Below are 966,514 nucleotides of genomic sequence, written 5' to 3'. Positions count from 1 at the left end.
TGATAAAACTACGATCTCTGCGATCTTTAATTTGTTGTAATTCGTAATAACGTGAACCGATTTTGATAAAATTTTTAACACGGATATAAGTTACCGAGATCTACGAAGACACTTTTTAAATTTTCGTTATAGGCTCAGAAAAAAAGTTAGAAAACGAGAGATTTTTATTTTGTTGTCATTCCAAGTAATAGCAAAACTTAAAAAAAAAATCATTTCAGTCATCGTCTAGTAGACTAGTCTCCCTATCATCTAAAAAAAAATCGAGTCATTTAGTTCAGTTTTAAAACAGTTATTGCGTTTTAGAAGGCGTACGAAGACTTTTGTGGGCCACTGTGTATCTCGTCTGTCGAGTCAGGTCTGGTCCTATACCTCGTCTGTGGTGCTAGGTCTACTCCTATACCTCGTCTGTGTTAATAACTATTCAATATTAAAATTATCGATAAAATAGTATACTAAGTATATTAATAAGAAAGAAATTTACATTATCTACAACTGCTACTGGCTGAAAACGGTGACGTTACCTGGTATGAAAAATATGTGCCCTCTGTCGATAAATCTGGCTAACAGTTTCAGCATCTTGTCATTACACGAATTGGCGTTATATGGTGGTTGAAATAAGCTTTTCAATTCTATCACGAATGGCGCCTCCATCTCAGAATTAAAATTAGTTACAATTCAAATACAAAATAATATTTTAACACATTCCTCTCGGTATTTGTTAACTTTTTAAGGTCAAAGAAAAGCGAAAAGAATGGTCTTTCAGATAGGCCGACTACAATCTAAAAATAATTACGATAGCATACTCAAAATTCAAGAATAAATATTAGCTTTACATGAAAATAGAAGTGCTGTTACAAATTGTTTAAAAGCTCAAATACTAATTGCCTTTTTTATCTCTGCTTGCTATTCATTTTGTTTAATTTCCGATAGTTTATTTCTAACATATTTAATTATCTACGTGTAATCTAGACTGTAAGAGTTAATGATTATTTTTCAACAAAGGTAAGGGTAGACTCGCGTTTACGTGTGAACTGATTTCGCAAAACGATGCGACGTTTTGTGATTTCGAGTCAATTCTATTCGATGCATTCGGCGGCATACGTGCTATACACGAAATGCGTGTTTCGCAAAAGTGTTCCGCGATTTCGCCGCAGAAAATAAAAGGTCGAATCGTTGAATGCATCGATCTACGGTCGCGGCTCTTGCCGAACGTAATGGCGGGGCGCACGGGGTCAGAGTTTTTCAATTTCGATATGCGTGCTGAATGAAGCACTTTTTATTGTGACTTTTATCAGATTTTTCTCTCGATTTAACGTGCGCTCCGACCTCGAAAACCAAGAAGAATCGGTGGGACATATCCTAGTTCCAGTTCCCAAGTACGGCCGCCTCGTTTCCTGTGTGTAGTTTTAAGCTACCGAACGAGTAATGGGAACGTCAGTCAATGAAAACTCGGTCGGATTGATAGTTTTCGTAACTCATGCGAACGGAACGCGTGCACCGTAACCACTATGTATCAACCTTTTCATTACGAACGCTCCATCGGAATCAATTTTTCAAATGTCTTTCACCTGTCCAAACGCTCGGACATTGATAACTCGATGTCATTTCTATTGTAATTACAGTTCATTGTGTGATTTTACCGTAAATCGGTGTCTTAACATCCTAGTGTTCGTCCCTAACAACTCGAGGAGCAATGATTGAATTTGAACAGGTTGTTTGAATCGATTGTAAGATCTATTCCCATGGGAGTTTTCGAACTTTTGATAGCTTGAAACGAAGCTGCAAGAGCACAGTTTACGATAAGTCCATTCAGGTTTAACAAACATTCGAGATCATATCGAAAAACCGATAAATTCTGATTGTTAGATCGGAAAAAGTGATTGGATTTTAAAGGGATGCTTCGAATCGATTTTCGAATGTATTTTCGCGGAATATTTAAATTTTTGATGGCTCAAATTGAAGCTGGCAAAACGTGCATTACGATAGGTGCAGTTTGCTTTCCAGCAAAATTCGGAATTACATGGAAAAATCGATTAATTCCGACTGCTAATTCGGAACAAAACGATTGGATTATCAGGGGACATTTTGATCCAATTTTAAAATATATTCCTGTGGGAATTCTCAAACGTTCGATACCTCAAATCGAAGCTAAAAAAACATAGTTTATGATAGGTTCATGTAGGTTTAAACAATAATTCGAAATCATATCGAAAAATCGAGATATCCTGACCGTTTGCTTGCAGAAAATCGACAAAAAGAGTGACTAAATTCTTCAGTGCTATTATTTCAACGTAATAAACAGTCTCAAAACAACATAATTAACTACAGAACGTGGAGAGAATACATCGGAATACATTTTTGCCGGGGAAATAAGGGTTGAGAACAAGGCTCAAGAGACAATGTTCAATGAATCAATTTTCGGAAGTGAAGCAAATCAATTCGAATAGCATCCGAGCATGAAGTTCCAACAAAGATCAGTGAAAACCGGACTAGAACTGCAAATGATTTGGCGTGTAACAGTATCCACAGAGGAATCCGATCGTACGAGAGGAAATACAATGCTATTGGAACCAGTGAACATTCTTCAGGCACACGCGCACCCGTCTCTATGTTCGGTTCTGATTAAATTACAATTCCTTGACACTTTCAAAGGTGTCTCATAAATTCCTGCTGAATCCATTACAATTTTCTTTCGCTCTTTCCTGTATCCATGTTCAAAACACCGACTAAGGAACAGAAGGATACAAGACGGTAACAAACTGAGGTACTAAAAACGTATGAAAACCCATCGCCGGCTTCGTTTGATGGATCACCGGCCAAGGATTGATCCGTCCTAACTGTAGAAGCTCCGCAAAAATAAATGGAAAGTAACTTACAGACTTTGGATACTAAGGTTAACGGAGAAAGAGAACGACAACGATTTACTGCGCATCGATTTTCTATAAATCAAACGCTATTTTTCTTAAGGAACCCCCAGGATTGATAAATCATTAGTGGACTCCGCTTTTATAGCGAACAAAGACATCGCTAGACTGTGCCACGGTGAACTAACTTCTGTGACATTTAACGAAAACTTTATTTGTTTATTTGTCGTTCGATTTTATTTAATATAAAAAATGTGACTGCCTCTAACAACTTTAATTATTCATGTTTGTGAATAATTATACACTTTGACGAAGTGTACAATCCGAACGAATCCTACATTATGCGAATGTAGGATTTTTCATACTCATTTGTTCAAATTTTGCCAATTAGCCCTATTTATCAATACGTTTCTCAAGCAAACGAATTTTTCCCACATCACTGTATTACATTTCTAAGCAAATTAGCGAATATAAATTATAATTGATTATTTAAAATGATCCAAAATTTGTACATTTTGTACATAATTTAATTAATTTATAGTAATTTTATTCCTAAAAGGATTATCTGAAAAAAATCTCCAAAATACTAAAGCTGCAATAATCTCTTAAATGCTGCTTAGACAATCACATATCCTAACCTTGTAAATATTTATGTATCGTCTTGAAATTAGGTAGTGCACTTATTTCAATAAATCGAAACACAATTCAATAACTGTAGACACTTGAGCAAAGTTAAACAGATCTCGAACGAGTCGTCAAACAGCTTCGATAAAAATTGTAATAAAATCGTGAGCGACGAATATTTCATGGATGACGTCAGTGGTACAGATAGCGCCTGAAATTCGGACTGCGGTTTCCGTGGAAAGGGAAACGAAATAAAAGGGTTGGCTGCGTCATCCTTGACGGATCGTCTGGAGCGGATCATCTGGCGATCGAGTCGATCAGGTGAAGAGCGGAAAAGGTCGCCAAGGCTAAGTTTAAAGGGTCGAGACCGAGGAAAGCTAGGAGGGGAGGGCATGCAGTTTGAAACGAACGTCTGTCTCCTGGGGGGTTACAGGTGGTTGCTCCTGGAAGAAAGAGGAGAGGGAAAGGTACACGTCGAAGGAGGTGGCTGAGCGAGACGGAACAGACAGGACAGGGGAAACTGCTACATTTTACTACGAGTTCTACAGCAAACCGGCGAATAAACCGCGGGGGAAATATCCGACATACTGTACACGAAATATACTGCCTTAACGATGATCTATGCTAATTTCTGTTTACACGAACTTCTATAAAAGGTAGAATCTGGAGGAAAGTTCTGTCGTCCTTTGCGAGATTTCGTCGGAATGAAATAGAGATACTACGGTTTCGATTAATTGTTAATTGAACATGTGTTTCCTGCATTTTCATTTGGAAACAGGTAGAAGCGAAAATTGATGAATTCGCAGAAATTAGTACACATTAAATGTATTATTTCTTCTACTGATTTTCGATGAAAATTACCAGCAATAAAATTACTGCAAATAAATAACTTGCAAACGTGTTGCAAGATGAGCGGTTGCAAAATAAAGACAATTTTACAGCAATTGCAAGAAGCAGGAGTTAAAGAGAAACATATTCTTCTTCCCCCGATGAATGAAACAGTGTTCTTAGACTCTCTTAATACATTTATAATCTCGCATTTCACTAAATTCTTTCACAAATACATCAAATCCGCAGTCGATACTGCAATAGGCACCTTTCAGTATTCACAATACAAGAAATGCAGGAAAATTATTCTCTTCATGAAGGTTTCCACAAATTCTCGAATGAAAATGCAGAGTTCAGATTTCTGTAGCTCGCACTGAAAATGGAACGGCATTCCAAAGGGAAGAGATAAGCAGCTCCAATTAAATCTCTAAAAATCGAGAAGTTGAAGGACAGCGTTCCGAATCCTCACAGTAAAGAAAACATTTCCAAGGCAGACATTAAATCAACTGCAGTCAGCAGATCGTGAAACGCAGGCCGTCAAACATAAACTCCGACTGAAATTTCGCTCGGCCACACACAAATCCTTGAAAAGATTCTGATATTCCCCGCTCTCTCAGGACGGAGCAATTTTTCAAAAAGTTGTACAGTTTGAAAGACCGAAACTGTTACGAAGAAACGAAATTTTCGATTGCTATCGATTGCCATATTCGTCCCATAACTTTTATTGTTTCGGTTCTCGAACGATTCCAAGATGGTTTCTTTCATCGATTTTTTCATAATTTATATCACAATAAGAGTTAACACGTCACTTGTTGCATTTCCAATAAAAAAAAAATAATCAGAGCATAGTAAAACCTCGATTATCCGAACTTTCGATCTCTGAATTTTCTATTATTCAAAGACGATTCACAGGCAATTGGTGCAATCGGAAACAATTCATATGCACTTGAATTTATCACGTGATTCAATAAAGCAACTACAATATAAAATAACTATTCTATTAAACCAAACAATTCATATCCTTTTGACTTAATTCATTCCTTCTATTGAAATAACGACTCTAGTCCGCCATGAGCTTTCTATGCTAGAATGGACAACGAGAAACTGCGCTTGTCAGGAATTTGGCATAAGAACAGGTGCAGCCTTATTATGCGCCTATAATGAAAAGAATTCAATAAAATTCGTGAAATTAATATTACTGTTTACCGTTAATCAATTGTCTGAGCAACAGGAGCGTACGTTCATGTGCTATGTACTTCTCTATAAAACTAAGAGAAATTGAAATGTCTCGTCAACAATTATGCGAACTTTATGCGCATATAAGAAAACTGTGCAGGTGTCATTTAAAACAGAGGAAAGATTAAAAGAGTTGTCGATACATTGATACTTTTAACTCATTCCTTGCCACTGATGCATCAAAATTCTATTTTGCATTCAGATCCGCAGTCTATTGATCACAGATCCACTTCAACTCTTTTGTACTTCAAAATCCACTGGGAAAAGATTCGTTTCTACCGAGAAATCACAATAAAACTAAATCCCTAAAACTACAAATAATAAGTATCGTCCATACGCAACTGAATCAGCACTTAACAAGTCATATAACGACTTTTTTCATTTCCGCTCGTAAATAGTGACACTATTGGATCCGTCCAAGTCGGTCGTTCGCGCGAAAAAATTAATTACCGAACAGTTAAGTGTGCACAAGAGCGCCAGCAGTACCCCGTGAGAAGCAAGAGGTGGAGAAGCAGACCGTAGCCGAGAACGAGGGAGAGGAAAAGAATGATCGAGGAGGAGGAAAAAGGAGGCACAAAAGACCGGTCGTAGATGAAGATTCCGCGAGGGCAAAATTAAAACCGCCAAGCCCCGACGAATCCGAAACGGTGGCCGGACGAGGTCTCGAAATGCCGGAGCTTAACCGCGCGCGCCACCCCGTAGATAAGAGTGCACGTTCAATGGCGGTGGCGGGGCGAACAAAGAGAGAGGGAGAGAGAGAGAGAGAGAGAGAGAGAGAGAGAGAGAGAGAAAGGGAGACAGAACAAGACAGAGAAACGAAGAGAGAGCGAAGAGTAGGGATGGGTCTGTCGAGGGGTTAGTTCGGTGGGAGCTCGGTTTTGCAAGCTCGTGGCGCCACTTAGGGGAGAGGTGGGCTGCTAGGGGTAGGAGACGGCCGAGCAAGCAAGCAACCCTCGGCTCTAGGCTTCGGCAGTCAGTCGTGCGAGGAGCGAGGCTGCGACTCGCGAGGGTCGAAGGCTCGTCGCGACCCTGTGCTGGTCACCCTTCACCCCTTTGCGGAGGAGGAGGAGAAGGTGGTGTTGGAGGAGGAGAACTGTTCCCTCGCAGGGATAGGGCTGCTCCACCTGTTCAGTCGCGTCGTAGACCCGCGTCAACCGGACAGATACACGGCGACTGATCGAGAGATACACACGCGCGCAACACACGCTCCGCGTCGGGACTTTCTGCTGTCTCAGAGGAGGCAAAGACGTGGCAAAAAATGTTGGCGGTGCTGCTGTGCAAGGAGATCGCAGGACCGATCGAACGGTACACGAGATAATCGCGGGTGGAGAGACGGATGGAAACGCGTGCCGACAGCCGCCTGGCCAGTGATTTCGGCGTGATTACCAGCTTGATTGATCAGGTGCGGTATATTGAATACTTAGCTCCGTGATAGTCAAAATTACAGGTCCCGAGGACCAGTTGCGGATCGTGCAGCCTCCCCTGCGACCCCCCGATGCTTTCTTTTTTATCTTCCTAGTTTTGCATCGATGTCCTCCTTTCCTCTGCCCTTGCACATTGTCCCCGGCCTCTTTCCCTAACTCTTTCTCTCCGGGGAGCTGACGAGCTACCCTTCTCTTACTCTCCGCCGTGCAACCGAAGACCCCTTCCCTTCCCTGCAGCCTCTTTCCACCGTTCTTCCGGCCTCTCGGCTGATTAACCGTGAAATAGGGTGATTACGAACCCGACACGATACAGCTCGACACGACACGACACGACAGGCTACGACACGACACGCGCACCTACGCAAATGCGCGTACATTGTTGCGGACCAGATACGGGTGTGCAGCTACCAACGTGACCTCGTGGCGGATATTCTTTTCTTTTCTCTGTGCGCGAACTCGCTCGTTAAAGGCTCGCCGAACCGAGCGTTGCCAGGCTGATTTCTATCGCGACCGCCAACCCTCCGGACCACCGTCTTCCTCCTCTTCCCTCTTGCGCTCAGCGAGCTTTTCGGAGACGAAGAATCGCCGGGAGACATGCGATTTTTTAGTGCAATGGCTCGTGAAATTTCGGGGAACGTCTGACGCCGTTGGTGCGTGGATCACAGTTACGACAATCTCGTCTTTCGTTTGTTGTTTGTTTTCTAGGATGCGAAACGTATTGTTTCGCTCTCGCATATTGATTGAATGTCATTTCTGGTGCTACAAGTTTTGTGACATTTTAGGGTAATGCTGGATGGACGGTGCGTGGATTTTTGCTAGGAGAGTTGTCCTTTACTTGGGTCCTTTGTTTGTTTGTCTTTTCTGGAGTGAAACGCGTTTCGTCTCCCTCTCTTGTCTATCGATCTTCAGAGCTCGTTGTCTCCGGAGTATCATGTATGTTTCCCTGTACGTATTTTTCGCGTCGAGCTTTTCGAACGTGCAAGTTCGGCAGGTGGTCAAACATGCCTTGTGACACTTTCGAGAAACGCTGACCGCTAATCGTGCGAGGAAAAAGATGTGTCTTTCGTTGCATATTTTATTTGTTCATATTCTATGGAGCGAAAAGCATGATTCTTCACTCGTGCACACCAAATTATCGGGCATGCAGGTAGTTCGGACAGAGCTCTGGTTTCAAGTGCGACGAATCGTAACATTTTCAAAGAACCGCTTAAAATATTCTGGTGATCTTCGCGTCTTTTATTTGTGCGTATCCTCGTGAACGCAAAGCGTGATCTTTCACTCGTGCACGCCAATTTTTCAGTCGTGCAGGTACTCCAGACGGGGCCGTAATGTGAAGTGCAATGATTTGTAACAGATTCGAAGAACGTTATACACTAATGGTTCGCGGATTTCTGCTTAAAGAATTGTCGCGATCTAGCATGTTTTATTCGTTCGCTTTCTTTCGAAACGGAAGCATGATCCTTCGCTCGTGCACATCAAATCGCGGCTACGCCGGGCAGAGATGTAATTTTGAGCTCAGCGAGTTATGAAATTTTCGGAAAACGTTAAACGTCCACGCTAATGGTATCCGATGAATTTTCCGTTTGAATCCTTCGTTCGTTTGCCCCGTCTTGCAATTTTAGTCTAATCTCCTGCGATTACTAAAATTGTTGCTGTTTTATGGGAAAGTAGCCGCGGTCTAGAGCAGTTCGAAAGTTTCTCAGAGCTTCAACGCGACTATTATGAGCACTAGTCATCGTCGAGAGTGAAGTTCAAGGTAAACATTAATAAGGCTAATGTATGTATCGATTCCGCGCCGCGAAATGAAAGGGGACAACGGAGGCCTGACCTCCGAAGTAAGAAGTTCCCGGCGCTATTAATCGCTTGGCGCTTTTCGCGCTGCTTCGCGAACAGCAGGGGTGAATAAATTCTCCGGCAAACTTGGACGATATTTATGGAAGGACCTGTCCCGATCCGGTGTAAACGTAGAAACTCTTTGGTGAATTTAATCGAAGGAAAACAGAGGAGATATACATTTCATCCTTCCCCGGACCGATCGAGCATATGATGCGTTTGAATTGGATCGCTCTGTCCTTTGGTTTTCTTGTCAGCTTCGGGATAACGCGCGTGTGACTCTACTCGTCTCGGCGACAATTCAATCCCGTCAAAATGACGGATTTCAGGTTCCTTATATTATAATTATTGAGCCTGCAAAGATGCTCTCATAAAACCATTCCTGTCACGTTTTATAACAAAAATTGCAAAATATTGTTGACGCGGTCTAAAAGTCACCAGACACAGGTCATTTTAGTGCTCGGTTGTTTAAGCTTTAATTGATATTCACAACTCTGTTCCTACCCCGCGAATATGCACTTGCATCCACGGCGCATTTGGCTGCAAATGAACCGTTGATGAATGGACGTATTAACTCTTTGCCGCGCAATTAATTCCGAGTATTTCATTACGTAAAACGTTCCACCTAATCTCCCTGGATGTTCTACATACGCAGCAGTCGAGAATAAAGCAATTTTTCCGGAACTAATTTCGAATCGAAGAACAAGCGGCCTCGAGCGAAATCGTGAAAGAATAGAAAATGCGATACAGAATTTCGCGTGTAAATCTTACAAAGTGAGGCCCGACGGTGCGGTGAATCGAGCACCGATTTCTCTTCTGCTCGACGTGCTTCTTTTTCGTTTCTCGGTTTTCGGTACCCGGCGATATATGTACGGGATCTTCTCTATCTCGATCAATGAACTTGGAAACCGGGAGCCGAAAAGTAAGCACACGTCTCGTGGAATAGCAGAGTTTACGGGCCAGTGAGAGCAGATAGGATCGATATTTAGGCGGAAAGAAAGGAGCGCGGACGAAAATTTCGAATCTTAAAGCGGCCCTGTCTCGCGACGGATTGCAAATGCATCTAATTGCGATGCTGGCCGAGATATGAAAGTGCCTACGTTCCTTTTTTGCGAATTAATCGCTTCTGTGTGCACTGGAAAATGCTAGCATATGGTTCATTGCGGAATCGTGCGATCTTTGCGCGAGATTCAAATTTTCTACACCGATTGCGACAGCTGGGTATTAACTCTGTATTTCAGATTACTCATTTCACGATTATTGGTTATTTGATCATTTCTAAAAAAAGAGGGAACGGGAATTACAGTAGGACATCGATTATCCAGTCCTCTAATATCAGAATTCTCAGTTGACCAAATACATTTCACGTGTAATCAGCTCAATTTAGGGCAACCCATGTCCAAAAAGATTTGCTGTGTAAACCAATAAAAATTAAATCTGGCACTGTAACTATATAACAAAGAGTTCTATTATTTTAACATTCGTGTCACTCTGTCGGGGTTCCACTGTATTTACAGATTTATTATTTTAGTTAGGTAAATAGTATTATAGGTACAAAAATGGGGATTGCCTGTTCTTCTTCTATTTTAGTATCTTTTGTTTAAATCCGTCAAAATAATAGATTACAGAGGCTTCGTTTTACAACTACTGTCATCGTGGAAACGGCAAAGTGAACAATTATTGGATACATTTATCCCAGCGTAATTTACATTCAAGATTACGCAGGATTTTATGCCGCGTTAAGTAGTATAAGTCGGCAATAGTCGACGCGTCTACCTTGATTTTGTAATGCGGCGATTTTAAGAATGTATACAGATGGTTCTTTTGTTTTAGCTGTTCAATGTATTCAGCGGATTACAGATTCAATCTAAGTGCTCCAGGAGTCTTTAAATTTAACGACACGTTCAGTCTATCAAAGTTTGACTAATGGCTCGACTAATGGTTTGACTAATGGTTCGACTGGCGAAAGTTCTGCTTTTTAATCCGTTATTGAAAGAATAAATGTGCGCTGTAAAAGCAGGTGACTCGTAAAAAAATTTTAATACACTTTGCGCACCATACTGTGTACAATCTGTTCTTAATTGAGAATCCAAGGTTGTACTGTGGATTCTTTTATCCAATTGAAGTTTTTAAAGATTTATTATTCTTCTTTCGATTAAATCCTGATGAACGAACAGGGCTATGCGAAAAGTCCGACACTGGACTGCGGCTGTGAAACTAAAACTTTTCAAGCTCAATCTTTCTTCATCCAATTAAATCCTAATGCACCAGTTGTTTTGCGACCACTGTTGTAGAATTTCTTAATACACAATTTCGATAATTGGTAATTTCAAACGATACAGAAAATTTATATTTTCTATATGTTTACATTTCTTCCAATGGCTACATAACAAATTGAATTTTAAATTCTGTTTGAAACGATCATCAAAAATGAATAGGTCAAGTTGGAAAACTATGAACGCTTTAGAATGATGTAGGAATTTTGTTACTATTTCCAACTGAAGTTTCCCACCGCAAACTTAGAGAACATGTGGATCTACGTTTCGATAATTTCCTTGGATAATTTCTATGATCAACGAAAAGTTCAGATTCCGGCCAAAATCGAACCAGTAAAATTTGTAACAAACGCGCAAATATCGGTCCACTCATCGTACCGAATGCCTCCGATTGAATCACAGTGTCATACCCGTCCGTCGCGATTCCTCTTGTAAAACATCGGCGACGCGAAACACGGTTTACACGTCCGGTAATAACGTTCCCCGCATTAAGGTTCAATTTAAATGCAAAACAAACCGGGTCCAGTTGGAGACAGATCCGTTCTCGCGGCGCTGATTAAATTTCAAACTTGATCGGGCGTGGCATAAAGCCGATTCGTGATTTGAAAACCACTTTTTGTTTTCGCCTGTCCGCCTCGTGTGCGCTCGTCAGCCGGATCGACGAACGTTTGAGCTTCGAGGGTCGTTTGAACTCGATATCCCGTCAGTACGAGTACGCCCGCTGTTAAGCCGCGACCTAAATGATTTTAAAAAGAAGAAAATCTGCCCTGTTCTCGTCCCAGGAGGGAGAGGGAGAGGGTGAGAGGGAGGGAGAGTGGTGACGTCTCGCGCAGCTCGTTCGTCCATGACTCACAAAAGAAGTGAAACGCGAGGCTGCAGCTACCGGTCGACCGGAAATCGCGGAAAACTCGAAAAATACTAGTCCTCGATGGCTCTTGAAGCTCGACGATTTTTTGGATCGGTCAATTAACCATTCCTCCGAAGAGGATCGTTTCAAAAAATTCCCACGACGCCGAATTGCGAATCGAATACGTTGGGGTCGAGAATGAAACGGTTCCGACGTGAAGCAAAAGTTGACATATTGTTTTCATTGTACTGTGTGTCCTTTCATCATTTTACTTCTTTTCTCGAGCTATTTAACACGTTGACTGCCGCGTCACCCGTATTCGTGTGACAGCAAAAGTTCTCATCAGGTCACGTCACCCGTAATTCGGGTGACGCTGATTTGACTACTTACAAAGGATTTCCGAAAATATTTCGAAAAATATTCTACAAGAGGTAATGAAACTATTGAATTCTTATAAAAATGGTTTATTAAAAAAATTATTCGTAGTGTATAATATTAAAACATTCTCTGCAAAGCTGAGGTTGATCAGGACAGCTTGGACAGAAAAGTTGTTTGTTTTTTCAGATATGCTCGTGCCTCTGATCGGTCCATTTCGTATCTTTTATTTGAACTGTAGCTTCCTCAGTATCATCAACATTTCTTTCTTCTTCCATGACCAATTCTCGTAAAATCTCGTCAATAGTATCTTCATAACATTCATTATCACTAAGATTATATTTATTAGTATCCAAATCAGAATCTGACGATGTAATTTTATTTATGCTTCTCCTTCCGGGCAATCCGATCTCTTTTCATTATTGAAAAAAAATAAGGGCAGAGATTTTAAGTTATACCATTCGGTACTCGGCAAAGATTCCAACTGTTCATGCAGGAACAGAAACAGATATGAATTAACAGTACACGCTTCCTATAGCGGCACGGGTGGCCTGTAGGAGATTTTGTTGTAAATACGCGTGGCAGTCAACGTGTTAAAGAAATTGTCGGATTGCATATCGGTCAGAAAGTTATGTTGATTTTTAGCGTCGTTTTTCAGACACTTTTAATCGTGGATTGGCGAGCATTTTCTATTGATATTATTTATTATTGATGTCGATCTTTGCGAAATGAAAGCAATTGATTATTTATTATCTATTCAAAATTTCTTCCAGTCACAAATAAAATAGAGAATTAATGAAATTATTAATATTGTCCAACAAATGTGTTTCATTCCCAAACAATGTGCACAATGTTATATTGTATATTGTATGTATATTGCATGTGCACAATGTATATTATCTTGGAATAATTACTTGGGTTTAATCGAGCAAGCGACGTGGCTAAATAATCGAATATTGTGTAACAGCATCAAACGAGCCTATTACGAAAGGAACTCTTAGGACAACGTAATAGCTTCGTTCGATAAAACGTGGATGCTATATAACGGCATAAAACTTACAGTCTAATCGTCACAATTCAAACTACAAAATTTCAGAAATACATAAATAACTCCCTTACATATCGATAATTTTAATAAAAATTCGACTTTATATATTCGTTGAGCACCAGCTATGGAAACTGTACGATTGCTTTTTTTTCAAATTAAATACTGTATATTGAATTCATGTTTAAATATATTTTAGGAGGATACCTTTGAAAAGTAGATCTTGATTCCACTTATTTTACAAAATCTGCCGACAGAAACCCGAAGTTCTAGGTCCACGGTACATTACAAAGACAGCACAGTATGTCAGCACATTCAATTTCGTCTTCATTGTAAAACGCCAAGCTCGACTTGAAATATTAAGGCTGTTCAAGGGAAGCAAAGTTTCACGTGCTACGCTCCACTATTTTTCTAAATAATGAAAGGAAGAAAGTTTGTAACATGCTTCGGCGAACCGCAGGGCTGTGCCTCAAGTATAATATATGTAGTGCGTTGCATTTTAATCTGTTAATACCGACGTCGTAGGGAGTACGTAGGAGTACAAGGTTGAAGATGTTGGATGACGAAATAAGAGTATCCGAGTGAATTTTCGTGGAATGTAGGCGTCGTGAAGGTTGCAACTTACCCTTGGTTTCACGATGCTTTTCGTGTGATGGGTCTCGCGAAAAATCTCATACGTCATTGAAAAGATCTTCAGATTTTCATGGATTAATATATTTGATTCGTATTTGTGACTATTACAAATCATAGTCGTCTAAAGCATACACTGAAGAAACACGCTGTTTCCATATGTGTCGCGAAAAGTTTACGGCTAATTTATTTTTCATACTTTCAATCTTTTTCAAATTTTAATAACAGAGATCGTGTGCCGTGAGAGAAAGTTGGACAAAGACAATTTTTGAAAAGGGACGATTGAACAAAATAAGATCGAAAAAACGGTGCTCGAAGTTCTCCTATTCATTTGGGAAACAATTTTTATTATGGTACATATTCAAAAATGTGATCATTTTCTTTTTTTGTAGATATTTCACACGGTTGTTGTTGCGAAAGAAGTTTAGACAAAGCTTTGCTCGGCGTGGTTGAATTATTAAAAAGGTTTTCGTTTATCAGATACCCTTAATAACTTCGACGTACACGCTGTTGATGTGCCACTTACTCGGATCGATCGAATCGCGACACCCTGAATAAACTAATATACATACACAGCTCAAAATAATTAAAAGACCACCTGTTACATTAACTTTATCGATTAGCCGGCTGCATTCATTGCCTGTACGTTGTCGTAAACTACCCGAGTTAATAAACATTTCGCTGCGTCCACTCGGCCGGCATTCCTTTCACTATCGTGGCCAACGGAGCTGCAAATATTATTAGCAACTTGAATTTTCAGCAAAATTCTCTCCTGTATTCTCTCCGGATATTTACATCGTCACACCGGCGTTTGCAAAGAACATTAGGAAGTGCAATTCAGATTCCCCTAAGTTTCCTCTACAAAAAGGGAAGCCCGCTTACCCCCAGGGAGAAATATTCTCCATCATTTTTCAGCTTTCAGAAAACCACCCTTCCAGGCGCAATTTATCATCCGCATTCAACCAATTTCAATTATCGCTAGCCAAACTCGCGGCGGGAAACCATCATCATCACCGCGCCAACGACGTGAAAAATAAATCACGCGAAAGCGCCAATATTCGGGACGACAATCAATTAAAAAAATCAAAACAACAAAAACTGGCCTGCCTTCCATGTCGACAACATGCTGAAACGAAAAAGCGTTTTTTTTCCGAGCTTGCACAATACAATTCCCACACCCTATTCGATACGCTATAATTTAACGAGCAAGCGATACGATAGGCCAAACAACCTAACCCTTTCGCGTAAATGAACTGATTCTACGTTACGAAAGCTTCCGGAAGAAATGGCAATTTCTTCTTTCATAATTTCCCGGAAGGAAAAGGTATTTCGGAAGAGGAAGTACGTTTACTCGAGCCTTGCGGCTTGTTTTTATAATTACCGATTATCAACAACTATAAAAACGAGATGCAAGACTCGAATAATCGTATCTCTTCTTCTCAAATTATCCATTTTTGTGTGCAATCTGAGCGCGAATTAGAGAGAAATTACTGTATCTATCTGTGTGTCCTCTAGTGGTTAATCCGGAACCTATTATGCCAGTCGAAATCACTGGTTCCATACATTATGTTTTAAAATTGTTAAAATTATAAGGGAACTTTCGTAGGAAACGACTGAATTTCCATAATTCAAGCACACTTTATAATAAAAATAGCAAGACGTCTAAATAATATGTCAGGCCATAAAACCATAACACGTCAGACATCTTTAATGCTCGATAGATTTAGTGTTGAACAAAGCCACCGAGAAACAGAATTTCATTCCAGCTTGAAAGAAACGAACAAAGTGGATACTCAATAAATTGCGTTTGAAATATTCGTGCAACTCGATATTAAAAATCGAACGTCCTCACACGTTTTATTAACGTGTTTACCTTTTTGTATTATGCCTCGTCACATGTGCTCGCCAGTCTCCACACAAAATCCTCAATCTATTCCAAACCATTTCCAACTGTCGCAACTTTGTTAGCAATTCGCGGTATATGTACTTCCTAAAAAGAAGGCCAGCATGGTCTTAAGAAACGGGAATATTTTTCTTGGAAGAGAAAATGTTGAAAGGGGGAGCTGGCTGATGCCACGAGCAGATAGATGATGGAGGTATCGACGACAATGGCGACAAAAGGGAGGAAAGAAAAACGCAGAGGTTGTGATTCCCACGAAAATGTATCAACTAACTCTGACGAACGTCGGGCTGCCGGTGCAAAGCAGCGCAAACGATATTATCCGCACACTCCTTTGTTAAGCCAGCTGCGCCCATTTCGTATCTACTCGTGTGCATGTGTGTATACCTGTGTGTGTGTATGTGTGTCTATGTTTCTCCGTGTGTATAGATTTCTACGTATACACGAGTACAGCCGGGTACAAGGTTGCACACCTAAAACGTGCCGCGCCTCATAAGCTCTCGGTCTACTGCACCGCGTTTTAACTGCACCGAGCCGCGCATCGGAATATACATACGTGGACAACGGGGTTAAGTAGCGGTCCGTAAGAATGTTCCATGCCAAACTCCCTGTCCCTCTGACCCTCTGTCCCTCTTTCTCCCTCGTCGATCGACGATCTATTCGCGGGTTTACACGCGGTCGATGAAGGGGCTGCGATGGTTTCGCTTTAGTGTCACTGGCGCGCCGATGCGTCCGCTTGCTGTCGGCTAACTGCCGTCAGATTTGTGTCACTAGGATGGTTTTGTATTTTTATGGAAAGGGGATATTAATTCTGTATGCGTGGTTTTGGAAAATTGTGGGACGCGTTGTTCGGGGAATTTCTTACTCTTTGGAGATTGCGGTTTCTTTATATTTTATGGGATTCGTTGGCTTTTTTAGAACATGGAAATGTTTAAGTAGATTTGGAAAAAGAAGAAGAAGAGAGAAAAGAGAGCATAGAAATCGAGTGGGTTCGTGTTGGTTTATCTAGAATTTCGTTGCTAAATAATTCATAGTCTGTGATTTCATCTAGCAAATTGTTTTGCAGCATTTTCTATCTTTCAGAATTCTGACAATAGGACGATTTTAAGAACTGCACTTTGAGAAAGACAGTTGCATTTCGAATTTAGAAGATACTTGATTGTTCCTTATATGGAATGATTCTACAGACTTTCCTGGATAAAATAACATATGTTTCTCCAACATTCTGAAGTTTAAAATCTGTTTAAATAATAGTTGAATCTCAGGACTCAACAACAATTTTCTTGGATCTTCTCCAATTTAGCCCGGAAAATTAGGACAATGATTAACTATGTCGGGTGATAGAGCAGGCATTCTTTTCCTGTACAAATTGTCAAAGCAAATTAAAGTTTACGTAAGCTGCTATGTAACTGGTGATATAACCGGACAGGCGCTGATTACACGTAAAAAAATAGGTCGAAAATATACAATAATTTGTTCTCATTCAAGGCTCCGTTTTTTGAAAAAATTTATGTTGAAAAAATAATACTATTGAATAGGAATCAAATGACGCGTCTGGCCATTACATTCTACTTCTCCTCAAACTACAAGCGACATGAACTTGACGAAAACAAACTCTTAAATGAGAAAATGTTATTCTTATTCTGCGACATATTTTTAACGTAGAATCAGCCTACATTCGGTTGTACCGCCGATTACATGACACCCTGTATATTCGTTTGAGAAAATATTTGTTCAAGAATGGCAAGTATTATAAAATGCTTTACTTGCTTAATTTTGGCAAAAAGTTTTCTGTACTGAACATCACATGCGAGAATATTAATAGAAGTGTGTACAGCTTTAATGTGGATGATTCGAGTGACGAATTTGTAACTTCCAGATTATCTATGATACTAATGAATAAACACATATGCAGTTTCTAAAATAGAACTTTTTCAGCTCGAAGCTCGAGAAGAGGTAAAAATTCTCCAATAACGTCGAAAAAGTTCGTGTAAAGTCAATTTTATGACAGACCTTCAGAACTCCAATCGAGATGATGAAATTCGACGTCACTCAAACCTTAAAAGATTCGTAATTAGGTGAAATCGCGGAAGCCACAGTCGTGGAGGTCAATAAATTCTGTCTTCAAATTGAAACTTTGTGTAGACGAGCCCTGATTTTGATTTCTCGAAAACCAAAGAGCACACAATGTAATATTATTTTCGATTTTTCAACAATGCTGGAATATTGATTTCTACGTCGATTTGCAAGCCTAGTGCTAAAAGCAATTGTTCGGATACACAGAATGTTTCAACTTTTTTTTCATCGAACACTGTACCGCGTTTTATGAATAAACCTAACAAAGCTGGTGAAAAAGCATTCGTCCATATATGCTTTATTTAAAAGCGACAATTAGAATCCGAAATAACAATGATGTCCGATCGATTAAGTAAATACGGTTAAAAAAATACAGTAAAATATGAAAAATATCGAGAGAACGCTGAACCAAGTGTTTGAATCAAGGTGTGAACTCAATTACCAATTATTTATAAAAATTTGTTAACCTTGTTTTAAGCACGTACGTTACGGAAAGTGATCGATTCAAATTTTTCAATGAAGAACCTGTGTCCTTTTTTCCATAAAAAAACTCTAACAGATTCTTTCAAAAACGGGTTTCCATATAACTTGTGTCAAACAAACACGAACCATTAAACAAATTAAATATAAAAGTTGAAAAGTTGAAAATATAAGAATCACTTCACTCGAAATCATTGAATAAATACGTGAAGGAAACCTTTTAAAAAATGTCATTTCATTTGTAGTCGCTTTTTATGCAGTATAAATCGCGTTCCAACATTCAAAGGATATTAAAGCGAATCGCACAGCACCGAATATATTCAAAAAATCGTACATCTATCAATTAAAAAGAAACGTTAAAACGTTAAAAAAAATCCCATGGAACAACGAATAGAAGGCGTTATAAAAAGAACAGGGCCGAGTCACGCATCTAAAAAGAAGAAATTCCGACGAAATCGCAAATAATCGACGAACAAACTCGCTGGCTGAATCGATACGCGAAAACCGATAAGTTCTGGAAACTGGCAAAATTCTACGCCGCCGGTCGGCATAAGTTTTTCAGCATTCCCGTGCCGGCGCGGGTGTCGACGGCAAGTTATTAAATAAATAAAGAGGAAAGAGGCGACTGGCGTCGATACGTTCACGGGTAGCCACGAAAAATTCCAATAACACAGGCGAAAAATTCGCGGTAATATTGACGGAGTCCATTCTAGACGTGCAGGTAAATAAAGCCATCGATATTTTGCAGGACACGCGGAGTGCAGGGACAGGGGCATGTAATTCCTGTAAAATAAATTTATTGTTAGTCGAACCCGATATCCGTCTCTATACAGGCTGATTCACTAAAGCTGTTACAAAGCAATATCTTCGTTATCATTAACATTATTCAAAAATGCTAGAGGAACAGATTTTATGGTTCGAAGGAACACATATTCCGGTGGAAATATTCTTTTTCTTAAAGATCGTATATTTCGCAATTTCAAGATCATCGATGTTTTTTTTAAAAATAAAATTACATATTTCTATCATTATGTCATGATAGCTAAGATCAAAACGAATCCAATGACTAACATTGTCCAATGAATAACATGACCTACGCGTGACCTTGAGTACGAATAAATTAAACTCAAAATATTTAGAAATATACAAGAATGCTGAGGTAACTACAACAGAGAGATCAACAACTACAAATTTATTGGAATAAATGTTCTAACTTATTTCCGTTAACTTCTGCACATTTTTTAATTCGATTTTTTTATTCAAGTCGCAGTCGATTTCGGCGCAACGATTCAAATCGCGACGAGTGATGTGATGCTCAAAAGGGCTTAAGATCACGCGAAGGTCATGTTACTATAGTTCATTGGATTCGTCTTAATCTTAGCTATCGTGATATATTGATTAAAATATGTAATCCCATTAAAAAAAAAAAACATCGATGACCTTGAAATCTCGAAACATATGATCTTTAAAAAGAATTTATTTCCACTTCTGTTCCTCTAGCATTTTCGAGTGTCGCTGACGATTACGGAGATATCGCTTTGTGACAGCTTTACTGAATCACCCTGTATGCTCTTCGTATCTTCGCTCTCTTTATCCCATCCTCTGTATCCCTCTCTCTCACTCTCGGTTTTTTTTCGGAAAATCGACAGACAGCGGACTCAGCTGCTAATCAATATAATACCCGATAGTTCTCTCGCAGCCGTGTAAAAAAATTCGCTCGTGTATTTGCAGCCTGGTATTTACACGCGTGCTGTTTGATCGTTCAGGATCCTGAATGTGTTCTATACGCCGAGAATCGAAGACGTGTGTATTTTGTCCACCGACTGGACGTGACAAACGAGAACCTGATCGATACGTTTCTTTTTTTCATTGATTTGTTTCCCGTCTTCTGTGGCATTTTTCTCGCTTTTCTTTCGAGCCGGTTTGCTGCATTGTTGCACTATTTCAGTGCGAAGTTACTAGGATATTCTCTTTTAGTATAAAACATTAGGCGCTGGTCGCAGACAATACTCAGATGTATGATTAGACCGCGGATTTTTATGGCGAATATACATTATCAGAATTAATTGTAAGGAACGAGAGTTCAATGAAAATGTATCTTTTTTTTTGATAATTTTGATAAATTGAGGAGAATGTATTCTTGAATTTTTTAACTGCTTTCATTGCTTGATATATGATTCGGTCATTACTATTAATGTGAACTTGTGTAATTCGTATGCTCGTATTCCAAATTTCTGATTGTTGCAAAATTGGCGCAGCTTAAATTGTTATAACTTCGTTAGAAAGAATCGCGCGACGATAAATCTGGACTCGTTTTAAAACCCCTTGTTTATGCGAACGTGAAAGATTATACAGAAATGTGCGTTTCTGTATAATTAATAATCGCGATTTTTCGAGACTCGTTTCCTCGTGTTTCAATATCATAAAACGTAATGAGAATTATGCTTTGAGGGTACTAGAATCAGCAATAAAAGAAATTGATTTTTCGAAACTGCAGTACCGCTGCGCTGCCTTAAAAAAGGATGGAAGAGAGAGAAAAGAGGATGAAAAAGACGAGAACAATTTCGAAGCGCTCGCCACGCATGAGATTCGAATAGATCAAAGGATCCGTCTATCGTCGAAACGGAAACTGCAAATAACAAGGGTCACGGAAGCACACTTTGTGTCCATGCTTACGCGGGTTAAACGCAGTGAAATCGGCACGCGCGCAGCTGGCCCCCTGGAAATCAAAAACCGTACTTTTATATTATTTTGCTGTGCATAGGCACCGCGGCCACGCGTGTCTCTCGTTGTTTGCACACGAACACGGACAATTGTCCTTTGTACGACGAGTTCCACGAGAGTACCGTGTACGTATTTTGCGCCTAGAAAATGTGTCTCCCGACCGAAGAAAAATTGAGATCTCCTGAAATGAGAGAATGGAACGTGTGGAATAATCGAGACGAAAGTTCGTCGTAGTTTCTGGTCATTTCGTAGTCGCATATAGAATCTATAATGAGATCGAAGTTCCAGTCTAATTTGAAAATTCAAGTCGGTACGTGAGTATACTTCTCATTACATTCTTGATATTTCTTTGAACTTCTCGGCCAGCATGATTTTTCCCAACAAAATAAGCGAGAATGCATTTAATTTCCCTCAGTGTAATGAACGAAGTAAGTTCGTTGCGTCTGATGGATGGAGATACGAGTTTTCGGCTAGAAGAACAATTATTTAATTATAGTGTTAGGTTAAATGCTTACTAATTTGGAAAATGATTACCTACGATAAAGATTTCAGATCTCGTAGGTTCAAATAATCGAGATTCTATTTAATTCTTTAATCTAGGGGAAGAATAGAAAAAATGAAAAATTTCGAATCGACTTTATCTTTATCCACGTTTGTCCTGTTTTTCAGCTTTCGGATTGCCTCGATCCTCTTCAAGAATATTAAATCACGACACTTGGAACGATAGTACACGAAACAGCCGTCCTCGATTGAACGCAAACGCAGAAAATGATTTAATATTACGGTTTATACGAGAAATGTTATATCGCAATTACAGAACACCTGCGATTGTGTCGGCCCGATGAACGCGTGCTCTCAATATAGTTTAATTCATTTCATCGAGGCAATAAACTGTTATGTAACCTTGACAAACAAATGCTGCAAATAATTGTTCCGAGAACTGAAACAACGAACAAATTCTTTCACACGTTTCAGCACTGCAGTTCCGTTTTTAAGCATCGGCCAGGTATTGTCGCACTTCACTCGTTAAAACCTTTGCATGTACAGCATTGTACAAGTTCGAAACAAACTTCGGCCCTTGACAAACTTCCTCTCTGTGGGAATATTTGCGACACTGTAACTTTCAACGAGAAATATTTTCAACATAAAAAAATGCGCTTTTACCGAATGTCTTTCCCCTCGCAAAACTTTTGAGCCCAAGCGCGCGTATTCACGCGTTTCACTCGTAATTTTTCGTGACTTCCAACGCAGAAAAAGTAACTTTCTGGTTAATTTCCCTTTTCCTTATGATGTGGACAAGTTTGTTGGCGTAAAAACCCTAAGCCTAGTTGATAATACATTTTATAGAAAGTCTGGCTATAAAAAATTTAGTTAGAGTGCTAATAATATCGGCGGTAAAATACAATTTTTAGATATACCATAATTTCTTTTTACACAGTACCATCTATGCACCTGGCATATATTTCATCTCATTTGCAAGTTATGAATTTTAATCTTCCATACAATTTTAACCTGCGAATTTTATTCGGTCTTTAAATTGTACTAACGACTTTTAACGCTAGAACCATCGAACCTTAAACGCTACTAATGCGTATTATTGTACAACGATGACAAAGCTTGGTTCATTTAAACTTCGCTCAATTTCTATCACAATATATGCGTTAATAAAGAAGTTACACATAGAAATATTTTTAAAATTTCTGTAACTGTAAAAGAAGAAATCAGAAGCCAGTCATTTAGACCAGCTTGGCAGCTCCGGTGTTAAAATGCGAACCACCCTTCAAATTGTATCCGGTCCCATTTCGAATTTATGAATTTTAATCTTCGATAAATTCCACGACCACCAAAATTTTCCTTCGATATTACAATGTTCAACGGCCCCTAAAATTTCATTTGCCACAAACCCTGCCAACTCACCATCACTCCAGAAAATTCGCGTAGCCTCGAAACCATCCTCTACCAGTTAAGTGTGAGAAATGCGACCGAAGCATCTGAAAGAAAAGGGGGACACGTTAAAGGATTGAAATAAATGGAATTCACTTACGACGAAAGAACGCGCGGGGGAGGGAAGGTGGGATGAAAAGGGCGGAATCGAAACAAGGGGAAAGAAGTAATCGCGGCACGATTTTTAATTCGCGGCTAGAGGCCGTTCCCTTGTACACGCATCGCTGGTGCATCCCGGCCGAACGCGGTGCATATATGATCGCGATGTCTGCATAGATCCTCGTGTGCACGCGCGGCACACACGCGCACGGCCGTTAATGGCCGTCGATTCCGTTCGTTTGCGAAAGTAGAATCAGGAAACGTCCGATATCGTTGCCCGCCACCGGGATTCAGGTTCTGTAATGCGAGATACGTGGCCTCAATCGGTGGCCGGTCGAGGAGCGTCTATCGCCGATGTAAATCCACGTTTCCGAGGACTGTACGCGATATCGAACCGGGCTCCACCTTCGCTGGCAAACTTGGCCCACTGTTAATTCGCGTGACATACCTTGTCTGCCCCTTTCTGGCAACCTACTTCCATATGTAATCGTTCGTTCCCGATTCAGTTTTTTCGGAAACGGTACCTTCCGCAAACTATCAACGATTTTTCAGATTTTTCAGGCTTTACTGTGGCGATTCTGAACCGTCGTGGAAATTTCTAGTAATGATCTGTTATGCATGATTGTTATTTCGTTCGTTTAAATCGGAATAAAATTCTGTTCTCTTGTCATTAACACGTTCCGTGCCACGTGTACCATCGATGGTACACGCTTGCATGTTTACTTAGTGAACTGAACAAATTGTTTACAAGAAATTTAGAACCGAAGAATCGATTTCCACCGCAAGAATGGGCGTTGATAAGTTTTTGTTACGTTGTTATGTGTACGAGAATTAATAATTGCACGTAATACATCAAGTTTTAGTAAAATATCAAAGTGTGAAGATTCGAGTAAAAAAAGCTCGGCACGGAACGTGTTAATGTGTAACACTATACCGAGCGTTAAAAGTACAGTAATTTCTTCCTAATTCGTGCTTAGATTGCGCACAAAAATGGACAATTTGGGAAGAAGTGATATGATTATTCAAGCCTTGCGTCTAGTTTTTATAGTTATCGATTGTCAATAACTATAAGGTTGACACAAGACTCGAATAATCGTATCTCCTCTTCACAAACTGTCCATTTTAGTGGGCAATCTGAGCGCGAATTAGGGAGAAATGACTGTAACTGACGTGTAATATTTTACAAGGATAACAATACGGCTTTTTTAGAATATGGAAATATTTAAGTAGATTTGGAAAAAGAAGAAGAAGAGAAAAAAGAGAGCATAGAAATCGAGTGGGTTCATGTTGGTTTATCTAGAATTTCGTTGCTAAATAATTCGTAGTCTGTGATTTCATCTAGCAAATTGTTTTGCAGCATTTTATATCTTTCAGAATTCTGACAATAGGACGATTTTAAGAACTGCACTTTCCTGGATAAAATAACATATGTTTCTCCAACATTCTGAAGTTTAAAATCTGTTTAAATAAAATAGTTGAATCTCAGGACTCAACAACAAAATATTTTACAAGGATAACAATACGGAATTTATTCAACCTTCTTGCCATATTTATTATAACATACGCTTGACTCTTAAGATGTTTATACAATTATTCCTTACGAAAGTGTCTCTATAATAACAACAATTTTAAAATAAAGAATGTAAAACCGGCCATTTCATTTCCATGGGAGGTTTAAATATTAACTCTTTGCCCTATAATATCGTGCTCGATTCCATATGAAGATTTAAAATATAATCTGCTAAATGTGGATGTTATTCAGCATAAAATATTTTGCATACAATAAATACAAATTTTCCTTCTCGTAGAATAAAGTGGTATTGACAGAGTTTCGGGACTAACAATAAGCAGCTTACCTGAATACATCATTTAGTTCGATTTTTACGGATGAAAAATTTGATATTTCTGCGGATGTAAAAATTGGAGGGTGTTGCAGAATGCAAAAATTCGATATTGTTACAGACGAGGTTTCAATAACGTTATTGGTGACACTTGGACATTTTCTCTTTTTGTGTGTCTCGCTCCCTATATTCTTGACCTATAAAACATGGACAAATGGGGCATCAAAACTGTATAAACAGTTTGCCCCACTTGTGACGTGACCGTTCCAATCCGATATTTACGGTTCTAGTCACGATTTTATTGCACACATCCGCCATTTGTCTTCGAATATCGGGGATCGAACGACTGTAAGAGAGCGCATCTCGCACGATGAAATAATAAATCACCGTTGTTTGCTAACTTACTCCCCAAGTATCTGTTAACGTCATCCGTGCTTCATTATATTCAGGCCAATTACGTTACGGAACTTGATACACTTACTGCGTCATAAAATCTTTAGACGATTACTTAACACGGATCTGAAATTTTCTTTGCGAACATGAGTACTTCCGTAACCTTTCGCAGTCTAATAAATATGTTAGCTCAGCACACATCCCTCCGGAGACACAGACTTTTCACTTCCACTGCCATTTATAAATACTTCTTTACTACTCTATGTATAACATGGCTAATTTATACTTCACGGTATGCTAGACAATACGTAGACCGTGAATTTTATGCAAAACAAAAATTTATTGTTTCAAGAAATTGGCGATTCCTATACTTAGAAATTCACTTCTTTCTTGAACGATTTGACTAGACCGAAAGTAATACTTCAATACTATTTAATACTTGTAATTGTTCTGCTATTCCAAATTACAGCTATTGATTTCTATCATAAATGCTACTAATAGGTAGCCTAACACGGACCAGCATCTAAGTTCAATATATATATATATATATATATATCACTGTGTATCATAGGAAAGAAAAATTTTTATACTGTTATTAATAGATTCTGGATCTCTTCATGCGAATCCTTATTTTTATCAATCATTTTTTCTAGATATCTAAAGAAGAGATAACTTTCTTATATCGACTAAAAAATTTCTCATGACGAACATAGAATTATAATATAATTAATTGCCCTCAATGAAAAAATGGAAAATCAAATTGTGAACAGATTAAAATAATTTAATAATATAATACATTGTTTTCAACCTGTTAACATTATTGAAAGAAAACATACATTCCCATCCAATTTCCATTTCTTATAATCAATTCGAATGATTTTTATTTTGCATAAAGATACGGAGTCTAGTTTTGAATAGATGAAACATAAATATGAAATAAAAAACAGCTAAAACATTAGAAGATTTCAAGAACATCAGAAAATCGTTTCTTTATTCAACGCATCGCAAATTGTACAACTTTATGCTAAACAAAAATTGATTGTTTCAAGAAATTGGCGATTCCTATACTTAGAAATTCACTTCTTTCTTGAACGATTTGACTAGATTGAAAGTAATACTTCAATACTATTTAATACTTGTAATTGTTCTGCTATTCCAAATTACAGCTATTGATTTCTATCATAAATGCTACTAATAGGTAGCCTAACACGGACCAGCATCTAAGTTCAATATATGTATATATTGAACTTAGATGCTGGTCCGTGTTATATATATATCACTGTGTATCATAGGAAAGAAAAATTTTTATACTGTTATTAATAGATTCTGGATCTTCATGCGAATCCTTATTTTTATCAATCATTTTTTCTAGATATCTAAAGAAGAGATAAATTTCTTATATCGACTAAAAAATTTCTCATGACGAACATAGAATTATAATATAATTAATTGCCCTCAATGAAAAAATGGAAAATCAAATTGTGAACAGATTAAAATAATTTAATAATATAATACATTGTTTTCAACCTGTTAACATTATTGAAAGAAAACATACATTCCCATCCAATTTCCATTTCTTATAATCAATTCGAATGATTTTTATTTTGCATAAAGATACGGAGTCTAGTTATGAATAGATGAAACATAAATATGAAATAAAAAACAGCTAAAACATTAGAAGATTTCAAGAACATCAGAAAATCGTTTCTTTATTCAACGCATCGCAAATTGTACAACTTTTTTTTCTTGCAATCGATGCAGCTATTTATTTTGCGTGAAGCTCCACAGTTATCGATGCTGTTAGATGACTATGAGTTGCAAATGAGGTCAGATCTGGGCATGCGTATTTAATGCAGAGGAAACCTTGATTTTATGGGAAAATTTGACCAACGATCAACGAGAAGGACCGAGTCCAGCAACTTTTATTGCGTTTCAGTATATTTCTCGGGTGTCACGGGGGAAGATTCCGAATAACCGGCTAGCGGGTGAACTGCCGGGGGCGCCACTTTCGCGAACTTTCATGAACTTAACGGTATGCGAGCATTGTTCATCCCGTCCCATAGCCCCACTGGGTATTAACCCATTAACATCCCCGGCCTACATTAACTTCGGTTGCCAACTATAATTGGCATTATATATCCTAGTCTGTTTCATCCGGTCGCTGCATCGGGCAAGCAGAAATTTAGTGCGCCAATTAACGACCAATTACCACGCTGATAATCTTACTTTGCTGGGAAATTCGTAGGGAATCACTGGGGATGCGAATCAGCTCGTGTAATCAGTGTTGCTCGATAAAATGATATGCCTCCGATCATTCGTGAATATTAAAAACACTAATGCAATTAACGATGCACCTTCAGCCATTAATAAATTAAGGTAAAACGAGAGATATACATTATCAAACTCTCTCGGATATCTTTTTATTTTATTTTGAAATTCGTTAAATCGATTTTTTTAAATTTAATTCTAACTACTGAAGTTCATGAATGACATAAAAATGTATTAGGGACACTGAGTGACTCCGCTTCGAGTGCTACGAGTCAACTAGCCAGGTATACCTTACCTGAATATTTAGCAACCAGCAGAGAAAGTTTTAAACTCCGGCAGATCGCAGCAAATTATCACTCAGATGTTTATAACGATTGCTGGCATCCGTTGGCTTTAATTAATGCCAACCAAGTTTTCTTTTTTTACTAGAATTAGAATCGATGCGAGTTTTATTGAAGTTGAGCGAGTCGTCAAGATTTAAACGATAATTTCATTTCATTTCAATTAAATGTATAAATTAATATCGTTTCAACTCCGAATAACTGTAATGTACGTAACTGTAAATAATCGTGATTGTAAATAACCGCAAATAATTTGAATTACAGTGGCATCACATGCGTTAAATTGTTGTTATTAGCTATTAGAGAACAATCTGTAAATTTATTTATTATCAGATCTCTCGTTAAACGAGTATTCCAGGTTAATTTTCATCCGTAGAAAATTTAATGCAGAGATGATATGTCTTGTTAACAAGAACAACAACGAGATGTAAAAATCGTTTTCCATTAACAGTGAACGTGGGCGGCGTATTGGCGGATATCTATTGTTCCTTGCTGCACTATTCAATTTTCCTCTTCGGAAGCAAACATATCATTCATTTCCTGGCAGTGGTAAATCATGATTTTCTGGGAAACATCCGATGTTTGAAATTATTTTAGATATGTGCATATGAACATATCATGTGAAACAGAAAATTAATATAATCCAACAAACAGTTAATATCATCATTCTATGTATATTCATCATTTCATTCATGGCAGTTGTTATCAAAACTGTTTCATCGTCAATAGTTAAAACAAGAGTTCCATGCTTATCGTTGCTTCATGTTTGCATCGTATGCTCATTAACGTTTCGTTTCGACTGATGAAAATCTTGTAATATTCATTAAGATTAGACAATTAAGGTAATCACAAAAATGTGAAATACATAAAACATATATTTCCTATCGATAACGCTTTTCTTTGTCACTGATAGAACTGATAATTATCAAGATTTACAAAATGTCGTTCTAAAAGACTTCAATTGTTTATGCACAATTGAATATGTTGCTATTTTCCTATTCTTCTAAACAGACAAAGACAATCGATACAATATGGATTATTAATATTTGTTATTATTATTTATTAAATTATTCTACATCTATTGCAAGAAATGACAGTAAATAAATAATTGTTTTTTTTTTCATTACTTATAACGAGTTAAGGGTAACATAGTAGTACACTTAAATTCTGTCGAGGTCTTTCATTTCACACACAGCCATGATAATAAAAAATGAGTAAAACCATTGAGAACAAATACAAAAATAACTGCTTTAGAAAACAGTAGTTCCAAAATTGACAAGATGTGGTGATCTGATCGATAAGTGAATTGTTTTGTTGCTGAGTTCCTACATCCCTGAACAGAATTCAATAATTTTTGTCATAGTTATAATCTTTATTGAACGTGTGATGTAAAATATTGTGAAAAATACGCGAAACGACCAATGAATAAACAACAACTTTTAATGAATAAATTTTCTAGTGAATAATATCGTATAAATAAATTGATCGTAGTTTCATTGGACGCACCTTAAAATACAAATTATAGATTTCAAATAGCAATGCTTACAAAATGACAAGCATCAAAAACAAAATGGTATCTGCGAAGCTATAGAAATACTATATTTTTAATGTGAAAATGATACAATAAACGTTACATTTTCTTATACTACAGTAAAAATGTTCATTCAATGGACTGCTCATTCTAATCGTCACAGATGGCAGTGACCTTGTCAGTAGATTCCGACGTTATCGCCTCGGTGTCGGCTAAACTCGCCTAACGAGAAACAATTCCCCGGAGCACCTGAGCTCCGGACGGCTGAAATTTTCGTCGGGTCTCACAGAATAATTAATTACGGTTACGCTGTACGTAGCCGGAGAGCGCGTGCTATGGAATCGGACTCTTCTGCCTGTGAAATGAACGTTCCAGAAGCGCGAGGGTCAGCGGTAAATGTCAGAGCCTCGAATCCGGAACCGTGAACCGCGATCTTTTCCACAAGGAACGAAAGTTCCCGGATTCCCGGCATAGTTTCGGCCCGCGTTGTTGCATGCTATGTGGAAGAAGGCTGCTATGCACCGAGGCTGCGACCACGAGAAATGTAATGACGTTATCGTCGCGCTGCAGTCGATCCTGAAGTCCCTCATACTACCCGGGAACGTAGCTTTGCATGGAAACCGAGCCGCGTTTGATGTCGCTCACCCACACAAGCGCACACCGGTTCACACCTGACGGCACCGCGAGTGAAAAATTTGCGAACTCGTGGTTGGACTGTCTGTGTTGTTGTCATGAAAATGTTAACACGATTCCTGTCACATCAGTGACCACAAATCATTTGTTTCAACAGTCGCGCAAAATCAAGATAATTTGAAGATGATTCGAAGACAAGATTTGAGCCGTTTATTTTGAAAGTGGCATAAGTCACTTTGTTTTTAAGTCGATATATTTAAGGGTTTGCGTTTTAACACGTTTAAAGATATGGATGCTAACTTTCGAGAAGATTTACTTGTATTTGTTATCTCAGGATACTGATATTTTTCTCAGTATAAATAATTTCGTATAAACATGAAAAAATCACCACTTTTCATTACGGTAAAGTGACTTATGCCACTTTCAAAATAAACGGCTCATTTGTCACAGTGATTTAGCGACTAAGGTCCCAAATTTTGATCCACTGAATAGATCGTGATTGTTAGAAGTTCTAATGAGTTATGCTCAAGACTGTACGAAAGAACAATGTTTGGTACAGTAATTGATAAATGCATACAGTACAGAGAACATTGTAACAGAAAGGGTCTACTGAAAATCGTGGTACAACCGAGTAGGTAGCGATGTTACGTGCAAAAGTAAATTGAGAAAAAAGAGTAACGCTTTTTTTCACTCAAGCCGTTATTTTCGAGAAAATTGAAGCTGGAAGATGCGTCGAGTTCGCATGGCTTGTAGTATGATGAGAAATAGAATTGGTTTGTCATGACCAGACGCGTCACTTGATTCCTATTTAGAGGTATTATTTTTCGAACTTAACTTTCTCGAAAACGAAGCCTTAAATGTCAAAATGTTACTCTTTATTTTCGACTTATTTTTAGAGTTTTCCTTGTAGTTCAATTTAGAGCGCAGTTGATAAAATAGTTACATTTATGTTTGCACATTTTTAATGCGGTAGTATCAAGTGGATGTCGAAACACGGCGAAACTAAAAAGTATCTATACCAATTAACACGTTGACTGCCATACGTATTTACAACAAAATCTCCTACAGGCCACCCGTGCCGCTATAGGAAGCGTGCGCTGTTAATTCATATCTGTTTCTGTTCCTGCATGAACAGTTGGAATCTTTCCCGAGTACCGAATGGTATAACTTAAAATCTCTGCCCTTATTTTTTTTCAATAATGAAAAGAGATCGGATTGCCCGGAAGGAGAAGCATAAATAAAATTACATCGTCAGATTCTGATTTGGATACTGATAAATATAATCTTAGTGATAATGAATGTTATGAAGATACTATTGACGAGATTTTACGAGAATTGGTCATGCAAGAAGAAAGAAATGTTGTTGATACTGAGGAAGCTACAGTTCAAATAAAAGATACGAAATGGACCGATCAGAGGCACGAGCATATCTGAAAAAACAAACAACTTTTTGTCCAAGCTATCCTGATCAACCTCAACTTTGCAGAGAATGTTTTAATGTTATACACTACGAATAATTTTTTTAATAAACCATTTTTATAAGAATTCAATAGTTTCATTACCTCCTGTAGAATATTTGTCGAAATATTTTCGGAAATCCTTTGTAAATAGTCAAATCAGCGTCACCCGAATTACGAGTGACGTGGCCTGATGAGAACTTTTGCTGTCACCCGAATACGGGTGACGCGGCAGTCAACGTGTTAAGAGAGGCAACTGTACAGAAACATACACTTTACTGGTGAATATTTGAAATGATTGTACTAAACAAGATCCTTTTGCAACATTGTGTTTAAAAATGAAAATAGTTTCAACAAGTAGGATTAATTAGTATGTGATACACATAATTTTTGCAACTGCAAATCTTTATTTTGTCGATAGACCCACAGTTTGGTAAAGTGCTATGCTAGCTCAGATAGGTGTGTAAGTACAGCCGCCAGTCGGTAAATCGCAAATTATCTACTTTTTGCACTGACATAACATACGTTCTATGTGACTAAGCGTTGATATATACCCATAGCCCGCACCCATATACAGATACCTTTCAGGACACTCTCGTAATCATGCGTCAGGCAAAATTGTACAATGAACAGTCGCTCGATGGTAATCACGAGGAGCCTGCCTGATCGCGCAGAGCCCTGCTCGTCAATCGAGATCTTTCGAAATTGGCCGTATCGCGTCACGCAAAGCCAGGCCACCGACAACGCGGTCGCAATTGCGGTCGTGCGTCGAGGGTCAAGCAGGGACAGAGAGGATGAGCTAGGGAGACAGAGGGAGAGAGAGAGACCAATATAGAAAGACAGAGAGAGAGAGAGAGAGAGAGAGAGAGAGAGAGGTGAGAGGTAGAGACCAATACACACACACACACACACACACACAGAGAGAGAGAGAGAGAGAGAGGGGGGAGGGAGGTGAGAAGTAGAGACCAAGAGAGAGAGAGAGAGAGAGAGAGAGAGAGGAGGTGAGAAGTAGAGACCAAGAGAGAGAAGGAGAGAGAGAGGAGGTGAGAAGTAGAGACCAAGAGAGAGAGAGAGAGAGAGAGAGAGAGAGAGTGAGAGGAGGTGAGAAGTAGAGACCAAGAGAGAAAGAGAGAAAGAGAGAGAGAGAGAGAGAGAGGTGGCGAGAAGGAGAGAAATAGAGAGAAGGAGAGGGAGAGGAGGAGAGAAATAGAGAGAGAGGAAGAGGGAGAGAAGCCAAAAGAGAGAAAGAGATAGCAGTTCCAAAACGTGGTCGGAAGGTCGATGTAAAATGAACGAAAAACGATGAAAGGCGAAGCCGGATTGTCTGCGCTAAATAGATAACGCAATTAACATTTCTATTATTATCGTAATTATTATGGTCACGATAGAAGCGGGCCGAGCCGGCCTATGATGCGGAGGGGCGGAGACACGGTTCCCGTGAGTAAATTAACGCTGTCTTGGTAATTAACGTGCCATCGTAGCCTCGCGGCGAAGTTATGCGGTGTACACCTTGCGCCGATTGGTCAGCGATAAACCTAAACGTGTACGTGCTTTCGTCACGCTCGAATGTATTATTAAACCGGCCGGGGCCACCCCTAATGACAGAGTGTTTGATCGTCCCGCGGTCTATGCATATTATACTTTGAACGCCGGCGCAACTTTGATTTATTGGCTACCCTGCGGTTTATTGGGAGAATGGCTTTATGCATCGCCTGTTGTCGCCACAGTAAATCGACGGATCTTTAGAGAGAATGATCGGACTTGGTTTCGAAAGGATTTGTGTTTATTGATGTTCACTAAACGGTCTTATTAAAAGTGCCGGTTGGTTTGATAATGTTCGTTCCACGGTTCTTTAAAGGTTTGTTTAAAGCGTTTGGTTCTAAGAAATATTAATTAGACAAAGTGATGATGCAAAGACGTATTCGAATGTGTTTTTCGTAGACAGTGTGTTTGAAAGTGGTAGTAATAGATTTTATGATTAAATTCGTGAAATGACGATTCTAGGAAAACACAAAAGGTATTTTAGATACGATCAGAGCAATGTTTATATACATTCTCTTCGAACAGTGTTTTTGAACATGATTCGAAACAGATCTAGAAATCTATACCAATTCATATGCAATCAGATGCATTTAGATACAGATCAATTCAGTTTTTATGTGTTCTTTTTCAAAAAGAGGAAGAAATACAATTTTAACTACAAAATTGCAACGTGGAATCCAATCTTAACCTTACCAAACAATATTTTAAAAATCGCTGCCTACAAAGATTTACATTGAAAAATGTCTGCAAAATATAACTGTAATAAAACGAGAATGCTTTGTTCATTCGAGAATCGTCACGGACGTTCCAGACTAAATTCAACTCACTATAATTAAACTGCGGATGTTCGTGCGTTTGCAGCATTTCTCACGCCGGGAAACTCAATAAGACTTCCAATATGAAACTTCGTAGAATTTTTAAAGCAGTTCGAAAACGTCGTAGTCATTTTCCAGGGTCGAATGCGGAAACTTTGTTTCCACAGATTGGAGATGGCGTGAATATCGATAGTCGGACTATAAAATGGTTTATGGGACTATGAGACGACAAAAGCCGCGTAACAGGGCCCGTCTCGTTGTATAGCAATCTCCCGTACGAATTAGAGGCGCAGAATAGGGCAACAGTGAACAGTTTACGTTTAGTTAGACAAAACTACCTGGGAACAATGCACCTGCATCGAGCACCGAAAGTACTCGTGTCACTGCAGGGACCTCGAGATTGGCTGCAACGCGGAGATAACGTTACTCTACCTGACGTTCGCAGAATCGCGTTTCCAGGTGCAATATACCGCGTATAATAAGTTCTAACTGTAACGTGGCTCTATGAAAAAACGTACCTAAAAAAACGACTAATAAATCGCACGAAAAATGCGATGCAATACTTCAACGTTGAAGTAAATCTCGATTTTATACGAAATTAACGGACGAAGGACATTTATCAACAAAATGTTAATGAACAAACCTTTGTTTTGTTCATTAAAATTTCAACGATTAATTCCTTGACATTTGCAGGTACCATTTATTCGAATGCAACAGAAATTTGTACATTCCATTCAGGATTCGCGTATTTAACTTCTATTAGGGTTTTTAACTCCATCATATCTGACTCATGTAGGTAGTAAAAGTAAAAATTCTGCGTACACGGTAATTCGAACAAGGTAAAACTTTCTGAGGGTTGCTGTAAACATGGAGACAACTTTGTAAACGATATTTCATGCAAAAATGCTGCTTCGCTAAATGAAACCGCTAATTAAAAACGACACTCAGTGCACTACTAACGTTCGTGTAAACTTTTAGGTCAGACTTCCTTTCTTGCCAATCGTTTTTTGTTCTCTTGGACATTTAGGGGCTTCATAGAAGCAAATTTTAACTAAACCGAATGTTTTCAAAGATTTTATTTGGTATACTAAGAATCACATTTAATTAACACGTTAAGTGCCAGATAATAAAAATTATCACAATATCAAAAACATTTAATTAATAAAATCTGAAACTAGAAAATTAAAAATCATGTCACTTATTGTGCAAAACGATTCGCTCATTTCTTACACAAATAATTGTTTCTTAACAATTTGATTAATACAATATATTTTTAATAAAAAATTGTCACATTTTCATGTCTCACTAATGTTCGGAAATTTTGAGAAAAATAAATATTTTATAGTTAAATTATGAAAACTTTCAATTGTAATATATATATATGTATAAATAATAGAATCCCATACTTCTGTTAGTCTTGTCTGCAATTCGTTTTTTAAACTCATTAGTATTTTCCGAATTCTTTCATGTGGGAGTGGGTGTACGACTTTGGGACAATTACATAACAAATACTTCTCTACTATTTAGGCTTTACGTTTGGGATTATTGTCTCAATAAAATCTATTAGGTCTACCGAAAAGTTCTGTCCGTTTGAGAAATGAAAGGAAATAATAGATTTTTCATAAATTTAGTAATATTTATTGTAATAATTATATTGTAATAATTTCCGCCGTTACTCATGACCTCTTGCCAGCGTGATGGCAATTTGTGAGCAACATTGTTCAAAAATATATGTCTCAAATGAATATGTGCATATCTATTGAAATTTGCAATGACATTATCAGACAGAACTTTCCGGTAGACCTAATTAAAGCAATTTGAATTCCCATACGATTTCCACTTTTCAATCTGACGTACATAGTTTCATTAGAACCAATTGTCTAATATCAGAATGCTGTAGAAATCTCTGGATGGTTATCGAAAAACATAGGAGTTGGTCATTTGCAATTCTATTCCAAAATTGGCAGTATCATATGGATGACTATAAACTCTCGAGACAGGCGCGTGTACCGAGCAATTAAACGACTACAGGCACAATGTTCGCCGAAAGTTCGTGGCCAGTAGTGATGTGCTCGAGCAGGTGAATCAATTCCGAGCGAGCGTTACGGACTCGACCTGCGGAGGCGTATGCATATGCATACACGTGTACTCGGTGGCCGTCATCCTCCTCGGGCATTCCCGATACGTACGCGAACACATGCCGCGTAGGTAAGCGTCGCATTAACCCGTTGTTCCCCGATAAATCCCACGTAAGTAACTGCTTTTTCTGAGAGGAAACGTCTACACGTCGGAGGATCGTTCGCGTAGGTGTAGAACAATGCGAAGGGTGCTCGACTGCAGACGTCAAACATTTTTAAAGTAGATTTTAACGTGTTCATCTGACAAACGGAATGGATGATTTTGGAACAGTGTCTTTGTCTCCAAAATTGTTGCACCCGTGAACAAGAAGTCTGTAATTCTTCACTGAAGATATCATAATCATTTTCTCGATAGTCAGAAGAATTTCTATTGTGTACTAAAAAAATCAATAATTACTTAGAATTGTTTTGTAGAAGAACTCCTTTATATAATACAATTTATGAGAACATTATTATGAAGCTTCCACTGATATATTTTCCAGCAAATATTATGAACAAGCTCTGTTTAGTACGTGAAATAGTTATATACTTTAATTATGTATTTACTAATTACATACTTCGAAGTGTCACGCTATGATTCGAATTAAATCCGCAACGACTTGATCTTCAAATCATTAATCTGTTAGAATGAAATCAATGATGTCGTCAACCGTGGTTGTTATTTTCAAGCTGTTATTTTAGAATAAAAGTAATATCGATCCATTTGAAATCATAGTAATTTCAAATAATAAAATCACTCGTTTCTGATTTAATAAATTCCTGCATCGAATAAATTGTTTTGATGTCACTCAATTTCGATGATGCATATATTAATCGTCAACACTTTGAAATATGTAGCAGTATACGTTGCAACACTCTGGACACCCGTCCCAGGAATAGAAACCATTAAATAGATAAAGTGATCACGTACGGCCGCGGCACCGTTGGATTTATTACGATCCGACGAGGATCAAATTAGCCGTTCCAGGAGTTTCGTCTCTTCCATCTTCTTTACCGTTGGTTTTTTATATTCTAACCAGCATCGACTGCTATTATTGCCCGTTAGCTGCAAATATACCGCGGCACGTGCCGCCTACGCAGCACTAATCGTTAATGAAAACGCGAGTGAGTAGTTGCTTGAGATCGCTTGCGCGACGATTAATCCACAAGTCCTGGAAACGGAGATTCGGAGAACCACGGAATCTCTTCTAGCTTACTGCTTAAGCAGCTTGTCTGCGAATATAGTTACTAATTTCTAAAAATATCTTTGCAAATACCTTCGCAGAATTCAGCACGATTCTTTTTCAAAAACCATCATTCTTTAATTTTTTTATCATTCCTACCAATTGCGATCTAAAAAAATTATTGTACACTCATTCTCTGCAAGACTAGTCGGTCAAACATTTAAAAAAAAGATCAAGTAACTTTGAAAAAGTTATTCCGTTTAAAAAAAGTGTGAACAAATTATTTGAGTTAAATTGTGAAGTAAAGATCTCTCTTACAATTATTTTTAAGTAGTACATGGAAATTATTTTTCAATTGGAAAAATCACGTTGCTGTTTCTCTACGTATTACACAGTATCTATATATATTATTATTATTCCCTCCGACTACACTTTTCGCAAAATAATATCTGTGTGAGGTGAGTTTCAAAAAATCACTTTTGGATATAAATAACTTTAAACTTCGTTTTGCAGTATTTTAAATAAGAGGAATGATAGTGTTTTATTACTTTTTAGCTTCTGCGGTTGACAAACTACTCCCCAATATTTCTGGATCAATCAATTACGATTTTTTAGTTTAAGATGATGATTTTTTGGTTTAACATGATCGATCGTTGACAGGAACAATAGCTAGGATTTTCATTGTCGTCAACCGTAACCAGCGAAATGACCAATCCCTTTGGCAATCACGTCCGATCCGCAACTAAATTCGCGAATGTGAATTATTAACAGAGATCACTGTGTACATGTTAAATTGATGACGGAATTACATAGCGCTATTGTTATGGTGATCAAGTTAGTAGAATTATGTATTACACTGACGGCATACCAATTATGGATCTCGATCTAATTGAATCTATTTTTACGTGCGCGGAAATTCTAATTCTAGTCTCTGATCAACGTTGTATCACGAATTTGAATTGCGAACATGGAATTGCTATTTCATTTGAACAAAGAATATTAAGGAAATTATGACCACACGGATTCATGAAACTTGAAACATTTAATTATTTTACTATTGTTAAAATTGCAACGTAAACACTAGAGTAGAATTGTTAAAATATAATATAAAATACAAGAATAGACTGATGAATTAATTTAAAATGATGAACTATTTATTAATCTCGTGCATCAAATATCCCCGATTTCTAATTATGGTGTGTTCAAGATGAAAAGCTTTCATTTCAAGGAATCTACAACAATGCAGCCCTATGCGAAGTTATATTTAGATAGAACAAGGATTTCCAATGTAATATCATCTCACATTTTCTAATAGATAGATAATTGTTGTTGCATGGGAAGCTGAATCCTCAAACACGAAACTTGATTATTCGACTGCAGAGAGCAACAGATCTAACTGCAACCTGACCAGCTCGTGTTTCAGAAGCGATGGAAATTCGAACGCCGTTCGACTAGCAAGCAAATTGAGCTGTCTGACCTTTAACTTGAACATTTAACGATCCACGTCGACGTACATATTTATACGTGCAGATAGTTTCCTTTTAAACTCGGTAATATAAAAATAAACGACAAATTAATAATGTTTCGTGACAGGAAACGGATGAAATGAATGCATCGACATTTTAATAATTTCCGATATTCGCAAACATTCGAGGCAGAACGAATTGTCTCTCGTATTCGTGAACACAGAAAATTCGCGCGTGCAAAAACTATCGTATACCTGGTTGCGGAAAGCTGATTTCGTTTAGCAGAGCCCGGATACAGATCGATCTTGTCCAATCTCCGTCTCGCAGCTGCTTATCAATTTTCCGGAAAAGCAGCTGCATAATTCGTTGCATCAATTCAGCATAAATCCATATTAATCGGTACGTTTAACGGTAAATTAATTTCTCGACGTTGGAAAAACACCGTTTGCTGTTCAACAAATGTTGAGCGACACACCGACAACAAGCCCGCATCCGTAAACAATCGTAATTTTTTTGTAGGGACTAAATGTAACGATTATTAGAAAAATTTGGATGGAAAAGATTAGTTACAAAAACTCTTTTATAGTTACGCTAAGGATAATATTGTAACAAAATTAAAAAGAGGGAACATATGGCTTAAAAAATTTCAAGTTTTACTGTTTTGATTATAAATAATTATAATAATAATTATAATGATAATCATCATCATTTATGGTGGAGGGCATTAAATTTTGGTGACTCATAACAGTTATCAAAAAAAGAAATTTTGTTTCAATCATAATAAATTTTCCTCGTCGATAATGATTATCGACAAGGAAAAATTTCCTTCGATTATTTATAATCATTACATGTAATCAAAAACATTTTATTCGAACAAATAATTATTTTACTACGGCTTTCATCTATTTTGATTATGCTATAACATTTGGGATTCCTGATATTTTGGTAGAACATCAGTGGTATTTAATACGAGAGAAACATTATTTTTAACGAAATCGATAATCGTTTTCAAGAGAATCGATAACACATGCTCCTTTAATAGCAGTTGTCATTGTTCTCTGGTATGGCAAATAATTATGATCAAGGACAAGGGCGGAAGGATATAATTAAATACTGCCATCTTGTAAAAAATGCGATGTTTTTTCTGTGTGTTAGTTAATGACTTACTAGATTGATTATGTAAATTCGAATTTAACCTTACAGAATTGAATTTCAATACGGTTGTCAAGAAAGTATTTTTCTTTTGTCTTTTACCTAGTGTATATGTGATCGAGATTACTGGGAAAAGAAATTGTATTAATTTCAATATAACCTTGTATAATTATCAAAATTGTAAATTGAATCAACTTTCTCAGAATTAAATTTTGATTCAGAAAAATTAATACGTGCCGACGGGAGCGTTTACCTTCTTTTTTTATTGTTTGTCTAGCATATCATTGACTCAAGCTACTTAATCAATAAATTCAATTTTTTACAATTATAACAACATTATAACCTCCTCAAAATTAAAGATTAACAAAGAAAATACCTGCTGATAAACACCTCTCTTGTTCCGTATAAAAAGATCAACGCCGCGAGTCTTTCAAAATATATTCTAAATATTAATATAGAATAAATATATAAAATAATTAATATAAATAAAATTTACGTTCAAAAGGATTAACAAACGTTCTTTGAAAACAGCGCATTATACGCCTGTATAATTAACCTCGACCGGAACACAATGTGCTAGACAAAGTTAATTAGCGTTCGAACGTGTTGAAAACACGATTGTAGGTGCAGCTTTCCACGCGGTTGGCCATATACACGTCAATTGCAAATTTAATTGAATTATTGAAACGCGAGATGATCGCGCGGGAAATTAAAAGCCATATCGTGGGAACCGGAAGTCATCGCGTAGACCGATAGGAAATAAAACCGCGACAGATATGCAATGCTAATGAAATCTCGTAAAATATATGTATAATGCGCAACAGCTGTCTACGACATGGTACAAAAATCTGATCGAATACTTTCCCTAAGAGTAACTGTTTCGAAATAATCAACTACTACAATAATGTTCCATCTAAGTTCTAAACCACATCTACATTTACTAAATGAGGCTATAGGGAGTATCATTTCAATTTTATAATTGCAATTATCTATTGCAATTATCTACTAAACATTTAACAGTTTGACAGTCGCGTCACCAATTTACTCAGATTTAAAAATTATTCGTTACGCTAATCTATTACATCTTTTAGTAATAGTTTAAAAGCAGTAACTGATATCATACGACTTTACTTTTCAATCATAGTTTGATTAAATAAAATACCTTCATTTTATGAAATTTTTGAGATTGTCGCGCGCCGGTCAAAGCGTTAAAAATGTGTTTCAAATCAAACTTGTGTTGAGGTGACCTGTATTTTTTTTTACATAGGGATGTATATTTTTATTTAGTTATGATTTGTTGTTCAGTTCGTGATAAATTTATCAAGTGGGATAGAATCATAGTGGCGTAAGTCACATTTTCCTCGTTATGAGAAGCATGGAGTGTTATTATTTAGTAACATATGTATTGTTTACTAATCAAATTTATTGTTACGATAATTTAGTGTTAAGTTAATTTATTGTTACATTGAAATTTATTCCGCTTGTCTTTTTATCATCTATGTATACATAGATTATATTTTAAGTCGAAATTTTCGAAAATATGATTTACTCCACTATGATTCTAATCTAGTGAAATGTTGGCGTTTCAAAGTCATTCAAGGTTATTTGTTAATATTTTCATTTACCGAAATGTTTCATTAACTCGATCGTGAATACAGAAGCACAAGACTGTTCGCATATCGTAGGAAGAAGTATACTGTAGGCACACGGTACTTGGGGACTCTTTTTATAATGATTCCGACATCAGGCACCCTATAGACCACCTCTAACCTTGTCACGTGTCCCGAGGACCTTTTTTTGGAGACAATTTCGTTCGTACCAGCGAGTCGTACTCAAAAACTCGAGTTCGTACTCCACACTCTTTCCTCGCTCCATTCATTATACTTTTTTTTAATGTAAACACTTATTTCACATACTCTAGAATTCACGCACTCTCTTTTTGTGGTTTCGTGTGATTTCAATTTTGCAAATCAGTCGTACGTACGATAAAAGATCGTAATACTAGTTTCACACTTTGGAAGTTTCTGATTAAAAGACTTTTATATTCATTATTTTGTATATTGTTCAGTTCGTGTCGATTTTATAAATCGATTGTAGATGAAATAGAGGATGAAAAGATCACGAAGGATACCAAACGTGGTTACAAAAGTTTAATTAACACGTGATATCGAACAAATGATCAGTCCAAGTGCCTGCATTATGTACTGTCATTGCGCTGAACTAATACCCCGGCGCAGGTTTTCGAATAGGATTAGCAGTAACATCCGACTGAATCACACAATGGACGTCCATTTTGGACATTCGTTTCACCCTTCAGCGATTAGTCAATACGAATTAATTAATACGAGCAGTCGTTATTGTCTGTTGTTAGCACTTCACCCACTGGAAACCTATCGATAAGCTTCTCGACAGGTACATGTTGATAAACAAAATTCAAAGCTAGTTTTAAGACAGCCTAACAATTAATCTGCGAATTGTATGCATTTATAATTAAAATCGGCAAGTAAAGTAAAAACAGTAAAAGCTTCAGATAAAAAATGCTTTTTTATCATTTACGAGTTTTTACAATTGTTAGCTGAAACAACACTATGCTTATTGTTCTATAATACCGTAAGATTACAAAAATGTAGAAGATGATATTTCTTTTAACAAATACATATGTACTTTAAAATATATATATATATATATATAGGTTTCTAAGTAACGATACAGTAAACGAACGTCCCCCACCCAATTGGAAACAAATAATCAACAATTAAAATTCTCAATTGACGCTCAGATTGTGCATAAAAATCGATAATCGTATCTTCTCTTTCCAAATTGTTTACTTTTGTGCGCAATCTGAGCGCAAATTAGGGAGAAATTACTGTACTGAGTTAAGTTAAAAAATAATGTTTTTTAGTTAACTGTGATCTTCTGTAATTTACGCGACAAATTTTTATTTTCCACGAAGGTCCGCAGTCTACTAATAACAGTCATTTGATAAATAATTAAAACGGAATATCTCTAGAATCAACCAAGTCGCACGATAGATGTTCGTTACTGTACTAGATGAAAGAAACTGCTGCCTCATAAAACAACTTCGTCCGTTACATTTTTCGTCCTGCCAGCGAAACTACGATCGCTCCGACCGAAGTTAATTTTTAAGAAGCGCGTGATGGGGGCGTTAAGTTAGTTACTGAGACAAAATGTACGCCAGCAGTGAAACAAACGACGAGCCAGAACGATTACATCAGATGTCCCATAAAAAAACTGCAAAGACGATCATAGGGGTAGTAAAAGGCGAAAGGCAAGGGAGGGGCAGATGAAACTTTTCTAATAATACGGAGGACGAACGACACGGTATGAAATAAAATCAGCTCCCGCATCCCTGCGGATGAATTCACGACCGTAGATCTCATTCGCGGCTACTTAACGCGTTGACTACTACCGTCATCCACAATTTGATGTCAGAAGTCTTTCGTCAAACTCAAAACTTAATTTTTATGCTGGTGGATCGCGTATGTCGATTAAACTTAACATTTCTTTCCAGTTCCGTTATCGAAATCTAGAATAAATGGAGACATGCAAGAAACAGAAAATCTTTTGTTCTATTACAGATATTATTAAGGACGAAGATCGAGTTTTGATCACGAACACAATTTACGAAATCCGTAATTAATTTCTCTGAACCCAGAATAAAATTCTATCATAGATGTTTAACGATTGAAGAATTTATAGATGTACGATACACGTAGATTTTCTCGAAGAAAGTTACGAATGAAGTTTTAATCGCTGTAATTCTTGTTTTTTCAAGAACAGAACATTTTCATTTTGCTTAAACATTCGCACTAACGATAACGCAACTCCGAGACATGATTTGCGAAAACGTGACGCTTCGGTGGCTACGCGAGAGAAGACGATGTTTGGCAGCGTTGAGAGACCGACGGTACCGATGAGAACTCGGAAACGTAAAATAACAAGTATCGTCTGGCTACGATAACGTTTTATGGTTCCGCGATACTACGGAGGAAAGTTTCCCACCCGACGAGGAAAATATCTTCGTCCGTTTTGCACCCCTCTATTCCGTTTCTCCGCGCTTATCTGATAGGGCGCTTCGCGTTCAAACTATCTCGCGATAATGACACTGTGAATGCACCGGGTGGTCTGTTAGTTTCGTCCGTGTGAAACGATTTTTCGGACTACGGTTTTACTCGTTCTTGAATTCCAATGTTGCACAAATTCGGTTCATGTGTACTTTTGCTAGCATCATTTGTTTCTCTCACAGCTTTTTCAATACTTTATTGAACATTTTTAACACTTTGTCCTAGAAATAGTCATAATATAATTATAATAATTATATATATATAATAACTAATTATAATAACATATTAATTGTTATAATAATTTATAAAATAAGATAATAATTATATATAATATAATAATATATATAATTAGTATAATAATTTATAAGATTTATATGATAATTTAGAATTTAGAATTATTATTATAATATTATAATAATCATAATAATATAATCCCGAATTTTGATTGAACCGTACAATAAATTTTATTGTCACGTGTAGAAAATAGGAGATTGTTCTCGAAAATATTCTTTTTATTTAGTATCTTTCCCACAATCTATTCAGAAAAGTTTGTTTCTGTCGACACTTGAAATAAAAGCGAAGAGAATGTGTCACTCTACCGAAACCACGAAACAAAAGAAATTCACTTATCGCGACAGTAAATTCGAACAATAAACTCCAATCATCGAGATTCATCACAGGAAATAATTTTTTTGCAAATTAGACAGCATGTAACAAACCACTTTAAAAGTGTCTCGGAAGAAAGGCGAGAACGACATTAATCAAAACGCATTTCTCTCTTCGGGGTAGCTCGCGATTATGATAAACGAGCCGGCTGAACGTGCTCCAAATGATGAATTGTAAAAGATTTGCCGAGGATGTATACAATTTTGTAACAGCTAAGTGAGAGAACTTAACGTAGGCGTGTCAAACACACGTCTGGGGCTTGCGAGAGGTGTCTTACACACTGCTGTAACATGCAACTAACGCGTCATGCATCGAAACACCCTAACTTCGCGTTTCGGCCCTGTTTCTTGCAGCTAATACATCGCCTTACTATCGCGAGTAGACTGCTTTCACCTAACAGAACATTTTCTGCTGAATGATAGACATCGCTTGCAATTCGGTCTTGCGCCCCTACTATTCTAAGGGCAGACGTTTATGCAATTTATTTACGAACTAGATAGGAAACTGACATAATTCTGCTATAAGTTTTCTGAACTCGATAATATAGTGTGCTTTTACATGTTTGCAAGTACACTGCTGGCATTTTAACATATTTCAATCTCTGTCAATCCTGTAGCAATAGATTGTTTTGAAGTACAGTAGAACCTCGATTTGTGATCTAATCGGGGATTTATTGGTGTTCGGACAATAGTTACTAATTAAAGTGTTACAGCAAATCCTTATTGATTTGTACGACAGCTCGTGTTACGTACGAGTTGCTTTATAGTGATCCGTTTATCACAGCCACCATTTTATATTTTACGTATATAGAAGCACATTAATCTAGTGGATATTGTTCCTTAAAATTATCGTAGCATGATATAAAATAAAATAATAGATATAATAAAATATAATAAAATATAATAAAATTAAATTGTTCTTTTGAATACTTTTGATAAGTAGTGCAACTGTATTATGAAATTTTTCATATATATCTTCAGAATTTTATATTTTAGCTACTCATTTTTCCTATGAATGCACAAAATCCGCAGTCTGTTTAAAGCTTTTTTATCAAATTATTCCACAAAATCAGCCGTTGCATTCAATAAAACTAATTAACCATGTTGTTTCCGAAACAACCGCTGATCCTACTGCACGGATTAACTCTCCAAACTGTAAATTGCATTAAAACGCCAAGTTATCCGCAGAAAATGCTGGAAAGCGATTGCGTTGCACGTAATTGCAACGTTTATTAAATAATCGCCGACTTCTTTCTGAATCATTCAATGGCAATTAATCTCGGCGGAATGGCCACTTCATTTAGCCGGGCTCGCGTAGAAGAGGGCTCGCAAGAACCGGCGCTCCGCGAAATACCATGGCGAAAGCCGCAGGCATAATTAATGCGCGCGCGGAAAAACAGCGGGGTTGGAGAACAAGCCGCGCCGGCAAGAACCGACTTCAGATTTATACTCGTAAGATTCTTCAACTGTCTCGGCCGCGACAGAATAAAAATCTACGCGTTATTACAGCGGGCCAGAACTAAGAATACAATCGCTCAACGCGTCGTGCAAAATGCGTGCTTAAAATTTATCTCGCGTAACGAGTATAATTGTCCAACAACAATTTCACCCTCCGCTGGCTCGTTTTTCACTTCTTTCTGTTACTTCCCCGATTGTTATTCCGTTCCATTAGAGTTTAATGAAAAAGTCGATTAAACTACGTCCCCATTCTGCGATTTAATTAATCCCGCTCCGGCGGGACAATTATCTGATAATTACTAGCGAGTTTTTAATAATTCAATTTGTCGCGTGTGCCAGTTTGTTTTCCTGTTCCCTTCCTCGGGCAAATAATTTTTCATCGTTTCGCTTGAATAATTGTCACATTTGGGTGACCAAATTCGTCGTTCATGTTTAAAAATTAATTCTCCCTTTATACGAACCAAACAATAGGTTTTGCACGATCTGAAAAAATTCAAACTTCTTGACAGTAGGACAGACACACCGGTCGCAGCCAGTGCATCGTTTTTAGCATCATTCATATTTTTTTATTTGGCGTTGGCTACGGTTCTTAACGATCAACAGAATTTCAAACTACTAAATATAGTATTGTTTCTAGTGGATAATTAATAAAAAAGAAGTTTGTTCTACACCATAAAGTATTCTTAGTAAAGAACTTATGGAATTGTTTTGGAATTGTGTTTTTCTTATAATAAACGCAAAGATATGATCTAACATTACTTTAAAAAAAAAAAAAAATTAGTGAGAAGAAATGCAATGCAAATAAAATTAATAGCAAGGAGGATAAAACAGGAGAAAGCAGTAGAAATGAAGAAAAACAAATTATAAGCATAAAGAAGGAAATTGGAAGAAAAGGAAAATATGAAGAATGAAAGAAACAAGAAAAACATAAAAGAACAACACAACAAATTTTAAAAAAAAAATAAGTAAATTATAGAGAAGCGAAATTTTTTAAAAATGACGTTGCATTTTATCATGTAAGGTAAAAAATGCGTTAACTATTTTTGTACTGTAATAATTCTTTAATCATTTTATTACCCTATAGCAAGTTGGATGTCAAAACTAAAGCTATTAAATAATTTAATAAAACTTGCACATTTCTTATACGATTTCTTTAAGAATATTTGCGTTGAAATTCGTACGAATCCTTAACGTTGCCAAAACTGGTCATCTACCTTACTCGAATCATTTCGAAAGATCTCAGATGAGTCCAGCGATCCCGAGGACAGAAATTCAATCGCTCGGCCACGATTTCTGTAAATAGAAGGACCTAGAAGAAAGCTTTAATCATAATTCTCCCTCCCTTTCTCACGCACCGCAATGAAACCCCGTTTATGGATCGTAACTTTCTGACGGGACGGTGACGGCTGCCATTTGAGAGAACGCTTTCTTATGGAGCCAACGGAGAACCGACGCAACGGTGGGAAAACTCGAAAGTGTCGGACGGTTTTCCGAGAGCCGACGTTAAGAAGAAAGGGCTGGGCCGTCACGCGTGCAGATTTCGTAACGACGTATTAACCTCCTACATTTTGTGAAACGTGGGAAACAAACACTAGCCAACCCGAGAAAATAACTCTCCTCCCGCGATCGTAAAATAATACAGCTGGAAACCCATTATCGCGCTCACAGCCGTTATATTCAGTCGTAATTGACAGCAAGCTTCGCTCCTCGGTTGTGCCAAGTGTTTGCAATAGGCATCCAGAGAATTATGGAACTTTTTAATAGGTCCTCTGTTTAAACCATGGTTCCTCGTTGCAACAAACATTGTCGAATGTTGCGAGTTCCGATGAGAATTCGTAAAAGAAAATTTCCGTTTCGATGCAGCTTATTCGATGAAAGAAGAAACGTTTGTTTGTGATTGTTTTCGAGAAGTTCTTAGTCGTTGTAGCAAATATCGAGTATTATAAGATGAACCGTGGTACAACGATGTTATAGGACTGGATTTTATGCATTTAGAACAAAAATCACTGGATCGAATGCAAGCAGGAAAAAGCTTTTGGAGAATTTGAAGATACTATTCTATCTCAATACTGTTATCTCCGATCTATTTTTTAAGTTATTAAGATATGAAATCAATGGCTATGCAACTTCTATATTTTTCAATCAACTCTTTCAGTGCTGACTAAAACGTTAAAGTATGCTAATATTATATGAGTCGTTTATTTTGAAAGTGGCATAAGTCACTTTGTTTTTAAGTCGATGTATTTAAGGGTTTGCGTTTTAACACGTTTAAAAATATGGATGCTAACTTTCGAGAAGATTTACTTGTATTTGTTATCTCAGGATACTGATATTTTTCTCAGTATAAATAATTTCGTATAAACATGAAAAAATCACCACTTTTCATTACGGTAAAGTGACTTATGCCACTTTCAAAATAAACGGTTCATATGAATAACATTCGGATCATATTACCTGTACTCACATTATATTCGTATTATAAATCATGTAAGAATCGTGGTAGATCACATTTTTCATAAATACCACAAATTCGACCATGTGGCTCCCGCCGGTACCATGTACTCACGTACTACACATGGGAAACAATTAGAGAGACAATTCCTTTTAATTAGTTATTCTTGTGAAATATTTACGTACATAATACAACAATTTGACCTAAATTTGTGAATACCGACATTAATTATTGGACATTTTATGATACGGATTTTAATACACAGGTTGTCGTGGAAATTCTTTTTAAAGATGTTTCCAAGAATAATGTTTCTTTCCGCAGAAAGTTTGTAATTAGAAATATCCTCATAAAGGCGAAAAGCAACTGTTTACATCGATTCTCAGAACAAAGAACATTCCCGCACGATAATGATTAAACTGAAATTCACGTCTGAAAGTTACCTGGCACGTGTTCCCATTAAATGTAATTCCCTTCGTTCATTTAATGACCATCCACACACTGTAACGTCCACAAATAATACGTCACATAACGATAATAATACGTCATCACGCTAATTGGTGACCGGGACAAGTGAAATTTTGTGCGAATAGAAATAATGAAATATTAAAAATAAATTAAGTAAATAAGATGTGTTGAATATTTGGACTTCAAGACGAAACGAACATATAAAAAATATAAATAATTATTATGAAAAAACTGGATATAATATCTAGGTTACCTGGTATACTTGTCATCGCTTACTTTTTACGACACATTTCGCAACAGCTAACTGATTAAACGACTATAATATCCCAAGCCTCGAAGTCTGCGTTAGAATCACAACAAAGAATATTCCCTTTCATCTTCCATATGGAAAGGAAATTCGAATTACATGGCAGATGGTTAAAAACAAAACCTGGAGGCAATTTCGAGGAACAAACAGCGAGATGAACGGTTCGTCCCATTAATTTCGAGTGACACCGTTATTCTGTTTTTTAATAAGCGTCCACAACGAGAATCTATTTACGGAAGGCGTTGTTTGCGAAGGTGATTCGAAGGGAAACAATTGTAGCCGCGGGATCGCGCGCGAGCCGGTGCATTCAGCCGGCACTTTCGCTTGGAAACAGGAAAATCGCGTCGCTGTCTCGGTTTTCAAGAGAAAAAGACAGAAACAGAGACAAGAAGAGAAGGTGACAGAGAAAGACAGAGAGAGAGAGAGAGAGAGAGCGAGCAAGTGTCAGAGGGCTCGTTAAGTAGCGAAATCGTCCGTTAATTAAATCTTCTTCGACTCGATGGCCTCGCGACTCAACACGCGCCAGATTTCCTAGCTGTTTTCGCTTTACGTGAGATTTCTGCATCACGCTCGAACACCGCCGTATCTGATCAAGACCATGGGCTTGGTAATCTTCAGACCCGACTCTTTTCAACTCCATGGAAACCTCGATTGCTCTAATTAACCGCGGAGTCGCTTTTATTCGCTGAACGCCTGAGAACCTGCGATTTTTGTGAAACTAGCTGTGAACACTTGACCGGTATGTTTGATAAATTGATCATTTACAAATCGTTATTTAATTTCCTGGATGATATCACCGTGAGCAAGCTGTTTTACTAAGTTCGTGCATCCTTGAACACAGCTGTTAAACGCAAGTGTGTTACATAAGACTTAGCGAAAAATTCGTCGAACTACTAATAAATAAACATTTAACATTCGGACAGCGAGACCTGGGTCTATGATAATCCAGAACATAAAAGATCGTTATTTAAATACTTCGTTTATGACAATTAATAAAAACCTTTACATGTTTTATCAAGAGGTCTAAAGAAAAACTTAGATGAAGTACCTCAAAAACAATGTTGCAAAATATTGCTAAATAAAGGTATAAAGGATTCTAAACATATTCAGCCACATTGTTGTAAAAAAATGTTCGCTGTCCAAATGTTAAACAAAGCAATAAATTTTTGCAAAATGGCATCTGTAGGTGTACAAATTTTACTATGAAAAGGGTATGATAATAATTATTTTTCCAAATAATACTATACAGATCACCCTACTTCAAGTGGTAAACAGTATACTTCGTTTTAAATTATGCGCAGGAATTTAATTTTTCTTCCGTCTCGACAATCAGAGTTGTTTCTGAAATATTTCACAGAATGCGTCAGAGGTAAACCGGTCGAGAAACAATTACTTGAAGGATCCCATTACTTTTAAAGCATAACGGATAATACTAATGAACTGTTTCCATTTAGCTATAGAGGAAGAGAGAGAATGAGAGAGGTGAAAGAAAATTCGTTAAATGGAATTGCACGAGGCAAGCGAAATGAAAAGAAAGGCACAAAGAGTTGCGGGCGCGAGGCAAAGCACAAGTTGTTTCTCAATAGGCACTTCAGTTCTCTTCATCCTCTCCTGGATAAACATTTGTTTCTGCGTTAACGTGATATTGTTTGCCATGGAGGTAGCCAGATACTCTCGTGGAAAGTAATTTTATCTTTCCGAAGTGAAAATGAAGCGGAGACGGCACGAGCATCGGATGAAGTCAGTTGAAGACAATTGCTTCGACTTCGACGCTGCTCGGTCTTCTTATACGTTTGGAATAACTCTGGGGAATTGGTAACACAGTATCTGTCTTTTCAGGCGATAATTGATCAAGAAATTTCCAGAGTTAATGGAATTTTAGCTCCGCGATTAATAACTGCCATGATTAAAATAATCGTGATTCACGGTTATATTTAGTTTATTATATCTACTATTCATTTTTCGTTCTTCTTTCTTTCTACACTAGAATTTTCACATTTGTCAGCATCGTATCGTATCTGTACAGAATGTAATCAATAAATCGTTCTTCGTGGAAAAGAATAATTTTTAAGCAAAGGCTTGTGCTTTTTTCCACTAGTTTTAACAAGTTAACAGTAACACTGCGATATACATTCTTTTGATCTCTCCTGATCTTCCCTGTTTCACATTTCATCTGCACATTTTTCCGTTCAAGCATAAAATTCCCAATCCAAATACTGAAAGTTTAACAAATTTCTTCGACAATTAAGAGTTAAATACAAAAAAGACATCTTTACTGTCTAAGAAAAAACTTTAAATCCCTTTGCGATAGAAATAACAAGAAATACTACACCCGCATAGATGTGGCGTTAATTATGAAATTCTCTATGCATAAAGGACGTAAATTATCTGTAAAGAATTTAAAGACAGAATTCTCGATTTGTTAGACCGAAAGAAAAGTCGCGAGAATGTGGTTCGTAGGATCAAGGATTCCGATGCACGAGGACCAATGAAATTTATTGAAGTAACGATAACGACTCGTTATAGGGCTGTTCGCGAACAGAAAGAGAAACAACGCAGCGAAGAGGAGCAAAACGCGTTCCTGTTAAGAGGAGAAAAGCCAATAAACGAAACCCGAACCGAACGGCGGCCCCACGTTTCGAATCGAGGTACAATTAGTTCAGAATTTATTTACCTTGGACAAACGGTTCTCAGAGCTGCGGTGTACGTTGTCGACGTTATTCCTTTCACTGTGCTCGTTAGAAACTTTAACAACAGTCATAATTAACCGTTTAATTTAGTGGGAACAGTGGTGAGAGGGGAAAAAGTATCGGCGATCGCTCTCGTCCGACGATTCGAGGCTCCTCCAATATTAATTTTCCATTCCCTAGAGCGCCAAAATTTAATTATTTCCAGTGCTTCAGATCGCAACATGTTTAAAACATACTTTGGAAATAAGAGAAAATTATATAATCATATGGATCCAGAACAAATTATTTTAGGAATTAATTAATTCAGTAATTCATTAATTATTTCCCGAGAAGGAAAAATATTCAAAACACGAAAATGTTAATATATTTGCAGAGAGAATATTGTTGAATTATTGAAATAGAATTGTACAAGGTTATTTTATTTCTCATTTTTTATATTTTTAGGTTCAATTCCTAACATGATTTTTCGCATTTCCCTTTAGAACTAAATTCAACACTAGATTTACGGAACCCGTCAAAATGACGGGTCACTAATTTTTTAATTTACGATTATTTATATCGTAAAGATACATTTATGAGTTATTTATTCAATTTAGATGTTACTTACGGCAAATATTACAATAATAATCGTTAAAAATCAGAATAGATGTCTTGTTGTTACTTTTATAAACTAATATAAAACAGCTGTTTTCGTTTTGTTGTAAATCTAATGTTAAAAGCGATAAATTGGAAAAACTCCTCAAAGTGTATTACAATATGCACGTAAACATTTATATTTCCTTAAGTGACACTTTAACAGACGCAAATTTATTGAAAACCTTAAAAATTATCACAAAACTCGTAAGTGAAACAGACTTATCGTAGATCAGAGCTGTTCAAAAGCTTGCTCGTACGAGCAGCGATTTTTAAACGAAGGGGTAACGGTGCCCTTTTCTTAGCTCCTCGACTGTAGCTTACCGAGATTGAGTGAAATAAAATGAGCATCGCACGATCGACATACGTATAACGGCAATGCATGTGTGTAAGAGAGGAAGGATGACATGAAAATGTGTGTAAACAGTTCACTCTTACTTTTCTCACTCCGCTAAGACTCTTGCCCGTAGCTTTACTCCGTAGCTTTACTCCGTAGCTTTGCCCTTAGCCCGCCGCGAGGCATGTTGAACAGCTCTGCTGTAGACTGTCCTTTTGAAATGCTGGAGTTAAAAATTCATCCACTTTCTATTTTAGGACACAGTAATGTCTTTCATTCCTCCATAATTGTCTCACAATATAACCCTTTGCACTCGGACGTCCCCTCTCAGAGGACATAACATAATTGGTCCTAATTATGGTACTGTCAAGACACGAAATATTGAACAATACGCTTTCATACCAGATTCTACTTAAATATTATCTGTTAGGTTATAAGTGGTTAACCACTGACGTGGATTTGATAGAAATATATCTATCTATCTATCTATCTATCTAGAACCATTTTATTTAACACATTATTGATCAACAATTTTACAACGTCTGGGTATAAGAACACGAGTTAACGAGTACAGTAATTTCTCCCAGAAATGTTCGGTGGTCGGGATTGAAACTGACAAATTTGAGAATACTAAGTAGTCGCGATTCTTCGAGCCTGGCGGCTAGATTTATAGAAATTCGAGGCAGTCGGCAAAAAAAGGCAACGGCCAGCATGTCGGTGTACATTAAAACGATGACTTAACGTTTTTATTTCTAATTTTTTGCAACGATTCAAAGGCATATCGGAGGCCACATGCCACGATTCGACGGTCACGACTCTTGGCAACAACATAGCAGTAAATTACATAGGCGTAAGACTAGCAGGGGGAAATTCACAGCAACCCAAAATTTGGCATTTCCGAGAAAAATTACTGTACTTCTTTTCTTTAAATGTGTGCATCGGTCACCGGCTCACTGCACAGTTACACACGGACTATAAAAGACAGAACCTACGCTTGGCTTATAAGTGAAGAGAGGGGCGGGGATGAAGCTTAAAACGTAGAAAGAGGGAACCTTGTCTTGTTATGCCATACAAGTGCTGATACCTATTTCTTAATTGGCAAACAACACTTAAAATCTGAATTGACGGGCAGTCCAAAGTAATGTTACTACACACACATAGAAGTAACTCAATATATATATGTATATACGTTTCATGATACTTATAAGGGTTCCGTACTACATAGTCGTTTTGATGCTTCAGTATCGTAATGGGCAGTTGGGGTGCAGCGTTCCCTATTATACTTGCCTTTCTGACCAACATGAGTTCGCAGAACGATCCTCTGCTTCTGCCATTCTTCCTGCCGAGACTATCTGACATATCTAACGGGTGGTCGTAGTTATTTCCTACTACACGACACGGCTTCCTAAGCGCATCGTCTTATGCTGAGAATCGCTTCTGTACGGGCACCCGATGCACCGTTGCTATACGTATAGCTATATAGGGTGTCCCATAAATGTCTCGCAATTTTGAAATGGGGAGATTTTTAGGGTCATTTGAAGTAACTTTTTCCTTAGCGAAAATGCAATCCGCGGCTTTGTTTACGAGTTATTAATAGAAAACAGTGACCAATAACAAGCGAGCTCGACTGGCGCGAGGCGGCCAAGCCAACGAGTGCGCGAAGCCCGGTTCCGCCCATTTGCCCGACCGTCTCGCGCCAGTCGAGCTCGCCTCTCATTGGTCACTGTTTTTGCTAAGGAAAAAGTTACTTCAAAAGACCTGGGGAACCTCCCATTTTCGGATTGCGAGACATTTTTTAGACACCCTGTAGAGTACGACACTAGTATGGCATAACAAAATGGGGGATACTTTTTATTCCTCTTACGTCTTAAGCTTCGTCCACCTAATCGTAACTAGGCACTGCCCTGCCCTGTCCTCATGATGGGTGAGTTGACAGCCTTCCGAACAACATTTCCAAACAACAGACCACCATCTCCTGCACGATGCAGCAAAGGAATGTAAGCTTATAATATAATCGTATAATTGATTTGATACTTACTACTTCGCGAATTAATATATTCAAGTGAAGATGTGAGAAAATTCTCCGAATATGCTTGAAGTTATGAATAAAAGTTGCTCGCAACAAAGTACAAAACGAAGCTGAACGAAAACAGTGACGTACATTCGAAGCTTGTATTCTTAGATTAAGCGGCCGCACGTTAGATCCTGAAACAGTGATTCCCTTTGCAGCATTTATCAGCCCACGTACTAGAAAGGTTTCTCTCCGGCCGTTTTTTATGCAAATGCGTCCACGGGCACGTAACGTTACAAAACGGTCTCCTCTCCGGTGAAAAACGGTGCGATAAATATAAAAGATCCTTTACGCGGATAGATTTGTTGCGCGGAACGACGTTTCCCGAGGAAACTCGGGGAACTTTCAAGGGAGCGCATCGAACTTGCATTTAACTTCCGCGAAAACTTTCCGCGGAACTTAATCGACTCGGCGTAACCGACTTATCTCGATGGCGGCATGTGATGACCTCTCGCAACGCCGGCTCCCGGACACGGTCCGAGTCCGGAATTCTTGTTATTGTGCGCGCACAGGGCGTGTTTTATTGCGGGTCCCCCTCGTCTTAGAAAATTAGTTTCGTTCCGGAAGGTCCGAGAATTTCACGCTCGTCGAGCAGAACGCTGCGAGTTTGAAGCCGAAGAGTTGCACACGATTTCGTCGCTGAAATTCTTATCCGGGAAATTATTTTGGGAAATTCTTTCGGAAAAATCTCTGCTACTTTGAGTTCACGCGTTGTGTGACACTAACTTCTCACTGTTTTATAGTTCCCTTCTATTTTGATGCATTTAAATACAGCGATTGTCGGGAGTATTTTTGGTCTACAAAATCAAATAGCATTCATTGTGTAAATTCATTTAATTTGGGGGAAATTTAAGGGTCGATATTCGTCGCTTCTCTTATCAATCGAAAGACTACGCGTTTGTCGGATGCATAACTGTCTTCTACATTCTTTTAGAGTTAGATGCTGTTTAGTATATTCTGCATCATTAGTGCAGACGATTTGTAGAAAAATTTGAAATTAGATAGGTTTAGTAGAATTTAATAGTGTAGTATTCTTATATATATAATCAACCCTCAGAATTCCCCCAAAAATATATTATTGGGGGAATTCTGAGGGTTGACATTCACCGCTCAACTTGTCAATCAAGAGACAACGCGTTTGTTGGACGCACAATTGTCCTCTTTGCTGTTCCAGTTAGGCGATAGATGCTGTTTGGCATTTTTTCAATGCTAATCGTCAAGGTTGACCATTTTTCTATATCATTAGAGAACAAAGATTTTTTGAAACATTTTAAATTAGGCAAGTTTATTTGAATCGTCTCCTATCGTCCAATGTTTACAGCTTTTACTAGATGCAGTTTTGTTTTTAACTGTCTCTGTACACTTTTTATGTCAGATGTAGAAAATGTGGAAGGATAAATATTTGAAGACTAGAGAAATAGATTTGTTTTTCCTGTATTGGACATATCAATTTCTTAACAGCTATACAAGGTGAGCTGTAATTCGTAGTACAACCGAATAGGTGATTCTACGTGAAAAAAATAAAAAAAAATTTGCTATAACATTTTTTTATCGGGAATTCGGTTTCCGAGAAAATCGACTTTAAAGTTTGTTCGCTTTCTAAAGGATTTAGTTGTCTATTTTACCGCAATTGCCTCCGTCCGAGATAATGTTTACATAGTTCGCAGCAATTAATGTTTGTAAACACTATCTCGGATGGAGGCAATCACAGTCCAAGAATAGACGACAATTAAATCCGTTCGCGCGTGAACGCTTAATCGCCGGTACTGCGAGGGTTAATTTAAAAAAACGGGCAGAACATGCCGTTAGACTTAACATTTCATTACTGTGCAAACAAAGTTCCATTGTCTACAGTATTTACACAAAATGCTAACCAAATTGCTACAATTTCACGGAAATTTTCACGAAGCTTGCTCAGCAATCACCGTGTTAATACGTTCACTCGCTTGGTCAGTTTCGCTTTCGCGCTCGAGCATAAACTCTGTAGAATTCGGCAAGCTACTCAATATACCCACGGGAGCATAAGTTCAACCCCGTGAGGCTAATTCGCAGCAGCCCCCTCTCAAGTCGACTCAGACACAACAACCACCTCCGAAGCACACTCTCGAGCAGATAGGTAACGCAACTCTTGATAGTTGCTTCTCCGAGAGTAGAACTCTCTCTCGAACTGATAGCAACTTGCCGACAAGTTAGCCCCTGGTAGCCATAGTTTCTACTCCGCGGAGAGTGATCTCGACCAGGAGACGCTCCCGAAGACAGGGACCGTGGGAAAGCTTGTTCGCGTCGCGACGGAGGTTTTTCCAAATTTAATCAGTCCGGAGCCACTGAGTCCAGAGAACGCTGTTCATGAAAGATTCAATAACTGCTTTGTGCAACGACGTCGGAGCAACGAGACCGGGAATAACAGTGGTTCTGCGTCGACTCAAAGAAAATAGTTTTCATCCGACGACGAATTGAATTGGCTTGTTAATAGAAACGAAAGAGAATCGCTCTCCCCGTATAATCCGATTGTCCGTCGTTGCGCCAAAACGACGCGTAAATACACTGTTTTGTCGGCGACGTGTAAACACTTTCGTGAAATGTTGGATCTTTCGAACTTCAGTTTCATATCTTCTTAGTAGATTGTCTTTCGATCATGGTTATTTTGGTGTGTTTACTTTTAACGAAAAGATTTATTGACACGATAGAAATGAATTTTTCTGCGTATGTATTTTTAAGTGTACATTTATTCGAATAAATTCCATAATCAATAATTATTATTATTAATTATTAATATATTCCATAATAAATTCAATAAAATCGTGTTTTGCTCCGATTTTTATCAATTGAGTTTGTAATTGCTAATCTAAGTATAAAATTTGTCTTTTCTATCTGATTTAATCGTTACAGGATCAAGTGCATAAATATATGAATATATTGAATAAATTGCAATAGTTTATTCAGACATACCAGGCTTTATCTAAAATTATCATGTGAATATTAAATACTTGTATTACTATAGTACTATTGGTGAAACCATATATATATTTTTAATACAAATATTTTAATTATCAATACACTTGTGATGGCCTTGTTGGCTTCTGAATTAATTTATCTGTTTCGTTTTAACACCATTCATGCCGAACTGTTTGTGTCTAACTTTTCACTCAGGCGTTTTGACTAAAGATTAATATATTGTACGGGATTATCAATTATTGTATTAAATAAGCTCATGTCTGATTCTTTTGGTAGAAACATATTCATCGGTCTTAAATAAATATGTAAGCGTGTACCATATCAAAATGTTGAATAAAATCGAGGTATGTCGACTCACCTGATTACAAAACGATGTACTATAGCTATCGCTTTTTGAATGTATATTCTAAATTAGCTTGACTATTTCATTATAAAGAAAATATCAAAATGATATTTAATGAAACTTAAATCACCATACAATGATATTGAGATCTTAAATTATTTAATTATAACCGATCACAAAATATTACAGTATGGAATTTTGAATGAAAGATATAATTTTAATCTATTCAGAAAATATAAAAATTTCCAGCAGAATAACAAGATTACCGGTGCTGAATCTGTCGATCAATGGTAATGAATGGCAAAAAATCGCCGCCATATTTTGCGCAGGCGAATGCGGTGGAAAACGACAAGTTCTCTTTTAGATATTTCAGATTCGCGAACTATATGCCGGATTTCGCGCATTCCCGGCGGCGCGGCGATGGGAAATTAAGGATCAGAGTCAGTTGAAAGAGTGAAAATTATCTGGAAAGTCGTCGCCCGAGGAAACTCTCGAGCTTTAATTAACGTGAAATCCATTAAAGTGAGTCCCGTCAAGCTTTCGTTCGAGTTATCGTCATGAATACGCGATCGCGATCGTCGCCAACGATTTACGTTTGGGAATCGGACGAGAGAGGGGAAATCGCAATTCAGATTTGCCGCGATCGATGAACACGTCTCTCTCACTCTTTCTTTCTCTCTCCCTCTCTCTCCCTCTCCCTCTCTCTCCTTGCTCGCTTCGAATATCCGCGAGGATGAGTTTTGTACGCACGGTGAAAACAGAAACAAACCGAAAAAAGGGGAAAAAGGAAAAAGCTGGTTGCGGAAATGATGAGCGAGCTGTAAACACACTTTCAATATCCTCGAATCGTTCAGCAAGCTTGTTTGATCGCGCGATAAGTCGCCTAATTCAATGGAATCGAGATGACGGTTCGGCTTGAGTGATAACGTCGGAACAAAACGTTCCGATGATAATGAAAAGCAAACAGTACACGCACTGGCAGAGACCACGCGCGTGTGTTTATTTCGTTTTATTCGACAGTATTTGCGTTTCCCTGGATTACCTGATTTCGTCGTTTTTATGATTTCATGCGTATCAAGGATTGGTATAGCGAAGTATGTGTAATTACAGGAAAACTATTTATAAACTTCCAAATGACTCTGTTACATTGGAAAAAGCTATGAAATATTTTTTTATGTAAACCTCAAAAGGTGTAGGTTCTGTTACTTGGGGTGCTTCGTTGATTGACAATTGTTGCAGAATTATAAGGTAATGAGTTGAAAAAAAAAATTGTCCCGAGTTTAGTACAACACTAAATAAAATTCTGACTCTGTTGAGAATATGATAAATCTTTAAATACAATTGAGTTTAATCTAACCTTTGTGATTTTAAAGCAACTGACACATTGAAAATATATATTTCAATAATAATCACTGAACTCGCAACATTCAGATTCACGTATTAATAATATTATTGTGCATACAATAAAATTACAATAATTATTCTCAACGCAGTATTACCACATGTGGATCATCGTGCATTTACGTTAACAAATATTGATAATATTTCTGCTTTATTTCTACCTATTTTTGTAAGGGATATTAATTTCTAGCCTTTTGATATCTTGTATAATTTTGCCAATCTTTATCAAGAGAAAAATCTTTGCTGACTAAAAGAATAATTGTACGAAAATTAAACATATAATCCCATTATTCTTTAACTGCACAAGTGTATCCTTAGATTTTACAAAGCATATCTAATAAGTTCATAAGAATCTATTGTCCAAACATTCCCTAAAAACATAAACGTTTCTGCTCAATTTTTACAAGAACCACGCTCGCCAAAACAAATTTTTCTTCCTTATTTTGATTTCGCAAAATTACAGTTTGCTCAATGATCCCACTGAGGCGAATGCAACGGGTAGAATGATTCTCCGGCTTTGAGCAAAGAGTTTCGCAACACAACATGCGAAATGACCAACGATCTTGATATTGAAATGAAACCGATCAACGCGGCGCGACGCGACGCGATGCACGCGCCACGAGAAATTGAAACAGAAATTGGAAAACCCAGAAAAGTGTAAATCGTGAATGTAACATTCTGGCCTATCTTCGCGGATGCGTTCAGAGCCATTCATCTTGCCGGCGAACGGCATGGAACTGAAACAGCAATCCAGATTACTGCAGCTAATAAATTCCCTGCTGCCTGGCTGCCGCGCATTGCAGTTCCCCCCGACGTTCGAATTCGACCGATGAAAATACAAAAGAAAACCTACGGATATGCATCGGCGTACTTATTGCCATCGCCGGGATTATCGTAAGTTTTTGCTGCTTTCGCAATCTTGCCAATGCCCGTGATTTTTTCGTTTAAACATCGAAGTGTATCATGTATACGTAACAGTTCGAACACTGATGCAGCTGAACCTATGAACTGAACGTATACTATGTTACGGGCGGTAAAACAATGCCCGAATATTTTTTGAACAATTTTTCGTCAGTGTTAGAACAGTCTGGGAAGATGATATAGCTGAGTTTATGTTCATAGACGATCAAGATTACGCCTAATTGTTTTTAAAACAATTTTTTATCAGTTTTGACCTTCACTTTCATATGATACACGCTGGAAGTGACACGTTCCGACAACTTCAAACAGCTGCCATGTTTAGATTATTCATTATTTTTGGTCCAAAAATTACCAATTATGTTTTAGACGATCTAATGCCGCGTTCACACTAGTACACGAACTGCTCGCAGGCAGCCAACGAAAACAACAGCGTGTCCACACTGGAGCTCGCGAACAGATTGCGAACTGCTCACGAACAGTTATCAATTTGTTCGCTTTGAATTCATGATCTGTTACAAGGGCGTTGAATTGTTACAAACAGGTCCAGACACGCTTCGAGCTCGTGAACAGTTCCTTTGATATACCGCTTCCTGAGCGAACAGTGTTCGTTGTTCGCTGAGAAGCTGCTCGTTGTTAGCAAAAGTGTCCACACTGCTGGCGAGCACAAATCGCGAGCTGTTTGCGAACATCAGTGTGAACGCGGCATAATGTTAGGCATAACATGAGTTCTCTTATAATTGTAACTTATACGTCGCAAAAAAAGAAAGGGGATACAGAAAGTGATTTGCTTTACAAAAAATTATCATTAAACAAAATCTGTAGCGGATGAAACAATGTCTGATTACTATTGAAGCAATTCTTCTTCAATTGCAGAACAATTTTACTTTAACGTTAGAACAATCTGGAAAAGTTATTATCTCAGAGTTCCACAGTTTTGTATTCCATTGTTTATTGCTTCCTTTGAAAAATTTGTAAGGTTAATGGTAACATAAGTTTGTAATATGGTCAGACATTGTTTTTAAATACTATTTATCTTTGGTGAATGCAGAAATGATAGCTTAAAATCCGTGTAATGAACAGCTGAAAACCAGTCAATGTTCCTCTTTAGGGGTAGACGGAAATCGGTCTTTATTTTAAGATGACAAGATCGATAACCGTTGGCACGGCCATGCACTGTCGAAGTTGACGCGAAGAATTAAAATGTATCCTTCCACTCGGCGAAGTGTAGTGCTAAGAATGAAAATGCATCTTTCACGAATTTCACAGCTGTATGGCTGCTGTCGTCGACAAATAATCCGAGTGCAGAACTTTGCACTTGATGGTGTTCTCTTAGAAGGGATCGGCACTCATTCTTTAATATCTACCTCATTTTTTCAAAATGCGGAAATGTTCGAGACGCTAATTCAATAGACCGCCTTGTCTGAATATTTTATCAACGAGTTGCCCCTTATTAGACCTATTTTCTACAGTATGTATTATCTATCGTGGAAAATACTCTGTATTAATCGAAAAAACAGTTATACTAATTGCAATGTTTAAAAGAAATGATCGTCGAAACTAGGTATTGAACTAATCTGTTTTGATCATTGTGGATATGTATAAGTTACCGCAAGAACTATCAATTCAACAAAAATTTTGATTAAAAGTTGTAGCTAAGATAATTTTATTTGAATTTTGTATTGTTTTATATTTCACATGCACACATACATATTCGAGCCTCTTAGTTGACAAGTTGACTTCATACAAAATTAAGAGCAGAATGTAGATCTATTGTAAGAAAATAAAGTGGAAGAATAGAAACACGATTTCAAGGAAAACAAATAATCAAGTGCCATCATTGCACTCAGTTGTGTTATCGCTTTCTTGTAAAAAGGTGACTTATACCATATGGTAATTAATGTAAAAGTAATCTTAACTCATTTTCATAGTACTACACGAAAAGTAGTCAACACTTTCCAATAAAAACAGTGTAATACTACATTACGTATGTCATTATTTACAATGATATTACAGAAACTTATTCGTTACTGGATTCCTTATCATTTTCGACATTCCTAATGCTACATAAATAGGAATTTATTTAATACATTTACTTAATAGGAAAAGATTATCGTATAAGAGAATCCTTTAGTCGAATATAACTATAATGTACACGTACACATATATATGATACGGTCATTATATTTACCATGCAAAAATCATCCCTATTTCATATTAATATAAAAGAAAATATAAACAATTTTCACTGGTAAATAAAACAACTACACTTAATACTAACCATTTCTACAATTAACTCATTTCTTATCATTTTGGACATATTCCACTTATCAACTAAGAGTCCCATTTGTCATAAATGCATAAAAGCAACATCAACGACGGCTAATTATAAGTGAAATCATGAAGCATTAGTCAGACACGTTCACGTTTTACTCACTGTCCATTACCAAGACCGCAGAGATTAAATTAAATATTATCTCTAGCATCGCACAGCAAACACAGGCTGCGCAAAAAAATAATTTTCACCCATTTAAGCCTGTTAAAATGAAAAATAGCATACCACCCGTGGACAGTACGGGACAACAGTGTCGAAACACTTTTCCCGAGGCTCTGTGCGTATTAAATTTCGCCGCGTGAGTCTCCAGTGATTTACGGGTAGTAATATGGACACCAATTTGCTGCATATTTTCGGCGGGGCCGGTAGCACAAACGCCTACACCGGAAAGCGAGGAGGAAATTGCCATCCGGACGGACAGGAAACGGACAGGGGACAGACAGGGGACAGACAGAGGACAGACAGGGGACGCGCAGGGGCCCTTGCAAGCCCTTTAAACTCTTCTAAAATTGACCGCGTTGTTTCGGGATCGAAACTGGCGCTCTTTGAGGGCCAAAAGCACGGAAAATTCGGCGGTGCCGTAATGCACGTAACAAGGTGCGCCACACAACATGCGACCGTTCCCGTGTCCACTTTCCTGCCACGTGAATATTTCATCCGGCCCCGGAAGCACCGGCAGAAAACAAAAAAACATATCGACAGCACCGTGTACACGCCGAAGCGCAAACACCCACATTTTGCGGAGTTAAATCTCACTTTTTCATGCGGGAACCTTTTCCACGTTGCCTTTTCTAGCTGTCTACGATGCTTCCCCTAAAAGCAGACAGAGATACTGCGGGATTTAATACCGCCAGATAAGGACAGCTTCCTGAAAGTCTGCTAAGGAAAGAGATCCTGCTGCGTAAAATCCATAGTCCTCGTAATGCGTCGGGAAAAACGGTTTCGTAGTAGAGACTAGTAGTTACGGTTATGGAAGCTGGAATTATTGAACTATTGCAAGTTGATCCTTTCCTGGAGTTGCATAGTGTATGCGCGTAGATATTTAACATATTGGAATCTACATTAAGTTGCATTGATTGCATGCAACTTAACTCTTCCTTAGATTTTAAGAATTTCAAACTGCGTCGTCAATAAATTAGCTCTTCTTTCTGAATCTGGTTAAATAAAACTTGACCGATAGCAGAAACGTCGCCGCTATTAATAATTAGGATGAAACTGCATTAAGTCCTAGTAAATTAAAGATACTCTATCTCTGCAATTTTGTCCTCAACGAAGAATATTCTCACAGACTTCAATTTTGAAGAATCATTTCGAACCACGTCTTTCAAACATGAATAACACAAGACCTAAATTGTCATCTAAACATAAATTGTGTGAAAGCAGAAACACGTTGCTTGCATCTCTCGGTGATCAGAATGAGTTTGCAATAAATTCAATCGCACATTCAACGAGTCACTTCTAAAATATCGTCCTCGTCTAGAAATATTTTCACGGAATCAGACTTTGAGAAGAATTTCAAACCAGAAATGAATAATACTTGAAACAAACTAGCTCTTCGGAAAGGTATTTGTGGCCGCTGATTAGAGGACGTCCGAACGAGATCCGGCTGAATAAAAATCACTTCCATCGGCTCTACATAGACTTGCGGGTCCACGTGTGTGTTAACCAGACCCAGTCGAGCTACGAGCTTCTCGAAAATCGAATTCGGTGCTTCGGAGGTTTGCCTCCGCCATTGATTTCCGGCTCGTTTTGCCGTCCCAGGCCAGAAAGCGCCGTGGAACAGAGGAAGCGGAGAACCGGGAGAGAAGAGTCCTTCGAAGTGACGGTCGTTAAATGAAAATTGGGTTCGTGAAAAGGTGGCGGCAACGGTCTTCCGATGGTCGGTCGCTATAGTCCGTCTCCGTGTCGTTCCCGACGATTACCTTCGAGATATATGTGACCGGCGCCCTAAAACTTTCGTGTCCGGCAGCCAGACACCCCATACACGCCCCGAATACTAGCCTGTTTCGATTAAAAATAGCTTCATCGGCACTTGGTGATACTGCGAGCGATATTTATAGTGGCTCGTTTACCATATACCATAATCTCGGCGGAATTCAATTGCCGCGGGATTCTGAGGTGAATATTTGGTTCCGCGACGTTAATGTTCGCTTTCTGAGAATTATTTTACCGTTTCGACAAAATCTGTAGTTCGTAGCTGAAGGTTCGTTAACACTTCGACTGCCATGCTAACCACCTGAAAAATTTTATAAGATTAAAGTATTTTATTTAATCAAATTAGAAGTGAAATGTTAAGTTGTACGACATCAATTATATTTTCAATATTCTTGCGTCTTGCAAATCCTGATCAAATTATAGAGTGATATAATACATTAGGATAAAAATTAATTTTCAAATCAGAGCAAATAATTCCGTCACCTATACTTGAGTGATGTGACAGTCAAAGTGATAAAAAATTTTACAATTCCAGAAGCAATTTAAGACGGAAACAAATATACAAATTCCATTAACGTAGTTTGAACATTTCTTTTCGGATTATTGTTTTAAAAAAACGTATTTGAGCTTCTATTTGCTACAGGATACTTATCGAGTTTGTGATTACTTTCGGAACAATCTTTGTTGCTCATCATTTCCTAGAAACAAAAACGACTTTGTATCTTTTTTTTTAATGTTTTACGGAAGATACGTTGAATACCAAGTTTCGATCGAGGACAACATTACGGTCTGAAGAATTTAGTTCTGCCGCACTTGGTGCAACAATAACTGATGCAAAGCTTTTTGGTGAACTAGTTTCACAATTTAAATTGAACGCATCTTTTCACTCTCATCATTTTTTAAAAGGGCGGAGGGTGTCTCTGAGCGGGGAATCAATAGTATTGAAGCTGCACTGCCCGAGACTCCTGGGTACAAAGATTAAGTTCAACCAAACACAAATAGTCACTTGTTGAGAATTCTATGATCCTTCAATAACTTCATTAGTTAGAAGTAAATCTACAGACGATACATGCATATTTTCCAAATATCATTTTGTTGAGTGACGATATTCTTAGATCCAAGACTTCATGTTTAACAGTGAACTTTGCCCTCTGAAACCCCAAAACATGCCGGAAATAAATCTATAATATTATTACCACTCTAGAAAAGTTAATTTGAATGTTTTCGAAACCATTTTATTAGATAACAAGATTACATTCTTGAAATGATAATGCAAGGGGTTTAACTAAAATTTTGGCTTCCCCAGCAGCCGTAATTCAGAAATTACTCCACCGTCAATGATCACCAATATCACGCAACTAAAACCACCAAAACAGCTTTAATTTCGTTGCCGAAGTATCCCCTGTGTGGCAACACCGATCGAATACTCATTAAACTGTTGCAGGGTGCGCAGGATGGCGTACGGCCCGCTGAAAAGAAGAGCATTCGACCCGTGTGTGCCTGTGTGTACCACTGGCCGGCAGTCGCGACGCTAGAGAGTCTGCGACAGATCGAGCGACCTGTATTTTAACCGGGCGAACAAGAATCACTTCCGAACGGTACACACCCACGCACAGCAATATCCGTGCGAGCTGTCCGTAGGACGAGGTTGAACGGGCCATTGGCAGAACTGCAGTAGAAGGTAATCAGATTTGCGAGAGAGTGATGGGTTCTGGATTCCATCAGCGTTTACAACGTTTCTGTCTCATTCCCGGCCACGTCGTGTGGCCTCCGTCGGTTCCTCCCGTTCTCCGTCGTTACTCTCGCAATACTATATCGGCGCGAATGCTTACGCGTGTGCACACACGTCGAGGACGAGGATGACGACGACGGCCACCTTCCGTGCAGCCACCACATTTTACGGTGGCCCGTGTCTCTTCCCTTCCTCTCTCTTTTCTCTTTGTCTCTTTGTCTCTCTTCGCTCCGTTCTCTGTTTGCTCCGTCCTCTCTTCGCTCCGTCCTCTCTTCGCTCCGTCCTCTCTTCGCTCCGTCCTCTCTTCTCTCAATTCTCTCTCCTCTCCGTTCTCTGTTCGCTCCGTCCTCTCTTCGCTCCGTCCTCTCTTCGCTCCGTCCTCTCTTCGCTCCGTCCTCTCTTCGCTCCGTCCTCTCTTCTCTCAATTCTCTCTCCTCTCCGTTCTCTCTCTATCTCTCGGTCTCTCTCCATTCTCTCTTCTCTCCGTCTCTCTGCCCCCTGTCTCCCTCTCCCATCCCATTGCCCATTTAATTACCCTGAAAGCCCAGCACTACGGCCGTCTGTCGTCGACTACGCCGACAGAGACCGGTGTTCCTCGGTCGGACGTTAATAATGCACTCGAATGCATCGTCGTCTTCGCCGATGCGCCAGAGACACCACGGATCCCCATCCGGCCGTCTTTCAGCCGTTAATTTTGTTTCCCGGGTTCTTTGACGAGCGACGGGCACGTCGCCGAAAGGTTAACGGGCAACTCCCCAAGCTATTACACGATGCGGAGAGTTAATGCCAGCCGCATGAGTCTCCACCGAGCATAATAATGATAATGCTGCCGCGGGACCCGCTATTATCTAAATTAATTGCGAAACCTGCTGCTCGAATTCTTCGCCGGACTGTATTCGATACGAACAAATGTTTTCTTCGTGTTCTTGTGGACGACTTTGGGATTGATTCGTCGAGGAATGTCACTGCTGACAGACGTTTGTCCGCCTTTTTTGTCCGACGTTTTTTTTTCTTTTATGAAATATAAAGGATCTGGCCGAATAAGCATGGTAAAAGTGTCTCCAAGTCGAATTGAACTTGGTATACATCATAGGTTCTTCAAAGAAAAGTTTTCCCCCAAGTGGCAGCTTGGTATCTCTCCTATTGGAGTGGTCACAGAGTTGAACGCTATTTACAGTTCTAGCTCTATTTCTCTCATTCTATTGAACAAACCATTATGAACAAAATTCTGAAGATTCTGTTCCCTTAGGTACACATTTGAACATTTTATCAGACTTTACGACTGCAAAACCGATTTCTAAGAAGTGATCTCTTTTACAGTTTCATAGTTTTTGCTTTTTGTTACAATTAGCAACATATAATTTTGTCAGATTTTTCAAAATGGGCATCTAAAAAAATGGAAAATTGATCTCCTTACCTTTTAGTACACAAAAAGGTGACACACTCACACAATATATCCTTCTTATTAATGGTAGAACTAATGCAACTGTTTGAAAAGTAATACATTTGATAAGTATATATTTTCGATTATTTGTGTATATAAATGTTAACTGGCAATAAGGGTAAGTCGATTTAATTTTCAATTTCGGGACGTTGATATCTTGGATTGCCAAAATCTTTGTTCAATCTGAAGTTACTGCAAGATAGCAGTTGCGTACTTTGTTACTTGAGAAATATCTGCAAGTTAAAAATAAAATAATGTTCTTGAAATAAAGTTTGCCTAGATTTGATTTGTGAGAAATTATTTCATTATTTGATATCTTTGTTACAAGCATATGATTCACAGCTTATTCGTGGAATTGTAAATAAATCAAGATCTGGGACAATTAAGTGAAATGATCAAACATTGGTCAGACATATTTAGCAACTGTTCGGCATCACCACTGTGAAACCTAAATTAAAAATTATTTGTCCAATAATATAGCAAAACAAATGCAGAATGCCGAAAATTTATTCGAAAATGAATACACAAAAGAATTATCTACTAGAATTACAAGTTTCACAATTATCCTGTCTCGTGGCAATATGTTTCTAAAAATATGTCATAATGTGCAAGAACTTTTAAAAGTGTTGCAGGAACAATTATGGGGAAAATTCTATCTCACGATTCCAGCCTTTGACCATGTTTTGACTTTATGAAGCAAGATTGAAATGCATGGATTGAAATTTCCCTTTTCGCAACTCTGATGAAATGAATATTTTAAGCTTCTTTCTTAAACGAACGTTAAAAGGAGGATTAAAAATTGTACGCAGATGCAGACAACGAGTAAATTCATCATCCTCCGTTGATAGATTCTCATATTTCCATCGCACGGATTTACTATTTTCCTTAGCCGAAGCTGCAGAATAGTGTTCTGAAAACGCAATGTCTCGACATAGAAGACACTAAACGGTCCTGGATAATGAATTGCCGGCGTGGCTGAATAATTTATCAATTTCCTAGCAACTTCGGATTATACGTTTGCATGGAGAGTTTCAAAACTCGAAACCTTGGGTTTCGGTATGAAACTTCGCCGGTGAATTCCTGGTTGATGCGTTATCTGCGGTCTCTAATTAATGGACCTATTTCACCGAATACAGCTCCGCGACTCCGCAACACACCGACATTGGCATATTTTCCACCTCTGGAAACTTTATTTTCTTTTATATTCGCGTTCGCAGGGCGAACAAAAGATCGCAATTTCTTGAAAATTTCATTTCTGTCGAAAACAGTAGAAACGAATTCGCAGAAGTTCGAGACAAAAGACCGTTTTTAAACATGGAGTTTCAATTTGATCTTCGAAACTGTTCGCATGAACATCGAGCACAGTGTACTCAGTGAAGAATTTAATTGTATTCGAGTCTTAAAGAAATTCTTCGAACGATTTTATTACAAACGACTTCTGCTTTTGTTAAGTACGGTCTTACATTTTATAAAAATGCTAGGAAATTGTTAACAATATATGAGCCGTTTATTTTGAAAGTGGCATAAGTCACTTTGTTTTTAAGTCGATATATCCTTGAGACACTTGGTTTTATAGACCTTAGTTGCCCTATAGCAACAATGTTTCTTTCTTTTCATTATTGGGCTGTCGTGTTAGGGGTCGTGTAAGAATAATACTTTCGTTCCTCGGCATTTATTTGCAATCAATATGTATTCGGAAAATCGTCGAGAAATCATTTTATTCCAATGCACATTTATAATTCGTGTCGTTGGGAAATTTGCTGGATTTTGCAATATAACGAATATTCATTCCTACAAATTCGCCCGAAAAGGACGAAATGTTCAGAACAAAATTCACCAGAAAAATATATTCGTTTTTGTTGTTACACATATCGCGTAATTAGGATCACATTTCATGCGTAAGCGTTTGTTCTTCACCGAGGAAGATTAAGCTTCATTGAGGGATCAAATCTAACTACTTTTTAATTTATTATATTTAATATTTCCTTAATATAAATATTTGAGCCGTTTATTTTGAAAGTGGCATTAAGGGTTTGCGTTTTAACACGTTTCAAAATATGCTTGCTAACTTTCGAGAAGATTTACTTGTATTTGTTATCTCACGATACTGAGATATTTTTCTCAGTACAAATAATTTCGTATAAACATTAAAAAATCACCACTTTTCATTACGGTAAAGTGACTTATGCCACTTTCAAAATAAACGGCTCATACCTACTATTTTCTCAATATTATTCCAAATACATTTTCTACATATTCCCAGTAACGTTTGACGAACAGAAAGTCACGATATCCTGAAAGTTTCACTTTCTATCGGAAACAGAAAGACAAAAGATAATTTTTAAGCAGCAAGTCAGAACTTAATGGGCGAACCTGTTCGTCGATTAAAAAATCGACGTCGATTAATTAATCGATAAATATCGAGAGGATCGACAGGTTTGCATCATCGAACGCGCGCGTCGTCGGCGAAACGAACTTAGTGCTAATTGAATGTGATACAAACAAGATTCACGCGGTAAATAACAATGCGCCGGCATTGTTTCCGGAGCCAATAGGGTTAAACAGCTGTTGGCAGAAATTACGGTGTACGATCAATGATTCGTAATTAATTCGGATTACTTCCCCGGTTTTGCGTTTGACTTGCAATTAAGCTTCACTAAGTCAAACGCGGCATTCAAACCGGTCCATACGTCCTGTATTTTCGTCCGGTTTCTGACTTTGCACCACGCGTGGCCGGTCGGGCTCTCTCTGCGGTTCGATAAATCAATATGATACATTACGAGCCGTGGGAACGAATAAAAAGAAAATAACAGAATAGAGAGAGAGCTCGTGTTTCGAGCTTTTTACTTTCCCGCTTCGCGTCCAGTCGTGCAACACGAGACATCACGGAAAACAACCGTTTTGCCAGCCAAAATTTTTGTTCGATCGCTGCCGAGCATATTTTTCGAAGTAAATGTGGTTCTGCGGTTCGTGTCGCGTAAGTTTGAAACGTTTCAGCGGAGAGCATTGACGTTTTTGTTGCCGGAAAATGGGTTTAGCAAATAATTATCGAGCACGCGCGGAAAATATATTACGCTTTCCAATGTTTCAATCCACGAATTCTATCCTCCGAACGGGAAAGATAATTCGCTCGATGTTTGTAAAACAAGCTTTATTGTTATTGTTATTTTCGCTGTAGTTTCACCGTCGGCTTTAATTTATTCTGATTACACGTACCACCAGCGACGATGTGAATTTGTTTTTCATTTATTTTCATATATTTTCATTTTATGAATTATTTGCTTTTAATTATCTGTTAATCTGATCCTTCTGTGCAGTTTTGTGTACTTTGTGTCAATTTATTTTCAATATGTTTATTGATTCATTTTTGTTGATACGTTTATTTTATTTTCAATCTCCAAACTTGCACTGTTGATTCAAATGATCAAATACAAATTGTTGTCGACGGCTTTTATCGGGAACTTCTCTAAGAAAATCACAGTTTAGGTAAAATGATCAATAATGCTTTAAAAGAAATTGATTTCAATCATAAAAACAGCATTCATTCTTGCTTCTATGGACGATTGATTGATTTATTAATCTCTGTACCGATACTTTAGCATCAGTTGGTCAAATAAATGTGATTGTTAAAAACTGTTGCTTAAATTTGATTTACAACGATCAAATTTTAGGTAAAACAGTCACGAAAGCCTTGTCAAAAATTATTTTCAATCACAAGGGGGGCATTCTTTCTTAAATTGGTTCACTCTCTTTCAGCTTTCATAAATACTCATTTGGAAGTCCTGGCCTGATCGCCTAATTGCAAAAATAGTCGCGACGCCCAGTCTATTGTTGCGTCGAGAAGTTGAGTTTAAGGAAAAACAGCCGCGTTATCGCAGCGTCCTGCGACTTTTCTTCCCAACGCGCGACGCGACGCGGCGCGGCGTTCCTCAATTATTCAGTTTACTTGCGCGGAATCAGAAATGAGAAACTGAGAAGTTCATCCCACGCGGCAAAGAAACGTCTAAAAGCTTCGTATTTACGCGCCGGGTAGTCGGCTTTGGCCGTTTCGTTTGCAGGCTGTCGAGCGTGTAAACCATTCGCTGCCGAGCCTTTTATTGCACGAGTGAAAATAAATCGGGGTTAAGCTGTTACAAAAGCACGAGCTGTTACGAAATTAGGGTAACTTCGACGAGCGTAAATCGCCCGAAAGGAAACTGCCGGTTGTCTCGAATTCGTTGGAGGAGCGAAAAGTTTTCTGAGCGGAAACACGATTGCAAGGATGCTTTCGACCGTTGCGATGGGAAATATCGAGTTCTCGGGCCTTAAAAATGATTGGCCCACTTTTCACGACGCAGCCGGTTATTTAATAAATTCGTTACGTCAAACAAATTTCCCGGTGCCGGCTAACTCGATTCCGCGGAGCAAAGCGACGAAGATGCTCGATTAAATGCTCGTTCGTTAAACCTTTACCCGACCGAATCAATTAACGGACCGCTGTAAATCGAGTCCGCGCTTTTCCGTTCGTGTCTGTTCGTTTTATCTTCGTCGCATTCGGTCTCGACACTTTGTCCGACTGTGCCATAACGCAGTTTTTGCAAACGAATAAAGAAATATTCTCTGGCATTCTTTAACTCGTGTATATGTTCGTATCTAAACAAACCTTGACAGCTTATTTGAAATTATCTGATGAATATTCATCGTGACGTTTATACGAACAAAATTTAGAGCAAAATTCTTTGATCATAAAGAAATTAGAATCTAATATAATCTTCTGAGGTGAGAACGTACATACATACAATTGATTGAAAATATATTGTCTGAACAACACATTTGTCTCATTTACAATCATCAGCTGAATATTCGTCACAGGATCTTGGAAGCTATCAATTACCAGTAATATTCTTCCAACATGAAGACATTACAGTTTAGTATTACAAATTAAAAATGAGGATGTAAGAATCAAGAAGTGATAAACGAAGAATGCATAATCTGAACAACACCTTTCATCTTCATTACAATTACCAGCCCAAATTTCCCCACATCAACAAGAGGAACCAATAGCCACTGAATTTCTTAAAAATTTAGGAGATTACAGTGCAATATTAAATAGATATATAAAGTGGATATGTAAGAGTGAAGGATTGATGAAGTAAGGATACATCATCTGAACAACACTAAAACACTTACAGCCCATAAATGAATTATACGAAGTGAGTACTTAAGAAATAAAAATCGTAAAATTAAGAATAGATCAACTGAACTACCCTAAAACACTTATAGTCCATAATTGAAATATACGAAGTGATACTTAAGCAATAAAAAACTCGTAAAATTAAGGATACATCATCTGAACTATCCTAAAACACTTACAGTCCATAAATGAAGTATGCGAAACGAGTACTTAGAAAATAAAAATTGTAAAAGTAAGGATACATGATATGAACAACTCTAGCTGCCAAAAGGAGCCAATAGACAACAATATTTAAGATAGCCCTGTAAGAATGAAAAACTGATCAAATAAGAATACATCATCTGGACATCATCCCAAAAGAAGTCAATCACCACTAAAATCCCCAAAAATTGAGATGTCTACAACCGAATATAAACTGTCTAAAATGGTTATACAAAGACGAAGAATTGATAATGCAGGAACACATTTGCCTAGCGCGTAAACAGCCGTTTCCAGTCGCCGGACGGTGAACAAAAGCTTTGGTTTCGCCGGGGCGGAGAATGCGAATCGAATGTTGAAGTGTTTCTTCGGGCAGGGTTCTCGTAGAGGAGCCGTTTCGTCGCCGAGTGGTGCGAAAAGGCACTACACGACACGTCTGACCGCAAAACGCGGCCGCTGGCCGATTTCAACCGCAGCCACGGGCTAGCACAATACCATGGTCCGAGATTTCCGAGTGTTCTTGCACACGTGCGCCCCTACCAAGCACACATATACGTATGCAGCCGATTGGGTCTCGCCTTCGAGCGGCCAGACGTTTACGTTTGTCGTACAAATTCGCCCTTTCGTCGCTTTAAGCTCGAATATAACGGCGAACGTGCGTGTCCTTGCGATTTTTCGGGATCTCTTTCTTGGAGCATTGGTAGATTATGGTTCTCGAGAAATATGAAATTTAAAGGCGTTGTTCCACTCTGGAATATTAAAGCGTGAGTCGGAATTTTTGTTTCTTGTTGAAGCAGCAGTTTAGTTCCGTTGTTTACAGAAAATTCTTTGATTCATTCGATTATGACATTTACATCTAAACGAATCTTCATTTTGTTTAATGTGATTCTACATTTTAGAAACGTACTGATATAATACTCAATAACGCACGTTACTGATGTATTTGTTATTTTCTCAAGGTTACTGCAATTATAGCCATTAAAGATCGAAAATCGTAGGAGAAAATAAAATTTTCTATGTGGCAAGGATTGAACGGAACAATATTTCTTCTTTTACTATAGCAATATTATAATGAGTCTAATAGAAGAAAATACAAAATTCAATTCGTGAATCCTTTTAATGTCCCGACAGTTTCATATTTCTTTCATTAATTTTTGCTATAAGTATATAAAATGTGCAGTCTAATTGTAACTTATGAAAACTAGTATTAAAAAGAAAATTGTTCTACGCACACCAAGTACGGTAAATTAGTACATTTAGTAATTTCGAAAATATGATATACTTAAAATTGTGATAAATATAAAATGAATAGGATATATATATAAAAATGATTGTTGAAGAATAAGAAGAAATATAGTGCACAATTATGTTACCGGTATGTGAATCGGAAAAAATTCGCAGTCCTTTTCTAGAATGTAGCAGCATTACGAAACTACATCACTTTCGCGATTGCCCGAGATATATAAGCCAGCTTATATCCTGAACATTAATTATTGTCACGAACAAATGCATCGGTTGTAAGCCTTCGTAAAATGGAACTTTCCGACCGGAGGCCTAATCCTTCTCGGTTGTCTGAAGAAACTTTAAACTGCCGGCTGTACGAACATGAAGTTTATTTTCGACGGACTTCGCATGATCTATACATTGTACGCTCCAATTCATCTGCTCGTTAAATCGATCGTCGAATTCTATTCTTCTTATCAAAACGAATAAATTAAAATAATTTAATACCATCTCGTTTCACTTTAACTTTTATCACATTTTGTCCAACACGTTTTACCAGCACAGTCTCGCTGTCTATTTTCGTTGTTAAAATATCTCGTTAAAAGCAGCGCACCTCGTTTGTAAAATATTACAAATTTAGCACAAAGGGAAGCTATGGATTCCCTGACGATTATGCTACGTACTATGTCTTTACATATCAACGTGCATAGAATTCATTTGTAAAGGTATGTAAGAGATCGTGAGCATCGCGTGTAACGAACTTTTTAACCGTATCTCATGTAGTTTTCTCAAATTGCTCAAAGAACGTGTTCAAAGTCGATGATTATTTGATGAAACGTTAAAGAGGAATGGAAGCTGGTACTCATTAATTTTGTTCATTTGCAACAGCGTTACGATCGTGTTCATTAAATCAGTGTACAAATAAATTAACGAATTAGCGTGACTCGTTGGTTGCAGTTAAACGGGACATAAAGGAAATTAAACGTCTTCGGAAGTCGAAGAACAAAGATCTTGTTCAAGTTCATCAATGCTCGAGAATGCTCTCGACAAGGGAATAAAGTAAATTCACTCTTCACGTTTATAAGCGGCAGCAAACTTTCGCAAAGCCATTATAAGTGCTTGGGACCGTAGAGATCTTTTGCCGCATCCGTAAATCAATGAGGCTGTACAGGGTGGCACGATTTACAATGGAAACTTTCAATGAACTCGCAGAAATGTTCTGGAAATTTAAATATTATTTTAACTAGTAACTCGCTTGCAACTTTATTTATCGAGTCAACCGAGCGGTCAGAAATCGTTCGGTCACTTCATTTATTATTTCATAATTTGGAGTCTTACGGAGGCGACATGGAAACATACCATTTTACGATTGTATCTCGAGCAACTTGTGCTCCCCGCTCGTAACCCGTTATAAATTATTAACATACCAGAAAGTGAATCAGAAACTAGACAAGACTTCGGAAAGTTCCCCGGGCAAAATGCTACAACTTTCGAACAAAGATGCAGTTCCAAGCGGTTCGCGGAGCACCGCGAGCAACCAACGAAAACGCGGCAGAAATTTCGATTCATTACTCGCTGCACAATGTCCCCGAAACCTGTCGAACTGGCAGCTCACGTTTCATTGGGAAACTTTTACTGGCTAAAATGCGCGATTTTTTCAAAAGTATTGAAATATTTCGAAACAGCGAATGTTTTTTAAAATAATGACATATTCAAAAGCAGGAAATTTCTATACCAAGGAATAATTAGAAATGCGATATAACACAGTTGCCTGACTTTTCGAACTATTTTCGTTAATTTTCTGGAACTGTTGTTTTCATTTTCAGCAGAGATTAGAGATCCGTTCATTATCTTCTTTCAATTAAATCTAGAAGGTTCGACTTAATGCGATAATACATTTTGTGGAAATGAAAAACAAATTTTATAAGACACAAGCAATTGATTGCAATACTGTCATAAACTTTTGTCCGCAAAAATGATATTCATGGAACTATTGACATTAAACTACAACTCCTTTGAAACAATTATAATAGAAGTCTTAAAACTGTTCGAACGTAATGCACAAATGTCTCACAGACCAATTGCAGTAAATATATTCGAAGAATTCGATTTTTTTGGCAATCAGAATTCCAAATATGACCGAATCGAAATTACTCGATCAGAGATCTGATTAACAGAAAGAGGTTCAGCGTCCAAGATGACGCAAACGATGATCGAATGTCAACAATGATTTATAATTGAGGAACGATTATGAAACGCTATTTGCTTGTGCAAAGCGCGCCGCGAATTCCAATTTCGGGAAACGGACCGTATGAGTTCACATCAAATATTAATTAAGCTTCGAAAACGATATCTTTTAACTTTTCAATAACGTCACGATTTCGCTTAAAATTTCTGCGGGCTGCGGAAATGCTTGGAAATTCCGTTTCACATGTGAAAATAGTGACCGGGAATATTATATTCTGAAAAATTCAATGCTGTGTACCAATGCTTTCGTTTGGCATTTGTTATATCCAAATTATATCTAATGGCAACTTTATCACAGGAGAGAATCAACCAGTGCTTTATAAAAGTAACAATACGACATTTATTCTGATTTTTAACAAGTGTTATTGTAACATTTGCCGTAACATATGTATAAATTGAATAAATAACTCATAAATGTATCTTTACGAAGTGAATAATCGTAAATTAAAGAATTATTGACCCGTCATTTTGACGGGTTCCGTAAATCTAGTGTTAAATACGGTGAACTGAATACATCAGCATACAAATTTCTTCTAAAATAATAGAAAAATTGTCAGAAAAACCTTGAACAGTTGCAGCTTTGTGTAAAAAAATCTTGTAACATTCAGCCCGTGCTTATTTGTTAGAGCCAAATCTCTACTTTTCACTCAATAAATACAAAATAGATCAACAAATATTCGTTCTTAAAATACTGTTCCTTAAGTTTGGCCGAGTAGTTTGATACTGTTCTTTTTTTATTTCTGGCAGATACGGTACTCAAAATATTTACCAGAAAAAAAATAAAAATAGACTAAACGTTCGCAACTCTAAATCAAAATGGGCCGAAGTCTCATCCGAGAGCTAAAGCACGTCCCTGGAGCTGTAAGCTGCGGAAACTTTTAATAGCAGCCAATTATCTCAATCCCCCACACTGTAAATAAGTCATCGAATCCTCTCGATCTCTCGTGACCCTTAAACCGCACGTGCGACGCGTGATAATCCAGCAGAAAGAAACACGTATCCGTGATTACTAAATTACAAAGTTTAATTAAGGAACAATTTACTGGCGAATCCAAATATACCAAGACCGCATCCTCCGGCAGTTCGGCCCGAAATGCAGTAATAACTTCGGCATGGTATCGAGCGGCCACCCGGCCCGACCCGGCTCGACTGAGCTCTGAGCAAATAAATTTATTTCAAAGATTCCTGCGGCACATGACGAGCCAACGGCCGATCATGCTGCCGCTGCTACGATACAACGGTGTGGCCTGCCATCCCGTGTAGGCATATAGCCTAAAGCATCCCAGCTATTGGCATCTGAGTGGGAGACAAAGAGCTTTGGTTCTAGCCCGGTATTGGACTATTGGATTCTGATCCTCCTTCTCTCGCCTCTGCTCGCTCCTTCTCTCTCTCTCTCTCTCTCTCTCTCTCTCCCTCTCTCTCTCTCTCTCTCTCTCTCTCTCTCTCTCTCTCTCTCTCATGCCCTGTCTACCAGTTCCCACTGTCCTGCTATTACTGACCCCACTACGACCCCCACTTTTCACCCCATCTTCGCACATTCCCTTTTTTCTGGTTTCCTAGCCGCAACATCACAGATGCGAACTTATTAAACAAGCAGTAGACGATCTGCCCATCTTTATCAAGAGCATTTCAGAGGCAAGAAAATTGCATAGGTGGCATAACTCCTCGTGAAATGCACAGAGCTAGACAGACACCCAGAACACACTCCTGTTCGACGTCTAACGAATAATCGTCCCGATCGATTGGAGATCGATCGAAATTACCTGGATTCTTTGTTCAGGTTATGTCAGGATTATTCTGTGGTGGATGCATTCATGCTGGGATAAAGTGCATTGGCCTCTGCATGATGTACATTAATGCGCTGTCCGTGCGACCGAAATGAGACAAGAAATTTTATTACTGGCATTTGTGAGCGTTGTTTGCTGACTGTGCTGACAGCAATGTTTCTGAAAGATCTCTTTCTTCTTCTAATATAATCATTATTCCGTTTATTATTAGGGATATACGACAAGAAAAAGAGAAGTATGAAAGAGGATTACATGTGCATGGATTCTAATTTTTCTAATTCATCGCAATTTGTTGAAAGCAAATATTTTCTAATTTATCAATCGATTCAGCTTGGTATTTAATTTACAAAAAATATTAAGGTATTTTACTTGAAAATTAATTATTTTAAGAGTTATGACTTTTTCCCGAAAGCCCGTATAGTTGAAATAACTGTGTATAAGTGTGGGTAATACCGCGTACAGTAAATTCTCCCTAATTGACGCACAGATTGTGCACAAAAATCGATCATTTGGGAATTATTCGAGCCATGTGATTTGTTTTTATAGTTGTGTTGACAATCGGTAACTCTAAAACTAATCTTATCTCCCCTTTCCTAATTGTCCATTTGTACACTCTGAGCGTCAATTAGGGAGAATTTACTGTACCTGTTAAATAACAAATATAATGTAATATGAACATAAATTTTATCACAGATGTTATCCTAACTCTATTTTGTTTTAGATTTATTTTAAAATTTATTTTAATTAACAAAAATCGCATATATACGTTCCATCGCTCTCATCAACACTTGAGCAACTGTCATATGCTCATCCGAGACGTCTAATACACTGAATTCACTTTTCTGCGGATTTAGAGTTTCTAACAAGTTATATCCGATTTATTGTCCCGAATGAGATACGCTGCAAAAGGTTAAATATTTATACCTTAACAAGCGATTAGGAAAGGAAACAACGTATCAAAAATGTTATATGAAGTCTGCAAAATACGGTGTAATATTTATCGCAATGGATTCTTTACATCCAAGTATTAGTAGAAAAGATAATCACAACACTGAAATTTTTCACCTCCGAATTTTTAAACTATGCTTTACGAAGAACGACGATGTATTCTAGTCTCTGACTAATCTCAAACTGTCGCGAGATCGTTTTTGAGTGTAATACTATACGAGAACTGCGTATTACAGGCTTTCGTCTTCGAAGAACAATGGTATTTGGTTTGACCTGCGTATCCGATTTTGTACGACATTTCCTACTTAGAAAAGCGAAATTACATGATGGTTTCAATTGTCAGAGATGATTAAGAGAAGCGTGTTAATTTCGTGTTTCCTTGTGGAAGGTCCCGCTCGCGTGGATAAGATCATTGTGTCAGAAAAGAGAGCTGAACGGTTTATCGTCGTGAATCCATTTTTACGGGACATTTTATTCCCAGGAATAAAACGTCAGCGTCTCTATCCATTATTCCATCGGTGTGGTATACGGAAACGTGTCCACGGCTCGGAACGAAATCTTAAAAGCGAAAACGTAGCAAAAGAAGAGAAAAACTTACGACCGCGATAAAATGTCCCATCCGTTTACCATGTCTGACACATGGCTGACTTATACTACTTCCCATTCGGCACACGTTGTTTCCATTGGATTCGGTCCGCGCTCTGCAACGGCACCGGTTTTCGAGCGTGGATTTCTCTGTTAGTCTGTTTTTGACAAGGTTAATTGCATCGACAGTGCGTGCTCCGGGTAAGTGGCGATCCAGCGAATTAGAATCACTCCTCGTCGAACAATCGACGTGGACAGCGAATAGGCGAGTGGACAACGATGTTGTATTGTCACACCTAACTCACATGGCGGCCATTTTTGGGACGAGATCGTAGAATTTTCGCAATGCAATTAAGACAAACCGATGAAACCAGCTTCAAATAGGAAAATTAAAGAAAGAAATGAAAAATGCGTTCTGACTTTGGGAAATATTTATTGATTACAATCTTGATTATAATCTATATATTCTTCCTCCCTATTTTCCCTTGTTCTGCAATATTTCAGGTTTGGTTTAAAAATGGTTTAATCTCTCTTACTTGGTTCTATCAAAAATTCTGTAATTTTATTGTAAAAGTGACAGAATGTTTCTTGAATGGACCGTATTGGTTTTTCGTAAAAATTAATTTCTATTTACACTGTAGTAATAGTTTGAAATCCCGAGCAATATAGCAAAACATGTAAAGTCATGATTACGAACTTCTAACTTATTCCGTACATGTTCCATCAATCGATGTTCCATCAATTAATATTTCAAACGACAGGCGCTGTAATAATTTTACTGCCGCGCCTAAAAATGTTTTGAGCGTTGCAATAATTATGAACATTTTAAAAACAACTAAGAACAAAATCGAAAATATATTCCCAGCAATACCTTTCTTAATATCTTCCTAATGATCTAACCCTGACCTGTGGCAACGATCTGAAATCTCTTAAAAATTTTCAGACAAATATACAGGGAGTCCGACAATGATTAAGAGAACATTTAAGGAGTAATTTTTCGAATCAATAGAATATGTAAAGCAAGAATAATAAAACTGTGATTTCAGCTTCGCTTTTACGTTTAAAATTTCCCATGTTTGCTGGTAAATCCTAGACGACGAGAAGCCACAAGCAAGACTGTTTAAAAATTAATCAAAACCACCGTGATAAAACTGTCCCGGTGATTTCGACACCACTGCGGTGTTCGTTACAAACCTCTAGGACTTCCTTCCGTTCACGAAGAACCAATGACGGTGTGTATATCCGGTGGATAGTGTGCAGGGCTCGAATAGCGCGTCTCAAAAGTCAAATGATAGGAAGGTTAATGGATGAACGGTGTCGCCGAAATATCCAATCGTTTACGATATCGATTGTCTTTATCCATTTTCCTCTCTCTACTTCCTTTTCTTCTCTCTCTTTCTCTCTCTTCTCTCTGTCTTTTTCTTCTTCTCTCTCTCTTTCTTTCTCTCTCTGTTTCTCCGAACATTACCCTCTCTCTATTTCTTTCTCCGAACATTACCTTTTCTCTCTCGCGCGCTCTCTTTCTCTCTCTCTCTCCCTCTCCCTCTCTCTCTCTCTTTCTTTCCCGTGCAGCCGAACGGAAGCAGTAAGTAACGTGCACCAATGAGAGACAGAAATAATGGGCAGAAGGCAGCTGTTGGCCACGACCCAGTTCACCTATTTTCCCTGGAATCTTTCTCCTACCATTTCTTTCGTTCATTCTCCCTCGTTCTCTCCTTTATTTTCCTTTCGCTGTACCCTCCCGAGTCCTCCCTGCCACCTCCTCCGCCCTTCCTCTGCCTTCCCTGACGTCCTTTTTTCCTGGCGTGACCGTCGGAATGAAAAGATAACGGATAAGAATGTAAAGACGTACGGACGTTTCTCCGTTCAGCTACAAAGAAAAATAAATCGAGAATCGCGTTATAGAGGCGTTACATAGGTTTACCGGATTCGGGAGATCAATTTCTTGCTCGGAATAGGCGAATCTGGCATTTTCTCTTTTGCGAAGTACAACGAATAAAGTAACATCTTTATAGGGAATGTTGAACAGTAATTTAACGTTATTATCATATTTTCTTTGTTAAAGTTGTTTTTTAGTCAAGGAGGAAATTATGCGGTGTTTTTAGAGACGTCTGGCAACGTGCCTTCGATTTTCCAATTGGTATATTATGCAGAACCATCTTAGGAGAAAATGAACGAAAACTGTAAAAGTAGAGATAAAGGTACTTTAAAATAAGTCCAGGTTTATTGTTGTGCGATTTTTTTTTAGTAACTTATGAAAGCTTGATTATTGACAATTTTTTTGAAATTGGTCGAGTACTATTTAATGGTCGAGTACTTTTTGGAGCAATACAAATTTGTATTGTTATTAGCTTCATTTGCCAAGTCGACTAACTCCACAAAAGAAAAAGTAGAAAGAAAATGATAGAATAGTATACATACACATTGCGCCTTTTAAAGTTCCATTTAAAATGTAAAATCAAGTAAACTTGATAGAATATACATGCTATTGGAGGCGTAACTTTAATTTGACGATATGTATAATAATTATAATTTTCACGTGCCATTATAAATTCTCTATTATATCACGGCCAACAAAATCTTTAGATCTACTCACTTTTGTCATAAACACATAAAATTCGTAGTCTAATAATAAGACAATGTAAAAGGTCACTTAGAACAATCTATGGTTTTGGACGTGCAAATCGAGGAACCGATAGACTGTCCACAGACCATGATTTCCCGGTCCATAATGTGAAGGAGTGGGCTTTAGGGGGCGCCACGAAAAACCCACCCCCATCCGCCGTGAAATTTTCTTCCGGCGGAAACTTTCAGGCAGTCACTAATGCGATAAAGATGTGAAAGAAACGGGAAAGCGGTAACTGGGACGAAAATAGAGTTTCAGCGTAGCAGTTTGCACGGTGTGCACGGCGCCGGGTATTCCCGGAATAAAAATGATATTGCTCCGACCTTGCGAACAGCGATCCGCGGAATGTCCAAAAAATCCAGGTAGCCTGCATACCGATGCTTGTGCAGTGTTAAATTGCTTTTTCTGTCAGCCGGTTCGTGCGCAGCATACAGCAGAGCTAAAACGAAAGAAACTTTCGGCTTGCCGGTCTTGTTCAGCTAGCAATTCGGCCGAAAGTGCGTTCGCTTCTTTCAATATTTGCAAACGAACTGATTCCAATAAATTGCCAAAGATTGAATCGACGTTCTATTCCTTAAACAATCATTTCAAACACTGAATTATTAGATCGACCGAAATTGTCGTGATGCTTTTATCATTCCAATCACACAACGTATACGAGCTGTAATAATCGTAACTCAGTTTATAAATAAATAAAATTGATTTACTAAGGTAAAGATTATTTATGACTGGACCTAGTACTATTAAACGTCTTGTTTCAGACGTTAAAAGGATGTCGAATTCGTGACGTCATTAAGACGTCTATTTCAGGGCATACGACGTACAGACCTAAAATAAAAAATCTTTAAGACGTCCAGTGCTTATTGGATAAACAATTAATCTAGATCATAATCTTCTAATGTGGCTTTTATACCATTTTGTTCTAACCATTTACTTAAAGAAAGGAATTCTATAGAAGGAAACTTGTGAAACTATAAATTTGTCCCCTTAATTTATCCATCAATTAATAAAATTACACGAAATATGTTCTTGTTCCGGTCTTGTTCAGCTAGCAATTCGGCCGAAAGTGCCTTCGCTTCTTTCAATATTTGCAAACGAACTGATTCCAATAAATTGCCAAAGATTGAATCGACGTTCTATTCCTTAAACAATCATTTCAAACACTGAATTATTAGATCGACCGAAATTGTCGTGATGCTTTTATCATTCCAATCACACAACGTATACGAGCTGTAATAATCGTGACTCAGTTTATAAATAAATAAAATTGATTTACTAAGGTAAAGATTATTTATGATTGGACCTAGTACTATTAAACGTCTTGTTTCAGACGTTAAAAGGATGTCGAATTCGTGACGTCATTAAGACGTCCATTTTAGGGCATACGACGTACAGACCTAAAATATAAAATCTTTAAGACGCCCAGTGCTTATTGGATAAACAATTAATCTAGATCATAATCTTCTAATATGGCTTTTATACCATTTTGTTCTAACCATTTACTTTAAAAAAGGAATTCTATAGAAAGAAACTTGCGAAACTATTAATTTGTCCCTTTAATTTATCCATCAATTAATAAAATGACTCGAAATCAATTTAACAAAATACCAATAATCAAATTTCCAATCTGTTCTATTTGAAATGAAAGAACCAGGTGAAACAAAAGTACAACAATAATAATCACATTGTGAACAAATAATACCATGATCTGCACAACAGCAAAAAAGGTCTCGTACCCTAATTGCAAGACGGTTACAAAATTTTTAACAAGTTTTCCCGCGACATTAATCGGCAGAGTCTCTAACATGCTGCTCTACGTGGCTATCCAAGGCAATTAAGCAGAGTCTCGAACGTTGCTAATGGTCAGTTAACAGTGTGCACTGGCAAGTAATCGAGTTAAAATGTGTTAAACGAGTTCTGCGGCCCCGTGCCGGCTAGGCTATATTTATCGATTCGAGGGGCCACAAATAATTTCACGGTACACGTCTACATTTTCGTTCCTCGTCGTCGCTTTAAAGAGCTCCGAACAAAGTATGAAATTTCATCAAGTGATAAGCGATAAGCCTTAATCGCTCAATTTCGCGGGACGAATTTAATCCACGAAATTCAGGGAGTTGTTGCCTCATTGGAGTTATAAGCCGAGACATTCTGCACTCGGAATAGATATTCTGATCGTGGATGAATGGTACAAATTCTAGGGGCCAATGCGATAAAGTTGACAGAGATGTAGATGAAATAAGAAAATGGTTAAAAATGAATCCTGATGCAGGAGAAGTTATATCTGGGAGTATATATATTGCTCGTCTAAATCTCGTGATCCGTTTAGTATAGCAAGATGTGCGTTCATCGATAAAGTTTCGATATAAATTGTGTTTATCTTCCTTTCCAAGGAAAACTGACAAAATTCTCGATATTAGAGTACACTTTTGTATTTCCCAATCAGCATAGGTCCTTCATAATTTTTATTTATATTTATTCATAATTTTTACGATCGCTGTAAAATAGATGAAGATTTTGCGTTGTCCTTTATTACGTACATAATCTATTAACCAGTAAATTAACTTTTGCTCAGTTCGTTTCACAATGGGGATCATTTTCTTCCCAGTGGAAAGTTGTATTATCGCGCTTAAAGTAACTTAAATAATCGCTTTTCATTCGTTGATTTTATTTAATTCAGCACAATATATTATGACATATTTACAAAATATAATATATTTCCAATGTACAAAGAATTAATTAGAGAAATTGAAGATATTTTATGAAATAATGAGGTGTGCACAAAGCAACATTACAGTCAGGACACTAAAATTTCGACTCTTTTGAAGAAATGGGTGATATATAATCGCTGTTTGAAACTAAACTGTGCAAATTCGAAGTGTTGCCATATGGCCACGCTAGATTTTAATAGGTAAAGGCGACGTAAAACTCAATGAGCTCCATATATCATTTCCAAAAAATTTCATAACGATGAAAGTTATCATGCCCATCAATGGTATCCTCCTCGTATGACCAAACATTTTGTCATAACCGATTAACAGGTTAAGCGAAAGTGTTGGGAAGTAGCCACAGCGACTGCGTCTCAAGTTTTAATCTGTTGCAGAGTTTCGAACTCTTTTAATCTCGAACCTTCGAAACTCCCAATCATTTTATCCCGCTGTAAGTCGACAGATTTTGAACTCTGTCAATTCATTTCCAATAATTTCCGATAATGTCTGATGGCAATCGCATCACGTCGATTCCCATCGGTTACTCTCGTGAGGGGAAGATACTGCCGCGCATTTTCCAACGAGGATTTTCTTCGTCATTGTCTACCGGTCGATAAATTGAAAGTTTGAATGTTCACGGTACTAGACGGAGAGCAAATGATAAATCGCGAGGGATTCCAAGAAGGGATTGAAGAGACTTGAAAGCATGAAACCCTTGCTACAATATTCTAGCTTGCAGGTTCATTTAATCACGCCATTGTTGTGGCATAGTTGACGATCTTTCGTAAATTTCTTTTCGAGGCTAATCAAAATTCACTATGTGTAATTTCTTTTAGAATGTTCTGCTAAAAGCATTCTACAGTAGTCTGAAATTGACGAATATTACAGAAATTACTACGAAAATTTTAATTGGGACAGCAAGATGCACTTGTAACATCAAAAATTACCATTTGTCTGCGAGCACAATCGTCATACACAACTGAAAGATCAATAGGCCTACAGCGGGTAACGAAAATATTCGAACACTAGTATAACTTCGACTTTTACGCCATATATTTAAATAAATATACATTGAAGCGAAAAAATACTTTACAGTATATTAAAGTAGAGTATATAAATGTTAAAATATATATATATATATATATATATATATATATATATATATATATATACAACAAATTTTCGATTTAGTGTAAAACGTTATCAACATAATTAAAAAAATATTAAGGAACATCGAATTTTCGTGCAACAAAGTTATAAAAATAAATTTTTTTATTTATTTTTATTACTAATTTTATATCTCTATTGTTTAACAATATATTTTAACAAGTTTGACATTTTAAAAATCATTATTTATGATCGATGTTGTTTTATATCTCTATTTTACACGATTTTATGATTTGTATATAGCAGTCGTGTATAAGGCACGTGTAAATACAATTTGTTATCTTAATTTGTTAATGCATTTGAAGGAATTTGTAAAATTAGAATGCAGTTTTGACCCATTTACTTACTAATATTGATGTAACATAGAAAAAATCAACCAAAAATGCATTCTAATTTTACAAATTTCTTCAGATGCATTAACAAATTAAGATAATTAAGATAATTTATATTTATACGTATAGATAAAATCGTATAAAATAGAGTTAAAAAACGATATCAATCTTAAATAAATACTTATTTTTAATATGTCAATAATATGTCAAACAATAGAGATAAAATTAGTAATAAAAATTAATAAAAAAATTTATTTTCATAACTTCTTGACTGAATTTTATAAAGCGTTCGAATACTTATGTTGCACGAAAATTCAATGTTCCTTAATATTTTTTTAGTTATGTAGATAACGTTTTACACTAAATCGAAAGTTTGTTGTATCTTGACATTTATATACTCTACTTTAATATACCGTAAAATATCTTTTCCCTTCAATGTATATTTATTTAAATACATGGCGTAGAAGTCGAAGTTATACTAGTGTTTGAATACTTTCGTTACCCACTGTATGTTATATATGTACTATATTTTGCACCACGTTGAAACTTCAAACAATTTACTGATTATTAAAGATGCGGTAAAGAAATATTACTATAAGTATTACTTGATTGTGTGATAGAAAGGAAGACGTTACGTGCAGTAAGAGCACCCACGTGTAACTACCATTTTCATGAAGCATAAAAACTACCTTCTACATCACCTAATCCCTTACCGTACCATCATCCTCAGAATAATTTTAAGAAAAAGAGAATTTATATGAATCGTGTGACAACCTTTTCTCTGACGACTAAATATTAACCCTTTGCACTCTCGAAGCCGAATTAACGCAAAATTTAATATAGTTCTTCCGACCCACGGTTTCCAGTTACACTTTCAATGGCTCTTTAAATGTAAACAAATTTGATTAATAAAATTATTTTGAGACGTGACATAACAATCTTTAATGACGCCTAGGAGTCGCCATTCGAGTGCAAGGGGTTAATAATAGAACAGTGGAATTTGATTTCGATTTAAAAGACGTGAACAACATCCACATTTAACGATTTATTTAAAAGTGACCGTCGTGTTGCTCTATGAGAACGATAAAACTGAATTTGTTAAAACCATTTCTCATGTTCATTATAGTAAGTGCTTAAATTCGTAATTGGATAATTACGTTTAAAATGAAAAATGTGGAACTGATCATTCCAAAATTCCAAATAAATGAATCATTACCGAAAAGTCAGCAGCGAAATCTCCACGAAACGAAGCACCGTGTTGGCGAAATAAAATGCGATTGAGAAGGGAAAGTGCCTTCGGCGCGGCTGTTTCCCGAGGGCCTGCATCACGTCGGAGTCTCGCCCAATAAACTAACGGGAATGTTTGAGATGGCATACCGTGATTTTCGATGTTCCCGCAATTCGGCCGGTGATGGCGAGGCGATTCGGTTTCGAACCTGTAATTGCTCACGAAAGGTTTACTCACGTGGCCGGCTGCCAGCTCCTCTAAGGGTTATTGTCACAAAGAGAGAGATAGAGAGAGAGAGAGAGAGAGAGAGAGAGAGAGAGAGAGAGAGGAAGGCGACGAGGAAGAGAAGGACGAGGCGACAAGCTTGGAGCCGGTAAATATGCCGATTCGGCGGAACGTTTCCGCTCGATGCGTTTTTCGACTCCAGACCATTATCGTACGTGATCGCATACGAAAATGTCTTATCCTTTATACACACAGCTGTACATGTATATGTATGGACACCACCTATTCCGTGCTTGCTAATCGATAATTTGATTACCAGCACCGAGAGCGAGTTGCGCCGCGCGTCGCAATTGAACTTATCAAGTTATTCGCGAGAATTGCGCTGGACATGCGGCTCGGATTAAACGAAATTGAATTTATCAGTGAGGACGCGTTCCTCTGTGTCCGTGCGTGGGCGCCCGCGCGTAAATTATTGGAAAACAAGTTTGGTAGGAAAGTGACACAGTTCGGTACCGTTTACCGGGTCCATACAGTATGAACGTAGGAAGCGTTGACAAAATGCTGAAACGCGGAGATAACCGCGCCTCAAGTTTCAGAACGAACCGAGCTCCAGACCGGCGAAAAATTATCTCATTGTCGCGCCTTTTTCTCTTTGACTGTCACGCAATTGGCTTCGACCGTCGCGCTACGTCGGTTAATCGACAGAAACCACCGCGGAGTATTTTTCTAACGCCGTAAAAACATGGAATCTTGACCGTGCGAGCCTGAAGAACGTTTCGTGACATGATCCCATTTGAGTTCGTTATTTGTACTGCAATCGCAGACGCGATGTTAGTTAAAGAAATTCCACTGTTTCACGGTGACTTGTCGACATAAAAGGAGTAAAGGTAAACTTAACATTAAAGGACAATTTGAGATAACGATTCTCGGAAAATTTCAGCGCAAATCGATCATGTAATTTTTGAGATCTTATTACGACATCATTGGGGATAAGATAAAACCAAGGAACAATGAAACAAATTTGCTTCAAAAGAAGCTATACATGAAGAAAATCTTACTGAATAAATTAGAGAAAACGATATTGCACGATTGCTCATAACTTCAGAAATAATTAATCGTAGCATGAAATGATGCTGTTGCAACTAATTTAATGCATCTCCCATTGAATCTCGCAAAGCTTAATCTTAGAAATTAAAAAATTAGAAATTAGAAAAAGAAATTAGAAATTTAGTACTAAATGAAGCAGAGCCAGAAAACTTGTTGCAATATACTCAGCCATGATTCTGTATTATTGTATACAAATTTTGTCATCTCGCTGGGTCGAGTAACGCTGATTATAGACAATGCTGGCCGACTCATTGATAAGATGACGGATATATCGAAATGAGATAGTGAAATTCACAAATTTATTCTGGTCACTTTTACGAAGCATTGCACGAAATATTTACGTTTCGTGGATCCAGTGTTGAGAAGGTTGTTACAGAGTTGATAAAAAGAGTGGATCGGGAATGGATGTTCTCGGCGGATTAAGTCTCGAAACAGATAGCCCGCTCGGCCGCGTCTCGCCTCGCCTCACCTCGCCGGTCGGTTGTAACAACGCCATGATTGAGATGCACTCGCTCGTCTAGACAGATTGATCCATCCTCCAACGCCCACGGAAAATCCGACTTCTAAGCATACGGAATCAGTCGTGGCTCGAGTAGTCTCGAGCAGTAACCGAGGGGGGAGAGAGAGTAGACTGCCAATCGGTGAGCTTCATTACTTGTTGAATGCGAGCCATTGTCTAACGCCGTTTGCCCTCCTAAATGGATTTCGAAGCGAGCCAATAAGACAATAAGCTCGCACAAAAGCGACCACTAGAACCTCCATTATATTCCCCTTGTACTCATCCGCGGGATTTATGGAGAAAATCAACCGGGGCAAAAAGGATCGGCATTCGGCTTGTCCATCGACCGGATCGAATTTGTATTACCCGTTCCCCTCGATCGCCTGCAATAATGACAAAATCATTATTGTTCTGAAGCGTTCTGAAGAATTGTTCATTCTACAGTCGATTCAAAACATTGATTAAATGTAAACTAAACGGTTACTTATTAATTATTTTATTTAATTGACGGGTCAAGGCCTTTTGTCGAATACAGCAATTTCTTCGCTCAGGTTGCGCACAAAAATGAACAGTTTGGGAAGAGGAGATACGATTATTCGAGCCTTGCGGTTCATTTTTATAGTTAACGATTGTCAACAACTATAAAAACGAGACGCAAGGCTCGAATAAACGTATCTCCTCTTCCCAAATTGCCCATTTTTGTGCGCAATCTGAGCGCGAATTAGAGAGAAATTACTGTATACAGTCTAACCTCGATTGCACAGTCGTGCAATATCAAAATTCTCTACTGTACGCATAGTAACGCAAGTATAGTGCACGCAAGTAACCAGCTCGATCTAAGGCAACCTATCTTCATTTTCTTTCATTCCTAGATTTTGATAACAGAATAATCAAGTTTTGTTTCGATTTAAACGACATTCATATTTTATAGATTAGAAACGGATATTGTAAGACATAGTTACATAATTAAGCGGATATAAATAATATAAAGAATAATAACGTACATTAGTTAATTACCAGTATTAGTTGTTTAACGACGATGCAGTCAATGATCTCCTGAACTTTGTCGATTTATCGAGGAACTTGTAATTGGCTTGAATTCTTACATTTTTGCCCACCTCATTAACAACCTTACTGCGACTAAAACAAGAGACCTACAAAATTGTATTATGTGAACCATTAAAAAGCACGCGTTTCTAGCCACGTACGGTTTCTTTCGATTGGACCCATTTACACATACTTGCTATGTGCATATATTTTGCCAAGCGATCGTCATATTTTGATAAAAAAGGAAAGTAGCAGACCATTAATTATTTCCGCGTATGCTCTCCTTTATACCAAACATCTTTCGTTCGAGACATTTGTTTCATACAACATGTAGTTTAGAAGTAAAATGAAGGTGAAAGAGTTAAATGACTCACTCTGTACTATACCGTGTAATTCCTAGTTAGCTCGTCACGGGGATTCCAGTTTCGTTCGCGTTTATCGAACAATACCACGGGTTCTGTTTTAATCCCCCTTTTCTTCCCAAAGATCGAAACAGATATGACGCAGGTATACAAACTGAAAGACGAAATTTCACGTTAATAGACACGGTGTCCCTGATGGGAGCTTATCGTCACGGAGCGGCGCGAGGAGAGAAAATATATCAGAATTGTAGGTCGATTTCCACGAAAGCTTGTCGTTTTTATCCGTCGCAGCGTTTTCGAGCGATCCCGAAAATCGCTCTGCTCGAAAAGCAGCGACACGAAAATCGTCGCAAGCTTGACTGGACGAAAAATGAAAATGCAAGGAAGAATGAACCCGAGGCCGGAGGGCAGGGGCCCATCGAACCGTGGAAGTTCCTCGGCGAGTAAATATCGCAGAAAACTCGGATAACAGCTTCCTCGTCGCCCGGACGAAACAATGGACGTAAACCGTTCTCCACCTACGATTCTCCCTGCCCGCGGAAGTCCATTCATGGTGGCTGAAGCTGAAGCCGGTGGTAGAGTCTTCCAGCTGATAATAAATTGCTTGTAGAGGAACCCGGCGAAATTGTCTGCTTTAAATCCCAGATTGGGCGGGATCTGCCGGATGAGAAGCTATTTCGATTCCAATCGAAATTTATTACTCGGCAGGCCACTAAACGTTTGATGGATTTCTAAGTGAATCGTCTTCGTTTCATGAAAACAACGATACTTACTCAATGTTTCGGCTTGATCTTTGAAGCGTTCACATAACTTGCGTAGTAAATGTTTCGTAGACATTCTATCGACCGTTGTGCGTGTAGTTTTTGAATTTATATTCTGTTTCGTTTTTAGCTAGATGTATGCTAGGATATGTTTTATCGGCATGATTTCGTTTGTGTAAAATATTTTAATCTGATCCCGTCGAATCTCATTTAATAAAGCTGCCATTAAATCTTACAAAAGATTTTGGGAATGTATTACGGGAGAAGCAAATGGTGCAGAACAAAAATACATGTACATACAACACATACTTAAAATTTAACTACTAAGTCGTGCAACGTGTTCACTATTAACCTAAAAGAGTTGATGCGAGCTTAAATTCTAAACTAAAAAGAATCAAAAAGTTTGCGCCGAAATAATGACCAATTTTGGAAGGTAACTTCAACATGCCATAAGTAGACTTATACGCTTGTGACAAAAATTTAAATCGATGGAGAAATTAACCCGAGAAAGATAACCTACGTCGCAGAGGCGCCTGCGAAGACTGTTGATTTTTGTTAATTTTTCATAGAGGTCTAGTGATTTAAGTTTAAAATTACTTAAAATATAAAAAAATATAATATAAATGCATTTTATTTTTACAATAATGCCAAACCTTTAAAATGACTAGATTAACTTAAATAAATATCCATTGTTAGTATAAAATTGACGCCTTAGAAAAGCATGCGCCTCTGAAGCGTATGGTTATCTTTTACGTACGTTGTTATATGGTTATCTTTCTAGGGTTAAAATAACTGAAGAACATCAGTATACCATACTCAATTTATTAAAGTTATACACAATGTATACGATCTGTAATATTCAAAATAAGAAAATTCGGTTACCGTTTAATCATGGCGAAACAGTTGCTACGTAGCTCGCAAAGCGCAAAAGGTGCAGACCCTGTGATCGAGTCAAGGATAAAGCGACCCTGACCTCCCATGGTGTGCTGCTATCCCTGGAAAGAGCTTGAAGGTCGCATCAGTGGAGACCGGCAACGAATGTTCGATGCATGTATTGATTTCCGGGTTAATCAAACTCAGTTCCGACCTCTGCTCTGGAACGGTTAGTTTCCACAAAAGCAGAGATGTTCCGACGATCGATAGGGAACGTTCCCGTCGCACAAAACCTGTCTTTAACACATTCTTATCGGGGCTTTCGAGCGGACACCAGAAAACGCTTGTACCAATTTCCCCGTCAACGTAAATCCACCACCGACGGAGGAGGAGGCTCTTTGACGTCGCGTTATTGCGCGCCCAGTTCCCTGTTCTGTTAAAATTACTGCGTTTCATGAAAACTCCAGCTAGCCTGATTGGTTTGTTCTGAAAATTTCGTTTCCATCGTTCAACGGGAAAAACCAATTTGCCCCGGATTTCGCGGGAAAATCTCGTGCAACCATGCACTTTTCGAAGGTGAAAGTTGAAACCATTGATAGAGGGAAGGGAGAAGAGAGCGAGAAGGGAGCGCTGGTTCAATTAATTAAAAACCCGCATTGTTGGGCGAACAAACAGCGGATTTTTCATTAATAATAAAGGCAGCTCGGTGGACGCATGCACGATGAAACAAATGAAAAATGTGCTTTCTGTTGGAATTGCCGGCGTTATTATCTCCGACTATACGGACATCTCCCACGTGTCGCGTAACAACGAATATAGCGGAATAAACAGCTCGCTGCAGCCATAATAACGGAACTCGGTAAGAAGAAAATTCCGATAGCAGTAGTACGCATCAATACTAACTAATTAATGTTGTTCATTGCCCCTGCAATAAAGTGAAAGACTTCGAATCGTTGAATGCATTATAATTATCATTTCCATCCGTTATTGTCCGTCTCGCTCTTTTCAATCTTCTTTAGTTACTTTCAATCTCTCCGCTCGTTCAAACGTCGTTATATCTCTCTTGATTTCGTTCCGAGAAGATTCAAATGGAACAGCTTTTCAGAAATACGTAATTCATTTAGATACGCGGCATAATGTCAAAGTTGAAACTCGATGTCCTACGTTCAATGTTATTACCGAGTCTAATACCGATGTTAAACGAGACATGTGCATATCCACGGCAGCGTCACTAATTACTGAGCGGCTGCGAATCCCCAAACAGCGACGCGAACCAAGATAATTGTTTCATGACAAAGGTTTATCGAATCTTGCCACCGATGGGATATAATCCCGCTGCTGCTTCTGCAAACTTGCCGCCGCGCGCAAACGTGGAATGACTGGACGATGCTGGAACACCGAGGCTGTTGACACTAATGCTCTGCCATTCTCGCGGAAAAAGCTCCGGCGAGGCGATCATGAATGGTCTTACGTGTGCAAACAAGTTCTGTACAATTAATTCGAAATTGCATCAAAATGCTACCGATTAGAATGAACAGGACACTGTCCTGTCAGAAATCAGTGCCAGGTAGTCTGTACAATTGCATCGAATGAACTGCATTTTCTGCACTGTTATCTGCAAGCAATGCTGTCTAAACTGTCGATATCTTTAGCTTTCTTTGCGACAGTATACTAAAATTGTTGTGAGCATGACATAAGTCTCTTAAGTTTAGTCTTAAGATTAGTCTCATAGAAAATTATCGAATAATCCAAGCATATGTTGCAATAAAAATTGTGAGAAGTCTCAACCAATTCATTATCGTCGTTTTTATAAAACAACACGCGTGAGTCATAAGGGCTCGGTAGATTCAGTGTTAATGGAAATATGTTTCCTCTTGTAATAATTTTAATGAGACAGATAATTATTTTTATCTTCTCAGTTTTACCACAAATGTATAAAATCCATAGTCTACAATGTTATTGAATATTCTGACAATTGCAATGATTGAAGCGACCATAGATTTGAAGATTTAAGTGTCGTGGCCTCCTTGCCACCGACGTCTTAATTCTGGACGCACGTTTTACGATCGTAGGATTCCACTTTCCGAAATTGCAACAGTTTGCATACCACCAATTCTACCGAGCGAAATCATTGTTCTGTGGCTTTTCGAAGCCACTACGCGAGTCTCGATTCTGCTCCGCTCGATTCGAGAGATTTCCCGCCGCTTTAATCTACATTGTGCAAAATTCCCGGCGCCCCACGCGTCAATTTGACGGATTGGTAAGCCGGAGGAAGTCGCTGGTTCGTCCACGATACAATCCATTTTCCCGGCACGGTTGAAAAAGTGTACCTCAGCTGGGAAAGTCACAGCAGCAGACATTCCGCGAGTTCTTTTACACGTGTCGGAAGCCGTAGCTGCTCTTCGGGACCCGACAAAAGGTTCTTGTCGTGTTGCTAATGCAAATACCGATAGGGGCACGGACGCACAGCATCTCAGTCCTTTGAGGTTGCCAACTTCCAGGCAGTTGCACGACGGAGCAATAGATTTGTTCTATTAAAATCCTAACGCGAAACAACTCGTCGATGATGTTCCGAGGCCCCGGTTATTTCTAGCAGTTTTGCTAAAGGAGTCGTCCTTTCGCGCCAGTTACGGTGGCTGCGATTGATGCTCTCGTTCCTTTTCCGATCTCTCCTTGTCTCCCTTCGTTCTCCCCCTTCTTCTCTCGTTTTACAGAGGGCACACACTTTTCATCACGCGCGCCGGTTTACAAACACACTTGGGCCAGAAGATGAAGCAACTGCGAAAACGGAGAAAAGAGCCTTCCATCTTCCCCGCCTGTCTTCCTGTTTCGTCGTTTCTCCCTCTTCCATTCTTCTTTGTGTTTCACCTCCGCGCAATTTCCTTCCTCTTTCTCAGAACCAGCAGCCTTTACCTTCGACCCATCCCTGAAGAAAGGGAAGAACGGGGGAAGAGGATGCTCGAGGGTGGGTGAGCCGAGAATGCGGCTGGCATTCCACGCATCTCCTAAGCCATATTAAATCCATCTAACGGGTGACCTACTGCTGACGTCGCACGCTAGTTTAGGAGTGCGTTTATGCTGGGGATGTGATGAACGGTGGACTACGAGGGTCAAGCAAATTTATGTCCAAGTATGCGAAACTTGAAACACAGAAATAAGTAGATCGCTGGTTATCCGATGCTCTGATGTCTGAATTCATTATTATTCAAACATGTTTTGTGTGCAAATAGCTCGTTAACAGCCTAGTAAGACGATCCATGTGCAACATTGAATAGTATCGGTCGAATGACTGGTACCTCTGGTTTCACCGTACGATTATTGAAATTGTGAATATGCTTTTATAGAAAACAATTGAATACATTTTTTGTTCGAAGCACACATTATAATGGACGTCGTGCGGAATTTTAACGAATGCAGTCTTGTTATTTTTATAAGGCAACACGTGCTAATCAGTTTTATTTCTCCTTTTGTTTGAAAATGTTTGAGATACCGTACATGCATAAAGGTACAATCTAGCCATCGACCTTCAATTAATGGGCTTTGTAGGAAGCTCGACTTTTTCCCTCGATGGTAACACTTTGACATTCTCTTCGAAACAAAGAATCCAATCAGAGTTAACCAGCACAGACGTCGTTAAAATTACGTTCCTAATAAATAGAATCAAACAATCAGCCCTTTGTAAAGATATTAGACCTGCAAAAAGTCACGTGTTATTTTAGCTGTGCAACAGATTTCTACCACGCGTCCAAATTATTATTTTACTGCACGGATGTTACAATTTGCTGCACACGCGCGGGTGTAATATCGAATACCAAAGTGCACAGGGGTTCGATCAGACTCTCGGCCTGTAACGACAAGGTCTCCGCGCTCTTGTGTTGCTTCCAGAGGAATACACAGTTCGCGCTTTCGTTTATTTCGCTCGTAAACAGGTTCGCCGGAGATCGAGCAAAGAACTTCGCATTCGAAATCGAATCCCACCGCGATTCAAAGAAGTTTTTATTTCCCGTGAGTCGGATTCCAGCCCGATAACGTAGCCTTATATCAAGATGTTCGCGTTGCAAGCGTCTCTCCGTCTGCGGATGAAGAAGGAATCATGCAAATTTGATTATTTTTCCCGGGACACCGGAGGAAAGCCGACCGGATCAATCAAGTACGATATAGTTTTAAAAGAAAGAGGAAAGGCAGCTGATAAACATGATTCGATTCCCCGGAGTACAATTCAAGGATTGCTTGATCAAGAAAGGTTGTCGCGAGACGGGTCAAGATCTTGATCATCAGATAGACCGTCACAGCCCACCATTATTTCTCATTCGCTGCTTAGATTGCTATGGGAATTCATAGCTATTTCCAGTCGAGAGTGACGTACAGTGCCAACCGCGCAAACTACGTGACCCAAACTGCTGGAAGCGACAACGGTCATCGAAGGATTGCTATCGATCCGTGATAGTATTCCGGAACGCGGGCGTCATGATGACTTTCATGCTTAAATAACGGCCGTGTTAAATGTTGTACTTTATGAGAATTGTGTTCGGCATCGTCAGAAAGTCCATAGACGCTTCGATTTCGTTTACGCTTTCCGTTTGCAAAATATACGCAAACCATTTTCGCCTAATATTTTACTGTTGAGTACCATAATATTATTAGACTACAGATTTTATGCGTTTATAACAAAGATAAGTAAGCGACATTTAAAACTGTGGCAAGGTTTTTAAAATTTCAGAATGTCAATGTACTGTTTTTAACATATAGAAGAGTTACTGAGAAAGAATGGAAGTTTCTACTTCGTTGCTGTATATGTGCAGACAATTTGTATTTTGCATGAAGATTCGCAGTCTACTTAATACGCGCAAACAACTGCCGAGCTAAAACTTCGTACGTGAGCTGAAATCTTTCTCTTTAAGCTATAATGTTATTAAAGAAGCTTAGCGTTACTGTTTATTCGATGTCTTCAGGAAAGAAAAAAAAGGATTGGCTAAACTTTCTCGAATCAGATCTAAGTACTAATTTCTATAAAACTCGCGAATGAAACTGTCTTAGAGAAGTTGCACTTAATTAACTATTAATGGATTAGATAAATAGTAGAAAAATCTCTAATTAAATTCTTACTATTTGAGAACAAATACCAATAGTGACAAAATCTCGCATTATTAATAATTGCTCATCTTCGTGCATTCATGACATATGCAAACTTCTAAAACACAAGAACATATGAAGAAATTGTTTCTTCAAGAACAGAGAAAATAACATTTCATATAATCGATACGTACTACGACCAATTAAACGGTCATCATCTCAAAGCACGCAGAGAAATCGGCTCTTTCCATATTTAAAAATTTTGCGACTGTCTGTCAACCGGATAAAATGAATAGACCGGACCGGGAACAATGGGAGCGTAATGAGGCGTGCGTGGAGAAATTAGAAGTCGAATTATAATTACGGCAAGCGTGTCAAAGCTTTCCGTTGAATAGCTCCGGCTTTATAGCACATAAGCATTGATGGAGAACGCCTCTCACTCTCTCTACCATAAAAGCTGGGCGCGACTGCATGGAGTGCGTAGAACATGCTAATTCCGCGATCGGGGAATTAAATCCTCGTTCGAACTTTCTAATGAGGAAGACGTGCATCTGCCGTGCTCGCCGATAACGTTAAATTTAGAGTAGTGTGCACCGTACGCCGTTTCATTCTCCTGAAAATCAATAGGAAGCAAAGAATCGTGGACACACGTGGAGCCACTTCCTTCCTCGCATTAACACCATTTCGTGAACCCAAAACGAAGTAGCCAAAGAACATTAACTCACTTGCATCGCAAAGAACAATGGCACATAATAATCTTATCGTCGATTCTTTTGTATAATTCAAATAATCACTGCAGAAGGCTGCTTTCCAGTTATCACGCGGACTTTCTGAACAAATGACTCAATGTTTTCCTTGATGAAGTTGTTCCGATCCCGCGAAATTAAACGTGCATGCACGCTAATGATGCAAATGGGTTAATAGAGTTCCAGGTCTAGGACGGTCACTACAACACAATCGCTGCAACTCTTCGAACCCCACGACTTTGTTTATCTTTACCCGACGACAAACCGCGCGGCCTATCTACGTTCTCATTATACGAACACTTCACTGACGCAGCGAGAAACTTCATTGATTGTCAATTCTTCCCAAGGACTTGAGTCGCTGTATTATAAACCGCGAAACCTCCAGGAATAATTCAACTAGTTTCTACGATCCTGTAGAAATGTTTATAGATCAATGTTAATGGAATGTTTACTCTTTGCTACTGTTAGGCGTGACTTCGTTCAGCGACGTGCATTGTTGGATTTCTAGGGCTTTGTTTGCCCGTGTACTTCACCCAATCGTGAGTGCATATACCAATATTTGTCGATCAGTGTTGTCGGTGCGGTAATTTCTGCTTGATACTGACCACAGTTGGGAAGGCTATCGGGTACGCTTTTGGATAGAATCTTATTTTGACCCATGTGGGAGGTACATGTGTAACCAAATAATAAATAGACACTTGGTTCATTTTATACAAATTCTATATTCTCCATTTCTTCTATTTCATTTGACAACGATTAAAAGTATTACATTTCGTGACAAAGAACTGAGGTTTTACGTTGTAAATGTTCGTAAAAATCGCCCTACCATAACTCAAAACCATTTACTATCACTAAGTTCGTTCGTTTCGATTGCCAAAATTTTAACTTAGGAGCATTTCCTCAACTGTGAAATCTACTGACAAGATTTTTACGATTTTTTCTCTCCCAAATACAACGGAATGTTTCATTACAAGCACTTAACATGTTTAAATCTTATGTCGCGCCACTTCTCTTGAACATCTTCAGCTTACTTTAATATTGCACCTACCGAGCCGATTTCACATTTTCCTTCTAAAATTGTTGAAATTATAAAGACACTTTCATATAGGAAATTATTGAATACATTTCATCGCGTTCAGGCACATATTATGATAAAAATGGCGAAAGGTAAAACTAAATACAATCTTCGCATTCTCATAAAACAACGCACGTTAATCAGTTTTATAGCATGGTAGGTTTAGTGTTAAAGGTCTTCAGCAGAATCAATCCCTTACAATAAAGCAGACCGTCTTGCTTCGAAGTCCCTGGAAAGTTCAACGCAAATTAAATAATTAAACATCGTCTACCTCGAAAAGGAACCTGTCAGTCGAAGATCAAGAGTGTAAAATCCTAACTTCTTTCATCTGTCTCCAAAAACCAGTGATTGGTGCGACACGACCACAACCCAAGTTCTTCGATTCGGAGTCGCCCAGCCGAAAATCTCTGTAATTACGAGTATCGATTCCATCTCGAGGCGTAACCTTGCGTCCGGGTGCAACGATCGTCCGCGGATCCCGGCGCGGAATATCCCGAGGAGTTTCGGCTTAGGACGCGGGCCGAGGTGTCGTTGATCGGAGCTCTGGTCGAAATTTAGGGCTTCGAGCGTGGCTGGCATTAGTGGCCCGGATTTTGGGGGTAGAAAACCGTAAAATCCCGCGCGCGCCTCTGTCTCCGTTGAGCAAGGAAGGGAAGAAAGATGACGGAGACGGTACAGTGAGACGGAGGAGAAGGGGAGAGTAGGGGAGGCAGGCGAAATTTCGGTGTTTGGCAGCAAACGTTAGAAACTCGAGGGGCGAGCTTCTGGGGCGCAATGCGCCATCTGGCAGCTACCCAGAATTTCCAGCCCTCTCCCTCTGCCGAGCTACTATCTCTTTCTGCTGCAATACCGACACGCGCACCCACCTTCACTTTTCTCCCTCTTCCTTTCTTTCACCCTCTCCGGCCGTTCCACCCCCGGCTCGCATGCAGAAAAGGACGCAAAAGGAGAGACAAAGAGGAACCAGGGGATGCAGGGGTATTCTCTTAAGACAAAGAGAAGAGAATGAAACACAGTCACGCACATACACACCGTCGCGCGATCCTCCACCCTCCCAACCTGCTTTATTTCGCCTGTTTTTTTCATACTCGTCGAGATAGCAGAATCCCCTATCTCTCCTGCTCTCCGGCGAATCCTACTTTTCCTCTTGTTGCTTCCTTCCGTTTCCTTATGCCGTGCGCCAACGTTCTCGGCCACCTTCGCGGCGGACTCACCCTCGCACCGATCCCCGCTCCCGAACTCTCCTCTCCTGCGTCTACTTTTCAGCATCCACCCTCCTTAGACCACGAGGAGAGATACCTCGGATTTCCCGGTGTGTTTTGTTTGCATTTTAATCGACCCCAGGCTATGCACCTCAGGATTTTGGCCAGCTCCATCGTCAACCCGCTTCGTGTTCCGGTTCCTGCCTCCTGGACCTACCCCAACACGCGCTTCCAGCCTGAATACACAGGAGAAAATTGGAACCGCGTGATTTCTTTCATTGTTTTCGCCCATTTCACGGACCTCCGCCTCGCGTTCCGCTGCCAGCCTCCGGCTGCAACGGGGGACGCACCACGTGCTGCCAAATGGAAAGTCGATGATCGCCGAGACACTGTGTCGGAGTTTTGGCACATTTTTGACGGCGGAGCGAATCATTCGCTTCCTGCTGTGTCGAGACTTTTCAGTTTGCAAACTTTAGGATTGTACGGCTTCTGTGGAACCCTTGTCATCTTTGGAAACAGAAATATCAAAAGTCGGTTGAGAGATATTGACACGTTGGCTGACAAATTGACGATGCGAGGATGATGCCATCTCTTAGCCAGGTTTGAGAATCAATTTGCAATATTGTGTGAAATGTTGCGCGGAAATGGATTGAGGAATCGATTTGACCAATTTTAATTTTCCAGTTTTGGTTTCTTCGAATTAAAAAACTAGTTTGAAATTGCGAGATTTTTTAATGTTGTGGTTTAGTAATATTTCAAGTATTTATTTAGTCTGTACTTACAGAATGTAAGTACAAGGAATATAATCTGAATGACATTCATGTAATACAAATATAATATAGAATCATAAAAGTAATATGAAGAATAGATGCTTCTATTATTTATCTACTATACTATCTACTATCCTACTATACTTTCTCATTTTTATCAGTACTAAAAAATTTAATGTGAGACATGCAAAGAAAATACTCTCCCTACTTCTTAATAATGAAAAATAATATCTAGTGGCGTAGCCATTTGTAAAATTATCAAGGAGCTTCAAGCTTTAAAACGAGATCATGTTTATTATTGTACAACTTTTGTTACGAAATTAAGACAGTTTAACAGAAAATTTAGTGCTTAAATACTGTATGGAACCACTGTAACTCTTTCTGCCATTTTCGACCTTCGATGAAGATTTCTGTATCAAAGACGTTCTTGAACGTGTACGATAGAAGACAATTCTGATGTTACCTAGGGACTAATAACTTCGTTTCAGAGACCCTTGACGACGCGTTGAGAAAGAAGCTCCAACTTGTCGTAATATGAACAATATTAAGGCAATTCAATAGAGACAGAGAATTTATGCTTCAATGTTTCTTGGTCGAACAGAAGTACTTGTTCCTTGTGAATAATTTATCTCAAAAGAACATCTTCTAGTTAGATTTCTTCAGGTTTTTCGAGAGTTTCAGCATAATGCGTAAAGTAGACCGGTTTGGATCTCTTACTATGTTTAAAAGCTCTCTTCTCACTGAAAAATTGTATAAACTTGAGACAGTCAACTTCCGAAATGATAGAATCGAACTGCAAATTTTGATGCATTGTGGTAATAGACAATTAATAATACTTTCCCTCTAATTTAATTAAGAAGAACCATTTAGTTAAGAAAATAGATTATTACGTTATTCCAATTTTCGTTTCGATTTTCTACATTCTGAATAATATAATAGTTAATCTAGAAAACGGTTCGACTGATGTTGATCTCTCAATTGCAACGAGTAGAACAAATAGAACAAGTAGAACTGCAGATAGATCTATCTAAAATTGTCGAGAACAAAGATAGCTCATCGTTAAATATACAGACATGGCAACGCAATTTTGCAATATCGCGAAGCTTCTGATAGTTGGCGTCCATTTTGTAATTCGTCGTATTATCATGTGTGAAACATTCCGGATTATTTTAATACCATGACGATCGAACCGGTTAAGAACGAAATTCAATTATCGCGGCGCGGAGCGGCGAGCTCGCAGAGGAAACGAGAGATCCGATGGTGCAGTGGCATGCAGTTTTACGAATGCGGCCGAAAGTGCAACGAACCTGCAGCACTCCTGCAGCCGCGTATACCGACCGACGGGACCGACGACCCGATCGATCGAGACCACTCGATTAACGCTGCAGACGAACTTCTTCTGGATATGCTAATCATTTTTTAGAGGAATTTCCGCCTTAGAGAAAGCCGTTCTGGAACACGCTACAATTAAAAAAAAACAACAACGAAATACCAGTTCGGGTCGTTACTTTTGCATCAAATCAAAATTCACGCATTTCTCTTACAGAGTCTCTAATTAATTTTATGACAAAGTGATTCGAAGAGTGCTTTAAAAAATAGTTTAATGCGAATGACGATTTCTTTACAGACGAATCTTGACCGACACTGTAAATTCGTTCCAGACGTTGTGTCACGCGACTAAATCACCTAAATTAGTCACGCCCCATAAATATCAGAATCAATTAATAATTAATAATTATTCTTAAATATTCCATTGAAATATTTAATAATAATTTGAAGACACCAATTATACCCGCATTAATCTAATAAAAAAAAGAATCCAAAGAATGCGACATCTGTAACACGAAAATCATTGTCAAACACATTCTAGTCAACTGCCCAAAAAATACCGAAACAAAAGAAGGCAAAACAAACTACCCAACAACCTCAATGAAGTACTCAACAAAGCTGATATCATAAAACTCCTTATGAAATTCCTAAGCGACATCAATCTTATTCAATCAATCTAGACTAAAACAATAAACACAATGTAATCATATTTACACACACACACACATATTATATATATGTATATGAATATTCAATATAGTTGTAAATAACCCAAAGAGGTTGGATGCGACTTTAAATAAAAATAATAAAATAAATAAAATAACAATTTGAAGAACACATTAGCGCTCCACTGTTGTTTTTCATTGCAAACTCGGTAGAAAAATATCATGTTTCGCATCTACAGTATCATGTAACTTAATTAACGCAGAAATTAATTAACACACGGTTATTATTTAATTAAATATTCTCGCAAACGAACTCTTGGCTTTGGATTTTCATCGATTAATCTACCGAAGTAGGAGGAATGTCTAAGTCTTTCTCAAGCAAAACTAAGTTCCTGCAACTTCTGTTTGCGCAAACATCTGATATCGCAACAACAAATCTAAATCCGTAACTACATCCGGTATCTCGTAGTTTTAGTGCGATTTAAACAACAGCGGCTTCGCGTACAATTCACAGCGTTTCGAACGAAAACTTTCCGCAACTGCTTTCGACACCGGTGAAAATCATTAAAATCGTAAAATTTATATTTCCACTCTTGAAGTAAATTATGGCTGCGATTCTGTATTTTCTGCTACCGTGGTCTACTTAAATATTTTGCGGCGCAAGTTGAATCATCAAAATCCTGATACAAAATCAATATTTCTGTTTCTAGAACAACTTTTGATCAACGATCTCTATTTCCTGCCACTGTGAGCTAGTTAAACGTTCTCTGGCGAACTTTGAATCATCAAAATTCTGATACAAAATTAATATTTCCGATTTTAACGCAGACTTTGAACGCAGATCTTTATTTTTTTCCACTCTGGGCAACGTTCTGCAGCGGAAGTTGAATCATCAAAATCCCGGTCCAAAGTTAATGTTTCCAAATTTAAGACAAACAACGACGTTTTCCACTATCACCAGTTAAATATTCAGTGACAGAAGTAGAATCGCTGAAGAAACGCTTCCCACAATTTTTCCGGCTGAAAATAGAACGTAATTACCAGCCGTAAGAGAAATTAAACATTCAAATGTTCCGCGTAGTCGACCGAAATGCACCGCGCTGCGCTATCCCCGGCTTTTCCGGGCCGCGGAAAATTCTGCGTTTAACTACGTTATAGCCGCAATCCCGTGAATTGCAGCCACTTCGCGCGATAGGACGTTTTACGCAACGTCGAGCCGTGCGATACCATTCGTGGCGGACGTGAGTGTTGAATTATTCAGCAGTCGGGGTCTTAAACATGCTGCGGAATCTGTCGATTCGGAAGTCAGCAGCGCGAGAAAAATGAAGAATTAGTCGAGTGCCCTTAATATTCGAAATTGAAGCTTTGATCGCAGTTCCTTCGAGTCTGTTTCGTTCTACCGCAAGCTGAAAGTGCTTACGACTTAAAAGTCGTGTTTTTTTGTGATGAAAAATCGGCATACGGCTGTAGAAAAATAATAGAAATTTATTATTATTTCATTATTTTATGTACAAGAAGTAATGTTGAATTTTTCAGTAAGAAACATGTGTAAGTGGTTTTCGTAACATTTTAACCCTTTGTGATCGAAGTTCTTTCGAAGACGTATGCGTTTTATAAAAAAAAGCGATGTTAAGTCGAGCATATTTATTCATATTACTATTAAATCAACCACAAGTCGTTATTAAAATTTTTAGTATGATGATTTCTAGTGAAAGCATAAAGTTGCTATTTTAAAATAACAGATTATCAATCTCGGAATATGAACTAGTTTCGTTTAGGACTGAAAACTTGATCAATATTAAATAGTACCTTTTTTAAGTTACGAAGTCATGTGAATTGAAAGCAGTAGAAATGATTTTTCACAGAAAAATTTGACGTTAATTATTGAACAGCCTAAGAAACTGCATTGTATGAAAATTATCGTTTGCATTTTCAGTCTCCAGCAGTCTAAGCGTGTTCTAACAGCCAAGATAGATAACGAAAATTTTCTGCTTCCATAATAATAAATAATGTAGCACATCATTTGTTAAAAAAAAGAGAAAATAGAAATTGCATTTTATTCGGCCAAAGATTCCACAAGAAAACGATTTGTTTTCTACGTCTTATCTAGAGCGACATTTCATGGCGAAGCGACAGAGCGGCTCCTAAAGCCAAGAAGCAGTTAGCTGAAAAGTATAAAATATGGAACAGCTCAATGATTATTAGCTTACAGAAAATTGTCAATCGCAATGTAATGGTTGCGATTTTTGCGTTAGCAGTGTAACAATAATATTTATCCCGGACATTTTCACGGTTTTCGAGAGCGGATGCCCGGATGTAGAAATCGTGACCGAAGTGATTGTTGTCAAATGCAACATTTAATCAGCAAAATGAATCACCTGTCTTAACCCCGTGATCGTCGAGAAAAAAGGGAAAACACACAGCAAATATTTAATCCGCACGGCCCATTCCCTGCGGATACCTTTCCTCTGTACTTTACACAGCCTACTACACAAATAGAACCACCTGAAGATGGATCCCGTCGTTTTGTTACCTTCAAAGTTTCGCCACCTGGCTGGACGTGAGAATCTCCTCGCAACTTCCACTTGGATCGATGGAATTGCAAAAATAGTTCACTGTAATATTCGTACAGTCTACTTCTCGAAAAATCGTCGCCATTTAAACTGTTGTAATGTTGTCAAAAATATTCGTATAACCTAGACTAATTTTTAAGCTTGAAGCCTCTTGTTTCGTTAAACATAATTCATTTTTCTCCATGAATTTTTGGATTGTATGATATAGAGAAAAACTGCGGACCCATCTTATACCGAAAATCCTACAACAAAATATTCCAAATCTCTAAAAACATTCCAAAACTTGTTACAAGATTCACAAATTATCATACATTTGAAAAATTTATTCTTTATTTTAGGATGACTCCTCAAAATTTGATCTACGATCTTTTAGCTGTTTCATGCGACAGAAATAAGGTACAAATTCCCTAAAGCTGGCAGCACATCTTTCACTCAAAGCTCAATAAAATGATTCAAACAAATCGTGAACCAAATTTTATATGATTGTTGTAAAGATGAAGCTTCAATTTTCAAGCCGATAATAGATCCAATCAGAAAAAGACATCGAATGTTTATGGAGACGTACGTTCAATCTGTACCGTTTTAAAAAGAGAGCGTACCTTTAATTAATCATCCGCTGTGTTATTCAAGAGTAGATTACAAGGAGAAAGTTTCGCAGTAAAACATTTTAAGTACACCCTTAATTTGCCAAGAAAGTTGAAGTTGCACACTGAGTATTAGCAACGAAGCATTCAATTCCTAATGATCTCCTTCCGAGAACAATTACCGCCCTGTTGAACAGAACAACATTGGTCTATCGATCTCCACAGGTGCATACTCTATTTTCGATGTAAAATAAGAGAAAGTCGCCTATTTTTATGCACTCCTTGTTGACCCTAGAACTATCGAGTAATATGAGCAGCTTACTCGTAATTTGCTATCGATGTGTTACAACCCTATATTTCCTTTTAGAACGGCGGACTTTTTGACGAAAGTACAACTAAGTGTTCTTAGAATTGTTTATAATTTTATTCAGCAACCTTTTGCTCCCTCTAGACACGTCAGTTTTTTTTAATGAATTTTTTTTACGAGCGGTCCAAAGAACAAGCACAATTTGAAGAATTATTTCAGACTGCAAAATTTGAAGAATTGTTTGCAGAATGCGCAATTTGAAGACATGTTTCATAGTGCGCAATTTGAAAACATGTTTCACGATGTATCGAAGCGTGTGCATATATTCTTTTATTCTTAAAAACATGTAATATAAATGGATATATAACCCATAAATTACTATTTAAGATTTATAATTAAATACATTCACTTCACTGTATAGCGAATAAATCTCTTCTGAGATTTGAAAGCTTGTAATAAAAAAGAAATGTTTCACAGTGCACAATTTGGAAAATTGTTTCGGAAACTTGAAATGAGAAATAATTTGAAAGAAATCATATTGATTCTCACTGCGTTTCCCGACGGGAAACGAGACGATTTTTTCAGCGAGAAAATTTCATTAGTCAGAGGAAATCGATGGAATCCGGTAAAGGACCATAACTCACCAGGTTAAAATACCCGTATCGATATTTCCCGACCATGACCGTATCGCTAGCGTGTGCACCGACGGTTCTTATTATTCACGGCTGCAATTCGCCGCAACGAATTTTAATAAGCCGGCGCGAATTTCGCTAAACACACTTGATCTCGCCACTCATAAATATGGAGAACGTTTGTTTAACCGCGGCGGTGCATCTATAAAACATCTCGGGACCAAGCGAGGCCCGGTCGAACGGGGGGGAAAAAAAAGAACGGTATCAAGGACAGTGAAAATCAATATTGAAACAAAAGCGTAGGAAGCAATTTTCGCGAAGAATATTTACGCGAAATATTTCGGGTGGTATCACCGGCGGAAAAAATGCGCGGACCCGCCCGGCTTACAGTAACAACAGCGTTACCATTTTAACGATGTACCTACTGGCCGAAGAATAATAATAATAAAAGCAATTTATGACCGCGGCAAGCTGCCTGAATAATGTCGATCCGAGTTCTACCGTGCTCCTCGAACATGTTTCAACGTTACCGCCGGAAACGTGGAAATCACCGACGCCTCGGATACGGTGGTCTACAGTGCTCCACAAAACTGTTGGCATAATACGTATCTCACGATGTAAGAACCCATCGCTTGGAACAAATATGTTGAGTCTTCATTTTTGAAAGTACACTCCCACTTGTTAACTATTCGATGACAGAAAATTTTGCATATGATAATTGCATAACATCGAGCAAGACGCACAGCGTATCAATTAGTTCGTTGATATTTTATTTTATGTAATATATATATATATATATTTTTTTTAGCATATATTTATTTATTCATTTACGCATTCTAGTACAGTTTATAGTGGAAAACAATGTACGATAAATCGAAATGAATCAGAATGACATAAATATCTATTAGAACAGCTTCATTTTTCAGGTGTAGAATGGATAAATTGAATGATTATTGTACCTTGTATTTTGCATCATGCGCCAATATGTCGGCTACACTTTTGTCATTTCTTTTGAGACAATTTTCTTTCTGTCGCTATTCTTCGTTCAATTTTTTAGCAGCTCGATTTGGACAATAAGAATCCTGCACCGTGCCGATACTTTTGCGGAGCACTGTATATCAAACGAATCGAACTCGTACACGGTGCACCAACAACGGGGCGACTCTGACGTGTGAATTATTCATGACCACTCAAGAATTCCGATCCCGTAACTTTGCGAATTAGCGATAAACGAACTCGAGTCAATTTTCTGCAAGTTACCGCCTTCCATTGTCGAAAATAATAATACCTTGGTTGCGCAGATGTCGTTCTAGAAACGCATTGCATCGTTAATGCGTTACATGACGGTCCAGCGAACTAGTCCGTTGGCAATAAAAAGTTTCCTGTTACTGTCGTGTCGTCAAAAATTTCCGTCGTTCGCGATAACTCGGCGCATAATTACTCGATTCCCATTAAGCTGAACGCGTTTATAAATGATGGTGGCGAAACTGTGGCAACAGAGACTGGAAATGATCGAGACATTCTGAAGAATATTTCTGACAATTAAATCGTGAGACTAGCTGTTACGTTACAATGGTAAAAGCACCTTAGAAGATATATTTAAGAAATTGCTATGTAAAGCTGTGAATGGTATTAAGCATCATTAATTGTATAGATGTTACAGTGAAACACCGAAATCTGGAGAATGTCGACTTTCACCGGTGAATGTCAACATTTACATAGTCGCTTGGTGTATGTCCGAAATATTTGCTAAATACCCTTATTTCTGTCTTACACCGGTAAATGTTGACATTCACCATGCACTAATGGTGAATGTTGAACATGTTGGAGATTTATATTTTCTTCTCCGTAATTCAGTCGCTATAAAACGCCACAAGGGTGACGTTACTTTTTCGCCTCTCTTTCTGAAAGGAATGACCAAGAATTTAAAATACACGGTACATTCTACATGAGAAAAGAAAATAATAGTAATAAAAAAATTACTTACTTGTATGATTCAAATCTTATTTATTGCAACAACTCAAACTATTATGACACTTTGAATTGCACAAGAGTCCCTTGCTTTTACAACTGCATTTATTTGTGGAACACTTCCTTTTGCAATGACAGGTTTTGGACCTCCACCAGAGCATATCTGTGATTGTCGACACTCACCGGAGAGGGTCCGAATGTACAACAATGTAATGAAATATTCGATCTTTCACCGACGTATTTGGTATCTGTTGACATTCACCGGTGAAAGTCGACATTCTCCAATTTCGGTCATTCACGGTAACATAGACATAAAAAGGATCCCACACGTGATGATCAAAATCATATTTTATTAAGCGATCAAAACTGTCCGATTAGCAGCGTTGATTGCGGTTAACGTAAAAATCGAGACCACGGAATAAAATAGAAATCTGTCGAGCACAAATGTTTAATTTTATCTCTTTGCTTCTTGGAGAAGTCCCGTATCAAATCCTGTTGGAATTTTTCCCTCTGAACCTGACACAGTACAATTTCCCTCAGCTTTAATAAATAAACAGAGAAATGATGGAACATGCTGTCTGGCAGAGCACGCTCGGGGCTAGTTTTCGTCGCAGAACGCAGCACGTACCGTCCATAAAGTCGTCTAAATAATTCCGTTACACGATATCGATTTCGCAAACACGGATACGCGACGGCAGAAGAGTCCGACGAATTTTTTCGTCCCTAATCAACTGCTCTCGACGCATGTATATCTAACATCGGTTACCTTGACACAGTGACACAAATGTAAGCTCAGCTACAACCGCTCTGGGCTGACCCAGTTTTGATATCCTCTACTTACCGGTCCTTATTTTACCTTTCCGCGCTCGCTCGCTCGCCGCCGAGCCGCGCCGTGGCGTTGCATCTCTAATTCTGAATCGACACAATGGACTCTGGCGACTTTATTACAAAGAGAATATAATATTGCCTATAATCCCCGCTAATCGTTCCTGAATTCTCCGCGTCCAGATGATCTGGAATCATGCAAAAATTCGAGGATCTTGACAGCTTCAATTTGCAGCAGAATCGTTTTCAAGGTAAAAAATTGCAAACGTGAAATAAAAATTATTAAAACTAGAACTTTAATTATTATTAATTAACATAGGATTAACAACGGACGTTAAATGACAACAAATCATCTGTGATTATAATTTACAGCTGGGGATTGACATTTGATTTCCTATATAAAATTTTATATTTTCTTTCAAATATTATTCACCACGTTTATTTGTAAAAATACTTGTTCAAAATTGCAAATCTGCTAATCTTAAAAATGTCTAACCGCGCTCAAAATTTTATATCTGCTAATTTTCAAATTTTCTATCGATTGCGATGCTTTAACCGTGCCTACAGGAGCCGATTCTCCCTACGTTCGAACCGCTGTTCACTGTTTGAAATGATTCGAGTCGGTGCAGTCCCTCTCGTGGAAGACAGTGAAGCCTCTTCTTTAATCTTTCAACTCGCGCTTTAAACGAGTCTTTGTTCGTTCGTTCGCAAGGTCCGAAACGTAGCTAAAGAGTGCATTACATTCTCCATTTTCAGATCGAGAATGACGAACGAATATTCGCCAAGTATAGACGATCTAATTTTATAAAACATGACGACAATAGATGTTTCCAATGCAATCCATCAGTTATGAAGCTAATAATAGGACTGCAGATTTTATGCATTTTTTATAAAAATGGCTAGACCAGAACAGAATTGTTAAGACATGAGAAGGATCTGAGAATATTTGTATAGCATGTATAACTTATTAAAATTATTAAAAGGAACAGGCATTTTCATCCAACCTTACATTTCTTACAATCGATTTAAGCAATTTTCATTTTGCATAAAAAAAACCACAATCTACTAATAAGTCTTCTAATAACTGTCCTACATTTGGATGAAATTCAATAATTAGTCGAAAGAATAACTCCAGAAGAAAATATTGGACTACAATCAGTCAATCCTTACAGAAGAAAAAGGAAGCTAGCTAATGTTTCACGATATTTTATGATAATTTTTGTAACATTATTTAACATTATTCAACTATAATTCTATAGATCAACGTCCAAAAAAAAATTAATTAAAGCTCGCAGAAGCTACGGAAACTGCAATAGATATTAGTCAAATAATTACTTTGACTGTTGTTGATCTGCTGCAAATGCACTCCCGGGTCAAGAGCGACCCAGCAAATACCGGAAACGTGACAATCCTCCGGATATCGTGCGGTAAAACGGCTCGAACATTTTCCGGCGGCTAATAAATTGATTACGCCCGCTCGAGGCAGTAACGAGCGTCTTATGTCCCGACCACTCGATATCTGTTGCTTCTGACAGGACCTTGACAGGAACGACATTCGAGGGGTCGAAAATAGATCGATGAATCTTCGGCGGGGCCAATTGAACGCGCGTATAACCGAGGTAACTTCGTGACCTGCTTTTTTCTCTGCAGCGAAAAAGAGACTAGCCGCTGAATGAAAATACTCGAGGAATCAGGAGGATCTCTTTCCAGTCCGCTGTAGCTGCGGGCGAAAATCTTACACGCCCCTAATTGCTAGCATTGTTTCCCCGATGGGTGAGAGCGAAGCACCACCGGCTTGCAACCGCCCACGTCTTTCACGCTAAATCTTATCCTCGCCTCGTTCGTCTTCATCTTCCTCCTCGTCTCCGTGATCCGCCGAGAATCTCAGTTTCCTGCCGGATACCGTGCCTGCAGCGCGCAGAATTTGACTCATCGATCAATCCGAGACAGGCGAAACGAGAGAACAAATTCAACACGCAAGAAAAGACTTGCTCCGTTGCCGGCCCGAACGAAAACATACGCCGAAAAACACGGCGCCTCGCGTTTAACACGCCGGAGCTATCGTCGCAGGTCAAATCACCGGTTCCCAAAAGTTCACTGTTATCGTGGTTACGAAGTTGCTTCGCCGGTGAATGGTTGAGCAATTTCGTACATTTATTAGAATTCAAATTTATTTGAGCATATGTTCTAATCAAATTTCTTATTTTTGTAAGATGGCACATCAGCCAATTTTAGAACCACTCTCAATATATCTTTGACAATATTATAACCTAATGTTCGTTCTTTTTAGTCAAGAAATCATCATTTCAAAAATAATTCTTCGTTTGAGAGAATTGCTGTGAATCGTTGTATGGTTTACTGGGAGCCGTAACAGGATTGGAACTAACAAAAAACTACAGATTTTTGTTTAAATTCGTAGAATATAAGGTTCAAAAATATTGGATCTTAATCAATCAAGATTAATATCGATGTTATTGCATGTAGTAATATTGTATAATATAAATAATCGTAAATTTAAATTTGAATTAATTAATAAATAAAATTTAAATTTTGCCGTGGCTACGTCGTCACGAAAAGGGAATGAATGTAATAATAAGCCCAATCGAATCGCCCTTCAACCTTCGAGATTTATCAGCAGAATCGTGCAACTAAAAATATCGACCTAAAACAAACGTATGAAAGCTACGGTTATTCTTGTAACCTCCGCGACATATTTTTACATCCCTTTCATTTTACTGCACGAAGGAAAGCAGACGTTTCTGAATTTATCTACATAATTTATGATCTTTGAATATCATAGTATGTCAAGTGATTGGTTAATTCAATTATCGGATCTTTCAAGAGTCGTTCTCGTCCTGCTAAAAACCGAATCACGTGACACGACAACATTTTAAATTAGGGCGATACCGTTCAAAATTGTTTGCGCGGACTCCGTGCTACAGGAACAATAAGAGACGCTGGAAAAACCTTTTCCTTTAGTTATTGCCACTCATTGTTCCGCGCTCCTTCTTTAACATAATACGTCTGTTGTTCTCGTCCCTTTCGTTTCACGATCCCTTTCAGCCAAGGCTCCACGGACGAATCTTTTATTCACCGTGTACTATCTATTTTAATCTTATCTGATACACTCAAATTTTTATTCCGTGACGGTCTGCTCTTATCGCGCACATTTTTTATCGTCTATTAAATCATACGTATTCAGTGGCATGGATAAGAAATTTAACAAGCTCTGTATTAAATAACCTTTGCCCATTTCGGTGCTGACCATATAGCGGTAATAAACAATATCGACTCTTTATTTACCAGGAAAGAGGACATCAATCATTTTAAATAATAATTCTAGAGGAAATTGTTGTACAATATTAGTCAAAATACTCTATTAAAAATAATATGTAAATGAATATATAAAACTGCTTTTGAACAATTTTTTAAGAAATTCTGAACTGTTGATCTTCGACGTTAAAATGAGTGTTACGAAACTGTTGGTACATAGGTATTTGCATCGTTCGCACGGTTAAAACGTTCTTCGTTTAATGCTGACAATAGACGAGACATTATACGAATTCAAAAATTGTCGGTAGCATAATCGTAAAGAGAATTCGAGAGATTATTCACGCTTTGAACGAACTAGTTAGTTGAAACGACCAAAAGATAGAAATACTGGCGGAAAATCTGTGTAGATCGTGCGCAGCACGTCCGCTCCACTTTGCAAGCGGATTATTTCCTCAAAGAAAAAACCATTCGGATTGCTGATGTTCGTTGAATGCCGGTCAAAGTATCTGAGCAAAGTTCACCGACTCCGCTGGCTTGGCCTATTTTTTCAGACACACGCTGAGGTGTGCTTTCTTCCACCCCCTTCCAACCGCCAGGTACCCTCTTTTTTTTAAAGGAGCTGAGTGCATCACTACACCAAACCTAAGCCACACGTACTTTGTGTCAAAATGTCTGAGATAAAAGTGGGAGCATTACCCTGCTCAACGAAATCGTATCCTTATTTTCCGGCCCTAAAAACGGAAACCTTGTCTCCCACGCTTGGAAAACAATACACAATATTTGCTGGCAACCATGCTCAGCTAGATGGAAATTCTTTTTTATATTAAAAGAGAAATCTTGTTTCTTAAACTAAACGGCAATGTTACTATCAACATTTTCCTCCTCTTTATGACTATCTTTTCAACCACTTATTTTTCGTATTCTTCTTTATTATTCTTCATTATTATGTATTATTCGATGCTGTATTTTCTTCATTGAATATTATATATTACTATTCTTCACATCAAAGCAACAATCTGGAAAATCTTCGCTACCACTACCTTTTCCACCTTAAAATGCGTGTTACAGATTCTAACTTTGACGCACTCTGTATAGATCAGCATAAAAATTGATTTCTGAATTTATATCTTCGTTTGCTATTTGAGAAACGGAACTTTCTTCTTGAGTCTTAAAAGACAATCACAATATTAAATCTTTTGCTCTTCAACCATCTTTCATTCGTCTTAACCTTTTTCAGTCTTAACCCTCCTGCATTGCAGTTTTGAATTTAGCGATTCCGATGTACAGTAAATACTCCCTAATTGACCCTCAGTTTGTACACAAAAATGGATAATCGTATCTCCTCTTTCCTAATTATCCATTTTTGCTTCCAAGTTAAGGGTCAATTAGGGAGAATTTACCGTACCTGCTTAAAAATAAATTTCTGAATCAAAAGAAAGTAGCTCTTTGCTCGACATAGGTGAAAAATCATTTTCGATGGAACCCGGAAAACCGTGAAGATGTCCGTCGGGCCCCGTATCATCATTAAATATTCGAAATGTGTCGCGTTGGAGGCACGTATTCTGGCTCGTGACAGACTGCCTATGAGACGATAAGGGCAGTTGTCTGAGGGTTCTTCACTTTTCTTTGCTACCCCGTCCATGTGGTTCGTCGCTGTCGTACTACATAACATGCATATGTATGCGCTGCGCTGGTATATAACACGTGTATTCGTAACACGATCTATTCGACCGAAAACACGCATACGCTCGCATACATACATCGATACACCTCGAGGACCGGTGGGATACACGGGTTTTGCACATAAGAAGCCAGAGCGACGTCGAAAGACGAGATCGAGGATCTATCGCGACGTAGACCAGAGACGAGACCGTCGCGCGGCGAATGGGGACTCTAATTTTGCGGACGGAGTTTCTTGCGAATCGTGAAAATCTTTTCACGTCTCCGGCAAAAGCACAGAATCGTCCAGGAACTTTTCCGTCGGGGGAGATTTTATCGCTCGCGGTGCTGCCTCCTTAACTTCCATCGACGTTTCCTGCAACTGTCTGTCAACCATCCACTTTCCGACAAATCCCGCCGGTTAGTTAGCGTTGCAAAAGGCTACCCGCAACAATCGCCTAGATAACCGTCGTATTTTTGCTAAAATTTATAACGCTGAACGACTGCCTAAGGCAAGTATAATCGTTACTTCTTTGACTCTGTGTCTTCTAAAACCTATTTAACACGTTGACTGCCGCGTCACCCGTATTCGGGTGACAGCAAAAGTTCTCATCAGGCCACGTCACCCGTAATTCGGGTGACGCTGATTTGACTACTTACAAAGGATTTCCGAAAATATTTCGACAAATATTCTACAGGAGGTAATGAAACTATTGAATTCTTATAAAAATGGTTTATTAAAAAAATTATTCGCAGTGTATAATATTAAAACATTCTCTGCAAAGTTGAGGTTGATCAGGACAGCTTGGACAAAAAGTTGTTTGTTTTTTCAGATATGCTCGTGCCTCTGATCGGTCCATTTCGTATCTTTTATTTGAACTGTAGCTTCCTCAGTATCATCAACATTTCTTTCTTCTTCCATGACCAATTCTCGTAAAATCTCGTCAATAGTATCTTCATAACATTCATTATCACTAAGATTATATTTATCAGTATCCAAATCAGAATCTGACGATGTAATTTTATTTATGCTTCTCCTTCCGGGCAATCCGATCTCTTTTCATTATTGAAAAAAGATAAGGGCAGAGATTTTAAGTTATACCATTCGGTACTCGGCAAAGATTCCAACTGTTCATGCAGGAACAGAAACAGATATGAATTAACAGCGCACGCTTCCTATAGCGGCACGGGTGGCCTGTAGGAGATTTTGTTGTAAATACGCGTGGCAATCAACGTGTTAATTTGTTCGAATACATCGCAATAAAAATGGATTTATAAACCCGGTTATGTATAGCGACATGTATGATCGACATGGCAGTTAATGTGCTAAAAAAAACAGTTTACGAACTTTCATATAAAATATGTCTGAAAAATGCATGTACAAAATCGAAGATTTTTATTGACAATTTTTAGTTATTTTTAAACTAGAAAAATTGTGGAGATATTCTTTCGTAGAATGTATTGTCTCATCGAAACTGAAAATACGATAGGTGGTGTACTCATAAGATCATCACCTGATTATTGTTAGTTACATAGCAAGGACGTTGAATGTACATTGAGTCTTCCTAGAAAATCTTGGGATAGTCTGTAGGAATTAAGTCAACCGCTGTTTTGGCTTGCACACTGTCTACCGCTTTCTGTGAAATTTCAATAGTACGAAGTTGCAATCTTTTCTTGCACTATTAATTTCACAGATGCCAGGATCAGACTCTGATTTACCTTTGTACGTAGAAATAGCTCCAACCCTAAAACGGTATCCAATATCCTCAAACTACAAATTTCCACGATGAAATCTTTCATAAAACACCATCAGAATTAACCAAACTACTTTCGAGCACACCTATTAAGTCCCGCAATATCGAAGCTTTCAAAATAAGTAAAAGGAGCTTCGTATTAACACCCAATCTGCACTATTCGAGCAAGACTCTGTGTTCAGAAATAGAAGACTTTAAGGTATCATTGAACGATCAATATAACAAAGCGAGTATTTATTGGTCTAGTATTATACTAAATAGTGATCGATAATAGCAAATTACCGAACTGATCGTCTCTTAATGGTATGACGAGTGGCAATGCTATCCAGAGTGTTATGCAGTGTTATCCGGCAGCGTATTAGTGTACAAACTGAAATATAACAAGCCGCGCCCGTATCAAATGGAATAAACTACGGCATGGGGGGTATCCGTAAGGATTGTTAAGCCCAGGGTAATCTTGGTTCTGTAACTGTAATCGGATCATGCTCCCCATGGATTTACTCCGTGTGTTTCAGGCTCGGCGGTTTGATTGGATTTGCGGTTGAGCCCAGATTTGTTATTAAGAAGGATGGGTTGGACACTCACCGGTCTTGGGGTGGCTTTGGTCATTGTCGTCGTGGCTGGTGCCGCCCTGGCTCTCTGCAGAAGGTGATTATATACTGACGTTTTAACAATTCCACATTCTACTCGCGAACCTGCACCGCCGGAACCCCGATAACCCGCCCGAAATCCTTGACTGTTGCTTTCCAACCCGTCATCGCGAAAAACATTGTCCGATATTGCCCTGGAATTCCATCTAATGCTCTAACTGGACCGTAATTTTACGGAACCGTTCTTATTTGCCACAGCAAGATATAAGTAGCTTCGTACGAAAATTGATCCTTCGAATAAAATAACGTTGATTGATTTACTAATTGATTGATACTTCGTTAATTGACGGTCTTTTTAAGGTCACAGTCAACCCGTTTTTAAGTTTCTAATTATTCACCGCCAAGAATTTTCTGTATTATCAGAATTTTTCTAAAACTAGTTCTTGAATCTTAATATTTTATCTACTTAAAAGAACTTTGGAAATATTTCAGATTTCATACATTACTCGGGTGAAAATTGACACATTTCTTATTTTAGCTGTTAAGGGCAGAGTAATTGTAGCAGTGAATAAAGCAATATGGGAAGGGATTAAATAATAAATCCAATCGAAATAACAAGATCATGCTACTGATAGTCACTTCTCCTGATGTTGCCATATAAAAAACCCACAGCGGTGACCCAGGAACCTCTAAAAATTAGTAAATATCAACCAATGTGCAATGTTTCAAAAAGATACATTGAAAATGAAGGAAGTGAAACAAATATAGAAGAACTAGATAGTAACGTATAGAGAGTCGTACAAATTGAGTAGTGGACCCAAATGAAATAACTTGATTTTCCCACTGACAGTGTCTTCTTTTGATGCTGTCATATAAAAAGTCTTTAGCAGTGACTCGCAGGCTACTAAAAATTATTAGACATCGACTAATATGCAATGTATCAAAGAAATTCATTGAAAATGAAGAAAATGAAACAACTAACTCCACAAAAAGTAGATGTTAGAATAAGAAAATCGCCAAAAAGTCGTACAAATTCTGTTTTTTCTCACTTAACATCGCAAGTAATTCGTAAAACTGTCATAACTCCCATTGTATCTTCATTACTCTTTTCTCTAACATAAAAAAAAAACATTCCAGTGACCACGTAATTACGTAAAATTAGCATTTAATAAAAATTCATGTTGTGTTCGGTGATGGCAGAGCTGAACGCCAATGTAACCAGCATTTTGTTGCAGAGTCGAATAATTCTTGAATTACAATTCAGCGAATGCGTTCACGTTTTCTCTGGTTACATAACGTGGTGGTGCTGGCGAGTAACTGGTAAACGCTACACGTGCAACAGGTTAAAGGGTCATTCAGCAACCAATTGTATCAGGGACTCCTTATCTACCGTTTTCTGTAGACAGAGTTTAATCTTCCGCGAGCTACCAGAGGAGAGCGCAATTTTTTCCACCAAAAGCGAGTCGACTTGCAGCAGGAAGGAATATGAAATTCTGCCTACGAACGATGCTCGTTGTCAGATTCGTTAAACTGTCGCGGATACGGCCGGGCCGTGCCTGAGAAACGGTAATAATGGTAATCGCGAGTCGATATTCCAGGAGCTCCTAACACGGAACCGGACTATTCCGAGAACCGTTGGATATTTTACAAATAAAATCCTTTATCTTTCTCTGCGACATTTTCACCTGCTGACCTTTCACAAACGATCCGGGTTCTTCCTTTCTCGATTCTTTCTCGGAGATCATTTTAAGCAATTCCCTTTCAACCTGCTGTAGTTTATTTGCATCCGATAATAAGGTACATAGATATCTATTCGGTATTGGAGTGTGAAAAAATTGGTAAATATCTTTGCATAACTGAAGAGCTTACAACAATAAGGACGTAGCTCCGCAGTTGGATAATTTTAGTAAATTAATTGGGTGACACAGTTTTGTGTGTCCTGATTTAAGAATTCATTTTAGTTACATGCTATTATAAATTTTACCTTTTATTCGATAAATTACTCTAACTCAAAGTAATTTTGACTCTAGAACACTGACTCTAGAGAAACAGAGTACATCCTAGAAAAGATTTCTTCAGGAATCTACATGTTCTATTAACTATCGATTTATTCCAATACATACGTGGCAAATGATTCTCTAAGGCCGGTTAAAAAATTGTGTCGTACGCAACTTCGTCATACTTATCACAGGAAATAAATTCCCTTTGAAACTTTTCCAATGAATAACGAAAGACGTATTAAGAGCGGAGCTGCCTCCTTGCCGAGAGCTCTTCAATTTTCATGGACGCGACACCGCAAGATTAATTTGTGAATTGTTAATTTCGGACAATATACCGGGCAATGAGGGCCGACAATTAAGGCGGAGCCTGCATAAAAATGAGCGCGAGAACGATCGTTCGAGGCGGCAACATCTCGAACGACTCGATTTATCGGTGTTTAACCGTGGCCGACTCGCATAAAACATCGTATATAGACTCCGTGAAATTGCTTAGCATTAAAAGCGGCTAGGCGGGAATTAGAATTTATACGTTTATCGGGCGTTGCCATCCTAATGCCGACGAGGCGATAAAATAAATATCGCCGCGAACGACGGGCCGTAAAGGTTTCAGCAAAAAGCGTGCATGAACCGAGGCCGGCACGGTTATGCGACTGTTCACCGAGCAGGGCGGCTGAAAATTTTATTTTAGCCGGCTTTAATGTCGCGCTTACTGAAATTGATTTTCCCTGTGACCCCTTTGACGAGCTCGCATCTCTATTCACTTAATAATAGCATACTCCCGCGTGCTCGACGACACGCCATTATTCTCCTACGGTGTGCTCGAACGGTCCACGTGATCAAACACCTTTTCCCATATGAAAAAAAAAGAGATCCTACTACGACCGGGAATTTCGAGTGACACGATTTATTTTTAGGTAAACTGGACGACCGTGGTAACTGGAACAAGAACCACTCCGTTCCATCCAGTTTACAGCCTGTTCACACGTTTGGAAGTGGTAGGTTTTAACGAGACTCTGTAGCAGATAATATTTTTCTCATTCGGCTTATAGAATGTGCAAATGAAGCATAAATCGTTGATTTAGAGTACGAAGCATTCTTCCGGATTCTCTTACGCAATTGAGGATATTGTAATCCAGATGTGCGTTTCTTGTATTTGGGAACTAATTTCAAGAATACAATTGATTTTACAACATTTTATACGGACGTTTACACGGGTTTGAAGTAGTTACACAAATCACGAGGCGTTTTATCGAAAATTGTGGGAGTTATTGATGAATGCGTGCGTCATAGTGCGGGAAAACCGTGTCTAATTGGGCGCACTGATTCTCTCCACTGTGGTCGTCTGAAAAAAACATATGATCTCATTTTATTAGCTTTGAACGTGCGACCACAGTTCAACAAGCAACGATGTTCTTAAAATTACCACAAATACCGATATCTTTACAATTACCATAAAGTTCAGAGTTTCTGTTCAACCTGTCAGCTTTATTTCACGTATTATTAATGGTAGGCCCAATAAGTGTGCAATAAGACCATTGTAGACTCTAGAGCTGTGGCAAACAAGTCTATTTATAGAATACAATAAGAACCGACGAATGGAAGTATTACACCTAGGCTCTAATAACTTTCAGCTTGTTGCAATACGTTGACATATATCCAAGCGATTATGTCTGGCTGGTATCCGGCGAAAGACACCGCGACGGACTCGATTAATTTCGAGTCGGTGACCCAGCTCCTATTAAATATCAATATTTTCTGTGTTCGAGCGGACTGACCCAGTAATCCAATTCCCAGGCCGTTGTCCCGAAAGTTTCACTATGAAAACATGATTATCGACCGCTGCATCTAACGTAACAGCTCGCAGCATCTAAAATCCACTCCCCCTGAACGAAAGGCCTTAATGTAATAATACTTTGTGTGCTACACCGCCTCAGGTATCGGATCGGCTGGCAATGGGGACCGAGGAACGTGTGGAACGTCTGCGAGGAATGGCGACAAAGGCTATCGTGGTTGTGGGCACCTCGGGAAGAGAAGGTACGTAGACATGGAATCGCGGGAGTTTCCGAAAACAGTGACAAAATCGAAGAATTTCAAACTGAAACATCACAGTACTCCGTTAAATCTTACAAATTTTAATGAGGTCCATTTTTACGCGATCTGATAATGAACAAAGAGTTGTGTAAATCACTAATTCTCTTACAAGTCGAGTACTTTCGTATATTTGTATTTCACCTCTGTGTATTCGAGGTGAAAATCTACCTAATATACAGAGTGTCTCAAAATTATGATATTTCCGGGAAATGAGGGATTTCTGAGGTCATTTGAAGTAACTTTTTCCTTAGCGAAAATGCGATCCACGACTTCGTTTACGAGTTATTTGCGAAAAACATTAACCAATGAGAGGCGAGCGCGGCTGGTGCTAGGCGGCCGAATCAAAGAGCGGACGAAACTCAGTTCCGTTCATTGGCTCGGCCGCCTCACGTCAGCTGATCTCGCCTCTTATTGGTCACTGTTTTTCGTTAATAACTCGTAAACGAAGCCGCGGATTGCATCTTCGCTAAGGAAAAAGTTGCTTCAAATGACCTCAGGAACCCCTCATTTCTCGCTTGTACAGTAATTTTGGGACACGCTGTATAATGTACTAATAAATGCTGTGCCATAAATCGCGACAATTTTCACTAAGTTCGCCTAATTTAATAAATTGTTAAGCATTCGAAGTAGCTTGTTATCGTATCATGGTGGACATGATACGATCCATTCAGATGTTTGTTAATTTTTCAGACAATGTCTTCGAGCGTATTTCTTAATACTAGTCGGTTAATAATTACCGGTGAAAGCTGCGTTATCGATTTTCTTGAACCACGGTAGTTTTCAGTATCAATTTCACCTCATTAATGTATAATGATCTGGGCGAATTTTTCGATGCAAGATAACATTTTCGAAATAATTGGTAAACGTATTCTCCTCTACGAACTCCGTGTACTAAAAGTCTCAGGGGAGAAACAATCTATGTTTCTTTACTTTCTTCTAAACGTCACAAGAATGTAATGCTTTTTAACATCATCTTTATTCTAACACTCAAATAATTGTTAGGAGTTCTATCCTAGTGCTAAATGAGACATTTTCGACAACTTCTCTTGTGTAAGTGTTACAATAAATTAGTCCTGATTCCGTTTGCCTTTTCTGTACACTGGTGAAACAATTAAAGCTTTAAAAGATACAATACTGTTAATCGCCAATATTAGACATCACTATGCACGAAGAATGATAACTTGTTGCCTCGATACGCTCGATTCGTCTTTGACATTACACGCGGAGATCGCAGCAGACCGAGCAAGCAGGCGACTCGTGGAAAAAAACTGTTGCAATCGTTCTATCATGCCGATTCGCAGGTTAGCCTGGTGAAAGCGCAATGTCCAACGGCGCAGACAAACCCCGGCTTGTATCGGCAAACCGGAAACACGTCTCAGCATCTGTTCCACAGCGACAGCGACCTCAGGCTCGACGCGCAGGGAGCTTTTACAAGGTAACGGGGCCGATTGCTGCGTTCTTTAACAATAGCGTCCGATTATACGTACCCGCATTTATGCGAACGCGTTCGGTATCGTTTAATACTGAAGACGTTTTCAACGGAATGGTGTCATTAATCAGGAAACGGTCAGCGTGTTCGATGACTTTATATCGGTTAAGAATGGAATACATTTTAGCACGGCATCCGCAATGAAAGTATTGACCCAATTATCGGCGACTTTGTCAGTTGCGTCAGCGCTTAATGCCGCTATAATGACGAGCACCAGGAACGGTCACGCGACACGTTTAATCACGGAAGTCGAATATTGTCAAAATCGACTGAAATAACTAATATTCTTTATTGTTTATTCGCATCGTTGGGAGTTTTTAGAATTATTGGCGCCGGAGCACGCTAAAATCAATCCAAAAGCTTCACGACCTCTTTCGCGTGCACCGCCCACTCGATCTGTTAATCAATACCTAATATTTAACGCGAGGATCAGAACCGTCCCACTGCAAAACAGAAAATCATATTTCACGTCTCTCTCCGGTTTAATATTTGACGACGGAAACGGTCGATTCGATGCGCGATAGCGAATTAGGTAACGAACAGAGTGAAGGCTGGTAATATGGAACGTCTGGTTCCAAGAGCTTGCCAAGGCAAAGGAATTTGGAACTAATTGCACTTGCATAGTAAAGCTTGAAAAAATTCAATGAAATTATAGTGAAATTTTTGAGATTATAGTGAACGATTTGAGACAAACGAAAATCGATGGAACACCTAGACAAACTCTATTTCAATTTTTACAAGCTTCTGCATTGAACAGACAGAATTAATTTATCAATCGAAATCGGAATCTGCTCAATATCCGAAATAAATTGAAAAATGTCCGACGTTCTCTTTAAACATTGTTTAAACACCTTTAAACGTTCGCGATGTTACAAAAATATATACTATATTTCTCGAAATGTAGATACTACTGTAAATACTACTGTATTTCTCGATTCTGCAGCAAACCTATAAGCATATTTTTACTTCTCTATTAAGACATCACGATGTTACAAATCGCGTTATGTTCCCGCATTACTTGCCTTCACCCTGCAGGGACTGTTGAGACGAGGAAGCTAGAATCGTCGAAGTTCCAGGCAAATTAACCGGAACGAACCGTGTCCAGGAAATTCGAGAGATGTTTTGATACCGAATGGAGATCTAATAATAATGTTCGCAGATTCGAATCGGTGGATAGAGACTTGCACCCACCGCTGAGCACCGCCGGCAGCACAATACCGCCGCAGCCTTTGAGACCAGCGCCGCAACCAAGGCCAACCGCTCGACCAAGGCTGTCTCCACTCCAGACCTCGAGTGCGATAGAGTACCTGAGAATGCAAGAGTCTGGCCCAGGTCCATTAACTCCACCCCCGCCGATGCAAAGACCCTCGGCTCCCTCGAGACCTCCTGGTCCGTCGGTGTTCCTCTTCCAAACGCCATCGAATCCCAGCTACAAAGCGAGCGAGACTTCGTTTAGGTACGAAGAGGTCGGCCCGACCTCGGAAAGCATCCACATGGAGTCACGGTTGCGATACGAACTCGAAGAGGAGCGGCGACAGCAGGACAATAGGTGCAGCCCGTACAGGCAGTTCGACAACAGCATGGAATCCAGCGGGGTCCGCTACAGGATGCTCGGCGGCTCCCTGAGCAACCTAGATGGAAAGGTCGAGGATGACAGCAACGACAGCTACGGCAGCTACGACATCATCCAGAGGAATCACATGGCGACCATCAGCCAATCAGTGATGGAGCCGGTCTACGAGCCGGGCGCGCTGCCCAAGATGCTGCAGAGCACCCGAAACCTCGGAAACGACCTGGACCGCAAGAACAACGAGATGCAAAGCATCGAGATGAAGCCCTTCAGGAGCTACAGCCTGCAGGACGACATCGACTCGTCCTACTTGTTCCAGGAGTCGCAGGGCTTGCAGAAGGTCTCGCAATATATAAGAAGCTTGCCCGTTCTTCCTGTTTACGACACGATGAACGAGTTGGATCAGGATCACGGGTTCTTCGACGACGAGATCCCAGAGCCAATCAATATGATGAACTTCAATAGCGATTCGACCCCCAGCCCGGTGCCTCCCCCGCCTGCGCCTCCGGATCCGCTGCAAGACGTGCCAAAAAAGAACGGGAAGATCACAGGCGAGATGATATTCAATGCTCTCAAACTGTTCACTTTGCAGAACTCCAGCGACCAGTCGAAGTTTTACAAGTACGTTTGCCCTTCGTTCAAGGTTGAAAGTTTTAGATTGTGAAATAGAAAAGCAACGGTTTTTAGCAGTGGCCCGAATTGAGCGGTGTTTGAGCGGATTTTCGTGGATTGGATTGCTTTGATCGAAATGAGGACTGTTGCAATCGAGCACCTAGTTGAATCTGATCAAGATGGCGGACGCAGGGCTCGCTGATGACTTTAGCCTAAAATGTAGTTCGATGTCAAGACAATTCGAAGTTCATAACGATATATATTTGAAATGCTCGCATAAATCGCTTTATCCGCTGTCTTGAAAAGAGGCTTCAAAGCCATACGTAGAGTTCCTATAGTTGTTAGGCTAGAGAAGTTAATTAGGAAGTCAATCAGAAATTTATTTCTATTTACTTTTGTCACGGTGAACGTAGTAGCCTAGCGTACAGTACGTTGAAAATCACAGTTATTAACATGTATTACTACTTTGATCGTAGTGCGATTCGCTCGCCGCAGCAACCCGAACAGTACTCTTCTCCGTCGAGATATCCGTCATTGATAGAGGATAGCATCAATAGCCAGTTACAAAGCGACATGCAAGACATTTACGCAGAGAATGATTCCGACGTGTTGAGCGTCGACGGTTTTAAACGTAGCTCCGATCTTTATAGTCCCGAGTTGAACATGGAAGCTCAAAGAACTGCGCAAGAGGTGGATAACAAAATCTATTAATTTTTTGCTAGTCGAACGTATGAATTATTAAACGACGTTTCTTCAACAGGTATCCAACAGTTTACAAAACCCTCCATCGTCGCCATTATTACTCAAAGATCAAGAGATCTACGCCTACGAGACTGATCCTAGCTTTACGAGGACGTCAGAGGTACGATATTAAACATTTAATCAGTCCAGCTAATTCAGAAATTCTTTCGATTCGGAATGCAACAATGATCCCCTGTTAAATCATGTTCACTTGCCCTTCTTCGAGTTTTTTTCCATGAAGATTATTGACGATTTCATTTGCGCCAGTGTTGCAACTTCATTTAGAACAATCAAGCCAATGTACGCTAATTCGAGACGCATTTGAACCGGATGTAATGAGAATCGTTTCCAGGATATTCTGAACAGTATCAAACAGAGGAGGAAAAGCATGGAAAGTCAGAACGGTATATTCAACGAGCTGAACGAGCTCGAGGACTCGAGCGCGTTCAGGTAAGCATCCCCTAATTGCCATCTCCATCTATCCAGGCCTCTCGAAAGAAGACGATTAACACGTTAATCGATCAGCTTGTATTGCAGAATGCGAAGCACTCAGGAGTTTGGGAGCGTGCTCGACGACATGCCTATAAAACAAAGATCGTCTCAGGTACAGACCAGCTCCTCGTTCTACACTCTTATTCCTGACATTTGCCACACCTGGTACGCATTTGAAACAATGGAAATTGCTGTTCAAACGGATATTTTAATATTTCGCGATTGTATGATTAAATGGGTCAGACCGCCGTGTTTCTATCGATCGAACGCCTTTTTATGTAAATGCTGAACGCTGAAATTATTATACATCATTGCCGAAGATTGCATCAGAGCATTTCCGATTCCAGCAGTTTGGTAATCAAACATTTTCCAACTGCGTACTGAGCATCAGGAATTATAATTGTGTTTGCTTAATAAACGCAAATGTAGGACCACAGTGCGTCCCATTTCGAAGGACATAGGCTTCGAAGAGCGTCTATTAAGCGACCAACACTGTACTGTTAACCCTCGTACGCTCCTCAGAAGTACATGCACGAAAGATCCCGGTATTATCCTTTATCTGATCAAACTTTACAATCTAACTGAAATTGTAAGATCGCGAATTTACGAAATTAAATGAGATTGCAACAAAAACAGAAAACAATCGAACGTAACTGAGGAAATTGGTGAATCGTTGCACTGGGGAGCGTGAGGGTGTTAAAGAAACTAACGGAGCCGATGGTGTCGCGAGGAATAATTATTGAACGAATTTAATTTATGGGAGGAGGCGTTCATGACGAATTATTCAATGAACGATTACAATGGAATCAGTCCCGGCAATCGTCGGGGATCCCAGGGGCCGGAGCCGGAGCCGCCGCCGGATGAGACAGACCTGAAGAGGGCATTAAGCTGCGAGAGTATGTGCTCGGACACCAGCGTCGTTATCACCGACCTCGAAGAAGCGCCTGACGCCGGGCTGGTCTGCATCGGCGTTCAATACGATATCGGCCGTGGGGCTGACAACGGGTTTAATCTGTGTGTCAGTATTCTCGAGGCGAGGTATCTCATTACCCCCGACGGCCAACCCGCACAAAACACATACGTCAGGTTCGACTCTCTTCTATCGATCTCTCGTAGCGATGGGGCCCTTCGATTCTGCTATTCTTGCAAACCAAAATTAAAACGACAAATTGCAGTAAACATTTCATAATCCCCTTTTTAACCGTGAGCCGAAGTGGACCCATGTCTCGCCATCCAAGGTTTTGCCTGATCAAGTAGCGAATGTTCGAATCCTTAATGCAGTGAGAACAGTGAATTCAGAATAAATCAGTCATGAAGTTGTGTTAGACAGAGTATTGAAATTTCCTTGGTTGCTGATCTGTAAACAAATTTCGAGAATTTTGAGACCTTTCGAGTCTGATAGTGTGCAAGATAATTTCAAAGAACGGCGAGACAGTTTGAAGCCCATTACTAGTCGAGTCAGACTATACATAGTTCGTGCATAATTAACGAGAACGCTTCACCTTGCAGAGTATTCCTGTTATCAGACACGATCTACACGGACCGCAACATAAAAACAAGACTATATAAAGGCAGTTCATCGCCCAGTTACCAAGAAAACTTTGTGATCGTCCTTAACGGCTCCCCCATTGGCAGCACTCTGCTTATCAAAGTAAGTGTTCGTCAAACTATCTACCGAGTTGTCGCAAAAGTAACTTCGTTTTTCTTTGAGCTATCTATTTGGAAAACAGAAATTACTTCTGCGACAATCCGTTTTATTTGGAAATTGTTTTTTTATGGGACAGTATGTTTTTCATTTATAATCTGTTAGCGTTTTCTGAGACAAATTCGATGACATATTATTTGTTATCATAAATTAGTGAAACGCGAAGCAGTCAGACATCTGCACCTGCCAAACCAATTGAATGTTTGACTTCACCACTCGGAATGATAACAAATACTATGTTGTTGAATTGTTCACAGAAAACGCTAACAGATTATAAATGAAAAACGTACTATTCCACTTATAAAAATTAACTTGGTCTTGAAATCTCTGCTACCACGATAAACTATTAAAACCTGGATTTCCAGATTGAACGGACACTCTGTATAGTGTTCAGGATCTTAACTCGTGTTTTTTGACCTTTAATGATCCTAAATAGGGATAATATACTTAAATTAAATTACGAAGGAATATTATAAAGTCATTCGAGCTAACGACATTCGACTGTCTGAAACAAATTACTGTTTCAATATTGACAAAAATTGTCCAATATATTGTATAATCAATTAATTTCTCATTCTTGTCATAAATGCATAAAATGTACAGTTAAACTCGCAATACTGCCTAAAATAAATGAAGAATTATACAACCGGTCTAATTGACAATTATTATTTAACATAAATGAAAAACTGTCGAATACATTGCACAGTCTAAAATAAATGATGAATTGTCTAAAACATTGCACAACTAGTTAAGCTGACGACAATTGTCCGAAATAAACGGATGGATCGTGTCCGAAAACACTTCACAGCCAATAAATTTGACAGTCATCACGGAAATAATTGAATTCCTAAGGTGTACTCCAGTATGGACGGCAACGACACCCTCATAGGCGTGGCTACGTTCCAGCTGGGGCCTCTGCTAAGGACGCCAGCAACCACCTGGTTAAATCTCATAGGATCACAACAGCCAACGCCGCGGTTAGGCGAATTAATGTTCTCTTTGTCCTACTTGCCGACTGCTGAACGACTCACCCTGGTTGTCGTGAAGGCGAAGAATTTACGCGGCGTCAGTAGCGTCCCGGGGGATTTCTTCGTTAAGGTATGTCTGCAAAGTATACTAAATTTAGGGAGTCAAACCCGTGTCACATGGTACTTGGCACAAACAATTGAAATATTGCAATTAACATAATCGATCTGTAGATAATTATTCTGCTATGTTTCACAGGTTTACCTATTGCAACAAGGAAAGAAGATCCACAAGAAGAGGACGTCTATTAAGAAGGGGGAGAATAATCCAATTTTCAACGAGTCGATTATTTTTCAGGTGCCCAGTCACACTCTCGCGGTACGATTTACTTTAATTACTTTATTTAATGCACCTACTCCGAAGAAATGGGCCCTTCTGCAAAGAAGATCAGAAAATATCCGCCTAAGTTAAATGTCTACTTCAAACAGTGACCTTGAAAGCCCTCAAACAAATTTTCATGTTATACAAAAGTATTATTTGCAACGTATTCGTCCACCGATGCAATTCGAACTGTAAACAATATCCTCTTTCTATCATCATACCTTAAGGAGATATCCAGGTGACTACTACCTTCAGCTAAACCACTTTCATTTGATTGAACTGTAGAAGGGTCGTCCATTAACACCTTGCACTACGATTTCTTTCACAGTTACATTGATTAGCACTTCCACGTCCTCGATAATGCCCCTAATAGAACGAGACAACTTTTGTTTCTTGTATCTCTCTCAATTTACTTTCATTTCCAGATTTTGATAACAGAATAATCAAATTTTATTTCAATTTAGAGAAAGTGAACAGCATCTATATTTAATAGATTCCTTATGACATCGTCAAGAATCCGACTCGTTGCGTTATAGTGCAGAGGGTTAATGTCCCCACCTATGAACAAAGTCTAACATTCTATCGTTCGCCAGCTGATGTGCATACATTTTTTGCTTTCAGAACATCCAGCTGAGACTGACCGTCGCGGAGATAAACGGCGACCAGAACATAAGCACGAAACCATACTCCGTCGGGCACATCATAGTTGGTCCCACGTCGACCGGAAAGGCGCTGGAGCACTGGTCCCAGATGATGATGAAAGTCAGACGTCCGATTTCCATGTGGCATCCGCTCAGAAAGTGAATCCGAACCCTGGCTATCGATCTAAAAACGACGACGATTTAAGGACATTATTGCATGTCCGTTTACGGTTATCGAAGTATACATGGAGAACGGTAATGTTGTCCGACGTTCCGCATAGATACTCTATAGTTTTCTCCCGTGATATAGGCGCAGGAAAGTGCCGTAGCAAGCTTTAGTCGTTGCGTTCGCCTCTATGAAGTAAGGCGGCAGAACGCTCGTTGTCCAATTTCGTTAAAAACGCGTACTCGCGGACACTGGTGAATTTAACAGGGTGCTGATACGTTAAGGCCTCAGAAACCACACGACAGTTTCCATTAGTGTTGTAACTAAGTATTTATAAGTGACTACCCCGTGTCTACGACACTCCACCGTTCTCCTCTATACTCTAACAAGATAGCGGAGGCGTGCTAATCGCTGCGTTTTGCTCGGCAATGAACGCATTAATCTTGACAAGTCGATTGGCGAATTTTGCACACCACCTAAACACTGCGATGATTGCGATTGAAGGATTGTGAAAAATGAGGTGGAACGACGATTGGCGGTATTGATGATGAGTAAGGTAATTTAAGGGAGGGTGATTTTTGTAGAAGTCAACGCGCAATTAAAGGTTCGACACATTTTGTTTGTTTGAGAAATTATGCGCTATAACATGCGCACTGTGAAATGAACGAAAACTAAATGTGAATCGATAAACTGTCCAGACTAGTTCACTTTGATTATCTATTTTTCTAAATTAAATAAGTGATATTTGCGCTCTGATGTTAGGAAAGGAGGTTACCACGATCTGGCGAAAAAGCTAGAGCCTTTCAGACCAGAAAATTAGAAGATCGGAAATTGTAAGAAATTGAAATGAAATTGATCCAAATTCTCAATATGCTTGCGAATCGAAGAAAAATTTCAATCCTTAGAAATCATCGGAAAACTAATGAAAAATTATAATTCTAACATCTTCGTTGCATCTCGCAGCACCGGATCGTAATCGCAAAAACTGATGAAAAGGTCCTTGTTTCCCGATCGAAAACATCGCACGCCTCCCCGAATACTCCTATACACGGTGCAAGCGATATGTTGGAGCTAGAAAAAACGAAAAAAAAAACAACAATAATAACCACACACACATACAACTGATAATCGAACAAATTTAAGATCCATCATCATTTCCAAATAAATGGTAATTATCAATGTCAAACTCGTATCCTATCGTACGTGTACTAAATGGAAATGCATGATATGTTGTGTCGCTTAAATATAAGATTCCAAAACGAAAAAGTAAAAAAACCCAAAAAACAAAAAAGAACGACGACTCTATGATCATGGACACTCTGGCAACGCGTTCGAAAGTCGATGAATTAGGGCACGGAATCGAACATGATCGAACGAGAAGGACAATCGACGTGACGCATGAAACCATTGAGCTGTCGATCATTTCAGACTGATATAACGATATCAAAAAATGCAAAAAAAAAAAAAACAAATCAATCATGGTCAGGCACAAATCGCTATAGGCTCTAAACGGATCTACATCGTCGCTCGTCATTGCGCGTCCCTCCACAAAGAAGGTTCGGATGAATCTTTACAGCGACTGCAAGGTTCCCTATACGAGGCTCAAATATTTATATTAATATTTTATATACGGCCGGCGAACGTCAGGGCCAATGAAGACGACACTCTGATCCTTATTCGTTACGTAATTACCGAAGCTAACGAGCACCGATCGACGAACCAGTCAAAATCCATTTTGCTTTCTTTCCTTCTGTGATGCCAATATTTTCGTTTGTTTCACACAATTACGGTGCATAGTGACTCTCTATACATAGATCCTCACAGTAACCACAAACGATCCTGTTGCAGTTTGCTACCGGCGATTTTGTATTCGTTTCGTATTCATGAAATTCATTTTATGAATATCATCGTTTCAAATTGTGACACGTACTATTTAGAGAATTCACATATTTTCTACCACAATATTTTGTTCACGTTTTATTATAGAATACATTATGTTTAATCGATGTTTAAATAATATAAAGGAATTCGGTAAATTAATTATATTCGTTTTCATTTTTTTTATTAAAGGCGTGTCTTTTTGTCTAAAAGATAAAGTCAGCCCTGCTCAATGTATATTAAATAGCTGCAGTATTCTATGTGTACAAAAATATCATAATCATTTGTCTTTTAATCGAAAGCTAGAATGGAAGGCTTTACGAAATAAACTGTCTTGTATTAAAAAAATATAAATTTTCATTGAAATTGCCAACAGTCGAAAAGACTCTATAGAACCTTTAAAGAATAATTTAAATGTAACTAAGAAAAAACTTTCAACGCTGGTAGCGAAGATGTTAAAAACAGGAAAACAAAAGTTTCTCGTTCATTTCGCGTTGCGTTATTTCATTCCGACATATGAGATCGAACAACGTCGCTCTTCGTTCCTCGAGCCACTAATTACGGTTGCAAAAGGAGAAAACAGAAAAAGGGTTTGAAAAAATAAAACAAAAAAAGAGGGAGGGAGAGAGAGAGAGAGAGAGAGAGAGAAGTGTTCCGACGATTCGCGCGCTATCGAAATAATCGGTGGCGTAGTCGGAGATATTTATGAATGATAGAAGCTCTAATTCAGGGTTTTATCAACATGTAAACATTGTTGTTCTCAAATGGACTGTTAATGTTTGTACAGAGTTTATTAACAACGTGCTCCACAAAGGAGAACACTCTCTTCGAGACGCGGACGATCAATCTCGATCCCCGTTTGTGTTCTTCTAGATCCAGAACGGTTCACGATCGTCTTTCCTTCACTATCGGTATACTTCTTCTTCTGCTACTTCTTCCTCATCAACACGATCTGCCTTCGTATTCCCCGTATATACATACGTACATTAATACATGCGCGATCTCTAATCACCGGGACACCGAGATATTGCCGGCGAGTTTACTCTTCATTCACCCCCATTAAAGCGAAACTTGGACCGGCGCTCGGCGGAACTATACAATCTTCTAACGATGCAGGATCGATGCGAAACTGCTGCCGATTGTTTGTAATGAGAGGTAGTGTTTTATGAAATTCTCGCGTCGACTTGACCCTAGCATTCGCACGGATGCGGTCCCGTTGGACGTTTCTTAGCGTGTGAACGTTGTTATTGACCACTGAGAACACTGTCGCATGAGGAAATTTTCGACGAAGATATTTTCGTATGAAGAATTTCGACTAACGAAATAAGAAAATTAGGCTTCTCTTTAAATCGAGACACGTTTTGGTACCTAGGATATTTTCGCCCTGTATGATTTCTGTCATTTTGTACATGTAAAATTGTGCCTATCTGCTCATACAGGAATTAAATTTTCAGCAGTGTCTCCTAAACACATTTAATTCTTGAGTCACAAGATCAGAAAATGAACTCTTTACACTCGATGCTACGTCAACTTGCGACCTAAAGTCTGTTTCCCGAAAGTAGGTGCCTGAAGTCGTAATGATTGCTCCTATTATTACTTCAGGCTTGAAACATGCGAGCATAGTGGACAGCTATAATGACTTCTGGTATACTTATTTGAGAAACAGAATAGAATATTTCCATTCCACGTGATATTATTTTATGTTATACATATGAAATTGAGACTATTTATCCATGCAACATTTAAATAGTTTTATCGAAGATTTAAAAATAATACTTAACTCATTTTTGCTTCACATTTTAGATCAATAAATTATGTTTCACTTATACAACGTCACGTTCTACAGAAATATAACCTATAACGAGAAAGAAAAGTGTATTGGCAAATCGAACATTTTGAAAGATCAAAAATTGTTTTGAATAATAACACAACAATCTTTAATCGCACTTTGAAGACGTCATTACAGTGCAATGTGTTAGAGAACGACAGAAATTTGGAAATTTGTGTAACTTTACATTCGCATATTTCTTATTTGCGCTTTTTAGGCCTTGTTCCATTCCATCGCTATAATTTGGCGTATTATTTTATTCTACCTTCACGTTTTTTGTAATCAAAAAATTTCTTTACAGTATCTTAGCAATTCATTTCAACAATACTTGACGATCGTATCTGATGAAAAATTTGTATGAACTCAGACTTGTTATTTTTAAAAGTAGTACAAAGTAGACAATTTCGATGTTCTGTGAAGTGCAACTACTTGGACAAATTTAGAATTGCTAGGACAATTTCGGAAAGCAGGCGTCGGAAAATAAGTCGATTTGTTCGAAAAAAGCAGGCGAATTTATTGAACGTTCGGTACAGTGGTCAGAAATCGGAAATTTCGAGTAAATCGCAAGCAACGGGATCGTCCACGCGAATCGAATGAATTAGATAGCCCTTCGGACCTCATAGCCTATTCTATACCTATAAATTTTGTACCTCTTCGTACACGATTATACTTAACTTAAAAAAGAAAATCGATCCTTCGTATACACACGTACACGGGCATACACAGACTCGCAAGTACAGTTACAATGCATACACATACACACACAGACATCGTGTATATAATACATATACATCTATACATTACGATGATATATTATAGATACCATTACGAGAGAATTTTACACTCTATACTATACATTTTTTGTCATAAACGCAGACTACTTGGAATCCATACTTATGAACTTATTCAGGTTTTTTCTATCGCCAACTTACTATGGGACTAATATCGCTGAACTCTCACTAACTCCGTAAATATATTTGTAAATGATCCATCGTGGACGATATGTATCTTTACATCGTTGCGCGCTAAGTGATCCGCGGGGATCGTTCTGATTAATCGAGGCTGCGAGCAATTCCGAAGAATTGCGGCTTCGTCGGTGATCGAAGGGAAAAGAAATTTTGTAAAAATCGATGTTTGAAAGTGGAAATTGGAAACATGATTCTATAAACAAAAATTCTTGTACTCAATTATTCTACGAACAGCGTAACAATTTTAATAAAGTGGGTATTCTGGTTTAGAACTTTTTGAACGAATCAATTTCCTCTATTATGTTTTCTGAAAATATATGTTTCGAAAAACATGTCTGCAAAAAGAATTGTTTCAATTCGTAAAAATAACGAAATGACTGATGTTTTTTTCGAAATCTTACTTCTCGATATGTTTGGCACATTATCTATATGGTACGGTTGTGTTTCTAATAGACTTCAAATTTGGAAAAAATCTTCAGCAGACATATTACCGACAGATCGACCAAAATCTTCAATAAATATCGACTTTTTTCATTTTTAAATACGTCTTAAGGGGAAAAAATGCTTGTCATTGTCAACAACATCAAAAGTGTCGTCATTAGATCACGACATAGCTGCATTCATAATAATGAAAAAAAATCTACCTCATTTTGTAATTTCAAATTGTCAGAACAACTGCAATCGTGGCAGCTAGCGAATCCACCTTTTCCAAACAAATTCTTCTCCAAGTTGCGGTTGACGCGATTTTAATTATTTCCTCTTGAAAAACCAGTATTTCATGCTCCAAGAAGTAGTAAATACGTGTCACGAAACAGTCTTCCGATTTTTTAGAAAAAAATTCCAAAAAGAGGCCTAAAAATGACACTCTAAATCAGTATACCCCTTTGGAAATTCTGAATTACTATGAAGAACTTCGAACTACATATTCTCAAACAAGACTCGCAGCGATGGGAATGGCCTTGAATGGACAAGTACTATCGATCCGATTGTATCTATAATATCTGTTACATGCCGGTGATAATGCGATATACTGCATTTAATGACCTATAATTTTAGGCGAGTCGCCAACCGCACCTGAAACCTATAGATTGTCACACGCAAATTTCGGATACAGATCCCGCTAATAGCGCGTCGATCGAAGTTTAATGGACGACAGTAACGAATGTAACAGCGCGACTATTTTTCTTCACAGGGTGTCCCCAAAAATAAGGTTTACAGGGGAGGATTGAGGAAAGGTTTGGATAAACACATGTTCCTGAACACTGTTATTCTAACATTATTGTAACGAAACGCGTGCATCATTTCCCTGTTACGTATAATTTCGAGCGTTTATGTTTGACATTCAATGCAGACACAGTTGCATAAAAGATCCCAAGATAAGATTTGTTCGTTGTTGTTTTACTCTTCAAATCGATAAATTCTGCTCCGTTTGTAATTAATTCTGCTCCGTTACAATTTACAGAAACTATGTCATGCTACGTGAACAGAGAGGTATGAATTGTTTAGAAGTACGAAAAGAAAGTGATTGAACTTCCACCCTGATAAACGTACCAACGAGAGAATAGATACCATTTTATTAAAATTTCAGTGTTTTAAAGTCCCCTGGGACAAAATCATGACTAAAATGTTTCTATAACATTTACTGTACGTCGATTTATACACACAATACACTTGAAATCAATTAACTACTCAATTTTTTTTACGCCATCATATATTAATCTTAAGACACGAACAGAAAATTAATCAAACCTTTTACAGTATCTAAAAACCAGAAAATAGTTCAAACTTCATCATGCAATATCTGAAACAAGAAAATGGTTGAAATTTCATCCTGAGGATCGCATGGTAGTATACTCCTGGATGAATTTCATGACGATAAAACGCCTAGAAAATATTGATTTACTAAAAATTGCATGTCCCTTTGAGTCTCGTGCCATGTTTTTGGGAACAATTTGTGAAGAACCGCAATCGAAGCCGCGTAATTGAGGCATCGATAGTATCCAGGCGACAAAATGGCCGCCACGAACCGCGACTAATTAAATCGTCCCCGCGACGCACTCTGCGCCCGTGAAATCGTACGTAAATAATACTTAATGTATAATCTGTATACATGTAAGTCGAACGATCATTTAACACTGTTGTAAATCAGCACAAAAATTAATCTTTTATTCTTAATACCTACGAGGTGCGCGCACGCACACCCACGCCCGCGCTCCGAAAATTTCCCCGTAATCAAATCCCATGGGGCCGCGGGTGCTCGCGAGTATGCGTGTGCTCGTGCACATGTTACGATACAGAACACTAATTACGTTTACTGTTGAACTGGAAAAAGAAAACCAAATAATTACATACGGCGTTGGACGAAGACAAGGAGAGAACAATATTGATGAAGTTCGATAGCTTGCTTCTCGTTTACCGAAATTTAGTTTTGTCAGAGGCTAGCTGTAGACGAAATTAAGAAACAGAGAGCGAGAGAGAAAGAGAGAGAGAGAGAGAGAGAGAGAGTGTATGTGCGTGCGTATGTGCGTGTGTGTGTGCGTGTGTGTGCGTGCGTATGTGTGTGTGTGTGAAGAAGAGAGATAGAGAGATAGAGAGATAGAGAGGTAGAGAGAGGCGGAAGAGAAAGAGAGAAAACTAAAGAACAAGTGTATGTGTCGAATGTGCATACGAATGGAAGCAAAAGGAACATAAAGTGATCATCAGCGTGAACAAGAGAGAATGAGATTATGGAAGAGTAGGCAGAGTGCGAGGAAATGTGTGAAAGACAGTGAGAAGTGGAACAAAGAGAAAAAGAAAGGAGGAGAACAGAGTGATGATGACAATAATAATGCTAAGCGATTCGCACCAGAATGATCGCAACTGGTACCGAGGGTTATAGCCCTCGTGATTCATACGTTTAATTGTCGGCTAGCATGTGATTTTTCGATGTTTTTGGTGCACATTGTGCAGGACCTGCTGCAGTGGCAGACCCCAGCCACAAAATCGATACAGGAAGTTCATAGAAATGTGCGCCCTATTTGGCCTTGTTCCCAAATGCTCGGGCTACAGTAATTGCTCGTATTTGCAAACACCGACTCTTATAAATTAACACGATTATCAAGCTTTTTATTATTAATGGTATTACGTAGGTTCGTGAAGTATTACAGGAGTAATAGAAATACGATTTAACTGTTCGCTATTCCTGAACGAATATTTTTAAACGAACTACTAGATGAAGACTTCTGTGCTCAATGAAAATGTTCTGCATCAATTACAAGGAACAGAAGATAAACAGAAACTTGTTTCTTTAGATAGTTTAATAAGTTGCAAATAGTAGTCTTTTAAACTTTTCTAAATCATAAATCTTGAATGATGGGAAAGAGAGAGAAGTATAAAATAATCTTTTGTTATTTAAAGAGTTTGTTTACAACTTTCAGGGCTATATACGCGAGCATAAGGTCGTCAAAATGGCAACATTCATCCTGAAGGAGTACTCATATTTATTTTTGTTGTTTCTACAGGATTGAAAAATTTAATGAACTGAGGACTGCGAGTGTGTTTATTTTATTATGTTTTATAAAGGATGGCCGCTGAGTGTACTTGGAGTATAAAAATGGCCGCAACCTGGAAACAGGGTCAAACAGGAGGGTGCACATTTGCGTGAACTTTCCTCGTTGCTTTTGTATCGGTATGTCATGAAACAGTTTGAATTTATTTTATAAATTAACTGAACGATCGATACGTGGAGATTTCAGATTCTGGATATTCGTGATTTTATTTCGTATATAGTATCTTTTAAACAAAACATTCGCCTAAATATACGGTTCTTATTAATAATTTATTATTCAAAGAGAATACTTTTTATTTGGAATTTTTTTCCTTATTAAACACCTCGTGTAGCGAAGAATAAAATGGGATTAGAATTGGTTAATTTTACATCGAGCTCATAAAAATATTGTTATTGCAGTAAGTAAAATGCTACTGATAACACTTTGCCTACCAGAAGAACATTCACAAAATTTTCTACATGTAAAAGAATCTGAAAAATCATCTTTCAAATAATAATCACAAAAAGGATGATTAGATTACGTATTCTAGATTAGTTTATCAATTCACGCGTAAAATAATTCTTAAAAGATTGATGAAAAAGTTTTTGACTGTGAATAACAGATTTTGAAACATTGTTAAATGCCTGCTGGCAGATATCCTGCTAATTACAAAGTTCGATAGATAGAATTGCAAATTTTTCATAGTTTATTCCGTATGCCAGTCATTGTGGTACGAATCGCAGCGCGTAGCCGTTGCATGAGTGTACGATTCATACAAAAAGTACTATATAAGTTTAAATTGTTTTATATTTTTGTTACGCCTCTCTGTGATATGATAAGGGCACATTCACCTCACCCTGTATATGCATTAATCTTTGTATCTTATTGATTAAGGTGAAACTTTTCGAAGAACAATCCTTGCCAAGCCCTTTCTAATTACATTGTCGGGTTATTGCTCGTGCGTACCATCGGATTGCGATGATCGAACTTCGGGGGTTCGATCGAGGATGTCAAACTGTACATTCGAAAGTCGCAAATACTACTGTACATTAACAGCCTTAAGGGAATTGTTAAAGCGTTTATAGATGACAATGCAACACGGATTGGATCCATTAAAACAACCCAGCAAATTACAATCTCTTTTGCAACAAATTGAACAATCATTGTACAACTCGTCGGCTGCCGAATTACGACTCCAAAAAATTCCATAAAATAATTTAATTAATCAAACCGAAAGTGGAAATATAAGTTCGATCTACCTGTTTAAATTTCTACCGAATATTTTTCAACAAAAAAATTAGTACACATTCGTCGAATACGAGTTAAATTATCCTAAAAATATTGGGAAGAGATCACAAATATTGCCTCATTTTTGTCGTCCAAATCCTAATATTTGTTCATTCGAGTATATCCCAATTCAAATTGATTACTGATTATGGCAGTCGACGACTTAAAAAGAGAATAAAAGTGCTGAAGAAATCAAACCAATTACTGTGAAACAAAACTAATTTTCATAGAGTGTACTAAAAAGTTATTAACGCTGGTTATCTTTATTGCAAACAATACTGTAACAAGATGGAAAGATATTTCTGATTGCAGCTTTAATTGATTCAGTCTGTGAAATACTTTTTTCTAAAGAGAATTGCGAGGGTGAATTATCTGTGTACCATCGAAGAGTTCGATTCATCGTGCGTGTACTTTTAATCCTTCAGTTTCCTGATCTTGGTGTTACGTGTCTATTTAAAAGGATCTAGATTTATTGAATGGGAAAAAAACTAAGAACTACACGAGAAGATTCGTCTAGATTTAAATATTGATTTTAGCAATAGTAACATATCCCTTAAGATAAGGTACGTTCGAGCTTGTGCTTGTGTAAGATATAAAGGTGTATCGTTACACATTACATTGTATTGTATTTAATTATAAACCAATCCAACAAAAGAAGAAACAAACGAACATGCAAACAAACAAACAACAACAACAACCTTACATTAAAATACTGTGAAGAAAATATATTACAAATGGAAACGTTAATCGCTATACAAACGTGTGATAAGCACACGGGAGATCACGTTCTATTAAACTATACATGATCATTGTTAATCATGGTTACGGTTCTATTTACACGATTCGTTTACTGAATAAATTCAAAACACATATATTTGAAGTAACAACGAGCGCTTTCTATTTTTTTATACTTCGCGAGAACCTGGCTCCCTGTCGTCCCGAAATTTTTCGAAATCAATAATCAGTCACTCCTTTTATAAATTATTTACGTTTCTCCTCTGTGCAGGAAATGACTTTTCCGGGACGCCATTTTGGTAATTTTATAAATTCGCTTTGAATTTCATAGATATTTGAAATAAAAATGTTTCTTCAATACATTTTACGAACAAAATACGTTTCTATTTTTATAATAATGCAGAAGAAAAAGTTGCAACAATAAAAATTGATAAGTGCAATGAGATGATGACTCAAGACAGTATGAAATGGTATTCGAATGTCGAGCCACTTCATTCAAAATTGTGGGATTCGAAGATAAATTGCAAATTATGCGGTCAGTGTTTAAAGAGAAATAAATCGCGAGGATATTCTGAATCGTTAAATCGTCTGGATATTTTAGAATTGATGGTGGTCCCACCCAGGTTGCGTGATTTCTTCGAAAATCGTTGAAACGAACACCTCAACTTTTGTCCTAACCTCAAAGAACAATGAACAGATTCGAATACGTCGAAGCACGTTTCCATCCGAATGAAAATCACGTTCGACGTGATATCGGCGTACGATTGTACGATGGCGACAACAAGGTATTGGATATTAGTTATGCGTTTCAAAACGGAACGACACATAACCTATAATTCGTTGACAGACAAACTTTGAAGGTGGTGAGCTGATACTAACGAGTCACAGGTTTCTCTGGGGGAAGCCCGGTGACATATCTCGTGGCCAAACGTGTCTCGCACTGTCTCTTCGTCATATTATATTCTTTGAACAAGAAGTTCCTAGTCCATTTTCCTTTGGACGTTGTAAAAAGCTTATCATGCACCTATCTGAAGCTCCGAACAGTATGTGTAATTTATATTTTACATCCAAACATTTGATTAAAACATTCTTTGATAATCTTTCATACTTATAGATAAAATGCCTGGTCCACTAGATGGTAGTATTCACAATTATATCAAATTATCTTTTAAAGAAGGCTTGGATCCTACCTTTGTTACCCATTTGTCTGATACTATTATGAGACAAGTTTGGGAATTCGCACCCATTATGCCAGCAAATAATTACAATCCTAATACTCAGAATAGCAGCAATACTCCAAAACTGCTTCCACAAATAAAGACCAGAACTGGCATCATAGGGATAGAGAGAAGTCTTCAAGAGCAACAAAAAGCTACAGATGAAAGTATATCGATGGCTTTCCAAGATCTCAGGAAGCTTATGGAAATGGCCAAAGATATGGTTTCCATTTCGAAAACCATCTCAGCAAAAATACGGGTGACTCTCAACAGCTACTTTATAAAGTTGGCATATATAATCAAAGACCATTGCAGGAGAGACAAGGAGACATCACGGAGGATGAAACAGTCAGATTTAAATCTTACTTAATGAGTCTTGGCATCGATGACCCTGTGACTCGAGATGCCTATAGAAGCAGCAATGAATATTTCAAGCAATTGGCTAAGCAATTGGCAGATATCTTGGAAGAACCTATTAAAGTCAATACACGTAATAATCATTGTAAATCAAGATCAACCAATGTATAGTGTAATTAAGAAATTTTATTTTATAGGAAGTTGGGGGAATGATGACATTAACAGACGTTTATTGTCGCGTGAACAGAGCTAGAGGCTTGGAACTTTTGTCCCCAGAAGACTTATTAAATTCCAGCAGGCAATTAGCGCCTTTAGGCCTCCCCGTGGTACTGAGAATTTTTGATAGCGGAGTTATGGTTCTTCAAGTTCGATCTCATAACGATAGCGCTATAGCTGATCTAATAGCAGATTTGGTAAGTACTTTATCAGATGAATTTTTTCAAAGAATATAACTTAATCGTTCCATACAGATAAAAGAAAGAGGATCGTTAACGGCAGAAGAGCTTGCTCAATCAGATGGTATATCAGTCCTTTTAGCACGTGAGAGATTATTAGTCGCGGAGAAACATGGAAAGGCGTGCAGAGACGATACAATCGAAGCTTTAAGATTTTATCCGAATTTATTTTTAGAGAGAGACGACTAACGACAATTCTCTCGCCATTGCATTATTATAGAAACAACGTTACTCTTTAAGCAGATGTACTTTGCCCACGGCATAGAATCCATTATAAAAAGAAGTTCATATATTTTTTGTGCCTTTACATTTTACATAAAAAAAGAAAAATATTTAATATTTTCAAAAATACACATAGCGTATTAATTTGCAGATACAAAATTTATTGCCTATAAGTTGAAATCGATATTTGTTGCAATCGTGTCATGATCATCATTCAGATTAAAATAAATTTGCAAGAAATAGACTGCAAATGTTGATGCAGTTATCAAATTTCACAGATCTGTTCGCAGAAACAGAATTCTATTAGGATCAAAACGAAACATAAACCTTGAGAATATTCAGCAAATTTTTTAATCGAGCCAACTTTAGTCTAATAATAAAAACAAAAATTTGATAAATGTGTATAAAAATGCTTTTGAACGATGATTGTACTAACATAAGGTTACCACTATGTAATTGCTAAATATCCTACAAAAATATCTGTGTATCGATAATTATGTATAAACATTTGTAAATAAACGATGTTAAAATTTTCGCTTACATAAAAATTGTTTAAAAAATCACTTTCTCGAAGGATTAATAACAGTACAATCGTTGCAACACCTCTTGTTATTATTGTCAAAGTCAGTTTTATTTGTATCATATGCATAATTTTAAATGAACAATGGTAACTGTGTTTTTACTTAAATCTATTTTAAGTTCCCATTTATTACGTGGAATACACATACAATTACGCTTGAAAACATAATAATTAATTTATTAGTTTTGTATCAAAACTTCGTAATTCCTAAACGGGATCTCTTTTCCTTCGTAGGGAATATAAAGTACGCCGTGAGATCTTTGTATCTGAAATGAACAAGAAGGTCAATATTATTAATGAATCCCCATTACTTAATATGCCATTACATAAAATTCTATTCTTGCAATCATTTCAGTAAACCATATAAATACTTATTGTAGACTCTCGAATGGCACCAATGATTAGATAAACGATATTAGCTTCCATTAATTAATCCCTGTTACGATAATGCATGTGTTTCATGAAATGCGACCAATGAAACAACGCTCAGTAAACAGAGGAATGTAAAATATAAAGTGTCCCAGCATCGGCGTTACAACCGAGAAAGGAGTAATCCTATATCAAAAAACAAATCGAAATAACTAAGTCGTAAATATTCAAAGTCGATTTTCATGACAACGAAGCCTCAACTGAAAAAATAGTATTTTTTATTTTCAATTTGTCACCCCCTGGTCGGTTGTATCACCGATGCTTCTTCCACGAGAGTTATTACGTTTCTGTCATTTTGGGAAAACCGTCCGAAAGATTAAAATTAAATAAATATGATTTAAAAAACAATATTGTTTTAACCACTATTCATCTGACCTTTCCACTACACGGAACGCCCCTGTGAAATGTGCGACCAATATAAAGCACCTCCCCATCCATTGTCCTTCCACCCTCGACTGCACCTTCTGGGACGTAGCCGTTTGCAGAGTGAACCCACTTAAAGTCAGCCGGCATCAAAATCTACTCAAGAAAAAGGACACTGACAAAATCTGTGTGTAAAACTTTGTTGAAAAAAGCTATTTCATAGCCGCTAATTGGAGCACCACATAAATTTCTCAATAGCTAAATAAATCATGAAAAGATTAACAATTCTGTAAATTAATCGTAAGTGGGCTGGAGTAAAAGAATCCGTCGCAACTACTTTAACATATCAACAGGAATGGCTAAATCTTCTTAAGCCTTTCAGGATGAAAACTAATGACGTTAGGACTAGGGATGCTCATAAAAGATCGATCTTTCAAAGATTAGCTCTAGATCGACATCCCTAATTAGGACTACGCATACATTCTGCACGTTTGCAAACAAACAATTGAATTGTTTACATAACAGAAGATTGGTATAGAGTCTTCTTTGTTACTGGATGCATGAGAAAAACATTATTATTGTCCGCAAAGGAATTATAATTATAAGTGTGCGAGAACAGAACGGAAATAAAACGTGTCTTCTTTTCTTGAATACGGTCATAATTTTAATATCTTTTTATTTCTGTTGTTGAAGTTTACTAATTGTCTATTTTATTTAACTTGATAACTTATAAAATTAAACGGAATTAATATACTAGAAAATTAAAATGTGTATAGTTTCATATTAAATTCTCGGGTAAAAATAATGAATCTCTCTTCGTGTGTTAATAACAATAATTGCAACTCAATTGCAACGATAATTCCAGTTGTTGGAAACGGGTTTTCGCTAGTCGATTGTGTACTAAGTACGGCGATGTGTCGTTTCGCAGTAGTAATAGTATAGTAGTAATAAATAGTAATAGTAATAGTAATAAATAGTAAATAGTAATAGTAGTAATAGTATAGGATATAGGAAATCGAATATTTTTGAGAAACCCCAACATTTTCAGGATCTCGTCCCGCACACCTCTAATTATAATATAATTATTAGTATTGTAATTGTTGATCCGGAATTTTTGTCTTTTTGTTACTGTCTGATGTATAATGGTATATAATCTAACAAATACAGTAAATTTAGTGGAAATAATGCTGTTATAGGAACAGCTTTAAAACTTGAAACTCCAACGATCAAGGTGCTCCAGAATAATTTTTGCAGGTAAAAAAAATGTAGACTTAATTTCTAAATTGAAAACGACATAAATTGCAAACTGAATTATTAATGTTTACTTCGAAATCGTGTTTCATATGCTCCTCTCCAGCATGACAAACGTAAGCAACACCATGTTCCGGCTTGACCTTTGCTGGTAGCATGTCACCATGATGGAAAGCACGACCAACAACGAGATTTCTACCATCTAAATCATTGCCAACCGAGATCATTCCTGGCACCGTGTAACGGGCACCCGTAAACTTCACCCACTTGTATCCTATGATAAACATTGACGTCACCGTTAAATCCCTGATAGTTAATTACAGTATATGCATACCCTATCTTCACAGTCCTCCTGTGACAAAACATTATACAGCTCTAATATTCACTCGAAAATATAAATGTAGTTGTTGAGACTTATGTACCATAACATTTTCATTCTACAAATGAAAAAATGCTTTATGCAATGCAATTTAAAAAAAGGCAATTCACAAAATATGTATATACTGCTATGGAATCTTATATTGATTAAAGGGACAGATTTGCAGTTAAACATTCAATCAATTCTTCTCGTCACTGCTTGTACGATAATTTAAGACCTAAAACATTCGTTAAAGTGAATGGTTTCACATTTCAAGAAGGAACACACCTACAGCGATAAGATTAATTGATTGAGTCATGATAACGATAACGTTCATATTGCCACATTTCTAAAAATATAAACTTTTCTTCTTGACACTGGTTCATTTTCGTTTCTTTTATAAAAACTACTTATCCCGACATTCTTGCGCTATTTTCATTCTACTCTACAAGACTATTTGACATTCATAAACGATGATAATATACACATTTTTATTATTAAATATCGCATTATTAATTGCGTTAAATAATGAAGTAACTTTCGTAATAATCGAGAAATTACGCTATTGATAGTAGAGCAACCGAAATCGAATTAGCAATGAACTGTTAACACTGTCCACAAAGAAGTTTTTAGTATCCGCCAATGAAAAGCGACGCAATTAATTTACGAATAAACGCAATAGCATAGTAAATGCAATTGCAATATTATAATCGTATCACGAATCTAAGTGCTCACCTGTCATTTTTATATCCGAAGTAAATCGACAACCAATATTCAAATTGAACGCGCGTCCGTTCACTTCGTCGATCGAATCGTGAATCTATCGAACACACGGCTCCCCAATGACCGGTCGTTTTACGATCTTCTTTCAGGAAAGTAGGAGTGGGAGAATTACTCATCTGCGTCTGATACATGAGTGAAAGCATAGCGGAATGTTGAGAGGAATTAATTTATATAAATTCATTAGAGAAATTAATTTATTTAAATTTATAGTAAAAATAGGAATGTGCTATCTCCACAGATAGATGAAAGACTTCACAAATGGGATTGGATGATGCCAATAGATTCCATTGGCAACTTTTTTACTTATCCTCTAGCAAACCAGTCGAACTAACGTCTCAAAAAGATTCAAGTCATTTGGACCAATTTGAAAATGTTATTCCGTGTGAAAAACTATCAATCTGCTTCCTGCGGTGAATATACCTAGTTTTCTCTCTTCGATAAAGTAATATCTTATCATCGAAAAAGTATCGTGTGTTAGCCATTCGTGATAGCGAGCGTGCAATAATTGGACGAAACATTTTGCAGATTGTAGAAAAAGAAAAAGTAACAAATAAATGAGATTATCGTTTCATGGCTTTTGTTTTATCACTTCAGATAATCAAGTGAACTTCATCCATGCGTATTATTTTCATAAAGAGTACCGAGTTCATTGTTTATCCATTTAGTGAAAAATAGTAATACATAAGTAATTATGACTTGATACATTGTATGCTAGAACATGATTTTATTAAGAAAATTGTAAAAGCTAAAGCATTGATTGAAATAGTGGTTTTCTCATCAATTATTAACAATCAGTAATCGTGACCCATGATCTATATTGATGATTTCTCTTTACAAAGTATTGAATGCATCAGAAAATTAGTCATCGTATTTACGAGAAAATTGATTTCGTGATAAGTTAATATTACTCGAATGGTTTAGTAGAAAGATGATTCAGTAAATATTGAAGAAATCCTGTTTGTCAAATCGGGGCGTAGATCTTAAATCAATTACATGTATGTGACTACATACAGTGTATATGTAGAGGTTCTACGATAATAAATTTCTTCTTAAACCCAATTGATTCTATCCTAAAGCGCAATCTTTCAGCTCTAATTTGACCTCTCAAGAGTTACAAAATTCCTACGATAATGCATTTTAAATTCCATTTGAAGTATTTACTCAAAATGAAGTGGCGCTACTGGTAGCACCTCTGGTGCTACCTGGTGGTGGTATTTTTAAGTTCGGTTAAGGGGTCTAATTAGTGACCTCAAATTTATTGATAGAAATCAACGTTTTATCAAATCAGATGAAGCTACCATCTTATTAGACAAAATTTAGTTTGTAGGGTTTTGTATGAATAAACTAATTGATTCTAATATTTTAAGTCCACACATAATATAATTAAGAACGTAATACTCTTGATTGAAATATTTTGATGTTAGATTATTAAACTAATAAATAAATTATTCTCATAGAATTGTGTTCACTCTTAGAAGATTTATTATCAATTGATTACTCATTTTGGAAGTAACAATAATACATAGTTGAATTAATATTTAGAAGGTAGTAAAAATTTCATTAACATAATTCATTGACTTAATCAATATTAAAACTTCGATAAAAAAAAGTTATGTTTGTTTTGTATACAATGTTTTCAGTTGGGGAACAAGTTCGTAGCGTTTTTATCAAGCAATTTGAAGGCGATTTTCTTTGTTGTTTCCGTTAAGCTCATGAGGCACCCAGGCTCCCAATTTTTCGGCAAATCCCATTGAATGAAGATGATTGAGAATCGTTTTATGATCGCAGTTCATTTTTTCGGCCAATTCACGACTTGTTTGGTGACCGTCCTCCTTCAAAAATGCTTTGAGACGCTCTTCGTCGAATTCGGAAGGTCTTCCGCTGCGGGACATGTCGTCGACGTCAAAATCGCCGTTTTTGAACTTCGCAAACCATTTCCGTGCTGTAGACGCGCCTATGACACCTTCTCCGTATACATTGCAAATGTCCCGGGCTGCTTCAGCAGCTTTTTGGCCTCGATGAAAAGCGAAGAAGAGAAGGTGTCGAAAATGTTGCTTTTTACCTCCTGGATATTCCATTTCTAAGCCTCAAAAGTAATAAAAAATTAAATTACTCAAAAAGATGATTAGCACAGTTTTGTAGAGCAGAAAGAACTCTATCGAATGAATATTATACACTTTGTCAAACAGCAAAAAATCGTTGTAAAATAAAAGAAAATATAAAAACGCTACGAACTTATTCCCTAACCTAATATTTCATTCACTAACAGCACGATCGTCTATGTATATTTTCTAAGTTCGTGATTTATTTGGTCACACTAATTACATGAATAAACACTTGGAGCAGCACTATGTCGGAAGCACCAAAATCGTGGGCATGAGTACTGTCAAGTACATACATTATATGTGGACATAGTTCATCAACAAACGTCGACGAAAGAACATTTTTGTTACGCATGAAGTTTACTTTTACGTTAACCGACATCGATTTATTTTATTAGTGTGCCTACTGTACCTTAAGGACAATGTCTTATCAATTATATCGAAATACAACATTAGGTAATACATTACAAGAAAGCCTCGATGAATTAATTCAGGTATGCTAACATTAAATTGTCCAGTAGTCAGGTTAGAGTTTTCGGTGAATAAGCACTAGATATAAATAATAATATGTTAATGTTTATGTAAAATAGATGACGATACATAATAATGGTGCATGATTATTGTGTACGGTTACGTGTAAACTTACGAAAATATTTTTAACAATGTATTTAGTTTTCCTTCTTGGTACTTAATCATGCAGTTCTATTCACCAACATTTGCAATACTGACAAGAACTAAAAAAATTTTATTTTAAATTATGTAATATGATCTTATAGTATGGACAAATCACACCACAGTTAGCAATTAAAGTGTTATTGCAATTTGATAAGGCAATCAATCAAGCACTTGCAACCAGGGTTAAATCAAGACTTTCATTTAAGGTATGTACCTTTAACTGTACATATCTGTGTGTAATTATATAAAATCTGTTCTTACTATTATTACCACATTAATGTTACAAAATTTTTAGGCTGGCAAATTAAATACATACAGATTTTGTGACAATGTATGGACTTTTATGTTAAATGATGTTGAATTTCGTGAAGTTCAAGAGGTTGCGATAGTCGATAAAGTTAAAATTGTTGCCTGTGATGGTAAAGGTGAGTAGAATACTATATGATCAGTTCAGAATTGAAGCAAATAATACGAAGTTTTTTTATCCTTTTTCAGCATTGGATGCAGATACTGCAACAAAGCGATAATATTATTTCCTTTCATAATTAAATATATTTACATTTATTATATCACTAATAAAAAGGTACTAGCCATACAGGAACCTTACAATAGACAATATAAGCAAAATACAATATATTTAATATAGGTATGTAATTATTATTCAGTTTCCCACAGTCATAAATTTTATCATACAACAGTTCTAATCATAATACTGTATTAAAATTAAAAACATAAAGTTTACTTGATTTTATCAGAATGTAGCATTAGTTTTATTTTTATATTGTATTTGGTAATTAATAGACTTTACGTATCATACTGTATGTAGAACAAATTATCTTCAAAGGACAGACAAGTATATTATGTGATATAATCCTTTTATATGGTCCAATTTATTATTCCAAAGATGTAAATAACTCTATAAATGAGACTGCAAAGTTTATTAAGATATTTGAATAAGTGATACAAAATGGCATTAAGCTTATATATGAACATAATGATTCATTACAATGTAACTTTGTACTATGAATATAAATCTTGAATAGTAAAAAAATTTGTTTTACTACTTATAATAATTTAGACATAAGTGGATATAAGATGTTAATACTAAGGAGCAATGTACCTATACTTCTGAACGCTCTTACAATTGGTTGTCTAAGACGTTTATTTTGTCGTGTATATTTTAATGTATAACATACAAATGCATCCATAATGTATTGCCCATCTAAGAAGAAACAAGGCAGAACATTAACAACAGTTAGTCCTGCAGAGAACATCGTAATATACTTGCAAAGGATCACCACGGTTTCTGGTAATTTAGGGTTTAAAAATGTATATTTAGGTATCCAATCAGATACATCAACTGTGTGATATATATCTGCTGGAAGACCAAAAAATAAAACATCCTTTCCTTCTCTTCTTCGTATTTGAACAATCTACAATTTATGTACGATCATAGTATCATCATCTAGTTCAGGAATAAAATAAATAAGTTTGCAAGCTTTACTTACCTTACTAACATTATCGAGAGAAGGCTTTAAACAATGAGTATCATGAAATACACATTGATTACTTGCGTGGCAATAATTTTGTGATTGATTAGTTATAATTCTAACTGGAAGACAAGAATGTGGAGGTAAATGAAGAGGGGCTGCTTGTGGACCCTCAATGTACTCAAAACATAAACTTCCACTAGCTTCACTGTCTGATGTACAACAATTTACAACACCATTAGCTTTTGGTCTAGATGGAATTGACTCATCATATTCCTGTATTAAACATACAAAATCAACAACTCTAATGACTGAAATAAATAATACAAAACGATATTCTTACCTGAATAAGTGATTGTTTAACACAATATCCTAGAGCAGGCTGACTTGTTGTGTTTAAAATACAATCAGTCCAGTCTTCGCTATGTCTTACATAGCAGTCATTGATTTTGTATATTATATCCTGCTCTGAAAGTCCTGCAGGGCCTAATAAAGATGAATTCTAAGAAAAAATTTTAATGATAAGAAAGTATTACAAGAATAAAAGAATAGATATACAAAGATACTCCACTTACTGGTAGAATAGTTTTTACATACACTCCATTACCATATAGATAGAAAGGTGCCCATAGCCATGTAGAAGACATCAAAATAGTTGCAGTCACTGTTGTAAGTACAACATTATGCCAGATACCTGCGCATGTAACTCGTAATTGATTTTTTATTGGTAATGAACGAAGTTGAACAATACTTAAATATACGTAAGCCACAGGTATTATGAAAATAACCAATATTCCTACACCAAATACTTGGACACCTTCCCTTGCAGCAGCCAATGCATGTCCTAATTCATGAACAATACAACATAATACTAATGTAAAAATAAAATATCCAACCTCGCTAAGAGGCATATTTATACCAGGTAACTGAAAACAAGTATATCAAATAAATAAATTAAATAAATAACTATATGATTTCTGATTAAACAAACATTTACCATTGGTTCTAAAGTAAGATCATTATTAATGTTATTATTATCATGTGTTGGGCCATATATTTTCATCCATATATTGAAAGTCATCTTTAAGATTGCAATCGTACATAGGGGTAGAAGAATAATAGTAACAATAACCCCTGCATTGAACCAAGCACTCCAAAATTTGGAATATGTAATTCCCCATTTTCTTATTCTACGATTTAATGATGTTGTCATCCAATTTATCCTTAAAACTTGAACTTCTATCCCACTGTTTTTCAAAAAGTAAATGTATGGATAGTGTGAGCATGTCTGAAAGATAGAGAATAACATTTCAGATGATGTTTATAAATGAGACACTTTCTGACTGTCCATGCAAAAATCATTTTTAATGTTATTGATTTGTTTTTAACAATGTATACCTTAAAAATTAGGTCAAAAAAGAATAACAAACAGTGAATGAGACCTATCGTAATCAGTATACTTAAAGCATCCATTTCCCACGCCTGTATCACAGAGTACTACATACAGAGGCGAAATTCCTTTAGGAGTATGTACAATCAGCAGGACTTCGGATGTATACATACATACAACTATTTACACTTATGTATGTGTGTACAATATATTTAGAAGCAGCGTTGCCGGTTCTTTGAAAATTCGTTCTCAGATTATTGTCGACCTTTAAGCACACTTCACACGACTGCAACTCTAGGCCCTCTATGTATATGTTTCCATGGATCGTACCATTTGTTACTTGTTCTTGTTACTGACGATGTAAACACGTGCCACCCCTTTAACTGGGAAGTCCATGTTGCTTTTTAAATTAAGATATCATGTCTCACCTTATTTTGTATAAAATTCAATCTATTCGTATGACATTTTGTGAACATTATTGCACCCATAATAAGTAAAGCCTTGCAAATTCGATCATAAATATGAAAATAATCAACAAAATGTTTACACGACAAAATTACAAATCTAATGATGTGAATTAAAGTTGAGAGGAGAACGAAATTGGAATATGTTTATGTTGCACGTCTTAGTTGTTGATTTTTATTGGAATTATACGCGCAAGAAATTATCATAAAGTGATATTATACAGTATTTTATTTTTTAAACATTCCTGTCAAACTTAAGGACTGTTCGAGTGATAATCGTATGACAGCTTGAGGTTTGGATTAATATTACGGCAGTATTATTCGAGTATTATACATTTTCTATTAGTATTATGTGAAAGATATGACTTAAAACATAATGGAAATGGAAGTGTGTTGGTTGTCTCGAATTATAGCTAATCACCCTTATACCATTTTATGGGGAATACTTACATTTTCTGCAACATGTTTAATTGTTCCCTTAACTGTCAAGAAATTTCCAGACTTCTCTGATCCTCAATTAGTAAGTATACAGGAACTAATAACAGCATACCAGTATCATCTACCATATAATGTATTATTTGTATTTTATTCAGGGCTTTGAAGCAAGAGGTACAACATTAGCCCAACGTCTTATTGCTTGGCAAAATTTAATGGAAGCAAGTAAACCAGGAGGACAGCTTACTGACAACCCTTTAGAGTATTACAATTTTGCACGTCAAAAACATGAACAGGTACATATTACACTAAATTTTTAACAAGGAATTATTGGAAATGGAGTAACATTACAATATATTTAAAAACTTACAGAATTCTGGCAATGAACAAAATCATAGTAGAGTTAATCAGGGTATTATTAGGAAAAGGCCTAAGAATAAAAGGAAACAAGGAAAAAAATATCAGGCAGTCATAATTAATAATAAACAAGAAGCAAATGAGACTAATACTAAGGATAAATATGAAGAAATAATAGAATTGGAAAAGGGATACAAAAATCAAGACCACATTGATAGTGAAAGCTTTTTTTGTAATTTACCCTCTTCTGTTTATGCTCGAGTGGTTATTGGCAAAAATTCAGAGGACTCAAATTTGTGGTCAATGGAAGGTCTATTAGCTCAATGTCATATTGATGCAGAGCTTAGATCAAACATTCATTTTTCTTCTTTGTGTCAAATGCAAATGGAACACAATGGTGAAGAACATAAATGTTGCAGAAGTTGGTCACCAGCAAACTATGTTGCACTTTTGTCCAATAGAAGTTCTTGCTTAGGTGTGACAGAAAACGATCTCACTCGAGTAGAAACTCTTTTAAGAAGATGTGTATCTTATTATCAGAGTTTTCAGTTGAGATCAAACTGTGCAGAAGACCTACATTGTCGAGCAGATGTTCCAAGCGAATGTTACACGCACAATGCAGCCTATCACTTACTGCACTATTTGCTAGATAGCAATTTCATCACAGATCATGTAAGAAAATTGACTCGTGTGTAATACAAATTATCATTAGTATATTTTTCAATATAATTTCTAATGTCTTATTTACAGGAGCCAGATTTTAAGTCGAATTCAACATTAAAATATGCAATGATATTTTTACCAATTGCTGCAAGTTCTGCCACTTTAGATTTTTATAGAGAACTGAACAATGGTGGTTTATCATATGGAAAATTTTGTGTGAAAGGAATGCAATTGGGTTTAAAAAGTACATTATTTGATCAATTATTAGTATCAGATTCAATCCTGTTACTTACTGGTTTTGCGTTTGTAACAATTTGCATATGGTCATATACTGGCTCCCTGTTTTTAACTGCCACAACTATTTTCGCTGTAATTTTTAGCCTTGGTATTTCATATGCATTCTACACTTTGGTTTTACACATTAAGTTCTTTCCATTTATGAATCTGTTGGCCATTGTCGTCGCTGTAGGTAAGATTTTATAATATTAGTTTATAACACTTATAACGTCACGCAATAATTAAATCTAATTAAGTTATTCATTCATAAGGAATCGGTGCAGACGATGCGTTTATATATTGTAAAATTTGGGAGAAAGGAAAGCAACAAAAAATATCAGATAATGGTTTAGTAAAACTGGTGCAAGAAACAATGAAACATGCTGTACCATCTATGTTTGTTACATCTCTAACTACTGCAGTAGCTTTCTTTGCATCGGTTGTTAGTAATGTTACAGCTATTAACTGTTTCAGGTATAAATTTGCTTTGATAATTGTTTCATAGAAACTACTATAATAAAATCGTCCAAATTATGATTTACAAGTCACTTCACTTTCCAGCTTATTTTCAGGAATGACTGTTATTGCCAATTTCTTTCTGATGATAACTTGGTTACCAGCGTGTGTAGTAGTATCGGAACGATTCAGCTGGAACATGTTATCTCCTGCAAATTATGTGATGCGAAAAATTATTCGTCCATTGCGGCTGTTTGGAGATAGAGTCGCCACAAGTTTTAATGTGTTTTTGACACAAACTGTGTTTGGTTTTCGCTGGTGTTGGTTACTAAGTTTGGGTACCATCGCAATATTATGCTGTATTGTTGTTTTCAAGTATCCTGGCCTAGAATTACCGGATACAGCTGAGTTTCAATTATTCGATAGTTCACACACATTTGAGAAGTATGATTTGATATATTCCCGCAAGTTTTGGTTTGAGAAACGTGAAACGGTATGTCGAAGGATTTTCAAATATTTTCTTCATTCAACTATTGTGCGAAATTTTGTTATAGCCAATAAGGGGGTCTATAATTCCAGGTTTACAACGGGGATGTGTTACCGTTAAGATTCATATGGGGTATCAAACCAATTGACAATGGCAATTACTTGGATCCTAATTTTATCGGTACGCCAGAATGGGATGAATCTTTCGATGTTTCTCATTCAGAGTCACAGATATGGCTACAACAATTTTGCCGTGATCTGCGAAGTCAACCTTTTTACCGTGAAACTTTGGGACCTTTGCTTCCTAATTGTTTTATCGAATCATTGCATAACTGGATGAAAAGACGCTGCGAAGACCCCGTTGACTCGCATATTAATTACCTGCCATGCTGTGAAAAAAACAAATTTCCATATAATTCTAGTGTATTGGAACAGTGTGCAGCTGAAGCTAGTGCAAAATTGCATAATACCCCGGCGCATTGGTGGGCTCGTCAGGGTGTTTCCACTGGTATAAAATTCTTAAATGATCCAGCTCTTACACAGTTACAAATCTCGAATGAAACCGGTTCAGTGATTATGCCGATTACTAAAATTAAAGTTTTAGTTGTTGAATATGACAGTATATATAATTACAGTCTCTCTTATTCAAATATGAATCAATTTTTTCATCAGGTATTTATATATTCATAAGACATTCTCCGTTTACATGTTTTAGAAAAACACCTAATTATTGAATAGCTACAGATTTGTCATTAAAATCTTTACTGTGCTTTTGTAGGTTGAAATTTGGATGCAAAATCAGTTAAACAAGGCGCCACTGGGTATGCGTGGCGGTTGGTTTGTGAGCAGATTAGAAGTTTATGAGTTACAGCGGACATTGTATGAAGGTACCCTTTGGGCAATAGGAATTTCATTAATTTTAGCACTTACGGTACTCGTCATTGTGACGTTCAATCCTCTTATAAGCTTGTATGCAATTATAACAATTGGTGCAGCAATCATAGTTACAGTTGCTAGTCTAATACTACTTGGCTGGAAGTTGAATGTTTTGGAAAGTGTGACAGTGTCTACTGCTATTGGTTCGTATTTTTAAGTCTATTAGCTTTGTTGCTTTACAAAAAATATATATATTAACATTTGCATACTACTTAGGTTTAACTGTAGACTTCAGTTTGCATTACGTTGTAAGCTATAGAGCATGTACGTCTAAAAAGAAAGAGGACAGAGTGAAAACAGCACTTTCACAAATGGGAGGTCCAACTTTAATGGCTGCTCTTACAAGCGGAGCTGCTGGTGCTCTTATGCTACCATCATGTGTGTTGGCATATATTCAGATTGGTATATTTTTATTACTTGTAATGAGCATAAGTTGGTCCTATGCTACATTCTTTTTATGCCCATTGTTAGCAATTATTGGGCCATCATTTCAATTTGCTCAGTTCCAGTATCCAAGGTAATTATCTTGATTTATCTAAGCTTTGGTTTTACAAATAATTTCACAATGATTTTAATGTGATTGCAGTTTGAATGTATTATGGAAGTACCTTCGTAAAAATGAGCCTAGAAATGTGCCTGAAAAAAGTACAGATAATAGTAGGACTAGAAGGAAATTTAAAGGACGAGGAATGTGGTCAGAATCTACGCTAAGTACGTCTAGTACAGCATGTCAATTCCACTGTAACGAAATAGAGACTTTCACAAGACCACCGCCATCGTCATCACTACCTCCATCTCCGACATCAGCGTTACTCCATTGAAATTCTGGGTGAATGATATATTTGTTTTAAGAGGTAATACTATTGGTACAAAGGAATGGATACGATACGATGTACGATCCTCCAAATGTTGAATCGATGAACTCATTCAAGTATAATTCGTGTCCTATATAACGTTATGATCGTATGTAACTGACGTGTCACTGGCTGTGTTTAAAATAGTTGTATGATATTATGTATGTACTTCTTAAATACTAATATTCATTGGGCTTCCTTTATAAGTTATGTGTATATATACAGAGTGTTATGAAATTATATGTCACAGCTGTTACAGCGTGATTCTACATTTTTGAATCGATGAAGATTTTATAAAGGAAGTTGTCGCAAAATTGGCCTTGAGTACAATTTTCACGGTAAAATTTTTTTTTCTTATTGTATCGTATAGCATTCGCCAGGTGGAACCATGGTCTCAAATGAATCATGGGTAAAAACTCAACAGTTCTCATAAAAGGTTCCTAGTCCTTACGGCTGGCCCCATATTTTCTGTTTACGCTCGGCCGGGCTGCCGCATCGAGACTTATTATGTTATGCTTACACTCTAGGCGCAAATGGAAAATAAGCCAAACTAGATTCGGTATGTGTAATACTGATTGCGTGACTTAGCTATTATTTTTCGTGAGAACTATTGAGTTTTGACCCATGGTTCTCTCGAGACTATTATTTTTCCTAACGAATACTATATGAGATACAACAATAAAAAACACTCGACTTTGAAAACATGCTTAAGGTCACTTTTGCGTTAACTTTTTTTTATGAAATTTCCACCGATCGAAAGGTGTAGAGTCACGTTGTAACGGTCATGGCATATAATTTCCTAACACCCTGTACATATGTACACTCTGTAACCATTGCGATGCGAGTGAAGAGTTTTCAGTGTTAAATATTTAGTTGCTAATTTTTTGGATAACGTAAGCTGTATATTGTGTTCGTAGATGTAGCTTCAACGTGGCAAATAATGTTTTTAAGGCACTACAACGTTAAACTTGCATTTACAGAAAAATCCTCTCCAATTGTCCCTCACCTTGTAAACAAAAATGGACAATTTGAGAAGAGGATTATTCGAACCTCGCGATTCATTTTTATAATTGTTGACAATCGGCGTCTATAAAAACGAGTCACGAGGCTCGAATAATCGTAACTCCCCTTCCCAAATTGTCCACTTTTATTTACAAACTGGGGGACAACTAGAGAGAATTTACTATACATATCTCTTGAGAGCATTTTGACTTATACAAAATTTTTTTGCGTAAGTATTTTTTATATTATAATCTTTTTTCAACGAATATTACCACGCTACAAGGCTTAAGTAAAAAAAAACTGTCTTGAGTTTTATATACATTGTAGATCTACTATAATTTTTATATTACAATTAAAATCATTTTGCTTTTACATGTAAAAAAAAGTATTAATACAATTTACAAATACTTTAACAAAGAACTGTTTAATGGAGATCTATCTAATATAGACTATTTAACTTGCAAATTAAATATTACCATTGTATTACATGTACTGAATAAATGAACTTATTGTGAATTATACAAATAGAAACTGAAATGGGTTTGGATCAATCTCTCTGTCAGGTAATAGTTTGAAGTTCATAAATTATGAGATGCATGTGTATAATATATGTAATTATATTTAAGAGAAAATAACTGAATATGATATCATATATGATTTCTTTTCAAGGTACTAAAACAAGACTGACAGATTTTAATCGTTTTCATTGGTAGATGCTGCAGCATATGAGGGAGATTTAATATTTATATTTCTTTGAATTTTATGTAATTTCATATAATCATATAGATGAATAATCGTTTAAATTATTTTCATATAATGTAAGAATGTATTATTAATATGCTTTAAACTTATAAGCTTTCCAATTACATTTTATTATACAATTATGTTAACATTACATAAACAAAACATGTATAGATCTTAACAATTCATACAATACAAGACCGTGCTTTGGAACGACTACAAATCGATGCTGCTACAGGAAGTGTATCAAGTTAGCTATTATGTGTGTTTGTTCACCAATTACTCAAAGACATAATGTATGTCGAGAATATTTAATCTAAATTGTTTAGGATGCCTCAGCAATCTTTAATATACCTACATGTGTATCTTTATATGTTACAATATACTATAGTGAGCTTGTTATGTATGTTAAAAAAACAATGTCATGTTACTACGTATATTTGTTAAAGTTTCATCCAGCATAAGCTGCGATAAGCATGTGACTGTTCACTATGAAGAAAATATATCTTAATTTTTTTATAATATACAATTGTATCTACATATGGAAATCTTCAATTGATATTTCGAAAAACGATCATTAAACCTCATGAAACATTACCTTGTAGTGGTCATTGGTATCCATACAATTAATAGCATTTGGCGTTCAAATCATGCAAATGGTTGAGTAGTGTACCCAATGCCCAGCATGTCCAGCATGCCCAATTGTCCAGTGTGTTTAGAAATAGAATGGGAGATGATTAAGAGAGACAAAACGAAATCAGCGGGCTCTATGTGTGAGTATTCACATAGACGACAAACCTAAGCCGTTATTAAAATTTTCGAAAACCCATAAGCTACATTTAAAATAATACTTTCTAGTTTATGAATCTACAAAATTTTGTTAATTTGACTATTCCAGTATTTATCAACTGGAACAGCCAGCAATCAATATTCTACTGTACGAGAAAGAGTTTTGAAAGTAACGAATAATTTCGCAATTTTATACGATTTTTATTTTTAAAAATTTGAAAATGACTGCATATTTAATTTAGTAATTATCTATAAAAAAAATTCTCAAACTCAGAGATTTAGAAAATTATAGTTAAAAATTATTGAAAATTAGAACAATTTACTGGCAAGTAAGATTGAAAACTATACGATGTAATTTCAAAACGTTCAGTAGAAATTTTGATCCGCAATTTACAACGAAACTAGGAATGTAAGGAAATGGCTGTATTGTTTGTAGGTTGGGTTACATAATTTCGGACGATTACGTCCCTGGGCGCCCCCCGTGACGGAGAGCCTGGATCCGGGGCTACTCGAGCGGGTCGTGGACGCGTTATTCGCCGTTAACGGGGAGGCGTCTCGGCCCTTTCTTGAGCCAGAGGACCATGAGTGGTCCCCGGATCTTGAGGTCGCGCCGGAGGAAATGGCCGGGGTCGTCAAATGGCTTCGGAGCAAGAATACTGCCCCGGGGCCGGACGGTATCCCCGACCGGGTCTGGTTGCTCGCCATGAGCGTCCTAGGGGAGAGGCTGAGGAGCCTCTATTCGGGACTCCTGAGGTCGGGGACGCTCCCCGACCTCTGGAGAGAAAGTCGGATGGTCCTTTTGAGGAAGGATGGAAGGCCAGCGGATTCTCCCTCCGCGTACCGGCCCATTTGTCTCCTGGATGAGACGGGTAAGATCTTCGAGAAGATCATTGTTGCCCGCCTCTCCAGGCACCTATCCTGCGACGGCCCCGATCTGGCGGACTGCCAGTTTGGCTTCCGGGAGGGGCGATCGACGGTCGACGCTATCGACCGTCTCAAGTCCCTCTCGGACAATGCCGTGGCAAGGGGCGGGGTGTGCTTGGCGGTGTCCATTGACATCGTCAACGCGTTTAACACCCTGCCCTGGTCCGCCATCAGGGAGGCACTGGTCGAGCACCAGGTGCCTCCCTATCTGAGGCGGGTGATCGGGGCCTACCTGCGGGATAGGTGGGTTAAATACCCGGGCCGGTACGGGATGATGCGGAGGGAAGTGGACCGCGGGGTCCCGCAGGGGTCCGTCTTAGGACCGCTCCTATGGGACCTGGTATACAACGCGATCCTGGAAAAGGCCTCCCTGCCCGACGGTGCCACCTTCGTCTGCTACGCGGACGATACGTTGGTGGTCGCCGTCGGGAATACCTTCGAGAGGACCATCCGACGGGCAGAGGTTGCGGTGGCAGCCGTCGTCGCGAGGATCCGCGATCTGGGGTTGAAAATAGCTCCGGAGAAGGCCGAGGCTATCTAGTTTCACGGACGGCCTCGGTCTCGGCCAACGGCCAGATCGTGGATCCGGGTTGGAGAAGCCGCTGGAGCTTCGATGCGCATCTCGACCGTCTCGTCCCCCGGATGGACAGGGCGGCGGCCTCTTTAAGCCGTCTGTTGCCCAACTTCGGGGGACCGGGAGATCTGGTGCGCCGCCTATACCTGGGCAATGGTGCGATCCATGGCCTTGTACGGTGCCCCGATATGGGCGCCGCACGTGATGGCCAGCCGGCGCAACACGTGGTTGTTGCGCCGGCTGCAGAGGCGGATAACAATCCGCCTCATAAGAGGTTACCGCACCACGTCTACCATGGCGGTGCCTGCTCTGGCGGGAGAACTTCCCTTCGAGCTTCAGGCGGCGCTGCGCGCCTATGTTTATAGGCGCACAAGCATCGCCAGCCGTGCTCGGGGGGCCCCGCCATAGCGAGAAACGGTCGAGGACTTCGAACTCCGGGCCCGGCGACTAGCGTTCGCCAGATGGCGTGCCGAGCTTTGCTCCCACGCCGGCGAACGCGTCCCCGGGCCTTTCCTGCAGCACTTCACCTCGTGGCGGAAGAGACGGTTTGGCAGGCTCTCCTACCAAGCGACGTAGGTGTTCACCGGGCATGGCTGCTTCGGTGTCTACCTGTGTAGCATCTGGCGAGAAGCAACGACGGTGTGCCACCATGGTGACGCGGAGGAAGACTCGGCGCAGCACATGCTGGAGAAATGTCCCGCCTTTTCAGCGCTGCGCCGAGTCCTAAAACGGGAAATCGGTCACGACCTCGCACTCTCCCAGCCTAGTTGGGACCATGCTGGAGGGCCCGAGGAAGTGGGCGGCAGCAATCTCTTTCTGCGAACAGGTAATGTTGCGGAAGGAGGCTGCCGAGCGGGGTCGGGAACGATCCCATCCCGCCCGACGGGCCCGGGGACGGCGTGTGCGCCCACGCCGAGAACCCCCGGGCAGCTGAGAGTAGGCGGGCGGCGGGTGTACTAGACCATGCTGGTTTCATTGCCCGCCGCCCGTCAACAGAGGAAGTCTTCCCCTGTTGGGAGTGGGGAGTGACGAGTCGCCTCAAGGAGGCGAGGGTGAGGCATAATCATCCAACATATTCGTCATCACCCTGGCGGCCGCTGTGATCAGGGCGGGGGCCCTGGTCACCTATCGCGCGGTCGCCGTGTCGAGGCGGCACGGGGTGCAACCCCTCGTGCCGCCAAAGCAAATGGATTGAAGGGGAGAGGATTTGTCTCCCCCCGGGACGCGGCCGGTTACTCCTTACCATCTTGATGGCCGGCTAGGCCAGAGGGAGCCGCGGTAGTGTTCTCCAAGAGTTCCCGTGGCTCCCCCGTTGAATCGCCAGAGATTGGATCAGCGTCCGTAGGTCGCCGTGGAGGTTTTAGTGGGTCAAACCTCACACTACCCTCCTCCCGCTCCCCCCCGGGTGGGGCGGGGGTGTCTGGCGAGCAGATTTCCTCCACGTTAAATAAAAAAAAAATAAGTTGGGTTACACAGAAAATTGTATTATATGCTTGCACGAATTTGAGGCCCTCGTTGATTGGTTTGTTTGTTTGTTTGGTTGATTGGTTTGTTTGCTCGTTTGTTTGTTTGTTCGATTGTTTGTTTGTTCGTTTGTTTGATTGGTTTGTTTGGTTGATTGGTTTGTTTGTTTGTTTGTTCGTTTGTTTGATTGGTTGGTTTGTTTGTTTGTTTGGTTGTTTGATTGGTTTGTTTGTTTATTTGTTTGGTTGGTTGGTTGATTGGTTTGTTTGTTTGTTTGTTTGTTTGTTCATTTGTTTGATTGGTTGGTTGGTTGGTTGGTTTGTTTGTTTTGTTTTTTGTTTGTTCGTTTGTTTGTTTGATTGATTTGTTAGTTAGTTAGTTAGTTAGTTAGTTAGTTTGTTTGTTACTTTGTTAGTTAGTTAGTACTGCATATCCGAGTTAGTACTGCAATACTCTTCGATTTTTTTAATTGTTCTACTCAGTTTTGTCATAAATGAATAAAATCCACGGTCTAATTATAATGTAGGAATACTAATAATGCCATTTATTAACATGAGAATAATCAATCAGCAATTAATATTTATAAATAAATCTAAAGCGAGCATTTCTCAATATCTCCGATCAAGCCATGAGAGAAATGCAATCGAAGTTTAAAATAAACGACGAGCAATGTCCATATCGAATACCAAGGTTTGCGTTCATAGATACTCTTTATTACACTTCTGCAGAAAACAGTGACAATTTTATAGAATATATGACTGAATGAAACTTGATATATGTAAACAGAGTGGAATGTGATAAAAATATATATTAAAATATATAATTATATAAAATATATAAATATTCTATCCTGCCAATGAAATTCCATCGTCAGTATGGTGATAACAAGTCGTCGAAGAAGAGAGCCTAAGTAGATAGTGACATCTAAAATCTTGACTGCTGATTTATCTTCGCGACATCCATCTCATCATAGATCAAATTTAGTAGCGTCCCCTTTTCAATTTAGCACTTGCAAGGCTGACAACAGCGCTGTCCACTAGATTTGCAACCGCATCTACCTGCAATAGAATACATTGTTGCGAAAGAATTATGTGAACGTATAGCAATATAATCATTAAATGATTCTTGTATTTTTATAATTTGCTAATAACTTGGTTTGCAAATCAAACAGCCGGATCCGTCTAATTATTCAATACAATAAATAAAAATCTTGTACATTTTGAGGCACCAATCCAGAGTATAAATATTGTTCTTTAACTATTATCTAGTTTTTGACAATCGTTTAAATTTTCACCTGTTTCACTAAAAGATCTGTTGAAAAACTAACGCATCTAGAAAGAGTATCTCAAAAGATATGTTGAGAAAACTGATCAATAAAATTATAAATAATCCGAAGCATAGTTAATAGGATATATGTACAGCATTGCATGAAAGTTGGAAGGAGAAACTTCTAATTGCTGATAATATAGCCACGTACAACGGACCGTTCAACGAACCCGAATTAGCGATAGTCATGGTTAACAGGTTGTTGACCAACTTTACCAAGAAAACAAAACTGGCTAACTGAACGAAACTATCAGAGCAAAGCATGCATACTTTTAAAGTTGCCATTTTATGTTTTATTCAATACAATTAAAATTAAAGCTTTCTGGAAAGCACATGAAAGATACTAATAGAATGTCATGACAAATGTTTAAACAGACTGCAATTCCTTTGCCTCATTGGTTTATGATTTGTCAGGTATTAGAATGACTATCATTTGTTAGGTAATTAGCTAAATACTAGAACGATTGTAAACGAATCGTAAATAATTACTTCCAAAACTGCATGCAGTGTAGTTACACTAGCTACCTCATTATCAGCCCTGGTCGTTTGCCTGTAACAAAATTATATTATAAATAAATTAGTTGTCCAAAACGTTAGATGCTATTTGTGACTACTTATTAAGCAAACACGTCTTGTTCAATAAAAATGGATGGTAAATTGATTAAACTCGAGAATTGTAATGCCTCTTTTAATCCGAACAATAGAACTTGATAAATAAATTATTTCATTGCTTCCTACGCGGACTAATAAATACGTTAATCGCACATTATAAGCGGTCCAAAGAAATTCCTTGGCAGACAGGAATTCCCTTTTAATACCTTGGCGCTTACAGCAGATCACTCATAGCACCGTGAGTATAGACAAGAATTTAAAAACTCTACTATGTCGGTAAACAATAAAATGTAATAACTTTTACCTCAAAAATAAATCAATTTAAGTTATAATATTTAAATAATCAAAAATTGTTAACTTCAAAATTTGATGAAGTCAATACAAGTATTTGAACATACAAGAATGCAAGTACTTAATGAGTGGGAAACTTAAATGGATTTTAGAGGTAGTTGAACATGCCAATGTGTTCGGTCGCAGGCTTGAAAATTAATTCCTATACGGAAATGATACTTCTGGAAATTGACATTATAGTAACACTTACTGGAGCACTTGTGACAATTTGGTCCCTTCATTTTGATTGATGCCTGATCTTGGCTGCTGAGTCAACGAGTCTCGTGAAAGCACAATGATTACTTATGAGTTCCGCTGTGCTGCTTCCAATTTATCGACCAGCTCCTACCATGACCTCTCTCAGACAAAAGGAGGAGAGAGAGGTGGCATGAAAGCGACACTTTCGTTTAGAACAGGATATGAAAACAGCTAAAATACCATACTACTTTCATTTGATCATCTATCCGACTATAAATTTCATTCGCACCATTAACCAGTTTCTACAATTACATGTCATTTTCATTCGATTTTTTAAAAAGTGTAATATGTTCCTTCCATAAGTTACTGGTATTGAATGAGATATCGATATCTATGAATTGGATAGTGTAATAAACTAGCATAACTTATTAATTTATTAAATTAATTTTATTATATATTATATTATTTTATAATATATATTTATTATAATTTATTATATATTAATTTTATTATATACTATTAATATATTAAAAGATTTTGCAATTGTTCTTGCAAAGTATATCTTTTCTGTATTTACGTATCTTGTACCTTATTTCAACAAATACGATTTCGTTTTTAGGTGGTATATTTGAATTGAAAGAAAATCAAGTCGCATTGCAACGAATATTTTGTAACGATTTGTAACCATCCGCAAATGCATAAGCACGAAGACTTCTATGAAATAAGAAAACAATCTCCTTCGCGAGCCCGCTCATTTTCAAAAAATTTACTCTACCAATTCATGTGCCTTTCACAGCTACACTCCGATACTTGAGCGACGTGTGCAGTGTGCTGTGTGCAACCGGTATCGTTCGTGCCGTGCGCAAACCAGGGCTGTACGCATTCGAAGCAGGTTCTGTATCCCATCATGTTCAAACTTGCCTCGGATTTAATTCGCAATTGCAAAAAAAAAAGAAATTCAATAACTATCTTCACTTTAACGGAGGTAGATAAACAGTCACGCGATTTTATTATAAAGCCAATAAATATACGTTTGTAATATAAACTACGTATTACCTTTCTAATTAAAAGTTTATTAGAAATCAGCGGTATCGATACTTATCTCAGTTCGATTGCGATATTGCATGTATTCCTGTGCTTGAAATACAAGTATTTTTCTATAACTGGAGAATGTACGTAGGGTTTTTTACGAACGAGTAATTTTAAAAATTCATTGACAGCAGTAATAGAATATAAGAGCAAAGTGTACGACCCTATGCGAGCGCAACACGAACCCAATGGTAAACGTTTCACACGTTACGCAGCAACGAAACATAACGACGCAAAAATTCGAATTGGTTCCGCGTAAATTCATTCCGGAACTTTTACACGAAGAAGTAATAGTATGACTCATATTGTTATTAGTTTACCAAACAACTACCGACCTTCGTCCACTGTTTCTTCAAGCCCATTAAAAAGCATAGCTAAAGAAAGTATTATTATATTTCTGTCATTTTCTGTATTCGGCATAAAACGTCCAGATTAAAGGAAGTAAATTTGTCCGGCGTTAAAACCATTTACCCGCTATAATCTATGATGCAATCGTACCTTATATCTTTATCTTTATGATACAGTCGTGAAGAACGTGAGTCTACACGAAAAAAAAATAAGTAAAAAATATAGATTAGAATTTTTGTTAAGGCTGTGTTTTTGAAAGAAAAAAGTTTAAGCGTGACGCATCTGATTATGACTTAACCGGTTTCACGTGTAAATACTAATACACGTGAACCTGACGTTCGACACTATTTTTAGAGTCACGGAAAGTCATTCAAACAGTCATTATTCGTAAGAAAAAGAAATCTGTTTTAGGAACTGCAGTTGGACTGATTAGCGGCCTGTTTTGGAAGTACAACCGCCTCGTGCATACGCAGACTAGTCTGTACCCAAACAGATCAATCAGAGATTGTAAATTAAACCGCAATACGAAAAGTCCATACTTCGAGATGAGATTTGCAGTATTTAATGCCAGAAATATAATCATGCCACTTCGTGGAAGTTAAATTCGGGTAAAGTTACCGAAGTTCACAACAATAATTATCAAGTAAGTCGTTTCTTCATTATCTGTGGACTCCAAGATTGTACAAATTCGGGTAACACTTTACCCGTGTTTAAATTAAGTATATCCCTATTTTACAACGAAATTTTATTTTATAATTATTATAATAATTTATTTTATAATTAATATAATATAATTTATTTTATATAAAATGTACAAACATTTGCTCGATAATGATGAAATCGAGAGACGAAAATAATAATCTGAAATTTCGTGATTTATATTCTGTAATTGTCAATTTGCAATTTGTAATTTATAATTTGTGCCTACTTCATAAATCCTATATCCATTGTTTAAATAATATGCCCCTTGTGGATATTTGTTGCCCCTATTTCGTATTAAGTACTGTATTATGTAGGAATGTGAAGTATACATTTCCACTAACATTTGTACTGCATGGTTTTCCCTGGTATGAAAGGCAAAATTATCCAGAGCGAGTGTCGTAAAATACTGATGAATGAGACGAGTATTTTAGAATATGATCTGAGTTTATTGTTCACATTCCTCAAAGTCCGGCGTAACCAAAAGATAGTGCGTGAGTGCGTGAGTGAGTGAGAGAGAGAGAGAGAGAGAGAGAGAGAGAGAGAGAGAGGGAGAGGGATGTCGGGAGACAAAGAAGTAATGAAGAAGATTTTGGAAAGGTGGAGGCGCTAAACGGTAAGATCGAACCATTATGACCAGAGCCGTGATAAAGTGAACTTGTACGTTGCCATAGTCCTTGTCATTGTTGTTGTTATTCAGGAGAAGTTGCGTTGTAGAGACCTGCTGTTGTTTTTGTTAATAAACTGTTATCGTTATCATTGTTTTAACTTGTATGTTATTTATTATACCTCGAACTCTCGTATGATTTTTGTATGATTCTCGTCGATTATGATATCTCAACTACCACGCGTCTGTGAGAATAATAAAAACGTATACCCTTATCACATGAGAAAAGTTACCCAGCGATAACTATTTTTTTTTTATCAAATCGTAAAACGCATTTCTCTTTTTGACTTCCATTTAAAATAGTACAATATGTAATCACAGTTGTAAAGCGTAAACAAACGATGATGTGTGCAATATGCGCGCACAGTGGTATTTACATTATACACTTCAATTGTTACGAATTTCCTTTATCTCCGTTCCAAATTAATATCGGATGCATGTAGGAAATGAAGGAAACTATACTATATACTATATACATTATTATAACTCGAGATTCACATTTTCAGATATTCTTTATTGAATTTCTTGTTTACATTTCTGTAATAATTATACAAAAATCATGTTTGAATAAAACTCAATGCATAAAGCACAGTGGGATGTAATAGATGCGTCGATGAGTTTTCACAGATTTAATATAATATATCCTCAGCATGCCCGATTCCTACTGTGACTCATGACGCTAATCGAAAATATGATGACATTAAGTCGTAGAATTGCAATAGTCCTTGATGGATAGCTTCAGTAAACAGAGGAAAGGGCTCAACGTAGGTAGTGGCATCTAAAATCTTGACTGCTGATTTATCATCGCGACCTCCATCCCATTGTAGATCAAAGTTAGTAGATTCCATTTCCAATTTAGCACTTACAGGGCTCACAACAGCACTTTTCGCCAGATTTGGAACAGCATTTGTCTGCAAACGAAATAGAATGTATATGATTATTTAGAGACACTTATTTAGAGAAGGATAAAATCTTCAATTGATTCTTGCTCGCTACGCCTTCAGACAATCGCATTTGCGATTGAACAACCGGATCCGTCTAATCATTTCATATACAGTGCCTCACTGTGCCTCTCTTTCCATTAAAATGGTTTCATAACTATAATAAATGATGTTAAACCAACCAATTTAAACGCTATATTGAAAACGGTTGAAATAAAGCATTATGGGAGGGATGTGATAAATATTCCATAATAAGCTTTTACACAGCCTCTAATTTCTTTGTCACGTTGACTTAAATTATTATCATTCAGGCATCAAAGTAGTTTTTTGTGTAATAGAATTAAAATAAGTAAGATTAGATTGATTATGAATAATTACCTCCGCTACCATCTGTGCCGCACTTGCACGAACTGCTGCATTTGCAGTCCTCGCATTTGCCTGCAACAAATATTATTAAAAAATGAATGGTCAGGAATTTAGGAATCGCACGATCAGGACGATTAAAACAACGTATTGAGGAAATATGTACACAGTATTTGATAAGAACGGATGATAAATTGTCTAAACTCGTCAATTGAGACTACTCCTATTTATCAGAGCTATAGATCTTAATAGATAATTTATTTCAATGCGATCTATGCGGACCAGTAATAATGTGAATCGTATATTATGTGCATTTCGAAGAAATTATATGGCGGACAAGAATTATATTTTATTAAATTACGCTACCGCCAAAGCTGCGAAAATCTTATTCAAAAGTTCGCCGTTACAATTATACATTTATAATAGTATGTTTATAACGAATGAGTTAGAAACACTACTACGCCGATAAAAAGTAAAACGAACCAACTTTTATCTTACGAAGAATGTAAAATAACTTTTACTATTTAAATAAATAAAAGTTCATGATAAGTTATCTCAAGTATATTTGTACATAAAGGGAAAACGACTATTCAATGAGTAGGAAGTATAAATGTATTTTAAAGGTAATTCAATATATCAGTGCATTCAGTTGCGGATATTGAAATTAAGTTAGCATATGGAAATTAACCATTTTGATGTTGGTATCGGACGAATACTTACCGGAGCACTTTTCACACCTTGGTTCTTCCATTTTGATTGGTGTTTGATCTTGGCTGATGAATCAACGAGTTTCGTGAAATCACAGTGATTACTGCTCAGTTCCGTAACGTTGCTTCGAATTTATGGACCTTTCCCCACCATGATCTCTTTCAGAGGTAAGTATATGCGTGGCGTGTGCAATGATCATGGTTCGTGCCATGCGCAAATCAGGACTGAACTCATTCAAAGCAGGTTCCATATCGTATATTCAAACTTGCCTTGGGTTTAATTCGCAATTGCAAGAATTAAGAAAATTCAATAACTACCTTCATTTTAATGAACATATATAAGAAGTCACGTGATTTTATTATAAAGCCAATTAATATGCGTTTGTAATATAAACTACATATTACCTTTCCAATTAAAAGTTTATTGCAAATCAGCACTAACGGTATTTGTCTCAGTTCGATTGCAATATTGCATGTGTAGTACTACGCTTGAAATAGAAGTTCTATACAAATTCTAAAAATTAGTCGCAGTGGAAATGGGATATAAAAGCAAAGTGTACGTCCCTACCCAAGCGCAGCACGAACCCAATGGTCAACGTTCCACCCGTTACACTGCAACGACAGATAACGAATTGAGAGATAACGACAGCAAAGATTCGAATTGGTCCCGCGTAAATTCATTCTAGAACTTTTACACGAAGAAGTAATAGTATGACTCATTTTGTTATTGGTTTACCAAACAACTACCATTCTTTGTCATTGTTTCCGCTAGCCCATTAGAAAGCATAGCTGGAGAATGAGTTTTATATTTCACCCATTTTTTGCATTGGACATAAAAATTAAATATTGCATGGTTTGTAATAATTTCAGTTATAAGTCTAATAACATCCATGATAAAATAAATAAATGTGCAGCGTTAAAACCGTTTACCCGCTATAATAATCTATGTTGCAATCGTACTTGATATTTTTATCTTTATGCTACAATCACAGGAAACGTTCTTCAACATGAGAAAACGTGTAAAAAATATAGATTAGAATTTTTGTTAACACGTTGAATGCCACGCCGATTTTACAGAAATTGTCCGTGGCGCTACGATGAATTTTCTTTTATGTGATACATATAATGTTGAAATATTATCTGCAATAGATAAGTTATAGTGTATAACCTTGTGTGACACGTTAATTGCGACAGGGGTCACTGTTTGAATTGACGATGGTAATAATACAAAATTTTAGATATTGACATTTTTTTAAAATTATATATATTTCTATCAATTTGGGCACGCCGGTCACCGGTGCCCCCCATGGCGTCATCGCCAAGTTATGTGCCGGTCACCGATGACCCCCGTGGTATTCAACGTGTTAAGGCTTCGATTTTGAAAAGACAGTTTAAGTATTGACACGTATGATTTTAACTTAACAGTTTTACTTGCTGTAACTTCTAATACATGTGAACATGATAATCGACACTATTTTATACAGTCACTGTAATAATTATTATAATTATGGAAAAAATCAGTTTCAGAAATTGCAGTTAGACTGCTAGCAGCCTGTTTTGGAAGTAGAACCGCCTCGTGTATTCACAAACTAATCTGTACCCAAGCAGATCAAGGAATGAATGTAAATTAAACTGCAGTACGAAAAGTGCATGCTTTGAAATGATATTTACAGTATTTGATGGCAAAAACATATTCATGCAACTTCGAAAAAGTTTAATTCGCGTAAGTATGCCCCTATTTTACAACAATGAATTTGCACAAAAATGATGATATCGAGGAACGAAAATAATAACTTGAAACTTTGTGATTTATAATCTGTAATTTTCAATTTACAATTTTTAATTTTCAATTTTCAATTTTCAATTTTCAATTTTCAATTTTCAATTTTCAATTTTCAATTTTCAATTTACAATTTGTAAATTGTAGATGACAATAACTTTATAAATGCTAGATCTATTGTTTAAATACTATAATCATTGTGGGTATTTTTCCATTTCATATTAAATGCTGTACTAGGAATGAAGTATACATTTTTATGAACATTCCTACTGTTGGGGTTTGCCGAGTATGAAAGGCAAAATGATCGAGAGAGTGTGTTGTAAAATACTGATGAATGTGACGGATGCCTGCTGAAGTCGGGGTAATTTAGAATGATTTGAGTTTATTGCTTAGGTTCCTCGAAGACTTGCATAACCGAAAAACAGAACCTGAGAGAGTGAGAGAGAGGGAAAGAGAGAGAAAGACAGTGATAAAAAAAGGTAAGGGAGACAAAGATGTAATGAAAAAGGAGATTCTGTCAGGGTGTAAACTGAAAGATCGTGGCATTCTCAGCATAGCCGTGATCGAGTGAATTTTTACGTTGTCGTTGCTCTCGTTATTCAGGAGAAGTTGAAGCGTTGTGCAAGCTTCTTTTTGTTTATGTTAATGCTCAGTTATCACTACTGTTATTAATGTTGTGTGTTATTTATTTTACCACGGAGTCTCGTAAGGTTTTCTAAAATAAACCTCACACTAGTAACAATCCAAAATACACAGATTATTATTAACGTCGATTATAAGGTCCTTTATCAACACGACAAAATCGTTTATCGCATTTTTCTCTAACACCAATTAAAAATATGCCAGTCGTAATATAAAATACAGGGAAAGAATCATCCGATTTCAAAAATTTATATTTTAAAAAATTACACACAGAAAATTATAATTCAAACACAAATATAACAGGAAAATGTGCGAGTTTTACTTTTTATTATTTTTTTCTCATGTACCGAACCGTTGGATTGGTCGCAGTTCATCCGATGATATGGTTCTACACAGTTGGCCTCCGAGATCACCCGACCTAACCCCATGCGACTTCTTCCTTTGGGGATTTGTGAAGGATCTTGTCTTTGTACCACCTTTACCTACAAGTGTAAATGAACTGAAAAAACGTATTTGTGATGCTGTACAAACAATTACCAGAGATACATTACACCGTGTTTGGCAAGAACTTTCATATCGCAATGATATCATACGTGTAACGAAAGGAAGTCATATTGAACACTTGTAAACAAAAACTCACACATTTTCCCGTTATATTCGTGTTTGAATTATAATTTTCTGTGTGTAATTTTTTAAAATATAAATTTTTGAAATCGGATGATTCTTTCCGGGGAACCCAGTATATCGCAGCCGTAATGCGTAAACATAAAATAATGTGAGCAATATGCGTCAATGGTATTTACATTGCACATTTCAAATGTTACAAATTACTTTCATCTCGCTGCAAAATTCATATCGCGTACATGTACGATAGGAACATAACTATTCGGTGTACTTTCTTAAAAAAAAAACCAGGTTCACATTATTAAATATTTTTTATTATATTCTTTATACATTTCTGAAGAAAACAGTAACAATTACATTAAAGTAATGATTGAAGAAAACTTAATGGATAAGCAGAATGGGATGCGATAGTTGTTACAATGAATTTTCATAGCTTTATTCCACTGATGAAATTTTGTCGACAGTATGATGAGAATAAATAGTTAAATTTCATTAGCCGTTGATTGATAGTGTCAGTAAACAGTGGAAAGGGCTCATCGTAGGTAAAGGCATATAAAATCTTGTCTGCTGATTTATTATCGTGATGTCCATCCCATTGTAGATCCAAGTTAGTAGAGTTCCATATCCAATTTAGCACTTACAGGGCTGGCAACAGCTCTGTTCGTCAGATTTGCAAGAGCATTTTTCTGCAAACGAAATAGAACGTATATGATTATTTAGAGATATAGAGACAAAATTATGCAAACGGGCAGGGATATAATCTTCAAATGATTCTTGCTCGGTACGATTTCTGACAACCACATTTATGATTGAACAACCGGAACCGTCGAATCACTTCATACACGGTGCCTCGAAGATGATTGCACAACCGTAGTATTACATAGAGAAATATATAGTGCAAAATATAGAAACTATAGGATGAATTTTTTTTTTCGGTAACGAAGAATCAAATGAACAAATTTTACCAAACATTTTAATCAGTCGTAGAACGGATGTGTCCATCACTCGTAGTACAACATTGTAACGAATAAAGTCTTGTAAATTTTGGGAAATAGACCAAATATTTATAACATATAGAACATTTCATAAAAAAAGCTTAGTTGAAATCATGATTCATTGGTTAACATTGACCAGTTACACAAAAAAATTGTATGCTGAAGGAATAGTACTACATTTCTTTGAAATCGCCATTATGTTTAACACTAAATTTACCGAGCACTAAAAGCGATGTGTGATGCTTCATAAGAATGACACAACGGAATTTATACAAACTTTCGACATTTTTACTGTAATGTGTACCTGCAATAAGATTAAATCTTTTTCCATTCAAATAGTTTCATAATTACAGTCAATGGTGTTAATCCGACGATTATAGACGCTATGTTGAAAACAATTTAAATAAAGTATTATGGACGGGACGTGATAAATATGTCATGACTTTTTATGCAGCCTCCAATTTTTTCGTCACATTGACTTATATTATTATTTTTCAAGTATCGACATAGGTTTTTGATTATAAATAATTACCTCCCCTACTAGCTGCGCCACACTTGCACTTGCCGCATTCGCAGTCGTCGCATTTGCCTGAAACAAATATTATTAAAAATGAATAATTCGGAAGCTAGGTACTACACGATTAGGGCAATTAATATAATAATGTATCGAGGAAATAATATGTACATAGTATTTGGTAAGAACGGTTGATAAATTGTTCAAACTCGTCAATTGAGACTACTCCTTTTTATTAGAACAATAGATCTTGATAGATAATTTATTTTAATGCGTCCTACGCGGACCAGTAACAATGCGAATCGTATATCATGAGCATTCCGAAGAAATTCTATGGCGGACAAGAATTTTATTTTATTAAATTACCCTACCGCCAAAGCTGTGAAAATCTTATTCAAAAGTTCGCCGTTACAATTATACATTTATAATAGTATGTTTATAACGAATAAGTTAGAAACATTACTATGCCGGTAAAAAGTAAAACAAACCAACTTTTATTTTACGATAAATGTAATATAACTTTTACTATTTAAATAAATAAAAGTTGATGATAAGTCATCTCAAGAATATTTGTACATAAAGGGAAAACAAGTATTCAATGAGTAGGAAGTATAAATGTATTTTAAAGGTAATTCAATATATCAGTGCATTCAGTTGCGGATATTGAAATTAATTTAGCATATGGAAATTAACCCTTTTGATGTTGGTATCGGACGAATACTTACCGGAGCACTTTTCACACCTTGGTTCTTCCATTTTGATTGGTGTTTGTTCTTGGCTGATGAATCAACGAGTTTCGTGAAATCACAGTGATTACTGATCAGTTCCGTAACGTTGCTTCGAATTTATGGACCTTTCCCCACCATGATCTCCTTCAGAGGTAAGTATCTGCGTGACGTGTGCAACGAGTATCGTTTGTGTCATGCGCAAATCATGACTGCACTCAAAGCTGATTCCGCATCACATATTCAAACTTGCCTTCGATTTAATTCGCAATTGCAAAAAGTAAGGAAATTCAATAACTACCTTCATCTTAATGAAAATAAATAAGTAACCATATGATTTTATTATAAAGTCAATTAATATATGTTTATAGTATATGGTAAAGTACATAATGTCCCTATCTAAGCGCAACACGGCCCCAATGGTCAACGTTCCACCCGTTACACTGCAACGACAGATAACGATGCAAAGATTCGAATTGATCACGTGTAAATTCATTCTAGAACTTTTACACGAAGAAGTAATAGTATGACTCATATTGTTATTAGTTTATCAAACAACTATCGTTCTTCGTCATTCATTCTTCTATCTCATTCAAAAGCATAGCTAATGGAAGTATTATTATATTTCTGTGATTTTCGACATGGAAGTTAAAAGTTGCACGGTTTGTGATAACTTCAGTTATACTACCAATGACATCCATGATAATAATAACTTGTAACGACTTTAGTTATACTTCTATAAAAAAATAAATTTGCGCAGCATTAAAACCGTTTATCCGCTAGTTTAATCTCTGATGCAATCGTACTTGATATCTTTATCTTCATGCTATAATCGCGGAGAACGTTCTTCTATACGAGAAAATAAATAAAAAATATAGATTAGAATTTTTGTTAAGGCTTTGTTTTTGAAAAAAATAGTTTAAGTGTTTTCGCGTCTGATTATGATGTACCGGTTTTAGTTGTTGTAACTTCTAATACATTTGAACAGTTAATACATCGACACTATTTTTACAGTCACGGGAAATCAGCCGTATAATTATTATACTTCTGAAAAAGATATCTGTTTCAGGAATTGCAGTTAGACGGATAGCAGTCTGTTTTGGCAGGACAAACGCCGCGTGCATTCGCAGAATAGTCTGTACCCAAACAGTTCAAACGAGGTGATATTTGTAATATTTGATCTCAAAAATATGATCATGCCACTCCGAAAAAGTTAAATTCGGTTGAAGATACTGACACTCACGACAATAACTATTGGGTAAGTTATTTCTTTATTATCTAAACACTCCAAGATTGTACAAATTCGGATAATATTTAACTCGTGTTTAAATAAAGTATATCCTTATTTTACAATGACGAAATGAACAAACATTTGCCCAATAATGACGAAATCAGGAAACGAAGATAATAACTTAAGTCCTTGTGATAATAATCTGCAATTTTTTCAATTTTCAATTTGCAATTTATAAGTTATAGATGGCAATAACTTCATAAATGCTAAATACATTGTTTAAATACCATAAGTATTGTGAATATGTGTCGACCCCATTTCATAGTAAGTACAGAACTAGGAACGAAGTACACATTTTTACGAACATTTCTACTGTTGAGGTTTGCCGGGTATGAAAGACAGAATGATCAAAAGCAAGTGTTGTAAAATACTGATGAATGGGACCAATTCCTGCTGAGGTCGAGGCAATTTAGAATCATCTGAGTTTATTGCTAATGTTCCTCGAAGTCCTGCGCAACCAAAAAAATAGAACCTGAAAGAGTGAGAGAGAGAGAGAGAGAGAGAGAGGGGGGAAGGGAGAGATAGTGTTAAGAAATGGTAAGGGAGACCAAGATGTAATGATCGAGAGAAGATTCTGTAAGGGTGTAAGAGCTAAACTGTAAGATCGTGGCATTTTGTGCATAACCGTGATCGAGCGAATTAGTACGTTGTCGTTGTTCTCATTACTTAGGAGAAATTGAAGCCTTGTGCAAACTTCTTTTTATTTTTGATAATACTCTATAATTGCTACTGTTATTAATGTTGTGTGTTATTTATTTTACCACGGAGTCTCGTAAGGTTTTCTAAAATAAACCTCACACTAGTAACAATCCAAAATACACAGATTATTGTTCACGTCGATTATAAGGTCCTTTATCAACAACGATGACTATCTTTTTTAGGCAGTACAAATCGTTTAACACATTTTTCTCTAACCCTAACTGAAAATAGGAGCTGTAAATCGCAGCTCTAATGCGTAAACAAAAAATAATGTGAGCAATACGCGTCAATGGTATTTACATTACACATTTCAAATATTACAAGTATCTTTTATATTGCTCAAAAATTCATATCGCGTACATAAACGATATGTAGATAACTATACTGTGTACTTTTTAAAAATCAAGGTTCACATACTTAGATATTCTTTATTATATTTTTTTTTACATTTCTAAAGGAAACAGTAACAATTATATACAAATCATGATTGAAAAAAGCTTAATGCATAAGCAGTGTGGGATGTGATAGTTGTGGCAAATGAATTTTCATAGCTTTATTCCACTGATAAAATTTTGCCGACAGTATGATGAGAATAAATCGTTGAATTTCATTAGCCGTTGATCGATAGTGTCAGTAAATCTTGTCTGCTGATTTATCATCGTGATATCCATCCCATTGTAGATCCAAGTTAGTAGAGTTCCATATCCAATTTAGCACTTACAGGGCTGGCAACAGCTCTGTTCGTCAGATTTGCAAGTGCATTTTTCTGCAAACGAAATAGAACATATGTAATTATTTTGAGATACAGAGACAAAATTATACAGAAGTGCAGTGGTATAATCTTCAAATGTTTCTTGCACGGTACACTTTCTGACGAATCACATTTGCGAATGAACAACCGGAACCGTCTAATCTCTTCATACGCGGTGCCTCGAAGATGATTGCACAACCGTAGTATTACATGGAGAAATATAAAGTGGAAAATACAGAAACTATAGGATGAACTTCGCCTTTGTCAAATACATATGTGCTCATTTTTTTCGATAACGAAGAGTCAAATGAGCAAATTTTACCAAACATTTTAATCAGTCGTAGAACGGATGTGTCCATCACTCGTAGTACAACATTATAACGAATAAAGTCTTGTAAATTTTGGGGAATAGTCCAAATATTTATAACATATAGAACATTTCATAAAAATAGCAAGGACGTGCTTAGTTGAAATCATGATTCATTGGTTAACATTGACCAGTTACACAAAAAAATTGTATGCTGAAGGAATAGTACTACATTTCTTTGAAATCGTCATTATGTTTAACACTAAATCTACCGAGCACTAAAAGCGATGTGTGATGCTTCATAAGAATGACACAACGGAATTTATATAAACTTTCGACATTTTTACTATAATGTGTACCTGCACTTAGATTAAATCTTTTTCCATTAAAGTGGCTTCATAATTTCAATAAATGATGATAAACCGAATATTATAAACGCTACGTTGAAAATGATTGAAATAAAGTATTATAGAAGGGACGTGATAACTATAATGTGATAACGAATTTTTATACAACTTCTAATCTCTCCCTCACATTGGCTTAAATTAATATCATTCAGGCATCAAGGTAGGTTTTTGTGTAATAGAACTAAAATGAGTGAGATTAGATTAATTGTGAATAATTACCTCCGCTACCAGCTGTGCCGCACTTGCACGAAGTGCCACATTTGCAGTCCTGGCATTTGCCTGCAACAAATATTAATAAAAAATGAATGGTCTGGAAGCTAGGTACCACACGATTAGGATGATTAAAACAATGTACAGAGGAAATCTGTACGTGATATTTGATAAGAACGCACGATAAATTGACTAAACTCGTCAATTAAGACCACTTGTTTTTATCCGAGAGAGATCTTGATAGATAATTTATTTCAATGCATCCTATGCGAACCAATAACAACGTGAATCGTATATTATGTGCATATCGAAAAAAACCCATGGCGGACAAGAATTCCATTTTATTAAATTACACGATCGCCGAAGCTGCGAAAATCTTATTCAAAAGTTCACCGTTGCAATGATTTATTCAAAATAGTATGTTTATAATGAATAGTTTGGAAACGTTACTATGCCGGTAAAAAGTAAAACGAACCAACTTTTATCTTCGGATGAATGTAAATTAGCTTTTACTATTTAAATAAATAAGAGTTCATGATAAGTTATCTCAAGAATATTTGTACAAAAAGGGAAAACAAGTATTCAATGAGTAGGATGTATAAATGTATTTTAAAGGTAATTCAATATATCAGTGCATTCAGTTGCGGATATTGAAATTAAGTTAGCACATGGAAATTAACCCTTTAGATGTTGGTATCGGGCGAATACTTACCGGAGCACTTTTCACACCTTGGTTCTTCCATTTTGATTGGTATTTGATCTTGGCTGATGAACCAACGAGTTTTGTGAAAGCACAGTGATTACTGCACAGTTCCGTAGCGTCGCTTCGAATTTATTGACTTTCCCCTACCATGATCCCTTTTATAGGTAAGTAGCTGCGTGCCGTGTGCAACGAGTCTCGTTTGTGCCATGCGCAAATCAAGACTGCACTCAAAGCAGATTCCCTATCACATATTCAAACTTGCCTTGGATTTAATTCGCAATTACAAAAAGTAAGGAAATCCAATAACTAGCTTCATCTTAATGAAGATAAATAAGTAGCCATATAATTTTATTATAAAGTCAATTAATATACGTTTATAATATATGGTAAAGTATATAATACCTTTCCAATTAAAAGTTTGCTATAACTGCATATATTGCTAACCTTGAAATACAAGTACCTTTCTATAAATTGAGAATGCATATGGGGTTTTTGACAACCGTGTAATTTTAAAAGTTAGTGACAGTGGTAATGGGATATAAAAGCAAAGTGTACGTCCCTACCTAAGCGCAGCACGAACCCAATGGTCAACGTTCCACCCGTTACACTGCAACGACAGATAACGATGCAAAGCTTCAAATTGGTCCCGCGTAAATTCATTCTAGAACTTTTACACGAGGAAGTAATAGTATGACTCATTTTGTTATTAGTTTACCAAACAACTATCGTTCTTCGTCATTCATTCTTCTACCTCATTCAAAAGCATAGCTAATGGAAGTGTTATTATATTTCTGCCATTTTATGCATTCGACATGAAAATTAAATATTGCATAGCTTGTAATAACTTCGGTTATACTTCTAATAACGTCCACGATAAAAGAAATAAATTTGTCCAGCATTAAAATCGTTTACACGCTATAATAATCTATGGTGCAATCATACTTAATATCTTCATCTTTATGCTACAATCTCAAAAAACGTTCTTCTACACGGGGAAATGAGTACAAAAATATAGATTAAAATTTTTGTTCTAATACATGTGAACCTCATGATCGTTACTATTTTTACAGTCACGGAAAATCTGTCTAACAATTATTATACTCATGAAAAAGAAATTTGTTTCAGCAGTTGCAGTTAGAGTAATAGCGGCCTGTTTTGGCAGGACAAACTCGTGTTTAAATAAAGTATATCTCCATTTTACAATAATGAAATGGACAAACATCTGCCCGATAATGACGAAATCGGGAAACGAAGATAATAACTTAAGTCCTTGTGATAATAATCTGCAATTTTTTCAATTTTCAATTTGCAATTTATAAATTATAGATGGCAATAACTTCATAAATGCTAAATACATTGTTTAAATACCATAAGTATTGTGGATATTTGTCAATCCCATTTCATACTAAATAATGTACTAGAAAAGAAGTACACATTTTTACGAACATTCCTACTGTTGGGGTTTGCCGGGTATGAAAGACAGAATGATCAAGAGCAAGTGTCGAGAAAAACTGATGAATGGAACAGGCACCTGCACAGGTCGGGGCAGTTTACAATAATCTTAGTTTATTGCTTAGGTTCCTCGAAATCCTTGATTCCTTGACATAGCCGCAAAATAGAGCGTGAGAGAGTGAGAGAGAGAGAGAGAGAGAGGGAAAGAGAGAGCGATAAGATAATGTCAGGGAGACAAAGAAGTAATGAAAGAGAAGATTCTGTGAGGGTGGAAGAGCTAACCAGAAAGATTTCTAAAATAAACCCCACACCACCCCATGAGGTCCTTTATGAATATGAAATACGTTAATCAGCAATGATTATCTTTTCTTTTGAACACTACAAATCGTTAAAAGCATTATTCTCTGGATCCAATTTAAAAAATAGAATTATTTAAAATAGAATTGAAAATAGAATCAATGATCACAGTTGTAATGCGTAAGCAAAAAATAATGTGAGCCACATGCGTCAATGGTATTTACATTGCACATTTCAAATGTTACAAGTTTCTTTTATCTCGCTTCAAAATTCATATCGCGTACATGAACGATATGTAGATAACTATACTGTGTACTTTTTTAAAAATCAAGGTTCACATTCTTAGATATTCTTCATTAAACTCTTTTTTTACATTTCTGAAGGAAACAGTAACAATTATATACAAATCCTGATTGAAGAAAACTTATAATGCATAAAAAGAATGGGATGTGATAGTTGTGACAATAAATTTTCATAGATTCATTCCACAGCATGCCCTAATCCTATTATAATTCATGCACTAATGAAATTCAGTCGACAGTATGATGAAAATAAGTCGTTGAATTTCATTAGCCGTTGATTGATAGTGTCAGTAAACAGGTGAAAGGGCTCAGCGTAGGTAGTGGAATCCAAAATCTTGTCTGCTAATTTATCATCGCGATATCCACCCGACTGTAGATCGAAGTAAGTAGCGTTCCCCTTCCAATTTAGCACTTACAGGGCTGGCAACAGCTCTGTTCGTCAGATTTGCAAGTGCATTTGTCTGCAAACGAAATAGAACATATGTAATTATTTTGAGATACAGAGACAAAATTATACAGAAGTGCAGTGATATAATCTTCAAATGATTCTTGTTGGGTATAGCTTTCTGAAAATCACATTTGCGAATAAACAAAAGGATCCGTCTAAACATTCCATATACGGTGTCTCGCAAAAGATCGCACATCTTACGTGGAGAAATATAAAATGATAAATATAGAAACTATACAGGGTATCCCAAAAATGTCTCGCAATACGGAAATATGGGGTAGCTGAGATCATTCTAAGTAACTTTTTCCTTTGTGAAAATGCAATCTGCGGCTTTGTTTACGAGCTATTAACGAAAAACACTGACCAATGAGAGGTGGGGGCGCGAAGTTCGAGAGCTCACAGCACGAGGCTTTGACAGAAGGTCGGGACGGATTCGAGCCGCGTTCGAAGTATTGAACAAGTCACGAAGCGTAAACATACCGGATTTTTTTTACTACGTAACAGTGATATTTTTAAGGAAAACGCTGTTCACCTTTACTTTAGAACGTCTGAAGAATATTTACTAATTTTTCGGACCCGAAATAGTAAGTAATTTAACCGTGACGGCCATTTTAATTTTCTAATGTGCATGACACATTGTGTGTGTAACATATGTCCAGGTAATAATAATATAATAATAATATTCTTCATATTTCTCTAACAAACATATCCCTTACGTCCTTTAACACGATTATTATTTATTACATTAGCTTTGCGAATCATTCGCTGAACTGTGTTCGGACACGAAATTATTTAAATTAAAATATCATTTACGTACTTTGTTAATCTTCACTGTACACCTTGCTTAAAAATTTCATATGGTACACACGAGGTGTCATGCACACCAGAAAATCAAAACGGCTGTCACGGTTAAATTACTTATTATTTCGGGTCTGAAAAATTAGTAAATATTCTTCAGACGATCTAAAGTAATGGTGAACAGCGTTTTTCTTAAAAATATCACTGTTACGTAGTAAAAAAAAATCCGGAAAGTTCTCGCTTCGTGATTTGTTCAATACTTCGAACGCGGCTCGAGTCCGTCCCGACCATCTGTCAAAGCCTCGTGCTGCGGGATCTGGAACTTCGTGCCGTCACCTCTCATTGGTCAGTGTTTTCCGTTAATAACTCGTAAACAAAGCCGCAGATTGCATTTTCGCAAAGGAAAAAGTTACTTCAAATGACCTCAGCTACCCCTCATTTTCGGCTGTTAAAGTATATTATATATGTATATTGACTAGAACGAATGATGTATTGACTATACTCGACAAATAGAACCCCCCCCCCCCCCATTTTCATCCGAGCAATGGATCTCGATAGATAATTTATTTCAATTCGTCCTACGCGGACCAGTAACATTGTGAATCGAAAATTATGTGCATTCCGAAGAAATCCTATGGCGGACAAGAATTTCATTTTATTAAATTACACGACCGCCAAAATCTTATTCAAAAGTTTATAGTTTTATTTAAAAGTTTATATAAAAGTATATAGTACTGATTCGTTTATAATAGTGTGTTTATAACGAATGGTTTAGAAACGTCACTATGCGGAACAAAAGTAAAACGAACTAACTTTCATCTTAGGATGAATGTAAAATAACTTTTACTATTTAAATAAATAAAAGTTGATGATAAGTCGTCTCAAGAATAATTGTACATAAAGGGAAAACAAGTATTCAATGAGTAGGAAGTATAAATGTATTTTAAACATAATTCAATATATCAGTGCGTTCAGTTGCAGACATTGAAATTAATTTAGCACATAGAAATGAACCTTCTAGATGTTCGAGTCGGACAAATACTTACCAGAGTACTTTTCACATCTTGGTTCTCCCATTTTGATTGCTATTTGTTTTTAACTGTTAACTGAACGAGTTTCGTGAAAGCACAGTAATTAATTACTGTTCAGTTCCATAACATTGCTACGAATTTATGGACCTTCCCCTACCATGATCCCTTTTATAGGTAGATATCTGCATGTCGTGAGCAACGAGTATCGTTTGTGTAATGCTCAAATCATGACCATACTCATTCAAAGCAGATTCCGTATCGTATATTCATATTTGTCTTGGATTTAATTCGCAATTGCAAAAAGTAAGGAAATTCAATAACTACTTTCATTTTAATGAAGAAAATAAGTAGTCATGTGATTTTATTATAAAACCAATTAATGTAGGTTTGTAATATAAACTACATATTATCTTTCCAATTAAAGGCTTACTATAATTGCATGTATTACCATACTTGAAATACAATTACCTTTCTATAAATTGAGAATGCATGTAGGGTTGTTCAGAACCGTGTAATTTTAAAGATTAGTGACAGTAGTAATGGAGTATAAAAGCAAAGGGTACGTCCCTATCCAAGCGCTACAGGAACCCAATGGTCAACGTTCCACACGTTACACAGCAACGACAGATAACGACGCAAAGATTCGAATCGATTCGAATTCATTCTAGAACTTTTACACGAAGAAGTAATAGTATGACTCATTTTGTTATTAGTTTACAAAACAACTACCGTTCTTTCCCATAGCTAGAGAGAGTATTTTTATATTTTTGCTATTTTTTGCATTCAACATCTAATAACATCTACGATAAAAAAAATTTATTCGACCAGCATTAAAATCGTTTACCCATTATATCAATCTACAATCGGACTTGATATCTTTATCTTTATGCTACAATCACAAAGAAATGAAGTTTGTTATGACTTCGTTCTAGAAAAAAATAAGTGTTGACGCGTCTGATTGTGACTTACCGAGTCCATTTGGACTCACAGTATAAATATTGTTATACTGTTATGTTGTTATGGTTTAACTTGTAAATACTAATACTGGTGAACATGATGTTCGACACTATTTTTACGTGAATCATTCTAACAATTATCATGCTTATGAAAAAGAAATCTGTTTCATGAACTGCAGTTAGACTGATAGCGGCCTGTTTTTATAATACAACCGCCCTCGTGTATTCGCAGACTAATCTGTACCCAAACAGGTCTATCGAAATAATATTTGCGGTATTTGATCGCAAAAATATTTAATTGTGCCACTTCGAAAAAGTTAGATTCAAGTGAAAATACTGAGACTCACAAAAATAACTATCAGGTAAGTTCTTTCTTTATTACCTATGCACTCCAAGATTGTAGAAATTCGGATGATAATTTACTCGTGTTCAAATAAAGGATATCTCTATTTTACAATAATGAAATGTACAAACATTTGCCCAATAATGATGAAATCGGGGAACGAAAATAATAACTTGGAACTTTGTGATGATAATCTGTAATTGTCACTTTGCACAATTTGTAATTTGTAATTTGTAACTTGTAACGGGTAATAAATTCACAAATGCTAAATCCATTGTTTAAATACTACACGTATTGTAGATACTTGTTGGCCCGTTTCATATTAAATACTGTGTTAGGAAAGAAGTAGAGTGACTCGCATTAATATTCGGACACGATATTATTAGAAGAATTGAGCCGTTTATTTTGAAAGTGGCATAAGTCACTTTGTTTTTAAGTCGATATATTTAAGGGTTTGCGTTTTAACACGTTTAAAAATATGGATGCTAACTTTCGAGAAGATTTACTTGTATTTGTTATCTCAGGATACTGACATTTTTCTCAGTATAATTAATTTCGTATAAACATTAAAAAATCACCACTTTTCACATTACGGTAAAGTGACTTATGCCACTTTCAAAATAAACGGCTCAATTATTGCTCCTTTTTATTGTATATGATAGTATTATTGAATCAATTGTTTTCTCATATAATAAAGCACTTCTTAAAGTAAGTGGAAACATAAATTTTGTTTATTTATTGCACATGTTCTTTTGTATAATAAGCGATAAACAAGATTGTGACAAAATTTAACGTCGCAAAAATATTCGGACACAACATCTTAGTTGCCAGAGTAAAAATACTGTACTACATTAACGACGCCGCTAACACATACTGTTTATAAACAAATTTTATGAACAATTTACTTGTGAAAATGAGATGCAAAGGAAGAAATACGTCTTTTGCAATCCGACAATTGGTTATTTATCACAAAGAAAGGGGGAAAATCATACAGAGATATATAGCCAAATTATTAAATATAAGCAAGAGTAGTGTGGCAGATATTACACGTCGGTACATTCGTGAGAATTGAATAGATTTAATCCTTCAGAAAGGTCGTCCAAAATTATTAGACTCTCGCGACCAACGCAAGATAATAAGAAAAATAAAGAAAGATTCTGGACAAAATGTTACAAAATTAACAAAGGAGTTGTTCGTAGAATCTCGGAAGAAGGTACACCCGGACGCAATGCGACGGGTATTAAAAACTTATGATTACAACGAAAGAGTTCCTCGTAGAAAGTTATACGTAAATGAAGCAAATCGCAAGAAAAGATTGAGCTTTGCAAAAGAATATTTTTACAACGACAACTGGTGGTGGAATGATGTAATATTTTCGGATGAAAGCACATTTAATCTTTACGGCTCCGACAGTCAAAAAATGGTGTGGCGTAAAGTAAATACAGAATTAAACATTTCAAATTTAAGACCGACAGTGAAACACGGTGGTAGAAGTGTAATAGTGTGGAGTTGTATATCTCGTCTATAGGAGTAGGTGAACTAGTTTTTTTATCGGTGGTATTATAGACAAAATGAAGTATTTGGACATTTTAAAAAAAAATGTAATTACAAGTGCTATAAATATGGGTATACGTACAGTTTTAAGTTTCATCAGAACAATGATCGTAAACACAAGGCCAGAATTGTACGGGAATATTTATTATACAATTGTCAAAAGTATTGCATTCTCGTCCTCAATCGCCAGATTTAAATCCGATTGAAAAATAATGGGATCAATTGGACCGCAAAATTCGTACAACACCTACAGAGATAAAGCAACGTCTGTAAAACGAATGGAAACGGATTTCGTCGGAGTATTTAAATAAAATCATCTGTAACATGCCCAAGCGATTACGTGAAGTAATAAAACAAAAGGGTCAACCGACAAAATATTAATATTATAATAACATGATTAAAAAGATTTTCATTTTATATAAAATTAATGTAATTCATTCACTGTCCAAATATTTTTGCGACGTTAAATTTTGTCACAATCTTGTTTATCGCTTATTATACAAAAGAACATGCGCAATAGATAAACAAAATTTATGTTTCTACTTACTATAAAAAGTGCTTTATTACATGAGAAAACAATTGATTCAATAATGCTACCATAAACAATAAAAGGGAGCAATAATTGAGCCGTTTATTTTGAAAGTGGCATAAGTCACTTTACCGTAATGTGAAAAGTGGTGATTTTTTAATGTTTATACGAAATTATTTATACTGAGAAAAATATCAGTATCCTGAGATAACAAATACAAGTAAATCTTCTCGAAAGTTAGCATCTATATTTTTAAACGTGTTAAAACGCAAACCCTTAAATATATCGACTTAAAAACAAAGTGACTTATGCCACTTTCAAAATAAACGGATCAAATATTTATGTTAAGGAAATATTAAATATAATAAATTAAAAAGTAGTTAGATTTGATCTCTCAATAAAGCTTAATCTTCCTCGGTGAAGAACAAACGCTTACGCATGAAATGTGATCCTAATTACGCGATATGTGTAACAACAAAATAATATCATGTCCGAATATTAATACGAGTCACTGTATACATTTCTGCGAACATTTCTACTGTTGCTGTTTGCCGGGTATGAAAGACAGGATGATCAAGAGCGAGTGTTGTGAAATACTGATGAATAGAACAGATATCTGCAGAGGTCAGGGCAGTTTACAATGGTTTGTGTTTATTGCTTAGGCTCCTCGCAGTCCTTGGTTCCTTGACATAACCGAAGAATAGAGCGTGAGAGAGTGAAAGAGAGCAGGAAAGAGAGAAAGAGAGAGAGTGTTGAGATATGTAAGGGAGACAAAGTTGTAATGAAAGAGAAGATTCCGTGTGGGTGGAAAAGCTGAACTGAAAGATCGTAGCATTCTGAGCAGAGCCGTGATCGAGTGAGCTAGTACGTTGTCGTTGCTCTCGTTACTCAGAAGAAATTGATGCGTTGTGAAGACTTGGTGTTCTTTTTGTTAATACAAAATACAAATAAATACAATACAAATAAATCTCACAGTAGTAACAATATAAATACACAGGTTATTGTTAACGTCGATCATAAGATCCTTCATCAACAGCGACGACTATCTTTTTTTAGGCGGTACAAATCGTTTAACGCATTTTTCTCTAACCCTAATTAATAATAGGAGCTGTAAATCGCAGCTGTAATGCGTAAGCAATAGATCACGTGATCAATATGCGTCAATGGTATTTACATTGCATATTTCAAAAGTTACAAGTTTCTTTCAGCTTGCTTCCAAATTCGTATCGGATACATATGAAAATAATTATTTATTTATAATATAATTAATTATTATATATAATATAATATATATAATAATAATAATATAATATATATATAATAATAATATAATATATATATAATAATATATAATTAATTATTTATAATAGATATGAAAGTAATTATACTGTGTACTTTCCTATAAACCGAGGTTCACATTTTTAGATATTCTTTATTATATTTCTTTTGTACATTTCTGAATGAAATAGTAACAATTATATACAAATCATGATTGAATAAAACTTAATGCATAAGCAGAATGGGATGTGATAGATGTGACAACGAGGTTTCACAGATTTATTATTTTCTCAGCATGCTCCAATCCTACTATAATTCTTGCGCTAATGAAATTCCATCGATAGTATGATGACGATAAGTCGCCGAATTTCATTAATCACTCATCGATAGTGACAGTAAATAAAGGAAAAGGCTTAACGTAGAGATAGTGGCATTTAAAATCTTGTCTGCTGATTTATCATCGCGACATCCATCCTGCTGTAGATCGAAGTAAGTAGCGTTTCCCTTCCAATTTAGCACTTACAGGGCTGGCAACAGCACCGTTCACCGGATTTGCAGCAGCATTTGCCTGCAAACGAAATAGAACGCATATGATTATTTAAACATATAGAAATAAAATTATGCGGAAGTACAGAGATGATGATTGCTGGGTATAGCTTTCTGACAACCACTTTTGCGATTGAACAATCGGATCCATCTAAACGTTCCATATAGAGTGCCACGCAAATGATCGCACATTTTACGTGAAGAAATATAAAATGAAAAATATACAAACTATACGATAAAATTTCTTCGAGTCAGGTTTTATGATATACATGTGTATCTGCTGACTTCATTGGACGATATGTCCATCACTTCTAGTACACCTAATAAAATAAATAAAATCTTCTCAATTTTGGATTCTCCGCGCGGAGTGTATCGACTGTGACGTTACGCTAAAAAATTGGCACGCAGCGTTATTCAATTTATTCCAGATTTATTATTATTATTTCATATGACAGAATTTTTGTGAAGAATTATATTCCGATTATAATATACATATTTTAGTTGAATTTAAATGTTCTTATTGATTACGTAATATTTATGTATAAATGTCTTTGGTTTTGTGCTAATTAACTATATAATGACATGTTAATCTTACACGTGCGCTTTTATTGCTTCACAAACTCAATCTGTCTTTTTTACTTTTTTTTTGTAATTTTATCTCCTACCTATTAGAATTCATACCAATAGCAAAAATTATGATTAGTAATTTATTTATTAATGCTCTAAATCAGATGGCAATAATTATGCTCAACAGTTTCAGAGACTGAGCAACTGTCATTATAATACATTTTATTCGGAACAGTCTATTCAAAATATTTTATTAAAAATGTTCTATTTAAAATATTCTATTAAAATATTTAGAAGATCGTTAAGGCAACATAAATACATTTTATTATTAAGAGTTGATACTTGATACTTCGATATTGATCCTTAAAAAGTGCAACAGTTCCCTTGTCTACTATTAAGTCATTAATTATAAAATGTATTCTTTACTCTCTAATTGAACCTAATAACAATAAATATCGTTCTTTTTGAAATTCCCCTAGAAATAAATAATTTACATACTTGAATTGATTTCCTGATTAGTGTTTTTAAAATTGAGACAACTCATTAAAAAGATTCTTTTCATGACTCATTTCATAAAAATCTGTAGAAACAAAAGATTTCTTACACGAACTAGAACATGGTGTAGGATGAGTATACAATTGTTTTTTTAATCATTATAATATATAGAAAATTTCATGAAATCAACAAGAAAAAGCTTCTAATTAAAATCATCGTTTACTGTTTAACATTGACCAGCTTCACAAAAACAATTGTCACCTCAAGGTATAGTACTACATGTCTTTGAAATCACCTTTATGTTCAAAGCTAAACCTACGCAATAAAAGTGACGCGTGTTGCTTCATTAGAATGATACAACGGAATTTTTATTTAAACTTTTGACATTTTTACTATAAAGTATGCTTGCAATAACAAGGGGAGGACCCCAGAATTGATGCTCACCTTTTGTTGAGATTTGGTACAATGATCGAGCTTGCAAAGCTGAATCCAATGATACCCCCCCCCCCCCCACTTCCAGCTATGCGGTGTCGAGGATCGTAATCCAGCGCCTTTCTAGTCTTTTGTTAGCAACTTTTACATGGGATTCAGCTTTACAAGTCCTATCATTGTACCAAAACTCATCAAAAAAGGAGCGTCAAACCTGGAGACCTCTCCTTGTAAGATAAAATCTTTTTCCAGTATGAAGTTTTAAAAATATCAATACATAAAATTAAACCGATTATTTTAACCGATACGTTATGATTAGTGTTAAGAACAACTGAAATAAGGCATTGTGGAAGGGACGCGATAAATATAATACCATGGTAAATTTTAATACAGCCTATAATCTTTTCGTAACATTGTCTTAAATCTCTCAGGCATCAAGGTAGGTTTTTGGGTCATAAACTTAAAATGAGTAACATTAGATTGATTATGAAAAAATAATTACCTCCGCTACCAGCTGTACCGCACTTGCACGAAGTGCCGCATTTGCAGTCCTGGCATTTGCCTGCAACAAATATTAATAAAAAATGAATGGTCTGGAAGCTAGGTACCACACGATTAGGATGATTAAAACAATGTACAGAGGAAATCTGTACGTGATATTTGATAAGAACGCGCGATAAATTGACTAAACTCGTCAATTAAGACCACTTGTTTTTATCCGAGAGAGATCTTGATAGATAATTTATTTCAATGCGTCCCCTACACAGACCAGTAACAATGTGAATCGTATATTATGTGCATATCGACGAAATTCTTTGACGGACAAGAATTTGATTTTATTAAATTACTCGATCGCCAAAGCTGCAAAAATACTGTGTTTAATAAATGTGTTAATACTGTGTTTATAACGAATGAGTTAGAGAAACATTATTATGCCGGTAAAAATTAAAACGAACCAACTTTTATCTTAGGATGCATGTAAATTAATTATTACTACTTAAATAAATAAAAATTGATTATAAATTATTTCACGTATACTTGGACAGAAAAAAATGTATTCAATAAGTAAGAAGTATAAATTAATTTTAAAGATATTTCAATATATCAATGCATTGCAAATTAATTTGGCATATGGAAATGATGCCTCTAGATGTTGGTATGACAGTGATACTTACCGGAGCATTTTTCACAGCTTGGTTCCTTCATTTTGATTGGTATTTGATGATGACTGCTGAATCAACGCGAATTTCGTGGAAGTACGGTGATTACTGACCAGTTCGGCTACGTTGCTTCGAATTTATCGACCTTCCCCTACCATGATCTCTTTTATAGGTAAGTATCTGCGTGGCGTGTGCATCGAGTATGGTTCGTGCCATGCGCAAATCAGGACTGTACTCATTCAAAGCAGATTCCGTATCACATATTCAAACTTGCCTTCGATTTAATTCGCAATTGCAAAAAGTAAGGAAATTCAGTAACTACTTCCATTTTAATGAAGATAAATAAATAGTTAGGTGATTTTATTATAAAGCCAATTAATATAATATAAATTGCAATGTACTATAATGTGATAGTACTATAATTTTCATATATTGCTATGCTTGAAATACGAGTATTTGTCTGTCTATAATTAGAGGATGCATGTAGGGTTTTTGACAACCGTGTAATTTTAAAAATTACTGATAGGTAGTAATGGAATATAAAAGCAAAGTGTACGTCCCTACGCAAGCGCAACACGAACCCAATGGTGAACGTTCCACACATTACAGAGCAACGAAAGATAACGACGCAAAGCTTCTAATTGGTCCCGCGTAAATTCATTCTAGAACTTTTACACGAAGAAGTAATAGCATGACTCATTTTGTTATGAGTTTACCAAACAACTACAGTTCTTTGGCATTGTTTCTTCTTGCCAATTAGAAAGTATAGCTAGAGAAAGTGTTTTTATATTTCTGCCATTTTTTGCATTCGACATGGAATGTAAATGTCGCATTTTTTGCAATAACTTCAGTTATAGTTATAATAACATCCACTATAAAAGAAATATGTTTGACCAGCATTAAAATCCATTATAACAATCTACAATCGAATTTGATATCTTTATCTTTATTCTACAATCAGTAAGAACGTTCTTCTACACGTGGAAATGAATAAAAAGTATAAATTAGAATTTTTGTTAAGGTTTCGTTTCAGAAGAAAATAAGTGTTGACGCGTATGTTTGTGACTTAACGGTTTAACATGAAAATACTAATACACGTAAATCTGACGTTCGACACTATTTTTAGTGTCACGGAAAGTCTTTCTAACAATTATTATACTTATTAAAAAGATATCTACTTCAGGAACTGCAGTTGGACTGATAGTGGCCTATTTTAGAAATACAACCGCCTCGTACATTCGCAGACTAGTCTGTACCCAAACAGATCAGTCTGATTGTAAATTAAACTGCAATACGAAAAGTCTATACTTCGAGATGATATTTGCAGTATTTAATGCCAAAAATATAATCATGCCATTTCGTGAAAGTTAAATTCGGGTAAAGTTACCAAGGTTCACAACAATAATTATCAAGTAAGTCGTTTCTTCATTATCTGTGGACTCCAAGATTGTACAAATTCGGGTAACACTTTACCCGTGTTTACATTAAGTATATCCCTATTTTACAATGAAATATTTTATTTTATAATTATTATAATAATTTATTTTATAATTAATATAATATAATTTATTTTATATGAAATGTACAAACATTTGCTCAATAATGATGAAATCGAGAGACGAAAATAATAACCTGAAATTTCGTGATCTATAATCTGTAATTGTTAATTTGCAATTTGTAATTTATAATTTGTGACTACTTCATAAATCCTATATCCATTGTTTAAATACTATGCCTCTTGTGAATATTTGTTGCCCCTATTTCGTATTAAGTACTGTATTATGTAGGAATGTAAAGTATACATTTTCACTAACATTTGTACTGCATGGTTTCCCTGGTATGAAAAGCAAAATTATCCAGAGCGAGTGTCGTAAAATACTGATGAATGAGACGAGTATTTTAGAATATGATCTGAGTTTATTGTTCACATTCCTCAAAGTCCGGTGTAACCAAAAGATAGTGCGTGAGTGAGTGAGTGGTTGAGAGAGAGGGGGGGAGGGTGCTAAAATAATGTAAGGAAGACAAAGAAGTAATGAAAGAGAAGATTTCGTAAGGGTAGAAAGGCTAAATGGTAAGATCGGACCATTATGACCAGAGTCGTGATAGAGTGAACTTGTACGTTGCCATAGTCCTTGTCATTGTTGTCGTTATTCAGGACAAGTCATTGCGTTGTGGAAACCTGCTATTGTTTTTATTAATACACTGTTATCATTATCGTCGTTTTAGTTGTGTGTTATTTATTATACCTCGGTGTCTCGTACAATTTTCGTATGATTCTCGTTGATAATGATATCACAATTTCTGTGTGTCTGTGGGAATACGAAAAACGTAGTCCCATATCACGTGAGATAAGTTAATCAGTGATAACTACTTTTTTTAACAGTACAAATCGTTAAATGCATTTTTTTTCTTACTCCAATTTAAAATAGGACAATAAGAGATCACAGCTGTAATGCGTAAACAAAAGATAATTTGAGCAAAATGCGTCAATGGTGTTTACATTGCACATTTCAAATGTTACATATCGCCCACATGTACGATATGAAAATAATTATACTGTGTACTTTCTTATAACCTGAGGTTCACACTTTTAGATATTCTTTATTATATTCCTTTTTTACATTTCTGAAGGAAACAGTAACAATTATATAAAAATCATGATTGAATAAAACTTAATGCATAAGCAGAATGGGATGTGATAGATGTGACAATGAGTTTTCACAGATTTATTATTTCCTCAGCATGTTCCAATCCTACTATAATTCATTCACTAATGAAATTCCATCGACAGTATGATGACAATAAGTCGTTGAATTTCATTAGCCGTTGATCGATAGCGTCAATAAACAGAGGAAAGGGCTTAATGTAGGTAGTGGCATCTAAAATCTTGACTGCTGATTTATCATCACGACATCCATCCCATTGTAGATCGAAGTTAGTAGCGTTCCATTTCCAATTTAGCACTTACAGGGCTGGCAACAGCACTGTTCGCCAGATTTGCAACAGCATTTGTCTGCAAACGAAATAGAACGTATATGATTATTTAGAGACATAGAGACAAAATGATGCAGACGTGCATGGATATAATCTTCAAATAATTCTTGCTAGGTATGCTTTCGAACAACCACATTTGCGATTGAACAACCGGATCCGTCTAATCATTTCATAGACGCTACAGGCAGATGATCGCACAACTATAGTTTTACGTGAAGAAATATCAAATGAAATATAAACAAACTATAGAATACAATTTCCTCCCCATGAGGATTTGTCACGCATATATTTGCTCTCTTTTCTCGATAACGAAGCGTCAAATGAACAAAGTTTCACAAAAAAATTGTCAGCTCAAAGTATAGTACTACGTTTCTTTAAAATCTCCTTTGTATTTAACATTAAATCTGTCGAGCAGTAAACGTGATGTGTTTTGCTTCATAAAAATGTCACGACGGAATTTATTTAAAATTTTTCGACATTTTTCCTGTAATGTGTACCTGCACTAAGATTAAATCTTTTCCCATTAAAAAGCTTTAATAATTTCAATTAATAATGTTAAACCGCGCGCGCGACCATTCGAACAACTATGTTATGTTTAGTGTTGAAAACGATTGAAATAAAGCATTATGGAATTTTTGTGATAAATGTAATGTCATGACAAATTTATATGCAGCCTCTAATTTTTTCGTCACATTGACTTATATTATTATCTTTCAGGCATCGAGATAATTTTTTGTGTAATAGAACTAAAAACGGAGTAAGATTAAATTAATTATGAATAATTACCTCCGCTACCAGCTGTACCGCATTTGCACGAAGAGCCGCATTTGCAGTCCTGGCATTTGCCTGCAACAAATATTATTAAAAAATAAATGGTCCGAACGATTAGGACGATTAAAACAATGTATTGAGGAAATACATAGTATTTGATAAGAACGGATGATAAATTGACTGAACTCGTCAATTGAGACCCCTCCTTTTTATCCGAGCAATAGAGCTTGATAGATAATTTATTTCAATGCTTCCTACGCGGGCCAGCAACAACATGAATCGTATATTATGTGCATTCCGAAGAAATTCTATGGCGGACAAGAATTTTCTTTTATTAAATTACACGGTCGACAAAGCTGCGAAAATCTTATCCGCTAGTTCGTTGTTACAACGATCCATTTATAATAGTGTGTTTATAGAAAATGATTTATAAAAACGTTATTATGCCGGTCGAAAATAAAACGAACCCACTTTTATCTTAGGACGCATGTAAATGAATTATTACTACTTAAATAAATAAAAATTGATTATAAATTATTTCAAGTATACTTGGACAGAAAAAAATGTATTCAATGAGTAAGAAGTATAAATGAATTTTAAAGGTAATTAAATATATCAATGCACTCGGATGCAGGCATTGAAATTAATTTGGCATATGGAAATGATGCCTCTAGATGTTGGTATGACAATGATACTTACTGGAGCACTTTTCACAGCTTGGTCCCTTCATTTTGAGTGGTATTTGATCTTGACGGCTGAATCAACGAGTTTCGTGAAAGCACAGTGATTACTGACCAGTTCCGCTGCGTTGCTTCAAATTTATCGACCTTCCCCTACTATGGTCTCTTTTATAGGTAACTATCTGCGTGGCGTGTGCAACGAGTATGGCTTGTGCCATGCGCAAATCAGGGCTGTATACATTCGTAGCCAGGTTTATACTACATCATTTATTAACATTTTCTTTTGATTTATTTAGCAATTGTGTAAAGGGTGGAAACTGAAGTAAAACAATCTCCATTGTAACGGACACATATAAGTGATTTGATTTTAAAACCAGTTAATGTAATTGTAATTACATATTATTGTTTTAATTCAAAATTTTTGTAAATCTGTTGTATCGATTTTTAATTCATTGATCTACATTATTGCTTATCTTCTCATGCTTGAAATACATGTAGCTGATGCTTTTTGTTATTTTTGAATTTGTATAGGACTTTTCTGATCTACTTTATTTTAAGAAGTAGAAATGGGGTGCAAAAACGAAGTGTACGTCTGCGTAAGTGCAGCACGAACCTAATGGTGAACGGTCCACACGTTACACAACGAGATATAACGACGCAATCTTCGAATTCATCCCGCGTAAATTCGTTCTAGAAATTTTACGCGAAGAGGTAATAGTATGACTCATTTCGTAATTAGTATAGTAAAGAACCGTTATTCTTTGGGACTGTTTCTTGTGATCTATTAGAAAGCACAGCCAGAGAAAGCGTTTTCATATTTCTCTCTTTTTCTACATTTAGTATGGAAAGTAAAAGTTATATATTTTGCAGTAATTTGTATTGCAATATAATTGGAAACAATAAAATTAATAAAACACAAGCATAAGAAAATACAAACTTTATTAGAAAGTACTTCCCCTTAATTTTCGTTGTTTACCCGTAACAATAATATAAAATATCGTTTTATTTGCAATTATAAAATACTAGTTTCATGCATTATTGTTTATGAATAAAATTCGTTCTGCCAGCTGCCTGTTCTACATGTATAGATATATCTTCGGGTTTATACTGTATTTCGAATACTTCATCAGTTGGTGTTAATCCAGTAGCTTCCTGCTTATGTTGTGATTTAATCCTAGCTAATAATAGAATTAAAATTTGTGTATCATCATTTGCAGAAGTTTATATTCATACTTTACATACATATACATAGATTATGCTTTTATAATACCTTCATGTCGAATAACTACTTTACTTTGTGCTGATTCCATCAATTTTTGTACCCGATTTCCCACTTTGGATGTTTTCATTTCTTTTATCTGTTGAATGTGTAATGTATAAATATGATATATATGTAATCACTCAAAAGTAATCACTTCGTAATACATACTGTTTTTACTCGTGAAGGAAGCTCGTAAGAAACCTTGGGAAGTATAAAATGGCTTTTTGGGGTGTTACTATTCTCTTTATTCACAATTACCTGCAAAAAATTGAAACTAGTATTTTAGTATCCATAATCAAATATTTTTCATAAAATTGATTCTTCATTAAAAATTTTTTTATTTATATAATTCACGATTAATATACCTCCTGTTTATGCATTTGATTTACTCCTAATTTAGGAGATAAATTCAGTTTTAGTAGAGCCTTTTGGATAGATGATTTTGAATTTCCACCTGGTAATGGTTTAATGGTCTTTCTTGTAGGTGTAAGTAACATATCGTCAGTTTTAGCATGAACATTTTTTATAAGTTGCATATCTGTACCTCGTATGTACATACCAACTGGTGATACTATAGTATTATAATTCAATCTGTACAATCCTTTTGCATGTGGACTTTTCAAAATATGTTCTTCCAAACCATTTTTTGGAGGGCTACATATATTAGGAAAATATTCCTTTTTCCTTTTATATTTTAATGTTTGAGGACTTTTACCTGGTGTAACAAAGAGTTTTGGTGTTGACTGCTCCAATTTTTTTGTATTATCTTTATTCATCTCTCTCGATAATGGTGAATTACGTATATTATAAATGTTTCCGTTCGGGTTTAATGGACTTTTTCTCAATACACATGATTTCGTTTTTGAACATTCTTTTGTTGAATTCTTAGCTCCTATATTTTTTATAATTTCTTCTGCACTTTTTGATGGAGTTTTAGGTGTACTCGGTTTTAACTTCTTAAATAAATTAAAAATGGGTTTCTGCCTTTCCAAATATGTCAAATAATCTTTACAAGACATCAAAGTTTTTAAAAACTCGGCTTCATTATTAACTGATGAATCTGAATCAGTTATAGTAGATAGAGAAGACTCTCCTAGTGATTTTTTTTCTTCCACAACATTAGTATTTGCATTGATTTCTGTGATGAGCCTTGCTGTATCAAGACATCTCTTCCTTTTTTCAGCTATATCTTGTAAAAGTGTTTTCTCTAACTCGTCTGTATCAAATGTTCTATAATCACTTGTGATTTTATCAGTATTTATGGTACTGAACTCAGATCTTTTGTTAAATCTTATAGATCTTTTCTTAGAATATGAAATATTGTCATATTCAGAATCTGTAGATTTACAATCTGATTCCTGTTGTAATTTAGTACACTTAAAATCAAGTTTATTTATCAAAGATTGTTCCAAACATTTATTATGTAAATTAGGTGTACTGAAAATAATTTTGTCTTTGTTACAAGCATCAGAACTATTCAATGAAGCCATTTGTTGATCACAAATATCTTCAAGGTAAGACATACTTAACAATGAAGGCATTGAAAGACTTCTATGTAAAGTATCAGAAGATTCCTTCTCCTCTGGAAACAACTTCTTACAATGTGCCTCCAAACGTTCAAAAGATTCAACACTAGATATATTTGGAGATAAATTTGTTACATTATCAACACTTCCACTAAATCGGTTTTTTGAGATTTTTTGGAAGAACCTTTTCTTAAGTACACATGTTGCAGACAATGGTGTACTAGGTAAAGAAGCTATACTCATAGATCTAGATAGTAATTTTTCTTTTCTAGATTCCCCATCGTCAAATTTATTGTTCTCTGGACTTATTGCGCCTTCTAAGCTTGCGTTTGTTGAAGACAAAGATGGAGCCCAGTCAGGCCACGATTCATCTTCTATAAATTTACACATTTTTCGAAATTCTGTTGTTAATCTGCTCAAATTGAATGCTGCTACATTACATGTATCATCACCATTGTTTGTAACTGATTCTTCAATAATAGTCATCAACTGTTGTGTGAAATTTTTAGGTGAGGTCATAAATGTCTGAGATAACCGTTTTAACACTGATTCTGTTTGTGAAGCTTCTTTTATTTTATTAAGCTGATTGTCTAAAGAACAAAGTATTCTTTCAAATTTATCTGTTCCAACAGCTTCTTGATCATATTCACACTGTGCATTAGAAATATTTATATTTCTGGATTTACAATTAGTTTCAGTTGGCCATGATTTTGGTGTTGATTTAATTAAATTTTTCTCAGATTTATTGCGATGAATGTTGTAGTTGGTATCTCTCTTTTTTGTCTTTGATGAAGTTGACATTAATGCATCACCTTTCATACATATATGATTGAATTTACTATTAGATGCAAATTCCTCTTTCAAGCTATCATTTTGAAATAAATCAATACATTTATTTAAATCTGGTACTGATTGAGCAGGTTTAACAGACGTAGTAGATGTATCTAGAATTAGTGGACTTTTTGTGTAACTACCTGCTAGAATAAGTGAATGTTTACTACTGCGTGTGGATCTATTAGAAAGAAAATTACATTCTTTTATCTGATCCAAACTATCTTGAGATTTGGAACATACAGTATCAGTGCCAGTAGTATGGTCTGAAAAAAACGAATTATTTAATAGTCAATTCGATACATACAAATATTTGTGGTATGTTAATTTAAAATCTATATTACATTTACTTACTGAAACTGTTTAACGAATCCGTAAAATCTTCAGCATGTCTTCTTTGTCGACTCATGTTACTTCCTTATTAAAATATAAACTACGACTAACATTACTTGGTTAAGATAATTTAATGTACACGTAATTTACGAAAGTTGATTTATCTATCCAAAAATTCTATTTATGGATAGTGCAATAAAATAATAAGAATAAGAATAGTAATAATAAGAATAATAAAAATAATAATGAATGCAACTAATATTACTCGCACATGAAATTCAAAAATTACTTTTTCAAAGCATAGTTGTAACGTTCCACACTACCATTTTAAAGTCAATACAGCCAACGTACTGAACATTAATTTCAATAACTTTACTGAAGTTGGCTCGCCATAGTAATCAGTATTAATGAAATATAAGTCAAAAAATTGCTCTTTAATTGCCCACAATTGCTCACCAATTAATTTTAACTGCTCACGAATCCTTTTTGAAAAATATCCAAAAGCTTTTCTGAGACGCCTAGGGACTTTTATGAGAAGTTGGGGTCTTTTAATAATTCGAAATTTCTGAAATAATGCATAAATTGCGTTTATTCGAGCTGACAAAAGTTATTTGAATATTTATTCCAAGTTAAAATTTTATTCAACGCTACGAACAAATGCACTTCAAATTAAAAAAGTACCTTTATTCGTCAGATATAAAAAAAAGTATTTTTACTATAAAAAATGATATCTACAGTTGGTAAGATTCTATTTTACCGACGTATTAGATAAGGATCATATTGAAAATATATTTTGCACATACACATAAAACCTTGAATTGTTCGATTCAAGGTTTATGACATATTAGAAATTATTCTAATAAAGTCTTTTCTTACAAGAATTCCGAAAAAAACAGCTACAGGTATAATTGTCGTTTGATCTCAATTAATTAAAAAAATTTGAGGTTACATTTTTGTTCGAAACTTGTTCATAGATTTTAACACATTATAGGCTCTTTACAGAATGTTTATAAGAAACAAGAGATTTAGAAACGGATTAAACGCAGTTATTATTTAACGCTTAAGAAAATCTTCATACAGAAGAGGACTAACTCTATACTATTTGCATATTTTCGGCGCGACACCCCGTACAGCGGAAGTGTCACGAACAGCGCGCTCGTATCGAAAGGGTTAAACAACTTCTACGTATGGATAAATTCTAGTCTAGAAAGGGGAATTAGTAGCTTGGTTTTTTTTAATTTCTTGAAATGTGGAAGAGAGCAAATACAGCTAATTGTACAACACTATTGAGCGAGGAAGGAACAGTATTTAGCCAGTAAGCAATTTGTCCTGAATTTGACATGAATCTGATTGTACGCTGTTATGTCAAATACCGAGCCATCTATTTCCACAATTCACATCGGATTTCGCACCAACGCCTTGTCGATGCCAAATACGGGCCAAATCCAGGCCAAACCTTATAGCACTACCACATGAGTGCTACCGGCATGTCCTCTTCAAATGAAGCATTTCGCTACAAGATTGTTTGCCATTAATTTGGCAACGCAAAGTGTCTGCTCCCAAATACCGAACCATCTATTTCCAAATTGACATAAATTTGCTCGCAAAATACACTACCAAGCGTTTTACATACATATATTAGTTATCATGAACATTATTTTGGAAATTAATTAAAAACTAACGGGAAGCAATCAAAACTAATTTAGGGACGATAAGAAACGATTAAAGAACAACTATTTACGATGTTCTGAAATAGTACAACTTCTACATACTGCATTGCAATGACGGGCTTATACCTTCGACTAACTTCGCGTGTATCGTCGGCCGACTTCAGGGAGTCACGACCATATGATAATTTTTAGGCAATTTCTTGAAAAGTAGAAGTAAACAATTAAAAGTAATTACAGAACAATAATCGGCAATTAAGGAGCAATTCTTTGGTAAGTATTTCAGCAATTTCGTATTATTAAAAGTCTCCAACCTCTCATAATAGTCCCTAAGCGTCTCAAAAAAGTTTCTTGAATGTTTAAAAAAAAAAATTAAGTTAGCAATTAAAACTGAATGGTGGACAATTGAGGGCAATTAAAGAGCAATTTTTTTAGCTATATTTCATTAATATTGGTTACTGTGATGAGCCAGCTTCACACGGGTGAAGCTATTAATACGGCACAATTTATGATTTGGAACTTTGGAACTATGAGCGTTCATACGGCGCGTACATTCAAACGATGACAATGGTACTTATTTATATTTCAAAAATTTTAATGAATGCTTTTGATAAAAATACAAGATTCTGTTAAATCTGGAGCTAGGAGTTTTACAAAATTCGAATTGGGTTTGCAACGAAGGTAATTTACCGAAATAATTTTGCGAGGTATTTGTGCTTGAAAAGTTTTCCTATGCCATGATTTCTCTTAGCAATTTTTTAAAACAGACACGGAAGTACTAAAGATACCACGCGGGCTGCTATCAGTTGAAAAAGATCAAAAAATGATCCCAGAAAGTGTTTAAAACATATGTATAATATACGAATACGCTACAGAACAGATTCTAATTCTCTTCCGTGTTCTTGTTTTCAGCATCGAATTCCTTGTGCAGATATTCCTCCGTGGTGACACGTCTCTGCTACCGATCGCTGATCTAGAAGTTAGTCGTTTTGGAGCATTCGCAAACAACAATTACAAACTCACAAGATCGTCAATTCATCGTTGTAAAAGCGAAACGAAGAGAGTTCTTAGAAATCAGTACATTATTATAAAATAAAGTATGTCTAGAAGAGTGTGAAAATAAAAGTCATGTAAAACTATTAATTAAGTGTTTGAAATCATTTATGCATTTCCTACAGTTCCTATTTCCTTCCAATGGCATTAACAAAGCTGGGAACAGTGCAAATCAAATACTAATCTTAAAAACTTTGCATATTCTATAGAAAATAATTAGTATAACCGACAAAAAGTTAGACGGCAAAAATTTTTCGACGACTGACTTTTCGTTGACTCGTACAACTTACAAATTTACAAAATTTTTTAAAAATTTTCGAATATACCTCTTATACATTGTCTGTGGTTAGATATTGATACGAAATATCAATACATATTATAAAATAAAATACATATTACGCTTAAAAACTTCAAAAAAAAATATTGGCCTGAGTAAACGGCAGTACGGCCTGTATGTAATGCAGATAATCAAGGACACCGAATTTAAAGATATGAACATTAAATATTCCAGAAGGATTTTCGTTTCTTTGCTATACATAGTCTATGACGAGGTGGACAACTGTGTATGTATGTATGTACATATTTTGATATCTAATCCATTGTAATCGGTTTACGTTTATGTCGATGAAACTCCTCAATATTATCGAATAAAGAAAAGATATATGTATATTTTCAGATAGACAAGTGTGCATAACAAAAATTAATCGATTCATAAGAACAGTTTCAATGATTGCTTAAAAGAGATATCGATTCATAAATTGCGCTAGGGATGCAGTGTGTAAAACGTTTTTAATCTCTGTTAGAAAATGTTATCCTACGTTAATGATGGACACGGGAAGCATGACCATCCCCCTATTAGTTATATATTCTACTAGTGATGCAAATAAATGTTTTGTGAATTGAGCGAAGAATATCTGACAAACGTAAGGAGCGGCAAGTATCGCGAGGACTGAATCGTCTCTAACCTTTCTTAGCAGATGCACTTGCCATCGTTTATCGCTTGAATTGTTAAAATTTATATACCATAGAGTGCAATTTTTCGACAACGATTCATACGCTTGCCTGTGCAATACTCATTAAATTTGACATTCACAAAATGGTGAGTAACTTATTTGTTGCTGCTTTTGTATTCAAGAAAAGTAATATTAAATCATTATAATCTTTTCTTCTCATTTTTAGGAAACACTTAAATTAAATGGAGATTTAGACTTTGTTTATGATGATGCAGATACACATGCTAATGAAATCGCAGAATTATACAGCTATACAGAACAATATGAATTGCACGTTAATCTTACTGTGAGTATAGAGACAATTAACAGATGTACTTAAGTAATGTAATACTATATATATAATTTTTGTTTAGTAAATATCTAATTATGTATTTGTCGAACATGTTGAGCACCCACTTAATAACCATGAAAACTCAATAAAATCAAAGCAGTTTATTTAATAAAATATATACTAAGAAGTTAAGATGTATGATATTAATTACTCCTTCAATCAGCGTAGAAATTAATTTTTAAGTTTGAACAAATAATTCCAATATCCAAATGCAGGTGACATAGTAGTCAACATGTTAAATAGTTTAAAGATTTACAATTTTTATTTTTGATATATTTAAACTCTGTCTGCAATAAAACCAATAAAACATGAATATACCTGTTCTCAGGCTTTTGAAGAACAAATGGAGTTTTATAAATTACGACCATGGTGGCAAAACTTAACGGAAACAGAACAGAAGTCAGTGATTTCAAAGCTATTAGATCAGTTGGAGTACTCCAATAAACAGTTAAGAATGAAGGCTGCAAGGTGTATCTTGTATTTAGCTCAAGGTTGCTGGGCTGAAGTTCAGTCTGATAAAGAGCAGCAAGACTGGACTAGAACAAATGTAATGTTATTGTATGAAGCTGGAGTTTTTTCAGCATTCGTTCAGCTTCTTAATATTGAAATTGAGTGAGTTTTTATATATGTGTGAACGATTTTCTATTAAACTTACCAGAATTTCTACATACACATCTTTCGTGTTTTAGGAACAGTACAACAGTTACCTCAGCAATGAGGAAAATAACTGTTAGTCTTGATGATTCTATCGATTTAAGGGTAATTCTATCTGTTTTATATATTATAACCGAAGTAATGAGAGAAGAGACGAAGAATTTAGAGCACAGTATTTATAAGAATCATGTTGAATCTTTTAAAGAAGATTTAATAAACCCATATGGTGAAGAACTGCTTATAATTAAGCTTCTTGGTATGGTAACATGCTTTTGCAGTGGATCAGCGCCGAATTTTGCAATGAAAAAGGTACTTCTACTCTTGTGGAAGCTAATCTTGGTGTCTCTCGGTGGTATTGATACACTAAGGAAATTGAAGAAACAATATCGTGAGGAAGCTGGTCTTGATACGCATCAAGAAGATACCATAGAAGTTGCTAAGACTATGAGAGCTAGTTCACCTCCAATTAATGCTGGAGATTTAATTGAGATACATAACCAGAAGACACCATATAAATACCGACGAGTATGTTGTCTTTTACATATTTAATTATAGAAATGTATTGCATAAATATTAGCATTGTAATTTTGTAAATTATTCCAGCAATGTTTGATGAAACAAAGGTCATTGGACGAACCATTGTCAGAAATGGTATTTGATATTTCAGAATTGAAAAATCCAGGTTGGAATGAGCCTTTCTTTGAAGATAATCATGTAGAAGTAAGGCCTAGTACTCCACCAGTTACAAAGGGAAAAGGTAAAATCTACACATTATAAATGTGTATTTTCATATTCATATCACTTTATATAAAGTGATTATATATAACTTATTCCCATAGGTTTACCATGGACACCGAAAGTCAGACAAAAGGATATTGATCAATTCCTTGAAGTAGCTAGACTAAAATTTGTTGGTTACAAAGTACAAGGAGACAGAGAAAGTTTGGTTGGTCTGCCTCAACCGATACTTGAAGGTATTAATACACTAAAACGAGTAAGTTTAGTAACCATGAGCTTTCTATTTTCTAATTAGAAGGCTGATTGGATATATACAATTTGTTATACTTTTAGCACATGTATACATCTTTAGCTGAAGTTCAGATAAAAAAAGAAGAGGAAATAGCTAGGAATCCAATGAGTACACCAGAGCCTCCGATTCGTCAAACACCAACAGAAATATTATATCAAGCTATGTTGCCGAATCTTCCACAGTATATGATCGCGTTGTTAAAAATTTTACTCTCGGCTGCACCAACCAGCAAAGCCAAGACAGATAGTACAAATATCATGGCTGATGTTTTACCTGGACAAATGCCGTAGGAATAAACCCTTCAATCTGTCGTTATCTAATTTGTTTTCACCATAAATGTCCTAATTTGTACATGGTCTTTTTCAGTATGACGGTTATTCAATCAATGTCGCTTGGTATCGATGTGAACAGACACAAGGAAATTATTGTTAAAGCAGTTTCTGCGATTCTGTTACTCTTGTTAAAACATTTCAAACTGAATCACATATATCAATTCGAATTTATGTCACAGCATTTAGTATTTGCTAACTGCATACCACTTGTTTTAAAATTTTTAAATCAGAATATTGTGGCTTACATTGAAGCTAAGAATGTGTATGTGTTCATCTATGATTAGCACAGTTCATTTAATTTACCGGAATTATCCTTGTTACTTGTCTTTCTATTACAGTATTCCAGTTTTGGACTTCCCTATGTGCGTCATCGGTGATCAACCAGAATTAACTATAGAAAGCCTTGAGATTGAACACAGCCAAACGTACTCTTGGCGAAATGTTTTCTCCAGTATTAATTTATTACGAATTCTTAACAAATTAACGAAATGGAAGCATAGTAGGATTATGGTAAATATTACACTTGCTTTAAATATTGGTTTTATTTGCTAGTAAATCTTAACTCTATTCTTCTACCAGATGCTGGTCGTCTTTAAATCTGCTCCTATATTAAAGCGTACATTGAAAGTTAAACATGCAATGATGCAGTTGTACGTATTAAAATTATTAAAGATGCAAACCAAATACTTGGGACGCCAATGGCGGAAAGCTAACATGAAAACAATTAGCGTAATTTATGCGAAAGTAAGACATCGTTTAAACGATGATTGGGCTTATGGCAATGGTAAGATAAAAGATTATTACTATTTACATGTAGTGCCACATTGTAAACGTCATTGGAAGAAATTGAAAATTTCTATCATATTTTAGATTTAGAAGCACGACCTTGGGATTTTCAAGCAGAAGAATGCGAGCTACGTACGTGTGTTGATCAGTTTAACAATCGTCGATATTCTAATGCTCCTAAAAACAAAGACATGGAACCTGTTGATAATTCTATTATATCAGTCCTCGGTGCAAAAGTTGAACTGACCGAAGAGTTTAAACAACATTGTGAATTATGGTTACAAAAGGAAGTATTTGAGAAGAGCATTAACTGGGACTTACTGTTGAATCCTGAATCGTGTGAACTTTAAAATTTTAATGAGTGTAACACACATTGAAAAATGGTATTGCCACTGACAAATAGATTTGGATGGTATTTCGACGTTTTTACATATTATGCACTATTGTGAAGTGTTAAAAATGAAAGAAACATTGCCATATCGATACAACCGAAACTGAATTTCTATTTGGTTTATGTACATTGGAACTGTGAATGGTCCTAATCGAACAAACGTTTAGTAAAAAGAAAAATAAATTAGTGAACACAAAAGGAGAAACGACTGTTTAGAAGATAACGCGTGTAACCTTTCCTTTTTTTACATTTATTTTATGTGTATTTAACTTGTGCTATGGTTATTGCTGGTAGCAATACTTTACGATTACATAGTTATAAGTAAGCATATATAATCGTCTCTTATGTATTTACAATGAACTAGAATAAATTTGTTCAGATATATGTAGGTATATAAATGTATCATTCACACTTAATCGTCTAAGTTTCTGTAAATTAATTTTCGATAATGTGACATATATTTCGCGAATTGCGCATCGATTTAATCTTCCTGTATTTTGTATAATTTTTATATATACCCGATTTTTCCATTGTTATAGGATTAATATATACGATTATAAACTTTACAATATTTACAAACAAAACAAAACAAAATATAAATTTTAACGCGTACAATATATAAATGTGATTGGAACTGCGTTTTTTTAAAGAAGACTTTGCAAACTTTATATATGAATTTTGTTGGTTCATCATTAAATGTGGCAATAATATGTGCCTGATCTGTGTCCTTTACATTTAGTTAATCTCTTAGTACAAGAAAAAGAGAGAGCTGAATAAAAGATACCATCTTGAATAAATTTATAAATTCAATCATCCAAAAAAAGAAAATATGACTTGTCATGAACCGTGCAAAATGTAGAGCGTGTAACTTTCCTTTATTTATTTATTGCAATGTATTATTAAATGGTTTCGACGAGGTATACTCATGGCGTACAATTTATAATACTTCGGCTATTGTACATAGTATTTTATGCGAGATTGGCATCATGTTTAAATCGTCAAAATTAAATAAAATAATGGTTTACATACAAGTTGTAATCCTTAAATTGTTCCTTACGTTGTCATAACATAAGTTACATTCTTCGTATAAAAGTGTATAAAAGATTTTATAACAATTAGTATAAATTACTTTGAGATTATACAAAGTTACAAATCGAACGATCACATTTTATTCGAAGGCACTTACAGTTTTCATTTGTCATGTAAAATGCACACTTTTCCCACTTTATGCTTAAAAAAGCTGTTAAAATGATTCGATTCTTCAATAAATTAATTATATATGTATATCAAATTTCGGATAAGTACCGTGTATCTGTTGGTATAAAAATATGGAATGCTATGATCACAGATAATGAACTGAAGTACAAATTTCTGAGGTTTGTGATGTTGATAATATTGGATATATTAAATTACTCTGGCTTTACCCATTTGTAGGAACCATAATAAGCAAAGTTGTTCTGTTTTGCTATTTCATCAGCTTCTTTTGGTCCACGAGAACCGTATCTAATAAAAAAAATAAAATATAGACATCTGATTCGATGCACTGCTAATGATTCTTAAATCTATTAAAACTTACTTGTAGGGAACGGGCTTAATTTGTTCATTCTCCATTTGATGGAGCAATGGTGTGAAAATTCTCCACGCTTCTGAGAGCTCATCGCTACGTACGAAATGCATTTGCGATCCACAAAATACATCTAATATTAGTCGTTCGTATGCATCAGGTAGTTTTAAATTCTAAAACGGATACATTACCACATTTAAAATTATCTTACTTGTGATAACATTTGTAATCCAATTTAATTATAGTTGATGGGCTACAGGTACGTACCTTGTATCTATTTCCATAAGTGAGATCTAACTCGGTTTCTTCCATATCGAACGTGATACCGGGAGATTTGGTCATCATCTTAATGTACAGAGCTTCACCAGGTTGTACTCTTATCACTAATTCATTTCTTTTCGCTTTTCCATCAAATATATCGCCGGGCACATCTTGATATTGTATTCTAACTTCCGCCTTCCGTTCATTTAGCGCTGGTGAATAATAAATAATCTAGTTAAATATTAAGTGCAATACCAAAGTATACTATGAATGCATGACTTGCATGTATTGCTGAATTCGTTCGCATAAATAGATTTCTAAAAAACTAATTTGCTTAAAAAATGTATATACCATTATGTATGTAAATGTACATAACATTAAGCACTGTTTTACACATAAATGCTCCCATTAGTGTTGTATACTGTAACGATCAACATGATGCTATTTACCTTTTCCACATCTAAGGATGAAGGGCACACCGTCCCACCGTTCGTTATTAATTTTTAAGACAGCTGAAGCAAACGTAGGTGTATTAGAACCAGGTGGTACAGTTGGATCGTCTAAGTATCCTAACTGCGCTTCAGGATCCTCCGACTCGGCATCCCCGATATATTGACCTAACACTACGTCCTTCAGTTCTAAAGGTTTCATACACTTTAAAACTTTAACTTTCTCGTTTCGGATATCATCAGGATGGCAAGATGCAGGTTTCTCCATCGCAACCAAAGACAAAATTTGCAACAAGTGATTCTGCATCACGTCCCTGATAATCCCGAACTCGTCGAAGTAACCACCCCTGCCTTGGGTACCAAACGGCTCTTTGAACGTGATCTGTACGGAGGCTACGTTGTCCCTATTCCAGGTGGGACTGAATATTCTATTGCCAAATCTGATGGTCATCAAGTTCTGCACCATCTCCTTGCCCAAATAATGATCGATACGATAAATTTGTTCTTCTTTGAACAGGCTAGCCAGGTGATCAGACAGAATCTGCGATGTGATCGCGTCCTTGCCAAATGGTTTCTCTATAATCACTCGGGTCCAGCCCCTATAATGTGAAAGATATTAATGTTAACGTTTCGTATAGGTAGCTAAAGATAGACATATTTCTGTATAGTATGAAAGTTTTATCGAACTACGGAGCAAAATAAGTAACCTCGAAGCAATGCATTTACCAAAGAAGCAGCTAAAGCTACTAGGAGTATGAAAAAGCTATCTTAAAAGTTTTCTGAAAAGAAAGTGAACGTATAAGACTAGTTTTACAAGTGCCTCTACACTGTGCACTCACTTCTCGCCCATACAGATGTTTTTGATGTGCACAGTGACGCTTTCGAAAACGCTTGGTGGCAGAGCCAAGTAGAACAATCGGTGAGCATTCTGGTAGCCATGCTCGAGTTTCTTCAGCTCGTTGTTCAACAGTTGGAACGGTTCGGGTGTGTCGTACGTGCCAGCGACATAGTGATTCAGTCTCCAGAATTCCTCGTACTTCTCTTTCTCATCTGGCTTCACCTTCATGTAGGGATGGCACTTCAAACGCAATTGAGTGACGGTCATGATGGTTCTTGCGTAACCGACGAACGTTGTGGTCTTTGGCAGGAGATTGTCCCTGAACAACCACCATAGCGTCGGGTAGATCTTCTTCCTGGCCAAGTCGCCCTGCATTCATCATACAATTTGTTAATCTGGTTTGTTCGTTTTAGAGAAAGATGCGTTTATGATAAAAAAAATGCCCAATGCTTTAAATTATTCTTGGACTATCACTTTTTTGGAACCGTTCAAATCCCGGCTCCAATCAGCTATACATTTGCAAAATTAGAAAGATAATCTCTTTATCATCTTTTTAATCTTATCATGCATGTTGCGAAAAGTATAAGTATCTTCTGGATGAGTGCTTGCACAAATGATTACTTACAGAGGCACCCAGTGTGACGAAAACATGAGGATACAGTCCATCGAAGTGAGTGCCTTCCAGGTGATCCATTTCCTCCGACTTCAGGGATTGCCTGATAAAGCGCAGGCTTTCTTCCGTAGACGTTTCTGCGACAGGAAAACGTGAAAATGAAAATTGCGTTGATCGCGAATATATTTAAAAATTTGGTACAAACAAGAATAATTAGTTTTGTTTTCACATTAATGTAACATCTACTTTAAAAGGTTTTCCCTGTAGGTAAATTAAATTAAATAGGAATGAGATTACAAATATCGCTCAAATTAAAGGACAAGCGGAAACAATGTAATTACTGATGCAAAAATGCAGAAATAGATTACTTTTGCCGAGGGCTGAGTCATAGTAGAATTCGGTCAGCGTGTCTGTAAATTGCTGGCCATTTCTACTTATGGCAAGAATAATCACTAAACTACGAATTGTACGTACTTACGAACCCCTTTGCTTGCTAATGACATTCTTTATGGAATAAACAATATCTTTATTTATTGTTTAATCAAGCAGAGTTTCACTGAGCAGAGTTTCATAGCGAAAATCAAAGTTGCGCTCATATCGAAGATAAGATGAAATAATTGAAAGCCAGTAAAAGGAAGTGTTTTCCACGTCATTTCAAAAGTCATGCCATGGTCATCGATATTTCTTTCTACATTTTTACATACGTTTTTCATAATGTCGCATAGTCGGTATCAAGACGAGGTCAAGGACCTGTGACACCGTGACTTTAAAGTGACATTGGCTATTAGAACGTTTTCTGGGGAGTCTTTAAATCTCATGTAAATTCGAATACTCAAAACTCCAATACTGCCCTCTAGATGGAAACAAGATAGCGTTTATAAATTCACGTAATTTGAATATTGAATTCAATGCGAGATAATCAACAGTGACAATCGATTCCGGATGCTTTTTTAAGAATCAACGGGGAGTCATGTTAATAAAAATTGCTTATGGTTTTGCGTAATAACAACGTAACTGGAAGTTGTGCACAATAATAAGTATTCTGGCGATTTTATTATTCAGATTTTTAATTGTCTTAAAAACGAGTGCAATGCTAATAGAAATTGCGTTTTCTTGTTAACCACTGAAAAATGAGCTTTAGAAAAATAATTTGTACAGTCATACCGAACTGTACTATATTGTATCATATTGAAACCAAAATTATGCGCATACTAATGTCTACGGATTGTATCGTTTCACAAAACCAAGAACAGGCTTGCAATGTGTAAACACCTTAGAAATGAATTCCTTCTTCCGAAAATATTTGCGAGTTGCAAATCAAGTAAAATTGCAAATTATTTTAAATAATAGAATGATATTTTGCGAACATCGTAACATCCTCCAACAATATCAAACTAATATGATTCATAATGAATCATGATAATGAATTAATAAGTACAAAATCATGCGAGTACTGTGTACGCACATATCGCGAATCATGCATAGGTAACACACATGTTACTTCACATTCAAATTAACAACTGCTTCCACAAATATTACGTAACATTAGAGAACTGACCATATCATGGCAACGACACCTTTTTACATGGCACTGTATAAACACAACCGATCTCGTAAAAAATTATATTACGAACTTAATACGTCAAGAACGACCGTGTACATTTAAAAAAAAGTCCAAGATCACAGAAACTTTTAAGATAAACATCGAAACGAAAACAAGTGGAAAGTGAAAGAAATATTAAATAGACAAGGTACGCTCGGACTACTGTCTCAGATCATTACAACCCTGCTGTTTATTCAATTTTTTATCCAGCTACGCGATATCTTCTTATTGTCCTTTTCTGACGAGTCAACGGCAACATTACTCAACTTTGACAGTTATTTGATAATTTTTAACATCGGCGACAGACCATAATTACAATTCAAGTAAAAATTGTGTTCTTTTTTTTCTGAGGTAATTTGAAGCAGCAAAGATCGTAAGATATTAATTGCACCAGACAATATTCAGCAATGGTTGGAGAGAGAAAATCGTTTTCGTTTCCACAGTGACTCGAATGATCGGCAAGCGCGATTATCAAATATTTAGTGTCGCTGATAATGATAAAGCGTTCGGAAAAATGATGGTTATCACAGGCACCGAATAACTTACTCAACATGATTACAAGGATAGCACTGTCGTGGTCTAGATCGAAAATGAATTCGAGAAACCGTAAGCTTTTCCGGAAACGAACTCAACCGTAAGTCCACCCGATGTCCGAACTGATCGCGTCAACTATTCGACACCGACTGACTGATCACGTTATTCACTGGCAAGTCAGTACTTCCCATCTTCAGAAAGATGTACGGTTCCGAAGTACAAGAGCGCTTACACGCTCAGGTGTGAGAACGACAACTATTGAACATAATGCACGATTCTAGATAATCCGTAATCCTTTCTTGCCCACAGTTTCTGTGTGCAGGACACGATAACGATTACCTTTTATTTCTGGCACCGGAAGATCGATCCTTGTGCACTCAACGATGACTCTTGATGATTTTTGACTATTTATTTGAGAAATTGCGGTTTTTATTAAAGTAAAGTGGGAGTGGCTAAAATTGTATTCCAATGAATTCAGTTTATTTATAACTACTTTTCATATAACGAAAACGCAAGGCCATATTAGAATATTGCATAGTTATCGATTTATTATCGCATACGCATATATCTATTGACATATATCTATTTTGTACTATATCTTTTGAGAACTTTAAGTATTCATCAGATAAATTTATCGTACGTCATTGGACGGTTTTTAAATATACAAATCGTAGTTAAAACTTAGCGAGACATTTTTGCACGATTCAAAGAAAGACACTTTCTAGTTCTGTATTATAACTCAAGGTTACGTTGTTGTTGATAAGTAAATTCTACCTGAACACGGTATTCGCGATTTGTTAGTTAATATTGTCTCCTCCATTACGGTATACCTTGAATGAAAATGATTTAGAAAATTTAAAAAAAGCATCCGGTTGTGTCTGGATGTAGATGCTGAACGTTGTGACCATTGAGAGGCTAAGATAAATACAACGAGGAACAAAAATATTCGTACACTTCACCTTATACATAAACCATGAAAAGCAAAATCGAGCTGTATACATACATCTTCCGCAGCGTGTACATATTGCGTTTCGATATTCTCGTATAATCGCACGCTTCATTAAGCTTGATGTGGTTTTTGTTCCAGTTGGAAACTAAGAAAAGCCGTGATACGAATAACAAATTCTCGTTCACCTATTTTTTCTTCAAATAACAGCTCAAATTTTCACTTGTATCATATTATAGTACTAGTATAGTGTGTGTGTGTGTGTGTGTGTCAAAATGTTTTTAAATAGAGTTTATACATTCATTCTTGTATTCTATAATTGATTACTTTGCTCGGCGTGTAAAATGGCAGAAGATGACGTTATCATGTAGCAACGAAGAGATGCGTCAAACGATGATCTTTAAATAATTGAAGTCTTACTTTACGGAAATATATTAGCCATGTCGTACAGTAACAAAAATCCAGATTCTCATTTTCGATTTGAACGCGTTTATAATCTCAATCCGTGTTTTTTTGGTTACGAGGACGAGAACTTGTCCAGGACTGATCCGTCATTGGCATAGCGTGAGCAATATTTAATTGTGCTACGAGCATCTAGCATTACAGAGGAGCGAGCGCATGGTAGCGTATTCCAATCTCAATAGTCAAGGGCATTCCGATGCGAAAAATAATTGGCAAAAACCGGCCGCCTTAACGACCCTCTAGTATCAAGCTGGACAGTGTTTTCTTGAAACTAAGTCTACAGCTAACAGTAATAAAGACTCGTGACATACAAGTGGATACTTTAAGCAAATGGCGTGCAACAGTTTATTTTGTATGCTATTAAAAATAAAGTGATCAGATCTTTAAATTATGTTTTGTAAATTATGTTTTTATTGTTTTATATTCGATCTATACATTTTTACCATAGATACATAAAATCTGCAGTGCAACAATGAACATAAAATACTTCGTACTGTACATACCGATGCATTGTGAAATGGTAAAAAATGTTGACCAAGCAAAAAGGAATGCACTCTTCACTATGTATACTTCGTGCAATTTCCGGTTAGACATATCCAAACGAATTAGCATCGAACATATTTATATTAAACCCTATGCTCGAATCAAATTATCATTAAGATCTAAAAAACGGCGTGACCGTTTTCTGTTTTTAAGCAATTTTTGGCAGGAGATAACAAGCGTAGTATGCTATTGCCATCAGCGACCAATCATACCGCTATTTTTATAACACTACAGTATTATAATCTTTCACTGATCCCTCTGTTTGCTAATACAAGTAAATTATTTTTGCCAGAAAATTATTTTTAATGAAAAGAAACTCAATAACTAACGTACACTATTACTAAATTCGTGATAAGTATAAAAAAACCTAAATATAACAAAATAACCTGAGTTCGTATATTCATAAGTGAATTTTAATTAGATGGCATTCGCAGATTTATTCAGGTAAATATGTATATACGCATTTACTGTGGCATTGAATATTATGTGTACATAACAAGCGTCAATTGTACACGCACGCAAAATAGCCGCGTATGCGAACTTAGCAAGTGTCAATGATTCGGCAAGTAACGCGTGAGTCATTAGGCGATCGAGTTGTCCAATCTGGTCCTTGAACTACATCGCAAGATTCGAAGTGGTTTCGATTTTCATCGCGATTTTGTCGACAGTGTTCTGCGAGTCTACGTTCGAAAACTGCAGAAATTAATGTAGACTCACGATGATTTCGTAAACTACTTTATTGCAATCACGTTTCCGTGACAAAGCTGTTATTTTATACCAGGACACGTCGACTGAGACAACTTTGTTGATGTGCAATTGGAACAGAATTGCTACAGTCACAATTGCAAGAGATGTTCCGGAGATTAATATTAGCAACACGGATGAATCCATTTAATTTCTAAATTAATAAAATATGTGAAATTAAATTTTACTCATCAAAAATTATGATCTATGTCTGTTCTACTGTGTATCTTTCAATTATGTACTAATTTTCCATCGATCTAACAATTTTTATAACTGTGAATCATGTTTTAATAAACAAATGTTAATAAATAAATCAGTATCGATCGATTTTATTGTATCTGTCAATTTTAATGAAAATTGTATAAAATCGTAAATCGTAAATCGAATGACTTGTGGAAATCTCTGTTTATTATTCTATAATAACGCAATAACATTCCCCTGGTAACAGACACAGACTTATCTGATGTTAAGTACCAGTAAGCGACTGAGTAAATCTTAAAAATTATGTTAACGTTCCGATAACTCGTTTGAATTGCGATGGTATCGATATCTGGTTGCAGTTAATGGAGCAATATCGATGTACGCTGTAAATCGACTAGAAAAGAAAGTGAACGAAGTTCTATTCAGGAAGGAACGTCATTTAAATCTGCTGCAAGAAGCCTGGCGTGCTCTTGACCTTTGGCGCCACTATTAAATACATACAATCACTCGTGAAAATGTTTAATCAAGCCGTAAGACACAAAGAGAAATTATTCTTGTTAACACTTTGCACTCGGATGTCGCCGATACAGCAACACTAAATTATTAATAATGTAAGGTAATTATGTAAAATACAGAAATAAAAACACCAAATCATTTATTTATTAATTCCTATAAAATTTTACCGAAGCGTAATAATTTTTATTTGAATTCAACTTGGTATAGTAAAATCATAATTTTTGCAAAATTTGCTTCGAGTCGCTGGTAGCTATATCAGAAAAATCTTTCGAGTGCGAAAGGTTAAATTCGTATAATCATTTCATTTTAGCAAGGATGCATTCAATTCTAATGCGAGACTAATTTTTTGGTATACTTCAAATGAATTTCTCGTTGGTCGTAGTTATAAAATTGTTCGAATTAAAAACTGAAGATACTAGTGAAATAGATCCGATAAAATTATATAGACATTACTATACTTAATCAATTGTTGATGGAATATTTTTGTGACAGTGATAACATTTGTCTGGTCGTGTATGCACGTGATGCGTACGAATTTAGAGAATAGTGTGATTACAAATACGCGTGAACTGATAATACTTTTTCCCGCAGACTTATCAACATCATCACGCGATACATTTGAGTCACGTTATTCGTTCGTAACATCGAGCTTCTGCACGCGGAGAGTCGCATAATCATTACTCGTCCCTATCTAAACTCGCAGGCTGTTTATCTGTAATTGGTAACGACTCTAACAACGATTTTTATTTATAAATAAACAAGGACGCTAAGTTGATAAATAACTGTTTCCATTGGCAAAAGCTGCATGTAATGAAAAACAAATGTTTATAAGTTCCCCATTATGTAGAAACTTCTAGAACTGTATTATGACGGGCACCTATTTCTCAAAGTGACCTGCGATGTTGCCAGGAAATTGATGGAGCGAGGGGATTCTCTTTGCTCCCATCCCACCCTTGTTGGAGTAATGGAGGGGATACGTAGCAGCACTAAATCGTCACGTGACAATACGTAAGTCAGTTTTTTAAGCACAACGCTACCTCATCATGTAAGTGTCCTCCAATCCGAGATTCCCTAGTAAAAATGGGGAGGAAAAAGGAGCTGGTGAACGATTGCTTGGGGGGGATTGCGATACGGAAAGCTCCACACACCATCAATTTTCCGGCAACTCTGCCTGCAATGATAATCGTTCGTGGCATTACGTAAATAGGTAAGTGTAAAATAGTATATGTGTAAACCGGTTTGTTGTTTGTTGTCAGATTTTATTGAAATCTCGTATACGTGTTATATATATTATTATTTAATATATTTGTATTTCACGGACTAAGTAGATGACACGATAGTCTGGAACGTTACGCGTTAGAGAAGAAGTCTCGAAACAAGTGTCAATGCTGCCTTTTGGTGTTATCTGTCGAACGGAAGAAAAATTGATCGTACGATTTTATCACATAAATATCATTTGTTTTAGAACGCAACGGAGTCAGTCATTATGAAATAAATAATATTAGAAAAATTATAAAACATAAGAATTACAAAATCAGTTAAAATTTTTGTTAAGATTAAGGAATAAGTAAATGATATATTGAATGTTATGGATGCAGAAAGTAAAAAAAATATTTCACTTACTTCTAACTCTGTCCATCGTAGATTTTTAACGATACGAGAGATAAAAATGTTCAATTGATCGCCTTGATAACAATTCGATGTCTTTGGAGGTCACAGACAGAACATAACACGTAACATGTAGTCTTAGATCTACCGCCAAATAACAATGTTATAGATGGTTTCCTCTTATAATAGTTGAGGTTAAGTATAAAGAAGTGAAATGGTATCATACGCGTGACACTGATCGATTGGCATTTTGAAAAGCTGAAACTGAGCATAAGAGTCTATTCATCTCTTCGAGGTCTTTACGTCCCCCTCCATTTTGATCCACGGTTCCCTTCTCATTTGTACTTGTACTAATTTCACAAATAAAATCTCTATGGATCTGCAATGTGCACAGACTTTTATGTTTGCAATAGAATTCTACTACATAAAAGTCTGTACATGTGCAGTATAATTTATTCATTATCGTGAAAAGTTATATTTTTCAAAAATTCTTTCAAGTTAAACATTTTTAGACATATACATGTAAATATAAATTGAAGTACACAATAAAATTAATATTGTTATGAAATAACGTTTTATGTTTCTATGTTTCTATAGAATATTATGAATAATATGTTATGATTATTTCGTACATGCCGTTTGCAAGAAAAATTGTACATAAGATGATCTAACCAACTCGACCATGTGTGTATACCTATATACACAATATGTACACTTAGGAATGAGAATTGATGGGCGCACCATCTATTGTCGACAAATTTTTAACATAAATACTGGAAATAATTCAAAGCCCCGTACGTAAAGTAGTAGAAAAGGATAATAATTTATTTATGTTAGTTCATATATTTTACAATCTTTATTGCAGTATAATATTATATGTATTTTATCTTGAATTTACTTTTATGCTACTTAACCTCAAATCTTGATTACTAATATTCGACTACACTTTCTCTGTAGAAAATGAGATTGACTGCATGCTTAACTAAAAGGTATGCAAGGACTCCACAAAATGAGAAGAAAGTACCATTCAGGCAAATGACTCCTCTTTCATTGAACAATCACGTTAGAGGATCATCCAAAATGAGCGGTATATTCATCAATGTATAATGTTTTTGAAGTATGGCCTAATATTGTTTAAATATTACAGGAAACGACTGTTTGTATGAAATGTCGTTATTATTCGTTTGTATGAGCGATAGTAATTTTGATAATAACGCATGTAAGGAACAGTTCAATAATTTCAATTCGTGTATAAAAAAGTATCAAGAAACCAAGAGGCAACAAAAGCGTTTGCAGCAGATAGGAGTTCCTACGCCTGATACTGTGACATTCACAGATTCACAGATCACTTATCTTTTGAGGAAATACCCAACAAAATAAATGTTTATAAATATTGTGTTACAAAAATAAGTATAAATATATTTATTATAGTAGAATTCATAGTTTTTTACATTATACTTTTGCTTTTCATATTTTCCTAAAAAGATACCTCAATTGTACTATAATTTAGTACAGCATGAAGTGTAATGTAAAATAGAAAGAAGTACAATAAAACCTCAACTATTCAGCCCTACAATATAAAAATTCTCTACTATCCAAAATATATTACACATGTAGCTACATATTTTAAAGTTGCAATGTGCGCAATTTGAGGCAATTCATATACAGTATGATTTACTGTACAAATCAATAAAAGTGAAATCTGTCACTATAATTAAGTAACGGTACCTTATCAAGAACTTTCCATTCAACTCTGTTTACTTGTTTGAGATTGCATACGCTTTATAGCCAATCGAGTCGAGTAGCCTGAACACACAAATAAAGTTAGTTTGAGTATCTTTCCTGAGCCATAAACTGATTACAGCTAAGTATACATACGGATTGAATGATTAGTATTAGAAATTGATGTAACTTCTTGAATAGTATTCAACTGACGTTCAATACGTTTTAAAGCTTTATAATTTTCTATTTGTTCATCTTTATAATTGTAGTATGTGCAAAGTAATGTAAATGCACACAGAGTAAGAGCCATTTTTCTGTACATCCATGTTGTACTCACCAAATTCTCCTAAATTAAACAATTACAGATTTATTTGTTTTTGAAGCAAAAATTAATAACACACACATGAAATCAATTTTATATTACCTTGCTATCTTCATCAGAAAACATAGTTTTACCATAATACTGGACCAACATACGTTCTACTATAACATTCACACTTAATATTGTGAAGAGTGTTATTCTAGCATCCACTGTTCTTTTAGAGGAACTAAACAGTGCGCATAGAATACAGCTAATTGTATAATACATGATTGACTGAAACCATGAAACTTCACCAATGATCCAATTTTGAAAAGTGCGTAAATAGGAAAATATTTCAAATAATAATTCCTTTTGATCTTTTGCTGTTTCTCTGTAATTAATAATAATTTCAAATTTGTGAGAACATTTATACTTAGATATCCATACACTACATCTTATAAACGCACTTGAAATCTTTCACCATATTGTTAACGCTTTCTGAAGATGATTTCAGTACTGTACCAAGCTCTTTTCCATGGTCTAAAAGCTCATTTTGCATTTTTAAGCTTTCTTTTTGACTTTCAAGCATAGCCCCTTGCATTTCTGAAGCTTCTAATAATTGATCTTTCATGCGTGTAGAAACTTGAAACAATCTAGTTACATTAAATACAAATTACTTCAAAATATAGCTTTATCACTTCTATAAAACTTACCGTTTGATCGTGCTATCGGTCTCAGCTTGCCAAGCTTCATAGTTCAAATAAAAGCACATATGGGTAGTATGTATATAAAATTCATTATATGCATTAAATGCTCTGTCTGACATATCGTTGATGCAATTCCTGCAAAATAAATTATAATGAATATATTTGAACATAATAATTATTAAAATATGATACTAGTTATCACATTTTACCGCCTCTTAGCTTCTGAATCACTGAGATCACAATTATAAGTTGCATGACCTGAATCTTCCAAAAAGCAGTCCATCAGTTTCAAAGCAAGAACAGAGTGTTGCTCATCGTTTAAATTATTACAGTCATGTTTCATTGATGTAAGGGCATTATGCCAGCACATTCCATGTTGTGAAACTGAAGTTTTTTCTGGAAAATTTTAATATATAAAACACCCAGGTGCAAAAAATATCCTTAACGAATATTAACATATTTGACAGGTACTTTGTATTATATGATATTGTTTTTCTCCTACTTCTTTCAATACTTCACGTCCATCGAATACAAGCGAATAAACCATAGGCAAAAATATTAAACAGATCATTATACATAATTTGAACAATGACTAAGTTAACATTTAACACGTCTTTTGTTTGTTTTACACGCAATTTTAAAACTAATTTTTTAAATTTGATAACTAAAATTCTATAGGTATTTGTTTAAAGAATAAACAATATCTACTTTACTTTGGAACGTTCAAATTTAAATTTGTAGTTTACACACGGAAAACAAATGTAGCAGATGCGTGCGTCGATCTATTAGCACGGAACAAGAATTATTCAAGGCGCATTCTCAATCACGCTCATAGAAACTTTGTAATTTTATGAACACAAATGTTCATCACACGTTACTGTACAAAAATGAACCAATATTTTGTCAGTAATCGATTCCGGTGCTAATTATTCGATTAGAAATGTTTTTCAAAACACGAATAAAATCTTTTCGCTTAGCATACACTACGCAGTCACCTCGAACAAATTTCGAATCACGCGCTACCCGGCGGGCTATTTAAAAGTGTTTTTCAAACGTGAACGAATATCGTTCAACTATTAATTCTTCGCAAAAGTGTATATAAGAATTATTGGTGGTATTATCTGGATCGATCATTTAACTGTACAAATGTTTCTCTAAAAAAAAAAACAGCGATTGATATTTTATTAAAACGTTACATATCGCGACACAGATAAATATGAATTTGCAAACTTGTTCCTGATTTAATTGCCAATACATATTCTCTTATATCAACATCTATTATCCGAAGATATACAACAGAAAACTCGTGAATATTAAATGGAAATTTATAGCAACGCTGAAACCGGAAGTTCTCCGGACTGAGACGATCTTCAAAAAACAACAGAGACTCGATCGAACAATTTTAGCCGGCAGTTTATAGCGGCTGTTTATTTGATCAGGAGCGATGATTCTCCCGAAAGGGAACAACACAGGCCGGTGTTTTGTACGCGTCTTACAGGGGGGTTGTAAAAAGACAACGTTGGAGAGTCACTGGCAATCGGCCAGCCACTTCTGCCATTGAATTCGGACGAAGCGAAAATAAGTGGTCGGCACCGAGGCAGGAACAGTGACACAGGTTCGATCTCCTCGTTCCCGTCTTAAAGACCGGTTTATCCTCCGACGAACATCGAAACAGTTCACGGGATCATTGTTCGAACCAGCTCTCCGGCGACGTGCTCGCGCCGAGAAAAAGTCAGCGGCGTTAACACGGGTTCCCGATGATCGGGCGGTTTCTCGATGACAACTCTATCGATAGTCCGCTAGATTTCACACCGATAATAATCAGAACCACACAGCCAGATTATCTTTTTCTATATTAGTATATGAACCGTTCACTGGCTAAATCGGTAAACTACATTTTTAGAAGTTTTAATAATTTTATTGTCGAATGTCTTAACTTTTTGTATGTAAAATAAATCCTTTTAATATTGAGCTTAATACTACGAAATAATATATTGTTTCGTCGATTAACTTCCTTGGTTAAGCAAAAATTATAATAATAATGATTATTTTAAGAATATACTGTCTTATGCATCTTACTTAGATCTACGATTGTAATAATACATCTTATATATTCATTTGTTTTTATATTTTGAAGAGAATGTTAAAAAACACCGTGGTATTTTATTATTTTACTCCACGTTCGCAAGTCGTTCGCAAGTATTCATACATAGTAACCAGAATAGATGCAGTAACTAGGAAATTCATTTCAGCTGTTCTATCATTTTAGATTTTAAGTATTCATTTTTATCATGAATGCATACAATCTGCAGTTTACATGGGGAAACTAATCTGTGGAAGTCCAGTTTCTGTTTGCAGTTGGAAAATTGTTTCTTGTCGAAAGCTTTAGTAGACAGAGAAATATTTTATTTACATGTCATTTGCTAATAAATATATTTTTTTATACTACCTTGATGTACTTTTTTATGTTTTCAAATTCGATCGTGTATCAGTAAGTACTAATCAGGTATTCACACTGATTGATCTCTAATTACGATGATATTTTTAGTTAAGATAATACAGATAATTCAGACTTCTCTTTCGCATTTTTCCCGAAGATGTTCTCGGCACTGAATCAATTGCTACCATAGTCCTTAGCAGCTTCACGTCATCGATACTCCTTTTTTCTCATTAAGAGGCCCCCTGGAGATCCTTATTCGAGGATCACTTGACCTAAATACCCTTAGCGCTCGGTGCTAGTAGCATCGACACTTTTATCTTCTTATCCTTGAGACACTTGGTTTTATAGACCTTAGTTGCCCTATAGCAACAATGTTTCTTTCTTTTCATTATTAGGCTGTCGTGTTAGGGGTCGTGTAAGAATAATACTTTCGTTCTTCGGCATTTATTTGCCATCAATATGTATTCGGAAAATCGTCGAGAAGTCATTTTATTCCAATGCACATTTATAATTCGTGTCGTTGGGAAATTTGCTGGATTTTGCAATATAACAAATATTCATTCCTACAAATTCGCCCGAAAAGGACGAAATGTTCATAACAAAATTCACCAGAAAAATATATTCGTTTTTGTTGTTACACATATCGCGTAATTAGGATCACATTTCATGCGTAAGCGTTTGTTCTTCACCGAGGAAGATTAAGCTTTATTGAGGGATCAAAACTAACTACTTTCTAATTTATTATATTTAATATTTCCTTAATATAAATATTTGATCCATTTATTTTGAAAGTGGCATAAGTCACTTTGTTTTTAAGTCGATATATTTAAGGGTTTGCGTTTTAACACGTTTAAAAATATGGATGCTAACTTACGAGAAGATTTACTTGTATTTGTTATCTCAGGATACTGATATTTTTCTCAGTATAAATAATTTCGTACAAACATTAAAAAATCACCACTTTTCATTACGGTAAAGTGACTTATGCTACTTTCAAAATAAACGGCTCATTTATTTAAACAACAAAAAATCTTGTACCGATTGAGATCAACCCCTAATCTTCTCAGAATAACGTAGAAACATTATTTTGGTTACTTCGAAACATCTGCGCGATGGGGTAGAGATTTGCACCCTTATGAAAGCAGATCGCAGCACCGTCTTGCCAGAAGATAGCGGAGACTTTCGAGCCAGCTACACGGATCAAATGTCTATTACACGTCACAGGATTCGGAAACAACATCCTCGGATACCGAGCACTATTTACGTGGGGTATATAGTATCGGAACGAGGGGGTGATCAATCGATCACCGGCACACTGGCGATTTGCCGAAGTGCACGGGAGCGAATCATCCACGCCTAGGCAGCTTGACGTCAGCCTCGTAAACTGCCGCGCATCGCGCCGTCGGGATTAAAAATAAATGCGACCCGGAAAACCAGTGAATGCCGGATAATTGCAATCCGATCTATTCCAGAGTTTCCCGTTCCCACTCGAGGCCGCGATGGGTCGACCAGGACTCGGGCATTGTCGCGCCCCGGTCCACAAAATTGAAACGCTCTGCCATCCCCGACCGACTCCGAAACTCATCATCCTGACTAACAATACTATTTTCGAACAAACTTCCAACGCGCCACTGGTCCGGCATCGAAACCACTGAATTTCGACCGTTGCACTCTTATTGATCAACCCCTACTACTTACTTTGCTCGCAGGTTGATGGAGACAGTGAGTGCCCCACGCAAATTCTGGCCATCTTTATGTACTTTTTAATCAACTTTTAGCACGTTGTTTACCTTCAGCTTCAGATCCACTGAATTTTTATCGATGCACCCACATCCAGATATCCCCATTTCTGCTTACTAAGGTTACAAGTTGAAGAGCATAGTAGCCTACGAAAATTCAGTTCTGCGTTATTTACTTCTTGATTGCCCGAACTCCAAAGTGATCGAACTGTAATTGTAGTGCACTCTTACAAAGCAATTCCTACTTTTGCTTGTTTAAATTGCAATTTGTAGGAGACAGTGGTCCACACAAGATTTGTTTATTTTTATCTATTTTCTAAAATGAACTTTGAACACTATATTTATTCAGAACTTCAAAGTGATTGATCTATAAATGTTTCACCCTCTCGCAACAACCCCTGCTTCTACTTGGATAGCAAGTTCAAGAAGAAAGAGGTCCTTAAAGATTTAACCGTATTTATATTTAATTTTCTTGAAATAACTACACATCAAGAAGACATTGGTTCTTAAGGTAAAGTTAATTTTATACTGATTCGTATACGATCTATATATGCTACCTATTAATGAACTTTTACCATGTTATACATCCCGACTGATACGAAATGGCGGAACTTCGACTGTTGCAACTTTACTCATAAACCCCTATCTTTGGTTGTTCAGATCACATTGAGATTATCACAAGTTGAAGTAAACCAGGAGCCAGATTAAATGGTCAGATACGTACATTAGATTTATTAAAGAAATGGATGAAGAGAAAAATTTATACGTACAACCGTTAAAAGCATACCTTTCGTGAAGAGTACATTCTGATAACTCACAATTCGTTTCATACATTTTTTACATTTAGAACGGATAAAATTGAGTAGGTGGTATTTAAAATAGTGGACGAATTAATAGAATTCAAGTTGTACAATTAACATTGTCAATCTTAGATTATTTCTCAGAAGAAAAAGAGAACTTATAATTATTGTGTGCCTACATTTGATCCAATGATTAAATATCGACGACGAGAAAACAGAAATGAATCTTCACTTAAAAGAATGGAACGACATTCATACTAAATACTGGGTTGGCAACTAAGTAATTGCCGATTCGTTCAATGAAATAAAAAATTGTTTTTTACTTGGAATGAAGTTTAATCTATAATGTATTCTCAATTTTGTCCGATGACCTTTTGCCATCTCTCTGACAACTTGAGAATTCCACGCTCGTAGAAAGTCTGATCCTTTTCGGCCAAAAACTGAGTTAAGTGAGATTTTACAGTGTCATCATCATTAAAAGTTTTACCACGAAGGGAGTTGACCAGGGATCGAAATAAGTGGTAATCCGATGGCGCGGGATCAGGACTATATGGTGAGTGTAACATCAATTCCCAACCAATATCCATCAATTTTTGCCGTGTGGACAAAGACGTGTGCGGCTTAGGAAAATGGTGAAAAATAACACCTTTACGACTGACCAATTCTGGTCGCTTTTCCTTGACCGCTGCATTCAATTTGTCCAGTTGCTAACATTTACGGATAATAAGAAATAAAATAATAATAAAATAATAATAATAATAATAATAATAAAATAATAATAATAATAATAATAATACTAATAATAATAATAATAATAATAATAATAATAATAATAATAATAATAATAATAATAATAATAATAATAATAATAATAAAATAATAATAATAATAATAATAATAATAATAATTTTATAATACAACATTTACGGATATCATAAAAATGGGAGTGAGAGACATTTATAACTGAAATCGGCAATTACTTAGTGTTGCCAACCCAATAGATTATTAGTAGAAATCTCCATCGCGAGTCAGACTCGTCGAGTACGGCAAGGGATTGAAGAAAGAAGGTACATACTTACCGTTTCGTTTCTGTTTATAGCAACCGATGGAAAAGATTTTGATTGTGCATCAGGATCCGTAGAGTCCAGCGTCGTCGTCGGCGGGATGAAAACACAGGCGATAAGTTGTGACACAGTTAGGCGAGCATGAGAATCGATGTCGTGCCATTTCGGGTGTCAATGATTAACGACTCGTTTACTAACGACTGCGTCGGTCGGCGCGGCGCGAAGAGTAACCGGAGACGGACGCCGTTACCATGATTAATTAACCCTCGAATCTCGAGCGGCGAAGAATCGGATCGCCAGCAACCCGATAGCGCGCCGGGTCATTAAATTACAACGGGTGCTCATCGATGACGAAGGTCGAAATGATGAATCAACTATCGAGGCTCGCTATCGGCGGCTTTCAATACGGTATCGCGCGCGAGCATAAATTCTCCGCGAGATGGTTCGTGTGCTGCACACCGCGTCGGAAATTGGACACCTGGCCGAGATACAGAGCTTAGCCCTAATGAGATATGCAAATCGTTCTGATCAAGATGGACAACCGCACAATAATTAAAACTGTTCTGGTACCGGCGAACATCTTTTTGTTGGCACCGTGAGATAATAATCGAATGTCTAACGAGTTTTTCGGTTGATAGATGTTGCAACGTTTACATTTATGACGCCCGAGATTCTTTTTATTAGGTATCGCAAAATGTTTGAACAAGACATTCGTTTAAAATGTGATATCGTAAATGAAATACGATTCGTTTGGTTAACGTGTAAAACAAAAGCGGGCGAAGTGTTAGCTTAGGTTTTATGCATGGGTAGAGATTGGAAGACTTTTTATACTTGTTTGAAATGCGACATACTTGGAACTTAACGTTTCACTTGTACAATCTGCTTTAAACAAAATCACAATAATAATAATAATAATAATAATAATAATAATAATAATAATAATAATAATAATAATAATAATAATAATAATAATAATAATAATAATAATAATAATAATAATAATAATAATAATAATAATAATAATAATAATAATAATAATAATAATAATAATAATAATAATAATAATAATAATAATAATAATAATAATAATAATAATAATAATAATAATAATAATAATAATAATAATAATAATAATAATAATAATAATAATAATAATAATAATAATAATAATAATAATAATAATAATAATAATAATAATAATAATAATAATAATAATAATAATAATAATAATAATAATAATAATAATAATAATAATAATAATAATAATAATAATAATAATAATAATAATAATAATAATAATAATAATACTAATGACGATGCACATCCTTGTATTTTTTATGATATTATTGACAAATGTATTATTTGAATTAAAAATTTCCTTGCTAAAATTATTCTTTTAAACGTATTGTTAAAAACATTGTTCAGGATACGTAGTAGTACACTTATCACATCCCATTTTTATACCACACTGACGCCGGGTTAACTGTTTAGAACCGCGTAGCACGATCAATATTTCTGGCGGCGCACACCACCAAAAGGTGAAATAATGAACCTAACCAATTAATAGGGTAATAAATACAGTTATTTTCGCGATTCAATAATGCGTGGCTGCGCCATGCGACGCGTGATCATTACCGTCATATAATAATTATCCAATAGTTCGCATTCGATGGGGGGTTGTAGCAGCGAGCTGGATGACAAGCAATCCGTCTTGGCGACGTAGACAGCGAAGGAACCGGAAGTAGGTGGAAACCGGGGGACGAACATTGAGGAATTGCGGATGATGTTCGTGCCCGTGGATCCTTCGTTGATTTACACCTCCATCAATCCACCGGAGGACGTTCCGAACGCATAATCCTTGGACAAACATGCTTATCGTTTGTCTCCGTGACAAGGACGATTGTTCGTGTTTTCATTTTCCCGTTAGCCGCGCGGCCATTCCAACCAGATCTTTTTAAGAAGTAACTCAGTCACAGATGGATAACGATCTGCCGGGTACCTAGCAACGATCACCAAACGGAAATCCCCGCGTATGACGTGCGTCGGCGATTTAATGTTTTGGCAAGAAGCCTGCGTTTCTCCAGATGTCACGGCACATCCGACGCGACGGTGCTTCCTCTTTTTTATGCGTTCAAGAGCACTTCATAAAACTCCTCCAATTCATTCCCGTCGATCCCCTTTCACCAGAAATAAACGGGACGATAAATTCGCGGCGTGCTGCGCGGAAAGAGAGCGTTTTTTCGTCTCCTGCCGCTCGTAAGACTCGGGAACACGCGTACGCGAGTTGCTTATCTCTTTTTTTTCTTGTACGGAGAATTAATTAAGCGATTGTTTCCCAGAGTACAGCAAGGAAAAATCATAGTACGTTGAACTTGTAACAATACTTTTATACCGACTCTTCAATATGTTTTTAGCGTATGAAGATCTTTAACCATTCTTCAAAATGTTTCCTTCTTTTTACTCCAGAATTTGTTATTCTTCTCCTAAATGTTTCCTTTGTTTTTTATCTCAGAATTCGTTACGACCAATCGAACTACTATGCCCGTCTCCTCAATTTATTTGTAATTGAGACATAATACAAATAAAATGATTTTCATATTCTCATGTGTTTCGTATTTTCGATATTTAAACCCTTGCTCTATAAGATTCATTTGCTGCGAAGATTTCAAATGAAATTGACTAATTATCAACGACGAAGGAGTTCTAAGCGATGTAGCTGTGAAACAAATATAACTCTGCACTAATAGTTACTTACTTTGCCGGTTTACATTATATTCATGAGTAATGTCTCAATTACATATATTTAACCCCTTGCTCTATAAGATTCATTTGCTGCGAAGATTTCGAATGAAATTGACTAATTATCAACGACGAAGGAGTTCTAAGCGATGTAGCTGTGAAACAAATATAACTCTGCACTAATAGTTACTTACTTTACCGGTTACGTTATATTAATGAGTAATGTCTCAATTACATATATTTAATCTCTTGCTCTATAAGATTCATTTGCTGCGAAGATTTCGAACGAAATTGACTAATTATCAACGACGAAGGAGTTCTAAGTGATATAGCTGTGAAACAAATATAACACTCTGCACTAATAGTTACTTACTTTGCCGGTTTACATTATATTCATGAGTAATGTCTCAATTACATATATTTAACCCCTTGCTCTATAAGATTCATTTGCTGCGAAGATTTCGAACGAAATTGACTAATTATCAACGACGAAGGAGTTCTAAGTGATGTAGCTGTGAAACAAATATAGCTTTGCACTAATAGTTACTTACTTTGCCGGTTTACATTCTATTCATGAGTAATGTAATTGAGACACTACAATTAGCATTACTATTACTATTAGTGCAGAGTTATATTTGTTTCATAGCTACATCGCATAAAACTTCTTCGTCGCTGATAATTAGTCAATATCGTTCGAAATCTTCGCAGCATGTGAATCCTATACAGCAAACGGTTAAATGTTTCTTTCTCCAGACAATCACCAGAGAGAAAACAGAGCATTGTTCGGCCGCCGTTCGATACTGCACCGTTTATTTCGTTTCTGAATCGAGGCGGAGCAGTTCCCTTTAAAAAAATCCCCGGATTCACATTTCCGTGTTGCAAATACTTTAGCACGTTGAAACGATGAAGAGGAAGAAGTTGCGATTCTGCGGCGCTAGGGCACTTCCGGTTGTCGGATACGAACCTCCTGGAAAAGCCGGGTGTCGGAAAGTTCGAATGGAAGGCACGGATCGTTATTATAACTTCGTCTGTTCCATCGAAACGATTGCTTCGCGCGCTCCTTTGTGTTGTTTCGCCGAGCTTCTCGCGATTGCTTTGTTTCGGTAGTAAAAAGATCACCGAGACTTCGGTCGAAATGAAAGTCTGCCCGTGGGTTTGATGAATACGGTGCTCAAGCTGCGTTTAATATTTGTGTTACGCAGAGAACTGTTACAAAAGGATCACGCCTCTTTCCGCCTTAACGAGATTAGCGATTCTTTAACGTGATTTTTAATGCAGTTCGTAGACCGTTGTTGGCAACAGTCCGTTCAACGAAGAGAACAATGGTAAACGTTAATTATAACCGATACGGTGAGACAAAAACAATGAAGGGATATCGTTGTAGCTTTTATGTCCTTGCGCATTGATCACAGATTATTTTCTACACAGGAAATAGAAACTGTTTCTCCCGGATGATTTCAAGGTGATGTCCACAGTTTTTAATTATCAACGATCTTTACGTAAACGTAAAGTTTTGCGAGTATAGAAGAAATTCAGAGTTTGGTTACTCTATTAACGTTTTATCAAATCCCAAAGAGGTTAACAAATTTTAATATACTATTTTAAGACTCATAGGTTTCGCGGCGTGAAAATTCATTCATTTTCTGCTTTCAGATACCGTGCGATCTTTAATGTCTTTTTCGTTGTATTGGAAAACGTATGTGCATCCTTAAACTGTGGATCTCTAAATGAAGTACGATCTATTGTTTGAAACTGCGGAGCATAATTCGGCGAATATTTATCTTCTGTGTAACTATATCCAAGAACTGTGCAAACGTTAAAACATTTTCCTACGAAATTCTTTGAACAGAGAAGATGCGATTAAAATCCGTAATCTGGTGACACAATGGACAGAGTGGCGAAGTTATTCAGTGTAGTAATTTAACAACGAAATAACATAAACTGAAATCTGCATTACTGAACAATTAATAATCGTAATTACCAAAAAGCTTATCTCAGTTACGGATGAAATAAATAAACTCAGCAAATTCGCGAGACACCGAACTCGTTAAAACGGTCGACCGATATTTTCATTTGTTACTCGAGTGAACGATTAAATTGCACGCCAGCGAACAATAATTTAACGAGCGCCGGTCGAATTTTAATTAGCCGGCATGGCGGATCGCCGAAGGGTGCCGGAAAATTACGGAAACTCAGACGACTTCGGTTTTTCAAAACGTTCCCCCATGTCCCGGGGGATCAATTCACTTTTTTTTTGTTCCTTTTAATATATATGTATATATATACAAATTGAGGTACACAATCGAATACAGACGCTCATAAGTATATACGTGTATAATCCGAGAGGGATCGTGATACAATTTATGCGTGTGAATGGGATGATAGGATAAAACATCGTGACGCATGAAAGACAATTATTCTCTCCCCTTCTCTCCCACGAATCCGCGGGTGCGCAACACGCAATTTTACACGCACTCACACGCATACACGCGCACACACTCCGTTACAACGGTGTAAATTGAACAAAGACGACTCGCGAGGATTTACGATCAGCAGGTTGGCGGACGCCTTGCACTCAAAAGACTCGCGGAATGAAAATCCGCGGTCGGGAAGAAGAAGCACAGCACTGTTGTGTGTGTGTGTGTGTGTGTGTGTGTGTGTGTGTGTGTGTGTGTGTGTGTGTGTGTGTGTGCTCGCCGATTTCTTAATCGCATACATGACTATACACGCCTCTAATTAATTCTATCCTTGAACTTAAACAGTAACGACCTGACTATGAAGTAAGAGTACTTTCCTCTTATTGCACTCCCTCCGGAGCATGAACCCTTCGATGATAAAGCGTTTAGGTTTCTCCCTCGACCCAGGCTTCCGAAAGTTCATCCAGAGAGAAGGAAACGGGCTGCAACTCCGAAAACTCAATTTTTGTTTCCGCAGGAAGAAGAAAGCTGCAATTTCAGCCCCTACGCTGGATCGTGAAAAACAATTCCCCGCGCGCAGTTCCTTTCGAGTGAATTTTTCAGCTTTCAGTTCTCGATTCTATGGAAACGTCTGTACGAAGTATCTTTTGATATTGTTTCCCTCGGAAGTAGTGTTGAGACTGATACCGCGTCGATATCTATCGATACCGGATGACAAATTTCGATCTAGTACTGAATCGTATCAAAGACGTAGGTATCAAACAGGTCGATACCTCTTCAACACTTACTCAAAATATTGATACCTGACTGATACTTCTACAAGAATACCGGCGCCGGTACGCTCTCTTGTCTATGTATACTTTCATGAAAGTATCAAATTACACAGAACAAAAATATTGATTTTTATTTATTAGTACAACACACGAGGAAATAGGAATCAATAAAATCTGATTTTTAAATGCTTTTATTTTAGAAGTACTTAAAATAAATTGAATGTTTTGTAAACAGAAAAACTCGTATGTACTGTTTTTAGTTTTTACTTTTTGATTAGTAAATAATGTCATATTACATATACATATAAATGTATATATATATATAATATATATATATATATATGTATAATATAATACAAATGTATTACATATACATAGAATAGATTTATATTATATGTGAGCCGTTTATTTTGAAAGTAGCCTAAGTCCATTTATACTTAAATTGAGATATTTAAGGGTTTGTGTTTCAATGCAATTAAAAATATACGTACAGGATACTAATCAGTCATACCGCTTAAGTGTATCTAAAGGAGTTAAATTTATAATGGCAATTATCAAGCGAATAATATGCGTTTTTTTACCAAGAATGGAGTTAGGCCACTTTCAAAATTAACAACCAGATTCGTTATAAAATTTAAAGGAGCCCAAGTCCATTCAACATAATTTAAGATGCTTCAAATTAAAAAAAACAATACTCAATTTATTCTATATATCTTTACAACATAATTTATGCGATTCAAAACAATTCCAATTTCTTGGTGAACCTTTCCCGTTTTTTTTTACGTCTTCATTTCGCAGTTTTGCGCTCGCCAGCTTCATTTTATTTATTATTAAAATCTCCCAAATAGCAAAACTTCTCAAAAATATTCTTTCTTTCTTCTTCTTCGTAATTTTTTATGCAAGCTTTTGTACAACGGCAATCTTTGCTTTGGAAAACTTTTGAAGGTACAATATTTCCGGTTTGAGTACAATATCTTTTTCCCGAATTCCGTTTATTAATCTTTCGCACTTTTTGGATGTATGTTTCATGAATCTTTTCTCCATTGTTATCTGTATATTCATCCCCTGACGACGAATATTGTTCTATAATTCACTTTCTCTTTCGATTTTCCTTGAAATCATTAGTTACTAATTCTTTTTCACTATCTGAACTAAATGATCTTGTCGTTTTGTTTTTCCCTATGGGTGAAATAATTTCTAAAATTTAATATTAAGTTTTAAGTTTTATATTTAACTGTGAGTATGTATATTGCGTAATTTTTGTAACTGCGTTAATTAAACGTACTGATTATTCAACTAAAGCAATTGTCCAAAAACTGAGGTTCACTTGTTAAATACTAATTAATTAAAATTACCTTCATCACTGCCTTCGGACATTATCAATAATAAATACCTCAATTTAAATATAAATGGACTAAGGCCACTTTCGAAATAAACGGCTCAATTATTGAACTAACTCTGAAAACTTATGTGTCCAAAATTATCGTACTTACTCGGAATATAAGTAACCTCAAATGCTTTATTGATAGATAACTTTAAGTTGTACATGTAACCACGGGCAACCGGAAATAATTGACAAATAGGCTTAGGCCATTTTCAAAATAAACGGCTCATGTATTCATGCGCGTGTGTATATTATCTTGCCATTTTTTTTATCATAAAATGTTATTAAGAAATATTATTCTACCTACGGTGCTGTCTTTTAAACGATTTCTTTTTTTACTAATCAATTCTCCGGCCTTTGAAAAAACTTGTTCGGCTAGAACGAAAGTTGCCATTACGCATAAATGTTTTCTTACAAACGACAATTCGTACAGTATCAAACAAGTATCGATACTTCCGGAAGGCTCCAAAGAAACTTCGATTCAATACAGTATATCATTTTAACACGTTAAGCGCCGAAAAACAACCCCTAAAATTCCCATAACGTCGAAACAATTTGATCAATGAAACCGAAACTAGAAATTAAAAATTGATCATAGTGGATGACATTAGAATGCTTTCGTATCCGAGACGTCCTAATTAAATTGTGATTGTTCGAATATATTACAATGAAAATGAATTCTAAAAATTGGTCAAAAATTAGTGTCGCCCGTATGTGGTCGACGCAGCGCTCAACGTGTTAATAAATTTTGGTATCGACAAGTGATATTAAGTATTTAAAATTTCGATACATATCGACACCTGCTATTAAGTAGTTTGGCATCGAATTGACTGAATATCATCGATAATACCAGTATCGATTCCATCACTATTCGGAAGAGAGAATCGGGGATGCGAACACGCATCGTAACTCATCGTCCATTGTTGGTCGAAGGAAACCGAAAGGAGGAATGAAAGAAGAGCAGCTGACGATCGACTCTCGTGTATTGTCCTCCCTTCCTCTTTAACCTCGACACGTTATCGGCTCGCTAATCACCGTCCCTTATTTATTTCAGACACGAATCGATCGTTAATAGACTGCGGATGTTATGCGACAAAAATGAGTACAACGGCAAAGAGATTGAGAATTTATTGATAATCCGAGCCTTGCGTCGATACTCAACATTTTAGTCGTTGCACATCGTAATTTTAGACCATGTCTGTATGCCGCCAATATAAATCAATTCTTAATTGTCCAATAAAGGGAACAGCTATAGTGATTTTGTTGTTTGTCAGCAAAAATGTACACGACATTTTCTAGTAGTTTTCGTTCCGAACGATCGATGCAACACGTTTTTATTTAGCACAAAAATCCGCAGTCGATCCAGCACAAACCACCTGACGACGTTTGCCTCGTTACTAGACGGCGAACGTACACGCAAAATTCCATTTCCAGAATTTTCCATCGATTACAGAATTTTCTTCCCCCTTCTAATCGTCGAGGGGGTTATTTTACGGTTTACAAACTTCGGGAAACTCCATTTCCTTTTCGCTCGGATCCTCAAAGACGGTTGTACAAAACGAAATCTTTTCAAAGATCTTGATAAGAGAAGCAAAAGAGAGAGAGAGAGAGAGACAGAAAGAGAGAGAGAGAGAGAGAGAGAGAGGGAGAGAGAGAGAGAGAGAGGGAGAGAGAGAGAGAGAGAGAGAGAGAGAGAACGAGAGAGAAGGATCAGATTGAACGGAATGGCGAGATCGAAAGAGGGGAAGGTCACGGAACGAGGCGGCCGTGTTCAACGAACTTGGAGCCACGCCGATCTGTTCAATAAATCTTCGTCCCTGGAGATTAATTACGAACTCTTTAATTACCGTACGAACGCTTGAGAGAGTCACATACATATCATGGGAACTTATATGTATACAGTCCGTTGCAAAATTCTATCAGCGGCCATCGGAATTTGCGTTCGACAAGCAGATTAACTGATGAACTTTGCGATTACTTCCAATTTTAAGCAGTTGCGAAAGTATCGAAGCTGCTTTAAGCCTTGCTTCATAAATAGCTACGAAAGTAAGCGATTCTTCTGAAATTTGTTGCCAACAGAAAATTGACGATATTGGAATAATCTTTTTGGGACATGTAGGCACGTCCATCAGCTACGAGAATAAATTGTTTAAGTAGCATATGTTTACTTATTTATTGGATAGCGTATTGTCTTGCCAACCTGATTTATGCGAAACAAAAATTGAGGATCTGAATTCAGAATTCTTGAACGCTTAAGATTCGAGTTGTATAACGTAGCAGCATCAATTTAGCAACGATTAGGAAATTTTTTAAAATTTTCTTCGATGCTAGTGTATTCAAGACTGTGGATACAGAGTTTTTCTCTCTTTCTCTTCGTCTTCTTCGATTTCCATTCTTTTTTCGACTCACGAATTTCAACAACTGCAAGAGTCAATTTCCATGATAACGAAATAATTTGTTCAAGAATATAGGCGTCTGTTCTTCTTCGACGCTTGAAAATATTAGAACGGTGCTTCTGCCAGCATGAAATAGACAACGAGGCGAGAACAAACGATGACGTAAATTCAGTGGTAATAAAAATATCCGTCCACCGTAGCCGCTAAATAGAACGTACGGTAAGAACGAATTTTCGAAGTCACTTTACAAATCGTTTATTAGCTTTCGTCACGCTTAAACGATAAGTTTGTTCGTCCAAATCGGAACTCCATGCACACACAATGGTTACTTTCATATCTTGCATGGTGGTGCTCTGTACAAATGTACACGGTGTTTTCTACACTAAACGTTGTTATATAAACTTAGCGCAGCCTACCTACATTATAAATCGTTCTCATTTAGATCTCACAATTTTACCGAATGCGAAACCGAACGAAGTCCGCGGAATTCGTTTAACCAATCGATGACGTTCCAAGGTAAAATTCCAGAGTTACTCGGAAAAACCGCGTCACGACCTATAATATTTATTTTTAATATTTTCCCACGAACGGCTTAATTAAGGATATTAATTTCGTGGGCGTGGTCGATACTTTCGTGACCTACTGTTACCGGGAGGGAAGGGTTCGTTTGTAAACTGGGAACAAAGTCGGCCGGAAACGAATATTAACATCCGCGGGGCGAATTGAACCCGCAGAACTTTCCCGGGGATGCCGTTGGAGCAATTAACGAATGGAAACAAAATGGCGGAGGCCTCTTGAACTGCGCAACTTCCAGCAGCGTCGACAAACGCAGCCCCGTCCGCAACTGGGCGAACTTCGAAACGTGATAAAAAAAAGAAAGAAAAGAACCGTTGGAGGATCGAAACGCAGGCTGTGAACGTAAACTGCCACAAGGTGTTATTTTTTAATGATCTAAAAATTTATTATTACCACAAGGAACAATGGCGTCGTATCTCCGACCTTGTTATTCGAAGCTGAAGTAAAATTAAAGTCTACAAGACGCGTTTCTTCGTTCATACGATATGCGTATCAAGAACCGATGTGTGATGCAATGCACGCCGCATACACATATTCTGTATGTACAATGATGCGCTCGGAACGACAACGAAATAAATGTTCATACAAACGTACGCTGCGCGACGCAAAAGACATATTTCCGTAATTAATGTATACATGTATAAGTATATCAGGGTTCCATCGGGATTTCGCCGGTCGCTAATCACTCGACCGGTTCGCAGAAATTTCTCAACGGTAAACTAATCGGGGATGATTCACAAAGGAGAGACACGAAAGAATTAAAAAAGAAGCGGGACTAGATGTACGAGATTACAAGTCCATAAGCTGCCGGACACTTTTATGTTCAATGAACGTGGAAAGTAGTCTTGGGATCCGTCGATTACTTCCGTTCCGGATTCTCTTCGTTCGAAGGAGCCTTAACGTTTTCCTTTCTCTTTTCTTCTTCGTTTCCGTTACATTTTAACTAGATTAGATACACGAATCGTCGCCGCTTGAAAAAGTAATACGAGGAACGAACTGATTCGCGAGAGATGCAAGAGCGGACGGTTCGGCGTAGACGAGGTTCGTTCTCGGGAGCAAGTGTCTAGTAACTTATGAACGGCAGTGTTAATTTCGACTAACCCTGTGTGGAATCAATCTATGTATCTCTGTCCGTTTCCGATTCATCGTTCGCACCGAACTCGCGATCACGACTTTCTTCGTCACGTGAACACGACCGCTTCCTCTGTCTTGTTTCGTTGCGAACACTGTCGTTTCCGGTGCCTTATCGTCCTCCTACGCATCGCGGCGTTAAAACTACCATTATCGGTCGTGACGAGACACCGATTCAATGCTGATAATTTTTACGCGAACTTCTCGCTCTCTCGCTCTCTCTCTTCTTCACTTTTCGTCCGAAATCACCGGCCTGGATTCGGTGAATATTTACAAAATGGTACGGAGGATTTCTGAATACTGTGTGTCCAAACATAGTCTACGATAAAATCGTCAGGAAACTTGCATCTTTTTACGACTTTCTACAATACAAAACAATGTATTCACGTTTCTTCTTTATTATTGCGAATTTTCTACTTGATGGATGAAACAGTTCCGCGTTCCAACTTTTATAAAAAAAATTCATAAAAATTAAGACTCGCATTAAGATCGAGTCTTCCGTCTCACTCATCCCTGCCGTCAATTTGATAAAAGTTGTCCACTGATTCAAAAGAAACAGCAACTCTTATCCTAAATTTTATTTTAGGGTAAGGGTTTTACCTTAATCAATGAAACCGAATTTGAACAATTAAAAATGATCGAAGTTTAATCTTCGCACGTTCCTCGAGGTAAAGAGTTATTCATTTTCTGAACACTGTAAGATCTTCGACTGCTTCTTCTTCTTTTAAAATGTGACGCTTTATAGGCTACATATTTGCTTCGAGAACAAAGCAGGAATGATGCGACTACGGAAAACAATTCCTCTCTATTATATCCTAATAAATATTTCTCTAGAAACTGACATTCTAAATGAAACATAATTTCTTTTTGAAAAGCCAAATAAAAGTGAATGAAATATCATACTGGAATCTTTCATGCAGCCATTCCGAAGGGACGTGTCAATCATTTCGCCGATTTTTCCAGGTATCGTTTTGTAAATAATTAGTCCAGATTCCTTCGCGTGGGAACACGTATCGGCGAAGCCTCAGCATGCACGTCCGTAGAGCGTGTCGCCGGGAATCGGTAGCGACAACGTTTATTTTTAATAGGGGGCTTTGATGTTCGCCGAGGTCCTTTTAGAAAATTCAATGCGTCCAACCGGGTCGCGCGACCGCCTATAAATATGCGTCCCGCCATCGAGCCGGTTTCTCGATCGCGAGGGTGAAAAACGTGTTTCGACGTGCCCCGCAAACGGGGGATGCAGAAACGGTGCTGATCGAGTATGTTTGCACAGCCAACGGAAACCGGAAATACGGCGCTTCCTCGCTACAGGCTCTCCCCACCCTTTACAGAATAAAATGAATGTTTCGAGCAGCTATTCCTGCTTTGTGTGGGGTGCCTTTGAAAGTTACACGGGTTTTTGATCCGTGTCAGAGTTCATATATGCTTGAGAAATATTTTTATGGACACGGTCTTTCTAGAAAATACTGTGAGTGCCAAGTTTCAATGTTTTCATTAATGAAAAAAGAATGATACTTAGAGCATCGAGATGTCAAAATAACCCTTCAAAATAACGGATTGCAGATTTTTTATTTTATGTACGCTGAGATTGTAAAGATGACACTCTGTATCTATTTATTCAGATATAGTTTGTTGTGGAAACCAGAGTCAATTTTAGCCCTGTTAATCATTTTCTACATGACAATTTGAACATAGAGACAGTAAACTGAGTTGAATGAAATTGCCGTTATCGTTGACCAATCGAATCGGAAGTTTTCTATGAAAGATTATTATCGATATAGTACAAATTCATTGGGCAGGAAATTGCATTTGCAGGAAATTTTGTACGCGCCTTTGGTTTGAAGAATTAACGTGCCATTCACAGAAATTTGCAAACGCAGTTGCAACGACTTGACACTTACAGCGTTTTCTACCGGCGTTTATCATCTTTCAGCACAGCCGTCGGCTAGATGGAAAGGGCCAACGAACCGGATTAGAGCGAAGAAGAGCGAAGAGTGTGAAGATGAAGAGGAGAGAAGGAAAAGCGTAGCGCGTACTTTCCTCATTGAATCTTTATTCTTTCCGCGGGAAGAGGAGTCTTCGGACACGGATTCCAGACAATCGGACACACATCCTCGTTCGCCATGATTTAAAGTCTCGACTCTGAAACCGTCCGCGCTTACAATTTCATGCTGGTTTACGCATTATAAAGCCTAAAGCTATCACTTAAACATTAGTTTTCCTTTCTCGTCGTGAGTGCGATAAAAAGCACTAGATTAAAAGAAGGACTAATCGTAATAATCATGTAATAATAATCATAAGAATAATAAGAATAATAATGGTGATGATAATAGTAATCATAATAATAATAATAATAATTATCAAAATGATCGTAATAGTAAAAGGAAAAAAAAAAACGAAAAAAAAAGAAGGAGAATATCGTAGATCGCTTAGTCATGTAATCGAGGTATCATTCGGGAGCGAACGATACCTGTATTAATTAATTTTTGCGCAATCTTCTTCGAGATCAGTCGACGATATACACACAGAGTGGAGTTTTGAGCCGAAGTTGCACGAACAACGAACGTGTCGTTTGTACATACACGTTGATCACAGTAATAAAGCGGAGTGAGTGAGTGAGTTGTGTGTGTGTGTTTGGATGAGTGTGTGGGGTCTGTCGTTCGTAAACGAGCGAGCGCTCATCTTGTGTGTATGTCTGTGTGTGTGTGAATGGATGTACGTATGTCGGTGTGAGTGATCGATAAATTAAGTGAACGAAAGTAAACTAGAGCAATATTTGTTAATAATAAAACCGGAGAGCTGCGTGAACAACGTTCGCGCGCGTTGCATGCGTTTATCGGGGTCTGTTTGCGACTGCGAAGCTGGCTTTCGATTGAAACGACAGTGCACAAGGTGCTACCGAAATGACATTGCAACAAGGTGCTGCGGAAACAAGGGACCAAACCTTATGCGTGCACATTTGGAAGCATTCGTTGTTTCTTTTTACTTTCTTAACTATTTTATGAATGCACAGAGTATTCGATTGTTTCTTAATTATCAGACGCTTCTGAGAAAAAATCGTCGAGCTCGCTCCGCTCAGTTTGCTGTACCCTTCCGTTAATAAAAATCATGATTTCTTCGTGATTCCATATTGCAATTCCTTGCAGACGTCGGACTCTCGATTCTTAATCTTCGATTTTCAAAGAATTGTAAACGCGGTAAAGGAGTAAAAAAATTTGTAAAAATATAGAATCCCCTCCATTCCATAGCAACGAATTTTTTTTGAAATACATTGAAATAAAGAAGAGGTGAGAAAATGTACAGTATCTGCACACAGAGAACGTATTATCTTTTTAGTGATATTAAAAATTGATTAAAATGCTTATCATTTTCGTTTAATTTAATTTAAGTTAGTTACAGTTAAGACTTTTGGCGAATTTTTATGGAAAATAAATATGGTCTGCGCTAATTTCAAGATACAGAAGCTACGTAGACTTTTACTTCGTTTCTCAATCATTTCAATGAGTTGAAAATAATGCAACTAACGTTTTCAAATTCTTCAAACGTTATATTACTGTTGTTACTGTTTCGTATTTGTCCTAATCATTGTTGTTATAAATGCATAAAATCTAGTCGTAGTCGCCGAAGAAAAACTATTAAGCAAATACAAAAGAAGCATTTGCGGTTTGCAGTACATTAAATCGTTGTCTTACCGATCATTGGATTGAAGCCCGAAGTATCGCGTTCGGCGAACAGAGTAGAACGTCGCTATAAAATTTGGTCCCTCGTATTGGAAGAATCTTGTATGGGCAACGCACGATTGTTGGAATTTCGCCGGAAGGGACTAGGTTCGTAAATAATACATGCGTAGTCGTTGGGCACCGTCGAGAAAATGCGAGCAGAAAACTGTATTCGAAGGAATCGATATTCATGATCGTAAAAATCTGAACGTGAATCGATCGACGGACGAGTCCGTACGATTCCGAATACAGCAGGAAAGTAGAGAAGCGGTTCGTTCATTTTCTCGGGGTGCGCTCGCGACCGGGTGTGATCGCGAAGATAAAAATTAAAAAGGCAAACGAAAGTAGAGAAGGACTGGATAACGGAAGAAGAAGGAATCGTGAAAAACAGTCGTGCATGTGTCGTGCAACGTTTCACGAGACCGTTGTTCTTTCTCGCTCCTCGTAACGCATCTCACCCCTGGCTCTATACTTCTCTCGCCCACGCGCTTTTACAATAACTCCCGGCGTTCTTTGCTCCATCACTTTTTTTCTTTTCTGGATTTTCTCACCTGTTACATCGTGATATAATTATTATACGCACTTCATATTTATATATATATTTATATATATTCATCTATACCCATCGGGGCGGAACCCCGATGTACGCCTAAGTTCCATATCACAAGATATTTCTGTTCAGTATCACGATTTTTTTCATTTCCTTATTTTGTTCACTTCGCTTTAACAATCCCCCGCTTGCCTCCCCCTCCTAGTTTCTCTTCCGTGGATCGTGCCTGTCGTTGTTTACCTCGTTAGCATTTTTTTTATCAGTCTCTCATTAGGATTAACACGCGTTCGTATCGAATCACGCGATAATTCGTCGAATTCTCTCGCACGTTCAGCGGCTCCTAGGCAACTTAGCTTTACATTCGATAAAGTTGCGGAGAGCGGGCTGCGGCGTCGCTCGACCGTCGAATCGGAGGAGCTAGGGCGGGACTCTCGCTAGGACACGCCTCCGGACATTTGCGATTGCTCGCCGACTGTCCCCGCTACCTTTCACGATCACTGCTACGAGTTGGTCGCGCGGTCAAGTGGTTCCTCAAAAAATTGTAATCCAAAATGCTGTTAAAATTTTCCTATCAACGATGGTTTGATGGATCAACTTGAAACTTTTCACATGTTTTCATCGATATTTTAAGATATGAACGAAATATTCTTTACTTCGATATCTTAGTCTTTACATATATGTTGCTGATCCGTGTGCAGTCTATTTGGTTTATAGAATTGATGTCTTCAGCTCTGGACTTAATCAGTTGAACCTCTATTCTGCTCTGACCAGTGTGTGGTCCTTCGAATCGCGACAAGGTGCCTATCCCAGAAAAGAAGCAGTTATGGAGATTCTTGGCTGTCCGGGAACCACTGACACAGCAAATGCTACGACGTCGCATCGACGGAGGTCCTTGCTAAACGAAATTTTACGACTTCGTCCTGTCCTGCTCAACACGTACGCAAAGTGAATATTCATGAGCCTCCGAGTACAAACCGCGGGACCTAATCGAGAGTCCCACCTTAGTTCGCCTCTAGCGTTCTGCTAGCTCGATCGTCACTGGAACAAACATACTTCCTCCGAGCCCTGTAGGCAATGTCTAGTTACTAAGAAGAGATAGCGACCCGCAAACTCTGTCAAGAGTACGTCAAATCCATGTTGCTCTTGAAGGATCAAACCTCGTTTATGCCATGCTCCGAAGTCACTATGTTTGTTCCACCAACAACAACAGAAGTCAAGCCTCGAACAACATAAGTTAAGTCTCGGACAACGTCTCGGAGGCGATTAACAGACAGGCAACGACTCCAAAAACAGAAACGCGACTCTCCCTCTTTACAGGCTCGCCGACGGACCCGAGCGTGTAACGAGGGAACAGCAAAATTATTCTTCGTTCGCATCACTCGCCGCGTTATCGTTTCAACTCTCTACTCAATCGTTGTTCACCCACATAACTCGTTCTCAACGTGGAAACGTTCTCTCTCTCTCTCTCTCTCTCTCTCTCTCTCTCTCTCTCTTTCTCACACACTCTCTCTCTCTCTCTCTCTTTTTCTTTGCACGCCGCTCATTCGTTCCGTAACTAAAATTAGCGCGAATTTGTTTGTGCCAGGGTCGCTCGCGACAATTCGCCTCGAATATTCGCACACGTTGAAGCTCGCTCTCGCGATCGACGATCATCATCGGTTTGGACACTCGCACGTGTCTCGAGCCGCGAAGCGGATCCTCTCGCGGATTTTCAGTCGTTCTCGACGGGACGCGCGATTCGGCTAAATGCGATCTGTACCCTACGGGAACACAAAATGCTGAGTAATTGTCACCTTCGAGCCCGTTCGTCGCGGAACCGTCTCTCCTCGCTCTGCTCCCGAGCCGATTCGTCGAGAAGCCCACTGGATGGGCAGTTGATGAATACAGCGTTCCCCCCTTAACGTCTCGTCGGGCTTCACTATATACTTTTATAGCGGCATTTCACCAATAGCATTGGATATTTTATCCGGCGATTAAGCGCTAGTCAATAGGAAGTAGCGTCATGCTTCGTAGCGACCCGCTTGCCTCGCAATGTTAAAGAGGAAACGTTCTATCTCCAGTAATTTGGACTGTGGACTTCGTGCCAGGTCGCCAAACTATGCGATAGCGTTGTACGATTCATTTGTTGGACGAACTCAAGGGGTAATACCAACGTTCAATTATTATTGCGAAAAGCTGTTAAATGTAATGGGTCCTACTTTCTGCACACCTCCAGGCCACAGCTTGATCCGTTAGCGAGGGTCGATACAATAATTTTCTTTGCATTAATTGGTTGACGATTCACAGCTAAGGCAGGATCCATTGCGGATTGGATGCACAGTAAAATGGTGAGGATGTGCGCGCCAGCTTAGGGAGTAAGAAAAGCAGGAGTAGGTCCCATTAGAGAGTCGAAACACACTTACATGCCAGGCTCGGTCGTACTCCAAGGCCGAGATATTCTTTCATTTGATTTACATTAGAGTGTTCACGCTATGCGCGCCGCTCTCGTGCCGTGCCGTGCCGCGCCGTCAGGTCAACACCGTTTGGCCTAGCACGCTGCAAGCACAACCCGACCCTAACTGTATCCTTTGCTAGGGAAGTGGAGGCCGGATTTAATTATGCTCTTATTATGCCTTGACACTTTTTTTTGTCAACCCTTAGCCCGTTTGCATTAATCGTAATTAATTGTAATTTATAATCACAACAATGGGCCTGGTTATAGTGATACATTCACTGTAATTACTGCGCGGAACATTCGACAGACGTTTTTCCGCTTCGAGATGCAAACGGGTTAAACAGCGCAGCGGATTCATCCTCTCGGGACGAATGATCGATTTAGCCAGAGTGTTGAATAGCTCTGCCATCGTAAAATGTTATCGGTAACGGATATAGCGGAGTTATTATTTACCCCGCGTAAGTTCCATGGGATCGCCGTGAACCGAGGGTTAAGCGAACACAGAGCGAAGAGTGTAACCTATTTTGTATTGTAAGCACCCCTTAGGGATCGGGTGCTTCGATGTAAAAGTGTAACTATAAAGCCCCGAACGGGGATCTGTAATAAACTTCATCATTGACCTAAGCACAGCCGATAATGTAACTCAGAAAAGCGGCGCTACAGAGGGTAATAGCCAAATTTGACCTACTTTACAATTTAAGATAACACGATAATTGGACAAAGTCTAAGCACGGTGCATGTTCGATTAATACTATTAATAACGCTGCAAATACTTCTGATTCTCAAGATACAACAGGATTGTCGTTTATCCGAAATAATCTGACGAACATTGATAGTTCATTGTTGATGTATACAGTATTATTTTGTATACGGATCACCGTAGATCAATTTATTTACGCAATGTGTTTAGTCAATCAAGAATTCAGGCATCGCAGGAACGGATAATCGAGGTTCTACACGAGATTTGATCTAGGACCAAGTTGCAGTTCCTTGTAGTACTTTCAGGGGATTCGGCTGGCTTAAAATATCTAGGAAGCGAAGTTCCATTCAGTGACAAACTGGATTATGCGTCAGCGATTGCATCGGACAAATAAAATAGAATGCACACGATGCGTCATCGATTTTGTATTGATCGGCTACGCAGTGGGTGCCGGTGGCCATGAGAGTCCCTGTTTAGGGCAGCGCCCCGCTAATGGAGAGAGAAAGGTGTACAAATAGATAGAGAGACAGCCGCCTGCCATTTCCTTTTTGTCTGGGTATGCGCATAAATTCTATCGGCTGTGCTTGCCGAGCCAATAACAGCTGAAGCTTTGTAGCTTTTCGCATGAATTTCGACCATGGTTCGATGCTCCGAACCGTGTATCATTGATTTATCTCGAAATGAAGTGAAATGAGAAGCTTGGTCCTTGATTGATTCAATCAAGAAGCTTCAGTGTTCAAGGTGCATTTCGATTTCAAATCGGCCAGCTTTTCGACCGTTTAAATGCGAAGTGTATACATGGATCGTGCGTCTCGAAAGGTTGATGAATCGGTAAAATTGTGTTTTATCAAATCGTAAACGAGCTCCACGATTCCGGCTTCTGTAAATTGGTCCATAAGAGTCTGTGTTCGCAGAAGAAAAAAATTGGCGTTTCGGGCGTCGAGTTCCGTTCGATGAAAAAATCTCAGATTTTTATTTCGTGGAAGATCCACGAATGATCGAGACTATTCGCTGTCTTTGAGAAAGATGCGATAAAAATGCAACGCGACAGGAAACCACGTCCCGGTTTCCTGCTTCTTTAAAATCCATGCTTCAAAGAAAGAAAATGCAAAAGGTCGTGTTAAAAGAATACTGCTCGGCTTATAAAAAGAAAAAAGGAAACGAAGCACTCGTCAGGAATATCGTGAAACTAAGGGCAGCTTACGTATTCGATAAAAATATGCGTAGTTTCGAAGCTCGAAAAATCGACATCCGAACCGGACCGCTTCTCGAGATGATGAATCGATTAAGTATAGATCGAGTATTTGAGAGAGTATTGTTCTGTTCAAATTAAAATGCTAACGACATCGAACGAGCTGGATCTTCGATCTCGCGACATGGTTTATTTGCGCCGACAAGGCGAATCGAGCCGGCTGAACGAACCGGCCGATCAAAAATGTTAATTAAGAAAACGGCAGACAAAACAAAACGGACAAACAGAAGGCAGTGATAAAAATGCAGGACAATCGTTGAGTATTTACACGTGAGTTGATCGATCGTGTCGCCGATCGGAACTTAATGCTACGGTTTAAACTGAAGAAACTTCTGAGAGGGCAGTCAAAAGTAAGTCGGAAAAGAAAAGATTGCACTTGAAGAAAGATAGAAGAACGATTACACAATGATGCCCAGAAAAGGGTTGCCGGACAGAGGGTTAAGTATCTGAGCGTGTCGTTATGGATCCTAAGAGTCAGACGCGTATAATCTGTCCGTATAAATGACTAATTACGTATAGCGTATACCACTTAACTAGATGTGAGTTTAGTTCGGTTTTAATTCCTGTACAATTGATTGCGGAGTCGCGACCCGATTCCTGTAACGTCACCGCCTGATCGCCGAGGATCATTGAAATGCGATTCGTTTCTTAGTCGATTTGGCAACGACCCTGTCGCTGCGACGTTGGATCAAGACATCCGTAACCTTAGTCTATTCGCAATTCCTGAAGGTCGGTACGCAACCTCTATCGTTCAACGACTAGCAAACTAAAGAAAACAGAGAAAGAAACAGCGAACGTCTCGATTCGATGATCTTGCTGGTTCGACATCGCCCGCAAGGGCTCGCGACACGCGTCTCCGCGAGGTTTCTAGTCCGCTGACCCGCTTCGTCGGCTCGAAACTGAGAGAGAGAAAGAGAGACGGCCCAAAGTGAAGAGAGCCTGCCTTCGACAGTCTAACGAGATCCTCCAACGACCCGGAAGAGTCTCCATGGCTCTGTTCACCGTGGCGCGCGCCCTTCGATCGGAAGGCCCCTGGAAGCTAGAGGCTTCGCGTGAAAATGAGGATCGATTCGTCGATATCGCGCCAGTCTTTGGTTCCCCTCGGCACAATCACCACCTGGTGGTTCTCGACCATCTAGGCTAGGACAGCATAATCGAGGTCGCGAGTCCTGACTGACTGAGTAGACGAATCCGGTGCATCAGAACCTTGGCGCGACTCTGTTCTCGGCGCGTGGCCTTCAATTTCTTGGTACAAAATGATAGACGGTCGGCTGTATTACAGGCAAGAGTCAAGCAACCACCTTGCTCTGGACAAGTGGCTAGATCGATCTAGAGCAGAGCTGTCTCTCCAACACCTGCTTCGTAATCTGAATCGCGTTCCCGGGCCATGCTACCGTCGGAACAGCGTGCGTCTTCGGGGCGGCGAGTCGTCGAACAGATAAAGTTCACAGCACGGACAATAAGTCCCCGGACGAGGGGGATTCGGCTACTTCCCGTTGGGTCTGGCTACTCGATTTGCGACTTCGCCGGGCCCCTGACGAAAACGCCGAATAGTTTAGAGTCTGTTCTTGATCGACCGGGAGTCGCGAGATCGTATCCTAGCCAGGTCGACCGTGAACATCGAGTTCGGGCTAAGTGACGCAGCGCAGGTGATCGGTTCTCTCGGGGCTTGGCGACGAGACACGGAACCTGGGGAAGCGTGCCGGGGAGCTAGAGGCGACGTATCGTCGCCTGGCTGGCGATACGGAGGGTTGTCGTTGCTTCGAACGACTGGTCAGTTCGTTCAGCAGCCGTTTGGCGACGTAACGCGTCGATCACAGTACTATCCTCGAGCCGTGACTATCGTGCGAGGGTCCGTGGGATCCGTGGGATCCGTGGGAGCCGCGGGACCCGTTGTTGTGCTGTTGTCCTTGCAGCTGATGGCTGTGCGACTGCTGGGACTGTTGTTGCTGTTGCTGGAGTTGCGATTGCGGTTGCTGCTGCTGATCACCACTAGTACTACTGCTGCTAGCGTCACCACCACCACCGCCACCGCTACTGCCACTACCACCACCACCAGTACAAACAACACCACCACTGACACTGCTACCAGCTACAGAGATCAGCATCGGATGGCTGCTGCTGCTGGGCTGGAGGTTGCCGCCGCAGACAGTAGGACCCGGCTGACCCCCGTACTTACGTTGCAGTGCCGAGTAGATGGTGTTCACCGTTTGGAACATGTCGTTCAGCATTTTGCCGGTGTTCTCAATGTTATTGCTCTGCAGAGTGTTCGTTTTGCTGGAGCTCCGACTGCCGGACGCGGAGATGCTCAAGCCGGTGGTCGATGACGGTGGAGCCGCAGCAGCTGGCACAGCTGGCAAGGCATTGTCGTTGCTGCTAGCAGTCTTCTCGGGCGGTTTCGGCAGTCGGCGCCGCAGCCAGCCGTGCTTCAACGCCTTGCTAGGCGTCATCCTCAGGTCCGGATCCCACTCCAAGCACCGGTGAATGAAGTCCAGGAAGTACACGTCCTCGCTAACCAGGATACGACGAAGGTCGCGAGATCCTGGCGGACCCCGGCGCTTACCTTTCCGCGAGTAACCACCGCCTAACACGTAAGTACCGTCTATCATCATCGTGCCGGTGCAGTAGCGAGGATAGCCCTTCGAGCTAATGAACTGGCGGGATCGTTTCGCGGATTCTAGCAATCGTGGAGGTGGCATGCCCAGCAACTCGATTATGCAGGCGAGCTGATCACCCTCGTCATCGCCCGGCAACAACGGACAACCGGTCACTAACTCCGCGATGATGCAACCGAGGCTCCACATGTCGATCGGCATGCCGTACTTAGCACCCAGGATCACTTCCGGCGCACGGTAGAACCGGCTCTGGATGTAGGTGTAGACGCGCTGGTTCTCGTAGCAGCTCGATCCGAAATCTATCACCTGGAACAAGACATGCAACAAATTAACGTCTGCGGATTCACCGAGGTACAGTAGTCGGCGAAGTAGCGAAGGTGCAGTCTAACTATGTTAAAGGATTTCTTCTTCTTTTACTCAAGAAGATTGATTTTGATTTTGCAGATCTTGTAGTTCGACTTTTCAGATATATATATATATATATATATATATATATATATATATATATATATATATCTTTGAATTTTCAGGTAGGAGGCGTGACATTTTCAGAGTTGTTGAGTACTGAAGCGTATGTGAACATGCTATTAGGTCTACCGGAAAGTTCTGTCCGTTTAAGAAATGAAAGGAAATAATAGATTTTTCATAAATTTAGTAATATTTATAGTACAATATAATTTCCGTCGTTACTTATGACCTCTTGCCAGCGTGATGGCAATTTGTGAGCAACATTTTTCAAAAATATATGTCTCACATGAATATGTGCATATCTATTGAAATTTGCAATGACATTATCAGACAGAACTTTCCGGTAGAGCCTGCTTCGATGGCATATGAGCCGTTTATTTTGAAAGTGGCATAAGTCACTTTACCGTAATGAAAAGTGGTGATTTTTTAATGTTTATACGAAATTATTTATACTGAGAAAAATATCAGTATCCTGAGATAACAAATACAGGTAAATCTTCTCGAAAGTTAACATCCATATTTTTAAACGTGTTAAAACGCAAATCCTTAAATATATCGACTTAAAAACAAAGCGACTTATGCCACTTTCAAAATAAACGGCTCATATCTTGAAGCAATATTTTGAGAAGAAAGCACTGCACCAATCAACTTGAGCTTTGAATTATACCTTTCAATGGAGACTTACTACTATTTGATCTGCAACCAAAATCATCTGATTTTTTTGAACAACTTTTACAGTTAATATGGATTTGCTTAGCTATCGCTTATCGCAAAATAATTTCTTGTCGCCGATTGCAGATATTATCATTATCAGATCAAAACGCTAACTCAGCTTCAAAAGAATTCGAACAGAATAGATTGATCGATTGTGTTGGGAAATATTGCGAATTCCTTGTCTCGTCGGAAATGTAATGGAACTTCGGTAGGAAAGGATGAAAAACCGGGTTTATATAAATATCTAAAACCTAGTTAGCCGATGATGACGCGCTTGAAAATAGCAAAGGTCCCTACGGTACGCGTCGCTGAGAAAACGCTGACCAACTCCAATCTACTGGTGTACATCTTTCATGTCCAAATGATATATTCTCCATAGCACTCAATTATTTCGCGTCGTTACGCCGATGATCGAGTAAGTCGTCGTGACTGACATTAAGCAAATTATGCCAGTGTCAATAGTGCATCCCCCCTCCCCCATCAATAGACTTTCAACTTGTCAGACGGAAACATTAATTAGCGACTCCAACATTTGTACAGATTATTTTTCCATGAAAAATACAATTCTTTGTTTAAGTTTAAATATTGATTTTTGTTCCGCGATGATTAAGTAAGCTAATGTTTATCAGCTAAACTATTCGTGGGATAAAAACTGATTGAAGCTATAAAGCTGATTGAACAAATAATTTTTATGGCTAGAGACCGATGATTTTATCCATTTATAATAAGGACAAGTTAAAAAGACCATTACTTTCGAGTCATTAAAATTATTATTGATGTAACTTTACGTAAAAGTTCGCAGTCTAGTAATTGCAAATTTCAAGCTCCAATTCCTATACCTCCAATTATCTTTTCTTTTATCGTTTTCAAAGGTAATGCCTGCTGATATTCGAATTAGCTCTCGATCAAGGAAACGGATATAATTTGCCTGGTAGCAGATAAAAGTTAATAGTTTCTTATTTTATTAGAAGGAAGCAGCTCAGGAGAGGCGGCACTGTTTCAACAGCTTCCAAGAGATTCCACGGGATCGGTCATACTGACGGAATGGTACATTATTTGCTCCAGTTGGATACGCGAAATCTCGGATATACAGCCGTCTGAAGTGTATCATGAATAACGTACGTGGTCTGCATGGAATGAGACCCGTGTATCCTTTACGGCGCATTTGGCAACGGAACGTGACAAAATAATATACTTCCCCAGTGAGAAACTGCTGCTGATAAACGTTTCCCAGCCGTAACATGGAAATCGATAAGGCACTCGGAAATTCTTGCGGAAGGATCTTCGTCGACGACACGTTAACGTGAGCAACAACGAAACCACGGACATTTATGAAATTCACGTATGTTCTATCTGCCGTGCGCAAACCATGCTGTGGACTTTGTGCATTCTTCTGCATTACCTCGATCGCGACAGCTTTGGGCAAAGTACAAATATTTTCGTTTTTTCATCGTTAAATGATGTCGCAGTCTTTATCGAGAAAACGAGTACATTTGACTCATCGAAAATCTTATATTTTATATTTGCTCGATAGAAATTATGGTACCCGAGAACTAGATTGATCATTTAAGCGACATTATTTGAAAATGATCGACCTATAAAGAAGGAAATCAAAGCTTCTATTTTGCTCCGAGCTGTTGCAAATTGAAGCTTTTATTCCGCACGAAAAGCTTTTATTTTGCTCGATTCTTTGAACTGATACTAAACACGCGTTTATCCCATAGAGAACTTGAGGGAAAGGGTACGCGGCAGAGAGGTCGTTTCGAAGGAATTATTTTTATTTTGCTTTCTAGAATTAGCCGAACGTGGCTGATTAAAAACTGTAAGAGGCTTGCCGGATAGTTTATCGTTCGAACAAAATCTTCGAACTCAACGCGACAGACCGGATCAAAAGAAACCAACGAACTCACGGTGATAATATTTATAGCCGGAAGGCTCTGATCGTTTCCCTCGTGCCGTAATTCATTAACACACCGACATGTGAGAGCGAACGTTCGGATAGAGGATCGGCTAAGAGTCGGGGATAATTTTGTGCGATCGTCTCCATTTTCTACCGGCCTAGTTTAATAAATATTTCGGGTAACGTCGGGCGGCTCACGTGTGGCCAACAGAAACGCCACCTTGGAATTTATCCAGGATTATAGTGGTTCGCCTAGTTATTGGCAAACAGGCGTCTCTATGCAGAGTTCAATAAGCTATAATATTATCGGGGTTCCCTAATTCTAGCTTCTGTCCTCAACAGCCTGCGCTTTAAGAGAACCGGCTTGGCGACGTTCGAGCGCATGTAGACACTGATATATTTACTTCTTTAATCGCTTGTTCTGTTTATAATCATAATCTGTCGCTTCTGATTTGACAGCTGATCGTTTAATTTCGTTGTTAGAAGCTCGGTAGTCGGCGAACGAACCTGAATGAATCCAGGTATTGTAAATCAAGAGTTGTATGCTTGTATGCTTCTCAAAAATATTGTAGTTGGATAAAATATCTGGAAACATGTAGTGGCTAATGAAACTGATCATACACCATTTAGAACGAAATAACCTTTTCAAAATACAAATAAAGAATCATTTCAATTTAATGAATTGCGTTCTATTCATGATATCATATGTCACGGTGTAAAACATCACGGTAAATCAAATTGTTATGCGGTGGTAGAGAAACAGAGAAATTTCACAGTGTTTAAAATAGAAAATGGATGAAGTTTCAGTTGAAGAGACTACGAGGATGAAGTCACCAAGCCAAGTAATTCAATAGTTACGAACAGAGTGCAGCTTATATATATAAAATGAGTAGGCAAAACATAAAATAGTGGAAGTGTCAGAAGATTTTAAGAATACAATTGTGTTATTTGCAACTTACCAAAAATTAAAACTAAGTAGTCCAATTAATAATAATTAAATGTTCCAGTTGCTGTATGCAATTAAGAGAAATATAAGAAAAAGTTCGTTTTCCAAAACAATATGTGTTTGTGCTTTCTCTGCAGGTTTATTTTCTCTGATAAATATTAATCGTAAGAAATAGAATTTCAAATAATAGAAATGGAGACAGATACTATTTGGATTAATAGTTTTCTTTAGCATAACATAAATAACTCTTTTCAATACGTGGACTTATCTCTACGATGTCAAATAAATCTTGAAATATATTATTTCATACTAGCAAGAGTGTTTCATTAACTATATCCAATATTTTTTCAAATACTTTTAGCCAGGTCTGCCAGAGATACTATCAGTGGCTGCGGTCTTCGTCCTTTTAGGGTGAACGACGCCAAGAGGAGTAGCTAATGTCTATTGATTATGATTACTTTCGGAAAGGGTGCACAGGGTGGGTAACATGGGCGGCGACAGAGGTTTTTCATGAGACTCCGTAGATGGTAAGCAAACACGCGATGGATCGATTCCGGAGGGGCGTCGCAGCGGAAGCGATCCGAAGGGCGGATTTTCGCGACGGAAGTAGCCCAGCGTGGGGCGTCCTGGTTCCAGCTAGGAAATGTCGCAAGTCGAATCTGGGTCTGCTGTCTCGTTCAATGATCGTACGTCGCGGCTCGGTCGGGCTCTTACCGTGAAATTGCTTTATGTAACAATGTAAACATGCCCGAACATCCGGCTCTGCACGACCTGCTGCCGAGCCAACTATATTCCTAATTTGTCGAACCGTGGCGCTATGAATTACCGGCGGATGCCACAATTTTTTTAATGGACACGTTAACGCGCACCAGATAGCGCCAGAAAGATTGCCAATGCCATTAACGTTAGATTTACAAACAACGAAACCTGACTATCTGACAGTGATCTAAACATAGACCAGATTTTTATACAAAATAAAAACCATTTGCATTATTTCGAAGATACTGTTGAAATTTTAGCCTCGAACAAAAATTAATCTATAGTTTACTTAGTACTAAGATACTAAGATATCGGTTTACATTTTCGTCGGTTCCGTCAGCGGGCAACGACGGTGATGTAAACTGTATATAATAGATACCGCGATACATCATCACCGGTACCATTAGATACACATCGTGCCCTGACTGTTTGGGGATCCCAGCGTCACGTATACAATGTGAAACGCGACAAATAAACGTCTCTGATTGGTGGATAAGACGAACCCAAGAAGGGTATAAAAGAAGCGTTTTTTTCTTACCGGACTCTCAGTAGAGTTTGGTCGCTCGATCGTTTTCGCCCATATACCTTCTCTCAATAAAGGAATAAAATAAAGTCTTTTTAAGAAAAGAATTAGAATCATATTCATTTTTTCATTCCATAATCCCAACAGATACAAAACCTATGCTGTCATTCCTTTCTTCCTTCAATTATTTCATTGCGTTAAAACTAATGCAATAGTATCCTTGAATTTTTTTAAATATTTTCATTGTTTTATATTCGATCTTTTCATTTTACTCTTAAATGCATCAAATTTGCAATCCTTATTTACGCCCTTTTCGGCCTTGGGCTGACCACGTCGTTCGCATGCAATTGTTTATATTTCCTGTAAATTCTCGTTAAACCGGGAATAGTGATTTAATGTTTGTTCGAATGATTTGCACATTTTCCGTGTATGTACTTTCTACAACTGTTAATTAGGCGAGAGACTTAATGATTGCTCATTTTTGTTACAGTAAATAAGTAATAAACATATATTTCAAGATCTTTATTTAACGATAAATAGTTTTAGAATTGGATGCAAATAGGATTGTTATCATAGAAGGGTTATAAAGGAATAGACAAAGCTGGCTTTTCCTTTCCGATTATCTACATATACTCTATTTATAGAGACATGCATAATTAGAACACGCAGAGATTAATCGGAATAAAGAGGGTTCACACACTAAGTGTGAACATTATAAAAAGTATTCTTCCAAATAGAAATTCCAAAAAAGAAATTAAAAGATAAATACCCCTGAATATGATTCATTTGTTCACAACCGGAATTACTACTGTCGTTGTCAAGGTTATAAAAACATCCTCGACCAACTGCTGTTAAAAAATTCACCAACTTACTATAATAAAACCATGAACAATTTCAAGAACTAGTAAATAGTTGGAACTACGATCTTCCTGGCATCATAATTTGAAAACTGACCCAGTGATCCCACAACAAATATTTCTACTACAATAACTACTACAGTGACTCGCATTAATATTCGTACGCCTTTTTTTCAAATTGATCGAAACGACTTGAATATTTTGGAGATGTTAGAAAGCTGTGACTTTCGCTATCTTTAATTGTTTGTAATTCATTACGATGTCTACCGATTGCGATGCAATTTTCAGATAAAATATTTTTAAAAAGCGCTAGTTTTTTACTTCTTTTTTTTCATTCCAACCGTTTGTAATTTTTAAACAAAATTTTGTATACGTTGGCTAGTAAATCAGTCTCCCTAACATCTAAGAAAAAAGTACAGATCTAAAAAAAAATCATTCTGTCTTAAAAGGTGTCCGAATATCAATAGAATACCAGAGTTGGGCAAAAAGTAATCTGATTAATGATTAACGATTGTACATTCGTTGTTATTGCAACTAATTATCGAGTTATAATCGTTAATCAATAATCGGATCACCTTACGCCTACTACGATAAAACGATAATCAAATTTCAAAGACTAGTAAATAATTTCAATTACGCTCTTCCGCGCACAACGTGATTTGAAAACTGACCCAGTGATCCCACAACAAATATTTCTACTACAATAACTACTACAGTGACTCGCATTAATATTCGTACGCCTTTTTTTCAAATTGATCGAAACGACTTGAATATTTTGGAGATGTTAGAAAGCTATCTTTAATTGTTTGTAATTCATTACGATGTCTACCGATTGCGATGCAATTTTCAGATAAAATATTTTTAAAAAACGCTAGTTTTTTACTTCTTTTTTCTCATTCCAACCGTTTGTAATTTTTAAACAAAATTTTGTATACGTTGGCTAGTAAATCAGTCTCCCTAACATCTAAGAAAAAAGTACAGATCTAAAAAAAAATCATTCTGTCTTAAAAGGTGTCCGAATATCAATAGAATACCAGAGTTGGGCAAAAAGTAATCTGATTAATGATTAACGATTGTACATTCGTTGTTATTGCAACTAATTATCGAGTTATAATCGTTAATCAATAATCGGATCACCTTACGCCTACTACGATAAAACGATAATCAAATTTCAAAGACTAGTAAATAATTTCAATTACGCTCTTCCGCGCACAACGTGATTTGAAAACTGATCCAGTGATCGCGCTGCAAAGATTTCGCACACGAAAGCAGAGAGAATGCTGGTAGAGAATAATCGAAATTGTCGGACGCTCCGCAAACCAATTAGCGCTCGTTAATTCGTTTCCGGCGATGGGTCCGCAACGAGATATCACGGGCCAATCGTCGTCGGCCGTTTTCGTTAATTACGTATCGCGCGGGATCGTTGGCACGGGAGCGCCGTGGCGTTTAACGCGGATTTATTTGCCGGCGTAATTGCAGGCCTGGCTTCTGTCGCGAATAATTAGAAAAGCGAGCGAGGCACGCGCGTTTCGTTTTCGCGAAAGGGGTCAGGAACCATCGTCCCCCGCTTTATCACCGTGCGAAATAAGACACGGCACAGGTGGGCGGAGTCTCTGCACGGATAAATGTTTATCCGCGGTTTCGCTTTCGTTCGTACGCGGCGGCGATAAAAAGAAGCTCATTCCCTTAATTGGAACGGCTGTTTAGCTTCCGAGGTAACAGGTGGTGTGCTCTCTCGTGCCTTGCGCTACTTATTCACACGAGCACGCCGACCTCGAGAAGATCAGTCGTTCGAGACTTTTCCTCGTTGCTGCCGGCGACAATGTACCGCGCCCGGCTGCAACTGCGATGCAACTGCTCCAGGCTCTTTTTCTGGGAACGGCTTTTCTGAACCTCCACGGACGGCTTGCGACAGCCTTTTTTGGACACGGTACGTACGGTTGTCTAATTACTAGAGGCATTTCTTTATCTCGCAGACATTATTTGGGTCAATTCCACTCGGTTTTTGGAGGTGCTGTAAAAACGTGCAGCCATGCCATACATTCGAAGCGACATTATTTCAGATGTTATTGCAAGTATCATGTTATTTTATTTCAGAATTATTTCCATGCCTGTGATCGCATTTGGCAGAACATTATTTGAACTGTTATTTTAAATAACGCGTTATTTTATTTCCTAATTATTTGAAATAATTATTTGTGACAATTGTGATACGTTTCTTGGAAATTATATCCTGATTTAATTATTAGCTATGAGTCTGGTTTATTTCGACGTCCTCGCTGACGTTCCTGCAAGATAGAAGGATCGATCTGACTATGTTTTTCTACGGAATAACATCCCTCTTTCGTCTTTCGTGCCAGTGGAACGATTATTTTCTTTCGCGACGATATTAGACGTACTCCGACAAAGACCTCTTGAAGATAAACTTCGTAGATTTCTTCAAATATGATCTTTTTAAAGTAAATCAACGTGGAGGTTTCTTAAAGTAAAGTCTTTTCGTTGCCTATTATTTTGGAAATTATTTCTTTTGTCATATTTGAAATAAAAAAGGAAGAACGAAATAATTCATTGTTTGAAATTGTTATTATTTCAAATGGGAATGATATTATTCGTATTTTCAAGTAACAGCAACATTCATTCGAAATGAATTATTTGAAGTAGCTATTTCTTATTTTCATTTGAAATGAAATTTGCCCAGGTCTGACACTAACTCCGCGAAAAATCGAATCGAAACGCGGGGAGTAAAATTTCTCCCGTATTATTCTTCCTTTCTCAGATAATCGAATTTCGGAACCAGCGCGACACGATCGCGCCGCGCCGCCATGTTTCTCGGCGCCAGCCAAACTTTCAAGCTTAATTATCTCCGAAACGGCGCGGCATGGAACAAAATTTCATTCTATATTTTCGTCTAAATCTTTCACGTAGAATCCATTCCCGTTCGTTCCGCCGGTCACCCCGTATAAATTCACCGAGCTAGAACGATTGTTTCTACTCGAGCACCATCGACGACACGGAATTATCCGTTTCTCATCGATCCCAATGTTACCCGATAGCGGAATGATTCGGTCGAACAGCCAGCGGATTATCCGTCCGATATCGAGCGTGGCATCAGAATTGTTTTCAATATTTTATCGGAGAAAAACAAACGACGGGAGAGCGTCGGAGCACTTGTATCTGCTTCGTCGTTCCCCCTCGGTGGATTGTTCCAGCTACCGTCAACTCGGATTCTTTTTATGTACAAAAAGAGAGAGAGAGAGAGAGAGAGAGAACAGGAGGAAAAATCGCTGATGAAAACACCGATCCGATTTAATTTGGTTCGAGAGTGCCGCGTCGGAAAATTCGAACGTTGGTCGCGGGAATTTGATCGTACGCTGAATGTCTTATCAAAGAGACGGTTATGCATAGAACAGTTTGTGTTTTTTTTCTATACTATTTACATTTATCTGTTGAAAATCTTGGGAAGTCAATGCAACGACCTTGCATGCAGTCAGTGCAATTTTACATCATTTGTAACCCTTTTCTTAAAGCAACGAGTGATTAAATACTGTAAAATCTCGGTCAATCAATGATAAACCCGTTACTTAGACATAATGTCAGATTAAATCCTTGCAGGTTTTTCCAATATAATTACTTAGTAAACTCGAATTTTGTAAAAACTGTGAAAATTTGTAGGAATTAATCAATAAAAGATTTCGTGTTTTGATTTATGTACTTACATTACAGCATAAAAAAGGTAATTAACCCTTTGCACTCGAGTGGTGACTCTGAGGCACCATTAAAATTTGTTATATCACGTTCTAAGATAATTTTTATATTAACGAAATTTAGATTTAAATAATTGTTAAGGGCGTAACTGTTGCGTGAGTCACAAGAGTCAATTTCATATGCATAAAATGCACTTTGTCGTATAAAATAAAAATACTATAAGCCAGAAAAATTATTCTAGATTTACAGTTGAAATAGCTTCGAGTGCAAAGGGTTAAAATAATTGATTTCTGCTATATTGGTAACCCAATTGTTATCAAATCACCGTTCTAAAGTTTCGAACAGTCGATTTTATAGTCGACGGTGCTGCGTGACGAGCGTTCACGTTCACCATAAGGGAACATGAGAGTCATAGTTTATCGCCGAAATTCCGAGCAATTTTCTCTGAATGGCCACGAGCGGGTTGCAATTTCCCGTTGCCAGTTTGAGGCCGCGGAGCGTGCACAGTACTCAAAGAGACTTCGAGCAGCGGCTACGGCTGGCTTTGACATATCCGTAATCACTGGTGTGTACGGTAACACGGCCGCACCGTCGTCTGGCCAACGATTTTTTTTTCTCGATCGATCGAATTAGAGGCCTCCAACGAACCTTGACCTTTGTCGAAATTCTATTCTATTGCGAACACCGTCGCAACAAACGGACTTTGATTGCCATGCGCCGATACATCCAGGCTGCCGCGACCTCCTATCGGTAACTATGCATCACTCTGTAACTACTAACAAGTTCACAGTTTACAATTGTTTGTTTGCGGTCGTGGCCGCTTCTGTTCTTGATCGATCGTACGATGGAAACGTGGAACCTAAAGTCTTCTCTTCGTTGTGCTACAACCAGATCTGGGTAAAACTATATCAACTAAGATTATTTATTTCTAAGATAATCTTTTGCTAAGATAATTTATTTCTGTATTAAATGAAACAAAACTACAAATATGTAATAAGTGTTTAAATATATAGAACATTACGATGTAAACCTAAAATATTTCATTGCTGTCCAAGCAACTGCAAGTATATCTTGATATTCTGGTTTACATTTGAAATGTATATTATTTGAGATACATATGTATATTGTTAAAATCAAAAATGTTCCAACTACATTCATTAATTAAGAGAAACACAAGAAGAAGTTAATTTTTCAAAACAATATGTGTTTGTACTTTTTCTGTAGGTTATTATTATTATTGTAGTATTAATCGTAGGAAATAGAATTCCAGAAAATCATAGAAATTTAGACGCATAAAATATTATTTCAAATAATTATTTCCAATACATCTGAAGAAAATGCTACTTCAATTGATAATATTTTTACCACAACATAAATAACTGTTTTCAGAATATTTCACAGTGACTGAATTTTCTGAATATTAGTCGCGACTCGAAAAATTGTCATTTGATTGCCAATCGCGAAATTGCTCAGAGAAGCTAAAAGAAAATTGATGATGGAGCGACGCGCCAATTTAATTAATAGAATTTTTATCTGAAATTCGTGAGTATCAATGGAAGCAATAAAAATCGTAACACATGAAATTGCCACTGATTGCCAAACTGATCGGTGCAACGAAATTGATGGTGCAACGAAGTACCGAATTAATTAATGGAATTTCAGTTTGCGTGAGAGACGTAGAAAGTAAACCTGTTTTTTTCCCAAAAATCCTGTGCCATCGATGGAACAGGCGCATCGTTATTTATGTAACAACTTAGGAAGTTCTACATTAGCCGGCAGCGACCATAGAACCAAGCTGGTATCAACCGCTGACAGTGCGACCTAATTGAAATGCATAGACGATGATAACACGGCAAATCAATTTACCGCGACGTGCACCATCGAAGAGCATCTTTTAAGCAAATTGTGTCGGCCGATACGTGCAGCGATTCGTTGCGGTTCCTACGAAATCAAAATTGAACGCGTCGGCGTGCATTATACCGGAATAATAATTCATAAACAATCGCGTCTATTCGACATTACTTTGCGACAATATTTGATACGATATAGGACAATCGTGGATAAGGGTTGCACGCGAAGGAGAAGATCGATTTCGATTACGGAATTATTACAGTTCCTGGTACAGAAAACTGAATGACCATGGACTTAAATAAGCGCGTCGATAGTGCCCTAAAAATAGAGGAATCGGGACGGACCGATCATAAAACAGATTTATGAATGAGTGTGATGCACACGTGGGAGTCATACTAGATCTGGCCGTCGAAACAGTGTGGCATTGGGAATATTTTTATGAAAAACTGTAAGAGCTTCTCCAAATTATGTTTTGTATTTAAAATAGCTTAATGTCGGGAGCAAAGAGAGATAATTGTTTCGAATATACGTATATTTATTTAAGATAACTTTGTGCGAGTGAATTTGTTTTAGTGGAATATATTATTCGAATAACGGTTACTCATTATTCGTCGTAAATTATTCTATTTATTACAATAAATTATTATTATAAATATTCTAATTATTCGACTTGTATGAATTCCTGTACGAACAAATCCTTATTCGACTAAAATTGTATTCGTCAGTCTTTATCTCTTGTCCATTATTCGAACAAAATTTTACTCAACTCTGGTAAGGAGTATCTCATAATTTGTTTATTTATAAATATTTATTTTCAGCCTCTGACCGCGCATGATCCCTTAATACGACTCATCCCTGAGCGATGGAGAAGAGTCAAGACATCTAGGTCGCGACATACTTTGTCTGTGAGCGTTAAAAGGCAGCGACAGTATTGGAACTTCGAACAAATAGATTTTCTTATTGTTCATATTGAAAGGTCTATTCTTTGTTAATATTTCAGATCAAGTTTTGTATAGATATTCGCATAATTGTGGAAGTTGTAGGACTGAATGTACCGAAGGTGAAGTATATTGTATTGATCCGGCAGCGTTCACACTGATTACACCGTTCGCTTAATGAGAGAGAGGAAAAAGAGAAGTGTCTACTATCACAATAGACAGCCATTTTTAAATTAAAGGTCTTCTGCATTTTTTCACTAATAAAATATTTTATACAGATCGAGGCTTCTGTAAAATTGAAAAAGGTCCTTCGTCGGTCCGCCATTTTGTTACCTTCTGATAATACACTACCTTTCCCATACGTATTATAATTAGAGAGCGGATGTTTATACAGAATAAAAATTTTCTACCTCGATTGCAAGCTAATAGAAAACGAATAAAAGTGTATTCTCTCTAGTAATAAATTTAGTGAAAATGGAAGTTGGAAAATTCATTTTTACATAATTCGATTTGGCGTGAAAGATGAGATTGACAAACGTGTATCATTATATTAAAAATATACAGAAATATTATACGAGTTATAAATCATAGCTGTAGACTGCTTAACACGTTCCGTGCCACGTGTACCATCGATGGTACACGCTTGCATGTTTACTTAGTGAACTGAACAAATTGTTTACAAGAAATTTAGAACCGAAGAATCAATTTCCACCGCAAGAATGGGCGTCGATAAGTTTTTGTTACGTTGTTATGTGTACGAGAATTAATAATTGCACGTAATACATCAAGTTTTAGTAAAATATCAAAGTGTGAAGATTCGAGTAAAAAAAGCTCGGCACGGAACGTGTTAAGACTCTAACAATATCGTTTCAGATGTAAGCCAGTTAGCGTGCAGGTGTCAGTTCACGTTAGACAAGAGCACAGGGTCAAAGGATGGAACTTGGGAAACTCGGATTTGGGGAAACATTTTGACACTTCGTGGTGGTAAATATTAGTATCGCGGTGACTCGTTTGTTTCGATCGAATGAACCCGTGATATTATGATAGTATAACCGGCGAGGAACGTTTTCTGTTGTGCACCAGCTCGACGATCCAGTTTATTGTTGAATCCGCATCCCCAGGGGACCATAACCGCAGGGGACAGTATGAGTCACCGGCGGGGACTGCAGGAAAAGCCGAAGTGCCAGCTACCTCGTTGCATTTCTACTCTGTGCTTTTCAGTTATTGATCGATTAACAACCCCTGTCTGTCTGTCAGTCTGCCTGCCTGCCTGCCTGCCTGCCTGCTTGGTGATCCGAGTGTGCCATTTTTGCCTCACTTACCACCTTGATTCTCCAAGCACCTGGTCACGAGTTTTACTATCCAGCCGCGAAGTTTCTGCGTGAAATAAACGTGGAATAATGAGGGTAAACAATATTGCTGTGCCAGTCTCAACCAACCTTTTAGTATTCCATTGTGAAAACTCCACCCAAAAAAGTCCCAGAAGATCAGATCATCGTGTTGAAAGTTCGATTCGTTTTATTGCCTACCTTCGTTAGTTCAAATTGTCCGAATAATGTGCGAATAATATGTTCAAGCGTTTGTTTGCACAAATTGCAAATTCAATTAAAACGAGCACTTTTGTATGACATGTGTCTCCCATTGAAATATTTAGCTTATATAAAAAAGAGATCGATTACTCGTACGTTTACAAAATTACGCCACAAAAATAGTTGATCTTCAGGAAGTATTTGTCTCTCAAATCGCAAGCTTGATTCATTCCCTATGCCCTAAACTGTGCTAAAACCAGAAATTTCCCGAAACAAAAAGCTCTCTAAATATTACAGCAGCCACGCATCCGCGAGAATTAACGTTTCTTTTTCTAATTAATACCGCGCCGTTACTCTATTTTCGCTCTGCATACTGCGACTATTGTATCATCGCTCTACACAACAAAATTACATCCTATGGTTCTACTAATACGAACATAATGAGCATCAAGGGAGTTTAAAATTCCGCGGTGTGCTCCAACACTTGTAACGCGCGTCAATTGTCCTCCGAAGATGAAACGACTGCGAGGCAGTCCAAGTATTTCCGGCCCGATGTAATGCCCGACCTTGACAATAACTTGCCGTCGTCGACTGTAACCAACCTGCTGGCAGTACTCTTTCGCTCTGACAATGCTCGGTTTACCGACGCTGCGACTCATTTCGAATCGCTAGCCGTGAGTCAAATCGTGGGTCACCATCTCATCCGGTGAAACAGTTTTAAAATATGCGTAGACTGCGGCGCATGTTAATTATGTGCACAAGCTCTTTAGATTTTTGAAAGAAATAGATAGAGAAGATCGCTTCGAGGGCATGATGTCTTCACGAACGTGTGGCGACCAGGATTTTCTATTTTCGTAAAGGTAATTAACACTAAACCTACCGAGCACTAAAAGCGACGAATTTCTGTTGCTCTGTAAGAACGATAAAACCGAATCTATTTAGACTTTCCATAATTTTTATTACAACGAATACTCGGACTGTGAAATTCATTTAATAATTTCCTATGGAAAAGTCTCTATAATTTCAGCAATTTTAAAATACAAAATGTAAAGCCGGTCATTTTGACCGACTTGGTAGGTTTAGTGCTAAATTAATTCTATACCTATTGTTCGTTGTGTAGTGTATACGTTGTGTAGTGTATACGGGGTGTTCAAACTTAGGTATCGTATTCTGCACTTTCTAAAGATGAAAAAAGGTCGTACAAACATAGGTCCGGAAACTTTTCGTTCTCGAGATAAATACTGTTTGTTCGCGAGATTAGATTTTAAAGATTTGTAACTTACTTAAAAAAATTGCTGAAAATGACTTCGCTTGTGCCTTCGCATCCACGTTTCATAGACTGTCGGATACGTTCAAAAAGTCCTAGTGTACCTATTCCGAATTTTGTCACATGCCGTGACAATCAAATTTTGTAGCGTTACAACATTGTCAACAGTATTATCGTACCATTAATTACCTTAATATTAGGAAAAAGTTACTTCAAATAACCTCGGGAATCCCCCATTTCTCGGAAGTACCATAATTTTGGAACGCCTTGTATAATCTTTTCTCATACTTAGGGGATGCAGAATACGATACCGGAGTTTGATCACCTATTTCGGGGACACCCTGTACAATACAACATTTTAGAAAGTGTGTACTTTTTCGAGGTTATGTTTCTTTCCGTACTTTATGCGAGGACATGTTGAAACAGACTCTAGTAACAATCATGTTAAGCTGGTATGAAAAATTAACTTCGCTAAACTGCGGATTGTTACCCATGTGTAACAAACATGAATCAAAGGAGAACGCGTTTAGAGGATTTATAATTACTGTTTTATTATTCTCAGCTGATTAAAGTGATCAATAGACTCCGGACTTTCGCGGATAATAAAAATTGTCTCTATTAATTGCAACACACAGCAGACGCGTAGGCAATCATTTTGTGTGTTAACAATATTACTAAGATAAAAATAATGGAACAGCGTTTTTAAATTCTTTAAACGTTTTCACTATTTTCCATTCGACTTGCTCATTTTTATCATTCTAGAGATTAATCGCAGATAGGAATTATAAACTTAAAATATTATTAGTGATACCGTACAATATTGTATTTAGTTGAGATAGTGTTGCAAATAAATTTACTTCAATTAGAACAGAGAGAGAATAAATATCGTAAGTTTTTTACCGAATTAAAATAAAATATTATTAGCGATACCGTACAATTGTATTTAGTTGAGATAGTGTTGCAAATAAACTTACTTCAATTATAACAGAGAGAGAATAAATATCGTATTTTAATTTGGAATCGCAGGATGAGATGTACGTCTCTCTAACGAAACGATGAAACGAATGCCCCTAACGATGTATACGGAGGTCTATTTATTGCGCCGTTGCAAAAGATAGAGTAACCGTTTTAACAAGGACAAGCAAACGCTTGGAAAAATGTGTCAAGCATGCTGGAAACCTAGCGGAAATCCCTTGGTCGTGCGTAGCTGGCTATCAGATATACACGTATACTTGCAATAGCCGGACTCGTCACAAACCAAGGATACTCGCTGGTCGGAGACGATATTGGTCCGGGAAAGTCTGGCTGCCAGATGTGTTACCGGATCCATCATAAACCAGCTCGCGACAGACCTAAGTAAAAATACTATTGAAAATAATAGTTCTCGGAATTTCTCAGGCCTTGGAAGCGATCGGATCGTTACATCATAAATGCATAAAATCTGCAGTCCAGTGATTAGAAATGGGAATAAATATCTATGTAGCCCCTATATCGAGCAATCAATGCAGGCAATTTTTGATTTGCACAAAAATATATATCACAATATACATCGAAATATTGTTAGAGGAAAGTTGTAAAATGAATCTGATAGCGAACGTATTCAACGGCCTTTTCCAACAAAAATGGATCCAGCAATGGCATCATAAAATCGTAAGTAGTTTAGAGAAGACCGTATCAGATTTTGCAGAAATTAAAGAAAGACCAGAAAATGAACTATGGATAATCCGCGTGAAGATACAATCGAGACAACGATATTCAACGACGAATCGTCACAGAATTGCAAACGACGGCGAGGTTTGCCGGCGTTGACACTGGTCGACCGGATAATGTACGAACGCACAGATTGTTTCCGTCGAAAGTTTACGTTATTTTTTTCTCTGGTTCTCTGTCCCCATGCGAATCCGCGTCCAATTCGCACAATCGTCCGGTTACAATCGATTCATCGACACGCACGTGCACGTTCCGCGCGTATGTGCAACCGCGGCCATGAGCAGACTGCGGAAATATCCGCGATTCGCCGCCTATGAAAATCTCCGAAACAATTATAGCGTAAAAACTTCCATAGAATTTCAAACAGTTCCATTGTGAGGACGGCGCTGGCCGTAACGGGATCCGGGAATTTTTAACCACAATACTCGCCACCGGAAACGGGTTTATGCATGCTGAATCCTATTTTAGCCGACGATAAAACTGGCCAATTAAGATTTTCGATAGATTATTTTTTCTCGCCGGACGAACGAGAATATTCTCATTCGGAATACGAATGACCAGTATTCGCATACAAAACTTTTAACGCGTTCTTCTCGTGACCATAAACAGTGATCATAATTTCTCAAAATTTGCTTAACACGTTGACTGCCACGCATATTTACAACAAAATCTCCTACAGGCCACCCGTGCCGCTATAGGAAGCGTGAGCTGTTAATTCATATCTGTTTCTGTTCCTGCATGAATAGTTGGAATCTTTGCCGAGTACCGAATGGTATAACTTAAAATCTCTGCCCTTATTTTTTTTCAATAATGAAAAGAGATCGGATTGCCCGGAAGGAGAAGCATAAATAAAATTACATCGTCAGATTCTGATTTGGATACTGATAAATATAATCTTAGTGATAATGAATGTTATGAAGATACTATTGACGAGATTTTACGAGAGAATTGGTCATGGAAGAAAAAGGAAATGTTGATGATACTGAGGAAGCTACAGTTCAAATAAAAGATACGAAATGGACCGATCACAGGCACGAGCATATCTGAAGAAACAAACAACTTTTTGTCCAAGCTGTCCTGATCAACCTCAACTTTGCAGAGAATGTTTTAATGTTATACACTGCGAATCATTTTTTTAATAAACCATTTTTATAAGAATTCAATAGTTTCATTACCTCCTGTAGAATATTTGTCCAAATATTTTCGGAAATCCTTTGTAAGTAGTCAAATCAGCGTCACCCGAATTACGGGTGACGTGGCCTGATGAGAACTTTTGCTGTCACCCGAATACGGGTGACGCGGCAGTTAACGTGTTAACCAGTTGCCTTCGAAATTTAAGTGCACAAGCAACCCATAATTCTTATTTTTTATATTTTCCTAGGCTCCCAATATTAAAATATCAGTAGGAGAAATCGACAATCAAATTTCAATATGTCCATATTTTTTTAATTGCCGACCTCTTGCTTTTGACGTAGTTCCTGCAATAGCCAAACTCATACTAATTCCGAATTTTATACTTTTTCATCACAGATGAACAAAATGGCCGCAATCGGGGTCACCGTGGGACCATCTTCTTAAAATTCACGTATGTTTCAAAGAAGCCACCATTCTTAATTTTTTAACTCAAACAATTTGTAAATGTTGTTAAAACGTGTGTAAATAAACCTAGTAAATGTGACTGCAAGATGTGCTACAGTTTCTTTACAAAAAAATCTCAAAGAAAGCTAAAGAAAATTACACTTTATACTAGAATGCCCCCTTAATTAAATCCTAACGGTAATGCGACGCGAATCGGGTGACATTAAAATATCGATTAGACAATAGACAAGGCTTAATTAATGTTGTTACGCTCGCGGAGAGAGAATATTTTTTTCTCGACGCGTAGACAGCAAATAAATTGAGAGACCTGAATCATCCCCGTATACTTCCGTACGGCGCTGTACACTCGACAATGATCCACTCGAAAACACGAGAAGGGGGTGTGTGTGTATGAGAGAGAGAGAGAGAGAGAGAGAGAGAAAGTGAGAGAAAGAGAGAAAGATGGAGGAAGAGAAAGAGAGAAAACGAGAGTTGGGAGAATGAGAGAGAAACGAACCCCGATCGAAAAGCGTCTGCGTTGCGGGTTACAAACAAGCCTCGAGTATCAATTATGTTCGGTGCCTTCTACGGTTAAGCAGTTAACGTTATTTACGAGCCGTCCAATGATCAGGATAATTAACGGCTCGCCGAGCATTAGAACACGCTTCGCAGTGGAATTATTAAATCGCGGAAATGCAAATCCGATGACACCGCTGCGTAAATAACGGCTGACTCGAACGCCGTGTACGGTTTAAAGGGCTTTTTAGTGCGATATCAAATATTTTGGGAGAACAATTCCGTGTTTTATAGGCTTGTTAAATAAGCTAACACGGTGGAACCTTTCTCGTCCGAACTGGTAAGTAATCGTTTTCCAACTCGGCAATGTTTGTCGTTTCAAACACTTATTACTAGACTGCGGATTTTATGCTTTTATGGGAAAAATGTATAGGCGAAACGTAGAACAATAAAAAAAGTTAAAAGAAAATAAAAATTTTTGTATATGTTAATTACAGCTTATTAAAATTATTTGAGAAACAAGATTGCACTTGGCTTGTGTTACAATTGATGCAAACAATTTTTATTTTTCATAAAAATTCGCAATCTTGTTATTATATAACGAATTAAACAAAGATAAAGACAAAGCTTTATGTACAATAAAAACGTACTGCTTGTTTAATTTATTTACGAGTCTTTTAAAACATCGGGCTATAGCGATGTGTTTTTCAACATTTACAATAATAAATCGAAGGTTCTGCTTTATTTCACCTTCGAAGCTTCTACATTTTGAACAGTTTTAGCTCCATCATTTGCACTCTTCGTTGAACCGAGACTCCAAACATTTTGCAAGCATATATAAATAGACCTGAAGCGGATTTTGTTCACAATCTAAATGTTTAACGATTTCTAGAACACAGATAAATTCAACAGTGTGAAGACTGCGAATCGTGCAGTCATATTTAGCATTGCCTCAAAGTTGTCATTAAAGAATAAAGAATTAGATACGAAACAGTTGCAAATGTGTGCACTTTGCTCCGAGGAGACCATAAATATCATCTTGGAGGAAACATGTAAAGATTGCTGGTCATTGGGATAATGGCGCCTAAATTTTTGTATTCTTTAATTCTGTTTACATTTTAATAAAAAATGTAATATATCTTACTTGATAAATATAAAGTTAATATTATAAAAAAAACAAGTCAAAAGCACAGCAATTTATCCAATAAGAAATATCAAATTTTTTTATTAAAAAATAAACAAAATAAAAGAAGAAAACTTTATATTTTCGAATAACGCATCAATTTTTTTATTTTTTATTTTTTTATTTCGTTTAGTTTGAAATAAAATAATGTAATATGTCTTATTCGATAAAAATACGAGGTTAATAATTATGTCCCAAAAGAAACGAGAGGCCCAACAATTGGTCAGGCCACAGTAATCTGCTCCACTACCCTATCACATCATACTTAAGTAAAATAATTATTTCCAACGTTGCGGTCGCGATTAAATGCGCTTGCTGGCATGCGATCCGAGAAATCCTCCAACTACAAAGGTGTGATTACAGAGGTCGCATCGGGATCATCATCCACCTTAGTCTAAACAAACTCGTGTTCACTCTTATTTTTGCAACACAGTAGCGATAACAGAACGCAACTGCTACGCTAGAATATTATGATGCGACCGTACGTATACAGTAGCCCTCGCGATAACGAAGCCTTCAACTTAGCTGCTCCGATTCCAGGTTTCCCGCGGGAAGATAAGCGAGAATGCACTCCACCTCCATCCAGGGGCATGCCCACGATAAACGTGCACCCACCACTTATCTATCTGGCCTGTATACACAATATCGTTCGCGAGTTATGCAACGATTCCGCCGACTCGTTGGCCAGAGAAGAAACCAAGGGAATGAACGAAGAAAGAGCGAGAAAACCTTCTCGTGTCGAGGCAGACTTACGGTGGGGTCATTCCACGACAAATCGATCACTCGCTACGGTCGACGACCTGGGATCTCAAGCAGATTGAGCTTGTCTCGTGCGAAATTAGGGGTGGCCTTAATCGTCTACACTGGATCTACGCAGCACTAAAAGTGACCGTTCTGAGATACGGTGGAATCTCGAGTATGCGAGCTTATCGACAGACATGCCTGTTCGGATAATAGAACAGTTGCAAGCAGGTGGGTAAAAAATAGTACCTATTTTAAATAACAAATACTAAGTAGATATATCGAATGAACTTATCAAACATAAAGCATGTTATTCGTTGTAAAAAAAATTGCTAAGATAATATTTCAAATAGTAGGTATTTTATTTGGAGAACACTGAAAATATTTCTGCCATAGTTCGAAATATTTTATTTATGCAATTTATTATCGACAAATAAAATATCTTTATTTTACTAAATCGTAGTAAAAAAAATATAATTATTTTGATAATCCAAAACGAGCGAATTGCTTTCCCTCTGCGTCATAAACAATCATTCAATATAGTTCTTCAACAAATACTTCTAAAAACAATAAATATCATTCGCAAATATGATTTCTTACATTAATCTCGTTTCACGTTACGTTAATCATTTTCACAATTCATTGTCAGGTTAAAGAACTATGGAAAATATTCCATTTTATACTTTATGTTATTAAAATAAAAAGCTTTTCATTTGACGTTTTACAGTACTAAAATAAAATATTTGGATTGTCAGTATCAAATATTTACCATTTACTTATTATCGAAGAGAAGATCCTTTTTTTAAAGGATTTTAAATTAAAATCTGCTCGAAATCATTCTAACTGATTTTGATGAATTTAACCAGTTAGCTGTTGCAATCTCCTTGAAAAGCATATAAGTTACTGTAATTATACTGTATATGTTTGATTTTCTTCACATATTGCTTAAAAACAACACTTTTATGAAATATATAAATTAATAAAGAATATCAAAGTGCGTATGTATACATTTTTCTTAACCAGTTATCTATTTTTGACCAGTATACTCGTTGTAACACAAAATGTTGTCATTTCTTCACGACGAGTATACTCGTCAAAACCAGCTGATTAAAGGACGAAAGGTCGTCGACAGTAGTACAACTAATTGTTTCTAACAGCCCTGGAATTTTCGAAACGACTACGAAAGAATTCGATACGAACGTCTGAATGACCGCAGAGATTGTTGGTACTTAGACTGATATAATATTACGGGACAGGGTATTGTTGACAAAAGCGTGACAATTTGATCGAAGCATTTATGGGATTGTCGAAAAGAATAGGAAGAGTTCGAGAAAGGATTAAATATTAAATTTCCTATTAAAGAATAGGAAATTTTCGAATGATTGCGATAACACGACAATCTAGCTGCAGAAGTTAATGTCAATGGCTTCGAACACTTAGACGCGTATCAGCCCCGAGTCACCAGACACCAGACATGTAGGACACACGAGGCATTCTGTCACACACGTGTAAGAACCCGATGCTGACGACTCTGAGTACATAAGATACGATACAACCTCCCGTGAACCGACGACGTTCCCGGCACCAGGGAACAAGGAAACAGATAACTCCGGATACATAGAATATGTTATAGCATGTCCCAGATCCGCAAGATGCCGATAGAGAACGGTCGCAGATAGATGGAGCACGATACAGTCGGTCGCGGAACCATGGGACGTTGATAGAAATGACACTGAATCTATGATAAGCTGCGTGGGATTATCAGACAAATTACGAGGCTATACATAGAACGCGTTTATGCGGAACCTGTGAACGCGGATGGAGCGGATCCGTAATGTGACTGCGACTCGGAAAATTGCGACAGGGATAACACTGGATGTGCACAATGTAATATAGCTCTCCTGGGACCCGTATCAAACTGATACAGATGTCACCAGGATTGTATAATGCGCTATAGTCTGCCTTGAACCCGCGGGAGACCGATAAAGGGACCGTGGTGAACCTGTAGAACACTGATAGAAACATTGTCCGATTCGTGATATAGGGTAGTGGAGCCAGGGTTGCTTGTGGGGTGACCTTTGATTGGTGCCCTGGACCCTGTGCCTTTGATTTGTTTTCGGACTTAATTTTATATTTATCGAATAAGACATAATCAATTTTGTATTTAAAGATAAACAAAACTGAGGAATAAAAGAATTTTTTATTAAAAAATGAACAAAATAAAAGATGAAGGAACTTGTTATTCGGGAATAAATAAAATAAAAGAATGAAGAAAAATTGGATGTCTTATTCGATAAATATGAAGTTAATTACGCCCGAAAACAAGCCAAAGGCACAGAAATTGGTCAAACCGCGAGAGTGTCAAGAAATTTATAATGACGAATGGAACAAGTGAACTTTAATGTATGAAATGTCAATGGATGCTCCAAAATTAGATCACTTTAAACCGCATGCGACGAATTCAAACCTTAGCAAAGAGATGTACAATTAAGTGCAAATTGGATTTTTATCGATTCTAGACAATGTGAACTTTACGATGAAAAATGTCAATGGATATTCCAAACTTAGATCATTTTAAACTTCATAGAAGTTCAAACCTTAATCAAGAGATCTACAATTACATATGGATCAGCTTTTTGCGAATTTTTCATTAAATAATTCTTCTAAATAATAAACATACAGTGGATGCTAATACGAATTCACAGTCTAGATCAAGGTGCTTCCCATTTCCAGCCGCGCGATGCTTCGCGCCGTAATCCAGTGCATCTTTCTGGCCTTTTGTTAGTAACTTTAATTTATTTAATTATCTCAAAAATTATATGCCGTCTGTCCCCAAAACCAGGTGTCCAATGATTCAGCTTTATAAATTCTATCACTGTACCAAATCTCATCAAAAAGTGAGCCTGGGGACCTCCTTTGAAAGGCAAGGCTCGCTAGAAAGCCTTACTAATGAGTTTTCTAACGGGGCCAGGACGAAATGCTCCCTTTCTTTTCCTTCATTCTCCTATCATTTACAGTAATTTCTCCCGAAAATGCCAAATTTCGGGTTGCTGTGAATTTCTCTGTATTAGTCCTACACGCCTATGTAATTTATTGCCACGCCAATGCTAAGAATCGACGGAGTCGGTTAAACGTGTGATGCGGCACGCGATGCGAATTTTCGGAAGACAATACAAAATGGTCTGTTTGGGTACATGGTACGTGGTACATATTAGGTGTGTGATCGTCAAATCGTAGCATGTGGCCTCCGAATTGCCTTCGAAACGTGGTAAAAAATTAGAAATAAAAAGGTTAAGTCATTGTTTCTATTCTAGCATTACTATGTATTCATATTAGTGTATACCGACATGCTGGCCGCTGCCTTTTTTGCCGACTGCCCTGAGTTTCTATAAAGGCGAGTCGCGAGACTCGAAGAATCGCGACTTAGTATTCTCAAATCTGCCGGTTTCAATAATAGCAGTAAAAAACGCTTTATGTACCATAAATTCTCCTTGATTTTCCTTCAACTTGTAAACAAAAATGAACAATTTTGGATGAAGAGATACGATTATTCGAACCTTACACCTCGTTTCTATAATTGTTGACAATAGGCAACTACAAAAATGAGCCGCGAGGCTCGAATAATCGTATTTCCTCTTCCCAAATTGTCTATTTTTGTTTACAAGCTGACGGAAAATTAGGGAGAAATTACCGTACATACATGTGTACAAAAAGAAAAGGCATAGATTTCGACAGTGTGGGGTGCGGAGGGATTTTCGAGACCCCGCTCTTGTACTATAGTAGATAGATGTGTATAGTGGGTGATAAATCCCTACGAGTTCCTTTGTGACGGTCAGTACATCGGTAAAGTAGATTTCTAACTCTAACAGACAATTGATTTCAACTGTTCTCGGGACAAGCTGGCGAACAACCTGTCAAACATTCTCAAACATCTCCAAACAAAGGCAAATCCGAAATCCAAGATACTTAAACAGCCTATATCCTCGCACGTTAAATAAACAAAACTGTCTCACCGGAAGATCTGCGTTATCCAAACACTCGTTTCGTTATGCCGGTCGGAGCATGAGACCCAGCACACTGCACCGGAGTCATTAACACCGACGCGCGCGCACAGGCTCGGATAAAGTCGTCGAAACATCGGTGGACAAATACTTGTGAGCTGTAGTGTACCTCGGTACGAGTCGAACGAAGCCTTCTTCAGTTCAAAGTGCTCCACTCGACGATGATATAGAACCCGATCGTGCGTCGAGTGGTAAACTCGCGTGACTACCGGATATCCATGCCCGTGTCGAGGTACGAGGGACGAAGATCAAGGGTGGTGGGGAGGGTGAATTACCCGGGGAGTGTAATTGAAAATTAATTGGGGCTGTGTTTCCCGCGAGACAGAAAATAAGAAATACTCGACGAGGGAAGAGGCGGGTGTCCGACGGGTGGGGAGGACGAGCACGACGACAATGAGGACAATTCCATCGACCGGGAGCTAATTCCACGCCCCTTTCCCCTCCGACTCATAAATTCCAGGTGGGCGGATGGGGAAACACGACTCGAAGAAGTTCCAAGCTTTTCTCCAGACCGCCGTGGCCCCGTTCGGCCCAGGGAAACGCGGATTCGTCGCTTCCGGTCGGGATGCACGCTGATGAATTTTTAAATTAATCGCGACTTCGCCAGGATCGAGTTAAAGAAGTAGGCCGTGCCTCCGGGACCAATTTTGCGTCGCTTCCGTAATTCAACGGACAGGGGACACCTCCGACGACGCGAGAGGATTCTTTGGAAAAGCAAGAGCGGTTATTAAAACTCGAAATTTCTGGAAAGCTGGCTGATTTTTCCTGCCTTCCGTATTTTACCTGTTGCCTCCTAATTGAACTGCGGATTTTTATGCGAAATAAAACTTGTCGGCGTTGATTAAAGATACAAGAGATACACAGACGTTCGTTTCTTTTTTAAATAGAATTTAATTAGACGAACATGAGATATAACAGTATCTTGAAATCCTTTAAATGTTCCCATTTTGTCTTTTACTTGATCTACTCATGTTTGTTAGAAATGCATAAAATCCGACTTATAATATCGAGTCACGCCTCTAAAAGAAGATTTCACACAGTATTATTCAGAATTTCTTTTATGATCAAAATAGAAGTCAATTTTTTTATTAACGATATTTAGTCATTAGAACGAACATATATAGTAAATATAAATTTGGTCTTTTCATAGAAAATTATTAACGACGAAGAAGTATTAATCGCCGTAAGCTAAGAGATAATCTGGAATGGTGTAAAAGTATGTGCTTCTTTAGAAAGAGTTAACACACATTGAAGAGTACGTGTTGCAGTGCAGTTGAGTATTTGTCTTGATAAAGAACGTTGGATAATCGGTGACTTTTAATATCGATTTGATCATCGTAATGTGACATGGAAGCAAACTCTGAACACCGCAGAATCGATTAGTTTTACCTCGATTATCCGAACGAATCAAGAGGACAAGGAGAGGTTCTATCATTCGGACAGCTCCTCAGTTAGAGTGCCAGCTATTTCCTCACTTATTTTTCACTGATTTCTTAGATTGAACAGTTTAAATATGAAACATATTTGTCTAACAGAAACTTCAATTATCGAACATTCGGTTAGTCGATATTTTGGTTGCTAAACAGTTTGATAGCACCAGTTTGCCGAGAACTAACGTGACCTTTACATATCCTCAAAGTTCACTAACATTCTGAATTTATAGGTTGGCGAACTTCCCTGGCTGGTGCATTTTGCGAAGAAATGGAAATACTGGAGTTCGAAAATCGGTTCGAGACTGCAGGTCGAGGATCGGTAGCTTCCGCGCCTCGGTCCAGTGATCTCGGAAGTTAGCGGAACACGGTCGATCGTTGAATGAATCCCAGTCTGTTCATTGTTTCGATACGTTAATCGAGCATACGACGTTCGACTCGGGACGTTACCGCAGACCAGCCCGTGGCACTTCCGCGACACGGAGACCGGACCGGTTTTCCATGCTGGATACGAATTGCTCGATCGTCTTTTTGCTGGCTCTCCATGCACCATAGCACAGCAACAGCGGCAGCATATACCGTCGCTTGCAAAACGATTCGGGCATTAAATTTTCGATTTTCAAAAAATTGCTTTTTAGCGTGGTTCAGCGCGATCCAGCAGTGATTTTGGACAAAATTTTGATATTCGAACTGCTCTAATTCCGTTAAAAATAACAACACAATGACGGCTCTAGAGTCAGTTCTTTAGTTATGAATATCGTTAAAGATAGTGTTATTAGTTGAAAATTAATGTTATTAAGTTAAGGTAATTTAATATTAATGTTAATGTTATCGGTTAAGGTAATTTAATGCGTACTTAATTTACTGAAGTTGATTTGTATAGTCAAATGAATGGATACTGCAATAAAATAATAATAATAATAACTAATTTTTAGAGTAATTTTTAAGCCTTGAGTTTCTACATTTGTGATCCATCGTTCATTTTCTTGTAGCATGTTCGCGCAGGATGAAGCGAGGAGGAAAGGGGGAAAGGAGGAAGGTACATTTTTCACTCGAAAATGCTATAGACAGAGATCTGCAAAAATTGATATACGATTTGTTAAAAACTGTTTTATGGAATAAAACCGAAAATCAGATCCGATTATGCCATACCTTAGATTAAATTTATAGTTCACCGTAAACCTCTCGTACACGACACGATAAAATTACTAGAAAAAAAATCGTAGATCAAATTTCGATATATCGTTGTAAAGTGCAAGCTTCAATTTATAAATCTATGTTCGATTTAGTCACGAGAAAAACTGTTCATTAGTAATACTAATAATAACAATAAGAATTAATCTTTTCGTAGACTTTTCAAGGAAAAGTTATCGAGGAAAATCACGTCTTCAGTTTTCTATTGACTGCAGCATACAAGAAAATCTAAAAAAAATGGACACGGCATTACAATAGCAGACATTTTGTGCTTCAAAATAAGACCAAGATCATTGTTATACGATTCCTTTTTACGGAATTACGGATTCTCTTGCTGTCTTCTCCTGGAAAACGATCTCAACTTCACTACTTTGTTCTTCCGTCCCGAAAATGCGACTTGGTTCGCAAACACAGTTTCCTCACTCCTTTTCACATTCAAAGGTCCGCGCTTCGTCGCAGCCGCGTGTCCCCTCGCTCGTGAACGTAATTTTTTCCGCTCTGATTTTGCTACTCCATTTTCTTCATTGAAAAGTTTCACGTTTCTTCCCGTGCGTCCCGATGGCATAAACGACATTTTTTTTCCACGAATCCGCCTCGTTGCGCTACAGTTTTGAGTTAAAAAGTTTGAGTAGACGTTCAAACAGCCTCATTGACTTCGCTCGCGAATCTCATTTTGGCTATTTCGATGTCAGCTTTCCGGTACGATAAGAGAATTTTCTCACGGTGTGAATGATTCACATTCCCATTATGAGGCGATTAGAGGATTGATGGTAATTGTGGTAAACCAAGCAAATCATTCTCGTGTTCTATGCAAATTTAATGCATAATTTCGCAAACAATCACAGTATAAAACTGCAATATTTCATACTGTCTGCTTGGAACTGTTTTTTACAGCAGAAATTTTTATTTAGAAGAGAATTGAAGAGTTTGACAATTGAATTAAACATGTATCGTGTAGGTGAAAGTGGTACGAAAATGTAATTTCTGAACGTTATAGGTATACGAATTGAAAAGCGGTTGTTATGCATTTAACAAAAATTTTTATGATTTTATTCTTCGATTTCAATTCTGACAATTTCCTTTGTCATTATTCTATGCATTGTCATATGAAGACACAATCGAACAGCAAGGTCCGAATTTAATTTTTAATTATAAATTGATCTCTAGTCAGTCACTCACTGATTTTCTCAATTATCTCGTAGATTTTCTCCAATTACTATGCTCCACACAATAATTTTTTAAGAGGACGGTACAAACTAAGAATTTGTAATAAACGCAACCGAGCTGAACGCGTTGAACACGCTGAAATCAAAACATTAGGATTCGTTAATAGAGGAAATAAGTTTCTACGCTTTTTAAATAACCTATGGACTTCAACGTCGGATGAAAAAGTATTTGGAATGTCTAAGCAGGAAAATGTGTTGTTAATTATTGCAACTGAATCTGTTGAACGAGAATCTGGAATCTCCGGTGAAACGAGACCTGCTAACACGCGTAAGCTTAGATTGAAAGTTGATAGTCTTAATGTTAGTCAATTAGTTGTGCTTCACGCTAACGCGTAGCATTCGAATCTCTATAAATTTCTCTGGAGCCTAGAGGAATAATGGCCTGTCTCTGCAGTCGACTGTATGATCGAAGAGTTACCGAAACGCAATTAGAAATCTACTTCTCACAGATTGGAGAACGCGGATTTGTTCTGCGAACTTTCAAAGTCACCGATTCGTATCTGAGGTTTTTAATATTTATAATCATTTTCTCGAGGCTATATGACGCTTCTGATTTATCACCTGCAGAGATCGAGAACATTTTCCTAATTAACATTCTCAATATCCTACGCGATTTTCCCTTTCGATCATCGAAAGTAATTCATTGCTTATAAATAAACTTCAGATCTTTATGCGAATTCCATTTGCATATGCTGTTGTAGAAAATTTTCATTAAACAATAATTTCTTTCATTAACTAAAAGATTCTTCACTATAAAAATATAATAAAACTGCAATCAGTTGTCGTTGATTTATACGGTTCCTTACATTTTACAAATCTGCATATGCCGTAAATGCATAATGAAACTCGTGCACTGATCTTTCTGTCAATCATCAATCGTGCTAAAGCAAACACTGCTAAAACAAACACTATACAAAAAGACAATATTTTCATAATTATATGATTGTAACAACAAGCTTTCCTGTCGATTGTTATTTGTTTCGAATACAATTTTATTCGAAATATTTACCGAAATAACGCAAATAAAAAGAGTCAGGAGTCCCTTTTCGCAATTTTCGTTTATTTAGTAAATTTCGAATACAATTTCATTCCAAATATTCGGAGAATTTATTCGAAATATTTTCCGAATACAATTATATACTCGAACAATGCCCAACTCTGTCTACAGACTCCATTGGCCCTAATATAAACAGCCGAGATAAAGACACAATCGAGAGCTACAAAGTACCATTGTCTTAAGAATACAAAGAAGTAGTATAATTTTTGTACATTTATCAGATAAGTCCAACATTCTCTCCAAAAGCATTGAACTAAACTGTACGCTCCGATTAAATGGAAGGATGAAAATTTTTCGACGGCTAAAACGCTCGAAAATCTGTACTTGTTCTGCGGGACACGTGCCTATTACATCGTCGAAGCTGTAAAAATGCCCGTAAAGCCCGATAACACGTGCGACGCGTTTACGTGACTACTTTATGTTCTGATTTAAGTGCCGCGGAAGTGCTATCGCTCGTGTAACAGCACTTCAAGTGGGCGCAGCTCAATTAGCCTCGGAACAATGAGGAGAGTAGAGGTTCATTCAGCGTTCGAGACACTAAATAACGATACACAGAAAACGATTGAAAGAGAGAGGACGAGAGAGATTGTAAGTAGATGTGTGTATGTGTGTGCGTGTATGTGTCTGAGCTGCCATTCGTTGGATCCCGAATCACATCTTATTTTCTATGGCGAACGTCTCGGAGGTTGTTAAATTGTATTCCGCTCGGTGCAATTAACCGATAGGGGTCCTTTGGCTAAGCCGGTGAATCAATTTTTATTGAAGATAAAAGGGGATCCGTGTGCGCTTAATGCGGTCTGGTTTTTATTTATCCAGTGCACCGGCTGAGTCACGCCTGCAGTTGCAACCGGCATCTTTCGTTAGGACAAAGAGAACTATGCCGAAGGAAAAGCGATGAATCGATCGTCTGACGCATTCGCATCCGGCGATCGCGTACGAACGGCAGAGCTTAAAAGCGAAAGTTTGTTACTCGAGTTTCCACTATGCACACGATGCTACAGCGTTCCGAGCAGTGGCTATTACTGAGTTTTATTGACGGAGGCTATTTTTCTAGAACATGGGGTGCAATTGCTATTAGGACTTTGAGTTACAGCTTAGTGGCGTTCCATTACTGTGGACGCAATACGTAATATTTTTATTGGAATACTTTTTTGCTTCACCTAATACATACATTGATGAATTACATAGCGATTGCACGAAATCACAGTTAGACAAAATGTTATTCCGATGACGAATAGGAGGAAAAAACTAATGACTAAAGATCCAATCGAATACAAATTTGTCTACATATAAATTTATCCGAATAAGATTAACTTGGAATAATAATTCATGCGACTAAGATTTTATTCAAATAAGAATTTATTCAATAAATCATATTCATTTAATCATAGAGCATAAAGTGTTTTTGTTCATGGTTTATCGATTTATTCCTTCCATATTCCTTTTCTAATTAATTTTTTTTTAAATGTTGCATCGGAAAGTTTGTTACCTTTGGATAAATTAATCACTGATACATATACATAACTGAATGATCTTCCTATAAATGCAGATGAAGAAATTTCTAGGTGCATCGGCAATTTTATAATTAATCTATAAATAGCTGAAATTGAACTGATCCTGAATGTATCCGTATAAATATATTCTAGTAAAATAACGTAAAAACAAAAACAGTCAACAATTATTCACATTATCATTTGAATCATTTTATTATCTCTATTCGCACAAATTAATCGAATAATTTTACAATCTCCATTCAAATAATTTATTCAAACAAATAGAAAGAATAATTTATGACAAATAATGAATAATTGTTATTCGAATAAAATGTTCGACTAAAAAATATTCGTTCGAATAATTATCTTCGACAAACATTCACATTCGAAAGAATTTGAATAATTCTCAACTCTGCACCAAACATCTTACGCGCAGAATTAATTCTGAAAAAATTATCGAGGTTTCTATTTCGCCATTGAAAAATGTGATTGGAGAAAGCTGCGTATCATTTGTCAAGAAAATAAATGAGTTATAATGGCTAGTTTAATTTCTATGTTACTGTTAGGTACTGTTTCTTTACCGTAACAAAATTAATAATAATATTATCTAGAAAATACATATTTCATCGTTATGGAATTTTCTATTTACGCAGTTTATTTCTCGCTATCTTTAATTGTTCGTTACTTTCTAACAACGTCAACCGATTTCAATAAAATTTTCAGCATGCAGATAAGTTACCTAGATCTACAAAATTAAAAAAAATTCTTTAAAAAAATGGCTTTAGAGTCACACACATATTGTACAGTAAACCAGTCCCTCTAATATCTCCAAAAAAAACATGAGTAATTTCGTTCAACTTGAAAGTTATTCTATCTTAAGAGGTGTCCAAATATTATTGCAGATAATTATAACTTAAAAGAAGTTTTCAAACTTAATCCAATATCATTTCAACAGAAGACTAAATTAAAAATAATAGCGATCTGTGTATCACTTATAACGGTGTAGTACTTCCAAAACGTTTGCTGTCAAACGACAGTGCGCGCCAAACTTCTAAGCGAAGAATGAACTGGTTTTTCAACGGTGAAACGGAAAAACTCTATCCTAAACGGGGCGGCGACTTGATCGAAGAACTACGACGTCCTTCGACAGTAGCGAATGCGCTCAAAGTCCGGCATCGTGAGCCATCATTCTTCCATAATTACAGTGATTCGCCTGCTATGTAAATAAGTAAAAGCAGGAAGCGGAGCTAGTTGAACCACTCAGCTGTTTCTTCCTATCCGTAATCAGACTCGAAGAGTGATTCACCCCGTGTAATCTACAGAAAGCTGCCCGGGGAAAACAAAAGAATTGTAAAACGCGGAGAAAACAATATTTTTGGAACGGATTAAAACCGTGGTGGTGAAAGGGACGACGAGTAAACGGAAAGGTTTGTCGAACGGACGGTGCAGATGCTCGCAAACATGGGGGATTCCAAAATCGATCGTAATTCCGCGTTATCTAATGCTAACAGACTAAGAACACCTCGGTGGATCCGAGAAACAAAGATCTTTCGCGGATAAAACGGACACAGTTTTATCTTCCATCTGTGGTAGAAGATCTCCTGAAGATCTCAATCTTATCACAAAAGATATTTAAATTATTGATGAGAAAGATACTGTTTGAAAATATTTTTGGATAATATTGCAGATAAAAAGCGTTTGTTGTTGAAAATGCTGTAGATTAAAATCTTTCCAAGAAATAAAAGAAAAAAAACAATGCAGGAATCGGAGGATCTTCTAAATCTTCCAAATCTTTAATCTGCAGATTTATATGCAGAGTTGGACACATCTTTTCAAAATAATACATAACAATTTACTAATTAAATGAATATTTTATACGCAAATAATAATTATTTTTTTTATGTAATTGGAACATCATTTAAATAATTCTACAAATCATTTATTTATTAATTCTTGCATATAAAATGTGATTTTTTATTCGAGTTTAGGCGAAAAGCAAATAGGTAATTTTTATCTTTTCTTTTGTATCGTATAATAAATATTAATTTCCTATTAATATTATTAAAGAACTTGCGTCTTTCTTCGTAAGCTCAATGATATCGCATAAGCAATTGAAGACCATAACTAATATGTAACAATTAAAATTGTATTTATAAATAAGAAATAAATTTTATGATTTTAAATCATTTATTTAGATCTATACAAAAAAAGTAATTATTTTTCTCTTTCATTAAAACTTCCAAATAAAAAAATAACTTAGTTAAATGATCATTTATTTAAATGATGCCTAACTCTGTTTATACATTTAACGTTTTTACAAACCTTTCGATCTAGCTTCTTCGAAAACATCGGATTTTCAATTTTCCACTTGCGACGTCAACCAAGAAAACTTGAAAGTAAGAGGATTTTAGCTTTCGAAAGAGTGTAAGTTTATCACTGTACGATTATTTTCTACGAAGTTACAACAATTTCAACTTGATCGATTTTGAAAAATAGATAATTATACATTTTCGGCTCAATAACTTTTTGCAGCCACTGTACGTCAAGCGAACCTTTACGTTTCGTTTTCTTTGGGCACTACAGTTATCTACGGTCTCTAAGTTAATTATTCGAGAGAGTGGGATCGTCGAACTAGTGGAGCAAAGCTTCTCCTATGGAGCGGACGCGTGAGAAAAATTTCCCGACGAACAAGGAGGGCATCGGTTTTCCAGAAAAACGAATTTGAAAGTCAACCGAGCACTCGCGCAGCTGGCCAGATACCTGGCGTAACGAGGATTTCACTGGAAACCGCAACCGTGACCGTTTCTATGGGCGGTACGGCGAATTACGAATTCGTTTTTCCGGAAAACGAAGCTTCGTGAAGATTTCTTTTGTTTCCAAGTCTTTCGTCGTTTCTATTGTCATTTTTTTCTCCTCCCTATATTACAACCGACAATGTAAAGATATTACTACAAAATCTAAAACAAAAAAAGGAATTTTGCATTTTGTATAATTAGTATAGTTTGAAACATTAGAAAAGCGCATTTTCCTTGGAACTAAGTCTTTAACTGAACTATACGATGCTTTTAGGTAAAATAATAAAACAATTGTCCACACGAATATCAAGTCAGTATTTTCAGGACTATAATCGTATTTTAACATTCGAAATGGACAAGAGTTCCTGTAAGAAACTTATTTCTAACTTCAACCGACTCCGGAACTGTATGCAAAATACAAATTTTCATTATCAGAAAATTATCAGAAATTATCAGAAAATATTAAACAGAAATTAAATAAAAAAATTTATTCCTTTTTTTAATGATGAAAATACAATGAAAGTGATACTGCAATATTTTTTAAGTCTTTCCTTTTCTTTACTGTTCTGTGCTTTGTTTATTCATTTTTACTATAAGTGCATAATATTCAGTCTCGTTATTATACAGGGTGATCACTGGAAAATTGAAGGGTATGAAAATGTTATAACTTGTTCATTTCCGATCTTTTTCATAATCTCTTTTTGTAGGATATACAGCACCCCTTTGAGATTAAAATGGCTACATAAGTTCTCCGGTAACGAGTAAAACTCATTGAATATTTCTATTCTAATGAAAAATCAATTATTAAAGCTCAGAGAAAATAACCGAATTCCCATGATAGATCATTTTGTGGCAAGGTCATGAAAATACTGTGAAAAGAGCCTGCATTTGTGAGCAGGAAAATAGTAGCCATTTGAAGAATGTTGTTACTCACACATAATCCTGAAAAATATCCATTGATTATATTCTTAAATAAAATAATAAAAAATTAAAACAATATGTGCTTGTGAAAGTTATTTTCGTTTTATATCGTTTAGTTATTCAGTGGCCACCCTGTACAAAGATATTTTTATAAATTCGCAATTGTGGTAGTGTATAGTTTAAAAATGTAGCAGCTCCAATTTTTTCAAATCAATAGTCAAAAATCGCAAGCCTCAAATCTCGTAACTTTGAATACCTATCTGTATAAACAGCGAAAAAACAGATACAGAGGAATCACCAATAATGAAATTGTTTCCCTGACCCAAGAAACAGCCACGAAATCGGAGATCTAGATTAAAATTAAATGGTCCGCGTGGAAACGGAGTTGGCGGTGTAAAAGCGATCCACTAATTACTCGGGACGAGTCGCTAAATTATTTTCCCCTGTTTCCACCGGGACAGCTTGCCCTGGGAGCGGGGTCGATAATCGGGAAGTTTTAATCGTCCACGAGAAGGGAGCTGTGGGCGAATTTCTAGGAAAAGGTGGAACACGCTGTTACACGCTGCGATACTACTTCGTTCACGCTTTCGCTCATTTTTCCATTAACGACACGAGTAAATATCGAGGTTGATTCCGCATCGGTTCGTCATTCGTACAGAACCATTTCGACGAAGACACGTTTGGTATGGTTCGCCATAGGTCGCTGATCTGGAGACCTTTGCGGACTTATAGCGTCAGCAATCCTGTAGAATTTACAACGTGTTAATTACTCTCGCCTTATAAAATCAGACTCGTAATGAAGATTCGAATAGATTTTACTACATGCGAATGTTATATCTTTTTCTAAAATTGAAATAAAATTTGATTTACCTCTCAGCTATATTTAAGCATTAATGTAGACGTGCGATAAATACAAATTTTCTTCATCCACTAGCTAATTATTAACACTTCGACTGCCGCGTCACCCATATATGGGTGACAGAATCATTTAAAATTTAATTCATTGAAATTAATTCTCACGCTAATCTTATAATTCCATAATTTTATCAAGATTCGCAAGGTAAAAATGTTGAAAAAGTAACTGATGTCATATAATTATGCTTTGTAATTTCAATTTAACTGAATGAAATACTTTAATATTATGAAATCTTTTAAGTTTTCGTCGAAGTGTATTTCGAATGAAGAAATTATAACCATTATAAATGTGAATAATAATAATAACAATAAGAAGAAATGTGTGCGTATGATAATATATTTAGTATATTTTGACCATGAGGAATCTTTTGATGTGTGAAAAAATGTATACGTCGACGTAAGATTCATCCAATAGCCTATGAAAATGAGGGTTTGCATCAACAAACATAGCAGAACAACTTAGTATGTATTATAGAATCGTTGTTGATAATAGAAATTATTTCAGGTGATTTGTTGCAATTTATCTGATTGATACTAAAACAGAGTGACTACCTTTAGAACTACTCGTAGTAGGGAAGTACTAACTATAGTTCCCTACGAGCCCAGCAAGAAAAACAAAAAAAACAAATTGGAATTCGGGGTGATTGTTATCGAAAGAATCCGATGAGCGCGATTGATAGAGATGTAATTAGAATGGCACCCAATGAAAACGTTGTTGCGCACCATTCTATTAACTTTCTTCCGCTATTTTTACCTATCGGAGTCCACTGACCTGCGCACACACGCGTGCTCCTGCATAGATACTGTAACAAACCGTAAAACGCGGTAGCGGTTATCATCATTACAGTATTCATTAAGCGTTCAATAAGAGAGAACCCATAGAACGAGCGAAACATTAAAATTCATTCGCAGTAAATTAAAATGATAATATACTATCCGCCGTGGTCCGACAATACTTCTTTTGCGTTTACTGATCCCCCGGAGGTTGTCTGTTAATTATACGCACAATGATTTTTCTTCGTCGGATCGAGAAAAAGATGCGCAAACGGTTTAGTGGTAGTTTGCAGAACCCGATGAAAACGTAACGACCATTCTCGCTGAAAAACTGGATTCTGGAACGATCTTTTTTCGGTCGTAATAACGCTTGAATTTTTACGTAAAGAGTTCTCGGACTGTTCAGGTCTTTGAACATCCTTTAAGATCCACCGTTTAAATTAGTTCTTGAAATATCTCTGCTTATGTTGTTCCTCCTTTTTCTGTTCGTTGGTGTCGAGATAAGCCCACTTGATCTGCGCTGGGTTCGCAAGAATTAATCGAAATTATGGTATCGTGATGTTCGAAACGCCGTGTAGCTCCATAATTTCGTCGTGTTTTGCATATTCACATCTTAAAATGACTTTGAATTTGTACTTCACTTGCAAAAATGTGTTACATATTTAATGGCACGAATTTCGCAAGGCCCTGTAGCTTCGCAATTTAGAATAAAGACGATGGTTTCTTCTATCGTAGTTCGAAAATTAAAACATGCTATAATAGCGTTGGAATTCTACATTCCGTTCGTAGAAATATTATATAGTATCCGGTATTATTTGCCGGATATTGCAATAACCTGTAACAGGGCAGGATGAAGGAAACACTCTTCTGTTATAAATTGAATACTAAAACTTGTTGTAATTCCACCAAATCTGTACTTCTTTTGTAATACTCTGTCGAGTTTTTGAGGCAATGAATTCGACAACAACCTGTAGCTCCGTAATTGAAAACAAAGAAAATATGGCTCCTATTATTTCACCATTTAATAATTTTCACCAAATAATAATTTTATTCGTAAAAATAAATTACTCTAAATTACTCTTATTCTGCTTTAACCATAGAATTACACTGGTATTAATACACACGCTAAATTATCATTCTATTTGCAAAAATAACTACAAAATGACCTAAACGGGCACACATTTTGGAACATCCTGTAGTACTGCAATTAAGAACCAAGAAAACATATCTCCAACTATATTTTGATCGCAAAAATGAATCTTTCATAGTTCAAATAATACGAAATAATTAATGTACCTAATGCTATGGATCTTGCATCGACCAGTAACCTCGCAATTCCAAATAAGGTGCGCGCAGGAGGGAAGAATTGAATTGCAACTCTCTCTCTCTCTCCCTCTCTCTCTCTTTTTTCTCTCTCTCCCTCTCTCTCTTATCTCTCTCTCTCTCTCTCTCTCTCTCTCTCTCTCTCTCTCTCTCTCTCTCTCTCTCTCTCTCTGATACTCCCGCGGTTACAACGGCGTGATGCGGCACTTCCGATAAACTAGAAATCGCGGATTAAAGTGTTTGGTATCGACGCACCGACCTATTAATAGCGTAACAGAGAGGAACCTATTCGTCCCCTATTTTTACGACCGAGCTCTCTCTGCCTCTAGTCGGCGGATTTCTCTCCTCATGGTAGCGGCTATTCTCTCTCGTCTCGTTCCTCGTGCCTCCTCGCCAATTACATTTAGGCCGTGTCTCGTTTAAGCAACGCAACCACCGCAAAACCGGATCGATCGCGTCGGAACTTTTCACTCGGTTGACGTAAGTTCGCCGTTTATTGTTTCCACGGGACAGGCGAGGGTCTGTTCACCTTACCGAGGCGGTGACGTCACACAGAATAGCCCCCCCCCCCCTTCGCCGGTAAACAGACAGTACCGTGATTAAACGATTCACTGAAGGCCCCGAATTTTCATAATGCCCTGACCTGTCCCCTGATTTAACTTACTTAAGATATTGAGTTTGCACATATAGCAAGTCGTACACTACACTGCGTCTCATATCTAGTATAAAATCACTCAAAAGTTTTCAGTTCTTATACATAGAAATTAATATAATAACGAATGAAGTACGCCATGTCCGAAATCGTATCGAGGGGCAGATTTATTAAGACAGATTTTTCTCTGAAACAAAAAACATCACAAGAAAGTAAAAGAACGCCAGAACACATCTGAATTGAGAAAGAAGTGCAATTACGGCAGCGTGGGGCGAAATACAAGAAACGGTACGACGAAGTCTGATTGGAAGTGTGCGGCATCGAATATTTGAACTCGTCGAAAATAGAGAGGGATCCAGGCATCACTAAATTGTTGTTATAATTTCATTTTAGCGTATTTTGCGTTAAAATTTTGTGCAATAAAATGTTCTATTTTGTTGTTTTCTACATACTAATAAAAATAAATCGGTTTTAGGAAAGTATCGTTTTTCGATGAAATCTCAAATATGGCATACTTCATTCATTCTTATATTAACTACAACGTATAAAAACTGAAAATTTTTAGCTGGTTTTATAGTTATGAAACGCAGTGTATGCTTTGGGAATCATCGCCGATTGATTGCACTGTCTCCCTTTCTCACTTCTATCACGTTCGTTGAATCTACAAAACTGTGTGACCATGTTTTTCAAATTAGGATACTTAGGATCGGTAATTAGAAACTTAATTTCGAAGAAAACGAGATTCTAACGAACGTTCTAATAAGTAGTAAGCTATACATATGTCTAATAAATCAGACACATCGCGCTGTATCGTAGTTCGGATAATAGAGACTCGTATATGAGTACAGAACACTGACGTTGACTATGAATCAATTCGGATAAACGTAGTTCGAATATACGAGGTCCCATTACGCTGTTTTCCGCATAATTACCGACGCGTCGGCTATTTAAAACGCACCCGAGTAAAATGTCCCCGTGGACGCAGCCGCGCGGAAATAAATAGAGCCGTTAGAAGATTTTCTGCTGGTGTTCTTATTCCTCCTCGTTCTCTTTCTGCTTCTTCCTACTACTCTTTTAGCAACGTAACTCCTCCTGCATGCTTGCGATTGCACGCCGTTCGAATCGCTCGTTTCCAATACGTTTTATCTGTGCTTACGTAAGACCAAACTGAAATTCCCTGTGTACAGGGTGATCCGATCGTTCGAAGCTTCTCGGCACCCTGTATAGATAAGTAAGTGTTCATACTTTACTGGATACTTCATACTTTACTTGTTAGTTGTCCAGAAAGATGGTAATTATCGGGATTATGTCTCTAACAAAGAGTTACAGGGAAATAATTTTACTCTTTAAATAATCACTACACGATGCTTTTTTCTTCCAGTGTGCTTAAGGATTTAATAATTGTGTACTTGAAATTTTGATGCATCGTTCAGTTTTCTAAAAAAAATATTTTTAAATATTTTAAGAAGTTCTTAATTTTTTTTTTATTTAAAAAACCGAGTATGGTAGTTATAATACATGCACAGTCTGTTTAACAAGAGCGTGTACGGCAGAACTCGAAAACTATTTTCTTTATGATGATTCTCTAAGATGCTTTATTACTAATATGTCGTCCAGTCATCGCCATTATCACTAATTAATTGGCATCTTCAAGGCATACTTTCCATTAACATAATCGCATAATCTCGAGACAAGATTAATCGAATTTGACGCACCAACTGCTTGATGGTGTTGAGCATCTTTCCTCTAAGCTTGAATTTCATGATCGCCCAAACATTTTCTATTGGATTTGCATCCGGCGATTGTGAAGGCCAATCCAGTACATCAATGTCATTTTCATCTTTCCACGCAGTACACAGTGTCGACTTCGGTGTTTTGGGCCATTATCCTCTTCCAGTAGCCAATATTTGTTACTTCTTATAAACCATCTTTGGTTAATAAAAGGATTTTTGTTCAAAGTATTTTGGGGAAACAGTCGAGTTATCTGCTTGAGGTGGAATTTCCCATCAAACGGATCGCAGGAAAAAATTTTGCCGTACACAGTTTTGTCAAACAGATTGTATCGCAGAAAAATAGATCATCTTCAAGAATGTACTATGAGAAAGCTGAATGGGCTATGTACTATGTACTATGTACGTAGTACTATAATGTACTATGAGCAAGCAAACGTTTGCCAAAAATCGAAACCCAATTATAATCACAGTCAATCTTGCACACTTTTAAGAATCTCTCATTCGACCACACAAAAGATTTTGTACTTCAACGTTTAAACAATGTACTTTTTGTGCTATTTGCCGCATGGCATACTTAACAACCTCTTCAGTTCACATAAAAATAGATGATACAAATTAAGCAGCAGAAAATAATTTTTCAAACGATCACATTTTGCTTCGCGTTTCAAATGTGAGGGGCGCAATGCAAATCTAATTGATCGGAAAACATTAATTTGTATCGGAAAACATTAATATGTATATTGTAATAATAACATTTGTATCAGTTACAAAGCGTCAAAAATTTCTCACAAGATTACTTTCTCGCATCACTCTGTACGTGGAACGCCTATCCTCGTCGTTCCCTCTTTGTTTCCCCGATGAGACGCTCGGTTCTCGTTCCTTTCTTATTTCGTTTCGAAAGTTTTCCTTTGCCCGAGACTTACCCATTCAGCGGGCAAGTTTGCCATGACGGACAATGCGGAGTGAAATAAAGCGTGGAGGAAGAGGCTGTTTTAAGAGTCCGCAGGTAGGTACTCGGACGAGAAGCGATTTTCGAAGTTTCGGAAACACGAACCAACCGGCCAGACAATGGCCCCGAAGAAGCTGCACCCGCCCTGTGACTTATTTCCTTTCCTAGAGGAGGAATCCTGGCCGACGGTTATTGCCACTTAATTTGTGTGACGAGCCCCGGCTTCGAACTTCTTCCGCCGGCTTTCAAGTGGACAATAAACCCGCAAGTTTCTCGATTCTAGATTAGTCATCCTGCAGAATACTTTCCGCGTTGCGTTTAATTTGCTCTCCGTTCCAGGCCGGACTTGGAAACCTAACGGCGGCGAACTAATTTCTGTTTGTTTCGAGGATTCTTCTACTACAGCGAAACCCGGGAATATTTATGGACTTTAGTTTGAAACCGGTATTGGTAATGTAGAGCGGCTCGTACTTCTGAAGTACGAAGATGACTTTTTCTTATTTGAACTCTTCTTGGATTTGGTGCTTTTATTTGTAATGTGAGCTCTTCTCGTGTCTGATACTTTTATTTTTAATATGAACTCTTCTTGTATCTAGTACTATTATTTTTACCGTGATCTCGTCTTTTATTTTTACTCCTTTCACGCTCTTCCTTTGTAAATTATTCTTATTTCTTTACACCAACTTTTCTATTTATCATAGAAATCTGCTGTATTGTATAAGAGGACAACGAGTTCTGCAACGTTGTATAATTCATTTTCAAATTGCACCTATTTCCGAAAGATAAACATAAAAAAATAGACAAACTGTAGGATTTAAAAGAAAATTGACTTTTTTTAACGTTTAATGCTTTCTCCTTGATGCCTTTTCTAGTTTTATTATTTGTTGATCTCCTTTTTCTTTTTAAATATTCCACCACCCATCAGAGGTTAATTAAATGTTTTTGACCGCGGTGCTCGTCAGAAATGGCTGGAGGAGGGATGTTTACCGGAACTGTCCGACTATTTTCGAATATAGAATAAACCAGGGGAAACGGTGACACTGGTTTAGAATAGACCGATATATCGGAAGAAGGGAAAGCCCGCTGTAGAGAAACGAATTCGAAAATAGACGTAGGGAAGCGAACGGTAGGCTTATATTTAGGCTGGAAAGCGAAGAAGACGTACAATGTGGGCGTAAAAGACAACCCGTGCCCTGATTCAATTAGAATATTTGCAAAGAATAAAACCGAGAAGCCCAGCCGAATCATATACTGTTTGAATTTATAATCCACTTTGCAACCTGTAATCAAAATGGAAAGAGCTAGAAAAGAAAGTCGCAGCGACTTCACGAAAACTTCTGTTTCTGATATACAGGTTACTATCCAGTTATCACGAATTACTGTTAGTGCCCCAGAAGTTTGCATAGATAGCGTGCTTCCACTTTGGAAACTGTTCGTACATTTCCGAAGGAAACGAAAGTTGGAAAATTATAGAAACGAACACGCTGCTCCTTTCCTATCCTTTATCGCAGATTTTAAGAACATTGAAACTGACATCGAAACTACTTTCGAGTCAATTTTATTAATCCTTGCGCTTTCTTTACTTATTTCGCTTTGCGCTTTTTCTAGATTTCACATTTTATCAAGGCGCTGAAGTAAATGGAAATATTTAACCTGAAATAATCTGCATATTGAATAAAATACCTGAGGAAATTTATTAAAATTCTTCGTAATAAAATTCTGAAGACTTTACAATAAGGTTCGAGCTCGTTCAAGCTCGAGGATTTTATAAGAAGAGAATAATACAAAAACTCCAGATCATAATTACTGCCGCCATAGATTCATGGTTTTGATAGCAACGAAACACGATCACGTCGGCGTCTTAACTTTATTTTTACCAGCGATGCATCCGATGATTACAGGCAGTATATTATTGAACTATAGATAAGTAGGTGCTTAAGGAACGATCGTCCTGACCCAATTACGAGTTATCGTGCGACGGGTGTCCGTATCCGTTAACATAACGCTGCGCGAAAGAAGTCAGCTCTCGAAGATTTCTCTAATTCCAATCGAGTACAGGACACAAGTAACACCGGATAACCTACTACCGGATAACCTTACAATAAATTTCCTTCCGAACCATTTCGTTATTCCATGTTTAACAAGGAAAGTCACACTAATATCATCATCATTGATAAATCATTCGCTTTTACGCACAATTTGGTATAATTTACAAAAACTGGAGCAAAGTAAATTCTATCCTTATGCGTTCGTAGCACGTGCACATTAATCAGAAGTATCAACATTCTTAATTAATTTCTACCACAAAGAATCTCCTAATTGTTGACAGAAATTGTTCCCACACACCGTTCTTCATATGTACATATAATGAACAATGTAAGTGGGAAATTGCACTATTCATACAGCAGAAGCGATAGTGAATTGCTCTTTATTAACTTGGATATGCTATTAATGCAAATAAGAAAATTACATCGAAGACGAACAAGATTGACTTTCTCAAACAAGGTATGCTTACTCCTGTTAAAGCAAACACGCAACCCAATTGCATTTCATTGATTTGCTATACTGTTATACGTAAATAAATAAAGATTATAATACTAGACAAGATTTACTTTCTTAACCCCTTAAAATACCATTTTCTTCGCAGTTATTGCGATTAGAAATTTTTTAATTGCAATAATTTCTTAGAAGAGAAAGAAAATTGATGTTGTATGCCTAAATTTACTTGAATGCTTAAATATTGATGACAAGAGATTAGAATTTTATTCCAATTTTAAAGGACAGAATAACATCTATACTCAATAAGTTATTACTAGAAATTGACGAGTCAGACTCGTCAAGGTACGGCAAGGGGTTAAATTGGAAAGAAATAAACGAATTCGAGGTTGCAACAACGCAACAACCGACTGCACAGGGGGTAGACGACCGATTCGAATGATTTCCGTTTAGGTTCGCGGCCACGCCTGGTTATTCACCGCCACGAAAAATTGAGTCATCGGAACGTGTGCACGCAACCCCCATCGACGTAGCACCTTCTCAAGAGTGCGCCTCGAGGTGCATCTGGAAATCGATCGGCAAAAGAGGGGTGCTGCAGAGTGTGCTGTATGCACACGGACTGCACATGCACAAGCGCATCATGCCCGTGGTATCCGTCGAGCGACTACAAGTAATAGGTACTTACGCCTCGTATCGAATTCATAAACTCTCGTCGGGAGTCGATTTAATAATATTACGATTAATTGGCCGCCCCCTCCCCCCCCTCTCGGTCTCTCTTTTCCCCGGCACGAATTCCCCCGGCTTTTAATCTAATCGCGAGTACCGTTTCAATTATCCCAGGAGCACGACGATGCTTCCGATTACGCTTCTTTCTCTCCTGTGGCCGAGAACGAGTGGCAAAGCCGATCGTTTCTTTGGCGTACCGGCTGTTTGATTCGTACAGGGCGTTGCAAAAATGGGGGAGCTAGCTTGAAGCCACTATTTTACAGGATCACAAAGTTAATTCGGTTAACGGGATAACGCTGTTTGACGTAAGAGATTTCGCTTGTTTTGTAACCGATGTCGGTAGTTCGAAGAAAATTTTTCGTGCTGCTGTGACTAAAACGTGGATCTAGAAAACTAAAACGAAGAATAAGGTCAATTTATCGATTAGAAAATTCTTTATGCTCAAGACGAAGAAGTTCAATTTACTAATGAAAAACATTCTTTGTGTTTAAAATAGAGTGCTTGTCATTGATATGTTTGTTAATATTGTCTGCTTGTATCCTAAATATCTGTAGACGCTATAAATGCAAAAAGCTCCTCGATCTACTTGTAACTGCACACTTCTATTCTATTATTATCTCCGTAAGTGGCCGTGTAAAATACCCAAATAAGAAGACAGAATCTTTTATTTATTAATTCCTATAAAATTTCACAGCAATATATTGATTTCTACTGCAGAATAAAGTGAAAGAACTTGACTGTTTCAATGATTCATGATCGCCCTACTGGACAAACGGGGATATTGTTGCTTAACACAAAAGTATCTAGCAATATCAGCCGACAAATTGCTAAAATGTTAAGCTGAAGAAAAGAGAACGTAACAAGAAGGCTGCAATTTGTATAGAGAGTTTACTAACTTTGATCTCTTTGAGTTCCAGTGGGGATGTCGTGGATCTATCGTGATCCGTGTACATTAGACTCGAATGGAGAGTTCTTCCTGGAGCAGGGCTGTTTTCCGAGCAGACAAATCAGAACGGATCCGCGTAGCAACCAGACGGACGTGAAATATTTATTTCTAGCAATGGATATAACGGTAGTCGGAGTGACGCTGGAGTAGATCCATCTGGGTGATTACCGGACCAGTAATAATGGATACCCTGTGTACCCCCATCGATCGGCAAGATAGGAGGAAGAGGTTGTTCGCCACCTTCTCGGAAAGTTCTATGATGGAACGAACTCATCTCGCCAAGGCAGCTAGCTTCCTGCGCTTTTATCGAATCGAAACGAACCGCGCGGAAAGCTCCGACACGATCTTGTTATACCGTGCCGGGTTATCCGAACTGGAAACCTGCGTCGCTGCTGTACAGCATGATCCACCTTTGGTGATCCTTTGCGGGCCGTCGCCCGATCAACATTCCTTTTAAACGTTTCAATCTCAATCTGCAGTGAGCAACGATGACATTCGGATATCTTTTAATCAGTTAGCTGTTGCGACCTCTTTGAAAAGTGTGTATCTAAAATGTGTCGCAAAAAGTAAGCGATGTATCGATGACTAGCGAAGCATAACACATTGTTCATACTAATATACAGCATTGTCATGATAATTATTTCTATTTCTTTATTTGTTCGTTTTATTTCGTTTTAGCCTCTAAATATTCAAAACACCTTGAAATTTACGAATAGATTTTAGTTTTCACTAAAATTGCAATTTAAACGGCTAATTGTAACTACTTCTTACGCACGACGAGTATACTCGTCAAATACAGCTAACTGGTTTAAACACGATAACTGTTTCAAGCTGGATCAAATGACTTGAATCTTTTTAAGATGTTAGACTGACTAGTTTACTAGATAACGAGTAAACAAATTTTTGAAAAAATTGCACGACTTCTTTGAGGACAGGAAGGGTATAAGTGAGCGTATAACTGAGCGTCACTTTCACAGACGTATCAATCATCTGTTGATAAGGGATGATTTGATTCAGTGTTGAACGTCAATTTTTGCGATAAAATATTCGTACGAATTCAGCTTACGAGATTCCGCAAGGATTTTCATGTATTTTTAGGTCATGATCAAAATCTTCAGAAAGCATATTTGAAGAAGATAATTAAAACTTCCACACCCCTTTTTCAATTTTGGAAGATTCTGGAAGATTCAACAAGTACTTCGATGGATTTATGCCAAAAATGAGTATTTGTAAAGTCAAACGGTAGAAAGATTAGAAACATTTGATAATGTTAATATATCGCTTTCGACCCACTGAGATTATTAAAGATAGAGTGCAGCTTTTAAGTTACTCCGATTTCTTTGCATCGGATGCAGACAGTTTGAATTTTGCATAAAGATCCGCAGTCAACTTGTAAAGTTATAAGGTTTATTGTCATTTAAAAATGCGCAACATTGGAGATCGTCTAAAAATATTACCCGACAGAGTGTCATTAAAAATGTACGGTACTGAAGAATTGTTTAAAAATACCTCTAAATTTTGACTGATTTGAATAAAGCAGAGCTCCATATGCAAATAAGAAAATCCATAATACATATGTAGTTCCATTTTCGGTATCCGTCCGACTGACCGTCAGCTGACTAAATTTTGTGAAATCAGGACTGTCTTCTCTGTGACTGATTGACAATCTCGCGCACACACGTATGAGTCACTCTAGAATTTAAATGGAAACGTTTAATTCCGTCGTTCCAGAACTGTTCGAATCGAATTTCGCAAGAGGAATCAGAAGACTAGAAATCCCGACAGACACTAAGCGATTTAGAGTTCAACGATCCGCAGTATCATTGTCTGTTATGTCGCGTACGTTTCGAAACGTTTCTCTGCCATCATGAAATTGTTTCGGTATTTCTTTCAGCCAGAACGGGAAACGATATTTACGGGGCGACTTTATTTTGAGTTACGAGCCGAATAAGAAACCTGCGGCAAGTTTTTCTCCGTGGAAGATATACGTTTCGCCGCGAGTAGGTCGCGACTGCAACCTCTTCGAGCAAATCGCCGTAAACTCGTGCTTCCTGCGAGACGAGGCGCGCGTCGACGCAGTATTTCCTCGTTAGATATGTTTCCTCCGTGCGTTCGTATCTTGTAATTTACGAGTGGTGCAACGCGTTCGTCTCGCGGTCGATCGCTCGGGGAAACTCTGCGAAAAGGGCGAGAGTAGAAGAAGAAGACGACGAAGAATGTCTCTCTTGCTCCCACTTCTGGCTATTTATTTCTTCGTTCTTCAACGGAGTTTCGGCCCGTTCGCCGCGAAAAGAGAAACGAGGCAATAAGTCACCGCGCGGTCGACAACAATGGAATACAAACGGTGAACGCAATTACGTGAAAAGTGGTTTGCGTCCTCGGTGCGATCCCTTCCGGCGAAATATCGATGAATATTCACGCGCCACATAAACACGAGCAGCCTTCGACTCGTTGACAGTCGAATGTTTCCATAAAAAAAAATGATAGTGACCGAATTCTGTTCACCTCTTCGAAGTGGGTTCGAAAGTAGCTGCAGTTGTACTTGCAGAGTTCGATGGAAAGTTGCATGGTTTTGATGAGATGCAGCTGAACTTTTGTACCCGAATCAGGTCATTAACACAATTTTCTTCTTTTCTTGCTGTTTTTTTCTATTTTAATATATTCTTTTCGTTTTCTTTTTCCTTCTTTCGCTTTTTATGTATTTTCCTTCCTTTTTTCTTTTACTATCTTTATATCAGATCTGGGCACATTTAAAATGGCATTATCCGAAATATCACTTCAAATAGCACGTTATTTTATAATTATTTGCAATAATTATGAAGTTTTTTAAATTTAATGTTCGGGACTGATTTACACCTTTTTTCTTTTGAGGGGTCATGATCAATTAGGAGTTTAAAATAATTATGTTTTTTGGGCATTTTTTTCTCAAAATTTTTGGGACCATTTTCAGCCAATGTTCCTTCATTTGAAAAAGTAGACTTTTTATAACTAATTGTATTTTCTTCATTTAAAAATATGCACAAATGTGTAAGTTATGGCAGTTCTCCTGAGGGTTTCTCAAAAAAACATACTTCCCTGTGGATAGCTTCACTCGGCCCACGATTATCTGAAATCATGTACAAAAAATATTTCTTTAATTGATGGTCTAAATTTGTTCTTGAACGAAGGATTTTTGGAAAAGGCTTTTTTTAAGTTATAAAAAATCCTTCGTTCAAAGACAAGATTTTTGTATGCAAAAAGACTGCAAAAATTTCGTCCGAACCGATACAGTAATTGAAATTGCAGTTTCGAGAAAAACGCGTTTAAGGTTTCAACTTATATTTACTCACATGGAATTATCAATTCCAGGCCCATATTGGTCATCTTCTGCTGAAATACTAGCCTCCAAAATAGTTATTCGTTGATGACGGTGAAGCATTCTATCCTCGTACGACGCTTCTTACGGTCGGCGGTCGGCATTATGTTTCACAAAGCACAACAATTTCAAATCCAAGTCCACGTGTATTGTTGGTTTGAAATTTTATTTCTCCATCACACACTTTACACTTCACAAGTGTTGAAATTGTTGCAATAACTGTAAGAAAACTGATAATTCTATATTCCACACAACTATCTTGCGACACAGTAATGTCCTCCTGTAGTTTAATTTTGTTCCCTGATGTGCGGGCACCATTCTCACCACTCTTAGCGGTTTTTGGATGAAAAATGTGTTTCCGTTTTTTCAGTCTAATAATCTAAATTACATGCAAAATTTAACATAGCAGTTATATTAGCCTGCACCATAAATTTCAAGTGTTCTTAAAGTCCTAGTTCTTAAATAATTAAGCGACTATCAAGTCAAGTTTGATCCGATTACAGTAAAACTTTCAGAGAATATTCTCGAAATGTAATAATTTCACAAACAATCAAAACCCAAACATTGATTTTTTTAAGATTTCTGACTGAGCATGACCCCTTAAACAAATTGATATAACAATTTCATAAAATATAATCTTCTTGTTTATTATTTTGTGGATTATTTTTTTGTGAAGAAAACATTGCTTTAAACAAAATTTTGTGATGATTTCACAAAATATAATCTTTTATATTCAATCTAAGTACAGAGTATATTCTACTCAATCTAAGTAAAGCTTGACAAGTTTGACAATTAAGTAAAAACAGCATTGATGATAGAAGAAAGTAATAAAATTATCATTCACTAAATAAATCGTATCCGTTGAAGGCAACGTGAAAATGCACGAACTATTTTCTATGTATATATTATATTCTATTATTTCTATATTATACATATATTCCATATATTCTACCGGTAGATTAACTAGTTTCTCGGAATATTCGGGAGAATCGTTTAGAAAACCAACCAACTGAAACCTTAAAATGTATGAACTTCCACTAACGTGGTCGTTGATTCAACGAAAAGGTAGCGAATTAATTTCTGCACCTAAGATATAGTAATTCTGTTCTACTGAGTAACATCTTTAAGATGAATCGAATTGAAAACTCAAAGTCTTCTCGACATTAATATTAATTTCTCCATCTAAAATATACCAATTCCGTTAAACCCAACAAATCGATTTGATCCTCAAAATGTTCATTCCAAATCCAGCTAACCAACCAAACGGAACCTCGAGATGTTACGGTAAAAATTTCGATAAAAAAATTAATTTCCATACCTAGCATGCCCGCAGTAATTAAATCCGAACGATCGCTATTTTACTAAATTCTCCTGCAGCATGAAATTGCAATTTCCGTCGGATGTGGAAATATGAGTTGGTAAATAAGAAATCGCGATTCGTTTACACGCGAGGTGTCGTGAATTCGCAGCAAATCCAGCGGAGGCTCCTGGAAAGACGTCAATTGGAATTGCTCGGATAAAATTAAGTTTCCCCGTCGGCCCGAGGCAATACTCTCGCGGAAATTTAAACTTATTTTAGCGAGCGTTCGCGCTCGATTCGCACTCGATTCGCGAGTCGTTGATTCCAATATGCAGCTCGATCTCGCGCCGCGATACCATTCATCCGCGACCTTATTCGAAGTATCCGATATAATACTTGTAGCCTGATCCGAGCACGGTCTAAGAAGTATCCATGCGACTGATGAATATTATTACCGGTGCGTAATGAGCCTCGACTCGCTCTGGAAAGCGTGATTTTGTTAGTCTTCGCGCCGCTGTTCTTCGCAACACTCCCGCCTCGTGATTGTATCGCCAATTTAATCTCGATAATGACAGCAAAAATTGACGCAAGAAGTAACGAAAAATCGATTGTCGAGAAAGTCATGTGAGAACTCGATGTGCTTTTAAAAAAGAGGGAAGGAGGAACAAAAATATTGCAAGTTCAGATTTTGCTTCGATTCAATTTTTATGTACTTATTTATGTATTAATTTATAAACGGGTTAAACCCTCTGGTGTAATTTTTAGAATACGTATTTATACAGGGTGGTCTACCTAAGTATAATAAAAAATATTTCTTATGCAGGTTATGTGGCAACGCAAGACTGACACAGTGCAAAGAATGTAACAGTGTAACCATGCATGAGACATATTTTTTATACATACAGTTGCCCACAAAAGTGTTCGTACACCAGAATGAAATTTATTCAATTCAATTTTTTTAATACATATTTACCTAACTTTTCTTTGGAATGTGTTTACACATAATTAAAGAACATTACTTAATCTTCGAAACTATATGGGAGTAAATAAAAATGAATCTTTTTTCTTGAAGTAAATAAAGCATATTTATTATATGGAATAAATATTGGGGGGGGGGTCACAAAAGTCTTCGTACATTTAATAATAATACGAATTTAAAAACTATTAACATTTCGTAAGAGTACCTTTCGCTTGAATTACAGTTTGCAATCGTCGCTGCAACGATTGTACTAAGTTGGAAGTACATAATTTCATTGCTTATATCCTCTCATTCAGATTTTAAAATGTTTTTTAATTTTTTCCGGTTTGTGTGAAATCGGTGTATGTACTTCTAATTTTTCGGTCCAATTCTTCCCACAGATGTTCAATTGGATTGAGATCTGGAGATGGCGGAGGTGTTGCTATCACATGGGGAATATTATAGATAAGCCATTGTTGTACTAAATATGATTTGTGTTTAAGATCATTATCTTGGTAGGAGTTGTAGTCATTCAACTTTCCAAATTTCTCGGCACTAACTTTTAAGTTATCTTTAAGTATATTTAGATAGAAAAAATCTATAATACCGTCAATTATGTGCAAATTGCCCGTCCCCTTTGTACTCATGCCATTATCGACCCACCACCACTTTTTACACTCGCTCGCAAATCCTTCTTATGAAAAAAAAACCATCAATTTCATTGAATTCTCGTAATTCTGTTGCAATACTTGTTGCATTTGTAGTAGGTTCCGCTTTTATTTTTCTTGACATAAAATTTTCTTCCCTAGTTCCTAACTTCTTGGGTCTTCCCGTACGTAGCGTGTTAACGACACATTCTTCTTCTTCTTTATATTTTCTTACAATGTATCGTATTGTGGAATGTGATTTCCCAACCATACTTGCAATTTCCCTTAACGGTTTTTATTTCTTAAATAAATTAATAATAATCTCCCGCTCTTCAATAGCCGTTTCTCTTCGATTTTGATTGCGACTCATATTTGCAAATTAATTTTATAATTGAACTTATTGAACTCGTTGCTAACAGACTACTAAGGTATTCTACGATTATTCAGTATTCAGATGTTTCGGTTTGTCATTTGTCTCAATAATAGAGCATTTACGCATCTTATTCCGCAATTGTACGAAAAAATGTTCATTTTGATTTACTGCTATATAATTCCGAAGACTAAATAATATTCTTTAATTATATGTAAACATATTCTGAAAAAACGTTACGTAAATACTAATAAAATTGAATTAAACAAATCTTATTCTGATGTACGAACACTTTTGTGGACAAATGTACATATATGGTATTGAGGATCGGGTGAAATAACGGAGTCTCCGATATAATAAAAAAAAAAACTAAAAGAAGATGTTTATTCAGCAAAGGAAAGTTGTGTATTTTTTTATACGTCCACAAAATTCAACTGTCCGCCTTATTTGTTCCTTGTATGCTCTCTGTCTTTCTCTCCTTCATGCTCTCTCACTCACGCTCTCTCGCTCGTAGAATATTCCAGCATTCGCGCATGTACACGCACTTATTCGTTCATCAAATCCTACATACACAGTGACTGTCACTTGAAATCGTACACTTAGGAATTCAGCCGATTTTCACTTATAAAACGTGATAATTGTAGGAAATGACTAAAACGCATATATAGACATGTCTAAAAATTATTGCATTCCTGAGATCATTGGAAGTAACTTTTTCCTTAGCAAAAATGCAATCCGTGGCTTTGTTTTCGAGTTATTAACGAAAAACAGTGACCAATGAGGAATTGATTTGACTAAATTTTCGCAAAATTGGGGTGTTATTTTTTACAATTCTTCTTGTAAAGCTTGCTTTAGACTTTCTTTATTTGTAATATTATAAAATCGTATTTTGCTTTCCAATTCATTCCACACATATTCTATCACATTAATATCCGGAAATTGAAGCAAAAATGTTAAATTGCGATTCGTCCATAAAAATTGCGGTTTTCCAAAAAGTAAAATTTTCTTTGATGTATTTTCTTGCAAATTCGCTTATTGTCGGATTATCTTTAATTTTTCGAATAATCCATCGCTCATTAGCTGCATTCAGTTTCTTATCAGACCTCTGTCTGATTTTATTAGATATTCGATCCTCTTCTTTGTGTTATTTTATAATACTTTGGATTGTACTTTTACTCCGATTTATAATTTTACCGATTTCATTTTAACTTTTTCCATTTTTATAATGGTAAATTATTAATTCACGTTCCGCTATACGTAACAGCAAATTTTATTTAACTTACTAATAATTATTGGAAGTTTTGTTCTACTGCTGTTATATATTAAGTTGGTGAAAAAGAAATCCGTTATTTTTACGTGAACTTCAAGACTTTATTCAACATATTTCGGATTGTCCGATTTGGACCAAATATGCACCGTTTTGTTCTATAATTTGTTGCCATTTTAAAGGTTGCTTCATAACGCCTCTCTCATAGAAGTCTTGGTCCCTATTGGCGAAAAACTCTAGTAATCGATTTTCACAATCTTTTCTTGATGCCAATTTGTTATCGGTAAGAAAGTTTTGCAATGCAAGAAAAACATGGTAATCGCTTGGTGCCAGGTCCGGACTATATGGTGGATGCATCAAAACTTCCCAAACAAACTCCCGGAGTTTCTGGCGAGTCACTATAGACGTATGTGGCCTGGCGTTGTCCTGATGGAACACAACACCTCTCCTGTTGGCCAATTCTGGCCATTTCTGGTCAATCGCTAGCTTCAAACGATCCAATTGTTGACAGTAGAGATCCGAATTTAGTATTTGACCATATGGAAGCAACTCATAATAAATGATTCCTTTCCAGTCCCACCAAATGCACAGCTGAACCTTCCTATATGTGTCTTGGTTTGGCCACCGTTTGAGCTGCTTCACCGCGCTTTGACCACGATTGTTTTCGCACAATGTTGTCGTACTTGATCCATTTCTCATCCCCAGTCACCATCCGTTTAAGAAATGAGTCGATTTCATTCCGTTTGGCCAAAGCTTCGCAGATGGAAATTCGATCCATCATGTTTTTTTGTGTTAATTGGTGTGACACCCAAACATCGAGCTTCTTTTTGAATCCAGCTTTGTGCAAATGGTTTAAAACTGTTTTATGGTCGAAATTGAATTCCTGGGCGATGCTACGACTGCTAACATGCCGGTCAACTTCGATTATTTCTGTGATTTTATCGACACATCAAAAATACCTGAACGGAATCGACGAAACCAAAATTGTACGTAATTGGCTGTTACAGTATCGGAACCATAAACACCATTCACAATTTCAGCCGCCTGGCTTGCATTTTCGTCTTTATCAAAGAAAAACTATAAAATGTACCGAATTTTCTCTTTGTTGACTTCCATATTTAACACCCTGTAACTCACAACTGAATGGACCAAGCAAAAAAACTGCAAAAGGATTTTTTAGTGCGAAATGTCACCTTTCCAACGAGCATAAATCTAAAATTGTTTGATCGATATATTACGAGATATCGATCACTATAACCATCTACCGAAAAAATAATGGATCTCTTTTTACCCAACTTAGTATTAAATAAAAAAGGTATTGAACTACATGTTTATAATGCGTTTTAGTAATTTCCTGTAATTATCACGTTTTATAAGTGAAAATCGGCTGAATTTCTGGGTATACAATTTGAAGTGACAGTCGCTGTATATCATTACAAATACAGAAAATATTTAGGTAATAATGTTAAGGTGGACCACCCTGTATAGAGTTTAGATAGTGCAATAATGTGTATTCGAAGGAACCTGCTAACATGTAAATGCGCGGTCTAATTTATATGCATTGCAATTTTCACGCGACCTCGGTATTTCTCTGCTACGAGAATAAACTCTCATTTCATTTATAAAGATCAATGCGGCGTTACATTAATCTTGCGTTGATTCTGGAATCTCTGCTTGGCAACGTCGTGGTTTGGCTAATGAAATTAATGCTCTTTTATGGCCTGTGTTCCATCAGGTGGTTTACACCCACCAACGACATTGCAACCAACGCTTTTTCATAATAAAATTTTTCTACATTGTAATAAACTGGATCCACATAAACGTTTTATCCTTTCTTTTATCTTCCTACTGTCTCGAATTGCATCTACTCCGTCGCAAACACATAAAATCCACTGACGAATTATGGAATTGAATTTGAACGAGGAAAACTAAAGCGATTCACAGCAACAAAGGCTGACAAACATAAAAGCATCCAATTAGTTTGCCGTAGAGAGGCAGATGCTGTTTGCATTAGATTCTAATCAATTGTTCAACACATTGATGATTGTCGCTTCAGTCACAGATTCTCTAACCAGGTTTAAAAATATACAGTTGGAAAAAAAGTATTCGAACACCTATTAAAACAGTATAACCTTTCTAAAATAGGACCGAATGTTTTGAATTTTGTTCACGTGTTAAAAGAACTAGTTTACTATACAACGATTAAAATACTTTTTCAATGTTGCTATTACTTGGAATAACAAAAAAGAATAAAGAGCTCTAATTATTTTATCTATTTTACTTATTTCATCTGAGCCTACAATTAAAATTTAAAAGTGCGTTTTATAGATAACATTTTCAGTATGGATGTAAGTTATCAAAACCTACGAAACAAATTTTCTAAATCTTTTTTACAGGCTCCGATGAAATAGTTAGAAAAAAAAACGTAAGTTTTTTATTTTTTGTCACTCCAAGTAATAGCAAAATTAAAAGATGTATTTTGGTCACTGTACGGTAAACTAATCCTTTTAACACATTGCGGACGGGGCTCTGCGCGTTCAACACGCCCTCAAAGACCGCACATTTTCGAACGCTCCAAAAACATGCTTGGCAAGTAACAGGAAGCGGATACGCACATTTCTAATTTGTGCATTTAGTATTCTTAAATAATACTATATATACATAGTTTATATATCTGTTTGTTATATAAGATTTTTTACATTTTAACTATTATTTATTATACAAATTTGAATATTGATTTAGAGTGTGATATTTGGAATGATTCATTTGTTTCGCTAAAATTACTTAGGAATGCGAGAGGCTTCGTTACCATGGTTACGTAACAGAAATATTTGCGGCTGGTTGCTTAAGTTTCCGATTAAATAAAAAAAACATGAAAACGAGATATCTCGTGACCCATCCGCAACGTTCAATTTGCTAAAAACGAGATATCTCGTGAGCCGTCCGCAATGTGTTAAGATCTCCAAAAAATTTTAATCGTTTAGTTCAGTTTTAAAAATGTTATATCGTTTTAAAAAGTATCTGAATACTTTCTTTACCCACTGTATTTAAAGAAATCAATCAAGACCTGTAGTCTGCCAAATGGTCAAAGAAATATTCCAACCTACTAGTGCAGTTTCAAAAAATTACTTTGATTCTACGAGACGTTTTCGAATGACAATGAACGTTTACATGTTCGTGTGGATTATTCTGTTCACAGAGACAGCAATCTTTACGTGACCATCAGAGGAGACTACAGCGATCGGGTCGTTAATAATTCGGTCCAATTATAGCGGACATTAGGGATACCGGCCGGTGCAGTCTATAATGCACTCGATTCCGCAAGGCAAGGTCGCAAGGAAAGCGGCTTTACTCGAAACTTCGCGATATTGCGTGCGAATTCTATAGACCCGGCGAGATAATGTAGCTTTGGCTGGACGCGCATCGGCCGCCGAGTTTATACCAGAGGACAAGGACACTTGGTCAGTGCGATTGCATTTGTCAATACGCTAATCTCCGCGCATTGTTGTGGTTCCGCGGCCGTGCGCGCGCGCGCGCGCACACGATCCTGTGTATCATAAACATACTGGGTGCACCGGAAATAGTTGCAGAAATTACATGCCCATGATACCCGATAATTAAACAAATCGATAGTATTTTAACATTCTTTTTTTGCACCGATAATTATATAAAAATCCTTTACACAAAATAAAAAATGTGTAACTAATTATTTGACTGCGGATGTTTATACAATATATAAAAATTGTCTAAATTAATTGTATCAAATTTTTCTGATGACTCAATTTTGTTTTCGAACTTGCTATCTTTTCAAAAATGTAAATAAAATCCGCGATCTACTGATTACAAATGCGTTCACTTTAATTTAGCATTGATTAGTGCACTGATGTGACAATAGTGTAGTAAACGATAGCAGTATATAGTTGAAAATACTGCAATTTTCGACTATTCGTTTCTCTTTTTTTTTAGGAATTAAACAAACCTTTTAGAGAATCAGTTTAATTTATAGTTTCCAAGATTAATCGTGCGACAGTAATTTTATTTATCAGCGATTTACCTTGAGCAATATGATCTAGTGACCTTCTTCGAGACTGTTGTTTTAAAAGAGCATGATTAAGCTACCTTCGAATCTAGCACAGTCGTTAAAAAGCTGATTAACAGACTTCTAGTAGTTAGGGATCGTCGTGTACACTAGCAATTAGCACTTTCCTGTCTAAACACTGGCGATAGAGCAACGAGCACAACTAGGGATAGCATAAAAAAAGTGATTCAAAAATGTACAATATAATTTCTTGAACCAACGAATAACTTGGATATTAATATAGTACAACAACCAGTCTATTAATAAATTACTCCGTTAATATAAAGTGTAAACAAATGTTGTAATCAATGTTTACCCAACCAATTTTCAAACTAATTCTACTCAAAATCGAGATCTAGGTGAAAAATATTATCGAACGTTTCCAATTAATTCAGCTATAAAAATTTGCAATACACATTTGCGTTGTCCCCGAAATCCGAATCCATTTACAAACACAATGCACTTGCATAAATAATCATGACGCTCAATGCCAGAAAAGCAATCATCGGGTCGAACTGCAGGTAGCGAAACGATAATCCACAAGTGTCAAGCGATCGTTTGTCGCACAGTAGTCACTCTTTATTCTCCATTGGATCTGCACCGAACCGTCACGCAACTTTTCCTCTCATCTCTCGCCTGATGAAATTCGTTGGCGTGTGTAGCAGTCAGCTGCTTTTGTGTTCATGAAAAAAAAGGAGGGAGGACAACCAGAGACTTCGTCAACACCGTGTATAAGCGAACACGAGACGTGTCCGGCATACGGATGTATGCCGGCGAACCGTGCTATGTGTTAAAGCGTATCGCGAGCACGCGAGCCAGCTTGCCGCGGCGCTTATTCTGTTTATGCCTTGCGGTATTCGGGCTAACGACGAGTTTGTTGTACGCCGTGAACTTCCCGGTTAATAACGCTTTTTATGCCGACAAAAATTCCGCCACGGACGTATTCGATATTGGCACGAGACGGTCGTTCGCAGAACGAACCAGAAGATCCTCCCGGCGGGCGACCACTGATCGATACGGGCCTTTAAGGGGGCCCTTTATGTGTCCTGGAAAGGCGAGGACCTACAGGGCCATTTAGGTGAAAGGTCGGTGCACCGTGAACTCGATAGGATGCAGGCGAAAGGAGCAATCTGCATTTTTTACCAAAATCGTGCAACTCCTTCAGGGTTTGAGGTTCAAAACTCGAAGCTGCTTCGAGCAGATTTTGCTCATATTTTTAGGAAGATAATCGTCAAGAATGTTAAATTCTGTATGAATTTTATCAATGCATAATTATACACTTAAAGTAACTTCTACATTTTTACTGATATTGAAATAAAAACAAAAAAGAAATTATATTTGTATATTTCTCTATTTTCTAATATTTCTAATATAGAAACATAGAAATATGGTGTTTTATTAAGTTTTTGTTTAAATATCACTAAAAAAAATGTAAAAGTTACTTTAAGTCAATAATTAGTCATATCAACGTTGCGTAAGAACAGGCAAATCATATACATATATAATAGCAAGTCCTATGATGAAGCCTGAAATAAAGCATCTTCGATTATCATCCATTTATAGGTAAGATCAGTTTTATTAGTTGACTGCGATGTTTACGGATTTACGACAGTGAACAGTGCACTTTAAAATAGTGAGAATATTACAAGAATTTAAGAATAGCTATACGTTATTTTCAATTTACTATAGTTAGTATAGTTACTATAGTTAAGAATAATGCTGCATAAGAATCTTCTACTTATTAGGTAATCAATATCAATTTCTAAGTACTTTAAGTTTTAACTATAGACTCCCATATCTAATTGACTGTCAATGTATTGGGTTGGCAACTAAGTAATTGCCGATTTCAGTTATAGATGTCTCTCACTCCCATTTTTATGATATCCGTAAATGTTATTTTATAAAATTATTATTATTATTATTATTATTATGTTATTTTTTATTATCCGTGAATGTTAGCAACTGGACAAATTGAATGCAGCGGTCAAGGAAAAACGACCAGAAATGGTCAATCGTAAAGGTGTCATTTTCCACCAGGATAATGCTAGGCCGCACACGTCTTTATCCACTCGGCAAAAATTGATGGATATTGGTTGGGAATTGATGTTACACCCACCATATAGCCCTGATCTCGCGCCATCGGATTACCACTTATTTCGATCCCTGGACAACTACCTTCGTGGTAAAACTTTTAATGATGATGACGCTGTAAAATCTCACTTAACTCAGTTTTTGGCCGAAAAGGATCAGACTTTCTACGAGCGTGGAATTTTCAAGTTGTCAGAGAGATGGCAAAAGGTCATCGAACAAAATGGAAAATACATTACAGATTAAACTTCATTCCAAGTAAAAAAAAAATTTTGTATTTCATTGAACAAATCGGCAATTACTTAGTTGCCAACCCAATAGTATAACAAAATTGAAGTATTAGCAAATATATGCCTTATAGCATTAAATCTCACGGCGAATACTCCAGAAGCTATTGTTAATTGTATGGCTTTATAGATAGTTGTGCACAGTGTAGTATCTAAGTTCGACATTGTCTTGTAATCTTCACAAAGGATGGAGGCCTTCAAATGAACAACAAGACCGAGTTACGAAACAATGGCAGCTCGTCAACACTGTGACAGAGGTCCATCAAATCGTAGTAGACGTTCTAGGGGGTGAAACAGTAGAACAGGTAGCGTTCCCTCGCTATTGACCCACCCTTCCTGGCTCGTCCCACTGTGAAACCAGCTACTTTGCTTTGTCAGATAATACTTTCTTCCCTCGCGGGAGATGTACCGATTTCCCACCCTGTCGTTCGCAGTGTCTACCATCGGCTGAGCCCATATGTTATCTTGTTTGCCATATCTCGTCTCGTGTCACGGGACAGCTACTCTACAAACCTAGAAGATAGTTCTCTCGCGGAGACCATAGGATTTTAGAGCCGGTATGGGGTTACCCAACCCGAGACCTATGGGAGGAGTCAACCGTCTAAAGAGGGCTACCCTGAACCAATCTGAAAGGTGGAAAACATATAACAAAGCGATTTTTCGAGACACGTTTTTGCTGGAGAGGCTCGATCGAGTGTCGGTCGAGTGAAAATCGATGATGTAAAATATACTCCGAAGGACTTTTCTAGGCTAGTAACTTTAAGAGACCTTGCACGATGCAACGGAATAGAATGTGTTACGATCTTTCGAGAATGGAATATTCTTGAGAAAAAAAAAGAGGAATAATTCAAAACGATCGCCCTACAGAAATAGTTTCTCAGTCGGACTTTCTAGAAGCGGATTACTCATGGAACTAAGAAGTGTATCATCGGTCAGCCATACGTAATCTGCGTCGATTGGTCGAGACCAATATTTCTGTCTGCGACGCACGAGGAGAGACGATTATTCTCCACGGCAAAAAATACTGCTGCTTCGATGAGATTCGCGTTGCAGATTAGATACGCAATTGATGCCTGTGATAGTCCTCTAATCTCTGATCGAAGGAGCATTTTCCTGCTCTGTGAGTCACCATAGACTCTCGAGAGAGCACGAAATTTTTAACTAAAAGAAAATTTCAATCTATAACTAGACCTATCAGTTCGCATATGTGATTAAACATGTAGAGAAGTAATTATGTTGCACTAAAAGAGATACGTTGTTGACGAAATTATATAGTACAATACAAGAATTAATTGGACCAAAGTTTGTTAACTTAAAGTATTTTCGAAACAACGTGTTCCCTCCATACTGCAACAATACCAAGGTGCATCTTCAACAACGTGTTTAAGGAAAACCATTTGTCCTAAAGAAAGAAACTCACCTTGATACCGGTACGTCCCTGCTGCTTCAAAAGAACATTCTCCGGCTTCATGTCGCAGTGGATGATCTTGTTCTTGTACAGGGCGTCGAGGCACTGCACTAGCGAGTGTGCGAACCTCCTGACGAGCTGCATGCTAAACCCCTGGAACTTGTTCTTCTTGATGAGCTCGTAGAGGTTGATGCTGAGCAGCTCGAAGGTGATGCACATGTGGGAGCGGAAGGTGAACGAGTCGAACATATGTATGACGTTCATGGTGTCGTCCTTGTCTTGTTCCCGCAGTTTTCTTAGTATCCTGATCTCCTCCTGGGCTTGTCGATGGAACCTCTTCTCGTTCCTGACCATCTTCAGGGCGACGTGCTCGTGCATCTTGTGGTCGTACGCCTTGACCACCTGGCCGAACGATCCGCGTCCGATACCTCTGAGCACCTCGTACCTGTAGGCTACGTGATCGTGGGCCACGTGAATGTAGGAACCTTGGTCGTTGTCATAGTCGCAGTTATTTTGACAGCCGACGATGCCTTGGCGCTTCTTCGCATTCGCGCCGATGAAATAGATCTCCGGGTACTTGAAGATTTCCTGGTGTTCGTACGCCGTCAGCTTGTCCTTGTAGACCTTCATGACCAGGTTCGGCGTGACGGTAATGGTCTTCGGCTTGAACGGCACCCCGTTCAGCGAACTGGCATCGGCCCTGGCGTTCTTCACCATTGCAGTACTCGACTGGCCATTCGGTTGCGCGTGCGAATTGTGGCCGGAGTTATGGCTAGAGTTGTGACTGGAATTGTGACTGGAGTTGTGACTGGAGTTGTGGCTCGAATTGTGACTCGCGTGCGAGCTCAGGCTCAGGTTCAGGCTGTCAGAGTTTCCGGTCAGGCTCAGCAGGCTGTTGTTCGCGCTAGAGCTCAAGCTAGGCAGGTGTGTGCCGACCATGTGAGCGGCGTGGGCCAAGTGGCTCGGGGACGACTCACCGGCCGGCTGTTTCAGGGACAACGTGCTCGCCTTCAGCGGCGGCAAATGATTGTTCTCGCTCGACGATATATACGTCTGCGTCGAGATCGCGCTCGCCGGCATGAACGGGTTCGGCCTTGACAGGGGCATCTCGCCAGCGGTTACCGATACCGACAACACGTCCACCGCCACGAGCGCCGATGGTGAACGACGACGCTCCGATGTTCGCTGAGAGAACTAGAACGATCATACTACACAACCGCATGGGCCTACGTGATCACGCCGCTGATGCATCGCTGACAACGAGACACGCTCCGACGGCACCGGTGACATTCGCAGTACACCTCACCACCCCGACCACGATTCTGTTCCAAGGACGATCCTGGCGAGCACCCTGCCGGCGAACACCTTAGCCTCCACATTGGTGTCCGTACGACGATCGATTTGAATCGCGCGCGACAGTTTTCGGGGCCAAGGACCTACTCGAATCGAGACAGATTTTTAACGATGTTCGTTTCCGCGTCTATATACCTCAGGTTGCACTCGTGGTTACTGGATGACTGTTAGATGAATCCTCCGATAAGAGGCCGGTTGCTATATCTTCCAGTCACCGTATCTCTTAATCTCCTACAATGTATTGTCGTTTGGATAAAAATCAGTTCGTTGACGTTAGTCGTATGCTGGTGTTGCTCGTCGTCTTATTCATCTAAGATGTTTCGCGTGTCTCGTCGGCGTTCCGAAAAAAATAAATGAAATTCAGTTCGGTTTCCGTAAAAAGTTGCGTGTTGTTGTTGGCCGAAAACCGCCTACGATCGCTGGAACGACGTAAGCACAACACGCTCGACGGTTCGAAAGATGATCGATCGTCTAAAAATATTTTCTTCGAACGACCGGAGAGAATGTATGAAAGAAATGTGGTCCTTCCTCGGTGTTTCTATGTGTTCACACCTGTATGTAAGTGTATGTGCGCTTGTGTAAATGCAACGGACTAGAAGCTGCGATGCAATTCTTGCTGCGACGAGGAGAGCACGCACACGGCAGGGCAGACCCGTTCCGGCTGTGGGTTTTTCGATATGCTTTCGTCGCCACGAGCACACGCACTCCCTCCACCACACCTCTGCCTTGCACAGCCAGAGAAAAAGAGAAAAAACAAGAGGAACTATGAACCCGCCGGTCGTGTCTGACGTCACTTCCCGACTACAACGCACAGCTGTCTAACCGTCGCCGGTCGAAATTATTCATCCGACTTGCATCAATTCCCTTCGCCGCTTGACCCTTCGTCCCTCGTTACCATCGGCCAGTGTCTCCACCTTCTTTACCGCATGAAAACGACGCACTGCTCCTTTTACCTTTGTGCGGGCCTTCGAACGTCTAATTTTGTAATCTATCGCGCACGAGGGCAAACGCATCGTGCGGGAACTGTCTACGCCTCTCCTGGCCGGAGGTTATTGGCACCATCGGGCCGGCCGAGTTTCACCACTTCGCTCCATTCGGACACCCTTTCTGCGAGCTCGTATCGATACAGATATATATCGTAATCTCGATCAGTTTGAACCGGTCACCGATCGACCGCTCGTTAGACGACAAATTCTCCCCCTCGTCTAATTGGCAAAGCTTCTCGCGTCTTCGCGAGACACTAACTAGTTGAAATGCGTATTCACAGGATCCTGTTGTCGTTAATCCTGATCACCGGCATCGAGTTATTCGATATCGCTATGACGGCAATGTTAAACCATCGCAGCGGCCTAACGCCGAAATCGAGCCACCGTGTCGCCGGACGATACGCTGATTTTCTCTGGCGACTCGGTCGTGGACCCCGGCCGCCCATGAAAATCGAAGCAAACACGAAGAACGTGGCCGCACCTTGATAACTGTTTACAAGCGGACTTCTCTATTCGTTCGACGTTAATCGGGCAACGGCCGCTGACACTTCCGGCGGCTCGGTCTCGTTCGAACGCGGACAAATGCGAAAATCGGTGGACGATTCAGGAACGACGAGTTTATTCGTTTTTTTGTCATAGAAACAAAGCACGAGACGAAGTTCCTCGCTTCTGGCACACTGACTGGTTGGCTGGCTGGCTGGCTGACTTCTCTCTCTCTTACTCTCCCTTCTTCTCCGATTTCGCCGTCCTTCTTCCTCTCTCCCGGTCTCCAAGTCTTCTATCTCTTTCGCGACGCCATTATGTTTATTCTTTTTGTACCCCCGTTAAACGTTTGGTCAGGTCGGTTTAGAAGGGGTAGACGACCAGGCAAACGGATGAACGGCCAGACTAGCTGGCTGGATGCACACAGGTCTCTTCCCGTGTAATTTCTTCCTCGCGTTCACAGAAAACACGATGGAAACCGACGCAAGTTAGGCAACGTAGCACAACGCTTCCGGTGGTGAGGAGCCTTCCATCGTAATTTTCTGCGATTATCGAGACGCGCGACCGTCTTTCATTCGTGCAGTGCTCAATCCTGCCCCCACTTGTATGACTATAGATTTCGTATACAGGTGTTTTTGTTGCTACCTCCCCCTTCCTTTCGGTGTGTCTAGCGTGCGTGCATCAACCGAGGAGCTGCACACGTTCGATTCCGATGAGCGGCAGGTATGCTTCTTGTGTTTCCGTTTAATAAGATTAATCTCGACCCAAACCCGGCACACGTTTCCACTGAGAAATATTCACCACTCACCGACTCATCGGACCACTCAAGGCGCGAGCACTACTTCTCTATTCATAAAGGAACGCCTGCTGCGACACCCACGCGTGCACTCTCACGTACACGGACGGTTGTGCTTGCCGCACGCACAGATGTCCGCACGTATCACGTATTCCTGTTTCGAAGCAAAGGAGAGGTCATAGACTGCAACCACACCTAGATCGTGGCGCCACTGTCCTGTTTTAGTTAACCGTTTTCCCGCTGAACGAAATTTTCATTCTCTTGTCTCGTCTTGATTCATCACCGAGTAAAAGATACTTTTATATGGAAGCACCTTTTTATATATGAACGATAAAATATATGTTATATTCTAACAGTACTGGTACAAGAAATCGTGTTGACCCGATTCATCTCTGCGATTCCTCTCTTTGTTCTGTATTGACCACGGCAAAGATTTGCTTGTCAAAGAGACAATGAAAGTAGAATTGGCTGCGGTCGAATATAAAAAGCGCGATGCAGTTCGTAGAGGGCAGCACTTGGCAATACGAACATATGTTATCTTCAGTGTCTACAAAGCCTAACCTAAGCTTGAAGCAACCAGAGACTGGCGTTATTTTGACCCGTCAGGAATATACTTTCATAAGCATTCAGCTGATATCGTGACAAATACGTCGTAATAACCGATAGTGAAACCAAGATGAGTTTAAAACCGAAATCATTCAAAGAAAAACGTTCTTTTGGTAAGAATATTTATTATTTGTAATTGTATATGTTTCGTGATATTGAATAAAAACTAAACAAAATGTAGACGAAATATTTTCTCGGCGATAGTTTCCTTACACTACAGCACGATATATTTTTGTTTTATTGGTCTGTTGATTGATAAGATATTATAATATATTAGGAAAAACTACTTAATAATATGTAGACTCGTTAATAATTTTCATTTGTATGAATAAGTTATATAATAAGTTTAAACATTATTTTGATTATTGTTCAACTATTTAACTTTTTCTGGCAATTCATATATAAATAACATTGTTTAAACTTTAGAACAACGGGTAGCTGACGTAGAATTGATTAGGGAGCGGCATCCTAATAAAATTCCCATCATTGTTGAACGTTATAATGGAGAAAAGCAATTACCTGTCTTGGATAAAACTAAGTTTTTGGTACCAGATTATTTGACAGTCGCAGAATTAATAAAAATTATTAGGTATGCATTAATATTGTTTTTATCAAAGCTCATGAAACAAGGACACCTGACGTTGATTAATAATATATATTTGTTTGCTGGTTACAATTATAGACGCAGATTACAACTTCATCCAACACAAGCATTTTTCTTGTTAGCAAACCAAAGAAGTATGGTAAGCGGTAGTATGACTATGGCACAGCTTCATCAAAGAGAGAAAGATGAAGATGGCTTTCTTTATATAGTGTTTGCCAGCCAAGAAGTATTTGGGCATTAAAATTCACCAATATATTATAAATGTAAGTTTTAAGTAATCAACATGAAAATATTCATTTAATCTATAAGATTCATATGTGGAAATAATACTAATGCATTTATTCAGAACTACAACTTGTAAGTAAAAAGAATTTTTTTTAGGATATACACTACGTGCTAAATATTTTTAAGAGGTCTTTAGGAAGGATTTTAGATCTGCTATTAATTATACCTGCCTTTAACCGAATATAAACAATTATTGTGATCAACCTACAGTACCTGTTGAGGAAATTGACAGAACAATCACAATTGACACTTCTGTGTAAAATTATTAAGGTGTTTTGGGCCTTCGACATGTGCATCATTCATATTTTATATGTTCAATTGTAATATTAGCTTTATTTCTTATTGATGACTGTACCTTTTAATTTAAAGAGATGACAAACGTTGAAGCAATGAGGTATTAAACATATCTAGTGAAATAATTTCTAATAGGTAACAAGATTACCTATAGAAATTTTACTATTTGTCAGGATTTGTTCACTCCAATACACATCTTGTCAATGTAATCAATTTTTAACATATATACGAGCAAATACAATTGTATAAATATTATTATACAAGTAGTAGCCAGTCATACTCAGCAAATTGTACATTGTACCTACAAGACAGTGCAAAGTCCAATAGTTTCCATGTGTTTGCTACTGGTATGTGATTTGTGCAGTGGAAATTATAATAGGTTTGCTTACTACTGATTAATGGAGAAAACAGTTCAAGGTTATTCAAAGAAATATGTGCAACTGTAGATAACAAAGTGGAGTTTTTGAGTTCAGAGCTATATCGACGAATGTAAACAACTTTACAATGAAGGTATTGCCCCTAGGCACAGAAACATTAAAGAAAGTGTTCATGTGTATTACTACACAATATGTAACATGTGTTGGTATGTGATAATGTTACTAGATTTGAAACAATTTTACTAACTATACTTGTATTATGAACTTTCAGTTCATTCATACTTATTTCCAAATAGGATGAATAATTATGCACTTACTATTACTAGTAGTATCTTCTGCTATTTGATACATAGAAAATGTATGAAAACTGTTATTTTCACTTACATCCTAAATTTGAAAATGTTATGAGCACACTTTTCTTTCAGTTTCATAGAAGTAAATTAAGAAACAAAAGTACCTGGCATAATGATTAATATCGGATACAATTAATAATTGTACCAGTAAGACAATTCTACAAGACTTGAAAAACCGATAGTAGGAAATAACTTGTAGCTTGAGTAATTTTGTTAGTCACGTTCATTTTTCCTGATTGTAAATAAGTTATAACATTTTTGCAACGTGAATGGTAAGAAGGTAACAGTCAAAATGTCTATCAATCGTAGAACGTTATGTTTCGCTAGCTACCATTAGAATTTAAATGTACTTGAACATTTCAAAGGAATGATAGTATATTATTCACATTAATTTAAATAATACAGAGTCTTTCATCTCGAGTTATGATATTATTCAAAACTTCATTTGGGCATATTAAAATTTATAGGCAAATAACAAAAAAACAGGGCTTTCTGCGAATATTACTACACATCTGTAAAAATATAATAGTGATATAATAATAATAATAATAATAATAATAATAATAATAGGTCAGTCTATTAACAATAAGTAAATGTATATTTCAATAGTGATACAAATCTGATTATTAACTATTATGAATATTGGCAATATAATATGCTTTATTAATTCTTGTACAATGAATTAGTGTATTACACGCATTACATGAAAAATTTTCGCAATAAAAACTTTTGCAGTATATAATGTTGATCCACCATAATTTCTCATATTTAATATCATAAACTGACAATTCAAATTTTTCATCTGGAGTAAAATTTGAAATAAACCGACTTCCGGTTCCATCATGGCGACACATCCTACAAGAAGTTCTTAAATTTGCCGAAAACCTGGCGCAGCATACAAATTCTACAACACAGATTCGAAATCGACGATCTGCATACAACTGTGTATCGATGCTAGTAGATGCAATGTCGGGTGGGTATAAAGGTGAGCGGTAGGGTTAGATACGGGGGGAAAGAGGTAAAGAAAAGGTAAAGGTTAGAAGAGGTTATGAACTCTAACCCACGGATAGTTGACGAAGCCTAGTTGTTGGTATGAACTGTCCAAATGACGCGTAGTCGGACCAGACGTCGTTATTAATTGTAAAGGTGAGTTTGTCCTACGATTACTTGTTTACCTTTGTTTAGTTTTGTTCTACCGATAACGATACGTAAAGCCTCGAACGATGGCTCGCCCACGACGTACCAATTTATGTGCATACACATACCGTTTACTGTGTTACAAAACATTAATTGGTTGCATGTTTCCATGTTTCTGAACCACCGGTAAACGAAAAATACGATTTTGTTAATGGCGATTCAGTGGTGTTATTTTGACATTACCATTGTGCAACATTGCGCCCCGTCGATAATAAATCACATTGTTGCAAGACATTTCATTTAATTTCGGTATAGGTCAATTTTTTATTTACCTTGCGGTTTCGATTTTAAATAATTATGATCTATCTTAAATTGCGTTTTGAAGTATTCACGTTTCTTGATCACGAAAACAAAGAATAACATCTTTTTATGTACGGAAGAATTGGTGTCATTATTTCTTATCTTTACGAACAAAAGCGATGACGTCATTGAAAATTCTTGAAATCTGAGACGTATAAAACGTACAAAAAATGGAATACAACGAGTAGATAAAAAAGAGAATGTTACAGAATTAGTAATGCAGTTTAACGCTGCGAGTAGGATTACAAGATAAATCTGTGTCGATGCTGTGATCGAGTAGGTAGGAGGTAACCTTCGGACCCACAAGCGACCTTTACCTGTGAAGTCCGGTCGTATAGAAATAATTACTCTCAAGTGACTATTCTTCTTCACTGAAGCTGTTCCAAGAAGTCTGTAGGTGACTTGGAATGACCACTCGAAAGGTTATAAGGCTACGTAGTATTTTTAAAACCAGTCATTTTAACTGATAAAAATATATCCACTATTTTAAAAAAATAATATTACATAATTTATAAAAAAAGAAATAACAAAGTAGCATTTGCATAATCACTTGTATCTACAGACATCGTAATATATTTAAAAATAGATGTTTAACTTTTTAAATATTCTCAATTGTACCAAAGTTTTCACGTGACATACAAACTAGTAAACTTATAATCGTAAATCATCTTTAACAAATATTTTCAACATTAACAGTAGAGAAGTGACCTTAATATTAAAGCAGCATTAGTTACTAATTTTGAAACGAAAGTCCCGGTGCAAAGTGGTCCAGAAAGCGGGAACAGGTGGCTAAAATCCAATTTTTCAACTTCCACTTTACGATGAAATTTTTTGTAAACAAGAACACATAAATTGTAAAAGCAGTTTTCTACGATCTTCGGCTTTATGTAGACTTTTTGAAATAGACGTTACTAATATTTTAATATCTCAATATTTAGAAAATGTGAAATTAATGTTGGATGCATTATTAGTAATAATTCTGTATATTCTCTACACATAATAATAATGTTTATCTTTTTAGTTAAATTATATATTAAAACTAGAACTGATTTCTTTCTATTTCCTTTTCGGACAAAACGAGTGAATCGTTTACAAAAATAAAACAGAAGATATAGTGTTATAAATATAATTGTTGTGATATAATTCCGTGATAGAATTACGATTTGTGCAAGAGAAATTGATATTAAATTTTAGTCTTGTTCTTTATTCAATAATTTTCGATATATAATCAAATCATATATTGAAAATTAGATTTATAGTAGAAAAAAGCCTATATAAATATATCTTTAATTTTAACCACAAATTACTGCTTTCTAGAACACTGTACAATACTATCAGTAGCATTCCGAGTTTTACCTGTTGCTAGAACCAATAATAAGCGCGTCGAGCGAAGAATTTCAGCGAGCGTAACATTCGTACCTGAAGTACGCCTAAAAGTGTGTATCTACATTTTTGCCATGAACAGTTCGTGTTTGACCTATTCTCGATCGACGCTGCGACCTCGAGCCTCAACCGATAAGTCATCGCGGGCGTGTATTACGTGACATAACCTGTAACGCTTGTCGAGAGGCCACTATGCAGTCCTCCACGGCGAATGCTCTCGCTCAGGTAGAAAAGCAGGCAAGCGGGGCGAGAATGCACCTGGCTGGTGTGTCTTGGCGGTACACAAGAGAGTGACCTGCCAACCTGCCAGTACTGCGAACGGTCTGGCTGCGTTCACCTGCGCAAGGTTGCCTTTAAACTTCGACGTGGTGTTTTCGTGTCCGACCGTTCGAACGGCCAGTGAAAAGATCTCGTTCGTCGAAAATCCGTCGATCTTCACCGTCGTTCCGTGCGCCGTTAGTTTCAGCTAAAGGAAAGAGATATACATACTACGAACATCTATTCCTCGTCATCGCAAATAGATAGTTTTCCGCGCGTATTACCGCGTGGCTGGCTACGTTATATTTTCAGAATCGTGCGTGACCTGTGAGAGCGCCACCGCCGACACACGCAAATGCGGTGATACAGGTCGACCCAACAGGTAGTGTATTGTGCGTACTTGTCCTCGAACTTTAATGTAAGACTCGTCGCGTGTTTTCTAAGGTCGATGTAAGGGGATCCGTTTAATCAAATATGTTGGACGACACTCGTTCGAATCAATGCGGACGGAACGACTAGGTGACGAATTTCTCGGAGAACCACGTTCAGAACTTAACACACTTCGATCTGAGTTGACCTTTCGTTAATAATCGCATTTTGAATTGCTGTTGCCCGTCAAGATTCTGATTGAGGCGCACGAAATTCCACAGCCGATAATATCGTTTTCGGGAACACTCGTGCTACAATACGAACACCACGAAATACAGTAATATTTAATGATGACACGTGTCTAAACGGGTCAATGGCTGGAGTTTGAAAAAAGAAAACGAACCGAAGAAAGAACAGGTGTCAAGTTACAACCGTGAGATTCTTGTTCGCAAACGAAAAAAAAAAATGAAGAAATGACGTTGAATTTCAAGCGTGACACTTCCGCATGATTAGATACGCCTGGCAGTATTGATCACGAAGATACAAGATGACACTGAATGCCCGTCAACCGTTTGTATGTGAATAAAACGAAGTCGAATAAGGAAAATTTTTGTAAATGTACATGTACCGCTGTATTCGAAAGCGGACATGCTTCCTAAGTTGAAAGTTTATCGCCGTGATTAGAAAGGGTGAAAGAGAACGTTCCTGTAATACGATGTAACGAGCGCGAGGTCTAAGAATGTTAACTATTTTGGTGCAACGGTACAGGCACCGTTTTCTCGTGTTACTGCACTGCACCAGTGGTGACGAAGTCAGATCACGGGTGTATGGAAATGGACCATTCGCTCTATGACAGTCAGAGTAGCATGGCTGTGGTATCGGCATGCGCCTAACCACGTAGCAACCTACGAATCGAACAACTCGGGGACCCATCTCTTTCACTTCTTAAAATGGTAGGGGAAAAGGGTTACGGCAGGTAGGGGCGGTCGGCAAATGCTCCAGTTTTCATTTTTCTACTGGGCCGATGCTTAGGCCTTTAAACGATACACTCTGTTTGCCTAGATGCTGATCAGACTATACATGATCACGACTGTTAGTCGATTACATTCAACGCGATGCTTCGCTCTAGTATCCCAATGTTAGGTAACACATTGAAAAAAATCTTCTCCCACGACTAAAACCGATGTAATTATTGTTTGATAAATGCGCTGTACTTTCAATAGCGATCTATAGCCAATCAAGAAGATATACAGATATGTAAAATTTCAACTTCCAGAATTTAGCAGTTTCAAGATTTATTGTAACAGTAGTAAAATTTTTTCATTATTATCTTGGAAACTACTAAATTTCCGAAGCTAAAATTTTATATTTGGTGTCCTTTCGCTCTCTCCCCACCATCTTTTAACTTCTTCATCGGTGGCAGCTACCTTTTCGAAGTTTATCCGATAAATTTTTAATGGATTACATGGGTAAAATTTTTAGTTTCTCATAAAAGTGTACGATCACATAGCAATATTTTAGCGAGACAAATTTTTTTTCCTCGTTTATATTTCTTTTTATATATTACTTACGGAGTCTCGTCGGCATACTTATCTGCGTCTTTACGTCATTACACGATAGCAGGACACTGATTGTTTAGGTAGTACATACGTAATACCGTGAACCGTGACATCAGCGTAGAAATATTTTTTCGAGGTGTGGGTAATTTCAAGAGTCTCACAATGGCATTGCTATGGTTTGTTTTCACAGATAGACATGGACAGAGATCGTAGAGAACAGCGCGATCACGATAATTTAAATGAAAACGAGACAGAACGAAAAGTAGGAATGGATTTTCGTAATTTATCCCATCACCGTGGCGTGGATCATGCGGCTGACGTTGATGCGGAGGTGCTTATCATTTTCCTGTTTCTATCCTTTTTTATTTGAAAAATACAGAAATAACTGTTTTTTTTTAAATAAAAGGGATGGATTAAAATATTGTTCCATTTTATTACAGCGGGAGATGGATGTGGATCAGAACGATCGTGTTGAAAATCTTCACGACGATAAAATCGATCAAAATATTGGAAGGAATTTTCATAATTTAGCGCACCATCCGGCTATGGTACGTTTTACTTTTCCTTAAAATTAGGAATTAAACATTAAAATTTAAAATTGTTCATTATATTCTTAGAGGGACATAGAAAGGGATCAGAATAATCACATTGACAATGTGCATGATGAAAAAGTGGATCACAAAATTGGGAGAGATTTTCGTAATTTAGGACCTCATGCGGGAATGGTTCATCTACACTCTGGAATTGAGCATTTAAATAATGTTGATGTAGAGGTGAGATTTTTACCTACTTATTTTTATTAATTTCTCTTGTAATTTTGTATATTTGCTAATGCCTTTGTATATATTTTTGCAGGTAAAATTAGCAAGAGATGTCCGTGGTTCTTTAGGACTGGGATTGTCACTAGAATTATGTGTAGTCTGTGGTGATAGAGCTAGTGGAAGACACTATGGGGCAATAAGCTGCGAAGGTTGTAAAGGTTTCTTTAAACGTAGTATTCGAAAGCAGTTGGGTTATCAATGCAGAGGTAGCAAGAGTTGTGAAGTTACCAAACATCATAGAAATCGGTGTCAGTATTGTAGACTCCAGAAATGTCTTGCTATGGGCATGCGAAGTGACTGTGAGTCTTTCATGTTTCTCAGAAATCTTCATGTGTAATAGGTAAAATAAAGAGAAAAGAAAATGAATTTTTAAGATAAATTCTTTACAGCTGTTCAACATGAGAGGAAACCAGTATTGGGGGAGTCAGCGGGAACAAAGGTAGGAAATCGAAGTCCCAGAGTTAAACCAGAACCACAGCAACCAGTGTCTGAGACACCTCCAACCTGGGAACAACCGGAAAGTCCTAGTATGGAAGACCAAAGTAGTGATAGCGATCTTAGTGATGCTTTAACATTAGCAAGAGAACGTTTACTTATCTCACATGCTTTGGATAGCATGGCAAAACTTATTGGAGACGTATGTTTCATTTTTGTATTCATTTTATATGTTTTCTATATTTTTGAACGAATACATCATTTTCCAGAGTGTTAATGGCTCGAGTGAACCAGAAGAAGAATGGACTGGTCAGTTAATATCTGAAAGGCATACGCTTTTCGAGTTAAGAGCACCTAGTCCAGCTCCTGCATATTTATCAATACATTATATTTGCGAAAGTGCAGCGAGATTACTTTTCCTGTCCGTTCATTGGGCTAGAGGAATTCCTGCATTTCAAGCATTACCGTGAGTAATCGGTCAATGTATATATTTGAAGTAAAATCAGCAATATGAATATTAAATTAAACGATGCATTTATAGATCTGAAGTTCAAACAACGTTGGTACGCAGTTCCTGGGGGCAGCTCTTCACATTAGGCCTTGCACAATGCGCGTACACGCTGTCGCTTCCTAGTATTCTAACATCAATAATAAATCATTTACAAGCAAGTATCACCCAGGAAAAGATCACAGCCAACAAAGTAAAGTCCGTTACGGAACATATATGCAGACTACAAGACTGTGTTAGTTCGCTTCATAAATTACAAGTGGATTCTGTTGAATACGCATACCTTAAGGCGTTAACTCTATTTAGTGCCGGTAAGTGAAAATGAAAAAATTGTTGACTAAGTTAGGAGAATATATAAATTTTGTTAGTAAGTAGTTATTTCCTTTTTTTTTTAGATAATATCCTAGCTGGTGTTTGGCGTAAGAAAGTGGAAGTTTTACAAGAAGCTGCTTGGACAGAGTTGCAACAACGCGTGGGATCTGATCGGTTACCTCGCCTTCTTTTAAGGCTTGCACCACTGCGTTCGATTAATCCTAGGGTTTTGGAGGATTTGTTTTTCGCTGGTCTAATCGGTAGAGTAAGTGTAGCTAGTGTAGTGCCTTATATTCTTACTATGCACGATTACAAAACTGAACCTGAGAGTCACATGGGGTGACAATTACTATCTGTGCAATGTAAGTCGTGACCTAACAAAGTGATATATACGTTAGTGCTGAATGCCTTAAATATTTTTATACGCTGAGGAACAGAAAAAGAGAATACTAGACATGGCAATGTTAATGTTTATTTTTCATGAAAGGACTGCGTGCCTCATTTCAGATAAAGGTGTTGAAACTCAGGGTAGTATTTTAACTTGTTATTCACACACACACACACACACACACACACACACACACACACACACACACACACACACACACACACACACACACACACACACACACACACACACACACACACACACACACACAAAATGTCTAGTTTACGATATTCTCATGTTTGAACATTTTCTTTCTTTATTTATTGTAAATTCACTGCCTAATGTACAAAACTTTCCATGCTGCACAAAGACCTTTCATCAGCGAAAATATGTTACTATTAATAATGTAAACATTCGTTATTAGAAGTGACTTAATATCATTGCCCCTGCTATAGATTTATTGTTTCACTTAAATTGTAACAGTATTATAAACAATAGGAGTAAAATAATATTACACGTAGCATGGTAATGTAAAAGCAAAATATGTTTTTGTTTGAAATATTGTAAAAGAATATATCTGGAAAGTTTTGTATTGGCACCTAGTTTAAAAAAAGGGGCAATATGAATGCACTTGTAATTTATTAGTAGTAAAAGATTAGCCCTTAACCGAATTAGTAACTTTGAATTGTATTAATTAGGAGTCCTAGGCGAAAAGTATAATTATTTTTGTAAAATTATTAAAATGTTTTAAGTGTTTTTTTGCCGTTTTGCAGGGTTATCATACAAATCGAACAATACAAAAGAAATCAAATTATTTGTAAATTGGAATCTTTCGAGAAAATCAAAACAGTAATAAGATGATTTCTTTATGGATACTGAACGCTACATTTCCGTCCGTCGAGAGAAATCATAAAATATACTTTATTTTTTATTATATTATGTAAAAATTAGAATTATTATTTCAAGGAAAGAGAAAAAGATAACAGTATAAAAGTATTAGTACAAAGAAAACGCATATTTCTTCAATTTTGTTAAAACTGAAATGAAATATGCGCATGTTTTACTTATTTTCTTAAAACTCGATCGAAATGCTGAATATATTTCTACAGTGTTTTTTTGTTCTACTATTAAGGAAGAGTGCCGAGCATCGTACTATGCGTTTCATTTAAAAATAGAGAACGTGCAATAATAAAACGAAATTCATGTAAAATTAAATACAGAAAATAGGCTTACTTTAACAAGAAGGAAGTGAAGCAGATGGTTCAATTCTGTCAACTAAATTGAATTGACCTTTGTATGATTAACATGATACAACATTAGTTATATTTATTATGCAATCAAGTATTATTTACTTCCTCTGAAAAGGACAATAAAAGTATATTTTTATGGAATCAGGAATTTTTATCGAGTTAGAAAAAGCAAATGATGTTTACTTGAATGAATGTACATTTAATATCGTTACTTATAATTGTATACATATAACATCAAGTAATATTCAATGATTATGGATATTATAATACCATATACAATTATATTTATATGCATCCAATTATGAAACAGTGAAGATAGGATTAGTATTTGTAGGATAAAGATAATAATCTTATGTATTTAATGTTAATAATAATGTTTAGATTATTGATATTTTTGCAAGAAATGTTGAGCAGAGTCGTTAAATATTGTTAAGCTATTCAGAATTGTTAATGTTCATAGAAACTGTTCAGCTGGTTATGATATTTCCATCAATATCTTAGTAATTAATAAGCTTGTACTATACTTTTAGCAATGTTCTATATCTAGTTAAATTTAAGCATCCTTTTTAATTCGATAATCCAAAGATTAAACAACAATACATTTTTTACAGATATTCATGTAAATTATACTTATTAACTAAATTCTGATTTAACTGTTAGTTACGTATTATAGTACGTAACAATTGTATTTTCATTACGAGTAAGAGGCAAGTGTTTTCTTAGAATGGTCATCTCAAAATGATGCATGTTCAGTGATCATTTTTTTTGCATCTTCGTGCGTGATATTTACTTTACTACATTTGTACTTCACAGCTGACAAAACCTTTGCTAAATGTTACGGTATACGATGTTCCACACAACAAGCCACAAATGCAAATTACCTATTCGAAAGTTGGTAAATTCAATGTGATACAATTTTTGTGTGTGAAATACTTAAACAGACAATACAATTAGGAAAGATTTGATGTGTGTAAGAAAGAGAATTGTATGTAAATATAAGACCTGTGCCTGTATGAGAAAAAAGATGAATATTTATATTAAATATATAGTAGTTTTGTAATTATATAAGTTAAAAAATGGCAAGAGACCTGAAGTTTGTTGCACCTTCGGCTTTATTAAATCGACGTGTTCTGTATATATATATATATATATACGTACATGTTAATTGTGGTATAATTTTAATTAACACATAAACTAAAACTAAGGGAAAAAAAATAAATAACGATTAGCTTGTAAAATCGTTTAGATTTCCTCCACGATGCATCGTGGTCCAGAAAGCAGTAATTTGTAGGAAAAATTACAAATACTTTTATATTGACTATTTTCCTTATATGACTAGTTTTTTTATTTTATTCAAAGAAAAACAAAACTAAAAATTAATATCATTTTTTTGAACGAATTATATAATTTTATCTCAGAATTCAATTACAATTACTAGTACAGCACATCTGCCATTATAGTTTTGTAAAAAAGGAATATTCGTACTGTCTAAAAAGGAACTAGAAAAGAAGTATGTAGTTGTTGACAATTGAAAGCTATAAAAACGAGCCGCATGGTTCGAATAATGTGTACCTCCTCTTTTCACATTGTCCATTTTTGTTTACAAGCTGAGGGACAATTGAAAAATATTTACTGTAATTAGATCTGATTCCAGATTGTTTAGATATTTAAATGTTAGGTAAATCATTGCCAATGAATGCAGTGATACAAGTTTAAGAGATCAAAATATTTCGCATGTATTTTTCTAGATAAATATCCAAAATTATTTATGTATATAATTGTATAATACAAAGCCGCATTTAGATGATGTATTATAAATAATTAAAATAATTAAGTAAATATAAAATTTCATGATTTTGTCTTTATATAGTAGAAAAAAATATGTAAAAAGTAGTTAATTCATTAAAGAAAATTAATTGTGAAATTGTTTTTTGGACATAAATTATGTCTTTCTGGACCACAGTGCGATGAATCGGTGTGAAAAAAGGATGGAGGGGGAGAGAACACGGTCACGAAAGAACCCAAATGTTCACGGCATAGAGTCGTCCCTGTGCAGTGAGTCACATCCTAAGATTGCTTGTAGAGGCGCTTTACCGCCATAGCCGTTTTATCCACTAGTGTTTGTGAATTGGTTTTTCGTATGAAAGTCCGAGTCGATGAGTGGACTCGAGCCCGAGCTTCGAGGTTCAGTTATAGTCGGTCGAATGCACGGAAAGTATGGGCATCGGAAAGATCGCGGCTCGTTAAGTCACGCCACTGTTTTGTTCCTCTCGGTGAGAAAATTCATTTCTCCCGAACGGCGCCACCGAATATTTTAGTACTTGTGTAAAACCGGCTATTCCACACGGACAGGTAGACAGGTATTCCAATCTATACGGCCGTTTGGAAGTTGAGTGACACACCTCCAGGGAACCTTATCTATCTTGATTTTCTTTCGAGAAATACAAGTAGAAAATCCTGAATCATCTAAATAAACGTCTCATGAACATTAATTCTAATACCTTCATGCACACCTACGTATTGTGAATTAGTGTTACATAGGTTGTGATAATCTTAATCCGTAGGAAAAGAATTATTTAGTGTTCACGTGATAGTGTGAGACTCAATGTTGTAACAGTGGTGTTCATCTGTAAAAATAATGCGTTATTATATCGTGGCGGGAAATTGGTTTTGAAGAAGCGAACGTCATCAGGTATGTTGAGCCACCACGCAAAATCAGCTTACACATGATCATGCTAAAATTTATTATTCCACTTTTTTTTTGTTCCTGTCCCGGACAGTCTCGGTGTGTGTGTTTGGTGCACTATTTTATTTGTACAGGTATCATGTGCAATCGCTATTTATAAGTGAAATCAGTTAAGCCAATCGTTTAAATTCTCGTACAGTATACATATAATGTAGATGGCGAATTTGGCGATACGTGTATGCCTGTGCAAATAGATTACTCGACAAATCCCTTTGTGTTTTGTTTCCCTCATTTTTGTATTTATGTTGACAATTATAGCACCTATCAGTGTACAGCTTGCGTAACAGAAATGCGATTCATGTCATGGATGTATCGGGGAAGACATGTGGCAGTTACGTGTGTTCATCCATAAAACTGCTTTTATTTTTTCAAAACAATGGCTTTCTCGTGCACGCTTCTTACCGTCGAAAAAAACCATCCTTTCATTACAAACTATGAGTTACACTAGTTTTTTTATCTTCAGTTTTCAGCTGGCCTTCCTCCGTGATTATCCTTCAGCTATCGAGATTTTCAGTTGCGATTAGGAAAAAAAAGTTTTCTTAATTTATTCGAGGACGCGGAGCTCACGGTATACCCATAACCACCGTCACTGGCTGTTCTCTCTACGCCTCCGAGAATTCTTTGGAGCCTCGGCTTTCCCGGAAGGCGATGCTTTTTCTCCTCCCGTCAACGATCTGATTAGACACTTAAAACTTAAAAAGCTACGCAAATGCCGAAATCGGCGCGCAAGTGGACGTTCTGGAGGTCTCTGTCACATTTATTTTTATTTTTCTCGCATCCATCTCCTGGTATTATAACGATAACGATAAACGCTAATTCAGGATTTATCCGGGTATTTCGAGTCATATTTAAAGATAAGCAGCACTGAAGCCCCTCCGTCGCATCGTTCGTACACTTCTACCGTGACGATCATAACAGATGCATATTATTACCTTATAACGTGATGCACCTCGATCGAGGATATAATTCGTATCAGCGCTTTAACAATTAGTTTGCCATATTTTCTAATTATCTCTTTTTTTTTCATTTTCTAATCGAACGTATCTAACGCCTTTTCAAATTATTTATACACACTCACTATTGTCTTCTATTGCCACGGTTTTCTGAACGAATTTATTATCAGAATTTTTAGTAAACTATTAAGACATATAAAATGATTATTAAATAGTGTCTACGTTAAACTACTCATGTAACTGCTATCAATTTTACGTCTTTTAACAATTATGCACGGAACAACAAGTTTGTCTTCGTTCAGATTCATTTATTGTGTAATGACATCAGATTCGATAGTGCAGACAATGTTTGAAAATAGTGTCATGCTCGATGACAAATCCGTTATTAAATATAAGAAATATATCTATTTTTATTTATATAGTTCTCCGATCTAACGTAGGGAACGAGATTCGCGTAAGCACATCAGGAATGTGTTCCAATAATTTCAAAGATAAAGTGAACGTCGTTCCGTATACGAGCGATAATTTCGTTCGCCAATGATTTCTTTTTTACCTGTGTGTAATGTGTCACTTGTGTACTGTGTTCAGAAGTGTCGACACGGTACATACGATCGTTCTAAGGTTCTCCTTATCTATACACCAGTTGAGCCGTCGTACGTTCCCCGAGTTTCCCATGAAGTGGCTCAGTTTGCTCGATATATTTCTCTTGTTCGTACACCAAACACCGGGTATCGACGAAACGGATCGCGTCGTGAGGATGATTAACGGTGAAATTACCATTTTAGAAAGTGCAAGAGGTCGGCAGGCGAGGAGACCGAGGTGAATAAAAAGGGAAAGCGGAAACGGGCAGCGGAAACAGGGATCCAGCCGCCGACGAAGGAGAAGGAAGTCGTCGTCCCGGTTCTGGAAATTAAACGGAAAAACATGGAACACGCGCTGACAAGATGTGACACCAGGGTACCGAAAGTCACGCCGATCACAGATGACTACGAGATCAGCAATCTCGTGCTCGGTCTTGGGATCAACGGAAAAGTCGTTCAATGTTATGACAAGAACACCAGGGAAAAGTATGCGCTCAAGGTGAGAAATAATTGAAATCGCACTCCTTTACGGAAATCGAATGCCTTTTGTTTTTGCATCCGATAATTGGACGGGAACACGCAGGAAAGCGCAACGTCAACGAGTTTGGCAGTACGCCGCGATTTAAGAATGCTTGAAAATGGATTATTATTACGTTTATTTGTATTTCTACTTGCTATCGGCTACACGGCGTGTTTTAAACGGATACTTTGTCTGTTGCCTATGTAGGGACGTGTAAACCCAGAGATTACCATTGTGCTTTTTTATTGATTTGGAACCACGTACAGCTTAATTAAAATTTTACACACGATCGGCGAAACAGTATTTGACTGCATGGTTACAAAGAAGCTAGCGCACATTAAACGCCTATCATTTTTATGTTCGGCAACGTGTATACTTCTGATGAACAGAACGGCATACTTTTACGAGGGTTCTTATCGAAATACTAAAAAATATATTTGTATTCTATTATGTGTAACATGGCATACTCGTCCTTGATTATTTTTGGAACGATATTTGTAATCCCTAGGTTTCGGGGATCACCGATCGCACAATCTATCGATACCTCCTTAACGCGACAAAGCACGATCATGGACTAACGATGTCCAAGCGAGACCAGACCGCGAGTCATCCTCTATTTATACTCGATGATTTCCCGTTCGGCGATTCCGACCATGCAGTGTATCGGCTAACCTAGTCTTCACCTCTTATTTTTACTGCATCTCCTTGAAAAAATCCGCGGAGCTGCAGATTTGTGGGTCTTCACGAATGATATGTTGTTCTTGGCCCGACGGTTCTCGCGCGCAAAATTTCGAACGGTAGACGGAAGCGTCGTCAAGGCTATCTTAGCTACTCTAGAGTCAATATCAATTCACTATACGGCAGAATGCCTGAAATATGAAAATTTTCTATTGAACATTGTTAATTGAAGAGTTACAAGAGATCAACTAACTATTCTTCATCTTTAAAAAAATATTGAACAAAATGACAGAATATTATAAACTCTCATTTGATTGATATGCCGTGTGTAAATATAGCTGACCAGGTATACAGATGGTTATTACGTTGTTTACCACATTTTAATCATCTTAGGTTCATAGGATTCAGTCAATGACCACAGTGCGTGCCGACGAATTGTTTACAAATATTTTTTCAGTTCAATGAAATTCATACTTATCTCTGACGTTATTGTCAACGAAACGTGACCGGAAGTATAGCTTGTTTATGTAACTTCCGAAAATACAAAATATAAATAAAATCGAAGCGTTCGTGACACACGTAAAGAAAAAGATGTGGTTGTGTAACCCAGCATGCAGTTGTGCACACAATATTTTGCGACGTGTCACGATTTGCTTGGCTGAATTTTGCCAATGTAACATTCTCGACTGACATGATCGATTGCTTCGGTGCATAATCTTCGAAGCTCGTTCAATTTGTCAATCTAATAACATTTTACTATATCTTTAATGCTTGGAAAAGTAAATACTTACACCGTAAGTGGGGATGTGTGGATGTATCTCTGACTAAACGGACAAGAATAACTGATAAATTTCAATGGAAATATATCATTGTTTATATAGAAATGATGATCTCATATTTTCCAACATTAATATCATTGGTAATATCTTTTAGTATTGATTTCTACTGTAACGAATAGTTCGAGCTTAATACTTCCTTATTTGCATTTACAATCAGCTGTCAGAACAATTAATGTTGAAACTACCGCGAACCTTATCATTTATTTTTTACGTAATACCAATTTATTGTTCAAATACTGCCCTGAAGATATTGATTATTCAGATACTACTACATATATCAGATCCAGATATTGAAATACAAGCGATTTAACCACGTAGAGCCAAGTTTCGAGCGATTTTATTCGTCGCCATCATTTATTATTTTTAAATTAATTGCACTTATATATGGTGTAATCATTCCATGACGTCATAAATAATCACTAAAGTTCCTTATCTAGGTTAGATAACGAGTGAAATAAGGTTACGTAATGAAATTTCGCCCGAGAAATAAAAAGGTAACAGATTGACTAGCGTAGTGTAGATCGTCGCAGAATACTTAGTGTAGATATATGTAACAACGGCATCGTGTATTATAGAAAACATATATTTGTTTCAGACTGTAGATTTGTTAATCAACAATATAGGGTTTACGTAAATCAAACTGTGAGGCTAATCCGTTCCATCAAATAAATCGAATTATTGGAATCAAGCCCGTGTAAGTTTACGAAACGATTCGAATTCTCTTGTTCGGCCGTGAAGAGATCCAACGGCAAGGGCAATAAATTCACGGTATGGACAAGATAATTGGAAACTTTTCGTTCTGACCTTGCGAGGCAATGTCACCGATGATCTACAGGCAAATTGGATCGATGGCGATTGACGTGTATCAAGTTTAATGGGTCTGCTGATTATTGCAACGCTCGCACAGCTGATAAATAGTACAGCGGCCTCGCCACGCTGATTCAAGCAGAATTGCACCAAGCATAGTTCAAGAGAAAGTTATCGAATCATATTTCCGTGCACCTAACGTGGTTACAAAAAAAAATCAATATCTGCAGTCGTCATGTTATGATACACCTATGCAGCCTGGTTTCACCGTTATCAATTCATGATTGATTACTAACAGTCTGCCAGATGAACTGGTTTGTCACTCTGCACTGTTGTATGTTTCTTTGTTTTTCTTGGCCGTTATGAATCTTCGTCTTGCAACGAAGCAATTTCGAGAAATATTGCCATGCACTTATTATATTTTTCATTTGCATCTAAATCATTAAATAGATTAGATTGAAAGAAGGGACGTAGAGAACGTAGGAATTTTACCATCTGTTAAAGTTTTCGAGGAATCCAAGATGAAACCGTGCTGCTGGAAATGGGAAATTCAAGCTGGAATCTTCCACTGAAAAGCAGAGAGGTGGCAAACGTATTCACAGCTGTGACGAGGAAAGGAAATACTAAATAATTCAATATGTGCATTTTCGCACGCATTTGCGTCACATTCGGATCAGCCGTGACGCGCACGTTTAATTTTTTCTATCGAATTCAACGGCATAAAACGCGAGAAATGTTATTTAGTTGCGGAATCTGTCAACCGTAATTCCCCGCACACGTTCGTACGCTTGTCTAAGTAGTGCGTATATGTCAATCGGCGAAACACTAATCTCATTATCACAGAATAATACGAGACAAGTGCTCAGAGCGCGTGACTAATGTATTTTCATTTCAGAACGAATGCAGCAGACCATTGTTGGAAATTACGCGCATTCAAGCTCATTAACGATTAGGGAATCATTCAGTGGTTTAAAAAGCAGTCGTTTAGATGAGTTTCCCGTGATTTGTGCTCGATACGCAATTGATAATTACATAAAATTGAATTGTTCATTTCGATCAGTTATTTAACTGTCATACATATATCTCACCATTGCTAATGGTATTCCGTGACACGAATATGAATCAAAACTGGTCTCCACTTTCTTTTCAGTCGGTTTCCCGGGCCATTAATTGTATTTGAATATTTTTAGAATGCACGATATACCCGGCGTTCTAAAAATACATCACTTAACGCGAGGCACATTTTTCTTTTCTTCTCGACAGTAGCGTATCATCGTTGTAAGATTTTTTCGTCTACAACTACTGCCAACGCGAATGAAAAATAACAAATGTACTGTGCTACTTTCCTAATGCGGGAATTGCAAGGCATTTATTGCATGCCAATAATAATTTTGGAATGTTAGATAATGCCTGTATGCGTTGCCAATTCTTTATGCTCAATGTAATACATTTAAGACGAATTACGTACAATTTTCCTATATCGCTGTGGTAGAGAGAAGAATATCTTTTGTTGCTAGACAGATTTCTGGCTGGATTCACAAGTATTCAGCTATCTTCAGCATTAAATCAATTTTGAGATTTATGAGAGAAATGAGAAATTCTAGATTGTGATATATGTATATCCATAATTAATTGTATTCATAATTTTCAATGTTATATATTTTCTGCACATGTTTCTTACATAGGTAGCACCGTATATACAGCAAACTCAATATCGTAAACGGATCGAACATATCGATCGTAAATCCTATTATATCAAGTAGCGGGGCAATATGTAATGCAATAAGCTTCTTCGATTTAATGCCATCGATACGTCAGCTGTTTTTTTTTGTGTCATTCACCAACAATTTTACAAGCGATGTAGAAATTTACTCGCGCAGTTCGAACAGATCTCCTTAAAAATTGGTACTGCGTTCGCGTGTACTTTTTTACGATGGATCTACAAATTATGCAATGCCACGATATTTGCAAGTCATATACATAGATACTGCTTCTCATGTTTATTCTATATAACTTCATTTATTCAAGGATTGAGGTTTTGTAAAAAAGCATTTAGTTCTATAAATCATAGTATGAATATATGAGACGGTCGATCTGGAATAGGAATAATTGTTACAAGTTTATATTTTCTAAGTATATTTTTGTTTGCAGGTACTCTATGATTGTGTAAAAGCAAGAAGAGAAGTTGAACTGCATTGGAGGGCATCCAATTGTAGACACATAGTCCAAGTGAAAGATGTATACGAAAACACATACAGTGGAAATAAATGTTTATTAGTTGTTATGGAATGGTAAGGTTCTAGGTATATTAATACATGTATTTTAAGATTTTACTATGATATTAGTATTGATTAACTCTGAATAAAATCTTCAGCATGGAAGGAGGAGAATTGTTTGAGAGGATACAAGACAGACAAGATGGTGCTTTTACAGAAAGAGGTAAGAAAAGTAAATTTACATATAATATTTTAATAGTTGCAAACCTTTTGAAATTATTTTGTGTAATTCATCTGCAGAAGCTGCACAAATAATGTATGAAATTTGTGTTGCTGTAAAGCACCTGCATGACATGAACATTGCACATAGAGATCTTAAACCAGAAAATCTTCTTTATTCTAGGCCAGGTATGTTTTACTGTATATTAAGGAATATTGTAACGATATTATTATAAATCTATTCACACAAAATGTACGTGGTTTTTTAGATAGCGCCGGAACTTTGAAACTCACAGATTTTGGATTTGCAAAAGAAACACATTCAAAAGATACATTACAAACGCCATGTTATACACCATATTATGTAGGTAAGTAGCAATAGAAATTCCGTGTTCATTATTCTTGAATGTACTTTGTATTAACTTTGGAAGCCACTAAAACATGACTCTTTCGTTCTTAAGCTCCTGAGGTTTTGGGTCCAGAAAAGTATGATAAAAGCTGTGATATTTGGTCACTCGGAGTTATTATGTACATACTGTAAGTATTTGTATTTATGAAGAGTTACAAATGTATCGAAGATAGTGTACAATAAATTATTGTTGTTTGCTGTTTCAGACTGTGTGGCTTCCCACCTTTTTATAGTAATCATGGCCTAGCAATTTCGCCAGGGATGAAAAAGAGAATTCGGTTAGGTCAATATGATTTCCCAGCTCCTGAATGGTCGCACGTGAGCACGGAAGCACAGGATCTTATCAAGGGAATGTTGTGTACAGATCCTGCGAGAAGACTGCAGATCGACGAAGTTATGCGAAACAAATGGATCTCTGTAAGTACTTCATTCTGTGCAAAGTACAAACTGTCTCGCATATTAAAAGAACTGCTTTATCGGTGGATTTCTGCATATGAAAACGATAAAGTTTTGTATAAGCATACGCTCTATTCGACCTTATCTTCTAATTGTAAAATGGAAGTGGTTGAACTAATCCATTACGTTCAGAATCTCGTCCGAAGTTGTGGGACATCCTGTATATGAATGACTGCAATAATGCCAATTTTCCTTCACTATTAAGTCAGACGAATCGAATACACTTAACATAATGCGTTTCTTCCACAGAAACACACAGAAGTGCCAGCCACTCCTTTACACACTGGACGAGTGCTCAGAGAAGGTGAAGAACTTTGGCCAGAAGTTCAAGAGGAAATGACACGATCTTTAGCGACAATGCGCGTGGACTACGACACAGCTAATTTGAAACAATTAGATCACACAAATAACGCATTATTAAATAAACGCAGGAGGGCAAAGCAATCGAATGCCGTACCGCAGGCTGCTAATCCTACACCTGCTTCCTAGGGGAACGTTAGGCAATACTGGCGTATTTTTTTACGTAGATGTTTAAGACATAGTCTAATTACAGTGAGAATTGTTTTTTGACAATTATGTTGCACGAAAGATGAGAGACTACGGAACAGGACTTTAATCAAAGAAAAGATGTACACGTATCGGAGTTCACATAGGTAAAATTACACATTCGGGCTTCAACTCTTAGGAAAGCGAACTTGAAGATGGTCGTTCTATAATTCATTAATTTCTGCTGCTATAGGCTATCTATTGAGTTGATGTGAGAATTACTTCTATCGCAGAGACGGTGCTCAGATAGTAGGAAGAGACACACAGAGTGTGTAATCACTATTTAAATTTATAACGGAGATCTTACAGAATTAATACCTTTTAGCAAGCAAAGACGATAGTTAGTTGAAAGTAGATTCGACTTTGAATTTTAAAATCGCTATTATCATCATAATGCATGAATAAAATAGTAATAGGTACATACGTATATGTAAAGAGTACTTCACAACGTTTTAGTTATGGTGCATTTTTTACGTTTTCAGTAAAAATACGAATTGATGGAATTGAACAACTAGTAGCAAGTTAATTAATATAACGTGATGAACAAGTAAAATATCTAATCAGATCCATGCCTACAAGAAGTATATAGACAATAAAAGATATTGTCCTGAACTAAAGGAATAAAGTTAAGCATTGACATGAAAAATTTGAAGTTTTGTGGCCTACACAAATTAGACTTTATAATGAAAGTTTATTACCTGAAATTCATTGGTATGTGTTTACTTAAAACAGTTTTTAGCAATATGTCTGTCTAGTATTTTTAAATTATTATATCGTTTCTATTTATGGTAATAGTATCATAATCAAATCGCAGAAGCACAGTTTAATTGCAAAATAATACGAAAAATGTCGTTTTAAGTGATGTTTTGACTGAGGTTGAATATTCAATTTTAGTATACTTAAAATTGTGAAACTATTGTGCTTACGAATACATATTGCTCTAATTAATTTCAGAATATGAAAAGAACACGGTATTGCAATAAGCAACTTTATAGAAAAAGGGTAACTTATAATAGATACAATTAAATTTAGAAATAGAGATGTAAAATTTATTAAAGAAATGTAGTAATTATATTTTTTCAAATATGTAATTAAATACAGATGAAATTAATTTAGATCGGTAAAATTAATATGAGGCCTTAATCAATGTAAGGTCAATTTTTAGATTAATCTAATTTCAGCTATAGCAATTAAGTACTTTTAATATGTGCAAATTTAACTTCAGTCAAGGGGTGATCAAATCTCATGAACGTGTTAGATTGTTTTCAGATACGACTGATGCGTTAAAAATTGTAAATATTATATGATTTAATCATTTTAATAGGGGTATCTTTATCTGTATGAATTAGTAACGGTTAGTAATATTACTAACAGTCCTATAAATTGTATTTCATTGAAATAGTGTTATAATTCAAAATGAATTTGGTGACTGATAAACAGCAAGGGAATAAATCCGACTGATCCTACAATTGTTTCCACAGTTTAATGTTAATTAAAATCTCTTTGCATCCACGAATTTCTATAATATTTTAAGTTTAATGATACCACAGTTCTTGCGAATGTAATAGAATAACTTAAGTATGGAAACAATTTTTTGCGAGCAAGGTATCATGTGATGATCATTCAGTTCTCATACTTGAAAACATCAAGGTGACTAGTAACTATTAAGTATAAGTAAAAAATTATAACAAAAGAAAACAACTATAAAGCACATTTTCACATCAGAATAATATATGTATATGTAGGTATCTCGTATAATATAAAAGGTCGTTACATTGTCTTGATTCTATTAAGATTGTTGTCATTAAACTGATGATATTGTGATAGAAAAATTTTCAGAGATTGAACTAATTGTACATTAGATAAAAATTATATTTAAATTCATTTCGAGCTGAACTAGAGACTGCTAAAATATTTTTATAATGACTTTAGGTCTGTTGGTCTGCATTGCATTTATAAAACTTGACAATAAATATACAAGGTAACGTTAATTAACAAACAAAAATCAACTTATTATTTTAATGTAACTTCGTAATATTACTTTACTAAAATGGTATTACTTCAGTGTAAAAAATTATAACAGAAATTCTATAAGTTATGGTTACGTAAAAACAATAAACATAACATCACTGGTATTACAAAATTTCAGTTACATCTTTTCCGTATATTTTCTTGTTACAATAGCATCATAAAAATTTAAATAATTATCATTTAAATCGATCTATCATGCTTCTTTGTGTACGTAATTAAAATATAGCTATTTTCTGTAAGCACGATCCGTTTACTAGTTAATTCGAAGTTGTTTAATTTTTAAGAACGTTTGAAAAATTGCATTATCATGTGTAAAATCTATCGTTAATACGTGTCAAAATTACTTTCTCAAGAATATAAACATGTATTTACATATAAATTATAAATAACTTAGGCTAACTATAGTTAAAATAAATGCTGTACAAATGTTTTTTTATAACCATTTGTTTTAGTTCCATTATTATAGAGTCGAAACAACATTTCATTAAATTGTAATACACAATCGGGCACAAAATACAATAAAATATATAACTACGTTCAAGATACGTTTTGGATAGAAGTAAAACAGTTTAATAAATGTAATTTACGATGACAAATAAGGTGCTAAAACATAATAAACAACCACGTTTTATTTTGTGCCCTGAATGACTCAGTGATTTTTTGTATCATGTGCCTTTTAATGGTAAATGATAAAGTTAACTGTGTATTTAAATCCTAGTTTACTTTTACGAAATAGATCATTTAAAACTAAGTTTATGACAAATTTTTATATGTCAGTATATCACATGATAAGATCTGAAAATATAACAGATTTCTTTAAGATAGGTTTCTTAAAATCTAAAGAAACGCAACGTTTGTTTCTCTGTTGTTGATGGGTGATGTCATTCATCTAGTTACATTTAGCAAAAAAAAAAAATATTTATGTGTTGTAATGGCAAACAATACTTACATCTATTAAGATGGACCAAATATGTATAGTATCAAATCATCACAATTTATAATGTTTAGAAACACCTAAATTTATTGCATCTATTGGAACTTGAAGTTTTCATTTATAAGTTTACCATTTGCCTGCTTAATTTCTCGTACACTTATGCTATTAAAAATTGTATATGACTTTACACATTAAGTTATAACGCTCTATACACAAACTATATTTCAACTTTATAACATTAAATGCGACATCATCATTTTCGTTATATAAATAAATTTAGACGCTTGCTAAAGTAAATGTTGTATTATAGTCGCAAGACTTAAAATTAAAGTTACAGTAAATTAAAATATTTTATTAGAAGTATCGTCCTTCATATAAATTTGCTAAGAATTATTAGAATGCAAAGGAATGACAAATTTAGGTCCAAAAGGCGACATGTATGATATATCGACATCCGCATACACTTTGTTCGGTAGTGCAAGATTACATAAGTATAATCTGCCATTATCAACACTATGAGACAATGGTAATCCACCAAGCAAACTAAATTTACTAATTATTCCAGGTGTGCCAGTAGCTGGCGGTTCAATGGCTAAAATAGGTGCTCTGTTACTGTTTGCCCATCTTGCTATAGGTGTAATCATTCTTGGAGAATTTTCATCACAAAGAGACACTAGTATTAAGTCTACTACCGATGGTAAATTCTTAACTTTAGTTTCTACCTTATTTCCAGTCAGTTTGTATAAAGATAACTCTTGCAAAAGGGAGAAATCTTCAGAATTCTCTACAAATACTATTGTTTTAACACCATGACTAGACAACTGTCTAGCGCAATTTACACCAACAGCACCAGAACGATGAGGTCCGCACAAAGCAACGACTGTTGGCCATTGATGCGCGTTGTTTGGATTAAGTCGATGACTTCCTCCTAGTAATTGCAAAATAATTTCTGCACCAGCGCGGCCGAAGAGCTCCACCTAATCAAAATAAACGAAAATAAAAAATTTATTAAAATTATTAAATATCCTCTTATTTTCTAATAAATTTTTTAACACATACTCTACGTTCCCAACTGATTCCAAAACGGTCTGCTGCTCCCATTAATTGACGATGAAGATTAAGTGTTATGCTGGGAATAATCAAGCCATTATCAGTTACGTATTCTTTACCACTAGGACTCGGCACTATTATTTGTCTGAAAACGGTCGGTTTAGAAACAATAACATTTTCATCGTGTCTGTATCTTCCAGTGGTACCCTTGTTATTTTCAGATTGTCTAACAATATCAGGTTTCAAAGAATTTATTTCTTGCCATACAGCCTGTGCAGAAAGTATAGAACTTTTAACATTATTCTAACAAAACTGTTATCATATGATCCTTATAAATTTCGTATATTTGCAAACAAACCTCTTTATTAAATAATGCTAAGTTCTTCTCAAAATCAAAATCTTGACTCAGTGATTGATCTATTGGCGTACCAAACGTGTGTTCATCTCGTTCTAAGGCTCTTTGTCTGTGATTCAGTTTTTTTTGTACTGGTTTAGTAGCAGATTCAGCTAAAAAAATATTTAATATGTATCATACAAAGCAGAATAATGTTTTTTTCATAAATTGTAGGAGATCTCTATTATTTGCCAATAATTTTGTGCTTGTTATTGTTATTTACCCTATTTACCTAATGAAACTTTTCCATTTGTAGCTTGTTCTGTGGAGCAATGAACATTAGCATCAGGTTTTTTAAAATTAGATTGTGTTTGAGACGATGTTGACTGAGTACATGATGGTACACTTTCTGAAAATGATCTACCAGCTCTTTTAGCAATAGGTCTCTTTACTGTTACTTTATTCTGTGTTTGATTATTATCATTTGAATTGGATCCTGTATCATTGATGGATATGATTTCTACATTTACAATATCTTTTGTACTGAAAACAGAAAAATGATAAGTATGTTTATTCCTTAAAGAAATTAAATTACAAATGTGTGTGAATAGTATTGTGTGTCTGAATAGTATTTGCATTTGTAATGAAAATATAAAAATCTTACCTTAAAACAACTACAGACGATGAATGGGGCACTCCGTTACAAAAAGCTTTTGATAATGTAACATAATCTTTATTTAAATCAACTATTTGTCCCTGGTATGTTCCAATCTCTTCAATACATTTCACAGAGACTGTACAGCCCACAAATTCTTCTGACATCTTGTTCACCTTTTTGTAAATGTAAAATTCATCAATAAAAAGTGTTAGTTTATTATCAACATTTACTTACAGTAAAATTATTAATACGTGTAGAAATCATTTACAAATACGGCTCGTATAATTTCATTAGCAAACGTGTCGAAAATTATAAATTATTCGCTATAGAAGTTTGAACCTTAATGGAAAATGGAAAACATACATACCTAATGTAAGTAATACGTAAACACAACGAACTTTTAAAAACGATTGTTCTTTTTAGCGGTACTACGATGAATTTAAAGTGTCGTTATTATCTTAAAGTTACGATGCAAAACATAAGCATAACACTACATTCGTCAATATGTAATATGTAATAGGTATACAATTTTCATGCATTTTCATCCCTACTCTAACCGCGCACGGTTTATAAAGGACTACATGGGACATGGGACTACATATACAACACGCAACGGAAAACTGATATAACTTCATACCATTGGCGTGTTCACACAATCGATCTCTGCCTAACAAAAAATATTAGAACTTTTCAAACGTTTTATAGAAAATCATTAAAATATTCTACAAAATCATATCTGGTATAAAATAAATATTTGACTTGGATACAAATTTAAATGTTCAATTCTTTCTACTTCAATAATATACCTTTAACTACGAAAACTTTATTTGTTAAGAGAATCAACTCTGTAGTCATGAAAAGGATTAATTCTTGTTGATATCATACATATCTACATATACACATGTATGCACTATTTTTCTACATACCGGACTTTTTTTACACCAAATCAGTGATATCAAAAAATCCAAATTTTCTTGGTGGAATCATTTATGATATATATTTATTCACACACTTTCTCCTTTTATTTTTTATATACATTGATTAAGGACAACATGTATTCCCTAATCATTCAGGTCTGCTTCGACCAAATACATGTAAAACGCTTGGTAATTGTACTTCGCGAGGAAATTTATGTCAATTTGGTGCCAAGATTCTGCTGAAAAGAGAGTTTGGTTCGCATTTGATATGAATTTTGCTGAGGGCAAATCTTGCGATGTACGGGAACAGATGGCTCGGTACTTAGTACCAGACGCTTTGCGTTACCAAATCAATGGCAAATCTTCGCAGAACCTTGTAGCGAAATGTATCGTTTGAAGAGGGCAGGTCGATCGTACTTATGTGGCAGATGTGGCGGACTTAAACCTGCTGTAAAAGTAATGTTATGTACGTAAAGCTATGTTCATGGTGGATGAACGTGTATACGCAAGCGCAATAGCAGTTGGTTTCTAAAAAACGCTGGAGTTTCGTTTCTGTAAAAATTCTCTATGTTACTGCTACATCCCCACTATGTTTATTCCTGAAGAAGGGGGTCGTGTAAGTGACCTTACTCTGAAAGAGAAACGAGTTAACGGCAAATTAATCATGTAATTATTGGAGTTCTTCAAGCTTTTCAATTATTTGTTCAATTTTATTTTAGGACATAAGAACTCATCTATACATGTTCGATTTATTTTCTAGTAATTTCGGATTTGTCGTTTTATGTTATATAAACACGTTTTAGATGATCAAAGATTATTAATAACTGTAGATTTAGAAATTATTATGCAGAAATTTTAACTCATGATTCCATATTGAACATTATATAAGAAATACGGAATAATACACTTGATATAATTTCAGCTTTCAGTGTGAAATTAGTCTGTTCAAATAATTATTCAAGTGTGCATTCTCTGTTTTATAAATTTTATAATTTATATATGATCATATACATATCATGAAAAGATTTTATTTGTATGTTGTACAAATTATAATGAATCGAAAATACAATATATATGAGCATCATTTTACATTCATAGAATGTTGTATCAAATATTTACATTTACTGTCCAAAGCATTGTTTTGAACATAGAATATTCTTTGCCTTAGCTTATCTTATTTTACAAGCTATTGAAGTCTATCTCTTTGCACTTAAGATTGTCTATCATATTATGTTTTAATTTTTCTGAAATTGATATTGCACTACATAGATTTGTGGAAAATTGTTTGTAATCGTCCACTAATTGATAAGCTTCATTGCTTATATCTGAACATGTAAGTCCAGTCTCAACAATCTTGAACATTTCATTAACACTGTCTTCAGAAATTTGATATTTCTCCGAAATTTGTAATTCTTCCTTTAGCGTAGCATTTAAAACGCTAGCCTGAAATGTTTATATGAATTATATTTACCAGATAGTTATATGATACTTTTAATAGATTTTAATGCTTATAAACACATACTCTTTTTGCTTTTCGTTGCAAATCCTCCAGTTTATCCTTTATACTATTAAATTCTGCATCTGTGTATTGTCTCCTTTGACACTTGTCCTCATCCAGCAAAATATTACTTGGTACAGCAACGGATTTGTTTATAATATTCTAAACATGAAGAATAGGAGATAAGTAGAATAAGGGAAAGATATATCAGTTTTCTTGTTAGACTTAAACAATTACCTCAACAGTTTTCAAATGCAACAAAGCTCCTTTGCAGCATGCTCTCTTTAATTTCTTCTGTATCTTTTTAAGTAACTCTACATTCTCTGAATCTAGCTTATACTTTTTCTCGATAGTTACACACAGTTTTTCAGCTGTGTCGCAAATCCTTTTAACGATAAGGTCCTGTACTGCAAGAATAGAAAAGAGAATACATTCATGGTCTACAAATAATATAAAAGAAAACAAAACTACAACAATACAAAATTCATGAACAGTTTTATTCAAATAATTCAGCAGTTATACAAACAATTGAACAAAGAAGCGGTTCGTACAACAAAAAACGGTTCGGTAGTCTCGTCACTACATTGTTCGTGTTAATAAAAGTATTTTAGCACTCCCAACTATTTGGATAAATCGAATACAAGAGGAAACAAAAACAAGATACAAACTAAACTCACTCGATGTGTATACATTTCGATACAAGGTCAACTTTTATTTGCTTCAATTTGTAGCGTGAGAGAGAAGAGAGAAAAAAGAAGAAAAAGAAAAGGAGAGAAAAAGAGACAGATAGAACGAACGAGCGAGGAAGGAAGGAAGATAGAGAAGAAGAAGCGTTAGCCTTTGTGATTAACTTGGTCCGCGATGGGCCGGTGAAAGTATTCCAAGCAATGGACGAGTGTGACTCTAGTCATGATCGAATCCACATGATACTAGAGTTCACCCGTCCAACGACCGGAATATAATGTTCTGTGCGATCGAAATGCCGTACAATCTGAAAAGCATTCGGACACGAAATCAAAATCGGCGGCGGCCTTACTGGTAGCGTACACGGATCTTGAATGAAAGCCAAACAGCTGCATTTCGTATTCTTCCCGTTTGCGTTTCCGCGACTCCGTGGACGACATTATCGTTAACCGGGCCCAAATACACGTGAACTGTACTATAATTTCGAGCAAGCACTGGATTAATCTTTATACTTCATCGAAGCAACCTCGTTCCCTCCGATGATCACACCTTGACGTCCGTTGACAAATGAACATGGCGTCTATCTGCTTGCGTACGACAGCGTCCTTTGTCCCTTCGCGTTCGCTAACGCATCCGGATTTCTTCGCGGGATTGGTTGCCGCTTCAAAACCGACCAATCACACGCCGGCATTCGTCATGGAAAGTTCGTTACTCCAGCTACACCGGAAAATACTTAAGCCTCTTCTTATTTATATTTTTCTGTGCGCATTCATACGGCGACAGTTGTCGCAACAATATTTATTTATCATGAGCTAAAAAGTTTCTTTTCCCGTGCACTCGATCTTTCGTATTTCGCGTAATTAGATAAAGTTACCTCCAAAGGGTTTCGCGATTACATCGAGAGATGGCGGGAGAGTCGCTATTTTGTGAGGGGAACCGAACTGAAATATATTCTTGACTTCCATAATAACCAGAACATTCAAATAATGTATTTAGTTCTATTTTCGTTGATATTTCAACATTTTATCGATTTTATAACGTAATTGCTATAATTACGTATATTTATGATTTTCTAAAAAAGGGGCCTCCAACGGGCATTGAAACACCGCATAGTGGTAAAACGTTGAACTAAATCTCTTCTATATGCCATAATGCAAGGTTGTCGAAAACAACTAATTGTGATAAAATTAGGGCAAAAAAGGACCACTTAAAGGTACATGATTGTTCAGGAAAGTCTACTGCATCGTCAACATACAAAAAAATATGTGACAGCACTATAAACCATAATTAATTGCTTTTTGAATTTTACTTAACTATTATCTTAATTAATTATGTCTTGCAGCGTTGTCATCTGTTTTCTTCACATTGTATCATTGCGATAGATTCTCGTGAACAGTTCTGTGCTCTTGTTTGTTTTATTTTGTCCTAATTATGCCATAATTAATATTTTTCGACGATTGTGCATATGCGGGAGATTTAGTTCGAGCGTCTAGCGCTATGTGGTGATAGTGTTTCGATTCCCACGGAAGTGCGTTTTTGAAAATTTAAACAACTCGTAGCTGTCATATTATAAAAATATATTTAAAAAATATATTATTAATATATTATAAAAATGTGACTTTGCTCACGAAATATGTTCACTGAATGAATTACTTTACTACAAGTGTACACAGAGAAGTTTTCACAGAGGCCAGAGATAACCGCGGGATATAAAGCAAGGTCTTTGTTTATTATCACAGAAAAGGAAATGAAGGACCCCGTTCACCTGGCGGATATAAAATTTAAATATTGTTTGATACGAGCTATCATAAGTCTACTATGTAGATACCTGCTTACTGCAAGATACTACAATATTTATTTGTTTCGTTATTACAAGAGAAATTAAGAAATATTTACAGCCTGGATAAATTTGTTTGAAAATTTAATTCTTCGAAAATAATTTATCTACAGAAATAAATAATTTATATAAATAATATTTAAATAATTATACTTTCAAAAACATTGTGTTTGCACCGTAATCAAGATATGAAACATGCACAATTTCTGTTGCAACGAAATGTTCGATATTTCAAATGAAATCGATAATACAAGTCTGATTATGATTGACAGTGACAAAGGTCAACTTCAGTTTCAAAAAAGCCTTCATTTATAAACATTTTCATCGATTTCTATTCGTAGTCTATTTAAAACTCTTACTCGACCTACATTTTGCTAAAGATAATAATTTACACAGGCCGAAATGATAATTTCCGGTATCTCTTTCTGAATGCAAGGATATTTTCATAAATATGTAATACCCTTACCGGTGACATCACCAGAATTTTTTGTTCTAGCATGACTCATTCGGTTGATAACTCATGCAATTTATCCGCGCACTATTTTTACATTTGATGTTTCCTAATGTCGCGTAAACTACTTTTCTGAGTAATAATTAATCATGTTCAATGAGCGAGCTGCTAAATTTAAAAATGCGAGATCTTTCCCTGGTTCAGTTCTTGCGAAATCTGCTATCTACAGGCTGAACGCTGAAACCGCAATATGGAAATACAGCGTGACCTAAGGGAGAGAAACGTTCAGCACTGCGCCATTTCGTTACCTTCAGATCTACATATGTACATACTTTTCCCCATGTGCTGTAGAAGACATACTCTTCGAGTTCTTTTTTATTTTTGGATTAAAAAAATTGAAATATCCATTACAGTTTGCAACTTAACGCGCGAGTGATGTTTCAGCCTTCACAAGTCATTACAGCGACAGCCAGGACACATATAGCTCAATTTAGATAAAACTGTTGTGTTAGCTCTACATATACTCTACTATACTCTACTATATAATCTATATACTCTATATATAGTATATACTATATACTCTACTATATTAACTACAATGAACGATGAATTGATTAATATGCAATGTTGATATGCAACAAATTCCCTAAAATATGTTTTCCAGTTTGCATCAATGGTTTTCCCGTCATGGTATTTCATCTTGTATCTGCTGTTGTAAGAAGTTAAGTTAAAGGCGTCCTGTTACTTCAGCCAACCGGGACCCGACTTAAACCTTCCGCGTACTAGGATTAATCGGCACCGACGATTGATACCCGATCGGTTCTTTTTCAATCGGCATGGCGGGAAGGTATGCGAAGAAGCGAATGCTCTCTTCTCCATTCGTCTTGTGCACAATGACGAAGTGAATGGGTGAATCGAAAGGGCCAGGCGTTCAACTAAAGCGGTCCTGTGAATGCTCGGTTCTCGCTTGCGCGCGTCCCTACGCTCATACGTCATTCGCTTAGAATTCTGCGCGCCCATGTAAATTCGTCATTTGTTACACGGTCATAGTTTTGTCCGTCCGGACACATAAATCCACGTATAATCGGAAGTCTTCGGACTTGTTGCTTGCCTCGCGTTCTTCGAAGGACGATAAGTTATTAAGCAAATCCTACGCGTTGACATTGAGCATGATTCCTACACGCTGGAATGCTGATTGCGGATATAGTGCCTTCTGGACAAGACTGAGGGGGAAGGGGGATCTTGTCGAGCCTGCAGGTACCAAAATATTAAAAATATCATCCTTTTCTTTTTGTCTAAGAATTTATTGTGACTTTGTTAGGTAGATCCTTCCTGGATTCTTGAGGTTTAATAGCTTTATTTATAATGCCCGCCCACACTTTGATGGAAACAGGAGCAACGGTTGTAACGAGTGCATATAAATAAATAGTACTTCTTAATGATAAATTAAATTTAAAAGCGTTGAATAAGTAAAATAGGTACTTCATTTTCCGGAACCAGTTTATTAATATAGATACCATTTTCCATCTTTTTAAGAGAAAAAAAAATCACGATTTATCTATGTAAATATTATCAACAAATAAAATTTTAAAATATCAGCTTAATCTGAATAATTACTTTATATCGTTGTAATACTACTCCATGAATAACAGCACTACCTTATAGACATAAGACGTGAGAATAGAGATGATTTGAGAGTATTTTTATATTATGTACGATTTATTAAAATTATTAAAAGGGATAAATGATTATCATCGGACTTACGTTTCTTGCAATTAACTTATTTTTATTTTTCATAAAGATCCGCAGACTATATGAGCCGTTTATTTTGAAAATGGCATAAGACACTTTACCGTAATGAAAAAGTGGTGATTTTTAACTATAAATTACAGCAATTTTTAACTGTAAATTATGGGCTTTCGGAAATTGTAAAATAATCGCCGGCGTTAACTTGTACACAGTAGATAATCGCTAGAATTTGCAAAATTTGACAGCCGAAAATAAAATTCTCGGTAATTATTATTAAAAAAAAAAACAATATACATGTAACATAAAAACTTATAATCTATGAAACGCAAGTAAATAAGTTTATTTGTTTATCGTATTTTCTAATAAAATTCGCTATTTTTGTTGGAGTTTGGCGTTGGAAGATCATACAATTTATAAAATTGTTTGTCCTATAATAGAAAAATACATTTCGAATACGCCCAATTGCATAATTCTAATATCCCGAAACGAAATATATGTACATGACGTACACCACTTTCAAAATCACCGACAGAATTGAGCCGTTTATTTTGAAAGTGGCATAAGTCACTTTACCGCAATGAAAAGTGGTGATTTTTTAATGTTTATACGAAATTATTTATACTGAGAAAAATATCAGTATCCTGAGATAACAAATACAAGTAAATCTTCTCGAAAGTTAGCATCCATATTTTGAAACGTGTTAAAACGCAAACCCTTAAATATATCGACTTAAAAACAAAGTGACTTATGCCACTTTCAAAATAAACGGCTCATATATAACAGTATCTGTATCGAGGACATTTTTAATATTAATGAAGAAATGTTTTTTTGTCATAGAAACATTTTTATTTTTATACTTTAATTAAAAACATTTTCTCTGTGTGATTCATGTTTCCAACAGAGAGAAATTAGATGCTCAACGACCCTCGTTGTCTATTCTTTTAACAAAATTAGTGGCGCCCTTTAGACACCAGAACAACCGAGCTTCGAAAGTGTCTAGTTCGCCTTGCATTTCAAGCACAAGATATTTTATCCAAATATTGCAAAAATCTTACAAACAGTATCTTTACAATCTCAATAAGCGCGAGGAATCTGGAACCTGTCATTACGGTTATTAAGTATTATTTATAAGGGTTACATACAAAGGGTTTATAAGGGTTATATTATTTAGGTATAATTAAGCGTTACAGGGCCAACATACGCGTTTTCCCGGTTAATTTCATTTCGAAAACAAGCCTGAAAAAGCACTATTTCTAATCGTGTAAACCAGTATTCAATACCGAAGATAATGTTCCATTGTTTCGAAATTTGATCGCGCCCCCTCGTAAAAGAAAAATTAGCCGAACCTTGATGGGTTGGTCGCCGTGTGAGCGTCCTGTAATACAGAATCACTATACATGCGCGGTGTTGTCTTTGCGCAGCCGGTCGGCGCAGGTCCCCGTAAAAAGCCGGGGGCGCGATTCCGCTGTTCGGATACCGCGCGCGTTCCTTCTCTCAGTTTGTATTCGGTATCCACCTCGTATCGGTGGATACGTTCGGTTCTTAATTCAGTTCAACGACCATTCGCTGCCGTGACAAAAACCGTGTCCACGTTCCCCCACGTACCCGAATTTAATCGAGTTCAAGGCGTCACTAGTGCCAATTTTGTGCGATTTGTTTTGACAGTGGTTTGCGACGGGAAACAAAACAATATGCTGCCGATGCGATTTGTTGCTATCCTCGTGGTGCTCCTCGCTGCACAAGGTATGTTTTGTTTAAGTTAGATTGGGATCGGACTTGTTGCTTCTCGATTGATAGTTTCGACGGTGACAGTTGTTGAATTTCGATTGTTGGCACTGACCTCACCGGTGCCGGTCAAGTGACCGCGGTTCCAGACATTGTTTTATTCTGTAATTATTAATATTGAATACATTTCTTTATGCAAGCATAACAAAATAAATTTTTATTTGTATTGGGTATATTGTTCTAATTACTTTTAATCCTTGATTGGTTTACTTTCGAAAGATCAGAAACAGTGTTTCAGCTCTTTCGGTCTAGCGATCAGTAGTATCGTTATTGTTTAAATACATAACCTGTGTACACTGATATTTAATATCTTTCGATCAACTAACGACAACAAGTTGAGCGATTAGAAAATTTTTTAATCTGACTGACACAACTTATCACATACTGTCTATATATATACATACAAAATGATATGTTAGAGAGAAATTAATTGATGAATTCTCAGATACGTGCGGACACTTCGGCTAATTGAACTCGGGTGAAAACGCTCATTAAACGTTATCAATGGTAATGCATGCCGATGACATGATTATTTTGACACAGTCTGCGCTAAATTTACCGATAAACTTGCGTTGAGTTGTTATATACAAACAAAAAGGAGAATCCTTATTAAAGGTTGTCGATGTAGCCGTGACAGACGGACATGTCGAATCTTTCGTTCGATTAATCGCAGTTGATCACGATTTGCGAGACTATCGATATCGATCGGTCTTTTTCAATTTGAACGACGTAGTTCGTTGGGCGTAATCGTTACGCCGTAATGGGCAGCGTGGGTGGTTATCAGAGGATTTAATTAGCAAATTATATATTAAATCGAATGCGCTTTTAGAATGGATCGACGAGCGTGCTAGGAAAGTTTAAAGCCACAGGGATCTCTCGGGATCCACTTGCGAACGATAATTTTGCATGCATCACGGATAACTAACAGTTACCTCACCGTTCGTTCCGTATAAGCGGCTGCAACAATAGTTACCATTGTGGGCAGTAGCATCGGCGAGCTGAACTCGTAATCGTTGCTGCGGAAGGAACAATTACTCGGTCTTAAAAACGCTTAATTACTCTTCCTCGTACGGTGAACCGACGCGAACACCATCCACCGTCTCGATAAAGTTATAATTGCGGGCGGCTCTAATTGTTGTCTCTAAACGCGAGTATTTCGGTGTCAGATGCATAATCCTCCGCTCTTTTTTTCCTCATAGAAATTCAGCGCGCGCATGGAATAATTTCAAATAAAATTTGTTCAAATGACATTTATTTCTTCCAGTGCGGAATTTATTCAACAAGAAATTATATATGATACACAGAGTTCGAGATAAAGTGTTTCATAATTAGCAAGAAACAATTAGAAATTCATTTCTTTTTTTGATAGTTTTAACAAATTGCAAAAAATCTTACATTGATAGTCTCAATTTCTTTCATCATACATATGCCATACATCAGTCAGTCTAATTAAATTGTACAAGATGGATGTTCTGCATTAATTGCAAGAACTGTAACCAAATTTTAATAAATTGAACCCTAGCGATTTTTTAATTAATTCACCTAGTCGTTCTTATCACAAATTGACAAAATTAACAGTCCAATGATAGCAAATGTAATAAGTGGCGATATTTATATCCGCGATGCTCATTATTCGTCAGCCACGTATTATTCTCATTAATTTATGATGCAAGATACGTTTGCGACGATGGAATCGTTTGTTATATCACGATTATCAATGTTCTTCAAAATCACTTTTTGTAGAACCGAGAATATATTGACTGTGCATTTAACCGCAGATCGTCCGAGGTAATTGTTGACGCTTTATTGGTTGATTGGGGAGAACGACCGTGAAAATGGAACGCATTCATTCAACGAATTTTTTGTTCGTTGACCACACGCGCTCGTTGATTCTCTGTACTTCAATTTCGCTTATTGGTTACTCACCACGCGGTCCAATTTAGTTCATCGTTTATGCAGCCGCATAGCATTGAAGTCGCTCGGTGTGCACGAGAGGAAGGAACAATTGATGCATTCCACCTCCAATGAGACGTTTATTATAACACGAACTGTATCAGGCACCTGCGCGCTTCCAGAAAACAAATTTGTCGAGCATTATCAACTCTAAGTAAACAATGGATATCAGGCCGATGGCGTGATAATCATTTGAAAACCACTTGTAGAGAGGCAGGAAATCGACGAAGCTCCATTCATTTATCGAAAAGTGCTATGATCTTATAAAACCGCGATAGTAGATTCTCAGTAATTATACTCGTCTCCCTCTGTTAACCCTAGAAAGATAACCATATGACAACGTACGTAAAAGATAACCATACGCTTCAGAGGCGCATGCTTTTCTAAGGCGTCAATTTTATACTAACAATGGATATTTATTTAAGTTAATCTAGTCATTTTAAAGGTTTGGCATTATTGTAAAAATAAAATGCATTTATATTATATTTTTTGATATTTTAAGTAATTTTAAACTTAAATCACTAGACCTCTATGAAAAATTAACAAAAATCAACAGTCTTCGCAGGCGCCTCTGCGACGTAGGTTATCTTTCTCGGGTTAATCATCTACCGCCGTCGTTTAATAACTTCTGAAGTTTTTCTCAGCTAGGGATTTTTCATTTCGATTCAGCAAATAATCTTGGATAGTTGCAATGTAATTCTTTTCATATCGTTATCTAAACGTCGACGTCCGAGCTCCTGTTACATTGTAGGATAATCATTGAGAAGTCCTTTTAGTTGGATCGCTAGCATAAAATGTAAATATGGTGTCGCTCGTTCCCCCGATCATCTCGAAACCATGTCCTCGGATTATCGTTCCGTTCCAGGCACCGACACTGCGCTGTTTAATTGTTTCATTAACATTCCCAGTAAACTACATTCCGGTGCATACTTAACCGTGCGCGCGTTTAACGCTCGATCGGCATGCGTTCTACGCGGCGAACGCGCGAGAAATCGAGTTTATGCACAGGCCGCATAGTTTACGTTGCTCCCGCGAACGATGCAGTAGAGTGTGCCAAACCTCGTGGACGGGGCAGATATCCTGGTTACCCAGCTCTAACAATAGTTTCCCTTGTAGTTCATTACTAGACCCGATTAGCAACTATCTTGCCACCTACGAGATCCCCTCCGATGATCCTAAGATTTTCATGTCGCTTTTACTGTTCCTATTTTAAACATTTTAGAAAGTCTACGAGAATGTCGTGCGATTTTTGCTCGCTCTCTATCCTAGGATTCTTCGAACTTTATGAAATTTTAGAAAGTCTAGGAAAATTTCAGACGATTTTTCCTCATTCTTGATCCTAAGGTATTTTACTGTCGTAAAAAGTTAACATAGTCCTGTAGAATTTCGTGCGATCTTTCTTCATCATTTTTGCCCACAAATAAAAAATGTCGATCGACGTTGGTAGTTGCATAAACTGTAAGTAGATTCATCAGTTAAATGCTGTTTTTTTTTTTAAATTTATGATAAGATATAGATATAGTAGATATAGATACATGATACAGTACATAGAACTTGTTAAAATTGAGTTGCTATGACTTGCAACAGACGCAAACGATTTCTATTTTGCAATATGTTTATCAGTGTTACGAGGCTGACATAACAAGTACGTTTTAAAAAATCGATTCAGAAATTCTTAGTTATTACCTTTTTCGACGATGCACACTAATCAAAACTTGTAAAGATAACACTTCCAACATTCGAATGACATGACAAATGTGTTTCGTGCATATAGCGTTATGGCATATTCGTAACGCTGCTACATTGCATTTTTTACGTAGAGAGGTCATAGAGATAATGCAATATTAGCTAATAAATCATTTTTGAAAGAAGCTCCTTAAAAGCGAAACTGCATTTTCCCTCTAAATGCATATGTTAGATCGTTTTGAGTAGTGCGACCTTGTTTCAGACTGGTTCGCGTGGATTTAAGAATGCCTGCTAAATATAAACTATACGAATATTGAAAAGTTGCAATCCGGTTTAGCTTCAAATTATGCACTCTGGGGCTCTATGGAAGTATGTATCGCGGTTGCAATCGTGACAGTCAAAGTGTTACAACTGAGACCATTCGAGGGACGAATTCTATATTTAGCGTAATGAATCCTCGCTTATCCTCCAGTCGCATCCGAAATCCTCCAGAGAAAAAACGTGGCACAGAATATCGCCACTCGCCGGCAAACGTATCGCAATTACGTATTGTTTAGCATAAGTCTCGAGCCTTAGAGATCCTCGAAGCGAGATCCATTTCTTGCGCGACTGGTCCAGCTGTTGGCAAATTCCATTGAGAAGAGGGTAGAGGGCAAGAGGGGTAAGCGACAGGGGGATGCGGGAGAGAAGAGTGGACAAGAGCGAAAGAGAGAGAGAGAGAAGAGAGAAAGAGGTCTCGTATCGCGGAGCAAGCTGGTTCACAAAGAACCGGTGGCAGTAGTTGGTGGAGACTGTTGAATGGCCCGAAAATAAGATAAACGAAAGTAACCCGGGCAGCGGGAGTCCAGAAAGTGGGGGTAAGCTGGCAGGAACGCCAGGTGAACAGAGAGGATCCAGGTAGAAGAATGACCGGGTGCAGATGGTTCCGTGGGACGAGGATGAAACTGGTGCCCCGTGTCCGGCATTCACAGATTTTTGGTAACCGGCCCCCGGGACACGGCGCTCTTCTAAGACCTACCAGTCCAGAAGGATGTTCCATTTTTTCCGTAATAATAGGAGCGGCTTCTTCTCATCCCTAATGCCCCGGCGAGCCTCGGACTCGTTTTCTTCGTACGTGACGGAGATCCGAAGTAGAAACCCCGTAGGCATCCTGTTCACGATCCCACGAATCCCGGATAGAAAAACGGTATCGCGGTAACGAGTCCGGCGTTTTCTTTTGCTCCCGTTGGACACCTATTTCTTGGATTTTTCGTTCCACGAATGAGCTACTCGGCAATGCCTAACCAGGCCTAGACGATGCTCCGATAACGTCGAAGTTCAATGGTTCAGTTTCCAGATAACGGACGATAATAATGGGGATTGATAGCGAATACCTTGTAAAACGAACGTAGATGCTACCGATTTTGGTCATTTAAGGGCTACTGTCTATCGCCATGGTCTTTGGAGCTTGTTGTGCAGGCTGTTTAAAAAATGATCGATTATTTTATGGTGTTCGGTGTTCGGCTTTAGATATCTGAATATTGCTTGTTGTTCTATTCGACTGCAACAGTTGTCGTTCTGTGATCATTAGTTTCTCTTTATTTTAGAAAAATTCTGCCAGTTATATGCGCGTCTTTTTTTTAAGAGCTAAATTAGTTGATAATTGAACAAATGCATAACTAGTTTTTACCGAGAAGTGCAGTAGAAACTGTTGGATCATTATGTTCCTTTAATCCATGCTAGATGGCCGCTATTGACGATTTTATGGCCGCCATAGCTAAATTCATCTTATTTTTCTGAATTCTGGCTTGGACTTAGTACAAGTAGCTAATAATTAAAATTGGCTGCTAGAAAAGATTTTAGATACAACGTTCGCAAATCTCCGTAAAATTTCTTATTATTTAATGCCTTGCCCCGTTTCTTTTGCAATCGTTAATTGCCTAGATAATGTTACATTTACATTAATGTTTAAATAATAGAATACAATAATAGAATACAATAGAAAATTTCGATTCGAAAGAAATTGTAGCTAACACCCATATTTATTTAGCAGTTTCTGTACCAATTTTCTTCTGCATTTACGACAAGAACGAATAAGTGACATACGAACATACATCGTTACAAGAAGAAATGCATTTTCAATCAATTCTTGTTCCTTAGGATCAGCTTAGAAAATTGTTATCTCGTATAAAGATGTATTTATCAAGCTTCTTCTATTGATTCTAGCCATGATCTAAATTGGGCATTATTCGAACCGTTTTGAATGTGTGTGTCTGTGAATATTTATGTAAAATAATTATTCGAATGAATTCTTCTTAACACGTTGAAAGCCACGTCACCCATATCTGAGTGACGTCTATGTTTTCGCAGTCTTCGTCCAATTAAAGCAGGATTTTGGAGGTAATTTATAGTAATCTTATTTGTTACACAATTATGACGAGTACAGACAATATAGCGTAACACAATAAATTATAAAGTAGACAAAAACAAACATTAAAAATATACTTATACTAACAATAAAATAAAACAATAAAATATACTTATGCTAACAAATTATACTTATATTTAAATTTCTTTTAAAAATATTATAACATTTTATCAGTTACGATGGAATTCTTTAAAACATTGTAAACATAACTGGGATGACTCTGGACACTCAGGACAATACGTTATAGTCTTTTGTAAATTTTTGTTTGCTTCGTGGCGGCGAGAGGAAACTCCACCGATTCACGCTGGGCGTTCAACGTGTCAAACAGATATTTTATTCGAATAACAATAATTCATTATCCTTAACAAATTATTCGATTGGATATCTATTCGATATGGTCGAATGAAAAATTGTATTCGTTAGTTTTTATCTCTTATCCGACGACCGAATCAAATTCTGCACAACCCCGATCTGAATAATCTTCTCACAATTGGTTTACCGGAAATTCTAATCAACGGAACTAAGTACGTACCAAGGTAAACGCAATTGTACGTCGCGAGGTGAGAAATAACAAGACAACGGCACGAGCGCGCAATAAAAACCACGTGTATTTATCCAGTGTAGAGAAACGACCATCAATATCGTAAAACACACATCATTTCGGTAATTCAATTGACTGGCTAGGTTCTACGTTTAGCAGTAATTTCCTGCACCATTGGGCGCGCCGCTCTATCCGCCCAGTAAATTCTAGAGAGTTTTCTTTCGAAACCTGAGTAGAATTAGCCGCCCGACGTTCCATTGAAAGCGAAACGGTTCTTTATTGCTAATTATAATAGGTATAGCGAGGAGAGTAAAAAATGAAAGGTTGCCCAACGGATAAAGTTATTTCAATTACCGGTCTGGCAAAATAAACTCGGCAGGATCCTCTCTTGAATTATGAAATTATACTTGTTGCATGAACATGCGCACGCGATCGTACACACACGTACATATACATAGCGTGAGTATAATCACGATCGCAGGAATCTGAGAATTACAAAACGCGTCGCGTACGATCAGGAAGACGGCGGACGCGACTTCATCAAACTGCCATAACACGTCAATTAGAGAATTGAACATTCGCTTTAGAGGGAAACAATTCAAGGTCTGACGCTCGGAAGTTTCTTGAACGAACAACAGTTTGATCGTATTTAGTTCTGAGAAAATTCTGGAAGTGTTCTTTGTAATATTATACAAGATCGTTTTTAGATCATCTTTTCGTCATTAATCTTTGTTAAACCTTGCAAAGCTGTTGCTATTGTCGATATTACATGTGTGATTTTAACGATTTACATATATTCGGACTTACTTTAAGATCAACGTTGATATTTTTCTTAAATCTAAAGTAATAAACTAACTAATAAACTAATACTAAATAACTAAATATAAATAATACTAAAATAACTAAAAAACTAATAAAGTAATAAACTAATCTAAAGTAATAAACAGCTAACAATTTGAATCGGTTAGTAGAAAATCAGAATGTCGATGGTACCGATTTTTGCACCTACTTCTACAACAGCTAATCTTCTTCATCTAACAAACTCAAGGGACGTAAAAACATTGGAATTACAAAAGCTGCAAATTCTCTGAACATCAACTTTCTTTACTGAACAAAATTAAATGAAACAGAAAATATCGGTGTACGTCCAAATATGAGCCGTTTATTTTGAAAGTGGCATAAGTCACTTTACCGTAATGAAAAGTGGTGATTTTTTCATGTTTATACGAAATTATTTATACTGAGAAAAATATCAGTATCCTGAGATAACAAATACAAGTAAATCTTCTCGAAAGTTAGCATCCATATTTTTAAACGTGTTAAAACGTAAACCCTTAAATATATCGACTTAAAAACAAAGTGACTTATGCCACTTTCAAAATAAACGGCTCATATGTACAGCTCGTCAATTTCGGTTTAAAATGGCCAAATATTTGCGACGAGTTTCATGGCGAAAACGACCAGCTGAAAGTTTTCCTTTCACGTCGCCGGTTCGCCGGCAACGGAAAATAGAAGATATGGCATGAAGTTTACGAGCTTTGAATGTCAGAGCAGATACGAGTAGTAAATATGTGGAACAACTGCATCGGAATCGGCACATTAGCCGCGCGCTGTCACGCATAATTACGAGCCGCGATGACTAATTTTTCTACACCCGTGAGCTGATACTGAAAATAGTTACGCGTTGTTCGGATAATTCGTTTCAGTTGAACGCGTCCCCGCTTCCTATTATATATTCGTTCTGATAACGCGTCCTAACGACTATATTTCTGCATTTTCATAAAAAGTTTCCATAAACCGGCATTCAGAAGCACGAATAACACGTTTCAAAGAGACTTTTGCTGCAGCCTCTTCAAACGAACCAGAACGAATAAAAATAAGATTTTCTTTAACACTGAACTGCGGATCTTTGTGCAAAATAAAAACGATCTAAGTTAATTGTAAGAAATTTAAATTCGATGAAAATATATTTTCCTTTTCAACGATCATGATAAGAATGAAAACATTGTGACAATGTCTTTCAATTTTTCTAATGTCATTTTAGTTTTGTATTTGATCTATACATTTTTGTCATAGATACATAAAATCCGCAGTCCTACTTATTAAAAAACTTGTATTCAATGAAAATACGATCCATCAACGTGAACACACTTTTTACAACGTGTTTTTAAAACATATTTTCGAACAGTTTACGTCCTGATAAACGTAAGCTATCGAGTTTGTTGAAAAATAAGCAAAACCCGAACGGAATCTTTTGATTGTTTAAAAAATCGAGTCAATGGCATCGTAAAAACTGATTGCACCGTTTAGTTTTCGGTAAGTTAGTGCGAAAATCCGCATGCGAAACAAGGAAGTTCGTTCCACTATCTTCGAGGTGCATACATTCAAAGAAGTTCTTTATAATACGTAATCAAACAACGCTTTTGCTGTTCAGTACTGCAAGCAAGAAAGTTTACAGTCTTTCTCTGAATGAATCTGATCTCTCTCGGTGCAGAGATCTCATTCATCGACTTGTCTCGGAATCGGTTAGTCATAAGATGCTTGTAGTCAATTAGGATCTGACTGATACAAAGATTAATTCCCAGCTTGGGAATTCTTCGAGAAATAGCTTTGCCAAGGACAATGTTTTAATTTATTACACTGTTTCGTTGTGTAAACGATTTCCTCCTGTGCTGATACTGCTCGCAGGTCTTCCTTTAATTATTGCTTATAAACCATGAGGGATAGATAGCGAGTTATATGTAGGATAGTGACGTAATCCTCGAGTTGTCTCGATAATCGATGTGTTAAAACATAAAGAATTCATAGATCATTGTAGGTCTGCAGGAGAAAAATCCTCTGAGACAGTCGCAAGATACAGACGATTATAGTTATATTTTATAGTTTTGCTTTTCGTCTAGTCATTTTTGCCATAATCTCATGAAATGTGGAACCTAATTTCTGGCGAACATGAACACGAAATTGTTAACCTAGGTATCTCGACAATATTTACAATTTATCTTTGGAGGAATCATCCAATGAAATTTTCATTGTATTTCTTTAAACAAAAGAAGCATTAATAAAAATCCTTTTCTAGCATAAATAAAGTTACATTTCAGTTTGTCTCTCGCGTGTGTAAAATGTGCAGAGCTCGCAGTTAATTTCTCGCTTTAAGTAATTTCCGTGCTTGGAGCATTGAATCTAGTTTTAGTGATTTTGTAATGAATATACAAATAGCGTCAGATTGGTAACAATTCAAACTTTGAGAAGAGTTTTAAAGGAACGGTAAAGAGTCGTAAGCATCGGACCTTTCTTCTACGAAAGCTTAAACAATTATTGAGAAGAGTACATCAAGTTTAGGCGCAACCCTTTTACAATCGTGGTGTGTAGAATAATTTTAAGAAATAGATGCCAATAGCATTTCGACGCTCGTGGGGCTTAGGCAAGTAATCGAACGGGGTAAGCCGCCATTTTCTGACGATGTGGCGAAAAAATGTTTCCAACAAAGTTTGGTCAGTATTCACTTTTCTACAAATTAGAATATAAAAATTTACAAAATGGAATATATTTTTATAAACCTGGTCACCGTGATTTTTCAAATGCTAATACATATTCTCGATTTGATCATGTTCTAGTTGGTGTCGGGCCGAATTCAAAGATCTACCACGCTATAACCTTAAACCGTGAAACAGCGCTAAAATAATTTGAACGTTAAAAATAATTTAAAAATAGACGGTTGAGTAATGCTGTTTGCTAATGCAACGATGCATCCGGGATCCTGTGATCCTAAAATTTCAAAGGCTAATAGCGAGGCTCGTGTTTAGGATCATCGAAAATTAACGAGGCCAGTGGCGAGTGTGTAAGCAGCACGCGGATACTTATCAAAGGTTACGTCACGTGTATCCCGGTTTATCCGAGTAATTAACTAATTGAGCTTTATTGACGAACGCCGGGAATAGAGGGAGAGAGATAGCGCACGGATAGGTCAGCCCGCATGAGAAAAATGCTTTCGGGACCGCAGCACCTTTTTGAGGAAGGAATCCTTCGAGTTTCTTCGAATTTCCCAAGGAAGGGAACGTGGATGTATTAATCGGTCTACCTGCATCGCCCACTCACGCAGGCGAGAGAAACGCGATATCTTCGACGCCAGATTGTCGTGCCTTTTTTTTCCACGGGAAAAGGTATTCGTGATTTCAGCTGGTCGAGGTAGGCGATTTCCCGTGTTCTTCTTCCTAGAAATGCGATGGCATGGATGAAAACGTCCTCTGTCGCCTATCTTGATTGTTAAGATATTCCATTATCCAGTCAAAAGTTTTGACGAGTATACTCGTCACAAAGAAATGACGATATTTTCGTTAAGGTATTCTGGTTGATATCCTTCATTAAATTATACATTTTATAAAAGTGTTGCATTCAAACAAAATATGAAGAAACTCGAACATATAAAATATAATTACAGTAACTTAGAGACTTTTCAAAGAGATTGTAATTACTAACTGGTTCAATATAACGAATATACGTCCTCTGTAAAATGAGCCGTTTATTTTGAAAGTGGCATAAGTCACTTTGTTTTTAAGTCTATATATTTAAGGGTTTGCGTTTTAACACGTTTCAAAATATGGATGCTAACTTTCGAGAAGATTTACTTGTATTTGTTATCTCAGGATACTGATATTTTTCTCAATATAAATAATTTCGTATAAACATTAAAAAATCACCACTTTTCATTGCGGTAAAGTGACTTAAGCCACTTTCAAAATAAATAGTTTAGAAAAATGACTGACATATATTAATTTTGTCCGACGTATTTTACTGAAGTGATGTTTTGAAAGGACAGTGATTTACTAAAATTGTTGAATAAATTACATATATAATAATAATTTATACCATGAACATATTTAATATAAAGGTCTGATTTAAGTATTTTTTATTTTAATATTCATAAAATACAAAAATAATTAGTACATTTTGAAACATAAGTATAAGTAATTTATATGAAAATACATCAGTTCAATTTAATTTTCGTCATCAATAGGAGTGATTAAGTCCTCGGAAATCGTGTTTTGTTTCAAATTTTTAAAATAACTGTGGTATATTGGGGGTATATAATTAAGCAAGTCCATCATGTCTTTGTATTTTGCTGAAGAAACAGGACGAGATCCAGTGTATAACGGATCCATTTTTCTATTATATTATTATATTATTATTATCACTATAATATAATTTACAAAACTGCACTATTCTTTCGCATTTATAAAAATAAGTCCAGTGATCACAACTTTTTTAAAAATACTGAAAATAATTCAAAACAATACTTCACACACACTTATCACACGTTTCTACTTCTTTTACATTAAGTCCCGCAATTAATTTCCTGCGTACAGCGACTTACGCCACTTTCAAAATAAACATGTTTGTTATACCGTTAATTAGCAAAACTTCTCTTGAACAAATCTCAATAGTTCTCAACTTATTGATTGCAAATTTTTTTAAAATGAAAAGATACCGTTCAATTGTAATTAGTGTTACCATTACCCGATTTTTTTGAAAAAGTGACTTATGCCACTTTCAAAATAAACGGCTCAAATACTGAAAGAATTTAACGGATGAAAGTTATGAACTTGATGAACAGTTATGAACATTTGATTATTCTCGCGTTTAGGGCGAGATTGTGAACATTTATATACGCATGACACTGATAACAAATATGTTAATGCATATGTTCCATCACTGGGAAGAAAATTTTGCAATGTTTCCTACCATGCAAAGAGATCTTATAGTATCGTACACAGTTGTGATAAAAAAAAACTGAACAATGAATTGCGAAAATAGAGACCTCAAGCTTTAAAATCGTAGAAGTGTTATACACTATTTTTACGTTTTCCTACAGGACAGAAAACCTTAATCGACAAAAGAAATACGCCTGCGCCCTTGTTGCCCGATAAAAAATCTTGCCGATTATGCAACGTATGAATCAAAGTATTTTCGTTTTCTAGCATGAAACTAGTGCATCGTCGATGTCGTTGTTTCCCGCTAAAATTAGATCAATGCTCCTCGTGAGTTGCGTAAACTCGCCGGAACGGAGGGTCGTCGTTCACGTCGCGTCGTTGAGTCGCCATATTTATTTTTTTCCAGCTCGTGAATGGAAACATCGATAGCGTCGCGTTCCTTGTGCCAGATATTTACATAAGAATCTTATCTGTGGTAAGTTGAGACGCCGGGAACAAGAGGGAAATTAGCGAACGATTGAACGGCGAATACAATTTCAAAGAGGCACTGTGAAAAAGGGTCTATCCGTCTTCTCCGTCGTCGTCAGATAACACTTCGATCTTCCTCGGAATTATTGTCCTTGACTCGCTGCTCTGTAACGTTTCGATAAGTGCATCTTATGAAACGCCAGTTACATACATTGTGCAACGAACGGTTCTACCATGCGTGCCGCTGTCGTCACGCACATTCTTAATGATTAAATGAGGCGTATTACGAATACAAAGGGCTTTTGGGCGCCAGGGGCGGGCTCACTAATGCCGGCGAAATGTGCTTAGTCAACGCGGGTCGGTTAGTGAACTTGGTAGACGGTCGTACTTTTGGTTTCGGAAACAGCTGCGGGTCTATTGCGTTGCTTTGTAGCAGTCCGGAGGCAGAGATTGCTCCGAGGAGTACTATTCTAGCCCTGGGAGCCATTAGGACACGCCCACGTGAAAGGCAACGCCCAATTTTATCGATAGGCTCACGTCTCAATGTTATTTTCTATGAAGGTTGGAGCACTTCTGCAGGCTCTTCTTCCTCTACAGTCATTGTACATGCAATCTTTAGAGCAACAAATTGTGTATTCTTATGTATTCTTGTGTATAATTGTGTATTATTAGTACGTTTTTCTCTTAGAAGAAAACACACATCAGACCAAAGGAGTTTTTGTTGTGTATTTTCATTCTGGAGTAACAGTTTTGATAGAACAAACTCTTCTGGCTTTAGGTAAAATCGAGAGAACATAGAACACTTCAAAGGGCTTTGTTGTCTATATTCACTTTACAAGACTTCAAAGGCTATAAAAGAGCATATAATACACGCGAAAATGTAAAGGAAAAGAAATTTAATTTCCGAGTAGGAGTTCTTCTGAATAAAGTTTATTCACCGCTCGCATAAACTTACGCTTTCCCAGATTACCAGTTCAGAGACACCCTGTATATCGTACATTGCCCTTTCAACGTGGAAGCTTATCTTCGATTCTTGGAAGACGATGGAGAACTTCAAGGCTAGTTTTGTAACGTGCATCGAAAGCACTCTTTATGGGAAGTCTGAGAATCAATTCAGAAGGTTCGATCAACTGAGGTCACTTTCAAAGAACGAATTTCATATTCGTGCAGCATTCTGCAAACGCACAACAGACATTCCTTCTTGTATATTTCTTCTTGCGTCAGAGTTTGGTTCGACCCTTATGACAAAAACGAATATAAAAAATATAAAACTGTGAAAAATTTCAGAAGAATAAATATATTTTTAGAATTTATGCAATCTTTATCATTCGCATCGATGAAATGATTAAACATAGATTCGACACATCAAATGCACCAGCTAATATGTCTAAAACTGTCATCGAAACCTGTCTTCTAATATTTTATAATCGTCGCGTAAGATGTTTAATTTTACTCTAAATTTCACGATTTTGCATTTAGAACACCGTATCTCAGCACGGAATCGTCTAAAATAATATTTTGCATTTGGGAGCTTCGAAGTGTTTTCAGATCAAGTTAAGAAATCGAATTTTGGCCGCGGAACGCGGTTTGGTCAGCACTGTGACACGTTTCAACGTCCTCGTTGCTGCAGTACCTGGAATCATTTCGTAGCATCCTGTATTGCGCAAGGTGATTATTAACAATTCGATTACGGGGAACTACTCAGTCATTCGGTAATTCCTGACGAGGGAATGGCCAGTGAATCACGCTTGTCCCGAAGAAATGCGGTTATTCAAACGAGCTGCGCGCACGGATGTCGATGATCCCGCGTTTATTCCGAGCAGAACCGCGCAGCGTGTAGGGCCGAGACACGATTTCGGCGTTCCCGATTCGTATTTAGGCCGAGCGGTGCTGTGGATCCGTGGCTCGTAACTCTTTCGCTCTCCGATCCGAGAGATCTAGAGAAGCAGGAGGGCCCCTCACGATTTTCCTTTACTTTTATTTATCGTCGAATGTCTCTTGCCTCGGCTGCGCTCGCGCGCTTTACCGCCTCGAAAATTTGAACAGCTGACGCACTTAACGCTCCTAGATAATGTCTCCTCCTTTTACGATCATCCGAGGCGTTATTACCTCCTTCCGGATAAGAAACTGTCGATTGCCGCCGAATCGAACTACTTTCTATGCTGTATTATCTCCTCTATATATTCTTATTCGAATCTCGTGTTTCCATTCTATTGTTCAGTTACGGTCACTTCAATTTCCATAGTGAAAGCTAGGAAATGTAGATAGAGAGTGATTACTGGACTGCGGATTTTCATGCACAATAAAACACGGCTATCTCGGTTGCAACGAACAGGAGTGAAATAAAAATTTATTTTCATTCTTAACATGTTTAATAAGTCGAGAATAATCTAACAATATTGTGTAATTTATCTTCTGTATTTACCGTTTCATATTCCATCCACTCACTTTTCTCATAAATACAGAAAATCCAATTTAGCGATTATTGTAATTATTTTATGCTTTCACCGTCAGGATAATCATGTAACTACATTATCGTCTTATAAGATGATACGGTTTTAAAAACTGAAAAGAACTTATTTTATACAGCAAACCTATTATGTTATGATTAGACTAGGGATTTTATGCACGGGTAAGCGAAGTACAAACCAGGGAAGACATAAAAAGAATTTAAGTATGTTGTTACATTATTTTCACTTTGTTGAAGCTATCAAAAAGGGGAAACACATTTTTATTTAACTCATGTCTCGTATAATTAAACCACAACATTTTTACGTTGCATAAAGATTCGCAGTACAGTTATGATCGTTCTACTTATTCTCTTCCCTATGTCAATTATTGAAATAGTGTTCTGCAGAAAAAGCAGTGAAGTTTTATGTTGTTCATTCGAGCTAAGAGCTAGACTTTGTCCAGGATCAATCATCTCGATTTATTCTCCCTCGATTGTTAGGTAAATTCTTATACTTCCACATTTGACAAAGCAAACTTTTTCTGTTCGATGTACGATAGAGTCGATTCACTTGAATTCCACCATTCTTCTAACCTGCGAGCGTTCTTTTTACCTGAATCACGATAAAGAAACAGTAAACCCGGACAAAAGGGTCCCGTTGGTGGTCCGAGGATCGAAGCATGATCGATAAGAGCGTCGAGTTGCTACGAGGCAGATCGCCGACGCCAGAATTACAAACAGGTGTATTTATTATCATTCTCAAGTAGATTCGACCAAACTGTAAAGGGAGACCGAGGCCCATTAACGTCATCTAGGCCAGCTGTTGTCCTGGGACGCTAATAGGCTGGGCCCGCTGGAAAGATCGCTGCTCCTTTTTCCCTTTTCGTCTCCAAGGTTTTACGAGTTTATTTGCAGAAGTTTGGCGTGGCTTACCTGAAAACACATGAAGCTATCGGATCGGGCGCATGATAAACGGGAATATGGATCGTACAAATAAACAACGGCGAATTTCATGGGCTGGCGATGACGTTGCTTGGGAAAATCACGCAGTTTTCTTCGGCAGACCTCGAAAATCCCTGAAATCGATGTTCGAGTTCATCGATTGCAAGGAATCGAAATTTTTGGGAATTTTTTGTGTCCGATGAAGTTATTCTAATATCTCTAGATATCTTCTAAATATTTCTATGCTAATATACTAATTAACGCACTATGACTCGGTGTAAGTTTGAAGTAACATAATTATTTATCATTATCTTTAGCCACAATGTTACGAAAATATCTTGTTGTGTTGTTTCTCCTTCGTAATCGCGGAGATTATGCATCATGTTTTTCAATTCTCGATTTTTATAGAAAATTTAATCTGTTTAAATTGGTTAATTCGTTGTCAATTTGTATGCAACGATTGAGCCTGCTTTCATGTTACATCAACTTTTTTTATACTCGCACGCAAAATTTGTGTGTGTTGTGTGTGGACAAAGTTATGCTACTTATTCATGCGAAGTGAAATTATTGGAATAATTCTTCCGTGTATGTTTTGGGAGATTCCGCAGACCATATACAATTTCCAAATCAGAACAAAACGCTGAATATTAACAAAAGTTAGCAGTATTTTTGCATTATTCGAATTATAAGATACTTCATTAACTCTGGTTCTTATAAAATATCCGATCAAAACGAAGATTTCCACGAAGATCCGCAGTTTGATAATGACTAGCTTCAGAAAGCTACGAGTCTATTCTTAGATCCAATAATCCTCGAGGGTCAGACATTTGTTCGATTACTTAATCAACTGCTCCATCCTCGTACCGATGCTCCGTGGAACATCTGACAAACTTTCTTTATCTTCATTGAAGAGCCAGAGTTGCATTGGTCTTGAGATGTGTGCTAACCTTGTTCTCTTTGCTTTTATTCGCCCAACGGCGCAGACGAAGCATTTCACTTAAATGCGTTACACTACAGATTTAATATATTTTTCCGAGAAAAATGAAAGAACTGGAAGTATCCGAAGTTTAAGAATTTAGTCATGTCATTTTGAATGTTTTCGACAATGAGTTTAGAAGAAAAATGAGTCGATGAAATATATCGCTTATATCGCTTTTGTTTCTCGTAATTTATGCAATTTTACTTTGCACAAAGATCGATCCGCAGTCTAATGCTTCCAAGAACGATTTTTTGCATTCACGGTTGTTCCTCCAACATCATCCTAACTTAATGACCACGGTTCGAAATAAACAGGTATTTTTTATTATGAAAAATTCTGTTTGTGCTTGTAGAATTTTTACGAAACCTTATCGGAAGTTTTTCAGTAAAAGTTCTCGTGAAACAGATATTTTAGAATATGTGCATTGAAAGTTCCCTATACAGGGTGTTCCACAATTATTTTAACAGCCGAAAATGAGGGGTAACTGAGGTCATTTGAAGTAACTTTTTCCTTTGCGAAAATGCAATCTGCGGCTTTGTTTACGAGTTATTAACGGAAAACACTGACCAATGAGAGGTGACGGCGCGAAGTTCGAGAGCCCGCAGCACGAGGCTTTGACAGATGGTCGGGACGGACTCGAGCCGCGTTCGAAGTATTGAACAAATCACGAAGCGAGAACTTTCCGGATTTTTTTTTACTACGTAACAGTGATATTTTTAAGAAAAACGCTGTTCACCTTTACTTTAGAACGTCTGAAGAATATTTACTAATTTTTCGGAACCGAAATAGTAAGTAATTTCACCGTGACGGCCGTTTTAATTTTCTAGTGTGCATGACACCTTGTGTGTAACATATGAAATTTTTAAACAAGGCTGTTAAAATAATTGTGGATCACCTGTATGTATAATAAACGAACCACTAGATTACTATATGCTGAATTCATTTAAACGAACAAACAGAATAAATCTAAAATATTTGTTTTCATTTAATATATTTATATAAAAGTGGACATTGTTTTATTTACAATAGAACAGATCACTAAAGCTAATACTAAATAAAAATTGAAAAATATCCCTTTTACGTTAAAATGAAATTAACAAGAGAATTCTTGATGTAATTAAAATGATTGTGAACGAAATTTACAAACTATTCAAATTTTTTTTCAATATTGTTTATTTTCTTATAGTTCACTACAATAAAACAATTTTAGATAGAAAAAAGGCAAGAAAGTGCGCGAACACCATAATAATTGTTATTTTAACAGTTCAAAGAAATTTATATGGTTTTTAAACATTTAAATATGCGGCAGGCATCGCCCATCTTTGAGATTGGCGCAGAAAATGTTTGTGAGCGAGACTTGTCGTTTCCACTTCAGGAGTTAAGAAGGATATACGTATACTTTGAGGATTTTTTTATTAAATAATATATTTTCTAAAAGTGTTGTATTTAAACAAAATATGAAGAAAGTCAAACATATACGCGGTATAATTATAGTAACTAACGCGGTATAATTATAGTAATTATAGTATATACTTTTCAAAGAGATTGCAACAGCCGACTGGTTAAAAGTTTAAAGCCGCCATCGCAATACACAAAAGCTAGCCAGACGAAGAGGTTTCCTTTTCCCATTCCATTCATGCTCGATGTTTCCAAGTCGCACGAGCCAACGCCGTCGGAATCAAACGTTACAAAACCCGATGCCGATGCGAGTCGCCATAAACTGTCGAGATCGCCTCGAAATAGGCCTCTGAATGGGCCATCCAGTCGATGATCCTGAAGACTGCTCGACACACATCGGCAGCCCGAAAGTCAGTGGCTGGCCTGCACGCGACCGGAGCGTAGAACGCCCACGATAATTTTGATTTCTAGTAATCCGACTCCATTAATAAACCGCCCACCAGACACGGTCGTGTTCGGGGGTTCGGAAGTTATCTGCCCGGACCGTTCCGGGTATTTTTAGTCGAACGCAACTCTGTTCATGCCTTCGAAAAACCATCGATGCTGCTCTAACGCGTGGTGTGCATATGTGTAACTCGCGTGCGATCCGCTCGCTAGCCGCCGCGATCCTAGAGCCTAACGCACAGCGTACACATGTGTACTCGAGCGAGCATAATACCTTATAAATAGGGATTAGCTAATGGCACGCGAAAGAGTGATGCAGGTTTTATTTCGGTTTTCCGGTCGACGCGCCGCTTCCTTCTTGTCTGCTACGGTCCGCTCGAGGCCGATATTGTCGACGATGATCGAACGTGAAAGCTGCTCCTGTTGCTTAGGAGATCGCCGACGATCGGCTGACGCTGGATTCTGACGAGGACAGCGCGAGATTATTTATTTATTTATTTATAAAGGGGAAAACCCGGTAGAGTACGTAATACGTACATAATACGTACGTAATATAGAGTACAGTAAATTTCTTCCTAATTGACTCTCAGATAAATTATTATGAAATTATTATTCGAGCCTTGCGGCTCGATTTTATAGGTATCAAATTGTCAACGACAATTCCTCCTCTTCTCAAATTGTCCATTTTTGTGTACAATCTGAGCGTCAAGTAGGGAGAATTTACTGTATTAACGCGGTGATTACAATAGATTTCTCATGATTTTAACATTTGACAATAAAGACAACAAAAAGATCAATGACTGTACCGTAGTCATTCGCTAAGATAGCAATTCTTGTTGTAGGATCTGGATAGGATAGAATAAAGAAAATTTGATTTATATTGTGAAGATTTAAACGTGGAAGAAAACCTTATTACTCTCTTGATGGAGTATAGAAGTTTATATAAAAAATAAGCTGAGGGCAACTTATTAAGTGATTCAAAACTTCAAAAAGAAGAGTAATGTCAACAACAACTCCTCTTGATTCATGGCACTTTTGCCAAAAGGCGCGCATCACAGGCGAATGGTTATGATCCGTATAATGCATAAGATTTTTAAGTTTATATGCGGGATGTTTATTTATAAGTGCAGCCAATGAAGCCAAAGGTAGTCAATAAAAATCGATTAAATAAGATACGAGACTATTTCGTCGCGTGGATACATCGTTTACGCGAAAGTGCAATCAGCGAAGCGGCAGATGAAGGTGTCTTATCTAATTTTCTGAGCAACTAAAGCTTCGGGCATAGTTCGATAGATCAGGTGGTCGTGTGTTTCCGCGTCTGTCGGCAAGCGTGATTACAATTTTTTCCACGGATTATCGTTCGATCGATAGTCGAAGGGGGCGTGAACAAGCGCATTAATTCGACCGATCTCTGAACTGGTTTGCGCGGGGATATAGGCTCGTTGGAGCGAAAGTTGTCCAAATATTTTTCTATGTTGATTTATGCCGACGGTCCGTGATCGTTTATAATGAGTCACACAGGCCGGGGTCGGTAAAGCGGACGAAAAGGATGATTTGTGGCACGAAATCCATCTTGGCTTCACAGATTCAATGGAGATAGCACGCGGTGTCTTGTAACGAGCTCGCAGCCCACGCTTCGGCTCTGCCAACTCTGTATGCAATGCGTGTGAACCGGTGACTCGAACATCGTTGTGCGGTAAAACCGATACTTTTACCATTTCGATGACTCTGCGATTCATCATTCGACGTGGATTTCACCTTTTGACTCCGGGTCGAATGGGCTTTATTTTAGTAACAATAATAATGCCCGAGCGGTTTCGGCATGGGAAAGTTTCTTCCGAGATATCGTTACCTTCGAAGTATGAAATTATTTGCCATAGGTCGTTTCATGTCACATTTCGGCATTAATCGAATTGTTTCGAATAAATCTTTGTTTAAGACAATTAATCCGAAATAATTCTTTTCAGTCGAATGTTTTGTTCGTACACCGATTATTCATTATTCATCATAAATTATTCGCATGATTCTTTGTTCGAATAAGTTATTCGAATAGAAAGAATGCAGAATCATTCGAATAACAATGCGAATAATTGTCGACTGTTTTCGTTTTTATGTAATTTTATAAGAATACATTTATACGGATGCATTCAGGATAATTTTGATTGTTGTTGGAACAAAGATTAATTGAATCTTACTCTAATATTGTTCACTCCATGATCGAATAAATACAAATATCTCTGAAACTACATTTGTGTCAGGAGACTATTGAATACAAGATAAAGAGCATAGTTGCATCATTAATTACCACAGAAACTGCAAAAGAATATTCAAACGAACGCTAGATTAACTTTGTTTACTTATAGGCGAATGGGGGTTGATGGATGCCTAGCAACTGAACGTAGTAACTTGTTTGCGTACAACTTCAAGGTGAAATAGATGTCGAATCGATTGATTGCGATAGCGGAATTACGTTTCTATTCAGTATCTATTCTCATTGAATAGAGAACGCGAAATTGGCAGAGCATGAAAAATACGGATGCACCTGCGTTCAGCAACGCACAACATTCTGCGGATGTAAAACTGCAATTGCGTTCGATATTTCGTTATTTCAGCTGAGAATCTCCATCTTTAATTGCAATGCGCAATATATGATATGATCCAATGACATCATGCTTGTATCGACGGTAGTCCATGTTTGTCTTGCTCGAGGTCACAGTCTGTGACCCACAGGTGGTTGATAGGCGTTTGCCAATTAATTGCCTTTCTTTCGACGTTTTTACTGTTTTCCATTTTTTGCTCATTTTTCTCGTGAATACATAAATTCCTACAAATGCATTAAACGCATCCTATTCGTTATCCAATGCAATAAATTCTCTCAAATTGTCCCTTAGCTTGTATACAAAAATGGACAATTTGGGAAGAGGAGATACGATTATTCGATCCTCGCGGCTTATTTTTATAGTCGCCGATTGTCAATAATTGCGTTCGAGCGAAGACCAGCTGACCGAAGTTCTATTGAAAACCCGAGCGATTGAAACACATTAGGTGTCACCTCGAAACCATGTAACTTAGGGACGATAAGCTCGATCATGCTACTCGTAGATAATTTTATCTGTTAACCCTATTAGTCCGGTTCATTTATTTTCATCTGCCATCACGAGCGGGGCAGCGCGACGAAATAGTTAGGGCGAGGAACAGCCGAAGACGCCAGGCGATTAATTGTCATTGTGTTTCCCCGATCGATCCTCACCTCGACCGATAACAAAGCGACGATGCTCGCTTGACGGTGTCAGCAGGAATGACCGATTACTAAGCTGCTCTTAGACAGTGTCGATCGAATCGTATCGGCGTTCTTAGCCATCATATTTCTTTTCCACGGTGAACACATACAGGACTCTCTCCCCTTCTATCAACTGTCGCTTCGTATTAATCACTATATCTTCGTCAATGTCCACTGTTTATCATTCGCAGACAGTGGAACACTAGGGGCCGGAGAAATGTCGCGACAGTTCCGCGATTGCGACTTCGAGTTGACGAGGAAGTCGTTTTAGTTTCAATTATACGAGTGGCGTGCTAATAAACCTCGATATGCTGTGCGCAACTCGAGATCGTCGAACTCGAGATCGACTTTTCGATATCGAGAGAACCACCAAAGGGGTGCAAAATGCAAAATATTAAGATACTGAACCGATGTAGCAGATTCTATAATTATTGATAATTATAGTATAGTATAATAATATACTAGAATAATTATTATATTATACTATACTATACTATACTATATATACTATACTTATATAATATACTATATAGTATAGTATAGTATAATGTAATAATTATTCTATAATTATCGTTCGATAATTATCGTTTGATGCGAGTTCTCTACTATTATCTAATTTTTTTTGCGCTTTTTGTTACCATTTTTGTACTGATGAGGCTGTGGCAGAGTTGGGCATTGTTCGAATAAAATTTTATTCGAAAAATATATTTGAAATATAATACGAATGGAATTTTATTCGAAAAATGTATTCGAAATATAATGCGAATAGAATTTTATTTGAAATATTATACGAAGAAAATTTATTCGAAATATTTCTCTCGAATAAAATTTTATTTACAATATTACTCGAATGGAATTTTATTGAAAGAATACATTCGATATATCATCCGAATCAAATTTTATTCAAAAAATTTATCCAAAAGATTATTCGAATAAAGTTCTATTCGAAATATTGTCCAAATAAAATGTTATTCCAAGAATTTATTCGAAATGTTGTTCGAATGAAATTTTATTCGACGAATGCCCAACTGTGGTGGCAATCAAGGTAGAGAATTTGTTTATTTTGCACAAAGATCCGCGGTCTACCAATCGCATGTAAAAATGCTGACCCGTTTTGTCTCCTCTTTGTGCTTTTCTTTCAACATCGTCCTTTTCTCAAGACAGATGAATGCCTTCGCAGCGTCCTATCAGCTCTCTGATGTCTTTAATTATTCCTCGATGCTTGTGAAAGTTTAGCTCCGGGTGCATCGGTTGCATTCAAAGGAAATCTCGAATCACGGTCGCGGTCGATCACAGAAAAAGAGGGAGACAGAGAAAGAGAGGAATGAGAGGGCGAGGTCGGCGTTGGCCGCTAACACGCTCCTTGTAATTAGAATGAGAACACAGCATTTGAATTCTGGACGGAGAAGAAGGGGGACGGAAATAGAGAAGGAAGATGGAGAGGCGGATCATTAGTAGTCCGACGAGTGCACCAGTGACTGACATTCCTTTCCCTCGCGGTGAAAATCGTACTGATGCGGAACATCGACGCGTCTCTCATTTCTTGCACCTCGTCATCTCCTCCTCGACACTCTTGATTTTCTGCCCTTTCTTCGAATAAATGTAACACCTACAGGAGACAGCGTACTGTGGCTGTATAATGGATAACGGAATGGCACTTTGTAGCACTTGGTAGGCGCAACAATGGAAAACCCGTTGAATGACAGCATTCACAAAGATTCAGCCTTTCCCTCTTGTCTTTGTAAAGTAGGCTATGGAAATTTGCATACCAATTCTTGTACCAAGTATAACAGACGCTCCTAACGTTCCAGAGGACCGATAAAAAGCTATCTGTACAAATATACAATTGATTTAAAAACTCTGCGATTGCATTCAGGACACGTTTGTGTTTTGAGGATTCTTACCGTTAGGTTGGATTTAATGGACAGTTTGGTTTTGTTCCGCGGATTACTTAACAATATTCCTACCACGATCGACCAAATGACCGTTTTTAAAATTTTGATTAGAATTAAAACTTCACGACTTTTCCTAAAATATACGTATAATACATTTTTCTTTTTTTATTGTTTGTTTTCTCAGAAAAATTTGTTGTCTGTCTTACCTACTACGACCGGTCATTCGACCGGTTAAATAATTTATATCCTTTTGCAATAGAATTCTCTCAAGGACTCAATTCTGAAACTATAAAGTCGTTGCAAACAAAAGGTAATGCAGTTGTGGCATGGTTTTAGCCGAAAAGTGCCTTCCAGGGACTGCTTTATGGCACCTCCAAATGTTTACAGTTCTCGCTCGCCTATCGGCATCGCGGTGTTCATTTGCTAGATTGGTATCCGAAGCGGTCCGAAACCTCGAATAAAATTTACATTATATTTTCTGAGGTCATTCGAAGTAACTTTTCCCTTTGCGAAAATTTAATCCGCGGCTTTGTTTACGAGTTATTTACGAAAAACAGTGACCAATGAGAGGCGAGAGATTAGCTGGCACGAGACGGCCGAGTCAGTGAGCGGAACTGGGCTTCGTGCGCTCGTTGGCTGGACCGACTTGTACCAGTCAAGCTCGCCTCTTATTGGTCAGTGTTTTTCGTTAATAACTCGTAAACAAAGCCGCCGATTGCATTTTCGCTAAGGAAAAAGTTACTTCAAATGACCTCAGGAATCTCCCATTTTCGGATTGCGAAACATTTTTGGGACATCCTGCATACTTCTGAATAAGAGAAATTATATTTTTATACTGTCAGATTAGCTATTATTTCTATTATACATATATTAAAAAATGTTAGTCGTGCTAAAGATCGGTCATTTGACCGGACATGGTAGAAATAAGTATACGTGAAGTGTCGGTAGATTTAGTGTTAATATGTACAGTGGAACCTTGATTATCCGGGCCAACCAGAGTGATATAAATGTTCAGGTAATGATTACTTAGTTAGAGTGCCAGGTGTCATTTTTATTAATTTGTACAATAAATCATTTTGTATATGATTCGCTCTGGATTGAGCTGATTACAGGTAAAAAGTATTTAAATATGTAGTAGTGTAAGTATTTAAATATGTAGCAGAGAGTTGCCACGACAAATACGCTGCTTGTACTAATCGATTTCTATCGACCATTGTTACCGATCAATCATTATTGACTGTGCTAATTAATAGATGATTCTGATATTGGAAGACCGGTTAATCGAGGTTCTACTGTGATCACTAGAATGAGGAACGAAGCCAATATAGCAACTAGACAATTTCTTGTGACAAAAATGGAGTAGACATGTCATTAATGTTGATTATTATACACGCATTCCTGCACCAGAAAAATGCACAAGTACTTAAGTATTTAAGTAATAATGCGATTCTAAACCAAAGGCTACTAAAATTTGCGAAGATAACGTTGTTGCACGCTTAACAATAGCACAAAACCTCAAACATTTTCACGTCGTGTGTGTCCAAGACGCAGCAGGAAAATGGCAGTGCACTCTTCCGGTCTCGCATAATTCAGCTTTCAAAGATCCATTCTCGCGGCGGCAAGGGACAGATCGTTCCGAGTTATTCGCGCCCTTTGTGCAGCGGAAGAATGAATTTGTCAGCGTCCGTTTTGTACGGCGACCGAGGCGGAGGCCTTTGATGTAAATAAATAGATTTCAGGCACGAACGGAGCATAATGCGCGGAAAGTGGAAAGCGGTACTGATCTCGCGGCCGGCTCTGGTTCCGATGAAGTGTAAATAGCTTTCGGGTCGCGCGTGTCACGAATCTATGTATCTATTGTGCAATCGAATTCTTGATCCCGATGGTTATCAACCGTGAAGTTTTCACGTAACGCCGCGCGCGCGATAACATCGATCGTTAACAGGATTTACGGAGTACCGATAATTGCTCGTGCGATGAATCGCTGCTTAATGAGATCTTATCCTGCTCGGCGGACGGAGACGGGAGCTCGTGTGAAATTTATTGTTCTTGTACGGGCCGGTGAGAAAACATGGAATATTAAGTGTAGACAGTGATAATTCTTACCTGTCAAGATGGATTTTTGCGTTCTTCAATTTTGCTTCTTCATAGAGGAAAGTTTTCGCATTTTCCTTGAAATCAAATCGCTTTAGCATAAGATAATTGAGCCGCTTATTTTGAAAGCGGCATAAGTCACTTTGTTTTTAAGTCGATATATTTAAGGGTTTGCGTTTTAACACGTTTAAAAATATGGATGCTAACTTTCGAGAAGATTTGTTATCTCAGGATACTGATATTTTTCTCAGTACAAATAATTTCGTATAAACATTAAAAAACCACCACTTTTCATTACGGTAAAGTGACTTATGCCACTTTCAAAATAAACGGCTCAATTCTGTCGGTGATTTTGAAAGTGGTGTACGTCATGTACATATATTTCGTTTCGGGATATTAAAATTATGCATTTGGGCGTATTCGAAATGTATTTTTCTATTATAGGACAAACAATTTTATGAATTGTATGATCTTCCAACGCCAAACTCCAACAAAAATAGCGAGTTTTATTAGAAAATACGATAAACAAATAAACTTATTTACTTGCGTTTCATAGATTATAAGTTTGTATATTACATGTATATTGTATTTTTTTAAAATAATAATTACCGAGAATTTTATATTCGGCTGTCAAATTTTGCAAATTCTAGCGATTATCTACTGTGTACAAGTTAACGCATTATCTACCGGCGATTATTTTACAATTTTCGAAAGCCCATAATTTACAGTTAAAAATTACTTAATGAATTGTTTAGTGCTATTAATTATTTAAATCGTATACGAACAAGCCATCAACAGTGCTGACTTCTTCCAGTTTTATTTTTACTATTACAGTAATTTCTCCCTAATTTGCATTGGGATTGCGCTCAAAAATAGACAATTTGGGAAGAGGAGATACGATTATGTGAGCCTTGTGTTTCGTTTTTATAGTTGTTGACGATCGGTAACTTTTTCCAAATTGTCCATTTTTGTGCGCAGTCTCAGCGTGAATGAGGGAAAAATGACTGTAGCCATATTTTCGGCACATGGTGTATGAACATGTAAATTGGATTCCGTGTTGAATATTTTCCTGTATGTCTCCTCATTGACACATGATTCATTACTTCCCGTACAATTTTCATCGACGAGATTACATATTTTACGAACTTTTCCATCCAATCAACGTCACTTCGTATCTTATCCAAACCATGTATGTACTATGCAACGCGGCACGACGATGCACCAATGCACGACTGCAAAAATAGCAATCCCTTTCATGCAACATCTGGTATCTTATCTCCCTTCATCTCCCGCAATTGAATAAACGGGGTGCGAACAATTTAAGCGTCATTCGACGTGAATTTGAAGCCATTGACAGAAAGAAAGACTCAGGTAATTGAAAAGTCGCGCGATACGATCTGCTTCGCCAGACTTTATACTCGATATCGACGACTCGGACGTCACGCATGCTGATTGGACACACCCTGAACTTAAATAATAATACTCGAACAGGTAGTTTACTAGTCGTAGAATGCAATTTGGGGGATATAGGAATTGACTGGATATGAACGCTAGGGATCGAACGATCGAACATAGCTAAACCTGGATTATTCGGACTAACAATAAGTAGAGTGACATAAATGTTCGTTCAGATAATGGAACAGTTGCTTAGTCACAGCACCAGAGTTCATCTTTATCGATTTGTACAATAAATCTTTAGCACATGGCTTGCCTTAGATTTAGCTGATTAAATGCGAATGTTATTCGAACAATAAAGAATTCTGATAAGCATGTACCATCGGTGGTACACGTGGCATGGTACGTGTTAATAGCTGATACTTGATATTAAATTGCATTGACTTAAACTAAGTTATACTATTTTTCTGTGAAACTATAAATCTATTTAACCCTTAAATGCATATTGTTGCCAATTGTCTACGTTCCAGTGCCACTTAATTTTATTCAAAAACCTGAGTATGTGCGTTTCCGAACAAACGTTGATAACAATAGACAATAGACCATGTGTGAAATAAAAGACTTGACATTACGTTTGGCGAGTAAGTTATATGTTTTTTGACATTTGAATGTGGTGGGTGATAACCTTCAATGTGTTACTTGGAGAGATATTTTCTTCTTTCGAGTTTCCTATAAAGGAAAGCTTTGTGTCACACAACAAAAATCGCAATTGCTTTGCTGCATTTCATTTATAAATAATGTGAAAATTCCTATACTAATAGATAATATAAATACATGACCATTTGTTTACGTCTACAATAATTTTAGTAATAAACACATATTGTTGCCAAAAGTCTACATACAACTTTTTTTCAAAATAAATACTCAATATTATTACCTAGATTTTTTTATTTATTTTTTACGTAACCTATGACTACATTCCTATAAAAAAACGATTTTTTTAAATTCAAAACAAAAAATCATGCATTTAAGGGTTAATTATTCCCTTGTTCTGTATATCTACGCTATTTCACTATATCACTGTCTCTTTGGTTTTCGTTTTGGTTTTGAATCCGTGAGTTTTCTATTTCTTTGCTCCTTTTTCCTTTTTTCTTCTCTCTCTCTCTCTCTCTCTCTCTCTCTCCCCCTCCCTCCCACCACTCTCCTTATTAGCTCAATCCCTACTCCCGTATCGTTCAGGAACTCCTGTATCATGGAGGCTATTAGTGAACGAACATATTTTTAATCGGTAAACTGTGCGCATTTATGGTCACAGGCGTGTTCCCGAAGCAGCGGAACGGCTTTTTCCTGGGTGAGTAGATTAATTCAAACAATTTTAGACCTTGGCACACGTGCTCGCGCCACTTGAGCAAGTGCTCGATCGGAGCGAGAGGGCCAGAGGCACATCGTTCGGTATCAAACTACCCATAAAGCACTACTGGCGCGCACACGAGACAACCTTCCGCGTCCTTGACATTAACGTAACGCTGAAGTGGCCTTATTCACGCGTTAATGACCCCCGTATAAAGATTCGCATTCATATTAAAGAGCCGACTCGGGCGAGACGTGCGAGAAACCGTCTGTCGATTCATTAGCTGCGATTAATTATGGTCTTCTACGTGACAAAATCTTGTTGTTGCAAAGTCGGTAAGATAAGTCAGTGTATTTGTTACTTTAGGGACGATAGTGTCCTTCATAACTTGTCCCATTACGTTCAAATCGAATTATTTAGTCCTTGCTAATAGGTCAGCGGAATGTACGACCTTCTACTTCAGAATCATGCAGTAAGCCTTTCGTAGCAATGTACTACTGTTTCATGCTGCTAGTAGCACGTTGAGTGATGTTAATCTGAGTCACTCAATTGTCTCTTGACTAAGCTGCCAAAGATTTCGAAGATTGACTAGAGTGAAAGATTTAGAAGATAGACTACAGAGACGAAGATTTAGAAAATTGATTAAAGAATCGAAGATTTAGAAGATTAATTAAAGAGCCAAAGATTTAGAAGATTGACTAAAGAGCCAAAGATTTAGAAAATTGATTGAAGAATCAAAGATTTAGAAGATTAATTAAAGAGCCAAAGATTTAGAAGATTGACTAAAGAGCCAAAGATTTAGAAGATTTACTACAGAGCCAAAGATTTAGAAGATAGACTAAAGAGTCAAGGATTTAGAAAATTAATTAAACAGTCAAATATTTAGAAAATTAATTAAACAGTCAAATATTTAGAAAATTAATTAAACAGTCAAAGATTTAGGAAATTAATTAAAGAGCCAAAGATTTAAAAGATTGACTAAAGAGCTAAAAATTTAAAAGATTGACTAAAGAGCTAAAAATTTAAAAGACTGACTAAAGAGCTAAAAATTTAAAAGATTGACTGAAGAGCCAAAGATCTAGAAGATTGACTAAAGAGTCAAAGATCTAGAAGATTGACTAAAGAGCCAAAGATTTAGAAAATTGATTAAAGAATCGCAGATTTAGAAGATTGATTAAAGAGCCAAAGATTTAGAAGATTTACTACAGAGCCAAAGATTTAGAAGATTTACTACAGAGCCAAAGATTTGGAGGATAGACTAAAGAGTCAAAGATTTAGAAAATTAATTAAACAATCAAAGATTTAGAAAATTAATTAAACAGTCAAAGATTTATAAAATTAATTAAACAGTCAAAGATTTAGAAAATTAATTAAAGAATCTAAGATTTAGAAAATTAATTAAACAGTCAAAGATTTAGAAAATTAATTAAAGAATCTAAGATTTAGAAAATTAATTAAACAGTCAAAGATTAAGAAGATTGACTGAAGAGCCAAAGATTTAGAAGATTTGCTAAAGAGCCAAAGATTTGGGGTCAAAGTTAGAAATTAATTTTTCTTGCAATATACAGTAGATCCTCGATTATCTGGACTAATTGTAATTGTAATTGGTATTCTGAGAACAGAACAGTCACTTACAATTCCTACCGACTGATGTTCTGTACATATACATCGTTTAGTATTGAATTTATCACTTGATCAACTAACATAATAAAAGCATCAGGTATCGTTGGATTCGATTAATCGAGGTTGTACAATATCCCAATAAACTGGACATTACTAAAACATTCGGATTGTCAAAAAGCAAAAGGAGTAACCACAAAGACAAACACGTTTCCGTTTCAGTTCTACTAAATTAAATCACTTCGATTCTTATTCTTGTGAAACTAAATCCTCAGACCATCGGAGGTCTGTTGTCTCTGATCACAATTTTGAAAAATGATCATCGAAAATACGAATCAGAGTGAAGATCCTCGGTGCAGCGATTAAGTCCAGAGATGAAAGGCCCGAATCGGAAATTAAAAAGTCATGCTGAGAACGTTGAACGGTTGGGGCCGCGGTTCGCGAAGACGGCTGGTCTTAATTAACTCGGATTAGTGGACGGATCGCGTGTGTGTCTCTGCGTAAAAAGTTTTCCTCGACACACTGCCGGTGACCGCGGCGTGGCGGTCGGAGGCTTCGCGTACATTGGTCGGTATGCGTAACGCTCGTTGGCTGATCCCGTATGTTACTGGGTCATTGTGCCTTCCAGTGGTCTGTTACAGCGTGAATTATACACGAAGAACTTCAATTTGCAAAGCGCCGGTGTACGGGGCCCTTGTACGTCGGTGCGATTTTTATTGGTTGGTATCGCACGCGTTTGTTAAATCTGTAGCAAGGTTGGATGATTTCCGAGATGCTTGAAGTCTGTTGGGGCCATTAAACAACATCCAATTAGGTTAATCTATATATGTATAAAGGAAAGCGCTGTGTGAAAACGCTTTTATCACAAGATTGAGGATTTCTTTCTTTGATTATACTGCATTTTTTATCTGGGTTACTGCATCTGTCTGGGCTCTGCTTGAACCAATTAGATCTCGCTCATTTGGTGAAGTATTGGAGCAATAAAAGAGAGATTTGATGAAAGAGAAAAATTTAAGAAGAATTATATTTTTATCATATTCTAACGAAATGTGCTAAGCTCAACGTAAAAGTAAAAAAGCTGTATTGACTTACAGAAAAACAATAAATTAAAATTAGAAAGCAAATTACTGATATATAAGATTATCTAAAAATCTGTTTAAATATATGGACGACAATCGTGGGGCCAGCAACTTGAACATAGAAATCTTACAAAGATTTCAATAAAAAAAGAGTTCGTACACCTTTTAAAACGCAATAACTTTTTTAAAATTGAATCAAATGACATCAATTTTTTTTAGACAACAACTGAAATGTTTTTCTGAATTTTATTATTACTTGGAATGACAACAAAAATAAAAGGCTCTTGTTTTTTAACTTTTCTCTCTCTCCATCCGAGTTTATAAAGAAAATTTAAAAAATACCTTTTGTACATCATAGACAATAACTATTGTCAAACAAGAAATATCTTAACTATAGCAAACGTCACAGTTACCACAACATATTGAATTAATTCGTACCAATATTAGCAATTTTAAATTAAAAAGATATATCCCCCCTTCAATCTAATAAATAGATTCACTAAATAAATCCAATATTATTGTAAATATGCCGACGATCATGCTCTTGTCATTATACTACAATGTACAATGATCTAATGTAACCGTATAAGTTACTCCTCATTTTAACACATAATTCCGTGATGGAATTGATTGTAAATGCTCTTAGTCAATAAAAAGGAAAGATTATTAGTGTCGATATTTGTGTAAAATAAAAATTCGATCAATTGCAAAGTATAGTAGAAGTTTATATTTTGCTTCAATTACTTGTATTTTGTATTTGTATTTTATAAGTTTAAGATAATTCTCTGAAACTTTCCGATATTTTGAATTGCATATTCAGTTTTGTTTGCGAACGCATAAAATCTTGCGAATACATAAAATTTTACTGTGACGTAAAATTTACGTCGTAAATGGCCCCAAGCGTTGCGCCCAGGGACCATTTTATAGTTTTCGCAGGGTAAGTTTGTTGTCCATGTTCGTCCTATGCTTGAAGTAGAGTTAGAATTTAAATTCTGTTTGTCGTAACGTTGATAATGGCCGGGTGTCCATGCTAGGGAAAATGGCACCCGTGCAGTACAATTTGTTTTTAGGTTGAAGCACACGCGGCACTTATAGTCTATTACCGTTTCTCCCGTTATCTCGTATAATATGTGTTCCGGGCGGCTCGAGCCTTGGTTTCGTTTACATAAAACGTTCCACTTTTTTTCCCCTTCGATGACAATGTCTGTGTCCTCGATTAAACATGCGCGAAGGTTGTTCACGCGTTTTCGTAGCTTGCTCGCGATTGCCACTGGTTTTCTTTCAGCGTACGCTGCAACAGTCGCGTACAAGTACGCAGTTCCACTCGCAGTTATTCCAAATTAATTGAACGTGAATGTACAGCGTTATCGTCGACGGAAATGACTCTTTATGGAACAGTTTACACTGTTTTCACCGTGCAACAGTTCTAATTGAGTTTATTCAACATTTTAATTAAATCTTGCGGAATCAATTGGATGGTAAAGCGGAAACTATGCTTCGAAGTAGAAAAAAGGGATGAAAACATCGAGAATGAAAACAGAACACGATGAATATAATTTCAACTTTTATAAATGTCTCAACAGAGATTTTAACACTGTGTTTATGACGCGATGGCTCTCTAATTCGATTTAACTGAAATTTTACTTAATCGCTTCGACTTGAATGAAATCTCTTGCAAAACATGAGACAGTAAAATGGAATGCTTGCAAAGAAGGATACAGTAAATAACTAAAATGGGACAGGTTTGTCGTTTTAATATAAATCTCATGATGCAATCGCATTGCATTTAGCATTCTAATCCTTGAACGCTCAAAATCATTCAAATAATTTGTTGTAACAGGGCAGCACCGATTATGTACTTTGCAATAAGGAGTCGTGGCATTCGTTAGCTAGAACGTGCTTCGCGACTGTTGGGAAACGTCTCGGAAAACCATCGTTTCTATCGCGCACTGGTTACGGAGTATGCAATTTTTTTGCGTAGTTTCGTAACTATAATCGCGAGTCGCACCGACAAGATATATCTTTCGTTTGCTGCTGCAATTCTTTTTCCTTCTTCCACGTTATATAATGACTAGACGAATGCTCTCGATACTTTACGCCACAACCTATAGCTTAGAAGCTTATTACTTCTTAACATGAATATTCGTCCAAACGAAACGTTCTTTCGTTTACACAATAATGTATCATCGGAAAAGTTTCAACGATCCGACCATTTGCGGCTGATTAAGGGAACGCTTTCCGCGGATTATGTTTCGGTGAGTTCGTGCTGGGAGTGGAATACCTAGCACGTGGCTTGAGTTCAGATAATAAAAGCTCAGCGCCATGTTCGGTGGACCGGGGCTGTGCCAAAATTAGTTCGGTCAAATGGAGTTCCACTGTATATTTGTTTTATAATGGTATCGTGGCGGCATTTCCGGCATATCCGTGCCCCTATTGTTAGGACTACCGGAGTTAACCAGCCAAGATTGGTGCAGACGGTCCTAGATTTCCTGGAGGAACGTCTTGTTCCCTTGTCTCGATCAGATTTTCTTAGAACCTCTTCACAACCCCTATAAATTCTTCCTTTAGTTCCATGCAACAGATCAACAAACTTGCAAGTGGGACATTCTTTCATTGATAATAAATATCTGAACACACGATAAGATCTCTCTTTCACTGGTAACAATTTACTTTCTCCTGTTTGTGATCTGTCTTTTCTATTGACCAGATTTAATAAATTATTGGAATCATATATGCAAGCAAAGAAAAGGTTTTGGAGACTTCGTAGCAGTGAGAGTTTTTATGAAATAGGTATTTTTCATCTTCAACGCATTGTCTGGTGAGTTGCCATCTTAAAATATCCTATAAAATCAAAGTTACTTATGCAATGAGACCAACATTCTGAAAAGTCAAAGTTCATCACTAGAATAACTTCTCCAAGCTTTTAAGATCGTATAAAACCTTTTCATACGAATTTTCAAGCAAAATAAACATGTTCTTTCCTTATTAATTTAATTTTTTTGAAAAATATATTGACATTCTTAAATTCGGTTTAGTCTTCTTACTATTGTTTGATCTTACAATTTTGTTAAAAACGAGAGTTTGCTATCTCTTTTGCCATTCCAAGTAATAGCAAAATTTTAAAAAAGTGTCCGAGTCATTGTACAATAAACTAATCCTTTTAATATTTAACAAAAATTCAATTGATTCAGTTCAGTTTTAGAAAAGTTATTGCGTTTTGAAAGATGTTCGAATACTATTTGCCAACCTATTGCTTACTAATTATGCAAAGTATTGTTGTATATGAAATACAACAAAGATTGCATACGAAATACATAAAAGATTGCGCGCGAAATACAAGAAAGATTACATAAGAAATACATAAAAGAACGGAATTCTCTGAAAAGAATCCAATTGAACGATCCAAGTGAACGATCCAAATGAACAATGTGTTTGTGCGTGCGCGCATGTGTATATGTTCTATTTATACATTGAAATTAATCTTCAAACTACAAGTACCTTACGGTATTCTCTTTGATCGCCGTTCGCTGGGCAGATTTCACGGGTCCCTAAACAAGATGGAGGTGCAGCGGCAAACTGGCAGTGCGAGAGTGGCCCGGCAACAATTCGGCGTTGCATCTAATCGAGGGTTGAATAGGTCAACTGCTGGAAACGTGCTTGCAATTGCTGGCGTCGAGCACCCTTTCATCTCGCCGGCCCCTCTCGATTCTCCCTCGGTTCTCTCTGGGCTCTCTGTCGATTCTCTCTCGGTTCTCTCTCGGTTCTCTCTCGGTTCTCTGTCGGTTCTCTATCGTTCCTCTCGGTTCACTCTCGCTTCTCTCTCGGCTTTCTTGACTACGACGATCCCGCAGTCGGTATTCTCCCCGTCCCGGTCGCACTCTCAGCAGCCTTTGAAATCACGAGGCAACGAGAGAGCTGCTTTGACGCTAGAACCGTTATTAGGCAAGACGATGAGACGGTTTTCTTGCTCGTTGGGTCGACGAGAGAGTTCGTCTCGAGAATCTCCCCTTGTCTCCGCTCCCGGCACTGCCCGCGACGACTAACAAATCGAACTCGAGGACACGATGATACTGGTTCCGATATAGCAAGATACGTTGCGGTCTCGAAAACGCCCCCTTTTCGCGACAAGATCGATCACCTTGCTAGATCCGTAACGATTGTTCGCCTTCACCATCCTAAGTCTAGAGTAAACTTTCTTTCCTAGGACTATGTCGATGTTGATTGATTTTGGACATCCGGGAACTTGTCGGTGGATTAGACTAACTAGGACAAGGATCTCCGGGATTTCGGGCTATGGAGATAAATCAATGTTGTCCGCTTGTCTTAATCGGTGAATTAATCAAGCAGATTGCGTTTGAAATCCGTATCGATAGCGATGATGTGATGATGATGATAATGATTAGAGCGAAAATCTTGGCGCGATTAAGACAAAAATACTTCAGATGTCCAACTTTGGTTATCCGAATTAATTTTAAAATTTAGCGTTATACTACTGTGATCAAAAAGTAAGGTGAATTTGTTTATAAAATGTAAATTCTTTATTTATTCTTCCAAATCAATTTCATCCCCTTCAAAGTAATCCCCGTCCGATAAAACGCACTGTTTCCGACGCTTTTTCCAGTCCTCGAAACAGTCGGAATAGTCTTTTTCCGGTATAGCCTTCAAGACCTTCTTCGATTCGGTTTTTATCTCCTCAATCGTGTCAAAACGGCGTCCCCGCATTGGCTTTTTGAGTTTGCTGAATAACCAGAAGTCGCACGAAACCAAATCAGGCGAATACGGTGGTTGCGGAACGATATGAGTCGAGTTTTTGGCAAAAAAGTCGCGAAGAACCAATGCAGTATGACATGGCACCAATCGAGACTTGACGCGTTTGAGACACAAAACATCCTACAAAATGGTTTGGACTGAGCCAAATGATATTCCAACACTATCAGCGAGGTCTCTCATTGTCAGTCGACTATTTTCAAGCACCAAATCTTCGATTTTTTTGGACGTGGCCCTCGTCGGTAGACGTTGATGGTCGTCCAGAGCGCGGTTCGTCTGCAACGCGTTCTCGGCCCGCTTTGAACTCGTTGTACCACTTATAAATGTTTTTTTGTGCCATAGTTTGATCACCAAAGGCCTTCCGCAACATTTTCAACGTGTCCGCACAAGAATATTTGTTCCGCAAACAAAATTTGATGCAAGTTCTTTGCTCAACAAAATCACCCATTGTAAAAATCGAAAAATTCACCTTTGGTCGTTTACTAAAACACGTGTAACTCGGAGATAATTAAACCTTTTAACAAACAGACGCTTGGCAATTGTTATAGACAGTCCTACCAACCTAGGAAAAAAACAATTGTCTGCCTTCCTAATGTCCGGGAGTTTTAAATGACAATTTCACCTTACTTTTTGATCACAGTAGTACATCCAATTTTGTTTTTACACATTAGATACGTTCCATGTAAAAAGACATTGTGCGCATACATAGAATAACAGGGGATTGATTCTTTCTCCTTAAAACCTAAAGAATAGCTTAACTAAAAATTAAATCTGTATTGGCCGAACCAATTGAAAAAGAAGGATTCGTGACTCGAAACGCGTAAATGACAGCAAGATACACGGGTCGAGGTTTGAGGGAACTCGTGCATAAAGTACATACGAGGACATGGCAGATCGGGCAAAAAAAGTGCGAGTTTCGGAGCACAGTGGCCCACAGATGGCCGACGAGGTGACGTCACCCTATAAACTTGACGAGCCAGTCGTTTTGACGAGGGAATGTTGTTTCCAGCCGTTTCGAGCCGCTGCGCCAGCTTCGGATCGGAATTGCTCTACGAAAATTTACAGTTTCCGCCGAAACCGCCACCATCACCGTCACCACCACCATGCTCGGCCACCCTCTGACCACACCTCCCCCGCCCCGATCCCCCGGCCACCGATGTAGGTCGATTGTATTGTCGTAAATTACTAATACGAGACGCTTGGCTTCACTTCCGGTCCACCGTGGCCCGGTTTGCACGCCGTCGACGATCCGTCGCGATAAAACCGACGATTATGCCTGGAATTAGAATCTACAAAATTGCACCACTCCGTAATCTCGGCGATTTTTGTAAATCGTTAAAGTCATCAGTGAGAACGTTTCTACGAAAAAGTTTACTAGATTGTGTTTTCTGCTGGTCGTGTATCTTCCATTATTTGGAGCGAAACGTTTAAACAATTGACTGATTTGATGAGCGAAACACTTTGCCGTTTAAACCGCAATCTTAGTGAAAATTAAAATATGTTCGTAAATTTCAAGAATTTTTGATTACTTGGAAGCCCAGACGTAATAAAAACGAACAAATACAAAAGTATAAATAATTATTATGAAAATATTGAACATGGTGTCTGAGTTAAGTAATATACTCGTCATTGCTTACTTTTTTGCGTATCATTTTAGGTACACCCCAGCTGACTAGTTAATCTGAACGCATGATCTTAGGTAGGGTCTTAGGATGATTCAATTTAAGTGTGGGGGATGTTGCTAAGCATACTCTCATTACTAGGTATTAATAGCTTTTTAATAAACGATAGTTGCTGCAGGAAATCACCACAAGGTTACGTCGAGTGATGTCCTCGACGAGATATTCAAATATCACCAAGATCGGAAGACGGATACCTTTCTACAGATAATTAGTATTGTTCCCAATGCGGCGATTAGGCGCGCGATGGGCCCGTTCCACGGATTATCAGATTCAACGGGGCCGCCTAAGTGTGAACATCCTCGGTCCGATGCTAAGCGTGAACATCCTCATTCCAATGCTAAGCGTGAACATCCTCATTCGCAATCCGATGTTCGGTCTACCAACTGGGTCAAGTATACTCGACGTGACTCTGTTTTATGTTAACTGTCATGGCGACCATGTCCGCGGTATCGCGGTTCGGTCTGGAAATCGTAAACTGCGAAATGTGCTCTGCCTGCATAGCCTTCCGAACCCGATGGCATAAGTTGCAACATGCTATCATCCGCAGTCGATTCATCCTGCCCGCTCGCCGTTTTACGCAAAATATCTACACTAAAGGACGCGAATAAGTGAAACCCATTGTTTCCGTGTTTAGCAGGTCGCAGGTCGACGATAATTGAAATTATGCGCAACTTTGAATTTTAAAGACTTACTGGAAACAACTTCGAAGTTTTATGCAGTTGGGTCAGTGCATTTGTGACTATGCGTATGCTAATAGTATTTGTAATTCAGTGCTGAAGTTATTAGAACCATTGTCGCAAGAAATTAACTCTTATATAACTTCTAGCATCACTTATAGGATAATCTAATCATTACAATATTGTGTGTTGCATAAAGATGTGCAATCTATTCACGACTCATTAGTGCACGGTCACTCATCTGCATCTATTAGAGATGCTACTGTGTGAAGAGCATAATAATGTATAAAGTTTCATAAAAATCAATCCAGATCCTGCTTTAACGGATACATTTTTTCAAAAAACGTTCACAAAATATTTTTCCTTCTGCACATTTTATCTATAATATGAGCCGTTTATTTTGAAAGTGGCATAAATCACTTTGTTTTTAAGTCGATATATTTAAGGGTTTGCGTTTTAACACGTTTAAAAATATGGATGCTAACTTTCGAGAAGATTTACTTGTATTTGTTATCTCAGGATACTGATATTTTTCTCAGTATAAATAATTTCGTATAAACATTAAAAAATCACCACTTTTCATTGCGGTAAAGTGACTTATGCCACTTTCAAAATAAACGGCTCATATTATTCCTCATTTTCGAAGGAGGGACTTACAAAGTTAATTATTTATTTTTCCATTATATTAATACCTTTCACACTGTATTAATTTTGTATTAGAGACAGAGTTAACAAAGTGGTGTACAGATGAGAATCTCACAATTTGTGCGGCGCTAAATACAATTCCGATGTTTATTCCCAGATAAAATATTTCTGATCTCCACACAATGTTATCTTGCTTCACATTCGAGGTGAAAGAATGTACTCCAAAGATCGTACGTAAATCTGAAACCCCTTCACAATTTACGAATCACTAAAGACGATAAGAAGAGTTCCTCAAAATTTTTTTCTTTTTTTTTCTAAAAATACACATGCAGCTGATTATTTTAAAGTAACCTCTTAATTAAAATTAATAAAATTAATAAATTAATTAATTGCTGTCATAAATACTGTCGCCTATTTTATCGTTAGTTTCGTTTTAATTTTAATAAGCACAAGTCTCAAGAATATCCAAATATTAAAATACTCAAAGTCTGAATAATAGGTTTTCACTGCTACGTTTTTCAGCTTAACTATAATAAAAATATTGTTAATCAAATAATATTACGAACAAAGAAGTTCTAATTTTAATGAATTGCCGTAACGATAACAACCAAATCGACCAAGTTTATTCAAAATAATAATCCAACAAGATTGATCAACCAAAAGATTGCTTTAATAAACCACGACAGGAAACAAGCTGGAAAACAAACTAGCGATAGAAACGGAAAGCTATCGAACCTGATCCTGATCGTTCTCCGAACTCCATGACACAATTCGTGCACCAAAATGAAGGATGATTTCACGACTGCGAGCAGAGTTTCGCCGTGGTACATATCGGTGTCGTGTTACCGTTCCGATACCAGAAGAGGAGGATCTATTTTCGCGAGCTGTTCGCGATCATCGATCAAACAGTGTGCTCGAACCCTTCGCGGACGATGATGTCACCGATGCGATCCACATTCTATAGGAGAGCGTCGAGCCGAGCAATAATGAGCGTCGGGATGACGATGATGTCACGGAGCATGGACGACGATGCCCTAAAATTACGAGCTCCGACTCGTCTCGGTTCACTGCCGCTCGCGGAGGAGCTAATTTTAAAGATCGTGTCCTTGGTTAATTAGACTGAACCGGGTATTGAGCGGCGCGAGTTATCGCGTTACGTAAGTGAAAGTCGCAGACCGATGGATTATCGGGGAATTCACTTTTGCCGTTGCTCGCGTTCAGATATTGCGACTGCGTGCCGGAAAAAAATCGGTCGCGCGAAAATCCACCGTAAGCTTGGAATTCGCGGTCGTTTCCGCATCGGCTGCGTCGAATTTCAGGAGATGATTGCGTATTGCAAATAAGGAGAACGTTGAGTAGAGTGATTTTCAAATTTAATGCTCAATGTTTTCATATTGAATCAAATGGAACCAAGGCTTAACACATTCGCTTTAGCTCATTTTCTGTTCGTTGCAAGAGAAAAATTGAACATTCTCTTTCCTTCGTTTGAAATGCAAGGAACGGAAAGCAAATCAAATTTTTTGTTTCACAAAACATTTAAGGGAATACACTGTTTCGAATTCACTAAAATTATTAAGTGAAGAAATGAATGTCTGTGCACCTTGCATTAACACCTTATACCTTATTACCTTCCGCGCATTTTGCAACTAGTACAGACAATGTATATTTTGCAAAAAAATCTGCAGTCTACCCATAATCATTTTTTATCTACTAATTTTTATCTAAATTTCACCTATTAATTTTGGTCATACCAAGTTATGACTAGACTGCGGATTTTATGCGTTTACGACAAAAATGAGTAGATCGAATACAAAACAGTGGTAACATTTAAAGAATTTAAAAGTACTGTTGCATCATTTTCAGCTCTATAAAATAATCAAAGAATGAAATATCTTGCAATTGATGCAGGAAATTTTAATTTCGCATAAAAATCCGAGGTCTAGTCGCGACAAATACGGAATATGTAAGTCTGACAAAATAAAAAAATGCGCGCACTGTTTTATACAGATAATAATCCGCATGTAGCACATTTTGCACATCTTTCAGCACGTCCGTTCACGTAGAAAATTGCAGAGGATCATACTCCTGTAATTTTATTCGCAACAAAAATCGGCAAAATGATTACGAAACGGAGGTGGTCGAGATTAAGATGGACGCGGCAGGGAACACCTTACATAAAGAGATCCGCGACGATTAAATCTCGCGGCGCGAAGCGTTCCCGATCGACTATTAATTCCGTCGGTTGAAAAAGCAACCGACCATACAAGGGGCCGGACTGAAAAAAAGCGACTCGTACAACTCCATTCATACCTGTGCACCGCAACACGGTAATTGGATCCATTCCTGAGAAACCACGTAATCTCTTGCGGCGCCAAGGTGCCCTTACACCTACCGCGAGATCACGGATTTACTAATTCCGTGGTTAAATAGATCACCGTTCCAGTCCTGTGAAAGGAACATTCGATCCTAGACAAGAGATAAACGTCACGCTGCTTATTTTTCGGATTAGGTTAATCCGCAGAGCAAAGATGGAACGTTGTCCCACCTGATGCTGCGTGCCGCAAATGCTGTTAAGTGCGCTATTCAGTAGGAGTAATGTGTAATCCTTATTGACTCATTAGGTTGGATTTGGAAACGACCATCGATGCTTTTTACGGATTTTGGTTGCTTTTTTATGTATATGTGTGCGTGTGTGGGTGGATTTTTGTTACCGAATGAAAGGCGTTTCCTTGTAGCAAGAATAATTTGTGTAATTATTCGAGATTATTTAAAAGTTGCTAATCGCCAGCGTTTTTCAAGCGTTACTGTCACAACTTACATATTCATGCTCAAGTGTATCAGACACGGTACAAATTCCAATGACAGTTCCCCCGCTTCGTTTGTGACCAGATAAAATCCTCAATCAAACACACAAGTTATCGGTTAACTCCCATCGACGACAAGTTTATTGGTAGTAAATAAAAATTCGCGTTGCGGAGGTCTGTATGCAGAATAATAAGAATATCGTAGTATAAGACAAGAGCTTCATTCAAAGAGTACAAGCTTCCATTGATCTTCCGCTATGACTTAGTGACTGAGGCTTAGTTACATGTACGCACTTTCCAAACGACAGTTAATGTCACTATATTTCAAGTCGATAATTTTTATATAGCATCCTTTCCCTAATGCTAATAACAATATTTTTAAAGTTCTTCAAGAATTTCAAGATCCTCCCTCTCTTAGTTTTGTGACGTATGAATGTGTACATCGTAGAGCTTGACATTTTCAACTTTTTCTTCTGTAAAATGCTGTGACATACACAATGTGACATAACTTTGACATAAACAGGGTGTCCCTGGTATTTACAAATGGACACCAGGTGATTTATTATAATAAAACATGAACAAAATATAGAATAACCATATTTTGTTTTTTCTTGTTGATTTCGCAAATTATGCAAGTTGCAAATCTCCTTTGCATAGTATCTATTCTAGAGATTTCCGAAAATATGTACAAACTCATTGTTTATACAAAAATTGTAAATGAACTACTATTTCACGAAGTTTTGTTTGAAATTGATCGGTGTACGAATATTTTCTACATCCACTGTATATCTCCTATAGTTGCAACATGTACAACATGAATTTTTAAACTTGATTTTCTCGAAAACTAAGTCCCAAACAAAGAAAGGTTATTCCATATTTTTTCACGTCTTTTTTTTCCATGAGGAATCACCTGGTACCCACTTGTACATACATATCAGGGACACTCTGTACACGATTACAATTTCCAGTATATATATAAATTACCGAGATCTACAAAACATCTTTTCAATTTTCGTTATAAGTATATTTTCAAATAAAAAAAGTTGAGAAAACGTAATATTCTTTTTTCTGGCATTCAAGTAATAGCAGAATTAAATGAAAAGAAAGTGTTTTAGTCATTACACAATAAACCAGTCCTTTAACATCTCAAATAAATTCAAGTCATTTAGCCCAGTTTTAGAAAAGTTAAACTGCTTCGAAAGGTGTTCGAACACTTTTCTTTGCCCACTTTACGTTGCCACATATTTTCGCGAATATTTCGAAAGCTAAAGCAGTGCGACATTCTGTAGAAAGCAGAAAAGGATGAATCTTTTGTAAATAATTACCAGAATTATACTACACAACATAGTACTCTCCGTAACCACCGGTAAAAAGCACTCGGTCGGCGACTTTCATCAACACCGCAGAGCGGTGGTGGTGTTGGAGCTAATACTGCAAACCGCATAATGGATAATCCCGATAGCCGATCGGTTCAATTACGAAATTCCTTGTTCGAATCCAATTATGCAGTTGCACGTGGGGCGTCGGGCTCCGAACAACGCTTGTCCCTTATTACACGCACGGACTCGCCCGAAGAATTCGCCGATCATTCGATTCATCGTGCGTAAAAAGACGAGGAAAAAGCGGGAAATGGAACAGAAGAAAATCGAGCGGGAAACGGGGAGAGGAAACGAACGATTTAATTCGGCCGGGAGCAATGATTCGACGGGGAAAATGGAAATAGAAGCGTAACGCAATATCGCGGTAACGATAACAGCTCGGTGGCGGATGCAAAACGCGCACTTCGCCGGCCCGTTACGTATCAATTAAACCGTGGCGTACGGTTTACGGGGCATTGAACGGTTGACTGCTCTTGTCTCCGCGGATAATGCCTGTGTTTATAATGATATTGATTCGTTAGCGGCAATGGGTTACCGTTTGACCGATCGCAACTGCCACAGATAACCGCCGATGTCTCCTAACAACACTCACCGCGACCCGTCTTCACAGTTGCATCACAGTCCATCGAGTATTCAAATAGTTCCATTATCGTGGCGCCGAACGAATTGTATCATTTCTCCAATTTAGCATTCGAGAATTGCAATTCATGCGGAAAAGATCGAAAAGGAAAGTCAAAATCACTCGATGATTTCATTTCACATTTCCTAAACACTTATTCAAACTTTCCGAAGCTGTTTCCTTTTATGTTCTTTCTGTTTAACTATGTTCAGTACGATATAATTTCTTTTAAAGATTGCACAAATATTTTCAACGATTTTTTGTTTTACTTCAATGTGAATTTGTTTCACGACTTGCAACGTGACAACTCTTTTACTTTTCTTCATACGTAGTATTAAACGTTAATTATACCATCACCGGTATACTGTTGACAACAATTATTGAAATTATGGAGATAACTTCATCGGAAATCATTAAAGAAATTCTCTCATTCGCACACATAATATTAAAATGTTCTCTATTATTTGCCAATTAATTTATATTCATTATCGTTATTATTTTTACCTTTCTAATTTCTTTTATATTAATTTATTTTTCTTTCTTTCTACTGTTTGTTAAATCTTGTCAAACTATTTGTAACGAAGAGTTTTTTCCTTGACATACATATATCAATAAATATTACTATTATAATATAAAAATTGCAAAAAATCTAAGTAAATTCAGTCTTGTAATCTTTATGAGGCGACACATATCACAGTACTGTTAGTGTTAATGAAATGCAGAGGATGCAATAGTATTTTCGTGCAGTTTCACGAAAACACCTTAGCATCTCAGAAATTCGTCCTCGACTGGTCCCGTTCCGTATAAACACAGCGAAACTGATCGGTGCTCCACGCCCGAGGATTAAGGTGCCACGAAGTTTGCATAAGAAGATTATGAGGATCATTATTACGTAACATCATAACGCACTTAGAGAGTATACACAGTTTAGCATTGCAGAGCGAACGAAACCAAGAAGTGAAACCAAAGAAAATTATTATACTGTCATCAAGCTTTCTGTCTCTAGTTTCCACGTTCGATTTACATATTATATTTAATCATTCGTTTTTCTGCTTCCGGATTGATGGGGCACATCGTTATGATAACGTCCGGGGCAGAAAGGAACGGGGAAATAGTTCGTTCGATCTGTACGCGTGTATTACATTTAGATCGGTGGCTCGATTACAGGCTGTTCGCTAGCAGAAGTGTATCAACTGCGCGAGGGTGGAGAGCCAACTGCTTAGATACATGTGTATCTTCGTGGGTCGTAGCCTGGAAACCCCTGGGTTACGTAGATAAGTGAATAGCTAGTGAGTCACACGTTATTAGACAGTTTTTAGGCCGTTTTTTTTCGCTTTGTTGCACGCGCCTGCAGCGACGCGACAAAAAGATGTGCTTTTTCGTTCATCGCTAACAATAAATGATTACGTGACCGGGCAAACTAGGAAAGTGGCATTCCAAGCTGAAGGAAAGTTTGCAATAACGATAATAAGAGCACCAACGACATAATTGCATCGTCCGATGCGGTAATTGCACTGTTCTCGGAATCTCGGAACGATAGTCCGAGACAGTTGTTCGTTTCGTCGTTGACGCTCAATCATTTGTGTAATTTTAATTCAAGTTCACGGTGGTAAATTGAGTGATTTTATCGTTCTTTTTTGTTCCAGGTGAGTCTCGAGGCTGGCGATGCTTTGAATGCTTCTGTTTGGTAATGTAACTCAATTATATTTTAATGTGTAAGAGGTTCACAAGGCAGAGAGATTGAGGGGATGCATTTCTTGTGCATTTTTGTGTCGTTAGGTAACAGGTATGCTTGTAACGATAGTACTTTGATGTGAATATAATGGTATTTAGATTTCAATTTAAATGCTTGCGGGAATTTTAGAAAAGACGCCGTTGTTTCATCAACTCTATCTTTGTGGAGAATTAATCGATTGAGAAATGGAATAACCATTTCTGCTGAAATGTTCTCGGGATACAAATTATTATTATTATTAAGGCGAAACGTCCCTAGTCACAATTTCAATAAATTTAAGTTAATGCATAAATTGAACTGTAGTAGGATTTATGTATTTATCAGAAAAAGACATCGTGAAAACAAATTCTATAGATTCAAAAAGATTATATGCAATTAGAAACACTATTAATACGAAAATATGTGATTTGTGGTGTTCTTCCCTGTAGCCACAGAAGTATATTTGAATATTTTCCTAGCCCTGTGCTGTTTTTTAAAAATATTCTTCGTCTCGATCATAACTCTATTTCTTTAATGGTAAAGTTCTTCTTTTCACATTTCCGAAGGCGAGTTCATATTTGATAGGAGAATAAGAAAATGACGATCAAAACTTCTCAGTTACATATTCGTTACTTCCTAGAAGGAAAAGAGAAATTGTACACATTTATTTTACGTTTACGTTCACTCTACTGGCTAATTTTCGTCTACAAAAGAACATCATTTCATCTCGATTTTATTGAAACGAATAACATCCATGTTTCACAGATTCTGTTCAAAATCTTATTTACCATATTGCATATTGTTATGAAGCACCACTCAATTGTGACCCCTATTTAAAACAGTAGCACAAATAAAACGATAAAAAATAGAAACAGCATATGGAAGCGGATGTGCAAATTCTACCCATATTTTTGTACATTGTCCCTTATAAATTCACTCACGCAAATACTGTTATGTAACAATCAGTTGTAATAAAATGTTTATTTCAATACGGTTGTTTCTAAGCAAGAACATACAACATATAGTTATACTAAAATCGCTGATAATAGGTACCATAATAGGTACCATAATAGGTACTTTTATCTTACCGTGCTGCAACAATTATGAATATTCGTACTTCGCATGACGACTGTCTGCCCAGCCTGCAACGTTGCCCAGACCAAATCAATAAAAAATAGAAGCGATGTAATTCCGCACGGGGAGGATTGTAAAGAAAAATGACGCTTTCACCATTTCCCCGGCATTTCACGAGGGAAACGTCGATCTCGCGTCACCGAAAGCAAAATCGAAAGTAATATCCAACTGCGTCTATCAAGCTGTCGGCGAGTCGAACGTTGCTTTTCGAGATCTGCTGGGTGTGACGGCCGAACCGGATATCGAGGTATCGTCTGGCACGGCCTTAAATTGGACAATGTTCTCATCGCCGGTCGCGGACATGCCAAAATGGTGTCGCAAGCAAATCGCGCCCGACACGGCCCGATAAATCGAGCGAGGAGAATAATAAGGGCCGCGGCCACCTTATGCAGAAACTGGCCGACCGGTCGGACATGATTATTCGCTTTTTTTCATCACCGATGTTTCCGACCGGCTTCGCGTTATGCGAGATACGAGAATGCTGCGGACCTTTTACCTTAACCCTTCACGATCCTACGTCCAGCCGGACTGACCATTGTATTTCCTTTCAGCCGGTTCTACGCTCGCCAAGCCTCGACATTGGATTTTATGACAATTGTTACCACCGATCCCAGACCGTTTCTACGTTGCCGGCAAATTTCGCGCGGATTTCGTTCCACGTAACGCGTTCTTATTCGTGGGATTGCCGATTCTCGTGGAAGATTTTCTTTGGTGATTTTGGTTGGAACGAAGGAAACCAAGATCTTCTTTAACTGGGGATTTTATAATTTGAAACAAGCGAAAAGGAATCTTGAACAACATCAACTTATACAATAAACTGTTAGAATTTCTTAAGTCTCTTGGCATGCTTTATCAGATCTAATATCAAATTACTATAATTTATGTGACTATTGTAGCTATGTATGTATGTAGCTTCTAATAGGAGTGCGCGGGTACCCGAAATTTCGGACTGCGCTGTTTTTCACAATGTTCATTATTTATGAAGATAATTGACAACTTATTCTTTATGATTTCCCCTAACACTGAATTAATTGAAATCTATTGAACTAGCCTATGATAACGGAAGTGACAAAATGGTAGATTCTTAAATCAATTCTTTAAAGATCAATACTTTGTTTATTTGTTTTATATTGTGCATTGCAATAAAGTTATAGTAAGTCGATTGGACAGATTAAGAAAAACGAAATATATAAAAATGGAAAGAATGTATCGAAATTGAATTACAAAACGAGTGCGGATCTTTATGTAAAATAAAAATTGCCTGCATCGATTGCAATGAACTGGAAATCCGCAGTTGATCCATAAGTTATCAGATCCTCGCATCGACGAACGAGAATCGAGACCGAATTGACTACGAAATTCCGTAGATGATGAGATTCAAAAATATTCATGAATGCGTCACATTATCTCGTGTTGTAAACAGTCTCGTACATTAATTCATTAACGCTTCCGAAATTTCTATGTAGCAACGCGTACTTTAAACAGGTTTGATGTTTTTACTGTTGTCGTTTTCGACAAATTCCTCTCAAGTCTTACTACAAATTGATGATATTGTCAAATTTGTAATTATCATATGAATACCACATTCTATCAACTAGTACTATGAGTTTATGAGAATATAATTGCATAATTACAGCTGTTATGCTTTTTTTTAGAAATAATGGCGGAATGTAATGAATTTCTCAAATGTTTCTCCATTAATCTCACAGTACTTCTCTTAATACTTTTCATCTTCCATTTCTTCATTCAATCGTTCAGGCAGGTATCCAGTATGTTCTAAATAAACGCTTGAAAATAGTTTGTTTTTATGTAAAATCATTTTCTATAATTTGGCGCAAACAATGATTAAGTACAAATTAAGAGTGCAAAACGAAAGTATTTTAAAAATATTGATAACGACTTTTCGTGATTGAATCTATTATGTTAAACTTTCTCTACAAGCTGTAAAATAAATTCAGGTTTATCATTAAACTAAATTTTATTTGTCCGTCGATAAATAATTAACGCTGTAAATTCTTTCTTCACACGAATTAAGGCAAGCAGAAATAAGTTTAAAACAAGATTTTATCCACGTTGTTCACAGCTGATAAAATAATGTACAGGTCATTTATTCTACTGATATTATGTCCCGATGTATAGGTACTATTTATTCAGTATCCTTGAAAGGCGTATCAAATTGGCACAAGAGACATATGACTGTAAAACAACTATGACGAATGAGTGTTACGCAACGATAACGAACGAGTATTGTAAAACGATGACAAATGAGTGTCAAACCTTGAAGATTTTTCTTAAATAGGAAACCTGGCAACCGATTTCTTTCGTGAACAACCCCAAATTCATCTGACAATTTGAAATCTTCAGCGATCTATAGATCCCCAAAAATCATGGACTTGATCAGGAGAAAATAATTAGAGGATCATAAGGGCCAGGTGATTTTATGGACCCTCGTCATCACGAGTACCCCGAGGCATGGCAGAGACGGGTTCTGTCTCGGACCTCTCCGGAGGTCAAGGCTGTCAAGTTCAAGGCCGCTGTGCCGCAGGAATCGGCATTCTTATCAGCATCGGGACAGTGTTACGCCAAAGGGGACCGATGGCCCCTCGTTTTCTCCGACGGTCGTCATCCGTGGGTCCATTTGTTCGCGGCTAGTCCAAGGACCAATCAGGCTCGACCGAACGGCTCTTTTGCATTCGCGTGTTCTCTCTCTTCTTGTGGCAACGCTGCGCCGTGCAGCGTGGTTGCCATAGTTGCCAGGCAAGCCCATCAAGGTCCAGACCAAGCCGCAGCACCCGCGCATGCTGCGTTCTTACCCACGAACCCGAAGAAAAAAGCCCGGGACCGCCGTAAAGCCAGATTTTTCTCCGCTCGGGGAACGTTCGCAGCTTCTGCGGTCTTATCGGAGTGCCAGGTGCTCCTTCCTCGACCGTTTCACGTCGTCTTTCAGCTCAACGTATAAAGAAAAATGACACGGAGCTGGCTATTCGGTGATTCGGGAACTTGTTGAACTCCAGATGCGCTTTCCCTGCCAGAAGGTTCCTCTTTTTAGCCCAGCTTGTTGAAAAAAGCTCGCCGCGACGTTTTATGTCGGCTTCGTTGCTAATTGCGTTCTGCTATTCCGTCGTGCTACCGGCTGCTTAATTTTTACTGGCGTCTTCGTCGTTTCGCGAGTTGCACTTTGGACTGCACCATGAAATTGCACTGTTCTTATTTTCATGACAGAGATAAGGGAAGACTTTGACATGGCGTGCGCATTTTGTTAGTTGTCCTTGCGGTCTTCGTAATTGCTTTGTTTATATTATATAACACTTGAGTAAATTATGCAAATCATTGGGAATGCGTTTTTGTAATGATAGGGTTCTGAAGGCCGGCTCTAGAGATAATTGTGTAGGTCTGAAATAGGTTTATGGCATTTTTATTATCCAGTGGATTTTTGTTTAAGTAGCAATTACTTTAAAGATGATTGCTTTGGTAATGTATGAAGTCACTCCGATATCGTGGAGACATCATTTGCGCATGAGTAATTAAAGTTGGTTTGTTCAACTGCTTTCATCAATATTCTCCTGGAATGACTATTTCAAAAGGTACATATTCTTACGTCACCAGGCACATACTTGATATTGTGAAAACACCTTCTTACAAAATGTGTCGGACATTCCAATCGATGGAAGAGAAGTCTGAATTCGTTACTAACGAAATATGTTCTGCGGTCAAGTAGTTCAATCTAAGCTGACCCATATGCAGCGCTATTTATTGAAAACACCAGGAAGGACTTAAGTTAGCATGGTATCTAAATAACTCTTTTATTATTCGGACGTTCATGTCTTCGATTAATTAGGATGTTGAGCTGGCCACATTTTATTTGAAAAATTTATTCGAAACGTTATTCGGATAAAATTTTATTCGAAACGTTATTCGGATAAAATTTTATTCGAAACATTAGTCCAATAAAATTTTAGTCGAAACAATTCGAAAAATGTATTTTAATTATTATAATTATTATATATATATTATTAATAATTATTATTAATAATTATAATAATAATTATATATATTATTAATAATTATTATAATTATTATATATATTATTAATAATTATTATATGATTATTATATATATATATTATATAAAATTGTTCGAATAAAACAATATTCGAATCATTGTTCGAATAAAACAATATTCGAATCATTATTCGAACAAAACTTTATTCGAAAACTTTAGTCGCATCAAATGTTATCCGAAAAATTTATTCGAAATGTTATTCGAATAAACTCTGATCAAAGCACAGGAATCGTGTGGCGAAGAAACGAAACCATCTGTCGAATAATTTTTCAAAAATAACCTCCCACATCGGCTTCATAAAAATTAGCTTCTGCGACTTCACCGCGTCTCCTTCAAAGTCCCCTCAGGCATCAGAGCAAGCCTAAAGCCGTGATAGTTCCTGACGGGTCCAGTAAATCGTCAACTACAGGGTATCTCGTACGAAAGAAATGGCAAGGGCTCGGAGGTCCTCGGTTAAAATTACCAGACTGTGAAGCTTATGGCAGCAGAGAGGGGAGCAAAGTCAGCCGAATTCGCACAGGAGGCGTGAAAGAGCCCGTGGTACAATCAACTCGCAAAGAGAGATTATTTTTGGTAACTACAGTTTGCGAGGCAACATCGGCGTCTAGAGAAAACAACTAGAGTGAAGTAATCTCTAAATGGGTGACCCGTCGCCCACGCCAGACTTCCGGTATACCTCGTCCTTCACGAGTTTATCCTACGAGACGAACGTTTCACTTTCATCGGGCCAGTTGACAGATATTAATTCTCGGAGGAACACACTGCTCTCGCCTATCTCCGCCATTTTCTCTGTCCGCCGGTCTATAAATACGGTGGTCGCGGTTCGCGACCGTGCACCCGGCGAAAATCGTCTGTCCGCCATTTTCTAGCCGGCGTTTCCAACTTTACACGGGAATAATTTCGCGCAATTGCGCCCATAGCCGTTAATTGGCGCTGCAGCAGACGGCGGGACGAGCTTGTGAAATATCTGTGGATGTGGGGCCCACGGTGCCGCGGTCACCAGTGACCGGCAGAAAAATTCTGTTCTGTTTAGCTCCCGGTTCCGTGGAACTATCCGCAGGAATTTAATCTCACGGGAACCGCCGCAGCCGGATATTTTCTGGCTTAGTTTTATGTATGATCAACTCATTTCGACCATACGTGTATAACATTTGCAGTCTAATTGTTCCATAGATTCCAAGGTATTTTAAACCTTTTTTTCAGGTATTACGTAAGTTCTTTTTCTTGTATAGGACAAACCGTTTGGTGCTTCCTCAAAAAACACCCTTTTCTGTCAACAAGAAAATTGGATGCTATTTTCAGGACAGGTTCGAGCACGTGTGAGGAAATTTTTTAGAGCCGTTCGAAGCATTAATCCTTTCACGATGAGGGTCCTTCAATATATTTTCCTTCAAGATCTAAATCATTATCCGAATTTTAAATATTGATGGGGAATACCGATGTTACTATAATATAGCTAGATTGTTTCATTGTAGAACCTCGGTAACTCGTAAATAAATCCAGTTGTACATGGATTGATCTAGATGCAGCCAGGATAGTAGCTGATTCTTTTATTTTATTCTTGAATACAAGAATTTAATGTCTTCCTCAATAAAGTTACTTATGCCTGAAAATAAACGAAAGGCACAATAATTGGTCACGTTAACCGGCTACACTAGCCTATCTGCGCATCAAACCTATTCGGAAAATACCAAATTAAGACAGTGGACGTTTTCTGAAACCTCCATCCCTCTGCTGTCACATTTGCATAACTATGCACGATTCTATCCTTCACTTTCCATTCCTCTAATCACAAGTTTGATCGATCATTCTCTACAAAGGGTAGCAATTCCCCAAAATTCTAGCTCGTAAGAATACGCTAGCTTTTTCCCAATTGAAAAAAAGAAGGACTAGTATAATTGCCACTATCCCACTATCTAGATGCGCGTTCTTTTTTATGGTCGCCGGTGCGACGGAGTTCACGTCTAGGGTGTCTTCGAGCTCCATGGGTGGTTCACGGTGGGCTTTTTCGTTAACGAGGGTTGGATGGGCAGCGCGAAGAAACCGGCGGGGGCAGAGGACTCTCATGGAATTCGTGGTTGTGTCAGCCAGCTTTGATTAGGGAGTTTTACCTCGGTCCGTTGGCTGGGATGATGATGATGATGATAATGATGATGATGATGATGATGATGATTATGATGATGATGATGATGATAATGACGATGAAGAAAATGATGATGGTGTGCATTCCTCGGGGCAGGACGCAGACGAGAAGAGGACACGGAAGAGTTAGCGGGGCCGAAAGAATGATTATGGTGTCGAAACTCCGTCACGAGACATTTCATCGGCGACTCGGATCAAGCGAGCGATACGGCAATGTTAGATCGTCGGATAGATCAAGATGACGCCGTGTTTGACCCGTCGTTGGCTCTCGAGCTCGTACTACAATAGTCGTTTTATTGTTGGCATAGTTGCCAGTGAATCATTTCACATTTCCGCGAGAAGTTATGAATGGAGACACCGATAGAAAATTCCTCTTTACGAGTGTTGTTGTTGAATGTCGGAACTATCGTCGTGTTCGATGTCGGTTTTCGTTCCCTCCATTGTTCTTGAGTTTATCGGCGATGCTCGTATTGCGTTCGTAGTATTACGCCATAGGAATGATTCACCGGGGCTATCGGAACGTCAATCGATCAGAGACAATAAGGCCAAGAGGTCACGTGCGCAATGCTTCTGAATGGAATCGGTCGGAAACTCTTTTCCGCGTCGGCCTACGATCGTCTCTATTGATCTGTTCTATTGATCCGAACATCGAGCACGCATCGGGCTATCGTCTTCCACTGGATCCGCGCGATCATCGTAGAATTAGATCATCGACGATTTTCTCTTGCAAAAACGTTTGTAGACTCTGAACGGAACAGAAATAACTATTGAAGGAGGATTGTATTTATTAGACGAGGATCCTCTTCTTTGGTGTTTGTAGGTGATCCGAGGCAGATGCAGATAGTGCATAAACCGAAACGTGACTTCAGCTTGTTTGGTTTCGATTATCGAAGCAAAATGAACAGCATACGAATAGGTTCGCCAGATCAGTTAATAATTCTTTGCATGATTTCCTTCTACAATTTGGTATTTCAAAATGTCTTCATCGTCCATTATTTCCAGACTGCGGGTTTTATGGATTCATAAGATAAGTGTACAGCGACGGTCAGATTAATGAAGTGATTTTATAGTTGATCAAATTGTTAAAGAAGCAAAGGAATTTCTACTTTAACCATTCATAACTGTACGAATTGAATTGTCCTTTCTAGAGAAAGGATGAAAGTGTGATTCTACAATTAGATTCAATAATTTTCCTCCAACTGGTTCCGGATATTTACGTCACAGTTACTGAAATGTCAAAGATTCCCTCATGAAAATTGAAGCATAGATTGTAATAAATATTGCACAGAGTAAAAATTAATTTAATCTTGCCCTTTTACAATGCAACGGATACCAAGTGCTGTTAATACTAAGCAGGTTAGCCGCTGAAACAGTCGACAGAGGAAACAGATAATCGAATTATGAAGATGCTTCTTCATACTGGATGCGCTTCATATTACGTACTGGAGCACATCCTGCAATAAACATTGCACGAGACCTTCGTCAATTTGATCTCGTTAATACTACCTACATGCTTTCGATGCTGGCTACAATTCCTGCTGAAACAGACAGCGGAGACAACATTTCACAATTAATGAAATTATACAGACGCTTCAACGAGAAACGAATGAATCAGCTTCTATACTTAAGCACACATTGCAATAAGAAATTGCACGAGACCAACAACGGTGTAATCTCGATAAATTCATAAAGGAATACCTAGATTCAATTCATTTTGTTGATGGACAGGTTTGCTGTTAAAATAGTCGACAAAGATTAATCAAATCATGGCGATGTTTCAATGAGAAACAGCGTACAAACCTCCATCTTGGAGACCACACAATGGCAGCGCTTCGAAGCGAGGTTTGGCGCTGAGAGATTCAGCAGAGGAAATAGACTTCAGTTGAAGCAATCGTTCCGTGCCTCCTCCGAAGAAGTTTTATCTTGCTGGAAGATTTACAGCGCATTTACGAGCGGCAGTCGACCAGGCTGGGCGAACAAGCGAAGCAACCGTTGATAATTATTGCAATGACGAGCATAGGTCGTTGTGCAGCGTTAGAGGCGAGCAGTTATTAGAGCCACCGTTCGAGTGCATGCCGGTTAATAGCATCAGCAGAGTAAACGCGTTTATGCCGAAGCCCGAAGCATTTCAGGACACAGATGTTCTCGTTTCCCGTGGTTCCTGTCTTCCAACACCTCGACAGAGGGGGCCCGTGTTTCGTTCACGGGTCGGTTAGAGTGTTCCACGGCTGGCAGTTGATCAGACTCTCTGTGTCCCTTGGCATGTGATTTGACGTACATCACGGTCCGCGATGCTCTCGCCGGGCCCCACAGCCGCGACTCGCCACAGTGGGCCCTTATTGCCACTCGCGCTAATTAAGTATAAATTGCTTCTTGTGGCCCCGTTTGAGGGAAAGAGTCGCCGCTATCGCGCGGGTCCCGAGCACAAAGCCAGCGTCTTCACATCGTCTTTTCATCGTCTTTTCATCGTCTTTTCTCCCGCGGAACACCCGACACTCGCTTTTTCCCGACAAAGATGCAACCGCCAAGCGGAACCAAGCTGCTTTTCTGTTATGATTCGTTCCTCAGGCTGGCACACAGCTCGTGGTTGCCTAGTGGGCGATCATTCTGTAACACACAATGTTTTGAAGACGAAATCGTAAGATAAGCACGAGTACATTGATACTGTTTCGTTCTGCTGCAAATATTTACACACGGACCGTAAATTCTTTCCGAGATAATGCTGAGGTGCATCTGTACGCAACTTTCGAAGCTCGAATTAATCAAACAGACGCGAGTGTTCGGTTAATGGAACAATTACTCTGCTAAAAAATTAGCCCAAATCCATACTAACTCGTACGATAAATCGTTGCGCTGGACTGTCTACAAGAAAGACGTCTTCGGTGCATCGGATAATCGACGTCCTATTACTTGCAGACGCAACGCGTTCTGAGGAATCAGAGCGATAGATTTTTGCCTGTGGGTGGCCCATGGGACCCGTTCAATCCTTAATCCGAGTATAAAGAGTCCCAACTGGCCCAGATGAGGGCGGATTCAAAGAAATTCGTGCGAGGGTGAAAGTGCCTCGCGGGTTCTGCCCATTCTGTCCGTTCCGTGTGACAACAAAGTCGCACCGGTGACTTTCACATAGGCGGACACTGTGTTTCCAAATCGTTTCGTAATATTCTAATGGGGGGTCGTGTGTGGCAACGCGATGTTGTCTCAACAAAGGAGCTAGCTCGGTGAGTTTGATTTATCGCTGTTGCCGTGGTAATGTATTAAATGGTTCTTAAGTAGTGTGTTGATCCTTTATTGACTCCCAGGTACGAGCATGCCTAGTATTTTAGGAAATAATGTAGCGTTTACATTATTATCGAAGGTGTCAGTTGAAGAAAGTCTATTGTTTTTAGTTGAACTAATTGAATCGATGCGTTAAATGATTCTTAATACCGTTGTTGACCGGTAATTTTTCAACGTCAGGGCATAAAAACGCGAGTTAACTCGTGACCGGTCATCAATGTGTTAAGACTGAAGCTACGAAACCCTGAATTAAACTAACGCGTGTTGCTCTGTAACGCTGAAGAGTCTGTACTTTTCCTTATTTTATTTAATCCTCTTGCCTCGCGGCTTAAGGATGACTTCCGGTATACGTCGTAATTACGCATTAAACTTAAAAGCTAAAACGTGGAACATCAAACATAGAACATTCTTATGTTCTATAATATTATATATATTATAATATATATTATGTTCTATAATATAATATAATATAATATTATTATGTTCATATATAAAATATGAAACATAAAAGATCAAAATGAAAGCATTAAGAAATTTATTTAATCATTTTCTACGAAACAGTCTAAACAAACAGTCTAAAACAAAAACTGCGGAAACGAGTCATCTCGATCGTCTCTGTAAGTTTAGTGTTGACTAGGATTTTGATGTTCCATTGGCTCTCAGTATCGTAGAATAGTTAGTATTTTAGAGAGTAGTGTGTGTGTGTGTGGTGTTTTTGTTGTTATTGAGAACATCTCAATCGAAAGTCTACGATTTCTAATTGAATCGTTCGAAACATATGAGATTCAAAGGTTCAAATTTTTGATGTTTTATCATTGATGCTGCATGGCTAGAAATAGAACGATGATTTTATACTGTTTTTTCATGCACGGACTTCGTTTTTAAAATGTCAGAACTTCATCTTACCCTATGCGTGTTGCTATTATACAGATATTCCTACTTCCGAGAACTTTCAAAAAGAGAAATTCTTGTGTTGACTCTAAATTGCCTTGTTTCAATGATGCAACGCTTCTCTATTTTTTACACTGAACTACCTATGCATAGCATACGTGATGGCAGTGAGATCGGCAAAGGAGTTTGAGTCGTGTTGATTCGTTAAAATTCTACGTACCGTGTTCTAAATCTGTGCGTCTGTAGAGCATATTTCCGCGTTCTAAAATTATGCATTTGAGCATTATATTCTACGGTTTAAAATTATGCATTTATGCATTATATTCTACGGTCTAAAATCGTGCAGTTCGTCTCTTGTAATTTCATTAATGCTTGCATATTCCTGATAAATTAGTTATTATATTATTAAATTAATTATTATTCTTGATAATAGAAAGATCGATAATATCGATAATATTGACCAAAAAAAATGTGCGTACCTGAGCGAATACTACCGAGCCTGTTTCATGTAGTTTGATAGAGTTGCGAACAGAAATTACACAAATTTTGTAAAACCTGATCAGTAGAAAATTCAAAAAGATACATAAATTAAGAAATGAAACTGTTATTCGTTAAAAATATTAAGAAAACGACATTTTCTTAAGTGTAGTTAACAAAATATGTCGTCGCTTGGCACTAAAAGGGTTAAGAATATGTTAGAGAAAATTGACAAAAAAATTATTTAAATGAAGCTAAACATTGCTAGCAGTACAATCATAAAATTCATTCACGTCCTGAGTATTGAATGTGTAAATTTGCTCAATGAAAAATTGGATAAATTTGATATCTTCATGAATTTAGATATATTCTTCGGTAAATTATATTTCGTTTCGATTGTTTAACTTCCACTGTTCCAAGTCTAAAGTCAAGACCACCTACGAGGACTTCGCGCTTTGTTTCTTCATCGAATTAGCAGTGCGATTTACACGTCTCGAATCGAGTCGCGGTTGTACATACCTATTAAGAACAAGGACTACAATATGCAAATGGAACTTATTGTCAAGGACGAGAGGCTTACGGTTAATTCATAAAACTTAACAGGCAAATAGCGTCAAATTGTCCCGTTAACGGTGGACCGTGCGTTGCCAAGCGTGCCAACTATGCTAATTCGCGGTTCGCGTATCTTAACGCGATTCAAATTATGGAAATTCAAATTATGAAATTCGACGGAAACTATCGGGGTGCCTCGTGGCCGCTCAATATGGGACAACGAGACTTCGTATCCTCCGACCCGAAATATTCTATCGTTTGATGCACAGTGTCTCCTGGCAACCTGCGGACTTTCTTTATACTCATTCAGAGTAGCCCACTCCAGATTTTTTAAAACACTAAATACATTATTGTGGACGATCATCGCACAAGTTCTAGTATAATATCAGTAATAAAAATAAAAATTCTTATCTTCTTCAACTGTGGTCTCTTTAGTTGAGTGTTTGACTTTAACTTGACTGGATAGAAGCTACTTCGTCAATGCGGATTTGTTATTTACAGCGAGGAGCTTTAATATTCGGACACAATAAAATTATTACTTTGTTTCATTATAATTTTGTTTATAATGGAAAAAGAGACAGTTTTCTTTACAAAATGTTATTTATATAATTCATTGAAACATATTTGTTTCATTTAAAACTTCTTATTTGAGAAACATTGTAATAAAAATATCGTAAATATTGTAAATAAGATTGTAAATAATATTGTAAGTAATATTGTAAGTAATATTGTAAATAAAATTCATACTACTGTTAATTAGGCAGGGTATTTCCATGTTACACCTCATATTTTCTGTTATTTACAAAATTATAATGGAACAAAGTGAAAATTTTGTGGTGTTCGAATATTAACACGTTAAGTGCCGAAGATCAAATCGAAAAATTCCCATAATATCACAGTTACTTAATTAATGTAACCGACACTAGAAAGCTAAAATTTATTGTTGGAATTATTAGTTTAAATCCTCTGCATTTTGAAACTCTTAGTAACATTATCAGTGTGAATATTAAAACTGAGTTAAGAGTTAGTGTCACCCGTATATAACCAACGCGGCACTCAACGTGTTAAGTTGAAGTGCATTTATCTTGTATATACATAAATATGTACGTAGGTTGATATCATTATAAAATAGGGGTGATTTTTTTAGGAAAGATTTTGTAGTTTATTTGGTAGTGGCGTGACCAGTTCCTGCCCGTTTATTAGTTCGCTGACAGTTCTTGGAACTGATTCACTGCTTCTTTATGCCTCACTTGACACTCACAAGGGCGCACGGCTCTTTCTTGACACGCCAATGTTGACGGAAACGTGTAAGATACCTCCTCGAAAAGATGTGCGATACGCACGCTTTTATCGAACACCAACTATCTTGATTAGATGTAACCGACTCTGAAAGCTGTGACTAAAAATATATTTTGTAACACCTGCCAAACTAGAAGATACAATACTAAAACAATTCTGCTTCATAAAAGATTACAAACAGTGTCTAAGTGCAATATAATAAACATTTAAATTTATTTCACCGAATGAAAGGTCCAAGTTCGAACATTCACTATAAATATAACATACAAAGAGGCTCAATACACTAATTCAATATATTTAAATATTAATCACACACACACACATATATATATATATATATATATATATATATATATATATATATAATTTTTAATTATTTATAATACGATAAAATCTATTAATATCTGTAATATAAATATAAAACATATATTAATAAATGTATATAATGTATATATATATATATATATATATATATATATATATATTTTTTATTTATATTTAATATATAAATAAAAAATTGCAGTAAGAAGAGCGTCGATTATCCGAACCTCCGCGAAGAATTCTTTTCGTGCATCACGCGATTTATCCTATACATATCGTATACATAGTACAGCTCCGCAACGAAGTAACTGTTCCATTATCGGAGTATCTATTTCTTCTCGATTAGTTCAGATAACCAACGTTCCACCGTATTTTTCTTCTCTGCTACACGGTCCCAGCGCTGTTTCAGCAAAATAAAATCTAGCGTCTCGATCCGAGGACGTGGCTTTCCGCAGGATTTGCGGTCTTGTAAAAAAGTGCAACACGCGTCTGTAACCACGGTGCAGCAGCGATGCAGCGACGTTGCACTCGGTGCACGACGGTGTATCTCTGAAAAGAAAAGGCGAGAAAAAGGGTCCCGAGATATTAAAGGTCTGGTTCCCGTCGCGACGGTGTTTACCGTGATTATCGTGGGACCAGGAAATTTCAGGTATAAGATGTTTACACGTCGCCCGGCTCGACGAAGCTCGAGAGGAGATAACGCGCGACGGAGTATCCGACGGAACGGAAGGAGATTATACGGGGCATAAAGTTTTATATACACACTGTCGCAGAGAGATTAATTGCGGGCTTGACGGAGAGGATTCCGCGAAACACGCACCACGGGGGATACACCTAGATAATGATCTGAAAAGGCGCGATCTCCTGGAATTTTTCCTGTAGAAACTAGGTGATTTTTCTTTTGACACTTCGACTGCCAATTTAACAGCCTGACAATTTTCAGGTCGATGTAAATTGTTTAATGAAATTGGGATATCGCAACACTTGCAATTTTCCTGCATTTTGCAATTTCTAAGCAAATTTGATGTACTTAAATATACAAAATATATTAACTCTTTGCACTCGAAGCTATTTTAACTCGAAATCTAAAATAGTTTCTCTGATCTATAGTATTTCCATTTCAAATAACTTACTGCATTTTATACATACGATATTGAAATGACTCAAGCAACAGTTACACATTCGATGATGTTTTTTAAAATCATTTCGAAACATTGTACAATAATTTTGGTAAAATAATAGATTTATTTGTATGCCAAATTGTAGCAAAATTGTTCATATCTTTTACGTTAAAACAAAATCTGTGCAACCCATGGTATGACTCTGTGTTAAAGAATTTTTGTTGATAATTTCACTAGACCAGTTTTAGAAGATCACTTTAATTACTAACCTCTTATAATTTTGTGTAACTTTGCAGTCACATGGACTGTAATAGGACTTGAAATATAATCTTATGGCGTCACAACATGGCCGCCGCTGAGTATACTATTGAATGTTACGAATTACTTTGCAATAACGTAAAAATTGAAATTTTAGGAAACAATATTTACCAAAACTGTCTGGGAGCTAGTTATTGCGATATTGAACGGTTAAAACAAAGCGTCCGGAACCCTTGTAAGTTGATTGAAACACATACATGTACAGATTGTATTTCTTCCTACATGTGTTCCTTATACTACTACTATATATGTATTATAGTAGGGCCTCAATGTAGTAGATAAACAAAGCCTCACCCTTAATGTGACTTTAATTTCAGCTATGATAAAAGTATTTTGTTCTGTTCAACTACACTGGTCACAGTTGGAAAGTACTGGGACATCGGAATTAAAACGAAATTTTCAATTCATAAACTAGAAACTGTCATCTAAAACGTAGCGTACGAGTTTTCGAAAATTTTAATAATTGTGGAAATGGCCACAGTTTGAAGAAAAATGGCTGTTTTCATCCTAAAAGTCGATTTAAAATTTGTGTAACAAATTAAATATTATTAAAATCGTACGCTACATGGTAGAATACTTTATGCAGAATATCTCGATGAAATTTGAAGTAAATCGAATGTATAGTTCCGGAGATCTCGTGGCAGTCAGAATCAAGAATGTAGTTTCGAGAAAAATATAAAAGAAGTTTTCAGATAACTTTTCTCTCTGATGAAGTAAGACTTTTTAAACCTTGATCTTCGTTCGCCAAATCTTCGAATTTCGAAATACCGTTTTTCCTAAGAAATATCTGTTAATTTTCCGACCCCGACCTCTTCAAAGTCTAGATCGCCTCGAGGCGCATTCGTAGGTCCCTGAAATTTAGTCGATGATTAATCGCAGCTATTTGTCGCTGGCTCGAGGAGGAGGAAGCTGTCGTTGGAGCGAAGGTTGCATGATCATCCTTCCACGAGCGAATCACGGCTCAGGTATTCGAGAAAACCGAGAAAGATGCGCGTTTCTCGGAAAGTTGTCCGAGGGTTTCGTTAATTCCCCGTTGCCCGATGATTGCCCGTGATGGGAGCTCGACTTAATAACTTTATTAAACTAATGGATTTGTGTACCTTGCGCTCGTGCCGTGGTATCGTCCGACTGGTCGGCGAATGGTAGTGGTAATTGCGTTACGAATCGCGGTTCGTGGGAATCGAAAGTCGCGGGTTCAGCTGCGGCTGCATGGGTGGAGCCTAGTTACTTGCTGATTTCTGATTAGCAGGGCGAATGGCGTTCGAGTTGTTTTTTTTCTTAAAGAGGAAACACGGAAACTTAGGCTCTGACACGTTAGGTGCCAAGTATCGACTCTAATAATTTCTACAAAGTCGAGGCAATTTAATGATATCGAAACTAAAAATTGATTTTTGCGGATGCTGGTTTCAGTCTTGCATTCTAAAAATCACAGATGAATTCAATTCACTTTATATTACGATGCCAGTGACAAAATTCAATTTATTTGATTTGTGTTTCCCATATGCCAAACGTAATTAAGTTGCAATGAAATGACTGTTTATTTTTGAATTTTATCACTAACATTTATTTATTTAGTTAACTGTTAACTGTTTTCGAGTATGGTCGTCTTAATATAATACAACATACTGTCATTTCTTTACAACGAGTAGAGTAAGGGTTTTAATTGTCGAGGTTGTCCAGAATACCGTTACTTTCATTTATTTTGACAATGATCACTAGATTGCGGATTTTATGCATTTATGGCAAAATTGAGTAGCTGAAATATAAAATTATGAAGGTATAAGAAGGTATAAGAATTAAGAAATCGAATTTGTGGAAATAAACAATATTTTATGTTATACAAATTATTAGATTTTATAAAGAAAGTATAATAAATAAATAAGTGTAAATAAGAAAAGAATATATTAATAGTATAATAATAAGTATAAATATTAAAGAATAAATAGATCAACATACAGTGAAGCCTTGTACTACCGTATAGTTAATGCGCATAACCTACAAATTCGTAGAAATTTGTTCATACCCTACGTTTAACACAATTTATATACTTTAATAGTTCAATCTAAGTTGAATAGATTATGAGAAAGTTAATTTAGTATAAATATAATTAAAAGTGCGTGTAAAACAAATTATAAATATTTGGTACTTATCGCTATTTGGGTCATTTTTCATTAATTTCATATCAAATTTAAGCTTTCAACATTCTGACAATATTTAATTGTATAACTATAGCTGTATTATAGAGACTTAAATTTTTAAGTTAATTTTTACATAAATTTCAGCTGAAAATATGTAGATGAACGAAAAATTATGCTTAATGTGCCGGTAACTGGTACTCTACCCCTATACTCGTCAAAAACAGTCAGCTGGTTAAATTATTTTTTCTGAAAATGGCAGAATCGTGAAATTTTGGCTCTCTTTAATATACAAAATGTGACGCGAATTTCTCAGACTATCGATATTCAACAAAATATTTGAATAGTGTTGCAGTCTTGGTTTATCGACAGTATTCCGTAAAACAAGAGAATGTTCCTGTCCCGATGAAATCATTTCAAACTCGAACCACTCGTTCATCTTCGGCCATCAATTACAGAAGTCCAAAAGCAAGCTGCAAACACTCAATAAACCGCTTCTTTTCCGATCGAACCGCCAGTTTCTCACGTAGCCGCCAATCTCGCGAGAATCACACATGAAAACCGCCACGGGGTATCATTTCTATAATTGACTCGGCCTTTCGCGCGAGCAGAGACCGGTGTCTGCAAGCGAATCGGTGATCAGGATCATGCAAGCAGCGGCGTTACGACAGAGCATCGGCCGGCCATGGGATTATTGTTCCAATCAGTCTTCAGAAAATGAAGTCATAAGATTCGTTTCCCGATAATCGGGAACACGTGATTGAAACTGGCGGTCGCAGTCGGTCGTGTGCACGCGTGCTTCGAGGGCCTCGTTAACCACGAACGCCAAAGATCGTCTCGATCGGCCGTCGATCCTCGAGCGTTGCAACCGTTATTACGTGCCGTAAAGTTCAGTGAAACCTGGCGTGCCTGTATGAGTTAGACTGCCGGGTTAGGGTATTGCCTAATTGCGGAAACACAGCGGCATTCGAGATTTTACAGGTTGCATATTCCTGTCGGTGAATCACGCGAGCCCGAAATACCGTTGCACGCGTTCTTGGGTCGCAGGTGACGAGACGATGGCGACTCTGCGAAATGCGGACCAACGTGGACTGGCTCCGGAACGATCGAATGTTCGTCGACCGGCAAATTGTTTCGAAAGTTCACAGGTGTATCGAGCGACGCAGCGCCTCGGAAAACAGAAGACAGCTTATTCTCCGAGGAGCGCGATCTCCGGAGGCTCGGGCAGGTGTCTCTTCTCTCTCACTCTCTGTGACACGAATACCGATGGGAGGACGACTGCATAAGTGGTCATCGTCGTTTCACTCGATTGCATAAGGCCGACGCCCTTCATCGGAGAGTCTGCTAAATGTGAGCAGTTGCCATGTAATCGATTACGAAGCGACGCTTCTTCTAGGGTAATGGCTTCACACCTGTTTTGCGGGGGAGTCGCATCATCTTTTCAATTAGCTGTCTGACAAGGACGCAAGCGGATTTAATATCCAGTAGACTCTCGTCGAACGCGATTCTCACGTCACACGATTTCTCGTACAACGCGAGAAAATATTTATATAATAAATTTTATATAGAAGAAAATTTTATATAATAAAATAAAAATGTATACAAACAAACAGCTAATTAAGCTGGAACGAAGACTTTAGAACATAACTTCGGACGATTCGAACAGCGATCAACGATTATAATACTACGATGCGGTATTCCGGTTTCCATTAACTAATTGTCATCATATTTCGAATTTGTTAAATTATGTATTTCATTGTATTTGTACGAAGCGAAATTATTTCAAATTATTTGTGTTGTAAGAAGAAAATTTTCGTGTTACACGATTTCCTATAACACGAATTTTAGTTCATTGAAAACCTACGTCAAGAAGATTGTTTCGAAAAGTATAAAAGATTTTCAAAACAGAGAAATACATTTTCTTTCAACATGTTTCGTGATGCAGACAATTTTTACCTTGCTTACTGTAGGATCTCTCACGACTTATTACTTATTACTAAAAAGGAAAACGCAATTGGTGTTCCTTGTTTCGCAATCTACGAGGTTCTCTGGCTTCACACACATTCGATGTACAAACATTGGTTAACCCCGTAATGGCACCTCGGGGTCTCACATGATTCCAGCAGAATCTCCTAGATACTAATTTTCACTAATGTATTGCAGTGCAATTACATGTTTGAAGTTCCTTTAACATCTGGTAAATGTACTTAATCTGTACAATTAAAAGCATATTTTAGTAAATATTTTATAATATATTACTACATATATCCATTTTATCTTGCACGATGCGTAGTTTTGTAGTTCTATTACATTTATTTTCTTTTCCTGTTTTCTATTGCAACTGTACAAATGTGTTTCTATATTGTCTACTAATAGGCTTCTTGCCTGTATAATATATAAATAAATAAATAAATAAAAAAATAAATAAATATTGTTAGAGAAAGATACCAGTGCAACAATTTATAATCTGCAGAGCCAAAGAACCATTTCACAGTTAAGGTGCCGATTACCATTTTAGAAAGATCCGCAATCTAATAGTGACATTTCACTAGTATTATGAATGAATGTATAAACGCTGGACACATCTACATCTTTCGTTCCAATCTTCCTATAACCCTCCGTCTACTGTGCCGGAGTCACGGCGAGCAAAAGTGGGAAGAACCGCAAATATGTATTAGTAGAATATTAGTGTGAGTCAGAAATGACCCACACAGGACCTATATGGCCCGCCTTATCGCTCCATTTATTCAGTAACCTCGCCACTAACTCCTTCAGACTCTTTGATTTACAAGAAAACGGATTTAAAGCTTCCTCCTATCGCATACAGAAAGAAGATGAATTTCACTGATGATCCCGAAGACCTCCCAAAGACAGGAGCGTTCAATGTCTCTCGGTAGTCATTTGCAACCTCTGTCAAGAGTCCCATTATCCAAGAAAGGGTTACCGAAAGGGAGTATTCGAAACAAGCCCGAGAAGAAAAAGCGACGCTCACGGCGAGATAAAAAAAGGGTAAATGCTTCCCTGTAATCATCGGGGAGGTGCCAGACAAATGACGGCTCGGGGGTGTTCGGCCGGAATATCTTCTCTCCTAGAACTTTTTCTCCTTGTTTCACGAGCGTCGCGATGCACCTCCGAATCGGTGCATTACCGGTTGAAGTGTGCTTTTACCGCGCCGCGCGCTCGTAAGGATCAAGCTCGATGAATATGCAGCTGGTTCCGATTCTATTGGATTCCAGAATCGGCGGCGAGCCGTCATGAATATGCGAGGAGGAGACGGAGGCGTTCGAGCTTCTTGCGATTAACGTATTGATCGGCTGATTTTTCGATTTCGATCGGCAGCAGGGCGAGTGCTTGCTTTGTTTTCTCCTTGTTCGAGAGTTACCTAAGAGTAAGTGGCTAACTCGAGAGTTGGCTAACTCTTCTAGCTTTGTATAAATTGAAATTCATGTTAGAACACTTCTCTGATGGACTTACTGCTTCATATTTCTCTTACACAGTTTTTTCCGCCAATGCTAACAATAAATATTTATCTAATAATTCGTAATGCTTGGTCAGTGTAGAATGAAATCGCAAGCTAAGAGTGAAAAGAGACGTACCCCGAGTGATCTACTTCAATAAACTTAGTATGAAAAGTCATCCTAGAGTTTAGCTACTTACGAATACACAATGTCAAGGTTATATTAATATACTATATAATAGTATACTATATAATAGTATACTAATTATATAGTATATTAATATAATAGTATACTAATTATATAGTATATTAATATAATGGTATAATACTAATATAATACTAATTATATAGTATACTATTATATATTAATATAAATGCCGATATTTATGCCAAATAAAAATTGCCTACATTTGTTGCTAGATGCAGGAGTCACCTAGGGTCTTCTTCTTTTCTTTAATAATTATAGCAGGTTGAAAACAATGTATCGACACTGTTTCATACTTCTACTAATTCTTCTCTTCAAAATCACAGATACCCATTTCTGTCATAAATGCATAAAAGTCACGGTCTACTAACAATTTGCAATGGTCGGTGTGTCCAGATCGAAATCACAAGTTTTGAGCGAGAAGAGACGAACCGCGACTGTGGTCTACTTCAATCATCTTACTATGAGTTAAGAGTTTTAACTACCTCCGAGCATACGCTATCAAAACATACTGTTTAATATTCGCGTGTATTCCTTGTTAATCAACTCCTATTGCATAAATCAGCTTACGGCGAGAATTTAAAAACGGTCTGAGAAACGATCTCCAAGACGTCATAACAATTGAAGCAGCGGGCCGTTAATCACGCGAAATGGGAAAAGTCCGATCTGTCGTCGCAGTGGAGGAAACACGGTAGAAAAGCAGTTTAGCGAGACGAAAAGCCGTAACAGCTAATCACCGAGCGCCGGCAGGGGCACTTAGGCGCGTTACCATCGGACTGGGATGAAGATCCGAGATCCCCCTCGCGGCTTTGCGGCCTGGAGAGCTAACATTCTTTAATCGCGCAGTTTCTTCTGTGCCATTAGGGGAGTCGTTCGCGAGAAATGGCTAATGTATCGATCGCTCGCACAATTTCCCGCGCAAGCAAGTATCCGGCCGTGCCCAGCAAGAACTCGAAGCTCGGCCGTGTAATCATAGTAATTTTCTGGTGTCGACTGGTCGGCCCTGTCGCGTTCTGGCTTTTTAACAGCACGCCGCCGGCCCGAGGAATCTTTGGATCGCTGCACATGCAACCGGCTGACGTCGTTGCCTCGGCAGCCACCACACGTTGGTGCATCCAAGAACAGAGAGTGAGGGTGAGAAAGAGAGAGAGAGAGAGAGAGAGAGAGAGAGAGAGAGAGAGAGGGAGAGAGAGAGGCAGACAGACACACTGAGAGGAGAAAGCCGAGTGGTTACAGAGAGGGAGAGGGCAGCTTCGAGAACGAAAGAACCGGCGCGGTTGCCGAGTCATGTTTACAAACGCTCGGGCTGATCGGGCCCCGGTTAAATAGCGATTTGAACCCGGTGAAATCGGGCCTCGCTCGCTGGGAACCCCGCGATTGTACGCGGCTGCAAGACCAACGCGTTTTATCGCGCCTCGCTCGCATATGCGACTCGCGCTTTTAATCTGATGGCTGCGACGTCGTTATCCCGTTTCCACGAAGAAAGTCGTTTGCGGAACACGAGCGACGGAATTAATGCCTGCTGGACGCTAAGAACCCCAGCTAGAACACGTACAATTGATTTGCTCGGCTGTTCCATGACCGTCTTTAGAGCTCAGCTCTGAAATCCTTTACAAATGCGTGAGCTTCCTCCATGGGTCTTGCTTCTTCTGACTCTAAATCGATAGTTTAGAACCTGCTTCGTTTAAATGTTGGTTTGTCAATTTTTGTAGATTTTAAATGCGCTTGTTTCGGATGCTTGATCCTCCAACTGCGAGTATCGTGGAATTCGAATTGTTTTGTAAAATTAAACAAAGAGAAACTAAATTAAACAAATTTTTAACTTAGAAGTATCTTTTTATTGCTTTTGTTTATCTTTTTACATCCTTTTCAATCTAATTCTTAGGATGCACCTGCATAACAGACAAATCTAGCCCACGATGTCGTACGAAAAATTCAGAAACCCGCTAGCAGTTAGAGGGTTAAAAGTTCTGATAGATGAATAGAGGCCTGCTGCTCTATTTTAGTCTTAAGCCTTGTTCACTGATTTTGAAGGGATCAATTGTCTATTTAGTTTCAAGCATTGTTCACTGTTTTTGGGGGGATCGATGTGACCAATCATATTAATACAGTCGTTGTTCTATCAAAGTTTAAGATATTACGCCAATGTTTCAGGTTTTTCCTTTCGTTTCCCATTGATACTGACAGTTTGAAATGCAGCTTTTTAGTTTTTCTATGATGCTATATTGTGCGTGTTTGTATTCTCTGCATTGATTGCGTATTCATCTAAAACCTGCGCCATAACGAAATCATTACAACAAAACTTCCGAGCAGACCGGGAAGCAAACCAGTTTAGATAGAACAGTTACTTAGATACAATGCTGACTCAAGTCCCCGTCGATTTTCACAGTAAATAGTGTCGCATGCAGGTCGTCTTTAACCCTATAACAACCCCTTGCCGGCAACTCCACATAATTTTTCATTGGCGTGCAATTTAATTGGCCTGTATATTATACAGCCTATAAAATACAGGGTTCCCCGGAAAGAATCATCCGATTTCAAAAATTTATATTTTAAAAAATTACACACAGGAAATTATAATTCAAACACGAATATAACGGGAAAATGTGTGAGTTTTTGTTTACAAGTGTTCAATATGACTTCCTTTCGTTACACGTATGATATCATTGCGATATGAAAGTTCTTGCCAAACACGGTGTAATGTATCTCTGGTAATTGTTTGTACAGCATCACAAATGCGTTTTTTCAGTTCATTTACACTTGTAGGTAAAGGTGGTACAAAGACAAGATCCTTCACAAATCCCCAAAGGAAGAAGTCGCATGGGGTTAGGTCGGGTGATCTCGGAGGCCAACTGTGTAGAACTATATCATCGGATGAACTGCGACCAATCTAACGGTTTGGTAGTTCCCTGTTAAGAAAATTCCGAACCTCCAAGTGCCAATGGGGTAAAAAGTAAAACTCGCACATTTTCCCGTTATATTCGTGTTTGAATTATAATTTTCTGTGTGTAATTTTTTAAAATATAAATTTTTGAAATCGGATGATTCTTTCCGGGGAACCCTGTATATTATCCAGTTCAGATACTAAAGGTTCGAATAATCCAGGTTCTACAATAATAGTTAGTTACTCACACCATGATATTACGGAGCTTCATGTATTCCTATTTCATGTCACAATTTTTATTCATCCGAAACGAACCGGTGTCCGATGCACGCTGTACTTCCTCCACGAAATTGGAGTCTGAGAATGGAACCACGGCGCGTTGTACTTTTCCCAGCGGGCCGAGTCGGGCCGGGCCGGGCCGGAGTAACTCGCGACATGGAGGCCCGCGGTACAAGGAAACCGCATTCCCGCGATCGGCAGAGGCAAATTTAAGGCGTCCTTTGCAGTCGACGGGATATGGTCCCCCCGCGGCGCCGCATCCCGAGGTTACTTTCACCCGTGGTCCGGTAACAATCGTTCTGGAGTATCGTTATCAAGGCCCGGCACGGCCCAGCCCGAGCCCGAGCCCGAGCGACCGGCCCGTTCTTTTGCGCCGCGCGGCGTTGTTCGTTGTTCGCTGTTCGTCCGTCGCATTGTAACGCTTAACAAATGACGCGACGCCACAATAGATGGACGGAATGCGCGTCCGATCTTATCTGGTACACGGGGCCCGCAAGTGAAACGTTTCCAGACGGTTTCGCGTATCCATAGCATTGTCTCGATCGCTTATCCCGTTTGCGGATCGATTTGTCACCCGCGCTGCTGCAATATTTACACCAAGACCACAGGAGCTTTCCGCGATCGCGCTGCTTTTGAAAGTTTCATTTAGTTATTTATTCATTTATTTATTTAGTCATTTATTCATTTATTCATTTAGTTATTTATTCATTTATTTATTCAGTTATTTATTCGAACAGGCAGAATAACCCAACAGTACAATGAAATTCGAAGGGTCGAAAATTGTCGACGCGTAACAAAGCTGATTTGTTCTATCAAATTTTGTTTTTAACGTTTGCCGGCAATTATCCGCAGTAGCGCTGAAAAAATCAAGCTTGTCGCTGAGTTTATTAGCATACGTGCAGATCATTGTGATCGGATCGTTGAAACTATATCCCGTTGTAAAAGAATCTGATTTGAATACAAGACTTCCGTGTAAAGGAACCGAATAGGTGTCCGCTGACGTTGTTGATAATTTTGAAGAGAGGTAACGTGTCTACTATTGTTCTTCTGTTTGCTCTAGTACTTTTAGTACTTTATTGAAAGAACAAGATAAAATGAAATAAATTTTACGCAAGATTGTTGGCGCTGTCCACAAATAATAAGCCGATGTCGAGAACATACAGTGGTGTGAATAATTATAGACTCAAAGTAACTTTTGCATCTTTAGCAATATTTAAACGAAAACTTAACAACACCCCCTAGTTGTATATTTCTATATTAGATAGAATAGAAAGTAGAAATATACAAATATATATTTTCTGTTAGTTTTTCTTTGAATATGAAATCTTTATTATTTATGTATAAAAACGCAAAAGTTACTTTAAGTCTATAATTACACACAAAACTAAGACAGTACACGCTGTACTTCTGCTCAAGAAGCAGAGAAATTATGCTATCGGTAGTACTTTATACAAATAGTTTCAAGAACGAAGACTTTACGATGCTGTGTAATGAAAGACCTTTAATCAGTTTAACTACACATTCACTCGAAAACTGGATAACAAGAAGTAGACGTCTCATAAATTACCGTAGATAAACTTTAGGAAGAATTGTCTCCTACGATTATTCTAGAAAAGACAAGACAAAGACCGGCAAAGGGCAGTAGCTTCATAGCAGCATACACTATCAGTAGCCATTACGTTTGTCCACTACAAACGATTATTGCTCTTGCATCCTATGTTTGCCTTGTCCCGCCGCTTCTGAAACTCATCCAGCCCGCTTTTACTCCGGTTATCATCTACCCGGGTTATCCTCGAGACCTTGAGGCATCATGAAACCTCCAAGGACAATCCCTATCAGCGTCTACATTAGTCAGATCTCGCTTCCTGTCGCTCCCTCGATATTAGTTACATTTCCAGCCGCTGCGTCATAGCTCCACCAGCATTCCCACCCTTTTATCTTTATGACAGCCCTATGCGAGGTGCGCGGGGTCTGTAAACCGGCTGTTTCGGGTACCAGAACGTCCGGTGGTGTGAAAAGCCAGGGTCGGCATCAACCCTGCCAAGGAATTGTTTGTAGACTTTTCACGGTGTTCTCTCTCTCTATGGGTGTTTCCTGTGCGAGACCGCTCTATCGTCTTCGTAAACGCTGAAACAGCACCCACGACCTCCGCGTTCGCTGACAACCAGTCCTCTTCCTACGTTTACTCACGTGTTGCAGGATTTATTATCGGTTGTCGCTGCTGCGGACCCGAGCAAGACTAATTATCTTCCGAGGGGATGCGACGCGAACGCAGAGCTCGTTCGAACGCGGTTTCCCGGCTCGATGGAATCTCTTTGTAAACGCGACGGCAAGCCGGAGTATTTGCTTCGGCTACTTTCGCGGCAAACGCACGCAGATTTTCGACGTGGCTCGTTTTAATGCGAAACCAGTCGCGACGCTATTAAACGAGTATTGTTATTTAACCTCGCAACCCCGGTATACTTGTACACGTCGCGCGCGGTAATATATTGGCCGTCCTCGGACAGCGACATGTCAAAAGCGGGTAAGAACATTTATTGTTTGTGTACTCCTTTGTACAGTGGCCGTGCGAAATGCGACTGCTAGTTTTTCGAGTTGCGAAGGATTGTTGGTATTCAATGCTGAATCTACCAGGTCTCAGGGCTTTTATTTTAAAATTATTGATGTTATGGTATACAGACTCTTTCACAAGAAATGGTTGAATAAATTTTGTGAAGAAAATCGCAATACGATAAGCTTGCCCGAAGCTTCACTTTTTGCAATGATTTTTTCTAAAATTTTTCTGTATGACACAGAAGATGGGAAAATACAGATGTGTTACTGGAAATTGATACCTCGTTAAAAGCGTCGGAAAATTTTTGTCGCGGTTAAATCTACCATGGATTTAAAGGCAGAAGCTTTCCATCTGCAACGATCTCACGAAACTTAGTGCACGATTATTCTAATTCGTTTTATCGAATCTGGAATGAAACTGTATCGTCAACTTTGCAAAGCTTTTAGATAAAGCATCAACAAATTTGATTCCCACTTTTGTGCTATAATATTGTTAGAAAGATATCGTACGTCAAGTTTGCATGTGTCGTTGTAAAGAGGAAGCTTTAATCTCTAAGCCTATATGGTAAATTTATTAATACAAACAATTTTCTAATATTTTTAAAGACGTTTCAATTTAGAGTGTTTTTATGTTCGAATATTTATTGAAAGCACTGCATAGTCGCGAAATTTATAGTCATGCAAATAATCTTTTTTATTTTTCCTGTTACTAGATTCTGCATTCAGTATTTTCAAGAAATGTTACTCCTGCAATCAGTTTTTAATTAATCAAAAGATATGATCCCAAATTTCAAGTTTCAAAGATGTTTCCACCACACGAACATAAAAAATTGTCGGTATAAAAGTACGAAATAAGGAAAAATTTGTTTTACCGATTTCACTGTTTCACAGTCGAACGGCGGACCTTTTTTGACAGAAATATAATTGAGTCTGCTTAGGATCATTTATAATTTTATTCATCAATATTGTTCAACATATGTTTCCTGTAGATCTGTTGGAGAAACATCATTTTTAAATTTTCTCATCATTCCAAACAGTTGCAATTTTTGAAAACAATTGTCTAGCGATCGTCTAGTAGACTAGTCGTATCATAAAAAAATTCAAGTTGCTCAATTGAATTTTTAAGAAGTTATTCCGTTTTAGAAAGCGTCCGAATGTTATCGCGACCGATTGTGCATGTGTCATAAATGCAGGAAAATATTATAATAAGCGTACAATAATACGATGCAGACCAACAGTGATCAACTATCCGCTCGCCCGTTACGTTGCCAAGGATCACGATCGCTCTGCCGAGCTCGTGACTCACGGCCGATCGTTCCCGATCGGTAATAACGTTATTACTTAATAATCTACGGCCGTTCCGGAGTTCTGATACGCGTCAGAGAACGAACGGTGGCAAAGTGGGAGCAAGTAGCTTTAATCGAAGAAACGTGTAGACAAGATTTATACCGTCTGGACAACGGGGATCAGTAGTATCGTATGTCGTAGAATACCAGAAGCGTTGAAACTGTTGCGATCGGTGAACAGCAATTAATTAGTCCGAAGGGGGTAGTGTGGACGTCGTGGGTAACGGACCGCGTTTCAACTCGGCTTTACCTGGAACACCTGCCCGAAGAATGTGAGCGCGAGCCTCCTCCTTGGATTTTTCAGCACCTGGCTCCGCATTTGTTGCGCGCCCCGACCGACCTCGCCGGTTCACACTTTCGCTGTAGCATTCAATAATTCGTCGCTCCTCTTTTGTAGTCCCTCGACATTGAATTCTGTTCCCGGAGATCGTCGCTAGATAAAATTGACAACTCATTTCTTCGCTGGAACCAGGATTTTTCTCCATGGATTGACCGGTTTTCCAAACGATTCCGTGAGAATCGGACACACTCTAGTTGCGTAGAACCCAATCGAGATGATCTATCCCGCTTTTCCACTTTGCCTCGCAGTGAAATTCAATTTCAGGGTCAACTTTCTTTTTACTCGTTACCGGTAGAGCGTTAATTGGTGATTTATTGGCCGATCGAACGTATGAATTAATAGCGACCAGTTCTTTCGCGGTTGTTGCTTGCTCCCAATGAGGAAGAAGAAAGCTTGTTTCTTAGAAAGTGTTCGGAACTTGTTGCTATTCTGCGGGACTATTAGTTCAAATAAGAATTTGTTACCAGAATTGCGTCAAACAGAAGTTACATACGACATCTGAATTCCTTCTTATAAGAAAACGATTCAGATAAGGCGATAGGAAATTCAATCTAAAGCGCGATTTACTGCACGAATCGGTACCTTTGACGCTTCACACCATATTATCTCTTTGATTAAATTAAAACGGGATCTTAAGAAACGATCCTTGTTTCTCTGCAGTTACAATTTAATTGTGTATCATCTTAGCCAGCCGCAACGATTATTCTGCAACAGGGTTGGGCATTATTTGAATCGTTTCTAACACAAATATTTATCTAAAATAATTATTCGAATGGAGACTTTATAGTCGAATATTTTATACGAATAAAAATTATTCATTATTGGTAACAAATTATTCTATATATTTATTCGAAAAAAAAATGATTCAAATAATAATGCCAATAATTGTTGACCTCTGTTTTCACGTAATTTTTTAAGCATACATATACATATGTGTGTTGTAAATATGAATTTTGGATTGTAATTTTCGATGTAGTAGTTGAAAACGAGTATATTGCAAAAATCAACATGGAAGAAATTAATCAATAAACTGTGAAATCAATAAACACTATGTTCTATAATTTTTATTCAAATCTATTATTTTTCAATTTAAATTAATAAATAAATTTTTATTCGAATGACAAATAACTTCTTATGCAAATAAATTTTGATGCGAATAAAATTTCTTTCGTAAAAGAAGTAAATTTCCTGAAGAAGCCAAATAGAGTCTCACTAGGAATCCATTTTTCAGTTCTGTGAATTTGCATGCTTTTCGTTTTTCCTGTATTTTCGAGGAGATTGTAAAAGAACTGGGTTTTTTTAGTTTTTAAACGTGTATCCACTTTTAATAAAAATGTTTTCAATCGAAAATTATGACTCAAAAAAAGATGGAAAGATGGAATATAAACCTTATATTAGACAGCTTGACCCTATAATTAATATACAGAATATACCTAGTGCTCCATCGAAATCGTCGATGGGCTCGCGTAACGAGCCCTCCTCGTGGTAATTAGGGCGAGCCGAATGGAAAGAAGCCAGAGGTCCGTTTCCGTCTGTTCCCCGAACGGTCTCTCCGTGATTCGAATTTCGCGGCGCCGGACTTTGAATTGTAAATCCGTCTTCGGCGCGCTATTGAAATTAGCACGCCATATATCCTCGCGGCTCAGTTTTATTATGTAAGGGGCGGCCCGAATCTCGGCCGATAATTATTCAAATGTAACATCAGTATTCGCGATCTCGCCCACCGCGTCGACCCCGTTATGTTCCACGGTTTTGCATACGTGACCGGCCGTGTCCCCTCTGCTTGCTCCGACGATCATTATGATGTACGCGGGCCCCGTAACGGGCTCACCAATTGCCATAGCCGCGGCTCCATTCATTAAACTTCGACACGAATCGCGTCGCAACAGGCGCCGACCGCTAAAAAGGCTCGCTCGGCTCTTCTAACGAGCGTTTGCCCATTCTTTGACGCCTGTCCGAGACCGCGCATCGCGTCTATTAACCATTCACTCCTCGCTGTCTTAATAGGAAACGATTTCTTGTCGGTTAACGCAGAAGGACGAGTGGATGCGTCGTTTATATTTAACCGCATCTTCCCACCGATCTTCGAGTTCTTGTTGCTTCACACTTCGAGGCTGCGACTTTGCTCCTGCTTAATGAACCCGGCGAGTTGAATCGATGCTTATGCTTAAATGCTGCTTTCCATCGTTTAAGCATTCATTTTATTGTTCCTTGATCGATTGATCGATGTTTCGTGGAGAGATCACTTTTGCTCGAATCGTGTTAATTCGTTGCCACGTTCCAGAGTATGGCATTGTTCGAATGAACTCTTTCAATGGAATTTTATTCGCATAATGTTTCGAATAAAATGTTATCCGACAAATATTTTGAACAAAATTTTATTCGAGTAATATTTTGAACTTTTATCTGAGAAATACTTCGTATAAATTCTCAGAATATTTCGATTAAAATCGTATTCGTTTATATAAATAAATAAACTAAAATAAACTAAAACGATAATAAACTATTAAAATATAAAATAATAAACTAAAATAAACTAAATAAACTAAACTATAAATAAACCAAAACTGTGAAAAAGCACTTACTATTTTATGCGAAATATTTGGAGATTATGTTCGAAATGTTATTTGAATAATGCCCAACTCTGCCACATTACACTGTATGTAACACTTTATTACTCGTTTCTTATTGATTCATTTTTCAGTGAAAAGTTTTCACTATTCGAAGATGCAATGATTTCGTTGTATTATCCGGAAGGGAATAGTTAATTTGCCGTTGATATTTAATTGCTACATTTTGTCGTTTTGTAATTCGTTCATTATCGCAGGATCATCCGCAATTCATGGAGAAATTACCTGCCCTCAGCCGTTAATTAGTTTCTCATATTTGACTGCAGCTTTCTACTGACCTGTAATTTATGGAGTTTGATCTTGCTTTACGACCTGGGTGTGTTAATTTGTTGCTCATATTTGACCGCGACTTTCTCTCTCTCTCTCTCTCTTCTGTTTCATTTAGCACTGACTCGTGTTTCATTATTTAATTGAGTTTGTACTCATTTAACTTCCTCAAGGGGGTTCATTGTCTTATATATTAGTTTACTACAATAATTTCAGGCTGTTATTCGATCTGTTATTAATGAACTTTTTCACTGATTTAACGAGTAACAAGTGTTAATTTATTGCTTACATTTAGCTGCAACTTCCTGTGACCGTTCGATTTTTTATTGATTCGCTCTTCCATGTTTTAATGAACAACAACTTGGTTTCCATTCAACGAGGAGGACGTGTTAATTGGTCACTTATATTTAACTACAGTGACTCACCAATTTGAATCCGCTAACTGGAGAGAGAAAGGGGGACATGTCACTACTTGAAATTATTAAATCTTTCTACGTTATCATTTTTATTGTTAAAGATTCTGTTCGCAGTGTCATCAATTATTTTATATAGACTTGCGTATTGTTGCATTTAGTTGCTCAACAATTTAGATTCTATAGTGCTACATATTATTATTCATTTTTTAACGATTTGCTTTTAAGACTGACATGACTGAAGCCTATTACACTACGTATCAAATTAGGCTGCGAATCATTATGCGGTTATTTTAGGTATGAAATTGGAAGCTACAAAAAATTCTAAAAACTATTAAGTTTTCCATTGTATTTTTATTAAAATAAATTTTCTACCTCGCACAAGAAAATTCTTCTTCATTTTGTTTGTTATAAAATAACCTATGAGAATGAAAATGTGCATAAAATTCTGCAATCGTTCAGTTTCAAGTATCGATCTTTCCAACTTATTAGCAATTTCGAACGAATTAGCTTCATCCCCAGTCCAGCATCCGTCGCAAAAACATTCTCATCAAACAAGAGTTGTCAAAATTTTATTCGGATGATGGATAAGAGATAAAGACTAACGAACAATATTTTATTCGACACTATTGAATAATAAATCTAATCGAATAAACACCCGAATAAACTTTTATTCGAATTAAAACATTCGACTAAAAAAAAATTCATTCGGATAATTCGAATAACGCCCATCTCTAAATCAAACATTAACCTTCCAAGCCACTTCCGCATCAGACCCAACCATCTTGAACCTTACAATCAACCCACAATAATACTTATCCAAATTCTGAAAACTACAAAGTAGATCAAACCGCTCTCTTCCAAAAAATCTGAAAATTAAAACAAACCTTCTTTGTGCTACAAGATTGCGATTTTCCAGGAAATCGTCCTAAAGAGAGGCTCTATTCTAGCTCAGTTTTCAATCGGAAGTCGCTATTCTGTTACAAATATTCCCGGTACCCGATCCACGGCGATCGAGATATCCGGACGCCTCTCATTCCCCGGTTCGCTCGTAAATCATGAACGAACGGTCTCGCACTTGACATCGTTGTTCACCTACTCGTTCCTTTTCCGTGTCTCGCGGTCTGGCCGGTTCGGCGACAGCGCGTGCATTATTTCCACGAGAGAGACACGCTGCAGGCGAGGATGCAGTACGGTGCATCGGGATCACGGGAAGACGAAGAGAAGACGGTGCCAGGCCGTTGAACCGGCCGCGGCATTCCGTCCTGGTCTCCTCCTCTTCTTCTTCTTCTTCTTCTTCTTCTTCTTCTTCCTCTGCTGCTTCTTCGTGTTCGCCCACTCTCCCCGCTGTCCTCGAGTACGCATAGATGAATTTTTAGGCGTAGAGGCACGATGGATCACTGGACGAATACAGAGCAGATACCCCTCGTCGACGACGGCACTTCGTGCGTACATACACGCAGGCACGCACAAAGCCACGCACGTGCTTCTGGCCGGCCACGTGATACTGGGAAATAGTTGGAGATGCGTGCAACTTTTGGCACCGGGCCGCGGTAACAGCCGACAGAAGTGGGCAAGACTGGCGGAGATGATTACCAAGGTGTGACGGAGTGTGTCGTCGCTTCTGCTTGCCATTTTATCGGATTCTCTAGTCACGAATTGTATCGTGGATTCTTCTGGTTGCCATTTTCGTGGATCTTCCAGCTGTGAGTTCACATCGTAGATTCCTCTAAATGCCGTTTTAGCGGATCCACGACATCATATCGTCGACTCCTTTAGCTGCCATTTTATCAGATCCTGTAATAATGGATTATGTCAAGGTTATCTTTTAGTTGCTACTCCGTTTGATTCTCTAGATATGGATTCAAACGATTCCGGTGGTTACCATTTTGTCGAACTAGTCATGACTAGACCGCGGATTTTGTGCATTTATGACAAAAATTAATAGGTCAGATACAAAATTGTAAAGGAATTAGGAGACTTTAAGGATGCTGTTACATTATTTCCAACTTATTGCAATTATTAAAAGAGAAAAGACATTTTGCATCAAATTTATGGTTCTCTTACAGCTACCTTAGACAATTTTTATTTTGCATAAACATCCGCGGTCTAGTCATAGCTCCGTAACATCGATTCCTTTAGCTGACATTTTGTCGGATCCTCGAAGAATAGATTCATATTGTCCATTCCTTTCATTACCATTCTGTTGGATCCTCTAAATATAAACACAGAACGTCGATTCTCTGGTTATGTCTTCATATTGTCGAATCCTCATTTATGTCAATAAGTCCGGTTGTTTAGAAAATTGATAGTACAGGTGACTCCTGCTGTGTTTGGTTTTAGAGCATCGTAAATAAGTGAAAAAGCTAGTTTTCAAACGAAGTGAAGTTTGTTCTGGAGACAGTCGAATGTTTGTCTCGAAACTTTCTTACTTAGACGATCATTTTTCTTGTCGCATGAGTGCGCTTTTTGTGCGACTATGTTCGTAAAAGCGAAGCGTAAAATGAAGCAATATTTTTAAGACAGTCTCAGGATGTAAAGTCAGTTTCAGAGTTTTTAAAAATTAATTAAAGTATCTTTTCAAAATTAGCGAAGATATTGACAGCTTCACCATGCATGATCAATTGCACAACTTCGCAAGTTATTTTGCAAGCAAATAAAGTTTGTTTCAAATCGATCTTAAAGTAGAGCAGAATTTTCCATTAATTTTCTGCAACGGGATATTTATGTTGTTTGACAACATAATGCAAGATTTACACATTTGCATTCTAATCGACGTTATATTTATAAAATATTTCGGCAACATTTACAAGCACTCAACTGTGTTCACGTACCGTCGACAGTAGTATGAGTCTCTCTTCCTAAAAGTTTTCGTATCGTTCAGTGTTTTCGTTTCATTAGTAAAATTAGCAAAAAACCTCCACGCCCTCGGTGCCTAATAAATTACACAAACTTATCTGCATCCGAGAGGATGGCTCGACTCTCCGTGGATTATTTTACCGCCTTTTTTCCCATTCTTTATCGAAAGCATCGGTTTTTTTTCAGTCCGCTGGTCACGCTCATTGATTTCTTTTTATCGCTCCGACACGGCGTTATCACGAGATTAACGTGCATCTCTCTCTTTTCCCTCCGAGGTAGAGAAAAAATGAAGGACGGGAGGAGGAAAATACGATTTCCGAGTCGAGCGTAATTAAACATTTTAAGCATGCCTCGGCGGGAATACATGGAAAATGGCGGCATAGAGGCACGAAGAGGGTCGACGGTACATTGAATATTTTAGCCGTTTCTGGGTCAGGGAAAATTATGTCGTCGTTGAATTAAAGCCGCTTTCGTTATACACTCTGCTCGTGTCGAAGCGAAATAGTAAACACGCGAGTCCCAACGCCGCGCCGCGTCGTGACGAGAGGAACGACAGACACGATTACACTTAAGATCTCGGATGATGCTCGAGTTACCTACGGGCGAACGAGGTCGTTTTTACACCGCGCGGAATTTGGCGGTTTTGCGACCGAGAATCTTCTTCGCCGAAAATTATTCTCGGCATCCTCGCCGTTCGATTACTGAAAATATCTCGCAACTCGGAAAATCGTCTGTTTGCACTTACGATTTTATTTGTAGGGAAAGAGAAACGCTGAGAAAATATTTGTTATGGCTTTTTTTTCAGCGATTTGACTTTCACTGGTTTTCACTTTTCTACGGTAATCGGTGCTGTGCAAACGTTGGGCCGAGACGCGAGCAATTAACGTTTCTGGGAACAAATGGCAGTGATTAGACTGCGGACTTTATGCATTTACATTGGAAATGAGTACACGACACACGAGACTGGATTAACGTCAGAATAACTCGAAAGTATTGTCATATTGTTTCTTGATTTATTAACACACTGTCTGCGGGTCAGGGATCGAGCACGTCTAACGGGAGAAAAGGATTTAATATTTGCTAAGCTGACAATAAGATTTTGATAACGAGTATATAACGAGGACATGTAGAATTTCACAGAGGGATTTTTCTTTTTCTTTTTTAATTTAACCCTTTGCGCTCGAAGCCATTCTTTAACTGTAGATTTAAGATAATTTTTCTGATTCGTATTTCCATTTTATACGACAAAGTGCATTTTATGCATACGAAAATGAGTCTCGTGATTCGTACAACAGTTACACTTTTAATAGTATTTCAAATCTAAACTTCGATGGTGTAAAAATGATCTTAGAACATGTTATAACAATTTCAGTGGTGCCTCAGAGTCACCACTCGGGTGCAAAGGGTTAAAAAGATTAAATTTGTTCAAAAGGTATTAATACCTCTCCCGCACATAGTGTGCTAAGATTATTATATGGAGAAATGAGTTCTTATTTGATTCTTATTTATTGAAATTAGTACCGGAGTTGGGCAATATTTTATTCGGATGACGAATAAGTGATGTAAAGCCTGTCTAGATAAATTATACTCAATCGAATAATTTATCTAGACCCAAATTTATCGGAATGATTTCATCCATATTTCTTGTTACAATTAACATTTTTTCAAATGTTGCATCGGGATGTTCGTTACTTTTGGATAGACTGATCATTGAAGCATAACTACGTCATCTTTCTACGAGTGCGGAGGAAGGCATCGGCAATTTTATAATTCTTTAAGTAATGGAAATTGAACAGATCTTGAACATACTCATATAAATATGTTGTTATAAAATTAAGTAAAAACAAACACAGTTAAAAATTATTCACATTATTATTCGACTGATTTTATACGATGTCCATTCGAATAATTTATTCGAATAAAGAATTATTTGAATCAATAGAAGACTAATTTACGACGAATAATGTTATAATAACTGTTATTCGAATAAATTATTTGAATAATTATATTCCAAAAAATTCGAATTGTTCAACTCTAATTAATACAGAATGTTATTTTTTGTAATGATTCGCAGTCTAGCAATGATACATTTATTATTTCGATATCCACTGGCCTCTATGCAAAATGAAATCATCATAGGTTATTGTTGCAAACAAAAGTTTAATGAAAATCTAAACAAAGAAGGGTGCAATTATCGCACTTTCTGTCTACAATCTGGACAGTAACTACTGGATTCGTCATATACACGTCACAGGCAACTGTCAATTAGGATCATGCCAAAATAAAAACACGAATTTCGGGGTCCGAATTGACCCACCGATCTCCTCGCAGGAGCTAGGAAGCCCGGCGACGAATTCAATATTCCTCGATCACGCGAAATAAATTTCTGTCACGCGCTAATTGCTAGTAATTATCGCGTGCGGAGCATCGATCTCGAGTGTAATTATGCGGCTAGGATTGTTATTTAATTTGAATTAATCGCCACGGAAGCTGGAGATTAGCATGGTCGCCGGAATCCAAACAAATGAGCGGTGCTTTTCGATGGACACCGTGATTTCGAGAATGGAAAAACTGAATTATGATGATCAGTGGATTCGAATATATCTGCCCCATGGGCGGGTGTATTGATGAAATTTATCGCGGACCCTCGATAACGCGTTCTGCGTGGCCGAATATCATGGGAGTTCCGACGGGATATTATACATACATAATAATTGAGTGGCTGCGGCTCGGTCAAATATCAGCCGCGCTAATGGCGTCCGCCAGGGACGCTCCGAAAGTATGCTTTACACGCATTGGTCACGAATTAGGCCACAGCTGGATAAGGCCGATCTGTATAAAGCGGACGCCACAGAGGTTCCTGTGTTCCTGTGTTCCGGGCACCTGCCCGATCACTTCCACGCCGCATTTCTCGCTCACAGGGGCCATTTTTCTGGCGGTTTAACCACGCGTATACACGCCCGCACGCAGCGTTGACCATCGTTTAAGCGAATGTTACCGATTATCAACAACTACAAAAACGAGTCGCGAGGCTCGAATAACCGTATCTCCTCTTCCCAACTTGTCCATTTTTGTTTCCAAGCTGAGGGATAGTTTGGGAGAACTTATTGCACCCGAAAAATGGACTTTATATTACGATAAAAAATCTGAAACCATACCTGCGCGAATTTGTTTAGGAATGTCTAATTTTCTGTTATACATGTCTAGCATTTCTAGTTTGTCAGCTAGTTTTTAAAAAATTTTAAGTTCAGATTCGTAATCAGCGACCCCAAAAAACCATGAAATGCCGATTTTTAAAAATTAAAACCGAGGTCGTTTTTAGAAAATAAATGTGTTTAACCGCTCTGAGTGATATAATTGAGTTAACGATGAAAAACGCAAGTTCTTGTAATTAATATTTATTAAACAAGAAAAAAAAGCAAGAATTACTTATTATTTGCTTTCCACTTAAATACGTATTAAAAGATAACGCTTTATTTCCGAAACTAATGTACAAAATATGTTTTGTAAAATATACAACAGACGAAAGAGAAACAAAAATTAATTATCATTTATCTTTCTCTGTAATCCATATATGAAATAACATTTTATTTGCAAGTAAGAAATAATAAATAAATTATTTGCGAAGTTATTTAAATGGATCTTTAATTAAATAAATAATTTAATCATTATTTACAAATGAAATATTAATTTAACTTGTAATTTATTATCTATTATTTCAATGAAAATTTGACCAACTCTGTTCGTACGCCACGGGACTCGTGCGATGTCGTAATTCTCGGGAATTCATTACTATTCCAGGCTTAATTGATTCCAATGTCGGATCAGCACCGTTACGCAACGCGACTATTTTTCGTACTCGGTTAAGCTAATCTTATCTGCGACTGCTCGTTAACTGAAACTCACGTGAAAATAGCACCTGGTCTACTGATAATCGGTGGTCTTTTAAGTGCACCTTTGTATTAGTCAGAAATACTTGTCATCGCCTTTTCAGTGTGACGGAGAATTTGTTTTTCAGAAGAGAATGGCAGGATATAACGATTGAACAAATTAATAAGTCATTTTACATTTGCTGCACGAAATCACAAGCACACAGTTTTTCGTACGATATTGTACGGAACAATCGCATCTTATAAACAGATACTAATTAAAGAGCCTTTATTCAAATTAAAATATGACATCACATACTTTTTGATTTCTAAAGATATGAGAAATTAGATTGCTATCTATAAGCAAACATAATGACGACGATTTAGCTTTTATTACACACGTATTTCTGCTGTTCAATGTAGCAATTGAACGACGCATAATAGTCCTGAATTGGATAATGGTCCTACATTGCAATCGACGTTGTAACAACTATTTATCATTATTGGAGAGCCTCGATTAATTATTTCTCATGCTTCATGGAGAAACGTTAGTTCGTGCGGAAGCGAAATTTCTAAAGTCACAGCATGGGTCACGTTCAACTGAGCCTTTCGCTCGCGCAGAGCTGCTGGTGTTAATGTATGCAAAAGTGCTAAGGGAACGCTATCTTGATAGTAGGCTTTGACTGCTATTAATAACTGCCATTTAGAAAAATTGGACTGCAGGTTTTTATGCAATATCAATTCTTTCTCAAACTGGGTACAAACTCCCACTTTCAGTAATCTAATCTGATAACAGGCTATTTGATTGCGCTATTCTCCTTGAGATTCGTATTTAGCATCATCAAAGAAACGTCTGCGATGTAATAAAAATAATAGACAGCATCTAATTAGAATTAGCATCTAATTGGACAGCATCTAATAAACAGCATCTAATGCATCAACTTATTTCGCACATTAAACTTCCTACGAAAGACACGTGTAATTAAAAAGATCCATATCCAGTATAGTAAATAGCAAATAGATATCTTATTTTAGATCATGCATGTATTGTAAAATAACATACGTTATTTGTTCGAAAATATTTTCTATATTCGAAAAATATTTCATTTTATGTTCCAGGTTACCCAAATAAAATATTTATATGGATGCTTCAGCTTTAAAAAAATTACCAAAATAAATTAGTTTATTTTATGTTTCACATTATCAAAATAAAATATTTTATTTATTGAAACTTCATGTCTATTCGAAATAACACTATTTTATTTGAATTGTGAAGAATCTATTATTTAAAATAGTATTTCAAATATTTTCTGTATAAATATTACCTAGCTCGATACATATAAATCTATATTATACTTTCTGTATAAATATTACATTGCTCGAACACCGAGTAATCCACAATTAAATATTTGTATAAACATTTATCGAAAAAATCCACAAAGTCAGAGTATACTATAATTTTCTTAATGATATCGAAACCAATAAGCAAACTGCAAATTTTCTTCTAAAATAAACATTTTCTTGCATCAATTTCAAGAGACAATGGTTGACTAAAAATGTATCCCTCCTTTTATTAATTTAATTTACTTAATAACAACATATATATTCTTTTGATGTTTCTCCTATTTTGAGTTTCACGTTATCATGTTTCTTACAAATGCATAAAATCCTTAGCTTACTAACAAGTAAAAATTTATCGAACTTATTTACTTTTCGACTTGTTTCGGATTCTTCGAATCTCATCAATATTTTAGTTCGCTGAAACAAATTACAGTGAGAATGAATTCTTTTAGCCTGTACAAGTGTTGACAGATAAAAAGAAAACGAATAAAATACTCCTAAGGATGTGTCTTTAAACATTGCGACGCTCAACAACGTGTCAGAGTCGAATTAAAACAGGCGTAACCACAACAGTTCTCGTCGCAAAACACGGTGCAAAAACGGCACGGACCTCTCCGTTCGAGCGAATAATAACCGCGAGGAGGAAAACGATTCGATACAATGGGCACGGCAGGCAATAACAATTTGCGGGAAATTGTAACACGCCCCTCCGCCACCGCCGTTGACTCGGGACGGCGAAGTTTAGCCTCGAGGATGCACTTCTCGCCGATAATACGTAGAACTATTACGGCTACTGAATTCCGGCATTGGCAGGGGTAATCGTGGCCCCATTTGCATTATCGCCAGAGGTCTAAGTGCGCGCATAATTTACATCGAAGCGCACGCAATACACCGTGAACAGCGCACAATTCCGGCGTAAAAGTTCTCCCCCGCCGGCGGGCGTCGCAAGGGTCTCCCACAATTAACGAGATACCGTGGGCTCCGGCAAGCTAATTAACGATCTCGCGCGGCTTGTCAATCTCGAATTCCGATCGGCCGCTCGAGGGCAGCCGGAGCAAACGCCGAAGAGGGCAGAAGAGCTGTTGCTCTGCTGCTGCTGCTGCTGCTAGAGGAAAAGGGAAAAGGTTTTCTTTTTAGGCGAAGAATTTCGTTCGGAGCAAAATAACATTGAGACCGATGCTAATTAACGATCCTAGCTGATCGATCGCAATTCTCATCGAACTCGGATGCCGATTGTAGGATCGCGGATCTACTTGGTCGTCCAAAAAGTTCGTTTCGTTTAAGACGATGCCAATTGCGAATAGTTTTATTAGCAAGTAAATTTTGTGATTTTAACTTGCAGTTTTTCATTGCAAATAACAGTAAAATTAAACAAAAGTATTTTTGTCATTGTACAGTAAATTAGTCCCTTTAACGTTTAAAGAAAATTCAAGTCGTTTGGTTCAGTTAGAAACAAGTTATTGTGTTTTAAAAGAATACTTTGATTATTCATATTTTTATCATCCAATTATTGTAATCATAAATATACTTTTCTGTGAAAGTAACTTATAAATTCTGATATAAATGAATTTTTGATGACTGATTGAATCGTATACGATCGATATAGCACACAAAGTATTAATCAAACGAAAACGCTGAAGTTAGGATTTATTGCAACGATTTCTACTTTAATCTTCGCATCACAGAAATCTGAATAAAAATAAGCCAGCAAAAGGATGATCACTGTTTTCTCACATTGAGATCGCATTTCTGAAAGAATTTTTCGGACAATGTAATTGGAGGAGATCCGTCGCGAAAATATCGTGATCCTGCATCGATCTTTTCGTGTTTAAGCTGTTGTCCCGAGCGGATTTTGCCTCGTCTATTCCGGGAGTAACTGTACGCTTGGCTGGTATTCAACGGAGCTGTCGCGAGAAAATTTTTATTGTCTGCCCATTGTGTCGCGTGACTGAAGTCCTCGACAGTTAAGTAATCTCTGGTGATCGGTGTTTATGCGATCGCCGCTTCCTTTTTCCTGTTCGTTGCGGCTTGGCCGCTCTTCAAGGGCGGAACTTAGTTTCTATGGGAAAATTATCTCCACAATGATCCACGATTTAGGACTAAAATTCGAAGTAGGATTTGACAGGTAAATGATTCTTTTGTCGACTGGGATAACGAAAATTCGTCTTGGTAAATCCCAGGGAGGAACAGCGAGTCGAAACATTCAGGACTTTTGCAAAAGCTGCGCACAACAGCTCTTTGTGTGGTGGAATAATAGTTTGCAAAATTCAGACATGACGAATGCCAACTAATCAACGAGCCAAGCTCTGGCTAATTTTCTTCGATAACGCTATGCTAAAATTACAAGAAGTAAATAAAAATTGCAGAACTTCAACTGAGAAGAAATCAAAGTGCCACGAAATGCGGGGAAGTATTATACAATAAAAGGACAATTTACGACTCTTCTCCGACCTTCTTCTATACAAATTTTTATAAATGTACATTTTTAATCGTTTTCATATTTTTTTATTTCATATTAGATTTATCCTATTTTGTGCGAGATCATTGCATTTAGTAATATCTGTGCTGTGTGTATTCGGTAATAAAATTTAGCGGTACATACATGTTAACATCAATTAAATGTATCGTATAACGAATGGATGCTACAACGAACGAGATTCTAGAACGAATCAGTCTCGGTTATAGGATACCGTACTGTATTCGTGTTCTTAAAAATACAGTTACAAATTGAAACTCAACATGACAAATCGGTCACTACGCTGCAATAAATAAACGTGTTCCGATAATAAATAGTCGCTGCTGTATTGCGATTTCACGTTGAAAACGCCGATAAACGGCATTCCGTGGGGCAACAGATGCGGCGGAACCGAAGAAGCCGATCGTGCCAGCGATTACAAGAGAGATAGCGGTAAACGGGCGAGTAGAAGCGAAACGATCTATTAATTAATGACTCATTGTGCTATCCGAAACGTGGAGGCGAGCAACGTACCGGGCCGATTAGTTTGACGAAACCGATCCGGTCGAAGAATGGCGGGTAACAATGGGACACGGCGGCCTTAATTGATCGCCGTGCGCGGGAGGAACAAGGGGAAAAACGGTTGAACACGGTCATGCACTGGGGCATTCGGAGCGATTCGGCGCAACAATCGGATATGGGACGACTCGAACAAGAGGGCCTTTCATCGTCGATTTCCTTGTTTTCACGTGGCGGCTGTTCCACCCACGAGCGAGCGCGCCGAAAAGCCCGCGGTGCGTGACGCCCCTCTCTTTCTGCCTCTCCCTCTCTTTCTTTCTCTTTCTCTATTTCTCTCTTGGTCTCTCTGTACCACGCAGGCCGCTGCATTTTTAACACCCGCCACGCGTGCACGCCCGTGGAAATAGGCCCTATTAATAGAACCGGCCGAATTCACAACAAAGAAAGGAACCCTTTCGAGCAACGTTATTCCGTTTCGGAAAAATTTCCTGCCGGGGAGAAATGGACGATCCGATCTACGAGGATCGGGGGGAGGGGGGGAGCTATCGTAAATAGACCTCTAACCTTACAGACTGAGGCGATCAAACGCCGGCAAAGAGTTCTTTGAGCATCGCACGAAAAAGAGGATACCCGCAGCCGAAGCTTTTTCTGAAACTCTGCGGATTTCGAGGTTCCGAGATTTCGTGCAAATATTCCTTTCGCGGCGTGTTTCGGGAACGTCCTTTGGGATGTTACGTGGATTCGCTGCTCTCCGAAGACCTTGTGTGTAGTTTTTCAACGCTGGAACTGCCCAGCTCGATGCGCGATTGATGTAAAACCGATAATCCGAACATAGGATATCAGAATTCTCTATCATCCAAATACGATCTGTATGACAGCACAATCTAAAGCGGTTCAAATGCAACGTGATTAAATCGATAAAGTTTTAGTCTGGTCCTAGTTAGTTATTGTTCTATTATCTGAATGATCATATTATATATATCTGCTTGGTTCGGATATAATCAAGGTTTAAATAAAATCATCCTAGCTATTAGGTCTACCGGAAAGTTCTGTCTGATAATGTCATTGCAAATTTCGATAGGTATGCACATGTTCATTTGAGACATATATTTTTGAAAAATGTTGCTCACAAATTGCCATCACGCTGGCAAGAGGTTATAAGTAACGACGGAAATTATATTGTACAATAAATATTACTAAATTTATGAAAAATCTATTATTTCCTTTCATTTCTTCAACGGACAGAACTTTCCGGTAAACCTAATATATTACACAGCTAAACTCCTGCAGTGCTACTTCTCTTTTTTGCATCAGTCTACTTCATTGCAGAATCTTGTACATATATTATAGTCTGCTTAAATCAACCCTTAACTGTGGACATCCGAATTTGTGACAACAAATGCGGACACTGAATCTGTCAGACTCTCACTAAAATATGTATTATTTGTAAAATGAATCTGATATGAATTTTTACATAGAAATTAAATATACACATAGAAAACTGAAACTTACGAAGGAAAGAAAACGCATTAATGAGCAATAATGTTTACAGTAAAGTCTGCCAGATTCCGCGTCCGCAGTTATGGGTTAACGCATCAACGTAATCTTCGCTAAGATCATGTAAACTCCTTGATGTATTAAGGCGTCTTCTTAGGTTCATCATGTGTTTTTAGGACACTGCAGACATCGACGTACAATATTCTCTAACATAAGCAGCAAATGTTACTAGAAACCTGGCTGTTGCATCCTAGCAACAAGCTAATGTTATGTAAACAACTGGTTGCATATATCGTATATCAGCTTTTCTAGTTCGGACATCAGCTTAAATACTTCCTGTATTGCTGTAAAATATCACTCTCTGTTAAGACAAGAGTTTCAGGGGACTATGACCAATTCAATTGTTTGAGTGGAATTTTCATTACAGCAAATAAATTATGCGGATCACTGTACTTTTTTTCGTACGCTTTCAGAATTTAAGTATAACATTGTACAAGAATTACGATCCTGTGATGGTTTTGTATAAACTCTGTACAATTTGTTTATAATCGTATAATTTTCAAAGTTTTTGGTACACTAAAGTGTCTAGAATCCGTAAATCCTAAATTAAAAATTCTAAATTAGAAAATTAGGATACGAACAATTTTCATTACAGCAACAACAAAAACCAGAAGAACAATTTGTCACGCGACCTCGATTGCCACAAACAACTATGAGTAAAAATAGAAAACGTTGATTACGCGAGTGCGTAATTCGATGTTTTGCACGCAACAGTAGATTAATATATATATATATATATATATATATATATATATATATTATTCACTTTCCAATTATTTAAGTGTCCGATACATAATCCAGTTCTACGAGGAAAATAGTGTCGATTATTTAACCCGAGAAAGATAACCTACGTCGCAGAGGCGCCTGCGAAGACTGTTGATTTTTGTTAATTTTTCATAGAGGTCTAGTGATTTAAGTTTAAAATTACTTAAAATATAAAAAAATATAATATAAATGCATTTTATTTTTACAATAATGCCAAACCTTTAAAATGACTAGATTAACTTAAATAAATATCTATTGTTAGTATAAAATTGACGCCTTAGAAAAGCATGCGCCTCTGAAGCGTATGGTTATCTTTTACGTACGTTGTCATATGGTTATCTTTCTAGGGTTAAAGAGTTCTCGTCCGCAAAGGGTTAAGTGTCTCGGTTTCGCGGGTCATCGGCCCGCGGAACAACGAACCCCGCCATCGAAAATAACGTACAGCCCTCTGTCCCAGATATAGCCGACGTTATTATGCGAGTCCTTTTTGTCCGGCGAACGATTCCCCGTGCACCATTTGTCGCCGCGGAAGGACAAGCCCAGAAACTTGCCGGCGCGCCGCGGCGTTTTCGAAACGCACGTGGTCGACAGTCCTCGCGACTAGGAAACACTGCGAAGATTGTCAGCGAGCCACTTCCAGAACTACTCCCGGTCGTTGACAGGCTTAATCGACGACGAGGACTATTTTCTTAAGCAGTTTTCTCGTAAATTCATCGCACGCTCGTCGTGTACCGATTAACTCTTCTCTAGGCAGAAGCTCTCGACGATTTCGTGGATAGATCCTCCTGAACTTTTAGGCGTCGATCCTCTTTTTAGATACTTTCGAACTGCTGCTTCGAGGGTAATGTTTTTTCTCCATCGGAGACAATGATAAATAGAGCTGATGATTAGGTTGGGGAACAGTATGCATCCGTGGTGTATGTTTATGAGTTACAAGAATGTGTAACGAATGTAAATCGCGTTGTTCTACATATGGACGGTTCGAAAGCCAATCAGTGTAAGTCTATAAACCTTAAAATCGAGATAAACAACGATTTCGCAAATTAGCTGTAAAAGAATGCCACTGATAAAAAGAAAAATGTCAATGTTTTTTTTTTAGGAAAAAACAATTCCCTCTGAACAATTTTGTTTAATTATTCCGCGGTCAATGTAAGTGCTACATTTTGTTACTTATGAAGAAATTGATTTTGTTGATATAACGATCGAAAGACCCTGTGATAAAAAATTAACTTACGTCGATTGGCTCTTGAACCGTCCATGTGTTTGTTAAATGCTATCTTGTAATTGATGTAAGAAAATATTTTCATTTTCGGATAGTTGTAAAATACGGAAAGTGGAAATCTTCGCGAGTCTGAAGATTTTTATAATTTCATAAAGTATTAATTTAATTGCAATCGCATAGAGTCTAATGTACATTTTCTGTTCTGTTACAGGTAAGAGCAGCCCGAATTCATCGAATCCAGTCGGTTCGGTGAGTCGATCAGAGTCGATTACATCTTTTGGTTACAATGAATTTCAAATTGGATAAGCAGGAAATTAGGTAACTAGATAAGGACATGAAAGACACGAAACTCGAGATACATTCTTTTCATAAATCGAAGATCTCAAAATATCTCAATAATGCATTGATCCATCTTCTGGAAACATTACGGATACATAAAGTATACATTTCTTTTTATCTTCTAAAGTAGAATTATGTCATCAACAAGAGTTTTGATCCTGTCGTCGAAAGAAATGCCTAATTAATTACTGTAGACAGTCGTGTCGTTCAATTTTCGTTCCGTTTAATCCCCCAATCGCGAGCAACGTGGAATGCGCGTTCTAAATATTTTGTAAAATCTAGCAAAAGAACACTAAATTTAAGAAATTCCAAAGTTCTTTTTTATTCTTATTTTTATTATAATTCTTAGGGCGCATCTGCGTAACAAATAAATCTAGTCCGCGAATTCATATCGAAGAATCAAAAACTCGTCCATGATTAGAGGGTTAATTCTAATTCACGAGTGAACCACATTCGTGTGAATTAATACAACGTTTCGTCAACTTTAAGGCAGCCATTCAAAATAGTATATGAAAATCATACAGTAATAAGGGTAATGGTAATCGATGCCCTTCATTGACAATAATCTCGAAAAATCTTATCAATCGTTTAAAATTTTATGACACCGAACTGAAATATGTACTGTCATAAGCTCGGATCAACGTATAAATAACGCCGCGAAGGAACTCGTCGAAGCGGTGACTGAACATGCGTTCGTGTATCGGATTTGTAAACTGTTGCTGGCTCGAATCGATAAGAGCAATCGACGCGTTGCGCCGTACATTATAAACAGGACTCGACGATATTGTTATGGCTTGGCGTTGAGTAGTCTACGCAATGGAATGAAAGTAATCACCGCGTGGTTCTTTATAAACAGGATTTTGTATTATTGTTATAGCTCGACGCTGATTAGCGTGTTATGGTTGGTCTCAGTTACCATAGATGTTCAAAAGTTTTCACGCTTCGCGTGTTTATGAGCTTTGAGGAAGTCGAGAGTCGAATCCTTTCGTCTGGGAATTGATGTCGTAATTTGAACGATTGCACTGGTCAAAGACTTCTTTGTATGCATTTTTTACGTCGACGCAACAGAAATATTTTGATCATTAACAAATTTAGTTAAAACGCTTCAGGCATTCATTAGATTACAGTCTTACCAGTCGATATTCAAATCGATACTTGATTGATACAATGGAGATTCTGAGATTCCACGAGATTTTTTAATCTCTGGCTACAGTAGACTGCGACTTTTATGCATTTATGATCAAGATTATTAAATAAAATACGAAAGCGTAAACAGATTGGAAACATTTAAGACCATTTTTATCTCCTTTTCAAATTATGAGAAAGATTAAACGAAGAAATACATTTTTATTTAATTTTAGTTTCTAACAATTGAGTTTGGACATTTTTACTCTACATAAAAAAAATCCGCAGTCTTGTTATAAGGTTGATGCGTTTAATTTCTCAATTTTCATAGTATCGAAGAGAGTGTTAAAACAACGAAAATGTAGCTACATCACAAACAAACTCTGCAATTTACTATTGTAATTTACCTATTCTGATCGAAAAGAATAATTTACTTTTGGATCAAATCGATCACGGACGTGTAGGTTAACAGACTGTGCAGTACATGTTTCCATAGATTCGCAATTGTATAATGCGGTATACATTTCTTGTATCAGATCTTTTTTTGTTATCATGTCACCATCAAACTTTATTAACATCTTCGTATCCCTGCTTCTTACCACTAAAACCATCTGCAGTCTTTGTCATGAATTTTATAAAACAGTTTTAAATTATCAATTGTCCGCGAATTTTTTCATTCGAAGAAAAATAATGATCTCGAAGCGAGTATCGAAGTATTGATGATCGCCTAGTCTTCAATCGATATCGGATGCTCATCATCGCGAAGTATAACTGCATGCCGATATCGACTGTTTTTACGGTCGATCTTAACTGTAAGGGAGCCTTTGATTATCGACTCGCGTTGGACCAATTAATCCGAGTCTGACTCGGCGTAACAGAGGCGCGAGCGGATGTCTTTTTTGCGGTATCGGATATCAGGATGACGCGACCCCGTATTCCGAGAGCGTATACATCTCTCTCCCCTCTGTGGTTTATGGATACCGTAGCAATGCTTTCCAGCCGATACATACATGGGACGCTGTGAAACCGACATGGTGTGCACGTTTTGCGCAGATTCGCGAGGCCTTCGTGAGATCGAAACAATTGCGTCATCGTTGCCTACCCACGAAGACGAGACCTAACCGAGCGAGGCACACAAAAACGAGTCGCTCGGTCGATTTCTGATGCAGGAGGAACGCTGCTATGATCTTGATTCTGCGTTGCAGCTTCTCGAAGTTGAAACTTTGTGAACTAAACAGAAATCGTTCCGATTCGTATTTAATTACATTTCGCATTTGTTTCACAGATTACAATTATTCTTAGACGGTTCTCATTAGCTATTTTGATTGAGTCCTTCTGTATTCCATTATTGTGTCAATTTAACTCTATGTATAAAGGGTAATGTCTAGTTAACCAACTGGGAAAACGTGATACAGTAAATTCTCCCTAATTCGCGCTCAAATTGTGCACAAAAATGGACAATTTGGGAAGGGGAGAAACGATTATTCCAGTCTTGCGGCTCGGTTTTATAATTGTTAATAATCGATAACTATAAAAACGGGCAGCAAGGCTCGAATAATCGTATCTCCTCTTCCCAAATTACTGTAGCTTTTTGATCGAGTATTTTGTTTAAAAGTACATATAATATGTAATGTGTAGTCATTTCTTTATTGCAAAATTTTAAAAAAGGCCCGAGTAACAGCTTCTCGCCCAACAGACGTTGTGCTGTATGGTGAACACGATCTGAAATAAAAGATCCATCATGATTCCGTTAATACATAATTTTATTTTCATATTTTTACAAGAAACTATGATCTCAATGTAGCTACGAAACGTATAATTATTATAACATAATTCAGTCGCTCTTGAATCTTCATCCAGTACTTACGCATATTAAGAAATCGATAAATATTGACAGAATACGAAACCTTCCGTGTATAATATTGGGTTGGCAACTAAGTAATTGCCGATTTGTTCAATGAAATAAAAAATTTCTTTTTATTTGGAATGAAGTTTAATCTGTAATGTATTTTCCATTTTGTTCGATGATCTTTTGCCATCTCTCTGACAACTTGAAAATTCCACGCTCGTAGAAAGTTTGATCCTTTTCGGCCAAAAACTGAGTTAAGTGAGATTTTACAGCGTCATCATCATTAAAAGTTTTACCAAGAAGGGAGTTGTCCAGGGTTCGAAATAAGTGGTAATCCGATGGCGCGAGATCAGGGCTATATGGTGGGTGTAACATCAATTCCCAACCAATATCCATCAATTTTTGCCGAGTGGACAAAGACGTGTGCAGCCTAGCATTGTCTTGCTGGAAAATGACACCTTTACGATTGACCAATTCTGGTCGCTTTTCCTTGACCGCTGGATTCAATTTGTCCAGTTGCTAACATTCACGGATAATAAAAAATAACATAATAATAATAATAATAATTTTATAACATAACATTTACGGATATCATAAAAATGGGAGTGAGAGACATCTATAACTGAAATCGGCAATTACTTAGTTGCCAACCCAATAGTTGTTTAAATTTCAATCGACCTAGAAAATGTCTAACACTAAAGTTCATAATTCACGCATACATTCAGCTTGATAGACTAACAAAACCTGCAATCAATTATGGATGCATCAAAGTCCGGTTCACGTTCACACGATTGCAATACCTTATCGACGGATTGACCTTGAAAATACCAATCGAAGCCCAAACACGCTTATCACCACTGAAGACCCTACGCAAATTTGCATACGCTATCTATTCACAACATTTGAGCTATCATTTTTATTCCACCGTACGATCTCTATCCGATAACAACCCTAATAGATCATCCATAGAGGGACAAGTTTGTAGTCGAATACCAGAAAACTTGTCCGATCGGACGTTCACAAACGATCCCCCGTGAACACGAAAATCGAACGACACCGGTGTTCAGGACACATCGTGACTCCTGCGGCGACCGTGGATCCCGTGGAACGAGATCGAGGGTAGATCCCGTCGAACGATGAATAACGGCGTGACGAGACACACCGGGAACGCAGACTGTTTGACTTGGTGACTCGCTCGGCGGAATTCTGAAATGATTTTCTTATTTACCGTGCCTCTACCTGGAGCCAGGACACGCTGCGAGATAGGATGATGAAGAGCAGCCGAAAGCGGCTGGCAAATATTTGCTCGCTTTTAATGGCGGGGCTTAAGCCGCCGCGGAGTTTCGAAAGGGTACGTGGGAGGCGAATATTAACGTAGTTAAGTTCAACGAGCGAGATGAAACCGTTTCCGAAAATGTCGCTTCGAGAAATCATTTACGGAACGCGTTGGATGCGTAGACTGGCGTTTCAATTATCTTTTGTAAGATTATTCTGAATTCACTCATGCACAAGCATGTTACTTCCTCACGGATTCTGAACGTGATACCTGAGATCTTCAGTCGCGGATCTTCTTAACCAGTTAGCTGCTTTTATGAAGCATACTCGTCATAACACAAAGTGTCGTTTCTTCATGACGACTATACTCATAAAAAGCAGCTAATTGATTAAGATGGATATATACATTGTTATCCTTTATTGAATTATATATTTTATAAACTGGTCCAATTTAAAGAAAATACGAAGAAAATTAAACGTATACCGTAAGTTACACAATTTTCAAAGAAATTGCAACTGCTAATTGATTAACGATAATCTGTTGCTGAGCATCAAGTTTACACAATGTTAAATAATGTTAAACATGATCAGTATATGTGACATACATCCTTCCTTTATTCTAAGATCTCTTCTTGCCAAAATTAACGAAATGCATTAATTTTTTATAACACTACATACAATGACGGATTTCAGTTTCCCCATTTCATATTTGATTTTCGTTTGTAGCAAAAGTGGTGTAATCCATTTTTTGCTAGGTTGACTTAATATTATTAAATCATAGTTAATTTATTATTTTATTTAGTTCTTTTTATTATTTCAAGTTAACGTTTCAAAGTGTGCACAAAGACATGCTTTTGTGAAGCAATTTACTAAATATGTCTCTTCAAGGTGCGTTCTTGACAAAAGCAATCTTGTTAAATTGAACAGATAATACGAGTTAATCGCTCTTAGTGCATTGTTCCAGTGCTAATACACACCCTTTCGAACATTTTATACAACATCGCAAGCGCCATTAATGCATAACGCGCGCGCGCGATCTGCAGTTATATTACCAGCGATTAAAGGACATAAATACCGATCATCGTATAAAGCATGAAGATCGAACTGCCGAGATAAAATTCGCATCACATTCCGTGATAATTTCGTATTTATTCAGCTGGCAATTAATGAAGCAGATTTGCACAATTTGGTCACTGCGTTACCAAAGTCGCAGTGCGTATTTCTCTGGCGGGACGCTATTCATCTGGAACCGCAGAGGAGGCTCGCTCGTGGGCCGAGTTCTCCTCTCCCGTTTAAATCTCAATCTCCGCGGGCTTGTTCAGTTTTTCGTGTGCACCTTCGGCCACGAAAAGGTCCACGCCAGGCCCCTTTTGTTCTGCACGCGGCTCGTTCGCCGCTATAAATCACCCTGCGCCGCACTCCGGTGCATATATTATGCGGCTACAGCCGAATGCGCTTCCGCTTATGCAACCAGTTGCGCTTACGCGGCCCGAGAGAGACCCATTGTGCCGTCGTTCGCATTTACATCTCGAGAATTCGCCTGTGGCTTCTAGGGCTCATTCACGGCGACATGAACGAACAACATTCACGGATTACGCGCATCCTAATATGTCCAAGATTTACGCAACCGTGGCCTTGAATTATGGGGGAGACGCTGCCAACATGGCGATCGTTTTCTTTCCTGAAACGATTTTCCTGGTAATTGAGGATGAACATTACTGATGACGGGTTTCCCGAATTCATGTTTCATGATTAGACTGCAGATTTTCATGGAACATAAAAATACATGAGTTCCAAGAAACGGAGTTATATAAAGATCGATCGACTTATTTGCTCATTTTTATCATAAGCGTTATGGTTATCGATGTTAGATATGGAATAGATTTTCTCCCATGTGCATATGTTGTAGTAAACATCGCTACAAATTCGAAGAAATACATTCACAGTATTTTATTATAAGTTTAACCCCTTAACGCGCAGAAACGTATTAACACGGGCGTGCAAAACCGGCCAAAATGTGCAGACCCGTATATATACGGTCGGCGTCGCAACTTATGTCGCTAAAATGTTCAGATTCGAATATATCCGGGCAGTAAAAATAACTTAATAAAAACCAAGGAAAACATTCAATTTATTGATATTCATCGTGTAATTCTGTATTGTAAGCTGTAAAGTTTGTTTATTTGGGATTATAAAATATGGCCTTTTAGGGTGACACTTATAAGCATCTCTGACCTGGTAATTGTTTCTATCTATTTATATCCATTATTGCGTATCTAATTAGCGTTGGCACTTTTGTGAGTTTTGTTATGACTAATTTATTTATTACTCTCCAGTTATCTCCGATCTCTTTCTATTTTTTGCTTATTCAGGAATAAAATATGCACTTTTAGGATGGCACTTATGAACATTTAGTGTATTATTCGTGAGCAAGTCGTGAAGTAAAGTAGACGTTATCAAAGTGAATTTCTTCAAAGACAATTGTTTTTTATTTTTTACAAATATTATTAGTGTCAACATATAAAAACGTTTTTGTTTTATGGTGTATTTTTATAGAGAGTAAATTGGATTTTTAGTGTATAAAAGGTATGTTTTCTAATGTTGAAATAAGGAATGTTGGGCTATGTGCTGCACCTTGTTTTGAAATTTACCATACAAAAGAAAATTTTGAATAGTTTTAGTTTATTATATATTTTTCAGCTAATAAATATTATTATTATATTATTACAAATTTAGGTAAAATTAAATATTTTTCAGTTTTTTTTTTCGTCTCCTCCTTCCCCTTCAAAATAGTAACTGGTAATTGAAAAACAGTACGATGGGTACAAAATTCGATCTGCAATGCGATTCAATATTCACTATAATTATTTATCCACTATTTTTATTGAATTTTTAGTAATTTTTGCATTTTTTTTACATATTTATTGAAATTAAGGTCCAAATATGTATTTTCTTAGATAAAAAAAATTGATTTCTTTTGGTCGGTTTTTTTTTTTTAAATTGTGCATTAAGGGGTTAACATGACTGAGTCGTTGTTAACCACCCATTGCCCTGTAATATCATGGCAGATCCGTTTTGAAGATTAGCAACACGATCTAATAAATACAGATGCTGTCCAGTCTTTTAAATCGAAATGAAATTCTATCCCTCTACTAACAATATTTAAACATTGAAGTAAAGATATGCATACAATAAAAGTGTTAGTCAACTTAGCTGGGAAGGAAATCCTAATGCTAAGAATTAACGGTACATTGTAAACTATTTGACAATATTTCATATAAAGCAATATGTAGTTGTAATTCTAGCCGAACACGTTCGCTCAATAAAAATATTTGTTTCAAAAAATGAGCTGATAAGAGACAAAGGCGCAATCTAATTTGATTTCCACCGCCAATAATTAAATCCCACGGCCTACCAAATGAACAGGAACTTCACTGGCAATCCGGTATTACTCGAGCAAGAAGTCGACTGGAATACAAGAAATGCATATTTTATACAGTTCAAGGTCGAAAGGAAATCGAACAGAATCAATTTCCATTAATTACGCGCGCGATAGCGGATACGATGATGATTGAAATTTAAACGAATTCTCGTTGCTGTTATGTTGGAAAAACCTTACAAGCTTCAGGCATTCAAGGAGAATCTTTTGATTAGACGAACGTTCGCGTTGTTAGAAGATCTCAGACATCGTTGAATAGGAAAATAAGATATTAAAGAATCGTTACCATTGTCCTGCCGCTGGAATCGCGCGAGAATCCGCGCGCAAACCAAGATGACGGACCTTTCTTTTCCACACTTGTTGTGGATCTTTCGAGAAATTGAATATTTATGCGACGTGGCTGGATGAATTTCTACCGGCAGATCTATCGAAGTGAGTAACGGAAAGCTTAAATGGAATCGTCACTATTGTCCTGTCGGAGAAACCGCTGAGCGCATTCAAGATGGCGACCTCTTTCTTCGTACCTTTGAGAAGAGTCCGTCGAGGAACTTACTATTTGCATGGCGCTCGCCGATGAACTTTTCTCAATCATTTTATAGAAGAGATGGAAGGGAAGTCTAAATGGTATTGTTGCCATTGTCCTGTCTGTAAAGTCTTCCTTTGAAACAAGTTAGCACGTCAGTCTTTGAAATCTCATCGACATTCGAATGAACGAAACTAATTTGATTAGATTATGGACTCAAAGTAACTTTTACAATTTTAACGATATTTCAACAGAAATTTAATACAATATTATATTCGTATATTTCTATGTTAGAAATAATAGAAAGTAGAAATATACACATATAATTTTTCTTTTTGGTTTTTGCTTAAATATCAGTAAAAATGTAAAAGTTGACCACCATCGTAGTTTAGGATCTCGCGGACAGTTAACAAATTGACGGCCGCGCTGAAAACATCTCAAAATTTCATAGAATTCAAGTATTTTAATCAATTAAATTAAACTTAACAAAACAAATTTATATATATGACATCGAATACTATTTCAATATTCTTACCTCTTTCGAATCTTAATAAAATTAAGAAATTTTTATGGATTAGCATAGAAATCAAATTTTAAATAATTTCGTCATCCATATACGGGTGACAATTTCTATACTTTTAAATAATTCAAGAATGCAGTGTCGTTTTTGATGATCTTAGATGCCGATGGCGGTGTACATTTCTCACCATTTTGTCAGTCCTCTGCCACGTTCCCACTCCGACATTATCATATCTTGTACCGTTTTTATTTCGCGTTTTTACCTTGAAGAGATACGCGAAAGCGTTATCCGGATAGTTAAGTACACCATAACTATTTAAATTGGCGCGTTATCGCAAACAGTAAAGACGACGCCGATGCTCGAACATTGTTTTAATCGCTTGAATCGCTTTTGGTCGAATAGTTCATGACAATTACATTTTTTCTGCATTGACCTACATGCCCCCCAGCGATAACATGAATTAGAGCGTCAAATTTATTGCTTGCTAGTACATATTCTGTCGGACAACTTCTGATGAATACACTTGCTGAACCGTGACTGATGAGAAGTACACCTTAAATGACGGCCCATTTATTCCTCGATACAGTATCATATTGTCGAGATACTGCACGTACGATTGCGTCATTCGCTTATTCAATGATGATATAGCTGTAATGAAATATAAAACGTTTTAACATATTGCAAGATTGACGTATCAAGATAGCGATATAAAGTTATCATGTTGGTTAAAAGCTGACATCATTTTGCCACGAAATCTGCGATGCTTTAAATCAGGGATTATAAACAGTTATGATATCGGTTTCGGTTCTTGAAACAGATATGAAAAACTGAAACGTTCTGATCACTGTTACAAGGTATATCGATTTCGGTTTTTGAAACAGTTATGAAGAACCGAAAAGTTTTCATAACTGCTATGAAGCATATCGGTTTCGGTCCTTCAGAACTGTTATTATATCGGTTTTACACACACACACACACAAATATTGGGTTTGCAACTAAGTAATTGCGATTTCAGTTATAGATGTCGATCACTCCCATTTTTATGATATCCGTAAATGTTATATTATACAATTATTATTATTATTATTATTATTATTACGTTATTTTTTATTATCCGTGAATGTTAGCAACTGGACAAATTGAATGCAGCGGTCAAGGAAAAGCGACCAGAATTGGTCAATCGTAAAGGTGTCATTTTCCAGCAGGACAATGCTAGGCCGCACACGTCTTTGTCCAATCGGCAAAAATTGATGAATATTGGTTGGGAATTGATGTTACACCCACCATATAGTCCTGATCTCGCGCCATCAGATTACCACTTATTTCGATCCCTGGAAAACTCCCTTCGTGGTAAAACTTTTAATGATGATGACGCTGTAAAATCTCACTTAACTCAGTTTTTGGCCGAAAAGGATCAGACTTTCTACGAGCGTGGAATTTTCAAGTTGTCGGAGAGATGGCGAAAGGTCATCAAACAAAATGGAAAATACATTACAGATTAAACTTCATTCCAAGTAAAAAGAAATTTTTTATTTCATTGAACAAATCGGCAATTATTTTAGTTGCCAACCCAATACATACATTGTATTTTCTTTGGGGTTAAAAGTACGGATTCTGAAATACTTTGTATTATATGTAGACAAACTGCGACTACGGCCAATGTACTGTTTCGTTTACCACACAGAAAAAGCGTATATAATCACTTACAATAAATTCAATTTTGCCAATACGTGCAGGTATAACCGAAATCCAGAACCGAAAAATAACAGTTATAGAATCGATGTCATGTTGATTCTCAAGAACGGAAACCGAAACTGTTATGAAACTTTTTCGATTTTCCATAACTGTTTCAGTCAGAACCGATTACATTACAGTTTGAAACAGTTATTTTCGGAACTTTTTCAATTCCTGCCCAACATAAGCCAATATAATCCAACATAACAAAACATAATCCAACATCACCCCTAATATAACCCAATATAACCCAATATAACCCAACATAACCCAACATAACCCAACATAACCCAACATAATCCAACATAACACAACATAACACAACATAACCTCTAATTTCAAATATATAGAGAACAATTAAATAAACACTATAATAGAAACTAAAACAAAATTGAATTAAAACATTGTAGAACAGTTCTAATATCAACGTATTTTTTGTATCACTGATCAACTAAAACTATCGACTGTTTATAAAGTAAGTGGGTTAAGCTTTATGAGTGTAGTTTCACCTGATCTTTGCTATTGTATCGGAACATTTCGATGTTATGCTATCAATCTACATACAGTCGGTGTACAAAGTATCTGTACACCTTTTAAAACGGCCAAGCGATCTAAATTTGTTGTGATGTTAGAGGGATTAGTTTACTAGACAATTGGTAAAAATTTGTTTTCACAAAAATTACAATTGGTTGACATGGTAAAAGAATTAAAAAATGATTTTTTTTTTAATTTTCCAAACATTTTATCTGAGCCCACAACGAAAATTTAACAAATGCATTTTGTAGATCTCGGTAACTTCTATAGATGCTGAAACGTTCATTGTAATTGGTTGACGCATAGTCAAGCTACAAGCCTTTGAAACATGTAAAAATTACCTGTTTTTGGTTGAAATTTCGATGAAATTTTCAGCATTTTAAGTTATCGAGATCTACAAAATGTATTTCTTACACTTTCGTTATCGAATCAGATAAAAAGTTTGAAAAACATCATTTTTTAATTATTTTATCATTCCAACCAATTGTAATTTTTCCAAACAATTTTTTAGCCCTCTAACATTCTAAGAAAATTTAGATCGCTTGGACAATTATAAAAAAGTTATTTCGTTTTAAAAAGTATACGAATACATTGTACATCGACTGTACCTAGAAATATTTTTAAAAAGATAGTTCGAAATTTATTATTTTGAGGACATAGGGTATTATATCAGAGTCAACAATAAATAGACATTCTAGTTCTTGATATCAATCAAAGAAGAAAGATATCGATCTATTATAAGAAACAGATTTTTCCTTTCGTACGTCTGGAAATCTTCAGACCCAAATTCAACCTTCTTAGATTTCATTGAGGCTCGATGAAATAGCTTCCATATTTCGGCCAGCACGTTTACAGGATTCGTCATCAACAGAGCTTGAATTTAACTGAAATCTAACTGTGAACTTTCATAAATATAAGTTATTTAGTAAACTTTTAACTTTTGAATTCTTTCTTCTTTAAGTTAACTTTTAAATTAACACATTAATTCCGTTATAAAAGTTCAATATTTTAACAGTTATTTTATATTTGATTAATAAAAATTCTGAAGAGTCGTTTATTTCTTAGCAGATATCTTAAAGTGAAATATACAAATTTATGCTACTTTTCAATTTATTTAGCGTTATTTAGGAAAATAGGTAAGCAAATTATAATTTTATGTATTTATTTTATTGTACGCTTACGTTGAAAGGAAAATTAGGCGAAATAAAGAATCGTTACGTAAGTTCTTTAACTTTTCTTCAAGGATGAATAATTGTTATTGTCCAATTAGAACTTTCTCTCATTCTCGAAAAAGTAAGAATTTTCTGTTTATGCATAAATATATGGAATAAAAGTTTCAGTGGATTTATAACTGTTTTCTGAGAAGAGAAAATTTAAAAGTCAAAAAATGGCTGTTACCTCGGATACAATTGAAAATTTCAACAGAGTTTCACTCAATCTCTGGACGTCACACTGCTATCCTAATCTCAACCAAGTCGGTGAGTGGGGAGTAGTCTACTGGGGAGTAGTCTGTATAAAATCGTAGACACACGTCGACAGGCTGAACGTTTGCAACGTTACGATAGGTCGTTAACGAAACCATTTAGAGCCGCGAGCTGTTATGCGCCGAGACAGATCGATGAAACGGTCTTGATTCGACGAGCAGACTGCCGAAGGAATTCGCAAAGGTCAATGCTAGTGGACTGATCGTAAATCAAGAGAAAGAGAGAGAGAGAGAGAGAGAGAGAGATGCTGCTATTTCTTTGTCCTCTCCGCAGATCGCACTTACAGTACATGCTCTCAATCAGAGCCTGGTCCATATCGGTAGGAGCAGACGCAACAGAACAATAAGAAGCAAAAGTTATCCTTATACTCGATAATAGGAACGCTCTCGCAGGATCAAGTTCGAACCATGCTATCCACTTTGTGCCAGATATCGAGAACTCCGTTCTATCTCTCTGATCGGATCGCCTTTTACCCTTCGATAAAATTTAGCGGAACTAGTCCAGTAGATGCTGAAATGTTCTTGCTAAAATGTGATGCTTTTCAGCATCCATCGGACTAACAAGAGTTAGTTTATCTTCTTGCTGAAAAGTGATGCTTGAATCAATTTCTGTATCCTTTATGTCCAGCAGTTTTCTTAATTCTTTGGAATTGATTGAAATACAATTTGGACGCAAATAAGTAGACGTTTGCAATTATTTTCTTCTTACACAATACTGAAACATTTCTTTTCTTCAGTGTGTTCTATTTAAGCTCTCAAGTTTTCTCACTTCTTGTAAATTGATGCGAATACAACTTTTCCGTGTGGACATATAAGTGCACTTTTGTGATTAGTTTCTCTTTATATGATGTGGAAACATCTTTTGCTGTAATATATCCTCCATAATCTGTCCAACTATTATTAGATTTGTTTTTTAATTGATTCGGACACAGTTTTTCTGTGTTAATAGATGTATGAACACACATTCGAGATCATTTTTCTCTCAGTGCGGTAACATTTTTTACTTTAACATTATTCCATAATTCCTTTACGTATGAATTGTCAAAAATTCAACTATATATATATATATATATATATATATCATAATATCATCATAAAATATAATATTATATTTAATATATATATATATATTAAATATAATATTATATATATAAATATTAAATTAAACTAGAATCCTTTATGCATATTCTTACAGGATAAATATCTATTTATAGAATTGCACAATATAAATTTGCACGACTAAATGCATTCGAAACAACGATGTAATTTCTTAAAACTATAATAGATTGTAGATTCTTATTTAAAATACAATTTTCTTGATGTAGCCTTTGGCTCAACAAAAAACTGTTTTTAGTGTCACTGATTCGAGCATTCCAGCTTTAAGCCTCATATTAAATATGATCTCTGGATTCGTATTTTACACATGTATGTGCATCAAAATCCACAATCTACTGCTACCGAACAAATAGTTCCGAATCTGATTCACATGAATGCGTCCAATCATATAATCGCAAACAAACGTGAAATGGAAATTCCGAGTGCAACAGGATATGTGTCAACATGAAATTATTTGGAAATCATGGAGCCTGCTCGATCAGAAAACCGAGCATCCATTAGCATCGCGTTTCGCCGAACAAGCGACCGTTCATCGATCGTCGATCGAGCAATCAGAATGCTTTCGGTACACGGACATGAATTATCGGAGTTCGAAGCTCCACGGACTCGAGCGTTCAGCCAGGCTAAGGTCAATGGAACTCTTTACGATCCCAGGCCACGATCGGTATCGGGACACATCTCTTTATCCTTCCCTCTGCCGGGAGCAGCAGCCGGGACTTTCCAATAAGGCTTGCTTCTCCATATACGAAACTCGACAAACTGGTCGATTGAGTCTTTGTGGAAGTGTTCGTGTAACAGTCTGGCTACCTGAATTAAGGGAAAAAAATCTGTCACGCGGCCTCTCGATAAGAATCCGCCAAGATTTATGGGAACAGCCGAAGCCCGGCCACCGCTCTGTCCTACCATGCGTGTTTTCGCTGTCATGGTTCACCACAATGGACACGCGATTTATTTACGTATTTGTTTTCGTTCGGTTTCCACGCTTATCGGATGCAGATAATTATTAGCGTGATTGATCGATCAATATCGGGCGAATTAATTTCTGATCTGTTGCCGATGACAACAAAACGTACGGATGTTCGCAAACATTTGCTCACGTTAATGGATAGCGATTTAATTTACACTAAAACGAGGAATCTGGAGCGTCAGGAAAATGCTTCAATATTTACTTCATATGACGATTATAATCGTTACGATTAGACCGCACGTCTTTATGCAAGATAAATGAAAGGTGATGGTATTTATGTATTGACATTCTTACATTATTTAATCTTCTTGATACTTTAAATTTCATTTACTCAGCTGCGTCATAAATGCATAAAGTTTGCTGTCTAGTATCGATAATTTGTAGACTGCGAATTCTTGTAGACTGAGACGTGACAGAGTTTGCTTCCTCCATTATATGCTGTAAATGCATAAAGTACGTCTATTCTTACAATAATTTTATTGCTTTATTTTGAAGAAAATACCGTAGAAAGAAAGATAAATGACACAATATCACATTGCATCGCTGAAAATAGATACCCGTACTTCCTAAGGTCCTGTTCTCGAAAAAGAAAACTTAGAGTACACCGAAATCGCCACATCAATTAATCTCCCCACTAAATACATCATTGCAAAGATTGTTCTGCTTCGAACATAATTTCAACCAATCGAACGTTTGTTGGAATTAGACGTTGCTGTCCCGTTGCCAGAATTCCGACGGCCTCCTCCCATTCGTCGTTCCAAGTTTTTAGGAAAGTTTCACTCGAGAGCGAATCTTTACCCGAAGTGACCAATTTATTCTCGCACCAGAGGAGCTTCCCCCGGTTGCACAACGTCGCGAGCCAGTCTGCATATAAATTACGATTTCCGGTTGGGTGTCGTCGGCTTCGCAGAAAACGCTGCAACGTAGCGAAACAATAAAAAATAAAACGAGGGTCAGGGAAAACCAAATCGTTTCGACACGATGATCAGCTTGTTCGTGCGAACAGAGGAAGAGAGAGAGAGAGAGAGAGAGAGAGAGAGAGAGAAACAGAGAGAGAGAGAGAGAGAGAGAGAGAGAGAGAGAGAGAGAGAGAGAGAGAGTGAGAGACAGAGAGAGATAGAGGGTACACTTTGTTTTTCAAAAAAACAGGAAACGCTCTTTGACCCGTTACCAGCGTATCACCGGTTGCGTTTTGACAGCGGTGACATCGAGATATTAATCGAAATTCTATAAAATTGTTTACTAGTAAAACTCGTGCTATATTTATTACAAACAATTTTTTGCTGTCCTTAATTAATCAGCTTGAATATTCTACCATTTTATACTTTCAGAGACAGATGCAAAATAGAGAATGATGTGAATAACATAACGAACTCAAAGGATAGCACAAAGAACCTAATTCTATTTTTGAAAGATATCAATGTATTACCCTGAATTTAAAAAAAAAAAGAAAGAACCGATCGATGGTCGATCATGGGCCGAGGTATTAATGCGACTTTAAACAGAAAAAAAGAAAAGAAGATACACTTATTGTACACTACATATTTATACACTATATATTATTATATTACATACATATATTATATAATATATACTATACATATATTATACACACTATATATTATTATACACATTATATTATTATATTACATACATATATTATACACATTATATATTTATACACTGTACACTTATTATTGTTTTCATTAACACTCAGATCAAGCAGATCCATAGAATCAAAGTAAATAGATTCACATTTTAAATCTGCTCTTCCCAAGAGAAAATATATGATTTCCAAGAGTTTCGATGCAAACGTTGCTATTGGCATCATGTGACTTAATATTGCAACCTCTAGATTTCTGACTTGAAAAATATAATCGAAAAGAGTAATTTACTTTTGTAATCGTGAGATGACGGAATTTGGTGGGAGAGATAAAGGGAAGAAAGAGAACTAGCCGCCTCGATTCGATAAGCCTACGATTTAGTGACGGTTGACCCACTTGCGAGTGTCTTCGTTAAATCATGAGCAAACGCGGGACGGAGAACGCGGTGGATTTCCGTGAATCCTCAATGAAGCCGACGAGCCGTGACTCGTTTAGATAAGCAGCCGGTCTCTTGACACTACGAATCGGCGGTCTCCATTCTTGCCGGACCGCTCGTGCGCCCGTGGACCGTATTAATTGACCGGTCCGATTACCAGTTTCTGGATAAGGAGATCCGGCCAGAAGCAGTCCGTGCAACTCGTTCGATTTATATTGTTCCTCGCGCCGGCACCGAGTCTCCGTAAACCATTGATCCTCGAATAGCAGGATTTGGCTTCATTTTGCCCGAGAGTTACGAAAGTTCCATCTAAATTTGGACTCTGGCTGCAAACCGAAGAAGAAGAGACGACGATGTGTAAATGAAGATTTGGTTCGATATAATTGTGATCGCTACGAAATTGCTAATTGAAATTGTGGGTTCAAGATCTATACATACAACCTAAGTGTACTTGATATGTACTAATTGAAGTTGTTAAAACTATGGCTTCCTTCATTTTTTAGTTACAGCGAATTATTTTATTCCCACGTAAGTACAGCTTGCTGATCTAGAAAGTACAATATTTTCATTTTTTTAACATATCACGAACGTGGTAAGTCCATTAATGAACTGTTTTCTCGCATACTTAATCATAGTCTTGACAAATTTCAAAGAAGCATATTAGAGCGTAGTATCCTAACGTGAACCAACATCCAGCTCGCATCGCTATGCATCACCAGGAAAAAAAATACCTACCCTGTTCTTAGCGGTATCGGTTGGCTATAAATTATGCTTCCAGTCAGATTCGTCTTACGAATTCAGCTTTCCGTCTCGCGCGAACCATTGCACAATTAGTAACGCGATACGCATTGCTATGACTTGCAGTCATCATTTTCTCCGGAGACGTTGATTCCCGTGTTTATCGGGTGATTAATCGCCGCTTTCAGAAAATTTGCCACAATTAAGTAGACCGACGACGTGAACTGTGAATGAAAAATGGGTAGCAGAAGCGAACGGAAAGGGGACAGACAAGGATATGCGCCGGAGAACGATTACGAGGGTAGACTGCTGTGCGCCCGTTGCTTTAATTGCGACGGTAATTACGAGTTCGTTGTAATCGAGAAGCAGATGGGGGAGGGGTGGACCATTTTATGATGACATCATGTGCCATCAGTGGCACGTGGTCGAGATTCAGCGAGCCGAAGCCGAGTATCGGCATGTCAATATAGCGCGGCGAGAAAACACGACGCCGTTGCTATTAACGGACGCTGGCTCTAATGGCTAGAGCAAAGAAGCCTGTTAACTCCTGGTGTCGGCCCTCCAGCGACAGCTATTCGATGTTCGCAAAATGAAATGGAGAGTGCTGATACGATAAGCTGCGGTGCCGAGTGGGGAAAAGTAAATTTGCGAGAATTGCTCTCGATCAAGTCGTATTCAAGCCTACTGGTTCGTTGAATATGCTTTGTGATCCACACAGCAATCAGAAATAAGAAGAAGAGTGCATTTATTGATCATGGCAGTTTTACACTGACGATATCCTAGATTTGAGGTGTCCTTGGTTTCAAGCACGAAGTGTTAAACAAATACAATCAATCTTCTTTCTCACTCCAATTCACTCGGATTTAAGGTATAACTTAATAACTTCGAGAACGACGCCTAAACTAGACCATCTACTATTGAGTTGGCAACTAAGTAATTGCGATTTCAGTTATAGATGTCTATCACTCCCACTTTTATGATATCCGTAAATGTTATATTATACAATTATTATTATTATTATTATTATTATTATTATTATTATGTTATTTTTTATTATCCGTGAATGTTAGCAACTGGACAAATTGAATGCAGCGGTCAAGGAAAAGCGACCAGAATTGGTCAATCGTAAAGGTGTCATTTTCCAGCAAGACAATGCTAGGCTGCACACGTCTTTGTCCACTCGGCAAAAATTGATGAATATTGGTTGGGAATTGATGTTACACCCACCATATAGTCCTGATCTCGCGCCATCGGATTACCACTTATTTCGATCCCTGGACAACTCCCTTCGTGGTAAAACTTTTAATGATGATGACGCTGTAAAATCTCACTTAACTCAGTTTTTGGCCGAAAAGGATCAGACTTTCTACGAGCGTGGAATTTTCAAGTTGTCAGAGAGATGGCGAAAGGTCATCGAACAAAATGGAAAATACATTACAGATTAAACTTCATTCCAAGTAAAAAAAAAATTTTTATTTCATTGAACAAATCGGCAATTACTTTGTTGCCAACCCAATAGATTACTCTGATTGCCAAACATACACCTCTGTACACAGTATACACAGTGTACGTAATACACTGATCAAAAGTAGCGGAAAGTGGAATGAAACTGGAAACATCCCAGAAGCTAGAAATTAATAGCAATCTGCCAGTGCTCGAGCCATGTGCACAAGGTCTCCTCCATATAAAGCCTCAAGCAAGTCAACCAATGGAAATAGAAAAATGTTGTAAGCACAGGACTGATCTAGCCTACGAAGCCCAGGTGTCTGACTATAAATGTTCTTAAATATTCGCACATACATCCGCCATCGGCGCTTGCATCCTAAAAGGTCAACGCAAAGAGGTATCTACCCACAGCTTCGGAAATTTTCCTCTGAACTCGGAATTTTTTCGAGAGGTCTGTACGAAAAGTTAGCAGAATCGTGGCTCGTCAGATCGAATTTCGCAGCGACAGTAAGGGAAAGGTCCGCGTATCACGGGTCCACGACGTCTTTGAATTGGAATTCGCGCAACCAGCATAAAGCAGCGTATCGAATTTCGGTTGACGGGTGATATTCAACGCCGTGGGTGGAGAGGAATAAGAGAGAGAGAGAAAGAGAGGGAGAGAGAGAGAGAGAGAGAGAATTTACACGGTTCGTAATGGGCCCGTGGCCCAGTCATTCCGTACCGGTCTTTTACACCGATGCTAATGAAGAAGATAATGCCATTACACGGCGAAGACGATAATGCCATTCGTCGGACGTGTCGACGGATCTCCTTTGCGGCGCGGTAGCTATTGAAAAATGTGTGAGGGGCACGTATACCTTGCGGTCGATCAATCGTATTCACGGCTACGCCCTGGTCAGTCGACCAGCTCTAAGCGGTCTCGTCTTGTATTCTTCTCGCGACACGATCGCCTCGAGCTCTGACTCACCGTTTAACGACTGTTTAATCGCCACCACGAGGAAGATCTCTGGCCACGCTCCTTTCAGCCTGATCAATGCCAAGGATTCGAAAGTGACACCGAAGGACTATGGGCCCTACCCCGGCAACCGGCTGTGTAAATCGTCGATGCGTTGGTTTTATAGGATACCAAAGGGCTTTCAAGATCCATGGCCAAAGGTCTATTGAAATGCGTGGGCGAGCTACACCGCGAACGAGTTTTACGATAGGGGACTTAACACTTGGGGATCAAACGCGGACGGAATCGATGGAACCCGGGAAATAGCTTTTCTTGCAATGCTGGATTCGGAAATGTGTTCAAAGAAGACTTTACTGCGACACTTAATGAGTGCTGTTCACCCAAGATTATAGATTGATTAAAAACTGAAGGAACGTATGTAAAACATGTACGAAATAAATCTTTGCTCCAATGCTTAACCCATTGCACTCGAGTGGTGACTCTGAGGCACCACTGAAATTTGTTACATCACGTTCTAAGATAATTATTACATTAATAAAGTTTAGATTTTAAAAGATTGTCAAAAGTGTAAACGTTGTGTAAGTCGCAAGACTCAATTTCACATGCATGAAATGCACTTTGACATATAAAATGAAAATACTATATACTATAAATCAGAAAAATTGTTTTAGATTTACAGTTAAAATAGCTTCGAGTGCAAAGGGTTAACATGTAAGTGTTTATTCAAGAGCATAGATAGATCAAAGTTGCAATATCCAATAAAATGGACTTCGTGTAAAGATACAGATAGCTAGAGCGTCCCTTCGATCTTCATAGAGTTCAATTGTTAACAGAATTGTAGAATTACGACAGTCGTAAGTTTCTTAGTGCATGAGTCATTTCTACAGATAATTTTGCACATTCATCGTTACTGTACAAAACCAAGAATATAACGCCTTAATTTCGCTGAATCCATAGGTTCCTCTTTTATTTAGTAAATAAAAGGCTTTACACTTTATGGCAGCTAATTTAATAGATGTACAGTTGATGAGCAAACCAAGTAGAATGACATCGTAGTTTCACTGAATTTATAGTTTTCTGTAGGATGAATTAAATACTTCCTTACAAGTAATTGTGTACACTTATAGACAGTGTACAGAACGAAGAAGGAAGCATCGGAGTTTCATTGAACTTGCAGGTGTCCTCTCAGGTGGATTAAATACTTTCTAAAGAAATGTCAAGATGAACATCGCTTTGGGGACCTTCACTCCCCTCGGATGCCTTTGTACATCCTGAGGTTTCTATAGGGCGCACATGGGGCCCTTGGTTTCTCTTGTGGAGGCCCCTCGAGATTCTTTGTGCTCTGTGGATCTCCTTACAAGATTTTTGATTGCCTTTCAAATCGGTTGGCGACACTGCGGATGATCTTCGATGACACTTTAGTTACCTAGCCGGTGCTTCAGCTCTCTCTGATTATACTTCAGGTGTCTTCAATTTCTTCCGAGGTTGGCGAACCCTCGTTGACCTTCAACTCTTCGAATCTCCTTCCAAAGAACACTGCATCTCCTAACTTATTTCACTTTCCAGTTCCATAAAGCAGTTTCAGTTGCGAAAACAGTTTCCCCAACACTTTTACAGTCATCTATTTTGCTAAATAACGCACTAAGATCTCCGGAAAACGACGAATAACTCGTAAAACTAGAAGCTCCAAATTTTCAAATGCATATCAATTGAACGTTGTACATTTCCTTTTTACGGAATTATAACAGTCTAAAGTTCAGAAGGAATTTTGAATCGAAAGATGCTTCTATATACAATATAACCGTCTAAGTAAATAAGATATACGTATACATGATATTATGGGATTAAAGAAGTCTTACATAGTAACATATAAGTTTAACTAACATGCACCTGGTTGTAAATAACGTAATTTATTAAGTCATGCTGTTTATTATTTTTGCTGACATGTGCCTTTGCTGCGGTGTATTGATATTAGATTTAAGGTAACTGTGCGACTACATGCACATATTTTGCTGAACGTACTTGAAAGTGGTAACTCTATGTACATATATCTTGTTCTTAGATCATGGGCTAGACGAAGCCTAGAGCCTTCGATAAATACATACATTTTCAATCGAAAGACGTGCCTGACTCACAATAAAAAGATAGCGTTCTTCGGGATAAGGACATTCAAGTAAATCTTTCACACGTGCCACGAGTAGGCGTTATAAATCTTGGAGGGGACCACCGGTAAAAATTTCCGTATAATTCGTAGATATATAAGTTTTATAGGTTCAGAGGCGCATATGAAGAGCTCGACGGTCGGAAGAGATTGAAATACGTGCGTGGGTTTGGTTTGTGCGGGAGGTTTCCCAGAAACAGCGTCTCCAAACAAGGGAAAGTATTAGATGCAGGGGGACGTGCGTAGGGTTAAATGTCCACGTGACCGGATTACACGATCGATTCCCCATGGGTCAAGTTCGTTGTTCACCGAGGGCGAACCTACACGCCGTGGAACCCTTGATTGGTTTCCCTCTCGTGTTTGTTGGTGTCGTATTATCAAATTGTACCGTGCATCTCCGAATGCCTTTCGGAAGTATCAACTATACTTCCATGTCACGTTACTGCCCCATCGTTCACGATTTAAAACTTTACCGTATATTAAAAGGTGTGTAAACATTAGTTCCCTTTTCTAATGAAACAGATGTATGCTTGAATTTCTGTAAAAGTTACCATACGATGGTATGCATAATTATAGTTTTCCTAATTCGCGCTCAGATCGCGCACAAAAATGGATAATTTGGGAACAGGAGATACGATTATTCGAGCCTCGCGGCTTATTTGTATAGTTACCGATTGTCAACACTATAAAAACGAGACGCAAAGTTCGAACAATCATGTCTCCTCTTCCCAAATTGTCCATTTTCATGCGCGAATTACTCTCCAATTGTCCCTCAGTTTTTAAACAAAAATGGACAATTTGGGAAGAGGAGATACGATTATTACTCGTTTTTATAGTCACCGATTGTTAGTCTATAAAAACGAACCGCAAGGCTCAAACATAGTAAATTTTCACTAATTGAGGAAGAGCCTCCTCTTCCCAAATTGTCCAGTTTTGTTTCCAAGCTGAGGAATAATTGGAGAGAATTTACTGTACTTCTATTTACTAATAAAATATACAAATATGGCGTTATGTTAAGTTTTTGTTTAAATATCACTAAAAATGTAAAGGTTACTTTCAATTTATAATTATAAACAGATGAGTTAAAATTGGTCAGCTGAATCTTATGATGGTACCTTGGTCTCTGATCTCTCTCTCTCCCCCCCCTCTCTCTCTCTCTCTCTCTCTCTCTCTGACAATATTTTCTTCATAACTTAGATTAATTTCTCTTGCAGGACGATTGCTTTTGTACGTTTCTTTAACTTGCTTCCAACATTTCGATTTTACAGTTTAGATATTGCATTTGGTCAATTTGTATGTAATTTTTAAAAAGATTCAGTGCAGCGTCCTTCTCTTGTCAGATCAAGATTACCAGGAGCAATCGAGTAACTTCAGTGAATGTAACATCATTGGCGATGCTAAATAGGAGTATACACTGTGACAAGATTTTATCAGTTTTCACTTTGCGGACGTTTCGTGGCGCGATGCCAATCGTCTGTCTTCCCGTAACAATCGAGTTATGCTGGCAATAACAGCTTCATTGTGTCACAGCGCGGAACGTAATGTTCGTTTTAATAATAGCGTAACACTGTCGCTTGGCGATATTTTACATCGACGAGACTGAATGTCTGTCCCTGTTGAACAACATGTAAATTCAAATTACAACGATCAGTCATGTAGTTAAAAAGTTCTGTAGACTCGGCTCGAATCCTGCATTATTTAACATCCAGTTCGAATCATTAACTATTTGTTCAGAAACTAAGAACGGTGAGAGATGCATATGTATGCATATGTATATTAGGTGTATGCAAAAGTTTCGGTCTTAGCCTAATGATTTCATTGTTTTAAAACGAAAGAAAACAAAATCCAGACGAAATAAAAAAATTGAGAACGTTAATTGTGAAGTTAAAAAGATTGTGAAACTTTTACTTGCTTTTCTGGAATATCTAGAATTTCTATAGGATAGTAGAGCCGGTTATTGTGAGGTGACCAATTACTGTGCCTTCGATTTGTTTTCGGGCGTAATTACTTTATATTTATCGAATATGATGTATTGAATTGTGTCATTCGAAAATGTTATTAAAGAATAACAAAAATGAATACGTTTTATTCGATAAATATTAAAATTTCATTATGCCTGGAAACAAACCCAAGGCACAGCAATTAGTCACCGTAACAGACTCTGCTACCCTATGACACTGCAACTCTACATACGAATCATTAAAGAGACGTTAGGAGTTTCTACAGTTGAACAAAGACCATACCCTAAACGTTCAGTGGCGGTGAAGAACGACTCTTGACCCCGTAAACGTTCATCAAATAAATAGTCGCCGACCGTGAATACTAGATAGCCGCGTCATCTGTTCCCATATTCGTCCAGTGCACAAGTACGGTAGTCACCGTTTACACAAAGAGTGATAAACTGTTGACATTCGCCTACTAGCGCAAGATGAGTACGCGGCCAGCAAATAATTACCACATCCTGCTCGTCGCCGTACCGAAGGCCTTGAGAACCGCGGTCGTTTCAATCTATTAAGAAAGTTTTTACGCCTGACGCTACCCTCGGGCTAAACTGCGTCTTTTTGCTGCTTACTATAGCTTCTTTTTGCTCTTAATACCCCACGCTGATTTTATTACAAATTTCGCGGTTCTTGCACTGGATCTTTATTTTATTATTTCCATACTTCCTCTTCCGATTGCTTCATAAATAATTCAGAGCTTGGGAATGAGAACCAGCTGGGTCCATTAAGTCTACCAATCCTTTGCAGCACGATATCTTTCACAGCCACGTTGATTAGCACTTCTTCGTACTTGATAATTTTCTTTCATTCTTAGATTTTGATAACAGAAGTATCAAATTTTGTTTCGATTCAGAAGAAACGAATAAACATCCATGTTTAGTAGATTATGTACAAAATTGTTGTTTGAATGCATTCAATGAATTTGTTAAGTCTGCTGTATTTTTCAAGCCATTTTTGACGCTATATCATATTTGTTACTCTAATGCCGTCAAAATTTCGTAATGTATTTCCTTTACGTGATCACAGCTGTAATTCTTCAAACAGAATTTCGTATCTGCAACATATATAAACAAATTACATTCTGTTACAATGTATCTTACAATTGTAATAAATTATGTTATAAATACGAGGATGAGAAATAAATTCAGTTTATCGTAAAAAAGGTTCGTTACAATAAAGATAGGCTATAGCTGACATTAATGTTTATTGCTACAGACGTATTCTTATACTTTAAACAATTTCTTATACTTCACCGATGCATCAAAGTTCTCTATCTGACACTAACACACACGACAGTTGAGTTTTGAACAGATTTGTTTTATAGGCAATTAATGCATAGATGAGACAGTAATGGTTTTGGTCATTGACAAATTCAACATTAATATGAGCCGTTTATTTTGAAAGTGGCATAAGTCACTTTGTTTTTAAGTCGATATATTTAAGGGTTTGCGTTTTAACACGTTTAAAAATATGGATGCTAACTTTCGAGAAGATTTACTTGTATTTATTATCTCAGGATACTGATATTTTTCTGAGTATAAATAATTTCGTATAAACATAAAGGTTTGATTTAAGTATTTTTTATTTTAATATTCATAAAATACAAAAATAATTACTACATTTTGAAACATAAGTATAAGTAATTTATATGAAAATACACCAGTTCAATTTAATTTTCGTCATGAATAGGAGTGATTAAGTCCTCGGAAATCGTGTTTTGTTTCAAATTTTGAAAATAACTGTGGTATATTGGGGGTATACATATAATTAAGCAAGTCCATCATGTCTTTGTATTTTGCTGAAGAAACAGGACGAGATCCAGCGTATAACGGATCCATTTCTATTATATTATTATATTATTATTATCACTATAATATAATTTACAAAACTGCACTATTCTTTCGCATTTATAAAAATAAGTCCAGTGATCACAACTTTTTTAAAAATACTGAAAATAATTCAAAACAATACTTCACACACACTTATCACGCGTTTCTATTTCTTTTACACTAAGCCCCGCAATTAATTTCCTGAGTATAGCGACTTACGCCACTTTCAAAATAAACATGTTTGTTATACCGTTAATTAGCAAAACTTCTCTCGAACAAATTTTTTTAAAATGAAAAGATACCGTTCAATTGTAATTAGTGTTACCATTAACTCGATTTTTGTGTGAAAAAGTGACTATGCCACTTTCAAAATAAACGGCTCATATAGTAATTAGAGACGGCGCTAATAAACATTGCTTTAATAAAGTAAACAGTACCACGTCATAAAAATGACGCAACTACAAATGGTACGTGAAAATGTTAGTCTATGCTAATAAATCTCCGGTTTCGATAACATCGATTTTCAAAATCGCCGCCGTATCAAAACAGTTCTGGGTCAAATCAAAACCCGTTCTAATCTCGCATGGTGTCCGGTACAGAATGTAAACGAACTGCTCAGATTACCATTATTCCCAGAATCTCATACAAGGTCGTGAGCAAGGGTAAGCACAAAAGTCTCTGTTTGTCAAAACCGACAGCGTCGTGCAACCCACGGCGTGGTTTCATTATGCTCCGGCCGCGTGCGATCAATTTCGGAGAAAAGTACCAGGAGGCTGTTTGTTAACATTCCGCGTGGAATATATCTTTGGACGCTGAATTATTTCCCGGGCCTCGATGCAACCGGGCCGCGTACATAGTGTAGATGCAACGAAATCGGAGCTGACTAGCGATGGAATCGAACAGGTCGCAAGTACAGTAGAATCTCGATTATCCGAACAAGCTATTATTTATTGTACACACAAATCGATAAAAGTATAATTTATACCACTACTATCCGAATTCTATTATTTGAATACTCATGTTCTTCTGATTTTTTTTTTCGATAATTGAGAAACTGCGGCTTCCGTGCATTCATTTCTAAGATGAAACTATGCATCTCTTTATAACTACTTGTCGGTTACCTTTGAAAAGAAATTATTTTCGTCGTTCTTTTCTGATCTAAGCTATTCATTTCAAAGAGGACACTTTCAGCTATAATTTAAGCTAAGCTGCGTAAAAAATTTCTCGCGGAAATGCAACTTAAAATCGGCTTGAAGTTTCCCTTTCAAATCGTGCCATTTTTCTGCAATCCAATGGTCAGGATTTTTCGATGTTCCAAATGATTTTTGCGATTCTTTCCTGGCCTAAAGCAACCTATCTTAAAGCGGACACTTCCGTCTTTAATTTCATGCCAGTAAACTTAGAGTGTTCAGCAAATGTCGGAAATTAACGATCAAATTACATAGAAGAACGTAGAAGATCAAAGAATATACGATTATGATGGATTCCGCGAAAACTAACTCGAGTTAAGTTAAGGCGTCCAATGTCTCAATTGAGAACACGATCCCTCGAAGCGTATCAGCGTATCAGAAATCCCCGGCTCCCCCGCAAATCCTTTACATTGAACCGTGCTCCATGGACAGGCCGATATGTACCCAAGTTCTCGAAAGGGTCACGATTCGCAGCGGTTTGCTCAGATCTCGGGAGTCACACTAAACTAATCCGAAGTTAAACGAACGATGGGGTACATATTGAACTTGATCCCATCGCTAGAGCAAACGCGACTAGCTGTTCCTGGAGTCGGAACGAAAGCGGAATAGAAACGGAAGGAGAAAGGGGATAGATGGGCAGAGAGAAAGATGAAGAGAGGTTGCAGCACACGAGCTGCGTCTAAATCAGGCCGCTTTGGACTTCATAAAAATCTTAGCCGGTAAGGCGAGGCTCCTCGTGGTTCCCTCCGGCCTCGGCTTCGGCTCCGTGGATCGACGCAGACAGCATCTGCGATCCTACGTTATCTTCCCGTTTGGCAGGCTGCCAGCTTGGAATGGTCCCTTTCGCTATTTCGTTCCGCGGGGTCGTTCTATGTATCCCTTGCAGCGGCGCGCGGTTATTTTCGCGTATGGTTCGACCGGCTGCGATCGCGCGGGATTATTTCGAATCATTCGTCGTTCTCGTGTCTCCGCTTGGCAAGCAGGATTGCGCAATGTTCCGTCTCTTTACGCGTTTTCGGGAATACGCAGGCTCGTGAGTCTCTCGGTCGCTCGGTTTCGTCCCCGAAAAACACTGACGCAATTCATTAGCTCGAGGGGAAAAGGAAAAGAGAGAAACACGCGTGCACGAGACCGAGATACGCGCGTGTCGCAACGCTTGAAATACGACACCGTGAGAACTGGACCATTAGTCATCGAGCGAAACCCAGAGCCCTTCGGCTTAGACCTTATCATTAAGACGAATTATATTAATTGTCCGACTATTCCTGCTTTCGCGATGCGTGCAGCTTGCATTGGGAGTAAGAATGTGGTTTTGGAGTTGGTTGGTTAGCGCACGTGTGCCCAATTTCGTGGAGATTGTTCACGGTGATCCAGAAAGCTTCAGAATTCTTCAAAATGTTCCACACAGGTCTATCATTCTCATAATGCTTCAGAATGCTCAACGCTGTCCTACGATTTTTTCAAAAATCTGTAGAATCCTTCGGAATACTGAACGTTAGTTTAGGATTTTCCAAAATGCTCTAGAGTGCTTCATTATGTTCCATAATATTTCATAATGTTTCATAATGTTTCACAATGTTTCATAATGTTTCACAATTACCATGATGCTGCGAGAAGCTCCACAGTGTTCCAAAATTTTCCACAATGCTCCACAATATTCTACCATGACATGTATAACAATTCTTAAAAATGCTCCACGATTTTTCATAGTGCTCCACAATGCTCGAGATACCTCAAAGTGCTCCAAGATGCATAAAAGATGCTTCATGCATCAGAAACCGTAGTACTGGTCAGCGGAAAGCAATTTTATGGAAAAGAAGTAGTAGGGTGAAACATAAAATCTTTTTTACGACCTCGTTTCAATAATTCGATTTCAAGGACCAATTTGAATGTTTGCTTGTAATTGATTAATTTCTGACTACAGATACATAGCACGGTAAAATTATTTATTTTAAGCCCTCCAGCAAAAGCCAATTCGGTCATAATCTCATCAAAGAAGTCTGAATTACTATTATTACTAAATCATCAATTATTTCAATTGAACAAGATCAAAGAAGTATAAATACCTATGCTATTCAGTACAGATGATAGCGAATACAAATATTACAAAACATAAACTGTAAAACATAAAAGTACAGTAAACAATCGGAAGAATTAAAGCATAATTAAAACAATATAATATAGGTACTTGTGAATTGATTTAATAGTATTGGGTTGGCAACTAAGTAATTGCCGATTTCAGTTATAGATGTCTCTCACTCCCATTTTATGATATCCGTAAATGTTATATTATAAAATTATTATTATTATGTTATTTTTTATTATCCGTAAATGTTAGCAACTGGACAAATTGAATGCAGCGGTCAAGGAAAAGCGACCAGAATTGGTCAATCGTAAAGGTGTCATTTTCCACCAGAACAATGCTAGGCCGCACACGTCTTTGTCCACTCGGCAAAAATTGATGGATATTGGTTGGGAATTGATGTTACACCCACCATATAGCCCTGATCTCGCGCCATCGGATTACCACTTATTTCGATCCCTGGACAACTCCCTTCGTGGTAAAACTTTTAATGATGATGACGCTGTAAAATCTCACTTAACTCAGTTTTTGGCCGAAAAGGATCAGACTTTCTACGAGCGTGGAATTTTCAAGTGTTCAGGGAGATGGCAAAAGATCATCGAACAAAATAGAAAATACATTACAGATTAAACTTCATTCCAAGGAAAAAAAATTTTGTTATTTCATTGAACAAATCGGCAATTACTTAATTGCCAACTCAATAGTTCCAATTTGTACAACTGATGTCTTGACTACTTCGCAATCGAACGATCGGAAACGCATCTAGCTAAAAAGAAATAAATTAGCTGTCGAGTAAACAGCCGAGGTTTTTTAAATCCGTATAAGAAATTCTTCGATCGGTGACTTGAGCCTAGATGCAACTTACTAACAAGCGAAAAGTGTGTCAGCAGCTGCTCCGGAGAATCCTCGCGGATATTTTCGAACGAAATTCGGGGGACAGAGAGTAACTAAAGTAGAGAGACTGTAGCACGAAACACTCTAGCTGGTCACTGGAACATAATTTTAATACACCTTGGCTACTTTAATGAACACCTCTAGGAATAGGGAAAATTCCTCGAATGTAGACGAGCGAGAATAGAAGGCGAGCGAATTCTAACGGCGGCCATAAAGTTTTTAGGACTTGTTGTAAAAGCGTCTTCGGGGATACATGCAAACGATCGTAGCTAAAGGCAGCATTCTCTAAGAGCCAGCACGAAATAGTTATGCACTTAGAATATTCATGAAGTACAATCAATGTATCAAGGCTGTGCTTAATTCGTCGATTACCGACGCGAAGATCGCGTGAACGTAGACTTTGATGAAAACGAGTCATTATTGAAGTCCCGTGTTGGACAACGTTCTCTTCAATTGATTTCGTCGACGTTGAGTTTGTTCAATGACACACGACTTCGCATCCAGCCGACTGATTTAGTATAGTGCGACCTTGTGTCAATTGCCTAAAATTTAGAGCAATAGCGAATCTGTGAGCAGATTCTTACTATATTCGGACTGAAACTTCGAGATTGAAGAATCAATGTCTCGCCAAACATTCTCCAAGTTAAAGTTATAATTGCTAAAAACAAAATTGCTTTTTGTTGATCAATAAAAATAGAAATCTCTCTTGCAAGTGTTAGATGAAACATGAAATTCACGGAATTTTTAATTTTCAACAAATCAGTACCTAACAGCAATGGTCGCCGCCTTTTCAACAGGTGCTCGTATGATTCGATGGCAACTTTCGTGCTGATAAATATTTAGAAACAAACAAATTCCGAAGAATTCCCTAAATTATACCGTTTCGAATGCGGAAAGATTTTTTCTCAAAATATGTGACAGTTTCTGAGAAAAAAATCTCTCACAGGGATCAAATTGTTCCCCCACTCGTTATTTCACTCGGGATAAACTTTCTTTATGACGAATCTGTCGCATGACTATAGTCATATCTTAACCGTTTGAGTCCCAAACAGCGCGATCGCGCTGTTCAGATCTTGTGTCGCGATCAAACTTTAGTGACGCACGCGCATCGCATAGCTGCTTTTTTTCATTCTTTTCTTTTTGTTTTGTTTGTCAACCTTGACGAGCCCTATCGGGCCGCCTGGTTCTCTTCGCAATCAATTAAGACAAGCGCTATCACGCTGTTCGGCATTTTTCGATCGTGTTTTCTCAATAATCCCTGGGACTCGAACGGTTAAGTAACCTAGATATGTTAACTTTGCTGGAATGTGGGTCACTAGCTGATTTTTCTTTATAAAATGATTAATAGTCAGCTCATCTAATACCTAGAACACTGCGTAAAGTTCCTACCTTCAGGACGATCCTTTTTAGAACGATCCTTAAATAAACTTATTACTCGGATCTGCACTCTTGCGAATTTTGTATCACACTCTCTTGATTATTTATCTATTTATTATCTACCTCCACAGATGCTTTCAAATGCTGCGCTATTTTGGCAAGATTATTTTAAATCTTCGTTAAATACTCCTTTTTTAAATTTATTATTTCGCTTCCTCCCACACTTTCTTGATTATTTATCTATTTATTATCTACCTCAACAGATGCTTTCAAATGATGCGCTAATTTGGCAAGATTATTTTAAATCTTCGTTAAATACTACTTTTTTTAAATTTATTATTACGCTTCCTCTTTCCTATTTTCCTACAGAAATCTTATTCATTTTCTTTACTTTGTACTACATGCTCTTGTCTACTTTACGTTGTCATCTTTTTGTATTATCGCTTTACCGTCACCGTTAGGATCTCGTTGTATGTGTAATATTTACAATATACTTCTAATGAAACTTTCTTCCGTCAATTAAATTAAATTAAATTAAATTAAATTAAATTAAATTGAATTGATTAAACCGGACACAGAGCTTCTGGAACGCGTTGATTACCGATCCGAATGCGGTAAGCGCATTCGGCGGCAACTTGTGACAACCTATGCGTGTTCTCACGACTGTCACTTGCGAGAGGAACGAAAGGCAGCGATAGTCGGAAAGTCCCCGCGGATATTAACATTCAGAATTTATCCTTCGAAGGCTGAGGTTGACAGCGCGTTCGATGGTTCACGAATGTTGAATGAGTGACGTCAGCCCTCACATTCCCTCACGCCTTAATGGTTATTATTGCTAAGAGGCACGCACTCTTATTCCGAGAGGCAGCCCTCTCGTTTTCACGTACACGCCTCGGCTACGTTTGTACGTGTGTAAACATCTTCTGGTCGGTGCGCGCCTGTAAAATACCACGAAAAGAGGTGGGAGTCAGCCGATCGTGGCCCGTGGAATGTGCAACACGGCCCGCACCGTTCCGTGAGCCGTTTTATGCATGTATGCACGCGTGTTCCTACAGGGGTAATAAAACGGGGAGTGCCATTGGCCGAAATGACCCCCGGCGACGCAACACACGGCGAACACGGGGAACCGTGACCCCCTAAAACGTAACCGGTGCTCCTCGAGATCATGAGGTCATCGGTACCGACACGGTTTCACCAAATGCTAAATATCGGGGACAATGGTTTTTTAAACGACGTTTCGTCACGATCACGAAATTTTTCGCTCGTATCGCCATACATGGCTCGGCGCGGTTTTGAAACGTTTCTGCGAATTCCCCAGATTCTCGAGGCTCGATAAGTTTCTTTTTTCCTTTTCGACTTTCTTGGACACACTGATGCTCTGATATTGCGGGCATGGTCAAGCGTTGCGTTTCCTGTGGTGCATACGAAGGTGTCGTAACTTCGTGCAAAAGGCACGGTTTCGTTTCACTTTCGAATTTATCTTTCTTGACAATTTAGTAACTCGAAAGCAGTATATATATTTATTATCACGTTTTATTATTATATTATTATATTATTATCACGTTTTATAAGTGAAAATATATATATATATATATATATATATATATGTGACTGTCACAGTGACTGTCACTTAAAATCGTACGCCTAGTAATTCAGCCGATTTTCACTTATAAAACGTGATAATTGTAGGATATACATATATATACAGGGTGTCCAAAAAATGTCACAGATTGGATTTTCGCAAAGGAAAAAGTTACTTAGAATGATCTCAGCTACCCCACATTTCCGTAATGCGAGACATTTTTGGGACACCCTGTATATATATAATATATACGTTTTATAAATGAAAATCGGCTGAATTCCTAGGTGTACGGTTTTAAGTGACAGTCACTGCTACACTGTAGTTTAAGAAATAGAAACCAGACTGACAACTGTTTCTTTCTTCAATCATTTGAACAGATTGAAAGTAACGTGTTCCCATTCTGAAATTCTCTTAGTCTTTCTGTTATTATAAATGTCCTCTACACTACTTCATTATAAATGCGTATTATCCGCAATGTAGTAATAATTGTTATTCGAACGATTTTTAGGGTTGTAACGTGAGCGTTACAGACTTTTTCATTCAAAGTAAAATCATTCTGGACCACTTCGACTATTTGTGCTGTGAAATAATGTTTCATTAGCGTTCTGTGTCCTGCAATTTACCTGCGAGTTCTTCTTTATATCTTTCACTAAAGCTAGAAAGTATAATTTTTAGCTTCTTATTACGTACATTTTTATGGTACTGTAATAACTTGAAAGTTCGTAATTATTGTAATAAAATTCTTTTGCACCACGTAACATAGGAAATTAGTGAAGCAATTGTCGTTCAATTATTATGGTAAACATTGTAGGCCGATAGGTAATAATGACGAATTTCTGTTAATGCACTTAATGCCTTAATAACATGTTTACTCTCTCCCACTGTGCAGCCGCATCCTCGTAAAGGGGAACGTTTGTCGGTACAAACAAACTTTGTCATAGGGGAGGAAGACGCGATCGATAGTCTGAGATCATTAAGCTGCCGTCTTCCTACTCGTTTCTATGGAAGATTCTATCCCTTGGAACGCGCGAAGTGATTTAACATTCCCAAGCCTTACAGAGAAATGCTGCAGTAACGAAACAAAAATAACCAAGAAAATGCATTGGTCGATGTACAAAATTGATTCTTAATTTGTAGTTTAGAATTTTGTGTAGTCACAAATCAGTTTTCTGTAGTATAACATTGGGGAAGTTTTAGTGACGTAAACATCCAAACGACTTGAATTTTTTCAGGTATTAGCAAGACTAATTTGTTAGACAATGTTTTCATTTCTTTTTTGTCATTCCAACAAATTGCAACTTCCGCGATACAGCTTCTTCTTCTTTCTCTATTACAACTGCAAAAAGTCAAGTAGTTCGGTAGAATTTTTAAAAAGTTATCCCGCTTTAAAATTAGTGTTATCTTTTTATTTGGGTCTGTATTAATGACTGACTTGATCGTGAAAATCAATTTTTATAGCCGAATTTACTCACCTTATCAATCGCACTGTCTGGAATTTCTTTCGAAGTGAATCTAAAATATCTGACAGTAATAAACTTGTTTCATAAAAATCCAAATTAAAATATCAAAAAGGGTATACATATATACTTAAGCCAAAAATTGCAATCTATATCATCCTCAATTATCCTCAAACATCATCCTCGTTCCATATAAAATCGTTCCACATAAATAGATCACAAACTTTCAAGCAGCTTGCGCAAACTAAATCGAGAACAAATCGGAAGTCGAGCTCACAATATTAACACACAGTTAAAGAATTCATTAAATGTTTATGCTATACAATGAATACTTCGTTTCACTTTAGTAAAAGATTTTTCGAGCAATCAAAGGATTGACTTGGATAAACTTGGTGCTGATAGGGGTTGACAGGAGTTTGTGGGTCACCCTGCATGACTGCAAAACATGATGTCTCGAAGGGTCTACTATACACGTCGTCCTGGCTCTTTATCCTTACGTGACCGGTTATGGTTATGATGAAGACGCGCATTTACCCGGGAGTACAGTTTCGCGGCCGGTTACCGCGCAACCACCCCCATACATCAAACGGGGAGATTGTAAATTAGCCGGGAGATCAGGTGGAGGCAATCTATGTATGTATGTATGCGGCCTGTGAAATGTCAGGGTGCCTCTAAAGGGTGCAATTACGTTGGGGATGCAGACAACCGAGCGATTTATACTGCCGGCAAATACGGTTTTATTCTGCCATCATCGGGAGCTGTGCGAGGAGCAATTTATGCGGCCTTTATGAGCAGACTGTGGATCCTTAAGAATTTACATTAATTACCAACGAGAGAGGTACGATAAAATCTGAAGCGCAATTCAGGACAACATTGTCTTCGACTTAGATCGACTTCCGTTTTGTTCTCCAACCTCTTCGCGTTTTATTGCCTTCACATGTACGTTGACTAGATTGTAATTGATTTTCCGTCGATTTCTTTCACAGCTGCGTTGAGATTACCACTTCTTCGTCCGTAATAGTTTCTTTAAATATAATAAGACAATTAATTATTTCTAGCATTCAATGCTAGACAATTATTATTTCTTTATTTTCTTCCAGATTTTGGTAGCAGAAGAATCAAATTTTATTTCGAATTAGAAGAATTGAATAACATTCATATTTAGTATACAGGATGTCCCAAAATTATGGTATTTCCGAGAAATGGGGGATTGCTGAGGTCATTTGAAATATACAAAACTGAATGTCATTCAATTCTTAATATCGAGTGTTCCCAAATTATTATACAAGCGGGAAATGATGAATTCCTGAGGTCATTTGAAGTAACTTTTTCCTTAGCGAAAATGCAATCCGTGGCTTCGTTTACGAGTTATTAACGAAAAACACTGATCAATATGAGAGGCGAGATCAGTTGGTGCGAGGCGGATGAGCCAATGAGCGGAACTGGGCCGTCTCGCGCCAGCCGAGCTCGCCTCTCATTGGTCACTGTTTTTCGTTAATAACTCGTAAACGAAGCCACGGATTGCATTTTCGCTAAGGAAAAAGTTACGTCAAATGACCTTAGGAATTCATCATTTCCCGCTTGTATAATAATTTGGGAACACTCGGTATTAAGAATTGAATGACATTCAGTTTTGTATATTAAGAAATGAATGACATTCACTTTAGTATACATTCAAATGTATATGAATGAATCTAACTCGTCGCTATAATGCAAGGGGTTAATAATTACCATAATCGAAAAAGACAATTTTTGTTTCTACAGTCACTTTTATTCCTAGATTCTAATAATAGACGAATCTGTCTCGTCTTGAGAGAAGTGAACGGCGCGGCGTTCATATTTACCACTTAGATTATCTATGAAATCTTCATCACCAGTCTGACTCGTTGTTATTGGACTGCGAATCTTTGTGCAGAATGATAACGTTCTGCATCTGCTGCAAGAAACTGGAGTCATTCATAGATTTCTACTTGTCTTTATTAACTTTAATAGGTTGAAAATGGTGGATTGAAATCCGAGAATTATTTCAATTTCATTGCTGTTTTAAATTCCACCTACTCATTTTTCTTATAAATTGTAGGATGGGAAAATACATTTTACCCTTAGTGCAGAAAAATGCTAGACACGAATTTGCTTTCACGAATCCTTGGTCACCTTGCGAATCTAACAGTATTTGCTCTGTCCTGAGGAATCGCGGAAGATATACGGTTCACGTTTCTCGGATGCTGGACCGTTCCGCGCCGACAATAGGCCAATAACAGTGGAAATAATTCCGCGACACATCTATCAGATCTCAAGTGCTGTAAAGCACACGTCCCGGCTAACGAGTGAGCCTTCTCGTCGCATTTTACGAGACAGTCGTCCGCGAGGGTCTCGGAGGGGTTAATTGAATCATCCACGACGAACGATCCGTGGCCATAAATCCTAGCAAATTCGAAACGATTATTCGGCGAATCGAAATTTACATTTAAATAAGACCTCGCCGCCATTATTGGCGAAAGCATCGACGAATGGCCGTCGACGTTCCCGCGGTTTTGTCGCGTAGATCGCGGTATTAATTTGAGAGTAGCTCGTTTAGAGATCCGACGATTTCCTCGAAACGATTCGCAAAATGGAGGCGGTGCCTGGCGTTTAAAGTCGTTTTCGCGGCAAGCGAAAAGTGGTCGTTTCTGTGATAAAATCGTAGACGTTTCAGCTGAGTTAAGAGAGACCGACGAAACTTTCCTTAAATCGAAGCTTAACACGTTCCGTGCCGAGCTTTTTTTACTCGAATCTTCACACTTTGATATTTTACTAAAACTTGATGTATTACGTGCAATTATTAATTCTCGTACACATAACAACGTAACAAAAACTTATCAACGCCCATTCTTGCGGTGGAAATTGATTCTTCGGTTCTAAATTTCTTGTAAACAATTTGTTCAGTTCACTAAGTAAACATGCAAGCGTGTACCATCGATGGTACACGTGGCACGGAACGTGTTAAATGATATAGAAGGCGACAACTTTTTCGCCCGACGCAAGAATGTCTGATAGAATCAGGGAATAATGATTTCTATAGTGTATTTCTAGACTGCGGATTTTATGCATTTATGGAGAAAATAGACAGGTGAAATTTAACACTAGACGTATCGAGCCCTAAACGTAACTGATGTACAATAATTTCTCCCAGAAGTGTTCGAAGTTGGAACTGAAACCGGCAGATCTGAGAATACTAAGTCGCGATTCTTTGGGTCTCACGGTTCGTTTTTATAGAAACTCGAGGCAATCGGCAGGAAAAAGCAGCGGCCAGCATACCGGTGTACATTAATATGAATACATAGTAATGCTAGAATAAGTTCTAATTTTTTGCCACAATTTTAAGGCAATTCGGAGACCACGTGACACGATTCGAAGGCAATTCGGAGGCCATATGACACGATTCGAAGGCAATTCGGAGGCCATATGACACGATTCGAAGGCAATTCAGAGGCCACATGACACGATTCGAAGTACCTAGTACCTATCACGTCGGCCCTTAGCATCGATGTAGTAATAAATTACATAGTCGTAGGACCAGCACAGGGAAATTCACAGCAACCCGAAATTTGGCATTTCCGAAAGAAATTACTCTACATAATTTTATAACGATTTTTTTATAACGATCTTTCATCATTTTTATTATAATACCAGCTTGGATTAAGAAATTGAAAAAGTTTTTACAATGTTAGCAATTTTAGAACAAGAATAACAAGAACACGACTGTGAAAACCGGTCATTTTGACCGCCTCGATAGGTTTAGTATTGAAATAGTAAAAAGATTTGAAGAACCTAAAAATGTTGATACATTAATTTCATCTTGCTAGAATTATTTAAGAAACAAACAAAATCGTACTTGACTTGAATGTCTCGCCAAAAAAAGTACAGACGATTAGGATTCTGCTAGCCAATTGTAGCTGACGCGATCATAAATGGAAGCCGCACGAGGTAACAGAAAAATTGCAAAATATTAATCTGCAGTACGGACCGCTGGTTAAGAGAAATATTGCTGGGGAGGCAATAATTATTATTGTTCCATGTTGGAAGCATGATTCAGACAGGGCGTGGGACGCGGTTTTCGCAGTTGCGTCTCGAAACGGGAGATACCATCGTACGAAACAGTAGGTATGTACACGGTAGCCGTTGGCCGGTTTCAATGAAAATTCTTAGAACCCGAGGTGATTATGCCTCATACGATCCCCGTAGAAACCGCAACGGCGATCCCATTGGTCCCCCATAGGCTTTCCGATTGTAACTGGACACTTAACAAAATGCTGGGAATGTTAGTTGCGTCGATAAATCTTAATTGCTTGTCCCTCATCGATATGCGGCATCGATTGCGATCTAGGAACGAAAGGTTACATTGCATTGTGAGTTCCAACGATATCTTGTTAGATCGTGTCGATCATCTCGCGCGCGCGGCGAAACGCTCATTCTGTTCCGCGTTAATTGCGCAAATCGCGAACGAGACAAATTCTCTCTTATCTCCAGTTATCTTTCAATTGATGTGTAACTGGGCGGGAGACGTTTCTGCCATTAATAGCCTTTTATCTCGCTGCGCTCTTTATTAATAAATCGCGAATATTTATGCGTCCATTGACTCTAACGATCTTCGATGCAGATCAGATGCAGTTTTCAATGAGCTGGTTATATCCTTCGGCTTCTTTGTGCATGCCTACACGTGTTTTATCGATCACGCTGTGTGTACAGATTCTTTCATCAAGCTTTTCTGAAATCATTCTCAAAGATCTGGAGTTCCGCGTTTTGTAAGAAATAGCTAGCCATGCTTTCGTGACAAGCACCTACGCTATTTTCTATTGGGTTGGCAACTAAGTAATTGCCGATTTCAGTTATAGATGTCTCTCACTCCCATTTTTATGATATCCGTAAATGTTATATTATAAAATTATTATTATTATTATTATTATTATTATTATTATTATTATTATTATTATTATTATGTTATTTTTTATTATCCGTGAATGTTAGCAACTGGACAAATTGAATGCAGCGGTCAAGGAAAAGCGACCAGAATTGGTCAATCGTAAAGGTGTCATTTTCCACCAGGACAATGCTAGGCCGCACACGTCTTTGTCCACTCAGCAAAAATTGATGAATATTGGTTGGGAATTGATGTTACACCCACCATATAGTCCTGATCTCGCGCCATCGGATTACCACTTATTTCGATCCCCGGACAACTCCTTTCGTGGTAAAACTTTTAATGATGATGACGCTGTAAAATCTCACTTAACTCAGTTTTTGGCCGAAAAGGATCAGACTTTCTACGAGCGTGGAATTTTCAAGTTGTCAGAGGGATGGCAAAAGGTCGTCGAACAAAATGGAAAATACATTACAGATTAAACTTCATTGCAAGTAAAAAAATTTTTTATTTCATTGAACAAATCGGCAATTACTTAGTTGCCAACCCAATAGCTAGCCATGTTTTTGTGACAAGCATCTACGCTATTTTCTAGCCACGTATTCTCGAATATGTGGCATTTTTATCAAGCACCAAACAATCAGCCGCAGGTTTAAAATACAAATTAATTGTTTTCGTATTCCAAACTGTTACTAATGGCTTAAAAGTTCCAACGTGTATTTGCCGCAAGATAATTCCTAAAACAAGGGGTTGAAGAATCGCAATTGATATTTTGCTGCACAACCATAATGGTACGCAGATGGAAAATTAATGAGCGTGGCGCATGGTGCACCATGACTGCACAAAGTGTATCACAGCAACTCTAATTTTAACCATCGAAACCAGGTCGAACTTTCGATCCCACCCTGAATTTCAATCACGAACCTCGATCCTCTATTCGAGAGCCATCCTGTGCGACATCCGCGATCACAATGATCACGACTAGTCACGTAAGGATAACGCGGTAGCATGACGTGTACTGTTCGAGTGAATCTTGAGCGTGAGTCGGGTCCTTTTTTTGGCTATGCATAGTCAGCGAAGATGACATCATCGCCGATAAAGCGTGCGCCTAATGCAAAACGGTTTTGCGGTTTTTCAGGCACGTCCGTTATTCTTTCGTGTAGGCTAGCGTACCAGTTGAATCCTAATAGAAGCTAGCTGGAACGAACAATCCTCCTCCATCTTTTTGTCTCCTTCCTCGTCTCCTTCCACCCTGCGTTTCGCAAGACCTCCCCGACAAAGCTTCTGACGTAGCGGCCAGTTCTTGCGTCGCTCCGTGCACCTTCGTTGCATTTACTCGGATGCTTGGTTTATGATGCACTGCGTATTGCTGCGTCTTCCCATTCACCTTGGACACACCGCAACGCGCCGGATGCACGGATCGGCTCTCGGATGTCCCTCCCTTTGTCCGGCGAAATGGGTCTGCGAACCGATGAAGAATCGCCGGATTTAATGCGCTCGTAACTTTAGAAGTCCTCTCGGAAGCGGTTCCTAGGGGTCACTCGGAAAATTCATTTCGTGCCGCGAATACTAAAGAGCCGAAGTTCTTTACCGTCGCGGTGATTTGCTGCGTTTCCTTATCTCGAGTGTTCCTCCCGTGTTTCTTTCCGTCCGTTCCCTGCGAATTTACACCTTTTCGTGGATGATTCATGTTTGGCGAATGTGCGAGATGGAACGTGAAAAAAGATAACACTTCGGTGAATCAGCCGCTGGTCGTTCAAGGTGGATAGGTGTAGGTGTCTTTGCATGTTTTGCAACACGTTCGTCTGGAAACTCGTTTCTCTGCTGTTGAATAATGAATAACAGGATACAATTACTCTTGGTTTTGCCGCAATTGCGCTGAATCCGCAGTCTACTTATAAGTGTCACAAGCTTCAATCCTTTCCTTGTTCTTAACGAGTTGATAACGAATTTCTGTTGGTCAGAGTTAACGATAGAATCGAATATAAATTGTGTTGCAGAGATATTTCACTCATTTCTGTTTTCCACACTAATTAAACCGATTACATTTGATTAATATAATCAAATAATTATAATAATCTTGGACGAATTCATGGACCGTAGAGCCATCAAAGATTTTACAGTACCTAGAAATTATGAATAAAGATATTGATATTTTGATATTGATATTTAATTAATAATATATTGATATTTATATTGATATTATATTGATATATATATATTTTATATTGATATTTAATATTCATAGAATATGACAACACAGTTCGAGAGATGTCGGAGATTTCAAACAGCTGGACACTGCGAACAAAAGAAAACATTCATGTTTTAAAATTCGTGCTTCTAAATTCATCAAGTACTGCCACACAATTTCATGAACGTCTCAAAATTCATCACGCGCCACAATCGTAGAGTTGTCAAAGGATTGCAGTATTTCGAGCATTTTAGAGACAGTGGAGACTCCCGTCAGGACGGACCATCTAATTAAAATCGCAATTCGAAATCAATTTAAAGTCACCGCGATAACGATCGTAATCCCAGGAGGCATTTACGTTCAATTTCCGCGGTGAACGTCGGGAACCCGCGTCCCAGGGAAACTTAATTTCAATTGGACACGCGAGAGCTCGGCCAGGAGAAAAAGGACGCCGAGTGTCCATGGCGAGAGTATGGGACATCGTGGCGTCTTTTCTAGGTCGTCACCAGGGGAGACCACCACCACCGACGTCCTTCGTCAGGGGTTGCAAGCTAAGTAGAAACAGAACTACCGGCACGTGGTGGCTAGCCATTAACCCAGATTCATGGGTCGTTCTCGGTTTAATCGTACCTTGTATTCGACACTGCGCTAAACACCACCATTCTCGCCTCTACGCGAAATTAAAGGATCGCTAAATTATCACCGCAACATCGTCCATCCTTCGGCTTCTGTTACATCCTGCGGAAACATCTTCGAATATTCTGTCTGTGCTCGTTTCGAAGTCTCTGCTTTTACTTCAACATTTGCCCAAAAATCGTGTCTAGTTAACACGTTAGTAATATTCCCTGTAAAACAAAGTGTGGAGAGGTTATTCTTCCTTTGGAAACTTTCAAACGATGGTACAATGTTTGCAACATTTTTCTCGAGATTTTTCTTAATGGGACATTATAGGGAGAAATTTCCTTTTCAAAAGTTAATCTATAATTTTTCAACTACGTTTTACTTTGAATATTTCTACAATTTATCTTGAACAAAAAATGTGTGCCTTGAGAATACACATTGATCGTATATGTTATATGTGGATTACTCAATTATTCGTCCAGCTTTTGAAAGTTAATTTTTGCGATAACATATCAAGTGTTCCAAAGATTGCAAAAGTAGTCGATATCGCGCATCCTCGAACCATCGTACTTTTACGAAAATGTGGCTCTCGTGGCAACGGTCAAATTATTAATGTGTCCAATAAGAAAGTCGATGTTGACCTCGACACAAGTCCAAAAATATATACATTCTGATTGATACATGGGAGCAAACAAATCGTCATCGATCTCGAATCAGCTGGTCCAGAAATACGTGAAAACCAATAGACACGTAAAAATTCGGACGCCGACATTTCCGCTCTGAACACTAGAGAAGCTTCCTGCGAGAACGAAACCCTAGGAGACCGTCCGCGTATCTCTTCGTTCGCGCGCTCTATCGAATCGAATTCCGTTGGCGAAAGCCCGGCGCCATCCTCCCGAGTCCACAATTTACTTGTAACGACGACCAGAAAGGAGAGGCACCGGAGGGTCGGAATTAGATTTCTGGTGCACGACATGCGCTTAATTTCAGGGCAGCGTATGCAAGCACATCGTTTTCTAATAATACGCGGCCCCCATACCGGCCACTCCAACAATGCTTTTCCACGCGTTGCTCTCGCCGGCCAGCGCGCCGTTCGCCTGTTTCGAGGGAACAATGAACACCAGGGGAGGGGTACGAAACGGTAGAACGAACGAAATAAGAGGTCCACACCCTCGGCTGCGTGTCTACACCCAGTTTACCCCATTTTCAGGCGCGTCGACCTCGTGTGTCCAGCGGCGTTCGATTTCAAACTAGAAGCCGCGCCCTTATTAGCGAAAAATATGGATCGCTCTGGCCTCCCGTGACCACTTGTCACACGCGGACAACCTCTCGTTCCCGACTTTACTGATTTCGTTATGGACGCCCTCGTGATGGCACGCGATCCGAGGGAAACGGCCCCCGTTGCCCGCTGTTCGACAGCCGGGACAGTGTCCATCGCGGATTTATGCTCGAACGCAAGGGGTGGGACGGCCTCCATTCGAGGTCCAAAGGACTCCGGGATTTAGAACAGGCCTTTGATAAGGTTCCGGTGAATTTCAAGCCGCACTGAATTACTGCTAGCTCTTCGCTTTGACCCGCCGCTCACCAATCCTTTGTCTCCGGTCGATAACGTTTGAGCGACGAGATTAGGTTCTCGATTAAACGGCGAACAACGTACGCTTATGAACCTGAGAGCGTTTGCTAACTGCGTTTGCAACAGTTTACCGAGTGCGTATAATCTCTAGCACACAGCTGAAAAATGTTCCGGATCGTACATCGGGAAGCTTGTTTTCTTCAATTAAATCGCGTTTCTTCTGAACAAGAAAAGTCGAGTCAGTTTGGTGCATCATCGTCTTTTTAGAACTGTGAACACACATCGTTCGGAGAGCCTGCAACTCTTTTCTGTAACGGTCCAGAAAAGCTTCGATTATTTTCATATTTTACGAGAGGACACGTTGCATTTTAATAGAACGTAACGAAGTTTGAATTTGGAATTAAGACGGAAACGAGAAGTTTCTGAAAGGTGATTCCTACGAGCGACGAATTAAATCGTGTCCTCGTCGCAAAAAGTTGATTTGCAAGCACCAAGGGGTAGAACAAAGGCCATGGAACTAGGAGGGAATGTATAAGCGGGTTAGAAGGACGAGACCCAGCGCGATTAATCGGATTTCCTTTGAAATTCTTCGAGTTCCCGGGGTCCTATGCTAATAAGCCGACAGTCACGGTTCCGCGCCGAGGGCCCGTGGATTCGAGGAGTTTCGCTGAAAGTGAACGTTACAACGGTGTAATGGAACGTGACCGCGGGTATCTCGGCGTGTCTGTCCGCGAACGGCCGCTAATTAAACGCGACGCGGTTCTTTTGTTCCAGCCTGGTGCAAGCCGGCGAAGAACGCCGAAAGCGAGGACTACCACGACGACGATCCGCCATCCGATTACGACGATAACGTCGACGACGACGACGATCCTGGAACCAGCGAGGATCCGCCGCAGATCGTCTCCAAAGCACAAGTGATACACGCGACCAACGGGAGCACGATTTCACTGCCTTGTCTCGTGAAAAATACAGGTAAGTCGCATCTGTTCTTTCAGTTTCAGTACACTACATGTTTCAGATTGATCTCCTTTCACGAACAAGTCAATGGGTTGCTACCAAATAATACTGGTAACAACAATAATATTTATTGATATACAGGGTGTCTCAGCATCGGTGGTACAACCGAGAAGGAGGTGATTCTACATGAAAAACGAATCGAAATTAACCCTTTGCACTCGGGTGGCGACTCTGAGGCGCCACTAAAAATTGCTATACTATTTTTCAAAATAATTGTAATAGTATCAGACTCGTTTATATCTAAAAAAACTCTTAAAATTGCAAGTTTTGTACTTGTCAATAGTCTTTCATATGCATAAATCGCAATAAATCATATAAAATGGAAACACCGTAGGTCAGAAAATATGTTTAAAATATAATTAAAATAGCTTCGAGTGCAAAGGGTTAGGGGATAACATTTTTTCATTCCAGACTTCGTTGTCGAGAGAATCGACTTTGAATATTCAGCGAGTACGCGCACACATAACTATGATTTAGAGGGATGATGATGAGGCCTCGGAATTATCGAGCACGCAACATTCAGATCGCAAGGGCTATCCTAACGATGTTGCATGCTTGGTAATTTCGAGTCCTGATTTACATGGATGGATCTCCATAGAAGTCATGTGCTACTTACAAATAGCACTAATATCATTAGTATCAACGTGATGTGCTGTGTTACTAATTTCTGCCTATGGATACATACAGTAATGCAAAAATTGTTGAAAATGCTGAATATTCGAAGTCGATTTTGGCGACAACGAAGCATCAACTTTGAACAAATTTTATTCTTTATTTTCGATTTGTGTTTTTTATATGTATAGAATCATCTCCTGTTCGGTCGTACCACCGATGCTGGGACACCGTGTATATAAACAGGGAAATCTCCTTTGTTACAAGAAGTTTAAGAAAATTTACAAACAATAAAAAGAAAGAAAAGAAATAAACATAGCAAGAATGAAATGGAAAAGTAAAGATAATAGTTATAATAAATATAAATAAAATGGCAATAAAAGAGAAAAAAACAATAATTGATAATAATGACAAATGTAATATAAGTCATTAAAAGTGATAGCGAATATTTCGATCAGAGAGGAGAATGAAAGCAGAATTTTGCTTCGTTTCCAATTTGATTTCTAAGACATCAATTATGTATTAGGTCTACCGGAAAGTTCTGTCCGTTTTTGAATTGAAATATAACACAATTTTCATACATTTAATAATATTCATTGTAGAATATACTTTCCATCGTTACTTATGACTTCTTGCCAGCGTGATGGCAATTTGTAAATGCCATTTTTAAAAAATGATTTATTTTTAGAGGCGAAGAACTCAACTAGTGCTTGGTTGACAACAGCTTCAGTTTTGAATTTTTTTTCCTGTAAAAAGTTTTGCAAAGAGAGAAACAAGTGATAATCGGAGGGTGCTAGGTCTGGGGAGTATGGTGGATGTGACAGAATTTCCCAGCCTAGCTCTGCGATTTTCTGACGAGTCGCCAAAGCAGCATGTGGTCTGGCATTATCATCGGTAGCCATGTTTTCACGATCGCGTCTCACTTAATAATGACATGAGACATCTCTGTTTCAGTTTAATTAGGAGAGTACATGTGTGTAAATGCAATGATAAAGAGAGATAGTCATATATGTCTCAAATCAACACGTGCATATGGATTGAAACTTGAAGTGACACTATCGGACAGAACTTTATAGACCTAATATAATATCCCAATTTCTTAATAGTGCTCCAAATGACTTTCTAAACCATAAATCTTAAGGAAAAATCGTGAATGATGTTTCTCAAGCGAACGTGGAATTTCAGAGCATGTAGCAGTAACGTGGAAGCGAAACGACGAGAACCTGTACTATGACTCGACTCCGATGACATCGGACTCCAACAGGATTGTTCGGCTACAGAACAACACGCTGGTAATCCACAATGTGACGGTCAACGACACGTCCGACGATTACGAGTGCACCATACTCCAGGATCCACCCATCACCATCAAACACAAGGTTGTGGTCGAGACGGACAAGGTCCGTGTCTACCCTGCAAAAACGGTTACTGCGAACGCTGGCGAAACTATCACACTTGGCTGCGACACCTCCATGCAACCTGCCCCTGAAATCAAGTGGTACCACAAGGTAAATATTACATTCTTCTGATATCGTAAAAATCACCGGAAGATGTTCATTTCTGGACAGGACAAAGCCTGCCATAGGAGTATAAAAGAAGAACACATTTTATGTATATGAATCTGTGCCTCGAACGAATTCATTGATCATTGAGACACAGATTCATATTTTTAACATTTAAAATCACTATCAACGCAACAGAAGAATAAGGGATTATTATGGAGATACCTTAGAGAAGTTATTGAAAAGCTAAGAAAGAAGACTAATGTGATTTGTCCGCTTTTTGCAGTCAAAGAAGATCCACGCCGAGAGCCCCAGCAACCGTCTGGTGATCAGGAATGTGAGCAAGCACGACAACGGTGTCTATCATTGCCTGGCGGAGGACGGTTCTAAACACCCACCGGTGGGGATCATCACGGTCGTCATCAATTGTAAGCAAACTTGCTCCAGAATTGCAGTGGTCCTATGCCGTCACTATATTTAGTCGACCCAGAAACGGTGGAATCAAACACGATGTATTTGTTTGCGTAGATGCTCCTGAAATAGAGGACAAAAAGGAATCTGTGCACACCGGACTCGGTGTCGAGTCGGAGCTAATGTGTGTGATCCATGCACATCCGAGCCCTAGGGTACACTGGTACAAGGACCAGAAAGAGGTTCAGGCGCAGGCGGGCAAGATCGAAATGAGAACGGATAAAAATCGCCATATTCTGAAGATCTTGCACACCGAAGAACAAGATCTTGGAAAGTACAAATGTGTCGCGGTGAACAATCTTGGAAAGACTGAGAAGATATTCACTCTTACCGGTAATTATCTTTCGACGTGAAAAATAGTGTAGGATTTAGAGGATCATTCTTCGTCTATTTTACACCTGGGTGTAAACCTGGGTTACACCTGTCAATCAGTTTATCTGGCGCTTTTGAAGCAGGACAGTGTCGTGTCTGGGTTGGGACAGGATTAAAACATAAAGAAAATTTAGATCTAATCTAGACAATGATACAAATTCAACTGCCCTTTTGAAAAATCAGCATATGTGCAACTGAAAGATGAGTTATCACGAGATGAGTTTCCGAACCTCCATGAACGACTTCTAAACTATTCATTGCATAGAAAAACGTATCGAGTCGGAATTGCATGATATCTGAAACTAATTTTTCTTCTGTTAACAATGTTCCATAACTTGAGATTCTCATTGTTTAGGTGCTCCATCCCAAGCAGCGGTATTCGGCACTGAGGTGACCCGAACTGATAGAGGATTGATCCTGAAATGGCGGTTGCAGAGTTATTCGCCCATCACCGAATACAAGGTGAAGCACTCTTTCAATCCTTAAGTGGTTATGTCCATGTATTCAAAAATGTCAAAGTATTACTATTACGTGAAAGGGAGATATTAAGATGCATTCCAAATAACTTGACCACTTAAAGATGTAACAGAAGTTCGAAAAGAAAATTTTTTGGTACTAATGAACGCTGAACACTTACAGTTGGAGTACCGTCGTAAAGGGGAACACAATTGGATCTCTCTGAAACCAACGGTGACGAACGGCCAAGGCAATCAGTTCACAGTCAAACACGAGATCGAAGGACTTCAGCCGGAATCGTACGAAGCGATTCTCACAGCTAGAAACGAATTCGGATGGTCTCAACCCTCGAAACCTTTCACGTTCACGGGAGGTAAAAGTCTGAAATTGTAGATGTTCGGTGTACCAATCGGTGTAACGTTAAAAAATAAATGTATTATTCGATAGAAAATAGCAAATTATTGTGCACCAGATTGGTACATGAAACATTAGAATTGCCCACGATCGATAAACAAGACAAAGTTAATTAACTGTTCGCTTTTTCTGTCGTTTTACAGAATACGTGATCGAAGAAGCTGAAAACGGTAAGCATCTAACGCAAAGCAATTCGTTTGTTACGTAAATGGGCATGATACATTGATAAATTATGTTTGCAGTCGAAGGACCATCGGGTGTTGCATCTCAACCCACGTTAGCCTTGACAACATTATTCCTAGTCGTGTCCTGTGCCTTTACAAATCTGTAATTTACTGAATTTCTTAAACTATGTAGGTGAGTATCTCGACTTATATCACATATGAGCCGTTTATTTTGAAAGTGGCATAAGTCACTTTGTTTTTAAGTCGATATATTTAAGGGTTTGCGTTTTAACACGTTTAAAAATATGGATGCTAACTTACGAGAAGATTTACTTGTATTTGTTATCTCAGGATACTGATATTTTTCTCAGTATAAACAATTTCGTATAAACATTAAAAAAATCACCACTTTTCATTACGGTTAAGTGACTTAAGCCACTTCCAAAATAAATAGTTTAGAAAAATGACTGACATATATTAATTTTGTCCGACGTATTTTACTGAAGTGATGTTTTGAAAGGACAGTGATTTACTAAAATTGTTGAATAAATTACATATATAATAATAATTTATACCATGAACATATTTAATATAAAGGTTTGATTTAAGTATTTTTTATTTTAATATTCATAAAATACAAAAATAATTAGTACATTTCGAAACATAAGTATAGGTAATTTATATGAAAATACACCAGTTCAATTTAATTTTCGTCATCAATAGGAGTGATTAAGTCCTCGTAAATCGTGTTTTGTTTCAAATTTTTAAAATAACTGTGGTATATTGGGGGTATATAATTAAGCAAGTCCATCATGTCTTTGTATTTTGCCGAAGAAACAGGACGAGATCCAGCGTATAACGGATCCATTTCTATTTGTGAATAACGCCTAGATCTTCCTCTTTTTGATGACAAATCCAAAGTTAGAAATTCATCTTTTTCATCTAAAGTTAGTTTATAAAACATTTTATAACCATCTGCTGGCGGGTCTCTTTACATAGCCGCCACATCACTATAATATAATTTACAAAACTGCACTATTCTTTCGCACTTATAAAAATAAGTCCAGTGTGATCACAACTTTTTTAAAAATACTGAAAATAATTCAAAACAATACTTCACACACACTTATCACACGTTTCTATTTCTTTTACACTAAGCCCCGCAATTAATTTCCTGAGTACAGCGACTTACGCCACTTTCAAAATAAACATGTTTGTTATACCGTTAATTAGCAAAACTTCTCTCGAACAAATCTCAATAGTTCTCAACTTATTAATTGCAAATTTTTTAAAAATGAAAAGATACCGTTCAATTGTAATTAGTGTTACCATTAACTCGATTTTTTTGAAAAAGTGACTTATGCCACTTTCGAAATAAACGGCTCATATAGCGATTCAGTAATTATTTATTAAAGTAGATTGCGAATTTTTATATATTTATGGCATTTAAAATTTTTCATTGTGCAGGTAATTTGCTGCAGCCAAAGCGAACACCAGCAGATGCAATGGTGGTTTTAGTGAAGGAAGAATGTCTAGGAGATCCGAATGTCACTAGTGTATTATATTTTTTAAATGATCGATTAGTTAGGCGCATTTTAAACGAGTAACAGTCAATAGATTCGTAAAAAAAAAGTCAGTATTCTTGCCTGTTGTTCGAATGAGGTCTAACAATGGTACAAAGCAGAGAACCTATGGTATCACGTGTTCCTCGAGCAACAAACACGAGTACCGTCTATACATTGATGTTCATTTCAACAGAGGTCTTGGAAACAGTTGTTAAACAACATCGCAGAATTACAACGCAGACAGCGGGCATTCTGTAGGGCGAAATGCGAACGCAGAGCGTACGAGATCATTCTCCTAGGTATTCTATTTACGTATTACAAAAGAAAGGTAAAAAGATGAAGAGCATTTTAATTTTGCCCTGTGCCGGGAATAACTATAAGGGATAGTGTACTTTAAAATATATTTATATATCTATATATAAATAATATAGTATTCACTGTAAATGTATAAGTTCAGAGATACACGATTATTATTATAATTTATTTTTGTATGCTTAAGATTACTAAATCCGTGTTCTATGATGTTGCTTAGTGCCATGTACGTTGGTTTTATTCTCTTTATTTTGTACGGACATGTACAAAAGGAAGAAAAGAAAAGTAAACGGCACTGAAGGAATTGTCCGATATGATCGAGTGGACACGTAGGTACCTAATGTGTAATAGCGAAGAAATGATGTTACTAAAGTACACCGTTAGAATCTGCGAGTTAGATTGAAAGCACTTATGTATTATATATGGAAGCTGGTCAAACAGTTCGTCTTGGTCATTGAAAAATCCTATCACACTGATCTGTTTCCTTCGTGCCTGTTCTAGAAAAACAAGGATCATTCGCAAATGCAATTCAAATCAGAAGAATTAATTTCGAACAATTTGTTATCGTTAATAATAATATTTTGACCTGACTTCTGATACCTTCCGCCAAATATGTGCTTCTAATCTAAACGCCTATCACATCTTCATTTGTGTTTAGTAAACGATGCGGTGCACGGATATGGGTGTCTGTCGTGAGTGTGTGAGAGGGTGTGATGTATCGTTTTCCAAAATAGCTTGCTAGCTTTAGTACTGATACACGTCGTTCTAATGAGTTTATGATGATCGTTGTAAGCAATAGAATTATACCATCAGTTGTACAAAAATGAAACGGGAGACACAATTCGTTTCGCGAAACGACGAACACGTCATGTGAATGTTATTTATAGAAATTTTCAGTCACGCTTACTTCGGTGTCCGAAACACAATACCATTTGTTTTGTATAGTGCTCGTTGCATTTATTCATTTGATAATAGATCGATTGCGTAACTCTGCCTGCTCTTTTACCCTCGGAAACGCCATTGTCGCTGACCGACAGGTTTTCAAACAATTACAGAAGAGACGTTTTTATTGATGTGTATGTTAAACGAAGTATTTACTTTTCACCGGATTGCAAATTACACGTCGATAACGATATTCGGGAGTTCCGAAAAAGGAAACTGATCGATGACCGTGTACAGAAGTCTAATTGGAATTTCTACAGACCTATTGGAAGAATATGTATATGTGGCCGCGTATAATAATGCAATCTAATGTAAAGTGCGTACGATGCTAACGAAAAATATATTAATCGTAAAAGTTATAAATCGTTGAAATAAATACATTTAACACAACAGTTTTTTTTTATAAAACTTCTTTTATACCCACCCTCTGGAGCAGATTTTCTTTTTTCTAATTATCTGTTTGGTACAAGCATAAGTACAGTAACGTTATAAAAAATTGCACAATTTGCAAATATACAAATGTGGTATTTTCGTGAAAAAGTCGTACATAAAATAATTACCGACGGGGAAAATATTTTGTTGAAACCAGCTGGTGATACGTGGCATTGCTCCATTTAAATTTAAATATTTATTATATTCGAACGTAGATGAATCTCGTCGCTTTTTCCATAAAAATCAATGTAAAATTTGGCATGAATCAATGGCTCTATGGAAGGTAAGCGGTGTCTTTTGTGACGATATTAAGAAGCTTCGTTTAGAGATTTGTACAGTACCAAACTATGTAGTGGCAAAAGGCCAAAACAGTTGCCAACATCGACTGTAATTTATTGGTAATTTTGGTTAACAGCTTCAGCATTTTATCGCTGCGCGTGATGGTGCTATTGCTAAATTTAGTTAGGATAAGATGGTGATGCCATCTGGTTTGGGAAAAATATATACTTTTCCAATAATTAATTAGCATTACGTATTTTTATATCTTTCGGAGCAAATGATTCGTACCGGAATTTATAATTATATCTTATAGTTACAGACATGTACTCAAATACTGATACATGTCGTTAAAAACTAGAGACACGGGCTTAAAAGGGCTAGACTCACTAATGAGGTAGAGGACACAGTTATCGACAAAATGAGACGAAAATATAGGTTTACGGGGTAACATTTAACTACCTTAAATCAGCATCTTTTTCGATGTTTATTGGTATCATTTGATCCGGAGAATATTTCTATTTGAATTGAGTTTCTTTTTGATTCCTAATAGAAAACACCGGTGGCTCCATCTCATTTCTACCAAGCAGTTACACATCTCTAGATAATACCATTTATGTAACGAAATCTGTAGATACCGACCTGTGGAATTCGTAAAGTCACGTGACTATCCTAGCCCCTTAATTCTCGGCGCCCTCTGCCTAAATGGACCAGTCTGCTAGTGAACTATGTAAAACTACATCACTCATGGACTGCACACAGAAATTTTGCTTCTATTTTACAGCTACATAGTTGCACACAATTGTACATATTTAGCAGTGCAAATGAAATACAAGTCTTAAAAACTTTGTTTGTATTACAGAAAATAATTAATATAATCAACGAGAAGATAGATGGCTAAAATTTTTCGACTAACTTTTCATCAACTACTTGCTAGTTTTCGGAATTATAGACCATATGGTCAAAGCGGCAAATAATCAGTTGGATTGATACATAACATAGACTATACCTATTTTAATTAATTCTATAATTCCGCCATGTTATTGAAACGAGTTTCTACAAAATTCTAAATTGTGAAACTGTCACAAATAAACCGCAAATACAAAATTATTTCTTTTTATGGATCTTAACATTATAATTTTGAAGACAAATTTCTGAACTATCTCGGCAAGCTCTCCGAAACGGTACTGAATTAGGCTATGATAAATTATTCTAATAAAGAAAATGATGTTGACAGAAATAATATATGTATCTGATCAATTATAGTTCACATGTCGTCATTCTTTTCTTTTATTTAGCTGCAATTACAACGTGCTTCGCTTATACAATTGTATAGCAATGTTTTTACCGACAGGTATTGATGCTTGAGTATTCTCTCCGCTTTCAGGTAGGAGTAGATCGGCATTTTTGACAGTTCAGATGAGACCGAATGGACTACTTTTTCTAGTATAAATTCACATGAATTTGCTATTTTTTATCAAAATAATTATTCACGATGAATTCGATCTTATGAAATCATCAATGTACAAGTGAACTCACGAAGAAGGTAAAGAATTCATTTGAGACAATTCGATATGCTTATTTTTCTTAAAACGAATCATCTTCCGGTGATTTCGTGCTTTCATATGGACAAAAGGAATTGATTTTAAGCTGATAAGATTTTAAAATGGTACCTACGTTATGGTAAATTTAATGTTATTTATTTTCAGTTAGGTTAAGTAGTTCTCAGAAAAGTGTGACTGGCTAGGATCAAGTTTTACAATGTTTCGACGGTCTTCAAAGCTATTAAGGCTCATTCACAACATTGGTCGATACAATAATGACTGTGTGTACATTTTTCAAGTAGGATATGTTAAAAGATGTGCTAGCACTTTGATAACGTGTAATCGTAGCACGAGATGCAAGCTACACGTTGTAAATAATTCTCTTAGTTTGAAAAGAGGTGGGCAAATGAATGATCACAGATGGATACTCATTCCAACGTCCAGATCGATTTCTGTTTTCACAAAATTGCAAAAAGAAGACTCTAGCAATGTTGTGCAGAAAACGGAGGAACAGCCCGCACAGAGAATAATAGAGCTGAAGGAAGAAAATTTAGGGCAATTAAAAGAAAGACAGTTGACCTTGGAACCTGTTTCCACCACGGATGATCATATTAAAAAAGAGAAATCACAGGATATTGGAGTGGAAGGTACAGACATAGCTGCAGCAAAGAAAGGTTTCATTTTTTATTTTCTTTATGGGTTTTTAGCTGTCTATTAATTTATTTCTTTGAATCATTCTCTATACTAATATACTTGTTATTTGTAGCCAAAAAGAAGAAAGTAGACAGAAGTACATCATCCCTAGAACGTAATTTTATTACACCGGTTAGAGCCATGTCTGATTTTTTATTAAAGCCGTCCGACTTAGAAGATCTACCAAAAACCAAGAGAAGATCACCTTATGAATTTGAACCGCCGATTACTGTCTATTGGAGGAAAGACGTTGAAGCCAAGTAAGCTAAAATATTATTTGGTATCTTTAATTTCTTTTGATGATGTTCAGTGTGTTTGGTTTACTTTCAGAGCTTTAGAAGTTTGGGGCTCAAGAGATGCTTTGATAAAGGAGCTTCTCAAAAAGGAGCTCGAACAGAAAGCCTATCAGCAAAGTAAGGTTTACTGGTTTTTCATCTGATATTTATAGTAGAAAGTACCATTTTGAGATTATCTGTTCAAATCTTTACAAAAACCATTCAAAATAGAATTCGAATAGTTGTAAAGTGTCTCTCCATCTTGCAGGGTTTATTCTCATGCGTTTGTTAATACGATATAAATGTCTGCTTGATAAATTCTTTGGTATAAACATTGCTGCCTGCTTTTCGTCCTAGATGTATTTACTGTGAAACGAAGACTTAGAGATTACAGGAGAGAAATGGGTAGCAAAGCTAAGTTTACACAAGAACACGAAGGTCTTTTTGGAAGATCCGGCAAAGTAGTCCTAATTGCAATCGCGATGTAAGCCTCACCTTTTCGATTGAATCCGATAAACATCTGTCTGCTTCAATAATCAGATCCCTTTTTCCTCCAGTAACGCGTGCAATTTTATATGTAAACTATTCGCTTGGGTGTACACTGGTTCACACAGCATGTTTGCGGAGTGCGTGCACTCCGCCGCGGATACTTGCAACCAATTAATATTAGCGTATGGTATTCACAAATCGGTACAGGTAAGTGCCTCCACAATAATTGGATCACGCGATCCAATTGTTTGCCATACGTTTGTAGATTCACTATATAGTAACCATTAAAAATGTTTCAGAATCCTGATCCTGATCACCCCTATGGCTATACGAATATGAAGTACGTTTCCTCTTTGATATCTGGCGTTGGTATTTTCTGTGTGGGTGCTGGTCTATCGTTTTACCATGGAATCCATGGCCTTCTGTATCCTACGTCAGTAGAGCCGTTTTACTGGGCCTATTGTGTGCTAGCTGGCTCTTTGGTTTCTGAAGGAGCAACTTTGTTGGTTGCCATCCAATCGATAAAGAAAGGAGCGGAAGAGAAACAACGAACATTCAAGGAATATGTATTCGCAGGGCAAGATCCTTCCGTGAACGTTGTTCTTCTGGAGGACTTCGCTTCCGTAAATATTTAATAATTGCTCAAAATGATTTTGTATGTCCTTCAAACTGTATCTTGCCGAACTCAGTGTTATAGCATATTTTTATCATCTTTGATAGGTTGTCGGCATCACTACAGCAACAATATTCATGAGTCTCACCTCATACACTGGGAATTCCATGTACGATGCCATTGGATCCATTTTGGGTGGTTTCCTGTTAGGCGGCGTGGCATCTTTTATAATTAACACCAACACTGCTGCTCTAATTGGCAGAAGTATATCCCACGATGACCTCGACAAGATTAATGCAGAACTAGAGTCGGACATCATGGTAATATTTCGTTGTTTATGTTACTGTTATGTTGGACGCTGATATTCTTCTATTAATTGAGCGTATATTAGGTACGAGCTACTTATGATGTTAAAGGTATCGACATGGGTAATAACTTAGTTCGATACAAGGCCGAAATCGATTTTGACGGGAGAGAATTGACCAGATCGTATTTGGACAAGAACGATCTCGTAGCGATGCTGAAGGTAGAACTTCTGTAAAGTATAGCTTTTCCTCTGTAGCGTCACGGTTTGGGACCGAGTCTCAATCCTTTTCATTTTACGGAGACCTGCTACGGAGGAAAAATCCTAGCACTTTATACAATCAAGATCTCAAATTTCCTTCTTTCAGGAGGTGAGAGGTATGAAGAACATCGACGAGTTAGAAACGTTCATGCTGAAAAACGGTGAAGGAATCGTAGATATGGTTGGTGGCGAGATAGACAGGATGGAGCTTAAACTGAAGGTATTCAAAACCGTTTTATTGCTCTATTTTGTCATGAGCAATTACAATATTGTTCTTACGGTTACAGAAAAAGCATCCGGAGATACGGCACTGCGACCTCGAGATATTGTAAACTCGCTTTCGTATGCTAGCACGTGATACGAGTTAACAATGTAAATACTGTGTAATAATACGCGTTTCTGTATAATTTTATTTATATAAAAATAGAGAATTTATTTAAATAGATAAATAAATAAATAAGGCGACTAAGTGCGGATTTTGTGTCTTTCAATACTAATGTAAACCAGTTCTTGCGATCTATCTAAATAACAACAGTAGTAGTTGTAGCCACGTTCAATATATAACTTAAAACCATGAAACTAAAGGAAATCGCATAATAAACGCTTCAGTTTCACTCGAACAACATGGACATCAAAGCGTCAGCACGTCCGGCCATTAATCCCATACGACTTTGCAATACGAGTGCCTTTGTTGTAATGATATCGGTCGACAAAGTGACTATGAAACCTAAGGGGCATCGATTTATGAGTGCACTTTCCGTCCGGTTACCTTGGCTTATCGATTCTTTCTCATAGCGAACAACAAACGGTTGCCATGGCAGCTTTCCGGCTATTTACGAGGGTAGCATCGCCGACAACCTCGTGTTCCCCGTGCAGAGCGTCAGATATGAGCTGGCATAATCGCGGTGCCGGCAGGTTCGAACGATTCTTCATGATCGGAGAGACCGTCAGATGAATCGACCCGAGAGAGCTTCACGACGACGGAGCACCGTTTCGCGTGGGAGGAAGTCAAGCTCGGAGTCCTCATCAGCCACTGAAAGTATCGAGGAATTGGCCTACGTCAAGAACAGTAGCACACCATTGCGGAACAGGTGGTCGGACACGGAGATCAACAGGTCCTCGCGGAATCAGCGAGACGCCAGCGAGGAGACGGAAGAGGAGACCGACGAGGAAAAATCAGGAAGGTCAAGGCGACGCAAAGGGGTGACGCGTACTAAAGTGACGCTAAAACATCACGATGATCGAGAAAGGATACCGCAAAAGCGTAAGAGTAGACCCAAGTCCCACAAGAAGCAGAAACAAGACAGGAGTCTCGAGGGATCTGAAGAAGAGAGACGGAAGACGTCGACTTCCTCTGGCAGGCGTTGCGGCGAAGGCGATACCGATCATTCAAAGAGGAAGCATGAAGGTAAAATGATTGCATATTTGGTGACCGGATAGTTCTGGGTTGTTTTTCTCAATATGGTCCTGTAATTATATTCTGGATGGCACGAGATTCACGATTAACTTGTAGAGGCAACGAGAAATTGCGAAATCCTTCTTGGCAGTGAAATTAATTACATGTATCTCGTCCTAAATTGTCTTTCTTAAAATATGTCGACTCTATGGTACACAAAAGATAAGTACCGAACGATTATTTTGTTGCACAGTTGAGGACGAGCTGCCAATTACCGAGATCTTGAAGAGGAGCCAAGAGAACGCGCGCACGAAATACGAGCAGCAGCTGCCGCTGTCGGAACTGACCACGGACAAGATCTATGTTCAGCATCGAGACGGTTTCAGTGCTCTGAAAATCAGGTCGAGAGGTTCTCGGTCGGAGCAGAAGTTAGAACCACCGGCGGACAATGATCAGAAACAAGATTGCCCGCCGATAAACGTGGCTATCACGATTCAACAATTATGGAAGAGCGTGGGCCTCGTGTTTCAAGGTCTCCTGGGTGGCATGGCACTCATGCACTTCATAATGGCAAGTGTATACTTATGGAAATTCGCCAGCCTAGAATGAATTTGAATTAAATTTTTCAGCTGCAAGTGTTCTTCGACGCGTCTATGGCGTTCGTCGAGGACCATTCGTCGATCTGCGAGATCTATACCAGCATCTTTTCTTTTCTTACAATCCTGTGCATCGTTTCAACCCTCGATAAGTACGATCTATAGCGTCCTGGGTGTTCTTTCCCTATGGGCGCGTTGCATGGATCTCGTAATTCCGTAGTGATCCCCAAATTAACATGCTTGTAGCGGGAAGCAAGATCACAGGAGTGAGCTATCGTGATCCTCAATGTAGGGGATCATAGTATACATGTCTACGCTGACCACGCACGCGACTGTAGGGAGGCAATACCGTATTCGGAGAGGGGCTGTTATCAAAGTTTCGATACTTCTGCCAGATTCGACTTGGCAAGGTTCGACGTGGATCACCTGCGCGAGATCTACGTCGACTATGGCAGAACCGTGATCGCGGTCCCATTGTACTTAGCTGTCTTCTGCCTTCATCAATTCTCCTCCAAGACCGACAATCTCCTTGCCTCGGCGCACTATTACGGCTCGAACTATAGTTTCTGGGACAACGTGAGTACTTTCACGTTTTTAAAATTCGCAATGCTAGATTTGATCGTTTTCTGTTACAGGTAACAGATGCTCAGGCTGTCATTGCTGACTTGAAAAGTTGGCAGAAGATGTCGATGTCGAAAGACATTCTTGCGGTGCTTGCCTGGCTGTTTGTTTCATTGGGTACCAACGATGACTCATTTCTGATTCATCTGCAGTCTATGCAGAAGTATACCAGCAATGTCGAGCCTCCTAGACAATAAATAATTGTTTATCGCACTCGACGTCGTCGCAATCACCTTGATTACGATCCTGATTGTATCCTGATTATATTTTCTATTGTTCATTCGAGGAATTGCGGGGCGTGTGGTTTCAATTTTTATTCGTAACAGAATAGGGAGTACAATATTTATAAAGTTCTTCTAGACTCTAACAGATAATACACATACATGTAATACCAATGAAGACAATAACATTAAGAATAAAATATAACATATGGCGCGACCGTACGATAGTAAAATATGCTCTTAGACTTCGTCCCGAACGCGGTGCTGAGTTGGTCGACGATCGTGTTTGGAAATCTGCATTTTAGAAACTTCTCAAACATTTCTGTTTTCACTGCGCGATTATGCGAATTATTGACTGTTGTAATCGTTTTCGAACTCTGTGCCCTCGCACACGCTATTATCCTATGTCAACGTACGCTGTATCGTGTGCCAGAGTATAGCGTACAATCTTATTGCACACGGCGAAAATTCGAAATATTTTTGCTCGAACATTCGAGAACGTGTAAATTGTAAATTCGTATCAATCGTCGACGGAACGGGCCCGTCGCTCACTTTGCACGACAAACTCGTCATAAATAATGTGCGAAGGCTCGTATTAACCTGCGAAGCAACAGATAAATATATAAATACTGTACGTACATTTACAACGCGAAACGCTTCTTCCCGCGAATATACATAACCGACGGTTCAAAATATCTCTGGACCTTAACAACGCTATTAATTTCATCAAGGCACTGTTTACAGTTCTCGATCGATCTCCCACGGAGTCGTTCCGCTCCTCGTCCGCCGAACGACGATCCTCGTTTCGCCGGCCAAACGGTCCGTAAGATTGGTTCCGGGCTGTTCGTTGAACAAACGCGGACTGAAAAACGAGGATAAGAAACAAACAAAGCGAAACGGCGCGCGTTTGGAAAGACGAGAATTGGTCGGACGCGGACGGGAGAACGGATTGTTTCACGTCGTTCGTTCGATCGATCGGATTTCTCTCTTTGTTTTTTTGTCTTTATTTCTCCTTTTCGTGAAAAAATTCGGGACGATTCGGTGGCCCGTTTACCGGCAATCGGGCATCAGTCCCTGAGGAACGCAGTCGCGGCTAGATCGCGATCCTAATCGTCGAGGGTTCTTCCGGGCGAGGCGCGAACTCCGTGTACAAGTATTTTACAAATGTCGTCGTTGCGAACAAGTGAACAATTTCTCATTGTTTGTAAAATCTTGTTAATAAATTAAACACATTACAATTAGAAACAGTTCTTCGCTTCTCCTGGAACACATATTGTTTTGAGCTGTACCACCCTCGTGATACATTTCACTGCTAAATTATTAACTCGACAATAACTTTCGTCAATGGCCGTTTATGTCAAGAACTAGATAAGTTGGAGTTAGAAATTATAAATATAACTATAATACCAGCGTCGTAATATCTAGCGACAACCAACGGCGAGCAGATTGCGATTACGCGACGCCACGGTGTTTTTCAAACGAATTGACGTCAGCTTGGCGTTATAGTCATCATGATGTCAATTCGCAGATAGCGTCGCAAACTGAGACTACAGTGTCGATCATCTAGTCAATTTACATTGCATCGTAACGTCTTCGTGGTCGTGGTATAACTGGAACAGACTCTGATTACCTCATGCAAACGTAGACATTTTCACCAACTTCTCTGAAATATTTCTTAGCCGTTTTTATTGACGTGTCTGATCATTGTTTGCCGATTCTACTGGTCGTAGAACCGATTTTCCTGAGAGATTAATGATAGATTATCAATTGTGTTCTACCAAGATCCTCGCTGACGTTAAACAAACTCTACGGTGTGTATGTGTACGTGTCTGTGCAAATGAACTATCGGTCGTTCTCACGAATTCCTCAATATTGTCAATCCTCCACCCGTGAACTCCTATTTTATTGCTGCGCAACTATCGCACAAAAAACGCCTCGCCCGCGGCCGCGAACTGCTCCCCCGTATATACAGTTTTAGAAACGTTTGTGCGCGGACTCGTGACGGCAGTATACAAAGAGACAGCTTAATTTGTACAGGCGATCCGTGGTCGCTAGTAAAACCGAGTGCGGTTCACTCGTCGCGTGAAATACATTTCTCCAAAAAAGAGCGGCTATCTCGAGGAAACGCTCGATTTCCTCTGCAAGGTCTCGGCTCGGCGAACTCCGGAATTTCGTGTGAGCGCGTCGATAGGGGGACGATCCGCTTCGAGGATCTTTTCATCTAAATTCGTCGTGGTTCCTCGTGGAACATGGATTCGGTCGAGGGAGAGGAGGGCTCCCTTCTCCCGGACACAGGGACTTCCGGGACGCACTGGAGGGTAACGGGAGCTCGCGCGTGTTTCCCATCGATCCCGGGGATCCAGGTATCGAGTCCTTCTATTCATCCCTTGGGCTTTTGCGAAATGTCGCGACACAGCGGCACATGGGAGCGGGACGAAGGTCGGGGGAGGCTGCTCTTTGAAGTGTCCCGTAGCTCTGCACGCGTCTCCCCCGCTTTTCGCCCGGTTCTCGCCCGTCGAGCCCCTTTGTGCGCCGCTACGGGGCGGAACGGGAAAGAATCGGGCCGCGAGTCTTGCATTCTAGCGCTTTGTGACGCGGATGAAGAGTCGGGAGCGCAGGATGTCCTTCACGGCGAGCCAGGGTAGAGCACCTGTTCCCCTCGCACCTTGACGTGGCTCCCTCCTCTCCCTTCCGCGGCGACGATCAAACGGCTCCTGCGTCGTTCTGCATGTATCTGCACCACGAGCGGCTGTTGTTGTTGCTCTCGCGGACTTGAAGTAAACCTCAGTCGTCGAAGTCGTGCCTCAGTTTTATATAGAGGCACGAGCCGAGCACGATCCCGAACAGCTCCAGCACCGACAGACCCAGACCCACGGCGCCCAGGATGATCAGGTGGTCTTTCGTCGTCTCCAGGAATTTGTAGATGCAACCCTGGGGAACCGATATAAATCGTCAGATGCATCTGGGAAATCTCAGCTTTCTCGAGGATTTTTATTCTCGGTTTTCTAGAAGCTGACTCGGCCTTTTCGCATGCAAACTGTGGATCTTTAGCCGGGTCATAGCTTTTAGCCCCAGAGACAATTTAATGCGTCTCTCTAACCTCTATCTTCCTTTTCGCTTTTTCTCAATGAAACGAGCTAATTCCGTTAGACTATTTTGCTTTGATACTTTGAGCAAGAAAGATGAAGATGAATTATATTCGCAACGTTTGGGGATGATAGATTTTGACATTTCGTTTATCTGTGATGATTTTTATGATCTTGCTTGCCTTTAGCTTGTCTATGCAAATATTCTCTAGAGGATATTATTAAAACGGAAGACGCGTGTTTTTTTTTTATCTTGTTCAGTAGAACCTCGATTATTCGGTCCTACAATATCAGAATTCTCTATTGTTCAAATACGTTTCAATGCAGTTAGCTGAATTTAAGGCAATCCATTTGCAAAACGATTTACTTTACACATCGATCACTGTTCTATTATCCGAACATTAATGTCACACTGCTTATCCCGGATAATCGAGGCTCTGCCGTACCTTTTTCCAGGCATGCGTTTTTAGAAGAGCACAAACAATTGCCGAAAGAGTAAATGAACGCGTATCCAAGAGTTCAAAGAATCGCATTAACAAGTTCTCGGTTAATATCTGGAGAGACGGTAGCCCTATCGATAGCTGGAAAATTGATTTTCTTTCTCCCGGAGAGAGGGAATAGACAGAGTTTCCCGAACGATTCTCGCCGAACCATCGAAACTCGCGACAAACGGCGGGCCGCCGCGCCGACACTGGATCTAATGGAATCCGTGTCTCGAGTGCCGCGGCCCGCTTTTCCATTAGTCAGGTTCCACATCGATCCCTAGTAGCAGGTTCGCGCAATGAAATCAAGAGGCTTCGATAACGAGGCTTCTTTTTCTCGAGCCTCGTTCCTCGTGTTTACGGCGCCATTGAATCGCGAGCGGCGTCGTTATCCGCGGCCCTCGACGAATTAAATTGGAACAAATAAACGGCCCACCTTTTCTTGAAACGAAACACGAGGACGATAGAAGGGACACGATCGATAAATACCGTGTAATGGATGTTCGACGGGTGATCCCTCCTTCCGCAGAGGTGCGTCGGGGTCTTGCAGCAGCTATCCGGGACGAGTCTGAGATCCTTAAGGACGTTCTCGTCCTTGCGCCACTCGCTCATCAGCCAGTCCTCGAATCTCAGGGCTCCGCAGCATTTGAACTGAAAATTTAATGAGGGAATACGACTCGTCAGTCAGGCACTGTTCTCAAGGCGCTAGAGGACACGGAAAGTTCGTAATGGAAACGAGCCCCCAGTGGGGAGAGTGAAAATCCAGTCGATAATACAGTTGCATCTCGGCATACGTCCGCTTTGGAGTACGATAAATTCTTTCCAATTGTCCCTCAGCTTCGAAAAAAGAACGGACAATTTGGGAAGAGGAGATACGATTATCCGGGCCACGCGGCTCGTTTTTATAGTTGTCGGCAATCGGCGGTTATAAAAATGAGCCGTGAAGCTCGAATAATCGTATCTCCTCTTCCCAAATTGTCCACTTTTGTTTACAAGCTGAGGGACAATTTGGAGAGAATTTACTGTAATTCCAATTTGGTATACATTCTGTTTGGATACGACAAATTTTACCTACTGGGGCGACCTTTGTTTGGAATACGATCGGAACGAATTGAGGACGTATAGAGAGGCACCACTGTAGTTTCTGCTAGTTGTTGGCTAATCTTTCGCAGAATTATCTTAACCCTCGAACACTTTTCTGATCAGTTTCACCCGTTGCTCTTAATTCTATTTTGGGAATGGAAACGTCAACTTGTTTCTTCAGATTACAGAATTTGTTGAAATGTTTCGAAGTGTCGCCAAGCTGATGGAGCAAAAGCTTCAGTATGAAGTCGTCTATCTCTCCTCAAACATGGCCACTGAGCATCGAGGAAATTCAATTTGTATTTCCTTTATGTTTCCAATTTATAGTCTAACTTTCTAAGATTCAAAATTTACTATAATATATGAGCCGTTTATTTTGAAAGTGGCATAGTCACTTTTTCAAAAAAATCGAGTTAATGGTAACACTAATTACAATTGAACGGTATCTTTTCATTTTTTAAAAATTTGCAATCAATAAGTTGAGAACTATTGAGATTTGTTCGAGAGAAGTTTTGCTAATTAACGGTATAACAAACATGTTTATTTTGAAAGTGGCGTAAGTCGCTGTACTCAGGAAATTAATTGCGGGGCTTAGTGTAAAAGAAATAGAAACGTGTGATAAGTGTGTGTGAAGTATTGTTTTGAATTATTTTCAAGATGAATTTCTAACTTTGGATTTGTCACCAAAAAGAGGAAGATCTAGGCGTTATTCACAAATAGAAATGGATCCGTTATACGCTGGATCTCGTCCTGTTTCTTCAGCAAAATACAAAGCATGATGGACTTGCTTAATTATATACCCCCAATATACCACAGTTATTTTAAAAATTTGAAACAAAACACGATTTCCGAGGACTTAATCACTCCTATTGATGACGAAAATTAAATTGAACTGATGTATTTTCATATAAATTACCTATACTTATGTTTCGAAATGTACTAATTATTTTTGTATTTTATGAATATTAAAATAAAAAATACTTAAATCAAACCTTTATATTAAATATGTTCATGGTATAAATTATTATTATATATGTAATTTATTCAACAATTTTAGTAAATCACTGTCCTTTCAAAACATCACTTCAGTAAAATACGTCGGACAAAATTAATATATGTCAGTCATTTTTCTAAACTATTTATTTTGAAAGTGGCTTAAGTCACTTAACCGTAATGAAAAGTGGTGATTTTTTAATGTTTATACGAAATTATTTATACTGAGAAAAATATCAGTATCCTGAGATAACAAATACAAGTAAATCTTCTCGTAAGTTAGCATCCATATTTTTAAACGTGTTAAAACGCAAACCCTTAAATATATCGATTTAAAAACAAAGTGACTTATGCCACTTTCAAAATAAACGGCTCATATAATAGAAGGGGGCACTAAGCCATGAAACCTTGTAAAGCTGGGTCCCAACTGTTCTGAGCGATGAACAAAGAATCCATAAACAATTACACACAGTCCCAATGTCATTTAAGCAAACAATCAAGTTATAAACAACGATATTTTAACATTTAGGAACATTTTCCTATTTTGAAAGCAGATGCCATCTTGGATCTCGCGGAGGACCATCGTGGAACCGACAAAATGTCGACTCGCGACTTATAGTGGTCGATTTTCTTAGAGAATTGGATTGAAATGAAAGAAAAGAATGGAAAATTGTTATGTAATTTGATTTATTATTGTCGAATACGTATAATTGATAGATTTTATACGTTTATTTTTACCAATAACTGAGAAACTGAAATAATTCAAAATTCTTTAAATTTTGATAATCATCTTTCTTTACCATAAAAATGAGCATGTTTTTAGAAACATGATTATATTATATACATATATTATATACATTATATCACGAATTTCATCTGTTATCTAACTAATTCTTCTATTATTATAATAGATATAATATATCTCTAATAAAATTAATATTTTTAAACGACTAATCGTTTAAAAGTTGAAAATGTGGTTTTAAAGTATTATAATAATAGAAGAATTAGTTAGATAACAGATGAAATCCGTGATATAGCCTACAGTTTGAGTATTGGTATGTGTCTTCTTTGGAATCTGCTAGGATGAATTCTTTCTTCCGGTATTTACAAAGATAAGTAAGGTATGATTCATTTCGTTACTTATCAATAAGCACGTTTCCAAGTCATAATGATTCTTTGCCCATCTTTAGAAGGAATCGTACAGTGTGCGACGTTAAACGGTCAAGAATATTTCCACAGTCAGAGTAGCCGACTTTAACCGCTTCTTTATCCTTCATTATTAAAAACTACCGCATTTCGTCACACATCTAAGGATCCAGCAGCGAAAAAGGAGGGGTTAAAGGTACAGAACGCACTGGTTCCTCTCGGTTGACCGTCCGATCGAGATTTTCCAGGTCGGCAGGAAGCTGCAGTGTATTAGATAGCCGAAAAGGGAATTCCCTCGGTCGTTACAAACCTGGAATACGGTATCTCGACTTCGCCACGAAAGTGTAGCACCGCGTTTGTGCTCCACGGGAAGGAAACGGATCGATGAAGGAGCCTCGGCGTTAATCGATTTACACGGGCCGAGCCGGGAGCATTTTCCGCGGCGATAACGATGATTTGCTTTCGCGGAGTACTCGCGGAGCAGTCGCAACGCGCCAGCATAAAGAAAAATGGCTAGGCGATATCGCGAGCAGCTAGCTTCGGCTGGCCAGCCCGCAGCTATTCCGCGCCGAGCGGAATTTAACGACGAGAACCTTCCTCCGACGTTCGAAGATACCGTGAGAAATAAAGAGAACTGGCGCGGGGACGATGGGGCTGGAGAGGCAGCGGCCCGGGCCTGATAAGCACGAATTGCGAACAGATGTCTTCTTAAACTGTTTCGTTCGAGCTGCAACCCCGCTTTTCGTCCGAGCGCCGTTGGAGCTCGAGGATCGATCAAGTTTGCAAGTGAGGACGATAAAGCCTTTAAGAGGCTCTGGACGAAAGTGTACGTGACTCGCGAACAGCCGAACACTGGCGAACTTGACGATCTTTATGGTTATGGGGGTTGTAAATGCCGAGGCGCATGTCGCGAGACCTACGGTCGTCCTAATTCGTGAGCTGATCCGAGGACGGAGATCGTAAACAGAGAGTACTGGGATATTTTTGTCTTTTTGTTGAACAGTGTGCTTCGATAAGTACGATTTCGTTGGTTGTTAAGTGAAGCGGGCCACGGAAATTTGGCCTGGGAATTTTTAAGGTTTTCGCCAGTAAGGACCGTCTTTGGGGGCCACGCGTGCACAGAACTGTGGCTTTATAGCTTGAACATTCCGATGCGAGGATCTAGATCAGAGACATGCGGCTAGTGCTTGCGCCAAGAGGAACGACTTTTGGACCACGCGCGAACAGTAAATGTGCTAAGAAATGTACTCTATACCTTGTTGGGCATAATTATTCCAACGGTCTTTGTTGTAGAATGAAAGGATACTCAAAAGCACTTTATTTAGAGTTACAAATTCTACTCCAGAACATTCGCGTATCCAGTAAAATAAGCGATGGTGATATATTGCAAAACTACAGAGATACAGAAATCTGGTGTTGGTGAAAATCCCGAGGTGGCAACCTCACGGTTCGGTGTCTACTTTTGAACTGTCGTCTGGGCCCACCTGGGCCTCTGTAGGCAACGGCTCACCCTCGCAAGGGGCCATAAAACTGTTAGGTGGGTCATCGTTGAAATTCCAACAGTCTTAAATAACAATGCGGATCAAGGACACACAGCTAGCGGTTTCGCAGACAAGAGCTATTTTTCGATTTCTTAGATGAAGGCAATACATTCAAATTCGTGTACTACAGAAGCTGGTCAATCAAGGTACCGCTGTCGACGTGATGACATGCAACGTCGTTCCGATATTGGGAGGCAAGTACTCGATAACTTAAGAGAGTTGATCGAGGAAGCTGATTCGAAGAATCCCTTTTCAGCCTCAAAAGATGTAGACAGCTTTATCGATCCTCCAAGTAGGGTTAACAAAAGCTCCTTTATATCTCATAGACGAAGCCAAAAGAACCGAAGCCCGGATCGGTGGTAGCTAACTGATCCTCAGATCCTGCCAAATGATTCGCGGAATTCCTCTCCAGCATCGACAGATGTAGACAACATCCCCGATCCAGCAAGTAGAACTTCCGGCAACAAGTACCACTTCCAAGACTCACGGACGAAACCAAGATGGCTAAAGCCTTGTTTCGCAAGAGCCAGCTATTAGAGTGCCCTCTTGATGGCACACACAACCGCGTCCCAACATCCAAGGGTACAGACGCAAGCTCCGTTTAACGACTTCAGGCTCGATTTGCTGAAATAATGACTCCGTGCACGGGCATTTCGAATGGGCGTACCGAAATAGTACTGCTCAAGAAGATTATCTTTCTATTTATTTGAAAACTACTGTAAAAATGTGTCGCTGCGAAGATGCAAGGATTTATATAATTTAAGATTTGTGTGTAATATTATATTACAAAAAGTAAGAAACAGTACTCATAAGATTGATACCAAGGTTCCTTTATTTTGTTACATTGTCCCATTCGTGAACATGCTCGAACCATTCAATGCGATCAATTCATGAATGGGACAACATTCGCTTTTTAAATAAAAATTGAATATAAAGCAAGCAGAGAACTTATTGTAGTAAAAGAACTGATCTTTCCGATCTTACGATTAGTTTTTCGTTACCTTGCCCGAAACAAAAGTGTTCGTTTGATGGCAGTTCTCTCCTGCTTTAACCCTTAGCGGACGAGAGGCGATTCTCGGTCGCCACGGCGTTTCGCGCAGTAGGACGAATGGCGAGTGAGAGGCGACAGTCGGTGTTTATGTTAGATTTCGTTATCTCCAACATTGTTCAACGTACTGTTTTATGAGAAAGTCCTTGAAGCGGTGGCGCAAATTATTTTTTCGGGGACTGGAAATTTGTTTAATCAATTCGTACATTATCTAAAAACATGTAAAAAGGCAGAGAAACGAACAGCCAGTTACAGATTTGAACTTTCGCAAAATTTTGATCAACAAATTGAGAGGAGATTTTCGTCAACCACGAGATAGATCTTCAAGTTCGACGACCAACTCTGACGAAATTTGTCTAAACGAGAAACTGCGTGTAATTGTTACTGGCACAAAGAAAGATTGCAAAGTTTGTTCCAGTCGAAACAAACCAGGGGGAAGACATGAGACGACCTATTTCTGTGATACATGTCCAGATAAACCAAGAATGCATCTTGGTCAATGTTTTATAAACTATCACACCGAACGAAACTACAAATCATAATTTTTGTAAAATTATATTCATAAAAGTGCGAATATAGATAAACTAGCGAAACATAACGTTTTTGTACGATAATATTGATATGTAAGATCATTTTATTGTACCATATAAGACACTCGACATATTTGCAAAAATCGTCTCGTCCTGCTACCCGACTCGGCCGAAGAAGTCGTCGTCCGCTAAGGGTTAACCTTAGTTCTGTTCTCACCTCTATCTGCATCTGGTCGATCGCGGCCGTTTCCGTGCTGTACACAGAGTAGTTCTCGAGGAAGGTGGTATTAAGATTTGTCTTGAGCTCCGGGCCGACCTGCTCCTCGTAGAGCCGCGACAGCACGCCGACTCCAACTTCCTGCAGGAAGACCAGCATCACCACGAACACGTACTGCACAGAAAATGAATGCGGGATTAGCGGAAATCGGGGAAATGGATTGAGTTGTCGGGCCAGGGCGTAGGACGAATCGATCCTCTTACTTTCTTCCAGAAAATCGAGCACTTCCCCTCGATTCGTTCAAGATTATGTCCCCAGATATTGACGAACCCTGGTCCCCGTGTTCGCCGGCTTTGCAAATCTTCCGAATTCGCAAATTCTCAGCAGATCTTACCGCTTTAACACGTTCCGTGCCGAGCTTTTTTTACTCGAATCTTCACACTTTGATATTTTACTAAAACTTGATGTATTACGTGCAATTATTAATTCTCGTACACATAACAACGTAACAAAAACTTATCAACGCCCATTCTTGCGGTGGAAATTGATTCTTCGGTTCTAAATTTCTTGTAAACAATTTGTTCAGTTCACTAAGTAAACATGCAAGCGTGTACCATCGATGGTACACGTGGCACGGAACGTGTTAATCATTTATGCACACAGCGGCGAAATACTCTCAGTTTAGGTAGTGATTTGTTAAACGTTCGTCGGCTCGGAGACTGTTTCCAGTAACTATACATATTGTAATTCATGTACTTTTTCTCACAGACATCTTCACACGAACTTTTAATTTGATAGATTATTTCACAAGAAGAAAGATAATAATTATATTCTTCATGATAAAGATGAAATAAGAATGATGTTAATGTTCGTTGCTGCAAATGGTTTATCACGTTTCAATGAAATTCTATTGCAATAAAAACGAACAGTCTGCACATTGAAATAAGTCAATTCAATGATATAGCAGGTATTATTAATATTATAAGTGTGTCAATACCTTTGTTTCTATTCAATCACTGCGATTTCTTTCACAACTGCATTGATTAGCAGATTTTCGTGCCTGAATCAATTCCCTGATAGAACGACACAATTGTTTCTAGCATATCTTTGTTTACTTCCATTCTTAGCTTTTGGTAGTATAGTAATCAAATCTTATTTCGCTTTAAAAGAAATTAATAACATTCATATTTAGCAGATTACGTATGAAACATTCATTGGGAGACCGTCTCGTTCTTACCATGTAACGGGTTGATTTATATCTTTTTAGACAAAAAAACAACTTTTTTAACCGATAAGATGATTTCCAGCAGAACTAATTCATCAGGAAATAAATTACCCTACACACCGAACGACATAATTTTAGAAGGCATCAGAAGGAAGGAAAAATTCCGCGCCTCGATTTAAGGACTAATTGCACTCAGCTCCGAGTTTCACGGTTAATAGAATGTACAAGATAGAAGTTAACGAGACGTCTGATAACAAGTTGTAAAGCGGATGCAACAAAATCTCCGTTGCATGATCGCCGGGGCCTCGCCGATGATCCGCGGCGCAAAGTGCGCTCTAGAATAATTAGGAAGTTGGTCTCGCGTGAAGCTCGGGGCCCGGTCCGCGCCGTTAAACCTGCAAAACGCCGCGCGAAGCGTTTTAGAATTTTCATGAATATAAATCTGGAACGCGCGTCGGCAAGGTTGCCGCATGAATATTCAAGCGACGGAGAACCGGAGAGGTCCGATCGCTCGGACGGGAACTTTCTGGAGGTTCGGGACGAACGGGATTTTGGAAGAAACCGAATCAATTCTTCACGAATCCCGAGCGCTGCTTAAACTTTGCTTCTCTAGCAGCTACCGGCAAAAAATTACTGCGAGGGAATTGGCTATCGTTAACCGGAAAGAACACGGTATGCGCTCGTCGAATAATTTGGAAATTGTTATCACTGGAAGCGGATGTTTATACAAATACATATTCCACTAGAAGATTGAATGAAATTAGTTGTGGATTCATGCCTACAAAATGTACCCACAAAAAATTAAGCACATTTTGCGATATTAACACGTTCCGTGCCACGTGTACCATCGATGGTACACGCTTGCATGTTTACTTAGTGAACTGAACAAATTGTTTACAAGAAATTTAGAACCGAAGAATCAATTTCCACCGTAAGAATGGGCGTTGATAAGTTTTTGTTACGTTGTTATGTGTACGAGAATTAATAATTGCACGTAATACATCAAGTTTTAGTAAAATATCAAAGTGTGAAGATTCGAGTAAAAAAAGCTCGGCACGGAACGTGTTAACACGTTGAATGCCACGGGGGTCACTGGTGACCGGCACTTAACTTGGCGGTGACGCCATGGGGGCCACCGGTGACCGGCGCGCCCAAATTGATAGAAATATATATAATTTAAAACAAATGTCAATATCTAAAATTTTGTATTATTACCATTGTCAATTCAAACAGTGACCCCTGTCGCAATTAACATGTCAAGCATGGTTATACACTGTAACTTATCTATTACAGATAATATTTCAACATTATATGTATCACATAAAAGAAAATTCATCGTGGCGTCACGGACAATTTCTGTAAAACCGGCGTGGCATTCAACGTGTTAAAAGAACATTTTCAGCTTATAAATTAATTTCACCGGACAGAAGGCAACAAAAAAAATAATTGTGATACGAGTTCCAAATAACAGTAAATTTTATATAAAATAGTATCGTTTTGATTGATTTCTACAGTTACCCATAAAATTTGTAACGCGCAACAATGAAATATATCGAATCCAATTTTCTCACACTTTCAATAATTTATTATAATCGCTATAAAATTCTTAGTTATCGAATATTTCGTCGCATACAAATAATACTAAATAGATCAATGAGGATAAACTTTCATTGATTAATGGAAACGTTTAATCTGTGTCACATGTGCCACTGCAAAGCGGTGTCACGTTCGCCCTAAATAATTGTTCTAACGTGTTCGTTAAACCGCGTCGAGCGTTCCATCGAAAACACAGTTGCACAACGGAGTTGGTGGAAAAATATACGAAGAAATGGCGACACGGTTCGCAGGATGACTTAATAAAAGAAACTCGATCCCAGTGGGGTAAGCGGACAGTCTTCTCGCCGATTGGCCAGTCGATCGCGAGACTATCGGCGATCTACGCCGCAAAAGGTTCCTTCTGCGCCGGTTCTTTCGGGCAACCTTTGCCTCTCCGTTCCCATAAGTCTTTTGCTCCCTTTCACCACCTGCACACGATGGCACGAGCGAATCGTCTCATTAGCCGAGCCCGTATACGGTGGTCAATTAAAATTTTTGCTCGCGGTGGCGGGTAGGTAAATCCCGATAATGAACACGCCGCGCAGTTCTTTAAGCAAACGCCTGGCCACCGGGAGAAATTGCGAGGAAATCTAGCCGCGATCGATGGAATTGATCGCCGCTCCCATCTCCGCCATCTTCTAGAATTCTACACCGTAGGTGAACCTCTAATCAAAGTCGGGTAAAATTTGATTCGGATGACGGATAAGAGATAAGGATTAACGAATAAAATTACATGTGATATTATCGAATGAATATCTAATCGAACACAAATTTAACTAGATAACAATTTGTCCGAATAAGATTTTATTCGAATGAAAATTCATTTGAATGAATGAAATTATTTGTCATTCGCGCGCGCGCGAAAAAGAATTTATTTGTACAGGAATTAAGTCGGAAAAAAATCGACTTGAATAACAATTATGGTGTATATATTTATATAGTGTATAATGTATATATATTTATACATATAGTGTATATATAATTATAGTGTATAATGTATATATATTTATACATATAGTGTATATATAATTATAGTGTATATACATATATCTTCCATAGTTTATTGATTAATTTCTTTCATCTTGATTTCTGTGATTAACTTTTGATTCATCTGCTGCATCGTGAAGGTATTTATTTTTTAGTACATTCATCATCGATGCACAACTAAATTTTTCTGCAGATGTAAAGGAAGTCATCGTACACTCCAGGGTCCATGTTGACAAGCACGTATATTCTTATCAAAAAATTATATAAAAAATTACGTAAAAAAGCGGTCAATAATTATTGGCATTATTATTTGTATAATTTTATAATCTACATTCGAATAATTTACTCGCGAATAAAAACTGAAGAATTATTTCGATAAATAGAATAATTTGTTACGAATAATGAATAATTGTTGTTCGAATAACTTTTGTACCTTTGACTGAATATTTTTTAATTATTTTGTATGCTCTAAAATTAGCACAGGTAGACCGTCGTAAGATGTTTCGATCATTTTTCGGTCACAATCTTGTGTTTCTTAAATTCGTTTGAAGTTCTATGCGGTGCACAGTTCTGAACATGTACTGCTTTTTAAATTCTGATGCGCTCTCATTGCCATTTTTGGCCCAGGTTTTGTTTCTTTTGGGTTGATCCAGTTCCATTCCAACGTTGCATTCATCTCTTTGATTCTTAATCTGACGTGAACCAAAACTTTTTTTAGATAGTTGCTGGCGCGGAGTTGCTGTACGCTCGTACAAAAGATTGCTTTACAGAGATTCAAATCCAACAACCCTCTAATTACGGTTTTAATCCTTAGGTCTTGAAGTTGAAAAAGCATTTCCAATAATTTTTCTTGCCTTGGTACTGCTTTGAAAATTTGATTGCTTCTACTGAAACCAAAAAAAAAAAGAGAAAACGGCCCAGCAATTGATCACCCCACAGGAGCCGGCTCCACTACCCTAGTTCGCGTTTTATTTAGAAATACCGGGTACATTTTTAAATAATGTATGCATTTTAAGAGATAAAATGAAGCTTGATGCATCGGGAAGATATTTCTGCGATTGTCTTGCAACGTCGGATAATTCGCACAGCAATCCCGCACGTGTCCAGACATTCCGACCATAAAATCGATTTATTTGCATTGTCCAGGGATATCGGCTGTGATTGCGGCGACCGCAGTCAGTGTCCATGATCGACCGTTCATTCGCTGTCAGCGGTCCCGTCCAATTCTAAACTGTCAATTGTCGTTCCCGGTCGGATGCTGCGGCCGCTGTAATGTACATATCGCGTTTGTTCTGCGTCCGATTTAAATTGGTCAACGCGTGTCTCGTAATTTCCCCGCGATATGACCCGACGGCCCATCGAGGGCCATCCCGCACTCGTTACTTCACGGTGCAATCGATCTCGCAGTCCTATCGACAAATCGATAGGTTCCTCCCGTGATTCATTATCACTTACCCCCTGAAACGAGATCGAATTTCAACAGGCGAAATTTATTTCTTTGCCGGAATTTAAACGATCGCTGCAAATATTTACGCGTTCACTGCATTTTTCAGCTTTTCAGAGCGCAAGAGGAAGTGCCGATGCAATATAATTGCAAATAATTACATTCTTATCGTGGAGAATTCTTGGACCCGCGAGATACATAACGTTACTCTGACGTTATTAAGTGAAAGTACCTATATTATGAAACACCATGGTACAAAAATGGTGTTCCATATTAGGTATTTTGTATTCGTATTAAATAAATATTTCAAAGTTCATCGCGTTATCGAGAAACATCAATCTATCGAACAATAATATAAATATTCAACAATAAACATTTTTACAATCTTATACCCTCCGAGAAGCGTTTCTTAATAGCTACTTTTATCTTTGTACAAATCGATTCAAGAAATAGCTTCTTACGCTGAGTTACATAAAATGCAGAAAAATGAGAATATGTAAAAAAAGATTGTAGCATGATGGTATAATTTGTTGGTAAATCCTTCTTTGTTACAAATAATTGGTTTCGTATTAATTGATAATGTCGAGTCTACAAGTAGCTCGACATTGAATATGAACGATTGCAACCGATACTTTTCTGTTCAGATTTACGTAAAATGTAAAACAGGAAGTTCTACACGTGTTTCAGAAATTGCGGGTGACTCACGATTTTTAATTATTGCACAATTGTTCACGGGATTTCCTGTTACCTAACATTCCTAACTCAGCACTTCCTCTAACGGAAGCCTATGAATAGGATCATCAATTATTTTGCAGGCGGTCTTCAAAATCTTTTCCTGTGTGATAATCTCGAACGAAATTATTATGTTACTGGGAATAAAACCAACTTTTTTCATTGACTCGCAAATAAAGACTTACCAGAATCCTGTGTCACACAACGGGGCAAAACGACTTCACGGTTAATTATTACGTTACAATTTTTGTGATCTATTAATTGAGATGATAATTAGAAAACTGAGTACCCCTACATTCGTTTATATAGTACACAGTGTGTACTACAGAGTGTCCCAAAAATGTCTCGCAATTCGAAAGTGGCGGGTTCCTCGGGTCATTTGAAGCAACTTTTTTCTTTACAAAAATTTTCTCCGAGGCACCGTTAACGAGTTATTAACGAAAAACAGTGACCAATGAGAGGCGAGCTCGGCTGACGCGAGGCGGCCGAGTCAATGAGAGGAACGGCTTCGTGCGCTGGTTGGCTGGGCCGCCTCGCGTCAGCCGTACTCGATTCTTATTGGTTACTGTTTTTCGTTAATAACTCGTTAACGGTGCCTCGGAGAAAATTTTTGTAAAGGAAGAAGTTGCTTCAAATGATCTGAGAAACCCGTCATTTCCGGATTGCGAGACATTTTTGGGACACCCTGTATACCTTTTTTATTTAATATTTTCGAAGTTTCGAATTTATTACATAAATAATTATAATCGTAATTATATTGTGTTTGATATTATCTTATTCAGGAAAACGCGACTAATGGAATGGTAAACGTTTGATCAACGAGAAATGAAAAATAAAGAATTCTGATTTTTGAACTTAAAATACTGATCTTGTATCAGAGAGTTTTGTCAAATGCCTCGAATATCACATATTACTTAATTCTTTATGTGTATTTCTAAGAGGAAAGGGATCGTTCCTTTACATTGTATAAATTATATCCGATGCAAATAGTTGCAACTATTTAACAGTTTATATGAAGATGAAATATATTTCAACTTCTTTAATTTAACTATTTAACCATTATTAAAGAAATTACTAAGATTTTATTGAAATGCACGTATCTAGTAGAATTAATATGCATGTAATAAACTATGTAACTAGTTTAAACTACATTTGCAAAAGCAATATCTCTCAGAATTAAGAATTAAAGTAACGGCCATAAGAAAACTAACGTAATATCAAAAAATGATGTTCATCATATTACAAAATATGTTTCACAAGTAACATCAATTCTTGCCTAGTTTACAGTTTCATGAATCACGATTTCTGTCCGTCGGTTTCCACAAATTTGAACGATTGTCTTTCCCACGAAAATACTTTCCCACGGACCACGAGAATCATTTCAGTCTTTGAACAGATGCAGCAATATCGCAGCGTAACGACAAAATTGATGCAATGGACAAACTGGATTTCCACGGATTTCCGGGCGCAAGCAACAGATGAAAGCTGGAATCCGCGGCAAGAAAACGCGCTGGTTCACGACTGTCCCGTAATTGGCGACCAGAATAGCCGAGTCCGCTGGAACTTTGAGACTCCGCGGAGGGCGGGGAAATCAGGAGATCCTCCGATCGTAGTCAATAATCCGATTTCGATCCACGTGGCAGAAGTAACTATTTTTCGCTGGGCTCCGCGGATCCCGGAACGTCGAGGATACTGGAGATAAAATGAAACACGGCCGGATAATCGTCGAGGACCGGATCCGAGGAAACTGGAGCCGATATTGCCGGTCCGCGGAGGCTTCGATAAGCAGAAAAATTCATTACGTCCGTCGGAACGGAATATTTGAACTCTGTTCCCTGCTGCTTGCTCTCCGCCGTGTCTTTGATTCCAAGCCTTCCGCGAGATCGAACGTGCTGTAATTGCCGCGTCGCTTCCTATTACTTTATTATGCCCACTATGCCGGCTCATCGACTGGTTATTACGTATTCCTGGATACATACTTTCTGGTTAGGATAATTCATATCCCGACTCTTTGCGTCTTCCGAATGTCAAGATGCGGGTACAGTTCACTGGCGAACATTCGACGCGAATACGTATTTAGGATTTTCGTACAAGGTTATTGAGAAAGAGATAATAAATGGATGTTCCTTTAATTTGCAAGTGTATTCTAATTAACCCCTCTTTACTGTTAAAGAGAAAATTATTATGATATGTACACATTTTTTCGCCTTTTTTTTCTTAAATTGTGTCGTCATAATCATAACGAATTATTAGAAAATAAATAATGTTAAAAAGATATTGTAATAGTTCGTAAATTTTGTTCACAGTAATCTCAATTATGTTATGAATTATGGAAGCAGTTTGGACGTAAACGCATCGTGATTAATTTCAATGTTTACGTATAAAAATCTCCAAAGAATTATAGCCAGTAGGAGTTAACATAAGATTGACTTGTTCTTTAGTCGATCTAAAAAACTGCTTATATATCTCTCTCCATTATTCAGTAAATATTTTCTTATTAAAATGCTACAGTAAAACTCTTCATCTCGCGTCTTGTATACATTATCGATATTTTTCCTCTTATTAAAATTCTCAACAGAATTTTATCATCTTCTTTTAACAGTAACGATTTATCTACACCAGGGGTGTCAAACTCAAAAGCTAACTTGGGCCATAATAATAAATAAACAATGCTTAACTTTAGGTGGACCGCAAAAAAAATCAATGTTCACAGAAACAAATATTTTTATTTTGACTAGTACATTGTAATAAACATATATAAAGTTAAATTATTGTTTACGTCCTGATACTTGACATCAAAAATGTTCATCTCGGGCCGCGAGTTTGACACCCCTGATCTACACCCACTGTTCTATCTCATAGACGGTGATATACCGAAAACTAAATGCATCGTACGCAAATCATAAGCGAAGCATTCGTCTCACGCTGACAGAAAATATCATCTGCGTGCGGACGTTGCATCTAATCGCATGCGGCGAACGCATACGTCCAGCCGTTTACGTCTGACGCTTATAAGAAATCCAACCTTTACGCGGCCGCGATCTCCTCGGTAACGAGGTCTCGATCCTGAGAAAGGATATCCTTTCCGTTGCTGGCTTTGTTCTTGGTCGCGTGTTGCGCTCGCGCGCGCGAACTGGGTTAGCCGCGCGCGTTTATCTCGGCGGTAGGAGCGTATTTCATGTAAATAAATATAAAAGGGCGCGGGATAAGAGCGGCGGCGCACATATACATTTCCAGGCCATATACGGCCGTTAGTCGTGATCGGGGAATATCGGCCGTTCCGCTCCGCGTCTAGAAGGTAAATGGAGCGACGAATGACGCCGAGATTCGCTATCGAAGCCCGGCTACTCGTTACTCCTCGGACGTGGACACGTTTTAACAAGGAGATATCGCCGATGATCCTCCTCCTCCTCTTCCATCTTCCTCGTCGAAGGATCTCCTTTTACGTCCGGACCGTTCGCCGGGAACTTTAACGAGTCGCCGCGACGATCCTACGCGCGAGAAACCCTCGCCATCTGTATCCTAGACTTCGTTCTAATTTGAATATTGATTAGAGAAACAGAGAGAGAGAGAGAGAGAGAGAGAGAGAGAGAGAGAGAGAGAGAGAGACAGAGAGAGAGAGAGAGAGACAGACAGACAGACAGACAGAGAGAGAGAGAGAGAGAGAGAGAGAGAGAGAGAGAGAGTGACAGACAGACAGACAGAGAGAGAGAGAGAGAGAGAGAGAGACAGAGAGAGAGAGAGAGAGAGAGACAGACAGAGAGAGAGAGAGAGACAGGAAGAAGTCTAGGATTATTTTCTAATGCTTATGCATTTATGCTCATGATAAACCGCACGAGAAAAATTCCCATCGAACTAGACGCCTGCGGCGAGCATCCAAGCTGGTCCGAGCAAGCTTGTATGCGTCGTTTAATTTATTTTCATTAGAACATTGTCGACGTTTATAGAGTATTTAATGCTTGCAGTCGAGAGTGCTATGAATTGCGGAACCGCGTGTGGAACGTTTTGTAACTTGTTCTTTTTCAACGATTTTCTTCATGCAAAATGAAAGTTAACGTCAATTTTATGTAACAAACATAACTTAGACGGAAATGTCTTTCATTTTTAATGGTTCTATTGGGTTGGCAACTAAGTAATTGCCGATTTCAGTTATGATATCCGTAACTGTTATATTATAAAATTATTATTATTATTATTATTATTATTATTATGTTATTTTTTATTATCCGTGAATGTTAGCAACTAGACAAATTGAATGCAGCGGTCAAAGAAAAACGACCAGAATTGGTCAATCGTAAAGGTGTCATTTTCCAGCAGGACAATGCTAGGCCGCACACGTCTTTGTCCACTCGACAAAAATTGATGGATATTGGTTGGGAATTGATGATGATGACGCTATAAAATCTCACTTAACTCAGTTTTTGGCCGAAAAGGATCAGACTTTCTACGAGCGTGGAATTTTCAAGTTGTCAGAGAGATGGCAAAAGGTCATCGAACAAAATGGAAAATACACATTACAGATTAAACTTCATTCCAAGTAAAAAAATTGTGTATTTCATTGAACAAATCGGCAATTACTTAGTTGCCAACCCAATAGTAAGTTGAAAATAAGTACCAATATACTAGCATTCTTTTAATGTCCTTACAGTTTTCTATTTGATCTGTTCGCTCTTGTCATAAGTACATAAAATCTATTCATTAGCTTTAGACGTCAAAAGCTTGCAATTTGTTCGTATACAATTTGAAGAAACAAGTTGTCGCTTTCACATGTTGCAGGCAACGATAGTGTAACAGTGTTCGACTTTCGCAATCGGAGCCTTCTTCGTTTTGAAAACCTCAAACGTTCGTAGAGCCCTAAATTTTTATTGAATTTGGAACATCTTATACATATGAAAGAATGAAAGCGAGTGCGTTGACTCGTACTACACTCATATGTTCAATAATTTCTTGAATGCAAATTGAAAAACTATTATAAATCCTAACATGATAATTTATAGTCACGACTCCAAGCTTAGAATGACAGACTTTGATATTAGAAAGTCTAAATATCTCTATAAAAAGCATCTTGAAAAATATGTTCTGAAAAATTCACGAATAAAGCTGAGAATGGTCATAAGCATTGTTAATTGTACGGCTGCGAAAATGGCCCGCCGTTCGAATGGAGGGTTAAACTAGCTATTGCTAACTAAATAAATCTTCAACAACGCGTCACGATCTTTTTAAACTATTGCATATGCACCAGTAACAATTGCATTAAAACAGTCGCAACGGAAAGTATGCTGACTCCTTTTCAAACGAAATAACTTTTCAAAAATTCGACCAAATAAATTTAATTGAGGTCATAAAAAGAGCAATGAATGACCAACTAAATATTAAGTTTTCATTCGTAATTGATCAATTTGTAATTGCATTTATCATAATTTTTTGGATACAAATACGAAAATATTAAGTGAGCCTATATTTATTTCGCAAAAAATTTCCAAATTTTTGTAACATTGACCGCATTAATAAAAACACAAACCGTATTAATAAAAATTACATCATTTAAATAATTGTGTGTTTCATTGAATGCATTATAATGCACGGATCACCTACTAATTAGAAGCGAAACAATCGTCGGGGAATCGTAGATCCGTCGACGTTCGTCTGATCACACCGGACTCATTCCCCCTTATTTCGAAACTGTTCTCAAATCGATCTCCCTTTTGGATTTAAGGGGTGGTTCGAAATCGACGATGGAGTCTCCTTCCTATCGAATCTTATTGCTCGTTCACCGGTCCAGGGCATAAATTGGCCGCGAGTGCGGCGATCGGCCGTCGGATACTTAGGGAGTAATGCGGTCTCGCCCGGAGCATTCGGATCGAAGCGGAAACTGGTTCGGAACCAGTCCGAGAGGCGTCGAGACCTGTCCGGCCGATTCCCGCCCCGCGATACGTCATTCACCGCGCGAAAAATCACGGAACGGATGTTTCGCTTATAAACGTTAATTGGACCGCTGCGCGGTAGCGTCGCGCCGACATCGCCGATACATCGCGCCCGTAGTCATTCCCGCGGAGTCCTGAAATATGCATTACGCGTGTCGCAATGATTTTCAGATTAGCGGACACGCTGATAATACATGGACATTGGATGAACGGCGACGTTACGAACGAACGTTTCGTTGCAGCGTGTTCTCCCTTCCCCCGTCCTTCTCTCTCATCGTAATCTCTGGGTATAATCATAATCACGCATTGTCGACCTCGTTATTCATTGCAACGCTATCACTGTCGCAGCCTAGGTATCTGATAACGCGTCGACCTCGTGTCACTTTCGGCGATCGAAGAAAATGATAGTGATCGACAGAGGATTGTTACGACCACTGCACTGTTCGCACATTTGAGTTTATGCACAATAAAAATTCTCCAAGTTAAATGTAAGAAACGTAAGACGCATTGACATGTCTTTCTCCTTTTAAAAATTGTAATAAGTTGTAAATAGAATAACATAAAAATATTCTCAAATTTTTCTGATGTCTTTACAGTTTTGCTTTTTGACCAAGTTAATTTTTGACAAAATTGCATAAAATCCGCAGTCTACTAAAGATTTCGCAGGTACACAGTATTCACGATAACAAAAACAAAGCAATAATTATGTAATATTATTGACAAAAGAAAATTATGTTGATAAAGACTTGTTTTAAATCTAGTAACATTGGCTTGAAAAGTAGAAGCATATGCGAAAGAATGAATGAAAGAACTGAACCATGTAATGCAGACGATAGGTTGGAAACTAGTAAGTATAATAAGCGCCAGAAAAATGAAACTAAAAGGACAAGACTAAAATAGAAATCAGCATAAAGAATAAGGGATAAATTGATAAATTACTAAATTGTAAACTGATAAAATGGCATTATTATTATTATTATTATAAGACATAAGGCAACGAACAGTGTAACAAGATATGTACACATATCGCTTAAATAAAGTTTAACTAACTACGTCCTTTCTAGAATTGTAGGAACATTAAGGGAATTTGAGGACATTGTCACTGTAGCAATTGCATCTTGAGCTCCAAAAGTGCGAATAAAGATATATTGAATATAGATTAGGAGAAAGTATATTATCTAGAATTCTAGAAACATTACCGCAGTTTGAGAACACTATCATTGTAGAGATCGCATATCGAGCACCAAAAGTGTTAACTAAAAATTCTAAAATAATAGATTATGCGGTAACGTTTACAACTATCTGATGCGTCAGCGTGAAGATGAACAGTCTCATTGCCAATAAATCCAAGCTTCGTCCATAAGACGTCTCCGATCTAATCGTCTGTCGTCGGGCACTATGGATTTAATGTCTTCGTAATTACACGGTCCCGACTCGGCCAGCAGTCTTCCCTTCTTGTTCCCGGTCCCTTTTCTTGCGGTCCCAAAACATCGTTCCACTTTGGCGAACGCGTGAATTATTTTGTAGCCCCTTCGGAGTCTCCGCTTTCTGGCCACTCGGACCCAAAGTGATCTTCTCGTTACGATCCATCCGCCTGCAGAGGGTGTTTTTAGGCAGACCGGGTATTTGCGTTTAATTAAAGGCGAGGCAGCCGCGCTAGGTTCTCTTTTTTTCCTCGTTCACGGATCGGTCACATTGCTTATGGAAATAAACCCGGGATCAACTTAACCCGGACCTTGGCGCAAAAAGTGCACGGCGGAATTGTGCACGGGGTGCATACCTGGTCATTAGATGCCAGGTGCGAACGAGCAAACCGGAATAAAAGATTTGATGGGAGCTACGGTGCCTGCGGAAAAATCGATAGCGGGCTTTCACTCGGCTATGTAAATTCCTGGACAGCTTTACGCAGCTTTGAATTTTACAATATTTGCATTAGCTTAGGATTTTAAGCCGTATTTTACTACTTTTCTCACAATTCGATCACCGATACGAGAATTGGTCAACTTCATTCGACTTTCATAGACACGTTCAACTTTATTCTACTTTCGTTTAACCCTCTACAGGATTAGTAGCAACACGCATAAATGCGTAATATTGTATAATACATGGAGTATGCAATTAAATTGAGGTTACACAAAAACAATATTCAGTAGAAAAATTTACATCCTGAGAGAAATTGAACATAATTAAGGCGGATAACAGAAGTTGGCTTAAAGAATAAATATATAAACAGTGCTTTTCCTTAGTGTTTAAAAAGAACTTTTTGAGAACATAAAAATAATCATCAGCGTGGAGATACTTGACTGTTAACAGTAACAGTTCGCGATAATTAGACTATGTGTCTTTCAAATTAATTCGAACCTTAACATAAAATCAGAATAACTTATTTCATAATACAGAAACAAAAAAATTTTACGATCACTATTGCAATCCCCTTGCAGCTTGCAGAACTTGACAACTTTTTATTTACTGAACAAATTATAATGAGGAAAGATTTTCAAGTTTGATAAAAGGACTGTGTCGTCCTTATATGACCTTTGACCAGTGGAAGTCAAAGTGCTAGAGGAACATTTTTCGATTTCAGTTCCCATAAAATAGATTAAAATATGCATAAATAAATACATAATTATATGTATGTGCATAGTTATAAATTTTAAAGACGATTCGTTTTAATATATTTTCGCAAATGCGTTCGCAGGTGTGTAAAGTCATACAAAACTTCGGCAGTGCGTTGGATAGTGTTGAAACTACCGCTCAACGGTTCGTTATTAACTTAGAAAATAGTTAATTCGGCGCATGAGAAGTTAATGCGAGCGCGGGCCGGGAATTCCGACACGCGTTCGCCAAGGATTCGAAGCGGTTTGAACTTTTAAAACAGCAGAGTTAAAGTGAAATCATTAAACCAGAGAAGTTCCGAACCTCGAAGAGTTTAACACAATTAATAAAGTTCGCGTTTTAACGCGATATCATCGGCTCTGATAATATTAAAAAACTTTGTTTTAGACTGTCTATCCAACCTTTTCCCTTGCGTGTAACTAAATATATTACACAAACGGATTTCGTTTAGCCGATCTACGAGATCAAGTCTTACTGGAATTTATCATTCGAAACGGGGAAAGCAGCATTTTTAACATTTTCACCCGCCCCTTAATTTACGAGAGCCTCTTTTTTTAGGAGGTAAATTATAATATAATATGTAATATATATGTGTAATATATGTATATGTAATACATATGTAATATAATATATATTATATATTATATTATATGTAATATAATATATATTATATATATTATATATATTATATTATATATATTATATATTATATTATATGTAATATAATATATATTATATATTATATTATTATATATTATATTATATGTAACATAATATATATGTAATATATATGTACAACGGGTCTCCAAATTTCGACAAAATTGAATTAAATGTTGCAACGAATATCAGCAAAATGAAAACTTAGCAAAAGAAAAGATATTGAAGAAAAATAATCCGAAAAAATTTAAATCACCAATGAAAACGAAATCGAACTTCCAAATATTTCAAGCGACAAAGGTAATGAGTTTGTACCAATTAAAAATAAAAGTTTCATTGCTTTAAGGGTTGATTATCTTTTTGTTATGCTATGCGAAATAAATACACATGTATTTCTAAAAATTTGTACTAACTTTAATTTACAATATTTTTTCTTTTTTATTTACTTACAAACTTTACGCGATTTTCATTCGCGTAAAACAAAGCCACGTGTGCTGCACTCGTTCTTCCATAAATTAATAAAAGCAGAGACTACAATATTCCGGTGCGTTGATGGTGCTCGTTGCGCAAATAAAGGATGCCAGAGGTGTACACCTGGCAAAAGGGAGAATTTTTTCAAAACGAACAATGGAACTCGAACATATTTATTAATGGAATAGTAACGCTTCAAAAATAAAAGAATGCAACGATAATACAAACAATTATTCGAAAGTACCAAATATAAGTAATTAAAATCGCGAAAAACCAAGACAAAGTCACTTAGCTATTGTTTCGCTAAAACAATCGGCAAAACTAAATTGCTCGATGCATTATTTACTAAATGTCAGCTCGGCTGAGTCGGCTTTTCATTTACGTTCCGTTACGAATAAATGGTAAAACCGCCCCATTTGTCGGAACAAAGCGAATCAAACGATCGTGACTCGAGCCGATCCAGTTTAGGTGATTTACACGACGCTATACGCGCGATCGAACAGTGATTCCGGAGCTGAACGAGATCCTAAATTAAGAAGGATCTGCCGGTGCAAGGACTCGGCGGTTTGTTGCGGTTGTTACCGGAATTTAACTATCATTTACGTGGAATTAAACGTAAGCCAGTCCAGCTATCACCCGGTTCTGAATGGAAGGCGCTAGGTTCCAGACACGGCGCCGCGCTAATTCTTGATTAAGTCCGATTTATAGTTGAACGCTCTGAGAGTTCGTTTCGAGAAAGAGATCCACCGGATCTACTGAGAACCATCCTCGTAAAGTCCTCCGCGCGGTTTCTATTTAGCCGCGAAGACGTCTCTTCTGCTTTCTTTTTCACGGGCTCAACGTCACGCGGAGGAGGATATTGTAAATTTTCATGCCGCGGATAAGAATAAAGTGGAGTGTCTTCCTTTCTCGCCTGATTCCTAGGGCTTTGGTTAATATCGCGCTTGCTAGGGGTGGCTGCATCCCTTACTCGCTGAATTATGCTTGCTAGTGGGTGAACAGAGATGGCCTGGGAGTAGAGAAAATGCTTTCACATTGATACTCTTGCTTTCTGAGAATGAAGAGAACAAAACTAGAGACAATTTACGTATTATTGTCTGCTATACAATAGCTATAGTATAGCGATGGTACAGCAAAAATCGTTTGGAAGTTGCTTTTAGACCAGCTGGTGTAAAAATGGTCTGTACGGGAAAGTATATATTGTTTATAGATAAATAATTTAATTTTCCTTAATTAGAGATCTTTTCATTCCTCAAGTTCAAACATTTTTCAAAAGTTGATTCCTCAATTTTAGTATTGCGTTAAGTTGAAATAATCTCTGCTAGATTGTTTTACAAAACGTCTGCTTTTTGTCAAATTATAGGCTGTTAAAAGATTATAGTCTTGTTGGCAATTGATGATTAAATGTCCTTTTTACTCAGAAATTTTTCACTTGACACTTGAATTTCGAAGACTATTTAAAAGTTGCTTATCGACGATGCCTTACACGTGATAAATAGATAGCAAAATACATTAATTGTAAATTAACTTTGGATATATAACAATTCTATTCATAATTAAGCTATAAAACAGAGTAGTAAATCGGCAAGTTTTTCCAATAACTTGTTGAAGTTGCTTGTGAATTTTTTGAAATGATTTTTAAATGATTTTACAAGACCATTTCTTATCTTTAATTTATGTTCAAAAATTTCTGTTCACAAATAATATTCAAATTGTCAACTGATGAATGAATATCTTCTTTATTCAGAGATCGTTTTGCTTAACACCTCGAGTTTGACTTTCCACCCTCGATTCATCAAAAATAGAGCTCGGCTCTATTTCGTTTCACTGTTCACTTTGGATGTTCACTTGCAAGAAATGCAAATGAAAAGAATATTTACACATTTCATACAGATCAATCATCGAGATGCCCATACAAAGTGCAAAGTCTAAATTCGCCATAATGTAAATGATGACAATTCAGAACTGGAAAGTTAGAATGATGAATAAATCATAATTTAAATTTGATGGACTGGTGGAAGAGTAATGCTAGAAAATGTAAAAAATTATCAAATTTGGCAAAACTATACTTAAGTGTTCCAGCTAGGCTTATCCTCAAAAGGCTTATCTTCTAAAGCTAGAAATATAGTGACAAAAAACGCAAAAATCAAAATCAAAATGTAATGCAGAAGATAATCAAAATGTAGAATTTGATTTGCTTAAATATTTAAGTAAGAGTAATAAAAAGATAAACTGTATCTCAAAACAAAAATAATTTTTTCATATTCTATCATATTATTTTTACCAGTTACTCAGACAATTTTTGTTTATCCGAGTATGAAATGGGAACCCGAGTACCCGGGTATCTCATAGGTTTAATTGAAATCACTAGCGCTACTAGGTGCGGTCTTGTTGACAACACCCAGGGAACTGTGTCATCGCTAAGGCTAATTCCGTTCTTAGGAAGATCGATATATTTTTAACGTTGGACACCTCTTCACCTCATTTAGCCGCGATGCTGAAAAACGGCTATTCGGTGGCAAGCCACGGGAAAAATAAGGGGAGCGACTTTGTCGAGGAGCTCAACCGATCATGGCGCAGGCTATCGATCATTCGTTCATGCTGAAATCGTTCCCTTCGATGCGAATATTTCTCATGAAAATCGTATCCTCGCGAAACTAAATTTTCTAGTTCTGACAACAGTTTTGAAAATTGCTGTCTGCACCTCGATTCTTATCTTTGCTGTCCTGGCTTCAATTTTAAACTCACATTTGTTAATAATAATAAGTTTTTATCCGTGTATACGGGTAAAAAATTCTTTGTTGCAAGAAAACAGAGAAAAAAGGGAGAGACTTTGTGTACCCATCACATGAGTACAATAAAAATAAAAATATACATATATTATGTAATGATACAATACGAAAACTAAGAAGAAAAAGTAAGAAATAGTATGTATAAAAATATAGTAGATATAATAAATATGTACAAGAAATATAATAATTGAAAGATTATCAGACAATAGTTAAATCTACTAAATCTACTAAGAAGAAAAAGTAAAAAATAGTGTCATGTATGTAATAAAAATATAGTAGATATAATAAATATGTACAAGAAATATAATAATTGAAAGATTATCAGACAATAGCTAAATCTACTAATCATTAAGTTCACTGTTTCGTGATGCCATAATTGTCAAGTGTTCGGCAAAATTGTTAGTCAATTTTAATAACAACATTTATTAACATATCAAACGTTAACACAATTTATTTAGTCATTGCATTAAAAATTGTTTACAGGTTAAAATTGTGGCAAAAGAAAGACGTGTCTTTCTTCACAACTCAGTAAAATTATTTTACTGGATTTTGTTGTAATTGTTGTAGACAGGAAAGTATACTAAACTTTACAGTTTAAATAAACGTCTAAAACTTTTGTTTCTAACTTGGGTGCAGACATTTTCAGTAACAAAGGACATAATGAGTCAAATGACTCGAACAACCAATAACATTTCTCAATTTGAAATTCTCCAAGTCAAATTAGATTCGTCAGTCTTTACCATCTTTGCTGAAACTACAACTCGGGAACATAAATTTTAAAGACTAATACGACAGCTAAATTCCATTCCAGTTTCCAAGAGTTTATTCAATTTCTCGGGGACGAAAGAGATTCTGATCGCATAAAATTTGCCCAAATATTTGTCCAGCAGGAGTTCCCGCGGGTCGATATTTAAACGCGAAGGACACTCTTTCAGACGCGCTCCAGTCCTTCGTTTTCGCCATGGAAGTAACCATAACGGTGAACAAAGTCTGAGAGCCCGAGGCGATGATGTCGGAGACGGTCGACCAAGTCAAAGGGAAACTCGGCAGGCCACGGCTCGAGAAAGAAACGAGCTCGTTGATTCGCAGTGAAACTGTCCCGAGAACGGAACTTCGAGAAACCATTTTCACTTCTTCCTTTTATCTCCTACGCGGATCCAGGAAATTTCTTTCAATAGCGATTTACCATTTTAATTATACCGCGTCGCGTCGCGATCCTCTCGATGCTTGAATCGCGCGGAAAAGCTACCCTACAAAATATTTACTAATTAACGGATTCAAGAATGAAAATGTTTGGGAGACGTTTCATTGTTGTCACAAGAAATTTAAATCACGATAACTTAAATTAGTCAGAAGAAATCTGTGTTCATTATATGTGCAGATTCGTGCTAGAATATTGATTATAAATGAATAGAAATTCCTTTTTGAAATAATTATGTAATAATTAATAACTAGGATATGGATCTTTAAATAAAACAATTCAATTGCAATTATGTACACTTCCATAAACTGGCTCTAAAAGGATTGATATCGCATAATAATTTATTAAACAATGGATTTCAAGCATTTGCATCAGCAAATGGCCTAACAACCAAAAGTGTGGATTTTATGCACTTAGAGAAAAATGGTAACGTAAATTACAAAATAGGAAGAAACATAACGATAAAAGGACAGAGGCATGTTATCTTTAAATAATAAAGATTATAACGAGAAGAGATACGTTTTTAGTCAACTCTCATTTCTCGAAATCGATGGGGAACATTGTTATTTTTCATAAAGATCCGCAGTCATTAATATCCCGAACTTCTGTCTCTGTCCTCCTGGTTTTGGGGCCGCGATCGAACAGCTTCGCGAGCATGAATCGCTCTCGATCGATGAACGATTAGTAAGTAAAACAGTAGCGTCTCTCGAACTAAATTTACGAAAGTTCTGAGAACAATTTAGAGAGCGCATCTGGCGCGGCGGCTACAGGTAATTCCAAAAGCGATCGCTGGAGTTAGGCGAGAGGGCTCGTTTCTCTCTTCCTCTCTTCATCCCCGTTCATCCTCGTTCATCCCACGGATTTCCATCTCCGTCGCGCTCGCGTTCCCCAGAAACGAGCGAATTAATTAATCAGACAATAGCTGGAGTGTGATAAATGGACGCTGGGGAAGTGCATGATCGATAAGACACGTCGCACCACCGTCAACGGTGTTACACGCGTCCCCGACAATACGAGACGAATGGCTCATGCATTCTGTTTGATCGGCTCGATTCGATGCGAATTATTGGTTCTCCCAGGCCAGTGAATTCGGGAATCGGTAAATGTTTTAGCATTAGGCTAATGCGCGCCATCCGATGCGTTGCACCGTGCGGCCCCCGGCCGGTACATCTGGCGCAGTCAATTTTTGATCGACTTCTGGAATTGGAGAGACGAGATCTCTCGATGAATGCACTTGATTGGTAACGAACGAATTCGATGCAAAAGAGGGACATTGAATATTAGAGAAGATTATTTTTGCGCATTGAGCAGTGCTGATCAGCTGCGTGGTTCTGTTTTTATGGAGTTATTTAAGGCTGAAGGATGAACATTTCAAAAAATAAGTTGCAGGAAAAAATGTTGGACAATTAGGTCTTAGTAGGATATTTCGTTTTTTTTTGGAGAGATATAACATTTTTAGATCTTTTTATGTTCTTGTAAGTTATGAGTCGTTAACATTTTGTCTGCTGTATTAGCATTCACAGAAATCCTACAAAATGCAGTCTGCTACATTAACACCCAGGAAAATCCAACTAAATCTAGCGTGTATAATTAGCATCTATACAAATTCTACTAAATCCAGTCGGCTACATTAGCATCTACAGAAATCCTACAAAATCTAGGCTCCTTCGTTAGCATTTCCCAAAATCCTATTAAATCTAGCGTGCTACATTAACGTCCACAAATATCTTAGCAAATCTAGAATGCTTCATTAGCGTGACACAGACATTCTGCAAAATCTAGTCTGCAACATTAGTATCTATAGAAATCCTACAAAAAAACAGGCTGCTACATTAGCATCTACAAAAATCTTATGAAATCGAGTGTGGTACATTATAACATCCATAAAAATCCTGTTTTTAGCCTGTTACATTAGCATTTTCAAACATCCAACGAAATTTAGTTCGCTATGTTAACATCCACAAAAATTCTACGAAATTTAGTTTGCTCCATTAACATTCATAACAATTCTACGAAATCTAGTCAGCTCTACTAACATCCACAAAAATTCTGCAAAATTTAATCTGCTACATTAGCACTCCCGACAATGCTAAAAATTTTAATCTGCTACATTAACATCCACAAAAAGCGTACAAAATCTAGTTTACTACATTAGTGTTCACCTAAATCTTACAAAATTAGGAGCCTCAATATTTATCAATAAAATTTAGATACGTTAAAATTATATCCTCGACTATCATTAATATAAAATTGTGTCATATGAAATAAATTTAATACAGAATTGTCATATGAAACAAATTTAACACGTTCCGTGCCACGTGTACCATCGATGGTACACGCTTGCATGTTTACTTAGTGAACTGAACAAATTGTTTACAAGAAATTTAGAACCGAAGAATCAATTTCCACCGCAAGAATGGGCGTTGATAAGTTTTTGTTACGTTGTTATGTGTACGAGAATTAATAATTGCACGTAATACATCAAGTTTTAGTAAAATATCAAAGTGTGAAGATTCGAGTAAAAAAAGCTCGGCACGGAACGTGTTAATATAAAATTGTCATATGAAATAAATTTAATACAAAATTGTCATATGAAATAAATTTAACATAAAATTGTCATATGAAACAAACTTAATATAAAATTGTATAAATCAATAAAGACCTAGACCAACAAACTATTCAAGCAACTGTTTTCATATCCGAACATCCACGGCCACCAGATCGTTTCAAACAACTGAGGTTCTATTACTCCATGAAACGAAATAAAACGCGATCAGATCCGCACCCTATAAATAATCGAAAGATTTTGTTGGTCGGGAAACTGGCCGGCCGAAATTGTCGGTTACTCACCATGAGGAGAACGCATCTATTTTCAGAAGTTACACCGCCGCACCCAAGCCAGCTACCGATCACAGCCAGGACACCTGCGATGATTAAAGCATAGGCCAGAGTCGGATACGTGCTGGTCGTCATCAGGGATACGTAGCTGTGCTTCGAAATCACGGTCCAGATACCGATCCCGCCTACGACCAGTCCGGACAGCTGCAACAGAAATAAACGTAGTTAGGCTCTGCACTCTGTCAACCCCTAATTACCGTATCGTCAGATAAAAGTCGTTAGAATAATCCGTGTCTGGTTTTTCATCCGCATGCATCGCTGATCTCTTGTCACCTGACAGTCAGAATTGAATAATATTGATTATTAATTGAATATTTTATTCGACATTATCGAATAAATATCCAATCGAATAAAAATGTATCTAGATAACAATTTATTCGAATAAGAAGTTATTTGTTGTTCGAATAGGAATTTATTTGGAAAAAAATAATAAAAAAGATATTCATAAAATAATAAAATTAATAAAATAATCTGCTACAGAAACAATTTAGCGAACGAAACAAAGACGATTGCAATTGTAAGAAAAAGTGTAGACCTGTATCACCTACTCTGCAATCATGAATTCCTCAATCGACACGCATTCCGACGATTGCGATTAAACAATGGGTAATATTTGTATTAGGATGGCGCATATGAATAGTAGTGAATAGTAAAAATTTCATATCTTTTCTTGATAGATGTTTATTTCATCATAATATGAACCGTTCGTTTCGATACTCTTTTTCCAACGAGTTTTTAATATACATATAAATGCCATTTTGAAAGAAGTTCTGGTTTTCTGAATGAATAAACTCAACTCTCTCTCTTATAAAATTGTTACACGAATATCCGCCAAAAACTCCAAATGAATGACAAAAATAACGAATTTTGAACAAGTTTTGCGTGGTAAAATATAATGCAATATACAATAAGACTGCAAAAGACGTTATGTCATAAAAAACAACATAACGTAAGCAGACAAACATTAACGCGAAATGAAAATCCGACATTTCATATGCAAACGCAAACATTCCGAACATTTTAATAGTACAGATTTTTTAGAGGTCCAAAATGATAAAAGATCCTTTATTTATTCATCGAATTCGTACTTCTCCGTAAATGAAAATCATTTCAATGAATCCATAGCAGAATTCCGTGGAACAATTCATCTCTAAACGAGACAAAGGGGATTAATCACAATCGTGGTACAAGAGTTCACCGAAGAATGGGAATTTAATAATCAGAGAGTCGGTGAAAGGTACCAAAAGAATTATAATTGTATTTATTACAATGTATATTCTGCGATTTGGTGACTCGAGAGATCCGTACCTATCGCAGACCTAACCCAGATAGAAGCGATAAGCAGCGTCGATGTAATCTGCGCGGCAGGCATCAACAGCGAACGTATTAAATCCCAGCGCAGGCGATCACGTATTCGGACGCATAAAAAGCCCGACAATATCGCTCCGTTCCAATTAATTCATCCGGATTCGAAACACGTGTCCCTCGATGAGCCAGCACGCGTTGCTCGGAATAACGAGACGCTGTGATCCACCCGGCAAGACGCCACAACAACAACACACACCTTGTGTTGTGGCGTCTCCGATACGATCACTATACGCGTGCAATACGTTTTATTCGGGGATATATCGAACCACGTTGAATTCCACGACGAACTGGCTAGATACCGTTTTCGCCCACGGAGGACAGCCGGTGTTTGCGAACGTCGTCGATAACTCGTGTCGCGTCAAACGTCCCTCCCTATCTGTTCCAACCCCGCCCAATTCCCGTGATTTATCTACTGCTGGTAAAAAAAAAAATGTTCGATCGAACGGCTGTTGTAATATTCGTATGTTTCGGTGGAAAACTTCCTCGTAAACCGGAAAAGTACGCAGGTTTTGGAAATACAGTAATTTCTTCCGGAAATACTAAATTTGCTGTGAATTTCCTTGTGCTAGTCCTACGCCTATGTAATTTAGTGTTACGTCGTAATAAATTCCCGGAAGACAATACAAAATGGTCTGTTTGGGTGTGAGTCAGGTAAAACAAACCGCGTAACTACAAGGTCAACTATAAAAACGAGCCGCAAGGCTCGAATAATCGTATCTCCTTTTCCCAAATTGTCCATTTGAGCCGTTTATTTTGAAAGTGGCTTAAGCCACTTTACCGTAATGAAAAGTGGTGATTTTTTTAATGATATACGAAATTATTTATACTGAGAAAAATATCAGTATCCTGAGGTAACAAATACAAGTAAATCTTCTCGAAAGTTAGCATCCATATTTTTAAACGTGTTAAAACGCAAACCCTTAAATATATCGACTTAAAAACAAAGTGACTTATGCCACTGTCAAAATAAACGGCTCATTTTAGTGCACAATCTCAGCGTTAATTAGGAAGATTTACTGTACTAGGTACGTGACCGTCGAATTGCCTTCGAATCGTGGCAAAAAATTGAAAATAAAGGAGTTAAACACTAAACCTACCAAGCAGTAATACTAATTGGCATGTACTGCTTCAGAAAAGTGAGAAGACCGAATTTATTTAGAATTTGTAAAGTTTTTATTATAAAACTTGCTCCAATAATATAATTTATTCAAGCGTTTTCCACGAAAGAGTCTCGGAACTTTGCAGAATTGCAAAATAAGAAAGCGGTCACTTTGACCGCGGTAGGTTTAGTGTTAAGTCATCGTTTTTATTCTAGCATTACTATGTATTCATATTAATGACACCGGCATGCTGGCCGCCACCTTTTTTTGCGGACTGCTCCGAGTTTCTATAAAAACGAACCGCGAGGCTCGAAGAATCGCGATGTAGTATTTTCAGATCTGTCGGTTTTTTATTTTTCAATTCCGACCTGCGAACATTTCTGGGAGAAATTACTGTAGTAGCGCGGTTGGGCGAAAATGATAACTTTTTCAGTATGCCGTAGAGTTTGGATAAAAGAGATGTGTTCGTAGTTGGATAAAATGGTCCTCATTTAAAATGCATGGTAATTTTTGAACGAGAAAGTTCTTTCTTTAAAGTACATAGTAACGTTTGAAGCAGTATTCCTTTTTTTAAAAAAAAAATCCATTTCGAAAGTAACTTGTATTGACTGAACACAGTCTCTTTTAAAATATATGCTGGCATCTAATAAAGTTGTCTCTTTTAAAGTACGTACTGGTATCCGAATAAAAATGTGAAAAGCGTACCAATTGTGGAAAGCGTAGTGACATTTAAACAGAAATGGTTCACTTTTGAAAGTAGAAATGGCTTCTTTTAAGGTACATTATAATGTCTGTATAAAAATGGTTTCCTTTCAAAATTGATAATGACACTTGAACAGAGATAGTTCTTTTGAATATTTGATGGCATCAGGACAGGAATGGTTTCTATTAAAATGCATGCATTTAGACAAAGATGGTCTATTTCAAAGTATGTAGTAACATTGGAACAAAAATGTTCTGTTTCATATTCTGTTTCAACTGAATTACATACATACCACGTCCTGAATGAGCGTATAAAAGCACCTCAGACTAAAAACATGATTATCTTACTTGGATGTTATCGCAGCCCAAGATAAATGCATCAGCACGTCCACAGTCAAAAGAATCATTAAAAATGCATATTATCTTTTACGTTTTACGCTAAGATAATTTTCTGTAGCACTAACCCTGATATTTAGCACAAGTTCAGACAATTTTTCTAATAGATTATTTATTAGAAACCTATCAGTTTGATGTACGAGTTGTATCTAAGAGAAGTTCAATATTAATCTAACTACTTTGTTCGCTTATGATTGAAATTATTGTCAGCTTCCACCAATTTTTTAAGAAATTATCAACTTTCTCATCAAATTATGACCTTTGATTGTAACTACTTGCATTACTACGGTTTCCTTTACAGCTATGTTGGCTAGTACTTTTGAGGAATCAATATTTGATATTTACACGTCTTCATTTACTTTTATCGATAGATTTTGATAACAGAAGAATCAAATTTTGTTTTACTTTTGAAGGAACGAATAACATTCGCTCTTAATACATCACGTGACTATTAGAAAATCGCCGGTGGATAAAGTGTTCAGAATTGTAACCACGATTTCGATTGTTTGCTTTCCACCAGATGTTTCGAGCTCTTGCCAACAATCGCGAGGGTGGTTTCCCTTCCGAAGTTTCCCGACCTTTTTCGTGGACATCCCTCGAGTGACGTCGATGTCTCCCCGGGGAGCAGCCAGCAAAGGTATCGGTTGATATACGAGCGAAACCGACGCGGATATCGTTCGACGCGCGCGATATTTACGGTATCGAGGTATGCGTGGTACGTGGGTAGCGTGCACCATATGCACGGTGCACAATGTGTTGTACCAAGTTCCGAGACGATGCATGCGGTAGAAAGTCTCGCAGTGCACTCACGGTGCTCTCACTGTGCGTGCTTCGTAAAGATCCCGTTTCCCTTTCGTTGCGCGTGCAACGCTACAGGGAATCCTCTAAACTCTAAACGGATTGCTTTACCGGTCGAGAAGCAGTCATCCAACGGCCATAAAATTCTGGATCCTAATCCCCGCAGCCACTAAACCGCGTTCCACAGTAATCCTTTTCTCGCTACACGCGTAATCGTGTTGGGCCGTGCCGTGGAAAACGCCACCGCTGTGCTTTTCGGGAAACTGCGGTTGTTCGAGTTTTCCAGGGAATTTTGTCACAAACTCATGGCCTTTCTATTAAACAGACCACGCTTTGTTGCTAGAAATAAATAGTTGATCCAATTTGCAACTCATGACTAAGGAGTAAAATAGAAATTGCCTCTATCGATTTTGTGAAACTGAAACCATGCAGGAATTTCTTCCTTTCTTTTTGCTGTTGCAAAGCGTGTAAGTTACTGTAATTACACTGTATACGTTTGAATTTCTCCATATTTTGTTGGAATACAATACTTTTATAAAATATATAATCTAATAAAGAATATCAAAGTATATATGCTTTTTAACTGCTGCTGGCGACATTTTGTTATTGTGTAATTTGAAACAGGAAGAAAGCTAAGATTCTTTAGAAGTGTCAATGTATTAAATCGAATATTTATATATTCGAATTATTTAACCAATTAGCTGTTATTGGCGAGTATACTCGTCATGAATAAATGGCAAGATTTCGTGTTATGACGAGTATACTCGTCGGAAACAACTGGTTAAATAATTCCACTAAGATCAATTTAATACACTGACTCTTCTAAACAATTTTTAAATTGATAATTTTTCTTCTATTATGAAGTGTTCTTTTATAACAATTATAATTCGATCTTGCCTCGAACTTCAAGATTCGGGATTCTTATGGTTTCTGTTGATTTTTCAGAGTAAATTTCGACCGCCGCAGGGTTCCCGATCCAATCTCCACCCTCGTTAGCTCGATATTCGTTTTTCGGGGTTGTTGATCGGCACCGCGACCGTTTCATCAACTCTTTCTTGGGGGCAGCAACGAAACCGCAGATACGGTTAGACCATATCATCTCGCATCGTCTCGTCGTCCCGTGGTGCAAGAACCCAGAGCCAGGAATGCGATATCGGGTTCGAGTTCGAGTCGATACCAGCCGTCTGCGTGGTCTCTCAGACCGCAGCTCGGCATCGCGGCGGCTCGTGCACGACAAGAACGAGGAGGATCCCGATATCCAAATCCCCTGCGGGGTGGCAGCCAGGAGATCAGCCCCACGATTTATTATTTTATCATTGTCCCGAAGGCAGACGCGTATAACTGCGACGCGACGCCATAAATCCTCGGCGTTCCTGTTGCGGGTCAGTCGGCGGGTCGAGACGGTCCTTATGATCCTTGAAAATAGACCGGGGACTCGCATACGAAATCAAAGTTTTTGATGCAGTCGAACGAGGATTCAATTGATATTTCATATTCAAACAATTTTGGTAACCCGAAGATAAAATAACAGTGTCCTCAAGATGTTCTGACGTACTTTCTGTCTTATATTTTTTAGATTAATCTTTGCGTGATTGTTTTTGCTGATTCTTATTGCGATATCGAAATTGTCTGCAGCATTGTAAAAAACAGAGATTAACTCATTGCCGCGTCATTACAGTAATTATTCGATTGCAATCATTTCTTAGAAGGTAAAGAAATTTGTACTTCTTATGTGGCTGCATCAACTTGAATGTTTAAATATTGATGACAAGAAAACAGAATTTTATTCCAACATAGAAAAACAGAATAAAATACATAGTTAACAATGTGACAGCCGGAGTCACGTTCAGTGACTTCGCGAAAATTTGAATTATAAAAGTCGATTCAGCTCAGTTTTTTAAAAAATGTATCGTAATCACATTATTAAGAAAATTTTTGTTATAATTGCACTATTAGAGAAGTGTATTTACACTATTAACGCTTTGACTGCCGCGTTACCCATGTGTGAGTGACAGAATTATTTAAAATTTAATTTTTACACTACTCCGTTATAATTTCTTCATTTTATTAAGATTCGCAAGAGATAAGAACGTTGAGAAAGTAATCGATGTCGTATAACTTTGCTTTGCAATTTCAATTTCATTGAATAAAATACTTTAATTTTCTGAAATTTCTCAGGTTTTTGGTGCGGCTGTCAAAATGTTGACAGGTTGTTACTAGAAATATTCATCACTAGTCAGACAAGTCAAAGTACGGCAAAGGGTTAAATAAAAATTTGTTCCGTGTCTAAAAAACTGTAGTAACTGAAAGTTAGAATATTAGGTCGAGTCGTAAATAACTTCCGTTTTCTCAACTGACATTTATTTTGTTCCTTTTTTAAAAATTATTTTTTGTTTTTTTATTTTACATATTTTGAACTCTTATTTACTTAGTGAAAGCAAGAACTCGTTTGTCCTGGTGGCTCAAACAATAAATTCTACCTAGCTGCATCGAAAGTTATTTATGACTCAAGTTCTTGCGAAAGTTTTCTTGCTTCATATTTTGCGCATCAGTCTCTGACAGAAAAACCGCAGTCTAAATGTGGGATAAATTTGTATTCATTGAACGAACAGTAACGCATCTCGTTACGTGACAATTTCTACCTGACGGTACTAATGGCGTTGCTCGTTTTAATTATTACGTCGATTTAATGCGACTAATAAGTTATGGTTTCCTATAGTGGCCCAGTTAGCAGTTTAATGGAACGGCAGTAAAATTTATAATTAATGAACAACAACTTCAGCGCCGACGCGAACGCATAATATTTTTGCGCAACATTGGCCACAGCGTTGTAATTAATCCTTTGACTACTAACAACATGTTTAACTGACCGACGGAACTTAACTGTCGTGTGCTGACAACGCCTAAAACCATCTGTACCACAAGCAGAACGATTACGATTACTTCCTACGGTCAAAGGGTGGAAACTACCCTTAACCTAGTCACTCAAAATGGGTACACGTTTTAGAAGCATGTTTTCGAAAGTAGTTAACTACAGTGGAGTGTGGTAGTCTGAAGTTTCTTCAATCACACAACTCTATAATAATTTCACTACATCTTCCACTCAACTGGGAATGTTCATATAAAACTTTCCTTTGTCCATAGTTGTGTCAAGGTATAATTATAGTCACTTTTAGACAACTGGATTTATTATCACTAAAATTCGCTGTCAATTTATTCATGAAATCCATTGACGGTTTATAACTATCGTAATAAGTTATTAATATGTTAGTCACACATGTCACATAAAGGTTCTTTAAAATTTCTTTAAAACACACCCACATAAACATATATGCCGAATTAAATGCACAGTATATCAAAAATGTGTACACTTACGGACAAAAGTTAAGAAACTTTATATATCGTTAACATTTGACTAGAAGATATTTTAATAAATATACGTTTTATTAAATTAAAAGCACATATTGCAATATTGTTTTACTTAGAGTGTACAACAAATAAAAAATAATAAAAATTTGAGAAAATAAAAAACAGTAAATAAAAATGAGAAATAAAATAGCAAGATTTAAAGCTAAATTGTCTCTCTCTCACTGCTCGATCGGTAAAAATGACTAATTTGAGATTTCTAGCAGAAAATTCTCCTACAGAAACTTAATAAATAAATTGATCTCGATACGTAGATTATGAAAATGAAACGAAATCAGAATAAATGCAGCATCGTCATTTCCATAAAAATCGAACGCTTTTAATGTTCGATAGATCTAAAGACAGTTCACCAGCGCAGTTTCAATGAAAGACAGCATAGAAAACAATTCAGACGTTCACGTATCAATTTTTGAAGAGTGCTATGATTGTCCAAATAATCTTTACGCGTGTAATCGTCGTGTCACGATCGCAGCTGAGATCTATCCGACAAGCGATCACCATTCATTTGATAAACCTTGCAAAAAGGAAGATGTCCGGCAGCAGCCAACGGCACAAAGCTGCGATACACGGTGCCTCGTAAGTGTAAACAATTCCAAGTGGCCAGGCCGTGCAAAAACCGTCCGCTATCGCACGCGTTACGAATGCCCGGCTACACGAGTCGGCCATAAATTTCCTCGTCCTCTTTCAAACGTCACGAGGGGGAAACGTGTAAGAAAAACGTCGAAGACTGAAGAGCAACAAGAGAGAGAGAGAGAGGGAGAGAGAGAGAGAGAGAGAGAGAGATCCGCGCAGGGTAATTCGCGACGTCTGCTTTCGTTTCATTCCCTGCACCAATTGCAGTTGCAGTGCAAGAAACACGCGAAAGAAAATACGCGAAGAGAATTCGCTTATTACGTTACTGATTTGCTTCGGTTCAACGTCGCGAACCGTGAATACCTTTTGCTGCCTTTAACTAGAACGTTTCACCCTCCGCCCTTATTCCAAAGAGATTTTTCTTTCACTTTGTGTCGGTATTACTGGCAGAAAATGTTGAAGATCATGATTATTATTATAATACATACTTTGTATGCACGTCTATTATAAATTTTTACTTAACAATAGATTTACGGAGCACAAAAAACAGCTGTTTTATATTAGTTTATAAAATAGGACATTTATTCTGATTTTTAACAAGTGTTATTGTAACATTTGCCGTAATATATAAATTGAATAAATAACTGGTAAATGTATCTTACGATGTGAATAATCGTAAATTAAAAAATTAGTCACTCATCATTTTGACGGGTTCTGTAAATCTAATGTTAATATTCAAATTATTGTGAGATTTGTGTATTACACTGTTCTTTTTGTATTTTATAGTTTTCTCACTTCCTTTTAGTACGGTTCTAGGGGCTCTACTTTAATTAGGGTTGATATTGAAGTACACTTTAAAAGGGAGAGGAATTGTTTAAACCCATAATTTTACACTCACCAATTTATCTACATATATTTAAGACTACATTTCTGATGCAGTATTGAGAAATATCTCCGCTACACTTGAACAGAATTCTATTTCTATTACTACGAGATGAATACTGATTACGTCCATTTTAATCGATGACTTCTTTAATCTTTTCTACAAAAATCAGGAAAAGTATTGGTAGTGGTATCTATAGTTTTTATTAGTGTATTATAGTTTTTCTCAGTTTTTATAGCTACATTATAATTATTAGTTTTATCATTAATATTGTATCTATATTGTTGTAGTTATAGATAAACAATATATGTTACAAGTAAAACATTAATTATTGATAAAACATCTAACACCCACGTACAGTTACTTTTTTCTGTCTTAGAAAAACAGAACGTGATGTTAGATGTTATGAATGGAACAACGTGGGTGTTAGATGTTATGAATTATATATATAATTTATGCAATAATGCATAAATATATTTGACATGCATAAAACCTTACTTTTTATTTTTCCGTAATAATTATGTTTACGCACACGCTAAAAGAAAAACTATATGTATATGTCATCTCATAGTAAACTTGAAATAGCCGCAGGGGTCAGAATTGACCTAGTTACCGACCGCCGTGGCCCGCCGTCCGTGGATTAAATAGTACGTTATCCGCAACATGCTTTCTAATATAATGAATTGGGGGAAAGACAGAAAAACAAATCCCCCGCCGGAATATAAAATGTGACCAAGAATTCTTCCTTATGAATTGAACGATAATTAACTCAAAGGAGACAGTGAACCGAATTCATTTTGTGATCACAAGACATTTTCTGAAAGTATAAAGTATAAAGTTCACAAATCCGTTTCCAATAGAAATACAATGAGAAAGCATCCCAAAAACAGCGACGTCTTTCCAAAACCAGCATCGAATTACAAAATTCCGTCGATCAATCAGACTTACCAAACTTCTCCCGTAAACTTCGATAGAAATGACACAGAAGACAGTGTCCACGGGCGACTTTATGATCGGCACATCGACAGTCGGTGGTCCACCCGATGAATTACGACCGCGACGTCGAATAAATCGCCGACTTCAATCGTTCCGAAACTAAAAGCGAGACGAGGACACCGGGTTTATCTACACCCTCAATTAGGGTACTGGGGGCCAGGGCCCAGGTAAGACATCCGTCTCGAGCAGCCTAAAAGCCCCGTTTCTTTCGGACAGGTTCTCTGGAATTCCGGGACGAACGGTGTTTCAAGACCGCCCCCGCAGCCGCGGTCGTTTCGATTCGTTCGGGAGACGGTCGCTTATCTTCCTGCGAGAACGTTATGAATTCAGAGAGCAAATAAAGAGTCGAGTGTCTAACGGTGTTCCGCGCTGCCATCTTTCCGCCGTGTTTTACACACCACCTGACGGTCGATGGGCCAGAAAATTCATTTCTTTCGCGAGACGATGGGACTACGTCGTCGAATCAGCGTGCGCCGGTCGTTTATCCTTTATTACGCTGCCAATCCGACGACTGCTGGATGTGAAACGACTTGTCGGGCCGTTTCGCACGTTCACTGTCGTTCCTGTGGGATTGTAGGAAATTAGAATAGCCGCGCGAGTGTTTGCGCAGGTATGCTAGGTCGTTTGTGACTTCTGAAATTATTCTCGTATGTCAGCACTAAATTGGTAGCGAGGTTGTAGAGATGATTTCGGCGTGTCAGGTTGATTCTGCAATTATTTATGTATGGTAAGGACAAGTTGGTAACCGGTTTATCGATACTTTATCGATCACAGTGCGTGCAGTTCTTATTTATCCTTGTCTCAAGATATTTTCAAATTTTTGCACCTACTGTAAAGTGTTTGATGTGCATCTCACAAGTAGAAATATTTGATTAGGTTTCTTGATTCTACAACTGTATTTTACAATTAAAATTCATTTTATCAGACTAGTTACATGAAACGTTAGTTAGCTTTAATTAATTATTGAAGACAGAATTTTTAACGAATCGAATGGAAATGCAATGTTTGGTAGCTGCAAAAATTCTGCTTCGAAAAATTATTTCCACTGGATGTTACAAATGAATTGTGAAAGATAAAATCGGAAAGTTTAATTGCTAATTTAGGAAGCTAAAATAAAACCGACGGGAAATGTAAACTCGCACACCCACTACTCGTTAGCACGTTCACTGACGTAGCGTTACAGCCTTCGCGTTTTCGTTTCTAATTAGTACTCTGCCCACTCACTAATTCGACGGTGTGGTCCCGAAAGGAATTTTCTCTCGATTTGTACGAAGAAAGTAGTCGTCGACGCGACATATCAAAAACAAGTTTCACAAGTTCATTCTGATTTTCGCGTCGGTATAGCCGGCTTCCGGAAAACTGGAAAAGGAAGACGACAGCTGCGAACATGTTACAAAAAAAGTGTTGCCCGCCCGTGGGAATTTTTATGAACACACCGGGCTCGACAGTTCACGTGTTAATATCGTATATCACGCGAGAAGACCGTACCTAGCTCGAATATTTTTCGGTTTTTATTTCTGACAAACAAAAAGGTCGACGCGCGATTCACACAAAGGGAATCGAAATTCGAAGCAACGATAGACTTGAGTTTTTGATTACGTCGTCGAAAACTTCGATGAAACGATGGAATGTGAAATATTTCGGGAACAAAGGATGCGTGGCGTTTCATATCGATGGAAACGATCGATTGCAATTCTTGCCAAGAAGAATGGGAGAATTTTTAAATCGGCTGTACTATCTCGAAACTGTCCAGAGTCTCGCGAAAATCTTTTCGTTCACAGAGCGTGAAATATGGCACCGCTAATTCCATAAATCGTAGCATAACTCGCGAGCTATTGGACAGAGTTTTCCCTTTTTTAGTGAACCGTCGCGGTTCAAAATGAAATGTTTCGTGTGGTTGTTTTGATCGAGCAACAAGGCTGACTGGGTTTTACGGGCCTCGTAATCGCATTACAACATCTGCTGCATTTCCGCGTGATTTTTCGATGACAATTAGGTGTGATGTAGTGGAGACGAAATTGGGGGAGGGGAAGGGTTAAGAGGAACGTTGCTGATTTCGAATACGTTTGTAAAATATATTGTGAGAACATTTCCATCGGTCCCGAAACGAAAGTGAAGATTTCATACGAATTAACACAGTATTATCTTGGAATTGTTCGCGAAGCAAACAGATTTGTTTAACCTTTCTTTCGATCTATTTCTAAAAATATAAAGCAATGCGGGCTTCCGCGACATTAAGAACAATAAACTAGAATAAATTCTCCTCTTAACATCTCACCGCACGATTTGATATAATATAACAATGTCAATATAAAGTCAATTTAACTATGGTCATGTATAATGCAAGTTATCGATAATGATCTGAAATAATAATGACGGAGTCCCAACGATAATTCAACGATACTAAATCTCGCGAATTGAGTAGTGTACCAACGTAATTTAACCAACGCTGAAAAATCCTGAGATTTAATAATGAACGACCCGATACATGTGCAACGATTATACAGTTTCGTGTAACTTCATAATTTTCAATTTAGCGTTCTTGGTTTTAATCCGAGCAATTATGGACAATAGCGCGTTACCGCAGCATCGCCCGCGGCGTTCCTCGTAGGAAAATTCGAACGATCTGATGAAGCACGGGAGTAAAAACCGATCTCTCGGTTTTTCATTTAGGCTCGGAATGGAATTATTCATTCGCAGTTAACAAAATTTCGGCATTCTCTCACCGGGAAAATATGCCGAGGAAAAATGCAGCGGGATAAAAGCTCGCGGGTCCAAGCAAATTCTGAAACGAGCTGCGGAATTTTATTATTTTTTTTTTCGCCGCTACCACCCCCGCCACGTTTACGTGGATCGGCGAGCATGCGGATTTATACCGCCGCGTTCAGCGGATTTTAATTGCGCCGGAATTTTCGCGGTTATGTAATGAGCGTTTTCGCCGTGGGATTACGTGCCGGGCCGAACTATGTCGGGGATATGCTTCTAATTTTAAATTCTGTTTGCAAGCTCGTCCGGCCATCGCGGAGAACAACTGTAAATAAGTGCAGGATGGAATATGATCTGTCGGGTGTCGTTCCTAATCCTGCAGGCTTTGCCGTTCAAGAAACGTGCTCTGGATGAATTGAAATGGACCCTACTACGATGAACGAACGGCCCAAGAAGGAAACCGTCTTCCTAGTTAATAAGAACGGTAATATTTACCGAAACACCCAAAAAACACACTCGACTTTATCTTTTAGCGCTACGTTTAATATTTACATTCGAATCAAACAAACACGATCTCTTTTTTAATTAACACGTTCAGCGGCAAATATCGTTTCCAAAAGTTCCCACAATGTCATAGTCGTTTTATCAGTTAGCTGTTTTTGGCGTTTTACTTGTTATGATAACGCAGTGTTGTCATTCCTTCATTAATTAAATTTAGGAAAGATAAGAAGTATTGTATCCTTCTTAAGAGAAGAATATATTCTTCGATATTCTTTATCGAATTATATATTTGATAAAAATGTTGCATATAAACAAGATATACACTTTTTAAAGAGACTGCAACAGCTAAACTGGTTAGTTACTGAAATCGATGCTAGGAAGATTAACCCTTTGCACTCGAGTGGTGACTCTGAGGCACCACTAAAATTGTTACATCACGTTCCAAGATAATATTTATATTATCAAATATAATATTTATATTGTATATCAATATAATATTAATATCAAATATAAAATTTATATAATATTTATATTATCAATTGTCATATAAAATGGAAATACTATAAGTAAGAAAAGTTAATTTAGATTTACAGTTAAAATGGCTTCGAGTGCAAAGTGTTAACCGTAGGAAATATTAGTTTGTCTTTTGTATTCTAAAAGTCGTAGTAAAATTCAGTGTATTCAATACATTACTATAAAAATGAATATCAAAACATAATTAAAAATCAGTGTTACCTATCACTGTTAAGCTTTGTGGTAATTTAAAAAAAAAATTCTATATTATCGAAACTACTCATTTTTTCATTTTTAAACAATAAATTTCAAGTGGGGTATATGTATAGTAGGACATAGTAGGGAACATAGCATGTGCAGATTGCTATCAAAGAAAAATGGGCGTGGATGTTTAGTTTTTTCCGAACTTTTAAGCAGATCTCTCAATGATAACAAAACTTTTGTCATTCCTAATCATCCTCTTGCGATCTCCTCTTTTCAAAAGTTAAGATAATGCGAAACCATTTATTTTAATTAAAAATTAAAAATCGGCACACTTATCTCAATATCTAAAGTATCATCTTAATACTTTATTTGTTTATTGCTGCTCTTCGATTATTTTACAGATTTGCTAACTGAGATTCATCTTTACTGCGGTACCTTTCGAATTCGACTAATCTTAATTAACATTAAAACAACCGAGCATTTATGACGATTAGTCTGTATCATCTTTTGAAAATACTCCGTATTTATCGAGATATCGTAACGATTTTTATTTCAAAATGTGCCTGGTCAAACAGGTATCATCTAATGATCATATACAAAATAATATTAACATTAGAAATATTGTGCCTTAACTGCAACTAATGTATATTTTTCAATAATCATGACACGATAAGATTTATTCATACTCCGTACGATTATAATCAAACTGCGGATTTTATGCAAAATAAAAATGATGTGATCAAATTGAACATACAAAACGGGAGTTAAAAAAAATGTATTTTTTTCTTTTATAGTTTTGATATGTATAACATTCGTCTGGCATTTACCCATTTTTGCCATAAATGCATAAAATCCGCAGTCTAAGAAGTTTATCAAAACATTTTTGTAATTGCAATAACTGTAAAAGAAATAATCAGAAGCCGATCATTTCGACTGCTTAGTAGCGTCAATAGTCTCCGGAATCGTAAAACAAAGAATTTCGACTTGTTGTTCTAGTGTTAAGCTATCAAATAATAATTCCGCTTAATGAAGTGATTAATACCTCTTAGTCCCCTTGCTTAAACATTCCGAGGCCAATCATGGTTCCAAAGGATCTTTTGTGCCTCGAGGCTTCCACCAAATCTCCTCCACCAATATTAGACGTTATTAATCACTTATCAGGTACAACTAATAGTCAGTGGTGTTTCCAAGATATTCGACTGAAAGACCTAATATCTCATAGAAATCCTCCAGTTCTAATTATAGAACCATTCAATGCTCCACGTAGCACAGCAATGTGGATATATTCTTGGTCCGGCGAGAATAGGTGGAGAATATTGCGCTCATAAATATAAAAGCATATGTATAAACGTTCTCGTGCACACGATTTCGTAATTTTCTATTTCCCTCGCACACTTCCACGCTATTCCCCGGACCTACTGCAACGAACCATTCTGTATGGGCTTCTCTATTTGAAACAAGAATGCATCGAATGTCGGTCAAACTGTGGGCAGAGAAGCTCGGCATTCCGTACGCTCTCGAGAGCTCGGATCTTGGCGCTAGAAATACTCGCGCATTCAGTTTCTTGCGTTCTCTATCGATCGTGTACGCTTTCAAAACTGCCTCCTTATCGCGCTTTTCAAGTATCATTCATATTGCTAATCCAGAAGCATTTCCACCTCTGAAAAAAGGATGTTCTTGATTCCGAGATCCTCAATTTTAAAGCGTTTACCTTCAAGTCTTTGTCCGAGTTCTTCGAATCTTCAATTTTCTTTCGATTTTTCGTGGTTTCTAGGAGAACTGTTTAAAACTAGATTCACTTTTTGAACCTTTCTGTGAATTAATTTTTCATGCATTTTATATCAATCGTTTTAAGATGTTAATTTTTTTTTTTAACTGTCGCATGAATTTTCATATGATTTTAAAGCTTAATTTTTGTTTGGAGATTTGTATGAATTCATTTTTCATGATTGTTACGATTGTTACGGGAATTTATTTTTGACGATCGTTGTGAGAACAGTTGATTGTTCACTGTGGGACTAAAATCTTCAAACAATTTGAGGATCAAGCAAATTAAGATCGCGGCATAATGAAGACTTAGGAAAGAAGAACATACGTATGAAGAATAAAAAGTATATTTAGAAAATATTGGAGTGCTAGGTTACACACTTACAGATCATTAGATGTGAATGATCACGAATACTTGCACTGTGATTATTTGTTTTTAAGCGAACTGTACTGCATATTTAATTTCACAGTGGAAAAGAAACACGCTTGACACTGGCCACTTTTGTACCGAAAGGAATGTTCTAAAGTTACAGTACATTACGATAAACGTTCCTTTTGTGAAATTAAATAGGAAGAATATCAAAATCTACGGTTAAACATGAGCACAGAAGTGTTTGCACTGCAATCATTTGCTTCGAAGTATAAAAACAAGTCATCCGGAAGTAATTAGAACGAAGTATGAACTTTATTGACCGTTTTTTGTCAAAGAAAAATTTCGAAACCCTTTTAGAGACATACGAAAGCTTCTTTCTCTAAAACTCAAATTCGAGTCAAATACAAATATAAGAACAATTTACTGCAGTCAAAATGGAACACTTTCCCAAAGAATTTTCCAAAAACAGGTCAACTTTCCGAAAAAGCATGCACGCTAAAGAATCAGAGAAGAATCAAAGAAATTGCAATTTATCAGATCGAAAGAGTTCGCGGAACTGGAGCCCGTTTTAATTACGGAAATGCAGAGACATTTCGCAGAAAAATGGAAGGAGCACGGCACGGTGGTGACCGATGACGTAGATAGGCGCGGTTTCATCGCAATAATCCGCGGTGAGCTGGATCGGTATATCGCGGAGGGTCGCTCATCTTTTATTCATCGCCGGGAAACAGGAACGTTTTATTTAAATTACGGTTTCGCCGATTCCCTGATTGATGTCCGGTCGTTCGGTGATTTCCGTGGCGTTGCTGCGCTCGTCGGAATATTTTCCGCCGCTTTCCAACGCGGTTCGTTGCAGCTGCCGCGAAACCGGCGCGAGATATCATCGGCGTGTTTGTTCCACTCTCTTGGCATAATGCTCGGGCCGGTATATGATACGGGCCGCTCGCATGATCAACGGCAGTCGTTTTAAGGCCACCGGCGCCGATGCTGGCCCCGCGTAATACTATTAACGATAAACATTTTCGACCCTGCGATCAAAGCGCCGAGACCCGACCGCGAACGCAACTTGGACCTCGCAACGCTAATTTAATGGAATCGTTCGCGGTTGGTAGCTTTATGATAATCGCTCGCCTCGGGAAATCCCTCTCGCAGAACACAATAGAGGCGGCTTCACTGTGTCTTGCACGTGCGATAAGCAACAGCTCTATCGCGCGGGCCTATGAATGTTGATGCAGTTCCTCGGTGGAAATGACTTTTGATTGCCATTCGCAGTCTGTCTCCATTTCTTGGAGAATTTCAGCGATTTCGGGACAGGTGACAACGCTCTTTCTTTTGTATTCTTATTTTCGCAACGGTATTACTTGTGTTAGATCTATCGGAATGTTTTGTCCCACAACGTCATTTAACCCTTTGCACTCGAAGCCATTTTAACGGTAAATCTAAAATAATTTTTCTGACCTACGCTGTCTCTATTTTATATGACAGCGCGCATTTTATGCGTGTGAAATTGAATCTTGTGACTCATGCAACAGTTATACCTTTAACAATTTTTCAAATCCAAATTTTGTTGATGTAAGAATTATTTTGGAGTCAGATCTAAACATTTTTTAGTGGTGCCTCGGAGTCGCCACTCGAGCGCAAAGGGTTAAAATGAGTTTCAATACGTACGCACATGTTCGTTTGAGACATATATTTTTCAAAAATGGCGTTTACAAATTGCCATCATGCTTGCAAAAGGTGACAGGTAAGGACGGAAATACTATATCGTACAATAAATATTGTTAAATGTATGAAAAATTTATTTATTTTTTCACTTCACGAACGGACAGGACTTCCCGGTAGATCTAATATGTTCAATAATCTTTCATTTCTTATATTTCTTGTATAATACATATTTATTATATATATATTATATATTTATTATCTATACTACATCATTTCTTACTTTTTGTATTGTATTGTATGTATTTATGTTTTTATTGTACCCGTGTGACGGCTACACAAAATCTCGTTCTTCTCGTCTCTTTTTTCGTGTAACAAAGGGTTTCCTACCCAAAATTATTATTATTATTATTATTAAGTCTTGGTAAAAAGATCTTCACTATTCAAATGAAGCATGACCAACATCCCTTCGTTTCAAAAAGATATCTAATTTACGTACATTACACGTTACGTGCGAGTTGGATCGTATTTCAAGCGATGATCGCCAGTTGTCGATAGGATTTCGTAAAGCAAAGACGTCCACCTTTCCGCATCGCTCCATTAAATTCACAGCCTTAACATTAACATACGCTTAAAATTCCAACTGGTTCGGTCCAATACCATCTTCTTACCATGTCGACCAACTGCGAAAAGGTAGTTTCAAGAAAACACGCGTTCAAAGTTCCCCGAACAAGTGTCCTTTATCATCCGTTCACGAGCTGCATCTACATAACCGTCTCGAATTTCTCGCTGAAACGTCAGGAACATAATCTCTGTATACTCTGTTATTGATGGAAGCAAAAACGATCGGATATTTCGCAGCGGTTACATCTTGAGGAAAGATCGAGCAGCGTCGTCGCGTTTGATCGGTGGCCAGTGTAAACCCGCGACTGGAATGATTATCCTTGACACGCTGTAAATAAGGGACCCAGCTATCTTCTCGAAGGGATCTTCTCGGTTCTTATGCTAATGGATGCCCACCTTCGGTTCTCGGCCGCTCGAATAGAGGTTCGCTTTCTCGCTTAAACGCGTCTCGGCCGATTAAATGCCAACGCGAGAGCGGGAGAGGAAGAGGGAGAGGGAGAGGGGGAGTGTGAGAGAGCGAGTGAGAGAATCACTCTGAGCACACGCGACGCTTCCATCGTCGTTCCTCGATCGGGCCGGCTGCCGGAGCCGCGATCTATGGATCCCTGAGCGTCGATAAACGCCGACGGAATGTCCTACGGTGCTTCCGCGCTGTTCGTGAATCGAAATTCCTCGCGGAAGCAGATTAAGCCGCGCGCCGACGAAAAGAATCGGTTAAACGATCTAATATCCGGCCTGGAATTTGAATACTTTCGACCCGGGGCACCGGGACTAATTGAATCGTCGGGCTTGCTGACAAATTCCACCTTCGTTCGCCCGGGACAAGACACGGCTGCCAACGTGTTCACCGATTCGCTGGGAATTCCTCTCGGCGACTGCTTGCGGTTCCGAAACATTTCCCACACTGACCTCCCTCTGCCACGTTTTTTTTTCTAGTAAATATTCGCGGCTGTTCCATTACAGAATCCTTACATAAAGCTTTAACCCTCGTCTCGCCCTCGTTTTTCCAATTTAACGTATTCCTCGTTCGCGTGTCAAATTGACAGTATCGTAAACAATGAATATAAGTGATGAACTATTTATTTTGCTAAATGTTTATTGAAAATAAAGAGAAACATATTTACATAACGTTCGCTTCACGTCTCTCTTTTACATGGAATGAAACGATGTGCCGGACGAACTGCTTTTTTTACACTTATCGCAATGTACATTGTCGTCCTTAGTTAAAACGCTTTATCTCACTAATTTGCCATTTTTCAGGATATTTTAAAATATTTGGAAGATCGCATGCTTTTGATCTTTTAAGCAAAGCTACAATATTCTATATACTTCATAGAGTTCCAAATGGAATTCCATTTATTTGTTTTCAGTTACTTAAAAATGATTTTATTAATTTAAAGCTTCATTTTTTTGGATGACCAAAGATATTAGATAGGGTAACTTAACTAAAGAGGGCAGTATAGCAAGGCGACTAATGTATTGATTCCGTCTGTGTTATCGCTCAAATCCATTCGAAATTCTTCCGGGGTATTAGATTTCAGCTCCTTATAGCTTCTAGGTATTTTTTCGACAAAAAAAGAAGGCAAATGTCATCTCCTGCTCGTGACATTCGCATATGTCAAATTGACAGACAAGATCCTTTTTGTAAGAAATACTGTCACATTTTTTACGTTATATATTTTTTCATTAATAATGTAATAGATACATATACTTGAATGTTAAAAAGATGAAAGACATAAAGTCTGATATTAATTTTCCTAAAAATAGCAGGATAATATACTCTGAACATTGAAAATAGTGTGAAAGTGGCACTATGAAGGGACGAGGGATTCGTATCCAATATTCGTTTTTAACAAATTGATAAGCGAAAGTCAGTTATACTTGGCAACACAGTAACAATATATTGCTATATAATTGCTCATTGACCTGATTTTATTTAAATATCTGTGCGTGGTTTCTTGCAATGAACAATACAGAAAGAATCGGTACAAGTACTATTCTTTCTTGTTTAACAATTTTAAACCTTTGTTCGGACGAAGCAACAGTTCCACTAATATCAAATTCCAACGTCCCGACAGGTTTCGTATAATACTTAAAGTACAATAAAATCACCCTCTATATTATAGAGTCTATAAAACCACATAGAAGACAAACTGGAAAATTTGTCGAACTCCGTAGAGCCGTTTGAAATCCTCCCAACTCTATATTTACTCAGTTTCCTTTTCTCACATGATTTCAAAATACAAAAGGCAGATAACTGAGATTCCCAAAATCGAAGTTTAAGAGCACGAAAGTAGAGTTTTCGCAATTTATAAACTGAGCACAGGGAAAACATTCCACGAAGTTACAGCAAATCAGAGTCTTGGTTTATCGATTCCCTAATTTCGTGGAGTGGTAAACAGTAAATCGACGATTTGCGGCTGCGTTTATCCAACACACTGACGAAATTCAACGCGAGACATAGCGCATTAAAGAGTTACGGGCCAATAAAGCCATTCAGGTGAGTTTTAGAGGCCGATAAATATCGATCGAGGCTATGGACGCGGTTGCACGGACGGGTCCCGTTCGCATAAAGATTATTATTCCGTGATTGCGAGCGCGAAACTGGCCCCGAAGTTGCTCCCGGAATCTACCTAGATCCAATCTCGAAGCAGCACGTAAATCCTGCTCGCATCCTAGCCGCGAGGAGCCTGTATCCTGCGGCGAAATTAGAATAATTACGTCTTACATCCTGTCTGGACTGTTAAGAGAAAATTCAGGAGCGCTATTCTTCACGGTCTTCGACAGAGAAGAAGTCCACTAAGGAAGATTGACGTCTCTTCCCTCTGTCCTTTTTCCTTCAGACGTTCGAGGAAGCTTAGGCCTCTCTTTTTTTATTTCTTGGAACGAGTTCCCCGGGACTGCTGTTGGCAAATTGCGTCTGACACGCGACGCGTGAACGCCGATTTGCCGCGAATCAGCGACAACTTCCGTGAGGAACTGCTTTGCAAATGCGAGAGGAATGCTCGTGAATCTACAGAGAATTCTCGAGAATCTACGGGGAACAGTCGTGAAGTGGTCGACGTCGTGTCGCACACTGGTGAATCTGAAATCGTGCACTACAGTCTAAACAATTTTTTTCGTACTGGGAAATTCTATACAGCGGATCTTTTATTTCTCGTTCAAACTAATTTTTAATACGCAACCGTCTTAAAGATATACTAACAAAGGCGATTTCGTAGATGTCTAATCAGTTTTGAAAGACTAACAATTAGAAATTATAGTACCTCACCCGCTAACCCGCAACTAATATGAGTGTCATTCGCCCGGAAAATTTGACATAAGTCCGCCACATAAGTTGCTTATAAAATGGCTCTAATCTTTTGGGTTTCCCTGCACTCGTGCGAGTTGTAATTTAGAGTTAGTTTACAGTAACTTCATAATTTATTTTACTTGTCATTTTAACATTTTGGCATGTACAAACTACATTTTAAGTTACAAATCAAAATTTTCGGAAATGTGATTTACACAAATTCACATGAAACATTTTTACTTCGCATGAAAACCAGCGGTCCTGCGATACAATATGATAATAAGGAACCAATTACAAAATCATTCTTCTATTACAAACATCTTTTAAAAACTTAGATCCAATAATACTATACGCATTGGCGTCAGTAGGAAGATCAATGTCGACCCCAAAAAGTACCTCTAAAAGTTGTTTAACGAATCTAGCTTCATCGACATAAAGAACAGTGCAGTTGAATAGTTAAGTTTATTCCATTCGGTGGAGAAGAAGTTGTTCGAGGTTCGCACGGTGCGCCGTCGGATAATTGAACGCGGTGCATCGGTGCGAGTCGATTCAAGGCACGATCCGCGCGGCGCGTGAAAGGGATTTCCGTGGATCCGAGGCACGACAGTATTGTGCTGGTCCCTGTCGCCGTGCATCCCGATGTTACACGATCGACAAACGCGTCAAGTGCGATCTGTCGGCGTGCGATGCACCGGCATGCACTCCGCCGCGCCGCGCCGCTCCGTGTTGAGTTCCACGCGCACTGCATCCGACCGACTGCAATGCCAGCGCCCCTGGGAATGCGCTAGGTGTCCCGTCCTACGAACGACCATTATCCGCTGGCATCGCTCGTCGGCAAACAAGCCGGATGGCGATCATTTCGGCCGTTTAAGGACTCGTTTCGATTATAGATTGAATGATGCAATTGCTTGCCATTCCTTCGCGCGACCACTCCGAATGGCAGACCGTTAAAAAGGAAATGACAAACTTTTGTTTCGCTACGTCCGCCCTGGGACACTTGTTGAACCGGATGCACTCGATGTGCTTTTTCATTCACTGCTCATTCTTCGCTAATCGAGCCGCTTAGTCGACAAATGGCCTAAGTCCAAAATTGTGAAAGATCAGTTAATTATAGAAATAGTTTGTATCAAGTATAGTTGTTTTATTTACCAATGAAAATTGTGTATATTTTCTCTTATGCTGACATCGAATCGGAGTGAGTTTTGCACGGTAAATGCAGTGACTGTAACATTATCTGGAACAGAGCCTTAAGTAAAAATTCTGGACTTAACATATACGTTTGCACCACTCTTATATTCGATTAAAGGACTCTCTTAAACGATAACCTTTTTCTATTAAGCAAATTCTTGTTTCTGTAGCGAGAAAGAAGGACACAATGAATTTGCTAAATTTCTCGAATTGATTAAAATTTTTTCCGAGCATTAGGAAGCACTGCGAATGTAGAAAGTGATAAATAGATTACGGATTATAGAATATAGTGTTATTTTTTACAATTAACTTTTTTTTCAACTATTGGATCGGAAAGTTTCGTTACTTTTGGGTAGATTGATCATTGATGCATAATTAAATAATCTTTCTAGATTAGAAAAAAAGGTGGGTAGGAAAAACGGTGAACAATTATTGGCATTATTATTCGAATAATTTTAAAATCTCTATTCGAATAATTTATTCGAGTAAAAAATAAAGAATTATTCGAATAAATAGACAGAATAATTTGTTACAAATTATTAATAATTGTTATTCGAATAAAATATTCGACGAAGAAGAATTCATTCTAATAATTATTTTAAATAACAGTCGCAAAGCAGTTCATTAGTGCACATGTGTAATATTAAGAGAATTTTCGTTTCTCATGACACCGACGAAATTTGATTCCATCGACGATCGTTACCTGAAGAATGCGAACTGAAGATCCACTCAATAATTCCGGTGAAGCAGCGTAAACGCGATATCAAGCTTTTCCTGTTAGCGGCATGCTGACTATCCCCAGCAGGTTCTGCTAACTTCCGGTTAGAAGCTCGAGCTCGGCGCAAATACACCTGTCGTCCGAGTTTCTGTGAAGCTCGTTCATTCGAATCGCTACGGAGCGCGCGCACGCACCTGTTTCAGCGACGCTAATACTCGTAAATAACTGATTAACGCGGCGTCGCTAACGCGAATAACGTTCCCGACGAATAAACTCGCGTCGTCGACTGCACGCCGAACGACTCTACACGTTAAGGATGCTACACGACGATAATCGATAATTCAACACGGCGCAAAGTGCGAACGATTGGACATTTTTGCGATGAAAACGTTGAACCTTTTATAGCATGAAAATACAGCGACGAAACTTTTCCCGAATCAAAGCTGAAACTTTGCAGGATAAAAGATAAATATGAAGAGAAGTTCCAGTCACCTTTTTATACTTGCGTGGCTTCGCTATCGCGGAATTATCATGCAGTTTAAGATTATATTTGATTTTTTGGTTTCGGATTTACAGTCGACGAATTGAACGTCTCACCGTTGAAATAGAATTTTTCGACAACGCCTGTAGCATGAGACCCGTTCTTAATAGCATAATAAAATGTCGGAAAGAGCAGATGATTACCTTATTTACTTTTCTTACAAAATTACCTTCTTTACAGCCTCCTAGACCGGCATCACCCCTTAACACGATCGCGGACGCGAATGCTATAGCATTCTCATTTTCGTTGCGATGCAAAATAACGTGAATGCTATTACGTTAAATTTAATAAGCGATATTATTATGTATTCAATTCTATTATACATATAGCGTTTATTTGTCGAAATACTTATGCACTTTAATATAATGGCTAATTGGTTCACTGAGCATTTTCATTTTATTTTGGCTCTTCTTTTACCGACCGTGAACGCGTTAAGTTTGCCGAAATTTTTGCAATTTCGTGTCAAGAATGGCTAAACGGTATAAGTGCCTGCAGCCCGTCGGTTTTCAAGTTGCGCGCGGGTGCGCGCACCAAAAGGCCGCGGCACGAGAGTTATAACTATAATGAGCCCCGGTTGGTAATGCGATCGGACCACGCGGTGAGAGATAATCGTATTTTATTACGCGAACCACCCTGCGCGCAAAACCACCGGCACGGCACGGCACGGCACGGCGAGACGAAACGTTCTCGCTCGTAGGAAGTGGCTTGATATTCGTTATTAGCGATCGTTAAAATTAATCCGGCTTAAGGGACTGCTAAGAGGATCGGCGCTGGCAATTTTCTTCGACAGCGCGTTACCGGCGCCCTGTTATTCTTTCTTCAAACGAGCCAACTTGCCCTGCCTCGCGCGAACAAAGCGGGCAGATTGGAATCGGAATTGAAATTTATGGGCACGCGTTTTTTCGGTGGATTTTTCCCCCCTTCACTGCTTCGCTATCTTTTTCTCTCCGCCTTGATAATCTCGACGCCCTCGCAACCGGTGACGTAAATCCGCCAACTCCTCCGCCACTCATCATCCGATTTTGTAGATACATTCTATTTTGTAACAAGTTACATCATTATTTTCTACTTTACGTACACACGAATTCGTCGTGGAATATTTCAACAAATATTCCACACTTTCAGTACAGTGTCAATACGATCCGAGTGACAGCATTATTTGTGCAGATTTAGGCGTTAACTCAACTGAAAGTTGTTTATGCTTTTTCTGCAACGTCTATTCTTTGCTTATTATTACTTTCATTTATAGTTTCGAAATAAAGATTTTAGAAAATGAAGTTTTGAAATGCTTTGTATTATACATTTGAGTGGGTTAGAATTATAAGTCACATTTTTCTTATTGTAAGAAACAAGCAGCATTATTATTTACCAACACGTGTACTGTTTATTGACCTAATTTCTTATTACGATAATTTAATTTTTAACTTTGTAATTCATTTCACTTATCTTTTCAATATTTTGGCACGTGTGGATTACATATTAAGATATGAGTCAAAATGATCGAAAATGTGACTTACGCCACTATGATTCTAACCCATCAATTTGGTTGTCAACACGAGGTTTCACACTTGTGCTAAATATAGTTTTACCTTTCCTTCTGCATTATATTAACCCGAGAAAGATAACCTACGTCGCAGAGGCGCCTGCGAAGACTGTTGATTTTTGTTAATTTTTCATAGAGGTCTAGTGATTTAAGTTTAAAATTACTTAAAATATAAAAAAATATAATATAAATGCATTTTATTTTTACAATAATGCCAAACCTTTAAAATGACTAGATTAACTTAAATAAATATCCATTGTTAGTATAAAATTGACGCCTTAGAAAAGCATGCGCCTCTGAAGCGTATGGTTATCTTTTACGTACGTTGTCATATGGTTATCTTTCTAGGGTTAAGAAATAAACAAATACGTTTGTTTTAATGACGAACACTTGCAATTTTATAGCCGTAGTGTTCAAATTCAAATTCAACTTTATACACTCTTTATTCAATGTACCTAGTAGTATGAGAGATTTTAAATATTTCTTTTTCAATGATTTCTTAATATCTTATTTGTTTACGATGCGTATCACGTTATAAGGAAATAGCAATTTTACAACAACAAAAATACTTCTATGATTTAGGTTAAAATATTCGTGAAACATATTCATTTTCGCATATTTTACAATAATTCTAGAACAACTTGCCGAAAGAAACTGCACCAAATATGATCGATGAAATGTACACAAAATTGATCTTAAAAGTAGATCGACGCATCTAAACGATTAATGGTACAATTTTGTGTAATGTAAAATCATGAATTGAATTGCTAGATGATCGTCTCGATCGTTAAGAAAAATCGTGTGCTGACACACGTACATCTCTTAGCTTTGACGTTCTTTGTAACAAAACATCGTAACTTTTACTGCAAGCAATACATATTTTTAATGTGTCTCAAAATTTATTATAAATTTCGAAATTCCGTATTATGCGTAGAGTAAGAAACACAATCTTATCTTAATTATTCGCACGTTCTGGCCATATTATTCTAAGGACTAGTCAATTCTTCCACGAAAAGACACGACTGCATTACTTTAACTTTCACGTCACGGAAGTTCTAAACGCAATAAAGAATCTTAAAGAACATTTGCTAGAGCTCGAGGCTAACTATCCTGGCATCACGCGGCAGCGAGAAATTCGCGACCACTTAGCATCGATGTTTTTCGATTTTTTTTCCACGGTGAAACCAGAGTGCGGCACGTCGGACAGCTGTTCGGGGACAATAATGATCCCGCTCGCAATTACGCTTCGTAAACGCGGAGAGAAAAAAAGTAGCCGACCTCAAACGAACGTTTCTCTTTTTCTTGTCAGCGCAACATTAATCCCGGCAACAGCAAAAAAGTTTGCGACGTAGCGCCACACGAGTATCATCCTAGCGAATAAACTTACCGCGTCGCGGTACAGTGTCCCGAAAAAGTCGTGTACGGCTCTCGACATCGTTGACTTCGACGCAGCATGCTCCAAAGCAACAGCGAGTTCGTTTGCTTAGCACGAGCCCGTGGAAAACGTGCTTTCACGTCGAAACGGGCAGCCAGAAAAATGCGATTGCGAGGGGTACTCGATTCCTCTGCAAACGTCCTCCTAGCAGAGGAACGCCGCGCTTTTCCGCGATGCTGTACGAGCGGAGCAGGCGCGTCACAATGGAAAAGCGAAACGGGAAAACCTTTTCAACCCATTTTTCATGCCTGGCGAGGTTTAAATCGTGTATTATTACGCTCGGATCCGTAAGGAGGAAAACACTCGGCCGGCGGACACGAAAGCCGGCGTTAATAATGTGTTACGCGAAATTCCTGAATGCCGGCGCCTCCGCACAATGGAAATCATCGGGCTGCACCGTAGCATCCAACCCGCCCCTTTGTTAATCCCTAATTAGTCGCTGATACTTGGACTCTCTGTATATAATTAACTCGTTAGCTTGTCTTCTTGCGTTTTCAAACGATTGTTCTGTTTTCGGTGTAAGTCACTTCGTAGCGAATAGTATATGCCGTCATGGAGAAGTAATTGTTGCAGTTATTTTCTTTACGAAACAGTTGTAACTTATCTCTAGTGTACAATTAAACTATTAATCGAGAATTTTGTGTTCTCCTTGATATCTTATTTAGTTACTAGACTGCCGATTTTATGCATTTATGGCAGAACCGAGTAGATGCAATTTAAAATAGAGGAATGATTAAAAGAAGTTTAAAATGTTAATTCTTTAAATTTAATTGATTAAAGAAAGAACGAACTTGCTATTTAGATTCTACATCTTTCAATTGGTTCAGGCAATTTTTATTCCGCGTAAAAATTCACGATCTATTCGTTACGTTTGTTACTGCAATTTGTCTTTTTCGCTGTGTCATAAGGTTTGTCATAGTGTAAACTGCATTGTCACTATATTACTGCAGTGCCGCACTTGTCACAATTTAAGGAAGAAAAATTATTAACTTGGCTAAAATAACTGAATTCAATAACTAATTCAACTATTAACGGAGATGCTTGTGACCATTTTAGCACCTTCTTTTATTTCCTACTTTTGCCAATGCTCGTATATTTGTTGCAATTTATTGTACAAAAATAAGTAACAATTGCTAATGAATTAAAGTGTTCCTCATTCCACAATATTCAGTCACTATAATGTCCCGATGTTCAAGAATAATCTCCTCTTTGTGCCTCGTTTAAAAACGACTGACTATCCTGTACCTAATAAAAATTCGTTAAACTGAAAATACAACGCTGCATTAATTTTTCTAACAAGTGAATCTTCATGTATAATACAGCATAAGTCACTATAAATATTACAAGAATTGATGAACATTACTCTAAAAATGAGTAAAGAAAAAAAGTTCATAATCGATTCTTGTTCCTTGCAAGGTGATACAGCAATCCATTGATGAAAATTGAAGGATCACATTTTCATTCGAACGTCCAATAAAAATGAAACTCTCTCCGTGTAATATCTTCGGAATCTCCATTCAGATTCGTTTGAAAAATAATGACGCTACATGCTGTACGATGCTTAGCGAAGATAGCGAGCCGGTAACAACCCGTAATTTCAGCCATAATTCATTAGAAAACCGGCGTTCCCAGTCCCCTATTCTGCTCCACCCCGGCATCAATCTTTCCTCTCGTTCCCCGATGCGAAATCATCCAATAAATCCGGCGGAACAATCACTGAATCATCCGAGGCATCCAGTTCAACTGTTTCGAATGCTGAATTTCGCGATGACAGTGCCCGGATCGAGACGCTCGAAGTGATCGCGAGATCGAGGCTCGATCAGCCGGTGCCCGTTGGTCGTCAACCGATCTGAATGGCGGAGACTTTAAACTCGTACGGTAATAGGGTTCGATAATGCGGGGATAATACAACAATAACCTAGGCTGGGAACAATGGCCGGGCAACAATGCCTGGACGGCGAACGCGTACGTTTACCGGCGCTGATTGCGTTCACAAGTGCAGTCACCCGGCCAGGTCGATGTCGGAGGTTTCAATGCAGCCCGCGCCGAGTTGGATCGCGTCGTGCTGCCTAACTGGGAGCATGTAATTACAGGATTCCTTGGCTACGAGCCTTTTCTTGCCGATGGAAGTTTGCTGCCGGCGCTTAGGCCCGCGGCTGATAGTGTTAGGGCTGCTGGATAGATGGGAGACACCTCGGTTTAGCTGGAGAGAGAATGTAAACTTTGGTACGGCTGGGTTCATCGTAGGGGACACTGGAATTTGTTCTTTGGAAAATAGTCTTGATAAATGGTGGTATTGGATTCGATGGAATTTGGAGACCTAGGATTTGTAGATAGAAGGATTTTGATAGGATTGAGGAGATGATGTAGGGACATTTTGGACACTGGAGTTCACTTCAGAGCATATTAATCTTTCTATGATAATCCTAACAAATGAGGGTTTCAGTTATTGAGGGGGTTCAGAGGCTAGCGTAGTTAAGATTGGTAGCTAGACGCGCCTCGATCTAACTATGGAAACGATGTAGAAAGACACAGGTCTCGGAGACCTGTCTGGAGACTTTGGTGCAGGTAGATTTACCTTAGAAGACCTGTTGTTCGTAAAATAATCTTGATAACTGATGTTTCTAGATAACAGTGAGGGAGGTAGGGGTCTATTGCTAGCTATAAGAGCTCCCTATCTGATTGAAAAGATCGCCTGAAAACATTTCGGACACTTGACTACAGACAGGTTCATTAAAGAAGACATTGAAATCTATCATTTCCAAAATAATTTTAACAAGTTCTTAGATATACATGAAGGAACTAGGAGGCTGTAAGACTTGGGTTTACCAGTTGAAAGGACCTTAATTTGACTGAAGAGATGATATCGAGACAGTTTGGACGCTGCAGCCTAGTCAGGTTTATGGTAAGGGTCATTGAAACTATTAAATTTTGAAGTAACACTAACAAGCAGTGCTTTTAGTTGTTGCCAAAGCAGTTCGGTGACTGTTAAGTTAGAGTTGTTAATTGGAGGGACCACAATCTAACTGAAGAGATGATGTCAAGTCACTCAAAGGGCAGTCGATGTAACTATTTTTGAGATAAGACTAAGAAGCAGTGTTTCAGTTGTTGCTGAAGTAGTTAGGTAACTATTGAAGTTAGGGGAGATCGTTGAAGGGACTTTGGCGTGACTGAATCCTATTGCAACAGTAGAAATTTCGTAGATCACAGCGGAAACTGTCAATTGCCGTCTGAAGGAACTACGGTTTTTTACAGTTTTAGCATCAACGGGTTATAATTTCCGTAAAAATGAATAACTTCGAATTTCTTGGTCAGATTCCTGACCTTTTACAAATTTATTTAATTCTAGTACTGCCAGATAATGATATCGTAAGGTGCTAAAAACTTGCTTCAAGTTCTCCTTTTCATGTCTTTCAGCACTAGCGGCCTGTATAGTTCAGCAACTTGGGATTCGCTAATAGTTTGGAACTTTAATTAACAGTCTCAAGGCTTCGAGGCGCGTAGAAATCATTCTGGTAGAACCCTATGGCTAGTCAGGTATTAAGAGAAACTAGTCGAACGGTATCTCGTTAAGGCAGAAGTTTGATATCTCGGTCGAAGTATGAGGCGAATGGAGATTACGAGAGCCGGAGAAATGAAAATTAAGTAATTAATCGTTCCTCTACGGCGTTCGAAGGGGGTTCGATTCCTGAATAATCGGTAATTACGGGACACAAAAAGCAGGCCGACGCTTTGGTTCGTGCGTTACGATACTCTGTATCGGTTAATTAATCGTTCTATCGATGATTTAATTGCTTGATCTCGGCTCGAGACGCGGTCAAAGGTGCACACAAACAGCAGTGTTGTGCCTTTATACGATCGTGGTTTTTTTGTTCTCTATTAGCAATTTTTGATTAAAATAGACGAACTAAGTTGTTGATAGTTGGATCGAAAAGTCCTGATGCTTCACTTATTAACCCAAGAATGCAGAAGTAAAAATACAATCTCATTACTAGACTGCGGATTTTTATGCAAAATAGAAATGTTCTTTGTGAATTGCAACAAACAATAGCCAGGTAGAAACTGTTTTTTTTTTCCTTAACAATTTTAGTAATTTGAAAATAATACAGAGATATTCTAAAAATCCCTTCATTTGTTTACTATTTTTAATTTAAGTTACTCGTTTTTATATCACAAATGTATAAAATCCGCATACATTACTTTATTGGCGATCCTGCTTTTTTTCCAGAAAAGATCAAAATCCTTCCATTAGTCAGTTACAACATTTTAGGAACTTTGAGGTTGTGTTCACACGAAATCGATAACCTAGATATCACTAGACTGTTCGCACATTTTAAGAGGTAAACGTTTTCCATAGAGACTTATTTTGTTATGAAATAATTTCGACGAATTCCAAGAGATACGAAAATCCAATAAAACTGTGTTGTGCCGCTATTAAACATTTTACGAAACATCCTAAAGCTTCCCGGGTTTGTATGGTACTACACTCGGTGTTCTAGGCTCTTGACTCTAGAGGATTCCTACGAAATACCCAGCAAAGCACAAAGCTTTCTAGACGATCGCGATAGCGGAGTCCTGCCCAGTCCAAAAGAATCAGACAGCGAGCCTAAGGAGGATTTAGGGTCTCAAGAACGCTTCTATGACCCTCGAGTCGTTATTAAAGGTTCGCCTCGAGCAATGGTGGAATCCAGGACGGACGAAATTATGAAAAACGAGCGTCCTCGGAAAGACAGCGTCAATAACAGGGTACAAGTCTCGAACAAGGTCTCTCTCCTACCATGCTAATTTTTAATCTCGCTGAGGCAAGAGGCTCAACGAGGCGTCGACGTTTTATGCATTAAATTGCGATGCATTAAATTTCGATGCATTAAATCGCGATGCGCTAAATTGCGATGCATTAAATTACGATTCATTAAATTGCGATGCAGCTATGCATAGGGTGCTACCGATCGATTCGCGCCCTTTCTCTTCCCCCGATTCTTCGGATGCTTTGCTCGAGGTGGTTGCATCGTAACGCGGCTGCACCTTGCGCGACCAGTGGTCCGAGGCTTCATTAGCATTTTATGGGTTGTATCATCGCGCGGGTCACGGTGCTTACAACGCCCGCGAAAAGCGAATGCTTGTTACGGCAGACTTAAAAGTCTCTAGACGCCCTATACTGAAAAACAAGCTCGCCCGCCGCAAGATCAGAAGGTTTTACTGGTTTATAATTGGAGAACGAATGAAATCCGATTATGCTTGGTATTCGATAAAAATCGATCGACTTATTCTGTTCCGAGATTACTTGTAGACGAGACATCTTTAATGTCCTAACTATTTAATTGGTGATCAACCATTGTATACTAAATGATTTTTATCCGTAAACAAACAGATCAATAAGTGCGATTCTTTAGAGATAATTGGATACCAAGTGCCTATTAAATCTTCGTAAAACTGTACAAAGCAGTATAAAATCATGCAACAGTAATTGATCCTGAGTTTCGGTTATCGCAGCGACGTCGCGTCGATAGGCCACGCGAAGGCAATAAAGTGGCGGCTACTTACGAACAACACCACGTTGTAGATGTGAAGAACATATTTAAGAAAGTTGACGGAGCAGCATCCGTCGTCCCTGGTCCTGTGCCTGATTGTGGTACCCGGTATCCTTTCGGCGCTTTTAGCCATGATTGGTTGACTCGTGTCTTCGCGTGTCTCCGTGATCGTGGTCGTCACGTCGTCACCGATTCTGCAAGCGCAAGAACATTTCGTGCTGTTAGAACGGGGATTCTCTTTCTCGCGACGAGAGTTGGGGAACTAGGAGGAGGAGAAGTAGAAGAAGAAGGAGCTCGCTTCTAAGTCCCGTCGATCAAAACCGAGGGATTAAATCGCTCGACGACGGAATTCGATCGGTCGTCATCTTCGTTGTCGACGGTGCTGCAGCGAAATCACGTTTCGCCGTCGCACTATCTACGGCCGATTCGCGTCTCGAATTCCTACCGAGTGTCTTTCGCTCGAATTGCGGGTAAATCTATCTCCGAGATGGTCGTTCAGACTCGTTGGCGATCGGCCAGCGGACACTATACCCTTCCGACAGCTACTCACCGATCACAGGTAAGAAATTTAGATCGATTTCCACCTCCCCACAACCTCGAATTTCACCCCCTTTAATCGTCGGTCATCCCTCGAGACAATTTTAAATTCGATTCTTCATTTTTCTTAATCTAACCGCTGCCTCTCGCGATGACCTCGCACATTCTTCGCTGCTTGTTAAAATTTTCAAGCAATGGTTACAACTCTTTCAGTCCTAATTCTGGAATTTGAGATATTTCCATTGACATTCAATTTTGGAACGTGTCTTGCATTTAAATCATTTAGAGCAGTGTACATAATTGTAAACTCAAAGTAACATCGTTGCTGATATCTTAACGAAAGCTTAACAAATATTATCGTATATTTCTACTTTCTGTTATTTCTAATATAGAAATATACAAATACAATGTTTTGTTAAGTTTTTCTTTCAATATCACTAGAAATGTAATAAAAGTTACTATAAGTCTATAATTATTCACAGCATTGTATGTATCAATGAAACATTTTCATTGAAAGAAGACATTTAAGGAAGCCAACCGGACATGTTAAGAAGTAGCATCTTTTATAAGCATCATTTATATCTTCACGTGCTTATGCACGTGGTTTCATTTGTGTTCGATGTTTTGGTCTTATTCTACTTTCTCGTGACGATATTTTTCAAGTTAACGATTCCGTACCTTACGTGAATTTCGTGCAGTCTCACTACATCATATTTGACTTCCTAGAAACGCGAAGGGAAATTCCAGGCCGATGTAACAATTAACGGGAGAGAAATCGATCGGCCAGTCACAGAGAGACAAGTTTTACGGCGGCTGTACGGAGCCACGAAATCGAATGAAATCGGATGGTAACGCCGCAGGAAGAGGGGGGACGGGGGGGGGGGGCTGGAAAGAAGCGGCGATCAAGGAACCGGAAGTAACTTCGTCGCAGTTCAAAGGATAAGCGACACGCGTTGGCACGAGCCCATCGCTAACATCGTTTTACGTTGCCAAGGAATGTCGGGCTTCCTCGGGTCGAACACGCTGCCGCCGTACCCGATCGACCGCTTCTTTTCCCACCGTCCCTTTGCCTTCCCTTCTCGTTTCTCGCTGTCTATAGCGGTAACCCTTTTCACTAAAACCACCGTCCCGTCGGTGTTGCGTGCAAAGACTCGGGAAAACGGTTCCGTCTAGCTTCTGCCGAGGATTCTGCCGAGGATTTTGCCTCGGTTCTTCACTTTCTTCTTTTCGCCACACGATAAACGAGCAAACTCCTACTTCGATCAATGGCTTTGATAGAGGGACGAGACTTTTCGTTCGATTCGATTAGCCTTATCATTGCTTTCTTGATATCCGTTTCTGCAAAGTATTCGATACGAAACACGCTGCTCTCTCAGAGCTACTTGTTTTCAATGCGGAAATTATTTACATACGAGTGAAGCTTTTACCAACCCTTGACTATTATTACCGGTCTGTAATCACTTATTCATTTGTGGTGATAATTGTAATTGTACAAAAAGTATGGTGATAATGAAACGTTTTTAATTTACTTCGCTTCTATTCAATCGAACTTGGACCACCGTTATTGACGTGCAAAGTGAGAACAATTGATTTTGATTTTTTATTTACCACTCTTACATCAATAATAACGCAATTAATATTAACTGTGAAACCGCTGATAATGGTTACATAAGTTGTTATAGGTATAGCAGTCAAGGGTTAAAGATTCCAGAAAGCAATAGAAAAAGATTTTTAGATTTTGGATTTGATCTGCTAACAATAAGACTGACATAATTTGAGAATTTTAAATGCAGCAAGAACAGCCGCTGATTAAAATTTTCTAGTTCCACTTTACCCTCTAACGAGTTGAACCTAATTGAGTTTGTTCTACACTTGATGTAACCGATGCTCTCTTGCCAATTTCAGAAAGGCAGCTCTCATGTGATTTAAACTATCGCAAGATTAACTTCTGATCTAACTTGCTAGTGTTCTCTTTAATGATTTCTCAATACCATCTCAGGATCTGGTTGATCTAACTCTCCAATATTGTTTACGAATGATCTCTTGAGATCGTCTCAAGATTGTGTCAACGGAGACAAACTCGATATTTCAGTTTTGTTATTTTTTATCATTAACGTCATAAGAGAAGTATGCTTATTTTTGCAGAATGCTTACGATCCAACTCATTGTAAAATCTCTCAAATCAGAGTTTATAATGCTTAGAAAAACTACTGATTACTGAATTGTACTCGACTCAATATGTCCGGGGTGTCCCAGAAGTTTCGAATCGTTTAAAACAGGTGATTCTTGAGGCGATTTGAAGAAACTTTTTCCTTCCTTATACAGGGTATCCCAGGTTTTAATGTTCAAACTTTGTCAGTATATTCTATGGCACAAAGTATGAAAAAAATAAACATAGGTCATATAGAGCTTTATTAAGAAGTTATAACAAAAATTCAGAATAGGAATAGTAATCAACTAAAAAAGAAATAAAAAATAAAAAAAAATCTTCGATCGATGTCAATCATATATTGTCAACAACGGTTATTAATACATTTCGAAATGTATTAATAAACACAGCTTACATAAACACACGGCATGTGCTGATCTATTCAAGCCAATGCTCGCAGTAACAGCAAGTTGATTACTATTCCTATCCTGAATTTTTGTTATAACTTCTTAATAAAGCTCTATATGACCTATGTTTACATAACATTTTTTTCTTACTTTGTGCCATAGAATACACTGACAAAGTTTGAACATTAAAACCTGGGACACCCTGTACATCTACGGTCAAACTACCTATCGCGTACAATCAAACCAACGGTTTGCCAATTGTAAAGAAAACACAAAATAGGAGTCCATCAAAGACCAGGTTCGTCAGTAGAGTACCGAACTCGACCACCTCTCAAATTTTCCTCATAAAGACAATAAATCCAGAAGTGCGATCTCTTCGCTAACGAAGAGTCGTTCCCCCCGGGTTCCATTTGGGCGGGTTATTCAAATCGCACGACAAGATCGGGTCCCCAATTCGGCGGTGTATAGTTCGTTACACGAAGCGACGAAAATTTCGCGCGGAACAGCGGGGATTCGATTCGTTTACTCGGGATAACGACGAGCTGCGAATTAATTAGGAGTCCGTGCGCGGCTGCGGTGGCGAGCACCGAGCCACGGGAGGGGGGAGGGGGGTTATTTACGTCCGTTAATTGTGTGTCCGCAATTAGAGCGTGCGCGATCGAGAATCCACGAACTGGAGAATAAAGACTTAATTGTGCCGGGGGTCCTCGTTGCGAGCCGGATTTTTGGTCAACCGCGATTCTAAAGGATAAATGCCGGGCTAATGAGAACGAAGCAGGGGGCGGTCCTCTCTCTTGGTCTTGCTCTCTCTCTCTTTTTCTCTTTCTCTTCTTTCTTTCTTTCGCTAGCCGAAAGCCAAAGAAAGAAGACGGAGGTGATTGCAACGGTGCCCGAGAAACCTGAGCAGGGAAGATGAAAGAAGAGAAACCGCGAAATTAAATGGGAGTGACCCGTCCGACTCTTTCGTGTGGGCGAAGTAGTTTCGACTGCGAACCCCGAGAGCATAATGGAAATTTCTCCCCGGTGCACAGTGGTCTCGCAAACAATAATTTCTAGCGAGAATTCAATTTTTCAATATCCATATTTGAACAAAATTTTTTGGCAACTCCTCGGAACTTCGAAATCCAGAATATTAATAATTAACCTTTCATAACTCTGTTATTATATACAGCGTTATAAATGCAAAAATATGAAATTAAGATTAAAACCAATTGTTCGAAATACAGTAAATTCTTCCCAATTGACGCTTAGATTGTACACAAGAATGGACAATTTGGAAAGAGGCTGACACGATTATTCGAGCTTCGCGGCTCATTTTTATACTTGTCGTTTGTAAACAATTATAAAAACGAGCCGCAAGGCACGAATGATCGTATTCTTTCTTCCCAAATTGTTCATTTGTCTGCACAATCTGAGCATCAATTAGGGAGAATTTGCTGTACTCGTTACAAAATATCATCATGCAAGTTCTTGATATACTTTTATGCATGCAAAGCGCTCATATTAGAACTGTACGAAGGAATGTTAGGTTCTTAACAATTTAAACTTGAACAAGGCTTATAAAAAAAGGCTTTTTGAAAGCGGCACATAAAAATATATTTCGAGTTCGTATCGTTGCGTAGTGAACGCTCGTATCCAATTTCAATATAAACCTCGATTTGTCAACAACGAAAGTTGGCCAGTATTCTACATATTGCAATATAAAAACATCAAAAACAAAATTTTTTGTATCAAATACGTTATACATATAAATACATTTAAATATGAATTCCTACTTTTAACTTCATATTATTCTAGCTGATGTCGAGGCGGCGGATTCAACAAATTTACTATGTTACAACGTTACATCTTGAAATAACGCTGGAATAATTTAAGCCACAGAAAGCGAATTCACAAACCACTATGCGCCGCTCAAATGCACTGGTCTCTTTTATTGCGCAAGAGAGAAAGAGAGGGGAGGGAGCCTGAAACGTTTAATAAACGCCAGGTAAACTGTATAACGTTATGTGGTTATTGGTCCCCGCACGGTTATTGGTTACCTCCTTGGAACACACGGGTCGAGTAGTTTTCGACGCTAGGTGCATTACGATGCATCGCGGTGCATCCGCAAAGATCGGCCCTGTTTCCCTATGCTTTCGTCTGTTTACGCTGCTGCGCGCCGGCGGTGTGTTAATCAGCACGTTGTTTCCCGACCTTCTTTGCTTTGCTACCCTGCGAAGCCTTGCACGTTCGTTGCATCCCTGAACTGCATCTGTGATAGACATTTTTGGGGATGGTCGACGCAGAATGAAACACCAAGGAATAGAGGCAGAAGAATCGAAGAATATTCTTACATGTTCATTTTCGTGTTGAAATCATCAAAGGAAGAAGTACAGTTTTATGTAACTTTTGTGTCATAATTTCTTGCAATTGATTCAGAAAATTTGTATATTATTTATGACTTTAGATAGATTGCATGTTGTATACGATTGTAATTTTTCTGGGTTTCTAGAAGTCAGTTGTGTGAACAAATCTGCGAACAGTTTAATACGATTTTAATACTCTTTATAGAATATGTCAGGTTAATTGTAGTAAAAAATAGTAAAAAATATACATTGACTTGTCTACAGAATCTTGACACATCTGTTTATCAAAATTGCAAGTAAAATATCTATGTCGTATAAACGCATCTGGAAAGAATATTGGAAGAACAAATGTATTTTTATTTGAGAAGGATGTTATTAAACGTGTGGGTGATCTTAGTTTCGTAACTTCCATTGTTGATTTTATTTCTATATACCGCCAGAGAAAAATCATTGGTGTCGTTGATAATGATCGTTTAAGTAAGAAATATTATATTAAGAAATCAATGGAACAGTCTCTTGACGCAGACAATTGCCACTCCCTAAATTAAATTCATATCAAATTTTCAAGAAATTGACTTTTCATACCAGCCACTGCTGAAATGGAAACAATACTTCCCAAGCGAAAAGAGAAAAATAAACAGCAAAAGAATCTTGCAATACTCAGGAGCATTTTGCAGGAAAGAGCATAGGTGTCGTTGAAAACAAAGGATAATGATACTCGGTTAATGTGTCCTGCTGGTATCACAAGATCTAATAATAACGTAATAAAGGCGTGGCGAAGACAGCATTACTATTGTTAAATGATAAAGCAGAGATCAAAGGGACGAGACAAACCCCAGGGGCAGTTTCTTCTTTACATTCTCCGGTCCAATTACGAGCGGTCCCTTTTCATTATCTTCTCCCACGTTGCACTTTGTACGATTATTATTATTACTATTATCTCATAATCCACCATCAGATTCTTCCCGTCTTCCTGAACCCAAGGAATGCGAAATAAATCTCAGATCTCGAGAAGCGTATTCGATTCCAGTACTCGCTTTTGTAATATCTAAAGTTGAAGAGATCGATAAAGTGGAGCAGCGAAGCAGATCTTCGACACTTGTGCCAACTTTCTGATCCGCAATTGTTGGCTAAGTAATAAATGCCCGATTTGAGGACGTTATAGTTACCACGCCAACGATCATTGTCTTCCGTCGAGCGTTCTTATAGGACAATAAAATTTCATTTCTGCAGGATGAAGATATTTGAATATGACCTCTCTCTCTCTCTCTCTCTCTCTCGTTCTCTCGCGCGCTCTCTCTCCCTCTCTCTGATTCGCGAATGCTGCTATTTTGTGATTGAGAACTGCGTATAAAGCTGCGCTATTGCTACTGGAAGCAGTACTTGAAAAATGAAGGCACAGCTAGCTTTTGCTATGATATGCTTTCTTTGGGTGACAAGATAGCACGAACATCAATTACGCAAAATTGAAAACAAACAGGCTTCAGAAACTATTTCTGCGAATTTTACAGTTTCAGAATTTTTCAAGTTTTCCAAAAGATTTTACAGGGTGTCCCAAAATTATGGTACTTCCGGGAAATGAGGGGTCCCCGAGGTTATTTGAAGTAACTTTTTCCTTAGCGTAAATGCAATCCACAGCTTCGTTTACGAGTTATTAACGAAAAACACTACCAATCAGGAACGAATTCGGCGGCCGAGCCAATAAGCGGAACCGGGTTTCGCCCGCTCGTTGGCTCGGTCGCTTCGTGCCAGCAGAGCTCGTCTCTTATTGGTCAGTGGTTTTCGTTAATAACTCGTTAACGATGCCTCGGAGAAAATTTTTGTAAAGGAAAAAGTTGCTTCGAATGACTTCAGGAATCTCCAATTTCCCGAAAGTACTATAATTTTGGGACATCCTGTATATTTATGCACTCTACATTAACACTTTATCGACCGCTAGCCTATTTATCGGCTTTTCGATTGCCAATGTTTATCGATCGCTAGCCTATCAATCGGCTTTTCGATTGCCAATGCTTATCGACCGATAGCCTATTAATCGACTTTTAGCTATCGACGGTTTTCGCTTCTTTACTGTTTTGTTAGTAGCTGACCTCCTGTATGCTGACCTCCCCATATCCTTATGAATTATAATTATAATAATTATTATTATTTATTATTATTTTTAAAGGAATAAGCACAACACAATGAATAGCGAAAATTTAGCCGGTACTGGGAGCAAATGCGCGCGCGACTAAGCCAGTCCTTACTGAGTGGCAGCCTCAACCACGACCGGACGATAAAGTGTTAATACTCTTATGCTCTATATTAACACTTTGACTCTGCATCAGTCTTATCTTTTCGCTTGCGAAAATTAAAGTTGTAGATTATCCCAGAAAAGACAAGATATTGATCATATCCTGCGGCAGTGTCCTATTTATGATATACAAAGATTGAAATTTATTCAATAATTGTAATTGCGTAACTGATTTCTTCCACCACATGTAATTTGATACTCGCAAAGCTCGCTACTGAGATTTGTCGGATGTTCTATATTCTTCCCTGAGAGAATGCGGACTAAAAATATAGTATGAGGTAGTGTGAATCTCCGCGATAAGTGTAATTGTGCCTTAACATAACAGTACACATTAACACGTTAAGCGTCAAGCCTGTCTCGTTTTTTTTCGTTTAGCCCGCGTTGCAACATTCTGTGAATGATTTTTCGATAATAAGTAATATTTAGAGGTACATTCTTTTATGATTTCCAAATTATTTAAAATTTATTTATATACATGGAACAATATAATTTTTACATGGCGATCGTCATATTAAGCAAAGAATTTAACCAAACAATAAACGTAGCGAATAAGGTTCTAGCGACTACACTTTCTTTTGTATACTTATGTATTAGGTCTACCGGAAAGTTCTGTCCGATAGTGTCACTTCAAGTTTCAATCCATATGCACATGTTGATTTGAGACATATATGACTATCTCTCTTTATCATTGCATTTACATACATGTACTCTCCTAAATAAACTGAAACAAAGATGTCTCATATCATTATTAAGTGAGACGCGATCGTGAAAACATGGCTACCGATGATAATGCCAGACCACATGCTGCTTTGGCGACTCGTCAGAAAATCGCAGGGCTAGGCTGGGAAATTCTGTCACATCCACCATACTCCCCAGACCTAGCACCCTCCGATTATCACTTGTTTCTCTCTTTGCAAAACTTTTTACAGGAAAAAAAATTCAAAACTGAAGCTAATGTCAACTAAGCACTAGTTGAGTTCTTCGCCTTTAAAAATAAATCATTCTTTAAAAATGGCATTTACAAGTTGCCATGACGCTGGCAAGAAGTCATAAGTAACGATGGAAAGTATATTCTACAATAAATATTATTAAATGTATGAAAATTGTGTTATATTTCAATTCAAAAACGGACAGAATTTTCCGGTAGACCTAATATATAGATTTACAGGTGTTGAAACTGCACAATGAAAAGAAGGTGAAGTGGATGAAACGTTGATATGTAATCAAATTTTTCTGATCGAGATTACGGGGTTCCAATAAGTAAAACTAGATGTTGTTTATGACGAGGAAGAAGATGTTTCCCGCAAGGTGGAAATTCCTTGAGGACGGTTCTCGCACGGTTACACCAGGAACGATTGGCAAGAAAGGAGGGATGGGTAGTGGTAAAGTTAGCCGCAAGTACCGTCCATTACACGGGTGTTCCGGTAGGAGAATGCAGATATGGATCACGGAACGGCGCGGTAAACAACGACGAAAAACTGGAATAGATCAACGGGTGGCAAGACGTCCAGGAGGGAAATCTCGAGCCCGTGAAAACTTACTGCTTCCGGTTCGCGTCAAGATGCGCCGGGGGCCGTGTGTCTTACCCGAGCAGCTAGCTTCTGGAGATATTAAAATCTATGGCACTTTGGTACTGGAAAAATCCGGGGTTTCCTACGAACTTTCAGCCGATAAATACTCGTCCATTTGCTCCCTAAAAAGCTAAGGTGTTTCCGAATACGTCTGCTATTCTGCTTGCGAATGAAATTGGGATCTTCATGCATACATCTCCGGATGAAAGTTAAGAAACTTTACATACTGTTAACATTCGAGTAAAATTTGATATTTTAACAAATACGTGTCTTATTAGATTGAAGGTATATATTATTGTGAAGCATATAACACATTGTTTACATTGCAATATTGATTTATCTAGCGTATTCGAGAAATAAAAGAAATAATGAAAGTAAAGAAAAATGTTTTAAATAAAAAATAGAATATAAAGTAAAAATAAAAAATGATAAAGGAATAAAATTAATGTTTTCGTTGACACAATACAAATCTTTATCCTATGTTGAGATGGTTTTGCTACACGAAAAAATATATATCCGTGTGATGTTTCATAACTTTCGTCTGTAAGTGTATTTTAGAGAATTTATTTATTCTATTTTATACGTTAGTTTTTATTGCCGCATTCAATATTTACCTTGAGCGAAGCTGAAAAGCTGTACTGTTTCGTCGATATTCAATTTTGATCCACAATATTCGCTACCATTTCCGGTAAGGACAATGCAAGTTGAACTTAAAAGACATAAATCAAGAGAGATTGTGGTGAGCGTCTGCTTTTGTGAATCATATATCAGGAAAATGCAGATCTTAGTGCGAAATAAAATTTCCTTAGCGCAATTTATTGACTCTCGAGTTAACCAGGTCTTTGTTTATTCTATCAATCGTTTTAGCTAAACTGGGTTGCTCTAATTTTAATAGGCGAAACTAGCTTGTTTTTGAAGTAATTCTACGATGAAAAAGAACCGTTTTGTGTAATGTGACTTTCTCTAGACTTCCCACTCACACCATTTGAAATATGCTAAATTCGAAATAATGGTAAAACGTTGAATACAAACATAGTATGGTGACCGCCATTGCGAAAACAAGGAAAATATCCAAAATAAAAGGCCAAATAAAAAGCTCTTTTCTCAAGTAAGCAGCAATGAAAATTAACTTACAATAATCAATTGCAGATAACTTAGAAAATTAAGAAACTCTAGTTAAAAAAAAGAATAATCAAATTACAAAATTACATCTATGGAACAATTTTCCTTCAGGGAGACAGATTATTAAAGCTTTCTTCTGCAGTAAATAACAACGATCCTGCAATAATCCACTGCACAATGTCCGAAATCCTAGGCGAGCAGCGATCAATGGAACTGATTAGAAAATTCAGAAGGAAAATCCGCAGAGGTGGAGCAGAAATGGCTTTGAAATGGAAACGATTGATTCGTGGCTCGTGTCAGTTTTCAGTGTGAGTCAAAGGTTTCGACAGACCCGTCAAAATGGATTTCCTAACCGGCCACACGTGTCCCTAGTCCCTGGCGGTACGGTAACGGACGTGAAAATAATCAATGCCGGTGACAGCGGGAAAAATTCATCGGCCACGCGCCGCTTCGCCCAATACGGCTCTTCCGACGACCCACGTGCCACGAACTTAAGGTACGTCGAGCGCCCACGCCGACCCACGTTCGCGATGACGCATCGATATGCATCTTGAATCTGTTTTTACAGACAGCATCGAAGGAATAAACCTGCGGCCTATCAATGGGCCTGTCGTCCAATCGTAAACGCGCCCAATGAAACAATCCGTGTATTCGTAATTGTCCTCCGCGCGATTTAATCGGATATATTCATTCATTATTGTCTGGCACACAGGAAGCTCAGATCGAAGCTGCATCTTTCGTCCCTTAGCTGCAAATGACGGGGATACTCGTTGTAAAGAAATGTCAGTTTTTTGTCTGTAATGACTGGTATACTGGGTATCAAGAATTGACAATTTTTTGTGTGATGACGATTATACTCGTCCTGAAGAAAAGGTAATTTTGTATGCATTTATTTTATGAATTTATAATAAAAATGGTTCGGTGAAATTTCAAACAATGAAAATATTCGAAGAATTGAAGAATATCTATTTAGTATTTCCAATTCACTGAAATTATGAAAGAAAGAACAAAGTTTTACACTTGACTTATCTTTGTTGTAACTGATGAAGATAAGTTTTATGTCATGGAGAAGTGAAAATTCTTTGTAACAACGAGTACAATCGTCGCGAAATAATCGTAAATACAAATGTCTTAAAAAGTGGTCAAGTAAATTTTCACCGAACATTTTCCTATGCCAAGTTTTAGAAAATCAGGGATGCTAAAAATGCTATGAGAATTACAGCAACAAATAATTGTTTATACTTAGAAAATAATTTATTTAATCAATGTTTAAAGGATGTACACTCGAATTTATGCAAACGAGTTTTTGACGTAAAAAATTTGGAAAAATTGCTTACTATTTTTAGATCTTTTAAAATGTGATGTTTGGAATTTTTGAGCAACACGTGTAGCTTCGATTAAAAGTTTTTCAGGTGACGAACAGCGTTAGCATTTCACGTGGGAATTCTGCTATTAGCTAGAGGAATGTGTAATGTTCCCTTTCTTTAAAATTAAAATATAAACTTCCATAGCTGTACAAACTTTCAACATATTGCATGGAATTAACAATTATTATCCAACTTCATATTGAAACAATCTTTCGCTTTTAAATTTAACATATTTTGTCTTCAGTGTGTGCAGCGCAATGTAGAAATTTGTTGAAAATTTTCCATAGCAGGAGATAGAGCTCCAATTAAGAGTTCCAGTTTTAATATTAAGTTTGCCTTAATTAAATCTGTTACATATCAGATACCAGATATAAAGTCAGAAGACAATGATTTTTGGTTGCTGAATTTCGCATACATTGTAGTAAATATTTGTAAGATAATGTAAAGTTTTTATTAGAATTTTCCATTGCAGAGAAAACGCCCCAATTAAAGTTTCCCGAATTAATATGAAAGCCTTGATTAAATCTGTGACACACCGAATACACAATATGAAGCCGCTCTCGAATTTCACAGTTTCATCCAGATTGTGTGTAGTACAATTTTTTTAGATTTTTTAACGCACGAGGACCGGTCCCTAATTAAAGTGTTCCATTTCAAATATTAAGTTCTATTGCACCGCTGTTTCTGAGGATTTAATTTTTTCGGTGCGGGTTGGTTCGAACTTGGTCGGCTCGATCGAAGAACGAGAAAGGGGAGGGTTCACGGACCGAGCTCCACATATTTTTTGGCCAGCGCAGCCATAACTTGGGAAGGCTCGCGTTAATCGCGAGCACTGACACGCGCACGAAGGCCCTCCTATCGAAAACCATGTCTCATAATATATCAGCGTCGACATCGGGGATGTCGTTCGATCCCTTCCCATCAATTTGCAGCGGTGCCATGTTCCCAGCATAGACATATCCTCATTTATCCCAATGTCCTACACGTCCACAGTCAATTTGCTAATCGAGCCAATCATCCAATCGCATTAACCTTGCCGGCCACTCAGAGACCCCGGTCTCCTTTTATTGGCCGGTTCCTGCGACAGGTTGCGGATTCGCGAAACACTGTTTCAAGGTGCTAAACACCATACGCGACAACCTTGCGAACCTTCGCTTGCCACGGATCGTTTATCGAAATGCGAAACGAGACTTTTGTTTCATATATTTTTATTTAACCCTAGAAAGATAACCATATGACAACGTTCGTAAAAGATAACCATACGCTTCAGAGGCGCATGCTTTTCTAAGGCGTCAATTTTATACTAACAATGGATATTTATTTAAGTTAATCTAGTCATTTTAAAGGTTTGGCATTATTGTAAAAGTAAAATGCATTTATATTATATTTTTTTATATTTTAAGTAATTTTAAACTTAAATCACTAGACCTCTATGAAAAATTAACAAAAATCAACAGTCTTCGCAGGCGCCTCTGCGACGTAGGTTATCTTTCTCGGGTTAAAAGAACCGAATCAAACGGTTCAATACTCTTGTTAGTCTTTGTTATTCGTAGTTTATTGTTGTATTGAATGGGTTCTAGAAAGTCAGAAATATACAATAGAATAAATAATAAAGCATGAATGAGTCTGAGAAAGTTTAAGGATGGGAGCAGTAATATACAAGAAGAAAAATATTGGTGGATAATGTAATAATTCATGACTCACCGATTCTACATGCTAAGGAGAAGAATAATAACAAAAGCTAGAAATTTATAATTAAATTATTGTAAAATTGCTTTCGAAAGCCAAAAATCGAAAAGCCCCTTGTGACTTCGTTTGAATTCCTTTTTAGAAAAATTAAAATAAGAATTAATAATGATAATAATAGAGTAGACAGCAAAGAATAAAACGATAAGAGAAATAAAACCAGGAATTTATAATTCAGTTATTGCAAAATCTCATTGCTGTATGTTTCTCAAAAGTCACAGATTAATGAAACTTTCATGTCTATGTTTAATAAGCTAATTTATTAAAAGATCTATAAAACCTGACGTTATTATTAGAAATTAATTTACTATATGGCAGGAGCACTATACATATTCAGAAACATATACTAAAATAACTAGTAACGGATGAGCCACTAAGATCGAATTAGAAATAGTAAAGCTAGCACAAGGGTACAGTTAAATTGTTAAATAATTGATAAAATGCTAGCGACTGATGCGTCTGTCCGTGACTCGCCAATTCTACTTGTTATGGACATTCATAGCGATAAGCTAGTAATGCGTAATCAAATTCTTGCGAAATTCCGCTGCTGTCATGTACGGATATACATAGACAGAAGTAGAAATAACCGCTAATGGATAGATACGTGAGCTAAATTGCGCCGACGAGACGGGCGCAATAGATGAAGCCTCAAACTCGATATAATCGGAAAAGAAGTATTATTTGAAATTACAATTCCATTTCTCTATTTCCGCTGCTATTTCTGCCACCAAATTACTTTTTTATTCCTGTACAGGGTGTTTCAGATATTGTGCTATGAAAAATAAAATTGCTTCACAACTTCGAATTTATACAAATCTTTATTCTATTATTGTACTTGTATTCTGTTTAGAAAAAGCTCTAGAATTATTGTTCAATTTTTAAGAGGAATATTATAAATAATACTTCAAATTTAGTAATAAATATCACTACTGCCGAGACCATTCAAAATGAAAACTTTTAACACACTTGTAAAGTTTAATTGTCTACATAAATGTTGAAGACTTGCCGTTGACTTTAGCAGTACGTCTGTTCATTACTCACCAATTCCACTTGCATTTTATTCATCACGAACCAGAGAAATTTTCACAGCCGATTCTCTTGAACACGAAAAAGCACTAAGAACAAATTTATTTTACACTGCGATCGTTGCAAGTTTCACATTTTATACACACATTCGGAGGGTCTAAGCTTTTTCCTCAATGATTTTTAGACTACGAGAACAAACTGATGCTAATGCAGTTGTTACCTTTACTTCTTGTCAGTCTAGCGATATATGTTTTATAGTGCATAATTTATCATAAAAACACATATCATAAACACGTCATAAAAACAGCCACCTAATTATCTTCTCTAACTGTAATGCTAGTCTGTGTACATATACTTAGAATATCATCGATGATTCTGAAGGTGTAACATAGAAAAATAATATTCCCAAATTACAAACCACAAACATTAGCTTGGGTTCGTTTGGACCCGGAGTATAAATATTGTTAATCTAGTTTCTAACAATTAATAGAAATTTTCACACATTTCATCAAGGTCTATAGAATAACTGACGTGTCTAGAAGGAATACCTTGACAAATCTGTTGAAAAAATTGATAAATAAAATTATAAATGATGCTAAACCTACGTAGTTATATTTTTGTTAATAATATGTATATTTTTGTAATGTATAATTTGTTAATAAATAACAAATTATATACGGAATTATAGGAGCTAATTAGGTGGACTGTTTCAGATAAAACAACGTGTACACCAACTGTAGAAATACAATAAGGTATTTTATGCACCTAGAACTTTCTCACTGTAAATTATCCCATACTTTCACTTCCACAATGATCCAGCCATCGACGTTGGATCATCCTGTACGAAAGGATCGCCGCGTTACACTCGATAGCCCATATGGATCCAGCGGAGAGGTCGAACCGTTCGAATTCCTATTCCAGATGTGCTCGTCGATGGAACTTTTATTTAAAGGGGCGAATTTCCAATGGACTCGGGGGTGATGGTGGACGACTTCAACCGGGCGACACGTGCGCGTCACAGATCATACGGCGCGCTGTCACGTATCGACGGGAACATAAAGGCGGCAGTTTCTCGTACAGTCGATTTAAGACGGAACCGTAATTCGAACGATCGACCCAACCCCTTACACACCGCACCCCTTGGCCCGCGAACTCCGAACCCGTAAAATTTGCCCGATAAAGGCGGAATGGCGGGAAGATTGGCTGATTTTACGCGATCGCTCGTTAAATCGCTGATCGAAAATCCTTTCAACTGGAACGACCGACAAAAAGCAGTCGAACGATTGCACATGACCCTCTTGGCGTCGCACAATGCGTTCGCGATCACCTGGATATTATTATCGTTATCCTTTCAATTTGCAGAACGATTCAACTTTGTCCTTGTTGCCTATTTGATTTTTAACTCTTTCTTGTTTTGTAACGATTGAGAATTCTGAGCGAGTTCTTTTCTTTTAACGGAATCTATTAAACGTGAATGTTATTCATTTGTTTTAAGCATCGCGTTGCGTACGACGTTTAATCTATGAATAAATTCGTTTAATAAATTTTAAATGTTTTCTAAGGTCATCAAGAAAAATTTTTACAAAACCTTGATCAATAACCTTGATCAAGATTTGGAATAGGATAAATAATATTTCGATTGATGGTCCATTGAATAATTCCAATAAAAGACAGCAAACGTTTTCTTTCAAAGGAACGGAAAACACTGAGTGCTGCAGTCTGCAATTTAATTAGCAGAATTGAATAACAAGGAAATTTGCATGATTGAAGGCGTTTCACGATGGAAAATATTGGAAATTGCATTTGAAGGACTTAAAAGTTAGCGCTTTGAAACATGTTGGAAATTGTCTTTGAAGAAATTAAAGCAGATGGTAAAAATATTGGAAAATACTGATGAGACTGAGAAAATATCGGTAATTGTCCTCGAAGAAATAGGAAGACTGCGTGTTGCTGGCAAACACGCGATTGGAAGATTTTTATAGGGCTGTAGATCAGGCAAACATTGACGCGAAGCCTCTGTTACGTCGCGTTTCGATCGTTGGAATGCAAACCGAGCACGCTTTGCCGAGGACGATTAAAATGTAGCCGTTAATTTAATCGGGCGTTGCCATCTGCGATCACGAATTTACAGAGGGCTGTAATGGCGTCTGAATTACAGTCGTGGGTCAATAACAATTACCGATCGCGGAAAGTAACTCGTAATCGAATCAACATATTACGTTTTAATCGGCGTCGATGCAGCGCATAACCGGATTACATTTTCGACGGACTTCCGCGTGCTCTCGTACGTTACAAACGCTAATGACCATAAGCCGGCAATTACCGGGAGTGTCAGCGAACATATGAATAAACACGGCGACTTGTCACGCGATAACCATAAGAGCGCGCTCACGACGGAAACGCTATAGCGAGAGGATTCACGATCGCACCTATTTCCAGTGAAATGAGAAGAAACCCGAGGAAACACGCTCGTGACAGTTGTAAGAACTCGCAAATTTATTCGCTGAAGGCTGTCATACGTTCTGGTCTAACTTCGCAGAGAATCTTGCAGAAGATCTTGCGGTGAATCTTGATTCTTGAATAAGGAATTGACAAAGAGGTAATGGAAAAATTGGAGAAGCGAAGTTAATTCAGAATAGTAATTACGTTAACAGTGCCATGAGGCACGGAGCAATGTGAATCATTGTAATTCACACGCAGCAATGTAGATCACAGTAATTCAAACTTCAGTAATAGTGAACATCGTGATCGTAATGCACTCCATCTAATGGTATTACACAAAATTGCAGTAGGACGATCGGTCACATTTCACATATCATTATATCCTGATCGATTTGGATAGCTAGATTTAGCAATTAACAGCATCGAGAACTATTTTGTGTGAAAACTTGCAGATGCCTTCGTATTAGTGAGAACAAATATGAAGAATAGAGACGAGAATATGGGAATTGCTTGCTTCCATTGTACAAACCAGAGGATCCTAGGTAGCATAAGAATGCATGCTTAAAACCACAAACATGAATAATCACAGAACACCGTTCAAAAATTCACCATCGTCGAACAATTTCAACTTATCAGAACAAAAGGAACATAGGAGCACTTGTTTTGAAATCGCACCAACTGTGTATAACATCGACTACAAGGATCATAATCTGCATGGATCACAAGAGCGCATACATTAATTTAAAAGCACATACATGAAGAACCACTATCGCCAAACGATTCCACGAATTCGAACTAAAAGGAGAGAAACGCACTCGTGCGGTTGCATCGGAAACAAATTCGATGGGCACCGTGTACCATTAATCGCATCGCGATTCAGCTAGTTTGCACAGGATTGAATCGCGGAAAAAGAACCGCGTTAAATTACGGAACATAGCGAATGTTCGGTTACCTCTCGCACATCATTATGCCCGGCGGTATCGGAACGTTGCGGATCGACACGGTATCATCGCCGGTTCCGATTGCGCGGCGATCGGTCGGGACTGCAGGTTGCAGCATGCACCAGCTGGAAGCGCGAGCGTGCGGCGCAGCGCGGGGAAAACTGCAACAAGGGGACCTGGGCGACGCGACGAGATGCAACGAGATACAACGAGACGCGACGCGCGCTGCATCGTCGGCCCACGCCATCCGCCTCTGCCTCCGCGTGCACCGCGAATCACGATTGCACCGCGCGCACCGTGCGAAATTGGATAATGCGCTCGTGGATCAGGGCTGGATGAGCTGGATCCAACTGCCGGGGATCCAACAGCCTCGGTTGCCCTTTAAATCGGGGCTATTCTGAGTCTCCGCTAATCTGTCGTCGATTTGACCAACCGGTTTTTCGAAACATCTGTGTAGCTTCCTGCAGAAGAGCTATTCCCTCAAAATCTGACAACGTCGAAGCAATTTCGCGAGTGCGATAGAAATTGGAAAGACAACGTCTGTCGTTACTCTTCTTTGCACTTTTCAGATTCTGATAAACGATTTGCTCTAATGTACTTTTAATAAATACACGTCTTATTAAATTAAAAGTACGTATTATAGTAAAGCGAATCACGCAATGATTATATTGCAATATTGATTTATTCAGTGCAAACAACAAATAAATAAAAAATAAAGATGAAAGGTAAGTAAAAAGAAGAAAAAATACAAAAATAAAATGAAGATAAAAAAGTAAGAAATTATGAAAATATAAAATTAATATTTACGTTGAGAGAATAGACATTTTTAACTTATTTTATGGTTTACTACGCTTAAGAATATGCATCTGTGTAACATGTTTCTTAACTATTGTTGGTAAGTGTATTACCAACATAACAACATAACGTTACCCATATTGCATATAATTGGGGTAATAATAATATATATTATTATTACCCATGTTATTATTATTATATGATTGAGGTGATAACATGTTACAATTTGTGTGAAATGTATTTATAAACGGACATTACAAAATAATTTTAGAGGAAACTGCACACAGTGCGATCGATGAAATGTGTACAAGTGTGCAGCTAAGAAGTTAGATTAGTAATGTCCAGAGTTCGCCTCAATTTTTCTAACCGATTTTTCGAAATTTTCTTGCATCGAAGAAGAACGAGAATGATTAAGAAAGAACGATTATCGAAGAAAAAGAAAATGATGAATATATTTCACGCAATCCTGAACCTGCGCCCTCATCAATCTCGATTGCTATTTACCATTAAACCTATCGAGTACCAAAAGGGACTGACGTATATCGTTCAATAAAAATGACAAGACTATAATTGATTTAGACTTTTCGCTATTTTTATTATAATGTACGTTTAGATTAGGAAATTTATTCAATCATTTCCTATAAAAAATTCGGTGCAATTTCAACAATCTCAAAATAAAAAGTATAAGTCAGGCTCGATTAGAGCTCTCAACTTTTCTAATCGATTTTCTGGAAAATTCTTTCGCGATGCGGAAGAAAGAGCGATCAACAGGCTCCACGCGATTCTGGATCCGTGCTCTTATGTGGGAGATGACAAATGTCCACGGAAACAGCAACAAAGAGCCCTTTAACAAACGCGAGAATGATTTAAAGCGATTTCTCTCGTGGGACTCGCAGGAATGCGGCGTTCCTGACGTGTTTGTTACCGCGGTTTTGTTTCCCGTCGTCCGTCGCGGATTACGATGGATTTGCGACGTTACACTGGTTTTTTAGATTGTGCTTCATGCCCGTGGTTCGTTGTTGCGCTCGCAGAATGATTTGTGGCACTTACTGTTGTCGATTTCACTCTTGAACCGAGTGACACTATGCCGGACAAGCTCATTCTTCTGAGTAGAAGCAAAGACTGACCTGAGGATTATGCGGCACATACCTGCGCCCCTCCATATTGATCTCGGCTAATTCATCTTTCATCCCCTCTCTTTTCAATCATTTCCGAGCTGTCACCATTCGTTCACGATATCAACTATGATTAATTTCAAGGAGGCAATATATTCGCCAGTTTAATCAATTTTGTCGGCCTCGATAATTTTTGAAGACCGGTAGAACTCACGGGTATTCGGATAATAGAACGATGATGTAACAGTTACGGAATTCGACTAAAATTAATAATATAATGAATAAAACGGCAGTGGTTATCGAATCTAACAATAAATTTTGTCGTGTAAGAACCTTTTTGAAGTGAATACTGTTTAGACTGCCGTGAAATGTGTTTGGATAATGGAGGGTCATCTGGGATTTTTCTGCATTATGTATACAAGCTGTATCACATAATCATTGTCGGTAAATATCATGGATTTCGTTAAATTTTCCAACGTTTAAATAAAATCCAAACTGTACTTATAAGTCTGTAAAATTATTCAGATTTCAACTATTATCTATGAACACAAAATTTCATTTCACAAGTTCTCTCCAACAAATCCGTCAGAATGATTGATATCATTCTATCTCATAAAACAGAGCTAATAAACAGTTTACTGTTAAATCGTTTTAACCTTTCGCGCCCCTAAGACCAGTCCCACTGTCCAATGTTCTACTTCTACCAACCAGTGTGACAGCCGCCCACACTTTGTCACTCAGAAATCACGAAAAAACTATCATGGAGTTAAGTATCAATATGTATATGTATGTATATGTAGAACCTAATCGCTTGGGGAGCAAAAGGTTCAATCAGTTCACGGTGTTGGAAAATTCTTGAACAAATCCATTAGTGCAAAACCATCGATTTATTTACAGTGATGTATATTAGTATATTATAATGGTACAGTGTGGTGCATTTGATTCATATTATTTTATTCATATCGGGTGAAAGTGCGCAGCAAACAATAAATTTCAATGAAACTGTCATTTATAGCTTGTTGTAATTGCAATTGTATGGCAGTAATACATAAAAATCATGATAACGAGTGAATGATTTGAAAAGACCATTAAAAATTCAACTCGAAAAATAATAAAGAGAAAGCAAGACTGATAAAAAGTTTCTGGACTTCATCATCGTTCGTATTCATCCATCGCAGTGCATAATTATTACTATTTCATTATCGTATGCGCAAGTTGCCTAAAAAATGTCGCAAGATGTTTGATAACACCATTGAACGTTGCAACGATCTTCCAATTACAGTAATTTCTTCCTCATTCGCGCACAGATTGCGCACAATAATGAACAATTTGGGAAGAGAAGATACAATTATTATTATATAGTCGCCGATTGTTAACAACTATAAAAACGAGACGCAAGACTCGAAAAATCGTGTAACCCCTTCCCAAATTATCCATTTTCGTGCGCAATCCGAGCGCGAATTAGGAAGAAATTACTGCATTCCTAAAATAAAATTTAATTCTGACGTCAAACTATTCAGATCCTGCGATTTCTTCTGGAAGAATCGGCGAAAAGGAAATCGCACGAGCCGATTAGCTGAGGTTATCGCGTAGGTGGCGAGTGGCGAAGCAGTTTTACGATCTCGGGGGGGCAGCGTGCACGTAACAACGTCGGGGTTCCCGTAATCCTCGTATTTCGGGGGCAGAAGTGACGTAAAGACGAAACGAGTGTCCTTTACGATCGCCGGAACGGCCCTGGCGCCTTGTCCAGGTGGCGAGAGCGATATCCGGCCGTAATAACGCGATAAATAACGACGCCCGTAACTTCCGTTGTAACGAAGAACATAACGCGCTGGATTCGGCCGGACCACTTTATTCCGCGGCGCGCCGGTTTATAAACGGTTAATTACGCTCCCCCATTCGCTGCCCTTACTTACGAAACGACAGGAAACAACGGCGAGCGAGGGTTCTCGCATGATTCTTCGGTGACGGGTGAAAAGGCTCGCTTCTGTTATCATAAAAGCGAATTTTTACGCCGCCTGAGAAACGGTCTCTTTAACCCTCGTCGGTCATGGACGTGATTAAAGTCTACCGTCGTAGACGGTGCGCTTTGCATTTTAGAACTCTGCGTTTGGGATAACTATGCTGATCCCGCTCCGCGATCATAAATCGACGAAATTATAGACCGACACCTGCCTCGTTGCTATCTTGCGCTAACTCACGCTGTTTAAGTCTTCACGCGCAGGTGCCGTAGTTACGGCACCCGACAAAATCATTGTTCCACTTTCTCCTGCTCCATAAATTGTGCAAGTTTCCGTCGAATCGTCTGAAATTAACACTAAAATGTGACCGATCTGTGTTGAAATTTGTAGACGTTTTATAGGGCTTGAAGAAGTTGAATTGTAGAAGTTGAATTTTGTAGAAGCGACAGTATATTTTTACATTCCGCGACATTTTCAATGGAACGTATGAATTAAGATTCAATCATTTCCTGTGAAAGAGTCTTTATAATTTTGACTATTTGTAAATAAGTAACGGTAAACATTTTGGCCATGATTGGTAACTTGATAACTTGATAACGCGTTGACTGCTTTCCCAGAGCTCCTGGAAGTCGCACGAAATCGTACGCAATGTGAGAATACAGAAGATTTAGAAGAAGATTTATTACAGTAGTTACTTCAGTGAAGACAAATTTATTTTATTTAATGGACTGCAGTGAAAGTAGAGCGACTAATGTAATGGAACATTTGTGTTATTTAGTACAGCAGTCATAGCGTTAACTCTTAACACTTGTTCTTAACGCAAAATGTGAAGGGTTAACACACTGATTGTTACGTCACTCATATCTGGATGACAGAATTATTTACTCGAATTTGTAAATTATTTTTTGCGTCAGTCTGTTATAATTTTCTAATTTTATTATGATTCGCAAAATGTAAGAATGTTAGAAAAGTAATTAATTTCGCACAATTTAGCTTTCGAATTTCACTTTGATTAAATGAAATACTTTAATGTTATGCAATTTTTGAGGCTGTCTCTCTTGGTAGTCAGAGCGTTAAACTGTGTAGACGCATGTAATGGCTAGTCTATTTCGTGCAGTTTCTGTTTTGCGCAGTCTACTACTAATTAATTAGACGACGACCTTTTTCGCCCTAAGAAAAATGACACACTTAGGTAGAGTGCTCCGCCTAAACCAGGCTATCTATAAACATCTCCTCCGATATTGATGTTACAAAAAAGATTTTATATGGAAATTGATTGATATCAAAAGACAAGCACGAATGCATGAAAAGTAGCTATTTTCAAGATCATTTTTTGTCCGGAGTTTCCGAGATCGTCGTTGTTAATTTGCATATAAGTGAATGTTGTTTTTTATTGCATCGTGTAACTGACGTTAAGACACATTCAGACGTGATTTGACTTTGAAATGCTAGCTTGTCAGTATTCCAAGATTTAGAGTTAAAGGCAACGAGCGCGAAACTGTGAATAATATGTTTATTATCACTCTTGAATGACTTTTGATATCGCAGAAATCTGATCGTCATCAAAGCTTTTTTGTAGCATTTCATATTATTTCATTAGTCTGTAAATCTTGGGATACCGACAGATAATAATTTCACGTTTCGTTTTCATGTTTGGAGTCAAAAATCGTTTCAAGGTCAAGCTATTATACATGCTGAATTTTTTTTTGACGTCAATTATACGGTGAAATAATATATAATATATAATGCACTAATATACGAATTAACATCGATGACCTTGATGTTTCCAGAGAAAGATGGCCTTAGAAAAAAACTACTTTCTGCATTCGTCTCTTGATATCGGTTAATTTCCATATAAAATGTTTTTTGTAACATCACTATTGAAGAAGGTATTTAGATGGCCTGGAGTAGGCGGAACACCCTGTATACAGGGTGTCCCAGGTTTTAATGTTCAAACTTTGTTAGTGTATTCTATGGCACAAAGTAAGAAAAAAAATGTTATGTAAACATAGGTCATATAGAGCTTTATTAAGAAGTTATAACAAAAATTCAGAATAGGAATGGTAATCAACTTGCTGTTACTGCGAGCATTGGCTTGAATAGATCAGCACATGCCGTGTGTTTGTGTAAGCTGTGTTTATTAATACATTTCGAAATGTATTAATAACCGTTGTTGACAATATATGATTGACATCGATCGAAGATTTTTTTTTATTTTTTATTTCTTTTTTAGTTGATTACTATTCCTATTCTGAATTTTTGTTACAACTTCTTAATAAAGCTCTATATGACCTATGTTTACATAACATTTTTTTCATACTTTGTGCCATAGAATATATTGACAAAGTTTGAACATTAAAACCTGGGATACCCTGTATAAGGAAGGAAAAAGTTTCTTCAAATCGCCTCAAGAATCACCTGTTTTAAACGATTCGAAACTTCTGGGACACCCCGGACATATTGAGTCGAGTACAATTCAGTAATCAGTAGTTTTTCTAAGCATTATAAACTCTGATTTGAGAGATTTTACAATGAGTTGGATCGTAAGCATTCTGCAAAAATAAGCATACTTCTCTTATGACGTTAATAATAAAAAATAACAAAACTGAAATATCGAGTTTGTCTACGTTGACACAATCTTGAGACGATCTCAAGAGATCATTCGTAAACAATATTAGAGAGTTAGATCAACCAGATCCTGAGATGGTATTGAGAAATCATTAAAGAGAATACTAGTGTACAACAAACTCAATTAGATTCAACTCGTTAGAGGGTAAAGTGGAACTAAAATTCTCAAATTATGTCAGTCTTATTGTTAGCAGATCAAATCCAAAATCTAAAAATCTTTTTCTATTGCTTTCTGGAATTTTTAACCCTTGACTGCTATACCTATAACAACTTATGTAACCATTATCAGCGGTTTCACAGTTAATATTAATTGCGTTATTATTGATATAAGAGTGGTAAATAAAAAATCAAAATCTATTGTTCTTACTTTGCACGTCAATAATGGTGATCCATCGGTGAAAGGTTGAAGCGATTCTATTCTCTAGCCAATGGAACGATTATAAAATATAATATATTTTCCCGTGTCACCCCCCCCCCCGAACTAATAACAATTCAGCCGCATTAATTACAAAAACGAAGTACGCAATGCATTTCAAAGTCACTTCAGACAACCTCATTACAAAGCAAAGACGAAAGACGACGCGTCGACGAGACGTTGGCGCACTCACAGCCGGTTGGGGGTTAACACTCGGCTCAGACAAAGACAACAATTACACGATTCCATTTCCCGGTTATTGCGAGAGGCCACACTTGATACGCTCGAAAAGCAATTAATTCCGGGCAACAGACATTTAATTTTCCTGACAACGACGCGCTATTGTTTGGAATTCCATAAAGCGCGTGTTGACACTGCTGCCTGAGTATAATAACGAAAATAGCGTACGCAAACACTAGGCAGAGAGAGAGAGAGAGAGAGAGAGAGAGAGAGAGAGAGAGAGAGAGAGAGGATCGATGGTTTTCGAGGCGGGCCGATCTCCCCGACGATGATCGCATCGATCGCAGTCGGCGGCGTAACGAAGCCGATAAAACTCTGAAGCCATCTGGCTCGCTCCTATCTCTTTTATCGCGCTGTAAAATTATACATCGAGCATCCGCGTCGTTTGCCCGCGGCGAGCGTGAAGAATCCGCTTCGGCGGAAACAGAAAGCTTGAATCCCGCGCTGCGAAACTGAGCCAGCGCGCGAACGCCTGCTCGTTGTTCCAACAGAATCGGGGAACTTTTGATGGAATCGAGATAGAGTGATGGAATCTTTTTCGAATCGAAGACAGAAATACTGCAGATTATGTGAAAAATAAGTAGAAAAAGTAACCAGTGTGTATTGACTTTGGAAATATTTATTGAGGTAGATCTTCAGTCAGCGCGCTTCGATGTGTTCTAGTTTTTGCATAAAATGGGAGAACTTTTGATGGAATTGAGAGGGAGCGGCGGAAACTGTTTAAAATCGAAGCAGAAACGGCGCAGATTATGCGAAAAATAAGTAGAAAGAGGCATCGAAACAGTTATAATTTGAGGATTAATCTGGATCATAGTAGACATTCAATTTTTAGAAAAGATTTTATTCTTAAAGCTCGTGTATAGTGAATACAACCTCCAGGAAAGTTGAATTTTGCCTTAGAATACGTGTTATATATTATAAAACACCATGAAAGCTGCGAAAACTTTTTTCAATAGCTACTTCACGTGTCTGACTAGTTATTAAAAGGCAAATGATTAATATCCATATTAACCTGACGTGTCGATTTCGACAGAAAAAATTACAATTAATCATTTGCCTTTTAATAACTAGTCGAACACGTGAAGTAGTTACTGAAAAAAGTTTTCGCAACTTTCATGGTGCTTTAGATAACACGTATTCTAAGGCAAAATTCAACTTGCCAGGCCACGAAGAAATGATGAAAACGTGAAATATGAATTTTGTTCTCAAACTTCCCTCATTCTCCGCTGATGGATTTCACGCCGCGCAAATTCCTACTAAAAACGAGACAAAAGCTTGCTTTATTGACAGATAACGAAATGGAACATACAATAATTATCTTTGCACATGCACGTATCATTTCACTTAAGTACAGACATAACGTCATTATTGATTTCTACTTTTCTTTTTATTGCTAAACCGACGCGGCTTGTTATTAGAGCGGCTGATGTAACGCGAAGCATAACATTGTTCCTGGCTTTCAGACAACAGAACTAAGAAACTCGCAAGAAACCGCAACTATTTTTAGATTTTACGGTTGCAGTTATAAGTGCCACATTATGTACCGCAAGAAAGAATTCGGATTCCAAAGAAGTTACGTATCGATACTTAAATTGTAGGCTATATCACGAATTTCATCTGTTATCTAATTCCTCTATTGTTATAATACTTTTAAACCATATTTTCAGTTTTTAATCAATTAGGAATATACTCATATTTTCATAGAATAGAAACATGATTAAAAGAAATTTAAATAAGTTTTAGTTATTTCAATTATTTCAGTTATCGTAAATTAATTAATATGTTTATTTTTACTGATGACTGAAATAATTGAAATAACTAAAACTTATATTATATAATATAATATTATATTATATATATAATATTATGTTACGTAAATTAATTTTAACCGTTAATGTTAATATATATTACGTTACGTAAATTAATTAATATGTTTATTTTTACTGATAACTGAAATAATTGAAATAACTAAAACTTATATTATATAATATAATATTATGTTATATTATAATATAATATTATATTATATATAATATTATGTTACGTAAATTAATTAATAAACGTAACATTAATTAATTAAAAATAAATCTATCAATTACACGTATTATACAGAAAATAGATCAAACTATATAACATGTTTTCCACTTACAAACTATCTTTTTTATTTTAGTCCTATTTTCTAAAAAGATCGACCACTGTGCATTGTCGCGCACGGAGAAAATTCGGGAACGAGGGAGACGATCAATGTTTTTACGATGTTTTCCTTGGACCGCGAATACCGCCGATCCGCAGCCAGTCAGAAATTTATTTCTGCGGACTCTGCGAACGACCTGTGTTCCGGGATGAAATATTCGGATCTGTGATCGGATTAAGTTAATAGAGCCGTGGACCAGTCGACAAATTGATAGGCGTTCAGCCCTTCGTCGAGGGAACAGCTGTTGCGTGATTTTTTCCCGTCGAGCCGAAACGATCGGCGAACAAATCGCGCGGCACGCAGCCAGCGTACGGTCTTTTCGCACTGTTTTTATATTTTTTTCTACCTTTTTTCTTTTTTTTTTGTATTCACCGTTGGATCTCATCCCTCCGGCCGTTCCCATTGGGCGAGTATTGTGAACCGCGCGCCCGAGCGGCTACTGCAATACGATTCTCAAAATAGATTGAATTTATTTCGACGACGCGATAATGGGAACGTGCCTGTCTCCCCGATTCTATCTTCCCGAGTCGATTCGCTTCTGTAACTGCTACTGCGTCTTCCCCGAGTTTGGAAGCTTGATTCTAGTGGTAAAAGTCTTTTCGATTTTACTTTCGATCGTTGCAGTTGATCGTAGTGTATTAACTTAGACTGCATTCAGCGAGTAACGAAAAAAATTTATATTTTTTCGTCTTGGTCCCGAAGTAATAAAAGTGTATATTCTTTTAGTTCTATTCGTTTAGAGAGAGAGTTTTAGATCCGTATCAGTTAATTTCCATTTCCAGTTTGTAGTCTGTAGAATAGTTCAGAATTTTACATTATTTTCTGACAAGATGGATTGAATGAACAGTGATCCTCATGTGACGAAGGAAGTTGAGATGAATTTCAGACATATATCATCACGTTTGGGGTTCCTAACACTTTTCTAGGAGGAAAAGGATCAAATAAATAATAATTGAAATGTAACTGATAAATAGACAGTGAATTTTACGCATTTATCGTAAAACCGCGCGGCTGGATTACTAAACACAGAAAGACTTTAAAAGAATTTGAGAATACTGTTACACTATTGTCGACTTATTAAATTGATTAGTTGAGCAAATATATTTGTTGTTATTTCTGTTTTTCATAATTGTTTTAGAAGATGTTTATTTTGCATAAAGATCCGCGGTCGATTAATGAATATCATCAAATTTAAAGTTCGTGCAGTTTCTCTAGTGAATGTTATCTTGTTTATCTAGCAAAAAAAAACTGAACCATTAATAGTTATAACGCAACCAAACTTTTAGAACTATTTGTGGAACCACATGAGAAAGTTTAGAATTTTATCCTACTTTCCTGAATCTAAACGAAAAATTAAAGATCCATAGAAGAAAGAACAGAATTTGATGTTACTTGTATAAAAAACTGAATGAATCCTACAACAGCTTCAAGAAACAAATATAAAATTAACTCGATCTTCATGTTTGAGAATCTAGAGATCGAAAACACTTGAAAAAGGGATCTCGTTCTTACAAAAAAGTCTACTGAATACAAATTCGAAACTCGCACCAGAAATCGACGGGATAAATTAATAAAAATCTGTCACGGAAGAAAGATAACAGCGATTTCGAATGGTCCGCTCGTTGCCATCGCTACCGTCCGCATATGAACGTGTACACGATTGCGTGGGTGTAGAGGAAAAATCCCGATGACACGGGAAAGACTCGCCCTCGGCGTTCACCCGGCAGGAATATCTTGATTACACGGAAACCGGATCGGGAGCGGGAGTCAAGCGACCTTTCTCTCTGTCTTGGCCGTGTTTCATTTTAATGGATCGATTAAGACGTACTTTCCTCTAATTAAAAACGATGGATGACGGTGGCTCGGGTTCATCGATCATCCTGTTCCCTCGAATGACTTGACGTCGCCGGACGATTTTCGTCTCGTTAAGTCCTTGCGACGGAAGACTACGTACTGACAGCGTGAATGAATTGGCAGCGACGGAATGCGTCAATTGCTTCATTGATTACTTCGAGAAACTATTTCCTACGTTCGCATAATGGCGAGCTGTGGCGAGCTTCGTTTGGCGAGAAAATTTCAAAAGCAATGGAACGTGTCGATTATCTCGTTAATTACTCGGAAAAAAACTATTTTCTAGGTTCGCAGAATGATGAGACGCGTTAAAAAAAAGTTTAAAAGGCGACGGTACGTGTAAATTATTTCAATGATTTACTAACAGAGATTATTTTCTGTGTTATAACATTTAAAAATCGATAGAACGTGTCATTATTTCGTTAATTACTCGAAGAAGAATTGGATCAAAATATTTACAAATAAATTAGGAGGCTGCGGATTTTTAATCGCTCGTAATATAAGATTTTCTACGATAGAAAAAAATGCGAATATTAACAAAAGATAAGAAAGATATTTCGGCCTCGTTTCAGTCTTCATAAAATTAAGTATGGAAATGCAAGTTTGCATGAAATTGTGCAGTCCAATGGCCACAGTGAAATCAAGACTCAAGGGAGGGAAAAGTGAATTTCATCAGCCCACAAAGATTCTTTGTGGTGAAAGTAAAATAAAGACGTCAGCCATTTATATTTATATTAACACGTTTTGATCTGTTGTAGAAATTTGCATTTGTCGTGAATGCACAAAGATTCACGGTTCATTGAACACACGGAATAATAATTATTTTAAGTTCAGTCCTTTTGAATAAGGCTCTAACATTGACAGGCAACAGATGAATATATTTTCACGGGTTTTCTCTGAAGTCCGTCGTAGAATATGCGGTCTAATGATGTTTGAATAAAGCTAGATCGTTCAGAGTGTTTTAAAAGCGAAGTTATTATCTGGACATTTCCGCTCGACGCGATGAATGATACAGTGCATTGTCTGAATTGCTGCAAATGCGGCCATTATTTCGAGAGCATTTGCGTCTGATGCGAATAAAATAAACGATATTTTATGCGAAACGCGGTAACAGCGCGGCAGTCGGTGTGTTAACACGAGTTAAGCGAGCTATAATTATGATTACATAATGCCGAGGACGGTGCGGGTAATTAATGGCATGGAGGTCGTCGACCCTAGACATTAGCACACTTTCGAAAACCAAGAAACGGAAATCCTAAAATATCGTCGGATAATCCGGCAAAATGATCGAGTATCTAGATAAAATGTTCCGGAATCACTCGCATCGTCTCGATATGTAATCCACGAGATAATGGTCGAGGGCTGGTCGGACAATTATCTGAAACTGGAGGAGAAATAGACGGGGAGCTACAGATCGGTGAACCATAGCGACCGAGGAAATTCTGAGTTTGATAATATCGCGGCACGGTCGATTTGAAACCGCAGGTCTCCTCCGGCCGCGACTACTAATTTAATTAAAACGTCCTGCGTGCTGCTAATACCTATTAAATAACTGGCCGCAATTACGGGGAAGGACAACAGCCGCTTACCTCGGCAGGGGAAACTTGTAAGCCTGTTTTTAATCTGGCGTCGTTTTCCCCAGCGAGGACCGGTTCAATTAGAAAAATGCGCTCGGTGTCGCGTATGTGCAGAGCTCGATTAATTTTAATAATCGACTCCGTTCCGTGATTATTAATCCGCAAGATGGATTACGCTTAATTTCACGCCTCGCGTTTTTTTTTCGTATAAACGCGCCACTGTTACTCGGATCACGTTTCACTTTTACCAGCGCCGTGCGAATCAATTCTCGTCAATTTGCGCCTCTTGTCGCATGCTTCTGAGTCTGTTTAAATGTTATCATTTAAAATTTGAATTGTTTTCAAAATTTGTTGACACTAGTTAATTCCCTCTTTCATTAACTCCTTGGTTACAAATATCGTGTTAGCCTCGTTACGAAAATTTCAAACATAATCTTTTAACTATGAACGTGATATTCGCTTCTTTTAAATGGAAATCAAATGAAATTTGTTGTACCCTATCTTATATAAACGTTTATTCTTATTCTTTGGTCATTCTGTTTTTATTTATATTTTATTTCTTATATTTTATATCTTATATTTATTCTTATATTTTTATATCTTATAATATTCTTATATTTTTATTTCTTATATTTTATTTCTGTTATTATTTATATATTTTTTTTTTGAAATTTTTGGAAATTTAAAAATAATTTATGTGTTACAAGGAAGTGGATATAGGGAGCCCCAAAATTATTGTACAAGCGTATTTTACAATCCTGAGGTAATTTGAAGTAATTTTTTCCTTAGCGAAAATGCAATCTGCGGCTTCGTTTATGAGTTATTAACGAAAAACACTGACCACTGAGAGGTGAGATTAGCCGACGCGAAGCGGCCGAGCTAACGAGCGGTCAAAGTCCCACTTCCGCTTATTGGCTCAGTCGCCTCGCGCCAGCTAATCTCGCCTCTCATTGGTCACTGTTTTGCGTTAATAACTCGTAAACAAAGCCACGGATTGCATTTTCACTGAAGAAAAAGTTACTTCAAATGACCTCAAGAACTCCTTATTTCCCGCATGTGCAATCATTTTGAGACACCCTGTATATTTACAGTAGAAACAGATGTTGATACGCGTACTTGTTTTACTTCAGCTACAATAATTGATCCGTTTATTTTGAAAGCGGCATAAGTCACTTTGTTTTTAAGTCGATATATTTAAAGGTTTGCGTTTTAACACGTTTAAAAATATGGATGCTAACTTTCGAGAAGATTTACTTGTATTTGTTACCTCAGGATACTGATATTTTTCTAAGTATAAATAATTTCGTATAAACATTAAAATATCACCACTTTTCATTACGATAAACTTTACAAACTTTACATTACGCCACTTTCAAAATAAACGGCTCAATTACTGCAATACAAGCAGGAATTAAAGTATTTAGATGATCAGCCACACATCGTGAGTGAAAAGTCTATTTAAATCTTTAAATCTTCTAATACCATAAAGGTGGAAACGTATATTACGTCACGCGACATTATGTAACATTTGAAGAGTGTCAGCCCGCGTATATTTATTATTTCAAATCCGTTAGAAACGGATCAGTGTCGTGTCGCGTGAAATCGCACGAAGTCATGTTACGTGATCCTGATCTGTTTCTAACAGATTTGAAGCAATAAAAATACGCAGAGGCTCAGGCTCATCGAATGTCGCATAATTTCACGTGATTTCGCGTGACGTGACATCAGCATTAGTATGTTTCTACTTTAAGCGTCTTAGGGTTAATTGTTTCAGGGCACCGTCCAACCGGCCCCGGGAGCGTTCAAGGTGCGGTTCCCGGAGCGTTCGCAGTTGAAAGGACTTAGTACGCGGAAAGATCGCGTAACATTCGCGTGGAAAAAACTGCGAGACGGATGTCGGCCGAGGATTTCCGGCGTGAAGGAGTACAAAGTTGAAGCGACTCCACCGGGTTGCAATCTCGGTTGCGGGATAGAGAATCGCGGAGCAACGACGCGGCCAACGAGAGCAATCTCTGTCCCGGGGATGGAGTCCCACCCCCGCGGCAACGGTTCTCGCCCCCTGGATGGGGGGCAAGTTAAAACGGGGAAAGTTCCGGGAAGAGATTATGGCGAACGGACACGAAACGTTGCGTCGCGGCTGTGCAGATGCTGCTCGACAACCTGCTCCCATAACGAGCCCCGGCGACAGAGGGTTAGAGGCGTGCTCGGAAATTGTTCGCGAAGGGACGTTTATCGCACTCTCTCTCTCTCTCTCTCTCTCTCTCTCTCTTTCTCTCTCGCTTCACCGCATGTTCGTTTCGAGGGGTTACGATCCTCACTGAAATATTCGCGGGACCGTTGGCCGTCGATTTGCATAAGCGGCGAACGTGCGGATTCAGAAATCTCGCACGGTGAAAAAAGAAATGAAATCCCTGTTCCCATCAACCGCGGAACGTCGCGGAATTGAATTTTTTTCGGACAGACCCGCACGTCATATTCATTTTTGGCTGGGTGAAGTGGACCTTTTGTCACCTTCTATGTTAATTTTGTGGAACATCCTGAAGCGGTTTGATAATGCAATGTTTTTTCGTGTGACGTGAAGAACTCTCGCGATGTGAAGAATCGCGGAATTGAATTTTCATTTAACACATTGGTCATATGATCTTTATTTCGATTATTGCACTGGGTGAAATGTATCTTCTGCAACCTTCCATGTTAATTTTGTGGAATTTTGTGGAGCGATTCCTTTGTGGAGTGATCTCTTTTGTTTGACAGATTGCTAGCGATGCTAAGGATCTCGGAACTGAATCCTTTTTAGACACATTGGCCACGTGATCTCTGTTGCGATTATTGTACTGAATAAAGTGAAACTCATTTGTCACCTTCTACGTTAATCATGCAGAATTTTGTGAAGCGGTTTGTTTATGGCATATTTTTTACCTGACAGGTTCCTCGTGGACTTCAGATGTGGGTTAAGTTATCATTAGACCGCGGATCTCTAGGCAAAATAAAGATTGTCTTTGTCAATTGCAAGAAACGGAAGCCACATAGAAAATTAATTTTTCCTTGAATAATTTCAGTGAGATGAAAATAATGTACAGCTATCCTTAAATACTTTCGATCCCCTAACTGTTCACTCCGACATCGTAATTCTAGCATATCACTCGGATGTCCCCTCTCGTGGGACATTAAAGTTTATTAGTGATTACGGGGAATTGAGTTATTCCAGCGCAACTTTTTGAGACATGCATGTTTCCCTGAAGTTTTCTCTTGAAATGGCACAAGAAATCAAATCAAAATATAGTAAAGTTACTAAGCTATACAGGGTGTTCCACAATTACTTTAACAGCCGAAAATGAGGGGTAGCTGAGGTCATTTGAAGTAACTTTTTCCTTTGCGAAAATGCAATCCGCGGCTTTGTTTACGAGTTATTAACGAAAAACACTGGCCAATGAGAGGTGACGGTGCGAGAGAGTACGCAACACGAGGCTTTGACAGATGGTCGGGACGGACGCGAGCCGCGTTCGAAGTATTCAACAAATCACGAAGCGAGAACTTTCCGGATTTTTTTTTTTACTACATAACAGTGATATTTTGAAGAAAAACGCTGTTCACCGTTACTTTAGAACGTCTGAAGAATATTTACAAAATTTTCGGACCCGAAATACTAAGTAATTTTACCGTGACGGCCGTTTTAATTTTCTAGTGTGCATGACACCTCGTGTGTAACATATGGAATTTTTAAGCAAGGTGTACAGTGAAGATTAACAAAGTACGTAAATGATATTTTACGTTAATGATGTGTTATTTAAATAATTCCGTGTCCGAACACAGTTCAACGAATGATTTAAAGGTCGTGTCAAGTTCATGTCAAGGTCATGTCAAGTCCTTGTCAAGGTCATGTCAAGGTCATGTAAAGGTCATATCAAGGTCATGTCAAGGTCAACATATGAAATTTTTAAGCAAGGTGTACAGTGAAGATTAACAATGTAAGTAAATGATATTTTAATTTAAATAATTCCGTGTCCGAACACAGTTTAACGAATGATTCGCCAAGCTAAGTTAATAAATAATAATCATCATAATCATCATAATCATCATAATAATAATCATATGTCCTTGATGTCCTTGACATGACCTTGACATGAACTTTACATGACCTTGACATGACCTTGACAAGGACTTGACATGACCTTGACATGAACTTGACACGACCTTTAAATTATTCGTTGAACTGTGTTCGGACACGGAATTATTTAAATAACACATCATTAACGTAAAATATCATTTACGTACTTTGTTAATCTTCACTGTACACCTTGCTTAAAAATTCTATATGTTACACACGAGGTGTCATGCACACTAGAAAATTAAAACGGCCGTCACGGTTAAATTACTTATTATTTCGGATCCGAAAAATTTGTAAATATTCTTCAGACGTTCTAAAGTAAAGGTGAACAGCGTTTTTCTTCAAAATATCACTGTTATGTAGTAAAAAAAAAATCCGGAAAGTTCTCGCTTCGTGATTTGTTGAATACTTCGAACGCGGCTCGCGTCCGTCCCGACCATCTGTCAAAGCCTCGTGCTGCGTACTCTCTCGCACCGTCACCTCTCATTGGCCAGTGTTTTCCGTTAATAACTCGTAAACAAAGCCGCAGATTGCATTTTCGCAAAGGGAAAAGTTACTTCAAATGACCTCAGCTACCCGTCATTTTCGGCTGTTAAAATAATTGTGGATCTCCCTGTATACAAGAAATGTCAGCGGGTTTTGACGAGAACGTGAGAGGCGTGCTCACGACGGTCCGAGCACTTCAAGGGCGCCATTTGAAAAGAGCGATAAGGAAAGTTTATAGAAGAAAGGTCGGTATGCGAACATAGCACGCACTGTATAGTGAGATTTATAATCATAAAATCTGGAGGAAAAGATTTTCAAAGCTGAACTCAGTCTGGTTTGAAGCGTCGAGCGGTATAGATAGATCTAACGAGTGAGAAAATCGGAGAAGTGATTCTTCTCTTGGCAAATAAACTGTTTGGTAAAAGTTTTTTTGGTAAATATTATCTTGTGAGTTAGTAATAACAATTAGAAATTTTCAACCTATGTATTTATTCATATTTTTTATTAGAACAATGGTGAAGATAAGCTCCAGATAGACGTTTATACAGATATGTTAGAAAGACTCTCTAACTGTAGAAGGTTTTCTTCTACAGTTAGTCCATCGTTTTGATAGCAGTGATAGTGATATCGTCCAAGCAACAAGGCGACGAGAGAAAAACTTCGCATAGATAGCGATTACAACAACAAAACAAAATTATAAAAAATAAAATATTGATGTTTTTGCAAATTTCTCAATTTCAGCCAATTCATATGTCCAATATCATTATAATATGTTAGTTAGTTCCAAAACCATACTAAATAATACGAGGGTCTGTAAATGCCCATTTCTGCCGAAAAGTGGCGCTGAGTAGCTGGTAGCCAACGTCCAGAATAGTTCAGAGTGCTAAGGGTTAAACTGTACCTCCTCATGTTAGTGATAAATGTTAAAAATTCGCAGTCTAGTCATCATTCAAATACACGCCGTGGATTGGGCACACTGCGCGAATGTTTCCCTGTTCATTTGAATTGAATCGTCCCATTCGCAAACATTAAGCCCAGCCACTCGACTGTTCACTTTTTCGGTAACAGAGCTAAACAAACGCGGCATCGTGCAAACGGTGCTAAACAGTGCCAAACACACTCTCGAGTGTCCCGAATACAGCCGGGCCGCTGTCCATCGCAGTATTTCGCTTCGCCAGCTTGTCTCGTGTACCTTTGATCGATCGAAGTTCGAGATCGCCGGAATCAATTCGGTGGAAGGTCGGGTACAGCAGGTACGTGTTCTCTGCTCGGTTTCAATATTTGCGCAACGTGTCACCGGATTATCGAGCCTTAGCTCTCGCAAACCGATGTCTTTTCGGAGTTAATACATCCGGTTCCGGCCGGGTCATCGAAAAGGCGCGGTCCCCAAGTACTTCTCGCTTCAGCAAAAGCGGAATAACCATCGAGAGCGGGCAGCTTAGTGACCGGTACATTCGACCACTGGTCACGAATTCGCGGGTTTCACGGTTTTTGCTTTTTTACGCGGACCACCGCACTGTGCGGCGTTTATATGAGCGTCCGAGACAAAAATCATAACTTCTAAGATAATCAATTTTCGACCAAAATGCCTTAATATTTTGTCAGAGAAAATACGAAGATGCATCGATTTGCACAAAAAAATAATATGATTTCATGAAAAGATTCTTGTATATTTTTGGTTGAATAATCAAATCTTATGTTTCTATACATGAATGTTCGTGTACCAAGCTGTTGTCCCAGTTATGGCTACATATTTTGTAATAATTTGGAAAAAAAAGATCACATAACTTTTCGCAAAAAAGTTTTTATAGTATCAAAATGTACTATCTTATCGCGAAACTCAATTGTTTCATTTCGTTAATTATTATATCGTATACAAGCATTATAAAATGTTTGTAGATTAATTACAATTATACAACCCATGGCCATCATTGCGATTACATTGTAAAGTAGCGTTCTGTTCATAAAGCAACGTAAACAAGCTGCATTGTTAACTGGCGTGCTATTTGATCCTCCTGATATTCGCTCGGCGAACTCAATTGAAATTAATCTCCTGCACAACTTTTTGAACAATCTGTTGCTAAATACGATTATTTAGACAATTTAACACGTCATGCACAGTTTTGAATAGATACGAAAAAGTGACTTTTTTTTTAAATTTTGTCCACTGACGGTCGCACTGTGCGCCACTGGAAAAACCGTGTCCGGGAGACCGTAAAGCCACCGAGTGCCGAAACAAAACAGGAAAATCCAATTTGTCCCCCGTTTACCAGCGTTCCGCGCCCGGAGCCGAGCTGCGAAAACAATTTTGCGTCGTTTATTTACCATAGGAAACCTGTTAGTCTCGCGCAATTCTAGCGGAATCCATATCGATGCGTCCGGACTGATGCGCGATTTGAAACGGAATTGGAACTTGGACGTATATTAAATTTTATAGACGTCGAAGTGCATCTTTGCTCCCTCGTTGCAACTTTTGCAACATTCCGCGTGTCTACTGCGTCGGAATACATATCGTCGGGGCAGTCATTCTCTGCGTTGCTGAGATGCCGAGACTAGATCGTTCATGCGTTTCAATACCTGTACGATTGATTGTCCGAGTCGAAAATACAGGATACTCCATAATTGTGTTAACATCCGGTAAGGGTTGATTCCTCAGGTCATTTCAAATAACTTCTTCCTTGGCGAAAATGCAATTCGCGACTTTGTTTACGAGTTATTAACGAAAAACATTGACCAATGAGAGGCGAGCTCGCCTAGCGCTAGGCGTCAGCGGAGCTCGTCTCTGATTGGTTACCGTTTCTCGTTAATAACTTGTAAACAAAGCCGTGGATTGCATTTTCGGTAAGGAAAAGGCTACTTCAAATGGCGTCAGGAATCACCCCTTTCCGGGCGTTAACATAATTATGGGACAACTTGTATATTTAGAAGGTACACGCTCTCTAGATCGATTGAAGAAAGTGTTAACCGAATTCGACTAACTAATCCAATTAAGGAAATCGCGAACTTGTCTTTCGATGAAAAATATCCTCAGTTGTGTTATGTCAGCATGAATGCAATCTTATACAGGATGAACAAAATAACGATTACTTTGAATATTTTCTTTGTGTTCGATAATGTGAATCAATATCAGACATCGATCCGGATTGGCAAATATTATGATACGATTGCGGATTTTATGCAAAACATAAGATTGTGTAGAGATTAAAGGCAACTAAGAATGTTGATCTATTAATTACGATTTATTAAAATGATTAAAGAAAGGAAAATTGTTGCACTTGACTCTTACGTCTTACAATTGATGCGGAAAACTTTTATTTTGCACAAAAATCCAAATCTTGTTATGCTAAACGATACATCTTTCTTAAGGTCACCGATGTCTAAATTTTTCGTATTCAAGGTTGCGCGAGGGGATCGTTATACGTCATAATAATGATAAAAATAAATACTTTAAGATTCGAGTTATGGGAGTCCAGCATTTCGAAGGACGTTTGGAAAAGTTTTAGTGTATTTCGAAAACATGGCAATCCAACAAAGATTCTTCGACATTGTTCATGTTCTGCATTGGCAATAACTGAAGCTTATTTTGCGAGTGAGGAAGCATCGCGAGTTGACGGTTCGGTTAATGGCAGTTCAAGGACTGTTTCGACAAGACGGAGAAGATTACAATACGTTTCCTTGCGCAGCAGCAGCAATTACTTCGCCAGAAATCGGGCGCAGGAAACGTCGTCGTCTACGGTTTTTTTTTTGCGCCGACAACGGAAAGAAAGTACGACGCGAGAGCAAATAGAATGGCATCGAGAGGAGGGAGCCTGCTCCTTGAAAGCGGCCTTCGAGTTCGCCGAATCCATTAAGACCCGTAGTTTGAATACACTGTACATAGATATAGCATCCTCCAAAGCGGATCCTCCGAATAGTTCCTTCCGGAAGCAGGCCGGGTTTACTACTGTCCGTCCTGGAACGCTTCGAAATTCAACGTTGTTCCTGTTTGAACAGAACGTCATGGCGGAATCACGAGGGCGCGTGTAAATCCTCGTGTCGAATCGCCGGATCCTAATGTACACGAAACCTTCACGGGTACATATTAATAATAATAATTAGACCGTCCGAACTTCGTGCAAGCAACAAACTTTGCGGATCAATTCGCGGTTGCTCGAAAGCGAGAGCCGTTCTATTTACCGTGTGCAACTTGTATCGACGGATACTGGCGAAACCGAATACGCCAGTGGAACGGATCGTTGTTTGTTATCCGGTACAGTAGAACCTCGATTAACCGAATTGGACTTTCCTCGATTTTTATTATTTAGATTTTTTTATTGTTCCAAGTAATAACGATAAAACTAAAGAAAGACCTCGATTAAATGTCGACTTATCATCTTAATAATTTATCGAAAATAAAAAGAAATTAATTGTCACAACTTGAAATTCGAACAATCGAAATTAAACTTCTTTCACGGAATCAGTAAAAATGATAGCAACGACAGCGCATTGTTTCCTGCGGGAAACTGTATTTCACATTCGTTATGGAATTGAATGCATTTTTTCCTGACTGTTCTGTTTTGATAATTAGATTCTAGATCTGTATGAAAATTTTCATTTTAGCGAGATCACCATGTGTAATTATACATATAGCATCTGCGATAAGAGAAAAATTCATTCCGACGACCAAAATGTTTTCCATAATGAAAATAAAATAGAAGTGTTATTAACGATGATTTACGTTAATGTTCTTTAGCTCTTCGCAAATTTGCAGATATGCTAAATATTAGGCACTGATACTAAATTTGCCAAGCGTACAAAATGATCCAAAAGAAAAATGTGTACACGAAGCTAGACGAAATAAAAACATCAAAAGAACAGAAAAATGTAATTACGTTAAAACGATTAAAATTATTCAAAAGAAAAATAAATTCCGTGACTCCTACATTTTATAATTCATGAATAACATTTTTACACTACATAAAGCTCCGCAATCTAATTACAGTAAATTCTGCCTAATCGACGCTCAGATCATACACAAAACTGGACAATTTGGGAAGTAGATAGAAGAAGATACAATTATTCGAGCCTTGCAATTCGTTTTTATAGTCGTCGATTGTCAACAATTATAAGAACGAGCCGCGAGGTTCGAATAATCATATCTCCTTTTCCCAAATTGTCCATTTCAGTGCACAATCTGAGCGTCAATTAGAGAGACTTTACTGCGCTTAGATCAACGAACAGAAATTTGGAGCACCGAATTCGTGTACGCTTTGTAGAATCTTTGAATCTTTGCGTTCCTCAGAGTCTGTACACCGACAAAACGAAAACAACACTGTGTGTGCCGCTAAAACCTTTTCACCACTTGTCGCGAAACTACAATTCCGAAGCGATGCTTCGCCAATGGTAGTTATCACCAATGAATACCTCGTTTCTGTCATCGTTGCAAGGGAAAAGTGAGGAAGGAAAAGGCAGCGAAGGAAAGAGAGAAACGCGGGGCACAAGGTAGACACGCGATCCAATCCGGCTAAAACGAGCAGCTCAGCGCTTCGCGACGAAGAACACACTTTCGTGTCTCCCGTAAGGAGATTTTCCATGTTCCGAAATAAAAATCCTCCGATTCTCAGCCGCCTCTATTCTCGATTTGTTTCCGTTTCTCTCCGATAGCGCACTTCTAGATGCTCCGCTCCATCATCCTCCAAATGGATCGCTACACTCGCTGTTCATTTTCATTCTACAGGAAGGCAGTCGCGTGCTCGCCAGCCAGAATCAGCTACAGCGAGAAGGACTCCGTATTTTCACGGCGAGATTGCCGAAAGATTGGACGCTGTCTTAAGTACGCGCGTTCACTAAATTAGAACATGCACATTTCTTCAGCAATGTTAAACTGATTTTGCGAACGTTATGAGAATACTATCCTACATTCTCTTCGGAGTTTTAACCCCCGCCGTATCACGTCAGGGTTTTTACGGACCCAGAACTCGAGGTTTTTTTTTGTAAAATACGGTAGGATAATAGTAATAATGACGATGATGATAATAACAGCAACATTTTCGTTCAAAATGTTTGTATACATGATTCAATTATGGGGCTTCGTGTGAACGCCCAACCGCCGGTACGGTGAGGATTAAAAGAAGCATGTTTTATATTTCTTCTTCTTCTTCTTCTTCTGAAATAACAAAAATTGAAAGTACAATCAGTAAAATAACCTTGCACAATATGAACGTATTACTCGGTTCTGTACTCTTGCGAACTCTCTATCGCACTTTGTTGCCTTTCTCTCTACCTCCATAGTTGCCTTCAAACGCTCCATTAATTTGGCTATCGAGAGTAATTAAAAATCTGGACTCTATCTTTAAGTATGTTCTAATTCATTATTTTGTCTTCCTTTTCTCTACTTTCTTGCAATAACTTCTTCTTCACTTTGTGTATGTTCTTCACTCGTTGTATATAATATTTATAATTATACTAGTAAAGGAAAAATTATTTTCCGCCAATTGAATAAATAAATAAATGAAAATAAATGATAACTAATAAAAATAAATAAATGATACTTTGTGGTAGGTTGTAAGGCTTGACGAATTCGTAGGAACACACGGTCTCAAGAAGAAGCTAGAATAAATATAGTAAAATAGAATAAAATGTCTGCAATTTGCACAGCTGCTAAAAATGTTCAATTGGGAGAAAATACATAAAGTAGAACAGAATAAAATAACTACGAAACTACCCATTATCGTGTAATCCGACAATTGAAAATCGACATCGTGTTCGATGATGTTCATTGATTATGATTCACGTAATACTTAGAAAATGTCTACAAGAAGATTTAAATATTCCAAAGATATATAGATGTGAATAGTCTGCAGCAGACAGGACACTTCGCCCGCCATTTTCGCAGGCCGGTGACGGTCCCATCGGCTACAAGTTTTCAGCAAAGAGGAATTAAAATCTTGACGATCGCGTCTCCGCGGTTGATAAGAGGATCTGCCTCGTTTCGTCGCGCTCGAAATCCCGGCCCTGTACGATTCGCACCCGATTCCCGGCTTTGCATGCAAACTTCGACGAAGACCGAGATGGTGACCCGCTCTCCCCTTCCCCAAGCACGTCTGCCATCCGGTCGTCCGAACACGAAACTCGATAGAAGGAATTATCTCGAAACTTGCCGAATTAAGGGCGCGAAAGACTGAATTAAACCAGCGGGAACTTGGAAATTGCAGCCGTCGCACCGCGCGGATAGCGACGAGGCCAATTTTGCAATTTCACGAGGATGGAAAAAGAAATTCGTTTCGGGACACTCGTGTCTTGTGGGGTTCCTCGGTGTCTTCGAGGTAGATAGTTCGGCGATAACCACCGAACTTTGGATTTGTGAAAGATCCGGGGCTGATTTTAAGGCCTTTCTTATCTTTATATGTCATTTTAATAATTTCGATTTAACACTATTTTCATGAAAGGAGTTAACGGACATCATTTAATAATTGTTAATAAAAATTATTTCCTGTGTTCTATGTTTTTTATGTAATCACTTCTCGACTTTTGCAATAGTCATTCGGTAAATTGTATAATTAATTTAGTAAATTGCATAATACAAAATATCGGTTAATGAATAAAATTAAATGAAATCGGTATTAATGAGCGAAATATATCGAACTTGTTTGATGTAATTTGATAAAGTTTCGGAAAGGGTTCATCGTTGTTCGTCATTAAAATGGTTAAAATGACATGATGTTGTAAAAATGTATGTCATTTTGTTTGGGACAGTGTATAGAATCGTTTCCTGTAAGGAGTTTTCCTTTGGAAAATTTGGAGACAAAGTAGGAAGAAGAAATGTAAGATAGAATTTTTGTTGACCACAGTGCAATTTAATAAAAGATTTTACGATCTTATTCAGAATGATCTGTACGCACTTACATTCCATTAAGAAATATTTGAATAGCCTGTGTACTTGAAGAGCCATAAATTCTTAGGGTTGCACATTGTATAAATAAAATGAGGTGACAAAACTATACAGTGGTGTGAATAATTCTGTAGCTATAAAGAAGAACGCTGCAAGTCACAATATCAAAAAATTTCTATTAAAGCATTAATTGAACTGTAGCATATAGGATTTACGTATTTAACAGAAAAAACATTGTGGGAACAAACTCCATAGACTCAAAAAAGTGATGGAATTAGAAACATCATTAATGCGAAGCATTAACGATCGGAACTTTAAGCGACAATGTCGCGGAAATGACAACATGTGACTAGTGGCGTTCTTTCTTGCAGCCACAGAATTATAGATACACAAAGTAACTTTTACGTTTGTAGTGTTATTTAAACAAAAACGTAACAAACAAAAACATCACGTTCGTGTATTTCCTATATTAGAGATAATAGAACATAAAAATATACAAACACAGCTTTTTTTTGGTTTTCGTTTAAATATCGGTGAAAATGTAAGTTACTTTGAATTTATAATTATTCACAGCACCGTTGGTGACTTCCTTTAGCTGAGACACCCTGCATATTTAAAACAAAATTCTATTTTCTATTATTTCTAATATAGAAATAATCAAATCCGATATGTATGATTTTAAGTTTCTGTTTAAATATCAGTAATAAAGTAAAAGTTACTAAGTCTATAACTATGCGCACCATCGTACAGCATCTCATTCAGAGGACTCTGTAGGATCATTGCACACAAGAATCAACCCCATAGTTTTCACAGTTTTCAGATAAATTTAAAAATTGCAAGAACCTTCTAACCCAGTAATAACTGATCCCTACTGAACCAATCAGAAGTCGTCGGAGCAATTAATTCAGCTGATCTCCAACAGACAATTAGCACCCGAACAGCACAATCTTCCTACGAAAGTCAACAGAACCTTTGTTTCGAGCCGACCACCGTGCGGAAACGTAGAACATCTTGCCGGGGGCAATGAGTGCGGCAAATAAAGCGCCATGGTCATTGACACCGAGCACTTTAACGAGAGGAAACTTCAATCGCGAATCAATGCCCACAGAATTAGCAGGGCCATGGATGGTAGCTGGAAACTTGTTAACTATCGACTTTCCTCGCGAAAGATCCCGACTCCGAACGTCGGATTACACGGGCCAAAAGAACGAAAATCCAATTGGCAATGTAATCGAGGATTATGCCCCCTGGCTCTTCCTACTTAGGCCAACCCTCGTGTTCCTTGCCATCTACCACCGATCGCCGCAAACGCAGTCTAAAACTCGGAGAAATTTCATTCCGGCTTCACCGGATGTAGCGCGTTATTCTACGGTCATTTAATCCAATCTATATTATACCCCGAAACTGTTCCGCTTCCATAATTAGGGAATGATATGGTTGATATATGAATTTCATAGCGGTCCGGCGGACCTGTGAATAATTTCTCCGTCGTTGCCGTTGCGATAACGGTGATGGCCGAATTTTAGCAAGATGAAATTATTGCTGCGCAGATTTCGCGTGGTACAAGGCGGTCCACTTGTGGAAACCACTAATCGCGACATCCATTGTCATTTTAAGTTGATATTACAGTAAATTGTCCCTAATTGACGCTCAGATTGTACACAAAAATGGACAATTTGGAAAGTGGGGGCTTTTATAGTTACCGATTATTATCAACTATAAAAACGAGCCGCAGGGCTCGAATAATCGCATCACCTCTTTTCACATTGTCCATTTCATGGACAATGAAATGCACAATCTGAGCGTCGATTAGGGAGAATTTACTGTCTGTGTATTGTTACGGCGACTTGTCCAAATCAAGTTGCTGTAATGTGAAACTGCCCTGTTGTGAACAACTCCTTAAAGAATAATAGGAGATAGGGGTTGCCATGGAAGAGTGTTACCAACGGACAATCGAAGAGTCGAGATCGGACTGTCGAACGATCAACATCCCACTTCTGAAAGATCTGAATTGTAATTGTATCGAATTGTGTTATAGTTAATATTCTTTATTGTAAATAAAATGTCGCGACGCGAGAGAAATGGTGAAATTCGCAACAGTACTGTAAACCTGACGGCTCCGAGGTCCTGCGTTCTTCACTTGTGTTCTGATCTCAACGCGACACTGTTCCAAAGTAAACATTATAAGCAGATAATGTTAAGAATGTTAATGAGAATTTTAAAGTATTTAATCAAGCATATTAATATCCCACACAAAAATGCCAACATCATTCTTAAACGGTTTTAGAGATAGGATAAGGTATCTCGGGAATGTAGAGTTTGAAAAGGTATGCCATCTTCTCCAGATTCAAGGTCCATTGCTGAAATATTAGCTGCTGGAAATTGCACAGAAGATAGAAAACAATGATATAAAGTTAGAACTTCCTCTGTGCAGATTATCTTTATCTGTTGAAATGGTTAGTCAAATGGTTTCCCAAATGATGCAACAGTTTTCGATTTGTATGTTGTTCTATACTTTTTAGACATTCTGTAAAGATATCTCATATAGCACGCGATGTCTTACATACGTCCATTCTATGCTCATTTTAGGTCTGAACGTCTTACGACCTAAATACGATGAACGATTTTTAAGATGTCTGTTTACGTCTTTAACGCGTCTGAAATTTACGTCTTTAAAAACTTTTCCTCATGATCGAAATAAATACAGTGGGCCACAAAAGTGTTCGTACACCTTTTGAAACGTAATAACTTTTTTGAAACTGGACTAAGGAACTCGAATTTTTTTTAGTTGATAGAGGGACTAGTCTACCAGACGATGACCAGAATGCTTTTTTTAAAATTTTATTATTACTTGGAATGATAAAAAAAATAAAAACTCGTTTTTTAACTTTATTATCTGAGCCTGTAACAAGAATTTAAAAAATGCCTCTCATAAATTTCGATAATTTTATCGAAATCGGTTAACCCAGAGTCGAGCTACAAGCGTTGATCACGATAAAATCACGATAAAACTGCGATTTTGTCATTTTTAATTTGTTATAACTCATAACAACATTTTTGATAAAATTTTTGATTTTGATAAAATTTTCAGCATGCATATAAGTTACCGACATCTACGAGAGACATTTTTTAAATTTTCAGAGGCTCAGATAAAAAAGTTAAAAAACGAGAGTTTAATATTTTTTTATCATTCCAAGTAATAGCAGAATTTAAAAAAGAAGCATTTTGGTCACAGTCTGGTAGACGAGCGCCGTTATCATCTGAAAAAATTCAAGTTCCTTAGTTCAGTTTTGAAAAAGTTATCGCGTTTCAAAAAATGTACGAACACTTTTGTGGGCTACTTGTGTGTGGAAGACAAACTTGTAAAGATATCAGAGAAAGAATTTAAGAACGCTGACTTGTTATTATCGACTTATTAAAATTGCTGAACGAAAGACTACTTTATTCTTTAACCTCTGTCGGTTGCATTTGACTTAGGAGCTTTTTATTCTTCACGGAGATCCGCAGTCTATACGTGAGAGTGAGAGCATTGAAGATGAGTGACAGAAATTGAAGCCATATATTGCAGAACAGCACATATTCGTCAAACGATATTTCAGGAAGATCGATCTCTTTCGTTCGCGTATTTTATTTTATTATCAAAGTAATTTATCATCAAAGTAATTCGATCGATCAGACTCGGAATGAACAAAAACAACGGCGGTGAAAGAAAACAAACCGGTGGATCTAGGGGCAGCAAGGTGCCAAACCCCCCGAATCCGCTCATCACCAAGAACAATAAACGAGCCCGTTGTGTTTACGAGTGAAACACTCGAGGACCACCCTGTGTACACGTCCGTTGCTAATTTTACACGGCGCGGGAGCTTTGAACGAGTGTTTGATCGGCAGCGCGACGGTCACGGTCGCTTCGAATCACAACACCGTGATTCCAGCGAGTCATCCCGCGGGAGAGGGATAGGAGAGAGGGAGAGAGGATTCGCCCGGTCCTGGCTATTAGGACGTAAAATAAATAACCGGTCCGGGGCTGTATTCAAATGGTGATATTTCCATCGGAGTCCGGGACCGGGAACGACGTGAACACAATGGCTACAATAAAACGCGAACCGTTTGTGTCTGTACACTCTCGGTCATAAGTATCAGGACTAGACGATTCCTGTGAAACTGTGCATTTTCGCTGAAATAAACTGCATAGTATATATTATACGATTTATACTAATAAATAATATAAAATTGTTCTGCATGCGTTTTTCAGCTATTCTTATTTCAGCATTAAACCTACCGAGCACTAAAAACGACTAGGATGTATTGCTTCAAGAGGATGACAAGTTTGAGTGTACATTCAGATTGAGCTATTGATTCAATCATTTCCTACAGAAGAATCTTTATAATTTCAACAACAATGAAAAAATATGCGAAGCTGATCATTTTGACAGGCTTGGCAGGTTCAGTATTTATCTCAACAACAGTCATTTCTTCCGGAAATGCCAAATTTCGGGTTGCTGTGAATTTCTCTGTGCTAGTCCTGCGCCTATGTAATTTATTGCTACGTCGATGCTAAGGGTCGACGGAGTCGGATGAGCGTGTGATGCGGCACGCGACGCGAATTCCTGGAAGACAACAGCAAATGGTCTGTTTGGGCGCGAGTCGAGTAAGAAAAACTGCGGAGCTACAAGGTACGTGACCAATCTCCGCCGAATCGTGGCATGTGGCCTCCGAATTGCCTTCGGATAGTGGCACGTGGTCTCCGAATTGCCTTTGAATTGTGGCATGTGACCCCCGAATTGCGTTCTAATAGTGGCATGTAGCCTCCGAATTGCTATCGGATCGTGGCAACAAATTAGAACTAAAAATGTTAAGTCATCGTTTTTATTCTAGCATTACTGTGTACTTATATTAATGTATACCGGCATTCTGACCGCTGCATCTTTTTGCCGTCTGCCCCGAGTTCTTATAAAAACGAACCGCGAGGCTCGAAGAATCGTGTCTTAGCGCGACTTAGTATTCTCAGATCTGTGTATCTCGATTCCGACTCCAAACATTTCTAGGAGAAATTACTATATTTCGTTTGAAATTTTCATCTGACAGTTCATATGAAACTTGGTTACCTCGCATCGCTTCTGTACACGCGTTTTCTAAGCTTAGAACACAGAGACAGGGATACAGAAAGTGCAGCAATCTGCCACAGTGACATTCAGAATGCTTCAGCGTGTCTCCTTGCAACTTCTTCTTATTTCCGAAGTAAAATCAATGTTCAACGGGCAGGAATCTGGCACAGTGGAGTAAGCTCGCGTTGTATCGAAACAGACGTTGAAGAAAGTGATATTCAATAAACGTTTCGAGCTTTGTAGAGCCGTTGCAATGGCTAGACAGTTTGAGCCCTTGTACAGGAGGCTCGTACATTTTCACTCAGCACTTCAAAGGCGTCATCCACAGTCCGTCTAACGAGTCGGGTCAACAAAACAAAACGGGTGCACTATATTCACGTGACCGATGCTGGCCACTGCTGCTATTGCCTGCTGGCTGTCGACCTGAGTATTGGTCCCTCGTTGAAGGCATTAACACTAAATCTATCGAGCTCTAAAAGTGACTGACGTGTGTTACTTCGCAAGAATTACAAGAACGAATTTATTAAGAGCTTCCGCCATTTTGATTACAGTGCGTGCTTAAGTTATGAAGTTTATTGAATCGTTTTCTTCTAATCGTTTTCTATTTCGATACGTGTAAAGTGATAAATGTGATAGCAGTCATTTTCACCGACACGTAGGTTCAACATTTATGTTTCCCAAGTACATTTAAAGAACATTTAAAGAACATTTAAATAAGACATTGAAAGAATTTGCATACACTGTTATGTTCCTATCAACTCATTAAAATTATTAATAAGAAAAATGAATGTGTACGTAGCTGCTCTATCTTGCAATTATAACCGACAGTTTTTATTTTGCATAAAAATCTGCAGTCTAGTGATCATTATACCTTTGTTCGAGCTTACGGTCTCGTCTTGTGCAGACTATAAATTGAAATTCATCCAAATTATTCACAATTGAAATTAAAAGTTCGTCGAGTGTGTTTGCATTACTCAAAAAGCTCATCAAGATAATATTGGACTCGCGAGTGAATTCAAAGAAAGGTGGCAACATCGCTGAGTCTTCAATCGTGCATAATGGTGTTCACGCGCCGTGCATTTGTTTGCAACTAGTAACGCGGCTCATTAGACAGACAATATAATAATTCGTCGACGCTCATGAAATCGTCTTGAAACAACATCAAAATACCATCCAAAATCCAAGGGAAAAGCCAAGTCTGAAGGGTACTCCAGCAAAGTTCGCAAGGTGCGTAGCGTTCTGGATACTTATGGCCGCGGTTGTATATGCATCGTGGAGGCGCGGAACGGGTGCGGCGCAAACAGAGAGAAGAGCTCGCTCGCCGACTTTCGACGCGGAACAACAGGGGGGGGGAGGGTGGAGATGCGTTGCCATCCCTCCGCTGCCATTCCTCTGCTGCCACCCCTCTGCGGGCCATTACTCACCGGCCGTGTCCCGGCTGTCAGGTACAATTTGTTCGACTCGCGGCAGCGAGAAGAAACGACAAACCTCGCGTACGCCCCGTGACAGATGAGCCCCGAGGATCGCCACGCCGCTGCAGCAAAAAGAGCAAACGCTCGATGCTGGGACGGCGGCGTCGCGGCGCGGAGCGAAGAGAAGCGCGGAGGGTCGTAGAGGAGCGAAGAGGAGCGAAGAGTAGAAGAGCGAAGAGAAGCAGCTTCTTTCGGCGACCAGCCGTCCACCGTCGTCATCCTTGTAATAGTTTCCAGTTACGTTCACACCCCCGCCGTCTTCGAATTGACTTGGAGATCCGAACGGATGACGGGATTCCTCGTGGACAAGAAAAATGGCCACAGGAGCTGTCCGGCTTTATACTACTCGCAGAGTCGAATTATTTTCGGGTCCCCTTTCGGTGAAGTTTGTTGGACGTGGTTGGAGGATTCTCAGATAAGCATTTATTGACAGAAGAGTTTTTGTGGAAGGGAACGATTTTTTTATGGCGATGGAAGATATCGTTGTGCAAAGACACCGGAAGAATTCGTTTCTATTTATCTGATAAATGTACAAAGATTATCTTTGGTATTCCTTTCTTGAATTCTCACGTATACGCGTGAGTTCGTATTGGTTATTACTATATCTACTATACAGGGTGTCCCATAATTATGTTAACACCCGGGAAGGGGTGATTCCCGAGGTCATTTCAAGTAACTTTTTCCTTAGCGAAAATGCGGTCCACGGCTTTGTTTACAAGATATTAACGGAAAACACTGACCAATGAGAGGCGAGCTCGCCCCTAGCGCTAAGCGGCCGAGCCAATCGACGGAACTGGGCTTCGACAGCTCGTTGGCTTGGCCGCGTTGCGCCAACCGAGCTCGCCTCTCATGGGTCACTGTTTTTCGTTAATAACTCGTAAACAAAGCTGCGGATTGCATTTTCGTTGAGGAAAAAGTTACTGCAAATGACCTCAGGTACCCCCCATTTCCGGCTGTTAATATAATTACCGAACGCCCTGTATATCTATCTGCCTGTGCATCCATTTATCTACATATATTCGCATATATATCTAATCCTTCAAAAATGAGTGAAAGTCACGACAAGATATACGCCAATGACCTGTCAAATGTTAGTGAGCCAGAATCAAATGACAGCGAAGATTCGGACAGTGGAAGCGAAATTATTGGTAGAAAACTGAAAAATTTGACGAAGCCAGTAATTGATTCCGATGAGGAGGATAGTAGCAGTTATACTGAATACTGTTTATTGATGAATTATGTGACAGTATGTCACCAGCATGCCTTCAACAGCCTGCCAATTCGTCACAAAATTGACAAAATGTGTCGGCGGCAAGGACAAGTTTTTTAAACGAAAAGTGCGGCCATCAAAGTGTTAAAAGAATGCAACTTTGCAGATCTGGTTCGGGCGTTTATTTTAAGACCGATAGTGCCACATTCTGATTCCTCTGATTGTACATTAAAGACGTGTATCATTCGTTCTTTAAAATAAAGTCATAATTATATTGAAGGCTATTCAAAAAGAGTGTTCCATTTAATAGTCTAATTTTCAATAATTTCAGATTATAGATTTTATTAAAAGATTTCTTTGGTACGTTCGAACAAGAATGTCTTCATACAACAGGTTAGTTACCAATGATTGCCACTGATATATTTCGAGATTAAATTTTATTAAATTTGGTGGTCTCACGAAAGCGTACTTTTTTTTCTATCTTTCTCACGAAAGATCCGTGGGTTAGCAATGAAAATACGTCACTCTTCAAATCGTAGAATTGAAAAAGAGCGGGCAAGCAAATTTTTGTAGACACCGAAATATAGGCACTGGCAATGAGTTAATAGATATTGATTTAATTTAAAATTAAATACTAAAATAAACATTCTATGATATAGTGCACAATATGATATTTCAATAATAAAATTGTGTTCGCCTTTACGCCTAGTCAAATTTTAGATACATTGATTTTATCAGGATGAGAATAACTTTTAGAATAGTCTCCAAACACATTAACACCCCGCTGACAGGGACTTCGTAATTGACTTGGAAATTCGTGCAGATGACAGGATACTCTGCCAAGAAAAATGGCCACTGGTGTGCCATCCAAAATTTCTGTATGACTACTTTCTGCTCCTCCAAGAGAAGAATTATTTTATATGAACTTTCACATACGTCCCGTTAAAAATATTTATCTGCAACGGTTGGATTCCTGTTGCTGATGGAATGTACCATTTTTCAAGAATGCAGTCGACGCTGATTAAACTTGTGAGAGACAGATACCAATTTGCCTGTACATCAATCGTGACAGCTGAGACGGAATACAACAAAAACATACATACTCACACAGCCATACACACTTCAGCAATTCCATATAAACATGTACATTACCTTGAGTATGTCTCATATAATTAGAATATGTATTGTAACAGAGAGTAAGACCGTTGAAGTATAAAGTTATATAAAGTAAATAGTTACATAAAGCAATAGTTATAACAATGTTATATAAATCAAAGTGATTTATATTATCGACACCATCGGCGCGCCTTCTTTATTTCATACCATTAAATAAACATTCATAGTTTAACGCAACTGGAAGTTGTATTTGAAACTGCATGATTGAATTAATTTCTTCAATCGTTCCTAACATGGAAAACAGTGGCCTTCTGCACTCAAGACAACAGAAATCGTGCACAACACTGTTCGCGATTTGAATTTTCTTTGAAATCTGATCGAATAAAGCGCAGCATCGACTGTATGCTGGGTTTAACGAGGAACACGAATGCTCCGGGTCTTCCGTTCCCTTTGAAACCCGAATCTTCCAGGTTGCTTGTCAACAATATCGTCGAAATTGGAAGTAAACGGGACGGAACCACTCGCCGATCCCTAGTACATGATGTTTCACTCCGTTCCTCTCTTTCTGGCCTTGTTTTCCACTGTGCGTCGTGAAAGTATAATTTCCTCGTTGTCGATCAAGGGAAGTTGTTTCCTCGACAAGCATCGGCGGCGGGGGACTTCTTATTTCTGGTCGATCAACGTTCTCTTTGATACTTCGCCTCGTCACCTGCAGGAACAACCTTCACTCGTCCCGCTTTATTGCTTTTCATTACATCCCGCCGATACTCATCGCTCGATATTGAAACGAAAATCCAGCGACTTTGATCCTTCGCAGCGTGGAAACTGCGCTCGAAAGCTCCGAATGCGAGTGACACTGGAGATCCGGTGACTGTCGGAACGTTTATTTCCAACTGCAACTTGTTTGATTGTCACTGCCGCGATCTTACTCATAATCGTCTGCGCTTTGTTCGTTTGAATCGTCGCTGCTTTCACGTCAAGCAAAGCTGCGGGAACAAGGGGGCAATTTTTCCATAAAATTCAATCTTTTTTTTTTAACTATCTCAGTGACAAAATCGAGACTGTCGCAGTAGCCACAAGTTAGAACGCCTTCGACACTTCATTTACCAAAAGACCATTAATAAGCTTTTTAATTACCGAGCTGTAAGAACAGCTTGACAGTTTTCTTAAGCCTATTAACCGCGAAATTAGCTTCTGTTCAACTCGTTTCACAACCAGGTCTTTTGTTATTATTACTATCAATTTATTGTTATACACGCCTACGACGCTTACGATAACTGAGAACCACTGAGAAGGTATGTATATTATCACGCTTCAAGTAATAACAAAAATCGCTTTTCACTGGTTGATTATTCATTTTGACAAAATGCAGTAAATTCACGCTCAGTTTGTACAGAAAAATGGACAATTTGGGAAGAGAATGTACGATTATTCCAGCCTTGTGGCTCGTTTTTATAGTTGCTGACGATCGGTAACTATAAATAATCATGTCTCCTCTTGCCAAATCGTTCATTTTTGTGTACAAGCTGAACGTCAATTAGAGGGAATTTACTGTATTCTGTAACATATAGTAATTTCTCCCAGAAATGTTTGGAGGATCTAAGACATGATTCTTCGAGCCTCGTGGCTCGTTTTTATAGAAACTCGAGACAATCTGAAAACAAAAGCAGCAGCCAGAATGCCGGTATACATTAACATGAGTATATAGTAATGCTAGAATAAAAACGGTGACTTAACTTTTTTATTTCTAATTTTTTGCCACGATTCGAAGGCAATTCGGAGGCCACATGCCACGATTCGACGGAGATTGGTCATCAGACGTTTGACTGATTCCGTCGACCCTTAGCATCGTCGTAGCATTAAATTACATAAGCGTAGGACTCTCATAGAAAAATTCACAGCAACCCGAAATTTAGCATTTCCGGGAGAAATTACTGTATTTAGAAAATGAATAAATCAAATAGTTTCTATGCACAAAGAAATAATATAAATTGAAATAAATTGTTTCAATACAATTCAACACAATAATATCAATATAATAATCAAATATAATTATTTCGCCATACCCGGTTGATAGGTTAACACGTTCCGTGCCGAGCTTTTTTTACTCGAATCTTCACACTTTGATATTTTACTAAAACTTGATGTATTACGTGCAATTATTAATTCTCGTACACATAACAACGTAACAAAAACTTATCAACGCCCATTCTTGCGGTGGAAATTGATTCTTCGGTTCTAAATTTCTTGTAAACAATTTGTTCAGTTCACTAAGTAAACATGCAAGCGTGTACCATCGATGGTACACGTGGCACGGAACGTGTTAATAGTAATTTCAGAAAAAGATATTGCATAATGTTACGTGCGGATTTGTCTAATCTGCACTCCTTAAGATAGCAGTTGTTTACCGAGAATTGTGTCCAAAGAGAGAAGTTTTTCATTAGAGAAACAGATGCATTTTCTGGACTACTGCACCTGCCTCCAAAAAAATTAAAGCTTGGACGCACGTACGCATGTCCCCGCAACCATGTTCGCCCGATTTTCATAGTACATGGGGAACCCGTTTTCCTCTACTTATTGGACAGTAACCAAAGTAGCGACCTAGAGTGCAGATCGTATATTCGTTCGAATCTTTCTCTTAAAACTGTACGGAATTACAGTGCGTATACAAGCCAGTAGATCACACATGGCCCCGCATTTCTCGGTGCGTCAACATCGGGACACCAGAACTTAGGCTCCGTGACTCGAGTAATTGTGTAAACTTAAACAGTTGTAAAAGTTTTCTCATTGTAATATGTTGCATTGATCTGATACATGGAGTTCAATTTTCTTAAACTAACATCCGCTTATCGGTTCCAATTGCTGGCATGAATTCCACCACGGTGCACTTTCGCCGCTCGAAGTACACAATCTGAAAAAATTAGGGAACTGAACTAACAATCCCCTGTGTCGTCCTCTCCTTGTAGGCCCGACGGCGAGACAGACGTCGGCTCGTCCACAAGTAACCTTACCATGAGTCACGGTAGTGAAACAAACCATGACTCCTGCGGGTCCCAACGTTGAAACAAACATCGGCTCGTCTACAACTAACAAACAACAGTAAATTCTCCCTAATTGAGCCTCAGCTTGAACACAAAAATGGACAATGTGGGGAGAGGAGGTACGATTATTCAAGCCTTGCAGCTCATTTTTACAGTTACCGATTGTCAACAACTATAAAAACGAGCCACAAGGCTCGAATAATCGTACCTCCTATTTCCAAATTGTTCATTTTTGTTTGCTGTACTTACCTTTGTCTTACTTATTATTATTACCTTGTCTTACTTACCAATCAAACAAATTGATCACGCACGATTGCATTTACGAGCCCTTGGCCGTCGCTTTTGCACAATTTTTGAAGAAATTCTCAATCGACGATCTTCGAAAAGACAGATTTAAATGGCAAATAAAAGCGAAATTACCGAACGACGTGATATTTATCAGAGTCGTAGATCCCAATCTCGATCGGAGCTCTACTTGTGAAACTACAGAAGCAGCGCTGCTTCACGACGACCATGAATCGGGGGCGGTTTGAATGGGATCTGCTAGGGAGTTGACCCACTCGGCAGCCAAAGGGATAAAGGTTTGGATCTCCCCGGACGAGCCGGAATAAATGGTAAGAAAATAATCCCCTCGATTCTGAAGAGAATGTCGGCCTTCCTGCTTCAGAGCTCAGAGCCCCTTACACCTCGGCATTCATCAGTCCGCCACGGAAGGGGATCAACGCGCTGCACGCGGATATATATTCATTCGAATGGGACTGGTTCCTGCTCCTCCCCTTCTTTGCGTCTCGTGCTCATGTTCCACCGAATTCTATTCGCCTATTCAATGAAAGAAAGTGTCCTTCGTCTCGTAGCGACTCACAGTGCTTTATAACGAGAAGTCTTACCGCGAGAAAGTCTTAATTTCGACGATCTTTTTATTACGTCACACTTGATGCCTTTACGTTTCTAAATCGCCAAGGACCGTAAATTCGGTTATTATTTGTTTACGATAATTATTTAAACAGAAGAATGTATACACTGAAGTGAACTGTTTCTTCTTCCGTCTTGAAGAATACCATTCAGCGTTTAATGTTCTCTTTTCTCGTAATAAGTGATGCTCGCGATGAATCATTATACATTTCAGAGATTTTGTAGTAGAAGGTCCTTTGTACGAAGGTGCTCTATTCCAGTACATACTCCCAAATGTTTCTAATGGTTACAGTTAGGTTTTTCGAGTAGAACTATCCGGATTAGTACGGACTGGTCACGCTGTTTGTCTTATCTTGTAATGCAAGCCTAGATCTTTAATTTCTGTAATACCCAAGTGCTAGTTTTTGCAATATTTTGTGAATTTCAATTTCAAAGTTCGCTTTGTGAAATCATGATATCGTGAATTACTTACTAAAATTAACTGTTTAAGATATTTTTTCAGGCAGTGAAGTATCAATATCTCTATCCTTTATTAAAGTACTAGCACGTTCGACACTAGACGATGCACTTTTGAATTTTATGTAAAGAAAATCGTATCTGCTTCAATATTTGTTACGCGTTTGATTTCTTTATTATACATTGTTATTCAATACAGTGAGGTAACTATCAAACATGCTGTCCAAACAAATGCTGGCAGCGTGTTAAAAATCTGTAAATCATTACCCCTTCCATCCGTATACATAAATAGGAGAACATTTTGATCATTAGCGTAAATATTCGCTATCAAGAGTTTCGAACAAACTTCTTAAATCTGTCAAAGCCGCCAGAAAAATGTATAATTCCGGCCACAAAATGAACACAGCCCCTGCGTTAAAAAAAGAAGATGTATTTCCGAGATCGCGAGTCCAGTTAGCGATCCAAGTTATCGGCTTTGCAATTTCGGTGAGCAGAGAGAAGGGAAGCTCATCGCAGCTTTGAAATAACCTCTTTTGAGTCTGTATCTGGCAGGGCTTGTCGTCGCCGGCGTCGTTGAAAAAGAAGCTTCTGGCCCAGAAAAATGCGGGTACTCGCGCTACAGCTCCCGGTAAACATCCTCCACTCGCTTTGACGCGGTTCGACGCGGTTTTCCGCGCAGACGACGTCGCGCCGACGTCGACGCCGACGCCGACGCCGGCTTGCGCGTCGCTTCGCATTGCGAAAGCTCGCCAAGCCGGCGGCGCTTTTGCACGCTCGAGGCCGCAACGGTTATTGAATTCGCGGCCCGGCGTCGGCTTATTACGCGGCCACTGCGATAATGTGCCATTCAGCCGTCCTCGGCGTTGTTCGAAACACCTTTCCAGCCGTCTGCCGTGTGCTTACACCGCAAAAGATGCTCTCGAGGACGCGAAAATCCAGGCAAAACGCTGGGAACTCGAGGGAAACCGCTGAAATCGCGTAACAGGACTATTCGCAATCTAATTCGTGATAATGTGCAGACCCTCTTCTTCTTGGGATACATTTCGCTTATTGTTGCAGTTGCGCTTTCTTACAATTTTCGACGACTTTTGGAAGTGCAGGGAATTGTAAATTATGTTCGGCGAATCTGATGAGATTAGTAAAACGCAAGTATAAATTAAGCAAGCTACCCAGTTATAAAGAAAATTAATCAAGCACCATTTCGGAGGAATTAGAGGTCGCTGAGAAGAAGGAATAAATTTTATATCACTTATTTCGTGAAATCAAGCAGGTTAGTCAGATTTTCGAAAATTTTGTCGTATGTCTTAAAATGTAATCTATATATGCCGAAATATAAATACCTCTAAACTATCTTGACGATAAATTTGTTTAGTAAACAATACACCAACAGCACCCTTTGTTCCTCACAATGAGGCAAATATAACTTACGTCACTATAATTTTCATCCATTTCATCAATTTTGCGACAGTTTTGTTTATCAACAGTTGTGAATTAATGTATGTGTCGTAATCAACGTTCAATCAATAATTAATCAATCAATAATTTTGAGAACACCGACGCTCTTTCTTTCTCTATTTTCGCTCGAAATCATACCTACTTCACTTCACTATGTGTGTACTATTAAAACTGCAGGTTTCTATTGTTGTCATTTCGAATAATAATCTTCTAACCTCCTAAACTGCAACCACTCCTTAACCATCTTATTCTGGTAATCAGAAAAGAAAGAAATTTGGACAACTTCCGAACGAAGAAAACACAGTTCTTCTCTTCATTCTCCCCAATTTTACTTCTGCTTGAAAACAAAAAAGGACAATTTTTGGAAGAAGAGATACGATTATCCGCGCCTCGCGGCCTGCTTTTATAGTTACCGATTGTCAACGACTATAAAAACGAGGCGCAATGCTCGAATAATCGTATCTCCTCTTTCCAAATTATCAATTTTTGTTCAGAAGCGGAAGGACAATTGGGGAGAATTTACTGTAGTTAGATGCAATTCGATTCCGCTGCGCGCCTTCAATTTTTTAAATAAATAGAAAGGTCGGGAAAAGAAGAACAGAAAATTTTTAAAATCGAAGAAAATAGTGCCCTAAATATTATCCACGAATACCACAGTATAATAACTAGACTGCGGATCTTTATACAAAATAAAAATTGCCTGCATCAATTGCGAAACATGCATAGAAAACAAGTTTAAAATTATACCTGTGGTTTTAAATTATATCGATGTCTGTCACAAATGTATAAAATCCGCAATCTAATAATAACATATCATACTATTTTAAAAGAGACCACAAGATCATTCTGTAGAAGAATCGTTCGCACGCCTTCCACGATCGAAGCAACAAAAATTCTCAGATCTGGAAAACCTCTCAGAATAATTAATTAGAATAATTAATAATAAAATTCTAAAGAACTATAGAATAACTTCGTGCGAGTAAATTCGGTTGCAGCTCCCGATCTACCTAGTCAAAATCCGTATTTTTCATCGGAGCCGCGAGCGTCTCGGTATCGCGACGCGTGGGAGGCGTAATAAACTGGCACCGTGGCGCGAATTCAATAACTTTCGGCGGGTCCGGGAATGTCGAGGCTTGCAGCGCTGCACCGGAGCATCGTCTGCAGTCAGAGAAGCCGTGTCAAAGCGAGCGGAGGATGTTTACCGCGAGCTGAAGCACCAGAGCAGCCCGGAGCAGCAGAATCGGGCTTATTGAAAGCAGTGGAAATTCGGGATCGTCTTCAAAGGAACACGATAAATGATCACGGGAGCGGCATTACCTGTTCCCGAGAAATTCTGCGATATTCTTTCGCACCTGTGCCACACCGCCTCGAGACTCGCCGGGAGCAAAAGTGCAGGTACCGCCCAGAGGAATCGCGAGAGAAAGGGACAGAAAGAGTGACACAAAGAGAGGAAGATAGATAAAGGGAGGAGAGACAGAAAGAGAGAGAGAGAGGGACGGACGGAGAAAGAAAAAGTTGGCGACGGCCAATTAAAAAGTTAGTAAGCCGGCCGAGGGGAAACTTTAAACGCTGAGCGACAACGGCGATCGTCAGGAACTGACTCGCGCCGCGAACTTCCTAATTGGAAGTAAACAAATGGAATGACTGAGAAAAGAGAACTGTCTCTTTTCTCTCTTTCATTCTCTCTCTCTCTTGCTCCCGCTGTGGTCCGAGCGTGTTCTTCCTTCTGGCGTCCTGCGGCAACAGTTTTCCGGAGAGGAATTCTCGGAGTAATTAAGCGGCTGCCACCAATCTTTCAGCCTGCGATCGCTCGGTAAACAGAGCCGACGCCGGGTCCTCTCTATCTCGCGTAAATGTCCGACGAGGTGCGACCAACTTCCTTATTGGTCGTCAATCTCGGTAACCCGGAACGAATTGCTGACGCTCGAGTAAAATATTTGAGAAATGGTGCCTGACCCTTTCGACCTACGCGGTCCAAAGTCTTCTGTTTCTTTCTGAACTTGCTAGGACGGCTTGTAATTCAATCGTACTACCATGTTGGAGTTTGCTGACTCATTTAATTGCTAGGACATTTGCGAAATAGTTGGGCATTGTACGAATCAAAATTTGTTGGAACAACATTTCCACATTAAAATGTTACTCGACTAATCTTTCGAATAATATCTTCGGATAAAATTTTATCCAAATAGAATTTTAACTACAGTAAATTATTCGAACAAAGTTTTATTCAGATGACTTTTCACGTATATATTAATCCGATGAAAATTTATGTAAAGTAAATTGTTTTCGAATACATTTGCGAATGAGAGCCACGCGACAACCATGTAAGATCTTTACATTTACAGCTTTTTGTTCTTTGACCAAGAGTTACTGATGTGATTGATTAACCCATTAACTGCCACGATCCCCATTTAGGGATTTTGGAATTTTATTAGGGTGTTTAGATTTCAGATTTGTTATTAGAATTTTATATCAGGTGCATTTGACATATATTTATATAATACATATATTATACATATAGAGATATATTATATATTATACATATAGACACATATTATATTATTTGCTTTTTGTATATATCAGTCAATATTATTTACAGCAGAAATCATCTGTAAGTTGAACACAACAAAATCTATCATATTTGAAGCATGATATTTTTGATTTGCTTTTTATGTTATAATTAAATACCATACATAAAGGTTATAGTAACTATGTGTTACTTACTCAACCTTTCGTTTTCCATACAATAAAAAATATTTTTTTCTTTTTTTTATTCATGCAACCTGCCACAATCCCCATTTGGGACTTTTTAAAAAATATAAAATATTTTAACAACAAAATATAATTTGAATATAATTATATTGTTACACAACTTTTTGTGCATACACATAATTTCCCCGTCAAAAATTTAAACAAAATTTGGCTAATAGTCTAAATCGTGTCTTTATTACGTCATCAAAATTGAAATCAATTGTTCTTACTCTGCATATCGATAATGAAGAGATCCAAGTTCGATTGAGTAGAAGCAAGTGTATTAAAAACGTTCCTTTATTTACAATATTTCTCACAATTATGAATTAGCACGAATAAGTAAATTAGTAGCGGTCTCACAGACCGGCAACAGTAGTTAAGGGTTAAAATAGAAAACGTGAAAGGGGTCATTTTGACCGGCACGATAAGTTTAGCATAAAAATAACTTTCTAACCCCCTGGAGCAGAATCATCCCTTAAACGAAAATACGCACGGTGTATCACTTAAAAGCGAGGTTGCCTGTTCACGAACGAAAGCTTATGCAACGGAGAACTCGCGTAACAACTATTAACTTGTTGAACCGCCGCCTCATTTAACCGGACGACCATTCGCTGAACCGGTGATTTAACTATCGAGAAGTCGAGAGTCGTTCCGAAGAAAACTTTTCTGAAAAAGAACCAGGGAGAACGTCTTTCTTGACGCTCCTCTTGCCGTCTCTATTATTCTCGTTTATTTGCCGTTCCTTTTGTTTCGCCTGTTCTTGTTCGAGCCGAAGCTTTGGACGCTGGCCGAGGACATTGGAAAGTTTTCGAGCTTTTGTCTCGGCCGCAAGTCAGGGCTTTTGTTTGGCGGGCGTAAAACCGGGGTTGTCCGTAAACTTTAAGCGTCGTTTCATCGCTCAGGCTTTCTTTAAGGGGGATGAGTCTCGATTAAATCTTAGGGGAGGTTCTGCCCGTTATTCTTGGCCCGTTCGTGGAACACCCGGAACCGGAAGCGACCGGGACAGCCTCTTGTCGCGGATAAATTTCCGATGGTAATTCCGAGTTGATCGATTCTGTTCCAGATGCAACGATCGAGAGGCGAAATCGAGGCGTGTTTGAGAACCAAGCGGCTTTCTGGGTGTTGCTTTGCTCCATCGGGACTCTGCGAAAAGCTTCGGCGATGCTAGGCAGTATTGGTAAACTAGATTTGGCTTTCCATTTGACAATTTTGGAGAGGCCAATGTGATTTATGAAATTGGGTAAAGTGTGGAATAGAATGTACCTGCACTTGAGTGATTTGTTTAGAAATTTGTTTAGTCCGACAAGTTTAACCCTTATGTACAACAATTTCTACGATTGTTTGGCAACACGAGTACCCAAACGATTTTATTTTTAAATTTTAACTATTACTGCAATTTTTATTATCTTACAAGTTCTTCGAAATTCATAATTTTGCTCTTCGATTGTACAAAAAATGCTGTATCAAACAGTTCTAGTGAAAAATATGCCTGAAATGCAATTTATTGATCCGATTCTTCGTCTATGTGTACGTGTGTCTATAATTCATGTAACAGTGATCTGCATAAAAAAAAACAATGTAATCGTCGTTTATTTTTACGTAAATTAGGGGAAAAACTTTCTCCCCCAACAATTCAAACTTGATGATTAAAAGGATTTAGGAATGTTGTTACACTTTATCTGACTTATCAACATTGTTAAAAGTCGGAACACTTGAGTTATAACATTTTTATTTTGTGTAAAGATTTACAATATAATAATATTTATTTGTTTGTAGTTTCTACGGATCGATCTTGTAAAAATGGTCTTTTATCAACCAATTTTCGATGTACAAAATATTAGTGAATGGTTAAAGTGTAGCAATTGTCACTTGAAAACTTGAAATTGCATTTTACGATTCTATGTTCTTTCTCTGTCATTTTATATGCAATTTTGTGTGTCTATTATCAGGTTCTGGTCTAGTCATACAGTCTCCGATGGTAAGAGAATCAGTGCGATTACATGAAATAGAATTTCGCAATTAGGATGTCTGTCTCCAACATCTCGCATTACATCTGTCTGCACCACTCCCGTTACAACGTCCGTCTTTAACATCCCTGATACAATGACTATCTATATCTACCTTGTTAACATGTACATCCTTTGACCGATCCGGAGGAAATTCTAATATTGTTACGAGGCTGCTGCTGTTGCTGCACAAACATTGTTTACCACCGGAATAGATTACCGGAGTCAAATCTCCGTAGAGGAAAATGTTTCAAAGCATCTCGTTGGTTTTCGATCTACTTTAAACCAGAGCTAGAATTAAGCTGTATTTTTTACATTTAACTGTAAACTTTTATAGATATAAATTATTTAGTAAACTATTAACTTCTAAATTAATTCGTTTTCTGTTTTAGGTTAACTGTTACATTAACACTTTAATTGTGTTATATAAGTTCAATTTTAACAGTTATTTTGTATTTGATTGATAAAAATTCTGATACAACCATTTATTTTTTAACAGATATTTTAAAGTAAATAGTTTATGCTACTTTTCAATTTACTCAGCATTATTTAAGGAATTAAAAATAAGATAAATATAGGTGAGTAAGCAAGTCACGATTTTTACGTACTTATTTTTTAACTTATTATGTACTTATGCAAAATAAAGATCCGTTATGATCCATTTTCAAAGCAGAATAACTGTTATCGTTCAACTAGAACTTTACATATTTGCGACGAATTCATTTTCTGTTTATACATTAATATAATTTAATTCTTAGAACAGAAAAGTTAAAATTAATTCAAGCCTTGCTTTAAACTCTCAATCCAATGAAGTATTTTATTTTCTATTCTAATTTCAATATATTGATCAATTTTCCAAATTTCGATATGCAAAAAATTCCTATAATGTTCCAACTTTGTGGAACATTAGCAACAAAGTTCCTAATAGAGTAAACTATTTTATACGAAAGAATTTTTTAAAATTATCTTTTTTCATCCATTATCTTCGGAATATAATAAAGAATACATGAAATGCAAACACATATTATCAATATATCGATATATCATAATATCGATTTCTTCATAAATAAACTATAGATAGCCGCACTTATATCGACTATGGACTATGTGAACAAAATTTTTCAGAAGACTGCTTTTTCCTAAACGAATATATTGACATTATTCTTGTGTTTCTCTTCTGGTTAAGTTCATTCGTATGTCATTTTACAATAAAAATTGTGTTCCGTATTATTACTGGCATTATTATTTTTTTACAACTAATTTGCAAAATCCCTATTTACCTCAATTTTAAGGTTAATGGACTTACACTGATTGACTTCTGAGCCGATCATATATTCTTTACTATATTCCAAAGATAACGAATGACTCGCGACTCATTTAAAAAAATTCGTTCGTATGAAAATTTGGACGATCTATCATTTTACAAAAATTGCAATCGGCAATAAAATAGTTTATTCCATTAAGAGATTTGTTGCTAATGTTCCACAAAGTTTGAACATTATAATACACAAAGTAATCTGATTTAGTTAAACGCAATGAGGATTGCATGAGAGAAATCTCTATGCAGCGAATCGTCTAGTGTATCCCGAGAACGAGGAATACAGCATTGATTCCGATACCGCCGGATGCTTCGGTTCGGGTACGTTTGTCAACTGCGTTGGCCTAAACCGAGATTGAGCCGCGTGTCAAAGCATTGTTGACGTGCTGTGATTGTCGATCGGCTTTCAGACCGGGTTGATCGTACATGGTGATCAGGTCATTCAATCGCTTTCGGAACGCAGCCACGCGATGCTGAAATAGAGTAATAACCAACCAGTGATCGATTCCACGTCAAAATCGAACCTTGCCTGAGAAACGAAACGTAATTAGCCCACGGTGATCGCGAACTCGATCGCGTTCCTGAAAAGGGATGCAATTCCATCGTCCTCATCCGAAAGATGAATTATATCCTCCAGCGGCGTCGAATCAATTTTTACTTTGTTATCCAGTTATTGGAGAGTTATTAAGGGCTCAATGGAATTTCATTATTCCGTAAATCGATTTGTAATTGAGAGAAATTATTCGATTAATGGCGGAAGCAGCAGACCGTAAATGATTCTCTTCATTGCTTCATGTTAATTTTCACGTCGTTTTTTTTAGGCAATTAATCTGTGAACGTGTTAGATTTGCAATCAGCTTGAATCGATAGCAATCAGTTTCCTTGTACAGTAAATTCTTCTTAATTGATGCTCAAATTGCACATAAAGAAAGATAATTTGAGAAGAAGAGATGCGATTATTCGAGGCTTGCGGCTCGTTTTCATAGTTGTTGGCGATCGGTAACTATAAAAACGAACCGCAAGGCTCGAATATTCGTATCTCCTCTTCCCAAACTGTCCATCTTTTTGCACAGTCTCAGCGTCAATTTGGGAGAATTTATTTGCCAATTGTTGAGAGGTTTATATTTATTTCTTGTACTTTTACTCTTTTAAAAATTATTCGATTCATAGGTTAAGTTGAAAACTATCACTTATTTTATTCTTTTATTACGTTATTTTTGTACGGCTATTAGGATGGTCAAACTTTGACCAAAATTTGTAGTAATAATAATAAGAAGATGAATTTAGAATATACAAGAAAAATATATGCACATAAACAAAATTATATAATAGCGAAAATACAGATTAATTCTGAGTAAAACGACCTGAAATTCTTAAGTTTCGTCGGAAACTGCTGAAACGAGTAGATTGTAGAAAGAGTGTTGGAAGTTTTATACTTTATTCTCGCGGTTTATCTCTTGATGAAATCATTCGATTCGCGGACTGCGTGCAAAACTACGAAAAACTACTTTCTTACCCATTTCACATTAAATGAAGAATCTACCTTCAGACTCAATCTCCTATAATCTCTCATAAATATTCGAAACGCACAGCCGTCATGTAAAATAGCCCGACAGTATCCCACTTAGGCAGTAAGAGCAACTTCATCTGTTCCCTTCTATAAATTGTAGCACACAAAACTTTTACGGAGCCTTCTCGCTCCATAAAACATGAGCACCGTGAACAAACTCGGTGTCGCTGAAAACGGGAAGTTAAAGGCGTAGATTCGACTTCGCGGCAAAAAGGGAAATAGGATATTCTGCGGAGACTAATTGGATCGAAACAGCAGCGAATTGGAACGTAGACCGCGGCGTGTCTCGCAATTGGTACAAACATTAGATCAGGTTTAATCCTATCTTCGTGAACAAATACAGAGATAATAAGTTTCAAGGCGACTGATCGTGAGAGCAAAGTACGGTTTAATTAACGCTGCTCCTTCCCGACCTTTTCCACAGCGTTAACATCCATCAACGACAATGAATCCGTCACCAGCAACGAATGCATCAATAACAACGAATCCAACAACGGCAATAATATCTCGCCGTAACGACATAATACGATTATTGCACACTGCGAATTAATTACCAGAGGGACGTTCGGCGTGGAGCAGGCAGCAGGAAGTGATTTATATTCATTACAAGTAGAAACAGCGAGCGATAGGCGGACAGGCGGATTATTCGAAGCGCATCCGACGAGTTGACAAATTCGATTTCCTTGATAACGAAGCGTCCCGCGGATTTTATTCCGTTCGTTCTCGCTCGCAAAATAGCCTCAAAATCCACGACGATGGACGTGTAAACGAGATATCCGCTACCATTACAACCCGTTACGAATCGTGAATTATACTCAAAGCGTCGCGGTAGCAGCAGAGTTCGCGAGTTTTGAAACAAAAGCCAGCGGATCCGCGTCGCGTCGCACTCGGAAAAAGGTTCGCGCGATCGTAAAACGCTCGGGCCGTCCCCGTAGCCGGAAGACAGGCAACGGAATTTTGCAGGTGAACATTTCACGGCGGAATGCGTTATTCACGGTGCACGCGGGATACGAAGGGGCGCGGAAAGGAAAACCGAAAAGAGCAGAAAAAAACCCGGGACGCGAATTGAAGTCCGAATTACAAGCGGGCGTGGGCGGGCGAGGGCGGCGGGACGCGCGAGCGCAGTTCTGCGCCGCATCGTTGTGGGTAAATGGAATTTTAGAACGGGACAAAAAATTGCCGGGAAATTGAAAAAATCTTGGAAACGCGTGCACGCGTGCTTCGGGAAATTGCAGAGGCTTTTCCGCCTCATCTTGCTCCTGCGAATTTAATTTGCTGCGTGGCGAACGCGAAGCAGAATTTATGGGCGCGCGAGTCAGGAGAGGAAGCGCGGAGAGAATAAGAGGGGAAAATGCGTGGATGAACACAGCGACGACAATGCAGGCGACGAAATTTATTTATTTGTTTGCACGGGGCCGTGCTTGCCTTCTGTAAATACAAGAAATGTGTGGGGAACGTGGAACTGCGAAAGAAGAAATGCACAAATGTAAGAAAGTAGGAGAGCGCGCGTTTCGTCGTTCGCAATTATAAATACGAGAAACATGTGCAACAGACGAGAAAATGCGAAAATATAAAAAAAACGACGAGCAAGGATTTTTTCGATTTTTATTTGAAGTTCGAGTACTTCAGATAGAACGGTGAACGGAAATTTAAATACCTTCTTGAAATGGATTCAAATTTACTTGCACTTTCGTCGCTGTTAAAAGAGAAGGATTGCGAAGAAACTCTGTTGAGAATTTTGACAAATAGAAAAAGGAAGAATGTTAAAGGAAAACAGAAGCATTATTTTTTGTTACGTCCGCATAAAAACGTCTGAGATCCCGCTAACTGCGTATGAAACGTATTTGGACAATACAGAACCTGATACTGGATAACCGGATAAACGGAATTCTACTGGATCACGAGAGGGATGATAAATTTCAAAAGCGAAACACTAAGAAGGAAGCAAAATTCTCCGGCAAAGTGGAAAATGGGAAGAGAAAATTTTACAAAGAAGGCCGAGGGAAGTTGAAAATATGAAAAGGTAGGAACCGCGTAAGGAGTTAGAGGACTAGAAGAGCAAGAAGAGAAAATTCAGGGGGAAACGTTCGAGAAAAATGGAAAGTCGCAAAGCGGCGCGGCTGGAAACGTGGAGAGATGTGACAGAAGTACGAGTTGTTGGAAGAGGACGGATAAAGAGGAAAAAAGAAAGGTGGAAGATTCTCGTTTTATTGTGTTCTGAGGTCGCAACGAAGGCAGCACTTCTTTAAGGGGACAGTTCCGCGCAAACAAAGAGCGGGAAGAGCCTGCACCGATGAATTCCTCTCGCGCTACGCCGTCCTTTGCTCGTCGCGCGTATTTTTTCCGTCGCTTGGAAACAATAAACCCATCCAACGGTGTATTTCCCGGCGCTGTTCAGACCGTTTAAATTCTGAAAACGAACGCGCGGCAGACCGTGCGCGTCCGCCGGAAGCTGAATGCAACCTCGAGAACGTCCACAGTTTCCGCGTTACGCGATTCATCCCCGTGTCCCGGGACAAGGAAGCACAAACGCTTCCGTTTCGTTTTTCTAATTCCAAGCCGTAATTACGTGGATTCCGGTCCCGATGGCCTGTCGCTGGTACCGTTGCCATTTTCGCGTCCCGTGCATCCACAGCACGGAGATCCCGGGCCATTTCATTAGTTTTTCTCTCGTCCGGCGCGAGGCCAATTTGCTCGATGAATTTTTTAGCCCTGAGCACGCATCGCGTCGCACGTTGTTTAATTATTTACGGAGCGCCGCGTGGTTCCGAAGCTGCGGGAGAAAAAAAAGCGTCGGAGGATTTTTCATTTAACGCTGTGCTGCGCTGACCCCCACGATGACGGAACTATCGGTGCTTTTCGTCCGTCCCTGGGCCTTCTGTTTAAAATAGTGTTACAGAATGTGAAAGCGAAGGATTTGCTTTCTAATGCGAGCTTAGGAACAACGTTGCACGATTTTTCTACGCGAATTTATCAGAAGAAGATTTGTTTCGAAATTGCACAGACTCGCAAGTGCACGGAATTCAGAACATTTTTTTCGAATTCGCACGAATGCGATCTTATTGAGAGATGTCTTCTCTTTGCAACAAGCTTCAGAAAGTCCATCTGTGACTTTTCCTCGCGGTTTTATTGAACTTTGAACGAGGACTGCGCTACGAGAATTCGAACATATCCAAGGTACTATCTCTATCATTTTTCATTGCTACTTAACTAAAAAGACACTTCTGGAAAATTGCGTTCAAGGACTTGAGAGTACAGACTTCGTTCTTTCAAATGATTACAAGCACAGTATCGTACGATTTTTTACGCGACGTTAGGACAAAGGTACCTGTTATGAAACGTCGTTCAATTGTTACCTATTCTCGAAACAGTAGCACAAATAATATTCGTCCGGATACAAGAGTGTCTAAGCAAGAACATACTATTCTGTATTGTGTGTACTTCGATTGTATCATAATCTCGACTTACGGAACACGGGAACGTGGTACGGAAATGGTGTTCCATGATAGGTACATGCTTGTACTCTAATTTTTACTCGTATTATTATTTTTTATTCATATTAAATAAATATTCCACAATTCATTACGTTTTACCTGGAAACATCAATCTATCGAACAGTAGTATAAACATTCAACAATATCGAAATTTGAGGGAAGGAGTGCAATGAACAACAAATTTGTAAGTTCCAGTTCAATTTAAAGCATTCAATTGTCGCGTTCATCCGGTTCCATAGAAGAGAGGAAGCAAACACCAGCGGGGGGTTTTTCATTTAACGCCATGGTGATAGAGTTTTCAATGTTTCATCCCGGACTCTTGCACCACACGTTATCGAACAATCTCGCTCGAAAAACAGCCGAACGATTATACATATTCGAATGGTCCGCAATCGCCAGAAGAATCATTCTTTCGGGGAGCCGCTTTGCGAAACGCAAAAATGGAAAACGGCCGCCCGCTTTGAACCTCGCGATTGAACTTCCGGCACTGCGAATCGAGATCTACTGGATTTCGTAGTTGAATATGAAGCATACACGGGGCCGCGTATACTGCCGCGCGTAAAAATTCGCAGCACCAAGAGAAACTGAAACAACGGCGGCTTACGCGTATATGCAAGTATACGCAGGGCGCGTGGTTATCTGTCGAACAGCTATGAAACCAATGCGAGCAAATTTTTTTGTGGCCGTTATCATACTTCTGCATTTATTTCGTACCGGGAATATTGTAACAAAAATTATTTCATTTTACTTTTCATCCTCTGTTGCAGCGGTCACGATTCCCGTGGATTCTTTCCCATGCTCTGAGATTTTATTTATGACGTAGGGCATTGTTGTCGTGAGCTCTGTACGGATTTACATTAATTTTCCTACGGGTTTCCACATTGATTCCGACACTTTTAATCCTACGTGCAGATTCGCAAACAAATTTCTCTTAGGAGTGATGTATATTTTGAATATACAGTGCTGCAAATAATTATAGACTCGAAGTAACTTGAATCTATATTTAGTGACGTTTAAACAAAAACTTAACAACACGTCATATCTGTATATTTCTATATTAAAAATAATGAAAAATAGATACATACAAATGTTTAAATTAATAGCTCACAGACAATTATAGATAATACTTAAGAAATAGTTAAGTTTTCGTTTAGATATCTATCTTTGTGAGTTTATGGTTATGCACACCACTGTATAGTGACTAGAATGCGGATCTTTATGTAAAATAAAAATCTTCTCCATCAATTTAACAAAATCAGAGTTGTGTATATATCTGTTCCCTCAATAGTTTCAATTATTTAGAAACAACATGCTTCCAATTTTGTATTTTACTTTATTTCCACTTTTGCATTTCAATTTTTTATTATGCTTCGCATAAATTCATAAAATCCGCAGTCTAATAATGACGTACATTATAATTCTACGTACGTTATAATTATTCGTTGAATCCATATTTTTGAAATATTCGTTCTGCTCGAATTGAATTCCAATTCACGACGGTTGCCATCAGCTTAACGTCTGCGGTTGTAAGACAACTCGCCCTTACAGCTAAGCTATTCAGTTCTAGATATCCTAATTCGCACTTTGTCGATAACCGACGATGTATATTGTGGTGCGTTCAAGGAAAATGAAAAAACATTAAAAAGAGAACTCGTTGGTGGTTGCAAAGGTAATTAGCATTGGTAAAAAGTTATTGCAACGAGTTCGCCGGGCGCTCAATTAAATCGGCAAACCGTCCGCTTTGAAACGAGCTGAAGTTACTATTAAGCCGGCCATGCATACCTTGGGGAGATACAGCGAGTTAAAGGAAAAATGAACTTTTAGCACTTTTGAAAACGTAGAAAGGTACGGTGTTCCCTTTGAAGTTGAACAACTCAGTGAAAAAAATTCGTTCAGCAGCCAACGTGTGTCGATTTTACAAAGAAACGCAGCTGCTTTCAAATGGTACAAACCGAAACTATTCCAAAAATGTTGTTCGCTCCATGTAACGTCGCAAAGTTTCGAAAATAACGTATGCTCATAACACGTGTCTCATGTTATTTGTTACTCTATTTGACTGATCTCTCATTGAAACAAGAAACATATCAAGAAAGTGATTGATATGAATACAAATTATACAATATAATATTTCTCCATAGTTTATTGCTTAATTTCTTCGACGTTAATTTTTACAGTTAACTTTCTTTCCACCTGCTGCATTGAAAAGTTTGTTACTTTTGGAAAGATTGATCATTGATGCATAACTCATTTAAATAATATTCCTTCGGGTGCAAAGGTAGTCATTCTACATTCCGGGATTCAAATTTACAACACATATATGCTAAAAACAATTACGCAAGAAAAACAGTCAACAATTATTCGAATAATTCTATTGGGTTGGCAACTAAGTAATTGCCGATTTCAGTTATATAGATGTCTCTCACTCCCATTTTTATGATATCCGTAAATGTTATATTATAAAATTATTATTATTATTATTATTATTATAAAATTATTATTATTATTATTATTATTATTATTATTATTATTATTATTATTATTATTATTATTATTATTATTATGTTATTTTTTATTATCCGTGAACGTTAGCAACTGGACAAATTGAATGCAGCGGTCAAGGAAAAGCGACCAGAATTCGTCAATCGTAAAGGTGTCATTTTCCACCAGGACAATGCTAGGCCGCACACATCTTTGTCCACTCGGCAACAATTGATGAATATTGGTTGGAAATTGATGTTACACCCACCATATAGTCCTGATCTCGAGCCATCGGATTACCACTTATTTCGATCCCTGGACAACTCCCTTCGTGGTAAAACTTTTAATGACGATGACGCTGTAAAATCTCACTTAACTCAGTTTTTGGCCGAAAAGGATCAGACTTTCTACGAGCATGGAATTTTCAAGTTGTCGGAGAGATGGCAAAAGGTCATCGAACAAAATGGAAAATACATTACAGATTAAACTTCATTCCAAGTAAAAAAAATTTTTTATTTCATTGAACAAATCGGCAATTACTTAGTTGCCAACCCAATAGAATCTCTATCCGAACGACTTGTTCGAATAGGAAATGAAGAATTATTCAAATAAATGGAGTAATTTGTTACGAATAATGAATAATTCTTATCCGAATAAAACATTCGACTCGCGATAGAATTTAATCTCGATATTAGTTCCACCCGAGTTACTGCTTCAAATTCGACTGCTTTCCTCAATTCACCATAGTAAACGGCCGCGCTGTTTCATTGTACCTAGACCGTGCCTAAGCCTGAACGGAGCACAGTAGTTTCGTGCATGATCTATCCAATCGTGGGACCGTGAACGTCGAAGCGGGACCGGGATACGTTGGAGGACCCACAATGGTCAATCTCTCCCTGGGTTTTCCGTTGGTTTCGTTAACCTGTTCCATTTACGAACGCCCCCGGCGAGCAAACGGTCCGTTCATCGAGATGGCGCAATTAAAATTTACAATGACACTCGAGCGGCGGGTCGCGGAAGCAATTAACGGTACAATAATCGGCGGGCTCGCGTGGGAGGGGACGGTGAAAAATTAATTGGGCCATTTTTCATGTTCCACTCGACGCGCGGCCCGCGTACCAAGCAGGAAGCAACTGCGCAGGGAGACAGAGGGACCGGTAAAGAGTGTGTGCGTGTGTGGAAGAGAGAGAGAGAAAGAGAGAGAGAGAGAGAGAGAGAGAGATCGGCAGCGTATGCCAGAGGTTTGTTACCACCACGAGAGGTATCGGGCAATCAAGTTAATGAGGAAAGAGGACCGAACCGATGAGGAGGGTTAAAAAGAGACACGGAGATGCCGGCCAGGGCCTTTCACCTAATGGTTTGAGAAACGTGCTCGTTTGGCCCGCCACAAACCATTTATGGTAACGCGTCTGCTCGCTCGCGTGCCCGGCGATTTTCGTCGACCCCCATGGCCCCTCTTTATGTCGGCACTTGACCTGAACACTTACCCTGCGTCATCGGTGTCCACCTTCTGGTCGAGCCGCGGCACGCATGTCCACTTTAGAATTTTCGGATACACTCGGCTACTGGTCACCGGCCCCCTGAAACAGACACCAGATCGGTTAGGCGTGAATCTCGAATCCAAAATTCTAATTCTCCTTTTCTACAGTAGTTGCAGTTGGACTCTTGCCTGCGAGTGCGAACCGTGACCGTGATTTCTGGATTGCGGATCTTTGTGCAAAATAGAAGTGATCTTTATCAGTTGCAACAAACATGAGTCAGATTTTATTTGCTTCTTTAGTGATTTCAGTGAGTTGACAATGATAATAAATAACCTTAAATTCTTTTAATATAATCTTTGTTTTATATGTATAAATTTCATCCATTCAGTTATATCATTTAATTGAATTTTAATAGAATGTTTAGAATACAAAAGTGTTAATGCTATGATAAATTCTAAACTTTTAGTTTTTTAGTTTCGTTAACAGTAGATTTGCGGTGTACAAAAAACAGCTGTTTTATATTAGTTTATAGAAGTAATAATAAGACATTTATCCTGATTTTTAACAAGTGTTATTGTAACATTTACTATAAGTAACATATAAATTGAATAAATAACTCATATACGTGTCTTTACGATATGAATAATTGTAAATTAAAAAATTAGGGATCCGTCATTTTCCGTAAATCTAGTGTTAAACAAATTACTCAGCTATTGTGAGAATTCTTGATGCTGATTTTCAGCACTTAACATGGTAACAATGTTCCACAATATTCGTGTGCTACAACATGACAACAGATTTATATGTATTTTACACAAATTTACAGTTGCAAAGAGACCTTCAGTAGTCAAGCAATCGCATATAAACGCTTAATTACGTTCGATTCCGGATTACGATTGGCACGCGATAACGAGCAATAAAACAGCAAAATTTCGAAACGCAATATTTCGATCGCAGAGTCGCTGTCGCGGAGCTAAATTGATATGTAAATGTCCGTGGTCCACGGCGCAAAGGTTAATTAACATATCAAGCCGTCTTGCTGCCGACGAGAACGAAATCCACGGTCGAGAGTTATGCTCGACACAGTAACGTTTTTCGTTTTCCTTTCCGAGCGACTGAACGGCTCGTGTCCACTCATCAGCGCGTCCATCTTCCACGCGTGATCGAACACGCTATGCTTTCTAGAACCATTCCCGTGGAAAGGACACCGTCGTTTAACAACCGGTATGCACCTTCGACTCCATTATATTGAACGACAACGACGACAGCGCGGCCAATTTCCGTGAAACGGATAGACGAGCAACTTAGTTGAAAAGTAGTTAAAGCCAAACAATGCTGCGGGGGTGCAGGGGGGGGACGGGATATACGCGAAACTGCTATAGCGATAAACCCCACTGGGAACCATCCGAAAGCGAACCGGATCGTTCATCAATCTCTCCGTGAATTATGAGTGGGTCTCGACACTTCGCTGTCGCACACCGTGCAAGGCCGAATGGAGAACTTCGTGTGCTGTATAATGCTCTACGAAGCCGCAAATGAACCCTGTTCCGCTCGTTCCAGCCATTACGTATGCTACTCTCATTTATCGGTATTTTAAATCCGGCTCGCTTGAATATATTATCGGATTTACATTGAACGAAAATATGAATTATATTTTCTTATGATATGTTGATTTCTAATTCTTATTTTATGTTCGTATTTCACATTTATTTCATTTATTTATCACTTTATTATCGTTCGAACATCTAACGTAATCTAATTTCTTTGCAGAAAATAAAATTTTTCATTAAAATTACGTTTGTGCAAAATTTTCAAGTTCTAGGTCATTTCAAGGTCATAGTATACTACACCAAAGATGTAGCGTCATTTAAGAAAGTCAAGGTGACTTTGACATTTTCACATAACAAACATTTTTCGAGAGATAAGAATATGCGAGCATGTAGCTCATTAAATACTGATAAAATTGTGTCTGAAAGAGTTTTCAATTGCACTAGCGGAAATATCAAAGAAGCGGTGACAAAACCTCTCGCGTACACCCTGTATACGCCTGAGTCTTCGTTGGGGTCTATCATCGATCTGCTGTTTTTTCTATTATTCAAGAGTTACTGTTGACTGGGGAACCACAATCTCGATTCGAAAATCGACTTCTCCTGGTTCCATTTCAAATCGCTGTGGGAGGCAACTTCTTCGCATAGTCGTAACAATATTTTCATTAGTCCCTACAATTTTCCGAACAGTGTTCCGACATGGACGCACCGCCGCAGGGCGTCACGTGGTAATTTAGAAGATCTTAATCGAGCTTCTCTTAGGTATTCGGTGTTTGTCTTCGAATTAACGCTCCCGGAAGTTTCTCGAGGGGTTTGCCTGCCCTAAACACGATTTCTCGCGGCTGGTTCCTCGAGCATGGTTGAACGTGAACGGTGAACGACGACACGCTACAAACGACTCGCGGCCGGAACAGAGCGTAAACTCGGCCGGCGCAGCGTGCAAACGCGATCAGATTTACGAGCGCGGCATTTAACCGCGATAAGCCACGGCCCGCTAATGCGAACCGTCTGCGGGGATTGAGCGTTAAGCACGCCACGTTCTCCTAACTTTTCTATGGGCATTCAGACGACGACGCGTCGTCGAGGACGGAAACGATGGCGGTGACCATGTCGGTGCTATTATTTTCTACGGTGCTCAGCCGAGATCCGACCAAATTCTGCGCGACTACCGAAAACTTAAACCGTCGTTCAATTATCGTAAAACGTGCACGTGGTAATGACTCTGAGTCTCGCCGATGTGAAACACGAGCTGCGAACGGTTTTACTGTCTCGTCGTCAAGAACTTGAAATGGAACTTTGGTTATCCGAATCGAAGGAACGGTGATAGTACGGTGTGTTATGGTGATGAAGCCAGTCCACACTGATTGCTAGACTATGGATTTTTCTGTGGAACGTGAAATGCATCTGTTGCCAGAGACTGGAGTTAGAGACTTCCATCTTTAAATTATTTTAGTGAAGCGAATTTTTTTTTAACTTTCCACGGTTTTAAATTGCAGCTGATTCTTTATTACCATAGATTCTATTTATTACCATAGATTGAATAATTCAAGTGTGAAACAAAGAAGTTACGCGGGAAGTAATTAAAACTCTGATGGCGGGGCTCGGGTTCATTTGGACCCAGAGTACAAATATTGTTATTTGATTCTCTAGTTTCTGAAAATTAATTTAAATTTTTGCACATGTTTAATTAATGACTGAAGGAAAACTAATGTGTCTAGAAAGGAATTCCTTAACGAATATGTTGAAAAGACTGATAAATAAAATGATAAACGACGCAAAGTAAGTTACTATTTTGTTAAAAATTCGTTCGAATATTAAATAGAATTTTGATTGCACGAAAATGTGTCGGAGATAAGAGGATACGGTCAGGATATTACTTCATTTAACCTTATTCTATTACTGCACTTAACATTTAACCTTAAATGAACTAAGCAGAATGATTGATGCTTACGCGTTTCATTGTAGAAATACCAAGATTTTTATCTTGATTTTACTCGATCGTTATTAGTTGCCCTAAGGCATCATTCTTTCTTAACACAAGAGTTTCATAGAACTATGGCCAATTCAATAGCGTGAATAGATTTTCATTACAGTAAATAAATTATGCGAATCACTGAACAGTTTTTGTACTTTTAAAATTTAAATGTAACGCTTTACAACTATTATGACCCTACGATAGTTCTATATAATTTCTGTACAATTTTTGTAGAATTGTTGTATAATTCTAATATTTTTAATACAATAAAGGGTTTAGAACCCACATATGTAAATAAATTCTAAATTACAATGTATGCTTAAATGCAGACATTTATCCATTAATTTATTTGAAATATTCTATTTACAGTAAATAGAAAATAGAAAATCTGCAATCGATCATCTGGAATCACTGTCGACGACTTTAATGTTAATTTACTCTGGATAACTTTCCAGGTATCATTCTTCGATCGAATTTTCAAGATCAATATGTATTGCTAGTTGAGTGATTTAAAGATTACAATCTAAATTACTAATCTTAAATTCATGATCAATGTTCCTTTCAGCTTCGGCTCCATTAATTAAATTATATTATTCGGATCTTGTGGAAAATTGTTGTGCCTGTGATTCGACACTGAACGTGCCCAACGGAAGGTCATCTACGTCGAAATGGAATCAGAGGTGCAGAATAAACGCTAACCAAGGGTTCGCGTAACCGAGTTAATAATTACCACTTTCGATTTTTCGCGACAGATACAAAGAGTTTCTCAGACATTCTTATGATAGAAATGGAAGCGAAGCACGCGAGTCAGGGACTCGGCGACAAGGCGGGCAAGATCAAAGGAAATCGTACAAGTATCTGTAAATATTTTCCTTTCGGACATATTTTTGCCTGAGTGGAGACGCGTTCTGGTCGTTTCAGAAGTGTCGTAATTCGTAATGCCGGTTTCGTGTATGCCATAAGATGAACCGGAGAAATTCATTTCCCAGAAACCGAGTTATGTAGTGTCTAGCCCATAACGAAATGGAAATATTTCTCGGGAAAAGTTATTTTTCAACAGAGTAGCTATTCTCGTTTGCGTACCTTGTCCAAATACAAATTACCGGTGAAAATTCGCCGCTTTTATGACAGAGACAGTGGATTTGTTGGATTTAAAAGCGCATCGCCGCGTCGGTGCATCCGGCTAAATGAAATTCGGAGTGGGCACGCATGTTTTCGTAACAAGTGAAAAATATAGCGAGATCGTAAAATGTATAATGATGCACTTTGCTATGCACTCGCAAAAGAATTCATTTCGTCGAATCCCACTGTGCAATTCGTGTCTCCGATAAACCGAAATGTTTTACAAATTACTACATCTCGTTACACTCGAGCAACACTGCTGTTCGATGGTCAAGTAAATGATTATTTACCATGTCGACACGCGTCACGTACATATAAAATTGAATAGATATCAGAGCGACGCTGTCGTAGACCGATACGATGCAGTAATCGATCAGAGGCGTTTAATAATTTATTGAACGCCACTTGTGCAAACGTCTCGACGTTTCAAGGACTCGCGACTGTGCATATCTGCATGACTCCGCAATGCAAAAGCGGCGAGAAACTAAGTACGGCTCCACCGGGTCAATTCCGGTCGCGTTACAAGCCTCCAGTCTCGTTTTGCAATATTAAGCACGTACCATTCCTCTCCGAAAAGCGCCGCGCGACGCGCCAATAAAATTGAAATCCACGGGGGCGCCAATGAACAGCGCCGTGAAACTTTTATCGTGCCGATAAAGGTATTTTTACTCTCGACGCTGCGATACCGTGTCGACTACCTCTGCAAGTGTCCTCACACCTTGCACATTTAGGTAAGCGACGCACTAATGCCGCGGTAAAAATTCGAATGCGCCTCAAATTGGAACGATAACGAAAATGACAGCCCCTAAATCGTGGCCTTTGTTATCTCTATAGGGTAGATGTACCGGTTGTGTGGTCGAGTTAAGAATTTATCTGAATTTCAACAAAAGTATTCTTAAAGTCATGCACCACGTAAGAAATACGCAAGTTTTAATAGATTATTTAATAACGGTAGTTTTGACATCTAACTTGCAATATGGTAATAAAATGTTTCTTGAATGATTACAGTATGCAAAAATAGTAAAATACGCGTTTTTCATTGTTTCCGGTCACTTGTACGCCAGTTCTGGTCATGTTTAGTACTATTTCTAGCCGTCTCGTGTACTGCATATTACACGTATCATAAATTTGTAACACGGAAGGATATAAGGGATTAAATTGCGGCACATAATTTTAAAATATTTCGCTTTTGTATCTTTTACTTTACAATATTTCTCCTCCACTTGGTCTTAATTAAAAGATTTCTAGACGCTTGATTGCAACTTTTATATCAGATTCATTACACAATCGCGGACTGCAACGTGCCGGTACCACGTTTAGGAATCTGAATGACTCAGACCCGTTCGGATGCGTGCGTCGTATGCCTAATTCGAATCGCAAAGAGCGCGCTGAATCGAATAAACAGTAGATAAAGAGCTCTGAAACTAGAGACGCCTTCACGTTTGTTTCATGTTTTCCAAATATGGCCAGACCGCATTCAAGATGACTTAACCCTTTGCACTCGAAGCCATTTTAACTGTAAATCTAAATTAATTTTTTTGACTTGTGGTATTTCCATTTTACACGACAAAGTGCATTTTGTGCATATGAAATTTAGTCTTGTGACTCGTACAACAGTTAGACTCTTAATAATTTTTTATATCTAAACTTTGATAATATAAAAATTATCTTGGAACGTGATGTAACAATTTTTTAGTGGTGCCTCAGAGTCACCACTCGAGTGCAAAGGGTTAAATAAAGAAATGAGATTATTGAAATTATTAGAAAATGCATCGCGGGCGATACATTATCATTTGACTTTTATTTCATACGATTGACGTAGAATGTTTTGCCTAATGTAAAACGTTATCGGCGAGATATTTTGATGACGTTTGCTGCACGATTCGCCATGCAGCAAGGCATCGCGGGTCTCGGGCCGAGGCGTTTTAGAGCCAAAAGGGAAACAGCATCGAGCAGAGATAAAAGGCAACAGCGCAGTGATTGGAGCTTTTCTCTTGAGAACTCGCCGGAAGCTCGCCGAGCAGATTTTCATCCCTCACTCGTCAACAATATCCAGGGGTTCGTATCAAAGACTACCGAAGCACAAGCATCGGAAGCCTGAAGACGACTCGCTTGGGTCAGTTCCGATCACGTTCCACGCCTACCGTCCCGTTTTGTAATATTATTCGCCCGCAAAAAGCCTCGTGGAATCATCGTAGCAGCCTTGAAATAATGATAAAGGAATTTTCGGATGCGATCAAAATTGGACAAACTCATTTACACACTACGAACGCTTTAGTTGTCCTCTTATGTTATTTTTCTATTATGGTATTGACATTTGAGTGGGTTAGAATCAAAGTGGCGCAAGTCATATCTCTTTATTAACATGTGTATTGTTTACTAACCAAAATTGTTAAGATAATTTATAGTTAAGCTAATTTATAGTAACTTTATAATTTATTTCGCTTGTCTTTTTAACATTTTGGCATGTATGGATAACATTTTAAAACATAACTCAACATTTCCGAAAATGATTCTAACCCACTTATGTAGCAATCGGTGATTCTTTGCTGGTTGCCTTCGTTGTTAGATAATAGATATAATGTCGTACATAATTAATATCATAGTGGAAAGAGGGTTGCAAAAATTAGAAGAACAAAGATGAATTACTTCAACACAATCGTTAATCTAATACACCGATTAGACTGTTAAAGTACATGCAATGTATCAATCATTTTTAACGAAAGAATAGATATATTAATTTAGCCAAAACCTAACAAAATTTCAATCAAAAATAAATCTGAGATAGAACCAAAACGGCAGATACGTTGATGTCGAAAATAAAATGGCTCATGTGCCATTTTCGCGGTCAAATACAAAACGATTGTAAAAGAATAAAAATCGAGAGTAAAGCAGCCCTGGCTTCCGACACTCTGGAAGATAGCGTCAGAAGGAAAATGGTATTTGGGCGGTAACCATGTTTGAAGAGATATTCCTGGATAATGCAGAAGTACCGTAAACAGTGTGGCGGTTTTTGGTTCGCGCCGGAGTCTCTCTTCGAGCACTTACTTTTATCATTTTCGCTGTACAATTGTCAATAAAACGTTACGGAGTTGTGGCTTACACGTTCCCGAGCGGGACGCGGTCGGAGAAAGATAAAAGAAAACAGAGACGCGTTTTCTGTGGCAATCTTCCGAAGCTCGGCCGAGCCAACTTTCATCCGGCAGTCGCGGAGAATATCCGAGCTTTCAATCAGAGACTTCGCGAAGCTCGCAGCTATTTACCCGGCATTGGAAGCACTTCGCACTTCGATGGACCCAGGAATTTTCGCTGTACGTTTTTCTCTCGTCGCTCAGGAGATTCGCGAGATCGTATAGCGTACTTTTTCTGGCCCCTCGATCAGAGCCCGTTCAATGGGAATTTGAATTTCCGCGGCGCAAAGAGGAACCCTCCATTTAAAGTCGCTAAGTCGCCATTCATTAGGAAGCCGACTGCATAATTCACTCCGCTCGGTTCGTCCCCGATTTTCGAATCAGAGATTTTTCCGGCGGGAATGGATTTTATCTGGCAATTCATCTGAATTCCTTTGAAAACTAGGACAAAGATCAAATAATTAAGAAAGTAGATATTTTCTGTAGAAATTAACTGTTGCGATCTCTTTGAGAAGCGTGTAAGTTACTGTAATTAATGTTATTGTACTTTGCACTACGATTTCTTTCACAGTTGTGTTGAACAGCGCTTCTGCGAATTTAATAGATTCCTAGACGGGAAACAAAATTTATATTGATTAAATGTCAACCATTGCTTCAATGTTTAAATATCGATAATAGAAGTGGAGAATTTTATTTTTATATGAACGAAGTACATAATTTGACACGTTGTTATAGTGTAAATGGTTAAACTTTATGTTTGATTTTCTTCATATATTGTTTAAATATAACACTTATATAAAATATATAATTTAATAAAGAATATATCCTTTTTAACTGGTTAGTTTAACAAGTCATAAAGATAGGACAACATTTTATGTTAAAAAAAAAATTAACTGCATAAGAGTTTTGTAAGTCGAATGTTATAGCAGTCTTACATTCTTCTTATACTTTTTAAATGATGTATTTGACCTATTTCTTTTTATTAGAAATGCATACAATTTACTGGCCAATTTTCTTTTTGTAACTGGTCTCGTCAGAAATGTCTTATACGTAACGATTCGCTATATTTCTTTCTATTGTTTTAAGTTGGAACTTGTGATAAAACGGTGCTTAATGATATTCTCAGACAAATACAATGGCGCAACGTGCGTGTACACATGGACAAAGTTGACTCGATTTAATTTTGTTAAAGGACTTCCTTTAAGGACCTCATCGAAATATAATTAAATGAAAGAGAAGTAGAAGAAGGAAGTTGTACAAGTACTGCTTATTTAATCATCTTCAAGCGAAGTTTAATGCAGGCTAAATTAACGAATTTATATATATATATATATATGTCTCTTTTCATTGTTAGATGAATTGATATTATCAGAATGTCTTCAGTGTCCTCCCTAAATTATGAAATCGTATGTTCTAAATCAGGGGTGTCAAACTCGCGGCCCGCGGGCCGCATGCGTCCCGAGATGAACATTTTTTATGTCAAGTATCAGGACGTAAACAATAATTTAACTTTATATATGTTTATTACAATGTACTAGTCAAAATAAAAATATTTGTTTCTATGAACATTGATTTTTTTTGCGGCCCATCTAAAGTTAAGCATTGTTTATTTGGCCCAAGTTAGCTTTTGAGTTTGACACCCCTGTTCTAAATCAATTACTTTGAAGCCATTCGCTCAGAAAGTTGTAATTCTAAAGTAACAGCGTTCGAATGGTTGCACTTCAAAATTCAATGTCTCCCTACGAGTTCGCGATGAATTTCAAAATAATTTGCTTATCTGCGACGAATGCACTTCATTTGTACGCCCTCACGCAATCAAAATAACAAATACAGAATAAGCGTATCAATGATAATGAATATTGTCGAGTCAATCGAATTATTGATTGAACAATGCTTTTCCGGAGAACCAATGCAACAAAACGCGGATTCTGTTACGAAGCCGGGGACTGTCGAAGCAATAAAATTGTTAGCATGCATTCATAAAATTATTTACGCCGGCATGACAGTGCATTTTGAACAATTCTGTACAATCGCGAGGCTCGAATTATTAATTATTCATTTTCGGACGGACACGTTAATTAATATTTTATTTTCGATGGGGAATATGTATACGGTTACAAGAGACGTGAATATTTATAAAATAAAATTATTCCACCGTCGATAAATTAAATTTTGTGAAACCGAGTGTCTTAAAGTAAATTAAAAGTAGTGCCGCTTTTAATTGCCATGGATAGTATATTATTCGTTTTTTTCTGGATGTGTAGCGTACTTTACTTTACTAAATTTAATTGTTGTGCTTAGCACTAGCTATTGTTATTTTTGTTACTGAGTCCTTCGTTCTTTTCATCGCAGGACACTATTATCATAATCTAATTAATTACCATAAGACTTACTATTTCTTATTACTATTCTGAATCTTTTATATCTAGAATAACCTACATATGCACGATTATATATATATATATATATATATATATATATATATATATATATATATATATATATATATATATATAAAATATAATTAAATTATAATAATCTTATTTAAAGAATCATTAATTATAATAATTTTATTTAAAGTCATTAAAATGCTTAGTTCGTAACTAGATTTTACTAGAAATGACTCTTTGAAGAACTTCGTGTTACAAACAATTATAATGACCACAATTATGGTTCCAATTTTTCTTTCAATTCTTATGCAAAACAATTTATTTTCAAACACAACGTTTTATTAAAAATATTACTCAATCGCCAAAAATGCTTTTTTAAATTATTATTAACCAACTTTTTAAGGGATCTTTTTATCTTTTCGCAAAACAATTCATTTTCAAACACAATTCTTTACTAAAACCGATGTTCCAAAGTATTTCTAGAACACAGAATATTAAACCTGGACACACAAATTCACACTCATTTCCAAGCTTAAAATTGTCCAAAGAACATTAGCTCTCAATTTCACAGCGTAGCAATTAACTTTTAAACTCTCTCCTAAAAAGAAAACTGAACGTTGCCACGTGCGGCACAGTTAAAGGTACGAGAGATTTATCATGAAACACCCGGTACAAACGAAACACGGTTAACGGTGTCATTTCTTCGTAGATCACGGCGAAAGAAAAGGAAATTAAACCGTGCCGGCCTCATATATCCCGAAGAAGAACGCGTTCCTGCACGATGTCATTAATTCAAACGGCGCTATCCTATCGCGACGGTGGCGACCGTTAAATTTCCGAAAATTAATTGCGCGATTCCGGATCTATAAACCGGCAATGAAACATAGTTACAACGGGCCGTCTGAAATCATTGATGACAGGCTAATCGATACCGAAACCGTTCGCTCCAACACCAACGACACCGACGCCGTTTAACAAGAGCAATATTGTTCTCTGCATGAACTCGTTAAAAGTTATGATTGGACGTTTATATGGGTGCAGATTTGCGTCGGCCGATTCCGGAACTGAAATCAGAGACACGTTCAGCTGTCGAACATATTTTATTGTCAACGATATGAGCCGTTTATTTTGAAAGTGGCATAAGTCACTTTTTCAAAAAAATCTAGTTAATGGTAACACTAATTACAATTGCACGGTATCTTTTCATTTTTTAAAAATTTGCAATCAATAAGTTGAGAACTATTGAGATTTGTTCGAGAGAAGTTTTGCTAATTAACGATATAACAAACATGTTTATTTTGAAAGTGGCGTAAGTCGCTGTACTCAAGAAATTAATTGCAGGGCTTAGTGTAAAAGAAATAGAAACGTGTGATAAGTGTGTGTGAAGTATTGTTTTGAATTATTTTCAGTATTTTTAAAAAAGTTGTGATCACACTGGACTTATTTTTATAAGTGCGAAAGAATAGTGCAGTTTTGTAAATTATATTATAGTGATATGGCGGCTACCTCCAGACCCGCCAGCAGATGACTATAAAATGTTTTATAAACTAACTTTAGATGAAAAAGATGAATTTCTAACTTTGGATTTGTCACCAAAAAGAGGAAGACCTAGGCGTTATTCACAAATAGAAATGGATCCGTTAAACGCTGGATCTCGTCCTGTTTCTTCAGCAAAATACAAAGACATGATGAACTTGCTTAATTATATACCCCCAATATATCACAGTTATTTTAAAAATTTGAAACAAAACACGATTTCCGAGGACTTAATTACTCCTATTGATGCCGAAAATTGAATTGAACTGATGTATTTTCATATAAATTACTTATACTTATGTTTCAAAATGTACTAATTATTTTTGTATTTCATGAATATTCAAATAAAAAATACTTAAATCAAACCTTTATATTAAATATGTTCATGGTGTAAATTTATGCCACTATATAGAAACCAGTCTATAATTTTATTCATTTTATTTATTTATTTATTTGGTCACTTCAACGGGAAAATCCTTTAAACATAAGACAAAGAAGTGAAATTTTAAAAGAATTAGTAGACTTGGGAAGGTCCAGAGGCGTAACTCTGACTTTTTGATCAGTCCTTGTACAATGGTAGAGCTTCAAATATGTACTGAAAATAATGGTATCTTCTTTAAACATCTTTTCGAGATATTTAACATCAATGCTTTTTCTAGAAATACACACATAGCTGATTATTTTAATGATACCTCTCAATTAAAATTAATACAATTAGTAAACAAATTAATTGTTGTCATAAATACTGTAACCTATTTTATCTTCAATTTCGTTTTCATTTTAAAAAGTATATGAACTCAGTGCTTGTCTCAAGAATATCCAAATATTGAAATACACAAAATCTGAGTAATATGTTCACGCTTCTATACGACATTTGGTTTAATGAAATAACATCACGAATAAAAAAACTGTTAATTTTAATTGAGGCAACTTTAAAATAATCAGCTTCGTGTGGAGAAAAAAAAACATTGTAACGACCGTAGAGAGTGCGTTGGAATTCGGAAACGAAAAAAAATTTTCCAATCGCTGAGTTTTAAAATTATTTGAAAGCGTAAAAAATTCAATAGACACCGTTAACATACTGTGGAAAACTGCACGTGTTCAATTTGCAGAAAAAGTTCCATTGATCGAGAGCTCTGCTGGGTTCTAGATGATGGAAGTTATCATGGTGTTTGAATTTCCCCAGTTTGCTGATCACGATATTTACGAGCTCGTTAAAACCAGTTGCATGATAGACAGTCTCGGAAGCCAGAATTGGACAACGACAATTTATATTGCAAACGTGGTCTCGTTTGAGATCGTTATAGGACTCAGTTTCGATGTATCGAGCAATGAACAACTCTTTTAGACACCGTATACCTAATAACATATCCAATCATCGTATTCAGCCATGTTTACTATTAACACATCCACTGCTTATGCATCATAAATGATTTACGGTCACATTTCATACTGAATAAAACATACGCGAAATAAAACTTGTCTGATCGTCAAAAAGAGTTACAACGGAAAATGACAAGGGATAATAATTGATAGGCTCGAAATTTTGTTTCAACAACAAAAAAACATTTCCGATCTACTAAAATTATTTATACCAAGATTCTATATATATATATATACTTACCTCCTGTTTGCTACAATTAACACTCGAACGGCGGGCCTTTCTGACAAAAGTATAACTGAGTATGCAAAGGATCATTTATTATTTTACTTATCAATTTTTGTCAACGTATTTTTCAAGGTATTCCTTCTAGAGACATTAATGGAACATGTGAAAACTGGAACTGTCAGAATGTTAACAGAAACATGACATCCAAATACCATTTTTTACAGTCTGAGTCCAAATGGACCTTGATCCCGACGTTCGAGAGTTAAGGTAACAAACATATATTCTGCACGATTTTTAATGTTTATCTTGGCAAAGAACGTGCCAATTTTGAGGAGTGTCGCTAAAGTGACCGCGAAAGAAGAGAATTCATTGCGGCGCGATTTTCGCGCGGTCGGCAAAGTCGCAGAGCGGCCTCAGCCAGCGGCGAGCCTAATTAATTCTCAACAAGGATCGTCGCTAATTGTATACTGTTCTCCTTGTCCGCGAGACGCGAAAGGGTCTAATTATTTTTCGCGAGGCGTAATTAACGCTCGCAGCGAGAAAGCGATCGTGTCGGTCTTCCGGATTCCATTAATCAAATTGGAACGGCTGTTTCGAGCGGCTGTTCGGGCGACAACTATTGGCGTTTCGATGAGAAACGCTCCCTCAGAACGATAATACACCGGCGCAGGGACAATCCCTCATCTCTTTAAGCTGTAGTCCCATCAACGGTACCCGTTCTACGCGATGGAGCACACACAACCAACCCAGATGCGAACAATGCACGCTCTATCGAGCTACGGAACAGTCGCGAATATCTCTGATGTCTCGCGATTGCGGATTTATCTGCAGAAGTCTCCAGAATCTTCCACGAGTTCTGATCTGCCGCGTAATCAAGCCGCGAACAGCGACAGAGCATTTATTATATTGATAGTTCGTTGTTTTCTCGATGCGAGGCCTTTTTCTGTGGACATGTTTTACGATACTATTGGGTTGGCAACTAAGTAATTGACGATTTCAGTTATAGATGTCTCTCACTCCCATTTTTATGATATCCGTAAATGTTATATTATAAAATTATTATTATTATTATTATTATTATGTTATTTTTTATTATCCGTGAACGTTAGCAACTGGACAAATTGAATGCAGCGGTCAAGGAAAAGCGACCAGAATTGGTCAATCGTAAAGGTGTCATTTTCCAGCAGGACAATGCTAGGCCGCACACGTCTTTGTCCACTCGGCAAAAATTGATGGATATTGCTTGGGAATTGATGTTACTCCCACCATATAGCCCTGATCTCGCGCCATCGGATTACCACTTATTTCGATCCCTGGACAACTCCCTTCGTGGTAAAACTTTTAATGACGATAACGCTGTAAAATCTCATTTATCTCAGTTTTTGGCCAAAAAGGATCAGACTTTCTACGAGCGTGGAATTTTTAAGTTATCAGAGAGATGGCAGAAGGTCACCGAACAAAATGGAAAATACATTACAGATTGAACTTCGTTCCAAGTAAAAAAAAATTTTTTATTTCATTAAACAAGTCGGCAATTACTTAGTTGCCAACCCAATATTATACACTGTCCTCTTTCGAATTCAGACTTAAGCTTCAAACGATATATCTAAGTAAAAATCTTATGCGAATACGTTTTCTTGATAGCAAATCTTGTTATTATCCGATTTCTCGACTAGACGAAATTCTTTGTTACACATTTTTTGAACTGTACAAAATTCATACGGTACTTGTTCTCTTCACATATCATTCTTCCATGCACCTATTTATTTAGTGGCACTGTAACTTTCGTGTCATGTTTTACAAACGATACAACATTTATTCATATATTGAACTATAGCAACAAAAAATTCTTCTATGTACATAATTTCTCTAACAGGAGAATTTGTTCACACACAAGAGAGTTCTTTTAGAAGCGCAAAATTCTAGTATCATTTATTCTTCTTAGAACACAAGATTCTATCATGCATTCATCTTCTCAAGAACACAAGATTCTATTATTCATTCATCCTCTCAAGAACACACGATTCTATCATGCATGTATTGTTTCATAAATGCACGATTCTTTCATATGTATATCTATTTGATATCAACTATTTAATACTCTCCCGCGCACTCGTCCTTTCAACGAAAGAATACACAGCGGTCAGAATGATATTTTTTACCGAAATTTAGAGATCTACGGGTGTACAGTTTGCTTGATTCAATTGCAGTCACATTAATTTTATTAAACCTTCCGAGCTACAGTGTTATTCTCGTCGTGACATTTCGCTACGATTAATAACGTCGCTTGATATTTAATTTCGCCGATGTATTTCAAAGGTTTTAATTCAGTTCACTTATTGTAATCCTATCTCGAATTCTTCGCCGTTATTAACTCGTATATTATTTTTATCTCTGTGTACTTTACTCCATATCAATTCTCACGATATTTTTCCCTTGATTTAATACCGTCAATAAATGTAACATGCCCGATAAAAGCGTTATTCATATTTCATCCCGTTGCAGCTACAACATTTAATAACTTTTCAAAAATCGGAAAACGACGAAGTTGCAAGTGCAATTCAATTTTTTACAATAATGCAAGAAATTGTTCCAGCACTGGACTAACAGCATTGCATATCAGCATTCAGAACATATTTCCGATTCATTTCACCACGAGAAAATAATTTTACACACTGCAGCATTTAACCTCTTCAATCTCATCAACCACGAACTGTGCCAGTTGGTAAACTTTATTGAACTGCGGATTTTATGCATTCATGATAAAATTGGATAGTTGCAATTTCAACTATCGTAAAGATTGAAAGAACCGAAAAATGTTTACGTATTATTTTTCATTTACTGCAATGATTAGTTTTTATCGCTTGCACTTGATGCAGGCAATTTCTGTTCTGCATAAAAATTCGCAGTGTAACGATTATTATTCAAGATCGATACGAAATGTTTTAAAGCTTAGGAAATCGGTAATATGGCTGAAGTGCCGCTGATACGCGAATGCTAATAGTTCATATTCTGGCTTATGCCCGGCGAGATTGCAAATTTCCAGGCCGTTACATTAGACAACGGAAAAGGTTCTAATCTCCTTCGAGCTCCGTAATGCAAAATCTTTGAAACTCCCGGTTGAGGGTTTAGGATCACAGTTCCAAGCCCCGTTGTAAACGAGTTCCAAAGTATTAGCCGTTGATGTATTCAGTCCAGGGAGAGGAGGGAAAGTTGACACTAAAATTTTCAAGAAGCTTCGCGATACGCTGGAAGTCAAAGCTGTCGGGTTTTGTTCGCGTGGTCGGCAACGAGAGCCTCATCGTTCATTCATAAGGGACACGACACTGACATTCTGAGTGTTAAGCCGTCCGATGGCCAACACGTTTCGTTCCCGCGAGCTCGCTGTGTGTTCTATCGATCGAGAAAAGTCTCGAGAGGAGGCGCCGCGCCGGTCGATACTCTTTCGTTCCGCGCGCGGCCAAAGAAAGCCATCATCGGTTAAAAGCCTCGCGAATATAAACGGTACTGCTGCGCGTTCCGTTCGCTACTGCAGGGAAATTGGAAGTGGTCCACGAAAGTTCTCGGAGACATGTAAAAATTGTTAAGAATCGACCCTTGTACCTCGAGCTTTTCACGGTGCACCGCCGCGGAGAAAATTGGCCGAGCCATTAGGCACCGAACTGCCTTGTCGAACAGAGCAGTTCTGTGACAGTGTTTAGCCTAACAAAGAACCGGGCAAGCCTGCGCACCGGTAGTTCAACCTCGTGGTATTTCGCTGTCTGAATCAGCTCCGGGATTTTTCTGCGGCCTGGAATCAGCTCCGGGATTTTTCTGCGGCCTGGAATCAACTTCAGAATTTTTCTGCGGCCAAAGAACTAGCTTTACGGCATTATTGCTGTCGGACTGCGGAGCTTCATGCGAAATCGAAATTCTCTGCTTCGATATTTCCGTCTTTCATTCCTCTATGGGGATGTTCTTTGATTGTTTCAACTCTTTGCATTCCGATGACCCTCTTCAGAGACATGACAAGACTGTTGGTAGTTGCGGTAGCGGAGTTAACTATTAACATTAGATCCAGAATAAAGCTTTCAGATTATTATTGTCGGACATTATTATCCGGACTGCGGAGCTTCATGCGAAATCGAAATTCTCTGCTTCGATATTTCCGTCTTTCATTCCTCTATGGGGATGTTCTTTGATTGTTTCAACTCTTTGCATTCCGATGACCCTCTTCAGAGACATGACAAGACTGTTGGTAGTTGCGGTAGCGGAGTTAACTATTAACATTAGATCCAGAATAAAGCTTTCAGATTATTATTGTCGGACATTATTATCCGGACTGCGGAGCTTCATGCGAAATCGAAATTCTCTGCTTCGATATTTCCGTCTTTCATTCCTCTATGGGGATGTTCTTTGATTGTTTCAACTCTTTGCATTCCGATGACCCTCTTCAGAGACATGACAAGACTGTTGGTAGTTGCGGTAGCGGAGTTAACTATTAACATTAGATCCAGAATAAAGCTTTCAGATTATTATTGTCGGACATTATTATCCGGACTGCGGAGCTTCATGCGAAATCGAAATTCTCTGCTTCGATATTTCCGTCTTTCATTCCTCTATGGGGATGTTCTTTGATTGTTTCAACTCTTTGCATTCCGATGACCCTCTTCAGAGACATGACAAGACTGTTGGTAGTTGCGGTAGCGGAGTTAACTATTAACATTAGATCCAGAATAAAGCTTTCAGATTATTATTGTCGGACATTATTATCCGGACTGCGGAGCTTCATGCGAAATCGAAATTCTCTGCTTCGATATTTCCGTCTTTCATTCCTCTATGGGGATGTTCTTTGATTGTTTCAACTCTTTGCATTCCGATGACCCTCTTCAGAGACATGACAAGACTGTTGGTAGTTGCGGTAGCGGAGTTAACTATTAACATTAGATCCAGAATAAAGCTTTCAGATTATTATTGTCGGACATTATTATCCGGACTGCGGAGTTTCATGCGAAATCGAAATTCTCTGCTTCGATATTTCCGTCTTTCATTCCTCTATGGGGATGTTCTTTGATTGTTTCAACTCTTTGCATTCCGATGACCCTCTTCAGAGACATGACAAGACTGTTGGTAGTCGCGGTAGCGGAGTTAATTATTAACATTAGATCCAGAATAAAGCTTTTGGATTTGAAAGAAAAGGAAGAGATGAAGGAAAAACCACAGCTGTTAAAAGTTATCGAAGAAACTTTTCGTTTATCGAAGAAATGGCTCCAAACAAGAAACCTATCGATCCTTATCCTAGATCAATAGATCGTGGTCTGATCTCTGCTAAACGAAAATGGAGGTAATCAACAAATTTGCACTATATCTAGCCCAAAAATATTATCTATATATGAATTTCTTCATAGAAGCCTTTACTTGATCTTACAGAAAACGCCAAAAGTGATCTGTATTAAACAGTTAATGTTTAATTGTACTCCTTGTAATCCTTAATTCTACTCCATTATTAACAATGGACCACTAATTCTTCATAATATCCCGTATTTATTTGGATTTAAAATTATTCTTTCATACTAACGAGAATACACAATGTTTTTCTCGTTTTTGACAAATATTATATCTTTTCATTTGATATTTTCATCGTATGCTTAACATATGAATTAATTATAAACTTTTTGTCATTACACTTTGTAATTTGTCCGTTTTACGTCTTAGTACAGTTAAATACTTGAACAACGAATGCCTGCAGTACCGTGACCAATCACTCGGATTAAAATCTACAATAGCTTGGACATGAATATGTATATGCGCCGTTTATTTTGAAAGTGGCATAAGTCACTTTGTTTTTAAGTCGATATATTTAAGGGTTTGCGTTTTAACACGTTTAAAAATATGGATGCTAACTTTCGAGAAGATTTACTTGTATTTGTTATCTCAGGATACTGATATTTTTCTCAGTATAAATAATTTCGTATAAACATTAAAAAAATCACCACTTTTCATTACGGTAAAGTGACTTATGCCACTTTCAAAATAAACGGCTCATATTTCAGTACAATCACTGTGCTATCGGAAGGGTCTCATATTTTTTTCAATTAAAGGGTTTCGCACATAGCGTGACATATAAATGTAACTCTTACCAGTGTAATGAGTGGCTTATAAAGAAACTTCTTTCCTTAATCGTCCAATCGCTGGGACATTTACCTTAGGTACGAAAATAATTCAAACTTTTTCCAGCAGTAGAACAATAATCCTGGAAGACTCGGTGTTACAGAGCGATAACAATAACCCAAAATCTAGAACACTTTCCCTCCGGTAGGTGGAAATCTGGGCCGCCGACAGGTGCGGGAAAGATTCTCCATGTCGATTCTGAATAGGTCAATCGTCAATAAATTGGAGAAGGTATCGGGGCACGTCCGTATGGATTCGCGTGTCTCGAGGCGGACGATTCCGAGACTTTTCGGGCGAGGAGAAACTGATAAGACGGTCTGGGCGTAGCTTAATAGAATCTCCTCTCTGCTAGGGTTCGACTGACGTCGCCAGGTATTAGCTATGTAAGTGGATTGCACCCCGGAGACAGCTCGCGCGCCACCCTGTTGAAATTCCGTGAGCCCTCCAGCGGACGAGGACACCTGGAAACCTTGGGTAATATGGTTATCTGGTCGAGACGAGCCGTGGGCCGGTCAAATTGCGCTCTCGAGTGTCCTCTGTATTGTTAGACGTACATAGGCAATTTTCAAAATTGACTTAGTTTGCAGGAGAACCGTTTGTGGTGAGATCGACGCGATATCGTCGCGCGCCGCTACGGAGGAAGCGGTCTTGTTAGCGATTGCTCTGCAGGATTCGAAATCGATGCATCTATCTTGGTGCTGAATGCCCTAACTCGCACTAGAAGTTGCATAACGACTGGCCTGTCGATCTGGATGGCAACCCTTAACACTTGATTGCCAATTAAACAATACTCAGAATTTCACGAAATTCAAGCAATTTATGATGCTGCAGTTGTGACTGCAGTTCGTTTTTCTTTTTATTTCGAGCAATCGTAATCTTTCTCGACATTACTTTTCATTACATCGTATGCATAAAAGATTGTCGAAAAGTTACAATGTTTTAGAAAGAAAATTTGCAGGTTTTTTTAGGAACGAGTAAATTGAATTACAAACCTCTACTGTAACTTTATAACATACTACTGTGATCAAAAAGTAAGGTGAAATTGTCATTTAAAACTCCCGGACATTAGGAAGGCAGGCAATTGTTTTTTTCCTAGGTTGGTAGGACTGTCTATAACAATTGCCAAGCGTCTGTTTGTTAAAAGGTTTAATTATCTCCGAGTTACACGTGTTTTAGTAAACGACCAAAGGTGAATTTTTCGATTTTTACAATGGGTGATTTTGTTGAGCAAAGAACTTGCATCAAATTTTGTTTGCGGAACGAATATTCTTGTGCGGACACGTTGAAAATGTTGCGGAAGGCCTTTGGTGATCAAACTATGGCACAAAAAAACATTTATAAGTGGTACAACGAGTTCAAAGCGGGCCGAGAACGCGTTGAAGACGAACCGCGCTCTGGACGACCATCAACGTCTACCGACGAGGGCCACGTCCAAAAAAATCGAAGATTTGGTGCTTGAAAATCGTCGACTGACAATGAGAGACCTCGCTGATAGTGTTGGAATATCATTTGGCCCAGTCCAAACCATTTTGAAGGATGTTTTGTGTCTCAAACGCGTCAAGTCTCGATTGGTGCCATGTCATACTGCATTGGTTCTTCGCGACTTTTTTGCCAAAAACTCGACTCATATCGTTCCGCAACCACCGTATTCGCCTGATTTGGCTCCGTGCGACTTCTGGTTATTCAGCAAACTCAAAAAGCCAATGCGGGGACGCCGTTTTGACACGATTGAGGAGATAAAAACCGAATCGAAGAAAGTCTTGAAGGCTATACCAGAAAAAGACTATTCCGACTGTTTCGAGGACTGGAAAAAGCGTCGGAAACAGTGCGTTTTATCGGACGGGGATTACTTTGAAGGGGATGAAATTGATTTGGAAGAATAAATAAAGAATTTACATTTTATAAACAAATTCACCTTACTTTTTGATCACAGTAGTATAACCAGGTATGAGTAGGAGTCGTCTACTCATTTCTCGTATAACGCTGTATGATGTATGTATGACAATGAAAGAGAGTAGTCTATTTTATGTAATTTGTTGAATTATGATTAAATAAACTGTACGCTATATGTATATGATAACCCTAGCACCCAATGTAAATTTTTGTCGCCCAAACATGGGGCTTCCGAAACTCCATTACCATTTCCGTGTCGCGGTGAATCGTTACCGACATTTCAGAAATTTAACCTTTTTAGTGAAAATCGAGTATTACGTATACCTCGTTTGCATTACGAGACGTTTTATGATTCGGAAGCCACAAATTCATAGGGCTCCTACATATGAGCCGTTTATTTTGAAAGTGGCATAAGTCACTTTACCGTAATGAAAAGTGGTGATTTTTTAATGTTTATACGAAATTATTTATACTGAGAAAAATATCAGTATCCTGAGATAACAAATACAAGTAAATCTTCTCGAAAGTTAGCATCCATATTTCTAAACGTGTTAAAATGCAAACCCTTAAATACAGGGTGTCCCAAAAATATCTTGCAATCCGGAAATGGCGGGTTCCTCGGATCATTTGAAGCAACTTCTTCCTTTACAAAAATTTTCTCCGAGGCACCGTTAACGAGTTATTAACGAAAAACAGTGACCAATAAGAATCGAGTACGGCTGACGCGAGACGGCCCAACCAACCAGCGCACGAAGCCCAGTTCCGCTCATTGGCTCGATCGCCTCGCGCCAGCTGAGCTCGCTTCTCATTGGTCACTGTTTTTCGTTAATAACTCGTTAACGGTGCCTCGGAGAAAATTTTTCTAAAGGAAAAAGTTGCTTCAAATGGCCTGAGGAACCTGCAACTTTCGGATTGCGAGACATTTTTGGGACACCCTGTATATCGACTTAAAAACAAAGTGACTTATGCCACTTTCAAAATAAACGGCTCATATATTCAAGCGACTCTTAAATCTGCAGCTAGGAGTTTTACAGACTTCGAAATGCGTGGGAAACATATTTCCTGTTCAATAATGACCTTCGATATCTAGTAGTATCAAGAGAACTTATCCTACAAAAAAATAAACGATGCCTCGCGAAAGGACAGGCTTCTCTATGAAAGTCAAGTACTTTTTGGAACCAGAGACACTTCAAAAGCCGAATAGCATTACCAAAAGTGCAGAGCCATCTGCGTCGACGGGATTATGCCTGTTTTTGCTCTATAGCAAAAACCGGCGATCGTAGGGTCGCCGCGCAAAACTCTATGATCATATTATCCCGAGATAAAAACTGGGAACGTAAACGAATTTCGCTGGGCGGTCGGTAAACTAGTCGGCGAAACGAGCGGATTTGCATAATCGTGCGCGGTTTAATAACGATTAAAATTCTAAAGGGGTCGTTTTCGAGCCGCGGTAGGCACTCGTCTTCGCCCTGAAGAGCCGAGGCTGGATCTCGCAACTCTTTCACCTCGTCGCGTTGGAGCACTGCACTCGTCGAGCACTCTGTTTCTATTGTCTGCGGATGCCGGGAATTCTTAACGAATTGGCTCGACGATTTTCCCCTTTTCTTTCCGCCCCTTCGGCTCATTTTTCATGAATTTTGACGGTGGAAGAGAGCGAGAGAGAAAAGGGAGAAAGAGAAAAGAGAGAGAGAGAAAAGGAAGAAAGCGAGAAAAGAGAGAGAGAACAGGGAGAAAGGGAGAAGAGAGAGAGGGAGAGATAGAGAAAAGGGAGAAAGGGAGAAAGGGAGAAGAGAGAGGGAGAGATAGAGGAAAGGGAGAAAGGGAGAAGAGAGAGGGAGAGATAGAGGAAAGGGAGAAAGGGAGAAGAGAGAGAGAGAAAAGGGAGAAAGGGAGAAGAAAGAGAGAGAAAAGGGAGAAAGAGAGAGGGTGAGAGGGTGAGAGGGAGGTGAAAGAGAAACGGAGACAGAGAAAATCAGCGAACGGGCCAATTACCGCAGATTGCATGACGGATTCGCGAGCGAGACGCGACGGTTAACGGCGCTTCAATTGGCCTAATCGCAGTCACTTTGCCGGCCGAGTCTCCGCCGGGCACCGACGTTCACGACCCGTTTATTAAATAAGAGCAAAGGCCACGAACCATTTGCGAAGTGGAACGAATGGATTAGATTTCCTGTTACGATTCTACGTGTGCACGCATGCACGCATGCATCATGCACGCGCGATGAATGCAACGATGGAAATCGTTTCACTGTCCATTGCGGGAGCACTGGTTGCCATCCTGTTGCTGTCCTTATTGGGTGTGTGACATCGGGCGCAGAGGAAAAAAGAAATTGTTAACGATGATGGAACGGCCGGGCTCGATGAACTCCCACGCCACAGACGGATCCTTTCAATCAGGAATTATCGCTCGGTCGGAGGGAATCGATCGTTAGATGGATTCTTGATTTATTTATTCGATCGTTCGTGGAATCTCCGTCTGTGATTGGGTGTCCGTTGACCCTTTGATTTATCGGCCCGTTGGCACTATATCTACCGAAATCACGACGAGTTGCTTCATAATTTGTAATTGATGCAGAAAAATTAGTTGACCGTTCGTCAGTGCCTAATATTGTTAAGTACGAATGTTGTACCTTTTTCTATTAAGTGAACACTAAATTATGTTTTCTCAACCCTCGAACGGCGGACGTTTCTGATAAAAAATAACTAGGTATACTTACGATCATTTACCTTCTTGTATGTCAATCTTTTTCAATATACTTCTTATGGTAGTCCTTCTAGATACGTTAGTTTTTCTATAAGCTTCGACGAAATGTGTGAAAATTGAAATGTAGTAGCCAGAAACTTGACATTCGGATACCAATTTTTCCAGTCCGGGTCCAGATGGACCCTGAATCCGCCGTTCGAATCTTAATTATGGACTTTTCCTCTCCTGGATGTTTATAAAATTTGAATTGTTTCTAATGGTTTGTCTTCATAATCCTATGGAAAGCCAGCTAGTTCGACCGTAGATGTCATCCAATTAAAACGGTACGGTCTCGAGGATTAAGTCTTATTATTAGACTTATGCAATTGTGGCAGAAGTGGTTAGATGAAATGCAAAACTGTGAAGACGGTAGAATAACTTAAAAATATTGTACTAAAACTATTGAAAAGAGAAATACATTTTTATTCAACTCCTCTTTTTTAGAATGAATGCAGACAATTTTTATTTTTCATAAGGATACCCGGTTTATTTATTATTGCCCATGCCTTGCTATTTTGTTGCAATAAAATACAAACTGGACATTTCATTCGACGGCTAGTTGAGTATTATGAACTCTGAACGTCGTTTATATTTCTAGGAGCAAATAGGTGACCTGTCTAATGAATGAACAATGAAGCTGTACGTTTGCGATCGTTATTTAACCCTTTGAATGATAATATCGTAAGTGAGCTGTTTTACTGCTAAGTTCATGCATTTTGCAATAGAATTCCAGCATTTTAGTAGTTGAAGCTTCTTTAAAAATGTCATATAAGATTTCGTGGAAAATACATCAAACGACTAATGAATGTCAAAATGATTTTTACAAAATAGTATGTGCAAGATATCTGTAGATGTATAATAGACTTACTGTATAAATTTTAATGTGAAAAGTGTATAGCAAGAAAGAGTGTTTCTTTACTGGAGTGTTTCTTTACCCTACATATAATAAAATTCGTGCAGGATAGGAAATAAAATAAATTATCCAAACTCATCAAGTTCTTATTTCAAGTATTACATACGCTAAAAGCATGAAAAGAGTCTGCAGATAACTATGTCCATCTATGAAAACTAACATATCGTATTATAATTGAATTTGACCTATTTACATTTCTGAGATTAACTCCTAGATCTTTGCACTCCATATAGTAGGTATACGTATAGGGTGTAAGTATGACTATTAAACTAATCCCTCCATTCATAGCTCGAACGATCCCGTGCATTATGGAAGATTATCATTATCGCCGAAACGTGTAGCCATAAATCGAAATTGATGTTGAAAGTTTAACACCGTTCGCGGTCAATCAAGCACGGCTGTATATGTCGCAGGAACGAGCGCTAAAGGATTAATGCCTTCATCGTCAATAGCGTTGATCACGTCTAGTTCAATTATCCTTTCATACTTCCAATTCGCATTCTACCCGGTCACAATCGCCCCTTTCTATTGCCTTCGCAGCGCACCGCCAAATTACATGCTTCATTCTCCAATGTCTCCGCCCACGATCCTCGGTCCGTTCCCTTCAAACTAATCTGTGTTACCAATAACATTCGCTGGCCTCAAAGGAAGACCTCGCCCAACATCCTGTACGCGTTCTCAGGCCTTGCAAAAATTAATCAATATTCCCGGTTGCCGATAGTTTACAGTAATTTTTTCTTATCGGACTTTTTCATCTACTTAGCGTTACTCTTTTTACTTCTTTTATAACGTTTTCTCATACAAAAGGAGTTCCCATTCATGTCTAGAACGTCAAAATAAATAGAAGTCTCTGGGTAATGATTAAGAACAATTCAAGATTCATCCATCCTGCACAGTCAACCTTCCTAATAGGATCCAACGTAAACTATGCGTACAAAGAAGCTCTTCAACTGCATATAACTCCCAAGTGCCTGATTCTTAGTAAATGTATTAAATATTTATTTAAAATTCCCTACAACCTATTAAATCATTCCAAGAAATATTTGACCGTTTCCAACCCTAGGTTCTTCGACGTGAACTCAGAGTGGCAAGCATAATGGAACAGGTTACTGTGATATGATCAATCGCTGTATCTTTAGTATGTTTTCAAGTATAATTAACATTATATTTATTGCATAAGACATAATAAATTTTTTTATTCGAAAATAACCAAAATAAAAGAATATCAACTTTAATATATCTTATTCGATAAATATAAAGTTAATTATGCTCGAAGAGAAACCAAAGGCACAGCAATTGATCACTCCAGAGTAACCCTACAGTTTCGAAGAAGCTGCTTCCTATCAAATACACTAGATAATTCTGTAGGGTAACCCCTCTGTTTCACAGAAATGTCGCTGAAGGAACAGCCGTGATTTCAGCATTCCAGGTCGCTTGTAAGAAGCAAATGGGACCGAAGTCGAACAAATTCGCAGCGTATCTTCGCGGAGAGAGCTGTTGAACAACTGTTCGAACGAAAAGATCTTGTATCTGCTCGGGTACGACGAGGTCCTCCTAGGAAGTCGGCGGGTCGCGTCGGCGTCCAATTGGAAGCGGTTTTCTGCTCGTCCTGAAAGTCACGAGAACGAACGGTGACTAATAATACGTCGTGAGTCACGACCTGAACCGTGACATAACCTCGAATATCCTAGTCTTCCGAGCTTGGAGAGAGAATCTCCTCTACCGCTCTTCTTGGTTCCCTTTAACCGTCCCTTTACTTTCCCTCTGTCCTTCTTCCTCTTCTGTGCACGCTAGAGCACCCACGTCCTCTTCGCCGGCACCGCTCGTAAAATATTAGAGCCGACAACAAATAATCAGTCGCCGTGTTCACTCTCCTCTATGGACGCGTAGGCGGAAGCGACATTATCTTCCTCTCGGATCGAGGGGATCGAACGTTGATCGTTGGGACCGCGTTCCCATAAACGCCCGTGCAAAAACCCCCGGGGTTTGTCCCTTTTGTTTTTGCTCACGATCTATGAGCCTGCGGACCGATAAAATTGTTTTCGAGGAAGCTGGCAGGATCCGCACGCTTGGGAATCGAAGCTGGATGCATCAGATACACAACCATAAACTGCTCATCGAAGATTTCTTTCGATCGAGGAAAATATCCGCTAATTTTTATTTCCTGCGCGTCAGACTCGGTATGTATACCTTTTGGCAGGGCTTGAATTTTATTGTAATTTAAGTTGTTTAATATATTGGGTCGGCAACTATTGTAAGTAATTGCCGATTTGTTCAATGAAATAAAAAACTTTTTTACTTGAAATGAAGTTTAATCTGTAATGTATTCTCCATTTTGTTCGATGACCTTTTGCCATCCCTCTGACAACTTGAAAATTCCACGCTTGTAGAATGTCTGATCCTTTTCGGCCAAAAACTGAGTTAAGTGAGATTTTACAACGTCATCATCATTAAAAGTTTTACCACGAAGGGAGTTGTCCAGGGATCGAAATAAGTGGTAATCCAATGGCGCGAAATCAGTACTATATGGTGGGTGTAACGTCAATTCCCAAGCAATATCCATCAATTTTTGCCGAGTGGACAAAGACGTGTGCGGCTTAGCATTGTCCTGCTGGAAAATGACACCTTTAGGATTGACCAATTCTGGTCGCTTTTCCTTGACCGCTGCATTCAATTTGTCCAGTTGCTAACATTCACGGATAATAAAAAATAACATAATAATAATAATAATAATAATTTTATAATATAACATTTACGGATATCATAAAAATGGGAGTGAGAGACATCTATAACTGAAATCGGCAATTACTTAGTTGCCAGTCCAATACTTTGAACTTCTGAATTATTTCTTTTTCTGATTTAAGTTAACTTTTATATTAACATTTTAATTTTGTTATGACTATTACGATATCCTAACAGATATGTTCAAGTAAAATGTACAAATTTACCCTATTTTTCAATTTACTCACCATTATTTAAGGAACTGGAGACAGGATAAATGTAAATGGTTAATCTAGTCGTGATATTTTTATACTTTTCTGTGATTTTCTGATTTCTGCATAAATATATGAAATAAAATTTTCAGCGGATTTATAACTGTCTTTTTAGAACGGAAAAGTTAAAAGTAAAAAAATAACTGTTACTTCAGAACCAATTGAAAATCTTAACAGTTTCATTCAAACCTACATTTTTGGTCACTGAATTCAAAGCATGTCTTTCACTTCAGATATGGTTTAACCTTTTGCACTACTAAGTATATCGTTCCCTTTATTTCAAAATCAAAAAGTTCCTAAAGCGGTTAAATTGAAGAACATCTAAGAACACATTGATTAGCCAATGGCATCCGTTGTCCAAACATTATTTAAACAAATTTAAATATTCCTGGCGTTGAGAAAAACTATGCCATCATATTCGGGAGAGCTCAGAAAATGTTAACATTCAAAAAGAATTTGCATAACTTTTCCTTTCAAACCACGAAAAATGTTTAAAGTAGCGAAATATTAAAAATTGCTAAGCTAATAGCGTCTCGCTCTCCAATCATTATTTATCCATGTTTAAATACTTATTACATTGAAAAAAAATCTACTGAGGAATACGAGAAGTCAATAGATCTATCCCGCGTAAGAGACATCCGCGTAGCTTGAAGCTGTTTAGAGGGAAAAATTCCGAAAGTTGTAAATTCGCCTCGAATTCTGTTCTCGCGAGCGATCGCGTTCCACAGGCCAGAGAATCGGTTTAATAACGTTTAAACCTTCCTCCGGTTCTTCTTGGAACGCAGATAGCTGCCTTTGCATCGCGTTCCAGCCTCGGGGTAGTTTGTTTCTCGATTTTACCTCTCTCTGTGCTGTTTTTCCTTCCTCTCCTCTCCTCTCTCTCTTTTCTCTCTCTCTTCTCTCTCTCTTCTTTCTCTCTTCTCTCTCTCTCTCTCTCTCTCTCTCTCTCTCTCTCTCTCTCTCTCTATGCGTGTGTGTATTCTCTCAAAGAGCGTTTCCGTTCTAGAAATCGGTCGCGCGTGCAGAAGTCGATTGGCGGATACGGCGATACATTTTCCGTGCTCGTCCCCGATGCATCGTCGATACTCTCTCGACAGACTTTCCGGTCTCTAATTAGTGTAACGAGCCAGCATACCAGGTTGAAATGCCGACCAGCCTACGCCGACGAGAATCTCACCGCGTTTGCCGCAATGATACCTTTTACCCGAGGCATTAAAACGCCGATCTTGAGGAATTAATTTAATCGGCGAGCCTGTAGCGCGAGATATTTTTTCGCGGCCTCCTCGTTCGCCGGAAAATCCTATCGCACCTGTGGGGATTAGCTCGCGAACCTCGGCTCGTCGAGTTCCCCTGAAAAATTGATTTTCCTGATTTTTACGAGGCTACCCTGGCTTCATTCTTCGAATTCCCGTATTTCCAGCCCTTCGGGAAAACGTTTCTCAGACGTTCCAGGTGTAATTATTTTTCTAGATGAAGAAATTAATTTTTGATCGATAATCGATCCACCAGTTAATGAGGACAATAATTCAGGACAAACAACGTATCGTCTTATCAGATGTATTCGACGCTATCAAATAGAAATTTATGCAGATTAAAATTTGACCGAATAAAAATAGTAGAAGAAGTAGTTTCTTTCACAGTTTATCGATTTATTTCTTCCATTTTTCAAATGTAGCATCGAGAAAGTTTGTTACTTTCAGATAGATTGATCATTGATACATAACTAAATGAGATATCTCTATGGCTGCAGGAGGAGGCATCAGCAATTTTGTAATTATTCTAATAACTATGTGAAATTGAACTGTTCCTGAATGTATTCGTATAAATATATTCTTATAAAAGCAGGTATAAACAAACACATTTATTTATTCTTCGAATAAATAAATAGACTATCCGACTGAAAGGCACTCATTCGGATAATTAATTTAGATAAATATTTATACGAAACAATTCGAATAATGCCCTATTCTGGTTGAAATAATTATTCTTACAGTACAATCGAATATTAGTGCATCAAAATTGCTCTGTAAAATACAAAACGAAAGAGTATACGCAGCATCATCGGTCTCGACGTTTCAGTTTCGATTGATTTTTAATTATTTAGACTTTATGGAAGTTGCCACGTAGCTAAATTGCCAGTCAAAGTGTTGGCCGAGCATACGAAATTGTTTAAAATTGATTACGATGCGGTGAATGGGCGAGTCAATTTTTTAGCGACACAAAGTGACAGTAAAAGCTCGACTGAATAATTAACACCGCCAAAGGGATCGAAATTACCAATTTCAGATTTCTCGTTTTATTATTAAAAACACAGAAATGCTCCGTGTGGCAATTTGATTGGTGGATTGGTGCGTTTATACGTGTATCGCGGCGAGAGTCAATCAAAATCTCGATTAATGTATTTTTGCAGTTAGTACGGTAAATTGAAACACAGTTCGATTATAACCGTTCATGGTGCTTCTAGTGTTAATGATTGCATGCACAATATTACGGACGGCCGAATTTAATCGTTGCTTGTACTCGCGACCAGTAATTGTGTTCGCAGGCGCACCGCAGATTTTATTAACTTGATAAATTGTTCACCGCAAAGAGAACTCGGCTTTATTCAATTCCAGTGCAGGAAAAAGCGTTTCGTAAAAGTATAAATTCGAATAAAAGATTAATAGGGCAATTAACGGGATGTAAAAAGAAAGACGGATACTTCCCGAGAGGAACGGGAGAGATTATCTAGTTCAACAAAAAGTACAGACAACCTCGACGATCGCGTTTTTTTGCCTTCACCTCTCGGACGCAATAATGGCCGGGAAATTATACAGAATAAGTCGAACGTGATTACCGCGGCCGCAGGGGTAATAACATTTATAAATAAAATTACGATGCTCGCGTGAAATGTATTCATTGGAAAAATTACGGTGATTGTTAACCTGTTAACAGTATATTGATTCCGCCCAATTATATCATACTTTTAAAGTTGAGCAAAAAGTATCCTGATCAATGATTAACGATTCCAACTCGTTCGTTATTATAGATTATTATAATTTAGTTTTTAATTGGGCAAAAAGTAATCTGATTAATGATAAATTGTTATAAATTTTAATGCGTAATTTGGCAAAAAGTAATCGTTGATTCGATTAATTTATCTATTATTATAAATTAGTCATGATAACTAAAATGAGTTGTAAACGTGAATACTTGATTAGATTTCTTTCGGCCCAATTCAGATTTCACAATTTTTGTGATCGTATTAAAATGAATAAAAACGCAGGGCAACCGTCACTTTATCGAATATTCAGATCCTGCAATTTTTAAGTACATATTTGAATGTACTTTGGTAACTTTTTGCAGAGTTTTCCCCATGCTCTACGCATAAATTGTGCTGAACTTAAATACGAAGCATGACATGCGGTGGTCTAAAAAAAAGGCTGGTTTGGATGCAACGGAGAGATTGCATGTAAAAATAATGCAACCGTGGAGCTTCCGAGTTCAGTAAACTGCGGGATAAAAAAATATGTAAGGGTTTCATTTGACTCATCCTACTAGGTAATTCAAGGGAATGAAGAGAAAGGGAGACGATGAGCGTGGGAGGGGGGAAAGAGAGAAAGAGAGAGAAGGGAGAGAGAAAAAAGAAAGAAAAGCGGAGAGAGAGAGAGAAAGAAGGAAAAAAGGGAGTGGGAGAGAGAGAGAAAGAAGGAAAAAAGGGAGAGAGAGGGAGGGAGGGAGAGAGAGAGAGAGAGAGAAGGGAGAGAGAAAAAAGAAAGAAAAGCGGAGAGAGAGAGAGAAAGAAGGAAAAAAAGGGAGAGGGAGAGAGAGAGAAAGAAGAAAAAAAGGGGAGAGAGGGAGGGAGTGAGAGAGAGAGAGAGAGAGAGAGAGAGAGAGAGAGAAAGAAGGAAGAAAAAGGGAGAGATCTTAATCGCTGACGGGCCACGACGAACGAGGCTAATTAGGATTTAACGTATGCAACGCGAGCTAATGAAGCCAACGACCGTCTATAAACGGGAACTGGCAGAACCGAGTTTTCTCTCCGAAGGATGTGGAGTAGTTTTCTGCTGAGTACCTACAAGGAGATGAATCCTAACGATCTCTTGACTACAGTGTAAATTCATTTTTCGCTTTAATAGATTTTTATGGACCGACGTCGGAACAAATTCATTTCATTCGTCCCGGACCGAATTATTCATTGTGCTCGAAACAAAATTTCGTCGGCCAAAAAATTTCGTTGTACTCGGAACAGAAATTTGTCGATTAAAAAGTTCACTGTGCCGAAAACAAATTCATTTTGTCGATTAAATTTTTTTCGTCGTTTAAAAGATTCATTGTGTTCGAAACTAATCATAAAGAACTTCTAAATTTGTAGTAGTAATTGTACGGTAGAGGGAATATTCTGTAAAGAAAATTTTACCGAGCTAATTTAAAAATCCATTTTATATGCATTTATGATTACAATTAGTACATCGAATACAAAACAGTGAAAATATTCGATGAATTAGAAATACAGTTGCATTATTTACAAATCATTCAAATTATCGAAGAACGAAATCAGCGTTTACGTAGTTCCTGTATCTTGTAATTAATGCAGTCTGCTCATAACAAAATGTTAAACCAGCGTACTAAGCACAAATTGTTCAAATTTAATAAGTCCACAAATTTAATTAAAATATAAGCTAACTTCTCAATATTAAAAAATGATGGACATTCCGTAAATGCGCGAGGATCTGCAGCACATTCGCCGGAAAGTGTCACGAACAACGGATTCCCTAGAAAAATTCATGAAATCTCGACGCGAGCAGCAAAATCAATCTCGGTTCGCGTTTTTACGGATCACAGCGGCGAGGACGAGTTCAGGTGAAAAAAAATCGCACTCGCACGTGATTTGGCCGTTTAACGAGCTGCTTTCACGGCTGCGTCCCGCAAGAGACGGATCATTGTGTAACTGGATCAGTCCGTGAGAGAAGCGCGACTATTCGCGCGCTTCCGCGAGACGACGACGACGACGGCAACGACGACCCGTTTCCACCATAAACGAGTTGCCCGGCCGCTATAGCACTCCTATACATCAAAGGTGTGCAGCTATACACGGCTGCACTACAAATTCTCTCTAATTTGCTAAATTAAAATTGTTTCCCGGGAGGAACTTTGACCCGACGCGCAGGCGAACATGAGCTGTCGGCTCGACAAACGTTGCCGTATTTAATCTACAACTTTGGAAATCAGTCTGTCCCGGGGAGGAACGTTTCGAGGAGAGGAACTGCTGTGGAGGAGGTCTCGGCTGTGAAAGAGAATTTCCCTCGGGACTTGTAAAGCGTAACAGGTAATTCTTTTTCAGAGCGGATCAAGCGGACGCTAGAAAATTCGCGCGATCTGCGAGTTTCTCGTTGGTCCCATTGAATTTCCAGGAGAGTTCTGTTTTGGCTGATGGACCTGATCTTAAGGAGCCATTCCTCGATTTTTATGACATTTGGTAATGATTGTTCAGAAGATCTTTAATTTATTTCTTCGCTTCGCGACAAAAAGAGAGATATCACACTTAAAAATTAACGTAATTTTTATTTATTTAACATTGCAACCAAGATTTGTTTTTATACGAACTTGCAAAATACCACTGCAAATATACATAAATGAAATAGAATTGAATTTCGGCAGTCTAAACAATTTTGCTCGAAGAAGAGGAATTTTTATGGTTGTTTGGCTGTTTTGGCAGATGGACCTGGTTTTAAGGAGCCATTCCTCGATTTTTATGACATTTGATAATGATTGTTCAGAAGATCTTTAATTTATTTCTTCACTTCGCGACAAAAAGATATCACACTTAAAAATTAACGTAATTTTTATTTCCTTAACATTGCAACCAAGATTTGTTTTTATACGAACTTGCAAAATATCACTGCAAATATACACAAATGAAATAGAATTGAATTTCGGCAGTCTAAACAATTTTGTTCGAAGAAGAGGAATTTTTATGGAAATGAAGTGCGACAAAATGATAGCAGCACAATGTAAAGCATAATATCAGCATAATATTATTCGTTGATTTATTGCCAAACATAATTTTTGGTTAAATATGCTATCATTTTTAAAATTTTCCATAAACAATTTAATTGAATCCAGCGAAATGTAGAATTTGTACCATAGTATCGCAAAGTATTATTTTATTGAAAAAATGACAGTAATTTCAACCTTCAGAGTTAATTTCTCTTGCCGTAATTTCTGTCGGGTTTTCTGCGAGGATTTCAATGCGCTATTTGAACAATTTTTAACGACCGATATCGCTGCACGTTCCGAGCACATTAAAGCGAAGTTTATTTACACGACCGTCAGGTAATTTTCATATTATTTTTACAATTAATACTGGAACGTGATCCGCGTACTCCCGGCGGAACTGAATGTAAATTTGTTCGGATATTAACATAAATGGAATTTTGATTTTACCACAATTTCATGCAGCGTTCGATGGAGTGCAAATACAAATGCGGAACAATATGTGTCCGATGCACGCGTATAATGATCGTATATACATCTTCTTAAATGTTATTACGATCGGCTCCATTATTTCAACATTAAATGGGTTAATCAATAACGACTTGCTAAAATATATTCAAGCACATGTTCAGAGGATAAACTTGTTTCTCCAAATGAATATTTAAATAGATGTTTAATTTCATACACATTTTCAAAGCAAGTGTATGACAAATGAAAAATTATGGATAAAAATATAATTTATCGACCACTACATCGAATAATTATATACGAACATGAAAATTAATTCGCAAATGTTTGTCACTGGAATTAATCAAAAATGTATCATTATTCCAAATTGGATACAACGATTAAGACTTTTTTGATATGTCAGAATGATCAGATTACTAAGCTATGTCTAAACAATTGTTTTCAAAAATTTCGATCAGTTTGAATATCAAGAAAAATGTGCATTAAATTTTTTATCTGAGCCTAGAACGATAATTTAAACAATGCACTTTGCAGGTCTTAGACAGTTTGTCTGAGCTTTCAGGCTCAAATACGTAAAGTGAAAGAATACAAGTTTCTCATTTTTCAGTCTCTCTAACATCTCAACAAAAAAGATTTAGATCGTTCAGCCCGATCCTAAGGAAGCGATTTCGTTTTAAAAGACGCTCACGTTTCGTGTGCCACTGTTTAGCTAGCAATTAATGCACACAACTTTCCAACGCATAAAAATTCGCAGTGTAGTGGCAAATATTCACGGCGCCGACCCTCTCCAAAATGAAGAAATAAATATCTGGGCACGTCCAACCGAATCCGCGTTTATTTGAATTTTTCCCGACCCACGACAGCGACCCCAAGGAATCCAGCTCCCACGGTTATTCCACTCGGGTGTGTATACCTTGGCGTTCCCGTACCTGCAGATTATGGGAGGACCCTGCGCGGGCAAGCTTGAGCACGTAATTCTCTGTCCTTCCCGAGAAATCTCGGCAGGTTTTATTTCCAGGGCAGGTACAAATGCCCCGTGTACAGTTCCGACGAAGGAATTGCACCGACACGATCCCCTGAAGGATCCTCCGCACCGAAAGTATCGCTTTCCCGCCGCTTTGTAATCGCCATAAATAATACCGATATTCATACCATGAACCGTCCACCACTCCCTCCTATCCTATCGTCTACGATCTCACGATTTTTGGAGAACGCCGGGAAACGTGACACCGGCTTTTATTGCACTCGTAAAATGATTCGTTAGACGAATTTGACACCTGTTTCGGTAGTCAGCGGATCGGTTTCCTCTGAAGGCCTTTGAACTAGGGATGAGAAATTTTTGCCAAAAAATGTCGATTCAGAATCTCAAAGACAAAGATCGATTTACTAGAAAAACGAACCTGGGAAAATCGATATAAAAAAGATCGATCGAAATACTATCTATATTCATATGCATACTGCATGTGTGTGGCTCATTTCTTTAAATGCAATGCTTTAACTCTCGTGGGACCTTAGAACCGACTTACAAAATCAAGTTCTTCAATGAAAAAAGTTATTCGATATTATGTGCATGCATGACATTTATAACACTAACGAGATGTCTTATAAGCAGATACTGCATAGGAACATTTAAATTCTGTTTCTTTACGAGTTAACAAATGAAAGAATCAACAATAATTCAAGTATATATTAAACACTACTTATTAACTATTCATTTAAAAAGGCAATGAATTTAGCAAGAGTAAATGTTGTAAATCGTCCAGTGATATATGAGCCGTTTATTTTGAAAGTGGCATAAGTCACTTTGTTTTTAAGTCGATATATTTAAGGGTTTTGCGTTTCAACACGTTTAAAAATATGGATGCTAACTTTCGAGAAGATTTACTTGTATTCGTTATCTCAGGATACTGATATTTTTCTCAGTATAAATAATTTCGTATAAACATTAAAAAATCACCACTTTTCATTATGGTAAAATGACTTATGCCACTTTCAAAATAAACGGCTCATATGGTCTGTCCTACAATAGTTAATGAAATTATGGTGACTTTAGATCGAAGATAGATTCGTAATGAAAAAAATCGAATATTCTTTATCAATTCAAAAGAGTTGAAAATTGTTTTGTAAAAATTGATTTAGAATCGACCATCCATACTTTCTATTATATGTAACTTCAAAATGTGCAACAGTTTCCTGTTTGTTTTACAGTTTATTGGAATCGAAATTTTGCAGAAAATATAAACTAATTGTTGTTGTAACGAGCATAACATCCTGCATTAACATGGACGCTAGAATACTTATTGCATATGTACGTGTTTGAATAATGAATGAACTTAGTTATTTGTACACAAACATCTAGATTAATATTTGTAAAGTTCGTAGAAGAAGAAAATTCTTGAAAAGAAGCAGAAATCTGCGAGAATATAGGATGACCAACGAAACTTCGTTAATTAAAAAGACCGAGTCAGGCTGTAAACACAGAACGGATATAAAAGAAGATTGAATAAAATGAAAGAAAACGTTCTGCGTCTCCACTGTAATTGTTCCCACCTTCGAAGAATACAAAGGAAATGAAAAATGCTAAAGAATGTTACGAAAGTGGCATTAATTTGTTGATCACAAAGAAAGGATTCGGTCATAAATATTGAACGAGAATTACCGTAGAAGTTCGAGCAAAATTAGGGAGAAAAGTTCGAGCCGCTCTTCCTATAATGTCTCCGTTTTAATAATTCCGCCCGCCTATCAGAGTGGTAAGAAGCACAGAGGAGTTTAATTAACAAAACGCCTCCCAAAAATTCCGGCCCTTAATTAGAGACTCCAAGACCCGAAACATCGAATCGCCATCTGTTCGGTAGCCGCGAAAAACTCCGATATTAAATTTCTCAGCGGCGGTTGGATCGCAATTATGAATTATCGATCCAAAGGAAAACCGTGCGCAAACGGGTCGACCCGTTCCCGTTCATTTTTACGTTACCGTGTATTCCTTGGAGATCCATATTCGAGACCGTGCTTTACTGCGCGTGATCCGCGATCACAGGGAACGCGGATATCGAGCAGAAATAACAAGCGTTCGTTATCAAAAAAAGGATAAAAGAGAAGTTAAAAAAAGTGTCACATAGAGAGGTAGAAAGAGAGAGTGGGAGGCAGAGAGAGGGAGAGGGGGGGGAGAGACAGAAAGGGAGATCCTGAGGGCAGAGGTAAATCCCCTGTTCCAGATCGTGACAATTTATCGAATGGCCAACGATGGGCGATTTCGGGTTCGCGTTAATTGAAACCTGAGTCTGCGGAACGGGAGAAAGACCGGTGTATCCGCAATTTCCTGAGTTTTCCGGACGCGGATGCGCGGCTGGAAACGTCCCCGGAGATGTTGGCTCGTCGATGGGACAAGTTTCGGAGCGATCGACGACAGCTGACGCCTTCTTAGCCGTGTACCAAACGAGTTTGCTAAGGGAATGGAGCAGGAAGCCGGAGATTGATTACAGCATCATCTTTTCTCGAACCACATTCAGGTGCACCATCTGTATTGTTCCTAGTTCCTACCCTAGTTTCCTTCTACACCCTTTCCTGGATCCTAGACTTTAGTCTCATTCCTAGATCCTTCCCTATAATTAGTAGGCCTTAGTCCAATCCTTATATTCTTCCTCATAGTTACTAGCTCTTAGCTCGATCTTGAAACCCTTCTTTACAGTTGTTAGTCCTTACTCTCTTGTTTAGATCCTTCCTTCTAGTTTCTAGCCACTTCCCTAGATTCTTCATTTCCCTATTCCCTTCTCTAGTTCTTAGTTTTTAATCGCTTCCCTAATCTCTTCCTTAGTACTTAATGCCTCGTCGCAGCCACAATCTTTTCCTTAGTTCCTGCTTCCAAGTAGCAGGAAGTAGCTTTAGCTTTAGCTCCTTGCCTAAATCCTTTCCTAAATTGATCACACCTCTAGTCCCTCCCCCATGTTATTCAATTCTTCAGATTCTACCCACATCTATTCGCTAGTTCCTTAGATTTCCTGATCACTGTCACAGATCTTTCCTTATATTCTTCTCTGGATTCTCCCTAAAATTCCACCCTAGATTCTTCTTTTAACACACAAATGTAGTATACAATTTTCTTTCAAATATTCTATCGTGTACACAAAACGATTGATTATCGAATATCTGGCTCGAAATTATTCGATCAAAAAGTTTCACTAATCATCCAGCATGGTCATTAGTTTGTGTTAGACAAATTTTTGATTTCCTCGGGGTTTTTCTTCCGGCGTCCACATTAGTACACATAAATCTTTAAAACCAGTACACTTCGATATCTAAACGAAACTTGCGGGATTATAATATGTAGGGTTACATGCGGATGTAACGTATACAATAGTTCCTGCATTAATTATCTACATTGAACATTCTGGCTTCGACATTACCTAAACAAATAACTGTTTCAACATCTCTCCAGAAATTTCAGAACAAAATTTCCGCTCGTTAGGAAAACGATAAAATGTTTGACATATTCTTCTTTATCGCTGAGCAAGAAACGAGCCAACGCTAATTGAACCGGCAGCATGAGCTTTTTCGACAAAAATTCATTCACGAACGTAACTTTCCTCTGCGAGGCACTTTCGATCGATCAGAGCCGCAAGAACAATTTCCCGGGCCGAGAGCTTTCTTCGCAGCGTTCTCGACCGAAATACCCCATAAACAATCGCCTTGAATATTTCAGAAGCGCGCGTGGGTGCGCTAAACGAAAGCAGAGGCCACGCTCTCATTCGCGAGCAGCCAATGAACGCCGTTGTAATTGATTCGCTAGATAGATGTGACATCGACGAGCCGCGATCCGGAGCGGCCTGGCTCCCTGGCAACCGGTCGACCGCTTATCGTTCCTCTAAAAATAATTATTTAACGAGCGTGGCTGTTCCCGTTTTTCCTGCTGATTCCCCCGCGTAATCTCTCTCTCTCTCTCTCTCTCTCTCTCTCTCTCTCTCGATTGCTCGGTCGCTCGGTACGCAGAGCTCTCGGAAACAGAACATGACCATGGCCTGTTGCAGATTGCGAGTTGCAACGGATTAAAAAAACCGTCGCATGTTGAAAAACCGACGCGAGCTACGCGAGCCGAGGTTTCAAAGTGTCCATTGAAAGCGCGCGTCGCAATTTCCGGCGTAATTGCTTCAATTATTTTAGTAGGCTTGTTAGCTCGTGATATTGGACGCGATATTATCCTTGAACGCTTGTTCCGATCCGAACGCTCTGATACGGTTTTATACGCGGGCACCATCAAGCTGAAGCTTTTCCAAACACGAAACCGTTGCTAATCAAACAGTTTTTGCGTGCTGATAACTCAATTTTTATGCTGATTTGACTGTCGCCGCGATCGACGGAATAATCACGTGGGCTTCGGAACATTTTCGGGGATGCTGGCAGATGTCAATATGTTCCATGAAAATAAAAAATAAATGATAAAATTCAAAACATAAAAGAAGGTGATGATCATTTCGTTTCTATCGTGTATAATAACCAAATAAGAAGAGATGAAGTTGTATAAACTTTTGCACACAAGTTTATATTCTTCAGTGATGATTTATAGAAGATGTATCGTAGTTTTAAAGAATTTTACGCGTCGATATTTAAGCTGTTACAATTGATGCATCGATGCATCGAGAACACAAAGGAGCCAAATAGAAATTTTTTCCTCGCCTTGGAGCGTGAACTGTGAACCTTGCGAACAATGTAGAATAAAATCCAAATAATATAATACTTAGTGCTATTGTGTTTTGAGGATTTTCTTGATAAGCATAATAATCATCATTTGAAACTCGAAATAATCTTTCCTTGAATTTGTATTCGATCCTTAGCATGACAAATGGAGTGTATTAATCAGGGGTGATTCACCCCTCAGTAGGGGTGATAGGTCATACACAACTGCTAATTTGTTATCACGCAATAATTTGTTTGCATGAAATCTAAGGTTCATTGACACGTTCGCTACCAGCGTCACTAGCGTACATAATTATAATTTTTATTGTATTTATCGTATTAATATTCCATTTATCGTATTAATACTTTATACATCGTATTCTCTTATAAAACATGATAAAAATATCGTCAATGAAAAGCTATAAATTCTTTAGATATCATGCTATGTGTTACAATTTTACATAATTGTATTCACAAAATTAATTTGATATTATTTACGTGAAACACAAATCGTGGTCGTCACGCATGTGTCACGCGTGGATCTACCAGGATTTACCAAATGAATTTTTTAAATTTTCGTTATAAGCTCAGATAAAAGAGTTAAGAAAAACAAGAGTCTTTTTATTGTTTTTTTGTCATTCCAAGAAATAGCAAAATGAAAAAAGGGTAGCATAGTCATTATCTGGAAAATTAGTCCCTCTGTCATCTAAAAGAAATTCAAGTGATTTGGATCAATTTTGAAAAAGTTATTCCGTTTGAAAAGCTGTCAACATACTCTCCGCGGCGATTGTATGTCACACAAATGAAATTTATATTAAATTTGATAACAATTTTTGAGCTAATTTTCAGCTATCTTCCATATCTCAATATAAGAAGAACTTAATAAATTCGCAATAAAAATTAAAAATTGCGTATAAACACGTATGCAAAGCAATCCGAGGTGGACATCAAATATATTTGCGCACATCATTCGAAGAGCGATTCTGAGGTGCATCGATGCTTGCACAGAGCTCACTCCGGCTGAAAGGAATGGAAGATTCTTTAAGAATCGTTCGGAATGGATGCAGGGAGAGTGGACATCCTTTCCCGGACGTGTCCTAGCACGGCTACGGGATCAAAAAATTTGTTCGGTCGGTCCCCATGGTCGGCCCTCGTAGCCGGCAGGCATGCACGTGCGTGGGCGCGTGCCCGTGCACCTTTTAAGGTGTTCATAGAAGCCTGACCCGATCCATTCGAGGCGCACGGTTCAAAAATCTAAGGCTGCTTCACACGGTCGGGGTCTTGTGCAACGTCCTGGGAATTTCTTCGGAACCTGCTGCCTGCGGGGAGGCTGGATTTATCGCGCTTCAAGAAAGCTCTGCCCTCCATTCGATTTTTTATTTATCCTTTGATCCGTATTACGAACCGGGAAAACTTGAGATCGGAGTGTCTATGAATCATCTCGGAACTGGGGTTCCCCACAGAAACACTCGGATCAGTCTGTGAGTTATGTTTCCCTTTTGGTCACATTTATTAACCCTGTGCACTCGAGTGGCGACTCTGAGGCACAGTTGGACCAAAGGTAATCTGATTAATGATTAACGATTATAACTCGTTAGTTATTGTAACTGATTTACAATAATTGAGCAAAGAGTAATTCGGCAAAAAGTAATCTGGTTAATGATTAACGATAATAGCTAGTTATTATAACTCATTTATAATAATTGGTATATAAAGTAATATAAAGTAATTTGATTAATGATTAGCGGCTATAACTCGTTAGTTATTATAGCTAATCTACAATAATTTATAATAATTAAGAAGTCATTGATCAAATTACTTTTTGGGCAACTGTGCTTTAAAGCGTCACTAGAAACTGATATACCATGTTTCAAAATAATTTTAACATTATATTTTAAAAAGTGTAAATATTGTAGGAGTCAATAAGCTCAATTTCATATGCATACAATACGTTAAATCGTAACGAAAGGAAATACTGTGGGACAAAAAATGTCTTCTTTTTAGAATTAAAGTAACTTAGACTGCAAAGGGTTAACTCCTTCCAAAATGGATCTTTTATAAAAAAAGGATGCTATTTAAACAAGGATGGAAATAATTACGAAGATAGTGAAGAAAATACCGTGCTTGTTTCATTATGGCGATCCAGTATTATTTCTCTTGATCTATTTTACTTAAGGATATTTCAGGTAGAGTTTTCAAGTCGTCATTTCACTACTTTCGAAAATTCCATAATAAATCAGAACAAAACCTCAGCAATTTCCATTATCTGTGAAACACAGCTTAATAAAACCCCATTAAAACCGCTCAACAATACGAAGATAAGTCCTCCCATTCAAAACGATCGCGCGGACCGTTCAGGAAACAGAAAATTCCCCCAAAAAACAACAAGAATCGGATTATTCACGATATCCTCGCCAAACGAGAGAATTCCGCGGGAAACTTCCCTCCTAAATCCTCTTACCGAAAGGATCAAACAATCCACCAATTTCCGGCCCCCCTTTTTTGACCGATTCCTCCTTCAAACAATTAATTTCCTCGAGGGAAGGTCAACTCGCCGTTAGAAACTTTTCAAGCTCCCATCGTATCGGGCGTAAAAACGGGATCGGCTGCGCAAGTTCACCAAACTCTGCGCGAAACTTGTTCGACCTCGAGGGCTGCTGAAAATGCTTACGGGGCTGAGAAGGTCCGGAAGAAATTGCAGCACTCGGCCGTGTTGCTCGCAATGCAGTGGATTCTGAATCGAGCAAACCCACGACGAGCGAACACGGCATCCACGATTAAAAAATCCGGCTGTCTATCCCCGATAGAAGCTGGAAGTTCCGATGGAGGTGTTCAACGTTGCCCCTGCGAGCTTTTTTAGAGCATTTTTCTTCGCGGAAGGGTGCATCGGGAAACGGCTCGTGCTGTGAAATAACGTGTTTATTCGACGAGGTCTCTGTAATTCACATCAAACAGCCGTTTCGGTTTCCGGGGCTCGATTAAAAGGGTAACTTCTGTTGAGGCCGGGCGTATCGCTCCTCCCCTCGTTTTCCCAGTTTCTTTTCCTTTGTTCCCTCTTCCTCTTTCTCTCTCTCTCTCGCTCTCTCTCTCGCTCTCTCTCTCTCTCTCTCTCTCGCTCTCCCTTTTTAGAGTGGAGAAGCCAATTACTGTGTCCTGTTGGCAAACTTCAAGAGTTTTCGCTATTAAAAATAACTTTAACAGTTTAATTGGTATTTCAGAAGAACTGGAATGTCTTTGAATATTAGGAGGAAGAAAGAAAAATTCTGGAACCAGTTATTGACAAGGAATGGAAATAGAAAAATATGGAATATAAAATATAATATATATTAATAATTAATATATATAATATATATTATAATAATATAATAATAATAATATATATAATATAAATAATATATATATAATATATATTTATATATTATATATATATATATTTTAAATAATATATATAATATATATTTATATATTATATATATATATATTTTAAATAAAATAATATGGAAATATAAAAAATTCTCTAATTTCGGGGATGTGTAGAGCATACAGAAATATGTATTACGGAATTTATTTTTCTTGCGTAAATTCTATTTAAAGGGTGGAAATTAACCCCCAAATATTCGGTTATTTGTTTTATTGTATTGCTATAATTCGCAAACTGTGCAAGATACAAGAGAAATCTTCAAACATAAGTTACTTTTTTTGTTCAAGCCTGTCATGTTTAGCCTGTCATGTTTAGTTAGTGTGCATAGTAAATAAACTAACAAAATTGGAACTAAAAACAAAAATTCAAATAACTAATCACTGTTTTGTCTTTCCGTAATCTTAATACATTTTACCAATGCAATTATCATTGTGATATCTTACCTAGAACAATTTATTTTACTGAACATTGATCTTTGCTTGTTCGGTGTTTTCTTAAACCTTTTCATAAGCTTTACAGAAGAATTCGCGAATTCAGTATCAAAAGATGGAAATGATTTGTGCGGTATTTTGAGAACTTCTGTCTGTTACTTACATGTTACATTTTAACAAATGAATGATTAATTGAATTTAAATAAAAAATGTAATATGTTACTTATTCATTCACTCACTCACTCACTCCTCGCTTCCCCCTCTTTTTCTCTCTCCCTTTCTCTGTCGTTGAAGAGAGAACAAGCTCGTTCCTTTCGGTTTTGTTTCGCGGAACGATGCGACTGTCTCGACGCGGTTTCTGCGTGCGCACCGAATCCCGGAGATATTCCGGCTGCTTCGGCTTGAAAAGGAGCGTTTTAATTGGCGGCATAGGTAGAAGGGAACTGGTCCGCTCGTTCGTGCGGCAGATTTGCATTCAGGGAAAAGGCGAGAGCCGAACGATGCGATGCAAAGCGGAAAGGAGCAGGGCAGTCGGGGGCGGCGCACGCTTTTTAAGGCTATCCGCTCGCGAACGCGCGCGGACCGTCGAGATTTAAGGCGAAACGTCCCGCGGCTTCGGACTTATTTGCGTAATTAACGGCCAGGACACCCGGCACTCGATACCGCCGCCCGCAAGAAAATGACGGGTTTAATGGCGCATGAACGCGCTCGTAATTGAATTAATTGATACTGCCGCGTAGGAGGATCAAGGCGGCGGCGTGGCGGTGACAATTACTCTGTCGGTGCCCACCCCTTCGCTCCTTACTTGGAACCACAGCTATTATGCCGCAAGATTTGTACTACGCGCGGATTGAATCTTGATGCAATGCTGCGTTCCAAACACATCTTATTGCTTGCTCTGTGATCTAACCGATGAAATTCGGTTTTTAATTCTTGTACGTTTTCACGAGACAAAATTCGATAATTCTATGTTGTTAGATCTTGCGATTACTTGCTCATTTGTTTTAATTGCGGAATTAGAAATAAATTACAGTTTATTAACTGTACTCTGCTCGGTCTTTCATTTCACGTTTGTTGAAATTATAAAGATGTTTTCATAATAAATGATTGAATGGATTTTTTTATCAAACCACACATTGTAATAGAAATCGTGCAAATTTTAAGTAAATTCCATCTTATCATTTTTATTAACCAACACATCTTAAACGTGTTTCTTGTACGGTAACGTTAAAGTAATTTTATGTATTTATGACTGAAATATGTAGGACCAATTCGAAATGATGCACTCATGAACAATATCAGAGTCTGTACTTGCACTGTGTCTTTAACACGTTCTCCCTTCCATAATTTGTGTCTCCGTTTATCATCATGATTATAATTTATTAAATGTATATGACATTTTTTATATTTTAGGGGAACTGTTAAGTACCGTTATTGCTCTCACAGACCAAAAACAATTCAATCATTTAAAGAAAATGTTCAACGAATTATTTACACAATAGGAGCGCAAACAATCGAAAAATTGGGTTGACAGGATAGCCTGCTACTAAGCTATTCGTGCCAGCCATTTGAATGAAATCATTTTTCATAGTTAATCGGTGGGTATTTTGACTAATAACGCAAAACATTCTGAGAAATATTAAACGGTTTTCTTTTCACAGTAATTTGAAAAAGAAACCAACAGGTGGCCATATGCGACAGAAGCGGCACTCAACGTGCTAAAGCAAGCCGACGAGCGCACATTCGATCCGCATTCGAACTTCCGAAGAAACCGTTCGAAAATTCCGCGAAAATGATCGAGCGGTAATCCGTACGTTGCATTTCTCAGCGGCAAGGCCGCCGCAGTCACGCGAGAGAGGCGATGAAAAATGATCGCGTGCAAAGCGAACGCGCTCGCGGTGCACAGCATATCGTATAAAACGGGTAGAAGCGTGGGCTCTCCGTTCAGCTTTCGAGCACGTGCACGCGCGAAGCCACGCGTTTTCGCGCTTCGACGCACAGAGCGTTCGATTGTCCGCGATTCGCGAATGATTTACCGGCGGCGAAACGGTCGCCAGATGAACGTTTCACTTTCGTATCCGTTGTGCGCGCAGCTTGCGCTTAAATCACGACGCAGGGCATGTCGATCAGTTTTCATCGGCTCCAAATTAAACCAGCCATTTCGTAGTGATCGACCTGCCTCCGGGGAATCGCCGGAAAAAAAATCGTTCTACTCGTTCTGAAGACACTTCGCAAAATGAACTCCATTGAACTACAATTTACGGGATCTATTTGATCCAGATCGTTCGTAAATGGTGCTGGCATTGCTAGGTAACATTTGTACGTTTCTTTCACCCATAGCAATAATTCCGTAGAATCTGAGCAGTCAATTTTACCTTTCGAGATGAAGGATTTTTTCCAGCAATGACATAATAATATATAATAACTAATTATACATACTACTGTGATCAAAAAGTAAGGTGAATTTGTTTATAAAATGTAAATTCTTTATTTATTCTTCCAAATCAATTTCATCCCCTTCAAAGTAATCCCCGTCCGATAAAACGCACTGTTTCCAACGCTTTTTCCAGTCCTCGAAACAATCGGAATAGTCTTTTTCCGGTATAGCCTTCAAGACCTACTTCGATTCGGTTTTTATCTCCTCAATCGTGTCAAAACGGCGTCCCCGCATTGGCTTTTTGAGTTTGCTGAATAGCCAGGAGTCGCATGGAGCCAAATCAGGCGAATACGGTGGTTGCGGAACGATATGAGTCGAGTTTTTGGCAAAAAAGTCGCGAAGAACCAATGCAGTATGACATGGTGCATTATCGTGATGAAGGAACCAAGAGTTGTTCGCCCATAATTCCGGCCGTTTCAGACGAATAGCTTCACGCAAACGACGCATACCGCTCAAATAATATTCTTTGTTGACAGTTTGGCCCTGCGGAAGGAATTCATAGTGCACCACACCACGATAATCAAAGAAAACTGTCAAGATGACCTTGATTTTCGATCGACTTTGCCGTGGTCTTTTCGGTCTTGCTTCACCTTTTGCACGATATTCACTGGATTGGTCGGTGGTTTCAGGGTCGTATGCGTAAATCCAAGTCTCGTCTCCAGTAATGATGCATTTCAAGTGGTCCTGATAGTCAGACAGCAAAGTTTCACACACATCAACGCGACGCTTTTTTTCCGAAAAATTGAGCGATTTTGGCACCAATCGAGACTTGACGCGTTTGAGACACAAAACATCCTTCAAAATGGTTTGGGCTGAGCCAAATGATATTCCAACACTATCAGCGAGGTCTCTCATTGTCAATCGACGATTTTCAAGCACCAAATCTTCGATTTTTTGGACGTGGCCTTCGTCGGTAGACGTTGATGGTCGTCCAGAGCGCGGTTCGTCTTCAACGCGTTCTCGGCCCGCTTTGAACTCGTTGTACCACTTATAAACGTTTTTTTGTGCCATAGTTTGATCACCAAAGGCCTTCCGCAACATTTTCAACGTGTCTGGACAAGATTATTCGTTCCGCAAACAAAATTTGATGCAAGTTCTTTGCTCAACAAAATCACCCATTGTAAAAATCGAAAAATTCACTTTTGGTTGTTTGCAAAAACACGTGTAACTCGGAGATAATTGAACCTTTTGACAAACAGACGCTTGGCAAATGTTATAGACAGTCCTACCAACCTAGGAAAAAAAATTACCTGCTTTCCTAATGCCTTCCCTAATCTACAAAACGTATTTTTCAAATTTTCATTCTAGGCTCAGATTTTACTCCAAGCAAACTCACATTTGCACAAAAATTCAAGACATTTAGGACAATTTAAAAAAAATTATACCGTTTGAAAAGATGTGTGGACACTGTTGCTCCTTACTATAAGTACCGTAACACTATTTTTGCCAGAGAAATAGATTGTCTACCACAAATGATGGGAAAAATTAACAATATGTCATGATCATCCATTATCTGCATAATCAAATCATACGATTGCAACTTGTAGACTAAAATGTATAATGACGTCGTCGATAAGTCCATAGTCATTCTCTACGAGTCAATGTACGATTTCCGGAACGGATATCTAGTGCAAGCCTTTCCTGCAACCACCGCGAAAATTTCAATAACAGCCAATTTGTCCAAATAGGTTGGGCAAAAATGCCTTTGTCGGAGGGCTGCCGCGGAACATAGACTGTCGGATCATGGTTCAACAGGATAAATCGCGACACATCGTCCATGTACGGCGGAAAAGACCGCGGCAAAGTCCGCCGCCGGTTTATAAATAGTCTCGCGTCTGGGTTTCCACGTTGAACCGCGACCAATCGAAGATTACATCACCGGCTCGCCGTTTCTTGCTCGGCGGGCGTTAAATATGCATCGTCGCCGAGCGACTTCCGCCCCGCACACTCCTCCTGAACACCGCCGGTTGACAGAGTCGTCGATATTACGCGAGCGAGCGAGAGAGAGAGAGAGAGAGCGCGAGAGAGGGTGAGAGAGCGAGAGAGACCGAGGTTAAGAACCTGGAAAATCGTCGAATCGGATGGGGCGGAATCGGGTGCCGGGTCGGAAAATTCCGGTGGTTCGTGACTACACCGAGACGGCCTCTGCAATCCTGCTGTGCAAACAGCGTCCGACCGAAATTGGAACACCGGGGGCGGCTCTGTTTTTAATTTTAATGCTTTCATTAAGGATCATCCCCGCCCGTGACGTTCCCTTTTGTTTCCTTTCTTCCGCGCTATCCCCGCGAGACGATCTCCGCAAACTTTGCCTCTACAGTTCTCTAATAACACCCTCCCACAGCCCGGTGAACGCCATTCTGGCGGCGAATGATAAACGATGATAACAGAAACGGGGAAATTGTCCGAGCGTGCGCTTTGTCTATCGCTGATCGAAATAACGACGGTGCTGTGACGGTATCGAGATTGAATGGAACGAAGTTCGGCCTCGAACTGGTCACGGTTGTCTGCGTGCGTTGTCATTAATTAGATTGTCCCCTTAAACTTCCATTTCTTTGGAAAATTGGTAATCTCGATTCAAAACTGTTCAGAACTGTCAGTTCGTGGTGAAAGTAGAATGTGTATGCGATAGTAGAGCAACGGGGGTAGGTTCATTCATTGTTGACTGACAGCGGATTTTATGCATTTATAAATAGCAAGAATGAGTAGACCAAATACGAAACATTAAATACAGAATTGCATCAATGCATCAAATCCGCAGTCTAATAATGAAATAATTCAGATAATCGTTCAATTTCAGTCGAATATTCGACAAGAACGATGCATTTTTGATAGTTGGCAGCCAAACAAGTTCGTAGAACTCTGCTCATTTTTCCGGCTAATCACTCCGAGCTTAATGGAATGTTCTCGAGGCGGTTCGCAACAGGTAAAGTCGTACACCTATATCACGGATCCGAGTGATCAACGAACCTTCGCGAACCACGGGGTCAGCATGTTTATTGTCCCCTGAATTTTCAAGCGGACTTGACCACGGGACCTCTTTGCGCCTCGTCATCTTCGCGACGCGCACAATATGGCTGTTAGTCACGCGTTCAGCGGCTAACAAGTTGCAAGGCTCCGAAGAGTCAATTAAACCGTGTCTCCTTTAATTTCATAACAGTCGTCATTTCTCAAGACCTTGGCAAAATGTTCACTTAGTTATGTATTCCTGTGGTTAATTCGAATAACCGAGGTTCTACTATCAAATGGACGGTTCAGAAGTCAATCTGTGCAAGTTCACTTTTCTTTTAGAATAGGATCTTTCGGTCGATAAAACAATACAGTTCATTTCTTCATAAATAAACTATAAATAGCAGCGCTTATATTAACCACGGAATGATTAAAAATTGATCAGAGGAAATTGTTTTTTCTAAAAGACATTGACATTTTTCTTTTGTTCCTTTTCCTTTTTTATTAAACTATAAAATCTCTATTGAGATTATTAACAGCATGCACAGTGCTGTACATACTAACATTACACGAACAACTTAGAAACTAGAGTTGACAAATTAATGATACATTTCTGAATTTTTCTCTAAATGTGCAAACTATGAAATTTTTTTTTTAGAAATTTATACATAATAATTAAAGAAAGACACACAAAAAGACTTCTCTCTAATGTGTCAAATTTGTTTCTCTTCTGGTTAAGTTCATTTGTATGTCATCTTATAATAAAAACCGTGCTTTGCATTATTAGTTGCACTGTTACTTTTACAGCTAATTTGCAAAATCCTTAGTTATCTCACTTACAGTGATTCGCTTCTAAGCCGTCAATACATTCCTTTATCCTTCTACCAAATATGAAATAATACAGATAATACCAGTATGTGTGTGAAATTGGGCAACGAATTTCGAGTAGATGACGAAAAATTAGAACTTGTTTCAAGATCTCGATCGACGAAGGTCACGAAAAAGATTTCCTTTCATTCTTTTTAACGCGTAACTTACCCTGTACTGTATTAGAGAATATACATATTTTAGTAATATTGTGTTTAATATTTCACCAACAATAGCAAACAAACAATTACAAATTTTTGGCAGTCTAAGCACTAATTTTGGCAGTCTAGTTATCAATTTTTTCATTATATCCGAAGAAATATTCTTCCGTTCTGCTTGTTACGATTCTCATAAATACTTCCCAGATTTTTAGATAGTTTTTTTTTTACCAAACTTTTAATTACTTAACACGTTGAATGCCACGGGGGTCACCGGTGACCGGCACTTAACTTGGCGGTGACGCCATGGGGGTCACCGGTGACCGGCGCGTCCAAATTGATAGAAATATATATGATTTAAAACAAATGTCAATATCTAAAATTTTGTATTATTACCATCGTCAATTCAAACAGTGACCCCTGTTGCAATTAACATGTCAAACATGGTTATGCACTGCAACTTATCAATTGCAGATAATATTTCAACATTATATGTATCACGTAAAAGAAAATTCATCGAGGCGCCACGGACAATTTCTGTAAAACCGGCGTGGCATTCAACGTGTTAAAGGACTTAAATAATTAAATCACTCAATTTAATACTACCGAACATACATCCAAAATAGAATTTTCCGGCATACATTGTTTCATAGCATTAATTCATATTGTGTATCACTTATACATTAATAGTAGGTCTCCATTTACTTATGGACGGGGATGTTTGTACATGGGGAACAAAGAGCGCTGTTCGCAAACAGCATTGGTCACTCCTTTCGGCTGGCAGGCACGATTGGTCACGGTACTGCAATAATACGTGTTTGCCGACCGTGATCGTGGTTACAATGCTATGCGTCACGAAACATTAATTAGTCATATACCGATCGCGAACTATGCACCGCGCCGCGCAGCGCCGCAAGAATGTAATCTGCGCATCCACGATGACGATTAAATTGTAACTGTTAATTCGGTAATGCGTTATTTCCTATTGTGACTATAGCTTGGATCGCGACAACTACATACATCATTCGCTGTTGTGGACTCGCGGCGATTACTGTAACTCGCGATCGAATTGCAGATTTTAATTGCGCGTGTACGAGAGGAACGGTTTGGTTGGTGAATTTGCTTTTCAGGGTCAAATTCAGTTTCAGTTCATTCACCTGCTATCTCAATGACGTTTTTAATGATTCTGCTGCCAGCATGTGTTTAATGAACTGCGGTGCGAAACTATCCAGTCTTAGACGATCCGGAAGAAGCAGTAAAAGTAATTACATAATCGACAGACTGCGCTTCATCGTGCAAAATAAAAATTTCTCTTACATTAATTCTATGAATTATTTCTTCTTTTAATATTTCTTCAAAGTTGGAAATAATGTCGTAATGTTGTTAGACTCTTTTTATGTTTTCCTACTGTAAAAATGTGAATAAACAGCTAGTACAACGTATAAATAAAGTGTCAATTGAAAATGTGGCGATAGATTCGTTTCAGATGTTAAATTCGGTTTGTGCAAAAATGATGATCGAATTCTTTGCTGATGATTTCATTAATAACTTGCCTACTCATTATCAATAATGTGTTGTAGTACTAATTACAACTTATTAAAATTATTAAGGAAAGAAATCAAATTGTACTTGACTCTTATATTTTGCAATTGATGTATACAAGTTTTATTTTGCACTAAGAACCACAGTCTACGCATTACAAATTATTCTAAAGTTCTTACATTGCTTAATGTATTTTTTTAGAAATAATTCTTCTTACGATTAATAAGGTCTGAGTTAAGCTGAGTTAAGCTCCGAATCAATCATTCTGAATCCAGAATCCACATTCTGCACGAATCTAACAATACGTCAAAATCGGATATGAATATGTCAACATATATTTAAAGTACAGAAAGATCGAAATTTCGGAAAATTCTGGCCTCCGGTCAAACTGGAGTTCGGGGTACCTACACCCGGATGATGAGAAGTTGGCCAGGTTACGGCCATAACTCGCCCCGTTCTATTCGGAGCCGCTCACGAAAGCATTTCGCTGACACGCAACGATTATGGAAGATTATTTTGAGCACAGACCTAGATTTTCGTGTGCACTTCAATTGCAGTTTATCGCCGGTCACAGTAGCCCATAAATCGTTTAATGGAACGAGATTTATCGGGGGGCAGACTCTTGTATGCTCCTTTTAACATTTTTTAGCGTCATTGACACCATAACCATTATCGAAATCAATTTTTGATCCATTTTCACCCTTATTTATTTATATGAACCCATTAAAGGCATGTGCGCCAACTTTTTGCCGCAATATGCAAAATTAAAAGAAATGGCAAGAGGTGCGACGCAACTCTCATTAAATCAATTAACTTGACTTCACGGAATTTTTGGAAACTAATTTGTATCGTGAAACATTCGAGCATACTAAGATGTATAAAAATTTGATTCTTAAATTCATAAGGGAACTCGAATTTTACAAATACGATTTATAACATGAGGTGAAAGTAATCGCTCTAATCAATTTCAATTTTTTGATCAACTTTCCTTAATTAATTTATTTCAAAATTGTGCAATTTTGGGATTACAATTTGGAAGAACTATATTATTAATTATATTATAGTTATAAGTTATATATAGTTGTATTATATATAAGTATAATTATAATAGTATAAATGAAATTAAATAAGTATAATTATAAAAATATATATTAAAATTATATAAGTATAATTATATATAAGTTATATTATAGTTATAATTAATTATAACTATATTATTCCTTTTGGTGCTGGCAAAAGTGAACAAGTATAGTGTACTTTTAAGAAGACATACCACAGAGAAAGAAGCAAAAATTATTTATTATTTGTCATTCCATAAAATACAAATAAAAAATAACATTTTTTTGCAAATAAGGAATAAGAAATTATGTGTGGAATTATTTCAATGATTTCTTAAGTAAATAGAAAGTTCAACTATTATTTGCAAATGAAATATTAATTTAATTTGTAATTTGTTATATATCATTTAAAATAGAATTTGCCCAACTTTGATGTTCGCATTGTAAAGTTATATTATATTCATATTATAAGTCATATGATGATGACGGTAGACTTTCATAAATACAATATTTCAACAATGGCAACAATGGCTCTCTACAATACCACGCACAAACTACACATTTAAAGAATTGCGGAAAACGGGAGTTAAATCGCAGAAATCTTGCACGAACATCAATTTGCAGCGAACAGATTTGTCCAGAAGTTTCGTTTCCTGCGTGAAAAACGATCTGTTAGATTCTATCCAACGTTGCGTTTTATCGCTGCCCGAAGACTAAATGTTGCAAACGGAGATTCGTAGTCCGATCACAGCCCGACCTTCACATGATAAAAACGTACTGCTATACATTTCTCATCACGTTCGATCGCCATGATGTTCGCTTCTTCCTCTTTCGTTTTTTTATCTGGACGATAAGTGCTTTATCCGTGCCATGGGCTATTATTGTTATCCTCGTTACTGTTACAAGTAAATACTGCGACTATGGCTCTCAGTTTAGATTCCACGCGTGCGTACCGCTGTAACTCATGCGATTCACCTGCAACGACCATTTCCGAATGCAGAATAGATGCGTAGGTATGAGTCCCAGCCACGGTATAGCGAGCGATAACTGTGATAACGCAACGCTCGACGCTCAGAATGGGAACAGCCGTGCGTGTGCTCGCAGAAATCGTTAACCTATATGCATACGTAACGTCGTATCTACCTGCCTCGTGTTTGCTCACAAAATTGTCCCACCGAAATTTAATACGTCACGTCGCCTAAAGTCTAAAGCATGGAACTTCGACGACGAAAAACCTTCCTGCTATGAATCTGTTACATATTGCATACAATACAATGAGGCAATAAATTACAGTTTCGAATAGGGTTTTTAAATTGTATTTAGATCAATTAAATTTAGATAAATTGTATTTAGATCAATTACATTTAGTTGAATAGGATTTAGATAATTAGATTTAAATAAATTGAATTTAGATCAATTAAATTTAGGAAAATTGAATTTAGATCAATTGAATTTGGATCAATTAAATTTAGGAAAATTGAATTTAGATAAATTGTATTTAGATCAATTAAATTTAGATCAATTAAATTTAGTTAAATAGAATTTAGATAATTAGATTTAATTAAATTGAATTTAGGAAAATTGAATTTAGATAAATTGAATTTATATCAATTAAATTTAGGAAAATTGAATTTAGATCAATTAAATTTAGATAAATTGAATTTAGATCAGTTAAATTTAGGTGAATTGAATTTAGATCAATTAAATTTAGGTAAATTGAGTTTAGATCAGTTAAATTTAGGTAAATTGAATTTAGATCAATTAAATTTAGGTAAATTGAATTGAGATCAATTAAATTTAGGTAAATTAAATTTAGATCAATTACATTTAGATAAATTGAATTTAGATCAATTAAATTTAGGTAAATTGAATTTAGATCAATTAAATTTAGGTAAATTGAATTTAGATCAATTAGATTTAGATAAACTGAATTTAGATCAATTAAATTTAGGTGAATTGAATGTTTACAGACAAATGTTGCTTCTCGGTTTTCATTTCATCATATACATTTTTACACTTCTGACTATGAATGAGCTTCTACAAACGAAACTATGCTATCCTATTTTCTTCGATTTATTTGAGTGCTTGTGCAGCAGTCTATGTATCAGATAGGCCGTCGACATTCATGTATAAATTCTTAAATTATCTCTTAGTTTACTAGACAATGGCTAAAAAATTGTTTGCAGACATTCCAATTAAATGGGATGATAAAAATATTTAAAAATGATGGTGTTTCAACAGTTTTATCTGAGCCAATAACAGAAATTTTTAGAAATGCATTTTGTAGATCTCGGTAACTTAAATGCATACTGAAAATTTCCTCGAAATCGGATACGGATTCAAGAGCAGTGGTTTTACAGAAGCATCAACGATATCTTAGGATCCAGGGACTATCCAGGAGACTATCAGTCTCCAGGGACTAACAGGATTCCTAGAACTTAACGAGTATTCATGGGTCGCATTTGGAAAAAGTCGGGAAGCCGATTCCGGGAATTGCGTAAATTACAATTAACATCGAGCCGAAGATGAAATAGCCCTCTTTGATTATATGTATATTCACCGAACCCATTCTTGCCGGTTATTGGTACACGTGATATACATATTCAGCGTGGGAGGATCTTGCGACCGTGCTTCGAGTAATTGGAGAACCATCGAGGCTCTGCGCAACCTCGAAACGTTTCGAGCAGTCGCCCCTCGACTACGACGTGTGTGCTCTTAATCCTAAATTGAAAACACTAAGCGGGCAACGTGACATCGGCTAGTTCCTAATTTCGTCGTAGCGATCGTCGATTGCGTGCGTGTGGAGCGGTTATCATCGTTTTGAATGAAACTGAGATGCAAATGGTACTGTCGATTGTACGAAGAAACTTTTCAAACGCGGTAGTCAGCGATGAAACATCTACTTGCACAAAAGACTTTTGCACAAATTATTAAATAAATAAATATATAATAATAAATTATTGATATAATTAAATTATTGATTATAATAAATTATTATTAATTAAATTATTGATTATAATAAATTATTATTAATTAAATTATTGATAATAATAAATTATTGAAACTATTAAAAAGAAACTTTGCCGATTTGTGAATTTGATTCTTAGTTGGAGCATTCGTGATTAAATGGGAGTCAGAGACCTGGAGATGAAATTGAGCAAGGAATTGTTAAACATTAGACGGCGAATTTTAGAGCGCCGAAAGTCACGACCGAGATATTGTCGTTTAGTGTTCTGAACACTAATGCTTCGTATTAGTAGTGTTACATATTGCACAATCTTTTTGATTCTATAAAATTTGTTTTCACAATATTTTTATCTGATAAATACGTAAATCCTATATGCTACAGTTCAATTAATGCATCAACTGAAATTTTTGATACTGTGGCTTGCGGCTTTTGACTTATGGTCACAGAATTTACCAATATTATTACATTATTTTCAATTCCTTATAACAGTTAAAAGAAAGAATACATTTTTATTTACATCTTATTTAATACAGTGGATGTAAACAATTTGTATGTTGCATAAAGATCCGCAGTCTACTAATCATTAATTGTAGGAAATCATTTAAGTATATGACTGGTTCCGTAAGTTGAACTTGAACATGCGAAGAGATCCTTAAAAAAATTATTCTTTCATGAAGTATATCAAATAGCATATTATGCGTTATTTCAGCTATAAGATTTCGCATTCTGAACATGAAATACATGTATCATACAGCAAATATGATTAAAATTAGAAACATTCGTAAACAGATAGTAGAAGTTAAATTTCCAAATAAGTATGCGCAGAAATAAAAATACTTTAGAACTCACTAGCCACTTTATTCTTTAGCTCCTGACTCATTTCAATTAATGTTTCCGTGGAAGTACTCGAAAGATTACTGTATCGAGTAGAAATGCCTCAAAAAGAATGTATAAATAAACCCGCAAATTGACCTAATTGGCCAAGTATCGAGAAGCAAGAAACCATTAAAATATAATCGAAGTCTGCGACCTAATAGCAACAGACCTCATTATTCATTCCACTCGACGAGAAACCGAGTTACAACAAATATTTGCAGAGGAATGATAAAACAGCGTCTATCTGTTCCCGTTGCTCTCAACACGGTAGTACGTATCAGGTAAAATATCGATTCGGCATTACACAATTAACACTATCGTGAAACTCTGTTTGTTCGTGACGATCGATAAGTTCTCCGTACACATCACTGGAAACGCAGAATACACACATACTTTGAATCATTCAAACCGCGAAAGCATTCTTCTACATTATCGATTGTCATTTATCTCGCAAATTGGCCACTTTAAGAGGCCCTATCGGACCAATGATCGGTACCAAACACGGTTATTCCGAAGTTCGATGGCAAGATAAATAGGTAGAAATTGCTGGAACCTCCAAACCCCCTAATTCAAAGACAATGTTCGCATGCTACGAATTGAGATTCTTATGACAGCAGAGTTTGGAAAATTTCATTTCAAATAATAAAGAACAAATTAAATTAATATTTCACTTGCAAGTGATAATTAAATTTTGTATTTAATTAAAAAATCATTTAACTAACTCCATAAATAATTCATTTATTATTTCTTGTTTGCAAATAAATTTTTATTTTTTATTTGGATCCAAGAGAATAAGTCATTTTTGCTTCCCTTTCTTCGATTGTATATTATACAATGGATATTTTGTACATTTGTTTTGCAAATAAAACGTTATTTCTTATTCGAATTTAGGTAGAAAGCAAATAATAATTAATTTTTGTTGTTTACATTATCATTTTCTGATTATAACACGTATGCTCGACGCGTTGCGCCGAATAAATAATGAATGATAAGCAATTAAATGATCATTAATATGTAACAATCGTAATAATTACTTTTAATAATTACTTTTGTATTTTCATTCGTACTTCGAAATAACAAATGATTTTTTATTTAACTAATCATTTAAATGAATATTTACTTACATAATGCCCAACTATGTATGGCGGGCAGTTTCTTTCGGGTTACTCGCTTTGTCTTCCTTTCAGTTAGTCAGCAAGTTAAACAGATCACATGTTTGCGCAATCTTTCACCTAAAATGTTTTGAGCAAACCTCGGTATAATACCACTACGTAACCTCTCCGTACGTTGTTCCGATGATATTGTTTGCGTTCCGGAACGCTGTTTTATTGTTCTTTAGCTCGTTACGCTCACGATCTTTGCCCTTTGCACACTGACTTGACATTATTTATGCCTGTTGTTGAATCCTCTTGCCGCCGTTATTGCGGCCAATTAATTATTATAGTGTGCATTTGATTCTTTCTTCAATAATTTCAAAAAATTGAGAATGGTACACCGATGCTCTTCAATTATTTTCGTGTGTCGTCTGTTTTGAATTGTACCTAGTCGTTTGCGTAAAAGATGCATAAAATCCGCAGTCTGCTCCATTACTAGCCAAGATCTTTGAGGCATTAGGTTTGCGCAATAGGACATCGAATCGAATACTATAATTTTGTTTGTTACATACATGCTGCATTTTTGCTTCTGTTCGATCTATCTTATATATAAATGGAATATATGGTAATAAATCCGTTATAATATGAACACGAAAATGAATTTTAATTCATCAAAATCGTAAACCTTTCCAGGCATTATGATCAACCGGACTCGGCAAGTTACGACTTTGTGAGACGCGATTTTTCTACTAATAATTACTTATTTCCCTGAACTACATTATATTCGCAAATTACGCCACAATCACATGGCATGCGAGAACAGTTCTGGTGCTTCTCTAAATATAAAGTCGCACAAGTGAAAATGACTGAATCGTAAATGTTCTATTAAATGCTGACATGAAAGCGGGGACTTTGTATCACAAAGAGTTCATTCTCTGTCTCTACTCTACTAGGGTGTAGAAATGGTGTATTGCGCATGCAGATCCGTAGTGCAGTCATTAACAATACTTTAGTCGCTGCTGGATAGAGACAGCAGGTAATTCTCGCGTGCTCGCCGAACGAGTTTTCCGTCATGGAAACGACACAAAGCGGCAAGATCGCGCGAGTATCGGTCGCGGAGCAAATCAAAGCGGAAATATGCATGCCGCCTGGCCTCCCCGAGCCTGAATACGAAAGAAGGGAAAGAGCACTCGCGTTAAATCTTTCGACGGCGGACGTCCGCCGGCGTACTTTTCGTAACGAGAAAACTACGCCAACATCGGCAGCGCACGATTCACTTAACCCCGTGTCGCGAGACCGCAACAATCCGTCTGGAATTCAAACTACCTTGGACGCTGGTAGACGCATAACCGAGAAAACGGTCTAGACCAGAGTTTCTTAACCTTTCTCAGCTCGAAACGCCCTTCTCTCTCTGAACTTGAGCTTCGAGAACTTCGTGCGAGTGCAGAAAAGCAGAATCTTTTGTCACGGATTTTTCCAATCAATTCAAATTAATTTTCGTTCTGGATATGTGGAGTACGAAGATTGAAAAAACCATGACTTTCACACATCATTTCTTTTCAATTTTTACTTCATTGAACGAATTATTTTACTGCAACAAATGAGTTACACGGTAGCGTAATCATAGTAGCGCAAGTCACATTTTCCTCATTGCGAGAAGCACACAATGTTATCGTATACTAATCACATTTTTTGTTAAGATAATTTAGAGTTCAGTTTATTTAATGCAGCTTTATAATTTATTTCAATTGTCTTATTAACATTATGGCATGTATAAATTACATTTTAAGATACAAGTAAAAATTTTCGAAAATGTGACTTACGCCAATATGATTCTAACCCACTCAAATGTGGATTCAATGATTTCTCGGCTGAGTGAAAAAATAAATAATGCTAAATTCACGAGCAATTTCTTGAATTCAAAATGTTTAAACATGCTGATGTATTTTGTTCTTCTTTTATTCTCGTTATCCAGTAGACATATTTTTAAGTTTTTCGTTTAAACGCCGCTTTTCCGTTAAACAGCTGATGTCACAACAATGTTACGGAGAAAATTAATACGTATTTAGTACGACATAGATCTAACAAAATTATTTGATACATATTTCTTTGCCTCGATAAACATCCATGCAGGAAGGATGAAAATAATCCTAAAACTTATAAAACCTATTTTATCGAATATTTCGGAAACTATCAGACATAAATGAAAATTTCAAAGTGCGATTTGTGCGTCCATTAGCGACCAATTCCTTCGTGGAAATCGAAGCACTACTTAATTTAAATAATATACAAAAAAATTAGTAGCACAGTTTCACCGAACACCTCATCAGATTAAAAAATTTCATCGTTCAGAAAACGACTGCAAATTAATTTCTGGAGCTAATATTGTCTAACCTGTCTGAGATGAAAGATTACATTTTCTGCGCATTTCTCATCGGGATCCGGAAGTTAACACATCGTCGGCTGACCAATCTCCATAGAACGTGTCCAGAGTGAGATATTCAGTCGTTGATAAAGAGACAATCGTTCGACCGGTCGTTTGTCAAAAAATCCAAATTCTTTTTTTCGGTCGCGAATGCTAGCTGGAGCACACGTGAGCCGAATTCATTTTGTTTAACCCCCCGCGGTGAATATTCAATTCTACCGCCTCGCAGGAAATTAGATTCCGTTGAAACGCGACGAAATGTTCGGATTTTAATCGCCGGGTTGCTCGATACCCAGGGATATTTTCCCTTCGAGTAATCACACGCGGATATCAAGTAATCTCAATATTTGGTTCGGCGCTACTTGCCATAGTACGAGCGAATATTTTCGATCACATCGACAAACAACTTTATCAAAGGGCTGAAATGTCATTTCGAGCTGTTATCCAGAGTTTTAATACCGACCGGAGAGCCCGCAAAACCCGCGTTACAAAGCGAACTGCGTTCGATCGGTTTAAAAGCTCGCCCACTCGACAATCGATTCAGGATTGCAACACGCGTATTTGCTGGCCGAATCAGCCGATCGAACGCTGGCTTTTTTAATGCGTTTAGCGAATCTCGTTTGAATTGTCGATACTTCCACGGTTTCTTCCTTGGAGTCAATGATTTCGAACGCGGCTCGAAAACTGTAGCTGTTTATATCGATTGCATTTTTGTCTATTCGGTTATGAGATGAATTTGCGCCGATAATTATTGGGTTGGCAACTAAGTAATTGCCGATTTCAGTTATAGATGTCTCTCACTCCCATTTTTATGATATCCGTAAATGTTATATTATAAAATTATTACTATTATTACTATGTTATTTTTTATTATCCGTGAATGTTAGCAACTGGACAAATTGAATGCAGCGGTCAAGGAAAAGCGACCAGAATTGGTCAATCGTAAAGGTGTCATTTTCCAGCAGGACAATGCTAGACCGCACACGTCTTTGTCCACTCGGCAAAAATTGATGAATATTGGTTGGGAATTGATGTTACACCCACCATATAGCCCTGATCTCGAGCCATCGGATTACCACTTATTTCGATCCCTGGACAACTCCCTTTGTGGTAAAACTTTTAATGATGACGCTGTAAAATCTCACTTAACTCAGTTTTTGGCCGAAAAGGATCAGACTTTCTACGAGCGTGGAATTTTCAAGCTGTCAGAGAGATGGCAAAAGGTCATCGAACAAAATGGAAAATACATTACAGATTAAACTTCATTCCAAGTAAAAAAACATTTTTTATTTCATTGAACAAATCGGCAATTACTTAGTTGCCAACCCAATAGTACAACGGCATATTTGAATTTGTAATTTTTATTTGATCTTAAACCTCTCCCGTATGATAACGAGTTATGTAGACTTCAAAAATAATCCATCATATGAACTATGAATGTTGCTTGTCTGTTTTACATCGAAATTAAATTTTATGCATATGCTATCAATGCTTAAGCATTAAGATAGATGTAACCGTACGATACGTATACGTTTTCTAAATGACTGTCTCGTCTCCTTGTTTAACAGATCAATACACAAGTCTTTAACCACAGTAATCGTCTTCTAGATAGTATTATAGTCATAAGGTAACGAAAACATGTTCTCAACGCATTTACAGCTGCTTTAGTCATACATTAACTGACACGATTTTTTGTTCAATATCAAGAATTCATTTGCGAATCGTATCTTACGCAATCGTAAAAGATTCCATACTGTTCGTGATTTAACAATAAGTTCTTGTAATACGAAAGAAAACTGTTCATTTAATCTGTGGCGATTGAACGAAATGAACAACCGTTACGTTAAAAACAAGAACCGCCTTGTAGTTCGTAGCACACCACACAACATTTAAAACATCCCCAAATTTCCTTTGCTAAATTGTTTCTAAAGATCCCCGAAGAAGGTATGTCGCGTTTAATAAAACACTTTAGCAACGACGATAATAAGCAGCGATAGTAATGCTGATAACAAACCAGTTAAATAAATGCGTAAAATGCGAGAGAACGTTCACCATTCGAAGGTTTACACAGTTACAACTTAACCCTTAGCGCTCCGCGCGTTTCTCGAGTACTGCCTACCAGCAACTTCGGCACATTTTTGGAGCGGAGCGGCTGAGATAAAGGAAGTCTTACTTTGAGCGCAAAAGATTACACGTCCTTGTGAATGAATTTGATTTTATTTATTTTATAAATATACATTTTCCTATTGTAAATAAAAGATAAATTTTAAATTTTGTAATTCACCATGGTGTGATATCTTTGGTAACAATCTCCCATGCGCATTCCGGGTTTACTTGGACAAGTGTCACAGTATTCGCTTTGCCAAATAGAGTTACTAGATATTTCTTTCAAGATTAGTACATTGTATGCGTAATCGTCGGTTTCCTTTATAATTTCATTTACCAATTCGTCCGTGAAAAATAATTTAAAATATTGTATCGGCTGTTCAATGTTTATAGGAACTTGTGGTCCAATGACCCGTGGCAATACACAAGGTATTCTATCTGGAATATGTAATTCTCCCGTAACATCGCGCCATTCATCTAAGTCTTGTAACGAATCTTCGCTTTCGCTTTCAATAATTCTCATTCTTCGTCTCTTTGGTAGTATAATTTCGCTACTATTACTCGAAGTGTCAGAATCATAACCAACATTGTCCTCCACAATGTCTTTTAACTCTTCAAAATCAAATACGTCTTCGGTATCGCTCGGCTCTAAATTCTCATCGTAATATTTATTTTTCTCCATGTTGCTAACCATAGAAAAGGTCAAAAAATGGTTTCATCGTAATGGTACAGACTTAGCACGTTTTAACTACAGATAACAATTGCTAACGCCGACGATTAACGTATGCTAAAAACATTTGGCTCCGCAGCGGAGCCTTCGGAGCGCTGAGAGTTAACCCTTTTAGCACCGAGCAAAAGAAGCGTACCTAGGCGAACAATACCGGGCCGAATCGGCGAATTTGTAGAGGTTTGCGAAAATGCTCGTAAAAACCAAAGTAGGCGTGATATTTACAAAATTCAAAAAGCAGCATATTGCGAAAGGAATGGAGAATAAATCAATACCAATGAAATTTCGATATTTGTTAAAAATCATAAGAATAACATAAGTATAAGACAATAAAAATCGTACAAAGTAATTTCTCTTTTTCAAAACGTAATTGCACATAGAAAAAATCAACATGTTCAGAAATTGGTACGTAAAAAATAAATCGAAATATTCTATTGGTTTGGATATGTTCGGTGGCAAATGTTTAGGGCCGGGTATTTCCGAAAATAACGGGCGCGGGTTATATTGGCTATCGTTTTCAACATTTACTTTCCTGAAATTCGTGAAAGATTCACTCTGGCATATACAGACCCTCGGCACGAAACAACATAAGATATAACAAAAAGTTGATCTAATAAACATTTTTTCACTTGTGTTGCATCGAATATGAACCATTTTAACATTTTATGAAGTTATACTTAAACACAGATCTTTTGTGATGAGTATAATAAGGCTCTAACAGAGGCGCAACGATGTATCGTCGTTGGTATTTTTGGCGAGTGCACCGAACGACGATATATCGTCGTTCGTTGCTAAAAGGGTTAAACATACTAAACCAAAATTGCCACTTCGGAGCACGTTTCAAGCAAATCCCCAAAAAATTGCTGGAATTCACGGGACTCGGTGGTCCGCAAACGAAACCACGTTGACAAGGAAAATTCAAAGTTGATCTCGCGAGAATCCGCATGTTCGTATAACGGCAAGCTTTATCGGAAAACTTAGAACCGGGTGCACGGGGTAGCAGAGAAGAGACGAGCACGATGGCGTCGAGTGGATGCGGGATCCGCAGAGTGTTGAGGGAATTCCGTTACGAAGCCGGCGCGTCTCGATCAACAACCGTGCAAAAAACGGCAGAGAATTAACGCGAAATTGTGTCGGCACGGTAGCCGATATAGCACGCGGCGATCTCGGGGGACAAAGAGAGCTCGAGGCGAACGCGCGCGCGGTGTCGCACGTCGGATTTCTTGTCGGGTGACCCGCTCTGCTCCCTTCCTGTTCCCCACAGATGTTTCTCACTCACGCCTCTTGTTCTGTCCTACGCCTCCTCCAATAGGTCGTACATGATGGGAACCGGTATGACCGGAAAGAACCGGCGGAATTCTTTCTATGACTGTCAAAACAAGTCCGCGCCGCGTGCTCCAGCCATTTAACGAACTCGTTAGCCGCCGACCGTAATCGATCACCGGACGATTTATCTGCATTTCGTCGACGGCATTGCGCGCCCCGCAAATGCAACAAGTATTTCCCTACCCGGGATCGAAATGCTGCGCTGTCCCTTGCACGCTGCAAGCGATTATTCCGGGGTGTTCCACACTTTGCCGGCTTTGAGGCTAGCAAGTCTTTGGAAATGGTAGAATACAGAGCTTAATCCTTAAATGCATATTGTTGCCAATTGTCTACATTCCAGTTCTACTTAATATTATTCAACAACCTGAGTATGTGCGTTTCCGAACACACATTGATAACAATAGGACAATAGACCATGTGTGAAATAAAAGACTTGACATTACTTTTGGCGAGTAAGTTATATGTTTTTTGACATTTGAATGTGGTGGGTGATAACCTTCAATGTGTTACTTGGAGAGATATTTTCTTTTTTCGAGTTTCCTATAAAGGAGTAATTTATCTAATTGAAAAAAAAATTACTTCTCATCTGTTGTCAGGTAAGCTATGAATGTTTGATGTTGCATTTGAAAATTTTATTGGATATATGCCAGTTTTTTGGGTATATTTTAGTAATAAACGCATATTGTTGCCAAAAGTCTACATACAACTTTTTTAAAAATAAATACTCAATATTATTACCTAGATTTTTTTAATTTATTTTTTACGTAACCTATGATTACATTCCTATAAAAAACGATTTTTTTAAATTCAAAACAAAAAATCATGCATTTAAGGGTTAATTATTGCCATATGTCTCTATATTGGAACGCACAGTGCGAACGGGCAAAATTCAGTAATCGTGTCTATCACAATACGAAACATATTCCTTTGAAAAAAGTGATTATCAGAATGGCAATTGTTATGAAAAATGATATATCGATAATTCGAATGGATAATACAATTATGCAATAATAACGTATCAATTATTTTTATGCATAATGCAATGCATTATTGTTTCAATAATTATATTAATATTTCGATTAAGTATTTTAGGTTCATATTGTAAAATATATATTTTAAATACTTATCATTAGATTGCGAATTTTGAAATCCGGATACGTGAAATACAAAGCAGTGAAGATAGTAGAAAAATGTAACAATATTTTTACATTATTTTCAATATGTTAATATTATTAAAACAAGAGATATATTTTTACCTGTCTCCTGGTTTTTGCAACTGATGAAAAAACTTTTTATTTTGTAAAATCAATCGAGTATATTTCAACTTGTATTTCATTTAACACAAAAATAGATTACTATTTCAAATGAAGCATATGTAACACAATTGAGAGAAATAGTATTTCCAAATAATTGTATCGTTGTAATTGATTGGAGAAGCATGGATACTCGGATAATAGAACACTTACACAGTCACAATATTCAGCAAAATTACAGATTTCTATAATAATTTGAGTTGAGATTGATGTATATAGTTGCATGGGAACGTGTCCGAATAATTAGAGAATTGAGATCACAGATATTCGAACAATTGAAATTCTATTTTCAAGAGAAGCTCACGCTCGACCAATATTTGATTAATTGTGATTATTTACTGGTAATTTTGCGCAGCAGGTTGCGGCTGATTATCACGGCGATGGAAGCGCTAAAGAATCCAGTTTGATATACTGCGAACGTGTTCAACTTTTTGCGGAATACATTATCTGAGCGACTGGTTATCGGGGAGCATGCAATTATTTAGTTATCGAGGCGCTCTCCCTCTCTCGCTCTCTCTCCCACTCTCTCCCTCTCCCTCTCTCTCTCCCTCTCCCTCCCTCTCCCTCTCCCTCTCTATCTCTCTCTCTCTCCCTCTCCCTCTCCCTCTCTATCTCTCTCTCTCTCTCTCCCTCTCTCTCTCTCTCTCTCGTGTTGGATCGCATGCTCGAACGGCACACGTTAACTTCTAAACATCAATGGACGCGTGGCAAGGTCGCTAATGCCCACGCATTGGTCAAAACAGTCTCTCTGAAACGGTGCTTGAAATTGTTACAACCGAGTGCTGGAAACTTAGCCTCTGTCAACGCATATGTCAACTCTGTTTCCAGAAACAGAGATGACAGACAAACAAACAGAAAGCTGTTGACCGGTGTTGGATCGTAATTAAACAGCTGGTACGGGAATTATACGATTGATGATTAAGATCTTAGAATCGTACGGAGTTCTGTTTAACTCTTTGGGACATAGTTTTAAATTAGACAAAATTGCTATATTCTTATTAACAAAGGAATCACATAATATGAAAACATAAAAAATAATAATAATTCAATTCAATTTGTTCTCACAGGATGAGACTCAAATAGTCCCACCGTGCCACATGGGTTCATGAATGCGCATGCAGCTATTGCAATATTTCGAGGTGGGTCTGAAAAAATATATATATATTTTCCATGTGCCACCATGCATTACCGTGTATCAAAAAGGTGGGACATGTTTAATCCCACAGTGCCTCAAAGAGTTAACACATTCTTTCAACGTATCATTAAAGATGGTCCCTAAAGGTTCGAAAATCAACCTCAAAAATGCTCAGAAAATTCAATTTGATTAACAAAACAAACTAGAAAATTAAAATTTATCACTGTGGATGGTATTTTAACTCTCTTGCATCCTAATCATCCTAGTAAAATTCAGTTTATTCGAATATATTGACAATAAATATGAATTTTGAAGACTAGACAAAAATTAGCGTCGGATTTGATTACGCTGATTAGAATACTATAATCTAATTGAAAACGACAAACTTTGCACGTAAAGTGGTCTACAAAGCCGTTTCGTTTGTAAAACGATATTACAATTAACCTAAAAGGCGATTGACGTGGCCTCTAAAAACTCTAGCTTGCTCGGATGAAGTTAATCACTATAACGAAGTTAACTTAAATGAAATGTATTGTGGGCGTGAAAGGTCGAAGTTTTTCCGCGAAGATATCGATCAATGAACTAATTATAACGCACAACTATGCTCGCAAAATGTTTCGAAATTGTATTTTATCTTCTCGCGTATTTAATACAGCTTAGAGGAATCATCTTTTCAAACTCATAGTAATTGGATAGATCGAATGCGGTGCGAATAATATCCAGCTAAAATTTCAAACAGGAAATCCACTAAGTATTCATTTTAATTAAACGCTCGCGAGCTTGATTACACCGTTACGCGGTTCGTATTAAACTCCAAAATTTAATTAGTATTAACATAAACTCCCTATTTGGTTGCTGGCCAGTATACTGTTCATGCATACGTGATGCTCTATCGAGGATAATTTGAAAAAATTGCTCATTTTTCCAAGATGCGGAGGAGCGAAAGCAGATTACTTTTATGGGCCGTAGGAGTAAATCAAAATAGAATCTGATGCAGCGTGCTTAATCAAATTTAAGGATCAGCGTCTGGCCGTTTATATAATCATGTCAGGAGCTGTCGAAACAAATGACTTCATTTTTCACGGCCCTCGCGTTCATGCTACCAGATCGTGTCTCGTGAACCTATCCATCTGGTTTTTTTCCTTTACACTGCATATATGTATGTACACGTCTGCGCGCTATTGTATCTCGAGAAACTTGTCGCAAGACTAACAGATTTTAATACAGATCCAGGCTCGTTATCTAATCTTCAATTCAAGAAAATATTATCACGCTTCAGTTTCTTCAACTCTGAGGCTGACCCTATAACGATCGCTATCTCGAGCGTAACTCAATTAATTGATTCTAAAATTGGCAAGTTTAATACACCTGTTATTTCTAGCACAATAATCGAAACAATTTTCTGACAAAAATAATAAAAAGATAGAAAGGGGAGCACAAAATAAATTCTTCACTAAAAAGGAATTTTTCATTCTTTTTTTATGTCGACATGTCCCATTGTGGTAGCAGCTGTAACTGCATTCGAAGTAAATCTAATTTTGCTTGCCACGCAAGCACAAGTGTTACAATCATACATCTAGCTTTTTAATTCATATATATATTACGTTGAACGAAATTATCATGAACAAATATTCTTAATTAAACTGAACACAAATATATTTATTTATTATAGGTATAGATACTGTTATAAAGGTTGATAAACTCTTGTAAACAATACAATTGTTACAAATTATTACAAAAGTTGTTACAAAAAACACAATTCCATTTAACTACTACGAAGCTGAAAGTTCATGTATACATTTACTTTAATGCCCTAATTTTGAATAAAAAAGAATAGAATTTGATTTGCACTGAAAAGAAAGGATTAAACACTCGTACTTAACAGATCTTGTTTGTAATCTTCATTGCGAACCTAACTGGTTATTAAACGCGAAGGGGTTGACCTAACTGTGTGACCTCAAATATAACTTAAACCTATCTCAAGTCTAAAAAATTCTACTATAATTTTTGTGGCAATAAGAAACCTGTCTTCTCAGCTATATAATTATTAATTTCCGTATTAATAATTGTGTAATAAACAACGACCGCCAAGTAACATCTTCGTAATACATACCATCCGGGGTGATGACCTCGACCATTTCTTAAGAAAATATCAGAGATCGATGGATGATGACCTTTGCAATTATCAAAAGATCATCGAGATCAAATGAGTGATATCTTTCAGCAAATGTTAACCAAATTCTTCTAAAAATCGGTGTCGGTATAAAATAAAATAACAACACGTAAGATACGGAATTCGCGTAAGGCAATATATTTCAACGTATTTACATTTATCTATCTTGCAGATTGCATTATCAGATATTTCATCCTAAAAAGACGAAGCTAAAACAATCGCTACAAAAAATCTTAATTAATAATATTAATAATAATATTAGTAATATAATATAATATAATATTATAATAATATTAATAATAACAATTAAAGAACCTCGATGACAATTTGACAAGAAAGGTGATATTCAAGTGACAATATGTTCTGAAACTTAATTTAAACTTAATTTATCTTGCGAAAATGATCGAAACAGCCATTACAGAAACCTTCATCGAGTATTTCGCATCAAAATTACGGAGTCGAAAGAATCGGACAAGAAAATCATAGTTCGTGCAAACGAAATCTATAAACGATTACAGACATCCGAAGACAACGAACTGTCAAAAGCGATTCTGAAGCCGTTGTCGAAAATAATCTCGGAAAGATAAACCACGTAACATAATAACGGAGACGTCGAAGTCTCCGAAAATCACCGTCGGCACGGTACGAAATTACAGCCTCGAAGAATGGGACACGTGAGATAATAACACAGAAATCCACGGTGACAAACGTAACATGTAACGAGTATACAAGTAACAAGAACACGAGTGATAAGAGTACATAGTACATAGATACAAGTATGCAAGTAAGAAGAATACAACCGACAAAAGTATGCAAGTAACAAGTACTTATACAAGTAACACGTAACAAGTAACGAGTTACTTACCGAGCAGTCCTCGCGGCGACCGCGTGACGGCGTGCAGAACGAGAAACAAGAGTAGACTATGGACCGCAAATGCAAGTTTCCCGCGTGCTGCGAATCAACTGTGTTGCGTAACACAGCGGCTGCAACTTGTTCGCGCGCACAACGTGCTCGCGGATCCTCTGGACCGGACCGGATCACACAGGTCTCGACACCAAGGAAACGGGGATAATAAAACACTAGGTCGCACGGAACGTCACACAGGACACGAGGTACGACAACAACAATCCGTTCTCGCCCGTGAGACCGAGCGCGAGGACAGTACCTTCCACCGTGGCGGCTGGAGCGCGACTGACTCGCCGTGAGCGCGTTCGCGTCGTGCCGGCTCATGGTACCTCCTCGGCCTCGGGTTTCGAATTACGCGCGACTTAACGACACTGCATTCTGCATCTGTCAGTCTTGCTGTCACTGAGATGAATTACAAGGTCGTCTCTGTACTATTAGGTCTACCGGAAAGTTCTGTCCGATAGTGTCACTTCAAGTTTCAATCCATATGCACATGTTGATTTGAGACATATATGAGCCGTTTATTTTGAAAGTGGCGTAAGTCACTTTTTCAAAAAATTCGAGTTAATGGTAACACTAATTACAATTGAACGGTATCTTTTCATTTAAAAAAAAGTTGCAATCAATAAGTTGAGAACTATTGAGATTTGTTCGAGAGAAGTTTTGCTAATTAACGGTATAACAAACATGTTTATTTTGAAAGTGGCGTAAGTTGCTGTACTCAGGAAATTAATTGCGGGGCTTACTGTAAAAGAAATAGAAACGTGTGATAAGTGTGTGTGAAGTATTGTTTTGAATTATTTTCAGTATTTTTAAAAAAGTTGTGATCACTGGACTTATTTTTATAAGTGCGAAAGAATAGTGCAGTTTTGTAAATTATATTATAGTGATGTGGCGGCTATGTAAAGAGACCCGCCAGCAGATGGCTATAAAATGTTTTATAAACTAACTTTAGATGAAAAAGATGAATTTCTAACTTTGGATTTGTCACCAAAAAGAGGAAGACCTAGGCGTTATTCACAAATAGAAATGGATCCGTTATACACTGGATCTCGTCCTGTTTCTTCGGCAAAATACAAAGACATGATGGACTTGCTTAATTATATACCCCCAATATACCACAGTTATTTTAAAAATTTGAAATAAAACACGATTTCCGAGGACTTAATCACTCCTATTGATGACGAAAATTAAATTGAACTGATGTATTTTCATATAAATTATTTATACTTATGTTTCAAAATGTACTAATTATTTTTGTATTTTATGAATATTAAAATAAAAAATACTTAAATCAAACCTTTATATTAAATATGTTCATAGTATAAATTATTATTATATATGTAATTTATTCAACAATTTTAGTAAATCACTGTCCTTTCAAAACATCATTTCAGTAAAATACGTCGGACAAAATTAATATATGTCAGTTATTTTTCTAAACTATTTATTTTGAAAGTGGCTTAAATCACTTTACCGTAATAAAAAGTGATGATTTTTTAATGTTTATACGAAATTATTTATACTGAGAAAAATATCAGTATCCTGAGATAACAAATACAAGTAAATCTTCTCGAAAGTTAGCATCCATATTTTTAAACGTGTTAAAACGCAAACCCTTAAATATATCGACTTAAAAACAAAGTGACTTATGCCACTTTCAAAATAAACGTCTCATATGACTATCTCTCTTTATCATTGCATTTGAAACAAAGATGTCTCATGTCATTATTAAGTGAGACGCGATCGTGAAAACATGGCTACCGATGATAATGTCAGACCACATGCTGCTTTGGCGACTCGTCAGAAAATCGCAGAGCTAGGCTGGGAAATTCTGTCACATCCACCCTACTCCCCAGACCTAGCACCCTCCGATTATCACTTGTTTCACTCTTTGCAAAACTTTTTACAGGAAAAAAAATTCAAAACTGAAGCTAATGTCAACCAAGCACTAGTTGAGTTCTTCGCCTCTAAAAATAAATCGTTTTTTAAAAATGGCATTTACAAGTTGCCATCACGCTGGCAAGAAGTCATAAGTAACGATGGAAAGTATATTCTACAATAAATATTATTAAATGTATGAAAATTGTGTTATATTTCAATTCAAAAACGGACAGAACTTTCCGGTAGACCTAATAGATTGACTTGTACGATCAATGCTTTGTTTTTCCTAGGATTTTGAGGAGCAGGTGCGATTCTGGGCGACTAACTTCAGAGGTTTTGGCGTGTAACCTCTTGGCGTAGGAGATAAATGATCTTGTTATTTACTTGTTTACGATCGAGGAGGAAGTTTTGCGTAAATTTTTGCGCAACGATTGGAACAATTCATTGTTGGAACGGTAACAGTTGTTTGGCGGTAATAGTAAGTGATGCGTAAGAACTACGTGACTAGATGTCTTAGCTGGCTAAAAGGTTAAAATAATTTAGAGAATTTTATATTTTTAATTGTTGTAACAAGTATTGTATTTTGAATAAGAATACGAAGGTATTCGTATTTCTAATATTGCGATTCAGGCATTTAATTATCCTCATCATTTTTAAGAATGATTCCTAACCAGTTGCATTTGTTTGTTACTTAAATAAGAAATATTTTCAAAACTTGATATTTTCAATTATTAGATCTCTTCTTTTTCAAATAAAGAATCCAAAGACATAGTATTCAATAAAATACGAAATTGATTAATCGTCATTTTATCAAAACTTCTGAACTTTCTCAGAACGTATTCAATCAACTCTGCAATTATTCTGCAATTATTATTCTCTGTAGTTATTCTAACTTCCCGTGATCATTTCCCTAGAGTCGAGTTTATTTCACTCGTTATTAAAACTTCTTATTTAAGCAACAAATCTTTGCCGAACAAACGATATGAAATAGCTAGAATAGATAGAATAGCTAGAACCGTGATTCAAAGTTGGCCAAAATTTTATTCGAATGGCGAAGAAGAGATAAAGCCTAACGAATAAAATTTTATTCGATATTATCGAATAAATATCCAATCGAATAAAATTTTATTCGATATTATCGAATAAATATCCAATCGAATAAAAATTTATCCAGATATCTATTTAAGTAAGATTTTATTTGTACAGGACTTTTCATACGTAAAATAATCAATTTGAATTAAAATGATTGAATATAAAATGTTTTTATCTAATTTACCGATTTATTTATTGTATATTCCATTGTTCAAATGCTGCATCGAAAAGTTTCTTACTTTTGGGTGGATGAATGCATAACTAAATAATCTTTCTACGGGTTAGAGAAAAAGGCATCGGCAATTTTATAATTCTATAAGTAATTGAAACGAAGTAATTGATCCTGCACGTATACGCATAAATGTGTTCTTACAAAATTACGTAAAAACAAAAACAGTCAACAATTATTCGCATTGTTATTCGAATAATTTTACAATCTCTATCCGAATAACTTATTCGGCTATAGAATTACGCGAATAATAAATATATATAACAATTTATGATGAATAATGAATAATCGTAATTCGAATAGAATATTTGACTAAAAACAATTCGTTCGGATAATTGTCTTAGATAAAGATTTATTCGAAACAATTCGAGTAATGCCGAACTCTGCCGTGACTCTTGTTTTCCACAGATTTTTGTTTCTGCACAACGGACTTAATAGGGGACGGCATCGAATGGCAGTAATTTAGTTTGATAGCTCGGAGATCGATTGCAGGGGTCGCAACGGGATATTGAGGGGTGGGAGTAGATTGTTCACAATAAGACTGGTCCACGTAAATTCCATTACGCAGAATCCTCTATTGTTCCCGCGACGGCTGTGTAACGAAACAAAGCGACAAAGGGATTAGCAAAACACGTGGCACGACAGTGAGCAACATAAACAAATGAGCGCCGTCAACCTCGTGGCATGAATGCTGCAAACTCTGTCAATGAGCGTTCCCCAAATAAAGGTACCCACGGCAAGGGAAAATCAAAGGCTCGGTCTATCGAACGTTATTAATGACGCGCATAGTACGCGTTTTCCATCGATCAACGAGTTCCGTTGTTATCAATGTCACCCCAGGACTCCATCATTTTCGAATACAATTACAGTGACGTTTATAGCGCCATAAGTGCGTTACCGTCCCAACGATTTCGAAGAGAAATTGGCCTTGCCTCTTCTTATCATAATTTTCCATTTCCATTCTCAAAGATCCAAGGATCTTTCAATTTATGTTGAGATCTGTGGGTACGAAGTAAAATCTAATTTTTTCAAATGACAGTGAGCATGTTTTCGTATCGTAACCGTCCTGAAAGATAAAAAGAGAAATTTTTCTTTTTCGATCGAGAAAGTAATAGAATCCCACAAGAATATGTCTAACTTCTTGCGAAATTTTTACTTTCTCAATTGAGAACACGATCTGCGCGTTTCAACTTTTCTCGTGTATTTATCACGACGGATAGTTAGATTTTTTCTTGCAAAAATAGTTCAATTCAAGATGATACAGTTACTGCGCATATATCACAGTTTACTGTACTTATGATTGAAAACTTAGTCTGGTTAGTTAGAACTTGTGTTTATTTTTTTTAGCGCAAAATAAAACACGTCCCGCATTGAATAATATCTATACGATACAACTAACCAAAATCAAGGTTATGTTATACAAAAATACTAAAAGAGGCAAACAAATTTTTTTGTCTGGAATAGCATATATTGCAATTGTTTTTAGTATCAGTTGTTGTTCCATAGCTATTGTGTTACAGTATAATCTACGATCGATGTATTTCAATATTGTCGCAAAAATTGTCTAAAATAACGTTTCTATAGAAAACGAATTTTTGCAACATTTTGGAGATTTTCGATCACTGCACGCCGCTATAACAAGTATAAAACAGCACCAGTGATCATTGTATCCGTAGAATAGTTTTCTGCAAGAAAAATTCAAATAGCATACCCAACAAATTCTGAAATCGGTAAAAATGATTGCTCCCTCAAGAACCGAGGATGAATGAAAAGAACAGTCGTATCTAGATAGTCGCAGAGAAGTTTTTATTACGAAACCCAATTCTATCGTGCGTTCACATATAATTACTGATTATAGTTCGGCAGAGAGCGCGTCGCAGATTATTTACATGTAGAAATCGTGACGATAAATTTCGAGTTCGTTCGATAAATCCACTGCGTGGGCACATTACGTTTGATCGGCGGGGTCGTTCGACGAAGCATGATTACAGCTCGTGCAATTAGCTAAGAACCGTGCAGGAAGCCGGTCGAACGGCCCCGCGACGATTCTTCGATCAAGTACGATCCGTAGGAACCAGGTGAAACATCCGAACAATGGAACGTGCGTGTCCCATTCTCTATTTTTCTTTTTGTGTTATTCGCTCGAGGCGCGAACGGTGACGCGCGCGTGGAAGAACAATGATTTATGATGACGATGACGATGGCGGTGACGACGACGATGACGGTGTGACGATGAGGAGAGACGGATGACGACGATGACGAACGACGCGCGAACCGTCCCGACGTGCGAATTAGTAGCACCGGCGCAAATCGCGAGCCTGCTGTCGCGTTTCTCGATGCTTATCCGTGTGTACGTGATTTAGGCGAATTCTGACGTCAACGAGTGGAAATTACGTGGCGAGGTGGCCCTTCGTTCTGGTCCAACTTCGACGAAGTTACGATACGGGCGCTGCAAAGAAAAATTGGAAATGCGTTCCTTTAGTCCCTGAGAAAATTCTGTTGGACGTATTTTCAAATGGGTGTTAGCATCTTCTGCGAGACCCGAGGCAATTGAATCTTTTAGATTAACTCGGCTCTTTTTAGTCCTTTTAGTCCGCCGCCCTTCGCTCCCTGGACTCTCGTCTCAAGGACGCACTTGGTAGTACTTGTTAAAACTAGTGTTAGGATCATCCCTTAAGTCGTTTTGCTTCTTCACGCACTTGGTTCACATAGAGATTTATTATTATTATTATTATTTCAACCCTTGTGTACATAGAAAGATCGTTTAGTAGTTTGAACTGTTTCGATTCAAAATCCTAAGACATCCTTATAGGATTTCCTATTGGCGTCAGACATAAACGGCTGGAACATAAACCGTCTATCAGATAGAACAGTGTGTAGAGTACGTGAAATAACTTTTTGAGGTGGATCGAAAGTTATCTGCACTTTCGCTACTGTTAAAAGAAGAAAATAATGAAGAAACTGTATTGAGAATTCTGACAAAAGGAAAAATATAGAATATTAAAGATGTATACAAAAAGCAAGATGAAAATGGTTATTGTAGTGTTTTGATAAAAAAAGATGTTCTGAATAATGTAGTCATGTAGGCAGTTTTTTTAGATTGAGTAAAGAACAAGTAAATTGTATCTTAACTCTTATTGGCAATAATTCTTTGGACATTTTTATACGTAAACGTTGAAGTAGACGCAACATTTGAAAATCATTTTTAGAAAAACAAAAACACTATTTTCCTTCACATTAGTATAAATGCGTCTGACGCATACGTTGGGCACGTGTATCGGTAATATATATGAAACCTCAGACAAGTAACCTAATTTTTTTACATCGATATACAGGGTGTCCCAGGTTTTAATGTTCAAACTTTGTCAGTATATTCTATGGCACAAAGAAAGAAAAAATGTTATGTAAACATAGGTCATATAGAGCTTTATTTAAGAAGTTATAACAAAAATTCAGAATAGGAATGGTAATCAACTAAAAAAAAAATAAAAAATTAAAAAAAATCTTCGATCGATGTCAATCATGTATTGTCAACAACGGTTATTAATGCATTTCGAAATGTATTAATAAACACAGCTTACATAAACGCACGGCATGTGCTGATCTATTCAAGCCAATGCTCGCAGTAACAGCAAGTTGATTACTATTCCTATTCTGAATTTTTGTTATAACTTCTTAATAAAGCTCTATATGACCTATGTTTACATAACATTTTTTTCTTACTTTGTGCCATAGAATACACTAACAAAGTTTGAACACTAAAACCTGGGACACACACACACACACACATATATATATGTATACATTCAAAGTAAATGTAAATAGTATTAGCAATAAGAATCTTGTGCAACATGGAACCAATTAACCATATTATTTGAGGGTTGTCTGTATTGTCTTACACTTAAGTTCAGCGTGAAAAAGTGCCACGACATGTGGGATGACCTAATTGGTCTAAGACTTCGACAGAAACAGGTATCTTGTTCCTAGTAGTAGCCTCATGACGTGAAGATAACGTCGTAATGAAACGAATTGACGTTGACTCCTTCGGCATGTCATCAGCGCAACGGTGCACCGTGCGATCGATGACGACTCGATTAGTCGACTATTCCCCGCAGCTCTCTATGTTTTTAGTCTTCTACTAGATCGTTTACCCTCAACATAACATACCAAACGTAATGAATCTCGATCGCGGTAACAGCACCTGGCGACGTTTCGACCCGACCACCATCGTCACTCTCAATAGCAAAGCTACTCCTAAAGATTCAAAGTTAAACAAACAGATAGGATTATTAGAAAAAGAATCGACGATTTTGAAGTGGAATGGGCGATCGAACGATTGAACGGAATGCACGATCCAATGATGAAGTTGAATGCACGATGTAATGATGAAGTGGAATGCACGATCCAATGACGAAATGGAACCCATGACCCAATGATGAAGTGGAATGGACGATCTGCGCGAAGAATGGATTGCCTGTGAATTATTCGATGAAGCGCAAGGAAAATAGAGCAATCGATTAAATGGCGGTGAGACCGGAGACGATGAATCCTGCAACGCTGCGATAAATAATTATTCTGCAGAGAGAATAATAGTTACCTGCTTCGGCTGGCGCTGGTGCAGCCTCTGCAGGGGCTGCTTCGGCTGGTGGTGCAGCAGGTGCTCCTTCTGCAGGGGGAGCTGCACCCTCGGCTGGTGGTGCAGCCGCTCCCTCTGCTGGTGGTGCTGCAGGTGCGCCTTTAGAAGCACAGTTATTTTCTTAGTAAATCCTCGTGGAGATACCACAGTCATGGAGAAACGGGTGAAATGACAAATGGAATGGTGAACCGTGTTACACTCAAAGGAAACTTTATAAAGAATACTAATTCTTATGTGAGATCCTCGAAAATATGGTGTACATGGATGCTGCACTATCACTTTGACTGCCATGTCACCCGTATATATGTGACGGAATTATTTGCTCAAACCGGAAATTAATTTTTACGCTAATCTATAATAGTTTTTTAACATTTTTAAAATCCATGAAACGTAAGAATATTGAATATGTAACCGATGTCATACAACTTACCTATTCAATTTTGATATTATTGAATGAAATATTTAATTTTATGTAATTTATTAGATCGTTGGCGTGACAGTCAAAGTGTTGAGTTAGAAATACTAAATTCAGTTTGATTAACGTTTATGACGTGTCAAAGCTCGGATGAAATCGATACTCAAAGTTCAGGAAAAAAGAGATCATGCTACCTTTTTGTAATCGTCATTATATAATTTTATTGCAATTGCAAGGTTCACGGATAATTCTTGTTACCTAGGGCGATCACAAGATGCATAAAAGAGAACATAAACAAATATAAAGATTTTATATAACTTAATCATAAATGTAATTCTTCAATTATTTCAGACACTTTTGTTTTTTTGGATTGCAGTGGATCAACGTACAAAAAAATTGTACCTAATTTATTAATACTTCCGTCAGCCCTTTGCACCCGAAGCGATTTTAATTCTAAATCCAAAATAGTTTTTTTGACTTACGGTATTTCTATTTTGCAGGATTTGGTGCATTTTTAAATTTAGTCTGGTGATTCAAACAGCAGTTACACATTCAACAGTTATTTAAATGTAAACAAATTCGGTAATCTAAAAATTACTTTGGAATGTGATGAAATAATTTTTAATGCTGTATCAGAGTCACCACTCGATTGCAAAGAGTTAATAATACTGTTTACTTCATACAAAGAGGAGGCATTGATTCATTCAATAGTAGTTAATGTTCTTTGGAGCCTTGCAATCTTTCTAACAACATGCAAAGAGTGAACAACTTATGAGCAACTAATAATTACAGTAAGTTCCATATCATAAGTTGACTGAGACTAGCAGTGTCATTAATAAAAATATAAATGAAAAATGAAAAATGTTAAGATGTTCGGGGGTTAAAGCAGACTTATCATTCACGTTATTCAGTGCATTTCGATACATTCTTGATGCATCTAGTTAAATGAGACGAAACAGGAAACAGTGTTAGTGGCTAATACCTATAACCATGAATTGTTACAATAAATTTAATTTACCAGGTTGTCACTAAGGCCTTCAAGCTTACATCTTTTTCGACAAATTGATATTGTCATAAGAAGAATGAAATTAACGACTAATTCAGTAGACTTGAAAGTGTGATATCGAGTTCTAATAAAGAAAACGATGTTCTAGAATATCGAAATTATATTTTCAAATTTTTGGTTCTGAATTGACAGTTGTTTGAAAATTGAAGTAAGTCTGAGTGACCCAGTATGACATATGAACGTGTTTCGCTTAAGAAACTCGACAGCTGAGGATTACAAGCACGAAAAGACGTTGATAATGCTGACCAGGATAATCTTGCACATTATACAGCGCATTCAACGACAAAAATCTTGATGCATGAAACCAAATGGCAGGAAAAACGACAGTACATTCACTCGAGAAAGGATATCCTCTGAATGACATGGTGCAAAATCTGTGCATCAAAACAGGTTGGGATGAAAACCAAGATCACCTTCTGCAGGTGGTGCAGCAGGTGGTGCAGCAGGCGCGCCCTCTGCAGGCGGTGCACCCTCCGCTGGTGCAGGTGCGGGTGCCGCACCTTCTGCTGGCGGTGCACCCTCCGCTGGTGCAGCGGCGGGCGCTGCTCCTTCAGCAGGAGGTGCACCTTCGGCCGGAGGTGCTCCTGCAGCAGGAGGTGCACCTTCAGCTGGTGGTGCACCTTCAGCTGGTGGTGCTCCTTCGGCTGGAGGTGCACCCTCAGCAGGAGGTGCGGCGGCCGCGCCTTCCGCTGCCGGAGGCGCTGATCCATCCGCGGGCGCAGCCGCAGGTGCTTCACCTTCCGCGGGCGGTGCTGCGCCTTCTGCAGGTGCAGCCGCTGGCGCACCTTCTGGACAAGCACATGCACCTTACACTTCTAAATCTACGTCCAGCGATTATCTCTTCCGGGTCCTCTTGTCGGCGAGCATCGACTCGGTTTTATCGCGAATCGTGGCGAAAGACAATAGATAATAGTGAGAATGCAAGAGAAATTGCAACGATAAGAATGGAGTTATAAATTGGAACCCCATTTCTTTACAACTTCCTGATTGCAAGTTGCAATGCGAATTCACTGAGATTGGAGTTTATTGAGCAAAAGAAGAACGATGCTCAATATTGAAATTGAATGAGGTTACTTCCACGTGGATTGGTCGTGCACAATGTTGACAACTTTTTTATTAACTTTGTTGCATTCTTTGAGCCTCACCTTATGCCATTCTAGTAGTTTTCAAATTAATGTCACATTTGCAACGTGTGTCAACTTTATCGTGGTGGCTCAGATAGTGGGTCCACGAGTGATCCTTAGACTGAGTATCTTCATGTAAATTCCCGTTTTCACTAGTTATTTCATAAAGGTCTGAAGATGAAAAATACTTGTCCTGTATCTTATGGTCAATACAGAATCCTAACGCATTTCATTTTCTTCTGTGCACAGATTTTCTTGTACAGGCTGTCCTAAAATTATGATATTTCCGGGGAATGTGGGGTTCCTGAGATCATTTGAAGTAACTTTTTCCTTAGCAAAATTGCAATCCGCGGCTTCGTTTATTAGTTATTAATGAAAAACAATGACCAACCGCCTAGTGGCAAGCGGCCGAGCCAATAAGCGGAACTGGACTTCCAGCCCTCATTGGCTCGGCCGTCTTGCACTAGCTGAGCTCGTCTCTCATTGGTCATTGTTTTTCATTAATAACTAATAAACGAAGCCGAAGAAGTTACTTCAAATGATCTCAGGAACCCCTCATTTCCCGGAAATATCATAATTTTTTATCAATCTGTACAAGAAAATCTGTGTACAGAAGAAAATAAAATGCGTTATAATTCTGTATTGACCATAAGATACAGGACAAGTACTTTTCATCTTTAGACTTTTATGAAATAACTAGTGCAAACGGAAGATACACAGTCTAATGATCACTCGTGGACCCACTATCTGAGCCACCACAATAAAGTTGACACACGTTGCAAATATAACATTAATTTAAAAACTACTAGAATGGCATAATGTGAGGCTCAAAGGATGCAACAATGTTCATAAAAGAGTTAAGGAAAAAGTTACTTTAAATGACTCTTCAGGAACTCCTCATTTCTCCGAAATACCATAATTTTGGGACACCCTGTATAATCTTACACGTGCCACAAAAGTGCACACTCTAGCAACAGGTGCAACAGAGTTCCAATTCGTTTCGCAATTTCTCTCGTTGTTATAATTTCCTTCCCACAGTAATATATCATTGTTACAGTAATGTAGAACGAAATACAATATGAAAGTTGATGATAACATCTGATGGACAGTTTTAGGGCTGTCATACTGACCAGCCGGTGGCGCACCTTCCGCAGGAGGTTCTGGCGATGGTGTCGGCGAAGGTGCTGGAGGAGCCAATTCCGCGGGTGCAGGTGCTGGTTCAGGTGCAGGGGCTGCTGGCGGTTCTGGGGGTGGTGCAACCACTTCTGGTGGCGGTTCCGGAACAGGTTCCTGCTACAATAAAATTAACACATAAACCGATTTGCATGCACCGCCTTATACATACAATAGCGGACATATGTATATTTAAGAGACATGTACATGGACTAAACGACTTGAATTTTTTTTTAGATGATAGAGGGACTAGTCTACTAGACAATGACTCTAATACTTTTTTCTAAATTATGCGGTTACTTGGAATAACAAAAAAATTAAAAAACCTCATGTTTTTCAACTTTTTCATCTGAGCCTGTAACGAAAATTAAAAAAAAATGCATTTTGTAGATCTTGGTAAGTTATATGCATACTGAAAATTTTATCGAAATCGGTTAATGCAAAATCAAGTTACAATCATTAAAAGATTTCAAAAATTGCAGATTTCTCACACTTACTGATCGAAAGTGTCAAAATTCGGAACAAAACTGCGACTTTTGCGATCTTTAATTTCTTCTAACTCCTGTCAAGATCAACCGATATTGATGAAATTTTCAGCATGCATTCGTTATAGAATCAGATGAAAAAGTTGAAAAACATGAGATTTTTAATTTTTTTTCTCATTCCAAGTAGTAGTGAAATTGAAAAAGAGTATTAGAGTCATTGTCTAGTAGACTGATCCCTCTATCACCACGCGCGTTTACAGTGTCGTTAAAAATAATCTTAATTAAAAGGCCCACCCTATAGAATTAAACTGAAACAATAATAATGTACCACTTTTAGAGATAAAGATTAATTGATCAGCTTGCTACAGTAAAATTGGACAAGCCATTCAAATCTTGGACTTTTTAGGTTTTCATTTTTATATTCGTAACAGTAACAAATTTTTCCTTCGGGAAATTCATACCAATTCATGAGGATAAATTCCACTATTCAATATGCAACTAAAATAAATCCCACAAGTGTCATATTACTTTCGGTGTTACTTGTTAAAATAAAAGTTCTTATACAATGTTTCTCATACTTAAAAAGATATGCAAGTTACAGCTATAAAATTATTACTATGATAACAGCATTAAAAGAATTCTTTAGCTATCATAAAAGAATAATACACAGTGAATGAAAATCATGAAAACCATCCTTATTTCCCCAAACCAAAATTTTGACGTTCACGAAGGTTACGATTTTTCCTGAAGCAACTTTGATATCCTCACGAGAAAAATTTCAAAAGAGAAGAAACAAATTCATTAAGAACACAACCCCGAACTAGTTAACGACAGTGTAAACGCAACCACGATTTTTCTACGCCGCAAAAAGCCCTCGTATCGTTTACATTTCGACATGTTTCGCGGGCTAGAAACAGCATGAAAAATGCAACAACGCTTGCATTTTCTACCACGATCGTAACACTCCGCTTGCTTTTGCGCTCCACGCCGTGTTTTAATTCAACGAAACACGGCGCGACGCAATCGCCAGAAAATTTCGTTCGCAGCTGCGTGGCGTGTCGGCGGCACGCGCGTTGAATCGCGTGATTTACGCTCTCACGAATGCACCGGTGTATTAAGCCCGCGTTTGTGGATACATCATTTGCCCGGACGAATAATAACGTTTCGTACAAGAGTCAAAGCCTTGCTCGAGGACGATCGGTCGCGATCGACAGCGCAAATCGTGATCACAAATATCACAGAAATAGTTGAACGTCCGACATCCGGAATTGCAAACAACGAACATAATCTCACATCATAAATGCTCGCACGTAATTTATTGAAGTGAAAAATGTTTTCAGTACCTTGCGTTCTTACTTTCTGAGAAATCTAGATTTTAAGAGGAGTGCTGGAAGGTTTTAGTATTTCAGAATATTTTGTGCCTGAATTAGGAGGGTTGTGAAAATGTTTCGAACAGGAAAGGATTGTGTATACACCTGAATATAATCATATTGATCCTTGTGACGTTCTAGATGTTTGAGCTTGTTTACAGAATTTTTAGAGCTGCTATAACACATTCGATTTGAAGAATTTTCATTTATTGACAAAACTATGGAATGATTCTGCATATTCTCCTGAATACAATTTATACGTTTATAACTTTACAGATATTTAACTCTGTTGAAATAATGTTTGCAATGACGTGCAGTGGCTTCGAAACTGTGCCAATACTTCTAGGAGCCACTGTAGACACCTTCTGTTTTAAGAATTTCGTGAGTTTAAAATGTGAGAAACGCAGAACTATTTCTAACGTAAAGTTATCAATTGAAATCATTTTCCAAGCAAGCAGAACATATAGTTTTGCCATTTCTTAGATAGTAGTTTCATTGTAGTTTGAATACTACGAATTTCAAGTGAGAGGATTTATACAATCGTCTTAGATTTCTCAAAAATCAAGAATGGGCAAAGGATTCGTCTACTGATTAGTGCAATGAATAGAAAACAATAGATATTTATGAGACAGCGTTGTCGATATAACGATCGCAGAGGTAAACAATAGTCTGTCGCGGAAAGCTCGGCCGAATAATTCTCCGCGAATACACCTGTTCGGTGAAACGTCAAACAGCAAACAATACGGGGACCATGAAAAAGCTCAGCGATAAAGGCGGCACGCAATAGCGAATCGTTATCAAGCGAAAGTTAATCAACAAAGCACCTACCGTGCTCATTGTTTGTTCGTATGAACAAAATCGTCACGGTCAATGCGTCGTGAAATGCGATTAAATTCGAGCTCGTCGAACGCCGCGCTTCTATTTGCACATATTAAAAAGCAGGAATTTAGTCTATATCTATCAGCTCGGAATTTAGTCTATTCTATCGAATTCCTAAACCCTTTTAGACAATTTTTGAAGTTCAATCTTATTAGTGAAAGAATGTCAACGAAAATTGTTCCTATGTTTCATAAGAAATATTAAGAGAAAAAATCTAAACAGTATGAGAGTGAAAAGAAATGATCAAAATTAACGGAAGCTTAAATTTTCGGTTTGATAAACACAGTACAGAAAAAGTTATAGCTTAAAGAACGGTAGGAAACTACGTCGATTCCAATCAAATATTGGTCTTCGTGAGAGCCTATATAAACTCAAAATTCCGCAGCTGCAATCAAATCTTCTGAACGAACTGCCATCAATTCAGATTCATTTCCGTGAACTCGGCAGCGGTCTTTAACTGGTCCAAAGGCAATCAAAAAAGTGAAGTAGCATGAAAATATAATTATATCCATCCAACTCCTATTTTTGAGAATACTATAGATTAATAGCGAGCAGATGAAGTGACCACGTTAATGCTCCGGGCCAAAAGAGACCCGACCACTGCCATGATAAACAAAGGCACTCGATTGGCCTGCCGATCTTTTTAGGACGTGGCGTAAAATTTCTCGATGGATTGTACACGGTCATGCTTTCTGGCATTTGATACGGCTCATTGAGCGTTCGACGGGCTCTCATCTCTCGAAGAACCCGAAGAGAGGCTCGCGGATAAAAGTGCCGCGTCTCGCCCTGCTTGATAATCGCGTTGTAATTGAACCGTTCATGGAATTAACAGCGCATTAAGACGCTGCGCTGCGCTGTTTACGGCGGCACGGATACGACAGGGCTGTTATTATCGACTCGCAGGGCACCTCGAAGACGACGGCGCTCGTAAAACCCGGACCAAGTCGATCCATCGACGATAACGTCGCGTATAATTCCGCAGACAGATCGGTGGACCCGTCATCGATCGTTCCCAGTGAAAGGTAAACGATGCTCGGGGCTTGGTAACCTTTCCCGACACGGGTCTCCCCGAGAATTATACGGTTTTACGATGTTTGCCGTCGTCTTCACCGCTCCATTCCCATCAACTTCGAATCCTCTTGTCAGTTTTAATTGTTCCTGTTTACACAGGTCTTTATAGAGCTCGAAATAGAGTAATGACGTCGTCAAACAGACGTTAATTATTTAACGGTCCGCCATACAAAACGGAAGTTGCAGCTTATTGCGTGGAGTATGATAGACGTTCTCAGATTTGAAACTACGAAACTTATTATTAGACTGCGGATTTATATGCAAAATAAAAACTGTTTGCAGTAATCACAAGATACGGCAGCTGCATTCACATTCACTGTGAATATTACTATGAATATTCACCACTTTGCATGTGAACCAACCATTTTTCGCATAAACGCATAAAATCTGTTTCGTAGAGGTCCGCAAATTTTTCCGCGAAGACAGCATCAAAATTGAGCTAATTGCAAGCGATTAACCCTTGAACGTTCGACTATTTTACAAGTTTATAATGATGACATTTGGGACCTTTCGAAGTTGACTGAAATAGGCATGCCAAATCGGTTCCAGTTAAGTCGATTCAGTCGTTCGTAATAAAGTGGTAAAGTAGAACATGATGCAGCGGAAGCTGCACACAGTGTTAACACACTACCCACTGGTGGTTGTTTAACAATTCTACATATTTTGTAATTCACAGTTAAGGACATCTTGATATGTTGTTCAACAACAATAGCGATCAACAAATCACTTCGCATAACTGTTGTAGGGTTCGTTACCTGATAAAAAAACCTCCTGCTTTCACCAGTTAGCTGAAGTGGTCACAGTTACTCAAAAGTATCTGGGTAACGGGAGGGGTCCACGTATTACATAAACAAATTTATTAATGTGTAAATGAATGTATTAATTATGGAACAATTGATATCGTTAACAAACATTGTATTCGATGAAAACATAAGCTCCGTTCCAGATCCGAGCGTCTCGCGTACACCAGCCTGAAGAGGACAGCACAATAGAAGATGGACAAGATAGAGGATTCAGTTTAATCGGACACATGGGTACAATGTTAAACAATTTCCCTTTACGATAGGTCTTATGTAACAGTGATAAAATTGTACATTCGGATTCGACGAATAGAGGAAGAGAATTAGAAATTAGTTTGGCGGGCGGACATCATCCTCTTCTTTCGTATCTTCTCTGATTCTGGGATGACGGTATGTACATAAACGGTGTCCTCAACACGTGTCAGTGCGTCGGCCAACAGCGAGTCTCTTTAATGACTCTCTTTAATTATAAAGACGACTGCGCATTCCCAGACAAAGAACGAGAAACATACAGGCAGTGTCTTCGTGGACAAAACAAAGACAACGTGATTTCTGCGTGCAATTCAAGAGCGGTGGAACGTTCGATTAATTGGTGATTTTTTTCTTTTTTTAAAAATAAAACGAACGAACGGAAACAGATAACAGACAAAGTAGTAACGAGGAAGTTTCTTTTGATTTCTTTTTTTTTTGTGGAGTTTGTTGCGTCGAGATGTTATCGGGTAGACGAATGGACGAGCCACGAGACGAGCACACGTCGAGACCGGGTCGCCGCGTCTCTCATGCCTCCACCTCTTCTTCCTTTACCTTCTTTTCCTCGCCCTTCTTCGACCAGTCGGGTTTCTTCTGCAAAATTTAGAGAACACGCATGAGAATGCTGCAATTACTTTTATGGTGTGCAACGCGGCTCAAATTCGCACACGCTGAATTAGATAGGTCAGGGGAACACCTTCGCAAAGCGATCTAACGCATAGTGGATTTCGTCGCGAGGGCTGCTGGCAGCGGCTCCCTTTCCTCGTCGTGGAACTCTTTCTCACTTAATATCAGCCCTTCTCTTCCCATTGTTGCTCGTAATCTCTTAAATCTCAATCAATCTTTGCGTCAATCACCAGATTTCCGCTCGATTGAGAAATTCTTTGATCAAAGTTACGCACGTGACACTTCCCGTACACACTTTTACATGTTTGAGACAGTGCTAGGGTGTTTTTAAGCATTTTTATTGCAAATCTGTGAAGTAATAACAACCTATTTCGAAGAAAATTGGTTTTGCCAATTTTTGATTCATTCATTTAAAGGCAACCATAAGCTTGACACCTGACATTTTGCAGGAATATTCGTACACCTTTGGAGCAGTATGAAAAATTTTTGTAAACGTTTCTATCAACAATATTAATCTATAAAGTTACATTGACCAAGCTTTGTTAAATCGAAGTTTTGACAGAAAACCATTGATTTGCAATACAAAAGAAAATTGAAGGCACCAACACTGTGCGTGTGTGTATGTGTGTGTACGGAATTACAACAGAATTCGTTATGTTCAATAATAAACGAATTTTATTCTCGAATGGGAAATGATTTGACGCAAGTGAGATCGTAAATTCCACGGAGCGCGTTTGGGGAGCCGCCGCACATGGGAACGCGCTAAAAATCGGACGGACGTCCGCCATTAAAAATCATTTTTCGTCGACAAAAATCTCGTGGCATCGAATCGTGAAAGAATCTCTCCTACACCTTTGAAAAAGATCCGATACATCTGAAATCTCTCGTCCATCGGTTTATCTTTCCTTCCGATAGCCGAACGTTGCTTCTCTCTTAATCGTCGTCCAGAAAGCCGTGCAAAATGGTTAGTGGAAAAAAATGGGCGAGAGAAGTGTCCGAACAAAATGTAGCACATCGCGAGGAAGCTGGCAAAACTGGATAGTCGCGTGAAACGCGATAGAAAAAAGATAAAGCCGAGGCAAAATGACGGATAGACGGTCGCGGATCGCGTCGTTAGAGGAAATAAGCGTTTTCTATCTATCCTATCCGGCTCGTTGCATCGTTCCTTCACACCATCCCTGCGATCTATATGTTTTGCTAGCACACGCACACTCTCCCCTACAGAAGCATGCCGATCTACGAGTTGATCGTTTAAAGCTTTACCTTATCTTTTGACGCGTTCTGCGAACATAATGCAAGAGCAACATCATTAGTCAACAGATCAGACGTGGACAATTATTAGAGCGTACGTACTAATTCATTAACTTAACGATTAACAATCGCGCGCCGCTCGTGATCCAAGCTCGATCCATGAACGTGCATGAGTCACGATCGACCGCGCCGCGATATCACCGCACATGGATCATTCGCATTCTTCCGTCCGCAACGCGATCGTTCACTGTCCGTTCGTTAACCATTATCGCTCGCAAAATTTTTTAACCTACATCCACTCCTCGTTTTCTCTTAATTTGTCCCTTCCCTCGTGAAATTGATGCTACGCTGAACAGCCAATACGATGGAGATACGCGTAATTCATCGGACACGTTGTTTACAATTAATCAAAAATATGGAACGTACCATGGATTCAACTGCATCAATTAATCACTGGGGACAGATGTCCGATAAAATTCTTTATGCAATATTCTACTTTCAGCTATGTGATTATTCTAATTTTCAACGGAAGATCGAAAATAGAGTACTAGGAAACAATTTCTAAACGAATTTACTATTCGAAAATTTATGATAATAACAAATTATAAATTTAGTTGTAATTTGCTCAATTTTACAAAATATTTAGAACGTAAATTCCACGTTGCCCGCGGTTGGAGGGTTAAATATTTAGAAGGTAAAAATCAATATAAGCCAATTTCGTGGATGATGGTATCACAAATCTTTATAAAAAATGGAACTACTGACATCTTCGAACAGTAAACTGACTCAAAAATTCTTTCCTACTACTCTATTTTTTATCCTTCGTTACAAGTTAAAATAATTACAATTAAAAGTACAATCTACAGAAAGAATTTAATCCAGCATCCGTCCAGCATTTACAATTTATTACTATCATAAATTTATAAGTTATTTTTTTCTAGTATGTTTCTGCATAATGAATAAATCTAGCCTCTGTTTTCATACCGAAAAATCAAAAACTCGCCCGCTGTTGAGGCGTTAATATTTGACACAAGAGAACTTGCACATTCTCCGTAATCTTCGTTTCATTCGTATACCAATACGTTAACTTTCGACATATCGTCCAATTAAAAGAATTGTCTAAAGTAAATTGTCCAGATGAACAAAATATGAAACGAAAGCATTCGAAGTCCTCGTCGAAACAAATTAAATTTTCATGACTGCGTTTTTGCACCCCTCTTGAAGAACGCGAGGCATTCGGACAGTGATAACGAGCGGTGGTTGGCAGCGACACATGTCTCGACATAGGAATGATCGATGCGCGATTGCGGGGGCCGCAAGAAAACTCCAGACGGGACAACAATCCTACACATGTACAGCCTGGAAGCATGGCAGCCGAACGAATGGCGGCAAAAGGCAAGCTGCGAGTGAGCTTATCGCGCGCGTGTCTCGGCAAAAGGGCGTCTGTTCTTCAAAAGTGTACGCGCGTCTCGTTTTATTGTGTCCGCGGAGGCTTTTCATCTTTTTTAATTGCGCGAGCGAGAATCGTTTTCCTTCTTTTTTTCACCACGCGCGAAGATAGAGAGAGGAAGCCTGCCGCGACCAACGACAGTACGGAGACAGCAAGAAGAGTGAACGAGATGAGTGCAGACACGAATCGAAGAGAAAATTAGAAACAGTGGCAGAAAGAGATAGACAGAGATAGAAAGAAGAGAAAAGGGAATAGAGACAGTAAAGATACAGAGGGAGAGAGAGAGAGAGAAAGAAAGAGAGAGAGAGAAAGAGAGAGAGAGAAAAAGAGTAAAGAAGGTAGAGAGTATGAAAAATGAAAGGCACTTGTGAGTGAAGCGCTTCTGCTATTACGTACGAGATGAGGAAGAAAGTCTGTGAGTTTTAAATATAACTTTGTAAGCCATGCTCACCTTGTCATCGGTTCTCTTTACATTACTATTATCTTTCTTTTTTTTTTTTTTGTTTAATCGGTAATCTTTATCTTAAACTTTTGCCGTTCTCTATGTCAGCTCGAGCATTGCCTGTCTATCGACGTTAACAGCGAATGCGACGAGAAGACGGGGGATGGATGACGATGCCATCCCCCGGGCAGATGTGGCCACGAAAAAAATCGTTACAAAAAGTAATCAGAGCCGAAAAAATAGTTAGTGTACCGGCACGGAACGATTCTCAATAATGATTGATCGATTAAGTAATCGTCATAAATCTGTTCTTGCGACCCAGGAGTCAGTGGAACTCTCACACTCGACATAATGACTTGCCAAAATTTGCCAAAATTACTTGCAGAGTATTTCATTGAATCTGATCTATGTGCAAAAACAGAAGTTAAATTCAATTTTCATCAATTCATAAATAATAACTTTTTATGTACCTAGGATCTTCATGAGAAACTGAGCAACTTTTGTCTGAAAAGGTTCTTCAAATGTTGTAGTATTGTAAGTTGTGGAGATTTGACAATTGAAACCGTTGTACCTTTCAGTGTTTACAAAATTTTAAGCAGAAGTGACACGGTCTACGAGCACTATTCAAACATAGAAAAACTGACTCATACTGTATTTAAAAATTTGAAGATATGCATAATTTTTGACATTTGTACCTTGGTTATTTTCTACAAATGCTGTAGGATATCTTTTCGTAAGACGAAATTTACAAGAAAATTGTCTTCACGTTATTAACATTGTAAATTTTTAGATACTAAATTATAACAGATTTAACGAAACTAATTGCATAATTAAGCAAATTAATGCAAATGAGCAGACAATTTCTTGAAACTGTCGAAAAATTCCAAAGGGATTTCACAGGGGCAGAGGAATAATTCTGTTCTCCCAAAAAAGAATGAGTGTCCTGAAAGAATTTATAAAACAGAGAGCAGCAAAAATTGATAACTGGAGCACACAACTTTTTGTATACCGAATGGTGAAAGATGAGAGTCGTTATGCGATCACTTGTCGATCGGATTGAGCAGGGTTCCATGTGAAAAAATCCAGAGAAAAACGAGAAAAAAGCCACGTGTACGAGACCAGGGAGGAAAATGGCTGGGGGATGAGATACGAGATGTGTGTGCTCGAGAAAAAACATCTGCCTCCATTTACATGCACTTTCTTCGATCGTTTATTGACACAGATCTTCGCCTTCGATCCGAGAGGAAACTGTGAACCTCCGTTGGCTTACAACCTAGCAACGATCGTCCGTACAAATCATAGTAAAACCGAGAACGTTTTTCTTTTTTCGCAGAAGCCTCCGACAGGAGTCAAAACGATAAACAAATAAAATCGAACAACGCGAGATGATTACGAAACCAAAACCAAAAAAAAAAGAAGAAACCGAAATAAACGAAATGGCGATCGCGTATCGAGTTTCGGCGGTGGTTTCGCGAAACAACACATCGACAGCTCTCACGACGAACGGTGTGTTGTTCGTTATGTTACATTACGTTCGTGTGCCCGTTTCTGTATCCGACGTGTGTTCAGCATGAATTCTCTTTATCGTTTCATGTATATATTTTTGGTGTTTTCTCGCATTTTTCGTCCGATCTTTTTTTTCTGTATCTTTATTTTGTGTGTGTTTTTTTTATCGTTTAATCGTAAATCTACTTCTTCGTCTGCCACTCTGCCTTCTCGGACTTCTTGGGCTGTGGAGAACAACACAATTGCCTAGTCAACTACCGCTATCTACTGGGGGCTCGGGGTAGGGGGTTGTATGTATACCAAAAAAGTGCTTCAAAAATTACGGTCCCAAGTGTCTACTGGTATGTACAAAGGGGGAGGGGGGCAAAAACCTGCCGTTCGGGTTTTGGTACACGGAAACAAAACCAGAGCCACAAAAAAATGGTCTTTCTCAATGGCTGGAAAAAAACACTTTCAGTACAGGCCCGTCCGTCACATGGCGGAAAAATTCAAAATTCACCGGCTCCTGAAAACGGCCGCTCTTTAAATCAAATCAATTCTTCCAAAATGCAAGAGATCTATTCACCATCCAAAAAACAACATTTTCTTAACTCTGCAGTAATGACCTGGCGCCTTTCATGATCCTGGGAAAACTTCGTGTCACTGATTTTTGAAATTGCTTTAACCCTTATTTTGGCTACAGGGTACCTGTTTACTGTAGTTCTTTTAAATTTTTTTTATCACGTTCTCTCAAAAATATCATCGAATCACTCCAAACCATTCTATGCACACCATTTTATCAATTTATAGTTTTAAGATAACAATTTATGCAAACAATATGAAATACTGAAGCTCTAAAGTCATTTATACATTTGCTTGCCAACGTAAGGGTTAACTCGTTTTAATATTTTGAATTTTGTAGCATCGCGAACTTTATGCTAAAAATATTCTAGTAAATTTTCACGGTACTATTTGACGGATCTTAGTGTGAGAGTTTATAGTCTGAAGAAACAGGACACTATTGCAATGTTAAGATTGCTACAATTTTCAGTAGGGAACAGAAACTCTTGCGTTTATGCGGAGACTGTCAAAAAGATGAAATTTGATCTCAAAAATGTAAAAACCGGGCCAGCCATCGACGGGTGGGGGCAAATGATTGATCTACTTGAAAAATCGGAGAGCTTCCGATCGGTCTTATCGAAAACGATCGTCCTTACCTCCTTGTCCTCCTCTTCAAGGGTGAACTCCTTCTTCTTCACCTGTTTCAGCTGGTTACGGAAGTTGAACTCGGCTGCCTTCTTCTGCAGCTTGGCGAACTTGTTCTCGTACTTGGAGACTTTCTTCAGCGTCGGCTTCATGCTGTAAACACCACCGAATTGTTGTGCTATCGACCATAAACTATCGAAGTTCTACCGCACATCGAACCTCGGACTGCAAGGTAATAGACTGCACAACTTTAAACAATTGTAATTCTTCAAACTTAAAAAGAAAATTATATAAAACCCAATCCACATTTAAAGATCAATTAAATGTAACTCACAGATTGATTTCTACTTTTTCATTAAAACCATTAACGAAGAAAGTACAATCTATTTGATTTAGTTGTATCTTTTGCTGGTATAAATGTGAATTTTTGTAAATTTCCACAGTAAATTTCCTTTTCTAATTTTTCAAAAATGAATTGCGCCACAATGAACACGAAACTAATTTATTAACCAGTTAGCTGTTGCAGTCTCTTTGAAAAGTGTGTAAGTTGCTGTGATTATACTGAATATGTACAATTTCTTTTATAATTTGTTTAAATACAACACACTTATAAAATAAATAATTCAATCAAGAATATTAAAATATATAACCTCCGAAACGTTCTTTTATAATAAAATGTTGCCATTGCTTTATGACGACTATACTCGTCGAAAACAGCTATTTGGTAAATTAATTTCTACTAGTTTATTTTTAATTTTGACAGTGCACAGAAATGTGAAATTTAGATCTTTCTCTTCCCTCTCATTGAACAAGTCGTATTGCATCCACAATTTTACGCCAGCCGCAAATTTTCCAGCCCAAGAATGCTAATACCCCGCAGTCCTAAATCATCAAATAATATGCGATTCAAAGTTCAACCGCTTTCAAACAATCCTCTTAAGTGCGACCACGTTTGAGCTCTCGCCTCGATTTGAAAATCGATTGTAACCCTCCGAATAGAACCGATTCAAGGATGAGAAGACAATAAAGGTTTACTTACAATTTACCTCGGAGGTCGTTCACCTGGCTGTTCAACTCCGAGATCTGCAGCGATCGAAATATCCATTAGTGTTAAGTCTCGATTAGTCTCTATAAGCGATTATAATCATGCTTGAACTTTCCAGCGGATTTTCATCGCGGAAAGCAGCGGTCAGGGGGGAGGGGGAGGGATGATAAGGTTCAGGGTGGATGGATGAGGCAGTGTAGATGGTCGAAACTCCGTCCATTGGAAACTCTTGACAGTTATCTACGGCGAATGCTTTTAAATTGGATTAATCCGATCGGCGTTCCGGGTCTACCGGCGACTTAATCGAGGTTCCAACGGCCGGAAGTTTCGCCGGCGATCTCTCAGAACGAGAAATCGTGCTCGGCAGGAAGGTTGTGCTCTCAACCGAGACTTAATCTCGGTAGCACCAAAACCACACATGAAAAAAAGCGACGCTTTCCTTTTAATCGCAATCGAAAAATCCACACGCGCACACACAGCAAGATGCAGCACAGCAAAAAGACAGGACAAGAGAAAAAGGGAAGAGAGAGAGAGAGAGAAAGAGAGATAGACAAATAAAAATAAAAGGAACGAAACACGATAGAGGAAAACCCAAGAATAGAAACTGGGTGTTAACGAGGAAACGCGTGTCGCACACTGAAAAAGAAACGCAGGCATACAACACACGCGGTCGAAAACGAACGGGCAGCAATCGATTAGCGGACGAAAAAGAGATAGAGAGAGAGAGATAGAGAGATAGAGAGATACAGAGAGTGTGTATGAGATAGATATAGAGCACGATGCACGAGCAAAAATTAGCATGCTACCTGCGTGCGGAAAGCAGGCGGGAGATTGGTGGACTGGGTTGCACACGGATATCGCAGCGAATACAGAGATGTTCGGTTAGCAAGCCACTCGACGGGTCGAGATTGACAGTAAATTGGCTTGCTGATTAACTGCAATGCCAGGTAACGGCGATCGGATCGGGAACAGATGGGAAAAATGATCGCGACCGGCGACATGGGGGTTGGTCGCGACGGAAAATTGAGACAAAATGGATGCGCGAGTTGAGCACAGAGATATAGAGGGTACAGAAAATTCGAGATGATTGTCGGACAGGATCAGCGGCTAGATCAATCTTGCGCATTGCAGCGGTATCGCGAACGTCCCACCCGCGGATAAACAAATAAACAACGAGAAGCTAGACACTGTTGCACACGGTACTCGACCCGGATCGAGGCTCCGCCTGCGAGCCAGAAGATATTTTTCAAATTTCCTTCCACAACGTTTCGACGGCTTCTCTTGATCGATCAACTCGCCTTTTTTAATCCAGTGACTGATCGATGGCTCGAAACAATTCGATGATCGGTATTAACGTGGCATCAAATGCAGTCGCGTCGGAAATGTTAACATTATTTCAAACGCGATAAGATTTTTAAAGTTGATCCAGATGATATGATCATTTTTTTTTTTAGAAGTTCGACCGATTAGTTTTCTAGAGAATCTGAACACTACAAATTTTTTAGACTGCACTTGATTGGAATGACAAAAAATTAAAAAATTATGGTTTCTCAACTTGTTTTATCCAAGGTAAACTTTATATCTCAGTGACTTACATGTGTGCATACTGAAAGTTTCATTGACGTCGGTTGATGCTGTTATGAGCAGGTAATTTTTACATGTTTCAGTGGCTTGAATATGCATTACAAATTGGATGAAATTTTCAGTATGTATATACGTTATTATTATTTAGAATTATATTATTATTTAGGAAATGTATTTTTTAAATTTTCGTTATGAGCTCAGATAAAAAAGTAAAAAAACATCGATTTTTAATTTTTTTATCACCCCAATCGCAATCTAAACAAAATTTTGTATACATATTCTCCAAATGACTAGTCGGCCTAATATCTCAAAAAGATTCTAGTCACTTCGAGCAACCTTAAAAAAGTTATTCCGTTCAAAAATGTGTTAACATACTGCCCGACGCGAGCGTATATGCAACTTCAATGATGCGTTTCGATAATCGGCAGACGATGAATGCGAATCCAGAAATTATTTTCCCTCTATAATCATCAGTTCTTCCGAAATTTAATTTTCCAATAAAGCTGCAAGTTGTCGACTTTTAGAGTTTTTACTGTTTTAAATGTGAAAACTGAAGGAATGATCCTTGCGTGAAATGATTTTGCAGATTAGTGATCCACTTTAAGAATGCGTTTAACTCTAACTGCGAAATTCTGCAACTTCTCTCAAATACGGCGGTATATTTATTCGCAATATTACGAACATTTCTAACGCTGTAATATTTAGACGTTCAAACAGTTCAATAAATAAACGTTCAATAAATTCTACATTTTCCGTGGTTTCAATAAGAAAGTTATGTAAATTTTTCTCGGACACAGTGACTTGAGAGATTTTTCTAAATACAACAGTATATTTTTCTATAAAGTCATAAATGCATCAATTGTATTGGACATTTTTCAATTTATTAAGAAAATTAAATTTCTGAGACCAGATCTAAGAACAACATCCTGAACAAAAGTCCGATTTTCCTTTCGATTATACAGATCAATTTTCTCAAAAAACTGAAGCTAATCAAGAAAAATTATTTTCGGACTCGAGTCCAGCATATGTTATCAAAACGTCGAAAAAATTTCACCAAAAATCTCAAGATTTTCGCATCCGGAATCAATAACACCAATCCGTGCTGTGAATCTCAAATTTCTATCGAATCGAGGGTTGTGCCCTTCGTTTTAATTCTCCACTCTTTAACCCGTTGCAGCCTTTATCCGAACCCCGGCGGCCATCTTGAAAAACACGAATTGCACTTCAGAGGACCCATAACGGATCGTCGAACAACTTTCGAACGCATCGCTGCCGTTCGAAGGCAGCTCGTCGAAATCCCGTGGAGAACACGATAATCTTGGCTGTCGGACAGGCGTGAACGGGTCAAAGTGCAAAATATCGTTGCCGCGATCAATCTGCGTGCCGGATCTGCCGGATATCGCGGCGGATCGATCGCAAGAAACCGAGCCCGGTGCCCAGCGAGCGCCGCTGTCATCGTTTAACGTCGACAGGCGTGTCCGAGCCAGTGAAACGGAATAACGTGAATTAATGCTCGACGATACGTCAGCGCTCCCGCAGCCGTGGGGGTCCCGGGGGACCCAGGGGCCGTGATCACGGCCATCCACGGCCTCCACCGAGGGTCTCTCGAACGGATTGATTTCCCAGTGTCTGAGGGATAGCTTCCTCAAAGACGAAACTTCCTCCGGGAAGCCACTTGTCGGATTCTCTCCCTCTACGCGAGAACCTCGGGGCTCTCGCCAGAGCGAGAATTAAGAGATGAGGTAAAAGTACCTATTATGAAACACTTTTCACGGGGTATAAGATTATCATGGATTTTATTAGAACTGAAAAGTGTCATTGTTGAATATTTATACTACTGTTCGAAATACGAATGAAATCGAATATGAATGAAATAGTAAAGTACGAGCGTGTACCTAATCTGAAACAACGTTTTCGTACCATGTCACCGTGTTTCATATTCAATGTACCTAAATTGGAACGCCCATTTGAAATGCTCGTTCCAAAATAGAGGCATTGTGTATAATATTATATTTATAATATTTATTGAAATATATAAACCCCTTCTGATACAGAAAGTTTAAGAAGATTTACAAACAATAGAAAGAAAGAAATATAGCATAAAAGAAATGGAAAAGTAAAAGATAATAATGATAATAATAATAAGAAAAGTAATAACAACAACAACAACAACAGTATTATGAAACAAGGATACCAAATGTTCTATAAATCGGGACAATGAAAGAATTGAAGTACACGATATGTAACAGTGTGTTCTTGCTTAGAAACACACGTATTCGAATAAACGTTTCTTTTTACAACTGATCGTTAACAGTTTTCGCGTGAATGAATTTGTAAAGAACAATGTTCAAAAATATGGGTAGAATTTTCATATCCACTTTCATATGCTCTATCTATTTTTTTGTATTATTTGTGCTACTGTTTCGCAATAGGTACTTTCACCTTAGACTCGTCACAGAGAGAAACAAAGTCGGTCGCAGGGATCGAAATGAACAGTTAGGAAGATTGCTTTTTGCAGGAATCTTCGGTTGGAGTTATAGTGATTTTTTTATAGTGCTAGGACACTAGGGATAATGGAGCAGATTATTGTGGGATCACCAATTTCTGTGCCGTTGGTTTATTTTCGAACATAATTAACTTCATATTTATCGAATAAGAGACATTAAATTTTGTATTCTTTTATTTCGTTTATTTTTAACTAAAAAATTTAATATGTCAATTGATTGATTTCTTAATAAAAAATTTAATATGTCGTATTCGATAAATATGAAGTTAATTATGCCCGAAAACAAACCAAAATCACAGCAACTGGTCACCTCACCGGCACCACTACCCTATTTAACCCTTGCATGGCGGATCTTTTCGAGGATTTTATGATAACCATGTGTTCGAACTTTTGTGCAGTGATTTTTATTTGCCTATTTTTGCATCTACTTGTTCGAGAGATTAAAATTGAACACATTTATTCAGATTAATATCAGCGGATAGTAATTTAAACTGGTTGTTGAAAAGTTACAATGCAAATGTAATGTCACAATGTAATGTTACAATGCAAATAAATGTCTGTGATCATGGTTAAAATGAATCTAAGTCCAGCCATCCAAGAGTTTCTGCCCGTTTAAGAAACTCCTTTAAAAAACGGTCTCGTGGCGTATATATTTTTGAATATAATAAAAATTCCATCAGAATAAGTTATTTTAGAGCAAACATTCTATTGAAAAGTTCATTGATACATTATAAAAACAGAGGATATTCAGAATGTGAATTTATTTGTAAGATATATCGAATATTCTCGTTCTACTATCATTGAATCGTATTCTATTGTTATGTAACGATAGACTACTGAAAATAAATAGAACAAATGCAAAACTGATTAAAGTTATTCAGAAAAGTAGTAAATGTCACAAGATCTAAACCTCTGACTTCCGTGGATGATTTTTTTGTTCATTCCCGCCAAAATGAGGACGGTTTTAGAGGAGCCCTTCCACATATTAACAAGAACCAATTAGATGGTCCTAACTCTTTCGATCCCTGATCGGGAAGACGACGGGAAGATATACGGGATCAGCGGTGAAAGGATGTGAATCTCATTCTGGTCAATCAGGGGGCGGGCTGGTCACGATCAGCTCTTTGTCCACAGAGGGTGAAGAGAAAGAAAAAAAGAAAATAGTAAAACGTCCACTACATTCTCGTTCCTGGACCGATGGCAGTCAGCTCCGACCAGAAGCAAGCCTGCCTTCGCATCCTCCGACATCGAACAGTGCTCGTGTATCGAAAAACCACTGAACTTTCCTCATCTTACCATCTTCGTTTGCGGAATGAGACGATAAACGAGCACCCGATCGATCGGGGAATCGATGGAAGACAATATAGTCTCTCTCGGAACAGACTGCCGCCAGAAAGGATCCGCTATTTACAGGCCCAATTGAACACCATGACAAGAGAGAGGACACTGACAGTCGGTGGTGCGTGCGAATCGGTGCAAAATCAATTTCGCTCGTTCCCATTTCGACATCGTAGACGCGTGTACGTGTTCGCTTTCACGTCTCTTCCACGGGGACACAAGGAGTTCGAGACGACGGTGTTTTAGGTGTTCATGGGGTGCGGGGTGTTCAGAATGAGGAAGGAAGAACGAAGACGTCTTTCCTGTCGCGTCACAGTGTTGTGTGGCTTTGGAAGGGGTTGCGTGGGGTGACGTATAAGGGTCGGACGAACGAGACGTAACAAAACAGAAAACAAAGAAAAAGAAAGACAGAGAGAAACAGAGAGAAACATAGAGACAGAAACAGAAGATAGAAACATGGGGAGAAAAACTGGGGGTGTGGCTCGGAGAATTTCACAGCATGGCACTTCGGTCTCGTGATCTCGTTTCGATCCGGGTCTCCAGGCGGTCCACCTTCGTGAGAGTTAACAGTGGAATAGTAGATGTAGAAAAGCGTGGAACAAAAAGGGGGGTGACAGTTCTACGGTATTTTTCTTAGGTACAGTTTCAAACACGTGATCAAGAACTACTACCGGGTTTGGGACCTGTCGAATCTGAAAATAATAAGGGACACAAGGGGCGGCAGCAATAGAGTTCCAAAAGGCGGGTCCACGTACTACGTACCTACTGTTTATTCTTTTCTTTTCTGTTTTCTCATTTTTGTTTTTTTAGCGAGACTCGACTTCATGAAAACCGCCCACGCTTTGCGATGTACTCACGTGGAAAGTTTTTCAGCGCCTCCCCACACCGGTTGGCCCCCACTTTGATCATATTTTCTCTCTCGTGCGGGACGATTGCTCGGTTTCGTTGAACGAATGCAACAACCTGTTCCCGTTTCTTTTAATTTTAGACTATTCTTTTGTTCTAACTTCCTTGCTTATTCCTCCCTTGTTTCAATCGAACGAGTGCTCCGCGAAGCTAGGTGTTTGTTCGCGCTTAGTTTTCCGCTGTTTTCGCTTCCCCCGCGGGGAATATGAAGTGCCATACTCTTTTTCACTCACGCGCGAACCGATCGGTATCGATAACATCCTGATCTCGATTCTCCCCGCGATCGGCCCGAAGCGAAGTTAATAGAGAGACTACGATGGCTTCGCTGTAGCGTGAACAATTGTTCCATGCTGTTAATACCGACATCAGCTGCGCAAGCGAATCCCACTGTTGTACCGGTAAAGAACGTAGTCACTCTGATTGCCCACAGTTAATTCCCTTTGATTTGTCCGGAAAATTGTTCATCGTAAGGCGATGGACTTTGAAGGATTCGATCGAGATAATTAAATCGACTACGGTTCTTATAGCTTCACCGAGAAATTGTTCGTTATAGAATGATCGATCCAACTCGATCCAAAAATGGTTCGTGATAAAACGATGGACTTGAAAGTCGATCGAGACCTTGAAACAATGCGATTTCAAATACCGACTCGAAACACTGAATCATAATTTGATGAAAATGTATGTTATAGTTGGAAATCGTACGATGAGCTTCAAAATGATGGATAAAAATTGTCGATCACTCTACTTCTCCAAAAGTAATATTTTATTATTGAAAATGAAACAGTAAGAATCTTTCTACCTCGTCCAGAAAATTGTTAAAATGTTGGATCGAAACATTCAATTACTCTATTTGTCCAAAAAAATTTTGCAATTGAAAATGAAATAGTGAGAATCATGATCGAATATCGAACAACGATCATTGAAATATCGGATCGAAACCTTCAATCGTTCTACTTGTCCAAACAATATTTTACGATAGAAGCAAATTGTCCCTACTTGGAAATCAACCGATAAACATAAAAAAGAAGTTATACCGAAACATTTAATCAGTCTATCTTGTGCAAAAAGTATGATACGGTTGAAAATGTCGATAAAATTCGTCTATGAATGAAACCGTGATAAAATGATACGTGTTTACCCGTTAATGAAAAGATTCGATCTCGTAGATCTCGTGGCAGGTCCATTGACGACTGAGCTAGATCGACGGTAAAATAGAAATCGTTTACGTCAAATTCTACAAATTCTACAGATACTACGGCCAGTGTATGGCGTGTTAGTAGGCGTTACAAGCATTACATGCATGGTTAAGTGCAAGAGGCAGCGGATTTATCAATCTATCGTTGCAATCAAGCTGGCAAGCCGCAACGGGGTGGGCGGGTGGTAGAGATAGATGCAGAGCGCAGATACAGCAGGCAGAGAAATGTACAGAAAGAGCGAGAGAAAGAGAGAAATAGTGACAGAGATAGAGAGAAAGATCTACAGAGAAAGAGAGACGTGAAAGGTGCACAGAAGGGCGACAGACAGAGAGAGAGAGAGAGAGAGAGAGAGAGAGAGAGAGAGAGAGAGAGAGAGAAAGATAGGCGGTGAAACGAGCAGAGAAAAACACGAAGAAGACGTGAAATGTACAGTAGTAGCCGGTGGCGATCGATTCGATCCGACTGTTCGTCGGCTTCCTGTTTTCTTGGTCTTTTATTTTTCGGTCCACCTCTATCCCGAGACAATCTGTTTCATTATATACATTTGCTTACATGTCGTATGTACAACATATATATAAACATATATAAATCTGTACGCGTATGTATATATATATGTATATACACATTTCTTTTTTTTGCCCCCGTTTCTACCGATTTGCCGTCCGATTTTGCACCGCACACCCACGCACGCACACGCGACACACACGCGCGGCAATCTCACGCGCCCGGTTTCATCGATGACACGCGTGAGATCGAAGAGGGGGCCGTGTCTGTACAAATCTCCCGGCCCCCTCCCCCTCGGTGTGTACATATTGTTCTGCTCCCATGACTGTTCGTTTGTCACTTGCTTTTCGTACTTCTTTTTTTTCTTGTCTTTTCTCGTACACAAAAAAATAAAGACGAGAGAAAAAACTGGGGGCGATAGTGGTGGTGGTGGTGGTGGTGGTGGTGGTGGTTGTTGTTGGTGGTTTTATGGTCATGGCGTGGTGATGATGATAGATGGGTATGACAGTGACGGTATGATAATGATGGGCGACAATGGTGGTAGAATGAGATGATGATGGTAGAATGAGGGAGAAAAAAATAGGAAAAAAAGAAAATCGAAAAATCATACGAGTCCAGGTGAGATGTTTATATAGAATATGTATAGATCTCTGTATCGTCTAGGGGTGGGGGGACAATCGCACCCTTCTCATTTCACGATTCGTTTTCTCCGTCGAGAACCCGTTATGCGGTATGCAAAAAATAACGATACGATTCCGAAAACAATGCCGCCGATATCCAGCGAAAAAGAAACAGAGAGAGAGACAGAGAGAAAGGGAGATATAGAAAGAAAGTGATAGACAGAGAGATAGAGAAAGATAGAAAGAGAGGGAGAGAGAGAGAAAGAGAGAGAGAAAGAAAGACAAACTCGAAAGTTCAGAAAAGAGAGACAGACGCGGGAGAAGATCCAGCGTAGATCGGCCAGATCGGTTGGATCTTCGATCTCGGAACCTACGGACGTCTGCTCCATAAGCTTGCCCAGCCCTGGCATTCGATACTAAAGCGTCTAAAGTTTAGCGACTCTAAACGATACTGCTCGCCTAGCGAGTTAGTATTGCGCTGTCCGGAAAATTCGTACCCTTTTACAATTGTTTTCGAAACTGACGAAAAAAACAAATGTACAATTTTGTAAAGATCTCTTTTTATTGTTTTTGACGATGTTAAGTTGAGCTCCTTACGTTGATCAAAATTATCACTTTGCCAAATGATTTTTTCTAGGATAATTAGAACTTTTATATGCTTAACCCTTAACCGGATTATTGCGGCGATCGCGCGCAATTTTAAACAGGTCAACATTAATGTGCGTTAATATAATTATTTAAAAAATCATTTAATACCCTATTGATGTTTCAACGTAAATTTACTTGCGCTTACTAATTTGGAAATATGCAATATTTACTGAAACAATAACTGGCAGAAATTGACAGTCCGGTTAAGGGTTAATGACTTCCTAAAATTGTATTTATTGTATGTTCATATTTGATATCAATCTCCTGCCGCATAATAATGAATCGAACTCCTAACACAGATTTCAATAATATAATAAAAATAGTTATAAAATAATTAATAATTAATTAATAATAATTTTAAATATTAATAATAATTTATAATTAATTGTATTAATAATAATTTATAATTAATTATATTAATTATAAATAAATATAATTAATAAAATATGAATAGTAGTCATCTCTTTTAAATCGATATCAATCTTTATTCGTTTGTAAATCATATTGGAGCACACGATTAAATGTAGACATGCAATAAATGTAAAATTTCTTTTTCTACTAGGAGATGATTAAGGACGCGCGCGCGAAGAAGTTATAATAAAGTTTGAAAAGGGATGATTAGCATTCGAATTTAGTAAATTTAATTTGAAATCTGCGTCACGAGTCAGATTTCATATTTCATGAACCACGAGCGACGACTAAAATTAATAAAACTGTGGAAATAGTTCCTAAATAGTTGCTGTTTGTATGAAACACTGAAATATAAATAAAAGTGTATTTATTACTGGAACAGGGAACAAGTGATAGCATAAATATGAAAAATGAATGCATTTCTAATTATCTATAACCAGGTATGCCACACAGCAATGGACCAAACTTTTCGGACAACCCAATAGAAAGCTCGAAAAGCCCGGAAAATCTGCGTTAGAGATAGTGGTAGAGAAAAGACAGAGATAGAGACAGAATATTTATAAAGACAGAAAGATTGATTGTAGTATGCGTTTGGAAGACTGACAAGTATCTATGCATCTATAGAGAACGTATGCGGAAAATAGAAAGATAGAAAGAGATAGAAAGATAGATAGATAGATAGATAGATAGATAGATAGAGATAGAGAAGGCGGGCAAAGAGAGATCGACGGTTGATCGTCGAGGTGAAACAAAAATAGAAAAAAAGTATCAAGAAGAGGAGAATGAAAGAAAAACAGCGAAAGAGAGAGAGAGAGAGAGAAAGATATAGAAAGAGAGAGATAGAGAGAGAGAGCGATGTGGCGAGAGCGACGGGCAAGAAATGTATTTGCATTGCGGCACTTCATATCCACGCGAAAAAAGAAAAAATATTGCTGCTGTGTGTCGGTGGTGGATCCTCTCGCAGAAGGATCCCCGCGAAATCGTAATCGTTTCTCCATCGGGGGTTGAGGTTCTCAACAGAAAAAAAGACAAAGTAAAATTTACGAGGAAATGGCGGCGAATCACAGGACTGACCAAGATTATACAGTAGAAACAAGACAGCAAATAAAAACGAAAACGAAAGAGAAACAAATCGCGCGTGTTCCCTTTGCTGCGGTCCTTCTTTTGTTTCCGCAACGGAAGAACAAACTAAAAGAGAGAGTAAGAGAAATAGATAGATAGATAGATAGAGAGGGAGAGAGATAGAAGAGAGAGAGAGAGAGAGAGAAAGAGTGAACGATAGACCGAGAGGAAGAGAAACGCTGACGGTTTCGCTTCTTCCTTTTTCGCTTTTCCATTTCTCTTGTTCGATTTCTGGTCGTTGAAAAGCCACTCAACGTGTTCTCCAAGAGAAACATCGTGAAAGAGAGAGAAAGAACTTAAAGAGATACGTATGTACAGAAAGAAAGAGGGCACGGAGGATCGCGGGTGAGGACGCAAAGGGGGTCGCACAAAAGGCACACCCCCTACTGTCCCATCTCTCACCCGTTTCTCACCGTTTTTCTTTTCTTTTCTTTTTCAGGGGGTGGGCAGGTGGTGGGGTAGGGCTTTGCTCTTTTTTTTTTGTTTGTTTTCTTATTGTCTCCTGTACCTCGTAGTCCCTTTTCCGAACTTCACGCTCCAAATCCCACTTCTGACCCTCACAAAGGTAGACGCGGTCGTAATACATTTGGCAAATCTCCTTCAAATCGTCTACAAAGAACATGGAGTGTCTCTCAGATTTCATCCATCCACGGCACGTTGTCTTCACTAAATAGCCAGGAGGCAAGGGGAACGAGAGAGAGAAAGAAGAAAGAGAGAGAGAGAGAGAGAGATTTCGCAAAAATCCGAGTTGTCAAAAATCAAACAAAAAATCTTTAAAAATCGTTGGTTCAAGGAGACCGAGGATGAAGACTGTTTAAAATAGTTTCAAAATTGTCTCTCGCGATCTTCGACTCTATCCCGCTCCGCTCGGGGGTAAAAGTCGCGGGAAATTCGAACCGACGCGAACGTGACCTGCTCTGAAATCTCTCCTTTCCGGTCAAATGGATATTGTCCTATCGGCCTCCATCTGTGTCGGGCACGATCGCTCCCCGCGTCGCTCCCTCGAGACTCCTAGGATCCCGTAGATCCCGTAGCAAAACTATAATCCACTAGACTCTCGAGGAGTTTCGAGAGAGCGTCGGGATGGGGAGCTGCGACGGAAGAAACGCACACGGTCGACGACAATGCGGCGGTTAGAAACGAACTCCAAAAGGACAAAAATCAGAGAAACTGCGAAACGCGGGAGGCCGGTGTTTGTATAAATAGGAGAGACACGGTTAGGCTTTTTCTCGTCAGGTGAGCGGCTCGTATTTACCTCGAATTCTTTCATTTTAATTTGCCTCTCGAGGTCATACTTATCGCCCTCGAGCGCGTGTACTCTGTTCCAATATGCCGAACAGATCGTCTGCAGCTCGGCTAGAAGAACAAAAGTTTTCTCACTCAAGAGAGAGCAGGTTGGGGCAGAGGATCTAGAATTATTTCACTTGTATGTCGCCAGTTTTCTTTTCGGCACGAACTTGTTCCTGTGGAATCGTGCGCAAGTATCGCGCGATTTTGCACACCGACCATTTGATCTTGTCGGCGCATTTATGTTTGCGGTACTCTTATCGGTGTTCTTTGAGAATTTTGTTCCCTTTCTTGTAGTTACATTGTGCGCTGACTGCTTGGCCTCTCGCGTTCATCATGTCACGAATTAATTCGATAGTTCGACGGGATCCTAATTTGCGATTGGTAACGAGTATCTCAATTATTGTTCGCAGAATAATGTCACTCATTCTACAACAGAGTTGGGTAGTAATCTATTATTTTGTAATTGTTTTCGTAGTTGATTATAAGAAGTTATCATGGTAATCATAGTCGTCAATCAATTAATCGTTATTAGAATAAAACAGTAATCATGATTGTATTTCATAATCTGTAATAATTAATCTGTAATCTGTAATCCCGAAAAAATGATTAATTTAATTTTTCTCATCACTTCCTATTGGGTGCGGATGAGGGGCCCAAATAAAAGAAGTCATTCGTTGACTAATGAAATACGTCCAAATTTTCTAAAAACAATTCACCAATTTTTCAATTAATCATAATAAAACAAGTAATCTTTACAAAGTTAATGATTACTATGTTAATCATGACCAACGATTATATTTGCTTTGATTACTTAAGTTATTTATTAATCATGATTACTTGATTTCACGTTAGTCATAATCGTTAATCATTAATCGGATTGCTTGTTACCCAACTCTGCACTAACAACTCTATGTTAGACAAATTTGAGATTGTAGAAACATGATCTACATCAGATTGCAGATTTTCCGAATCTATGACAGAGATATATTATATGTAGACTAAACGCAAAATTGTAAGAATATTTAGAAAACTTGGACTTTGGAATTTGGATTTGGCACTGTTCCATTCGAACAAAACAAAGAAATGCGTTCATATCTTCTATATCTTTCAATTAATCAAGAGAGTTTCAATTTTCTACAAAAGTTCACAGTAGAACATGTAAAAATTTCAGTGACTGATCATTCTCATAAAAGTCGAGATAACAATTACCATCGGTTCCCAGTAAAGACTGATATTCTTTGCGATTTAAATCGAATTCTACAAGGAAATGAGAGACAATCAGCCGGCAATCAACGCATTAGCACTCCAGCGACCGAAGCAATAAATTCCGGAAAGACGACTCAGATAAAGCTTGCATCGTTTTCGCTATAAATCGTCGAAATTTCGTGGCAGCGAGATAAAATCCGAAATGAAGATCCTCAAATGACGCGTGAATTGCAATCAATTTCTGCTCGCAATCCTAAAAACGAGGTACCATGAATCTGCAGTCGGTTGCCGGAGCGTGAAGATTATTCTGTATCGAAAGGTTGATCGCGGATAGGGGATGAATCAAGGAATAAAAAGAGAGAAAGAGAGAGAGAGAGAGAGACAGAGCAAGAGATTCTCATGTTTGGAAGCAAGAAGCACGAAGCCGACAACTGCGTGAACGTTAACCTGACACGAAGAAGGAGAAAGATTGGATGAGGACGTGCTTCACGTTTGGACTATTTGCCTACGCGCAAAGAAACTGATGGATAATCAAAAAGAATAGAAAGAAAAGATGATGGACGAAATGAAGGACTGTTGTTCTACCACAAACCGCTCACGGAAAAAGGATCTAGGTGTAATCAGCGTTATGTATTATGATACTGTATTATTTCGTTATCTACTTTGGCTGCGGTTCTACGGTTCGCGGGCGTGCCTGCTTTATGTTTTGAAAATTTAATCTATGTGTGTGTGTGCGGGTGTCGCTCTTGATTGGCGCGTGTAGTTTCGTTTTAATTCACTTGGTTGGCTCTTGCTAAAAGTTTTACGCACGCTCTACGAAAAAAGTATTTATCTACGCTACGCAGTCAGACACGATATTGGCCATACGCTACGTTAGAGTATCAGTTTGCGGATTACAGTAAGTGTGTGATTCAGCCTCGATGCCTAAGTTCAACGTACGTTAACGGCCTCTCAAAATCTCTGGTCACAAACGAACAAATCGAAAAACTAGGAAAAATGTAAAAATAAAAGAGGAGTGAAAATTTCGTTGTTACTAAAGCTGCTTGTGTTTTAGCAACAAAATCTCCTTTCTAATGAGATAAAAAACCAATTGTGCACAGTGCGTTCCAAGGGAACGTATACACTTTGGACAACAAAAATATCATCTAACAGAGACAGAGACAGAGAGAGAGAGAGAGAGAGAGAGAGAGAGAGAGAGAAAGAGAGAGAAAGATAGAGATAGATAAAGAGTGAGAGAGAATGTGAGATAAAGAGAGAGAATAAAACAGAAGTAAAAATAAAAAAAGGTATTCTGTTCTGTTTTCTCTTTTATAATAGAATGTTAATTGAGCAACGTCGTCGTTTTGTGCATCGAAAAACATGTCGACCTCGAAATCCTTCTTGGCGACTTCGTACTCAAGGTCGTACTTCTGCCCCTCGAGAACGATGATCCTCTTATGATACTGGGTCAGAACGGACTTCACGTTAGCTGTCAAAATTCGAAGTCACTTTTGATAAAAAATTCGTTCGTTTGCCGGCACGCTTAGCTCTCTACTACTTTTGTTCAAACTTTGCGTTTCGTGTTTTGATTCGATCCCCTCCCCCCTCCCCTTCCGGGATACGCGCGGGAATTCTGATGTCATGAATTAATCAGTATACGGTCGAGAACGGGGGTAGAACGGTGTGAAGAACGGGTCACGTTAAAATCGACGTAGAAATTCACTTTGTTTTTTATCGACGAGAATTCACCGGCACGCGTCGACAGTTGACAATCGACGATCCTGAGCGACAACCGTTTGATTTTTCTATTGTTTATAGAATTCATAAAATATGCAATTCAAAGTAATATGCAATCCCGACTGTTTTAAAGGTATTTTAATCACTTGTAATTACTACTATACCATTTCTCTGCATTCCTATGAATCATACAGATCAAGGTCTGCAATTTAAATAACTTGAAAGGAAATTGAAATTAGAAGATAGAAAATTAAAGAAATAAAATACTAAGATATAATTATACGAGAACTACACAAGATCATGTTCAAGAAACGTGTATATGATTTTAAAATTTCCGTGGTTTCAGCCCCTTTTCTTGTGCTTCTATCACTTTTATTCTCTTTCATGCTGATAGAGTAAATTTTAACACACATTAAAGTTCTACTTGCGCGCAGAAATTCACTGACACCTACGTGAAATGAAAATAAAAACGTATGTAAGTAGATGTATACTTTCTGCTGGACTAAAGGTACGTTCACTTTGAAGATGCGCGTAACATGAGATGTACGCCTGTCTATGCCGTCGTCGATATACGTTGGCAAATGCTCGTCGGTGCGAAAAGTGTCGATTTCAAAGCGACTCGTGGCATCAGGGGTCGCAAAATGGAAGAATACGGTGTCAAAGCTGAATCGAAACAGAGAGAGATAGAGAGAAAGTGACGCCGGATCCAGCTGGATCCTGGATCCGGGAGCAGGGATCAATCGCGAATCGAACGCTCGAACGGCGGGTTGTAGTATTTTGTTGGCGCAGGGACATAGAAAGCAAAAGATCGCTGCGAGCGTTGAAACTGCGGACGTCCGACCGAGTCGGACATCATTATCGACAAAGGAAACCAAGAAAAGAAAGAAAAAAAATGTCAAAATAAACGGAAGAGAACGCTACACAGGTGTATACGGGGATATTTCTTTGCTCCGTTGTCAAATGAACAGCGTGTGACGGATTTTATGAGAACACAAATCAAATAGTTAATGATCATTATCACAAGTACGATGGAAAAGTAATCCACGGCTTTTGCTTGTTGGTTCTGCGAGAAATCATCAGCGACAAATATAGTGATAGTGGGTAGTAATTGACGACGAGAATATAGCATTAAACGAAGAGAGCAAATCACGTAGATCGCGCGCAACAAGAAAAACGAGCGAACAGATAGGTGTGCGAAAAAATAGAGACAAACAGAGAATAGACAGAGAGCGAGAAATAGAGAGATAGATAGATAGAAAGAAAGAGAGAGAGAGAGAGACAGAGAGAAAGACAGAATAGCCGTGTTATATCAGATAGTGAGTGAACAAAAAATATAAATAAATAAATAATAGTACGTTTGTCAATAATTAAAACGGCGAGACGAAATGCGAAGCTCGCGACACTTGCCCGGTTTGCGATACATAGAATTGTCGTTTTGGCGAAGAACACGATTCTGGTCTTGAGGAAACTAACCAGGTATCTACTACATTGCTCTTGCATTATTTGTTTTGAGTGTTAATTAAATCAGATTTCAGACGTGCGACTTCAAATTTTGTTTGCAAGAAGATCGAGCGATGGTGTAGCTACCTGTAATTGTTTTTAAACTGTGTGCTCCAAGTAACCTGCGGATGTTCACACGAATTTGATCTTCTATCAGCTAGCTTATGGTTCGAATTGATCGTAGAACACAGTTTTTACTTCCTTAGATTTAAACGAAGTAAAAAGCAGCATCGAATTTCGAGCTACAGGCAAAATAAATAAGAATACAAATGAAACGAAGTTAAAATTCTCAGATGCATGTCTCGACTTTTCCGAGCACATCCTGCATATGCACTAAAGAAATAAACATCAAGCGTCAAGAAAACGATATTGAATATAGTTGCAGAACTTCTTGGTACCATTTCAGTGCATTTTATAGCATGAGATGGATATTGCTGAGGAAACTGATGGTGTCTAACAGAAATCTCGATTAAGCTTCCGAAAATCTAGTGCATTTTAAATGCGCGAAATCCGCAGGCAACTAGCAGAGGTGAAAAACAGAAACATAAACAGTGTACGTGTGTGCCTCAGAGAACGTGAAGTCTCTCGTCGCGAGGATACGGTGTAAAAAAAAGAAATGCGACGTCACCGGGACAACATAAATACGCTGCCGCCGTTTAAAAATAATGGCAATGTTACGGTTGCGTAACGACGAGGGTCGCCAGCCGTTTGCCAAAACGCATCCGAGGATGCACACCGACCTCTCTGTTCGTCAATCGAACGTGGATTCGCAACCGACCGGGCAAGCGCGTTCCATTGCTCAAATGCAACAACATTGAGCATCGGTGTTGTGTTAAAACTTGTGGTGTGCATGTGCATATGTATGCCTGTGTATGCGTATGTATGTGTGCGTGTCTCTGTGCGGGTGTGTACGTGTTGTGAATGTGCCTCGTTATTCGCACGTCTCGTTACGTTTCTCGCAACCGTTCGTTCTCAAGTACCTCGAAGTCCTTCTTCTTAACAATATATTCGAAGTCGAACTTTTGATCCTCCAATGCTGTGATCCTATTGTGGTACTCGCGCAGCACGCGCTTCACGGTCTCTGTGTGGATCAAGGTGAAAAAGATCGGACAGAATTCATCATTTCTCATTCAAACTCGATGGGGGAACGATACCGTCGTTCTCTTTGTTCGGCCTCGGTGCGCGTCCTCTAATGCCGCTGACACGGTTAACCAACAGTATCCACAGGGTGACCAATAAACTGACGCACCGGAAACAGCTGGTCCGTCACGTACAGAAATAACAGAGTGAAATTTTTCCCGTAGAGTGTTCCGTTCTTTCTAATATTGGATTTAGAATTAGCAGTTTGCAATATACGATTCCAAAACATTAATTCTGTTAATATTCTATATTGTCTATAAAATTGTCTAGCTACTGCTGGACCATTCCACTTGATCTCGAAGATTGAATTCATTCTCTCGAATATACCTGCGTGAAACTATTCTGCAGAACTAATTGTATTGTATTGTTCGTCATTTTTCGAATGTTTTTTAATTCTGCCATGTGTCTGACCATGGCTTTCCACTTCCGCTTGCTTCGAAAAGATCGTTTTACTGCCTGGAAATCATCAGCCTGTCTTATATATCTTTCTATTAAACTGATTGTATTACACCGAGCTTACTTTTCGAAGTATTCCAAGTTCAATATCGTGTCTGTATATTACCCGATCCTTCTACTTGCTGCTAAAAGTTGATTCTATAAAACTGATTATTTAAAACTTGTCACATATTTTCAAACGATTTCGAATCGGACGACGTGCCTGATCATTGCTCGGTAATTCTACTTGCTCTCACAGGTCCCATTAGTAAAGTTGACTTTGTGAAAAATTTTACTCTGCATTTTAGATTCTGTTCTGCACGTGGAAACTCCTCTTTCTCGATTGCGCTGCGTGTTATTGGGCAAGCTGTTGTATACCATACCATTGGAATTACATTTAAGAGAAACCATTCGAGACATTGATTTTTAACTGTGTGTCCACTCGCGTAAATACTTTAGTAACGCAAACGTGAATGGAGATTAATAAATTCGAACTTAAAATGCCAGAAACTAATCGATAGAAAAGGTTTAAAAGTAGTTCATCTTTTCAAATATAATATATAAAGCGAAAACATGTAGACATAAACAACGTATAAGCAAGAAATATTACAATCTACTCAGTTCAATCTACCTTATCGTTCAAATTATATATTCTCGAAGTACTATGTAAGTTGAACGTCGTTACAGTAAATTTAGGCAAAGCGTTTCAAGATCTACATTCTATCAGCAAGTTCCCGTAGACCCGTGCACATAGTGGCAGTATTTGTGTAGCATCCTGTACGCAAGCACAGGTGCCCAATTCCAGATCGATATCCCATCAAGTGCGCTCTTAAATAAAATTCCGAGGCATCTGTACCGTCTGCCGTGTCCACGCCATAATACCCTTCTCTTAAAGCTACCGTGTAGTCTTCTGTGAAGATAGTGCGCTCGCACACTGGAGGGACCATTGTCGTTCACGAGACGTATGCCAACGAGCATTTAGGTGATCGAACCTCGGCGTGCCATCGTCGAGCTTCCTCCGAGAGGAGAATGCCGTTCGCTACGATGATGGATCGAAACCACCGGAGAAACGCGAACGACTCTACCACGAACGAACAGATCGCACGATACGATTCGCTTCTCACATGTCTCTCGGAAAAAAAACCCTCCCGGGAAAATAGTCGTCCGGAAAATACATGATCCTGATTCGAAGGTAAGCCTGCGGCGAATCAACTTCGGCCCTGACTTGCTCGAAGGTCGGATGAATGAGCACGATGGCCGCTCGATTAGCGCGGGCTCTTTAATTATACTAAATTCGATTCCACGTAGATTCCACGTCTTCGAATCATTCTTCATTTTATGCATGTTCAGACGTGAGTAAATCTAGGTTGAAAAGAGTCGCGAATATTCTTTGATCGAGATCACTTAGTATTGATTCTAGTTGTGCTTCGAGTATAGTGAAGACCGGATAATTTCAATATATCAATTGAACTGTCAGTAGACTTTCGGACATCTGAATAGATCTTGAAAAACTGAATCACATTTGTCTAACTGATTTTTCAAAATCTTGCACCGATCAAAAGTTACAACGATTCAAAGTTCCCGCGCTACGGAACCCATTGTCGTAGGCGCGTGAACAGTACTATACCGAACATGGAATTCAAACCGTTGTAACTTTGGATCCGAATAAGATTTTTAAAAACTGTTCAAACGAAAGTTGTTCAGTATTAAACGAAGTATAAGTACATCTACGTAAAAGTTTCTTCACATTAAAAGATCGAGATTACCGAGGGGAAAAAATAGGCCCTCAGCCAACAGAAAATAATCGATCGAGCCTGCCACCGTGCTCCAAACCCAGGGGACGCGGTTCACGAGTTACGGTATTCCCGATTACATTGAATACTGTTTAAGTACCTTCGCTCGCGTTGTCGGTATCCTTGGCCTTTCCGCAGCGTTCCTCGATGATGCGCCTCCTTTCCGCGGCTTTTCTCTCCTGTTCCTTCTTCAATTCCTCGGCGGCTTTCTTGCGCAGCAACAACTGCGGACAGAGGAGACACAGGCGGGGTGCCATTGTCAGAATCCGGCGATCGCATAAAAGGCGGAATCCTCGCGGCGAGGGCCGAGGGATTCCGTAAACCGTATAAACCGCCCGGTGAATTCCCTTTCGCGGTCGTGTCGGGCTAAGCCCTGGAACGTTTTCTCGCACCCCTTCCCCGGAATATCATGCAAAGAGCGAGCGGGAGTGCAAAACTTGTTCCAGCCACTCCGTGGTGAAACGATTCGAAAAACCGTCGGAAGTCCTGCGCGTTGAAGTGTGACAAGGTAATAGAGAAATACGGGGCTTTGAACGGTGTTGCTCGGCGAAATGAAGATCTAAGGCGGCGATAAAGCCCGCCCAGTAAAGACCGGACGAGCGAAGTTCCCACCGAGAAGCTGGAACAATGGCGTTGGGTGGAAATTGCGGCGGAAAATTCTCGCGAGCAGTTTTGTCTTGACCCGGGTGAAGGGTCACGGGATTGATCCGAATTGAAAAAGGGGAAATAAGAGATACGGTGCCGAATTTCAATTCCGTATCTCGATCAGGAGGGCAGCTATGTACAAAAATAGATTTTTAGGGAATTGAATCGAACGCGAAGATTCCGAAGTTTATTCTGTACATCTCTGGCTACTGAAATACACCTTTCAGAATTATTTCCGATTTTTCGGTTGGAAATTCCGGTTGTGAAAAATCGAAAACTAGGTGATGACTTTTAAGATTAGATATCTCTGCTATGAGATTCGTTTTTAAGGGATTGAATATTTAGCTCTAAATACCGAAACGCATACTCGGAAGCTTTATCCGATTTTTCAGGGTGACCATTCTAATTGCGAAAAATTGTAGAAAAAAGTTAGAGGAGATTTATGAGAATATACGACGCACCGGGAGGTTTGTAACGTGGCGGGGAATTAACAGAGAATGTGGTGTAAACTCACCCTAAGCTTCTTCTTCCTGTCAGGGGTCATGAAACCCTTCTTCGCCTTCTTGGCTTTGGAAGCCTCTTCGAGGCGGGCGCGGACCTCCGCCCTCTTTCTGTCGGTCTCCGCCTGTTTCCTCTTCTTTTCCTACATTTTCCGTGCGAAACTCCCTTAAAACATCTTATCTGACAACGACACGGAACGCAACATGCCGCGGAACCGAAGAATACCACGCGACGGCGCGAATTTTAAATTCGTAAAGAGACTAAGAAGAGTCCGCGTGAAAAGACGGAGAAAGGATAACCGTTAATCCCTTTTGGAAAGTCACGGACAAAGAATTCGAATTCTTTGCGCTCTCATGGTGATGTACAGTCGTTCAGGAAAGTCTGTACACCTGGCAAATGTTGAACATTTTGTACAGAATTACGGGACTTATAAATATTTCTAAAATATCATTTTTTATTTGATATTAAAAAAATCATCAGAATAAATTCAAGGCCATCAATTATTCTTTTGTTCTCTTGGTATCTTATAAATAATTTCGATTTGTCAGGTGTATGACCATTTTTGTGACCAACTGTACCACCGTAACTCGCTGAACGTATAGAAAAAGCTGGTGTTCGAAAACATGTTTAAATAATTTTTCTCCAGGTAATCGTTCGTATTGGAAAGTTGGTCGAGGACCAAATAAAGTCGAAAGCATCGTATGTATGCCCCGGACGGGACCATAGCTCGAAGAACCGTCGCGGATAACCGTTTCGATTAGCATTGCTCGACAAGTTATTGAAAAAGTTTCGCGAGTGATCGTCCTGTTCTGCTTGACTTTAAGGTTCGCCGATAGTTTTCCCTCTTACGTACATCCTCGAGACGTTTCCTCTGTAAAGAAAAAGAGACGGGGGTCGTCAGTAAAACTTCTCCGTGCGGACGGCACGCGGAACAACCTTCGGACCGGAAATGGCTATGATTCTCTTCCTGTAATACATACTAAAACCGAGCTGTGCCCAAAAACTCAAACATTTCATACTAAACATTCCAACTAAACGTTTCAATACATTTTTACGTCATCCTAGTAGTATTCGTGACATTCACTTATAAAAAGAGTCTTTATAAATATTTTAAATATTTTTATTTAAGTCATCGAGCACTATTTTATTATGTGCTTGTTCGACAAGAAATAGTCAAGCAATTTTATATTTAATGCAAAAATTCTCGGATTCGTTCACCAAAAGTAATCACATTTAATTTCGTAATTAATTATAAATAATGTGCTCGCGTTAGAGCACTAACGAATCGTGTGCCACGAAGGTCAATGTTCCGGGTTCCGTCTATAAAATTGTGCAAAGCGTTTCATGAAGCCGCGCTGTTCGTGTGTCGCGCGTCATTCGCAGCGAGGTGCAATGCTCAATAACGATGAGCCACACCGTGAAAATTGTGCAAATCACGAATAGATTCGAAAGTTTGACGACATGCAACAATTGGCTCGTACAGCGGTGCTGTAAACCCGAACGAGCGAGCCCACGTGCTAATTACAAAAGCGCAAGCGTGAGGAGCATGCTGCGACACAGAAATATTTCGTCTTTCATGCGACTGTAGTATGTCTACGTTACCCCAGGTATCTCTGGATATCTAGATTGCTCGTGCTTGGGGAGCTCTATTCTATCACTACGCTGGCTAAAACTACAGAATCGGTCTTGGCCGAATTAGGATTGGGAAGAGGACACGTTGTTTGTCAGTGTCGGGCGGACCGTCGTAAGTCGCGCAATTCATTGAACCAAGTTTAGATATTAGTTTCTTTTAAGTGATCTCCAACAATAATTTATATTGCATTTAAAGAACGTAAAGTACGTTTTCATTCTTTTGCTCTTAGATGATTGCTGTAGCTAGCATAGCTTTCAGTTTGTTTCAAGTAATTTTCAACGATCTCAATAACAATTAAGAAACATAAATCTAGTCTTCATTATTCTGTTCTCAAAGGGTTGTCGTCTGGAATCATTATCAAGAAGGAATTCTTTTCACTTCAGGATGAAATAATTTACCGAATTCAACGACATCGCTCATGCTAGGTGAATTCGTGTTGCCATAAATAATACACAGTTCGGACAAACGATCTATTAACTCGATCGTCGATTATCGTCTGCAATCGTTAATTAGTGGCGAATTTACTTCAGCTGTCATTGATAATTAACAGCAGTAGGACAGAACTAATCCGTTTAATTTTAATCGTCATCGGTAGTGCGTAATTAGATTACGTTCTATCCCGCTTTGCTTTAAAGCCGTATTTCCGCGGGAACGTTGAGCCAAAATGATGCCTCAATCGTTCTTGTAATCAAATTTAAAGTCACTTGCGATGTAAATCAAATTGCCCGATAATTTTATTTAAACGCGCGCATTTACCAACCGCTCGAAAATGCCTAAAACAAAGATGGCGGGGAAGATGATAGCAGATTATAACCCTTTACAGTCGAAAGCGTTTCTCTCTTTTTATTGCAGAATTTGCTGCGTCATATTCCCGTGACAATCCATTTAAATGCAACTGCACTTACACCATATAATTGTGGCGTTATTCGAGTCAGCAAAATAAGTAAACAAAGGGATTCACCCTTAACTGGTATAATAATTTTCACAAACAGTTAAATAAGAAGTGAAAAAAATGTGTTAATCGTATTCTAGATGAACGTTCTATTGATAGTGTATATTTAGTTGGTATATGAAATAATAAAAATAAAGAAAATTAAACTTTGACTACAAAATGAAATAGAGATACAATGTTAGGGTCACTCATGACTTCAGTATACCAGTGAAAGGTTGAAGTGGTGTAAATTGCTACGGTATGAAATTCTATGATTTCTTAATTTTACGGTTGTTAGACAAATATTTCTTGTATAATTTCTTATTGAAACTTGGTTCAAGCTTCGCGGCGACGAAAATAAAAATTCGTCGAAGACGTGACTTATGTCGTTCCGCCTTGCGACTAAGGAAACAGAGGGAACGTTACGAGATGGCGGAAATACATTCTCCCCCGCGAAGTATAAAAAGTTCCGCGCATGAAATGAACTTCCGGCGGGAGACGCACGAAAGGAAGTCTGATGGGATTCTAATATTTTCGTACGCCGGGAGCAATATCTTCCACGGCGACTCGAACACGCGGAGACCGGATGTTAACGGAACAAGAAGCGTGTCGGAGAGATATTAACCCTCGCCATACGGCGCCGGGTCGTCGGTGACCCACATGTCGCGTATATGAAAATCAGAGAAGATCGGAACTTTAAAATAACTGTATTGGGGGCGAAAGGTGTGCACAATTATTAATGTTCCTATAATTGCCTCAAATATTAATTACGTATAACTATATATTTTATTTAAAAAAAACAATGAAATTAAACAAATGTTTGTCCAATATATTCATCTGTTCTTTAAGGACAAAAATTCAATACCAAAAACTATTCCATAAGTGCACAAAATTTGTAGTTCCGATGCCAGGAATTTTTGATAAACTATGGATTTTATGCAAAAATGACAAGGTCGAAAATAAAATTGTGGAAATATAAGACAAATCTGAGAATATTTTTATATTATGCATAACTTAGTAAAGTTATTCAAAGAGGAAAAACATTTTGATCTGATTTCCAATTTTTTAATGTAAAATATTTATAATTTACAATCTCGATTCCACAGAAATGCAGAGGTCAAGTTTGACAAATTAAATTTTACTAATCTTCTAATATAACAAAAATTTGTAATTTTGATTCTAGCTTTTCGTAGGCATTGTACTGCGTGCAACGGGTCCTCGATGACCCAGCGCAGTTATCTCGTACCTCGAGGGTTAACGAAATGGCTTTACGACAATGTCGTGGTAAAGTAGCGGAAAAGTTTAAAAAGAGAAAGGAGACGAGCAGACAGAGTGTACGGGACGGTAAATAATGTTGAAATAAGGGCGTGAGTGGCCCGATAAATCAAGGCTAAAATCCACCCCGCGGAGGCAACCGACGTGTAGGTCGTAATACTTCCGATTCTATCTCTTACTCTCCGGTTCGTACGAAATTTTATGTTTATGCTCGTGGAAAAATATAGACCAGGTTCGGCGAAACTGAAACATGTTATCGGCTATCGGTACGTTCAATAACTTTTCACTTTTCCGGCGCGAAATTGTTTCCAACAAATTACGAGGGCGCGTCGATACTGTCTATCGAATATCGAATATCGCGAACGTTTTCGTCACAAACTGTCCATTAATTGATATCAATTACTAGATATTTCTTTGGAGAATATTTTGCAGCTTCCCTCAAGTTAAATTGGCTGGGGAACTTATTTCCGTGGAATTTAATTTTTAATAAAGCTTTCGTTGTAAATCAGTTTTTATAAAAATACTAAATACTAAAGTAAATTGAGCAGGGTACACGCGCGAAATACACTAATTTCTCCCGGAAACGCCAAATTTCGGGTTGCTGTGAATTTCGTTGTGCTAGTCCTACGCCTATGTCATTTATTGCTACGTCGATGCTAAGGGTTGACGGAGTCAACAAAAAATGGTCTATTTGGGTGTGAGCCAGATAAGAAAATCGCGGAGCTACAAGACACATGACTAATCTCCGTTGAATCGTGGCATGTGGCCTCCGAATTGCCTTCGAATAGTGACACATGGCCTGCGAATTGCCTTCGAATCGTGGCAAAAAAATTAGAAATAACAAAGTTAAGTCATCGCTTTTATTCTAGCATTACTATGTATTCATATTAATGTACACCAACATTCTGGCCGCTGCCATTTTTGGCGACTGCCCCGAGTTTCTATAAAAACGAGCCGCGAGACCCGAAGAATCGCGACTTAGTATTCTCGGATCTGCCGGTTTCAATTTCGACCTCCGAATTTCTGGGAGAAATTACTGTATACATTCATAAATTTCATTATTCTGCGACAGTATTTTTATCACCCTTACTTTACAGACGATTAAGACCTGTCTACACTAATTTCTATTGTATTGACAAGACTGTGTGTCTCACATATCTGAACATATAAGCCTTTATCAAAAATGATTAAATAGGCAAGATTTAGAAGCGCGCACTAGTTAATAAAGTACATTTATGATCATAGTATCTTCTATCGTAAAAGAAAAACTATTGTCGACATTGGTATAATATTAGCCAAAAGAACGTTTACTTTACACGTTTACTTTACAGTTCGAAGATAATTGAATGCCAGCCAATTTAACAAGGATTCAGCACATCTGCTACTAAAACGAGCAAATGATATTTAAAACAGTTACAAGATTGAAAGAATTTCGTGAAAAATGATTAACCGGACAAATAAGTGTCGATTTAGTTCTTGGATCTTGCAATCGATGCGCAAAATGTTTCTTTTGTACAAAGATCTGCGGTCTAGTCACAACACTTTCTCGTTTCAATAAATTTAAGCAGTAAATCTAGAGGAAAATTTCCAAGGTGCTACGCTCTTAAAATATACAGACCAAATAAATTTGAACTGCTCCGAATGCGAATGCCGCCTCGATTCTCCTAAACCGGAACTTACGACGTTCGAGGTAAGATTATTATTCGAGGGAAACATCGAAGTAGCCGAATGGAGAACGATATCGGCGGATTCCGGTGGTTCCTTCGTCGGGATGGAGCCGTATCACGGTAATCCGGTATTCCATAAGAAATGAAGAGATAAGGAGCAGGGCAGCAGGGGGTATTTGAGGAAAATCGGGAATCGGGGATATCGCGTGGTTCCCCTAGGGGAAAGGAAATATCGAGGTGGATCACTGTCACGAGGATAAACTTCTACGATTTCCTCGTTATTCGGCGGGGCACAGAAAAAAAAGAAAAACCACTGGCAAACTGCGTGTGGTTCATCGTGGACTGCACCTTTTCGTGGTGGCGCGTCAAGTTTCCACTTTGAACGCAATAAAAAGACGAAAAAAAGTTGGTGAAAAACAGGGGACAGAGAAAAAAAAACAGGGCGACTCGGTCGATTCAGTAACCCCGACACGATCGAAGCTTCGTGTGCCGGAAGTCCTGGTTCCGTCCGAGCGAAAAAAAAAAATACTTAATCCGAAAGGAAAAATTCAAAAACCTCCGGGCAAAATCGACGACAGAAAAACGCTGCCGATCGTGCTCGCGGATTAATCGAAGACCCGTAGAAAACACTTTAAGTACTGATGTTACAAAATACATGATTTTGATCGGTATGTTATCTTTTTCCAATATACCATGATATCAAATTTTAGTGCATCGTTGATTTTATAATAATTTGCATAAGTGTTTGTTGAAATGTATTTTTGGTTCGCTGTACAGGTTATTTGTGGACAGAGTTGGCACCCGCGGTACTCGCAAAAGATGAATGACACCTTCAATTTTCTCTACAACTAGAAGATTGTATGTGCATGGTTGTTCACAAATACAATTCTCTTTTTTATACAAATGCGACCAAATAGAAATTTGTAGATTCCAATTATTATGTGCGTTACCTCTTGCCTTATAATAACAAGTCAGATGCGTTGTGAGAATTTAGAGCACAATTTATCAAATACGTATATATTATATTATTCAGCGATTCGAAAAAATATAGAGATGCAATAGATCCTATGAAGGACACATAAGTTCTAATTACCGTGACACAAAATATGTTCTAAGGCAAGTGGTTAAACATACTTTGTAATCAAGAGGAATGAAATTTTCTAAATAATTTAACGTTGGAAAAGTCTCTTTATACTCTTCTGGAAATTTTGACGTTTGGCCCTAACAGTGTCTTCTACAAGGAGTCTTCAATTATCTATTTTCACGAGACTATGGTCTAAGGGGGGGTCGGTTCTATTTGTTCTCAAGGGGCGGGTTCTCGCAAGCAAAAACAGCACAAACGATGCGTACCTTTCGTTATAATTAATTACACTGCAGAGTCCGAACGGGGACAGGAACGATCCATTGTTCGCCATTCCAGCGTCAAGTCGAGATCCAGATGCGTCGAGTGTGGCCGATGTGCAACGAGACATGAAAGGGCGAAGAGGGAAAGAGAAAAAAAATCTCACATTAAACCACGTCCATTCGAGCTGTGTGAAATCGGCACGTCGGTTTGCCCTCCAGAAAATCGGGAAATTAATTGACATTCTGGTTCGATTGAATTTGAAAAATTCTGAACGCGGGACGAAAATTCCGACGACCGCGCCGAAACTTCCCGTCCAATTAAAGTATTCTGTCAAGAGCTCGGGATTCAATTTTGACATCTATTGAAATTTTAGAACGAGTACCTTTTCGCGTACAAACAATGTAGTGGTTTTTTTTTCTTGAACTGAAAATTGGTTTTTGCGACAGAACGTAGAATGAATTCTGGCCTCGAGAACCCGAGAAAATTGAGAATGTCTCCTTTCACGTTAATGAACCCCTGCTGTTTTGGAGAACGGTTTTGTGTTCAGAGAGCTTTTGCAGGTATGCTTCTCTTGAATTGAATATTAATGTTCATATGGAAATATAAGATAAATGACGTTTGTGAATGAATGGCCTCTCCCGAGTTGAATTACGACCTATTTCTTTGGAAAACGATTTTGACTTCGCAGAGCTTTGAAAGATACGCTTTTCCTATATTGAATGTTAAGATAAATGATTGTAGATGATTCTACGATCGTAAAAGTAGAAAAATTGAAAATGACACTTCTGTTATACTAAATTATAAATTTCTGTCACTTTGAAGAACAATTCGGTGTAAACTAAGGTGTCGAGGGTGTTTCTTACGAGTTCCTTTTTAGAAACTTCAGCTTTTTCTAGGGACATTTATTCTTGCTTCATGGAAATTCATGTTTTAACAAACTCCCGTGGTCTATTTATAATATTTAGCAGAGCGGTTACCTTATTTCCAGCGCAAAACCCATTTCGAAGGAAAACGTGGGTTCGCGTGAAAAATAATGAACTAAGTCGTGTTCCTATTAAAGGAGATGTTTCCAGTACCCACCTAACCTCATCGTCCGCCATCTTGTCTGCTGCGCTCGTCTACCTAAAAATAAAACAGAGAAAACCGGCTGTTTCACTGTACAAGATAACAATAATCGTTGCATCATGACACAAACACCGATTTATTTTCGTGAGAACACCTGGGTCTATTCTGACCTACATATTTTAAGTAAATATTAATTGGCTCCTGAAGATCGCATAGTTAACTAGATCTTATGATCGCTGAGCTATTTCTCTTTGGGATAAATAAATTTTCAGAACAATATTGCAATTACTGGGCTGTCTTTTAAAGATACATTATAATAGAACCTCTACCATCCGAATTTTTAAACAAACCTATCTTTCAGTTTCTATATTTTATTTACAATTCAAATTCTATATTTTAGAACAAAAGGAAAATAGACAAATTTCCTACGTTTTTACAGTACAAAAGCAACTTCATATTTAGATATTTTTGTAATTGTAGTGTGTTTTTTATCCTGATCGTTACTGAATGTGTATTGACGTAACTACTCGAATACTTATAGATGGATATTGTGCCGTACATCAGCAAGAATCAAATAGCAAGTTTCTGAATTAGCCCAGGCATCCTACATGTCCTTCCCTCGAATGTTAAGACTTTAACGATAAATGACTCCATATTAGCGACATCTGTATCAAATCTCTTGCAAACAAATAATTGAATCATGCAACTTTTTGCATGGCTGAATTTAAAATTTGTATATGCGATCTAATTCACTGCAGAAAATATTTCACCACGTTGACTGGCGATCCACAACCCCCAAAATTCCTCACAAGTCTAAACTAATTTTAGACGATCAGACCGAAATTGTGAAGAAAAAAATTGATCACACCGATTGCTCCTTTAATCCTTCGATATCTCACGAATTTAATTATAGATATATCCCAATGAAAATGAATGAAAATGAATGCGCAACAGTCAACGTGTTAAACGATTCTCTTGCTGAAAGAACTAGCATAATCGCGCGCAAAAAGGGTGTTGGTGTCGTGCAGGCAGGTTGCGTCATTCGCGTAAAATTTTCGGTCAGTGACAGGCGTCATCCGTGCGATAAATCGCGGATCCGGCGCGTAAATTCCCGACGCTAGTTCGCGTCGCAACGCCGACGCGACGGTATAGAATATCCGGTGCTCGAAAATAGCCTGGCGTCGGCCCCCGCGTCCCCCACCTTCGGGAACGGTGGTCGACGGCGACGTCGATGCGTCGGCCGATCCAAATTTGGATGCAACGACCTGGTGTGGACGCTCGCCGACCCGACGTCGAGACCGGAGGGGCAAACCTGGAGAAAACGGGACGATAAGGGGGCCGGAAGCGCTCTGGACAACCTGGAGTCGTTCATCTTGTCCGCCGAGCGATATCTCGAAATAAATTTGATGGCTGACTTGAACTTTGAAACGAATTCCCAGAGTCTCGGGTGCAGAACGTTTCCGCGAGACCATGAAAGGAGAAGCAGTGGAAATAACTGTTTAAATATAGAAAGTGGGGTACGATTGTTTTCGAAGCGGGAATAATAATCGCTAGCTACGGAGGGACTAATTGGAGACGTCTGTGAATAGACGATGCATTTTAAAGTGAGTCGTGTGCCGCTGATGAAGCGGATCATGAATTATTGAGGAAACTGCACGGTGGATCAGGTTACATTTAGAGACGAATGGATCTGTTTCTTTGGCTGGACTGTCGGCTATGAGTCAGCTACAATGTTTCAAAATAGCACCCAAATTTACTGCACGCACCGATTGTGTAACCGATCGTGTGCACCGGGAAAACACTTATCTGGGAAGACGAACCATTTGTTGTAGAATGTCTAGTAGTCGGCAAATTTGCTATTTTCCAGTGACAAAGAATTCTGCGAACTGAAACCTTAAATGACTCAATCGATTTATGTAGATCGAGTTTATTGAAAGTTAACGTTGGACGACATTAAAGATCACAATTTCATGGAGAATATTATGTTGCTTTTTAAAACCTCTGATGTATGTAACAATGATAACGATCAATTGGACTATGGATGAAAGTTGAGGTGAAAGTGACGTGCAGGCGAAATAATCAAATAAAACTACTTTCGAAGTGATAAGAATTTTCGGAAACGATTAGGATGCAGTTAACTCGATTACCAGTTCCTGCCGAATTGACAGTTCGAATCGTCAGGTGATCGGATTGCATTTCGCTGGGAGTACCTACAAGAAACATACGATTGCTAGAAAACGGAAAAACATCTAGCGGTGGGAATTTCATCGTATCACTGGCGAGCGTCGCCTTTTATATTCGTAATGGACGTTCGTCTTCGCTAAGTATAGCTTCCCTCTCGCTCGAGCCATTCCAAGACACGGCCAGCCGACGAGGCTCCGCGATGTGTGTCCCGTCTCCGATGTCAAAGAAGATCCCGACACCGTAAAAATAGAAAACACGATCTCGAGTCTGCCATGGATGATCTGCCTGGCGAGCGATCGCCTAGAAACCGAGAAGAACGGCTGCTCGCCAGGTGATCGTTTCCCATCGAAAAGGATCGAACCACGTCGAAGTCGTGTATAAAAAAAGACAGACGCGATTCAGACGCGTCTGAAGACGAGCTATAATTGTCGGCGAGGTAGCGGCAGCCGCGGCGAATACTGGCACAAGGCTGTCCGAGTGTATCCGCGTGTTCTGTCGATCGGATCATGATGGCCAAATTTTCCACAGCGCGAAAGAAAGCTGTACTACCAGCTAGACATCGTGAAAAATGGAGTATTAGTAGACACTGTATCTTCCTTAAAGCAAAGGGAAGAGACCCAATTGGAAATAGAGTGCTGGAATAAGCTGGAACAGGCGGGGCCACGCTTGGCCCGACTACGCAGAGAGAGAGAGAGAGAGAGAGAGAGAGAGAGAGAGAGAGAGAGAGAGAGAGAGAAAATCAAATAGATAATTTTAGATTCCTTTAATCTCATATTGCCTTATGTATGACCAAGTGGTCCCATTAGACCCGTTGAAGGTGGAACAATTTTTGAACACGCCAATTGAAGACACTGTGCATGAAAAGAGAGAAAATAAGATACACAGACCAATCTCTTTGACATCATTTTCCCCTAATGATCTCCTTTTGCAACGAAGTTGGGATCAAATTGCTGTACGGGGTACTGTCGAAGGAAGAGCAACCTTATCCACGCCTGTTTAAGGCAGTCCACAAAGAAAGAGGGTGGAATATTTATAATCTTCGATCTCGTCTATATCATTTTTCCGTGAAGTATTTTTCTACAGCCGACATGAAGTCAAATGGCCCTAAGGGGCACTGTCCGACCCTATCGAATCAGCAACAAATTTTAGCCACGCCTGTTAAAGACACTCTACACAGAAGAGAAGCTAGAGCATTTAATCAGTTTTTCAGCCGTCTTAGCACTGAGCGAATACTTCTGCCAGGAGCAAAGACAGCCCCAGTGGGTTAGGGCCCAGGGCTCCGGTCACTCTTGGGCCGACGACACGGGGGGACCGCGCACGGACGTCTCGAAGGGTCACAAAGTTCGCGGAGGTTCGTACGAATTTGGGTTCTCGGAACACTGGTGACCTTGAGTCGGGTCTCTAGATCCTATAAACACAGCTATCTCACTGGTTGCACTCGATACGACGAGACGCGAGGTTGTCGGAGGTGTCCGTGTCCTCTTCGGAGGAGTCGCGACGACGTAGAGCAGACGTTCCAGCCGCGGATCGACGACTAGTTGCGCTTACCTTGAGAAAGAACTGTGCCTGGCTTCGACTAGCCTAACCGCCGATAGTATGATGACTGATATTGGATCTTGGACAGCTGCTTCGACGTCGTGCACCTCCATCGTGGGTTGTTCACGTGGTGTCGGCCGACCAATGGCGGCGCGCCTTTGGTCGTAAGCATTTTTAGGCGAGAGCTTTGCCCGCTCCGCCTTCTGCCAAAAATAATCGGAAACTGAAAACGGAGCCGGGTCCGTTCTGCGCTCGCTCGCTCGCTCGTTCCAACACGCACGATTAAGCGTATTAACACGCTTCGCTCCGTTCCGCCGCGCGTGCTACGTGCGAAGGAACCGGGCTTCGTCGTTTCCTTTTCGTTCTCTGATGAAGATGGATTGGAGAGAGGTAACGGGAACGCGATTTAATTGGCACTGTCCTCTCACTTCGCTCCAGCTGATCTTCGAACGTTCCGGCACATGGGACGATTCAGTTCAATTCTGGCGATCATTGCTGAATTCGATCTTTGAACACAAACGCGCAAAGGTGTAATAAAGATGTCGCTTATGTTATAGTAATTCTACAGTACCCAGGAAGATATTGTATTAAACCATATTGATTCAATTTTGCATGTAGTTCCCTCGGTTGCCATAATTGACTGCCATACATTGTATTCTTATCAATGATGTAGTTTGAAGAATCATTTCATTTCAACGTTTTAGTTATTCGAACCAATTTCGAATGGCCCCAATAAAAACATCCGATAGAGTCAATATGTTGATCTTGCAATTAAAAGGGTCTTTGGAGGATTGATCTTAATGATGCAACAGGGTTAATGACCACGTCTTTATCTTCCGTTGCACTAATCATGTCCAGCGATTTTATACGAATCTCAAACGGATACATTAATTCAAGTCAGTGACGTGTGCTCATTCGTCAGGAAGGGATATTCGATATCTCGTTTTCGAAGCTGATTCTATCAGAGACCAGTTAGCGATTCAGAGATGACAGAAGTCGCGTCGAGGCAGAGGGAGGATGTTATTAGCGGACCGTTCTGGATTTCAGGAGGCAGCTGTTTGGCACAGAACTGCGGCAACGCTGACGGAAACATTGCAGGCTAAACCCAACGCAGGCGATTGCTACCAATGTAATATCTTCGACGATTTCCAACGTTATCTCTGACTCGCAGCATTGGTAGCGTTTGATACCGTGAAAAAGGACATCGTAAATTGTTCTATTTGTTCGTAACACCAACAGAAAGTAAATTATTTTGGTAACCTTCGTGGAATCTAGACGCGTATATTTTTAAATCGCAATGAAATACGACGTTATACCCTGGAATGTTGGAGGTGGTATAAGGTGGATTGAGTTTCAAAGATCCAGAAAATGATTTCCAGTTCTATAAAAAGTGCCGGCTCTATTTGGAGCCGGCAGTTGGACCCCTATGCATCGTGTACCATCGCAGCTGTGCGTGGATTTAGAGGTTCTTCGGGGTTGGAAGTTGGTAAAGCAGTAAACTGTTGGTCAAGTGGAATGGTCCGACCATTGGTCGGACAGGCAGATAATTAAGGATAATTGCCAAAAGAGCTACAATGGATAATCAAGTTCATTCGACGCACGAAAGATGGCGAGTGACGCGAGTGCTGAGATTGTTAACGTCAAAACAAATACAAAAATATTGAACAATGTAAAATAAATAGCCGATCGCAAGATTATTCTTGGAAACAAAATGCTAAAGGTGACATCGGTTTGCTTTAGGAAATCACTTTGATGGAGAGAACGGTTGAATGATAACAGTTTATGCTGCGAGATTGCAGTGCAGATGCGAAACCGAGTGAAACGGGGGAAGCTTACGCATCGCTGCTTCGTCAGCTGAACTTGTAATCAAGTTATCTGAACTGCAGCGAGACTGCTTACAGACGAGATTAAAACGATGAAAGATAAGATGCCATGGATTAGCAGAATTTTTGGTCGCGCTACTTGGTCAATTGCAAAATGACTTTGATACGTCTAATTATTTTAAAGTCTCTTCCCATTTGTTTCAATACGCTCGAGCTACTGTGACGATCACTTCTATTCCAGGATTTATAAAATATGCAAATGTCCATATTTACAAAATATGCAAATTTTCAAAATACGAGGTGGAACAAAGTGGTCGTACAATTAACCAAACAATTTTTGCATCATTGAATGTGTTCGTATTCAACCCTTATGGAAAACTATGATGATTAGAACATCGTTGATGTTAATCATTCTCGACAAAGGAAAGAAAACTTTATTGTATGCCTACAAAAATATTGTTTCGACTTGATAGAAATATCCTAACTTTGGCTCCTAAATAGCTATTAAGTATAAAGGATGAATAATGAGCAGACTGCAGACGTATACTAATTGAAAATCGTCTACACTAATTGCAAGATACAAGAGTCACATAGATTACCTTTCTTTTCACCAATTTTAACGAGTCGAAAATAATGCAACGTTTAGCCTACTCATTTTAAAATGCATAATCATTAATGCCGAGCAATCAAAGCCGATTCTGTAGAGAGTTGACACAAGATTCGCCAGCGATCGAAAAACCACCCCGATCGGCGATTTCAGGATTAAATCTTTCTCTGCATGGTCCCGGCGTTAATGTGAAGGTTATTAAAAATAACTCGCACGATACAGGTACGTGTCCCGAGGGGTGGGCTGACTGGTCTGGGGGTGGAATAGGTGCTAGGTGGGTTGGTGGGGGCAGCTCCGAACGGCAAGGGTGATTAACCCGGCGTCCCTGTTGCCACGACGACGATCCCGTGACGTCACGGGACAAGCCGGGGTTTATGGGTGACCCACATTCCAAAAATAGCCATCACCGACCTACCACCCCCTTCTCCCGTGTCGCTTTTACCACCCCCTTCCACAAGCACTGTCGCCCGCTGAACCACCGACCCCGTCAACGTGCCCTACCCCCTCAAACCTCCCCTCAACAGCCGCACGACTGTATCACCCAGTCGGCTCACCCTTTTTCTTCCCCCGCTCCTGTTCGTGTCCTGCCTTCTTCCTTGTTTTTCTTCCCTCTACCTGCTGCGAGGCTGCGAACGATACAGTTCACGGATGTCGCGTCGATCCACGGTCTCATATCTCAAAACCACCGGAACCATTTCGTTTAGAATCTCGCCACTGGTTCCAGGTATTCAACAGAGAAACCGAAGCACCTGGAATTTGAGAGGCGCATTGCCGATAGGTTGCAGGTTGAAGCGATTCTAGAGGATCTGATAGCCGTTTGATCGGTTTCAACTTGGATTGCATGTTTCAGCATTTGTACGACAATTGATTTTGGGATGAAAGAGTTCACAAGGATGTCTGGTCATCCGATCATTCTTAGCATCTAAATTAATCGAAAACATCTACCGTGACAGATGATACAGTTACTAATCCGTTTGATCAACTATAAACCGTGATTAGACGTTCGAGCCTCTATAGAATGAGGATTAGTGAATTGATTGAGAAGCCTGGTAGCAACTATTTCTATTGCAAGACGCAAAACAGAATGGAATGAATGAAAGAATCCAAGAATATTTGAGCATCTATTTGATGAGTCCCAAACGGCAAGTAGATGTTGGAGTCCCTGTATGGTATTTGTATTTGTAATATCAAGAATATCAAAGAAATCAAAATCGACTGTATTGGGTTGGCAAGAAAGTAATTTCGGTCATTCTTTTGTTAAGGTTATAATCATTTTGTCTTCAGTTTTGGTAGTTGAGACACATTTAGGTTACTCTATTTGTTTGTATAAACAAATTCCGTGCAGTTTTGTTTACAAGTGATAGTTTGCTGTAAACATTTTCGACAGATTTTACTTTTTTATTTTCATGCAGGCAAGAAAGCGACCGATGTTCACAAAGAGAATTGGTTCAAAAAATTTCTTTCTATAGACTTTTCACTTAGAGATGGCCAATATTTTAGTAGACTTTCTAAAGTTGATGATGACAAAATTAAAGCCATAATTGAATCGAATAGTCATATAACTGTACGAGGGATTACAAAAAGGTTAAATGTATCGCACACAACAATTGAACATCGCATAAAATGTCTTGGACTTTTTAAGAAGCTCGATGTTTGGATTCCGCATGGATTGAAAGAAATTCACTTAACACAACGAATCAGTATTTGCAATACTCATTTTAAATGTAATGCAATCGGCCCTTTTTTGAAACGAATTATCACTGGTGATGAAAAATGGATCTCGTTTACAATACCATTAATCGAAAAAGGTCATGGTCCAAGAGTGATGAACCAGCACAATCCATATCGAAAGCTGAATTGCATCAGAAAAAGATCATGCTGTCAATTTGGTGGGACTATAAAGGTGTTGTGTATTTTGAGCTGCTTCCAAGCAACCAAACGATCAACTCAGATGTTTACTGCCAACAACTTATGAAATTGGAGGAAGCAATCAAAGTGAAAAGGCCAGAATTGGCAAATCGCAAAGGAATCGTGTTCCACCGCGTCAATGCGAGGCCTCATACATCTTTAGCAACACGTACAAAATTATTGGAGCTTGATTGGGAAGTGATGTCGCATCCTCCATATAATTCCGACCTTGCACCATCGGATTATCATTTACTTCGAAGTTTACAAAACTTTCTAAATGGTAAAAATTTCAATAATAACGACAGCCTCAAATCGTACTTGATTGAATTTTTTACTGATAAGGACCAGAAGTTTTATGAGCACAGAGTCATGAAGTTACCAGAAATATGACTGATATTTGACTGATTAAAGTTCATTTCTAGTATAGAAAAAATTCAGTTTTATTTCATATTGAAATACCGAACATTACTTTCCTGTCAACCCAATAATATTAGATATCAGATATCTTTTACCCTCTGTACAGTTAAAATTGCCGAATTAATTGAGGGAACCTGAAATCAAAACAATTACTGATCTAATAAACCAAGATCCTTAGAATCTTAAAGCTGCATTCACGTTAAGGTTTCTGAAGAGACCAGCAAGCTATCGAATCTGTCTGACAATCGGTCTGACTCGAGAGTATTGAAATTTCGTGATCACCAAGGGCGCAGAGAACCTATTCTCCGCACGATGCCAGATTAGTGTTTTTTTTTCAGCGCAAATCGACTCGAGGTGGTTGCAACATAGTTTACACAGAACTTGAACGTTTCCGGTGAACTGTACTCGGCTGGCAGAAGGAGAGGGAAGGGAACTTGGAACGACTTTAGAGCGACGACTGGGTCGCAATGCGGTTGGCTAATAAATTTTGACGAGCAAACATACCTACGTACGTAGATACAGGTACGGCAAGTTCCCGTCGCGTTAGCCAACCGGGTCGAGTCTAGACACACCGCACCGATTTCCTCAGCCCTTCCAGAAAAACCTATTAACCGATTATTCCCGGAGACGTTTTCGCGGAAAAAAGGCCAACGCGTCGTTTAGGACAGAAGGTATATCGCATTATCCTTATTGCCGCAGTTTCGCGCGCTGAAAATTATATGTACACACGCGTCCGATTCACTTCACCTTCGCATGGAACCGTTCCTTCTGCCCATACATCTTCGTCACTCGGTTTACCTCGGCGCGACGCATCGAGATGCACCGTGAGACAGGATGCATCCTTTCAATTCGTTTAACAATATAGAAATGCTGGATCGGGGAATGGAGATTCGGCTCTGGCGAAGGATTTCTGGAATTTATTTCGAACCAGCAGCCACGCGAATTCTGTGAAATTGAATCGCAAACAATTTCCGTAATGATGCATTGGTCACGGTAATTAGTCATCCCAGACTGCAGATCTTTTCAAGATCAATTTGGTGAAATGTAGGTTGTGCAATGAACCGCGAGCGGTACAACAGCGTTCTTAAATTCTGCTTGGTCATATTAATGATCCATTTCAGATTGCGGTGCTTCATGTGAAACGAAGATTGTTAGCATTAATCGCACGAAAGACAAGCTGTGTTATAATTCGAAAATTATGCAACGCAATATTTTCAAATTCTTTTAATATTTTCAATGTTTCGTATGTCACTGATATATTTTTCCAATAAGTGTACGAAGCTTGTAGTTTACGGACAGGCGTTTTTAAAATTCTGTAAGCTTCGTCGTAAAATGCAGATCATTAGCAGTAGATCATTAGCATCATTGTCACTAGACTTTTACGCGTTTAATTAAAAAAATCGGTGGGTATAATTTCGGACTGCAGAAGGGTTGAGTGGATTTAAGAATATCGACACTTACAACTTACAATAAAACTGTTCAAGTGAGGAATGAATGTCCGATCAATTGCTGCGCCTTGCAATTAATGCGAGCAATTTTTATTTCGCTCGCAAATCATCGGTACAGTCAGGACAATTGGAATATGCGATTTCGGGTTGCGGAGATCTTAACTTTCGTATGCGCTGCGATTCGCTGACGTCAACGGAGGAAATATAAAATACGTGAGCATCAATAGGGGTTGCGCGTCTAGTCTTCGGCGCACTGCTGTCACTATACAGAGCGTATTGCACGAGGGGACTGTGCATAGGCCGTCGACGACGAGTGTTTTCAGTCGAACGAGACGAGTTCATAAGAAATTGACACGCAAATTGACCGATGGCTAGAAAACGGAGAAGTAAGGCCGCACTCCCTCTGCGGTACTATCTACCATGCTCTTTGGGATATAAAGTCATACGGTGCATTGACCGGTCTCCATGACTACCGGGAAAGACGTATCGTTCTCCACGATACCCGGCGGAAATCGCAAAGATAGCCGGCGCTTATTATATACGATGAGAAAATAATGAAGACAGTTCACTCGTCCAGTTGGATCGGCTTAGAATTGCCTATGGAAGGCCAGTTTCGATTGCTGCCCTGTCCTTGCTACCATCCTTCGCGTGTCTCCTCTGGCTGCTAAATTAGAAACGTCAAATACTTCTTGAAGACACAGGAATTCGTTCGACTCCTTGAATGCACAGAATTTCTTACACAAGAAGAAACTTATTGACTATTCTACGTCATCTAGATTTACTTCAAAACTTAAATATTGGTTAGGGATATATATATATATATATATACATAATTTATTATTTTATTTATATAATATAATATATATATATAATTATTAATTATTATTAAATATTATATATTATTATTTATTATTATTTATATAATATACATACATACATATATATGTATATTATATAAATAATAATAAATAATAGTATATATATATATATATATATGTATATATCCCTAACCAATATTTAAGTTTTGAAGTAAATCTAGATGACATAGAATAGTCAATAATTTTCTTCTTGTGTAGGAAATTCTGTATAGGAAAATATATATATATATATATATATATATATATATATATATATATATTATTTATTATTATTTATATAATAAATAATAATAATAAATATATTTAATAAGGGAAATTAGATTTTTTTATATAATTACAGGATGGATACAATGTTTAAATTCATGGAATAACCTCTGTAAAATGACGCACACGAAATTGATACGTAACAACGTCGATCTTTGAAGAGCTCGTACTTCGCATGAAAAAATCAAATATTTTGTCTGTGCTCATTTCAAAGTTTCTATTTTCGCGTCTTTCACCCCAGTTTCTACAACTACTTTCTTTTATCATAAAACAGCGATAAACTGGAGATGCTATTCTGTGTTTGAAATTTTACAAATTCAAACCATTCCTTGAACATTTCGGTTAAAATACTATGAAACCGCAACGAAAAAATCGCAGATCAATATCCGAGTGGCCATTGCAAACGGATGACTATAAAATCACATTGAAATAGATCTGGAAAAGAATGCCCTCAACTCTGTACCGTCGCTTGTTGTACAATTTCAAAAGAAAGTGAGCTCTATCTTACAAGACAGTGTCTTTGAAAAATAAAGTTCAAGAGCATGAAAGTAGAGGCCTGAACCTTTAAAGCGAACCCAAGGCGCAGAACATTTTAAGACTTCTTATCCGGAATACCAGGAGCTCGAAGCCGAACAATTTTCTGGCCATGTTTCGTATGTTCGATAGAAGAATAATGAAACAGCTGTTGCAATCGAACAACGTTGCAAAGGAATCGCCAAAATGGCGAGAAGAAGACCCGATTCACAGGGTGATTAAACACGATTCAGAAGGGGTTTGAGGAGGAAGGGCGGTTGGGGGTGGGTATCCCTCTGCAGGGATAACAATATTAAATCCCACTCCTTTTTTTCAATGAATCGAGCCATCAAGCAAGGGGGCAAGTATCCACGGGAAACCGACGAGGTGCTTCGACCTCGCGACCCAGTTTCCGCTCCCGTGACGTCATAGACGACGTCATTGCCCGGGCGAAACTAGGTCGGTCGGACCCAGCCGGGCCGCTTGAAGACGCATTCGAAAGTTTATTGAGAAATTCCCTGGTCGGGCTCGAACCAATTCACGCCACCAACCGCTCGCTCTCCGCTACTTTCGGACCAGCCTCCGTCGAGATAACGGGCTTCGATTCCGTCGATCCGAATAATATGATCGAAAGAAGAGAGAGCCTCCTGTAGATTATCCTGTGGTCGCGGTCGCTCTCGTCATTGACCTACCCCAAGGATCCCCAAATTCTCACCGAGGGGTTGGATCCTGCCGGCGACGATCTCCTGACGATCCACGTCCCTGCCATCCTCAGCTTGCGATCCACCGAGGTCACTGTCAGCCATCTCCTTACCGTGAGGTTCGAGCAATTTCGTTCGTAGAACTTTTTCAATGTTGCCTCGGTTTTGATGCAGACAAGTCTTGTGGAAAATCCTGCAGTTTGATTATTACTATCCTTGGCTGAACATTTTTGATCGAAATAATAAATTGATGATGTGGGAAGAATTATTGTAGAGTGTTTGTTAACCCTTTGTTAACCCTTGTTCATTTTGCCCCAGAATAGTAAATAAATGTTTCACCTGAATTATTATCGTTATTAGCATTAGGTTCGTAACAGCATTAACTATTTACGGTGAGTTCAATCGAAGGATCGATTTTGATTTGAAAGCAGTGATGGATTTAAGCTGTGGTTCCCATAAATAATCAAAGGCGTTCGCCATCCGTGGGTTAAAAAGAAAAATAGTTGCATATGCATTAGACAATTCTGAAGATTGTGATATTAAAATACTTATGATGCTTCAAAAGATGAAATTAACTTCAAAAATTGCTAGAAAAATTGTTCGCAACGTTAATAACAGACATATTCATCGTTATATTAAATATATTTATTAATTTATTTATTACATAGTTACATTATGTTCGGCCATATCAAACGATTGTAAAATCAGTGTCATATCTCTTTATTTCCATGAATATCCTGTTGTCGAGGAAAATATATGAACTCGTTTGAACAGTGTCCAGGGGTGAACACCCTATATATCAGAATTCTATCGAAATTATTATCACAACGTCCTTAGATTGATGCTTACGAAATGTGCAATTTTACAAAAAAGAAATCAGGTGCATATAAATGTACAGCTTAAACTCTGATAATAATCGTATTAATCGCTTTGGAATAAGGTCGTAGAGAACAAAGCAAATCGAAGAATAAAATCGATCGGTTTTCTTACACGAACGCAAATTAGCATATGACATTAACACTGCTCTTAGAAGGGGACATTATTGAACGAACAATTCCACGTTGGCACGAGAAACCTCGAACTAAATGTTTGGAGAACTGCAGGGACGCTTCCAAAGAAATCGTTCAGTCCAAAAATCTCAGAGCTTTCCAAAAGAAGACAAATATCATTTTGCTTTTTTCTGGATAAAACGTCTAAATTATTAAATCCCCATTTCAAAATCGGGTAAAACGCACACGTTCGAATAAACCTAATGTTTCTAACCGAAGTGACCAACGATCGCAACATCAACGCACCTTCATCGGGGAACGAAAAACTAAGCTTAAGACGTATCCAAAATGGCTGATCATTCTTCAGGACGCGCGGAAGGCCGTTCAAGGAATTCGCGCGGGTTGCATAAATCCATTGAGTTCTAAAAAGATTTTAATATTCAGCGGGCGATAAATTTCCATCGCTCGGAACCGGAAGCACGAAGAAGGAACGCTGGCGAATGAATGATTAACAAGTACGGTAGAGAAGGCTGGCGGGATCATAAGTGTCCCAGCGATCCGATCGTGTCGAGGCACATTCGCTTAGCCTAGAAAACAGCCGTAAAATTCACCGTCGCCAATTAGGGAACAGCGGCACGGGCCTAACCCGTGGTTCGCCGAACGACACCAGGGCCGGCGGTGGTGGAGGGTTTTCGAAAAAGTCAAGAAATGCGTCGGGAACATGAAAGCCGAACGAACGGTTGGCAAATCTCATGAATGGCCGCGTAATGTGAATGAAGCTCCAGTGACCCAGTTTCGTTGACCGCCCCCTGCGTCCCGGCGTTTCCACCCTTCGACCAACCCTCCCTCCCCTGCCCCTTGATTCCCACCACCGCACCGCGTGGGCGTTACGTCAGGGATAGGTTATCGACTGCACCGCCGAGAATATTAATTCGCGGCATCGATTGAAAATTCGAGCGATAACGCGAACACTGTTGGGACCGGAGGCCGACGCGCTGCTTGGGATCCTGGAAGCCACGGATCGCTCCCATGGGAGACGTTCCTTATGACCCGAGGCCGTCCCTGAGTCTCCCGGGTCCATTCAGGTCCGTGGTCACCGATCTAAACGTTTGCGATGATACGATGTGATAACTCTACTGTTTTTGTTGCACACTTGCTTCTATTTTAACTATTCGCTTTTGGGACGGAAGAGCTGGGTTCATTTTGACCCAGAGTCACGTATCCATCTACTTTAGCTCCGTCTACATACTAAGCTTTCAGTAGCCAGCTCAAATTATTGGCTGTTTCTGTTAGGTCCGGTGAAAAGATCAGCCTTGATGTCAAAAAAGTGTCTTCGATAATATGTAAAAGATAATTGATATAGAAAAAGAAAGAAGACTAAAGTAGTATGTAGATTGAAGATTTTTATGTAAAATAAAACTATGCTCCAATTATAAAGAACTGGAGTTGAATAGATATTTATATTGGACTGTTTATTTCGTTCCTTAATGAATTTAGCAGGTTGGAAGTAATACGAGGGTAGTTTCGATGTCTTTAAACATTTTTACTGTTCCTTATTTGATACATTCATTTCTGACGGAATACATGAAACCTGTAATCTATTAATAAGTGCATATGGCGATTTTGCAATAGATAGAATTGCATGTTCAATGTTTAGTGTAAGCAGCCAGAGGCAGCTGCTGGGGATTTATAATTCATCTTATCGTTACAGTGCTATCAGAATGATTAGTAGTTTGCACATCGTACGCATTTCTGGCACAAATTAGCAGATTAAATTTAAGATTCATCTCACTAAAAGTTATGCAGAATATTTTTATTTCGCATAAAGGTTCTCAATTTAACAATTGCGCTGGTATATTATTCTCTGTTTCGAAATCATTTTCTATCGTGGTGCGAAAAAGAAGCAAGTGGGTCCAAGTAGACCCAGCGTCGCCGATCGAGAACCGACAGGTAGAATTCATCGACGTAGTTCAATTCGTAACATTTCAGTAGGTTCGCAAATATGAAAATGGATCTCGAAGCGCATTATAAAATTCAAATGAACGTCCAGAGGGTACAGTGTTCGCCAACACAATTGGAGGAGCGAAAAAACTTTTTCGAATCATAATCTATCATTGGTAGGTGACAAGTGAACGATCGTGTCGGAGACCACATCAGGTATGTGAAGCTGCGGTACGAAAATTGAGGTGATAGTGCGTCGATAGTGACGAACCTGATCGCAATCAAGGGAAACAGCGATAATTCATCCGAACTTCGGCGATCGAACGTGACGTCTTGCTCCGGCGCGAATCTTGTCACGTGATTCCGTGCGTTGAATTCGCAAAATACGCTTTTGGAATATTTATTGGCACGGTGCGAATTCGAAGGAAGAAACAGAGGAGATCACAGAAGCGTCAGGTATTTGAAAATTGATGCGACTTGTACATGCAAGAGTAAACTTGTTTCGGGTGCTGGGCTGTTGCGAAACTGTAATCGAACCAGTCTTAGAGATGACTTTTAGAAGTTTTCGAATATTCTTCGATTTTTAGTGAGCGGAGTAAAGGACTTGTGAGCTGAGGCAATAATAAATTGAGGATCTAGGCGCTCGGGATTTGTAAACTTAGACTTACGAACTGCTCTTAGCGCGAATCAACAAATTATTCCAAAGTAGTACAACCAACATGAAAGTTTCTCTTGTTATTATTACAGGCAACCCGCGAATGGTTAATTGGTTTTATGATATTAAGAACTGCTAGATTTGTTATTCTTCAAGTACTTCACAGAAAAATAATTCTTTTTTTGAAACTGGTTGAAAAATCCTTAGAAACCTGGGAATTTAAGTATCGTGGTATTCAAAGACTATACTCGAAAATCCAACAAGTTCGAAGCAGTTTGTTGCATGAAGCTGGCGCTGTAAAGTTTGAAAATACCATAACGATTGCTACTTTTACTTCTTGTATCCTGAAATAAATAAATGAAACTCGGTCCACACAGACGCGTCGCGATCAATTTCTAAACGCGATCATTTTCTAAACTAAAAAAGGAACTTTCGAAGCTTCTAACCGTTCTCAGATTCTGTCAGCCTACAGACACGAAAACAGAGGAAGGGGATCAAGCAAGAAGAGAACGAAGAAACGGAAAAAGAAAACTGCGGGCAAAGGAGCACGGTGATTTCATCGAGCGGCGTCGCGATCGATGCGCAATCAAAAGCGCGGCCAAAAAGTTCGCCGGTGGAGAAAAACAGTCCGGTTGATACGATCCCCCGAATGAGAGTGAGGGGTGCGCGCGAGTCACGGGACCAATTAAAAATCACGTCGGCCTCTCCGATCCGCGGCGTAAAATCTGACCTAAAAAACGAGAGCCCTGGCGCGGAACGTCAGAGGCCGCGAAAGGAAGAGCCGGAGGATCCAGTTTCGCGAAGGACGAAAACTTGGTTCGCCGAGCGCTCGGCATTTCATCGGTACCGGCGATGCTGATGGCGTCGGCTGGGAGAGGGGGCGGACGGGGTCAGGCGCTCGAATGACGTCAGGGGACGACGCAGGGCGTCGAACCCTCGTTGGCAAGCGAGCGAAGGGGTGCATCGACCTGAAACCCCCAGTAGCCTGCTGCCTGGATATCTAGCTGTCCTCCTCGCTCTTGCGCACCTCCCAGCATCCCTGATCCCTAAGAGCCATAGAGGGGGGGGGGGGGGCAGGTCTTCTGAGACGTAGAACATCCGACGTGTTCGCTAATCGAAGATGACTTACGCCTATCACTAATTATTTACGAAATAGCAAAAATTCGGACCGATTGTTAGAGGCTACAATACTAGTCTCGGCTGGGTCTCAGGCCACATCATTTGTAAATCAGCTGAGAGGCAATCATTTTGGACTCTAGAACGTGGACCCTTCTTCTGGACCTGGAATATTTCTGACAGAAATAGTTAGGTGCAATTTATTGCAGCAGAAGCCATTTAAATTTTAAATCCAAAATGGTTTTTTTGACTTACAGTATTTCTATATTATATGACTTGGTACATTTTATGCGTACGAAATTGAGTATTGTGACATATAACAGTTACATATTTATAGTACATTTGTATATTTACATGTTACAGTAACATTCAATAGTTACACATTTAGCGCTTCTTCAAATACAAATAAAGTTTGATAATATAAAAATTATTTTGGAACGTGATACAACAATTTTATAGTGATGCCTCAGAGTCGCGACTCGAGTGCAAAGGGTTGAGAATATCAAGAGGAACAACATTTTTGTTTGGTATCTACTTCTTGCAGTTCGTACGAGCACTCTTTATTTTGCATGAAGTACCACAGTCTGCACATGACTTCCTTTACTTTATATTTACTCGTACTATACGCGACCACAATTCTCGGCCACAGTTTTATTAATACCAAATTTGTCCGTGCTTATTAAATTACTAAAAATGTATACTAACTTGTGTTAGTGTCTTACAATCGCTCCCAAGAGCAAAGGATGCTCGGTGACCTCTCAAACCGACTGGTTTATAATTTCTGCGACTGTTTTCATTTCGTATGTACGTGACTATCGTTACTTGTAGCATGCTTACCATCAAATCATGTTCACATTTGAGGTTAACAAATTGCTAATAACGATAATTTCTACTTTTGCCTGAAACTCAAGAGCAGAGTATCATAGATCGCCGTGAGAACTGAAACTGTGATTTGGTCTCCGACTTCAATCTAAAAATTCCCCACGACCATGTCACCGCTGATTTCAGTCTTTTCTTTCAACGCGACACGCAAGCATTTCTCTATTTTGATAAGAAATTTTCTTTTATGCCCGCAAATTTAACAGATCTTTTGTTGGAGCAGAATTGAAAGGCGCAAGATTTGATTTCAGAGGCTTCCTGCTACCTAGCTCCGGGGCATAGCAGCTTGAAATTTTGACGAGCAGCATTGTCCTCAGGTGCGAGGACGGGTCTCCAAAAGATTGGTTCTCGGAAAGGGACGTTGGTTCGTCCCACAGATTTCATTTACAAGAACAATGTCATTTGTAAATTGATCTCGACGAGAGCCCTCCAACGGAGAGTGAAAGCCAGGGGATGGCGTACACCGGGAGGATGTACCTGAAGTTGTTTTTCTAGATGATCGCGATGATGATCCGAGGAGTAGGCTATGTCGCAGAGATACGTCAGACTCTCGCAGCAGGAAGGGTCACCGCACAGTGCAGCAGGGGAGAAAACTGGGTGAATGAGGTTGCTGGAGACGAGCATCAGCTCGGGGTGGCGGTGGTGTGGCGTTGGCAGTGGTGGTAGCGGCAGTTGGTGGTGGTGGTTCTGTCGCCGCCGCCACCGTGGCTGCTTCTCCGGCGAGTTATTTTTGGAATGGTCGAATTAGGCATTCAGGACAAGCATCGGCTAGGTGTGTGTACGCTCTCCGCGCGGGGAGAGAGAGAGAGAGAGAGAGAGAGAGAGAGTGCGGGAGGGAAAGAAAGAGAGAGTGAGAGGAGAGGGTTGCTCGCGTAAGGAACGTCCGATTGAATCACGATACGGGATCGATACGACCTTAATCTTTATCCGGTGACGAGAGTTAAAACTGGATGACTACAAGGTAACCGATTATCGATTGGAAAATATTTAGGAAGGTCGCCGGCGTCACTGACCTTCATCCCCGAAGGGGAATCCTCCTTCGACGACGAAAATGGACGGTCAGCCCTGTATTCTCTTCGCGCCGCTAATTTCGACGCCGGCTGATTTATTCCGATCCAGATATCGCCCGACCTACCCCACGGACACCTACGAGCGTAAGCGCCCCGATCACCCTTCTCGTCCGCCAGCTTCATCCAAGTGATCCTAATCCCCTCGGTCGAAAAACGAAACTGGAACGAATCGCTAAAACTCTGGCTCACAACGGGTAACCCTAATGGGAACAGGATCGCCTAAGTCAGACCTTAAGTGGTCTGGGACCAGACGCCGGACAGATCCGGGATTCAAGAATTTCGTCCTGGCAAAGCGACTGTTTCTTCTAAGCAGTTTTCCAGCTAGATAGACAGAGAGGAACAGCGTCGGAAAAACGGGGTACGGTGGCGAGAAGAGGGTGAGAGGGGTGCGTTCGATGGGCCACGTGGTGCGGCGTGCGCGGGACAATCAATGCAGTGACGTCACTGTCCGCCCGACCAATCCCAGTCCAGCTCCATTCAAACCTGGCAGCCTCGGCCTCCGAGTGGAAACTCGTCTGAACTGAGTTCCATCGGACTTTAGCCCGACTGCAGTTCGGCCTCGATCACTGAGACGCGCGAATTCGAGGCCTGGACCCGCTCTTCCCAGCTCCTCGATCTCTCAGTTTCTCCAAAAACATCGTCTACACGGGAAACGTCCGAGTTTTGCACGGGACCAGTCGCACGCAGCCTGTCAGACCTTCTTGTGATGCTGTCGGATCGAAGTCGAGCCGCTCCGTCCATCCTTCGAAAGGTTCCCGCGAAACTGGAGATCGGTGCGAGCTGCGGGAAACTAGGAAGACTCAGAAGCCTGGAGGGTCCCTTCAAAGGATTTACCGGGACCAAGTGCTGTTCGAAAAGACTGTGCAAGTATCAAGACTTACTGGCAACGCTTCGTACTTTGTAAGTAGCTAGCGTTAGAATAGCCTTCGTTCCCCAACAAGTAAATGCTCGTAGATGGTACTTGTTTAAGAGACAGTTCGTGCGGGTCTTGGGAAATTGGTGGGTAATTTTTAGTGTTCAGGTGCCAGTTCCGTGCTAGAGTTGGCACGATAGTCGGTCCTAAAGGTTCTAACCAGCAGGAGGATATCAGTAATTTTCTCGAGGCGTGCCCTGTGTCTAGAAATAGTTTAACATTTTATTCCATGCACCTTACTGAAAATTTCCTATAAAGTAGCTATGAAGAAAGAAGGCCGCGACTTCTTTATTATTTAGGAACGAATTCAGTGCATAGGATCACCTTCTTCATTTTTATACTTCCTCTATGCCAACTCTCGAGCTTCCATTTAATAGATTAGTGCCGCGTTCGACTGGCAGATAGGTCCAAAAATTAAGCTGTGCTGCTAGATCTTCGGGCCAGATCGGTCAGGACTGGGACACGCAGCGATCCAGACAAACGAGCACGTGCTGCGGGGGAACCCAAACACACGCCCACGCAAAATTCCCGATAGACAGGCCGACGGCTAGAGAAAATCGCGCACGGTTTCACTTTCACCGGAGGCACCAGACGCGTTGACTTTTTCCCCTCTCCCCGTTCAGCGTGTCCTCTAATAAAAGTCAAGATAATTATGCATTCGCGCGAATGCTTTTTCACGAGACTTTTTGTCGGCCGCTGACGAACCTCGGCTTCATCGGGAACGTAAAGGTCATTCTCGCCGGTAAACACGTACCTCCCCGGAACTTTTTTCAGAGAGCGAAGGGTCGCCTGAAATGTTTTCATTTTCGTCGGTCGATTAACCAGTTAACTTTGAATGCCCGTTAAAAATTCAACGAGCCCGCAAGCGTGACGCGTCTCTCGCTCTCTTCGGCAGGCCACCGTCATTGTCCCAGTTTCCTCGCGGCGCATTCGATTCAGCGAACTTGCTTCGCGTTTTCATAGTGTCGAAGCAAGCTCCTCGAGATTTACATACCGACGGGCTGCGACCGAACGGTTTACATCTTATCCGATCACCAATTAAGAGGAATGGTTCCTGGAGGGCTCTGTCTCGATCCTTTCAACTGGGTGCGCAGCAATTTTTTGTTTAGGTGATCACTAGACGACTGCACGAATTAGTATAAATTTTCTAAGTCGATTGTTGAAGGCACAAATAAGGTGAAAACGTATTTCTTCATTCTTGTCCCGTAGTTCATCCACTCGTTTCTGTCATAAATCTGCAGCCTAATAATGACATAAGCTAATTCTGTAATTCGCACATTTTCTGCTATGGATACTGTAGAGTCTTGTAAATGCAGATGCGCACGTTAAAAGTTTCTATGTTCTTCTGGCAGATTTTTTCAGATCAAAATAAAAGTAATGTTTATTCATCAACATGTTGTGTCATGAATGCATAAAGATCCGCAGTATAATTATAGCCAGACTGTGGAGTTTTGAGCTACCATAACTTTTTATAAACCAATTTATAGAATATGGAACTGTCCTCACGCTATTAAAGATGTTCGAATAAAGATTCTTGCTAAATGTTTGAACATTTTCTGTGCTGAATTTTAAAGAAACAATGTAGACGCATCAAATCTATAGCCTAATCGTAACTGACCATTTAGCAGATAAATTACTAAAAATTTCAAGATGATATGATACAGAAAACGATGTAGAGAGGATCATCCTGTTTATCGCGTATCCGCAAAAACTGTGTCAAATTGACACAGTGGATTGGCGAGAGTAGGGGGTTGAAGTGTAAAACGGAAATAGGTGAAAACTATGGAAAAATCTTTTGTGCAAACTATCCGTGAGGACGGTTAACGTGTTCAGACTACTGTCATTTAAAGCAGAAGCGACCATGTTACTTGTAATTCCGATAAGAAGGTACCATTTCACAGCCAGGAAGTTGAATTAACTGTCACCCACAGTTTGCCAATAATGGAACCATTCGAAAGTAGTACTAGTCAGAGGATGCTAGAGACACCACGAACCATCAATGGTTACCATTCCTCGATAGAACCCTTGTCCGACCAGTAACCATCTCCAAATCGTAAAGGTTGCTACATCAAGAACTTGCCAAGGCATAGATGGAGCTGAAGACGTTCAAATATCGGGGGAAACCAGGATCCTGGTCCCCGACTTAGAGGCCCCATCGCTCAGGGTAGCCCGGAATTTTCACATCGGTCGTTTAGCCTCGTTTATTCGATCAAAATATGGCGCGCTACTTATCCTCGTCATCCTGAGCCTTCCAACAACCCCCTTTGTCCCTCGACAATCCTGTGCCCCGACCCTCTGTACCCCTCTTTTCTTCGGAATGCACGTCACCTAGGGGGAGGCGATGACGTCGGTCGGATGCGGCGCCAGGATTGGCCGTCGGCTCGCTGACGTCATAGGGGCTGACTCTCCACATGCGCTCGCACCCCCTACCCCCGGACTCCTCTCACGCTGGCTGCAATAGGCATCGAGAAATGGTGCATGACAGTTCAAAGCCCCAGTTTCCCAAGGCTGCGCGAGCCGAGAGGTCGCCGTACGTTTCACCTTCTTCGCCGTCCTGTTACTTCCTCTCTCTCTCTCTCTCTCCCTCTCTTCTTTTCGCTCTTTTTCTCTCCCCTTTCTTTCTCTCTTTGGACCCGCCAGCCCCTCGCTCAAGACCGTCATTCGTCAGGTCAGGGGGAACGATTGTCCCCGACGCGGAAAGAGTATATTAATCGGCGTTCGAACAATCTGAAATTCCATTGGACTAATTACACAGTTTAGCCCCCTGCCGGCAGCTTGCCTCCGGTTCTTTGGAACGGTTCCCATCTCCCATCGATCTCTCTTAATCCTCATTCATGCGAGGCTGGCCGGGCAATCTGGTCCCAGGACTACCAGGGGCTCCGAGAGTGATCCAAGGTATTGGAACAGGCTCCGAGAGATCCAGAGCGTCCAGTCGGATCGCGAGTGCTCGTCGAAGATTTATCTCGGGACCAGCAACGCTCGATCGGCCCGCGGGTAGATCCTCGGCCGTGCGACATCCAGTTTCATAAATAAAGCCCCATTGAAGAGGAGCTCACAGGGGATGGAGTAGCATGACCCGGTGACCCAGATTTCCCATGACTTGCGTCATTCACAATCTCTCCCCACCAACCGCCACGGCAACGACACGCATCTGAAATAGAGAGGGAAAGAGGGGCCCACAGAGAGAAAGAGAGGGAGAGACAGAGGACAAGTGAAAAAGAGACGCGGGACTCAGACACTGATCGCGAGCGAACGGGAGGAGGACGAGTCTCTCTTCCGATCCATCCGGTAGCCACTTTCGGTCTTCTTTCAAGGACGCTGGCTACGAACAAGATCGGACTCATTGATAAACGTCGCCAGTGCCAGTATTCGTGGTGTCCCTGTGTTCGTCGGATCTAAAACTCTGGCTGTAGCAGCTGGTGCGATCGACAACCGAGCAGTTGTCTTCTCAGAGACCAGAAGCTGTCCGATGAGACCAGAAGCTGGTGTGCTCGTGGCCGAAACCTATCTCGGGGATCGAAGTCGTTGTACTTCTGTCAAAACGTCTAAGCAGCATGGTGTGCTGTTGCCTGGCAACCATCTTGGGTCAATGGAATACGCGTTCATGGGAGAAACTGGGTCAGCCCACGAGATTTTCTTCTCTCGGTGTCTCCTTAAGTTCTCTGAAAAGATGCCGCTCGCTCGCGCCGGCACGACCGGCGTCCCGCGAGTTTCTCTTCCACGAACAATGGCACTCCGGAAAACACCGGGTTCCAGGAAACACTGGGAACCCGTCGCGTTTCCCGTTCACAGTGTCCCGCAGGTAAGTCAGCAATTTCGACGTTTTTCGAGTCATGAGAGACGGGCTAGCCTCGAGGTTCTAGACCCCCCGAGAACGCCCGCAAGTTCAACAGCCCCCTCTACACTGTTAAACTCTCTTTCTACCGTTGGTATCGCGCGTCGTCGAGAATCCTGAGCAGCCCGCCCTTGGCTTGCCTTCTGACCCGAATACCTATATATCAGGTGGCAGGCTATTTATAGAACCACCCCCGATGAACGACCTCGGCGAGCGCGACGCGAACGACTTCGCTACCCAAACGGAAAAGAATCGCATCTTCTTCTTCTTCTAGTTTTCCTTCTCCGTCATTTTCTTCTTCTTCTTCTTCTTCGCCTTCTTCTCCTCCCTCTTCTTCTCCCCCTTCTTCTTCTTCTTCTTCTTCTTCCTCTTGTTCTTCTTTTTCTCGTCCTTCATCTTTTGTGGTTCTTATCGATCGGGAATGCTTTTGGCGATTTTGTTTGTCAGTCGAAAAGTGTCGGTCACATTTAATAATATCGTAATCACTAAAGTTCATAGTTTCAATGCATATTTTCATATATTAAACCTAAACTAATTTATCGTTTCCTGACGCAGTAGATATCTGAAGCAATTTTGCTGTTTAGTGACAAGTATATGCAACAAACTTTAATTGCAGAGTGAAAGTAGGTTCCTACATATTGACGCAAGGGTTGGTGTCAATATTACGTATTATGATAAAAATCGTTATAAATCTAAACAAATACATTGTAGTTATTTTTGTAGAGTGACGTAAAAATAGTAAAGTTTAGTGCTCTGTAATTCTAATGTTCTTGCTCATTAACGCTCGAGTAGCGACTCCGAGGCGCCACTAAAATTGTTTCATACCACGTTCTAAGATCATTTTTATACAATGGAAATTTAGATATCAAGAATTGTTAAAATTGTAACTGTTGTACGAGTGACAATACTGAATTTCGTACGCGTAAAATGCTCTTTGTCGTATCAAATAAATAAGTCAGAAAAATTAATTTAGATTCACAGTTGAAATGGCTTCGAGTGCACAGGGTTTATATCTGTGTAGATATTTTTAAACGAACTAATTTAAAAAAACAGAATTATTAATATTAATTTAAGAATTTGAAATCTCAACAGAATTGTAAGTTCATAAAGAGAAATCGTACGATAATCAAATTTGACTCATCGTATAGCTTGCAACAGCTATTTTGGACTGTCCATCCCATTAAAATTTGTTGTACGAATTTTTAATTATCTTATCGTGCTTTCACTAGAAGGTATATCGTTGAATTCACACTAACTGAGACACATCATGAGGGCACGATCCAACTCGTTCTTTACTTTTGTTAGTAGATTCGGTAAGGAAACAATTTTGCAGTGTTTTCATAAATATTATAATTTTTAGTATTTTCGACAAAAAATATGTCCTTAGTTTCCCATCTATCATATTATGTAAAAACATCTCGAGCAAAAATGAACGACTGTTGCCCGTGAACGAAGAAACTTTAAGCTTCAGATTCATTGTTACAAAATTGTTATTTACAAAACCACAACAGTTTAAACATGGACAATATTTTAAAAATTAGTGCTCGAGTATTATTATTACTGCGTAATAAAAGAATTCATAAAATGACTGATCAAAATTGGTTACCAAAAAGGTAGAACCTAGGCGAAACGATTATAATGTCGGGTCAAAAAGAACATAACACGCGCTGTCGAAAGGTTCACTCTCTAAGTTCTATAACTGAGAAAACTTTTTCTATTTTATAATTAAATAATCTTTCGATCATACTTACTGATCACGCATGTCTTCTTCTCTAAAAAAAAAAGTTATAGCAAAGTGAATTGAGTTTGACACGTTGGTTACAGTTAGTTTGCACTTCATTGTCATATATGAATGACACAATTTTGTATGCAGGCATGAAAGTGTGTCCTATGACACACTTGACTAAACTCATTCTGACTAGACCTCGTTAGCCACCAGAGTGTCGAACAGAAACCTTCTAGCATAAATAATAATTTCTTGCTTTCAATTGTACTAACAAAATTGCTTCGACTTTATAGGACATTTTTGCATAATAGTTCAGATAATAATTCACTCAAGAAATTTCAAAAGATTGCTGCACTACTTTCAATTAATTAAAACTAATAAAAAAGGAAAGAAATGTCCACGTTTCTCCTGCGTCTTGCTACAACTTCTTTCTTTTTTTGCATAAAAATCCGTAGCCTATTCCGCAGTCAACGTGTTCAACTTGGACTTCGCATAGTGCGAACTCGATCAACATTTGATCGTTCGCGCCCAACACGCAATCGCATGATCGCGTGCGTAATCGTTCCCGAGACGCTCCGACTCGACAGCGGTGACTCCGTGACAGGATGCGGAGGATTAAAGCAGTGCGTTGCATCCGTCCGTCTCCGCTGCGTTAATTGACCTTTAGAATCCACCTGCACGCCTCAGCTATTCGTATTGACTCGGGAATTTCACATTTCACCGTGCCGCACCGCTATTAATAATTCCCACCGTCGAAAGGGCGATACTCAAGGAACGGGCCGGTTCTGTTTGTGCCCGATTTCCCGCGAGCCAATAACGCGCCATAAATTTTTACGATTAAAGCGGGAAGATTGCTTTCCCACCACCCTCTCTCGCGCCTTCCTCGGCCCAGTTTCTCGGGGAAACCGCCAGCCTCCCTTCGTCTCCTTGAAAACGAGTTCACCGGCCTGCCGCAGTTTACCCTTTTCCCTCCCTTGACGTCATTGAACGTCGACGCAATCGACGCGTCATCGAACGGTTCGAAATAACAACCGCTGATTTTTTTTAGACATCGATTCCCCGCGGATTCTTTCTCGTGCCGTTGAAGAACGTGCCAGTCTCGGTTTCGCGTCGAAGGAGAAATCTGTTCGGCCTCGGGGACGTGGTTTTCAAAGGGTGTTGAAACATTTATCGTATCGATGGTTGGAAATTCGCGAAGGGTAGCGCGAGCGGTCGCAGAGTGCAGCAGGGGGTTGAAATGCAACGAAGTAAAGAAAGGAACTGCAGTACCGAGCCAGGTCGATAAAACGCCCGGTGCAATGGTAACTGTTTTCAAAGGGTTTGGGCGGCTTTGATGGCCATCGGTAAGGCTGAGAACCTCGGGCAAGGTTCATTGTCGTGTTACTGGTAGAGTAAACTGTTGTCGATCTCCTGAGAGACTCGTCTGACCGAGCGCAGAACTATTCTACTGTCATCCGACGCGCTAACTTGAGTAAGCATACTAACAAGATGTAAATATTCGAGTGAATAAATCGAACACGCGGATCTCTGTGCATTTATGCAAAAATTCATAGAATGTAAGAAAACGTGCTTATTGACAAAAAAATTAATTACATTATTTATCTGTGTTTACTATAACAAATCTTTTATATTATCCATGCAAGACAGTTTTTTCTTTTCCAGACTTTTCTGAAATAATTGATGAGCGTTTGCAAAGAGATCAACAATATAATTGTAATATTTCCAACGTAGCATTTACAAGATCCAACAGTATTTTATACAAAACATTTTATACACAAAGTATAGTTAATAAGTTAGCCTCGGTCTTTTATTTACATATAGTTGAATAAAGTGGATGTTATAAGCAATCATAATTTTTGAAAAATGTATAGAATTTACATTTATTACACTTGTAACATAGAATATCATTTTTGTCCAATTAACATTGTTCTTGTAGAGAGTATATTTTCAGATACATACAAATCGTATATTCCTATGTAAGATTTAGATTTAATCTAACGTCATAAATATCATAATCTTGAGGCATAAAATATTATCTCTCGTACCATACAATATTGTTCCACTAAACTCTACTTTTTAGAACTGCATATTCTAGTAATTGTAATAATTGCATTTAGTGACAACGAAGTTATCGGTGTTCACGTAAAACAAAAATGTTACACCTCCGTTCTAACAAAATGGATGATACATTTTGTAATAAATGCACAAATTCGGCGGTTTAGAAATAACCAAAGATGACTATTCTCATGTCGCGATCATCTTCGAACCAGCGAACCTTTGCCGGAAAGCATACAAAATTAATTAGCTCGATATCAATCGGTAATACTTGTCGTTTTCGAAAGTGTATATTCTGATTTCACATTTCGAAAGCGCAAGATTTTTAGAAATCGGGCTACACCGTTAGTGTTCCACTTGCGTACCAGATGGCAGGTCAAACTTTGAGAAACTGGCGAGTTGTTTTGGCAGACGTTTGTGCAGTGTCAGTGTTCCACGAACGTTTGTTTACGATTTCCCAAAGAACCGCTCGGCAATTAATGGTCGGGATCGAACGAAATTAGAGAAGATCCTATAAATACGTGCGAGACGTTGAGTGCCGTCGGACAGCGTCGCGACGCCTTCACCGAAGATTGACGGTATTTTCTGCACGCAAACGATATTTTGAAAAATCGGTTCCGGTACGTAGCATACGATCCACGTCAATTTTTTCAAACAATCAGATTTGGCTACAGACGAAATCCATCCATCCATAAAATCGAAACTGAACGTAATTTATTAAACACTACGCAGAGTAGTTACGATTCTATACAAATATTACCGTCTCCGATTAATTTCGCTTGAAAAACTGCCAGCTTGCATATTTTGGTTCGGAGTGGCAATGATATCGTAGCGGTAATCGGTCCTCGTTAAAATGTCCGACTTTAGACGGTCTCATACTACTAATAGAATTCATTTTTTTCGGTGAACGTGTTCCAGTTTCTAATCAATCGATACTTTTGTACAGAAAAATTCACACAAAATTATATTCGCGTCTCGCATATTAACTGTCCGGGTATTTCTTTTCCAATCGAGCACTTAGACCTAATTTTGCAGTATTGTTAGAGCCACGCAAGAGAACTGATTTAGCAATATTTGCGTTCATTCGTCTGTTAAACAACTCGGTCGACCTATTTCGTTGTACTCTAATTCGTACTCATTGTCAGCAAAAACCGTGTCCTAGTATTTCGGAAAGCTCGAAGTCGTAAAAACGAAGAGCTGAATCTCGTTAGAGCCCAAAAAAATCTTCGCCGGCTGAAGAACTCACATTTTTCTACGCCAATGAGATTGGCAAGGCTTCGCGTGGGGTGGATGAGATTAATCCCGTTTACCTCAAGCAGATTTAAGGCTTCTTATGCAACTTCACGCGCGTACGTACGTGTCCAAGTGTCTGTACCTTTGCTATACAGGCCGTCTTCTCTACCGAAAAAAATATGTTTCTTCTAATCGCATCAGCGGGAATCGTTGCAACTAACGTGGTTAAACATTGCCACGGTAATTAGGCATCGGACCAACCGGGGCTCGCCTTGTACCTACGCGACGTTGTTAAATGCTTCTGTGTTAACTCCCAATTTGTACGCAGCAAAATTGTCCTTTGTTGGAATGACTTAGAATTAATCGAATTACATTGTTATGCAATCATGTGATTAATACTTTAGCTGCTTACGTTCGTTGGGTATGTACGACTAACCGAATTTTTCTATCGAACTTGACAATCAATTTTTCTGTAAGCTAGAATCAATCTTGCCTCTTTCATTATTACATTGTTAAATAAGCTGATGCGATTTTTATGTCATCTGTGCATGATTGTAGTTAGGCAACGTTGAGGGTAGGTCTCGCAGACTGTTAGTTAGATTCACTATGAGTTGACTGTGAATTTTATGCATTTATCACAGAAATGCGTAGGTCAAATAGAAAACTGATACAACTATTGTTACATTAATTGTTACGTTATTATTGTTAGCTATTGTTACATTAATTTCAACATTAATCGCAATCATTAAAAGAGAAATTGTATTTTCATCTAAGTTATATTTCTAACAATTAACTTAGACAATTTTTATTTTTCACAATGATCCGATGTCTAACTACGACGCTATAACAATTTCAATGCAACTTCGTTGCATATTTGGATTTATTTGGCATTGATTCTTATGAAATTTTGATCAAATGAAAGACAATTTTGTTAATGCAACAGAAGCATTAAAAGATCGCTTCGATCTTTGAATAATTACCATGTACATATATAGTTTAAATATTTACAAGTGTATACTTTAAATAATTATTAGCTCATGAATGCGCCCGAAGCATTGCCACCGCAATACAATTTCAAGATGTATAATAAATTCAATATCACAGATTGATATTGTCGCAACTGAACACGATTGAAAATAAACTCTGTCCGGTTAGCTAAAGTTACAAGACAATCGTGGCGGACTGAAAAACTTTCTCATAAACGAAAGAAGAAGAATCAGCGAGCCTTCTTCGACGGTCTCAGTCTGAAATCCTAACTTGTGTCCACCCTTCCGTCATGTAACACGAATCTTACACTGCGGCGGCCGGTTGCCCTCTGCTAGTGTATCGTATAACAAATTCTTCGCACAATGGCGTCAGTAGCATTATTTTCGGCGAATCGCTTGCTTGTCCTACGACCATGAAGAGCCTTCGGACTTCACCGTACGCGAATGAAGACGCACGATTCTGCGAGGGACACGGATGTAACATAGGAAAGCCGTCTTATGTTTCTGTCTTATTTCATGATAAAATTGCGATATGAAATATGACATAAACTTAAGGTGGGTACCTATATGATCGACACGTTTTGTTAGGAAGCCGAAGATCGTCGAGGAAGATCGTCTTCGCGGGAAGAAGAGGAACCGAAGGCTAGGATCTGGGGAATAATTTTGTGAGTGTTGAAACGAGACGAGGGCACGCACGTAGTGACAAGTTTCTTGAGTTTAATAGCGATGGCACGATTCACTTTTTATTTTAGTTGCTTATATTGCATGTGAAGTATGATTTGCATGATCTTCGTGCAAGTTGCAGGGCGATCTTGAAGAATCGGTAACAAATGAAGTAGTCTAGATATGAATGATAACTTTTGTTTTAGTTTGAGAGTAACACAGAGCCAAAATTTATACGAACCGACTAAGATCTCGATCTCTAAGATAATTCAGCTCTGGAACAATTATAGCATGCTTATGTTGAATGTATTATCTTAGATAGGTAGATGGTTTAGATGAAACTTCTTTTCGCGAAGCGTCTTCTTGCGTGATCACCGATAAGTCACGCTGATCATCTTCGTAAAACTGATAATCTCAAGTGTTCGAGAGAACTATCGTGGAAGTTGGTTCACAGATGCCAGAAATTTTACAAATTCGCACGAAATATTTGTAGATGATTGATCCACTTTGAATGATTTCGCTGTACAAAATTTGTTTTCAATCTTCGAAACGCAAGAGGATTAAAAGTGTCATCATTACACTGCAGATTTTATGCATTTACGATCAAAATTCATGCGTGAAATTTAAAACAGCACAAATATTTAGAGAAATCTTTATGTAATACCTGCTTCCTACAAACGATGCACAACATTTATATTTCGCATAAACCTCCACAGCCTAGTAATTAATATATTGGTATTAATAATTTTACAGTAGAGTCAGTTAAACTTTGTAAATATTATCGCTTATTGCTTTTACCATAAGTTATTACTTCGATTACCTCACCCCCTTCATGCCACCCACGACGTGTGTAATATTTAATTTATATGTATAAATTAATATTATTTGCATTTTATAAACATCATATTTTAGTGAGTAGTTGTTACAAATTCCAATGTCCGCAGTTAAGGTTTAGCATCAGCAATCTTAACTTCTCAATCTACGGTTCATTCGATAAACTGTTTTTCTTTACATTTGATCTTCGTTGCGACTAGCACACTGATGAATTTTACTAACTTCTCTTTGACCGACTTGATAGCACAATTAACTTTCCCAAATTCTAGATAAAATATCGTACATTATGACTGTCATAAGCGCATTAAAGAACAAAATCTTGAAGAATTACTAAGTTGAATAAACTCTGGCGTGGGGTTCGAGGCGTGAACAATCAGAAATGGTGAAATTGTTTGTAGTATGGGAAGAAGCGAGTCGCGGAGGGGTCGTCAGAAAACGGGACAGTCAGTGGAGGAGTCGCAGGTTGGGCCAGGCAGACGTGAAGCCTGAGGATCCGGGGGTGCTAAGCCCTGAATCCTGAAAAGTGTTCAGAGCTTACTCGGCTAGTGTTACCCCCCGCCGTCGCCGTTCTCTTTCCCTTCCTCCTCGTCGGCTGTGTCTCCTCGAGGAAACAGTCGGCAGGGGCGTAAAGTTGGCTCGATGGCTCCTCATCTTCATCCGCTTCTCGCATTCCACCCTTATTACGCGGGCTGAGCTCCTTCGGCCGGCGAAACTGACCCCTTCGAAGTTTCAAATTCTAACGGAGGGTCGAGTCCGGGAACCGCCAATCGATTCTTAATCGGCGGACAATGATCCCACCGGAGCCCGCGGTGTTTTCCTTGACACGTAATCTATTTCCAAACTGTGCATTCTATCCATTCATTACAGAAACCAGCACATCAAACGCAGGACTTTAAAAATGACAGAGGAATTTAGAAACGTCGCAACATTATTTCGGATTTAGTCGAATTACCAAGAGAAACCGTACATTTTTATTCGATTGATATTTCAGCCGTTTATTTTGAAAGTGGCATAAGTCACTTTTTCAAAAGAATCGAGTTAATGGTAACGCTAATTACGATTGAACGGTATCTTTTCATTTAAAAAAAAAAAAAGAAAAAAGTGACTTATGCCACTTTCAAAATAAACGGCTCATTTATTTCGCACGAAGATCTGCACGACAATTTTAATTATTGTAGTACTCTATCTTTTATTCCGCCATGCAATGCTCTACACGAGAAGATGATTCTTAAGTCCAGTTGTCTATTGTTGAATTGAATCTGCATGAACAAGCGCATTTCCTGTGTCTTTAAAGAAGCAGATAATTGAAAATTATGCTTATAGTCGTAATAAGATTACGCCCTACTTTTGTCACTTCAGGCTCAATGTCGTTTGTAGTAGAGGTGTGAAGAACACAGTTGCTGTAACTGGACTGTAGATTTTGAAATATTAACGGGATGAGAAGATGTCTAACGTTTTTTATCGAAATACGACATTTAATTTTCAGCCTTTTAACGCTAAACCTACCGCGGTCAAAGTGACCTCTTTCTTATTTTGCAATTCTGCAAAGTTCCGAGATTCTTTTGTGGAAAACGCTTGAATAAGTTACATTATTGGAGCAAGTCTTATAATAAAAACTTTACAAATTCCAAATAAATTCGGTCTTCTCACTTTTGTAAAGCAGTACATGCCAGTTAGTATTACTGCTTGGTAGGTTTAGTGTTAAAATAGTTAAAATTTTTACTTTTTGTATAAGGATCCGCAGTTAAGTCATAACTACGAGCATATTCCAACGAACCACATATGGAATTTCTGACTATTCAAATCGCGTGATCTATTGTTCTATTGATTGCCAACACAGCCAGTGATAATCAACTTCAAATATTTTACATGCAAGTACTTTTTCTTCAGTAATTATTTGTTATTCTTACTGATTTTTGCCTATTATTTTCGATCTATACATTTTAATAAGCAGTTCCCTAAAATAATTAACTTTATTATTAGACACAATAAATATTAGACATAATAAATAGCCAGTGATAATCAATTTCAAATATTTTACATGCAAGTACTCTTTCTTCAGTAATTATTTGTTATTCTTACTGATTTTTGCCTATTATTTTCGATCTATACATTTTAATAAGCAGTCCCCTAAAATAATTAACTTTATTATTAGACATAATTCTTTTGATTGAAATTGGAACATCTAACCTCAGCCAGAAAGACTAGTGGGATAATATATCCCAGGATCCTCATACCTTCTGCGAAGAAAATTCTTTATCTGAAAAATTATATAACACTATTCGTTACTAAACTACTTGTATGTGTATCGAAACAACATTTAAATTGAAGATATAATTAATTCGTAGTCAAAGAGTTAAACAGTCACAGTGACTCGCGGAATGTATTCATCAAAAAGGCTACTAAATGCATCTGTTCATTAAATTTGTAGGTAAAATGTTTAATCTCATGTTGAAATTAATATATAAACACATTACGAACGAATACTAGAAGATCAGGCTACACTGAAAATAACTAGTTGACGATAACTTTTAAATAACTATAACAAGACTGCACTCATTCAGATTCGACATACGTTTTGTGTAGATTTACGGAACCCGTCAAAATGACGGGCCACTAATTTTTTAATTTATGATTATTAATATCGTAAAAATACATTTATAAGTTATTTATTCAATTTATATGTTTCTTACGACAACTGTTACAATAACACTTGTTGAAAATCAGAATAAATGTCTTATTGTTACTTCTATAAACTAATATAAGACAGCTGTTTTTTTGCGCTCCGTAAATCTAGTGTTAATACATGGATCAATTCTGTGATTTCCGACTTAATCATCTTTATGATCGCATTAATAATAAAACAAAGATACTGGTGGATTTACTTATGCCAGCATTAGAAACGAATTTCAATTAGCAAAATATGCGATCAAACCAGTGAGTCACAGTATCTTGTGTCATTTATCACGTGACCTCTTTCATGGGAAGCCGCAAAAGTAGCCAACAGTCTGCACTGATAATATCCCCGTTAATTTTACTCCACATCCATGACCACGTCAATTCCGATCGATCATTCAAGTCCCGGTGATCTTCGCGATCGATTCCCGATTACTTTCATTGAACTGTACCGAATGCTACAGAATTTTTGAAAGCGTTGACGAGCACTCAAAGGAATTTGGATTCGGAGCCATCGGCGCGATGTTCTTGCGGGAATTAAGGCTCCAGTATTTGGCGTAATAACTCGACAGGAAGAATGAAAATTAGGTCGTCCTAATGCCGACTATTTAACGAACAGGGCACCCGCATCGCGTCGGCATGTATGTGGGATACGTTTTAAGGATTCACCTCTTCACAATATCATTAAAAGCTACCGCTAACAACTGTATAGGTAACTGGCAGACGGCAATAGCCAGGTCACACGGTGAAGTAAAGTTATGTAATGAAACGGTGTTTACGCAATCCTGGAAGGGATGTTGAAACTCGAAAATTAGGGTCATTGATTGTCATTTTACGAAAAATACTCCTGCATCCTCTGATTCTCGTTTTTCAAACTTCAACGCTCTAATGCCGGACCTTTCGTATACAAGTATTAACTCCGTATTCTTGGGATCATTTTTAATTTCATTTATCAATTCTTGTCAGCATATTATTTAAGGTACTCCTTCCAGATACGTTAGTTTTTCTAAAGAGCTTAATGAAACATGTGAAAATGTAAATTGATTGTCTGAATCTAGGTTAAACTAAACTGTACGAACCGTTTGCAACCACTGAACTATGGTGCATTATGCATTTATAGCGATTACAGTACTTCAAGGAATTATGAAACGAAAAAATCAAGTAGCGTTCAAAATTATGGTTTAAAACATAAAGCTGCCAAAACAGATAAAACGCTAATTATTGTAGTACTCTACCTTTTATTCCGTCATGTAATACTCTACACGAGAAGATGTTTCTTAAATCCAGTTGTCTATTGTATTATCTGTTACATCATCCATTGATATACTTATATACATATAATTCGATAATAAATGTACAAGAAACATGTTCGTACTTCACTAGTTACGAGATGGAAATAACACGATCGCGACTGAAACGGAGATTCGACATTAACAGATAAAAGAATGCATATTAATAAAAATATATAAGAAACCAAGAATTTTATGGAAACCGTATTAAGAAGCTCGACAAAAGATAACAAATTGATCGTGGATAACAAGGAAAATTAAATTCCATTCTAGCGAAATAGTGAACGCAAATCTGGTAAAACCTTTCACTAGACTTAATATAAAAATACACGGTATCGCGCGATATCGCACGGTACAGTTCAAAAGAACAACATACAAAAAAAGTGCGAATATTAACAAGTATGATACTTCAATTTTAATCTACTGCAAAGAATCTTCTAATCAACAATGTACTTTCTCTATTCTAGTTCCCCTAAAATTAGGCATGAAGCTACGAAATCCGATAAAGAATAGTCCAATTACAAAAATGGTTAATCAACAGCTTCTCCGACGACAAATTACTCGGACCAGACCGATTCTACTTTGAAACCATTGCACAAACGATTGAAAAATCTGGTGAACACTGTGCACAGTCGAAAGATGGAGGCGAATCTGTGCCGAAAAAATGGCTCCAAAAATGGTAGCCCGCGGACCGCTTGAATCCGATCGAATGCGCCGATTTTTCCCCCGACTCCATAGTCATCGTGAACACCGCCGGCCTAGAAGAACTGCTAGGCAAGCAAAGCGGCCAGCCTGCTATTCGATCGTCCAACTTCGGTAACGCAAATACGATTTCGTTCGTAATGCCTGTGCCCTTATTTCCCAAGAAACACGTGTCTTGTGGCCTTAAAAGTAACCGACGATTGGCTGGCCATCGCTAAAGCCAGCCCCCCATTGGCCGATGGATTAGGTGACCACGTGGTGTCCTGGTATATAACGAAGGGTGAGCTAAGAAGCTATCGGCAGTTGTGCACGGACCACGAGCAGAAGTGCTATCATTTTTTATTAACCTGCGGCTAGCTTCGATCGCGTAGTGACACGGACCGAGGAGAGAAAGAGAGACAGGTACATTATTCGACGGCTGGCATCGATCAAGTGCGATATCTCGGAGATTCGGCCCGGCATACCCTGTCCATCGCAGACGCCCCGGCGAACAGCTCAGTGAACGAGACCTCGAGTCGATTCGAATTCCATCGTATTTTCTGTGATCGAGCCCCGGAAGATCGAGTGAGTGGCGGGATCGTGGATCGCGAACTTAGCGTGCAGAGGACAAAATTCTTCTTCGCCGACTATTCTAAATTACTGGAGAACGTTTCTCAAGAGCCGAAGCGTTGCCGCAGCTCGCGAAAGGCTACCGGAAGTAGTCGACGTCCGTTCACTGCCGCGAACGGTCGGTTTCCTCGAACTCGGGACGCTAGAAATTGAAAGAAACCGGAAACATCGCGACGGTCCTCGTCGTGCTGGTCGTTCCCAACGAAGATCGGCTACCGTCCCGGGAATAGCAAGAGGAGGAGCTAGGCCTCGGACAACCATAAACCGCGGTAAGTTCATCGTAGAAATGCACAGTAGGGAGATCGAAGTCAATGAATTTTGTATTCGAGTCGAACTATCCTACCAACCTATAGAACCAGCAGATGTGCGATCCCCACAAATTATCCTGGTACGAACATACCGTCCGTATATTCATATGAGCGAATGGTATCGTATCTCCCTGGTAACCGATAAACGCTCGTGAAAGAGGATCGAAATGCGGAACTTCGAAAATGCCGGTGATTTCCTTTCTCGAGCTTTTCTTTCGTGCCCGTTATTTCTCACCGACGAAAACGAAGCTGGCCGGGCCTGGGTTGCTATATACCAGTTCTTCGGGGAGTTCGATTGATTTTTTTTTCCAACTATTTAGCACGATGGTATATGCTCTTTCGTTCGCGACACCTATTCATACTCGACTGCTTGATACCCAACTTTCGAAACTGCGTTAAAAGCCACGGCTGTACGAGGCAATTACAGTGACTCACGGATTCCTTCGCGGCTGGGTGTCACGTTTCTTCGTTCGGGCTCTGGTAAAACACAAATTTGAATAGCAGTCCTCGCGGTAATTGAAATTGTGTGCGAGCGAAATGAAGACTAGGAATCTTGTAGCAATTTTTAAGACCAATTTTGATTTGCAATTTCACTTTGAAAAACATCGGGAAAACTTGCAACTATTGCACCGTCCTCGATTTACTGAAACTCTCATTTGGGGAAATCATTTTTATCTAACTTCTGCTTCTTGAAATCAGAACTTCTTGTAAGCAGTACGTTTTAAATTTCAGTAAAAAATCTGCAGCTTGTCTATGAACGAACGTGCGAGTCACTAGACTTGCAGAGTACAATAAATTCTCCCAAATCGACGCTCGGATTGCGCACAAAAATAGACAATTTCGGTAGAGGAGATACGATTATTCGAGCAACGCGGGTCGTTTTTATAGTTGTTGGCAATCGGTAACTATAAAAGCGAGCCACAAGAGGCTCGAATAATCGTTCATTTTTGCGTACAATCCGAGCGTGAATTAGAGAGAATTTACTGTAATTTGTTTTGAAGGAACATTGCTTGCTGCTGCATTGTATGTTTGTTTTGGTTTCTCTTACATGATTGATATCTTTCGGATGATGTATCGGGCATGTTTTAATTGTTGTGAGATTGAAGGATCGCGAGGAGGGGGACTGACGAAGAGGAGACGGGAAAAGGAGATGGGCCCCAGTGCAGCTGCTGGCCACTGCACAAGATTAGACATAAGACTCTTGTGCGTGTGACAGCGGCTATGATGGGGCTTCCACGGAACACCGAGGAAATGATGAAACCCGTGACCCGGTCGAGCGTGGCCACTGAATCATTGAAACCGACGCATCGGTGTTACGTGTTACGAGGACATTATCGACATGGCTCGCCCCGCTTTTCTGCATAAACCTCGGCGAAGACCGCTGTATCGAAGAGACGAAGTTCATTTAAAAGAGTCAAGACAAGTTTTGCTTGACAAGTAAATCCAGAAGAAGCGTAACGACAGTTGTAAATTAGGTCCTCGAGTTTGTTGATTTTATGATTGACGATTGAAGACGATGGCGATGAACTGGAGAATATTCATAGTTTGTGCATGTTTTGATGTTTAAAACTTTGTTACATGTATATTAACGTCAGAAGTATCAAATTCGTTATTTCGAGTTAGTTTGGACTATAATGCCACCGTAGAAGATCTTGCGTCAACAATTTAGCTCGCATAAAATATTTTATAGGCTAGTGTTAATTTGTAGATATTGTCGATGTTTGAAATTATTTACTTCAGCATTTGATGTTGCGAAAGAAATGATTCTCTGTGTGAGATGACCTAACATATACGTTTTCTATAGTTCGTGTAAATAAAGTTTAGTTTCACCTGCACCTACAGTCTTTAGTACGGCTAATGAATTATTCGCCCAAGTAAATGCTTCAGCTAGTGCGAGTAGATAAGAATTATGTATAAGTATGATTAGTTTAGAAACTTTTATTGTACCAAACATCTGGAATAAAATTTTCAAGCGGCGTAGACAATTATGACCTGCTTCTAAATCTTGCACTCGTGCAATATTTGTAAATATCTTGTTTATAATTATAAATAAAAATATTGTCCGTCTCTTCCTCCTAGAGGAAGACAAAAGGAAGCCAAGTATGTATTTCAATGTATTTTAGTTGCATTTTTAATTACATCTTGATTACATCATTCCTCGACGTAAGTATTAACATTTTCGATTAGATCAATATTATACAGAAATTGTATTGTTGTCGTATAACATTATTATCTTAATTACTGTATGCCTCCTTGATTCCGACATGAAATAAAAACGCTGTAAAATCATGCGAAATATACGATTGCATTATAAATATTCAGAGATTACAACTTTTTGTTCAGAAACCACGAAGATGTATGTAACCTATTGACTAACGTATCTACTAAGTTCTTTGGAAATATTAAAATGCCAAATACGAACCAATTAGCGATCAATTAATTTGTCAATTAACGAGCACAATACATTTTTCGATATTTAAAAGACACCACCATTTTGAGACCATAATCTAATGGAAGACGGAAGCGAATCTTCCTCCTTGTTCGTCGTAGCGCACCTTGTGCAAAGTGCATTTCCGGTTCGCGTTCTGGAACGCATTCGAACCGGGCCGTGGCTCATTCTCTTCTGATTGGTCGCAAGTAACGAAGATTTGCATGTCGCAGAGCCATTTGCGGAAGCTTTGCGAACACACAGCGTTTGGCTTCGCTTGTACAATTCAAACACACACGAAAGACGCAAATAATTTATAATAATTACACCGAGACATCTGGTACAAGATTAGATAATAGAAATAGATGAATATTTATGAATTATTACGAACGTCTGGCTTCAATGTCCAAACACTACCCGGAAAACAAAAGCAAAACACAAATAATTCTCGATACTTAAACCTATAGCTATTTCGAAATAATTCTTGATACTTAAACCTATAGCTATTTCGAAAGAGAACTTCTTCATTATTTACTAGTAAACTGCAAATTGTATGCATTTGCGATAGAAACAAATAGATGATATACAAAACAGTAAATAGCAGAGCGAAATAATGTAAAGATGTGTGTGTGTGTCATCACATTATTTAAAATTTTCAAAAATATTTAAAAGGCCGACGTTTTTCGCCGACGTTCCCCGCAATTATTGTGCGAAAATTTTATTTTGCGCAAACATCCGCTCTCCGATCATTGAAAGAATCAAAGCTGCCGAGGAAACGAAACCTACTGAATAATTACAAGGCGGCTGCAGGGATCGCCTCAACAACAACCAGTAACATAACAAGAATGAAGGAAACCACTCAACCGCTATTGCATAAAATCGTCAGGTTTATCAGCGGCGTAGCTTCGGCATTCAAGGTCACAGTTGTAGGTTCACGTTTGCCTGATAATTGCAGAGAATCGCGCTTGCGTGGATCGCACAACCCAGTGCCAGCTGTATAGAATCGATGCAGTCTATTTTGAAAGCGCAAGTCAACCCGATGGCGCTTTCAGACACGTTCTAAACCGACACAAGACCAGTGCAACTCGTGACAGCCGTGCAATCTTTCCACCCAGTCCTCGTAATTTCGCGTGCGCAAAAATTAAACAATAAACACCGCCATGAGTCGGGTGAGGCAGAACTTCCACGAGGAATGCGAGCAGGCGCTGAACAAACAGATCAATTTGGAATTGTACGCGAGTTACGTCTACCTCTCCATGGTTAATCCACATATTGATTAAATAGCTATTTTTACCGTGACATTCGCGATCTGCTCGCGGAATCATTTTTTTTTCCTGCGTTCGGCTTCATCCTAATTGAATATCACAGAATGACAGTATCGTTGTCGTCGGTCCGGTGTTACCGCATAGTGTCAATTTGATTGGAACCATTGGCCGTGCTTTGTTGATTCTCTGCCGTGTCGGCCAATGGGGTGGAAAAGAACGATTTTGTTGCTGCGACATTCGTTCAAATCACAGGCTTGTGGGTTTCGTCTTAATCAAATATCGTGCAATGACGAAATCGTCGCGGTCAGTCCGCGGTTGCTGCGCCGTGTCAATTTCGACGTGGCCATAGAACGTGATTTGTTTGTTGACAACAATTATTTTCAATTAGGAGGCAGCCTTGAACGGTCCACGTATTCTTTGCCGCGTGTCTTTTCGGTTGCTAAGACCCGCAGAGCTCTTCTGTCGTCTGCTGATCACCGATTTGCCTTTCAGGCGTATTACTTCGACAGAAATGACGTCGCGTTACCAGGACTTCACGCGTACTTCAAGAAGTGCTCCGACGAGGAGAGAGAACACGCGATGAAGTTCATGACCTACCAAAACAAGAGAGGCGGTGACATTCGTCTGACGCCCATCGAGAGACCCCCAGAGGACAATTGGGTTAGCGCTAAGAGCGCGATGACCGAGGCTCTGGAGCTCGAGAAGAGGGTGAACCAGGTTTGCCATCTGCTAAAACTTTAATTATTCTATTTTAATTGCACTCGCACGATTCTCTTCGAAGTTAAAATCAAGAGCTTACAATGTGGAGAGAACCTCTAACCTAACGATAACTAGCAAGATGACTGATTCCGATGGTCACTAGGGAATGGTATTTCGTCTGTCAGAAAATATTCGCAGAACGATTCATAGTAAATTTCCCTAATTGATGCTCAGGTTACACATAAAAATGAACGATTTCGGAAGAGGAAGTTATTCGAGCCTTGCGGCTCGTTTTTATAGTTGTTGACAAGCGATAATTGCAGGGTGTCCCAAAATTATTGAACAAGCGAGAAATGAAGGATTCCTAAGGTCATTTAAAGTAACATTTTCCTTAGCGAAAATGCAATCCGCGGCTTCGTTTACGAGTTATTAACGAAAACGAGCGATCGAAGCCTAGTTCCGCTCGTTGGCTCGGCCGCTTCGTGTCAGCCAATCTCGTCTCTCATTGGTCACTGTTTTTCGTTAACACTAGATTTACGGAACCCGTCAAAATGACGGATGCCTAATTTTTTAATTTACGATTATTCATATCGTAAAGATACATTTATGAGTTATATTCATTCAATTTATATGTTACTTACGGCAAATTTCACAATAACACTTGTTAAAAATCAGAATAAATGTCTTATTGTTACTTTTATAAACTGATATAAAATAGCTGTTTTTTTTGCTCCGTAAACAAAGCCGTGGATTCCATTTTTGCTAAAGAAAAAATTACTTCGAATGACCTCAGGAACCCCTAATCTCTCGCTTGTACAATAATTTTGGGACACCCTGTATGAAAACAAACCGCAAGGCTCGAATAGTCGCCTCTCCTCTTCCCAAATTGTCCATTTTTATACACAATCTAAGCGTCAATTAGGGAGAATTTACTGTATATTGAAAATGGGGAATAGTATTGTATGTATAGGGTGTTTCGACTAAGAGAAGCCACCTGATTGTCTTTTCCAATTATAATACTGAAATGACATTCACTGTTCATATACGAACCGTTTATTTTGAAAGTGGCATAAGTCACTTTACCGTAATGAAAAGTGGTGATTTTTTAATGTTTATACGAAATTATTTATACTGAGAAAAATATCAGTATCCTGAGATAACAAATACAAGTAAATCTTCTCGAAAGTTAGCATCCATATTTTTAAACGTGTTAAAACCCAAACCCTTAAATATATCGACTTAAAAACAAAGTGACTTATGCCACTTTCAAAATAAACGGATCATATGAGGAAATTACATCAGGAACTAAAGATGATCATTAGTTGGCTTGTTCTAGGTGCAATACCCTGTATATTAGACAATTACGGCACTTCATAACATTTTTGGGAAATTTAATAAAATTATGGATACCTTTGTTCTATTACCAAATATAAAGTAATAAATCTCTTTATCTGAAAATCAATTAAAAATTGAAGTTTTTGAAATTAGTACAAAAATTGAAATTAGAACAAAGCATTGGAACACTTTTTAACATTACCAACGACGAAGATCAAGATAAACAATGCCAAACAATTGTTCTGAACGTTCGAGGATGTTGAAAGAGTATCCAATTTTGCCATTTCTATGTAAAATTATTTCATATTCTAAGATATAAATATGTCCATGTTTTCGAGTAATTGTTCTATTTTAGAGAAATTGTCGCAAATACCTTTTTCCAGAGATGTAGAATTATGAATAAAATCAACTTTGAAAGCTGCAAATAAGTATTTACACGGCTCAAACTTTAAAAAGCTATGCTACGCAGTATTTTTTATATTATGCATGTTTGTGCATAATATTTTAATTGCCGTTTTCTTCCAATTATCCTATAATTCATTATTTGCGAGAGTAATTCTAAAAAAGAAACAATAAAAATTATAATAATTGAAAATGTAGACCGGAAATTTATTTGCATCGAACTATATTTTTAGCTCTTCCTGCATGGAATCAGTCTTTTCCCCATTTGTTTCACGAATATTGAGATACCCGGTATGTCCTTGAAACGACTCTGGTTAACTTTCGACTTGTCAATTCAATTATCACAGAGATAATAATATCGACGTTCAGTGGCACGTACCATAAGTACGAATTTAGTACAGTTACTTCCAACTGGGGGTGTAACTCAGTGGTAGAGTGTCCGCTTCGCATGCGGAAAGTCCTGGGTTCAAATCCCAGCTCCTCCAACCACTCTTTTTTCCATTTTTTTTTCTTCACCCGCATATAATATAAACAACTCGTAATCGCTATATAACATTTCGGTGTAAACGAATTTTTTAAAACAATGCACTTCAACGATTTTCAGACTCTGTTGGAGTTGCACGCGCTGGCGTCGACGCACAACGATCCAAACTTGTTGGACTTCCTCGAGACCGAGTTCTTGCAAGAGCAAGTGGATGCTATCAAAGAACTCGCAGATCACGTGACGAATTTGGAAAGAGTCGCCGAAGGCTTAGGAGTCTTCATCTTCGATAAGGAGCTGAGACATTAGACACAATCGCCGGAGCGCACAAGAGAGCCAAGGCCAAGGAGATTCATTGTCTATCGTGCAATTTAGAGAATGCAATTAAATCCAGTCAAGCTTTTACAAATCGTATGTAAATGTGTCGACCGCAGAAAAATCAAATTTTACTGTCGATGCTACAGATAGTATACCGAATTTCACTGTATCATTCGACAGTACAACTGTCGCACGGTTTTGGACTTTTCCTTTTCTAATTATTAAAACAATTTAATAACATCGATAGTACATCACGTCGGGAAATTACTTACCAAAAATCCTTTACGAGTTAAACAGGAAGTCAATTTCAAAAGCAATTTGTATCCCCCTACGTATTGCATAGCTCTATGCAAACTTTACTCGTTGCTAATAAAATTAATGATGTTAACCTCGTGAAACTGTTATTCTTTAATTACCGGAATCTCACTGAGTGTACTCTGCTTGTGATTTTTATTATGCATAAAAAGGAAGTTTCCCATGTGCAATTTTAAAACTATCAATGAACAAATTCATGGTAGCGAATATTTTTCTATTAAGTTGACCTTATCCTTACACTAAAACAATAAATTTTGAAATAAAATATGTAATTAATAAATATAATCAAATATATAAATTTCTGAAAATGTACGTTTAGCAACTCGTTACAAGGACAATATGAATATTTAGTACAAACTGTTATTAACATTCTAACTAATATTTGCTTCAACTAATCAATTATCCATCGCAGGTGACGTTACGATGACTAAAAATTAAAGTCAGACGTTGCACTCATTTCCAATAAATTCCAAATAAAATATTTCGATAGAGCACCCTGTATACTACCAATGAAAAATCTGCGAATCTATTCTCTGACACGAGTATCAAAATGTCATAAGTTTTGCACGATTTTGTTGAAAATTCTAAGTGACCGAATATACACAAACATGTTGAGACCGTTCTGCTGCAGAAAAATTCTCGTTGACGCTTCTCGAAGATTGTACAGTAAAAAGTAAATCTCAGCGTAATTAAACCAAAATAACTTCTGATGCATATAATTTCACTCGAGCGAATTAATGAATGTTCTTCGAGATCCTTGGAATTGCAGTCACGAAAGTGCAAAGCATTCCCGACGGGATCGTACAGCTCTTGTTCTGGTGACAAAGCCGATCGATGCATCGATAAACCGATGAAATGGCCGAGTGGAAAACCTGTTAAGTTTAGTTTCCACGAGGAAACCGAGGCTATACTAAACGCTCAAATAAATGCGGAGCTCAAGGCATTTTATTACTACCTTTCGATGGTAAGGTGTAATAAAAAGTAATTCTTTGTCCCTATCTTTATGAGTTACGTCATACCGATCTGCATAAAAATTAGAATAGTCTGGACTATTCAATGTATATTTGTTTCTTTTTCGTCATCATGTGTAGACGAATATTTATACAAATTCGTATTAAAACAATTATTAATTCTATGTTATAAGTGCATAGCTATTGTGTTTGATTCTGTCACGACGCCATCTTCTTCTTCCAGGCCGCATACTTCGGACGCGCCGATGTTGCTCTGCCTGGTTGCGAGTCATTCTTCGTGCAAATGCACCATGAAGAGCATGAACACGCACTAAGATTCCTAAATTACGTTAAAATGCGTGGTGGTTGCGTTAACTTGTGCAGCATGGAACCACCCACCGAACAAGATTGGAAATGTCCGCTGAATGCTTTCAAAGTGAAGGATATTTATCATAATTTAATAGCCACAATGATTAACATCTTATGGACATGACTAGACTGCGAATCTTTCTGTAAATTCCCAATTTCGAACGTTGTTCGAAATAAAAATATTACTCATTTTCCACAGTCCAAAGATAAAGTTTAGTCATACTCCATTGTGTGCTCTAGATTATCAATATTGCAGTACTAATTATAAGACATGTTTTCAAATTCTCTAAACGGTATGAAGGGTGTTTTTTTAATAACATTTATCTAGACGGCTCTAGAATTGGAGATCGAGATAAGCGATAAACTCGTGGCGGTGAACAAGGTGGCCGAAAAGCATGGTGATTTGAATGCCAGTGACTTTATCGTCACTGGCTTCATGGAGGACCAAATGAAAAGTGTGAACGAGATGGGAAGATTCGTGGCTGTTCTATCCGGGATCGGTGACCTGTCATTGGCCCGTTTTATGTTTGATAAAGATATGCTCGACAATTATGTCCTACCAAAATTCAATGTGCTTCGAACGAAATCAAACAGAAGTGACAAACGATAGTTCTTTGGACTAGTTTTTAATTCGAAAGATGTTATTTTCTAAAAGGAATACCTTATATATAACGTATATTTTATTAACGTCTTTTGTACAACGTCTTTGAGAACATGAAAAATACAACACAAGATCTAATATTCTGCAGTTTATTCATTACAAACCTTACATAATGGGATTTATTGTTTTTTTTTTTTAAATGACCTCGAATTTCTCTGCAAACCTAAATGAACCTATGAAAAAAATGTGATCTTTGAGCTTTAATTGAAATCCTTAAAAGTTAACAAATTCCAGCGGTTTAAAGAGTTTATGATCGATTCAAATTGATAATTAGATTAATAGATACAAAGAATTTAACAATAGTGGTACCGTTTATGACAAAATTAAGAAGCTTTTATCGGGTTTCATACAGCGCCATCTGACATAGTGACAAAACGCGCAAGCTTTCCAACAGATTTACTAACTGGAAATTCGTGCCTTGAGAATAACCTGACACCGCCATCTATCATTTGGTTCAAATTTATCTACTAGTTTATGCGTTTTGCTACTACGTGAATTGGCGCTGTAGGAAGCTCGGAAAACACTTTTAGATTTCGTCGCAAGTAGCGCCACTATCGCTTAGTTTGGAATGCGTGTTATTCAAACTTCGAACAAATTTTCAATTTTTTTCTCGTTAAAATTTATTAACTTGCGGAAGCTTTAAGTAAAGCTGGAAAAATGGTCTTTTTGTGATGGGTGTATTGTACTAGAAATTTAAAATAATACTTCAGAAATCTCGCAATTGTATCGGTCGATTTAAATTTATTAGATCTACTAACGAATACATGTGCGCTGGTTATTGATCACAAAAAGCGCATAGTTCCGTCTATTTTGTGATTAACATTCGTACCTCATTGCACAGTGCACAGTGCACAAACCTTATACCATTGCATATATGATTACATGTTCCTTGGACGATATACATACATATCTCACGAAGTGTTCAGAAAGACACATGTAACGGCCTGTGAACGCTATGGCCTAAGCGTGAACGTCATTTCACATATTTTCCAGCAAAATCGCGTAATTTACAAACACTATTGTATTGTCAATTAATACATACATATGTGTATCAGCCGCTGCACGTACACGTCATGTGTTGAAAACGACCTTTATACAGTATGGCGGAGTCATTGGATGCATTTAGATGTGAGAAGAGACCATTCTGATAAAGGCGAATCTTAAAGCGGATAAGTTTATTTTTTCTATTGGGAACGATATTCGGGCTTGATAAGATCTTTTGTTTCACTTATAATTCTTCTAATCTGAAAGATCGTTGGTCGCGAAGGTGTAAAATTCGCTGCGAGAGGTGGTGTGTGCGTGTTTGCAAGGTTTAGATCGGTGCAAGGAAATCGGTAGATCTTACTATCGCGTAATTAACCCTATCTTTAAGAATCAAAGATGAAATATTTTCATTTCTAATTATCTGACGCATGGACGGAATTAGTTTCGCACGGTTCGAGGGTAAGTTTAACAATGGCTAGCGATTTGTCGAGCGGTTGCACTGAGGCCATCGAAGTGTTGGACGAGAAAGAGGAAGGTGAAATCTCCTTGGAAGATGTCAGTTCTTCAGAAGAGGGACACTTGAATTATGGATACGGGACCAGAGTTGCACAATGTTCCAACTGTTCGTCGACGCAACATAATGCAGCGTGGTGCACTGTTCCTGCCAAGTTGTATCACTCCAGAGGCCCCAACAGAAGAGGTAAATAAAGTGATTGATCATTAATATCTACTTAATTCATTAGTATCTGAACCCATAGTTTCATGAAATCCTTTATATAACACATTTGATGTGATGTCATTATGTTTTCATATTTTGATTCAATTCTAATTATTCATTTATGTACAGAATGTCTTGTTAACACTGATCTAAAGTGATGTTTCTATTACTATTAACAAATAGTAACGCTTTGCAGCAGTTGACATACTCTGTATAACCAAATATTTCTAAATAGAATCTGTCTGAGATGACAAAAGATTTTAGCTTGTGCTTAATGATACAAGCTACTAAGATTTAAATTATATCATTGCTTTATTAATTATATCACTTGCTTTAATAATAAATGGGTTTTCTTTAATTAATCAATTACATTCAAATGTGTTATGACTACTATGATTTACTGATTAGAATTATAAAACTTACAACAAGGAATGTATTATCATCTTCTACATATCGTGTTCTAATCAAGTAGAAGTTGACCTTATTCTACAAGATGCAGTCCAAGGGAAAGAAAACCGTCACCAAATCAAGGAATCAGGATGTATTGGAGCCAAACATTCAGTTTCTACACTTCAGGAAAAGAATGATGATCTTGTGCCTATCTCAAGTGACAGTGATATGGAGATTGTTGGTCTTGCAGATAATTCTAAGCAAATTGTAATACATTCTTCCTCAAAGAGCAGAGTAAAGAAAAGAAAGAAGAAAAAAAGAAATCATGCATCGTTGTTAACAGTGGACGATTTGGTCTCTTCAGCCACTGTGGATGCATCTCTGACAGAGTGTGTTGGTACATTGATGCATGACATAAAAATTAGCTCTTCTAGATCATATCATAGAGAGATAAGTCCTACCCATAGAACCAATAGGGCCAGAGTAGCTTCGAGGTCGCCTCCCAGAAGACACAGGTCTGTTATACAGCAGCATTCTCCATTTAGGAGATCAAAATCTATTATCCATGCTAGATCAACAATGATGAAAAGGTCGCCAAGAAGACTAAAATCCCCTAAACGATCTCCTTCATACAGATCACCAACAGAAAAACAAACAAGGAAAACATCGTATTTGGATGTAATGCCATCCTCTCATAATTATATCGATACCCATAAATTATTGAAGAAAGTCAGACATTTAGATTCCATAGGAACTGAATCGCGAGATGAAACTTTGTATAAAGACAAACAACATGCTTCCTCTTTGAAGGAAAAGTTATCGCATATGATGAAAGGAGCCTGTGACAATAATAGTGATATAACTGGAGTGTCCAAGGAAAAATCCAATGCTCGAATGTGCGAGATAGAACTGAATGATGCAGATGACGAGGAGGATCTAGCATTGCTGAGACAAAAGGCACTCGAAACGCAGCAGAAAAAGTCAAACAAGCAGAACGAGCAATTAGTGACTGAAACTGTGAAAAAGATAAGTATAGGCGACGATCAGGACGAAGAGGACTTAGAGCTGAGAATGATCGCGCTTCGTTCGGCAGTGTTGAAAAAACATCAGAATAGGCTTCAGAAAGGCATGAAGTCTGGGAAGTACAAGAAGTGTAATACATCCCGAAGCGAAAGTCCATTCACCCAGAGCTTCCTGGATAGTATTCCCATACCTGGAGAAGAACTTTTGAGCATCGCGTCACCACCGCACACTCCGATTCCCATGATTGAGAACAATCATACGGAGGATATGGACTTGGATACGGATGTTGAAAGGGAGAAAGAAAAATTACCGTACTCCCCAACGGATAAGATTACTGCCAATATAACTATAGATACAGAGTTGTTAGGTATCCAGCCATCAGATGTATCCTTTATCAACTTGAACAATGCGACCAACAGTACAAACTTTAACGCAGTTATGTCGCCTAGTCAAGATGAACAAAAGTCCTATCAGGGCAAGATAATAGAGAATCGAAGTTACTTACCAAATGTTGCGTACTACACTCCACCACAGAATGCTTTTTATGTATCTCCAAACTCGAGCATGCAATATTCACCTGTGGACTTAGCTGAGTCTGTTAGGCCAGACTACATGAAAGTACATGATCCTCGGATGAGTATTCTCAATAGTACTTCCAACTATGAGAGCAGCCTCAGTCAGGAGAGGCCTTATTCTCCGACCGATGCTCCGATTTATGATCCAGATCTATCTCAAACATTTCCACAGGCTCTCGAGCCAATCGCTACCTTAAATTCATCCTTAACTTTGTTAGGATCCCCTTATTATATGTTGAACTCACACGAGAACAACGAGCAATGCAATCGCAATCACACCCAAATCACTGAGGACAACCTGGACGCAATGGAAACGCTTTCGACTCAGCCGAACGTTGACTCTGCTACAACATCCCAGCAGGGATCTGTGTCGCCGAGTAGCTCGATGGTAACTATCGACGATCTTCCCGAGACTGACGTTGATATGACCTGCTCTGATAAAACTGTGAAATCTGCAGAATACATTACGGGTGGTGCGGTGGATAATATTAAGGAACCGTTATACATGAAGGGTATACCGGATGTCACCAAAGACGTAAACAAGATTCCGACGTTAATCAATAGAACGCTGGTTCCCGCATCGATTCTGAAGACCAACAAGCAGTTGCAGCAACCGTTGCACACGAAGAAACCTGCACCGTCGCAGGAGCCGACATTCAAGAGCGCGGAGATGCAGCCAGTCGATCTACCCGAGGACACAAGGACGAACAGTTCTTTCAAGCCGATAAAATTGATGTCTTTCCCACAAAAGACGCATAACGTTTTAATGATACCAACCGCATTTCACGATTCCATGCAAGAGGATCCGACTAACGAGCAGCCATCAACAAACGAGGACGGCTCGTTACCGGTAAACAGCAACAATATAATTTCGGTACAAAGTAATGTAAACGCAGAATGTCCGGACAAAGCCTGTGATATTAAAAGCCACAAGAAGACGAAGCGAGGGGGAAAGAAAAAAGGTTCTGGCACTGCACAGTCCAAAACGGGTACAAATAATGACAATATAGATATTTTGGATAAACAGTTAAGCGAAGCGACCGAGCTTATGACACGTAAAGATAAAGAGAATCATACAGATGTATCTAATTTAGATGTTCCGAGGGATAATGTTCTAGGAAGTGAAATTTCTTTGAAAACTGATGAAAGTGAACTAAAAGATAAGGAGGCGTTATCTAGTAATACAATAGAGCAGGTGCAGGACACCAATAGAAGGCAGAGCTTAGATGAGGACGAGGAAGCGCTGAGAGCGATTTTGCTAGCTTCGTTGCCGAAGCGAGTGAAAACGAACAGTCAAAGTCATTCGAATTCAATACTAAACGTTTCTGCCTCGTCGGATTGCACGAATCAAATAACAGCGGTGCAAATTGCACCAGTGATTGCAGTAACCGAGACTAATGCGAATAGTACAACGTCGAGTTCGCCTGTGAAATCTTATGGTTCTGAAAATGATAGAAATCAATCGAATTCGACTGAAAAATCGATTATCGCAGTCACTGCGCAAGAAGGTTTGTCTGTCGGAGTTGTTAAAGCAGCACCTTTGTTGAATTCTGGGAGGAAACGACTAGTTCCTATGACTAAGGGTCCACAAAAGAAACATATAAAAAGAATTCCGATCTCCGCAAGCACGAAGGTCGTGAACAACGCGAAAAAGTACCAAAACGCGATGATCCAGAAAAAACTGAACGTACAAAAGGCTGCGCTATATAGTAAACAGAAAATAACGGAAAACAAGGTCGCTACCAAAGTGCAAGCCAACGACACCAAGTGGTCTACGACTACAAAGACAGTGTCTGATACGCAGAGAATAGTTATCAATTTGGAATCTGATACGGAAAGCGACTCCGAATCCGAGCAACGCGCAAAGACAGTGAAAACGATGGACAAGCAACCGACCGTGAATCCGACAGCCGAATTCGAGAAAAATTTAGACCAGTTCCTGCGAGCTGTGCGAAAGAAGCAAGAGTCCATGGCGGCTGCAAGACCAACTCCATTATCACAAACATCTAAGAAAGACATAACGTTGAAGATGAAACTAGAAAACTCGTCGAATCTTCATACACCTCTGGTAAGACTTGTGCGTCGCGTTTATTTAAGGAGTCATTTAATTGTTTGAGTGTTTTGTAGGCTGTACGTCATCTACCTGCGTCCCAACAAGAGGAGTATCGACGGTTGAAGCAACAGATCCTGGAACGAGAGAAATTGAAGCTGCACAGAACCGTGGAGACCAATTCGCTGAAGAACAAGACCACGGAAGCGATATCGAAACCAGTACCATCCCACAGCCCTGGCAGAGAATCAAATTCAAAGATCAATCAAATCACATCTGCGAAAAGTACGGATTTAAACACGCAACAACTTAATAAAGAGAATTGTTCGAAAAATTTAGACTCTATTAAAAATACGAGTAACAATAAGGCGATCGAGGTGGATAGGCAAGAGATTACCAGTCCGAGCCAAACGAAAACGATGATGAATGAAAATAGTTCGAACAATGTTGCTAACGAGATTATAAGTCCTTCGCAGCCAGTTTCGATCGAAACGCAAAATGAAGTCGCTCCGAAACCAGGTCTGTTACAAGGACTAAAGGTCTTGTCTACAGTCGAAGTAAACCGGAAGTTTGGACAGATTCAATTAAAGAACGATACGAACGAGCAGGTGGTAAAAATAAACAACGAAGTGACCTTAAACAATAACAAAACGGTGATCAAACGGAATGAAGATGTTTTTGGGAGCAAAGAGGCTGTTGATGATCAATATACGAATCAACTGATACAATCCGTAGAAAAGGAAATAGTTGCGAATAATAATATAGCCCAGAATAACGATTCCATGGATTCGAATGCGACTACTGTTATTTTGAATAGTCAAAACACAGAAAGAGAGATCAACGTGGACACATCGGATGTGTCAACAATACGGCTTTCGCAATTGGAGGGTAGCAGTCGGCTGTCAATTTCGTCAACGAAATGTAAAGACGAGGATTTACCGTTGTTCAAGAGCAATTTATTGTCAAATGATAAGAAGAGTATAGTGGAAAACTGGGAAACAATTAAGAGGGACGTGAAAACGAAGCTGGATACTTTGATCACTCTTCCACGGGCGCAGCAGGAGCAGCATTTGACGGATACTGAACAGAAATTAGTTTTGAAACGGTACTATAAACATGATGGGTTGCTCTTTTGATATTCAGGGTGTACCTTACTATAAATATTTAACTAGTTACCAATAATAGTAAGAAGTATTAGGGAAAATATGATTAAGTTTAAAGAGGTAAATGTTGTTGTGGATCAAATAATAGCGGAGGTTAAGAGGAACTTAACGAGCTATAATAATGATCTCCGTGTAATCTCGAGTACCAAAACATTTGTGTTATTGCTCAAGGTCATTCGAAGGTCATAGTATTATATATTAGAAAAATTTTACTTACTACAATTGCTGTCGTTTAAAACTATTTATGTTTTCATGTGATATTATTTTCTATTTTTGATGATGATTGAAATATACAGGGTGTCCCACAATTATTTTAACAGCCGAAAATGAGGGGTAGCTGAGGTCATTTGAAGTAACTTTTTCCTTTGCGAAAATGCAATCCGCGGCTTCGTTTGCGAGTTATTAACGAAAAACACTGGCCAATGAGACGAATTGGCGCGAACCATATGGTTATCGATCGGCCGAGCGGCACGTGCGTTTACCGCTGAGTTTGACAGTTGAAGGAGGGACTGTGTGCGGCGTCCGAATCAATGAACAAGTCACGGAGCATGAACTTTTGATATTTTTTTTACCACGTGACAGTGATAATTTCAAGAAAAACGCTATTCATCCTTATTTCAGAATGTCTGAAGAATGTTTACTAAATTTTCGGTCCCGAAATAATATGTAGTTTAACCGTGACAACCGTTTTAATTTTCTCACGTGTACCGTATGAAATTTGTATGCGATATGTACAGTGAAGATTAACAATAAGCAACCCAGTCGAAGTACATAAATGATATTTGAATTTAAATAATTCCGTGTCCGAACAGAATTCAACGAACGATGCGCAAAGCTAATTTAATAAATAATAATCGCGTTAAAGGACATAAGGGATATCTGTTCGGACACGGAATTATTTAAATTCAAATATCATTTATGTACTTCGACTGGGTTGCTTATTGTTAATCTTCACTGTACATATCGCATACAAATTTCATACGGTACACGTGAGAAAATTAAAACGGTTGTCACGGTTAAACTACATATTATTTCGGGACCGAAAATTTAGTAAACATTCTTCAGACATTCTGAAATAAGGATGAATAGCGTTTTTCTTGAAATTATCACTGTCACGTGGTAAAAAAAATATCAAAAGTTCATGCTCCGTGACTTGTTCATTGATTCGGACGCCGCACACAGTCCCTCCTTCAACTGTCAAACTCAGCGGTAAACGCACGTGCCGCTCGGCCGATCGATAACCATATGGTTCGCGCCAATTCGTCTCATTGGCCAGTGTTTTTCGTTAATAACTCGCAAACGAAGCCGCGGATTGCATTTTCGCAAAGGAAAAAGTTACTTCAAATGACCTCAGCTACCCCTCATTTTCGGCTGTTAAAATAATTGTGGGACACCCTGTATAAGGAATTCAAATCTAATTATGGGACACCCTGTATAAAAAATGTAACCCTATAGTAATCCACCCGTATAACACAGTAATTATATTTGTAATATTTATGCAACATTGTTGCATTAAAATACTGTATTATATCGGGGGCTTTCATAGTTCTCTAGCCGAGCTATAAGAACGCCAAGGGTAGCATTTATTCGTTTATGGAACAGGTATACGATCTTGGATGACTTGGCGGAAATGTCGGGCAGTCTTCGACAATGGCACATGGAAAGAGATCTTCAAACGAACCTGGTAGCAGAAGTGAAGAAACTTCGAGAGCAATTGAGAGTTGCTGAAGAGAGATTACAACTGCAGCGCAACCGGATAAATAGCATAGGTCCAAAAGTAGTAGCAGCTCACGGGAAAATCAACGCCGGTCGTCAAGAATGCTTTAAGCTAACAACGATTTGCACGAGTCTGGGAAGTAGAATTATAGGAAAAGAATACAAGTACAGTATAAGTGGAATCACTTTAATGATATTTTGCAATAGAAACTTGTTCCTTAAAAATTGCCATTGCTGTTTTACAGGGTACCTGAAGCTGGAGCACAACTTTTAGATAATAGATTAAAGGAAGTAGCGAATCACACGCGGCAACTTTCCCGGAAGAAAGTGCCGTCAATCATTCTTGCCGAAGCGTACGAGTTAACGAAGTCGGATGACTCTCTGTCGACTGTAAACTCGGACGTTTCGCAGACTGATGATTTGTTGGAGGTACACTGCGGCGTAGATATCCTCAATAACATTGATAACTCTGCTTCGACAATTTTAAATGCGAGCGAGTGTTCAATGAGAGAGAACGAAACCGGCGACAATGTACTAAAGGAAAAGACGGTAATCGATATAAAAGAAACCGATGTAAAAGAAATCTATGATCAAGAAGAACAAAACGTGGCAGTAAACGACTCGTCCATTAGTAATAACATAGAAAGTGTACCTCAGCAAAGCAACACTGAAAAAGAGGAAAGAGAAGAAACGATTGTTCATCAACCAGAATCGAGTAGTGTTCCTGTTGCGATTTCTAATATTACTTTCCCAAAAGACTCCGAAGAATCGAACCAGAAAGGTTCATCGGAAGATCCGACAGTGAGACCCGAATCTACCGGCGAATCGAGCAGCCATGACAAGACTTCTGCAAAATCGGAGGCGGATTGTCCGGTCAAGAAGACAATTGTACCTTACGAATCGATCTTAGTACACTTCAAAGTGCCAAGGTGGGTTTTGCTCTCTAAACATCGCGTCGATTGACTTTCAACTGATGTTTTAGCAACACCAAATCTTTGTCCACACACTACAGAAATTGTTAAGCATTTTTCTTGTGTTTTTCTTGTGTTTCATTCTTCACCAGGAATACGAATCCCAATGGTGTTCTTTGCCCGTACGAGCTGATGGGGACATGCAACGATGGCGAATGTCAATTTGTTCATCAAAGAGAGAATCAAGCCAAGTAGCATATAGCTACTAAAATGGCATTGTTAAGTTATACGTAAGGTGGTTTTAATCTTTAATCGTAACATTCAGAGGGCTTTATGAAAATAAGAATCCCATGAAGCCTTTTATAAACCGAAAGCGGTCACAGCTTTCGAACAAATGTCGTCTGAAACACCGGAGCTGAAAGGATGTCATCCGGCTCTAAGGGTCGTTACTCTTTCTAATTACAGGTTACTGTTTCTGACGAAGCAATATTCTATATGGATGGCATAATCCTGTTAACAACTGAAGATGTCACGCCCGAAGATGGTAAGTTGTCTTCATCCTGGCAGGAGTTTGTGCACAAATTTAAAATAGCCATTTTATTCTATAAGGATCTTAAATATTAAGCAAAACAAAATTTTTAATACCGTGCTATTTCAAGCTTCTATTCTATCGAAAAAAAAGTTTAAGGAAGATTCGCTGCAAGTGTTTATTTTTTACATATGTAAAAAGTGTCATATAAAAACTGCAAGTAGTTAGTGTGGTTAAATGTAAGGGAACGAATAAAAGAAGAAAAGATTGACCGATTGTTGAAGACAGCCGTACAACTGGCCAACGTCGGGCATTACAACAAAATATTAATTTCAAACTTCTATATAAGTTACCTCATAAAATGTCTTGTACCTGTATAATAAAAGATTGATATTTTTTTTAAATCGTGCCCTTATTTCATTATTCTGAGCATCCACGAGAGTCCCATCCACCCCTCGACTTAGAAGAACGCGTTGCCTATACACCGTATTTGTCCCCAGGAAAGTTTCCTTGGGTTTTGTACTTGTGCCAAGGAAATTTTCCTTCGGTTCGATACTGATCCCAACGTTCAATCCAATCATTCGGGCATATGCTTGAGTAAACTTGTTTGAACCAAGTGCACGCGTCCGATCCATCTCCTAAAATTTTGTTACAACGATGGAAATCGGTGTACATTACCCAGCAACGTAAAGTCTGGTTTTGTTGTTGGAATCTAAAAGATATGAACATTGGATATTAATTAGAAAAATAAGTTGAAAAAAGAGCCGTAGAAAAGTAATACCTCGGATCTGATCCAGGAATGTTAATCTTTCTGACTGTCTCTTCCTCTTTCTCTCTTTCTTTAAGACATGGGTCGTCTTCATCCACTTGTATAGTAATCTTTCTCTTTCCAGGCTTCTTATCGTCTTCAATCGGTTTAGAGGTTGAATCATCTATCTGGACATCAACATCCCTGTTATTGTTTGAGTATTCGTATCTCGTTGAATGCGGAACATTGTTCTCGCTCTTGGTCTGAGAAGACATTATTTCTTGAAATTATATTACAGGGAATATTTTAATAATTAAATTATTTTACGCGTCAGAAAATGCATCTTAGAGATAAAATCGTGTCTGATAAAAAGATTGATGTAAACTTGAATAATGGTAGGATTTTCTCGAAAATTTCAATAATTTGACTTTTTTAAATATGTAAAAAATTTGGTGGCCTGGTTACTACTTTCGTGTAACAATCAATTTTTCGTTATAACCTCGAATTCCTTTGCAAATATAAACGTTATTATAAAGTACATTTATCTAGCTATAATCTAAGCCCTCAAATGTTAGTAAATTCTCACGAGAAAGCATTTAAATATTGAAACAAAATTTAAATTATTAAATATCCGAAGCTAATTAGCCTAGTGGCAAAACATTCAAACTGCTGCAGCTTGAATCGACTGTTGGTAATTTTGTCTATCAGTTTGAATATTTTCTCACTAGGATGACATTTCCATGGATGAACATTCCGCAACAAGTGGAGCTTTTATCGTTCAATTTTGGATATGTATTAATTTGAACTTCGAATCAATTTTTAAATACTTTTTCGTGATAATTAATTAACTTTCGAGGGCTTCAGTTTGAGTTGGAAGATCGCGCTTTAATTTATATAAAATCATGTCGAACAAATCATGAACCCTGTGTGATTCATAACTAGAAAAAAAATTATTGGACTTCAAGAGGTCGTTTCGAGTTGATTTTAAAATGTATCTCCGTGCGAACTTAAATTAAAGCTAGAAGATCGTATTTTGTTTTAGGTCAGTTTTATTTAAAAGAAAACTCAAAATCACGTCGAAAAATCGATAAACCGCAAGTGATAAGTCGGTGTAAAATTGTAGATGTCGGGTCATGCAAATAACTTCTTATCAGCGAACCTGGCAGTATGGTGGAATTCTAAGATGCGTATACGTCCGTCAATTGTCAAATAGCCAAGGAAAGTATCACAAAGAATAAACAACAATGGATAGAAGTCAGACGCAACCGAGTGAATCACAGTTCATCTCCTTCCAAGATTTCCCTTCGATAAACCATGGAGGAACTGGTGATCAAGCACAATTACACGTCCACACTTCTAGTCATCAAGGCTTCAATAACCTATCAAATGACCCGACTGGTATCGGTATTATGGAAGACCTTCAGGGAATGCCAGATAAATCTGAAGGTTCTTATTTTTTTAATTATATTTTTAACATTAAACGACTGTTTTCTATCTACTGTCAGTGTATCTCGAGCTATCAGCTGTTCATGGACAAATCTTTAGCCATATTTATTTACACTGTTTTTAGCCACATCACACAGTTTTTGGACGATAGAGTACTATCAAAAGTTCTTCAATGTGAGCACAAACGATGTTGTAGAGAGAATCAAAAGGTCCATGGTTCCACATGGCAGTGAAAACTACTTGATATCCCATATAAGACCTAATCCAGATCTATATGGTCCGTTTTGGATCTGTATCACGTTGGTATTTTCTATAGCTGTTAGTGGGAACATAGCTGATTACTTGCAAACAGCAAATTCAAGCAAATACCACTGGAGGTATGATTTCCACATTGTGTCCCATGCTGCCACTTGTATATTTTTATACGCATGGTTATTGCCCCTTACACTATGGGGTGCTTTAAAATGGACTACTAGTGTCAGGAATACTGAAGAGGAATTGATAGAGGTTGGACATGTTTTCTTATCATTAGTGGTGGGATTTCAAATCATGATGCAACATAGATTCAAAGTGATTCGATGTTAAGAAACTCTTGAAAGTCATGATCGTCTTGAGGGTCTTGAAAGTCTTAAGAATGTCGGTAAGACGCATCATTGGATCACAGACAGGTATTACAATCTATTAAAATAAAGTAAGCCATATACTGCTGCCACGTGTGATTGGAAAGTGACTCAAATGGCACTCAAGGCAAGAATATCAGTATCGAATATTCAACACGAAATGAATTTATAAATTATTTAGCAGAAAGTTATGTACATTAATAGATATTGATATCCACCATAATAATAAGAAAACCAATATAACAATGTATCTCAATTTCGTAAAATACCTGAAGTTAATTCTGTTTTGTCCTCTCACATTGGTATCTCGCAAAAAGAATTTTTTAAAGGCAAAAGATATAATAAAAATATTTGTATTACTTATTAATATTTATTTTTACTTAACTTTTTGTTACATGCAATAATATATTAACTTTAAATACGATTTTAGTACTGTTTGGCCAACAGAATGTCAACATAAAATTTGTATACAAAAAGAAATTATATATACATATATATAATAAATATATTATGTATATTATGTAAATATATACGTAATACGCATCATATAAGTATGTAAGACATTAAAGTATGTAAGCTATTAAACCTCATTCAAATTCTCAAGAATTGTAAGACTTCCAAGATGATTAAGATTTCTAAAACAATCAAGATTTTCAAGACAATCGAGACTTTCAAAGGTTTTCAATTCGAATTTTACGCCATTTTACAGATTCGTATCGATTCGAAGCGATACAAATCTCATCACTACTTATTATCTAAGAATTCTTTATATCACGAAAGAACTAAAATAAAATTATTTTCAGTCGTATGCAACACCTGGACTTCTAGAAATCTTGTGTTTGTATGGATATTCTCTGGCCATCTACATTCCAGTAGCTTTTCTCTGGACAATACAAATTCAATGGTTACAATGGAGTTTAGTTATACTAGCAACCTTCCTTTCTGGTGGAGTCTTGTTGAGATCTCTGCTGCCTGTTATCGCAGGTGAAATGCAGAAATAATTCTATAGTATACTGAGAAATAAACTTTAATCCTTTGTATACTGGGGAAAAATGTTATTTGATTGCAGATTTATTCATCTTCAATGAGTTAATTTTTTATCAACTTTTAGGAAGATACAGGGTGATCTACATAGCAGTGATCCTTGGACTACACATCCTGCTGGCAGTGGGATTCAGACTGTATTTTTTCCACATGCCATCTAACAAGGACGTCAATTCAATTCCAGTGAACCACACACAGGAACCAACCGCACTGACAGCAAAGATGATAGGACAGATAGTAGAAACTCTTACCAGTCCTTCCAGCTAACTTTGATAACCGTTGAGTCTCGTCAGTAAGACTAACTCCGTCTTCGCGCAAGTAAAGGCAGTATTTATACTAAATATATCTGTGAAACAAAGAATAAACGAGGATAATTGAAATTTTATGAAACTCTAGTCGTTGTTATTTATTTAGAAAAGACTCAATTATACCTACAGAGTGTTTCAGCTAAATGGGATCGCCTAAATATCTGCTTTACTTATTGTTGCACGGAAAAACTTCTCATGACAAGGTTACACTATATCCAGTGATAAATGTAATAGTGACCTTGAATAGTACAATTTTATCCCGAGAAAATTGTTCATACAATAATAAATAAAGCAGATATTTTTGAGGACTATACATGAGAAAAGTACTATAATTTTCTTCTACAGATAGATCTCAATAGAATTGATTAGACTGTGCTATTGATAACGTATTGGTTCATAAAATTCCTTAATTGTTGATTTTTAATTTTTAAGGGAGTATGCAATCATTGCTGGTAATTGAAGAGATTGTGTGTGACAAGAAATAAAGGAAACCAAGAAAGTGCATGGTTGATTTATTTTCACAGCCCCCTTATTAGTGTGGGGACGCGTTTACACATCAACGCGACACATATCAATTTACAATCGTACGAACCTCCATATACACAGCGATCGTTAATTAATACTCGTAATACAATGGATAGTAATCGTTATTTAGTCGTCGTTAATACAATCGTACGTAGATCATCAATATACTTTTGTTTCATTCCTCGTTACGATTAACCAATATGACAAAAGGCAACATTCACTTTGTAGTAGTATCATTACATTATTGTTATTATCGTCAATCTATCAATATATATATATATACCATGACAGTAGTAATTTTCTCGCCGTTCAACATTATTATATCATATTATATTATATACGTGTATATATATATTTACAAAGAATGCGATATTAACGTCTTGGCGAATGTAAATGTTGAGTTAATTAGTCCAAGATCTGAGTAGGCGCTGGTACCCGAGAGTAAACGAGTGCTTTACAAAGTGTGTAACATTACATCCGCTAAGAAGGATCATTGTGTCACGGGCTCGCCGTCGGAACTAATTGCAAATTGCTTTCTCTTTGTATCGAAAGGTGAAGAAAGCGACTCGCGAGAGGTAACATCGGTAAAAGTTAGCAAACACTTTGTCTACGAAGTCTTCCGGTTTTTCGAGCCTTGTCGATGTGAGCTTCGCGGGTACAAAATTCAAGAGGTTCGAACAGATCTCGACTTTATCTCCTGTAGACTGCATCATTCTCATTTAGACGATTTACACGATTGCCGACCAAATTTCTATTCAGTTATAACTGTAGCAAAATTTTTGTGGACAGGATAATAGTTCGTTGCATCTGCCAGTAGCTGTTAGATACTTGGAATTTTATCAATATTCTAGAATCTCGTAATCCTCTAAACAAATTTGCATTACCCATATTGTCGTATCAATTTTGAATCGTGGATAAAATTGTTGTTCTCTTACAGCTGTTAGAAGCTATCCGCTACTAGTTCATAAACTCTGATAAGTTCGCAGTATCACATAAACCCTTAAATAAATTGATGTGCAATGTATTATAGTAAATGTTAAATTTGATTCATGAGCAAAATTTTTCAGTGGCAAAAAATTCAATGTTGTGTAGATGGTCAAAGTCTGGCTCTTTGACTTTCAATAAAGATTTTTATTTCTTGCAGTAGTGAAGGGTCTCCCTTCCTTGATAAGTGTGATTGCCACAGACAGTAGAATCGCTTAATTAAATTGCGTCCAATCGTTGACGATAATTGATGCAAGCTAGGGAATGGTATCGAGAGATTCGAACGTAGTCCGGCGAGCGTTTCGACGACGAACGAAATCGGCCGGAAGCGCCTCTAATTTTAATTAATCGGCCTAGCGCTCACAACGACTTGGTCCAACTTGTGTACACAAGATATTTATACAGTCACGAGATTGCGAATAGGCAGGAGCAGTAACGAGTGACGTAAATCTATGACAGTCTACGGCGTTTACTTTTGCGCATCTTCTCCTCATTTTCTTGGCTTTCTTTCTCGTGTTTTTACCGGTAGTCTTGATTCTCTTAGCATGTACACGCGAGCCAGCTACATGGGACAATGGTCGATCATGTTGGTTCGGTGGAACGATAGTCCAATTGTAGATCGGACTCGAAATCGTTTAAACTCTGTACAAATCGCACCGTAAGCTGCGATATACTCCACCGTTCGAAAATGTTTCACCACACTTGGGACTCGTAATTTCGAGACCGGAACATGAAATTTTATTTGCAGTCCTCTCAAAGAAAGCTTTATGGTTGTTGCATTCACTTCAATTCACAATTCTCGAAAGAACAGCAGTGCGATGAAAATTCTTAACTTTAATTCTAGGTGAAGGTACTTAAACACTAACAAGAAGCTAGAGGACTATATAATTCTGGAATTGAAGTCTTAATCGAAACTTTATGATTCATGCCTGTTTCTCTTTGTACATTAATTCGAATTGACACCATGTGAATGTTCAACCGAATATTAACTTAGCTTTCCAAGTAAAAATACTGAAACATCGTCAAAGAACAAGAAGACTGTCGAATTTTTCTTTCGAACGGCATCGCATGTTCAGTCGCTACAAACATGCAAGTTAGTCACGACTACCGCTCACAGATTTTTGAAAAGTCAGTCGACGTGATAAATTGGAAAGCATCCCACGATACACCTAACCGCCAGAACAGCTGAATCCAAAGCGTTTTACAAAAGAATTTGACTTCAAGAATTTGAAGTCTCCTCTTCCACCGATCCAACAGTGTTTATAGACTGTATGTTACTATAGACTGTGTGTTTATAGCTGTCGTTACTATCGTCGCATGATCATACATTTCCCTCTTCCACTCTCTCTCTCTCTCTCTCTCTCTCTCTCTCTCTCTCTCTCTCTCTCTCTCTCTCTCTAACTCTCTCTCGTCAAGTGCGAACGCATCGTTTACACAGCGACGCACGAAAATGGAAAAAAGTTAGACATAGGATAATAGTCAGCGTTTACCCTGGTTTTATCGATCGTTGCGGGTGTACATTTATACATATGTTCGTCGCGAGTAACATTGCTCATTAACGTTATACTTCTTTTTATACAATCGTAGACTATCGTGTTCTACCGTGGTACGCGATATTACAATAGTTCTTTGATTATTCAGTCGCATGATTAGACAGTACGTTGATCTCTACGTCGGATCATCGACGAAGATCGTTTTGCGGTTCACTCGATCACGTTGCACATAGTTTCCCAACGGGGGCATACAATTTCTGGTCACTGCGTTCACTTTACTTCCAATTAGGCTCGACGAATTAACGAAGTTTTTCAATTTCACTGCGTTCGAAAATTTCGATTACAGAAATTTGAATTTAAAAGATGACTTTAGGTTGGGAAACTATAACGTGGTTGGATGAAATCAACGGCGCAATTCAAGCGGACAAGGATTGCGGTCCTTCTCGTCTCGTTTTGTTCGTTCTACTATCGTTTTCAGAAGGTCTACGCACTTCTGTGTGCAAGCATGTTCGCCTGGAACTCCACTAAAAAAAATAAAAAAAAAAAACAGGATTCGTTTACTCGAACTATCGCGGAATCGTTTCTACTTTTTCTCCGATCGGCTACGCTTGTCCTGTTTCGCTATCCTAATTAATGAAATCCAACCATTAACAGGTCGGCAAGGAACTTCTACTCTTTGTTGTACTATCTAGGTGAACTCTCGAAAAACGACGAACGTCTATGGTAATGCAAGCTTTTCCTTCGATGCTTTGATTTCCGTGTGTTTCCGTGAGTCTCGCTAGCAAGCCTTCGCAGCAATTGTGATATGTTATCCTACTATCTGGGGAAACAGTGGAATTCAACCGAGTTGCAGTCACTATTCTCAAGGTTTTACGGAGAATCGAATGTTTTATCCCTTAACTAGTGATATTTCTTTACATCGTTTCATTTAGAGAACTATATTTTCACAACTGCTTGTGCAGAAATTAATGTGGTAACGATACCGTACCAAGCGACACACCTACGATTTTATTTATTACAGCCTTTACCGAATTATTCGACATTTAAAAATGTTTCGTGGGACGTTACAGTTACAAATACTCATGTTCACTAATTACGACGAATCAACTTTGAAAGCAGTCATTCAAGATGGCAATTAAATGTTCTCCACTGAAACAAACATTACAAGGAATATTCATTATAAACACTTTCTAAATTGCAGAAGCTTTCGTCTTTATATAGTGAAAGTATCAATTGTTGATTGATTTCTTAATCGTCATTTTTATGTTCTGAATGCACCAAAAGATTAATTCGGGTAAAAATTCTCTTGCCACACGTCAGCGAAAAATGGTTTAACATGAAAACTACCGAGAACTACGGTTTACCGTACAAATCTGCGTTCTCTGTGTTTCTATTACAGTAACAACGGTGCCCTAAGAGATCGATATTACTCATTGTGGTCGCAAAGGGCTCTCTGAACGCATCGTTTTAATTACACCGCGCTAAAAGCATCCTGAAGGAGCATACACTCGCACGTGGACTGTAAAAATCGCGTTCGAGGGTTCCTAAAAAAAGGAAGGATGCGACTTTCCACTCAGCCTCGAACACGTTTTTGATTGCGGACTTAATTAGTAACAGGTACGGTAAATCACGCGCAGTCAACTCTGTTTTCAAAAGCCTTCACTTCCAGACCTGCGCGCTTCGAACTCTCAAAACGATTCGCCACCGATCAGGACAAACATAGTTTCGCCGATACCTGTTCTCGAACGGTACTGATAATATTCTGCTGCAACACCGCGAATAATGGCGACAAAGATTATAGAATGCAGAAAGTGTTGGTATGCGATTATGCAACTGCGGATCTTTGCGAAAAATAAATATTCCTTAAGCCAATTGTAAAAATGAATTTTTCCCTCTTATAGTTTTAATAAGCCGAAGTGATAGTGTAGCAATTTTGTTTAATTGCTCTGACGTCTTTGTAGCGTTTTATGTTTCATCTATTCATTTTTGTCGTAGTTGCATAAAATACACGGTCCAATGATTATCCGAGATATCATGATAGCAATTGGAAAGGTGGCTAACAGTGTTCTTTTTGTAGAAAGCTGAGTTTTGGAACGAGAATGTTTAGTGCAATAAAAACATAGAAAGAAAGGGGTGTTCTATATTATCATCTTTAGTTCGAGCGTGAGACATCAGTAGTGAACATGCGATCTTTACGCGGCAAGCGTCTGTTCTAGCCAGTTTAATATACAAGAAACAAGTTCTTCCATTTTTATATTGTTAAGTATATATTGGTACACTTGCAAGTAACGGTTGAATATATTGTGTTCAACAAAGCTTCGAGCGTAATTTGGATTTAATTTTTCGGCGCTGTGAAGGGTAACTCCGTGTTTTAGTACAGTCTGTGACCAAAATATAGCAAGATTACAAAATCGATTCTTTGAAAATTAAATTTATTTAGAGTTGGCACACCTCCAAGCCTTTTCAATTCAAATGAAATTTTATCCAGATGTAAAAGTGCTCTTTAATACTCGGACGGTGGGGCTCGAGTCCATTTGTATCTCGAGTATGAATACTATTATTTGACACTATCTAGTTTCCGATAATTAATTGAAATTTTCACATGTTTCATTAACGTCTATAGAGAACTATATGTACTCAGTTATATTTTCGTCAGAAAGGTTCTCCGTTCGTGTGTTAAAGTAATTTTATAAAATCGCTATATATCTAGTTTATAGTCTGTACTTTCTTTTTATCTCAGTACCGAAACTTTGTGTATATGTATCGCTGCTAAAAGTTTTGTAAAAGCAATTTCTGTCAGGGTGTTTATTATCCTTCTGATGTTTTCGAGCATACGTACGGTAGGAGAAAGACTTGTGGAGCGAGAAGTATCCCGAGGTATCATAAATGATGCGACAGGCGTTGATCAGATGTACAGTGGATCGTAAAAGCTTCCGACCAGATAGATTTCTACTTTGTATGCCGGAAGCAATGCAGAGAATGCATCGAATGCATGGCCAATGTTAAACAGCCAGTACCTATTATTGCATTTCATTCGACGATTATCGAATCAGCCAGCATTGCAACATTGCTCCAATTACAGGAATTGTTATACTTTCATTTAAGTTATCTCAAACTGATGTTAAATTCATTAGAATTATACCAATGTTAATAGTCTAGTAATTTTTCTCTAGAATTAGTTGCAAATTTTAACGGATGGCTACAGTAATCTCTAAAACACACCGAGCTCTGAATTTTGTTTGTTTAATCAAGCCTCAACGGAAGCGTCGATAAGAGTTTATACTCTAGAATTGCCTAATATTGAAAGTGACTGGCTTGCACGACCCCACAAAAGTTACAAGGTTGGATTTATGCAAATTTTGTGCTACTTTCATTCCAACGTTTGTCCTCGTAAATAAAATTGAATACACATTCTCAACGAATCATAATGATTCAAATAATGACAAAGTACAAAATTGTAAATCTTTTTGTTTGCAATTCAAAGCGAAAAATTTATGCGATCGGGAGTTTTTGTAGGCCAGTGTATCTTGGAAATGGAACGCGCATGATGTGTGCGTGTGCTCGCGAAAGAAGCGTAAATGAAGGAGAAACGCAGATGATAAAGAATGGAGCCGTAACACAGCGAACTCAGTTCAAAAAGTGTCCGAGCGGATAACACGGACATCTGCATTTATTAACCATTTAAAACACAGTGAAACGCCTGTATCGCTGCGTGTACCCCTCTCTCTCTCTCTCTTTCACTCTCTCTCTCTCTCTCTCTCACTCCTCTCTCTATCGCTCCGTAGCAAAATGTTTTTTATTTTCGCATTCGTACTTTTCATAACTTTTTTTTCGGGTTTTTTTCATTTATTTCTTCTTTTTCCCCTCGTACTCGATCTTTCAGGTTTTTTTGCATATAGTAATATCTCAAATACACTTATACGCGGCTTCGAAGAGGCATTTGAAGCTCTCCGACGATCACCTTAAGCATTAGTCTTTAGTGTTTGATTATTATACTACAGTAATATACAGAAAATCGTGGTTCTTAACGCCGGCGACCCCGCTCGTCCATCGAGAACCGGCCTCGTGCGATTATTTCCTTTCCGATCTTTTCTCCGATCTTCAACTTCCGGCGGAGCGAACGACGAGGCCGCCATGCTGGACGAGCAGATGCCGGGGCTATCAGTTAATATTCAATAATTACAATACACTAAATATAATCGGCCCGTGTATATTAAAATATAAATATCAAATAGACTTTTTGTCCCCAAGGATATATGCACCATCTAAATGCGGGTGCGCGACTTAAAAATTCAGAGACGTTTCGTTTAAGTAAGTCGTCACCGATTAGTTGTAAGACCCCTGTTATCGGAAGAACGCGCAACTCGACGCTATCAAAACAACGAGAGAATTCTGACGATCTTGCTTCCGTTTTTCCACGTTCTTTGACAACTGCCTTCTCGAGCGTTTATGGTAGCCGCGAGCTGCACCGCGATGAGATTAGAATTTTTTGGTTACCTAGACAATTACGTGTTCCGTGTGTTCTCTAGAAAGGGAACCTTTCGGGCGAGACACTCGGTACATCGATGTTTTAGTAGATGAAAAATTTTGTTTATTCCTCGAGGACAATTAATTCTGGTATATTTAAATAATTTTTAGTTTTGCGGGCAATACAATTTCTTTGCTATAAAGTGGGATCGAACATGTCTGGATACGAAGTAATTTTAATTTTGATTATTTCTACAAGGAATTCAAATTTTTTTTGGGTATGTTTCGACTTATTATTTTGTGTGAGGAAAAATTTTGTTTTACGTTGTTGTTTTATGTATACAGGTGAACTGGAGGATATTTTAAAGAGATTATGTTTGCTAATATAATAGGACTGCTTATCCTATTGTTCTTCGAAAAATGACGTTATGTTAGTCTTGTTGCTGTAACAGAATAGCCTCGAGGAGAAAACTGAATTTGTTTGAATTACTCTGCAAGTACATGCAATTCTCTTGAAACTCCAATACATTGTGTTTGTTGAATTATTGAATCCTGTGTACACTATAAAAATTACTTCCAATCTATATAATTTCTGAACTGAATAGTTGGAAGATTAGTCGCCAAGTCTTAAAGAGCTGAAGCAAATACAGTTTACTTTGAAATTAGAGCTGAAAGAGTATCGATCTAAGGATAAAAAGTTTCAAACATACAGCTGCCTCAAATTTGTCTTTCTTAACAAATTGAGAATCATAAAATTCCGAATTAATCAATTTCGTAAGAATTACAATTAAACGAATTGTTTGAATATAAAATCGATATTTTACTTAAAAATTGTGCTTCTGAAGTATGCCTACTTTTTAACTCTATCATGTGACATTACAGTGTACACAAGCTTCAATAACACAAAAAATGTATCTCTTTTTATCTCATTTCATAAATTGCACCCAACACAACTTAATTACATCTCTCTATGTATTAGGTTGTCCGAACATTATTAATTTAAATCACAAATGAACTTAGAAATCTTGATTTTATTATATAAAACAAAATCATGCGACAAGATAGAAAAATTATATAGAATCTAATGAAAAATATTTCACAACAAGATAAACTCATTCTATATACAAATTTAGACAATCATAAGATGACTAACTCACTTGTTAGAACGATTGAAAATCATCAAAATTGTTCTTGAATTCGGTATAATCGTATCATCATTGACAAACTTAAGTAAATCAGTCAAATAAGTAGAACTGCAAAGACTTAAAATTCGAACGAATCTACCGGGTGTCTCGAGCGAAAGGGCTCCGAGGACCGTTGCGTGGACCGAGATGCGAGCCTTGGTGCATCGATTGTATTTAATCGCGTGGACCGATGGTGCTGGATTGATCAGGGTAACGAATGGTCGGTCGGGATACGTTTATAAGCCTAAGTACTTTTGATTTGTCTCTGGTTAATTGATTCGCGGCGAGGCTCGCGACACGCATCGACAGCGGCTGCGCCCGCCCCCGCATTCCGTTCTCCGTTTTATTGTCGGATACAAAAGAAGCCAAACACATACGACGGGGCCCGATGCATCGGTCGACGCAACGCCGGAAACCCTGACGGACTTCCGGTCTAACGAATTTTCATTTAGTTTTTCACGCTTTTTTTTTCCTTCGGTCACAAGTGCGCACCGTCTCTCGTTTTTTCTTCTCTCCCTTTCTTTCGATCTTTCATTTATTTTCTGTGGAACGTGAGTGTTGAAAATCGTTTTGAAAATCGGTATTAACCCCGTTAATTAGTGTTCGACGACGACATCGATCCCCGGACGTTTGCGTGCGTGAAATATTTCCGGGACCAAACTAAACCTACGCTTTGTACTCTGGTCGGCCCCTGAAATAATTCGTCGCACGCGCTCAGCAATCCGATATCTTTGTTTCCTCTTTTTCTTTCTCGTTAATTACATATGCACGTATGTATATCTATGTATAGATATATATGTATATTCATATTTATATCGATATACATATATAATAGATGGTGTTCGAGGAGATCGTCGACGACCAAGGCAAGAAAAATTACTGGGCTGCGTATCTCCGTGCGAAACAGAACTCACATTCATCGGTCATAAGAAATAATTAGACACCAATCTATTCCTCTTCTAGGTCTTTTGCACTGTTCAGAAATTTTGGCTATGTGTGTTACCTATTTACAATTCCAAGGAAAGTTATTAATTCATGATTGAAATTAGTGTCTCTCAATTTGTAATCTATTAAATGACTTTTCAATCATCTCGAAATTTACGTATAAATAATTTACGTATCTCAGCAAGAAAAATTGTAATTAACTCTTCAAGCCAGTTGGATGTGCTTATACGATACGTCAGCCATATTGATTGCGGCGATTCGAATTTCTATCATCACGGTTAATATACCTTTACAATGTGAATATGAAGCACTTTCGTTTTATACAATTTCAAACGAGTTACAACAATAGCAACTAAATTCCCACAATTAACTTACTGGCTTAAAGGGTTAACGTTGGCACGAAATCGACCCAAACAGTGCTCGATGATCATTTCGATAAGTTCGAAACAATTTAAATTCGTCTGATTTCGCTGTTTCGCATTGCATCTATGTTGTCTTGAACGCAGAAAGTCCGTAGTCGGAAAACAATTATTGGTACGCTGGAAATGGGTTCGTCCGATCGAAACAAGTCCAGAACCGATCCCGGATGGATCGTCGGTATAAGGCACGCTCTACTGGTAAACAAATCGATCGACTAGTTACGATTGTGTCGCATTTGATCGCAGGCCGTTCACGGAATTTGAAATGAAAAATCGTGAAGGGAGTCGCGCGAGGATGAAATCGTTTCGAACATAGTTTTGTCAGCAACGAGGTCGCCTGATTCGGACGTCCTCGAACACCATCATCGACTCCGCGACTGTGCGCCTCGTGTGCAGAACATATTCGCAAACCGGCGAGAACAATCGGCGCAGCCTGAGAGTTTTTAATACTTTGTGAGACAGACTTCCTGCGAAAGCTTAAAAAACATTTTTTTGTTTCCATTCACCTATCATGTTTCTGTTTTGTTTTTTTAGTTTTCTTATGCTGCTTCTAAACTCCTCCTCCTTATTTTGTTTTCTTTACACTAGATACCGCCCTTTTAGAAACTTCATTTTATTCGCGTCGCCGCCACAATGGCGGACGATCGGGGTTAACTATAAGTGTCGCTAGATGCGTGGTCGTACGAAGTGGCCGCTGATTTTCGAGATCGCCGCGCTTGACCAGCTTCAGAATTGACTTTTTCATAGAAAAAATACGTCGAATGGTTGACTCTGCTTTTGACGCATGATGTTTCAATATGGACTCCGAAGTTTTCATGTCTCGGCCGACGAAAGCGAAAAACGCTGTAACTTTACACTTCGAATCATTTTTTGTTTTACTTTAAGCTGTTTCTGATATAGTTTTATTCTCTCATTCAGTCGCAGAGTGATTCAACCGATTTTTAAATCGTGTAATTATGTACCAGATGGATGTTATCTTTTTTTAAACTGCGAGGATCAGTGTTAGCGCAACACATTGCTTCAAACAAGCACACCTTTTTCGTTTTATACAAATCGTTAGAGCATTTTTTCAAAATTATGAGCTTTAGATTGACACGTTCTTTTCGTTTTACAGAAATCATAAGGATTCTCGTTTCAGTGATTTTTTATTGTTCGAAGAAACTACGGAAAAATGATTCCATAAAAATTCACAGTCCGATCGCAGAAACTAACGAATTTATCGGACCAGTATAAAACGTGGGAGTCTCCGAAGCGTCTCTGTAGCAGTTCGTTAGGCTTCGATTCGACAAAGAAGCGTCGAAGCACCGGCGAACTCGAATCATAGCGGCTAATATAATTTATACATTTATACAGCTGTGTCCGTACGTATAACCGGATAAAGAAGTTTGGCAAACAGTATATTTAATCGACGGCACGAACGACTTATTCACTCGGCGTGTGTCATGTGTACTGGACGTGGTCCGTGTGGGTATGTATGCGCGCGCGCGTGTTCGTGTGTGTCTCTCTCTGTGTGTGTACGTGTGTAATTATTATACATATCGATAGTAATATATACCAGTAAGGCAATGCTACGAAAATTCTTCGCAGAAAGACATTCGAAAACTGAGTAGAAGAGAAGAAAGGAAACGAAGTTTAATCCTGAAGAATTTGAAACTGTTGGAACTGTTTTCAAAATGAAATTAGAAACGAATGCCTTCGAAGAAGAATACCATATGCGAATCGCTGTCGTCGCGGAGGATCGAAGGAACTTTCCAATCGGAGCAGAAGAGAATCGATAGAAGAAAAATCGAGAACCGAGAAACTCGAACTGAACTACCTCCGCACGACATCGACGCGAAAAAATATTTCGTCCTCGACCACAACGTTGTTAGAACGATTATTAGTAATAATAGTATAAATGGCGCTACTACTATCATAGTATAATGAAAATACACAAAAGACGAACATTCATTATTATGGTACAAATATATATAATATATATATAGTATAGCCGTACAGCGAGTAGTTTTACCAGTAACAGCAAGTACGGCTTATCCGTAGAATCGTATAAACTTCTAAATTACGAGGTTTTGTTTCCGGACCTGCGAGTTAACTTCATTTACGATTCAGTTTTCTCTATTATTACCCGGCGTTTATATACTTTTTTTTATGTTACAATATTTTCACGCTGTCTAGAGTCTCTGTTCTCGATTGACAGTTCGACGTGCGAAGTGAAGCGCGCGTAGCCTAAGCGACAAATTCGACATTATGTATCTTGGTTTGCGATTATATTCACGCCAGAGAAAATATTTTCCAAAATCCTATGAACTCGAACGAACGACGAAGAAGGAACAACCTGTTCAGAAGCAATTCTCTGCTCGATCGGGCAGAGATCGCCTAGATGAAGACGAATAGCTAAAGCAAGTTCAAAAGTGAAAACAATCATGAAACACGTCCTGGCAAGCGTCGCGAAGAAGTATAACAAGAAAGCAACGAGAAAGAAGAACAGAAAGAACACCGATACCGTGAGAGAACTTGCACGAACGTTGAAGAACACCAAATTTCTGGCTAGATCCTTCCTCCAACCGAGGAGACTAATCTACGATGCCGAGACTGGTCTAATTACCGATCTAAAAAATCCGCCACCCATAAAGATGAAAAATCGATTAACGATCAACAACGTCTAAGCGGTGATGCGCGTGTTATGTAAATGTAGAGACGTATTCTTATCGTGTGTCTGTGACCTATCTTGTTACACAATTATTTTTGCGTTTTTTCTACTTTACACAGAGTTCGTCTCTCCCCTCCTCCCCCCTCCCATTAACCCCTAAATCGTTTAATAAATTGCTTAACCGTTAGAGCATTATGCGTAAGTCGACCGAACGTATATAATACAAGTACCACCGTTTAATATTAAACCTGCGACATTACCGTTAAGTGTAATAGTGAACATTAAGAACATCGAAGAACAGTCAGATAGGTTTTGAATCGTCGATTCTAGCCTAAAGTTTTACCCGCGCGATCTATCGTTCACGAGCTTGCTTCCCCTAATCGGACTTCATTTACGAGCTTCCATCGTTTTCGTTATCGTTCTACATTTATATATATATATATATATATATACATATATTTGTGAACAACCGAGGGAGAATTACCGATCGGAATCGAAGGATCCGCGATCGACGGATTTCAAACGGAACAAGAGAATATAAAATGGCGGCGGCAGGTAACGCGACGCGAACTGTTATATGTAATCTGTTTTTAATCCTACGTGAGCAAAGTCCTACTGACGATTAAATACAACGATCTCTTTAGACATCCTCTCGCATCTCGTTCCTTCCTGTTCTCACGCGGGCTATTTATTTAGTAAATGTGGTCCGATCGTGATGAGCAATTCCGACGATTTCAAGGACGAAGAGAACGCAAGAAGACAGACAGTGTTGTTACCATACTTTTTTCCTCAAAAAACTCACAGAGCACGATACAATATCAATTCTCTAGTAGTAACTCCAAAAATATGTTATTCTCTTCCTATTTATATTTATAACTAAATTATCTAATCCTCGCAAAATGTGTCAGTTACTTTGTTTACAGTTGATAATTAGAGTCGTTCCGGACGAACTACTCCCGAACGATTATAATCCTACGGATCCAATCGGGAAACAGGATCCCGTGGATGTCACTTTGATTCGTTTATTTTTTCCATATCTTTCATTCTTTCTCTCTCTTCTTCCCTCCCTGCCCCTCCCCCCCTCTCTCTCTTTCGTTTTCGTTTCTAGCCATTCCGACGCGAGCAGACACGCCTCAACTTTAAACAACCGTTCGTCGAACGTTTCTCATTTCGTGACTCGGGATGCGCGTGCCAGAGAATTCGTCAGCCTTTTTATTATTCTTTTTGTTAATCGAGTCCTTCTCTTAATCAAGTTCCTTCATCTCATCTCCAAACTCATTTGCAAACACCTCGCGGCCACATTTCCCGGTCGAGTCCAAGTGGTTACAGTGTTTCTTCTGGCGCGCGCACCCTGACTAATCGTTAGAGATTCCACGCTAAATAAATTCGCTATTGGACACAATCTCATTATAACATTTTAGGCACTACACCTAGACTACTAAATCACTCCGTTGAAAACCCCCCTCCCACGCCCTGATGCGATAAGAAAACGTATGTACAAATTTAAAAACGATTAAAATAACTTTATCCCTATAGAGCTCTCAGTGTGCACGTGTGTGTCTATGTACGCGTTTGGATCGCTCGCTACTTTGCCACGTGTGAAACGCGTCATTAGGGAAATACCCGCTCGTTAAATCAACCATCATTATTTAAATAAAACGCGAAGCAAGAACCTATCGCAGACCGTCTCTAATCTATACACGAGTTTGCAAAATGGATAATTAGGTGGGCATTAAGATTATATCTCGACACTATATTCGATATTAAAGTTGCTTTGATAGATGAATAAAAATATTGATCGTAAAGATTGAATAGCCAAGATAACGAGTGAATTTGTCCGATCAGAAGCGACGCGATGCGCAAATTAGGCGAGCGTATCCGTGAAGCGTACGCGATCGGCCATCTTGAAAAGCCTGTTCAAAAACAACGCCGGGCAGATATTGACACTATACAATAATTAATAAAATATCACAACTAGAACCATCGATACAGTATACGGTATACTTGCGTTTCATATTTTTGTTTTTACATAATTTCTCCTCCCGAACGTATATATATATAGATATATACGTATGTACGTATATATATATGTCTATCTATCTGTATTTCTTCTACGGTTTTATTAATTAGATACTCTCTCTCTCTCTCTCACACACACACACACACAAACACACACACACTCGTTCAGCAACGCGCTTACTCCTACGATCCTATACAGAAGACGATGCGTGTTAAAAAGTAACGAATGACTGCGCCGTGCATGACTGATGAGCTTGTACTGACTGACGAACTATACCTATGGGAACCTAACACACCGTCGTAGGACCTGTCACCACAGGGACCACCGAGCATTAACAAACCTTAATTGTTACTGGTTCGTAGGGCTAACAAGATTTCATTTGTTTGAGCTTAGCCGGACTATTTTTATTCGCATTTGGCCTAACGATAGCATAATAATTTTTTGGAGATTAAAGTTATTATCTTTTAACTCGAAGCTAATATTTTTATAATGTACCAGCTGAATTTTCAAATTTTATCCTTCAGAAGCTAAATTGAGTATTTGTAGATTTTTCACTGTTATTTTCGATTCAATGTGTTCGACGCTAATGTCACATACGATTCCACGATCTTATAATTCTCAGGAATATAGTCAAACTAATTTTACATACGCTGTTACTTAAGATCATAGTACGGTGACACTTTTTGGAATCATGCCCGCAATTATCCTTCGTTAAACCCTTTCAATATTTTATGAAGAATGAAACATTTCGTGAACGATGACGGTGGTAGCAAATTTGTTGATAGACTTCGAGTAAACTGATCATTTTAGCATTGAAAAGAAAACATGTTTTCTCGGCGATTCCAGTGTTAATTAGCTAGCTGGAAGTTGACCGGCAATCCGACTCCAGCGAAACGTGAACTAAAACATAGAAGACGAACAGATCCCCCATCGAATACTTGCGAACCGGGGGGCGATTATAGGTCCTCGCCCCCGCTGAATAACGTAGAACATAGAGCATACAATGAAAGTAAATAGTAATCTACTCGACCCGCGGTCTTAGGCTAAAATCGTTTCCGCAGAGTCCTCCTGCGCGTCGTCAGTCAAAACTTGCTCTTTGGATGAGAACGAGAAACCTGACTGAGAATGGGGTTCGCCTACGTCTACCTACTGACACATGTACACCTGCATACACCTGCCTAACTGGCGTACACAGGCTCGAAATAGATGAACGGAAGTGTAGAGAAATGACTATGCGTACGACTTGTATGCGTGTACACCGTGTGTGTAGAATGCTCGTGTGTATGTATCTCTGTGAACGTGTGTATACGTGTTTCCCGTTTGTGCATGCATCATCGATTCAGAACGAACGGAAACAAATAAAACAAACAAACAAAAACGAACTCTGTACATACACACCCGCGCGTATATATACATATACATATACATATATTATATCACTATTCGCTATTTATTAACAACGGATCCCGTTTACGGTAGTAGAATGTGTGAAATCTAAGGATATGACTTTTTCCCGCCGTCACAGGCGAGAACAGAAGGTAGCTTCTCCTACGCGAGTACAACCCCTACGACCTATATGGAAGCATACATACATATATATACACATGTAGGCGCGCAATGTGCTCGTGCCCGTGTGTGCGTGTCGGTTGCACCCTGTTTTTCAGCAGAAAACACCTCTGACACTCGATTGTCAAAATAACTGACCAACCCACTTGCTCTACATCCTCACTGACTAAATCTGTTCGAAAAAAACAAGTTTACGAACAAATGCAGATCAGAGTATTTTTATGAACCCTTCTGGTGTACTACATCTGTTTATTTATAATAAGAATAAACAGCGTTCGCTGTACAAAATTTATAGTTCGCAGAAGTGTTCAGTTATTTTGCAAGTTTAGTGGAAAGTTGTTGTTAACTACGAGGACACCTGTGAGGTGCGTTCTCTCGAAAACCAGATGTCAATCGCGTGCACCCTGTGGTCGATCGAACGCGCAACACTTCGCGCTGATTGTAACTATACTTTGTTCTCCTGACTGAAACCCCCGGACACGAGATGCTAGAACCTCTCGCCGCCCTCCTCCCCCGTTTGCAGTAAATATTAAACGTTAAGTATGATTATTTGTTAAACAGGCACATCGACTTGGTTACATGTACAGTAATTTTAAATCTGCGTTGGAACGCGGCCGAGGAGGATCACGACCGCGTTTTTAATTAATGGACGCGCTGCGTGAATTTTCCGAGTCCCTAATCATTTTTTCTGTGAACATCTCTACTGACTATCGGACAGTAGCGAACAACAGCAGCGACTTCGTGATTAATGCTTCGTTACAAACGTTGAAAATTCAGTTTCGTTTTGTTACAATTTTTTTTGTTTTGTTTCGTGATATTGGTAACGTGTTCTAAAAATTTCATCATCCTCTATCTTCTTGCTTTCACGCTATCTTTCTTTCTCTCTGTCTCCCATTCGTACGATACCCGTTCGCACTACGTGTAAAATACTTCTAGTTAAACTCTGGACATGGATCACTCTAATCAACATACCGCAGCTACTACCCCTTTACGCCTTATCATACAGCTATGTATATAAAATAATTAGCAAAACAATGCCTAAGCGTCATTCCATTAAAAACCACGAGATACATGTCAGCACGCGGAGAAACAGAAATATCATCCCCCTCACCCCTGAGCTTTCCGCTCCGAGTTTTATTTTGCACTCCGTTTTGATCCTCCCTTTGCAAGACGTCGGGGAATAGTGCGCCCACCCTTGTTCCATGCGCTGAACAATACCGAAACGCGGGAAGAGAACCATAATCGTGGTAACTATGTACAAATTGACGCGCGTCCGCATAACCTCCGCGAACGCGCCGGAAATCGTTCTCTTTCTCTCTCTCTCTCGTTTCCGCTCCTTTTCGTTTCTTACACCGACGTGGAAAATTGTGAGAAGGAAGAACATGATTCTATGAGGGGGGGGGGGGGGGGGCTGAGGGGGAACGGAGAAGAAAATCCATGAAAAAGAAACAGGGTAAACTGGTGGAGAAGCACGTCGTACTGTACGCCGAGCGGAAATTTGTGGTACCGGTGCGACGCTGACCGGGTCGATCCGGACTCCGATCGTGCATTTTGTGTACACGTTTTTGTGCAATATACTCGATGCGTACATTTTACGACAAGAGAAACGAAACACGAAGGGAAACGGACGAAAACCTAGAAGAAATCAGACCCCCAGTGAAAAATGCACAAAGGAGGACAATCAAACTCATTCCTGAACGAACTTAAACGCGCGGCGGAACGAGACCGCGTCATCCCGTTCCGCGTGTTTTCCTATCTTTAAGGCCAGCCTAGATCGTGAATAATAATTAATTGTAATAATCATAGTAGCGGTAAATGATACTCGTAATAGCAAGTGGTTGTTAAACGACAAGGCTGATTAGGCGATAAAAATAAATAGTGAGGCTGCTGCGAGGAGGCACAGCTTTTGTCAAATACAAGTAACCGTGCGCGATCAACATCACCATTGATCCCGGATCGATTGATCCGATTTACCCACCCCTCTCCGAAATCAAAGAAACGGGTGCGAGCAACCCCTACGTCATGGGCCGCACCTAATCGTCACAACAATCGACATACTTAACACAGCTTCGAATGAATAAACCTAACGAGACGAAAACCTCGGAACACATTTTCACGATCGATCAATGCGCGCGGACGCTTCCGTCTCCTACCCACTGTGTCTTTGTGTTGTGTACGTGTGTAGGTGAGAACCACCCCTCATCCATTGGCAAAGAAGAAGCCTTCTCTTCCAAAAGGAGTGGAACGCTTAAAACAATATTCAAGCGTGTTGCCACGCTCACGAACAAAGTTCCATCGGGATCTTTAAAAATCACCGATCGCGGAGCGCTTGTCAGCGAGCATTAAACCGATGAAGTGTATGATACGCGTCAGACATATCATATAAGGAAATGCAAACTTATATCCTCCCCGTCACAACGTCACAGGTCGATTAAAAAAAGGGAAACCAATCAAACCAACAAAGATGACGCCCGCTGTTTCGCGCTAAAGTAGTCCCGCTTTTCAGTCATGCTTAAACCGCGCATAAAATCCACTCAAACTGAATTTTCTTTGGCGCGGTAACACTCTCTCTTTCTTTCTTTCTTTCTCTCTCTCTCTCTCATTCTTTCGCGGTATGTATAACATATATACCATCGTTTGCAAGTTACAAGTATGCGCCGTCTAAGCCGAAGAAAATCCTACGTCGACCGTAACAATACAAACGATACAAATGGTTCACTGAGGAAACAGCGTCGCGCTTCTACTCTCTTTCTGTCTTCATTCTCTCTTTGACTCTCGTCCGACGTGTCGGATCAAACGAAACGAAAAAGGCAGCCTGTAAACCGCAATTTGCGCGACAGAACATCGACGACAGCGTTGGAATACGTTGTTACTATCAATTTCTTCCTGATCTCTCTTTTCTGATTCGTTTCTTTCCTCGACAACATCGAGACAGTGTTGCAGTCGCGATTCCATACGGGCAGTTCTGAAGGGAGCAATCGCTGCTTAGGACGGATTGTCAGAAAGTGAAACGTTGAAGAACGACCGTGTCGCGCCGAGAGTTCAGTCAATCTTACCTCATTTCTTTTATTTTTTCTTGTCATCAGTTTTCCCTTTTTAAGCCCTACCAGGTCTGCGAGTGTGCGAGTACGTCATTGCGGTTTTTCGTAGTCGACAGCAGCATCGAGAGACGCTCCCTTCGTTTCGTAGTAAAAAGATCGCGAGGATTCAAACGCGTAGGATCTATGGAATCTGCGCGCTTTTTCGTTTCGTTTAGTCCTCGATCCCTCTGTTTTGTCACCCTCTTAGAAATTTTCGGGTGAGATCTGTACTCCGTGCTTCGTTTATCTTTCTCCGTTTTGTTCTCTTTTTTGCTTTCCTTCTTTGTCTTCATAGTTTGCTTTCAGTTTCTCTCTTTCCCTTCCTCTCTCTCTCTCTCTCTCTCTCTCTTTATCTCTTTGTCTCTCTCTCTTTCTTTCTGTCTCTTTGTTTCTTCTCTCTTTCTTTCGTTTTCTAGCCTCGAGTCGCAACAGAGATACAATTTACTCCGTGAACCACAAACCAGAAGGTTGATATTGATGTTTGGCCGGCGATAGCGGGGCCAATCCGTATACGGCCGTTGGCTGCATATGTGCAGGCAGTGGATGCGCTGCATGACTCGCGAGCAACGGTCTGGCCGAGCTGTGATGAGCTGGTGGTGGCAACGCTCGACTAGAATCATACAACGTTAATGGAGACGAGCTGGAAAAAACGGGATAATCAACGTTAGAAACTCTTCGTAAAGCTCTATAAAAAAAGGGAAATGAAACATTTTGTATATTGTGTTCTTTTTCTTTTTTAATTTTTCGTTTTCTAATTCTTGGTACTCTCGAATTAAAACGATTCACGGTTCGCTCGTGACGAACGCTTTTTAAGAACAATCTGTCCGAGCAGAGATGAGCAAAAGTCTAATCCAAAAATTAGTAAAGAAAGTATAAACATGGATCTCTTGTCTTTTTAAACTCTGCGTCTTGATCTCAACGAAAATACATATGCGTTCAAGTGCATTTTCTAAAGAAATTCCTTTCCTATTTTGATTAAACACGTCATTGTATCAAAAAGATGAGTTTGATATATGTAGATAATACAAAATCTGGTACTAAACAAAACGTATCCAGTGTAGATACCTTCTGTATACTTCCTTACTTTGAGAATGTGAATCTACCATAATAGTGTTCAAAAATTGTTATTTTTGTCTCGAAGGCTTCTATATTGCAAAAATTATTTTTGCTCGTCTCTTGGACAGTCTGAAGCGTTGAAAAGGGCGCACCCAAGTACACTTGCTACTAAGAATAAATATTATTAAGAATAAAGTTGAGCAATTATAAAATTCGGGTGAATTTATAATCCCGAGAATTTTCAAGTTTTGAAGACAGAATAAATACTTGGATGAACTCTGTTAAACACTTAATGCGAAAATCGAGTAATCGATAGACTTCTGCTCAACGTGATAGCTATGGATCGTTTACGTTTAGAACTCAAGAATTGTATAAAATAATTGTACCTTCTAGAAGTCTCTTATCTAATTTCGATTCGTTATTTCAAGCACTCGGTCGACAGTGATTAAAAGGATCGTCCTCGGAACTAATTTTTAAGTAAAATTTTTCAAAATATGTACTACAAGTAAATTGAAAGCAATAAGACCTTCGAATTCATAAGAACGAAAATTGAAGCACACAGTACACATTTTTATCAAATGTCCTCCAACTAATTCGCGTCTTGCGGGTCTTATAGTGTCAATTATCCGATTTCAAGATCTGAAAAATACCGAGTCTCGAGTGCTAAAGGATATCGATTATCCGATTGAGCGATTCTCTGTGTGCATGCGATAGAGAAAACGAGATAACAAGATACATTGTGTGCGTAACGGGTCACACAGTTCTAGATCGTTGCCAAAAAACATATCTACTTGTACGATCACAATAAGGGTCAACAAACAACATTACTAAGTAGAGAGAACGTAACAACTACGATCTTGCCTCGATAACTGTTGCGAGGATAGATCAAATTTGTTACATCTATCAAAAAAATTGGAACTGATAAGAATTGAAGAGAATGAGAATTATTAAGAGGAATGGATTCTCCTCCAGTAGTCGAAGCTCCAAGGTTGATTCAACAAAGATCTATTCACTTTTCTTGAGACATAGTGTGAGTGATGGTAAGTCGCGACAGTTATCGAGACAGCACCGCATAGCTAAAACGAAAATATAATAAATGGTACACACATGCATGCATCAACTAGGTGTCTAGGTACCCACCCGGGTGTGAATCCCTGATAGGTGGGCACTTGTTGCTGCTGAGCCTGAGAAGGCGCGGCGGTTACGTACACCGGGGGTGGTACGGCATGGGCTCTTGAACGCACATGGGCGTACTCCTGGTACAGGGGTTGTCCCAGATGCTGGGCACTTCCTATTACAGGCCCCCCTGCAGGACTTCTGCCCCCGCCACCGCCCCCAGGACTCAGGTGGGCCGGATGCCCATGATGGCTGTGGGTATGACCCGGATGGGCTGCCGAACCCACCACCTGGCTCTGCCTACAAAACCCAAAACAAAATCCAACCCTTCGTTATGCGATTTCCATGCGGCCTTTACTTACTGAACGGTAACAGAAGTCTCTCTGTAACAGAGGACCCAGAGACCAAACCGACACTGTGCGACGCACTTTTCCTGAACCTTTTTCACTCACTTTCACTCTTTCTCAAGCAAGTCATGATCCTCAACTCGGAAACTCACGCCATTGTGAAACTTTCCGGATATGTGGATAAACGAACAGGTGCTGGACTTCTTTAAATTAATTTGCTGAGAAGTCCAAGAAAGAAAATGTCACTTAACATTTGTACACAAAGGTTGTTGAAGTATTTGCAAAAATAGAGTCTTGTTGCGGACTGTGCAGCGACACTTCATTGGTTTTAAAATCGTTTCCTAGTTGGCAATCACGATGGTCCACATTTTGATAAATGTCCAAACTAAAATACATATGTATGCTCAAAGTTACACAATTTTGGGAATTTCCGGGTGGAAAAGATCCTTCTTGTTAGCGTTTCTTTTCATTTTCTTTTATTGTCGGTTCATGTTCTTTTGTTTTTCTGTGGTTGAATGTTAACATAGAGAAGATCATGCTGTCTACTTGCCCTGATAACTGTGTACTTAGTCCGTCTCGACATTGTGCAATAGCGAGCTGCCAGGTGATCATCGGTTTGGTCGTTTTGTGAATTCGAAAAAAGAAAATCTACATGCAATCTCGAATAACTACGTGCACGAATTCTCACTCTGAAGCTAATCTAAACTTCTCTGTCTCTAAGATGTTTCTGTGGTTCATGTGTACGGTGCATGCTGATGGGTGTGACTTTGATTGGGAAAATGTCTAGTATCTTTGTATGCGTACATGTGTGTATAGTTTTTGTTGTATAGTAAAATACATGCTGTCGACGATTCTCACCTGTACTGATGCACAGGGTTCGCTACCGCCCATTTCTGGTGGTCTCGCGAATGAGCAGCAGGAGGTTGAACGTACTCGTGCTTGTACTCAGCCCTCTTGCCAGGCCACGATACCCGCTTGTCCGTGCCGGTCGTATACACGATATGCTGCTCTTGGAGGTGAGGATGCGCGCTACTCGTGGTCACATACTGCAAGAAGTAGTCATGCATGTCATAGGCATCATCCTAGAAAACAATTTTCAAAAGAAAGATTACTAAGACAGAGGTAAAAGGATGAGAACTAATTTGTGCTGGTCTGGACCCTGTTGTCGGAGTTTCTCTACGACGAGCTCTTAGAAGAGCATTCACGATTAACAAAAAGATCAGAAATTTAAATAGAAGACGAATCAATGGGCCAGACGTTGATATGTAGGTTGAATAAAAAAATTCTTCCTTGCTATAGTTAACATAACTGGCTAATCAACTCAATAAAAAAGAACAAACGTACTAAAAAGAGAACGACGTTAAAATGAAATTTAACCTGATAGGTCGGTGGCTCTTTACAAGCTGGCGCGTGACACGGATGTGGGGCAAGGTACTCGACGCCGGGCTCTGGTTTCGTCGCGACATTCACCATATTGCACTCGGACTGTACTTTAGCCAATAACCGTTTCTTCTGCGACTGCGAGGAGTATCCAGAGCTACTGCTGATTAAACAACTCATATATTATGCTGCCTTCCTTTAGAGAAATTTTCGATCTTATTAGATAGGTACCTGCTGACATGATGTTGCTGCTGGGGCTCGTGTTTAATTAATTGCGTGGTCTGTTGATGTGGCGGATGCTGAGGTAAGTGTTGGTAGAGGTGGGTGTGCGCTCGACCAGGACTAGCTTCGCCGTCGCTGTCGCCAACGGTCACGCAGCTGATGATGTTCTTTCTTTGCGTCCTCTGTGACGTACTATGTGCAGTAACGTGTCCGTTCGTGTGGGACTGGGTAGTCGAATGTGTCTGCTGCATCGGTTGCACCACCCTGGGCGTCGATTGCGTGCTGAAAATGGAGAACGCCTAGGATCAGCAAACAGTAACGCGATCGGATTGATGGTGAACCCGGCTGGATTTCATGTAGCAGGTTACAACGTGTATGGAAAATGGTATCGAACGCTGCAGGTCGTAGTGTTAGTCTGCGATCGAAACGATGCTGATTCTCCAAGCTCCGCAACCGTATGTGTTCGTTCAGAGACCGTCCACACATTCTAGGCATCGAACAACAATGTGCAATTTTTGTGGTCTGTGTGACTTCACCTCGCGATGACAAACGCGTTAATGCTCGGTAATCCCATAAATATAAGGCAATAACATGTATCTACAAGCGTTACTTAGGCCCGCGTATAACTACCGGATGATGTATGGATAAGGTTGTGTAATTGTAGTGTGCTTATTACTGTTACGGTATAATGTACCTTCGAATGACTTCCTCGCGGACTGGACGTCCATCGCCAGACAGGCGAGTTGCCAAATTTTGACAGGCTCCGCACTGGCGATCTCCACAGCTGTCAATGATATTCATGCATGATTCCACTACTTTCTATTCTACCAGTAGGAGATACTAAAGTAAAACTCTATCCACGATATTCTAACGCACGGAACTCCAAGATATGTACAGCAAAAACGAGAAACTCGTACACGATATACATGTTCGCAAAAAGCCGTACGAAATTTCGAAGCAAAAATAACAGCGAGACTAACTCAGCCTGGAAAGACACGGTGCTCGTTCGACGAGGAACAAGAGGCCGTCTTCCGGTCGATTTTATTACAACGAGCTCTAGCTATAGTCTAACGACTCTCTACCCTGCCAGTGTCGTTGGGCGATTACTCACCATTTACCAGGTGTTTCGTCCTCGCTATCACTGATCGTGATAACGGAAACTGCCGGCGACGGCGTGTCGTGGATCGTGATGGTTTGTTGGCGACCGGACGTAACCTGATGATGTTCTACGTTGTGACTACTGCTATGCTTGCTGTTATGGTGGTGCTGCTGCATGGTCTGCTGCTGCCAATGACCGCCACTAGGCGAGTGCCGTCTCATGTTGCTCGGCGGCGTGCTCTCCTTCACCCTCTTTTTCACAGGACTCAGCTGTTGCGTCTCCTTCTTGTGCTCGTGCCTGTGTTGCGACTGCTGAGGCACCGTCACGTGGTGCTGATGGTGTTTCCCGCTACGCTTTGCCCAGCTCTGCGAAGGATGCTCGACGAGGGCACTGGTGTTATATACCTCCGTGACAGGGAACACTGGCCGCTGATCCTTCCCCAAAACAAGGGAGATTAGTTAAAACACCGTTTGGTGGGCCATGGGCACTGATCTATCTTGGCAGGCCTACCTGCAGGATGGCTGAACTGTCCACGATCAGTGGCCTTCCCCAGTCTCCAGCGTCGCTCAACAGTGGCTGCTGGATTGCTGTGTGCTGCGGCGGCAACTGCTGCCAGGATGGCACGATGGCAGCCATCTGACGACTCCCCCCGGGCCAGGACGTCTGCACAGCGTTCTGTGGTTAATAGGTGGTGTTAACGTTTCGATGTGCGCAAGTGTTGCATCCAGACTGCGGACTTATATTTCTTTTCATTTCAAATTACCCGAACTCTCTAAGTGACTTCAATCTCCTGAAAATGCTTCAAAGAATTTTGACCTTGCACAAAGATCCGCAATCTAGGCACATCGCAAGGATGTCAGGATATCAGAATATTACCGTTAACAACATTTGACGACCAGTCTCCACCATCGACACAGGCACAGCCGCATATTGTTGTTGGGCTGCCGCAGCCGCTGCGGCAACGGCCTGCTGTGATATGATGGAGGGCTGGATCTGTAACGGTCCTTGCTGCGCTTGCGGAGGCTGCAGAAACCGTACAGTTAAACGATCGCGAACAACGCGGTTACAATATACTGATATCACATTTAATATAATTTAATATAATGATATCATATCGGAAATAATAATATCACATTTACTTGAGCAACAACTACGTGTTTCGCAGGACTTGGCATCGTCTGATAACTGGGTGGGTGACAAAGTAGCCCAGGTACCAATTGATGCGGAAAGTCGTGCACCCCACTTCGCCCACTATTCGATCCGCTGGATGAGTTACTGTACTGAGTTGCACGGCGACTACTGTTACTGTATATTTGATACTAAAGAAAGAATAACAGTATGACAGTTACAACTAAACCGTGTATCGGCTAGATACTGAGTTAGTGTGTAATCGACGTCGGTTTTCATTCATATTAATTGTACAGCGAAGCAGAAATTGAGAGCATTATTCTATGTATTACGGTATTATTTTATTCGACAAGTTTACGAACCAGATTATCGTATCCCGTTTGCGCAGTACGATGCTCTCTGACCAATCGCTGTACTTGATTGGTCAGCTGGTTATTGAAGGTGAAGGTGACAGCACTGCCGTTCGTTGTCGGCACGAAATTCGCTACTAACGACGTCGGCGGGGGTGGCTGGGGCGCTGGAGGAGCTTGGTGATGTGCCGGGCTTGCCGTGAAGTCGCCTGCTCGCCGGCAAACCTCCATCATCTGGACGGAAGCCTTGACGTTGTTGCAATGTGCATAATCGACCAAATGCGCCAGAGTGACAAACGCGTGATTCAGAGCCTCCCCAGGTGTTATTCGGCGCTCCTGAAAAATCGGAAACAACACATAAAGAATACTACTTCCTTTCTCTGCAATAATAACTGGTCGTTGCCTCCCGATGGAGACAACATGAACTAGATATTACTACCTGGTCCATTGTGAGCATCCTCTTCAAGAGGTCAATGAACTCTCTTCTATCCGCTTTCTCAGCCAGAAGCTGACCACCCTCCAGGTCAGTTGGCACATTCACTTGACCAATATCGTCGAGACAGTTAAAAATATATTTTCTCGCCTCCTTCGACTTTATACCGGTCTCGGTCTCGTGCTCTTCAGGTGTTTTCAGTCGCCAAAACGGATATGTGCCTGAAAGAATTGTGTGAACGTTTACTATACAGTTTTCAAAATAACGCGCAGGGTATTTGGCTGCATATATAGTTCATAGCTAACAAATTCTTCAGAATGAACCAATGAATCATCCTCAGCAACGTAATTGAATAATTTCTTTACAAAAATCTTCCCGATAAGTAAAGTATTAGTAAACCTTCTAATAATTATGTTACACTCAGAACAGACTTTATAATATTCTTTTAAACAACAGCACCGAAAGTCTGTGTTGATTGTTTTCCTTGCTTGTCTTAAAAAATCATTTCCGGAATTAAATAGCAAGTGAAAGAGGTTTCTGAAAGACGATAGTCTTTGGTTAGCAGACAGAAGCATTTGATAGTGTAGTAGAACATCCTGCAGAGTCAAGTGAGTATGACGACACTTACTGTCCATGTCCCTGTAAAAGAATTTGGTGGTTTTGCTGGCGTTGTTTAACATATGCTCCGTCGGTAGGCCTTGCGTCTGACTAATATATCGAATCTGATCATATTCGGAGCTGCCGGGGTATAGAGGCCATCCTAAAAACAACTCCGCAACCACACAGCCGAGCGACCACATATCTATCGCTTCACAATACGGAAGTCCAAGTATAATTTCAGGCGCACGGTAGTATCGCGATTGCAGGTACGTGTTGCAGACGGCTTTCGACACGTGGGAGGCCGACCCAAAGTCGATTACTTTCACACGGTATGGCTGACGTACCGGGTCCACCAGCATGATGTTCTCTGGCTTGAGGTCCGCATGGATCAACCCCAGTTGCTGCAACCATACATCATACATTATTCATCCACTAAACGGTCTCCATAAATAAATTTGTCTCTATCATCGTTGAACCGTAAAAACGTACGGCCTTACCTTGAGCTTCAGCAGGGCGGTGAGTACTTGCTGAAGAATCGGTCGGATGTATTTCAATGGTAGGGGTGAGAATTTGTTTTGCTTCAAAAAATCATACAGATTCTGCTCGAGCATCTCGAAAACCAGGCAGGTGTGGGACTTGTGCTGGAAGCACTCGTAAGCGCGCACAAAGTTGAACTCATCCGCGTTTTCCTGACTGAGCCGAGACAGGATGGAGACCTGTTTTGAACCGAAGATATACTTAAGACACCGAACGTAACCAAATGACCAGTTTTGGATTTTTCGATCCCATCACCTTGAATATCTCAGCTGTTTTCAAGAATAGAGAAAAAAATAAAGAGAACTATTTTGTTTGAAAGGGCCACCATCATTATAAACTATTTGCCTCTAGACTATCGGCCTGATGAGTGCATCTTCCCCCAATGCTTTTCAAACGGAAACGTATATTTCGTATCATTATGATAGTTAAGATCAACAGACCAATAGTTAGTACTATGATCTTTGCGTGACCTTGAGTATCGTTTAAAGAAATACCGTTGACATTTCTTTTTTGACATTAGTAGCAACTGAGATACTCAAAGTGATCAATAAATTGTAGATTTTATGTATTCATGAGATCTCGATAGTATTCTCTTACCTCAATCTGACCTTGGCGCGCATACGATGGATGGTTCTTCAAAATTTTGATGGCAACAATCTCATTCGTTCCTTTCTTCCAGCATTTCACGACCTACAACAGACCCAAAGTGCGATTCATACCTCCGAAAACTCGACCAACTCCTTGCTGCGTGAAGCACGCATCGGAGAATGCGCGAAAGAATTTTCATATAAATTCACCGCCGCGTTTCTGCACACATTTATTCAGACTATAAACTAGTTTTTCTGATTCATTCCTGAGAGCTGGAAAGCAATCTCCGCGTTTCATTGCCATGCGGCGCGGCGGCTTTTTTCTTTGAGGACAGAATTAAAGCGGCAGGCTCTACGGAATCAGTACAGGGTACCAGTTTCATGAGGATTGTATGTAGGCGTTTGTTGACATTGCAGACGTACTTTATTAAAAATTCCGTGTACTGAATGCTCTTTGAGCCACTAGAAGTTACTTTCCAATCTTTCTTTCAACGCGCTCTCCAAAGGTGCAACGTTTAAAGAGTCTCGCCGCCACTTTGAATAATGTTTATTATAAGCGTATTTGCAAACCACAAACTTTGTTATGTTCTTTAGAAACTGCTTAATGCATCCATAAAGTTTGAAGTCGATATTTTTGTTAGTTTCGGTTGAAAAAATTCGCCGTTTAGTAGAAAGTTTGTTATAAACGGTCCCGAATAAAGCATTCTAACTTTGGATACAATCACTTTTTTTGCAACCAACGAACTTTATTATCTTCTCTAAAGGCGGCTAGATGCAACCACGAAGTTTGAAGTTTATATGTGTTTCAGTTTCAATTGGAAAAGTTCGCAAAATGGGAAAAGAGACTGATCAGAAAGGTGATTAAAAAATGACTTCACACCTGTCCAAAAGTGCCTCTGCCCAGGAACTCAAGGACCTCGTACTGATTGGTCATCGAGTAGAGAACTTCGTGCTGGACCAACTGGTAATCTCCATCTCCCTGGGGGTTGCTGCCGCCACCGCCCCCGTTGGCAGCGTTGGTCACCTGCTTGCTATGCGCCGTCATCCCTGTCTGCTTGTGTTGCTGCTGCTGCTGCTGCTGTTGTTGTTGCTGCTGCTGCTGTTGTTGTTGCAGCTGTTGTTGCTGTTGGGTATGGTGTTGCGACACTACAGTACTACCCACTGCGTTCGTCGCGTTGGCGGAGTGGACTGCCAGGCCGTCACCATTACCTTCCCTCGACCAAGTCTTTCTCTGTAGGAGGAATACACCTTATACAAAAATTTTTAGACGTTAAGAAGATCGTAAGTAGTTTCCGCAAACTTTAGTTAGTAAAGGCTGAACCCTTAACTTTTTCTCTCCGAGGGAGACACCCTGGTCATTAGCAAATCGCTTTCGTTAGTGGGAGACGATTCACACACTGTAAGAGGATTGCATCTTGTACGAAAATTGTTGGACGTTAAGAAAGTCGCAGGTAGCTTCCGTTACATCATCAATGAAACTTAGTATAACGATGCTTCTATAGACAGTTAGTAAAGGATAACACCTGGCTCTTGTCTGCTGAAGAGAAGTATACTTTGAGTAACATCGTTTCGAACATTGAATGACGACTTTTACAAGTTAAAAGGATGATAGATTGACCTTTTTTGAGATCATTACAACTTGTACGAAAATTGTTGCTTGTTAAGAAAATCATAGACGTTTTTGCTGCTTAGTTAACAAGGGGCAATGCTTAGATATTGCATATTGAAGAGGAAATATACGTTCGATAACGACGTTTCAGACGTGAAATGAAAACTTTACGAAGTAAAGCATGATGGATCGAGCCTCTGTAGGAGTATTATGCCTTGTGCAGACATTTTTAAGCGTTATGATGATCGTAGGTAGAGCTTCGATAGCTATAGTTGGTAAGGGACGTTTGGTGACGGGTGTACGTAGGAGCAAACAGGACTCGAACGCCCAGCAGTGCCGTACACAATACTACTTCAAATGCTAAGTGATGTCTCCTTATTTAAACCTTGATACAAACTTTCAAATTCAAAAATATTTTTTCTAAAAGATAATGAGAAATGTAAATACTCGAATCAAGAGATTAAAATATTCTATTTCAAGCACCAGACTACTAAAACGGTATCTCCTGTTTAATTTCGCATATCATTTTCCTCGAACTGTACAGCATTTAATACTGTAAATGAGAATCGTTTATCTCAAGAATTTCAGCTCGGACGAGACACAATCTGAATGATCAAACAAGGTCCATCGATCACGGGATTGATCGGGAGTGTTTCTGTGACGAATGTTTCATCGAGAAGCAAGGTGGCGCTGATAAGATGAAGATCTTTGGTGTATCGAACGTTTCAGGAAAATCTTCGTCATTAATACACGAGGCGTTCTCCGAACAGAAGTATATCGCGATGACCGACATGAAATATGAAATGGGAGCCTTGGATGCTCGGAATCGATACGTGTAACTACGCCACACGGAAAAGTTGCCCGACGAAAAGACCGTTTGCCCGTGTGCCCATCGCGCACCTTACTGATCGACGACGGAGCCGAAACGATTGCCTTGGTTCGTAATTACTCCCCGAGGATGCCGGGTCGTTAAAGGTAAGCGAGCATCGACAAAGGACGGTGCAGCTTTACGACTTTGCCAGAACAAAGCTACGTGGAAGTTGCGCTAACTACGAACCTAGCGCCTGGGCCACCGGATACTACTGATTATCTCGGTACAGATTGCTGCTCAAGGATCATCTGGAGCCCACCGATCGTGCACTGAATCTCCATCTGATTGGAGTATCTGTTCTAGGAACAGGCTTTTCTAATGGAAGTTTTGTGGGACCAGACTTGGGCACCAGAGTCCCAGAAATATCATGTTTACTTTCACCAGATACAGGTTCACGCTATTTCTGACTAGACTTCTACTCAATTTTAGTCTGCATAATCGCAAGAATGCTGAGGCTATTTTTGCTAGGTCTTCTTTTAGCTGCAAAATGCTAGAAAATCGTGGCATTAATCTTAGCTGAATTTTTTGAAAACCCGGAGAATCTAAATGAGTAGTTTTTAAGAGCTGTTGGATCTCCTTTCAGCTTTATTATATTAGAATATCATGGGACTAATATTGCACCTCAGGTTATCTTCAAATTAGAACATCTAATTTTGGTAAGCTCAGATGCTGATTCCTAAACACAAACTATCTTTGCTGAATCTTGTTGTCATTTCTTAACTTTGCGTTTTAGAGTTTTACAAGCAAGGAACAATGATGCGATACATTTTCCAGAAGGTCCAAATTTTGTCTGAATAAAACTTTGAATTTTGCACCACTAAGGACCCCCCCCCCCCTCAGAAGTATGTAATTTCCAATTTGGATCTTTGTCTCTCATCGTGGTAAGTGAAAAGGAAGCTAAAATTGTAAAAGTGTAAGACGGGGAATATTTTTAGCAATAGGAAGGAAGCATTAACGAGTCACAGAGAGAGAGAGCACAAGAGCAGACACACGCTGCAAAAGGCGAGGTTCGTTATCGCACAAAGCGGTGGATCCGTGGATGAGTCTCGAAATAAAATGCACGCAGTCGTCGGATCGACTGCGCCTCTTCAACGGTATCGATGAAACACCGAAGCAAATAGCACAAAGGGATGCGGAGCTACACCTGGAAGGATGGTCTTCGGGATACGGAGATGAACGTATCTCGACGAGATGCAGAGGCCACGGATACATAGTAATCATTCCTCTTAGGATCGGTTGCCGCGGATACACTACTAACTCTTCTGCAGTTTTTGGTACGGTGAAACTGGAGCAAAGTCATGCGATTTTTCAAGAAATTTCGATACATATAGGAAATCGAGCGTCAGCAAGATTCTAAGAGGAAGTGCGATGAACACTATTATCTTCGGACCATATTCTTCTGGTAGAAGAATTACGGTTTTATCAGGAAACTTTTCTGACATTTTAATCGGACGTCCACAAAGTTTCTTTCTTAGAAGACGTTAAAATTTAACTGCTCGATAAAAAATTCTCGTAAATTTTGAAGCACTTGATAACCAGTTACTTAGAAAGTCTGTGCCTCCACAGCTGCCCTTAAGCTGATCATGAGATAAATAGACGGACGAAAGTTCTACATCATTATTGAGATCGTCATGTACGTGAAGTATTATTAGGTAAAGACGTTTTCCAGTTTGTTATAGGAACTTATTGTACTCGACGGTATACAAGCTGCTGAACAATGCACTGATTAAAATTGCTCTTATCATTTTTCCAAGGCAAAGTACGCCAGTGCTGCATCACTTTTATCGTTCGACTGGCTCAACGTTAATTACCCCTAAAAATATTTAGCTTGTATTGCTATACAAAAATGACAAGATCGAGTTTATTAGAATTTGACACGATTTGTATTAATTGAAATCTCAGCAATTGTAAAATAAAACACGTAGGACAGGTCGTTCGACCAGCATTGCTAGGATTAGCGTCAAAGATCCGGAGTCTAATCAACAGGTCTCCCTTTGCTGAGACATTATTTATCTTGTCTGAACGTATAAAAAATCTAAAACTGATTTCGATTGCGGCTAGGATCCAGCAGAAAGACGGCAGGAGAAGCAATGTTTACGCACGGAGAAGGAAGGTGGATACATTTGATTAGACTGCAGAAGTGTTAAACGTGCAAACGATCCTCGGGTGCAGCTTACCCTGGTCGAGATACGTCGAACGAACCCGGGCCAGTTCGAATCGAGCCGTGGTCGATCGAAAGAGTAGAGCAGAATCTCCTTGGAGTAGGAGAACGGGGCTTCGGCGTTAACGCTTTATTTATAGCCGTTTCGAGCGGTCCCATCGAGCGTGTATCGATAACAGCCGTGAATGCATTCTGTCTCGCGATTATGAGCTTCTAATCGTAACCGCGACCAACAATCGCCGACGTCCATCTCGGCGAGATGGGCCGAGAAGCGTTAACGTCGGGCTGACCCGCGCGGTCCTGGGGTCGCAACGATAGTAATCGAGGCTCCCCCTGATCGTGATCGCTGCGATCGTGTCCCAACGTGTTTCGTTTCTAGTTTTCTTTCAGGTCTGTTTTGTTTTAGCTTTTTCGTTTCGTGAGTCTTTGTCGACGCGATGAGATCGCAGGAATCGGCACCAACCTTCTGGCTACAGCGTTGGTACGTGTCTAAGAGCTTGATCGTCGAGGCTCGTACCAGGGTCTGTTGGTTCGGGCTACTCTTCTGCAGCGCATTATTATTGTTGTGCAGCGAGCTAAACGCGGTATTAGCACCGTTCACGGAGTACCGTTGCTGCAGCCCGGTATTGTCTAATTGGTAGTCGCCGGTCGATTGGACCAATGCGTGCTGGATCACCGGCTGGCTCACGTTGTACTCCAACTTCCGTTTCTTACTGTGATGGTGAACGGTGTTGTTACTGCTGCTGCTGCTGCTGCTGCTGCTGCTGCCGTTGACGCTACTCGTCTGCTGTGTTTGGATGAACATGTCACACATTCCCTGGAATCACAAAGAAACCGCTTACTGTTAATCAGAGTACATCTTCGTCGATATTTTCTACTAGATCTAGAAATTCATTCAGCGCCTCGTGAAACCCTAATCGTAACGACTTGATTTCAGCTTTGGTCACGAACGGACACATCGATAACTACTGGACTGGCTTATTACAAATTACAACAAAATTCAATTGAATGTATTATAATTCTACTGAAATTGTATTGGCCTTTTAAAAATGTGTTGCGACACCGAGGCACTCAGGACATCAGAAACACTGTAAATAAATATACAGCGTATTTTTATGCGAAATAAAAATTGTCTGCAATAATTGCAAGATACAGAAACTATATAGACAATCATTTTATTACCTTCAAGTGGTTGGAAATATCGCGACAAATATTTTGAATTCTTTAAATAATTTTTCAATAATCAATTTTTAAATAATTTTTTAAACAATGTTTGGCAGTGGATCTTCCAATTTTTGTTATAAATGCATAAAATCCGCAGTCTTGTTATACATAATTGCATAAAGTCGACAGTTCAATAATAACAATCAATACAACAACGAAATAAATATTAGTAACTGAAAAGTTTCAGTGAAAATCGAAGAATTAAGTAAAGCGATATTAAAAATTAAGATTTTAACGTTACGGTTCCATTGATCGGAAGGATTGAGATCGAATGAGATTACGTATGTTGTAATATTAAAATTATTGCGGAGTTCACTGCATTCCAAGAAACGAAGTTTTGGCAATTTTACTGCACACAAACGTTGAAGAAAAGTTTCCAAGAAATAAAGGAGTTTTAATAAAAGTAATTATTTGAAGATTTGGAAATCGATTTATCTAGGAACGAAAAGTATTTTAGTGTGGCACCGAATGAATTTCCGCACCTAACGGTTGCAATCAACATGGTTTACGAACGTTTGTCGCTGTCAGTGACGTCTAGGATTGGATAGCAACTCGGGCTAGTGGTATAGACGTCTGCTAGCAGCAGATAAGTAGGACCAAGACGTCCTATCAGGGATGGACAAACAGTAAAAGTTAGATCATGGTCGTGCGATCAGCTTGATCGACTACGGTACCGATTTCTGCTTGACAATTCTGGTCGCAAGGAATTTGCCTCTCAGACATTTCTTAGGCTCGATGCATCATCTGAATCGATTACTTCATATCATTCCTATGATACTTGATATTTCGATAGATTAATTTTCATAGTTGAAATTCAGATTCTGCACCGGTATGTCGTATGTCCTGCCGGCTGACGGACTGGCAATTTCATAATTTGTTCCATGGTATTATGACAGCTAATGTTTTAACCTCTTCAAGGATGAATTTTCTAAGGACAGACAAAGACGATTTTATATTTGTGTGGTTAGACATACTTCATACAATACGAAATCGTGGATATCGAACAAAATAAAAACGAGCAGAAATCATTACGAGCTTGGCGAGAATTGCGTTTAGGTATGTGGCTGTACGGTATCCTTGAAGAGATTAACGATGAACAAGAATATAAGGAAATCGCGCAACGTGAGACATTTAGAATTTGCACTTAATTAGAAATTACAAAATTATAGATTTCTAGTCAAATATTGTCTATATTCATCAACAAATGCTGTCATCATTTGTCTAATGAATTCTTTGTAATAATCATGCGTACTTCATAATACAGGTGTCTCTTCTTTGCTCAATTCAAGGTTCTCAAATTCATTCAAGTTACGATTTAAACGGTTTATCTTTCGTGGCCAGTCGGATTTATATATTATTAGACTGCGGATTTTATGCATTTATGGCAAAAATGAGTAGGCACGATTTAGAACAGTGTTAAAATTAAAAGAAATTGAAAACGTCCACATATTAATCTCAGCATATACAAAACATTAAAGAAAGAAAAAAAACTTTAAATGCCTGGCTCCTATGTCTTATAATTAACGAAGACAATTTTTATTTTGCATAAAGATCCGCAGTCTATTTAAAAAATTTCCTTTATCCATGTCTTCCATAATTTAAACACGATCACATAAATCTGCAGTTTAAAGATGCATCTTCACAAATTCCAATTGCTCCCAGAAGAGTTAATTAGCATTTCTCTATTGCCAAAAAAGTCTCGAAAAATCACCAATATAAAGGTGGTTCATTCAACGTTATTCAACGTATAAATGTGCGCAAGGCTCTCAAAAATATCGTTCTCTCAACAATTGAGCAAAGCACGCCTTTCTCCGGGAATACAACAGTCTCACGAACGAAGCCCGACCCAAATCCGAAGAATCGACGCACGGATCTGTGTCCGACATTAACAGAAAATCGAAAAGCAGATCAAGTCCTTGAAACAAGAGGCCCGAAGCTCAATTATTTATCAAACACATCCGGCGACCGAGCCGTTCAAACGATCATTCAGTCGACCTCCTTCAGCGTTCGAGATACATCATCGCCCACGCTAATTCGCGAGACGGATTTTCGACTTTCTGACGTCGAATTGTAACGACCGAGGTAAACAGCGGAAAAACATTGGGGACCGAAAATAAGCCGAAAGGAACGATACGCCACGTTTCGACATAACGGAATATATTTCACTGCAGGGGGGAACTCGGGTCACGTTGCTCCGATTTAGACGAATGAAGAACGCTACCATCTTGGTGCGGCCGCGCGGCGTAACTTTGGTAAGACGAATTTTGGCAAAAATAATGTAAGGCGTTGTTGTAGAATTTCTACGTTCACAATCTAACGTTTGACCATGTACCTACTTTAATCCTTGTCCTTCGTGTTAATTTGATATGATCTAGTTATTGTCCCGTATATGGATCGTTTTATTAGTTGTGAACGACGTGAATAATTCACGACATCCACAGTGCATTATGGAAATCAATGTCTTTTTAATCGATGCTAAACTACGCATTGTTCAAAGTCTGAGACACGAGTGGTTGTTAAGAAGCTGTATTCAATTCAACTTATTCCCATTTTACGAATTTAGAAGGACAATTTTTCGTGTTTCATGAAGTAAGACGAAACCAAAGAGTAATTACCGAGTACTTAAGTTAAATTTCTCTTTAATTAAATTTTGTGCTAACTAACGTGCCTGATCATCCAAAAAATTACGCTTTAAATTAATAAAATCATTTTTAAATAACAGTGGCAACAAATAAATGGAATTACATTTGGGACTCTATGAAACATACAGAATATTCTAGCTTTGCTTGGAAGATAAAAGGCGCGTGATGTCACAAATATTTTGAAATACCTTGAAAAGTGGCGAATTGATAGATACGACATTTTGACTGAGAACGGTAGAATAGGAGACACGAGGAAAATGGAGGAATGAACGGATGCGGATGAATTGGACACTGTGTAGTTGAACGAACATTGGGTATCGTAAACCAAGTCCGATTGCTAAGCACGAAGTGATTATTATTATTACTATTTAATGGCTCTACCGTATTGATTCTTCATCGTTACAACAATTTGTTATCGTGGAGCGGATTAGACTGTCCAAATGGAGGACAGGCGTGGTTAGAACTCGGCTTTCTCCACGACCAACAATTTCGACTCTTTCGCTCGCCCACCAGAGATATAAAAAGTGTACGCGGCGAGGGGGCGTACGTCGACGACTATGAATATTTTCGAGTCTCCTTCGCGTGCCGGTGGCTTTGTATGGTTCCTCGGTGGTTCGAGCCAGCGGTTCTCAAAAGCAGAGCCCTGTCGACAAGACAGCCCCGAAAATTCGCGCCGCCCGGGAAGCCGGATATCGAGCAGGACGCACATGTATACATATAGCACTCGATTATACAAGCATAATCCTTGGGGCAGGAGAGCCAACGCGGAATATATCGGAGTACTCGGCTGGTTGAAATATTCGGAGCCCGGAGAGACTGTTCGCTAGCAGAGAGCACTACTCGAAAGCCATCCGGCGAATATCAGGTTTCCGCGCGCGCGTTGACGGTCGAAATAGCTGCAACACGGGAAAACGTTCTCGGACCGCGCTGTTGACCTGTGATTTTTCGGGCACTGACACCAGTCACTGTCTCGTCACTAGTTGTCGTAACTCGAGGCAGATCCCGAGCCGATCGCGGTCGAAAGTGTTAACGAATCGACGAAGATCCAGCGCAGCCCCCGATAGTGTCGAGAGAGAAAGCTAGAGCAGCTGGTACTAAATATCTTTGTTAAATGTTGAAGGATTTTTTGAAAAATATCTTTGGGGCGGTTTTATAGTATAGTTTGGTGCATATACAATGTCGGATTTTTAAATGAATAGCAATAGTAATAGTTTTGATAATACATAACAGCCAGTTTTAAAGAAATTCTGTTTTTTTTCAGTGAGTAAATTCGACTTGTATAAAGATTACACGAATTTCGCAGAATTCATACTCGTAGAAAACTTAAAGTGAATGATAAAATACGGAATTTTGAAAATATTCGTTTCGGCAAGAAATGATGCTGACAATGGACAATAGACTGTAAAAGAGATTATGTCGTAAACAAGGGCATAACGTAAAGCAGGGAGGCTAACAGTTAAAAGTAATAAAAGTACCGTATTTAAGGTGCATCGACCTAACTGTACTTGTCCTTAGAGCATGCTTTCTGAAAATTTCGTTAAAAAATATTAATGTTTGTCGTTACGGTGGCAGATCAACTGAAGGTTCTCCAATAAAAGCAGTTATTTTATAGTCGGTTACTGTGCTGAAATTTTTCTTTTTTAGTGTAACGACGTTTTGAGAAAATATACTTATGACAATTTTATAACGGATGTGTTAGAGTCCGTGATAATTTCGTGACAAACATATTAATATTTATAGACATGGTGGCTGATAGTAGTAGATTCGCCAACTTTGTCCACATTAGTTGCAGGATCTTCATTTGATCAGCTACTGTGTTTGTAAATATGAATATCTCTCAATTAAATTTCGAGGACGTACCTTTAAAACACACGTACCATAAAGTGGTTACAAAGCTAGTTTATGAAAAGTTCAATAATATTTACAAAAGTACCTAAAAATGATGATTGTCGTCTTTAACATCGTCCTGATCTTCCTCTTCGATAATCAAGATTTCGTTATCGCAGATCTCGAATTTTTTTTATGTAAAAACATCTTTCCTTCGCGAGAAGAAAGGTTCTTTCATACGGTAAAACTGTTACGTAAAATTTTTACATTAACATCAATTCCATAGAATGAGCATTCAAAGTAATACCACAATGAAAATGTGAAAAGAACACAATTGAAGTAGTTGTTGAAGTATTTACGGTAGATAGGAATTAACGTAAGAGTCGAAGAATAATTTTACGTACAGTGAGTGTAGAAAGTATTCGTACACAGCAATCAATTTCAACAAAAACATTATAGAACTTTGTTTATTACAAAAACGTGTTAACAAAAAAGATGTGTACATATTCTTTGAAATCTTCAAAACAAATGTCATAAAAAAGAAATTGCTTATTTATATTCTTTATGAAACTATTAACAAAAATCTTAAATATGGATGAAAATATATGCGTAATAAGTATTCGTACACTTCCAACTTTACAACAACGTCTCTTAATTTTTATACATACATATAACAAAAATCAATTTACTTGTTATTCTAGTATTTAGTTGGATTTTCTTTAGATTGTATAATCGCTATAAGCCTTCGTGACATTAACTTTACCAACTTTCTGGTAATTGTACTAGAAATGTTATTCCATTCTTGCAGTAGTGCATTTTTAAAATCTTTTTTTGAAAAAATATGGTGATTTCGAATTTTTTTTCGAGATGACTCCATAAATGCTCTATGACGTTTATGTCTGGAAACTACGGAGGGATTTTTAACTAGTGTGGTACATTATACAGGACCCATTGTCTTGTATTGTATTATAAGCATTATGTTTTGGATCATTGTATTGTAAAAAGATATAGTTGTCTTGTAGTTGCATTTTATTTGCACTAGCTTGGATATGTTTTTTAAAGATATCAGTGTATAATTTATGGTCCATGATATCATCGATAAAATAAAGGGATCCAACTCCATTCGCACTCATACAGCCCCAAACTGTGACACGATAATTATCTGGTAATCCGTGGAATATCAACATAGATATAATTAGTATATGTAGAAACCTTGTCAGAACAGATAGTGTCCTTCCCATATTTAATGTACGTAACGTTAGTAGTCCTAAAATGGGACGAAAAGGAAAGGAAATGACTGAAAGTGAAAGAAAAATTATTATAAATCTGCATAATAAGTGCAGAACATTACGAGAGATTTCGGAAATTGTGAATAGACCGAAGTCTACAATTCAAGGCATCATCATGGAATAACATTTCTAGTACTAGAAAGTTAGTAAAGTTAATGTCACGAAGGCTTATAGCGATTATACAATCTAAAGAAAATCCAACTAAATACTAGAATAACAAATAAATTGATTTTTGTTATATGTATATATAAAAATTAAGAGATGTTGTTGTAAAGTTGGAAGTGTACGAATACTTATTACGCATATATTTTCATCCATATTTAAGAGTTTTGTTAATAGTTTCATAAAGAATATAAATAAACAATTTCTTTTTTATGCCATTTGTTTTGAAGATTTCAAAGAATATGTACACATCTTTTTTGTTAACACGTTTTCAAAGTTTTTGTGAAATATAATGTTTTCACATTTCATCATTATTTCTATTTTTCTTCTTTAGTTAACGTTCCTTGCATTCGTCTTTTATTATATCCAGCAATGTTCTCCTCAGTTCTTTCCTTCATACATATTTCCTTTCTCCAGTCCACTTTTCTCGTGCGTCCCTTTTATTTTCTTGCAGCAGTCTCTATGATTCCCTACATTATTTATATTTCCTCTCTTCACTCTACTTTTCTCATGAGTCCGTTTTGTTCTACCTACAGCAATCTCTTCGGCTCTCTACAATATTTAACTCCTATCTACTTTACTCGCATTTCTATTTTATTCCAACATAATCCCCTCGATTCTGTTCTTTGTTAACATTTCCCTTTTGCAATCAAATTTGCCTAGTTTCCCTAGCGACCCTCTATCGCTCTCGCACCAGGATTTCTCGGAGATCATTATTTAACCCCGCGATTAGGATTCTCCTTGAAAAGACTATTTTATCGGCACCCAACGAAGTGTCTTTCCCTTGTAGGCGATAAATTTTCCGATCGGCCGATCCCACGGCACAGAGGATCGTAAACCGAGAGCGAGACCAAGACGCGCTGAATAGTGGGATGAAATGCCAAAGTTGCGTCTTAATCAAAAAAAGTTTGATACAAATGAGATAAAACGAAATTCTTTTATATTAAAGCTGAAATGTTGTAGAATAAGGGAAAAATAGGGAGAATGTAGTATGAACATTTTTTCACCTTGATGAAATATGTTAAACTTGAAGTATTCTAACAAAATTGTGATTTCTCCAACACCTTGTACAGTTCGATTTTTTAATGACATGATATACATCATTTTCCGTAGATGTTGAAACGCTGATTTCAAATTCGCTCGCAAAATTTATTTTTTTGTTTTGAAAATCTTTAAGCAGTAGATAATTATAGCAACTGGATTTGAAATCAGCATGTCAAAGTCTATGGAAAATGATGTGTGACATGTTATTTTAAAAAAAACCAACTGTACATGGTATTGGATAAATCACAATTTTGTTGAAATATTTCAAGTTCAACATAAATTTTTAAGGTTTAAAAATGTTCATATTACATTTTCCCTATTTTTCCCTTATTTTGCAACATTTCAGCGTCAAAAATTCTTCGATTTTGACACAACACCATCATTTCACACCACTGTGCGCCGCCGCGCCGCGTCGGTTGATTTCGAAAACTGTAGGAAAGATATGGATACGAAAAGTTTTCTGCGAGACCTAATCTCTGGTTTACTGGGGCGATACCGTGTTCACAAAATTAAGCCGGCGATAAGATAACTGTGTGTGCGTGTCTTCGCCCTTATCGATCGCGAAAAAAGGCTGCGCACGTGCGCGCGGAAACCGCGAATATTCTCGAGTGCCTTAGGGGTAAAATCGCCGACACCGATTTCGACAATGGTTCGACACTGGGCTCGATGGATAACTTTTACAATTATTTTCACTAACAAAGAAAGTCAACTTTATAATGTTATCAGAAGCTATATTTAAATTTCTATTGTATAGCGTAATCATATTCCATGAGAGGTCTGCTACCCTCCTGGATCGGTTCTCGTTCTTAACACTTTTTTTTATGAGTGAATGTCAACATTGTAAACACTGTTTTCATTTTTTATTATTATTATTATTATTATTATTGAATTTTTGAGAGGTATTAAAAGGGCGTTTGGCCCGTTGATGTTAAATAAATAAATAAACTTTGTCTAGCAAAGAAAATCAAGCACCACACAGAAAAATACATATAAAAAACATATTCATTTCATATACGTCAGAAGTACAGAGTTTGAAAAACGTGCAGATAAAGTGCACGTATACAAAACTGTTTAGAAGTTTATTTGAATAAAATAAGTTTATATTTTGTTGGTTTTCCTAATAAAGTTTCTAAGAGAAGCGGCTATAAACTCGCCTATTTAATATGCTTTTTATATTAAATGTTTGTATAATTAAAGGGGTTTCTCTACCCCGTTTAATAAATATTCTTATTGTTATTATTACAAGAAGTAAATATGGACCATCTGACAATTTGTGATTAGAATTTCTGGAATGTCATGTAGACTTTGTACAATTTTTATTATTCTAATGAAGTAACTATAAACTAAAGAATTTGAAACTAATCATTTGATCAATACTGGTAAATTTAGTATTAAAGATTGTATAAACAATGATCCTATATATTTAATGATAATTTAAAAAGTCAATTATGATATGATTTAAGGTAGAACGTTCCAGCAAGAGAAGTAAAATTTTTGTGTGTGTGGTGCGATTTTCGCGTCCTACCCTCTAAGATCGCGTCCTATCCTCTAAGATTACGTCCTCAAGCGACGGTTTCTTCCCGTTCGAAGAAGTGCGACGCAAAAGGGGTGAACAGGTCCGAAAGGGAGGATCGATCCACGTCCGATCCGCGTGACGAATGTTTTGGAAACTTTCGATGGCTCCGATTCAGTTGACGCCCTCGCGTCGACCCTCTCTAGCGTCTGTCTAACCAGGTCCCCGTTCATCCGCGTGCACGACGTGCTCTAATTATAGCGCTGCTTGTCTGAAATAGTGTTGCGAGGTATTATGAACGATCTACGGTACCGCAAAGTACAGTTACGTTTACGCTGGTCGTCTCTGAGCCGGGAGGGAGAGTTCTGCTAAACTAGTACACGACGAGTCGCGACAGATAACACGCCGATAGCTGCCTAATGGATTCCAAATTATACCACGGGGGACGCTAGGATTAGGCGAGAGACTCGAGAGATAGCGTAGAAGACACTTCTTTATTGTAGTTTACTGGCAGCGGGATGCCAAGTTTCTGGGCTTTTTGTTGTTTCATCGATAGGCAGCCAGATATACAAGATCTCTAAAACTTTTCGTCACACCGATTTTCTGATATCAATAACAGTTTCTTATAATATTGTGTGTTAACTATACAAAATTAGGGGGAAAAATGTTGTACCCATCCTCAGGTGATTAGTGTGAACCTTGTGGGAGATTGCAAAAGTCTTTTTATGAATTTTGTTGATGGTTTAGATCTTTTATTTTGGTAAATTGAGTGAACTGTAGGACGTACAGTAAATTCTCCCTAATTGACGCTCAGCTTGTACACAAAAATGGACAATTTAGGAAAAAGAGATACGGTTATTCCAGCTCGTTTTTATAGTTACCGATTGTCAACAACGATATAAAACTAGTCGCAAGGCTCAAATAAACGTATCTCCTCTTCCCAAATTATCCATCTTTATGTATAAACTGAGCGTCAAATAGGGAAAATTTACTGTACATAGTTTGTGTAGCATTATAATGGTTTGTACCTGGCAACCGAGATAAACATAAGATATGTAGCCACTAAATGATTATCGTGAATTAAAAGTTTCATAAGATATAGAAGCTCTTATATGAAAATACAGTGGCCCACAAAAGTGTTCGTACACCTTTTAAAACGCAATAACTTTTTTGAAATTGGATTAAATGTCATGGATTAAATTTTTTTTTAGGTGATAGAGAGACTAGTATATTAGACAATGACCAAAATGTCTTTTTTAAATTTTGCTATTATTTGGAATGACAGGAAAAAAACAAAAAACTCCCGTTTTTTAACTTTTTTATCTGAACTTGTAACAAAAATTTAAAAAATGTCTTTCGTAGACCTCGGTAACTTATATGCGTGCTGAAAATTTGATCGAAATCGGTTAACCGAGAGTCGAGCTACAGGCGTTGAAAGATTTAAAAAACTGCAGACTTCTTACAGTTTTTGATCAAAATCGTAACAAAACTGCGACTTTTGCCATCTTTAATTTGTTGTAACTCGTGACAACGTCAACCGATTTCGATAAAATTTTCAACATGCATATAAGTTACCGAGATCTACGAAAGACATGTTTCAAATTTTCGTTATAAACTCAGATAAGAAAAAGTTAAAAAACGAGTTTTTTATTTTTTTGTCATTCCAAATAATAGCAAAATTTAAAAAAAAACATTTTGGTCATTGTCTAGTATACTAGTCCCTCTATCATCTAAAAAAAAATTCATGTCACTTAGTCCAGTCTTAAAAAAGTTATTATGTTTTAAAAGATGTACGAACACTTTTGTGGGTCATTGTTTATACCCGTCCATACTTATTTATTATAAGTATAATTTATATTTACTTATTTATATAAAGAAATAAGTAAATAAATAAGTAAACATATAAATAAATAATTAAGTGACCGGTAAGCTATGAATGGGGGTGTACATTTTTAAGTGCGCTCAACTAATTTTTTTTTATAAATTCAAAGAATTCCGATATTTTCTCTATGAAACATTAAATAGTTTACACTTTGTTTGACAATTTCAATATTGTATTCTCAAACGGTTACTGTGATTCAAGAGACACACAGCAAATAAAAAATTTTTGTGTGAATTTTATATTTTGTCGAGATGGTCAACTGAATTATAGTATTTACTTTACGAAGAATCTAAATATTTGCAAGTAAGCTTCAGAAATATTGCATCCACTAAAAAACTTCACCAAGAAGATAGTACAGCATGATATAAAATAAGTGAACTACCCTAACATTTAGCTTGGAGAAGGGTTATTAATCCTCATATGACGTTATATATTTTATAATAATGGTCTGTGGCGTTATTGCCAGATCACCGACTAGCTACTTAATCCGCGTCACGATTTTCTTAGTAATACAATATAGCTATGTACATTATTTCTTGTTCGATGATTGAGATTTGGATCTTCAGGTCTGATACACTTGGAACACTGACGACCGTTCCGAGTATTCTCGACTAGAGTGACTCTAATTTAGTTATGCGGCCCACAAACTTGCATCCGAACGAAATCGTTCTGTCATTGTTGCCTCGCCGCTGTGCCAAAGTCTCGCCTGGTATATATTCCTCCGATGGTCGTTGGTTTCTCGAGGCCTGATTCGATACATTTCTAAGCACTGCAGTAACGATAGAGCCCTGGGCACTACCGTAATTTGCTTTTCTTGCTGAAAGTTCACCAAACTTCAACTTGGTTTGATATTTTTCGCATAGCGACAATCTACTCGCACTAAAAGGGTTAAGTCTTATTTTTGAACTGACTCTGAATCTTCTTAGGTCTAAATCAATCAGAATGTTTCACCCAATAAATCGATCAATGGCTAACGTTGATTCCTCAGTATTAAACTACGGATCCTTATGCATTCAAATTTTTCAAACACAAGAAAGTACTAACGAAAATCTAGACGATGCAAGAGATTGCACTTACGAAATACTCGAGTAAAGAATTCGCATGCAGATTCACGGTCTGTACTTCAATGAACGGCACTCTCCAGCTCGCGATGCATTGAAAAGGTACTAATTAGGGATGGATGATTCTGAATTGATGCTCTGAAGAAACGATTTCTTATTTTTTTGACATTTGGGATTGAAATGAATCAATTTTTTTTGTTATGAAGCTATCTACAATTCATAATCACCGTAATGCCATTAATTATTGTGTTATATATACAATAGACCATATATCACCGGACCATTTACAACATTTACTCTTCCTAAATTCATCAGTCCTATATATTTAAATAAACATACAGATATATAGTTACGTTTTTATTGAAGAACTTATTGAAAAAAGAATTTTAAATAGGGATTATCTTTATTATGAATCGTTAATTTTCGTCTCTTTCGAATTTCATTATACTATTGGGTTTATTTTTCCCATTTGAATAAATAAATAAATAAATAAAACTTAATCTTGCCAATCGATTCTAAGGTGCTATAAGAATTAAAACTGCATTTTGGGTCTTATTTTCAAAATCGAATTCCGCGATAAAGCAATTTTAGCCACGCAGTATGCATATGGATACGTAAATAATATTTCGGTATTTAAAGAATCGATATTTCAAGGTTCGATTTTCTAGTGAATCAATCTTTGTCGCCGCGATACAGAATCGATTTCTTTGCAAGAATCGCCCATCCCTAGTATTAATATTAATACAGCGATCCATCAATGTGTCCTCTCTCCTCCGACCACGTCGCATTCATTAACGTTCTATAAATCAAAAGACATTAATCACGTCACTCATATCCGTCCAGCAGTACTCTTGCATCAAACTTTTCCGCTCGACTATCATTTTTTTAATTCGGCCAAACTTTGTTAATATTTGAACAGCATCGGCAACTTTGATCCTCAAGCACTTTTGCAGCTAATAAAACTTCCGTCGCGGTAAGAAGAGAGTACGATACTAGAAGGATTTATGGACGACGATAAAAGCCAAAACACACTTACAGGCAATGTTCGGGTCGTGCTCGGTCCGTGCAAATCCAACTGTGCTCACATTAGCGGGCAAGTATCGTGTCAGGCGGTTCCGATCAAATACTGAATGAAAATTGTCACGAAAAGGCTCAGACCGAGCTTCGGCGTTCGCCTTTGTACTTTGCCAAATATAGAAAAGGACAGCAAATTCATGGTAGATAATAACGCAATGTGAAACTTCTTTATTTTTTTATTTTTTCTTAATTCTATCAATGTAATTGTTTTTGTGTTTTTCTGATTAAAATAAGACCAAACACGATATAATTTAGGTAAGATTATATCTTACAAAATTTATAAGTTTTATGAAACGTATAAATATACTTTTCATATTAATATTTACTTATATTTTTTAAGAAACCAGTAAAACGCCAATTTAGACATGTTTATTTGTGTAGTTTATGATTAACAATTAATATTTATAAGTAAATCTAAACAATATCGTGTTTGGTTTTATTTTAACCTGAATTTCATTCAATACTTTATCGGACCTGCCTGGCATGAGATTTGCCCACTAATGTGAACACGGTTGGACTTGCACGAACTGAGAACGACCCGAGCAAGGCCTGTAGTGTGTTTTGGCCTGCTCTCCCTTGCGTCGCGCACATATCGGCGAGACGCAAGCGCGACGCATTTCGCGAATGAAAAAGTCGATTGACGCGCAGCATACTGACAAAAGAATCATCTTTACGTAATAATCAGCTCGCAGCCAGGGAGGCGGAAAGTCTCAGATCGCTTGAAACCGGTCGACCTTTATTATCGCATCGCAGTAGATCGCGCGCGACCGTCTCGAGGATTCAAAGACCCGTCAGCGAAAAAAAATCCTTCTTGCGAGCATTCGTAAACTGTACTATGCGCTTTGTTGTTCTTTGATCTTTATACTCGATATATTTCTGAAAATGATTTGCTTTTCAAAGATGGTTTCTTATTTGAGAGAAACACTTTGAGAAAATTGTTTTCAAAATCTCGCTTTTCTCTCCATCCATCCAAGACTTGCAAACGTATAACTGCAGCAGGAAATTTAGCAAATTTTTTACTTTGCAGTTATTCGGACTATAATAACACTTTAACGAGAAAATCTTTATTATTTACTTATTTATTTTTTGTATACCTTTTTATATCATATTTTTTATTGTGTACTATATAACAAAGAGTTTTTCCTGCTGACATCAATAAACTATTGTTATTATTAAAAATCGACGAAAATCAGAATTAATGGGGTTCCGTTATTTCGAAAAATTAAAACAAATTTTAAATCACCATCAATTGATACGAACGCTTTTCTGGGAAATACTGAACGAACCCATGTCTATTCTATTTGAGTAAGAGTCGTCAAATATTGCAGCAAACGCGTTTTCGTACTTTTCCAGCGTAGCGAAAATTAGTCACTTGACAAGCAGGTGGATTTAATTGACTCGCAGCGCCATCCTTGTCATGCTTCCTAATATCACGATCATTCTTTTCTCTGCGTCCTCGTCGCCATTTCGATCTGGCTCGCCAGTGCGTGGGATCTACAGACGCGTTTCCTTTGATCGCTCAGCCGCGGACAAGCTCGGTCGAGATCCTCGCTTATTTTACCGAAACTACACCAAGTTTCCTCGCACGGTTGTCAGTTAATTCCTGTGTTAGGCCATGCGTGAGCTGTAGAGCGAACTATCGCGCGACACGACGCGACGGTTCGGCTGCGATCGTCTGCTCGTTAGAACTTGGCTGCTCAAAGCACTAGGAAAAATGAAACGGTTGCTACGACAGTCTGATAACTTTGCGATCGTCGGAGCAGTCGTTCTGGCAGTCTACGTTGCGAAGTGCATCCAATTTTCAGTATTTTAACAAGCCCCGGCCTCTGTAAAGTATTCAATTTTCGTGTTTCAAGAAGACTTGGTTCAGCAAAGCATTTTATTCTCGTATTTCAAGTATTGGTTCTGCAGCAGGGTTGCCAGGCATTCTCTCACATTTCTCTCAAATATCACGCGACATCCAAATATCAATGACGTCACTGATGGATATCACGTGATATTTGAGAGAAATGTTAGAGAATCCCTGGCAACCCTGTTCTCTGGGAACACGAGTCATGTGTCTCAAAATGACTCTGTTATTTAAGCGAGTCAGTTTTATTTATTTATTTATTTATTCACGGGAAAATTTGTATTTTTAAGTGAGTCGAAAAGCATAGTTCTTGTCAACGCGCAATAGAGAATTTTAAGTGTATTAATGTTGTTGAAGGATTTGAAAACACTATGAATTAGCTCCAGGCAGCCGAGATTGCGCGAAATATTAATTTTTTCGTAATGTACTTTGAAAGATAAGTTGAAAGATAAAGTATATAATACCGAGGTCTTTAAAAGTGTGGTTAGTAAAATACCATTTAGAGTATAATTATAAACTAGGTTATTTTTCTTAATACTAAACCTAAATTAGTTGGCTGCCTTGATGATTAGAGATAAAGTGACTGTGAATTTTTATATAAAATAAACATTATCTGAGTTAAATGTAAGAAATATAAGTTAGATGAATATGTCTTTCGTTTTTCAATAATCGTAACAAGCTAACAGAATAATGTAACAATAGCTTTGAATTTGTCTAACGACTTCACGGTTTAGTATTTGAACTATTCAATTTTGTCATAAATGCGTAAAATCCGCTGTGTCTAGTAAGAAATTTTAAGATAATTTGTATATAATGCAAATTGTGTGTGAGGGTATTGGAATATTTTGGTGCGCTAAGAAGTGTCGATGCTGTAATCAAACATTCTATTTTAGTATATTAAGAATTATTGATTCCGTAAATGACGCAATTTTCCTGTCTTGAAATACATTGGTAATTTGAAGAACGAAGTAGTTTTGGTGTTTTGGCAAGCACCACTGACGTGAATGCAAGATTACATTGTTAGAAAATATTTTTGTAAATCGAATATCGACAGCCCTCGAAGCTGATCAATCGGTGCTGTCGAGCGATTGAACACGTTCTGCAACTGCTTCGGAAGATTGTCCCCACTGTCTCGTTGATATACACACTTACTAGCGGAGTCAAAAAGAAACAATGGTTTCGAGTATCTGGTATCAAAGGTTTAGAGTTAGCTAGACTCGCATTCATTATACACCGAATTTTATGCATTCAAGGAAAGGAAATTAGAAAATGACATACAAAATGATAGAAACATCAGAGCCATGTAAGAAATTCAACATCTTCTTTTCGGATTTGCTTGAATGTACATTCTTTGAAGATTCTTATATCTGTTTCAAATTATGCACACATTTTTGTTACCTAAGCAAGAATTAAAAAATAAAAATTTGCTTCCGGTCTGAACGTTCCAAAACGCTTTTGCTTTATTTGAATTTGTATTGCGTTTTGTGACTGAAACACTACGTGAAACAATTAGCTTATTTTATGAAAAAATTTGTTAAGAATCAGATAAAAAATATTTTTAATAATAACTCTTAGAGTTTATTTTTTACGATCTATTTCTTTGGCTAGACATAAAATTCCACTTGAGCTCGGTAAATTTATATGTCCACTTACACAGAAATACGATTATCCTATTCTAACAATAGTCCTTTAAATGGGAGTGGCAAAGGGTTAAATAACCTCTACTCAATCTACCTAGATAATTCTTATTTCACGTAAAAATTTACAGGACACTAAATATGACCAAACCAGCCAGCAGTTTTTTCAATGGTCTGCATACTGAGAATTCTCTCTCTCTCTCTCTCCCCGCCTGAATAATAGAACTTCTTCTATTAAAAACAGAAAATTACTTCCTGCACAATCTCGCGGCTAGTGTAAAATTCCCACAAAATCGTAGCATATTCTAGTCACGTTATAGTCTTCCGTACGGCTCTGTGCCACAGTCTCGATACGTATGCTCATCGCGTGTCGCTCACTATACCGCTAAACTCTACTCCATAATACAGTAGTGGAGTCGATAGCGCGGTGCATATAGCCTATGTGCATCTGCATAGAGTGAGTATCCATGACCCGGCTGGTTCTCGATCCCATAGGGGCCTGGACCAACCGCAAAGGGTTGAGTTACCGCAAGTATAGTCAGCGATTTTTCTCCCGGGGCTAGTTCCCCGGCAGCAATAATAAGCGACGTGCCTCGCCCATCGAGTGTGTCTCTCACTCTTACTCTGCCTATAGTTCGCTCTTTCCATCTTTCTCTTTTCACGAGACCGCGTCGCTTCTTCTGTTGATTATCCGGCCGCGGCTTTTTACGGCGCGGTTGTTCGCGAGATCCGCCGCCGTGACTTTCTAAACACGGCCCCGGCAATTGTTTCCATTGCGATAGGAGAGCCTCGTTGGTTGCTCATGCCCGCGATGACTCAGCCGCGAACCGAGGTTGCACGAACCGATGAAACTTCTCCGGGAGAGCTCGCAGACTCGAGACGGGGGTGGATACCGGCTCCAAAAATAACTGTTATTAACCGTTACATAAAGGCACCGACTGATGCAAACAACACGGACGATGCGATAAGAGCGTTACGAGCGGAGGAGCCTCTGGTTTCCAGGAGACTGGACTTCTGCGGATAGAAGTTTAGGGGATGATTTCATTTGGGCTCGTGGAATCGGGATCCGAAGCGGAGAAAATGTATTAGAAACTTTGGTACTGCTAATTACAAGATTGCAGTAACTTGTTCCTTGGTAATTATTATGTACATAATAATAATTATAATAAATTAATTAATTATATATTAATTAAATTACAATAAAAAAATGTAATTTATAATAAAAATTCATTGCAAATAATTTTTTATACAAATTTATAATCAATTTCTATTCTCCAATTTAAAATTAATTTAAATCTATTAAAAATTCATTAAGATTTAAATTTTATATTTCAAATTTAATTAAACACTCATTACAATTTAATTTTCTATTAAAAATCGGTTATAATTTAAAATTTATATTCAAATTCAGAAATGTATTATAATTGATATCATCCCCGTTTAAAAATAGACGAAAATATAACTGTGAATAAAAAAAAGATAACTATGATTTTTAATCGTTATCTGAAGCTACTAACATTTAGGATGAACTAAGAAGAAGCTGCGGAGAAGATGGCATGGTAGAATGTCTGACTTGCAGGGGCTAGACTACTTTTAACCCCTTCCACTAGAACAACGAGTCAGACTCGTAGATTCGAAATATTTCGTCACACCAGGGAGACAAATCCAGTTGGCATGACACGACTTTTTTCGTCATGGAAATCTTTAAAAGTAATATGTATGTGAAGCGCACTACGGTTTACGTCGTTTTTACATATTACAAAAGATTTCCCACGTGTCCTGCTTCCATTTCTATAGACACTTGGCATCTTCTCCTTAAAGAATCGCGAACTCTCCCGAAAATTCTACATCCGTAACAAATTGTTTGACCAAGCGTGTTGGATTCGATTACGAAACGTCAGTAGTAAATCAATCATGATACTAGTAAACAAAAATGTTTATATCTCAGTAACGGTTGACCTTTCGACCTACGTTTATTAAGACTTTTACTCGGTACAGTGCGTCCTATATAACATAAATATTGAATACTTTTTTTTAACAGCCTGTACATATATATTCATCACGATGCAAACAAGGAACACTAGAAATATTTATTTTATACATTTTCTATATATAACATAAAACAATTTATCAACAAGTGAAAATCGATCTTTTTTATAATTTAACTATGATAACATAACTTCTCATTGGGAAAACAGGTTCTTATAGTGAAATGAGTTAAATGAAAGTTATTCCGTGATTAACAGGTTAATTTCCGAAGTTCCTCTTTTAAGAACAATACTTCCGCTCCGATTTATTGATTCACCCCCCCCCCTCCCCTACACTACTAAAACTTGTACACCTCTCGTAGAATGCAGAAGTATCCTTCGCGGAAATTCGGTGAGCTTGATTCTCCTCCACCCCCAGGTATTCTAACATCGTTTCGGCGGTTATAGCTGTTCCAAGAACCTGATATCGTAGCTAGCAACCCCTATGACGCGGCCGATCGCCTGATAAACGGGGAAAGACCCGAAGTGAACGAGGCGGGCCAAGGTTTCCGTGGAAATCCGCGATGAATCACGGTGAAATTCGCGGGCATACCTAGGCAACCCGTCCGACGACGAACAGCGCACGGATTATTCCCATTCGAACGAACGCACGCAGACTGCAGCACCATTGATCGTCAGAATTTCAGGACATTTCGAATTTCTGCGGAATTATCAGGCGACCAGTTTCGTGCCTCGTATACTCGACGCGACTCAGATGGATGTTATAGCTAGACTATGACTTTATATTCATAAATTGATTGCGGATTTTACGCATTCTTGTCAAAAACGGCTGAAATGGCATGAAAATTATTTAAAGAGGAAAAACATTTTCGTCTGACTTGCGATTCTTATAATCAACTTAGACAATTTTCATTTTGCACAAAAATCCCCGGTCTATTCATAAGTGTTATATGTAATTAGGTTAATTCGTTGTGTTCATAAATAGCTAGGTTAAATATTCATGCATTTGTAACGCACGCAACTGTTCAAGAATTTATTCATACCTACTATGCTTCGTTTCTTGAAACCTCTAGCGAAGATGATACTTATCATACTTATGATCAAATTTTTCGGTGCTCGAATCTATCTTCAATCTTCATTACTATTGAAACTTTTTATTGAACACTTTTTGTTAAGGAAATTATAGCAACGGCGTGTTAACTACGTCGACATATTCAATTTTCTAACGAAGTTGTAACTTGGATTCAAAAATTGCGAAACGCTAGATTTTATCTACCTTCACGTACTAGAACTAATCAAACATTTTCATAAACATTAATTTCTATTTCCCATATCACAAGGGATGCATCAGACATGGCTATCGTCGATTTGAACGAAATTTGGCAGGCTGGTATATCTATATCTACAATAAACGTAGCTAAAATATTAGTAGCCGTACATGGGCAATCAATTATGAGAAAATTAGATGCAAAGTTTGTAAAAATTTGGTAGGCTGCGATACTTGTCGTTATATCTTACTTGCTGTTGAACGTCCCACTATACTTATTGGAATGTATGCGCTTACAGCAATTTTTACAAATTTTAGTCCTAATTTTCTCATAATGAACTGCCCATATACGGTTAAAATTTTAAGTACGCTTATTGTAGGTATAGATGCATCAGCTTGCCAATCGATGCGAGCCACGTGTGATGCTCCCTTTATAAAATAGCTACTGTAATCCCATTGAAAAGTGTGTAAGTTAATGTAATCACAGAAAATACAACAATTTTATAAAATAAATCATTTAATCAAGATTATCAAAGTATAAATATATATCCTTCTCGACCAGTTAGCTGTTTTTGACGACTATACTCGTTATGAAAAAATGCCAACATTTTGTTTTATGACAAGTATACTCCACGAAAACAGTTAACTGGTTAATCAAGAAGGAATCTTTCAGACTTCTGCGACCTCGGAGCAAAAATTAATCCTAAGGACTCCGAACATGCATAAATAACTATAGTCAACCACGACCGGCTCTGAAAGCCGTAAATCTCGCGAAATAAAAGCTGGAGTGTGTACAGAGTCTTCTCACGAGTCAGAGGGGAAGACTGGATTCGAGAAGATGCAACAAGGTACATATCGAGTTCTGCGAACCGATGCGCACGATGCACACGGGATGCGGTGCAGAGCGTGCAGCATGCAGCATGCACCGTACACCATGCACCGCGCGTCAGTCCCCGATGAAAGAGGCATTACGAGGGGTCCGTGCGCCTCTGTCGTCGTAAATTAAGCGTCTAGTATCGCGATCATAAACGTCTGCTGTTACGTCCCGTATTTATAAGCCGCAATCGCGCTTTACAAAAGTTCGCCGACAAATTGGATGATCGCGCGTTAGCGTTCGTTTGCGCGCGGTGTCATCATCGCGTGGATCACGGGCACCGTTAACAATCCAAGGAGCAGGATAATCGTGTCCTTGGTTCATAACCAATCTTTGTAGCCAGTGCGCGACAGGAAACACTGCCATTCGATCCATGGATCGGACGATGGCTGCCTCGAGATACGCAGTCCACTCCTGTTGCAATGCTAAAAGTGATTTCTGACGATTTTCTTGAAAAATAATTTCTTTATTCACACTGCTGTACTTTTACGATCTCATCAATGCCAAACGTAATTTTTTTAGTAGTAACTCTTTTCGCATGTGAAATTAATTCTGCATTCCTACCAACAATTCGGGCAAAATGATAAAATATGAATGATAAGGCATACAGCTACGCTGCCAATTATATACACCGATCGAGTTAAATAATTGAAATAAGTTGAAATTGATACATAAACATCCTCAATTTCTATTAATCTTTTCACTATTTTATATTTCACCATTACATTTCTGCCACAAATGCATAAAATCCGCAGTCTAGTTATTGTATTTGCAGTTCGTTAAAATTATTTAAGAAAAATAACGATGTATCTCTTGCATCTTGCAGTTAACGCAGCTGATTTTTATTTTGTATCGTTGAAGATGATTCAGTGTTTGTGAAAAGCTACTTGCAGAATTATTGTTTTAAAAGTAAGGTTCTCAACCGCGGGTCGCAGCAGGGTTTAATCATTTTTTAGAATATTTTGCACGAGAGGGAGAGCATATTTTTGTAATACTTGTACCCGATGGACTGGAACAGCCTTCCTTTGAAGGGTCGCGAGCAGGCTACGATTTCGATGAAACTGCGAGGCTTATGAAACAGCTAAAAATAATAGCACGTATTTTTTTAGCTGCTACGACTCGAGCTTAAAGGGTGAACCACCCTCCAAAGTACACCCCCCCCCCACCGTGCCGACACAGAAACGATCGCTAAAATATTTTAGCACGATGCTAGATGGAATTTTTGTGTTCGCTATTAACGAAACACATAGGGTAGTGGAGCCAGTTACTGTGAATAACTTTATATTTATCTAATAAGACATATTGAATATTTTTATTCTTTATTTTGTTCATTTTCTAACAAAAAAATTTGTCTATTCTTTTATATTGTTTATTTTTTAATAAAAAACATTAAGCAGATTTAAGCAAATTTGTGGTCACCCAACGGTAACTGATAGAAATCATTCAATTATTTTCTTCTTCCCTTGTTAACTCAAGTTAACATTTTGAGTAGTGAACCGTTGGGTCGTCTCAACCCTCGAGCTTGAACGACTGTAGCCAAAAAAATAGTTCAATAGTCTAGTAAGGGTTAAGCCTAGCCTCAGCCGTCTCGGCGTTGCCAAAGAACTTCAAGAGCCTTCAGGAAGAGCTGCATGGCCCGAAATTCTACTGGGCCAAGCTGCATCGCTGTCGCTTCCGTGAAACCAGCGGATCCATATGGCAAAGCCATATGGCGAAACCAAGACAGTGTAGAGACTTGGCCTTATACATTCGTTCCTAAGGATATAGGCTTACAAAATTATTCGCGGATGATTGCTTCCTAAAGGTATCGACGATGCTTTTTTCCTGGAATACACGCCGAATTCTGAAAAAATGCACTTGGCTCTCAAAAGAATGCACGTGGTTTTCGAAAGAATGCACTTGGTTTTCGGAAGAATGCTCTTGGTTTTCGGAAGAATGCTCTTGGTTTTCGGAAGGATGCACTTAGAATTTTGACAAAATCATCGTTAGTTTATTGTCCCTAGAAAGATGTACATCACCGTCTATAAGTATGTGAGCACTTGTCACTTTCAATGAATAAGTATATGAATTTAATTATTTAAGTTCTTCAAGTAATTAAAAGTTTAAGCGGCAGATTAAGACTGTACTATGTTATGTTGCGTGCGGTCGTTTGTCGAGGATTTCTTATCTCGCATTACCATGTATATTACAAGCTGGATGGAAAAATATTTCTTCGGATATAATGAAAAAATTGATAGCTAAAATTGCAAAATTGGTAAAAGAAGTTTTAAGAGTTCGCGCTATTTTTAGTGAAATATTAAATACATTATTGGTAAAATATATTCTTTAATATAGTACGAAGTAAATACAAAAATCATACTAATATTCATTAATGACTTCACATCTTTTTTACATAACTATTTTAATTAAAGAAGTGCCCGCATACTTACGGACGGAGGTGTACGTCAAAATTAGGTCAGTAATCACGCAGTGAATCCGTACAGTTCACGAATGACTTGTGGAATCCTCGATTTTTTAAGCATTTGCTCGTTCTACATACGACAAAAGATATCATCGGATAATTTGTAAAAAGGCATGACAGGATTCTTGATCATAGAAAGGATCAATGTCATCCTATTCTACGTACCGTCGAATGACATACTGAAAGAAGACTGTTAACGCTCGAAAGTAAACGTTTCTGACTGTTGTCCGATTAACAATTTATCCTTGAATCCATTCACAGCTCTACCGATCTACAATTTCTTAAACCTGCCACCGAAGTCGCCTCTTTGGCGTTTATACATTTATTGTAAAATTGAATAGGTGAAATTGAAAATAGTAGATAAGGCCGCCGATATACTATTTTCAATCTATTAAAATTATTAGAGAAAGGACGAACTTTCTATTCCGTTTCTATCTCTTACACTTGAAGCAGAACATTTTTCCTTGTGCGACGATCCGCAGTCTACACTCTACACTCTGCGACAAAAACATAAAACACATTAAAATTAACGTGACTTTTATTTCTTTAACATTACAATTAAGGTTTTTATAACAGGAAAAATGAATAGCAAAATGTATTTAGGAACGATTAAGGAACAAATAAATTTTGGATTGGCCAGCCAGGTCGCTCGACCTTAAAATCATTGGGAACATCTTGATCCAGCCGTAGGATAAGGGTCTTAGTTACCGACATATTAAGCATAATATTTTTTTCATTTACAGTGGCCCACAACGTACACCTTTTAAAACGCAATAACATTTTTTAAAACTGGATTAAGTTTTTTAGGTGATAGCGGGTCTATCGATGACCAGACGATGACCAAAATGCTTTTTTTAAATTTTGCTATTACTTGGAATGACAAAAAAAAAACTCGTTTTTTTAACTTTTTTTTAAAAATGCCTCTCGTAGATCTCGGTTACTTATATGCATGCTGAAAATTTTATCGAAATCAGTTGACATTGTTAAGAGTTATAACAAATTAAAGATGGTAAAAATCGCAGTTTCATCACGATTTTGACCAAGAACTGAAAGAAATCTGCAGTTTCTTAAATCTTTCAACGCTTGTAGCTCGACTCTGGGTTAACCGATTTCGATAAAATTTTCAGAACGCATACAAGTTACCGAGATCTACGAGATACATTTTTAAAATTTTTGTTGTAGACTCAGATAAAAAAGTTAAAAACGAGAGTTTTTTACTTTATTTTTTTGTCATTCCAAGTAGTAGTAAAATTTAAAAGAAGCATTTTGGTCATCGTCTGGAAGACTAGACCCGCTATCACCTAAAAAACTTAGTCCAGTTTCAAAAAAGTTACTGCGTTTTAGAAGGTGTACGAACGCTTTTGTAGCGTATTGTATATATTTTCTGCTGAAATCTACGTAAAAATTAACTTTTCCTTCGAGTAAATCGTATTTTGTTAGGATCTTCAGGATCCAAAAGGTGAAAGTAACAATCTCTGTGATGAATTCTAGTTTCTAACCCCTCCAGATTCATTAGCAAAGCTATCGTGATTTTTTGAGATTTTTTAGGATTAATGTTCGCCTGTCCTTGCGTTGAATAATTAAACCATGCCGTAGAAACCTCAGCACCTGTCAGTCCACTGAAACTCGAACCAGCCGGTTTCGTCTATTCTATCGGCGGCGATGCGAGGAGAATAAGTGATAGAAACCCTGGGCCCCAGTCAAGAGACATTATTCTACATCAAAGTGCAAATTCAAAGTAGAATAAGGTCTCTCCATAGATAGTTTAATTCCAATGAGCTCGTGAACCATCCGGCAGGAGAACGCTGTCTGAAAAATTGATGGCAGCAAAGAATGCTCGGCAAGATCGATGCTCGTCCATTCTACTGTTTGCGCAGCGCCATTTATGCGGCCGCAGAACGGTCCTATAACATCCGTTGTCGTCCCGATATCGCTGTCTAATAAAACCGTCGCGGTAATAATAATCCTCGCGGAATTGATGCGGGGAACGGTTTCACATTCAATCTATTACACGCGATGGTTCTCCTTTCACGTTCGATTCGAAAGTTCCGAGATCGGTGGACACGAAGACAACGACGGGAACGACGATGACGACGACGGGACTTTCGGTACCCTCGATGCAGAGGCCTGCTGCATTTTCCATGCCACGTTCGCGAATCGCGATTACGCATTGCACTCGCGTCCGCGATCGAGGACCCGCGTGGAGCCGTACACACCGCTCCTGCCTAATTAGAATTTTCGCGAACGAACCGCCTCCGCGGACTTGTAACCGCCGGTAACCAAGTCGTTGCCCAACGTTGCGTAATCGGCACCCGGATTTCAGCAACACGAAGCTTTTTCCACGGAATCGTCGGGAACGCGACCCGATCGATCGTCCAGATTGCCACGCAATAAGTACGTCGCACGTTTCTTCGCGACCGTGTCAACTTCCACGCATTCCACTGCCAAGACTCGGCGACAGATAACGTTGCAAAAGCCGACACGGAATTTGTCAATTAACCCCCTGCTGATCGAACGTTTCTTTCGGACGCGCTCCTAGTCGACTGTCGACGATGATAATATACTTGGGAATTGGATACGCTTGCTTACTGCTTGAGCATTTGGTAACTGGATCCTTGTGTGACAATTTTAAATACTTTTTATTTTGATTCTGCGAGATTGCTCATGATTGCAATAATAATAACAATATTAATAACAATAATAATAATATCCATTTGATCAACGGGAGAAAGGTCCATGTGTTACACTAATATGACAATATATCACACAAGTATCCAGCGTTAGGGAAAAATAGATTTTTTAAATAGTAACTAAACTATAAATATTTGTATTTTCGAATGTAGATATAATACAGAATGGTAAATAAACTTTTCTTGAAATAGTAATTACATATGAATATTACGTAGTTAAATATATTTTAAAATTCATACTTAACTAAAATCCATACGTAACTACGTACTATATTAACCAATACTAATATTTGCCAAATTCTGTATTACATGAGAAGATGCAAACTATTTTCCCCAGCCCTGCAAGTATCATATAAAAAAACAGGAAAGAAGTGATGCAATAAGAAAATACAATAGAGTAGAAAATAAGATCAAGATAATTAAATAAAGTGAAAAAGTTGAGAACATGATACAATATAAGATCATTAAAGTAACAAATATAAGATTAGAATAAATAGAAATAACGTAAGTATCCTCATATTTTCGATTTCGTATAAATATATACGTAAGAAAAGTCGAACCGACTGTTAGGAAATTAATCATGGAACTGCTAAGCGCTATTACACACGTGTTGCTTTATAATAGAAACGATAAGATTAATTTTATGAGGATCTTATATGATTTTTCTTATACGTACTTGAATACAGAAGTTTGATAACACTTTTAGGGTCTTAATAATCATAAAAGAAAGAATTAGAAACAAGTTATTCTGAACTGTGTGATAGTTCTAACATTAGTCGGATACGCGAATTTTGCGCGCTTATTTGTCGTACAGATAATTGAATTGTCTTTTATGTATTTATTTTACCTTCGTGCATGTGCTCGTAGCGCGATACAATGGAGCACTGTAGTTCAAGTACAATTATCAATTGAAGAAAGTTATTTCTGAAACAGTTTTTCAAATAGTAGACCATATAAAATTGAACAATCAGATTTCTTTGAAAAGAACGTTCGTTGCTCGCGGTGAATATAATCATGAAGTAGGAATGGTTTTTGAAAGAAATATTTTAGAATGATCTTGACTATTTCGCAATTGGTATAATAGTCTAAGTTTTTCGTGAATGACGTATATGTGGCTGGAGAAGACACAGTAGCTAGGTGAAAGGGCAAAGATCCTAGAATTACTAATAGATAAAGAACAGAGTGCTTCGCAGTGAGATAAACCGAGATACAGAACATTCGACGATCTGCTTCGGCAATAAGATAGCTTTTACAAAAGATAACTGGCAGTAATAGGCAAGGCATGTGTCCAACAGTGTTAAACAAATTTCGAGTACAGAAACCTATTCAACTCTAACTTCGACGAAACAATCCTCCGACCATCTAAATCACCAATGATTACGTATAAATTACAGACGTCAACACCAGTTTGGGAGCCAGAAGCATTAGATCAGATTTCTAATATTATTACGAATATTATTATGTTATTACACTTTGCACTCGATTATTATTTTCTTTTAGCAATTTTAATCTCTCTTGAGATTATTATGCATTATATCGTATGTACGAAAAGTTTTCGAAAAGAGTTACAATGTTTTAGACAGATAATACAAATCTCTACCGTGGGTTAACAAAGTATAATGTTGTATTACAATGGGAGGCAAACACTTTATTTCACGTAATTTTCCTATGAGGATGGTTCACTGACTTTCGTGTAACAAGCATTGCTACAATACGTGATCAATGCCTTGTCTTTGGTATTCACGCCTTTGATTATCTTGACCCTGAATATGAATATTAAAGTAATAAAGCGACGCACTCTTAATGAAAATTTTGATATTGTTTTCCAGCAAAATTTAAACGGTAAATACTCCTGATGTTTGGATAATTTGGATATCTGAATAGTACTGTTGCGTGGCTACTAATACTAATACATAATAAACTATAACTGTAACTATAGCTTACTTTACGAACATCAGGTATAAGCTAAACAGCCTAAAAATCGTCGCGACGTTCTCATTTATCAAAGTCTCACGTTCATGGAACAGCAGAGGATAGCCTGGCAAGATCATGGAAAATGTTTTTCAATTTCCAGGCCGAGGACCCGCAACGAGTTCCGTCGAAGGTGAAGCGAGACGAGCGGTCCTAAAGGAACGCAGACAACGGAAGTTGGAAAGTTGATCGTTGCCTTGCAGGCACGCGAGAGAAATTGGTGCTCGAAGGCCCACGGGGGTAAATTTCGCAGACTACGAGGCTCGGGAATAGAAGTTGAGGAGGTTATGGGTGTTTCTTGGATCACGCTGCACCGTCATCGTGACTCGCATTTAATCCTCCGCTAATCCGAGAGACGTACTACTTTTATATCGATTCTTGATCCGAGCCTCGCATGCGAGAGCGTCGCACGAAGCTATCGCGTTATTTCGGGAGCTTGCGTATTTTCGTGAGAGTCTGATTACCATGGAAAATTTAGACGTCATAATCGAGGCAAACATCCTGCTTCCCGGTTACTTGTGGTTTTAATTATTTTAATCTCCGCGTCGGTTTGTTTTACGAACACTGTGTTAGTATTTAGTTTTGTTTGCTCGGAATTTTATTTTGACTACTACGAGAAAGCCGGTGCGGATGTTGGCCGAAAGCCGCATTTTCGACAGCAGTATTGTATTCTTAGAATAAGTGGAAGAATATTGTCAGGGAAATTATAAGCAGCAGGATCTAGTGTACGTTCTGTCTCTAAACTATAAAACCGTCCAAAAATTTTTAGTTTTTATGCATAGGAGTTAATATAATAATGAATGAAATATGCTATGTTCGAAATCGTATTACGAAACGATGTATATTTTTAGAAGAACAGATTATGTTTACTGCGAAAGAAGAAAAACATCCGAAAAAGAATAAAAAATCATTGAAACTTGTTTGAATTGAAAAGTGCAATTATAACAACGTGAGACGAAATACAAGAAATAATACGACAAAGTCTGATTGGAAGTATGTAAAATCGAATATTTGAACTCGTTGGAACTAGAAATAGAGGTGGGTTCACGAATTACTAAATTATTATTATATTTTCATTTGATCGCATTTTGCGCTGAACTCGTGACAAACAAGAATAAATTAATTTTCTTTTGCTTTTCTACCCTTTTTACTGTATATTTAACCACTTTTTAAAAAGTATCGTTTTTTTCGGTGACATCTCAAATATGGTATACTTCATATATTATATTAACTATAATGTATAAAAACTGAAAATTTGTTGATGGTTTCATAATTATGGGATGTAGTGTATGTGTATATTGAAGTGAGAGGCTCAATCGCACCTTCTTTTTTGCAAATCAAGCTGCTGTGACGTTCATAATTTATGGGTCGTGAATGGCACACTCCTCGCATACGCCGCGCTTAGAACTAATGAGAAATTAAAGGATGAAGCTTACAGAGAAAAAGTCCAACTATAATTGCGACCATCACACAAGCTAACGATTAACAAACATATCTTTTAACGATATTAGATTATGTTTTCTAACACGTTCGTAGTTCTATCTCTCGTAAATGCAATTCTGTAAAAATTTCACTGTGATTTTAAGTGCAAAAGTAGTTCATCGTAACTCGGAGTTATAGTCGTAAATTTTGCTGGCAAAACTGACTTGAAAACCTGTTCCAAACTAGTGGCACGCAGTGTGTGCTACTTAAAAGAAATTTATTATTCGTTACTTATTGCTGCTATTAAGGAGGTCTAAATTAAATTTGTTTGTCTACAAGAAGAAAAGAGACCGAGCCATCCTCAGTCGTTTGCGAATAAGTTAGAACAAGCTGACATACGAATATTTACTGACTAAAGGATAGCCCAAAAAGATGTCGAAACTGTAATACAGAATTAACAGTGGAACATAATCATCAATACAAAATGTCCCATAAAAGTGTTCGCATACCTTTTAAAACACGATAACTTTCTTAAAACTGGACGAAATAATTTGAATTTTTTTTAAATAGTAAAATTTTATAAGCAACGCACGAAGTAAATTGTAACAGAAATTACTTTGATATTAATGTATTAATCAACTTGAAATATTAACCCTTTGTGGTCCTATTTAGTCTTACGTAAGTGATTTACGCAACCCGATTCGAAAACTTTATATTTAAAAATAATTGTTTTAGTAACTCAAAGTAGCTCTTACATTGTTAGTGACTTTAAACGAAAAGTTAACAAAATATCATATCCATGTATTTCTATATTAGAAATAATAAAAAGTAGAAATACACAAATAAAAATTTTTTTAGTTTTTGCTTAAATATTAATAAAAATGTGAAAGTTCCTTTGAGTCCATAATTGTGCACACCATTGTACTTCAGGGCTAAGCCAGACTCAGTATAGATTGTTTGCAGTGACTTTGCTGATCTACATAATATTCATGAATAATGTCACAATTATATAATGAAGAACTGTTGCAGTATTTTACGACTATTCTAGATATACATTATTATTTTCATGTAAAATGTAAAGTCGCGTATGGGAATAGAACTGGACAATGTTATAGTAAATTCTGTAAGAGAAAGAGGGTTAAAAAAGGTGGTCAAAAAGAAAGCAAAAATGTCTATGATTTTTCGGATTCAAGAGGCGGACAAAGCACAAGTTGATATCCTGGCGTCCTTAACGAAAATGATCGAGAGTTGAACGTGGATCTTGAACTCGGTGAAAAACTCGTCCCTGTCGACGATCGTGGATCACGGCCCAGTCCCTGGAACCCGTCCCGACCCAGATGTGGGTCACGTAACAGTGAACGAGTTAATAATCGCCGAAGAGTTCCGCGGCTTTCTCGCCACAGGAAGTCAACTAAAAAGATCCTACAATAATTTCATCCAGGAAGCAACGTTCGCTCGGGTGTTCAGGATCCGCGGGTTTCCTCCACACGACACGTGCATCCGGAAAAGGTGGCGCATGTAATCACGGAATCGAACGGAGCCGATTTACTGGACAAAGACGGTAGAGCTCGAAACGAATACGTTCTCGCAACAAGAACGATCTCCCGGGGTGGAGGATGGATCGACCAGTAATTGGATCAGCAGAAGACGAACCGTGCCGGGGCTTTCTCCCGGAAACGAAACTATCGGGTTCGCCGGAAAGTTCGAGTTGATATTTGCGACGGTAACTCTGTGTATTTAATTGCGATTGTTTCGCCAAGTTTTTCGACGCAACTAGCATTCGCGCTGTTCTTTGTGCAAGGTACACTTGTCTGCAATGTTAATATCGCCTTTTGGTAATCGTTTTACCTCGAAAACGCTATCTTCTAATTAATAAAATATATAATAGCAAAATATACACGGAAAAGAAGATGTAGCACAAATATATAAAAATTGAATAAAATTCGGCACATTTCACCATCCTTACTAAGAACTACTAGAAAATGACAATTTGTTTTTTCAATACACTAGTATAGTGCAAAATACTTTTAACTATATTCTTGTAGCAATACGATTTCTCGTATTTGGAGTATCCAATTTTTCCGATTCTTTGTCCACTATAGTTTTTATAGTTTTCCATCCATTTGTTCAATGAAATAGTTCTTTTTTTACACTTTGTGAATCACTAACTCCGCGAAATTATTAACTTGTCTCAAATTCAAACAATACGGGCGACAAATGCGCTGTCGCATCACACGCATCGTCAATTTGTACGCGGCTAACAGATGTGTTCCGTTTGTTCCTTGTTGTGTTGGTTGGCCGGCCTGTCGGTCGGTAATTAGGGCATAGCATTACTATACTAATTTTTAAACGGCAGAAGCTCTAAATTTTATTTGAATCACATCATATTTTTAAGCAATTTTAGCATTTTTACTGTGTTTCATTTGTTACACATTATCTAAAGTTAATATAACGTGCTGGATTAATTATTTGACAGCACTGATATCTGAATTCTTTTAAGTAGAGGAACAGGTCTGTATATTATTTTAATTATGCCTCTTCATTTTTGGGTGCTTCTAACGCTTTTGCTGTTTTTCGTCCATTCTAAAGCATTTCTGATATTAATGACGTACCCTATTTGACGTATCCTAAGCTCATTTGACATTAGGAGTAGTTGAATTCGTAGGTGAAGGAAACCACAAAATTTTGTTTAATTATTTCTCTATGTGTCTGAGCACTTTTAGCATTTTTTACTGTTCTTTAAACGGTGTAGTGTAACGCATCAGCTACGTTACTGTTCTGTAGTAATTAGTTAGCTTCATTAGAAGTTAAACTTTCAGAGAAGGTTGGATGTTTTAATGCAATTATTTCTGGGCGATTAAACTGCCTGTGATAATTAATATCCTTAGTAATGATGTATCATCACTGGCAGCTTCTGATAGAATGACTTCTCCGGAAATGTGTCGTACTTGTTGTTTCATTGAAAATTTCCTTCTTTAAACGAAGGAAATGAAATTCATACTAGAAATACACTCGTCATCTTATCATCTTAAAGCCTATAATCAGATTGCTAATATTTTTATAGAGTTTCTGCAATCAACTGTTGCTAAAACAAATTAGAATTTGATTTTCAACAGGAACCTCAATGCACCACCATGGATCATAAAACCTACTATCCTATACGAGAAATACTAACGATTCTCTCCAAAATTTAAAATTAGTTAATTTATAAATCAGTATGTTTCAAAAGTTGGCTTAAAGTGGCTCAACGTTAAAAATAAGAATAAATTCAGAACTAATGTAATTCAGTAAAAATAAATTAAACACAAGTGAAATTTCTGTCATCATTTTTTTAATATCATTACTGGACTGCGAATTTTGTGCATTTATGACAAAAATTAGTAGATACAATGCAGAACAATAACATCACTTAAAGAACTTGAAAAACATCGTTGTGTTATTTTCAATATAGTCATTATACTCTCTGAACTCGAATAAACTCTATTGAATAAGAATTAACATAAAGTTTACATAAACATCCTTAGTCTAATCATTTCACCCTCTGAGCTCAAATAAATTCTATTGAATAAGAATTCACACAATTTTTACTGTCTTGATAGTCGAATAAGATACAGATTCATATGCAACAACCTACCAAAATAGAAATTGGCAAAAACATCTCGCATCTAACCATTACAGTCTCTTATCTAATAAATTATAACGAATAAAAATTGTCTCATTTTTACTCCCTTCGTTCCCTAAGACAAAAACAAAGAGAAAACAACTCACGAAAATAAAAATTTGCTAAAACATCGCCAGTCTAACCTAAAATGGTTAGGTAAATACTAATCTATAAGAAACTACAATACAGTGCATGTGCGTATCAACAAAAACCGACGCAATCTCTAGTTCCCTTGCATTACGAAAAATCAGACCGAAAAGAATTATCCTCAATTCAAAGTGTTACGAAACAGCCTGCAAAAATTCGCAATGGACCAACAGCAAATCAGTCTCTGAAAAGCAGAAGGAAACGAGGACAATTCGGAGCGCACGCGAAAAACATTGTTGCCGGACAATTCGCTGTGGCCAATTTGAAAGTTGCCGGTGAGAAATGGTCGCGAACTTTCCGGGCAGCCCACCCAGTATATTCCGTGTCGAAGCTTATTGGCGAAGCTGGAGGCCGCGGACCGTGGAAAGTTCCAGGGGACGAAACATTTTTGCGGACCGTCCGTTTCCGTCGGACAACGGCGATTCGTTCGTTGCCCGACGGCCTGGAACAGCAAATCGAGACACGAGAAACTCCCCTTCCGTGTCCCCTCGACCCTCGAAAAACACCGTCGGCCATCTTTTTTCGGATCCCGAAGCTTAGAAGAAGGAAAAGTCCTTCAGAGAGGCTGGATCCCTCAATTGGTGGATCCTTTTTGCGAAATTCAGATCCTCGGACGCCGATTGGATCGCCTGATCCTTCCTTTACCCCTGCGGTGAGCTTTCGTATAGGGGATACGGCCTTCTTTTATGACTCGGCATGTTCGGACTACCCGGTTCCCCGATCCTCAGGACCCGGGATCGTGAATCTGTTTCTTTATGAGATAGTATACTCACGAAAATACGTCGGAAATCGTAGGCAGGCTCAGGTAGAGTCTATATACCTGGCAGACGATCGTAACATTGTGCCGGCGATTTCTATAGAGGAAATCGAACGCGCTGAATGCGTAATTTAAGCGAGTCTCGGGGAGCAGCAGATGCGCGAAGTGAAATGAAACGGAATTTTTTAGCGACTCCGATTTCGTTTCATGGCCCGTTGTGGAATTTTGATCCATAGCTTTGCTAGTTTAATCTCTTGTTGATCATATATGAGTGATATTATTCATGTACCAAGTTTGGTTTGGATTCGTGCGAAGTTTTATTAGAACTTAAAAGATATGGAATGCTATTTCCGTTCCATTAACCGAATCATCTTGATTTTGTGAGATTTTAGTCAATGTGTATGTTAATTGCCGACGTGCAGTAAATTCTCTCCACTTGTCTCCCACACAGCTTGTAAACATAAATATACAATTTAGGGAGAGGAGATACAATTGATCAAATCTCGCGGCTCGTTTTTATAATCGCCGATTGTCAACAACTATAAAAACGAGGTGCGAGGCTCGAATAATCGTATCTCCTCTTCTCAAATTGTTAATTTTTGCTTTAGAAGCTGAGGGACAGTTGGAGAGAATTTACTGTATTGCCTTGTTTCTCGGATTTGTAGATAACAGTCTTGTATACAGGGTGTTCCATAATTCATAGTACAAATTGGATCAAATAGATTCTATGGTTGGAAACAAGATAAAAATCGAGAATAACGAGATTAAATAAGAGACTTCGTTTTCGAGAAGGATTAATTTGAATATCAGTTAATTAAAGTCGTCTTTAATATTTATTATTAATCGCTAAAATAATTACTAAAAACTAAAGTCAATGAAAAATATACTGATCATTTTATTAGCTTACACATTTAATGTATTCTTCAATCGCATTCTGATAAGAAACAAATCCTGACATTGTATCATGTACAAAAACGGTCGCAACAGTGAAATTTACCAGTATCCGTAACATCGGTTAACATAACCGAATAATAACAAATATTAAGGACGCGTGTACTCGATTGATATTCAAATGATTCTTCTCAAAAACAAACCCTCCACCTTATTTGGTTATTCTTAATTTTCCTCTTATTTTCTGCCATAGAATAATATAATCCAATTTGTGCCATAAATTATGAATCACATAAAAATGATCGAATTGTTTTTATGCGCATTATTTGTAGAAGTGTTATACATAGCATAATAATCAGAAAGTACACAACTTTGGTTTGTTAAATTGTCTTACGCTGTTTTTAATGAGACATTTTATGTACTATAGCAAAAATATGCAGCGAGAAAATGATGGAAGTGTTGATGTTTCGAAGTTGCAAGTAATGCGAGTGTATAAAGATCGAACAGCGACGTCTAAAGATTGACTTGAAGCACAAGAAAATCGTCTGCAGCCATGTTGCGCTTTGTTTTTCGATCGTTCACTGATTCTTCCCGCAGAAAGTTGTTGCTTCGATTATTTCGAGTGAGAGGAGAAAGGAATACATAGCTCGCTGCAAACAGAGTATTCCTCCAGCGATTCTTGCCGTAAAATGGATGGTGGCCATTGTTTGCTACTTTCTGCAGCGTTTTTATGAAATCTTGAACGATATCTTGGAGCCTGAACTCTGAAAGCGAGATCGAGTACCTCTACTTATCAAATTCGTGCCGAACGATATACATTATCTTCCGCTCGTTCGTCTTTCGGTGAACTGTTAAACTATGAGTGCATGTGGAGAATATTATACATTTTAATAGATTAAGATTGGCAAATAGAGAAGTCTACAATCGCGTCGGAAAGCATGTTTTAACACGTTTTTAAAATTGGTTCAAATGATTTCTTTGAGACGTAATTGTACCTCGACTAGCTTTTTGGAGAATGAGTATGCAACAATTATTTTAGATTATAATTGATTGGGATGATAAACAGATTAAAAAATGATGTTTTTCGATTTTTGTTATCTGAGCCAACAATGAAAATTTAAAAACTGCATTTTGTAGATCTCGGTAACTTATAAATATGCTGAAAATTTCACTAATACAAAAATCCACAGTCTAGTGATCACCATTTTCCAATCAATTCTATCCTATTCTACTTTGTAATAAATCCTCTATCGCGAAAGAATAGGGGATTACAGAGCTACATCCTTTGGAGAATCGAACATGCCGCCCACGATAACTTGATTAATTAAAATTCGACGTCCAGAACTTACGTAATGAATGCAGAAATTAATTGGCAGATATGCAAGAAATTTCCATCTAGCTAGATCTTCCAAAAAGATCTAATAAAACAGAATTTTTATGCAGATCCTCTATTACAAAATTCGCAAACAACTGGTGAACGCAAAATCAGATTGCACAGTGGAAAAACACGAAGCGGCGAGGATATCAAAAATATACAACAGTGTATTAATACGCGGACGTGTTAAAATAAAGACGGGAGAGAGGAGTGAGAGATAGAGGCAGAGACGGAAAGAGAGAGAGAGAGAGAGAGAGAGAGAGAGAGAGAGAGAGAAAGTGAGTGAGAAGACGCTTAAAAATGCGGCAACGGATACGAGCGACGTGTCCTTCTGAAAAAGATCGCGCGTGTCTCGTCGTGTAGCAAGGCTTTCGTCGTCCGAAAGGCCACTCGGAAGGCCAAGCCGTTTTCAGAAAACGCTACGCTGTGGTCGAGCCGAGATAAAGCGGACTGCTCGAACGCTTCCGATTATTCCGCGGTGCACGCGGACCGGCAGTCGCCGGCCAGTAATTAGAAAACGATAATCAGTCGCGAAAATATAGAACGGCGATCGATAGGAGACGCGAGCGCGCGCGCGCGCGCAAGTCGCCGGAGGGGCAAGGGAACTGTTCGCGATGAAACTAATTGGATTTTGAATCGCAGTTCCGCGGGAAAACTATTTGATTCCGGGGCTATTCCTTTTTTCCGCCCACAACTCGAAATTGCTTTCGCCTCCGAGATTCTTATGGCTCGTGAGAAATTTTTGTTACATCCTGAGATCCATTCCGTAGTTGCTCTTTGATCAGAGAACTGAAATGGTCGTTAATCGTTTATTTGAACAAAGTTTACGTCGTACTTGGATTAAAGCATCATGTATCTTGAGAAAGAAATATATTTTAAGTCTTATTGATACGTTAAATGCAATAACAGACAGTATTCAATTTGAAAGATCATATTTTATAACTTACATATGCGTTTATTAAAAAATGTGCTGATATCATTTTAAGTAGACTTTAGTGAAACATTCCAAACTTGCTCATAATAACTGTATTAATAGAATCATTTGCAATGTAAATCAGTATTGTAATAGATTAAATTGTGATTGCGTATGTTGCACCTTCTGACAAAATGTAATTTGTAAACGAAAAATGAGACATTTTTAATGATATTAATTGATATTCAATAAATTGTGAATTGTGAATTAACAAAATTTCACGATTTTCATCTACAGCAATATTTATAAATCAATTTCATGTCTTCAAAGTTTAGTATTTCACGTATTAATTTTTGTCACTAACGAGTAGACTGTGGCTTTTATGCATTCATGACAAAAGTGAATAGCTTCAATACAAAATTGTGAGGATATTGGAAGAATTTAAAAGTGCTGTTATACTGTTGTTTACTTAAAAAAATCCATTAAAAGGAGCAATCAATTTTCATTTAATTTCTATTTTTAACAATCGTCTTAGCAAATTTTTATTCTGCATAAAAGTCTGCAGTCTAATGAATAAAATCTACAGTCAAATACGAATTATGCTTTGAGCTTGACTTAACTGTACTTACGTAGAAGAAGAATACAGTGTCACTAATGATACTAATCGTCTATCTATGAGATATAAATTAGGTTCAATCTAGGTGCAAGTTCGAATTTGATTACTCTCATTTAGTTATCGTACGTCTACGTTTCCGTCAGTAGCTGAATATTGATAACGAAAAAGTTCGATTCAACCCATTAGAGACCGCTGGCGCAACGGTTGCGTCATTTGTTATTTGTCGCCAGCAGCCGAAGACACAGTGTCTGCGTCATGGACCGAGACAGAGTTATTGGTAAGTTCTTCTCTTCGCAACAAAGAAAATCACTTTAACAGTGAGTTCAATTCTAAAATAAGATCTCTAAAGCATCGCGCAAAGGTTGCTTACCCGAACGCGAGTTCAATCATTGTCGCTTTGTGAAAACCTTGAATGCGTTCAAAATGAGAATGTAAGCATGAATATCTATATTTAGAGGTATACCATTTTCTTTAGATTGAATGTCTGATCGAGAAAATGACGTTTCATATCTTAAGGGGGGTATTTTAGTGTGAATCGATTCTTTTTCACACTTCCTTGAAGAATATAGGTTCGGCAATAGGTTTACAAAACTTTATGTTTGAATTAATATAATCAAGAAAGTTACGGCTGGTTGAAAGACGCGACGAGCAGCGGCATTATTACCGCGATTATGATATTCACAATACGATCATTGGTGTACATTGTCTCGAAACTATGTTGAAACGGTGCCTCAGAATCTACTTCATCTTTTTAAAACGTAACTGCGTTTGAGAGTATTCAGTGCCACCAATTTTAACCTGTTTGAGTCAAACGAATTTTTAAATGTTATTCATACACTTACAAATAAACATTGCAAAGATTACGAAAAGTATTATAGCTTCTTCGCAAAAGAAAAAAACCGAAGAAAATTAAATGAAAACGTAATTTACAGTAGACTACTCCTGAATGCTGCGATTTTCGAGCTATAAATGCCAAAGTAAGTCGAACAAAATGGCGAAAACCAACCAGTCAAAGATTCAGCAGTAAACAAAACGAAGTTTACGCGAGAACCCAGATACACAGTGATATGTAGCTGAGAATAGAAGGTTCGTCAGACAAAAAGTGATAAGAGAATGAAAGTCACCCGGATCAAGTGGGATACGAGCAACGAATTAACTCGTCTTGCTCGATTAATAAACAACGATTAGAGAACGCGGCTGTCTATAATATCAGGATTAATGTCGCTTTTGGAGTGAGAGGTGAACCAGTTTCTGTCCGCGAAGGCCCTCGACCACGCATTCGCGTGCGAATTACTGTTTTATTGTGTTTAAATGGGGCGAGACTTTCACAGAACTTCGGCTAAGCTCGTCAAAGTAACGAACGAAATAGAGATGCGCATAAATTTAGCTCGCAAAGAGAGAATAAACAGAAAATTTTCTCTTCTATTTCGTCGTTCGTTGCGTTCGCAAAAGAACACCCGCGTTTCTCTGTTTCAATCTCTGTATGTATCTGTAATTTTAAACAACAAAAGGAAAGTTGGATTGTCGCTCAGAGATATTTTTCTACGGTATCCATTGCTCCGTCGAATGTTTTCTAATGAATCCCGTCGAGGTCGACGATCCCGCAGAATTTCGAACGACAGTCTATTGAATGTCGATTAATTAGCGATTCGTACCAACGAAATCTCATCGAGCGTAATTTCGCATGATCGCCGATCCTAACAACAACGCGACTCGTTAAAAAGCATTGTTGATGCAGTCTCTTTAATAGGAGAAAGTCCTCGCGACGCGAATGATTAGATTTCTTGAAAATGATTCTTGTTACTCGACGCCTTTCGTTTTTTCTAGCCGGCAACCTTGTTGCTCTTAGATCATGAACCGGATCTGAAAAGTATTATTCTCAGACCTCGTTGATTCGTTCGAAATCCACACTGTCTCTGGTCCGATCGTCTAAGGTAAATGTACCTATTATGAAACACTACTGAATCGTGACCGTTATTTGAACCAGTAACACAAATAATATAATAAAAACATAGATAGACCAAATGAAATGGGGCTGTAAAAAACTACCCATATTTTTTAGTATTGTTCTTCATAAATTCACTCACACAAATACTGTTATATAACAATTGTAAAAATAAATGTTTATTCGAATGCGGGTGTTTCTAAGCAAGAACATATTGCTCTATATTGTGTACTTCAATTTTTTAATTTCAAATACCGGTTTCAAAATGAGGACATTGATTATGAAATACAAGAACATGGTACGAAAACGCTGTTTTATAATAGATTATTTCTGTAAATTAGTTCTGTAATATTAAATAAATGTTTATCTAGAAACATCAATCTATCGAACAGTAGTATAAATATCCAACAATAACACTTTTTAGTTGTAATAAAATCGATGATAATCTTGTACCCACTGAAAAGCGTTCAATACTAGATACCTTCACGTTATTTGTCTGCAAACATCGCCCAGGACGTTTCCTTACCGAGCCGATTTGTTTCGGGAATCGACCAAGTTTCTACGTTTACGCTTAAGAAGATTGCCCGGGACGTTTGAATCTCTCGTTGCTCATTCCCGAAATCCCCAGGCAAATTTACGTTCTGGCCTAAAGACGGATTAGACAAGCAGGAATTTCAATGGAAATTTGTCTTGTTAAATTCCGCATTTACCACAAGATTTTGCAAATTTCGCTTAAGTAATAGCCAAAATAGAGAGATTCCCTTGAATAGATCACATTCGTTTATTAAAAGATTAAACCTTGTTGGATTTTAGAAAGTTCTGCTTGACTAAATTTTACTAGACATTTATTCTGGTCGTTTCTCACTCGTTTCTCAGGAAAAGTCTGACTATTTGTTGAATTATTACACTGTTCAATTCTCGTTTAGTTGCTGGATACAGTTTTGATTATGTTGAATTATCGCCGAGACTTGTTCAATTCCCACTTATTTAGCTTAACTTTTATTTTTTTATTTAAATTTAACTTTCATTTAGTTCAGCTGAACTCGATTTCTCTAGATTTCTGCAACAGTAAACCTACTAGAGTGTCAGGTTTAGTGTTAAATCAGCATTAATTTACTAGAAATTTATTCTGTCCAACTAGATTCCGACAAGATCAGCTTAACTGCTAGACAATATTTAAATCAAATGCTATCGTAACTTGTCCAGGCGCGATAAGTAGATCGTAGATATTATATACTATGCAGTATTTAATTTCTAGTAGATTGAAACTGTGAATTTCATCCAGTTATACAAAACCGGCGTTGCAAAATTGTTAATATCGTCAGTTGAGAGCGACAGGCGTCGACCAAACAACAGATAAGAGTGCAAAATATAAAGTACATTATTCCACAGAATATTTGCAACGTATTTCGAATCTATTACGACGCGCCGGTGGCCACGAGGCAGATGAACACATTGTGGATTAGTCCATATAGCCTGTTTAACCACGTTACGTAATATTTTGCTACTATACGGCTGTGATCAATACGTTTTACTTTGATGTACACGCTGTAAAGCAAACAAAATTTGCTGCATAGCCGACGCATTAACATTATTGTGTTCGGTGTACACGCGGCTGCTGTGTGCGCGGAAAATGATATCTCTGTTACTGTAATGGGTTCGTCCCGTGGAATAATTAAATGAACAAAAGAGTCGGCAATCTGCCCGAAATGCCAGCCCAATAATTATGACTAAACAGCCGATCTTTCCGCAAGATAAAATTGTCTGAGTCAATTGCGAGAAATGAAAACCAAATGAAAGTTCGCGTTTTTCCATAGATACATAATTAACATTAAATTCTTAGGTAAATTAAATTGAGGAGATATCTTTGTTGCGTATTAATTCGCATCTTTCGTTATTTCGCCTGCTTGTTGGCGTCCAGATCAGTGAAGCGTCATGTACAACCATGTTTGCAAAATACGTTGTGAAATATTCTTGAAGAAGTTCGATTTTGTTACAGATATCTTCAGAATGGTAAGTACGTGATTATTTTTATAAGTACTATCGTATAGAGTATTCAGTTTGTGCTGAAGAAACAGATTTGAAACGCCCAACGTGTGAAAAAAAGGCAATCAAAAATTTTCGTGAGGAAGCCAAACTGCGTCTCTCTTTCCTTCATTACGAAGAAGCGAAATATTTTTGTTGTATTCTCCAGTGGATAGTAAAAGGACACACATATTAGTTTCTAAACGTGTATCTACTTTTAGTAAGTGTTTTTAATCGAAAATTATAATATAAAAAAAAGTGGAGCCCATTTTACGCACCGTTACTCTACTGTTCCAGTACAACTCGAAACTGAACATTACGCGCATTCGTTAAATTCCGCGCATTCTCCAGCAGAATACTATGAAAAGTTCCGTTTCGTCAGCGTTTAATTAACTTTCAGCGCGTCTAGTTTCCCGTATTTCGAGCGACGTTAACAATAATGCGGCAAACAATCGCGTGTAATTATCGTTATCGTTGCATGGACGACCATATTTGGTGCAAATCGAATCCGAACCGTTCCCCGCAAGGCCTAACCGAATCCCCCTAGGTCTGATCGAAGCGTAATTCGACGACGATGGAGTTGCGCGAAACGCTTGTAGCCGATCAGCTACAATTCCAATTTCGGGTGCGAGAGTACAAGAGTGCTTGTAAGTCTCTCTTTTTTGTTTGTTGCCCAGAATACTTTTGCGAACGTCAGAGTACATACAACGAAATATCATTCGTAACCGTGACAATACCTTTTACCGAGGAAAAATTGACGCTGTCTGCGTATCGGTGGATGGTAATGTGGCCGGACTAACGAAACACCGAAACCAACCCTCTAGCCATCCACCACGAACGCCCCAGCCAGGGGTTGAAGTGACATTTTGATGAAGCACCCCAAGGTTATAGTTTTTAACGGATTGTTTTGCATTATTTCGTTGAGAATGCCGGCTGAATAGCGCAGTTCTCTTCGTCGAAAAGAATTCTTCAAAAATTGAGGCCACGTGTTACCGAAAACCTCTATTCTTGTTGAAAATATTTGATCTATTTATATTTTACACTTAATATGACTGCCTTCATGCGTTTTGTACATTTTCAAACGAAACAAATGCATCGTGTGCGTGTGAATACATTTTTGCAGTACTCTAAAGTAAATGAAAATAGTAGTCCGTATGGGAGATAATGATTTAAAGTACATTTCCGTAAAAAGGAAATGGTACTTTAAAAAAATCTTCGGCCCATAAGCGGTTGGAGACAAATAATAATCATCTCAACATATTTCTTTTGCAATAAACACAACTATAATATAATGAGCGTTGTGTAGATATAATAATATTATTACCTAACAAAAACTAAAGAATTATTGTAGAGTACAGTCGTGTAGAGCGAATTAAATTTAGCAAGAGAGTTTTGCAACTACTTCTCTGATGTATATTTCAACGACTGGCCACAGAGCAGTAAGAATGTGTAATAAACTATTTACAAACCCTTGAACAAAGCTATAGAAAGAAGTACGAACACTTGACTTTTTACCGAAACACGGAGTTTCTAGCCAACCAAAACTTAACGGCTGTATTTTTAGCGATTACGTTCGTCAGGCTGGATGCAAACAGCCTAGAAATTATCCACTTTTAATGTACCGTTCCAACTTAGCGTCGCACGCGTACGTCACGCGCGTATCTCGATATGTCGCTCAAAAAGTAGATCGTACATCGAAAACTTCTCAGAATACCGACGTCGTAAATATGTTTTTACCCCCAAGAGATCATTTATCTCTCAGATACGAACTATCTCTCAGATAAAAAAAAAAGTCACACGCGCCGAATATTGCCTCAATTACCTCGAAGTGTTTTCGCGTGAACGAGAAGTGTCTTTGTGAGACTTCTTTCCGTCTGTCTCCGAAAACAGCGATATTTCCCAGAATCCCGTTATTACCAGCCGCGGGAAGTAATTTATGACGATATCAGACTATTGCACCGATAGCTTTTTACGTTGGCGAGCGACCAGGTGCGAATCATCCGGGCGTCCTCGCACCGTCGAGTGTATCTGGCCTCAAAAGCTGGCCAAAAGTGGATGTAAAAATCTGGATGTAAAAGTTTCTACTTTCTGAGACCGTTGAACATATAGAATACAATATGCCAATACCTCTTCCTTGATCTTGTTCACTGATGGAACGATATGCTTCGTTAAAAGCGAAGTGTTTTTGCGGTATATTTTTATTCTCTCTCAATTAATTACCGATTTACATGTTATTTAATTTTATACGTCGCAATGTAATTATGAAAAACTTCTTCCTTAAAATATATATACATAGTACAAAATGACGAGATCGACGATTAATTCATACAGAATCTTATTATGCTTCGTTAATTCACATCCGTGATCATCAGAATTTTTGAACGTTTTTGATTAGGTTAAAATAGAGACGCGCATACGACTCAGAAACAGACGAGTTCGACGAAGAATGAGACTAACTCATTGAAATCACTATTTACTGTTCGAACGAGTTGAATTTTTAGCAAGTTTAGCTTCATTGCTTCCGCTATTACGTACGCATCAATTTTTATTGGCAAGATACTGAATCAAGTGCGTTTTTAACAGCCTCACAAAACGTAGTTTATTTGCAAAACGAAATTGCTTTCCGAACAACCCAATAGTTATACAAGACCGACGCTGCAAAATTGTTGATCGCCAACCGAACATCGGATAACAATGAAAACTAAAAAATACTTTCAATCTCGAAACGTACGAAATTATTTTAGCCTGCTTTGGACCGAATACTCCTCCACATAGCGTCGTTCGAACGAGCGCGCGCCGTGCTGGATGGAAAGTTTCCAGGCGAGCTTGTGCGCACGTTAATCGTCGACGGAGCTGACGGAGACGACGGAGCCGTCTCCCATCCGTCGCGAATGATACACGTCATGTCCACGATCGGCGTGCAAACTAGCGACGAACCACGGAAATATCACGATCGAGAAATGTTTTGCAACGCGACGGCTACAGCTACTGCTGGCGACGACGGATATATGCTCATATACAGATGTTCTCGTCATTTAGCAAATTTTTCCGCTTGCTCGGAAAAGTCCCGGGATTTCTACGGCGCAGAATTGCGGTTCTACCGGCATGTCAGGGAGATTCGAATTACCGCGGCGGGAATTAGAAAAGCTTCCGCCGAGCTGGCGATGAAAGTTGTTTATTGGGTTCGAACGCGCAGTCACGCGCGCGACAGAGATTTCTGCTTTCACGATATCGGGCTTCCGGTGTGCATAGCCTTTCCGAAAAATAAAATATGATTGACTAGTCCGTGAATCAAACCGAACATTTATTTCTGCTTTTAATCATCGTAATAAGTACTCGGTGACGATGGCCTTAACCAGTTATTAGCAGTTGCCAATCTCTTTGAGAAGTGTCTCAGTTACACTTTTATAAAATATACAATTTCATAAAGAATGCCAAAGTGTACATCTTATTTAACCAGTTAGTTGTTTTTGTTGAGTATACTGGTCATGAAGAAATGACAATATTTTATGTTGTCACGAATAGGTATACTCGTTAAAAACAGCTGATAGGTTAATAAATACACCCCTTTCTCAATTTACGTGGCACTTTTTACGCGGTATAAATTGCAACACTGTTTACACGATATCAATAGTCTTAAACTGTTTTACACTTCACTCACTCACTTTCGCCATAACTTTCATCGAATTTTCTGCGTTCGTTGCAAAATGGTGCGAACAATTAACTGAAATTTCTCATTAACACGTTAAATTACAGACTCTAATGAGTGACTTGAAATTTTTTTCGAATGTTTTGAACGATCAAAACGGTAAGAAATGAGGCCAGAGAATGAGAGACCCGTTATATGGTCCTCGGTAGTGAAAAACAATATTACCGGTGGTATGTTGTGTATATATATAGTTGTGTAGTAATCTCTAAATGTAATCTAAGAGCAAACGATATACCGTGTCCAGTGTTTTATCAACATTTCTAACCAGTTTCCCGAAACGAGAAACCCAAGGTACATTGATTATCATAATAACTGTCCACTCCACTCCCATGTTGCGAGGCTGGAGTAATAGGAGTGGGGTGGGCAGCTATTATGATTAGCAGTGTATTTCAGGAAAAAGCTGTTACCGTATCCATTTACTACAAAAGCAGAGGGTACGCAAATTAAGTAAGTAATCTTTCAGATAAATAGAAATAGATGGGTATTATGAATCCGACTAGACCCAAGATTAAGCCGTCATTAATATAAATGACTTCGTAGCCATAAAATCAACCCATAAAATGAATGTTCTCAGAGGACAAACTGAAAAAGTTTGTCTATTTACCCCCCTGAAATTCGATAGTATAATCTATAGAAATCATTTACAATTCTTATTGCTCGTAAAGTGTGTGGCAGTGTGCAATCATCGGCAGTAATTCTACACGCTGTATTTACAAATTACACATTACATTATTAAAAAGGGGGGTTGAGCTTTTGAAGTTTCTCTTTCTAATTTCATATACGCGTACGATCATAGACAACAATCATGCATAGACCACAGTACACTTTTACGGAAGAATTTCGAAAAAATGTCTTATGCGAACGAATATTAGAACGTTTTATGCCGTCGTGCGAGTCTCGTAGGCGAGCGAACGGAACGACGGAAGACGCACGTACCTCGTACGCGCTCGCGACAGTTTTGAGGTTAGGTTTGTCACGTCGAGCCTTTCGGCAACAGATGTTCCCGTTTCGTATTTTCGATGCGACAAATTCGGTAGACGGATTTCGAATCGTCTGTCTCGGAACTGTTCCGAAAGATGATTGTAAACTGTCACGACGTGAACGTCCGTAAATCACGAGTAAACCGACGGCACGGCATCGCGCACAGCAATCGTGTCTCTGTGCGACGAGACAGTTTCGACGTGGAAGCACGCTTCGAAAGAGGATCGCTAACGTTCACTGTTCTTGTTTACGTAGTCTAGGCATAGAAAGTACGCGAAGGGAGATTCAGAGCAGAGTGAACGGTAGAGTCCACGTACCCTATGGACGCGAGGGTGTCGCATGAACACTGCGAACGTTTCGGCGAGCTGTCAGCCGAAGAATCAGAACCGAAAGATTCGTGAAGGCGTCGTTTTTGGATAGATAGAGGGGTTATGGAAAGGCGATCGCGTGTCGATCGGACACAGAAGCGAAAACTGAAACAAAGCGAAGCGCGCACCGACGGACAACGGCGAGGGGCTGGTTGCGGTTTTTCGAAGTAACTTCGATGTGTAAAAACGTAAACTCACCTCTCGTTTCTTGGCCAGTGTCTCTCTCTTCAGGGACGGGCCCGACGTTCACGTAGCAGCATGTTCCGTTTATCCCCGGGTCGTCTTTTGCCCGTCTGGTTTGTCGGCCTCTCGTTAGCGACACACAGCCATCTTGCGTAGTGGCTGGCCTGGCTCGGTCGGTTTCGGTACGATGGCCTCCGTGCAACCGACAGAGAGGTGGATAGTCGCGGTGAATAGAGGGGCACGAGAGGGAGGGAGACGGCCAGAGACCGACGGCAACGGGAGGGAGAGTGAGACCGAGAAACCACGGCCCCGACGAAGTGCGTGTCCCACCGATACACGCTCGCGTGCACACCGACGTAGCACCAGCAATGCCACACTGACGCCGCCACCGCCACCACCACCACGACCACCACACACCAGCAGCACCACTACTACCAACACCACCGCCGCCACTGCCACCGACGTGGAGGCACTGCTGCACCTCTCTCACAGTTTTCGCCACTTTTTCGCACGGCCCTCGCCCACCTCCGCGGCGTACATATTCCGTGGAGCAGCCAGCGTTCGCATCCAGAACAACAACAACCTCCCCCTGCTCCGATCCCTCCTCTCCGTCCGAGCCCCGTTTCCTCGAGAGCCCCTCCGGTTATTCAGCAACGACGACGGCCCCGTTATTTACTCGTTCGACGATGACCACCGTCGACGACGTGCTTTCGGTCATACCGTTTCTATCTCTCGTTCAACGTTTCTTTTCTCTTGTCTTCTTGCCTTGTTACTTTCGTGCGTTAACGATGCGCAACCGTCGCCGTCGCCACTGATACTGCTGTTCTTGCTCTTGCTGCTGCTGCTGCTGCTCCCGTTGCTGCTAATCCACTACTGACGTACTGACTGCCCGTACCTGCCGCTCCAGCACGCACGACCGCGATCGGGAGATCGCTCGGGCTCGACTGTCGCACCGCCGCCTACCTTCGGCCATCTTCGGCGATGCTCGACCCTCGGCGCTCACTTTCAGCGCAGGGGCGGGCTCTACCGTGGCCGCGTAAAGCGCCCTGGTCCTAATACCCCCACCACTTGGTAATTCGCAGTGCTGGACAAAGAAAAAGTTCGAATTAAACATAGAAACGTTTCCAGACGATACTTTCTAAGTATCGTAACAGGGTTGGACAAAAAGTAATCTGATTAATAATTAACGATTATAACTCGTTAGTTTCTATAAATTATTGCAAATCAGTTATAATAATTAACGAGTTATAATCGTTAATCAGTGATGAGATTGCTTCTTGCACAACTCTGCTCGTCATGAAAAGGTGACAAATCTTTGTTTAATGACGAGTATATTCGCCGGCAATGTATAATGACTTTGGAAAGTATTCGTACACTTTTTCGATTTTCGACAAGATGTGATTAATTAAACTGTTATAATTCTGTGAACAAGAATCGTACAAGCCTGGACTCATTTTAAAGTTCGCTGCTTCTAATTTTGTTATGCATCCCTCATTTTCTTGTAATATGTTTTCGTATAATATAGCAAATAGCAAATGGAAATTTGGGAGACACGGTCTTTCTTGCAAGTTGTTATGAATTGAAATGTCTTTAACGCTAAACCTACCGCGGTCAAAGTGACCGCTTTCTTATTTTGCAATTCTGAAAAGTTCCGAGACTCTTTCATGGAAAACGCTTGAATAAGTTATATTATTGGAGCAAGTTTTATAATAAAAACTTTACAAATTCTAAATAAATTCGGTCTTCTCACTTTTGTGAAGCAGTACATGCCAGTTAGTATTATTGCTTGGTAGGTTTAGTGTTAAAGCTACATTGGAAAATTTTATTCCAAAAGGATTCCAACGTAGATTTAAGGATTCGATCCTTCCCCTTATAAAGACCTCTCCAGTTTGGTGTACGAATTTTTATAATGATTTTATTGAATTTTGAATGACAAGTGTACTGCTTATTTTACAGTATAGATTCTTATTTCACGTATACTCAAATACACGTGTACACGTGAACTTCGTATGCACGTACTTCAGTACGTGTTATATTAAGAACACGTGCATCCGTGAATTATTTCACGTATATTTAAATGCACGTGTAGTGTTTCAAGAGTATTTAGTTACACGTATACAGCAAACGTAGAAAACAAACTCGCATCACGAGAAAATAAGTTACGCAAGGAGTGGGATAGGTGAGGCATGCATGTATGTGTAACAAAATACACATGAATTAATACACGTGTATTTAAACATACGTGAAATAATTCACGGATACACGTGCACTTCGAATACACGTACTTCGGTACGTGTCATAATAAAGTTTGCTTTGCTGTAATATGAGATTTCCACACGATCGAATTTATCCATTTCTGTTCCATAAAACGTCTAAAAAAATCGTGCACCAAGTTTCAAGAGATCGTTGTAAAGGGTAAAGCTTCAATCTTCAACTCTACGGTAAATTCATCCATGAAAAATATTGTCCAGTGTTTTTGGAGGCGCTTCAATTTGTGGCATCTTTTAGTAAACATGTCTTCATAGTAAAGAGGGAGGAGCATACCTTTGCTATATTTTTTAAAGAAATTTTATTCAGCACTGGCTGCCACAGTGACTCATGTGTGCCAGACACTGACGTATACACGCGCCTTGGCCCGGTGTCCTTTCAGAAACCTATTATCGCACGGATCCCAGCTGCATCTCGGAGATTCGGACACCCGAAAAATATGCAACTGTGCCTCCTCTGCACCGATGCACTCTCCTTTCTGATGGAACAATGTCCAGCGCTTAGCCACGGCAGGTCCCGCTGCACGATTTCGCCAGAAAATTTCCCCGAAATTACATAAGCGGACATTTCAATTTATTTATAAAACGGGCTCGATCGAAGCTGACGTAATAAAGCGAGACTTCTGTTCTGACAATGCCAAAAAACTGTGTTCTTAAGCGCACGGTAGAATTGGGTCTGAACGGACCTAAAATGTAATTTTCTCTTTCAGCTTTCAAAGTTATATCGCAAGTTATATCATACTGTTTATAATTTCATTCTAATAATAAACAAAGATATAAAAAGCCTCCACAAAATATGGATCAATAAGGATCCAGCAATCTCCACCGTAGAACCGTCGAAATAGCTAGAGTTACAGTGATCATTTACTCAAGCGACGACCTAAGGCGGTATTCTACTGTAAAGTGCTTCTTTCGTTAACTGTCTTTGAGATTGCTTATAAAGAAACTGTAACACGTTTCGCAGTCACATTTACTAGGTTTATTTATACTGGTTTCAACAACATTTGCGAACTTTTTGGTTTCAAAAAAAGTAGTTGGCTACTTTAAAACACAGATGAACTTCAAAAAGTTGGTTGCACAAAAGGTGATAGATTTTTAACTGGTATGAGTTTGGCTACTGCAAGAACTAGAGCAAAAGCAATACGTTGACATTTATAAAATGGCGACATTTTGAAAGATCATCGATTTTTCTTAGTGATTTTTCAATATTGGAAGTTTAAAAAAAATATAAAAAGTTTGAATTTTAGGTTGTTTCTAGATCGGGCGATAGACATAAGTATACTGCATGTGCATCTAAATTTTATCCGTAATTGGTCAAGTAGATTTTAAGAAATCATAAAAAACTTAATAATTAATAAATCATGAAAATTTGAAGGAAAACGCGTTTAAAGTTTTGTATGGGGTTTCGTAGATGTATTTTTAAACCTATAATCTTTTAGAAAATACTAAAAAAAAGTCGACTTTTTCAAAGACACACACTAGAATACGCTCTTAACGCCTTTCCGAAATGAGGGGAATCTCTAATTCAAACAACGACATAACTCGTTCTCCCCGAAATAAGGGACGTTTTGGACAATGTAATAAATTGAATGCAGGAATTTCGGGCATCAGTTTTCAAAGTCGGATCGGCGAGCAGCTCGGTTATAAACGGACCCGTGGCCCGATTTCAGGAGCGCTCGGCTCTCGGCGTTTCTCCGCTCGCTCGTTCGCTCGCTCGTTCGAAGCGGAATCTCGCTGACGTCGACGAATGACGCCAGCCACTAATACTCTTTCGGTATTAAACGAGCGATCCGCGAGAATTTGTTTTGTCATTTGCAGAGATCTAGACCGTGGGTCGTCGGGGCAAACGCAAGTCGCGTGCTAAACTCGCTCGGACTCGCGCTCGCCTTCGTCGCTTGTTAATTTTGCAACGTACATGAGTCTGAAATGGTTTCGTGCCGATCGTTTTTACCGTCGATTTTTCGTTCTGCTGTTCTGATCCGTGACAGGATCCGTGACGTTGGAAAAATGAAATTCTATGCGTCTTGCATTTTCCCGTCGCGATCGAATAGAACCGATCCCCGGGCGATTAATTATTAATTAAAGCGATTAATGATGACTAAATCCATTTGCATCGCATAGAAAAATGATACATAATAACCTTCGCGTCAATTTTTTTGTATAGCATTATTTGAAGTGGTTAAAAAGCTGTTAAGTTGGTACATACGAATTGTCGGATTTTTAAATGAATCGTAAACCTTCATATCTTTCTTCGTATTTTCGTTGCCTTCGTGTCTTTTCAATATATAAACTCGGCTTATGAAAAAATTACACAAATATCCACAGAATTCGTACTCATGCAAAACTCAAAATAAATGGCAAAAATAAAGGTTTCGTCATGAGCGACAACAAAACGTAAACGGGGAGACGACGATACACCAATCTAATAATCTGTAATTATTACACTGATAGATTGTCCCCTTGCATTTCCTCTGTGAAAACAAACGAATGGGTTAATACTCTAACTAGCGATCGTGATAATCTTCGATGCGGTCATACTTAACCCCTAACTTTATTGCTCTACCATCATCTTCCTTGGATGGCAAATCCAACTCTATATTTATTGTAAGATATTCTAGTGAGCATTATTGACGTTATGTGGCAGCGAAATATTTATTTTGATGCCGTTATAAAACTTTTGAGAATATGGAGTAACTTGATGTTTAAACTCTAAACATGTATCTAAGATACAATGTAGATTAATGCGTAGCCTATGGGTCTTGTATCCACTTTGACCCAGGACAACAGACTACTGCCAGGATTGCATCTCATTTGGAGCCACTAACATGATCAACATTGATCCCAAGAAAGTAGGTTCAGAAATAAGTCAAACTATGAATGAATCTAGCCATAGTGGTTTAGAAGAAACCCTAGATGTTACCATTTCATTGAAAAATGTTTCAAATCTTGACTGTACCGGCTCCGTCGAGCAATAAAATACAGGCGAAATCGTTCAATAAATATGGTTGGGTGTTCAAAAAGTTTCTGAATTTCCTGGAGAAGCCGCGTTATCAATTAATTTTGAAGACAATCGTCTGGCAAAAAGGTCAAAAGTATTCCTCCTCTCGCGTGACGAGGGGATCGTCGAAAAGCTGTCACGAAGCGAAGGATTTCCTTGCAGGTTCGATCGTCTCGAGGTCGAGGTTACCTTCAAGGATTTATGTTGCGTTCGATCGAGTGATCACGCCGCGAGGATGCGTCGGCGAGTGCGATATCTTCGCGACTACTCCGTCGTACCGAAGGAGCATGTATTAATAACGGTGGGTCTTTCTGCGAGTCGCATAAATAGCGACCGCGTTGCCGATCCACGCATCCGGGATCCGTGTTCGCGTTGATCTTGCGCTTTTTGAAAGCGACCGGCCGATCGATCGCCGAAGATGTTTGCGAAAGTAGGCGACAACGCCGCGAGAAATTTCGGACCCCTGGATTCACAGATACGTACTCTCTGCTTGGCTGTCGGGCCAAGTGAAACCGGATCTTCTCGTGTCGCCAGCCAGCTGAAGATACGGCCTAGCTTTTTTCCCCGCTAATACGAAATCCGTGGCGATCGACCTAATGCTAGCCCGCGAGGTTAATTACCGTATCGCTGGACGGGCTTCCCAAATCTGATTACCACTGAGGTTCCATGAAAAATTTCTGTAATCGCCGGCTTCTGGCGTCGACTGTCGCTCCGAGCTACGCGGAACGCAATAAACGCTAGCAATAATAGGCTCTTGAATAATTTATAGCATTGCTTGTTATTCGTTCAGCCCGATGTGTTTACGCTAATTTCTATTTTCGTAGACTGTTTTATTAAAATGTAAGAGATTCTAATAATAGTAATAATTATAACAGTTCATTCAACAGATTGACGCCATTTAGTATATAATTTATAAAAGAGTATTTTTAAGTACATCATACAATTGGAAGCACGTAAATAAAAAAAATATAAAGAAACATAATAAAACATAAGGATATAAAGGATATAACATATAGGATATAATAAAAACATAAAGATTTAATGTATAAAAATCGAAATTAGTAGAGGAATGGCAAATTATGTAATCCTTAATATTACATAGGCGTTGTATGAAGGATAACAACGAAGAAAAAAAAGTCTAATGATGTCGAAAACTCGTTAAGAATTTTATTGACCATATAGAGTACTGAACTATGAACTACGCTACGAAATTCCGGCACGGGCCAAGGACGATTCTGCATAAATCTAATGTGATAAGACTAGCCTATGTATAACTCTACGCCTGTCAAGTGTCTTCAAGTTGAACGATTGTATTATGTGAGTGTAATCGTGATCAGCCCTCGTCATATTAATGTACATAGAACGAATAGAAATTCGACAGAAACGGTGTTGGATATTTTCTAATCTCTTAATAGATAAGTAATGTTAATGAAGTGACCAAACAACAGAACAGTATTCCAGACGGGAACTCGCTAACGAGCATTAAATTATCCGTAGTGTGATAACATTTAGTACAAATTAAAATCTTTGGGATTCTCGAAAGTCATCGATCGCCCGGTAAACATGACAATAGGGAACCCGTCATGCTTCGACAGGGTCAGAAATCTCTCTAACGTCGCGTCGCCGACGAGACGTCAGCAGCCATCAAAGGACCCTGGTCGTCGACCGTTTCTCGTTTGATAATGCGAATCGGGGAATCCCGGGCGACAATGCGTTCGCTGTGGCACGTCGGCCCGGAGTCGGCTTCGAGGTCTCGGATCGGATTGGGTCCACGGCGACGACCCAGAGAAGGGTGCAATAAAGAGAGTCAGAGACCATCGTGGTACGTCCCACCCGGTGCCCAGGCTGCGTGTGCACCCTACTTAAAAGTCCCTCAACGGTTTCACGGGAAGTGCCTTCGAAAATGGACAAAAAGACCGAACGAACCGTGGTGGGATGGTTGGGTGCCAGGAGGAGGGACGGGTTCACAAGCCCGGGGGCAGCCATTTCTGTCTGAAAATTCACGCGTCCCCCACTGTGGCACACACTGGTCTGGGAATTCGCTTTCTATGGCCAAAATGATTTTAGCGTTGTTTCAAAGATTAAGGATATACATAGTATAATAGGTCGTCGAAATCGTCTGAACACCAGCTAGAACATTATTAAGACTTAATAACGAGTGAACAACATGTATCAACATTTAAAAAATCGAGGTGACCAGTATTTTTTATAAAAAAGAACTTTTTTGCAAGTTTTTATATTCTGGTTTGTAGAAAAGTGAATACTGACCAACTTTTGTTGGAAACAAATTTTTGAAATTGGATACGAGCGTTCAGTGACGAGCGCGCTTAACGCTTGACTGCTCTCCCAGGCATCGAAATACTGTTGGCATCTACAGCTACTCACAGAATTGAGCGTGCGCTTTTTAAAACGCGATAACTATTTTTAAACTGGATTAAGTGATTGAATTTTTTTCTAAAATGCCTTCTTTTTAATTTTGCTGATAATTTGATCGAAATCAGTTAACCCAGAGTCGAGCTACAGGCGTTGAAAAATTTAAAAAACTGCACATTTCTTCCAGTTTTTGGCCAAAATCGTGATAAAACTGCGATTTTTACCATCTTTAATTTCTTGTAACTCATAACAACAATCGTCCACCAATTTCGATAAAATTTTCAGCATGCATATGAGTTACCCAGGTCTACGAGAGGTATTTTTAAAATTTTCGTTATAGGCTCAGATGAAAATGTTAAAAAACGAGAGTTTTTTTATTTCTCTTTGTCATTTCAAGTAATAGTAAAATTTATAAAAAGCATTTTAGTCATCGTCTAGTATACTAGTCTCGCTATCATCTAAAAAAAATCAAGTCACTTAGTCCAGTTTTAAAAAAAGTAATTGCGTTTTAAAAGCTGTACGCTCAATTTTGTGATTTATTAAAATTATTCTGCACATGAAGATTGCAAAAGGTTGCTCCGAAACTTGATATCCCTCTTCTCAGGGATATAAGAAATTATAAAGAAAATATAAGAAATCTTAACAGTTTTGTTTTTAATTCTTATCAAAATTCGAATGATTAAAAATTTAACGCTGTTTGGATATGGATTAAAAAATGATTAAAACTAACGTTATTGACGAATGATTAAAACTAAACCAGCTAAAAACGTTTACTTTGACTTTTGAATTTTATGATTTTGTATTTAGAACGCCGTATCTTATCACAGGATCATTTAAAATGAATAATATTTTGGATTTTGAAGCTTTAAAGGGATCTCAATTTATAGGAAAACAAGCTTTTCCAATATATTAAACTTTTGAAATCGAATTTTGGCCATGGAACTCTTCTTGACCAGACCACTGTGCAGCGGTGCGAAAGGGGTAAAGAGGGTCGGGCACGGCCTGGAAACATAAGAAACGCCGGCACGGCACTCGGCCCCGTTAATATTGCTTGTATTTATCAACGGGTCCTCGTTTGCCGCCTTTTGTTCATTAATTCCTGGACTACCTGTGTTAATTGTCCTGTTCCATCTCGCCTGGGCATTATCCATTATACCTGGATCCATTATATCCGTTTCTGTTCCCGATACGCGGCTTTGTGTCTTCTCCTCCTCTTCTACTATCCAATGCGCACAAACGTTACACTCTTTTGTGCGCCTCGGACACGTAACCTAGGTACTCGGGAATTGTAGTTTTCAGCTTGCAGGTATACACGCCGATCTCCGAGACCAAGCTCAAAGGTGATTTTAATTACTGTCGGATAAAGGATGCCGGCGAGCTTTCTGGACTCGGAACGAGCACGAGTTGACTCAGAGCTTTGCGATCCATCAGCCTCGTCCTAAAACAGGATTCGCTGGTCGATATTTGTGAAATTTCTGTCGATTCGTTCGATATCTTATACGAGCTTGACTCTTGCGGTCGCCTGGATGATGATGACTAGTCCAGATAGTGGACACTAACGATGGAATCAAGTGTACCTCGCAAACAGGTTCGAACTCCGATTGGTTGAATTCAAATCTTGTAATAAGTACATACTGCGAAATGTCAGATGGTTTCGAACCTTTTACGAATACTTTGGCAAACAGAAATAATACTTGCAGTATACATAGTCGAATCTTGGACAAATAGATTCAAAACAAATTGAAATTCTGCGATCTTTCTAATCATTATTTATTTTGCTTAAAAACAATTATTCGATTCTAATTTCCATAATTTGAGTAATACTTGTGAGAGATTTGATTCCTTTCAACATCGAACTATGTGTTCATAAGTATCTTTTCGATACTATGTATATACTCATTTCGAAGTTCGATACTATCTTGAATGAAATTAATACTTTTCAAATGTAAGCATTGAAGCATCATTGCTGTTGGGTAGTAATCAGAATGCGTGAATTGGAACTTCGTTATTGAAATTGACTCGGATTCGACGGTATACATATGTATACAGGGTGTCCCAAAATTATTGTACAAGCGGGAAATGGGGGGATCCTGAGGTCATTTGAAATGATTTTTTCCTTGGTGCAAATGGAATCCGCAGCTTTGTTTACGAGTTATTGACAAAAATCAGTAATCAATGAGAGACGAGATCAGCTGGTGCGAAGCGACCGAGCCAACGAGCCCCCTCATTGGTCACTGTTTTTCGTTAATAACGCGTAAACGAAGCCGCGGATTGCATTTTCGCTAAGGAAAAAGTTACTTCAAATATTTCAAAAAGTTACTTTAAAAGTTACTTCAAAAGTTACTTCAAATTCTTAGGATCCCCTCATTTCTCACTTGTACAATAATTTTGGGACACCCTGTATATTAAACTTGATCACATTCCTAGTGGACACACACCACCTGATAAGCATCATACTGAAACTAGGCACAATAATGGAGATCTACTCTAAGACGCTTTAAACATTGTGCAATACTAATGTGATGCTACAGTCAGTGCAAGAGCTCTTCTAAAGAGGCTTAACAAAGTGTATTAATTGTAAACTTCATCAGTTGTCTTTCGTCCCACGTATAATTATAATAAACAGCTAATTACTGCAAATTCTTGAAATCATTTGTCAGAATGGATTTTCAAACTAAAAGTCATCGAAGTGGAAGTCATACACTGTGTTCCACGTACTGGAAGTCACCTTAATGTTTCCTTTAGCTGTGGTGAAGTAGAAAATGTTTCTCATGCCAATTTAATTGGCATTTAAACATCACATGTTTTGTATACATGTTTCTCCTGTTTATTGTCTTTGACGCTCACAATTGATCGTGAAATTCGTTTTCATCTCGAGGTGCACATAAAGTGTTTACTTTTCTCCTTACTATAGGGTTGGCAACTAAGTAATTGCCGATTTCAGTTATAGGTGTCTCTCACTCCCATTTTTATGATATCCGTAAATGTTATATCATAAAATTATTATTATTATTATTATTATTATGTTGTCTTTATTATCCGTGAATGTTAGCAACTGGACAAATTGAATGCAGCGGTCAAGGAAAAACGACCAGAATTGGTCAATCGTAAAGGTGTCATTTTCCAGCAGGACAATGCTAGGCCGCACACGTCTTTGTCCACTCGGCAAAAATTGATGGATATTGCTTGGGAATTGATGTTACACCTACCATATAGCCCTAATCTCGCGCCATCGGATTACCACTTATTTCGATCCCTGGACAACTCCCTTCGTGGTAAAACTTTTAATGATGATGACGCTGTAAAATCTCACTTAACTCAGTTTTTGGCCGAAAAGGATCAGACTTTCTACGAGCGTGGAATTTTCAAGTTGTCAGAGAGATGGCAAAAGGTCATCGAACAAAATGGAAAATACATTACAGATTAAACTTCATTCCAAGTAAAAAAAAATTTTTTATTTCATTGAACAAATCGGCAATTACTTAGTTGCCAACCCAATATATTACGGCTGACATTAAAATGCATATAGCCACATTACCGACACGAAGTGAGCACCAGGTATAAGAATTAAACATTTCGTGCAAACTCTTCTCTATCATTGCAACTGAGAGGTACGCTCATTAAGTGGCTACACACGTTATACTACAAATAGTTGCCAGTAAAAGCTCATTCAGCAAGACAAAACAACGATTCCTGATCGTAAAATCGCCCGATTGATTGTTACGTCAGCTTTCGGTTGGATTTCCGTTAATCCACCGTGCCTTAATGCCCCATTCTCGTTCCAGCGACCCGTTATTCCCCTTTCTCGAGTCTCAGTGGCGCGACGCGCGTCTTCTTCGAGCTTTCCAAGAAAGCCTGAGCGCCGCGCCGGTCGTCAGTCTGCTCGATTGCGCGTACAAAATCGTCCCCGACGACAAGAATCGGAAAAACACCTCGGACACCGACCGGTTGTTTTGCCATTTCTCTTTATCGGGTCTCGCTGCGCCATTTCTCGCGGCGACTCGTCCTCTTTACCGACGCAAGACCGATCGGGCCGTGTATCGGGATCGAAGAGAGAAGGAACGCGGATTCGAAAGTCGGACGCAGCCGAATCTGAGGCTTGGCGTGCTCGGCACCGGGCAGGTGCATTTCAATTTAAAATCGGCGCTGTTCGATTGTAGGAGGAGGAAGGGGGCTATAGGGATTGTAGTGCTGTGGCAGCTCTGACTATCGTAGTACTGCTATATAGGATCTTCCCTATCAGTTTGATGGGTTTACTGATCATGAAGACTGTCATAGAGTCGAAATAAAATTCTGTTCCTTTTTTCATGAATATTGAAGCATTCGTGTAAATCTATGCTCGTAATAAATATACACGGCGAGTAATTTAACACTTTCATTTTAATTTTTCTCGTACACTACATGTGAAAGAAAAATATTTCGAACGAAAGTTTCTTGTTGTAAAATCGGTACAATCGAGAAATTTCTAGTCATTGTAACAGAAAACTGGCGAATTTGTAATAAGAGCTACGATTCATCGTACACGACTGTCGTGTTAGTCCATGTATGAATCGTTATCAAATGCATGTCACCTCGCACGTGACATTTTACATTAAGCCTGAATGTCTGGCATCCGATAAGAATTAATTACAGTTTCTCTGTCAAACAATTTAGACGTTAAGCGATTCGCGCATTGAAAGTTACCGTATTGAATTTGTTTAAACGTTCTCCGCGTTAGCTCCGCCAGGCAATAGAAAATAGCGTCCACTACCCCGTAGCGTCCCGCCACCCGAAATCCCACTAACAAAAGGAAACGAACTACAGAATGATTCTCTACGGGTCTCGAAGTTCTCAAGTGTGCAGTATTAGAGTCTCCAGCAAGATAAATTACCCTGTACAAGACAAGAATGCATCGAACTGGACACGAGGCTTTGCGACCGAGGAAAACTGAGTTTCCTGCCGCTTTCCCACAGCTTGCTGGCGGAAAACTCGGCAGGATGTAATCGCGAGGCTAGACGGACTCGTTTACGATAAGGGTGGCCAGTGTGCCTAAGCGATCGCGCGTGCCTGTTCGTCGATCGTCATCGTCGATATTGCCGAGAGAAAAAGTCGACGTCGGCGTACCCGCGCGACTCCTCTCGACCCGTCCGCTTCGGATACGAATCTGCCCGGGGCAGGCGCGCCGCGGACGAGATTTTCCACGTGTCACTGGGTCACTGCACTTGCCGTACTGCCCGAGAACGTGAATACAGATCGCTCTCTAAATATCAGAGTACCGCGGCTCCGTATTCACCGGGGCTGAGCCTTGTTCAGGAACGTAACGTCGGCGACGGCAACGACGAGGACCGGCCCGACGAGAGACGAGCCTCGTTTCGTCGCGAGACGAACGGCGAATCGAGCGGCTATGATTTTCGCGAGAGGCCTCTGCTGCGGATGCATCGTTGCGAAAAATCGTTCCCGTCGAAGGCGGTCCTCCTACTCTCTCCTTTTCTCTCTCTCTCTCTCTCTCTCTCTCTCTCTCTCTCTTTCCCTCTCTCCCTCTCTCCCTCTCTCTTTATCTCCCTCTGGCTTTAAAAGCGATCTCTCTCTCTCGCCCGACATCCGCCTACCGTTTCTTTTCCTTCTCGCAATACGAAACGAGTTTCCAACGATTCAATGCCTCGGTCTTGCAAATGTGAAAGTACATTACTGCGGGCTCTGAAAGTCGTTTTGCTCGAAGGTTCGCCTCTCGAGCGGTGGCCCTGGACCGTTCACCGAGAAAAGAATCTCGAGTGAGGACGAGAAGCGCTAGCGGCCGCAGAAAAATTGCCGGGAATACCGAAATCCATCGGACTCAGGTCGGACAGAACCGCGACAGCCGTGGAAATCTGTCGTACGGCTTTCCGGCGAAACCGCACGGTTCGAGTATTTGCCTGATCGACGAGGTTAACTGGTCTCTCTTTCTTGCCACCAGCTCTCGCCGAGGCTATCAATAGGTTAATCCCTTCGTGACCGTAAGTTTCGATTTCCTTTTGGCCGTAGGTAAAGCCAGTCTCACCCAGCCGGCTCTTTATTGCTCCCTGGACCGAATGTATGAAACGATCAAGAGCACTTTCATTACTTGTTTTTATTGTACGATTCTTTATCGCTCCCGGCATTGTCCACTCTTGCTATGCATTATTGTCCACGGTGCCGTTGTTTAACGGTTGTTAGTTCCGTATGGAATGTAAAGCGCGTTGCCATGATCTTGAGGAACACGGTCGGACTGTGGTAGTTAGTCGGAATAGGTGACTATCGATCGACCGCTTCGACAACGGTCTAGTTGCCCCTGAAATGGGGGACCATCGATTTTACCTTTCGCAGGACGCTTTGTTTCACTCGGAAACTTGTGGCAGCCCGTTCTCCGGCTCGGGCGTGGGCTGCGAGCTCTCTCTCTTTGCCCTGGGAGCACTCTCGGTTTGCCCTCGGGGCCAACGCTTTGGAGCAGAGAGTGATGGAGGAGGAAGAATTCTCGATCTTATGGATTCGGCACAGTTGGAAACTCTGGGCTAACTATTTTCCTCTGCCTCTCTGCTTTGGTGTGCTTTCAGTGGGCGTGGCTCCGTTGCTCTGGCTATGAAAAGACCTCGGAGAATGTTTCACAAAGTAATCTCTACCTGTAATTATCTTGGTGCGCGTCGCGATCCTCTGTTTCTATATGTTACTACAGAGAAATGTACATTTTGCTTGTTCTCTATTCAGAGTGCCATGCGTGGGCGTGGCTTCGATTATCTGGCATTGAAAAGAGCTGGGAGAATGTACCACATGGCAATCTCTGTCTTTGTATAGTTGTGTTCGAAAGCCCGTCATGATTTCCTACGCTGGTATATGTTGCGATAAAAAGTATCCTTTCCGTTCCTTGTATATGTGGAGTTCCCTAGGTGGGCGTGGCTTCATTGTCGTCGCTTTAGAAAGACCCAGAGCAGTGTTTCATAGAGTAATCTTCGTCTAGCGTTGTCTTAAATCTGGTCATTTCTATACATATCTCAAAACGTAATCGCGCAGAGTGCTCTGAGTGCACGCAGCTTTATTGCTCCCACGTTTAACGGAGCCAGTGCTATTCTGAGTGGGCGTGGCTTTATTGTTACAAACTCAGTACTCCGTAGAACGAACCGTACTTATATCTCACGTCTACAGAGTGTGCCAAAATTACTGTACAAGCGGGAAATGAGGGACTCCTGAGGTCTTTTGAAGTAACTTTTTTCTTAGCGAAAATGCAATCCGCGGCTTCGTTTACGAATTATTAACGAAAAACCGTGACCAATGAGAGACGAGATCAACTGGCACGAGGCGGCCGAACCAACGAGCAGAACTGGGCTTCGTCCGTCGTGCTTGCATTTTATTGATCATTGTTTTTCGTTAATAACTCGTAAACGAAGCCGCGGATTGCATTTCCGCTAAAGAAAAAGTTATTTCAAATGACCTCGGGTACTCCTTATTTCTCGCTTGTACAATAATTTTGGGACACCCTGTATAAATATCTTGCGATTCTACATCTGACTGCTCTAAGTGGGCGTGGCTTCGTTGCACCCTCGTTTACTAGCACCAGACTGCAACGATCTCTATCTACGACTCGACCAAATCAAACGCGACGGAAAATATTATATTTGAGACCGGAAATCGAAGCTCTGTTACAGCGCCAGTAATTTCGTCCAGGATGGCGGCGGCATATTCCAAGCACCGATCTAATTTCGATTAGCTACCCGTCCGTCCCGATGAGCCTTTAGGAGGCAAACCGTGGCTTCCGGCCATGTGGAAAAGTACTGGAAACGTCGAAAACGCGAGAGGGAGGTGTCCCTCGCTCCGGGAAATATCGTGTGGGCAAGCTTTAAGCGAGTACCGGAGCGGGGAAAAATATGTAGGCTCTCCGTTACGTAAATAGAAGTTTCATTCGTATCGAGATTAACGTCGATCCCTCAGGAGAATCAACCGAGACACGAAATCCGATTGAGCCGAACGACGAGTCGCGACGCGACGTTTCGAGACGTCAGGCGTCACGGTGCTACGTTCCGTGATGTTTTCCCACCGATCACGGCCGATTCGATTAGTATCGGGCCTCGACCGTCCCGAGGGACCCAAATCGTCGGCCAGTTAAAGTATATTCGACTGTTCAAGCCCGTTTAACGAGCCAACCTCGTCACTTACCTTGCGAAAACGTCTTTAGAATTTCTTGAATTATACGGCGCGTATAATTGCCGAGCCTCGGGTTGGGTCGGGGCCCGAAACTTCTGAGTCGGGTTTGCCATTGATTGGGTCGGGACCGACACTTTAAGGGTACTCGAAGTCGTATCGAGTCCCGAAGACATTAAGAAACATTATCCGAAATTCTAAAGTAGGATCGGCGAGGCTATTTATCCCGAAAAAATACCCATCCGGTTTTTAACTTGAAAACTCAGGTATCAGCCCACGAGTACGTAGTTAAATGGCAATATTTTGTGTTACGACGAGGATACAAAAGTGGCTACAATCTTTTGTTTGAATTTTGTAATGTTTTGTTTGAATTGTAATTTTGTTGAAAACTGAAGTATATTCGTAAATTTTAAGAAGTTTTGAATATTTGGAGACCGAAATGAAATCAAACGAACAAATAAAAAATATAAATAATTATTATGAAAAGACTGTACATAGTATGAATAGTTTTTCTTTCCATTATGACACGCTTCTCAAAGAGATCGCAACAGCTAACCGATTAAAGTGAAAAACAGGCACGAACTAAATGCGGCTAAATTCTTGGATAGGTCTGATGAACACTTGTGTAAAGTTTCATCAAAATCAGGGTTCTCTTGTGAGTACAAACTTGAAAGGTTGGACTTTGCACGATGCTCTTTAGACTCCCAAGTTAATCGATATCGGCGAAATATTCCAAACTTCTTGACACATATTCTATTTAATTTGATGCGATGGACACGAGGACATCGAACCGCCTAAGTAAGTACAAACCCGGAAGTATCTTCGCAAATTCGAATCGTCGAGACTTCGGCGCAATTCCTCATAGAACGGTTCGTTATTCCACCTGCCGCGCTTCAGAGGACTCGCGCAACGATTCGGTGTCGGCACCGGCAAATTATTGCGGCGATTGGTAACAATTTGTTTCACCGCGTCCTCCATAGACAGGGACGAGGCCAGTGAACCGGTCAACATCGACGTCGACCGGTGACAAAGCGACGCAGCCTCGGCGTTTTCGGGCCACGAGAGAGATCCATCTCGTCTTCCCAGGGAATCGGCTCGGCGATCGACCCATTTCTCTCGCTCGTGTGTCTCTGGCCCCGAAGACACAAGAGGCTCCGAACAAATACGGCCGGACACTCTTGACGCACACTCTTGACGAACACTCTCGGCCAGATCGATACCGGGTTTAATCGCGTTACCGGGCACAGCATATAATTTTATTACGGATAAAACCGACGCGATTCCGCGCCGCCTCACGCCGCGCCGGTTTCTTCCGGCTATGATGTCGGATTTGCGACGACCGGCAATCTAGCGGGCAACCGGCTCGACAGGAAACGGAGCTTATCAATTTCCTTAGGAGACGGCGCACAATGTGCAAAAACGCCCGAATAACGGACAAAATACGGAATCGTTGTACGATTTTCACAATAATTGGTATACCAGGGTTTTTAGGGGCGCCGACTACGAAACTAAAGTCAGATCAATGTTTAACGTAACTGTTTATGAATAACAAAAATATTCATCAATGAAATAACGAAGTTTTGAATTTTTTATTAATAATTTTATATATTATCACATAGTATGTAACAAAATTAAATAATAAATATTTACATAACAAACTGAAACAATAATATTCGAAACAAGTGATATCATTTAACATAAGGATATCTAAGAAACACGTTTAACAGAAAAATATATTATATAATTTATAATGTAATGCGACACAATATTACATCGAAGCTTGAACGCTGAAAACTCTCCAACATAGACGGATTTAGAATTGATTAATAACTCGCGACTCGCGACTGTTCTCCGTTCTGGACTGAAAAGTCTGGACTCAAAACGTCTACTGATCTTATCTCATCGTAAGAAAAACCATTGGTTCCCATTGCTTATACGAACGTGATGTATAAATCGAAGTTTAAATACTCAGCATTCTCGATCAGCGCTTATACGCACAAATCGGTAACAGGATGCGTCTATTAAACATTGCGTTTACATTGCAAACATAAATAATTTATTAACAGTATATACATTTTGTTGTTAGTCCAAATTTTTAAATGATATTTCAAGTATAATTATTTTTTTAAATATAATAATATAATATAATAATATATATATACTATATAATATTTTTATATTTAAGTAATATTATATTATATTATATATATATATATATATTATATTTATATATATATTTATATATATATATATATATATATATATATATATATATATATATATCCTGGATTTATTACACTCATGTTCGCATGTGGTATAAATGTAAAAAAAAATAATTATTATATTATTATATTTTTATATATATATATAATATAATATTAATTAAATATAATAATATAATAATTATTTTTTTTTACATTTATACCACATGCGAACATGAGTGTAATAAATCCAGGATATTCACTTAAAACACGAATATCTTTCGGTTGGGTAAACCTCGGTAAGATTTTCTTTTCGAATATTGCGATGGACTATTCAGCGATCGTTTGTATGCAAAGAACCGTGTTACACTCGTGTTTCTCACCTTTTAAACGGAACCGAAAGTTGACCGATCTGACTTGCTTATGAGATTTCCTTCCATTTCCATTTTAGCCCATTTCTTGGGAAAATGTTCGAACGAACTTGTCTGTTGAAGTTCACGCGATAATAAAACTTGCACCGCGTCTGAGCAAATGCTATCCCGTCATCATTATAAAGCAGCATACATCGGTCGTGCTCGATGCTCGGTAATACTAATCCTCGGCTCGAACAATATCTTGTGAACGCGATCGGTTATCGACGATTGAACATTTTATATTTTAACGCTCTGCAATTCGAGTGTTCTTCGTTGTTAAATCAACGTTTTGGAGAACTAAAAGTTTTATTGCAGGAGGAGGGATAATTAAAATGGTGTTTATTTTAAGCGAAGAATTTATTTAGCTTGATCCGTTTTCTGCTATTAGTGTGCGAATTGATTGCAATGAGTTGCAAATGCACTGCCGAGAAGACTTGTATTCTTTTCAGGCAATAATCTTCCATTTTTCTGGCAAATATAATATTAAGTTCAAAAGAAAATTTTAATGTTTCTAGTAAGTTTAAAAAGTTACACGAGGCGTTAGATACGCGTCGCTTAAGAATTAACAAATACACGGACGACAATTGGAGCCCTTAAATCCTAATCGAGTACATACACAAGAATGTTTCACTTTCAGAATTCAGTAGAGCATAAATAGGAGGCAAGCGAAGTGAATTCATTTATCAAATGACCACGCCAATCAAATATCAATTACAGTGATCAACGTCGTATTCAACGGATGACCAGCACAGATCAGCTGGATGGATCGCCGTCGAAAGTGACGCCTAAAGCTGGATACATATTTCCCTGGAAATTTGTGGCGCAATAACAAGTACGCATTCGGTTTCCCGGGAAATGAAACGAAGAAGCGATATGGGCGTAGCAGGTGTCTATCTCGTGCATCGCACACGTCTCTAGCCCGCATGCAGCCGTCGCATGGTTAACAATTTCGCGATTTCCATCGATCGACCGTTGATTCCCAGTCAGTCGAGGCCGAAGAACGGGGTGATCGCGAATAACAATCGACCCCGTGTTGCGCGCGCGCGCGCCCGCGTGCTCTTCGGCGGGCGTGTGGACGGCCACGTGCACGTTAACATTGGTCAGCCATTGGTGAACCGTCGCACAGTGCAGTGGTCGATTTCACCCGAAAAGGCGGACTCGACTATCTTCGCAAGCAGTTCGATCTTGAAATTCCCATAACTTCGTTAACACGTTCCGTGCCGAGCTTTTTTTACTCGAATCTTCACACTTTGATATTTTACTAAAACTTGATGTATTACGTGCAATTATTAATTCTCGTACACATAACAACGTAACAAAAACTTATCAACGCCCATCCTTGCGGTGGAAATTGATTCTTCGGTTCTAAATTTCTTGTAAACAATTTGTTCGGTTCACTAAGTAAACATGCAAGCGTGTACCATCGATGGTACACGTGGCACGGAACGTGTTAATATACATCCAAATCTAATGAACCAAAGACCATTTTAAAGTTTATACTTCCTATTTTTTGAACCTTTCAACTATCTTTATCGTAATCAGTGTCTAAAGCGTAATACCGGAGTTTTATAACGTACAGTGAGTATATAGAAAGTATTCGTACACCTTTTAAAACGTAATAACTTTATCATAATTGGGCAAAATGGTCTCTAAATTTTTTGGAGGGGAGGGGGATGTTAGAGTGATTAGTTTACTAGACAAGGGCTAAAAAATTATTTTCAAAAATTGCAATTTGTTGGCATAATAAGAGAATTCAAAAATGATGTTTTTTCAACTTTTTTATCTGAGCCTATAACGAAAATTTAAAATATGTATTTCGTAGATCTCAGTAATTAGATCTCGGTGTTCGACGCATAGACAAGCTACAGCCACTATGAAAAATTACTTGCTTTTTGTTGAAATTCGTGAAAAACTGCATTTTTCACGATATATAGTCATGATACAGTTCACATTTTGTAATTAATTGTAATGATATTCTCCGTAAAAATAGATTTATACAAAGATATTCGCCACAGATTAACATCAATTTTATATCATTTATTTTCATATAAATAAACTATAAAATTTGCTCGTGTGCAAAGTTCCATAATATTTTCAATTTTCGGATTGGCAAAACTTCCTTGTAAGCGTGAACTACCTCGAAATAAAATTTAAACTAAAATAGATATCATATCTCTGCACAGCTTTTAGCATCGCGCGTAAATACGCTCAGTGAACACGATGCGCAGGCTTACGCGTAAAATGTTGCGACATTTCAACTTTAAATGGCTGTAAAACTGCTATCCAGACGAGCTTGGAAAAAATTTTGATGCCATTATAATCACGAATTTTTCCCGAATTCAACGACATCAATGAAAATGCTTGAACGAGCTTGGAAGTATAACAAAATCGTTAATGAAATTTGAAAATCGCACAGGATATGAATAGATTATTGTCCGTTTTCGAAGTTTAATAACAACGCAAATACACACGTTGAAAAAAACAACACCCGCATGAGACTGTAGTATAGACCTATAGACTTCCTTTCACGAGTACATACATAGTCCAGAACGAAATGAGAGTCAGAAAATCTTAAACTTTCAACGCATGACTCTGATTCCAGAGTAGTCTAAAAAAAAGTTGGTACATTGATCCTCATACATTCTATTGGGTTGGCAACTAAGTAATTGTCGATTTCAGTTATAGATGTCTCTCACTCCCATTTTTATGTTATTCGTAAATGTTATATTATAAAATTATTATTATTATTATTATTATGTTATTTTTTATTATCCGTGAGTGTTAGCAACTAGCTTTTAGCAAAAGCGAGCAGAATTGGTCAATCGTAAAGGTGTCATTTTCCAGCAGGACAATGCTAGGCCGCACACGTCTTTGTCCACTCGGCAAAAATTGATGGATATTGCTTGGGAATTGATGTTACACCTACCATATAGCCCTAATCTCGCACCATCGGATTACCACTTATCTCGATCCCTGGACAACTCCCTTCGTGGTAAAACTTTTAATGATGATGACGCTGTAAAATCTCACTTAACTCAATTTTTGGCCGGAAAGGATCAGACTTTCTACGAGCGTGGAATTTTCAAGTTGTCAGAGAGATGGCAAAAGGTCATCGAACAAAATGGAAAATACATTACAGATTAAACTTCGTTCCAAGTAAAAAAAAATTTTTATTTCATTGAACAAATCGGCAATTACTTAGTTGCCAACCCAATACTATCTCCAGAAACAAAAATTTGTCGGATTATGTAAAATATTTTAAATTCGGATTTGGCCGTTTTTTCGGGTCAAATCGACCACTGTGCGTCGAGTCGACGCACACCTTCGCGCGTAGAACAGACGCGGAAGCGGTGACCCTGTCTGACCGAGGCTAACGCGATCACGAAGTCGGCCGTGCACTATTTATCTGTAGCTTTACAATCGGGAACGATAAGCATCTATCGGAGCGAGAGAGGAGGAGAGGGTTGAAGGTCCACTTCAGACCGATGGTTTCCGGTGCAACGTCATTGCGTTTCGGGGTTGCGCCACCGCTCGAGGTTTATGAACTCCTCGAGTAGCCAGACGAAATTTGCTGCCGTGCAAGGCCAGGGATTTCGACGTAATATTGCGTCAGCTAATGTCTGTCGTAACAACGTTGCTCCGAGAGCTAGTTGGACATAACCATACGAGGTGTAATTCAAAAGTCGCCTGATTTCATCGATTTTTTCAGAGTTGCTATCAGCTTTTGTTCAACCAGTTAATTGTTTTCGACGAGTATACTCGGATGATGAAATGACAATATTTTATGTTGTAACGAGTATACTCGTCAGGCGTAAAAATGTGCTGCTTGAATTACAATTTGAGCAAAAACTGAGATGTATTCGTAAATCTGTTAATGTTTTGAATATTTAGAAGGCAAGCGAAATCGAACGAACCATTAAAGGAATACAGATAATTCGTATGAAAAAATTGTATACTGTATGGGTTAGGTTTCACGACAGCTAACTGGTTAATGATTTTTAGGATTTCTTTATACGATACCCTGTTGGGTACCAGTCTGCAAAATTTCATTGGGCTGCGAATGTTCTAAGCAGTGCAATAAACGATTTGTTAGACGTATAATCCTGGAACTCTGCGATTTGACGATATACCTATAAATCGTCAGAACAACCTGGATTAGATCTGGGTTCAGTGAATTTCTGTTTGTTCAGTGAAGTCTGGATCAGATATGATTTTGTAAATCCGTTCTCTGTACACTTACGTAACAGTCTGTTAAATTTGATTGAGTTGCGTGTGCTGTGACACGAATATTTATTAGCGGTTAAAACTAGCTTAAATTTGTAAAAAATCATATCTTGCATCATTGTATCTTTTGGTTGTGAGTTTTTTCAATCGATGTGCCTTTTTTTCATTGCAGACTAATATAGAAGAACAATTTTAATCAGACATATACAATAAAAAGAAGAAGTGAAAATTGCAGAACAATGCTACACGTGTACATAAATAAAAAAAAAATAACGCTGGTACACTGTTGTTCACACATTTCAATAGGTAGACAACAAAACTTCAGTTCATTCTACGCTGATATGAAAACTCGTATTTTGACCAGCTTTTTGGATCTATTGCACCACCGTGCACCGGCGGAACATCGCTGGACGCCCGAGTGCCGTGTTCCTGTCATTCGTTCCGAAACAGGGCGGGCTAAATCCTGTTAATTTGTCCGGAGGAAAGATAACAACTCTCCGGGTGTTTACAGTCGGAGGAGAGGACAACTCGGAGGCGAGTTGGTCCTCCGAGAGAGAATTAACGAGGGTATGGGCGCGGTTTCCTGAATCCCGGGTCTGCTTCAGTAATCTCGGTTTTCATTTGTAACGCGCTGTTTTAGCCTTGCTAATCCTGGTTAAAAAGGCCACCGGGAAATTTTCGGTTCCGACCGGCGAGACGGAAGGGAACGAGTTTTGTTGCCGGTCTGGGCGAAGGCGGAAAGCTTCGGAAGAACGTTCTCTGTTGTTCGCTAGCGGAGGGAAAGCGGAGGTCGAAGGGCAAGGGGATGTTTCGTGAGGTCGTGAGCGGCGAGCGCGAGGAGAATGATAACTCGGGATGACGACACCTGGCGGCACCGTGACGGGAACCGGTGTGTCCTCGGGAGAGACGGAAAGAGAAAGAGAGAGCCGACTGGCCGTTTCTTTCGATTATGTTTTCGAAACCCTCGTGCTAACGTACTTAACGTGGACGTGCAAAAAATGCTGCGCCAAATTATGCTGAATATTCTGTGAATCGGTAGTGTTTTATTTATCAGATCGCCTGGAAAATTCTATTTTTGTATGATAGTACTGTGGACACGAATAATTAAAAATGCATTTAATCTAACTTTCTGCGTCGTTGTGCAGGTAATATCGCGTTATGTTATACAAAGAAAACACCGAATAGTTTGCACAGGCATGTACGAGAGAACCTACTGCATCGCGTCACAAAAAAATATTTTAAACGATATCACGCGATGAAAAATCTTAGTTATAAACTGCAATAATAATACATATTTTAATATATTCGATATACGTAAGTGTACGAATATAAACATGTTACTATGTTTACTATTGGGTTGGCAACTAAGTAATTGCCGATTTCAGTTATAGGTGTCTCTCACTCCCATTTTTATGATATCCGAAAATGTTATATTATAAAATTATTATTATTATTATTATTATTATTATGTTATTTTTTATTATCCGTGAATGTTAGCAACTGGACAAATTGAATGCAGCGGTCAAGGAAAAGCGACCAGAATTGGTCAATCGTAAAGGTGTCATTTTCCAGCAGGACAATGCTAGGCCGCACACGTTTTTGTCCACTCGGCAAAAATTGATGGATATTGCTTGGGAATTGATGTTACACCTACCATATAGCCCTAATCTCGCACCATCGGATTACCACTTATCTCGATCCCTGGACAACTCCCTTCGTGGTAAAACTTTTAATGATGATGACGCTGTAAAATCTCACTTAACTCAGTTTTTGGCCGAAAAGGATCAGACTTTCTACGAGCGTGGAATTTTCAAGTTGTCAGGGAGATGGCGAAAGGTCATCGAACAAAATGGAAAATACATTACAGATTAAACTTCATTCCAAGTGAAAAAAAATTTTTTATTTCATTGAACAAATCGGCAATTACTTAGTTGCCAACCCAATAGTTTCCGAACGATCCAAACGCAGCGAAGCTACTAAGACTACAAAGGGTTGCAACTTAAGAACCATTTTTGGCGGAAGAATTGATATTAAACAATGTAGGACGGCCAGGTACTGCAGCGATACGTTTCCCGAACATCGTTATTCGGAAGTTTCGCATATTCTCGTTGAAGAACCGTCGAAAACTGGTACATGAACTTGTTTCCGCGTACCAATCACGTAAAAGCTCTCCTCTATAGCGGCGACCATTTTTTTAAGTTGCGACGCTAGGCGACTGTAAACTTTCCAGTCCCCTACTAGATCGTCGCGCTATCAATATATCAATTATTCGATGCAGAAACGGACTGGTGAATAGAAAGGGCTGCGCGGAGAATAATCCGAATGTACTCGGAACTAGGACCAACTTCTCAAGAACAAACGCGTGGCTCGCGCAGCTTATGGCAACCGGGGGTTGGCGAGCAAGGGTTCAATAGAGAACCGATGAATAATATGTTTTCGCGTTCGGCTGAGTAACGCGATCGTTGTTGGCGAGGAACGGCATGATTCAACGAGTATGCTGGCGCGGATGATCCATCGTCGAGTCCTAAGCGATATTAATTAGCTCGTTTAGGAACGGGCCACGTGTACCAGAACCGGCGCACCGAGTTTTGAACGATGCGTGCTCCCTGGACGAAACCCAAAACTCGTATTGCTGAAAGAAAGTGCTAATAATACTTCCTCGTAAGTGGACTGCGGATCTTGTGCATTTCGCGACGGTTATGCACAGCTGGAAGATAAAAGTGTAGGAACATCGCAAGAAATCCTAACTACAGTTAGAGTACTTCCAATAAATTCTTGCACTCGCTTCAGTAACATCAAAAATTCTATAGAATCAGAGTAAATTGTTTGGCATTCTATAGCCCGAACTTTTTACACGGGTATAAACAAATTCGTGTAAATCGAAACCAGCAAACATTGACCTCCAGATATAAATTACCGATGAATTCACAATTCAAAAGGAAATGTTATTAGAACGAGCGGCGTAATAGTTGAAAATCGCGAAATCATTTTGAATACAAAGCAGAGTCAATAGAATGAAATACTTTTGCTACATTGCGGTTAAGTATGAAATTATGTTAAAGAACGTGATAAATCACAGTGCGTGATTTCAGAGTTACATTGGGCTATAAAGGACTAATGAACGAGTCATTGAAAAATCAGGAATGTACGATTCTGACGATTCTTACAACCTCGTTCCATTTCCCAGACCTCAACTAACACTCTAAATGTGTTAAAAGCGACAACAAATTTTCTAGTAACTCCTGTTTTTGCAGTCGACCCAGAAAATAAAGCGTTTGACTTACTCAAAAATGGACGATCGTGTCCAAAAGCTGACCGGCCAGAGGTAAGTCTAACCGAGTCGAATAACTGCGTGTCACGATTAGCTAGCCTAATCGAGACCCTGGCGCGTTTAACATTCGCTGGAAGAATCAATTAACATTCACGATTGCATATTGAACTTGATCCCGCTAATGGATTCGCGAGGCACAGCCAGTCGCGCAATGTTCGCGCGTCTCTCTCTCTCTTTCTCTCTCTCTCTCTCTTTGTGTGGTGTGTGTGTGTGTTAGCGGTCGAGAGGTGCGCCCATGGCATCGATTATCGATTTGGATGTAAATAGACGGGAATGATAAATTTATCGGCGCCAGGGACCACGAGCGGTCGCGCTCGGCGTTCTCCTAATTTTCCCGAGCTGCCACCGCCCTCGCAGGTTTCCCTGGCCGGGGATCCGACGGGACTCTGTCTCTCTCTCTCTCTCTCTCTCTCTCTCTCTCTCTCTCTCTCTCTCTCTCTCTGCCTGTCTCTGTCTCTCTCCTCTCTCTCTCTCTCTCTCTCTCTCTCTCTCTCTCTCTCTCTCTCTCTCTTTGGCCCGGGATTCGGCAGGAGCACCGGCCAGGACATCCGGTGAGCGTAAACAGCCAGGACCGTCTAAGCTCGTCGACGCCGCTCGTATCGATCAAACGCTCGTCGACGCGTGTTCGTCGATGCTGTTTTCCTTAGCGCGATGTCGCCACGCAGCCGAACGTTATTGCCTGTTTCGTGCGATTGTTTCTTTAACGGCGCTCCTTGAAGCTTTTTATAAAGCAATCGATAATACCGAGCGTATCGCTAACCGAACAACCGCGGTCCTTGAAACAGAAGTACATACTAGCGTGACTCGCTCTCCCCGGTATTCTTCGCAGAACTATCCAGCTGTCGTTGTTTCGCAATGCCAGAGGATCGAACGGTCAATTTATTTTCTGTGGCAATAATCGGTAACGATTGGTCGTTTCCAGTTTGATCTATACGGAAAATGCTGGATTCTGAAATATGCTGCATGATTTGAACGGTTCGATTTCGAATATCCTTCGCGGTTTCTTCCGATCAGAAATATCGAATATTGCCGACATCTGTGTGGAAGCATGTTAAACTAGCGGGTGACGCTGTACCGATCGAGTATTTTCTAAAGATCTGTAGTAATCAGAATTTTCTTCAGTTTCTTAGTCAGGATCGAGTATTCTCTATACCTCATTTGTATTAAAGCACATTCTATGATATACAAGCTACAAGTTCGTGCGATATGATTATTCAAATCATTATGAAACTACGGATCCTGTCTACGCATAGATTTAGGATCCGTACAGATATTGCATATTATGGGCTTTTCTGTCTCAGCTTTGGGGGACTCTAAAGCCTCCTTACCATTTTTGTCGCGCTCATCGTTACCGATAGTTCACGAAAAAATAGGCACGTTAGCAAGAAGCGAATATCCTATATAGTTCATTTCTACTACGAATGCTGAACATTATTTCGAGGGGCTAGGGTAGTCACGCGACTTTACAGATTCGGCAGGTCGGTATCTGCTGTACAGATTTCGTTACGTAAATGGTATTATCTGGAGATGTGTAGCTGCTTGATAAATGCGAGATGTAGCCACCGGCGTTTTCTATCGGGAATGAAAAAGAAACTCGATTCAAATAGAGATATTTTCCGGATCGAGAAATCCAGTGACAATTTCTTATAACTTTTGAACCATTGAAGGTATTGCAATGAAATTTTCACTAAAGGTATTTAAAACATAATCATTCTTAACTTTAGGTAATTAAATATTTTTTGCATTTGTTAAGCAATATTTTTTGAGATCCACGTGAAAGTGGATTATCTTAATATTTATGTTTCACATTGTATGTTTGATGTTATTAATTATTTTCACTACGAAATGATACGGGAGTATTTAATAATATCATTGGCAAGAAGAGTTCTCGTAAATGAGCCGTTTATTTTGAAAGTGGCATAAGTCACTTTGTTTTTAAGTCGATATATTTAAGGGTTTGCGTTTTAACACGTTTAAAAATATGGATGCTAACTTCGAGAAGATTTACTTGTACTTGTTATCTCAGGATACTGATATTTTTCTCAGTATAAATAATTTCGTATAAACATTAAAAAATCATAATTTTTCATTACGGTAAAGTGACTTAAGCCACTTTCAAAATAAATAGTTTAGAAAAATGACTGACATATATTAATTTTGTCCGACGTATTTTACTGAAGTGATGTTTTGAAAGGACAGTGATTTACTAAAATTGTTGAATAAATTACATATATGAGCCGTTTATTTTGAAAGTGGCATAAGTCACTTTTTTTTTCTTTTTTTTTTAACGAGAAGATACCGTTCAATTGTAATTAGTGTTACCATTAACTCGATTTTTTTGAAAAAGTGACTTATGCCGTATTGGAAATGGGTAGATAAATAAAAGTAAAACGCAGTGAATTAAACTTATCCCTTTTAGTTTATTAATTTGATGTACGAGGAAGGACCGTCTTTACTCTCCTGATTGCTCCAGGAGACTGAAGACTATTCACAAAGACGAAACCAAAAACGTCACCTAAAGACAAAGAGCACTCTGTTCTATATACATATGAAATCATTGTTTATCTAATGGTACTCTGGCGAGACTCTCGGCGTCGATTCGTTTTTGTAACTTATATGCTAGAAGGAAAAACTTCTGAGTATTCAAAAGAGAGAAAATAATCCAATATGCCGCTTTCAAAATAAACGGCTCAAATATTGAACATCGAAAAGCTCGTGTTGAACCTGTTTCGATGGTCGAAATGTCATTAAAAAAACATCCTTTCAACTTCAATTTCAATTTTGGGAATAGGGAGAAGTCACACGAGGCCAAATTAGGCGAATACGGTGGATGATTCAACACACAGAATCGATTTCGAGCTAAAAATTGACGAACAATGAGCGAGGTGTGCCTCGGTGCATTATCGTGCAACAGACACCAGGTCTCTGAATCACGACATTCGGGTCGAATACGACGGATTCTGGCCGTCAAACGCTTCAAAACTTCGAGATAATATGTTCCAGTAATTGTTTGGCCAGTTGGAACGAATTCCCTGTGAATAATTCCTTTGCTATCGAAGAATGTAATAAACACTGTCTTGATTTTTGATGAAACTTCCGTGCTCTTTGGCCGTAGTGAAAATCTTTCGACTTCCATTGTGCACTTTGACGCTTAGTTTCTGAATCGTACTGAAAGCACCATGTTTCGTCATCCGTAACAATTGATTTCAGGAAGTTTGGAACATTTCTGGCGGCTGCAACGACTTCTCTGGAATGATTGACACGCAACGATTTTTGGTCATATTTCAACATCGACAAGAAAGTTGTTTAGGGAGAATTGTTATAACTTTGCTATTTATTAACCGATTGAACCAAAATCGATACTACCGGAAAGAGGAATGTCACAGCTTCCAAACACCGGTCTAAAAACATAGATGACACTATTAGTTACCGAGATATGGTCCTATTCGTCGCACCGTGTACGACTGCCGGAGCACTAACCGCGAATTCAAATGATACACTCGCAAATGTGTACTGTGTTTAACCCTTTCGCTGCGGGCGGATTCTCCGTCGCGGTACTTCTGCTGAACAGAGCGCTGCGACATCACTGCACGCTACGCGACGGCGATCGTCAGTGGAAGTCGGTACTCCGCGGCGGTCGGCGGAGAACCTAAGCTGTTTGAATTGAATGAATTTTTCGAACGAAAAAATTTTTCTCCAAAGGGTATTTATAAATAAAGGGTATTCCAGGGTATTTTATAACGTCTTAGCATGCGCTCTTTAATTTACAGTATGAGAGGAAATAACATTATGCAATATAATGCATCTTATGGAAAGCCACTATAATGGTCCGTAGTACCTCAGTGGCACCAAATGGAAAGCCACTATAGTGGTCCGTAGTAGCGAAAGGGTTAATAAAATCTGCTGTAAGTTGAGCGATCCATCGCGTTCCCATTTAGAGTTGCACAGACGAAAATGTAAGTACGCGGGAGTTTTCCATTCTTGCGTTGCTACAAAGAATGCACTACTCGCGTTTGCATTTAGACACCGATGTTTATTTCCGAATTTCTGAAAACAGTGTCGCGCAAATATGGTCCACTCGCGCGTTCGTTTGAATTATTGGGTTGGCAACTAAGTAATTGCCGATTTCAGTTATAGGTGTCTCTCACTCCCATTTTTATGATATCCGTAAATGTTATATTATAAAATTATTATTATTATTATTATTATGTTATTTTTTATTATCCGTGAATGTTAGCAACTGGACAAATTGAATGCAACGGTCAAGGAAAAGCGACCAGAATTGGTCAATCGTAAAGGTGTCATTTTCCACCAGGACAATGCTAGGCCGCACACGTCTTTGTCCACACGGCAAAAATTGATGGATATTGGATGGGAATTGATGTTGCACCCACCATATAGCCCTGATCTCGCGCCATCGGATTACCACTTATTTCGATCCCTGGACAACTCCCTTCGTGGTAAAACTTTTAATGATGATGACGCTGTAAAATCTCACTTAACTCAGTTTTTGGCCGAAAAAGATCAGACTTTCTACGAGCATGGAATTTTCAAGTTGTCAGAGAGATGGCGAAAGGTCATCGAATAAAATGGAAAATATATTACAGATTAAACTTCATTCCAAGTAAAAAAAAATTTTTTATTTCATTGAACAAATCGGCAATTACTTAGTTGCCAACCCAATACATATCAATATGTAATTCGTGTGATAAATGGACCACCATTTACCAAATGTAAAGTTGTCAATCCAAGCTCAAGTTTAATTTGAACGATTTAGAAAACGATAAGGAAACAACGACGCTGGAAGGATGCACTCACTTGGCTGAAAGTATGATTCCGATATGTCAGAATTCTCATTTGTAACTGTTGCAATAGAGATGTAGTGATATGTGTAATTTATATGTACTGCACTGGGTATGGCCTTAGCTATTATATTGAGCATATTAGAAAGACAGTATTCGTATTCGTATTCTTAATGGGTGACATACCGCAGGTGAATCACAATCGCTTGGGGTTTGTAAGCTTTCATCGGGGGATATCGTTGCACGAAGACGTTTCATCCGCTGATGGAAGCGTAATTTTAATACTTTAAGTCAGAACTCGCGACGAGATTTTGTTCGAAAATTGTTGAAATCGGAATTCCACCGATCGGAAGTCACGCAGGGGCATGTGAGCGAGTACGGTGGGTAGCATCCCCGTGGTACCCGAGGCGCTTGTAAATCCTTAGGCTGCTTTAATATCGAAGTGTGCAGTTCACAAGTAGAAAATTTAGATTCCAAAAAGACTAAACGACTGGACTTCGGTTGTAGAAATATCCGTTTTGTAGTTATTGCGGAGATATTTGCAATATTCGACCAGAATGGTGTCAATGTCACGAGCAAGACGACACAAGATGGCCGCCGCTAACAGTTTTTCGTAAATGTCGAGAGATGTAGAGCTCGAATCGAAAATTCACAACCGAAGTCGCCGAGATAACACGTTGAATGCCACGGGGGTCACCGGTGACCGGCACTTAACTTGGCAGTGACGCCATGGGGGCCACCGGTGACCGGCGCGCCTAAATTGATAGAAATATATATAATTAAAAACAAATGTCGATATCTAAAATTTTGTATTATTACCATCGTCAATTCAAACAGTGACCCCTGTTGCAATTAACGTGTCAAACATGGTTATACACTGTAACTTATCTATTGCAGATAATATTTCAACATTATATGTATCACGTAAAAGAAAATTCATCGTGGCGCCACGGACAATTTCTGTAAAACCGGCGTGGCATTCAACGTGTTATTGTAAGTTTGTTAAATTTCATTTCCACCATTTTCGCAAATATTGCACTCGTGTACCGGATAGCTTGGCACTCCTGTGCTGGTCTTAGGTTCCCTATTTCGTTCCATCACACTTTTTATGTCCTCATAATCAGTAGTCAGACGTTTCAGATTCATTATTATCATCTGTCGTGGGATTATCATCTGCCGAGGGATACGTTTTTATTAATAACTGCGTGCGACTTAGTTAACAATTGCGAGCGTCTTAGTTTAGGATTGTTAAACCCTTGCCGTACTCTTTAATGAGTCTAACTCTTAATGAAGATTTCTAGTAGCAACCTGTTAAGTACGATGTGTCGTTCTGTTCTTTCAAGTTCGTCTAAAATTCTGTTCTTTTCTCCACAATATTTAAACATTCAAAGAACCGCAGGCACATAATAAATACAAATTTTCTTCTCCTTCTGAGAAATTATTATAATCGAGAAACTTCTAGTCGCCATAACTGTAAAAAAGACAAATTTTCTTCTCCTTCTGAGAAATTATTATAATCGAGAAACTTTTCTAGTCACCATAACTAAAAAAAAAAATGATACGGCAAAGGGTTAAGATCGCTTAGGGACTTCCGACCCACGGGAGCGCCCATGGGGGTGCGGAGGGTAGCGTCCCCGAGGTACCCGAGTCGCTAACTTTGCAAATATGTCGAATATTATTGCGTTAGCTTCATTTTTTCGCGTTTCGTTCTTGACTCCGACGCAGCTTTCTGCTGTGGCTTTCTGCGAGGCTCCAGACTTGTGCGAGCATTGTACGCGTCGCGTCACCCTCGAGACAATGCCTTCTGCTCTGACTCGCTCTTGTTTCTCAGTTTGGAAGAATCAGAGCCTCCTGCTCTGACTCATTTTGGTCCCCGTGGATCGGAGACTTTTTTGATCCACTTTTGGTCCGCAATAATTACTCGGCATATGCGTGCGTGTGGGTGTGCGCTAGCTACCTAGTGAGTGATCGAGCGTCGTTGTTAGAAAGGGAGCCATAACGAATACCGGCTTCGTTCTGACTCACTCTCTGTTGAAGCAAGAAGTAATTTCTTGAGTCTTGGAAAGCCTCCACATCCTGAAGTGCAGGGTTTCCATATACCTGAGAGTACACAGGTATAAAAACATGCGTCATCGCCCAGGGGCCTCTCAGGTTCTTCCGTACTCTCGTACTGTGCGCTTGTTCACCGTGTCTCCTTCACTTCTTTCTTAAATATAGTTATTTACGTGTGTCTCATTCTACACCCTTTTATTTCAAATAACCCCCTCTTACTACAACTAAAGTAGTAACCTCCTCGCGCGGCGAGACCCTGGCCTCGGTTCAGAAAACGCTGCGAATTGCAATGAGTTTTGAGCCGAGAATGATACCGAGCTAATAGCTGCAAACTTTATATTGTAAAATAGGGAATAAAGCTGTAACAATTGTATTGTATGATTTTTAAATAAAGTGTGAGGATTTATACATACTTAGAATTCCTCCGATCGGCGGTTCTTCAGGGGATCGCCCACGGGAGGGGCTCGTAGGAAATCGCGACCTGCAGAAAGGTTCTATCTAACTAGGAAACAAATTTCCTCTCAAAGGACGGCCGGGCAATCCCTTGGTCACTGTACTCGTCAAAATGTTCTACAATTTCTACGTAATAAAAAAAAATGATGCACTGAATGTTCACTCACTATGGGAGAAGGGAGCTGCGTCAGAGTCCTGGAACAGAAAGAAAAGCACAGAAATATTAAAATACGTCCAACATCGTTCATTGAATTATACATTTCCGCAAACTATTCCATGTAATTTGCATATTCATGAAGATTATACTTACATCCCTTCCTCCTCGACGAAGCCCGACCCGCTGACTCTCGATCTCAGCCATTCACGTAGCCTCCGGACCTGCAATAATAGCAAGAAATTCGATTAAATTTAATTGCTACGCAATCTGCGACACGGCATGCACGGATATTAGCAACGAAATATGCGACAGAATTTTCCTGGAAAATCTAACCTGATACCGTATTATGCTTTCGAAATCCTCGTGACGTATAGCAGCGCCGAGTTATTTAGAGCGGTATACGGAGTGTTCCAAAATTATGGTACTTCCGGGAAATAAGGGGTTGCTGAGGTCATTTGAAATAACTTTTTCCTTAGCGAAAATACAATCCGTGGCTTCGTTTATGAGTTATCAACGAAAAACAATGACCAATCAGAGGCGAGCACGACTGGCGCAAAACGACCGAGCCAATGAGAAGATAAAGTCCAGTTCTGCTTATTGGCTCGGCCGGCTCGCGCCGGCTGATCTCGCCGCTCATTGAGCGCTGTTTTTCGTTAATAACTCGTAAACAAAAAGCCGTGGATTGCATTTTCGCTAAAGAAAAAGCTATTTCGAATGACCTCAGGAATGCCTCATTTCCTGGAAGTACCATAATTTTGGGACACCCTGTATAATTACTGAACATCTCAACGATATGTAATACACCAAAAATACAATTTTTCGAACACCAAGAGGTTAAAATGACCAACTGAAAATAACGCTAATACAGTGTCTATATGAGCCGTTTATTTTGAAAGTGGCATAAGTCACTTTACCGTAATGAAAAGTGGTGATTTTTTTAATGTTTATACAAAATTATTTATACTGAGAAAAATATCTGTATCCTGAGATAACAAATACAAGTAAATCTTCTCGAAAGTTAGGATCCATATTTTTAAACGTGTTAAAACGCAAACCCTTAAATATATATGCCACAAAGTGACTTATGCCACTTTCAAAATAAACGGCTCATATATAATTTAGGTCATACATTACCGACGGAGGAAAGCAGTCGGTAATTTCAGCGCCATCTGAGAAGAAAATATCTTTGGTCTAACTGTCAAACGATTTTACCATCGGCTAAAATTTGTATCGACCATCAGTAATCAGTTCAATAGTTTAGGCATTTTGCCGTTGCATAGATTGACGCTATTCGAACGTTTGAAAAGAGTGGAAAAATCGCATCGGATTTTACATTGCCTTTTTTTTATCAGGAAGTGATACGAATCTTCTCCATGCGAGAAGCGATCATAGGTGCAATGTTAGAGATCTCTCTTTTATGGGTTTTCCAATTATAAAAGTGAAAGGAAATTCGATGTTATATCGAATAAAAGAGAGAATAAAATTAATAACACCTATTGTTAACTCGGAGATAACAAAAAGAAACTAATCACTCTCGACGAGATTTAAATTTGCGTTCCTTTAAAGAAGAAATTCGGGTAATTATCCGGCATTGACATAGAGTATGCTGAATTATTCAACTTTTACGGTATGAAGCCGCGAGACACCGGAGACTTTCTACACTAAAAAGTTTAAAATCGAGAGGATCCATCAGCCAATTTGTGTTTCGCAACGGGTGTCGGGTTTAACACACGCGTTCGCTCGGTGTTTACTGGACACGGTGCACACGGGTGAGAGTAAATACAGGAAAGCACAGGTGAAACATGTACACGGGGGAGTTCTTCCGCTTTTAGCAATCGTAAAGCGCAGGTGCAGCTCGTTGCACAATGAACAATGCACGGAACGCCTCGCACGATTGCCGTTCCGGTAACGGTCGAATTCGACAAATTTCATGCGACTGCAACGACCGGGGGAAAAAAAAGTAAAAGTGTGGCGGAGACACGCAGCTCCGTTAAAGCACATGCAACGTCTTCGACTCGTGTGAAACAAACTTTCTTTCAAGAATTTAAGGGTTTTATGCAGTTGGCACAACTTTTGATCGAGAAAGTTTCGACAAAAAATAGTTCAGCATCAATTTCCTCTGTTTATATCCTTTATTTATATATTATTATATTTATATTATATTATTACATAATATGTGATATAATATAATATATAATATATAATATAATATAATATAAATAAAGGATAAAAACAGAGGAAATTGATGCTGAACTATTTTTTGTCGAAATTTTCTCAATCAAAAGTTGTGCCAACTACATAAAACCCTTAAATACTTGAAAGGAAGTTTGTTTCACACGAGTCGAAGACGTTGCATATAATATAATATAATATAATATAATATAATATAATATAATATAATATAATATAATATAATATAATATAATATAATATAATATAATATAATACAATAATATATATATTATATATTATTATATATATATTTATATTATATTATATATTATTATATTTAGCCTGTTGATATAGTCTTTTTAATGACTGGGGTGACTCTAAGAGTAATTCGACAATTCTCTTTTAAATAATAATAGCAAAAGGGTCACGTTATATTCCGACTAATTCGTTGGATCATGGATAAAAATAGTGCCGTTTTGAAGAAAGTCTCAATTATTGATCTTCGATTTTAAAAGTATTATTGAAAACTGTTGGTGCGCGTAAACTGTTAAGATAGCTTCTGGACATTGACATTACCAAAATACTCTTTAACAAATTGTGTTTCATAATCTCATATTTCATAGAAATAGATTTATCGCGGAAGCAAAAAATTATCGTGTAAATCAATACTCGATTGCAAAGTAACTATGCAAGTTTCCTTGATCAATTCGGGGGGTGGGGGACAACCTGTAGCTTGTTTTCTTTTCAGCTCAAGTTCACTACCGACTCAGCATCCGAAAAATCTCAAATCAATATAATTAATGGAGCCGAAACATCGATGTTAAAGTTTGCCACAGATGAACTGAATCAAAAACTGGCGAAGAACCGTGTCATCCACAAATGACCGAGAAAGCAACGGCCGTGACTAGGACAGGAAGGAACCGAGGTACATTTAGCGAAATAATGACAAACTTGTCGAGCGCTTCGCTTCCGCGGCGAGAGAAAACATTTTTGCACGGCTCGCATTTGTTGTGACCCTCTCGCTTATAAATATTCAACGCCACGGGTTGCTGAACCCCCGGCTAATTGCAATGCGTTGACGACTAGGACACGGTGTATATTAAATCGCGCGGGACAATCACGAGACATTTGAATACCAATCGCGCGATTTGATCGACTCGGCCGCGGGAACTCGGAAATCGTCGTTGAATTCGGAATCCTGGGAGGCTTTTTTCCTTCGGGGGAGGGTCGAAGGAACGGAAGACATAGAGAGAGAGAGAGAGGGAGAGAGAGAGAGAGAGAGAGAGAGAGAGAAAGAGAGAGAGAGCGCGCGGGAGAGAGAAAGAAAGCGGAAGAGAAAGAGAGCGAGCGGGAGAGAGAAAGAAAGCGGGAGAGAGAGAGAGCGAGCGGGAGAGAGAAAGAAAGCGGGAGAGAGAGAGAGAAAGCGAGAGAGAGAGAGGGAGCGGGAGAGAGAGAGAAAGCGGGAGAGAAAGAGAAAGCGGGAGAGAGAGAGAGCGGGTGAGAGAAAGAAAGCGGGGGAGAAAGAGAGAAAGCGGGAGAGAGAGAGAGAGAGAGCGGGAGAGAGAAAGAAAGCGGGAGAGAGAGAGAAAGCGGGAGAGAGAGAGAAAGCGGGAGAGAGAGAGAGAGAGAGAACGAGAGAGCGAACAGGAACACGCACGACGAACGTTATTTCCCATGAAGCCATCGAAGCGCGGACGGGGAACCGATCGCGCGTGCAAAGTTTAAATTTCGTGAACTCGATAGCTCGATCTTAGGCAGGGAACGCGTGCATCGTCGGCCACGTGGACCATATGGTTCGCGTGCCCCCAGCATGGAAGTAATAGGTCATCATTACACAAAGAAGACCCTGATCAACGATGTTGGACACGGTTTACACTTATCGACGACGCTGCGTCGCACTGTGCTACTTTTCTCCAAAATGTTGCCTAAAATGCAATCTAATAAACTTTTCGAGATACAGATAACTTAAGTATAAATTTACTAGAATTCGAAATCCATTTTGTGTGTGTGTTCGTGGAGTATTAAGACCATTTCAAAACATCCTTTTTTCATTTGAAACATATTAATATGTCACTTTTGATGAAAATTTCTTTAATAAATGTCTTTACCTTCTGATTATAAAAATATAATAGTATGTTTCTTTAATATTTGAAACCTAATCCTCTTTTTCGCACTATTGCTTTGTTTCGTATAACACGGATTCGAATAACACGGCATTTTTTAGGAACGTAACAATCGTGTTATGCAAGGTTTTTAAAAGGGAATAACTTTTTGCATGCTAAAAACTTCGTCGAAATCGATTGATGTTGCTAAGAGTTACAAATTTATTTAATTCAGACGTCGCACTATAGTAAATTCTCTCTAACTGACGTTCAGATTGTGCACAAAAATGGACAATTTACCGATTGCCAACAATTAGAAAAATCTCCTCTTTTATTATCTATTATATCTCCTCTTTCCAAATTGTCCATTTTTGTGCACAATCTGAGCGTCAATTAGAGAGAATTTATAGCGACACATGTACTGAAAGTACACACCAAATGTGAATGAAATCGGTCAAGTAGATTTTGAGATATCATAGCAACCGATTAAAAAAGCAGTTTCACAAAAGTGCGTTTAAAGTATTTTTTATATCATTTCGATAAAAAAATCATACTTACAGCTAATCCGTCAGCTCATGAGGAGCCTGAATTTCTTCTTTATTTTTACTTTAAAAAAATTGAAAAACAAAGCTGAAACTTACATTTATATTCTCTTACAAAGACTAAATCTTTTATTTAGTAATCATCACCTGTAAACAAAATTCTCAAACTTTACCTACTTTTTAATGCCTCGGGGTAGTGCTCCTCCTTCAGAGTCTAACTGTTTACCCCGAGGCTCGGCGGAGCGTTAAATGCCGAATTTTTTATTCCGAGTGTAACTCGAGGACATGGTATGCCCAATAGACTTATCTCTTGTTTCTCACGTGTCTTTCTCGTCTCAAGAGTTCTTGACACTGCACTGTAATCACTCGCTTCGGATTACATTTGTCTGATTGCAATGTGGGTTTAGTGTATCCCGTGTTCTAAATCACACTCGGCGAAACTATTAAGCATGTAATTGTAAAACACATTTTCTACGTTTCTTTATCACATACAGAATCATTAAGTAGTATGCATTAAGAAAGTATGCGTTTTCTTGACAGGAAACTCAATATTTATTAAACAGTCAAGGGGTTAAGCACAACGTTTACGAACTATTGTACGAAAGATAAATAAAATTACGAAATGTAATGAACGTTTCAGCGGCTGCCTTGACGAGGCTCGTTGCCCAGCTTATCGATTTTTTGTTCGCATGTGCATCCGAAGCCCCGTCATTGACAGCGAGAAGACACGTGCCCATCGATCGCGTGTTAATCCGGAAGCGAGCACCGGAAGAAACGTCTTCAAAGGATTCCCAGGTCCGTTTCCCGCTGTAGAATCGCGCATTGACAACGCTCTTTCCAATAGTCTCAGAGCGGAGCGTGAGGAATTGGATAAATGACGGTAGCTGGGGCCTCTTTCGCACGACTGCCAAGGGGAAAAGTTGTTCGAGGGCGGTTCATTATGTTCACGGAACATAAAGTCGACGTGTGAAACCCGCTTGACGAAGCTGGCAGGTTCCTTCGTCTTCGCAGGTGTCTCCCAGCGAACGAGCGAACGGTGCCAAGCAATTTCCTCACCCCGTGGCGAGCCATGGTTTTATGTTAATCGACTTTATGGCCCGGCGAGGGTGAAATTTAGTTAACCGCACAGTTAACGTCTGCGTAATTGCGCTACTTGAGAAAAACGTTGACCGCTTGCTCGGTCTTCTCGCGTTCTCGCAATAATTGTCTTTTCACTCGTAGCCCTCGAAATGACGCTGTCCAAATCGCTGTACGGTTCTCTTACATTATCGTGCTCGACCCAGCACTTGGAACGAAAAAATATCCGGTACGCGAGAATTTACATGGTGGCGCTTCCGACTCGACGTAAATTTCACTGTGCGTTACTGATAGTCGTTCACTGTCGCGCCGCGCCGCTCCGAAACGGTGAGCAAACAGGGGGTCGGTAATTACGGAACAGAAGCGAGCGAATGATACAAGAGCAATATAGCGGGGAAGAGGGATAGTTGGTAGAATGTAATGGCGTTATCTGATGTGGCTTTCGTTCCGGTAAATTTAATCCAGTCGCCCGCTCCGGGCCGTTTTGAGCCGCTCCGGGCTGCGGTAATATGTACGCGGGCGTAAAGCGTTATTACGGATTTGCATATTGCAGATATACCCGCGGACTGCTTCCCTTCTGCGAGAGGACCCCGCACGTTAATTCAACTTCCTCTCGCGTCCCCACGTACGTGCTCGCGTACCGGCGCCGTTCCTCTCGCGTTCGCCAGCTCGTTCGACGCGATTAAACGATACCTTCCTCGATCCGGCTGAATGGGAAGCCTTGCACGTGCTGCTCATTGTTTCCGTTTGCCTCGTCGCACAGCGCGGCCGTCAATGGACAAAATTCAAAAAAGTCACTGAATGTTCAAAAAAAAAGATTCAGCAGGAGATCAATTTCAAGGGAGTTCGCCGAGCGAATATTAGGAGCACGTTAGTTTACTCCGCAGCTTGTTTGCATTGCCTTATGAACAGAAGGGCATTTTACGATGCAATCTTCGTAGAAAATGATGGACAGGGGTTTTATATGATTGTAATTGATCCATATATAGCACTTTTGTAATGCTTATATGCAATATAATAATTAACGCGAAATTAAATAATTAAGTTCGATTTATTTTCGTACACTTTAACCCGAGAAAGATAACCTACGTCGCAGAGGCGCCTGCGAAGACTGTTGATTTTTGTTAATTTTTCATAGAGGTCTAGTGATTTAAGTTTAAAATTACTTAAAATATAAAAAAATATAATATAAATGCATTTTATTTTTACAATAATGCCAAACCTTGAAAATGACTAGATTAACTTAAATAAATATCCATTGTTAGTATAAAATTGACGCCTTAGAAAAGCATGCGCCTCTGAAGCGTATGGTTATCTTTTACGTACGTTGTCATATGGTTATCTTTCTAGGGTTAAATAAGGATTTAAAAGAGAACGACTCCAAATATCCTGGGATTCTTATTCGGACATGTTGGAATTTGTAATTGTTTATTTGCTAATAATACAATACAAATATAATGCAGTGATTAAAAAAGCACCTAGCGGATATAAAATGTATAATACGTGTATGTGTGACACAAAATGTACTTTATGTGAAGAAGAGTAACTGTATGTGAAGTCGCGGAGATACTGTCTGACTGATCGTCTTCTAGGCTGATGAACGCCTCTGTAGTTCTCTGGGAAGTGTCTCGCACTGGAACGTGCAGTCCTTTTATACTATTCCTTTAGGTAAATTCCAGGTAAATGAGAGTCCTAATGTATACGCGTTTCCCCGAGAATCTCGGGCTTGTACCTGCATTTATGAAGCTCGGACTTGTACCTGTATTTATTGCCTCTATATAGACATGTGTGTGCGTGTGCGTGTGCGTGCGTGCGTGTGTGTGTGTGTGGGTGTGTGTGTGTGTGCGTGTGTGCGTGTGTGTGTGTGTGTGTGAGTATCGTTGTATATACCAACAATAATAATTAAGTTCGATTTATTTTCGTACACATTAAATAAGGATTTAAAAGAGAACGACTCCAAATATCCTGGGATTCTTATTTAGACATATTCGCGTCAAATAGTATTTATTAGGTAGTCATTTTGATACTAAAAAGTTACGGTTTCCGGAGTTACTTAACGAAATACGTAGCCATAGCCAGTCACTAGCTTCGTAAGGTTTTAAGCTTTTTTACAGAAACAAAAGATTTGATTATTCAATGAAAAATAAACAAAAATTTTTTTATACAGGTCGATGCATCGTTGTATTTTCTTTGACGAAAATTATGAAGGCGTTTTTGGTCGAAAATTGATTAGCTTAGTAGTTATGATTTCTATCCCTTTGGGACTTCGCGACCGATTCGGTGATCGTGCAGTTGCGCCGACTCGATTAGCAACAGTTCCTTGATAAAACTGTTCCCGTATAACATTTATCATCTTCTGATCCGAAGTACGGTGATTTCTCCCCAATTCGCGCTCAGATTGCGCACACAAATGGACAATTTGGGAAGAGGGGATACGATTATTCGAGCTTTGCGGCTCGTATTTATAGTTACTATACTATATTATAGTTATATACTATATACTATATACTATATACTATATACTATATACAATATACTATATACTATATACTATATACTATATACTATATACTATATACTATATACTATATACTATATACTATATACTATATACTATATACTATATACTATATACTATATACTATATACTATATACTATATACTATATACTATATACTATATACTATATACTATATACTATATACTATATACTATATACTATATACTATATACTATATACTATATACTATATACTATATACTATATACTATATACTATATACTATATACTATACTATTATAGTTATATACTATATACTATATACTATACTATTATAGTTATATACTATATACTATATATAGTTATTATACTATTTATAGTCACGATTGCCAACAAGTATGAAAACGGAAGGCAAGGTTCCGTTAATTGTATTTCCTCTTCCCAATTTGTCCATTTTTGTGCGCAATCTGAGTGTGAATTAGGAAGAAATTACTGCAATCGGAAGGCTTCGACGTTCCTTCTCTTAACGAAGGCTTCCTCGAATATGTCAAGCTCATCAACGAAACGATCACGTTCATCCATGCGTGTTCAACATGTTCGCAGCGGAAGCAACAGTAATTTTCCACGATCGCATTGATTTCATGCCGATCAATGTGGTCGTCTCAAAGGAATGAAATCGTATCAATTATTCGGGCGATAAAAGCGCACAATAGAAGATCGCCAATCTTGTTTCGTGATATCTTATATTGGGAACTCAAGTCGACTGGTGTGTGCATATCGTTTCGAGGCTTTTACACCACGTTGGTAAGAAGATCGCACGGTTCTTGATGAAACTCGCTATTCCAATTAACAAGTTAGTTTATTTCAATATCCATTATGGCGTTGGATGTATGTAGTTCAACGCATTAAAGAATGTGGGTACAAAATTGCTACGGCATCGATTACCCGCCACAATTCAAAAATACAAAAAAAAATTAAATTAAGGTTATTAGTTCCAACCTGAAATTTGCAATGATATAAAACAAAATAGCGGGAATTCTTAATACTTCCATGGAGCACGTGATATGTTCTCACTATTTCAATGCCTGCATTTTATTTAGATGTACCAGTTTTTAAAAGAAAACAATTTGAAAAAGTGTCCCAAAAATGGGACATTAGCGGATGTTAGCGAAAGGAGCATCGAAGAAGATAGCAACAATGATGACACAGTCCCAACAATAATTGTTAGAATGCTTCGGGGCAAACAGCGTGAGAAAGAGAGGAGACATTAAATCTTGAAAATTTAACATCGACATTAGGGTAATGGAGCCGGTTACTGTGGGGCGAAAAATAGCTGTGTCTTTGATTTTATTTCGGGCATAATTAACTTTATATTTACCGAATAATAGGTATTACATTTCTTTTAATCAAAAAATTTTGTTTACAAAATGAAAGAATAACAAAATTTAACGTGTTATTTGATAAATGAGCCGTTTATTTTGAAAGTGGCATAAGTCACTTTTTTTTTTTTAATGAAATAATACCGTTCAATTGTAATTAGTGTTACCATTAACTCAATTTTTTTGAAAAAGTGACTTATGCCACTTTCAAAATAAACGGCTCAAATATTCTATACGTGTTATTTATCATACTATCTTCGAATACAGCGCTTGACACGAACGTGATTTCACTACTTCATTCATGATAGCGTCAGAGCAGCGCTCAAGAGGACAGACTGTGTTAATGCTTGCTCTAGATTTAGAGCAAGACTAGTGCAAAGACTATACACTCTGGTCATGGTCAGTCTGAACTGTTCCATGATGACGTAATTTTATTGTTTCCGCGTTCAAGGAAACTTACTCGATACATCAAGCCTGATTCGATAACGGAGAATCATAGCTCCGTATCATTATCTTTATTGTCGATTGATTTAACCTTCGATACATTCTCGAATAGAGATGGGAATTAGTCGATAATATTCGACTTTGGCGTGAAAATTCACCGAAAACGGAACATTTCACAGTGATCCGGAAAACAATAATTTGAGATCACAATTCGATTCTTCAACTTTCATATGTGAATAAATTTTCTTTTCTTATGTATTGAGAATTCCGTAAAACTTTCAAATCCAGAATATTAACAATCTAATATAACTCTGTGATTAGATACAGCGTTAATACAGGAAAAAACAATATCAAAAGCACTTTTTAGCCCACGCAGAAAGAATGATAGGTTTTTAACAATTTCAACTTTAATAAAACCTATATAAAAGAATGTTTAAAAATGTTTGAAGTAGGACTTTTTTTATATGAAACCTTAGATTGTAGTTTACAGGCGCATGTATATTTGATTGTAGTTTTATGAAGCATTTTTGGAAGTGAACGTTATTTTATGTTTTCCTAAAATTTTTTCAAATTCAAAAGAAACAACGATTTTTCCGACATTTCCGATGATCTAGCAAAGAAATGTTTCCAACAAAAGTTGTTTAGTATTCACTTTTATATATATATATATATTAAAAGTGATGAACGTATGTTTATATATACAGGGTGTCCCACAATTATTTTAACAGCCGAAAATGAGGGGTAGCTGAGGTCATTTGAAGTAACTTTTTCCTTTGCGAAAATGCAATCCGCGGCTTTGTTTACGAGTTATTAACGAAAAACACTGGCCAATGAGAGGTGACGGTGCGAGAGAGAGGGTCCGCGAGAGAGTCCGCAGCACGAGGCTTTGACAGAAGGTCGGGACGGACTCGAGCCGCGTTCGAAGTATTGAACAAGTCACGAAGCGAGAACTTTCCGGATTTTTTTAACTACATAACAGTGATATTTTGAAGAAAAACGCTGTTCACCTTTACTTTAGAACGTCTGAAGAATATTTACTAATTTTTCGGACCCGAAATAATATGAAGTTTAACCGTGACAGCTGTTTTAATTTTCTGGTGTGCATGACACCTCGTGTACTTTAGAACGTCTGAAGAATATTTACTAATTTTTCGGACCCGAAATAATATGAAGTTTAACCGTGACAGCTGTTTTAATTTTCTGGTGTGCATGACACCTCGTGTATACCATATGAAATTTTTATGCAAGGTGTACAGTGAAGATTAACGAATGATTTGCAAAGCTGATTTAATAATAAATAAGGGACGTAAAGGATTTGTTTATTAGAGAGATATGAAAAATATTATCAGTAAGAAACTCACCCATTTAGTTGAGGATGCATTTGCTGGCTGAAATTCATGATGTCGAAGGGCACTGACCTTGTACAACGTACAGCTGATCTTTCACTGCACTGTCACTAAACACTGATCACTTAATTAATCACTGATAATCCGAATCACTTGTGGATATTTAAGAAAGATCACTGAGACTCGTTCGCGGATAATCGTTTATTCGACGCGTTCGTTCGGAAGTCGACGTTTCACTGCCAAAAAATCGAGGCCTCGACCGTGGGCCCTTGTCGTTCGTCTTTCGGCCGTCCGAGGAAATAACAGCCGATACTATTTTCTTCGAAGCGCAGGGTACCGCCAAATGAAATAAACAAGATATGCCGAGACGTAAACTGTGTCCGACCCGCTGTCACCCTGCGCTCTTAGAACGTAATTAATGGCCGTGCGAAGAAAATGGTATCGAGTGTCATTTCCTCGGACGGCCGAACGAAGAACAACAAGGACCCACAGTCAAGGCCTGAATTTTTCGGCAGTGAAACGTCGACTTCCGAACGAACGCGTCGAATAAACGATTATCCGCGAACGAGTCTCAGTGATCTTTCTTAAATATCCACAAGTGATTCGGATTATCAGTGATTAAATAACTGATCAGTGTTTGGTGACAGTGCAGTGTAAGTGAACTTCGCAAATAACCATACCAGAGGTTCCACCGACAGTATCCCTCGAATGTTGCGGTCATCGACCTGGGATCAGCTGTTCGTTGTACGAGGTCAGTACGTACGAGTCAGCAAATGCATCCTCAACTAAATGGGTGAGTTTCTTATCGATAATATTTTTCATATTTCTCTAAAAAACAAATCCTTTACGTACCTTAACGCGATTATTTATTATTAAATCAGCTTTGCGAATCGTTCGTTGAATTCTGTTCGTACACGGAATTATTTAAATTAAAATATCATTTACGAACTTTGTTAATCTTCACTGTACACCTTGCATAAAAATTTCATATGGTACACATAAGGAGTCATGCACACCAGAAAATTAAAACGACTGTCACGGTTAAACTACATATTATTTCGAGTCCGAAAAATTAGTGAATATTCTTCAGACGTTCTAAAGTAAAGGTGAACAGCGTTTTTCTTAAAAATATCACTGTTATGTAGTTAAAAAAATCCGGAAAGTTCTCGCTTTGTGACTTGTTCAATACTTCGAACGCGGCTCGAGTCCGTCCCGACCTTCTGTCAAAGCCTCGTGCTGCGGACTCTCTCGCGGACCCTCTCTCTCGCACCGTCACCTCTCATTGGCCAGTGTTTTTCGTTAATAACTCGTAAACAAAGCCGCGGATTGCATTTTCGCAAAGGAAAAAGTTACTTCAAATGACCTCAGCTACCCCTCATTTTCGGCTGTTAAAATAATTGTGGGACACCCTGTATATATATATATATATATATTAGAATATAAAAACTTGCAGAAAAAATTCTTTTCATAAAAAATGCTGGTGATTTCGATCTTTTAATATATTGGGTTGGCAACTAAGTAATTGCCAATTTCAGTTATAGATGACTCTCACTCCCATTTTTATGTTATCCGTAAATGTTATATTATAAAATTATTATTATTATTATTATTATTATTATTATTATTATTATTATTATTATTATTATTATGTTATTTTTTATTATCCGTGAATATTAGCAACTGGACAAATTGAATGCAGCGGTCAAGGTAAAGCGACCAGAATTGGTCAATCGTAAAGGTGTCATTTTCCAGCAGGACAATGCTAGGCCGCACACATCTTTGTCCACTCGGTAATAATTGATGGATATTGCTTGGGAATTGATGTTACACCCACCATATAGCCCTAATCTCGCACCATCGGATTACCACTTATTTCGATCCCTGGACAACTCCCTTCGTGGTAAAACTTTTAATGACGATGACGCTGTAAAATCTCACTTAACTCATTTTTTGGCCGAAAAGGATCAGACTTTCTACGAGCGTGGAATTTTTAAGTTGTTAAGATGGGAAAAGGTCATCGAACAAAATGGAAAATACATTACAGATTAAACTTCATTCCAAGTAAAAAAAAATTTTTTATTTCATTGGACAAATCGGCAATTACTTAGTTGCCAACCTATATACTGAAACCTTAAATCTTGAAACAACGCTAAAATAATTTAAGCGACAGAAAGCGAATTTCCAGACCACTGTGGCATTGTTTCAATCAGATTAATGCTCTAAATTTATTTCGAAACACAAATTGTATTGTTCACGTTTATAGAATTTTCATGAACACTTTTGCAAGGATTGTGTTGCCTGCGTATTAAAGTCCTTTTCTCTCGTGGAAAGCAAAGAATTTACAACTAGACAACTTCTGAGCTCAAATACGGACAACGGACTCTTTCGGGCTCGATTGTGTAACGATGAGGCGCGCGCCAGCAAGTAGAATTAATTTATTCAATGGGGCGCCATCGATACAGGAAACATCGCGTCACGCGGCGAACAATCGACGTATCCGTTCATGTTCATCTCCCTTGGATCGTGCACCTTTCGAAGCGCATTGTGGGCAACCGCTGGCCCGTGGAAGTCCGCCGGTGGTCCACGAAGAAGGGGTTGGTAACCCTAAAACAGTGTCCTTGACAGATGGTCGAGATCGAGCGACATCGATCGGCAGTTTCGATCTGTTCGGATCTCGCGGCTCCACGCCACGGGTGGAGACGATTGCGATCGCTGGAAACGCTGCCAGATGACAATCGACGGGTGAATATCGAAGGGGTAACTGTCGAGCAGCTGTGATCACGTTGTTCTCTATTTTTGTCCGTGCATTCGATATTCTTTTAGCGTATTCTTGATCGATTCTGTTGTTCAGTCGCGTGCCGATCTGCGGGTTTCGTACAAGTAAGAAACTATCGATTGCCGTTGACTGAACTGTAATCTTGATAAGGTCGAGGGCTTTATTTGCGGCCGCATGCCCATTGTTAACGTCATCAGTTTGCCCGTTCGGTTTATTAAAAACTGAACACCAACATTCGATACCACATGAAGTAACATGAAATTCTTTGATAAAGCCAGTCTGGGCAGTTGTGGTTTACAATACTCAGTATCTTATGAATTGTTCTGTAGTTTGTGAATTGTAGGTCTATCATCGTGCGTCTACAACGATTGAAATTTTATCTCAGATCACGTAAATTCGAAAAAGATATCAGTTAAGGCGAGAGATAAAAACCGTCGAAGTCATTTATTTGATAACAACGGTGTATCGAACCGTGAATCCACGTAAAGAGCATACTATTTATGTATTAGGTCATTTATTGTTTCGTCACTACCTATGGAAAGGAAACCTTGTCTTTTGTTCATCCGGCTTAACAAATTTGCAATTAACTTAAGTTCCTAAGTTTTATTCTTTTGTTAAGGAAATGTACATTACGTTTATAAATAGACATCAACGTAGACCGTATCAGCTATGAGAGTAAAACTTCAGCTCGAGAATTGATGTCGTCCGATAATATTGTATATGAGCCGTTTATTTTTTTTGAAAGTGGCATAAGTCACTTTACCGTAATGAAAAGTGGTGATTTTTTAATATTGTTACGGCGACTTGTCCAAATCAAGTCGCTGTAATGTGAAACTGCCCTGTTGTGAGCAACTCCTTAAAGAAAAATAGAAGAGAGGAGTTGCCACGGAGGTGTTTTATCAACGGACAATCGAGGAGTCGGGGTCAGACCGTCGAGCGATCAACACCATCTAATTCAAAGATCTCTAACATAATCGAATTTAGTTGTATTATAGTTTATGTACTCTATTGTAAATAAAATGCCGCGACGCGGGAGAAGTGCAGTAATTCGCAACAATATTTATACGAAATTATTTATACTGAGAAAAATATCAGTATCCCGAGATAACAAGTACAAGTAAATCTTCTCGAAAGTTAGCATCCATATTTTTAAACGTGTTGAAACGCAAACCCTTAAATATATCGACTTAAAAACAAAGTGACTTATGCCACTTTCAAAATAAACGGCTCATATGTCACTGAATAATAGATGGCACCAAGCAGTAACATTCTCAACTGACAGGAAAAAGGATGATTATATTAAGTCTATCGAAAAGTTCTGTCCGATAGTGTCACTTCAAGTTTCAATCCATATGCATATGATGATTTGAGACATATATGACTATCTCTCTTTATCATTGCATTTGAAACAAAGATGTCTCATGTCATTATTAAGTGAGACGCGATCGTGAAAACATGGCTACCGATGATAATGCCAGACCACATGCTGCTTTGGCGACTCGTCAGAAAATCGCAGAGCTAGGCTGGGAAATTCTGTCGCATCGACCATACTCTCCAGACCTAGCACCCTCCGATTATCACTTGTTTCTCTCTTTGCAAAACTTTTTACAGAAAAAAAATTCAAAACTGAAGCTGATGTCAACCAAGCACTGGTTGAGTTCTTCGCCTCTAAAAATAAATCATTTCTTAAAAATGTCATTTACAAGTTGTCATCACGCTGGCAAGAAGTCATAAGTAACGATGGAAAGTATAGTCTACAATAAATATTATTAAATGTATGAAAATTGTGTTATATTTCAATTCAAAAACGGACAGAACTTTCCGGTAGACCTAATATTTACTTTAAACGACCAAAGGCAAACGACGACAGACGTTTCCAGTCGCCATCAATGCGCACAATACAAATTAGTGGTGGCATGTCCTGGGGATCCATTGCAGCTTGCACGTGGACCGAAAATGTAGGCGAATGGACCGCTCGTTAAGAAGCACCCCTGCGAAGCGGTGGTTTCTCGGTGAGTTTACGAAATCGTCGGAACGAAGATTACGGTCGGGACACAATAAGAAGGATCGTACTACCGATCGACAATGAGACCGTCTCGTTTGTCGACTGCCAAGGCAGCAGATTTATTGCAGGGCAAACAACGTCGCACAATGATCAGTCAATTTGTCCGAAGACATGGCTAACATTTAAAGGCGTCCTAGTTCGTGGAACTCAAATAATGTTACTAGTACACATTTTTCGTTGATTCTGATGATCTTTGAACTTCAAATTAGAATATGTTCGAAAGAACTGCCGTCAAAATATTCGAACTAACAAGGCATTACGCGCGAATGGCCCATATTACAGTAATTTCTCCCTAATTGACGCTGAGATTGTGCACAAAAATGGACAATTTCGGAAGAGAAGATACGATTATTCGAGCCTTGCGGCTCATTTTTATAGTTACCGATTATCAAAGACTATAAAAACGAGCCGCAAGGCTCAAATAATTAATCATTTCTTGTTCCCAATTTGTCCATTTTTGTGCATAATGTGAGCGTCAATTAGGGAGAATTCGTGTGTAATGCTTTGTTAGTTAATATTTTGACGGCAGTTCTTTTGAACATATTCCAATTCGAAGTTCAAAGATCATCAGAATCAACGAAAAATAACACTCTACAATTTTCATCGATAATGATGACATTGATTATTTTGGAATATGTATACTTGAGAACAATGTTTGCTAGCATAATATTTCTCCCTTTTCGCCACAATGATGGACACACCCCATGGACATTTAAAGTAATTGTAGTAAGAATCGTGTAACTATATATATATATATTCTGCAACTATTTATTTATTGATAGAATGACTCACACTCAATGTCGACCGCACCGTATCGTTAGATTAAAAGTGATGAACGTACTCCAAAATAGAGTAATTTTCATTTTAATTACTTTCATTTTCTAATCAATTATTTTGTAAAGTTCACTGTCACATTATAGTTTCGACTGATTTGTTATAAATCATGTAATATTTTGTTGTTTTTAGTTTGTACATAATAGAAGACAGTCGAAACGAAGCAATTGGATTTTGGATGAATTGAAAATTCATCTATTTCGTACTTCATTTCTTACACATTTCAATTAATCTATTTCGTATTTCATTTCACACCTTCAATTTTAAACAATTGTGCGGCCGATTTTGAGTGTGAGTCACTTGTACAAAGCTATAGGATCTTTAAATGTCCACGGGAAACTTTAAAAATTAGAAATTATGCTTTCCTGCAAGTTTACAGGAAGCGTAAAAAAAAAGAAAGATACTAAAATTGTACAGACACTAAGCTAAAGAGTATGCTTCCTGACGTGCTTAGCCTTGCGAATCGATCAATTTAGAAGCATAAATAGTCATTATCATTCTTTCCAAATGCTGCAGTTTTGGTGAAAATGCCCGACTCGGGTCAAAAGTGACCTAATGCAGGGCTGCTGCGCGAGTTAACAACAGAGATCAACGTTGGTCAGGCACGGTTAGCATAACGTCGACGTCGGAAGAAAAATCAGTCGAAACCCTGTATTAGGCAGCTGCGATGAACAATTGGAGCGAGCGGAGGCGGGAAGGGTTGCATTCGTTTGATCCATGGTCGACGCCGATTTTCGTGGGCGCGTGCAACCACATCCTGTGCAATTTTTGTCACGCTCGCCACGCTCTTTCTCCGCTCGTCTCTTTCCGGACTCTCTCTCTCTCTCTCTCGCTCTCTCTCTCTCTCTCTCTCTCTCTCTCTCTCACCGGGCTATTAATTGGAATCGCAACCACCCACGAGCCACGAAAATCAGGGGGTTGTGGGCAGCGATGCATTATGCGCTGCCCGGTGGCCGAGCCTAACCGCCGTACGCTCTTGTCGTTAACAAAAGCCGCGTCGTGATTCAGCAGAAATGAAAAACTCCCAGTGGCGATACGGGGGTGGGGGCGCGGATTACGAACACCAGTGATTGCGACCGTCGGATTTGTCAATATTGTGCAAATGTTTTCCGACGTAATATTGCGCAAATGTTTTTGTAATTTTATTGGGGGCATCATTGTACTTCTGCGAAACTGAAAGTCCGGTTAGATTCTTTTTAGTATCTTTCTGTGCTAGGTTTGAAATAGTCTAACCTGAATTATTTGTGAACTGTTTGACACTTAACGGGATATTCTAGCGTGAACTTTCGAAAAAATCAATTTTTTGGTTATTCTTAAAGGATATAGTTTTAATAATACATCTCTGGAACCTTACATGCGAACTTCTAACGTTTACTAAGTTATGATTGCTTGAAAAAGACGCGTGGATCCTATATTATTATCGATATACTAAATTTTAAAGGAATTTTTCTCGAAACTATATATATATATATGTTTTTCAAAATGGTGTTCATGGTATCTCAAAAACTATGATACTTTACCAATTGACTCAACAATTTTAAGTACGCGTTTAATACGTGTCTGATTACAACGCCTACTAGAAACAACCAAATATTTAATTTTTTTTTCTATTTTTTAGTCCTTCGAAGTTTAACAAAACATGTAAAAATCGATAATCGAATTTCAAAGTATCGCCAGTTTTTTAATTACCGACTTTTTTCTTTTGTTGTAGTATCTGATATAGCCAAATTCATTCTAATTAAGGAACTTTCACGTTCGTTTTTATTTCAAAGCATCCAGTGCCACTAATTTTAACATTTTTTGGTTCCAAAAGATTTTGACTGCAAAAGGTATAATAGTTTCTTTGCAAGAAATTCTCTAACAAATTTGAAAACATACGCACTTCACACAAGAATACTTTTTCGTTCAACTACTTTGAAGTTTCTCGGTAGATTCGATAAAGTACTTTTTTGATACCTCTGTTGTAGCTTTAAAAGGGGCTTTGTGTTTCATTGTGTCTCAGACTCTAATTGCGTTTCAGGAAGTCGCTGATGTTTTGATTAGATTGTTTTATTGATTGTTAAACTAACAGAGGAGATGTTCTCCTTAATAATTATCCAGTAATTATCACAGAAGCATTCCTATCTTTCCAAGATACAATATCTATCAGATACGTTAAAGCATCAGTTAACCATACTAATTCTAGAAATCGTACAAGAAGTGATATAAAACTTACACTATTCTATGTACAAAAGTGCACTAAAACAGAGTAACTTTCAAACTACTGAACATTTAACAGATTTATGGTTGTGCCCGAATCACACCCTTATTATTGAAATAGTGGAGCCCCCCCCCTCAATTTTATTATTATTATTTTTTGAAATAATGAAACCACTTTTTCAAGTGGTTGGGTATCTATTGAACGGACAAGAATATTACGAAAGGCTTCGACAACAACTTCGCATGGATAAGGTCACAAAAGCTTTAATCTAGCACTAAGAACTTTGGGATTATATGCAAGTATCAGGCGTATTGTAATAACAACACGCGAAACTTAGAGGACGTTTACACAGGGATAGAGCACAGGCTTGACGCTGGCTCTTAGCAATGCGCTAAAATTATTACCACATCTGGCTCACAGAAAATATACAGGTTCGAATATGCAAAAAGATGTAATAGATAGAAAGCAACTTTCGTGATGAAACACATAACATAATGAATGAAACAGTTTGATCAGCGTGCGAACGACTGTCCAGATATACGGGCGGAAAATTATACAGTTTTGCATAGTTGACATTGTAAAGGGACGTGTTGCTACGGTGTCCGAAACTTTGTGAATACCTTAGTCACTGAATATCTATAGTGATCGCGGTGCCAATATCAGGGTATCTACGAAATGTTTAAAAAGCGGGGTTTTCACGCAGCTAGGTCAATCGATGTTCAGAATTACTTATCGCTACGAACGGATAAAATCAGCAGATAAGATTCGCCGCTAAAATAAGTAATTTCGAGTGTTCGATTAATCCAACACATGACTACAATTCGCTGTAAACTTATTCGGAAAAGCAGACATCAACGTTACAATTTTAGTCAGCACTACATTATGATCAGTAGCACGTTCATAACAAGCGAACCTCGAAGAATTAATTCGGAATCTAGCGGAAAATGGGGCCGATCAAGTGAACAAATGACAGGTCGATGGATGTAAGAGATTAGCTGGCTTATCTCAACCCGTTCGAAAACGACTGATAAGGTGCTAAAGTCGCTCGGAGTGGGGAGCACGTTATCCTTTTTTTTATATTGACTACAGATCACGACAGCCACACTGCTCCCACTGCCAACATTTCTCGGTGTCACGTCAGGCCTACGGAAAGTTCGCAACCAATTAACTAAAAGTGTGGAATTATTCTTCGAGAGGACACCATAGGATTAAGAGTGACCATGGAACGAATTCGAATAACGTTCCTCGTTCTGGCGGTTCTCGTGGCTGCTGGTGGGATTTACGGTGTCAAAACGAGTGCCAATGGCAACGTCAACGGTAATGGATCGGAAGCAAATTGCAATTACATGTACAAAGTCGGGAATGACACGCAACGACCTTGTATCCTGGCTAATATGGAGATTTCCCTAGCAGTACAATACAAGACGAAGGCTGACGAGGTGGGTGCAAGTCCTTGGTCATCAGTATTTTCCATACAGGGGAAACTTGTTCTCCCGGGTGAGAAATATCAGTCTCGTTTGCAGGTTTTATAAATAACGACTTCGTCGACTTTGTCGCTTTAGTTGTGGGTGAAACGACAACGGTACTCTTCCTTGAAATCTTGCATCGATTGGTCTAACAACTACTTTTCAATCGTTTCACTAGTTCGTTAAGTAGATTTGAACATAAAGACATTAAACTACAAGATTGCGCGAAATGATGGATTGCTTTCGTTGGGACAGAAGAAATTCTATTGGAAGCACTTACAGAGATGTAACGCTTGTGTTGAATCGTTAAATTTTACGAGTGAAATTGGTGTTACGAAAATTTAAATGCAAATGTGTACATTTTTGTGAAATCCTTGATGGCTGCCAAAGGAGCATACGTGTCTGGACAGTGATTGAGCGCAAGTTCTTCTATCATATTGGTTAAAACGTTAACGCTTAATTCGAAATTAGAGGTCCATCAGGGAGTGGAAAGGGTTTCAATGTCATCGAACATCTTTACATGACGTGTTTAAAATTATTGCAATTTTCAGACAAAAACGGCCCAGTATAATGTTACAAAGAATACAACAAATGTGGTAGCGACCGGGACCTGTTCGCCGGTGATGTCTGAACTGGTGTTAACTTGGGGGAAGGGTAAAAGCCAGAATTCAGTGAAATTCGTGTTGTTCAATAACGAAACCACGTTCTCAGTCGTGCATGTAGCTTTTAACGTTTCTTTGAGTGACGCCGAAGCTGAAGGTTAGTTGTCTGCCTCGTAGTTTAGCTTTTCCGATGCGGTTTTCTCTTCTTGATTCGTGAAAACATTTATGATGCAGTGAATCGAGTGCAGAATTCGACCGACTTGGCCGAAGGGCTATTCAGCGAAAACGTGCAGAATATCTCTGTCTGTACCGACAGTACAAAGATTCCCATCTATAATTCGATCATGACGGTGTCGAAGATCGAGTTGATCGCTTTCAACAGCGACGATAAATACTGCCAGCGAAATAAAAGCGAAAGTTCGTACATACCTGTGTCCAATATTGTCATCTCTATGCAAATGCCATTTTTCATTAATTTGTGGAAATCCAATGATTCATTCTGTTGTGTCTGAATAGAATCATCGAGTTCTGTGAAACAAATAATTTTCCTCTTATGTCACGTCGACCACCTTAACCAGAACTTTGATTTTCAGAGCAATGCTCTAAGGGGAAGGTTTTCTCTTACGATATCAGCAAAGAGGGCGATCAGATTTCAAATCTGGCGACGATGTCAATTTCCCTCGAAATACCGTACACACAGAAGAACGGCAAAGTGAGTACCAGCAACAGAGAATAGGAAATAATTAAAAGAACGTTCATCAACACCCTTTGGCACAGGTTCAGCTATACAAAGAGAATTTTACCAATGTTGCTACTGTAGATAATACGCAATGCAGTAACGAAGGACACTCTTGCAGCGCGGACCTGCATTGGTACAGCGATGGGAAAAAATTCACATTATCGATCACAGTAAGCATACATGATAACGACATTGCCTACATCGACAAAGCGACTGTGGATATCTTGATAGACAAAAAACGTCTTACAGATTCAAAAGGTGCGTCCATCGAGTGTTCTATTCCCGCAAAAAAGCAATAAGTACACTGCGGATTTGGTGCATTCATAATAAATACGTTCAACTTGAAAAAAGTAGAATGACTCAAAGAATTCGGTAAAAGTATTCGTGAAAGAAAGAAATTCCTAAATGGTTCTTACTTTTCCGCATTAAAATCCGCAGTCCCATTACCATTAGGATTAGTTTCATGAATTAATTATCTCTGGTAATCACAGACAATATAAGACGCAAGGGAACCATGAACTTACGTTTGTTCCCCGTGGCCATTGGGAACGGACTTTACAGCTGCAAAACTGGAAACATACTGCGCTTTGGCGACGTCAAGATGACGATAACGAACGTCTTTTTCGCGCCGTTCCACACCGGGAACGGTTTCAACGGTAAAAATGGATTTTCATCCTTACAATTAGCACGCCAAGGTGGTGTCAGCCAGGGATCGTTCATCATTGCTTGTCCTGAAACAAGAGAAAACGATCATGTTAGCTTGATTCTTCGGAGATAAATAGGGTTCATATCAACCGTTTATTCTTTTATATTACTAAAGACATAGGAATAATCATAATCGTAGGATTTGTTTGAAAAGAAGCAAAGTTTAGAGTCTCCCGCTGTCAAAAACGCCTAACAACTCACTATCGCATGCTTTAAGCGCATCCTTCGTTAAATTCATCCATTAATGTTCTCAACGGGGATGTATTTCCATTAACGGTAAAGACAAAAGCGACAATCAAGTTCGTCAAATACAAGACAAATTTTGATATGATATGAAAATTTAAGGAAAGGTTCAATCGTTCCAAAGTGTCCAGAACATTTTTGTCATCTGTAACGAGCGCCTGTTTCGTAATTTTCAGTGACAATGTGCGATCCGGAAACTACATTCAGTGCACGAATGTTCAATTACGCAGTAAAGGATGCAAATTCAGGCGTGCCGTGCATCCTAGGGAACATGACGATCGCGTTGGATGTGACTTACAAAAAGAAAGACAAGACGGTATGTGTTGGATGGTCGTGGCTTGCAACGTTTTCAAATATTGTTAATGGTTTCTTCCGTGGCAGAAGGGTACGAAAACCATAAAGGTCCCATCGAACGCAACGACGATTGGCAGTTGCGACAAGTATATGCCTTACATGGATTTGTCATGGCCGGCGTCCATGAATGAGACCAAGAAAGACAAAATGAATAGACTTCTTATTAGCTTTTACCAGACGTCAGGGCTATACTACGCGGACTACGCCAAAGCCGACATCTACAACGATCAGGAGATATTCCAGGATACCGTCGGTATGTAGTCTCGATTCTTGATGAAAAGACTTCATCAGAGAATTCGGATTTTTCGTTGGCGCCAGGTGGTATGCAGCTTGTAATTTTATATAACGTTACAGAAACCGACGAGTGGTTGCATTCGATTTCTTCAACGACGCTTAGACTACTCACTAATAACATGGTAAACGGATATTACAAGTGTTCGGACCCTGTCAACGCAACGATAAACGATTCGACGAAGATAAAGATAAGCGATGTCATGTTGATGGCGTTCAACGATCAAGAGGACATTAGTATAAAAGTTATGGGTAAGTGTAAGGTAGATGTCCTAGTTTCCGTGCTCGTTCCAATTTTCGTGACCCCGGATTAAAAACGTATAAGAAAAGGAAAGTTCTATATATAAATTGATGGTCTATATTTGTTGAGGAGGTTATTTGAAAGAAAAGGGTGTAGAATGAAACACACGTAAATAACTATATTTAAGAAAGAAGTGAAGGAGAAACGGTGAACAAGCGCACGGTATGAAAGTACGGAAGAACCTGAGAAGCCTGGGCGACAATGCATGTTTTTATACCTGTGTACTCTCAGGTATATGGAAACCCTGCATTTCAGGATGTGGAGGCTTTCCAAGACTCAAGAAATTACTTCTTGCTTCAACAATATTAATTATATATATATTAATATAAATAATATAAATAAATATAAATTAATTAATAATTAAAAAAATATAAATTAATATAAATAATATAAATAAATTAATATAAATATAATATATATATTAATTTATATTAATTTAATAATATATTGTTTTGTTATGTTTACCTATATCAACATGTCTGCCCTAGTGGGATCTGTAAAAATGCAGCACCCTACATTAAATCGCTATGCCGACACACGTGCCGACTATTTTATTTATTCGTATTGCATATCTACATTAGGTTATCGGATAGAAATTTTTACCAATCAAGTCTTAAATGTAACTATCGTTTCAGAGTCTGATTGCTATGACAATAAAACAGATACGGATAAAAACAACGGAACTACTAGACCAAAAGGGTACAACTACTATGTCTTTCCAAAGAATAGCAAGATCCCTTGTACTTTAGCGAACATGGATATCACTCTGAACATACACTACGCGACAAAAACTGGGGTAAGTAAAATCCGGATCCTGCGAGAGAGATTATTGCGACCTAAACGATCGTTGTTCCGGTTTCAGACTAATTCAATAGCGGTGCCAGTGCCCACTAATGCAACATCCGACGGAATTTGCGGTAGCGAGAAATCCACATTGAATATCGTGTGGTCGAACGAGAAGGGTCATCCACATATGGTGAACTTGACGTTCAATAAGGAGAGTTCGAGATTCTTCCTTCATCAGATCGATATGTCTATCGACACGACAAGTTTCCCTGAAACGAAAGGTGGGAACATTCACGCAACTTATAGTTTCCTTTAATTCTCCATCTACCTTTCCAAGATCTGAATAGTTACGAGCAAGATTTTGTTTTGACAACAGAGTTAGTTTACGAATTACGGGCCGATAAATGGGGTGGAAAATTATAGCCTGATTGAGATGTCTCAATGAACAATTAATTTTACGTAGGAGAGAAGTTCAAGGGACAGAAAGATAATCTAATGCTCTTTTCTGCTGATGCGTCAAATATTTACAATTGCGAATCGCAAGAGGAAGTGGCGGGCGACCAGTTCACCGCAACCTTCAGCAAGGTGACCTTGATCGTCTTCAACGAGGATGGGGACTACACGAAGAGATCAGGTGAGCTTTCGTCGGTCGAACAGAAGTGTTCTGCAACGATCTTTATACAGGGTGTCCCAGATTTTAATGTTCAAACTTTGTCAGGGTATTCTATGGCACAAAGTAAGAAAAAAATGTTATGTAAACATAGGTCATATAGAGCTTTATTAAGAAGTTATAACAAAAATTCAGAATAGCAATAGTAATCAACTAAAAAAAAAATAAAAAATAAAAAAGAATCTTCGATCGATGTCACTCATGTATTGTCAACAACGGTTATTAATACATTTCGAAATGTATTAATAAACACAGCTTACACATAAACACACGGCATGTGCTGATCTATTCAAGCCAATGCTCGCACTATTCTGAATTTTTGTTATAACTTCTTAATAAAGCTCTATATGACCTATGTTTACATAACATTTTTTTCTTACTTTGTGCCATACAATACACTAACAAAGATTGAACATTAAAACCTGGGACATCCTGTATATTCTTCGTGCTATTTTTATATTTTGAGGGAAGATCTACCCCCATGGTGCTTGCGTTTATGTAGCATCTTCGCGAAAGATTAGGTTCATTTCTTAAAAATTAATTTCGATGTTCTAGAGGAAAATTGCAGTACAGCGAATGTCGGGGCAATCGTTGGTGGTATCATAGGAGGCTTCTTGATCGTCGGCGTAATTGGGTACGCGGTATACAGATACAGGAAGAACAGATACTATTAGAAAAGGTGGGTGAAAGGTGCTGTGTCGCTGAAGTCCTAGAATCTTAGAGATTGAAGTCATTTTAATTTTGTTATTTCACTAATACCTCGCAGTAGAATGTTGTGCGTATAAACTCCGTAGAAAGTGTTAACACAATGATGATTTTTTAGAAGATGTGAGAATAAATTATTTACAATATCTGTCTTCGTCGTTTTAATGATTGACAAGAATATAATAGAAATTCTTGACAGGTAATCAAGTAGAATGCAACTAAGCGAGAAATATTCGACCGTGAATCCCAACATGAAAGTCAATTTTGTGATACAGAATCACCAGCTTCTTGAAACCTCCTGCGATTGTTCAAGAAATGAAGATGCGCAGACTGACATTCATTGACAATCCTACCTACGTTTCATATAAAGATAATTACAGCAGAATCTCTGCTTTTTAATGTATCATTCAAGCGAATGCAAAGACAACAAAAAATTTCAATATCGCTGGATGAAAAAATACTGTACATACTAACAAGATGAATAAATATATATTGATATAAAACAGCATATTTATCGTTAATATTTATAAATATTTTTTTATAAATAACAGTATAATTAACAGTCTAGATAGCAATACCCCCTTAACATAGTGAACGTTACGTGCGCGCAA

General features: G+C 38.2%; 30 protein-coding genes, 11 long non-coding RNA genes and 1 other non-coding gene across 108 annotated transcripts; 24 read left to right on the top strand and 18 right to left on the bottom strand.

Annotated features, from left to right (window-relative positions):
- Positions 1-6,516: 6,516 nt before the first annotated feature.
- Positions 6,517-141,522, top strand: LOC143258981 (uncharacterized). 5 transcript variants are annotated; one of them, XM_076519657.1, is made up of 15 exons: positions 6,517-6,954; positions 66,440-66,676; positions 118,219-118,351; positions 122,228-122,327; positions 123,686-123,819; positions 125,033-126,064; positions 126,532-126,745; positions 126,816-126,917; positions 127,149-127,246; positions 127,334-127,400; positions 128,055-128,374; positions 128,798-128,939; positions 129,846-130,091; positions 130,218-130,337; positions 130,962-141,522. In XM_076519657.1, exons 3-15 carry the CDS (start codon positions 118,272-118,274, stop codon positions 131,142-131,144), a joined length of 2,838 nt encoding a protein of 945 aa, XP_076375772.1. In that variant the 5' UTR covers positions 6,517-6,954; positions 66,440-66,676; positions 118,219-118,271; the 3' UTR covers positions 131,145-141,522. The 5 variants fall into 5 exon arrangements, with proteins under 5 accessions (XP_076375772.1, XP_076375771.1, XP_076375770.1 ...); XM_076519656.1 differs by having other exon boundaries at positions 128,052-128,374; XM_076519655.1 differs by having other exon boundaries at positions 127,322-127,400.
- A 136-nt stretch (positions 141,523-141,658) lies between these two features.
- Vps36 (vacuolar protein sorting 36) lies at positions 141,659-144,169 on the top strand. Of its 2 annotated transcripts, XM_076519662.1 has the most exons (7): positions 141,659-141,905; positions 141,972-142,155; positions 142,218-142,413; positions 142,485-142,846; positions 142,903-143,067; positions 143,142-143,357; positions 143,415-144,169. In XM_076519662.1, exons 2-7 carry the CDS (start codon positions 142,060-142,062, stop codon positions 143,586-143,588), a joined length of 1,209 nt encoding a protein of 402 aa, XP_076375777.1. In that variant the 5' UTR covers positions 141,659-141,905; positions 141,972-142,059; the 3' UTR covers positions 143,589-144,169. The 2 variants fall into 2 exon arrangements, with proteins under 2 accessions (XP_076375777.1, XP_076375776.1); XM_076519661.1 differs by having other exon boundaries at positions 141,659-142,155.
- Positions 144,170-144,309: 140 nt separating this feature from the next.
- On the bottom strand, positions 144,310-147,493 carry LOC143258984 (natterin-4-like). Of its 2 annotated transcripts, XM_076519664.1 has the most exons (4): positions 147,338-147,493; positions 146,319-146,518; positions 145,006-145,149; positions 144,310-144,467 (listed from the first exon to the last, which is right to left on the bottom strand). In XM_076519664.1, the coding sequence occupies exons 1-4, from the start codon at positions 147,342-147,344 to the stop codon at positions 144,381-144,383; spliced, it is 438 nt and encodes a 145-aa protein (XP_076375779.1). In that variant the 5' UTR covers positions 147,345-147,493; the 3' UTR covers positions 144,310-144,380. The 2 variants fall into 2 exon arrangements, with proteins under 2 accessions (XP_076375779.1, XP_076375778.1); XM_076519663.1 differs by lacking the exon at positions 147,338-147,493 and having other exon boundaries at positions 146,319-146,546.
- A 1,351-nt stretch (positions 147,494-148,844) lies between these two features.
- Positions 148,845-153,242, bottom strand: S2P (membrane-bound transcription factor site-2 protease). Of its 2 annotated transcripts, none has more exons than XM_076519659.1 (7): positions 153,051-153,242; positions 152,650-152,940; positions 152,228-152,578; positions 151,996-152,154; positions 151,671-151,928; positions 149,633-151,595; positions 148,845-149,471 (listed from the first exon to the last, which is right to left on the bottom strand). In XM_076519659.1, exons 1-6 carry the CDS (start codon positions 153,123-153,125, stop codon positions 151,227-151,229), a joined length of 1,503 nt encoding a protein of 500 aa, XP_076375774.1. In that variant the 5' UTR covers positions 153,126-153,242; the 3' UTR covers positions 148,845-149,471; positions 149,633-151,226. The 2 variants fall into 2 exon arrangements, with proteins under 2 accessions (XP_076375774.1, XP_076375775.1); XM_076519660.1 differs by having other exon boundaries at positions 150,134-151,595.
- TfIIA-S (general transcription factor IIA subunit 2) lies at positions 149,841-150,807 on the top strand. The gene is made up of 4 exons (XM_076519665.1): positions 149,841-149,981; positions 150,264-150,368; positions 150,458-150,587; positions 150,658-150,807. Exons 1-4 carry the CDS (start codon positions 149,910-149,912, stop codon positions 150,687-150,689), a joined length of 339 nt encoding a protein of 112 aa, XP_076375780.1. The 5' UTR covers positions 149,841-149,909; the 3' UTR covers positions 150,690-150,807.
- A 131-nt stretch (positions 153,243-153,373) lies between the features above and the next one.
- Positions 153,374-160,309, top strand: LOC143258980 (protein dispatched-like). 3 transcript variants are annotated; one of them, XM_076519652.1, is made up of 11 exons: positions 153,374-154,026; positions 154,100-154,237; positions 154,314-154,970; positions 155,049-155,430; positions 155,510-155,711; positions 155,799-156,186; positions 156,273-156,851; positions 156,958-157,258; positions 157,332-157,493; positions 157,587-157,632; positions 157,702-160,309. In XM_076519652.1, exons 1-11 carry the CDS (start codon positions 153,883-153,885, stop codon positions 157,934-157,936), a joined length of 3,234 nt encoding a protein of 1,077 aa, XP_076375767.1. In that variant the 5' UTR covers positions 153,374-153,882; the 3' UTR covers positions 157,937-160,309. The 3 variants fall into 3 exon arrangements, with proteins under 3 accessions (XP_076375767.1, XP_076375766.1, XP_076375765.1); XM_076519651.1 differs by having other exon boundaries at positions 157,332-157,517; XM_076519650.1 differs by having other exon boundaries at positions 157,332-157,632.
- Positions 160,310-164,154: 3,845 nt separating this feature from the next.
- LOC143258913 (uncharacterized) lies at positions 164,155-167,390 on the bottom strand. The gene is made up of 4 exons (XR_013032853.1): positions 167,354-167,390; positions 165,943-166,033; positions 165,279-165,339; positions 164,155-164,521 (listed from the first exon to the last, which is right to left on the bottom strand). It is a non-coding gene; the product is annotated as an uncharacterized LOC143258913 (long non-coding RNA).
- Positions 167,391-169,225: 1,835 nt separating this feature from the next.
- On the bottom strand, positions 169,226-170,910 carry LOC143258979 (uncharacterized). Its single transcript, XR_013032893.1, has 3 exons — positions 170,757-170,910; positions 170,052-170,111; positions 169,226-169,643 (listed from the first exon to the last, which is right to left on the bottom strand). It is a non-coding gene; the product is annotated as an uncharacterized LOC143258979 (long non-coding RNA).
- Positions 170,911-174,081: 3,171 nt separating this feature from the next.
- LOC143258974 (uncharacterized) lies at positions 174,082-197,198 on the bottom strand. Of its 2 annotated transcripts, XR_013032888.1 has the most exons (7): positions 197,041-197,198; positions 196,357-196,416; positions 192,592-195,589; positions 191,919-191,978; positions 176,024-178,779; positions 175,317-175,373; positions 174,082-174,475 (listed from the first exon to the last, which is right to left on the bottom strand). It is a non-coding gene; the product is annotated as an uncharacterized LOC143258974 (long non-coding RNA). The 2 variants fall into 2 exon arrangements; XR_013032887.1 differs by lacking the exons at positions 191,919-191,978; positions 192,592-195,589; positions 196,357-196,416; positions 197,041-197,198 and adding exons at positions 179,698-179,757; positions 180,401-180,632; positions 180,955-180,969.
- On the top strand, positions 176,224-181,764 carry LOC143258977 (uncharacterized). Its single transcript, XR_013032891.1, has 3 exons — positions 176,224-176,303; positions 177,093-177,281; positions 181,517-181,764. It is a non-coding gene; the product is annotated as an uncharacterized LOC143258977 (long non-coding RNA).
- A 745-nt stretch (positions 197,199-197,943) lies between the features above and the next one.
- On the bottom strand, positions 197,944-201,308 carry LOC143258961 (uncharacterized). 2 transcript variants are annotated; one of them, XM_076519629.1, is made up of 5 exons: positions 200,994-201,308; positions 198,648-200,905; positions 198,451-198,540; positions 198,292-198,379; positions 197,944-198,199 (listed from the first exon to the last, which is right to left on the bottom strand). In XM_076519629.1, the coding sequence occupies exons 1-5, from the start codon at positions 201,046-201,048 to the stop codon at positions 198,057-198,059; spliced, it is 2,634 nt and encodes an 877-aa protein (XP_076375744.1). In that variant the 5' UTR covers positions 201,049-201,308; the 3' UTR covers positions 197,944-198,056. The 2 variants fall into 2 exon arrangements, with proteins under 2 accessions (XP_076375744.1, XP_076375745.1); XM_076519630.1 differs by having other exon boundaries at positions 197,944-198,195.
- Positions 201,309-204,157: 2,849 nt separating this feature from the next.
- On the top strand, positions 204,158-209,260 carry Strip (striatin interacting protein). 2 transcript variants are annotated; one of them, XM_076519632.1, is made up of 12 exons: positions 204,158-204,263; positions 204,369-204,791; positions 204,872-204,991; positions 205,365-205,648; positions 205,726-206,215; positions 206,294-206,447; positions 206,530-206,684; positions 206,762-207,006; positions 207,087-207,314; positions 207,391-207,562; positions 207,632-207,836; positions 207,923-209,260. In XM_076519632.1, exons 2-12 carry the CDS (start codon positions 204,789-204,791, stop codon positions 208,186-208,188), a joined length of 2,322 nt encoding a protein of 773 aa, XP_076375747.1. In that variant the 5' UTR covers positions 204,158-204,263; positions 204,369-204,788; the 3' UTR covers positions 208,189-209,260. The 2 variants fall into 2 exon arrangements, with proteins under 2 accessions (XP_076375747.1, XP_076375746.1); XM_076519631.1 differs by lacking the exon at positions 204,158-204,263 and having other exon boundaries at positions 204,270-204,791.
- Positions 208,464-219,267, bottom strand: Zw (glucose-6-phosphate 1-dehydrogenase Zw). Of its 2 annotated transcripts, none has more exons than XM_076519636.1 (7): positions 219,127-219,267; positions 211,967-212,091; positions 211,343-211,710; positions 210,504-211,102; positions 210,061-210,266; positions 209,806-209,966; positions 208,464-209,732 (listed from the first exon to the last, which is right to left on the bottom strand). In XM_076519636.1, the coding sequence occupies exons 1-7, from the start codon at positions 219,140-219,142 to the stop codon at positions 209,639-209,641; spliced, it is 1,569 nt and encodes a 522-aa protein (XP_076375751.1). In that variant the 5' UTR covers positions 219,143-219,267; the 3' UTR covers positions 208,464-209,638. The 2 variants fall into 2 exon arrangements, with proteins under 2 accessions (XP_076375751.1, XP_076375752.1); XM_076519637.1 differs by lacking the exon at positions 219,127-219,267 and adding an exon at positions 214,104-214,263.
- Positions 219,268-220,065: 798 nt separating this feature from the next.
- Positions 220,066-222,638, bottom strand: LOC143258969 (uncharacterized). The gene is made up of 7 exons (XM_076519645.1): positions 222,313-222,638; positions 222,051-222,237; positions 221,848-221,976; positions 221,602-221,787; positions 221,258-221,525; positions 220,990-221,179; positions 220,066-220,917 (listed from the first exon to the last, which is right to left on the bottom strand). Exons 1-7 carry the CDS (start codon positions 222,410-222,412, stop codon positions 220,859-220,861), a joined length of 1,119 nt encoding a protein of 372 aa, XP_076375760.1. The 5' UTR covers positions 222,413-222,638; the 3' UTR covers positions 220,066-220,858.
- On the top strand, positions 220,072-220,547 carry LOC143258972 (uncharacterized). The gene is made up of 2 exons (XM_076519648.1): positions 220,072-220,198; positions 220,259-220,547. Exons 1-2 carry the CDS (start codon positions 220,072-220,074, stop codon positions 220,489-220,491), a joined length of 360 nt encoding a protein of 119 aa, XP_076375763.1. The 3' UTR covers positions 220,492-220,547.
- A 10,186-nt stretch (positions 222,639-232,824) lies between the features above and the next one.
- Positions 232,825-316,187, bottom strand: LOC143258963 (dual specificity tyrosine-phosphorylation-regulated kinase 2). The gene is made up of 2 exons (XM_076519633.1): positions 312,217-316,187; positions 232,825-250,876 (listed from the first exon to the last, which is right to left on the bottom strand). Exons 1-2 carry the CDS (start codon positions 313,309-313,311, stop codon positions 249,770-249,772), a joined length of 2,202 nt encoding a protein of 733 aa, XP_076375748.1. The 5' UTR covers positions 313,312-316,187; the 3' UTR covers positions 232,825-249,769.
- On the top strand, positions 260,525-263,426 carry LOC143258973 (uncharacterized). 4 transcript variants are annotated; one of them, XR_013032886.1, is made up of 4 exons: positions 260,867-261,339; positions 261,832-262,741; positions 263,112-263,198; positions 263,294-263,426. XR_013032886.1 is itself a non-coding variant. In XM_076519649.1 (3 exons), exons 1-3 carry the CDS (start codon positions 261,199-261,201, stop codon positions 263,390-263,392), a joined length of 327 nt encoding a protein of 108 aa, XP_076375764.1. In that variant the 5' UTR covers positions 260,525-261,198; the 3' UTR covers positions 263,393-263,426. The 4 variants fall into 4 exon arrangements, 1 of the variants encoding a protein (XP_076375764.1); XR_013032885.1 differs by lacking the exon at positions 263,294-263,426 and having other exon boundaries at positions 260,872-261,339; positions 261,832-261,984; positions 262,105-262,741; positions 263,112-263,262; XM_076519649.1 differs by lacking the exon at positions 261,832-262,741 and having other exon boundaries at positions 260,525-261,339.
- LOC143258978 (uncharacterized) lies at positions 263,294-265,073 on the bottom strand. The gene is made up of 2 exons (XR_013032892.1): positions 264,671-265,073; positions 263,294-264,608 (listed from the first exon to the last, which is right to left on the bottom strand). It is a non-coding gene; the product is annotated as an uncharacterized LOC143258978 (long non-coding RNA).
- Positions 265,252-269,421, top strand: LOC143258975 (uncharacterized). The gene is made up of 3 exons (XR_013032889.1): positions 265,252-265,620; positions 267,054-267,677; positions 269,268-269,421. It is a non-coding gene; the product is annotated as an uncharacterized LOC143258975 (long non-coding RNA).
- On the top strand, positions 276,987-278,174 carry LOC143258976 (uncharacterized). The gene is made up of 2 exons (XR_013032890.1): positions 276,987-277,374; positions 277,480-278,174. It is a non-coding gene; the product is annotated as an uncharacterized LOC143258976 (long non-coding RNA).
- A 91-nt stretch (positions 316,188-316,278) lies between the features above and the next one.
- LOC143258971 (microtubule-associated protein 1 light chain 3 beta) lies at positions 316,279-319,083 on the top strand. The gene is made up of 4 exons (XM_076519647.1): positions 316,279-316,541; positions 316,855-317,017; positions 317,111-317,295; positions 317,414-319,083. The coding sequence occupies exons 1-3, from the start codon at positions 316,499-316,501 to the stop codon at positions 317,271-317,273; spliced, it is 369 nt and encodes a 122-aa protein (XP_076375762.1). The 5' UTR covers positions 316,279-316,498; the 3' UTR covers positions 317,274-317,295; positions 317,414-319,083.
- A 3,349-nt stretch (positions 319,084-322,432) lies between these two features.
- Positions 322,433-328,204, top strand: LOC143258964 (orphan steroid hormone receptor 2-like). The gene is given in 10 exon segments (XM_076519634.1): positions 322,433-322,775; positions 322,778-322,801; positions 323,598-323,738; positions 323,848-323,955; positions 324,025-324,180; positions 324,263-324,527; positions 324,618-324,865; positions 324,933-325,129; positions 325,205-325,482; positions 325,567-328,204. Coding segments are annotated over 10 exon segments (1,755 nt in total). The 5' UTR covers positions 322,433-322,697; the 3' UTR covers positions 325,827-328,204.
- Positions 328,205-328,352: 148 nt separating this feature from the next.
- On the top strand, positions 328,353-340,561 carry LOC143258968 (MAP kinase-activated protein kinase 2-like). 2 transcript variants are annotated; one of them, XM_076519643.1, is made up of 10 exons: positions 328,353-329,813; positions 330,331-330,611; positions 331,606-331,900; positions 336,397-336,536; positions 336,620-336,684; positions 336,762-336,869; positions 336,950-337,048; positions 337,142-337,217; positions 337,296-337,506; positions 337,795-340,561. In XM_076519643.1, the coding sequence occupies exons 2-10, from the start codon at positions 330,577-330,579 to the stop codon at positions 338,032-338,034; spliced, it is 1,269 nt and encodes a 422-aa protein (XP_076375758.1). In that variant the 5' UTR covers positions 328,353-329,813; positions 330,331-330,576; the 3' UTR covers positions 338,035-340,561. The 2 variants fall into 2 exon arrangements, with proteins under 2 accessions (XP_076375758.1, XP_076375757.1); XM_076519642.1 differs by lacking the exons at positions 328,353-329,813; positions 330,331-330,611 and adding an exon at positions 331,238-331,528.
- Positions 340,235-344,392, bottom strand: Edc3 (enhancer of mRNA-decapping protein 3). 3 transcript variants are annotated; one of them, XM_076519640.1, is made up of 6 exons: positions 344,025-344,392; positions 343,105-343,271; positions 342,733-342,983; positions 342,465-342,613; positions 342,116-342,376; positions 340,235-342,033 (listed from the first exon to the last, which is right to left on the bottom strand). In XM_076519640.1, the coding sequence occupies exons 2-6, from the start codon at positions 343,260-343,262 to the stop codon at positions 341,440-341,442; spliced, it is 1,413 nt and encodes a 470-aa protein (XP_076375755.1). In that variant the 5' UTR covers positions 343,263-343,271; positions 344,025-344,392; the 3' UTR covers positions 340,235-341,439. The 3 variants fall into 3 exon arrangements, with proteins under 3 accessions (XP_076375755.1, XP_076375753.1, XP_076375754.1); XM_076519638.1 differs by lacking the exon at positions 344,025-344,392 and adding an exon at positions 343,736-343,914; XM_076519639.1 differs by lacking the exon at positions 344,025-344,392 and adding an exon at positions 343,466-343,719.
- A 591-nt stretch (positions 344,393-344,983) lies between these two features.
- On the bottom strand, positions 344,984-346,778 carry LOC143258970 (uncharacterized). The gene is made up of 4 exons (XM_076519646.1): positions 346,550-346,778; positions 345,751-345,920; positions 345,538-345,675; positions 344,984-345,458 (listed from the first exon to the last, which is right to left on the bottom strand). The coding sequence occupies exons 1-4, from the start codon at positions 346,635-346,637 to the stop codon at positions 345,195-345,197; spliced, it is 660 nt and encodes a 219-aa protein (XP_076375761.1). The 5' UTR covers positions 346,638-346,778; the 3' UTR covers positions 344,984-345,194.
- Positions 346,779-351,712: 4,934 nt separating this feature from the next.
- LOC143258967 (opioid-binding protein/cell adhesion molecule homolog) lies at positions 351,713-496,845 on the top strand. The gene is made up of 10 exons (XM_076519641.1): positions 351,713-351,977; positions 489,403-489,600; positions 491,443-491,765; positions 492,046-492,187; positions 492,288-492,563; positions 492,958-493,064; positions 493,242-493,431; positions 493,616-493,642; positions 493,715-493,829; positions 495,104-496,845. Exons 1-9 carry the CDS (start codon positions 351,926-351,928, stop codon positions 493,801-493,803), a joined length of 1,404 nt encoding a protein of 467 aa, XP_076375756.1. The 5' UTR covers positions 351,713-351,925; the 3' UTR covers positions 493,804-493,829; positions 495,104-496,845.
- A 1,705-nt stretch (positions 496,846-498,550) lies between these two features.
- On the top strand, positions 498,551-501,818 carry ZnT49B (solute carrier family 30 member 9). Of its 2 annotated transcripts, none has more exons than XM_076519623.1 (11): positions 498,551-498,709; positions 498,873-499,354; positions 499,474-499,660; positions 499,731-499,813; positions 500,033-500,159; positions 500,233-500,371; positions 500,464-500,787; positions 500,885-501,097; positions 501,169-501,303; positions 501,449-501,562; positions 501,630-501,818. In XM_076519623.1, the coding sequence occupies exons 2-11, from the start codon at positions 498,925-498,927 to the stop codon at positions 501,672-501,674; spliced, it is 1,797 nt and encodes a 598-aa protein (XP_076375738.1). In that variant the 5' UTR covers positions 498,551-498,709; positions 498,873-498,924; the 3' UTR covers positions 501,675-501,818. The 2 variants fall into 2 exon arrangements, with proteins under 2 accessions (XP_076375738.1, XP_076375737.1); XM_076519622.1 differs by having other exon boundaries at positions 498,873-499,381.
- A 138-nt stretch (positions 501,819-501,956) lies between these two features.
- LOC143258958 (uncharacterized) lies at positions 501,957-504,471 on the top strand. The gene is made up of 5 exons (XM_076519624.1): positions 501,957-502,750; positions 502,992-503,308; positions 503,368-503,486; positions 503,730-503,910; positions 503,970-504,471. Exons 1-5 carry the CDS (start codon positions 502,294-502,296, stop codon positions 504,150-504,152), a joined length of 1,257 nt encoding a protein of 418 aa, XP_076375739.1. The 5' UTR covers positions 501,957-502,293; the 3' UTR covers positions 504,153-504,471.
- LOC143258959 (CD151 antigen) lies at positions 504,255-713,055 on the bottom strand. 4 transcript variants are annotated; one of them, XM_076519626.1, is made up of 7 exons: positions 712,721-713,055; positions 642,743-642,835; positions 569,699-569,879; positions 536,798-536,989; positions 514,303-514,476; positions 508,234-508,395; positions 504,255-507,107 (listed from the first exon to the last, which is right to left on the bottom strand). In XM_076519626.1, exons 3-7 carry the CDS (start codon positions 569,816-569,818, stop codon positions 506,961-506,963), a joined length of 795 nt encoding a protein of 264 aa, XP_076375741.1. In that variant the 5' UTR covers positions 569,819-569,879; positions 642,743-642,835; positions 712,721-713,055; the 3' UTR covers positions 504,255-506,960. The 4 variants fall into 4 exon arrangements, with proteins under 4 accessions (XP_076375741.1, XP_076375742.1, XP_076375740.1 ...); XM_076519627.1 differs by lacking the exons at positions 642,743-642,835; positions 712,721-713,055 and adding an exon at positions 589,477-589,572; XM_076519625.1 differs by lacking the exons at positions 642,743-642,835; positions 712,721-713,055 and adding an exon at positions 587,643-587,847.
- LOC143258960 (uncharacterized) lies at positions 558,568-569,666 on the bottom strand. The gene is made up of 3 exons (XR_013032883.1): positions 560,621-569,666; positions 559,879-559,963; positions 558,568-559,807 (listed from the first exon to the last, which is right to left on the bottom strand). It is a non-coding gene; the product is annotated as an uncharacterized LOC143258960 (long non-coding RNA).
- On the top strand, positions 628,817-631,893 carry LOC143258955 (uncharacterized). The gene is made up of 2 exons (XR_013032882.1): positions 628,817-629,033; positions 631,453-631,893. It is a non-coding gene; the product is annotated as an uncharacterized LOC143258955 (long non-coding RNA).
- A 4,697-nt stretch (positions 713,056-717,752) lies between the features above and the next one.
- On the bottom strand, positions 717,753-769,589 carry wupA (troponin wings up A). Of its 20 annotated transcripts, none has more exons than XM_076519606.1 (14): positions 769,454-769,589; positions 765,742-765,778; positions 758,659-758,676; positions 757,819-757,947; positions 756,760-756,883; positions 751,443-751,543; positions 736,736-736,779; positions 735,708-735,849; positions 731,126-731,143; positions 729,791-729,829; positions 724,339-724,501; positions 722,498-722,872; positions 720,565-720,702; positions 717,753-718,416 (listed from the first exon to the last, which is right to left on the bottom strand). In XM_076519606.1, the coding sequence occupies exons 2-14, from the start codon at positions 765,754-765,756 to the stop codon at positions 718,403-718,405; spliced, it is 1,320 nt and encodes a 439-aa protein (XP_076375721.1). In that variant the 5' UTR covers positions 765,757-765,778; positions 769,454-769,589; the 3' UTR covers positions 717,753-718,402. The 20 variants fall into 20 exon arrangements, with proteins under 20 accessions (XP_076375721.1, XP_076375720.1, XP_076375719.1 ...); XM_076519605.1 differs by lacking the exon at positions 751,443-751,543 and adding an exon at positions 748,835-748,935 and having other exon boundaries at positions 769,454-769,587; XM_076519604.1 differs by lacking the exon at positions 751,443-751,543 and adding an exon at positions 748,088-748,188 and having other exon boundaries at positions 769,454-769,584.
- Positions 769,590-804,402: 34,813 nt separating this feature from the next.
- LOC143258954 (uncharacterized) lies at positions 804,403-805,089 on the bottom strand. Its single transcript, XR_013032881.1, has 2 exons — positions 804,902-805,089; positions 804,403-804,757 (listed from the first exon to the last, which is right to left on the bottom strand). It is a non-coding gene; the product is annotated as an uncharacterized LOC143258954 (long non-coding RNA).
- An 823-nt stretch (positions 805,090-805,912) lies between these two features.
- LOC143258951 (soma ferritin-like) lies at positions 805,913-809,805 on the top strand. Of its 2 annotated transcripts, none has more exons than XM_076519598.1 (3): positions 805,913-806,166; positions 806,665-806,889; positions 809,213-809,805. In XM_076519598.1, exons 1-3 carry the CDS (start codon positions 806,068-806,070, stop codon positions 809,396-809,398), a joined length of 510 nt encoding a protein of 169 aa, XP_076375713.1. In that variant the 5' UTR covers positions 805,913-806,067; the 3' UTR covers positions 809,399-809,805. The 2 variants fall into 2 exon arrangements, with proteins under 2 accessions (XP_076375713.1, XP_076375714.1); XM_076519599.1 differs by having other exon boundaries at positions 805,914-806,138.
- Positions 809,022-809,093, top strand: TRNAA-CGC (transfer RNA alanine (anticodon CGC)). Its single transcript has one exon. It is a non-coding gene; the product is annotated as a tRNA-Ala (tRNA).
- Positions 809,806-809,955: 150 nt separating the features above from the next.
- On the top strand, positions 809,956-811,782 carry LOC143258950 (ferritin, heavy subunit-like). Its single transcript, XM_076519597.1, has 3 exons — positions 809,956-810,686; positions 810,917-811,108; positions 811,370-811,782. The coding sequence occupies exons 1-3, from the start codon at positions 810,432-810,434 to the stop codon at positions 811,649-811,651; spliced, it is 729 nt and encodes a 242-aa protein (XP_076375712.1). The 5' UTR covers positions 809,956-810,431; the 3' UTR covers positions 811,652-811,782.
- An 853-nt stretch (positions 811,783-812,635) lies between these two features.
- On the top strand, positions 812,636-822,165 carry LOC143258947 (uncharacterized). Of its 5 annotated transcripts, none has more exons than XM_076519575.1 (7): positions 812,656-813,386; positions 813,877-817,460; positions 817,520-818,547; positions 820,208-820,486; positions 820,567-821,250; positions 821,385-821,527; positions 821,698-822,165. In XM_076519575.1, exons 1-6 carry the CDS (start codon positions 813,158-813,160, stop codon positions 821,485-821,487), a joined length of 5,907 nt encoding a protein of 1,968 aa, XP_076375690.1. In that variant the 5' UTR covers positions 812,656-813,157; the 3' UTR covers positions 821,488-821,527; positions 821,698-822,165. The 5 variants fall into 5 exon arrangements, with proteins under 5 accessions (XP_076375692.1, XP_076375690.1, XP_076375691.1 ...); XM_076519574.1 differs by having other exon boundaries at positions 812,657-813,386; positions 821,385-821,522; XM_076519576.1 differs by having other exon boundaries at positions 813,898-817,460; positions 821,385-822,165.
- LOC143258952 (uncharacterized) lies at positions 821,926-823,228 on the bottom strand. The gene is made up of 2 exons (XM_076519600.1): positions 822,543-823,228; positions 821,926-822,473 (listed from the first exon to the last, which is right to left on the bottom strand). Exons 1-2 carry the CDS (start codon positions 822,782-822,784, stop codon positions 822,239-822,241), a joined length of 477 nt encoding a protein of 158 aa, XP_076375715.1. The 5' UTR covers positions 822,785-823,228; the 3' UTR covers positions 821,926-822,238.
- A 194-nt stretch (positions 823,229-823,422) lies between these two features.
- LOC143258949 (protein YIPF1) lies at positions 823,423-826,009 on the top strand. Of its 2 annotated transcripts, XM_076519596.1 has the most exons (5): positions 823,423-823,551; positions 823,633-823,955; positions 824,080-824,462; positions 825,379-825,559; positions 825,687-826,009. In XM_076519596.1, exons 2-5 carry the CDS (start codon positions 823,754-823,756, stop codon positions 825,884-825,886), a joined length of 966 nt encoding a protein of 321 aa, XP_076375711.1. In that variant the 5' UTR covers positions 823,423-823,551; positions 823,633-823,753; the 3' UTR covers positions 825,887-826,009. The 2 variants fall into 2 exon arrangements, with proteins under 2 accessions (XP_076375711.1, XP_076375710.1); XM_076519595.1 differs by having other exon boundaries at positions 823,480-823,955.
- A 414-nt stretch (positions 826,010-826,423) lies between these two features.
- On the bottom strand, positions 826,424-907,159 carry Hipk (Homeodomain interacting protein kinase). 17 transcript variants are annotated; one of them, XM_076519579.1, is made up of 19 exons: positions 906,223-907,158; positions 860,494-860,586; positions 859,220-859,573; positions 854,996-855,346; positions 854,126-854,218; positions 853,489-853,707; positions 853,020-853,392; positions 852,395-852,612; positions 851,971-852,294; positions 851,620-851,799; positions 851,357-851,503; positions 850,991-851,155; positions 850,493-850,914; positions 850,076-850,165; positions 849,391-849,663; positions 849,157-849,322; positions 848,638-848,861; positions 847,424-847,732; positions 826,424-845,900 (listed from the first exon to the last, which is right to left on the bottom strand). In XM_076519579.1, exons 3-19 carry the CDS (start codon positions 859,568-859,570, stop codon positions 845,702-845,704), a joined length of 4,104 nt encoding a protein of 1,367 aa, XP_076375694.1. In that variant the 5' UTR covers positions 859,571-859,573; positions 860,494-860,586; positions 906,223-907,158; the 3' UTR covers positions 826,424-845,701. The 17 variants fall into 17 exon arrangements, with proteins under 17 accessions (XP_076375694.1, XP_076375696.1, XP_076375702.1 ...); XM_076519581.1 differs by lacking the exon at positions 860,494-860,586 and having other exon boundaries at positions 849,157-849,319; positions 906,223-907,159; XM_076519587.1 differs by lacking the exon at positions 860,494-860,586 and having other exon boundaries at positions 847,457-847,732; positions 849,157-849,319; positions 906,223-907,159.
- Positions 859,472-859,914, top strand: LOC143258953 (uncharacterized). The gene is made up of 2 exons (XR_013032880.1): positions 859,472-859,609; positions 859,694-859,914. It is a non-coding gene; the product is annotated as an uncharacterized LOC143258953 (long non-coding RNA).
- A 52,970-nt stretch (positions 907,160-960,129) lies between the features above and the next one.
- Positions 960,130-966,411, top strand: LOC117226675 (uncharacterized). 3 transcript variants are annotated; one of them, XM_076519571.1, is made up of 14 exons: positions 960,130-960,480; positions 961,059-961,266; positions 961,344-961,526; positions 961,703-961,821; positions 961,887-962,106; positions 962,340-962,504; positions 962,973-963,112; positions 963,181-963,403; positions 963,505-963,693; positions 964,378-964,538; positions 964,605-964,809; positions 964,992-965,162; positions 965,754-965,877; positions 966,103-966,411. In XM_076519571.1, exons 1-13 carry the CDS (start codon positions 960,262-960,264, stop codon positions 965,870-965,872), a joined length of 2,322 nt encoding a protein of 773 aa, XP_076375686.1. In that variant the 5' UTR covers positions 960,130-960,261; the 3' UTR covers positions 965,873-965,877; positions 966,103-966,411. The 3 variants fall into 3 exon arrangements, with proteins under 3 accessions (XP_076375686.1, XP_076375687.1, XP_076375684.1); XM_076519569.1 differs by having other exon boundaries at positions 960,131-960,480; positions 963,178-963,403; XM_076519572.1 differs by lacking the exons at positions 965,754-965,877; positions 966,103-966,411 and having other exon boundaries at positions 963,178-963,403; positions 964,905-965,035.
- Positions 966,412-966,514: the final 103 nt, after the last annotated feature.

This window comes from Megalopta genalis, chromosome 3, assembly GCF_051020955.1.
Source record: "Megalopta genalis isolate 19385.01 chromosome 3, iyMegGena1_principal, whole genome shotgun sequence".
In the NCBI taxonomy this organism is placed as follows: Eukaryota; Metazoa; Arthropoda; class Insecta; order Hymenoptera; family Halictidae; genus Megalopta; species Megalopta genalis.
Note: the sequence above shows the minus strand (reverse complement) of the source record. Positions and strands in the feature narration are given on the sequence as shown.

Excerpts from the sequence above, each read along its gene's own strand:
- LOC143258967 (XM_076519641.1), top strand. The coding sequence starts at position 351,926 with ATGCTGCCGATGCGATTTGTTGCTATCCTCGTGGTGCTCCTCGCTGCA. Across the intron at positions 489,601-491,442 it reads TTGTCTCGTGAAAAATACAG|AGCATGTAGCAGTAACGTGG; the intron begins GTAAGTCGCATC and ends GTGGAATTTCAG. Across the intron at positions 493,065-493,241 it reads CGCCCATCACCGAATACAAG|TTGGAGTACCGTCGTAAAGG; the intron begins GTGAAGCACTCT and ends GAACACTTACAG.
- LOC143258949 (XM_076519596.1), top strand. The coding sequence starts at position 823,754 with ATGGATAGAAGTCAGACGCAACCGAGTGAATCACAGTTCATCTCCTTC. Across the intron at positions 823,956-824,079 it reads AATGCCAGATAAATCTGAAG|CCACATCACACAGTTTTTGG; the intron begins GTTCTTATTTTT and ends CACTGTTTTTAG. Across the intron at positions 824,463-825,378 it reads CTGAAGAGGAATTGATAGAG|TCGTATGCAACACCTGGACT; the intron begins GTTGGACATGTT and ends AATTATTTTCAG.
- LOC143258981 (XM_076519653.1), top strand. The coding sequence starts at position 118,272 with ATGGGTTGGACACTCACCGGTCTTGGGGTGGCTTTGGTCATTGTCGTC. Across the intron at positions 128,375-128,797 it reads GCACAAAACACATACGTCAG|AGTATTCCTGTTATCAGACA; the intron begins GTTCGACTCTCT and ends TTCACCTTGCAG. Across the intron at positions 128,940-129,845 it reads GCAGCACTCTGCTTATCAAA|GTGTACTCCAGTATGGACGG; the intron begins GTAAGTGTTCGT and ends TGAATTCCTAAG.
- LOC143258970 (XM_076519646.1), bottom strand. The coding sequence starts at position 346,637 with ATGTCGTCCACGGAGTCGCGGAAACGCAAACGGGAAGAATACGAAATG. Across the intron at positions 345,921-346,549 it reads AAGATCCGTGTACGCTACCA|TACAGGACCTTATCGTTAAA; the intron begins GTAAGGCCGCCG and ends CTATTCTTGCAG. Across the intron at positions 345,459-345,537 it reads TGCAACGAAAAGCAAAAAGA|GCTAGCGTTTTAAATGCTAC; the intron begins GTATGTGTTTAT and ends TAAACATTTCAG.
- Vps36 (XM_076519662.1), top strand. The coding sequence starts at position 142,060 with ATGAACAGATTCGAATACGTCGAAGCACGTTTCCATCCGAATGAAAAT. Across the intron at positions 142,414-142,484 it reads CCTATCTGAAGCTCCGAACA|ATAAAATGCCTGGTCCACTA; the intron begins GTATGTGTAATT and ends TCATACTTATAG. Across the intron at positions 143,068-143,141 it reads TCTTGGAAGAACCTATTAAA|GAAGTTGGGGGAATGATGAC; the intron begins GTCAATACACGT and ends TTTATTTTATAG.
- Strip (XM_076519632.1), top strand. Across the intron at positions 207,315-207,390 it reads TACATTGAAGCTAAGAATGT|TATTCCAGTTTTGGACTTCC; the intron begins GTATGTGTTCAT and ends TTTCTATTACAG. Across the intron at positions 207,563-207,631 it reads GGAAGCATAGTAGGATTATG|ATGCTGGTCGTCTTTAAATC; the intron begins GTAAATATTACA and ends TTCTTCTACCAG.
- LOC143258980 (XM_076519650.1), top strand. The coding sequence starts at position 153,883 with ATGGAAATGGAAGTGTGTTGGTTGTCTCGAATTATAGCTAATCACCCT. Across the intron at positions 156,852-156,957 it reads TGAATCAATTTTTTCATCAG|GTTGAAATTTGGATGCAAAA; the intron begins GTATTTATATAT and ends GTGCTTTTGTAG. Across the intron at positions 157,633-157,701 it reads GCTCAGTTCCAGTATCCAAG|TTTGAATGTATTATGGAAGT; the intron begins GTAATTATCTTG and ends ATGTGATTGCAG.
- LOC143258973 (XM_076519649.1), top strand. The coding sequence starts at position 261,199 with ATGCATCACTCTGTAACTACTAACAAGTTCACAGTTTACAATTGTTTG. Across the intron at positions 261,340-263,111 it reads TGTGCTACAACCAGATCTGG|CCTCTGACCGCGCATGATCC; the intron begins GTAAAACTATAT and ends ATTTATTTTCAG. Across the intron at positions 263,199-263,293 it reads GGTCGCGACATACTTTGTCT|ATCAAGTTTTGTATAGATAT; the intron begins GTGAGCGTTAAA and ends TTAATATTTCAG.
- LOC143258959 (XM_076519625.1), bottom strand. The coding sequence starts at position 587,749 with ATGCTGCAACCTGCAGTCCCGACCGATCGCCGCGCAATCGGAACCGGC. Across the intron at positions 536,990-569,698 it reads TCTACAACGTGGTGTTGTTC|CTGTCCGGACTGGTCGTAGG; the intron begins GTAAGTAGCCGC and ends TTTCTGTTGCAG. Across the intron at positions 514,477-536,797 it reads ATAGATGCGTTCTCCTCATG|TACGTGTTCGTGGTGATGCT; the intron begins GTGAGTAACCGA and ends TTTTCTGTGCAG.
- ZnT49B (XM_076519622.1), top strand. The coding sequence starts at position 498,925 with ATGTTTCGACGGTCTTCAAAGCTATTAAGGCTCATTCACAACATTGGT. Across the intron at positions 499,814-500,032 it reads ACAGAAAGCCTATCAGCAAA|ATGTATTTACTGTGAAACGA; the intron begins GTAAGGTTTACT and ends TTTTCGTCCTAG. Across the intron at positions 500,372-500,463 it reads GTATTCACAAATCGGTACAG|AATCCTGATCCTGATCACCC; the intron begins GTAAGTGCCTCC and ends AAAATGTTTCAG.
- LOC143258984 (XM_076519663.1), bottom strand. The coding sequence starts at position 146,531 with ATGTTTATCATAGGATACAAGTGGGTGAAGTTTACGGGTGCCCGTTAC. Across the intron at positions 145,150-146,318 it reads ATATGAAACACGATTTCGAA|ATTTTGATGCCGGCTGACTT; the intron begins GTAAACATTAAT and ends TTTCTTGAGTAG. Across the intron at positions 144,468-145,005 it reads GCGTTCCGTGTAGTGGAAAG|ATACAAAGATCTCACGGCGT; the intron begins GTCAGATGAATA and ends TGTTCATTTCAG.
- LOC143258950 (XM_076519597.1), top strand. The coding sequence starts at position 810,432 with ATGCATATAATTTCACTCGAGCGAATTAATGAATGTTCTTCGAGATCC. Across the intron at positions 810,687-810,916 it reads TTTATTACTACCTTTCGATG|GCCGCATACTTCGGACGCGC; the intron begins GTAAGGTGTAAT and ends TTCTTCTTCCAG. Across the intron at positions 811,109-811,369 it reads GTCCGCTGAATGCTTTCAAA|ACGGCTCTAGAATTGGAGAT; the intron begins GTGAAGGATATT and ends ACATTTATCTAG.
- LOC143258952 (XM_076519600.1), bottom strand. The coding sequence starts at position 822,784 with ATGTCTTCTCAGACCAAGAGCGAGAACAATGTTCCGCATTCAACGAGA. Across the intron at positions 822,474-822,542 it reads ATTCCTGGATCAGATCCGAG|ATTCCAACAACAAAACCAGA; the intron begins GTATTACTTTTC and ends CATATCTTTTAG.
- LOC143258947 (XM_076519575.1), top strand. The coding sequence starts at position 813,158 with ATGGCTAGCGATTTGTCGAGCGGTTGCACTGAGGCCATCGAAGTGTTG. Across the intron at positions 813,387-813,876 it reads CAGAGGCCCCAACAGAAGAG|AAGTTGACCTTATTCTACAA; the intron begins GTAAATAAAGTG and ends CTAATCAAGTAG. Across the intron at positions 818,548-820,207 it reads CAGAAATTAGTTTTGAAACG|GTATACGATCTTGGATGACT; the intron begins GTACTATAAACA and ends TTTATGGAACAG.
- LOC143258971 (XM_076519647.1), top strand. The coding sequence starts at position 316,499 with ATGAGTTTAAAACCGAAATCATTCAAAGAAAAACGTTCTTTTG. Across the intron at positions 316,542-316,854 it reads CAAAGAAAAACGTTCTTTTG|AACAACGGGTAGCTGACGTA; the intron begins GTAAGAATATTT and ends TTTAAACTTTAG. Across the intron at positions 317,018-317,110 it reads GAATTAATAAAAATTATTAG|ACGCAGATTACAACTTCATC; the intron begins GTATGCATTAAT and ends TTACAATTATAG.
- Edc3 (XM_076519638.1), bottom strand. Across the intron at positions 342,614-342,732 it reads AAATGGAAAAGTTTCATTAG|CTGAATCTGCTACTAAACCA; the intron begins GTAAATAGGGTA and ends ATATTTTTTTAG. Across the intron at positions 342,377-342,464 it reads TAGCATTATTTAATAAAGAG|GCTGTATGGCAAGAAATAAA; the intron begins GTTTGTTTGCAA and ends CTTTCTGCACAG.
- LOC143258961 (XM_076519629.1), bottom strand. The coding sequence starts at position 201,048 with ATGAGTCGACAAAGAAGACATGCTGAAGATTTTACGGATTCGTTAAAC. Across the intron at positions 200,906-200,993 it reads GGATTCGTTAAACAGTTTCA|ACCATACTACTGGCACTGAT; the intron begins GTAAGTAAATGT and ends CGTTTTTTTCAG. Across the intron at positions 198,200-198,291 it reads AGTAGTTATTCGACATGAAG|CTAGGATTAAATCACAACAT; the intron begins GTATTATAAAAG and ends TTCTATTATTAG.
- Hipk (XM_076519579.1), bottom strand. The coding sequence starts at position 859,570 with ATGTGTGACATGTTCATCCAAACACAGCAGACGAGTAGCGTCAACGGC. Across the intron at positions 853,708-854,125 it reads CGCGCCAAGGTCAGATTGAG|GTCTCCATCCTGTCTCGGCT; the intron begins GTAAGAGAATAC and ends GGTTCAAAACAG. Across the intron at positions 848,862-849,156 it reads AAGAGCCACCGACCTATCAG|GATGATGCCTATGACATGCA; the intron begins GTTAAATTTCAT and ends ATTGTTTTCTAG.
- LOC143258968 (XM_076519642.1), top strand. The coding sequence starts at position 331,383 with ATGTGTCACTTGTGTACTGTGTTCAGAAGTGTCGACACGGTACATACG. Across the intron at positions 336,537-336,619 it reads TTATTAGTTGTTATGGAATG|CATGGAAGGAGGAGAATTGT; the intron begins GTAAGGTTCTAG and ends TAAAATCTTCAG. Across the intron at positions 337,049-337,141 it reads TTATACACCATATTATGTAG|CTCCTGAGGTTTTGGGTCCA; the intron begins GTAAGTAGCAAT and ends TTCGTTCTTAAG.
- wupA (XM_076519606.1), bottom strand. Across the intron at positions 724,502-729,790 it reads AGAAGGGCGAGGAAAAGAAG|CAGGAACCTGTTCCGGAACC; the intron begins GTAAAGGAAGAA and ends ATTTTATTGTAG. Across the intron at positions 722,873-724,338 it reads GGAAGGTGCGCCACCGGCTG|AAGGTGCGCCAGCGGCTGCA; the intron begins GTCAGTATGACA and ends GTGCTTGTCCAG.
- LOC117226675 (XM_076519569.1), top strand. The coding sequence starts at position 960,262 with ATGGAACGAATTCGAATAACGTTCCTCGTTCTGGCGGTTCTCGTGGCT. Across the intron at positions 961,822-961,886 it reads ACACACAGAAGAACGGCAAA|GTTCAGCTATACAAAGAGAA; the intron begins GTGAGTACCAGC and ends CCTTTGGCACAG. Across the intron at positions 962,107-962,339 it reads ACGTCTTACAGATTCAAAAG|ACAATATAAGACGCAAGGGA; the intron begins GTGCGTCCATCG and ends TGGTAATCACAG.
- LOC143258963 (XM_076519633.1), bottom strand. The coding sequence starts at position 313,311 with ATGCCCCTGTCAAGGCCGAACCCGTTCATGCCGGCGAGCGCGATCTCG. Across the intron at positions 250,877-312,216 it reads AGGGACGTACCGGTATCAAG|GTGATAGATTTCGGATCGAG; the intron begins GTGAGTTTCTTT and ends GTCTTGTTCCAG.
- S2P (XM_076519659.1), bottom strand. The coding sequence starts at position 153,125 with ATGGATGCTTTAAGTATACTGATTACGATAGGTCTCATTCACTGTTTG. Across the intron at positions 152,579-152,649 it reads ATCTTACTTTAGAACCAATG|TTACCTGGTATAAATATGCC; the intron begins GTAAATGTTTGT and ends ACTTGTTTTCAG. Across the intron at positions 151,929-151,995 it reads TTAAACAATCACTTATTCAG|GAATATGATGAGTCAATTCC; the intron begins GTAAGAATATCG and ends TGTTTAATACAG.
- LOC143258951 (XM_076519598.1), top strand. The coding sequence starts at position 806,068 with ATGAGTCGGGTGAGGCAGAACTTCCACGAGGAATGCGAGCAGGCGCTG. Across the intron at positions 806,167-806,664 it reads GTTACGTCTACCTCTCCATG|GCGTATTACTTCGACAGAAA; the intron begins GTTAATCCACAT and ends TTTGCCTTTCAG. Across the intron at positions 806,890-809,212 it reads TCGAGAAGAGGGTGAACCAG|ACTCTGTTGGAGTTGCACGC; the intron begins GTTTGCCATCTG and ends AACGATTTTCAG.
- LOC143258958 (XM_076519624.1), top strand. The coding sequence starts at position 502,294 with ATGAATCGACCCGAGAGAGCTTCACGACGACGGAGCACCGTTTCGCGT. Across the intron at positions 503,309-503,367 it reads CACTCATGCACTTCATAATG|CTGCAAGTGTTCTTCGACGC; the intron begins GCAAGTGTATAC and ends TAAATTTTTCAG. Across the intron at positions 503,487-503,729 it reads ATCGTTTCAACCCTCGATAA|ATTCGACTTGGCAAGGTTCG; the intron begins GTACGATCTATA and ends TACTTCTGCCAG.
- Zw (XM_076519636.1), bottom strand. Across the intron at positions 210,267-210,503 it reads CATCCTTAGATGTGGAAAAG|CGCTAAATGAACGGAAGGCG; the intron begins GTAAATAGCATC and ends ATTATTCACCAG. Across the intron at positions 209,967-210,060 it reads CTTATGGAAATAGATACAAG|AATTTAAAACTACCTGATGC; the intron begins GTACGTACCTGT and ends TATCCGTTTTAG.
- LOC143258969 (XM_076519645.1), bottom strand. The coding sequence starts at position 222,412 with ATGATCTGTTTAATATTTTTGCCTATGGTTTATTCGCTTGTATTCGAT. Across the intron at positions 222,238-222,312 it reads ACAATATCATATAATACAAA|AAAAAACTTCAGTTTCACAA; the intron begins GTACCTGTCAAA and ends AAAATTTTCCAG. Across the intron at positions 221,180-221,257 it reads TTTCTGATGAAGATAGCAAG|GAGAATTTGGTGAGTACAAC; the intron begins GTAATATAAAAT and ends TGTTTAATTTAG.
- TfIIA-S (XM_076519665.1), top strand. The coding sequence starts at position 149,910 with ATGTCTTATCAATTATATCGAAATACAACATTAGGTAATACATTACAA. Across the intron at positions 150,369-150,457 it reads AATCAAGACTTTCATTTAAG|GCTGGCAAATTAAATACATA; the intron begins GTATGTACCTTT and ends CAAAATTTTTAG. Across the intron at positions 150,588-150,657 it reads TGTTGCCTGTGATGGTAAAG|CATTGGATGCAGATACTGCA; the intron begins GTGAGTAGAATA and ends ATCCTTTTTCAG.
- LOC143258972 (XM_076519648.1), top strand. The coding sequence starts at position 220,072 with ATGAGATTGACTGCATGCTTAACTAAAAGGTATGCAAGGACTCCACAA. Across the intron at positions 220,199-220,258 it reads AGGATCATCCAAAATGAGCG|GAAACGACTGTTTGTATGAA; the intron begins GTATATTCATCA and ends TAAATATTACAG.